This window comes from Anolis sagrei, chromosome 2, assembly GCF_037176765.1.
Source record: "Anolis sagrei isolate rAnoSag1 chromosome 2, rAnoSag1.mat, whole genome shotgun sequence".
In the NCBI taxonomy this organism is placed as follows: Eukaryota; Metazoa; Chordata; class Lepidosauria; order Squamata; family Dactyloidae; genus Anolis; species Anolis sagrei.
In genome coordinates this window covers 31296240-32341266 of record NC_090022.1, presented here as the reverse complement: position 1 = coordinate 32341266, position 1045027 = coordinate 31296240, and the positions used below count along the sequence as shown (strand labels likewise).

The window sequence follows — 1045027 nt, the reverse complement described above, 5'->3', positions numbered from 1 at the left end:
TTGAATATCCCTTATGCAAAATGCTTGGTTGTGGATTATGTATTTTTATGGTTATTGGACTATTTGCATGTACCTAATGAGATATCTAAGATATTGGATGCACGTTTAAACACAACATTCAGATACAACATGGAGCACTTTGGATTTCCAAATAAGGAATGTTCAACTTGTAGCCAGACCTTGAATCGGTGTCTGGCTGCTGTGTCGGACTGGATGAGAGCTAACAAATTGAAATTGAATCCAGACAAGACAGAGGTCCTACTGGTCAGTCGGAAGGCCGAACAGGGTATAGGGTTACAGCCTGTGCTGGATGGGGTTACACTCCCCCTGAAGACGCAGGTTCGCAGCTTGGGAGTGATCCTGGACTCGCCGCTGAGCCTGGAACCCCAGGTCTCGGCGGTGGCCGGGAGAGCTTTTGCGCAATTAAAACTTGTGCACCAGTTGCGCCCGTACCTTGGGAAGTCTGATCTGGCCACGGTGGTCCACGCTCTTGTTACATCCCGGATAGACTACTGCAACGCGCTCTACGTGGGGTTGCCCTTGAAGACTGTTCGGAAACTCCAACTAGTCCAGCGTGCGGCAGCCAGATTGCTCACCGGAGCGACATACAGGGAGCATACCACCCCCCTGTTGTGCCAGCTCCACTGGCTGCCGGTTCAATTCCGAGCACAATTCAAGGTGCTGGTCTTAACCTACAAAACCCTATACGGTTCTGGTCCAGTGTATCTGTCCGAACGTATCTCCCTCTACGTCCCACCTCGGAGTTTGAGATCATCTGGGGAGGCCCTGCTCTCGACCCCACCACTCTCACAAGTGAGGCTGGTGGGGACGAGAAGCAGAGCCTTCTCAGTGGTGGCCCCCCACCTGTGGAATTCACTCCCGGGGGAAATCAGAACAGCACCAACCCTCCTCTCCTTCAGGAGGAGGGTGAAGACATGGCTGTGGAACCAGGCCTTTGGGCAACCAGGCAATTAGACAATGACAACCAAATAAGACAATCAGATGTGTGAGATCGGCAGGATTGTCGAAATGGAACCAAAACAGATCTTTGAGTTAATTGTACACTGATGGGTAGGAGGAAGTTCCAGGTTTGTATTGTTTTTACTGATTTTATCATTTTACTGATTTTATTGGATAATGTTGAATTGTGGGAATTTGTACTGTTATATTTTTTGTGATGATTGTTTGTGTAGCAGGCGTCTAAGTGCGCCTTGCAGCTGTAAGCCGCCCTGGGTCCCCTTCGGGGTGAGAAGGGCGGGGTACAAGAACCCCAAATAAATAAATAAATATAATAGCCACTTTGAGTCTGTTTTTAGAGAGATAAAACAGAATAGAAAATAATGATGATGGTGATTATGATGACGACAACAACAACAACAATAACATCAACAAGAGCAGCAGCAGCAATAATGACTACAGCACTGGCCAAAACACATGTTGGTGCCTCAAATGTTAGACCCATTTCTGGGTATATTTGACCTGCTAGTTCCAAAAAATGGCACCAGTTCTCCCCCATTAGCTCATGTTTTTGAAATAGAGAACATCTGCTTGCCCATAGAAAACAAATAATAACCATATCTAAAAAATTAAATATAAATGCACTCTATCAAATGCAATTTTCTCGATCAGTGCCCCAGATAGCTCTAGAAACAGACCTAAAAATCAAGACACTAAGAAAACCTTTTGGGGGTGGGTGTAATAATAATAAATACTAACTACCATAGAACTATTAAATCACTTGCAGATCCCGACATGTTATCCCATTATTCAGCAGTTGTTTTAATGGTTCTACTCTATTTGGGATAAACCAGTAGGATTCCAACTTTAGTGTGATCTGACTATAGTAGCCATGTTGGTTGGGGCATCTGAAAGTTAGAGTCCAAAAAAGTAATGTTCCCAAGCTGTGCCACTGCTATAATTTTATTTGTGCCTACCTAGGAGAAAAATCACATATACTTCCCTAGACATTTGAACTGGCTGACCCTGCTTAGCTTCCAGTTCTGTTTATTTGCACCAAGATGGAGCTCCTGGAATACCTCCAGTGCAGAAATCTGTCTTGTTTTGAGCCTTATTGGAGAGAAGAAAAGGGTGGGGGAAATGGGTGGGAGAACCTGGCCTTTTTCCTCAGTTACTGACATTAGTTACTGCTCAAAAGCCCTGCTGGGCATCCCCTTCATTTGGGAGTGAATCCAGCCTCACACCAGCTCTAATAGCACTGTGCTTGGCTCCGTCAAATTCTCTCTCATCTCTGGAAGTCCAGCTAAGCTCTCCTTCTTTGGCAGTGTTAATTCATGGAGCATGGAGACTGGAAATGCAAGCAAATTGACACATGTCACCACCTATTAATCCAATTTGTTTCAAATTTCAGCAGTTGACTTCCTCCTCCCTCCCACAAAGCATGTTTCTTGGCCTAAAGGAGTTGTAGGAATCTGCTTTCCCCTGCCATCTTACCCGCCTACCCCCTCTCACCCAGTTTCCCATGTTTAACAGGCAGTTGTTGTTTCCTTCATGGTTCAGAGTCATGAGCAATGTGTATTTGGCCTCTGTGTACTGTTTTTTATCTGCTTTTAAAGAAAGAAGCATTGAGGAAGGGGACATGTTCACTGTAAACAGTGACTTGCAACAGGATTGTGTTTCAGATGAGATGAAGACATGCAAAGACCCTAAATTATGCTAAATTTAAGATGCTCCATAGCAATCTTGAAATCTTGTATGGTGTAACTTGTTTATGCTTTGAAGCCCCTTAAGTTGTAATTTACTTTAGTATAAACTTCGCACTTAAAGTGCTGATACCACAGGTTTGTTTGCTGGTGTGAAATAGCCACAGTTCTTCATCCTTTACATTATGGATCTTTTGTATTGCTTCCCATTACCTGAAAATGAATGGGGATAATTTATGAACAAGTTTGTGACCAACGTTCAAGGAACAATGTGCATACCAATTTAATGTTGTCAAAGGAACAACATGGAGTAATCCAAGAATGGGCAGGCTGCATCTCACAGAAGCCTTCAGTGCAGCTCCCGTGGTACTCAAGAACCTTCTCAATTTCCTACCAAAGAAAGCAATCAACTAGCCAACCAAGCAGTCTCATGGCTCAGCTGTTAGATGAAAGGGAAGCCAAACTCTGATGGGAGGGAGGAAAAAAGTCTTCCCCTTATAAAATCATGTCCCCCATGCCTTTCTCCTCATATTGAATCACACTGTCTACAACTGGTCAGATGATGACGGGATTGTTACCATCTTCTGCTGCATCTCAGAACTGATCTTGCAGCAAAAGATTAGCCCCTTGATCTTCAGGAAATACAGATACCAGTGTAAGATACACTGGATTAGAAGTGGTAGCAGGACTGTCATATCTCTAATTCAAGTAGACATACTTAGAATCTGTTTTTACCTAGCCTCTAAGCATAGCAGCCAGTGTCTATTTGGGCCTTCGCATGACCTGGATTCAATGCATTCAGGAAACTGTTGACTGACATTTCCACCACCACCACCAGTGCAAACAATTTTCTATGTAAAAAGGAATTGCAACAGGAACCCTGCTTCTGACTGTAACAATAGAGATTTCTCATGTGAAAGCTGAAATCCTCAGTCAACTGCTTTCTCGTACAGGGTCTAGACCTCTGTTGCTCACAGTGGCTGCTACCTGGTAAGTGAGAATGAAGGGAAGAGAGAGGGAAGATTGGACAGGAAGATACTACTAAGGTAGTTGTGCATTCATAACTGCCTCAGAAAATCCCAACCCAGGTTTTTCTATTCCCAATACAACACTTTATACTTGTAATAAGCACTTCTGACTGTCACATCTATCTGGGCTAATGTGGAGAAATGGATCCAGAAGAACTACTGCATGTTGCAAGGACACTCTTTCAGGGAGAGTGTAATCCCATCCAGAACTGGTTGACACATTTCCACCACTAGGCTAGGGCCCTTAATGGCAAACCTCTCTGTCTTGTCTGGGTTCAATTTCAATTTGTGCTTCTTCATCCAGCCTATTTCCTCCACCAGGCCATGAGAATAGCATGTTTAGTACCAGGCTAAATTTTCCAGGTAATACATCTGTGTATGGTGGAAGGTTAGAAAAACATGTGTAAAGATGTTGCAGGACAAAATTCCACTCTGCCTAGGCAAAAGGCATCTTGTTTTGCCAAGTACACCATGTACTGAACTCAGTGATGCTGAGGGAATTGAGCCAAGATAACAATTATTCTGTATCAGGTGCCTAATTAAGTATGTATATTCGTATGGGGAGTATACATACATACACAAATACACAGGTACATCGTATATGCTTCTGTATATCACTATATACGTTGTGAAAATTGATGTTCTATTCTTCTTCCTTTTCTGCATTTTCCTCAGGCATCTGGCATGTATTTCTCCATGTATGGCAAAAGTCTTTGTGCCTCCTTCTGCACACTATTAACAATAATTAGACAATGTGCTGTCTTTAAGTGTTCCCCTGGTCGTGTCACCTCCCACTACTGCTGCTATCCAATGGTTTTGTTTCTGAAGCATCTCTCATTCCTGGAACTACAGATTCAGTTCTGGTGATACAAAGAAAAGAATGCATCTTAGTCTAATATCTCCACTTTGCATCTTCAGGTTTGGATGATCCAACTAGGAGTCAACTCCCCTGATATAATGATTTCCAACCTCTCTGACACAATCAAACCCCCTCACTGAATTAATGTGTGCATTTCAGTGAACAAACATTAATTTAAATTATAGGCTGGGATCCTGCATCAGAGACTACAATAGTGTAGTTATGCTCCATTTCCTGACCTGACTCCTTAAGCCCACCTTTAAGGCCAATCAACCATCTCAAATCATGCTGGAGGACCAACAAATGTGGAGAGAAGTGTTCTTTCTAGGAATCACTAGGTCCTTATGCTCTAGAGCAGTGATTCTCAACCAGGTGTTTTGGCCTACAACTCCCAGAAATCCCAGCCAGTTTACGAGCTGTTAGGGTTTTTGGGAATTGAAGGCCAAAACATCTGGGGACCCACAGGTTGAGAATCACTGCTCTAGAGATTCCTAAACAGGACATATAAATCAAATCTGTGAATCACCAGATCTGGAAAAGTTAAACCCATAAATACAGGGCGGGGGGGGGGGGGGGATGCAATCTTCCTTTTTATACTTGTATCAATGCACTCTCCACAGAACAATAATTGTCAATAATTGATCCTGGCGAATTTAGATTTTTTAATCCAGATAAGTCATAATCACTTCTGCCCTCTGCCTTACTCTTCTCCTCCCTGCTTTTTTGGAATATTGTTTTTAAGATGAAACTCTAGATCAGATGCCGTGTGATCTCCATTCAGATCTGCATTTACTGTAACAATGCAAATTATAAGCTGGAGAGGCAAGGAATGAAATGCAGAGATTACAAGCAATCGGCTGGCAAAGCCCTGTGCCATGATGAAAGTGGCTTGCAAGTCAAAACAAAGGGAAACACCGAGCAACAAATTAGTCCCAGGCTGCAGCTAATATGGAGATCAAGCCGATTAAAATTAATACATGCAACAATAATGGTGGGGTGAGGGATGACCCTGGAATAATGTGAACCCTTAAGGAGATTAAGTCAATAACAGGTGCCAGAAGTACAAAAATTAGATTGTGGGTATAGGGGGGAGACCTCGGAAACTGAGAGATGGGCAAGGCAATTGCAAAGAACAACATGATTTTGCTGTGCCCATCACAGACATGTTGGCTCATTTGCTATTCAACAAAGACAGTCACTGGAATAAACAAACATGTTGTGACTTATTTGTCTGACTGGGAAGACAGACCAGGTGGTCAGATTGGATCAGACTGACATGAAGGTTGTTATTTGGAAGCAGACAAAGTTTATTAGTGATCTCACTGACGGTTCATAATAGGATCGTGCATCCAGAGCAATCCCTGCCCCTCCAACCGGTATATGGGCCACCATATACTACCCATAAAGGTTTGCCACCATTGCTCTCTGTACTACGTGGATCCTTACAACATGGCCCAAGGGCAGATTGGAGATCTGCATATAAGATCTGAAAGAACTGAAGCATCAAAGGAGAGCAATCATGAAAACATTGAATAGCAAGGATATTTGAAGGAAAGCAGACAGACATCAAGAGATAGTCATGGAAGGCCATATGTGACTCACAGAAATAGAGATTGCATCCTATTAGTGACATACAGCAGCATAATGTTGCCATGTATTTTCTTGGTCAATACAGATGGAGGAATTTGTTAGCCCCTTTACATCATGACTCAGCCAACTCTTAACCCATAAGTTTAATGAACAGAACATCCTTTAGAATCTTCTAAGGATCTTCTTGGGCACACAACTGGATTTTTTCTGCCACCACCCCATGCTCCAGTTGCCACTACATAGCCATGGGAGCATAGGTGCAAGATGAGTCCAGCAAGAATGGAGAAAAGAAATGTAGTTTCATCTATGTGGAAATTAGACTACTTCTCCACATCCAAGATCACTGTCCAGGAGCCAGTCCTTTGCCAACTGTCCTAGAGCTTTACCCAAAACCCTGTTCCACTGATGGAAGTCTTCTTCTCTGCTTCATTGCTGCCTGAGGTAGAGTAAATGGACACGAGAAGGAGGGTCTTCTCAGGACGGGTGCCCAATTTACAACAGCTTGACTAAAGAGGTGTGACACCCCCCTCCAAACATTGGCCCATCAACAGGAAGTGAAGATGTATTCATGTCACCAAAAACAAGCATTCTTCTCATTTGGCCTCTATCTTTTGACAGATTAGCAGTTGGTTTGTGCTTGCAGTTTTCTATGGTGCAATCAGTTCTTTTAGACATCGTTAAGTACATTTTGGCATCCAAAGGCAGGAGATGAGCCTTTAAATAAATAGCAATAAAACACCCTAGATAGTGTTTACAACACTTTGCATTTAAAAATAAGAGAATGCACTGCATCTCCACTGAGGGAAAATGTTTTCAAAGAAAGGAAATAGGAGGGTAAATTTACAGCTAAGAGGAAGGCTGCAGGGAATACTCATGGGTTGCCTAAAAGCACCTTCCGTGTTTGAGAAAAAAAGAATCTTCAAACACTTTTCAAAGGTGATGATGGAGGGAAAAGGCTGTCTGCGGGGAACTGCTCTCTTTGTGGCACGTCCTGTGAAGCTCATTTTGGCTTCCTGGCTCCCATTGTTTCAAACACCACCCACAGCATGACTGGTGAGTGTCAGTTCTGGAACAGCAGCCGCAGCCGCCACCTGTCTCTCGGTGTCTCCACAAACTGTTGGTAGAAATAGCATCTGCTGGACTTCACAGCATCATATTCACACAACATTGTCCTGGACATGGTATCAAGAGTAGGAGTCCTTCAGTTCCAAAGCATTACAGACAAAGAAATGTCTGAAAGTATAATAGCCAGCTTAGATGGTCCAGAGAGCAAAAGTCTTTTCATATTCAAGCTCAACTGTACTGTCGCACGCTGGGCCTGTGCATAAGACTGTAGACAGGACATAAATTCCGTGTGCCCAACGGGACGCCGGGGCTGCCTCAGATCAAAGGCCTTTGGATTTCCTCAAAACAGAGTCTCCAGATTGCTCAAAGGCTCAACAATGTTCTTTATTGATGAAAACAAACAGGTAAAGGCTTTCTTAACAGTCTATTGGCTCTCTCTCAATCTTGCCCACAGGGAACAGGCACTATCTTCACAACTGTAACTAATGGGGAAATCCTTAACTTCTAATCTGGGCAGTCTGACTTTGCCTCTGATGGCGTGGAGCCCCTACACCCGGTACCAACTGCTTCTGGCTTCCATGAGTGACCCTTACCAAGCAGAGCTTTGTAGACTTCCAGGGGGAAAAGAATTCAGGTTTCCGTGATGGCTGACTGAAGTCCTTCAGCAAAGGAGCTGCAGGGCTGTATAACCCCGGTCAAGCTGTAGGCTGTATATCTCCCCGGCCAAGCTGTAACCCCAGTCAAGTTGTAGAAGATGAAGCTTTCTACAGGAGCTCTTGGTATTATGTCCTGTGTGAAAGGCTTCTCTGTGTGAACTGAACCCAAATTGGCTCCTGTTCCCTCCAAAAACCCAAAAGGGTGTGGGACCAGGGGAATCTAACTATAATTGACAGGTGGCCTGCCCTATGATTGCAGCCAAAAGAAGCCACCTATTTGCAGAGTCCCTGAAACTTAGGACTACAACAAACATTCAATGCAAAGCAAACAAAATTGGAGCACCTGGTACAGCTGTACCTGCACATCAACTTTCAAGTAAGTTTCAAAAGGTGATAATGGTGGTGGTGGTGATGGTGGTGGTGGAGGAGGAGGAGGAGGAGGAGGAGGAAGAGGAAAGCAGCTTTGATGCTTAATCCAGAATAGCTATCACAACTAGAGAAGAAACAAATCACGAGAAGAGATGTCTGCTGCTCGTAGCTATCCCCACTATGGCTTTGAAAAGTTATATTTTAGGGCTACAGTTCCCAAGATTTGTCAGTTAACATAATCCATGTCCAGTGAGGAATTCTGGGAGTTGTAGACTATAGAATCATAGAACCATAGAAAGAGTTGAAAGAGACCAATTGGTCTCTTCCTGTCCAAATGTATTTCCCTTTATGAGCCAGTTAGAGCCTTAAGGTCTGCTGAGGAGGCCCTGCTCTTGATCCCACCCCCTTGGGAAGTGCGACTGGTGGGAACGAGAGACAGGGCCTTCTCAGTGATGGCCCCTTGACTATGGAACTCCCTCCCCCGTGACATCAGATTGACCCCCTCCCTCCTGATCTTCAGGAAGAAGCTAAAGACCTGGCTTTGCACACAGGCATTTGGAGAGAAGTGTAATATGGAATCTGACTTGAATGTAGCAGTTTGAATAATGACTATGGAACTCAGCACTATGCTTTAACATGTCTTATTGTATTTAACTGTTTTGTAATTTTAGATGTTTATATTTGTTATTTGTACATATAATGCACCATTGAATTTTGCCATAATGTGTAAGCCACTCTGAGTCCCCTTCAGGGTGAGAAGAGTGAGGTATAAATATAGTAAGTAAATAAATGAATAGGTCATCTAGTCCAACCCCCTGCCATGCAGGAAACGCACAATCAAAGTACCCCTGACAGGTGGCCATCCAGCCTCTGTTTAAATTCTCCAAGGAAAGAGCCACCACCACACTCCTAGGTAGAGAGTTCCACTGCTGAATAGCTCTTACAGTCTGATAGTTCTTTCTAATGTTCAGGTGGTGTTTCCTTTCCTGTCATTTGAACCCATTGCTCTTGAGTCCTAGTCAGACCAAAAAGTAAGACATTTCTGTGCTCCTTACCCAACTCACCAAAGCTTTTTCTTAAAGAATGAAAAGTGAAACGAGGAGAATATATTTATAGGTAAAAGAAGAGAACATAAATCCAGGCATGTAACAAAGTAAAAATAGCACCGTAACTTAGCTGAAACTCTGATAGAGACAGAACATGCAATATCAGGGCATGTTTCCAAGAGAAAATTGTAAGGAAGCTACCACACCATTTGGCAGGTAAGTTTATCTCCATCAAGAGAGAAGAGCAGCCCACTCTCCAAGCATTTGACAAGACAGCTTCAAACATCTTCCTAATTAAAAGCTGATGTCACAGCCTCATTGCTCCTTAAAAAGGGAAAGGATGCAGAAGAAATTGCAATGCTTTTTCTTCTTGACATTTAAAGTGATACCTCAACTAGATGCACCGACAATTGGTCTCATGCTGGAATCATTATTCCAGATCTCCAAAATGCCCTTTTGAAAGGATAAATTCAGCAATTTTTAAAGGGCTTTGCCTGCAACAATTTAGCAAACCTTGGGAATGTTAATTTTTGGACTATAGTTCTTACAGTAGTAGCCCAAAAATATAGCTTTTCCAAGTTCTGCTATTAAAGAAAAAAAAGAGGTTGAAAGATGAGAACAAGAGCTAGACATGTGCAGGCTGAGCATCTTTTATCCAGAATTCCAAAATCCAAAATTGTCTACATGGGTGGCTGAGATAATGACAGCTTTGTTTTCTGATGGCTCAGTGTACACCAGTGGGGGGAATTGATTTTGTCATTTTGGAGTGTAGTTGCTGGGATTATAGTTCACCTACAATCAAAGAGCATTCTGAATTTCACCAATTATGGAATTGAACCAAACTTGGCACACAGAACTTCCGTGACCAACAGAAAATACTGGAAGGGTTTGGTGGGCATTGACCTTGAGTTTTGGAGTTGTAGTTCACCTACATCAGTGTTTCCTGATGGTCTTTGGTGACCCCTTTGACACCCCCTTGCAACCCCCAGGTTGAGAAACACTTATATACACAAACATATATCATGAACAAATTGTTAAAATATTTCATAAAACTTTATTTGTCCAGAAGTTATACATTTATTTATTTATTTATTTAGAACTTTTATAACCTGGTCTTCTCGACCTCCAAGGAGGGACTCAGGCCGGCTAACAACAGAGAATCAATATACAAATAAACTAAAGCATAATGACACCATAGTACATTAATACATTAAAACGCATTAAAATACAGATCAAGAATTACATAAAGCCAATTTGTCAAGGTAAATCACAAATTCAACACCATTCACCTTGTGGTCAACAGTTATTGATTTGATCATCAATCTGAGAATGCTAAGTTCCAGAGCCAAGATTTTACCATCTTTCTGAAAGTCAGGAGGGAGGGGGCAGATCTGATCTCTATCAGGAGAGAGTTCCACAGCCAAGGGGTCACCACCGAGAAGGCCCTGTCTCTCGTCCCCACCAGCCGCGATTGCGAAGGTGGTGGGACCGAGAGCAGGGCCCCTCCAGAATACATGAAACATGAATGAACTTTGCATTTAGACTTGGGCCCCATCTCCAAAATAGCTCATCATGTATGTATATATAAATTCAGGCATTCCAAATTTTAAAACCAAAACCAAAATACTTCTGATCCCAAGCATTTTGGATATGGGATATTCAATCTGCACAGTAATGTGAGCTGACCATCTATATAAAATATATATTTGAAGTTGGTATACATAAAATATCCATACTGTTGTCATGCACCTTCAAGTCTTTTCGGATTTATGAGAACCCTATGATGAACCTATCATAAAGGGTTTTTGGCATGATTTGCTTGGAGGGGATTTGCCATTGCCTGCTTCCAATGTTGAACAGGATTACCCACTAAGTTTCCATGGCTAAAACAGGATTCAAACCCTGGTCTCCATCATCATAGCCCAATGTTCAAACCACACACTACATCGGACCCCATTCATGCACAGTGAAAGCCATGAGATCTTTCTGGCCATTGAACAATGGGTGGTGAATGTTCTTCCAAGAAGTAAGCATCTCCTGGCTGCAGTCTGTTTCCTGGCTGCAGTCTGCGTCTGCAGTAATCTTTGTACCTAGAAATACAAAGTCTGTCACTGCCGCCATGTTTTCTCCCTCTATTTCGCAGTTGTCAATCATTCTTGTTGCCACAATCCTGGTTTTTTTATGTTTAGCTGCAATCCAGCTTTTGCACTTTCTTCTTTCACCTTGATTAGAAGGCTCCCCAGCTCCTCCTCACTTTCGGCCATCAAAGTGGTGTCATCTGCACATCTAAGGTTGTTAATGTTTCTTCCAGCAATGTTTACCCCAGCCTTGCAATCGTCAAGCCCCGCACATCACATGATGTGTTCTGCATACAAGTTGAATAGGTTGGGTGGGAGTATACAACCCTGCTGTATGCCTTTCCCAATCTGTTGTTCCATGGTCAGTTCTTACTGTTGGTCCTTATACAGATTCCTCAGGAGAGAGACAAGGTGATTTGGTATGCCCATACCACCAAGAACTTGCCACAATTTATTATGATCCACACAGTCAAAGGCTTTAGAATAGTCAATGCAGCAGAAATAGATGTTTTGTTTTGTTTTTTAACTCCCTGCCTTTCTCCTTTATCCAGCGGATATTGGCAATTTGGTCTCTCGTTCCTCTGCCTTTTCTAAACCAAGTTTGTACATCTGGCAACTCTCGCTCCATGTATTGCTGGAGTCTTCCTTGCAGGATCTTGAGCATTACCTTACTGATATGAGAAATAAGGGCCACTGTATGGAAGTTTGAGCATTCTTTAGCATTTCACTTTTTTGGTATGGGGATATAAGTTGATTTTTTTCCAGTCTGAAGACCATTCTTGTGTTTTCCATATTTGCTGGTATATGGCATGCATCACCTTGACAGCATCATCTTTCAAGGTTTTAAACAATTCAGCTGGGATCCCATCGTCTCCTGCTGCCTTATTGTTAACAATGCTTCTTAAGGTCCATTCAACCTCACTCCTCAGGATGTCTGGTTCTAATTCACTCACCACACCATCAAAACTATGGAAACATTAACTACATGCCATCACAAACATTAGTTGAACCAGCGGGGTTCAGGCCAAATGTACCTGAACCATCCGTTTCTGATGGATGAAATACAGTTTTAGATCTAAAGATGTCTTAGGCCCCTTCTACACTGCCATATAATCCAGATTATCTAAACAGATAATTTGAACTGGATTATATGAGTCTACATTGCCACATAATCTAGTTCAAAGCAGATAATCTGTATTTTATTTGGCAGTGTAGAGGGGGCTTTAAATATTAAAGTGAGGATAATTTTCCATGAAAAGAAAAATGTAGCTGTTCATGCCCATGTCAATGGTACTGACATCATGAAAGTGAAGCAATCCATCATTTAATTAACTTAGGTCTGTGCATTAGCTGTCAGGTTCCAGGGCAGGAAACATATGCAGTTTTCTGCTTTAGGTAACAAAAATAACTTGCCACACTTTAGTTTCATGACTGGAGTCCGGTTGATTAGTCCCAGCTAGAATGAACACTTTGAAACAATTTTTCAACCAACTCAGAGCCAGCATGGTGCAGTGGTCTGAGTTTTGAACTAAGATTTTGGAAAATCAGGGTATGAATTTCCACTCAGCTACTGAAACCGACTGGGTGGCCTTGGGCAACCCATATTCTTACACAGCATGGCAAAGGCAACCCCTACCCCTAAACAAAACTTGCCAAGGTAACCCCAATGTTCAATGTATTGTCAAAGGCTTTCATGGCCAGAATCAGTGGGTTGTTGTAGATTTTTCAGGCTGTATGGTCATGTTCTAGAAGCATTCTCTCCTGACATTTTGCCTGAATCTATGGCAAGCATCCTCAGAGGTAGTTCTTTCTCCCACCCTGGACTTTCCACAGAGATATAAACCCAATTTTCCTAGTTTCCAACAGCCTCTGAGGATGCCCGCCATTGATTATTCCATCATCTTTGAATCTTACTCCCCAAATCTTGACAGTCATTTGAGAAATCAGCCATTCTTTGGATATGTGCACAAATGAGGATTATGGTGAGAAATGCTTTTACCATTACAGCATTTTCATGCCAAACAGTATTTATTCCCCCAATATTTCCAGTCTAACTGGAAGTGTGCACACAGGTTCCCAGTTATTTGTGTAGCCCCAAAATTGTGACACCTATGATAGCTCTATGATGCAGTGAGAAAAACACATATCAACATATCAACAAAAACAGAGCACTTCTTTACTTACCACTAGGATCTGACGGTATTATATGAACTGATGTTCAGATAGGAACTGCCAATATTCACACTGGGAGCCAGATATTCCTTGGAAAACTGTAGCTCAAGACTTGGAAATGAGAACTGCAAAAAAAACATTCTTCCATCAGATTTCACACATACCAACACAGAAGTAAGCCATTTCCTTTTAAAGATATGAAAAACTGCTTTTGTCTGTGGAAGATCAAGGCAAGCCAGGTCACTGAGGTTTTCCTGACTGTAATGCTTTACAATAGCTACTGGTGATTGTTCTTTTTCCACATTCCTACTATCATTGCTCTGACCTCAAAGGGAGAGAAGAGCAGCCAGAATCTACTGAAATGAAGGCTCTCCTCCACTATCATCTCTTTTTCCTTGTGTGTCTTGTCATTGTGTAAATGTGAGGGTAGGGAGCTCTGTAATAATAAGGATATTGACAAGTTGGAACGTGTCCAGAGAAGGACAACCAAAATGATCAAAGGTTTGGAAGCCAAACCCTATGAGGAACAGCTTAGATATTGTATGTTCAACTTGGAAAAATGAAGGGACATGATAGCCATGTTCAAATATTTGAACAGATGTCCCATTAATGATGGGGCAAGATTATTTTCTACTGCTCTAGAGACTATGACATGGAGCAATGGATTCAAATTGCAGGAAAAGCGATTCCCACTAAACATTAGGAAGAATGTCCTGACATAAGACTTGTTTAGCAGTGGGGTGTGCTGCTTCAGAGTGGGATAGAATCTCCTTCTCTGGAGGTTTTGTAGTAGAGGCTGAATGGTCGTCTGTCAGGAGTGCTTTGATTGTGTGTTCCTGCATGGCAGAATGGGGTTGGACTGGATGGCCCTTGTAGTCTCTTCCAACTGTATGGCTCTCACTGCTTTAAATATGTTGTATTGTAATAGTTTGTTATTCCCCATTTTGATCCATGGGGAGAGGAAGATAAGAAAGGATGGCGATGATGCTAAGATGAGGCTGTGTGCTTTAGGAACTTTCAGCAAAGGCAAATATTCTCCCAAACTGAAATCTCTAGAGGTTTGCATCCCTTGTGGCAATGCTAGCTTTTCTCCTTGGGGACACAACTCTTGAGATTAGGCTACAGCACATATGGTGAGTGAGAAGCAATGTATTGGAAACCCACTGTGCAAAGCAAGCCAGGTTATTTGAAGAACTGCATTCTTCCATGAGTTCACCTATGTTTTTTGATCTTCATCAAGACATCTGGCACAAACACAAGGAGAGTATCTTCTGGGTGACTGCTCCCATGTTCCAGGACTCCCTTCGGAGAGAGATGACAATAGCACCCTCCTTGTTATATTTCATAAGCAAGTTAAAAGATGTCTGCTTAAAGGAACTGGGCCTCGTAGTACTTTCTTCCTGTATTTTGATTATTTAAGTATAGCTATGTTTTAACTCATTTTGATTTGAATAGTTTAATTATATGTTTTGTTTTTGATAATTTTTGAGTTATTCTCCTCCAAAAACATATCCATGTTAAGCCTGGAATATTGATATAGAAAAAAAAACCTTGTATTGTTGTTGTTGTTGTTATTATTGTTGTTGTTGTTGTTGTTGTTGTTGTTGTTGTTAGAAATACAATGAGATGAGTCCACAGCAGATACTCTGCTGGCTGTTGTATTGGATCACACGTCGGACACTTCCCAAGTTTCTACGACTGTGCGATATTTCAGCGAATAATGCGTGCAGATCCTTTTGCAGCTGGCAGATGGTAATTTTGTCAGTTCTGATTGTGTTTAAGTGCAGGCCAACATATTCCTATTATTATTATTTGAAACACCACAAGATGAGTCCACAGCAGACACTCTAATGGCTGTTGTATTGGAACACACGCTGGACACTTCCCAAGTGTCTAGGACTGTGTGATGTATTGACGAATAATGCGTGCAGATCCCAGTAATCTTGTCAGTGCCAATTGTATTTAAGTGCAGGCCAAGGTTTTTAGGAACTGTACCCAGTGTGCCGATCACCACTGGGACTACCTTTACTGGCTTGTGCCACAGTCTTTGTAGTTCAATCTTAAATCCTCATATCTTGTCATCTTTCCCTGTTGTTGTTGTTGTTGTTGTTGTTGTTGCTGTTGTTGTTATTATTATTATTATTATTATTATTAGAAACACAACAAGATGAGTCCACAGCAAACAAGATCACTCTGCTGGCTGACAAAATTACTATCTGCCAGCTGCAAAAGGCCACCTTACAGGGATCTGCACACATTATTCGCTGATACATCATACAGTTCTAGACACTTGGGAAGTGTCTGACGTATGATCCAATACAACAGCCAGAATAGTGATCTTGTTTCCTGTGTACTAATTTTGTTGTGTATCTAATTATTATTATTGTTTGTTTGTTTTTTGTTTGTTTATAACCCTTCCTATCTCCCTGGGGGGACTCAGGCAGTTTCCAGAAAAATAACACAGTGGCAAACATTCAATGCCAAAAACAACAAATAACAAATCAAACCAGTGGGTAGGATAATCTCAATACAAACTGTAAAAATGAGAACTTAAATCAACAAACATAAAACACCGCAAACATTTACAACATGAACTGTGATACTTTGGACATATAGCGAGAAGGCATGTCTGCTGGAGCAATTGAGGTCAGTAAGGCTTACTCATGAATGCCCCACTTGTCCATTCACCAATAAGCCCCATTGACTTCAGAGGTACTCACTCCTAGCTTGTGTGTATATATTGTCGCTGCACGAGACCAATTTCTCAGCCTCAAACTTTCCTGAAACCAGGCCATTGAATGGCTAAGAGCCATTCAAGGTGAAGAAGGATTAGAGCAGGTATCCTAAAACTGCAGCCCTCCAGTTATTTGGGCCTCCAGCTTCCAAAAGCTTGTTCAGTGGTCAGTGTGAGGATTCCTGGGTAGAGGGAGAAAGGGAGGGAAGGAGGAGACTGATCTAGCCAGGAAGGAGAGCAGTCATAAAGGTATCAAGGGATCAAGGATACATCTACACTGTAGAGCTGATGCAGTTTGGCCAACTTTAACTGCCATGGATCAATGCTAAGCAGTCTGGTGAGGCATCAACACTCTTTGGTAGAGAAGGCTAAAGCCCTTGAAAAACCACGACTCTCAGGATTCCCTAACATTAAACTATGTAATTTAAAGGGTGTCAAACTGCATTAACTTTCCAGTGCAGATGCACCCTAAAATATAGGATGAGGAGAACAATCCTGTCCAGGCTTGTTAGTTAAAAGTGCTGCCACAAGCATACATTTACCTGGGATCAAGTCCCGCTGAGGAACCCCCTAAACTGCTTCTACCAGAAGGGAGTAAATAAACATTGGAAGAGATGAACTATTATTCATTTTGCATGTTGCCAGGTCCTTGCAGGAGGAGAGCAAATTACTTTCCTCACCAATACTCACTGAAGGATCCTGAGATTGAGGACTCTTAATAGTACAATGTGTGCTTTCTGTGTCTTCAGTGTAGTTTACGTGTGCGTAGGATACACTCCAGGCATCTCAAGAACAATGCCTCTATTCATACTTCTTAGTGCTAAAGCATTTAGTATACATGCTACTAAAAATGTCTGGGAAGATCAACTTATACAAGAGTCCAATTTTGCCAGATCATTGCAAGGGTCCTGGGCTGCTACTCCAAAGTACATGGTCTCATTGGATTCAATAGGTCTCATTTCCAGGTAGACCTAGGCAGGATTCAGCTGCTAAAGGAGGGGAGGATGTTATCTTTGGTTATAAAAGACTAGCCATCCTTTGAAATGCATTGCTGTGGCCCAGTCTGTGTATATGTGTTTTGTGTATGTATATATGTGTTTGCATATATATGTGAGGTTTTGTGCATGCATTGTAATGTATTTTGTTTGTTGGCTTTTAAAGTCTCTTCTGCTGTGTTTTTGTTGTTTTTATGAGTGATGGTCACTTGTTGGCCTGATAGCTGTATTGTGTCCAAATTTGGTGTCAATTCGTCCAGTGGTTTTTGAGTTATGTTAATCCCAGAAACGAAGATTACATTTTTATTAAAATAAATGGGAATGCTTTTGGATGTCCTGCTAAAAATGATTCAGGGTGACCATTGATAGAGGAAGTCATAGAATCACAGAGTTGGAAGACACCCCAAGAGATATCCAATTCAACCCCATTATACCATGCAGGAACACACAATCAAAGCACTCCCAGTAGATGGCCATCCAGCCTCTGTTCAAAAACCACCAGGGAAGAAGACTCCCTCACACTCTGAGGCAAATACTATATTTCACCATATAACTGTCACCCAATATTCACCACCACACAATAATCACACCCTCTTTATTGCCCCCCCCCCCCCCCCCATATCAGCTCTCAGAATTTAAGACACAACTAAGGCAATTTCAGCTTGTGAATTTTAATTTTATCTGAAATTATCAGTGAATGTTAACCTGAATTTTAACTCTGTGTGCCCTATATTTTGTTAGTATTTTATCCCTTTGTTTTAATGATGTTGTACCCACCTCAAGTCGCAAAGAGAGGTAGGTAACAAAGTTATCATTATTGTTACTATTACTATTATTCCTTTCATCATGTAATAGTCACACATTTCATTTACTTGCCTTCCCTTTCCAGCTACAAGGGACTGTATTTTTTTTCACCACATAATAGTCACACCTCCCTTTTCTTTCAAAGTCATCAGATTAAGGAATCCATTCCTGGGAAAGGGGAAATGGCATTCAGGACAAACAGTAGCAGGGCCTTCCAAACTCCAGAAAGGGTGCCAGGTGATTATGAGTCCTTTATCCATATGGCCACACAAAAGAAGGTTAGCTTAATTCAGCGCCCGGTTGGTCCAACCTGGAATCAATAGAGATGGATTGATTCTGAAGATGACGGGTGATTGAGTCCTTTGCTAAGGTGAAGACCAGGAAGACACAAGGGGAATTCCAGGTCAAGGAGTGCCGGTAAAAAGTCACCAAGGTTGTGGCAATGACTTCATGGCTCCAAAGATATTTTATAGAATTCTAAAACATAAAACATTAAAACACACACCCATATAGGATCCCGACATTGCCTAAGATACCAGAGGCATCTGATTCCAGGGTTGGGACATGCAAAGGGGGCAATGGAAATGGGTGAAAGAGGGAAAAGCAGCCCTGCTTGTGACAGAAGAGCCCCATGGTAATCAGGGCAGGCTGTGAAAGTAAAAAAGGAAAGCAAAAAGGAGACAGTGAAGGCTACAGTGAAGCAAGTATGAGGGCAAAAGCACACCAGGGTGTCCATTTCTTAAAGGGGTTATTTTGTAATTCATAAAGGGGGTCTGGAGACAATGGATCTTGTGCAGCTGGCAACTAAAGTTGTTGGGAATAGGGGCCCTAGTCAGCAATGTTTGAATCTCCAACCATGGTCCAAATGAAGACTTTGCTAAGCATACTCAGCTCTTTAAGACGCTCCTCATAGGGCATGGCCATCTGGATCATTTCAGTTGCCCTCCTCTGGACACCTTGTCAATATCTCTTTTAAACTATGGTGCCCAGAACCGGACACAGTATTCCAGGTGAGCTCTAACCAAAGCAGAATGGAGAGGCACCATGACCTCCCTCTATCTAGACACTACTCCTTTTGATGCAGCCCACAATCCCATTTGGCTTTTGAGCTGCTGCATCACATTGTTGGCTCATGTTCAACTTCTTGTCCACTAAGACTCTGAGATCTTTTTCACAAGGACTGTTGTCAAGCCAGGCATCCCGCATCCTGTACCTGTGTGTTTCATGTTTTCTGCCTAAGTGAAGTATCCTTTGCTTCTTGTCGAAACTCAGTTTGTGAGTTTTCACCCAACCCTCTAATCTGTTAAGGTTTTAAATTCTGGTCCTGTCTTCTGGAGTATTAGAACCCTTTGGGTTCGGTCACTTAACCAATTACAAATCCACCTATCAGTAGTATTGTCCAGCCCACATTTTACAAGTTTGTTTGCTAGAACATCATGGAGGACCTTGTCAAAGGCTTTACTGAAATCAAGATATGCTACATCCGCAGCATTCCCTGAATCTACCAAGATTAGTCTGGCATGTTTTTGAGAAATCCATGTTGACTCTTAGTGATCACACCATTCTTTTCTGAGTGAGTGCCTCCTTAATAATCTGCTCCAGAACCTTTCCTGGTATTGATGTCAGGCTGACTGTATGGTAATTGTTTGGGTCCTCTTTTTTCCCTTTTTGAAAATAGGGACATTTGCCCTCCCCCAATCTGCTGGGACTTCTCCCATTCTTCATGAATTCTCAAAAATTATTGCCAGTCAATAAATTCCATCTTATTTTAGAACAGTAGGATAGGCAATGGAGAGGAGGACTCTATTGAACTGAGTGGGCTTGCTTCGGAGTAAACAGGTTTTGGCTCTATCTGCAAATACGCAAGCGAGGATAAAAAAAGAGAGAGATCCCTGAGAGAAAGCCTACTCGCTGGTACAGTCTCAAGCATGTGCTTGCCAAAGGCGGAAATGAAAGAAAACGAGGTTTATGGGAAGCTGTTAAAAGCCCATTTTAGCCAGCATAGTGCCTGACCTGTCAAAAATAGTGGAACCAGATTAAATCTGGATTGACTGCTGTCACAACAGTTTCAGCTTTTGGGGGATAGGCTGATGGAGGCAGCCCTCTTTTAGGGACACAAGGGCTTCCCCTTTCCTGAATGTTTGTGTGTGTGTGTGTGAGAGAGAGAGAGAGAAGAGAAGAGAAGAGAAGAGAAGAGAAGAGAAGAGAAGAGAAGAGAAGAGAAGAGAAGAGAAGAGAAGCTTCTCAAATTGATTTGTCACCTCCTGACTTTTCAAGAATGCTGTCTCTTCCTAACACAAAATCTTACTTTTCCTTTCTCTTGGATCACTCTATCATTGGAAAGATTTGGTGAGATCCACTTAGAATCTGATGCCATTCCCTTGAATAAGCACCTCACTGCAAATCTCAAGGATATCCTAAGACTTTGGTGGGTACAGTCCCTGCAAGAGATTCTCCCTGTGTCACTGAAGATGGGTTGAAGGTATTCAAATGATACACATGGAGTGAACTATTCAGGAACTATTGGGATTCAATTCAATTAGTTGGAAAAAGCATGGTTTGCAGCCTCAGTTCCTATTCTGTAGTACATACACCCTTTTTTCCTGAAGCTAGATCTACCCTGACCATATAATGCAATTTGAGCTGCATTGAACTGCATTATATGGTGAGTGTAGAACCATGCAGTGCAATTCAATGCAATTTAACCTGAATGATATAGTTCTACACTGACCATATAATACAGTTCAATGTGGTTCAAACTGTATTATATGGTCAGTGTAGAACTAGTCAAACTCAGGAGACTTTGAGATAGATAGAGACAGATAAATAGATAGATAGATAGATAGATAGATAGAGAAAGAGAGAGAGAGAGAGAGAGAGAGAGAGAGAGAGAGAGAGAGAGATGCTTTGTTCATTTTTAGTGACATCATAACTCAAAATCTACTGGATGAATTGCTGCCAAATTTGGCCACAAGACACCTATTAACCCAAGGAGTGACCGTCACTACAAAAATTGATTTAGTCATTTGGGAGTTGTAGTTACTGGGATTTATAGTTAACCTGCAATCAAAGAGCATTCTGAACTCCACCAACGATGGAACTGAACCAAACTTGGTACACAGGACTCCCATGACCAACTGAAAACACAAGAAGGATTTGGTGGGCATTGATCTTGAGTTTGGGAATTGTAGTTCACCCATATCCAGAGAGCACTGTGGACTCAAACAATGAAGGATCTAGACCAAACTTGGCACAAATACTCCATGTGCCCAAATAGGAACACAGATAGAGTTTGGAGAAAATAGACCTTGACATTTGAGAGTTGTAGTTACTGGGATTTATAGTTCACCAAAGAGCATTCTGAACCCCACCAACGATAGAATTGGGCCAAATTTTCCACACAGAACCCCCATGACCAACAGAAAATATCATGTTTTTCTGGTGGTCTTTGATGACCCTTCTGACACCTCCTGCTGCCTGAAGGCCATCCAGTTCAACTCCCTTCACCAGGGGAAGAAAATATAATCAAAGCCCTCCTGGCAAAAGCCATTCAGCCATAGATATAGATAGATAGATAGAGAGAGAGAGAGAGAGAGAGAGAGAGAGAGAGATAGATAGGATTCTCTCTCTCTCTCTCACACACACACACACACACATGTATATGACAGATATAGTATCATAGATTTGAAAGGGACCCCGAGAGAAGGACAATTATATGTTCAATGTTCCAGAATGAGCAAACCAGAAATCTCTACATCAACACTGACAAAGAAACAACAAGAAATACTGTTTACCCACAAGCATAAAGAAATTACATATATTAGAAACAACACTTTCTCATTACTTTATTTTCTAGATCACCAGACTCTGCCACAGCAACACAGGGCAGGGGATGGCTAATATATATATATATATATATAGAGAGAGAGAGAGAGAGAGAGAGAGAGAGAGAGAGAGAGAGAAAGAAAGAAAGAGATGGTGCTACTTTCTTCTGGGTGCTATTGTTGTTGTTTTCTATAATCCCCAACCATGAGGTGTTCAGAGAGAGGCAGCTCCTCTTCATCAGGAGGCTGCTCCTATTTTGGGGGATTATCATGCGGAGCTTTACTCTTTTTTCACTTTTCCCTAAGGAGATGACCTGTGTATCATTATGCACAAGCTGTATGTACTTAAGTTTGGTGGACGATGAATATTGCTGGATTTTGAAGCTTCTTGATTTTTTTTGCCTTTAGTGCACTTTGAGGTTATTGCTGAGATTACACAATCTCCTATTTTAAATGACCCTAATAGGGGCTGTGGTGGCTTAATTAGTTAAACCCTTGTGCTGCTGAACTTGGCAGTTTGAAACCATGGGGTGGAGTGAGCTCCTGCTGTTAGCCCTAGCTCCTGCCAACCTAGCAGTTCAAAAACATGCAAATGTGAGTAGAGCAATAGGTACTGCTTCAGCAGGAAAGGGCAAAAAGATGCTCCAAGCAGTCATGCTAGCCACATAACCAGGAGGTGTCAATGGATGCAGGCTCCTTGGCTTGGAAATGGAGAAAGAGCAGAGTCTAGCAGACCAAAGAACCCAACTTAAGTGAAAGGTATAAAAAGGTGTTTACCCACAGCTTGTACATAATCACACAGAGATTCAGCTTCTTAAGATAAGGCAAAAGAAAAATCATAGTATCAGGAAGGCTGAAGTGTCTCATTCAGGGAGGTTTGCTCCTCATGTGCTTAATGAGGGTCAGAGAGAGAAACCTTGAGTGAGCAAACCCATGCAGCCCCAGGGAAAACAAAGGAGTGTGTACCTCATTCTGGAGAAGAGAGGCTGTGAACTAACAAACAAGCAAGCAAACAATCAAGTTGCTTTTGTAAACTCCCATAGGCTCTAACTGCCAGTGAGTTGAGCAGGCAAAGGTTGCTCCCTCCAATAAAATCAGGAAAAACAAAATTAGAGGACGCTCCTAATAAGGCTTAGGCCACTTGGGCCACATCTATATAGAGAACTCAGTGCAGTTGAACTGCATTATATGAGTCTACTTCAGAGCTTTGGTGACATACTTTTGAAACAGGCATCATTTCACAACACAGTCATTTGGTTTTACTAGCAAACAAGAAGTTAAACCAACTGGGTCACTGTGAGTTTTCAGGGCTGTATGGTCATGTTCCAGAAGCATTCTCTCCTGATGTTTCACCCACATCTATGGCAGGCAACCTCAGAGGATGGGGGGGAGTCTGTTGGAAACTAGGCAAGTGAGGTTTACATACCTGTGCAATGTCCAGGGTGGGAGAAAGAACTTTTGTCTGCTTGAAGCAAGTGTGAATGTTGTAATTGGCCACCTTGATTCCCCCTGGCTGTTTGCTGCCTGGGGGAATCCTTTGTTGGGAAGTGATTAGCTGGCCCTGATTGTTTCTTGTCTGGAATCCTCCCACTTTTATGGGTGCTGTTCTTTATTTGCTGTCCTGATTTTAGAGGTTTTTAACACTGACAGACAGATTTTGTTCATTTTCACGGTTTTCTCCTTTCTGTTGAAATTATTCTGATACTTATGGATTTCAATGGCTTCTCTGTGTAGTCTGTGTTAGTGTTCCAGCATTTCTGTGTTCTCAAATAATATTCTGTGCCCGTACTTGTTCATCAAGTTAGACCTTGTAAATGATAACAAACTAAATGATAACAAGTTATCTCATGAAAACTTCCATATAGAGAGAGAGAGAGATTGCTGATTTCACACAGATGCCTTACATTTGTGTGATAACATGCCACAACACACATGCTGGAAAGCTCTGGTCTAGGATGGTACAGGGTGACAAAGACAAGGACAAACAGACTGAAGGATAGCTTTTATTCTAGAGCTGTGGCTATGTTGAACTCAACCTAGCAGTTTGAAAACATGGAAATGTGAGTAGATCAATAGGTACTGCTCTGACGGGAAGTTAATGGTGCTCCATGCAGTCATGCCAGCCACATGACCTTGGAGGTGTCTACGGACAATGCCGGCAAGATGAGCACCAACCCCCAGAGTCCGACACGACTGGACTTAATGTCAAGGGAAAACCTTTTTTTAGGCTTAGGTGATCCCTCGTTATTTGAGTAGGATTGTCCTCCAAGATTGGCGTTGGGTACATAGGTAACTGTGTAGCCCTATTCTTGATCTGCATCTTCTCCCACAGTGAGGGTATTGTTTTCCAGGTGGAAAGGGGTCCTGGTCGGGGTTGGCTTGTCGCGCTTCCTCTTGGCACATTTCTGTCTTTCACCCTCCATTTGTACCTCTTCAAATTCTACAGCACTGCTGGTCACAGCTGACCTCCAGCTGGAACGCTCAAGGGCCAGGGCTTCCCAGTTCTCAGTATCTATGCCAGAGTTGTTAAGGTTGGCTTTGAGCCCATCTTTAAATCTCTTTCCTGTCCACCAACATTCCATTTGCCCTTCTTGAGTTTGGAGTAGAGTAACTGCTTTGAGAGCCCGTGGTCAGGCATCCGGACAATGTGTCAGTCTAACGGAGTTGATGGCGGAGGACCATTGCTTCAATGCTGGTGGTCTTTGCTTCTTCCAGCACGCTGACATTTGTCTGCTTGTCTTCCCAAGAGATTTGCAGGATTTTTCGGAGGCAATGCTGATGGAATCGTTCCAGGAGTTGCATGTGACGTCTGTCAACTGTCCACGTCTCACAGGCGTATAGCAGGATTGGGAGGTCAATAGCTTTATAAATAAGCACATTGGTATCCTTACGGATGTCCCCGGTCCTCAAACACTCTCTGCCTCATTAGGAAAAATGCTGCACTTGCAGAGCTCAGGCGGTGTTGTATTTGAGTGTCAATGTTGACTTCTGTGGAGAGGTAGCTGCCAAGGTAGGGGAAATGGTCAACATTTTCTAATGTTACACCATTAAGCTGTATTTTCTAATAATATTGCAGTATAATGTTATAGTACAATATAGTAATATATAATATTAATATTGTGCTATGGTAATAATATAATATATTGTATTTATATTATATTACAATATAATATTTTGTATTTACATATTACTTGTAAGCTGCTCCAAGTCCCCTTTGGGATGAGAAGAGCAGCATATAAATGTCATAAATAAATAAATAAATAAATAAATAAATATTTCTGGCACTGGAGAGGGATTGGCTGATGACTACTGGAAGAGCACTTTGGTTTCCTTGATGGAGCTTCTCATAGGCTTCTGCGAAGGTGTTTAGAGTGGCTTGTAGGTCTTCTTCTGAATGTGCACATATGACATTGTCATCAGCATATTTGAGTTCTATAACAGATGTTGTAACCTTGGTCTTGGCTTTCAGTCTGCTGAGGTTAAATAGCTTGCCATCTGTCCAGTAGATGATTTCCACTCTAGCGGGAAAACCTTTACCTTTACCTTTAATAAACTTTGTCCATGTTTTTATAGGAGAACCAATTAGGAAATGACATTGATAACCTAGAAACAAAAAGAGTGTTATATGGCAGTGTAGATGGACTGAGTCTAAAAGCGGGACCCATCTCAGTGGGTGCATCTGCACTAGAGACTGAATGCTGTTGGAGCCCCCTTGGGCTGCCCTGGCTTAGTGCCAGTTTGGCTAGCTTTTGAGCCCTCTCTGCTCCCGAGCTCTGGTGCCTCCCTGCACTACAAATCCGGATCGAGGGATGGAAGAAAACACGGGTCCGCCTTCTGCGTGGGTCCCGGGTCTCCTTCGGCGGCGTCTCTGCTGGCAGGCAGCGCGGCGTGTTTCTCGCGTGGGAGAGACTCCTTTCTTTCTTCCACCCTCCGCCGTCTTCGGGGAAACCAAGAGGCGTTTCAAACCCAAATAGTCTCCCCAGCGTTGCCACAGATGGGGCGGAGGCGGGGTGTGGGGTGTGTGTGTTTTTTTAGTGGGGGGGGGGGATTGAGATTGAGAGACCTGGGGGACGGGAAGGAGAAGCTGGCGGTGGAGGAGAAATACTCCAGACAGGGCTTCCCTCGCGCACTTCGGGTGCGGCTACACGGGGGAATTAATGCAGTTCGACCCCACTCGAACTGCCAGTGCCCCGGCATGCTTTCCATCTTGCAAATCGACAACTCTCGTGATTTCATACCTTGAGTCCTGGCAGCTCAGAGTGGTGTCGAACTGTATTGGTTCTATATGTTGTCGAAGGCTTTCGTGGCCGGAATCACTGGGTTGCTGTGAGTTTTCCGGGCTGTATGGTCACGTTCCAGAATTATTTATTTATTATTTATTTACAGTATTTCTATTCTACCCTTCTCACCCCGCAGGGGACTCGGGGAAGATTACAATGCACATATACATAGCAAACATTCAATGTCAGTTAGACATACAACATATATAGACAGATACAGAGGCAATTTAACATTCCAGCTTTTTCTGGCTTCATGAGGGTATGCTCGATTCCGGCCACAGGGGGAGTTGCCTCTTTACCATCCATTTGTGACACCGAGTCCTTTGATGGAGTACTTCCTCATTCTTCTGCACGCTGCTGGAAGGTTTTATGGCGTAATAAATTAATTAAGGACCATAGGGAAGGCTGAGCGAAGGAAGATAGATGCTTTTGAACTGTGGTTTTGGAGGAAAGTTCTGAGAGTGCCTTGGACTGCCAGAAGATCCAACCAGTCCATACTTCAGGAAATAAAGCCGGACTGCTAATTGGAGGGAAGGATAGTAGAGGCAAAGATGAAGTACTTTGACCACATCATGAGAAGATAGGAAAGCTTAGAGAAGACGATTATGCTGGGGGAAATGGAAGGAAAAAGGAAGAGGGGCCGACCAAGGGCAAGAAGATGGATGGATGGCATCCTTGAAGTGACTGGATTAACCTTGAAGGAGCTGGGGGTGGTGATGGCCGACAAGGAGCTCTGGCATGGACTGGTCCATGCAATCATGAAGAGTCGGAAATGACTGAATGAATGAACAACAACAAAATTAATTAAATTAGCCTCCCTGTATAAAGTGGTACCTAAATTTCCTACTTGACAGATGCAACTGTCTTTTCAGCTGCATAGGTCAACAGCAAGCTAGACTAATGGCTGGAAGCTCACTCCAACCCGGGCTGGCTTCAATATTCGAACTGGCTTCAAACTCAGAAGCATTCTCTCCTGACGTTTCACCCACATCTATGGCAGGCATCTTCAGAGGTTGTGAGGTCTGTTGGAAAAGAGGCAAGTGAGGCTTATATATCTGTGGATGTCCAGAGTGGGAGAAAGAACTCTTGTCTGCTTGAGGCAAGGGTGAATGTTGCAATTGGCCACTTTGATTAGCATTCAGTTGCCTTGTAGCTTCAAACAAGCCTGGACACAGCATATTATTTGAGAATAGAGAAATGCTGGACCACGCTAACAACCACCACGTCAGACTACACAGAGAAGCCATTGACATCCACAAGCATCTGACCAATTTCAACAGAAAGGAAGAAACCATGAAAATGAACAAAATCTGGCTACCAGTATTTTTTTTAAAAAAAAACTCTAAAAACGGGAGAGTAAATAAAGAGGAACACTCAAAAACAGGGGAATTCCTGACGTGAAACACCCAGGGCCAGCTAATCACCTCCCAACAAATGATTCCCCAGGCAGCAACCAGCCAGACTTTCTAGAAACTATCTAGAAAAGGGGTCAGCAGTGGTCGGCCTTGTAGTAAGTCTGCTTTTTGGGGATCCTCGAAGGGGAGGGTTCTAGAGGTGCAATTTGCATCACTAAAAACTCACCTGCGGTGACCCCCTCCTTCCCTTCATTGAACCCCAAGAAGAGCTCAGAGAAGGACCTGATACATACAGCCAATTCATTATCTTTGTTTACAATGGAGGATCCGAAGAAGGAAGGGAAAGGAGGGCGGAGAGAGAGAAAGAAGGGAAGGGAGGGAAAAGGAAGGAGGGAAGGAAAGGAGGAAGGAGAGAGGGAGGGGATGGCTGAAGAAAGGGAGGGAGGAAAAGGAATAGAAGGAAAGGAACGGAAAGGGGAAATGAAAGGAATCATAGAATTATAGAATCCTAAAGTTGGAAGAGATTTCGTGGGCCATCCAGTCCAACTTCATTCTGCCAAGAAGCAGGAAAATCCAGTTCCAAGAACCCCGACAGATGGCCATCCAGAAAAGGAAAGGAATAATAGAATCATAGAGTTGAAAGAGACCTCGTGGGCCATCCAGTCCAACCCCTTCTTCCAAGAAGTAGGAAAACCTCATTCCAAGCACCCCTGACAGATGGCCACCCAGAAAAGAAAAGGAAAGAGAGGGGAATGGAGGAAGAAAGGGGGAAAGGAAAAAGAAGGAAAGTGAGAAAACGGAGGGAGGGAGGGGAGGGAGGGAGGGGAGGGGAAGAAGCTAAGGAAGGAAAGAAGGAGGGAGGGGAGTAAGAAGGAAGGGAAGGAGGAAAGAGAGATAAGGGGGAGAAGAAGAAAGGGAGAGATGGAAAGGAAGGAAGGGAAGGAGGAAAGGCGGAAAGGGAAGGAAAGAAGGAGGGAGGGAAAGAAGGAGGGATGGAAGAAAAGGAGGAAGGGAAAGCGGGAAAGAAAAAGGAGGGGAAGAAGGTGCGTAGGAAAAGGAAGAGAGGAAAGCCCTCTCCCTCTGGGAAAAGCTACAGCAACAGACTAAAGGTCTCTCCGTAAATCCCCACCTCTTTGCCTACCTAGTCCTTCCCCCCCCCCCTCCAATTCCTAGAAGCCCAAAGTGTGACTGGCTTAGGTTTCCCAAAAGGGCAGCTCGACGCCCAATCCGTGGTTCTGTTCTGCCATTCTGCGTAACGATCTCAGCGGGAAGGATTTCGGGCCTTTCGTGGGGGTGGGGGGATTTGATCCCCTCTCGACCTTTCTTCTGGTCTATGGAAATAAGCCATTCGCTGCCCAACGGTATGACCGACAGTGCCTACAGTCTGGAGGCCCATCGAACACTTCCACGGGGGTTTTTTTTTTGTTGTTGTCCCCAGAGGTGCGTGGACATTGTAGAATTGATGCCGTTTGAACTGCCCTGGTTCAGTGCTATGGAATCCCGGAAAGTGTAGTTTTACAAGGTCTTGAACCTTCCCGGTGCCTCGCCAAACGACAAATGCTGTGATGCCATAGCTTTGGGCCGTGGCAGTTAAATGGGTGCCAAACGGCATTAATTCTACAGGGCAGATGCACCCCACGGCAGATCGAATGGCAGCCCTTCAAGGCACCGCGATGGATTTCCCTGGGAGAAAGTGTCCAGCAGTGGAAGGGATCTCCTTCCAGATAAGCCCGCCTTGGAAAGTGGATAGCGACTCTGCTTTGGTGGCCCAAGGCGGAGGAGACACCTCGAAAAACTGTGGAGTGAGGGGAAGGGGGGGAGGGGGGGAGGGAGGGAAGGAAGGAAGGAAGGAAGAATGGAAAGGAAGGAAGATAATGAAGGAAAATGAAGACGGAAGGAAAGGGGAGGGAGGAAGGGAGTAGAACAGGGAGAGTGGAGAGAAAGGAAAGAACAGGAAGGAAGGAAGGTATAAGGAAGAAGGAAAAGAAGAAGAGAAAGGAAGGAAAGGGGAATGAGAAAGGAAAGGGAAGGAAAACGAAAAGGAAGAAAGTTAAGGAAGGAAAACAGAAAGCAAGGAGGGAGGGAAGGAAGGAAGGAAGGTAGTAGGAGGAAGGAAAGGGAGGGGAGAAAGGAAATCGATGGCGGAAAGAAAAGAGGGAGGAAAAAGGAAGGAAAAGGAAGAAAGAAAGGAAAGAGAAGAAAGGAAGGTAGAAGGAGGAAGGGAAAGGAGGGGAGAAATGAAGGAAACGGAATGAAAAAAGGGAGAGAGGAAGGAAGGGAAGGAAAAGGAAAGTAGAAAGGAAGGAAGGAAGGAGGGGAGGGAGGGTAAGAAGGAAGGTAGAAGAAGGAAGGTAGAAGTAGGGGAGGAAGGAAAGAAGGAAAGAAACAGAAGGAGAAAAGAGAGGGGAAGATAGGAAGGAAAAGTAAGGTAGAAAAGAAATAGAAGGAAGGGAAAGAAGGAAGGAAGGAAGAGGGAGGGAGGAAAAGGAGAGGTGAAAGGAAGGAAGGAAACGAAAGGAGAAAAGAAAAGGGAGAGGAGGAGGGAAGCAAGGAAAAGGAAGGTGATAAAGGAAAGAGAAGGAAGGAAGGAAAAGTAAAGAAGGAAGGAAAGCATTCCTCCTTTAGCGAGAACTACTGCGACGGGATCTCACTCCGGCCCAAGTTGCCCATAAACCGCCCTTTGACAACACAAAATCGAGATCCAGTGCGGCAGGTTGAAAAATGGACCAGCTCTGCGGGGTCTGGCTGTGACACTCTTTCCAGCCGTTTGTTCAAGCGGGCCAGTCAGAGGGTTTTCCTTCCCAGATTTCGTTGCCTTCGCCTCCCTGTGAGGCTGAGAGAGTGTGGCTCGGCCGAGGTCAACCACCCTCTGGCCTTCAGGGTTATCATTCAGAGCCCAGGATGGATAATTGTGTTTTTGGGAAGGTCCTCTGGATTCTGTGCTCTCTCGCCCTTCTACCTACCCAAACCATCTCCCGTGGTTTGGTGGTCATATTCAAACGCCCTTCTAGAAGAGAAAAACCGCACAACAAAGGGTGTGAGGAAGCGGGAAAAGAAAGACAGGAGCAGAGAAAAGAGGAGGAAGAGGAGGAGGAGGAAGAAAACCCGGCCTCAGATCCTTCCAAATCTGAAAGGAAGTTTGGGTCCAGGTTTGTGTGGAAGCAAGATTTGGGGTGTTCTGGTTTTGTTTTTTTCAAAACTCCCCCTCCCCCACTCAGAGATGTCTGTCTGCTTGTTTGTTTGTTTGTTTGTTTGTTTACTCCGTGTGTTTGCCTGAAACGGATCCGTTGGTCTTTTGGCCGATGTCGAGAGAGAGAAGGAGAGAAAGCGCGTTGGGCGCTTCCAGCCAAAGACGCCCCCCGAGTTGAATCCGGAGACCTCATTAAAGGGACCAGGCAGTCGTTTGAAACGGCCCTCGGGGTGTCAGGACGAGAGAGAGAGAGAGCAAACCCCAACCCACTGTCACTTGATCTTCCCGGCTGGCTTGTGCAAGGGATCTGATGGAGGACGCGTTGCCCAAAGCCAAGGAAGGAAAAGGCGGCTTTCATTCCTTCCAACTCCCTCTCTCTCCCCTTCCTAGGGACAAAAAACAATCAGGGCCAGCTAATCACCTCCCAACAAAGGCAATAAGAAGCCAGACCTTGAAACTGCTGGGCCATTCAATGCTAATCAAGGTGGCCAATTGAAACATCTACACGTAACTCCAACAGACTAGAGTTCTTTCTCCCACCCTGGGCATTATTCCACAGATATATAAACCCTAACAGACCTCACAACTTCTGAGGATGCTTGCCATAGATGCAGGCGAAACGTCAAGAGAGAATGCTTCTGGAACATGGCCATACAGCCCTGAAAACTCACAACAGCCCAGTCATTCCGGCCATGGAAGCCTGCATTGATTTATTCCTTCCCTCGTACATACAAATAAACTCGGCTTCTTGGTGCTTTTTTTTTCTTCACCCCACGCGAAACCCATTCCCCGCCCAAAAAAGACACACGCACACACACCACTAAAGGCTCAAACTGGGAAACACAGAGGGAGGGGGCTCTCCTTTCTTTCTTTTTCTCTCTCTCTCTTTCTTTCTTTCTTTCTTCCTCCTCCTCCTCTCAATCCCTCCAGAGTTGAACATTCGGCTGGGGAAGGAAACCCTCTCTTCTCTCTTTCCTTTCTCTCTCTCTCTCTCTCTCTCTCTCGTCCATCCCTCCCTCTTTCCCTCCCCCCTCCCTCCCTCCCACTCCTCGGTGGCCAAAATCCCCTGTCATTCTGCTCCCAGGGACTCCATGTGACGCCCGCTTTCCATGTAAACGACCGGGATCCGGCGCAGCGCTGGGGAAGCCCCGTCTGACAGCGCGCCCCAAAGGTAAGCCCTTTCTTCTCTTTTCGGTACTTATTCTCACACCCCTCAAGGGACGAGGAGGGGGGAGGGTTAACCCCACCCTAAAGGCTACCCCAGTCCCCACTGGACGCCGGTTACTTTGCTTCCTTCGCGCCCTTCTTTTCTTTTCTTTCCTTCCTTCCTTCCTTCCTTCCTTTCTTTCTTTCCTGAGCTGCAATCTGGTCTCTCTCTCGCTCGCGCGCGGGGCTCATTTGAATGTCAATGGGGAGGAGGAGAGGCTGGCTTTGGAGGGAGAGAGAGAGAGAGAGAGAGGGAAAAGGGGGGAAAGAGAGAGAGAGAGAGAGAGAGAGAGAGAGATGCGCCTTAAATGGATTGCTCTCCTCTCGTCGGGAAGGCTGACTGGACTGAGACTCGCCTCCTAAGCCTTGGCGCTTCCCGAGAGGTAGGTGAGGTGCCGTGGGTGGCTCGCCCCCTTTCCCTCCTTTTGCCCCGACTTCACCTTCCTTTCTCCCCAAAATGTATGGATATTTCGTTTGAGAAAGGCGGGAGAGCGGGTCCCCTTTCCCTCCCTTCCCCAACTGCACCTCTTCCCCACATTTGCCCTTCGGAGAAAGAAGCAAGTGGGTCTCCCTTGCCTTCCTTCCTTCCTTCCCCAACTTCCCTCCAAACTGATTCGGATTTTCGTTTTGGAGAGGCGACTCCCCCTTCTTCCCCCATCCCTTCCCCAACTTGTTTGGGTTTTTTGGTCCCCTTTCCCTCCCTTTCCCAACTGCACCTCCTCCCCACATTTGCCTTTCGGAGAAAGGAGCAAGTGGGTCTCTTGCCTTTTCCTCCTTTCCTTCCCCAGCTTCCCTCCAAATTGATTCGGATTTTCGTTTTGGAGAGTCCCTTCCCCAACTTGTTTGGGTTTTTGGGTCCCTTTTCCCTCCCTTCTCCTGTGTCCAGCCATGGATCTCCTTTCTCTCTCTCTCTCTCTCTCTCTCTCTCTCTCTCTCCTTCCTTCCTTCCTTTCTTCTTTCACCAACTTCCTCTCATTGTATTAATATTTTTGCTTTGGAGAGGCTTTGGGAGGTCCCCTTTCCCAACTTCGTTCTCGTCAACCCAAACTCATTGGTACCTTGGTTTTGCATGCTCTTCCCCTCTTCTCCCAAATTTATTATTATTATTATTATTATTATTATTATTATTATTATTATTATTATTCTGACACAAAAGCACAGTATGTCACAGCAAGAGAGATCTACATGCTGGATTTCGTATCACAAAATCACTTCCCAAGCGTCTAGGACTGTGTGATATAATAATAATAATAATAATAATAATAATAATAATAATAATAATAGAAACACAACAAGATGAGTCTACAGCATCACTCTGCCGGCTGTTGTATTGGATCACACGCTGGACACTCCCTAAGTGTCTAGGAATTATTATTATTATTATTATTATTATTATTATTATTATTATTATTATTATTATCTGTTAGAGTGGCCGTTGAGTCCTCTTCCCGAGCTCCCCTCCCTCACCAAATGTATTAATATTTTTGTTTGGACGAGGCGGATGAGTCCCCTTCCTTCCCCCCCCCCCTTCTCTCAAATTTATTATTTTCTTTCGGAGAGGCAGGTGGGTTTATATGGCTTTCTTGGCTCCCCCTTTCTTGCAACTTCATCCCCCTTGCAACAGTCCCCCTGGCGCAATGGGTGAAATCCTTGTGCCCGCAGGACTGCTGACCGAAAGGTTGGAATCCGGGGAGCAGGGTGAGCTCCCGTCTGTCAACTCCAGCTTCTCATTGCGGGAACACGAGAGAAGCCTCCCACAGAATCGGGACGTCCCTTGGGCAACGACCCTGCAGACGGCCAATTCTCTCACACCAGAAGCGACTTGCAGTTTCTGCAGATTTTCAAGTCATTCCCCAAATTGATCGATATTGTTTGGTTTAGGAAAGGCGAGTGGGTCTGCTTCCCACTCTCCCTCCCCCCAAATTTTTCAATACTTTGACTGAATAGGCATTTAGGTCCTCATTCCTCCTTTCCCTTCCTTATCCATTAACACTCTCTCCGCACATTTATTATTTTTTCGTTTTGTTTGGGAGAGAGGGGTGGGTCCCCTTCCCCCTTCCCCTAAATCCCCCCATTCCCCCGCCCCAATGTAATTAATTTTTTTCCGGAAAGGCGCGGGAGTCATTTCTTTCCTAACCCCCCCCCCCTTTCATTCTCCCCTTTCCCCTTTCCCAAACTCCCCCCACTTTAAAATGTATTAATATTTCCGTTTAGGAAAGTCCTTCTCTCCCTAAGCCTCCTTCTTTCCCCAACTGCACCCACTCCCCAAATGAAGAGCTTCCCTCCTTCCCTCTTGAACTTCCCCACAAATATATTCAGGGGCTTGTTTGGGAGTGGGGCCCCTTCCCTCCCTTCTCCCCCTTCCCTAACTCTCCCCAAATTTAAATTTTGGAGAGTCGGTGGAGGGGGAAGGGGAGGGTTTCCCCTTTCCTTCCTACTCCCCTTTCCCCAATATCACTAAGTAACAACAGTTGGGGGGGGGGGATCGGTTCCTTGTTTAAAAGTGTTCTTTCCTCTTTAATTGTGCGGTACTTACTTTGAAAGTAGTTACTATACTCCAGAAATCCGTTGTATTTTGTGGCTGCCGCAAACTATATCGAATTCGTTGAGGAGATATGCAATTATTCCTCGAAAAGCTACAGCAAAAATGTGCTGCGGGTTGCAATTCAGTAAACTTTGTCCATGTTTGTAATGATAGAACCAGTTAGGAAACGACTGATAACCCAGGAACGAAAACTGTGTCGCATAGTGTATTTGGGGCCTCTTCCTTATCCCTTTCCTAAACTTCCTCCCAATGTGATTACTATTGGAGGGCTGGAGTGACCCTTCCTTCTTCCTCTTCCCCTCCACTTCCTTTCCTTGAGAGTCCTGGGTGGGCTTGTCTTCCTCTTCTCCTTCTCCTTCTCCTTTTTCTTCCTCTTCTCCTTCCCGTTCCTCTTCTTCCTTGAGTGGGCTGAGGCTCTTTCTCTTCCTCTTTTTACCCTTCCCCTATTTTTTCCTCTTCTCCTTCTCTTTCTCCATTCCCCTTCATCCCCTCCCCTTCCTTGATGGCCGGTGAAAGGGGTCCTGGGTGGGTTTATCTTCCTCTTCTCCTTCTTCTCCTTTTTCTTTCTCTTCTCCTTCTCTTTCTCCTTCCCCTCCATCCCCTCCATTTCCCTTCCTTGAGAGGGCTGGTGAGGGGAGTCCTAGGTGGGTTGAGGCGCCTTCGCTTCCTCTTTTCCTCCTTCTCGTTTTCCTTTTCCTTCCCTTTCTCCTTCTCTACTTCCCTTCCGTGAGGGGCCGGTGAGGGGGGTCCTGGGTGGACTGAGGCGCATTGTCTTCCTCTTTTCTTCCTTCTCCTTTTTCTTCCTCTTTTCCTTCCCTTTCTTTTTCTCCTTCATCCTCTCCATTTCCCTTCCTCTTTTCCTCTTTCTCCTTCTCCGTTTTCTTCCTCTTCTCCTTCCCTTTCTCCTTTCCCTTCATCCTTTCCACTTCCCTCCCTTGAGGGTCCGGGGAAGGGAATTTTGGGTGGGCTCGTCTTCCTCTTCTCCTTCTCCTTCTTTTTCTCCTTACTTTTCTTAATTCACTTCATCCCGTCCACTTCCCTTCCTTGAGGGCCCGATGAGGGGGATTTTGGGTGGGCTCTTCTCCTTCTCCTTTCTCTCCTTCCCTTTCTTCTTCCCCTTCATCCCTTCCACTTCCCTTCCTTGAGGGTCCGATGAGGGGGATTTTGGGTGGGCTCGTCTTCCTCATCCCCTTCTTTTTCTCCGTCCCTTTCTTCTTCCCCTTCCCTTCCTTGTGGGGGTTTTGAGTGGGCTTCTCTTCCCCTTCTCCTTCTCCTTCTCCTCCTTCTTCCTCTTCCAGGCGAGATGGCCTCCTCGGCCTCTCTGGAGACGGTCCTGCACTCGGCCTGCTCGGTCCGCAGCGCGGCCTCTTCCTCCTCTTCCTCCTCCTCCTCCTCGTCTTCTTCCTCGTCGTCCAACCCGTCCAAGACGCTGGCCTTCTCCATCGAGAGGATCATGGCCAAGAGCTCGGCGGCGGCGGCGGTGGCGGCGGCGGCAGGAGGAGGAGGAGGAGTGGGATCCGGATCCGGGCCCGTGGCTGTCTCTTCGCAGCCGCCTTCTCCTCCTCCCCCCGCGCCCGCCTTCGAGGCCCGTCCAGGCCCCGGCCCTTCTCCTCCGCTCCTGCCGCCCAAGAAGCTGCTGGGCCTGGGCCCTCCTCTGCCCTGCGTGGTGCCCCTCCCGGGCTACGACCCGCCGCCCTCCAAGGCCTTGCTGAACTACTCCGAGTTGTGGAAGAGCAGCCTCCGAAGCTGCGGCTCCTCCGCGCTGGGCGGCGGCGGCGGGGGCTTCTGCAAAGGCCTGTGCTGTAAAGACCCTCACCCCCATGCCCACCACCACCCCCACCGGCACCACCACCACCACCACCACCTCCCTCCTCCGCTGCCCCCTCCGCGCGTCATCAAGCCTCAGGTCATCCACCAGAGCCTCTCCGCGCCGGCCAACGGCTCCAGCCTCTACTACTTCAACTACTTGGAGGCCTCCTCCTACCCGCCCTCGGAGCTGCTCTTCACCTCGGGGCTGCTCCATCCCCAAAGTGCCGCCGCCGCCGCCGCAGCCGCCGCCGCCGCCGCGCTTTCCGCGCACCAGAAACTCTTCCTGCTGGAAAATGCCAAACTGGCGGCCTTGGCCCCGCCGCCGCCGCCGCCCCCGCCCCCGCCTCCTCCGCCGCCTTCCTTGCCCGAGAAGTACCCCAACGCCCATTATCCCCACAAAGAGCGCCTCCCGGGGCAGCTGGACCAAGTCATGAAGGAGAACCTGGGCGGAGAGAGGCTCAAGGGCCACCCCGGCAAGCTCGGAGGCCTCGGGAGCGCCGTCGGAGGAGCAGGAGCAGCAGCAGGAGGAGGAGGGGGCGCGCCCGACGGGAAGCCCAAAAACTTCACCTGCGAAGTCTGCGGGAAGGTAAGCAAGAGCAGGAGGAGGAGGAGGAGGAGGACCAAGAGGGAGGGGGAAGGAAAGGGAGTGGGGGAGAGCATCCCAAAGGACCCCTGCTTTGCTTTCCTCGGGGCATTCATATTATTATTATTATTATTATTATTATTTATTATTAGAGGAGGAGGAGGAGGATCAAGAGGAAGGAAGAAGGAAAGGAGGAAAGAAACATCCCAAAGGACCCCCCCCCCCGCTTTGTTTTTCTCGGGGCATTCATATAATAACTATTATTATTATTATTATTATTATTATTATTAGAGGAGGAGGAAGAGGATCAAAAGGGAGGGGCATGGAAAGGAGGAAAGAAGCATCCCAAATGACCCCTGCTTTGCTTTCCTCGGGGCATTTATATAATAGCAGCAACAATAATAATTAAAATTAATTTATTATTATTATTATTATCATTATTATTATTATTATTAGAGGAAGAGGAGGAGGAGGATCAAGAGGAAGGAAAGAAGGAAAGCAGCATCCCTTGCTTTGCTTTCCTCGGGGGTATTCATATAATAACAACAACAATAATAAAATATTATTATTATTGGAGGAGGAGGAGGAGGATCAAGAGGAAGGAACCAGACAAGGAGGAAAGAAGCATCCCACAGGACCCCTGCTTTGCTTACCTTGGGGCATTCGTATAATAATAATAATAATAATAATAATAATAATAATAATAATAAATTAAATTAAATTAAATAATTAATTACTATTGTTACTAGAGGAGGAGGATCAAGAGGAAGGAGGAAGGAAAGGAGGAAAGAAATATCCCAAATGACGCCTGCTTTGCTTTCTTCGGGCATTCATAAAATAATAATAATAATAATAATAATAATAATAATAATAATGAAAGCAGAATTGACGAAAAACAACTGGAAAAGCTGACACGATTTGAGGATCTAAAGATCGAACTGCAAAGACTCTGGCACAAGCCAATCAAGGTGGCCCCAGTGGTGATCGGCATACTGGGTGCAGTGCCACAAGACCTTGGCCTGCACTTAAAAACAATCCGTGCTGACAAAACCACCATCTGTCAGCTGCAAAAGGCGATCTTACTCGGGCACTTGGGAAGTGTTCCAGGTGTGATCAAACACAAAAGCCAGCATAGTGATCTTATGTATTAATCTTGTTGTGCTTCAAATCATAATAGTAGTAGTACAATAGTAGAAATATAATGCATTTCTTTGTTGCTCACCACTCTTTGGTGACTCCAGACAGACTTCAGCATGGTTAAAACAGATAAAGCATATACCAAAGGTCGACCTCAACACTCCTAAAATCATCATAGAATCGCAGCGTTGGCCACCCCCGTTTTGGCAGGCAGGAAGACACAGTCAAAGCACTCCTGACAGATGGCCTTCCGGCCTTTGAAAAATTCCAGAGAAGGAGACTCTACCAGTGACCAGGCTTCTTATTTCACTACCGATACCAAACAGCAGTTTCTGTCAGGAAGTTCTTCAATACTAATGTTTAGTTGGGTTTTCTTTTCTCCTTCCATTTAAGTCCATTGCTCCATCGCGTCCTAGGCTCCAGAGCAAAAAAAGAAAAACGGCCTTCTTGTCTAAGCCGCTCCTTCTTCCCAGTCTCCCAACTCTTCCCATTTCCGTGGAGATGGAGCCGAGATACCTGGGGAATTGGTACCCCGGCTCCATCTCCACAGAAATGGGAAAAGTTTGGAAACTGAGAAGTCCGTCTCCCTGAAATTGTCCCTCCGGATTCCTCCACGACCGCATCTACACTGTGGAATTAATCCAGTTTGGTGCGGCGCCTTTGGCAGAGAAGGCGGAGGAGTTTGTAAAATTACAACTCCCATTATTAGAATTTCGTGTCAAAAAGTATCGCATAAATGTTGCAAAGCAACGCTTTTGGGTTGGAAAGATTAGCCGTTTACAAGAGAGGTGGCCCAGGGGACCCCCGGCTGTATTTACTCAGTCTTCCCCCATGACTCCAGAGCATTGAGCCAGGTCAATTAAAGTGGTTCCCAAATGCATTGATTTTACAATGTAGATGCACTCTGGGTCCGTAAATGACACAAGCCTCGTGGACAGGAGGAGGTCATTAGTACCCACGGCCCATTATTATTATTATTATTATTATTATTATTATTATTATTATTATTATTATTATTATTATCAGAAACACAACAAGATGAGTCCACAGCAAACAAGATCACTCTGCTGGCTGTTGTATTGGATCACACGTCGGACACTTCCCAACGTGTGATCCAATGTATCCGCGAATAATGTGTGCAGATCCCAGTAAGGCGGTCTTCTGCAACTGGCAAATGGTAATTTTGTCAGCGCTGGATTGTGTTTAAGTGCAGGCCAAGGTCATGAGGCACTGCACCCAGAGTGCCCATCACCCCTAGGACAACCTTGACTGGTTTGTGCCAGAGTCTTTGCAGTTCGGTCTTTAAATCCTCATATCGTGTCAGCTTTTCCAGTTGTTTCTCTTCAATTATTCAATAATAATAATAATAATAATAATAATAATAATAATAATAATAATATTATAGGAGCCCCCATGGTGCAATGGGTTAAACCCTTGTGCCAGCAGGACTGAAGACCGACAGACCAGAGTTTCGAATGTGTGTGTGTGTGTAAGGGGGGGGGGGGAGAACACGGATGAGCTCCCTCTGTCAGCTCCAGCACCCCATCAAAGATGCTAAAACATCAAAACATCCCGGCGTCCCCTGGGCAACGTCCTTACAGACGGCCAATTCTCTCACACCAGAAGGAATTTGCAGTCACTCCTGACACGAAAAATTATCATCATCATCATCATCATCATTATTATAGGAGCCCCCATGGTGCAATGTGTTAAACCCTTGTGCCAGCAGGACTGAAGACCGACAGGTCAGAGTTTCGAATATGTGTGTGTGTAGGGGGAGGGGAGAGAACACGGATTAGCTCCCTCTGTCAGCTCCAGCTCCCCATGCGGGACATGAGAGAAGACTCTGTCAAGGATGCTAAAACATCAAAACATCCCGGCGTCCCCTGGGCAACTTGCAGACAGCCGATTCTCTCACACCAGAAGGAACTTGCAGTCACTCCTGACGCGAATTATTAGAATCATCATAATAATATATTATTATTAATAATAATAATAATAACAACAGAAATTATGTTGGTTCTCGCCCTGTAGAGAAGACCCTTCGACTTAACAGGCGTAGTCTTCAAGGAGAGGGGGAGGAAATCGCCAGGAACTACCGATTATATAATAATAATAATAACAACAACAACAACAACAACAACAACAGCCGGTTTTCTGTTGGTTAACCTCCAATTGGCTCAGTCTACAAGGACAAGGAGAGGACATCGCCAGTGATTTTTCTGTAGTTCCTGCTGTTGTGGTTGTAGTTGTGGTAGTTGTTGTTTAGCAGCTGGAATCCTGTTGCTTCGCTCCGAGTAGAGTGGACCCCGTAAGCTCGTTGCTGAGAAGCATGTCCTCTGGGTTTGAGTAGGTTTACTCTGTTTGGGGCAAACACTAGGATTTGGGTCGTTGCAGTTCTTTGACAAACGGGGAGGGGTGGAGCAAGGGGTCGTTGGGAGCTGAAGTTTTTAATCTTCGTGTCAAAAAAAAAAAAACCCTGGAGAAACGGAGTCCGGTTTTTCAAATACCCCTCGCCTCCGTTTCTGGCTCTTGGCAAGAGTTATTATTATTATTATTATTATTATTAGAGGGTTAATATGAATATTAACATGTATCCTGCTTTGACCTCTTGATTGGGTTTGGCGGGGCCTCACAAGTGTCCTGCTCTTGCACGTCTCTCCTCCCGGCAGGTCTTCAACGCGCATTACAACCTCACCCGGCACATGCCTGTCCACACGGGAGCGCGGCCCTTCGTCTGCAAAGTCTGCGGGAAGGGCTTCCGCCAAGCCAGCACGCTCTGCCGGCACAAAATCATCCACACGCAGGTACGAAAGCGGGGCAAGGGCGCGAGGACCGTTTCCATGCGTTGATCTACTGGGATAGTCACGCGCAGTCTCCAAGGCCAACTTTAAACAATATCTCCTTCTCCTCCTCATTCTTCTCCTTTTCCTTCTCCTCCGTCTTCCTCTTCTTCTCCACCTTGATCTCCTTCTCCTTATTCTTCTCCTTATTCTTCTCCTTTACCTCCTTCTTCTCCGTCTCCCTCTTCTCCTCCTCCTTTATCTCCCCCTCCTACTTTATCTCTTTTTCTCCTCGTTCTTCTCCTTTTCCTTCTCCTCCGTCTCCCTCTTCCCTTTCTCCTCCTCCTTTATCTCCTTCTCTTCATTCTTCTCCTTTTCTTTCTCCTCCATCTCCTCCGTCTCCCTCTTCTCCTTCTCCTCCTTCTCCTTTTCCTTCTCCTCCGTCTCCCTCTTCTCCTTCTCCTCCTCCTTCTTCTCCTCGTTCTTCTCCTTCTCCTTCATCTCCCTCTTCCCTTTCTCCTCCTCCTTTATCTCCTTCTCCTCATTCTTCTCCTTTTCCTTCTCCTCCGTCTCCCTCTTCTCCTTCTCTTACTTTATTACTCTTCCTTCTACTTTGCCTCCTTCCCCTCTGTGGCCTCTCCTCCTCCTCCTCCTGTTTCTCTCTTTCCTTCTTCGTCTCCTTCTCATTCTTCTCCTTTTTCTTTTCCTTCTCCTCCGTCTCCCTCTTCTCCTTCTCATCCCCTCCGATGTCCTTCTCCTCGTTCTTCTCCTTTACCTCCTTCTCCTCCGTCTCCCTCTTCTTCTTCTTCTCATCCTCCTGCTTCTCCTTTACCTTCTCCTCTTCCTTCGCCTTCTCCGCCTTCTCTTTCTCTTCCTTCTCCTTCTTTCTTCCCACGCTCCTTCCTTTCCTGGCTGCAGGAAAAGCCCCACAAGTGCAACCAGTGCGGGAAAGCGTTCAACCGGAGCTCCACGCTGAACACGCACATCCGGATCCACGCGGGCTACAAACCTTTCGTGTGTGAGTTTTGCGGCAAAGGATTCCACCAGAAAGGTATTCCGGGTGTGAAGCGCCGCCTGGGTTTCCATCCTCGGCAGGGGTTGAAATAGGGAGAGAAGGGAGAGAGGGAGCGCCGGAGAGATTGGAAGCAGGAGGGAGAAGCCAAACGAAAACAAACGAATTCAGCGTCCAGACTTGCTTTGCAAGTTCTTTATGTCGAAATAGGATGCGAACTAAGCAGTTGCGTCGGTTAAGTGGACGGAATTAAAGTTCTTCCCGGATCCTTCCCTTTCGAGATCAAATTAGAGAATAAATTAGAAAAGATTCCTCTTTTTGGTTGGGAAGAAGTCAAACTCCACTTTCCACTTTTTGGCATGAATTCCTTATTTCTTTCCTTGCTTGCCCAAAGAGAAACGGTTCTCCTGGAGAAGTGTCCCAACTCCCTCCCCCCCCCCTTTTTTTTTTTTTTTGGTCCTAATCCAGGGTTTCCCATTTGCTCCGGGTCAGGACGCTGACCCGGGCTCTAATTTTTTAATTCGTCGGTTGCCGGCTGCCTCGGCCTTGACGCAGACTGAGTTTGACAACTTCTTGACTGTCCCTTGCAGGACACTTCCTAATGAAGGCTTGCCGCAGAAGGCCAGCGCGCCAGCGGTTGTGGTTGTGTGTGTGTGAGTGTGCATAAGAGAGAGAAGGAATGTGCCTGCGGACGTGTGGAGATCCGAGAAAGACCCCACTTTAGTTGGATCCCCCCCCCCCCTTCCTCACTCTCTTCCTTTTCCATGGCCTCTCCCAGATTCTAAACCTACCTCCTAAAGAGCCTTTTTTAGTGTCAGGAGCGACTTGAGAAACTGCAAGTCACTTCAGGTGTGAGAGAATTGGCCATCTGCAAGGAGGTTGCCCTGTGTCAGGAGTGACTTGAAAAACTGCAAGTCTCTTCTGGTATGAGAGAATTGGTCATCTGCAAGGATGTTGCTTTGTGTCAGGAGCAACTTGAGAAACTGCTTCTGCTGTGAGAGAATTGGCAGTCTGCAAGGAGGTTGCCCTGTGTCAAGAGTGACTTGAGAAACTGCAAGTCTCTTCTAGTGTGAGAGAATTGGCCATCTGCAAGAAGGTTGCTCTGTGTCAGGAGTGACTTGAGAAACTGCAAGTCTTTTCTGGTGTGAGAGAATTAGCCATCTACAAGGATGTTGCTTTGTGTCAGGAGCAACTTGGGAAGCTGCTTCTGGTGTGAAAGAACTGGCAGTCCGCAAGGATGTTGCCCTGTGTCAAGAGTGACTTGAGAAACCGCAAGTCACTTTTTGTGTGAGAGAACTGACTTCTGCAAGGACATTTCTCAGGGGAGGCCAGGATGTTTTAACATCCTGTGGGAGGCTTCCCTTATGTCCCCACATGAGAAGCTGGAGCTGAACAGATGGGAGTTCACCCCACTTCCCAGGATTCCAACCACTGTCCTGATGGCACAAAGGTTTAACCCAGTGGTTCTCAACCTGGGGTCCCCAGATGTTTTTGGCCTACAACTCCCAGAAATCCCAGCCAGTTTACCAGCTGTTAGGATTTCTGGGAGTTGAAGGCCAAAAACATCTGGGGACCCACAGGTTGAGAAACACTGGTTTAACCCATTGCACCACCAGGGGCTCATGGTCATCTGTACTGACCATTTCATCCAGATCAAAACTAGCATCAAACTGGAGCCGCCAAATATCAAATTCCCACAAAACTGCATGAAAGAAAAATCTTAATGCACACCAATGTGCTGTGGCCTCAGATTGGTTCTAGGATTTTTCTATGCAGTCACCTTCACTTTTTAAAATTCTGGTTCAAAACCGAATTCCTGATCAGTGTTGATGGAACCTAAGAGCACATCACTGAACATTTAATGTAATGTAATGCAGGCAGTCTGAAAGTGGACTGTTTAAATGGCGCACACTAAGAGTCTGCTGCAATGCATTTTAATAAATATACCTTGAGGAGTTCTGCAAAATAGAGATCTAAGGGCCCTTCCTGATAGGCCCTATATCCCAGGATCTGATTCCAGGTCTTTTGCTCTAACTGGATTATATGAATCCATACTGCCAGATAATCTGGGATAAACAGAAAACCTGGGATCAGATCCTGGGATATAGGGTCTATCAAGAAGGGCCATTAATGCACATCAGCAACCATGGTGAAGCTGATTAAGTGCATTCAGGCAACCTGTATATGCGTATTAGGGTGGTGGGGAGCTGGGATAAAGATTCTGTGAATTCTGGAACTGGGTCAAAACCAGATTCTATAGCAGCTTTTCTCAGCCTGTGGGTCTGGACCCCTGGGGGGTGGGGTCACCAAAGACCATCATAAAACACAGAATTTTCTGTTGGTCATGAGGGTTCTGTGTGGGAAGTGTGGCCCAATTCTATCATTGGTGGGGTTCAGAATGTTCTTTGATTGTAGGTGAACTATAAATCCCAACAACTACAACTCCCAAATGTCAAGGTCTATTTTCCCCAAACTTCACCAGTGTTCACATTGGACATATTGAGTATTAGTGCCAAGTTTGGTCCTGATTCATCTTTGTTTGAGTCCATAGTGCTCTCTGGATGTAGGTGAACTACAACTCCAAAACTCAAGCTCAACGCCCACCAAACCCTTCCAGTATTTTTTGTTGGTCATGGGAGTTCTTTGTGTCAAGTTTGGTTCCATTCCATCATTGGTGTTCAGAATGCTCTTTTTATTGTAGGTTAACTATAAATTCCAGCAACTACAACTCCAAATGACAAAATCAAATTTGGGCTTCTCGGGTATTTGTTCCAAATTTGATCCAGTGAATACATCCTGCATATCAAATATTTACATTATGATTCATAACAACAGCAAAATTACAGTTATGAAGTAGCAAGGGAAATAATTTAATGGTTGTGGGTCACCACAACATGAGGAATTGTATTGAGGGGTCGGGGCATTAGGAAGCTTGAGAACTACTGCTCTATAGTGTGTAGAAGCATCATCCAGGCCTTGAATGTTTTCCAAGGCTTCCTTCCTTCTAATAATCCCCGCAGCAAAATGACTTTCTTTCTACTAGTTTCACACTGCCTTAACTGGTCAGGTTCCCCAACATAGGCACATCCCTGCTTGTTCCTCTGGCATTTTTGGACTGATAAGAGCTGGGCTGTTGGAGATGGTGCAATAGCCATTTTGGGATGGATGTAGTGTTTTAATGAATTTTAATATTTGAATGTTTAACCGTTTTAGTGACCCAAAGGGTTAAATTGGTTTTTATAATGTTGTTATCACTATTTTTAATTTGTATGGAGTCATAGTGATTGTTAGCCATCTGGAGTCCCTATAAAAAAGTCAAAACAATAAATACAATAAATATTCCTTGCCCAACAGGGAACTACAAAAACCACAAGCTGACCCACAGCGGAGAGAAGCAGTACAAGTGCACCATCTGCAACAAGGCCTTCCACCAGATCTACAACCTGACCTTCCACATGCACACGCACAACGACAAGAAGCCCTTCACCTGCCTCACCTGTGGAAAGGGCTTCTGCAGGAACTTTGACTTGAAGAAACATGTGCGGAAGCTCCATGACCCCTCATCTGCCCCCCTGTCCTCCACCAAGGAGCTCACCAGGACTGGGCCGCCCAGCTAAAAGAAGATGAAGGGGGCAGCACTACATCCCAGTGGACAAGGGCCTTCTCTTGCTCTTGAACCATGTGATGCTGTTCCCTCCTTCTCTGTATCTCTGGCTACATCTACACAAGATGCACATGCCCATATGCCAAGCCTGGGTGGTACTTACATGCACTGGAGAGGTCAACTGAAAGCTGGTTCCAGGATCCGCAGTATCTGGTTTCACGGTTCCTCCTTGGGCTCATCTTTACTGACATTATGATGCAGCTTGGAACTGGTTTTGCTGTGTGGGTGATTGCACTGACAGGTCTGGAACTTGTATGAGGTCAGGTGGGTGATGATGAGTGCTTCTACACTGACACTATAATTCAGCTTGGGATTGGTTCAAAAGGACCTGCTTTTGCTGCACAAGGTGATTAGATTGACATGTCTGGAACTGGTTTGAGGTCAGATGGGGGATTACATTAACCATGGACCTGGCACCAAACCACTTTGCAAGGTTTTCTCTCCCATTTCTGGGAGAGATGCACATCAGTGCTCCAACTAGCAGAGCCAGGTGTCTACAACATAATTTGACCTGGATCTGGAATCCACTGTTGCAGTGAATTATTTGGCTGGTCAGAATTTCCTGTGACTATTTTTAATGTGCTGTATACCCTTAAATGTGTGCTGCAATGCACACTGGCAGCATGTATTGGGCTGACCTGAGGGTTTGAGTTGTCTCAAAACCACATTATAGTGTATATGGGACTCTTTCACTTCATCTGTTTTGCCAAATGATGTGGTTTGCACCTATTTGCACTGAAGTGCTCTAGCAGCCTGATTTGGAGTAGCCCGTTTTGAGTTTTCTCAAAACCACATTATAGTGTCAGTGTAGATGAGGCCCTTTTCCCTTCATGGGGGGGGGGGGGGTTGCCAGGCGATATGGTTTGCACCTATTTGCGCTGAAGTGCATCTAGCATCCTAATTTGGAGTATCCACACTATGGTTTTGAGTTGTCTCAAAACTACATTATAGTGTCAGTGTAGATGAGGCCCTTTCCCTTCATTGGTTTTGCCAAGTGATGTGGTTTGCACCTATCTGCGCTGAAGCACATTTAGCAGCCTAATTCAGAGTATCCAGGTGTGTTTATTCTGATTTAAGGCCTTGAAGTGCATTCCTCCATTTTCAAGCCACCTTCACTCCACATTAAGAGGTCAGTGCAGATCTGCCCTCTTGTCAATTAGTTCCACTGAAGCTGCTGAAGCGAGGCCACTTTGGATGTAGGGGGTCCATAGAGCCATGCACATATATTACACAGAGATATTTAAATATAAATATATATAAATATCTGTATATATGGCGAGTAAACATATTTAAAACTTTGGATCTGAACTCCGTGGGAATCCTTGGGGATCTTGATCCAGGCCTCACTAGAGACAGTTGGGCCCTGCTCCTTCTACATATGTATATATGATTGTAAATTTAAATTTTAATGTACACTGGAATAACTGAGGGATATATCATCTATGAGGCAATAAAAGGTCACTTAATAGGAGTCTTATTTCTTCCCCATCTTTCAAGAGCTGTTTTTAAAATTTTATTTATTTAATTAATTTCTGAATCCCTTGGGGAGAGAGAGTGGGTTAGAAATAAATTGTTATTATTATTATCATCACTGGTTACCATTCTTAAAATCATTGTTATTATTTTGTTGTTGAAGGCTTTCATGACCAGAATCACTGGTTTGTTGTTTGTTTTCAGGACTGTATGGAATACAGCCCAGAAAACTTACTGCAGCCCAATAATTATCTGGAGTGGACAGAAAACTGAAGGCAAGGATTCCACTGAGCCAAGTGGGATCAAACTGCATTCATTCTACAGTGTAGATCAGGCATGGGCAAACTTTCTAACTTGGGGGCTGCATAAGTGGGCTTGAGCAGGGTGGTCGATGGGCAGGGGGTTCTCCCCAATCCCCCTCCCTGCCCTTCCCTTCCCTTTCCCCTTCTCTTTGGAGGCACAAAGTAAAGGAAATATGGGATTCCAAAAAGGTTAACCTTGGTCAGGATGAGATGGTGGCTGGGAGAGAAAAAGTGTTTCCACTGGATCCCTGTATTGACTGCTCCTGATATAGAATCCTAGAACTGGAAGAGACCCCCCAAGGGCCATCCAGTCCAACCCCTGCCATGCAAAAAGGCACAATCAAAGTGCTCCTGATAGACAGCCTTTTCGTAAAAGCCTCCAGAGAAGGAGACTGGACCATGCTCCCAGGCAGCCTATGCCACTCTCCACAGCTCTTGCTCTCAGGACAATCCCTTTCCCTGCCATTTGAAACCATTGTTCCCTTGTGGCCTGGCCTCTAGAGCAGCAGAAAGTCAGTTCCCTCCCCCCCCCCCTCCTCAATGGGACACCCTTTTAAATCTTGAAACATGGTTCTCATGTTCCCTCTCTACCTCCTCCCAGCTAAACATCCCCCAGGAGGAAAGGAGGAAGGAAAAAGAGAAGGAAGAAAGGAAGGGTGGAAGTGAATGGAGGGAGAGAGGGAGGAAAGAGAGAAGGAAGAAAGGAAGGGTGGAAGTGAATGGAGGGAGAGAGGGAGGAAAGAGAGAAGGAAGGAAAGACAAAAGGGGAGGGAGAAGAGAAAGAGAGAGAGGGAAGGAGGGAGGGAGGAAAGAGGGAGGGGGGAAGGAAGGATGGAAGGGAAGGAGGGAGGTTGGGAGAGGGAGGTAAGGAATGGAGGGAGGAAGGCAAGAGAGAACGAAGGAAGGATAGGATAGTGAGAAAGAGGAGGGCACGAGAAAAGAGCCCAAGGGTTTGCCCGTACCTGGTGTAGATGCATCCCTAGGTAATTCTTGAAGCCAATTTCCTTAACGACTTTTCACACAGGGAGGGTTTTAAAATGTGTGTGTGTGTGTGTGTGTGTGAGAGAGAGAGAGAGAGAGAGAGAAAGAGATTTTAAAAATGGACAGAAATTCAGGCAATCTGGGCTTCAATGCTTGAACCAGAGTTTCCCTTCCCTAGGCGTCTGCCACCAACACCCACCACCATCCCTCCTTTTTTTGGATTTTCAGTTTTAGATTTGGGAGGGGGAAACAAAACCTAAAAGCTCTCTCCCTAGATGGCTTCTTTCTGTGTTTAGTATGTGTGTCAGGAGCGACTTGAGAAACTGCAAGTCCCTTATGTTGTTGTTTATGCTAACCCTTAGCTTAGTGACCTCATGGACCAGCCCACGCCAGAGCTCCCTGTGGGCAGTCCCCACTCCCCAGCTCTTTCAAAGCCAGCCACTTCAAGGATAACATCCATCCATCTTGCCCTTGGTCGGCCCCTCTTCCTTTTTCCTTCTATTTTCCCCAGCATCATTATCTTTTCCAAGCTTTCCTGTCTTCTCATTATGTGGCCAAAGTACTTCATCTTTGCCTCTAATATCCTTCCCTCAGTGAGCAGCCGAGTATTACATCCTGGAGTATGGACTGGTTGGATCTTCTGGCGGTCCAAGGCACTCACAGAATTTTCCTCCATCATCACAGTTCAAAAGCATCTACCTTCCTTCACTCAGCCTTCCTTATGGTTCAGCTTTCATATCCATAGGTGACTATGGGGAATACCATTGCTTTTAACCGTGTGATGTCTCTACTCTTCACTGTCTTATCGAGATTGGTCATTGCTCTCCTCTCAAGAAGTAAGCGCCTCCTGATTTCGTGGCTGCAGTCTGCGTCTGCAGCAATCTTTGCACCTAGAAATGCTCCCTCTATTTGCCAGTTATAATAATCTAGTTTTTTAAAAAAATGTTTAACTGCAACCCAGCTTTTGCACTTTCTTCTTTCACCTTGGTTAGAAGGCTCCTCAGCTCCTCCAGTCCCTTTTGGTGTGAGAGAATTGGCCTTCTGCAGGGATGTTGCCCCGGGCCCTCGGATGATTTACCATTCTATGGGAGACTTCTCTCATGTCCCCCCATGGGAGTAAATATTGGAAGTTGAGCCATCCCTTCGAAGTGGCTTTGATGATGTGTAGGAGTAATTTCTTCTTTGCGAAGGTGGATAATGATGATGATTATGTAGTAATATACAGGGTGCCGCAGTTGTCCCATACATAGGGGAAAATGGTAGCGGAATTTATCTTTATTTACAAAATATACATGACAACATATTTACAAAATATTCTCTACGTGTTGTCTATTTGCATTATAACAATATTTAAAAGTATAAATATTGAACATCTCTCTCTCTCTCTCTCTCTCTCTATATATATTTATTTATTTATTTATTTATTTTTTGCATTTATTGACCGCCCCTCTCAGCCCGAGGGCGAATAATATATAATAACATATACAAGATAGTAAAATATAGTATAATATAACATGAGTTTGCTATTTTTTCCTAAGTGTTGAAAGTTTTGGGACACCCTGGATACACAATATAATGCTATATATTACAGTATATTACTTTATTATGTTATGTTATATGATATTGTATTTAACTTTTATATAGAATATATGAATAATATATTTAAAACTTTGTTATAATTTACTATGTATTATATTACTTTATAATATTATATTATGCTATATTATATTGTACATAACTTTTATATAGGATATATATATATATATATATATGAGAATAATATGCATTTAAAACTTTTGGTTATAATTTATTAGATATTATATTATATCATATAGAACATTTATAAAGGATATATATGAATAATATTATACATTTAAAACTTTTTATTATAATTTATTAGATATTATAATTATTATAATTTATTATAATTTATTACATATTATATTATTTATTACATATTATATTATGCTATATTCTAATATATATAACTTTCATATATGATATATATGAATAACATTCATTTAAAACTTTTGGTTATAATTTATTATATATTTATATATATATAATTTATTATATATTATATATTCTATTCTATTATATATAACTTATATAGGATGAATAATATATATATATATATATATAACATTTTTGGTATAATTTTATATTATATTATATATAACTTTTATATAGGATATAAATGAATAATATGCAGTTAAAACTTTTGGTTATAATGTTTATATATTATATTATATATAACTTTTATATAGCATATTGCTGTGTCTTCTACGGCTGGGTAAAGAAGACGCCCCCACCCTTTGGTAAAGGTTGTATATATTTGTTTTATTTATTTATTTATTAGTATTATTATTATTCTATCTTAACTCCTGAACTCTCAGGAAGGGCTCTCAGGCTTGCTTTCGGTGGAAATGACCCAAATGAAGAGAGCCAAGGGAGACCCTTCAAACGGCATTGATATTAATCATGTAATCATCCTCCTGCTCCTCCTCCTCCTCCACCCCGGGACCCTTTTCTTGAACCCACCAGCAAAGAGATGGATCATCCAGGGTCCCCCCCCCTCCCCTCCCCTCCGCTCCGCGCCTCCTAATCTGCCCGTGTCGATTCTGCCCACCAGATTATTATCATCAGAGTCATTATCGTCATTATCCGCCACTCTTTCGCCCGACCGCGCGCGTGCTGCTCAATCCACGCTGGCCAATGAAACGGAGAAATGAAGCGCCGCAATTGTCTGGGGGCCGCTCGGCCGGGCGCTCACCTTTAATTGAGTGGTTAAATGCTGGGAGGCGAGCGCGTCTCATCGAGAGAGAGAGAGAGAGAGCGGCGCAGAGCCGGAGGAACAAACCACTTTCCACAAGCGGGGGGGGGGGGGGGGGGGGCACAAAACCCATCTGCACCCTCGGTCGAGATTTCCAAATGCTTTTTAATTGTGATTAGGCTTTTTTACAAAGTCCTAACGAAGGTCTTCTTTTCTCAACGAGGAGATTGTGATTACATTTACCACCAAACCCACCTGTTAAAATCCAAATAGCAGTTATCCGACAGGACTCTACTTCTCGTGCGATCTACGCTGCAGAGTTAACACAGTTCTACAGCACTTTAAGTGCCATGGCTCAAGGCTATGGTTTGCAGTCATTTCACAAGGTCTTTACTTAGCCACCTCTGGCAAAGAGTGATGGACACATCCCTAGATTCCACAGCATTGAGCTATGGCAGTTTGTCGTTCATTCGTTCAGTCGTCTCCGACTCTTCGTGACCTCATGGACCAGCCCACGCCAGAGCTCCCTGTCGGCCGTCACCACCCCCAGCTCCTTCAAGGTCAGTCCAGTCGCTTCAAGGATGCCATCCATCCATCTTGCCCTTGGTCGGCCCCTCTTCCTTTTGCCTTCCACTTTCCCCAGCATAACTGTCTTCTCTAGGCTTTGCTGTCTCCTCACGATGTGGCCAAAGTACTTCAACTTTGTCTCTAGTATCTTTCCCTCCAGTGAGCAGCCGGGCTTTATTTCCTGGAGGATGGACTGGTTGGATCTTCTCGCAGTCCAAGGCACTCTCAGAACTTTCCTCCAACACCACAGCTCAAAAGCATCTCTCTTCCTTCGCTCAGCCTTCCCTAAGGTCCAGCTCTCACATCCGTAGGTTGTTATGGCAGTTTAAGTAGTGTCAAATTGCATTCATTCTATAGTGTAGATCAGGAATGAGAAAACTTTCTAACTTGGGAGTCACATGCTAAGTGCACTCCCTGCTTAGAGGACTGGCTACCTGGAGATGGAAGGAAGGAAGGGAAGGAGGAAGGGAAGAGAGAAAGAAGGAAACACAAAAAGGATGGAAGGGAAGGAGGAGGAAAAAGAGAAGGAAGGGAAGGAGGAAGGAAAGAGAGAAGGAAGGACGGATGAAAGGATGGAAGGGAAGAAGGAAGGGAAGAGAAAAGGAAGAGAGGAAGGAAAGGAAGGAAGGGAAGAGAAAAGGAAGTAAGGACGAAAAGGTGGGAGGGAAGTGAGGGAGGGAGGAAGAGGGATGGAAGGAAGGGAAGGAGGAAGGAAAGAGAGAAGGAAGGACGGATGAAAGGATGGAAGGGAAGAAGGAAGGGAAGAGAAAAGGAAGAGAGGAAGGAAGGAGGAAGGGAAGGGAAAAGGAAGTAAGGACAAAAAGGTGGGAGGGAAGTGAGGGAGAAAGAAGAGGGATGGAAGGAAGGAAGGAGAGAAGGAAGGACGGATGAAAGGGTGGAAGGGAAGGAGGAAGGAAAGAGAGAAGGAAGGAAGAGAGGGAGGGAAGGAAGGAAGGAGAAAGGGAAGAGAGAAGGAAGTAAGGACGAAAAGGTGGGAGGGAAGGGAGGGAGAAAGAGGGAGGGATAGAGGGATAGAGGGAAGGATGGAAGGAAGGAAAGAGAGAAAAAAGAAGCATGAAAGGGAAGATGAGAAATATGTTAGGAGAAGGAGGGCAGAAAGAGGGAAGAAACAATGGATAAAGGGTGGAAGAGAAGGATGGAAGGAGAAAGAGGGGGGTAAGGAAGGAGGAATGAAATGCTAAAGGGGAGGAAAGATGAAAGTGTGGAAGGGAAAGAGGAGGAAAAAGAGAAGGAAGGGAAGGAGGAAGGAAAGAAAGAAAGAAGGAAGGACAGATGAAAGGATGGAAGGGAATTAGAAAAGAAAAAGAGAAGGAAGGAAGAGAGGGAAGAAGAGAAGGAAGGAAGGGAAGAAGGAAAGAGAGAAGGAAGGAAGAATGAAAAGGTGGGAGGGAATGGAGGGAGAGAAGGAAGGAAAGGAGAGAAGAAAGAGAGAAGGCAGAAAAGACAAAAGGGAAGGATGAAGGAAAGAGAGAAGGAAGGAAAGACAAAAGGGAAGGAAGAAGAGAGGGTAGGAGGGGGAAAGAGGGAGGGAGGGAAGGAGAAAGGAAAGAGAGACAGAAGGAAGGTTAGGATGATGAGAGAGAGGAGGGCCTGAGAAAAGAGCCCAAGGGGCCCGAATGTAGCCCCGGACCTGGGTTAGCCCATACCTGGTGTAGATGCACCCTTTTCTCTACCTTTTTAGCTGTCTGTCTGTCTGTCTCTATCTCCTGCTGTCTATCTCTTTGTCAACTATCTATCTCTCAATCAATCAGCATCTGTCTATCTCTTATAGTTCAATTTTCCCAATATTATCTCATATATAATTGACTAGACATTAACTGACCTAACCCCTGTTTCTTTGCAGGCAGCCAAACCTAAACCTCTTCTTGAAACCTAAATTTCAAATAACCTGGAAGGGGTGAGGGATGGTTGGAGAAAGTGACTGCTCCCATCTTTTTTCTTTTTAGATTCAGAAAGGCCCCCATTTTTCTTCCAAACCTCCTAAGATTCTTTCTTGCTTTTTTGGGCAAATGTATTACGTTCTGATTCAGATATTCAAAATTTCATAAAACCACGAGGTTTTGGTCTAGTTGTTTAATGCAGGAGAAGAGTTCTTTCTGTTGTCCAGATGTTCCTGGATTGCAATTCCCAGCATTCAGTGCTCAGAATTCAATGGGAGGAACAATGGGAGCTCAATCCAGCAGCATCTTATTCTGGGTTGCTGTGAGTTTTCTGGGCTGTTTCAGAAGCACTCTCTCCTGACGTTTCACCCACATCTTTGGCGAGCATCCTCAGGTTGTGAAGATGCCCATCATTAGCTCCTGGATACAATCGTGCACAAGTTGGAGGGTCAGAACATCACATCACCTTGTATTTAAGGTTAAAAATACTACTTGTCCATTTAGATTTTCTCAATTCTTCTAAATGTAGCTACAACCATGAGAACCTCTGAGGATGCCCGCCATAGATGTGGGTGAAACGTCAAGACAGGATGTTTCTGGAACATGGCCATACAGCCCAGAAAACTCACAGCAACCCAGTGATTCGGGCCATGAAAGCCTTCGACAACAACACCTTATCCATTTGGGTATTTAAAACAGGAAGTTTCACATTTGCCCAGGGAAAGCATTCAAAAGACAAAGTGTGCACATACCTCTTGTCAGGCAGTCCTGTCGAATGAAACACCATAAATATAAAGTTGCCGTATACAGACAGCCTGTCTAGTCCAAGTAATGCCTTTTCTAGCTAGCAGAAGTTTCCCTCCTCCTGAGATGCATAGCTGGCCCACTCCCACTGAACTGTGGCCCCTCTGATATGTATTGCACCACAGTCTCTAACCATGAGATCTAAGAGCAGACAAATTAAATGCAGCAATTGTTCTAGACTGGATCACATGCACAAAACAGAGAAGTAAAGATTTGTACCTCCTGGATACAATACTGCACTAGATCCTGGGTTTGGAGGGTCCAAGCATTACAACTCCTTGTATTTAAGGTTAAATATGCTACTTGTCAACTTAGGTTTTCCCAAGCCTTCTAAATGTAGCTGCAACAATAACTATCTGGAAAGAGATTTTAATAGATTGTAATAAATTGTGAGCTGCCCCTGTTTCAGTGCAAAATATTTCGGAGCCTTAAAAGGAAATCAAGACCTGCTCACTTGATAAGAGATGCAACAGGGAGGGCATCTACACTATTGAACCAGTTACACCACTTTAACCGCTGTGGCTCAATGCTGTGCAGTCCTGGGGGTTGTAGTTTGGTGAGGCACCAGCACCCTTTGGCAGAGAAGGTGAAAGAATTTGTGAAACTACAATTCCTGTGATCCCACAGTAGTGGGTCATGGCAGTTCAAAGTGTCAAACTGCATTCATTCTGCAGTCTAGATGCACCCCTAATCCTGGAGGAATTAAATACTGCAGTAACTGGTGGATTACCACATCTGCCTATATTCTGGGGTTCTTGAAACGGTGATCATGAAGTCTTACCATGATTCAGGCATTTCAAAATTGTCATTGCACTGCTGATAGCAGCATATTTTAAGGCTATGCTTATTGGGCCCCTCATCTATGGTAAATCAAGTGAATGTCTGTATTTGCATGTATAAGCTCTGCTAGACTGAGATTCAGCAGTGAACGGGTGCTGGCCTTTTTGAATGCTGTTTTGCTTCTGGCCCTAGGTATGGTATGTGTGTGTCTATGTCAGGATCCTAGCAAAACCCAAAACTGAGCAGTCAAAGCTACAGTGGGACACAGACACCTACTCACTTGAATCACAGAATCATAGAGTTTGAAGGAGTCTCATAACTATTGACTCCAACCTTCTGATCAATACAGGAGAGCTGTTCATCTTCTTTTTGAATATGACCAAAGCAGTGTTTCTCAACCTGGGGGTTGGGACCCCTGGAGGGGTCGTGAGGGGGGTATCACAGGGGGTCACCAAAGGCCATCAGAAAACACAGTATTTTCTGTTGGTCATGAAGGTTCTGTGTGGGAAGCCCAATTCTATTGTTGGTGGGGTTCAGAATACTCTTTGATTGTAGGTGAACTATAAATCCCAGTAACTACAGCTCCCAAATGTCAAGGTCTGTTTTCCCCAAACTCCACCAGTGTTTGGCATGCTGAGTATGTATGCCAAGTTTGATCCTGATCCATCATTGTTTGAGTCCACAGTGCTCTCTGAATGTGGGTGAACTACAACTCCAAAACTCAAGGTCAATGCCCACCAAACCCTTCCAGTATTTTCTGTTGGTCATGGGAGTTCTGTGTGGCAAGTTCGGTTCAATTCTATCATTGTTGGGGTTCAGAATGCTCTCTGATTGTAAGTGAACTATAAATCCCAGCAACTACTCTCCCAAATGACAAAATCACCCCCAACCCCACCAGTATCCACATCTGGGCATATGTGGTATTTGTGCCAAATGTGGTACAGTGAATGAAAATACATCCTGCATACCAGATATTTACATTATGATTCATAACAATAGCAAAATTACAGTTCTGAAGTAGCAATGAAAATAATTTTATGGTTGGGGGTCATCACAACATGAGGAATTATATTAAGGGGTCACATCATTAGGAAGGTTGAGAACCACTAGTCTAAAGGAAACCCAAGCACCTTTCTAGGCAATTCGTTTCAATGTTAAACAGCTCTAACTATCAGAAAATTCCTTCTAATGTTCAACTGAAATATACTCTTCTGTGCATTCAAACCATTAGACCTGATGTTAATCTGTGTGTCAGATTACACTCCTCTCTGCAACAGCCGACAACCAGATGCTGATATGTTTAAAGAGGGCAGCCATGCTCCCATCTCCCATTTGCTAAGTTGAACACACCCAGCTCCTACAACTTTTCCTCATGTATTTTGTTCTCTATAGCTCTCATCATGCTTGTTGTCCTCCTATGAACCTGCTCCAGCTTGTCTATATCCTTCCTAAAATGAGGTCCCCAGAACTAAATGCAATACTCCGGCTGAGGCTTGACAAGCACGGAATATAGTGGGAGTATTACTTCTCTTGTCTTGGAAACTCTGCTTCGATTATTGCAAGCCAAAATAGCTTTTGCCTTCTTTAATTCAGTATCACACTACTGGCATATACTGCTGTGTTTGATTTTTGTGATCTAAGTGTAAAATTTTGCATTTGTCTCGATTGAATTTCATTATTTTCTGCTTTTCTAGTTTATCTCGGCCTGTTCCTATCTTGTAATGTATTAGCCACCCCAGCCAGTTTTGTATAATCTGCAAACTTAATATGAACCCATCTCTCCATCAGAAAAGTCATTACTAAAAATCTGTTGTTCAAAGGCTTTCATGATCGGAATCACTGGGTTGCTGTGAGTTTTTCGGGCTGTATGACTATGTTCCAGCAGCATTCTCACCTAACGTTTTGCCTGCATCTGTGGCTGGCATCTTCAGAGGTTCTGTTGGCAGTGAGGCAAATGGAGTGTATATATATGCATGGAATGTCTACGGAGGTAGAAAGAACCCTTGTCTGCTGTTTAAAGCAAGTGCGAACTTGCAAGTAGCAAACCTGAATTATCATTTGAGTAGCCATGAAGTATATATACTTTGATTTAGCAGCTTCATGGCTACTCAAATGCTAATTCAAGTCCTTTTGGGGAGAGGAGGTGGGTTATAAATAAAGTATTATTATTATTATTATTATTATTATTATTATTTGAGTAGATCAATAGGTACCGCTTGGACAGGAAGGTAATAGCGTTCCATGCAGTCATGCTGGTCACATGACCTTGGAGATGTCTACAGACAATGCTGGCTCTGCAGCTTAAAAATGGAGATGAGCACCAACCCCCAGAGTTGGACATGGCTGGCCTTAATGTCAGGGAAAAACATTTACCTACCTTTACCTATTATTATTATTATTATTATTATTATTATTATTATTATTATTATTCCTCCCACCCTGGACATTCCACAGGTAGGTGGACACACACCCACACACACACAAACAATATATATACATACACTCCACCTGCCTCACTGCCAACAGAACCTCTGAAAATGCCAGCCACAGATGCAGGCAAAATATTAGGAGAGAATGTTACTTGAACATGGCCATACAGCCTGAAAAACTCATAACAACCAATTACTAAAATGTTAAAGAGTAATGGATCTGGGACAGAACCTAGCAGCACTCAAATTGAGACCTCCTTCCAGTTTGAAGCACAGCCATTGATGACAATTCTTTGAGGACACAACTCTAGATTTTACCTTGCTACTTTCTTTGAGGATGGAAGATCAGAGGTGAGCAAAGTGCAAAGCTTGGGCTAAGAGTAGTCCCATTTTGTGACCCTTGGGGTCCCCTAGGTGTCCTCCAAAGCCCTCAATGGTTTAAAAAATTGATTTGATTTTTATTCAATTTATTTAATTTATTTCAAATATTTGTACCCCACCCTTCTCAAACCTTGGAGGGGGTTGCGAAGGGCAGGATACAAATATTTGAAACAATGTGTTCACAGAAAAAAAAACAACAACACTCCAAACCTCAGAGCCCCAAATAAGCAAAATATTGGCCAAAAGTGACACGATGTCACTTATGCAGAGCTATATTTGCCTATCTACTTGCTTATCTACTCAACTGTCCACTTTCCTTTCTATCTATCAACAAATATGGTTGGGTTTTGAAATGCAATTTGCCATTCCATGGAGTACAGAAGAAGTACTGTACGTGCTACAGTTGACACTGCAGAAAAAGAGAATGAACACAGTGTAATTTTGGTCAATGACACATTCCTGCAACAGGGTGTGTTTGTTTTGTTTGAAAGCCAGCATATGCCCTTGGATAACTCAATTTAAATGAACACTGATATTGAAAAGTGGAAAGCAAGATGCCCCCATCCCTCAAAAGAGAATTTGAAACCTGAATTTTTGAAATGTGATTCCTTATACTGTACCTTACTAGTATATCAGGTGTAAGCATGCAGACCACCTACACATCATTTGTTAGTCTACCATTTCCACAAAAGTACCATAGTTCTTTGATTATAAGCCACACTTTTCACCCCATATAAACATCTCTATAAATGAGGTGCATCTTAGAACTGGGGGTGCTTTTTGGTATATATAAATTAAAAAAATTCTGTTGGTGAAATTGAACTTACTGTGCATTGTACAATTGATGGCATCTTAGAATTGATGTGACCTGCAAGCCACTCTATACACCTTTGCAGAAGCATATGAGAAGCTCGGCCTCTCATTCAACATTGAGAAAACCAAAGTGTTCTTCCAGCAGTCACCAGCCAATCTCTCTGCAATGCCCGAAATACAGCTTAATTGTGCAACATTAGAAAATGGTTACCATTTCTGCTACTTTGGTAACCACCTCTCCACAAAAGTCAACATTAACACTGAAATACAACACCTCCAGAGCTCTGTGAGTGCAGCATTTGTCTGAACGAAGCAGAGAGTGTTTGAGGATTGGGACATTCATAGGGAGACCAAGTTTGTTTATAAAGCCATTGTCCTCCCAACCCTGCTATGCACTTGCGAAACATGGACTGTATATAGATGCCACACTCAACTTCTGGAATGATTCCATCAGCATTGCCTCCCTTGGGAAGACAGGCAGACAAATGTCAGCATGCTGGAAGAAGCAAAGACCACTGTCATTGAAATGTTGCTCCTACGCCACCAACTCCGCTGGACTGGCCACGTTGTCCAAATGCCCGATCACCATCTCCCAAAGCAGTTACTCTACACCCAACTCAAGAATGGGAACCGGAATGTTGGTGGACAGGAAAAGAGATTTAAAGATGGGCTTAAAGCCAACTTTAAAAACTGTGGCATAGAAACCGAGAACTGGGAAGCCCTGGCCCTTGAGTGCTCGAACTGGAGGTCAGCTGTGACCAACAATGCTGAGGAATTCAAAGAGGCACAAATGTAGGGTGAAAGGAAGAAATGTTAATGTCAAGCCAGTGACCGGGACCACCTTCCACCTGTAAACTGATATCCTCACTGTGGGAAAACATGTGGATCAAAATTAGGGCTCCACAGCTACTTACGGACCCACTGCCAAGACACTACACTTGAAGGACCATCATCCTTGGGCTACGAGGGATTGCATAAGTAAGTAAGTAAGTAAGTAAGTAAGTAAGTAAGAATTGATGAAATATGAATTGATGAAATATGAGTAGGTTAATCTTAAATACATTTAGTTGGAAATAAATGATTTTGTGTTCAATGGGGATGCACTCCCTAGTATTTAGGAGTGAGACCTCTGACCTGAATCAATTGTTAAAGGAAACTCTATCAATGGGAGCATTTCTCAGTGGCTGTCATGGAATTGCATGGAATTAACTCTGGATTTAGGTCTTCTTCAGCAATAACAAGCTTCAGACTCATCAATTGCTGCAGTTGGATTTATTGGAGTCTCCAGACAGCATATCATACTGGCAGATGGGTGGCATTCCAAAAGATAACCTATCCAAACTGTGCTCATTTCCTCATCTCGAAATTGATGCACGCTTTCTTATTGGTGAAAATCAGAATTCATTTTATTTCATTTTTCCAAAGGTATTTTATTTTCCACAAATACTACTTTACCTGGGAGAGGCCACAGGTAGCCTGAATGTCTTCAGCTGTAATGCAGTGTGTTTTCTAGTTCAATTAAACTGACAGATAGCTCTCAGTGTGTTAATTTTGCGCTGAGTGCATCGTCTGTAAACATCTCTTTAGCCCCATCAAAACAATCCTTGGTCTTTTGCAGGATTGGAATGTTCCTTTTGACTTCAGTATCAACCTTCCATGACCCTCAACAGATTGCCTAAAGTTCTAGGAAATATTTACTATTATTACTTAGACACATTTATTTAGCTCCAGCAGTGCTGAGACAACAACTCTACGAATGGAGACACATGCATTCAAGGGATTTTGACTTTGCTTTGATAATCTTCTGCAGAATATCAATGCACAAAATCTGTTGACTCCTCCATTACATTTTCCTCCACTTTAGTCGGTAGCGAGGGAAGGAGATGGAAGTGGGATTTGGAGAATAGCTAGAGCATAATTTAAAGTATACTGATATTGAATTACATGCTCCCTTCTGCGTGTGTGCATATCCAAATGCACAATGACATTTGAACAGAAGTCCAACTGCTTGAAGTGTTTGCAAAAGACTAAATGTGCTATGAACAAAACCAACCTGCAATGAGAACAAGTGTTTTTGTAGAAATCTAGCAAGCTCCAGGCTTCGGAAAAGATGAAGAGGTAGGATGGTGTTACATTTTCAAAAGTTCCTTGCCATTTGTGATTGGAGTCTGCAAAAGGAGACCTCATTTCTCCCAGAGTTTGGGAAAGTTGCTATTTTAGACCATAACTCATAAAATCCCACAATGGCCACAAAGTGGCAAAATTCTGTTTATAGTCCAAAAATTTAATTTTTTCATCTTTCACATACTCATTTTCCTTCACATCCTCAAAACAACAAAAAAAATGACAATATACATTTGGGAGGAAAAATATCGCAATCCTAGCTTTTTGTCTCTGTCCCTTGCAAAATTCCCACCAGCTAGCTGCCTGGCCACCAGGATTTTGCACCTAGAAAATCGGCTGGCAGTTTGCAAGCTTACAGCTGGGAGCCTTTTAAAGTTTCAAGAGGTGCTACTCCAAGCATTTTCTCTCTCATGGAAGTCTGAAAAAGGATAACTCATTCTGTATTTTTCACACCAAGACCTCGTCTCTGTTACACCTGGGAAGGTGATATTTCACATAAAGTTATAATTGCAGGAACTCAGACTAAATGTAGACACTTCAGTCACAATAGGAGAGATCAGGCAATGGTGCCTCTTTCACCCAAACAGCACATTTGGAGAGAGATTCGAGAATTTTAACTGTGTGTATCCCAGGAGCTTGCACATTATGATTAATTGACACAGGAGACATCCTAGAATCATAGAATCATAGAGTTGAAAGAGGCTTTGTGGGCCATCCAGTCCAACCCCCTGCCAAGAAGAAGAAAAATCATATTCAAAGCACCCCTGACAGATGGCCATCCAGCCTTTGTTTAAAAAGCTCTAAAGAAGAAGCCTTCACCACACTCCTGGTCAGAGAGTTCCACTGTTGAACTGCTTCCTCATGTTCCACCTAATGCCAAGGAAATTGTCCTGACCCCAAACCAATGTCTGCTATCAGTAATGGACTAGATGAGGGCAACCAAATTGAAACTTAATCCAGATAAGACAGAGGTAATTCCTGTCAGTCAGAAGGCAAATCAAGAAATAGGATTCAGTATATACTGGATGTGGTCATACTCCACCTGAAGACACAAGTCCACAGTTTGGGGCCCTTTTGGACTCGGCACTGAACCTGGAGGCCCAGGAGTAGGCGGTGGTCAAGAGGGCCTTTGCACAATTAAAACTTGAGTGCCAACTATGCCTGTTCCTTGAGAAGTTAGATCTGGCCATGGTGGTACATGTCTTCATTATATCCCATCTGGATTAATGTAACACACTAATGCTTTTATGTTAAACTGCTTTGAGGAGAGATAAAGCAGGGTATAAATAAATATAAATATTATAACAATATATTTTATTTTTTAGAGGCACAAGACTACAGTGAAAGAACACCACGAACAATGCAATATTAAAATGCATTCCAAAAAGCTGATTTATAAAACTATGTCAATAATCCAATTGAGAGAGCAAACCACATATTATGTGAAACAAAGTATTGTAAACTAGGAGTTACTAACTGAGAAGGCTCTGGACCCAGTGTCCACCACTAAATATAATTTTAAAGGCAGGACAGCAAGAGATGGACTGAGAAGTATAGGATGCTCTCTTGTAACGTGATCATCTGTGAACTCACACAAATGAGTTCACAGATGTGCACCTGCATAGTGCATAGTGCATCATTCAGAACCTTCTAAAGTTCTTACAAAAGTGTCTTGGTGAGAACTTCCCATCTATAAAGCTGCAAACCATCCATACACACCATACCAGTACACCTCTTGACTAAAATGATGATTCTATAGAGTCAAAAATCATACAGTTCTGCTGTAGCATCATTTTGTTGGATGCTACAGCAGAACACAATGAGGGGAGAATGGTGGTGGTGTGTGAATTTACAGATGACCTCTCAAAAAACTATAGCAGATGATCCTTCTTCTTTGTGGTCTCTGTGATTTATATAAAAAACAAAATACTAGCAAGCTACCAACCATAGAAGGTGTCATGGCACAGAGGAGAAAAGCATAGCCCTCTGCCTGAGACGTGTCTAGTTTATGATGAGAGATGAAAGTCAGAGGCTGTGACCAGGTAGCAGCCTTGTAGATATCTTGCATGAGGATCTCTCTCAAGAATGCATCCAATGCTACCATCACCCTAATCGAGTGACTTCTCTCTTGAAGGCAGGAAACTGTTTGCCTTCAAGTTCACAGGCCAGATGAATGGTCACTGAAACCCACTTGGAAAGATATTTTGATGAGACAGGAAGTCTTTTCTTTGCAGATGAGTAACAAGCTATAAGTCTCTGCATCTTTCTGAAAGAAGCCAAATGACCAACATAAAGGGCCAGAACCCTGCAGATATACAGTACATGGAATAACATGGGCCAAGACTCTTTTAAAGGGGCCTTGAATCACACTAACGAAAGTTGCAGGTTCTCTGAATTCTCCCCCAAATGGACCAGTTCCAAGATGGAATTGGCCACATCTGTTCACACAGAAAACTGGAGTGGGCAGATTGAATGGGAATGTCCCGGTGCAGGGCATGGACTGACTGGGTTCCTGAAGAGGAGTCCTTCCCAGTACACTTTTTCGTTATCTATGCAATGCTATGATTTTTGACTGTATAGAATCATATATTTTATTGTAAGCCTCCAAAGTGAGAAAGAAATAGTGCTCAACATAATAAATAAACATGGCACAGAGCCTATGTGTTGGTGGATAAGACGTCCTTCCATGTGGAAATGCACATGCAGCCTGTAGCAGTGAAGAAAATAAGAAGAAATCCAGCAGGTGTTCTTTTATTTTATATATATATATATATTGCACGCACGCACACACACACACACACACACACACACACACACACACACACACACACATATATACAGAGGGGTTAGGGAAGGGGAGAAAATCGCCTTCTTTCTGGGTGGGTAGTATTTGCTTTTGGTGACAGCAAACCCCAATCCCACACGGGCTGCTTTTCTCCCCACAACAAGGTGGGCTTGAACACTGATTCCATTCTTCTGTCCAAGGCGACTCTCAATATTAAAATGCTAAAATTGAGGGGGAGAGTATTTCTGTCAGACGCATACACACACAAGGCTCCAATTATCTTTTCCCCCCACAAGATGTTTCTTCTGTCCATGACTGCTCACACTTCGGCAATCTTGCCAGCAAGCTTCAAATAATGTTGTGGGTTTTTTTTTTTTTAAAAAAATAAAGGGTGGGGGGAATGGGGGGAGAGAAGAAAGAGAAACAAACCCTCTTCCAAAGCCACAGTCATGAACACAACAGCTTGCGCAGGCCTAGTGCTTGGAGGGGTGGGGGGTTAGAGGTGCTTCTCTCTCTGTAAGGAGTGACACTTCCAACTTGCCAGCATTTGCAGGCGTGTTGAGGTTCTCCATCACCACTACTCCCAACCCGCCACGCCGCCTCCTCCTCCTTTTATTGGGAAATAAATAAAAATCCAAATAAAGATCCCTCTCGGGAAGAGCAATGATGCTCGGAGAGATCCAAGTCTGGCCCCACTCTTGGAGTCTACCAAGGCGGGCAAATGTCCCCTTTGAGGACCAGGAAAGTTGGCTCCTGGAGAGGTAGGCCTGGCCTGGGCTGGGAAGCAAGGCCCCCACGTTGCCCTTTTCCTGCACTCCCTTCTCCCAACGTCTGAGCAACCAGTTTTGCTGCGAGAAACATGTTAATTGCCAACGGAGCTCATTAAGGCCTCCCCATGCAAAACACAGCGAGGGAGATGGAACTGGACAAAAGCGCAATAATGAACTGTCAACAAGCGAGCCCATCGACAAGACCAGGAGCACTCAAGGAAGAGGCATTTAGAGGCAACAAAGGATTGTCTGGGACAGGAAGAAAGGACGACCTAGACTTTTGTTGAGTCAACACAATTGATTACAAATGAGAGATTAACAGGATAGCTGCGGAGGGGTTTTTCCCCCTTCTTTTTTTTTTTGGAAAGGAGGCAGAAGAGAAAAGTCCAATTAAGTCCACCGAATGTTAACTACATTGCTTTTTCCACCGCCAGCTCTGGAGAAATTCTCATTAAACCATCCCTGGCGATTGCCTCCTTCTTCTCTCCCCCCTCCCAGCACCTTTTTTTTTTCCTTTTTGGAAAAGTAATTTGTCTCCCTGATGGAGCAGAGAAAGGGAGAGAAAGAAGCGCCAGTTCTTGGCACAATGAGCTTAGGAGACGCACTGCAAAGAGCCAAAGGGGGAGTTAATGAGCATCTGACAAGCCGCTTGGATCTAGGCCTGGCAGAACCGTGATGAAAAGATGGAATTGGCCAACAACTATTCTTTAGATCAAACATAAAAAGGCCAATCTGAAACAGGCCTGCTCAAAGCTGGTGGGGGGAGAAAAAGAAAAAGAAAAAGGGGAAAAACAGAAAAGAGAGGCCCACTGCGGGTATGGAGTGGAGCCCTCAGCTGCCCTGATCGGGATGGGAAATGCATTGGCATGAAGGGGGCAGGCCTCCTTCAACGGGCCTGGCCCAGCTGGGACAAGGCACGGCAAAGCTTCCCAATTAGAGCATGAATAGGGATTTGCAGTCCCACTCCCTCAAGACACACAGAGAGGCAGAGATAATAACATTCATGTAGTCTCCTTTAAAACCCTTCCTAAATGTCCAGCGATTAGGCCAAAGCCTTCTGGAAAGGGGCACCCTTCATCTATTACTATCCTTTTCCTCTCAGATTGTAAGATGGTGTTCATCTTGATGAATCTCTGGCTTAGTAAAACTAGATTAAGAGATGGGCATGTGATTTTAAGAGTCAAGACACACAGAGAAAAGGGGAACATCTTGATAATGTTTCGTTGGAAGCACTTTGGTTGGTGTCACCCAGTACGATAACTCATGGTGTCACCCCCATGGACCTCCTCTCAAAGCAAATCGTACCACACTGTATCTAAAGTACTAGAAATATTGACAAAATCAGCTATATATTTTATATCTAAAAACCAGCAGCAAAGGAAACAACAGCCAGTGCTTGTAGCGCATGCAAATGAAACATCATTGCAACTGGATAATAATTACAACTTTGACCAGAGAGCATGAGAATTAGAAGGTTCAAAAAGTCACTTAGCCTATAGTTTTGTCTTGTAGGTATATTGATTCAGCACATGTAAACTTTGTGGTCATATCTAGCTATAGTAGTGTTCCCCAACCTTTTTTTTTTTTACCTGGGACCACTTGACCAGGGACCACTTTGACCAGGGACCACTCTCCAACATTAGTACCAAAAGGGTTACAAATCAGTTTTTGGTCAACTTTAGATTTGGTTTGGTTATTTGGGGTGCTGTTTCAGAAAATTGGATAGACCACATCAGCTCTAGTTTCTGATACCAAACATCATCCTGTAGTTGCCATCTGCTCACCCACAGAAAACCATTTTTAATAATCTAGAGCTGATGTGGTAGTAGTAATCTTTTGTGAGTAGTCAGCCTCTCCTCTCCCGACATCCCTGTTACCTTGGCACTATAAGATTTCGCAAGACCAGCCTCTCTCGTTACCACATTGTTTCAAGGCAACGGTGTAGTAGTGGTGAGGCCGCAGATCATATTTTCATTCTTGCGGACCACTGTTGGTCTATGGACCACATGTTGGAAATCCACTGAGTTATAGGGATATTTTGCTGAAGAACTGCACAAAAATTTAATAGTTATTTTGATGTCATCCCTCTGATGGTGTCAGCCAGTTCTCCTTCACCACTGATGCCACTGGAGATCTGTGATTTCAAGAAATTCAGGACACAGAGAAGAAGGGCCTAAGTAGTCTTGGGCAGAAAGTAATTGTGTCACTATGGTTGGTATTACCCAATGCGGTGTCTCATAGGGTACTCTCATGGGCCTCCTCCCATACCAGACCACACCATAATATAGTAGCTAAAATACTGGATAACTTGACAAAATCAGTGACTATAAAATACTAACAGTTGTGAAAACAACAGTGTGTGCACATACAAAGGAAACCACAAGATGTCAGTTCTGACCGGAGCATTAGAAGGTTCAAAAAGGAAATCAAGCATAGGCTTTTAGCCTAGAAATACTGTTTCAGTGCATGTAAGCTGGGCTAATAAAAATATTCTTGTGGTCATATCTAACTACAAGGATATTTTTTACTAAAGAAATACTACATTTCTGCTGAAACACTGCACAGACATTTTATAGACAGTCATTTTGGTGTCACTCCCTCTGATGGTGTCACCCGGTGTGGCATGCTCCCCCTCATATCCCACTAGTGATGTTACTGGCAGGAAGGCAGAAGGGACACTTTGAAATCCCACTAATGCCAAGGTGGGAGGCAAATCCCTAGAGCATTTCTGGAGTGTTTAATGATGATGTTATGTCTTAGCATTTACACAAAACTTTCTGAGTTGTTGAATAAGGACTTTCCTTTTTGCACTTCGAGAGAAATTGGTGTTAGTGTGGGAGATGATTGCGTTGATATTTAATGGTTTCTTTAGCAGTTAAATACGTCTTTAGCAGCTGCATGTGCATGTGATGGTTGGTGTGAATTTAATAGGACTAGGAGCCACTGACTAAAAACATTAGTGTCTGTGTACGTTTCTATGGATGGACCAATGTTGCATTTATTTTATTTTTTAAAAAAATCCTTTTATCACACTATTCTAAAAAAGAAAGAATCTCCCAGGGTGGCATATAGAAATACCCTATATACTCTAACATAAGCTGACCCGAATATAAGCCTAATTGTATTGTCGAAGGCTTTCATGGCCGGAATCACTTAGTTCTTGTGGGTTTTTTCGGGCTATATGGCCATGTTCTAGAGGCATTTCTCCTGACATTTCGCCTGCATCTATGGCAAGCTTCCTCAGAGTGTGAGGTCTGCTGGAGCTGGGAAAAAAGGGGGTTTATATATCTGTGGAATGACCAGGGTGAGACAAAAGGCTTTTGTAAGTTGGGCTAGGTGTGAATCTTTTCAATTGACCACCTTGACCAATTGAATCTTTTCAATTGACCACCAATTGACCATAAGCCTAATTTTACCACAAAAAACTGGGAAAACTTATTGACTCGAGTATGAGACAAAGGTGGGAAATGCAGCAGCTACCGGTAAATTTCAAAAATAAAAATAGATACCAATAAAATTACATTAATTTGAAAACTGTAATTTAAGATAAGACTGTCCAACTCTGATTAGCTATATACTTGAGTATAAACTGGCCCTAATATAAACTGATCAGGACCCTCACTCAAGTATAAGTCAAGGAGGGCTTTTTCAGCACTAAAAAGGGCTGAAAAATTTGGATCATACTCGAGCATATACAGAACCTTACAAATGAAAGCAGTGCTTTGACAAGCCAGCAATTATTTTTTGATGAGCTAGGGACCAACACTGTGTTTGTGTCCATTGGATGCAGCTGTTTCTTTCTTTCTTTCCTGGATTTTTGAACAGGCAGCCAATGATTCAGAGATCGGCACTAGTCTACTCTGAGTAGCACTGATGTAATGAGTGCTGGCATTTCAAAACTTATTGCTAACTACATCATTGGAAGGCATGAAAAATGTGCAGCAGTGCAGCATCTTATATGACGGATGGTCAATAGGTACAAGCAATAATGGAGAATCTGTACAGGTGTCAATGCCAATTGGATAGCACATGTAGTAGTCAAAAGAACATATTTTCTGCTTGTGGATATGCATGAAATCTGTCCCTGGTATGCTGGCCCCGCTTCGGGGAAAGATGAAGACTGGCTCAATTAAGACTCTGTCTCTTTTAGCAGAGTTCGCAAGTGAAAGTGTGGAGTCTCTTGTGTCTCTTTGAGACTAGATCTGGCAAACTAAAGCAGACAGGCATTATGCAAATTACCTAACTAAAGAAAACTTTTCTGGCTGCATTTAAAAGTACATGTCAAACATAAATACATACATTGCCTAGGCTACCTAGAGGAGAATTTCAAGTAAAGAGAAAGCTCACCAGAGCTGGTAATCATAATCTTGAAGGAGGAAGAAGAGAGGGAAAGTGGGGAGGGTCTTTCAGGTGGTTGCAGACACACCTGGGAGGTTTTTGGTCATGTGGGGTGCATGCTTAGATACATGGATGCATTGATCACCATATCCTTCTGCAATGTGCTTTACATTGGGCTATCTCTGTACCAAGTTTGGAAACTCTTATTCATTCAAAATGCAGCAGTCAGATTGGAGTAAGTGCATTACACCTATACTAGAGTCACTCCACTGGTTGCCAGAAAGTTTCTGGGCAAAGTTCCAAGTAATGATTTTGACCATTAAAGCCCTACATGGTTTGGGTCCAGGTTACCTACAGGATTGCCTTCTCCCATATAATCCGCTCCTCTCACTTTGGTCTTCTGGAGGGTGGCTACTTCATCCAGCCAGAACCTAACGGGCCACCATCACTCAGAGGACCTTTTCATAGGTCACCCCAAGACTGTGGAATAACCTGCCGGAAGAGCTCCAAAGCTAGATTAGCTGTCAGAATTGAAGACATAGTTGAAGATCCATCTCTTCCAGCAACCCCACCCAGTCAATTTAGTATAAAAACAACAACAACTACAACAACAACAACAACAACAACAACCACCACCACCACCACCTTTATTTATATTCAGCTTTATCACCCTGGAGGGACTCAGAGTAGATTATAATACACATATGAGGCAAACATTCAATGCCTTTTTACATGCACAGTGAGCAATGACATACGACACAGACAAAGGTAAAGGGCTTCCCCTTTTTTCCATCTCCGGTGTCTGGAGGCAATTCTCAACTCTGGCCATGGGGAGATGCTCTTGTTCCATGATAAGGAGCCTGTTGCCCATGGACATCTCCAATTGTGTTGCCAGCATGCCTGCATGTCTGCATGTCCTTTTACCTTCCCGCTGAGACAGTACCATGGCCCCCTAACATCAAGAGCTGGATGCACTTTATAGAGTTCAAGTTTACTTGCACCTTTATTTATTTCTGTAGAAGTAATTTAGAAACAAGCTACTTTAGATCCATGCCATTGACTGTAAAGGAATATGAAACATCTCAAGTTATTTCTTGATATTAGTAACCTGGTAGGAGAAAATGTCATTCTCCCCGTCATATACTTATGAATTCATCTCTGACTAAACAAGTAAGATTTGTTAGTTCAGCCTCTCAGCAGAAGACTTTCTGTATCATAACTATATCCCATCAGAGGACCCATTGTTCCACCTCCTGGTGTGATCATAGCAGAATGTGTACTATGAAGAAGTCAGGAGTGTGTTGTACAACTGAAGACTGTGATTGAAGAGTGTGTTCCACTTCCCTGGACAATCCACTAATATGTACTTATTTATCATCACCACTCCTGGCTTACGGCTGCCATCTCAGGCAGCTGATTCTGAAAAGGAAGCAGATTGTTATTTCATTTAAGATTGCACTTACATTTTATAGACAGGTGACTTTGTGGGTTTTTCTGCCTCAGATACCCAAATAACATGTGTGTGCACGTGCGTGTGTGTTTTACCTCAGGCTGCAAGATGTTTTGGTCTGGCACTGTTATTTACACTTATAAATAGAATACTTCACCAATCATTCATTATTTTTGTTCTTTTTGTTTTGTTGTTTCCGCTCACATTTTCCTTAGTATGACTTTCACAGACATAGAAGCAAAAAAAAATAAAAATAAAAATAAAAAAAATCATAGAACTTGAAGGGAACACAAGGGCCATCTTACCCCCTGCCATACACAAGTAAAGTACGTCTGAGAAATGGCCATAAACCTCCTAAAGTATTATTGGACAATAATTCCCCAATCCAATATCAATTCTATAGTGCAAGTAGTCCTGTGAAATGAAATAATTATGTAGTGAAGTAGGAGAAATGCTGCTGCCAGTCCCTATTCCTCCACTTTATTTACTATCCTTTGTCCTAATGATAAGACAACACATCTTTTTTATTTCAGTACTATGTGTGCATTTCCACAGCCAACAGGAGGAAAATGTGGCAGTTTAAAGAGCATGCATAAGTGAACTCATCTCTCAAAAATAGGTAAAATATAATAAAATCATACCTTTTCTATTCCATGTTATATGGGTAAGTCAGAATGGAATGAAGCCCAGAAAAGATGAAGAACATTTTATAATAGAAAGTCCTAACCCTGGGTTCCATTTTCTGCCTTTTTGACTCTTCTGGAGTTGGAGTAGATGCTGCAAATATTTTTGATGCTATTATTTTTTCTTAAACAGTATAGAGAAGCTGTGTGTGAAAGGATAATCATTTCACAATTCCTTATACTCATAATTCACTAGCTTGTTAGCCAAAAGCTTGATCCCATAACCAGGTTTTAACTTTCTTCCTGCAGGTCAGAAGGGAGGGGGCTGCTCTAACTTCATTGGGGAGGGAGTTCCATAGTGGAGGGACCACCACCACCACTGAGAAGGCCCTGTCTCTTGTCCCTGCAAAATGGGCCTGCGAAGAAGGCGGGATAGAGAGCAGGGCTTTCCCAGAAGACCGTAACCTCCATGGTAGATCATAGAGGGAGATACGTTCAGACAGGCAAGCTGAGGATATATCCAGATTTGATTCTCAATGGCTCTTGACAGTGTTCTTGACTTGAGATTCCTCACCCTTCCCTGTACAATGGAGAAAGAGGTCAAGGTCCCTGAGACCTATCTGAGTGTACTCCTTCCATCTTTCTTTATAAGCACTGGGTTTGGAATAAAGCAGTGATAAGACTTGGGTATTAAGATTTGGACAGGGAGACCACACTCCAATATGAACAGAACCTGCCTCTTAATCACTTAGGCTGGCTTTTGGCATTTCCTGAGAAAGGTTCCAGTGTGTCCTCACTTCCACCAGAAAGAGACATATAGCAGCAGCCAGGAGGTCTTGACAATATGCTAGTTATTCCTCCTAAACCAGCCTGACTGTGATGATAAAGGCATTTTGCGAGACAATGGCAAGCAAAGGAAGGAGATGTGTGCTTTTGGGTCAACTGATGCAGGAAGAGGAGCATCCAAGAACTCTTGGGTAGTCTCTTCTCCCAAAATCCCATGTGTTGCCAAGATGTCTCTTTCCACTTCCTCCCCTGCTTGCTTTTTTGGCAGTTGCCAAGCAGTTCTGCAGAAATAGAAGCATTCCGTGCACAGCCACCAGCCTCTTCCTTCTGATTCATTCTGTTAACAAAGGGGGGGGGGGGCGTGGATGACACTCGCTTACATCGTACCATCACCAAAATCCATCCAGCACAAGGAGAAACTGGAGGCTGATGACTGCAGGCACAAAAGCACAATTGGATCCAACACATGGCTTGGCAATCAAGGATTTGGGGGTGGGAATGGGGGAAGAGGAAACGTCTGCAAATCTGAACATTGTAGGTCAATGCTGGCTCTAAAGACACATTTTAAACGTGGTTCATAGACAACACAGAGGCAGAGTGGCAGACTTCATTCAGGCACCAGATCAACTCTTCCCCCCTCTACTTTCCCCCAAATGGGGAGGGGTGTGTCGCCTATCTGACCTCCTGATCTCCCGTTTCCGTTGGGTTATCATAGTTATTAAGTGTTTAGGAACATACAATGTCCTCCAGGCCCTCTTTTTCTCATATTGAAAGACAAACTGTTTCAGGCTGATGTGTGGCAAAAGTACAAATGAATGGAATTGACCTATGGAGCCAAATAGGTACAGTTTAAGGGAATCGGCTTCCTTTTACAGCAAAAGTGGTATCAGTAACATCTAAGTACAGAGTCTGGGAGCTGAAAATTATGGCTCATTATGGTTGACAAATGGTTATTAACTGAATGGGTCTTTATAAAGACTGCAGAATGGAAATGGGGACATATTAAAGGGGGGAATGGCTTCTTGTAACATTGCAATTTCTAAGGACTTTGGGCCTGTTAAAGAGTCTGCCTCTCACATACACGGCTTCTAATGGTTAGCACAAGGATTTTACTTCTGGACTACAGCAATGGCCATCAGTATAATGGGTGGGATGTTTATGGACAGCAATGCGGGCCAAAAAGTCTCATCTCAGATTCCATGCTCCCATTATCTCTAAATTGCAGGAATAACCTGAAAGTCAAAAGGTTTGGCTGATTGTGCAATGCATTGTTCCATCAATCACTGCAACCATTCAGTTGATGGAGGCTGGGCCACTTAGTATCAGGGGTGATTGTGATGTTAGCACCTCATCACACCATTCTCCAGTAATTAATATTTTCCCATGGAAATGAAAAAAATAATCAATTTATATCCAAGAATGCAAAAGGCTAGGGAATCTAATGATTGACTATAGATCCTACTGCATTCGATTTTTTCTCTTCAACTAGTATTTTGCAGTACATTGTGATTAAGCAAGTAGTAAAAATATGAAGATGCTCATCAACAGATGTCAGACCAGCAAGTGATGAACTGACTATAGGGACTACGAATACAATGTAATGTGAAACAGTTGTGATCTGCAGTGATGGAGGGGGTATCCATACAACTTAAATCATAGGCATTCAAGTTGTGCATTTTAAAAATTAGATAGCCTATTTACTTGCCCACCATATATATTTGAATATGAGTGACTACCATTGTTCCTCCTAAACCAGCCTGACAGCCAGTCCAGGATAGAAACAGATTTGGTATTTCCTGTGTTGTTTTCAATTGTTAGTGTCAATGGGATAAACCCTTGTGCTGGCTGAACTGGTGACCTGAAGGTTGGTGGTTCGAATCCATGAGACGGGATGAGCTCCCAACTGTCAGCCCCAGCTTCTCATGCAGGGACATGAAAGAAGCCCCCCACATGATGGGTGTCCTCTGGGCAATATCTCTGCAGACAGACAATTCTCTCCCACCAGAAGCAACTTGCAGTTTCTCAAGTCACTTCTGACACGATAAAAAAATCAGGTAAAGTTGTGATTGTGTCCCAAACAGTTCTACACACAATCATATTTTCTAGACAAGCACCCACATTTTCAATATCATTCAAGTATATCTTGCTGGCATTGAGATGTGAGGATTCTACACAATAAAAGGCAGGACTGAAAAATTATTTTTCTGTCAAGCAATCCTTAAGAAGAAAGAACGATACAAATAACTGTGAAAAAGAAAGTGGAAGTTACACATAATCTTTGGGTGTGAGATGATGCTCACTATTGATATTGCTGAGTGGCACGTACAATCACATTCAGGTAATTCCAGGTAATCAGCATATTACATAGACTGTGTGCTGTCAAAGAAGTGACTCTGGTTGACAACACAAAATTATGGCAAAAGTCAACAGGAAGCAAGAAATTATGACTAGGAAAACTCTTGAGGACTGAGAAACTGGGGAAAAAAACCATCCTCCCAACTTCACCTTGGCATGTGGTGTTTTGAAACTATTTTTTTTTTCTCCTTAAAAAGCCACCATTACAAATGATTTTCAGAAAAGGGAAGAAAAATTCCTTTGAGTCTCATGGGAGAAACATGCACAATCTGAGAAGACGGTATTCTCATTCCTGTCATGATAAATCATGGTGTGTTGTGTTATTTGCATTTTGCAATCTTTTTTTTACCAGGCCTTTTAAAATCTTTTCCACTTGCAGCCCCTCTCTGCCTGAGAATTTTTACGTTACACCAGGTATATAAAATAGGCATAAAATCAAACATATACTGAAAGCTGTTTCAAGGCTTGCTAAGCTGGCTGATTTTCCTTTTCGTGGAGTACGGGAGAAGCATTTTCTACAGAATCTCCTGAAAACACTGCAAACAGATTCATGTAAATGTCAAGGTGGCATTCAGAAACCTTTTACTGTTGCCAAATTTTTCGTGACCCCAAGATCGCACCAAGGGGACCCCATTTTGGGTTGGGACCCACAGTTTAAGAAACAGTGCTTTATAGTAGCGGTAATTGCTAGGTTACGTATTAAATGCAATGAGTTTTTTTAAAAAAAAATAGATCCTGAAATAAGCAAAAATATATATCAAATGCAAACCTGCCTCTTTAACATCACTTGATAAGGGAACTGAATGCTCCATATATAGAACATACAGTATGGAAGGATTTATAGCAGCATTTCTTTGGGCCAAAAGTTCTCTCTTCAACAAATGAGGAGTCTTCTTGAATCTTTTTCTCCCCCTCCCTTATCATCTTGCCTTCCTGTTTTCTCTCTTTTCCAACTACTCAAGGAAAGATCATCTAATACAGTAGAGTCTCACTTATCCAACATAAATGGGCCGGCAGAACGTTGGATAAGCAAAAACGTTGGATAATAAGGAGGGATTAAGGAAATGCCTATTAAACGTGAAATTACATTATGATTTTACAAAATAAGCCGCAAATCGTCATGTTTTACAACACTCCTCTTAGTGTTCCCCTCAGCAAAAGCAATGGTATCCCTCTGGGCAGCTAAACCAGGAAATCTTAACTGGATGGCCCCCCACAAGGGTCTTTCTTCAGGGGCAAACCAAGAATGGGCAACATGGAAGTCCCTGAACAGACTCGGAAATGGAGTGGGCAAATCAAAAGACAACCTGGCAAAATGGCACTACCTAAAAGAATCCCACACCTTATGTAATTGTGGAGCAGAACAGACAACTCCGCATCTGTATGCTTGTCCACTATGCCCTGCCTCATGCACAGAGGAAGAATTGTTGGAGGCTACAGACAATGCCATGGTTGTTGCCCGTTTTTGGTCATAATATATTTTGCCACATTGGTTTTATACTAATTTATGCAATGCTTTTGATACGAAATAAATAAATAAATAAATAAATACAACAATTCAGCAGAAAAAGCAGTTCAATACACAGTAAAGTTATGTAGTAATTACTGTATTTACAAATTTAGCACCAAAACATCCCAATGTATTGAAACAGCTATGGATCTGGGAGGGAGGCAGGCTGCATTGGATAATACAGAACGCTGGATGACCGAAAGTTGGATAAGCAAGACTCTCCTGTACTTTGGAAAATGGCGGATCTAAAGAAACCAAGTGCTAGAGTAGCAGCTATGTTCTCAAAGCTTTTATTTTCTGCTCCCCCGCACAGAGTCATGTAAATTATAAGTCTAACATATTTTAGAAAAAGCTTAAGGAGATTGTCTGCAGAGATACATGAAGACGAGATGTCTATGTCCTTTTGAGAAATCACCCCCAATGAGACAAAACTTGTGTTGTCTTCAGCCTCCTACATTCTGTGGCGTTTGTAAAACCCAGCCATGGATCAGCTTTTCATACTTTTTCCTTATTCAGTTGCATGGCAAAGGACCAAATCTTGCAGAAGAAAACATTACCAACTTGTCTTCATGACAGAACACTGAGTAGGTATAAAATTGCGATGGTCTCTATGCCAGGTTTTGTTTTTGTTTTTTTTGTGTTTCAAAAAAGCTTCCCTGCTTCGAGGATGAAAGCCTAATTTGATATTTTTGTAGTTATATAACAGTAATATTTTGTGACATTTTGTATTGTGACACTATAGATGAAATTGTCATCGGACTGACACCCTTTACTGTTTATTCCTTAATTACAACTGTTAACAACACTGCAGAGAAGCGTGCTAATCTGCCATCACATATTATGAAAACAACGTTATTGTTACAAACACCAACACCCACTCAACAGGATAGATCTAAGATGGCAGTTTCTGTTAAAAAAAATTAGAAAACCTGATTAGTTTAATGGACACTTCAGCAGGAAAGGGGGGAGAAAGTTGACAGCAAACTTCTAGCAGTCTTTTAAAAATGGAACAATTTGCGAAATGGCAATGTTAGAGGAATTCTGAGTATTTTTGAGTAATTGACACATATTCAGGATAACAGAAGCAAGCAGTGCAAATAACCTGACATTTTGGGAGGTACATTTACACCTTTCACTCCTTTCAACCTTAGGGAAAATTTGGTGGTAGTATGCTTGCTCCCTCTGCTGGATGTGCCTCAAGCTACTGGCCTTTTGGGAACATCAACTCCTACCTTCAGCCCAACCTGTCCTCCAGGTACAAGGTATTGCTATCTTCCAGTTAATAACTTAAAGAGCAAAAGCTTGGCCCATGAAATTAGCCAATTTTATCACTGGAAAACAAAAGACACGCTTGATTAACAGGGTAGCAAAAATGACTGCTAGGTTCCCCATGTTTACTTCAACTCTCTCCCTTATTGAATTATGTGTGTCTCCCTTGCCAATCTAGAGGGACAAGCCATCCTTCTCCACAAAGAACCTTTATACATAACCCATAGCAGTGTGAGGATATGTGGTTTTTTGAAAGAGCGGTTTTTAATAAATGAATATGATATAATGCCAATATGATTCAAAACATTGCTTTGCATCTTGAAGTTGAGGTTGATGGGAGCTGCAGAATGGAGCCACAAAGGTTTCCCACTCTGGTTCAGCAAGTAATCTTGGGTGAACTTCTTAGGTGCTGCTACACTAGAAACAATGCAGTTTGACACCACTTTTGCTTCCATGGCTCAGTGACATGGATTACTGAGATTTGTAGTTTCGGAAGGCACCTGCACTCTTTGGAAGAGACCTTCTAAAATTGCAATGTCCAGAATTTCATAGCACTCAGCCATGGCAGTAAAAGTGGTGTCAAATTGCATTAATTCCACAGTGCAGATAGTCTAAGTTTTTTTCCCTTTAGTTTAATTCTTAGATTAAATCGTTGAGCTGCTGAATTTGCTGACTGGAAGGTTGGCGGTTCGAATTCGTGGGATGGGTTAGTGTTAGCTTCTGCTGTGAGCTCCAGTCTAAAAGTTCGAAAACATGCAAATGTGAGTAGATCAATATTTACCACCTTGGTGGAAACGTAAACAGTGCTCCATGCAGTCATGCCAGCATCACGACCTAGAACATAGGCTCTTTAGCTTCGAAATGGAGATGAACACCACCCTCCAGAGTTTGAGATGAAGGGGAAGACTTTAGCTTTATCTGTGTATCTGTGTTTCATTGTTTTAAGGCATTGGATGTTTGCCTTGTGTCTGTATATTGCATGCTGCAAGTCACAAGATGCAGAGCCAACCTTAAGAAATGGAGCCACAAAGTGGAGTCCATAGCATGCAAGTGTGGTGAAGAGCAAACCACAGACCACCTATTGCAATGCAACCTGAGCCCTGCCATATGCACAATGGAGGACCTTCTTATAGCAATACAAGATGCACTCCCAAATGGCTAGTTATTGGTGAAAGGACATTTAGTATAATGCCAAGTGTTTCACTTTGTGCTTTTAAACATACATTACAACTGTACCCTCAATTTGCTTCTAACATGATAAGAAACAAATAGTCTGTATATGTCTGTATATATGCTGGAATCCATCTGAGTCCCCTCGGGGAGATAGGGCAGAATATAAATAAAGTGTTGTTGTTGTGGTTATTATTATTATTCCTCAAAGGGTTATTGTGTGGATTAAAAAAGAGTACTGGAGAACAAACAGAAGTATCCAACCTACTATTCTTGGAGTCACAAGTTACCCCTTTCAGTTCAAGTGTTAAATATATATATTTGCATCATTTTAAAGTTTTTCTTGTGGAAAGTTGCACAGGTTTCTAATTATTTAGAACGACTAGGGATTCCAATAAATTAAGAGTCTCAAAGAAATACATGAAAAATTAGAAATGTATATGGACACAGATTCATAATTTACACACACGGTATTTGTCTGGATTACAAGCATCATTTGGACGATTATGAATATACCTTATGGGTCTAAGAGAAGCAATATACATTGGGCTGTTTTTATAGTCTGCTCAGTACTGACGTTTTTCAGCCTAGGTTAAGGTAAATTAAAGATATGCAACGAATCCCTTTTTAAAAAAAAATATGGCAGCCTCTGATATATCATTAAAGCAGTGCGGTCTTTGGAATGAAAAATTATTCTAACCCTGCTCTAGATGTATATACATATGTACATACACAGACACCTAGGAAGTAAGAGCACCACGGGTGCTATTCTCTACCACTTATAGTATATATCTGTCCATGCATAAAATCTCCTGGTCTAACAGCATAACTGTCTGTTACGCCTCACATTTCATACAAAATGGAAACTTCTTATCTTTGCCTTGCGTCTGGGTTCTGAGGACCTCCACACCTCCCACCCGCTACCACTTGTGAATTCCAAGATGCTCACTTGACAATACAGAAATCCACGTCCTTGGTAGTAAAGTACAAAAATTGCATATATAGATCATAACCTGTTGTTTATACTCCACATCTCCGAACTGCCGAACGAAGCTTACAGAAAAAAGGCTGGCATTACTATTCATTTCAAGATGTGAAAAATCGTAGACGTGCTTGTTTTTTTTAAAAAAAATGTTATTTTGAGAAAATACGTTTGCATAAAAATGCCTCCTCTGATATGGTCTTCTGTTGCTGCATACATTGTTAAACAATGGATCCCTTGCACTGAAGAAAGCCTTGCACATTCAATGCTGCAGAATTCTAAAAAATCCTATGGTGAAACCCTGCAACAGCAGATGGATTGCATCAGAAATACTCTAAGAAAGCAGAATATTGTGTCCACAGACCAAATGTGACTGAGAAGGAAGGCGCGTGATTAGGATGAAAGCAAATGAACAAATTCAGGGGGTCCCTACTTGAGCCTCCATTGTTTGGGATTCTATTGAGCCAACAGCCACCCATTTTATGTTTGACTTGCCAACATGCTGTGAAGTACATGCCCTCCCATGAAGAACATTTTCTTAAGGGACAGACAATCTGATTGAGGTCTGCTTCCACTTTTATTAGGAAAAGATGAAGTATGAGTAACAGAGTTCACATTATTTCTCCATCTCGGCAAAGCAGATGAACAGCTGAATTCCCCTCCTGTAGTGTTTCATCCATGTTTGATCTGAAAGTCACTTCCACGTAGATCAACAGCTCTTTGGGGAAGAACTACTAAACACACTTTTAAAATTATTGGTGCTTATCCAACAAATATTTAACGAAGCCACTTTATGACCCAGTATTTGCAGGCCTGTGCAAATCCTCCTCAAGAGCCCAGTCAGATTTTTGCTTTCTTGGTGCTGATCCTTTTTGGGGACTTGCGTCCTGCTTTGCCAACTTAACAGTTTTAACACCAACAGGGGCTTGTGTCCGTCCTAAAAAAAATGGCTCCCATTTTGGAATTGCTTCTTCTACTTTTGCCCAGTAAAGAGTCTGAAAAGATATAAAATGTTACACAATTTCACTTTGCTACTTGCCATAATGTTTACTAGCCGTTCAACAAAACAATCTGAACACACAATGTGTTATTAAAGCTTGTTTTATGTGTGAAGTAATTGAGAAAAGGCCAAATGACTTTGGTGCTCAATCTCAAATCCCTCAATTATACAATATAATGGGGGCTGGAAGGATTTCAATGCCCAGAGTAAATTTGCAATGATTGATTGTGCCCTCTTGTGGTGAATAGAGTATTAGAATGGTAATCCTTGAACTGTGTAATTGTTTCCTTAAGCTAGGCAGCAGTTGTTTCTCTGAACCACAATACTAGCCCCAAATTCTTATTATAATCCCTTTTAAAAGAACAGCAATCATTTGGGGCCTAAAATGTCTTGGCATTTACATAAACACAATACACTGTACTTTTAACCCAATAACTGGAAATTTCTGGGTTAAAATAGTTTTGAGGATAAGTATGCAATTGCATACAATAAGCTCATAGTGTCAAAGGAATGGAATTAAACTTGGAGAACTGTTCAGACGGTCCACAAACTATATCTGGTTTCAAAAGTTGTGATGTTCGAAGGATCTGGTGGATAAGTTACTCACAGTGCCTCCTAAGTCTAGACCAGTGGTTCCCAATCTTTCTTTGACCAGGGACCACTTTGACCAGGGACCACTTTGACCAGGGACCACTCTCCAACATTAGTTCCAAAAGGGTTACTCATCAGTTTTTGGTCAACTTTAGATTCGGTTTGATTATTTGGGGTGCTGCTTCAGAAAATTGCATTGAATAGACCATATCAACTCTAGGTTCTGATAAAGAACATATGTCATCCAGTAGTCACCATCTGCTTGCCCACAGAAAACCATATTTAATACGCCTGCGCACTATAACAGAGTTTCGCAAGACCAGTCGCTTTCATTGCAACAGCGTAGTAACGGTGAAGCCACGGCCCATATTGTAGTTCTTGGGGACCACTGATGGTCCACGGACCAAAGGTTGGGGACCACTGGTGTAGACCTATCCTAATGTTCCCCTCCCCATTGTGATATACAGAAAATAGTAGGACAGACCTATAAAAGACCCTTTCATGTTAATTGAAAGGCACGTGTGGGGAGTCGGATATGCTGAACTTAAGTCTCTGGAACTTTATTTAAGAATCAATATTTGTAAACGTATTCTTGGTGGAAAATAGTGGCCAGAATAAATAGCTTTTTTAGATTAGGGTATTAGACTGAATAATAGGACATTAGAATCCTAACCTGATGTAAGTGTCTCCCCTTGAGTCTAGCTACCAGCCCTTTTCTTCATTTCACCCAGGTCTCTCCTAATTCATCTAATTCAGATCTCCATCCTATCTTTTCATCCACTCCTACTTCTCTCTCATCTGACTTTCTAAAACAATAACTTCGCTCCAGAGCTACCCATCCTTCTATCAGACCATTCTGCTGTCAACTAGCCTTGTGTATAAATATGTGAGAGGAAGCCACAGGGAGGAGGGAGCAAGCTTGTTTTCTGCTTCCCTGGAGACTAGGACGCGGAACAATGGCTTCAAACTACAAGAAAGGAGATTCCATCTGAACATGAGGAAGAACTTCCTGACTGTGAGAGCCGTTCAGCAGTGGAACTCTCTGCCCTGGAGTGTGGTGGAGGCTCCTTCCTTGGAAGCTTTTAAACAGAGGCTGGATGGCCATCTGTCAGGGGTGATTTGAATGCAATATTCCTGCTTCTTGGCAGGGGGTTGGACTGGATGGCCCATGAGGTCTCTTCCAACTCTTTGATTCTATGATTCTGTGATCATTCTTTTGTGAGAAAAGACATGCAAAATCACTGGGATCCTGGATGTCATTCGGATAATCACCTTAAGCTTCTGAAGTGCCTCCAAAATGTAGTGTAGGCCATGGACAATCCCATTCTTCCCTTCCAGATTCCAAGCATAAGAGGCATCCTGGCCATTGCCTGTGCAGTGCTCTGCTATTGTAGGACTTAGAATATATCAAAGAAAAGCATGAAATGGATGAATCCCAGACTTTCTCTCAATTATGGAGGAAGGGTTTGTCCTACACAGTCACACTGTGCTTTGGATGTACTCTGACATACAATGGGATCTGACTAAGGAGACAAGGTTCTATGCAATATTTTATTGTAGACTGATTTTTTTAAATTGAATTTTCTTTATCTCTGTCCGCCAGCACTGTGGAGAAAATCTCAAAGGAAAAAAAAATCAAGTGAGAAGTAAAAACAACCTGAAGTTGCTTAAATTTTGTTGCTAGTACAGACTAGAACAGAGCAATTAAATCAAGTGTACATACCCATGTACTGACTCACAATTCAACACTTGATTCAATGAACCTATTCCAGTTGGTTATAGTGTCAACCAGTATGTATTAGATTCTAACAGTAGTGTTCAGCTTACTAAAAACTGAAACTATAGTCAAAAATCAATAGAGTCCAATAGCAGTATTGGATGTTTTGTACTTACTGCAAGTTTTAAAAAAGAACTTTAAGAGAATTTGAAGCTGTAGGAGATCACTAGAAGCCTGGTAGCAACTGCATTTGTAAAAAGATTGTCTTTAAAAAAGAGACATCTTAATTTTTGTGCTAAAGACATTAACACTAATCAATGAAAAGTTCTCCCTTAAACTTACCTCAAGATTAACAATATCGGGGTGGAGAAGTAAGTGTTCTCGTGAGTGTAGCTTCTTCTCTGCTGCTTCAATATCCTATAACACATGAAAGACCGATGTTAAATACCACTTTCAGAATTAACATATATGTAAATGAACCATGTAAGTCAAAATGTATTTCATATTTAGTAACCATACAAGTCAAAATGTATTTCTATAAGTCATTTCTGACATGGTGATCCTGAGGCAAACCTATCACAGGGTTTTCTTGGAAATATCTGTTTGGAGGGGGTTGGTCATTGCTTTCCTCTGAGGCTGAGAGAGTATGACTTTCAGCATTTTCCCTGGCTGAGCAGTGACATAGGAATTGTAATTACACTTTACTCTTCATGGGTCAGACATGAACTGGAGTGTTGTTCCAGTTCTACTTGCCACACCTTCAAAAGGACATATCCAGACCTAGAATTAGTTCAGAGGAATAAAGATAAACAATAGTTTAGAAAACAAGTTCTATGGCTGAGGAAAGCTTGAAGAAAATGAGTATGTTAAATGGGAGAAGAAAATATGGAGAGGTCTCATGATACTATTCTTCAGACAACTGAAATTCACAGAATCATAAGAGTTGGAAGAGACTACAAGAGCCATGCAGTCCAACCCCTGACCATGCAGGATGGTCATCTAGTCTCTGCTTAAAAGCCTCCAAAGAAGGCACTTACACCACACTCCAAGGCAGTGAATTCCACTGTTGAACAGCTCTTACAGTCAGGAAGTTCTTCCTAATGTTCAGATGGAATCTCCTTTCTGTCATTTAAGATGTTACATATATGACAAAGACTGTTGCCTCAAAGAGCAGGGCTAGATCCAAGAGGCTTGCATGTAAAGAAGGGTAGTTTAAGAGAAACTGGAAAAAGTCAAATAATAAATCCATAACAATTTAAACATTAGGGTGACTATTAGGTTCTTAATCATAAGAACATTCACCAACAGAAACAATTCCTTAGTAGAGATTTTTGCTCATAGTGTGTCAGCCATATCTGGGGGACGCTCTTGGCCTGGATTTCCTGCTTCTGTTAGCAGATAGGCCTACATGGCCTATAAAACTTACATCATTGCTTTCTGAGAAATGTCTGAATCTCTCTAATGTGGTTATCATTTTATAAGACAAACCCTTGTAAAAAGAACGTTCAAGAATGAGGTCAATATGAAGGTGATTTCAAATGAATCAGCTCTGTGCTGACAAACACCCTTAATGGTGCAAAAATTGTTCTTATTGCTGAGGTACTTTTTGTTGAGACCCCGACTGAATGATTCGAACTGTATACACTGGGGGCAATTTACAGTTAAGATGATTCACGGTTTGGAGTGAAAGCATTTGCTGCACACATGTGATGAAGCCAATATTCTTCCTCAAAGAAAGCCACGAAAGTAACAAAGCCAGAAAGGAAGACAGCAATTTTGTTCGAGCTCTTCCCTGCTCAAGACAAAGATGACTTGCTAATATGCATTCATAACATGTGCACAAAGATGTAGAAAGGCAGCAAGCTGTTCACCAGACATTCAAACTCCAATGAAAACTCACCTCTATTAGCTTTTCTTAGGAAATTTGCACATGGGCTTCCACTTCCATGTGCTGGGTTCACAGAGAACTAGACTCAATTTAAGAGGGGGAGGAAGCACCTCCTCGAAACTGCAACACTCCCCCTTTTTTTCCCATGGGCTTTCATACACAAACATTAAAGAGATCAAGCGCAGGCCTTTTGGGCAATTTGAGAGAGATGGGAAGGGGCGTGGGAGTGGGGTGTGAAGGAGCCGGTGCTGAACAGAAATGGAAGAAGGGAGTATAGCAGATGGCATCGTCGGGAGCAGAGAGTGAGTGTGAAGAGTAAGGCATCTTTCAAAAATTAAGTTTAAAAAAATAAGAAGGAAATTCCCCAAAGGGACTTCCCATAATTCCCAAAGCATAGCAGCGGAGAAGAATAGGGATCCTATGACAACAGGATCAACAAGACAGGATGCACCCAGTGAGCTAAGGAGCCACTTGGAATACCACTGTACCTGATAAAGAAAAAGGATTGTGGGATCAGGACCAAATTTCCCGCAGAGAGCAACAAAAAGAAGTGACCATCTGAGTGACTGCTAACATGCCAAGACAGGAGAGAAGATGCCAGCTAACTTTCCTTCCTTCCCACACTAATGCATTTATAGCAGTGTAAGACCCCCCTGGTCTCCCAAAGAGGGGGGAGTTCACCATGTCAGACTAACAGCTCCAGAAACTAAATGACACCGCAGATGCAGCATGAAACGTAGACACCGAGAACTCCTATCAAAATGTTTCTTCTCTGATCTGAAGGGGAGCCACTGCCATGATCTGAGACCACAGTATCATGGTGATATAGAGGACTGCTTCTTAAATTGTGGATCCCGACACCAAATGGGGTCCCCTTAGCTCGGTGTTGAGGGTCAGCAATAAAACTTTGCTGAACTTTTGTCTGTTTTAGACATGTACTGTTGTCCAGTGTTCACAGTGGACACTGCAGAAGATGCTTCAGCCATACTTCATAAAAAGGAAAATCAGTTTGTTTAACAAGCATTGCAAATGCTGATTTGATATCCGTAAATATTTTGAGTTTTATACCATGTTACATACCTTTATAACCAGGGATATGTAAAACATTCTCAGGCCAAAAGGGTTTGTGAGTGAAAAGGTGTAAGAAACTCTGGTCTAGGGTATTACATAGCAGATTATCATATTTGTTAATGGCAGAATAATAATAACAACAACTTCATTCTTATATCCCGCCATCACCTCCTCGAAGGGACTCGGAGTGGCTTACAGGGGATCAAGCCCAGAATAAACAAGGGTTACAAAGTAACATACTTAAAACATATACAAGTAAAATATAATTAAAACAATAAAACCAAAACAATAAAAACATCCTTAAAACCTCAACCGACAGTAGCCGGGAAAAGTGAGCATGTTCAGGATTGATAGGGCAGGGTGTCACACTGCCGGGGCTCTGCCTTATTCAGGTAGAGATGAACCAAACAAATACCCGGTTTGTATCAAGCAGTTTAATTAAAACAGCATTCACTTTCTGGCTGTTTTAATAGTCTAAAATATAAAATATAAAGATTGCACTCAGCCACGAAATATAAAACAAAAACAGCAAACACTGTTGCAGGTTCAAGATAACTCCATAGTCAAAAGGTCCAATCCAGTGGTCAAATGCCGAGAGTTCAATAAACAAAGTCCAGGGATCAAGAGTCTATACTGTAGTCAAAAGCCAGTCCAAAGATTCAGGGTTCCTGAATTCCAAAGGTTTAGGAAACAGGTCAGGACACCGAAAATCCACAAACCTGGGGGAAAACCAGCAGCATCTACCACCAAGATAAAACAAATACTTTTCTCCTAAAGATCAGTCCCAAAGCTAGCTTCTAATATTCAGAAACACCCAGCTGGAACCTATCTCTTCAATACCTCCACCCTTAATTGCTTTCACCCATGAACTCTTACTTACAGATTACTCAACCCTTTAGATCTAAGACTTACATTAACTCTTCCATCACCAATTGCTAGGCCTACCACCACCAAACACAATTAACTGCAGAAAATGATACATGGCACAGGGCAAGGGCTTGTGCAAACGCAAAGCTGTAGGGCTGGCCAGAAGTAAAGCGCTGGGAAATCAAAACCATAAACTAGAGTTGGGCAGTCCTAATCAGGCGCTAAACCATTTTTCAAGGCACATAAACCAATAGCCAGGAAAAGTGGGTATGTTCAGATTTGATAGAGCAGGGCAAGGGCTTGTGCAAATGCAAAAACTGGAGGGCCGGGTTCTGATCTGCAGTAAGGTTTCAAGAACTCTTCCCCTATTCAATCTAAATCTTTAATTTAGGGAAAGAAGTGTGATTTTGTGGCAAAGCACATGCTTTTTATATAGAAACATCCCCTGTTTGATCCCTAAAATCTCCATGAAGGGCTGGAGTAACTGCTGCCTGAAACAGGGTCAACAATACTGAGCCTGATCAAATAATCTGACTCACTGAAAGGCAGCTTCCTGGGTTTCTAAAAGGACATTTATGGTGGTAGGAAAGGGAAAGTACTTTGGGGCAAGAAAAAAATGGTACTGGCTTGTGTTGATTTTAGCTGAGAAGGGCATTTGGAAGGGTCTACTCACCAGATGTGTCTTTTTGTTGCTCCTATGCAGTTATAGCACATTTTGAAGTCCTTTGTCATCCAGAATACTGATTTAATGACAGGCACTGTCAGAAATTGTTGCTAGAAGCTGAAATATGCCTTTAGCAGGAAAATTATGCCATCGAAAGATTAGATGGCACCTTTGCATGTTGCTGAGAGCGTGCGGCAGCCATCTCTCCACTCCAACCCAACCCACCCCACCCCCCGCTGCCCCTTTGAGGCTTGGTGACAGGGTTTGCTTTTAGCAATTCTTTTCAATATTTTAAAAGTCAGCAGTACAGACGGTGTCTCGCATTTTAAGTCCAGTTTTATGTACAATGTGTTTTGAAATGTTGCAATTTTACCAAAATTTCACAGACAGCTGGGAGTACAGGGACAAAAAAAATGCATCAATCTGCATTCAGCTCGCCTCTTATTTATTTATGTACGACATTTCTACCTGCCTTTCTCCACCCCAGAAGGAACTCAAGGCGGCTTACACATAGGCAACTATTCAATGCCATAAAACAATGTACATTTAAAATAAACATTTAAACAGAATTATAAAATACATTAAAACAATTTAAAACATTTAAACCAGTATCTTCATAATTAATCACGTAATCCTCAAGTGTAATCTGAGCCATTCCAATAGTCATTGCACATCATTCCATATCTATCTATTCAACAAGTTCTCCAAAGGCTTGGTCAGAAAGCCATGCTTTCACTCTCTTACGGACGGTCAGGAGGAAGGGGGATGATCTAATATCCCTGTGGAGGGAATTCCACAGCCGAAGGGCTACCACTGGGAAGGCCCTGTCTCTCAGTCCCACCAATCACGCCTGCAAAGGAGGTGGGACTGAGAGCAGGACCTCCCTTGAAGATCTTAAACTCCAAGATAGTTCATAAGGGGAGATCCATTCGGACGCGTAAGCTGGGCCGGAACCATTTAGGGCTTTCTAGGCTAAAGCCAGCACTTTAAATTGTGCTTGGTAGCAGACTGGCAGCCAGTGGAGCTAACGTAACAGGGGGGTGTATGCTCCCTGTAAACTGCTCTGGTGAGCAATCTGACTGCTGCCCGTTGGACCATTTAGCACTCTTAAACACTACTAACCTTACGCTGAGAATTGAAAAGCCTACAAATCTATAATGCTGCCAGAATAATTCTTTTATTGATTCTAAATGCTCACAGAAAAACTTCAGCATTAGTTTTAAAGCCCTTTAAAGCTTGTTTTATGCCTCATATAATTTTTCCAACTAAAGAGAACACACGCAGTTTCTTTGGCACATTTTGATCCTTGCGCTTTCATTTTATCATTACTACAATCTCTAGCTGAAAGACAGTGGCTGAGGCTCAATAAGGATGTGAATCCACATAACCACTGATTCAAATGCAACACGCTGCCTTTCATATCAGCTCTGAATAACAGCAATCTAATTCTGAGCAATGGTAGGATCGGATGATACTGTCAAACCCAGAGCATCTAACTGCAACTGCCCAGTTACAGATGGCTTTAGATTGTTGTTTCATTAATTCTTCTTAAAAATAAGTTTTGTAGAAGTTTTTTGCCACTCTACACAATGTAGGATTACCCATCAGACTTTTTTTTAAAAAAGAAAAATACACAGAAGGTAGAGGTTAGGAATATAAACCTAAAGCTGACACTTGTGGTGTTTGACAGAAATGGCAAGCTCTGCCAACCATACTGCCCCCTCTGTTTTATTTTAAAGAAAGAGTATGACATGCCAAGAGCCCAAAGGACAGAATGCCTCCATTTCTCTAACAATATAGAATCAACACACAAAGTTTTTGCTCTTGGTGGTGAAAATGGTATATTAACTGTCCGTGAATGGAGAATGTCATTTATGATGATTTCATCATAAACTGATTTTCAATCTAGCTGCTTCCCTGTCCAGAAAACTATATAGGGACAATACACATGCCAATGATTTTAGATTGACAGTCTGATACTTTCTAAAAATAAATTTTAAAAACCCACAAAACTCAGATCCCACTTAATTTCAAGCACAGTACTGAAGCTCTTCTTGAATGCCAAATAATCAACTTATTCTCATTTCCTTATTCTCCTTTGTTTAATAAAATCAATAGATGAAGCCAAATAAGAATATTTCTGTTTCAGCCATTTGCTAGTTTTGGAACGATAAATGTTCAGTTGTTACCAAGAGAGCAAGAATAACTCTTCTTGCAGTTAAAAACAAAATTGAGATCTTTTCACTCCATTTCATTTGAAGGCAGGGAAATACAATGACACCTCATCATGGCATCGGTGTATTTTTGAGAAAGCCAAATCAACAACTCCCCACATGGTAACTGTGAAATGTACAATGTCTGCTCCTGGGAACAATTTTCTGAAGTTGGCACAAAAATCTGAACCTTATTTTCAAGGTTCTAATATAATATTCTGCGTGGATCTCGTTCCTGTTTTATTTTGTTATCAGAAAGCATCTGCAGTGCTGCATGCCTGTTAAAGCCAGAATAAAATTAATACATCTAAACTCACTAATGCTACCGTTTCCTGCCAGACAATTTATTTTGATGGTCATACATATGCTTTTAATTTGTTCCACAAAATGTTCTAACATTTCTGACACTTGAGGAAATTAGTTAGAGGAACATGACGGTAGACAGAGAAAAATCTCGTTAATTATAAATATTTATCCTATAGGTGTACTAGCAGTCTATAGTGGTAGCAACCATTTTAACAGGCACAACTGTTATCTTCTGTGGAGATGAGCAAACCACAGACCATCTTTTACAATGCAACCTGAGCCCTGCCACATGTACAATGGAGGACCTTCTTATAGCAACACCAGAGGCCCTCCAAGTGGCCAGCTACTGGTCAAAGGACATTTAATAGAATGCCAGGTTTTCAAACTTTGTGGGGTTTTTGTCTGTTTTTTAAAACTATACCCTTGGTTCATTCCTGATACGATAAATAAATAAATAAATAAATAAATAAATAATCTTCTTTACAATTAGTTGCTAAAAATACACATGAAATGAAATATCTTAGAGTAGTTTCAATAAAATGACCTATGTTTTCATCCTCTGATTTCACAGTGACCTTCTCTATATAACATTATCATCATCATCATCATCATCATCATCATTACCCCACCACTATCTCCCCAAAGGGACTTGGGGCAGCTCACAAAAGCACTCCAAGGTGCAACAAATAAATAGACTTACCCAGCATAAAAACAATACACAAAATTGACTGAATACAAAACAATGGAGAACACCAAATGATAAAATTAGAATTTAAAATTTATAAAACACAGTAGCACCTACTGGTAACTGGGCTTCTTCAAGTAATGATCTAAAGTGCTGAAGTAACAAATGGTCATCGTCACATATAACCATAGTAGACTACTCAAGGTCAAAGGCTATGGAAACAGGTACACATAATGCATCTGTAAATATTAATATTGAACCACTAGATCCTATACAGTATGTCGATGTAAATGGGTTTATCTGATATAAAATGTGGATAATTACTGAAGGTCAGTCCTATTAAAACACGGTAATAAATAATTCCCCCATCTGTGGCTCCAGCTCCATTTTTTCCTTTTTAAAGATCACATCAGGACTTCTCCAAGTGATAAGCTCTCTTTCTATCAAAACACAGTCAAATGCCAGTTCCTGTGAAGAACTACGAGTCCCATCATGTGCAAATTTCCCTTTCGGCTCCAGACAGAAATAATCTCATATGCACTGAACTGAAATATGCACAAGAAGGTTACAGAACCCTCCGCTCCAAAAAGAGCAGAGTGGATGAGTGGGTGATCTGTCATAACATGTTTAGAACAAAGCAATTAGAGGGAAGTAATTTCCCATTTTTCAAAGAACGAGGTGACACATCCCGAGTCTTTGAGGCTGCGCTACCCCAGGGAAGTCTCTAGAAAAATAAAACAAAGGCACACTGTCACAAAACATGACACCACACAACATGTAAGAGAAGAGCAACAAGGTGAATGTTAAAAGGCAGGGTTGAAAATGCATCTGTATTTGCATCTCCGGAAGAAACGAAGCACACATGGTTCAAAAAGGAAAAAAAAAAAAAAGATGGGAGAATCATGATGTGTTGTCATTAAGCAGCCTAGTGGTTAACAAATATATGGTGGACAATAAAAGATGCTGACCAGCTAGCTTCTTATTGGAAAAGGATTAAAAAAGCTGACATACCAGAACAACAAAAGACACATCTTTCATGCCCAAAAGGATTATTGTGTTTATATTCGTCTAAAGGGAAGAGTCAGTAATCAGTCAGTTGGAAATGGTTTCCTTAGAGACAGTAGAACCTGCTGAATTCTAGCCAGAAGAAAAAAAGAAAGATGCTGAGATTTCTCATGCCTTGGCTCCCTCCTAGAGAAATGTTTTGTCATAAAATGTGTGGGGCTAGCCTTTGCAGGAAAGGGTGAGCGAGTGTGAAAAAAATAACATGAGCTCATAAGCACCTTCTTTGCAAGTGCCCAGAGGAGTGTACTATCTTAAGATAAAGAGTTCAATCTCATGGCCTAGAGCATGCTCACACCCTTTTTGCATCTCGCTGCTAAGTACTTTAGACATGGCAAGTTGAAATCATGTCCAACTGGCAAAAAACATTCTATAAGATCTAAGAAGCTGGCAGTCATTTCTCATTTTACTCTGGACTTCATCTTTGCTCTTGAAAGAGTCCTGGGCCAAAAGGCAGTCTTGGAAGCTTCTGCTCAAACAAACAAACAAAAAAGGCTCACTTGCACTCATTGATGTGATGATTGCAACATTACTTCATTTTTCAGAAAAAACAAGCAAACAAATAGTAACTACTGCCGTGACAAGAGAAGGACAAAGAGAAACTTTCTTCTCTCTATATACAATGTATCTCAATGATAACAATGCACAACTAAAAGGAAAATGTGTACTACTGCAATGTCATACAACACTGTGGTATTAGCACAATCTTTCCACTGCTTTGGACACTGAGAAGAGCAATATTCATCAATAAGGTTCATACTGGAGACATGTACATCATGTGTTGCCATTGACTCTCATATGGAATTTCCCAATGGACAGTCTCACCCTAGGCATCATGAAGACAGACCACTAGTGGTATGTAAAGACTGGGTTTTGACTACTTACGAGGCTAAGGTTTGTGGAAATGGAGACTGCGTTGCCCATACTTAAACTAAATGAATCTGAAAGCAGACTGCTACACTCTGATACAAATAGTTTTGGTTTTCAGTCTCTTTTGGAGACTGAAAAAAAGTCAAGAAACCAGAAAGCATAGTAAAGGTAAAGATTCCCCTTGACATTAAGTCTAGTAATGCCTGACTCCGGGGTGGTGATGCTCATCTCCATTTCTAAGCCGAAGAGCCGGTGTTGTCTGAAGACACCTCCAAGCCCATGTGGCTAGCATGACTTCAAGGAGCACCGTTATCTTCCTGCAGAAGCGGTACCTATTGATCTACTCACATTTGCATGTTTTCGAACTGCTAGGTTGGCAGAAATTGGGGCTAACAGCGGGAGCTCACCTCGCTCCCTGGATTCAAACCACCAACCTTTCGGTCAGCAAGTTCAGCAGCTCAGAGGTTTAACCTGCTGCGCCACCGGGGGTGGCATACTTCCACAGTATGGACTAGTTTTAATGATGATGCTTGTAGAGTATACTCAATTGTGGGCTTCAATGACTATGTATTTCAATTATTTAATTTTAATTGTTACTATTACTAAAACAATTTGACTAGTTTTGTTTCCATGCATCATGCAGCTATTCCAACTATGCTAGATATGGTGAAATTCTGACAAAAATTTTATAAACTTTTTTCACAGTGCCATCTCATTGAGATATACAAGTAACAAGAAGATAGGACCTTAAACCATGAGGATTTTTAATTTAGCTGTCTTCGTTTATGGGCCAACTGCATGTATGCATATATTATAGGGACAGAAATGTAAGCTAAGTTACAGCATAATATGGAGATCAGGGGGCTATGCACAAGCCTTCACAGAAAGAGTGTGTTTTCATGAAGAGTTTGGGGCAGCAAGAGAATTGGATTCCCTCTATGAAGGGCAGCAGGAGAGAAGTACTAGCAGGAGATGTTTAGATAGTTATTTACTTATATTTTGAAGTTTTATACTGTTTTAATTGTTAGGATTGATTTGAGCAGTATGCTGTCCTGAAATCTTTTGGGATTGGGCAGGATATAAATGTTTCAATAAAGAAGTACAGATTATAAGTACAGTAAAGCAAAACAGATTGTAAATACAGATTATAAATACAGGATATAAATATTTTAATAAAGAAATACCCAGAACTGTCTCTCAAAGCAGTTACTATCCTCGCAACTCAAGAACAGAAAACGGAATGTTGGTGGACAAAGCTAACCTTAAAAGCTGTGGCAAAGACACCAAGAACTGGGAAACCCTGGCCCTTGAGCACTCTAAATGGAAGTCAAGTGTGATCAGCAGTGCTGTGGAATTTGAAGATGTTTGAATGGAGGACAAAAGGGAGAAACGTGCCAAGAGGAAGGCATGTCAAACTAACCCTGACTGGGACTGCCTTTCACTGTCGAAAAAACATAAGGGTCAAGAATAGGGCTCTACAGTCACCTACGTATCCACCACCAAGACACCACACTTGGAAGGCCATCCTACTTGGACAATGAAGGATCATCTAAGTAAGCAAAGTGCAGATTATAAGAAACAGGAGCAGTGGCCTAGTCTAGCAAAACAGTTCTTATGTTCCTAACTGTCTGTTCCATCTTTCCTGTGATAGGGGGAATATAAGGAAGAGTTAGTGACAGAGCAAGGTTAAACTTCTTTTCTATTTCCTTTGGCATTTGATCATAAATCAGTTAGTCATCACTTGAGGAGTCAGCAGAAATGCATGCCTCAAAATGTCACAGGGAGATCTGAATATACAGCTACTGATTAAAAGTCAAGGAAACTTACAGCTAAAAGTACTACATTTCTTTTATGAGCTGCATCAGCTTCTTGCGTTTGCCATGTCTTTTCAGCTTCTTTGTCTCCTCGATGACTCTCCATCTGCTGAAGCAACACCAATCTCTGAGACAGGCTAGAAAAGGGAAACATTCTGATAAGTTGGCAGACCAATCTTTCCGCACAACATTCAGAAAGACAACCACATTTTACCCTCACCCAGCCTTCCTCTAGTAATGTTGAACACAGTGTGGGTGCACTGAAGGAGGGGAAGCACAGGAAGTCCCATCCTTGCTGTGCTCCCATGGAGAAAGTAACCATCATGTTGTACAACAAGCAGTCTCTGTGCACAGTTGAAACATCAAGAACTGAACACTGCAGAAGAAACGGGCTTGCGACACAGTGCTGGGAATCTGAAGCGTTACTAGATTCATCAGTTTCTGCAGTTATATGTAACATTAGAAAATGTTGATCATTTCCGCTACCTTGGCAGCCACCTCTCCACAAAAGTCAACATCGACACTGAAATACAACACTACCTGAGCTCTGCGAGTGCAACTTTTTTCCGAATGAACCAAAGAGTGTTTGAGGATTGGGACATCCATAGGGATACCAAGGTACTTGTTAATAAAGCTATTGTCCCCCCCTCCCCAACCCTGCTATAAGCCTGCAAGATGTGGACTATCTACAGTCACATGCAACTCCTAGAACGATTCCATCACTGCTGCCTCCGGAAAATCCTGCAAATCTCTTGGGGAGACAAGCAGACAAATGTCAGCATGCTGGAAGAAGCAAAGACCACCAGCACTGAAGCGATGCTCCTCCGCCATCACCTCCGCTGGACCGGCCACGTTGTCCGGATGCCTAACTACTGTCTCCCAAAGCAGTTGCTCTATCCCAAACTCAAGAATGGAAAACAGAATGTTGGTGGACAGGAAAAGAGATTTAAAGATGGGCTCAAAGCCAACCTTAAAAACTCTGGCATAGACACTGAGAACTGGGAAGCCCTGGCCCTTGAGCGTTCCAGCTGGAGGTCAGCTGTGACCAGCAGTGCTGTAGAATTTGAAGAAGCACAAATGGAGGGCTGGACATACATTGGACTTGGTTTTCTGCCAGGGATGGGAGCAGGGTGGCGGTGTGGAGGAGCTGTCCATCTCTCCGTTGCCATGGACTGACCACTTCCTGATCAGATTTAGGCTCACTGCGCCCCCTAACCTCCGCAAAGGTGGAGGACCCATTAAGATGGTCCGCCCCAGGAGGCTTATGGATCCGAATGGATTCCTGACGGCTCTTGGGGATTTTCCCGCCACCTCGGCAGGTGACCATGTCGAGGCCTTGGTCGCTCTCTGGAATGGGGAGATGACCAGGGCAATTGACATGATCGCTCTGGAACGTCCCCTCTCAAGTAACCGAGCTAAACCAGCTCCTTGGTTCACTGAGGAGCTGGCAGCGATGAAGCGAAGGAAGAGGGAACTAGAGAGCGTGTGGCGCTTGGACCCAAGCGAGCCAAATCGAGCACGGTTTGTGTCCTTTTTAAGGGCATATGCCGCGGCAATAAAAGCCGCAAAGAAAACTTTCTTTGCGGCCACTATTGCGTCTGCAAAAAACCGTCCGGCGGAGTTGTTTCGGATTGTCAGAGGTCTTTTGACTCCCGCCACCTCAGGCGGGAGCCCTGACAATTCGGCCACGCGCTGTGAAGCATTTGCTCGGTTCTTCGCAGACAAAGTCGCTTTGATCCGTTCTGGGCTGGACACCATATTAAATGCAGTCTCTGTGGATGTGACACGAGCACCTGCTTGTCCTATTTTGATGGATTCTTTTCAGTTTGTGAAGCCCGAGGATGTGGACAAGATACTTGGAGGAATGAGGCCCACCACGTCCATCCTAGACCCCTGTCCATCCTGGCTTCTGAAGGAGGCCAGAGGGGGATTGGCTGAGTGGGTAACGGTGGTGGTTAATGCCTCCCTTCGGGAAGGCAAAATTCCAGCGAGCCTAAAACAGGCTATTATAAAACCGCTGTTGAAGAAACCATCATTGGACCCCACTAAATTTGACAACTTTCGGCCTGTTTCCAATCTTCCCTTCTTGGGCAAAGTCATGGAAAGCGTGGTGGCCTCACAACTCCAGGTATTCTTGAGAGACACGGATTATCTGGATTCGGCACAGTCTGGTTTCAGACCGGGACATGGTACCGAGACGGTCTTGGTCGCCTTAGTGGATGATCTGCGCCGGGAGCTAGACAGGGGGAGTGTGTCCCTGTTGGTGCTCCTGGACCTCTCAGCGGCCTTCGATACCGTCGACCACGGTATCCTTCTGGGGCGTCTTGCGGAAATGGGTCTTGGGGGAACTGCTTTGCAGTGGCTCCAGTCATTTCTGGAGGGTCGTACCCAGAAGGTGTTATTGGGGGACTCCTGTTCAACACCACAGCCTTTGACCTGTGGGGTTCCACAGGGCTCTATATTGTCCCCCATGTTGTTTAATATCTACATGAAGCCGCTGGGTGAGATCATCCGGAGTTTCGGGGTGCGGTGTCATCTGTACGCAGATGATGTCCAACTCTGTCACTCCTTTCCACCTGCTACTAAGGAGGCTGTCGAAGTCCTGAACCGGTGCCTGGCCGCTGTAATGGTCTGGATGAGGGCGAACAAACTGAAATTAAATCCAGACAAGACAGAGGTACTCCTGGTCAGTCGCAAGGCCGAGCAGGGTATAGGGTTACAGCCTGTGCTGGATGGGGTCGCACTCCCCTTGAAGGCGCAGGTTCGCAGCTTGGGTGTGATCCTGGATTCATCGTTGAGCCTGGATCCCCAGGTTTCAGCAGTGACCAGGGGAGCATTTGCACAGCTTAGGCTCGTGCGCCAGCTGCGCCCGTACCTTGGGAAGTCTGACTTGGCCACGGTGGTACACGCTCTGGTCACATCCCGCCTTGACTACTGCAACGCTCTCTACGTGGGGCTGCCCTTAAAGACGGCCCGGAAGCTTCAGCTAGTCCAGCGTGCGGCAGCCATGTTGTTAACAGGAGCAGGACGCAGGGAGCATACAACGCCCCTGTTGTTCCAGCTCCACTGGCTGCCGATTTGCTACCGGGCCCAATTTAAGGTGCTGGTGTTATCCTACAAAGCCCTAAACGGTTCCGGCCCAAAGTACCTTGCGGACCGCATCTCGGCCTATGAGCCCACGAGGACCTTGAGATCATCTGGGGAGGCCCTTCTCTCGATCCCGCCTGCCTCACAGGCGCGTCTGGCGGGGACGAGAGAGAGGGCCTTCTTGGTGGTGGCCCCTCGGCTGTGGAACTCCCTCCCTGCTGACATCAGACAGGCGCCCTCCCTCATGGCCTTTCGCAAGGGCCTGAAGACATGGCTTTTCGAGATGGCATTCAACTGAGTGCTATGTTACTGGAAATGACAACCGGAATGGATTACGACGACGAGATTGGTTATGATTCCACGATAAGACGGAGCGGATTATTTTAGTGTAATTAGATGTTGTGTATTAGTGACATGTTAGTTTTGTTGTCTTGGTTCTGTTGTAAATTGTCTTTTATGTGCTGTACACCGCCACGAGTCGCCCTAGGGCTGAGAGCGGCGGTTAATAAATGCAAGAAATAAATAAATAAATAAATAAATAAAAGAGAGAAATGTGCCAAGAGGAAGGTGCATCAAGCCAACCCCAACCGAGATCACCTTCCACCTGGAAACCAATGCCCTCACTGCGGGAGAAGATGCAAATCAAGAATAGGGCTCCACAGTTGCCTATGGACCCATGAGTAGACTGATCTTGGAGGACTATCCTACTTGGACAACTAGGGATCACCTAAGTGAAGTGAAGTGCAGTTATATGTAGCTTTGCAGACTGAAGCAATATCATGTTTAGAAGGAAGGTTGTTCTGTTCTTAATCTGAGCTTCACCATTGCTTTAACCGATTTGTTTTTCAATTATGTACTCCTTCTGCTTGCTCACACATATATTTGTTCTTCCAGAAATTGGCTTTTTTCTTTCAGAGAAGATAACTCATTTCTTGTATGTTTCTCCCATATTCCAAAGTTTCATTGCTATTTCCAACTTGCTTGCCAGGTTCCAACATGATCAACCTTTCTATCATAATATCCCTAGATTAGTTGTTTTCTCCTTACTTAATGAGGAGGATAATGTTGCATTCTCAGAGATAATCTCCCACAGAGAAATCACTAGTAGGAGATTTAATTAAGAACACCGAGAAGTGGAACTGAGACGGGTCTGATGATTGCATGGTGACTTGCCTGGTGTGAAAGTTGTAGGCATCTTGATTTGTTTAAGTAGGCTGCTAGTGTGAATCAACAGATGTGCTATATGTTGGTAGCAACAACATTATGAAACATTGCCATGAGACTCTGGAGCTACAATACTGGAATTTGGGACTATTAAAGGTTGAAGTTCATGAATGTTACTGGTTCTAAAACAGAGACACTTGATTATGTGGTCATAATGAATGAGATATTGGAAGGAATGCTTGTTTATGTGTGCCAGGATAAACTTCATCTGTACAGAACTGGAAATCTGGCACTTGGTTCAAAAGGGTAGACATCGTGAACTTGGAATTAAAAGAATTACAGAAACATTTTAAATTGTCTTTTGAGATGACTTGTGATATGCTTACCTTATGTACTCATGTATAAGTCTCCAAATTATAATAAAAACCCACCAAAACATGTGCACAGTTCAGTGTGTGTTCTGTACCTCAATTTTTTTTTTAAAAAAAAGGAATCGTTCACTTCTCTAAGTAGAGTTGTGAAACATAAGAGCTTACTCTATAACAGGAGAACCTAAAAGAAGCACCAACCCTCCTCTATTCTCTTTCTTGTGGTGCTGCTTATGGCCTTTGTTGAAGACCCAGGCAAGAAAATATAACAACAACAACAACAACAACAACAACAACAACAACTTTATTCTTATATCCTGACACCATATTCTTATATCCTGACACCCGAAGGAACTCGGGGCGGCTTACAGATGGCACAAAGTGCCTAAAAACAAACATAAAAGTGAACACAATATAAAATAAAATTAAACACGTGCATATATAAAAACATCAATTCAGACTTAATCAAGCTGCAATCCTCTAACTATGGTGGTGAATTTCTGGCATCATGGCCGGGTATAAACATTGGAATAAAATAAGTGCCAACTGCAATAATGGAGAGAGGGCATGGGATAAAGTGCAAGATGTGCAACTACTACGTAGGACAACTAGGGGCTAAATATTCTCAAAGGCTTGATTGAAGAGCCAAGTCTTCAAGTCCCTACCAAAGGAGGACAGTGTGGGGGCCTGTCTAATCTCCCCAGGGAGGGAGTTCCAAAGCTGGGGGGGCCACCACTAAGAAAGCCCTCCCTTTTATCCCTACCAACTACGCTTGTCATGGTGGGTGGACTGAGAGGACGGCCTCCCTGGCAGATATTAGAACCCACATCAGTTCATTGGGGGGGGGGGGGGTGTGGAGGTGGCATGTGGTCACGAAGATAGGCAGGACCCGAGCTGTTTAGGGCTTTATAGGTGATAACTAGCACTTTGAATTGCGACCGGAAACTTATCAGCAGTCAATAGAGCTGGTTTAATAGGGGCACCATGTGCTTCCTATAGCTAGCTTTGGTCAGTAGCCTGGCCCCCAAAATAATGGCAGCTGGCCTCTAAAACGTCATTGATACTTTCCCCTCTCCGCAAACTGACCCTTGACTTATCCATAGGTCATATCAAAATCCATAATTTTGACTCCCACAGCTATACATAAAGTTAACCTATATATCAATCTATTTGGTAGTTTGGGATGACTCGTATCTTAGAAGCAAATGCTTTAGATCCTCAAAATAGTGATAAAAAGACCTTGGTGACATGCATTAATTTAAGAGGGCAAATAGTTGTAAGAAGTTTTGCACAAATTTGAAAAGTACAAATTATAGGTGTTTTTAGTAATTCCAGAAACTTCCAAAGTAAACTGCCATAGCTACAGGGTTTCATAGTGGGAGAGACTATATATCTAATTGTCTCAGAAGAAGCAGTGTCAACACGATGGAGTATGATTATCTATGGAGTGATGTAGGAGGGATAGCACTGCTTATCCATCAACCAGAGCACCATAAACTAAATACTTCAGAGGAATAATGTCCACTACAAAATCAATGCAGGTGGAAATACTAGGCTCCAAAAATGTGTAACCATGAGCCTTATAAAAACAGTGATGATGATATTCAGGTAGAGAACTGAATAAGGGAGTCAGGAAAAGAATAAAACACTGTAGTAATGGTTAACTTCAGTTATCTTCATGTAAGATGGATAAATGGATGTCATCCACCTAACTATTTGGTCCTTGATGACTATCATTTGCCACATATATTTATAGGCATTTCCCACTATTGGACTTTGAAAAAGTTACTTTTTGGATTACAACTCCAGCAAAGAACTATAGCAAGCATTGAAATTGTAATCCCCAAAAATAATGTTTCCAAGATTTCCTGTGCTGCTCATTTTTTACTGGAGACTGAAAGGATTGAAAATGGAATTTTCTACTAAACACATGTGCCCTGACGCTTTTCCCCCCGTCAGGAGTGACTTGAGAAACTGCAAGTTGCTTCTGGTGTGAGAGAATTGGCCATCTGCAAGGACATTGTCCAGGGGATGCCCAAATGTTTTGATGTTTTACCATCCTTGTGGGAGGCTTCTCTCGTGTCCCCACATGAGGAGCTGGAGTTGACAGAGGGAGCTCATCTGCGCTCTCCCCGGATTCGAAACTCCAACTTGTCGGTCTTCAGTCTAGCCCCATCTAACCCATTGCCCCATCGGGGGTTCCTTGCCCTGACGCTAAGCTAAAGCTCTTCCTTTTTAGTGAAATGAATAGCTTTCGTTGCTGATGATGAATTAATATCAATTGCAGCCAGTTTTCCTCTAAACCAAGGACTTCATGTTTTGAACAATATTGCCGTGATTATCTTTTCCCCCTAAATTAATTCAGTCTATTAAGTCACTACTTTTTACACCCACAACAATTTGTATTGCTTTGTTGTACTTTGCAAGGTCTGCTGTTTCCTCTTAGAGAATCAACTATCAGAAGTGCACATAGAGTTTTCACAGATTTTCTGTACTAACTTATGACAAATTTGGTACTATTTTTACTCTCTCCTAAATATTAATAGTTTCCCTGGCTTTTCAACCGCTGAAACACAAGAAGGCAGAATGTTTGCATTGTCAAATCTGTCAGAGTTCTTCATATCACAGAAACAGAGCTGGAAATAATTCAGAACTCTAGACGTTATTGGACTACAAGTCCCATAACCAATGATAAGGAAAGCTAATACATCAAGCCCAAGGCATCTGGAAGGTCATATTATTCCTATTCTTGGGATATTTATGTTAATAGGGACTGGCAGTGGCTGAAGTATTTTATTCATCGTATTAGGAGCGAACCAAGGGTACAATTGTAATGTATTTTAAAAAACACAAAGTTTAGAAACTTTGGCAATTTATATTAAATGTCCTTTGACTAGTAGCTGGCCACTTGGAGTGCCTCTGTGTTACTATAAGGAGGTCCTCTATTGTGCATGTGGCAGGGCTCTGACTGCATTGTAATAGGTGGTCTGTGGTTTGCTCTTCTCCACACTTGCATGTCGTGGACTCCACTTTGTAGCCCCATTTCTTAAGGTTGACTCTGCATCTCGTGGTACCGTTCAGCACCTTCCAAGTTGCCCAGTCTTCTGTGTGCCCAGGGCGGAATCTCTCATTCAATATCAGCCATGGGTGGAGGTTCTGGGTTTTAGCCTGCCACTTTTGGACTCTTGCCTGCAAGTATCTCTGTAGATCTTAGGAAGCTCTTTCTTGATTTTAAGGCATTGGTGTGCTGGCTAATATCCAAACAGCAGGTAGGCCGGAGATGTCACTACCAGCTAAACAGTGTAATTTCTCCAGTGGTGTAGTGTCACATCCACTGTTTTATCACGGTGAGATGTGTTCCAAACTGAGCATGCGTACTCAGCAGCAAAGCAGCAAAGCACATGGGCAGATGTCTTCACTGTATCTGGTTGTGACCCCCAGGTTATAGTATAAAGTGGTAAAATAATTAAACATATACAAAATGATAAAGCCTAAGTTGTTATCGTACGAAAAAGCAGGATGGCTTCTATAAAGCAAACTCCAGCCACATCAACTTTTTCAAGTTCTTTTAGAGTGTCAGTCAATATGCAGCAAAATAGAACTTTGACCTCATTGAGCTTTCTAAGTTCTTTGAGAGTTCCTAAGCAACCTTAGCAGTCGGTGCTGAGAAAACAAGTGCTCTTATTAATTAATGATAGGTTAATGCAAAGGGAGGACAGTGTAGGAGTAAACTGACAGTTCTTTCAGTAGAGAAAAAAAGAGTACGTTACTCTAGGAACCCATACAGGAACATGTCTACCCTAATAAATGATCTGGAGAGAGTGGTGTTCAGAAGAATCTCTTTAAACTGGGTTAATGGGCACAAAAAAGGCAAATGAGCTTCAACTTAAGAAGGTTCAAACAATCCTTACTGCATATATGCTGATATGTGTGTGTGTTTATGCACATGTGTGTGTGGTTTAAGCTGGCAGTGACTAATCACCCAATCCCAGCAGGCTTAAGGAAAACAAAAGGAGATACTTCTTTACACAACACACAATGAAGCAATGTAATTCATTGCCACAACATCTAATAACAGTTCGTAGCACAAAGAGCTTTAAAAACAGATCAAACAAATGTGCATAGGTCAAGTTTACCTATAGCTATGGGGACTATGACTCTGAACATACTTGCCTCAGAGGAAACATGTCACTAAATTGGTTGCAGAGGAAAAACAGTCGTGAAAAAGTATATCCTGAAACCTGCGGGCTTTTGCTGGCAATCTTCTGCTTACTTGGGCTGGTGGCACAGTATCCTTGCAAACATTTTCATGCATGTGTGAATGTGCTTTATGGCACATTTGGAATTTGTCTTAAAAACAGAGTAGACTAGCTCTAAGGAATATAGGCTTCAAATTTCCTTTGAATGTTTTCAATCTGTGGGTGGTGGAATTTGTGTATGCGGAATCTGTATATGCGGAATCTGTGGCTACAAATAGTAGTTTCTTAGAGGACTATCTTTCTCCCATCAGTGAAACTGGAGGAAGATCTAGTACTGAAGAAGTCCCCTTGGTCAAATCACTGGATAAGTGCCAGGAAAGAACTCAGTCATATAAATAGCTGCAGAAGCCACTAATGAGGTCTCCCAGTGTATCACTTTGTTAGTCTAATACTGCAAGGATGCTTTTCTTGTAGGAGCAGAAATGATCTCTTAGCTGCTCTTTTGTTCTTTTTCCTGCCTTTTGGCCATGCCTTGGCACTATGCATCTAGTCTAAAAATCTCTAGATCCAGAAAAGCTGACAATGTCATGAAATAAGGAAATGCTTTCCCACTCCAAATTCATCAACAGTAGCTAGAGTTCATCACTCAAACTACTGTTTCCATTTTTTATTTAAAAGTGGTTCTGTTTCTGGGTTGCTGTGAGTTTTCCAGGCTGTATGGTCATGTTCCAGAAGCATTCCCTCCTGACATTTTGTCCATATCTATTGCAGGCATTATCAGAGTTGTGAGGTCTGTTGGAAACTAGGACAAGTGAGGTTTATATATCTGTGGAATGTCCAGGGTGGGAGAAAGAACTCTTGTCTGCTAGATGCAAGTGTGAATGTTGCAATTGGCCACCTTGATTAACCTTTAATGGCCTTGCAGCTTCAACACTTGGCTGGTTGCTGCCTGAAGCAGATAAGAGTTCTTTCTCCCAACCCAGACATTCCACAGATATATAAACTTCACTTGTCTAGTTTCCAACAGACCTTGGATCCTCTGAGGATGCCTGCCATAGTTGTGGGTGAAATGTCAGGAAAAAATGCTTCTGGAACAGCGCCATACAGCCCGGAAAACTCACAGCAACCCAGTGATTCCAGCCATGAAAGCTTTCGACAACAATTCTGTTTCTGTCTGCATTTTAACAAAGCCCTGCTTTGAAATACTTCTGGATGATGATTTGCTGAAACCATTGAGCTAAGGCTGATCCTCACTAAGCTCATTTTAAGTTGAAATCAGTATCTTGAGCACAGAACCTAGAATTTCAGCCAAAGAATCTCATTGGCCTATTCTCTTTTCTGTTCTGGTTCAGAGAATCCATGCTAGCTTGCTCTTCCCTTAGATGTTTGCCAAAAGTCTCCTGCTATTTCTACTGCTTCAATTAGAGTTACCCTGTAAGACAATCTAACTATGCTGAGGAGAAGGAAACCTTATAACTTTGGTCTGTCTTTGGGAACTGCTTGCCTTATGCAGAGGGAGAAAGAGAGGGAGGGAGAAGAGGGTTAATGAAGAAATTAGCTCTTTCCCACAACAAACTATTTGAAATGTTGACCTATGAAATGTCTCCACTAAGCATGTTTCCTTCATATTTTATTTCTCAGCACACTTCAAATTCCAAATGGTACATCTTCAGCTCCTGCCAGCTTTTGGAACCGCAATCCATCCCTTTATAGCTCACCCAAACCTGATTCTTTCAGTAAACATCTTGAAACATTATGGAGCATACTAGCTTGGGTACTTGACAATGCCTGGGTTATTTGAAAAAGTCATTTTTTTTTGTTGTTTTACAAAATGCATATGGTTGAGGATGAACTACAACTCACATCATGCCAGGTTAATCCCCCGAAACTCCATCAGTAGTTAAAGTTTATCAAGTTGAGCAAGTTTGCTCTAGGTGAATCATTGGTGAGATTCCGTGTGATCTCTGGCTGCAGGATAAACTCCACCTCCCACTATGGTGGGTCAGTCCCCTCAAATCTCCAGTAGGTTCAGTTAAGCATAGGGGTTGTGTGTGCCAAGTTTGGTCCACATCTGTCATCAGTGGTGGTCACAGTGTCTCTGGATTTAAGCGAACTACAACTTCCAGAAATGAAGATCAGTTCCTCTCAAACCCCTCTAGTATTTTCAGTTGGTCATTGTGGTTCTGTGTGCCAAGTTAGGTCCAGGGCCATCATTGGTAGAGTCCAGAGTACTCTTTGATTGCAGATGAACTATAAATCCCAGAACCTACAACGGCTATAAATCAAGGTGAATTCCACCCAAACCTCTCCAGTATTTTTCTTAGGTCATGGGGTTTCTGTGTTCCAGATGTGTTCCAAGTCCATTGTCAGAGGGGATCACAGTGCTCTGACTTGATGAAGGGTGAACTACAATTTCTATCATGTGTAGTCAATCCCCCAAACACTTCCAGTATGTTTAATAGCTGATTAGTTCTGCTCTTTGTGTTGTGCAGACAAAGTTGAAAACAGTAGGAAAAAGTTAAGGGAGAGGCAGTGGGCGAATCATGTAAATTTCATACCAATGGAAAGAGTAAGAAACACTGGGATGTCTGTGGTGAAGGAAACACGTATAATCTGTGGTGAAGGAAACACGTATAATTGTCCCTGAATGAAAGCATTCCTTTGGTGGTAGGCAGCATGGTGTTTTGGGAAGACACTGGTAGGAGTTGGGCTATCATGTTTAAGTATTGTATTTGCTATTGTGAAGCGCTCTGAGTCACCCTGAGGGCTGAGAAGACCGATATACAAATACAGTAAATAAATAAATAAATAAATGTTCATGGTGCTGAAATGTCATTGGAGGGAGGGCTTTTGGTGGCTCTTCAGCACTGTGGATTAAAGCTGTTTGTGGAAGTGGGAGTATGTCTGTGGAATTGGGTATACCAGCCACATACACACAAATATTTTCATTTTTATAATGTATAATATAGATAGATATCATTTTTAAAGCTCTACCAAAGTATTTGCTACTCCCTCTTATAATGATCAGAAATGTCGTGATGCTCATGCATTCAATAAAACTTGCCAAGTGAAGCAGCCCTGGGAGAACGTGGTTTACTAGGAACAAGGTGTCTAGGTATGCTATTGCCAAGGTTCAAATATCCCATGTCTCTTCAGAGCATGCCTGACAGAGGCAGCTGGCTGGCTATTTGAAGGTGACTCTTTTCATGGTACCCTTATTTTTAAAAACCCCATTATAGATCACTTTCTGCACAAGGAAACACAATTATTTAAAGTCTGGGTGAAACACTCCTAATAATGCCAACTTGTAACCTTTTAATAAGATGCTTTATTGACCAGATTAGATTTTGAATCCCAAGATGAAGAGCTGTATTGAAATGAGACTTGCTACAGATTTCAGAAGGCAAAATCCAATTGCTTAGCTGAAATTTAATCAGGAAGTTCAATCTTCATATTGAAACTGAAAGGCAGAACTGGCAGCAGAGCTCCCCCTACAGGCAGTATTTTTCTTTGTCTTTAAAAGAAACCGATTTCATTGGCGAGATACTCCTCTAAGAAACTAAAGTTGGCCCTCCATATACACAGATTCTGCATACATAGATTCCACCATCCACAGATTGAAAATATTCAAAAGAAATTAATATAATCCTTTGATGCAGCCATTTTAACAAAGAAACACTGTTTTCCTACCACGTTTTATATAATGGGACTTGAGTATCCACAGATTTTGATATTCATGGGACTCTTAGCCCTAATATACAAGGGATATCTGGAAAGTAAGGTTACAAGATTTTTTTTAAATACAAAGAATGAATATATTTTAGTAAAACTTACATGGATTATAGCATAGCTATTACATTATTATTTTTTTTTGCATCGTCACCATTCAGTTCAATACATTTTGTCATCCGTGCAATGATTTTTTTGATTTATGTCATAAAAGTCTCCCGCGGTCTTTTTCAGACAGGTCGTGACTTTGATTTTCACCTCATCATTGTCGAAAAAGTGTTTTTCATCCAGGTGTTCCTTCAATTTAGTGGACAGATGATAATCACTGGGGGCTGTGAGAGGGATGGCTTAAAACATCCCAACTAAATGAAGTCAACAACTCTTGTGTGCATGAGTGGTGTGTAGACACGCATTGTCATGAATTAGACAGACTCTTGCCGTCAGCATCCCACAATTTTTGTTTTGGATGGCTCTGCAAAGTTTCTGCGTGGTCTCACAATATCTTTCAGCATTGATTGTTTCACTTCTTTCCAAAAAATCAATGAGCAGAACCCCTTTTCTGTTCCAAACACTGATGCCACGATTTTTCTCATGATAACTCATAGCAGCGTTCATGCCCTTAGCATTTAGGTAGCATATTACAGCATGAACTTCACACTTGGCAGGAAACAGAATAAGGACGCTCATCTCTAACCTTCACCACAACACTAGTCAATGAGCTACTGATGACTGGCATTGCTCGCTTACTTCCGCTGGCTTCCCACTACACGGCAATGATACCAACTTCCCCCATGAAAATTCCGAGCAAGAGCTAAATGTCTTGTAACCTTACTTTCCGGATAACTCTCATACACAGTCATATTACACTTTGAACTGCATTATATGGTCAGTGTTGACTTATATAATGCACTTTAACTGAGTCTATACTAACCATATAACACAATTTCAAACAGTTAATATGGTAGTGTAAATGGCGCCTTGGAACCAAAACCAAACCATACCAAGGACCGGCTGCACTGCTTTTCTGGATTACCTGACAAGAGTTACAGAAATCTTCCATGGAGACCTGGCCAGTTATTTTAAGTTTGTAAACTATACGGGATGACAAAAGTGTCTGTTTAAATGTAAAGTGGTTGAGTAAAACGTTTTTTTTTCATAACTCTCATTTTCTAAATAATACTTTGGAATCTAATTAAATGATCTCATAATGTTTTCTAGAATATCTAGGATAATACTTACATTTCATCATGTTTTTTAGCAAGCTGAACTTCTCGTGCTAAATAGGATGCCATCTTTGATCATGGAAAGAAGACTCTAGTTTTACAACTCTGGTAAAGAAAAGAAGGAAAAGTAAATTGAGTTACCTTCTGCACAGGTAAACAAAAGCTAAGCTAGGTTTATTTTAGGGAGGGGGCGGGAATCTGCTTCCTGCCTTTAGATATATAAAAAGGGCAAACGGAAAAAAGAAAGATAAAAAATATGAGATGCAGATTGGAATTATGCTTAGAAAAAACACACAAAATGTTTCAGCAAAGGACATGTCAAATCTAATATCAATAGAGTCATATTAATTAAGTGTGCTTACCAACATGGTGTGATTGTTTGAGCGATGAACAAGGCCTATAGGGGACCACAATTCAAATCCTGTGGAACAACCTGGTGGAAGAGATTCGATTGCTAAATGAGCTGTCAGAATTTTTAAGACACAGTAAAAGAGCTATCTCTTCTACCAGACCTACCAAGTTAAATATAATCTATGAATTGTAACTGTACATTATAAATATTTGTTCTGTGTATTCTAATACATGTTTTACTGTTATTATGTTTTGTCTTTGTATTTCATTTATGACGTACCCCACCTCGAGCTATGAGGAGAGCTAAGTAACAAAGGCAATTCATTGCTATTGTTATTATCAACCTATGATATGGTCACCATACATTGGGAGTTAGCTTGAAGACACATAACAACTCAACCCTCAGGCAAAGGGGACCATGCTCGCTCCATCAATGTTTAACATTTACACAAATGATCAGCTACTTGCCAGAAGGGGCAGAGAGTTTTATCTATGCTGACGATCGTGCCATCACCACCAAAGCAGGAAGCTTTGAAATGGGTGTATATTTATAGTTATTTATGTCCTGGCATGGAATGCTTTCTATATAAATGTTGTGCTCTGCCTTTGGGGTGAGAAGGGCAGAATATAAATGTTTCAAATAAATAAATAAACAACACAATTTCACCTTGCTATTTGTTCTGATACAGAAAAGCATGTCAACATCATTCTACTGCAAGCATGAATATGTCGAGTTTATTTAGGTTCACCTGATTGTGACCGTCAACAGAAAATACATGGCAGACAGTACTTAACACTATTTGGGTACAGATCATTCCACTCTAGAATAGCAGAGGTTACTTTAGATTCAAAAATCAAAAATATTGTATTCCCATGGAGGAGGGGGAAGACTAGGAAATCAAGTATGTCTGATTTTGGAGGACAATTAGATGGAAGTTGTCATTCAATAAGACCTGAGGACCCAAACTGGATAAAAAACTAAAGAGCACCAACACTATGTAAAACAAATTCTCCATCCATGGATTCAGTGGTCCTTTGAAGGCAGCCATAAGCCTGATGTGGCACTCAATGAAAATGAATTTGACACCCCTGGACTAGACTTTTATGCACTTAATTCCAGATTCATCTCTTCTAATGGAAAAGACCACAAAGTCACCTGCCCACATTCGCAGTTTTGACTTTTGTGGATTTGATTACAAATGGTATTGTTGGGTATGCAACTCGATGGTCAGCTCCCAGCAGAAGTTGACAACAAAGTTGTACTGGAAGACGTAGACATTCCTAGAAAAAAAATAGAATTTCTTTATTCGCTTTTCATTTTTCATGGGGGTCCTGTATCCTTAAACCTAGCAAGCGTGGATGACTTGGGAAAATAGAAGGCAGGAAGAAATACGCAGATGACACCCAACTCTACTACTCATTTCCACCGAATTCCAAGGAAACCTCCCAGACCAGTGTCTGACAGCTGTGATGGACTGGATGAGGTCTAACAGGTTGAAGCTTAATTCAGACAAGACGGAGGTCCTTCTGGTCAGTCGTGGGGCCGACTGGGGTACTGGGTAGCAACCTGTGCTCGACAGGGTTACACTCCCCCTGAGGTCGCAGGTCCATAGCTTGAGGGTCCTCCTGGATTCAATGCTGTCACTTGATGCTCAGGTGTCAGCGGTGGCCAGGAGGGCTTCTGCACAACTCAAACTTGTGCGCCAGCTGCGACCATACCTCGTGAAGTCTGACTTGGCCAGGGTGGTCCACGCCTTGGTTACATCCAGACTGGACTATTGCAATGTGCTCTACGTGGAGATGCCCTTGAAGATGGCCTGGAAGTTTCAACTGGTACAACAGGCAACAGCCAGGCTCTTTACTGGAGCAAACTATAGGGAGCATACAACGCCCCTATTAAAACAGCTTCATTGGCTGCTGATAAGTTGCCGAGCCAAATTCAAGGTGCAGGTCTATAAAGCCCTAAATGGTTCGGGTCCCGCCTATCTCCGTGATCACATCTCCTTCTATGAACCAGCGTGAATTCTAAGATCTTTCGGAGGGGGGGGGGGGCTCCTTTTGCTCCCACCACCGTCACAAGTACGGTTGGTGGGGATGAGAGAGAGGGCCTTATCGGTGGTGGACCCCCGTCTCTGGAACGCCCTTCCAAGGGAAATAAGACAGGCCCCATCCCTCCCCTCCTTTCGTAAGAGCTTGAAGTGGTTTCAACAAGCCTTTGAGAATGACCAGTTCTAATCCAGCTCCAAACATTATTGAATATGGCCTTGCACTTCTTACCTATTACCCCGGTCATCCCTCTAATAGGCCTTGGAAATGAGCAGCCATTAGCCTGTTATAGCACTGTACTTAATTCCTGCCCCCCTCATATTTTGAGTTTGCACTAGCCTTGGCCCTGCTTTTAAATTGCTCTGAATAGTCAGGATTATTTTTAATATACATGTGTTATTGTGATAATTTTATGCTTATGTTGTTTTGTTAATTTTATGTTGTGCTGTTTACTTTGTATGTTTCAGTGATGTTTCTTGGAAACCGCTTTGAGTCCCCCTCGGGGAGATAGAGCAGTGTATAAATAAAGTTTTATTAATGTATTGTCGAAGGCTTCCATGGCTGGAATCACTAGGTTCTTGTGGGTTTTTTCGGGCTATAGGGCCATGTTCTAGAGGCATTTCTCCTGACGTTTCGCCTGCATCTGTGGCAAGCATCCTCAGAGGTAGTGAGGATGCTTGCCATAGATGCAGGCGAAACGTCAGGAGAAATGCCTCTAGAACATGGCCCTATAGCCCGAAAAAACCCACAAGAACCTAAAGTTTTATTATTTTATTATTATAAATAAGAAGACCACATCACAGATGGAAATATTCAGGGTGCATCTACACTGTAGAATGAATGCAGTTTAACATTGTTTTAAATGCCATGGTTCAGTGCTATGGAATTCTGGGACTTGTAGTTTTGCAAGGCCTCTAGCTTTCTCTGTCAAAGAGTGCTGGTGCCTCACCAAACTACAAACCCCAGAATTCTAGAGCATTGAGTCAGGGCAGTCATTCTAAAGCAGGCATGGGAAAAGTTGGGCCCTCCAGGTGTTTTGGACTTCAACTCCCAGAATTCCTAACAGCCCCGGGCCCTTTCCTTAAGCGGCTGAGGGGGAAAAGGAGGCTATGCCCATGCCTGTTCCAAAGTGTTAAAATGCAGTCTTTATCTCAGCGCACCCCCGCAACTAGGAATGCGCTCTTCCGTTTCCCCTTTAAACTGTCCCTGTGGAACGTACCATTAGGGAGAACAAGAGACGTGCAAGCTTAATCTCAGCGCACCCCCGCAATTGGGAATGCGCGCTTCCGTTTTCCCTTCCAGCTGTCCCTGTGGAACGTACCAATTCATAGAGAAGGGGGGGGGCGAAGAGTTCCAAAAGCATTCGAAGTACAGACAACAACAGCAGGGGGGAGTGAACCCAGCTCAAGCTCAAAAGGCCTGTGGAAGATACCACAAAGAGAAGAAGCGGGGGGGAGGGGGTCCAGTAACTAAGGTGGGCCATACCACTATGATGGGGAAAAGCAACAAATATTCCCTCGCAGCTTCTTCTTCACTTTCTTCACTCCCGTCTCGTGATGTCACTACGATGGGACGCGAGGGAGGGGGCGGGGACAAGATGACCACTGAGGCTGATCCCATTGGTCCATCCGCCTAAAAGGGGCGCGGCTATAGCCAAACACGTAAACACCCTTCTTCTTCTACGACGTCACTCTGCGCGCGCTCGCTCGCGCTGGTTGCTTAGCAACTGAAAGGGGGCGGGGCATTTAGAGTCAGCCAATGAGAAAAGTTCCAGAGCAGCAATAATACTACTTTTTGTCTTTTCTTTTCTCAAGGGGCGTCTACACTGCATAATTAATGCAGTTTGATACCACTTCAGCTGCCATGGTTCAATGCTATGGAACCCCAGGGAGTTTTAGTTTTGCAAGGTCTGGTAAAATACAGAGGATGTTGGGAAACAAGATTATATGGCACTGTAGGTGAGGCCTGAAAGGGCCTGGAACTCTTCTTTCCCCTTCCTTTACTTCTCCTTCCTTTGTTCTTTCTTTCCCTCTCATCTTTCCTCTTTCTCTTTCTGGGCACCACAATTGAAGGGAAATGTTGATAAGCTGGAATGTGTCCAGAGGAGGGCGACTAAAATGATCAAAGGTCTGGAAAACAAGCCCTATGAGGAGCGGCTTAAAGAACTGGGCATGTTTAGACTGAAGAAGAGACGGCTGAGAGGAGATATGATAGCCATGTATAAGTATGTGAGAGGAAGTCATATGGAGGAGGGAGCCAGCTTGTTTTCTGCTTCCCTGGAGACTAGGACGCAGAACAATGGCTTCTAACTACAAGAAAGGAGATTCCATCTGAACATGAGGAAGAACTTCCTGACTGTGAGAGCCGTTCAGCAGTGGAACTCTCTGCCGCTGAGTGTGGTGGAGGCTCCTTCTTTGGAAGCTTTTAAACAGAGGCTGGATGGCCATCTGTCAGGGGTGATTTGAATGCAATTGTCCTGCTTCTTGGCAGAAGGTTGGACTGGATGGCGCATGAGGTCTCTTCCAACTCTAGGATTCTATTATTCTTTCTCTTCTTTTCATCCCTCCTTTTTTCTTCCGTTCCTTCATTTCCATCTTTTTCTTCCTTTCTTTCCTTTTATTTTTCTCATACTCTGTCTACTTTGTTTTCTTTCTATCCCTCTGAAACCTATGCCTTCATGCCTCCTTTTTTCTCCTCTTTCTCTTCACTTCTTCTCTTCCCTCCCCCCATACCTTTCCCCATTTCCTTTTCTCCTTTTCCTCCCTTTCTTCTCTCTCTGTCTCTTCTTTTCATACCCCCCCCCCCTTTCTTACTCTGTGGAACCACATTCGTCCCTCTTTTTCTTTCCCTCATATACAAGTACCCTTTCTTTCCCAGGCAGGTGATAGTGGGCCATTTTACCTAGCAATGTATGAGACTAGGGAAAGAAAGAAAAAGGGGAGAGAAAGGGGGGAGAAATAAAGAATGAAGAAAGGGAGGGAGGGAACAATGCCTCCTTTTCTATCCCTCTGAGGCACTGTTTTCTCCTTCCCTCCACCTTTCTTTCTCCCCTTTCTCTTCCTTTCTTTCCTTATACCTTTCCCCTTTTCCTTTCTCTTCCTCCCTTTCCTTCCTCCCCCCCCCCCCTTTTTCTTCCTTTCATCTCCCTTTCTTTCTTACCTAGTGTCATAATGGTATAATATGAGAGGGGTTCGGGATATTCTATTCCATCCCATATCTGCTCTGGTACACACTGGAGAATTGATGTAGTTTGACACCACTTTAACTGCATCAATGCTATGGAGTCATGGTAATTGTTTTTCAAAGTCTTTAGCCTTTTTTGCCAAAGAGATCTGGTGCCTCACCCAAACTACAAATCCCATGATTTTATAGCATTGAGCCATGGCAGATAGTGGTATCAAACTGTATTAATTCTACAGTGTAGATTTTTTTGTTTGGGATTTTGTGAAATAGAGTTTCAGTGAGTTGATTAATACAGTGCTTCCTTCTTGTGCATGGATGGTGCTATTTTGCCTACATAATGACTGGCACTCAAAAAACTGAGATAGCTGTTAATATATGATGCCACATAAAACCATGCCAGGAATGGTCACACATTGCCTTTCATATCTAGGCTTGGGTGTCTGCCTAACTGAGGTTGCAATTAGTAAGTGTGACTTTTGATTAAATATGCCTAGCCTTATGTTGAAAGGCAGTTCTAAGCTCAGTAACAAGAGAGCAGTCACGGAATCCTATGCAGATCTTCTTAGAATGAAGTATAATGGAATGAAATAAGGTTGACTTTCTGCTTCATGAGATGTTATTAGTTTTCCTTATTATACCTTCCTTCACCCTGCCATGCTTATTGATATTTTTGCCCTTGAAGAGAACCAGCATTTTACATATCATATATGTTTACAACAATGACAACACATTATCAAAGTGTAACTAGAATTGTATGAAAGTCAGTTTAAAGTGGACCTTCCTTTTGTGAAGTTTTCTTTGCTGGATTTGTGTTTTCTCATAAACTGATGGACACTGCTTCTTGCTGTTGTCATATCTTTCCCCATTTGTGTTAATACAGATTGTAAACAGTAGGGAAGATGGGATAGCCCTATGAATTTGTACATTGTACCCACCCTCTCCTTCAAATTGGATTGACTGCAAAAACCTCTGTGCTTATTTGCGAAGTCTGTCACCTAGTGCATAGTGAGGACAGTGCAAACTTGACATATACTCATTCAAACGAACTACTGTATATACGCATGTATAAGTCTCTAGATTTCACTGAAAAAATCAGTCCCCCAAAACTTGGTTGAGTTATCTATGGGTCAAGTTAAGTACTGTACCTTGACTCTTATCAACAAATGAACCACTCCCTTTTGAGTAGAGTGGCAAATAGTGCCTGAGGGAATCCAACAAAGGATTCCCCCAGGAAGGAAGCAGCCAGGCTTTCTAGCTGCAAGTCTATTGAGTGCTAATCAAGGTGGCCAGTTTGCAACATTCACACTTGCCTCAAACGGACATGAATTCTTTCTCCCACCCTGGACATTCATAGATATATAAACCTCACTTTCCTCGTTCCCACATACCCCACAACCTCTGAAAATGCCTGCCATTGATGTGGGCGAAACATTGGGAGAGAATGCTTCTGGAACATGTCCATACAGCCTGGAAAACACACAGCAAAACAGTGAGAGCTTATTTTTTTAAGCAAAACTGGCACACTCCATGGAACAGTATGGTTGAAGGAAGGCATATTCAGGCCTCTGTTTCTGAGAAGTGGAGTTCCCTGCCTTTCAAAATGGCAAAGTCGAAACCAATTTATTGTTCATCAGCCAGAAAAGGAGCAACTGCTCCACTGGTTTCTTTCTCCTTCACTCCCCATTCCTTTTTCTTTTACAACATATCTACTATTCTGCAAGTCTGCAGGTAGGAGCTGTCTTATCGTTTAATTTCCATACATAAGCACTCCTTTGAAAGTTATAATAACACTCATAGTTAACAGTTAACTATTCCCTTGGTAATGGCTCATAGTGTTGAATATGGTAAATCATATTATAAAAAAATTGTACTGGCCCGACCACAGCTATATAACTAAACATATACATGGGCAATTGTTTAATTAAGGCCAAAGCTCTAAAATGATTAACAGGAAGAGAAGGGAACAACATAATACTTTTAAAAGGGAAATAATTTTATTTTGAATCGAGGCATCTCATGGAAAATTTTTTTATCTATTCTCAGATGGCATAGAATGTTTATAATCCACCACACAGTAGATGAATATTAAGGATGGCGTAATATAATGTATGAACTTTTAAAATGAGAACAGTTTTTGAGATGGCAAATTGTGATAATCCTACTACTTCTCTGCCCTCCATAAACTTTAAGATTAGAAGAAAAAGTCCCCATAGCAAAACATACTTTTTGCCATTTTCTGAGTTCCATATCACAGGTAACATCCAGATGCGTGCAGATGGACTTCTGTTAGTTCATTTAAGACAGTCCTCTCCCTCCTCTGCCTAAAAGTGGTGAGTAAATCTTTAAATAACTCGTTAAAACACAGTTTTAGCTGCTGGTATATCACAGCCTCCTTGATCAAACAGAAATTAAAGGTTTGCCACTCAACACTATGGCCTATGGTCTGCTGATCTTTGGCTGGCTGCACCATCATAAAAAAAATATTATCAGGATCAATGAGGAAGAACAAGATTTGTGGAGTATTTCATCCATACAGATTAGACTAAATAGTAAAGGTTTATGGTGTCAAATAGGCTCAAATTCTGTAGCCGAAACTTTCCTCATAGACAGAAGTCTCATTTGGAAGGTCATGATATTTGTTGTTTGCAGCTTCAGAAGTCTGTGAAATGCTCTATGATGAAAGCTTATTCTTATCATCTCTTGTTAACCATAAAAGGATTATGCTCTTTCCTGTGGTAGAAGTAAGCTTCCATCGGTATTGTTTGTGAGCCTTTGTTGCTTTCTACCTCAAAGTACAGGGTGACTGACATGTAATCTCTAAGCACATTGATTAGTTTTACAGCATCAAGAAGTATAAAGTAATATAAATAAATAAATATTATGAAATACTCAGTTCTTGTGGGTTTTTTTCGGGCTATATGGCCATGTTCTAGAGGCATTTCTCCTGACGTTTCGCCTGCATCTATGGCAAGCATCCTCAGAGGTCTGTTGGAATTAGAACAACTGGGTTTATATATCTGTGGAATGGCTGGGGTGGGGCAAGGAGCTCTTCCCTGCTGCAATTAGGTGTGAGTGTTTGGCTAATCACCTTCATTAGCATTTGAAGGCCTGCTAGAACCTGGGAAAGCCTGTTGCTGGGAGGTGTTAATCTGTGCCTGGTTTCTTCCTCTCTGTTGTTTAGCTGTTATAATTTTAGAGTTTTTTAATACTGGGAGCCAGATTTTGTTCATTTTCATGGTCTCTTCCTTTCTGTTGAAATTGTCCACATGCTTGTGGATTTCAATGGCTTCTCTGTGTAGTCTGACATGGTGGTTGTTGGTGTGGTCCAGCATTTCTGTGTTTTCAAATAATATGCTGTGTCCAGGCTGGTTCATCAGGTGCTCTGCTATGGCTGACTTCTCTGGTTGAAGTAGTCTGCAGTGCCTTTCATGTTCCTTGATGCGTGTCTGGGCGCTGCGTTTGGTGGTCCCTATGTAGACTTGTCCACAGCTGCATGGTATACGGTAGACTCCTGCAGAGGTGAGAGGATCCCTCTTGTCCTTTGCTGAACGTAGCATTTGTTGGATTTTCTTGGTGGGTTTGTAGATAGTTTGTATGTTGTGTTTCCTCATCAGCTTCCCTATGCGGTCAGTGGTTCCCTTGATGTATGGCAGGAACACTTTTCCTCTGGGTGGATCATCATCTTTACTCTCGTGGTTTGTTCTTGGTCTTGCAGCTCTTCTGATGTCTGAGATGGAATATCCATTGGCCTGGAGAGCCCAGTTGAGGTGGTTCAGTTCATCTTGGAGGAGGTGGGGTTCGCAGATTCGCAGTTCACCATGGAAAAAGAAAATGAAGGAAGACTGCCTTTTCTAGATGTCCTAGTCATCCGCAAACCAGATCAACAATTGGGTCACACCGTCTACAGAAAACCCACACACACAGATAGATATCTACATAAAAACTCCAACCATCACCCAAGTCAAAAAAGAAGCACCATCAAAGCCTTGGCAGACCGTGCAAAAAGAATCTGATCAGACATCAGAAGAGCTGCAAGACCAAGAACAAACCACGAGAGTAAAGATGATGATCCACCCAGAGGAAAAGTGTTCCTGCCATACATCAAGGGAACCACTGACCGCATAGGGAAGCTGATGAGGAAACACAACATACAAACTATCTACAAACCCACCAAGAAAATCCAACAAATGCTACGTTCAGCAAAGGACAAGAGGGATCCTCTCACCTCTGCAGGAGTCTACCGTATACCATGCAGCTGTGGACAAGTCTACATAGGGACCACCAAACGCAGCGCCCAGACACGCATCAAGGAACATGAAAGGCACTGCAGACTACTTCAACCAGAGAAGTCAGCCATAGCAGAGCACCTGATGAACCAGCCTGGACACAGCATATTATTTGAAAACACAGAAATGCTGGACCACACCAACAACCACCATGTCAGACTACACAGAGAAGCCATTGAAATCCACAAGCATGTGGACAATTTCAACAGAAAGGAAGAGACCATGAAAATGAACAAAATCTGGCTCCCAGTATTAAAAAACTCTAAAATTATAACAGCTAAACAACAGAGAGGAAGAAACCAGGCACAGATTAACACCTCCCAGCAACAGGCTTTCCCAGGTTCTAGCAGGCCTTCAAATGCTAATGAAGGTGATTAGCCAAACACTCACACCTAATTGCAGCAGGGAAGAGCTCCTTGCCCCACCCCAGCCATTCCACAGATATATAAACCCAGTTGTTCTAATTCCAACAGACCTCTGAGGATGCTTGCCATAGATGCAGGCGAAACGTCAGGAGAAATGCCTCTAGAACATGGCCATATAGCCCGAAAAAACCCACAAGAACTGAGTGATTCCGGCCATGAAAGCCTTCGACAATACATATTATGAAATATTATAAATGAGTATTATCAATGAAATGAGTGAGACAATTGATTTCAGTGAGATGTGCTGTAATGTAGTAAGACACAGACTGAACCTCAGAAATAGCAATATTCCAAATTCTTCTGAGGGGGCACCCTTAAATCTCCCAGGATCTAGAGCAGCAGTTCCCTACCTTTTTTTCCCACCAGGGGCCACTTTGACCAGGGACCACTCTCCAACATTAGTATCAAAAGGATTACGAATCAGTTTTTGGTCAACTTTAGATTCCGTTTGGTTATTTGGGGTTGTGATTCAGAAAATTACATTACATAGACCACATAAGCTCTAGTTTCTGATACAGCACATGCGCCATCCAATAGTCACCATCTACTCACAACAGAAAACCATATTTAATAAGCCTTGGCACTATAAGGGGTTTTTGCAAGACCAGTCACTCTTGTTGCAGCTGTGTAGTAACGGTGAGCCATGGACCATATTTTAGTTCTTCACTGGTGGTCCACAGACCACAGGTTGGGAACCACTGATCTATAGGTTGGAATCCTGTTGGGGTGCTTTGCCATTGTGAATAAACTGGTGAAGGGGTTGGCAGCATGACAAAGGTCACAAGCACTGTACCTAAGGGATAGCATTGAGAAATAGGCTGCTTGGAAACATAGATTTAGTGTGCCACTGCTGCACAACTGTGGAAAAAGTGCAACCATTAGTGTAGTGTGCCAGTAGGATTTCATACCCTCCCAACATTTTCTGATTTGAAAACAGGAACATGTAAAGAGCCAAGCAACATCACATTGTAGTCAAGATGGCAAAAGTTATTGATGAAAAAGTAAGGGCAAGCTAGGAGATGTTGCAGCATTTACAAGGAAGAGCAAGATCTACCCACTTCCCTGTTGCTTAGTTAATTTAGCGTCATGTACTTTTGCACTTTGAACTCAATTTGGAGCAATTTATGTAAGCTGAGGACAAAGAGGATAAGAAGGAAAGTGGGCCTTTTAAAATGCAGTCAAAAAAGTGTGATGACAGGATTAATCAGGATTGTCCCTGATAGATGAGAGTATGGAATGGAATCCTTGTCTTCATTATAGACATTCTTGATGAAAAAAATATTGAAAGACAAATACCAACAGCAATTCACCAAATAAGAATTAAATAACAGGTTTAATTTTTTGCTTCTGTAGGTAGCATAGTACAAGTAATAAACTTTCTTTCTAGACTGCCCTCTCTCCCCAAAGGGACTCAGGTCGGTTTATACACACACAAAAGGCAAACATTCAATGCACTAAGTAAGTAAAAACACATCAAAAATACAGAGTAATGCACAATAATAACAATAAACTTATAATAAAAGAACAATTTTATGGATTATCCAGTTGGCCTTATCAAAAATTATAATAAAAGAATTAAACTTTGAAATGAAAACACAATAAAAATAATCCAATAGGACATAATAACGCTAATAGCATGAATTAACATTAAGACATATACCCTATAAGACAATTAAAATACATTAGAAATGTTTATCACAGGTGTTCACTTAAATGTATCATAGCAGCAATGAGGTAGAAATAAGTTAGCCAGTGTTCTGATGGAATTAATTAATTAACTAGTTCTCCTCCTCTCCATATGCTAAAGTGCATAGGTGCGTTTTCAAAAGTTTTTTTTAAAAGGAGAGGAGGGTGGGAGCCATTTTTATTGCTTTAGGGATGGAGTTCCAGAGATGGGGAGTGATCAGGAAGAAGGCCCTCTCTCTTGTTCCCACCATCCACACTTGAGATGGGGTGGGACTGAGAGCAGGGCCTCCTCCATTGACCAAAGTGCATGAGATGGCCTATATGGGGAGATGCGATCAGACAAATAGCCAGGACTCAAACTGTTTAGACTTTTTGTCATGCTGGATGCATCGGTTAGGTCTCTTGTGGATGTATGTCTGTATTACCATTCATATGGTAATCCTTAAATAACTGTTGCTGTTTGTAGTTCTTTTGCATTTTTGTCATTTGACTGATTACAAATTTCCTATCTGCTATGACATCTTCTGCAAAAAGAAATACAGTTAGCACTCCGTATACATGGATTCTGCATCTGGGGATTAAAACATCCATGGCTTCAAAATATTTTTCAAAATCCACAAAGCAAACCTTGATTTATTCGATTCTAGTGCACCATCTAATGTAATGTGCACCTCAATTTTCAAAACCCTGGAACCAAAAGAAGTAGTTGCTGGCAAATGTAACCCTTCCCTCAAGGAGCCTCCCCAGTTTGTCCCACCTCAGCTTCCTTAGGTGAATTATTTCTGTTAGAGCCCATATAAGATTCTTTCCTCCTCAGTGTTGTTTCCAAAATTGTAAATACATATACGTTGAAGTCACTATGTAACAGGAAATTCATTTTGCTTAGCTGTTTCTGATAGATTTCCCACAGACTAAGATGTATGGTAGCCACATTTGATTTTTTTTTCAAACATCTTAAAATTTTAAATCCATTAAGGAATATTTTCCTCAGAAACTTTGAATTGTCTGCCTCCCAATTGTCCACATTTTTATCTTAAACGTCCTTTAAAGGGACATGGGTTAATTTTAACACTAGGTGGCAGTTAAACACAACAAACAGTCAAAAATAGCTTTAAAATATCACAGCAGGAAACATTGATATTCAGCTCGCTGTTAATTGTATTCTCCAAAAGATGTCATGGACCAGCATTTTCAGATGTATACAAATAATTACAGACAAGTGAAATAAAATGTTTAAGTATATAATGCATGATATATCATTTTGGCTTGTAATATGGTACCTACCACTGCTCTTTTTATGGTTATAGTATTTCAGTTTGTCATTTTTACTAGCATTTAGCACAGCACATTTTATTGTTATGTGCTTTCATTTATCATTGCCAATTGCTGCCATATGCCACTTCTTTTTTTTAAAGAGGGGTTCTGATGTGTATGTATGTTGTATAGAAACTTCTGAGATGTTTTCGAAGAAACATAGATAAAGAGCATTGTATTTTCAAGGTGTGTCTATTAGTTTATATATATATATATATATATATATATATATATATAGGTATGTATGTATGTATGTATGTATGTAAATATCTGAGAGAAATGTGGGTTTCTTCTGTATTTTTACTTGATGTTGTCGTGTGTCTTGTATGAATTTTATTTTGCTTTATTGTAATTGATTGGGCTTGGGCCCATGTTAGCCGCCCTGAGTCCCCTTGGGGAGATTGGGTACAAATAACGTTGTTGTTGTTGTTGTTGTTGTTGTAGTTGTTGTTGTTGTTATTTGAAACACAACAAGATGAGTCCACAGCAGACAAGATCACTCTGCTGGCTGTTGTATTGGATCACATGTCGGACATTTTCCAAGTGTCTAGGACTGTGTGATATATCGGCAAATAATGCGTATAGATCCCAGTAAGGCGGCCTTCTGCAGCTGGCAGATAGTAATTTTGTCAGTGCCAATTGTGTTTAAGTGCAGGCCAAGATCTTTAGGCACTGCACTCAGTGTGCCGATCACCACTGGGACCACCTTTACTGGCTTGTGCCAGAGTCTTTGCAGTTGGATCAGTTATTATTATTATTATTATTATTATTATTTATATCAATAATATGCATATGCAAAATGTATAATTTCATCTTGTATCACATAGCTTTGTGAATGGCTAGTGCGAGAACTTGATTTTGCAACAGTGTTGAAGCTAAGTAAAGGTAGGCATGTTGGATGAGAATCAGTGCAAGTTGTTTTGTGTTTTTAGAAGTGATATGGTATGTCTACTTGCCTTCCTACGTTATGCTTCCTTTTTCCTCAGCTAGGATTTCCCTGTTTCTCATTTTAAAGATAAGCACAGGATATTAATGTAATAAGCAAGCTGTATTATAGATATAGATCAGTATGGTTCAGGTTCCAGGAGAGAGAGAAAAACAAGGCACTGAAAACAAAATCAAATAAAATCAGCACCTCTATTAAGAAGAGAAAGGATGCATTTGCATTATAGAATTAGGGCAGTTTGGCACTACTTTACTATTGCCATGGCTCAATGCTATAGAATCACGGGAGTGGTAGTTTTACAAGGTATTTAGCCTTCTCTACCAAATAGTGCTAGTGACTCACCAAACTACAGACCCCAGGATTCCAATAACAACAACAACAACAACAACAACAACAACAACAACTGTGGCACAAGCCATTCAACGTGGTCCCAGTGGTGATCGGCACACTGGATGCAGTGCCTAAAGACCTTGGCCTGCACTTAAACACAATTGGCACTGACAAAATTACCATCGGCCAGCTGCAGAAGGCCACCTTACTGGGATCTGCACACATTATTCGCCAATACATGACACAATCATAGACACTTGGGAAGTGTCTGACGTGTGATCCAAAACAACAGCCAGCAGAGTGATCTTGTCTGCTATGGAATCAACTTGTTTCAAATAATAATAATAATAATAATAATAATAATAATAATAATAAGTGGTATTATTAATACCCAGTTTTATCTCTCCTGGGGACTCAAAGTGTTTTAACATAAAAGCATACAATTTAAAATAAATATGCAAACATTAAAACAGAATTAAATATAAACAATGTTTTTAAAAATCACAGTTAAAATCCATTGAAACATATTCAAAGATTAAATATCCCTCTGATTTGATCTTAAAAACCTTCATCTTTAAAAACCTTTCTAAATAAAAAGGTTTTAGTCTGCTGTTGGAAGGAAAGCAGGGAGGGGGCCTTTCTGGCTTCCTTAGGCAGGGAGTTCTAGAGTCAAGAGGTAGCCACCAAGAAGGCCCTCTCTCTTGTTCCCACCAACCAAACTTGACATGGAGGTAGAGAAGGGCCTCTCCTGAAGATCTCAGGGCCTGGGCAGATTCGTACAAGGGAATGTGATCAGCCAAATAGCCTGGACCTGAACCATGTAGCACTTTATAGTTCATAACCAGCACTTTGAATTGTGCTAGGAAACAGACTGGCAGCCAGTTGAGCTGCTGTAACAGGTGGGTTGTCCGCTCCCTGTAGCCAGCCCCAGTTAGCAACCTGGCTGCAGCTCTTTGGACCAGCTGAAGTTTCCGAACACTCTTCATTGGCAGCCCCACATAGAATGCGATAATAGTAATCCAGATGGCATGTAACTACGACATGTACCTCCGTGAGCAGGACTGGCTTCTTAAACTGCATTAATTCTACAATGTTGATGCACTCTTAGTTGATCTATTTGATTGACTCAGGCATGAAATAATAGGACTAGTATTCTGTTAACCTTTGTATCTTTCAGTAGCTTTCGGTGGCGTTGTCATAGTATTTTACTGAAACAGCTCTGTAGGGTGGGAGCAGGAGGCACTGTGTTATGATAGTTCTCTCCTGTCTACAGAGCTGGTTTCATGAAGTGGCACTGGAGAATCCCTACCCATCTCAATGTGGGATGACACAGACTTCCATATTATCCGTCATGCAGTTTCATATCTATATGAGGCCGCTGATGGGGTAGGTTATTCATGGTTTCAGGGTTGGATATCATTAATATCTAACAATAACACTCAGCTCTGCTGTCTTGTTAGAATCAATTGGAGCAGTGCCCACAGTCTGTAATTGATGTAATGAGCACAAATAAACTAAAGGTGAATTCCAATAAGAGGGTACTCTGTAGTTAGTGGTTCCTAGTTCTGGGGATTGTTTAGGTAGCCTCCCCTCAGTGGGATTGCACTCTTCCTGAGAGAGGAGATGCATAACTTGGGGGAGAATTTCAAGAATCAACTCAGAAACTGGAGGCCATGTGAAATTGGTGACTATAAGTTGCATTGTGACTAATGACAGAACTAGACTCAAACCAAAAGAATGTTCAGCTGTTGATGTGTTCCGAGGTGAAAAAATAGCCCAAAGGTGCACAACCCATATTATGGTAATATGGAAAGGGAGCAAAATGAAATGGGAAATCTAGACATAGTAATCTGAGAAATGATATGTAGAAACATTACAATATTTGGGGCGAGTGAGTTAAAGTGGGCAAGAATGGGGCATTTTGAGAAATAATTATACAGCCTTTTACTCAGGAAATGAAAATAAAAAAGAAATCGTTTGGTGTTTAATATTGAGGAGGGATGTAGCAAAGGTATTAAAAGAATATAATTCAAAATTGGATTCAATAATATCAGAAAAAAATCCATCAGTATAAAGACAGTTCAAATAGATACTCCAACTACAGAGGCAGAAAAAGAATAAATTGAATGATTCGGTGCTCAAGTCCAGGAGGAAATTGATAACACATCAAAACAGGACTTCTTCTTAATTGTGGGTGATTATAATGGAACATTTCAAACCAGAGCAATGTACAAGGTTCATTAGAGAATAAGGCACATAGAAACACATTTTAAAAGCCACTACTACAAATTTTAAAGAATTTTTACTTTTAATTCATACCTGAAATCATTTTACAGATGAAAACTGGGACACATGTTACCATGCAACATGAGAGTGTTTTCAAGATGTTGGAAGTTATTAATGAGGAAAGATACACAAACTAGGAGAAACTGCAGTAATTTGCTTTTGCCTGACTTTATTGGGAGGGACAAGATTTTGCCCCTTAATAATTAACCTTTATTTGCAGATCTCCCCGAAGGGACTCAGGTGGTTTCCAACACATATGGCAAACATTCAATGCCTACAAAGAACATATAAACAAATTACATCAAAACAAAATACATCAAACAATATACAAAGAACCTAACTATAAACTTAATACCAAGTAAATTAATCAAAAAATACAACCTCAGTAACCCATAACCAACATAATCATATAGTATAAATTAACAGTATAAAACATTTCAAACATTTGAAAAGGTAAAACCTTGTTAAAAGGTGGGATCATTCCATCAGCTAACAGGCTGAAATCCACTCCAGTATCTGGGTAGGTTTTAACATGTCTAGATGATGGTATATATTGAGACATATTAATCTTCCTCCTCTCCATATGCCAAAGTGTATAAGTGTGTTTTTAGCAACTTTTTAAAGGTGAGGAGAGAGGGGGCAGTTTTAAAGTCTTTTGGGAGGGAGTTCCAGAGGCGAGGAGTGATCTATCCTCTTCCCCTTCTGAGTGTATAGTATGCAAGCTACTAACTTATGAACTCAGTTTGCATCAACTGAAAAAAGCTGGGGACAAAGTGGGAGTGCGGTAGAAGGAGAAACAATCTGGAACATTTTAAAAGCAGTTGAAAAAAAATAAAAAGTGGCAGAGGATTAATCAAGACTGAACCAGTCTAGATTGGCTGCAGAATGTCATGTCTGGAAATACTGCCTCAGTGATTTAGGAGTGATGCCATTTTAAATTTCAGAGTGGTGTTCATTTATTTTCTTGCATAAAACCTTATTCTGTCTATGTATAATTTGAGCAGGGTATATGAGAATGTATTTGGCAATGATTCTTTATTGACTTGGAGTGTAAATCTTCATCAATTACACCCCAGGTTGCATCCACCCTATATGTACAGCCCAACTATCAGCTTCCAGAGTCTCCCCAATAATGATTTAGTGACCATAGAGGAAAGGGGGACACTAAGGCAGTGTTTAGCTGTATTTCTGTAGCTGGGTGAACAGAGGCAGTCCATTGAGATGACACCTGTTTTGTTTGTCTGGCTGTAGAAATACAGTTGAACAGCCTGATCACCTTCTCTACTCTGTTGGCCACCCACACTGTAGCAGCTGAAACATATGATGTGCATGTAAGGCTTATTAAACAAAGGACCATGAAAAAATCACAGGCATAACAGGATCTCATGTTCCATATCAGGATAGGAGGTGTGCAAATGGCCAAGCACCCAGTTATACTTCATGGTGTAGCAGACATTCTTTGGACTTGCAATACTGTTCCTCAAGTAAACAAGGGGACAGAATAGATAGTGTAGTAATTGGTTGTATCCAGCTGGGTTTTATAGAAGGTTTTTGGCTCCCACAGAGTTTTGTAAAAAATGAGAGGGGGAAATGATTTTGATGCAGGCACTTCAAAAAGGAGGGGGGAATCAGTGAAAATCGCTGTCTTTGAAACAGTGTTCTGGAAAATCATTGGTTACCTCAAATAAGTAACAGCAAAAAGCATTTCTTGAAACACTGATTTCCTACCGCTGTCAAACATCCTATAAAACAGGATTAGGGTACTTCAATCCATAAGGCAAAATCTGCCTTCTGATCCTTACTGTTTACCTAGTCTTCTTCAGATGTACCTTCTTCACAAAACTACCATTTGCTGGTTCCTACTTCAAAAAACAAAACAAAACAAAACTTTTTTGCCATTATGAAAGGGAGAAATGAGTTTCCCAAGAATAAGATAATGAGAGTAAGACCTGTAAGCTCAAATACTTGAACATGTTTGATCTCATCCATTTGCCTCTGGCCCTTTCATCACTCTAATGTAGTGCCTGAGAACTTCTTTGAAATCAAATCCAGGCCTCAAGCTGGAAGAAATTGTCCATCCTAAAATGTGTAGCAACAGGGAAAAGAAGGGTATCCAGTCAGTTCATGTGGAGTAATGGTAAAGTTCAAGGGGCTTAACAAATATTCTCCATGAGCCCAGATCAGTGCTTCTTTTGATTTGATGTGGGGAACCTTCATTTTTTTTCACCAGTCTGCATTGTACCAGCACTGTACTTCTGTTCATTCCTAGTAATTTTTTTATTGTTTCCTGAAACCTCTCCAGGAACTGGTGGTGGTCCATTATACACCACTTTGAGTATTATGCCTTCGCTCATTCAGCAGATTAGTCTACAACATTTTAAAGTTGTGTAGTATGCATAGTAGAGTTTTTCTGCTTCATAAGCTGTAGGGGGAAAATCTACAGTACTCAAACATTTGAGAATTTTGGAGGCAGTTTTAGAATTATCCTGCAGGCACAGGGGACATATCAGGACACTTTGTTAGAGGACAGATCAAAATAGATCCTTTTTGGTGAGTGTGAGCCTAGCAGGCCACATTTTCTCTATGCTTTTATCAGATAGTGAGGATGCTTTTATTTCAGCAGAATTTTAATACAGAACACTCAGTTTTATTGCTGCCCATTTTAAAGTGTAACCTCTTTCACTATTGTTAGTGTTATGCTTTAAAAAAAAGAAAGATCCACAGAATCATAGAGTTGAAATAAACAATAAAGGCTATTTAATCCAGCTCCCTACTATGCAGAAATGCATAATCAAAGCACTCTCAAAGCCCTTTTTGCTTCAAAAAGGGCTCCACGGCTGAAAAAGTTCTAGAACCCCTGATCTAACATTATACTTCTGTTGATATATCCTGCAACTGTATTGGCTTTTTCAGTAGCCAAATCACAGTGTTGACTCATGTTCAGCTTGTTGTCTTTTAAGACTTCTAGATGTCTTTCACATGTTAAGTCAAATGTCACTCTTTCAATATTTGTGCATTTCATTTTTTTCTGCTAGGTTATATAGTATAGTCTTTGTTACTGTTTTTCAAAATTAGCCTTAGTTGTACATTTACATTGTATAGTTTGTGCTTGTGCTTTGGATACATTTAGTACTGCAGTAAGACATAAAGCTACTGTTTCTGAAGGCAGAATCTGTTAATTCTCTAGCTATGACCAAAGTTTTCTGTACATTATGTTTAAAAGATAACACTGTTATATTCTACACTGTTTTTTGTAATATACCACATATGGACATGTAAAGTCATAGGGAAATCTAAATGACTTCCTCAGGCAGGGTTCTAAATGTTTTTTTACTCAGAGTAGCAAATTGGATGAAATAGCGGGAGTAATTCTCTTTCAATTGTAGTTTCCTGAATTTAAGTATTTGAAAAAAACAGTTTCATTTCAAAGCTGCTGTAATGTAAGTCACACTTCCTGTATTAAATTGTAGTAGCAGACTGTTAATGTTATTGGCAAAAGGTTAAAGAAATAAACATCAAAAAGCCTTCATTGCAATTGTGAAGAACAATAATTACAATTAACCACTATGGTGAGGATCTCAACTACTAAAATAATCTTACTGGCTATAAAATTAGTCTAGAAGTAAAAAACCTAGATAGAGAATGATTTCAAACGCTCAAATTGAAGGAGTCCATCTGAAGAGCATTCTATAATGGACATTATATCTTTTAAACAATGGCTCTTAAGGAAAGGTCTTCACCTCTGAATGTCTATTCTGGGAACAACCAGCCAATAAAGGGGAAAAGGGCCATTGGAAATTCTTTGAAAGCTGGTAGTACAACCTAGCAAGTAGTTATTAGATTAAGACTCAATTTGTGCCTCAGCATTGCTTTTGCCTTAACACACAGGATGGCTAACAGTGATATTATATGGAACGTTAATGCTTCACACTGACAAGGAAGGATGTCAGAGTGCAGCTACTAGAAAATCAGTAGACTTCTACCCCTGGGTCTGGAATAATAGTGCTAAAATTCATTTCAAAAGGATTTTTTGTATGTTGCTTGCAGAAGTGGCAGATCAGAAATTAGCCTAACAGTACTTGGCACTCAGGAGAGGAACGTAAGGGGCCAGTATAGTGAAATAAGATATTTTGTATAATTTCAAATCAAATCAAATAATTTATTTCGGTCATAGACCAGCACAGGAAATAAAAGTCACAGTTTCATACAAACTTCGTATGTTTAGTGCATTTAAAATGTAAATATAAATAATTTTGGATGTGGGGCAAAGAATTCATACATTCTTAGAAAATATAAGTCAAGGAAGAAAGTGTATAGATGAGAACCTGATGCTTTACGACTGGAGTCATATGCATGGGCATCTAAACCACTGGTTCTATGTAATTTAAATTGAACAGATGATAAAACTATTGAGACAGCAGGGCTAAGAATTCAACCAGAGAAGTTTTAATACCAGTATTTCCATAGGCTCTGCAAGAGAAAGAGGGAGAGACATCATTTGCCACTTCTCTCCATTCCCAAGCAGTGGGAGATAAATAATTTATATATTTTCTAGCCTGGGAGGACTGGCTTTTCTCCAGAGCCTTTTCAACTCTGCCTATCTCACTCCCCTAATCTGTATATTTTCCCTATGCTTCAACTTTGGGGAAGTGGTGCAGAGGAGTATTGAAAGATCTGTGGGGTTGGATGGAGAATTGGGGCTACAAGATCAAATATTCCCTTTTAAAGTTGAAGCTTCTTCTGATGCATCCTATGGCTCCTGGATTCTGGGACAGGAAACTATAGTAGAGTGCAATCAATATAGACAGTAATCAATGTTTAGGCAAATGACAGAGAAATCAAGGCAAAGGTCTATAGGACAGTATTAAAGTTATCACATTGTGATCCCAGCTAGCGTGTCTTCTTTATTTATTCCATACCCTTCTATGTTTTACAAACTGTCAGGACATTGGATGGTTTTTATAATTTTCAAAATAGAAAAATACACCTGCTATGAGAATCAGCCAGATAGCCATAGTTGGGAGTCAAGCTATTTACTATTTAACTTTATGGTTAGGGATGGAAACAGGGACTTGTACCTTTTTTTGGTTTCAGGTACAAATTAATCTGGTCTCCCATGGGTGCCACACACCTTGATTTTGGGGATGTGAAAGGTGCCATTAGGTGTTCTACTTCAGATACCAAAATACCTTGGATCACCCAAGTGGGAATAGCTGACCATAGGAAGTATGATAAGAATTCTATATCTAAATTAGGAAGGCATCAGGGAGCATTGATTATTCTCAGTGAAAAGAAACAAACCACAGGTAGTTACTAAAGACCAATTTACTTTACTTTAATTTTACAGCAGGGAACTGACTGGCATCTAATGGAGCTAATACAACAATATGAATCAGCTTTCTTTTAGAAAGCCAATGTCTTCTGAAAAGGCACCATATGGCTTTTAAACCCTTGGCATTCTGATTGGCATGTGTCTTTAAGTTGTTTTGACTCATGGCAGCACCAAAACGAACCTATTAGAGTGTTTCTTGACAAGATTTATTCACAGAGGGATAGTCTTTGCCTTCCTCTGAGGTTTAGAGCAGGGGTCCTCAAACTTTTTAAACAGAGGGCCAGGTCACATTCCCTCAAACTGTTTGAGGGCCGGATTATAATTTGAAAAAAGCATGAATGAATTCCTATGCACATTGCACATATCTTATTTGTAGTGCAAAAAAGATTTTAAAAACCATACAATAATTAAAATGAAGAACAATTTTAACAAATATAAACTTACTAGCTGTGCCCTGCCACGCGTTGCTGTGGCCTATAGTAAAACTTATCAAAGTAGAGGTAGATATCTGGACTATTATGAAAGAGAGGTCCCTACCTATTCCTTCCCCCTTTTCCTCCCCCTTTCTCTCCTTTCTTCCTTCTCTACCTCTTTCTTTCTTTCCTTCTTTCACTACTTGGTTTCATCCTTCTCTCTTTCCTTCATTCCCTCCCCCTTTCTTCCTTTGCCTTTCTTCCCTCCCTGTTTGCTTCCTTCTTTCACTTTTTATTTCCTTTTATTTCACCACCATCATAACAATAACAATAATGCAATGCATTGCCTCTGGGACCTGACACCTCTCCCATTCCCCCTAAAAGGGTCTCAGAGGAACAATAGCATCATAATAATCATAGAAATAACAACCTTTACCCGCCACGTGTTGCTGTGGCCAATCTTCCCTCTTTCTCTCCTTCTTTCCCTCCTTCCTTCCTTCCTTCCCATCTTTCCTTCTCCTCTTCTTTCTCTATCTCTTTCCTTCCTTCCCCCTTTTTCTTTCTCTTCTGCTGTCTCTCTTTTCTTTCCTTCCATCTGGGGGAGTGATGGAGCGTGGGGTTGCGTGTGTGTGTGTGCGGCGGCGGTGAGGGGAGTGGGGTTGCGTGTGTGTGTGTGGCGGCGGGGGGAGTGGGGTTGCGTGTGTGTGCGGCGGTGGGGGGACTGATGGAGCGTGGGGTTGCGTGTGTGTGTGTGGCGGCGGGGGGAGTGGGGTTGCGTATGTGTATGCGGCGGCGGGGGGAGTGATGGAGCGTGGGGTTGCGTGTGTGTGTGCGGCAGGGGGTGTGTGTGTGCGGGGCTTGGAGTGGGCATGGTTTCCGCAGAGGGAACGTTGGCCAGAAGGCCATGTGTGCGCGCCAGGGAACTTGCGGCTGGGCGCCAATGTGCATGCTCAGTTGTTTTGCCGTTTTTTGAGTGTGTTGTTGTGTTGTTTTTCATTTTGTGTAGATATGTTTGTACCTTGTGGGTTGTGTTATGGGCACGGGGAGTTTGGTTAAGTTTCGTTGGGGTTTTTTTGAGTTTTGTTGTTTTGCCGTTTTGTGAGTGTGTTGTTGTGTTGTTTTTCATTTTGAGTAGATATGTTTGTACCTTGTGGGTTGTGTTATGGGCATGGGAATTTTGGTTATGTTTCATTGGGGGATTTTTGAGTTTTGTTGTTTTGCCGTTTTGTGAGTGTGTTGTTGTGTTGTTTTTCATTTTGAGTAGATATGTTTGTACCTTGTGGGTTGTGTTATGGGCATGGGAATTTTGGTTAAGTTTCGTTGGGGGATTTTTGAGTTTTGTTGTTTTGCCGTTTTGTGAGTGTGTTGTTGTGTTGTTTTTCATTTTGAGTAGATATGTTTGTACCTTGTGGGTTGTGTTATGGGCATGGGAATTTTGGTTAAGTATCGTTGGGGGGTTTTTGAGTTTTGTTTCCTTGTTGGATGCCCCTAACAAATTTATATATATAGAAGAGTATTATTTCAATGGGAGTGTGGGCCTGCTTTTGGCTGATGAGATAGGATTGATGTTGTATGCTTTCAAGTAGTTTCAGACTTAGGTTGACCTTGAGCGAGGGCCAGGTAAATGACCTTGGAGGGCCGTATCTGGCCCTCGGGCCTTAGTTTGAGGACCCCTGGTTTAGAGCATGTGACCTGAACAAGGCTACTCAGTGGGTTTTCTTGCCTGAGCAGGGAGTTAAACTCCTGCAAATGTCATTATTTAAGCATGATTAAATATGGTTATCAATAGGGTCTGAAAACTTTAAAAGCTAAACTTCTGTTACGGTATCTACATAGTGTTTTTTGTTATATGCCTTACAGAAACCAATTTGCTGGTATCAAAGGGCTCTGAAAGCAAATAGAACTTACAGAGCTATAGAAATTACTCTAACACTTCTTGTAAAAGCTTCAGGAAGCAGGACAGACTGACTTAAATAGGGCTATCCAAGTGTTTTTATATGTGCCAACTGAGAAATGAATATGAATTTCCATCCTCAAGACCTAATATTTTTTCTCAACTACATACTTGCTCTTCACCAGTTGCATTTGCTCAATATACTTGCAGCTGTGTTAGACATATAATTAATTCATAGGAAGGCTCAATTGCACAATGTAGTTCATTTTGTGCAGAAAATTAAGGCCACAGAATGTGATCCTCCCTTGCTTATTACATGCTACCAAAATTTAATTGGAACAGGGACACCAGAGCAGAAACTTTTCTGTTTGATATACTACTACTATGTTTCCTCCTCCTCCTTGCATAAATGCTGAGATCTAGTTTCATTCCGTGAGGTGTTCTGTATGAGTAATGGTCTAAAACAGCAGATGCAAGCTTTATCTATCTCCATCTGCTTTGTAATTGGAAGGTACACACTTATTTTCCCAAGTCATAAATTGCAAATGCATTTCTCTTATTTTAAAAATGTCTATCCTGTTGCGCCAGCCAAAAAGACTCTTGTGTCTTTGTTTAGAACAGGATGTATGATACATGCATAGAGGCACTCATGGATTTTCCATGTTGGATTGGGGACAAAACTGTTTCAGTGTAGAACAGGGGAAAACACCAAACAACGATAGTAAATACATCAAAAACCATACTTTATTTTATGTATAGCAATACAATTTACATATTAAATAACACTATAATAGAATGTTTTGATATACCTTTAAACATAACAAAAAGGAAATTCTTCAAGTTACAAAAAGGAAAAACAAATCAAAGAATTAATAACTTTCCCCAAACCAAACACCACATTTCCCCAATGGGTCAATGAGACAAAACTTATTCAGTGACTGGTTAAGTCTAATTCCTATTGCACACACTGACAATGGAATTGAAAGAAAATCCAGCATCAACAATCACTGTCCCAAAGAAATAATATGTGTTGATTTTTTTATTTTTTTGGAATGTGATGGTATTTCACTACTTCAATACACATAAAGTATGTATTCACATATCCACCACAAAAGGGAAAAAAACTATGAAGAAGTTGAAACTAGAAAAAAATTAGCTTTATATGAAAATATAAAATTCTATGATTATATACCATAGATACAAAGTTCCCAGAAGATGCTTATTCAAGCAACAAAATATTTACAGTTTTAATGAGTTCTGCTATTTAAAAATGAAGGAAATGAAGAGAATGGATAGAGGTGGATACTGAGTTCTTTAGAAACGATGGCTGCTTGCTAGTTTCAAAGGTCCTAACAAAAGAAAGGTCACTACCCCAAATGTTGGAGAGTTGTGACATTTTATAAAATTGACTGTCTCCTCTTTTGGAGACATGTTTATTCTTAAAACTCAAGACATTTTTCTTGAAATTAATTATCCTCTGTAGAAAAGGCTTCCCTTTGCAAATATCTAACAAAAATACTAAAAACAGTCGAACACCTAAGACAGTGTCTGAGGCCAAGTCTTTTCATTGTGGTTTCTTTGTGTACTCTCTCTCCCTGTTTTGTTTTGCATGCCTTCCCTATACAAATAAGCAAAGCCAATGCAGTATACATTGTTTATAATGGCAACCAAGAAAGCTCAAAGGAGCGACAGGTCAGAGTAGAGAATTACTTCTCGAACAGAAAAGAAAATGAAATGCAATGGATAAGCAATGAGGCATTTCCCCTTCATAAAATTCACTGGCACCATTTAAACATAACCATCTATCAGAGACGTGGGTAGCAGAAGAGAATGAATTTTGGAGCCATGACTGCTAAGTCATTATCAACACAATTTTTGTATGTGTCTGGTCAAAAAAAAAAAAAAATCTCCCAATGAGCTTCAGAAGGTTTTACTGTAAGGATATGATTATGGCATTGTAACCTAAGACCATTCTTCCTTTAATCTTTTTTCTTTATTTTCTGTTAAGAATTGGAATTATGTGTCTTTGGTAAAACTGATAGCACTACTTTACATTACAACAGCAATGTATAAGAAAAAATGGTATCCATAAGATGTCATTGTGCTATCATTCAAAAGGGACAGTGTTTTGGTTGTATTCCAAGTAGTCTCCTTCCTTTTCAAGAAATCATCCAGAAAAATAAAAGAAGCAAACATACTTTACAGTTATAGTTTGCTTACTCTTAGATTTTAAATGTCTTGTCTATTTAACTAATGTCTCTCCTTTGTGTGTGCATTGTGCATGCATACGCTCATATACACACTCTTTTCACTTGCTGTTTCTATTGAAAGTTTAAATAAGCACAGGAAAAGCATTTTTGTATCTCCTGCTATGCTATGCATGCCTGATGAATTTAATCTATTAATGCCCATGCTCAAAAAATCGAAAAGTAGAACATATATTTGCACTACCAAGGCTGTATTGCTAGAATGCCAACAATGGGAGATATTTTAAAATTACGTTGGCCAGCATCCTGTTCAGTATTTATGATGCTGTAAGACTTACAACTTCATAAATACTGGGATTCACATTTATGGTGGTTGTACCAATACAGTAACAAAAAATGCCACCCCCACTCCACTTTAGAGGCCAGGCAGCTTCTCCGCCAATACTGAAGTGAAGAGAAGCATTTAATCCTCTTCCTATAGCTACCTGCTGCAAAGTGCCTCATGGTCAAGAGAGACCTAGAAGCAATTCATAGAATCATAGAATTCACAGAATCACAAGAGATCACAAGGGCCATCCAGTCCAACCCCCTTCCATACCAGTGCTTCAAGAACCTCTATGATGCCACATCTATCTAGCTCATGCATGGGCAAACTTGGGTTTGCACGTGTTTTGGACTGTAACTCCCATAGTTCCTAACAGCTGGTAGGCTGTTAGGAATAGCTTCTAAGGTGGATTTGGGAGAACATCACTATTGCCTGATGCTGAGTATCAACCTTGGTTCTTTTCTTTTGCTGATAGATCTGGATATAAAGACATACTGTTTTTATGGCCTAGTGGTGATAACCTAAATTCAGAAGGAAGGGAATATGATTGAGTGCCCAGGCAGCAATTCTATATTCAGTTTATTTCTGGACTAATTGGAGAACAGGGTAATTCAAATGCTTCTGCTTCTTTTCAAATTGCTCCTGACATGATACAAAAAATTCAAAAACTATTTTTTCAAATATTGATTTCTTTGAGAATAACTAGTCTTGGAAAAACATAATGTTTACAAATTAATGCAATCCAGATGTCATAAGGAAGTTTATTTTCCCTTATAATGTATATAGAACTTCAATCCTGTAAGAAGGACAAGTGGTAGTATATAATTAAAATCTGAAACTGCTAATCTTTTCAATATCCATTTAGAGCTCCAACTCATAAACAATATTTAAAACATTTTTTCTTCCTCGACTTTTCCCAAAACTGTTATGTTTATTCAGAATATAGCTGAGAGAAAGCGTTGAATTCCTCCTTCTTTGCTCATACTAATGATCCTATTCTGCTGCTGTTTGCATAACCAAAAATATGTATGTTGAGTGAATCCAGACAATGGATAGGCCGTCATTTGGCTGTCATTTCTTTTAGATGTGGGCTAATAGTTCTGCACAGCTGCTTCAGAACAAGCTAGGAATTCTAACCTGAAGCTGAGAACTGTAGCTTTTTCATTTCACAGTAAATCTATACTATGACATTTCTTGACTTTCACTTGGAACAGCAAACTGTTCTCCCTAAATGCATCTCTGGTAATCACCTCTTTTCCTGCAGCCATTAATACAGCCTGTTTTCTGTAAGCAGGTAAAAAGAAGGGTTACTGAACATTAAATGAATCTATATATTTATGAATTAGTTTATGCATAAATGTTAAAAGAAACAACCTGAAATACTAATTCAAATTGTGTTGGCTTTGCAGAACAGTTTAATTTTAGCTTTACTGGCCAATATTTTGACTTAAAATCCACATTCTCTCTTTCTCTCTCCTATTCCTTCTTGCATACTCAAACTTGCAGGACTTGGAATAGATGTAAAGGAATTTCCTTAAGTGTAGCCAGGCAGTCTTGTCATAAACACATTCATTTTCCTCTGCGGTATCCCATCCACAAAACAAGTTTAGAATGAAAAATTAGCAACAAATTCAAATTAATTTCAGGGAAAACATTCCTCTTTTAAATATTCAGCCACTCATTTCTTCCCACAGAATTTTGGATGTGAAATGATCAATATTCATCTCATGCTCAAAAGTTGTAATTTCCTGAAGCAGCGCCCATTGCCAGCAATGGGAGCACTGCAGTCCCTGATGCCAATGCAAGCAAGTGTGCCTCTCAGTCTTGGCAGAAGCATTATAGATGGCAGAATTTGAAAAGGGTTAGAGTGCAGCTTCTGGAAAGTCAATCTGAGTTATGACACAATGCAATGCTTCTAGAACATGGCCACATAGCCTGAAAAACCAGCAACAACCCACACAATGTAATGGTTTAATTAAGCCTCTCTCTGGTGAGTGTCCCTTAATGTAGTCTATTAATGGGGGGCACTAAATCTTGTGTGTGTGTGCATTTATTATTCTAATATACACAAAGAAACCCAAAAACCTCAATCCCGACATTCTTTCTCAATGGATTTGTCAAAATAATGATTTAGGATCTTCTTGCGGCTTTGCATTGTAGTTTCTTGAATGCCACATTAATAATTTCATCCAAAATTCTAAAATGGGCAGTAATGTGAGAGAGGAGCATGGCTATGTGATTACAAATAATTACAAACTGCTGTTTGGTGGATCAATTTAAGAATAGCGGTTACTTTGTGACACAATTTCCCGACTGATTTGATTCTTTTCACACCTCATTACAATTTAGCAGGAAGTATTTCAAGAAGTAGGCATTTGGTTAAGAAAATACAGGATTTGATTAGGCTTGAGGAGAGATAGACACTTCAGCTCCTCTGGCAATAGCCACAACTCTATATCACTTGACTTTTCATGGCAAAGGATTTAGACGTGTAGTTGTTTGGTGCAATCCTGATTTCTTCTAAAAAAGAAATCCATGAAAACAGTAAGTCATATCTATAGATGTAATATGATAGAGCTCTGTTTTTGTTTTGTTCAGTTAAGTGATGGCTATTTATATTAGCATTACCTGAATGTGTGTACATTTGAATGTATGTCCTTTTTAACGATCTCATACATTTGCAGAGAAAACAGCTGAAATCATTCCAAAAGATCATTTGCCCTGTTTTGTCCTGTAGATGTAGATTTAGAATGCATTCCAGCCTATACATTGTAATGACACAGATGCCTACTATTTGCACAGCAATTCCGGTAATATTCAGAATTTTTTGTACAAGTGTTTGTTAAATGTGCATACCATATATACTCATGCATAAATCAACTTCATGTATAACTTGAGTGTAGGTTTTGGGGGCAAAGCTAAGGATTTTGATATAACCTGTAGCTATGGCAGGGGTCATAATTTTTATTGTATCTTAACTGTGTTTTAACTTAGATCCACGATACAATATTTAGTTGTTTTATAATTGTGCTTAATTTTTTGAATTTGCTGTTTTTCAATTTACTGGGTTGTGTCATGTCATTGCCTTGAGTCCCCATGAGAAGAAGAAAAGAGGGGAAGAAATAAAGTAAATAACAATTATTGTTATTATTCCTCAGAGCGGGGAAAGTGCCAGTGCCAAACACACTTGGGTACCACTGCTACTACTTTACTTCCCAGGTATTCAGTGGTGCATTAGTGGAGACAGCAGAGGGGATCAATGTTTTTTAAAGGTGTTCTCAGAATGAACCAAATACTTGATTTTCACCACTCTATTCCAAGAAGTGATGGTTTCTTTTTAAAAAAAATAAGTGTTAAGGTACAGTAGTTACATTGACCTAGGATGAGTTGACTCAGGTTTTCAGATCAATTAAACTAAAATTTCTAAATTTATACATGAGTATAAACAGTAGTTTTTGTTAATGCTGCTGTTTTATTAGAAAATGTTACATTTCTTGGATGGCATGGAGGAGCAATACATGTACTCTTGGGTTATTCTTCTGTGTCATCTGTTGATGTGGAGAATAACCCCAGAGTACATAGATTGCCCCTGTCATCCAAGAATGACCATTCACAGTAATTCAATTTTATGTTAAAAATGAGCAGTCCAAGGTGGGCTTGGATCTAGAGACAATTATAAGGTGTTAATAGAACATACAGTGACTTTGTTCTCACTGGGTGAGTAAATGTGTGTTTGTACAATTTCAGAGCTGTGGGGTGGAGTATCACATGATAGGACAAAATGGCCATTAGAAGGAGAAAGGTAGGCTAGACCTACCTACATAGCTAAACCTTTAGGCCAGTTTTTTTTTGGCTGTTACATTATGGGAGTCCCCAAGTGCAATCTGAAATGATATAGCCAAGGTCACACTCCTTATCATTCCAGTGACATCTAGATCAATACTTGTATTGTCTGATCATGAATAAGCACAACCCCTTCTATGAGTAATAACTAATGGAGAAATAAGGAACAAAATGTGTAGGTAGGAGGAGCCTGTATTCTTGGTTTCTGTGGCCACCAGTCCTTACCTAAATAATTGTATATTTGGAGGTCTTTCTCAAAGAAAGCAATTTAGGTCAAAACTCATAGCACTAGCTGGTGCTACTTGATTGATTTGGGCAGCCATGATTCATTTTAGCCACTACTGATTATATTGAGAGCTACTTACTGGGAGCAAAGTCCACTCTCCAGTGAGCATTATTTTTTATATATACAGCATATTGACTGCAAATGGTTTTGGCAATGAAACCAAGTCCCCCACTGGACATTAATTTGTTAATATGTAAGCACATAACTGAACCATATAGATAGTTTTGAAAAGCAGTAGCTGAAAACAGCATCTTAAAATCATCTGAAACAAGGATTTACATTTTTGGCTAATCAGTGGTAACAAATTTCCTTGGATTTGAAAGAGATTAAGGCTGCAATCCTGTATTCGCACTTGAAATAAGGCCCATGACTCAGTCTGACTTAGTCCCGAGTACATGTGAATTAGATAATGCTGTATAGTATATGTGTAATATGTGATAATGATTCTAAGCAATCTGGAGATGTACACTAAATAATTTGGTTTCCAAAAAAAATAGGAAGAGTGTAATGTTATAGGTAGTTTTTTTTATTAGATCGCTTCACCAGTAATATGGATCAGTATGTTTTAGCACTGAAGTATGAAAATTATACACCCATAAAAATGGCATCTAACATTTATCAAATTAAGAATTCCATTCTCCATCATGTAACATACTGTTCAGATAGAGTTCCTGTTCCAGAATAATTAAGGAAATATCTGTGTGAAATTGTGAATATGTGATAATTGGGAATATTGCCACTTAAATGCTTTCAGAAGAAACTGACCTGATTGTACATTTTGCACCTTTTAGTATTAAAGTGTCTATTATGGAAACATGGTCAGAATATTTCCCATATTGAAATAAAAATCTTATTAAGAATAACTGGGGGCTTGGTGAAGTTATGTAAGACTGGTTCTTAGATCTGAGTTGTTCTCTGTTTGGGGAATGTAATTATTTGTGTTACATAGAAAACAATCTATAGGTCTCCATGTAAACAAAAGAAAAATCCAAAAGAATGTAAAACAGTTACTCAACCTACGCTTGCACTTCAATCTAGCTAGTGATAATCCCAGCACTCTTCCCCCTCCCCAAAATTAAAGAATACTCATCCATGTTACCGCAATACAGAAGACCTATAACAATTACCAAAGTTACGGTATATGAAAATTAAACAAATAAGTATTCAAAGGTGTTGAAGAGTACAGCATTTTCTTGTAGGAAAAAAAAAAAAAAAGAATCCCGGTCTAGTACTCAAGACTTCAGAGTCAAGGCTCATAGTAATTAACAAAACTTCATGGCATTTCAACTAATTAGCATCATGTTTGTTGTCATGGAATGTCATCAGGGTTTGCTTGCTTGCTTGCTTGCTTTTGTATTACAACTTTATAGGCAGTTAACACTGATCATATAGTGCAAACTAGATAAAATTGCGTTTCACTGTGTGAAATAAACAGAGGTGCAAATGCTCAGTAGGATACCATTAAGACATAAAATGGCAAAAATAAATATCAAAACTTTTTATCAGTGTAAAAAAGTAATTGGGTTATTGTATAACCTAGAGTCTGGCAAAAAAGGCCTCAAAAAGTACACTCAGTCTTCAGAAATCCCACAAATTAAGTGCCTTTTTAATATTCCAATTAGACAAGAGACTCCATGCTTTCTGCAGGATCAGATTCGTCGTTGGCCATAACGGCACCATTTTTGTCCAGTGCCATGGGGCCATTTCCATTTTCCTTAGTGCTGACCAGACTTAGCATTGCTTTGTAAAGAAATTGGTACTGCTCCTGGAATGGAAAAACCAGAAAGTTTTTTTTAAAAAAAAAATCATGCAGACTTCATTCTGTTATTACTTGTCATGTCCAGGATGCAGCTCTCCCAGAGCTCTCCCAGAGTCTGATAGTTTCTCAAACAACTTTGTCAGATTGCATTATGAATATTATCGCCTTCTTAAGTCCTTTTTCAAATATTTTATTTCCCACAAAAGTAGTCTTTACTCTCATCACATTTTCCTGATATTATCCTATTCAGTTCTACTCTAAAAGAAAAACATTGTCCACTAGCAATTCTTTACAGCTAAACATGTAAGCAAGTAACCAGTAATGGCAGCACTACCTACATGGCTACTATTTATTCTTGATTTTTCTTTAGTCTTTATTTTTCTATTAGATTATTTTAAGACCCTCTTTTTCAACACATTGAGACTCCATCTCTTCTACTGGGTGGTACCAGTAGAACTTGTTGCACTTTACCTTCTAGTCTAGACTAGGTTTATATATTTATTTGAAACCTTTAAATTACACCTTTCTCACCCTGAAAGGGACTCAGGGTAGAGCACAACATATATACAACAATCATTTCATGCCAGGACATAAAATAACTATAAATAAACTCTAAAATCTGTTATATCTACTTTAAAATCAGTTGCTTAAAACTATCTCAAAACATCATTGTGGTTACGGTCAGCAGAGTAGGCTTCCTGTCTCATTGCACTGCCCCAAAGGTCTTTACTATCTTTCTGAAGGACAGGAGGGGGGGGGGGTGCTGATCTAATCTTGCTAGGAAGGGAATTCCATAGACCGGGGAGGGGGGGGGGATCACTGAGAAGGCCCTCTTTCTCGTCCCAGCCAAACACGCCAGTGACTGTTGCAGTACTGAGAGCAGAGCCTCCCCAGAATATCTTATTCTTCACAGTGGATTGTAAAGGGAGATGCATTTGGACGTGTAAACTGGGCCAGGGACATTTAGGGCTTTATAGGCCAAAGCCAGCACTTTGAATTGTGCCCGGTAGTAAACAGGCATCTAAAAAGGAGAGAAAAATTCCATCAAAGATGTACAACCGCCCCCCCCCCCCCAAAAAAAAAAACAGGCCTGAAATTATGTTTACTGCTGCACTGAGTCCCTTAATTGTGTAGGTAAATGTGACAACATTTGTGCTGTTTTCAGGTAAAAGCAGAAAAACAACTGGGCAACAATATACACATTTTCTTAGGATTAGGTCCCATTATAGGTCCCTCATTGAAGCCATGTGCATAGGGAATTGGAACTAGATAATGCATAGGTCTAGATTTATTCACATGGAACATATTCACATGGAGTGACTACTTTGTTAAGAAGATCATTGTGTTATAGATTTACGGACTTACAATGTCTGTGAATACTCCAGGCCTCATCAGATTGATCATCTTTGCCACCTGGAAAACATCAACTGCATTTTCATTCTCCAGCTGTTGGGACAGGGTGGTAAGGGCACATAAAGTTCCAGCTGCCACTGCTCCATATCTGCAAATGTACAGAAACATTGTATTCAGACACTCATAGGTGAACCATGGGAACCTCCTGTCAAAAAGTAATGAAAATTTTATGTCCCTGTGTCAGTTTTAGTTTGCTTGGATTTGCACTTTATATTCCCTGTCAGATAAATATACCTGTGCTTGGGAATATTATGCTGTTGTATTAATAAATAAAATACATGATGATGTAGCTGAGTGCACCAAAGGAAAATGTTCATTTTCAGCTACATTTCCTCAGATTGCATTAAAAATGGAACATATATTATGTATTAAAGCATAAAAATAAAAATCAGTGAAGATAACAAATAATACAAAAAGCAATTTACAGAAGAAATGAGTCAGCACTTCTAGAAACAGGGTGGGTGTTTTGCTCTCATGAAATGCCCAAATCAATAACCGTCCTAATTTTGTAAAGCAGTTTTGAATACTGCAAGAGCAGCAAAAGCACTCAAAAAATAGGCGAGAGTTAAAAGTGGCCACAGCTAAATATAGCTGAAAGCACCTGTGTTTTACATTGTACTTTAGCAAATCAAAATATGGAAAAGTAAATATGCATAGAGCCCTAGATGACTCTTTTTGCAATCACCCATGGCCATTCAGATTACATGGAAGTCCCATCTGTGCAGGGTAACAGCACATTTTTGTATGGTACTGTCATCACCTCTGAAGAAGAGAAGCAAAAATAAATACAGGAAGTCCCCGAGTTACACACATCCAACTTACAAACGACTCACAATTGAGAATGGTGGTGAGACAACAGGAAGTGAGAGAAATCTACCCTTTGGAAGGGATACTCACTCCTGAAAGAGTTATCATGGGGAAAAGGTGTTTCCACTGAAGCTTTACCACCACTTCTTGTTTCCATAACAAGCCAAATTCCTCAAATTCAATTATCACAGGGACAGAAAGTGAGGTGAAAACTTCTGAACAGGGGCACAGACATCAAAACGAACACCACAAGAATGTCAAGAGTTACACTTAAAATGTACCTGTTCTGACTTACATACAAATTCACTTTAAGAACAAATCTACAGAACTTGTCTTATTCATAACTTGGGGGCTCCCTGTAAAAGCTATTTGGAAACAACCCTTCCACTAATTGATTGCAATTTGGGCCAGTTGACCAACTAACAGACTTCTTGAATGTTTCTTCAAGATACAGTTCTTGCACATCAGGACAGAATGTGTGGGAGAAGTGATTGTTAAAGAAACGGTTATAACAGCTGTGGTACTACAGGACCTGTTTCAGAAAAAGTGACATTTTATACACTGAAGCCTTTTGGAGCAGGGCTGAGGAGACAATGCTTGTGGAAGATCCACAGCTCAGTGATAGATTACATGTTTTTCACACAGAGCACCTCTAGTTGATTTCATGGCATATCAAATGAAAAGATCTCTAATAGAAAAACTTGGAGAGACTTCTACCAGAGATCTCAAAAAGTTGCTGTCACTTAGTACATAGGGGCCAGTGATTTGAATCAGTATGAATAGCAAACCTAAGTTCTTTGATACAAAGGTAAGCAAGGAAATGTGATAGAATTAAAGCTTTTTTAGTGGGTGGAATGAGAGGGTAAAAATCTGGTATATTGCATTGTACATTAGAGACATGCACCGAAAGATCTTTCTAAACTATGGAAATATTTACTTTCACATTGGACAGAGTCCCCCGGGAGAATTTGGATGCTTAATTTCCCTCAGTTAGTGCTGAAATCATATTATGCAATGTGGGGTTGTTCAGATTGTGTTTGTGATGGACTTGTTTCTGTGTTATTCCAATATGAACATCTTTTATATCTTTACAACACTGTCATTGTTGTTACCATCCCATGGGACATATGTTCCTCAATTGTAATTGAATGGCAACAGTAATCATCCCTTCCCATTGACTATTTTGGCTAGGGTTGCCAGTGATAATAAGACATATCAGGAGTGGGCAACCTCAGCCAGCCAAACATTGATGATTATGTTTAGCACACCCACACTGCTGAGAAGTATTTCAGCTACTTATACTGACTGACTTATTGTGTAAAATACAGAAAATAAATGATTGCGTTATTTAAAAGAAAGAGCATCTTTATATAAGTAAGCAACATCTAGAACATTCACACACATAGTAGTAGTAGTAGTAGTAGTAGTAATGCACACACATAAGAGATAATATTCTATCTAAGGTCCACTGTGTTCTTTCTATGCTTATGATGTGATAGATATACATACTCGTCATGAACAATGGTGGGGCCATCTCTTGTTAAGGCCTCTTCCTTAATTACATTGATAAGCTCAAAGGTACTGCTTATTGGAGCATCTGGGTTTGGCCATTTTGGACACTGAAAATGACGTACTTCCAAAACATAGTCATCCTGAAATGAAAGCCAATCCAGGTATTAATAATTTAAGTCTACTATTTTGCTTAGACTGCACATCTACTTTCAAACATCACATCTGTTTTGGTATTTGAAATTAAAAACCAGTTGACCAATCTTCTGATTATTATTGATGATAAACATCTTGTTCCTCTCCCAAACAAGGAAGAATCCATTTTCCATATGGAAGTGAGGTCAACTTATTTTTGTCTTAAAGCAAAGGTTCCTCAACTTATTTGGCATACTACCCCCTTTTGAGAAAAAAAAAAATACTCGACACCTCCCTGAAAATCTACCTTCTTTAAAGCGGGCAGACAGATGCAATGACAAATTTGTGTACTTTTATGCATCTGTATTTCTACCTATGTCCTACAACATAGTAAATAAAGATTTTGTAACTAAGATACCTTGAAGCTTGGAATTTAAAAATATTTATTATAATTAACTATAGTAACATTCACATTGCACACAGAGAACTAAGGTAACAATGATAATATTAAAATAAACAGAGCAAATAGCATTTTTAAAAAACACAATGATAGGAATGAACCTGGAATCCTGTTGGCATAACCTCTTGTTATCTGTGCATATGTATTTTGGTGTGATTGTGCAAAGAGTTATTTATACACACCCTGCCCCCCCCCCCAAAAAAAAACAACAACAACCCATGCAACTGATTTTCCCATGTCAGAGAACATTTCCATGGCCATTCAGAGTGGAAGAGATAGCATCAGGCAGAAGTTCTGTGGTCATGAGAAGGGAGAAGACATTATCATCCTGGATTTGTAATGAGGATACATGGCTATGCTGGAGTCTGGGTGATTGTCATACTCCCTTCGCTCAGTTATGGAACTGTAGGTGGATGTTGCCTAGGTGGTTTTTGCTCTCTCCTAGCCACTAATTGGCTGAGGCAGTGTGCTTTTCCATGAACAGATTGGTTGCCTCTGTGGCAGAAAGGGAAGAGGGATGAAGTATGCTGGCAAAGTGTTATGTTCCACTAGGGTGATGAAATGATCTCTGTTAGATTTCTCTTCAGGCAAATGAATGGCTCCAGTTCATAAAGAGGGAGGCAACGCATGAAGAAAATGCATTGTTGGCAGTGGCTGTTCCCTCATATAATTAAAAAAGAGAAGGAGATTCTTGGTACTCCTGCAGTGCTTTTCCTGCAGCCACCTAAGATTTTCTCCAGATGTTGTTCAGAACTGGCAAACAGATTCAAGTCAGCATACAGCTTACAAAAACAGGTGCCCCTCTGCAAGGTCTGTGGGGAAATCACCCCATGGATAATTAACAATTCCATTAATTCAGTTTCAGTAAATGCACCTTATGTTAAGACATAATAGCTGCATATGACAATGATTACTTAAATATGCAGACCTAGTGACTATACTCTTAACCTATAAAAGGAACTCTGCATTACCTTGAATCGGGTTGTTGAACGATGGAACTTCGAACAAAACTTTAAACAAGAGAAGCAAAATTGTCAGTAATCCAGCCCTGTGTCCTGGATTTTTTTTTTGCCAGCCATTCAGAGATCCACCTATGCAACATACACAGGAATTTTCAAGTTTTTCTGCTACACTGTATGGTCTAGGCCAACCTGTGGTCCATGGATGCTTATGAATGTGGCCCAACACAAAATTGTAGATGCATTTGAAACATTACGATTTTTTGGTAACTCAACTGCATGTTTTCGAGCGTGAATGTTGTAGATGACAACAGATTGGAAAGGAATATTCAGAGTATGTTATGTCCACAAATATCAGTATTATATCGAATTCGCATTGTAATTGCAAACTGTTTTGCCAGAAGATATGCTCAATGATTTTAAAAGACTCTCTGAATAATTAAGATTATTATAAGATAATCTTTTTTTTTGTTTTTTGCTTCTTTGTGGTGGCAAATAGAAAAAAAATGATGCATGGACCTATTTTTTTGTATGCCCATTACCATTATTATTAGTGTATTTTACATGTGGCCCAAGGCAATTCTTCTTCCAGTATGGCTCAGGGAAGCCAAAAGGTTGGACATCCCTGGTATAGTGGTTGGACTACTTGTTGCTTCAAATTTGAGGCAGTCTGCAGCACCGCCCTTGTTAACTCCATGTTTTGTCTTGGTCTTCTCAGTCACAATCTTTGCACTCTTTCCAGGCTGTTCTCTACACTTGTAATGTGCTCTCCAGTATTGGAATGATGGAAGGAACAAAATGCAGAATACAGCACGAACAGATTGCTACCATAGCTACTTGTAAGTAGATCTTCTTTCAGCTTTTTGCATATGGTGCTATTGAGATAGTAACAGAAGAAGAAAAAAACTTCCAGGAATTAAATACTCTATTCTGCCATTTGTCCAGAAAGTGGATGGAATATTAAAGTGAAGTTAGTATTTCTCCAATAAGGACTTCATAACAATATCATTGCTACACATAAGCCTTATTAGGCTCATCTGAGACAAACAGCAGCAGTTTTCACCAGTTCCTGAGACACGTCTATGAGCAGTCCTTTCAAAAAAGAGAGATTGGGCCTTTAGTGTGATTTCTGCTTGAGAAGCAGTTTAACTTTTGGATCACATCAAAACTGAAAACTTGCTGTTTTCTATGGAAATGCTAAACCGAAATTAACACAAATCTCTAGGGGAAGAGGGAGTGTAGTTGATAACAAGTCCGTCCTGGCCAAATAGAGACATTAAATCAATCTTCCTAAAAACACTCTTCTCAGTAGCACTTTGAATATCACAGATGCCAGGTTCACCTTTGGAAAATGCTTTATATACCTGAGTAGCCTCAAGGATAAAGTCATGGATGATGATCTGCTCCTCATTAGAGAGGCACAGCCTGTCTTTGCTGATAAGGGTCACAGTAAATGCTTCACAATTCATGGATTCCTCCCGACTTGGCCAGTACACAAACTCATCCTCTGCCTGAAGATAAGTGAACCAAACAGAAGACATATGGTTTTCATAATAATTCTTTTAACTTTTAACTTGGGACAATTCAAAGAATCAAAACGTGGCTTAATAACCGGGATCATAAACTGAGTTTCCACTAAATAATTCTGTCAGCAAAATAACTGCCATAGAAACACTGAGATTTCTAACAGGACAAATTTAAATGTTTACTAGGGAAATGTACATTTTAGAACATTTATACAAATATATTTCACTTGGGTATAAGACAAAAATATAGTAATGTCCGATGTTTGATGTCATATGATTTCAGGCAGGCAGGCACCCTAATGATTATTAGATAATAACTAATTTATCTTACATGTATATTCTGCTTCTACACAATAGGAGAAAGCCTTCAATAATACAATAGCAGTTTTATTTCAAAACTTCAAATCTATAACAATGATTTCCAGGCCTGGAGTGATGGAAACTATATACCTTTTCACAATGAGCTGATGAAAGAAAATTATTCAAGCAATGAAAAGTTCTAATGAACTTTAAATTTGCTAAAGACACTGCTTATATTCAGTTTTTAAAATCAAAATAGTTTTTTAAAAATGTAAAAATTTTATGAGCTGTGATCCAAAAGGATACGAATCTGGTATGTAAGAGAATTTGTTGTCTTGTGCCTTCAAGTCATTTCCAATGTACAGTGACTCTAATGAGAACCTATCATGGCAAGATTTGTTTAGAGCCTTCCCAGAAGCTGAGAGTGTGTGATTTGCCCAAGGTCACCCAGTGGGTTTCTGTGGCTGAGCAGGAATCTGAACCCTGTTGTCCAGAATTGTAGTGTGACGCCTTAAGCTATTACATCACGCCCCCTCATGTAACATTATACCTGAAAGGAGCAGTGTAACTTTGCTGAGTTACTCAACTCCCGATATCCTACTTCTTCACACAGGGCACACATAAACTGAAATCACTACCTTAGAAACAGTAATGGCCAGCAACTAATCTGGGAATTGGACAAATTCATAGGAGATCAGTCGCTGCCGGTCAAAGGTTTATATGCTTTCTCCTTATTACCAGGGGCAATTTGTTCCGTTATGCTAGTTTTCAAGGGACTGTTCTCAGCAGAAGAAATAAACAAATACACATTTGTTTGTTTAATACAATAAGGGCAGGGAGATTTTTGGCTCTTATGATTTTTGACTAGTATTCTAGTCAAAAATCTAGTTAGTGAAGGTGTATTGTTTCCCCTTTGCCTCGAAAAAACCCCCCTCAGTGGTTTGATCAAAGCAGTGTACACAAAACAGTGTATATTTCAGTATTGATGCTGGTGGAAGATTTAGCAGTTTTGTATCCTCCCCCCCTCCACCTTAGATACAACTTAGAATTTCCTTGGTCATTTGTAACTTATGGAGTTGTTAACTGAGACATCAAGTATATTTTCCCTTTGAAGCACAGCCAGTAAATGTTGCTAAGCGGGCCCGGTTCTTGCTCCCTGCTGTGTTACATCATTAATATACAGCGTGCAGAATTAAACAACTTACTAAGCTCTGGTTATCTGGAAGCATGACAATGATCTGTGCATTGTGATCCCAGATCATTCGCCAGAAATCTTTAGTTGTGTGTGGCAGGGGATGCTGTGTGATGATGAACTCGTTGCTCCGGTAGTAGCCCTTTGAAAGCAGAGATCATTTTGTATTCAGTGGATAGAGTATTTGGGGAACATTAAACTTCATGGATGAGAACAGACAAAACTAGTTGTTAGATTGCTGGATGCTTAAAGCTCCCTGCTGGGTTAATTTACCCTAACAAAAATAATGGATAACATGTCAAAGAAAAATATGCTCAACAAACATATACCGTTTAACTCCATACTTTGCACCAGGAATGGCAACCTACTGAGCAGAGAGGACCATAGTGGAAACAGATATGATGAGTGGCAGCTAACATTTGTTTACGCTAATTAAAAATAACGAGCTCCGGGGCATTCCTATTGGATGCACTGCATTCTTTCTGTGATGCCACATAGTCCATTGCTAGTACAATAAGTATCACTTAGAATGTTTATGAAAATTTCTCCAGTCAGATGAGATGGTGAATAATGTACCATGTGCAACAATGAAAAACTGTATCACCAGTTAACAGGGTATCATGGATCACAGAGAAAATATAGTTGGAAGGGACTTCAAGGGCCATTTATTCCAACACCTGCCATTGTAGGAATGCAAATGTGAAGCATCCTTGACAGATGGCCATCAAGCTTACATTTAAATAATTCCAATAGAGGAGAGTTCACTCACCTCTGAGGGAGTCTATGTTGAACAATTCTTACTATTAGGAAGGTCTTCCTAATATTGAATTAGCACTTCATTTCTTGTAATTTAAATCTATTGGTTAGACATGTAGGACATGGCTCATTCCCAGAGCTTTAAATAATCAAGTTGGAAAAAGACCCAACATGCAGCCTCCTGGCAGTGCAGGAATTTATCATTAAGCACACTTGAGAAGTGACCATCTAACCCAGGGGTGGGCAAGATGTTACCTAAAATGTCCAGTGATGGTGTGGGGTGCATTTTCACTATGCATCCCCTAGAGCAGGCATGGGCAAACTTCGACCGTCTAGTTGTTTTGGACTTTAACTCCCAGAAATCCCAGTCAGCTTTAGCACAGCTGGTTAATCACCAGCAGCAATAGGTGAGCACCCGACCTTTAGCCCAGCTCACTGTCCACCTAAGCAGTTCAAAAACAGTTGTGAGTTGTGAATAGAAAAATTTGGCACCACTTAAGTGGGGAGGTATTTTACCGCACCATAAAAAAAGGAAGTACCAGAAAATGCTGTTGATCAAAGAAAGGAGAAAGTCTGTGGTCAAGAGCTCTTTGTCATAGAGGATGGAGCGACAGTACCCTCCTGTGGCCGGAATCAAGCACAACCACCAGTTGGGAAAAATGCCGGCATATGCCTCTATCTGTCCTGTCTGTTTAACGGCATTGAATGTTTGCTGTGTATGTGCTCTGTGATCTGCCCTGAGTCCCTTTCAGGGTGCGAAGGGCAGAATATAAATGCTGTAAATAAGCTTACTGGCTGTTAGGAATTGTGAAAGTTAAAGTCCAAAACACCTGGAGGGCCAAAGTTTGCCCATGTCTGCCCTAGAGACATCTAAGGGCTGTTTTTTTTAAAAAGCAATTTTATTCTATTTTTGCAGGAGCAGAAGCAGTCCTCGCAAGGTCTGTTAGGAGGCTAGTACTGCCCCCTAACTTTCCAGAGTTACTCATTAATGAGCTAACCTTCTTACAGCTCTATTTCCTATTTAGCAAGGCCATTGCTAATTGGGAGATACTGGGAGTTGCAGTCAAAAAAGACATTACCAAGTTCAGAATATTACTCCTGTGCATACAGCTCATAGAGCTATGATTAAATGAGGCTGCATCCTTTGGTACAAATTCTATAGCATACTGGGCATTGCCTCATTAGGGATATATATGGAGGACCTTTCATTCCAAACAGCCACTGGCTCACTGCAGCAAACATCTCCCTGACCAAGTGCTGACAAGAGAGAGGTTTCACTGAGCTCAAGGGAAAATAGCTCCTCTGAGCTCTTATGAAAATTGAAATTATCTTCTAAACCAAATTTATGATAGTTAATATTGCCCTACATGGTGCTCTTTTTTGAAGTGGCATCACTGTATTTGAACACAAGGCAAAATTCCTGTAATCATCTCTAGATACTGAAACCATTATTTTCCACTGATTTACTCACAATGAACTGTTGATTTTCTTACCATGATATAAGAGGCATTAATGTAATCAGTCCCCTTCATTCCAGGTAATGGTGCTAGTCCCACTCTTGCTCGCTCGGCTACAGCACAGGGGAAAAAAGGCATCGGAAATCATAACCACAACACTAACACCATAACAGAATACTCAAGTTTACCCTGGGTCAGCTCAAAGAGAATAACATGTTTGTTTTTTTTAAAAAAATGTGTACATGTAACATCAGTTTGAAGCCCCTCAATCTTTTGAGCTCAAAGAAGATAACATGATTTTTTTAGTGTGTAAGCATAACATCAGTTTGAAGCCCATTTACAGTTCAAGAGCCTCAATTTATATTTGTTCCAGGTTTGATCCAGATCCATCAAGACATGGAGGATCTGGACCAAACTAGGCACAGATAGTACACACACACACTCACACCTTTATTTATATATGTATATAGATTGCTAGGATAAGACAATTTCTAGAAAGTATTTCCTGAAAGGAGAAGCTATATTGGTTTGATGAAGGTTATTGAAACATTAATTTAAAAATTACTTCATCGGTATGTAAAGTTCTTACTGGAATGTCCACACACTCTAAAATTCTGATATGCCTTTACGTATAGGAATATTTTAACTGGTATCTAAAGTTGATCCTACAACCCAGAGTTATATTTAAAGAGAGCATCAACCCAACAACACAGAACAGTCCAATTCACCACATAGATAGCGCCATGCAAATCTGAGCAGAAAGAATGTAGGCAGGGTAACAATCAAACTTGGAAGATGTTATCTTACATGGCACTACTGATGAGTTCCTATTCTTTTCTTTGTTGCAGTCCTTCTGGGCGCTGAAGCACTCCACATATTTTGCATTGCACTGCATAACCAGCTAAGATATTTAAACAAAGCAGAAGCAAGTTTCATTAATTATTTTGTTATTCTTTAAAACACACACACAAACCATATATATGCAGAAACAGGCATTTTACTGGGTTGGCAGGGGGGATCTTGCCTTCCTGAAAAAACAAACTGTATTGCTAGATTTGACAGAATCATTCGAAATGGCAAGGGGGTCTGAATCCTCTATGTAGAGAAAAGTGTATATACAAATCTTTTCAGCCCTTAAGGAAGTATCATTCTTATCTATAGGACACAAAGGAATTTAAATGCCTTTCCAATTGAGGAGGCAGCATGGTGTGGTAGCTTGAATGTTGGATTATGATTCTTGAGACCAGGGTTCAAATGTTCACTTTGTCATGAAACTGCTGGGCAAATCATGCTCTCCCAGCTTCAGAGGGAGGCAATATGGAGTTCCTGGTGGCGCAGTGGGTTAAGCCCTTGTGCTGACAGGACTGCTGACCAAAAGGTCAGTGGTTCGAGTCCGGGGAGCAGGGTGAGCTCCCATCTGTCAACTCTAGCTTCTCTCTGTGGGGACATGAGAGAAGCCTCCTCACAGGATGGTAAAACATCCGGGTGTCTCCTGGGCAACATCTTTGCAATCGGCCAATTCTCTCACACTAGAAGTGACTTGCAATTTCTCAAATAGCTCCTGACACGAAAAAAAAGAGAGTTAAACATCTTCTGAACAAATTCTACCCCTCTCATAAAACTCAAACTCTTGTTCCATAGGAAGAAAGTAGTCTTAATATCCAAACCAACTAAAAACACTCTAGGTTCATCATCAGGATAAAGTGAAAACACGGTTACACTTCTCACTGATTTAATTTGTTTGTGTTTTCCAAAAATCTGGATCGCTTTGTTCCACATGGAAAAAGCAGCAAAGTTGTAGGATAAGAAAGGATCTTGCCTTGAACTGTTTCTCTAGTCGAGTCTTGCCCCCAATTCCAGGTATGAGGATGCTATTAACATAGCTGTGTAGCTGGTTGGCAGAAACTTCCGTCTCTTTCCCAAGAATGGCTTCCAACAAGGCATCGTGAATAAAAACATACTGTTCCTGGAATGACCGGAATAAACAAGATGTGAGCAAAACCCAAGGTCACTGAATGAGGCACAGCTTTAGGAAAACATCATTAGATAAAGTACCTTTTAAGACAACTTTTCAGTCCCTTCCTGCTGCTTTGTTTAACATACAGCTTTCTACCTGTTTTTCTTTTACTTCTTTCACTTTTATTAATGGCCAGAATTCTGTTTTCATTCCTTACTACGTTTCAATCCTTCCCACTGTCATCATTTCTCCTTTTCTTTTACTAAATGTATTTTCAGTTTTTTAAAAGGTTACAATTTCCAGCAAATTAAAAAAAAATTCTCGATCTTCATGAAAACATAATGTTACGAAGTAGGCATTACTCTTCATTTAATAATTCCTCCTTGTATTTTTTCATGACATAACAGTGATATTTTAGGGGGTTCAACTTGTTTTTAAAAATTCTTTGACACATTTCAGTTCTGTGTAAATAAATGCGCTTTCTCACTGAATCTACAAAAACATAAAAGAAATGTAGTATACGGCTGATAGGTTGAGGACATCCACAACCTGATCAGAGTTATGGACTCCTCTCTCCAGAAAATGGACTTATAATACAATTTTCAAATGAGAAAATGAAAGGCAGGCCATTTTGGCATCTATTGCACAGACACTCTGCAACCTATCCACACATTTCTTTTGAGTCCAGTCTCCACTGATTAATAACCCCAGTCTGAGTGGAAAATGCACTAGGCAAATTATTCTACATGTAGCAAATTGTAACAAGTGAACAACTATTTACAGCAATGACAATAAATATGTTGGGTTGTTGTGAGTTTTCTGTGCTGTATGGCCATGTTCCAGAAGCATTCTCTCCAGATGTATTGCTTGCATCTATGTCAGGCATTCTCAGAAGTTGTGAGGTAGATGCAGGCAAAACGTCAGAAAAGAATGCTTCTGGAACATGGCTATACAGCCCGGAAAACTCTCAACAACCTAGTGATTCTGGCTGTGAAAGCCTTCGACAATAAATATGTTTCTGTATTTTTACCTCTGTCTGGACGAGGTAGTTGCGCTGTGTCCTGATGTGTTTCAAAAAACCCAGGACATTCACTGTGCTTTTGTCTTTTATCTGTTGCAGCATACTGTCTATAACAATGTAGGTACCAGTTCTGCCAACGCCAGCACTGACACACAGAAAAGATAAAAAAGAAAGGCCAGATAAATACTTACACAACATTGCAATGCCATGATTGAATGTAAATTCAGACCCAAGTCTTGTCCTTTCTTTTCTTTCCTTTTCTTTAAGAAACAGCAACACTGATGGAATGGGATTCCACCATCAAGAAGCCTCTCTGGAAATGCTACACTGAGAGTTGGATATCCTACATAATAATATAAGCTATAATATATAAGCAGCTTCAACCGGGTATATGTGGTATACACACACACACACACACACACACACACACACACACACACACACACACAGAGTATATATGTGTATCTGTTGATCCACTCTTCACCCTCAGTGTGCCACACTATTCTGGATGAGTCTTTGACCCTCTGCATAGCATTTCCAGAGGAAAATTTGTTGATGGAGGAAGAAAATTTGCTTCCTGCAAGACCTTTTTCGATTTTCTGTACCCTGTGATGGGAAGCTTTCAGTTTTATCTTGACTCCTGGAATGTTAAGCAGGCTGACTGAAAGATTTGCATTTGAGGAATGGCTTTTAGTTAAATGGGAAACAAAATTCTAGACTTATGGCTACATGCCAAAGTTTTGAAGTATTTGCATTGTACTCAAAATATATGGTGCGGTTCTTGTGTATTGTATGGAGTTTTTCTTTTTGATATATCAAATGTATCAATGATCTGTTCTAATGAAGCATTCATATTCAAGGAGAGAAACAGCCTCTCCAAGGTTAATGCTAAAAGGTAGATTAGCATGGGCTCCATTGGTGGTGTTCATTTTTTGGTTTGCAATAAACATGACTATACAAGAATGCTAACGTCTAGGAATTCAGGAATTATGTGTAGGACAAGCTACCTCAAAAAATCCTTTTAACCAGGATAGAAGTACTCCAATGTATGAAGATATTCATTTATAGTAATTGATTTTGCCTGAACACAGAAGTATTTATTTGTGTTGAAAGATCTCCCCAGCAAGAGTATATGCAGACCAGATTACAAAAATAGAAACAATACAGCATGTCAAAAGTACAAAAGCTGAGAAATTAAAATATGTCCACTTGGTGAATTCTTTTACTGATTCTGCTGCTGGAAAACAGATTTATGCAAACTACTGGGGCTCTTGTGTTACTGAGAAAAGGGGTGCCAACTGCTTCAGTCACACATGTTTATGACAGTGAAACATTAGAACGTGAAATTCTGTAGTTACAATTCTTTGGACTTGGAGGGAGAAGAGTTATGAAGATATGACACCAACTGCAGTCAAGGTTTAAGTGAGTGAAAAGGGGGAGGCAACAGTTGCTATGATGGGGAATTATTCAGAGGGGGAGGAAAACTGAACATACAATGACAGTGACAACATGGAAGTATTCAGGGTGCATTGCTCACCATAACTCTACTGTTCTATGAAAATTCAGTCATTTTGCAGTGCATTACAGAATCTCCAGTTATTGATACATAGTGACTGGCCTTTCTTTCAGATGTTTTGTAGGAAAATTTCATCCAACAATAAGATGGACTTTACTTTGTGATATAGTGGCTTGAGAGACTTGAGATGAAACCTGGGTTTAGCCATGGATTTTACTGAACACTCTTGGAAAGTTGCAATCTATCAGACTCAGTTTTCTGTCATATGTCTCCCTCCCCCAGTTACCAGAAGGTATGAAATAAATTGTGAAACACTTAGTTCACTTCTAAAATAATAACTACACTACTCTAAGATATGGCATGTGTGCGTTATTAATCCTATGTTGCCCACAAAATGGGACTGCCCTCATGCAAGTATACCTGCAGTGAACGACCACAGGGCCCATATCAGCAGTTCTGGCTGCGGAAGATCTTCTCACAAATGTCAGCACTGGCAGTGCATACTCAGGCACACCCATATCAGGCCACTGTGTGTAGTGGTACTGAATGACTGTCCTTTCATTCTGACGTCCTTTAGGGTTCCCCTTTCAGAATACATGGCAAAGATTTAAGAAGAGAGAAGAAAAACATTAGTTGGGCACTGGATCATGTCATACTTGTGTGCAAGTGACAAGCTTTACCCAATACCTAGCATCCTTCTCACTTCAAAGACATAAATGTGTTAGTCTGGAATATCAATAAGCAAAGGAATCTTTTAGCACCTTCAAGACTAAATGAGAGAAGAAAGTTGGTAGCAAAAGCTTATTGAAAAGTTTTTTTTATGCAACATTTATTTAGCTCCCAACAAAACTCACTTAAAAACACACAGTTCTAATCCTTGACACTTTGTTTGACCTGTTTGTCTGAATTGTATTCTGATTGATGGCAATTCACTATGATCAAGTTTCAGAGCTCATGTTATAGAGGAAATGTGCAAAAGTTAGAGACTGTTAAATAGAGCTGGACAGTCAATACATCACTTTATTTATACCCCCCCCCCTTTTCCTCAATATTAGTATTCTAGTTTCTTCATTTGCTTGAATAGGAGGATTCCTCACTCTGAGCATTTCGCCCTATTTGTTAAAGTTCCTTGTTTTCAGAACTTTGTAAAGTTTTACGAAGGTTCATATTTCAAGTACTTAATATGCCCGTGTTATTTACTAAGTAAGTCCAAACTTGATATTTCATTAACTAATTACTTAATTTACACATCCTAGATATGCTTTTTAAACACAACTCACACTGTAATGATATTCCTTACCTTTTTCATTTTTGTATTCCTGACTGTGAAACGTCGGACTGTATAGCAAGCATGTACTTTTGTGCTCTTCAGTGTGACAATGATGTTGCCATATTCTTCACTGTTTTCTGTTGGCCAGTATTGGTCACATTTTCTCTAAAGAAAGAAGAGGTAGTATGGAATTAGAATTGGATTCTGATGAAGGCAACAGATAGATTAATAAGCATTAGACATCTGGGTGGTTCTTTCAGATAAGTAAATGAACTTTAGCCCTTCTTCTTCTCTACATTCTTGTAACTCAATTTCTCTCCTTTATTGAGGAAGCTACCATGTATATATGGGCTTTCCTTTAATGACAGTCTTCTCCAAAATGCTATGGAAGGGATATGTAGCTAGTGAATCCACTTCCCTTCTTGCATGAAGAACCCAAGAAAATGCCTAAATAGGACTTGTGACTACTACTGAAGTGAGAAGGAATGAATGGTTCTGACAGTAACAAGAGTGCAATTTCCTATTATTTTGCGGTGTATGTAATCGTTTACATTATAGTTAAAAGAAATAAAGTCTATGCCTTCACAGATCTGAAAAAATGTATTCATGGTGAAATGTGAAAAAATGACTGAAAAACTTTATTGCTCTTACTCTTCCTTTTTCCACAAGGTTTGTAATCATGACGATAATTCCAGTGTTTTGCTCCCAAATCATTCTCCAGAAATCTTCAAATGTTGACTTCAAAGGTCCCTGGGTGGCAATGTAGGCTTTTGCTTTGTTGTAACCCTTCAAAGAAAACCACAATGCAAAGCAAGATGAAAGTATCTGTATGGCAGTTATATTAATAATGTATACACATTGCTGAGATAGATGCCCTTCGTGCTGAATGTTTGAGGAGTTTGAAGAGTTAGTAAACAAACAAAAAATTCTCTCTACAAGCACTAATATAATAGCTTCTGTTCCTTCCACAGGACAGCTATTTCTCAAAGGAGACAAGAAAGCAGAAATACAAAACCAGAACCTACGTCGACATAATTGGCATTAATGTAGTCACTGTGCTTCGAGTCTTTTCCTGGTAAAGGTCTTAGCTTCACTCTACTGTGATCATCTGCAGGAAATATAAAATAAGAAAAATACAAGGTACATATTAGAAAGTCACATTTCTGGAATTTTCTTTCTATGAAATTAATAAACCTTTCCTTTGATCTACTCCAGAACAAGAAAGAGTCCAGAGAATCTGCACCAATCACATCACTTCCTGGCCAGGAAATAGTGACTGTGAGACTCAGCAAGTGATCAAGAAATATTGATTTTTTTTTGAAAGACATTAAAATGTGACAGACCCATTAGCAAATGTGGGAGGCCACAGAATCCCAAGGATCACAAAATTAGCACTTGCAGTGAAATCCAGTGAATGATGGCAGAAGGCATTTGTTAATGTCATGGGGAAAATACAATTTCTTCTCATACACTGGCTCTTCAAATATCAAATCTCTGGGGGATCCAGTTTGGGGAGCTGGGGAGGGTTCCAGTATACAAGACCTTTGAGGCAAAATTGCATCACTCCCATTGATTTATGACAGTCGTCTCTTAAAATCATTTCTTCAGAGATAGCATGCTAGGGTAAAACAGGAATTTAATCTTAAATATTTGAATACAAAATCTTTAGGCAGGTGTGCTTTCTAATAAATCCACAAGCATCAAATTCCAGACTATCAACATCATCTGCCCCAGAAAGCAAGCCTGAGAGGGTCATTCTGTCCCTTTGATGAAAACTAATTTATGTTGTTTGAGGTACCCCCACACTGGGAACACCAGCCTTAATGCAAGAGGCATACTTTTTTTGCTGATGTTGTTAACAGGTTTATTCAAGGCCTTTATTACTACTCACATGCTAAAATGTTGATATATCTGTTTTTGTGCTTGTTGTCGGGGTGATTGGAATGTTCAGCGGTGATGTTCATGTCGGATGTACAACGCTGCACTTCCTTTTAAGAAAACAATTAAATTGGAAAAGGCAGATGAGCGCAAAACATTTTGTTTGTCTCATTTTGCAAACAGCTCATTCAGAACACATAGAAATGCTGGGGTGTAATTGATTTTTCTTCTCCCATGAGTATTCTTCCAGCAGAGTGCAGTTTAAACATCTTGTTGCTCTATTAAGGATGCTGCCTGGTTCCTCAGTATCTGATCAAATTCTTGGTGATTAAAATTCAATCTGGTGCAAAATCCCTCACGAAGCATTTAGAATTGTCCATCTTTCTCTGAACAGCAACGTGGAAGGACTATAGTGTGGTCAGAGGCATTTTGCTAATCTTTGCCTATGGCCCTTTTGCAATTTTGACACATTCACAAGCTATTAAAAAACTATTCAAACCAGCAATTTGTCAGTTTTTTAAAAAAACTGGGCCAGTTTTGTGCTTCAGGGCAAAAGGCACTTGAGAAAAAAATATATAGTGGTCCTGAGGAAATGTCAAGTGGACAGGTAGAGGATATAATACAGTTAATATAGTTTTTCTTTAAAAAAAAAAGCTCAAAGTACAAAGAATTTAAAACAAACTGAATTCCTAGCTTACGAAAAGAGTCCCAGTGTCAACAAGGGACAAAATATATAGTTCAGAGTAAAGTCATATATAAAAAGTATCTCATTGAGATTCCTTGAACTACCCTTCTGAAATGAGAAAAAGTAATCAAACGAAAGACTGTTATGGTATATATTTTCTACTATAGTAAATACAATACCACAAAGTTTGTAGTATGTTCCAATTCAGCACATCAACCTCATGAAATAAGATGTTCAAGAGTCTTTTTAAAGAAATACTTTTATCCTCTTTTTCAAGAAAACAGTGATTCCCTCAATATTGGATGTCATCTCAGTGCAAATTGGTCATTTGCAAGTGTTCCCTGTTTAATGTCACTTTCTCATCAATATTCTAAAATCAAATATTGTTAAGTGAACTAACACAAAAAGTGTACCTTCCTGCATTCCAGTTACTGTTGGTCCTCCATATCCATGGATTCAACCATCAAGAATCCAATTACCCACAGCTTTAAATAAAATCTCAAAAGCAAACTTTGTTTGGCCATTTTATGCAAAGGACACCATTTTACTATGCCACTGTATATAATGGCACTTGATCCCCCACAGATTTTGGTATCAATGTAAAGGGATGGGGTCCTGAATACAAACCCCAGTGGATACCAAGGGCTCACTGTATTTAGAAACTTTAAACTCTGCCATTTATTTAAAATATTTTCAATAAAGTATTAAAATAATTGAACAATAGCTCTATCTTATACTTAGTTCTTGCTTGTATGTCTTGCTGTCCAGTTACACTTCATCAGCTAGGCTCCCATTTCTGCAGGGTACCCACTGTTCCTAGTCCACCTCAGAGTTACACTGATATCAAATTGCTTGACACTTTGGGCATCACAAGCTAAGACAGAATCTTCTTAATAAGGCAAGTCATTAGTACAGCACAGCTGCTGCAAATAAAAGATCAGGAGTTAAGAGGTAGAGGGAGTTATCAAAGGAAACATTAGGGGGGAAAACAGCAGCTGTAACCAGGAGTTCAGGATTATGCAGAAATGTCATTAAGGACCTGCACAGCTATTTGCAGGGTCCCCTGCTAGATTCCCTTTTCAAAACATTTATATATGTATTGAAAATGCAAAGTATCACAAATCCTAGTAAATAAGGGCATTTATTTCCCCAAAGCAGTGACAGTTCTTTTCCAGGGGAAGCAAGCTATTTGGAAAAACAAACAGCGAAGACAAGGGAGTAGGAGTGCTAACCCTTTTGCTCAATTGGTTGAAATAACTTCAAGTCTATTGTGAGTTTTTCACAGTTGTTATTTAGATTAAAGTTAGCTGCCATTCAGTTCCATGGATATACAGAAATACCTTGACATATGAGTTTAATTCATTCTGTGACCAAGCTCGTAACTCAGTTTGCTCATGTCAAATCAAACCAGCCCATTCAAATGAATTGAAATGGTATGAATCCATTCCAGCCCCCCAAAAATCACACTAATTTTTAATGGAGTAGATCCAAAAGTGTGCAGTGTAGGTTGCACAGTGGCGCTGAGCTGCTACTCTTGCTGCGTGTGTGTCTTCCTTCCTCTTTCCTCCCCCCTTGTCTTCCTTCTCTTGTGCATGTGGGGGACTTCTGTGTGTGAGGGGAGGGGGCACACACGTGCTTGGGTTTGGGGGGGGGGCTGCATTTGCACACGCTAGCTGCTTCCCTCTTGTGTCCAAAATGGCGGTGGAGGCACAGCGATCACTGTTTGACATCCAGTGGATAAAAAGAAGCAAAAATCCTCCAGCACAAAAACAAAAGTTCCAATTTTTGTGGACATTGAGCACACTGAGAAAGTAAGTTTGTGCAAAAGATTTCTTTTCAGTTTAACAAAGAAACCTCAGAGATAAATAGTGAAAGAAACTCAAAGCCCTTGCTTTCTCCTCCTGAAGCTTCTCTTTTACACATAAACATTCAGCTCACTATCTGGTGGAACATTCCAGACTAACTAATCTATTTCAGAATAAGGCATCATAAGCTACAGCCCACTTCTTTGCATACATGAAACAGATATATCTCATTTCTAGTATAAGCCAAACAAGTGATATAGGTTTCCAGTTCCTTGATGCCTACTCTTCCACTTCTAAAACCTCAGCTGCTTCCCCATTGATTAAATTTTTTAGAAATTACAGTCTCTTGGGGGTCAATTATGTTGGCCAGTGTGTTAGCCTGTCATGCTCTGCAGAGGACCTGCCAGAGTGACTTCACTAGGGATGAGTTGAAATGGCTGCCATCAATTTACCACTCAAACCAAATGTGATAATTTTGAATAAGTCATTTCTATTTTATTTCACACTTGGGATTTGACCTCCGAAATCGTGTTAAAGGGTTTGTGGTTGTTACTGTGTGTCTTCCAGTTATTTCTGACTTACAATGATTCTGAAGTAAAGCTATCACAGAGTTTTCTTGGCCAAATTTATTCAATAGGGGGCTTTGGTTTTGCCTTCCTCTGAAGCTGTGACTTGCCCAAGATCACCATAGAATCATAGAATCAAAGAGTTGGAAGAGACCTCATGGGCCATCCAGTCCAACCTCCTGCCAAGAAGCAGGAATATTGCATTCAAATCACCCCTGACAGATGGCCATCCAGCCTCTGTTTAAAAGCTTCCAAAGAAGGAGCCTCCACCACACTCCGGGGCAGAGAGTTCCACTGCTGAACGGCTCTCACAGTCAGGAAGTTCTTCCTCATGTTCAGATGGAATCTCCTCTCTTGTAGTTTGAAGCCATTGTTCCGCATCCTAGTCTCCAGGGAAGCAGAAAACAAGCTTGCTCCCTCCTCCCTGTGGCTTCCTCTCACATATTTATACATGGCTATCATATCTCCTCTCAGCCTTCTCTTCTTCAGGCTAAACATGCCCAGCTCCTTAAGCCCTCCTCAGGGGCTTGTTCTCCAGACCTTTTATCATTTTAGTCGCTCTCTTCTGGACACATTCCAGCTTGTCAATATCTCTCTTGAATTGTGGTGCCCAGAACTGGACACAATATTCCCGATGTGGTCTAACCAAAACAGAATAGAAGGGTAGCATTACTTTCCTAGATCTAGACACTATGCTCCTATTGATGCAGGCCAAATTCCCGTTGGCTTTTTTTGCCGCCACATCACATTGTTGGCTCATGTTTAACTTGTTGTCCACGAGGACTCCAAGATCTTTTTCACACGTACTGCTCTCGAGCCAGGCGTCCCCCATTCTGTATCTTTGCATTTCGTTTTTCCTGCCAAAGTGGAGTATCTTGCATTTGTCCCTGTTGAACTTCATTTTGTTAGTTTTGGCCCATCTCTCTAATCTGTCAAGATCGTTTTGAATCCTGCTCCTGTCTTCTGGAGTATTGGCTATCCCTCCCAATTTGGTGTCGTCTGCAAACTTGATGATCCTCAGTTGTTGGGATCTTCAGTTGTTGTCCAATACTTAAACCACTATATCACACTCCCATTGCACCTACCTTTCCTTTAATTTCTTCTTCTTTTTGAACTGATTGGGTGTGCTGAAGGACTCAGTGGTATGGTAGCAGAAGCAGAGAAGTTCTGGCCACCACCATTCTTTATTCTCTGCTGCATTCTAGAGTTTCTTTTCATGTTTTTTCTCACTTTGCTTTTCTCCACATTTATATTTGTAATCCATCTGTACTCCAAAATGTTGAACTAATGTCAAAATGCATGTAGACTTGTTCCAATTTAGAGACCAAATAAAAACAGATGATACATATTCCAGTATATTACTGTATGTCTTCAAGGCATTTCCAGCTTATGGTGACCCAAAAATGAATCTATTGCAAGGTTTTCTTGGCCATATTTCTTCATAGGAGTTTTGCCTGGTCTTCCCCTGAGGCTGAGAGTATGTGACTTATTCAAGATCAAGGTCAGTGGGTTTCCATAGCCAAGGCAGGATTCAAGCCCTATTCTCCAGAGTTGTTGTTCAATGGTCAAGCCACTATCCCAAACTAGATCTCCAATGTAATAGCTTTCCCTTTGTCTTCCATTGTGATATATCTGAATAACCAATATGTAGCCACATCTTGATTTTTTTCTCTCAAGGCTCTATTCGCTGTCCTTTATCTCATCAGACTCTTTGGATGATTCATTGCTGGCAAAAAATAAATTGGGTCTTTTAGAAGAATCAAGAAGTGGTAAGTCATCTTTTGACACTGAAAAAAATACATTTAAAAAAAAACAAAAAAAAAAACAAAAGGCTACTTCTAGGTTTTTTTTTTTAGCTACTTGTTAGTGATTCTTGTGGCCCACAGTTGCCCACCTCTCATTCAGTAGATCTATTGTAAATGCTTGTTGAGGAAATAAGGTATAAACTAGGGTCTTACTAGTTCTCTGAACTAGGCTTTGCCATCTGGGCTAAGTATTTCTGTTTTCGGGGTATACGCTTAACATTGTGATAAAAGCTGTTTTTTGTAGACCTGGGCATGTGGAGATTTACTAACAGACATTATAATTGGGTCTGTTATGATACCAACATTTATCTTATGATCTATTACTTAGCCCTGAGATTTGGTGCCTCCTCCTCTTCTCACCCCAGAGGCTCCTTTTTCAATCCTTTTTGCAACCTTCTTATATTTCACTTTGGGTTTTTCTCAAAATATCAAAAAAATTAATTAGTCCAATTAAACTTTTGAATGAAACTGAAAAGGTCCTAATTCATAGATATAGGAGACTGAGCAACTGCTTGACATGTGCGCACAGAGTCTGGTAGAGGGACAGATTTATGGGGGCTACACATGAAGGCTGGAGCAATGTTTCTACAAAAACTAAAGAGGGCTTTAAATAATCCTATTGGCAGTTTGCCAATGATAGTTTAAACATCAGACCAAACATAATCTATAAACACAAGTTTGTGAATTTTAGAGAAGTAGAGAGGAAGAGGAGGGAAAACCGATATATGAGAAAGCACTAAGCTTCAAATATCTATAAACCAATGCAGAGTTGTTGTTTTTTTTTGGGGGGGGGGGAACCAAGATGAGCTTGTTTTCAAGTGTAGGAAAGTAGAATTCACATTATTCTGTGCTGGTCAGGCCTTGTCTATATGCAGTTTGGGCACCTCGTACTGAAGACGATATAGTCAAGCTGGAGCAGGTATAGAGAAGGGCAGTGAGGATGATAAGAGTTGCAGAAAACAAAATGGAAGGTTGAAAGAGCTGGCAAACTTCAGCTTGGTAATAGGAAGACTGTGTTGACATGACTGCATTCTTCAAATATCTCAAAGGCTGTCACAGAGTGGTGTGGCAAGGTCTGTTCTCTGCTGCCTCAGAGGGTAACACCAGGTCTGATGGTTTTAAGTTACAGGAGAGCAGAGTTTGAACATCAGAAGGACCTTCATGACTATAAGAGAAGTTTGGCAAGGAACCAATTGTCTAAAGAGGTGGTGGATTCTCCTTCTCTGGATATCTTCAAAAAAGGCTGGACTGGGAATGCTTTAGCTGGAGATCCTTCATGAAATAGGGAGTTGGACTTGATGGTCCATGAAGCGCAATTCAACTGTATGATTCTATAACTCTGGAAATGGTTACAATGCTGGGAGCCTTTTCAATTCATAAAAAAAGTGAGCAAGCAAGTAGTTGAAGCCAAAGAGTGGCAAATTCAGTACAATAAATGGAAGTACTTTTTCATACCGATGTAGTGTTAACTATGGAATTCATTACCACAAGGCAGTTTTTACTTGGTGATCATTAATTCTCGTGTCACAATTTATTTTTAAAATGGCTGTAAATTGTCTTTCTGTAATTTATTATGATTATTATTTTTTTACCTTGCATCATCAATGTTTTTGGCATTTTATGCAGTAAAATAAAACAAAAGTAAAGTAAATGTCTTGAGTACAATTTAATTTTCGTTGATCCAGTGCGTTTCTACTATAAAATTTACAGATCCAATTTTATTGTACACTGTACAATAGAAATAATTTCAACAAAGCTAGTGCAATTTTATACTTGCTCCAAAAAAAGCTAACATAATTCAGTATTTGCCATGGGATTATCCTGCTATAATTCTAAATAATGCACAGAAAATTGATCAGTTGCCAGTGCTCCTTGAAGGACTTTTCCTAATAGAGCTGGTTTCTAAGGTCAGTAAATTTAATTAACCTTACTAATGCTTAGAGTTTATGGTTTTCTCCACTGTATTGGAAGTTTCAGTTGGCCTGAACATAACTAATACAGAGGGAAGATGAAATGATGTGTTTTGCAAAAAAGAGAAACTGATCACAATTGACCGTTTCTGTAAAGATTATGAACATAATTTAAAATCCAGAACATAGTAGCTTTTGTTAGTTAAATATGCCAGAAGAAATGTTAAGTGTTGTAATGTAAAAGGGCTTAATCCAAAATGTATATCACAGATGTGTTCATCTGCCTTCTTGCTGTACATAAAGAGCTAAAGTAGTGGAATGAAGCCAAATTCAAAGCTATACTCAAACCAGAAATGTACTGTATAATTTTGAGACAGTCACTCAATTTTAGATCCAGAACATAGCTTTTCTTAGTTAAATGCGCTGGAAAAAATGTTGTACTGTAAAAGGGCTTACCCTTATAAAATGATTATAAAAACACATGTATGTGTATCTTTTTAAAAGGGTCGAATAAAGTACATAGCAAATACTATTACAATATATTTCCTGTTTGTAGAGTCTGGTCTCCTGGTATCCACGTCATCTAAAATCAGATGGACAGTTGTGCTTTCTACCAAGGAAATAAGATCTATTGTTTATTATAATCCTTTTCAACTGATATTGAAGACTGCATCAATCAGACAAGGTTTTATTATTTGCTGAAGAGAATATTATTCTAGCTGTTCTTGAAAAAGCTTATTTTTCATTTAGAAAAAAAATATTTTAGGGTTGCTAAAGTTTTTGTTAAGAATGGCTGGAAAAAAACCCACAACAAATGTGATGATAGGATAAACTAGGGTTTCAAGGAAAGATTATTCCTCCAAGTTTTGAACTGCAGTTTAATTTGCAGATGGTATGGCCAGCTTGGAACCCATACAATTCGTAGAAAATAAGAATCTTTCTAGTCATTGTTTCTTGACTTAATGGTTCTTTCCTGAAAACTTATATATGTGATTATATGTGTTATCTAACACCTTACCCATGTCTTTTTCATTGGATTATTGACCACAGAGAACTATCAATAGCAGGTCTTCACAACATGTGGATCTCCAGGTGTTTGGGACTCCAATTCCCAGAAGCCCTAGCCAGCTGGTCCAGTACTCAGGATTTCTGGGAGCTGAAGCCCAAAACACCTGAAGGGTCACAGGTTGTGTGGGGTTGTTCTATAGGCATTCACCTGAAAACTGTAGAAGTCCCCTGTTGACTATCCTCAAAGTAGGAAGATATGGGGTGGAGAGAGCAGAGCTAACAACCCCCCACCCATGCTTATGTTGAACAGAGCTAATATTTATTCTGCATCCTCCTCACAATAAAAACATCACAAATCCTATCCAGCATTGATGGATGATCTGTTGCATCAAAAAATACAAATAATTTTGGGGGGCACTTTAAAGACTAGTACTTTTATTATGGTATATTGAGTGGACTTCATGTCTGAATTTTGAACGTGATGCAAATACTACCTATATTATAATTTTAAAATTAATACAAAAGTTGTCTTCTGCCACAATTTTATTTGAGTTCCTTCTTAGTTTAAATCTACTGTTTGCATTTATTTTGCCTGTGTGCCACTAACAACAGGAAGAAACATGCAGAAGGACTATAATAATCCTTCGTATTCTTAGAAAATAAAGAACTCTTACTATCAAGCTGTGAGTCTAATAGTCTTAATGCAGGATCAATGGGGTATAAGCCATTAGTGCCAGTGTTTCGGATTTTGAAGGAAACGCTTTATGGTTAGAAAGACGTGTTGTGATATCAAATCTAGAATAATTTTTTCCTTATTTGCTTTTATTCTCATTTTTTAGAGTGACTATGATAATGATTAATTTTTCTTGGTGTTCAACTTCTGTGAACATAAATATTGTTTCAAGAGAAGTTGCCGCAATTGATTTTGTCCATTGAAACATATTGTAACTCTGGAATCCAGTGCCTTTGGTTTTAATTGGCCTTTAGTCATAGTTAAAACAATGCTGTGTCATTATAGCTAATTTGGCTTTTAATTATATTGCCTGTGCTAACCCTGATTGGGGTTTAATACACACAGGTTTAATGACTCATTCATTTTCAATGTCCCTCTGAAACAAGTTGCTGATTAAGTTTTATAAACTTCAAATATTCTTTTGCTAATTTTTTGTGTAAAATCCAATTGTTACATGTCTAATAACATGACATAATGAGCTTGAAATTTTCCAGGAACAGCTGATTGCATAGACAAGTTGAAAGTTATACCCTGAGAGCAATTAAATAATTTGTGTCTCTGTCAGTCTACAGAAACTGACTAATTCACACAAACATAGACTAAGGAAGCAGTAATAATGTACAAATGCAAAAGCTGAGGCCCAAAGAAGGACTAGAGAACTTAAGAACATCTGGAGGATAATAAAGGCACAAGAAATCCAATACTTTGCATATGTCTATGATGCACAGGATTCTTTAATGCCACAAAGGTCATCTATGGCCCAACAAATCAATAGATGGATCCAAACTTCTGAAGGATAAAAAAATCAATTGCACTATGTTGGAAAGAACACTACCATGACCTCCTTAACTGCAGCTCCAATGTGGCCAGAGGTTCTTTTGCAAATCTTGCAAAAACAAACCAGGGATGAGCTTGCAGCACTGCCTAGTTTGGAGGAAGTCAGCAAAGCCATTGGTCAACTAAAAAATAACAAAGCCACTGGACCTGATGGGATCCCTGCTGAAATCTTTAAAGAGGGTGGACTTGAGCTGACACAACAACTCCACCCGCTTATTGAAAAAGTGTGGGTGACTGAGAAAATCCCAGCAGGCTTCAAGGATGCATGATGTTTCTGTTCTTCCAGACTTTGTGGTCACAATCCTTTGCACCAGCAGGAGCATTTTGTTCTGATGTATCCCCCCAGTTCTGGGATACATCAGAACAAAAACATGCAGTGGAACTTGTGTTGTTAAGTACTTTCAGTTCATACAGGTTCCTTGGTCATTGACATCTCTTTGGTGCTACTGGGGTGGCAGGGAGATGACAACTGGAAGTAGGGATGTTCCTTTGCAATTTATATAAAAGAAGTTTGGAATGCCATTACTTTAGAAAAGAAAGCAGGCCCATAGCAGGTGTCATAACTTCCAGAGCCAATAGACACTGAAGAGACTGAATGATGACTGGTCAAGTTGATATCATTTAGCTTTCTTCATCCACCTATTTTTGCAGAAATTAAAAAGTTGTAAAGGTAAAACTGCAAGTAAATGTAGAAGTAGCGCCAAGAAGGACAAACTGGCAGTAAGTGAGGCGCCTTTGTTAGGAGAAATCTTGCTTCTTTACATAAAACTATTGTATTTATAACTTCATCTGCAAAAATTGGTCATTATTTGAGATTTTCTGTCTCATATTGCAAAATAGCTCAGTTGGCTGGGATGGGAAGGGGGATCATTTGTTATTCCCATTGCCTCTGACAGAAAAAGGCCAGGCAGAGTTAAGGGCCATATGTTTCTCACCCTTGCTACAGGGGAATATGTGCCTGAAAGATTCCATTCAAAATAAACCTTGATACAGGAGCACAGGAAAAATAAGTGATTTGGGGTAGAATGGATGAACAGAAGAGTACAGGGTTCAAGAAGAAAAGAACACATCAAATACTGTATTTGATGCATTTACATATAGAGTCAACCACATATTCCAGAGCAGTGATTGCTCTGTCTATAGTGAGATAGGAAGTGAGTGGAGTTGGATCGATGATGCACCTAAGTTGGACTAGGAGACAACCTGGTTGAAATCCCTATGTAGTCAGGAAGTTTAGGAGGTGACTGTGGACCAGGTGGCAACTCCTTTTTAACCCACCTCTCTTCCCCAAACTTCCTATAAGGATGAAAGGTCTGGAAGATTATATTAAGATTTGTTAGTGCTCCACTTAAACATTCTCCACAACATTTGCTGCTACTAAAAATAATTGTGCCAGAGATCATTTTGTATATTCAACAGCACATACTTACAATTATTTTCCAGTTTTGTGTTCGACATACAAGGATGTAAGTAAGAGCCAGGTGTTCAAGGATTTTGGGGGGCAGAGTTTATGCATATTTTCCTTTAATGGTTGTAATGAATTTTTTCCTCCTACACAGTTGAAATTCCTTCTTCTACACAACCATTAAAAGGACAGGAGCCTTATCACTTATTTGCTCTGGCAACCTGAGAATGCAGTCTAAATGATTACATAGGACTAATAATGCCACTTATAAGTGAAGTAAGCAAGTTTAGACATTAATTCACTAGATGTCATGGATGGATGATATTTTTCTCAGATTTTGGAGGATTTAACAGCAGTGGCTGGGGGCGGGGAGGAAAGGATATTGGAAAACAAAGGAGTTTTCAGTTTATAAAAGAAAGAATAAGCACAGTTGGCTTTCACTTCAGACTTCAAGTTGGGACTCAATCTCAGCGCCTGTGTCTCCACAGGCAGAGCACAACGTTAGGAAGATTATATTCACTACTGTTAATCATCATAGCAGCAGAGTTGACCAATCCACTAATGTATTCAAGGCAAAGCAATTGACAGTGTTCCAAAATCCAACACATATTATAGTGTAAACATTCAGAATCAGCTCTTTGGGGATTCCTTGCTTTATCCTCTTTCATGAAATATGAAGGACAGAAGTAAGACAATCTCCTCCTCCTAACATTCTAGTATGAGCCAGATTAAGATTTCCCAGAGGAGAAGGAAGGAAAGACTTTTGCATTAGGAGGGGCAAAGTTTCTTCTCACACATAAATTCCCCAATGGCAAGTACATTCAGACCTTCTAGAAGGTTGCCAAAATGCAGGAAGAAAATACTGGCACTGAGAAGCATATGAAACAAATGAATGCAGACTTTTTTGATAGAGAGCAAGAGAACCACAATTCAAATAAAGATAATGCTCTATCACTATCAAGCTGGCAAATTTTCAAGGGAACTTTAGTTGGTAGATTAGGATAGTCATCCAGATGATTTAGGCTACAATTCTAATAATCCATTACTACTAGACATGCTGGAAGGGGATTGTGGGAAATGTTTAGAGGGAAGGCAGATCTCCTGTAGATCATGGGTTGAGGTAAGAAGAAGGAATCTTTAGGCAACTGGTTCCACAAGAAGCAGGGCCAATTCAGACCATGTGATTCCCTCTGCTTTCCTTCTTTATCTCTTTTAAGACTGTGTTTTAACACTCAACCTTTGTACTTGCACCAACGGAGACTTTTCATGTCTATATCTGGAAGCTGTTACATAGAAGGTTATTTCTGAAAGGCAACATATACACTTCAGCCCCAAGTCCTGATGCAATAGCACTCCAAGCATAAATGAATGTCTTGGAGATCTCATCATACTCATATGAAGGCAGTGCCCCTGCTGATAGGGGCAGATTTTATATAACAGAAGAATTCATACAAATTTAGACACTAAGTTGGGAAAACACTTTGAGCTTATTATGACTTTTGCTAAGTGGGCAAAGCTTCTGAGAGAGTTCACACATAGAGAACAGTAATTCAGAATGGCATCATTATCAAAATATTTATCCAGTTCTTGTAAATCAAAGACAAAACTTCTGAAAGAGCCGTTTTAGGTTTCCCTATCCACTGCTGGGTCCCATTTTTTGCAACAACTAGTAGGACTGGTCAAAACATAAAAGACACATTGTATAAAACTAAAGAAGCCTACCACATATGAATGCAATAGCCTTCTTCCACTATTATTCTCCTCTGGCTGGTACATAAATGCAAGCATTTTGATGCTGAAGGCGTACATAGCTGTCATGTCTAACAGACACTGGCTACATCCAATTATTTGCCCTACTTTAAAAGACCCATTTACTCAATGGGAACTTATTAATTTTATTAACTCAATGGATTTACTAGAGCTAAGAATAACAATCATAGTCGATCCCTCCATAAAATTATCCAATTTCCTTTCAAAGCTTTTGAACTGGTGGTTAACTGGAAACCTTGTAACATATGGAGGACTCAATTGTTGCTCTTGGGTTACTAGTACCCATTGATTCCTCTTGACCATGGTACTGACAGGGTCAAGAGGAGTCAATGGGTACCAGTAAACCAACAGACTGAGGGGCTGTCATAATGAATGGTTCCCTGGTTCAAGAAAGTTGCAGGTTTGGAAAACAATGTCCTTAACCTTGCTTGGATCATACTCTGCTCCTGAACTACTTACTCAGGTTAACTCTATGAATAGAAAAGATGGCATGGAAGCCCAAAAAACAAAGAGACCAGGACTTATCCAGAAGCCCAAGACCAGCTAACCTTGAGCTCTATCTCTGAGGAAAAATCCACATTCTTTATATCCTCCAAATTACTGGAAGGCAGCCCTTGAGAACTTCTCTAAAACTGAATTAGACTCAACGGGAGAAGAGGTTCACCCATTTTCAACCTACAGGATTATTTCACATTCTCCAAGGGGAAAAAAAGATTAAGTTTTGAGATCACGGTTGGAAAATGATTATATTCCTTTTTAATTGAGATGCACTACTTCAGAAATCAAATGAATAGGCAAAACAGTATTTACTGAGTAACTAGCAGGCAGCATGGGAGATAGACATTTTGAAGAGCTATTTTAGTAATACATTTCCCTGCTGCATGATACAGACAGAAGCTGCCTGGCTTTTGGTTAATGCAGTGATTTGGCAGACTGATGAAGCAAAGCCTTCTTTAAGTCAGTGCAAGTTTACAGATGTGTAGCTGATTATTTTGAATAATTAAATGGTGTCAGAACCAGCTGTGATGAATAGGACTGGGGTCTCAATTCATAAATAATTGAGGAGACGGCATTGCATTTGATCATCCCCATCAAATTCAACTCTCCCGAGGATAAATGTTTGTCCTGAATACCATCAACATTGTTAAATGCCTCAATATCCCTGTTCAGTCATCCAGCCAACAGTCAATTTAACTAAATCACTTTTAACACCTCGCACAGCCGCTGTCCTCATGAATACAAAATGCTTATGACTGGCACACCAGGGATGTTTATTCCCTGTTTTTTTTAATTTGGCATGGATTTTTAAAAATATAAAAACGGTGCAGTTATATCATAAAGCCTCTAACCAAAAGGAAGGAAGAATTTGCACAAAAGAGCCATGTTAAGGACAATGTTTGCAGCCTTATCTTTGTCATATACTGAGCCAAGGGGCCATGCAGGACCCAACCAGCAATTTTCTGTCGATATCGTGTTTGTAAATACAGCTGTCTTTTATGACTCAGTTGTGGCATTTTTAATACTTGGGTTATTACAGCATGTCAGGCCCCCAAACCACATTTCTCTCCTCTCTCGCCCTGGTGGAGATGGCACTACAGCTGCATGCTATTTTCAGCCCAGAAGGCTTGAAGATCCCGCCTTCCTGACAGTATTTTCAAAGCCCAATTGTGAACTGGCTGAAATAAAGGCATGGGGGGGGGGGGGGGGGGGGGAGGGGGGAGAGCAGTTAATATTGGCTTTTGCAATCATGCTTTCTGTGGATTAGAGCCCAAGTCTGACACAATTATTAAGCATGAAATAGTGTTTATAGAAGCCACAGGAGGCTGTAAACGCACACATGAGTCAGTTGTACAACCAGCTGCAAAACTGCAAGTGCTTCTGCGCTGAAGTTGTAAAAGCCCTTCGATCTCATGGTTCCTCCTCTTTTGGTCTCTAATTCCAAACAGTTTCCCCTGTTTTGTACTTATCTGGCACTACAGGAATCTGATTATGTCAATTCATTTGCTTTGGCTTTATCTGCACTGTTCAAGTTTTCTTTCCTCATGTCAGAAGCGATTTGAGAAACTGCAAGTCACTTCTGGCGTGAAAGAATTGGCTGTCTACAAGAACGTTGCCCAGGGGACGACGCTCGGATGTTTAATGTTTTACCATCCTTGTGGGAGGCTTCTCTCATGGGGAGCTGGAGCTGACAGAGGGAGCTCAACCTACTTTTGCCGGATTCAAACCACTGACCTGTTTGAAGGTCAGTGCCACTGGGGGCTCTACATTAATGTATTTCTCAGAGATCTATATATTTCAACTTTTTGCACTTCCAAAAGCATGGCTGAGGGTGGGACTGGGTGACCCCTGTGGTCTCTTCCAACTATGATTCTAGAGTAGTAAGCCTTCCCAATAACCATTTTCAACACAGTTTAAATCAACACAACTTTTTGGATTGACATGTATTTTATTTGTTCTAACCCCAGGCTACAATGCACCAAGATTTGAAAAAAAATCTTTAAAAACAGGTAACGAGGAAATAGTTTGCCTATATTGCTACTTTCTTTCCTCCTTAGTTTCCCATTACAAGGTTGATAATTCCAAGGAACCCCAATCTCTAAACACAGCCCTCAAAACATTATCACACACCAACTGTTCACAGCAGCCTTAAGGCAGCCTTCCTCTGTCCTTTCCACTTTTTTCTCAGCAGATCTAGAGGTGAATAAAGTTGCTTTTATGCAATGTTTTATGCCCACTTACCTGAAAAGCAGCCTCACTTATCTCTATAAGTCCCCCCCCCCCACCCCCGAACAGGCAAGTGGAGGTGTGGTAAGTGTCTTTCCTCTTTCTTGTATCAGGCCCAAGTAATGACAGAATCATGCACATGCAGTTTCTCCTTCCTCATCTAAGACTGCTTTCAAAACAGAATCTAAACCCTATGGAGAACATGTTTATGCTAAGGGCTCCTGAGAAAATCCTGAAAAATCAAAAGCTCCACATACCTCAAAGTCTTCTGAGAATCCATGCTGGTTGTTGGCATACAGTTCACCAATATGCTTAACAAACTGTTTGACAGGAACGGCTTCCATGTCATCTGCAAAATAAAAAAAGACATTCAGCTCTGTGGTTTCTATTTTCCATCAACAAATAATAATAATAAATAAACTTTATTTATACCCTGCCACCATCTCCCCCCTGGGGACTCGGGGTGGCTTACATGAGGCTAAGCCCAGACAACAAATTACAGCAGAATAAAACTGAAAACGCAAACAAACAACATCATAATTACATAAGCCAGGCATATTCCTTGTGAGGTTTGTAATACCATCTCTGTCTAATTTCAGTTTTCTAATCCTGACATAAAATTGATCCTCGGACTATATGACAGACAAATATTATTTTTCTAATGTGCCAGGAAGTGGTACCATCTTTGTCCCCACTGGCTACAACTACTCTTTTCCTGGAAAACGTTGGTAGACCAGCAGTCAATGGCTTGCAGTCAGACACCAGTCCACAATTTGAGTTGAATTAGTTTTGTTTACATTAACCAAAGATAACATGCATTCAGATAACACATAACTAAGTGGGTACTTAAAGTGGTCTAGCAATTACTTTAGACAATGGACTTCCATTCATAGGTGGACTGCAATTCTAAGTTGATATCACCACTAGTGAATGCTGATGAGAATGCCATCCAACAAAACCTGGGGAGTCACTCCTGTTTGAGGCTAACAGCTTTCATCATATGCCATGCCTTTTGCAGCTTTGCCAAGTTCTCATTTTGTTGATGCTACTGATATTGAAAAGTATTATTTTATGGCATTTATTTTGGGATAGAAGAAAGAGAATTGGTTCAGACAGAGGAACCACAGTATCCTTGTTTTGGTTGGTGAGGAACAGACTTTGGAACAGCTGATTTGGGTTACATGAATATATTGTATTGGTTGGGTTTACTTATCGGATGACAGAGGAATTACCAAGTATCTTCATGAGAATACTTTTTGGTATTGGTACTATATAATAGTAGGATAAATTATGCTTATATGGCATATGTATTTTACATATTTGGCTATATTTTATTACCAGAGAACAACCAAAAAGAAGCTACACATTAAAAACCCCAGTGAGGACTCTCCCATTGTGCTCAGTTGTACTGTATCTAATTTCTACTACTAAAACGAAAACAGAGCTGGATTAACCCATTTTGATAGGAAAACTGGATAGATGACCTAATCCATTGAAATATTCCTGTGGACTGCCAATTGTACAGTTATTGAGAATATGTTGTGGTTAATAGGAAATTGGTATTCCTTGAATTCTACAGTCTGAATAAAAATGACAGATGCCCTTGAATCTTCATGACAATACTGAATGATCTCTATCAAAGAAACTATTTCCTTGTCTTTCTGCTAAATATCACATACTATTTGCCTTTGAAATCTAGGGAAATCTTGAGCTTACACTTGCTAACAGACCTCTTCCTTAACATACATTTATTATCTCTTAATAATATGAGGAAGCATTCTTTCAAAAATTCAGACTGGAAAGAATACTTTCGTGTGATATGTCATATGATGTAATTTTGTCAAAATGGATGAAGGGTAAAATGTCTCCTGTAGAATTCTACCCAGACAACAATCAGAATTATTGCTCTATATATATCCATGCACACCAGTTTTATCGTATTTTTTGTTTTCCAAATTCATTATGTCACAAAACTATGATTTAGATACAAACAACAGAGAACAACATTACATGTAGACAACTCACTTCTGGTTGCTTTTTTCTTTAACTTTTCTCTGACCCATTCAACTAGCATAACATAAATGCACGAACAGAGGAAGGAGGCCACCTTGCCTCTCTCATCAGTGTCCTTTTCACCTGGAGAGTCAGATTATGGAGAAAAGAGCCTTCTCTACAAGTAGAGGCTCTCTGCAAGACACAACATATTGTTTCTTTTTGTGGATTGTAAGATAGACAACCTCACATTGCAAAGATTCTCATTTTCAGATGATCACACTCTTTTTCCAGATGAAAAGAAATTGTATCTCTGAAATACATGGGAATCAATTTAGACATTATTTCTATGTATTTCAGTGGGTTTACAAGCCTGGTTCCAACTCAATGACTATATTTTGGTACGCTTAGGAATCAGAGTCTCCTAGATACTCCCCAATTGTTTGTAATAGAAGTTGATAGTTGAAGACAGGTTACAAGTAGCCTTATAATTAAAGAATGGAGTCAAACTACCATGCTTAAACCAAATATATATATCTTCCAGACCCCAATTGTGTTCCAGAAATGATGTCCTTGTTCTCCAATTCAGATTTTCCTCTCTCTTTTCCTGTCTCTCTTCTTGGTTTGATCCATCTTGTCCTATGTGTCCTGGCCCATCCTGACCTACATATTCTGGCCCATCTTGTCCTACATGTTCTGGCCCATCTTGTTCTACGTGCTCTGGCCCATCATTTTCTTCTTCTCTTTCATCTTCATTTCTTACTAAACAACAAAAAATGGACCCAGACTTCGCTCCTGGTAAGTTGCCCATCCTGTCTTATCAATTTAACCAACAGGGAAAAGGTCAATGCTGACATTGAACACCACATAACATCACAATGAGATGATCTCAATATCACCCCTATCTTGACTGAACTGTAAGCAGAATAAGGACTTCATCAAATGGTTTTCCTCCTCCATTTTATCTACTTCAAAGACAGTTCAAAGACAGACTTTCACAAGTGACACAGGTGGTTGCTAATGAGACTCCATCTCTGCAGCATGGGAAACTATCTCCACACCATGTAAAATGGGAGCATTTCAAAACCGGGCACAAACTGACCCCATTCCATTGCATGCACACAAAAACACCTAAAATGGGTATCTGTCCATGGGATAGGAAGTGGTGGATTTCTCCACACTCAATTTTTTGAAGTGCCCCCCCTCCCCCCCCCCCCCCATGATCCTTCTGTGCATTAGTGGTTTAAAGATAGTATGGGTCCTATTGAAATATATGCTGATCTGCTCTAGAGGAGGGATTTAAAGTGATCCTATTGAAAAGACTGTTTTAAAACTGTGACAACTGCCAGCCTTTGTGATGGGAAATAAAGAGGATGGTTGAGCTAGAAAGGGGAGGAGGTGATCCTGTGTGATGGGGATGAGTAAATTCTCTGTCCCATCCAATGGAATGAAGTTCTAAGAAACACAGAACATGAACCAAATCATTTGCTGCTTGAAAAACTTTCTCCTTGAAAACATGGCATCTTCTCAAAAGTCCATGTTTTCAAATAGCTGTCACAGTGTAAAAGGGAAAAAAAGATAATGGGGAAATCTGGTAACACTTTTGAGATTAGCTCATTTATTTCACCAGGAGCTTTCATGAATATCAACCCACTTCTTCAGATACATTGAGAGTCTCAGCATGGGTAAGTGCTCAGTTATGTGACCTTGAGATTTAACATCACAATATTATGATTAAACATTCTGATCTATCAAATGTGACTGACTTTGACTTACAGAGTCTACACCTGAAACAAAAATACTGCCAATTCACATTCATTTTGTATTTTTCCCCTTTGCCTCCAAAAATAATCTAGGCAATTATTTCATATAGTCTGGCCATATCAGGAGCACTCTATCGTGGAAAAATATATCGTAAAACATAAGCAGATCATGAGAGTTCCACATCCCAACATGCAGTCATTGTCTGAAAGACATCATCTTATTCTTTGAAGGCATTTGATCTTCTTTGCTCACATATTCTAGAGAGCTCCTCAAATACGTAAGGCTAAGAGAGCATATAAGCAAAGTGCTTCTTCTTATCTAATGGCCACTGTGAATTTTATTTCTCATTTCATGATGAATGTGCTTCAGAGACCATAACTCTTTTACTCTACTGAAGAGATTAATGAAATCCTATACAAGCTAATTAGGAAACTTAACAGTTGCTCAGTGCATATTCCCATTTGAGCAATTAGCTTTTTCTTTGCTTAAAATCAGCCCAGCATTCATTTAGTGTCACAATGGGGGCAAAACCTATCAATTAGTAACAAGATTTAAGAAATGGAAGATCTTAAACAACATTTTATTTATTGTTATCTCCCTGCTGAATTATGGAGATATTTAAAGATGGGCTTAAAGCCAACCTTAAAAACTGTGGCATAAACACTGTGAACTGGAAAGCCTTAGCCCTTGAGCAATTTAACTGGAGGTCAGCTGTGACCAGCAGTGCTGCAGAATTAGAAGACGCACAGATGGAGGGCAAAAGGGAGAAACATGCCAAGAGGAAGGTGTGTCAAGCCAACCCTGACCGAGACTGCCTTCCACCTGGAAACCAATGTCCTCACTGTGGGAGAACATACAGATCAAATATAGGGTTCCACAGCCACCTATGGACCCACCGCCAAGACACTACACTTGGAGGACCATCATCCATGGGCTTGGCGGGATTGCCTTAGAAAGTACTGAATTATGAAATTTGTAGTTTTGTGAGATATTTAACTTTCTCCGTCAGGAATCTGGCACCACAACAAACTAGAAATCCCAAAATTCTATAGCATTGAGTTAAGGTGAATAAAAGTAGTGACAAACTACTATAATTCTACAGTGTGGCTGCACAAGATAGGATTAAAGTTGTGTTTAGCTGTAAATCAGCATATTTAATAGGAAAGGATATATCTGGATTACAAATAGGCAGTGTATTATGATGTATGGTTTAGAATAGCCTCTTCTCAGTAGCTGACAAAAACAACCCTTTTGGTGGGGTACAACATAGTTAAAACAGCAAGGTAAAACAAAGAACAATTAAAATCCATATAACAAGCACACACAGGTAAATTGCAGTTTAAAATTTACCAGTAAAATGCAGGTTAAAATACAGGTTGAATTTCACAAGATTTGGTGGGCCTGCCAGTCTTGTGTCTTAAATTCCGACCGCCTACAACTCACAAGTGATAACAACAGACACACTAATGTTCCATGTCATGTTCATTCACTGCTGCTAAATCTAGGTAATCTTCAAAGTGTTCCTTAATGAACACAAGCCCAGATTGGAAAGTGAATTACATCCCTTTCCTAATCTAAATTTATGCTGCACCAGTATGGCTTTGAAACTTTCACCAGTAAAATGATTTGTACTTATTTTATTTCTAGCAAGCTCATATGATGCCTATTAGAAAAGATCTCATTTCAAACATAAAAATTAAAATCTTTAAAACTAACTTTAACTGTGAAGACTTATTGTGGGCGCTTCTATGAATTTTTCTAAATGTTCTCTGAGAAAGCCTGCAATCCTTTCCCTTCTTTCTTTAGAGAAGGTCTGAGTTTCAAGTAAGGGCTTAAGAAACCTCACTTTCTGGGATCCTTTTCGTTCTAGTGGCTGCCTACCTCCCCACACTCAATGTGTAACCAGACAAAAACCCAAAGTAGCTGGTTTTTGACAGCCACTGTTCTGTTGCGGCTGGTAAAAAAATGGCGACAGAGCCCATGCCGTTACAATCTTGGGAACTCGCCGAAGACAAATGTCCAAAACGAATCCGTGCACAAGCCTAGTCATTAGACTTACAGTATCATTTTGGAAATGCAAAAAGCACAACAATAAAAAGCTGTGGCATCTGAATGTCTAATACTTTATTTCTGTGGACCGTAGATGACTGAAGACATCCTGAAGACTAACAAATAGCATATATTTTCATGAACAAGAGTCAATGAAATGCAAAATTTAAACATTAAATGTATACATGGTATATAAGACAAGTTAGTGCATATATTCCCAGGCATATGAAAACATGTATGACTCTTAGCTACCAACAGCGAGGGACAGACTGCTGTCACTCAGAATGTTCATCTGTTAAAACTATAATATATTGTATAGTGAATTTATATACCAACATTTGGACAGTGCTGGTTCTACTACATTCCAACTATCGTCTGAAAGACCAACTATGTTGTTGTTGATTATATGCCAGGAAAATGTGAATTAAGATCAAACTTCAACAAAATATGCTCATGTTAGTGTGTACTGCGTTGGAGCTGCTGCCTAGAGTGAAGTCTAGGAAAAGTTACCACGAGAAAGGCAAATGCATTTAAATCCTACCAAAAACAGTAAGACTTCAAACCACTGTGAAATATTTAACAGCGCTATTTTGCACATGTCTTTAGGACTGTGGTTATAATGCTATATGTGATTCTTATTGGTCCTTATCTGCATGACCCACAGGCTTCTTTTGCAAGAACAGGTAGATCAAAAAGAAAAAAAGACGAGTGGTGATTGGTCACTTTACTTTCATCAAGATGTAATCTAATATAGTTCTATGCCAACAGACCTAAAAGAAGGAGATGTTAAATACAAATACAATGTAGATGGAATTAAGTCTGAGTACATAAAATGGGCCATTCCATCTTTATATTATAAAGTAGTAGACATTATATAGGTCAAACCTCTTGAATGTGCAAAACAGAAATGGGATAACTTCATGAACAATGCAAAATAACCTCACGGGGGAAATATTTCATTAAAACATAATCTTCAACTGAAAGAAACTCCCAGAACAGTTTGCAAAATGAAAAGGTTTGGCCAGAAAATCTTTGGCATGAAAAGGCACTAGATCCATTTTTTACTTTTCTCAGCATGGGATATGAAGTAATAATGATGCATGCAGATGAGACATCTATGCATTAGTTTCAAAGTTAAAAGCTGGAAATCAATGGAAATTGTCAAATCACACTCAGATTGAGGGACAGTTCCGGATGAGTGTTTTCCTTAGGGGCTAAAACTATTTGAGGGAAGTTGGAGGAAAAGGAGGCAAACCAACATCAAATAGAAGAAAGTGGATTGATCAATGTTCTCATCTGCTGTTGTCAGCTTGGACAGCACTCAGATAGTGAAATATTGGAACTATTAAAGTGGAATATTGGGAATACTGGAACATGCATGGATTCAGACCTCAGCACACTACTCAAAGTGGAAGCTGGAAATAATCAGTTGTCAGTTATATGTTAAGCACCTGTAAATGATTTATATGCCCCAATAATAGAGGATTGCAACTTAATGAGTGATAATTGCTCTTTATGCAGTGTAAAATATTCATTTAGTTGGTTTTATACAGTATGTTTCAAAAAGATGAACCTGATTTGAAATCATTATATCTCTGCAACCACAAACCAGCCATGAATGACACCCATGCCACTTATAAGGGTGGAGCATAGAGTTTCAACAGATCACCGCTAGATGCCTTTCCCAGTGCCCAAACAGCCACTAGCCTCAGTCATTCATAAGATGGAAACCCCTCAACATAAGGACTAATGAGATCTTCTCAATTTGTGGAGTTATTTTTAGATGTGTTTCTGACTCAAAATGGTTAGTAAAACTTGATACCTCGTTGAACTATTTGTAACTTATTGTGTAACTGTAGCATGTTGCCATCATGAAATATTTTGCTTAGAAATTGGGTCCATTATTTTGAAACACCCTGAAGTTATGGATACAGAACCTCACTATATGATATAGGAGGAGGATCACATGTTTCTTATGCTGGCTCAAGATGTGGCTCACACCCTGTTGCAGGGATTACATGTTTCTGCCCCCATCCTACCCCTAAGATGGGGAGGAGGACTGTGTACTTTGTACCACAGGCAGCTGTGTCGTTGCATTCAGATCTTTCTTGAACCCCCCCCCCCCCCCCCGCCCCCGGCCTAAAATGAAATATTCTGGTTTTCCCTAAGTTAGCGAAAAGCACTACCATTTTAAAAATGGCAACTATGTTGTTCATTTGTTCAGTCATTTCCGACTCTTCATGACCTCATGGACCAGCCCACGCCAGAGCTCCCTGTCAGTTGTCACCACCCCAGCTCCTTCAAGGTCAAGAAAGTCACTTCAAGGATACCATCCATCCATCTTGCCCTTGGTCGGCCCCTCTTCCTTTTTCCTTCCATTTTCCCCAGCATCATTGTCTTCTCTAAGCTTTCCTTTCTTCTCATGATGTGGCCAAAGTACTTCATCTTGGCCTCTACTATTCTTCCCTCCAATGAGCAGTCAGGCTTTATTTCTTGAAGTATGGACTGGTTGGATCTTTTCACTGTCCAAGACACTCTCAGCACTTTCCTCCAGCACCACAGTTCAAAAGCATCTATCTTCCTTCGCTCAGCCTTCCCTATGATCCAGCTCTCACATCCATAGGTGACTATGGGGAATACTATTGCTTTAACTATGCGGATCTTCATTGCCAGTGTGATGTCTCTACTCTTCACTACTTTTTCAAGATTGGTCATTGCTCTCAGCCCAAGAAGTAAGCGTCTCCGGATTTCCTGGCTGCAGTCTGCATCTGCAGTAATCTTTGCACCTAGAAATACAAAGTCTGTCATGTCCTCCACGTTTTCTCCCTCTATTTCCCAGTTGTTAATCATTCTTGTTGCCATAATCTTGGTTTTTTGATGTTTGGCTACAACCCAGCTTTTGCGCTTTCTTTTTTCACCTTGATTAGAAGGCTCCTCAGCTCCTCTTCGCTTTCGGCCATCAAAGTGGTGTCATCTGCATATCTAAGGTTGTTAATGTTTCTTCCAGCAATTTTCACCCCAGCTTTACTTTTGTCAAGCCCCGCACATTGTATGATGTGTTCTGCATACAAGTTGAATAAGTTGGGGGAAGAGTATACAACCCTGCAGTACACCTTTCCCAATCTTGAACCAGTCTGTTAGAATCATAGAATCATAGAGTTGGAAAAAAACCTCATGGGCCATCCAGTCCAACCCCCTGCCAAGAAGCAGGAATATTGCATTCAAAGCACCCCTGACAGATGGCCATCCAGCCTCTGTTTAAAAACCTCCAAAGGAGGCTCCACCACACTCCAGGGCAGAGAGTTCCACTGCTGAATGGCTCTCACAGTCAGGAAGTTCTTCCTAATGTTCAGATGGAATCTCCTTTCTTGTAGTTTGAAGCCATTGTTCCGCATCCTAGTCTCCAAGGAAGCAGAAACAAGCTTGCTCCCTCCTCCCTGTGACTTCCTCTCACATATTTATACATGTTGTTCCATGGTCAGTTCTTACTGTTGCTACTTGGTCCTTATGCAGATTTCTCAGGAGAGAGATAAGGTGATTTGGTATGCCCATACCACAACTATGGCAACTATAATGATCACTATAATGGCAACTATTATGATCACTAATAAGAGATGTTCAAAGACACACGATCATCAGCAGCCCAGCTCTGATCTTGCAGGTTTCAGGCAGTGGTTTTCCTGATTGAATCTATCAATCCAGAATATAGTTCTTCCTCTTCTCCTGTCATCTTCTACTTTTCCAAGAATCATTGCCTTTTCTAGTATGTCATCTCTTCTGACAGCATATCCAAAGTTCAACAGTCTCCATTTAGTCATTGTGGCTTCTAGGGAGAGTTCCTTGGTATCCTCAGAATTCTTCTCTAGCACTACATTTTACATGAGTTGATTTTCTTCCTATTAGTAGGGGTCCTCAAACTAAGGCCCGGGGGCCGGATTCGGCCCTCCAAGGTCATTTACCCGGCCCTCGCTCAGGATCAACCTAAGTCTGAAACAACTTGAAAGCACACAACAATTACAACAATCCTATCTCATCAGCCAAAAGTAGGCCCACACTTCTCATTGAAATACTAATAATTTTATATTTGTTAAAATTGTTCTTCATTTTAATTATTGTATTGTTTTTAAGAGGTTTTTTTTGCACTACAAATAAGAGATGTGCAGTGTGCATAGGAATTCATTCATGTTTTCAAATTATAATTATAATCCGGCCCTCCAACAGTTTGAGGGACTGTGACCTGGCCCTCTGTTTAAAAAGTTTGAGGACCCCTGCTATTAGCTATGTTCACAACCACACACGAGATGCAGAGCCAGCCTTAAGAAATGGGGCTAAAAAGTAGAGTCCACAACATGCGAGTGTGGAGAAGAGCAAACCACAGACCACCTATTACAATGCAGTCTGAGCCCTGCCACATGCACAGTGGAGGACCTTCTTATAGCAACACCAGAGGCACTCCAAGTGGCTAGCCACTGGTCAAAGGACATTGAATATAATGCAAAGTTTTTAAACTTTGTAGTTTTTAAAAATACATTACAACTGTACTCTTGGTTCGCTTCTGATACAATAAATAAACAAATAAACAACCATACAATGGCATGGACAAGCCTAACTTTGCATTCAATTAAATATCTTGATACTTCAGAATTTTCTTTAGCTTTCACAGCTGCACTCCCAAATCCTAGTGTTCTTCTGAATTTTTGACTGCAGTCTCCATTCTGATTAATGACTGAGCCAAGGTATGGAAAATCTTGAACTGTTTCAATGCCATCACTGTTTACTTTAAAGTTACGTATATAATCTGTTATTATTATTTTAGCTTCTCCATTTTCAGTTGTAAACTTGGCTTTGCACTTTCTTCCTTCACTTCCTTTAGTAATCGTTCCATGTCTTTGCTATTTTCTGCTAGTTGCATACTGTCATCTGTATCTCTTAAATTGTTGATGTTCCTTCCCCCAATTTTCACACCTCCTTCCTCTGAATGTAATTATGCTCTATGTGTGATATACACGTTAAACAGATCACAGTCTTGTCTTTATTCCCATGCCAAGTGGAAAGCATTCAGTTTCTCCATATTCTGTTCTAACCTTTTATCTTGACTACATGAAAATGAAATGTGGCACGTCCATTCCTTTAAGGGTGATCCATAGTTTTTCCATGAGCTATACAATCAAAGGCTTTGCTATAATATATAAAGCACAGGCAGATCGTCTTTTAAAATTCTTTAGTGTGCTCAACTAGAATAATAAAATCATAGAATCATGAAGTTAGAAGAGACTTCATGGGCCATCTAGTCCAACCCCCTGCCATGCAGGAAAAGCACAACACATCTTTGCAGTATGAACCTTAGTGCCTCTTCCTTTTCTGAACGCAGCTTGGACATTGGGCATCTCTCATTTCATGTATGGTAAGTCTTTGCTGTAGAAATTTGAGTATCACTCTGCTTGCATGGGAAAGTAATGCAATGGCCCTAACTAATTACTATAAAAATAATTTCCAGACTGTTTCAAAAGTATCCCTGAGCTTTTATCACAGCACATGCACATCTTACTTTCTGTGCATAAAGCACACTGATCGGAGCACCAGCAAACTATTTTGCTTTGTTTTTTATAATGTAGATGGAAATTTTTATTATTATCTGATCTATTTCCATTTGTTTTGAAATTACAAATCTACAATGAAAAGGTGACAGGAACAAACAAAGAGGGATATGAAACAAAGAAAGCAAGAGGGAGCATGTGTATGTGTGTGTATGGGTGTGCATGCATAAAATGGTTGGCCCACTTAATATTGTTTAATAGGTCTGTCATGCAGGCACAGTTTTTCTCTTCCCCCAGGGGCATGATCCCAGATGAGACTTATGCTTTTTTGATTTATATTGTGTGTAATAGCTGGAGGGCCAACTGAGCTAATGATCCTGTCTGTGCCCCCTTGTTTCTTTAGATTGCAAAGTAGAGATAGTTATGAATTGTAATTAGGAGTCTGAGCTCCAGAACAGAATGTGCATAGATTAGTGCATGCCTATAGGTTATTTAGTTTCATGCCCAACAATGAAATAGTACATTGAAAGTAAAGCAGCTAGGTTATTAGATAATTTTTGCATTTGTGGCCTACTGAAATTCTATTACATTGCCAAGCATCCTGGGGCTTCCAAGGATTTTGGAAAGCTCCCACTGAGCTGGTTTTTATTTATTTTTAAAGATAAATTCAAAAGTATTTCACACTTTTAGGTAAACGGGCTCAAATTGTCCCCACTGTGGCTGTACAACTGAACAAAATTAGGTTCACTCTGTTCAATGAAATAGATGTACAGCTCCACAGGGACACATTTAACTATCCATTTAAAATTACTGCCTAGGGTATCACCAGCTAATAAGGTTACTTTAAGGAACTAGCATATTTTAAAATGTCATTTATACTTTTCTTCCGGATTCAATAAAGAGTAGATGATTTCCTCACGCTTTCTGGCTATCTCCAAAGTTCAAAAGAGGCATCGTTTTATCAACATGGTATGAGAATCAAAGAAAAGATTTTTTCCCATTTAACCTTTAAAAGGGCTTTGCAGCAAAACAGCCATATAGGAGTTAAAACTGACGGGCAGGCAGGTGCGAAGAGCACTCAGCAAATTGCTCAGGGGAATGGGATTTGAAGTTATTTCAGGTCTGGTGGGGAAGCCTGCAAAAGGCTCCAGGCAGAAGTCAGGGCTATTCTATTAGGTCAAGAAGAGGTTGTGTGCAGGCACATGCTCATTACTCTATTGATATCTATATATTTATATGCACATTTCTGAACTTCCAGTTTTAAGGAGCTATCTTGTCATTCATTCATTCATTCATTATTTGATTCATTTACAAGCATCAGTTCTGTATTTTAACATTTCCATACCACTCAGTACATCTGAAGAAGTGGACTCAAATCTATCAAAACCCAAACTAAAATAAATAATTTAGGCCAAAAGGTAATGCTAGAGTCCTTCTCCAAGAGAAAACGACCAAGAAGAACAAAGGTCTGGAAACCAAGCATTAAGAGAAACAATTTAGGGAGCTGGTTATGTTTAGTTTGGAGAAAAGACTGAGAGGTGACATGGCAACTATCCTTAAATATCTGAAGGGGTATCATGAAGAAGATGGAGCAAACTAGTTTTCTGCTGCTCTAGAAACTAAAATGGAAAGCAATGGATTCAAATTACAAGAAAAGAGATTCCATCAAAACATCAGAAAAAAGTATACTATAAAAGTCGCTCAGAAGTAGAACATATTGCCTCAGAGGATGGTAGACTCTATTTCCGGAGGTCTTTAAACAGAGGTTGGTTGGGCATCCTTCAGGATTGCTTTAGTTGTGCATTTCTGTACAACTAGAGACTCAAGACTAGATGGCCCTTGTGGTCCCTTCCCATTCTAAGAAATCAATATAAATGACAACAACACCAGGGAAGGAGAGGCAAGATTAGGGAGAAAAGAATGGGAAAGAGGAAACATACACTTTACCTGCTGAACTACAACTCTCATCACAACCCACAATTTTCTATGGTGGCTAGGGACTATGGAAGTTGAAGTTGGAAAGCTATAGTTTTCCCTTTCTGATGTAGACAAACACTGTTACACACATAGAATCATAGAATCAAAGAGTTGGAAGAGACCTCATGGGCCATCCAGTCCAACCCCCTGCCAAGAAGCAGGAATATTGCATTCAAATCACCCCTGACAGATGGCCATCCAGCCTCTGTTTAAAAGCTTCTAAAGAAGGAGCTTCCATCACACTCCGGGGCAGTGAGTTCCACTGCTGAACGACTCTCACAGTCAGGAAGTTCTTGACTGTGCTGCATCTACATCCCAAGCTGCATCTACACTGCCAAATAATGCAGTTTAACTGCAGTGAACTGGAGGATATGAGTCTACACTGCCATATAATCCAGTTCAATGCAGTTAAAACTGCATTCTGAAACTGCATTACATGGCAGTGTAGATCCAGCCCAGGTGTCACAAATGGTATGGCAGCCTTCCTCAATCTGAGTCATCCCAAATGCACTAGGCTAGGACTCCCCAGTTATAGGGAACTCTGACACGATGGTGCTAATTGGATAGTGCTTGTTAAGGAAAGCTGTGTCAGAACAGTTTATTGGTAGACTTTTTCTGCAGACAATCCTATAAGGCAGACTGAACTTCAATTAGGGATAGAGCTAATAGAACCATTCCTGGAAAAGAGATATTTAACACATTTCAAGGGACTTTCCCTGTCTATATGTAGAAAAAAATCACTTCATAAATGTCATCACATGATTATCAGGGAGAACAACAACTGAGAGAGTCATGGTTCTTTAGACCATACAAAAGAAGCCTAAAGTTGTCTCCTTTTATTTTACACAGTCTTGTAATACCATATTTTACTTGGACTCATGTCTTACACATAAACTCAGAGTGGTTATACTTGTTAAGCTTAAAACAGAGTCAGAAAGAAAACAAAAGTAAACAACAGCATTGTTTTAGCAGGAGAGCAAGAGTTTTGCATGACAGACATCCAAGGTTTAATCTTAACATCATCACAGACAGGCATGTAGCCTGGTCCCAGACCTCCGGAACATGGTGGTTCACGAAAAGGCCTTATTGGTGCATTATTTAAACTGTTATGTTTATTCATATCATGATCTGATCACCATACTCAATATATCCCATATCCCCCCCCCCCCCGAAATGAAATCCTGGCTACGGGCCTGATCACAGATTTACAAAGTCTTCTCAAAGATTTCAGAGGAGACTATCTGTAAAAGCCTCCTGCCTGACACTTGGAGAGCAGTTGCTGGCCATTGAAGACAATATTGAGCAACACTGATTGATCAGTAGCCCCAAACAGCGGAAGACAACTTCCCATGTTTCCATGTATCTATGAAAGATCCCACTCAGTCCTCAAATCAGGTTTCTACCTGGTTTGCACAAAGAAATTAAATGTCATTGCCACTGAATTTTGCCATTGATTATGCTGTGAACCACTTTGAGTCCCCCAGGGGTGGGAAAAGTGGCATATAAATGCAATAAATAAATAAAATGAAAGAAATATAATTACATTGTGATAGCCTTTATAGGCTTCCTTCCTAAGAGGTCTTGAGATATTGCCAGAAGGAGTAAAAAGCAATCCTCTCAGCCTTTGGGGTTCTACTTATTTTGAAAATCAGCTCCCCCAAATCCTAGCCTATCAGTCATATTAGCTGAGATTTCTGGGAACTGAAATACAAAACTCTGGAGGGTCAAAGGTTGAGAACTTTTGCAGGGCAGAATGCTCAATTTTTCACATTTACTGTTGAAAGCAGTTCGATATAGGCTAGAGTTCTCCTGGGGAGAACAATATTGACAATTGTATGGCAGATTATGAGAGAGCCAGCATGGAGTAGTGGTTTGAACATTTCATTATAGCTCTTGACACTAGGGTTCAGATTCCCGCTCAGCCATTGAAACCCACTGGATGACCTTAGGGAAGTCACACTCACTCAGCTTCAGAAGAAGACAATGGCAAACCTGCTTATGAACAAATATTTCGAAGAAAACCCTGTGACAGGCTTAAGGTCATCATACATTAGAAATGGTTTGAAGGCACAAACAAAGGACAGATGATGCATAGCTCTGATAATTATAGTTTCTAAAACCAAACCAAATCTACTCCAATTGAGACTCTTAGCATTTTTGAATGTGTGTACGTGCCTTCAGGTTGCCTGTCAACTAATAACCCTATGAATTTCATAGGTTTTTCTCAGGCAATGAATATTCGGTGTGGTTTTACAATTTCCTTCCTCTGAAATATAACGTATAGCACCTAGTGTTGCATCCGAGTACTAGCCAGGAATGACCCTGTTTAGTTTCCATGATCATAGATGGAAGATATGGTGCCTTTAAGATGGTTAAACTTACTTCTGTTTATTCAGAAATAAATCACACAAAGTTCAATGGGTTTTACTCTTCCACAGTACGTCTACTTAACAATTACATCAAAAAGTGATGGCGCTATTTACCACACTTGCTTATACCAAATCAGCACACCTACTTACACCATGATCCCACTGGTAATGGTTTGTTACGATTCAGCTATAGAAGAAGTAATATATATATAGGGGGGAGAGGAGGGAGGGGGAGAGAGAAGAGAACAAACCTTTTCTAGACAGGCCACAGGATGGTAAGCAGAAACCCACACTTTAATTCCATTATTTTTGCAACCAGAGTGCCCCAGTTCTATGCACAACTGTCCGGAACTGAATGAACAGTACCACAAAATTTAATAGGACTTCAGAGTACATTCATAGGATTGTGCCTAACATTTACATTTACAGGCTGGTGAAGATCTGGTTTTTGAGTTGTTGTGAATAAGGAGTGGCATGGACCATTAAGTGGCGAAGCAATGACACTTTGGAAAGATGAAACATATAAACCAAGTGAAAACTTGAATGGGATAGTTATGTTAGTAAACTGCAACAGAGCCTTTGTGGCACCTTAAAGATTAAATAGTTTTTCTCCATGAAGGCCATCAGCCATCTCATCCAGACACAAATAACATGGTCTCTCTTTCTTGCCAAACCAACACTAACATACCATTTTAGAAGGAAAGACAAGTATTACTGTAAAACACCACATATTTAAAAGCATAAAAAGACCAGTAATTGAGCAGGACATATAATACAAATTATGATTTGCTACATGAATTCAGACAGTTGCCCCCAAATCAATTAAGTCAAGTGGTTGAGCCTTCCTTACCTGGAATGGGAATAATGGGAATGGTTTCGTTTGGCACCACTCGAGGTGAACTGCTGTCTTCCACATAGAAATGAGCTGTCTGGAAACATTTTCTGTGAATGGAACAGAAATGTCATCAGTTCTTTCAGACTTCTGTGATAAAGTTGTCCATGCTGAGCATATCTGGCAAGGAAGATTGTGTACTTTCTCCCCTTTCCACCCACAACCACATATAAAATTATATTTGTACCTTTGTGATGCCTGTGACCCTCAACTGGATACTGAAATGTACTGAGATCTTGCACCACAAAGCAAACAACTCATTTGGAGTTGTTTCTTATCTGTTATAAAACATACTGTTACAGGCAGTTTTTATCTGTCCTTAAACACACAGTTCTTAAACATACAATTGTTCAGGAAGTTTGGCAGCTGAAACTTGAGACTACTCTAGTGCACGCTTGCAAAGTAAAATGTCAGTGTCAATTATTTCTACCAGAGCAAAACAGCCTTTACTCAAGAGACAATTAAAACAACACGATGTTCCATCTTAAGTAGAAGTGCATTTCATAACACTGGGCTGAAGAATGGCCTGCATCCAGAGAATACAAACAGCTGGCCCACTGAAGTTACAGCCTCAACAAGGAACAACTTTGCCTCACTATGTTCCTTGCTGCTTTGCCATGCCTTCCCCAGACTCCTCCTCCCGCTGCAAAACCAGCAGAATCACAGATGCTGCTAAGCAAACGCCTGTGGAGATGTCAACTCAGCCCACTCCCATCCCAAAAAGGGATTCCAGGCAGGTCAGAACACAAATCGAAACCAGTGTTTCCTGAACATCCACATCCAGGACTTTTATCTCCCTCTTAGCACTTTTGAATTTGATCTGGGTCTGTTTCCTTTTACCTGTACTTAATGCAAAGCAGGGAGCACAAGCTGGTCATCACAGAGAAGGCACTGAGGAGAAGAGCATCCAGGGATCCAATGAGCCTCTGCATGGTGATGCTAAGCAAAGGCAGGGTTTTCCAAGAGCAGCGGTGGCGGAGGCAAGGCAGCGTCACTGGCTCATTGCTGCCTTAATGAGCTGCTTGAGGCTGGGACTGAATATTTAATGAGCCTTGCTCAGCATGAGCCGCTATTGTGGCAAGCGAAGGGGTTGCTCTCAGCTGTCAGGAGTGCTGAACAATAGCCTGGACGAAGCAGCCGCCTCGGAGTTCCCTGCTTCTTGCCTGGCTTAATGAACTGCTTCTGCACACCTGTGCAGGGCCTTTCACGGGGTTCACTTGCCACAACACATGCACGTGCAAGGGGCTGACTCTGCTTGTAAAGGGTAGCAGCGTGTTCTCCCCCCCCCCTCTTTTGTGCCACCCATCCTGGCTTCTGGAATTAGGGCCAAGCAGAAAAGCCCACACTGTCCTGTCAACTTTGCTGACTCTGTCAAAGCAATTTGTACTGCCATTGTTTGCAGCACAGAGTTACATAGCAGAGGGCTTTCCGGAAAGCAGGGGGAGGAGAGAGAGGGCAGTGCAACTCACACAACTTTTCAAAGGCCATGCAAATCCTTTTCAAGGAGTTCAGAGAGCGCACAGAGGTGCTCTATTTGGAGGGTGAGTTTTGGGAATTGTACTAACAGCAAAGTGAGTGCCACCAGGTCAGCTCATAAAAACAATAGAGTTCTGTTAATGGTTGTCAAGGTTTTGAAACTTGACAACTCCTGGGGCACATCTACACTGACCACTTAAGACAGCGTCAAACCAGTACTGAAGAAAATTGTTTCACTGTGCAGGTGATAAGGAAATCCTGGAACCAGTTTAAGGCCCAGGTGGTGATTACGCAAACCACAGAACACTGATGTGCATTCAGGAATTTCTTTTACACACTTTTGTGGGAGTCTGTTGTCTAGCCACCACAATTTGAAGGTCCAGCAGCTTCAAATGTCAAACTGCATTAAATTGTCAGTGAAGATGGGCCCAGGTAAACTTACTTTTATTTACTTATCTTTCTCCCAGGAACCAATGGCAGCTGAGTGTCCTGTATGCAGAGCCTGGAAATTTTACTTTTTGGACTATAAGGGCTAGTCACCATGCTGGCTAGGGCAATTTAGGAACTATAGTCGTGATAAGGTAAAGGAAAAGGTTGTCCCCTGACATTAATTCCAGTCATGTCTGACTCTGGCTGTTGGTGCTCATCTCCATTTCTAAGCCGAAAAGCCGGCGTTGTCTATCAACACCTCCAAGATCATGTGGCCGGCATGACTGCATGGAGCGCCATTACCTTCCCGCCAGAGCGGTACCTATTGATCTACTCACATTTGCATGTTTTCGAACTGCTAGGTTGGCAGAAGCTAGGGGTGACAGCAGAAGCTCATGCCGCTCCACAGATTTGAACCTGAGACCTTTAGGTCAACAAACTTAGCAGCTCAGCGGTTTAACCCACTGCGCCACTGGGGGCTCCCTGATAGTCTTTTCCATATTCTGGTCATCCAGATGTGCAGTCTTGTCAAAAAGAGGTATCTTTATATGTATTATAGGCAGGCAGCATAATACTTATTTGTGAGCTAAATAGAAAACTGCCTCATTCCTGGGTTGCTGTGAGCTTTCCGGGCTGTATGGCCATGTTCCAGAAGCATTCTCTCCTGGCGTTTTGCCCACATCTATGGCAGGCATCCTCAGAGGTGGTGAGCTCTGAAAGACTTCATAACCTCTAAGGATGCCTGCCATAGATGTGGGTGAAACATCAGGAGAGAATGCTTCTGGAGTATGGCCATATAGCCCAGAAAACTCACAGCAAACCAGTGATTCCAGCCATGAAAGCCTTTGACAATACTGTCTGTTCCATTTCTATTCTGTTCTATTCATTTCTGTCTGTTCTATTTTATACTAATACACTTTGTCTCACTCCCTCATCCATTCATTTACTCCTCCTGCCAATAACATTATCTGCAAGAAAAAAAGCAGCAGCTGTTTCGGAGCTCCTTCCATTTCCAAACCCATTTGGGATGATGAACCAAAAAGAAGGCAGCCAACCCCCAAATCCCCTGAGGGACAGCAATGGCTTCCTGAAAGTAAGTATTTATCTCACACAGAAGTGATGGATGGAGAAAGTGGGCTTATCCCTCCCTAGACCAAGAGTGGGAGAAGTGCATCCCATTGACCAAGAAACTCCCCAATTTTTAAAATACATTTTTGACAAGATTGCGGACTGAGAATTGACCCAGAATTACATCCACAGTTCACAAATGTGTGGAAACATGCAATCTCATCGCATTTGCCCTCAGAACTCCGTCTCACCTATCAAATTTCCTCCCTGTATTCCACCTCAAAAATGGTACTATCCCAATTGCCATTTTGGAGGAAAAGCAGAAGGAAAAGAACAGGGGAAACATGAAGGGACTGGGTGAAAATTGCCCCAGTTCCTATATTTTTGTCCATTCTGCCCTACACATCTGGATCACTTGATTCATCCCTAGGAATTTCATGGTTACTTTACACTACATTTAGGGATAACCATTGCAGCATCCATCCTTTTCTTGAGCTCACAACTTTCAGAGGCACTTCAAGGCAGGATATGTGTGAGGTTCTTCACAGTGGTTGTTCCTACACAGTGGAACTGCCTTTCAAAGGAGAGTCCCTTTCCTACTTTTCATAATGTCCCTTTGCTGGCAGACAAAGACTTCATATAGTTTTACAAGCTCTTTAGGCTTCTCTGCCAAAGAGTGGTGGTTTCTCACTAAACTACAATTCCCACGATTCCATAGTGTTGAGCTATGGCATTTAAAATAGTGTCGGGCTGCATTAATTCCACAGTGTAAATGCATTACTAGTATTATTTTACTTGAGTATGTGCTAGAATTGATTTTATATTCTTGTTCATCCATGTTTTGTGTATTCTATTTTATTGTGCTTTAACATATAAGCTTATCACATTTAACTATGTTTTATGGATCCACTTGGATCCCATTTTAAGGAACAATCAAATGGATAAACAGATTGAGTGAAACTGTTATACATACGACTGAAGACATGGCTTTGTACATAAGCCTTTGACCATGTTTAGAAATTCAAGGACCTAGAGGTTATTCACCATGAACTTTATGAGACTGATATTAATTGCAGTTGTTCTATATTCTGCAGCTATTGATACATTTCACTGATCTTAATTGGTGATGGGGGTGGGTGGGTTATGATGTTGTTGTTGTTTTTTTGGCTCTTTTTGCTTTGTGTTGTTGTCTTTGCACTGTTTGTATTTGCCGTGTTTGCACCGTTGAGTGCCTTGTAAGCCGCCCCAAGTCCTCTGGGAGATGGTGGTGGCGGGGTATCAATAAAATAGTAGTAGTAGTAGTAGTAGTAGTAGTAGTAGTAGTTATTATTGTTATTTGAAACACATAAAGATTAGTACACTGCAAACAAGGTCACTCTGCTGGCTGTTATTGTTGTTGTTATTATTATTATTATTTGAAACATAACAAGATTAGTACATAGCAAACAAGGCCACTCTGCTGGCTGTTGTATTGGATCACACGTTGGACACTTCCCAAGTGTCTAGGACTGTGTGATGTATTGGCGTATAATGCACGCAGATCCCAGTAGAGTGGCCTTTTGCAGCTGACAGATGATAATTTTGTCAGTGCTAATTGTGTTTAAATGCAGGTCAAGGTCTTTAGGCACTGCACCCAGTGTGCCAATCACCATTGGGACCATCTTTACTGGCTTGTGCCAGAGTCTTTGCAGTTCGATCTTTAAATCCTTGTATTGTGTCAGCTTTTCCAATTGTTTTTCTTCAATCCTGCTGTTACTATTATTATTACTATTATTACTATTATTATATACATTTTGCCTCGAGGTGTCCAACCACATATTTCATCCTGCCCTGACTTAAAAGAGTTTAGAGGAAACAAATGTGTGGGTTTCTCTGGTTTTTTGTTGTTGTTTTGTTTTGTTTTTTTTTGCCTTTCACTACAGATGTAGGTGAGCCTAGGAGATTGTGGGTGAGCTTTTGATCATGTCTGCATCAAGATTTGAACTCATAGTTATCCAGGTTCAAGTCCCACACTCAATTCAATGACACCACAAAGACCTTCAGGACTATCATAATAGGGCCATCTGGCAAGCCCCATTGCTGTGCACTTATAGCACTTTATAAATAATGAAAACCACGGCAGCAAAATTCATAGAATGGCTGAAACAATATGCAGCCACCAAAGATCACATTTCACAGCTTGGTCTTATTCAAAGCAGACGGCAATTGCTTCCAGGCAGACTGTCTTTTAATGAATGTACTTTTTAAAATCTGATACTCAGGACTGAACTAATGTTTGGGAGTCCAAGATACGTGATGCAGAACGAAATATTCCTGCACAATTACTTTGTTTCATCCCTGAATAGCTTGGCTGATCCTCCCTTCAACTCTTTACTTAAGAGGGACATGGTTTCCACTTGGGCTGCCTTTATTTTGAACTATGAGCTCTCTGGGGGCAGAAAGGGGGAATAAATCAGTCACACTGAGGGGAAGGGCTATGAATATGGATCAGGTAAGAATGTGCATGCATTTGATGCAGTCTGGATTTTCTCCTTTGAGTGAAATAGGCAGAAAATCCATGGAGGACAGCTTCTGATAGTATGCTCTTCATTTAGCACTTTAGATTTTCTTTACAGAAAAAGGGTATGAAAACAGGGAGAAAAGTGATCATGCCGCACTTAGTTACTACCCCTAGAACATTCTATATAAAAGTCATCAAAGTCAACTATAAAAATTAGTCTGATACAATATATGTCTATATCAGGCAAAACATTGTTCATATAGGGGTCTATTATGATTAGAAAAGGTTGAAAATGGTCTATTAGGATATTTGAATCTAGCTAATCCTTATCTGGATATCTATGTTCACCATGACTGGAGTGTACAAAAATATGAATTCAGGAGATCGTAATATACTTGAAATGCCTTTCTTCCAGTCAATTGGGTGTTTATTTAAAAATAATCTTTAGGCGTTATTTATTAGAATATCAAAATAGTGACTTTTGAAAAACAAATTCTATATTTTAAAAAAGTTTTTATATGCTTATGAAAATAGGGGAAGATAGCAAGTGCTGACATAAGGATCTCAAGAATGAGTCTTCAACCTAGTTTCATAATGTAACCTGGTTATACTATGGGATTCTTTTGTTCAAATATGTAACCGCTTTATCGAAAACGGTTACTGGATCATGCCAATGGCTCATAATGCTACCTGGTTAACTAACTAGGAGTTGGGCAATCACAGGGGGTTCCTTGTAAGTTCTCACCAAACGGGAGCCCGATGCTTATGTGGCTGGGCGAATATCAAACTAAAATCAGCTTGATCCATTTTAACACACAGGCCTAGTCTGTTGATGCATGTACATTTCTGTTCCTTCAACAAAGGCGATTCCCTCTGTGTGGGTAGATCAGCATGCATGCACATATTTATGTATTCGCACACAGCATGCCACAACAGCAAATGAGTTCCCAAGAACACAGAAAAACGAAAATTAATGTATGATTAAAAATGGTCCAGAAGAGAGGCCTCATTGGATCAATTAGAGCAACATGGATTGCACATATCCAATCATCTCTATCACTGAATTTCAATGATGAGAACATCACAAAATGGAAAGGAGATTTCAGAGGGTGGCTGTAAAAATTGTTACAGTATATTCTGAAGAGGACCTTCTGTGTTTCCAACCCATCAAGAATCACACATGCAGGTGTGATATGCTCCATGCTGGTGGGCAAAAGTGATGGTTTCCTTCATGCAAGTAGTGCAATAAACATTATTATTATTATTATTATTATTATTATTATTATTATTATTAAACTTTATTTATACCCCACCACCTTCTCCCCTCAGAGACTCGGGGCAGCTAACATTAGGCCAAAGCCCAATCAATACAGTAAATAAATGAAATACATACAGCAAATAATAACTAAAATAAAGCACAGGCAGTAAAGACAATAAAATACAAACAATAAACTCAAAAACTAACACAGGGGGATAAAACACCGGCTATGAAGGAAAAATAAAAATTAAAGACAAAGAGTTTAAAACAAGGTGGGCTGGGCCAAATGGAAGGATAAAGACAGCGAACATCGGGTGAGATGGGAAAACTGGAGTGATGTATCTGGTGGGAGACATCAGTTAATTAAATACTAGTTAATGAAGATGAGAGATATTTTAATGTATGATGGATAGAAATCACCCCAAATATTCTGTTGCGATAACTCTCAACCAAACTTTAACAACAAATAGTAAATGGCATAAGAACATAAGAGAAGTCAAGACTGCATCAGACCAAAATGCTATCTAGTCCAGTGTGGGTTATCACAGTGGCCAACCAGAAGCATCTGGGTAACTGCAGAGCCCACAGTCCTGACCTCTTTGTACAGACTTCTGATCCTAACATTATATGTGCATATACATTATGGTTAGCGGCTCTTATGCCCTTATCCTCCATAGTTTGGGTTTTGGGCTAGAATTCCAGGTGACCAGGGTTTTAATTCCTGCTCAGTCATGAAAACCCAGTCCAAGTAGCCAGGATATGCATTCCTGCTCAACCACGAAAGCACATAGGGATCACAGAGTTGCCCTGGATGACTTAAACATTACTAGAGAAGTGTTTCAGCAGGCGTTGTTTAAAATGGTTTCCCCACTTTCAGAAGGGTCCTGAACATCTAACCCTCTGCCAACACACTGTAATGTAAATTCACATAAATTTGCTTCATTTTCTGGGCAAACCAAGTGCATGTGAACTTTATGGGACAAGACGTTTATACTGCTGGGCATCAAGATTCAAAGTCTAAATTTCACAGCAATATCTAAGGTGATATCTAAGGTGTTTTCAATTAATCTGAGTCCTCCCTCCCCCCTCCCCGGGGGTTGAGAAGGATGGGATAAAAATGCTCTGAATAAAAAAAAATCTGAAAAAGTTGGGAAGCAAGTTCAGTCAATGAAAGTTCGTAATTTAGCAGCCACATGGCATTTGGTTGGGAATCAATTTTGCCCATTTCTGATCAGATAGCATTTATTGCCATGATATTTCATACTTCTAGGATGTCAAACACCAATGTTATGGTATTAAAGGTATAACTTTTGCAGTTATTATCAGAGCCATAAAGACATGCTTTGCAGAACTCAAGACAACCAGAAGACAGTTGTATCTAGTCACTAGGACATGCAGTCCATGCCTGAATCAACTCCTGAGATATATATCTCAAGATGATCATACTATGTAAGATGTCCATTGAGATGGAAAAGGGAACTCATTTTGAATGACTACATTTGAATAAAGAGTTAAATCCTTGTGTAACTGGTCTACAGCCTTCCCTAAGTTGATGCTCTCATTGGGTTTTTAATGATTATAAAACCCCCTGACTGGGCTTGTTAAAGAGTTGTAGCCCAGCATATCTACAGGGCACCACATTGAGGTAAATTGTTTTCAATGAATCTAAATGAAATGAAATACTTGTAGTAATGAAGAAATTAATCTACAATCACACATGTGGCATGGCATTCTTCATTCTAATTCCAGAACAATCCAGACAACCTACACGTTTTCAGCAAATCACTGAGAACTCTGTTGTCTTTGAAAGAAACCAGTGTGTTTGCTGGAGCAGACCCACCATTCTCTTACTGCCACCTCCTCAAACTCCATATGCCTTATTTTTGTGGCTTGCTTTCCCCAGAGAACAATTACTGTGTGAGATCTCAGACATCAGGCATGCCATTGTGTATACAGGGTTGGGGGGGGGGGGAGAGGGTGTGTGACAGATTACACTTTGAAATTAAAGCCAAGCACAATAGAATGGAATGAACGTACAAAATTTTGTAAATAACTGCAGAGGAAATCTTCTCTTGTTTCAATATATCTTTGTGACAAGCCAAATAGAAATAATGTGTGTGCCTTCAAGTTAGTTGCTGGTTTATAGTGACCCCATGGATTTCATAGGGTCTTCTTAAGAAAGGAATACTTAGAGATAGTTTGTGAGGTCCTTCTTCTGATAGGATTTTTTTTTTTTTTGCAAATTACTAAGATCCCATTCGAATGTTCTTGTGTATGTATTTAAGTTCCCTGTTGACATGGTGATTCCATGGCTTTTATAGAGCAAGGAAATCAGAGGTGGTTTGCCAATTCCTTTCTCTGAAATATAGTTTACCTGGTATTAGGCAAACTATCAATTTTACCTGAAACCTGGTATCAATTGGTGTTCTCCCAATAATGTTCTTAAAGCAACGTCAGTGCATGTCAAATTACAATAAAGGAGCTCTTTCACACATGCATAAAAATGGAAGTGTGAATTTACTGCACACCTATTCTGCTGCACATTTGGATCTACACAACCATCCTATGTATGACCTAATACAATGGGCTGACACAGAGCTTATTCCAGGCATGAAGAGATACTTGACACAATGTCTGATACAGAGCTTTCCAAACATTTCACTTTTTAGACATGCATCATTTCGCAAAACAGTAATTCAGTTTTACTAGCACACCAGAAGTTAAACCAATACCTTATAAGAGATATGGACACATATATCAATTGCAATAATTTAATGTATGAGGACAGAACATCTAACAAAAACCTTTCATTTATGTATTTTAAAAATAATCAATATGATTTATTGATTATTTCACACAGATTCAGAAGTTTCTTGTTACATTCATGTGACACACCTACATATTGGAGCCGACACACTAAAGTGTCATCACACAGTTTAGAAAGCCCTGGTTTGACATCTGCCTCATTGTACCTACTTGTAGGACATCCCTTTACCTACTATGTTTGATGGAAAGCCAGAAAAGGATAGCCAAGGACAAGCATGCGTAGAGGACTCCACATACTATTGATTACTTCAACTAATTCACATTTTTGTAAACAATCATGTACTGTGGTGGCCATGTGTAGTGGACACCCTGCCTTTGTAAAAACAAATCACAGACATATAATGACGTATACATTGGCAGTCATTCCTTAGGAGGTGTTCTCAGAGCTAAAGCTTGAGTGATACAGATCAAGTCCAACCTGGAATTAAACCAAATTAAACATCATGTACACGCTTCATTGAAGCCAGTGGGAATTATAGACTGACAATCTGTTTGTCTGATTGGTGAACTGCGCTTCCGGATGACACCTGCCGTATTAGGGTCATCACTCACAAACATTTATGAGCAAATTGGGTGGGCTCTAGCAATTAAGGAAAAAGAAAGCCCACATGAGCAACCAAACTACTGAATATTAATGAGCACCTAGTCTGTCTGTGTGATATTCTGCTCATGTGGGAGACCATCTGTGTTTTCATTCCAAGAGGGTATAATGAGGTCCCAAAATACCATTTACTAACAGGGTTTTGGTTTAAATATCTGCTTGAAAGCTTCCAAAAGTGGCACAAGATCCACTATGATTAGGAAAACTTAAAAGCCAAGAATTACATTAAGCAACCACATTTGAACTTCTATCATTAAATCCTTATAGTAGACAGTTCAGTATACCTGCACTTGATATAGCTAGAGAGGAGAAATGCCAAAATATCGGGGAGTGGGAAAGAGGACAGACCTACAGGGGTAACACCCTTGATCTGGAATTCTACTCCAAAAATCCAAAATGTTCCACAACTTTGTTTCATGCAAACATTATTAACAAATATTTTATAAAATGACCTTCATGCTATGCATTTATATATGAAACATACATGAATTCTGTGCTTAAACTTGATCCCCATCTCCAAAATATCTCATTATGTGTACATGTAAACACTAGTCTTCCAAACTCTGTGGAAAAAATCGAAAATCCAAAATGCTTGTGGTTCCAAGCATTTCGCATAAGCGATGTTCAGCCCTTATCACACCTGTTTTTGCTGTTTGGGATGCTTACCTAGACTATTTCTGACAATCCAAACTGCTCACCTGGTGGGAAAGAGTTTTGGGTCAGCAAATAAAAGATCTGAGGTCTGTTTAGTTTCTAAAATATTGGCAGGCATGTATGTATTGTAACTTTGATTATAGTAAACAAATTAAAGACCCATTCAATTTAAGAAATATGTTAAAAGCTCACGGTGTAATTGTTTCATCTGGGTCATGTTCTTTCAATAGAATTTCAATAAAATTTATCCACGTGCTGAAAACAAACCATCTCATCAATAGAAACGCTATGTGAGGAAAAATGTATTCCATGCCACTATTCAGATCAGCTGCTCTCCTTTTCCCTAGGAATCCACCAATTACTGTTTCAGATTTACAGACAATTGACACTTGTCATGGATAACAAGAACGAAATCAGCTGAGGAAAGCAAAATGCAACATTTTCTCAGCACTTGGAAAGGTTCATTTATTGGACTACAACTTCCAGAGTCTTTCAACCAGCACATATCCATGCTTGGTGAGTGACTCTGGTGCTGTGGTTTAATATAAATAACTTTTCCTTGCTGTATGCTTGCCTGATAATGCTGTTATTAGTATGGTGGGAGTCCCTCCATGTCTCAAAATATCTTTCCATCCCAGTTTTGTACTACCTGAAACAAGAGGCTATATGAAAATCTAAAATTTTGGCACACAAAACTGTCCTCTGCTTATGCAAAGGTCAACATGTACATGAGTATACATGGTATTTCTCATTTCCAAGCTCTGCTTGCTAGTGAAGGTTAGAATCCATTTAATGCAAGGGAATTACTCATAACTGCACTGTCTTATCTCACATTTAAAGAGTAGAAGAAAAGGGATAAAGAAATGTAAATACAGTTAGCCATCCATATCTATGAATTCTGCACCCATAAATTCAACCATTCTGGATTTTTTTAAAAAAAAATCCAGAAAGCAAACCTTATTTTTGCAATTTTATATGATAGATGCAATTTCACTATGTCACACTTTGTATAATGGGACTTGAGTATCTTTGGATTTTGGTATCCTTGAGTGTATTGTGTGTCCTGGAACCAAACCCCAGTGTATACCAAGGGCCCACTCTATGGAATTAGACCAGAGGGTCAAATTATTCCAGATTAACTGAATGCAAGCATGTGATGCACTCCATACTTTTAATCCCAGCCTTTTCTGAAATGGTTTTCTAATCAAAATGCCATTCTGCCTTGGTAATTAAGACAGTTGTAATCTTCTTCTGACTACAAACACATCTAGAAGGTACTAGGTTGGGCAACCCTGACTTACTAAATGCTTACCATAAAGGCTGTCACTTGTGATAGCTTGGAAAAGGTATTTTTCAGAGACCAACTCCCAGAATCCCATAGCTGCATGGGTCTTCTAGGAGTTAAAAGTTCAAACTTTTCCAGTGTCTATGTACAGCTTGTTCAATACTGGGACTCATATGGAGTAAAAATCTCCTGTTGTAAGGACAAAAGTTAGAATTCATGCTCAGTATGTTATAATGCAGTTCTCTATAGTAGAGTCAAAAAGACTGCCTATGAATCCAGTGCTGTAATGCATTTAAGACGGCTCTCTGAATGCCTGCAAACAGTGAGATAGATCTAGTACAAAGATCCTTCTTCTGTTCTGCTAACAGTGTCGTTTTAGAATGGCAAAGACAATTGCGACCTCTTATTTAGGATGACACAATGTCCTTAGCAGTTGGCCGTTATTCTCTCTGTGACCTCTGGCACGACTGAAACGAGTCAGACTCCCCCTCCATATTTTAAGCAGCATTTTGAACATCTGTGCAGCTTACAACTCAATGGCAAGTGAAAAGGTTTTGTCATAGAGGTTTTCTGGAGAAAACGAAGGGCATGCTCCCTGGACAATGAATTACCAATGAGTTGAGATTTCTTTTAACACCCCCCCCCCCCCTGCCGCCGCCATATATATTCATGCTCTTTAATTAAACTACTTTAAAATGTGGGCAGGTTGGTATATTGGCAGTAATTTGACCTAAATTCATATATACAGTCAATTGACCTAAAACCCAAATTGAGATGAATGGCTATCTGAGAGAAGGTGTTCTAAATTTTGAATATCATCTCTACTAAATCTGCCCTATTACTCTTCCACACATTAATACCCTTCATCACAACTACAGCATTGAAGAAGCCTTCATGCTTCTGTATCTGCATTCTGGGGACTTTCCAGGAAGGTTGCTTAGGAATAGAGGGAAAAGCATAGACAAGTATTTTAGCCTTTCTTCCAATGTGGGTGAATTGAATTATTAGATGGCTACAAACACTACAGCATCTGACACATGATATTAGGTTGTTTTTGGTTATGTTTTTGCTGTGTTGGGCTAACACATTATGTATATGTTTAGCTGCACTTTACACCTTTCCATTTAGAGAGCTGCTCTCCATCTTTATCTATAACTCATATGAACCACCTTGGAGATTAAGATCGACTAGGGAGGCCCTGCTCTTGGTCCCACCTTCATTGCAAGTGTGACTGGTGGGGATGAGGGACAGGGCCTTCTCAGTGGTGGCCCCTCGGCTATGGAACTCCCTCCGCAGCATCATTACATCAGTCCCCTCCCTTCTAGCCTTCAGAGGGAAAATAAAAACTTGGCTTTGGGATCAGGTTTTCAGAGAATAGTGAAGGGAACACTATTCCACTAGTGAACAGATTTGGAATATGTGTGATGGCTATGGAATGTCTTTGGACTACGATTATGGATGGTGTGATTTAATATTGAATGTAATGTTTTTAAATGTTTTAAATGGTTAATATGTATTAATTTTAATTTAACTTCAATGTTACTGGAATTATATGTGTTTTAAGGCATTAAGGCCTTGATTCCCCTTCAGAGTAGAGAAAGGCGGGGTAAAAATAGGGTAAATAAATAAATACAAAAATAAAACTGGAAACATTCAATCCCATTACAAGAGCTCTATTCTTTTAAAACCAGGAGGTTATCAATCTAGGATATGCCTGCATAACTCAGCGATAGTAAGGGGCCAATATAACAAAAGACTAAATGTTTTTGTGGACACTTGTCTTCCCCTTCCCTCTGCATTCAATCTTCATTGGCTGCAGCTCCTCTAGTGACTACCAGTGACTCTACTAGTGACTCTGTCCCCCTCTTACCCTTCACAGAATAAAGAGGCATAGCCTGAAACCATCCCATGCTCCACTCTACTGCAAGGACTATATGACACATCTTGCAGGAGGTAGAATACACTCAAGAGCAGCAGTCTCTTTGGGCTGCCCCAAATCCTTGTGTGTGTGTGTGTGTGTGTGTGAATGTGGTCCATGGACTGTATGTTGTGCAGGTCTGGTCTAGGCCATTACTTTTGTTCCATGTAGGGACCATGATTATGAACCTGCAGCTCTTTCACACTATACATTTATAGCACTATGGTTTCATTTCAACTGCCATGGCTCCAAATTAAAGGATAGTAGTCTGGTGATGCGCTCCTCTCAAACTGCAAATCCCAGGATTCCACATGATATCTAGTAATACAAGTGAAATCATTGTACTGCAGTTGAACAGAGTGAAAGAGCACTTGGAAGTCATAGTTTAGAGACAAAAGTGAGCTGATATTTTAATTTCAAACTGAATATGTGAGAGCTACTAAGTTCAGCTTCTCAGGAAACACTAATGATTGTATAAACGTAACAAAGGGTCAAAAGATATATTGGATCAAAAGGGAGCCTGTGTCAAATCTCCTTTCTACAAAGTATTTGCACACACACAAGAAAAGAGGATGGGGTGAAGAATCAAGGGCACCTTTGAAGTTTCAAATGTAGTCCCCAAACACACCCTCTCAGACTATTAATGGGGAAGCATTTATTATTCAAAGAGCTGGCAAAATCAAGGCATAACGGAACTTTGATGGTTAGAATGATGAGTTTGTGATCGCTCCTAATTACACAGAAAACACACGTTCCAAGATATTCACACAAAGGATATTTCAAATTAGAAGAGTTACACTGAAATTGTAAGGACAAAGGAAACCAAGTTTTTTCTCCTGAGCAATTATCATGGTGGTAGATGCCATAGCTCAGTAACAGAACGTGTGCTTGCCACACAAATGGTTCCAGGTTCAATTGCTGTCATCCCCAAGTGGGTTGGGAAAGATGCCTCCATGATCTCTGGAACGGCTGATGCCAACCAGTGTGGAAAATATGGAGATAGACACACCTGATTAAACATTTTGTTATTATATTTTAGTAGATGTTTTCTACTTAAGAAAATGTTTTATCCCTCTGCCCCAGTGTCTATGCTGAACATATGTACAACAACAACAAAAACTTTATTTATATACCGCTCTATCTCCTCAGAGCGGTTTCCAAGTAACATCATCAATACATACAGAGTAAACAACATAAACATAAAATTAACAAAGCAATCTAAGCATAAAAAATAACAATAGTGCATATATACACACACACACACATATACTGCCTGTTTAAGGCAATTTAAAAAAGGCCGGGCTGAGGCTAGGTGCAGGCAAAAACAAATAATAAGTATAGTCTATGGCTGTTCATTTCCTGGGCCTAGATAAGTGGTAGAAAAAGATATGGCCATATTCAACAATATCTTGGGCTGAGCTAGAATTGTAGAATTATAATAAAATCAAACAATTCACAGTGTTTGAAGTCTGGGGTCATTTCAAACATTATTTATGTTTAGCAAGCTCTGCACATTTGCTGGGGTTAGGGGCACAGGACCCCTGCAAAAGTAAAAAAAAAAAGTGAATATAATAACACTGAAGACCAAGAGATTCCTAGAGAGAACATATTCTTCCACTTCTAGATTTCCAGAGAGACTGTATTAATCAAATCTGCAAAAGTTAAACCCGAATATATATAGGATCAAGTGTAGTAGTGACTATCATGTAGACAAAAGTTCACCTTCCTTCCCCCAATGGCACAAGGTGATTAATAGGGCTGCCCAATTAGGACTATTCCAGGCCCTGTGATTTTGGGACCAAAACCAAGATCCACCAGCCTTGTGATGCAGCAGTGGTGTATTCTGGTGATATCATAAGGATGATGTTATAAAGGACAGCCTCTGACGATGTCATTGAGCATGATTGTTCACATCAATCACAACTGTACAGAGTAGGTCATTCGATGTCCATTATTTGAGAAGTCAGATCTGGCCACGATGACATGTGCCTTGACTACATTGATTTGGACAACTGTAAGGAGCTCTATGTGAGACTGGCTTTGGAAAGGGTTTGGAAAATTTAGCGAGCTCCAAAATGCTGTTCACCAGGACTGGACACAGGAATCTCATGACATTTAGATTGAAACGGCTTCGTTAACTACAATTCCATTTCCTGGCAGAATTCAAAGTGCTAGTTTTGACCTTTAAAGCCTTCCATGGCTTGGGTTCATATTAATAGAAAGATTATATCTCCTTCTATAAACCACATAGTGCTTTAAGATTTGCAGGGGAAGGCTTTCATTCAGTCCCCCTACCTTCACTGACATGGTCGGTGAGGATTTGGAGACAGCCTTCTCCGTGACTGCTCTCAGGTTGTCAAACTCCCTTCAAAGGGAGGTCCAGTTGGCCCTTTCCCTGCTTTCTTTCTATTGGCAGATGAAAATGTTTTCATTCAGGCAGTGCTTCTGAATTTTAATTATGGAGGAGTAGGGTGTGTGTGAAGTAGTGTGCTGTATTTTTAATCTTTATAGAAAATTATGTTTTCAATATGTTTGAAACTATATTTAATTATGGTTTGAAATAAAATATTGTTTAATTTTTTTAAAAAATACATTTAAAAGTTAATGTTTTAAGCTTGAACTTTCATAGTAAGCCACATCAAATACCATGCTGGGAAAAAGGCAGGAAATAAATTACATATACGTAAGTAAATGAAAGACACCAAGACTTTTAAAAAAAACTAAGAATGTTTGTAAGTAAGATACATTGAATCAATTGTTGAAAGTAGTCAACACACATGTAACTCCAACGGATTCAGTAGCTCCTTCACAGCTGGACCTATAGTATGATTAAGGCTCAAGTCTAAAAATGGCAAAATACTGATATACACACTTGTCAAGGCAACACCCCCATCCTATGATTTTTCCCCTTCACACTGAGGTCTGGAGAAGAGGCTTTGAGATCTGAGAATCTTAGTGATAAACGAAATAGTCCCAGAAAGTTCAGTTCTGTATAACACAGGAAACCTGACCTCAAACCTTCAAACCTGGCTTTCAGAATGTGGTTTGCTACCTCAGGGTATGGCTCCATGGAAGTGTTCCTGGACAATTGCGTGCATGTGAATGAATCCTTACAACAGTGGTTCTCAACCTGTGGGTTCCCAGGTGTTTTGGCCTACAACTCCCAGAAACCCCAGCTAGTTTACCATCTGTTAGGATTTCTGGGAGTTGAAGGCCAAAACATCTGGGGACCCACAGATTGAGAACAACTGCCTTATGCCATGAAAAGTTAAACACTTGAAACTCAGAACTATTTATATCTTAAGGACAATTGACTGTTAAGATCTTTGACATGACTAGCTACTGTTCTTATAATAGGGTTGAGTTTACCCTTTCATTTTGTTTCAGCATCTAATGATTTTTAAAAGAAATGATTGATTGTGGCACTTTGTCAAAACTGTGAAAGAGTGAGAAATGACAAGAATTTGAAAGAGGATGGTGAATTACTGCAATAGACATGTTCTTGGTTACACAGAGATAATGTGTGTTTGTGTGTGTGCGTACTTTACCACAGGCTTCCAGGTAGTTAGCATATAATATTTTACTCTCTCCCCCCCCCCCCCCACCCCATACATGGAATTTTGCAGTTATTGGACACTGCCAATGCAACTACTCACAGACTGTTTCCTGGCTATTTCTTTGTTTTATTAAAATTTTTATATCTCATTCTATATCACAAGATCTTATAGTGGTGTATGGATAAAATAACTTTTAAATAATGTAAATTTCTAAACTTTGCACCAAGTGGGAAAAATCTGGTTAAACCCCCAAACCCCAGATACTCACTGTGACGCCAGCCAGCCTTCTATTCAATACAAGTATAAACAGTCCCCAAATTGTGTTCTAGAGGCATTTCTCCTGACGTTTCACCTGCATCTATGGCAAGCATCCTCAGAGGTAGTGAGGTCTGTTGGAATTAATTCCAACAAACCTCACTACCTCTGAGGATGCTTGCCATAGATGCAGGCGAAACGTCAGGAGAAATGCCTGTAGAACATGGCTCTATAGCCCGAAAAAACCCACAAGAACCTAGTGATTCCAGCCATGAAAGCCTTCGACAATACATAGTCCCCGAATTACAAACATCTGACTTATACAACTCATAATTAAAAATGGGGGTGAGACATCAGGAAATGAGAGAAATCTACCCCTCAGAAGGGAAATTCACTCTTGAAAGAGTTATGGGGAAAAGGGGTCTCTGCTGAAGCTTTATCACAAATTCTTGTTTCCACAACAAGCCAAATTTTCCAAAATTCAATTATCACAGGTGAGGTGGTAACTGAGGTGAGGTGAAAGTGAGGTGAAATCTTCTGAATGGACAGCAAAACAAACATTACAGAGATGTGAACTCTTCCCAATGCTAGCCATAGAAAAAATAGTTTTGGCTGGAATTACACTTAGAAAATGTACTTGTTCCGACTTCAACTTAAGAACAAACCTACAGAGCTGATCTGGTTCATAACTCGGGGACTGCCTGTACAGGGTTATTAACTAGTGCAAACAAGCCATTGGTCTACATTTTGTTCTCTTGTTCACTCAAGTGGTATAAGGTCTCTTTGTATGCTGATATTACAGACTAACATGGACTTATTAAGGCCCTATCTACACCGATTAACTGGTGTGGGGCCAGATAGCCTGTGTGTGGCTTCTAAATGCACAAGGGATGGTGTGTATTAATCCAGTGAAAGCCGCTGTACCTTGGGTTAACATAACTCAGGAGGAAATCTGAAACCTGCACCAGGATCCAGGTTCTCTCCTGAGTTAGAGTAGTCCTTATTGGAACTGACTGTAGCTTTCCTGACAACCATTCTGCCTCAGGTGGCCCGGGGATATGAGATACCTGTTCTCTCCTGCTTCCTCTCCTTGTGTTGTTGCTGGCAACAGCAGTGACACAGCGACCTTCCTGATCCTACAAGCTTATTATTCCTTCTTTTTTTATTGCATGAATTACAAAGGTGGCTGGGAAAATGGAAAGGGAGGCTCTTCTCTACTCCATCCTCCCATAATTCTACTGTCAATGTCTTTCACATTGACCAGTGAATGGTCCTAGTGGACCAAGATATTCCTAGAGAAGTGTACATAATAATAGTAATAATAATAATAATAATAATAATAATAATAATAATAATAATATCTTGTTGTTGTTGTTGTTGTTGTTGTTGTTGTTGTTGTTGTTGTTGCTGTTGCTGTTGTTACTCTGGGACTTCTGGATTCAGACAGACAGAGTTTTGGAGTACAATACTCCCAATCTCACGATCATGTTAAAAAACAAAGTATGGATTGTCGATGTTGCAATCCCAGGTGACCCCAGGATTGAAGAGAAACAACTGGAAAAGCACAATATGAGGATTTAAAGATCGAACTGCAAAGGCTTTGGCACAAGCCAGTAAAGGTGGTCCTAGTGGTGATGGGCACACTGGGTGCAGTACCTAAAGACCTTGGCTTGCACTTAAACACAATCGGCATTGACAAGATTACCATCTGCCAGCTGCAAAAGGCCACCTTACTGGGATTTGCACGCATTATTCACCGATACATCACATAGTCCTAGACACATCACATAATCCTAGACAACAGCTAGCAGAGTGTCTGCTGTGAACTCATCTCCTTTGGTTTCTGATAATAATAATAATAATAATAATAATAATAATAATAATAATAATAATTTATTTCTATCCCTCCTCCCCTTGGGGACTCAGGGTGGTTCACAACAAAACAATGGCAAACATTCAATGCTGTAAAGTGCAATCAGAAAAAAATAGTGTTTTCTTCTATTCACATTTTCTCTAGGAATCTGTAAGGTAGGAATGGAACTGTAAGGTAGGCAGGAGCATACTTCAGCCCTCCAGGTGTTTTGGACTTCAACTTCCACAATTCCAGGAATTGTGGAAGATGAAATCCAAAACATGGGCTGAAATTTGCCCATGCCTGCTGTAAGGTCAACTTCTAATGGAATGTAGCCATAGATGTCCACTGAAAGACCTAGAGATTCTTAGAGAAAACATGTTAATCAAATTCATGAATAATCATACCTACAAAAGTCAAACCTGCAAACACGGAGGGCTGACTGTAATGCAAAATAAAGTTGACTGCTCAATAAACCAAACTGACTGGCCCAACAAACACCAATGACAATTGTGCTCGTTTATTCAAATATGACCAAAATCCTTTAATCTGACTAACAAAAAAGTAGGTTTAGAGAACTCTTTGCTTTAAGAGGAATGACAATAAACTATCCATAACACTGGCCAACACACATTTTGGTGCCTCAAATATTAGCCCTCTTTCTGGGCATATTTGACTTACCAAATTTAAAAATTGCACCAGTATTTCCTTATCACTCTTGGTTCTGAAATGCAGAACACATGGCATCTACCACTTGCCATCTACTTGACCACAGAAAATAATGATAATCATATCTAAGAAACTAGAACTGATGGGATTTATCCAATTCACTTTTCTGAATCAGTGCTCCAAATAAGCCCAGGAACAGGGCTAAAACCCAAGACACCATATTTGTTTTAATTGGGCTGTGTAATCTAAACAGTATCTGCATACACATTTATATAGGAAGGGATATCTAATTTCCTTCCTTTTCCTTCTCCTGTTGTTAGAGAGTAGAATTTATTTTAAAGCCATGTAGAAGCAATCTAGAGAAGGAAACCCCCGAACATGGGCAGTGCAAGTGATCCACGGCCAAACAGGTCCCGTTGCGGCAGCACAAGATGTTCAAGGCTAGATCATCGCAGCTGACTAACAAATGAGTCATTTTGATTTCAGAGAGGCATGTGGAGGAATATACCATGTTTAATTAGCTTGCCTTTTTCTTATTCCCCTCTGCCACGCTTCCCTTACCCTCGGTTGCATTGCACCAATGAGATGCAAAATCTACCGGGGAGAACAAAGAGCATCCCCTTCGAGAGATACAGAAGCTCACTGCTGGCGTATGAAAATCAGAAAGTGTCCAAGGGAGGAGGAGTCCCCAGCTCCAAATTAGCCCTTACCAGCCGATAATCACACAAGGCTGATAACCAGTTTGCTGACAATCTGCCGCTCAAAGACCTAATTGGAATGGCAGAACGGGCAGCTCGACATTGCGGAGCTTGTCGCTTTGTGTGCTCCTCTTCAGCGAAGCCACTTAAAGAGATATTAAACTGTAATTTTTAAAGGGGGCAGCAACAAAACGCCCACCTACACACTCTGTGCTTTCTCATGCACATGATATGATCAGCAGCCATCTCATTATTGCTTATTTTCACCACCAAATCGGTTATATCGTTCAGCCCTGGTGTTGGATAGGAATGGGTAGAGAAAGCTAAGGAGGAAGTATGCCAAAACCATTTGGAAAGCGCAAACACATGCTGATAAACACAATAAACAGACGAGCTCTCAAGGAAATATCAGGGTTTGATCATTCGCTGATGTGTGCATGAAGCAACTCTGCCCGTAAGGGATCTGCTTATCTCAAATGTGAGCAAAAGGGCAGTCTAAAAAAGGATTTTAATTGATATAAAAACACAGTGAAAAGCAGCTGAAAACCATCTTTCAGACACTCACTTGGGTCCAAAGCCCACTTAAAACAGAGAAACATCTTGCCAAGACTAAAGAACCTAGGATCTTTATTCTTGTCAAAATGTAAAAGTGAAATGGACCTCAACAGTGTGGAAAATTCATAATACCATGTGTCAGGCATTTATCAGCTGTCATAATAGGTGAATTATCATGTAGTGTTTCAGTCCCCTGGCCAATCTATTTTTTAAGTGTTTTTATTCAGATTTTTTTTTAAAAAAATGACTGAGGCAACTGAAAAATGATGCAAATTTTGGGCAGGGTACTTTTATCCTTCAGTATGTACAAGGATCTTGTAGCACCTCTGAGTCTTAAGTTGAGAGAATAAAGTTGTATCGTAATCATAAGAGCTCATAAACTAACCTCAAGGAGCCTCAGTGCCGCAATGGGTCAAACCCTTGTGCTGGCTGAACTGCTGATTTGAAGGTTGGTGGTTCAAATATGTAAGACAGGGTGAGCTCCTGTCTGTCAGCCCCAGCTTCCCATGTGGGGACATGAGAGAAAACTCCTACAGGATGATAACACATCTGGTTCTGTAGACGGCTGATTCTTTCATACCAGAAGTGACTCACAGTATGTTCTCAATTTGCTTCTGACACGATAAAAAATAGACTAACCACTCACCCATACTGCAAAATTATACCAGTTTGATACGACTTTTAACTCCTATAACTCTATCCTATGGAATCCTAAGATTTGTAGTTTTCACCAGAATACTCTGACAAGCATGCGCAAATGTTTTACAAAACTAGGAATCCATAACATTGAGCCATGACAGTAAATTTGGCATCACACAGGTCTAATTCTGCAGTGGGACAACGTCCTCAGTCTATTTTCTCAGGTGCTAAGTCAAAGGGTGGCTATAGATAGGGTTTCACACTTCTGTTTCTTAACTTTATCAGTAATTGTTCTAATTTTTGGTATTTTCTGGTAACATTTTAAACTATTGTTTCCTCTCCCAGTTTTCAAATCTTCTTCTGAGGCCCCTTCCACACAGGTGAATTATCCACACATTATCTGCTTTGACCTGGAATATATAACACTGTGGACTCAGATAACCTAATTCAAAGCAGAAATTTCTGCCTTGATATTCTGGGTTATATGGCTATGTGAAAGGGCCTCGAGTCTTATCATGCTTTCTATATGATCTGTTCTACAAATGACAGTGATATACTACTGGAAACCATGGTTATCTAGTTGGTTGCCTGAAGACACACAATTTTATTTTCCAACAAGCTTAATTACTCATTGGTCTGATTATATTTGAGAAATTGTAGTCCACTCTACTTACCCAGCAAACAAGGACACAAATAAATATCCATCTTTTCCATTAGGATTTGATCTAGCACTCCCCTTCCAGACAACAATTGCTTTTTTAACACACTGAATTAAATGGCCTCTGAAGCATCCAATTGTTCTGAGAAGATACCAGGAGACCAGTGCCAGGTCCTTAATCACAAGAGCTCACAATCATTACCATTTCAGAAAATGCAGATGGGATTTACAAATTCAAGGCTAGCTTTATGTATGAGACAGTTTGGTGACACTAAATGTCACAATTAAAATAAGTCCTTCATTCCCAAAGTTTATTATCAGATGTTCCAAACACATTTACAAGGGTCTAATGAATAGAATTAATATATCTTTAAAAAGGCACTAATATGTATGCAAATGAAGAAAAAAGATGTCATTATCTTTCAAAAGATGCCCACTCATTCTTTTAGAAAATATGCTTTGTGTCTGTAGGAAAGAATTAATTCCTATCATCAGCATATTTAATTTAGGTATTTTCCATGTAAACAATAGTGTGACTCGAGCCATCTTCTACTTTATATTTAAATTTGGAACCTGAATACTATAAATGTTAATTAAATACTCTATTTAATGATAAAAATGAAGAGCTAGGCTAATTTCAATTTGCAAATTCCCCTGATTATAATGTTTTCCTTTTGAAAGCAGAAATTGTATCTCCCACCTTTTAAGAAAATGAATCATTTTATCATTACTATTTATTCACCTTTAAAAATATTTTAATTCTCCTTTTGAATAGGGACTGATTCTAATGGAGGTATAATTGGTTTTCTTGAGAAAAAGGTTTTCAATATTCATTTAAATGTCACCACAGTTAAATGTGATCTGATGATACACATCACAATAAATAAATAAATAAATAAATTCACGAGAAAATCCAAATTATTTATTTTAAAACAAATGGGTACATGTTATTTTCATGCAGTTAGATTTAGATGAGTCATCCATTACAGAAATTGTAATGCAATGTAAACATTTATTCCTTCTCATGTGGGTACCTAAAGTGGTTTGAAGAGCAGATAGGTGCTGACACTCAGGGCATGATATAAATCTCATCTATTTGTTCAGTCTTTAAAAGCTGTTGCCTGTATACCTAGCTTTCCCTTTTTCTCTGAGGTACAAGCTTCCACTCAGCATTGATCAATAAAGTTATGTGCATCTGCATTTGATTTCTGTTCTACTCCTGCATCCTCTTACATGTTCTGTTTGATTGGGATGCCTCGCAAATGCATTTGAATGAATTTATGTTGGCAGAAATGTTTAGAGGTCAAACCCAGTGATTGGTGGATGACCTTGTGTTTGTCTGTTTTCAATTATGTTTTAAAGCCATTTGGATTTTCCGTTTTGTATGAGAGGTGCAAAAGGTGAAAATGTTATTACTGTTTACTGCTTTCAAGTTGACCAACTTATGATGACCTCATGAATGGGAGCCCTCCAAGTCATCACCAAGAGTCTTGTTCATGACTTGCAGACTTAAGGCTGTAGCTTGCTTTATTGAGTCTCTCCATCTGGAATGTGCTCTTTCCTGGGAATCCAGGGAGCCCTGGATCCCTGTATGTTGCAGTGGGTTAAACACTTGTGCTGGAAGGACTACTGACCAACAGGTCAGAGGTTCGAACCCGGGGAGAAGGGTTTGAGCTCCCTCTGTCAGCTCCAGCTCCACAGGCGGGGATATAAGAGAAGCCTCCCACCAGGATGGTGAAACATCAAACATCCAAGTGTCCTCTGGCAAAGTCCTTGCAGATGGCCAATTCTCTCACACCAGAAGCTACATGAGGTTTCTCAAGGTGCTTCTGACATGAAAAAATATGTATACCAATGAGCTTAGCCTAGTGTAAATCTACATTGGGGCAGCCCTGCATCTGGCACAGTCATGCAGAATCTGAGGCTTTTGTTTATATGGCTGGAGAGCACAGCTGCTCCACTGGGGTGGTGTTCTTCTTATCTCCTCTGTGACATCAGGAAATTGCTAACACTGATACTGGCCTGGTCATGTATATGCCTCTGCTGATGTTAGAACAAGGCATTCACATGATAAGGATGAAGGAAAACTATAGATCAGCTCCTTCATGAAGATTATTCAGATCCTAGTCCGACACTCAAACCACTATACCACACTGACTGTTGCTGAGCACTGCATTTAGGGAAATTGAGTATAGGGCATTATCTGCCACAGGGGGGCTTGATTTCCCAAACTACATTTCCCAGAATGCTGTGTTCTCACCCTCCTGCGCAGCTCAACTAGTTCCACCCCAGCTGCCCTTCCTTATGGTAACTGGCAAGCAGCCTGGGTCTTAATACCCACTAGCAATGACCTCTGTCTTTGCCAAAGTTGCGTAATGCTTATATTGAAGATTAAACTGACTTCGGGAGGCTTCCAAATGTTATAGAATCTTAACAAAAAAAATTGGTCAGTGTTTCGATTCTTATTTTTTTTTCTCCCCCTTTCCTGCATGTTTCTTAATAGAGATTTGTTTGCACGAATCTAACAAATTACTAAGGATTTATGAAGACTAACAATAGCTTTGCATAGCCCCACTATTCAATAGCTTTCCTTAATTTATAAATGTTGTAGATAAAATGTTCTCTTATAGTAGCAAGAATCATTGAACAAAATATCATCTTATTAAAATATTCTGAAACATAATGCCACATTGAAAGCAATGGAGCTAAACTGGAGCAACCTATTAATAGCTTGATACTTCTACATCTAATATGCCAGCTAGACACACTAAACTAATTTTCTTTTAAAAAATCTACATCCTATAAGCAGCATTTTAGAACAAAGCACTTGCTACAAATCTATTTCATAGATATAAACAAATCAAAGGTTAGTAACATGTCCACCCATTTGATCTGAACAACCCTCACCTGTTCCCCTTCTTTCCTCTGTCCTGAGAAGAAGAGACTCCATGGAAATAGCGGGTCAAGCCCTTGGACTTTATTTTGTTACTCCCTCTAAACAAAGAGAGACAAAAAGTATATAAATCTTATAAACAGAGGTTCTTTGGCATATCCCAAATTAAGTAATGGAGACAGTTCTATCCATGTGGATTGATGTCCTGAGTTTTCCCAACTCTGTTTCATTATTAGTCATATTTTGAAAACCAGAACTACAGTTCTTTGTCACTACAAGGCTTATGGTCTTGCGTTTTTACCCCATTCTAGGTTCTATCCATAATGAGATCAGAAACATGCCATACTTCCCCCCACCCCACCCCAATTGAGGAGATCTGGATCTAGAATGAATATGGGAGATCTCACAATGGGTCATGCACATTATCCGATATATGTGTCATTGAGTGGAGATACTTGAATGGATGTCTTGGATCCAGTAGAAGGCAATTCACTCAAGAACAGGATACATTTCCTCAAGCTTAGTGAAATGAACCTTTAATAATGGTGCTGAAAGCGAATGACAGATTGCAAAACGTACACTGGCGTGAAATATAATGGCCAGTATTCTGCATTAGCTACCTTGCAAAGTATATTTAACTAAGTGGTGGAGTCTCCTTCTATGGAGGATTTTAAACAGAGGCTGGATGGCCATCTGTTGGGGGTGCTTTGAATGTGATGTTCCCACTTCTTGGCAGAAAATTGGACTGGATGGCCCATGAGGTCTCTTCCATGATTCTATCATAAGTAACCACTTCTGGCCTGACCACCAAATCTCATGGAAATGTCATTCATCTGTGCTCAGATTGCTTCAATAATTTACCTCTTTCTCCCCATGTAGCTGATGGTTAGCAAACTAGGCTGTGAGGGGGAAAGTTACAATCGTGGTAATGGTGTCACAATTGTGACTAAGTAGTGATTGTGAATATGGAAGACCATCTGAAACTGTTCTGCTACTTAGGCCGTTGAGTAACTGAGTAATTAAATAGCTTATTGAGAATATTGGCCAATTGCTCTAAAAAACATCAGAGCCGGGTATAATGTTTTAAGAGTAGAGGTGCCATCAGCACACAATTTTAGAGCAGAAGTTTAAGACCCTACTCCAAAGAATAAGAAAGTCTCCTTATTATTGTGTGCACAGAACACATACCCTATTGTACAACTAAATCCAGATTACTTAAGTGTACCATGGATGAGAAGCTTTGTCCTAGAGTGGGTGGGATTGCTCATGATTACTGGTGCCCCCTGCTACCTTCCCTTTTCATAAGTCATGAGTGATCTTAGATTTCGTAGCAGTTTATTATCTCAGGATAATGGTTGAGGTGACTTTTCTTTTGGTTTTCATTATAATCAGCTTCATCTTATTTTAAGATAGCCTTCTACAAGGATCCAGCAATGGTCAAACAAATACTGGTAGTGCAGATAATAATTTACGGTAATACATTCTACAAAAAATACTTCTATGATTCAGAAGACCTTTGAACTGCCATATATTCAAGCTAATGCTTTTTAAAATTCTATAAATCCCAATTGAAATGATACCCTATCTTTTTTAGCTACTAAACTTAGACTGTATTATTCTGTAGAACATGATATTCTACAGACTTTGAACAATAGCAGCAAAGGTTATACTCTGCTCAATATTTCATCAGTCATATTGAATAATCTATGAGAAGATTCTCTCTTCTCAAAGGATACTGAAGATCGCACAAGAAGCATAGGTCATGACCTATTCTGGCAAAACAAGGCAAAACCACTTTCTATACTGGTTTTCCTTCTCTTTTGTCAAATTAGTTAACAATAGTAGACTTTATTCATATGGTTTAAGGTAAAGGTAAAGGTTTTCCCTTGACATTAAGTCGAATCATGTCCAACTTTGGGGGTTGATGGTCATCTCCATTTCTAGGTCAAGGAGCCAACATTGTCTGTAGACACCTCCAAGGTCATGCGGCCAGCATGACTGCATGGAGCACCATTACCTTTCCGCTGGAGCAGTACCTATTGATCTACTCACATTTGCATGTTTTCGAACGGCTAGGCTGACAGAAGCTGGGGCTAACAGTGGGAGCTCACTCTGCTCCCCGGATTCGAACCTGCAACCTTTCGGTTAGCAAGTTCAGCAGCTCAGTAGTTTAACCCACTGTGCCACCGGGGGCTCCTTCATATAATGTAATTTTAATTATTGCATGTCCAATTTGTCTGTTTTTGCCTGTATTGAAGGAAAATTAACCACATTATTATTCAAAAAAGCAACTAGAGTAAAAAATAACATAGAAAATGTATTCAAGAAGGTATCATACTACCTGAAACTTCATAAGAAGATTCAGAAAATTTTGACATATGTGCATGCAAGTATTCAAATTCCCTTTTCTGTAAGGTATTACAGCAATCTTAAGTGATATTTTTTTTGGGGGGGGGGGGGGGGGCTGGAGGATTTATGTGAGGATGAACTGCTTTGCTTAAAAGCACTAAATAGATAACTCAAGACCAATCCAGCAGCAGGAGACTTGTTACTATAACAACTGAAAATGCCTGTGATTTCTGGAAAAAAGAGCAGACCGCTGTTGAGTAGAAGGTTACAAGGGGTTTCTCCCATTAGGATAGATGTGATGAGGCAGCCACTGCAGACAGCTGCATTTTGCTAGGCAGACCATTCATTCTCAGAAGGAAAGGAGAAAGCATGTCACGAACCTCAGAGGACAGCTGTGAAACCAGAAAAGGACTCTTTGAATTGATTGTAATGAGGGAACGTATCAACATCATCAGAGGAGAATAGCAGTGAACAAAAAGGACTGAGGCACTTCATTTTCGAACCACCTACGTCTGAGAAAGGTGGATGGGGGAAACTGTGCTTATGTCCTTCCCATTGTCGACTGGTTTATTGTACCATTCACCTTATGGAGAAACCAAAGGTTTGCCTCTATAGCCTCTTCCAGAGAGGACTATAGACTTCTATTGGTATAACTTTACCTCTCTCTGTAGCAATGTGGATATTACCGAGTACAGATTTATGCATGTTCCCAAGAACCATGGGACACAAAAAAGGGAAATCGGTGTTCTGCGTTGGAATAGATTCCTCCTGTGAAATACTATTTTTTTCAAGTTGTAAAAACAACACAAGACCTACATTATAAATCCTTCACCAGGCAAAAGAAAAGTTAAGACAGTTGACTCTGCTGCTGTAAGCAGGCCAAGACCACTGACAACAGATTGAATCACATCAGGACCAGACTCAAAGGTATTGTGCATATCTTCTTTTCGGGCAACTGCTCAGCAACAGTTACTCACTTGGACATGGACATGGAAAGGCAGTTCCATTCAGTCTGACAACAAACCCATGAAGCAGGCTACTTGTGAAAAATCTTAGGTTTTTGGAACAGAAGTCAGCCAGGATGAACAGAGGGAAGAGTGGGAAAAAACAAGCTATAATCTATGTATTACACCACATAAATATACCCCTTTTAATTTTCTTGGTGGCAGCCAATGGTAATCTGTGGTTTGCAGCTTTGTGAGGGGCATTTAGACTTCTCAAAGAGTTCCAGTGCCACACCAAGCTGGAAACTCTCGGATTCCATAGGATTCAGCCACGATCATTACAAGAATCATAGTGCCAGATTTTTGTGGCGTGAAATGACCCAAGGTTTGCCAGGGACCAGTACCATATTTATGCCATGCTGTTATCATATGTGAGCGGTTTCCCAGAAACCTGCCACAGAACAGTGGTCAATGGCTTTTTTTCGTGTCAGAAGCGACTTGGGAAACGGCAAGTAATTTCTGATATGAGAGAATTGGATGTCTGCAAGGACATTGCCCAGGGGATGCCCAGATGATTGATGTTTTACCATTGTTGTGGGAGGTTTCTCTAATGTCCCTGCATGAGAAGCTGGAGCTGACAGAGGAAGCTCAACCCCCTCTCCCCAGATTCAAACTGCCAACCTGTCAATTGACCAGTCCTGCCAGCACAAAGGGTTTAACCCATTGTACCACTGGGGTCTCCAGCCAATGGCTAGTGGACCAACAATCCAAGAACAACCACTTTTTAGTGTGCATTCTTGATGTTGTTGGGTGACTTCCAAGTTATTTCAGAAGAATTTTGATTCTAAAGAAACCCTACAATGGGGCTTTCTTGGCAGAATTTCTTCAGAATGGATTTGCCCTTGCCTTCGTCTGAGAGGACTCACCCAAGGTCCTCCACTAGGTTTCCATGGCTGAGCAGGGATTCAAAATCTTGCCTCCTGGTTTTCTAATCCAACATCAAACCACTACACCATGCTGGCTCATGTACTCTCTACACTGGTGTAATCTAGGCTGAGTACTCTGAGCCCCCTTGGGAACCTCCTGCACCAAAAATGTTGAGAGAAAGCACACTTAATATCTCTCAAAAATCCTGCAATATTTTATGAATGCAACTAACTCACTTTGTTCTGTTTAAGGTAGCAGCTGTACTACTCGGTTTTTCAAGTTCTTGATGAAAATGTATTAGCTCTACATAGGCCGTTGAATTGCACAAATGATGTAATGCAATAGGGCTATGTTGGATCTCAGGGTTGGATGGGTGCAGTAATTCAGATGTGATTTGCGGTGACCAATGGGGGCAGGGGAATTAGAAAACTCAGAAGCTGTATTTGTGAATTAATTCCCTTCTAGCTGGAAGTCAGAGCCTGCTATAATTCAGAAACCATTAAGAGCTGCTGTGGTCTGAAATGTTAATTGCTTCTTCACATTCCCCACTTATTTCATGCTTCTGAGACACTGTTCTGTTATACATACATACATATGCACGCAGGCACACAAATATACACATACAAATAAATGAAAGATTGTTAGTCACATCAAATGGTTATTTAACTAAAATAATTTGTAAGAAAAATTCCATTTGTATCTAATTTTAAAATATTTTATATATATTTCTTAAAATAAAATAAATAGGCATGTTGATCCAAGAACTGAATTCCCTGCGTTTTGAAGACACTGCAATGAAAGGACTTCTCTTGCTATCTGTTGTTGTTTATTCATTCAGTTGCTTCCCACTCTTCATGACCTCATGGAACAGCCCATGCCAGAACTCCCTGTCTGCTGTCACCATCCCCAGCTCCTTCAAGGTCAAGTCAGTCACTTCAAGGACACCATCCATCCATCTTGTTCTTGGTTGTCCCTCTTCCTTTTTCCTTCCATTTTCCCCAGCATCATTCTCTTCTCCAACCTTTCCTGCCTTCACATTGTGTGGCCAAAGTAGTTCATTTTGCTATCTATAACTACTGAAAACATTATGACCAAAATGTGGTGACTATATGTAACTACGGGTGTGTAACTAGTAAAAATATGTAGTCTGCTAAAGAGACTGTGAAATGGCTACAACTAATTGTAAACCTGCATTTGCCAGAAAAGGAATATTACCATTCTGACAGGTTGGTTCTCAACCTGTGGGTCCCCAGATGTTTTGGCCTTCAACTCCCATAAATCCCAACAGCTAGTAAACTGGCTGGGATTTCTGGGAGTTTTAGACCAAAACATCTGGAGACCAACAGGTTGAGAACCAATGGCTTAAAGGAAATGAATGAGAGAATATACAGCACAGATTAAAATTCAGATTTCTCCATGGATAGCAATGGGCTATCTAGAACAGGAAGAAAGGTTCATGAGGGATTTTGCACATAGCCTATTGGCTTTCTGGTGTAATTCTGAATAGACAGTATATTTTAAAAGGTTATGTGGTTGTAAAGTTGTTTTTGTTACTGCTGGACTGACACAACTCTCACCACACCTTGAGTTCTCTACAGAACCACAAGCTTTTAAGTTCTTCTTTACCTTACAAGCATCTACAATTGCTTCAGCCAATTAATATCTTACTCAGTCAAAGTCTCAGTAGCTGCAAGGAGTAACTGATCTAAGTGAAGGATTTTAATAACCAAGTAAATAGTGGATTAGGGAGGCAACGATGCAGACACGACTTGAAAGCCAGATTGCATGGCAGAATGACTCTGAGATTATAACAAACACTTCAGATGTAACCTTCCCATAAGCATATTTTAATGCAAGGAGAAAAGAAAGAATTACATGAAGTAGGACTGAGTTGTATAATGATAAAAGTATAATTAAGAAAACGGGAAGGAAGGAAGGGGGTTAGATTGGATGGCCCTTGTATCATATAATCTCTTCCATTGTTATGATTTTATGACATTCCTAGGAATAGTTTACTTAACAGATTTTGGAAATTTTAATTTTGATGATAATTTTCATGGTTCTCTAAACAGATCTGCCAGTTGCTAACTGGGAGTGTGACTGAGACTATAGCCCAAAAAAGGAACTTTTCCAAGCTTTGAAACCAAGGGTGACTGAGTTCAAATGGAACATTCTGCCTGGTAAATCTGCAAAGGCTGGCAGGCTAAATTAATCAAACGTATAAAGGAAATTTGTTTACCACTAATAGTAGAATCCACAGATTGAAATATCTGTGTTATTTGTGAGGAACAAAGGATGACTAGCAACACTGGATCATATGTGCAGATATTTCTTAGAAATCAGAAGCACAGTGCTTGGAGTACAAAGGCCCATTGTTAAATATTGCAGGCTCTGAGCCACATGTCATGTTGACCCACTGTGCAGCTCAAAGAGGTGTGAGAAGGCCAGGTCAACATCACCCTAGAAACAGCCAGAAGCAGCAAATGAAAATAGAAAGCAATTTTTGCCTCTATCTCGTACCTTCATTTCTAGGCATTCTTAGTAACACACTGATCTTGAAAGTATTGCTGCTACATCTCACTGCCAAAAATGACAAGCACTGCTTTGTGCAGAGAACTTCACTCGATCTGTACAACAATTACAGCACGTATTGTTTCCTTTTACATTTGTTATTCCCAAAGGGCCTGAAAGCTTCAGGAATTCACTCTAAAAAGTATAAGGAAGTTTTTGGAGTAATGCTCCTTTCTGGCACACTTTCCAAAGGTGGTCTTTTCTTGGAATAGGATCCCTGTACCATTGGTTTAGAGTGGAGGTAAAGACTCTGTTACCTTCTAGTTTTAACAGGATTTTATTTCTCATCAAGCTGAGTTGGCATCCATAGTGGCAAGGGATAAGGGAGTTGTAATCCAACAATTTCTGTAAGGTCACAGGTTTGCTGCTCTCATACCCTCCAATGTTTCACAGATGAAGACTGGGACATATGTGGTCAAACAACATCAGTATGTGGTCAAGATAGCTAAAGTTATTAGAATCATAGAATCATTGCCTTGCAAGAGACCTCATGGGCCATCCAGCCCAACTCCCTTCCAAGAAGCAGGTGGATCACATTCAAAGTACCCCTGACAAATGGTCATCCAGCCTCTGTTTAAAAGCATCCAAAGAAGGAGCCTCCACCACACCCCAGGGAAGAGAGTTCCATTGTTAAACAGCTCTCACAGTTAGGAAGATTACATTTCCTGTAGTTTGAAGCTATTGTTTCATGCCCTAGTCTTCAAGACAGCAGAAAGCATGCTTGCTCCCTCCTCCCTATGATTTCTACTCACATATTTAAACATGGCTATCATGTCTCCCCTCAACCTTCGCTTTTGTGGTCTAAACATGTCCAGCTCTTTAAGCTGCTCCTCATAGGGCTTGTTTTCCAGACCCTTGATCATTTTAGTTGCCCTCCTCTGGACACATTCCAGCTTGTCAACATCTCCCTTCAATTAGGATGCCCAGAATTGGACACAGTGTGATTCCAGGTGTGCTCTGACCAAGGCAGAATAGAGGGGTAGCATGGCTTCCCGGGATCTAGACACTATGCTCCAATTTATGCAGGTGAAAATCCCATTGGCTTTTTTTTAGCTGCCACATCAAATTATTAATCAGGAAGAACACAAAAGCCAAGAAAGGCTGCAGTAGTTTGCTGTTGCCTGAGTCTACCTAGAAGGGAAAGACTCTGTTCCCTCTTCTCTTCTCTCTCCCATTGAGTAAACTGTGAGCAAAACATGTTTGTAGTAATTTGTCCAGTTTTCCAGAAACTGAAGTAAGCAGAGCTCAGAGGGGAAAGTGGGAAGAGAAAGAAACTCTCTTCCCACTTTCCTGCTTAAAAAGTCAGATAACAAACGATTAATCAGGTGACTGTATTAAATTTCTTTAAACCCTTTATTTGCATTGCTGGACTAGCTAGAGAAAACAACAGTTTTTGTTGCAATACAACCAATTTGTGGAATAATTTCTAAACAGGATAAAACTTCCTGTTGACCATAACTGTTGACTATATCACATTCCTTCTCCTGTAAAACACTGGATAGCCTAAAATAAAATATTGCAATCAATATCTATCTATCTATCTATCTATCTATCTTTATCATCATCATCTATCTTATCTCCAGCACATATTTAACTGGAGGGATGAGGAAAAGACAAAGAAAACTTGCAGAATATGTCTTTTCCCGTAATAAATGTTGTGAAGATTAAGTATAATCTTGATATTAATAGCTATTGTTCACATAACTCAGGCTCCCTCTAACCTGCTGTTGCCATTCTATTTTAGTATGGGTCATGTTAGATAGGTTCACAGGGCCTGAGGCTGATGAAGGTTGTTGTAACAGAATGTACCATACCTGGAACTATTTATTCTCATATAATGCTTTAACGTTTTCTCTCCTACTCACTTTGATGTCATCAGCATTTTAATAACTTATTCTCAACATATGGTATGATGCTTTCCATGTCTCTCTCTTCTGTGCCAAACATGTATGTTACTGATATCATCTGTATAAATGTCACTGACTTTTTGGTCATCTTTCATATGAAAACTCTTCATTTCTTCTTTTTTTTTACAACAGCATGGGGATAACCAAAGGGCTTACCTGCAACTTACCAAAGTCTTTCTCCATGAGACCCCAATGAATTACACCTAATACACCATGCCTATCATCCCCTTTCATATTGGGACACCCCATTGCTATATAGAATGATGCTATATGGAATCATGACTATTCTATTCAATTTTGTTCGTAAAATGGAAAGAGAAATATATAGGTTCTGTAATTAGGAAATACCCACTTTTCCACTATTACCATTCCCCCACACCAAACCCAACAGGGCATTCCTTGCAAAAAAAAAAGCATGCTTGGTGACATGTTGGAAAGAGGCCAAGATTTGTGGCAGCATCTCCATTCCAAGTACATTACCAACAAAGGATAATTCAGAGGACAAGCTGCATAATGGTAATACGATCAATTAAGGCACCCAAACAACCTCAACTCTACACTACATCACAAGTTAAAAGTTTTCATTATCTAAATGGCCACAGTGATAAATACAGCAAAACGAATTAGATTTTTTTCCCCTATCACTTTTGTATTTTGTTCAAGTTTTACAAAGTGGTAGGTAACCTTTCATCAGATTTTGGAAATTTCACATTTTGGGGGAACACTGAACAGGCTGCCTAGGGGATTCTGGGAACTGTAATATAAAAAGTGAATTTCCAAGTATTACTCAGTCAGGGTCTTTCTCCAGCCTGAGATGCTCCTCTAGGAACACTGAACATATTTGAAAACTTTGGAAGCTGGATGAAGAACATGGACACTGCCTTGTCTCTTATGACGAAAGCCCCATCTACACCACCATATAATCCAGTTTCTGATCCCAGATCATCTGCTTTGAATGTGGCAGGGTAGATCCATCTGAAAACAATGGGAAACGTGAGCCAATAACCCAATATAAAATGAAGGAAGGATTCAAATGAGGCTCTGTATGTATTCAAGCACTGAACGGGACATGCAAGGTTTGCAAAAAAGACCTGTCCCTACTGTTCACATGTGAAACTTTGTGCTTTCTCATGTGTCCCAAATAAAAAACATTGCAGGGAGTGCAGTGGGTAGAGGACAGATCTAGGCCCTGGGTCTCCATGTCACTTCATACATTCCCTGAATTATATTTATATTATATTTGCATTTCTTTGCTCTCCAAAAGAACATAAGAAATGTAGTGCTCTGAAATTGCTGCAGTGCTCAAAATAAATACTGTTACTGAGTGAGATGTTGGTCGTTGTTCCTACTTGATTTAAGATCGCCTGGGAAGGCCCTGCTCTCAGTCCCGCCTACTTCGCAGGTGCGTCTGGTGGGAACGAAAGACAGAGCCTTCTCAGTGGTGGCCGCTTGGCTATCCAACTCCCTCCCCAGTGATATTAGAGCAACTCCCTCTCTCCTGGCCTTTGGAAAGAAAGTGAAAATCTGACTCTGGGGTCAAGCCTTTGGAAATTAACTACAGTGCAATAATAGCTATGGAACTATGTGCAATGACTTTTGGAATGGCCCAGGATGACAATTGTGGATAGTGTGATTTTTAATAGTGATTGCAATGTTTTATATGTTTTTAATGTTCTTTTAATTTTAATTTTTTAAACTTAATGTAGTTTAACTGTTTATTGTTCAAAAGCATTGCATAATACCCATATGTAAAGCCACCTTGAGTCCCCTTCGGGGTAGAAAAAGGCATGATATAAATAAATAAATAAATAAATAAATAAATAAACAGACTTAACCTTTTGTTTGGCTGGTAACTGCAGCTCTCTAAAATAATTTTGGTAACCCAGCATAGCTGAGTGAGTGTTTCAGTCCCTAAAAGTGAAACTGATGACTGGATGTGTTCAAGCACAAATACAGTTGGCCCACCCTATCCATGGATTCTGCATCCATGTATTCAATCAACCACAGCTTGAAAATATTTTTTAATCCCAAAAGTACACTTTGATTTTGCCTTTATATACATGGATGCCATGTTAATCTGACGTATATAATGGGATTTGAGGATCCCTGGATTTTAATATCCATGAGGTGTGGGTCCAGGAACCAAAGCCCAGCAGCCCACTATACGTAAAATTTTATTTCTATCTTTAGGATGCTAATACAGACAAGCAGAATGCTTTTCTATTCTTTCATCTGCATTCCCAGATGCTGAAAACCTTAAATTTAAAGGATTAAAGATTTTATTTCTTTCACAATGCCTTGCCAAAGGTGAGCTCATTTTGTGTTTTATTATTCTTACCAAAAGAAAGAAAAAGTGGGTTGAAGAAGAGACTGGCCAGTAAAAGCCACTTGTTCTAAGAAGTCTGTCCTATTTAAGATTTTCTTTACCAGTGGGGAAAAAACATTTAAAATATATATTAAAAATATATACTGCTGCTATTCATTGTATTGCTATATTCATTGTATTACTACATTTTCTTTCTTGAGAAGCAACAAGCCCACCTCAAACTCATTTTCATTTTATTTGCTTGATGGCCTCATTTACAAAATGATTCCATATGTTGTCTATTTCACTATCTGTATATGTTGTTTTCCTGGTATTTTGGTTCACTATCTATTTCCTAACTTTTAAATTAGATTTGTACTTGAAAATAAAACAAAACATTGTGACAGACTATTAATTTTTTCCCTAAGGACAAAGAGTAAACTGAAGAGGAGCCATGGTGCACAAATGATGCAATCAGAACTATGTGATGGATACTGTTTATTTACATTAGAATATTTGCCTAGATGGGTTCTTTCATTTGGTAGAATATTTTCCGCTCTGGTTCTCTTTAAATGATTCCCTTTCATCCTTTGTACTAATGTATAGTAAAGGTTTTCCCCTTACATTAAGCCCAGTTGTGTCCGACTCTGGGGTTGGTGCTCATCTCCATTTCTAAGCCAAAGAGCCAGCATTGTCGATAGACATCTCCAAGGTCATGTGGCCAGCATGACTGCATGGAGTGCCATTGCTTTTCCACTGTAGCAATACCTCTTGATCTACTTCAAACTGTGAGGTTGGCAGAAGCTGGGGCTGACGGCGGGCGCTCATGCCACTCTCCGGATTCGAACATGCAACATTTTGGTCAACAAGTTTAGCAGCTCAGCGGTTTAACCCACTGTGCCACCGGGGGCTTCCTCTTTTGCTGAATACATTGTGGAGGCGGTTGGGCAAGTACTGCCATTAATGTTGGGATTTCAATTGAACACATGTACTTGTGTGCATGCATCTTCTAGTTGTCTGTCAACTTATGGCAACCCTAGGAATTTAACAGGGGTTTAAGGCATGGAATACTCAGGGATAGTTTGACAGTTTCTTCCTCTGAGCTATAGCTTACAGCAACTGGTATTTGTTGATGGTTACCCATTCTAGTACTAATCCTGGGCAATCCTGCTTAGCGTCCAAGATCAGAAAGGATCTGATACCTTCAGAGTAGTGACTTACTATCACATTATAATTCTTCTTCTTCTTTGCTGGCCAATTTAATATCTACTCTGTCAAAAGGGTAATCTACATGGAGGTCTTCTTTTCTTTTAGCAATATGTATTGGTAGAAATTATACATACTGAATATTATCTATTGTATGATTTTCGTTTTGGTAAACATGCATAGAATATGTAGCATATTTTGTTGTTCTGTGAAACTTCTACAAGTTATATTTGCCTACAGTTCACAAAAAAAACCCCCACCCTGCTTTATAAAACATTACAGTGAATTAACGTAGAAACCTGGAATGGTAGCAATTTTCTAAAGCAGACATTGTAGAATGGTATAACCTGGCCATGTTGGCTGAGGATTTGGGCAGTTATATAGCATCCCAAGTTCCAAGGCTAAGAATTACTGCTTGAAGTTGATGGGCAGAGATTTTCCTCAATTTACCCGAAATTCTGAGGCTGACCTTGGAACTTTCTCCTGATAAAGCACATGCACCACTCATGGCTCTTTTATTCATGAAACAAAACTCACAATGTGGGAACAGAGAAGTATTGTTAAAGGTAACAATCGAAATAGAAAAAAAGAGTTGTAAAGCATTTGCAATCACTTTATGTGGGTACTTTGAAAACACTCACCTCCAGTAAACTAGCACAGCAATAAGAAGAATGAGGCACACAAATGTCAAGGCTGAGACTACGATGAGCGGAATGATCCATTCCATTTTTCCAGGAGCTGGTCTTGTTGCCATACTGGAAATATTCTTGTCTGCTGCACATTAAGCAAATAACAATAATCAGAAACTACTCAAAAGAAAATTAACAGAGAATAATTTCATTAGATCTCTGAAGAATTATTTTTGGGGAGACCACAGACCTATCTATATGGGGACCTAAATTTGGGGCTGGTCTGAAACATTCAGACCCCCAGATTCTGCTAACATGTTTACATCTCTCTGATCCTGAACTAGACAGTCAGGCTGAACACAATTTTGCGCCACTGTATAGTCACTGTATGGTTTTATGGTCATTGTAGGGTTGTATGATGTGGCTGCCACAGTGGTCAAAGAGCTCCAGAAAGCTCCGATTGTCACTGGGCACATTTGTCAAGGTCAGCAAAGGCACCCAAGTAACTTCGTGAGAAGAGGGGTGAAAAGAGGGGGGCTCTGTGACCACTGTTGTGGTGATAAAGAATGCAGAAGGCAAGTGCCAGCTCCTTTCACAAGTGCCATCTCCTTTTCTCTGCACCATGGAGCACTGGGAAAACAGGATGGAAGCACTAACCCAAGTGAACAGTGAGACTAGTTTCTGGAGCATTCCTCGACTTCTGTCCAGGAGTAACTTCTGGCCTGATTTGGGTTTTGTGGCCTATGTAGACAGGCCCTACAACTCTCTGAATCTGGGAGTTGTATTCCAAAAAAATCTTCCAAGTTTGACATTCTACACTTCATAATAATTAGGTGTTTTATTTATTTATTTTTATTTACTTTGTTTTGTATCCCGCCTTCTTTCTCTCGCAGCAATTTGATGCCATTCAAACATAATACAAATCAATGCTGAGTGTTTTCCACTCAGCATGCATTGAAGAAAGTGTTCCAACTAGCCATGCCCTTTGACAAAAGATAGTTATAAGGACATCTTTGCAACATCTACATATTACATTTTTCATAAGTACAAATAAAAATGTTATGTGCTTGCTTAAAAACCATTTAAAAGTAATTAATAGATTTTTAAGGATTAGGGTGATTTAAAAAAGAAATTGGAGAACTATACTGAAAACAAAGACCTCAGATGAAAAGACTGGCATTACTTAACTTACGAAAGGTTTTTTTGTTTTAGCTCCACATTTTCCCAGGTAAAATATCCATAAATGTTATACTCACTGTTTTTGTCATAGATCAGCTCTCAGTAAGTTGCTTTTAATAAAAAGTAATACAATATCATGCTGAAGATATCTACAATTGAGCACTGATACAATTATATTCTGGGACCCTTTCTTAAACCTAACTTTCCAAGCTCTGTCAAGGACTGTTTTCAGTTTGCTTTCCTGTCCTCATCTACCACTCCATTAACAGTAACACTGCCCTGCATAAACCTTCCTTCAGTGTAGGATCTTCTCAGTGCAGATTGATCTTTGCAGACGTTGGTGGCTGATGACTGTTAAAATCTTATGTTGGAAAAAGCATGAACTCACAGTTTCTAACCCAAGATATGTGCAAAATGTCCTTTAAAACGAAACAAAACAACTCAGCAAGAGAGAGTGGATAGGAATGCACAGACTGACACCACCAGTTTATACCAGTTTGAAACTTCCACAAATTTCAATAAATTTGTAACAGGTAGTCTCCACTCTATATTGGTAGTTTGATTGTCAGCTGGGAGACACACTGCCCTGAGAACATGTGTCTATATACATATTACACATACATGAACAATAACATATGCATCGTACCTTCTCAAGTCCTACTGTAGATTGTTGGGATGGGAAGGCTTTACCTTACCCTCCATAATTACATGGAGTCATATTACTGACATTATAAAGGATTTATTTGACAGAAAACTCATGTAGGTTTAAAAAGCACTGGGCAAATGTCTAGGAACTGAGACTGAAGATAAACATTACGATAATATAGATTTGATTCCCAATGAAAACAATCTCATACTCTTTAAGGGAGCATAGTGTTGAAGTCCTTCACAGATAGTTTCATGCACCAGTTAGACCTAAATATGTATAATAATTGCAGTGTGGTTTTGATGTCTGGACACTTATGGGCATTTGGGGTGGTCCTACTAACTGGTTGAAGAATCATAGTCAGAAGTCTTTGAAAAGAAAATGAGATCATTGACAGGGCTAACACTGCAATTCCTATCTATTATTAGATGATTCTGATTAATGATAGTAGCCAAGTAATATTGAAAGAGTTAAATGTATGTGTTCAGCAGTTCATTTAGAAATAGTTGCAAGGTGGAAAGGATTTCTTACTCTCTTTTTACTCAGAGTCTGCACATTTACACTGATTACATATATTTGCATTGATGGAGATGATGAAGCATTGATGAACTGATTGCCCAGTCCAAAATGTCAAATAAAATACAAATGACATTTTTAAAACAGTGTTTGATTACCATGTATTGAATATAGCAATACAAATTAAGGCAACATTCACTCTTCTAGGTTGCATGCCAACCACTGGAAGGATGCCTTCTTTTCTTAAATATCCTCACTGAAATAGACTCTGTAATTTTGTTAATTTTTCTTTTTCTCTGTGGTCACAGATGTTTTGTCTGAGGCTGTGTTGCTATTGCTGGTTTAATCTTGCTATTTTCTGTAGTTTTTGTCTGACTGTATTATTGGAATGAAAATTTTCAGTTCCTAAAAAAGAGCTCTATCCTCAGGCTTTTAGTGAAAACTGAAACCACTTCTGGGAAACAACATTTTATTCAAGCTGAACCAAGCAAAAGTTTGTATCCTTTTAGTTTGACTTCCATCTTTTCTGGATGGCCCCCTGCCAGGCTGCTTAGATTGTGTATTCCTACATAGCAGAATGGGGTTGGACTGGATGGATCTTGTGGTTTCTTCCAATTCTATGATTTTATGGTCTTTTAGCTACATTTCATAGCCACAAGGGGTTAATACCTTACTTTTGGCAGGCAAATGCCTGCTCCCATATTTTAACACTTAATTTAAATTTCTCGCAACACTTCCCCATACCTGAGATAGCACTGAAGCTGGATCTACACTGCCATATAATCCAGTTTTTGAATCCAGATTATCTGCTTTGAATTGTATTATATGAGTCTACACTGCCATATATTCCAGTTCAAAGCAGATAATCTGGATTCTGAAACTGGGTTATATGGCAGTGTAGATGGGCCCTGAGATTACACTGATTCACATAAGTGTTCATAGAATGATAGAGTTGGATGAGACCCCATGGGCCATCCAGTCCAACCCCCTGCCAAGAAGCAGGAAAATCACATTCAAAGCACTCAAAGCACATGTCCCTGCCCCAGAAATGTTGGTATAATATAAATCACATGAGAGGGGCAACAATGTCCTCATGTACCATAAAGTTTTTGGAAAGCAGACCAAAGTATATCCAACAGGCTTTCATAGAAGAGGTAATACTGTGAATACTTTGTGGGAAAGGAGCACCAATTTTGCTGGGGAAAGAAGAGTAGGGAGAAGTCAAGTGGGACAAAAATGTAAAGATGTGAGGATTTTTACAGAGAGTGTTTAAGTGGAAATTAGGAGCCACCTTGGACAATGACATGTCTCCTCTAACGAAGGAAACATGTGATTCATGGGCTGCTTATTGCCTGTTCCTGTGATAAAAATACTAATAAAACAGTCGTTGCTCCTAAGCAATCTTCCCTGTCTTGCACTTTAATTCCCGCTTAGTTCCAGTTCCCCAACAATGTAAAGCAAAAGATTATATATTGGATATATAGTTTAATTTTCTCTATTTTACTGATCTCACAGTATTTTCAGTGACATATTCCATTTTGTAATGTGTCCCTGCTGCATTCTGAAGTTAACTAGTAAATAACAGGCTTGGTAAAAAATATCGTCCGACTTTCCATTTCAATTAACCACAGTGATTGATATTTAAATACATTTACATAGGTTTTTAATGTTTTGATTTATTCCACTTAAGGAACAGTAACTTCAAGGTTTTATTCTATGATCCAAGAGTTAATTCAAAATGTTATTTTTGAAGACTAAGGCTTTCTGTACACGCATCTGTGAAAAATGAATCTATCTCACCCAGATTCTGCAATAATCCAAGAGTTAATATCACCTCATTTAACTCATCCCAATTCTGAAGTAATCCAAGAGTTAATATATCTTGGATTATTGCAGACTTTGGGTGAGTTAGATGGATTTTTCGTGAATGATTACAGAAAGCCCTAATCTTCCAAAGTAACATTTTTCTGTATAATTTAATTTTCAAAGGAACCGTTTTTTTTTTCAATTGAGCAAATTGGCTATTTGGGAAAAACCATCTTGAAACTTTCAGTATCACTCTTTGCAATTTCTTTCTGTAAGACTGAGGATGCCATATAAGTCCTCCAGCTATGTGCAAGGAAGAAGATGTGTGTTGGCACCAGAGGATGATGTTGCCTCCATTTTTTGGCAGTGCAGCAAAGACTCGTAAAGCCATACACTATGCCATACATAGGATATCAAACAGGGTCTAAAGCGAATGTGATTTGAGTAAACCAAAACCTTGAAAAGGCAGGAGAAAATAGATTTTTGGGGAGTACAAATATAAGAAATGACAATATAAGCCAACTGCAATTTAATATTATATCTAATTCTCAAATCTTGGGCACTGTGAGAGAAAACTATTACTACTGCTACTACTACCACTACTACTACTACTACTACTACTACTACTACTACTAATAATAATAATTATCTTTATTTATATTCTGCTCCTCTTCTCTTGGGGATTCAGGGCAGATTACAGCATTTACACACTTATGCAAACATTCAATGCCTTTACAATAATAAATAATGAGACACACAAACACGAACAAAGGCAGAGGCTTCTTCTGAACCACAAGAGCTATCTTTATCATGTGCATAGTACAGCTTAGTTAGTTGGATTCTGGGCCGAAAAGATGGCAATTTCGATACAGGGTATGTTTATTTATGATTTAAATGTTGAGATCATGATATATTAGAAATTTCAAAACAATACTCAATAGAAAATAAAAATAAAAGAGAATCGCCTAAATGTAATTGCAATTCTCAATTAGAACAGACCCATTTATTCAGGGGAATTCACAACCATTGATTCCACAGGTTTACTCTAATTGGGGATTCAAATTGAATTCAGATCAATGGTGCTGGTAAAAACATCAGTGTCAAACATTAAGATAGCACCTTTGTGAAGCGCTTGATTTTGTAAAAAAATTCTAATTTCTCTTAAGAGAATAAGCATAATTATTGCAGATTGAGAGAGGGCATTACTGTTTCCATAGAGGCAACTCACATTGGAATACAATGTCTTGGCCAGGTTTACCTGCCATATTTGCAACTAAAACTAATATTTGAATGAACAAAACTCCATACAAGTCCAACACTCTTTTTACTGGATTTACATGGGCCAACGGTGCAGGAGAACAAAGAAAAAAGATTCAAAGGAAAGTGAGAGAAATTGTTAGAATATTCTGTATAAACAGCATTGGTGAAAAAACCACTACCATCATCTTGCAGTCTTTTAGCTTTCTGAAGTGGGGCAGTGACGAAGTTCTTGTAAGATAATTATGCATGCTCAAATGCAATACCTAAAAATTAAGCCATTTAGTTTCTAATCATCTACAGATTCAATAAAGTATACAGCAACATTTCATCTCAGAGGCTGTATGTGAGATAGATATAAGGAATATATGTCTCTGGTCTTTGCTTGAACCCGTGGAACGTAGAATCATAATTATAGGATGTTATTGCTTGCACTTTATCCTTAGCAGAGAACAGAGCCCAGAAATAATTAAAATTAATCTGTTATCCCAAATTCATTACCATTTTGACATTAATTTTTGAAAAATTGTTGTTCACTTGTTAAGAACTATTATGTTATTTTGAGCAAAGATTAATGTTTCTCGTTACTCTAATTTGTTACTGGTGATTTTGGAGTTTAAATGATTCCTAAAAACATTAACAATTTAGCAATCTGACAAATTAACTAATGATACAATTAAATCAACCTCATAAACTCTTTTTACCATTTGAATGTTAAAAAATGTGTTGTCGTTAATGCTTTTAACATGGATATCTTAATGCTTGGACTAACATTTCCAAGATCTAGTAGAGGAAAAGATGTCCAACAAATTCTCTTCACTTAATTATTATTCACAAGTTCTCCTTTGTCTTCACAGAGCAAGCCTATACTTTTGCCCATTACGATTACAGTAGGCCCTCGATATCCACTGGGATTTGCTTCTAGGATCCCCTATGGATAGCAAAATCCATGGATGATTAATTCCTATTGCATAATATGGCTGTAGTAAAATGGCATACTTTACATAAAATGGCAAAATCAGACTATGTCTGTTTTGAGCCATTTGAAGCTGTAGATGCAGAATGCATGGATATGTAGGGCCAACTTCGCATCCAATAATCAGCAAAGCTTACCAAAGAAATATAAACTTTTCATAAGAAGAAAAACACACTGGTTAAAATTTAAAAATATCATTTTTGGTAAGTGATTTGATTTAAAATTGTTTATATTTTATGCAGATTTCTTCATATGTTTGATACATTGTTTCTCTGCTATACACTGCTATGGTCTTGAAAACATGGCAAAGAAAGAAAATAACAACAATTAAGTAAGCCCTCTGAGCAAAATAACTTCTGAATAAATATATAAAAATGTGCTGTGAGATATTCATTGGCTCACAAAGATAAGCATGCCTAAGTAAGGGATTATTGTACTCAAATGACAAGCTAATCAGCTAGTCATAGACAGAGATGAGACTGATGAGATAACTACATTTTTGGGTACCTATGAATGACAACAAATAAGCTGGGACAACACACCTTGTCCTAGAACAGTGGTCCTCAACCTGTGAGTCCCCAGATGTTTTGGCCTCCAACTCCCAGAAATCCTAACATCTGGTAAAATGGGAGTTGTAAGCCAAAACACCTGGGGATCCACAGACTGAGAACCACTGTCCTAGAATTAATTAACAGAATACGTCTTAGAAGTAGTGTTAGTGTGACAATTCAGCTTATGTTCTACGTATTAAAGCAAAATTAATAAGTAGAGCAATACAGCGATATATACTATCTATCTTGATAGAGGTTTCAGAGAAGTGGCTCTAAGTAAGAGAATTCTACTGTGTTGAAGAGTTGTTTGTACATTACAACATCAAAACTACAACGGTGGTTGCTTAACATTTATTATAACACTTGTAATGTGTGTTTGTATACAGCCAACATGGGCCCTGGTGTAAATGTATCCTAAGCAACATTATCAAATATAAAGATAATCGATAGGCTTAAAAGTGATGGGGAACAAGGAATTAAAGACTAATTATGCAATAGAAGTCAAAACCCATTAAGGCAGGGATTCTCAACCTGTGGGTCCCCAGATGTTTTGGCCTTCAACTCCCAGAAATCCTAACAGCTGGTAAATTGGCTGGGATTTCTGGAAGTTGTAGGCCAAAACACCTGGGGACCCACAGGTTGAGAACCACTGCATTAAGGACTAAGTATACAATAGAAGACAAAACACAATATTTAAGGAATGTGAAGCTTGATGCAAGTGTTCCTCAGTAGTAATAGAAGCATCACAACAGTCTTAATTTTAGAAAGCTGAGGAGCATGAATTGAAAAAAAAAACCACTGCTGGATATGACCGATACAGCCTCATATGCCTCAGGTTCAGGTTATTTGGCAGAACGTATCTCGTTATATGAGCCTGCCCAGGTTCTGAGATCCTCAGAAGTCCTCTTCATGTCCCACCACCACTGCAAGCACAGTTGATGGGGACATGAGAGAGGAGCTGGAGCTACATTGCCATATAATCCAATTCAAAGCAGATAATCTGGATTCAGAAACTGGTTTATATGGCAGCATAGATGGGGCCAGGGCCTCCTTGGTGACTATCCTTTCTTCTTGACCTTCGGACAGCAGGTCAAATCTTTTAAATATAATTGATTTAGTTAAATTTTCTTTTATTTTTAATTTTATACATTTTAATAGTGTCACATTTTAAGTTGTTAGCTGCTTTGTGTCTCAACCTGGAAAAAAACTCCACAGCACTACTACTACTACTACTACTACTACTACTACTACTAATATCATCATCACCATCATAATTATCATCTCACAATCGGATTCCGCTTCCCTTAATAACCTCTCCATTCTCAAACCCTGCCATAGATTCCACCTGTGAATTTAGAATTTGGAAGTCAGCTATACAATCAGCCCTCCACATTTGCTGGGATTAGGGGTACAGGACCCCTGTGAAAGTAAAAAACCACAAATAAAGACGTTGCTATTTTGTAAACTTGAGAGATCACATCTCTATGAATTTCTAGGTCTTCCAACATGACTCTGTGGTCAACAATTTTCTGGAATCTGATTAGAGAATTGCACTGGAGGACTTATAAAATTTTGGAGAGGTATTCACTCTAGAAATCTCTAGTTCCTCCAGCATTACTGAAGGAAGCTAGCCATAGAGTTGCACTGGAGAACCGAAAGATTTCTAGAAATAACATTTTAAATCGAATCAATGAATACTCAAATCTGCAAATTAACCATAGCTGTTATTACATTCAAAACAGATTAACGGGTAAATTTCAAATGGTGGTGGCAGCTAGGGACGATTGGCCCCAAATTGTCATTGTTGCTTCCTACTCTCTGTGGAATGACCCTTGATGTATTCATACATCATATCAACACCCATAGTTTTCACCCACAAACCTGTCCTTGACTTATACATGTCCCAACTTACACATAAGTATATACAGTAGTACTAATTCAAGTAAAATTCAAAGCATAATTAATGCAGTTTAAAATAACTCACAAGATTTGTAATCCATTAACATTCCATAATGCAGTTTTAATACGTTATTCTATGTTCTTACAGCTCATATTTCTTATAGTATTGTATATCCCAGATATGAAAATTGTTAATCACAAACTGGGTTGTGAAGAATTATCTACACAATTTGCTTTTGCTCTCTTAATTAAATTTAACAATTTAATTAATCTAGAAGAGAGAGAAAGAAAGTCATTAGTCTTTGGTCACTCATCACTAAGGCTTTTGGACTCTACTGTGATGATAGAAGTTCAGAACATTCTTTGAAACTGATTGACAGTAATTATGCATTGTTTGAAGAAGTACTTTCCATTGTGTTCCATGAAAGAAAGTACTTTTCTCATTGCATAATTAATTTCTGAAATTCATTGGTACAAGACATAGTGATGATGGCCATTATTTTACTTGGAAAATTGGTAGAGAATGGATCAATCAATAACTACTTTATTCATTTATTTTACATTTAATCCTGTCTTTCCTCTAATGATCTTAAGGCAGAATATCTTGTGCTCTTCCTTTTCAGTTTAACCTTACAATAACCCTATGAGCAAAAGTAGGATGAGTATGGATGACAGGCCCATGGTAATGGGTGACTTTTATGGCTCAGAACCTGAATCTGGACCCTCTGCCTCCCAGCCCAACACTTCAACCACTACTTCATCTTCACAATGTTTTTGATTGCAACATTCACCCAGTTGCTGGAGGTCTTACTTGTCGGTTCTGCTATGGGTTTCACAGATATATGGTTGATCACTGCAGGAAACTTCCAGCATATTGAAAATTTTTGCTTTGATCACAGATGGGGCAAGGTTACTTTCTTCTACTACAGTTCCTAGAACCTCTAAGGTGAACTGCTGAATAACACTGAAGAAAATGTACATTCAACAAAAAGACATAAAGGCAGTCCCCAAGTTAAAAAACATCCAACTTACATCCAACCTCATCCAACCTCACTACCTCTGAGGATGCTTGCCATAGATGCAGGTGAAACATCAGGAGAGAATGCCTCTAGACCGTGGCCATATAGCCCGAAAAACCTACAACAACCCAGTGAACCCCATGAAAGCCCTTGACAATCCAACTTACAAATGACTCATAGTTAAGAACAGGGGTGAGACAACAGGAAGTGAGAAAAATCTACTCCTCAGGAGGAAAATTCACTCCTAAAAGAATTTTCATAGGGAAAAGGATTCCCCACTGAAGGTTTATCACCAATCCCACAAGTCAAAAGTTTCAAAATCCAATTATCACAGGGACAGAAAGTGAGGTGAAATATTCTGAACAGGGGCACAGACAGCAAAACAAACACCACACGGGTGTTAATCCTTCTCTTTGCTATCCAAAGCTGTATGTATGTATGTATGTTATGTATGTATGTATCTATCTATCTATCTATCTATCTATATCTATATATATATCTATCTATATATATATAGAGAGAGAGAGAGAGAGAGAGAGAATGAGAATGTTTGCCATATATATGTTGTGCTCCGCCCTGAGTCCCCTTTGGGGTGAGAAGGGCAAAATATAAATTATATATATATATATATATATTCATATTCATTCATATTTGACTGGAGTTACACTTAAAATGTACCTGTTCCAACTTACAAACAAACACAACTTAAGATCACACCTACAAAACCTATCTTGTTCATGACTTGGGGACTGCCTGTAGAGCCTTATAGTTCTTGACATTCTAATAACAAAAACCTAGCGTTTTCTGCTTTTAGTTTTAAACAAAGGCTGCTTAGCAGCCACTGACATACTTTTTGCAGCTTTGCCCATTTTTAAAAGGGTGAAGAAACTCCAGTTTTGCTAAGAAATGCAAACACTTTTCGGTGGCATATGCCACTGCTGAATTAATTCAGTTTGCCTTTTACTGGCTTGGAATTCGTCCCAGTAGGAAGGAATGAAGAAAAAAAGCCACACACAAATATTACAGTGTATCTGCTTCAGGTACATTCCAATCCAATCACTGGTGCTTCAAAAACCGTTTCTCCACAAACAAAATGCATGGCTTATCCACAGCAATTCCCACCCAGAGAAAATCTCATTCAGCGGTTTTCATCCATTTTTGAATATATATCAGACTGTTAAGAGTGTGTGTTCACTTATCTATCACTCATTCACCATCTTGAAACCAGGCAAAGACCGTAATGATCCAAATAGCTATAGACCAATCTCTCTGTTGTGCCACCTCTACAAAGTTCTGGAGAGACTTATTTTGCATAGAATTATGGAAAAAATAGACCCATCCAGTTCTTGTGGGTTTTTTCGGGCTATAGACCCATGTCTGATTCCACAGCAAGCTGGCTTCAGGAAAGGCAAAAGCTGCACATCGCAAGTGCTGAACCTGACTCAGCACATAGAAGATGACTTTGAAAGGCAGCAGATCACAGGAGCTGTCTTCATAGACCTGTCAGCGGCTTATGATACTGCAAACCACCTCCTCCTGAGAAAAATGTATAATATCACAAAGGACTACCATCTCACCCGCCTCATAGGAAACCGGCTACAAAACAGGAGTTTTTTTGTTGAGCTCCAGGGCCAGAGAAGCAGATGGCGGAAACAGAAGAATGGCCTGCCTCAGGGGAGCGTGCTTGCTCCATCCATGTTCAACATTTACACCAATGACCAGCCACTGCCAGAAGGGACAAAGAGTTTCATCTATGCTGATGATCGTGCCATTACCGCCCAAGCAGGGAGATTTGCGATGGTAGAACAGAAGGTCTCCAAAGATTTAGGTGCTCTTACTGCCCATTACAGGGAAAACCAGCTGATCCCTAATCCATCTAAAACACAGACATGTGCCTTTCACCTTAAGAACAGACAAGCATCCCGAGCTCTGAGGATTACCTGGGAAGGAATCCCACTGGAGCATTGCAGCGCACCCAAATACCTGGGAATCACTCTGGACTGTTCTCTGACCTACAAGAAGCACTGCCTGAATATCAAGCAAAAAGTGGGTGCTAGAAACAATATCATACGAAAGCTGACTGGCACAACCTGGGGATCACAGCCAGACACAGTGAAGACATCTGCCCTTGCGGTATGCTACTCTGCTGATGAGTATGCATGCCCAGTGTGGAACACATCTCACCACGCTAAAACAGTGGATGTGGCTCCTAATGAGACATACCGCATTATCACGGGGTGTCTGTGATCTACACCACTGGAGAAATTACGCTGTCTAGCCGGTATTGCACCACCTGACATCCGCCGGGAAGTAGCAGCCAATAGTGAAAGGACCAAGGCAGTGACATCTCCAACTCATCCCTTGTTTGGGTATCAGCCAGCATGTCAATGACTTAAATCAAGAAATAGTTTTCTAAGATCTACAGAGACACTTGCTGGAACACCCCAGCAAGTGAGAGTCCAAAAGTGGCAGACTCAAACCCAGAACCTCAACCAATGGCTGATACCAAATGAGAGACTCCCTCCTGGGCACACAGAAAACTGGGCGACTTGGAAGGCACTGAACAGACTGCGCTCTGGCACCACAAGATGCAGAGCCAATCTTTAGAAATGGGGCTACAAAGTGGAATCCACGACATGTGAGTGTGGAGAAGAACAAACCACTGATCACCTGCTGCAATGCAACTTGAGCCCTGCTACATGCACAGTGGAGGACCTTCTTGCGGCAACACCAGAGGCACTCCAAGTGGCCAGATACTGGTCAAAGGACATTTAATCAACTACCAAGCTTGCAAACTTTGTGTTTTGTCTGTTTGTTTGTTTTGTTAAAAATGTAATACAAATGTCTGGTTGCTCCTGACACGATAAATAAAATAAATAAATAAAATAAGAGTGTGCATTGACATGGCATTATGGACAAAGGCTAAGATGAGAAAATATTATTAGATGAGGATATAATCTATGGTTTCCCTGGCTGCTTATTATAATAGTCCTGAAAATAAACATGCACTTCTTCTTTGTAAGTAACACCACTTGGGATAACAGGTGATAAATATGGGAAACAACCATCTTGGGAAATATATACCTGCATGAAAATCCCCCTCCAGTCCCCTTCTTGATGCTTCCCAAAAAAACGATGCCACGGATAATGTGTATTTTTCATTTTTCTAAGAACAATTTCAGATACCAAATAAAATCTTATTGTAGTCTAGAATAGCAGTACTGCAAGAACATTTGTTTATTCCTTTAGCCAGAGGACACTCATAAAAATACAAGAGCATGAACTCCTATGAGCGGAATTATAAGGAGGAGATACAAATAGATCAGCGCATCTTCTGAGACAGTAGAAGCCTTCACTGTAACAGGGGACATTTGAGGGCTTTAGGAAAAAGATAAACATTGACTAGCTAAAATGCTTTACTCACAGTAATATAACAGGCGGCAGAAGATGCTGTTTTCCATTTAGATTGCAGGTATTAACTCTCCTCTCCCTGAACACCTTAGGATGTCTTTTTTCCCTCCCTGTTTAGACTAGCAACACTTTCCTACAGTGTCATATTGAATGTACACAGTCTGCTGGCAAAATCTGGTCTGATTCTTCCGTTTACCTGCTTACAAACCATCTAGAGAGGCAGAAAGCTTTTGCGAGCTGCAGTGCAAATACTAAAGTTTCACAAGAAAGTGCAATGTAATAATTCTTGCGACATATGGAGAAAGGGGGGGGGGACCACACAGATGCTTAATTATCCTAATGAGGCTATCTCCAAAGGCACGTCAGGTTTACTTTATAAATTTCCATACAACTGAAAGCCATGCAATCCCCCATAACCATAAATGAGCCTTAACAACTACCCATCTTGGAGACCCCAAGAGCTTTGTCTTTTGGGGCTCCTGGGTGGTAGGATGGATATTACACCAACAGTATCTCAGTTCTTTCCTCCTCCTCCTCCTCCTTTTATTCTCTTTCTCCCTCGTCCTCTTCTCTTTTGTACTCCACTTTTCTCCCACAACTGAGACCCAAAGCAGCTTTGACTCAGATCACCTACAAATACCCAACTGTGGCCAAGATGGATAGATGGTAAGGTTCACCTAGGTTTTGTGTAGGATTGTGTGGATCCCGACTAAATTTCACAACGGGTAGCCAAGCTTTCTCTTTCCAAAATTTCCCAGTCCAATCCCAACAGACCACTCAGAACAACTTTCCCAGTCCAATCCCAACAGACCTCTCAGAACAACTCTATTGCAACATTACCAGCAATATCTATCTATCTATCCATCTATCCATCTATCTATCTATCTATCTATCTATCTATCTATCTATCTATCTATCTAATCTAATCTATTTCACTTATGTAGAATAGGCACTTCAGAATTATTATTATTAGACCCTACTTTTTCTCTGCTGGCAATAAAAACTATAACAATGTGTGAATTAAAATCTAGCACATGCTAACATTTAAAAAGTTTAAACACTGGAAGTACTAAAAATCAACACTAAAACCACTAAATCTATTAAAACAATTTAAAGTCCTTACTGGTTTTGATAACACTGGGCTGGACACTCAGGAGTGCTTGCGTTGATGACCCTTTTCATTCCACTATTTTATAATCTAATGCCAGTTCTATCAACTGGAAATCTCCTGACTAGACTACTGTAATTCATTCTATGTAGTGCTACCCTTGAAGATTATTCAGAAGCAATTGGACTGATTGGTATTATGTCTCCAGATTGAATCCAAATTGCTTGTAATGACATTCAAAGTCCTAAATGATTTGACATCCTGATACCTGAAGAAAAGGCCTCTCTTTATATGTCTGAAGTCTGATGACCAGTGAGGTGAATTTGCTTTTAATCTATTTAAATTATTTGCAAGTTTTATTATGTTTATGTCAATCTTACAAGTTTATTAAAATATAGTGCAGGACATTAAAATATAGTGCAGGACATACCTTATTTACTTGAACCTAATGGCACCTTGTTTGGCTAAATTACCTTGCCAAAATTAAGGTGTACATTAGATTAGCATGATATGGGAATGTCAGTGCTGAGCCCAAGCAAGAGGGGAAGCTTCTTCAGGAGCTTCATTTTTACAAGGACATACATAGGTATGTTTAAAACTTTTTGTTGTATTGCTCAGACTGTTGCTTATTATGCATTTTTCCTCATTCTCCTCAAAGAATCATAGAGTCATAGAATTGGAAGAGACTACATGGGCCATCTAATCTAACCCACTGCCATGCAGGAAAAACACAAAGTATCTCTGGCAAATTGTCATCCAGCCTCTGTTTAAAAGTTTCCAAGGAAGAAGCTTCCACCACACTTTGAGGCAGAGAGTTCCACTGCTGAACAGCTCTTATGGTAAGGAACTTCTTCCTAATGTTGAGGTGGAATCTCCTTTCCTGTAATTTTAACTCATTGCTCCAAATCCCAGTTTCCAGGGCAGCAGAAAACATGTCTGCTCCCTCTTCCTTATGACACCTTTCACATATTTATACAGGGCTATCATGTCTCCTCTCAACCTTCTCTTCTGCAGGCTAAACACACAGTTCTTTAAGATGCTCCTCATAGGAATTCATAGTCTCCATAACTTTGATAATTTTAGTTGCCCTCCTCTTGACACCTTCCAGCTTGTCAATATCTCTTTTGAACGGTGGCGCCCAAAGTTGGACACAGTATTCTAAGTGGGGTCTAATCAAAGCAGAATACAAATGCACCATGATGTTCCTTGATCTAGACACGATACTCCTTTTGATGCAGCTCAAAATCCCATTGGCTTTTTTTAAGCTGCTGCATTACACTGTTCCACATGTACTATTGCCGAACCAGCGTCACCCATCCTGCATCTTTGTATTTCATTTTTTCTGCCTAAGTGTCGTATCTTACATTTGTCCTTGTTGAAACACATTTTGCTAGTTTTGGCCCAGCTCTCTAATCTGTTAAGGTCATGTTGAATTCTGATCCTGTCCTTTGGAGTATTAGCTATCCCTCCTAATTTAGTGTCATCTGCAAAAGCACATCTGCAAAAGCACTTGATAAGCACATCAACTAAACCTTCATCCAAGTCATTAATAAAGATGTTGAACAGCACTGGGCCCAGGACTGAACTCTGTGGCACTCCACTCTTCATGGGGGTCTATGTCAAAGGCCTTAATGAAATCAAGATATGCTACACCCACAGCATTCCCTGCCTCTACCAATCTTGTGACTATAAAAAAAAAGAGATAAGATTAGTCTGGAATGAGTTGTTTTTGAGAAATCCATGTTGACTTTTAGTAATCACAGCATTCCTTTCTAAGTGATCACAGACTGCCTGCTTATTGATCTGTTCCAGAATCTTTTGTGGTATTGATGTCAGGCTAACTGGATGGTAATTGTTTGGGAATCAATAAAGGAATATCATAACATTTGAAAGCTTCTTGTAAAAACACCCAAAAATGTCATTTTAAGGTAACTTCAAAAAGAAATCACGGAAGTTACACTATTAATGTTACTTCTCACCATTTGCAACATTATTTTTGGAATCCAACAAATGCACCACCCATTAAGACAATGTTACTTGTAATTCATTGCTTTCGAGCTCTAAGAAGAACATCAGCGTTTGATTTGCAAAACTTTTCAGTGACAGGTACTTTTACAAGGCATTATGTTTCAATAAGAAAATTAATCTCTCCTAAAAAAAAGTTTAAAAGCTCAATCATATATTTTTGGCCTCTGCCTATACCAATTGAGAGATTACTTCAATGCAGGCAACACAGAATAGGCAGCACATTAATGGAGCCTCAAGTTGGCAGTGATGCATGATAATCATTTAGTGCAGACAATGCTCCAGGCCTAGCAAGATAGAAATAATGCACTCAATCAGAGGGAAACTTAAAAGCAAAAAGGAAAATACAGCTTCTGTGGAATGCAGAAAAAGACATTTCATGCATTCTAACACAGAGTACTAATGTCTGTTTGAATTTTTAAAAAGCTTCTTTTATTGTTACAAATCATACATTGGTAATAGGACTATTTCACGCAACATTGATGGCAATGGTACCTGATACTATCATTTTGATATAGGTGGAAGTTGCTCAATTCAGCCAGCTATTTCCTAATGGCCACTAGACCATTATTCTTCCTTTTCAGTATCCACATATTTTTCCATACCATCACCAACTCTTTCTTCTTGATGTCTTCCAGCACTGCCGTCATCATCAATCAATGAAATGGAATACAATAGTTGGAAAATAGGTTTATAAAATGTATCACACTGACCAGGAGCTTGTCTACACCAGGGCTTCTTAAGCCTATTCCACTTGCAACCCCTTTCTGACTGACCTTTTTTTTTCATGAGCCCTTTCTGGCCAATAACTTATTACACAATCCCAGGTATATAGGTATAGAAAATAGGTATACAAAGTAAACATTTTCTGATAGTAAATCAGCATTTAGAAAGCTTGTTAAACAGGCTGACTTCCCTTCTTATGAAGTACAGCTAAAGCATTTTCTGCAGAGTCAACTGTAAACACTGCACATTGTTGCTAACAGATTCATCTAAATGTCTAAGTGGCGTTAGACACGTCCCAAACGATACGTCCCAAATGGGGGGCCCATAGCTCAGTGTTGGAGTTGTGAAAAATTTGACAACAGGTAAAAATTTCCGGAAGTGGCGTTCCGGAAATTTTTACCTGTTGTCAAATTTTTCACAACTCCAACACTGAGCTATGGGCCCCCCATTTGGGATGTATCATTTAAGAAGCAAAGGTTTACATCACTAAATAATCCAGCTGCATTCAGTTTATTTAGCCCTGGAGCTGCCCGTAATTCATGCCATTAATGCCACACCTATATCACATTGAAACTGTATTGCACTCCACATTTCAAATTGATATTTGCAATGTCTGCTCCATCTACAGTGTTGTCCTCATGATGCACTTTCCCCGCAACCTTAATGAAGCTCTAACCCCACTGTTCGTCCCTTTGAGCTCCTCCCTCACAAATACACTTTTCTACTCCTATCTCATCCAGGGTTTTATTATTTTATCTTGTGCATTTGGCCCGTCTATTGTGTTTTTTCTCTCTCCACTATGTTATTGTGCACTGCTTATTTTATTCTGTTACTTTATGTATTTTATGGTGATGTAATTTTTGTTGCTTTGTATTTTATTTTGCTGTATTGTATTTTCAGGCTTGGCCTCATGTTAGCCGCCCCGAGTCCCCTCTGGGGAGATGGTGGTGGGGTATTATTATTATTATTATTATTATTATTATTATTATTATTCTCTTCCAAAGTGATTCATCTGCTGCTGCCTTCCTGGCCAAGCAGCTTCCAAGGAAGAGTCCTGCTAGAGAAGTTGTTTGTTTAGAAGTTTGAACAAGGTGTGTGGCCATTAAATTTATGGTGAGGAGGTGGCCCCTCATTGTTGACCTCATGGCTGGACACCTAGTTCTATGTAGGTGACTTCTCCAGCAAAAAGGCAGCAGAAAAGGAAAGTCAGGGATCTCCCTCTCCCTGACTGCTTCCCAGTGCAAAAATAAGGAGAACATATTAACCAAATGCAATCAAATATTCAAAAGCTGAAAATGTGGAAGACTAACTGAATAAGGAAATTTTCATGCTGAACAACCCTTCTTGTGGTATGGCAGTTGAAAGAGAAATCAGGACAACATGGTTGGAAAAAAATGAAAGACTATGGATGCATCTACATTGTCGATGGAATGCAATTTGACCTGACTTTACCTGCCATTGGTCAATGCTATGAAATCATGGGACTTGTAGTTTGGCAGAGCAGGTTAAATGCCTTGTAAAACTACATTTCTTGGGATTTCATAGCATTGAGCCATGGCAGATTAACATGGTGTCAAACTGCATTAATTCTACAGTGTAGATGAACCCTACAGAGATGAACCCTGAGTTAACGAAGTTATTTATTGCTAATAGAAAGCTGTTTTTATAAGCTGTTGACCTGATGACATTATTGTGGCATTTTTAAAACTCCGAATATAAAATAAGTGGTATACAGGCAATCCTCAAGTTACGAACAAGATAGGTTCTGTAGGTTTCTTCTAAAGTTGAATTTGTTTGTAAATTGGAACTGTAAACTTTTAAGTGTAACTCCAGCCAAATATATATGTATATATATTAGCTAAGGATAGCAAATGGAAAGGTTAGCATCCTTGTGGTGTTTGTTTTGCTGTTTGTACCACTGTTCAGAAGATTTCACCTCACTTTCTGATCCTGTGAGAATTGGATTTTGAAAAATTTGGCTTGTTGTGGAAACAAGGATTGGTGATAAACCTTCAAAAGAGACATCTTTTCCTCATGATAACTCTTCCAGGTGTGAATTTTCCTTCTGAGGGGCAGATTTCTCTCACTTCCTGCTGTCTTCCACCCATTCTTAACTGTGAATTGTTTGTAACTTGGAAACTATCTGTGTAAGGATTTCATATCAGTCAATATGCTTTGCATAAAAGATCAAACTTTTCCATTGAAGAAAAGAAATTCTAAAAAAGGAAGGGAAAAAGTCCTTATGGACACTAGATCACTGTGGAGTACAATCTCCAGGAAAAACCAGTCTGCCCTCTGCAGGTCTATAGGCAATTATGCAACTATTATCTTCCATTTCCCCATTATATAAAATGACTCTTGTGGCTACTACTATTCTAATTGCTACTTTTATTGGTTCTACCTCTACAGAAAATTATATAGGACTGAGTTGTTAGGTCCAAGATGTCTAGTAAGATTTGGTCATAAATCTGCTTTCCCATCTTCTGGGTACATGACCTTTTCCTATAGATTCTTATGTGGTAGGTAAAAAGGAGGGAGGGGGAAAAGGGAGTATAGCAGCACCTTAAAGACATTTTAAAAAAATTAACATAGGTTTTTGCAGATATAAATCTGCAAGACTAGCATGGCTTTAAAAAAAAACCTATTATGTAGTATTATAGGTAAAGGTTCTGAGACTCCCTTGGATGAAGATCACCAGGAATTCAATCAGTATACTAAGAAAGTTAAATTTACTTACGATATTTTATACTTTGTTTTATTAGAAAAAATCCTGACAATTGTGTCTATTACCATAAAGCACTCAAATCAAGCTTACCTGTCTTAAATTTCCAGGATCCTTTCTAGAGTTAGGATTGTGCACATATGTCTCTGTGAAAGATGGTGTTTTATCAGCCTTTTGTAAATTGCCTGGTATGACAGAAGATGTCAAAAGAAAAAGACCGGACACTAGGCAGTGTTCCACTTTTCATGTGAAAGTGCTCTTTGAAATCTTGGGTGAATACCATCTGGTCTTGGTTAATCATCATTCTTTAAATCAGTGAATTTACTCTAAAATCTGTCCTATGAATACTTCAACATTTCTTCCAATTCACCACCCAAGAAGAATAGTTCAAGTGTTGGCCATTCTTCTTTACCTCCTTTTGTGGCACTAGATGCAAAGAACTCATTTATCCTGTCATCCATGAGTGCTCCTCTTACACACTGGAGGTCTAGCAGCTGTACTCTTTCTTTTGCAGGATTCTTGCTTCTAATATATTTCAAAAACACCGTGGTAGGTATAAACATAACTGCACCCACCTTCAAATTCAATTTTATTATAATCTTGCAACTACAACAGTTTCTGAAAATTGTGTTCTTGCTTTTCCTAACATGGAGTACACTTCTACTTTTTAAAGGAAGGTGTTTTATCTCTTTTAAGCTTCTAGTTTTTGTTTTCACACAACAAGTTTTTTTGCACACACAAACACAGAGAACACTTATACCACAGTCACAGATGATTTTGAACAGAACAGGCTTGAATTTGAGTTGCAACTTTATACATATCATAAACATTTGCTGGGTAAGACATACAAACACCTGTGAAAAAAATTGAGTTGGAAGAGGAACAGGTCAAGGAGTGTATCATAAGGTGGTTTCAAAATTTTGGGTCTTAATATACATAGAACACATTAGGGAAAATAAAGGAGTAGAATTAACATTGTTTTATGATCCTGAGGAGAATATTTATAAACTATTGCACCATTGGTATTTGACCCCAGAAAAATTGTCCTAACGCATAAAGGGGTTTAGATATTTTATGATTTGTGCAGAAAGGCTAACAAATTTTGAGGTCAATTTCGTAATTAGATGGAAAGGATTTTGAATGGTAATGCTCAACTGAAACAAGAATTGTTTTTATTGAGCTTGATAAATGCTTATATGGAGAAGAAACATGGAAAATTACTAAATATAGTATTAGCAGATAGGATGAATGGAGGGAATGGGGTGGGTAGAGAGGAAGGGAAAAGAGCAGGGATTAGGTGAATGTGAGGTGGGGTTTATAATGCTTTATCCAGAGACAGAGACTCGTGGACCACCCATTTGATTATACAATGGATGCCTACATACAATGTGAAAGGAGAACTTCACTCACTAACTTACTTCAGCTCATACTCGCAGCCCTGCCTTAGTATCAGCTGGCACAGTTTCTTCCTTCTGCCCTTGTGCTCCTCCTGCCAGCACCACAATCCTGCCCAACCCAGCTCTTTCTTCCTCCATTTCACCCATTTCCATGGGTGGGTGTTCCCTCTGCCCACCCAGGGATCCACACACACCCCACTCCTCCCTCCTTCCATCTCCTTGTCTGATCCCAACTAGAGATAATCACAGTTTTTCCTCTTTTGCAGGGACCTGCACTCCTAACCCCACAAAAACTGAGGGCTGACTCTACTGACCTTAAAACTAGCCAGCAGAGACTTGATGTGTTTCTAGTTGCTCAGAAACAAATTTCTAGATGTACTGGGTGGACTATGAATTTAGAAATAAGCTACTACATTACTAGAAAGTTATGGGTAGGGCAACTGACACAGTCCCTATTCCTCCCCCAACATACATTCAGATTTTATGACATCCCTTAAAAAAACTTGATACCAATCTTTATATTAGAAAATTAATAATAATTAGAGAGTAAAGTTAATGGCTGAAAATTACGTTACATTATAAGAATTTTTCTTTACTAGCATGACGAAACATGAAGCTTCACATTGTCTGCTCATAAGGGTGGCTTATCCACAGAAGGTGCAATAGGACTAATGAAATGTGAACTCCATGGATAATTGTGCAACACTTCAAAGCACCTGCAATATTTTGTTACGATGAAAAAACCTGTTTCTCTTTCCAAACACCATGTTTTGCCCAGCCATCAACAACCCATCAAAAACAACTTACCTGGATTAATAGTAATAAATCTGTTATCTTTTGGTAACGTTGTCACTGATGCTGTGTCAGGTCTTCTTGGAATTTCACGAGTGTATTGTTCATCTGTGAATGCTGGTGGCACTTGGGTGGATGAGATTATTTCAAACTGAGTGTCTAGTTCTGTAATTCCTTCTCCTTTGGGCGTCCTACCCGTTGGGAGAATGTTTTGGCTATGCTCTCGATCAGGTATGGTTTTATTCCCTCCCTCCTCTGTAGTTCTGTTGGGAGCAAGAGTGGTGTTTGTAACCTCACTGTTATCCTGTACATCAGCAGCCTCTGTTGTCGCACTCTTTTCTTTCTTTTCTGAATCCTTTTCCCGCTCTTCTTCATGCTCTCTTTCACCATCCTCACTTTCACTTTTCTCATCTTTCTCTCCATCCTCTGCTCCTTCATTGTCTTTTGGGAGAGCAGAATCACTGTCTGGCCCTGGAGAAGACAATGCTTCAGTAGTGGCCACAACCGGCCTTGCAGACTGCTTGTTGGAAGAAGCAGATGTTGGTAGTCGAGTTGGCCAAACAGTACTAGGGAAAGAGGAAATACCACTCCCGCTAAACCCAAGGCCAGCAAGCAAGGTGCTGGTGACCACTGAAGCCATTGTTGCTTGGCTCCCACTAGAAGAAGGCCCCATCCCAGTGGCCATGGACACAAAAGAAAAGGGGAGGCCAGAGGAGGTCCAAGTAGAAGATCCAGAACTGATGGGAGCCATGTCGGCTGAAGGTGCCGGCGAAGCTGTAGGCTTGAAGAAATCACCAGGGGGAACAAGAGAAGAAAACACAGCAGAGAGAGCATCAGTAGAGGTACCTGACATGCTACCTCGGCTCTTTTTTCCTTTTGTTTTCCTTTTCTTTCCAAACACTCCATTGTGCCCATTATTCTGTTTAAATAAGACAAGTATATTTAAGCCATTGTAGTTAAATCTAGTTGGCAAAAACATGAAGTTTCACAAGACATAACAGCACAGAAGTCATAAAACAACTATATTTCCTTTTAAATAGGGCATTGTAAGTTTTTTTGTATTTAATATTAAATATCAAGTAGGGCATGGAAATGGATTTCAAAGACTCCAGCATTGTTGTCCTCCACCCCCAAGCCTGCAGGTGCAATTCATCAAAACCTAAGCTCTTCTAAATCTGATTGGTTTCACTGAGAGTTAAGATGCAGATACTTAAATCCTCTCCGCTGAAATAAATGAGATCAAGGAAAACAATGGCTTGCGTGTATACTATTCATAAAACATGAAACACTTTTTAATTATGGTGTCTTCTTTTATCTTTCCTTTAGGGGGACTCCTGCATGAATTCCTCTCTGCTAAAATATTTTACTTGCTTCAGCAAAATATTATGACGCAATAGTTTTATTCTACTTTGCATTTTTTCCCAATGTTCCATTAACATTTTTCTTTGCCTGTAATTTAACTATATTTAGCAACTGTATCCAATAGTTATTAAAGGCATGACATTTGTGACATTAGACACTTAACTGTTTTCCTTCAACATCAGTGTTATACTTAGGTAATTATCTCTGTCCTGATTTGGTGTATCCAGGGCCTAGTCTCTATTTAAGGAAAGGTCAACATATTTATACAAAGCTTGACATGCCTTTGTTAGAAAGAATGGCATGTCCAAAATGTTGCAGTGCAGAACTAAGATTGTGATGGCAAGTCTCTAATTAACTTTAGAAATGGAATTATAGTTGATTCAGCTATTTCATGATCTAATGGACAGAATAGAAGAGGTAAAAGACACACAGAGAGAGGAAATATCCTCATGCATTATTGTTAAAGTAAAGGTAAAGGTTTCCCTTTGATATTAAGTCTAGTCATGTCTGACTCTAAGGGGGTGGGTCTCATCTCAATTTCTAAGCCAAAGAGCTGGCATTGTCACCTCCTAGGTCATGTGGCCGGCATGACTGCATGGAGGACCTGCAGAAGTGGTACCTATTGATCTACTCACATGTACATGTTTTTGAACTGCAAGGTTGACAGAAGTTGGGGCTAACAGCGGGAGCTCACCCAACTCCCTGGATTCAAACTGCCAACCTTTCAGTCAGCAAGTTCAGCAGCTCAGTGGTTTAACCAGGGGACTCTTCATTATTGTTATCAGACCTCTGAACTGATTTTCTCTGTACTATCATTATATTCCTCACAGTTATCCACTCTATGAATCTGTAAAAGATTATTGCATAGTTGAGTTAAATAACAAAAGTTGAACTTTCCTTCTCTGGAAATCCAAAATAATATAAAATATATATAATTCTCCACATGAGTGGAGAAGACCCTTGTTTTCTGAAGGTTCAGTGTTTATCTCTGAACTTTATTTCATGCACAAACGTATTAAAAAAATTGTATGAAATTAGCTTCAGTATGAGAGGGATGTAAAGAGATACACTGCATCTTTATTTATTCTTGCCACAGCAAAGCTCCATGCCTGCTTGCTATGACTACCTCACTAAAAAGGAAAAGGAATTTTGAACATCTGGCACATTGCAGGGATGTTTGGGTTGTTGGATTTTTTTTTTTTTTACAGAAACTGCTGACTGCGCAATTGCTCTTAAAATCCATGAAGGCTTTTGCAGTTCCCAATGACCAAACCAAAAATGCTGAGTATGTCCTCATATATTGATTCAGCTCCTAGGTTCCTGGGTGTTTTTATATACTCTTCAGTGCATTATTTGCTGTGCCCAAAACTTTTACAGAAATTCTAATGACTTAATACACATAAATGCAGCAGCATTGCCTCAGGATAATGTGTTGCTTCTCTGAAGTAATATTGAGTCAACTGAGGTTGAAAGACAACTCAGAGCTCTTAATCAAAACTCCTGCAAATCCCTCGAATCTGAAATTTGTTTAGAGATTTACTACATTATGCTGCCATCTGCTGGATGAAATTATCATAAATATTTTTATATTCATTCCAATAATTCATTTCACTTACCACTCCTGTTTTTACTATTCTGGTCCCTTCGAAAATCCGAGTTGTGTTATCTGATGGTGTGGAAAGAGGGGAACAGAAAAAGAATGAGAATAATTAACTAGATTGTACAACTAGAAAAAAAATGGCTAAACATTATTCACACACACACACACACATATATATATATATCATGCCCTCTATCCAGAAATTTCTGGGCAGATTCAAGCATGAAGGGATTTAAGAGGGGGAAAACCAGGTCATTATTAATGTGTGCTGCATGCTACACTGCCCATCCTGAAAAATAATGTGCAGATTCCCAAGACTCAGGATTTCCTTTTCTTGATTGTCACATTGTAGATGCTCAGGTTTTTGACTATTATTCTAGTATCCTTCTAAGAGCAAGCAAATACACGGTACAAGATTTTGAATCACCACTACTCCCCCAAAACTGCTGGAATTATGATCTCCTTGCCTCTCGTGTCCAAGTGCTTCTTATATCTTACCATGATGATGCTCTACCTCTAGAGCAAGAGTGAGAAACCTCTGTTTCTGTAATTAAAATAAAAGTGTAGTCACTCCTGACACAACTACCTCGCTTTGAATTTGAACCAGGAACATTCAGAATCTCAACCAATACATATACAAAGGGCATTCAAGTCAAACCGGGAATTTTGAGTTTATAAAATAAAAGAGGCAATTTCAAGGAGTGGAAAGCTTCGTCATAGAAATATTTGTCAGTGTGTCTGACAGCCTACATCACTTCATAATCAGTACTGAAATGCTGACCTCCAAGGAACTCTTTTAGGGGTCCAAATTGCAGGTAGAAATCACTCAGAATGAGGTCCAGACTATAAGTCGAATTGTGGGACTACCTCCCATCAAAGCTCCTGTAATGCGCATGTAGCGTGGCGAGCAGTAGGAGCTTGTACATTGTCCTGGAGAAACAGGACACTCTCAGTGACCAAACCAGGCTGTTTTTTTCTGCAGGCACATATGCATATCACTCAGAACACGATAGTACTCAAGAGTCTGTAAACGGTTTGGAAATTCAAATGGCCAGGCTAGCACAGCAGTTAAAATCACCTGCTATTGAAAATCCTACCGACCAGTAGGCTGGCAGTTCAAGCCCAAGACAGGGTGAGCTCCCACCGTCAGCCCAGTTTCTGCTCACCTAGCTGTTTGAAAACAACAATGTAAGTAGATAAATAGGTACCGCTTTGGCGGGGAGGTGAAAGGCGCCATGAAAAACATGGCAAAAATCCGACCAAGAAAGGATTCCATGGACGACAGGCTCCTCAGTGTGGAAAATAAAACAATAGCACATCCCCATGGCCAAGTTGAGCACAGCCGGATGCCAGAGATAAAAAGAGAGAAGCCTTGCCTCTGCTTATGTATTGTCCGTTTCTGTCAATTGTATAACGGCATTTAATGTTTGCCATATATGTACCTGTAATCCACTCTGAGTCCCCTTGGGGAGATAGAGTGGAATATAAATAAAATATATTATTATATTATAGTGAATGACTGTGTTCACAGTTTCCACAGAAAGATCAATCTCTTGTGCAATTTCACAACAGGTTATATGTCGACTCGCCAAGATCAGGCGTTCTATGCACAGGAATTACTGCTGTGGGCTGGGAACCACCAGGGCCAGGATCGTAACTGATGGACATAAGACCATGTTAGAAACGTTTACACCATTCAAATGTCTTATTGCAGACTAGCGTCTCATCACTGTACTGAGTCTGAAGCCTTCTGAGGATATCCACAGGTTTGAAGTCTTCATTGGCAAGAAGCTTCATCAGCACATGTTGTTCCATGCACACACTAACACTGTTGTCTGCCATTTTGATGAATGGTCTCTGGACTGGCCCACAACATGTGTGCCGCCTATTAGTAATAAGACATACTAACCACTTACTACTGCACATAGTATTGGCACCCTAGAATTTATTTGTATACCTGTAAAATTAGAAGTCCCTGTTTGACATGAATGCCTTTTGTATATGTTGCTCTATCTGACAATATTGATCCCTTCTGTCATTAGTGAAGTTATGGCTTAACATGTGGATATACTAGATGCAAATATAGGCCCTTGAAGATGACCTATGCATTCAAACGAGTCTATGTATATAATAGATAAACTTAAATATGCAAGAAAGAAATTGAAAAAATATGTCCCTTACTTTGTAGCCCAGTCCTAAGAACTGATGTCCCTGAATTTCAGCAGCAAAGAATACGGCAGAGGACAGAACTCACAGGATCATTCTCTTCCCACAGTTTGGAAGGTGAAGAAACTCAATATTTTGAGAACTTGTCATTCTATGAATCATGCTAGCAAAGCTTCATCCTTTGAATGATGTATTTACTAATTGCATGTGACTGTGAGTTAAGGTAAGCATTCTTCACAAACACCATGTCACAAAAGCTTGCAACAGTAAATCGTAACTACCAATGTATACTGTAAGAGAATGGTACAAAAGAACAGAGAAATCACATGGCTTTACCTTGAAAAAGCATTGTCTGGCTAAAATCACTGCGCATGTCATTTCGGCAAACTGCTTGAACTCTGAACAGATAAAGGATGTCAGGTGAGACATGGCTAATGATGGCTTTCTGTTTAAAAAAAATAGATATTATTCAGTGATATCCCTCCCGACAGAAATGATCAATCTGCAAAACACAAATAATACTTAAAATACATTTTACAGGAAGGGAAAGCTCACTTGAACAAGAGAGAAACTGATCTCATTGGTCTGAGTCTGCATGAAGGGTTAAGTAACTCTTGGGCAAGAACAAAACGTCAACCTTTATGGAAAAATAAGCAATGCCCTCCACCATGAAAATGGAAATTCTATTATCTGATATAAACCAACCCAGCCTAACTTCCTCCTGCCACAAGACTTGTCTCTGGATCAGTGTACTATTTCTCAGAATAATGCTCAAAGGAACCCATTTCCATCTTTCTATCACACTATCCTAATGAGACCAAACTGTATTTACATATGTTACAATAATGGAGTTGATAAAGTAGCTGAAAATTAATTTTCAAAGAAGGAAGTAGGGATTTGGAATTATATCCCTTTGCCACATGTGATTCATCCAGTTGTTTTAAACATGTCCGGACTCTTGGAATTGAGGAGGGTTAGTGAGGGACAAAGGGTGCATCTGCACTGTAGAATTAATGCAGTTTGACACTGCTGTAACTGCCATGGGTCAATGCTGTGGAATTATGAGAGTTTACATAATCTTTAATCTTATTTGCCAAATCGTGATGGTACCTCCCCAAGATATAAATCCTAGAATGCCATAGCATTGAGCCATGGCAGTTAAAGTTGTGTCCAACAGCATTAATTATACAGTGTAGTGGCAACCAAAGATATAAGCACCAGCTTCCACCATCATTCTTACTGCTCCCCAAGTGGAAAGGATGACACATTACTCTCTATAGCAGATGGTATCCTCTATCTTTAAAAGCTTTCCATGAAGTTTCAAGCTGTTATCTTTCAGAGTTTTACATTGCTCAAAAGGCCTCTACAGATGTCTTCTATGGATGGAGTGTGAAAGCAATGGAGGGGAGTTGAGCTAGCATGGTTTCCTCCACTGCAATTCCTCCTGTATAGAACCCAAATGCTTTTAAATTGACTGAACAGGGTATAGTTACATTATATTTGATACAAAAGGTCTCTGCGACCTTCTGACATGACTTGCCTTGGTGTGATTCAGAAGCTATTACAAGCCTGTCAAGAAAAGGCTTACAGGATGTGGTCCGTCAAGCCCATGAGATCTTTGTCTGTGTAATCAAAGTTTACTTTAAGTAGGGATTTCACAGTAACCACTCTGGCTGTTCTTGAATAAGTTTTTTTGTTGCAAGCATGAAAATACTTTCCTGGGGTCACATATTGGTTGAAGGCAGGTTTCAAGAAAGACAGTGTGAAACTAGATTCTTCTTGTCAAAATGAGCTCTTCAGCTAGTAAAATAATTTCAGAATCCAGTAAAAATGTTGGTTAGCAGGAACAACTGTTCATGCTTCTGGCTCAAAGGAATATGTTTCCACTTTGTAGGGATGTTGAATTCTTTGCTACTTTTGTTCTTGAAGGAAGCAGCAAATAATTTAGCAATTTTCTTCTCACTGCGAGAAAGCTTTTGAAATTGTGTAAATTGAGATTTTTCTTTCTGTTGCTATTTTTATAAAGCTGTGAATATCCTTAAACAGTTGTTCACAGAAGTATTAACAATCAACAGGATGTCAAGAGACAATGGAATAGGTATAGCATAATGGGAATGGGTGAATGTTTTTGTTGGAGTAGAAGAAATCTGGGAGTCAATACTAAAGATCAGGTAACCTGATGAAATTATCTCGGAGGCAACAACATGTCTTGCAACAAATACTTGTCCAATTAGAAAAGTGACAAAAATAAGTCTTATAAGTGTTAGAAAAACTGGCATGCACACATCTATTTGTGTCTGAACCATGAAGTCAGTTCTGCCCTTTATGGTTTGGGCATTAATTAGGCACAGTTGTTTGCTGACCCTGGTGACTTCTGATATATAGTGACTAGGCATGGGCAATCCATGATTCTAATTGGTTCTAAAGTACTTACAAAATGAGAGGACACTGGTGCTTTGTTTCTACAGTGTTTCTGGTGGTGAAAATTTCAGAACTCTAACAAAACTTTCAAAATTTCATTATAAATGGCAGTTCCTAATTGGTTCTGTCATAAAAATTGCCAATAATGAAATAATCATGAAATTTTGAAAGTTTTGTTAGAGTTCTGAAATTTTCACCACCAGAACTTTAGTAACACTGTAAAAGCAAAGCACCAGTGCCCTCTAGTTTTATAAGTTCTTTAGAACCATTTAGAACCATGGATCCCCCAAGCCTAATAGTTACCTCTTCCACACCTTGTGTGGATTGGTATTATCCTTTGGGCAATACACTCCTTTCAATATTAAAATGCTACTTTTAAAAATGCAGATTAATGCAGAAATTGAATGGGATAGATGTACGAATTACATGACATAGACCAAAAACTAGAAAGATTCCTCCAATCTTCTATGACCCTTAGCTGATCAATGGTGAAGATGTCCCCATCCCACTACCAGCTTTCCTTCTACAGAGGCAAGGAAGTAGAAAGTAGGGAGTGCAGAAAAAAAATATATGTGGAATGACATCAGAAAAGCCTAGAAGTGGATATTGGGGATGATCACAACACAACGCTGACTTGGATTGGCATTCTTTTGGTCACAGACTGGTGCTTAGAGGTTCCTAAGTGCCAGTCATTACCACATCTTTAACAGCTACCCAACAAATTATGAAATAACAAAAATGAAGGAAAATGGTGCAACATCTATTCCTTGGGAGGTATGTCTCACGTTTGTAATTGGATATTTTTCCTAATTAATACACTCTCCTTTTATTAATAATCAAAAGTGAAAAAACAATATCCTTTCAGTCTGTAAAATGATAACAAGTTTGAAATTACCATGCAGCTCTAACCTTGGGCACCTTTCAAAAGATTACTTTCTGATTTCATGAAGCACATCACTCCCTAATGCGACCTAGATAACAACGTCTAGTGGGGGAAAATTGAAAATATAAATGGAAATTAAGTAAAAGAACCTCAGTCTCGGGAAGAATAAGAGACATATTATCCCATAACTGATTGAATGGTACCCAGGAAGTGTGTATTTGCAAAGAAGTACAAAAGATAACCGTCATTAGAAATTTCACTCATTGCGGCTACATTTTTATGTGCATATACAATTACCAATTTCATTATTCCAGAAGCTTGCTTTGATTAACAATAAACTGAGCTCTTTCAAAAATGGAATATGTCACTTTCATTCTATACACATGGAATTTTAAAGACTTTACAGTTGTCACTTGCCTCTAGAGAGATATTCCAAAAAGCACACAGACTGCTGCTCCTTGTGCTTACATTTCTTGCAGAGTCTGAGACACTCCATTACATAGGCACATCTGCTACAGGACAGATAGTTCTGAAGGCCAAATCCAACAAAGAAGCAATGGCTCTGCTAATGAGAACACTCACATAAATATTGCCAATGCCATTTTCACATTAGGATCTATTGGCCTTTGCAAAGAGAGTTTTCATTTGGTGCAAAAAAACAAGTAGGGTGGCTGGACACCTGTCCCCTTTGGCAGTCAACAGCTTCCAAAGTGGATGAATCCTCACTGTGTTAAATAAGGACAAATCCACTTGACTTCATGCAAAGAAAGAATCAGATTTAGATGCTTTCATGTTGTGGAATGGTGAGCAGAACCCAACTGTTCATGTTTTAAATGGAATTAAGTGGAATCATAAATTTAGCTTAAGCCCCATTTGCTTCACATCCCTACCTTCTACTGAGGAAAGACAGAGTAAGGCTATCTTAACACTAATGGCAATTTCTGATGCTGTGGTTTTACCAGGTCCTTGTCACTGTCCTTCGTGAAAGTCTTCTCCTTTTCATCTTCATTTTTAGTCCAGCTGTAGGAAATCATATAGTTCATAATGGGAGGATGATAGATCATCTCTGGTTGATTCCAGGTCACCAGCAAGGCTGTTCTGTTCACTGATTTCACTTTCATGTTGACAGGAGGAGTACTGCAAACTTTCAAAAAAAAAAGGGGACAAAATATTAATATGATATGAATCTACATTGAGGAAAAAACAAAAGGTTGAGGGAGAATGATCTGCCCAGAGGGTTTTGAGAACTGAGCAGACATTCCGGAAGTCCTTCCACCCAGGCTTTATGGACTCCCAAAAATCCATAAGGACTCCACCCCACTCAGACCCATCGTGAGTGCTATTGGATCCCCCAAATATGACTTAGCCAAATTTCTTGCTGCACAGTTACAAAGCCACATTGGGCTCACAACACACTACATCAAGGACTCAGCCCTCTTCATTGAAAAAAAATCAGCAATCTCAAGCTAAATACAAATGACAAACTGATCAGCTTTGATGTGGTGTCTCTATTTACCATGGTCCCAGTTGCAGACACCATGGCACTCATCAATCAGAGGTTCCCAGAAGACATCACGGCGCTGTTTCACCATTGCCTCACCACCAGCTATTTTCAGTGGTACAATGAATTCTACGAACAGAAAGATGGAGTAGCTATGGGGAGCCCTCTCAGCCCAGTCATAGCTAACTTCTACATGGAACAATTTGAAAAACAAGCTCTTGAAACAGCAACCAAAATGCCCACTATATGGTTCAGATATGTGGATGACACTTTCACCATTTGGAGCCATGGAGAAGAAGAACTCAACAGGTTCCTGGACCATCTTAACAGCATCCACTCAAACATCCAGTTCACTATGGAAAACGAAAAGGAAGGAAGACTGCCTTTTCTAGATGTCCTAGTCATCCGTAAACCAGATCAACAATTGGGTCACACCGTTTACAGAAAACCCCCACACACAGATAGATATCTACATAAAAACTCCAACCATCACCCAAGTCAAAAAAGAAGCACCATTAAAGCCTTGGCAGACCGTGGAAAAAGAATCTGCGAAGCCCACCTCCTCCAAGATGAACTGAACCACCTCAACTGGGCACTCCAGGCCAATGGATACTCCACCTCAGACATCAGAAGAGCTACAAGACCAAGAACAAGCCACGAGAGTCAAGATGAACATCCACCCAGAGGAAAAGTGTTCCTGCCATACATCAAGGGAACCACTGACCGCATAGGGAAGCTGATGAGGAAACACAACATACAAACAATCTACAAACCCACCAAGAAAATCCAGCAAATGCTACGTTCAGCAAAGGACAAGAGGGATCCCCTCACCTCTGCAGGAGTCTACCGTATACCATGCAGCTGTGGACAAGTCTACATAGGGACCACCAAACACAGCGCCCAAACACGAATCAAGGAACATGAAAGGCACTGCAGACTACTCCAACCAGAGAAATCAGCCATAGCAGAGCACCTGATGAACCAGCCTGGACACAGCATTTTATTTGAGAACACAAAAATGCTGGACCACTCTCACAACCACCATGTCAGACTACACAGAGAAGCCATTGAAATCCACAAACATGTGGACAATTTCAACAGAAAGGAAGAAACCATGAAAATGAACAAAATCTGGCTACCAGTATTAAAAAAATCTAAAATTGCAACAGCAAAAACAGCAGAGAGAAAAACAGGCAGGGACATCTAATCACCTTTCAAGAAGAGTTTGCTCCAGGCACAGTCAGCCCATTGTATGCTAATCAAGGTGGTCAGTTGATAGATTCACACCTAGCCCAACTTACAAAAGCCCTTTGTCTCACCCTGGTCATTCCACAGATATATAAACCCCTTTTTTCCCAGCTCCAGCAGACCTCACCTCTGAGGATGCTTGCCATAGATGCAGGCGAAACGTCAGGAGAAATGCCTCTAGAACATGGCCATATAGCCCGAAAAACCCCACAAGAACTGAGTGAGCAGACATTTGTTTTTTCAATTCCCAAAATCTTAGTCCAACAAATCCAAATAAATGTGGAAAAGAAAACCCTGTTCACCTTAAGAGTTGACATCATTAAAAGATTACTTGAAAATAGACCACAACAGCCTAGTGAATTTCATGGCTAAATAATGATCTGAACCGAATTCTTCCTGTTCCTCACCCTAAGCTACCAATGGTGCCTGTCAGTGTCAAAGGGGAAGAATGCTTCAATTCATGCACCATGTTGTTCTTGTGTGTCTTCAAGTTATTTCTGAATTATGGTGACGCTATGGCAAATCTATCCGCAGTGAGATTTTTTTTCAGAGGGGATTGCCACTGCCTTACCTTTCTCTAGAGAGCTGCAGTGGCACAGTAGGTTAAACCCTTTTGCCGGCTGGACTGCTGACCTGAAGGTCAGTGGTTCAAATTCGCGAGACAGGGTGAGTTCCCATCTGTTAGCCCTAGCATCCCATGCAGGAATATGAGAGAAGCCTCCCACAAGATAGTAAAACATCCGGGTGTCCCCTGGGCAATAGCCAATTCTCTCTCATCAGCTGGCCAATTCTCTCATACCAGAAGTGACTTGTAGTTTCTCAAGCCACTTCTGGCATGAAAAAAAACCTTTCCCTAAATCAGAAGGGTGTGATATGCCCAAAGGAATCTTCATTGGTCAAGAAGGGATTTGAACCTAGTTTCCCAGAGTCTTAGTCCAGCACTCAAACTACTACATCACACGGATTCCCCTATTCGGTACAATGGATATGTATGTTAACATATGAAAGCACTGCGAACAATACTACTGGAATTCCTCCCAGGGATGCCACTTAACAAGAACTAAGTGAACAATTTATATAATTAGGAAAGAGCTAGAGACACAAATCATGATTAAATAGCTGTAGATCAACAAAGGAAGCTGAGGGTAAATAAATCCATGTTTTAGTTCAGTGGTTCTCAACCTGTGGGTCCCCAGGTGTTTTGGCTTACAACTCCCAGAAATTCCAGCCAGTTTACCAGCTGTTAGGATTTCTGGGAATTGAAGGCCAAAACATCTGGGGACCCACAGGTTGAGAACCACTGTTCTAGCTGGACAGCAAACAAAGTGTATGATTTGTGTGTGAAAAAGAATGCTCATTTACAACAACTCAATGAGTTTTCCCAACTGAAGTGTAAATATATGGATGGAGAACACTAGGTGGCACTAATAGGCAAGTGATGGAGTGGCGTGATATTCATACCATTAAAGACTGTGATTTTTAAGATTAGGAAACCGTGATTCACTAAAATAACATAAGGATAGGTTCTCAAACATTTTTGCCCAATTCTAACCTCAGAACTTTGGAAGAAGGCAGGCAGCTGTGTATTTGCTGACAATGGAAATTCAAGACTCACTCACTACTTCACATACACTATAATGCTTTTCAAGAGTTTAGTGCACTTTTCACACACTCTCTCAGAAATTCCTATGAGAGCTTTTCAAGGGAGGCCAGTATTCACAGTGCTGCTGTTGCAACTTGAGGTCAGGATGCTAAGCCACAGCAGTGCTTGATCAAAGTTAGAAGGTGCTAGATGGTGTGGCATATGACTTGTATGAAATCCTTGCAGGAAATTCAGTATAGCTCATCAAACTCTCCAAAGTCCCCTTAAGTCCTCAAACATGCCCTTCAAAATTGTGGCTACAAAACTCATGCTTTTCAGTAAAAGACTAGGTCATCAAAGTTGAAAGCATCATACAGCTAGCTGTTTTCTTTCTGTTTTGGGAAGACACCTTGAAATGACAAAATCCACGCAAGAAGACCTAAAGCTTACCAAGAGCTGAACCGTGTTGCCTGTGATACCCCAATCTGCCCACTGGAACTCCAGAGAGCAGCAAAATAGAGTGCTGTCACCTTCCAATGCCCATTCCTGTACTAGATCCTAAGACAGCACCAACATGATATGCAAACATGATATGCAATCATGTAAACCCTTGGAGCATATTTTTGCCTGTGAAGGGCTGTCTCAACATGCAAACAGAGACAGAAAGAACAGACCTGCAATTTTGAGAGAGACCCATGTCATAAAAAGTCCCAGGTTTTCTTCTCTAGGTCTAGACAATGAGATCAGAGCATGGGAAACACCTACAAGGGTCCTGACATGGATTTCAGAAGCAACTGGCTAAATACTGTGCTGACCTGGAGTAGCCCCAATACTGATCTCCAAACCATGGACTTTATGTGCATATTGGATTAGCAGAATATTGAATGCACACATTAAAATGTTACTATGGAGTTTCGTTCTGTCTTTTCACATTCCCCTTTTGCAAGAATTTTCACCCTATCCATAACCCCCTGTTCCACGTCACCAATGTGAACAGAAGCCCCTACACTGTCCTCCTTCTGTAGGGACCTGAAAACCTGGTTCTTCCAGCAGGTTTTTGAGAATGATTAGTCCCTAGTAGGCATGGGCAAGCCATGGTTCTAAATAGTTCTAAAGTACTTTCAAAACTAAGGGGCGCTAGTGCTTTGCTTCTATAGTGTTGCTAAAGTTCTGGTGGAGAACATTTCAGAACTCTAACAAAACTTTCAAAATTTCATTATTTTATTATTTGCGATTTTTATGACAGAAACAATTAGGAATTGCCATTTATAACAAAATTTTGAAAGTTTTGTTAGAGTTATGAAATTTTCACCACCAGAACTTTCACAACACTGTAGAACCAAAGCACCAGCGCCCACTAGTTTTCTAAGTACTTTAGAACCATTTAGAACCATGGATTGCCCATGCCTAGTCCCTAGGCCCATCAGTTAGGACCCTGCTCTACACATTATACACTTCCTTGGCCCTATGATACACTGTTGTACTAGCCCTTGCCCAGCCCTTTCATAATTGGCCATGCCCACTCTGTAATTTTGGCCACTGGTACTTTGAACCTGTCTGATGGACTAAAATTGAAACTGGATTTTAAATTTTGGTTCATTGTTTAGTAGAATTTTATGTTTATGCTTTATAATGTTTTTGTTGTATGATTTTCTTTTCTGGCAATTGAATGTTTTGTCTTATTTTGGGATCCACTTTGAGTCCTCTTGGGGAGTATATAAATAAAGTTTTATTATTCTTATTATTATAGAAGGACAACCAGACTAATAGGTCCCCAGGCAAACTGCTAGGCATCTCTTGCTAGGACAGAATAGAACATATTCCTACGGTGCTCTGCAGTTCCCTATAGTAGACTTGGGTAGTAGTCAAGCTTGATGGGATCCACTCTTTTTTAATTGAACCCTTAGATCTACCAACAAGAACCAAGTGCGAAAGGCATATAGCTAAAATTGCTGCTCTGAGTCTCCTTGTGGAGAGAAAAAGTGAGATATTATTAATAACAATAAATATTTCAGAAGTTGAGTCCCCAAATTTCTTCTGAACACCAGACCTTTAAAGCACTCATACAAAATCATTCCAGATTGCACTAGATTACCCCATACAAAATTACCCCATACAAGATTAACCAGAGACATTTTCATTGCATTAGTCTATCTTGGGTGGTAGAGAAGGAGTCCTTCTTTTGGTGTTGTTCATCTCTACAGAAGGAGGAAGGGTATCCCACACTCCCTAATGTATTAAACCTGTGTTTTAGTAGAAAGCTTTACAGAGAAACCTTTATTTATCTACATATGTGCTTTGCTTAGCCATCACATAACACATCCTCAATTATCCTAGGGCAAAAAGGAAAGGTTGACTATGATAAGCATTAACTAGAGTGTTTGCTGTCAAAAAATATGCATATGGTTTATAAATTTAGCTAAACCCTTTCATGACACAATAGAACTAAAAATGCTTGACCTATAATTCTACCTGATGATTCAATTAAGGTGATACATAATAAGGTAGCTAAAAAGGTAACTAATTATTGAAGGACAGAATGTCTTAAGAACCATGCAGTGACATGGTGAGCTACATAAACAGTAGTCTACAGACTTTCCATGTTACTGTTATTATTCTTCATGTCATTATCATAACAGATGTTTCTCTTCCTGCCTTCAATTTTTGTAGAGTGCAGTAGGTTCAACAATTGAATAGAGTAATGATCTTTTCTGCTTTGTAAGTTTTAGGGATGCTTTCACTGTAAATACCTCCATTAGTAAGTGGTTGGATTAGATATTCTTGTGTTTTCTTTTGCCTCTGTAGTTTTCCAATGCCAAGTCAACCACATTTCTCCCAGAACAAGTGATGAAGGTTGGGGAGAGCTGGGGACAATTGTGTTGTGTTCTTATATTCACTAAATTTAATAATTAAACATATAAGGCTCAAGCATGCATCCAAGCCTTTCAAACAATGAAAGCGAAAACATTGTTGTTACTTCTGGATTGAAGGGACTGGAGAGAATGGGAACCTCTTTGTGCCTATGTCATTTACACTTTGTGAGCTCAGAAATCAATCTAGTTACAGTGATGTTGGGGAGGTGAAGAATGTATACCATGTAAAATTCTACCCAAAGTATGGCATTGGGTATCAAAGGCATTTTGATTGCATGCTCATTAACCACTGTCCCAAGTAATTTGGTGGAAGTTTGGTGGAAGCTCTTTCTTTCAAGGCTTTTAAACAGAGGCTGGATGGTCATCTGTTGCGGGTACTTTCTGCTTTTCCTGCATGGCAGGGGGTTGGACTTGATGGCCCATTTGGTCTCTTCTAACTCTATGATGCTAATTACATTGCTTTAATTCAGGGTAGGTTGCTGCAGAGGGGGAGAGGGCGTGTTTTCATCTCTGTCCCACGAGAAAACATACAATATGCCTTTTTTGGGATGGGGGGGGGGGGGTTAAACATTCTTGATGGTATGGAGGTTTGAGGGGTAAATATGCTATGTTTTGTATTGTTGAAACATTTTGGATAGCTCAGAGTGGAAAATCAAATCCCCAAATAATAATAATAATAATAATTATTATTATTATTATTATTATTATTATTTTACTGACACAAAACCATGATATGTCACAGCAAACAAGATCTATATGCTGGATTTCATATCACAAAATCACAAGTCGAACACTTCCCAAGTGTCTAGGACTGTGTGATTTTCGAATGATGCATGCAGATCCAAGTAAGGTGGCCTTTTGCAGTTGACAGATCGTGATTTTAATGTTTATTGTGTCCAAATGGCAGCTGAGATCTTTTGGCACAGCACCCAGTGTGCCAATGACCACTGGGACCACCTGTACTGTTTTATGCCAGAGCCTTTGCAATTCAACTTTGAGGTCCTGATAATGGCTGAGTTTTTCCTGTTGTTTTTCCTTAATGCGACTGTCACCCGGTATGGCGACATCAATAAGCCAAACTTTTTTCTTTTCTACAATTGTGATGACTGGTGTATTGTGTTCCAAAACTTTGTCAGTCTGGATTCGAAAGTCCCACAGTATTTTGCATGTTCATTTTCCACTACCTTTGCAGGTTTATTATTATTATTATTATTATTATTATTATTATTATTATTATTAGATACACAACAAGAGTAGTACACAGCAAACAAGATCACTATCCTGGCTTTTGTATTGGATCACACGACGGATACTTATTTATTATTATTTATTCACTGTATTTATAAACCACCTTTCTCACCCCTGGGGGGACTCAAGGTGGTTTATAACACTTCCCAAGTGTCTAGGAGGATGTGATGTATTGGCGAATAATGTGTGCAGATCCGAATAGGGTGTCCTTTTGCAGCTGACAGATGGTGATTTTGTCAGTTCCAATTGTTTTTAAGTGCTGGCCAAGGTCTTTAGGAATTGCACCCAGTGTGCTGATCGCCACTGGGACCACCTTTACTGACTTGTGCCAGAGTCTTTGCAGCTCGATCTTTAAAACCTGGTATTGTATAAGATTGTTGTTGTTGTTGTTGTTATTTCTGGGAGAGTGGAAGGGTTTCAAGGACATCAGTTTGGGATCTGGGGCATATAGCCACAAGCAGCATGTTGCCTACCCTGATCTTGATGTGTGCGTTTTTTAACCTTTGGCACAGAGTGGCATCAAGGGATACTGTGGGCAGTACATATTACAAAAAAAATGCTATTTCTCTCTTGTCTTCATTTAAGTTAAGAAAGCAGTTAAAATATGCCACTTCAACTAGTCTTGATTTCACAGATTCTGGGATTATACACTGGTCTTAAGAGAACCAGAAAACATTTTTCTGCCTCTGGGAACTAGAGAGATTTCTAAAATCAAAGTCGGAACCATAAATTTGAGCAAATACTGTGTGGAGAGAGCTCATTTTAAAAATAACTATTCCCCGAGGCTTCTAATTGAGGAAGTTCACATACATACATACATCCTTTAATACCCGAAAAAGGCTGATCGGGGGGGGGGGGGGGGGAGTAGAAAAAAAATTCCCCAGTCCCACAACTATTTCTTAAGGGAAAAGCTGTTTATTTAATTAATTTATACTCTGTCTTTCTGCCACTATAAAACCTAAAGGGGTTAACAATGAAGATTAAAAAACAATCTGCAATACAAAAGTTAACAAGTGTTAACCAACCAATCAAATTAAAGCACTAGCTGAAAAACACTAAAATGATTCATGACAAAGTAACATTTATTAAAGAAAACGATGTGTGCATTGAACATCCTTCTGCCTCAACCAATTAATGACTAAAAATCAGTTTCAATGAAAAGGTCTTTGCCTACTGGTGAAGAGATCAGAGAGAAGGCAAAGCAAGATGGGAGAGAATTCCCAAAATCTCTAGGTCTTCCAGTGCTGGAGGCTCTAGAGTTTTCTACAGAGGCATTCTCTCAGGGAAAAAAAACCCCTCTATGCCCCTAGCCCCAGCAAATGCATAAGGTTGTCGATATTGCTCTTTTTTTCATGCCAGGAGCAACTTGAAAAACTGCAAGTCGCTTCTGATGTGAGAGAATTGGCCGTCTGCAAGGATGTTGCCCAGGGGATGTTTTGATGTTTTACCATCCTTGTGGGAAGCTTCTCTCATGTCCCCGCATGGGGAGCTGGAGCTGACAGAGGAAGCTCATCCACGCTCTCCCCAGATTAAAACCTGTGACCTGTCAGTCTTCAGTCCTGCCAGCACAAGGGTTTAACCCATTGTGCCATAATTGTAATTGCCATCATAATTCCAATGTCAAGTTGGGAGTACTAGTGCTACACTGCATTGCACTTCCTTCTTCTCACCTTCCACTGCAGTTCTCAGTGCTACACAAAAACTAGCTTGGAGAGGGGGGTTCTCAAATATCCAGAAAGGGTTTTGACATGCCTAGGGGTGGCAATGGGAAAATGAATTTACCCCCTTCCCGATTTTATGAAAACCACTGTTCTATCAGTAGGTGACTCTCACTGGATTTAGGCTATGATTCCTACTTAGCACATTACTTGTGGCTTAATAAGGGACAAAGCTCAGGTTATACAATATTGTTGTGACAGCAATGAGTTCAAATTACAAGAAAGAAGATTCCACCTGAACATTAAAGAACTTCCTGACTATAAGAGCTGTTCAACAGTGGAACTCATTGCCTTGGAATGTGGTGAGGTTTTAAACAGAGGCTGGATGGCCATCTGCTTATGAAAGACAGGATCAAAGAAACTCTGAAAAGAAGTCAAATTATTTACATGCAAATAAGTTTCAATCACATGTGTCAAACGTAAGGCCTGTGGGCCAAATCCAGCCCTTCATGTCATCTTGTGTGGTCCTTCAGATGCTGGACTACAGTTCCTATATTCCTCTTCATTAGACATAATGACTTGAACTAATGGAATTTTTGGTACAGTAACATCTGGAAGGAAGCAGTTTGCTCAGTTTAGTTGGGATAGTGGGGTTTGGACTCAGATACAGATGCTTGGCTTGTGGATGTGATGCATTTCCTTTAAACTTCCCCTAATCTTAGAGCCAAAAGGACTGCTGGGTTTCAATTCCCATTATTCGTAGTCCACATGGTCATTCAGTAACATCTGGGGACCCAAACTGGGTAAAAACTAAAGAGCGCTGACTACTGTGTGTGTGTGTATGTGTGTGTGTGTGTAGATAGATAGATAGATAGATAGATAGATAGATAGATATATTTGGGCTTCTGAATTCATAGATTCCATGGCCTTTTGAAAACAACAATAAGGCTGATGTGATCCTCAATGAAAATGAGTTTGACATCCCTGTTTTAAATATTTCTTTCCTTCTCATTGTTTTCACTAGATTCACTTGACGCACAGCCTTTTTCTTCTCCAAGTTTAGTTGAGGCTTGGCATTCTGTAAGAAACCTGTTGTTCACCATGGCAGATTCTGTCTATCATTGAAACAAATTTTCCTCAGGAAAGAACATAGATGATATTCTTCTTCAATAGTTCCCATAACTACAAGAAAGATCTTGCTCGTATTTCACACAAGGGACAGATCCAGACATCCTCAACTTGCTGTCACACATAGTATATGATAAGCTATATTTAGCTCATAGTGCTAGACATAAAAGAAAGAACTATGATAACAGATGGGATACTTTAAAAAAAGTCTTTCCGGTTTCCTGATTGTTTATATGTGTTTGTCAACATATTTGTTGTATTAAAGAGTGCACTTAAAGCTCCAGGCACCTTAAAGCTAATCTTGATGTTCCAAGCAACATTCTTATCATATTTAGAGAAAGAAATACATGTAGAGAGCATAGTCTTTCCATACAAACTGTTTCAAATTTCTTTCTGCTCAGGTTTGTGCCTACAGAAAATTTCAAGGAGTGAAAATGCTCCAATGTATTATACATTAAAGCAAGACTAAAGAAGACCTCCAGATACTTTAAAGTAAATTTATTTATTTCAAAATATTTTAAATTGGTACAGAAATGTATTTTTCAAGTATATTGGGGGCCATCAGTATCCACTGGGGTTGGGATCCAAGACCCCCGAGGATACCAAAATTGATGGATGATGAAGTGCCAGGATAGACAACGGTGTAGTAAAATGGCACACAACTACAATGAGTGCCAGAGAGTGTCTGAGGATCTGTGAAATGGCAGGAAACTACATCAAAATATGTCTGCACATCAGTATAATGTTTGGCATGTGCCAAAATCATGGTTTTATTTTTGGAATCCGCTCTCCCTAACAATTTTGAGCTGTTTTCGGTGAAAAACCCCCAGATACAGAAAGCCAAAGCTATATTGAGAAGCTGTGATGAGAGAAATCTTAGACTGACAAGAATCTGCAGTGCAAGACTCTTTCTGTGCAAAGTTTACACATGGCTGTATGTGCAAAAAACAGAATTTTCTGCATAGATAATAGTATTGCAATGTGGAACTATGATTTTCTGCACAAAAAAACACCCCGTTATGCAATAAACCACCTTGAGTGAGTTTCGTGTAGAATAACTCCACAACTGTGAATAAGTTGTGAAAATATGCAGCTTCGAAAGACTTTATTCCAGCAGGAATAAAATTGCTAAAATTATATATTACATCCTTTAAGTTTTCTTGAAGCAGTGGTTCCCAACCTTTTTGACCAGGGACCACTTGACCAAGGATCACTTGGCCAGGGACCACTCTCCAACATTAGTACCAAAAGGGTTACAAATCGGTTTTAGGTCAACTTTAGATCTCGTTTGGTTATTTGTGGTGCTGATTCAGAAAACCGCATTAGATAGACCACATCAGCTCTAGTTTCTGATACAGAACATATGTCACCCAGCAGAAAACCATATTTAATAATCTAGAGCTATGGTAGCAGTAATCTTTCGTAGGTAGTCAGCCTCTCCCCTCCTAACATCCCCATTGCCTCGGCACTATAAGAGGGTTACGCAAGACCAGTTGCTCTCGTTGCCACATGGTTTCGAGGCAATAGTGTACTAATGGTAAGGCTGCAGACCATATTTTTGTTCTTGCAGACCACTGATGGCCCACAGACCACAGGTTGGGAACCACTGCTTCAAGGAAACAAATAGTGAAGAATTACATCTCTGTCCAACTCCCATGACTGGTTCTGCTGGCTGGGATGATGGGTGCTAAAATTCACCAATATACTGAAAGCTATGTATTCCCCATATGTAGCTTATGCCCCAACTTCTTAAGTTTCAAAGACATATTCTGTTCATACCAGCAAAATGATTTAAAAGAAAACAAAAAGCAGATTAACTGATATATGGACATCATTTTATATCATTTATTGTTTTCTAAAGCAGGGGAAGGAACTGAGCAAAGGGTAGACTGGAATCTATTGGGAAACCATGGATTGAAATGCAGTAAAACAGCAAAAGCTTTTGACTCCCAATTGTATTAAAAAAATAGCAGCACATAAAATAGGCTTCTCTACTCTGAAATGAAGAGAGCTTGGGGAGAAGCAGAGAGCGGGTTATGGCTGAAAGAAACATGAACTCAGTTCCACTGCTCTGTACAATTATTGGATTCCTGGAGCATGTGACCCAAGGTTCCCTGTTCATTATTTCAAAAAGTGTATCTGGCTCCTAAATTCCTTTTTAAAAGCTTGAGCCTGCAGATCTTGGGGTTTTGTTTTTAAGAAGTCAATTCTGCATGTATGCCTATATATGTTCTAATGCATGTCTTAATGTCCAATTACTGAGTTACTGGAAGGTAGTATAAAGAGCAGGAAGAACAGAAAGGAGGGATATTTGGTCTTCCATGAAGTTACTGGACCATAATTTCCACTATCTCTTCCAAACCAGTAGCCTTGATCTGATAAGGTTCACCAACATCTGAAGGGCTTCAAGTTCCCTAGCCGTGATGTAGAGAATAAAGACATGGCATCCTGTTCTTAGGCTGATCTAAAATTAAAGAAACAGCACAAATGTGGAAAGAGGAGACTATGAAAAGTATATGAGAAGACAGCAGGAATAATATGAAATCCATGCATGAAGAAGAAGCATAAAACAAACAGCAAAACGAAACCATCTTGAAAGATGTTACGTCCAAGTAAGATGCAAGGCACACTCTGAATAGCAAACAGGAAATGGAAGATAGAAAATCTGGAGGAGAATTCACATGGAATACTTGAGGAAAATATCCTTTGCTGATTTGGAATCAATGCTACTTGGTTGGTGCAAATGTTGTAAATTATAACTGTTCATTAACTAAGCCTAGGATCACAATTAACGGTGGCACTTGAAGGCAAATCCCTACTGATGACAAGCAGAGACTCGAGCAAAGGGCAATCAGGCGTCTTTGGTAAGCAATCAGGCATCTGTGCCAGAAAACTCTGATGTCAAGAGCACCCCTCATGGGATTTTCAGGTAAGTGTTGTGAAGCTTGGGAAAGCAGAGTTAATGAGGCCAAAGGCTTTCACAATAATAAAGCAAATATGCTTCTATAAGCAACAGTTTGCCACCCTAAATCAGAGATGCTATGCCACAGAAGTTATTGTAACAGTGGGAACATGGCACCTCCAACTTATAACTGGTTTACATCCAAGAACCCAGTCCCTATTTTTTTTTGAGGTATTATTATTGACAACAATAACAATGTCCTTTCCACACAGTAAATAGAATTCACACACTGAATATCAAATGATGCCTTGGGGTTACAGCCAATCCTTGGTAGCTTGTGTACATTAGGTGCCAAAATATGATGTTGTAATAATAAACATTTTGTTGATATTGCCTGTTAAAGATTAATCACAGTTAAATCTACACATATAAGCATTTACCCATGGAACGTGCTAAACAGAGTGCACTCTGGCACCATGAGATGCAGAGCCAACCTTAAGAAATGGGGTCACAAAGTGGAGTCCAGGACATGCAAATGTGGAGAAGAGTAAACCACAGACCACCTATTACAATGCAGTCTGAGCCCTGTTACATGCACAATAGAGGACATTCTTATAGCAACACCAGAGGCACTACAAATGGCCAGCTACTGGTCAAAGGACATTTACTATAATGCAAAGTTCTTTAAATTTTGTGTTTTTTAAATACATGACAACTGTATCCTTGGTTGGCTTCTGATATGATAAATTCCATTATAGATCCAGTTCAGGTAGGCAGACTGGGGAAGATGAACACTATCCGGGACCTCACTATGTGTATGTCTCTTTGGGATGCTACTATCTACCCTGAGGATAGGGGTTGTACTTTACTCTAAATGCAAGAACTCAATAGAAAGCTGTAGATCATTATTCAATATCATTTCCTATTTGTAATTTGAAATATCAGTATTATGAAATGTTTGATGCTGTTACTGTCACAAAGATCAAGTGGAAAGAGAGTACCCAGTGACACAATGGGGAGAGAGATTTGTCTTTTGCAATGAGAATCTGTATTAGCAGTAGATCTGGAGTTACTCTCTGATGTCACCTGACTTTCCAATCTATATGGTTTCTCCTCTGACCAATAGACTTAGTAAGGCAAGGAGAAGCCCAAGAATCACAATGTCCGCTAGCTGTATCATAGTATCTTCTGATCAACTAATGTGCATTACCAACAAAAGTATTTACTTTTATCTCATAGTTCTGTGCCATTTCTTAACAACAAAATAATTCTCAAAGTGGGCAACAGAACACAAGGCAGTTTTATGTTAGTAAAGATGCTCATAATCTCATTAGAAAAACTCTTCTTCATGCAGATCTTCTGTCCTAGAGCAAAGTCTCTTTCATCTGATCAAACACTAACTGGGAGGACTCCAGGGTGAAATCTATGGCCAGAAGAGATTTTTGTTTTTGTTTAGAAGGATTGGGTTTATTTCTATGGACAGTTCATTTCATAGGCATTTTGCAGATATTAAATTCCATGTTAACGAAAGGCATGGATTACTATGGTTTGAGGGTTGAGGATAGTTCTAGATTTTGGACCTGAAGGTGGCACACAACTCTGACAATATTAAACTTCCAAAAATGATGCTTTCCTAGAAAAATTATGAACAATAAAGGCTGGAAAACAGTTTGCTATTTTGACATCCACAGCTCACTTATTCTGGAGTAGAGTAATAAAATAAAAGTATATGGCACTAAAGTGGGTTGTGGCCATTCTCCATTACTTAATCTGGGATGTGTGAGTTTATTTACTGCATTTCGGACTAGAATCAATAAATCATATGAGAGTTGAGGTTATCGTGGCTGACAGATCAGATTTGTACATCACTTTCAGATCTAAAATGCTGCAAAGAAGTCACGTTTTCACCTTCTTGACAATTTTAAGAGCCACTCTTGATTTACAGTGACAGGAGACAGAAAATAAAACAACATACTCCAGAAAATAAAAATGGCTTACCACAGCATCTAAGAGGCACCAAAGCCTAGGAAACCAAATGATCAAGGTGCTAAGAATCCCTTCACAGCACTCCTGATTTTTTTCTATTTATGTGTTTCTCCTGTCAACTGGTTTGAAGGCCTCCTATGTAGCTTAAATCTAAACTTTATTAGGTGTTGTTGTGTGCCTTCAAGTCATTTCCGACTTACAGTGACCCTGAGATTAATTTATCATGGGGTTTTCTTGGCAAGATTTGTTTAGAGGGAGTTTGCCATTGCCCTCCTCTAGGACTGACTGCAACTTTTTGTAGATACCCAGTGGATTGCCATAGCTAAATGGTATTAGAAATCTGGTTTGTAAATTCATAGAGCAACAATCAAATAATTCTGGTTCCAACGATTAAGTGTAGTGCACCATACTTCATCACTGAAATTGATGTAAATAGCATCAAACATTTACCATATTTACCATATTTACTCAAGTCTAATGTGCATCTTTTCTTGGCTAAGGAGATTGCATTAGAATTGAGTATTACGGTAATCTAAGTGCCAAGTCAAAGAAAAGGGGAAGTTGCTTCAGAAGCTCCATGAGGCTTGCAGACATGGAGCAGCCAAGAAAGAAAAGACACAGAGAAGGAAGCTACTTGCTTTTAAAACATTGCCTGCCTCCTTGCCCCAAGGTTAGACTACTACTGAAGTCGGGGAGGCGGGGAAGAAGCCCGGTGGTGGGGGGAGTGGGAGGGGGAGAGGAAGAGAGAGGAAAAGCAACAGTTGTTGCTGAACGAATAAACAGAAGACATGAAAGAAACAGTAAGAACAAATTTCATGCACATGTCTACTAAAGAGCTTGTAAAACTACAATTCCCAGGATTCCATAGCTTTGAGTCAAAGCATTTAAAGTGGTATCAAACTGCCTTCATTCTACAGCACAGTTCCACCCAAGGAAGCTGAGGCAGGATAAACAGTACAGGCTCCTTGAGGGAGGATTTTTTCCTCTGGTTTTCCTTTGAATTGCTGGAAGATTTGGAATCCTAAAACTTTGGTTTTTAAAGAAGCAATTCAAAGCATGAAGCAACAGTAATGCACACATTTTTGGTCGAATTACAAAAAGTGCACATTTGGTTTCAAGGTTTTGAAAATTGAGGTGCTCATTAGATTCGATAGAGCACAAGATTCGGGTAAATATGTAGGTCAATGTTTCATCTATTGTGGAAGATATTTCAGGGGCTAGATTTTAACGGAAGTCCCATCTTGTTGAAACAGAATCCTGATCTGTCGATATATACGAGCAAAAAATCATTTATACCAGGACTTCTTAAACTTTTCCATGTGGGACCCTTTTTCGGCCAAGAAGTTTTTACATGAGCCCAGATATATGGGTATTTAAACTATGTCTAAAAATCAAACATTTTCTGATGACAAATCAACATTTGCAGGGTGATTTTCCTTTTTATGAAGTACATCGGAAGTATCTTCTGTAGAGTCCACTGTAAACACTGCATAGCAGATTCGCGTAAATGTCTAAAACAGCCACTAGGTGATGTTCACAAAGGTTTTACTGTTGCCCAATTGTTTGGGATCCCAACACTGAGCTAAGACAGTGGTTCTCAACCTGTAGGTCCCCAGATGTTTTGGCCTTCAACTCCCAGAAATCCTAACAGCTGGTAAACTAGCTGGGATTTCTGGGAGTTGTAGGCTAAAACACTTGGTGATCCACAGGTTGAGAACCACTGGGCTAAGGAGACCCCATTTGGGGTCAAGACCCACAGATTAAGAAGAAAGTGATTTATATAACTCTCCCAGTCCCTGAAGTTGTTGAACAGGAACTTCTGCATGTAACAGAGTTGCTCTATCATTGAGCTACGGTCCTCTCTACAGTTTGAAATAAACACAGCAAAGCATTAGTGCTTCATATTCATGAGCTATGAAGGACTTCTTCTCATTCCACTGATCTTGGCTGTTGTGATCCAGAGGTATATAATGGTACTATTGGAGACTAAGGGGCCATTCACACAACCATATCAAGGCAGAAAATCCCACAATATATGCTTTGAACTGGGCTATCTGATTCCAAACTGCCATATATCCCAATTCAAAGTAGAAAATGTGGGATTTTATTCAGCTGTGTGGAAGGGGCCTAAGAGACAAAGGTTGCCTAAAGTCACAAAATCAGAGCTCAAATGAGACTTGAATAAAAACACAATTTGTGAAAAATCAAAAGGGAAACTAGCTTTTACTGTTGCCAGGGAGAAATCTTTTCAAGGAGTTACAGGTATCTAAAGTGATGGCTAAGTAGAAGTGTGAAGTCTGTGTGTGTGCATGATGTTCCTTTATGAGGAACCATGGCGATTGTAGGATCCATGGCGATCTCTTGAATCTTGACTCTGATAGAATTGGGCAGATCTTTATTATTTTATATTGGCAGACATACTGTGGGCACACTAGCTATGTATCCATTTTTTATTTTTATTCTCACATGAAAGATGAAACAATTTTATCAGTTTTTCTCCCACCTGCAAGATGGTCCTCAAACACAGTTTTCAAGGACTATGGCTATTTGAAGTTCAGTACATAATCTGTTTGAAAAAAAGTCACTTGTGTCTGTGTGCAGAAAGTGTCAATTTTGTGCAGTAATGCTATTTTCTTTGTAGGAAACTACATTTCTGTGCAGAAAATATCATTTTCAGCCCTCTCTCACTGAACATAAAATAAACCCTCAACTGTGCAGAATTTCTTCTCAGTGGGGTTTCCCAAAACCCAGGAAACCACTTTACTGTTTGAATTTTTGCAAATAATCTTTCAGTTCCCAGTATATTCCATGTTTTATTGAACTGGTCATAATTCAACTCCGGAAATAAAGGGCAAAACAATGCATTTGCATAAGAGTTCCCTCCTGTTAATAATAAATCAATGCCCCTTGCTTCCACTAAGACCTTGTGCAGACCCTGTTGTTACTCACTTTTGAGAACAAACTGGAATGCAAAATGGATTTGAAATCTCTTGTAAATTAACCCCCATTCAGAGAAAGGTAGCATACCTTCCAGCAACGTTTGTGCAGCTAAATAACTTTCACTGCAATTTATAATTAATTTCAGCCAGGATTTATGAGACCCAGTTTCACAAGTCAACTTTACTCATGCAAAGTGAGTTCCTCTCTTTCTCTGTCCCTCTCATAAAGACTTCACACCTACTACAATTAAAAGGCTACGTGACAAGCATATCAGCACACACCAGACATGCTGATCTTCCTGGAAGGACAGAGAAGGCAAAAAAGGAATTTATGAAAGGGAAGGCGAGGAATCTGCTAATTAGAAGAGAAATCTTCATTGGATGTCCCTCAAAGAATTACAATCCACAACACTATGGGGGACTGAAACATTTTATGTAGCAGCCTTGCAAACTATGCCTGACCACCATCTCCCAAAGCAGTTGCTCTACTCCGAGGTCAAGAATGGAAAATGGAATATCGGTGGGCAGGAAAAGAGATTTAAAAATGGGCTCAAAACCAACCTTAACAACACTGGCATAAACACTGAGAACTGGGAAGCCCTGGCCCTTGAGCACTTCAGCTGGAGGTCAGCTGTGACCAGCAATGCTGTAGAATTTGAAGAGGCACGGATGGAGGGTGAAAGAGAGAAATGTGCCAAGAGGAAGGCGCATCAAGCCAACCCTGACCAGGACCGCCTTCCACCTGGAAACCAATGCCCTCACTGCGGGAGAAGATGCAGATCAAGAATAGTTACCACAGTTACCTACAGACCCACCGCCAGGTCACTACACTTAGAGGATCATCATCCTCGGACAACGAGGGATTGCCTAAGTAAGTAAGTACAATAGGTTGCGCTAGTCTATGTATATAATAAAAGTCAGTGTTTGTATGCGGAGGACAGGAGGTGTATGTGGCAGCGTTCTGATTGGCTGCCACTGTGGTACAAATTGCATATGGTCTGTGATTGGCCACCCAAACATTCCAAGAGAGACAGAGACAGATAGAGGAGCGGTAAAGGCCTGAGGCTGTGGCCACTGTGGAACAATTTACATATCCTCATGCAATGACAGATCAAGGCTGAACTTGGCACAGAGAGCCCCTATGGCCAACTCAACATTCTGGTGTGGTTAGGGGGAGGACGGACTATGGATGATGGAACTTGCAGTACCTTCACTCACTTTCTGAGACCACTGAGACTCTCATCCAATGACTGATCAAGACCAAACTTGGTGCACAGAGCCCCCATGAACACCTTTATATCCTGGTGAGGTTCCCACAGACCACTGTGGCCCCCAACAAAGACCGATAAAGACCAAACTTGGCACACAGAACCCCCCTTAACCCACTCTACAGCCTACTGCAGATTGGAGGGGGGTGGACTATGGATGATGGGACTATGAGCCACATAAATAACTGATAAAGACCAACCTTGACACACAATGCCTTTCTCAAATAACCCGGGCAGTGCCGGGTCCCCAAGCTAGTAAACAATAAAAAAGGGTAAGGGACTAATGAGAAATACTAGAAAGCTGTCAAATGGAACAGTTTAATGTCAGTAGCAGCAGACTGTACAAAGAAGAGCTGGTGAATATCTACCTTTTTCCACTGATACAATCAACAATGGGCTGAGGTGTGATCACATAATGCTATACTTGTTTGCCACTGAAATCATTTGTTGCAAGAGACCTTCTGAAAGTTTGTCATTGCAGCATAATATACTGAACTTAGTGGCCGAATAAGCAAGATGAACCTCTACTTGTGAATTGTGCTATCAAGTTATTTTATTTATATGTCAATGGTTGAGGAAGCCATTTCATTCCTTGCTCACTTTTGCTGAGGCAAGGCTGTAAAGAGTCACTTTGCTATCTCTTGGTAACAAATGGGTCATTGCTGTTCCCTCTTGAGGGATGTGAGACAATTCATTTTAGATTGGTAACACTGGAAGTGTGCACGTCTTTTTAACTTTATAAAAATGTACCTAGTGTTGTTGTTCATTTAGCACATGGACAGTTCTGAGAGAAATGGATCACACTTGTCACTAGAGATGCAGATAACCACAAAAAAAAGTCACTCCACAATGAACTAACTTTAAATCACCAATCATTATTCCATATGTTCCTCTAAAGCAGTGGTTCTCAACCTGTGAGTCCCCAGATATTTTGGCCTTCAACTGCCAGAAATCCTAACAGCTGGTAAACTGGCTGAGTTTCTGGGAGTTGTAGGTCAAAACAACCTGGGGACCCACAGGTTGAGAACCACTGCTCTAAAGGCCTGAATGGATGGCCCTTGTTGTTGTTCATTCATTCAGTCACTTCCGACTCTTCGTGACCTCATGGACCAGCCCACGCTAGAGCTCCCTGTCAGCCGTCACCACCCCAGATCCTTCAAGGTCAATCCAGTCACTTCAAGGATGCCATCCATCCATCTTGCCCTTGGCCGGCCCCTCTTCCCTTTTCCTTCCATTTTCCCCAGCATCACTGCCTTCTATAAGCTTTCCTGTCTTCTCATTATGTGACCAAAGTACTTCATCTTTGCCTCTACTATCCTTCCCTCCAATGAGCAGCCGGGCTTTATTTCCTGAAGTATGGACTGGTTGGATCTTCTGGCGGTCCAAGGCACTCTCAGAACTTTCCTCCAACACCACAGTTCAAAAGCATTTATCTTCCTTCGCTCAGCCTTCCTTATGGTCGAGCTCTCACATCCGTAGGTTACTATGGGGAATATTATTGCTTTAACTATGCGGATCTTCACTGCCAGTGTGATGTCTCTATGCTTCACTATTTTATCGAGATTGGACATTGCTCTCCTCCTAAGAAGTAAGCATCTTCTGATTTTCTGGCTGCAGTCTGTGTCTACAGTAATCTTTGAACCTAGACATACAAAGTCTGTCACTGCCTCCACATTTTCTCCTTCTATTTCCCAGTTGTCAATCATTCTTGTTGCCATAATCTTGGCCCTTGGACACACTGAAAATAAACAGACTGTGGATATGAACAGCTAGCCCATCCACAGGCCATTACATTTTTGCAAAATCCTGTTAGTGCCTAAATAACCTAAATGCAAAAGGTTCTGATTGGTCTTCCACAATAATCAGGTTTAGCCCTGGCTAGTACTTAGAGCCCCCGGTGGCGCAGTGGGTTAAAGCACTGAGCTGCTGAGCTTGTTGATCGAAAGGTCACAGGTTCAATTCCGGGGAGCGGCGTGAGCTTCCGCTGTCAGCCCTAGCTTCTGCCAACCTAGCAGTTCGAAAACATGCAAATGTGAGTAGATCAATAGGTACTGCTCTGGCGGGAAGGTAACGGCACTCCATGCAGTCATGCCGGCCACATGACCTTGGAGGTGTCTATGGACAACGCTGGCTCTTCGGCTTAGAAATGGAGATGAGCACCACACCCCAGAGTCAGACATGACTGGACTTAATGTCAGGGGACAACCTTTACCTTTTAGTACTTGGATGACAGCCTGCTAATTAATATCAAGTGTTGCAGGCTATTCTTCAGAGGACGGAACAGGCAAAACCACCACTGAGTATTCCTTGCCTAAGACTCCTTGTACACTGCCATATAATCCAAATTATCAAAGAGATAGTCTACATTATATACTTTGAACTGGATTATATGAGTCTACACCACCATAATCCAATTCAAAGAAGATAATCTAGATTTTACATTGCAATGTAGATGGGGCCTAAGAAAACCTTAAGAAATTAATGAGACTTAGATAAATTGACAAGTGACTTGAAGGCACACTTAGGCTGGATCTACACTGCCATATAATCCAAGTCAAAACAGATAATCTGGATTTGATATGGCAGTGTAGATGGGGCTCCAAACACAAATCTGTTGGTTAGTCTCAACTACAGCTGTTACCATTGTTGCTTTGAAGTTTCTGATTTATGGTGATTCTGAGGTGATTTATGTATTTTGTATTTTATGTATTTTGTCTCGGTATGATTTATTTGAAAGGAGGTTACTTTTGTTTTTCCCTATGGCTGAAAGAATTTGACTTGCTCAAGATCACTCAGCAGGTTTCCATGGCTGAGAGAAAATTTGAACCCTGATATCCAGAGTTGTAATCTAATACTCAAACCATTATGCCACACTGGTTCTTCTTCAATCAGTTGTGAGTCAATACACAGGTAAACTTTATAATGTAATGGCCCTCAATTTACAAATCTCTGCTAATCTCTAACAATGACAATATGATTTGATCCCCTGCCCAGAGCTGAAGCCAAGTGGGGGGTTTAGGGGTTCAACTCCCCCCCCCCCAAAATTTCTGCTTAGAAAAACCTGGTTTACTATTAATTTTAACTGGTTAACCAAATTATTTATTTATTTATTTATTTATTTAAAAGTCTATGAGAAGCAAAAATTAAACAAGTCCCTCCAGAACTGCAAGCATTGTCTCAAGTAAATTTTGACAATTTATTCAGTCATTACGTGCAGCAATAGCTGATATAGTGGAAGCAACCAAGTTGGCCCACCCACAACTAGTAGGCAAAGCCTACAGCATGGGTGAGATTTGAAGCCCCTCATGAAGGAGACGAGAAAATTGATTTAATTAAATCTATATAACATATAGAATGAACCATTCTATTTCAATTATTTTGTGTTGTGGAACTACTTTTCATGATTTGCTAAAAAAAATTCACTTCACACCCCCCCCCCCCCCCAAATTCTTATTTTCTGGCTAAAGTCATGCCCCTGCCACACATTATAGTGTGTGATGAAAGTCAGAGACTTTATTAAATAGGAAGACTTCTTCCAATTACACCTTTGGCATGCTGAGGACAGTGTGTCATAGTGGTTTGAGAGTTGGACTTCAGTCTTCAATATTTCTGATACTCCTGCTCAGTTATGAAAACCCACTGAGTTACCCTGGGCAAGTCACATGCTCTCAGCCCCAGAAAACCCTGTGATAGCTTTGCTGTAGGACTACCATACCTGTAAATCAGAAGCAGTAAAGCACTTGAAATACCATGCAACAGATTACCAAAGTGGTCTCAAAAATAAAAACACGTCCATTTATAATATAATGTAAGCTATTACTTTTTGTTACTGCCCTGTAGCGAGCAGCTTCTCACCAATAAATATTAATGCTTCTGAATGGAGATACAACATCAATTCCACTGTCTCATAACCACAGAGTTGTTACTGTGGCTCTGAAATGCTACATTTTGGATTAATAATATTCTTAAATTCACTTGTGATTTTATTTGTTCCTCCCAAAGCTATTGTTTCATGAACATATGTATGTATTTAAGGCACTCATAAGGAAATGCCCGAAAAATGCCGGTGATCTTGAAGGCACTCAATAATAAAGTTAGTAATTTATATTGGTAATCTACATTGACTAGTAATCTATACTTTCTACGTGGCAAGTCACATTATTGTTTCCTGTGTTTAAAAATAAGTGAGCTCCATCTCTTCCAAGTTTCTTGGAAGCAGATTGACATATAGGTATGGGAAACACTCCAGACATATTTTAACAGTTAACACACACACACACACACACACACACACACACACACACACACGTATTTATATATTTGGAATCTTGCTTGGGCCAAGTGGAATCCTTTGCTTCTTCCCATGTTCTTAAGAAGGAAAGTGATTGTGATTGGTTATTGTAGCAATTGTTTATTGATTGGGTAATGTGTTGAGTTGTTAATTGTTGTTATATGCTGCATTGAATTATTGCTGTTTTTATTGGTTGTGAACCGCTGTGAGTCGCCTTCGGGCTGAGAACAGCGGTATATAAGTAAGTAAATAAATAAAGAAAGAAAGAATTAAGACATTATTACAGTTGCTTTTTTTTTGCCTTAACGAGTCAGAAGAGACTCGTTGGGTAGTAACATGGGTAGTAACATGACATTTTGTCAAGATGTTCAGCAAATTTAGCAGAACGGAAAGCAGGCGCTCTGACACTACAGACTACAGGAAGATTCAGGTAAATCATAATGAAGGAAGCCTTTATAGATACAGGAGCCAAATGTTACTGTCAAGGTTAACTATGACCCAGGCAAACCCCAAGCTTGATGGGAAGCATCGGAGGCACCAAATATCTAGGGAAGTCAGTGCCTTTATTGTGTGATTAGAGTGAAATCTTAACCTCATGTGCATTATCTGATGTGCAGATAATGCACATCAGATATCTATCTATATCTATATCTATGAAGGTTTCCCAGTCTCAGAACCCATGAGGATCAGTACTATCGTAGATGGATGTACTGCCTCTCTAGAAAAGGGGTAAACAACTTCAGTGGATTTAGGGGGCAATTTTGCCCATTTGAAATCTATCACAGCTTAAATCCCCACCCAAAAAGATTTCTTCCTCCATTTATTAGAAAACTGCAAGTGCCTCAAAGTTCACTTCTGGTTATGAAGCCACCCTGAAAGACCTACTTAAAACTATAGCAAGGGCTTGTAACTCTGACCTTCCAGAGTTGCAACTCTCGCTTCCCAATTTTTTAGTGACAAGGGATGTCCTCGCATAGGTAGCTAGAAGTGACAGGGGGGGCTCATCCACACTCTCCCTGGATTCGAACCTCTAACTTGTTGGTTTTCAATCCAGCCATCACAAGGGTTTAACCCATTGCACCACTGGGGCCTCTTTCTAGATTGGATAAAGAGTCTCTAAAAAAGCATTGTGGCCAGAAGCTAGAGATCTAAATGGAGTGAATAAAATATATATACATGGCTTTTGGCATCAGCCATTGTGACAAGACATTTACAAAAGCAGTAAAGCATTTGAAATACCATGCAACAGATTACCAAAGTGGTCTCGAAAATAAAAACACGTCCATTTAGTCACTTTAATATAATGTAAGCTATTACTTTTTGTTACTGCCCTGTAGCGAGCAGCTTCTCACAAATAAATATTAATGCTTCTGAATGGAGATACAACATCAATTCAAATGTCTCATAACCACGGAGTCATTACTGTGGCTCTGAAATGCTACATTTTGGATTAACAATATTCTTAAATTCACTTGTAATTTTACTTGTTTTTCCCCAAAGCTATTGTTTCATGAACATATGCATTTAAGGCACTCATAAGGAAATGCCAGAAAAATTCCAGTGATTCAATCTAGGAGGAGTTTTGGAAGGGGAGATGGAGAGACAGCACCCCCTCTTCCTGCCCGGGCCGGAATCGTGCACAAGTCTCCAAGATGCCAAAGATGGGAAAGCCTATATATACCTCTATCTATGTACAGTTGTCTGTCTTGACAGTATATAACAGTATTAAATGTTTGCCATATATGTACTCTGTGTCTCCAGGATGAGAAGGGTGGAATATAAATACTGTAAATAAATAACTGCAAAGTGAATACCAAAGTATTGCTCTAATGGGTCTTTCAAAGTAAAAAAAAAAAAAAAAGATGACCATAGGCTGATTATTTTGTTCAAATCTGATCTCCACAAAGCAGATGTCTTCCCAGGACAAAGCACATGAATTCAATTTGTGTGTTTTGGATAAGCCATGAATCTAGCAAGAACATGTAGTATCTCTTCCTATTAATGTTTCTTAATGTTCTGCTACTACTGGAACCAATCTTGGCTGAAAAGCAGGATATACATACAATTACTTAATCACTTACAGTGGGGTTTGCTCAGGAAAACCTCAATCATTTTTGACACAAACTAAATTGGTTCCAAATGAAAACAAGCGATAGGATTGGTCCGACGGCCTCACAAGGAGTCATAGCATTTTTTAAAGAAGCTATTTAAGCAGAAAGAGTCTTTTATTTAAGATTTCTGTTTTCTAGCATTTTTTTGGCATTAAATGCTTAGAGATAAAAGAGACCTCTTTGATAACTCTGCAAGGACAGCAAAATCACTAGAAGTGGAAAGCAGGAACTGCCCTAAGAATCAGATATGTGTTCTGATTTTGGTTTGGTTTGAATCACGGGGGACTTTACCCAGAGCAATCATGTGGTTAGAATATTAAGTCATAAGTATTAAAGGGGAACAAGGTGAAGCATAAAATTCTTGTGATTCATTTAATCTGTTGCTTTGTGTATGGGCTTAAACACCCTAAAGGTAACCGATCCCACCTGATTTTGGGAGTTAAGCAGGGCCATCTCTGGTTATGAATACTGGGTGCACCTAAGAAAACACTATGAAATGCTTGGGGCCATCAAAAAGTAACTTGAAGACATATACACACACTTTGTTTACCACTCTAGTTCAAGAATCCTGAATGGTGTAGTACAAAGAAAACAACAACCAGTTTTTCCAACCTTTGATACCATTTTAGCTTGAAAATGGTATGAGAGATCTGGCCAATGTTATCAGTTAAAAGATAAAGATGGATAGGTTCAATTTCCTGAGATTACCTAATATCCTGATCTCACCTTCTCTGTTATCTCTTGCTTTTGGATTATGGAAGTATAAGTCTGATCCTCAGACTTTTTATAACTAGTTTAATGTTTGACTACCCTGCTAAGAAGTGTTTAAAGAAAGCATGTTAACTGAAAGTGTAACAATATATTTAAAGATACCTGGTTATTAATCCCTAAATATTCAGACCTTGGAAAAAATTAGTTTTTGGTTCTAATATCCCAGAGCCACCATTAGCCAGTGAGGGTTCTGAAAGCTGTAGTCCAAAACACCATTTATCCAAGATCTGCAAATGCTTGCAAATAAACATAAAGCCACAACACACTTTTGCTTGTTCATCATGGACAATGGGACTCTACCTTTGGAGGCTTCAGTACCGAGTGGATTTTCAAAGATGCTGGTTGAGACTTGGTTCCAAGCATCCTTCACGGCAGACTTGGAAATTACCCTGTTGTTCAGACTCTGTTGAGGCCGGAAATTATTCCTCAGATATTCCACGGATTTGACGTGGTCTTGCTGTTCCGTGGTAAATATGGAATAAAAGGCTTCCAGCTGAACGCAGCAGCCATCAGGATGAGTAGAAGGGGGGTGGGGAAGAAAAGAAAAGAAAGGGGGTGGGAGGGAAGGACATTAATTAGAAAAACAATGTGGTGAAATCTGGGCAGCTGATAAGAATGCAAAATGGCAGGAAGTACTGATGCCAAGACTGATAAATCAAACAGGAAACCAGGCTGCCCGCTGAAATCACTGCCAACAGCCTTATCTAGCCCCATTTCTATTCTGCCAAGCTGCAGAAAAAAACACTTCAGAAACCCTCTACAAAGTTAATCTCTGTGAGAGGAAAGAAAAAGATTCTTCTCCAGTCCCCATTTACTGGTTACATTTACAAATATATACAGCTCTTTCTTTTGTTTGAGCTGTAATGTGTGCATGTGTGTGACTGGGGTACTATTATGATGCCAAACAGGGCCACACATTGATTTTCTGCATAATATAAATCACAGCTCAGCATACAGCCATTGCATTTTCCCATTATTTGTATTTATAGCTGTATCTTGAACAACCAGCAGTTCCTAGAGTGCAGGTGCCCACTCTGCTGCACATTATAGATACAATAAAAGCTGGACCCTGGCAGACAAAGATAACAAACCCAGACAGTGGGGGGAGCTCCCACTCTAATGAAAGGGTGGAATGCTGTATTTTGAATTTACTGTTGATCTAAGCTAGCCTTCTCCAATTCTGATCCTCCTAATGTGGTGGACTACATTTCCTATCAGCCTCCACATCCATAATCCAACACATTTGGATAATGTAAAGCGGATTAAAGCTGCTCTAACCACTGAGACACATTATTGTCATATCTTAAGTGCCTCTGCAGAGGTCCCCCCCCCCCCAGAATAGTCTAACAATTTGATCCTAACCCAGAAGTTAGTATCAATTAATGTTATCTTGCAATAGGTATGTTTAGTATTGCAGCTTATTAGGGGAAGTAAGAACATATTACTTACTTGTAACTGTAGTTCCTCAAGTGGTCATCCATGCCTTCATACAAGTGGATTCTTGCACCTGTGCAATGAGTCCAACTGGACAATTCTATAGCTTGGCGAAAATCCCACCTATTCCTATCAGTCAACGCTACTGTTCTCCCAGTCCCATTGCAAAATATAGAGGGACCTGACAGAGTGGGAGTAGGACAGGCTGTGTAAGGGCAGAGATGACCACTCAAAGAGTCACTGTTACAGGTAAGCAACTTGTTCTTCTTCATGGTCTCTGTGTTTTAATCACAGAAGATCTATCAATGTGAACTATCCTCCTTGTAAAGGAATAGTAGGATGGAGTGTAGTCCTGAACATCCTTTGGTATTATGTATCGGTTGTCTCCATGAAGATCCAAGATTGGACAAAGGCCACCATCCTTTTGGGAACCATAACATGCAAAGAAAGGTATCAGTCACTTCTGTAATGATTTGGAAACTTTGCCATAGCATTCTTTGGTAGTAAGGTAGCAATTTTGTCTATCTGGGTTCTGGATTGAGAGGACGAGGAAATGGGAGGAATCACGGGAAGAACCAGAAGATTTCTTTGAAGTGGGCGGGCTGAAAATATTGATTTTTTATATGGATGCCATTGACATCGCCTTGGCAATGCTGTAGGGATGTGTATAAACTCTGTGATGGCAACTTGGACCTGGACTTAAACCTGGAGAATGAAGAATGTGGACATTTCCAAGGGAACTTGAAGGTACATTGCTGTTGATGATGCACATCGAAGGCCATTTTATGATCTAAGCTATTCTATGATCTAATCTGCTCCAGCATTAATCAGATCTTCTCCATCAAAAAGCAGATCTTCAATTTGACATCTGGTGTCCTCCCAAGAGTCCAACAGAGCAGAGCTTTGCATAGCAACGATTGGCAACAGCCCTTGACATCACCTTGGCAGTACAGATGATTGAATGGTGAGGTGATTGTATTGGTTGCATCACCAGAGATTGAGGCTCTTCCTGGAAAACCAGGGGTTCATTCTGCTGTTCATGTGGATGATGTGGAATGAAGGAAAGCATCTTGTCAGAGAGGCACAGTTTGTATGTGGACATGCAGGCCTGCATGTTGACCATGCGTATTTCCGGAGCTGCAGAAAATACAAGGCAGCTCTCAAAAATGTTCAGATGACTGCCTTCTCTGACATCTGATAACAAACGATTGATTGAGATGCCTCCATAAGACAGAATTCATAATCTGGAGGCTGAAAAGCTAGAAAGCCCCCTCCCCCCGCTGTGTTTTACACAAGTCTTCCAGATATTGGGAAGTTGATGGCAATGACACTCATTTAAGCCAGGATCTTCTGATGGAATCCTGGAAAGTAGGCAGCAGAAGAATCATAGCTGGAGTAGAAGTCCATCATTTGGAGAGTGGAGCTGGTGGAGGTATATTATCCAATCCTAGAGACTTGCTCATGTAAGCAAACAAACTAGGGTCTGTGCAGTTGCGAAAATCGATTTGTGTGAGAATAAGAACATGCACTTCTTGGAAGGAATTACGTAAAAAAATGTGACATGAAATGCAAAGCAAATGCACGTACAAATGCTTTTGACAAATATTTAAAAATGTTATATTTTTGCCACTTCTTGAACTATCTGCATGAATAAATTGAATGACACAGTAGTGATTTTTCCTGTAATCTTTAGGTCCTTGAAAACACCTACTTGGTACAGATCAAAACATTGCTTTTTAAAACATTTCCATGACTAACCTATAAAATCTCTATATTTTCCAAGATGTATAAATGTAATTTCATTTTCTATTTTTTTCTTTAAAAAGAAATGTGTAGTAAAATAGCAATCATAAAACTGTAAACAACTGTGGCCAGAGAAGTATAAACACTTTGGGGTAATTTTTTCCCCTTTAGAAGTGGGAAGGGCTGTAGCTGAAGAGCTGTCAGATTCCTCAGTCCAATAGTTTGCCTTTCTTTCTCCCAGGGAAAGAAAACATCTATTTCTCTCTTTTTGGGGGGTTTGCCTGAAGGAGTCCGCTTTTGTGCCATGAGCCAGGAATTCAACTGGGGGTAATGCAGTGAGATTCTCACCTGTCTCTTGAAGACATCTGATGAACATTTCCTGAACTGTGTTCTTTTATACTCTTTCTCAGTTAGCAGGAATTTTGTGAAGAGAAAAAGGACATTCCTGCTTTCCACTGGGAAGACTGAGCCTTGTGAGTTCCGATTTCATATGTGTAAGTCAGTGTAAGATTAAAGAAAGAGGCATATATAGCCAAGAAGTGAAGTCTAAAAGTGGAACAGCTATATATTCAACATGCTTGCTATTGAAATACAGGCTGAGCATCTGAAATCCTTTGGACCAGAAGTGTTTTTTATTTTGTGATTTTCTTAAAAATCTTGCATATACATAATGAAATATTGGAATTGGAAAATGTTTGAAGGGAAAAGTCAAATTTTTAAATGATATATCTGTCATTTTTCATTTGGTAATAAGGAACACTTCAACACATATTCTAAAACCATCAGCCAGGTTACAACCAGTGGAGAGGAAATATGGGTATAAATAAATATAATAATAATAATACTAATAATAATACTAATAATAATACAAAACATGCCTCCTTGTCATCCTCCTCCCTAAATCATTTAATCTCACTTATTTTGTCATAATCCAAGAGGACTTTGTTTATAAGTCTCCAAAATATCCAATGTGTGCAGGTATCATCTTTTGTAAACCATGACCTATATCTATATATAGTTAACATTAATACAAGATGGTTCACAGAATTGGCTTGCTAGACTACATTAGATTTTCAGAATCCCCCCCCCCGCCCGAATATTTTCAAGTTGTGGTTGGTTAAATCCATAGAAGCAAAAACCATGGTTACGGAAGGTCGACTGTACTGTATTTTAAATTAACTACACTCAGGAAACCTGGAAGGATTGTTTTATTTGTTTGTTTGTTCGCTGATTTGGAATAGCTCTAACAAACCAACTACAGAGAAGCCAACATTTGTTGGCATTTAATTTGAGCATAACTAGATGGATGTTGGATTTTATCTATATGGGCAGCACACAATTATTCAATTTTAAAAGCTAGACTCCAAAACCTAAACTCCAGTGCCAAAGAGAAGCAAAACAAAATGAAAAAGGTCTGTTAATGTGATTCAATCCAATCCTTGACAACAGCAGACACTGAAGACAGGATAGTTTAAGTGGTTAAAAAAAAGCAAATGATCTTGGTGTGTCCTTTGAGAGAAATGATTGAGAAGCAGCAGGGAAACGGATGGCTTGATGCTTTCATTTGCCTCAATCATGTGAGGGTTACTGAATATTTACACTCCTTCATTCAGATAAATCAGTGACTTTTAGACTCTTAGACAGTTCCAGCCAAGATGCCTCTGTTGCAATGGGGTGTATTATTATCATGAGCAAATAAAAGGCAGAACAGATTTCAGCAAGGAGACATTTTGAAAACAAAAGTTTTAAATGTCAAAGCCTTTTTAATTGTTAAAACACTTAGCTGCATTTCCACATTATTACTCTGGGATGCCTCTCAAATGAAAATGCCACTCATTGCCTTGATCTACAAGAAGGCCTCATGTGCATTCGTTTTTGGAATCTGTACATCACTTCAGAGGTCTGTAACAGGAACCTTGCATCATTGTTAGCTAATAATAATGAAGAGAGCAGATCAATGGCATGATTACATTCCTCAGTACATCATCAGTACAGGTTGAGTGCCCTTTATATGAAACGTTTGGGACTAGAAGTGTTTTGGATTTTGGAATACTTGCATTTCCCATATGTACATAATGGGATGTCTTTGAGATGGGACCCAAATCCACACACAAAATTCACTGATGTTTCATATACACCTTATTCTACACATAGGCAGAAGACTAAAATTAGTTTCCCTCTTTCCATACCATTGAACCAAAAGAGTTCAGGTGGTGTCAAACTGTATTGATTTGACTGTGTAGAAGCACCCTAAGCTCACAATAGGACAATAAAATTTAAGAAATTCTTTGATGATATAAACCTACCTGGCGATAAGAGATGGGGACAGGCATTCGAAAAACTATCCACTCCACAATCTCGCTGCAAGGTGGGGTAGTCAGGGACCCTGCATACCGATAGTAACTTCCCAGAGATGCAGGAAGGATATCCCTTAACACAAAAGGATCCAAGAAGGTCTCTTTCTCTGGAAAACAAGCAAAGAAATACAAAATGGAATCAAATGGTGTAACTTTAGAGCAGAGGTTCTCAATCTTGTTTGCTCTAACTTTTCACAAAAATCTTACTCAGCACCCCGTTCTTTAAACAAGCAAAGAGTAAAATGTGATGTAAAATTTGCATTCTTTTATGTATCCATATTTCTATCTACATCCTATAACATGGTAAATTAAGATGAAAGAAGGACACATTGAATCTTGAAATTACAAAGGTTATAAAGGAAATTATTAAAAATAAACCACATTACACAGAAAATGAATACAATGAAGGATAACATTAAAACAAAACTTATGAATAACCTTAAAAATAATCCTAGGATTGAGAAATATGAACCTGGTGCACTGCTGACAATTTGTAAATGTTGTATTTGTTTTGTCAGCAGCATAAATTAAATTTTTAGATATTTATAGCACATACGCTATTGTTAACTGCTTGTCACACAATTAAGAAATAATCTAAATTAGACTTCACACATGTTGCCTATTTACAGTACAGCACTGTAAGCAAGTCATTAGATATACATATTCCTGCCGAAGCATGCTGGACTTCCTGATAATGCACAACACACTCGCCTGCCAACACTGATTGGTTATGATCTGCATTTTGTGTGTTCATTTGGAAAATAAAGTAATCGCTACCATTTTAACTTTGTTAAACACAGTGAACATGCATGAAGGGTTTTTCAGAATTGTCTTCTTTAATTTTATTTCTTTGTTTGTTTCAACCACCCCTTTATTTTTATTCAATTCTGCCAAATTGCACCAGAGGGTACTACTAAACCCATGGATTTTTCCAGCACTCCTCAATGGGGCAGTATCACCCATTTTGGGAAGCACTGCTTTAGAGCACATAAAGACCGAACAATGTGCATAAGTCATCCATAAGTCTAACTGAATAGTAGATGACTCTCTCAGACTGCGCAGTTGGCTCAGCCACTGTACTCATTTTTCTTAAAACCTACTCTCTAAAATTTGCTTCTAACAGTGACAGACATGGCCAGTAGTCAAAATCTATTCCATGTTATATGATGACTCTGTTTATTTCTGCTTAAAGACAGCTTATTACATTGATACTGCAATGAATACACTCCTACATTTTTGTATTCCTCTTGTCATTATGCTGTGCACATAGGAAAATGTTGTGACAGACATGGCCAGTAGTCAACATTTATTCCATACTATACGATGACTCTGTTATACGATGACTCTGCTTAAAGAAAGCTTATTACAGTGATACTGCAGTTAACACACTCCTGCATTTTTGTATTCCTCTGGTCTTTATGTTGTGCGCATATGAAAATGTTCACTCAAGAACTGTATGCTCTCTAACCCTTTAGAGTGCTTCACAATATCTCAACCCTCCTCCTGCAATGAGACAGGTCTCGATCAATTCCTCCCAAGTAAAAGAAAAAGATGGCAAGGCCACAATTTGTTCAAGAAAACCCAATGGAATTGTAAATTTGCAGTTCCGTTCTTTTTCAATTGCCATCCTCTTAACCCAGCTGGCATTCATACTTGCAGAAATTCAAGAGTTAAAATGAAGATCTTCATAATGCTTTTCAGTATGCAAAGCATCATTCCACAATGGTCAATTCATTCACCGCCAGAAGTAAAGCTCAGAGATTTTGAGTATAAAACCAAGTATGTATTGCTATTCAAATCAGGCCTGCCAAATCCAGGTCAAATCTTTTATTAGACAGGCTACACTGATAGTTTAAATTTGTGGCAAATATGATTTCCTCAGGCAGAACATGGATGAGCAAGTTGTTCAGCACTGGAACAGTATTTTTTACATCAGACATATATTCTAAGCTAGGCGTTCTACTAAAGTTCACATTTTAAGCTCATTTAATTAGCATGATATAAATATATCGTTTTAACAAACTTGATGCATGAATTTAGATGATGTGTTACACTTGTGCTTTAATATTATGACTATGGAACAACCTTGAAGAGAAGAGCAAAGAAGAATCAGCTCTTATAAAATGTTATAAATATAAAAAAGTCACCAAAAGAGCAGGAAATAACAAAAAAAATACTTGCATTAGCAAATTATATCCTCAGCATTTCCTTTATAAAGGTCAGAATAAGGAGATTGGTTTGAAATATTTGAGTAGTATGCAACAAAAAATTTCCTAAATGTTGTATATAGCAGCTGAACTATTAGGATGTTTATCTTCCATTGTGAAAACATGGATGTCATATCAACTTTTCCCCCCGAGCATTTTTAAAAAAAATCTTAGCAAAATATCGAGTAGCTTTAGGGGACGTTTAAGGCTTCATAGACCTTATAGTGTGGCAAATTATAATTCATACATTTCTGAGTGTCACAGCCATTCTTCCCAAAGCAGAATTATTCAACCAGCATTTCTCAACCTGGGAGTTGGGGCCCCTGGGAGGGATCGTGAGGGGGTGTCAGAGGGGTCACCAAAGACCATCAGAAAACACAGTATTTTCTGTTGGTCATGGGGGTTCTATGTGGGAAGTTTGGCCCAAATCTATCATGGGCGGAGGGGGGGGGGGTTAGAATGCTGATTGTAGGTGAACTATAAATCCCAGAAACTACAACTCCCAAATATCAATATTTCCCCCAAATTCTACCAGTGTTCATATTTGGGCATATTGAATATTCATGCCAAGTTTGGTGCAGATCCATGATTGCATGAGTTCACAGTGCTCTCTGGATGTAGGTGAACTACAACCAAAAAAACTCAAGCTCAATGCCCACCAAATCCTTCCAGTATTTTTTGTTGGTCATGTGAATTCTGTGTGCCAGGTATGGTTCAATTCTATTGTTGGTGAAGTTCAGAATGCTCTGATTGTAGGTTAACTATAAATCCCTGCAACTACAACACCCAAATGACAAAATCAACCCCCCACCTCACCAGTATTCAAATGGGGGTGTATTTGTGCCAAATTTAGTCCAGTGAATGAAAATAATCCTGTATATCAGATATTTACATTATGATCCACAACAGTAGCAAAATTACAGTTATGAAGTAGGAATAAAAATAATTTTATGGTTGGGGGTCACCACAACATGAAGAATTATATTAAGGGGGTAGTGACATTAGGAAGGCTGAGAACCACTGATTTATGAAGTCTTTAGCCTTCTCTGCCGAAGAGTGCTGATGTCTCACCAAACTACAGATCCCTTAATCCCATAGTATTGAGTCATGGCAGTCAAAGTAGTGTCAAATTGCATTATTTCTACAGTACAGATGCACCAAGGTCTTCCCTTGTGCCTATTTGTTTGTGTTGGACTTTGTGCTTGGCTCTAAATTCCCAAATGAAACCTTATCCAGCCTACATCATAGTAAACTCACCATCTGGAACAAGATGCTGTAAACAAGAGTCATTTCACAATGAGTCAAAAGCCACCTGCAGCCAGATTTGAGTCTATCTTGACTGTTTAAGTTGTGTGGTCAAGAATAAAACGAAATGAAACAGAGAGGAAGGGAGTTTTGAATTCATCAAACTGGCAAACCTGGTCCACATGACCCATATAAAAGGTTCTAGGATTTATTGGTTTTATCTTCTATTACAGATTAGAAGATGCATCATTCAAATACTTTTCCTCAGCAGTCTGAATTTCTCTGGCATTTATCCCCTTTGCTAGAAATTTACATCTTGGAGAAACAAAACAAACATTTAAAGGGGGACGAAACAGTATTGGCAAGGACAGATCTCTGCTTCTCTTTCACAGCTGTTCCCCGTGGTTCTCATGATTAACTGGCCAAATCCCCCACAATTGCCACGAGAAAGGTAACAGCAAGGTTCTTATTAAGCGCTTTATACCTACAGTTGGTCCCTCCAATGGCACCTCTCCCATGCTGTGTAAGCTTATTTTCCTTCCTATCTGGATTCTGCTTGATAAATTTAGTCAGGTACGAAACAACAAGATAATCTGGCTTGACTTCCATCATTCTGTAATCTTTGGATGATTCCGCTCCTCTCTCTTACTTGGTGGAGTATTAAACATGTTCAGCTAGGGCTGTAGTTTCGGCATCATCCCAGGCTCCAAACCAAGTAAAAACCTGAGAACAAGGGTACATCTACACAGTAGAATTAGTGCAGTTTGACACCACTTCAATTGCCATGGCTCAATGCTATGGAATCCTGTGAGCTGATGTTTGGTGAGGCATCAGCACTCTTTGGCAGAGCAGACTAAAGACCATGTAAAACTACAGCCCCCAGAGATTTCATAACACTGAGCTGTGGTAGTTATAGTGGTATCAAACTGCATTAATTCTATAGTGTAGATCAGGCATGGGCAAACTTTTCAGAAAGGGAGCCACATGTTGGGCAGGGCCTGGGTGGCTGGGCCAGGAGAGGGGTGAGGGTTGACATGGGTTGGGGGTGGGGCAGTTGGTGCAAGGGGGAGGCTGGAAGTGGTTGGTGTGTGGGGGGGGGGAGAGAGGGGAACATACACAGCTGTGCAGGGTTTCTGGGAGGTCCCCACACAGCAGCATATGCCTGCAGGGCACGTTCTTTGCGAGAGGACATATTGGCCCACCATGTGGAGAGCTCTGCGCAGCCACATGTGACTGGGAGTGCTTGGGCCAGAGCCAAGACCCCAAAGGGCTGCATCCGGCCCATGGGCCTGAATTTATCCATGCCTAGTGTAGATGCACTCCTAGAGACAGCATCTGATGATGTCATTAAGCACTATGCATTAAGTTCCAGAGGGTTATTCAAACATACAAACAGACAAAACGTATTTTCATTTGGAATTTCAGGCTGCCATATAAAGCAATTGAAACTGCGTTACATGGACAACATAGACATATATAATACAGTTCAGAGAAAATAGCAGTGTATGCCAGGCTAAGATAACAATTGTTCCCCGGTCCAAGGTGAAATAGGGGTTTCATTCCATATCACCTTCTTAGGGAAATGAGATAAAAAATCTTTAATCTAACTGACTTTACCTAACGTAGCCAGAAGATGGATGCAAGGCAGGGAGGAAAGGAAGTCTTAGCACTACAGTGACTGCAGGTAAAAATGAAACTAAGTGCATTTCTAGAAAAAGGGTTCTTTTTTTTCTTTTCTTCTATGGACACCTTATCATAATATAGCAGCAGATAGTATTATAGCACTCAACATTGGCATGTCTTCAAATTAAATTTCAGGATTATTCAGAATTACCTTTTACAACTTACCCACAATTTCCATATCTTATAGCCTAATATGGTGCAACAACTACCTAACAACTAACATAATTTCAATTTATTTTTCAAAATATGCAACAATTGTAATGTGATATGAAATGAATACTGCAGTAATTTATTGCATATATTCATGAGTGAAGGAAATGCTAGATTTTAGTTAGTTAGTTGTTTGTTGTTCATTCATTCAGTCATTGCTCTCCTCCCAAGAAGTAAGCATCTCCTGATATCCTGGCTGCAGTCTGCATCTGCAGTAATCTTTGCACCCAGAAATACAAAGTCTGTCACGGCCTCCACATCTCTTCCCTCTATTTCCCAGTTATCAATCATTCTTGTTGCCATAATCTTGGGGATTTTTATGTTTAGCTGCAACCCAGCTTTTGCACTTTCTTCTTTCACCTTGATTAGAAGGCTACTCAGCTCATCCTCGCTTTCAGCCATCAAAGTGGTATCATCTGCATATCTAAGGTTGTTAATGTTTCTTCCAGCAATTTTCACCCCAGCCTTGCATTCATCAAGCCCTGCACATCGCATGATGTGTTCTGCATACAAGTTGAATAGGTTGGGAGAGAGTATACAACCCTGCCATACGCCTTTCCCAATCTTTAACCAGTTAGATTTCAGTTAGAGGTCAAGAAAAAGACAGTGATTTTTTTTTCATTCACGCTCATGGACTCCCTGAAATCATACCATTTAGAACAAATGAAACACAGTATTTCTTCACGCAAAGCATTCAGGTGTTTATTGCCAAAAACAAATTCATGGAGAATAGTTTTGTCAATTGCATTACAAATGATGATAGGTAAATACACAAGAAGAAGTCACATATTGCTGCATATCTGGCCTATTGAATTAGATAACGCTTGCTGTGTTAATATGTTATCTTTTCATCAAAGTTCCCATCCTGTGGCTCAGGCAAAAAACCCTAAATATTCAAGGCACCCAAAATGTACTGAACATCCAAGTCGTTGATAGGAAAACACAATCTCTCCTCCTCTGGCCTCAGGGTACATCTCAATTCAATTTTCCTACAGAGAGATAATCTCATGTAGAAGATGCACTTACCCAATGTGCAAAATGCACCATGAGTGCCTTTCATCCTTCATTTCATTTTCAAAATAGGCTGCTAATTGGCATACTCAGAAATCTTGCCAAACTGTAACCATAAATGAGGGGGATCAAATCAGAAGTGTGCAATTGGCATTTGCTTTGGGGATAGGAGGGCAGAGGAAATTTCTCCTCCTAGCCTCAAAACAAAATGAGATACAGAACAATCATCAATTCATACACAATGAAGATTCAACTCAATGTCATTCACTGATTTTTGCTTTGCCATGGCATGAGCATACCTAATTCCTCTACCCTTTTTCATAAGACAAAGTGAAAAATCACTTGTGTTATTTTGTCTTCCTTTCCAAGAACTGAAGCTTTCATTTTTGTCTTGAGGTCATTGCAAGGGCATCCTATGCAAGTTCTTGGTACCCAAGAGTCTGGTAAGTTATCTATTCCCTTCTGTCACAAAGAAGCCCAATCATGGTGGTTTTATTTAGACTTATTTCATGCTTTTGTTGTTATCACCTCGCACTTGGGTTAACTTATGAATTTTATTCTGAGAAATACAGCAAGGGCACAATGCTTCAAGTCTATTAAGAATGAGAGAGACTTGGGAAATCATACAACACAACTGAAGGACACTCTTAGCCAATGATGTATGTATGTCCACAAAATTGAAAGGAATTGCTCCCATGGGACTACCAGAATACCACAAGACAATATTTTTATATTAATTCTCAGGCATGAAAGAGTATGAAACAGTATCCATGTGCAGCACTGCTTGGGCAGACTTTGATTTGTTATGAGTACTTCTATGTACTTTTTGCAATGTTCAGTTTGCCAGCTTTAACTTCATGGAGTAGACACCAACATCCCTGAGGTTCTTTCACTCCACAGAGTCAAGCTGTATTGCCTCTGTTGGGAAATACGTTCTCTTTGGAAGCTTGATTGGTGCTGATACTAATTCTGTTTTAATGCCAAGTTGAAACTTGACGATTCAGCCATGCACTGTAAATTCATGGGTTTGTCTCTGATCTATCCATCCATGATTTGTCAAATGGCTGCAAATGTTTTTAAAGTGTTCTAAAATGTTTGAATTAATTTAGATCATGGGTGTCAACGTATTTTTCATCAAGGGCCACATCAACTTTATGGTTGTTTTCAAAGGGCTGATTGTAATTGTAAAGTTGTATAAATGTAACTATGTTGCCCTGGCATTGAAAGCCTGATGGGTCACATAAAATGGGCCGGATTCACCACACGGACCTCATGTTTGACATATGACATTTAGTTTATTAATACTTTTAACTTTTGTTGTTTTATTTAATGTCAACTGTTCTTACACTTTTTCGTGTGCCAGCAACTAATGGTTGCCAATTGTGAGCTGTCATGAGTTCCCCTTCAGGGATTGAGGACAGGGTACAAATGTCCAACATAAATAAATAAATAAGTAAATAAATAAATTTAAGGTGTTGTACTATATCCTAAAATCTGCTGATAGAATGAATGAATATATATGAGTTGCTGATTCTCAATCTAGTGGGATTTTTTTGGGAGGGAGGGAGGTAAAATAGTTGAGCAATGGGTGGGGGGTTATAAAGGGAAATCTGGATGCTGCACATTTTGTCCATCACTAGCAGACTATCCAGAAAGCTTGCCTTATGGCACATGAGCCCCTTAAACATTAGACAATCTGCTGCTAATTTCAAATTAAAATAATAACTGAAATTTCAATTCTAACTATCTGTATTTACATTTATTTCTGTATTTACAATGATTAACAATTAATTAACAATGTAACAATTAATTATTTGTTATAAGAATTACATGATAGCTTTATAGTTGTCGGTGAGTCCCCTTTGTCCACCATTGAAACCCATGGTTTATCTCCCCTATTGCTGCTTCTCTGATTAGAACCAGAAACAGCTAAGAAACAGGCCAATTTGAGTGCTTCACAACTGTTTTCTATACTAATCTGCTGGGAAGATGGGAGGGACCTTCAGGCCATATGGATGTCGACCACAGGTGCATCACACATTGGTTACACCTGCCATCTTCAGCACCCAGTAGATGCCAAGAATGCTCATCACCACAATATTCTAGAGTAGTCTTAATAGACATGAATGTCCTACCAACACTGTGTAAAATAAATCAATATTTATGTTTGACTATGTGGAGATAATGCAATGGAAATATTAATATTAAGGGAAGCTCTGCATACTTCAGTGCAAAGAGAGAAACAGCAACATAATGTAAATATGTGGAAATTCCCTGAGGATTTTAGCAGTTCTTTTGTACACCCAAATACTGTATCCTCATCAACACCTAGAAGCTCTGTTTTCACGCTTGTTGAGTTGCATTTGTTCCCATCTCAAAACTTAGGATGACTTCTAATTTGTGTTCAGTACTCAAAATCATACACTGTATTTCAAAAGCTGGACCAATGTATTACATAAAACACTATGCAAATGTGCATTAGTCTTTTATCTAAGAGCGAAGCTCATATTCTGCTTCCGAAGATTTTTTTTTGGTACCATATGCTGACAATATTCTATTTTAATAATTAATCGTTCATCAAAGGAAAGATGAGCAGGAATGCTAAATTCAAAGTTATTCAGATTGCAAAAATGAATAATGCATGACTTTTATATTAAATACACACTGTAATGTGTAGTCTACATTTCATCCAAGCTTGCCTGTCTTCCATTTTTAAACATTTTGAACTAAAATATGAATTATCAACTAAGGGAAAGTTATTTAGACAAAGGACAGCCTTATTTGAATGCAAACGTGAAGTATCCTGCTATGATTAAATTTCGGTTATCAATTAGATGGAAGTTATATGAAGTGTCTGGCAAGCCATAATCTGTTCTCAGAAGACAGCACCTCTTGCAGCAGGAAAGAAGGCATTGTTGCTATCACACAATGCAAGAAGAGCGTTTGAACAGGTTCACAAAATCTTGCTAAGATGTTCTGGACATGTTGTCTCACTCAAATAAAGGTTAAGTATCTCTTATCCAAAATGCTTTGGAACTGAAGAAGTGTATTGGATTTCTTTGAAATTTGGAAACTCTTCATTTACATATATGATATACATAAGAGATATCTTGGATGTTGCGACCTAAGTTTTAAATCATGTATATTTCATATATTCCTTATGACAAACAATTCTATAGCCTGATGTAATACAATATAATACTACTAATAATACAATATAACAATTATATATTTTACATTACATATAATATTACTAATAATATTAAAGTGTAGTGGTATAGTATAATATATTAGTATACAATACTAATATTGTGCTATACTAATAATATAATATATTGTATGCATATAACTTGTAAGCCACTCTGAGAAGGGTGGGATATAAATGTCATAAATAAATAAATACATCTTATTCACAGTTTGACACAATATTTTAAATATTTTTAGCATGAAAGTTTGTTTCTTCGAGGCGATATTAATTTTTAAAATATCATTGGAATCTAAAAGGAAGAAAAGAGCTAGGCATCAACTACAAAATAGAGTCATAAAAGATGCTAAAGTAGGGCTTGAGGAAAAGAAATCTAAGATTGAATGCATTTTCAGTATGGGAGATAAGGGCCTAATCTCCAGATTATATAAGCACGTTCTAGAGTAGAATTTAGAAGACAATAGAATAAAGCCTGTCATGATCTCTTGGGCCAGAGGTTTGGGGAAAAACATAGAATTAGAAAAATTGGAGCATCTTTGGAAAAAATATTTAAATTCTCAATAGCAGGGTCCATTAGTGAGAACTTAGACAAAATGTTTTCCAGAAGTGATATAACCCCAGAGTTATTAGCTAAAATGGACAAAACTCATGGAGGAGATTGCTGGAAATGTAAAAAAAAAAAAACCATAAGTTTACTTTTTCCATGTCTGGTGGACATGCCCAATAGTATCAAAATTTTAGAAACAAATAATATGTTCACCAATAAGGTTATGAAAAGCCTGACAATGTGCCTTCTAGGTCTTTTTAGAGAGGGTATAAATCAGAAAGATAAAAGAAATATGCCAATACAGCTTTGTTGCAGAAAGAACTATTATGGCTAAATCATGGAAGGCAGAAAGAGAAATTACTCAAGAGTGATTTGAGAGAAAAAATAATAGATTATATACAAATGGCCAAATTGTCTAATGGTCTTTGAGGAAAAAATAACGATGAGTTTGTAAACAAATGGCAGCTGGCCTTCACATATATTGGAAAGAAGGCAAAAACTGACTTTAAGGATGCTGCAAGGAACTGATATGGGTAGGTATTAAGGGGACAGGTATCATAGTGAGCAGGGGATGGAAGTCCAAGGTGGCTCACGTGTGCGGGGATGGAGGGACTGTATTGTCTACTGTGTTTGCTACTGTCTCTGTATGTTGTGTGCTCTGTTTGTAAATGTATATCATTGTTTTTTCTTCTTTTTAAAACTATTTATAAAGGAAAGCATGATAGCTACTTTTGAAGAATGCAAAAGAAAAAGTTATGTAGTTTAAAAAAACAGAATTAATGGCGATCAACTATTTATGGGGGACTGATGTTCCCTCGCTACTTCGCAGTTCGCTTTTCGCGTACTCACTGTTACACGGTTTCTCAATAAATATTAACGTAAAATATTTATTGTGGTATTTTAGCTGTTTTGCAGGTTTTTGCCCCAAAATGGAGAATAGCCAACAGGAATGTAGGACACAGGCCCATCTTTTCCAGTGTCATCTGTACAGCCAATGACAATCAAGAAGCTGGGAAGGCCAAGTGGTGCCCCCTTTTGTGCCTCAGCCAATAGGAAAACCCCGAGCAGTCTCAAGATGCTACTTGCCAATGTGAGATTGTAAATATATACAGTGTCTCTACTTCGCGGATTTTCACTTTTCGCAGGTGGTCCTGGAACGTAACACCCTATGCTATAAACAGGAAGCTGTCATAAACCAAACCAGTCCATTGGTCCACTGAACTCAGTGCTGTCTACATCCAAGTGTTACTGGACTTCCAAGATTTCAAGAGAGAAGTTTCCCAGCTTTATATGAGATGTTGGAATTGTTCTTGGAATCTTGGGCACAAAAAAGTAGGTGTTCTATTGTTCCGTTAAGTCTAGTAAAAAAGGCTGAGATGGACTTTCGAGGTCTGGGATCTAAGAAAGCTGAAAGCTGTTCTAGTTTGTTCATGTTCCTGAACCATAGATGCACTCAAAGACAATTGACTAGTATGTTGCTAATAGCTTATGCACAATCTTTTGTGATGTGCATGTGCACTAAACATAAGTTCATCCTTCCAGAAAAGTGAATTGCTCTTTGTGATAGAAAGCCATCCTGATTGATAAATGATCCTTGGTGATGAATGACTGTTATCCAAGGTCATGGACATAAAGCAACATCAGGGGAAGGAAAGACTTTTTGTGAGCTTTCAATCTATACCATGCTTCTCTTTCCATTAAAATAATGTTTCAGGATAAGATTGGCCAAGGGGATACTAATGGGATGTTGAGCCTTTTCCTTCCAAGCCAACGGCATTCTGAAAGCTTCAAGTGAATACTATTTGCTAGTTGGTTACAAATGAAGATGGACTCTGGCCAGTTTCCTTTGCACAAAAGGCCCAGATTGACCGGGGGATTAGTGGGGGTGGTGGTGGTGGGGGGGCAAGAACCCAAGGATAGCATCTATTAGTAACCTCAGCAGAAATTGCTAAGTGGCACATAACAAAGAAGCCCTGAGCCTTAATGATCAAATACTTATAATCCAGAAGCCTGTTACTTTCGGAATTGCAGCTTCATTTAGATAACTGCACTTCACCCATCTTTTTTTTAAACGTTTTTAATTCAGTGAGCTTTTGCTAATGCTACTTTGACTAAAGAAAAGGGGGGCAGCAAGATAAATTTGTGTTTTTCCCTGTGGGATGGATGGTTCAGTAAAGTTATTAACATTTTCACATGTATTTGTGATTCAGTTATATATCGCCTGCTGAAGAGCACTGCAATTCTGGCTCAGTTAGTGTTCAGTAGTATTCTTCAAATCAACCTCAGGGGAGGCACTCATTTGTTTAGATATAAATGTTTCAAAGGTGAAAAACCAGTCCTATGTAGACTTTCAATGTCTCCACATAAGGAGGAGGAAAGGGGATTTCTGTATATGGGGAGGACCTATCCACTCAACTCAGCTTCTATCAATGGTCTGCATGTGTAGAATCCTAAGTGACCCTATGCAATTCCCACACCAGAAAAGCCAGTGATTATAGCATTGGACTCTAACTGTGGAGACCAGGGTTCACATCCCTGCTTAGCCATGGAAAGCTACAGAAAAACCTTGACCAAGCCACAAGCTCTAAGCCTTGGAGGACGATAAAAGCAACCCCACTCTGAATAAATCTTGCAGAGAAAACCCATTACACAAGGTGATAAGGTAGAAATTACTTGAATGCCCAACAAACACCATAATCATGTATTTTAAACTGATGTTTGTTAGGCTACTGTACTAGCATATATTGGCATATCCTGCTATGCTTGAAGGCTGGGCATACAATAGATTAGCCAAAAGCATAATGATTCTCAACCCCAGATACTTTGAACATATAGTTAGTCACAGGGTCTGAATCAAAAGATGTTAGGAAGTATGTTAATCATTCTGATACCCGAGGAGTAATTGAAAGCCCCACAATCTTCCTCTTTTGGATTTTATTATATAAGCAAGGTTTTTAGAAGTAGGGCCAAGACAAGGGTAAGCATGGTTTAGTAGTTTGAGTATTGCACTATAACTCCTGGACTTCAATCCCTGCTTAGCCATGGAAATCCACTCAAGCCATAAGCTTCCAACCTCAGAAGATGGCAATGGAAAATCACCTCTGAATAAATTTTGTTGAGAAAACCTTGTCATAAAACAGAAGCAAACTAAAGGCACACAACAGCAGCAAGTGTTAGGAGTGTGTTGCTAATTTTTTTTAATCCAAAAGCAGGCTGAAAAAAACACAAGAGACAAACCAACAATTCAACAATTTAGATGTCATTATAATAAAGCTATTAGACTCATGTGCAGAACTGGAGAAATGTGAGCGTTTTCCTCTTCCCTAAGCAAGCTCAGATGGCAATTGTCTGCACTCCATGACTGACAAGAGAAAAAAGGAAAAAGAAACCGATCAGTATTTGTAAAAACCAACTTTGGAGATTACAAATTTCAGTATTTATTAAGACCGATTAAAATTCCAAAACAATGTGCAGGCATTCTTCAGAATTGTTCATTGGTTTGGGTCATAAAAAAATGGAAAGCAGGGAGAGCATGATTGGAAATTTTAAAAAAGTCAGATGCATCTTCCATTATTATGAGACTTCCTGGACAGAACCTGTGGGCCCTGTAGGGCACAAGAAGACACTTATGCACACCATCACTCCAAATGTTCTTTTCAAAATCCACTGGTAATTTATATGTGGAGACCTAGATGACATCATAAGGGGTAATGTAAAATCTCAGGCAGTATAATGATGCAGCTTTATACAACATGCCATTCTATATCAAATTTTCCTATTTTCCACACCAACGTTTCCTGCATAGGCTCTTCTTTCTTGTCACCCTTAATTTTTTTCTAGTAGAGTATGGTCCTAAGCATGTTTACTGGATTCTGGACTTAATCCCTATAAGATGTGTTTTGGATTGTAGACTTATAGCGCAATGTTACAAATGTTCACTAAAGAATAAATACCATGGTATTTAATAGGGTTTCTTCGCTGTCCCAGTCCTGCAGCACATGAGTACATGTTTCTTTTACCTACCCTTTCAACACTTGGGACATTATCACATTGGGATATAATCAATTTATATCAGTATGTGCCCCATATTTGTTAAGGATTAGATGAATCCTTATTGGGGCAGGATGAATATGACTCTATCATATCTGATTGTTACGATTCTTACATTTTGAAAATACTGTGCTTCAGCTCATCACACCACGGAAGACTGGCTCCTCCCAGTACATTCAAATGCCTCCTTATGTTACTTTAAAAAAAATCTAATATTGCACAGTGACATAGCCTGGAAGTTTTGAAATACTGTTCTTGTGAGATTTTAGCTGACAGAATGCACATTGATTTTCCGATCACATGGCAATGTATAAAATCATAGTAAAAAAAAACACGATTAGAATCTCATGTACAATTAGTTTCTGCAACATTTTGCAGACAGATTCCAATGGATTATTGACGGAATGGGACAAATATCATATGTTAGTACCTCTCAGAAATGGAGTATATCTCAATGTGATAAAATAGTTGGAAATGACAGACAAGTTCAATTAATTCAACAAGTAGTTCCTTATTTTAGCAGCTGTTCTTGCCTATAAAGGCTGCATTGGGCTACTTGCACACATGTGCATGGTCTCAAGGCTTACCTACGGAAGAGTGGACCCCTACTTGAATGACTTCTGAATGGATGCAAAACTCTTTTTTAAAAGTGACATACAATAGTGTGTTTTTCTGTGGCCAAAATGCATTTGTAAGCTAAAATAACCAGGGTTCCACTTTTCAACTAATTCCACTTTCTGATAGCAGTTTGGTCCCTAACCATCAGATAAGTGAGGGCTCCCTATAGAGTAATGGCAAATTAAGATTCTGTGGATTCAAACTGATTTATGATTACTTATAATTTCAGAGCAACACTTGGCTTTCAGAAGTCAGGTTTCTATAGGGTATACTTAACAGGATAAGATCATTTAAAAACAGCCATTGAATTTGCTGCACTTCATTTATTCTTACTAATTAACACAACAGTGGTTATTTGCAAAAGGCAGTGAAGCTTGCATTATTTTTAAGTGCCTCCTTTAATGCTTCTAACAGAAAATTAATAATTATCACAGAGGCATCATCAACACATAAGAAAATGTGACACTAAAACTATAGAGATTCCTGCATTTTGATAAACAGAGCTGTTATTTTAGGATTTTTCACAAGGGCAGACAACTAGTACAACCTGAAGGAAAATATACTTGAGGTCAATGGGCATTAGTAAGGCGAGAGTGAATATTAATATCCATCTCCTGGTTTTTCTTCAAGCACAACACTCAAGTAGTTTAATTAACAGGTAAATAGAAAAGTGTGAAGACTCTAGGGCCATAAACACAATTTTTGTGGACTGAAACTGAGAATTAGCATTCAAGGAGAATAAGTAGCATGCATCCTACACACAAATTAATTCTTTATTTCAATCTGTCTTATGGTTCTTGATGCCCACCATAAAAACACAATGTTCTGTCTTCACTTTGTGATTGGGCTTACCATAAGGTTCTTGATCAATTATCAATGATCAAGGGTCTGAAGAACAAGCCCTATGAGGAGCGACTTAAAGAGCTGGGCATGTTTAGCATGCAGAGGAGAAGGCTTGAGAGGAGACATGATGGCCATGTGTAAATATGTGAGGGGAAGTCAGAGGGAGCAAGCTTGTTTTCTGCTGCCCTGGAGACTAGGACATGGAACAATGGCTTCAAACTACAACACAGGAGATCCCACCTGAACATTAGGAAGAACTTTTTGATGGTGAGAGCTGTTCAGCTGTGGAGCTCTCTGCCTCGAAGTATGGTGGAGGCACCTTCTTTGGGGGCTTTTAAGTAGAGGCTGGATGGCTATCTGTCAGGGGTACCAAGAAGCATTTTTCCTGCTTCTTGGTATGGGGTTGGACTGGATGGTCCACGAGGTCTCTTCCAACTCTATGATTCTATGATTCATGTTATTTAGTATTTTCTTGTCTATGTAGGCTATATGATGCTTTTCGAACTCCATTGAAGGTGGTGTTGATGACTACAGAAACTCTTTTTGGGAGCTACAAGTCCAGTATCTCCCAGCCAGCACGGCTGGGGGATTTTGGCAATTGTGGAGAGAAAAAGCATAGCATAAATAAACATAATAGTACAAGACAATTTTACTATCTGGCAACCTTCCGCTTTCTTAATTATTCACACACTGCAGCTGGATTATAAAATGAATTTATTAAATAAACTTATACTATTAGTAGGTTTGTAGGCAACTTATCACTGACCATGACTGGTTTCATCCAACCAAAGTAATCTTTGGTATTCCTGACTCTTTTCTTTGCTTATTGGGAAATATTACATTTTTACACTTTTAACATAAATCATCACTGTTTCTTTCAGAGATAATAAAGAATCTTTCCTGAACTAAGTGGATATTGTTTTCTACAGCTTGGAAACAATTAGTTGAAACTTTAATAGACTACATTTTTCATCAGTAAATTTGGAGTTTATTATTTTGAGTAACAACAAATATTTCATACTATGCAAATTCCTATGTACACGTGGATTGGGGTTTTTTTGTTCATTTTAATAATTTGAAATTATCTTTTTGATGTACGTGAATATCTGTCCTTTTTTAAAGAAAAACCATTAACACAGAGAATTATTTTACAATTTTCTGGTAATATTTGAAGGTTAGCAGATTTGCTAAAATCTCTGCACTAATACTATGGGTTTCAGCTTCTGTTATTTTTTGTGTTAATTGACCAGCTCTACAGCTTGAATTTGGGAGATTTAGAGCCAGACTCTAGAACAGGGATGGGAAAGTAGAGCCTTGCAGGATACAAGGGGCTCCACTGGCTTTGCTGTAGCTCTCATTACCAACAGTGTATAGATTAGGGGTCCTCAAACTAAGGCCCGGGGGCCGGATGCGGCCCTCCAAGGTCTTTTACCCGGCCCTCACTCAGGGTCAACCTAAGTCTGAAACAACTTGAAAGCACACAACAACAACAACAACAACAATCTTATCAGCCAAAAGCAGACCCACACTTCCTATTGAAATACGAATACATTTATATTTGTTAAAATTGTTCTTTGCACTACAAATAAGATTTGTGCAGTGTGCATAGGAATTCATTCATGCTTTTTTTTTTTCAAATTATAATCCGGCCCTCCAACAGTTTGAGGGACTGTGGCCTGGCCCTCTGTTTAAAAAGTTTGAGGACCCCTGGTATAGATGATAGAGAAACAGTTGCAAATTGACCCTGTTTCAGTTTTCTCTGAAACAGGAATTTGATTCCGAGAGAGGTATGAGTGAAAAGATAACTGCCCCAAGTTCTGATAGGAATGAAAGTTATTTTGTGGAAATGTCTATAGAAATCTTCGGACTCAGAAGAATTTACTTCCAAGTTAACCACGACCGAGCTGCACTCTATGGTCCACCTATTCTAACTTGTTATTCATTTACAAGTTAATGTGGGGCAGGGAACCCCACCATAGGCTTTACTACTCTAATTTTCTAAAGTCTTCTTTCCTTTGGTATTACTCACTGTTTGCCACTCTTGAGGATGTTAAAAATGATCTACCCCAGATGTAAAATATTCTAGGGAGGCCACCAGGTAGATGGTGATGTACAGCTCTCTGATGGCTCAGAATGGGCTACTCCTGCACTACAATATTGTTTCCAAATCATAGCACAAGACAGTTCTACAGAATGGTGGCATCCTGACACAAAGGCTAGGTCTAGAAAATAAATTGCATTGATTAAAACAAGGAGTATTTCATGGCACAAGAAAAATAAATGTTGCTTCCTTTTAGCTGTATTCTTATTTCTTGGGAACCAAAATCTCTCAACATCAGGCATTAAAATATGGCATATCTACACAGAGATAGCAAATAACAGAGAACAGTGAAGTAAAAAAGAAAAAAAAGATGCAGTTAGTGTTATGCTGTTTCTATTTCACTAGCAACTATTCCAAAGATAATATTGAAATATAAAAATGTTTCTAATATTTTCTAGCATCAGGATGGGTCATTTGTGGCCTTCTAGATACTGTTAGACTGCAACTTCTATCATCCCTAGACTGTGTTGGAGTTGTAGTCAAAAGACTTCTGGAGAGCTACAGCTTACCCACCAATGCTTGTAATGAAATTGAACTTGTACAGTTACATCCACATAGTAATAACACATATGTATTTTAATAAATCTAATAGTTTTCCTGAATCAGGCAAAGGATTGAACACTGAGATGGAATTATGAAGGGTTTCGGCTTTGGAAAAATGAAATCAACATTGTTGACATCTGGCAAATGAAGCAAAATATCAAGATACCAGAAGCACAGGCACTCTCAAAATCCTTCTTAGTATAAATTTTGTTGGGACCATGATACATCAAGAAACTCCTTTATCGCATGCCATGGTCTTCTTGGCTACAAGTTAAATATAAAAAATCAGCCACATTAAATCAATCTGTATGTTAAAAGTTTGGCCCAGTTTGGCCATTTATGTGTGCAACTGAGACTGTTAAAGAAGCAAGAAAAGCAAAATAATTACTCCAGATTAAGTTTGCTTATTCCATCTCTGTTGCCAAACTACAATGGATTATTGATACATGCAAAATTAGTACAGACTTAAAAGGCACTGAAAGTAATATCACTGCCAGCAAAATCCCTATGCATATTCACTTGAAGCACATCCCACTGAATTCAGTACACGTTATTTTCAAGCAAGTTTGCATAGGATAGCTATATCTTATATGAAATTTTGCTGCTATTTTACTGTACAGTACTAATGATAAACTTTATTTGTATCCCATTCTATCTCCTCATGGGGACTCGGGCGGTGACCTAGCTAAATAAGCATTTTTAATCTTTATAGTTAAAATCCAATTTTGTCCCAATTAGTATAACCTGACTATGTCAATGAAATTTACATAAAGTGTTGAATTACCAAGTTTCCATTAACCTTCTTTAGTTGGGACTATCAACTGTAATTCGTGTTATAATTCTATCATATATTTTTTAAATGTGCCATAGGTACATTTTCTTTTTCAATACTATTGCCATGAAATAAGTATCAGTAAAGAGGGAAAACATTTCAGTGTTTAATTTAAGATCATAGGATTATAGAGTTTGAAGAGACCTCGTGGGCCATCCAGTCCAACCCCCTGTCAAGAAGCAGGAAAATGGCATCCAAAGCACCCCTGACAGATGGCCATGCAGCCTCTGCTTAAAAGCCTCCAGAGAAGGAGCTTCCTCCATCAATTATTGGGGAAATAGTTGTAAAGAGGCTCTTGAGATAGATAGGTGAATGAGACTTAAATTTAAATTTATGAACAGCTCTGACTTCTTTCATATCTACTACTTGGATCAGTGAAAATGAGAAAATTATTATTTGAACTGCTAAGTGTTTCTGTGACTCCCCTGAAGTGCTTTGGTGGTCTCACAAAAGAAAAGCAATCAATACAGTTGACTTGAAAATGAATTAAAATGTTGATGTTCTAGTTCTATATTAAAATATATAATTTCTGAACTCAGAAGAACAAAACAAGCAGGCTATATTAAATTCACTTTTTACAATATTAAATAGTATTCTTTTCAGTATCACTGAAATTCTTAAAAGTACCATGAAATATTTAACTCTCCATGAAATAGGAATAACACAACCCTTGATTTCATTTTTACCATAGTACTATTTATTCTTAATATTTCTAAATCCAAACAGCTTAAGACCAATAATTGGACATAACACTATGAGTTGTAGCAGATGGATTAGGTTAATATCTCTTCTCAAATAGACTCAGGATACCATAGTAATCGAATGGTACAGTTTAAAAAGCATACAGACAAAGAATGCTGATATTATTAAGTTAATAGAGCAAAAATATTACACTGACTTCAGGTACTCCCTTAGCTTTCTACACTTTCTAAGCTTTCTACTCCTCAGATACTCAGGTAATTTGCTTTAAATTATAAAGTGCCTATACTAGTTTTTTCTTAGGTATAAAGACTTAACATATATACTAATTTCTAAGGTGACCTGATGTATAAGTGAGGAACAGGTTTCAGGGCCAAAATTATGGATTTCAATATGATCCATGAATAAGTCAAGGTCCATTCCAAAGAGAAGGAAAGGCACTGATACAGTCAAGGGGCCAGCCACCCCAGCTGCCATCAACATTTCCCCATCTAGGCATTCAAAAAGGCCAAAAGTGGTACCATGCTGGAGAGAGTAGAGGGAGGCAGACTTCTTTTAGGGTTTCCTAGGATGGACTAAGCTTTCACCTTTTGCCACAGAGAAGGAAATGGTCCCCCCCCCCCCTCTCTCTATATATATACATACATACATACATACAGAAGTACACAAGGTAGATCAAATTCTAACCTTTTTTGAAGCACCAGTGCATGGAGGGATTATAGAAAATAGAACAAAGCCCTGTTGCCAAGTATCGAGGAGAATCAACTGCACCCAGCTCTGTACCTCTGTGCATGCATCCTTTTTTCCTCCTTGCCCTCTGCATATAGCTATTTTAAAAGTTTTTAAAGAAAAAATAAAAACGGCCATGAGGTAGAGGTAATGGTACGTTGAGGTGGGACCGTAGGAGTTATCCATACCAGGTGGAGACAATAAGGGTTAGTTTCATGAAAAGCCTCTGGGTGCCATCAAAAAATTACTGATTCTAGTGGAAATTCCCACTAGCGTGCACCATCTAAAACATCAAGGAGACTACCTATTTTGGAATCAGGATGCTCATTGCCATGTAACCATTTTAGGGGTGGATTCTCCTTAAAATTGGTTCAACTCATTTTCCTGTTGGATGAAAGGAGCAAATAAATTGTGATTCTCACATGCTTAAATCAATGTGTGCAGCACCCAAAATCATTTTGATACTTGAGACCGAAGAACGTGCTAGCACCTACCCCATACATTCAGCAGAAATGCAATATAGTAATGACAATATATGGCGGTGCCGTGGGTTTAACCACTGAGTTGCTGAGCTTGTTGACCGAAAGGTCATAGGTTCAAATCTGGGGAGCGGCGTGAACTTCCACTGACAGCCCCCGCTTCTGCCAACCTAGCAGTTCGAAAACATGCAAATGTGATTAGATCAATAGGTACAGCTCCAGCGGGAAGGTAACAGCACTCCATGCAGTCATGCCGGCCACATGACCTTGGAGGTGTCTACGGAGAATGCTGGCTCTTTGGCTTAGAAATGGAGATGAGAACCACACTCCAGAGTCAGATACGACTAGACTTAATGTCAGGGAAAAATCTTTACCTTTACTTAATGATAAAATAACTAGTTGTTCTCCTTTCATAACACTTGAAACCTACCACTTCAGTCTGCCTTATGGCATGGCTGGCCTTGTGCCTATCTATTATATTTTATATGTCTACATTACAAAAAATTAGAATTGGAAGACCTATTTTGCCCCCCTCCATGGAAGAAAACTTGCAATTTTTCTTTTTATGCTTAACCTAAATGCTAGGTCATGTGGGACATTATAAGGGCTTTCCCCCCATGAATCTTACAGCATTTTGAAGCATTTCTCATAAAAACTAAAGCTACTGCAACATAAGAGTTCTAGGAATTGAATCCCAAGAAATGAAGAAAAAAGACAATTCTCAACAGCAGTCAAATTCTGCATTGATTTTTATGTTGACATTTTTCTATCATCATTATCAAGCCGGTGACAGTGTGAAGGGCACAGTTATTTATGTTCCGTCAAATTAGTCAGTAATTCAGATCCCTTATGAAAACTATAGCCAAGATATCTCTCACTCCTGCTGAATATGTTTCTGACATTACAAATCTGTACTAATCACTGGAAGGACATGGGAAAGTGAGAAAACTTTGATGAAAGGAGATGGACATGAGACTGCTATTAATAACTGGTACAGAAAAAATGTTTCATATACATCTTGGTTAAAGGCAGTTTATGTGAATAATCAAACAGATTGCCTGCACCGAGAAAGAGCTAATCATTTAGACAAAGCACAAACTAGAAAACTTAAGGTCACCACTGACACCATTCACAATTGAGTGTTTTTAGGGATTTATTTTTGACTAAAATTTCTAGACTTTTACAAGAGTAAAGAAGACAGCTAGACCATGAGACCTTTCCATCTACATTTCTTAAATCATGCCATTTTGTAGTATGCTGGGAGCTGACCATCTTTTGAATCCACCACATCATTTGCACTCTACCCAACATGTACAAATGAACTGAAATGCATGCAGATACAAGCCAAGATACGTCTGCACTAAATTCGTAAAACACCTGATTTCTAGATTTGAGATCTATTGGTTAAGAATTTATTTATTTACTATATTTGTATACCGCCTTCTCAGCCCTCAGGTGACTCATAAGAACTTGTCTGAAAGCCCTAAGGATGCTTTGTAGAGAAGCTAGAACATGTGTGAGTTCCTCATCAGATTAAGTGTAGAACTCTAGAGTGAAGAAATACACACACACCTTTTTGCACTGAAGAAGAAGCATGCCACTATTCCGCCTACCTCTGAAAAGCAAATTAAATGTTCTGAAACACAAGGAGTTATGGTTGAAACTAGAAAGCAACAGCTTGTATGTCTGCATTTTCTGTTCTTTATTTTTCTTATTGACCCACAGGCCATCTGACAGTTTTAAAAGCAGAACTTTATAGTATCTTGAATGATCTGGATAGCACAGTGGGAACAACATGACACAATCAACAGTATAAAATCTAATCCATGGCTAAATCTTTGGAATGCTTGCCATTCACATTGCAGAATGATAGCAGTTTGACACCACTTTAACTGCCTTGGCTACATCCTATCAAATGCTGGGATCTGTCATTTGTTGCGGCACCCGAGCTCTCTGACAGAGAAGCGTAAATATTTCACAAAACTACAGCCCAGCAAATTCCATAGTACTGAGCCATGGTGGTTAACAAGGTGTCAAACTGCTATCATTCTGCACTGTGGATAAATAGCCTTTGTTATTATAAATTGGGACAGAGTCATACAGTCATCTAGGCTCCAATTTACAGCATTCTCTACTGCTATGTTCACTTGGGCTAATGCTCTCTCTCACTCCTAAAATACATGAGGTTCCTTTGTATGTGTGTATGCACCTTAAAGTCTTCTGGCGACTTATGGAGAGCTCATGAATTTTATACAACGTTTAAGGTAAGGAATACTCCTACTACATATACAAAAAATAGATAATTGTGGCATAACACGAAAAACCAATACAGTGTTCCCTTACTTATCACGGGGGTTCTGTTCCAGTGAAAATCTGCGAAGTAGGGACACCATATTAATTTTAATATTTATATATTATTCTATAAATTTTATATATTATTTTCTTACCTGTGTTTCCTTACCTGCCTTCCGGCCCATCCCGAGGGCACCTGCCTGCCTCCCTGGCCTCCGCACACCCTGGCAGAGCCTCCAGAGCCACGCAGGCAGCAGCAGGCCAAGGAGGCAGGTCTTCCCCATTGTGCCTCTGGCCGTCGCACTTCCGGGGTCCCTGGCCTCCACTGGATTTAAGTATTATATATTTTTATTAATATTTTCAAAAACCCGCGAAACATTGAGTTTGCTAAAAGCAAACCGCGAAGTAGCTAGGGAACACTGTACCTCTTTTACAGTATTAATTTACCTCTTGTAGTAGTCAAGGCCTTCTCTAATGTGCTATGTTAATGTATGAAAATGCATCTCATGACATAAGGACAGAAACAGCTATCCAAAAGTTTTTGTTGCGGCTTATTACCAAGATAAACAAACCAGCTTAAAATTACCTCCTCTTTTTTTGATGTTTAGTGTCAATTATGATGATTATTTAAGCCCACACTGTACTAGCTTTACACAAAAGGTAGTATGCAGACAAAAGATCAGAGGTTTGCAGATGAACCAATATCTACCTACCCACCAACCTATATTTAAAAAAAACCCAGTGTAGATCAAGCATATTGAGTAGTTACTGGTACAGCCATTGTGTTCATAAAATATAAAATAGATATTATTACTGTTGAAATGTAATTATACTATCTATAGAACCATTTCAAATATATTTATTTAAAATAGTTTAAAATGCTGGAATCCATTTAGGACACTATAGAATGTAGGCTGAGATGGAATATTGTTTGATATTGCAATACTTTTTAACATTTATACCTAAGGTCATCAATATCAAACACCTTCGAGACCGATTAATGAAGCCGTATCAGAATTCTTCGAAGAACTGAAAATAAGATAATAATTGATTACAGGCTGAGAATCCTTCATTTGGAGTTATTTGAACCAGAAGTGCTTTGGATTTTGGAGTGGGTTTTTAACAATACACAATGAGATATCTTGGAGATGAGCCCCAAGAATGAACACAGAAGTCATTTATATTTCCTATATGACTCATGCACATAGCTTGAAGCTAATTTTATATAAAATATTTTAATAATTGTGTACATGAAACAAAGTTTGTGCGCACTGATTCACAAGAAAGCAATGGTGTCAGTATCTCAGCCATCCATGTGGAAAAATGGATTTTGAACTATTGCGGGTAAGGGATATGCAATCTGTATACCATCTTGTACTCCTGACAGAGTGGCCTTTTGACAACCAGAGAAGGTATGAACACAACAATTCCAATTTCTTTGGAATAAACCTGTTGAAATATTTACAGAGGATAGGAGAGATGTAGAGAAGGAGCTCTGAAACCTGCACTATGCATCTATTAGAAAAAGGATTGTGGCAACATCTACACTGACCATTAAATGCAGCTTCAAAGTGGTATTGAAGCAAGTAGTTTCACCGAGCAGGTGAAATTCTAGGAAATTCTGGAACCAGTTCGAGGCCCAAATAGTTATTATACAAACAACAACACCCTGGTGCACATTTAGGCCTTTCTTTTGTGTGATTTTGTGCGAGTTGGTTGTCCAATCACTGCCATTAGAAGCTAGCTTTGGGCTGCTAAAGCAGTCCAATGGTCAGAGCAGATGGGGCCCTCAATCCTTCTGAGGTTGAACTCAAGAAGAATCTTATAAAGAACTGGGATGGATTTTTAAAAGCTGAGAATTATCTGTTGAGAAAGTCTATTTCTCAGGAGGGAAATGGATAGACAAAAAAGGTGGGTGGGCTTATGACTGTGGACCAAGGTGTCAAAAAGACACAGAGTTGCTATGTCAACAGACTATATAGGCAGTCCCCAAGTTCTGAACAAGATAGGTTCTTTAGATTTGTTCTTAAATTGAATTTGTTTGTAAGTCAGAACAGGTACATTTTTAAAGTGTAAGTCCAGCCAAAAATATTATTTAGCTTTTGATAGCATAGGGAAGCGTTAACACCCCGGTGGTGTCTGTTTTGCTGTTTGTGCCCTTTTCAGAAGATTTCACTCACTCTCTGCCCTTGTGATAACTGGATTATGAAAAATTGGCTTGCTGTAGAAAAAAAGAATGGATGATAAACATTAAGTGGATACCCACTTTCCTCATGATAACTCTTTCAAGAGTGAATTCCCCTTCTGAGGAGTGGAGTTCTCTCACTTTCTGTTGTCTCATTCCCATTCATAACTAGGAGTTGTTTGTAAAGTCAGATGTTTGTAACTTGGGGACTGCATGTAATAGGAGTGAGAACTGGGTGGCCATTACGATGTTATTGGAAGGCAACTGTCAGAATTTCTCACTATTATAGAATCATAGAGTTAGAAGAGACCTCGTGAGCCATCCAGTCCAACCCCCTGCCAAGAAGCAGGACAATTATGCTCAAAGCACCCCCAATAGATGGCCATCCAGCCTCTATTTAAAAGCCTCCGTAGAAGGAGCCTCCATATAGTAGCTACCAGGGCTTCTACATCTGGAAAGCCACATTATTCCCACCTCTAGGCCAGATCCTCAGAAGGTTGATGTTTCTTTTATTACATAAACAGAAGAGGCCATTTGTGATTTCTGTTGTTCATTCCAGAATGATGATGGGAATGACTCAGGCTAAAATGCGAGGGATTATTTGGTGAATCTGAATTTAACACACAGCTTTGAGCTAACCAATTCCCTGGATGCAAGCCTGGAACATTATTGTAGATTTTCTTTGGTCAACAGCAAATCACTGCTTTGTAGAGGTTGACACTCAAATCGAATGAAGAAAGAAATATTATTTTGTTAAGCTAGCCAAGATACATTTATTACACTATACCTAAACCCCAGGAAAAGAAAGTGTTCCACACTCTCATATAATGAAGAAAACAATGTTTCCTTCTGTCTTATTTTTAGATTTTTATTGGGAAGCAGGTTTCTCAAACACATCCATTCATTTCTCCACTTGAGATTGGGCACCTATTGTGAGGGAAGTAAAATATACATCTATTGCCCACTCGGATTCTGCTCTGTGCAGATAACTCCAGGACTGACAAATTATTATTATGTGAGTAAGGAAAGAGTTTACTAGACCATTTTTTAAAAAGGGGATGAAGTATACCTGCAAGATACAAGTATGATTAGGCACCAGCAGGCATTCCTACAGCAGATGGAAAAGAAATGGGATCGCTTCAATCATCTCTGAGTGGGTTGGGACCTTGAAATACTGAGTAGGTAGGTTGAAAGACTAAGAAATATTCTGGGTCACTGAAATTACAGGGTTGCCTATAGTGTCAAATTATGTAATCACCACAATAGCTCAATTTACTTTTCCTGTTTTTTTTTTAAAATGCCAGAGTCTTCCGTTGCCCAGTGGAAACTAGATAATAACACCTATTTCTGTAGAAAACAACATGGGTTTCAACTCAGTGTGTAGATTTTATTTCACAGCAAAAGGCTGCAATTTATAAATGGCAACAAGCCTATGGAAAAATCTGTAAATGAAGTCCTTGTCTTATGTTATCATTGAACCCCTATTTTTCTCTTCCACTAGTTTTGTTGGCATCCACAGCTGCAACATTAAATGGATCTGAAAGCAGAGCAATTAATCCAGAATCCTATTTGCTTTAATCTACAACTGTCAACTGGTTTTAGGTTTCCAGTCAAGAAGAAAAAAAGTTTGTTAAGCTCCACAGCACAAGCTAATGTGTAAAGACAATCCCCTAGAAAAAGGTGTGAAGATGTTTTATAGATGGAAGAGAGATTTATTAGGGTACCTAACTCTGTTCCTGCAGATGCCTCGTGAATTATAATGAGATTATTAAAACTTTACATATCATTACATTAAAAATGTGACAAGAGTGCTTTTGAAATTAGGCCCTGCCTCGCTGTAATTGCTAATGGTGCATTACCAATGATCAGGCTCTGCGAAAAATTCTCAATAAAAACTTCTTCAAAAATTAAAGATATATTTATTTCATGACCCACTCTGAGTTCAAGGATAATAGGTTTATGTGCATTGGGATAGTTGAATAATTACATTTATGTCAGTAATAGCAAGATGTTCTCTTGCTGCAAACATTAATTAATTTTCACAGATAGTTAATTTTCTGTTTCATTATCAGCTCCCTAAATCTGAAAGACAAACAATTTATAAACAAATAGAAAACTTTGAAGAGAGCAAGTATACCTAAAGCAAATGGGAAAATGGCTCCAAGAGTGACAGAAATAGTAAAACGCTCATTTGCTAATTTTAAAAATATCATTTGCTACAAACATATACCAAAACTCTATCTGAAAGGAACACGTTTGCTAGCATTAGCCTAAACTTATTTCCAGGTGACAAATGAGTTTCGACTTTATACTAACAGAGTAATAGCTTCAGTGCCCTTAAACATCAGTGCATGAAAAATATGTGCCTCAATATGTCCTCTGAAAGAGTGACCCATTCCATTAAGGACAATATTCTAAGCCTTCTACTTTTCTCAGCAAAAGGTAACTTTAAGTATCCACTTACCATGATGGACGACACCCTTCAACCCGTGGATAATAGGTTCCAGTGCTGGATTATCCCTCTGGTTGACCTATATGTAAAGGATAGAGAATTGGTTATATCTGGCTCTAAACTAAAGCAGTGTCTCAATTGAATCTTCTAAAGGAGAGGAGAAAGAAAGATGTTATCTAGCAAGCGGCTTGGTTCTTACCTATCTTACATTTAAAGCCGGTCCTCACCAAAAATGAACACATAAGATTTATAATGTAATAAAACAACTGAAGGAGACTAAATCAAAAAGAAATCCTCAGAAGGCATTAAAACATTAGGCATATCATCATAACCCGGGGTGGGAAGAATGAATAGTTGATAGATCTACACTTACTATTTTCACTGCTACAGATAAAAATGTCCTGGATAAATATAGAAATATCAAGTTATCAAAGACAAGTCCCTTTTTTCCAGATAGGAGTCTTAGAAGGAATATAACAGAGAGTTCAGCTGAAGTCAATTGAGCTGCTGGATTACAAGGAAAGGTCTAACAGCATTGTATGAATTGTATTTATTTCATCTTCTGCATTAATAGGGCACATTTCTGTCCTTTCACAATACCTTAGTGCTCTAGTTTCAGCGAACCAGAGCACAGCATTATACAGTACAGAATACATATAAATCAGTGATGATCCAAGATAAATCAACAATGCAGAAATTTCAGAGGAATTTAATTAAGATTTTTGTCGCTGGCTGTTCACCTGCAGCACTTTGCTATAAAAGTCCTTGATCAGCCCACAAGTTGTAGCAATAGTTCAGCGCCAAAATAGACAGACTTCTGGTTTAAGATATCTGTTCTGTTTTGTACTAGAAAATCCAGAGATCTGTGAGGACCAAAATAAATGACCTACTTCATTTGAAGATCTATACACTATACAGATAAATACAAATGTGCACCAGAATTACTATAAATCTACACTATAGATTGATATAGATTCTATACAAAGTGGCCAGCAGAACTCCATCAAGTCCTGATTTAAAAGTAACCAATTAAAGGTTATTCTCAAGCCTTTGCCTCAAACTACAAGTCAATCTTAGCTTTTCTTTCAGCATCCCAGCAACTCTAAATTCAGCACAAACTTTCCTCAATATGTACAAAATTTTGGAAAAGGGTTTTTCAAGATGAATGCCTGTGAAATGTGGTCCATTAACTCATATGCATCTATCAAAATCCAGAAACATTCCTGTCTGTGATTATTTCAAAAACTCATCTAAGATCAAAAGTACAAGGTACAAAGTGACATACATAATTACAGAAATTTGCTCATATAGCCTCTGATCTGAAGCACAGTTACACTCTCATGCAAGCAGGTACTCCCACTCATGTCAATAGATGGGGAAGCTCCATGAACAGAAAGGGGCCTACAGGAACACTGAACTGTTCACACACCTAAATGTGAAGAATTCCTTCCATTCTTCTGCCTTCTTTTCAAGGCTTATTTGTACTCCCTGAGAGATATTATAAAGGAAATTTAACATCTTTTACACTTCATCTTCAAGCATGCAAACTGCATCTGAGCTAATAAAAATATAATTACAGCCTTTTGCAAGAGTATAAAGCAGGCATGGGCAAACTTCAGCCCTTCAGGTGTTTTGGAATTCAATTTCCACAATTCCCAACAGCCAATGGGATGTTAGGATTTGGGGAAATTTAAGTCCAAACCACCTGGAGGGCTGAAGTTTGCCCCTGCCTGGTATAAAGGAATGCATGAGCATAAAGCATGATGATGGTATGTACGCCAGGCACTACTCAATGCATCATCTCCTCCACCCTGACCTTCCAGTGTCTACTGAAATTTCCTTGTGAATTGGAACCCTGATATTGTAGAGAAGTATACATATTGGAGGTATATGCAGTATCATCTAGACTAGTACCCATTACTGCAGGAATCCACAGCTAAATAATTCTGATCAGTCCACTCGCCACTTTAAGCAAAATCCTCCAACCAAAATCCACCATCTCCCAAACCACTATACTGCACTGTTGAAGAACTCCTACTATCAGGATGTTCTTCCTAATAGTGAGGCAGAAATGTATTTTTTGAAATGTGAAGCCACTGGTTTGGCTCCTACTGCCCAGAGCAGCAGCAAACAAACTTGCTCAATCAGCCCTGTGATAACCCTTCAGATATTTGAAATCACAGAATCACAGGGCTGGAAGAGAATTTTCCCTTCCAAAGCAGATTTTCTTTAGAAAAGCAACAAAATTTGTTAATTTATAGTAAGTGTAATATGTAGTTCAGCCAGGTTGACTACAGAATGTTGGCAAAAGCCATTAATGCCATTGTTTCCTCCTCATTATGACCTTGAATTTATCTTACAGAGGTATAAGGCAGAAAACAGAATTAGAACTAGTTTTAGACACAGCGTACAACTAGCTTAGTGTGTTCTGTAGTTTTCGCACTTATTTTTGTTTTTGAAAAGTTTTTCTCACTTATGTTGATATGTGACAAACCTATACAAACAAAAGGCAGGAAGCTGAAGCCTAAGAGAAATGAATACTCACCTGAGTGTCAAATAAACACACTGAAAATATGGGTAGGTTTGTCTTCCACAGATGCAGGACATGTTTACATTGTGCAGACTGTTACAGAAGAAGATTTTAAACTGACCAATATTTAAAACCCTTCATGCCATGCTGTCATCTTTATATACTTTAGGAAGCTATTTGCAGCCCATAGGACCTGTACTGGGAGAGTTTCCATCACAAGCCAGTTCATCCTGTACTTTTTTCCCCTTGTGATGCCTATATTCAGGAAAGAAGCCATTTGTCTGCATCATTTATACCTTTTGTGCATTTGCCTTTGAATGAAATGTCCATAATTGCCAGGAAATCGCTATATTTCTGGGACAACTGTGTGTGAGAGACTCAGATTTTTCTGTTCAATAAAGCATACATAAAAACATTATTATAATACAAAGCTCTGCCCCGTATCCATTACTTGTTTCAGAGTCACTCATTACTATGAGCAGCCAGCTGCACACCTGACAGAGTAGTGGTTATGCACAAAAACGATTATTATTCATCATCCTTTGCTCAGCAAATGCGTTCAAGGGTGGAATTGCAAGAATCTAGTTCACCACCAAAGCCCAACTTCAGTAGAAAAAGAAAGAAAAAAAGATTCAGGGGAAAATTATAATTTGCTTCTATGCTTTTAATTCTACGGTGCCTTTAATCCTCTTAAAGGAGGCAGATAAGTAACCACCACTTTCCTCATAGTAAAAAGTATAAGCAAACATAGCCTTATGGTTTGAGTACTATTATGCTGTTTCCAGTGCTAACAAGAGTTTTTCACCTTAGGGTAAATGTACAAAGGTAAACCAAACAAGTGAAATCTCTTTGTTTATCCCTTTTTCATGCTGTAGTTGCTCCCCAGTGAACACACAATTGACTTAGGAAGAGTGAACAGCTAGCGTTTAATGTGCTGCATGCAAACAGGCACCCAATTTACAACTCACAACTTAAGAACCTTATTATAAGCTTAGCTGGCCACATTACTATACCGCAAAAGAGGAAATAATGTATTATTTTAGAGAGATTATCTGGCAAATCTTAACAGGAGGGACAAAATTAGAGGTATCTTTAACTGATATGGATCACTGGATGCAGAACCACAAACACACAGAGGGATATAGCTAATATAGATATGGTTGTTAAATATGGCCAATTATACTACAACCACTAAAACAAAAAAAACAGAAGTTTGCTGGAAAGGCTAGATTTTTCTTTGGTGAAAAGCCACTGTTCAACATATTTCATGTACACAGTTTTTGGGGGGTTGGGGGTACTGAACAGCATGGGTGCCAATATGGAGAGAGCTTTGTTCTGTGCTTGCCACTGTGAAGGATGGTATCTAGAGGAAACGTCTATCGATTTAAATGCACCAGCAGTCCTAGCTCTGGCATGAAGCACCACTGACTCAGTTCTACTGAAACGTGGTGTTCTACCAAGTAATACAACACATGACATGGATCTGAGGAAGCAGGCAGTACTCCATGAAAGCACATGCCAAATAAAAATGATTAGTCCTGAAGACAAGGCTGTTATGTTGTTGTTTGGTGGAGAGTGAGCTGTCTTTTAAGCTAGGGTGGGGAGGAAGAAGGGTTACATAAGAATTAATTTAGTTATAGGAAACAATCTCAAACTACGCAGATATCCTGCGATATCTCTAGTGCAATCAGGAAGAGAAGGTGGAAGCTGCGAGTCACTGATAAGGCATAGGTGTAAAACATACACATCCATGTACATACAAATTCCCATGCATGTTCCTTTGAGTCGGCCACAGTCCAGAAAATGGGAGCTCAAGAACATGGGAATGGAAAAGAAAGTACAGTTACATGTGGGGTCAAGCTCAAGTCATTTTGTTGGCAAAGGACAAGGTAGCATCCCATCTTCCCTGTTCCACATAAAGAAGCTGACTGGTCTAGCCCGGAATCTTAGCCTAATATAAGCAATGGAATAGGTTTTCAACAGCAAATGGCAGCAGGCCATTTATGGGGTGGAGGACAGGCTGTGTGGCTAACATATCTTCTTACTATAACAGAAGACTTAGAATGAATTATTTGGGGATTGCTTAAGTTTTCCCCTTCCACAGTACTTGAGACAATCATCTTACTCTGGATTATCTACACTGCAGAATTAATGTAGTTTGACAACACTGCAACTGCTGGAGGATATCCTAGAAACTGTTGCTTGATGAAGACCCAACCCCCTTTGGTAGAGAAGGCTAAAGACATTGTAAAACTACAACTCCTGTGATTCCATAGAATTGGACCATGGCAGTTAAGGTGGTGTGAAACTGGAGTGGTTGGTTAGTTGACTGTTATCTCTGAGATCCATAATTAACCTCCTATCCACCAACCCTTCTCTCTTTCTAATGTTCCCCAGCTGTGGGAGTAGAGCTTTGCTCAGTTTAAAGCAAAGCCAGAACCTGTGACAGAGCTAGTTCTTCACCAATTGGGCATGAAATGCCCACTTTTCCTCCCATTCCCATCCCCAAAATTCTAGCTGCTTTCAGGAAGTAATGAACTTGAAGCAATTGCTTGCAAGCTCATTAAATGACCTCCAGTACAGTATTAAAAAGCCTTTCCAAAGAGACAAGTTGCACACATCACCTAGTCTACTAAAATCTAAAATGGCATGCATTTTGTACCAGAAAATGAATGGCTATGTTTTTGCAATGCTTAATTCAAGCCTCTCCTCCTCCAAAGCAAATTATAATTTACTCTTTTTCCCCCACCGTGCAACATTTGGCCCTTGACTTGGAAACCAATAATCTTCAATCTTTCAAATCTTACCCATCTGCTAAGTATAACAGCCAAGACAACTGGCATGCCAAGAATTGGATAAAGCCAGCTGCTTCTGTAGCATCTCAGCACTAATACTCAGAGATTATCCTTTGAGAACTCTACACTTACTTGATATTTTAACAAAGTAACAATTTAAACTGTACCGAAGATATCTGTTTGTGTGTTTATTTGTTCACTTCTCCAAGGAATTCAAAGCTGTGATTTAGTCTCAAAAATAAATTAGACTAAGAGATAAAACTTCATTTAGTAATTTTTCTGGCTTAATAAGATTTTGTAACTACATATTTCAGCTGCACACAAAATAAGCATTATATATCCTGTGCCACAAAGGACACATGCTCTACAATTCACAGTATGTACTCTGAACTGAACTAGTAATCCATGTAACATGGCTAGAAGAATCACAGTTGATAAAGGATGCAAAGCTTTAGTCAAGGTTACAATCCCTTTGGCAATGACTTCAATATAATTAGATAATGTAAACCAGGGACTCCTAAGCTAAGGAAGCAATCCATGAGTAGAACTTCTCTTGGTTAGAAAATGCCTGCTTTCTACAGTTTTTTAAAAAAATGAGATAGCTTATTATCTTCCTCAAAGACACTATGGAAAAACAGAAAGTCACTGATTCTGCTCATGTTTTCCACTGATGTGACACAAATCCAAGTTTCTTCCAGGCTTAATTTCTTTGTCCAGTTCCTCCTCATTCTCAGTCTCACAATGTGTCCACTTTGCCCATTCTTTCTCTTTCTTAGTCTCACAATGTCTCCAGTTTCTTTTCTTTCTCAGTTTCATAATGTGCCCAGTTTGTGCAGTTCCTTCTTGTTCTCAGTATCACAATGTGTCAAGTTTCTCCAGGTCCTTCTCTTTCTCCATCTCACAAAGTGTCCAGTTTGTCTAGATCAGAGGTTCTCAACTTGTTGGGTCCCCAGGTGTTTTGGCTTACAACTCCCAGCCAGTTTACATGTTAGGATTTCTTGGAGTTGAAGGCCAAAACATCTGGGGACCCAAAGGTTGAGAACCACTTGTCTAGATCCTTCTTTGTCTCAATCTCACCATGTGTCTAGTTTCTCCAGTTCCTTCTCTCAGTCTCCCAATTTGTCCAGTTCCTGCTCTTACAATCACAGAATGAGCATCTGTGAACAGGAGTCATATCCTCTTATTGTTCACAGGTGCTTATCCTGTGATCATATATGCATCTCACCCATTTGTGTCTCCAAATTCATGCTCAAATTGTGCCCCTTGTTCCTCTGTGAATTGAGTCTCCAAACGTCTTAAATATTTTGTTCAGAAAGGCTCAGCCAAAAGGAGAGCTGGAAGCACATTTAAGTTGGAATTTGAAGATTACAAGCATTAACTGTCCACCAGAAGTTGCATATAGATCATACTAGAAGATTAGATGTCCAATGGCACACATGGTAGTCCCTTTGGCTAGACTACAATAACAATCAGGTTATATATTCATAACTCTCAGAGCCCGTACAGGTCCATATATGGGCAGAACAAGTGCTTTTCAATGCTTTACAAATAAATGGTATTAAAAGGTACATATGAGAAAAGTGTGATAAATGAAATCTACCCATAAAATGTCTCAAAAGCAGCAGCACCAGAAAGCAGGATGAAAAGTGTATCTAAGCATAACAATGTTTGCCTGACTGGAGCCAAAAATACAAAAGTAGATCTTTGAGGCAGATGTTTCTCCACACTACTACAGTTCTTGACCTCAAACATGGCAGAACTATGTGAATAGCTGCCATTTCAAAGTTCCTCCACATGAGAAGTGCAATGAACTGCAAAATATCCCTTTTCAGTTATCCTCTCATGTCCACAGATTCAGGAGTGAATTAACTTTCTACAGTTTATATCAATAAGAGTTGCTAAGTGGTGTAATAAAGATTTAATTTATCCACAGTAAATGGGATGGTTGTAAAAGGGACGCATTCACATTTTCATTGTCAATCTGAAATCATTGACTCCAGTATTAAACTGCCGTAACAAGGATCAGAGCTCTCTGCTGCTGATTAAGCAAGGGTTCAAACCTTTGCTGTTCTACACACTGTAGTGTTGCAGTACATATTTTAATTTTCACTAAATAGTTTAATTTTCACTAAATCCATGAACTGGAGCTTGAGGCAAACAATTTCCTACAGAATCATAATCTACCAAGTGTCCACCTTCATCCTAGAAAGGTTAGTATCCTTGTAACATGTTGTCAACATGCCACCAATTCTCTAGCTCTTTCTCAGTCATCCTCATATTGTAAAACAAACAAACAAATCAGGACAATCTACTTTTCTCACCAGAGAAAAAGCTTTATGGAAGAGATCATGATATTTATTTATTTATTTATTTATTTATTTATTTATTTATTTATTTATTGAGAGAGCATTTGTAACCCATCCCTCAGGATGGCTTTCAAATGGCAGTCATTAGATGCCAACAAAGAAACAGTTAGAACACAAGAATTAACTAATGTTCTACAGCAATAAAAATACATTTAAAAAGCAATAAAATGCATTAAAAGCAATAAAAATACATCAGTCATTACAGATGTTGCTCAGCCAGCTGCCTGAATGCTTGGTCGCAAAGCCAAGACTTGAGCTTCTTCCTGAAGGAGAGGAGAGAAGGAGTCCCCTGATTTCACTGGGGAGTGCATTCCACAGATGGGGCGCCACCACCGAGAAGGCCCTGTCTCTCATCTCTGCCAATTGCACTTGGGAGGGTAGTAGGATCAAGAGTGGGGCCTTCCCTGATTATCATAAACTCCAAGGTGGGTCATAGAGAGAGATACGTTTGGACAAGGGCTGGAACAGAGCCACAGACCATATTTTTGATCAAACTCTTACTGATTGAATGATGGGAGTTATAGTATAGTGAAGCATCAGCCCTCTGACAGAGAAGACTAAAGACTTTGTGAAACTATAATTCCCACTATTCCATAGCATTGACACATGGAAGTTAATTCTACAGTGAACATGTACCCTTTGTTGAAACGACAGGTGCATCTACATTGTAAAATTAATGCCATGACCCAATTCTATGGAATAATGGGAGTTGAAGTTTTACAAGGTCTTTAGCCTTCTTTGTCAAAGAGTGTGCTGGTGTCTCATCAAACTACAATCCCTAGGGTTCTATAACATTGAAACATGGCAGTTAAAGTGGTGCCAAACTGCATTAATTCTACAGTGAACATGAACTATAGATGCATCCCATGACACTGAATAGAGAAATAGATCCACTCAAAGGAAAAGTGTTCTTACCATACATTAAGGGAACTACTGACCACATAGGGAAGCAGATGAAAAAAACACAACCTACAAACTATTTACAAACCCACTAAGAAAATCCAACAAATGCTACGTTCAGCAAAGGACAAGAGGGACCCTCTCACTTCTGCAGGAGTCTACCGTATACTATGCAGCTGTGGACAAGTCTACATAGGCACCACCAAACGCAGCATTGCCCAGACACGAATCAAGGAACATGAAAGGCACTGCAGACTAACTCAAGTCAGCCATAGCACAGCACCTGATGAACCAATCTGGACACAGCATATTGTTTGAGAACACAGAAATGCTGGACCACTCCAACAACCACCATGTTAGAATACACAGAGAAGTAATTGAAATCCAAAAGCATGTGGACAATTTCAACAGAAAGGAGGAAACCATGAAAATGAATAAAATCTGGTTACCAGTATTTTAAAAAACCTCTAAATCAGGTGATCAATTGAAGCATTTCCACTTGCCTCAAGCAGACAAGAGTTCTTTCTCCCACCCTGGACATTCCACAGATACACAAACCCCACTTGCCTTGTTTCTAACAAACCTCACAACCTCTGAGGATGCCTGCCATAGATGTGGGTTATTTATTTATTTAATTTGTATCAAAAGCATTGCATAAATTAGTATAAAACTGATAAACATAGAAGGTGTGCAGGTGGCTAAATATCTTTTGGTCAAAAACGGGCAACGGCATTGTCTGTAGCCTCCAACAATTCCTCCTCTGTACATGAGGCAGGGCACAATGGATAAGCATACAGATGCAGAGTTGTCTGTTCTGCTCCGCAGTCACACAAGGTATGGGATTCTTTTAGGTAATGCCATTTTGCCAGATTGTCTTTTGATCTGCCCACTCTGCTTCTGAGTCTATTCAGGGATTCCAGGTTGCCCATTCTTGATTTGCCCCTGGAGGAAGACCCTCGTGGGGGGCCATCCAGTTGGGATTTCCTGATTGAGCTGCCCAGAGGGATATCCTTGCTGTTGCTGGAGGGACGCCAAGAGGAGTGGTAGTTCTCATAAAGCTTTCCCTTGATTTGAGTCTGCTGGGAGGAGGATGGTAGCCATGCAGTGGATGGCTTTCACAGTGTTTAACCTTATTTCTCTCATATTTAGCAGCAACTTCCCATTGCACATCGGAGGGAGGGGGGGGGGGAATGCCAGCTAGTTTGTACAGTATATCAACAGGTGTAGGTTAGGACATCCTGTGATTATTCTGCATGTTTCATTCAATGCTATGTTCACCTGTTTTGCGTGGGCAGACCTATACCAAACAGGGCAGGCATACTCAGCAGTTGAGTAAGACAAGGCCAAGGTTGATGTTCTTATTAATTTTGGGTCTGCACCTCATGTGTTGCCAGTAAGTTTTTGCAGGATATTATTCCATGCAGCAGTGTTTCCTATATGCTTGTGTTCGATCTAAGGTGACACCGAGATATTTAGGATGAAAACAATGTTCAAGTTCTTGACCTTCCCAGGTGACTTTCAATTTCCTGTTGGATGTGGGTAAAACATCAGGAGAGAATGCTTCTGGAACATGGCCATACAACCCGAAAAACTCACAGCAACTCAGAGAAATAGTTATGTTTGCTCTCAAAGGAAAGCAATTGATGCAGTAATTAAACATTTCTACTTTTCTAGAAGAAAGAAGAGAAACAAGAAGAGTGGTCCAAACAGATGTTGGAGCATGAAGTGAACCTGTAGCTATTTTACAACTTTAGTCAAAAGCTATGGCAAAAATAAAACAAACAAAAATAATGTATTGGGTATATATTAGGCCACTGTCACAACAATAATTTCACTTTCAGTGACTCAAAGCCAAATGCCACTGCATCACAGATGGAATGTTTGATTCCTTCAGCTTTCAGCTGCTAACAATCTTGAGTCAAGCAAGAGGAACACATTTGGGTTAAGAGTAAGAAAGGCTGAAAAGGCCCCGAGCTTTTGTCGTTATGCAAGCATGTTCATTCAACTGTGTTCATACTGTTTTATGGACTGCACTGTTTCCAAAGGTAGGAGAAAATCCTAATGGCTTCTCAAATGATTACGTTAAATAGAATAATGGGCATGCATCGATCCTTCTAGCTAATTCCCCTTCAAATAATACATCACCCTGAGTGAGAGCTTTTGCAGTGATGTATTAACTTAATTCACCGTCACAGCATTAGGAAAAGTATTTAACATGAGATATTAACTAGCAGTGCCAAAGAAAAGGTTACAATTATTTTGCAGGTTATGCCAAAATGGTTTTAAGAGCCACTGAGCACATTTAATATAATTTAGAAGGACTTATGTACATCAGGTTCTCTGACATCCTCCAATGAGAAATGGAAGAAATCACAGCGTGTCCGAGCTTCACGTGGAAAACCATCATTCTCATGTGCAGGAAACCATTTGACTTTTTTCCAAAGTTAAGGCCAAAAAGCACAACAAGCTTTTATCTACCAGAATCATTTCAGAGTTCAAATAAGAGCTCCTCTGTTTGGCAATGAACTTCCATTTTTCCTTAAGCAAACCAACACTAGTTTGTTCAGGTCAACTGTTGTGATCTAATGGTCTCCCTGAGCAGCTAAGAGTATATGTAATGAGAAGTATTGTGGAGAATTATTCTACACTTGTAAGTGCCCACTAAAGTGGATGAAGCAAGAAAAAGTTGTAGTGCTTATTGCTTTGTGTTGGCACTTAGGAGATACTTTGAAATGTATCCAGTGATGAATATATTAATTCTGGGATTAAATGATATAATAATTAATAATCTTTATTTGCATCCCCTCACCATCTCCCCAGAGGGACACGGGGTAGCTCACAGAAGCACTACAGTGGCACATCTGAATCACAATACACAGTATACAAGTACATAAATATAAAATATTTAGCATAAGTATAAAACAACAATGTATGTAAAATCCCATTAAAATATAAGAATTATAAAATTTCCTAAAAACCTGCAAATAAGCCAAACTACCAGCAATAAAGTGCAGAGTGGCACTGTATTATGATTTTTGTTAATATATATTTTTATGGATGACGAATTGGATCACAACTCTAGTTACGAGACGTTAATGTGTTGTTATTGATGTGTCATTACTTTGTATGCTATGCTGTTAATGGTTTTTAAATTGTATGTTGTTATGATTGACTTTTTGCTCGGGTTGTGAACCGCGCTGAGTCGCCTACGGGCTGAGAAACTGCAGTATACAAGCAAAGTAAATAAATAAATAAATAATAAATAGCAGCTTACGGTGTAAACACAACACAAAACAATGAACATTTTACAAACATATAACCGCACCCGCAAGGCTTGAACAAGTAACATTTCCTTTGCCATAAATTTATGAATCAAGCATGTCATATCCAAACTTCCTGACCAACAAGGTTGTATTGCTTTCCTTTTTCACTCTCTACAACGTATTTAATAAAAACTGACCAATATAAATCAAAATCTGAGTGGCACTTAAGAAGGTATGTACCTAACTTGGATTATTAGGATCAGGAGGGAAATATACACTGGGGGAAATATAGTAAAATGTTTATTTGAGAAGAAGAGAATGAAGTTAAGAGAAAGTTATTTTCTTGCACATTTACTTGATTGTTGTGAATTGTTTAGCACTGAAATATGAAGTCTGAGGAACAGATAACAATGTAATCAACATCTTTCCCCTCATTTTTGTTAAATCATGAAGCTACTCTGAACCTACAGAAGAACAGAGTATACAACTGTAATTAATTATATATAAATGGTTGATTGCCAATATAATGATTTTAAAAATAATTCTGAGCCATCCAAAAATATACATAGAATCACAGCATTGGAAGAGACCACAAGAATCATCCAATCGAACTGCATTTTGCCATTCAGGTAGACCCAAAAGATGGCCATTCAACTTTTGCTTAAAAACCCCCAGAGAAGGAGACTCCACCATGCTCTGAAGAGGCAGCACATCCCACTGTTGAACAGCTTTTACCAGTCAGGAAATCCTTTCTAATATTTGGGTGGAATTTATTTTGCTACAGTTTGAATCCACTGCTCTTTGTCCTAGGATGTCATTGGACAGGCAGGAGAAAATGGTGGGAAAGCTGAGGGAAATATCTTATATCTCCCATCTTCAGGAATGATCAGCCATTCCATGTGCTTACCGCTCCTTTTCCCATCTTCGGCCCACTTTTCCCTACATTCTGCTGCTTGAAGTCGGGTAACCCCCAACTCCTGAAGATGGACTTTGGGCTTTGTTTCCATGTGCTTAGAAAACAGGGCACAATGGAGTCCCACTGGAAGTACCCCTATATCATGTGCCCGGAGCCCGAAGACTGTCAGACGAGGTCTCTAGTTTCCAGAGAAGAAGAAAACAAGCTTACCCAATGTGGCATCCTTTCAAATATATAAACATGGCTATAATGTCCCCTCTTAACCTTCTTTTGTCCAAGCTAAACAGACACAGCTCCCTAAGTCACTCCTCATAGGGCTTGGTTTCCAAAACTTTGAACATTTTGGTTGCAGTACTCTAGACATATCCCAGCTTATCCTTCTTGAATTGTGGTGCCCAGAACTGGACTCCAGGTATTTCCAGGTGAGCTATGACCAAAGCAGAATAGAGTGGGACTATTACTTCCTCAGTCTAGACCAGATCTGCACAACATGTGGCTCTCCAAAGGATTTTAGGTGTCCTGCGAAAAATGCAGAGGATGTGAAAGAAAGTACAGATACAACGAGAGCTTTGTCCACGCATAATTTGTATCTCACAAGTTATAATATGGTTTATTTGCAAATCCGTTACTTAGAAAGTAAAGCATTAAAAATCTATCTATGGCACAAAGGAATTTATCCTATTTTAAATTTGCCCTCCCCCCCCCCCCAACTGCCACATTGTGCAGGTATAATCTAGACACTATACATTTTTGATGCAGATTCACATTGGCTTTTTTAGTGGACACATAACACTGCTGTACACATTACTGTGGTACATCTGATAGGCTAATACCATTTCCGAATGTACTCCAGACAATTCCTTTGGGTACTTTAGTCCAGAGGAACTAGACATTGTAAGATTGAAATTACCCTTTCTAGGAATTTTTTACTCAGATTTTATCTCAGAAGTTGCCTCTAACACATTTTTGTTGAGATATATTTTTGGATTAAGCATGACTCCTGTTATGCTTTAAAGTAAACTCTTGTGTTCCTCCCACCTCACCAGATTGGTGCCAAACACTCACCCCTGCATTCAGCACTTGTATCAAAGTCTCAGGAAGCCTCATGTAACCTTTATGAATAAAATCATCTAGGGATTTCCAGATAAAATAATATAATAAAAAACACCCATTTCCCATGCATTTTTCTCCCTGGATTTAATTCTGTGTTCTATTTTATCGTCTCTGTATAATCTTTTCACAGAGGATTATTATTATTATTCGAAACGAGTAGTTGCGTGATCAAAATACCAGTTATCGGTAACATTCATCCAACAACCACCTTTCATCATGTTCCGGAGGCCACAATCTGCTGTTCTCATCCACCTTGTGTGCTTGGTACATTGCAGGAATTGGCCTGCTGTGTTCTGTAAACTATTATGGAGATTACATGGCTTCTGGAGTTGCCAAAGTAATTCTTTTTCGAGACACAGATATACTATAAGAGTCTCTTTTCCACCCTGCAGTTTCTTAGCTTCAAGCCATGTTTTCCTATCTGTAGGGCTACTGTTTGATGACAATGAAAATGTAACTTATTACATACCCCTTTTGTTTTTCATGCCCATTTTCAGCAAAATAGCTGTTTGGCCCCATTTTAAGGGCAGATTGTACTGGCACCAAAATACAACCCTATTTGAGTTCTCCCCTCTCCTGTTCTGTCCCTCCCCCAACTAGTATTGAGAACAAACTGTACTGCTGAGGTTGGTTTTATAATTTAGGCTTCATCCTGATAAAATGTTACCCCCTGGTGTTCAATTTTTCCAGCTGCACTGTTGGTGGTATTGAGAGATGTAGCACACTGCTGCTTAAATAAGTAGGCTTCTGCATGTTGTATGATTTTCTTGAAGGAAAGCAAAAAAACTGCAGAACCACCGGGATTCAGTGGATAGACTTTCAGGGTTTCTTCCTCACTCTTTGTTTAGCTTCAAAGTGTGCTTTCTCTCCAACAATCATTCTAGTACTAATGCTTCAGTGTCCCTTTTCCTGCAGTCATTCAAAGCTTCATAACTATGGCTTACGGAATCTCATCTTTAGTCCCAATTCTAGATGAAGATGTGAATAAGCACTGAGACTAAATCTCCCCATTCCCGTCTTATCTGCCAGATTCAGCATAAATATCTTGACTCATATTAATCCTGGTATTCTTTTCGCATGTGAATTGGGGAACTGCCCAAATGCTGCTTGACAGATCTAGTGATATGATGACAGGATGACATTGAGCCAGAGTTTGGAAGCCTGTCTTGTTCATACAAGATCTTATAGGACCATTCTTATTATTCTTAAGATCTTATAGGATGCTAGATTGTTAACAGAAGTTAAAATATGTATCCTGAAGGTGGAACACGTCAGAAGGAGAGGACGAAAGAGAAGGAAAACACATTCAACATCAGTGTTCATTTCCGGTTTCAAAAGCTAAAGTCTATGGAGATATAAACAGCCATGCCAACCAGTAGGCCTTTATTTTTCTCTATTGAGGATCACTGTTATATCTTTCCATCATTGCTATACATGGCAAAATATTAAACCCAGTGGCAGTTCCCATATCAGTGGAGCAGTGAATTCACTATAGGTTTAAGTCTTAAATTTCAATTTAAGCTATGTAACTTGTCTGGCAGATAAAGTCTGTGTAATGAACATATCCTTTAAAATTCAGACTAAAACCTAGACACCATCCACACTGCAACATCATAGCAGTTTGACATTATTTCCATTGTCATAGGCCCATTCTTTGAACTCTCTGATAAGAGAAGATAAATATTTTACAAAACTACAAATCTTAGAATTCCATAGTATTGGGCCATGGCAATAAATGTGGTGTCAAAGTACTGCAGTTCTGCAGTGTATATAAAGCATTAGAGGGGTTAACTGTCCTTATTTTCAGGATAGGATTCAGCACATTGGATAGCTCATTTAGTGTGTAGATCAAAGCCTTCCAAACGGTGTCATGTACGGCTATGGAATGCCCTACCAGCAGACATCAGACAGGCACCTTCGCTGCTGACGTTTCGGAGAATGGTTAAGACCTGGCTTTATGAACAAGCGTTTGGTTAAGCAGTGCAACCAATCATAGGAAGACGGTAAATGGAACATAAGAATGGCACAAGGATTATGAGAACGGATCTGATTTCAACTGAGGCGTTATGTTATGTCTGTTTTGTTGATCTGTCTTGTTGATTGTTAACTGTTGTGGATTGATGCTGTTGATCCTGTTTGTTGCATTGTTATGTTTTAATTGCACTGACACTGTTTGATAATTGTACCATGTAAACCGCATTGAGTCGCCTGTTAAGGGCTGAAAAATGCGGTATAGAAATAAAGCAAATAAATAAATAAATAAATACATGTGTCACACAAATGTAACAGGAAACTTCTGAGTCTATATGAATTAAGCAATGAATCAAATATTTAAATATATATAAATTAAATATTTGCATGAGACATGGTGTGTCCCATACATTGTTCCTACAATTTATGAATGTGTCTCTTATAAGGGTTGATTTAACCTCTGATTTGCTAGAAAAACTTAATTACTGTACTGTGAAATGATGAATGTCTAAAAAGTGTCTCACCAATATGAAATAATTGAAAAGGTCTGGTTTAGATAATAACTTTATTTTTGTACCCCGCCTCCATCTCCCTGAAGGAACTTGGGGCAGCTTAAATATGGCACAACATGCTGAGACAAAGCATAAAATAAACACACAGTACCATACAATAAAGTAAAAACTATAACATATGAAAACAACAGTTTAAAACTCAGAACAACGCCCAATGATCCATGGTGACAACTACAGTAAGACATGGTCAAACTGTAAACAAGACAAGGGAACGGGATAGTGCAAATTGTAGCTAAGGAGAAGGAAATGAGATGAAATGGCAAATCATAATGCTCAAGCAGGTACATAAGGAAGGATGCAGTCACAAAGACAAGCAGGGCACGAACCAGAATCAACTCATCCCACTGCATTGAAACGATAAGCTATCACTGATTAAACAATGAAAACAATTCTCAATGAGTTGTTGTAGGTTTTTTTCGGGCTATATGGCCATGTTCTAGAGGCATTCTCTTCTGACATTTCGCCTGCATCTATGGCAAGCATCCTCAGAGGTAGTGAGGTCAATAGATGCAGGTGAAACGTCAGGAGAGAATACCTCTAGAACATGGCCATATAGCCCGAAAAAACCTACAACTACCCAGTGATTCTGGCCATGAAAGCCTTCGACAATACAATTCTTTATGAAGTTAATTTACATTTTTCTCTTATAGTAGAAATTCTGACAGGGATTAATGCTCTTCCAGGAAGCCGTGTTTAATATTTTGTGACTATTACTGCATTTTTGCATATTGAAAATTGTATTTTAGCCATTACTGTTTCTTTCCTGATTTGGAATAGGTTGCTAAAGGAGCTGTAACTATTATGAAAATGGATTGGACTGAATTTGAGAATAGTAGGAGATAAAAAAAAAGAAATCACCACTGACCTAACTTACTCAGCGTAATTTTACAGAATGCTGGATACTTCAACGTAACAGTATTGCATGTTATTGTTGTTACCTATGTACCTTCAAGTAATTTCTAACTTGTGTAACAGTCAGGAAGAAAATCTATCATGGGGTTTCCTTTGCAAGATTTGTTCAGGGGTGGGGGGCCATTGCCTTTCTCTGAGGCTGAGAGGGGAGATTTCTTCGCTAAGCGGGGATTTGAACCATGGTCTCAAGAGTTTTAGTCCAAACCTATACCACACCGAATTTGAGTCAGAGCATTTGTATCTATTGCACAGATATTGTTGGATGGCAACTTCCATAATTTCGTGCACTTTCCTGGACTAAGGAAAAATGAAGTGCAATAACTTTGTCCACCTTAGTTTTAGAACAGTCCATACAGTTCTGCAGGAGCTATCTGGAATGCCAAATAAGCTTCTTTCCTAAACTTTCATCTGAGTCCCAGAGATTAAAATGTGACCTTCTGCCCACAAGCATTTGTTTTGACTGTAGTCTTGAAGATCTGAAACATCAGCAAAATCCAACATGAGTGCACCTAACTATCCTATGTTGAACGCCATTCCGACTTCCACTTTGTAACACTGACCTAGTTCCGATGTAACAGGAAACCAAAATCCAGCTTGTGTTTCACTCGCTTTTTAAGGTGCTTGTGTTGCAGAAGGAACAGAAAAACTGCTGGCTCCTCTTCTCAACATGTCCCCAGAGAGCCTTGGCATTGATCTTTGAGTGCTAAATGTGAAGATCTGAAATGAACAGTTTCCTTTGTAAAGTTTTGCCTAACCAACATAGCAATGGTTAGGGATTGGGGGAGTTGTAGTTCAGGAGGATTTGGAGGAATACCACTGAATTACAGCAAACACATTTCCTTTTTAGTCCACCACATTTAGCCCAAGGCATCTGGCATCAGGTCCAGAAAGAAAATTGGAGTCAGCAAAGGAGTGTTCATCTGGTGCCTTACTCACAATTCAAGCCTTGTGTGTTCACTTAATATCTCCATCCAACTTCCATTGCAACCAAGAGTTCAAAATCCTTCCCTCTATATTTCCTTTCTCCCAAATTTCCTGCATTCCCCATGCTCAAGTATTTAGTTTTGAACTAGTTCATGAACGAAGCAACAGCATTAGCAATGAAGGAAAATTACCATGTGGCTGACAGAGCTGTTTAGCTTGGAGAAAAGAAGGATGGGAGGAGACATAAGAGCCATGTTTAAATATTTGAAAGAATAGGTTGTTGTGAGCTTTCTGGGCTGTATGGCCATGTTCCAGAAAGGAATATCTGAAAGGATGTCACATTGAGGAAGGGCCAAGTTCCTTTTCTGCTGCTCCAGAGATTAGGACATGGACCAATGGATTCAAATAACAGGAAAAAAAATTCCACCTAAACATTAGGAAGAACTTTCTGATAGTGGAGCATGATGTCTGGGGAGTGTGGTGGAGTCTCCTTCCATTGAGGTTTTTAAGTAAAGGCTGGATGGCCATCTGCTGGGAGTGTTTTGATTGTGTGTTCCTGCATGGCAGAATGGGGTTGGATTGGATGTCCATTGTGGTCCCTTCCAGCTCTATGATTCTATTATTTTAGCTACATAAATATTTTCTCAGAGCTCTTCACAGCTTCTTCAGACGTTGCTGCACAAAAGGATAATTGTTGGTATATGTCGTACATTTAAATATTCTATCACATGGTGTAATGCTGCATTCAACAGAAAAGGGTTAAGTGCAAAGATATTAAGGCATTCTTGCCTGGATTGACCTAACAATTTGTTCCCGCTTTCTCATAGACACTTCCAAGAGAGTAGGTGCTTCATTCTACTTGACAAAGGGCATTTCGAGATGATTGTATGAAAAGCTCGGGGAACAGGTTTATTTGTTCTTCACAAAATACAACAAAGAACTACAAAGGTAGCTGTGACGTGATTACTTCAAGTTCATCTCTGTTACAGAAGAATGGTGACTGGTTCGAAAACTATTCCGTTCAAGTGAATGTCAGGTGGCCGTAGTGTTTGGTAAAGTAGTTTTAAAGGTATAATGCTTACTCATTGGCATTCCTCTTTCCTTCTACTCATAATTTACTGTGGCATCCCTAACCCATTGAATGAGAAAGAGGAGTAATCTATCTGTGGGTCTTCCTCCTTTTATAGTAAACCAAATTAAAATGAAAGCAATTTTTCTTGCTACTATTAATTGGGAGTAAAGAGTGGTGTTGCTGGGATATGCAGTGGGCTCTCAATATCCCAGGTTTGGGGCATGGGTACTATTCTTAGACAGTTTGATAGAAAATCAGTTACTCTTCATAGGTAAAATAATAAGAAAATGCTGGAGAAATTCTGTGCCTAGAATTTGGAATCCCTATGCTTGTGGACCTTACTTAAAATTATTTGAGATCTGAATAGCTGGACGGAATGTAACATGAACAGCTATCCCAAGCACATTTACTGTCTTCCTTGGTTTATTCATTTTAAATCTCACAATGCAGTGTGATTTTGGGAGTTCCGTAGGATCAACTTTAGGAAGAGTAGCATGTTGTTAAAGAACCACCACCTCCTCCCAATCAGCATTTGCCATCAACTACCTAGTATATTGCTGATAAGAACACCAGTGAAGAAAAGCAAAAGAAAAGGTATGGTGACATGTCTTTATTTGGAAATGTGTCAGATTTATTTCATACAGTTAAGAAAACTATACTTATGGTGCCTACCCCCATCTTTTGCCATAATGATGTTACCCTCTATCTTAAACTGAAGTGGTGGTTCATCATTTCTCTGGTAAGTTGTTACTGAGTGCCTTCAGTTCGTTTCTATACCTAAGGCAAACCTATTGCAGGTTTCTTTTTGGTTTTGTTTTGGGAAAGAGTTGTTCAGAAGAGGGTTGCCATCGATTCCTCTGAAGATGAGAGAGTGTTACTTGTCCAAGGTCACCCAGTGGGCAGGGATCTGATCTCTGGATTCCAGAGCTGTGGCCCAATGTTCACACACTTCACCACACTGGCTCACTTCTTTGGTGGTGTCTACCTTAGTATATTCTGCTGAATTTCTATAATAGAATAGCTTTTTGGTGCTATTGCAAAATGAAATTAAATGCCTTCCCCTGCACACACCACAAAACTACACACCCATCCCTCTACACCCTAACCAGCACCACACAGCCCCCAATGCCACATCAATGTATAATAGAATAGAATAGCTTTTTGGTGCTATTGCAAAATGAAATTAAATGCCTTCCCCTGCACACACCACAAAACTACACACCCATCCCTCTACACCCCAACCACCACCACACAGCCCCCAATGCCACATCAATGTAAAACCATGGAGTTAAACACAGCCACAGCGCTAGGACAAAAGCTGTCTCTCAGTCTGTTTGTCCTTGTCTTTGTCACCCCGTACCAAGTGCCAGATGGTAATGATTCAAAAAAAGAATATGCCGGGTGAAATGGATCACCAAGAATGCTCTGGGATTTCTTAAGGCTGTGGGACCTATAAAGTTCTTCCAAAGAGGGGAGAGGGCAACCAATGATTCTCTGTGCAGAAGTAGTGACCCTTTGGAGTGCCTTCCTGTCTGCCACTGTTAGCAAATCCTTGCAGAATTATTTTTTCATTGCCTAACAGTCAATACAATCTATGCTGCTCCTAGAAAATAAGAAAGGGGTAAAGATTAATGTGTCTAGAAGCGTGAGCTTTGGATAGCTCAAATGCTAAAATGTGCCTTCTTCAATGTTTGCAGGAAATGATCACCATAATTGTTTTTCCAACCGCTGCTTGGACATGAAATGAATTCCAATTAAAGGATAAACAGCTCTACGGCAATAGATGATAAACTTATTTACCCGTAAAACCAAGAATGGGCAACAGACTCTTACAAGAACTTTATAAAACTAGTCATAATCATTTTGATCTCATCCCATTCAGCTCCTTCTTGTTTTTGTTTTGAATAAAATGTTTATACAGGGCAGAAGGGCTGAATGATTTCAAAAGCAAATATTATTTGAGGTATGATAAATTTCTGGAGAAGTGTACAGCGGTAGGCGATGACTGTTTGCTTAGTATGATCACTGGCAACAAATTGGCAGAGACAGAATGCTAAATACATAAATGCAGGAATACCTGTTAAGCTAGACTTGAATTTGCTTTAGACAGATGTACAGGGAGTTCAAAACTCCCTTACAAATTGAATTACCATAGAAATCCATGTATAGGTTGATCTCATATATAATTCAATGGTAGGTTTCGGGGCTGTAACATTGGATTTTTTGCCATGACCCATGGATAAGTTGAGGGTAAAAGCTAGGAGTATGTTACAAACAAAACTTTTCTTTCCCCTTGTAAAAATACAAAGAGCAAACATACTTAGAAAGAGTTAAAGGGAAGAGAAGAGCTACAACTGGTTATGTGTGTACAGTGCATTGCTGATCTTAAAATGAGCAGAAATAATTTAAAGGTAAAGGTTTTCCCCTGCCAAAGTGGTGCCTACTCACATTTGCATGTTTTCTACTCACATTTGCATGTTTTCAAACTGCTAGGTTGGCAAAAGCTGGGGCTAAGAACAGGAGCTCACTCCATCCCATGGATTCAAACCACAAACCATTTAACCTGCTATGCCACTGTGGCCCATAGAAATAATTTACCTAACTCTAAAATAGCTTATGAAGGTATAAAAATAGTTAAAGATTTTTCTATATGTTGGCTCACTGATAAATCAAAATGAAGATTGTTTTCAAGAAAGCAAGAGACTGGCAGCTGTGAAGAAATGAGGTAAGATTTTTGAGTCTTAAGTTATATAACTGAAGATAAAAGACAGATCATCCATGCCATAGTATTCTTGGCTTCTCTCCATGGTTATGAAAGCTAGATAGTGAAGAAAAAAGACATGTTGAGAATAAATCCATTTGAAATGTGGATGCTGAAGAGAAGACTTCCACCAATACTATGGATGAATTACTAAAAAGGCAAACATATGGGTTCTAGAGCAAATTAAGCCTCAACTCTCTCTTTTTGCTGAAAGGATAAAATGAAACTGTTGTCATTTGGACATATCATGAAGTTATATGACTCTTTTTTAAAAAGGCAATAATCTTTGATAAACTGGGAGGCAATAAAAAGAGGAGAACAGTGTTAAAGGTAGAGAGATTCAAGAAAACGATCTCCCTGAGTGTGCAAGACCTTACTAGGGCAGTTAACAATGGAGTATCTTGGAGGTCCCTCATTCACAGATGTGATATCTATCTATATTCCATTTTCAAAGAGATGTGGTCTCACTAAATCCAAAGGGAGAGTCAAGAAAAGGAGGAGGAGGAAGAAATTGAGGATGATCATGATGATAAGGATGATGAGGCAGAAGAGCGTGGAGGAGAAGTAAAGGAATCAAAATGGTTCAATGGCCCTGAACCATTGCCTGTCATTGGTGATGGACTGGATGACAGCCAATAAGTTGAAGGTAAATCCAGTCAAAACAGAGGTATTCCTGGTCAGTCAGAAGGTGGAACAGGTGTGGGATTACAACCTGTGTTGGATGGGGTCACACTACCTCTGAAGACACAGGTTTGCAGTCTGGGAGTGATCCTGGACTCATTCCTGACCCTGGAACCCCAGGTGTGGGTGGTGGCTAGGAGTGCCTTTGCACAGTTAAAATTAGTATGACAGCTGCACCCAGAGGCAGCCCTAGGTAATTTTCAACAGTGAGCAAACAGTATTTCCCCCCAACCAATCACTGATATATATTTTCTGTTCGTCGTGGGAGTTCTGTGTGCCATATTTGGTTCAATTCCATCATTTGTAGAGTTCAGAATGCTCTTTGATTGTAGGTGAACTATACATCCCAGTAACTACAACTCGCATATGTCAAGGTTTTATCCTATTTGTGTATGAATTTTCTGCTGTTAGTCGGCCTGAGTCCCTCTTCAGAGGAAGAGAAGACGGGGTTATAAAAGCTCTAAATAAATAAATAAATAAATAAGGTCTATTTTCCCCCAAGAGTGCCTCAAGAGCGCCCTTGGGCAAAATCAACTATACTGCAAATGCTTACTTTCCGTAATGGGTTGAGCCGCCCCTGGCTGCATCCATACCTTGAGACGCTGGACTTGGCCATGGTAGTCCACGCCTTGGTCACATCCCGTTTAGACTACTTCAAAAAGCTATTAAAATATATCTGTGCAATTTAGCTTATGGAGAGGAGGAGGATTAAGTACATTTATTTGCACCTTACCTAGCTGCTAGCAGCCACACTGGTAACTTGCTGTTTTCCATCTTTCCCTCAACAATTTTAGCCTAACTTTAGAAATTTTAAATGGTATTTTAGGGATTTAATATGTTAGCAATTATGTGGATTATATTATGTCTTGTTTGTTTATGTTGGTTTATAATGTATTGAGTTGTTCTTGATTTGTTTATGGATTTGCTTAGATATTACTGCTGGCATGGACTGTTTGCCATTGTATATTTTGTTGTGAGATGTCCTGAGTCCCTTCAGGGAGATAGGGTGGGCTATAAACAAAGTTTCATTTTATTTCATGCACGTGTTTTGTTGTGAGTATTGAAGCATTTATATCCTAGCACAGGTGCCTGCAGCATCCAGGGATTTAAAGAAATGCTGTAACTCTGCAAGTTGCTTCTGAAAATCATTAAATAGTTTATTTTAAAAAGAATAACTACTAATTACTTTTAAAGTAACTTTCTAAGTTTTGTTCTGTCTTTGAACTTGTTAATCTTTCTTCTGAATATCTCTGCTAAATAGGGAAAGCAAACCTTAATGGCAGGTGAAGAAACTCTGCAGTTACCCTGATTCACTTCCAAGAGTGGTGTCACATATCTCTGCTTGGTTGTATAGTAACCTCATATCAACTGGAGCAGCTGCTCTCCTGCTCCACAAAATTCATGCAGAAACCTCTCATCCTAGCCCATTTCATTTCACAATATGTGATAGCAGCCACAGAACCACAGCTGTAAATAAAAGAGACTGTAACTAAACATGAACACTTTGCACTTACGTTATTGACAGATGTTTTTCTGAATTTAATCATGCAATTACAGATTTAAATGTTTAATTATGGTAAAAAGAGGATCAAAAAGCCAAGTTCACATTTACATGAAGAAAAAAGCCAATAAATTACAATTTGAAGCCATTTATCTATCATCTGAAGTCGGTTTAATAAATAGCAAAAACACCTTTTACCTCAAGGACAACTTTAGTTAAACTGAAGAAATTTAATAAATGATATATGTTTTGGTACATCGTTTCTTCTATAAGAATTACCCTGGAAAAAAGACTCCAGCACCATTTCAGAATGGTATTTTTTGGCATTGAAAATATCTACCACCTTGTTGCCTAATAGGATTTGGTATGCTATCTGAGCAAGTTTGCTCAGGGAAAATGTGATACTTTTAATCTTAGAGCTGCAGAAGAACTTTTAAGGCTGCAAACCTGCAAATTAGGTAATATTTTCATCTTAAACAATGGTTGCTGAAGTGCAACAAGCCACAACAGCATCCAGTGGGGCAAGTGTGGGCCATTCATGGGTTTTAAGGGACTGTGTTATACTTATAATTCCCACACCCATAACCACAGTGTGTGGGTTTTGCAGTCTAAGAAGGCCATCGTTGCCTGCTTCTGATATATAACATGTGTAGACTCAGTCATTTTGCCCCGACACTAGTCATTGTTTCCTATCCCTAGGTTCCTGCTATGCTAACATTTACTACAGATCCTACCAGGGAGCATTCTTTTAGATTGCTGTGAGTTTTCCAGGCTGTATGACCATGTTCCAGAAGCATTCTACCCTGATGTTTTGCCCACATCTATGGCAGGCATCCTCAGAGGTAGTGAGGTTTGTGGGAAATAAGGCAAGGGGGGTTTATATATCTGTGGAATGTCCAGGGTGGGAGAAAGAACTCTTGGCCATTTGAGGCGAGTATGCAATTGTTTTTATTGTTTTTATATGGTTTATATTATATGTTAATGTGTTTAATTATATTTTATGTTGTTGGGGTATTGAATTATGCCAATTGTAAACTGCCTTGAGTCACGTCCGGGCTGAGAAAGGCAGTATATAAATATGGTAAATAACTAACTAAATAAATAAATATATCACCTTGATTAGTATTGAATAGCCTTGCAGCTTCAAGGTTTGGTTGCTTCCTGCCTGGGGGAATCCTTTGTTGGGAGGTCATTAGCAGGCTCTGATTTTTCTTGTCTGGAATTCCCCTGATTTGAGTGTTGTTCTTTCTTTCCTACTCTGATTTTAGCAGTTTTTTTTAAAATACTGGTAGCCAAATTTTGTTTATTTTCTTGGTTTCCCCTTTTTGTTGAAACTGCCCACATGTTTGTGGATGTGACACAAGCACCTGCTTGTCCTATTTTGATGGATTCTTTTCAGTTTGTGAAGCCCGAGGATGTGGACAAGATACTTGGAGGAATGAGGCCTACCACGTCCATCTTAGACCCCTGCCCATCCTGGCTTCTGAAAGAGGCCAGAGGGGGATTGGCTGAGTGGGTAACGGTGGTGGTTAATGCCTCCCTTCGGGAAGGCAAGATTCCAGCGAGCCTAAAACAGGCTATTATAAAGCCGCTGTTGAAGAAACCATCATTGGACCCCACCAAATTTGACAACTTTCGGCCTGTTTCCAATCTTCCCTTCTTGGGCAAAGTCATGGAAAGCGTGGTGGCCTCACAACTCCAGGTATTCTTGAGAGACACGGATTATCTGGATCCGGCACAGTCTGGTTTCAGACCGGGACATGGTACCGAGACGGTCTTGGTCGCCTTAGTGGATGATCTCTGCCGGGAGCTAGACAGGGGGAGTGTGTCCCTGTTGGTGCTCCTGGACCTCTCAGCGGCCTTCGATACCGTCGACCACGGTATTCTTCTGGGACGCCTTGCAGAGATGGGCCTTGGGGGCACCGCTTTGCGGTGGCTCCAGTCATTTCTGGAGGGCCGTACCCAGAAGGTGTTATTGGGGGACTCCTGTTCAACGCCACAGCCTTTGACCTGTGGTGTTCCTCAGGGTTCCATACTGTCCCCCATGCTGTTTAACATCTACATGAAGCCGCTGGGTGAGATCATCCGGAGTTTCGGGGTGCGGTGTCACCTGTACGCAGATGACGTCCAACTCTGTCACTCCTTCCCACCTGCTACTAAGGAGGCTGTCGAAGTCCTGAACCGGTGCCTGGCCGCTGTAACGGTCTGGATGAGGGCGAACAAACTGAAATTAAATCCAGACAAGACAGAGGTACTCCTGGTCAGTCGCAAGGCCGAGCAGGGTATAGGGTTACAGCCTGTGCTGGACGGGGTCGCACTCCCCTTGAAGGCACAGGTTCGCAGCTTGGGTGTGACCCTGGATTCATCGCTGAGCCTGGATCCCCAGGTTTCAGCGGTGACCAGGGGAGCATTTGCACAGCTTCGGCTCGTGCGCCAGCTGCGCCCGTATTTTGGGAAGTCTGACTTGGCCACGGTGGTACACGCTTTGGTCACATCCCGCCTCGACTACTGCAACGCTCTCTACGTGGGGCTGCCCTTGAAGACGACCCGGAAGCTCCAGCTAGTCCAGCGCGCGGCAGCCATGTTGTTAACCGGAGCGGGACGCAGGGAGCACACAACGCCCTTGCTGTCCCAGCTCCACTGGCTGCCGATTTGCTACCGGGCCCAATTTAAGGTGCTGGTGTTATCCTACAAAGCCCTAAACGGTTCCGGCCCAAAATACCTTGCGAACCGCATCTCGGCCTACGAGCCCACGAGGACCTTGAGATCATCTGGGGAGGCCCTTCTCTCGGTCCCGCCTGCCTCACAGGCACGCCTGGCGGGGACAAGAGAGCGGGCCTTCTCGGTGGTGGCCCCCCGGCTATGGAACTCCCTCCCTGCTGAAATCAGACAGGCGCCTTCCCTCATGGCCTTCCGTAAGGGCCTGAAAACCTGGCTCTTCGAGAAAGCCTTCAACTAAGTGCTATGTTTTTGGAATGACCACCGGAATGGACTACGACCATGAGATTGATTATGACCCCAAAACAAGACGAAGCGGATTTTTAGTTTAATGAGTTGTTGTGTTAGTAAGATGTTGTGTAATGGTCTTGATCTATTGTAAATTGTTGTTTTTTCTATGTTTTGTACACCGCCACGAGTCGCCCTTGGGCTGAGAGTGGCGGTTAATAAGTGCAAATAATAAATAAATAAATAAATAAATAAATAAATGTTTGTGGATTTCAGTGGCTTCTCTGTGTAGTCTGACATGGTAGTTGTTAGAGTGGTCCAGCATTTCTGTGTTCTCAAATAATATGCTGTGTCCAGGTTGCTTCATCAAGTGCTCTGCTATGGCTGACTTTTCTGGTTGAATACTCTGGTGCCTTTCAAGTTCCTTGGTTTGTGTATGACCACTGTTTGGTGGTACCTAGATTTACTTGTCTACAGCTGCATGGTATACGGCAGGCTCCTGCAGAGGTGAGAGGATCCCTCTTGTCCTTTGCTGAATGTAGTATTTGTTGGATTTTCAAAGTGAGTCTGTAGATAGTTTGTAGGTTGTGTTTTTTTTCATCAGCTTCCCTATGTGGTCTGTAATTCCCTTAATGTATGGCAATAATACTATTCCTCTGGGTGGATCTTTGCCTTTCCTCTCGTGGATTGTTCTTGGTCATTCAGCTCTTCTGATGCCTGTGGTAGAGTATCCTTTGACCTGTGGAGCCCAGTTTAGGTGATTCAGTTCACATTGGAGGAGATGAGGTTCTCAGATTCTTTTTGCACATTCTGCCAGGGCTTTGATTGTGCTTCTTTTTTGACTTGGGCGATGATTCGACTTTTTATGTAAGTATCTATCCGTGTGTGTAGGTCTTCTCTAAACTGTGTGGCCCACAGTTTACAAAAAACCTACATAAAAACTCCAACCATCACCAAAGTAGAAAAAAAGAAAAAAAGAAGCACAATCAAAGCCCTGGCAGACCGTGCAAAAAGAAGCTATAGCAATTGAAGTAATGTGTATCTGTTTGTGTATGTTGCACGTCCCATATTTCCATTAAACTAAGGTACCTGAAAGGCATATGCATTATAAGAAATGTGGTGAGACTGACTTAGCAGTTTTTTTAAAAAAAAATACCACAGTAATTGATACTGATGAATGTAAATGTCCTCATGTTTGAAGTACAAGCTTCAAGCACTAGGGGGCAGACTTTTAAAATCAGTGCATAGGTTTTCCATCAGCAGAGATTGGAAATAAAGGGAACTTAGTCATAGGGCTCTCCCTATCTTCTGATGTTGGAACCCCCTTTTCATAGTATGCGGGTGTCAAGCCCCTTACTCAGGAGGCTATAGGAATATGCTATAGCTCATCTTGCTCATGCATATTCAGGACAGGATGGGCACAATATATTCCAGTGTAACAGCTCTATAAGTCTTCTTTAAGGCTTTTGTATATTAAACTAAGTACTCTTCCAACTTATACTATTCTAACTATGATTTTTAAAATTCAATGCAAACATTCAATTTTGTCCATTCACATTTCTATTTGTAATGCAAGCCAATCTTCACTTTATGGATAGCCAATCACACTAAGTAATTCTTAATTAACACTATCTGAATGCATTTTACACTGGTCTAATAATGAACTGAATGGATCTGAAGTACATAAGTAGTTCTAGTTTTCATGGTCGTGCAAAGAAAAATAATGACCTTTACTGACTCTGAATAAATAAGGCAATGTGTGTCCTCCATTGTTATAAATATTGCACTGAACATATTCTCTGAACATGGATCCTTATATAATCAAAATGAACGATCCATATCCTAAAGGGAGTTTTTAGCTGGGTAGGTGAAAGCCATAGGTAGTAGCCATGGGAAGTAAGAAAGCTCAGTGGACATTGAACTCTCTCCCCAAGGACATCAGACAAGCCCCAATGTTGGCAGTTTTTAGGAAGAGCATGAAGACCTGGCTGTTCCAGTGTGCCTTTCCAGAATAGGAAACTCCTAGCATCATGTCCCAAATGCACTTTATTAGAGATTTCAGATTGTCTGCACATCACACCTATCTCTAAAATCCTTTACATTTCACCTGTCATGTCCAGCACTTTTAAATTTTATTTATTACATTTGGCCCGGCCTTTAGTTTTAAATGCGTCATGGTGTTATTGCTTTAATGTTTTATTGTTATTGCTTTAATGTTTATTGTTTTGCTTTATGAGTTTTATTGTTGTATTTGTTATGCCATTGTTTTATTGAGGGCCTTGGCCTTTGTAAGCCGCATCGAGTCCTTCGGGAGATGTTAGCAGGGTATAAATAAAGATAATAATAATAATAATAATAATAATTATTATTATTATTATTATTATTATTATTGAATGCTGACTAGCTGGGGGCAGGATTAATGATACTGGTGGACATAGAACAGCTTATCCTCAGAGGATATGGCTCTCTGCCTTCAAAATCGAGAGAAACAACTTGTTTTCACCTTTGTTTCACAAGTCTCATGTCTTTTTTATATATCTCAGTTCTCCTTTGTTCTTGCTGTGTGCCTTCATTTGCGACGCATGGCGACCCTAAGATGAATGTATCACAAGATTTTCTTGGCAAGATTTCCGGGGGGGGGGGGGGGGGTTAGCTACTGTCTTCCTCTGCGGCTGAGTGAGTGTGACTTGCTCAAAGTCACCCAGTGAGTTTCCAGTGAGTGGGAATCTGAAACCTGTTTTCTGGGAATGCCAGTCCAACTTTACCACACTAGTTTTCTATTCACCCCATTACACCATGTATAATTTCCACCCTCCTACTTTTGTTCTGTTCTGACTCACTTTGTTCCTGTTCTGCTCCCTGTCATTTCTCTTCTAACATTTCACCAAATCGTTAATTTTATAAATATGCAAAATAAATAAGGTTGCAATCAGAACAATGCATGAAAATTTAAAAGATGTTTAATTAACAGTATTTATTCGGATGCCAATTTTATGACTCTAAAAATATTCTTTAGGGAGAGGAGGAGACATTCAGAACAACATATAAGTTAGTCTGGAATGCCTTGTATTTTTTATCATGATGGCTATATACAAGCAGTCTCAGACCCCCAGATGGCAAAACAAGACGGTGTTCATGAATATACCGAATATATCAAATGATTTTGTATTTTCAACAAAAGGCACCACTGCTGGTTCTGGTGTGAAACATAGCAGCTTTTTCTTCTTAGGAAGTCAGAAGGAATGCTCAGGTGAACAAAATACCATAGTTTTCTATAGGGCAACTGGCCATGAAATGACAGGGAGAAAAATTGTAAGCCACTCTGAGTCCTTGTGGGGAGATGGGGTGGGGTATAACTAAAGATGATGATGATGATGATGATGATGGTGATTATTATTATTATTATTATTATTATTATTAGAAAAAGGCAGAGTTGCTGTTGTCTAATATTTGCATTTATACAGGAAACCTCTACCTATCTAATGGTTTAGGGCAAAGTTTTCCAAACTGTGTGTTGCAACACATTAGTGTGTTGGCTGCATTGTGTATCTGTGCTGGGTGAATGTGATGAGAAACCTATGAGTCTAAGTGAAATAAGTAATAAATCATATGTTTATCAAAATATAAATGAAAGATTTTCTCACATTTTGTTATTGCAGATAATGTTTGTGTCTGATTACTTATAAGGGTTTGGCTTAACTTACGGTTTGCTAAGAAAACCAAATTACCATGCCACAAAATGATGCATGCATAAAACTGGTAAGTATGTCACCAACATGAAATGTTGGAAAGTTCCATTTGAGGCACTGTGTAAGGCTGTTAGAAAGTGGAATTGATTGAAAAGTAGAACCTGGATCCTTTTAGCTTGCAAATGTGTTTTAGCCATTGAAAAATGTAAACAAAACCCTATAAATCACTTTTAAATGTGTGATAAGGCTAAAACGGCTTTTGCCTGTATTTAAACATTATTCAAGGAGATGTCTAGTCTTTCCAATTGCAATCCCCGAGACTGCGCAATCGCAAGCGACAATAACTGACCAAATAGTGTATCCTTCTTGACTGTAATTTACCAGTATTGAAAGAGTGATTGGCCCAAAAGCAAGAAATCCAAAGAATTGGGAAGCTGATATACAGTTTCTAGCTGACAGCTTTGCATAATACTTATTTCTTTGTCTAACTACACTGCAATAACTTCTAAAAAGACTAGCTTTGGGATCTGGGTGTTGATATTAGTGGGATTTGTGCTACCCAGGGATCCTTTAATGTTTTGCTGCTGTTCTTCGTTCTTTACTCACACTGGACTTAGCATATCCAGGCAGCTGTCAGAGCCAAAGCAAAGTCATCGAATCACAATAGTAGACAGCTGTGCACCACCAATCATTTTAAATTTCCCACAATTCCCTGCAGCAAATCATACATTGGGGCATTGTGGGTAATTAAATTGGCACACAGTTTGCAGTTGCCAGTAAGCCCACAAGCTCTCACTGATGTTGATTGGGCCAAAAAGGCTTAAAGTGTCAGGAGACGTAATTTGTGGCAAAGCATAAAATGGGGAAAGTATAACTACAGTTAGGGAATGTCTATCTAATTTCTTTTATTCTAATCATTCTAATCAGCAGGCATCCTGGTTATCAATCTCCCAAATCATAATATGACTGCTGTGACTGACTACTGTAATTTGTACATATTAGATGCCAGAGTATTGTTTGCGAAAGTCTGCTAATCAAACATGGCCATAAAGTACAGGCTATCAAACTGGATATCTTTTGCTGAAAGGCCACAAAAGTAATTTCTATTAAAAGCACGGTGGATTTAATTCGCGGAGTAACAAATTACTGTATTGCAAGTGCAGACTTTAATAGGGTCTATAAATATTCCTATGTTGGCTTCACTTCTCAGCATTAGAAAATATAAAAGGGGCCATTCAATAAGAAAAAGTGTAAATAGAGACTGAACATTGAAAATATATATTTTTTTAAAAAACAAATAGCAGAAATAGGACTAAGGGCTTAAAACAGTAGTTACCAACCTGTGGTCCATGGACCACCAGTGGTCTAGAAGAACTAAAATATGGTATGTGGCATCACAGTTACTACACCATTGCAATGACTGGTCTCACAAAACCCTCTTATAGTGTCGAGGTTTATTAAATATGGTTTAATGTGGGCGAGCAGATGGCGACTACTGGATGACGTGTGTTCTGTATCAGAAACTAAAGCTGATTTGGTCTATCGAAAGCAATTTTCTGAATCAGCACCCTAAATAACAAACTGAATCTAAAGTTGACAAAAACTATATCGTAACCCTTTTGGTACTAGTGTTGGAGAGTGGTCCCTGGTCAAAGTGGTCCCTGGTCCAAAAAGGTTGGTAACCACTAGTTCTAAAGGAAAACAATCCATTCATTAATGCTCACAACATTACTGTTCATTTAAGCATCAAATGCCATCACATTTTTTTTGGGAAAGGAGATTAGGTAGAAATACTACATTTATGGAGAACACAGATATATCGAGAGATAGCTAGTTTTCATACAAATGTTTCTCAAAAGAACTTTTGTGGAATATTCGCCATGTAGAATAATTGTATTTGGTTTAATAACTCTGGCTTAATAAACAAAAACCATACAGTGAATTTTGAAAACATGACACAAACCACAGTTAAGGAATGATATGCATGCTGCAACCCCCCCCCCCAAAAAAAACAAACAAACAAAACAAAACGACACACACATAGGGCTTTTCAATAAAGGAAAGCTGTTCTAACAAGAGCAAGGGGAAAGTGATAATTGCCTCAAAGTGACCAGAAGGTCAAATAGACATAGCTGCCATGGTACTCACTGAAATAATCCCCTTCTGTCCACAATGGTACATGTAAAATGGGTTGGAACACAGATAAATAAATATGCAAAGTGCTCAGCCAAATCCAACTATGCATGGGTGGTTTTAATCCATGGCAAAGGTACAGCAAACAAACATCATGTCAAGTTCATGGCAGCGCATATTATTTTTATATATTACTTTCTGTCTTTCCCTTAATGATCTCAAGAAAGTGTAAGTGGTTCTCCATGAACTTTGTGAGATCACGAGACAGAAACAAGACGGATGGAGGGAGGGCAAGACCTTCCAAAAAGTCACCATGTGATTATCATGGTTCCATAAGCAGTGATGTCCCAAGTCCCAGTCTAATGCTCTAAGCCAGGCATGGGCAAACTTTGCGGGCTTGACTGAGAGGACTGGGCCAGGAAGGAGTGGGGCTGGGAGGGAGTGGGGCCATTCGCATGCTGGATGGGCGCAGGCCCACAAAGGTTAGGGCCCAGGAGAGGTCGGGCCCAGGGTAAGGTCTGTGTCATCCTCAGTTTGTTCTTACAGCATAAAGACGGGGCCTCTTGCCCCATCCATATACTGGGAGGAAGGCAGGACATGCGGTGACTGCCCTGATCCTCCTCCTTTGATCCTTGAGCTGTCCTCTTGGCATTATTCCAGGAGGAAGGTGAGACAGATGATGGCTGAGAGTGTTCCAGAGAGCTCACAGCCACCACATGCCTTCCTTGAGCTGTCCTCCCCGCATAAGGATAGAACTACTCGCACCGTCCTTATACCTGATGGCTGAGAGTGCTCCAGATGACTTTCAACTGCTGCGAGCTGCCATGTCCTTATGCCAAGAGGACAGGGTAAATGAGGAGGGCTGGAGGTAAGTGCCCCAGGGGACACATCCAGCCCCTGGGCCTTAATTTGCCCAGGCCTGCTCTATCCACAATATCACACTGGATGGAAACAAAGGTAAATATTGAATGGGGCTAAATGAAGGACACCCAAAGCTTGCCATTCAAGACTGTTCTCTAACTTACTGCACCAAATATTTAATATCCTGCCATTAAATCTGTGACAGTGTGTTAAGCTCTATGAAAAAAAATGTAATTCCCACCTTATGGATGTATCTTAGATTGTTAATTATTGATGCCAAACACCTGACAGGGGGGAAATGGTTTTCAATCAATGACACTTATTTTTCTAACGATAGCAGCAGACAACCCAATCCCATTGTTAGCAAGGACCATAGCCATCTCATTTTAATACAGAATGCAAGTTACAAAAAATTCAGAAAACTTCACAGCACATCACCACTTTCCTATTAAGAAAGTATTTTTCTCCCCTGACTTTTCTAGTGGTTTCGGCTCCATATCCCTCCAATTGCATGCCCAATTATTCAGTCACTAAATACAGCCGAGATGCAAACTTTAATGTTACAAAAAAATGTTGAAAACCAGAAGAGCTGCCATAAATATTACTCTCCCCAAAGAGATCAATTTTGCATACAGGCTTGCAAATGAACACAGGGGAATTTCTTTTGAATTTCAACATCTTCATAAGAAGTGGCAGAAAATAAGCCTATCTGAATTGATTTGATTGGCAATTTAAAACACTAGAAACACATATGCAAGGACCAGTTCCAGCATGGCATTGTACACGATGTTTTACCTTGAAAGGAATAATCTGTTTCTTACTTCTTTCATGACCTCACTTTCCAAGCACCACTCTGAACCACTTACCCAGCTTTGGTGCACCTTGTACCTGTGTTTGAAAGGCAGATTTGTACAAATATGATACTCCAGCTAGCAAAATCAATAGAGTGCATGCCTGTGTGTGAGTCTCTCTCTCACACACACACAAAGACAGATGCTCCAAAGCAACATTGGAATGTGAACTAATAGTTTTAGCTAAGACTTATTTTTCTGAGTGGAAAGTGAGTACATTGGGACCCTGAGCACATCTACACTTAATCCAGTTTGAAAGCAGCTTTACAGAGCAGTGGTTATACAATGTATGTTGTGAACACGCATTGTAGCGCTCTTTAAAACCTTTAAACAAGGATAAGCAGTCAGGGAATACCACACAATGCACTTTAGCATGCTTTAGTATAAACCACATTGCACAGCAAAAGTGATTATAAGGGACAGGGCACGCCTGCAATCTGCACATGTGCATTACAGCAGGGATATTTTTTCTTTTAAAAACCCTCAAATTCTCCATGGCTGTCTAGACACAGATCCTGAAACTGGTTTGAAGCCAATCCCTGTAGTGTGTGGAAACTGGGTCAAGAATTGGGAATGCAATGATCCTCAGAGTGATGCTATCTAGTATGCTGGTTTCACCTTGGATTAAGTGGTCAGTGTCAATGTCCTCTCCCCACCATGGTAATTATGGGAATGGTTCCCCATGGTTTCATTTACCTGCATCTGACAAAATGCCTAGGTCCTTCAGCATGACTCAAATGCAGAGCTTTCCAAACTGTACGTAAACACTAGGTATGTTGCCTGTGGCCCACAGATTTATCGCCCTGAGTGAGACCTGTGCCTTGGGTTGGCTGTGCTGTGCCTTGCTGGGCAAGGCAGGGTGCCACTCAACTTCTTGCTGGCTATCCCGCTGTTGCTGCCAATGATGAAAGATTCACTCGCTTACCACCACTGCTATGGCTCTGACTCCGGTTGAGCTGTCCCTGGCCCTGCAACTATTCCTCGCTGTCATACATCAAAATGTCTCTGGATGGGAACTGCATTAGCAGGTATTTCAATGCAATGTTGAAGAACAACTCCATATGTCGGACTTTACAATAATCCAATCAAGAAATCATTAAAACATGACTGAAAGCGGCTAGATCAGAGCTTCCTTGTGTGACTGTGGAGCAGAACAAAGAACTTTGCATATGTATCCTTGTCCACAATGCCCTGCCTCATGCACAGGGGTAGAATTGTTTAAAGTTACAGACAATGCGGCTGCTGTGGCACGTTTTTGGTCCAAAATTATTTAACTGCATGTGTTCCCTCTTATTTTTATCAGTTTTATGCAATGCTTTTGACACGAAATAAATAGAGCTTCCCAAACTCTCTGTTGCTACATGTTCATGTGTTGACTGCGGTGGGTAATGTGTCACTTGAACATAACAAGACATCTTTAAGTCTATGTAAAATAAGCAATAAAACATATTTTTAAAAAATATAAAAGAAAGGTGTACATGAAGTATGTTGTGTCCCATACATTTCATTACTGCAATTCCTGTATGTATCCATATCTCTTATAAGGGGTTGGTTTAATCTCTCGTTTGCTAGTAAAACTGAATTGTTGTGTTGTGTAAGGTGTCTCACCAACATGAAAAGTTTGGAAAGCTCTGCTCTAAGGTATGCTGCCTTCTGTCTAGTAGTGAGGACAAAGGCAATGATGCACTGTCACAGAAACAATGATATCCTGAGTTGCTGTAAGTTTTTTGGGCTGTATGGGAATGTTCTAGAAGCAATCTTTCCTGATGTTTTGCCTATATCTGTGGCCACCTCTGAGGATGCTTGCCACCAATGCAGGCAAAACATCAGGAGATAATGCTTCTAGAATATGGCCATACAGCCCGAAAAACCAATAACAACCCAGTGATTCCAGCCATGAAAGCCTTTGACAATATGATATCCTGAGTTGCTTTAGAAATTTTGATACTGACATGGACAATAAAATCACCCAAGATCCAGTGTCTTGGGTGTCCACAGCACTTAGTCTCAGCTCAAAGGTAGAAACTAATGAGCAGAAGGGTATATCAACAGAATCCTTAAAATGACAAAACAATCTTTTTTTTTGTTTACTGATAGAGATGGATAGAAAGATTTCCTGTTCCATGAGTTAAAGAAATGCCTGGTTTTAGTCACAGCACTGCACTGAGAGAAAGGGACCATTTACTGCCATATCTCAGGCTGGATGTACACTGCTCTATATCCCAGGATATGATCCTAGATTACCTGCTTTGAACTGGGTTAGATGAGTCTACACTGGCAGATAATCTGGGAAAAGGAGATAATTGGGGATCAGATCCTGGGATATAGCGCAATGTAGCTCCAGCCTCAGTCCTAATCTTGCTCTATACCTTTTTTTCCTGAAAGACAGAAGATAGAATTGGGAATAAATCTCCCCTGAATTCCCTTCCCAGAGAGAAAACCATGTAGCATTCCATTATCGGGGAGGAAATCTCTTATCAGATTTTGAGGGGAAAACACTGCATATCTCTTTTAAACTAATTTAAAAGTGTCTACAGATTTCCTGAACCAGAGATTCAGGACCACTCCAAAGATTGATTAGTATAATAAGACAAACATCCCAATTGATCTTGCATCTCTGTGTTCTCTGCAAAGACATTATTATCAGGTCTTTTAGAGCTGCATTCCACAAGAGGATTTTAAATTAAAGTACAATCTTTTCTAAATTCTGCAGTCAAATCTCAGTTTCAATACTCCTGTATCTTTCTGTATATAAAGGGGGTGGGGGTGGTTTGGGGGCACAAAGGAAGAAAGTAGATTATCTTTGTTCTCTGCACAGTCAGCCCATGGATAGAAAAGTTCTAAACACAGCAGACTGCAACCATTATAATCCAAAGGCGGCAAATGCCTGTTGGCAGAATACAGGCAGGGAAAAAGGTGATTGCTTCCAAGGGCAATATTTATACCTGACGCCTCCCAACACTCTCGTTGGCACACTTGCACAAACACAGCTCTCCTAAAATATGTGTACTTGTGCCAGTACAATTCAGTCATCAGTCACTCCTCAGGAAGCTGGCTACTAGTTCTCAATGAACCAAAGCATTTTCTGAAGTCAGGGATGTTCTTTCGATTCGTAAAAGACTTAGGCAATTGTGACAAGCAAATAGTCAACTAAGGATATGGGAATAAAATCTGTAGAGCAGATTATACGACGAGGGTTAGGCAAGATCATGATTCAGAATCAGAGTACAGAAGGAAAAAGGGGGAATCAACCAGACTGCAGTTAAAATATATAGCTCAAATTCAGACATAGGTGAATCTTGGCTGAGGTCTTATAATAATGGTGGCCCTTCAGATGATTGTGGACCACAACTCGCAGCCAGGAATGCTGGAAGTTGTGCCATATCCCATTGTGAGGTATTATGAGAGCTGCAATCCAAAAACATCTTGGGGCACCGTTGTCCCTACCACATAAGAGTCCAGATCCTTACTTCGTTCCATTAGGTGCCCCCTTTCAGCCTCAGAGCAAAGTAAAGGCAACTCTCCCTTGCCAAGAAAATGCTGTAATAGATTTGGCTTTCAGTTGCCATGAATTGGAAATAACATGAAGGCACACAATTATTTATTTATTTATTGAGAGTATTTATATTCCACCCTTCTCATCCCAAGGAGCGCAACATATATATGGCAAACATTCAATGCCAGAACATAAAATAAACTATAAATATACACAAACACTAAAATCAATTATCTCCACTTAAAATCAATTGCTTAAAACCATCTCAGATCAGTCATACTGGATCCGGTCAGCAGGGTAGAGTTTCCTACCATTGCCTTATTGTACTGTCCTGAAGGTTTGGTTCCACAGCCAAGTTTTTACCATCTTTCCGAAAGACGGGGGGGGGGGGGGGGATGATCTAATCTTGCCAGGGAGGGAGTTCCATAGCTGAGGGACAATCACTGAGAAGGCCCTCTCTCTTGTCTCCACCAATAATATCTGTGACTGTGGAGGGACTGAGAGCAGGGCCTCCCTGGAAAATCTTAATCTCTATAGTGGTTCATAGAGGGAAATTGCTTTTGGACAGGTAAACTGGGCTGGGGCCTTTTAGGGCTTTATTCGCCAAAGCCAACACTTTGAATTGTGCTCGGTAGCAAACCGGTAGCCAGTGAAGTTCCATCCAAAACTGCAGCCTCAATATCATAAAAAACAAAATTATTTTCTTCTAATTCTTTGTTAAAGAGAGAGTCTTGGTTGCAAACCCATTGGTCATAAAACATAAAAATACTTTGCAAGTCTGAGTAAGTTTTTTAGCAGCTTGATCCAAAGGGGATAATGAGGCAAGTGACATAGTCTAGAGTCCTATGAACATCAATAGGAGCTGTGATTGCACACAAGTCATTAAATATGCAATTACAGTGATTTTAGTAAAGTTATTGCACAGAAAAATAGCACCTTTTGGTGAATATCTCTTTTTCTTTAAAGGGGGTAAGCATTTGGAGATACAAGCTCAAAGGTAAAAAAAAATCAGCCTTCAAAGAGACTGAGCAATAGTAACAAAGCAGCACATTTTGCAAGAAAATGAGAATAAAATGAGAGTCATACATAGTCATTAGATGTATAGTCACTCAATGATCTTCTTGAGCATTATAAAGAGATCAAATATCTCCAGAACGTGGAGTGAGACAGCAAAAAAGCTGCACAGCAGGGTTCCTGTAAGCATATGATATGAACAGGAATGAGCATCCAATAAAGTGATTGTTCTGTGTCACATCATAAAGCATAAGACATTTCTGTATACATTTTTTCATGAGAGCTGGCTTCCGTATTCTTTGATGCCACTAGAAACAGACAGGGATTCTGTAATGGACTTTGGCCAAGATCCAACTATGAATTTCCACTGGATCGTGCTGCTGCTGCCACAATTAGCAATTATACTTTTCTCATACAGTCCTTTGTTTGCATTTTTTAAATAAAAAAAATGAAATCTCAGGTAGCTTTCTGTAACAGGCTTTTGGCAAGATAGAAGGCTTCAGTTATTACTTTTGATGGGAGTGCATATGGAAATAAACCATATGGTCCAGATGTCATGAAATCTTCACAAAAACAAGAATTGCCATTGTTGAAATTCCAAGGACCTAATTATACATGTATTTAATTTCTTGGTCAATTTTCCCAATAAGATGGTGTTTGCTCACAAGATATACCATATATTCCATCTGAACATTAGGAAGAACTTCCTGACTGTGAGAGCCGTTCAGCAGTGGAACTCTCTGCCCCGGAGTGTGGTGGAGGCTCCTTCTTTGGAAGCTTTTAAGCAGAGGCTGGATGGCCATCTGTCAGGGGTGATTTGAATGCAATATTCCTGCTTCTTGGCAGGGGGTTGGACTGGATGGCCCATGAGGTCTCTTCCAACTCTTTGATTCTATGATTCTATATACTCAAATATAAGCCTAGTTTTTCAGCCTTTTTTTCAGCTGAAAAAGCCTCCCTCAGCTTATACTCGAGTGAGGGTCCCTCACTTCTTTGCACAGCACCCCAACTGCATTGCTGTGCCAAGAGGGGAGGGGAGGTTGGTGTGACTTCCTCTCCTCCTCATGTGCCTTCCTCTCATCCCCTCTCAACATGGTGATCCAGCTGGATTGCTGTGCCGAGAGGGGAGGAGAGGCCATGCGCCTTCCTCTCATCAGTCCTTCCCACTTCTTCCCTTCCCACCTCAGTTTCCCCCCACATTTTCAGCATCCCTTTCCCACCCCAGTCTTCCTTTTCTAGTTTCCCCCTTCCTACCCCAGTCTTTATTACTCCCCAGCCTCTCTCTCCCACTTTTCCAGCTCCCTTTCCATCCCAGCCTTTCTTTCCCATTTCAGTCATGCCCCGTTTCCCATTGAAGTCCCCCAATTTCCCAGCCCATCTTTCTCAACCCAGTCTTTCCCACTTTCTCACATCAGTCTTTCCCACTTCTTTACTTTCCCCCTTCCAACTCCAGTCTTTCCACCTTTCCAGCCACCCTTTTGCACCCCAGTCTTATTCATTTTGCAATCTTCTTTTCCCCATCCCAACCTTTTCCAGCTAACCCTCTTTCCCGCCCCAATTTCCCCAGCTTAGACTGAAGTCTTTCCCACTTTCTTAGCCCCCCTTTCCACCCCAACCTTTCCCAGTTTCCAGCCCCCCTTTCAAACCTCAGTCATTCCCACTTCCCCAGTTGCCCCCTTCCCACCCCAATCTGTCCTACTTTTCCAGGCACCCCTTTTCCATCTCATTTTCCCACTTTTTCAACCACTCCTTTCCATTTCAACCTTTTCATGTTTCCAGTCCCTGTTTCCCACACTCCTCCCATGCCAGTCCTTCCCACTTTTCCTTATTCATATATTCAGCATTTCCCTCAAAATATATAGTTAAAAAACAATGGTGATTATTGGAAGGATATCTAAGCACATTGACATTGAAGGAGATTAGATTAATGGTTTGATCAGAGTTGGACAGTCTTATCTTAAATTGCAGTTTTATGTAAATAATCAAAAATATTTAACCTATTGATGTCTTGATTAATGTAAAATAGATACCAATAAAATTACATTAATCAGTCAGAGTATGATTAATGCAATTGTATTGGTATCTATTTTTATTTTGAAATTTACCCATAGCTGCTGTATTTCCCACCTTTGGCTTATACTCAATTCAATACATTTTCCCAGTGTTTTGTGGTAAAATTAGGTGCCTCAGCTTATATTCATACCAGCCACATGACCTAGGAGGTGTCTACGGACAACGCAGGCTCTTCGGCTTAGAAATGGACATAGGCAACACCCCTCAGAGCCAGAAGGGGAAGCCTTCACCTTTATCTGTGTTTTGTTGTTTCTAGGCATTGAATATTTATCAGTGTGTTTGCATATGCTGGAATCTGCTCCCTGGTGTCCCTTCAGGGAGATAGGGCAGAATACAATTATTATTATTATTATTATTATTATTATTATTATTATTATAGATCAGTGTTTTCCAAACTGTGTTGCAATACATTCGTGTATTGGCTTCAGTGTGTAGGTGTATTGCACAAACAGATCAAGAAATCTGAGTCTGTGTGAAATAAGCAATAAATTGCATTTAAAAAAAAACAAATGAAAGGTTTTCATGAAATATGCTGTGTCCCTTGTTCTTTCATTTCATATGTCTGTATCTCTCAGTTCAACTCTGGTTGGCTAGTAAAACCGAATTACTCTGTTGCAAAATGATGCATGTCTGAAAAAAATGTCACTGCCATGAAATGTTTGGAAAGCTTTGCTCTGATGTTCACAAAGCTATTGCTTGTGGAAGAAAAAAAAAAATCCGAAATATTTTGTATTGGCAAACATATTCAGTAGTATTAATATTGATTGACATTTTTTTAATTGTCAGCATTATCTTTTAGCAAAATCCTAAATATGTCATAGAAATGACTTTTACATAATCAAATATAGTAGTCTCTCTTATCCAACATAAATGTTCGGCAGAACGTTGGATAAGCGAAAATGTTGAAAAATAACTTAATGTGGATTTTAACTTAATGTTTTATTTACAGTGTAATGTTTTTACTGTAATGTCTTGTTTGTTGCCAGCATCAAATTGTTGCAGTTGTAAGCCACTCTGAGTCCCCCCTCAGGGGTAGAGAAGGATGGGGTATCAATGTTTGAAATAAATAAATAAGAAATAATAATGAGGAGGGATTAAGGAAAAGCCTATTAAACGTCAGATTACATTATGATTTTACAAATTAAGCACCAAAACATCGTGTTTTACAACAAATCGACAGGAAAAGCAGTTCCATACACGGTAACGTTATGGAGTAATTACCATATTTATGAATTTAACACCAAAACATCACATTGTATTGAATCAACTGTGGATTGGGCCGGGAGGCAGACTGCGTTGGATGAGCAAAGCTTGGATAAGCAAGACTCTACTGTATGATATAAATATTACTTGCATCTCGTTGCAGGTTTGCATGACTGGGAATGAAATAAATTTTCTTTTCAGTTCCATAGAAGGAATATAAGCCAGAATTCTTGTCAAACTGCAAAGCCTTTTGCAAAGAAGAAGGCGACGGCGGTGGCGGAGGAGGAGGAGGAGGAGGAGGAGGAGGAGGAGGAGGAAGGAGCAGCAGCAGCAGCAGCAGCAGCTTATTTATATCCCGCAACGATTTCCCAGAAGGGACTTGGGGCGGCTTACAAAACAGCACATAGTAGTGCCATAAGAACACATAAAATACAAGTAAAATGCATCAACATTCAAACCGTAACAAAAATATCAACTAACATAAACAACTCTTACAAAAATAAAAATATGAATAAAAAGGTCAACTCAATTTAGATAAAATACTCAATAAAACACAGCAATAGCTACTAATTAAAAAGAGATGCTTTATAGAGCTGTCTCATTCTCAGTGTGTAACTTAACTCATACTATCTACAGGCAGATTGAATTTTTGCAGCTTTCTTTTTCTATTTAACCTTGCAATTTTATTTATTCACCAGGTCAGCTGTGATGACAGCTGATCTGAAGAAAGCAACCTTTCTAAGAAAAGCTAACAGTGGAAGAAAATGTCAAAATTACAGCCCACAAAGAGTCACAATCAAGAGCCTGGGCAGTGCAATTTCATCCTCAGTAGATATGGGTTTGAATCAATTTAATTCACAGTACACTGAATTCAAATGGACTGTGTGCATAGTGTTATGTTTTGTTTTTGACTGTATATATTCCATTATTTGGTGGAAAGTGTTATAAATTGACATTTTTGTAGTTTTTACTAATACAACTACTATTATCATAATATGACCCCTGTACTGAGGGATGGCATCCACACTATGATCTACCTGCATCTGATAAAATGTGTCCTCTCTAGATATTCTGTAGGGCCTCCAGACAATTCCATGATAGGCTTCTGCTGGAAGTCATGATGGAGGACCTAGAAGATTCCTAGGGAAGACCTCCCTATGCATTTTCTGCATCCTCCCACACAATTCTATGGCAACCTCCCATGGAAGCCATTCATTTCTTTAGGGTTCACTCTTATCCATGGTCTCCTGAATCCACAGTAAATCCAGGAAAACATTCTCCAGTGGATATAGGGGTTGCACTGTGTTAAAACACTTATCTATACTGATATATAAAAGTCAAAGTATACATGTATATTTGTTTGTCTATTTATACCACAAAGGTTGTGGCTAAGTGAAATGGTCCTCTGTGATGTCACCAGGGAATGAAAGGTGTCATGAGTATGAGGGGGAGGGAGAGAGGGAGGGAAGAGAAAAAGAAGATAAAGAAAGCAGAAGGAAGGAGGGGAGGGAAGATAGAAAAAGGAAGGAGGGATGGAAAGAATGGAAACAAAGAGAACAAAAGAAGGGAAGAAAAAAGGAAAGAGGGAATAATAACTTTATTTTTGTACCTTGGCTCCTTCCAAGATTACTTAGGTGATCCCTCATTGGCCGAGTGGGATAGTCTTCCAGGATCAGTGTTCTGGTGGGTCCATAGGTGAGTGTGGACCCCTATTCTTGATCTGCATCTTCGCCCACAGTGAAGGCATTGGCTTTCAGGTGGAAGGCGCTCTCGGCCGGGGTTGGCTTGACGCGCCTTCCTCTTGGCACGTTTCTCTTTTTCACCCTTCACTTGTGCCTCCTCAAATTCTGTAGCACTGCTGGTCACAGCTGACCTCCAGCTGGAGCGCTCAAGAACCAGGGCTTCCCAGTTCTCAGTGTCTATGCCAGAGTTTTTAAGGTTGGCTTTGAGCCCTTGGCTCCATCTTCCCAAAGGGACTAGTGATGTCTTACATGGGGCCAAGCCCAAACAACATAGTTAAAATGTAACACATTAAAATGCATAACAACAGTATAAAACAAAACAAAACAACAATATTATAGCAACATATAAAATCAGGCATCAAAAACAACAACCAATAATAACATTCAGTTTATTGTCATGAGTAGGCGGACTGGTGCAACAACAATTTAGATAATAGAGGTAATGAAGAAAGAATAAAGTCATATGGCAGCAGTAGGATAAGAGCAATATAAAATAGGTCATTATAGCTTTGGATACAAAACAATAGTAAAGTGCGAGGACATGATTTTAGGTCCTAGGTGGGGCCAGCTGTCTAGGGAATTGTCTATTCAAAAGCACAGCGGAACATCCACATTTAATAATAATAATAATAATAATAATAATAATAATAATAATACATCACACAGTCCTAGACGCTTGGGAAGTGTTCGACTTGTGATTTTTGTGATACAAAATCCAGCATATAGATCTCGTTTGTTGTAACATACTGTGCTTTTGTGTCAGTAAAAAATAATAATAATAAATTCTGGCCATCAAAGTCAGAATTGAAAAGTCAAAGACAGACCCCAAATGTAGACTCTCCATGGAAGCAGATGAAACAATAGATCACATCCTCAGCTGCTACAAGAATATTGTGCAGACAGAATACAAGCAGAGGGATAACACCAATGCTCAGATGATTCATTGGTATCACAAGCCGGAAAAAGTTAAAGAAAATGAAAACGTCCAACTCCTCTGGGACTTCCGAATTCAGACTGACTGAGTTCTGGAGCACAATACTCCTGATCTCACGATCATGTTAAAAAACCAAGTATGGATTGTCAATGTTGCAATCCCAGGCAGCAGCAGGATTGAAGAGAAATAACTGGAAAAGCTGACACGATATGAGGATTTAAAGATTGTACTGCAAAGACTCTAGCACAAGCCAGTCAAGATGGTCCCAGTGGTGATCGGCACACTGGGTGCAGTGCCTAAAGACCTTGGCCTGCACTGAAACACAGTCGGCGCTGACAAAATTACCAGCTGCCTGCTGCAAAAGACCACCTTACTGGGATCTGCACGCATTACCTGCCGATACATCACACAGTCCTAGACACTTGAGAAGTGTCTGACGTGTGATCCAATTCAACAGCCAGCAGAGTGTCTGCTGTGGACTCATCTTGTGTTTCAAATAACAACAACAACAACTTTATTTTTGTGCCCCATCTCCATCTCTTCAAAGGGACTCAGGGTGGCTTACATATGGCACAATGTATCTAAAACAATACATAATAAACACACAATATAATACAACATAAAACCAATAACATATAAATAAAGTTTAAGTTCAAAACAGCATCCAATAACCTATCAGGAGAACTGTTGTAAAACCAACTGCAAACAGGAGCAGGGAATAGGATACTGCACATTTTAGCTAATGAACTAGGGTATGGGGTGAAAGTGCTGTGCTGTGGCATAAACTGCAGAGTCTGACTCTGCCAATATGTGTCTACCCAAGCTCTGAAATCTTCATAAAAGGCCTTTAAATTCCTTCTACCACCTACACAACTATAACTGGTAGGAACACAGAAGAGAACCTTCTCCCAGGCTTTGAGACTCCCTCCCTAGAGATTATGCGCATGATTCCCCTTTGGTGTCCTTTCACTGACAGGTTAAATTTTTTTCTACTGCAAAAGCTTTTAATAGCATGCTGCTCTAGGGATTTTTATCTTTTAAGGTTTTAATGGATTTAACTGTATAAATCACATTAAAACAAAAGCGTTTTATGTTTTCATTACACATGCTTTCATCCATATCTGTTTTAATTTTTCTAAGACACCTTAGGAAAAGGTGGCATATAAGTAACTAAATGGATAATGATAACCTAAGAATTTGCCATTTGGAATTCTAAATGTGTTTCTAAAACTTCTCTCCTCCTCGAAATACAGATTCATGGGAATCAACTGAAGAAATGAGACAACACAGGAACCCAATACATGTCTGTTGCAGAGCTTGGAAAAGTCATTCTTGGACTATGGAATCCCCTATTCACATCATGGTGGCTAGCTGATTCTGGGAGCTGTAGTACAATAAGCCCCCTGGCTTATTGTACTGAACAAAAGGTTGGCGGTTTGAATCCGGGGAGTGGAGGGAGCTCCTGTTGTTAGGCCCCTGGCTTCTGCCAAACCAGTTGTTCAAAAACATGCAAATATTAGTAGATCAATAGGTACGACTTCTGCGGAAAGGTACTGCCACTACATGCTGTCATGCTGGCCACATGACCTTGAAGGTGTATATGGACAACACCGGCTCTTTGGCTTAGAAATGGAGATGGGCACCAACCCCCAGAGTCGGACACGACTAGACTTAATGTCAAGGGAAAATTTTACCTTTACTTAGTACAATAAGCAATTTTTTCAGGCTTTGATCCATTGCACTAGTTTTGCCTATTTTGATAAGGAGCGGGCTTTCCAAAATGCCACGCACAGGACTTTCCCATCACCTGTTACCTTATTCGTTTACACTGTGATGCCAGGGAACAACCCTTGCACAGCCTATATATAACAGCAAGCCACTTCGGAGCCTCTCTTAAAAGCTGGAAATTGGGATATAAATCTTTCTAGCAGTGAACCAAATGCATCATAATCCTTGTTATTACCAAATATAAGTGAAAAGAAAGTAAAAAAATAACTTTCACTTGCTCCATTTCAAGCCGAGCATAGTGGCTCTGGCAACTATGTCCTTGAAACCTTGTGATCTTGTTAAGAAAACTTTATATATATATATGAAGATAAATGATTATGTGAGGCAAAAATAAGGGTTCTTCATTATTTAAAGAGTCACCAATAATTATGCAGTACAATGTAATACTCATTTAATATAGCAAACATTAAAAAGAAAATTTGTGTATATGATTAGCATGTTTCAAATAGTGTTGAAAAATATGACGCAGGAAGCTGCTCATTTGAGTTGTGCCTCAAACACAGATTTAGTGGGGGGGGGGGGTAGAAAGCACTTTTTGGGGGGCAGGGGGATATGAAGGGAAAATTTCTCAAGGTTTCACTGGGGAACAATGGGGCTCAAATTAGCAGTTGTCTACCTATTTTGAATTCTTTTAAATAATTTTTAGTCAGTATTTGGTTTTAACACAACGTACCACTTCACCACACGGAGGTTGGGAAACATCCTAGCATGCGGCTAGGACGCTTCCTTGGTGAAGCCGGATGCCATCACACAATGTAAGGTTACTTCTAGTGGGGCTCCATAGAGGACGTATCCTGGTAGCATGCTAAGATGCTTCCCTGGAAACACAGGAAGCTTCCTGTGTTCCATAGAGAAGAACACAGGGAAACCGGGTGATGATGTTTTCTCCCATGTGATAGGGAAAGCGGTGCAGTGGGCCATGCGGGGCAACAGATTTGCCATAGAACTGGTTTGAGATCTTGATTGTGCTTATATGCACATCAGAGGCTGGCTTATAACTGGTTCCAGCATCTACAGTATCCACAGCTTCATGGCCATGGATGAATCCTTTTTCACCTCTCCCCAGCACAATGTACATGTATGGATTGTCAAAATGCTCAGCCCTGAATCAGTTTTGCCATGCAATGTTGTTTACACTTAGGTGACATTATGCACTCTATTTCAGAGCATCCTCCAACTCTGTCCATTCTGATTCAAAGCTCTTATTGTGCATTAAAGTATGTATTTACTGCATGCTTCATCTAAATGCGGCACTGCCAAGCTATCTTCCAAATGCATTAAATGGTGAGAGTAGAAGCATCCTATGTTTCATCTGCATCTAATACACATATCAAATTTTACATTTTTTGGGCACAAAACAGAAAGCATTACAAAGTCAAGGTGTTACTCACTCAGCCACCCATGTGGAAAATTTTGGCTATTTCAGATTTTTGGATAAGGGATACCCAACCATGAAATGTTGGTGCTTCATGAAATGCTTAACCAACTCCCTCCTTTTTTGCACACAATGAAAATGAGAAGTCACTATCAAGAAGATTAAAAGGGAGTTAAACAGCTTGATATCATTCCAGAGGAATTCAGTGCTAACTCCTCACAGGTCAAGATGACTTTAGTACTATTTCTGTTCAGCAGTTATATCTCTTTTTAAATTAGAGGTTGTGCTGTGTGCCAAGAAATTTTTAAATAAGAGATTGTCATCACATTCAATGATTGCTGCACGTGTGTGCATGAGCTTTGAAGTCACCTGCTGACTTAAGGCAACCTTCAATTTCACAGGGTTTTCTTAGGCAAGGACTATTTGGAGGTGGTCATCCATACTTAACAGAGACGACAGAAAAGTATTAACTTTTTCTTGTTTAGATCTTTCTAGTAAGAACTTAGAAAGTAATCTCAGTAACAGTAAGACTATTTCTCTAATGCTGCATAAAACAAGGTTAAGGGAGAAGCATTCAACCTATAATAGTATAGAGAGAAACCTTTTATTTCATGAGGTCTTCCCAAGATATGGTTCAGTAGCTCTCGCTCAGTGAGATGCTGCTGTATGCAATATGCAACAGAGATTACAACCACAATGGAAACCAAATGAAGCATAGAAATAGCCTACAGGAACTCAGGCAAATACATTTTGATATTCAGCCTGACTTTCAAAACCTTGTGTTAGTTGAAACTCTCAGTACCAGTCACTTTAATTATACAGCAAGTTTATTCTGCACTGTATTCCTTTTAAAAATATGTTAAAATGGTTAATGAAACAGAACTCTGATGTGAAATTGTATAGTTCTTTAAAAAGTAAATGTTTCAAAAGAATAACAACTTTACCACATCTGCTCAGATTACATTGTATGAGTATTTCACAAGAGGAAGAGTTTAAACCCATCATATTTCTTCCCCAACATCCAGATAAGTGTTGGCTAGGGAAGACCTCTGCTAGGCAGGTCACAATCTGAGTGACTGATAGTAAGACTGAAAGACAGCTTAAATGCAAGGAATTATATGATTAAATAAAAGATTATCCTTTGTATAATCTAGAAATAATTCCTTTTTGGTCCATATGATAGATCACAGAACAACAAGATCACGATTCCCAGTAATGGAGGTGACTGCAACTCATTCATCATATCAGCTATATGTTTTGTGGTCAACTTCATCTCTTAAAGTGAAAGTCCCAAATAGGCATCTTATCCATCTACAATATATAAGCCATGAAATTCTCAGATAACTATGCCCAGCTTCTTTCTGCCCCACATTCCTCTTACAGTAGGCTACTCATTTTTACCAATAAATTATCATGTAGAGAAATAATTCAGCCCATTTTCCCCTCAGCTATATTCATCCTTATATAAACTGTTTAATCCTACCTTATCATAGACCCAAGGGGTGCATCTTTGCTTTTACTCTGCCCTTCATCCACTCAAAGACTGACTTTAGGGATAAATGTATAATACCATGGTTTATCACAATTATTCAAAGGTTCATTGAGATTAGAAATAGGTTAATAAACAAAAGAAGCAGCCTACCTCTCTACTTACAGCAGTGGAAATTCATTTAGTCCCAACTACAGTAAACATATTCAATCAATGGGACTTAAATACAGACTCATTATGAAGTTCCCAGTGATTCAGTGGGATTACTCTAGTTGGGATGAACAATTGGATTAAAACCTATAGATGGAGAGAGAGAGAGAGAGAGAGAGAGAGAGAGAGAGAGAGAGAAGGGGAGAAAGAGAACTTGGGAAATTACTTTTGAGATAAGCACTCCCCGAAGAAAAGTAGCACTGACTAACTTTAATTATTACTCTTGTATGTTTCTGTATATATGTCTTCAAGTCATCTGTTGACTTCCGGTTGACCCCATGAATTTCATAGGGTTTTCTTCGGCAAGGGATGCTCAGAGATGGTTTCACCATTTGCTTCCTTTGTAATACAGTCTATAGTGCCTGGTATTCATTGGAGGCCCTCCATCCAAGGACTAACCCTGAGAAGCCAGACTTGGCCATGGTGGTCCACACTCTTGTTGAGAAACCAGACTTGCCCATGGTCCACACTCTTGTTACACCTTGAATAGACTACTGCCACATGCTGTATGTGGGGCTGCCTTTGAAGACTGTCCGGAAGCTCCAAGTAGTCCAATGGGCAGCAGTCAGATTTCTCAATGGGGCGTACAGGGAGCGTACACCCCTCCCCTCCCCATTATGTCAGCTTCACTTGCTGCCAGTTTGCTACAGGGCTCAATTCGTAGTGCTAGCTTTGGCCTGTAAAGCCCATAACAATTCTGGACCAACTTACCTATCCAAACATATCTCCCTTTATGAACCAGTTAGAACCTTACCACTTAAATTATGTTGGTACATAATTGCTCTTAGTTCCACCCCCTTTGCAAGTGTGACTGATGGGAACGAGAGATAGGACCTTCTCAGTGGTGGCCCTTTAGCTATGGAACTCTGTCCCTGGTGAGAGCAGATTGGTCCCTTCCTTCTTGGTCCTCAGGAAAAAGGCTTTTCCCACAGGCATTCAGGGAGTAGTATAATATGGAATCCAACTTGAATGTCACAGCTTGAACAACAACGTTGGGACTCAGCACTATATTTTAATTTGTTTTAACTGTTTTATAATTTGAGATGTTTATTTATTATTTGTATGTATAATGTGGCATTGAATTTTGCCATAATCTGTAAGCTGTTCTGAGTCCCCAAAAACTCACTTCATTAAAATATTTGCTGCTACATGTTCTTTGGCTACATTATAAATACACATATTGCATGAGTGCAGACTTCACACAAAACAATGTTTTCATCTTTTCTTGTTTCTGTGACCAAATTAATTCAGTGCATTATCTTCCTAGTTGTTAAAACACTCTGTTTAATGTCAAGTGGTTTATTTTTTACTGGAATCTGGTTGAAATTAACAGAAAGTCACAGTAAACAGAATTTTTAATATTGATTAGGTTTTGCTTCCAGTTAATGAAAGCATGTATGAGTACAAAAATAGCAGCATGTCTTATAGGAAGAGATCCTGCTGTGTGTTAATGATGGCAGTGTTAAGCCTGGTATAAGTGGAGGAAAGCACGGTAGTGGCGGGGTGAGCAAAAGCCATGGTTGGAGTGCCACAAAGAAAAGTAGTCAGATTCAGCATCCTTGTCATCTGGAAAGCAGACTACAGTCAACCTTCTATGAATGTGGTTTTAGCTTTTGGGGATCTGATTAGTTGCCAATTTGATTAATATGGTCTGTTTAGGTCCTCCAGTGAGACTCTATGGTCTATTTCTACTGGAAGTAGATCAGAGTCGTACTGGAGGATCTAGACATTTGTAGAGAGATGTATTCCTTGGATTATTTTTTAAAATTTTATTCATGGTTTTTTCCACTTTATCTATTTACTAGCTGTCCCCTGCCATGCGTTGCAGTCTATGTATATGTGTTTTTTGTGTGTATGTATGTGTATATATGTGGTTTTCCCAATGCATTGTAATATATTTTTTATTTTTTGGCTTTTGAAGTCTATTCTGCTGTGTTTTCCAGTGTTTTTGTGAGTGATGGTCACTCATTGATCTGATATGTATATTGTGTCCAAATTTGGTGTTAATTTGTCCAGTGTTTTTGAGTTATGTTAATCCCACAAACGAATATTACATTTTTATTTATATAGATTTACCTTATTTACCTTATTTATATCCCACCTTTCTCTACCCCGAGGGGGACTCAAGCTGGCTCACAATCGTACCTCCATGGTGCCTTAAAACACACCACATCAGTTAAAACATAAGTCAAACATTAAAAAATAATAAGCAAAATAAAATGCATTTCAATGAATCATGTCATCCGGAGTCATAGCCTAAAGGCCAATCCATAGTCACATTGCACATGTTCCATACTAACATTCCTACACTGCTCTAGAGCCAGGTTTGACATTCTTTCTAAACACTAAGAGGGAGGGGGCTGTCCTGATATTGCTAGGTAGGGAGTTCCACAACCGAGGGGCCACCACTGAGAAGGCCCTGTCTCTCATCCCCCACCAACCGCGCTTGCGAAGAAGATGGGACTGAGAGTAGGGCATCCCCAGGTGATCTTAATCCCCGTGATGGTTCATAGGCACAATATGTTCAGACAAGTAGGCTGGGCCAGAACCATTTAGGGCTTTATAGGCAAAAACCAGCACTTTGAATTGTGTTTGGTAGCAGATTGGCAGCCAGTGGGGCTGACACAACGGAGGTGGGGTATTCACCCTCTATGCTGCTCTGGTGAGCAGCCTGGCTGCCACCTGTTGGACCAATTGTACCTTCCAAACAATCTTGAAAGGTAACCCCACGTAGAGCATGAGTCCTTCATCCCAGAGAATGATCAGACAGGATTTGCTTTCTTTTTTCCCCCCAGCTATGTAGTCGATGTAAAAGAGAACTCTGCAGGGATAACAAAAATAGTGTACTAACATAATTTAAGTGGTAAGGAGCTATTTTTTTTTTACTGAACATCAGTTCCAAAAAAAAATTCCTTCTAAAGAATGCTGTTGCAGCTTCTAACAATTGAAGATTTAGGTACTACCACTTCACATTGCCTTTGCTGTTTAGTTCATGCCTTAAACAAAGGAATTCATAAAATCATATAGAGTTCATAGAAGAAACTACCACAGCCATCCAGTCCAAACTCTTGCCAAACTCTTGCCATGAAGGAATCAAAATATTCCTGACATACGGCTATCAAGCCTCTGCTTCAAAAAAAGGACATGAGAGAAGCCTCCCACAAGGATGATAAAAACATCAAATCATGTGGGCGTCCCCTGGGCAACATCCTTGCAGATGGCCAATTCTCTCACACCAGAAGAGACTTGCAGTTTTTCAAGTTGCTCCCGACACCAAAAAACAAACAAACAAACAAACTAAAAACATGGAATTTAGAGAGCTCTCTAGCTGGGATTTCTAAATATTTCTCCCTAAATTCCAAATCCCTGGATTTCATAGAACGCCATCGAAATCGAATCAAAGTGCTACAACTATGTAGCATGAAAGGACCCAAATATTGTTGGGTGTTCATTTCCCAACACATTGCCAGAATGAGGGAGTCATTTCTGGCAGGGACTTTAGTGGGGACAAATAGTTCATGTCCTTCAATCCCCTACACTGGCAATTTGAAGGAAAACTGAAAAACAGAAAGATGAACACAAAACCCTGCACTTGAGGGCTGAACTATGCCGCTGACTCAATGTGCACTTTGGCCCTGAAAAGAGAGTGTTTGCATTTCTTGTTGAAGACCTGCATCTAAGAGACTATTGTGCCTTAGACTCTAATCACATGATTTTTTTTTTGCAATGTTATCATTTTTTTTAAGTCTACTGCATATTAGTGTTTGTATATATGTTTTAACAAATTAAGTAGCCAAGGTAGTGTAGAATATAAAGAGGTTTTTTCCAAAACAAAAATACAGACAAGGCAGGTATATCCCACTCCCAATGTCGGAGTCTCCTTTGAGACTTGTTACCCTGAAAGGCATAGCTTATGTGCAGATGAACTTGTGACAGCCTGCTCGAATACAGCTGGACCATCACTTTCACCTCAATTTATCCTCTACTCAGAAAAGGAAAACCATTTCTCCAATATAATGAGACAAAGGAGTTGAACACCACTCCAATTTGACTTGACCTGTCAGCCATCATGAGCGGTGGCCCTTGCAAAGTACCACCAGCTCTCAGGTGAGCTGAACCTGCAAATGAGCTAACTGAACATTCACATCCTGGGAAAAAGCATTTCGGTAGAAGGGGCTCCATAAATCCACTGACTTGGAAAAACCGGTTTCCTTGAGAAATTTAGTTACCATGACAATTTATAATAAGATGCCACTATATGGGGGAGGGGAGGAGAGGGGAGGAAGAAGGACAAGGAAACTGACTGACGACATTGATTAATATGTTGGCAAGTTGCATCTGAATTTAAAGTTTTCCTCCAGCCAAACCAACCCGTTAATATTCTGAGAACCTGAGCAACCTGCTTCAACAGCAAGGTAAGTTCTATGATAAATGTGTTCTCCAATCTGTGCAGCAGTCAGGCAGCTATAAAAATCAGAATAATTCATGCAAAGATTTCCATTATGTTTCTAAACACACTTATTTACATTTTAAATCACACAGCAGACAATATAAAATATCCTTCATTTAGACAGGTGTGAATGAGAAAACAGATGCGTCCATTAAGCTAGAAACAATTCAATGAGCAACAACAACAAGAGGAAGGAAAAGCAGAGTGGGTTGGAGGCTTTGTCACGTTTTGGCTTTAGGACTTGGGGTCACTCTGAAGCTTACCTGAAAAAATACAGCCATCGCTCCTATTATTCTTTTCTCTTGGACAGCTGATCCAAAGCTGTCAAAGTCATCAGGATTGTAGAAATAAATCTGCATCTGTTATAAAAAAGGAGCAGAAAGGGCCATTGTTGAATAACTGAGGTCAGGATGAAGCAATGTATATATGTGTTGCCCTGACACTCACGACACATGAAAGTAAATCTCTGACTAACCTATGAAGTCTGCTGGATGAATTCTGGAGAAACACCTATCAGTTCTGATTTTCTTTTCCTCTCTTATTTTATTGCAGTTGTAAAGATTAGACGAATTTGCCCCCATGAGTTAAAAGCACTTCGAAGTGTATGCCACAAGAATTATTCATCATAATAAATACACAGACTTTTTCACAGTGTTGTAGTATGTATTCTAACCAAGATGTAAACATGCAGGCTACAGTGAAGCCAAACTCTCATTTCCACATCTCTGCATTCAGTTGTATTTTTGATCATAATTGCTAAAACAGTAGCATATTTGGCAAACTAAATATTCTCTGATTTTACAGAGATGATTATTCATAATTAATTAATATATGCAAGTTCCTCCTACTTTTGATCATACCTCAAGAAGCACAGCGTTTTTCAACCTGATACCCACCAGACACGTTGGACATATATCCTAGTCTAACCATTCACACACATGGTTAATGAACAGAAAGGGTGCTGTGCAGACATCTCAACAATAACAACTTTGGAGTTATTGTTAACTGCTATCAAGTCTACTTTGACTTATGTGACCTCATAAATCACAGATTTTCAAGTAACTCTATTATCTACAGCCTTGCTCAGGCTATGCACCCTTAGAGCTGTTGCTTCTTTGTTTGAGTCCATCCATCTGGAATGCGGTCTTCTTAATTTCCTACTGCTTTCTACTTTACCAAGCATTAATATATTTTATTTTGAGTCATGTCTTCTCTTGATATGGCCTAGGAATGATAGTTTAAGTCATCTTCACTTCTAGAGGGAGTTCGTGCTTGATTTATCCTAGGAGCCATCTATTTGTCTTTTTAGCAGTCTACAATATCCATGGAACTCTCCTCCAGCAACACAATTCAAATGAGTAGATTTTCTCCCTATCAGCTTCTTCACTGTCCAGCTTTCATAACTACACATAGAAATGGGAAATACAATGGTATGTACCATCCTAACTTTAATATTCAACGCAATATCGTGATACTTCTGGATCTTATCTAGTATCTTCATACCTTCTGAGGTGGATCATAACACTTCTGAATCCTCACATTTGGAAAACCTAAGGTTGCATAAAGCTGATACAAGATGGTTATGCTTAGGTTCTTCTTTACTTTGATTGTGCAAATAAAATAAAAGTTATGGAAATACCATTTTAAGGCTTTTAAAATAAAGTTTGTAACTTCAAAAGTTCTTACATGCAATACATGACCCACAGGTTGAGAAGCTAATCTTTTTCTTCCACAGGAAATCTCTGATGTTCAAAAAAAGACCCAAGTAGTAAATAAGAGAGTACATTTGAGGAAAAACGATGCAGAACAGTTGTCATGGAGCCACATTAATGAGCTATGGTGATGTATTGCTTACGCAAATATGAAAGCAATCAAGAAACAGCTTTCCTCCATCTGCTCTCCTACAGAAGCCATTCTAATTTATTAACAGGAATGCACTGCAAATTAGGGCATGCAAAGAGGCAGCAACATGTGGATGGCCTTCTGTGCTATATAATCAACACCTGTGCATTGACTGCTCTTACATTTACAAACCCTTGGAGTAATAGCAACACCTGCAGTTCAGTATCATTCCTCTACCACCTTGGAAGGGCTTCATTCCTATGCCTGCTCCTCTGGTGTTCCAAATGGAAGCATCACATTATTGGCAATTTCCATAAGGACAGCCATGTTAATCTAGTGCAGTGAAATCACAATAAGTGGGAATTCGATTGAAATAATCTGTTCTGAAGTTATCTTAAACATATGCAGTTTAGCTTCTGTGCAGCATAGGAAGTTGTTATGTACTACGGGTACATTCACATCACAGCATTAATACTCTTTGACACCATGTTTACTACCATAGCATACTGCTATGGAATCATGGGAGTTGTAGGTCTTCGACCTTCTCAGCCAAAGAGTACCGAAACCACCAAAGTACAACTTCAATAGCATTGGGCCAATGCAGTGAGAGTGGTATCAAACTGCATTGATTCTGCAGTGCAGATGCCCCTCAGTCAGGTAAACAACCAAAGAGCAGCAACAATATGCAGACCACATTTGCTCTGTGCCAGATACAGCACATTTAAGACAACAAGAACAACAACAAAGTATATATCAATAATTTTAAAACAAAAATGAAGTCAAATATCTACATTATACATAAACTTTAAGTATAGTCATAACCTTGTAAAGAGTCATCTAAAGATCGTTCCCCTTAGGTTCCTCTTTACTTTGTGCAAATAAAATAGAAATTACCAAAATACAATTTTAAGGCTCTTATAATAAGGTTTATACTCTTTACTTTAAAAGTTCCCCAACATATTTCATGACCCTCAGGTTAAGGAGCCAATTATGTTATGTACTGAAAGAGTATTCAGACATAATATTCTAGGCTACATGCAATATGAACAGAAATTCCGCAGATGAGGCTTAACATTTAATGCATTGGACAGCAATGGCTGATGCACACTTGGCTTCCAGTTCATGCCCCATTTTGTATATGAGCTTCTCCAGGTGCCAGTCTGTCTAAATAAAATTAGATATACTACTGAGTGTAACAAGGAGAAGTTTTCAGTTCAAAAACATGAAAACATGCCTCCACTAGAAGCTTATACTCTTACATCATGGAAATGCAACAGCCACATCATATCAAATTGATACTACCTGCATGCAACTCTTATCACTTCTTGTAGCTATATGGTCTTTATTTATACAGTTTGAAAAATGAGTGTTCTGTCTTTTGAAATAATAACACATACAATCATGTTCCTTCTCCAGAATATTTACTCCCAAATAGTTGAGAATTCTAATTTATTTCAAAGTAACATATCTGATGTCTCACTTGCTCCTCAGGAAACAGCACTTTTTGTTGCCGAATAAATCCCAAGCAGGTGGTTTTTGCCTTCTGCACTGATAACTTTATATATTTATGCAGCTTCCCTTCTGAAGCATGAAGCCATTACACAAGTTACTTATTTAAAGGTGTTTATCTGAAACAGCTGTCATGTGCAAGGTCTTCTTTAAAGGTAACAAACATAATCTAACTGTACAGTTAGCCCCAAGATAGAGAATGTGTCTCATATAAAGATCCATCCTCTCTCCCTTTGAAGGAACGAAAAAGAATGGTCATCAGAATCGTATTGGTGTGGAATTACTTAATCTACATACAATAATTTTAAATGACTGTGAATGTATTTGTGCTTGTAAAAAGGCTTACGAGAGAGGTGTCACTAATTTGTTTTTGTTTTCCACAGATGTTTAGATACACAAATCATTACTCTTCTCAAAGTTTTTCTATCATAAAACACACCAGATGGGCATGTGATGACATATACTGTCCTCTTTAATGATATAATTAGAAAACAATGATTTAATTGCAATGCCCCATCCCCTGAAGTGGTTAAAGGGGTCGGAACACAAATGTTCTCCTTATTTTAAGGGTCCTCGAATGATTTCAAGACTTCTACAGGAGACAATGTCAGAACGGACCAAATTATCCCTAGGGCTGCTGTGTGGTTTCTGGGCTGTGTGACCATGTTCCAGATGCATTCTCTTCTCATGTTTCACCCACATCTATGGCAGGCATCCTCAGAGGTTGTGAGGTCTGTTGGAAACAAGGCAAGTGGGGTTTATATATCTGTGGAATATTCAGGGTGGGAGAAATAACTCTTGTTTCTTTGAGGCAAGTGTGAATATTGCAAATGGCCACCTTGATTAGCATTTAATGGCCTTGCAACTTCAAAGCTGTTTGCTTTGAACAAAATTTGGCTACTCTAAAATCTGGACTGTAAGTAAAGAGCAACACTCAAAAAAGCAGGAGAATTCCAGTCAAGAATCAATCAGAGACAGCTAATCACCTCCCAACAAAGGATTCCTTCAGACAGCAACAAGCCATCCTTTGAAGTGGCAAGGTCATTAAATGCTAATCAAGGTGGCCATTTGCAACTTTCACACTGGCCTCAAGCAAACAAAAGTTCTTTATCCCACCCTGGAATTCCATAGATATTTAAACCTCACTTGCCTAGTTTCCAAAATACCCCTCAACCTCTGAGGGTGCCTGCCATAGATGTGGGTGAAACATCAGGATAGAATGGTTCTGGAAAAATGCTATACAGCCTGGAAAACTCACAGTAACCCAGTGATTCCAGCCATGAAAGCCTTCGACAACACATTAAAATATCCATTGTATTTCTGATTCTTCTAAAATCACTTTGGGAGCATGCTTTTCAACCTCTAACACAACTCACTATACAGTATTGAAATATATTTAAATGACTTTCAAAATAGCACATGAAAGTGATGAATAATGCAACAAACATCTTATAGGATCCAGACTCAGTCAGGTTGTTGTTGGGGAACCATATTAGCATTTTCTTCTTCTCTTCTGTTAATGCCGAATAGGTAATCCCTCCAGGAAAATTGTTTCAGAACTTTTTCATCCTGTCTTGTCTTCTATCACTTCTGGTGTATTCTCAGATTATAAAAAGGCCTCTTATGGGAGTAAAAGAACACAAAGAGAAACCAAAATATGGCAAAATTGCCCCCACCAGAGGATGCAGGAACATTTTGAGTAAAAAGATACACAATTTAGGAGACTCAAAAACTGGATGTGGCATACCACCTGCACCTTCCCCATCCAGATCAACAAGGATTGGCACAATTTTGGTGAGGTTTTAGAAAGCAGCCTCTTTTAGCTTGACCAGGGAGTGCAACCAGGATTGTCTGAATTCAAATTGTGTGGTTTCCCACTGCGTCATAGCCTTTTCCATATATTTTCTGTAGCATCTAAGATACATTAGTGCAGGTGGATAAAGATAGTCCTCCAGACATCATTAGACTGTTGTTTCCAACATATTCACCACTGCCCAAAATGGCTGTGATAGAAGGCACAGTTATATTGCGATTGTATGAAACAGGAGAGCTGGATCTATTTTACAGCTAGATCCCTTTTGAGAAGAGTATGTTCAATTAACTTTAACAATTCTAACATCAAGTTCTAATCATTTCTAGTACTTTCAAAACATTCTTCTTCACTTCCTTGTATCATAAGTGTAACCAAAGAACACCGGAGTGTGGTCAAGATGGGAAAATGTATCCATGAGGAAGACCAGACAAACAAGGAAAAACAGCAGGATCACAGGAGCACTCTGCATCTTTGAACGCAAAATTACCCAAAACTCTGAAAATAATACCAGCTGGGATTTGTTAGATAGTCAGAACTTTGGGCGGCATGCTTGGGCCCACTGGTGCCATAAGGACAGGAATTTGGGACCCAAGTCTGTGACCCAACTGAAAAGAACTAAAAGCAAGGGGAACAAATATGGAATGATCACCACATTGTGACCTAGGTAAAATAATACACAGTCCCATCAACATTTTAGTCAGCATTGTTATTTATTTCTAAACTGTAATGGAAGTTTAGGTGTGAATGATATATATATATCAGTGCTTCTCAACCTGTGGGTCCCCAGATGTTTTGGCCTTCAACTCCCAGAAATCCTAACAGCTGGTGAACTGTAGGCCAAAACACCCGGGGATCCACAGGTTGAGGACCACTTTTCTATACTAAGGGGCAAGGAACTAGCTGAGGTTCAGGGATCTCCTCCACCCATCTTTGCTAGACCTTGTAGGGCTTCAGATAGCCATCGCAAGGCTCGGAGGCTACCCATCCCTTCACTGTACCACCCATTTCTTTAAAAAAAATCTTAATAACTTTATACCTTTTAGGGTATGCCATTCCCCATTCACACTTTTATTCTCCAGAGAGACCGTTTTATGAGCAGGAAGTAATTTCCTGTATTTTTTTTTAAATCTCTTATAGTGCTAAAACAATGGGGGTTGAATATGGTTAATAATATAGTAAAATTGTTCCCTATGCTCTCAAATTACCTAGGCGTGTCGTGCGTGATTTGAATGTTTTTTTAATCTTTTGTTAACGGATTCTCAAAATGCCTTTGGGGAGCCTACGGGATGCACTTTCTCCACACTTGCTCTAAACTGTACCTAACCATGCCACTGTTTTGCCCATCTTTTATCTTTTTATCTCCTGATAAAGACCATGGAAATTCAGCAGAGAATACATTTGCCTGGCAGAGCTGGAGGATACATTTTAATTGTTTTGCCTTCATATTCCCAGCCTCATAGATCCCTGGCAATCTCTTACAAATTAACAGCCTCCAGGTTTGGACTATTCTCAATTTATACAAGAAATTCAACATGAGACATTCATGCGCTGGTGTTAAAATTAAAAACAACTTGGTTTTAGGTTACATTGCTTGAGCTCCATTCATCTGAAACAAATAAAGAAAATCCTACGTAAAGGCATTCAGTGACATGTCTTATTCGCAGTGAACTAACATCCAAATAACAATATTCTCAGATAATATTCCTCTAACATATCATGGCAGAAAAAAATCAATAAGCTCAGAATATTCAGGTGTTGAATGCATTTCAAGCTATGTTTGGACATTATGTTTTAAAGAAATAGATATTTGTATAAGAATAGAGTGTTGTGTTATTGTTTATTCATTCAGTCACTTCCGACTCTTTGTGACTTCATGGACCAGCCCATGCCAGAGCTCCCTGTTGGCCGTCATCGCCTCCAGCTCCTTCAGAGTCAAGCCCGTCACTTCAAGGATACTATCCATCTATCTTGGCTGACCCCTCTTCCTTTTTCCTTCCATTTTCACCAGCATAACTGTCTTCGCTAAGCTTTCCTTTCTTCTTATGATGTGGCCAAAGTACTTCATCTTTGCCTCTTAATCCTCATCTCCACTGGCTACATCCCAGACCATTCTGGAGCGTAATGAGCACCTGGCCATTGCGACTGCATCTGCTGAGATCATAATGGGGTGCCTAGGTAAACAGTAAGGAGGAGATAGAGTGACTTCCTTCTGATTGATGTCAGCAGATACAACCACAATGGCCAGGTGCTTGCAGGAAGCTCCATGGCCTGTGAGGAGTGGTGGCAGCAACACACGGACCCTTCCCTGCAGTGGTTTTATTTATGTTGACAATAAATCGGGCCAAAATTGATTGACCCAGTTGTTGAGATGGCCACAAAGCTCATGGATGTTGATTCCATAAAATCTCCCAAGTATCCCCTGACTTTGCTTAGTGAGGAGCAGGTGTTGAATGCATTTCAAGCTATGTTTGGACATTATGTTTTAAAGAAATAGATATTTGTATAAGAATAGAGTGTTGTGTTACAAACAAGGGTTACAAACTCCAGATACTTACTAGAAATTGCCAAGCATCATGAAGATTGATAATACTGAATTTAGGTTCAATATGTCTGGGGATTTTTTTTTGTATAGAGATGGCCTTAGTGGTTTACTACAAGGAATGTAATATCTTTGAGGACTTGATATCCATCTCCCATAAGCAGAGGCCTCCAGCTTGCTCCTGTTTCCAACAGTGGCATCACATATGTTTGGAGAGCTTATAACGTGGTTATGAAAGAACACTCCTCCCTAGTTCAGACATAATGGAAATCAATGGTTTTCTGAGCTTTGATGAGCCTGAGACTCAAGCAATTTCCTTATCTTTACCTGTTTCACACCCACAGGATATGTTAGAAAAATTCTGCTTCAGTTTTTAACCAGCACAATTCATGAAGCTTAGAGAACTGTGGCTGATTATGGAATACAAATATGACTTCGAATTCTGACTTGGGAATGACATTAGTGTACAGTAAGGTTAAGCGTAGTGCTAGTAAGAAATAGAGAACAGGATATGCTCAATTGTTTGATGTCATTAATTACTGTTTTAATTACGTTTTTGTATATTATGTGTAATTTGTATAGGCATCGAATTCTGCCTTTTCTGTAAGCCGCCCTGAGTCCCCTTTCGGGGGTTGAGAAGGGCGGGGTAAAAGTACCATAAATAAATAAATAAATAAATAAATAAATAAATAAATAAATAAATGTGGGTAGATACTCTGGACAACCAATTCTACATCTGTTGCTGCACATAATGAATGGCTTTGGGATAACTGAGGCTGTGGTATATTTAGAAGTGCCTGACTGGTTTGCTATCTTTTCTCAGTTAATTACCAAATTTGTAAATTCATTGTTTGCACCAAGCAAATCCATGAGTGTCTCCTCTTTACTTACAAGGAAATGTACAAAGTACATAACTTGGTGAATTTGATGTTGTTATTAACTGTGACCCTATGAATGAAACACCTGCAAGTACAGTACCAAGAGCTCTGCTCAAGTCTTTGAGTCGTGGCTTTCTTGACAGAATCAATCCATCTGTAATGTAATCTTCCTCTTTTCTTATGCCTGCCTCCTTACCAAGCATTACTGCCTTGTCTTTTGAGTAATGTCTTCTCATGATGTGTCTAAGGGACGATAGTCATCAAGTTATAGGGAGGGGCGAATGACAAATGAAATTTATTATTATTATTATTATCATCCTCATCATCATCTTGGCTCAGGGTGAGCTCTGGATTTATTTGCTTTGGGGCTCATTTATTTGTTTTTTGGCAGTCCAGGGTATCCATAGAACTCCCTTCCAGCACACATAAGGTGTTTATTGAGTCTCCAGTGACATGATTTGCTTAATGTGAGTGAGAACAAAAATATCTCAATGGAATCAGAAATCCAGTGTTTATGAGCAATTTTATTACCCCTACCTATTGAAAAGTATCATACAATCTAGTTGCATTATTTAAAAAGTCTATAAGCTTTTGAAAACAATTCAGTGCTATGATGAACAAGTCAGCTTAATGCAGAGGGAATAGTTAAGTAGGCTGCTGGGGAGCCAAAATATTTGGAAAAGAAGATAGGACTAAAAAAGGACTCCAAGTACAGAATACTGAAGGAAGTAGTCTGAACAATTTGCTTTGATTCAGTGGAGCTAAGTATTGAACAGACTAATCTTTAATTATTATTACTTCTCTCAGCTGCAGTGTGGGAAGGAATTATTCTCAACCACCGTTTGCTGTGGGATGTGAAATCCCTTGCTCGGAACCAAATAGTATGCAAAGTCTCTATATCCATGTAACTAATTTCTTTGTGAGGGTTTAAGCATAGCAAAATATTTAGGGAATTCAAAGTTTTCTCACAGTGCATTCGATTACTTGTAGTTGTGAGATAAACAAACAAATGCAAGCATGGCTTTGCAACATGAATCCTATTTTAAAAATAAATGCAGGTACCTAATGGAGTAATCACTTTTTGGCCACTATCCTGCACAGAATTAAGTATATTTAAGCCCTTTGGTTTCAGTGTGCTTAAGCATACTTAGCAATGTGCTGGACTTGTGGGTTTAGTAATACATTTATAAAATCAGGAGAACTAGGAATTCCAAGGGTCCCACAAGGGGTGTGTGCATGTGTGTGTGGGGGGGGTGGGGGGTGGGGGGGTGGTGGTAGTAATTTTTATACCCTGTGCTCTATGTCCACAGCACATTTCTACTCTATCACTTCAATGTGGTTTGGAAGTGACCTTAGGTTCTTGAAAGCTATATTTATTATTACTTATTTATTTGCGGTATTTTCATACCGCCCTTCTCAACCCCAAATGGGACTCAAAGCAGTTCAAAGTGTTGGACACAATTCAATGCCATCAATAAAAAATAGTATAAAACATAAAAATTGATAGAGCATAAATGTCTAAGACTTTTAAGAGCAAAAGCTTTAAGTTTACTATATATATTATATTCAAGAAAACAGCCTAGCTGTGATGGCCAAAGTACCTATACATGGAACAGCCATGATCTACACTGATGTGGGAAAAACACATTCATAGGTATTCAAGGTACTAACTATGTATAAGGGTAAAGAAGATTAATAGTTAGCATCATCACCATCACCATCACCACCATCACACTGTCTCCCATCCATGGAACTCATGTCCAACCATGGAACTCACGATACCTTACAAAGAACCAGATGCATATAAAGTTCATATCACACAAATGTCAAAAATCATCAAACTATTATAAAAGATATTTTTAAAGGTAAAATTATAACCATTTTAAAAAATAAAAGTAAATTCAGTAGGTTTTACTGTATTAATTTGACTTGACCCTTTCAGCCTTAATTTATCATTTACCTCTTGCACTTTACCATCAGCCCTTGTTTGGGGAGTTGCATTGCACAAGTCTTCTCTCGCCTCTTAGTTCGGGAACATCCATTATGCTCAGCTACTGGTTGTTTTATGCGGGATTATGTTTTTAATTATGCGTTATGATGTTGTATATGTATTTTAGTTTGTATTTTGAAACTCTGTTTGACTGGGCTTGGTCCCATGTAAGCCATCCCAAGTTGCTTCGGGGAGATGGTGGTGGGGTACAAAAATAAAGTTATGATGATGATGATGATTATTATTATTATTATTAAATTCAGAGAACACAGCACAAAGCTCTTTCCCAAGAACAGCAAGTTCTCAAATGACTGTAAAAAGAAAAAGCCATCCACTGTGGATAGGACAATAGCAAGGACACAAGTCTAGCTTCTCTGCGAAGGAGTTTCCAATACCAGGAGCAGCCCCAGATCACACCCCATCCAACATTTCTGCCAGATGTAAGCACAAGAGTGGAAGGATAGAGAGAACTCAAAATACATAATTGAAATATATGATTGTTTCATATGATGCATTACCAATACATAAATAAATATTTAACAAAAGGGTAATAAATGCATGTATAAGGAAAGGCAGCTTAGCATGAGCCGCAGTAATAGGAGAAAGCATATCGCAAATTCTATAAACAAGCCAGATGTGGCCAGTAAAAAAATAATAATCCCACAGTTTTTCCATTGTTCTTAAAACAATGTTTAAGGGTACTGAAAGGAACTATTAAAAGTATAGAAGGTTTGAGTTTGTATAAAAAAATTTTTAAAAGAGGAGACAGACAAGGATTACATTTTTGGAGTTAGGTTTAAGGGCATACAGAAGTAAGTTTGGTAAATTAGGTAGAGAGATAATTATAATGCTGTTACTGTCCTCTGAGGAATATGAGCAACTTTTTAAATCTTTTAAATTTGCTACCATCTAGGGTATGGAAAGTTAGGTTTTGGAATACAACTCTATGAATCCTCCAACCAGCATGGCCACTGGCTATGTCTGATATACGGAAAGCTGTAGGCCAAGTTTGCAACTTTTGCCACTTTCAACAATTTTTGCTTGCTTCCATGCTTATCTGGCTGAGGAGAGATTTTTGCAGAGTGAGTATGTCTCCGAAATATCCAGAGGATTCTGAGGTATGTAATGAGCCAACCAGGCTGGAAGCAGTGCAAAAGTGCAAACTAAACAGCCTTCCAGACAGCTTCCCACATTAACTATGTGTGTGCCTCAAAACCTCCAGCCACAACACAAAGTATAACGGGGCACAGATTCATGGAAGCCAGCCATGCTGGGACTGTTGAGGAATCAGTTTGTTCCATTGCTGCTTGTAAACTAGTTGTATGGCTCCAAGACTGTCTCTAGATACTTTGCTGCCTGAGGTGGAACATTACGTTCCAAGTCAAGGCACATGCATAACATTGAAAGACAGCTAATTTATGATGACAGATTAGACACAAACTCCCACAAGTACATTTTGCCATCCTTAGCAGTAAAAACACAGCAACCAGTGTAGTATTATGATATATATTCATTTAAATGTCGAGCTCATTTATACATTGAGGGCATGTTTTTAGGCCAACATTATGGATTTTGATATGACCATGAATAAGTCAAGGGTCATTTTGAGGAGCGGGGAATGCACCAGAGCTGGTTCAAGGGGATGATCTTCCCAGACATATAAAAAGGCCAGAGGTGGTGCCACAGCAGAGAGGGTAAACAGGGACAGTGCTTTTAGAGTTTTCCTGGAATGGCTAAGCTCTCACCTTTTGCCACTCGGCTTGTAGCCATACATGGGACATATTCAGATGAGATCTCAAAGGAACTGCCTTTATTTCTAAGAATGGAGAAACACATTTTCTACTTTTCCGTGTCTTTGGTTCATGTCTTAATCCCCCCCCCCCCAAAAAAAACCCCCTTCTTCTACCACCATCTTAAACTCAGTATTAACACCTACATTTCTGTGATGTTCCGTCATCACATTTCTTCCCATACAACAACTTTTTAATATCCATGCACAATGAAGCAGCCCATGAGCTTTGAAAGCTCCTATATTATGTATTTTGTAACTTTTGGGTGGCCTAATAAAGATTATCAACACAATGTGTTTTTAAAATGCTGCTATTCGCCAATATGACTAATGCCTGGATATATTCCACATAGGAGTTTACAAAGAAACCAAAATTATGATTTTTAGAACAAATAGAGAGCTGCTGTATAGGGCAGCCGAATTAAATACTGTGTGTTAAATTCATTTGTATTTACATATGAAATTAACAGCTGTAGTGTTTATGCTTTCCACAACATCAAACTTTTAATCCCCCCTCCTCAAATTGCTTTGTACTCAGAGTAACAACCATATGATTCACCATGAAATGAAGTCTGGAAAATCGTTTTGGATAAATAGAACTATAAATTCAATAGAATTTCCATGACAACATAGACTACAACACTATGCCACAAATAAATCCTTATAAATCATTCAAAACCAAGAAGAAATCTGCAATAAGTCTTCTGTTTCAAAACACACAAGAGCTGTGAATTATAGTGTTGTGGTTATTACTTCACTAGAGATTTACATTTTCACCCCTTTCGCCTTTATAGGTTTTACTGTGTATGACAAGAGTTCCTCCAAGTTCAGTCAACACTGATAGTAGAAACAGATGATTTTTGCAATGCATAACAAGGCATACATGGGCACATTCATTTACACAGTTAACACACATTCATGGATCAGAACCTAAGCAGGTATATCAGTGGTTCCCAATCTGTGGTCCGTGAACCACCAGTGGTCCACAGGAATGAAAATACAGTCCGGGGCCTCACCATTACTACACTGTTGCCTTGAAACCATACGGCAATGAGAGCAACTGATTTTGCAAAACCCTTTCATAGTGCTGAGGCAATGAGAATGTTTGGAGGGGAGGGGCTGGCTACCCATGAAAGATTACTACTATCACATAGGTTCTAGATTATTAAATATGGCTTTCTGTGGGCAAGCAGATAGTGATTACTGAATGGCATATGTTCTGTATCAGAAACTAGAGCTGATGTGGTCTAGACCAGGGGTCCTCAAACTTTTTTAACAGAGGGCCAGGTCACAGTCCCTCAAACTGTTGGAGGGCCGGTTTATAATTTGAAAAAAAGCATGAATGAATTCCTATGCACACTGCACATATCTTATTTGTAGTGCAAAAAACACTTAAAAACAATACAACAATTAAAATGAAGAACAATTTTAGCAAATATAAACTTATTAGCATTTCAATGGGAAGTGTGGGCTTGCTTTTGGCTGATGAGATAGCGTTGTTGTTGTTGTTGTTGTTGTTGTTGTTGTGTGCTTTCAAGTTGTTTCAGACTTAGGTCGACCGTGAGCAAAGGCCGGATCAATGACCTTGGAGGGCCTTAGTTGGAGGACCCCTGGTCTAGATAATGCAATTTTCTGAATCAGCACCCCAAATAACCAAACTGATTCTAAAGTTGACCAAAAACTGATTCGTAACCCTTTCGGTACTAATGTTGGAGAATGGTCCCAGGTCAAACAATTCTAAGGCCCACCAGTGGGCAACCTTAGGGGAATTTCAAGATTAGTAGCCACTTAAAAGTACAAATTTCTGCAAATCCACAAAAAAAGCCTCAAGTGACCATGTGAAAGAACCTGAACAAATCAAAATTCCTCTTGAAATCCTACTCATCATCTTCTTATGTATGAAAGATTGCAGGGAAAGTTTCTCAGAAGTTGCTCCACAAAGCTGTGGAACTTTCCTGGGATGCCAAGATTAAGAACTAGGAATGTGCCTGTTTTTTTTAAACAGACTTCCAATGTGTATATTGTCAGACTTCAACGGGCCCAGACCCAGGGTGTGGTGGTGAAGTCAAAATAAGCAAATAATTAAGATTAACATGCTACAACCTCATCTTTTAAAGAAAGCAATTGTTAAAGATATCTTCCATAAACTTCCCACAGTACAATTCTTGGGCTTTGGAACCACATGAAGGTCTTCCTGCCAGGAAACAAAATATCACTCAGGGCAGCCAAACCCTCCAAGACTATTGCCTTTTTGAGGAAAAGCCAGTTAATGCAACATACCAAGACACTGCAAGTGTTTTGATAAAAGCCAACACATTGGCAGTGAGGAAGGAAACTGTCTGAAATGTGAATTTCAAAGATCACCCAAGAGGCACTGCAGTTGATAGAATTTGTCTTCAAAGTCAACAGAAAGTGACTTGAGATGTCCAAGCTCTTTTGACTGACACACCTCTTCCTAGGGGTTCACTAAAGGACAAGGAACATTACTGGAACAAAGGCACTGAAAGAGTGCATTGCTTTGCCACATAGCTCCCAGCCAAAACCTTAAATGCTCCAGAGAAATTTAATGTTTCACATGATTCAAAGATGTGTCAAAATCACACAGTTGGAGGTAGCAGACACAAAGAATTTTATGGGATAACATTATCCTCCTCCTCAGGTCTTCAGCAAGGTTCAATGATCCCTTGGAACAAGTGCCGGAGGGCTGAATGTCAGGGCATCACATGCGGCCCATTCAGCAACTGGTCCATTTTGCACTTTGCTCAGGTTTCATCTACACTGCCATATAATGCAGTTTGAAACTGCATTATATAATCAGTGTAGACACATATAATGCAATTCAATGCAGTTAAACTGCATTATATGAGTTTACACTGATCATATAATGGTGTTTCAAATTGCATTAGGCAGTGTAGATGGGGCCTCAGACTCAGATGTGAGACAGGTATGCTACTCTAGGCTGTCATAAAGCCTTGGTTGCCTTATAAAGTAAATGTGAACCCAACTGATGTGTTTATAAGAATAAAGCTATGCCCAGTACTACTTGGGAAGGAACCAAAACACATGCTTTCCAAATAGCCAGGTGCTATCATCTGGTTTCTCCAGTCAAAGATTTAAGAAGACATTGATGGGAAAGTATGAGACCCAGGAGAGTCATTGCACATCACACTGGACTTCTTAGACCGATAGTTTTAATCTACATAAGACAAGTTCATGTTACACTTTGCTAACTTTCTGTAATAGACATGAGCTATAGGCTGCCTTTTAAAAATATACAGAAACATTTAATGTAGGTGCTAGATGGCATGTCAATCATGTGACATTTGCAGAAAGCTAAACTTATATTAAGCCAGACCACTGGTTCATTTCTGAATATTATTTGTATTAACGGGCAGTGGCCTTGAAGAGTTGCACAGAGGAATCCTTCCAATCCTCTTCAGAAATGTCAGGGATTGTACCTTCACCTTCTACATGCAAAATGGATGGTTGGCCACTAAGCTTGGAATAAACTTCTGCTTACGAAGTCACAGTGTAAGACATTTTTGAAAGTCTTTTGAACCAAGACATTTTTGTATGTATTTCTGACACAATAGCATACTCAAGTTTTGTGGGGTTCTTTACATTTTTAAAATAATCACAGCCCTTTAATGTGCAAGAATTCCTGCTCAAACTTGGAGAGAAAGAATAGTGCTAAAACAAAAGCTACTGGTTTCAGAATGGCTTCAACTTCACAGAAAGTGGCTTAAGTCTACATCCATTCATCTGTTATCTCATATATATATATATATATATATATATATATATATATATATATAATATATGCATATGCATGTGTCTGCCTGTCTGTCTTGCAGTTTTAGAACCAAATTTGAGAACCAAAATTTTTCCCCAAAATTTTCCATGGGTCAATGTAAGTAAGAAATGGCAGGAGCCCCCGGTGGCGCAATGGCTACCTGGCAGGACTGAAAACGACTGGTCGCAGGCTCGAGTGCGGATGAGCTCCCTCTGTCAACTCCAGCTCCCCAGGCGGGGACATGAGAGAAGCCTCCCACAAGGATGGTAAAACATCAAAACATCCGGGTATCCTCTGGGCAACATTCTTGCAGATGGTCAATCCTCTTACACCAAAAGCAACTTTGCTCCTGACACACACACAAACTTAAGAAACCATCCCCACTGAATAAAGTGGCAAATGAGATGAGCTTAGTCTGTCCTGGGGAAATCTAAAAGAAGACATGACCTCTATTCGCCACAATGTCATTCTTGATTTTTTAAATGTCTGCTCAGGAAAATGTCTGCAATTGTGGTTCTACCCCTCAAAGAAGCACCGAAAGAGTAGAGGAGGTCTGTGCTTCTTTAAGGTACTCCCAGGATGGACTAAGCTGTGATTTCCCCCACTCTACTCAAAGAAAGGGAAGATTTCTTTTTTTTTCTCTCCATACGCATTAAAGTATAGTATTTACACTGACTTCTGGTTAAGTCAAACGGGATTGTCCTTGGGTGTTAGACAAATCCATAATTTTGGTCCCTGAACCTGTTCTCAAAGTGGACTTACATACAAGTCTATATAATAACTTTCAGAAACCAAGTTTTATTGTAGGCCATGCAGACCAGACATTGCTGAAATGGGAAAAAGTTGACGCAAGTGTTTTCCTGCACCGTTCTAGTTCATCAGCTCATGAAATGACATGACTCTGCATGGGGAGTTCATTATATACATATGCAGTATAAATTACGGCTGTCTGTGCCTCAACATCTGTAGGCTGTTGAGTCCCTGCCATAATCCATACTGCACACGCTTGTGATGAAATCTCCATGCAAAACCATGCCATTTCATGAACTGATGAACTAGAATGGTACACAGTTTTCTTCTTTCTTCCTTCCCTACTAAAAATTTACTCCATAAAAGTCACTAAGATGTACTGCATCTACACTTAGCAAAACACTTAAGAGATTTTAATGATTTAATATGTTGTAATTATGTGGATTGTATAATGCCTTGTTTATTTAAGTTGCTTTTATAATTTTTATTGAGCTTGTTTATAATTTGTTATATGTTATCTTGGGCAGTGAATGTTTGCCACTGTGTTTTATTATGTTGTAAGCCACCCTGAGTCCCTACGGCAGGCTATAAATAAAGCATTATTATTATTATTATTATTATTATTATTATTATTATTATTATTATTATGTTAAATATCATCTGTTCTTTCTCAGAAGTGAAATCTTGCAATGTATTAATATTACCGCAATTTGACCACAAATAATTAGCTAAAGTTTATTTATCCTTAGATATTTGAAGAATGCATGTTGTCCAGGTTTTTGAGAAGAGTAAAATTAAATAAGATAGGACTGTACAATTAAGAATCCCCCCAAATATAATAGAGCACATATGACCCATAAAAATCCCTCTGGATATGATCCTAAAAGGTAAGGTGATAGAGTGGTGCAACTGAAAATGTCCTCCATTTGGCACCTGTCCCAATTCAGATGGCAGGTACAAAGAGGGAGGGAATCTACATAGGACAGTATTTGACAGATTTTCATTTCATTTCTTTTACCCTGCAACCTCAGTATCACAATTCTTCAAATTGATTAATTAAAACAAAAAGGTAGATTGATGCAAAGTCCTCATTCCTAAGCCAGTCACTCTTATGAGTTTTTCATCACCACTTGGATTTTTCACTGATGAAAAATATGCATATGCACAATTTAGATTTAAACGAATGCCTTTTCCATTCTCTCCCTGCCCTTAAAACCCCTTCAGTTTTCCCTTTCCCAATATAGGTTTTCAAAATGACATATAATTTATGATTCTCTGTGAAATAAGCCCATACAGGATGTTTTATTGTTGTAACCACAGAGAGAACACTTCTGCAAAGGAGCCAAACTCTCCACCGCAGAAGGGAGGTTTCCTTTATTTCTCAAGCCAATCTCCGGTCTCCCTGTGCATAACCAACATTATGGCCTCTAATAATGGATAGCTCAGCCTAGCTGAAATGTTTGCTTTGGCTAGCACTAATGACTACAAAGCAGCACACCTAGCTTGAACTGTCTTCCAACAGGAGTTACACAACCAGAACCTTATCAGAGTAATCAGGAAAGCAGCTTGCATACCTAATTGCCATTCTTCCGGCATGTGAAGCTGCTTACACTTCAGCCTATAATGTCTACCAAGAGGAAGCTGCTGTGTTTCGTGTTTACTTTAGACAAGTACAAAAAGAAAGGATCAAGGGCCTGAGGAGCCAAACTCCATGAGGTGTCAACAGAGTGCCCTGAATAATACATAAAGCAGCTACACTCTTATCCCTAAAACCACAGGTGTGAACCAGATGTCATGCTTATCTCCTCTTGAGATTACAGCAAACAAAATTCATGCCTGCTGCATACAAATTGAAGTGTGGCTCAGGAAGCCTGAAATATATTAAAAGCCTGGCACTGAAGTTCAAAACACAGGTAATGACTAGCAGATTGCCAAGTTCTTTGGAGAGTGTCTTAAAAGTATTTTTCATATCAAAGTTTGTGGTTTGGCTTTCCTTTTTCAAAACTCTTGCTTGAGTGGTTCTGTAGATCATTGTTATTGCTGTTATTGTTATTCCTAATTTATCAGTCTCTCTACAACTCTCCACATGTAACTATATCCTGAAATTGTATACAGCCTCCAAAAATACTATTAAACAGCCATTTAAATGCAAAACATTAAATAATCATTCAAAGCAACCTTTGGCTTAAACGTTTTAAACCAGAGCTGGAAAATGCAGTTGTCAGACTGGGCAGTGTTGTTAGTTTGGAATCACATTGGTGAAATGATGGGTCTTGAACAAGAACTGAAAATTTGCCACAATTGGGTTCTCCTGAATGCTAGGGCCGTTTCAGGCAGCACCAAATCACGGGTTTTAATTAGGGGCAAAAAAATCCCAGGATTTCAGAATAGGTCCACATACAGACCTGTTGGTCCCAGGATTTCTGCCTCTGTCATCCACACTTGCTGCTTTGCTGCAGGATTGAAGGCTCTCAAGGTGGCTGCTGTGAGACTTGTGCCAGAAATTTCAGTGGGAGATGTGAACATGCGAACACTCAAATCATTGTTTAAGCTCAGTTCCTGTGTTATATAAGTTGTGGGGCCATCTGTGCAGACAGGGTGTTGTTCTTGGGTTATACAGTACATGTCTGATCCTGTTTGCTCTTATTGTGAAAAGATGTACAACACTGACTAGGAGGCCACAACTTTATTTATTTGTGATATTTCTATACTGCACTTCTCAACCCCGAAGGCGACTCAGGGCATTTGGTTTTTTTAAACATTCTTGTTCTAGCCAAAGAAAATGTGCCCTTCACACGTTTCATGATGTTTCTGGCACAAAAACAAAGTTTTTTTGCATTCTACTCAACTATGACTTTCTTTTTAGGAACTGACCAATCAGGAACAAACATCTAAAACCAGGGAACAAACCTAGATAAAAAATCCCATGATTTCCAAATGCAGGAACGTACAAACATTCATAGATGCAGATTTCTGATATTCCCACACCTGAAAATCTTGCGTTTTTTGCCGTTTGTAGTGAATGCTTCTACGTTTACAGGGAATGACGTCTGCCCACCTTCTTGTTCTGGGAGTTTCTATTATTTTTTTAAAAACCTTCCACTGCTGAACAGGAAATTTTCATAAAACTAAAAATAAAAACTACCATATATACCTATGCATAAAGCAACCTCATGTATTAGTTGAGGGAAGGTTTTGGAACTAAAATCACAGGCTTTGATGTGACCTATGGATAAGCCAAATGTTACTTATTGGAGAGGGGAAAGGGCCAGTGCCATTTCAAGGGGTCTGTCACTCCTACCCACCACAACCACCATCATTTTCCCACCCAGGCATTCAAAAAGGCCAGAAACAGAAGCAGCATTTCAGTGGAGAAAGGTGAGCAGGTCAGTGCTTCATTTGGGTCCTCCCAGGATGGACTAAGCTCTTGCCTCCTGCTACTCAATTCAGAGAAGGGAATGACTCCTATTTTTGGTAAGATTTAATGGCCACCTTCTTGCTTGTTGTGGAAGCTCCTGGGATAAAGGTACTGTCTGGATGGGCTCCTAGATAAGTATTTGCATTTGGCTGCTTGTGGTGGTGGAAGACATACCAAAAAGTGGAGGTAGCTGTATAGAAGGTACACTTCGAGGTTATCATTAGAATGATGGTGTTGACATATATAAATGACATGTGTTTGTGTCATAAAGATATGGCTGATATACTAAGACATATTGTATGAGACATATTAAACACATTTATCTCCTACATTCTTGTGTTTTTCCCATTTTTAAAAAAGAAAGCCAATCATGTCGATGAGCCAGCCTGACATTTGGTTTTATAAACATTCTTGCACTCTAAAAGGGGCATCTGTAACGCAGTACAACAGACATCAGAACGAATACCAGCTGTCATAAATGGCACCAGATTTTATTCTGAAGTTGACACTTGGCTCTGGCTCTCCACTTGTCTATTACTCCTTATTTTCTTCTGTCATTCACTCCATCAAAAAGTAGTTACTATCAGTCGATGAGCACCCAAAAGGTGTGGATTAAATACACAGTCTACTGATTGTGAATCTGTGACATGCATGAAAAGGGGAAATATACCTGTGACTGTGGTAAAAAGACCAAGCCTGCCAAGCTGCCTTCAAATTAGAGAGTTAGCACTTATTCTTGCCAAAAGCAACTGAACCAGAAAGAAAGAGCATGGCCAAGAATTCTACACAGCTGTCGGTTGTCAGGGAGGGCAGTGCCATTGCTCTTTGCATCTATTTTATTGTCCTGCTGCAACATCTCTTTCATATTTTCATTTCCAAGCCTCAAGGTAAAGGCCAACAAGGCGAGTAAAGTTTTTTTGCCCATCAAAGCCAATGTTTAATTCTCATTAGAATTAATGAAGGGAGTCTCAAATGACCACACAATCACATGATCACTATAATCAAATGCAAAATACAGTCCTCATTCTGCGTCTATCCCTGGACTCTCTCCCGGTCTCTAATCCATTGAGCACAACACTCTGAAAGCATTCCCAGCTAAGGCTGTGTTTTCCCAGCTGAGGGGCTTCTTTGTCAAAGAGAGAGGCTGTTTTCTATTCTTTCCAGATGTTGCACCCAACACTGCTCTGCTGGCAAAAAAATTGCCTTCTCAGATTACTAAAAGCTCACCATAATTGCTTCTTATCGGGAAATTCACCACAAAGAGCAGATGGTTTATTTACACTCAAAAAAGAAGCCACACTTTGTAGTTGTAGTACTTGGTCAAAATGACCCTGAACCACAGCTCAAAGCAACACCAGATGATGTTCTCATAGACTTCTATGAAGTGTATTTATCATTCCATGAAAATTCATCTGTGCTACAACTTCCTGGACTCTGGGTTCAATGTTCAAACCTGAAACCCAGTATAAGAGAAGCAAGCCAAGAAGGTATCTTCAGATAAAACTACAGTAGAGTATTGCTTATCGAACACAGTAATGTTATGTAGTAATTACTATATTTACAAATTTAGCACTAAAACATCGTAATGTATTGAAACAGCTGTGGATCTGGCCAGGAGGAAGGATGCGTTGGATAATACAGAATGTTGGACGAGTGAAGGTTGGATAAGCGAGACTCTACCGTACTTCCCTTTGCCCATTCTGTATAACCTGGAATTACTCCAGGGCACATGGTAGCTGTTACTCATAGTGTTAGCAAGTAAGGACAGTTATTTCTTGGAAGTTAAGATTCCCACAATTCCTCAGGCATAATCACTGGATTCAGGGAGTTTGCGTTATTTTTAAAAAACCTTCAACTGCTGAAAAGGAAATTTGCATAAAACTAAAAAGAAAAGCTACCATATATACCTATGCATAAAGTGTATTAGTTGAGGGAAGGTTTTGGAGCTAAAATCACAGGCTTTGATGTGACCTATGAATAAGTCAAATGTCACTGTGGTCAACTTTTGGCTACAATTTCTAGACTTATACATGGGCTTATCCAGTATTTCTTGGAAGTTATGACTCAGAAATCCTCAAGCCACCTGGTCCCTAGGTAAGGCTACAGTTCAGAAAAGTCTCTTTCCCAACCTCTCAATAGGAAATGTACATGAAATTGAGCAAACAGAAAAACTGAGTTATGAACAATTAGCACATGCACCTAATTATTCCAAAATGATATCCTGGATACTCAGTCAGTGTGTGTGCACACCTACTACATTCAAGCATGAACATTTTTTCAGTAGAAAGTTCTCAGTTTTTGTGATGCCACTTTATTTATTTATATCATATTTAGTGAGCTCAAAGCAATCCTTGAGGTTCTCTTTCTCATAATTCATTTATATAAAATCCCAAAGAAGTAAGTTAGCTTTAGATGCGCTGAATAGCCTAAGATTAATAGTGATCTTTTTGCCTGAATGTGGGAGCTCCCCATTCTTAATCAAATGCCCCAACGATCTCATCCAATTGTGGCTTATCATTTCTTATTTCTGTCAGAAGCAAATTGAGTATATACTGCAAGTTGCTTATTGTGTGAGAGAATTTGCCATCTACAAGGACATTGCCCAGGGCACGCCTGGATGTGTTACCATCCTGTGGGAGGCTTCTCTCATGTCCCTGCATGGGAAGCTGGAACTGACAGACAGGAGCTCACCCCACTCCTTGGATTCAAACCACCAATATTCCTGTCAGCAGTCCTGCTGGCACAAGGATTTAACCTATTGCACTTCCATGGCTCATGGCGCATTTCTGCTAAAAGGTATAGATATTTTTATAGGTTGTAAACCACTTTGAGTCCCCTTGCAGGGAAAAAAGCGAGATAGAAATAAATAAGTAAATAATAATAATAATAATAATAATAATAATAATAAGTAGTAGTAGTAGTAGTCAAGGAGAAGTTAACTAGGCTGCTGAATACAATGTGCTTCTCTCATGTATATCTGTGTGACATTAACATTATTGGCTGAAGTCAGTGAGGCAGTGTGCTTGGTACAATTGGATCTCTTTGTGACTGTGTGTCAGAATTAGGTCATGTCGACCTGCAGCTCTAAATAAGAAGAATTTTTAAAACAGAATTAATTTTAATACTGGAAGACTGAAACTACTACTTCCTCAAAGCAATGGAGGTTAAAAACCTAAGATCTCCCAACAATTGTACATTGGCATTACACAAATCATGCCCATTCTCAATATAAGAAAAAAGAGATTCATAGAATTATTGCTATTATCTCTACTCATTTGCTTGCTGCCATATCTGCTGTTTTAAAGCTGAAATGTTCTTATTTTTTAATATTAACACACCTAGAGGAGGGTTTTGCCAATGCCACATTTCAACATCTACGTTTAAGCCTGGTCCTTTTTCAGAACAGGAACTTGTTCATGTTTGCTTCTGCAGTTGGTGTTTTCTCTCTCTCTCTCTCTCTCTCTCTCTCTCTCTATATATATATATATATATACACACACACATACACACACACATATATATATAGTTGGCGCCTTACATGTGATGCATTGATTTTCTCACAGTTAATACAGCTGACACTAGTAGGTGTTGAATGGCACAGTCCCTTGAGCCATTTAAGATAATGTGGAGGCAGGAGCTTACTAATAAGAATGAACAATAATACTAAATATCATAATATGGAATCATTCATGATGAGGTCTCTTAATGCTTAAATGCTGCACGCACTGAAGACATTTACACAACAAGGAGGAGATGAATGTTCAAAAACATGCTTTTGAGTAATAACCCTCTCGAGACGGCACCAATTGCTAAATATTGCCTCTGCTTAATAGCACACAGCTCTTAAGGAACGAAAAATGCTGAGGCCTATTAAATTGCTCGCAAATGTAACAAAGATTATGATAAATATTGTAGCCCGGGCTTCAGTACTGCAGTGGATAAGAAATGAAGTAATTTTGTCTCACTTGTTATCAGACATCTCATAAACCAGAGCGACAGAAAGAGAAAGAGGAGAATAACTAGGAGGTTTCTCCCACTTGCTTGACAGGATGGGAGCAACATCAATTTCTCTCTTAAAGGAATGGTGAAATCCTATGTTCTTAGTGTATCATTAGCCGCTCGCACAAACAAATATAGATCTGCTTTCGTAACCTGTTGATTCTGGAAACGCTTGTCAAGGATGTGCTGGGGAAATGATTCCTTGTTCTCACAAACCGTTTCTTGACTTACACAAAATTCTTGCTGCAGTCAAATGCCCATTTTCATTGACAGCCAATTTATACAAACTCTTTGTACACAGCCTTTAGAATAAGGCAGCAGAGCAGAATGATAATGAAGGAGAGCTGCACAGCTGCATCGTCTCTGGAAAAAACAGCCCAGCTTCAAGCTGGCCATTGGCTTCTTGGTGGAAAGAAAGAAAAGACTCTCACTGGAGTTTTTTTTCCCTTGAGCAACAATGTCTACTGGGTCCCTGGAAACATTAGAAATTACTGTTTCTAATCTCTCTTCAGTCCTGTTTTTTGGTATTGACTGGTGTTGCTCTCTGATCCTCCAAAAAATCGGGTGCCCTAACAAATTTGTGAACAATGTATTGTCGAAGGCTTTCATGGCTGGAATCACTAGATTCTTGTGGGTTTTTTCGGGCTATAGGGCCAAATTTGTGAACATCCTGCGGCTCCTCCATAATGACATGATGGCAACAGTCTTGGACAACAATGGCTCCCAAAGTGACCCATTTAAGGTAGAATCAGGTGTCAAACAGGGCCGTGTTATTGCTCCAACCTTATTTTCCATCTTCATCTCTATGATACTTCATCTTGTTGATGGGAAGCTTCCCACCGGAGTGGAAATCATCAATCGAGAAGAAGACCTACAAGCCACTCTAAGCACCTTCACAGAAACATAGAGAAGCTCGGCCTGTCATTGAACAGCGAGAAAACCCAACTGCTCTTCCAGCATTCACCAGCCAATCCCTCTCCAATGCCAGGAATACAGCTTAATGGTGTAACATTAGAAAATGTTGACCATTTCCACTACCTTGGCAGCCACCTCTCCACCAAAGTCAACTTTGACATCGAAATACAACACCGCCTGAGCTCTGCGAGTGCAGCATTTTTCTGAATGAAGCAGAGAGTGTTTAAGGACCTGGACATCTATAGGGATACCAAGGTGCTTGTTTATAAAGCTATTGTCCTCCCAACTCTGCTATAGGCCTGCGAAACGTGGACTGTCTACAGACGTCACATGCAACGATTCCGTCAGTGCTGCCTCCGGAAAATCCTGCAAATCTCTTGGGAAGACAAGCGGACAAATGTCAGCATGCTGGAAGAAGCAAAGACCACCAACATTGAAGTGATGGTCCTCCGCCATCAACTCTGCTGGACTGGCCACGTTGTCTGGATGCCCGACCACCGTCTCCCAAAGCAGTTGCTCTACTTCGAAATCAAGAATGGAAAACAGAATGTTGGTGGGCAGGAAGAGAGATTTAAAGATGGGCTCAAAGTGAACCTTAAAAACTCTGGCATAAACACTGAGAACTGCGAAACCCTGGCACTTGAGCGCTCCAGATGGAGGTCAGCTGTGACTAGCAGTGCTGTAGAATTTGAAGAGGCATGAATGGAGGGAGAAAAGGGAGAAACGTGCCAAGAGGAAGGTGCGTCAAGCCAATCCCGACTGGGATCCCCTTCCTCCTGGAAACCAATGTCCTCACTGCGGGAGAAGATGCAGATCAAGAATAGGGCTCCACAGTCACCTACGTACTCAGCACCAGTACAGTGATCTTGGAAGACTATCCTACTCTGACAATGAGGGATTGCCCAAGTAAGTAAGTAAGCTCTCTGATACTGGGAGCTTTTTGGTCTGAGATTTCTGTCTTGAATCTTTTAAAAGAGAGGAGAGAGGGGGGCATTTTTAATTCTTTAGAGAGGAAGTTCCAGAGGTGGGGAGAAATCACAGAGAAGGCCCCCTATCTCGTTCCCACCGACTGCACTTGAGACGGGGATGGGACTGAGAGCAGGGCCTCCTCTGCTAACCGCAGTGCTCATGGTGATCTGTATATGGAGATGCAATTTTTCAAATAGTTAGAGCCTGAACCATTTAATACATCCACTTGCATCTAGTACCCACTCCAAAATGCAGTTCTAAAAAGTTTCTCAACACTCCAAAACCCAAATAGAAATCCTTTCCTTTTTCTATTGGATTTTGTAGTTCTGTAAACAGATGTCCAACAATGGATCCTGTCCTTGTTGCTCAATCCTATTTTTGGTTTGTCATCTATCCACAATTCTTCTTTGGTTCTAGATACTGGCTTATTTTACCTAGCCCTGTGTGCCAATTCATCCTCTGATCATAACAATTTGGCAACCTAGACTTCAGCTGCCTAGCTTACAGTAGAATGTTGCCCACAGTATCTCAATCTGAAACTAGTTCAACTGGAAATAAAAGAGAAAAATACATCACATTTGTGGTTTAGCATGGAGTATCTACTTTAACATAATATCACCATAGAGCAATACGTGGTGAGCTTACCAAAAGGGCTACCAAGGCATTTCCTTTATCAGGACGGGGTCCCTTATGGTTTTTGATCGGGCTTTATGAATACTGATTTCAAACACCTTTATCCCCTTTGAGATTTATGCATTCAGTCCACCAGAGGACTTGGTGTTTGGCAGAGTCCATAAAGGTAGGCCCATGCCCAAAAAGGTATGAAATAGTAAATACAAAAATCACTTGCAGTAGCTGAGGAGAAGCAATAGTTTCCATTCAAATATGGTTCTTTTTTTTGGTAGAATGATATCACTTCATTTGCTTTGCAGAACTCTATAGTGGATTGCAATACCTAAAATAGACTTAGCATTAATACATACCAAAAGACGTGAAGCTAGGCTTCTCTATACATAAGGAATGTGGAACCTCTGGACATCTAGATGTTGTTGGACTCGAGTTACTATTAGCATGATTGTTTTAACTTGTAAAATTGCAGTAATATGCTTTTAGTCTATTTATGTTATTTTCATGATTTTAAATTGATAAAAATATTAAATTAATTTTATTCTACAACAATGACAGTATCCAAAATATTAGAAGCAACAAGACCACAAAGCTTGAGTGGCCAGAACCTGGAGTAATAGTGCCCTTTTCTATGCTAATAAGACAATGTTTCAAGCTGTTGGGATTGTTGGAGATAGCACCATGTAGATGGGTAAGACCTAGTTAAAAAAATAGTATAGTACAGTAGTTTTGAGTGTTGGATTACAAGAGATCAAGGTTTGAAAATTTGCTTGGCCATGGAAAGGCACTGGGTGACCTTAGGCTAGTCATACTCTATCTCAGCCTCAGAGGAAGGCAAATGCAACTCCCCCCTCCCTGCTTCCAAAAAAATTCTGCTAAGAAAACCCTGTGATAGATTCACGTCAGGGCTACCATAAATTGGAAAAGACCTGAAGGCACACAATAACAGCGGTTTGCTTATCCTACGGATTGCAATGGATCACAGGGAAGGAATAAGAAAATGAGATAGTTGGTCTTTCATTTATTTTGACTGGTGTATTTTGACTGTGCAGCATTTCTGGATTTATACAACAAAAGCAATAATTTCCCATGTATCTACTCTCTGATCCCTTGGGATAAACATGGATGTGTGATCAGTTAAGAGGAAAAGTGCATTTTGCCTCCTACTTAAATGAACTGACATACAATAAGTCTGTCATATCCAAATATAAATAAGGTAATAAAATCCTAGGATATCTTTTACAGTAGTAGTTAATGAAAAATGTAATCTTAGATATATGTAATATAGCCTCTTCTAGTTAATCCATATTATGCCATGTTTTGGTTGTAATGACAGACAGAACAAGGAGCACCTGCACAGGTAAATTTCACAGAATATATTCAACTGTGTTGCCTCTTTTTCTTGATATAAATTAACAATATCCAAATAAATAGAAATTAGCCTGCACTACATATCAGTGTCATATAGCAGATAAGTTAATTTCAAATCTAACCCAGGTCTTAAGAGTTATAGAATTGTAGAATTACAAAAAAAATCATAATGCTGTCCAGTCTAACTCAATTCTGCTGTGTAGGAACATCCAATCAAAGTACAAGCAATAGATTACTATCCAGTCTCAGCCTTGACCCAATAAGCCAATGGTTCCCAAACTTATTTGGCCTACCCCCTGGAAATCAATTTTTCCTAAATGTTCTCTTCTTTCTTTTATGCTTTCACCGCCCCCTTACAGTTGTTCATCGCCCCCAAATGCACCTGTGGCCATTACCGCCCCCCAGATCGCTGCAGCGCCCAATGGGGGGCAGTAACGCCCACTTTGGGAATCAGTACAATAAGCATTCCTAGGGATGGGAATCAGATGGCCCTCCAGATGCTGTTGGATTACACCACCCATGATTCTTCAACATTGCCTGTGCTCAACTAGAGTGTTTGGACTTGTGTCCAGAGGGCAGGGTGCTTCTCACCACTTCACTAGGCCATCAATACTATTTTTAGCTTCATCGTCTAAATCTGTAAAATAGACATCTTACCAATAAGTTACTTAATTGAGATTATTATTTGTTACATTTAGGTGCAAGTCTGTTACAGCATATGACAGAGAATTCACTAACAACTTTAAAAACAATTAAATGCCCTGGTAGATTTTTTGAGAAAGAAAGATGATATGATAGACATTAGTTTTTATTGTTAATTTGGTTTGAATATAAGAAGGGTAACATACAGTTTATTACGAGTTACATGGAAATGTTGTACATATGTGTATAACAGAAAATATACTTTTAAATAAATGTGTAGTTCTCCTTGTAGTATATGTATTTTTCTTTCTTTTTGTCTATATTTTGTGTGAGGTTTTAGTTATTATTTAGTTAAGTTAGTTATTATTATTTCAGTTAAGTGGTTGCAGCTTGTTAGTAATTGGTTATTAATTAGTTGTTTGGTATATTTGTAAATCGGTAAACCCCAATACAAAAGTATTCAAACTCATAACAACTGTTGTAATCCATGCCAGGGTACTTACTAACAGATATTAGCAATTTGATTTGATCAGTTCCCACTTGCAAACACTCTGTATTTCCTCTCTCTTTTTTGCCTCTTTACTCTGACATCCTCACAATCTGTCCCTCAGCGATGTAGAGTCAAATAATTCACCACAAATAATTTAGAAACTGACCTCCTTTCCTATACATGGAGACAACAGTGAGAATTTTCCAGAGGAAAAAAAAATCTAGGACAAATGAAATTCATTATTTGACAACAGCATTTCTATCTTCACAAACAAAAGGTGAGAAACAAAGATAAGCATATTGATCTTTGGCTTTCAATGAGAATTGAGAGCTTCATCTCCAGATAATGGGGTGATGAATTCGAATAGTTCTTCACCTTTCTAGGCTTCTGCTACAAAAGTTGCTCTATACATCCTGCAAACTTGGGAGTCATTGTGTATTATTTTTAAATCTTCCATATTTTGTATGGTTGTATTTTTTAAGGTTTTAGATTACATATTGTATTGTTTTTATTGCTATTAGCTTTGGGTCTCTTTTTAAGAAAGACAAAGTGGGATAGATGATGATGATGATGATTATTATTTAATTCACTCACATCCATAGCTGTGATCTTATTGTCTGTTCTGACAATAGTAGACTCATTGTATCTATTGGGTTTACGTATTTGTTGACTCATCACTCAACAGTTGATTTAATGGGTCTATTATAGTTTGGGCTCACTATGATGATTTCAATTAGGTACTACTAATTGTCCAATCTCGATAAAATAGTGAAGAATAGAGACATCACACTGGCAACAAAGATCCGCATAGTTAAAGGAATGGTATTCCCCATAGTCACCTACGGATGTGAGAGCTGGAACATAGGGAAGGCTGAGTGAAGGAAGATAGATGCTTTTGAACTGTGGTGCTGGAGGTCTGAGAGTGCCTTGGTCTGAGAGTGGTCTGAGAGTGCCTTGGACCGCGAGAAGATCCAACCAGTCCATACTTCAGGAAATAAAGCCCGACTGCTCATTGGAGGGAAGGATAGTAGAGGCAAAGACGAAGTACTTTGGCCATATCATGAGAAGACAGGAAAGCTTAGAGAAGACAATTATGTTGGGAAAATAAAAGGAAAAAGGAAGAGGGGCCGACCAAGGGCAAGATGGATGGATGGGATCCTTGAAGTGACTGGACTGACCTTGAAGGAGCTGAGGGTGGTGATGGCCGACAGGGAGCTCTCGTTTGGGCTGGTCCATGAGGTCACGAAGAGTTGGAAATGACTGAACAAATGAACAACAACAATTGGCAGCCCCCACTCCACCCCCATTTTGGGATAGTGGCTTTGGTTCTGTTCAAGACCATAGCAAGTCCACTTTCCACAGGGGATAAATAAATCCAATGAGAGCAAGAAAGGCACAGTTTAAGGCACTGAGCACCCTTTTAAATGTATCTACAACCATTACGAATAAACTTAGAACTTAACAATTCAACTGCAATTAGCAATTCCAACGTAGATAATAGCTGTCCCCAACCAGGGAGGTAACTCTTTCCTCTTCTTGTTTTCAAGGATTAAAGCGATCAGACTTGTTGGTAATGCCTGAGCCCCCAAGTTGTTGGTTCATTTAAATTTTTCTTATGTGAGTGATTTCCCATTTGAGAAAATGCTATTTTTAATGACATGGAATAACATTAATTGGTTGTGATGGGAAGTAAACTCTGAATTAAACACTGCATAAGTAATTCACATCTTTCCATCTGGGAAACTTCTTCCAGAGTTGAAAATATGCACTCTAGATCAGAACTTAACACATATTATTCAACTATTTACTTGAGAAACTGGATGGTTTGAAAAAGCATACACACCATTAACAACACACTGGCAGCTGTGACTCCTGATTACATATATTAGTAATTTAACTTAAGTCACAATTCATATTCTAAAACCTACAAATCTTTTGCCTTTCATCTGGAATTAGAACACTTGTGCTTATAAAGGACTGGAAGCACAGATATGAATGGGCTGGAAGCAGTCTATAGAGAGTATACAATTTATTTTGTTTTCTTCCTCAAAATGGAAAATCAGAAAGTCTCATGAAACATGAAAGTCTCATGAAACATTTCTTTCCCATTTATCAGGGTAGCCAAATGAGAAGACAATGAGGACCATCCCCTTTGCTAAATGCCACACAATGCAAATGAAACTGAGAATGTGTTACTTTCAGGCCCAAATCAGATTTTGACTGAATTTAGCTTTTTCCAGGATTTGGGGGATTCCATGATGGGTGGAGGATAGTGATAACAATGGGACCCAAACTACAAAGTTCTTGTATTTCATTTTCTGATGTTTACTTAATTATTTTGATTCTTGACTTTCTATGCACTCTGGACTTTAGCAACCTATGAAATTTGAAAACCTGGCTCTTCCATTGTGCCTTTGGAGAGTGACCATTTATCCCACTTCTATTTGCCCCATCTATAGTGTTGCCCCCCCCACACACACACACATACACACACTATAGTGTTGCTCTTATGACGCACTAAACTGAATGCCTTACCCCACTGTTTTATACTTTTTGAGCTCCCCTCACTTACACATTTTCTATCCCTATCTCTCCCAGGGCTTTACCATTTTATTTCACCTATTTGGTTTGCCCATCCTGTTCTATTTGATTGTGTTAATTTGCTTTATTGTTTTCTTTTTGCTACTGCAATTATTTTCTGTTTATTTTTACATTCTGTATTCTACTGTGTTGTATTGCACCTTTTGGGTTTGGCCTCATGTTAGCTGCCCCGAGTCCCCATTGGGGCGATGGTGGTGGGGTATAAATAAAGATTATTATTATTATTATTATTATTATTATTATTATTATTATTGTATAGCTAAAAAACAGTTGACATCAAATTTAACAAAACAATTATTAAACAACTTTTCCATTAAAAACACAAAGTTAAATACATTTAAAACACATTTAAATAATAATTCAAATAAATAAAAGCTCAACAATTGGAAGCCAAAGCTCTGCCTAAAAAGTCTCTGCTTGCCAATGGAGAGAGAACAGAGAGGGCACACATAAACCTCTGGCAGTGGGAAATTCGACAACCTGGAAGCAGTCTCTTCTGTTTCCTTGCAAATATGCCTATGATGGTGATGGGTCTAATAGACCTCCTTAAGTCTCTTGGCCAAATGTTTAGCAGATTTTTTTGGGGGGTGGGGTGGGGGATGTGCAACTCATGGAACAGATTAAGCCTGTGAGCTGTACTTTGTGTATAAATCGATATAGGTGAAAGCACTGAGACTTCATTCACATAATAAATGTTATGGTTATGAACAGACAATCAGAAGACTCTAACCTGGGATGGTGCCATTTCAAGGTGACATAAAGAACTATGGTTTAAATCAAAGATATGTCAAAGTGGTCCTTGAGGTCCTTTTGGCCTTTGGCGTCCATCAATCTTAAGCAGTGGGGAAGGAGAGGGATTCCTATCCAAATATCTTTGGGGGCCCACAACTGCATATGGCCCAGTCTAAATCCATCATTTAATCCCAAGTGGAGTGGGCTCATTAAAGGAATGGAATGTATGCTTTTGTTGACCTACTCACCCAAGGAGTCTTTGGACCTTCCTCTCATTAAGGTTAAATATGAGATTCACACGAAAAGATTTACATTTCTCCCTTGAACAACAAGCACCACATCTGTGCACTGATGAACTGGAATGTCAAGGCTAACTCCAAGCAAGGAAGTTTATGTTTATAGGAAGATATATTGTGCTCTCTGAAGGGGCAGAGGGCAGATAAATTAGAAAGCTAGCCAAATTTAGATTCAGCATTCCCAGCATAGAGCTCTTATCCAACCACACAATCCTCCTGCAGATACTTTACCAAATTAATCAGAAATTTGTTGTTCAGTAAAGGATTATTTATTCTCCCGCTTCACAGAAATTCCTTTCTATTTTCAGCAAATTAAATATGTATATACTTTTATACATTTCAAGACCCCTGTGTTCACAACATATTAAAAATCTAGTTATGAAATATATTAAATAAGTAATAAAAATCCATTAAAAGTCAGAATGTTTCCTCATTGAAATGAACCAGAACGTTCATTAAAGTGAGAGCATGTTCAAGAGCTGGGCTACTCAAAAAATGAAATGCAAAGATACAGAATGGGTGACGCCTGGCTCGAGAGCAGTACGTGTGAAAAAGATCTTGGAGTCCTCGGGGACAACAAGTTAAACATGAGCCAACAATGTGATGTGGCGCCAAAAAAAGCCAATGGGATTTTGGCCTGCATCAATAGGAGCATAATGCTACCCCTCTATTCTGCTTTGGTTAGACCACATCTGGAATATTGTGTCCAATTCTGGGCACCACAATTCAAGAGAGATATTGACAAGCTGGAATGTGTCCAGAGGAGGGCAACTAAAATGATCAAGGGTCTGGAGAACAAGCCCTATGAGGAGCGGCTTAGGGAACTGGGCATGTTTAGCCTGAAGAAGAGAAGGCTGAGAGGAGATATGATAGCCATGTATAAATATGTGAGAGGAAGCCACAGGGAGGAGGGAGCAAGCTTGTTTTCTGCTTCCTTGGAGACTAGGACGTGGAACAATGGCTTCAAACTACAAGAGAGGAGATTCCATCTGAACATTAGGAAGAACTTCCTGACTGTGAGAGCCGTTCAGCAGTGGAACTCTCTGCCCCGGAGTGTGGTGGAGGCTCCTTCTTTGGAAGCTTTTAAGCAGAGGCTGGATGGCCATTTGTCAGGGGTGATTTGAATGCAATATTCCTGCTTCTTGGCAGGGGGTTGGACTGGATGGCCCATGAGGTCTCTTCCAACTCTTTGATTCTATGATTCTATGGTTTGCAGAGCAGTGTCCAGCCATAAGTAATCATCCGTGGGTCCTTAGAGAGTTTTCAAGAATGATAGCAAGAATTATAACCTATGAGCACAAATATCACACCTGTCCTTGATACAGTGGGGGATTATTTACACTTGACTCAGACCTCCTTATTCATTATGAATGGACTGCAGGCTGTACCCATGACACACAATAACTGCCAGTGAATAGGTAAAGCTAAAGGTTTTCCCCTGATATTAAGTCCAGTCATGCCCGATTCTGGAGGCTGGTGCTAATTTCTATTTCTAAGCTGAAAAGTTGGCATTGTTCATAGATACCTCCAAGGTCACGTAGCCGCCATGACTGCATGGTACAATGTTACCTTCCCACTGGAGCGGTACCTATTGATCTACTCACATTTGCATGTTTTCAAGCTGCTAGGTTGGCAGAAGCTGGGGCTAACAGTGGGAGCACACCCTGCTCCCTGGATTCAAATTGGCAAACTTTCGGTCAGCAAGTTCAGCAGCTCAGTGTTTTAACCCATTGCACCTTTCCCCCACAGTGAATCTGGCAGGGTTTTTTTAAAGCTTTAAACTGACTTTGCCCTATGTTTGGCAAGGTCAGGGCATATTCCACAGTATGTTGGAATCTCCAGAGTAATGTATCTGGAACTTTAGGGAACGCTGAAAAGTGGGATCAAGATCGTTCCCCTCCTTGCTGTTTGCATGGGTAGGTACCCCATATTGACATCAACCTGTGATGCCTCTGTTGATGCAAGAATGGGGTGCCTGTGGCCATCAGTGATGGCCAGTAGGCCTGTTTGATCAAGAAAAAATTTGTTTCTAAATTCGATTCGTAATTGGGGTGTTTTTTTGTTTCGATATTTAAAATATTTACAAAACTTTCCAAAAAAATGTTTTGTTATTTACGAAATTTCGTAAATATTTACAAAACATTTTAGAAACAAATTTTTTCTTGATCAAACAGGCCTAGTAAGTGTGAATGTTGCAGTAATGGTCACCTTGATTAGCATTGAATGGCTTTCTCCCACCCTGGACATTCCATAGATAATATTAGATGATATAACTCTCCATTTGCCTAGTTTCCAACAGACCTCTGAGGATGCCTGCCATAGATGTGGGCAAAATGTCAGGAGAGAATGCTTCTGGAACATGGTCATACATACAGCCCTGAAAACTCACACAAGCGGCCTCCGCGCGCCATCCGGCTCCGGCTCCTGCGCCCTCCTCCTCCTCGGGTGAGCGCGCGCGCGCCATCCAATCGGCTCCGGCTTCTGCGCCCTCCTCCTCCTCCTCCTCCTCCTCCCAGCTGTGTTGCAGGAAGTGCTAGGAGGAGGAGGAGGAGGAGGGCGCAGAAGCCGGAGCCGGATGGCGCGCGGAGGCCGCTTGTGAGCGCGCGCGCGCCATCCAATCGGCTCCGGCTTCTGCACCCCCCTCCTCCTCCTCCTCCTCCTCCTCCTAGCACTTCCTGCAACACAGCTGGGAGGAGGAAGAGGAGGAGGGGGCGCAGAAGCCGGAGCCGGATGGCGCGCGGAGGCCGCTTGTGAGCGCGCGCGCGCCATCCAATCGGCTCCGGCTTCTGCGCCCCCCTCCTCCTCCTCCTCCTCCCAGCTGTGTTGCAGGAAGTGCTAGGAGGAGGAGGAGGAGGAGGTCGCAGAAGCCGGAGCCGGATGGCGCGCGGAGGCCGCTTGTGAGCGCGCGCGCGCCATCCAATCGGCTCCGGCTTCTGCGCCCCCCCCCCCTCCTCCTCCTCCTCCTCCTCCTCCTCCTAGCACTTCCTGCAACACAGCTGGGAGGAGGAGGAGGAGGAGGAGGAGGAGGAGGGGGCGCAGGAGCCGGAGCCGATTGGATGGCGCGCGCGCCATCCAATCGGCTCCGGCTTCTGCCACGGTGCACTGCTGGGGTGCTTGGGAGCGCCGGATTGGCTCCCAGGCACCAGCAGCAGCACTCAGTCAGCACAGCAGCCTCCATCCCATTAACGACACGAGCTGAAGCTCGTAAAATATATGGGGCTGCTGTTTCGATATTTTTAAACCCTTCCGGGTTTGAAAATGTGTTTTGAAATCGCTTCGAAAATGGTAAAAATAACGATTTAATTACGAAATAACGAATTAACGAACTAAAACCGACAGGCCTAATGGCCAGGATTCAACTAGAGCTCCACGGCCAGCTAGGATGAATGGCAAGATGGTGGAGAACAGCAAGATGGATGCTCTAGGGTAGATTTAAACTGGGCTAAATGACCCAGTCTAGATGAGCCCTAGAAAAGAAAAATAAAATGTTGATCCTCACACTGTCTAGCTCAAGAAAGACTATTCTATTATATATAGAGGTGAATGCAGAGGAGACAGAGCACTGCTGCTTTTGGTATCAGCTGCTGCTCAACCTTCATACGGTCTAGTTCCAGGGTAACCTTTTCTAAAGGCGAAAATACAAAGAATCATGCAGAGGCAGGTATTTTCCCCTGACTGAACTACATAATAAATAGAAAAGCATAATGGAAGAATATATTATGCTTGCCGGTGTTTTCTATCTTTTCCTTTCTTTTTTTTTAAACTGGATCAAATCTAGCAGACAATGGAAATAAGTTTTGCTATTTCACCATGCCTTCTGGATATCAAGTGATAAGTTCAGAGCTGAGAACTATGTGCTGCATTTTTTTTAAAAAATAGACTCCAAAATAAACAAACTTTTCCTTAAGAGAAAAAAAGCGGGGGGGGGGGGGGCTTCCCACCCTATTTATCTCCCTGTAAAATGAGCTTCAGGCTTCAAAAATGAGTGTGCAGCAATGGAAAGCAGTGCAGGAATAACAGACCTAAGGATAAAAATCATTCTACTGCAGCAATTCTATCTGAACTGCAAGATATATTCTTTTGATTCAATTACATCTAATTTCATAAATCATGAAAAGTGGCTGCTTGGACATTACTGATATACATTGAAGTCCCAACTCTTCCAGATAACTCTCATAGAGGATCACAAACTTTGAAAACACAACAAAGCAAAGTAAAAGCTACAAAAACTTCTAGGATCAGTAAATTAGTCATACAGTTAGTCATACTCTCAGTTAACTGGAACTTGAGCAACCCAAACTCTCAAGCACAGGCAACAAAAAAATCAAATAACATTATTTGCTTTTTAATTACTGTATTGCAATATCAATAGTTCATGGTATGGTATAGTATGGGATTTAGTGTCAGCTACACCTATTTGTAGCGAGAACTCTCAGGCAACCAGAAACTACATTTATCTGACCCCTGGGTGCTGGATAATTCAGAGGCTACTGTATATTTCTTTAGGTTGCTAGATTGTCAAGGCATAGTGATAATAATTAAATAAAGGATAGGACTAAGGATATACACAAGTTTAGGTCACACAGAAGGTTCTGAGACCCTATCAGAGGTCATCCTTTCCCATAGAACCAGTCAAATATGTCCTTAAGTTGCAATCCTATCCAAACATCCCTGGCATTCAGCTCTCTGGAGTAAGTGGGACTGGTGCCTGAGTGAGCAAAGATAGGTAGAGCACAGGCAGTCCCTGAGTTAGAAATATTCATCTTACAAGCAATTCCTAGTTAAAAATGAGGGCGAGACAACAACAGCAGCAACAACAACAACAGCAACAATCAAAACAATAACAACACTTTATATTCTGCCCTATCTCCCCAAGGGGACTCAGGGCGTATCAAAGTACACATACAGAATAGACAGGACAGAGACAGACAACAGAAAAGAGGTGTGCTGTGCCAATGTCCAGCTTTTTTTTTAGCACCTTGGAGGTTGTGCTTGAATCCAGCCACAGGGAGGTGCTGTCTATTCTTTATGACAAAGAGCTATCAGGACTTCCTCCTTCCTTTCGGTTGCTGGGCATTTTCTGATCTTTTTCTTTATGTAAAATACCTCCACCACTTGTTTTGCGGTACCTAATTTCCCTAGTTACCACTCAAGCTGTTTTCAAACTGCTTAGGTCAACAGTAAGCTGGGCTGACATTTGGGAGCTCACGCCAACCCAGGGCTTCAAACTGGTAACCTTTCATTTGGTATCTCTTATTGTTGGTGATTTACCAGCTGTGCTAAAGCCCAGCCCAACAGGAAGTGAGAGAAATCTACCCCTCAGGCTGGATCTACACTGTCGTATGTCTCGTAGGATCTGATCCCAGAGTATCTGCTTATCCCAGATTTTCTGGCAATGTAGACTCAAATAATCTGAGATCACATCCTGGGATATAGGGCAGTGTTGATCCAGCCTCATAAGGTTTATTCATCCCTGAAAAAGTTATCATGGGGGAAAAGAGTCTCAACTAAAGCTTCATCGCCAATCTTTGTTTCCACAACAGCGCAATTTTTTCAAAATCCAGTTCTAACAGGGGCAGAAAATGAGGTGAAATATTCTGAACAGGAGAACAGACAGCAAAAGAAACACCATAAACATCACACACACACATTTGTCTGGAGTTACACTTTTAGAATGCACCTGTTCTGACTTTCTCAGTTCCACCACCATTCACAGGGGCATTTGTTGGGGTTCTGAGGCAGGACCTTCTAGGTGGCTTCATTTTTATTGAAGCATTTAAATTGTTTTCAAATATGAATGATAGCTTAATTCCATATTAATGCTGACCTTCCGAATGTTATGATTCCATTGTATTATGATTTGTAAAGCTACTTGAACCCCAGTTTTGTGGGAAATGTAGGTTATAAATGGAGAGGAGGATGGAGATGGCGAGAAGCCACAACAGCAGCAATATCACTTCAGACTACAACTGAGGATTTCCATTTTGTAACATAAAAAAACAAATCTCTTGCACATTGTAAAGTACTATAGACGCATGGAGTTGGAAGGGGCCCTGTGGATCATGAATATGTGCTAGAATATTTGTCTCATATACATGGGTGCATCTACATGTAGACTTAATGCAGTTTCATACCACTCAAATTGCTGTGGCTCAGTGCTATGGAATCCCAGGATTTGGTGCCAGTGCTCTTTGGCAAAGAAGGCTGAAGACCTTGTAAAATGACAACTTGGATGATTCCATAACAGTGAGTTGTGACAAACTGAATTTATTTTCCACGAGCCATCCCCTGCCACACGTTGCTGTGGCCCAGTCTTTGTATATGCATTTTGTGTGTGATATGCATTGTGTGTGTGTAAATGTGCATATATGTGTGTTTGTGTATATATGTGGTTTTGCACATGCGTTGTAATGCATTTTTTGTTTTTTGGCTTTTTAAGTCCCTTCTGCTGTGTTTTTCAGTGTTTTTATGAGTGATGGTAAATCATTGGCTTGATAGGTGTATTGTGTCCAAATTCGGTGTCAATTCGTCCAGTGGTTTTTGAGTTATGTTAATCCCACAGACGAACATTACGTTTTTATTTATATAGATTTTAGAATGGCAAGGCTTTTTAATGCAATGTATTTACCAGGAGATAATATTTCTGGAACAGGGCCATACAGCCCGGAAAATTCACAGCAAACCAGTGATTCTGGCAATGAAAGCCTTCGACAATGTGTTTACTCTTTCTATGTCGCCTGTATCTTCAGGCATAAATAATTTAGGCCAATGAAATGGGACTCCATTTTAGTGAGCACAAGGTAACTTTCGCCATACTATCGCATATGCAACAGAAGAGTGGAGTTGGCATTACAGCCCTTCTGCTATTTCTGGTGGATGTATATGGAATATCTTCAACCGGAGAATTTCCCAGTCAAGAGACAGCCCTCCCCACTAAATGACTCCAGCACTGGGCACATGCATTAATCAGTACCTAAGGAGACCCATATGCCTAGAGGACATTTGTGCCTACAAAGTTGTATCTGCATGCAGTTCCTTTCCAATTGTGTCCCTTCTCTATTTGTCTTTGTCTATTAAATTGGAAGCCTGAGGATAGGACCTGTCTCTAATCTTATTTATTGTGCAGCTATTTGTTTTGAAATCAAACAACTACAAAATATATTCAGATTCTTAAACACATGCAGAGTTGGGGGAAGTTTATAATATATATATTTAAAATAACTGAACATCAGTTAGAAGATGTATATGCAACTGGGGATTTTGAAATGCTACTGGCACAAAAGAGGAGGTTACGCTTAATTCAGGCCGCAAGGGTTTAGTCAAGCAATTTTTGCATAGCCAAGCAGAAAGGCAGAAGGAGATGGAAACTAAAACAGATGAATCATAACAAAGCAAGATGTTTTCAGCTGACTATGGGGTGTTTATAGAGGACATTAAAGAGCTGACCATATAAAATCCTCATTGGTTATCAAGACAAAAGTCAATTGTACAATGAATTTCTAAGGATCGGCCAACTTTGGGTTTTCTGCCGTTGGTTGATGCATTAAACCAATATAATTGTGATAATTAACTAAGACAGAAGGGGCCCCCCTGTGACGCAGTGGGTTAAAGCGCTGAAATGCTGAACTTGCTGATCAAAAGATCACAGGTTTGAATCCGAGAAGTGGCGTGCCAACCAAGCAGTTCAAAAACATGCAAATGTGAGTAGATCAATAAGTACCACTCTGACAGGAAGGTAATGATACTCCATGCAGTCATGCTGGACACATGACCTTGGAGGTGTCTATGGACAACACTGGTTCTTCAGTTTAGAAATGGAGATGAGCACCAACCCCCAGAGCTGGACATGACTGGACTTAATGTCAGTGGAAAACCCTAATCTTTACTTAACTAAGACAGAAGGATACAGGCTTGTTACTTCTGTTGGGAGGAGTTCCTTCCTTCGCTTCTTGAAATTTAAAGTTTTGAATTCTACACTACTGCTCATTTTGAAAAATAATAATAATAAAAATAGTATTTGGTAAGGAACCTTTTATCCATATTTTTTAATGTTAGGTACCTGTCTGAACGTATCTCCTTCTACGACCCACCTCGGAATTTAAGATCGTCTGGGGAGGCCCTGCTCTCAGCCTCGCCTCTGTCTCAAACACGCTTGGTGGGGATGAGAGACAGGGCCTTCTCAGTGGTGGCCCCCCACCTGTGGAACTCACAGGGAAATTAGGTCATCTACATCCCTCCTCACCTTTAAGAAAAAGTTAAAAACCTGGATGTGGGACCAGGCCTTCGGGTAATTAAGTGGACAATGACAATAACAATATTGACAGTGACTTGGAAATGGATTATGGATAAGTTTGATGGAGCATTCAACAAGTTTTCAGCTAATAATGACCACTAAAGTGGTAATTCTTAGTAGTTTTTAAATTGTATTGTTTAATGTTTTAACTATTTATAATTGATTGCTTGTTTTATCATGTATTTTATTGTGTATTTATTATGGCATGGAATCACTGCTGATTGGAAGCTGCCCTGAGTCTCCCCCCCCCCCCCCCGGGCGGGTTGAGAAGGGCAAGGTACAAGTGTTCGAAATAAATAAATAAGCTTCTTAACCAAACCAAGTTGCTGCTGCTTCTTTCTTAGGAACTGGCCAAAAATAAAATTTAGTTTTGTTGACTGATCGATTGCCAGCTTCTTTTCTTACAAGACTAGCTGGCATAAAATGAGAACAAGCAGCAGGAACCATTCATGCTGTAGCTTCTTCAGCTGCACATGGGACATTAGAAGCAAACAAAACTCTGCAAGTGCTCAGTTCAACAAACTCTGATTTTAAAAAACCAGAGCTGAATTCAAGCCAATCTATTTCTGAATCTTCTCTCTCTGTTAGTGACCCAGCTCTCCCATGAAGTTCACAGATATGCCTTTCACGTCATCTTGTTTTCAATGATTACTTGCCTATAACTGACTGATGGGGTTTTTTCTATGTCTCTTGCCCTTAACTGATCAAATGTTGATAGTGATTGTTAGAAGACTTGAGGATTGGTTCATTGAGCCTTTAGTTCTATAGTTTTGAGATGCTCCCAGATCTGGTGGTGCAACCAGAGTTCCAAATTGTATGTGGGTATCAACCATGTTCTGGACCAATTCATTTGATGTGAACGTCATGACACTTTTTGCAAAAACTGGGCCAATGTCAAGACTGGGTAAAAACCTACACTGACTACAAACCAGTATTGAAGAAAGTATGATGAGTACACCGAAACTCCTGAAACCAGTTTAAGGTCCGGATGATGATTACACAAACCATAGAGCACTGGTGCGCATTAAGGGCTTTCTTTCTCCTGTCTTTTTGAGCGATTGTTGTTTAACTGCTGCAGTTTGAAGAAGTTTGTAACTGCATCAAATAGTCAGTGCAGATAGGGCCCAGACCTGACTTTTACAAGTAGGAGGTTTTTGAAACTTTTTGAAATAGATTGTCAAATGTTAACATATAAAGTGAACAGCACACAGCACAAAAGAAGTAAAAAGTGCAGGAAATCCCAAAAATATAAACACTGCTGAAACTCAGTAGTCACATTTGCAAAATGGCTGAACTTTTTTTCCAGAAATTCAGTGTATTTTTTTACAAGAAAGCATGTGTGTGTGTGTGCGTGCGCGTGCGTGCTGTCCAATTGTTAACTTTTGTGCCAGCTGGACTGAAGACCCACAGGTTGTAGGTTCGAATCTGGGGAGAGCGCAGATGAGCCCTCTCTGTCAGCTCCAGCTCTCCATGTGGGGTTATGACAGAAGACTCCTGCAAGGATGGTAAAACATCAAAAACATCCAGGCGTCCCCTGGGCAATGTCCTTGTAGACAGCCAATTCTCTCACACCAGAAGCAACTTATAGTTTCTCAAGTGACTCCTGACACACACACAAAAAGAAAAACTTGATTAGCCACATTTATTATTATCACATGAGTTGCTTACAAAGGGGGATTTTTCAGACTCTGAGGCTAAAGTTTGAAATCCATTTCTGAAACAAAAAGTAGAGTCTGGATGTAAAGCTAAGTTCTTCCTTGTTAATTTAATGGCCCCTCAACTGAAGAAACTGCTGGCCAGGAGCAGTTGGCAACATGCACAACAACACTTGCTTGTAAAAAATAAAGCAGAATTTTGAAGAGTTCCAGGTCCAAGAAAGGCATTGATTTCATAGATAGGCTTGCACAGGTTAGATGTACAATAGACGCACTATAAATGTGCTAATAAAGAAAGATGTACTATAATGCACTTGCTTCTGTTTATCATTTTTAGCACAATGGAGTAATGTCCACAGATCCCAATTATATCTATGAAGTTTGTTTTGTAATATTACAGTTGTCCTTCTACATTTGCCATTGTCATTTTTGAGGATTTGATAATTCATGGATTTGATTAAAATCTTCTTTCTAAAAATCTCTAGTGTCTGACCCCATGGCCAACTTTCGCTAGTCATGCTGGAGGACCTAGAGAGGTCAGAGACATCTCTCTGGCAATCCTTAGGTACTCCAATACGAATCAATTGTCCAGCATTCAGTAGAAGTTGACCTGGAGCTGTTCTGGAAGACCTAAAAAATTTCAGAGAAATGTTATCTCTGGCATAATAATAATAATACCACCTTTATTCAGGTCAGCCTGCCAATGACTGTGGCAGGCTGACTGTGTGAGTTATTTGCATGCCACACCATACGTTGTATACTGCAGTGCATAAGAACAGGCTCACAACAGCTGCATATTTGATTTCTTCAGTGTTTGGGTTTATTAACTAACACCTTAGCTATCTGTCCATGAAATGAAGAGGTAATGTTCTGCCACTAGACAGGCAGAGCAAGATTTGTTCAGGCTTGCAGGTGCGGTATGCAAGTTCAAGGTCATCATTTAATTCATGCAACCTGATCCAGAATTCCCCTGAGCTATTTTACCACACTTCTGTACTATAGTAAACCATGTTTTAGAATTTGGCAGGCAAGCTGTTCTGTCTATCAGAATAATTTACAGATGGTGTCTATGTGACACAACATATTTATTGTGCAATATTCTTAGGCTATGTAATTTTCCCTGAGGCTAATGCTGCCTGTGCATTTGGCAAAAGGTAGATGAAATTACTTGCTCTTCCAAAACCGTTCATTCACAAAACTGTTTCCTAAACAAAAGTGAACAGATTAAAGAATAACAATAAATAAAAGCAGAAACTCTATCTCCTTTGTAAAACTGCAAGACAAAGCACACCGAATTGGATCTTTGATCACAGGTGCTATTTTTGAACTTTCATTTTGTTCGCGATGTTCATTCCCTACCCTTCAGCTCTGTACACTATGTTTTATTTTTTATTTTTCTTGAATGAAACCATTGTGCTTAGGCTTTTGCTTATTTATGATCCTTTTTTCTGGACCAAAAGCTCAATAAAGTGCTTTAGGGGGATTTTTATCTTTATTTTTTCCAGGTAGTTGCATACATAAGTGAACCATTAAAATGGAATCAGTTCACTGAATCAAACTGAATGACAAAGTAAAATGAGTAAAAATACCTTCCAAAGCAACAGGCAGATTACTTATTTCTTTTATGCATTCTGAAGGCATTTTTATCATCCCTATGTCTCCTGAAAGGGCGGGTACATATTTCAGTTCAAAAACTCTAAAGAGAAGTTTCATGTATTTGTTTATTAAAAATTCTTTAGACCCCCCCCCCCACTTTAAAGCACACCTCAAAGTAGCTTACAAAAAATAGAACAGATAATAATATTACACATACACACACACACACACACACACACATTTAATTTCTACACTTTAAATGTCTCCATGGAGCGACGCAGGGCAGCTTCCAATACAAAAGCAAATATTCAATGCCACACACAATCAGAAAAACACTAACAAATGAATAATAGTTAAAAACACATATAAAATAAACTCTATGGGGAGGGTAAATGATCACAATAAATCCAAATCCTCAACATGCAAGAACACCCAACCAACAAACTTCTTCTTCTACTTGTTACTGATGTATGTGGATGATATCATAAGAATTGCCTGGCAAGAATTTTTCACGTAAGATTTGCTATTGCTTTACACTGATGGTTAGAAATGGTAAAGTGCCCAATATCACCTTAAGGGACTTCATCGTCATGTGGGGTTCTAACCCTGTTGTCTCAGTCTTAGTCCAGCACTCAAACCACTATATTATTTTGACTTTCTTAAAATATAATGCTGCCACCATAAAAACTTTTCCCTGTACCAATTCCCAAATCAACTCAAATTCTTCCAGACCCAAAGTGAACAATAACAACGACATAATAGTTTCTTACCCACCTTTCCCCATAGACTGAGGCAGGAAACAACAATACATAAGGCCAATACATATTAAGGCCATTGGGCCATAGTTTGAAGTTCATAATTTAAAAATCATATGGATTGGTCTGCCAAAAGAGACTGGTGTTTTACATTTAGATAACGCATTCAGCTGTTGGAAGCTCTTTCTGGCAGATCATCCCACAGCTTAAGGGTGGCTGAAAAGAAACTTCTCTGGGTGACCATCTCCAACCTATTCTTGGAAGACTGGCACAAATGTCTCCCTGAAGGACCTTAGTACATGAGGCAGAAAATGCTGGAGAAGGTTCCATTAGCAACATTTTGTACTTTGCATGGGAAATAACTGACAGAGAATTAATTTTAGTTTGAGATTTTTGCTGACCAATCTAACTGCCATGTTTTAAACTAGCTGATGTTTCTGAACTCGGTACAAAGGTAGCCAACGTCACAAAGAAAACATGTTCATAGTGAGGTAAAAATGGATATTTACTTTACTTAAACAGGTTTGGGACAAATATCAAAAACCATAAAGTGCTGGGCTTTGGTGAACGTCAGCCAAGAAGTCATTTCACAACATGGGCAACATGACCCAAAAGATCCTTCCCATATCCATGCTACCTTTTCTAGATCTCAGATGGCTGAAGAATATGGCTCATAGCCTTCAATAAGGGACAGAATATATAAGGAAGAATGGAAGAAAGAAGGCAGTTCTTCTGGTACTTCAAACTGTTTATGTCAACATACATTCACAGGCTGAATTTTAAATCATTTTTGGCTTTCTAGCCTGTTTTAGGCTCAATATGCTCTCCCCCCCCCCCCCAAATCTCTTTCAAAAGAAGAGTTTTCTTGATCCAAGAGAGGTAAAGAAGGCAAAACTATTATGAACCATTTCCTGGAGGGTGCGAGAAGTTTAAACAAACAGGGTGACGGGGATATGTATTGCAAGTCCAGAGAGGCAGGTATGTGTTGCTCCAGATCTCTACAATATAAGTGATGTTGCTCCACTTCTATTCTTATGCAATGCATGCCTTGGATAGTAACTGAAAGTTGCTACAACTCATTGCAAAAACCAATATCTATTATTTTAAAAAAATATTTCAGTGTTAGTAAATTCATACCATAAACAAACCCATCCCATCACGGATGTACCAGTTCCTTCAACCTTACTAGGGCAATAAACATTATCATAGTGGATAGATAATTAAAGGATGACTGTTAAGTGTTTTTCCATACATTGTCTTCAACTCTCAAAGATAGCTAGAGAATAATGTGGTTTCTATAATCTCTTAAAGCCATGCAGAAAGTCTATTAACGGTTCACATAGTTTTCAACAGATTGCCAGTTCTGACATGTAACTATCTCTTCTCATTGTTATCAAGGGACACATATATATCCTGCTTCTTTGTGAGCATCCTAAGAACACACAAAAGGAAAAGAGGTGAGGGGGCAGTCCACATTTGCTGCCTTGTGAAACAATGAAAAATTGTAATCTTAGCAAACAAAGATGTTATGCAATCAAGTCACGTGAATGTGCTGGAGCTAGCCATTTCTCTGCAATTTTACACAATGCAGGAGTTAGGCATGGCTCTCATGAAAACAGGCCTACATTTAACATCAAGCTAACAAATGAAAGTTGGGGTTTCTCCTGAGGAAGTGCAAGCCAACATTCAGTCAAGAAGCAACTAATGTTACTATTATAAAATGATAAATGTCACCGCTACAATCAGAATTCTTCAAGGGCTCTAGTGCTTTTGCTTTTATGCTGAAAGCCAAAACATTAATAAAGCAATTGAAGTAGTAGCATTTGAGTCTATGAATGTCAGTTGCAAGGTTCCACATATGTCACTTTGTAATAATAAAAAGACTGCAAATATAGTGCTAGGGCCAAACACTGCTATTTTTATTTTTTATGATGAAGCAGCCAGGACAGCAACGCAAGTGAGTAGAAGAGAAAAATGAAGACAATGTCAATTAATCAGCTTCCCTGGTGACATTTTAATACCTTATTGGTACAATTATTCCAAAATGCCCTCAAAGAATCATCATACCTGCCTTTTTCAGAGTTCGTTTTTCACTAAATTTAACAAGCAACCTTTCTGATTGGCTTTCATCTTGGAAAGTACTTTTATCCTTTTCTTCTAATGAAGAATTCAAGAATGTAAAGGTGCACCTAAATACATGATGTTTGCAGCAGTTTCTTCCATAGACAGCACCTGAGAAGATGTAACTCCCTCTATTCCTTTATTATCTGTATTCATTCTGTTATTAAGGGAAGATTTGCATATGTGCCACTGTGATAACCTTTCCAAAGCAGTGGGAACATAACAGAAAAAGGAGCTGGCTAACAGCCAACTCTTATGGAGGCCTGCTTATGAGTAATAGCTTTCTTGAGAATATAAGTCTTAGCATAGCAAAGCAATGGAAGTGACTAGACCTTATAATAAGAAGCGGGTAACCCTCTTTATTCTTTCTGCCATATTCCTTCCTCACAGCAGGTTATTGTTCCTACAAAAAACACGGGGCTGTGTGTCAGGATTGTGTCAGTAACACTTGCTGTAAGATTAATAATTCTGTTGGGAATTACTGTTCTGTATAGTTGGGGTGGTGACTCACCCATAATATATCCAAGTCATAAATCTATTTCATTATTGTTGTTAACTGTTTTAAACCAATAGTTTGGAGTGAAAAGGCAGATATAATAATAATAATAATAATAATAATAATAATAATAATAATAATAACTTTATTTATACTCCGCCACCATCTCCCCAAGGTGACTCAAGGTGGCTAACATGAGGCCAAGCCTGGGAATTACAATAAACCAAAATAAAATACATACAAATGAATAATAACATCCAATAACATCAAATAAAGTGCAACAATATCAAAATAATGCAATAAAATAAACAAAAAATAATAAGAACAGAATTGAACACAGCGGGCTGGTTTTTTTTGGGGGGGTTTTTTTGTCGTGTCAGGAGCAACCGCTCCTGTTGTGAGAGAATTGGCCGTCTGCAAGGACGTTGCCCAGGGGACGCCTGGATGATTTTTAATGTTTTATCATCCTTGTGGGAGGCTTCTCTCATGTCCCCGCATGAGGAGCTGGAGCCGATAGAGGGAGCTCATCCACATCTCCCTGGATTCGAACCTGCGACCTGTTGGTCTTCAGTCCTGCCGGCACAGTGCTTTAACCCACTGCGCCAGCGGGGCTAAATGCAAAGAATAAAATTGTAAAACCCCTGGGTGAGATAGGTAAAAAGAGTAGTGTATCCAGTGGGAGACTCAGGTGGGAAACACAATGGGATTAATCTTCACTGGGGGATGGGATAAAGTGCATCAGAAGGACAAATTAGTACTGGGGCAGCGCAGGCATGGTATGGGGATTTGTTGTTCGTTTCTCAGAAGCACACTGGAAAAGCCAAGTTTTTTGGCTCTTCCTAAAGGTTGCCAAGGTGGGTGCTTGCCTAATCTTCCTGGGAAGCGAGTTCCAAAGTCGGGGGGGGGGGGGGGGGGGAACTAGTCCACCACTGAATGCATTATTTTAGCTTGAAAGACCTGCTGAGTATGAGCCTAGCCCTTAAGGGATGCCACTTCACTCAAATTCCCAAGGAAATGATCACACCTCTAAGTTCTGAAAATCTATGTCTGGTCAAGTCATGACTGAATTACCAAAATCAAAGATGAATCACTAAAGATTCAAATCCAAAAGAAAAGGTCAAGCACAGCAGGGGTTGAATTCTTCAAAAGAGTCCTCAGCCAAGGTCAGATAATGTTAACAACACAAAGACTAGACAGCATCATTGAGATTATACAATGAGACTGACTGGGAAATGAGTCCAACTTGTAAGTTGTTCCAATAACCAAGAGACCCAAACAGCCTTGAGAAAGGCTTGGGCTTCTTAGAAGCAACTCTCTCTTTCCATAATACATAAAATTTTCTCCCTTAGATTGGTCTACTTTTCAAATCTGTAGCTGCCATGGCAAGTAGGTGACTGTGGTGACTTTTGTCCTACAGTCCTTGATAGCTGAGCATGACAATATGACTTCTTCTAGAATCAGGGAATCTGGACCTAGGGACTGAGAAAAGAGAGATGCCCCCTTGACTGGATATGGCATGTGTCTATCAGAAACTTTTAGAGGAGGGGAAATCAAAATTCTGAGCCATGATCTGTAGGATCTTTCCAGACATCACTTGAAATAGAACAATTGCACATGGTGTACTAAGAGAGATGATTGCAATGTGCAGCTCCTTTGTCTTTACTTTCTATATATATGCAACAGTTTGTTTTTTCATTTTTGCGACTGAATTTTCCATAGGTTTCTTAGTGCTGATGAGAGTCATTACCTTTCATTTCTCTGGCAAAGACTGCAAAAATGATCTTTAATACTGCCTCAGATTGTGAAAATGTGTAGGTGGTTAAAGGGTCTTAAGGGAGGGCTAATCTCTTGTGATCTTGTCAGCACTACCTGAAAAAAGGCAATTTTAGAGCACTTCCATTTCAGTCCCACTGGCTCTTAAGGTGCCTGAGAGCTGGTTCATAGACTGAGCTAAAACTGGGAAGGAAGAACAAGGTGCTTACACTCCTGCTTTCCTTCCTTCTGTTACTGCCAGAAAATCATAGCTTGAATGTGTCACATGTTATGAGAATGCCACTATACACATTACAACGAACTCCTTTGAAACATGGGTAGCTTTCCTTTCAACCTGCTTATAGCACAATACATTCCGCTTGAGCATTCCTTTTTATATGTGCAATATTCTACATATGTGGTTTTGAAACAAGGGAGCTCAATTCCTCTTTGGGGGCTGCAAAATATATTAAATGGAGGCACAAGGAGCATCTGAGCTCTGTTGTATTGATGCTGTGATCCTCTAAGCAGCAGGTTAGAAGGATACAACTAAACCACAAGAGTTAAAGATCCCCTGCAATAGAGGACTACCATAATTTATTTGTGACACGCTCATAGGTTCAATTCATTTAAAAGGATTTGCAGAGGGACAGCCCTGTTAATCTGTTGCGGCCAAAATCGCATTCATTATGGTGTTTTATTATAAGCTTTGGAAGCTAGAAGCAAATGCAAGTTCCAAGATGCTAGTTTTGACCTATAAGGTCTCCATGACCTGAAACCTTAGGAATGAGAAATCTGCATATAAGATTGCTTTGGGAATTATATGACTGCCCCTCTCTGAGCAATATGGAAAGATGTCCTACAGTGAGTCAAACCACTGGGGCCTGTTCTGTCTACATACATACATACATACATACATACATACATACATACATATGTTTTAGTTTTGGATAGCATAGTGAAAGGTTAACACCACATGGTGTGTGTTTTGCTGTCTGTGCCCCTGTTCAGATGACTTCACCTCCTTTTCGGTCTCTGTGAGATTTGGATTTTGAAAATAAATGGCTTGTTGTGGAAACAAAGATTTATGATAAAGCTTTGGTGGAGACACCTTTTCCCCATTATGACTCTTTCAGGAGTGAATTTCCCTTCCTCGGGATAGTTTTTTCTCACTTCTTATAGTTTCACCCCTGTTCTTAACTATGAGTCATTTGTAAGTCAGATGCTTGTAACTCTGGGACTACCTGTACTGCCAACTCTGGCTGTTAGTGGCTCCCTAGGATTTGAGACTGGATTTTCCTCTTTGCCTTCCTTGATATTCTTAGTATCCCATAGTGTTTCCTATCTAAATACTAACCTTCCCCAGGTTTTCTTTGTGTCTTAAATCAGATGAGATCAGGTATGTTCAAGGGTAATAAGGTAGCAATCAGAAACTTGGAGAGTGTCTATCTGAGAAAGGGCCTTTATCTATTACAGCCGCTCCCTTGAAAGAAGCATTACAATTCAATCCTTTTTCAGTGGCAGTCAAATACTCATTTTCAAAAAAACATACATACGCACTGTTGTGTTTACATGTTCTGTTTTCCTAGGGCTTGTAATCAATGAATTCAATCAACAATACTGAACTATTATTGGGGCCATGGTAGCACAGCAGGTTAAACCGCTAGCTGCAGAAAACTTGCTGACCAGAAGGTTGGCAGTTCAAAGCCACTTGTCAGGATGAGCTCCCACTGTTAGCCCTCGTTCCTGCCAACCTAACAGTTTGAAAACATGTAATGTGAGTAGACCAATAGGTACCTCCTTGGCAGGAAGGTAAAAGGTACCCAGGTCTCCATGCCAGCAAAACACGACCAAGAGGAGTCTACGGACAACAAGGCTCCTTGGCATGGAAATGGAACAAGAGCATTGCCCATGGCTAGAGTTGAGCACTGCTCCAGATGTCGGAGATGGAAGGGAAACCTTTGCCTTTGTGTATTGTATGTCATTATTGTTCACTGTATAAAAAACAATGAATGTTTGCCTATATATGTGTATGCTGTAATTCGCTCTGAGTCCCCTTGAGAAGATAGAGCGGAATATAAATAAGTGTATCATCATCATCATCATCATCATCATCATCATTAAAAAAGACTCTGCTTATATGTGTGTTTTAACACCAACATTTGATGAATTGCTCCCTGTATAAGTTGATTTGCTACTTTTATTAGCTGCATTATGTGTGCTTCTTTATTTCTGGGTTATTTCAGCATGTGATTTGACCCAATAAATTTATACCTCAATATTTTATTTACCATTTGCCACTCCTGAGAATATTTTTATTGCAAAGCAATTCAAACATAATGTAACACAAGAAATAAGTGGACCCTGGTTCTTATGGTATGTGTCACAATAAAATATCGAAGCCTTAAAAGTTTCCAGAATAAAATTAAATGGATGTCTCAAAAAAGAAAAACAAGTTTGAGAAGCATGGAGTTAATCTATTAAGAAGATTGAGGAGAGAAAGTTGCAATTTGGTTCTTGTTGCAATGCAATGCCATGGCATGAGATAGCAAGGAGTTCGAGCTGGCAGCTCTTATATAAAAATGGATGATGTCCGCAAGGATTCTATTACACCTTTGACTAGCGCTAGTGGAATGAGGCCGTTCTGTGGCAGGAGATGCAGAGAAATAGCAGCAAAGTTTTGAAAGACAGAGCTATGTGTCACCTGGCTTATCCAGCACCCCAAATCTAGCCTATTAATTCAAGTGCAGTGGAACAAGCTCTCCCACTTTCTGTGTTGCAGAAAGATTTCAATGGTTACTCCCTGCTGTTGATGGACTGGCCACCTCCATCCTCCCTGCGTGCATCTAAACTGTGGAATTAATGCAGTTTTGAATCACTTTAACTGCCATGGCTCACTGCAATGGAATCATGGGAGTAGTAATTTTACAAGGTCTTTAGCTTTCTCTGACAAAGGCTGCTGGTGCCTTACCAAACTACAGCTCATAGGATTCCATATCATTGAGCCATGGCAGTTAAAATGCTATCAAACAGCACTATTCCTATAGTAGAGCCAGCCCCTTTCTGATTTAGGACTGCCAATTCTTAGGATCTCGTCTCTCTTCATCAGTGCTCAGGGCAAGGAGGAGAAATCTCACAGCAAGAGAATTGCTTTGGAAAATATATTGATTTATTATTTAGAACATTTATATCCCGTCCTATTCTCGACCTATGAAGAGGGACTCAGCATGGCGAAGAGGGACTCAAGGCCATATATTTTCTTTACACGTTAAACGGGATGGTTTTGCTTGTTTATAAGACATATTATGTGCAACTGTGACTGATGCTTAGGGTATCAGTAGGGCTGTTCCTTGTAACATCACATCTCTAGTTTCATGAAAGCTAGGTTTCAGATTCTGGCCCCGAGACCTCCGTCCTTGGGGTAGTCCTAACCTGACAACTGTACCAGGCTATATTAGGACACTACTTGCAATGTATACTTAGAATGATAGAGTTGGAAGAGACCTCATGGGCCATCCAGTCCAACTCCGTGCCAAGAAGCAGGAAAATTGCATTCAAAGCACCCCCAACAGATGGCTATCCAGCCTCTGTTTAAAAGCCTCCAAAGAAAGATCCTCTACCACACTCCGGGGCAGAGAGTTCCACTGCTGAACAGCTCTCACAGTCAGGAAGTTCTTCCTCATGTTCAGATGGAATCTCCTCTCTTGTAGTTTGAAGCCATTGTTCTGCGTCCTAGTTTCCAGGGAAGCAGAAAACAAGCTTGCTCCCTCCTCCCTGTGACTTCCCCTCACATATTTATATGCATGGCTATCATGTCTCCTCTCAGCCTTCTCTTCTTCAGGCTAAACATGCCCAGCTCCTTAAGCCGCTCCTCATAGGGATTGTTCTCCAGACCCTTGATCATTTTAATCACCCTCTTCTGGACACATTCCAGCTTGTCAACATCCCTCATCAATTGTGGTGCCCAGAATTGGACACAGTATTCCAGGTGTGGCCTGACCAAGGCAGAATAGATGGGTAGCATGACTTCTCTGGATCTAGACACTAGACTTTTATTTTATGCAAGCCAAAATCCCATTGGCCACCACATGATATTGTTGGCTCATGTTTAGCTTCTCGAGGCACGCGTCGCCCATTCTGTAACTCTGCATTTCATTTTTTTTCTGCCTAAGTGGATTATCTTGCACTGACCAGCTTTATACAAGATCTTGGCTGATATCATATGTGAGGGTTAATGAATTACTGTAAAACCAATGAATTTGGACCCTTCTAAACTCCTCTATAATCATGTTCAAAGCCGATAATCTGGATTTTACATGGCAGTGTAGAAGGGGCCTGTGTCTTCCTGCATGGCACAATGGGGTTGGACTGGATGGCCTTTGTGATCTCTTTGAACTTGGTGATTCTATCATTTGTACAGCCAATGCCTGTGGATGATGTGGGGCCATAATTAAGCATGTTTGTAGGATGATTTGGATTGAATGGCAGTGTAGAAGGGACCAGAGTCAATGGACCACTGATAGATAGCCATCCAGTCTGGGTTTAAAGAGAAGGCTTAGGGCTGATGGTATTTTAGTCTAAAATTAAGGTGGAGGGTTCCATATTACAGAAGGTTAGAAAAAAGAGACAAGTGCGTAATTAAAAAAAAATATTGTCCAGTCACCGAACTTTTCTTTGATTACTATGTGATGCAAAATGGGTAGCCAGTGAAGCATAATTACAGCAATCATTCAGCATGCTAATGTTGCCTTCTGCACCCTTCCCCCCTTTTTCCCTAAAACATCCCTTAAGCCCGTTATTAACAATGGGATTTAATGAAAACCATACATTTCACAATGAGTGCCTGGCTGTGAGTGGCAGATTTGTTTGGAAAGAGGATTACTCCCTTCCAGGAAAATGATGGGAGATTAAATCATTAAAAATGTATGACGTTTAATTAGTTTGTCATTGACTGAACAGTGAACGTTTGTGCAGATGTGTGTTTGTGAGTGCGGAATCTCTCAACAAAACATAATGTGAGATTAATAAAGGATCACTCGGAAAGACAAATGCTTGTACTATCATTTCAGGTACTTGTAACTAGTGGCCTTAAGCTGTATGCTTTTAAATGAATTTGTTACCTGCCCTGATCTCTTAAGAGGAAAGATGAGGGATATATTATCACCATGACATACAAGAGAGAGACTGCAACAGGTTGATTCCCTGTATTGGTTTGGATTGCGATGAACTGTTAAGACTGTAAACAGAGATTCCTTTTTTTAAAGGGAGCTGATTTGGTAGGATGGTGAAGTTTGTCAAATCCAGTTAACTCAATGCAGGAGTGAGACAGGCTCCATTGTCCAAATAAATTGTGTCGTTGAAGTAACACCATTAAGATTATATAGGCATACCTCAATATACAATGTCTTTGAAAAAGAATATCCCTTTTTACGGACACCTGCCCCCCCCCCCCCCCGCCCTTCCTCCTTGTCCTCTGTCTAGCTAGGTGTTTTTAGCAGCATCAGAACTGGAAGTACTGCGAAGGAGAGTTTGAGGAAGGAATACTTCTAGTGTTGTTTTGCAATAGTGTTTCTGCAGTGTTTCTACAATGCAGTAAACCTTCAGCCGGGCAAGAGTTAGATTCTGCTTGAGCTGATCCTACCAAAGCCATGCGTATCTGCCTACAACAGGCAAAGTAAGCAGTATTTGCCTCTAGAATCCTAAACTCAGAACATGTGAAAGTTGCAAGTTGCAACAAAACAGAGGAAAAAAATAGAACAGATAAGCCTGCCTCACCAACTACCCCCAACATGTTTTTAAAAGCATAGATGTGTACAACTAAAATGAAAATAATAATGAAAGCAGAGGTTGGATGAAACTTTCAGTTGGTCTATGAAAGGTTCAATAATTACACTATGTAACAAAATGTGAAACATTTTCTGTTCTTGGTTTGGAAGTGCTCTTTCCTGTTTAATTGTGCGCTACTTACTTTGAAAATAATTGCTATACTCCAGAAACTTTGTTTTTGTGACTGCCATTTTTAACCTATCAATGTGTCATTTTTAACCTTTCATATGCCATTTTCAACCTTTTGAGCAGACCACAAACAAAGTTTTTGCAGTTTAACAAAGTTCTTCCCATGTTTTTTGATGATAGAACCAATTAGGAAATAACATTTATAACCTAGGAACAAAATTGTGTAACATAGTGTTGTTTATGCAAAGCTTTTCTGACCTGTCATTTTATTTCAAATGTGAGGCTGTAGAAACATGTGGAACTGCTCTTCATCTTTGTGCTGTATAAACTCATCTTTATATGTTATTTCTGCTTCCGGTACTAAAAATTCTGTGAAAGAAGTAACACCCAAGACAACATCTATTGTTGTCCTGGGTGTTACTGAGGCACACAAATATTTACTGAGGCACACAAATATTCAACTTATATGCAGAACACATCATGCGATGTGCAGGGCTTAATGAATTCAAGGCTGGAGTTAAAATTGCTGGAAGAAACATTTACCTTATATATGCAGATGATACCACTTTGATGACTGAAAGCGAGGAGGAGCTGAGGAGCTTTCTAACCAAGGTGAAAGAAGAAAGTACAAAAGCTGGGTTGCAGTTAAACATTAAAAAAACCAAGATTATGGCAACCGGACTGACTGATAAATGGAAAATAGAGGGAGAAAACGTGGAGGCAGTGACAGACTTTGTATTTCTAGGCGCGAAGATTACTACAGACACAGACTGCAGCCAGGAAATCAGAAGACATTTACTTCTTGGGAGGACAGCAATGACCAAGCTCAATAAAAAAGTGAAGAGTTGAGACATCACACTGGCAACAAAGATCCACATAGTTAAAGCAATGGTATTCCCCGTAGTAACGTATGGATGTGAGAGCTGGACCATAAGGAAGGCTGAGCAAAGGAAGATAGATGCTTTTGAACTGTGGTGTTGGAGGAAAATTCTGAGAGTGCTTTGGACCGCAAGAAGATCCAACCAGTTCGTACTCCAGGAAATAATGCCTGACTGCTCACTGGAGGGAGGAATATTAGAGACAAAGATGAAATACTTTGGCCACATAATGAGAAGACAGGAAAGCTTGGAGAAGATAATGATACTGGGGGAAAAGGAAGGAAAAAGGAAGATGGGCTAACCAAGTACAAGATGGATAGATGGTATCCTTGAAGTGATTGGCTTGACCTTGAAGGAGCTGGGGGTGGCGACAGTCGACAGGGAGCTCTGGCATGGGCTGGTCCATGAGGTCACAAAAAGTCGGAAGGGACTGAACAAATAAACAACACATATATTCAGATAATAAACAAATATTGGGTTTAAGGTGTTGTATTATTAGGGCTTTCCATTTCAACTCAAGCACCAAAATGCCAGGAAATTGCAGATGTTGAAAACCACATCTATAGACAACATGTTATTTAAACAGTCTTGGTATCTTGTGGTTTGGTATTCTATGCTGTTCAGATCAAGCTTCTGGAATAAATTGAATCACTTAGCAAGATGGAAAAAAGGAAGATCTAGTTTGGGTAAATGGCTTTGGGTCACTTGTCACATGGCCTATAACATGATCAATAGCCAAAGTTTCATAGCAGTATAGATTTTTATAAAGGAAAGATAAAGAGCATTGTTCAGCTTCACCAGTGCCTTGGAGCTGAATGGTTGTCAGTAGCAGAATGATGGACTTATAATTTCACTTTTCTGTTCAATGTAGCAGACACATATTCCATTCAGTTTTCTGTACTCACTACTCTGTTCGCTTCTGGTGGTGGTTCGCTCCTAATACAATAAATAAATAAAAACTCACTGCTCTTACATTGCCAGGTTCAGAATCATCTCCTTGCCTCATTTATTCTTTTCATAGGGCTTGTTCTCCAGACCCTTGATCATTTTAGTCACCCTCCTCTGGACACATTCCAGCTTGTCAACATCTCCCTTCAATTGTGGTGCCCAGAATTGGACACAGTATTCCAGGTGTGGTCTGATCAAGGCAGAATAGAGGGGTAACATAGCTTCTCTGGATCTAGACACTAGACTTCTATTTTATGCAAGCCAAAATCCCTTTGGCCACCACACGGTATTGTTGCCTCATGTTTAGCTTGTTGTCCACGAGGACTCCAAGATTTTTTTCACATGTACTGCTCTCGAGCCACACGTCCCCCATTCTGTAACTTTGCATTTCATTTTTTTCTGCCTAAGTGGATTACCTTATTTTTTTATTTTTTGTGTGTCTAAATCTGTTTTAAACCCTTCTAGCCAAGCCACCTGTTTACCCCACCCCTTCCACCATCCTTCCCTCTGTAGTTCCACATTCTTCCAACAGTGCCAGCCCCTAACCCCATTTTCTGCCTTTCTATTATAAAAATCCTTCTAGAAATCCCTCTCCTCTTGACCCATCTCTTCACCCCATACTTTCTGATGCCTCTCCTCCTGTCCTTCTATATTCTGGTTGCCAACAGCATCTGCTGTTCACTCAATTTGCTTATGATTCTAATATCACAGCACCCCCCAAAATCTTGATGTCTTGATTTTAATGATTTTCTATGGGCAAGCTGATGAAGACTGGAATATGGCATGTGTTCTGTATCTCAAAAAAATAGAACTGATAGGGGAAAACTGGTGCCATTTTTGGAATTAGCAAGTCAAATATACTCAGAAAGAAGTCTAACATTTGAGACCCTAAAATGTGTGTTGGCCAATGATATGTGTGTACACTATGTTGGCTAATGAAATAATATTACACATGCTGTAGTGCAGGCATGGGCAAACCCTGGCCCTCCAGGTCAAATTTCTAACAGCCTACCGGCTGGTATGTTTTCATAAATGGCAAAATAATCAGCCAACTATTTTAAATGTGCAAACAATAAAAGTGGTAATATGCAGAAGGTTGCCAGTTCTGGCAATGACTGTCTCTATTTTCTGTTTTTTTTTTAAAATAAAGCTTTTCTACTTCAAAGTGAGTTTATTTTTGAAACAGAAGGGGCCTACCCCTGACATTTTCACACTATTAGTTGAGCTGTTGTCATACCACATACCATAAAGGTTCTTGCCCAGTTTACCTGTCTGAACGTATCTCCCGCTATGAACCACTTAGGACCTTAAGATCATCTGGAGAGGCCCTGCTCACTATCCCCCCACCATTGCAATTGAGATTGGTGGGGACAAGAGAGGTAGCCAAGGGGCCACCCTCTCTGTGGTGGCCCTTCGGCTATAGAATTCCCTCCTAAGTGAAATCAGATCCGCTCCATCCCTCCTGACCTTCCAGAAAAAAATGAAATCCTGGCTGTAGGATCAGGCCTTTGAGGACTAGACCATCCTGATGGTAAAGCTATGGTTTAATGGACTCTGATGGTCTCTGATGGACCATTTGTAGGATGATGGTTTAAACTGGCGATTGTTCTAATGTTTTAATGATGTTTTAATAACGTTTTATACTGTTTTTTATTTAAGATGTATATTTATGCTTTTGTTGTTAGCTGCCCTGAGTCCCTCTGCAGAGATGAAGATAGGATGGGATATAAATGTCCGAAATAAATAAATAAATATTCTGACCCTTAAAAAGAAATTGTTAATGTAAAATAAAGATAAAGAGGACAATATAGTGGTAGAAGGAGAGACAGACTACTGAACTGGGTGCTCAGCTACTTATTTGTTTCAACATGCATTAAAATGTGGTCAGCATCTTAACTGGTCATATAGTGTGGTTATAGTTAATGGTAAAGAAGCCTGAAGCTTGAATTACAACTAACAAATTATTCTGAGGTTTTATGTTTGATGAGGATGAGCAGGAAAGAGCGGCTGCCCTTGTGTCTCACACAGCCATTAGTTTAGCAATGTTGGACTAGATCACATGTGTCAAACTCAAGGCTCATGGGATGAATCCGGCCCTCCGTGTCATTTTATGTGGCCCTCCAGATGCTGGACTACAATTCCTGTATTTCTCATCGTTAGACATCATGTCTAGAGCTAGTGGGAGCCGTGAAGCAGTAGCATCTAGAAGGCTTCAGTTTTGTTCTGTTTACTCAGGAGAGTGGACTTTGAATGTAGATACAATGCTTGTGGATATGTCTGACTTTAAAAAATCCCTTAACCTTTCCCCAACCTCAGAGTTGCAAGTGATGTTGGGTTGCAATTTCCATCATTCTCAGCCCACATGGTAGAAAATCAAAAGTGATGGGAGTCAAAACTAAAAAGCACCAATCAATATGTAAAAATATATAGTAAAGTAAAGTTTCCCCTGACATTAAATCTAGTTGTGTCCAACTCTAAGGGTGGTGCTCATCTCCATTTCTAAACTGAAGAGCCAGCATTGTCCATAGACACTTCCGTGCATGAGTGCACGGAGCGCCATTACCATTCTGCAGAAGCAGTACCTATTGATCTACTAAAATTTGCATGTTTTTGAACTGTTAGGTTGGCAAAAGCTGAGCTTAACAGCAGGAGCTCACCTTGCTCCCTGGATTTGAACCACCAACCTTTCAGTTAGCAAGTTCAGCACTTTAGCAGTTTAACCCACTGCGCCCCCATGAGGGCCTTAAAATACACACACACACACAAATATGACCCTCTGTATCCACGGTTTCTTTGTCCACAAATTCAACAGCCTTTTGAAGGCAACCATAAGGCTGATGTAGCTCTCAATGAAAATGAGTTTTATGCCCCTGGACTAGATGAATGTCCAGCATGATCATATGTAACATAAAAGATATGGAAAAAGTAATTGTCAATTTTAAAATGTACCTAAAACTTCAAGTTTGTTTTCCATGCTAAGCCTCAAAGAAACATACATTTGTGCTCTGGCCATCACTTGCACAACTGGCATTATTAGGGATGAATGTGAAGGCAAGATGACTGAAAATAGATTGGCAAAGAAGGAATGGAGCTTATTAATGCTATTGTAACATGCACATCAAGGTGTTCAGATCGTTGCTAGAAAAACAAAATATTCTATTAGAGCTAGGCAAAGCTGGCATGACATAACACCTTTAGTATGGTGCTAGTCAGTAATTAACTTGTTCGAGATAAAACAGTAGGCAACTGTGAAATATTTAAACACCCTTTTCCCCCTGACCTAAGTGCTACTTGCACAAAATTATTCCACCTGGAACATCAATAATTGTTGCCAACTGAGTAACATTTCAGTCTAACACTTGTTGCTTACTTACATATACTACGCACCTCATTACACTATGTAACAAAATATGGATGTGGGACCAGGCTTTTGGAAACTCTGAAAACTTGGATGTGGGACCAGGCTTTTGGAAACTCTGGCAGCTAAAGAGAAAGACCACAATGATGGGCAAATAATGACGAAACGTAATGGACTTATGGAACTCGAAACACTGACCATGAGACTGTTATTACTGTGCTATTGTGTTATATATTGAAGTTTTTAATCTGTTAATTGTTTAATTATTTTAATTGTTTATATATGTATGTATTTGGATATGGGCATCGAATTCTGCCTTCTTTTTGTAAGCCGCCCTGAATCCCCCCTCAGGGGTGAGAAGGGCGGGGTATAAGTAACAGAAATAAATAAATAATAAATAAATGTTGTTGTTTTTTTTCTGTTTCTGGTTCAAAAGTGTTATTCCTGCTTAATTGTGCAGTACTTATTTTGAAAGTAGTTCAGGAACTTCATTTTTGTGGCTACCACAAACTATGTTGAATTGGTCAGTTCTTGTGGGTTTTTTCGGGCTATATGGCCATGTTCTAGAGGCATTTCTCCTGACGTTTCGCCTGCATCTATGGCAAGCATCCTCAGAGGTGAGGTCTGCTGGAAATGGGAAAAAAGGGGTTTATATATCTGTGTAATGACCAGGGTGAGACAAAGGGCTTTTGTAAGTTGGGCTGGGTGTGAATCTTATCACTGACCACCTTGATTAGCATACAATGGGCTGACAGTGCCTGGAGCAAACTCTTCTGATTAGATGTCCCTGCCTGTTTTTCTCCCTGCTGTTTTGCTGTTGCAATTTTAGAATTTTTTAATACTGGTAGCCAGATTTTGTTCACTTTCATGGTTTCTTCCTTTCTGTTGAAATTGTCCACATGTTTGTGGATTTCAGTGGCTTCTCTGTGTAGTCTGACATGGTGGTTGTGAGAGTGGTCAAGCATTTTTGTGTTCTCAAATAAAATGCTGTGTCCAGGTTGGTTCATCAGGTGCTCTGCTATGGCTGATTTCTCTGGTTGGAGTAGCCTGCAGTGCATTTCATGTTCCTGGATTCTTGTTTGGGCGCTGCGTTTGGTGGTCCCTATGTAGACTTGTCCACAGCTGCATGGTATACGGTAGACTCCTGCAGAGGTGAGGGGATCCCTCTTGTCCTTTGCTGAACGTATCATTTGTTGGATTTTCTTGGTGGGTTTGTAGATTGTTTGTATGTTGTGTTTCCTCATCAGCTTCCCTATGCGGTCAGTGGTTCCCTTGATGTATGGCAGGAACACTTTTCCTCTGGGTGGATCTTCATCTTTACTCTCGTGTCTTGTTCTTGGTCTTGCAGCTCTTCTGATGTCTGAGGTGGAGTATCCATTGGCCTGGAGAGCCCAGTTGAGGTGGTTCAGTTCATCTTGGAGGAGGTGGGGTTCACAGATTCTTTTTGCACGGTCTGCCAAGGCTTTAATGGTGCTTCTTTTTTGACTTGGGTGATGGTTGGAGTTTTTATGTAGATATCTATCTGTGTGTGTGGGTTTTCTGTAAATGGTGTGACCCAATTGTTGATCTGGTTTACGGATGACTAGGACATCTAGAAAAGGCTGTCTTCCTTCCTTTTCTTTTTCCATGGTGAACTGGATGTTTGGGTGGATGCTGTTAAGATGTTCCAGGAACCTGTTGAGTTCTTCTTCTCCATGGCTCCAAATTGTGAAAGTGTCATCCACATATCTGAACCATATAGTGGGCTTTTTGGTTACTGTTTCAAGAGCTTGTTTTTCAAAGTGTTCCATGTAGAAGTTAGCTATGACTGGGCTGAGAGGGCTTCCCATAGCTACTCCATCTTTCTGTTTGTAGAATTCATTGTCCCACTGAAAATAGCTGGTGGTGAGGCAATGGTGAAACAGCGCCGTGATGTCTTCTGGGAACCTCTGGTTGATGAGTGCCATGGTGTCTGCACCTGGGACCATGGTAAATAGAGACACCACATCAAAGCTGATCAGTTTGTCATTTGTATTTAGCTTGAGATTGCTGATTTTTTCAATGAAGTGGGCTGAGTCCTTGATGTAGTGTGTTGTGAGCCCAATGTGGCTTTGTAACTGTGCAGCAAGAAATTTGGCTAAGTCATATGTGGGGGGTCCAATGGCACTCACGATGGGTCTGAGTGGGGTGGAGTCCTTATGGATTTTTGGGAGTTCATAAAGCCTGGGTGGAAGGGCTTCCGATTTACATAGCTGCTGTCGTATGTCAAAGTTGATTGAGGAGTTCTTAATTAGAGTGTTGGTTTTTCTGGTTATTTTGGAAGTTGGGTCTTGCTTAAGTTTTCTGTATATAGTAGGGTCCAGGAGTTTTCTGATCTTCTCCTGTTGAATATTGAATTGGTTGAAACTCTATGAGATATTAATTGGGGGGAAAATAGTAAAATGTGCTGCAGGATGTCCCACAGAAATAAAGTTTTTGCAGTTTAATAAACCTTTTAGATGTTTTTATGATAGAACCAATTAGGAAATGACATTTATAACACAGGAACAGAAATCGTGTTACATAGTGTTATTCGTGGATTTAATATCCATAGTTTAGTTTTACTCATACTCCAAAACAATATTCCCTCCCAGAAGTGTTTGTGATTCTGTTTAGGCCCTTCACTGTGATTCTATGGCAAGTTTCCAGTGCAAGTATAGACAAAATGTAGTGCTTGATTATTCAGGATTTCAGGTATCCATGGAGGTATGTTTGTGTTTTGGAACATATCACCTGTGGATACTGGGGTTGTATCATACCAACATTTTCACAGCTAAGATCATTTCCAAAGGATCTTTATAAATCAGGTATTACCAAATATCTTCCCCATATATTATAATTGGTAGCTTAGAAAGTTAAGGGGATCTTTGTCTGCCCAACAATCAATGGATTACAGCTCCCACCAGCCCTAGAAAACACAACAAATAGAGATAATAAGAATTGCATCCCAGTTGTGTTTACTTAACTGCTGTTAACTGATTTTTATCTTTTCAGGAGCATATTTTAAACTGCTCTACTGTGAATAGTTTAATTCTGTTTCAATGTTTACATTTATATGTTTCTGGCTACATGGTACTTGCTTTAAAATGTGATCCTTGTAACACAATTTTTTTGCAAATGTGAGCTATATCAAAATAATAATTACAGTATAACAAAAAAATGTAATTCTAATAACAACATCTGGATGAAACAGTCTACCAGAGGAGCTCTTGCTGAAATATGTGCCTGAGAGATGCCAAACATTTCCATATAATGCCCTACAATCTTACCAAGCTACCTTTGAATCACGTTTCCATGAAGAAAAAGCAGAGTATCTTTTTCTCAGGTTTCTTAATCATAACTGCTTAGTGAATTGCTTAATGAATGCATAATCTTGATTTATTAATACTAGACATTGTTAACTAAGTTACTGGTCTGTTTTATGCTAATTTAAAACTGTGATATGTTTTAAATGAACTATAGAAGAGTCCGTAATGCTACGATGTAATGTATTAAAATTATGGTTACTGCATTTTAATGTTTGTGTTCTGTGAACCACCTTGAGCATACTTTACTGTGGAAAATATAGTATAAGAATAATTTCAGCACACCAAACTTTCTTCCTAGTATACATGCTCATTTTAGGTTTCTTTCTCCCTGTAATTTAACCTGAAAGTATTTACAACCACAAAGGTTTGGGTTCAGTAGCTATACATTCTTGGGTTCCACAGTCCATTATTTTTAATAAGTTTTGTGGATATAAACAGAAGGCAAAAATATGATACAGCAACATATATGTAAGCCAATAAATGGCTCCCACCACAGCTTCTACAACTCTCTTGTAAGCCGGCAATCCACTTGTAATACACACAGGAGAGCCATGGGGTCGTAAATAAGTATGACACTGCGGTCAAGCAAAGTGATTCTTTTTGATGGAAAGTTATTGCATTTGTACCCTGAAAGATGCAGTGGTGATACTCTCACACATTGCAATGAACTATGGATCAAGAAGATTGCTCTCCATAGCATAAGGAGGATAGAAAATAAAGTAAATGCAAAACAAATTTGAATTATGTGTCATTCTTTCTAAGTAACCAAAACTTATACAGCTTTCTCATGTGGACTACCGAAATCCCATTTTTACTTTTTTGACATATATGCATCAATGAATTAATAGAAGCATAGTGACTAGATCAAGGAAAGTCATAGTCCCACTCTATTCTACTTTGGTTCTGGCTTCATCTGAAATAATATTGTGTCCAGTTTTGGGCAACACAAAGGACAACCAAAATGATCAAAGGTTTGGTAAACAAGGCTTATGAGGAACAGCTTAGGAAGAAATGTATGTTTAGCTTCGAAAAAATAGAACATGTGAGAGAACATGTGAGAGCCATAAATATCTGAGAGGATGCCACACTGAGGAGGGGCCAAGCTTGATTCTCGATGATCTGGAGACTAAGGACCTCTTCACATGGCCCTTTTGACCTATTGCAATTTTGCTAACAGTTGTCCTCCTCCTCCCATTGTACGCTGGGGATGGAACAGTGTATGTTGGCACACTGTCCCTATCAGATAGAAGAAAAGGTGGCAATGCACATTGCTCCACTGCCCTTGCCCCTATCATACAAGGAAAAGGGCAGGGAAGTGCAGGTTGCTCTGTTGGAGTTACCCAAAACACACTTTCCTTCCCATTGTGGTGGAAGAAGTGCCTTCTGGTGCTTCCCCTCCACTTTGGAAGGAATGTGGATGGGGTCTGCCATGCATCATCTGATGGCGCATGGCAGGCCCCATCCAAGCCATGCATAAAAGTAGCAAAATGGGGTTATTTTGCCCCTTGTGAAGAGGTCCTAGGAGATGAAGCAATGCATTCAAATTGCAGTCAACATCCATGGGTCATATCAAAATCTATAATTTTTGTCCCAAAATTTGCCTTCGGCTCATACATGAGGTCAGCTTATATATGAGTATATACCATGCTTTTTCTGGATTTTTAAAATAATTACTATCTTTCTGTAGCTGTTCCTCGTGCTAAAATTTAGTTAGGAGCCTTTTTTTAAAAAAAATGCAAGTTTGTAAAGTGTATGCATGCTGATAGCACTGTATAAATTACAAAATAACAGTGAATGTGCTTTAGTATGTTGAATCAAAGCCAGTCTTCCTCAGATGCCAACATATTTTATCTGCCTTTTAAATGTTGCACTGTAAACACTAAGGCAAAATAAATACTTAAAAAGTAACAGTGCAATCTTAAATCAGGTTGGAAAAGGAGACAAAGTTATGGGAGAGGAGACATAGTTATGCTTAAATGATGTTGACCGAGATGGAGGTCAGCTACTTCTCTAAGTTTGCAGGTCACTTTAGAATATAAAGCATTTCCCATAACTATGGCTGGTTAGTCCTGAAAAGTAATACAGTATCTGCTATGGCTCCTACGGATATTTACACACACAGGCTGCCTATAAAGGACTGTTTTTAGCGCTTCATTCCATGCATTTGAAGAAGTGGACTAAGGACCTATTCACATGAGCTGAAAGAGGGGGCAGTGATGAGTTTTTTCACTTTTGCCACTGAGTCCGCCCATCACACACTGGAAAAGAACTTCTGGGGTGGCTCCGTAGCAAAAGTGGAAAAAATACCCTGCCACTGCCAAAAAATACCCTGCCACTGCCAATTCTGCAGTGTGGATACAGACTTGGTCTAAGAACATGTTGGTCAACTTCATTCTCTTGGTTCCAACAATATGCCTTTGCATACTGAGAATTCGTTCTGTTACTCCTTTGTACATACACAAACTGTCTATACTGTCTATACACAGCTACCTATCCCTCCGAAGAGCCAGAATCTTGATTTTGTTAATAGTTAGTACTGTACACATCACAGAAAAGAAGAACTGAAAACAGGCAAGTCGGATAAAACTTTTGACAGGTGTCTTTGAAAAAGCAAAAACAAAACCAACAGAATGGACAGCAGGGTGCCAGTCTGAATGGGAAGAGAGATCAAGGATAGATGCTAGACTCCCCCCCCCCCCAAGTTATTTTTAGCAATAAGGGTAAAGGAAGGGGTTATCTGATGTATTTTGCTCTCTTGCACTGAAAAGGCAGATTTGAGGAGTTTTTAAGTTCCAGAAAGAGTGAGGGATGGGTTAGGCAATTACCCTTCCACCTTTGAAAGAACATATTGTTAATAGTCAGTCCATTCTTAAGAGATTTGATCTTTTTTTCTAGCTACTGAAGCACCTTAAGATGAATGAGGGGGAAAAATTCTGCATAATTTAACAGACCTGCGAACTAATCAACACGTGATCTTTTTATATGTAACAATGAAAGGCAAACATCTATTACATCAATTGTCGAATCCCATTCCACTCCAAATGTTACTAAAGTCAATGTCAGCCCGGATATTTACATGGTGGTTGATTCATAATGCATAGACGTATTATTTACTGTTTTGAGCAGGCATCATTAAATAATAAATGTGTGGATTACCCAAAATCATTTCCAGCCTCAATAATGAATGTGAAACTGAACAGAACATTATCTAAGTGTCACAGAAGAAGTGCATAATGCATAACTACCAACAAAGATGAATGGACAAGGAAAATAAAGAGTCATATCTGATTATTTACAATATTGACTTCCAATATGGTTCCATAGTGCTATCAAAGCACAGAAGGAAAGGAATAAGTAAGCACTTACAAAGCGAGAAGCACAGTTCCTTTAGTTTTATTAGACTATTAAAAGGAATAATCAGCATCTGGATACTGTGGTTAAAGTTTCATAACTTATTTATTTCCTTTTACAATGCAGCAGAGAAAAATTGTCATTTTCCTACACTGCAGTGCTTGAACAACAGTTCAATTCTGTTAAATGTTTTCTAAGGTACCAGATCATGCCTGATCTTGCAAGCTAAGCAAAGTCATCCCTTGTTTAGTATTTGGATGGGAGACAGCCAATGAATACCAAATGATGTAGGCTGCATTTCAAAGAAAGGAACTGGCAAAACCACCTCCGATTACAGGCAGGAAATGATAGAAACTACCCCTTGGAAGTGAAATTCACTCCTGGAAGAATTATCATGGTGAAAAGGGGTCTCTACTGAAGCTTTATTGCCTGTCTTTCCACAACAAGCCTTTTTTTTTCCAAAATCCGATTTCGAAGAGACATAAAGGTGAAATTTTCTGAACAGGGCGACAGGCAGCAAAACAAACACCACAGGGATGTTTACCCTTCCTTATACTATCCAAAGAATGAATGAATGAGTGTGTGCGTGCGTGTATATGTATGTGGCTTGAGTTACACTTAAACCTGTTCTTGTTCTGACTTAAATTCAAATTCAGCTTAAGGAAGGCTGAGAGGAGACATGATAGCTATGTATAAATATGTGAGAGGAAGTCACAGGGATGAGGGAGCAAGCTTGTTTTCTGATTCCCTGGAGACTAGGACACGGAACAATGACTTCAAACTACAAGAAAGGAGAGTCCATCTGAACATTAGGAAGAACTTCCTGACTATGAGAGCTGTTCAGCAGTGGAACTCTCTGCCCCAGAGTGTGGTGGAGGCTCCTTCTTTGGAGTCTTTTAAACAGAGGCTGGATGGCCATCTGTCAGGGGTGCTTTGAATGCAATATTCCTGCTTCTTGGCAGGGGGTTGGACTGGATGGCCCATGAGGTCTCTTCCAACTCAATGATTCTATGATTCTATGATTAAGAACAGGAGCCCCCGGTGGCACAATGGGTTAAATCTTTGTGCCAGCAGGACTGCTGACTGAAAAGTTGGCGGTTCGAATCCGGGAAGCGGAGTGAGCTCCTGTTTGTTAGATCCAGCTTCTCATGCAGGGACATGAGAGAAGCCTCCCACAGGATGGTAAGGCATCCGGCCATTCCCTGGGCAATGTCCTTGCAGATGGCCAGTTCTCTCCCACCAGAAGCAACTTGCAGTTTCTCAAGTTGCTTCTGACATAAAAAAAAGTTTAAGAACAAACCTACAGAAACTATCTTGGTTGTAACTTGGGGACTACAATACAATGGAAAGGATCACAAGCTATGTCCCATTTTACTGGGACCAACAGAGGAAAACCTGGATTAGTATTTTATTAAGGCCAATTTCTTATTCGCTTTTCCATGTCAAGCACAGAAAAAGTAGCCCCATCAGCTAACATGCTAGATCAAAATTCTCCCATTGTCTGGGGCCATAAGAGGTCCATTAGAATTAACTGGCTTATTAACAATACATTTCTGCTCCATTTCAGGATTCATGTGCACTGGAGATGTGAGCAATATTTGAAAATTTTTATTATTCTTGATGAGAAGTGCTGTTCCAACAAGCCAAGGTGGACTGCTAAGAAACTGTCACCATCAAGAAGAATTCTTGCATTCACTCCTAAAGGAATTCATTGAGGTTTTCGTTTTTTGTGTAAACACACTTGTCCAAAATGATGGTTGATTTATAAAATACGATAATATTTTATAATGGATAATTACAAAATAGCTTGAAAAAGTTCTACTATGCAAGAGCAAAAAGTCTTAAGACCAATAAAAAGTGTCACTTAAGTCTTGCATGCAATTCCCCATTTCAACACAGCTATATAGGAGAAGTGAAAGTTTACCCTGATGATGTATAAATTAAACTTCTGATCTCCTCCACAGAAGCATGAGCAAATGGTATCTTGTTAGAATATGGATCAATTACTATAAAAGATTTCAGCCTTAATGAGAGATATGAAGCTGTGACAGTTAAGCAGGTCTGAACTTGCGATAGAGGTATATCCTCTGGGTTTATTCCAATTGCTAGTCACAAATAGAGTAAACCTGTTGAGTCAATTGGTTATTTCTCAGACCATTCCCTTCGGAATCTTGTTCTTATAAAAGGAAGCAGAGCTTGCAAAAAAGTCCTTCTTGTGTGTGTGGTCTTGGCTTTGGACTATGATTCCCAGAATCTGACCTAATTGCATTTCTTTAAGTATCAAGTATTTCTGAAAATTATCTTGGCAATCCAATAGAGCACACAATTAATAAATATGAAGCTCCATTTAAAAACAAACAACTCCCCATCCAACAATGTTATTTTATACAGAAGCAAAAGTTATCCTTTCATTTTATATTCTCTGGAAGTTAATTATTTTAATTGTTCTGTGAGCCTCATTAACTAAAAGTTTCTTGGCTAAGTCCATTTAATTTCAAAATTGCTCACAAAAACCTAATGAATGTCATCTTGGCAGCAATGCAGTCCTTCTCAGGGCCATAAAGTATTTCTGAGAATAAGAGCAGAGGGAGAAGAAATGAATACCTACAATTTGGATTTCAGAGTTAGCTTCAATATCTAAGGTATTAAGAAACTCCAAATGTTTCAAGACATTTGCCATTTTTAAGCTCAAGAGCTTTCCAATAGCTTAGAAATAACTGGCCTTACATAAATTACATGGCAACAATTCATGTTACAGGATCAGGGTCACACAAACCTGTCCAATCTTCTGCCCTATTAATTACACTAGAAGTCCCAAACATCAGTATTGTTGTCATTATGTGCCTTCATTTTTGAGTTATGGTGATCCAAAGGCAAATCTATCGTGAGTTTCAAGGACACTGTGTTCAAATAGGGAGTCTACAGAGGAATGGCTATTGTTGTAGTGATTGGAGTGGGAGGTTTAAAATGGGGTCTAATCTATACTGAAACAGGATCATAAATAAAGTAGTTGACTTTTAGAGTTGGGAGACAACATCCAGCCCAACCCTGCTCTGCCATTCAAGAACAATGGCTCGAAGCACATCCGCCAGATGGTCATCCAGCCTCTGCTTAAAAACCTCCAGAGAAGGAGGTTCCATGATGCTCCAAAGCAGCATACTCCATTGCCGAACAATTCTGACCATTAGATAATTCTTCCTAATGTTTAAGTGGAGTCTCCTTTCCTACAATTTGAATGCATTGCTCCATGTCATAGTGTCCTGAGCAGAAGGTCTGACCAAAGCAGAATAGAGCAGGACTATGACTTCCCTCGATCTCAACATTATACTCCTATTGATGCAGCCTGGATTCACATTACCTTTATAAACTGCAGCATTACACTGTTGACTCATATTCAACTTGCGGCCTACTAGGACTCCTAGATCGCTCTCACATGGACTGCTTCTGAGCCAGGTGTCACATATTTCTGTGCTTTTCATTTTTATTGCCAGAGTACATTACCATACTTGTCTCCCTGCTGAAATAATTTTTGTTAGTTTTGGCCCAGCTCTCTAATCTGTTAAAGTCATTTTGAATTCTGATCCTGTCCTCTAGGACATGAAAATCATTGTGTAACCTTGGGTCAGTCACTTTGTCTTAACCTGATTTACCTAACCGGGTTGTAACAAAAAAAAATTGGGAAGGTTGACAAAATCTATTTTGCTTTGTGTTCATTAAATGGAAGGAAACATTCTAAAAATAACTAAGAATGATTACTAAGACAGGAGGGCCAAGTTGCTTGTATGTCTATCTTATTTGTAATTTTAACATATTTTAGTTAATGATTTAATTGTATTAAAACTGAATCATTTTAATAATTTCAGCAACTTTAATTCTATGTTAATATTTACCTTTCTGAATGTTATTACCTGAATAGCTTTTTAAGTTGTGAGCAATTCTGGGTCTCAGTTCTGGGAGAATATGGGCTTGAAATCAAAATCAACATCAATATCATCATCCCAGAATATATGACTGGCAGATTTGAGGAAAATTATGCTCTCCACAGGTTTGCTATTTCTATAAATCTTAAAATAAAACCTTCCTAAGAATCCTATGAAATATGGACATAAAGATACTAATACTTATATGTGGTCAAACATAAGCAATTAACATTTTGCAGGCCCTCCAAAACACAGAGTGTAATTTCAATCTATACATTTTTGTAATAATTAAAGGTTTTGCCCTTTGGTCAGAATTAAATCGGTAACAGACAGAACATAAGGCGCTTCTGCATGTAGGATACATGATCTGAGACATTTAGTGGAAAAACAAGAGCCTGTAATTTTATTTCTTTACTCACTTTGCTCCCTTCTCCCTTGTTTCAACAGGAATAAACAACAAGAAAAATGTATAGCCTTAGTAGCATGTTAAATACAAGTTGCGGCGAGGTGACTCTAATTCCCAAGAAGGTGTGTCACACCTGCTTTTAGCAAATCGATTTACTCATTGTCCAAAACGCCTATCATCCCTAAAGGCAATTCTCCCACCTATCATCACAGACCAGGGGTCCATCTCCATTCAGAAGAACATTACTCTTGTCAAATAAATTGAAGGTCCTATTCAAATCACAGCTTCCTGCCAACTCTGATCTTTCATTCCATCTTTCACACCATAATCTGCTTAAATGGAAGAAAAACTGCTAGGGAAGAAATGCTGAACCTTCCAAGTAAGCCTGGAGGAGAATCATAGCTGTCAGTCTGCATGTCTCAGCAAAGTGCCCATCAATAATGGAACAGAGAGACAGGTATGTGAGTAGGGAGGGGAGAAGGCTGCCCTTATAATAATGCATGAGGCGGACAGACACCACGGCAGATTTCCATTCCTCTACCTGCAAGGAATAGGCACATGAACCTCTCAGGTGCCTTAGGGACTGCAAAGATGGCTGCTTCCATGGATAATTCTTTCAAGGAGAGGGGCAATTTGTATGCTGGGATGAATAACATGATATTGCAAATAATTCAACAGAATTAAAGAATTACAGGACTTGGAATCCATCTGAATTCCTTAGCAAGGTCTTCATGGACTCTACTGGTTAGATAAATAATTGCAAGCAAAGTTTAAGATGCCTATTTTTGAATCAAGGATCAGGACTTCTATCCACCTCTTGTGTTTCTTTGGCTCAACAATTAATAGAGCCCTTTCCACTGAAAGATCAATATGTCCCCTGTTAAAATTATTTCCCCCCTCCCCCACTGCTCCCACAGCAGCAGTGGCTATAGTATAGTAGCTCATGAATGACCATGGCCAGCTCCTTCGGTCTGCAAAATTCATTTTTACAATAGCTACTTCATGGGGAGGGGGTGGAGGTAGTTTGGAGGCCATTTTACAAACAATTAGGAAAGGTATCGGGGAAATGAGAGCATTTAGTAACAGAAATCATGCATTAGTGTTGGGCTGTCAAGCTAGATGGGGATTAACATAATTGTCTGGATGTTAAAGAGCTCCTTTAGATTACCCCAATGGGATGCTTTACTCCCCCCACTTAAATCACTTGATCTTTATTCCATATTGCTGTTTTTAAATGCCTCTTCCATCGAAGAAGCTGTTCTCCCTATTGAAGCAGATCCACTGGCTGCCGATAAGTTGCCGGTCTCAATTCAAAGTGCAAGTTATGACTTACAAAGGCCTAAAAGGTTTGAGCTCTGCCTATCTTTTGTGATTGCATCTCCACCTATGAACTGGCATGAGCTCTAAGATATGCTGGGGAGGCCCTCCTCTTGCTCCCACCACTGTCACAAGCATGGTTGGTGGGAATGAGGGAGAGGGTCTTCTCGGTGGTGGCCCCCTGACTTTGGAACTCCCTTCTCAGAGAGATTAGGTATGCCCCCACACTGTCCTCATTCCGTAGGGACCTGAAAATCTGGATGCTTCAGCAGGATTTCGAGAATGATTAGTCCCTGGCCCTTCCCTTGGCTATTTTAAGGCTATGGAGAATAACAATAATCATAATCATAATCATAACAAAATATCAATGGGCAAAATTACAAAATGGACATGGCCAATTATGAAAGCACTGTCAGCTAGGACAGAGCTCTGAACTTTATCTACTTCCCTGGTCCTATGGTACTCTGTTGCGCTAGCCTGCCCAGTGCTTTCATAATTGGCCATGTCCATTTTGTAATTTTGCCCATTGATATTTTGAACTCATTTGATAGAGTTATAATGAAATTGGTTTTTAAATTTTTTGTGTTTCTTTTAGCAGGATTTTATGTTTATCTTTTATGATGTTTATTTCAATTTATTTGTATGGTCTTCCTTTCTGGAAATGGAATGTTTTGTCTTATGTTGGAAACCGCCCTGATACCTCTTGGGAAGAAAGGGCAGTATATAAAGTTGTTGTTGTTGTTGTTGTTATTATTATTATTATTATTATTATTATTCTCCATAGCCTTAAAATAAGAGCCTTCTTTTGGGCTCATGTCACAAGTTTCATGGTTGTTTAGATGCGAGTCAATGCCATTTTTGAAATGATAGTAAAGAAGGAAGATAAATCTCTGCCCATAGGGCCCTACACTCAAGGTTAGAGATATATGAGGAGAATCAGCTTGGAAAGAGAGATCTGATAAGTAAGATGTGAATGCAAGCCAAGCTTAAGCATAAATACCTCACAGACTTTGAGATGGGGATATGGACAAATTCAACCTTAGTGAATGTGCTCCAAATTGCAGCCTAATTCTTAAAGAGGTTAGCCAAGGTGCTGAAACATATCCCCAAATTAGATTCAGAACTTTGTGGATAGCTCATGTAAAGTTCAGACTAATACTTCAACCAGGTTCACAACTTCAGTGATACAAAAGCCGCAAGCTGTCATGGCCACTATTTACTGGATTGGTTAAATTAAGTGGATTTCATTCTTCAGGCTATGGAAGAATCAGAGGATTATCATCAGACTAAAATGTGGAATGAATTATAGTTGTTTTTGTTGTCATCTGCTTCTGACAGTGGAGCCTTGGATAGACATATTATGAATTAGGATTCTACACCTAAGGATACTATAAAAAATAAGATACCAGGGGCAACCTGAAATGAGTAAAACTGACCAATCAATGATCAAGGACCAGTTTATTTTAGGATATGGGAACAAACAAATAGCAGGGTTGGGGTGAAAATGCTTTAAAAGAAAAACACAAAGAAAGATGGAGAGCCACTAAAGAGCCACAGAGTACTGAACAGAGGCTAAAGATCGCAAAAGGTAAACCAGGAGTTCAATTGAGAGGAAGTGCTGTAGTGCACTTCTTTTCAATTTGCAAAACAATGAGCAATTACTTTTTTGGACTATAACTCCCAGAACCTTCACCCATCACGCTCCAAGGCCCAAATGAATAGCAAGCATATATGCAGGTGCCCTGCTTTTCTTCATTCTACATTTTGTCAAGTAAACAAATTAGTTATCTTGTGAGGTTGAGATCATCTCTCCATTATAACTTCATGCTGCTGTAAGCCTCAGTGATCCTACTATATTTTATACTCCACCTGGCATTCATTCACTCTTTTAATCATCATCTCCTTATACATGGAGAACACAGGGATAAATCTCACTCGCTGAAATATCAAAATGGAAGTTGGATACATTAAACAAGGTGCTGGAATACACAAAAGATCTTTCACTTAGAGATTGTTACAGAAAAGGCAATCTTTTGGATCTTGAACCATTATATTACTCTGCTAAAACAAGTAGAAATTAGCCGGAGGACAAAATACTATTTCAGGGATAAGGCTTCAGTGAATTGATTTTTAAGTACTATTATCTGATGGCTATCTTTGATTGTCAGGTAAAACTTGCGTTGGTGCGATAAAAGAGATGATGGGTCAATGAGTTTTGAAAATTATCCGTACTAATTATACACAAACCAGGCACTTTATCTGATTTGGGACGATTGCCAAATCTTCAGCTTCACACAACCATAATCCTCTTCTACCAGCTGTCTCTGTCACATGAAAATAAACAGTTTGGGGATACAAGGGGAAGAATGTGAGGTGACAGCCCCTTCTGTTTTGATTCCCCATTCTCAAAATCAATTGCAAGGTGCTTTATTGCTCCAATCTCCAAACCAGTATATCAGTACAGTGAGCCTTTAATTGATAATCACTGCAAGTGCATCCAATTTCCACTACTGACATAGTATGAAAGATCTTTTGAAACATACTGTACTTCGTAGTATCATTCCAATCACCAAATGACTAATGCACACAATGATATGGAAAGTTTCTCTGCATGTGCATATGCGTGAAAAATTTCGTATGTTTTTTTAAAGTTATAATAGCCCTCTCACCACCAACATTTGGTAGATGAATGGCATGTAAAACATACAGCTCATTTTCCCAGGTTGCATGGAAACAAATCCTGCAAGAGATGTCTTTGGAGATGTCATGTATTACTTTGGAGATGTCATGTATTACACAAGAATTGTAAGGCTTTTAAATGATAGACTCTATAGATCCAAAATTAAATGATAGACTTTATAGATCCAGTATTGGGGCCATGGTAGTACAGCAGTTAAAACCACTAGATGCAGGAAATTCTGCTGACTAGAGGATTAGCAGTTCGAAACTGCTAGTCAGGGTGAGCCCCTGACTGTCAGTCCTAGCTTCTGCCAACCTAGTAGTTCAAAAGCATGCAATGCTAGTAGATGAATATGTACTGCCTTGGTGGGAAGGTGGGCATGCCATGTAGACATGTTGGAAAAAATATCTGAGATGTCTATGGATAGCAGGCTCCTCAGCATGGAAAATGGAACAAGAGCACCTTGTCATGGCCGAAGTTGAGCATTGCCTTCAGACACCGAAGATGAAAAAGATGAAGGCCTTTACCTTACATGTGTATTGTATGTTGTTGTTCATTGTGTAAAAGGCATTGAATGCTTGCCTTATATGTGTACTGTAATTTGCTCGGAGTCCCTTTGGAGAGATAAAGCGGAATATAAATGAAGTTGGGGTTTTTTTTAGGGGGGGGGTGTGTTGTCATGTCAGGAGTGACTTGAGAAACTGCAAGTTACTTCTGGTGTGAGAGAACTGGCTTCCTGCAACAACGTTGCCCAGGGGACGCCCGGATGTTTTGATGTTTTACCACCCTTGTGGAAGGCTCTCTCATGTCCCTGCATGGAGAGCTGGAGCTGATAGATGAAGCTCATCCATGCTCTCCCTGAATTCGAACCTCTGACCTGTCAGTCTTCAGTCCTGCCAGCACAAGGGTTTAACCCACTGCGCCACTGGGGTCTCCTTATAAATATAAATATATATTAAGTGTATTATTATAATATTAGCTGACAAACTTAGAACACAGAATGCGGTTTTTCCCTTCATAGAATGACAATCAGTAACCATTTACAATTTCATAGGCAACATCATCCACATTGTATGAGCACAAATCCCAATACTGACTCTGTAGTAATTGCTCATTAATACCCTATTTTTTTTAATTCAATGGATAGAAAAACACATCCAAAGTGTCCCTGCTTTGTGACTCTGATTTTTTAAACGTGACATTTTATCTCATGTTGGCTCTCTAGTACTGAACAATCCTCAGTCTTTCAAGCAATAGCACCACTGTATCTGTTGTCTTCTATTAAATAGGCCTTCTAACTCTGTCAAATTCTCCAGCCTCAGTATTGATTTTTCTCCCATTCAAAATAACTCCTTCCTAATAGGAACCTGCTGTCAGTTTTATCTAATATCCTCACCTCCAAGAGATCACTCCTGTTCTCAACAGTTCCTTCTCCCCCTCTCACAATAGACTGATTAAACTTGTACAAAATAGGAATTACAATGAGATAAGATACCTAACTTTTAGTCTATCATTATATCATAATTGCAGGGTAGCAGTGCTGACACATGGCTAGAGGTGAACCCCTGGGGAAAGAAAAAACTTCACATCAACTGCTAATGGTGCTGTGCCCAATGGAAGGATCCTTCAAAATGAAATTCTACATGCACTTTGACACCTGAGTGATTGAAAGACATTTGCCTCTGGCAGACAGGAAGATGACTGCTGTAAAACATACTATGCTATTCAACTCTAGTTTTCTTTCTTAGACTATGTAAAACCGATCCTGCAGACCATTAACACAGCTCTGCAACACATTTAAATTTCAAACCATATTCTCTCACTTCCTTTTAATTATCAAAGGGGATTCACAGAAAAGATCAGCCAGATGGAGATTAAATATTTCACAACTGGCAGATGAAGCATTCCACTCTAAAATGGAACCTTTATTGCAGGGGGAAAGAAACATTAATTAAAGACCCAACCCATTCCCTGGCTTCACGGTGGAAAACACAAGAGACAACCATAAGAGGAAAGGTCCACCAACTATGACTTCAAGGAGAGTGCAAAGGACTAGACTGTTACAAGAATATCAATTTAAATAGACAGCCGTCTTGAGCAGAAGGGAAACCAAGACTAACTTCCTTTCATGAGAAATGCTGTCATTCTTCTGCCTTAAAATTAGACCATACTGAATTATTTATGAGAAAAATCTCAAGATGTTCATCCAAGCAAGGGGAACACACAGAGGGAGAGTCAGAAGGAAGTCAAGAACACAAGACAGTTTCAGATTATGTTGCTTTACCAGAAGACTTTTCCATGAATCAATGTATTCAAACTGCATCATACAATATATGGCTAGCATTATACATTATACTATATGAATGAAAATAACTACTACTTATCAAATGCTATGAAAGATAACTTACCTTTTCTCCCCAATAGACTCTAATGTACAAAAATATCCATAAAATAGATCAACCTAGGTCTTCACTAGTCAACCAACCATCAACTTGGACTAGGAAATAATTAGTGCTGGGTTGGCATTCTTTAGCCACGCAAAGAAGATTCAAAAGCTGCATCCCTGCTATACCTTATTTTTTTAAAAAAAAACTGGTGTGTGTGGCTAACAATGCCATCCATGCCACCTAGAACCATAGATATGATTTAGCTCCTCTCTCTGCAGGCCATTTTGCAACTAGGAAAGATCTTTTTTTAAAACGGGGTAAACTAGTTCAGTCTTGGATCTATTTATAACAAAAAGAGTATTCAGACAAGAGATAACCAAAATGTGGCAACAATTGTCATTTATTTCCTTAAGAAAAATCATAAAATTGAAATATGGGCAGGGGGCAAGGAGCACAGGGAGGCTCAAAAGAGGAATGGGGTGTTGCTTCCCCACAACTTTTAAATCAATATAGTTTTCATTGAATATACAGATTGACTGTCCTTTATGTTAAATGTTTTGGATTTTTCCAGGTTTTGGAATGACCATATTTGCATATAAATGCATAATGAGATATTTTGGAGATGGGACCCAAATCTAAAGACAAAATTCATGCATGTTTCATATACACTTTATACAAAAAGGCCTGCAACTAATTTTGCACAATATTTTAAATAATTTTGTGCACGGTACAAGGTTGTGTACATTGGCTCATCAGAAAGCAAAGGTGTCACTATCCATGCAGACAATTTTGAATTTCGAAGTATATTGGTTTTTGGAATTCCAGATAAGGGATGCTAAACATGTATATCCAATTTTTATACCTTCAGTCTTTATTTTCTCTTCACTATGTGAAGATTGTGTAGAATGTAAATAAAATTCACCAAACAATATTTCTGCACTTTAATTAATTTCAAGTGTACATTTGCCATAACAGCTTGCATCCAATAGTCTTGATTACTTACAACCATAATGTGGGCAGAAAATGCCTATTTTATTTTTCTCTTGTCTGAATACTCTTTTTGTTATAAATAGATCTTCTTTTTTTTACGCTGAGAGCATTACTGAATCAAGTCCAGTTTGGTCAATCCTGGTTGCTACTGGCTCTCCAGACTTTCAAAGCCTATTTTTCAAGTTAGTGAGAGGGAATTTTAGAAAGCACGTCTGCCCTTTTGTTTCACATCTCTATACCTTTCTTTGATTTGTGTACTCAAGTCTTTTTGTTTCCTTCCTGCCTGCAGGGGTAACTTTCCCGTTCTTCCAAAAGTTAGTTAATTCTTTGTCTTCCTTGGTCTGAGAAGTGTGTGTTCATAAGGGTCTTGCCTCAGGATGTGGACGTCAGCCAAAATCCGCACATGAGAGCCAGGCTTAGGGGCTCTTCTACTGAAATTTAGTTCATCTTCTTTTGTTCATCTTCTTTCCTATCCCTAAATGGATTTCCCAAAACATTTTTTTCTTTTCCTTTTTGAATCTTACAACAGTATACTGAGTATTTTCTCCTGTTTTCTTCCAAGAAAACACAATTTCTTGCACAGATTAAACTACACTACACTTGATACAGATACAAAATATTTCTGAAAAGAACAGGGATAGGTTTCTATACTATCTAAAAGAAGAGTAGTTCAATTTATTTCACCATACATTTTATTCAGAACTAACAACACTTAAATGTGAAATGAGTTCCCTCTTGGGTGAGAAGGGCAGAGTACAAACGTGGTAAAAAAATGAAATAATGAATTTGAGTAAATCTAGTATAAATATTAGGCATGGGCAATTCATGGCTCTAAATGGTTCTAAAGTACTTACAAAACTAGGGGGTGCTGATGCATTGCTTCTACAGTGTTGCTAAAGTTCTGGTGGTGAAAATTTCAGAACTCTTAACAAAACTTTCAAAATTTTGTTATAAATAGCAGTTCCTAATAGTTTTTGTCATAAAAATAACCAATAACGAAATAATGTTGTTAGAGTTCTGAAATCTTCACCACCAGAACTTTAGCAACACTATAGAAACAAAGCAACAGCGCCCCCTACTTTTGAAAGTACTTTAGAACCATTTAGAACCATGGATTGCCCATGCCTAATAAATATGTCTGTGTGTGTATATATATATATATATATATATATATATATATATATATATATATCTGGGCAATGGAGACCAGTGGTTCCCAAACTTTGGTTCTCAAGACATTTAGACTTTGGTCCTTCAGCTCCCGGAATTCCCAACAGCTGGCCAAGTTTAGGAATGGCTGCCCTAGACATTGTGCAGCTTAGTTTTTCTTCAATATTACAAGAAGAGAAGTCCAACTGACAAATCTGGATTGTATCATGATCTTGCGTGTTCCATTGCAGTACTAAATTAGCTTGAAGTAAGTGAACACAGAATTCTTTTTGATACCTTTTAAAGGTCTTTGCGATATTATGTCCTTTTTAGCATAATTTATGGGATGCATTTTTCACTTGTAAAATTTCTAATATTTTTTGTCTTTTAATGGCATTCTCCCCCCCCCCCCCCCCAATTCCCAATGCCAAGTCATACACCAGCTTCTTGGCTACTAGTGGAGGCTTCCATTAAGTACACTGAGAATAATGAACATAGTTTCACAGGCAGAGGTGGGTTTCATATGCATTTGATATATCCATGTCTTCTAGTGCTTGCTCTCCAAAATAAGACACCAAACCATGTTTTTAAGACATTTTGGTTTAGAAGGAAAATTGCAAACCAACAACCCAATTTGATGCACCCATCTTGCTGAAAATATAGAGGTTTAATGAGTTATCCCATGTAAACTGGGACACTTTAGAGATATAAAATGAGATATAAATGTATCAATTAAGTCACAAGTCACTGTTTACACACTGGAGTATAAGAGCTAACTATGGTGTGGACTAAAAGCAAATTATCTACTTCAATTCAAGTGTATAAAGAAGTTCATGAAACCAAAGTAGGTTTGCATAATACAAAATCATGCCCTGATTTTGCATGTGCACCAGATTAAAATGTCTTTTCCTTGCACATGATTTCTTCAAGCACAACAAACCAGGTTGAATTGGGTTTTTTAAAATGCCATTAACAACAGGAAGGAAGACATCTGGGCAAGGGCAGATGGGTAAAATTGAAAAGCCTTTTAAAAGGAGATGCTTGTTAGAGAGCCTAGCCCTAACACGGTAAGCATGCTAATTTAAAGGATGGAAGGGATTAGGTCTCCGTGGCATGCTTGCAGCATGGTCCTTGGAACAAGATTCTCATTTACTAAGTAAATTACTGTACATTATTGTATAATGGTGTTCACATTATAACTGACAATTAGAACCATTAAGACGAAAGCTCATAAACAGCTGAAAGCTCACATCAAATTAACACAGCCATGATTGAAATCACTCTTCTGATTTCTGCTCTTCACAGACATAATCAGCATCTTGCATAGAAATGAACAGGCAATGAGCAAAATCGCAGCTATGCTGCGGTAGAGGTGGCAAGCTCTGCTAATAGAGAGGTTCATGGTCTTGCCTACATAATTATGATTATTGAACACATTGTGTCCTTTCTGTGCAAACGCACTTCTGCCGTAGCAGCAGGAAACGTATCAGTTATCAGGCAACGTGCTATTCTCCCGAGTCTCACAAGACTCAACAGGTTCCTAATGAGGAAACTCTTGAATCTGCATTGGTTTACTAAGTGCTGCAAAACCCAGAACTTAATTCAACACTGGCACTGTTGTAACAGCCTTGACTAATCCGTTACCTTCTCAAGGGAATAGGGGTACAACTGTTGAATTTCACACATTGATTGCAAATTATTAACTAATCTCTGTTGCAGATCCCTGTTTTATAATTCTAAATTAGTACTTTCTAAACTTTTAATAATTGAGGGGAAATGATTTTCTGTTGTTCCCAAATTAAAGTTGGAGTCAGTGTTTGCCATAAGTAATCGACTGGATGAGGGCAAGCAAATGGAAACTTAATCCACATAAGACAAAAGCACTCCTGGTCAGTTGGAAGGCAGATCAGAGAATAGGGATCCAGCCTGTACTGGATGTGGGTTACACTCCCCCTGAAAACACAGCTCTGCAGTCTGGGGGCACTCCTGTAGTCATCATTGAAGCTGAAGGCCCAGGTATCAGCAGTGGCCAGAAAGGCCTTTGCACAATTAAAACTGCCAACTGTGCCCATTCCCCGAGAGGCCAGATCTGGACATGATGCCTTAAGACCACATCACATAGAGGTCGTTAAACTGGGGGACAATGGAGAAATCCATCTAGCAGTGGGGAAAATCTGTTCGGCAGTGAGGGACAATGGCATTAAGTGCCCCACATCACCTGCACCCCCCTTCCCCATCACACAGAGGAAACAGTCACCGCTCAGCTTCCTCCCACACTGTCTCCGGCTTAGGCAATAAGAACATGTTATCAGGATCCACCCTACAATGCTTCCAGAATACCCCCTCCATGCTGTCCTTTGCTCGGCATGTTAAAAACTTTTTACTCAGACAGGCTTTAAAAAAAGAAGGATTTTAAGACCCAGTTAGGGGGTGCTGCTGTTTTCAGCTTTAATATGTTTTTAATTTAATAAGGATTTTAACTGTTAATTTTTAATTAATACCATCTTGTTTAATTCAATTTTGTTTGTATATTTTTGGATTTCAAATTGTATTCAAATGCTTTTAATATAAGCCGCTTTGAGTCTCCTTTGCAGAGAGAGAAAAAGTGGGGTATAAATAAACAGAAGAAGAGGAGGAGGAGGAAGGAGGAAAGCACAACCATAGTCAGTTGCAGAGGAAAGGGCTGTCAGACATTATTCTGATCTCACGGTATGCCACTGTACAAAAATGCTCATTCACAGCTCCCTTACATGTCTAAATTTCTTGCATCTATTTATTTATTTATTTATTTATTTGGTATGCTTGTATACCGCTAATATCTCAGCCTGTGCGGCGACTCATTGCGGTTTACAACATGTTAAAATATACAATGTTAAAAAATACAAATTCACTTAAGCATATAAAAATTAAAATTAAGAATACATACAAAAAACATACGCAGTATTGGGCCACCAATACGGATCGGGACATCTCATAGTTAAAATCGTCATCCAATTCTAAAGTGTATTTTGTTGAAATTAGTTCCCATAGAAATCAATGAGACAAAGTAGACAGGATATAAATTTAAACTATTGATTTCAAAGGGGGATAAGGAAAAATGATGGCCTTGTCTGTAAAGAAAAAATCATACTCACTGAGAATGGACCACTGGCAGTGTTTATGATGCACAGTAGCTTCTGGTAAGTATCCTGGGTTTTGTTTTGTTTTGGTTATAATTTGATTTTGCCAGACAACTCGTCATTGCAGGGAAAGGGAATGGATCATGTTCATGTCGTTGCCACTAGCTGGCCACAGAACTTGGCCACTGGTTGTCAGCAACGAAGAGGAGAGAACCCCTTGCTTCTTGCTGGACACATGGGCACCCCGGTCTGGACCTCATTAGAGGTAATCCAGGACCCTGGAAAGTGCTAAGGCAGAAACAGCCCACCAGGGAAGAGGTAGTCCAGGCTGTGTCATCTACACTAACCTGGTCAGTGTAGATGACACCTTTGTCTGGATCCCTGGTATCATGCCTAAATGGCTTTAAAATTATGCGGTAACAGTTATACATACTCTCTGAAAGTACTGCCTCTAATCTGGGAAGAAAGGAGAATCATCTTGAACAAAAATATCAAATTTTGGGGAGAAAGTCAAGATATAAAACCAATACCTCTATATGCATAATAAAAGTGAAAGTATGTATGTGTGCATGTGGCTGGGGTGCCCACTTCCACAAACAGCTTTAATCCACAGTGCTGAAGAGCCACCAAAGACTCTCCCCCAATGACATTTCAGGTTATAGTGAGCGCCCTGAACACGTAGCCCAACCCCTGCCCATGTCCTCCTCAAACACCATACTTCCCACCACCCAAGGAATGCTTTCATTTGGGGACAATTTCATCCTAGATTTCACATGTTTCTTCCACCACTGACATCCCAGTGTTTCTCACTCTCTCCAAATTTGCATGATCCCACCCACTGCCTCTCCTTTAACCCTTTCCTACTCTTTTCAACTCTGTCTGCACGACAAATAGAACAGAACTAATTAGCAACTAAACATACTGGAGGAGTTTGGAGAATTGACTCCACATGATGGAAGTTGTAGTTCACCCTGCATCAAGTCAGAGCACTATGACCCCGCACTGACAATGGACCTGGTCCACATTTGGCACACAGAACACCCATGACCAAAGAAAAATACTGGAGAGGGCTTTTTTTTGGGGGGGACGGGACAAAATTAACCTTGATTTATTGCCATTGTAGGTACTGGGATTCATAGACCTAATGTGGCACACAGAACCCCCCATGACCAACAAAAAATATAGGAGGGCTTTTGGGAAAATTCACCTTGATTTATAGGAATTATAGTTAACCCATATTCAGACAGCACTGTGAATGCAAAAAACAATGGATCTGAACCAAATTCAGCGTGTATACTTGATATGCCGAAATTGATTACTAATGGATTTGGAGTGGAATTAGCATTGGCATTTGTTAGTTGTAGGTACTAGGATTTATAGTTCATCTGCAATCAAAGAGCACTCCGAACCCCAGCTGTATTTTATGCTGGTCTCACTTAAATTGTAGTTCCAGGCCCCCCACAGACACCAAAATCAATGTATTCTCAAGTCACACTACATGTAGTAACAAAATAAAATGATGTCCTATATGCAAAATGGCAAAATCAATATTTTAGATTGGGTTGGGATGTGGGGGGTTGATTATATCTATGTACAGATATAGTGAAACTGTGAGAGAATAGGACTGTCATTTTGCCTGAACTTCAAGCAAGCTAAGTCACATCAAATGATGAGAAAGTTACATTTCTTTTCTGAGCTGAAGACAGAGGCCTGCCTGCTGGTTGCAATTCCCAAATGTTCTGACAGAATGGTGGTATAACCTGTAGAGTTTAGGTTCTCTAATAGCAGCTAGGCAAAATGAACCACAATGCTGAATTAAGTTTGAAAAATGTGTGAAATGAATGCTGTAAGATACTAGCAGCCTATTCTGTATTATACATTGTTTAACCTTATTTTTAAAAACTGAGATGTATTGGAAATGCTGAAATGCAGCTGAATATATGTAAAAATCTGCATGACACAAGACAAGGCCCTCAACAGATGAAACCTGAGCCCTTTTGCAGTACAAAACACTATACATTTTTGCCATGGTAAAACAGTGCAAACACAACGTGCCTTGTAAATAAAATTGTTCCTTACAAGAATATAATGTCCCTAGAACTATGTAATGTATATGAAAGCAATATGCTTAACCTATGCAAAATCTATAAGATTTATAAGCCTAGACTGTGAAAGGTCTATAAAAGCTAATGAGCCTAGACTGAACTATCTATGCAATAGCATGATGCTCCCCAGGAGTGCATAAACGTATGAGCTAATTGTTTTACTTAATAAATTTAAAAGAGATTATAAAGCTGCATGTTTATTCTTCTGTCGTGAAAATTCCATAAAATTCCAAATTCTAAAGGGGAAGATTGGAACTGATTAGCTTACTGGACAATATTGCTGTTTGTAAAATCTTGGGAAGTTAGAAAGACCATGTTACTCTAGCTCAGTGTTTCTCAATCTGAGGGTCAGGACCCCTGGGGGGTGTTGTGAGAGGGTTTCAGAGGGTCACCAAAGACCATCAGAAAACACAGTATTTTCTGTTGGTCATGGGGGTTCTGTGTGGGAAGTTTGGCCCAATTCTATCGTTGGTGGGGTTCAGAATTCTCTTTGATTGTGGGTGAACTATAAATCCCAGCAATTACAACTCCCAAATGTCAAGGTCTATTTTCCACAAACTCCACCAGTGTTCACACATTTGGGCATATTGGAGAACTACAACTCTAGAACTCAAAGTCAATGCTCGGCAAACCCTTCCAGTATTTTCTGTTGGTTATGGAGGTTCTGTGTGCCAAGTTTGGTTCAATTCCATTGTTGGTGCAGGTGAACTATAAATCCCAGCAACTACAACTCCCAAATGACAAAATCAATCCCCCTCAACTCCACCAGTATTCAAATTTGGGCATATCGGGTATTTGTGCCAAATTTGGTCCAGTGAATGAAAATACATCTTGCATCTCATATATTTACATTACGATTCATAAAAGTAGCAAGCTATGAAGTAAAAACAAAAACTTTATGGTTGGGGGTCACCACAACAAGAGGAACTGTATTATGGGGCCACGACATTAGGAAGGTTGATAACCACTGCTCTAGCTAGACATAGACATGAGGAGAAGAAGCTTCAACCTCACAACTAATAAAAAGTGCTGAGGAAATTATGTTAGTTTTCAACATCAAAATGGGTAATATTAGTGTGGAGATGCCACAAGTCATTTGGACATTGCATAGGGTGAGGAGCTATCAAACTGAAGTTTAAGGAGAAAGTTATACAAAATATAACAGCATGAGATAGGCAATGATGACAAATACGACTGTTTTCATTAGCCTATATTGTGAGGATTCACTGTGCTAGAACTGCTAACGTTAAGAAGAAGACCCATAGAGAGAAAATTAAAATAGATTAACACTTTAGAACAGTGATTCTCAATCTGTGGGTCCCCAGGTATTTTGGCCTACAACTCCCAGAAATCCCAGTCAGTTTACCAGCTGTTAGGATTTCTGGGAGTTGAAGGCCAAACATCTGGGGACCCATAGATTGAGAACCACTACTTTGTAGCATTGTACAATCACTAATTTTTATTTTAGTTGCAAGGTAATGTTGGACGATGTGGGGTTTCATAGCCAGAGGCTCTGGAAGTTTTCATCACAAGTTTTGTTAGGAAAGAAGATTTTATCTATGGCATCCCACACAGACATCAACCCAAATTTGGCTATTCATCTAGCACAAAAGGATGTTCCTCCTGATTCTCCAAAGCACTGAGACGGATGGAAGGAAGGAAGGAAGGAAGGAAGGAAGGAAGGAAGGAAGGAAGGGTGTTAGCATTTTTACTTAAGACCCATTTCTTTCCAGGAAATATGGTATAATCAAGCATATTCATAAGATGGATGCTTCCAAAGAAAATTTTAAAAGAGCACAACAAGTGGATAAATGCATTGCCTTTGATCTAATTAGTCTTCAGAGAACATGATGAAAAGGATGTTCACATATCTCCTATCTCCTAATTTAACATATAAATCACTCACAAAAATATGATCCAGATGGGCTCCAGTGAAGGAAACCAATTAAATCACAATACTGTACCACCTGACGCATTAGTTGTGATGATCAAAACACAAACAGAATAGCCAAACAATAAAGTTCAGTCTCATGTCTGACATTTCAAATTAGATTTGGTTTTCTGTGCGCTTCCAAGCCCTGCCCATAGCCTTGGCACTCCCTACAGCAAGTACGAATAACATGAATTTTGTTTTCCAGCAAACGCATGTACAAACTCTGTGATCGCAGAGCAAACTCTACAGATGAAGCAGATTTGTCAACTTTCCCCAGTGGAGCAGTATTTGGAACTAATGTGCGCTTCGTTCCTTCCGCATCTGGTTTCTCAATTATGTTCCGATAACATTTTGCTTTCAAGTGCTCTAAGAGGAGAGTAGTGCCAAACCTGGAGGACAACTCCAGAAATATCTGACCTTTGCCTATGGGCCACCAGACATCAGTAGACCATCACTGCTGCTATTGTTTTCCCTTTATAGGTTTCCTAGAAATAGAGCTTCCAGCATGTGGTATGGCCTTATTTGGCAGGAAGGTTTCATTGTCAGGCAATTAGCGTGTCAACAAGTCCCTGCACGTTGAACTACAATTAGCTTTACAGACTAACTGCTGGAACTGCATACAGACATTCCTTATACATAATGAATTTGGGGATCAATTGTGGAAGGCTCTAAGTACACAACAGTCAAGGGAGCAGACTATAGACTTTCTTAAAGGGCTATTCTCAAAGGTATCATTACTGAGATAGTTTTACCTTGCATTGATTCCTTTCACCATAAACATTATTAGCTGCTTTTTCTATAGTTCATATGCTTAATTCTCTAACCAATCATACATTTGTACAAATGGTCTGCCCTTAATTTTAGCTATAGAAAATATTTCGGTGTGGACCTACATAAGTGTCCAATTTTTAATCATTATTGTATAGAAATTCCTCATTTCCAAAAGAAATGCATAACGCCATTTCCAAAGGAAGTGAAAATAACATTCATGAAATGCAGATATTCAGAGGGACGACATAATTATGAGGAAGTCAGTCCAATTCAGTGTTTCTTCTCATTATCTAGGTTAAGGCAAACTTCAGTATTTCCATACAAACAAAACGATGTTCTTCTCTTGCACAATTATCTCTACACAGAATGAACCATTGGCAAAGGAAAATAATACTTAATACTTGACTCTGTTTGCTCAGTATTATGCAAGGGTGACGACCTTAAAACTCAGTTCTGATTATTGTATCAGGTCTGGACTGCAATTCTGATCTTGTTAGTAATTTCAGCCAAATATTGTGTTTTAAAGTATGTTTGTATAGAAACAAAGAAGTATAGTTAAGCCTGCACACATGTGTATACACTTGCTCATACAAACCATACTTGTGTATACATCTTTTAAAAATTAGACAAAAAAATAAAAAAAAAACCCTTCCCACAATCAATGTGACTACTGTACCTTCACTGCGCCACTGGAACTCCCGGTGGCACAGTAGATTAAACCATTGTGACAGCAGGACTGAAGACAGACAGGTTTCAGGTTCAAATCCGGGGAGAGTGCGGATGAGCTCCCTCTGTCAGCTCTGGCTCCCCATGCGGAGACATGAGAGAAGCCTCCCACAAGGATAGTAAAATATAAAAACATCCTGGCATCCCCTGGGCAATGTCCTTGCAGACAGCTAATTCTCTCACACCAGAAGCAACTTGCAGTTTCTCAAGTTGCTACTGACATGAAAAAACCTTAACTCTTGTCAATAAAAAAACTTCAAAAAAAATGACCCCCTCCACTCTCTATTTTTTGAATGTCTTGGCAAGGAAATGGTGAGAGTGGCCATGAAGAGCTGGACAGAGGTTGTATTGTTTCTTTTCCCTTTCTGCAGAATGATTATCGCCTTGCCCAGGCCCGTAGCCAGGATTTCATTTCGGGGGGGGGGGGGGGGCTGAATTTTTTTAAGGGGGGTTTTCGGGGGGGCTGAGTTTCGGGGGGGGGCTGAGTCTGAGTGAAAGAGGGTCTAGACTAGCAAACCTTTTGTATCATTACCCCAATACCCCCATGCATATGGGATATATTGAGTATGGTGATCAGATTATGATATGAATAAACATAACAGTTTAAATAATGCACCATTAAGGCCTTTTCGCGAACCACCATGAAAATTTCGGGGGGGGGGGGGCTGAAGCCCCCCGAGCCCCCCCCCCCCCCCCCGGCTACATGCCTGGCCTTGCCCATGGGTTACATCAAAATCTATAATTTTAGCTCCCCAAACCTGGCCTTGAATTATACATGAGGTCGATTTATATTAGTTTCTTTCTTCATCTTAAGGAGCTGGTATGGTAAGAGCACAATCAGGATCCTACTTTCATGATCTCATTTCAATTTACCACGATGAGTTCTATCTAGCAGTTTTCCCCCGCATAAGAACAAAATGACGTGGGACTGCAGTACAAAGCTTCACAGTCTTGGTATCTTCTAGATTACAGTACAGGACCAGTGGTCTCTGTGCACTTTTGGTAGCTCATCATTCTAACCCAAAATTATCACAAACTACAGTGCTATGGAGAAATAGTCACTACTCACACCCCACTTTGACTTACCCACTTTTTATTGTGTCACAATATGAAATTGAAATGGATTTAATTGATTTTGTTATCATTTAATATACACAAAATACTCAGAGCTGTATAAAACCTTTTAAGGTGTGAATGCTTGTACATTGTTTGACACTGTGATTCTTTGACATGTCATTACAAACCACATGTGCTTCTGTTTATTCATTAGGCAATTCAAATGCTGAAGTACATAATTTAATAAAAGCTAGTTCTTTGGGTCATGGTAACCCAATCTGTGATGCAAGTATCTCAAAGAGAGAGAAGGAGTCAATACAGATTGTGGGCGTTCGTAACTCCTTGGTTGGCAACCTGTTCAATATTTATAAGACTGTAAGCCAGACTTTTAGATTCCATGCTTATAATTTTTAACAGTTGAACATGACCCCAAAAATCTGCTCATAAGTCAGAGAACAGCCCAACCAAAGGGTGCAAAGTTTGGCAAAATGATAATAGGCGGTGTTAGGACAAAGTTACAGCAGGACACCAAGGGGTCTTTTCATCTGTCCATCTAGAAATTTCATTTGACTGGAAGAATGCTGCAGTAATTATTTCTGCAATGGCTTAGAAACCTTTTGAATGGAGCACTGTCTGGATAAAGTGATAGGACTTGGGGGACAGGGGGGTGGGGAACATTAGTTTATGTAGCTAGGAGGAGAGAGCTTCATTGTTACATCTATTTCTGTCAATGTGGAATCTTATCCTATGTTTTTTGTCCACCAGCATTTTTGCAACAACTCTCATAGTCTGCCTGACACAGAGCTATACTAACTAGGAATCTCTTTCCGATACAAGCATTGACCTTGATCCTGTAACTAGTATGCTAAGCATAGTAGCTTAGCATATCTCCCCATTTTAACCCTGGTAGCACAATGGGTTAAACCCTTGTTCCAGCAGGACTGAAGACCGACAGGTTGGAGGTTCAAATCCGGGGAGAGTGAGATGAGCTCCCTCTGTCAGCTCCAGCACCCCTTGCGGGGACATGAGAGAAGCCTCCCACAAGGATGGTAAAACATCAAAAACATCTGGGTATCCCCTGGGCAATGTCCTTGCAGACGACCAATTCTCTCACACAAGAAGCGACTTGCAGTTTCTCAAGTCGCTCCTGACATGAAAAAAGAGAGCATTTGATGGCCTTTCGTAGGGGCCTGAAAACATGGCTCTTCGAGCAGGCCTTCAACTGAGTGTATCTTGAACGACTCTGGAATGGACTAGGACTATGAATTTGGCTATGACCCCAGGACTTGACGAAGCGGATTTTTAGCATAAGTACATGTTTGTTTGTATTGTCCGGTCTGTATTGTCTTGACTTATTGTACACTGTTCTTTTTGTTGTTGTTCACCGCCCCGAGTCGCCCTCGGGCTGAGAGGGGCGGTCAATAAATGCAAATAATAAATAAATAAATAAATAAATAATAAATAAGTCAATCTATTTTGTTCTGTTTTAAAGTATAACTTCAGATCAAGAAATTAAGAAATGTCACGGTTAGTTGCAGGCATCTATCTATATGCTTTAAATCCCTCTCTTGTCTCTATATAGAAATCAAGGCAGCTAGAGCAAACCCATTCAATCAATGGTAACAAGGTAAATTCCATTGTTTTGATGGGTTTACTCTGGATGAGAATAAGAATTGTATGGTGACCTAAACTTTCCGTAAATACAAAGAATTGCAAAGTATACCACAATTAATCTCATACTGGTCCCTACAAAAGCAATATGTTAAACCAATATGTTTTTCATTACAAAAGTGTGAATATGATTGCTTTCAACTAACCTCAACAGGGAATCTCCTCCCATTGATGCTGTGTTCTGAGCCAGCTGAGCCGTTACTCTGACCCCAGTGAAACTCAATTTTCTCAGCTTTGAATCTGCCTGGGAGTCCAGCACCGCTGATGAAGTAATCATCTTTTAGAAGGATAGCAACTAAAAGAAGAGGGAGAAAAAAAGTGGACAAGATTGAAAACATTTCTGCCACAATTGTCAGCAATGAATCTGCTATAACTTTTTTACAGGGACAATATAGACATTCTTTTGGGCACACATAAATGCACAATATGAGAAGGATTTCCAGTCCTTGTCACTATTCATTCAAAGGCCCTGTTTCATGACATAGTTGTAAAGTCTGTACACTCCCATACGTTCAGTAGCATTTCCAGAGAATGAAGTGTCTCTACTTCAACATTCTCTGAAGTTAAGGGGATGGATGCCACCATGTCATGGTAAGGATCTTCAGTTAGGTCTTGGAAAGAATTTGGCTTGAAACCCTAGGCAGTTTCAGCCAGTCAGAATTGATAATGCTAGTTTAAACAAACCAATGGTTTGATTCAACATATCATGGTCTCTTATAGTCTCTTATGTTCCTACCCATGGCATCTTGAATGCATGGAGCTTGCGTCTAGAGTTAGTGAAGATAACTCTTCACTTCCTTCCATGCAGTCTTTACCACCCAAATGAATATGTGACTGCTACAATCAGGGCCACAGATGCTGAGATAATACAGTTTGTTTCCTGCTGCCTGTCCCATAAGCCATTTTTAATCAGATCAAGGAAAACTCCCATGCATCTGTTCCTACACAATAAATCAACACAACCACACTATCTTTTATTTTGCTTTTCTAAACAGCCAATAGCTGCAACATTTTGAAGTATTCTCTGCACAATGTGGTCATCTCTAGTAAGAACAAGCTTATTAGGCTGCAGGATTTAAGTTCGAATCCAGGGACGGGGTGACCTCCCATCTCTCAGCTCTAACTTCTTATGTGGGAACATGAGAGAAGCCTCCCATAGGATGGTAAAACATCTGAGCGTCCCCTGGGAAGCGTCCTTGCAGATGGCCAATTCTCTCACACCAGAAATGACTTGCAGTTTCTTACACACACAAAGTATTTAAATTTTATTCATATAATAATTTTTATCATTTTATTCTCACAGTTGAATTGTTTCCATTAAGAACTAGCATGGAAAAAGATTTGCAATGCAGACATAGAAATTATCTTTTGAATGCCCGCATTGAAAGTAATTAATTCCTTTTCTAACAGGTAAGTTGTGATTACATTATGCTTAACTTCCGAAGGCATAACTTGATTCTTTTTATGATAGAACTGTTAATGCTGGAGTTATTTAAAAAGTTACAGGTTGTGTGAAGATGGAATAGCACATAGTTCAAAAGCATGCTGTGCCTTTTGCTGATAAATAAAAAAATCATTCAGCTATTTAAAAAATAATTAAGAGCAAGGCTTTCCTTTGCAGAAAAAGGAAAATGTACTGTGTTCCTTATTTCCCCAACATACATACAGGGTTGTTGCCAATATGTTACCGGACCACACAAACCTAACATTCTCTGTATGCCTTACGGTCATATGACTTGTTACTTGTGTCACCTGTACCCAGTCCAAACTCAAATCCTTCAAATAACCTCCTTGTCATTTTTATTAAACAAAAACCTAACTGATGTGGGTGTCACAAATCCTGACTGTGCCTTGACAAGTCTGGGAATGAAACTAGTTCTTTTCAAACAATTTATTCACTTTCATTTATTTATTTCATTTATATACTGTTTTTGTCAACCCCTGGGGGGATTCAAAGCTGTTCATAACAAAATAAATGGCAAAATTCAATGTGCCACAAAATATAAATACATCACATGACTAAAATAGCATATAACAATAGATTAAAACCAGTAAACTATAAAACATTGGACACAGACTAACATAAAACATAGAACATTCAACTAAAATGTTTAAAATATAGAATAATGACTAAAAGTATTTTGGATCCCTTGGGTCAAACAAATTATTACTTTTTAAACACTGGAATTACTTTTGGGAGGAAGAATTGCAAGGCTAAGATAACTTCTTAAATATCACTTTCTAAATGCTGTCCAAGTGAGAACATAATGTCAGAAAGGAAAGCAGAAATGTCCTTCTTTCTTTCACAAGTCTTTTAACATCATTCAAAGCCTTCCAAAACTTTAACTATTCTTTTGATGTCTGTATCATTGTGGCAGCTCTTTGGTACCTTGAAGTCGATGTGCCATATTCCTTCTTTTCTCATTCAATACAAGGAATATGAGTATGTGTGTGCGCCTTCAAGTTACCTGCTGACTTATGGGGACCCCATGAATTTCTTAGTTTACTCAGAGTAGGGTTTAATATTTCTTCCTCTTAAATATAGTCTACAGCACCTGGTATTTGTTGCTGGACACCCATCCAAGTACTAATCAGGGCTGAGTATGTTAAGCTTTATCAGATAGGATGTGGTACCATTTGAATATTGAGTCCTTAGCAGGTACGGTGAGGCATTAGTGCGTATTTTTATACTGTTTGTTGTTCAGCTATCCTCATAATTATTTGAGTGTAAATTGAGTGTCTTGGGTAAAAATATGGATTTCAATTTGATCCATGGATACGTCCAGGGTCATCCCATGGAGAGAGGGAAGCGCCGGTACTGTTTCAGGGGACCTGCCCCAGGCTGTTCCCCATTGGGACATTCAAAATAGCCAGAAGTGGCACCATGGCCAAAAATAGAACGGGTTAGTGTTTCTTTCAGGTTCTCCTGGAATGAACTAAGCTCTTGCCTTTCATCATGCTACTCTAAGAAGGGGGTGGTTCCTTTTCTTTTATAAGAATTAAGGCACAGTATTCACACTGACTCATGGATAAGTCAATCCAGCTTTTATTGATTTTTTACTAAAATTTCTAGAACTATACATTAGTAAATACTAGGGTAAGTACATTTTATGCTCCCCTTATAATCATTACATCCCACCCATATAATTGTCAAATTCTCATTTCTATTGATAAAGTGTCCTAGCTTGATGCTATTTGCAGATCTATGACACATGAATGCTCATTGATGAAGTTTTGAATGGAGGTATCACTTAAAATAGATTTCAAGACTGATCCTGAAAAATCTTGACACATTATCTTTATAGAAATCATATTATCCCCCCCTTGAAGCAGGTTTACTGGTTGCCTATTTGCTTCCGGGACCAATTCAAAGTGAAAGTTATTACCTATAAAGCTCTACACTGCTAAGGTCCTGTCTACTTATGCCGCCACATCCCCCCATATAAACCTTATGATCAGCTGGGGAGACCCTCCTCTCAGTCTCACCTCCTTCGCAGCCAAGTCTGCTGGGGATGAGGGAGAGGGCCTTCTCAGTGTTGCCCCCCCCCCCCCCGCCCAACAACCTGGAACACCCTCCCCAGGGGGATTAGACAGGCATCAACCCTCCAGGCATTTATGAGGGATTTGAAGACCTGGTTATTTAAACAGGCCTTTGACAGTGATTTGTCAACCTCTAGGATATGGATTTATGATAACAAGCCCCCTTTTAGCTCATAGGAACAACAGTGTTTTAACCTAATGCTTATAATTTAATTGTTAATCTTGTTACTTGACTATTCTGTATTTTATGGTTTATATTGTTTGAATGTGTTATTAATTGTTTATTCCATTATATGTATTTTATTGTATTGTGCTTATTGTATTATTTATGCTGTAAGCCACCCTGAGTCCCCTGGGGAGAGGGCGAGGTATAAATAAACTTTATGATTAGGTTGTTGTGAGTTTTCTGGGCTATATGGCCATGTTCCAAAAGCATTCTCTGCTGACATTTCACCTGCATCTATGGCAGACATCCTCAGAGCTTGTGAGGTCCAACAGACCCCTGAACCTCTGAGGAAGCCTGCCATAGATGCAGGCAAAATATCAGGAAAGAATGCTTCTGGAACATGGTCATACAGTCCGGAAAACTCACAACAACCCAGTGATTTCAGCCATGAAAGCCTTCAATAAAACATTGTTGTTGTTGTTGTTGTTGTTGTTGTTGTTGTTATTTAGCTTTTTAAAACTCAGGGTTTTTAAACATTTCTGTCACTTGTTTTACATCATAGAATATTCTTATTTTCATATTACATAACAAGCAGGTCAAGACTTTTTTCTGCAAGCAGGCATTTGGAAAAAGATAAGGGCCATGTTGCTGGGCAGGTTGTGGGTAGGATTTTTTGGGCAGGTGTGTTTTGAAATGCATTTTAATTGTATTTTACTGTATTTTTAACCAAAAACACACAGTACAGATTGGTTTTTTTTTTTAAAAAAAAACCAAATAGTTTTTGCTGTGTTTTAAATTGAGCAAAGTGTGTCACTGTTTGCGCCTTGAGTCTCCCCGGAAAGAAAGGCAGGGAATATAAATAAATAAATTAATAAATAGGCAACATTTGATGAGTTAGCATAACATTCAATATGATACAGAAAGGATGTTGATGTCTTATTCTGGAATACCAATGTGGAAAGGGATCTTGTAGAGAAGGTAGATGATAGCATAAGCTTTCTTGGACTAAGTCTACTCCCTTGGTTATTTGGTGTTATCTACCTGTGGTGAATCTACGCTACATTATTTTTACTGAATTTTCCCCTATAACATTCCTTATGATTTAAGAAGCACTTAAAAACTACTATTTTTATTGTGCAAAGGCTGCTTTTATATATTTTTATTTGGCATACCCCACACTCACATTAAAAATTACCTTGTATTTGTAACTGATCAAAATACAATAAAAAAGGAACTAACCATAAACCCAAAGGAAATAATAGCAAGGTCAAGGGATCTCCAATTTAAAAACATCTTACCAAATAAAATCTTTGGCAGAGAAAAATATTCCCCAATGGGCAAAGGGAGCCATTTCATAACATTCCCCTCATTTTAAGACTATGGAGCTCAAAGCTAAAGGTAACAATATGCAATTCTCTGTGTTGAAGCAAACTCAATTGGAGTAGTGCCTCAAGTGTCAGGGCTATGGTGAATCTGTCCTGAGTTTTGTTCCATACTATGAATAAGCGATCCAGGGTGCTGAACCATATCTCCAAAGCATGTGCAGTACCTTGGATAGCTCCCTTAAAGCCTGGAAGGGGGGTTCACTTCATCTCTGACAATGCACTTGGTCACCATTGCCACATTGTGTTCAGTCACACTGCCTGGAAAATGGGAATGCATTTACAGTCTTTTGCTTCATCTAATCTACTGTCTGGTTTTTTTTTTAATGAGTAATGGATAATATAGATATAAGTATTGCCAGATTATATATGAGGGCAAGGGCACTGTTCAGATTCGCTTCCAAATTGCAAACAGATGCATAAAATTACACAAGATAAGGGGACTAAACTTGGTGTTAGTTGCATACTTAGTACCCCAAATGCTGTAAAGAGTAGTAGATCTGTTACTAAGAACAAACAAAAGCAAATTAAGTAAGCAGTTGTGGAGGTAAGAACAGGGTTGCAGGGAAAGTCAAACTGCGCTGCTGCATCAGAGTCATAATGTGAAATGAATCCATTTTATCCATTTGCAGACATGATTTTCACATGATTTTATCTCTCCAGTGAGAAAGTCAATTTTCATTAACAGCAGCTAGCTGCAGAGATAAAACGCCAGAGCCCGTGTGACAATATCAAAGGGGACTGTGCATGAAACTCCGCCACTCTTAATTCAAAGAGATCTTCTCATGCATTTGAATTTTCCAGCTGTGTAATCAAAAAAATCTACATGGCTGAGAGTGTGCTTTGGCAAAGTGCTTTAGAAAGAAAATAACCTCACAAAATTGCCATATATAGCAATTACGGACTAACACACTCGCTCAACCAGTTGATTTTGAAGATTTTCTATGAAGCTCTAAGATGCAGAAAGACAAAGACTGCAATCCACAATTTATCCATTTCTCCACGCACAACTGGAATCAATACTCTAAACCCAGTTGCTCATTCCAAATAATGTAGATCCATTTAACCAGTTAAATCTATATCCGGTACACTCAAGTATAAGTCTAGAAATGTTCATCAAGAAATCAATTAAGAAAAACTGGGTTGATTATCCATGGGTCAATGTGTGTGCTGTATCTCAACTACTTATATTAAAAGGAATCATGCTCTTCTCTGAATAGAGTGGCAAAAGGCAAGAGCTTAGGAGAACCTTAAAAAAGGACTGACCTCCTCTACTCTCTCTGCTCTGGTGCCATTTTATTTCTTTATTTATTTGTCACACTTATATCCCGCCCTTCTTGATCCCGAAGGGGACTCAAGGCAGCCTTACAAAGGCAGCAATTAGATGCCTTGTGTACACATATTATTGATAAATAAACAAAAACATTAAAACCAACCAGTTAAAATATCACATTAAAACAACAATTTAAAATCACATAATCCAGGGCCAGACCTCACTATCTCTGAGGATTCTTGCCATAGATGCAGGCGAAATGTCAGGAGGGAATGCCTCTAGAACATGGCCATATAGCCCGAAAAAAACTACAACAACCCAGCAAAGAAGCGGTTTTAGCAATATGAGTGAAAGTGCCATTTCTAGATGGACTAGTCAACCAATCAACAATTAAGCCACACACTTTACAGAAAACCTACACACACAGATAGATACCTACATTAAAAATCCAACCATCACCCAAGCCAAAAAAGAAAGAAAGAAAGAAAGAAAGAAAGACAATTAAAGCCCAGGCAACCCCACCTCCTCCAAGATGAACCAAACCACTTAAACTGGACTCTACAGACCAATAGATACTCCACCACAGACATCAGAAGAGCTGTGAGACCGAGAACAAGCCATGAGAATAAAGACAAAGATACACCCAGAGGAAAAGAGTTCTTGCCATACATCAAGGGAACCACTGACAATATAGGAAAGCTGATGAAGAAACACAACCTACAAACTATCTACAGACCCACTAAGAAAACCCAACAAATGCTATGTTCAGCAAAGGACAAGAGGGAACCTCTCACCTCTGCAGGCATCTACCGTATACCATGTAGCCATGGACAAGTATACATAGGGACCATCAAACGCAGCAAGGCCCAAACATGCATCAAGGAACATGAAATGCATTGCAGGCTACTTCAACCTGAGAAGTCAGCCATAGCAGAGCACCTGATGAGCCAACCTGGACACAGCATATTATTTGAGAACACAGAAATGCTGGACCACTCCAACAACCACCATGTCAGGCTACACAGAGAAGCCACTGAACTCCACAAGCATGCAGACAATTTCAACAGAAAGGAGAAAAAGCATGAAAATGAACAAAATCTGGCTACTTGTTTTTAAAAACTCTAAAATCAGGACAGGAAATAAAAAGCAACACTCAAAAACAGTGGAATTTGATAAGAATAAATCAGGGCCAACTAACACCTCTAAATAAAGGATTCCCCAGGCAGCAATCAGCCAGGCTTTGAAGTTTCAAGGACATTCAATGCTAATAAAGGTGGCCAATTGCAACATTCACACTTGCCTCAAGTAGAGAAGAGTTATTTCTCCCACCCTGGACATTCCAAAGCTATATAAACCTCACTTGCGTAGTTTCCAACAGACCTCACAACCACTGAGGATGCCTGCCATAGATGTGGGTGTAACCACATGAATGCCACACTCACACGTCAGGCGAGAATGGTTCAGGAATATGGTCATACAGCCCAGAAAACTCACAGCAACCCAATATGAACGACTATTAGCAAGTCAGATTCTCTCAGCTCAGAGAAAAGCAAAGGACCCCCCCCCCCCCCAACTCTAAACATATTTTGCAGAGAAAGCCCTGGGATAGATGTGTATGTGTGCGTGCATGTATGTGTGTGTGTGTGTGTGTGTCTGTCTGTCTGTCTGTCTGTCTGTCTGTCTGTCTATCTATCTATCTATCTATCTATCTATCTATCTATCATCTATCTATCTATCTATCTATCTATCTATCTATCTATCTATCTATCTATCACTGAAAAAGTGAAGACCAACCAAATGACCTCTCATGGCATCCAACAAATAGAATTCTAAATGAAATCCCTCACAACCAGCGCATTGGGTGGAAGTCTCTTGGGTTACCTATATTAGATTTTTTTATAAATCTCTTGAGAGAAAAAAGACAGTTTGTGCAAACATAATTGACTCTGAGACAAGAAGAGTGTTTGAGGCTTTTTTAAAAGTGTGCTTTATGGACAGTGTGACACGAAAGAAAGTTCCTGTGATTCTCTTACAATGCACAGTGGGATTCAGCTGCATTGTATAAATATTTGATGACATCTAAATCATTTATGACTCTGTCAGGGGTCATTTTCCTTGTTTTAGATTAATAATTAAAAGGATAATTAGGAGGATGTACAATCTGAAATGTTCATCTAATTGTTCATTTTATAGTGTCTCTTATAAGGCTGTATAAGATCTCAAGGCCTGTCTGTCTCTCTTCCTCTCTCCTCATCTCTCACAAACAAACATAGACACAGACAAAGACGCAGACTGCCCCTGTCATTTAGCAAAATCACCTGCAGTCACTTTATGGCCGTGAAGTATTTACTGTTGGAATACTCATGGCTTGTGGCAATATACACAAAATCTGGATATTTGAAGGAAGCATCATAGATTAATTTAATTATTACTAAAAGTGAAAATCAACAACACAGAAAAAAATAAATCGTAAACAGTCAGACACAAAGTTACACATATACCCTACTTAACACATCCGTTTATTTCAATATTTCTGCCGTGATATCCACTATACAGATTTTTAAACTGCAGATTGGCATACTCAGCATTCATTTTTTCTCTTTAGTAAGGCTTGAATTTGAAATACTAAAACACTTTGGAGGGAAAGGCTTTCTTTCCCTCCAAATTTTTGACTTCTAAAATATTCTGTGTGTTGGCAATGGGGCTAAGAGCTGCTATTACTTTAGTTTGTAAAACACATGGATCCCTGCCAAAGCACTAAGCTTTCATGTTTGTCACATGTGTTGGAGCCTACAAAAGCGCTCCAAGTGCCTAACAGGTTTTTTATCTACCTGTAATTTGTTCTTCAGATAATGAAGCAAAACATAAATCATTTTGCTGTTCCGAATCTTGAAATATGGGAGTGTATTTCTTTTTAACTAAACCAAAATGAGGTTGAATCCACATAAGTACTATATCCCAGCTCCAGGGTGGTGTATCCTGTCCCAGTGTAACCACATGAATGCCACACTCACTTGTTTTAATCCAAACTCAAATTGATCTTGGAAGCCATATATTTTCCCTATCTGAAGTTACATCAGTATAAAAAGGTATTGCTATCACGTATCATGTGTTTACCATATCGGATTATTTTAGATCACACAACTAGTCCAACTTACCTGTCAGAACGAATCTCCCTTTATGAGCCTAGTAGAGCTTTAAGAGCTGCAGGTTCTAGTGTTTGGGCCTATCTGGATGGACCCCCAGACTCATTGAGGCCAACACTGGATGGGAAGAGAAAACAGCAGAAGCTCTATCTTCTCCCATCCCATCTTCCAGTTTGTAAACCTACAAATGATCCCTTAATGAAGACATCACACTACCAAGTGAAAGCTCTCTTTCACATGGTAGTGAAAGAAACACCAGACCACATGCTAGCAACATCAAGTGAACAAAATGGAGATAAAAGAAACCATGGCCCTAATTTAATATAATTTATGAGGTATGAAAAATATAGTGTCCTACCTGTTAACACAAGACTGCACTTCTAAAGCACTCAATAAATGTGATACTTCTTTAATAGCAGCATTTCCATTTCTCCTGATATTTGGGGATTTCAGAAAGTCTCATGTGGCATAACTAAATCTGTTCTTTGCTTCCTCACCTTCATATAACTGAATAGTAAACTACCTAATAAAATACTACTGCAGAAGATTTTACTTCAATGAAGTTTATAGCATATGCAGAGAAGAGGTCATCTGATTTCAGCAGGAATGAATTAAGTTGGGTTTTCATTATTTTAAATAGTATTTATAATCTTTAGAAGCATAATTATACTCCAATTAATTGTTTTTGTGATTCCAAAACATGTGTGCACAGGGCATGCGTGTTCACTATATGAATTCTACATGGACGGGGCTGGTGTTTATGGCAAGAGAAAATTCAGAGAATTTGCCTCCATATTCCCACAGGAGTACAAAGTGTAAAATAACAGAACTATAACATTAAAGAGCACAGGAATGTGTGTTTACCTAATATAGGTTGGTGACTCCAATTTCAATGAACAGGAGATCTGCTCTGAGTTTTGCCAGCTCCTTCCTCTGAAATATAGCCTACCGCACCTGCCGTTCTTTTCTGGTCTCCCATCTAAGTACTGCCCAGACTGAGACTGTTTACCTCCAAAAATCAGAGAGGATCTAGAGTAACTTATATGAAGAGGTTTTCCATAAATTCCTGTTAGTTCATCATTTTTCCATTATATTAGAACGCTAATAGTGAATTACCTTGTTTACTACCAGACAATATATCAAGATTAGAGATCTTGTCAGAATTTATTAACTGAAGACATTTATGCTGAGTTTATAAAAACCATTAAAGGTAATTACATATGTCCTAGTCTAACCATTCGCACACATGATTAATAACTAGAAGGGAAGCTCTACAGATAGTTCAACCCAATGCATGGGCAAGCTTTGTCGTTGTTAACTACCATCAAGTCAATTTCAAAACATGGTACCCTATGAATGAGAGATCTCCAACTGCTCTGTTCAGGTCTTGCTGACTATGCTCGTAGTTTTCTTTATTGAGAAAACTCTGTGGCGTTCCTCTTTTCCTATTGCCTTCTACCTTTATTATTATCTTTTCCAGTGAGAGTAATATTTCTGCATGCTGTAGCCAAAGTATGGGCCTCAGTTTAGTCTTCCTGGAATCTAGGGTGAGTTGAGACTTGAGTTGCTCACAATATCCATAGATGTCTTCTTAAGCACCTCATTTCAAATGTGTTGATTTCCTTCCTATCAGTTTTCTTCACTATCCAGCTTTCACAACCAGAAGACAGAATGAAAACCCTATGATGACTAGACCTCTGGAACCATACTCCTGGGCAAAGCCAAGATGTTCAGATTTGCAAACTATTATTCTCAATAAATGCTCAATCAGGGCTAAAGTTCATCATGGATGAAAATTCAACTATATAAATGACCATTAAAAAAGAAAAAAAGAAAAAAAATGCACTCCTTACCTGTTTTCCCAGTATTTTTCATCCAAGTTTTATTTGAAGATTCATTATCAAAACCAACTAGGTGTATTTCTTGATATTCTTCTCCAACGTGTGTCTGATGATCGATGATGTCTATTGGAGACTGGTGAGTTCTCCCACAGTCCGAATTTGAACTAACCCAGTGCTCAGGACCGTATGCACCTGTTTCAAAGAAAATAGATATTCTATGTAATGATGGCTCAACCAACAAGAAGACAAGGCTAAGTTATGAAAGATCCTCCTAGATGAGCTCAACTGCATCCTAAATTTTGCAAACTTTATAGTGTTTATAAAACTGTAATTCTGAAGCTAATTTGCTTTTTTATAGAGTGTTCATTTCTACAAACAGTTTGCTACCACATTTTATAGTACAATTCGCATATGCATGATATCAAAAGAAGAGAAGTCCAGGCATATGTCGACAGACAGATTCTAGCACCAAAGCCAATTAATTTACAAATTTAAAGTAATAAATGTTATGCGATGAACATTTTGAAAATGGCATTCTGTTTTTATTTTAAATGTTTACGAGGGAGCACATATTTAACAAACATGATTTATATAAATGTTTTATGAAATATAAAATCAAGATGGAAGACTGTAATGGAATCTATCTATTTGCTGCTAATGATTTCAAGGTTCACAATTAACTGTTAGTTTTTCTGTCCAGCAACACTCGAGTGCAGTTTTAATTGAAACTGATCTCCCACTACAGATTTCAAATTCATTCTTATTCTGAGTGGCTCATGCTCCAGACACCACTGTCTTGCCAAAAGGGAGAGAGAGGAGAAGAAAAGAAATCTGTGTCATTACTGAAGGAAATAGAACACTCTTTCCAGCTTGCAGGTATTGATTACCTATTCCCTTCATCAAAGTACAATTTCCATTTTACACTATAACGTCTTTTTTTTCCCTTCAGTATTGTACATTTTTGTACAGCACAAAAAAGGATCACAACAGTCATTTGCATTTATTTGAGCAAGTAGACATTAAATATGAAGGACATTGAAAACTTTTTACTTTAAACAAACAGTTCAAAATAAAATGAATGTTGCTTTTAGAAAGGACTCCATTAGTCACAGGTTGAATATCGCTCATTCAAAATGACTGGCAGCATCAGTGCTTTAGATTTCAGATTTTTCCCCATATTTTGGAATATTTTGGAATAATAATAATAATAACTTTATTCTTATACCCCACCGCCATCTCCCCAAAGGGACTCAGGATGGCTTACATATGGAACAAAATGTCCACAAAATGTAAAGCAAAAACAATCCACAAAATAAAACACATCAAAATAGGAGCATCATAAAATACAACAAGCCAGAAAAAACGCATGAAACATAAAAGAATAAAACAAATTGCATTGGAGCTCCATCAGACCAAGTTCCACAAAAACAATGACCAAGATATCTAAAATAGGAAAGACCAACCTATAAAAGGACTGGATAGTGGATAGTGCAAATAGTGTAACCTAGGGCCGGGGAAGTGGATGAAGTTCAAAACAGAGTACTATCTGGAGACCTAGGAACTAGGCAGATATAACTAGGGACTAATCAATTTCGAATGCTTTCTGGAACATCCAGGTTTTCAAATCCCTACAGAAGGAGGACAGTGTGAGGGCTTGTCTAATCTCCCTGGGGAGAGGTTCCAAAGTTGGGGGGCCACCATCAACAAGGCCCTCTCCCTTGTCCCCACCAACCGTGCTTGTGATGGTGGTAAAAGCATCTCCTTATATGTATGTAAGGAGATATCTTGGAGATGGAATCCATATTTAAGCACGAAATTAATCTATGCTGCATCTACACCCTGTACACATAAATATCATATACAGGCAATCCCCAAGTTATATTCAAGACAAGTTCTGTAGATTTGTTCTTAAGTTGAATTTGTTTGTAAGTAGGAACAGGTACATTTTAAGTGTAACTCCAGTCATGTGTGTGTGTATGGGAGCCCCCGGTGGCATAGTGCATTAAATTGCTGAGCTGCTGAACTTGCTAATTGAAAGGTTGCAGATTCATGCTGGTCAAATAACCTTGGAGGTGTCTACAGATAACACTGACTCTTCGTCTTAGAAATGGAGATAAGCACCACCCCCCAGAGTCGGACACGACTGGACTTAATGTCAGGGAAAACCTTTACCCCCCCCCTCTCTGTGTGTGTGTGTGTATAATGCACACACAAACACACACAAACAAGCATAGACTTTGGATGACATAGAGAAGTGTTAACATGCCCGTGGTGTTTATTGTGCTGTCTGTGCCCTGTTCAGAAGATTTCACCTCACTTTTTGTCCCTGTGATAACTGGATTTTGAAAAAAAAATGGTTTGTTGTGGAAACTAGGATTGGTGATAAACCTTTTCCCCATCGCAACTCTTTCAGGAATAGATCTCCCTTCCTGGGGCAGATTTCTCTCACTTCAGCCCTGTTCTTAACTATGAGTTATTTGTAAGACAGATGTTTGTAAGGCAGTGACTGCTTGTATATGAAAGATGTTTTGGGAAGATTTACATAATACGCATAATGATCCATGAAAACAGAAATGCACCCTAGCCTCTTGTCCTGATCAGTTTATATAGAAATTAAGTCTTTATTATTTTGGCTGCTAGAAATAGACAATAGAAGTAGCTATCTGAATCTTGGTAAGAGCTACATTATACTCTTACTTCATTAGCCCCCAAATGTTTCTCAGTATTATGGGGGGAAATGCCAATAGCAATCCTATTTCTATCTCTATGGTCACAGCTGGAACCAGAATACTAAACCATGGTAGAATGCTACCTTCTCTAAGCGATCTGTTAGATTTTCAGACCAATAGATCTTGGCACCAGATTAGGGAAAACTAGTCCAATCCACCCAAAAGGGAGTTCTTCTATTGCATGTTAACTGTGTACTCTTTCCCAAATTGACTTTTTGATGAGGGCAATATTTTTCTCCATGGAGAAGAGAGGAAGAATCCTTGGCTGGCCTATTAAGAATTCACCTTTTTTCTTCCAACCAAAAACTTCTAAGGGTAGTTTTAATAACAGCTTTGTTAACACAATGCTGTTTTTAAACAGAATCCAAAAAAGAAGAAGAAGCTTGTTTTCTTACTTGCTACTGTACATTCCAAATAATGATTCCACCCAACTAATGAAAACCCATTAAAAATAATGAATTCCATCTAGGTCTAATTAAAGCTAATATAAACTTTTGAGGGTTTTTTACGCCCCAGTCAAATATTTTTGCTAAACTTAGAGATTAAATATATAAATTTAAAAAGTAATATTAACACCCAGTCACTTAAATTTTCTTCATTTCCATTAACTTTCCAATTACCCGTTTTCTATAAAGTGGCTGTCTGCATATATTTCTTCACACAATAGGAGCTCTTCATTCCCAAAGTAACCAGATACCTTTTGCTTTTCAAGTGCTTTGTAATGCATACCATATATTTGGCAGTGAACAAAGTCCCAGAAATGGCATTTCTTTCTTTCAGCTTACTTGCATACTTGCACAAATACCCTTGCGATGAACACTGTAGTAGTACTCTGATGGCTATTCTTTAATCTTACTTTTTATGCTGATCTAAGTAAAACCAGGACAACACAATTGCTTGTATTCTCAGCTGCATATAACAACAGCATTGGAAAAATGACCCTATCATTTGATGCCAACCATTGCCGTTAAAGAACAATTACTACAAAACACATTGTGCACAGCCAAACCAGGAAGAGTCTGGCCCCGGGGCAAGCAGTACAGATCACTGTAATATAGAACAACATCACAAAGTTACCATTTGGACCAAACCCATTGTTTAACTCAGCACATTCTCTATTTACTAGGCCTTCACACAATGGCCTTCTGAACATCATGCTGGCGGGGAGCAAACATTTTCTGGTTAGGATTTCTTTTATACTATGAGACAGCTTTATTGTACTGGTACATAGAACCCAGATGGAAACACTCACAGCAGGCTGCCAAGAGATGGCATGGTTGCAGATGTAGGTCATTGCTAATTCCATATAACCCTGCAGGCTCAACGGCACAGGATACCTCAGTCCCTGAAAATTTCACTTGCTTTTTTGAAGTTTTGATCTGGCATTGCGACTGCACAAATGTGTCCCTGCACACTACCAGGCCTTAAGGCTCTTTTTTAGGAGCCAAATGTTGGTACATCCATTTGTTAGTCTGGCAGAAAAGGGAATAAAATGGCAGCTTTCCTTCACATAACTTTGCTAATATGGTATTTCCAACCATTTTGTTTGATAAAACGACAGACACTCCATCTGGACCACTGAGATAATTTGCTTCCTACCTGCCAGATCTGTCACATTAAAAAAAATCCCTCAGTACAATCAAGCTCAATTTGGGGGGAACTTATTGAAACGACAATGCCATTGTGGTCTGTTTAAAAATTCAGATGTTCAAACACATTTACAGAATTTCTGGATTGACAATGACTGTTGTTCATTCGTCAATAAGGAAGGAAACAGGAAATGCCCACGGCAAACATCTTCCCAGTTGATACCTATATTTGATTGCATTTGGGGTAAGTTCCACAATGACAGAATTAAAACAACACTAACATATCACCACATTAGAAAACATGATGCCTGTTGTCACTGTAAGTTTCAAAGAAATTTAAATTCATAAATTTTACAATGACATTATGCATATGGACTTAAGAGTGAGGAACAGATGTACCATTGTGGGTATACTTGTGATAAGCAGATGTTATGTATAGAATGCTAGAAGCTGGGAAGAATACTGTAGTCTGCTCCTGTGTAGGGCTAGGTGAATGATGGGGAACGAGTCGTCACAGGCGTCATATCTCCAAGTGTCTACACTTCTGTCCTTTTATAATGTCCAAGACGTTTGCACACTGATGTGAAAGTAAGAAGAGGTCTCTATAAACACATTCAACTGAATGTGGTTGCAGTACTTGCATTATTAGGAAATGTGACCAGGCTTCTGATAGTGGGAGGTCTATAACTGTAGGGAAAAGCCCTAAAGAAACATTTGTCTTCAGAACATGAACTTCTAGGATGCTGCTAATTGGATGGAAGCATTTTTAGGTTGAGGCAATGGATGTTTCCACACCCTCAATACATCATTTAGAGTGCTGCTTCCTAAACTGTGGACCCTGACCTCAAATGGGGTCCCCTTTAATCAATGTCATGAAAAATTGGGTAACAGTAAAAGCTTTTTGAATGCCACCCATTCACACAAATTGTTTAGGAACAACTTGCAGTTGACTCTGCAGAAAATGCTTCTAAATGCTTAATTTTTATACCTGTTATATATATCCATATAAATGAGGTTGTGAACAAAAGGTCTCAGGTGGAAAAGGGTTACGAGTGTGAAAAGTTTAAGAAGCTCTGCTTTAGAGTTCTGAGTAAACAAACACTTGAATAGAGTTTATGTGTTGTCACTGAACATATCAGACCTCTCCCTACCCCAGTGTTCAGTGTCCCAGACTTGATCACTGATAATTTGTGCAATATACTGTTTTAAAATGAAGAAAGCAGCAAGAGAGGAAAATGTGGTAGATTCTGATTTCACTCAAGGAATATTTCTAACAATAAACTGCTGAAATATGCAACATGTGCCTGTACTTTACAGAACTCTGTGCACCTATTTGAACAATGCTTGCACAGCAGGGACAATAAAATTAATAAGCAGAACTTACTGGAAAGGAAATTAAGTTATTGCCTCAGATATGAACATCAGCAGCAACTTTGTGTGACTAAAACAATTCCCATTTTCTAGTTTTCATAATTCTGAACAGACCTGGTACTTCACAAAATGTTTAATCTTGGCTGTCTGCTACAATGACCTTTTGTAATTTACTACCTACTTGCGTCTTTTAATAAAGGGGATAGGGTCTTAAAAGAAAACACAAAAGATTCAGCATGAATTAAGTCCAATGGAACGTCCTGACAAGTATATGTTTTATTTTATATTATTACTCCTTTTCTTTTTTGGACTTGAAGTATACATTGAATAAGACATCAGATTTGTATGACTGGATTTGATCAAGGTCCATCTAGTTCAGCAACATAAGCCAAATGCAATTATTAGTCCAAACAGAACACAACCACTAAATTAATGGCACTTACATAAATACTAATATAACACAAATTCAGTGGGTATATTCTGGGTCGGGCTAACAATTAGATTTAACCCCATGTTTCCAAATGATTTTTCCAGAAATGAAAGTTGGAATTCTGTATCAACTACTTAGATAAGTTGAGCCAAAAGTATATACGTAACAAAGTAATCTGAAGTGGTCTGACCCTGACCCCTACACGAGATGGAAACATCTTTTACCCACACTTCTATCACTGACAGAATAGATCTACCCATGAGATCTCTTCCAACTCTATGATTCTCCGTACTGCCTATGTATGGAGGTAACTTATGATTGTGACAACAGTGTCAGAATCATGACTCAGAGATCATCCACAAAGAATAAATATAGCAATTTGACAACACTTCAACTGCCATAACCGCATCCTATGAAATCCTAGAATGTGTAGTTTGCTGTGGCAGAAAAAAGCAAATATTTCACAAAACTACAAATTCTTCAATGCCAGAACATGGAACCATGATAGCTAATGTGGTGTCAAAACCACTATAATTCTTCAGTGTATATACAGCAAGTAGAAAATATGAAAGAGTTATCTAGATTTAGTCTTTCAGAACTGTTCTATATTTAAAATATTTCCACATTATATGAGAAGGAAGTCCATTCTGCTGGCAATTGGAGAGCAGGTGAATTACATTTATGTCAAACTGGGGAAGTACAGTATTGGGTCAGGAGACACTAGTTAAGTATACTTTACTAAGTACCTATAGTTACAGCATTCCAGCTAATGTTGATAAACTAAAAACATGGCTCTGGGACCAGGCTTTTGGACAATATTGGGAAAAAGGAAATTAGAGATTATAAATTAATTTAATGACGACCCGGACTGGCCCTGGAATATGACCTGGTTTATGTGATTTTAACTGTTGTCTTAATGTTATGTTTTAATTGGTCGGTTTTAATGTTTTTGTATATTCATTGACGGATGTATACATGGGGCATTGAATTGTTGCCTTTGTAAGGCCGTCTTGAGTGCCCTTTAAAGTTGAGAAACATGGGATACAAGTTTGGTAAATAAATAAATCTATGCATTTGTTCTTTCACTGCTGCCTTTATAACTTGAGGTTCTATTGAGTTCTATGGTTAGTTTTTACTCATTGATTTATTTCATATCCTGCCTTTCTCCCACTATGACAAGTAAGGCATTTCACAAAACACATTAACATGAAAAAAGTGTTTGTTTATTTGTTGCTTTTTGTATGCCTCCTTTCTCCCAGAATGGAACCCAAGGCATTGTTTAAAAGAATAAAAAAATCAGAACAGGAATGTAAAAACTAAGGTGCACAAAACAATATTAAAACATTTAAAAACATACAAAAGTTTAGGGGGTAAAAACAACCCCATAAAAAGCTCTCCTGCTATACATGTTAAAAGCCTGATCAAATAGCAATGTCTTCTCCTGCTGGTGAAAGGAAAGCAAGCACAGGGCCGTTCTGTTCTCTTTTGGGAGAGAGTTCCAGAATCTGGAAGTAACCCCTGAAAAGGCCTGCTCCCTTTGTTTCCAACAAATAAACCTGAGAAGATGGTGACACAAAGTGAAAGGCCTTCTACAAATGATCATAGAGCACTAGCTATGGTCCTCATAGAGCACTAGCTATGTTCCTTCAAATAACCTGCACCCAAGCCGTATAGGTCAAAACTAGTCCTTTCAATTGTGCCCAAAAGCAAGCTGGCAGCCAACGGAGCTGTTGCAACAGGGGAATTGTGTGCTCCTTGTGGCCAACTAAACCACAATAACCGTTTTAAACATTTTACACAACAGCACTAATTTAAGACTATTTAAAAATTATGAAAAAAGTACAAAATTAAAATACAACACTCCCATTAAAACTTGTTTCTGCAGCAACGAAAAGCCTGTCTAAATAAATAAGTCATTGCTGCTGATGGAAGGAGAAGAAAGAAAAAGTCAGCCTAGTTTTCTGGGAAAGGGAGTTCCACAGCCCGATTTTACACAATATATAAACTGGGGGTGGAGGGGGGGAGGTAAAAACAGAATGAATATAGGGTGGCATCAATAGTAAGAGGAAAAAGCTTCTACCAATAACTTTCATGCAGAAATGTATATTTAAATTCAAAGTAAAAATTCCAATTATCATTAGATATTACCAACTCCTGTTATGTGACAGCATCTTATATTTGAGAAAGCATGAAAGAGGGAAATTCACGGGTGTCCATTTTAAAACAAGGCTGTTAATTATCAGTTGGCTGTGAAGTGCTCACTTTGCCAAAGCTGCATCTCCAAGTCGTCTTTATTCAGATCACAAAGGTAGAGCAAAACAGACAATGCTGTTGTTGCAGAGACAGTTTATAAGCAACACCTGAGTAATTAGCATTTGCTGAATATTGACCTGATAGCAGGCAGATCGTTTTAAGAGTTAGGAGGAAAGCTTTTCTTCCATCTCGGGGCCCTTAAATAGTGTTGATTTGACAACAGATTATTCAATCCAACTGTCCCTTAGTTTGATATTAAGAAACATAATAGCTCCCAAGATGTTTTACAAGCTATTGCCAGCTCTTATTTAATGACACTTAATACTCCCAGAGCCTGGCTTTCATTAGCATGCTTTCCATATCCCAATCATTAATGTGAAAGCAGAATGAACCGGAGCAAATAATAAGATGCTAAATAGCACCGTTGTTTCTTCTGGATTCCTTTAAGGTCTGCAGCAGATGTGACTAGAGTAATACCTGAGACAGCCATTATTAGCTTAATTTTAAACAATGAATATTTCCCTTTTGCTTTCATGGTGAAGGAGAGCAAATGATCCTGTTGACCTTTATCCTACAATTGGATGAAGATGGAGAAATTTGGTACTCTGAAAAGTCTTGACCTTTTCTCTTTGGGGCCCAAGAGTCAGAAATTTGTTAGCTTCTTAATTCTCAGTTATCTGATTTCTTTAGTTATCTGGTAACAACAACAACAAAGCTTTATTTGTATCCCGCCCCTTCTCCCAAAAGGGATTTGAGGCAGCTTACAACAAAAACACCATCTACATAGTAATAATCAGCAACCAAAGCAACACAAAGCAACAGGTAAGTATCCAGAATTACATTTTCTCAGTTATCGGTAGTAGTACCCTTTCTGCTAGAGAATGAAGGGTGCTTCCTATGCATCACTCCTATCTATCAATCAGAGTAATGTCAATTTGGCAATGACCCTGTGTCTGATCACCTTACATAACACCAACCATGTAGCAGTGCTAATAACTCATGTCTTAATAGCCCCTTCATATATATTCTACTGGGTGTTTGAGGGAAGTTAACGGTGTCTATCAGCAAAGCAAACCCTTCTATGCATTCAGTAAACCCATACATTAACAAATTAAAACAAGGTAAGCTGATTTCAACAGCTAAGAAGTTAAGACTCCTTAGAGTTTGGAAAAGTTCCAATGAACATTTAAAGCAGGCTTTCTACAACCTATTGTTCTTCATATACATTGGACTACAACTCTGCTCATGTCTCTCCACTGTGCCCATCCACCAAGTTGGGAAGATTAATTTGATAAAGGCTCAATTCTTACTTGAGATTCTTGCATGTGTGCCACACTTGTTTTTTGTTTATGTCTGTGTGATGGGTGAATAGAAGAGACACACAATGTTCTCTTTTGAATGTTACTTCTAAAGAGGAAGAATGAGACCCTTTCTGTGTTTAAAATTTCAGTGTAATATAGCTCTCTTTAGATACAAATCCAGTGCTCCAGGGTCCCAAATGGGCCTTGCTGAAATTCTCTGGATGGTCACGTCCCTTCCCTAATACACTGAAACCTGGCGGTTTTCCATTTGCTTGAGTGAGATTCTTTTCGATTCAAAAAACTGAATCACGGGCAGTAAACTCTTAAACTAAAGAATGCTTGTAGTTTGCTCCACTCCTTTGTCTTCAGCCCCTTCCACTACTGTAATGTGTCCTGCCTCCAACTCTAAGAACTACTCTGAAAAGGGAATTTGACTTTTTGGTTAAAAGATCCCTCACCCTTCTTTTAAACTATAGGAGAGCTTATTGACATTGGCCAGTCAGACTAAACACTCCTGCATTGACTGCAGAACTGAGTCTTAAATTATCACTGATCTATGGACCATCCATTTAGACCAAATAGTTTGTGGACTGTGAATACATCCAACTTGTTTTTCTTTCCCATCTACTTCAATTTATTACAAACTGATGAATTGCCCGTTTCTCCCACCCTCTAACCTACATATAATTTCATTTGCAGAAGAGTCGATGTTTTCCAGACTAGAGCGCAAGTAGGAGTCCTCTCTTTATTTATTTAAAGATCTTTGGAAAAACAAACTCAGACAACATCTGCAAGGAACTCTCTGGCTTCTGAAAGGCTCAAATCTAAGCATTCAGGCATCCCTTCAGCAGAGGACAAATCAAAGTCAAACACAGAGGGAATCTTTAAGGTCACAGTAGTAAATCGAAGTGCTGCACCCACCATGTAGGCACTTTACTGTTTTGCAATCCAGGGCCCTGCTGCTGACATTAAAAGTGTTCTGGAGCTCCTGCTTCCCTCTTTTAATTAGCTTGTTTGAGATTCTCCTCTTCTGTGGTGGATAAAGTGGATACTAAATATAGCCGCAGTGAGTAGGGAGCCAACCAACGGAGGGATGAAATAATGACTGCCCTACAAATGTAGGCCAGTGTCTTTGGCTCTTTCCATAGGATTGCCCGGCTATGACCCTTTGAGGAGACATTAGAGACAAGAGGCCATTACAGATGCTTGAACTGGGATATTCCCACTACTGTGCTGTTCTAGTTTTCCTCAAGACTTCATGCTCCTTTGCCAGTTTTGAAACTACTCAAACTCCTTTATATGCTTTTATAAGCACTATAATCAGGACAGCATTCAAAATTGCTTCATTGCAAGGTATATAGGCTTGAGTCTGTGTGTATTCCAGCATAAAAAGTAAACTTGGAAGTGACAAATTACAAATGAGTGTATTAACTTATATAAGATAGGCTTGTGCCAGGTCAATCTCGAAGGAACACTTTCAAATCTAACATAATGAATGCAGATGAATTACAACCATTTTACAGGATTTTTATAAAAGCTTTGCCAGGATTTTAGAAAAGAATTGTATGCTGTCCTCCTACCAATCCTAAGCCTGAACAACTCGGGGGGAAAGAATGAACATCACACTGAGTAGTAATCACAACAAAGCACCTTTTAGCCATTATGGCAAGCAACGGGAACAGATTCGAAGGTTCTAAACTCCATCCAAACTCCCCAAGTACCATATCTGAGAAATATGGCTCAAAAATATGCAAGCATCAAAACTAATAGCCCACACAGATTGGGTGCTAAAGAAATTGACTCCTTCAGTCATAGCTGCAATTATTTAATTGTGTAGATGCGATCATTTAATGCAGTTTTAAACTGGTTTTAAACCAGTAATGAAGAAAGTGATTCTACTATGCAGATGATTCCAGAGGAAATCCTGAAACCAGTCTGAGGCCCAATTTATTTTATTTATCATATCAAGAGTGAACCAATGTATTTGAGAAAACACAAAGTTTAAAAAATTGGCATTCTATTAAATGTCCTTTGACCAGTAGCTGGCCACATGTAGTGCCTCTGGTGTTGTTATAAGGAGGTCCTCTGTTGTGCATGTGGCAGGGCTCAGGTTGCATTGTAGTAGGTGGTCTGTGATTATCTCTTCTCCACACCTGCATGTCGTGGACTCCACTTTGTAGCCCCATTTCTTAAGGTTGGCTCTGCATCTCGTGATGCCAGAGTGCAGTCTGTTCAGCGCCTTCGAAGTTGCCCAATGAGGCTCAATGATAGTTACACAATCTACAAAACACTGATGGGCATTAAGAGCTTTCCTTCGTATGCTTTTGTGGGAGTTTGTTGACTGATGGGCACAGTTTGAAACTAGCTTCAAACTGCTTTAAATAGTCAGTGTAAATGAGGCCAGAGTCAAGCCTACACTCTCGCCAACTTGGAAAACCTATTCATCCTTAATAAACACAGAAACTGAAAGACATCCAAAGTAAAAACATTATGAGTTTTTGAAGAAACCCAAGTTGGGCTTGAACAGAATATACTCTTTCCAAAGATATGGAAGTTTGATAGGCAGCAAGTGTGCTTTCCACTGATACCTCGAACACCATAAGGGCTCCTCTACCTCCTGGTTCAACTGTGCAGCTGCGATGAAGCACAGGTTGACACCGCAGACTCCTGGCAGCATCTTGTTGGCAAGGATGCATTTGATGGAAAAATATTAATGACTCTGGCAGGCTAAGCACTTACAACCCTGTCTGCTAGCTTTTTGCACGCATACCCTGAAGCATACTCACTGTGCTACCTGCTATTAGATTTATATTGGTGGCTGTGGAGCACTTGTGGAATTGTTCAACTTGCGGAGGGCTGTCATTGCCACCATATTCTCTTAAGATAGAATGATCCGTCCATTAAAAATAACTACATTCTACCTGAGCTTGCTGGGAGAAGGAAAAATAAGCTATTATCGGGGAACTTTAAAAGTTTTTAAAAAGAAAACTACAGCAATGTTTTGATAGCGATGCTAATCTTCATATCAGTACACAGCCATACCTGGCCTTATCTGCACTGCCAATTCCCAGCTGACAGAGTAGATTCATTAACAACACAATCTCTAGTGACTGAAATGAAGTCTCATTCTTCCTATCACCGGTGCCGTGCTGTTTGTTGTTGCCTCTCACTGTGCACACAAGTAATTAACTTACCATGCTCCACTAGCTTCTGACACACTACTTGGCATAGAAAAATTTGCCGGCAGGTAGTTAAGAATGCAGCCCGGTTTCCAGTCAAACAAACTTTGCCAGAAAGAGATTGGTTTTTAGGGGAGGAAAAGGGAGGGGAGCAACTTCACACTGATGCAACCTGGAAAGTCATATAATAGGCCCCAATTAAGGCTTGTGGGAGTTGCAGGTAATAATTACAGGAATATTTATGTGGCATATCAGAGCACTTCAACTACCTTTATCTTTGTCATCCTTTTGCTGACCTTTAAGAGACATGCCATTCTTATTATCCAGATTTTGAAAGTAGAGGGGCCAAGGCTAAGAGAACAATGTTTTTCCTAGGATGCATCTCCATTATAGAATTAATGCAGTTTGACACCACTTTAACTGTCATGGCTCAATGCTATAGAATCCTTGGATTTGTAGTATAGTGAGGCACTCTTTGTTAGAGAAGGCATCGAACCTCCATGATTCCATAGCATTGAGCCATGACAGTTGGCATCAAAATGCATTAATTCCACAGTCTAGACCAGGCATGGGCAAACTTCGGCCATCCAGATGTTTTGGACTTCAACTCCTAGAAATTCCAGCTGTTAGCAACTGTTGGAATTGAACTCCAAAACATTGGAGGGCCAAAATTTGCCCATTCCTGGTATAGATGCACCCTCAATGAAACCTACTGGTTCAGTTCAGCTTCACTATCCCATCACAAATGTAAAAGCAGTAGCCTGCCCACTAAGTCCTCTTCTGAGGTAAAGGAGTGAAAGGCAGATTATTCTATTTTAGTATAAACTTAGATTCTAGCCATACATTCAAATGTTTGTCTTGGCTTGCCTTCCCCAAGGCCAAACCAAACTATGCTTTGATTTCCAAAGCATAGTTTGTCCAATGCGTGTAGTTTATTTATTATAAACTGCATGCGGACCTTATCTCATCTTCAATGAGCTCAAGGCATCATACACTGGTCTCTTCCTCTTTATGAAAGCATCCTCGTACATGTGAAACAATTATTTAAGAAACACAAGATCCTACAAACTACTTGTTCATTATAGTTTATTCTGCTTACTGTGAAAATTTCTGTTTGTTTGAAGTACACTGGATAAAGTCACAGCTACATAATGTTGTGCATTTCCATGTGAGCACAGCACACAACTTTGACAAACAAATGTGTCTGAGCTTAATTCTTCTTCAGGGATGTCTGTGGGAAGCAGTTGATATGGGCCCATGTATCCCTTCTGAATTTTAAAACAAACCTTTGCTTTCTTTTTCTTTTTAACATGGCAATATAGCTTTGCGGCAAGCTGTCATTTAAGCTGTGGAACAAGTTGCCATGAATGACAACTTCTGGGCAAACAGCCCAGGAAATAATAATGTAATTTAAGGAAGCCCATCTAGAGGCTTAACAAATACTCATCTCCCCTGGAGGAGGACATTTAGTACAAGACATTTTCCTACATTAAAAAGGAGGCTTCTACATTTGCAAAGACATGGACCCCAACCCAAAGATCTGTATAAGCACCAGTGTTCAGCACTGTCAACCTTTATCAGCATGGATCACCTAGTATGTGTGTGTTCATTGCTTATCCCATTGCTTCCCTGTTTGCCTAGTTCTGCACCCAGAGTCCTGATCCAATTGCCACAGAAATGTCAAGTAGGCGTATGCAATATGGCTGGAGGGCAATCCGGTTTTTGGTATCCAAATTTCGTTGGGTACCCAGATCTGTTTATGGGAGCCTCCTGAAAATCAGCTAATGTAAAAATCTGGTTTTGGCTAGGCAGGAATGGGGAACTTATGAGGCTCCCCTTTCTGTTCCTGGGATCTTTTCCTATCTTCCTTTCAAGGGAGTCTGGGTTTGAAGAACAGGGTGAGGGAAGAACCCCTACTGGGATCATCTCTTGTCTTCCTTTCAAGGGAGTCTGGCTTTGAAGAACGGGATTAAGGAAGCACCCCTCCTGGGACTCTTTTCTTTCTTCCTTTCAAGCGAGCCTGCGTTTGAGGAATGGGGTTAAGAAAGCATGTGCCATGTGCTCTCGAATAGAAGAGAAGAAGCTGTGTCCAGCTGTCACATGGGTCATTTTGAGTGAAAAAAAACTTGGTGGCTGAACCCTTACCGTTATGGCCAACCAAACAAGCCAGATTGGCCAAAGGGAGTCAACCAATCCAAATCCGTGCACAAGCCTAATATCAAGTATGATTCTGAAAACTGGAGATGGAAAGCAAGTTGTTACACCAAACCACTACATTTTCATGCACATATTTCTTGACCAAGAAAGGGTCAGAGCAGCAGAGGGTCCTAGAAGTGGTCCTGATCCATAACATGTAGTTTTGTAACCCGGAGGGTTAAGGAACAATGAAAATGAAAATGGCACTCTTGATAGAATAATTTCAGCAGCTGCAACTTTAAGAAAACACTTATAATTGCAGGCAAAGCGTTACACTCACACAAGTTAACTCTGCACAGCTCCAGGGAGAATATCAAGTATTTTATTTTAATCAACACCTCACAAATTTACTCAAAACACAAGGAACCTGTTTTTGTTTTTTTCAGGGAAATGTGAGAAAATAGGGAGAGCTGTCAGTGAAAGGATAAATATAAACTACATTGTGCAAACATTTTCTCTATCCAGAGATAGATAGACAAACAGACAGACACATCACCAAAATAGATAGATGCAGAACAGAATATATCAATTTTTATTTGAAGGAAAGTGCTATTTGAAATCTCATACTGGTAACGGAGGGCATTATCATCTTTAATTGTCATGAAAACACAAAACAAAAGCAGACAAATACGGGTATACCATACTTATGTGTGCTCACGTACACTTTCGGCATGTTAGTATCTTAAAGTAAAATCAAAATGATAGGCTTTTGCTAAGTGAGTATACATACTTTTGAAATGTATTCCTTATGAATGCTTCTGTGCTTATACAGATAATTCACTAATGAGTATAAACAAATATGAACCAGAAACTTTAAAATAATATATTGGGATCTAATTGCCCAGTATCATTAGACTGACTAATATTTGTCTTTCTTTCCTTGTAACCCAAACAACTGGCACACCATGCCTCCTTTGCTTTTTTTTTCTTCCCCTGGTTGGCATTGATTAGATCCTGCACATTTTAATTTCCTGCCACTCCTTCTCATTATTGTATAACTTGGGTTAGGAATCTCACATAAACAGCATAATAAGACTAACAAATTACCAAGGATGAGAAGGTGCTACTGTGATTCAGCATATTTTCACCTTGTTAACAGGAAGAATTCTTCCTGGGAGACAAGATTCCAGAAGTTATGTAACCAGTTACCCTAAATAATTAAATCTATTTATTCCTTCCAATCAAGTCTTCTCTTAAATTTTTGTTTATCACTTTTCTCTCAGAATAAAACTAGGACATTTTGGAATATAGGTTAGCTAATTATGTTGAGAAACCCTAGTTCTGTGATATGCAGTTCAGAAAAGCCTGTGGCTGCCCTTGCTTGTGTTAAAAAACGTTTTCTTCAGTGTTTGAGAGCCTGCATGGTGTAGGGGTTTGAGTGCTTTGGAGACAAGAATTTGAATCTTCATTCAGCCATGGAAACCTTTTGGGTGACCTTGGCCAAGTCAGATTTCCACAGGCTCTGTAAAAGGCAATGGAAAACCCTTTCTGAACAAATTTTGAAAAGAAAATCCCAAGATAGGTTCACTATAGGGTCACCATAAGTTGAGAATAACTGGAAGGCACACAACATGTAAGTTTGGTGAGGATGGTGCCACGAAGGAATTGATTTGCTAAGATGCTTGCAAAATTATATTCACATGAATGCAAAACATATTCAACTTTATTCTTTCAATCAAACTTTTGTACTATTAAGCTATTCTTTTTTAATATAATTACTGTATATTCACATCTAGCTGCTTCAAGCAAAGAGACAGGATTTACTCTAGTTCTATGTCCTGTGGGTTCATTTTCTTCTATCAAATGGTGTTAGGCATGATCGCCGAAAACTGCCCAGTGCCTTACCAGCAGAACATCAATCCACTTTCATATCCCATAAACAGACTAAAACATCCACATCTCACTGGGTTTTACCTTCAAACACCTGTGTCAATATTCATTCCTTCAAATACATGTCAACCAAACATAACATGCAAGAGGGTGCAGGAAGGGATCAGAAATCAAATGCAGATGCACATAACTTTATTGACAAAAGTAGTGTGGCAGCCTATACCTCGAAAAAAAGGAGAGCTAGGTACACAGACAACAGGTTTTAAAGACAGAACAAACAGATGATTTTTTTAATCAACAGCTATTTGCTGTTCAAACTACTTCAGCTATTTTCTGCTAGATCATACTTTCTCTTCCAGTAGGCTTGGTAAGTGAGGCACTTCCGTTCATTAAACATCAACCTGCCCTCTGCTATTATCAAATGCTGCACCTCAAATAAATTATACTGAACAAAATAGCAAAGAGGTATTTTGAAAAGCACATTTTATGGAGCTTGAACAAATATTCTTCTTAGCAAAAAAAAATGAAAGAGAAAATTTGAGGAGCACAATGGTGTAATACACAGAAACCCACTTCAGAAATTGGGCTCCCATCACCTCACCAGATAGGTGGCAAACTGAAATTTTATTCATACTGATAACTGTAGCATGAACAACCCAGAATCTGTGAGCCATGCTGATTCAAACAGAGCCATGTGTATATTTAATATGTATAAGGGAAGTGGATGAAAAACAAATGTTTAATTGATTCTTAATGTGCTCAGGATGTCTCCAAGCAAGAGCTTGGATATGAAAGAGCAGGATGGTCAGACTACTAGACGAGTCTGTAGATTAACCTTATTCCCTAGTGGATATGTTTTCACATTCCGAATGCATGCAAATGAACAGAAATGTTGATGGGATGAATTTATCTAAACTATCAACACGAAAGAACGGTGGACACCCCAAGCACAATTCCAACAAGCATGCAACCAGCTCATGTGGATTCCACAAAAATCTGCCTACACAGTATCAATTAAGTATTCATTCTGTAGCAAATCAGAACTTGGAAAATCTACCTTTTGGACAATAGCTCCTGGAAAATCCCCAGGCAACATGGAGATATAGTTTTAAAAATTGTAGAGCAGACTAGTCTTCTAGCAAAATATCCAGAAATACTTGAGACAATTCACAATCTATTTTAAAAATAAACCGACAAAGCAGGGGAAGAACAACCTGTGAAATCAAGGATTTGCTTGTCAATACAGAGAAACTGCCAAAAGGTTTGTTGTTCAAGCCTGTCTAATTCTACATTTTTCCTTCTGCACCTACCCACCAAAAATATAATTAAAATTAAATCAAATCAAACAATGCAAATTGCAATCTGTCACCCCTTGTTCTAGCACTGCATCATTAGAATTAAAAATTATACTGTGTTGTATGATTATTAATCAAGAAAGTCTGGATCTCAAATGCAGAAACACTGACAACAGGAAAAGTGATCTCAATTGTTGTTACTTAGCTAGGAATAAGGGTGTAATGTAAGAAATGAAAGGATGTTCTAGAAAGTCAACCAGAAAAAGAGAGAGAGTGAATATTCACAAAAAATACCAACCTTCAGGTATTTTATATGAGAATCCACATGACATGCTATATGATATACCAAGGCAGCCTCTTTTTTCCCTCACAGCAAGCAGACTTATGTATACAGCTGATTTTTTTAACCTTGGAAGGAATTATTGGCACAAATCTCATTGTTACAACTCATAGAAGTAAAATGGTTCATGTGCATAATAACTCATTGTTCAACTTTTTGTTTCCAGTGGAGCTCATCTACTTGGGAATAACCCATAGAATTCTGTATTTGTTTTTGCAGCACTGTGTTTTAAGAGGTAGAGATAAATGATTTTTTTCATTCTCTCTCTCTCTAATCTATAAACTGCAGTTCAACCGTAATGAATCCCAGGACTGTGAACATGTTATTAAGGGGAAGGCACCACATAATAAAAACAAGAACATTACTGAAAGGAGGCATAAAAACTACTCAACACAAGCATTGGCAAGAACAAATCGGTCAATTTACTAAATTAATAAATCAATCTAAGACTTAGAAGGCTTGTTGCAAAAAGGAATGTTTTGATTTTGGCCCAAAGAGAAAGCAAGATTGACATCAAGCTTATCTTCCTCAAAAGGGGAGCCTAGCACTTTGTTTTGGCTGTTCTTCTCATATGCCAACATAAGAGTTGATGTTTTGAAAGATCATGTTAACTTACTCTACACCCTTGAATCTGAGAAGGTAATCTACATAGGTTTATGTGGAGTCTCCAAAGTTCCAAGTTGGGCAAATATTAACAAAAAGAGACAAAGGAGTCTGTATGTATCTTGATAAAAATGCAGTGATCAGTAGGAGAACATAGGTTTATGAAAAATAAATCCTGATAATCTAATCTTATTTCTTTTCATACAAGTCACTAGTTTAGTAGATCATGGGAATGCTATGGATGCTATTTATCTGGATTTCAGCAAATCATTTGATAAGATCTACCATAATATTTTTATTACCAAACTTATTAAATGTGGAATAGATGGGAACACTGTTAGAAGGATCCATAACTTGTTGGAAAATCATGTTCAAAGAGTCATCCATTAATAGCTGTACTTCAAACTGGAAGAAAGTCTCCAGTGCAGTATCTCAAGGCAGGCTTACTTACTGCTGCCCCCAAAGATAGAACCAGGTATAATTGTTTGAATTTACAGGAGAGTGGATTTTGAGGAGTAGCTGGAACTTCTTGACAGTGGGAGTAATTTGGCAATGGAACAAATTGTTTAGAGGGGTGTTGGGGGTCTCAATTTTTAGATGTTTTCTAGAAAAGGCTGGATAGCAGCCTGCTGGAAATGCTTTAGCTGAAGATATTACATTGGACTCAATGGCCATAAAGCCCCTTCCAATTCAGTCCACCATCACATGATTCGTCTCCCAATCACCTGAATGCCAAATGGAATTAGAAGATTGGTCAATCAATACAAAAAAAGTAGTTTTTTTTACTTTATCATTTCTGACACTTCTTGTTTTGAGGAAGAGCCATTTATTACTACAGGAGTGGCTCTTTTTAGACCTCCTCCATGGACAGATGGAGCAGCAATCATAATCACTGCAGGCTCACAATAATATTGTCTTGGACTTTAATGCCATGCATTGTATACTATTGCTAAGATTTAACATAATCATGTCATGTTGAAAAGATAATTCTTTTAAGATTAGACTTTTTGGAAGCAAAGAAGCATGACAGATAATCTAAGATAATATTAGCTTTCATCACTTCTTTGATTTTCACAGCAATTAAAAATCCAAAGGAAAACAAAGAACCATGCTTCTAAAAGGAGTGTATCTATTCTGACTTAGTTTTTGTTTTTGTATATAATGGTAAATGAGAAATTTCTGTAAAGACAACTTATTAAAATGATCTGTTACTGTGACACACTATAGCAATTCCCTTGAATTTCCATTTTCACAGTCACACTGAATATCTTTTAGAATTAAAAGTTAATATTAGATTGGGGGGGGGGATATAATCTACACCAGAAAAGTAGTGATATAGTAGCCAAGCAATATTAAAGAAGAATGAATGCAGCATGAATGCTATTTTTGTTCATTACAGAGATGAAGGCACATATAGGTAGGGGAAAGCCTATGATCGGAAGCCTCTGCAATGTAATTGACTGCTGAGTACAACAGGTCACAAAGCCGGCCTGCCATGTAATAAATGCAACTTTCGTGCTTATAGATGTTGTTGTGACTGCAGATCAAGCACTGCTATGTTTTAAAAGCTGTTACCTCTGATAATCTTGAATATGCAGGTGCAGTATGATCCCCATATCCACAGGACCATGTTTAATTTATCCATATCTGACAAAATATGACTTTGCTAGTGATTTTCTAGGTCCTCCAGCATTTCAATAAAACTTGCAAATCCGTAGTTTCAGTATCCATGGGAAGTTTGGGAACATACCCCCATGAATACAAGTGCCATAGTAAACAAGTGCATACAGGACAGGGAGGGAGGGTAGGGAGAAACAATTTTGGCCTTCTCTTCTTTTGGAGTGTTCAGAGGCATCATGCACAGAACCCAGAGAATTGCAGATATCTTTACTGTCTATATTTATAACTAGCAGTTCTTGTTTGTGGAGAACCACAAGAGGGTGAAGTATCTGAGCACCTGCAGGATGTACCTAAGGTTTCCAATGGTCTTTTGTTGTTCTAGCTCTTCAAAGCAACTAACTTTCAGTCTTGGCACAGTAATGCTGCTGGGAAGAAATGCCAGCTTAGTACCTGCTCTGATAACTATCACAGGCTTTCCAGGCCAGGAAGCAGCAGTGCCTGCAAGGCAGCCCTGTCGCCAGCAGCACTTCCTTCAGGCTAATGTGAGGAATCGCATAGGCTCCAAGACAGAGCACAGAAAAAAAATGAACAAGTGCTCAGGGCAGATATAAATCATGTTCCTTTAAAATAAGTCTCAAAAAATGCCCCCCCCCCCCAAAAAAAGTCATAAAATTTCTAATTTCTATGTATGGTTAGGAAAGCTGGACAGTGGAGGAAATTGATAAGAAAATCAACATGTTTTAAATATGATGCTGTAAAAGCCTTCTATGAACTATGAAAAAGACAAAGAAATGGGTTCTAGAGTAAATGAAGGCTGAATTCTCCCTACAAGCCTGGATGATTAAACTAAAAATGCAGTACATCATACATATCATGAGAAAATACCAAACATTAGAAATAATAACAATATTTGGTAAGCTGGGAGGCAGTAGGAAAAGAGGAACAGCACACTACAGGTGCCTTGACTCCATCAAAGAAGCAACAACCCTACATTTGCAAGACCTGGGCAGGGCTAATTGATTATTGGAAATGTCGATGGTATTTCATTTAGTATACATTGAAGTTGACTTGATGACAAATAATAACAAACAACAAACCAAATGCATGACAATATAAGTGGCTTGAGTGTTGGGCAACAGCTCTAGAGAACAGGATTTGAATTTTGACTTCTCCACTTGGTGACCTTGAATGAATCACATTCTCTCTTCAGAAGGCAACCCCCTTCTGAAGAAATTATGCCAAGAAAACTGATAGATCTGTTTTAGGATTGCCATAAACAGGAATGAATTTAAAGGCACACAAACAAGCAAAAAACGACCTTCAGAAGAAGTGGGTAATACTCAAGGGACAGCATTTGCTTTGCATGTTCCACAGTCTATTCCAGGAATCTCCAATTAAAAAGATCTGTGGGAACAGAGCTAGAAAATATTTTTGCTACAGGAAGGAGGGATATATTACAAAGAGCATATGAAGATAGAACTGAAAACTACTTTATGGCATCTTCACATACTGCCACTGGATCCCAGAAGACCAACAACTTTTGAGAGAGGAAAATATCTCCACTGCTGTTCCTGGAGCTGGCAGGCTTGGAACTTAATTTTTTAAGAGACCCGCCAGCTGTCCCACAGCCCTTGTATTTCATTTTCCTTAACATGCACATATTTCAGGCAAAAAATAGACAGAACCGGTTATTAATTTTTGTGAATGACCACACCACTCATAGAGATGAGGGACAGCCAGATATGTCTGCTCAGGTTTCAACAAGACTGGAGTCCTGACCAGGAGAGTAGCAAAAGATTCAAGACCAGAAGTTCTGGCTTTTCAAGAGCTGAGAAACAACTTTTATATATCTTTCATACACAAAAGTATATTGCCATAGTTTTTACAACTACACAGCCTGAACAAATCCTAAAGTTACATTCTGGATCAAAGATCATCCTGCGACAACTGACTGATTCTGATAATTGTGGAGGCTGTACACAAGTTTCAGAAAGCTTTGATGCTCTAGAGATAGATGATCCTGCTTAAGCTAACAGAGGGAACACTGTAATGCTAACAGCAACAAAGCAAAGGGAGCAAGAGGTTCTTGGATAAGCACAAATCAGGCTCAGATAAATCTAGCATTAAAGATTTGGCTGATGGCCATCGGGGCACAGGGTTCTCTTGGAACATATGCCTAAAATCTGTATATCATATGCAAACATAATAAACCCACCAACAGATTAGTGTTAAGTTATCCTATCTGATGAGCTCTCTTTGTGATCTTTTTTCTCTTTCTCTTGCCTTGAGCAGCATTTGATTATAATTTTTCAGACTTGGTGGATGGCAGTGGATGAGAGAACTACTTAGCTAAGTCAGTGCATGGGGGGGGGGAGGAGGGGAGGAAGGAAGGAAGGAAGGAAGAAAATGGAACAAGGCGCATGTTTGGGAATTGGGATTTTCAGGTACATAGAGCAGCAAACAATAGCTATTAGAGTGCAAAACGTGAACAATTAAGAGTGATAGAAAAGTCAGGTAAGAGTTGTTTTTATTTTGTTGTGTAAGGAGCGACTTGAGAAACTGCAAGTCGCTTCTGGTGTGAGAGAATTGGCCGTCTGCAAGGACGTTGCCCAGGGGACGCCCAGACGATTTGATGTTTTAATCATCCTTGTGGAAAGCTTCTCTCATGTCCCCGCATGAGGAGTTGGAGCTGATAGAGGGAGCTCATCTGCCTCTCCCCAGATTTGAACATGCAACCTGTCAGCCTTCAGTCCTGCCGGCACAGGGGTTTTACCCACTACGCCACCCACCGGGGGCTCCTAGGTAAGAGGATGTAAGGCTTGAAAGACAAATTGTAAACAGTGGTGGGAGAAGGGGGGGCTACACAGTGGGCTCTTCGTTTGTTTCCAAGATCCCAAAATCCATGGATGCTCAATTCTCATCTCTGAAGGGGATGAGCTTGCCTATTGGGATGAGGTGGATCAGCTGCTTTCATGGTGTAGGGACAATAATCTTAACATCAGTAAGACCAAGGAGCTCATAGTGAACTATAGAAAGAATAGACCAGAAATTCAGCCCTTGGTCATAAATTGTGACCAAGTGGAGCAGGTGGCCAGTTTTAAGTTCCTGGGTGTCACTGCGAAGGAGGATCTGACCTGGGGCACCCATATGGCAGTGTTGGTTAACAGGGCCCAGCAGAGATTGTACTATCTGAGACTTTTAAATGAAAAACTGCTGGTGACATTCTGCCACTGTGCCTTAGAGTGTCCTAACTTACTGCATTTGTGTGTAGTTTGGTAACTGCCCAGTGGCAGATAGGAAGGCACTCCAAAGGGTCATTACTTTTACACAGGGAATCATTGCTTCTTCTTTTTGGAAGAACTTTATAGGTCCCACAGCCCTAAGAAAGTTCAGAGCATTTTTGGGAATCCATCTCACCCAGCATATTCTATTTTTGAATTATTGCCATCTGGCAGGTAGTACAGGGTGACAAAAACAAGGATAAACAGACTGAGAGATATCTTTTATCCTGGAGCTGTGGCTATGTTGAACTCCATTGTTTCAGATTGATTGTGGCATTGGGGGCCATGTGGAAGTGGTTGGGGTGTGGAGGGATGGGTGTGTTGTAGTGAGTACTGGGGAAGGATTTAATTTCATTGTGCAATCGCTATGTGGAAATAATATTTGGACAACTTAGCTCCCTTTTTAATCTCATTGAGAAGAATGCAGAGAATCTACCAGAAGGAGGGAATTAACAGTCCACAGTTATGGAACATCCTTTCCAAAGAATCTCACTTGAGATGCATATTATTTATTTATTTTCTTTATAAACCACTTTTCTCTACCCCGAAGGGGGACTACTCCTTTCCCCCATGTGTCAAAATGATCTATTACACAGCCCCTCACCAAAAGTCCTAGTGTATTGTTTTCTAGGTCTGCTCCTAGGATTATCTGGGGTACTGATTCAAAAAATTGCATTAGACAGACTGCATCAGCTCTAGTTTCTTAGTTATGGTTTTAATGATTTTCTATGGGTGAGCAGATGAAGACTAGCATACAACATACGTTCTGTACCTCAAAAACTAGAGCTGATAGGAGAAAACTGGTGCCATTGTTGAAATCAGCAGGTCAAATATACCCATAAACAGAACTAACATTTGAGGCATCAAAATGAGTGTTAGACAGTGTTATCTTAATGTCTGTGTTGTTTGAATGGCTTTACTGGTATATATTAGCTGTGTTTAGCTCTTTAGTTGATACTGCATTTATCACAATAGCTTTTGTAGTGTTTTAAAGATTTTTGATAGATTTTATGGTATACATTTAAGGTAACTGTACAATTCCTTTAAAAAGACACATATAGATTTGCTGTATAGGTATTGTATAATACAATCAACCCTCCAGGTTTGCTGGGCATAGCTCCATGAAAGAAAAACAGTGTAGAACCACCATCCCCAAGTATTTATTTTACCTCAGAGAATACCTTCCTAGGAGGATGATCATAGAATTGAACTGGATAACCAACGGATTCCTAGAGTGAACATTTTAATCATATCCATGAACATACAAATCTGCAAAAGTCAAACCCATATGTATTTATTTATTTATTTATTATTAAACTTGTATACCGCTAATATCTCAGCCTAAGTCGGCGACTCATTGCAGTTTACAACATCTAAAAACAACAGTATTCAATTTAAAAGACATAAAAACACATATAAAATACAGAATTATTGGGCCACCAATAACAATCCAAATGCATCTCGTAACTGGAATCACAATCCAAAATTCATCGTCCGTAATTACCAATCCTTAATCGTCAAGATTCGTTTCGTCGGATTATCCGAATGCTTGTTCAAACATCCATGTCTTTAGTTTTTTCCGAAACGCCATCAGCGAGGGGGCTGACCTTATCTCAATAGGGAGGGTGTTCCAAAGCCGAGGGGCCACCACAGAAAAGGCCCTGTCTCTCGTTCCCGCCAACCGCACCTGTGAAGCCGGCGGGATAGAGAGTAGGGCATCCCCAGATGATCTTAGGGACCTGGCAGGCTGATAGGCTGAGATACGTTCGGATAGATAAGTTGGGCCAGAACCGTTTAGGGCTTTAAAGGCCAACGCCAGCACTTTGAATTGAGCCCGGTAGCAGATCGGCAGCCAGTGGAGCTGGTACAGCAGAGGAGTTGTGTGCTCCCTGTGCCCTGCTCCTGTTAGTATCATGGCTGCCGCCCGTTGGACTAATTGGAGCTTCCGGACTGTCTTCAAAGGCAGCCCCACGTAGAGAGCGTTGCAGTAATCAAGGCGGGATGTGACCAGAGCGTGGACTACCGTGGCCAAGTCAGACCTCCCAAGGTACGGTCGCAGTTGGCGCACAAGTTTTAACTGTGCGAATGCTCCCCTGGTCACCGCCGAAACCTAGGGTTCCAGGCTCAGCGATGAGTCCAGGATCACACCCAAACTGCGAACCTGCATCTTCAGGGGGAGTGCGACCCCGTCCAACACAGGTTGTAACCCTATACCCTGTATGGAAGACTGACTGTAAATTTTAAAAAGAAATGTTTGATATTAGAGCTTAAGTAAAATTACTAGAAATGTTCATTTTCATTTCTACAAGCAGATGTACCTGAAACATAAATTCATTTCCAGATAAAAGAACTCAAAATTTCCTGCCATTAGCTTTGAAATGTGAAATGAATTTAGACATTTATGACTGAAGAAAGCTCTTTAATGAGATAAGCACCATCAAAGCAGGGCTGAATCAAATCTAATGTCGAAAACTATTCATTAGACGATGCCTAATTGTCCTTGTTTCAGCTGGTAGCAAGGCAGAAATTATTCTGACAAGTTTAAAAAATCTGTCTTGAAGATTGTACACTTTGCTTTGTTCGCATGATGAAAATGTGACTTTGTGTACCCTGCAAGTTTCAGACTTTCTACCGAATGTTTCCCACCTGAAATGGAACAGCTACCTTATATTTCAGGATTTAAAAAGTAAGAGAAATGCAGTTTACAGTAATGCAAACTATTCAGTCCAGAGATTCTGCAAAATCTCGGAATAAACAGCCAAAATCAATCAAAGCATGTGTACGAGTTTTAATTTTTCTTCTTTCTAAGCACTTGCCATGCACTATCCTCACAAAATAATTATTATTCAGCATCTATAGGAAAGATATTATAACCTGGCATTAGTGCACTTTCCGGTTCTAATCTGTATGGCAATATTTTAATTTAGAATTAAATTTAAACTCCTTACAGTTGAACAGCCAGACCTACACATGCCAGATTTTTCAAGCAGGCATTTACAGAGCAGCAATTTCTCTGCACACGTTCCATTTCTGCAGCTTAAGAGATGATGTGATCTACCTTAAACGGCAGTTCATCAATTCCTGGATGACAGCTAATGTTTCTGCATATTTTAGTGATATTGAAGCACATGTTAATGGTTGCAGACACATTTGAACACAAACCCCTACAATGTAGAAATCAATAATTCACAGATTTTTAAACCAGAAGGGACCGGTATGATTCATCTTATGAATAAATCCTGCACAAAAGTGCTAAGATGTGGAGAGCTGATCTTTATAGCTGAGGCACCATAATAATTCTTTAAATGCGCAAGGAAATCGACTACTGTCACCTTTCTTTGGCACTTGCCACTTTGGGAATGCTACAACATAATTGGGATGGGAAGGAGATTATCCTGCAGTTCCTGGCCTCATTTTCTTTCAACTATCTTTTGTTCTTTCAAACAAAGTAATTGTTGCAGAAATGTCAAAACCGTATTGTCAGATACTGCCTAACGAAGATGCTGGTTTTCAGCTCTGCAACAAAATTGAGGTAGTAGTAAGCATTTTATAAAGGTGGTAGATACACATAAGGGTTGGATAGGTTCGTCGTAAAAAACTTCTGACTTTTGCCTTCCAAAGCAGTTTTGAACCATACAAGAAAGGTGGGAGGAGCAAATCCGAATTTGAACCACTTAGGTTTTACAATGCCATTGTATAGGGAGAACATTGCAGATATGTTCAGGATGTGAATACCCGAAAGCATGGATAATTGCAAATTCTATATTTTGCCTACACTTGAGGCAGAAGCATACCCTAGAAGGGCAGTGGAGGACCTAAAGGGACCCATAAACCTGTTTTGGAGTGTGGGTAAGTGAAACTATGGATGTCAAGTCTGTGGATAAGGGTTATAGTGTAAAGGAACTTGAGCATCCTCAGATTTTGGTATTCATTGAGGATCTTAGAACCAAACCACAGCACATTGGTTCCCAGACTGGTCTTCCAGATGTTATAGACTTCAGTGCCCAGAATTCTTGACTGTTGGCCAAGTCAGATAGAGCTTTTGGGAGTTCAAGTCCAAGACACCACAAGGGACAACGTTTAGAAATAACTATGCTAGTGGATACCAAGGGTGCACTGCATAGTTTAAGTTCTCTTTGTTAATTGCTTACTTACAAACACACACACACACACACACACACCCTATTAAAACAAGCAGGATAGGGTTGTTAGTCATCAGTTCATCGGTTCTATATTCTGAGAGATGCAGTTCAAGATCTCTGCCAAAACAGCATGATAGACTTGGCTGCAAGTCAATTTGTCAAGAAAATCCTCCATCTCCACAAACGCTGGGTTGCTGAATCTGCTGAGGCCAGGGCAAAAGGCACGATAGCAGCCGTTTATGATTTCCTGATGCTTATAGATCTATATCCTTTGTTCACCTAATCAGAGGAACATACATAATGTGTAGATGAATTCCACAGAGTTCTTCTGACTCTGTGTAACCCTTCCTGATTAGCTAGACATTACGGCTTGAATCCTGTCAGGACATTATACTAGTGTAAAAATAGTTGCACCAGAGGTTGCACTTTATCAGAGACTACTTAGTTGTTGTTCCTTGTGAATCCATTTCTTCTAAAAGTATACATACAATCCTCTTACGCTCAGGATTTATTGAATAGGGAGCTAATGGAGTGTTGAGCAATATTCAAAGGCACAGCACATTTTGAACAATGAGTTAAACTGTGGGTCCCAGTGTAATTGTGCTAATGTATATTTACATTATACTAAATTATGTAAGATCTTGGCCTTTATGCACCCTCATTATTCTCCCTGAAGGTCAGTAAATTTTGCTATCTGCAATGCATTTTCCCTCCCCTCAATGAAGGTTGGTTGTAGTGAAGTGGCTGTTCATCCTTCTTGTGAATTATAAGATCCCCTCATATTATAGTATAGATATATTTGCCCATTGAAATACATTTCAGTTCAAAAGTCATAGATATCTAATTGTATGTGTACATGTGATTCTGCAGAAGACTACACTCCGTATCTCGGACATGACAGACCCATCAGGAGTTAACAGATAACATCCTGGTGTCTTTGCAAGTATGTGTTTTCCATTTTCCTTTCCATGTAACACTTCTTGTAGTATAGACATTCACCTACAGAAGAGAAAAAAAAATGCCAAAATACACAGCCCAAACAATTTTGGATGCAGACTAAGAGAGCTCCAATCCTTGTTTTATCAGAATATCTTTATAGTTGCTTCCATATGGGGCTTATTGCTCTGCTGGTGACTATGATCTATATAAGCATGTTCTGGCATTGTCTTTTCTCCTCATGCTGGGCGAAGTCTACTGGAGGGCACTGGACTGGTCTAGGCCTTATGTCCCCATTTTGTCGCCTATTAAGGATTTAAATGTGATTTCAACAGATCTGAAGACAACCTGTGGTGAGAGCTCTGCGTGAGGTCAGGTTTCACATCATGAGAGCAGATGAGTTTAGTAGCTAAGTACTAGCTGCTTCTCATTTCACACTCCAAGGTTCAAGTGGCAGGATTTCATCTCTGCAAGAGCTCCACGCAAACCCCTCTTGTCCTTTACCTGCATTCCAGAACCCAAATGTCTAGACTATAGAAGACTAGGAGGGGGAAAAACCCACTTTTTAAGCTTGCAGATCTAAATGCAAAATAGCAAATGCTGACTACAGATTTCAGAAGTTTGGCAAGGGTACGCGGGTTGAACATGTTTCTCTAGCGGTTGTCTTAATAGCAGATGGTGCAACGTTACTGGAGCATTTTGTGTTTCCTTTAAACTGAATCCATAGTGGTAGCATACATTAAAAAGAAGCATATGTAGAATTAATTTTTCAAAACAGAAACAGGAAGTGTCATTGTTGTAACAACATATTAAAAATGCATAAATATTGTTAGCTGTAAACAGGAATACAAGCTGAGATTTTGCTTCCTTTTAAGAAAAAGATCAAATGCACAAGTATACGGAAGTTGGTTTCCAGGGTAGAGCTCTGAATTATGTCCTATTCTTTGTTAAGAATAAATCATAAGGCAACGATTAAGTAAAAGGCAGTGCTAGAATATCTGATTTTATAAAATGTGGCAGGGCTTTGTTTTATACACAGGTCAGAAAAGTATTCAACATCCATCAAACTCATTTCTTGGACTTTAGGAAAAAGAAGAAATGTGAATTTTAATATAAAGAACCACAAATAAAATCTCCAAGCCATTAATCTCGTTTTATATTTGTAACTGTAACATTAAAAAGGGGAATGTGTTAAATACACTATGTCCATTTCAATAATTATAATTCAATATTATGTCCTTTTTTCTTTCTTTTAAAGCAATATTTTGCTTTCTATCTTTGTATTTGTAAAATCAATGCTTATGTTTTTAAATGGTTGATAATACTGGGGAAAGAAAGAAACATTCTCTTAGTTTCAAAGTATACCTGAGTTATGCTCATAATCTTTACTAATGTAAATTCTCATTTAAGCAAGAACAACTATCCTATGATTCCCTATAGTCTCATCATGCATTCATAAAGCAGGGCTCTATTTTCCTATGTATTTTAAAAGGTGCTTACTATTCCAAATATGTTCATCATGATAGTCATTAGCTAATGGCCTCATCTTCCTAAGAGGCAATGATCAACATTAAAAATCAATTTATTTAACATTTGCTTCACATAAACGTGAGAAAAGCCAATAATAATGTAAACCCAAGGTCACAAATTAAATGAAAATTCAATTTAGAATATATATTTTTTTCAAAAACTAATGGTATTTTTTAAAAGAAGACATACATTCAAAGAAATATATTGTTTTACAGAAGAATGAATTGCGCCTGATATTCTATAATACTCTTCACTCTGCATATACTTAAGTGTGTATGAAGCTAGTTTATACAGGGTCAAACTCCCCCCCCCCCCCCCATATTTAGCTCAACATTGTCCATCCTGACAGATAAAACCTACATCAGGAATAAAAATAATTCTGCAAGAAGTCTTGTTTGTTTAATTCTGAATCAAATAATAATAATAATAATAATAATAATAATTATTATTATTATTATTATTATTATTAAAATAATAATAATAATAATAATAATAATAATTATTATTATTATTATTATTTATCTGCCTCTCCTGATTGTTTGAGGCAGGATACAACAAAGTCAAACAAATATATTTTATGAATATAAAATATATACAATAAATTACATAGATAAAAACACAAAAATATAAAAAACTTGCATCAAAGACAGATACAGAATTGACATACAGTAGCAATAGAATGTAAATCAAAACTCCTGATTGAAAGTTGACTGGGTAGGCCTGCTGGAAGAGATGAGTCTTCAATTGTTTTTAAAATTCTGACATCTCATTTAGCCCTGGAATATGATTTGGATCATGTGATTTTAATTGATGTTTTAATGCTATGTTTTTCATGGGTTTGGTTTTAACGTTTTTGTTTATTTACCGATATATTAATATTGTTGTTGTTGTTCATTCGTTCAGTCGTCTCCGACTCTTCGTGACCTCATGGACCAGCCCACGCCAGAGCTCCCTGTCGGCCGTCACCACCCCCAGCTCCTTCAAGGTCAGTCCAGTCACTTCAAGGATGCCATCCATCTATCTTGCCCTTAGTCGGCCCCTCTTCCTTTTGCCTTCCACTTTCCCCAGCATAATTGTCTTCTCTAGGCTTTGCTGTCTCCTCATGATGTGGCCAAAGGACTTCAGTACTTCAACTTTGTCTCTCGTTATATTAATATATGGCATTGAATTGTTGCCTTTGTAAGGCTGCCTTGAGTCCCCTTCGGGGTTGGGAAGGGTGGGATATAAATGTGGTAAATCAATCAATCAATCAATCAATCAATCAATCAATATCTGTCTGAACTCTTCTTGTAGGTAATTCCACAGTTTTGGGGTGGCCAATGTAAAGGTCATATGGGTGACGGTTGTCAGTTGGATTCTGGCTGGTTGGAGTCAGCATCCTCCATCAGACCTAAATATCCTAAAGGGCAAATTGTGCAGGAGAAGGTGATCATTTTAGAATCTAGAACCAAACCATTAGGTTTCTTAGGCCAGAAACTTATTGGCAACTGTGAAGCAACTTTAATATGGGTGTAATATGCTGACTCCTAGTTGTTCTTGTAACCAACTTGGCTGCGATGTTTTGAACTAATTGGAGTTTCCAAACTTGGTACAGAGATAACCCAATGTATAGCACAACCCCAACCTTGAAGATATCCCACCCCCTACCCCCCCCCACACACACACACACAGAGAGAGAGAGAGAGAGAGAAACATAAATTACATGTTATATTTATTTTCATATATTTTTGAATATATTGTTTGTGCCTTGCAGCTATGCTCCTTGTCTTCAAGATAGTTATTTTAGGTAACTTCCTGCATTGTCTCATTATCAGTTCTGTTATTATCATTGAGCCATGGATGCTCCTGGGATAAAACATGTGCAGCTGTTCTGATTCTGGTCTGGCCATTTCATCTTAATTTTTAATTTATGCACTTTATTCCAAACACTGACATCTATAGGGCATGCATATTCAAATATAGTATATGTCTAAGTCTCAATTCTCTGCCATTTTGCATTGGAATGTTTAGATTGGGACAATGCTATCTTAATCCATTTAGTACAAAGCAAGTTAGGATGACCCCAGTTTATGCCAGGCTGATTCACTGAGCCATTAGAAAAGTTTCCAATTCTCCTCATGACATGTTTGTATTGTTTAATCAAACTACTGATAAATGCCTTCTTTTCTCTCGAATTGATTTCTTTTCAAACCTCGGCTTTTCCACCTGATTTGTTAAGTACCTGCAGAGTTCACATCTTGCTGACTAGAGATCTCCCCTGCTTTCATTCTCTCTCCACTTCCCCCTCCGGGCTATCAGATTTCACTGCAGGTTATTCATTGGCCAATTGTTAGAGCTTATTTTAGTACTTAAAAGGAGTATTGAATGAATGGCTTTTAATTATTCCACTGGAGTCTGCTTTTACAGTGGCTATTGAGTTTTGAGCATGCAGAGATATAATGCTCTGGAAAGCACAGAAAAATCCATCCCCCAGTTGCTCCCTGACAGCTGCCACTGTCAGAAATTTTAAATTACATTTGAATAAAATAAATAGAGCCTACAAGGGCTCTTTAAGCTGCATATATGCAAAACACTTCCTGCTTATCCTGCATGCCAGGAGAAGGATTTTCTCTCATTCTGCCCATTTAAATTTGCTGTCTTTATCCGATATACCAACAGTGAAAGCATGTCCAACATGCCTATCTCTTTGCAGCCCAAATATGTACTTCAGTGTGCAAGCATACCTTCAAGTCACCTGTTGATGTATGGCAATCCCACTCTTTTCATATGCTTTTTAGGCAAGGAATATTTAGAGGTTGGGTTGTTGTAGGTTTTTCCGGTTGTATGGCCATGTTCTAGAAGCGTTCTCTCCTGACATTATGCCTCTAAGGATGCTTGCCACAGATGCAGGCAAAACATCAGGAGAGAATGCTTCTAGAACATGGCCATACAACCTGAAAAACCTACAACAACCCAGTGATTCTAGCCATGAAAGCCTTCAATAATACTGAGAGGTTATTTTACCAGTTCACTCCTCTGTAACATAGCCTACAGCCCCTAGTATTCATTGGTGGTCTCCAATCCAGGCTGACCTCGCTTTGCTTCCAACAGCAGATGAGATCTGGTGCCTTTGTGGTATTTACACCAAAAAATACCATCTTTCATACACAAGAGGGTGTTAGCTGCATCAGTGAGAGCTTGGAAAAAAAGCTTACTGTGCTGTCGCACGCTGGGCCTGTGCATAAGACTGTAGACAGGACATAAATGGGACACCGGGGCTGCCTCAATCTAAAGGCCTTTGGATTTCCTTAAAACAGAATCTTTAGATTGCTTAAAGGTTCAACAAAGTTCTTTATTAATGAAAACAAACAGGTACTTTAAGGCTTTCTTAACAGTCTATTGGCTCTCTCTCAAACTTGTCCACGGGGAACAGGCACTATCTTCTTAACTGTAACTAATGGGGAAATCCTTAACTTCTAATCTGGGCAGTCTGTCTTTGCCTCTGTTGGCGTGGAGCCCCTGCACCCGGCACCAACTGCTTCTGGCTTCCGCGAGTGACCCTTACTAAGCAGAGCTTTGTAGACTTCCAGGGGGAAAAGAATTCAGGTTTCCGTGATGGCTGACTGAAGTCCTTGAGCAAAGGAGCTGTAGGGCTGTGTAACCCCGGCCAAGCTGTGGGCTGTATATCTCCCTGGCCAAGCCGTAGAAGACAAAGCTTTCTACAGGAGCTCTTGGAATTATGTCCTGCATGAAAGGCTTCTCTGTGTGGACTGACCAAAAAATGGCTCCTATTATCTCCAAAACCCCAAAAAGGGGGCGGGACCAGAGAACCTAACGATAATTGACAACCACCACCTAATCAGTGAACCAACCATGGCTTGAAAATAGTGCCTAAAATCCAAAAAGCCACCCTTGATTTTGTCAATTTATATAACAGACACCACTTTACTACATCATTGTATATATAATGGGACCAGCACTCATGGGTTTTGGTATCTGTGAGGATTCCTGGAATGATTATCCAAAGGCTCCCCCAAAGGCTCCTCAAACATTTTATCACTCCTAAAGTAATGAGTACAAATTATAACGACATTGGGGGAAGGGGAAAAGTGTCAATATTGGTTGTAATTGGGTTATTGTGTGTTTTCCGGGCTGTATGGCCATGTTCCAGAAGCATCCTTTCCTGACGTTTCACTTGCATCTATGGCAGACATCCTCAGAAGTTGTGAAGTCGCCTCACAACCTCTGAGGATGCCTGCCATAGATGCAAGTGAAACGTCAGGAGAGAATGCTTCTGAAACATGGACATATAGCTCAGAAAACACACAACAATACATTGGTTGTAATTTCTATGTGTAAGTGTTTGTATGTGTGATTAATATTATTGCACTCTTGTTAAATAACATGCTGTAGCTAAGTTTCTTACTTTCAACAAATTACTATTAATTTCTGGACAGCAGTAAATATTAAAATTCAAACCTGAAGGTTTGTAAGTTCTTTTGCAAAAGCCTGAAGATATCCCTAATAGCCATTTCATTTTCAGTGTGTGACTTGAAAAATAATTTGAACATTAAAGTGCAATGATAATCTATTTCAACAATCAAAAGGATGAAACACAGCCAATAGGATGTGAAAATCTGTCTCAAGTTTCATATTAGATGGATTTTTTTGAACACTATAATGAAGTTTTAATACCTTTGGAAACTATGCTCTATTCTCCCAAGGAGTTTTTTTTTTAAAAAAAGAAAAAGAAAATCTAGTTTGCATTTTTTCCATTGTTCAGCATTACTGATCAAGTAAAAGAGACTACAAACTGTAAAAAGTAAAACTCTCTTTATCAAATAAATAAATAATAAATACCTAACACAGAGAAATAAAATCTCAGTAAGAAATAATGTAATGGCAGCTCTTAGCAATGTGCGACACACTATAACTGTTATCAATATTGCTATTCAAATTTGACTTCAAAAGTATTTTAATTATGCTTGTCATTTTAAATGTTAGGCTGACACTCGGTAGGGTGAGCTGCATTTAGTTGAATGCACTTATCTCTCACAGCATTAGACTAAACAGCCATTTCTGGCTTTGCGAAGAAAATACTGTGTTCATGTGCATGTGAGTAAATTAGGTATTTCTGATGGTGAGGACTGCACCAGAACCCAAGAATGAGTTCTTGGGGTGCATGTGCCTTGAGAACACATTTTTGCTCCTCCAAATTCCTGACTTGTACATTAAGATGGAGTCATAATATGGTTTCTTATAACACAAGCCAAACTTGCTGAACTTTTAGAAGAAGCCTTGGAATACCAGATATGAAGCCAACATAACAATGGGCGTCCTATGACACACCAGCAAAACTAAGTTAGACAAACTGTCAAGATGTAAAACATATGTAGGCAGAACACATGGCAAGGAGAAAAACCATACTTATGTTTGCTCAATCCATGATTAATTCGAAGAGTGATCACTTCTCAACCAGAGTGGGAGAGGGCAACCTGTACACACACAAAAAGAAGGCAGCCCTCCATTTGGGCACATATAGTACTCTAGCATATTAATTATGCTAGAGTACTATATCTGATACATCTGATGAAAAGCTTATACAGGTAACCCCCAAGTTACAGGAAGTGAGAGAAATCTACCCCTTGGGAAGGGAAATTCAGTTTATAGTAGAAAGCCCTATAACAAAATCAGCTTCTGTGATCAGGGTGTCTGCAATTTGGGCTTTGTGGATCTGCCAACAAGCACAAGAGTCCTGTTGATGTGAGTGGCCAGAAGACAAATACATCTCTATTTCTCTTTTCAGGATCAATTTCATATCCAGTGCTGTTCCATTTGTCATGTATTGTTTCTCAGCTTAGTTATGGCGCAGATAGTTATTGGTGTCCCTACTACCTAGTGCAAATGGCTTCAGCTACTGGTGGGGTTCTTACAGAACGGTCTCTTCAACTTTCATCTAATTCCACCCCAAGGGGATAAGATTCCCAGGTTGCCAAAAAGGAATGGATGCTGCTGCCAAGGGTATGAGAAATCAGGCCAGAACTGTTGGTTTCTACCCCTGGAACTCTCATAATGAGAATACTGTAGCACAACTTTTATTAAGAGGATCAGGTGTCCTTGTAGTCAAACCCACTACACCACTGAAATTTGTGGGCAGTGAAAGTAGTACTAAGGTGGGGCATGGCTGCCATTTTAGTGGTGTTTTTTTTTTCTGCCATTCTACCAGTGTGAGATTGGTACATCTCCAATCCGCTCACAACTGCAATATAAGATTGCTTTGCCCCCATTTCAACTTGTGTTCCCTAAAGGTATGAAGAAATCTGCTTGTCGGTCAGGTTTATGAACCCCATAAAATGTTATAGTGTCTGTTACAGAACAAAAAAACCTTACATAGATTTAATTATATCTGGCTTTTTATTCCTGGAGATCTGTCTCTAGGGCATAGTCTGTGTTAACTGATTTTGATGTGGTCTCTTGTTAGAATCTTAATAACAGTTAAAGCATTCTTCCCTTTCCCACACCCCAATTCATACTATCTTACCAAAAATTTCAAATAATTGCTGTGTCCTTAAAAAAATATTTAAATTAAGTTATGGTGAAAAAAATCATTTGTGTTCCAATAAGCCATGGCAATTTACCCTACATTCTTATGAATAAATCTAGAAATTTTAGGCAAAAAACAATTCCCAAAACCCCAGATCAACGTGTCCAAGGGTCAATGTGAGTACTGTACCTTAACTCTTAATAAAAAAAGGAACCATCTGTATTGTCAAAGGCTTTAATAACCAGAATCACTGGGTTTTCAAAGGCTGTCATGGATGGAATCACTGGGTCCCTATGTAGATTTGTCAACAAGTCTACATAAGGACCACCACCAAGAGCACCTAAACACGAATCAAGGAACATGAAAGGCACTGCAGACTACTTCAACCAGAGAAGTCAGCCATAGCAGAGCACCTGATGAACCAACCTGGACACAGCATATTATTTGAGAACACAGAAATGCTGGACCACTCTCACAACCACCATGTCAGACTACACAGAGAAGCCACTGAAATCCAGAAGCATGTGGGCAATTTCAACAGAAAGGAGGAAACCATGAAAATCAACAAAATCTGACTACCAGTACTAAAAAAAAACCCTCTAAAATTATAACAGTAAATTAAAAAACAAAAACAAATCTCAAACACATGGGAACTCCAGACAAGAAACAATCAGAAACACCTAATTCCAAGCAGTAACAAGCCACACCTAAAAACTGTCAGGCCAACTAATGCTAATCAAGGTGACTAATTGAAACATTCACACCTAGCTCCAATAGACACGAGTTCTTTCTCCCACCCTGGACCTTCCACAGATATATAAACCCAATTTTCCTAATTTCCAACAAACCTCACAACCTCTGAGGATGCTTGCCAAAGATGCAGGTGAAACATCAGGAGAGAATGCTTCTAGAACATGGCCATACACCCCGAAAAACCTACAACAACCCGAGGAACCATCTCCTTCTCGGAGTAGAGTGCAGAAAGGCAAGAGTCCAGTCCATCTCAAGAGCATTTAAACAAAGACAGACAAACAGACACACACACCACTATGGTGCCACTTCTGGTCTTTTTTAATTTATTTATTTATTTATTTGGTACACTTGTATACCGCTAATATCTCAGCCTGTACGGCGACTCATTGCGGTTTACAACATGTTAAAATACAGTAATCACTTTAAAAATATAAAATAAAAAAAATAAAAAATAAAATAAAATAAAAAAATAAAAATGCCAGAGTGAAGAAATGGCAGCAGTGAGCCAGGACAGCAGGCCCCTTAAGGCATCATTGATGCTTTCCTCTCTCCATGAAATGACTCTGAACATATCCCTGGGTCATATCAAAATCCACATTTTGGCTTAAAACCTGCCTTTAAATTATACATGAGTATATATAGTATAGTTACAGGGTGAATATACTTAACCGGAATCTTCAAATCCAACATGCTTCAAAATCTAAAATAGTCTACATGGATTGCTAAGATAGTGCACCGTCTGCTTTCTAATAATTCAATAAAAACAAACTTTGTCTCAGGCACAACGTTGTTAAAATATTGTGTATAAATTTATTTTCAAGAAATGTGTGTAGGGCTCTATTGGCTAAGATCACTGAGAGCAATGGGACTTGCAATCCAACAACATTGGAAGGACCACACATTCTCCATGACTACCACAAATAACTAGCAAAGACATCCCAAAGTTCGTGTCCTTTCTTGCCTGTGGACTTGCAACAACTGAGTTCTTATTCTACACCACTGCTCTAAAGTATAATCACAAATGCAACAATAATCATCATGTTCTTGTAAAGGTAAACCTTTTACTTGGAAATTTATGAGAGAATCTTAAAAAAATGTGATCCCTGGCTCTCTGTGTTACAACAATATATGGCTTATTGACAAATGACAAACCAAACAGACTTCTAAATCACATTATAGTTAATCACACTCTCTTCAGTCAGCCAGGAGAGTACAAGCCATAGTAATATATAATCCTCACACTCTGTCCTGAATGTCAAAAGTTTCTGCCACTGACAAACCAAGGAGGGAAAGTAATTGTGAGCCAAAGACCCTCCAGTGAACAGCTTCTCCTTCTAATATATAGGTAAAGCATCATCAACTATGACAACGAAAAGCACAGACCCATCACCATTCATCAAAGCGGCTATGACAGTGAGTTGACCCTCACTTACTCATGACTCAAGCCACAAAGGACAATGTAGATCGATAACAGAACCTTGAATAGTTGCCTGCAACTGAACACGTATTTATCAAAATGTCATCACTCCTAGTTCACATACCTAAGCAAGTTGTCAACTTGCCCCTAAAACAGTCATAGTATTTATCTTTGAGAAATTTGTAAAAGGCATAGTGATTGACATAAGGAGTTATGGTATTCAGGAAAGTTAGGAGGGTGGGGCTATCAACACTCATCAGTAATGATTGCTACACATTACCTATAGTATCAGGGGCCATGTGCTTGTATACTTCATTTGTTGGGAGCACAAGACAGAAGGTGCATTTTCCCACGGGCAATGACTTGTCTTTGATTTGATCCATGTTGGCTATCATTGCGTTATTATTTAAAGACAAAGCTGTGTTAGCCTGGATCAGTATTACAAAGGGATGTTGTAGCACTTTTGAGACTAACTGAAAGAAACAAGTTGGTAGCAAAAGCTTTTGCAGACGTAAATCTATGACATCAGATATAAAATCAGATGCTACCAACTTCTTTTTCTCGGTTAGTCTCCAAGGTGCAACAAGGTCCCTTTGCATACTTTTTGCTTTATGTACTCTGGGCAGCAATGTGGTGCTTATGGGAGCAGATATGCCCTTGAGACACTTCCAGTGGCACTCAACAAGTTGTCAATCTCCCTCTACAGCTGAGTTCAGATCACATCAAAGCAATCAGCTTATTTTCTCATTAATGCCTCAGAGATCCACTGGGGCCCAAGACACATCCTTTAAAAAGGGAGAGAATAGGGAGCTGAAAACAGCTCTTTGCCTTTGGAAACATTCCCAAATATCTAAAAAAAGAGAGACTTTCCAATATTACTCCCTGACTAGCTGACACAGGTGGGATATTAGGAAAAACAATATGGATAATGAAAGAAACATGTAGGCTATAGCTGGCCACCAGGGCACAATGAAGGTCTGGGCAGTAGGCCTCTCAGTTGCATTGCTTCAGTTTAGATATAAAGCTGTTGGTGGAATTATTGTTATGTACAATCTTTTCTGAAAGGGAAAGACAGCTCACAAAATAGAAAAAGGATCTCAGTCCAGTGCTGGGACTGGGGAACTAAGGAGCTAAAAAGAACACAGCAGGTTGTCAGTGAAGCCTGGAGAACTCCTAAGAGGACAAGAAAGCCTGGAAACACAAGTAGAAAGTATAGGCCAGAGTGACAGGTTTTCTGGAAACCAGTAAAGTATTTGTGAGGCAAGTTTATACAAGGACAACTCAACACTCTCAAGAGGTGGATCTCACATGGGATCTCAGTGTTCCTGCGACATTTCAAATCTTAAAGGAACCAAAACCTAAGGCAAATCTTATGATGAGGGATGACTCACTGTGAGGTGAAAACTTTACTCTGCTACGCAGTGTTAGCCTAGGGAAGACAATGAGGATGAAGAATAGTGTAATGTAGCTGTGATGCCACCACATCTCATTCATTTGGTATGTAAGGGTTAGGGTGGGTTTGGGATATTCTACATCAGTCTTATATGTGGTAAGATCCTAGAAGACCTGGTAAACCTAATGTTGAGGATGAAGACAGAAGTTTGAGCATTTTATAATTAACATCTATACAATGCCTTTTCTCGGAAACTGAGAATTAAGTTGGCTTCCTGGAGTATAGATTCTAGCAAGGTAAAGTGGAGGAATAGGAGAAGCTGGTTAAGAGTTTGGGGAAAGTGGACACTATGGATGAGCATGGCTGTTTCTCATGTGGAATGTGAGAATTTTCTGTCTTGCCCCAATAACCTCTTACCATTTAGTATGGTGGTGGTTTTCTGGAACACAAAACAGGAGATTTAAAGCTGACTGTTTATCTTGCAGTCTCATTAGTTTCCTTCTACCAGGTTTCAAACTGGCTGAGCCTATCACTATAGCCATGTTTAAGAGCTACAACCACAAAGTAGTCATGATGGCCCACACATTGCTTTTGCAATATTCCAAATCAGAACCCTAGTCCTATAAGTTGGGAGTTCTACATTAGATAATGCTTGAAAACAGAGGTGGAAAAATTGAAACATGGGGCTACAGGGAATGAATGCAATTTGTTCTATGCTTGATCCCTACTTTTCTGTATTTCACAAGAGTTCCACATGAATGAACAGGGAGAAGTCAATGGGTTCTGCCCACAAAGGCTTTAAACTTGTGTGGTGCCAACAGTCATATGAAATTTGTCTGAAGACCAGAGATTTCCAATGACAACTTTAGTAGAATGGATTAATCTGACCTCCAGATTTTTGAACTAGATGTCTCACAATGCCCAATTGTTTTTTTTAAGACATAGGGAAACTCTGATAGCCTCCTGTCCACCTTTCTAATATGTAGTGGTGAAAGGTATGAAAGGTGTTTCAGTTATATAAAACCAATGATGATGAAATATTTAATAGTGCCAAAGAATTAAATAAAATGTCTGAGCTCATCACTCCTAAGAAAAGCTTAATTAAGTGGTCACCAATGATATCAGAACTACTGTGGCAGGAATAACTTTCAAAACAGTTCAAAATTATTCAGGTGCTATAAAAAATTGCTCTAACACAAGCAACGCCAACTGGCAGCCTGCAGGCTGGATGTGATCACCAAGGAAATTTTATCTGTTTCCTGGCAGCACTATGAATTTTTAATCAAGGTGTCCTAAAATGTTTGCCCACAGTTTCACTCACAGGAAAAAGTGGTAGGAAAAAGACACTTTAATGTTGTCTCACTTTCCTCTGGAATTTATCTTTACTACATTTGCTATAAGTAAATACATGCAACTTTTAGAACATTTGCCTAAGTAAAACGATGTAATTTTTTTTACTGCTTTTCTAAACATTTCAATATGGAATCAGATCCCTTGGTGATTAGGATGGTATGTGTTGATAGTAATATTTGTAACCAGTGACCTCTCAAGAGAGGAGAGCGAGCCCAAAAATGCTATAACTGCAATAGTGTTTTTGCACCTCACAATGAGCCATGCTTTGGACCAATTACAGTTTTTTGCTTAAACCATTAAATACATTGTAAACAACCAAGCAGCAAACGAATTCTGGTTTGTTTCATCATGACTCTTCTGTTAACTCGTATTTCTGGAGGTTCAGTTGGACAAACAAACCATAGAAAAGCATTTGCACAACACTCCATACAACAAAATCATGGTTTAAACAAGACAAAATTCATAAGCCAACATCAAGCCATGAATTTAAGATCGTGACAGTTGACAGGCTTTGTTAACGGAGAGGTTCTTTCATCACAACAGGCTAGATTTCAACAAACTATGCCACTGAACATTGTGATACATGAATATGATTAGTGACAGTATGGTTTGATCGGCATTTGAAATTAAAGGGGAGAGGCTTAGCTAATAAACAATGCAACCTTCTCAGGAGGTTTTTTTTTTTTTTTAATCACCAAATGCATTGGCAGGTGACCATTTCTTTCAATTAGAAGACTTCACAAATATTACATATTTGAAAATACAGCACTCCAAACATGGCATGTACAGCTCAGGTTCTTTATAGAAGATCACTACATATTTAGATCCTAACTAACAAGTTTACTTATGAAACTGCGCCAACACTATTCACAGCAGGTACAATCAGCTGAGTATCAAGTACACGGTGAAACAAAAAAATACCTTATATAGAACAACGTATCCTGATTTAAGCAGGAAGGCAACATGAAAAGGCAAGTCACTAGGGCCAGATGAACTGCATCCAAGAGTATTGGAGGAACTAACAGAAGTCATTTCAGAACCACTGGTAATAATCTTTGAGGATTCCTGAAGAACAGGAGAAGTCCCAACAGACTGGAGGAAGGAAAATGCTGCCCTATCTTCAAGGGGGGGGGGGGGGAGAGAAGACCCAAACAATTTCCATCCAGTCAACTTGACATCAATAATAGGAAAGATTCTGAAACAAATCATCAAGGAGGCAATCTGCAATCACTTAAGAAAGGAACACTGTGATTACTACAAGTCAACATGGATTTCTCAAAAACAAGTCATACCAGACTAATCTTATCTTCTTTTTTTTTCATACGATTATATTCAGTAAGACCTTTGATAAGGTCCCTCATGGCCTTCTTACAAACAAACAAACAAACAAAATTTGGGCTAGATAATACTATTGATAAGTGGATTTGTAATTGCTGAATCGATCAAAACCAATGGGTGTTGACCAATGGTTCATCTTCATCCTGGAAAGAAGTGACTAGTGGGATGCCACAGGGTTCATTCCTGGGCCCAGTACTGTTCAACATCTTTAATGATTTGTTTAGAAGGCATGCTTATCAAGTTTTCAGATCACACAAAATTGGGAGGGATAGGTAATACTACAGAAGACAGGATCAGAATTCAAAATGATCTCAACAGATTAGAATGCTGGGCCAAAATTAACAAAATAAATTTCAAAAAGGACAAACGTAAGATACTATACTTAGGTGGAAAAAATGAAATGCAACAATACAGAATGGGTGACTTGACAACAGTCCATGAGAAAAATATCTTGGGCTCTTAGTGGGCAACAAGTCAAACATGAGACAACAATGTGATGCTGTATCAAATGGGATTTTGGGCTGCATGAAAAGGAGTACAGTGTCTAGACTGAGGGACGTAATGATGGCTCTCTATGGGGCCTTGGTTAGACCTCACCTGGAATCACACTATTTCCAGTTCTGGACACCGCCATTCCAGAAGGATATTGACAAGCTGGTGTGTGCAGAGGAGGGCAACCAAAATGATCTAAGGTCAGGAGACCATATCCTATGACAAGCAGCTTAACTGCAGTAGAGAAGGTTGATAGGAGACATAATAAGCATGTATAAATATTTGAAAAGATGTCATCAGGAAGAAGGAGCAGGCTTGTTTTCTGCTGCCCTGGAAACTAGGTCTCGGAGCAATGGGCTCAAATTATAGGAAAGGAGATTTCACCTGAACATTGAAAATGACTTCCTGACTGTAAAAGCTGTTCAGCAATGGGACACTCTGCCTCAGAGTGTGGTGGAGGGCTCCTTCCTTGGAAGCTTTTAAACAGACAATGAATGGCCATTTGTCAGGAGCGGCATGGCAAGGGGTTGGATAGATGGCCAGTATGGTCTCTTCCAACTATTATTCTATGTTTCTAAGTAGAAATTTTACATATTGATTAAATGCTATACCACTGCCTTCACTCTTTGGCCAAAATTAAGATCAAAAGTGGGTATTCGTGTTCATGTGTATGATTTTAATGTACCACGCATAAACATCTTGACATTTGAAAAGAAAAAAATATATTCTTACTGGTGTATTGCAATGATATTAAACTTGCAATATGTATACTGGAAGGCTAGGAAGAGAAAAATTCCTTTTAACATAGTATTGCCACAAACAAGTAGGAGTATATATCTGTGTCCAATAGACTTTCCTGGAGTAATTATTATACAGCAAATTCTTTGTGGATTCCCACTCCCTCACCTCTGCAAGCCTCTGACTTTAAAATCGAGCCTTATAAAGGTATAATAGTATAGTGATTGGATGAGATTTAGATTTTCAATCAGATGTAAATGGCAATTCAATCTTTTCCGTGATGGAGAGCTGAATGCATAACTTAAGAAATTACATTATGGGAACAAAGCTGATAAATAAAGTTAGCAATAAATCCACGTAACTCCTAGGAGGTAGAAAAAACCTTCCAGACATAGTATTTCGAAGTTATATCGGTGATCGTAAAACCAGAAAGTTAAAATATATGCAAATAGTAGAATGGAAGTGTGTGAGTCATGTGTGGCATAAAACAGGACTATGCATATTATAACTGTGAAAAGAACAAGTATTTAAAAACCATGATGCAATCAACAGACAATCTGGGGGCTCTTTTGAAATAGTTAAGCTGGATCCACCTACTGAACTGGCTCCCAAAATTAGAATATTAATCTCAGAATTAAATGACTGATCCTTACTTATTCTAAATGACTGATTCTAATTCCATAGCACTTTAAAACTGATCCCAATTCACAACAAGCCATAAGCTGTTTCACTAGTAGGTAGGGCTGCCAGCTTTGCAAAAAAAAAAAAGTAGTTTGGGATATAAAGAAAGACAAATAAAGATTATCCCTGTGCAATATTAAAAGGAGCAGATCTCAGCAGATGGTTTTGAGTCGCTTATTTGGCTGGTGCATGATCTAATTGCTCTCCTAGCAGGAACAGTAGAAGATGAACCAGTGGGAGACATTAAACTAAGATAAAGTCCATTACACATAAGAGTCCTAGCACTGAGGCGAAGTTTCACAACACACAACTCCTAAAAGCAATCTTCAATAGTGGGATTGTCAAAAAAGTAGGACGGAATGTGGTGCTTGGAAGAACTGTGTGGAGCAAAGGGATAAGGGACCACTATCACCCTTTTAGCATCACATAAAGTTTACTTCTTTGTATTTCACCCTTCTGCATCTATGGTCCAGTAATTTAATCTTCACTTACAACAAATGTAGCTGGTACCCAACCTACTCCCAAACGCTTCCAGGAGTTTAAATTGGTTTAAGATTATCTTTATAGCCAAGGAGCAAACTTGAACCTAGATCTCTTGAGTCAAAATATAGTGTTCTATCTATTCCAGAGCAATAGCTAATAATCTGATACAATTCCCAGCAGCAATGACAAAATTAGTGTGGCACAAAACAAACAATCAGAAACCCCTGAAACTATTTTGAAGATGGCATGAGGCGTCTTGCATCACAAGGCAGGGATTAAGAGAAAGCAGAATAGGAATAATAATAATAATAATAATTATTATTATTATTATTATTATTATTATTATTAAACTTTATTTGTACCCCGCTAGCATCTCCCGAAGGACTCGATGCAGCTTACAAAGGCCAAGGCCTCAATACACAACATAACAATACACCTAAAGCAAATTAAAACAATTAAAGCAATATTAAAACAACAAAACAACAAGCAATAAACCATACACCAAAACAATTGCTATTGATTTCCAATAGCAGATTATGATTCATTGATTTCTGAAAGATCTGCTATAGGTCATAAAACGTTCTGGTTCTCAATGTGTCACAACAAAAAGTTTTTAAAAAGCACTGTCTACCACTTAAATTAGGTTGTAGGAAAAGAACACTTCTGAGAAAAGTAGGAATGGATTTTTGTGTTTAAAATTTGTGAGCTTTCTTTGGATACTAATCATCAATTCCCTCGAGTATGTGCTCAGGGGATATATGACCTTAATTCTTAGCATTTTCTAATCCACCAGAGCTTTGATTTTGAACCTTTTTCTCACTTGCAGGCCCTGGGGTACTAGTTGAAAAGAGAAGGCAAGGGAAGAGAAGAGAAGGGATGAGAAGGAACATTGATTCCCATGGGCTGAAGACTAGCCATTAGTGGTATAAAGTGTGGTAAATATATTATTAAACTCACCTCTGCTTTGATTCTCAGAGAAATATGACTGTAAGTATTAAGACGCATTAATGTAGAAGAACTACAGCTTTAGAAGTTTCTTGAGCAATCTGCCCTGATATCGAGCCATATCAAACTATACAAATCACCATAAAACTAGAGTATTGTGCCAAATAATTTAACTTGGCATCTATCACCTTAACTTAGAAATTCTTTAACTGACATGCGGATTATTTCTCTTCTTTTTCTTTCTGAAACATGCCACATATGTGTGCACATATATTTTCAAAAGAAACTGGTGCCAGAAAAGGGGGAAAAAACCATAATTGCATCCTAAAACAACTGTCTTGTTGAACCTCTTCTTTGGTTGAATAATTGACAAAGGGATGGACTGATATAAAATTACATTTATATTTAAATTATTATATTTATCAGCATGAAGGATGGAGTGGATCATTTATTCCCAGTGCAAACCAAACAGCTTCAAATGAACAATTATGGTAGTATCACTGAAGGGGAAGAAAGCGTTCATTATCCACTATTCAATGAGACCTCTTTGCACCAGCCAATACTTGTGAGGATTTTCTTTTTTAAAAGTGCATACAATGGGCGCTCCACATACACTAGAGGCATAATACCTGCAAAAATAGAAAAAACCTAGGGATTTCTCCCAGAATCTCTAAATTATCCAGCAGAACTCTGTGTCCAGGTCTGCCAGAAATTGGCCACAGAGTCATTCTGGAAGGGTAGGGATTCCTAGAAAAAAAAAGGGATAATCAAATGAATGAATGTGCAAATCTGCAAAAGTCAAACCCCCCAAATGTGAAGAGCTGACTATACATTATATGCAAAGATCAATTTAACTTTAATATTGTGTCTAGACTGGCCTGAAGATAAGGCTGGCACCATAAAAAGAATGGGTCAGGAAGAAATGCAGGGATCTACACACTAAAAATGAAAAGAGAAATAAGAGCGTAATATGACATGCTAGCACACTTTTCGTTTACTTTTTTTCCTGCCACCATTCCCACCCCCTCATCCAAGGGTCCTCAAACTAAGGACCGGGGACTGGATACGGCCCTCCAAGGTCATTTACCTGGCCCTCACTCAGGGTCAACCTAAGTCTGAAATGACTTGAAAGCACACAACAACAACAATCCTATCACATCAGCCAAAAGCAGACCTATACTTCCACTGAAATACTAATAAGTTTATACAGGGTGAGGCAGCATAACTTCCTTTTATTAAATGCGCGCCATTCAGTCAGTTGAAGGTGGATCGGAGAGCTAGTGGTCTCGTTCGAGAGGCGGGAGTATAAAGTTTTGTCCTGACACAGTTCAGTCGCCATCATGCACTGGAACAGTGAGGAGCGTGCTTTTGCCATTGAGGCCTACTTTTTGAGCAGATTTGGAGTGGCTGGCCCGCTCTCCAGATTTGGCCCCTTGTGATTTTTTTCTGTGGGGTTTTTTGAAATCCCGTGTTTATATGAACCGTCCAAGGACCCTACAGGATTTGAAGACCAACATCCAGGAACAAATTGCCAACATAACGCCTGCTATGCTGGCAAGAGTCATGACAAATGCCAAAAATCGGTTTACTCAGTGTATGGAGAATGGGGGACATCACCTACCTAATTTGATCTTCAAAATTACGTAAAATAAAACTTTGGGTATGTGCCTACATTATAAAAACAATCTGATTCATACAATGGGTTTTTATTAAGTTTTGAAAAAAGGAAGTTATTCTGCCTAACCCTGTATTTGTTAAAATTGTTCTTCATTTTAATTATTGTATTGATTTTAAGTGGGGGGGGGGTGCACTACAAATAAATTATGTGCAGTGTGCACAGGAATTCAAATTATTATTATTATTATTTTCAAATTATAATCTGGCCTTCCAACAGTTTGAGGGACTGTGACATGGCCCTCTTTTTAAAAAGTTTGAGGACCCTTACTCTATTCCCTCCTCCCTATTCCATCCAAGAGATTACCATTGAGCAGCTTGAAGCCTCCTCCCCCTCGCTTTCAGATTTATTTCAGTACTCATAACCTAGGAAAGACCTTCTAATCTATTTACCCAAGCTAAATATCAAATGACACAAACATTATCACTAGACTGAATGCTGCCCTACATAAAAGCCAACTCTCCATCCTCCAGCAATGCAGAGCATTGTCAGGGTCACTTAATCCTGGTGGGTTATCACCAATAACCATCTGTTCATCTTCCTTCTCACCCTTAAAGCTTTCACATAGTCTCTGATGATTTCTTGCCTTGACTACTGGAGTTATCATTCTTCTGTTTCCAAGACTCTTGCTTCCTCACAATTCCCTCGCCCTATTCCACCCTCCATTTCACACTGGAGTGTCTATTTAAAGATGGAACATTAGCTTTTCACTGGGCACAGGATTATTTTCCCACAGGTTGCTACACTACGATCAGATTAAAAAGTGGAAACCTTCGCCCAGAGCGGCAAAGCCCTTGGGTTTGGCTTAGAAATCTTGCAATAGGTGAGAGGAGCAGAACTTGCATGCATACATCTTTTCCCTCAAAATAGCACCATAAGCCACTTCACATCAGAAAAGCAGCAATAAATGACATGGCTCCTCTATATTTTTTTCCCATTTTGGACATGAACAGCATTAACAAAAATGTTCATAACTACACACCTAACAAAACTTTAAGGAATACAACTTTGCTTCTTTCTCTTATAACCCCAATGTCAGTTCCTGAAAGAGATAATAATAATAATAATAATAATAATAATAATAATAATAATAAATCACACAGTCCTAGACACTTGTGATTTTGTGATACGAAATCCAGCATATAGATCCCGTTTGCTGTGACATACAGCGTTTTTGTGTCAGTAAAATAATAATAATAATAATAATAATAATAATAATAATAACAACAACAATAATAATGCTTTCTTAATAGTCCACCCTATCTCTCCGAGGGGACTCAGGGTGGCTTCCAAAAAAATAAAACACAGTGGCAAACATCCAATGCCAAGGATGATACACAACAAATCAAAATAACAGTCTCAATAAAAATTATAAAAATAACAACTTAAATAAACCAGGATTGTGGCGCAGCTGGCTGAGTGTCAGCTGCAAGATCACTCTGACCAAAAGGTCATGAGTTCGAAGCCAGCCCGGGCTGGAGTGGGCATCCAGCCATTTGTGTAGCCCATTGTCGACCTTTGCAACCCGAAAGACAGTTGCATCTGTCAAGTAGGAAAATAAGGTACCACTTTGTGTGGGAGGCTAAATTTAACTAATTTATGAGGCCATAAAGAAAAAAAAAGACTCCGGGGAATGTGGAATGCGGAAGAACTTCATCGGTGTCGCTGATGAAAAGCAGCAGCTCCCCTGGCGGCCAGAAAAAAGTTAAATAGCTTCGGTGTATTTGTGTGTTAAACGTTGTTTGTCAAACTGGCATTGAATGTTTGCCATATATGTGTTGACTGTAATCCGCCCTGAGTCCCCTGTGGGGTGAGAAGGGCGGAATATAAGAACTGTAAATAAATAATAATAATAATAATAATAATAATAATAATAATAATAATAAACATAAAACATTTCAAACAGTTGCAACATGAGATGCTGATAAAGTGACCATACACAAAACTAGAGAAGGATGCTACAAGGATGAAATGGAAATTTCAACAGGGACATCCTGCCTTACAAGCCACACATATTGACATTCTCTCTTCAATGCAAATTTTGATATTAATGTGTCTACTGAAGGCATTCTATCCAGCTCAAATGAAAAGAAACCTTCCTTCCTCTCACAAACCCTGGAAGTGAGGGGAGGGGCAGGAAAGGAGATGGGATTAATGCACAATGCCAACCTTTGATGCACAGGTTTGTTTCCCCAGCCAGCCCAATAGCCACAGATGCCTGGCACTATCATGAGTGTCATTCCTACCACTGGCAAGGGCACATACGACTGCACTTTCCCCAGGATCTTTTTCAGTCTGGTTCTCGCACAGCCACTGGGAGTTTAAGGAAGATGAGGAATATAAGGATGAAAATCCAAAGCCATAAGCCAAGGTGGGCTGAATGTAATAAAAGTGGCCAGTTACATGAAAAATGGGTGAGGCATGATACAGTCAGCCATCCACCTTCGCTGGGGTTAGGGGCATGGGATCCCTGTGAAAGTGAAAAATCATTAATAGATGGAAGTGGATCCCCCTTATTTGGACATCTGAAATCCAAAATACTCCTGAAACTGAAATCTTTTGCAGCCAGCCATCCATTTCTGCTTTTGGTAAGGAAAGGGCTAGCCATGTGTCCAGTGCCTGCTAATGATAGTATGAAGAAGGATAAGCTGGAAATGGACAGCAAGGATTATTGAAGAGTGATCCATTGGCTGCCCCTTTATCCTGCCCCCTCCCATCCAAGCTACTTTGTTAAAAGGGCAGAAAATGTGCTGACAACGTCTGGGACATTTGTTTGTTTTGTAGTAGGGGGCTGTGCAAGCAGAGTCCTTCCCTCTCTTTTCCTTCCACCATCAGATATCTGACAATCTGTAAAAAATGTTTTAAAAAATCCGGTCCCTGAACTTTCAGATAAGGGAAACCCAACTTAAATTTTGATTTTCATACACTACAGTCTCTCTTTAAACCTTTCATTAAAAACTTCTACACAAAGCTTTGCCACTTTTGAAGTTTCTGAAGTTAATACAAAGCTGTAAAGTGAACTGCAACAGCATTGATGCTTGCAGTGAAATGCTGAGCCACAGAAGAGCTAGGAAGCCCTGACACACCAGGTGATTGAGACATTGAAATCAACAACCAGCGCCCAAGTGCCAAAAAACAGGGATCTAAAAATAAAAGTGGAACTTCTTTATCTGATCGTCAACATAATAATCCTTGCAGTGACATCTCTAACAGCTCAGGTTTGGTCTGAGTAGCTTGCACATTTTTAAGCATAACCCATCAAACACGCCCACACAGCATGCTCCAATTCTCTCCATTTCATCCTTTGGCAGCCTTAAAAATAACCAAACACAAATGATGTGCTTGGTCTTTTCAATAAGGTTCTGTTGATGCATAAAATGAGAACAAAGAAGCAAGGCTCACTAAGGACTTTAAATTTAATTACTCCCTTGTATTTCATTATTGCTTTATTGCAACTCAAAGCAAGAGTGTTGCTGACAGCCAAAGTGCCTGGTACACATCCCTGTTTGTTGCTGGAACTCTACCTGTGCTGTTAATATATATTTTTTTAAAAATCTGAACAAAACACAACAGGTGCCTCAAATTATTTTTGATGCAATAATGATGGTAACATTGATGCTGCCTCCATTGAAAGCAAACAAATAATAGTATGCAAAAGGAACAATGTTCCATGGAGTTGCTTGCCATTAATAATTTCAAATGAGAGAGGCGTTGTGTTAATATATTTTGCCCAATACACTAATGGACACATATGTAATATTGTGCCTAAAACACTGACTGTTTCCAAGATACTTTTTGTGTGGATCATCCAAATTAGAAGCTTAACACTGAAATCATCACCTTTCAGGAAACTAATTCAAACACACAAGAAAAAAATATTCAATCAAGGGGCAATTTCTCTCAATTAAAGATCTTTCCACAAAGGAATACAAACAATTAAAAAACATAAGGAAACCAAATAAGCTGCTCACTTTGCAAATAAATGGTTTGTTCCTTTATCATGGGAAATAATGTTTGAACCAAATTGGTGTTGAATATTTTTTTTAAATATATATGATTAAATGGGGATTGAATTGGTATTATAAATCAAGCCTTTTTCCTCTTCAGAGACCATATATTTCCCATAATAAGGTTTTTCAAATAAGGGATTATGCCCGACAACAGTGGATAACCTGGTAGACATTCCTTTTATGCAAGATTCGTATTTGATTTGTGTTATTTCCACAGAACAGCACTCTTTACACACCATAAACATTTGACATATTTAGGTGTCTAGATATGGTAATAGGAAATGTCAGGTTAAACAAGCGAAAGCGTGAAGGCAAAAATAGTTTAAGAACGAAGGTGTACAGGAGTGTACATTGACTTCGATTATGCTGGCAATCAATCATTGAGTTTGGGCACAACTGTGACATTTTATTATATCTGGAAAATGTCATGGTACAGTTGATATCTTTACAGAAACTTACAAAGCTTGAAAACATATATGGCATTTCAACATTTGCTTTTTTATGATATGAAAAGTGACAATGCTCCTGCAAGAAAAGCCAGTGACTCAGAATCACCTAGTTTGATGCTACCAGAAGTATACTTTGTGGTCCAGGATTTCTAATCCTACCTACTTATTTTCATTAATGAAACAAGAAACAGCATTCAGTGAAAAGCAGGCAACAACATAAGTCTGCCTACTGTATCAATAATGGATGTTTCTGCTGCTGGAAAATTAGACCAATCTTCAAAACCTATGGCAACCTGATGCAGATGAGAAGTTTTAACTTCAGACAGGATGTTGAAGGACTTCAATATTCCAGTGCCTACAATAAGCCTTTTAAGACTCTGTATGAAGTACAGTAAGGTGCCCCTGGTGGCACAGTGGGTTAAAGCGCTGAGTTGCTGAGCTTAAGAATCAAAAGGTCACAGGTTCGATTCCGGGGAGAGGTGTGAGCTTCCACTGACAGCCCCAGCTTCTGCAACCTAGCAGTCAGAAAACATGCAAATGTGAGTAGACCAATAGGTACCGCTGGGGTGGGAAGGTAATGGTGCTTCATGCAGTCATGCCAGTCACATGACCTTGGAGGTGTCTTTGAACAATGCTGGCTCTTCAGCTTAGAAATGGAGATGAGTACTACACCCCAGAGTCCGACACGCTGGACTTCATATCAGGGGAAAAGCTTTACCTTAACTATGAAGGAAAGTATGTAAACTAGAGGTATCCAACACCTATGCAACTCATCTCCAAGCTATAGGTGATTTGAACATTGCACTACAACTCTGGAGATCAACCACTGAGTGATCTTGTGCAAACTGCACAGTCTCTGCCTCAGAAAAAGACAATATCAACTTCTTCTGAACATATCTTGGCAACTTGCCTAAGGTTTGTTCAAGGTCACATGGTAGATTTCATAACTGAGTGCTTTCCAAAATTGTAGTCCAATGCTCAAACTGCTATGCCACGCTGACACTCAAAAGTGAATTATAATCATAGATGAATTCAGAGGTATGACAGGTGCTGGGGAGGGGGGGGGAGGATTAGAACAGAAATGAAGATAATTAAACAGTGATAATCATTAATTTTCTGTAGTCACCACAAAGCATAAGACAATTATGTTCCATAGTTCCCAGTCATCAGAATGGGGCCTGCCAAAAATATTTTGCTCCTTGAGATGGAGTAGCAAATCACAAATGACCACGTATGCACCCACATCAAGATGTGCAGAACTTAACAGCAATCGAGTAATTTGGGCATGGAAGCAGAAAATACTCAAATACCTTTCCAGGACTTGCAATAGGTATAAACAAAAAGCAAAATTAAAGAACTATCAAACCTCTCCTTTGATAACTTCCAAAATCTGCTGCCTGGGGTGACTATCTCTACCTAAACATGAAAGCCCTAAATATGAAGACAATTGCATACAGCCATGTATGATGGTTCACAAAAGAAAGACAAGGCAAAGGCTTTTATTATGTGTAAAGGCTTTCAGGAACAACCAAACTGTGAAGCTTATGTGACCTCACCCGTATGTCTTGTCAAGTGAACAAACATGACTGCATTAGATTCAAGTTCACAGAAAGATGACAAAGCCAGGAGGAAGAGAAGGTGTCTGAGTACATGAGGTCCACAGTAGTGTTGTCTCTTCTAAATCAATCTTTGCTTATTACATATCACCTTTCATCTTGGCAGACACACCAAAAACATAAAGAATGAAAAAGATGTCTCTCTCTTCAGACTGAGAACCACACTGTAAGGTCCATGTGGCCTTTGCTATAGAACCTGGTAATTGTTGTACTTATTTGAAAACCTGTCATGTTGGTAACACAGCTTTTTAAAATGCTACTATTGAATTTCTGTATTCTAAAAAGTTTTTATTAGACTATGTTTTATATCACAAAGACATTTTACAAGTGAAAAACTATAGTCTGGTAGAGCTTGTCTCTGATTCTTCCAAATGGTGTGTTTATCTTGTTAGATCATAACATTTGTCCAGGAGTGGCATTTGGGCTGAACTAGACGTGTCTGGTTCACCTCCCAGCCTGAGGCTGGCAAAGAACAGACAGCATATTATCAGCAAAACTGAGGCATCATTTTCCACATACTATGCCAGCAAAAATGAGCTTTCACCAACGTGACAGGTAACTTTCCAAGAGGACAACACCAGAATGGAGGCATTAGAATGGTTTGATCAGGTATTTGTACTGCCTACACAATAATGAAAATAATTTAAATTCCAATTAAAATGAAACAGTTTCTACCTTCTCTGCAGATGTGTCTATTCCAATAAACAAGTATGTTCATCAATGTTCTACTGATCACTCTTTGTTTTGTAAATTGTTTTACAGAAACTCAATCTTCTGCAAACCCAAACCTAACATGGCCAACACATGTCTGGGGATGGAAAAGGCTAGGGGATGGATGAGGAAGTTTCTATCCCAGACAAACATGTTCTGCAATGCGGGAAAGTGTACCTTTGGTGTTGCAGCTGCCATCCCTAGCTAATGGATAGATAATTCTACTTCTTTGAACAACAGGTAAATTAATATATATTTATTTTTTTATTTACTTTATTTGTATACCGCACTTTCTCAGCCCGTAGGCGACTCAGTGCGGTTTACAACCAGGTCAATATACAAAGTGCACAACAATAGTATTAGCATTTAAAAACAGTAACCAAGCAACTAGCAATACATCAAAATAACAATATAACAACAATACATCCATATAACTAATCCATCATGTCTCATCAATAAAGTCATAATCCGATCTCCTTGTCTATTATTCCAAGTTCCAAGTTCCAATCTCAATCAATTGATTGCACTGCTTAATTAAATATACTGTTATGGTGTTCTTCAGTAATGTCAGTTACTCTGATCTCCCCATTATCCATTGTTTTAAAGATAGCCTCATAAATCTATATATCTAATCTGGCATCCAAGACGTGACTTTGCTTAACATGAAATGGGCTTTAGATACACAGCTGTGGCATGGCCTTGCCCCCCAACCAATCCCAGAAAAAGACATTTTTGAGGAGCACAAAGATTTTCACAGAGGCCAAGGAGGTGCTGCTTTCCCATGGGTCTACATTTGTCCTCTCTGACCCTACTTGGAAAACTAGAATTTGATGATTTCTTCACTTCCATACACATGCATTTGTAAGCTGTAAAAAAGTTCTAGCTCTAGAGTCCAAATAGGGCCCCCTGGTTGTGCAGCAGATTAAACCACTGAGCTGCTGAACTTGCTGAATGGAAGGTTGATGGTTCGGATCTGAGGAGCGGGGTGAGCTCCTGCTGTTAAGCCCAACTTCTGCCAACCTAGTAGTTTGAAAACATGTAAATGTGAGTAGATCAATAGGTACCACTTCAGCGGGAAAGTTAACACTGCTCCATGAAAGTCATGCTGACCACATGAACTTGGAGGTATCTACGGATAACGCCAGTTCTTCGGCTTAGAAATGGAGGTGTGCACCACCTCCCAGAGTTGGACACGACTAGATTTAATATCAAGAGAAACCTTTATTTTTTACCTTAGAGTAAAAATACATCTGTGTGAGAAGAGTATATTCCTTTGGAGATGGATATGTATACTTTTTGACTATCTATATAATACAGGATTATTTTGACTACCTTATGCAATACACCATGCAGATCCAAGTGAGTATTGAAGAAGAACCCAAGAAGATGATTTAAATTCAAGGTTGCCTTTGCAAACTATTTGCTCCCATCCTAAATGATTTTTGTAGAAGGCATGTCCCACTACAATTCTTCTTCATGCTTTGGATGCATGGAAAAAGAACATTTTATTTTGCTTCCGCCTTTTGCAGTGTGCACCTAAACTGATAAAATTCCCTCCCAGTTTTCTGTTGCTAAGCACTTCCATCAAAGGCTGTAGTGAAGAAATGCCGTGCTTCAAAACACTTTTCTGTTTACATTTTGCAGTATGAATTGAAGTAAGCTTCTGGGTGATTTACTAGATGTGAGTAAAATTTGGGACCATCTTATTTTAGCATGCTACAGGTTGAGCATCGAGAAATCCAAAATGCTTATAAATTACAAATTGTCCAGATAGATAGTTGAAATAGTGAATCCTTTGCTTTTCTGGTGATTCAGCATACACAAACTTTGTTTCATGCATAAAATTATGACTTTTTTTATAAAGCCCCAGCTGCATGTATAAGGTGCATATGATATATTAATGCATTTTGGTTTATACTTGTTCCCATCTCCAATATATCTCATTATGCATGTAGATGCAAATAAAAGCATTCCAAATCTGAAAAAAAAAAATCCAAATCCAAAACACTTCTGGTCTGAAGCATTTCAGAGAAGAGAACAGCCTAGTGTTATGGTGCATCTACATTGTAGAATTAATTCAGTTTGACATCACTTTAACTGCCATAGCTTAATACTATGGAGTCCTTGGACTTGTCTGGTGAGGCACCAGCACTCTTGGGCAGAAAAGGCACCCAAACTATAATTGACAGGACTTCATATCATTATGCCATGGCTGTTAAAGTTGTGTCAAATTGCATTAATTCTGCAATTTATGTAGATCCACCCTTATTTACACCTAAATATTTGTTTCAGACTGCAAGAAAGGTACGAGAACCACCTCTCTGATTCTCTCTCCTCCATGGAAAGATGAGGCAAAAGATCAATTTACAAAATACAAAAGAAATAGAACTCAGAACTCCATTCTTTAGTGAAGTCATCTGCTTACTCCATGTGTGCCCAAAAGCAGAAGTTTGATGCTAATTTCCTGTGATGTGTTTCCCAATAATCTATGGCTATGAGCGTGAGCACTGACAGGAAGAAGTGTTGTATTTCACAGCCCCACTGGAGAAGACAGTTTTAAGATCATTTATTTAATTATGCAAATGCTGCTCTCGTGACAACTAGAAGCAAGCTCAAAGTGAAAACCCTGTGCTCAATAATGTAGCTCAGACCCCCAACTGAAGATGCATTGCCAACTGCATCCTTTCCGGCTTTGTAGGCATCATTATAGCTTTGCAGCAGCACTGCAAAGTTAAGAGTACGAATGCCAACCCTTGCAAGTTTTGCCACTATTTTTTTTCACATATCAGTCTGAGACCAAGTGCTCTTTATGTATATGTTGTAATTGGTTATTCTCCATGAGGGGACAGGAGAATGAGAGACGAAAATATTGTCAATTTTGATTTTGCTCAAATGCCATTCATTTCTGAACGTGGGTGGATGATAATACACAGCATTTTCCTCATATGAGATGACCAAGTTATCAACAGTAGAATGAAATGGGGAGGAAAAAAACAAAATCTTACAATTGCTAAGCCAAGTGTTTAAATTGATACAAAGAAGGTAGTTGTTGTAAGGGATGTGGGCGGGAGTCATTTTATTATATTTCTCCAAATATCCTGTACTGTTGTCCCAGCTTTTGTTCACAATAGGTCATGAGACCATATTTTCTTCTTTCCATAGAAAGCTGTACCAATTTCCCTTATTTATGCACATTTCCCCCATTGTGTTTTTCTGTGTATTTTTCAATTGGGTTCACTTTGTATGTAGGTTGCTTCTCCGAATCATGCTTCAAGTTTTCCAAATGTCAGTATTTCAAAGGCAAGGTGCCGTTTTTCATCGACAAGTTCCAGGATGTGTTAAATGGATAATTTCAGGAAGAACTTCTGCTACAATGAAATCATTTTTCATGCCTAACTGTATTTCAACAGAACCAGGGACAACTTCTCAGAATCCAAAGCTGCTGGCAGCAACAGCAGTATTTTAAAAGGGCTTATTTACACAGCATATTTTCCCTCTGCGTATCCAGGATTATGCTAACCATTATTTGCTTCATTTTCTATTCAATATCTACCCATAAAAATATTATAATTAAAGTGGAGCTATATAAATAAATGCCCTAGGCACTGCAGAAAGGCATTACAAAAATACCTCAATTCAAGTTAAAAATCCACTCAGAGTAGATCATCATTCTGTTTCTCTGTCCAGAATGGATTTTCCAGGTCTTTCATTAAGGTTTTCACAAGAATGCAACTCTGCCTGATCATAATAATACTCTCTAACTTCAGAAAGCCTTACCTTAATATAAAATATAATTGCCAGGAGTATGTACCACCATCTGTCTAACTTCTGCTTTCAAACCTGCAAATGGTAGCAATTTCCAGGTGTGTCTGGACTGCTCAATGAATTACTGAATTGGCAGAGGTTGATGGAAATGTAACTTGATATATCTAAAATAGTCAATGCAAGACTAGTGATAGCTGAGGTCAAAGAGAAAAGCTATAATGAAATAGGTTGAGTTTACATATGTTCTAACATGTCTAGAATTCACCTGGCTGTTTGAAGGAAGAACTCCAAACATCAAAATGAAACCAGGAATGAATCTGGCTCTAAACTGTTTGGGAACTACCTATCTTCGTGATCGTATTTTCCCCTACAAACCTGCACGATCTCTAAGATTCTCTAGGGAGGCTCTTCTCTTGCTCCCACTTCCGTCATAAGCACGGTTGGTGGGGATGAGGGAGAGGGCCTTCTCGGTGGTAGCCCCCGGCTCTAGAATTATCTCCCAGGGAGATTAGGCTGGCACCCACCCTGTCCATCTTTTGTAAAGATCTAAAGACGTGGATGTTCCACTGTGTATTTAACAATAAAAAAACTTTATTTATACCCCACTCCATCTCCCCCAGGGGGACTCGGTGTGGCCTACATGATTATAGATGGTTTTCCCAGAAATCTTTGGCTCCCAATTATGACCCAACTTTCAATTTATGCACTTTACTACTGCCTCTTTCAACCCTTCCCCACAACTGATTGTATTGGCCTCTTGCCCATTCTCGGTACTGCATTGTTACCTCCGGTTACTGGTTGTCTGTTTGATGGTTGTTTTATATTGTGGCATGCTGTTGTTGTTTTATTTTGCTTGTTGCTGTTTTTATGAATGTTCATGTGTTATTTTAACTATGTTGGTCGGGCTTGTCCCCATGTAAGCTGCCCTGAGTCCCTTCAGGGAGATGGAGACGGGGTACAAAAATAAAGTTATTATTATTATTATTATTATTATTATTATTATTATTATTATGCTCAGAGATATATTTCTGATGGCATAATTGAAATGTGTACAAAACTGTAAACAAAATAAAATGGCCGCTTTTTAATTACTTCTTTATCTTTCCATCAAAACTTTAGATGTGCTGGACACAATATACAATATACAACCAAACAAAAGTTGAAGTAACTTATCAACTAGAACATCTGAAGCTAATGTTCTCCCACTCATCGACTAACTCAGGACATGCTTAATAACTGCTCCCTTAAGTTCCTGTATAGCAAGGGTTCTTAACAGGGATCCATGGAAAGATTTTCAGGGGTCTATATATTTGAATTGAAATCAGGAGCCCCTGGTGGTGCAATGGATTAAATCCTTGTGCCGGCTGGACAGCTGACCAAAAGGTCAGTGCTTTGAATATGGGGAGAGGGGTAAGCTTCTGTCTGTCACTCCAGCTTCTCATGTGTAGCCTCCCACAGAATTGGAAAACATCCAGGCGTCCCTGGGCAACATCCTTGCAGACAACCAATGCTCTCACACCAGAAGCCACTTGCAGTTTCTCAAGTTGCTCCTGACATGAAAAAAAATTGAGAACAAACAACTTATTGTCTTTATTTTCTCTAATCTGACTGAAATCTAGCATTTCCTTCACTTATGATTTCATGTAATACACTAAAGTAGGTATCAGGTACTGAAATTGTGGCAAAGTTATAAAACTTAATTATGAATAATCCTAAAATTTAATTTAAAGACATTCCAGTATCGAGTGTCATAAAATTATCTGCCAGTAGGTTCTGAGAAGGGGCTTGCGGTATTCACCTGCCGACAAAGGGGTCCCTGGAACAAAAAAGGTTAGGAACACCTGTTATATTGGGAGAAAATTGAAGTAAATAAATACATAAAATTAATAGATCCGAGAAGTTTCTTTTAAATAGTAATACAAATATCAAACTAATTTCCATTCTAATATAGTTTATACATATACATCTTTATCAAAAAGAAAGGACTCAACAACAGAGGACTTCCTCCCTTTTAATGTCAAGAGTCCAAATGTCAATAATAATAATAATAATAATAATAATAATAATAATAATAATAATAATTATTATTATTTTATTCCTGTATTGTCAAAGGCTTTCATGGCTGGAATCACTGGGTTGTTGTAGGTTTTTTTGGGCTAGATGGCCATGTTCTAGAGGCATTTCCTCCTGACGTTTTGCCTGCATCTATGGCAGGCATCCTCAGAGGTAGTGAGGTCTGTTCGAACTAGGAAAATGGGTTTATATATCTGTGGAATGACCAGGGTGGGACAAAGGACTTTTGTCTGCTGGAGTTAGGTGTGAATGTTTCAACTGACCACCTTGATTAGCATTTAATGGTTTGGAAGTGCCTGGGGGGAATCTTTTGTTGAGAGGTGATTTGATGTGCCTGATTGTTTACTCTCTGTTGTTTTGCTGTTGTAATTTTTGAGTTTTTTAACACTGGTAGCCAGATTTTGTTCATTTTCATGGTTTCTTCCTTTCTGTTGAAATTGTCCACATGCTTGTGGATTTCAATGGCTTCTCTGTGTAGTCTGACATGGTGGTTGTGAGAGTGGTCCAGCATTTCTGTGTTCTCAAATAATATGTTGTGTCCAGGTTGGTTCATCAGGTGCTCTACTATGGCTGACTTCTTTGTCCCACCCTGGTCATTCCACAGATATATAAGCCCATTTTCCTACTTCCAACAGACCTCACTACCTCTGAGGATGCTTGCCATAGATGCAGGTGAAACATCAGGAGAAAATGCCTCTAGACCATGGCCATATGGCCCGAAAAAACCTACAACAACCCAATTTTATTCCTTACTTGTTGCTTCTCGCGGCTTGAGCAGATGCCATGTTTAAAGTTGGCCGACCCTCTGCTTAGGTCATATAAATCACCTTGATTCATGCTCCAAATTACTAGCATGCTCTTGATTGATTACAGCATCAGAAAAACTATATATGTCAATACAGCTGGTAAGAGAAGGCGCTGATAAAAGCAAATCAAGTTCTTATCTCTGGTAGACTCTTGCCTTATCTGCTGGACTCCTATTGAAAGCCAATCATTTTTTTATATGCTACTGCCCCTTTTCCCCGTTTGCATATCTGCCAAGACTTTTTCACATAAATTGCCCTTTGTGCCCATTATTTGAAGCCCACCAAACCCTGGCCACCCACCTCCCCTCTAAACAAGTGCCCACACGGCATGCTGCTCACTGAAACACTCGGATTTTATTCCAAGTTACCAAGACGATAATAGACTTTATTCTAATTGGATTGTCTGCAATGAGCCAATTTAAGTGTTAAACGTTAAGAATTATTCAGCATGACATAGCAATGCAATGATCTGAACCACTTCAGGGCAGAAGGCTATTGAAGGCCTGAAACGTAATAAGGCAATGCACATCTTTCTTTGGCATGAGTCCACAAGCCTAAATTCATTCTGAAGTAACAGCTGCAACATACCCACAAAGCATTAGGTTATATTCTGGAATGCTATAGATAGAAGCCAATACACCTGATTAAAAAGATTAAATTAAAAACACGCCACCTTTCAGGTATAATCTTGTTGTATTAAAAGGGTTGAGTATAATTAAATTATGGGCTTTATAGGTTTGGGGCATCATTTGATAACATGTTTTGTGAGTGTAAAGAAACCTCAATGAGAAGAATCCTGGACTTCAGAGTTTTGAATTTATTCTGTGCAAAATTCTCACATGGTTATTTTCCAGGGAAAAAATGATCTGCACTGGAAACATAATTTTCTGAACAGAAGAGAATACTTCTATGCACAGACATTATTTTCTGTACAGAAAAGTGCTCAACCAAAATTATTTTCTAAACAAATAAACCTGTAACATTTTGTAGACTAAACCAGTCAATATTATTATGTCTAGAAAATAATACTTCTGTGTAAAACTGGTTTTTTTCTGAGCAGAAAATGCTGTTTGCTACAGTTTTATATTCAAAACAAACACCTGCTAATTTTACACAGAATAAATTCTGGATAATGAATGCACTTTGAAAAATATGTAGTTTTACAAAGACTATTCTTCAGCAGGAGGAAAATTGCTAGGATTACTCATTGCTTCATTTGAGAAGAAAAGTAGTGAAGAAGTACATCCCATAGGATACCTTACTGCTGTCTGTTAATTTAAGATACAGTATAATAAACCATAGCCTACAGATCTACCGCATTCCTCTGTTCTAAAATGCTGTTTATTTAATGAATTTTATCTAATCACCACTGATAGGTGTATTTAGGCCATTTTCTAAACTAATTTATTTATTTATTTATTTTTAAAAAATACAAAATAAAATCACAAAACTGCTCAACTAAGTCACTGCTTCTTAAACCGAGGGTCCTGGCCACAAATGGGTTTGTCTGAGCTCAATGCTGGAGTCACAAAAAATTGGACACAGTAAAAGGTTTCTAAATGCCATCCATTTACACACATCTGTTAGCAAAAGCATACAGTATTTACAGTGGACTCTGTAGAAAATGCTTCAGCTGTACTCCACAAAAAGAAAAGAAAAACATCCTGTTTCGCAAGTCTTGAAAATGATAATTTATTCCCAGTAAATATTTGATTTGTATATCTACTGTATTTTGTAAACCTGTATCACATAAATCTTGCTTGGGTGGAAAGTGGTAACAAGTGGAAAAAAATTAACAAGTCCTGTTGCAAATTAACACATTTTTGTGATCAAACTTGCACTATTGTTTTTAATAAATACATGAAACAGTATCAGAGGGATTTTAAAAAATTAAATTGAAGTTCTCTTTTGTTGATTCAGATCATTACATGGATCTATCCTGTTGATAATCCTAGAGCTTTCATATTTGAAAATGCCAAAAGACCATGCCAAAATTGGGGTGTGCCTTACGGTAAAGTGCTAATGTGTGGGTGAGTGGGCAAACACAGAGGAGAGGTAACATGAGTGCACACCAGCCTCCCTGCCTGCTCTGAGTCCGGCTGCCTTTGCCTCCTCCTCTGCTCTCAGAGCCCACAGCCTCACCAAAGCCAGGGAGGCCTCCACCAGTTCCACGCCGCCTTTGTCCTCCTGAACAAACCAAGCAGGTAAGGGATGGCACCCATCAGGGCCCAGTTGAGGCTGGTAGAAGGAAGGGAGCCTCACCAGCAGCAAAAGAAGGTGTCCCTGGCTCTGGCGAGCAGAGGTGAAGGGGTTGGGTCTCAGGATCGGAAGAGGCAGTGGAAGCATCTTGGGGTGGGCAGGCAGGCTGGCACATGCTCCTGTTGTCTTTCCAGCGATAGTTTTCTATCTACTACTAATGCAGATGCACTTCTTCCTTTAAATGGATTATTTAAAAGATCAATAGAAAAGCCGTATGCCAGACAAAGGCCTGTCTTTCCAAGAGAAAAATGATCCAGAGCCAAAGTTAGAGCACAATAGCTCTTACCTATGAGTTCTATCCAGGACAAATGTACACACAAAGTAAATCATCAATTTTTGTCTCAAACAATCATAATCTACAAGGCACTCACCAGAAGAGCTACAGTGCTACAACACTCATATAATTTGGTAGCCACCTTATTCTCTTTCTCAGTGCTAAGAAGAATGGAGACAAGGGGATTAGAACAATTAATTATTTGGCAGCTTGCCTGTACAGGCATCCAACATCCTTCATCTGGTGGTTACATGAAATGGTATGTAAATTTTTCTTTGATAACTAGGGTGACATTAGAGAATAAAGGCTGTAGAAAAAGCCATTTCCCACAACTGCCAAGCCAACACTATATTGTTATAAAATGGGGCATCAGAAAAGCTAAGAGCAATAGGTAAACATGAGATTATAAATGATCAAGGTGAACAAATTAGGGCACTTTTTCAGTGTTACTGCTTTGTGTCTCAGCACGCTGAGAAATGGATTGCCATTTCTACATTATGCTATAAATACATACTTAATAAAACTAGGGATGGAATCAAATATATATAAATGCTGGGATTGGACTGAATGGTCCTTGTGGCTTCTTCCAACTCCATGATTCTATATGGGGCGAGATGGTGGGCAAAACAAACAAACAAACAAACAAACAAACAAACAAACATTTTCACTGCATTTTAGTACACTTTCAATGTATTACACAGTATTCTAGGTGAGGACTAACCAAAACAGAATAGAGAGGCCCCACTACTTCCTTTGATCTAGACACTATACTCCCTTTGATGCAGCCCAAAATTCTATTGGCTTTTCCAGCTGTTGCATCACACTGTTGGCTCATGTTCAATTTGTTGTCCACAAACACTCTATGATCTTTCTCACATGAACTGTTGTCTAGTCAGGCATCAACCATTTTGTGTCTTGGCATTTCATTTTTTTCTGCCTAAGTGTAGTAACTTACATTTTTCCTTGTTGAAATTCATTGTGTTAGTTTTGGCCCAGCTCTCTAATTAAGATTGTTTTGAATTCTGATTCTGTCTTCTGGAGAATTAGCTATATCTCCTAATTTGGTATCATCTGCAAATTTGATAAGCACACTCTTCATCCAAGTTATTGATAAAGATGTTGAACAGTACTCGGCCCAGAAGCAAACCCTGTGGCACTACACTGGTCACTTCTTTCCAGGATGAAGAGGAACAATTGGTGAGCACCCTTTGAGTTAGGTTGCTTAACCACCTAGCAATCCACCTAACAATAGTATTATCTAGCCCACATTTGACTAGTTTGCTTGCAAGAGGGTCATGGGGACATTGCTGAAGGTCTTATTGAAATCAAGATATACTACATCCACAGCATTCCCTTCATCTCCCAAGTTTGTAAATCGATTGAGTCAATTATTTCTATAATTCGATTTTAATATGTTGAATGTTGTCTTATTAGAAAAATCAAGTAAGAAAGAATTGGTCAATGTTACTCCATTGTCTATACATTGACAATAGTTTTGAATATTTAGGTAGTTCTTTGGAGAGTTATAGTGGTAAGGAAACCCAGTGGTCACCAAGCATTTTGTACTTCAATTCTCCAAATTCTTAGGCAGGGGCTTCAATGTTCAGGAAAATATAAGAGTTGAGCTTGTGAAAAAGAGAGGACAATAAATCGAGTGGAGAAGGCATTCTAAAGAGTGACAAAATTTCATATTTGAAATATAAACAATGTCTTCTAGAGGATGGCACATATTTTCTGTGCATAAGCTTTAGCTTCTTTGTCTCGACTCAGTCTTATATCCAACTCAAGTAGACAGTCTGATGAGAAGTGAAGGGCAAGTATTTGGAGGGAAAGATGCACCCTGATGGAATTTTAGTAGCTGAGCCAGGCTGGAGCTCTACAGCAGGCACAATAAATCCCCCCTCTGTAACCCTCATTTTCCTGTAGCATTCATTATCCAACTCAACAGCAGGAAGAACACTCTGGCACCAAAACAAGAGAGCAGGCTGGAAATAAATAGCCTCTCTTTGGAACTGCACACACCCCTGCTCTGAGTTCTCTAGATGCTGAATATGCTGCAAAGAGAGGTTTGTGCATTGCTACTCCTGCAAGAGCAACCCACAAAACAGTCCATGCCGTGGTTCCCCAGCATTGTACAACAACAGCCAAGCAGAAATGAACTTACTTGGACCATTTCCCCAAATCAGCTGGACTCCAGAGCTATGTCCATAGATTTCAAGCCAGTATGATTACTTTCTAGTAGAAGGATCAAAGACTTAATTGATTTAGACCCATGGCTATGGGAATGCAATACAGCAGAGAGATGTTCGATTATTCTCATGACCCATTGTACTGACAGGCTCTTAACTAGTTCAACTTTAAGCAAATAAGCTATTTGTAAGCTTTCTGTGAGTTCATGTAGGCTGAGAAAATTTCAGATGAGTAAGCAAAACCTAATTCTGAAATACACCAGTCACTGTGGTACATGAATTCTTAATTACATTTTAACTTAAAACCCAAAAGCTAGCAGAAACTGTATACAACATGTCAACTTCACTCTTCAAAAATATTGTTTTTAAACAAAGATTAAATATTTATACTTGGTTTTACTGTTACCACAATAATGCTCAAATAAAATCATTAGGTTGCTACATACAACTGATGGAAATTCTGTATTCTTATTTTACCACTCATTATATGACAGAAATAACCATCCTTGAGAATGACATTGTCTAACAGAGAGGAGATATCCACAGCTCATTGGCAGAGTCCATGCTTTGCATACAAAAGGAATTTACAGCACAGAGGATCAGGAATCTTAATCATTATTATCATCAACAATTAATAGTGACAACTCATCTCTATCTGAGACCCTGCAAAGCTGCTACCAACCAGAAGAAAGTAGACAATACTGGGGTAGGAAAACAAATTTTCTGACATGTTCCTATATATTACTCTGATGCCATAAAAATCAGATATTAGTGATCTGGGAGATGAGCAAGGGGGTCTATATCATGGTTGTCAGTGAACCAACAAACCCAATTCAATTCATATGAACTAGTGTATGAAGCCCTAAAAGATTCAGGATAGTGGTACTACCGAATCCAGTGCTAACCAGATGGACAAGTTCTGCTTGAGGTGCTTTAGAGTATTATGGCTACCAAACCAACATACAGTTAAGTTGTGGAACTCCTTTCTGGTGGTCTCCCATATTTTTGTCTTTCAGACATAGCCATTTGTATAAGCTTTCATGGAATAAGCAAGCATTTGTTTTTGTTGTTTGTTTTGCTGTTGTATTTTAGAAGATATCTGTAATGTAAAATATTTGAAATGATAGAGATGAGTAACTTGCTATTTCAGATCCTTTTTTTGGTATTGGTAATTTGTGATTTGAGTTCTTATGTTAAAGAAATGAGTATTGCTTTAACAAAATGACCAAATAAACTACTGGCACCAGATCCTGTCTGATCTCGAAAGCTAAGCATGATCATCGCTGGTTAAAACTTAAGATGGGAGATTGCCAACAAATACCAGGTGCTGCAGGCTATATTTCAGAGGAAGGAACTGGCATAACCACCTTTGAATATTCTTTGCCAAAGATAATCCAATAAAATTAATGCAGATCTCTATATGTTGACTGGTGTGTCATATGCACTGGTGTGTTATATGCACACACATAAACAGGCAAATTGAATGAAGGCATGACACATTGTTACCTTTCTTTGAATACTCTGAAACTTCATTAAGCTTATGACTGAAATGCAGATAGTAGATCACACTACTAGTTTCCCTCTTTCCAGAAAAATGCGGTAGAAGGTAGGAAGTGAGGAGTAGCTACTTTATCATGCTACGGAGGTGATCTTAGGGCTCTCAGAGTCTATGCCACTTGAGCACACGCTTGAGCAGGCTCTGCTTCATATAGTATAACTTCATTATCAAGCAAAAATGATCTAATATGTGCTAGTCATTTTGACTTGAATGTATGCTTCATTTAGATTTTACACTTTGGAAAGTAAAACACAGGTGACAGAGTGCCACCCAGCCTGAACACATTGCTTGGAATGAAGACCCATCAGTATTTACGAGTCTAAATCTTAAAAGCTTAGCCTCATCATTTAAAAAACAGGCCAAGAGATATTTCACTTACAAGAAATAGAGCAAGAAAGACGACACCTTCTTGAGTTGAAGATGGAGTTCAGTAACTAATTACTACTTGCTATATAGTTGAACAAAAACTGTACTTGCTTCTCTGTACTTCCAAGACAGTTCTATACAACTTGAAGTCTCCTGATGGAGACTGGTCTGGCACAACATCTCAGCCTAACATTTTGCAGCTTAATATTTATGATATTTTTATATTTAGGGAGGGACTGTGACTTAGTGATGGAGCATCTTCTTTGCATAAATGAAGTCCTAAATTCATTCACTGGCATTTCCAAGGAAGGATGGCAAAGACCCTTGTCTGAAACCATGGTATAAACCAGTTTTGATACATAGACGATTTCATCAGTGTAAGGAAGTTAGTATTTGTTGGCAGTCTCCCATCTTAAGTTTTAACCAGGGCCATTCTCAAGGACAGTCAAGGTAGCTTACAGCTCTGCTTTGGACTTGTGATACAAGCATGCTATCTACTTTGAATCTGGAAAATTCTGGGTGGCTGCACTCGTTTATCTCATGGTTGCTTCTTTTCTATCAGCTTTATAAATATCACACATGAACTAATGTAGACTGATTAAAATAAATTTATGCTGAAATGTAGAAGCCTGGAACATTTATTACATTTACTTGCTTGCATCAGTTAAGTTCTCCATCCTTAGTCAGAACAAGCAATCACATGCTTTGGTCCACCACTGGGATTTGAAGATTCTAGTCACATCGATATAGCTAGCATTATTTTTGCATCAGTATCATTCATTTTTATGTAGATTAATGATAATAAATATGTGCCATTATCAACAGACTTTCCATTATGGTCCATTTAACCTCATAAAATATAATTGATTCCTATTTGCTCTATATCTAATTTGTGCTCAGGGCTAATTTTTGATCTGTGTCACAAAGAGGACAAGTAACCAAAGGAGCAATGTAAGCCTCTGCAGGGTAAAGCGCCCTGATTTTAAAGACTACTGCTTTTCCCAGTAAATGCATGTATCCACATACATTTTATCTTGTTTTTTGTTTTACCTTGTCATACTTTAAGCAAGCTACAGTTCTCCGGTTTGAGGTGTAATGGAGAACTCTGGGCAGTTAAATGAAAGCAGAAGTATTCAAGGAAAAAGGGTTGAAATGTTTTGAGATGGAAAATGTTTGCAATTTGAGATCTTCCCAAGATTTTGGTTGATATTTAAGAGTGATAAGTATCATGATTATAAGATAAACTTTACTGACTGTAAGCAACACAAGAAGTGGTCTACAGCAAAGGAAAGCATCACAAATCTTTAACTAAACATCCAACATCCCTTTTCAGTAAGTGATAGAAATAGTCTCCTAGAGGATGCACATATTATTCTCAAGGCCAAAGCATCCTAGTCCCATGGCTAGGTAAAAGAAAACCTTTGAGGAACTCCTTCTGGGCAACCAAATGGAAGATGGGTCTTGAGAATTATATACATTTATACAAAGGAAGGAACATAGCGGCCAAAACTTCTACAGACTCTCTAAATAGAAAACCATGGTTTTCCACTACATTTGAACTGAGCCATTCACTCTAGTTTCTTAACCATTCAAATACTTAATTACTGAGGAAGCTGGATGTGCTGGATGGGGTTACACTCCCCCTGAAGACATAAGTTCGCAGCTTGGGAGTTCTCCTCGAATTATTGCTGAGCCTGGAACCTCAGGTTTTGGTGGTGGCCAGGGGAGCATTTGCACAATTAAAACTTATGCGTCAGACTTGGCCACTGTGGTCCATGCTCTTGTTACATCTCGAATAGAGTACTGCAACATGATCTACATGGGTTTACCTTTGAAGACCGTTGAAAAGCTTCAAGTTGTCCAGCGGCCAGCAACTAGCATGGTGTACAGAGAGAGGACATCCCTCCTGTTATGTTAGCTCCACTGGCTGCTGGTCTGCTACTGAGCACAATTCAAAGTGCTGGCTTTAGCCTATAAAGCCTCAAAAGGTTCTGGTGCAGTCTACCTGTCCAAATGTATCTCCCTCTATGAGCCAGCTAGGAGGTTAGAATCTTCTAAGGAGGCCTTACTCTTGGTCTCGCCGCCTTCACAGACACAGTTTGTGGGGAAGCAACAGGGCCTTTTCAGTGGTGGCCCTCAACTTTGGAAATCACTCTCTAGTGAAATTAGATCACCCCACCTCCCTCCTGACCTTCAGGAAAAAGCTAAAGACATGGATGTGGGACCAAGCATTCACTGAGCAATAAGAGAATATGGATTAGTGCAATGATAACCAGGAACAGCTTTGGACAATGATATTGGATCACGTGATTTTTAATAAGTGGTCTTAAGGTTTGATATGTTTTTTTAATGATTGTTTTAATGTATATGTTCATTTTATTGTCTATGTCCACTGGCATCGAATTGTTGCCTATATATGTAAGCTGCTTTGAATCCCCTACAGTATGGAAAGGGTGAGGCATAAATATGGTAAATAAATAAGTAAAGCCTATGATGTCATCATCCTGCTTCCCCTCACCAGAAAGGTATACATCTTGTAAAAGCTCAACTACTGAGGGGGATTCTTGAAGATATAGTCAAAAAAGGAATATTTCATAGCTTCACTACCCTGGGATAGCCACTGAGATACTGAAAAGTGCCTGCCTTTGAGTTAATTTTGTAGTACTAGTTGAAGGAATTATTTCTGTGCATATATAATAGAGATGGTTTGAAATTTGAGAACTGCAAATCATCTGGAAGTTTCCTTCCTTTGTTTGCTCATCTAGTTCATTTAATCTAAATGTAAAACAATGTTAACCTCTTAACTCAAATCTTAACTGCTAAATGTAGTGGAGTTAAAGAAATACTTTATTTATACTGGCCTGGTATCGGCTACTTCAGCAACTGAAAATTAGTATTATTATGTAGGAAACAAAAAGAATGGGCAAAAAAATCTTTGAAATGAAAGCTGCCTTGCCCTACACTTTGCTCTTTTGTATTCACCTGGGGATACTAACTTGGAGTGAACTTTAGCCCTACAACGCAGCACTTTGCTTCACCTTATCTTCATCCTTCCTCTTAGGTCTAAGTCAAAGGACCAAACCGTGACACCAGGCAGCTGTTTGCAATTTCTAAAGAAAACATTTCAGCCAATTTGTGTTTTCAAGAAACAGGAAAGAAAACAAAAACCATGAAATAAATCTGTTTTTGCCCACAGGACCATAAGGAATAGATGGTAAAAACAAATGACAAAGCAAAACAAGTTGAGTTGGCCTACAGGTTAATATTGGCTCCAAGGAAGAACAAAGACACCATCTGTTTTTTTTTCAGTGCTTACTCTTAGCAAAAACAAAACAAACACAAATGCATAGATTGACCACTATGATCATTAAATAGCTTGGTTACACAACTGAGAGTTATACCATTACCAGTTTAATGAAAAAAATGGACAATTCTGTCAGCCAGTCCAACAGTTAGGAAGGCACTGCTTGCCCAGAAGTTCCCATTATTACTTAGTATTTATTTATTATTTAATTTATTTAATTTATATCTCACATTTCTTCTCGCAAGGCAGTTTCAAATGAGCTTACAACCATTTAAAGCAAGCATGTTGTTTCAAAGGATACAGCCGGTCAGAAAGTAGTGGCAAAACAGATGGAATTTCTCCACTTATGACAGCTCCTATGTTTTTGAGATACTCCTGAATTACAGGCAAAAGGAATCTAAGCCAGCTGTCAGACCAACTATTTACAGAAGCTAGCTTCGATGCCAAAAGAAAAGTGAGATTAATCACTCCAACCTGACAAGTTTGCAGTGTTTATGCCAAGAATCCGTGTATTTTAGAATGATGGAGATGGAAAACTATGAAGGAAAAATGGAATTAACATTTGTGGTTAGTGAGCTTTTAGCATTCTTCCTGATCATGAGATGATCACGTTGTTGGATATTGTGTTTGTGTTCTAGATATGCTTTCAATAAACATGCATTAGGACAACCAGAATATGATATACTATGTTATTGTTGGTTCCAATTTCACTAATACTTTGGATAGTAAAATAATGGATCAGAATACTTCCACATTCCACCAAAAATGTAGGATATTAATCTAGCAATATCAAAGAGGCATATCAGTTAAACCACTAGAAAGTGGTATTTGCCTTTTATTATCAGGTCATTTCTCTTTGGTTTTTCAGACATTAACTTTGCTGGACTGGTCACGTTGTCTGAATGACTGATCACCATCTCCCAATACAGTTACTTTACTCTCAGCTCAAGAATATAAATGGAATGTTGGTGGATAGCAAGTGAGAGCTAAAGAAGAACTTAAAGCTAAACTTTAAAAATGTGACATAAACATTGATAACTGGGAAGCTCTGACCCTCAACTGTCCTAACTCATGTGATGGATTTTGACGAGGCATGATTACAGGGTGAGAGGGGAAAATGTGCCAAGAGGAAAGTGTGTCAAGCCAATCCTTGTCAGGACTACCTTCTATCTGTAAATGTATGTCCTCATTGTTAAAGACCATGCAGAGCCATTACTGGTCTCTACAGACATTTAAGAAACCACCATCAAGACTCTACCCTTGGAAGACAAGCATATTCATCCACGAGTGATCACCTTTAGTATAATCTCTGGGGTTTGGATCCAAGACAATGCATGGCTACTAAAATCCATGAATGCTTAGCCCATTCTAAAAAATGGATACCAAAATTGATAAATCCTCAAGTCCCATTATATACAATGGGGTAGCAAAAGGGTATCAAGGCTTGCTTTCCAGAATTTGTTTTGTGGGTGACTGAATCAGTGTATACAGAATCTATGGATACTGAGGGTCTACTGTACCACCTCAAACCATTATTTCCTACTTCACCATATTTCATATCAATTAAGAGCCATATTCTGAGAAATATTGCTGTACATTCTCTGTTACCTTTCCCCAAAACTTTATTTCTTGCTCAACCACAACAGGCAGCCACAGCATTGGCCCTATATATTCAGTTTATTTCTGATACAATCGCTTCGGGATTCGATTCTGAGTATGTTTTAATAGCACTGCTGTCTTTCTCTACACTATGAAATAAATTGTTTAGACAGCTCAAGGCAGTGTCCGATCTTATACATAATGGTAAATTATGAGAAATGAAATTCTGAAATCTGAGACCAATTCAGCAATGGAATAGAAAGACTAGAACCGGGGTTGCAGTAAGTTTTAAAATCTTGGCAAAAGAAATGCTACATTGAGGTAATGGACCTGGGCCTATCATGAAATCATGCCAACATTTGGAAAGATAAGTAAAATATATAGTATGACGAGCAGACTCTCCTATAAAACCTATTATCCCTACCGTACTATGTCTAAACTAAAATAATTATAAAAAAACAACCATTCTGCAGATTAAATTCACAAAAGAAATCAAGGAATTTGATCTCTGAGAATTAGATCCCTGAGGAAGATTATTCTGCAACCATGAGGATTCAGATTTATATCCCTTCCACCTTAATTGCAGTTTTAAACTCTAGGAATTTCTGGCATTTTGTCACCTTTAAACAGAAAATTACTTTGAAGGCATTTCAGCAATGTTCTTAAGTGTGTAACACAATTCTGCTTCTCAAAATGTCATTTTCTTTCTGTCTCTAAATTGCTAGAATAAAAGTTTATTTGAATTTATAGCGGCCTGTCATGCTGTGTATTACTTTCCTAAATGTCCTAAGCAAGCAAAAATCTACTATCATCATAAGAAAAATTCAGCACGATGATAATGCCTTGTACTCTCTACAAGATGTGTCTCCTGGAAGGTATACTTTGTGTTTCTTTGTGATGATGAAAGCAGGGTGAAATTGACTTGTTCCATTAATCATATATATATATATATATATATATATATATATATATATATATATATATTCTTCTAAGGACTTCCGTGGATGCTCTTTCGACATGTGTGCTACTCCACTGTGAACTTGCCACTAGGCACAAATTGAACCTGACAAGAAACGTAACTTTTGAAATGAAAAGAAAAATTACTAGCCATTATTTTTTTCTGACAATAGCTGAACATGTTCCATTTCCATCAAAGTAACTGCAGCTGTTTAAATAAAATATATTCAACACACAATGCAGACTGAAATAGTTTTGCCTGGAATTAAATTACACTATGGGTGAATTATGTTGCTACCCCAATAGGTTAGGCCACAATGAAATCATTATAGCATGATCCACTGAAGCATAAGTCATGATCTAAAGAAACACACGGGCCAATTATGTATTCAAAAGTGGCATTCTGCTTTCAAAACAAGGGTCTGGCAGCATTATTGTGCATGTTTTCTTGGCTGGACATAAACTAGATTGCTGTCTCACAGCCTGTGTCTTCAGAAAGGAATAAAATGCTGTGGCTGTTATCCAACAAATATCTCTCCCAAATATGTCCCATTGGAAATGAAGGACTGAAAGTCTTGGAATGGGCATTGTTTGACTAACTCAGGTTCTTGTTATTTCCAAAGGTGTTACGTTCAACAAGTATTGCTAGATTCTGCATTAAAGACATACATACACACTCTACATATGTAGAACTATCTTTTTGACCTGAAACCCTCCAACAAATACCTTCTGAAGTTAGGTGGATTGTGTTGATGCTCTTTGCACACCGAATATCTGACCTGTTCTCTCAAAAAGCATTTACTTAACTTCAAATGTATTGTTTTTCAAAAGCAAAGCTTTGAAAACAATTTGAGCATTTAACATCTGAAGGTTTAACTGTTGACATTTAATTCTTGAATTGAAAACTGCCGACAAAACAAGAATAAAATAGGAATAAATGCTTGGTTCCCAGAAGTGGTAATGCAAGCAATGATGACTAGGGGCTTTAAACTTACTTATGAATGATCTGCCCTTAAGACTTAGAAGTGAAGTGGGAAACTTGCCTGTGCCACTAAGTTACAGTATTTAGGATGGTAAAAACAATAATGGATTGTGGAAAGCTCCAAAGGATCTCAATAAATGGGGAGGCTGAGCAGGAAAATAGTCCAGCTAGCTTTATTCCTTGATTTTCCTGTTTTACTTTGCATTTATTGTTGCATTTCATTGTTTTGGCTTTTAAACTAGTAGAGGCACCCAATTCCACAAGGTTCAGAAACTCCATTCTACTACCTCAAGTGCCTCTCTCGTTCTCCCTCTCTCCCAGTCTCTCTGTCCTCTTTCTCTTTTACCTACTTTCCCACCCTTACCAGTCTTTCTCTCCCTGCATCCCATTGCTTGTTAAGTGGTTACTGCCCTCCCAGAACTTCTCTACCATGCTTTCTTTCACTAAACAATATGGGTGTCTTACAGAGGGAAGCACTAGATCCATGGTTCTCAACCTGTGGGTCCCCAGATGTTTTGGCCTTCAACTCCCAGAAATCCTAACGCCTGGTAAACTGGATGGGATTTCTGGGAGTTGTAGGCCAAAACACTTGGGGACCCATAGATTACGAACCACTGCATTAGATGGGATTGCCTAAGGATACTCTGGAGGAATCAGTCTTCCAGGTCTGATCACAGCTTCATTGCAAGGGAGGATTAGGACCACACAGATACAAGAGAAAATATGTTTACAAGCTATAGAATCATATAAACTACAATTAATTGATATTTTTTTAAAAAAACTCCAAGCATTCATGAGCTTGCAGTTGTGGTTGAGATAAAAACCGATTCTCTTTAAGTAATATAGATGGTATTTTTCTTGATACTGAATCACAGAATTAAAGAACTAGAGGACACCACAAAGGCCGTGCAGTCCATTTCTTTGTCCATGCAGGAATACACAAGGAAAGTGGCAAATACATTTTTTTTAAAAATGATTATTTTACTATAAAATATTTGTGCAACAATGTAATTTCACATTTGCTACCAACAGAGATGGAAACCATGAAGTTGCACCACAACCAAGCAAGAATGGTATTTTGATTCTACAGACAAACAGTACGGTGTTGTTGTCTATCATCATCCAGTCATACAGTAGCAACAATGTACATGGCATTTTAGAAATAAAAGAATAATCACCCCCATAACAACAAAAGCAGCCAGCTTTGCTAAAGATGTATGATATAAAACAAGCACACTTTCATACATGGAAAGGAAGATGCAATACAAATAAGAAAATGGACGAATAGAATTATAAAACACAATATTCAGATAGAAACATAAAACCAAAGCAGTGTGATATAAAGAAAACAGACAAATTACATGCAAACACAAAAGTATAAAATAATAAACAAAAATCCCCAAATCTCTGGGAAATTGTGGGGCAAATTTAGTGATCCACATACAATACGAAACAAGCTATGTGGACATTTCTCCTGTCCAGATCATTAAGCAAACATTACATACTGTATGGGTAAGGGAATTTGACTGGTTGTGTTAGGAGGGGTTTAGTGCTTAGCCAAATACATCTCGACTTCTACAACTGGAGAAGTGTTGACTTTCCCAAAATATACAGGGTTACAATAACCCAAATAACAGCTTTATACATTTTAACACACACACACACACACACACACAGAGATGTAAATATATTCCAATTAGATTTTCTTCACCTCTACATCATCATATCTCCAGGGCTTAAGTAAGCAACTTCATCAGCAGTCGTTGATAATGACATGTCACCTATCAGGATAACAGTCTGGATGCTGTAATAACATCTGTTACATTCCCGTGTTAGAAAACTGGGAACATAGTTTTTGAACACATCAAAATCTACTTTTAATTACCCTGTTGCACCTTCTGTGCTGCTATTAGCCAGCATTAACCCATAAGGTCATTTTCAAGCACAAAAACAGATATAAAATTGTTCCTATGAAATTAGACATTTCTATGCGAACAAAGCCAAGAAAAGGAATTGTTCATGTGAAGTCAACACTCACAGAGAATTAATAAAATTGTCTCATGTGTAATTCTAGAGTTCCAGCTCTAATGAATTATCTCAAGAGAGGTTTTATGAAACCAAATGCCCAATTTCGGGGCAAAGAAGTGCAAAATCGGACAAATTGCTTATTCCAGGTTTACTACCAGAATGTAAATATAGCAGCATGATGTAGTATTTTACACGTAGGATTACAGCTTGAGAAACTGTTTCCTGTTATGTAACATTGGTATTTTTTTTTACCATGATCCTTCTTAATGCAGAACTAAATTCTAGGTATTACCACCAGGAACTGTGATTATGTAATTTCATTTACTGCATTAGGACCCAATGACCTTAACAAAATGGCTCTTTCTCTTTGTGACTTTTAAGAGTCTGTTCTAATTTACCACAATCTATTGGCCAGCCAGTAAAACATTTTTCTCACTTTCCCACCACTTTGCTATCATCCCTGGGAAACATAATGCCTTATTTAAATGGAGATGAGGCTAGAAGTGGAAGCTAGAGATGGATGGCCTCAGCCAAACTACAGATTTTTGCATTAGCCAGAGGCAGAATAGCTCTGACAGGTCACTTCCTTCTGTGCGTTCCTGTCAGGGGATGGTTCCTTCTGGTATAGCTGAAGTTCAACCTTGTTTTAAACTGTCCCAAGTGATGCAACTTCAACAGGCACTGATTTATTGATGCTGTGTCCAGTCCTTTGCCATTATTAAGGTTCAGAATGTGCAAGAGAGATGGGAAAGATTTTGGATTTCTGAACCACAGCTTCTCTCATATATATGAACAAAAGTGGGCTGAAAAACATTAAGATATGTTGTTTGATTGCTAACATAAGAATGAGCAAAGCTAACATCATGCAGAAAGAAGACAGCCCAGACATTAGTAGTGATAGTAGTAGCAATAATAATAACAATATATTGTTTTTGTTATCCACCTCTCCTAATGACACATCAACATAAAAATACTACTAGTAGTATTGATAGGCTGCTTCTTCTCTCTCAAAGGAGATTCAATTGTGGAATTTATTTTTAACAGAAATCAGCAATCTATGGACATCTTTTCTCTTCTTCCATCTGGGGACATGGCTTTAATTTTTGAATAAGTCTAGCCTTTAAAGATAAAATCACCAGTAAAATGTCAGAAGCCAGATGGTCAGGAGAGACTGTGCAAGATCCCAATGACTTTGTTGCCTTGTTCTTGTCCCACAAGAGAAGAAAAGTGGAAAAGGCTGATTCAGCTGCCTTAGCATAATTTGAAACAGTGTAAAAAGCATTAAAGAATGAGCCAACATTAATAACCCTCTATATAAGATCATCTAATTCCTATTTGCATTGGGAAGCAATGGAGAGATGTAAGAAAGTAAACATAACATTGTTTCTGGGTATTCTCTTTTTCTCACTTGCTCCACTTTCTCTGCTATAGCAATAGACATAATTCTCAACTGTATGTATACTTGTCAGGAGAATCTTGACAGAGACATTCATATATGTGTACTGGTTGCTGTGTGCCTTCATACAACTTATGGTGATCCTAACGTGAGCCTATCATGGAAGTTTCTTAGCAAGATTTGTTCAGAGTGTTTCTCTTTACTTTCCTCTGAAGACAAGAGAGTGTGACTTGATCAAGATCACTCAGTGGGTTTCCAAGCTGAATTTTGAACCCTGGTCCCCCACCACTACACCACACTGACTCTCCATATATGAACAAATGTGAAATATACACTTTGGATCAGAAGTAGCTGCTGTCGCTGCTGTTGGTGAATCTACTTTGAGCTTTAGTCAGAACTTTTAAAAAAGTTGTCCACTGTGTTGAATCTATTTTGAAGATGAGTTCAACACTACAGGTTTTTGAGATATCCTTCAGTAGATTCCCCACTGACAATCGTCAATGCATTAAATCTCTGTTAGATTGAAGTACATATGAAGTGCATATGGTATCTATTATCTTCCACAGTGCTGAAAGACACCTAAAGGTATTTAAATCCAAGGCTAAGATGAGAATTTGTCTATGTGCACTGGGTGGCAGACAGAATTCATCTATGTTCGCTGGAGGGGACTGTGGCCTTTGGTGAGGAGCGTTATAAATACCACACTTCTCTTGTTCCTTCTGTTGAAATCTGAATAATTTAAGACTGAATCATAGACATGTTCCATAATTTCTTCTTTGTCATCCTCACTCCCTTCAACCACAACCTTTATATTAGTTCTGTTGTACTTCTTGAATGAATAGCAAACAAATGTAACCCCTTTCTGAATGTTATGGCTAAATGCCATGTTACCCAGAGACACACATCTCAGAGTGCATTCATATGCTACAGAATCCCCTATTAATTAGGCTACAGTAAATCGGCTTTTCTCAGTTTCTCAGGCAACCTTTTATCAACTGGACATGAATACTTGACAAAAGTACACACATTACATATATTAATGCAACCACTATTGCTCTAGCTGCTTAATTCATAAACAGCAAAACAACACAGATTATAATTGTTAATTGTCTCTTATGATTATGACAACTAAGAATATAAGCAGAATACGTATTGCACTTCCAAGTTTTAGTCCTAAACAGAATCTATCCAGTGAACTAATAGGAACTTGGTAAGTCAATACTTAACAAAAGTTTCATTAATTCAATGGGTTCAATCTAATTGAAAATATAAACTGGATTTATAGACCATAGAATTTTGTGGAAATAAGGGCCAGGCAAACCGCAGCTCCCTCTTGGTGACGCTTTCCCAATACACGTAGGAAACATTGCCTAAGCACTGAGGATCCCTGCTGGCTCCCATGTTGGGAGGGAAGCATCATATAAGCATAAACTTCCACTCTAATCCACTTGTGGGTAAGGCCTCTGCTGGAAGTCCAGAGATGTCATGGGATGGGCAGCATTCCCATCTGTTGCTGGATTGCTGGTAAAGGATCCTATAATGCTTAAAAAGCCTTGTTTGATGAGGTCATGTGTGACCTGACAAATTATGAATGGAATTTGTGGTTTCAGTAGAAGTGGAGCAAGTGTGGCCCTTCTAATTATTCCTTTCAATGATTTGATATCTTTTCTTTCTCTTGACATACACAATTCACAGCAATTATTTAGGGCAGTGGTTTTCAACCTGGGGTCCCCAGATGTTTTTGGCCTTCAACTCCTAGAAATCCTAACAGCTGGTAAACTGGCTGGGATTTCTGGGAGTTGTAGGCCAAAAACTTCTGGGGACCCAAGGTTGAGAACCACTGATTTAGGGGGATAAGGAAATTGATGACATGCCTGATATGGATCCCTAGCTACATCTTCTACACAAGGGCACACAGAGAGAAATTCCAAATCTTGGGTCCACAGATAACTAGAACTTGCACTGTCCCGAATCAATATGAACAGAAATTGAGGAAGCTGCAACCCAACATTTGGTTAGCTAAGATGCAAAGGAACAATTCATCTGCCAACGCTTAGATCTGAATTCTTACACATCAGGATCTTACTCAGTGAGTGAGTTTGGTAGAATTATTACAGTAATCCAGTGATTTTTATTTTTATATTTTGTATCAAGACTCACATCAGCATAGTAATCACATTGCAGAGATCCTTGCTATCACCTCAGAGAAGCCAAGTTGGCAGCAAAATTGCCCAATGAGAAACATGCAATTCCTGCTGGAACAGGAGCAGGGACAGGAAATAAAATTGTGATCTATACTTAAACTGAATTTTCTGCTACAGTTTCTTCTTCACACTAGAGGAACCACCTGGTTCCAGATCATGGAAAAGAACTCATGTTTCAGTGTGTTCCTATGCTAATTACTCCACAGAGGATGAACATAATGTTGAAATGGGCCTTTAACCCAACCTGTCATTAAATATTCGGCTGTGCTCCACTTTAGTTGTGCCACATGGTTTAACTGAAGATGATTTTCAGAGGAAATCAGTGACTGCTTCTCAGTTAGTACAAACCCAGCGAAATCTTAATTTGTGTTTTATTTTATCAGGTAGAAGGCAAGTATGCTATGTTATCTTCCATCTTTACACCAGAGAGAGTGGTTGTATGAATGTACAGAGTCTTCAGTAGGGAACAACAGCTGTAAAAAGACTGAATAATGACAATGGAGAAATATTAAGCAATAATATTCAACAATGGAGAGGGGGAGGGAGAATAAGCTTGAACTATTTTATATCAGCCACTTTAAAAAGATAGTAAATACTAATTAGCATTAAGTAAAATCTTTATAATACCTAGGAGGGTATTTCAAAACCTTTGATCACCCATCTAATGTGACTTTTGCACTAAACAATTATGTATAGTTACAGTCAAGGGCACTGTTGTGATACTGATTTATCTACACACATATATTAAGTAATAAAACTCATTTGAGAGCTTATAGTTACTTGTGCTGTTTGGTTGACAGCAGCATAAAGGCTCCAAGGACAGAGCACCAGTGAATTGATTTCCATATTGTCAATTCTTTACTTATATTTAGTCTTCTAACTATACTCCCCACACTTTCTTTTCCAAATTATATGCTGATCTTGTCTAGTCTTGATTGAAACCCCATACTGTTGAATACATACTTCTAACTTTCACTAAATATGTGTACAATAACTTGCAAAAAGAAATCAATGCAAAATATGTATGCATTACCATGGTTGATTTCAATTCTGACTGTGTATGGGATTATTCCACTTCAACCCACTTCTCCCCCCCCCCTCCAAAAAAAACAAAAAACAAAACAAAACAAACAGCCATGGAAGGTGGACTGGGCCAAGCAAAAATGACTTGCCAAGAACCTAACATGAAAAGTCTGCAAGCTGATGCTGCTCAAGACCCAACATTCATAGTAAGAGCAAAATTAATATTAAGACTAATAACTGTTTTCTCTCATAACAACAACAATTTTACTTGGTTAATTTCAAATACTATTTTAGGCTGCATTTAAAGAGGAAAACAATGTTTTGCTATATAAATTCTCATAAATATTAACCTTCTCCATACGTTTCAACGGATTGCAGAATGGGGAAATAATTTTGCTAACATTGGGGCGGAGGCGACAGTGTATGGTCAGATGTCACATGAATGAGTACAACGGGAGTATTGTTTGCTAGTTGTTGAAAGCATGAGGGTTGTGGAAACTCACACTGCTTTGGAGGTCATCAGAGATAAGAATATTATTTGTAAAGTGATAGTCATTCACAATAGACAATGCGGATTTAGATGTACCAATAATCTGACAATGTCTGCATAAAGCATGTTTAATAATAGTCAAATAATGTTTACAACAATGGTTATCACACTTGTTATTCAAAAAAGAACATTCACTACCCAAATATTTCTGACCTGTGTTAACCTAAAATGCTAGCTTTTGCATACAAGGACATCTGTTCTTCCACTAAACTATATCTTCTACCTTTGGTCGAAATCTGTAAGTAAAGGTAAAGGTTTCCCATTACATTAAGTCTAGTCGTGTCTGACTCTGGGTGGTGGTGCTCATATCCATTTCTAAGCTGAAGAGCCAGCGTTGTCCGCAGACACTTCCAAGGTCATGAGGCCAGCATGACTCCATGGAGTGCTGTTACCATCCTGCAGAAGTGGTACCTATTGATCTACTCACATTTGCATGTTTTTGAACTGCTAGGTTGGCAGAAGCTGGACCTAACAGTAGGAGCTCACCCCACTCCCTGGATTCAAACTGCCAACCTTTCAGTCAGAAAGTTCAGCAGCTCAGCAGTTTAACCCACTGCACCACCAGTATAGTCCATTGTTATTGTTGTTGCTGTTGTTGTTATTACTATTATTATCCCACTTATTTCTCTTCCAAAGGAGACTCAAAGCTGCCAACCACCTAAATGCCCTTAATGTAGTTTACCAAATGCAAGATGGGTTACCTAAACACAATATTAATTGAAAACTGAAAAGAAGAAAGGAAGGCTTGCATTCTTTGTTCTTTTGACCTTGGCTTAAAGAAAGAGTTGTATTTTCTGAGCCTGCACAAAGGACACTTGTTTAAAAAATCTAAAGATATCTAGCTATGAAAATCAAATGAAGGGGCTGTAGTGCTGCAGTAGAGTACATGGTTTCTACCATGAAGGACTTACATTTAGCTCCCAAAATTCCCAGATAGAAGAAACAATCTCTACTTGAAACTGGAGAGCAAATTATTGGTACCAACAAGTTTTTTGGTTCATAAAAATTACACTTGTCCATGTAATCCAACTTTTATAAAAAGAGAACATATTGTTACACAAAGAAAATGTGACAAGAGTCCATGGTTACAAACTGAGAAACATAGCAAAAGTAGTGAACATTGGCAAGGCTTCTCCGCTGTATACAAAATAAAACACATTAATTCAGTCCAGCAGTTAATACCAGTTGCTGCACAAGTAATGTGTGAAATGATGTGAAAAGACATTACAGTATGTCAGCCTCAATTACTCTAACATCTTATAATGGTGTGGCTAGATTAGGGGAAGATATGTAATTAGTTCCACATTTAGGGTAAGCGAGACGTCAACTCAATTCAGACGACATCCAGATTATGGTTTGTGAGGTTTAACAATTGTTTAGTGTAACATCCAAATTGGCAAATGATATTTATGGTCATCTTTTTATTCAGAGCCTGCTTCGCTATACAAATGTGAGAGCTAAATGGAAGGAAGGCAAAAAGATCCAGGCACCTTGCAGTCATCATTCCTAAACATTCCACTCTCTGTGGTGTAAACATGGGACCCGCTTTCTTTTCTTTTTGAGATTCACCAACCAGAGCCACTTCTGAGCCCAGGTATCTGTTCTGAACACTGGAATATAAAAGCCCCAAAATAAAATTATACATATTATAATACAGTAGTGTCACACCCATCCAACATAAATGGGCCGGCAAACGTTGGCTAAGCAAAAATGTTGGATAATGTTGTCCAGAATTCTGAAACCCAAAATGCTCTAAAAACAAACATTGTCTGCATAGGTGGCTGAAATAGTGACTCTTCTGCTCTCTGATGGTTCGGTGTACACAAACTTGATATGATGCACATTATTTAAAATATTATATAAAATTATCTCTATACTATACGTATATTATTAAGTATGTGTGTGAAATATGAATGAATTTTGCATTAGAACTCAGGTCCCATCTCCAAGATATCTCATTATGTATGTATATGCCAATAGAGTTATTCCAAGATCTTAAAAACAGAAAATAAAAACATGCCTAGTCCCAGGCATTTTAGATAAGTGATACACAAACATTAAGTACAGTAGAGTCTCACTTATCCAACATAAATGGCCGATAAAATGTTGGATAAGTGAAAATGTTAGATAATAAGGAAGGATTAAGGAAAAGCCTTTTAAACATCAAATTGCATTATGATTTTACAAATAAAGCACCAAAAATCATGTTTTACAACAAATCAACAGAAAAAGCAATTCAATATATGGTAACATTATGTAGTAATTACTGCATTTATGAATTTAGCACCAAAATATCACAATGTATTGAAACAGCTATGGATCTGAGCGGGAGACAGACTGCATTGGATAATATAGAACGTTGGATGAGCAAAGGTTGGATATACGAGACTCTACTGTATTTGTTTGAGGATTTACACCCTGCTTTTCAGCCATAAAAAGTTCTCACAGGACTGCTGGAACATGACCATACTGCTCGAAAAACACAGCAATCCAGTTCTCACACTGACTTACAAATTGTTAATATGACAGTTTCCTACCAACAGGCTTACCAACTAAATGAAACAAAACACATTTTACAGTATGTTTCCAGCCCAAGTGAAATGAAAACATAGGACTCGCTATTCTCTACAGACTCAGTTTTAGGTATCGATGGGGTGGTTTGGGGATGTATCTCCTGTATTTTCTGTATTTTCTTACAGTCAGCCAAAAAGACAAGAAGGCGCTTTCATATAATCAAAATAATCTCTCTCTCCCCCATATATTCAATAAACAATTCTAATCAGAATACAATAACTGAAAGGCTCTCAAGGGTCGTTCCAACAGAAAAGCTTTCCTCAATTTTTTTTTCTTTTCGTTTTAGTAGTACAGTTGGAAACTATTTTGTTGTTGCCTTTATTCAAGAATGGGGAGACAAAATCCTTCCAGAACTGCTGCTCAAAACTGTTCATATCATAGTCTGCAAGATATTTTTAAACGTGAAATATGATACTATGGAAAACAAATTCATCTATGCAGCATATTGAAAATGGCCTCTGGACCTGCTCATTTTTAGGCTTTTGTTCTACAAACCTCATTTTGCAAATGCAGCCTACTCTAAATATGAAGTATGATGTACCAAGTGAGTGGACAGGGAGAAGGCAGGTTGAAAATGGGATGTGTCAATTTTAATGCTTTCCTCCACAAATTAGCTCCTGGCAGCTGCTGCTATTGTTTTTTTGTACTGGTTCTAGTTCATTCTGTTTCTTTATTATGCTAATCTTATACTTGCAGAGGTGTTTTAAAACCTAGCAGGGCATTTAATAATGAAATCATAACCTATACTTGAAAGGGGTCTATTCTATATTGGGGATTCAGGATGGTGTAATGGATTGAGCATTAGACTATGACTGGAGACCAGGGTCCAAATCCCAGCACATCAATGGAAACCCTTTGGGTGACATTTGGCAAAAGTCTCCGAGCCTCAGAGGAAGATGAAGGCAAACCCAGTTTAAACAAATCATGCCAAGAAAACCCCATGATAGGGTCACCGTAAATTGGAAATGACTTCAAGGCACATAAAAATGACAACAATATTCTATCTCAGGAGTCTTCTGCTTCCATCTGCTTTCCCTCCTTCACACAGCTGTCTATGCAACTGCTGCTCATTTTTTAAATATATGTTGATACTGATGCTCTTTTTTATTCTTCTTATGAGAAATATTTATTGAATTGTTTAACATGAGTTATTATGGATAGCAATTGTTTATGCACTCTGAGGCTAGTTTTGCTTTGCTGTGCACCTCTGTGAGCTAAATGGATATGGAATAATAAAGGAATTGCTGTAAACTACAGAAATACTGAGCTATTTGTTGAATAAATGCAATCAATTCTATTTATTTATTTCCCTTCCTACATTTATAATTTTATTTTTTCCACACAATGGTGTACAAGAGATGGCTAACATAAAAAATTGTGCAGTAGTATAAACTAATCCTATAAAACATACTGTACGCCAAATATGAATATATTGTTAGTGGCCAGGCCAGATATGCAAGTAAATTCCATTCTTCAAGATACATTTATGCATTTATTTCCTTAGTTACATATCAAGTGGCACAGGGCCAATTTATCTGCATATCGTATTTCCACAGAGCAAATATTTGCAACCAATAATAAATACAATTACACCTGGTATTTTGAAAAGTAATACACAACAAAAACACATTAATAAAATATGAAATAAAACTAATTTTACTAATTCTACTTTAAAAACTCAATTTCAAAATATCCATTAGGATTCACTACGGTTAATTATAATAAAAAAAAACTTTGGGAAGAAATGAATTTTAAAAATCCACATCAAAGCAGTCACAGATGGACCCTGTTGTACATCTTCTGGGAGGAGTTCCAAAAGACAAGGAACATCACTGAGAAGGTCCTCTCTGTAGCTCCTGCCAATCTTACTAATGGGGCCAGAGGAAGAGACAAATGCAAAAACTCTCAGCCATTTTTGATCCAAAATGTGCATTCAGTCCAATCATCCATTTAAGGATTTGCCTTTTCATCAGCAATTATGTATTTCTGTAGGTCTTGTGCCAACCCACCTGAGATCAGGTTTCAACCTTCCAAACCACTAACTGAAAACCAGTCTTCTAGAATGGGTTGGTGGGTTTTTTTTGTTTTTGTTTGTAAGGAATTTGCATCACTCTTTGCAGATAAAGTCACCTGGATCCGTTCCGAGCTGGATGCCAGTTTTAATACAGTGTCTATGGATGTAACTCTGTACCTGCTTGTCCAGTTTTAATAGATTCCTTTCTGTTGGTTAAATCCAAGGATGTGGACAGGATCCATGGAGAGGTGAGGTTTACCAAATGCATTCTAGACCTTTGCCCTTTGTGGTTGATCAAGCAAGCCAAAGGGGGACTGGTAGAGTGGGTAAAGATGCTGGCTAACGCCTCTTTGACCCAAGGCGTGTTACCAACGAGCCTGAAAGAGGCTATAGTTAGACCAATTCTGAAAAAGCAATCCCTAGACCACTTTTTGATGAACAACTATCGGCCAGTATTAAACTTCCCCTTTCTGGGCAAGGTTCTGGAGCATGTGGTGGCCTCACAATTCCAGGGGTTCTTGGATGAAATGGATCATCTAGATCCATCCCAGTCTGGGTTCAGACCTGGCTATGGGACTGAGACAGCTTTGGTCACCTTAGTAGATGATCTACATAGAGAACTAGACAGGGGGAGTGTGCCCCTACTGGTTCTCTTGGATCTTTCAGTGACTTTCGCTACCTTCAACATGGTATCCTCCTGGAACACCTCGCAGGAATGGGGCTAGGAGGCACTGTCTTGAAGGGTCCAGAAGGTGATACTGAGGAACTCCTGCTCAACCCCATGGCCTTTGTCCTGTGGGGTCCCACAGGGTTCATGACTGTCCCCCATGTTATTTAACATCTATTTGAAACCGCTGGGAGAGATAATTTGGAGTTTTGGGGTTCAGTGCCATCTGTACACAGATGACATCAACTTTACTACTCTTTTCACCAAATGCCAAGGATGCCATCCTGATCCTAAACCAGTTTCAGGATGGGTCACACTCCCCCTGAAGTCATAGCTCCACAGCTTGGGGGGTCCTCCTGGATTCAGCGCTAACCCTGGAGGCCCAGGTGTCAGCAGAGGCTGTAAGGGAATTCGAACAGTTAAAGCTTGTGCACTAGCTGTGCCCGTACCTTGAAAAGCTGGATCTGGCCCTGGTGGTGCACACCTTGGTTACATCCAGATTAAACTACTGTAACATACTCTTCATAGGGCTGCCCAGAAGAGTGTTCGAAAACTCCAACAGATTCAAAGATCTGCAACAAGATTGCTTACAGGAGCTGGGTATAGGGATGGAACTACCCTCCTCCTGTTATAACATCTGTACTGGGTACCAGTTTGTTTCCAGGCACAATTAAAGGTGCTGATATCACTCTATAAAGCCCCAAACTGGTTGGGCCCAGACTACTTAACAGATTGCATTTCCTTCTATGAATGGAATGAGGTCATCAGGAGAGGCCCTACTCTTGATCCTACCATTGTCTCGAGTGTGCTTAATGAGAATGAGAGACTTTTTTGTGGTCGCCCAATTGCTCTAAAACTCTCTTCCTCAAGAATGGCTTAGAATGGCTCCGTCCCTGCTATCATTCAGGAACCAAGTAAAAGCTTTAATGTGGAAACAGGCCCTCCCTGAAGTAGAAAAATGCCAGATCTATCATGTGCAATGTCTGGATTGAAATAGACCTCCGGCAATGGACATGACTATGGCGCAATAAGACAGCAATAGGAAACCTTACCATAGAACCGGATTTGATGCGGATGATTGAGATGATTTTAAACAGTCGATTTTTAACATCAAGAAAAATGATTTTAATGTTTGTGTATGTGTATAGTCTATTTATGTCCCGGCATTGAATGTTTACCGTTTATAAGTGGCACTCTGATCTGAGTCCCCTTCAGGTTGAGAAAGACGGAATATTTATTTATTTAAATGAATGAATGAATAAATAATCATATCATGTTTGTGTCCATTGCCTAGATTTCTTTCCTGAAATCATGCAGCAGCTAATGGTTTGAACAATGCTCTACTTCCCAAATGATATATATTTATGGTTTTTGAAAAAGTGTGGTGGAACTTTGAAGGGTAAATACTTCAGTTTAAAAATGAGATGCAATGAACGTCTCTTTTCTTCTCTCCATCTAAAGAAGTCTGTTACTATTTAAACTATCTAAAACATCTATCTACCTGTCTGCCTATATATAATGTCAAATTGAAATAAACAGTCAAGTTGCTTCAAGATGTGTCAGGCTATTTAAATGGAAACTGTTACCATTCGTCTCGGACTGCCAGTGTGAAATCTCAGAAGATGGGAAATTCAGTACGAATAAATGACAAGGTATATGTGTGCAGTCATTTTGTATGGTACTTTGAAATGTCAGCCTAGCAATGAACAAATGGGCACACCATTTTTCTAAAGCTTTCATGCACAAACAACACAGACAAAAGTCTACAGCTACTCTATTTCAAAGCAAAAAACAAATGCATCATCTTTAAATTTAATAGTAGGGGTAGAGAAATGCACTAGAACAGGGCTTCTTAAACTTCCTCCCCTTGCAACCCCTTTCCACCTGAGAAATTTTTTAATGACTCCAGATATAGAGGTACATAAAGTAGGTATAGAAATCAAACATTCGATGATAAGAAATCACCATTTGCAAGGCTTGATAAACATGATGATTTTCCTTTTTATGAAGTCCAACTGAAACATTTTCTACAGAGTCCATTGTAAACACTGCATGTTGTTGCCAATGGATTCATGTAAATGCCTAGGTGGCATTCAGAAACCTTTTACTGTTGCCAAATGTTTTGTAACTCCAACAACGAGCTAAGGGGACCCCATATGGGGTTGGGACCCATGGTTTAAGAAGCAGTACACTACTGGAATTTAGGAAGGAGTACTATGTCAAAAAACTATTTTTTTCGGTGCCCGGTGAATATGAACAAAATCTGGCTACCAGTACTAAAAAGAAAACTCTAAAATTATAACAGTAAATAAAAACAAAACTCAAACACAGAGGAACTCCAGCCAGGAAACAATCAGGAACACCTGGTCACCTCTCAACAAGGAAATTTTCCAGGCAGTAACAAGCCACACCTTAAAACTGTCAGGCCATCAAATGCTAATCAAGGTAGCCAATTGAAACATTCACATCTAGCTCCAACAGACAAAAGTTCTTTCTCCCAACCTGGACCTTCCACAAATATATAAACCCAATTTTCTAGTTTCCAACAAACCTCACAACCACTGAGGACGTTTGCCACAGATGCAGGTGAAACGTCAGGAGAGAATGCTTCTAGAACATGGCCATACAGCCCGAAAAACCTACATAACCCAGTGATTCCAGCCATGAAAGCCTTTGACAATAAGTAATTTTCTTTCTGCTGTCAAGCACTTTCAAAACTAGATGCTTAAAGCACAGTTATTCCAAATAAACAAGAGTAACATGCAGCATCAAGCTGAGTATAATTTTAAGTACAAATTCTACAAACATACTTGAGAAGCAAAGTATGTTGTTATGGTTTGTCTATTGGATTAGGACTCTGGGAAATCAGAATTCAAATCCCTGCTCAGTTATGGAAATCCACTGAGTGACCTTAAGGCAAGTCACAATCTCTCAGGATAGATGAAGGCAATAGTACATTTTCTCTGACTAAATCCTGCCAAGAAAACTGTAGGATAGGGTCCCAGTAAGTCTTAAAGATGTGCAACAGAGTGATGGGGACAACAGATTTCATAACTCTGGAACATAACTAGAATATCCCAAAACATCAAAAACAAAACAAAAGGAAATCAGTAGCACTTGGAGAAACTACAGGAAAATATCCTCCTTCCAAATCAAACTGTTCTATGGAATTAATCATGTGGATGCAAGCAATTTGCACCCATCTTCATATATACTGCAAAAAAGAGATAAAGGATACACAAATATGTTCATCCACCATCCCTAAGAGAAAGACTTTTATTTTGCTACAAAAGCATATAATCAGGCATTGTTTGAATTCCTCATGGCTTTGTAGGCAGACTGCACACATTTCTGATTGAGTTGTGGAGCTCATCATTTACCACTGAGGAGAGCACTGTATATTATTTAAATATATAACTTAATGTTGGAAACTAATACTAAAACATGGGAAAGAAACCTGTGGCACCTCTTGAAGAAAAAAATCACTCACACTGAAATCCCAATTTTAACAACAGAAATCTCAGGAATTACTTCAGCAAGTTAATGAGCCCTGTCAGCCATTCAAATTAAGTACTCTATTGTGCAAGGAGCTAATTATGCTGAGATTAAACCCAGAGAGTGATGGGGACATTTACAGTATTTCCAGCAATTAGAACAGCTCTCAGTTCTGAAGAACACAACTTGCATTTCATAATATTGAGAAACACCACAGTTAACCCAATAAAAATGGCTATGCAAAGATCACAAATGTGCTCAAGACTAGCTACCCCCCCTTTTTTTTGTTTGTTTCTTTTGTTTTTGGCTTGTCTGCATAATCTTTGTTCTCAGTTTCATTCAGAATATCTCATTATTAGGGTTCCTTGTGGCCATTTTTGGCATGGCTTCCTCTGTATCAAAACATTCAAAGCTGGAAAGTAGCACATATAATAAACCAGCATCTTGCTAGCATTGTTTTCTTTCCTGAGAGGCAAATAAACAGGAGGTTCCAAGCACTATGGAAGAAAAATGAAATAGCGTCATTCAATAATTATAATGCATTAATTAACAACTCTGGAGTTTGCTTTTTATGTGTTTGTTTTAAATGTATTTCTTGAACTTCTTTGTTGCTATTTATTTGTTCAGTCACTCTTTGTGATCTCATGGACCAGCCCACGCCAGAGCTCCCTGTTGACCATGGCCACTCCCAGCTCCTTCAAGGTCAAGCCAGTCATTTCAAGGATACAATTCATCCATCTCGCTCTTGGTTGGCACCTCTTCCTTTTTCTTTCCATTTTCCCCAGCATCATTATCTTCTCCAAGTTTTCCTGTTTTCTCATTATGTGGCCAAATGACTTCATCTTTGCCTCCAGTGAGCAGCTGGGCATTATTTCCTGGACTGTGGACTGGTTTGATTTTCTTGAGGCCCAAGGCACTCTCAGAATTTTCCTCCAACACCACAATTCAATATCTTTCCTCAGCCTTCCTTACGGTCCAGCTCTCGCATCTGTAGGTTACTACGGGGAATACCATTGCTTTAACAATGCAGATCTTCATTGCCAGTGTAATGTCTCTACTCTTCTTGAACTTATAAACTTTTCTTTTTAGTTTGGGCTCTTCTGGGTTTCAAGGGACATCAAAGTAATCAAACATTGGATCAGCCATTATAGTGATTTAGCTAAGACTGAAGACAGAGAGTCCATGCCCAATGAGCATAGACTAAACCAGATTAAGCCAGGCCAGAGAGATCAACTCACCAGGTTGAAGACATGCCACAGAGGTACAAGAAATTTGCTTCAAAATGTAAGCATAAACATACAGAGAAATGCAAGACATCTTATATATTTCTGACAGCCATTCAAACCTCCCGCTCCCTCCCCTGATTGGCTGGAAAGGAGAGTGGTGAGGATCGGCACTGGATTTGGCTGAGAGCTCCACTGACGTCAAATCCCCCCAGGTGGAGATTACCTTGGCGAGGAGAACTGGTCAATGTGAAGAACCAATCAGCTGTGGAGACACCCCATGGGGGGGGGGGGGCATAGTCCATGAGGAAACAAAGAGACAGAGATGTTGATGAGCTTTTGATTCGCACCAACGTCCAGTTCCGTGAAACCAAAAGAAATACGTCAGTAATCTACAGGCACTAATGATGAAGAAAGATTCATTTATTGACTTAAAGCAGTGGTTCTCAACCTGGGCCCCCCAGATGTTTTTGGCCTTCAACTCCCACAAATCCTAACAGCTGGTAAACTGGCTGGGATTTCTGGGGGTTGTAGGCCAAAAACATCTGGGGAACCCAGGTTGAGAACCACTGCCTTAAAGGAATCCCTCCAATAGTTTCCCTCTCTGTCTCTGTCTTTGGCTATCCTCTTTTCATGAGTCCCTCCTGTTACATCTATGCCCCAATTACTTCACTGCCTACAGCTCTAAAACAGGAATTGATAGGTATCTAAGAATACTCAGGAAATGTTTAAGTACAATTATGTAACTGACTTCATTGACCTAATGACCACATTGCACTAATATTGATTTCAGACTACCATCTCAGAAATGTTGGAAATACTGAGAATAGTGTTAAGTATATTGTCGAAGGCTTTCAGGGCCGGAATCACTGGGTTGTTGTAGGTTTTTTTGGCCTATATGGCCTCTAGAACATGGCCATAGAACATGGCCATATAGCCCGAAAAAACCAACAACAACCCAATGTGAAGTGTGTTTAGAGGGCACCAAATCAAAATGTATATCATATAAAGCAAAACAGGTTTTCTGTTTTTTCTGCAACAGGCTAATACAGCTATAGCCTCTGGAAACACTGTTATATATGTATTGAGGCATTTACTACATTTGAAAATGTATTTTCGTATTCGTAGACAAAACAGGTTCCTATAAATATATTTAGTCAGAATATCCTAAAACTGTAATGAAGTACAGCCCAACAATGAATACTCTTGTAGCATATTTGGTTCCTTTATTTCCTCCAATTCCCAGACAGTTTTTTTTCTCCTTTCAGGAAGATAGTCAGCACTAAACAAATTGAAATAACCAAGGATGCATTTTGTTTTGTTTTTCACTCTTACAACTGAATGCCATAGACATCACAATGATTTTCTGTCAAGGAAAGACATTAAAACAATCAATTGTAATATAAGATTTTTGTCTATAACAACATGAAACATCCCCCAGGAAACATTTGTAGGGAATTAGCTAATTTTTACCACTTTTTCCATCACTACAGGCAGATTATTAGTAAACATTTTCATTTACTTTCAGTTTCGATAGTAGAGCTTAAGATATATGTGGTAAAGCATATATTTAAAAAAATGCTGATGAATATTATCTGTCCCAATCCCTTCAAAGGCTAGCTAAATGCATGATGAGACTTAAATCTCTCTCACATGTATACACACAAACACTTTTTCATGGTTTATCTGCACCTCTATTCATTATCCTCACAGGTTAGGAAAATCCAGTCTTTTATTCCTTGACATTTCACAGAATAGATTTCAACCTTCTTGCTGAATATTATTTAAAGCAAAGCAAGATTTCCTAAAACTAGTATTGCTTTTTGTTCACTGGTGGTCTAATATATACTGTAATTGTTTGCTCATTTTTGTATTTTCCATATGATTGTTTCATCATGACTCCTGACAGCTAATTTAGTAGCTTCCCAGCTTGTTATATTAGCATATGTCTCATTTAATGTTTTCTTCTGAACCTTTTGTCATTACACAAAAGAGTTAATCTCTTGTCTGTACTCAGGCATTCATCAATTCTTCTTAAATGAGAACTTTTGAAAATCTTAAAGATATGTCTGTCTAGTAACATTCTGCCGACAATCAATTAGCATCTAAAAGTAATCAACTCGCATTGTAAGTCTAAATTAATTATGGGAGGAAATTAATGGAAATAAATATGAGTTCAGTAGTTCTGAAAAGTTCCACAAATCTTTGCTTATGTCAAATCAGGCGCATGGGGATTAATATATTTCTATTGGTTGGAAATTAGAAAGGAAAGCATTCTTTAGCAGTATACCAGAGTTCATAAAGTAAATATATTACTGAGTTTTACTTTTTAAATATAAACTTTAGTAACAGATATAGAAATACTACAAATAAGTTGAAGAGGAGGGAGGGTGAGAGGGAGGGAGGGAGAGGGAGAAGAGGGGAGAGAGGCTGGAGTTATACTTAAAAATGTACCTATTTCAACTTACAAACCTTCAAAAAACTAATTTTGGGGCTGCCTGTATACATAAGAGTGTGTGCTTTTTGCTCTCGTCACAGATTGCATATAGGCATTCTGCTTTCTTAAAACATGACATGGTTTTGACATATTATATGTATTATCTCTTACCAATAATAAAAATATATAGGGTTATAGTAGTGCATTGCTATAGTAAGGGATATCAATTTATACCATATTTGTATTGCATAACCATAATATATCTTTGACATGTTTCAGTATTTGGCAATCTTGCAGTTCTATATATTCCATGAGTATGTTGCTAATGTCACATAGAGTTAAAAATCTCCTTTTTAAACACCAGCACTTTATGATCTTGTAAAGAATTTATCCTGACCATTTGGATTCATCAATACATATTTTATTCTGTCTTGGTCTGTGTAGGTCAGCCTCAAACAGATGCATTTTCTTTGCATTTTAAGGGGCCTTTTAAAGCTATGGTGTAATTAATACTACACACACAGAAACCGCAAATACTACTATTACTATATACACACATATACACCAAACACTAAAAATGCAGTCCACAATATTTTGTGTACACTTAAATTGTTCTAGTGTAGGTGTATTTTTGACAGGATGAACAAATGCAACTTTGTACATCTCTGAAAAGGAGAGCAAAGAGTTTAAAAAACAGTGTCTCAATGCCATATATCTCCATGAAGGTTCTTTTGGAAACATGCCACACTGCAAGAGACTGGAACACTACACTCAAGAATAATATCTACCTTTGTATTACTTTAAAAATAAATCATTGCCAGTAAACCGAAGATATTCAACAGAAGGAAGCAAAAAAAAAAGCAAACTTTTTCGAGTTCACTTGATGCTTGCAAAATCTTTTGTTTCAAAAGCAAATAAGCAGCCAATTAATTCCTAACAGTAGCTACATCTGAGGACCTCATCAGATGGGCAGGGAGAAAGCAGGGAAAGGTGGAAGGAACTGTTCTCCTTCTGTCTTTCCCTGTCTTCTGGGATGGCCTCCCATCCCAAGTGGTATCCTGTCCTTTCTCCGCTTCCTCCCTGTGTTCTTCACTCCCTGTCTTCTTCACCCGACTGCTCCTGTCTTCTACCACCCGACTCCTCCAAAGGCACTCTGGGCTCTGTTTCTTTGCGCTGCCAAAACAGAGTCCCACCAGAAGTTGCCCTGCGTCATGTGATGAGGTTCATGGGAGAAACAGGGAGAAGACACAGAGAAGACTGTACCTCATAAGGTCCTTCTTCCTAGCCAGAAGGAGCTACCATCTACTATGTCACACGGACAATAAATCTACTCTAGGTTTTAATCCAAAACCCGAGTATAATTAATTATTTAATACCAAATGTCAAATACTAAGAATTACCTAGCTTGTTCAAATATAGGTAGATTTGAAATGTTTGGACAACTCTAAGGAAGAGCAAATGCAACTTTGGAAAACTCTGGAAGACTCTGGATGTTAAAAGCTATCCCCAAACAGGATCAGCCCCTTGAATAATTCCTTTAAACTTCAGACTAAAACTCAGAATAGATTAATCACTGCACCACCAACTGCCAAAAAATTTACAATGAAAAAAGCAGTCACTTCTAGCCAAGATCTGACAGCTAAGGATTCTGAAAGGTTGCCCATATATTCGAAGAGAAAGGTAAAGGTAATGAAAAAGCAGACAGTTCAAGAAGCCAGAGACAATGGCAGCCTTTCTCCCTACTGTTCCTCTCTACCTTTGCTTTGTTTAAGGTGATGACAGGCAGAAAATCCCAGTTATCTCATATGTCTATGTCAGTTGGTACTTTGAACCTCATTTTTCAGGGCAAGGTATAGTATCTCCTCAGTCAGGTTTGAATTTATTGCAATATTAAGTTATAAAGGAGAGATAAATGTCAGAAGCAGTCACGTTGTCAGTTTGGAAAGCAACAGTCATCTCAGCTTGATCTTAGTAGGAGATTCCCATTCTTGTTCTTCTACATACAGAAGATCTGCATATATTTCTTGTAACCAGAACACTAATTTGAGTTGTAGACAGGAATTGATAAAAAAATTGGCCAAAACACCATAATATGAGTTAAACGGTACAAAATATACATGATAATATTGAATGTGATTCTTTGATGAAATGGTGTAGAATCACTCTCAGATCCCTATCACAAGTGATATGAACTAACTAAAACAAGAAAGCAATCAAAGAACTTAGATGTTCTAATTTAACCAAACAAAATTGGATAATTTAATTAAATTTATATTTAAATGCAGTTATTGAACTTGAATATTTATTTAATTGTTAGGTAAAAGTTATTAAATAATTTTAAAATTAATTAAATAACAGCAATGGCACAAAACCAATCAAATTGACCTTTCACTCATGGTTCTTCCCCAAAATTCTCATCTTCTTACATTTCTGCAAAACTACTTATTTATTTTCTCATTCCACCAGTTCCAAGGTTTACATAGTAAGTTACAAACTATTCATTCAAGAGTAGTACCATGAAGTAAATTGTATTAAGCGATTTTGAGGTTAGAAGTATCACTAACGAAATTCCTTATATCCCATTTCTAAAAAAATAATGAAGGAGCCCTTACTATTGAAACCAGACATTTCTATATGTCACATTTGGAAGTAAAGAGAGTAAGCTGGGGTTTTAAAGATGGATGGATGAGAAATGGTGTTTTCAAAAGTTTGTAAAGCTGTTGTCTTTTCTTCAAAGCTCAAAAAGTACGGATGGCGCTGGGAGAAGTAAAATCATGAATGGCAATTTTCAGCTTCAGTCTGGTAAGACTTTTAGTGCAGGCATCTAATTCAAATCTAAATGCCTTTTTATCATAAACTTAATGGTTATAATTCTCTCCTTCTAATATAAATGGAAATTAATTAGAATTTTAGCTTATGGACGCTTAACGCATTAAGCCTTTTCTACTAATTTTCCTATATTTGAATTCACTAGCTCAGCTACAGCAATACCAGTATAATATCATGAGTTCCAAAAGATTATGAATTAAATATAACTATTCAATAACTCCAATTGAGGTCACTCTACTTCATGGAGATTAAGAGACTCACGTGGAACAAATTGTTTTTAATCAGAAGGCAGTGACAACAAGGTCAACAAATCCTGCTCCCCTGCCCAAATCATTGCACTAGTTTTGGGACAGGTAATTAAAATAGTTAAATGCAATTTTCAATCATCTACCTTTAACATTATGATTTGTCTTCTGTTCAGTGAGCTAACAATTCAGATTACCCTAGTTAAGAAGGGGGTTAAAGAGAGTGAAGAAAAATTCAAAACAAAGGTTGATTGAAGGTTAAATGAGCAGGCAGGATGTGACTTAATTGCTAACCCCAATGATTTTAGGGGAAAATGATGCCATTCTTTGAAATTGCACTGCTTTAACTGTTATAGACTGCAGTTCTCAAACAGAAAAGTGATAAAAAAAAATAAACAGAAGAATCTGAGAGAAAGGGGGAGGGGGAAACAGAGGAAAGAATGCTGTTTTACAAAAGGAAATGCATCATATATCATTATGAACATTTTGGCCACAATCCAGTTCATATTTAAACATGCTTCAATTCTACAGATTCCAGTAATATTTACATGAAGGATATTTAATCCAACTCTCTGGTCTTGGCCTGAAAGGAGTTGATGAAATAACCATACTGATGTCAAGCACATCTAGGCCTGGTTAATGTCTAAGAACATTGAGCACAACAGAATAAACTGTCTTAGGGCTTGTCTACATTGACCCGAAACCCCGTATTCACTGTGACTCAACCATCGCCTGTCTTTACAATGCACAGCACTTTCACATATCACGGGATTTTTTTAGCTATACACCGAATTTTCTCAATTTTAAGAAAAGTCTGGAGTTTTCTCGAAACTCCGAAGTATCCCAGGGATTCAAAGCAGCCTGGACAATGGGATTGGGCCCAATTTGGATTGTTCCACTGTCCAAACTGGACAAAGGCATTATCACCTTTTCCATGCATTGATTAGTACAAGCAAAAGGAATACATCATGCCTGTGACACCGATGCCACCACTCCGAGTCAGCCACAGAACTCTATTTCTGTCACCATGGGTACCTCTGCTGATGTCAGAATAGGTTGCCTTAAAGACCAGCAATAAGAATTGGAGATCATCCCCATTCTTCTGGCTTACTGAACAGATGTCCCATTAGACATCAGTTGAGGCAACTGTGTTCACCAGGTGATCTGATGGAGGTCCATAGCTGGTGAGGGTCAATAGTGACACAGAGAAGATGACAGCTCATTGAAGCAGATGCAGTCCTAGGCTGTCTGGAAAATGTCCTGGATTCAGAACAACGGTGCTGGATCTGGGGCTGCAGATTTCGATGGCTAAATTACATTTTGTAGATGAATCCTTAGTCATCCATTGAGATCAAAGCTTCTATCCTGGATAGCTAATTTAAAGTTCCAACGAAAACCCAAAAGAGTATTCCTCCACTGACATGGGTGCCACCACTCTCCACCATTAAATAGAGCTCTAAGGCAGGAGATGTAGTCTGCATGGAGATGATCCTATCTAGGCAACAATATTCTTCTTTCCTGAACCATTTTCCAAAGAAATGTCAAAGCACAGATGTCTCAAATTGCCAGCAGCATTACCTTATGAAAGGTCTGAAAACAGTTGCTCTACGTGGAGGTGCTGAGACGGGTGTGGAGACTTTCTTTACATGTTTCTCCCTTAATAAGAGGAAAGCCAGCTCAATAAGCAGCTATAAATAGAGAGCGAAATTAGCTTCTAATAGCTAGTGTCAGCACACTGTAAATAGCCAAATCTGTCATGATATACCAAGGTGTAGCGCTACTGGGATATGTTTAGTTTGCCCCATTCTAGGTTGTTTGATGGGAGCTTAGGGAGAAGGCCAATGGATTTATTTATCCTGTAAATGATGAGAAAAAAATTGTACAGACTGGGAGATAATTATATGGATTTAGCATACTTCACAAGCTTGCGAGAAAATTATGCCTTTGTTGTTAATACAGAGATTGGACCTATTGTTTCGTTTCATTTTGCTTTCAAAATAAGCCATTACATTCTGACAATTGAATGAAGTGTGCTTTTTTTGGAAACTATTTAACCATATCCCTCTGTATTTTCTCTTACAGCTTCATCAACCCATTTCTAATTCATTTTGCAGGTTTACTCAAACAGCTGTGCCAAAGCTGCAATTATGAATTAAATGAAAGCAACTAAAATCAGTTGATTTTCAAAGACTTCAAAGCACAGAGCAACTTTTGTTTTTCAACACTGATGGCTTTAAGGTAATAATTTTATCTGAAGGAAATGATGGGGCCACATGAAAATATGGAAATAAAAATGCGGGAATGTGACCACATAAACCTCACAATTAAAGTTTTGTTCCTTCTGTAAGGAGATATAGCTATATTTCAGACCATCTGAGAGTCGGTATGCTCACAGGTCAGTCTGAAAAAGTTTCAAGCCAAGAACATAACAAGGAAAATGTGTCAATGAAAAAACCTTTAAATTATAACTATTCTCAGAATGTTATTACAAAGAAAGAGTGAAGAACAAAGAACAAAGTGGAACAATAGATTCAAATGACAGGAAAGGAGATTCCATCTGAACATTTGGAAGAACTTCCTAACTGTGAGAGCTCTTCAGCAGTGGAACTCTCTGCCCCGGAGTGTGGTGGAGGCTCCTTCTTTGGAGGCTTTTAAACAGAGGCTGGATAGCCATCTGCCAGGGGTGCCTTGAATGTGATTTTCCTGCTTCTTGGAAGGGGGTTGGACTGGATGGCCCACAAGGTCTCTTCCAACTCTATGATTCTATGATTGTGGACAATAGGTCCATGCTGGTGTTATGTGGCTTCAATTCATTTCTGATTTACTAACTAGGGGGAGTTTTGTTGTTGTTGTAAGAATTTATTCAGGGGGGGTTTGCCTTTGCCTTTCTCTGAGATTGAGTGAATGTGACTTGTCTAAGGCTATCCAGTGGGTTTCTATGACTGAGTGGGAATTTGAACACTGCCAGTGTCCTTGTCCAACATTCAAACAACTACATTACACTTGCTCTATATTAATACAAAATATGCAAAGATAGAGTTGACCAAGGGAACCACAAGTATAGTGGACAAAATGTAAGACTTAGCAATTCCTATAACACAATCTTTTACTTGGGTACTCTATAGTAAATCTCTTTCAGTAGAGTAGGATTTACTCTGAGAAAAGCTTGTACAAAATGTCAAGTTTAGCCCAACTTGCCCAGCAGGTCTAAAGTTGGAAACCACTTTGAGTCCCCCTCTGGGGAGAGAAAAGCAGTATACAATTGAAGTAGATAAATAAATATAGTAGAGTCTCGCTTATCCAACCTTAGCTCATCCAACATTCTGTATTATCCAACTGCCTGGATCCACAGCTGTTTCAATACATTGTGATGTTTTGGTGCTCAATTCATAAATACAGTAATTACTACATAACATTACCGTGTATTGAATGGCTTTTTCTGCCAATTTGTTGTAAAATATGATGTTTTGGTACTTAATTTGTAAAATCATAACATAATTTGACATTTAATAGGCTTCTCCTTAATCTCTCCTTATTTTCCAATATTTTCACTTATCCAACGTTCTGCAGGCCTGTTTATGTTGGATAAGCAAGACTCTACTGTACATACATACATTTTCTATTAGGATGGGGTGAACGTTGTATGTGCATAGCTTTATATACATTGCTCCGGATTCCATAGAATAAAATGGTGGATAGAAAAGTACTGAATAAATAGGCATGATAGTACAACAGCTGCGGTTTCTGTACATTCAACCCAAAATGAATGGCACTAATAAATGTTTCTATGCCAATGAGGAAGCTCCCTGGCTGAGCTAATTAGACCTTGAGTATTTAGATTCCACATTCCGATTGAGCCTGGTTGCATTCTGGTGTGTTTAGAGTACAAATAATGGATTGAAGGGGCTCAATAAATCAGTTCCTTTAGTTTAAATTAAAAGCTCCCTTTCTACCCTCTTACTGAGAGTAAGATTGGGTGGTAGCACTGTTCTCCACTGTTCTCCAATATGAGATCTGTTACGTTAAATGAATACGCAATCACACCCCCTGCCTTGACTCCTGATTAAATCTTCTGTAAATCTTCACTTCAGTCCTGTGAAATCCAGCATGACTCACTTGAGAGATGAAAATGACTTGGCCCATGTCATGACATTTTCAGAAACAACAAATACAGTATATGAATATTTATACAGGTTGATCATACTTTATCTGGAATTTTGAAATCTGAAATACTCCAAAATCTAAAATTGTCCACAAAGGTGACTGAGATATTGATGCCTTTGATTTCTGATAGTTTAATTTAATGTGCAAAGTTATTAAAATGATTGTATTAAATTATCTTCATCTATGGGTATATAATGCAAATGAAACATAAACAAATTTCATATTTAGTCTTATGTCCATCTCCAAGATATCTCATGATACAAATGCAAATATTCCTCCACCACTCCATCTCCCACAAAGACTAATTCTTCAATCCCAAACACTTCTGGTAAGTCCTGATCAGGCCACAGTGGTACATGCCTTGGTTACACCCCAGTTGGACTATTGCAATGCACTCTACATGGGGCAGCCTTTGAAAAGTGCTCAGAAACTTCAGTTAGTCCAAAGAGCAGCAGCCAGACTGCTAACTTGGGCTGGCTACAGGGAGCATACAAGTCCTCTGTTGTGAAAGCTCCACTGGCTGCCAACACATTTCCGAGTACAATTCAAAGTGCTGGTTGTGACCTACAAAGCCCTATATGGCTCCAGTCCAGGTTATCTGAAGGACTGCATCTCTTTCTATGAATCTGGGAGACATCTACCATCTGCTGGGGAGGGCCTTCTCTCAGTCCCACCACCCATTCACACACACTTGGTGGGAACACGGGAGAGTGGCTTTTTCATGGCTGCTCCCAGGCTGTGGAACTCCCTCCCAAGAGAAGCCCCATCTCTGCTGGCCTTCTGCAAACAGATCAAACCTTCCTCTGCCAACAGTTTTTTGGGGAAAGGGGAAGAGTAGTCTATGGAGAGGGTGGGTGGGATGGGGGGGGATATGAGTTTTAAACATCATTTTAATGTATTTTCTGTATTTTAATTCTGTTTTTACCACACAGTTGCCTGCATGTTACCCAAAAGGGTTACTTTTTTATAACCACATATGTAGTGGATCTCATACCTATCCCTCTTATAACAAGCAATGATGACGGACAATGTGTATATAGGGTTGCTGTGAGCTTTTCAGGTCACCTCTGAAGATGCCAGCCACAGATACAAGTGAAATGTCAGGATTGAATGCTACTGGAACATGGCCATATAGCCCTAAAAACTCACAACAACTCAGTGATTTTTGTCATGAAAGTCTTCGACAACTCGATTTCTATACAGATAGTGAGAACAAAGTTCTGTAAGAGTTTCATTGCAATCCAAAAGGGGACTTTTCTAAACACAGCAATGAGCGAGATTGGTCTTGCTAAACCCTCTTATAGTGCCGAGGCAACGGGGATGTCGGGAGGGGAGAGGCTGACTACCCATGAACATTTACTACTACTACATCAGCTCTAGATTGTTAAATGTGGTTTTCTGTGGGTGAGCAGATGGCGACTACTGGATGGTATATGTTCTGTATCAGAAACTAGAGCTGATATCTATCCAATGAAATTTTCTGAATGAGCACCCCAAATAACCAAACCAAATCTAAAGTTGACCTAATTTGTAACCTTTTTGGTACTAATGTTAAAGAGTGGTCCCTGGTCAAAATGATCCCTGTTCAAGTGGTCCATGGTCAAATGGTCCCTGGTCAAAGTGGTCCCTGATAAAAAAAAAAGTTGGGAACCACTGATATAGATTTTCTATTGTATTCCAAGACTTGAAGTACCTAGACTCTAACAAGTCACTTTAGTGCAAAGGTATGAAGAGATAATGCCTAATATTCAGTTCTAATCACCTGTCATCACAATAGAATAGTGTGGAAGGAGATGTTGGGAATTCCTGAGGATCGGGGATCATCTAATCATGAGTGGCATTGGGAAAACCTGCACAGGTATTAAAGGTTTCAGACTACTTCATAGCACAATCTACACTACTATCACATGGGTCCTGCTGCCTCAACAGCTATTTTGAGAGACTGTAAAACAGCATTTGTAAGATAACTCACACTGGCTTTTATGTAGTCAGTTCCAATAAATGTCAAGAAAATTAAGATGAAGGATACTGATTTCAGTGCATACCTAAATAGAGTTGTTATTTTTTAAAAGTACACGTTCCTTACTTGCCAAATCTGCTTTTAGCATGTATATTTTGACTCCCGGCACATTGTGAGACAGAATTATACTACTGTACCTTGCAAACATCATGCTTTCATCCTCATTATTTTATACATTTCAGTTCCAACCATGTAATCATGCCAGACTTCACCGGCTGTATCGCTTTTCTTAGAATTCATTTACAAGTTTTACATAAAAGTTTCACTAAGCTTCTTTAATTGAATGTTTCCAAACAAACAAAGAAAAGAATGAGGCTTGTGTGTCTCTAAGAAACTGTCTATATGTAATCTCTTTTGTATAATGCTTTTCTATACCAATATCCCAAGCGTCGTTTCAAAATAAGAATTGTTAGCTTTGCGAGGGTCATTTTTCTCATTTCATCTAGTACATTTCTTAAAGTGAGAAACAAGAAAACATGCTTTATAAGTATACATCAAAAGAAAATATTATAAATACATATGGAGTGGAAAGAAACTTACATGCATGTCAAACCAGAGTTAAAACAACTCCTTATAAGAGATACAGACACATACATACGTTTTAATAACAAAATCTATGCAGATATGACATCTCTCTTGAAAATCTCTCATTTAAAAATATCTGACTTATTGCTTATTTCACACTGACTCACAGGTTTTTTGTTACGGTTGCGTGACATACCTACACATTGCAGCTGACACACCAGCGTGTCACGATATGAGGTTGGGAAAGCTCTGCTCAAAAGTCTTCATTTTTTAGGGTTTGAACTCACATGGAGATCACCTATGGATAACAGATGCTCTCACTGACCAACACACATTTTGGTGCCTCAGGTCTTAGACCTGTTTCTGGGTATATAAGACCTGCTGATTCCAAAAATGGCTGTAGTTTTTGATATAAAGAATCATGGTAGTTACAGCTAAGAAACTAGAGCTGATGCTGTCTATCCAATACAATTTTCTGATTCAGTATCCCAAATAACCCCAGATACAGGCCTAAAAACCAAGATACCAAAAATATTTTTGTTGGGCTGTGTTTGCCTCCATCCAGATATAGAGGGCAAGAGATGTCATGAAGAAAAGAAGAAAACTAAGACACTTTTTGGACATGCGGATACAACATACAGACACACACAAATAAGTTCACAGAACTTGTAATTTCCATGGCCACAGAATCAGACATTTTGCAGTCTGGGTTAAAACCAGTGACTCAGTTATATTCTATTCGCTTTAAGTTACATGTCCTATCCAGATCTATTCACTTAAAGTTACATGTAATCAAACAAATAGGGCTATGTACAGAGAGCAACAGAGAATAAATATTACAGAGAGCTGTACTGTATAAATCTAGAAATCAAGCAAACATTTGCACTGATACCAATAGATTACAAAACCCAAAGAATTGTTATTAGAACAGGAAATTTATTGAAATCTCAACTGCACTTACATTAAATTATCTCTGCAACATGGGACAGCAATTGAATTAGCATATTTCTAATTATCTCAGTGGCTACTGCAAACAAAACCCTCCTGGAGGTGGCAAATACACTGGAACCAGATAAGAGAAAAATTACAAAACTACCCCAAGGACTTTTGCCAGGGGAGAAGTTGAATATATTTTTAAAAATTAGTGGATAAAATCATCTTGACCTACATAGAGCCTAAGGGCACGCCCATTCACTAATGTCCCAAGAGTCAGTCCATATAATACAGAAGACAAGGCGGCAGATGTCTTTTGCAAACAGTAATGGAACCGTAAATTAATAAATTAAATATGAAATATAACTGAATTAAATTATCAAATCTCTAAACATACTGTAAATACCACTGTAAAATGGGAGAAAGGTTCCAAGTCAAAACCCACTAAACCTAATGACAGGATCACAATAAGATAACAACAACAACAACACTTTATTTGTATTCCACCCTATCTCCCAGAGGGGACTCAGGCTGAATTCCAGCATATACAGACACAAGGCAAACATTCAATGCCTTGAAACAATGAAACATAGATACACAGATAAAGGTGAATACTTCCCCTTCATCTCCGGCTTGGGGGGTTGTTGCTCACCTCCATTTCTAAGTCAAAGAGCCAGTGTTGTCCATAGACACCTCCTAGGTCAGTGGTTCTCAACCTGGGGTCCCCAGATGTTTTTGGCCTTCAACTCCCAGAAATCCTGACAGCTGGTAAACTGGCTGGGATTTCTGGGAGTTGTAGGCAAAAACATCTGGGGACCCCAGTTGAGAACCACTGTCCTAGATCATGTGGCCAGCATGACTGCATGGAGTGCTATTTACCTTCCCATCAAGGTGGTACCTATTGATCTACTAACATTTGCATGTTTTTGAACTGCTAGGTTGGCAGGAACTGGGACTAACAGCAGGAGCTCACCCCGTCCTGAGGATTAAAACCCCCAATCTTTTGGTCAGCAAGTTCAGCAGCTCCATGATATAACCCATTGCGCCACCACAGCCCCTAAGACAGAATTTACTTGAAAATGCAGAACAAAAAGAATCCTCCTCCTGTGTTTTAGAAGTCAAACCTGCTATTTGGACAATGGACAACATTATTATTAGAAATCAATACAAGAATAATGCCACTTGTATGAATGTGATAATTAGGGAGGATCTAACAAAAGGACAGAGCTGAATGATTACTTAAAGTGCGACATTTTCTAGTTAATTATGGGCTTTGATACAACAGAAAACACAGTTTTAAGGAGTGTTCGCTTTTTTTAAAAGGGTGTATATTTAGCATGTCTGGCTTTGTTTTTAATTTGTATCTGCTAGAATCACATTAAGTCACGAAAGAAAATATGTGTTGCACCCACAAAGAAGTGCTGAAATGTAATAAAACTATAACAGAGGCATTAAGGAATAAATTTCTTTACAGCTACAAGCATCCCTTTCTTCTCCCATCATTTGACCTAATAAATCCAGCAATGTATACAGCCGTGGCCATATATCTATACAGCCAAGGCTGGTACAAGAGGCACATTTTGTTTGCTATTCAAAAAAACGGCTTGGTACAATTGGTTTCATTGGGACCAGATGCAGTAATACAACTGAACCACTTCGCCAATAAGAAGGTGCCAAGGCAGCATTTTGCCACAATTCCCTAGACCTCTATTCAGTAGAACTGTGACATTCTAAGTAAGAAGATTCAATTAAACTGATTCTCTGGGCTTTCTCGCCTGGCACGACATGAACTCTCTCACTTCTTATCAGCATAAACCAGATATTTATTATAACAATAAGGACATTTTAGCCTAACTGTTTCACATTCACTGAAGCCCTCCGATATAAAACAAGATCATTTACTTTACTACAATGCCATCTGAAGAGGCATATTGAGGCGGTAAAAGGTTAAGTTCCATTAAAGTTAATGGATTGTACTTCCCCCATCAACGATATTTCTGGCCCCCAAAAACTTTGATTTATACTATCATTTTGGCCCAATTAATTCCACAGGAATGTGCAGGTGAAAAAGAAAAGGGCCCTATTTATTTCTCCAAATCAAGACTGCCTAATTTGTAAGAAATTAACATATTATGCAAATCAGGTCATGGATCGAGAAAAGGTTAAGCCAGCCCCACCGTTTTGTCACCCAAATCCCCTTCTCCCAATTCTCAGCAAAGAAAGAGGCCACTGGGTTTTCCTGCCCACTATTTACTTGTCATAACACAACCTTCAAGGTGACCTGCAGTAATAATATGGAGCCGAAATCTCAAAGGCTAAATAAAATCTAAGACAATTTATATTGCAAGAGGTTGGAGTCTAGTAAAATTAATCCTAAACTCACCTCACGTCGACTTGTGTATTCTTCATATCCTCTCTTCTCTAAGGCTTGCCCATTTCTTTTTACCATACCCCTTTGCTTTATGCAGTTCTGTACTTTCTCTTCCTGTAAGTCTTGACATCCCCCCCCCCCCCCCCCGATCCTGCATTACTTACATTATGCGAAAAGAGACAGGTTAACACCCTGGTTTTAAGATACAGAATTACTTTGCAAGGCACATCTCCTTTTCCATTAAATGCTGCTGATAATTCTTCACTGCCTCCTTGGAGGTATATTGTCCTGCAGTCTATACTTTACTGATTTCAAATCAAATAATTCGCCCTGTTCATACGTAGAATAATAACAGAGGGGTTGTCTACACCTGGAGAAAAATCCTTATCCACACCATATTTTCCCAACCCATATAGATCCTGCGTTTGCCCCATTTGCAGTATAAACATTGTGGTGAATTCGCGCTAAGCAGCCATATTTGTCTCTGGGGCAAACTCACCTTGATGTGAGCTTGCTTACAGAAATCTCTTATTTGCATTATTGATGGCCACATGGCAGTAACTGCTTCCCTTTTTTCTTTCTATCATACACACAAATATACATCTTTTTACCTAAGGCGGTGGTTCTCAACCTGTGGGCCCCCAGATGTTTTGGCCTTCAACTTCCAGAGACCTTAACAGCTGGTAAACTGGCTGGGATTTCTGGGAGCTGTAGGCCTAAACATCTGGGGACCCACAGGTTGAGAACCACTGACCTAAGGCATGGGTGTTAAACTTATTTTCAACAAAGGTCACATCAGCCTTATGGGTGCCTTCAAAGGTCCATTTAATCCACTGATGGAGAATCCATGAGTACAGAGGGGCAATTATAGTTTTTACCCAATTTGAGTCTTCTTGGACAAAGTAATCTTTTTGTTAGCAGCTATTCAAAACATATTCCTAAAGCTGGGACAAATAGCTATGGCAGAAATATTAGTGCATCAATTGAAACAGGCTAAATATAAAGATAAAAGATATTACTACTAAGTAACATAGCATTACTTCACTTTATATCTGAATCAGGGACATACTTATGTAATGTTTATTAAAGCCACTCTTCCAGCCTTGCATGCTCTCCCTCTCCCACACATGCGTACCATGCTGCCATGCGCCAAGCATGCCTGCTCTCCCTTTCCCACTTGGAGTCTAAAAAACAACATTCCCCTTGGCTGAGAAGCCGGCCAATCACAGCGGAGGAGAGCTTTTGGTGGGAGGATTCACCGTCTGTTTCCAAAAAGGGAGAGAAGGACAGGTGAAGGGATCTTCAGCCTTTTCTGCCAAAGGGGTTCCTAAGACCGTCAGAAATATATATTTTCTGATGGTCTTTGGTGGCCCTTCTGAAACCCCCTTGCAACCCCACCAGGGGTCCTGACCCCAGGTTGAGAAATGCTATTTTAGATACATTGCCCAGGTATAAAAGATAAATGAATATGCCTAGTGGTGCCTGTTAAATTCTGGTTTGCTATTACATTTAAATCTCTTCTAAGAAATAAAACATGATGTTGTTGGCCAGCACAGAAGAAGTTGTTTGTTAAAAAATCTTATAAATTCTGGATTATTTTTAAAATGGGGAATTGTTTAAGAACCCAAGTACATACTTGGACTCAAGTATGCTTCTTCACATATTCATATTTAAAGAGAGCTTACAAAGTGTATCTTGGTAAGTTCTCTACAGGACAAATTCATACCTTAAATTCCACATGCCGGCTGATCTAAATCATGGATTAGCATGATATAAGAAACCAATCATGTAATGCTATTCCATTATTTTAAGTTTTAATGTGGAAATATGAAAGCATTCTGAAATAAAATCGTGGAATTACTGGGGAACAGTTGGTCAAATACAAATCTGCGAGACTTGTGTAATATCTGGCACCACCTCTTGTTTTCTTGCATTAATAACATTACGAGAATAAATATGAGAAGAAAAGACCATTGAATACTTCACAGCCCCCAAAATTTCTGTAATACCCATCATTCGCTGATGCCATGAGACTGAAAATTCAAATATGTGCCATGAAGGTTAAAGTTTATTTTTCACATTGTGATTTTAGTTCCTACGTTGTCTGTGGTACACTGCATTATAACAATTAACAAAATCTTTGTTAGCAGAGTACTTTGTACAATGTCACTTTTAAACTACTGAGAGAACTTTTGACTAAGTCTGAACTTTCTGTAACAGAGAAAGCATTTCAAATGTTCCATTATAAAGTCTAAAAGTATTAGTTGTGGGTTGGTGTTTTCAAATAGGAATGCTATCTATTTCTATCATGGATAACTTTGGGTGAAAATAGAGGTTTCCTGTTCTAGCGAGTTATCCAAAACCTCCTAAGAGGAAGTCTGGAAAATTAATCTTCTGAGTGTTGTTTGAAGAAATATGTTTGGAGTATTTCCCATTAGAGAAGGAAATGGGCTTGTCTGATCTGGAGTCCTTTTTCTTTCTCCAAGAATATAAACAACCCAAACAACTTAAAAACTGGGAGGCGCCATAAAACTAAAGGACAGCGGGTTTTTTATTTAAAAAATCCAGACACTATAAATTAGCTCTAAGTGTACAGTTTGAATTGAATAAAACATGCTTAAATCAGAGTTCAAATGAAGTAATTAGCTAAATGTATAGTCAGAAAGAAAGGGAAAGACCCATTTTAAATAATATAGTGAATAGGGACTTTCTAGAATAACAACTAATCTTTTGTGATAAAATCACACTTTAGTTTTATATGAGCAGAATACAAATGTGTTCACCATGATTTGAAGGGAAGCAGCAGCACACTAAAGAGATCTCCTAGACAGGAGGAATTGTTTAATGTTTGCAATAGCTTAGTCTCCTTCACAATGATATATTACCGGAGTGTTTTCTAATGTTTCCACTGCCAAACTTGACAAGCATATGCTGCCGAAATGAACTGGTACAAGCAAATGAACTTCAGCTGCCACTGAAAGTGCCGTACCAGCACGGTATGCTCCGTCATATATGCTTGAAAGTGTATTGTGTGTATTTGTGTATATATATATATGTGTGTGTGTGTGTGAGAGAGAGAGAGAGAGAGTGAGAGAGAGAGAGAGAGAGAGAGAGAGAGAGAGAGTGCTAACAAGCTGCCAGTACTAACACTGGAATAGTCACTCATGCTAACTAGTGCAACTGGATGATCAAGAGTAGGTGTTGTTGTTCATTCGTTCAGTCGTCTCCGACTCTTCATTACCTCATGGACCAGCCCACGTCAGAGCTCCCTGTCGGCCGTCACCACCCCCGGCTCCTTCAGCTCCTTCAAGGTCAGTCCAGTCAGCAAAGGATCACTGCCTTGTTGTGGCGCTGGAGCTTGAGCACCTCAATGATGTCATGAGCGAAAGCGTGAAGGGCCACCCAAGACGGGACAGTCGTGGCAGAGAGGTCAGACCAAGCGTGATTCCTGGGGAAGGCAATGGCAAACCACCCCAGTATCCTTGCCAAGAAAACTAAATGGACCAGTACAACCAAGTGTAGGTACACCCCATTTTTTTGAGGGGATGCAAAATATAAAGCGGATACAATAAATAAAAAGACAGGTCAAATTCAGAACATACTGAGGCTAAGCAAATAAACCGGCCAGATGGGATAAAGGAAAACAGACATGTCAAAAAATTTCAGCTTTAAGGTGTTTACAAATATGGTTGAACCACATTTTTCTAGAATTCCAAAATATTCCAAATTTTTCTAGAATTCCAAAATATTCCAAATTCGTCCACATAAATGCTTGAGGAGGTGACACATTTCTTATGGTTCAAAGTATACAAACATTTATACATGCACACAATTATTAAAACATGTTCTATGAAATTAGCATTGGGATATGTGTGTGTATGAAACATAAATGAATTTCATGTTCAGATTTGGGTCCCACTGCTGAGATATTTCATTATGTGTGTATATGAAAATACAGATATTCCAAAATCAAACAATATCTGAAATCCAAAACATTCAGGTCCCAAGCATTTTGGATAAGGAATATTCAAGTTGGACTAATAGGACAAATGGTTTTACATCCAACTGCAGAACCTGGCATGGGCTGCAGAACCTGATATGGGGCTTGCAGGGCCAAGTGAGGGAAGGGACAAGCAAGGGCAGGGAAAGTAAGAAACATCTCTGTTCTGTTCTTCTAGAGAAGGCCATGATAGAATTTGATATACAAGCAGAAAGCAATCATTAAATGGAAGCTTAGAAGAAGAAGTAATGTCACTTAAGATACATGTGTCCAGGAGACTCATTGAGTCCAACAGAGCAAAATGAGTAGTTTCAATCACTGAGGTTCTGTACTAATTCTTCCAAGATTTTAGGATTCCTCTGGAATCCAGTGGTTCCCAAACACCGACCTTCGAAGTGTTTTGGACAGTAATTCCCAGAAGATCCAGACAACATGGGAACTAAAATCCGAAACACATGAAGGATGAACCACTGGGCAGTCTATTGCTGGCAATAAGATGCAAGGGCCCAAACTTGCAGTTTGTTTGGCAAACCTGATAGTCTGGAAGAAATTTGCAATAAACAGTCCCTTACTTTTAACATTTCCCAATAGCAGTAGTCTGGCCATTTAACATATGTCCATTTGCTGAATTTCTGGTGGCTTCTTGTTACTTTTTGTTACTTGATAGGTTCCCATCCAGTTCTTCCTCTCTTCCTGTATCTGGAATTCCCATGTTGTTGGACACCCTTCTCCTTCCTACTAAAAGATAGTTAACATTTGTTCCCACTTGGTTTTTCTAACAATTTCTCCCACAAACCAAACATATCAAAAAGAGATTTCTATTGAATTCTTTTTTCCGTTTAATGAAGTGCAGTACTTTATAAATAATGCATTCCCATTGCGTCTTCTAATTGCCTTCTCCTTCCCTGCACTGTCTTGTCAATAGTTAAGGTCTTTAAGTTTCCAAATGGGGTCTTGTAAGCTGCCTTTCTCAGAGAAGCATTTATTTTACAAGGTTAAATATTACAAATAGTAGTCACATCACAGCTTTGAGAAATGCCAGAAGGAGATGAAGTAAGTCAGGAGTGCCCAAACTAAGGTCTGCAAGCCGGATGTGGCCCTCTAAAGTCATTTACCCACCCACCACCCTAAACTTTAGACAGGGTCACCCTAAGTAATTCTGAAATGACATGAAGGCACCCAACAACAATCCTTTCTTGACTTAACTATCTCATCAGTCAAAAGTAGCCCACACTTCCAATTGAAATAATGGTAAGTGGAATTCTCTGCCACAGAGTGTGGTGGAGGCTCCTTCTTTGAAGGCTTTTAAGCAGAGTTTGGATGGCCATCTGATGAGGATGCCTTGAGTGCAATTTTCCTGCTTCTTGGCAGGGGTTTTTATTTATTATTTATTTCATACATTTCTATCCTGCCATTCTCTCCACAAGGGGACTCAGTGCGGCCTCACATAGGCATCAACGATGCTTACAACATATACACCAAAGAATACAATAAAACAGTAAAACAGTAAAATCATCTTAAAACATCAAACACATCAGCCAATACATTCATTTACCAGATAACATTAAAATGCAAGTAAAACAAAAATCAAACCGGGAAATCCAGTGTCGCAATCCAAAATCATTTCCTATTGTCATTATCACCTAATCAAACACCTGACTGCAGAGCCAGGTCTTCAGTTGTCTTCTAAAGGACAGGAGGGAGGTGGCCAACCTGATGTCCTTAGGGAGGGAGTTCCACTGATGGGGGGGGCACTGCCGAGAAGGCCCTGTGTCTCGTCCCCACCAACCGCATTTGCGAGAGTGGTAGGATCGAGAGCAGGGCCTCTCCTGATGATCTTAAGCTTCATGGTGGTTCATAGCAGAAGATACGTTCAGACAAGTAATCTGGGCCAGAACCGTTCAGGGCTTTAAAGGTTAAAACCAGCACTTTGAATTGTGCCCGGAAGCCAATCGGCAGCCAGTGGAGCTGACACAACAGAGGAGTAGTACGTTCTCTGTATGCTGTTCCAGTTAACAACATGGCTGCCGACCGCAGGACTAATTGAAGCTTCCAAGAAGTTTTCAAAGGCAATCCACATAGAGAGAGAGTTGCAGTAGTCTATTCTGGATGTAACCAGAGCATGGACCACCATGGCTAGACTTCCCAAGGAACGGGCGCAGCTGGTGCACAGGTTTTAATTAAATGCTCTCCCAGCCACCGCTGAGACCTGGGGTTCCAGGCTCAGCGGTGAGTCCAGGATCACTCCCAAACTGCAAATCTGCATCTTCAGGGGGAGTGTAACCCCATATCTAACACAGGCTGCAACCCTATCCCCTTTTTGGCCTTTCGACTGACCAGGAGTACCTCTGTCTTGTCTGGATTAAGTTTCAATCTGTTCTCCCTCATCCAGGCTGAAACAGCAGCCAAGTACCGGTTCAAGGACCTGCACAGCCTCCTTAATAACAAGTTGGAAGGAATGATAGAGCTGAACATCATCCGCGTACAGATGACATCTGACCCCCAAACTCCAGATGATCTCTCCCAGCAGCTTCATGTAAATGTTAAACAACATGGGGGACAGAATAGAGCCCTGCAGGACCCCACAAGTCAATGGTTGTGAGGACGAGCTGGTGTCCTCCAACAACACCTTCTGAGAACAACCCTCAAGGGTTGGACTGGATGGCCTATAACTCCTCTTCCAACTCTATGATTCTATGATTCTAAGTTTATGTTGGTTAATAATTGTTTTTCATTTTAAACATTGTATTTTTATTTCATATTTTTGCACTACAAATAAGATATGTGCAGTGTACATAGGATTTTGTTCATTTTTTCCAAACTATAGTCTAGCCCCTCAACAATATGAAGGACTGTGAACTGGCCTTCTGTTTAAAGAGTTTGAGGATCCCTGATGTAAGTGAACCTCACTTCTATGTAGAAGAGAACACTCTTTGGATCAGTACTGTTAGAGAGAGTGGTAGCTTCCCCTAAAAGAGACTTATAGAGGAAATGCAACTATAAGAAAAAGATGTTTTGTCATCCAAAAAAACTCCCAAGAAGTCTGCAAGAAAAGGTGATAACTTACCAGGACCACAGCTGTTCATTGCTATAAAGTTCAATCTGAAGGTGATATTAACCTGGCAAATAGACACACTGACATGAACATCCTAATCTCTGAATAGATTTGTTCGTAAAACAAGCAAGTACATCTTCTCAAACAAGAAGGTGATAGAGTGTCATCTTTCCTATCTTTTCTCTTCCCCTTCATTCCTTATAATATAATTTTCAGTATGTACACTGTGCAACACCATTCAAGTACTTTCAAGTAGTTTTACCCATCTCAGAAATCATTATTTTATATCAGCTGCCAGCATATGCAGTAAAGCACGAATGTGGATATTTGCTCTTTATGGGAAACAGGAAAGGTTAGTATGTTTTAATTTGACACTGTAAGGGGAAAATATTTGTACCCCAACACCAAGAAACATCTCAAACTCTGTGAGGTTTGAGAAGCAGAAAGGCCATAAAAATGGTTCGTGAACACTAAGAGGCAGCAGAAAAGCAATCATTCATCTCCAGCACTCTCTGCTATGATAAGATTATCCCCAAGAGTATCATTTTAAAGATGTCAGGAAAATTAGTGAACTTTACAATTCAATGCTAAATGTACTGAAAAGTAGAGATAACTTTTTCAAACACCTCAGAGCACAATGAACACCTATGAAGGAGGAGTTTTAGAGGTGCCATCACTTCACAATGCACAATACATCTCAGTGAGCCTGAGAGAGGAGGAGAGATGATACAGCTGACATTTTTAGATTCAATTTATTTTTACCCTATATGCATGCCTGACGTACACATACATCCCGGGGCAGACTTAGTCATGATCCTCTAATTGCAGCATCATGACTTAAGGTGCGCCTACACTGTAGAATTGACAGGATCCTGTAGTTTTTTGAGTGATCACTACTCTTTAGCAGTGAAGGCTAAAAGAACACGTAAAACTACAATATGCAAATTCTGGTATTCCAAAATCCCGCAAAATGCAAAACATTTCTGATCCAGGGCATTTTGGATAAGGGATATTCAACCTGTATGTAGAAATTAGAGGGATTCTGGGATAGTGTCACCATATATCACCAGAATCTTGCAATACTATCTTCTATCAGTTCTTTCTGTCATTGTACTATATTTCTATTTCTACCATTAAAGTGTCTAGTTTTGATATTCATATTCGCTCTTCTAACTTGGATGTTATTCATGTTCTTGAAAGGCACTACAGACTACTTCAACTTGAGAAGTCAGACATACCAGAGCACCTGATGAACCAACCTGGACATAGCATATTATTTGAGAACACAAAAATGCTGAACCACTCTAACATGTCAGGCTCCATAGAGAAGCCATTGAAATCCACAAGCATGTAGACAATTTCAATAGAAAGGAAGAAACCATGAAAAGTAACAAAATCTGGCTACCAGTATTAAAAGAAACCTCAAAAATCATAACAGTAAAAAAGAACAAAATTCAAAAACAAGTAACTCCCGACAAGAAACCATCAGAGCTAGCTAATCACTTCTCAACAAAGGATTCCCTCAGGCAGTAAGAAGCCAGACTGAAAACTGCTAGGTCATTAAATGCTAATCAAGGTGGCCGATTGAAACATTCACACCTACCTCCAACAAGAGTTCTTTCTCCCACCCTGGATATTCAACAGATATATAAACCCCATTTTCCTAGTTTCTAACAGACCTCACAACCTCTGAGGATGCCTGCCGTAGATGAAGGCAAAACATCAGGAGAGAATGCTTCTGGAACATGGCCATCCCAAAAAAACTTACAACAACCCAAGCTAGAATATTTACAGCCATTTTGTGCATGACACCGAAACAGATATTCAATTGCTGCAGACCTATAAAAAGCTGCAACTCTTTGGCACATTTGAAAACTGAGTGTTGCATTCCACTTTATGTGTTTAACTGTACACTTTAAAGAAATCTTAGTTGTACTTGTAATTGTTGTACAATCAGCTGTTTTACTCTCTCTTACTGAAGTTAATGGCACCTGAAACATTTTGACTTTGGAAAGACAATCCAACAGTCTTTTTGCCTGAAAGACCTTGAATACTGGTTGATCTGAAAACAAAATCAGTAGGCCCAAACAAAAGAATTGTCCCACTCCATTGCAAAATACAGTTGTAGTAGCTGTAAGAACAATTTTTGAACCAATATGTGGGGCTTGTTCCCAAAAGGAACCAAAGCCACCTGAACAAATTTTACAGGAATCGGGGGGAAATGTGCTGTGGGTGTATATTTTTTCGTTATAATGTAATTTTCCAAAGCCTGTGCTGAAATTATTTGACACGTTTTGATAGTTTTGAACTGTGCATAATATTCTACTCCTTTTCAATTTTGTTTGGATTTGGTACCTTTTAGAAACAAACTCCACAAATGGAAGTAGTAGTAGAACAAAACACCACAATGTTTCTGGGTTTTTTTTTTTGCAGGAAACAAAAAAAAAATGTTGTGAAATTAGAACACTGGAATTATGCCATAAATGAACCATAGCATAGCCAGACATATTCTCCAGGGATCACAAAATAATACAGCCTGTCCCCAGTATTGGTGGGAGATTTTTCCAAGACCTTTCTCCCCTCATATGTATTTGAAACTGTGGATAAAAATGAACCTTATATTTTGACCATACTTGACCCTAAAGCACGCCATAGAATTGTAGTAGAGTACTGCTTTGTAAATTTTGGGTCCAGACTCCAAATGGGGTCTCCTTAGCTCAATGTTGGGATGCCAAAAATTTGACAACATGAAGTTTTCTGAATGTCACCTAGTGATTGTTGTAGCTAGAACAACAGTTAGAACAACATGCCATGCTCACAGTAGACTCTGCAGAAAGTGTCTCAGTTGTACTTCCAAAAAAAGAAAAAGGAAAGGAAAGCCCGCCTGTTTAGCAAGCCTTGCAAATGCTAATTTGTTGTATCAGGATATGCTTGACTTTTATACCTATTTTATATACCTACACATTTCAAGAAATAAAGCCTGACTGCTCATTGGAGGGAAGGATAGTAGAGGCAAAGATGAAGTACTTTGGCCACATCATGAGAAGAAAGGAAAGTTTAGAGAAGACAATTATGCTGGGGAAAATGGAAGGAAAAAGGAAGAGGGTCGACCAAGGGCAAGATGGATGGATGGCACCCTTGAAGTGACTGGATTGACCTTGAAGGAACTGGAGGTGGTGACGGCCGACAAGGAGCTATGAAGTGGGCTGGTCCATGAGGTCACAAAGAGTTGGAAACAACTGAACAAATGAACAACAACAACATACACTCAAGGTAAAGTTAAAATTTCTCAGTCTTTTCTGGGGGAAACTTAGGAGTTCTACAAATCCACCAGCAAACATGCAACAGGGAAGTGTGGTCCAAACTTCTCTCTATCACATCAATGATGAAAATTGCTTTCTCCCTCAGCTCCAGCTAAAATCTTTTCTATCAACTTTTTTCTATAAATCCCAAATACTACCCATACAGCAATTCTGTATTTTGAAGGCAGAAACATCAAGTTTATATTCATGAGAGATTGCCTGAGTTCATTAAATGTCAAAACACTTCCATCAATCAATTTATTTATATACCTCCTTTTCCCCAAGAATGAATTCAAGGCAACTTGCACAATAAAAAAGTTTTTTGAACCCTTGGACTCTCCTTTCATAAAGCATCAGAACAAGCACAATAAATCCATTTTTCCATTTTGTTTCAGATTCTTGTCTCTGTTGTAATACTGCACATGGTTTCAAGTTTTTCTTTTGTTCCTTCTGTTCAGTGTAAAAGCCAAACACAGTACATTTCATAAAGCATTTTCTGTTTGGTTTCCTCCATCTTGGTGTTATACTTGAGGGAGTTCTAATAAGAAGTTAAGGAGGAAGCAGTTTTCTACACAAAATGCCTTAGGTTAGTTCAATGCCCCATTAGGTCATTTAATAGCTTCTTGTCTGCAAGGTTTTCTGTGTGAGCAGAAATCGGGGAAAATAATGGATGGAAACTGAAATGTTATTAGTACCCCTTTGGATTTAACCCAATAATCTGTATTTCTTTCAAATTGCTGCTCAGACAGAAAACATTCTTCCTGATTCTGCTAATTATGATTACTATTGCAAAAACCTAATATTTTAATTATTGTACAAAACAGCTCCGGGGGGGACGGACCTGAAACAATACCTCTCAGGGGGGAAATGCATATATATGCATTGGAAAGACATTATTATTGGAAGGATATGAATGACTTGATTTAAGCTTTAAGATTTCACACTATTTCAACCAAACTCTGTCGGGCTTTCCAAGATATTGTACGCAATCAACAATTTTTTTTCTTTTCCTTGATATTCCCAGTTAAAGAAGAAGAGCTTCATTCCCATTGGTTTTAATGTATTCTAAACACTCGTGCTCATTTAAATGTCTCACTAAATAGAAAATGATGGGGAAAGGTTAGCATAGGGCTTTTCCTATGCTGCCCTTGGGTGTTCTGTATCTTGTCTGAGGTCAACAAAGGCCTTCAGAATGAACTCCATTCAAGCAGATTAATTAGTAATCTCCACTTTGCTCCCATTGCCTCCCTGTATGTCAGTTATCTGTTCCAGCCTTTCTCTCCAGGGGTTATCTCATTAGATAGGTTCCTAATAGAAGGTGAAATGGGAGATATCATAAAGGCAGAGAAGGAACTTTTGCTGTGAGTGTAACAGCAAAACACTTGTGGGAAAAAGTAGGCCTTCATATGCCGATGGACTACAATTCCCAAAACCATCATTTAGCTGATGCTAAGGGATTATGAGAGTATGAGAGTTGTAGTCCATCAATGGAGAGCCCCATGTTTTACCTGCCTTATAAAAGCCCCTGTTTTACAGTACATAAAGACTGTAGTGGCAGACAAAATAAAACTCTCTGAATATTATGTCAACATATTCTAGCTCTTTGCCTTTTCAACTGGTTTGAAATAGTAAGTTGTACCTAAACTGGAATCTATAAAATGCAAAGAGTGGGGTATTGTTAACCGGATCAGTGAACTGAAATATAGTATTCTAAGATATGACCTTGGGGGTCCTAGGGTGTCATATCTATAAACTGATACTTTCTCCCTTTTCTCTAATGTTCTTGCATTCACACACTTTTATCAGAGTAAGTATTTCAGGTAAGGTTTGCCATAAGATGACCCCTATTATGTACATAACCTAGTTATGGATTACACCACAGGTTTCACTCTCTAAAATCCATTCCTTCCAAGGGAGGTCATTTTGTCAGGAACAAACATTCCAAATCAAAATACCATTCAGCAGTTCAAAAGCAGGTCCCCATTAAGCACCAGTTTGATTGCTGTGATGTTTGCTGATTTTCTACCCTGCGCTGTTTCCTTCTGCCTGTGCACCAACAGAAATAATGAGAAAATACTCATACATACTATTTTGGGTAGCAAGACGCCCAAAGCTTCATGTTCCTCATCAACAGAGTAGCAATCTGAGAATGGATTTAACAGTTTTCATTCGTGTATCTAATTTTGGGGTATGAAATTATTGTGCTCAATAATCGTGTTTTGAGATATTACATTACTACAGTAGTATCCTGTTGTTTGTTTTCAGATTTAAAATAATAAACTGATACACAGAGAGAGAACTTGCTGAAAACATTTCTTTAGACCTTAAGATGAGTCTTTTTAAAAATAGAAATGACAAACAGGAACTCTAGGAATTTGGCAGGAGCACAATGTTTATGCATGACCATGGGGCAAATGCAGAAGAACAGTGTGACATGCAACATACCCTGGATGTTCAAAAAGCATTTGAGTATTATAACTGATGACAGTAGAGTCTCGCTTATCCAACATAAGCGGTCCGGCAGAATGTTGGATAAGTGAAGGTTGGGTAAGTGGGACTCTACTGTATTTCCCATTTTTGCTCAGATAGTTTCACTGTTTTTTCACTATATTACCTTGCAAGAAGTACACTTTATAAGTCTTGCATAGTAGACAAACTCAAAGGTAAAACAATAGAATTCTAAAATCACACCAACCTCTTCAAACCATAAACAAGTTTTAAAGAGATTTTTTTATTATTTTGTAAAAACAAAAATTTAAAAGAGAGAAAAAGATGAAGATACTCAACACACAAAACCGAGGGAAAAAGCATGGCTGTCTAAGATGTTTTGCTAGCTCAGGCAGAAACAGCAAACCATGTCAGTCCAGGTTATTCTGACACAAGAAAAAATCATCTCATTTCAAGCAGTAAAAATACAAAAATCAATTAACGGTATGATACTTCAGTTAATGGCATTTAAAGCCATATTAATTAATTAATTAATTAATTAATTAATTAATTAAGAGCATTTCTATCTCGTCCCTCTCTCCTCCGAAGAGGGACTCAGGACTGCTACCAGCAGGCACCATTCGGTGCCAAACAATACACAGCATAAAATACATTTAACCTACATTAAAAACAGTTATAAATACATTAAAACAATTTACCATTTCATATCATCCCCCAAATCAATCTGTCCGTTAAAAACCATCTTCAATCCATTGCCGTCAACTAAAACAGTCCATTAAAACCATCTATTCTGCGAACACTTGATCCCATAACCAGGGTTTGAGCTTTTTCCAGAAGGTCAGGAGGGAGGGGGTAGATCTAATCTCGTTAGGGAGGGTGCTTCACAGCCGAGGGGCTACCATCAAGAAGGCCCTGTCTCTCATTCCCATAAAACGTGATTGTGATGGCGTCAGGACTGAGAGCACAGTTTCTCCAGACGATCTTAAAGTCTTCGGGGGTTCATAGAGGGAGATACATTCGGACAGGTAAGCTAGGCCAGAGCCCATTAGGGTTTTATAGGTCAAGGCCAGCACTTTGAATTGTGCTGAGAAGCTAATAGACAGTCAGTGGAGCTGGTGTAACAGGGGAGTTGTACGCTCCCTGTACCCTGCTCCTGTGAGGAACCTGGCTGCCAAGCGTTGTACTAGCTGGAGCTTCCAAACTGTCTTCAGAGGCAACCCACATAGGCCGAATCAGCTCTGTGTGGGGGGCAACCAGCACAGAAATGGTTCAGCCCCTCCTTTTGGCATAAATGCCATTGAAGATGAAGCATAATACTTAAATCCAACTGTTTGTTCAAAATAGAGTAGACGCCCTGCATCAGCTGAACTTCTGACTTACAAAGTTCCAATTGATTCAATGAGTCTATTCTATTTGGGAATAACAACTGGGTTTAGACCTAGGAGCAATAAAGCTCAAAACATTTTTTAACTTTATTTATATACTGCTTTTCTCAGCCCTCAGGCGACTCAAAGCGGTGAACAACATCAATACAAAACATCACGAGACAAGTATAGGGCAATTAAAAACAATTGTAACATAAATCATTAAACATCCGTATAACAATCATTAGCGCCTCAACGGAACTGAGAATCATATAGAACTTCAGGTGCTGAGTTGACACTTTCCGCATTTTTCACTATTGGCTGGAATGCCTGGGCATGTTGGGGGCTTTAGCTGACAGTCTCTGGAAGACAACACAATTCCCACCGTTACCAAGGAAGTATAAAACCAACATATTCCTGGTCATAACAGATTTAGGGGAAAGTTAATAAATCCTCCAATGTTTTTTTTGGATTGAGAGAATACTCTCTCCAAACTCCAATTTTCTCCAAACATCAATACCATTCAGATATATATTTAGTCATCTTTAAAATTATAATGACATAAAAGTAATTTTCAAGAAATTGATAGCAAAATGGCTAGTTGGAATTTAGTATATTCTGGGAAACATACAGATAAGGCAACAAATATACTTCTGAATTCAAATCAATCCAAACTGATTCAAATGATCAGTTGAGACCATCTAATTCATTGTTATACAACTTATCCTATATAGGGCAACTTCCTTTCCTAACCAAGATGCCAAATTTCTGAAACACGTTCACTCACATTTCCTTCATGCCCTTTCTCCCAATTCCTCTTTTGCCTCTTGGTAATCTGGCATTTAAAAATCTGCATTCCACTGAACCTGCCTCCTGCTCACTGCTAAATACTAAATCTATAGAGATATGCTTCTAGACATTAATAAATATGCTGCTGTCATAGCCAGCAAACCTATTAATCAGAGAAACGAAAGGATGGCAACAATGTGGTAGGGGTTTTTTTTTGTTTTTTTAAAAAACACAACCTAAATTAATACTGCATTACTCTAGACAATGTGTGGGACATAGCCTCAGATTATTGCAAGTACTGAAAATGAAATAAATTGGAAAAGAGAGGACTTTGTTATCTGCATTGATACACAGCAGAAAAAAATCTCACTCTTCTATTATGATCAGCTGTCTAACTTCTCTACATCACAATTTCTAAAATTATGAAAATGCTCTATGTCTCCCACTGATTCCTCGGTGGGAAGATTATTTAAGACAGAAACTATTGCAGCTGATATGATATTGATGTTTTACATTACAGCTTACATACATATATGGAGCACAGTGTTGTACTAGCATAGAATATTTTTAACATTCTGGCATCAAAAAAGTGAAGACTGGAAAGTTAAAATTATGGGGTCCAAGAAATGGGTGAAAATAAAGGATTGGTTCTGTCCCTTTAATTCTTAAAGACAAATCTGGGCCACTTGGAGTTTCCAAAACTGACCTTGATTTTTCAAATGTCACATAGCATTAAATTAGTTAAGATAATAGGAATTTGTGGACAATCAAGGTAATTTCCAGCGCAATTAAGGAGTGTCAAGAAACATGACCCTGTTTCAGATAACAGGGTGCGTGAATAATTGAGACTAGCGAAATCAGATGGTTGTTCCTTATTACTTTTCTGTCTACAATGGGGCAAGGGTGCCCTGTGAAAAGTAAAGTTTCCAAGATCAAAAGAACACAAAGGTGATCTATTTCAAAACATAAAAAGGACTACTAAAAGGACCTTTAAACAAAGCTACAAAAACAATTCCCTGTACCGAGATTTATGCAGAGCTCACCACTTTTGCTTTTGAAGAAAGATAATAAAAGACTTTGTAAGATTTTCAAGACAGATAGACTGAGCTAAATTATCTCATTTGGGAACTCAGATTTAGATTAAATGGCACTTGCACCTGAAGCCAGTTGAATGTGACAGGTTCCCAGTATTTGATCTTAGTATTGACTGACCACAGCCCAATTAGACCTGCCTAATTGGTCTTTCCTAATCAAAGAGCACTGACATGAAGAAGCAGCTTTGCCAATCTGGGTAGCTTTTCTCAGGATGCTGACTGTTTGCTTGAACTCTGCATGACTACGGGCACTGATATGAATATCACTGAATGTGGTTTGAGGGAAACAGAGGAAAATAAAAGAACATGTTATGAAATGTTTCATGCTGTTCTATAATGCACACATGCTCAGTTGTCTATCTAGATATCTCAGAAGCAGGCAAAGTATGTACCATGAGTTATATATGGTTCCTGGAACAAAGTGCAATCACCTGATGCCTTTTAAAAAGTTTTAAATCTTGGTATTTTTCTCTCCCCTTGCCCCCAAAAAACAGCTCTTAAAAAGCCCTGAACCTGCCACCCTTAGCTGTCAAAAATTGCCTGATCTTGGGACCAAGCTCCTATTTAAACTCTGGCCAATTTTCAGTTACAGTAATCTGGGGGATTCTCACAAACTATTAAGTTATGTAGTAGTTGGGAAGTAAGAAAAATCACCCCAAAAATATTTATGGGCTTTGGCATGGTAATGCAGCTCATTAAACATTGGCCCCTCTCACCTCTTCAGTTGTCCAACTCTATTCACTCATACATCCACACAAATTGATGTTCCTATTTACAAGTTTATAAAAAACCAAACAAGCAAAGCTGAACATTTGTGCATACAGTAGCCTCCCTTTTCCCCAGTTTCTCTTTCCATGTTTTCAGTTACCCACAGTAGCTGAAAACATTAAATCCCAGACATAAACAATATATACATGTATGTTTTATATTGCATGCTTTTATTTATTTATTTATTTACTTACTTACTGTTCTTGTATACCGCTGTATCTCAAGCCCGAGGGCGACTCACAGCGGTTTCCAAACAGCAAAGACAATAAAAACAGCAATAATCAATATACAAAACAGTTAAATTACACAGTTCCATTAATAGCTAATAAACAATCAACAATACACAGTTATCACAAATCCCATCCCCCGATAGCCTCATCATCCAAACGTGATCCAAATCCGTCGTCCATTGTTCCGTTCCTATGTTCAAATTACCATTTTACAAATTATGTTCAAATTACCATTTTCTGAGTAGCATGATGAAATCTCATGCCATCCCACCTGGAATATGACTCATTCTTTTCTTCACAGTACAGTGTACCAACACTGTATAGGCTACCTGTCCATTAGATCATAGGTAAGTATGCATATGAACAAATGTCGTACAAAAAAGATTTGGTACTATACACACTTTCAGGCAATCACCGGGAGTCTGAGACCTTACTCCCCATCGGTGTGGGGATGGCCACTGTATTCTCTTTATGTCTTGCTCTGTTGTTTGTATTCTTTACCACCCCTGTAGCAATCCTAATTCAAATCAACACAGCTGTCATTAGCATTCTTAATGGATCCCCTTCTACCAAACCTATAGAGTACAATAAATATTAGAATTCCATAGGCTGGAACCATGGCATTTAAAGAGGAAATGTACTTGTACAATGAACTATCAGTTTCTGATAGGATTTGATTCCAGGGTCCCCCATGAAACTAAAATCTGTAGATGCTCAAGTATCACTATATACAATATCATAGTAAAATTGGTGTTTCTTATAAAAGGTTTGCTTTTGCAATTTTTTCGGGGGAGGGGGGAGTATTTTCAAGGCATGGTTGGCTGAATCCATGGACATAGAGGGCTGACTATATAATTGTGCAACCCTCCCCCTCCCATTTCTTTCTATTTTTACATTCTCGAACCTTAATTATTCTTTGATTTGACTGTCTAGCAAGGCTGAAAACGACCTTGCTGTCCTTGAGGTTGAGAACACTGCTAAATTGCTCAGATGGTGCCGGGGTAGCGGGACCAATGATCTGTCTCAGTGCAAGCCAACTTCATAAGACAAAGATGAGTGGTTCTGAGCATACACAGGTGCACAGGGTAGCTTTCCTGCACTACTCCATCATCTAAAAACCAGCCCGCAGCTTCCGAGACTCTGAGTATGGAATACTGGGACAGATGGCATGCTCTGTCCCACAGGCACTCCTCTGAGAAGAAGGAAATAGATCTGATGGTAATACCTGCTATGCTACTGGCACTGCACAGATAATGCCATTGTGTTGTTTTACAAGGCTATAATCCACTTCCCTTGTGGAGATAAACTACTAGGATGAGCAAGGACTAAGTTATTGGCTTGTAAAACAGCAGGATGGTAGCATTATTATATAAATTAATGACATTTAGCTTTTTCTTTTTTTCTTTTTTGCAATAGTAGCATGTCCCTGATGAGTCTTAAGATTGCTGTACACATTCCCACTTCGCTGTAGGGATGAAGGAGAAATGGTAGCAAAGAACATAGGGGAACACCTTGTACACACACAACAATACACAGACCAAACAATTGCAAATAACAAGGGGTGCATATGATAGTGTTTTCTGCTTCTCCTTAAGTATCAAGAGAATGGGAAACATTTCTCACTTGTAAGGTAATTTAGGAGATCAAATCTTGGAACTGCAGCTGAATAATAATAATTCAATTACTCTGTGAGGCTGGGAAATAGCTCCCTTCCCCTTTGTTACTCTAGCTCACTTATTAATGTAGGGAACTGAAGCTTTACTGAAGAACAGCTCAAACAGTCAACAAAATCAGACCAGACATTGTTAAGACATGGTAAACAAGATCTCGGTTGATAAACTTGCTATGGTTGTATTAGCAGTAATTTGATCCAAATACTTGAAAAAGTCAACTTCAAATTATTTCAACTTGGTACAAAAACACAGCTTTTTTTTTTCAAATTGTACCCCACGAAAGAATGACTTTGGCTCTATGTTTGCACACAAGCTTGTAAGCATAACACAAGGTCAATATGTTTTCCCTTGTGGGGTTGTTTGAATCAGTGATTAATATAAGTGAAGCATGACAAATAGCCATCACTCTACAGCTTCAGCAACCAAGGCCCAGGCAGGTTTGCTTGGAGGATGGAAAGGTCATTCATTAGTCAGGCTGAACAAACATGTGGCAGATTTGTGATAAATAACAGTCATTACAGAATTACAATGCACACTGGGCATTCCTGTTCCATGCTTGTATATAATACAGCATATTTCTCTTTTAACACAGCTTAGAACAGGGCTTCTTAATTTTTTCCCACTTGTAACCCCTTTTCATCTGAGAGATTTTTATGTGACCCCAGGTATATAAAGTAGGTATAAAAATCAAATATTAACTGATAATAAAGCAGCACTAGTAAGGCTTGCTAAACAGGCTGATTTTGCTTTTGTAGAGTACAGCTGAGGCATTTTCTACAGAGTACACTGTAAACACTGAACAATGTCACTAACAGATTTGTGTAAATTAGTGGCGTTCAGAAAACTTTTACCATTGCTAAATTTGCCATGACCCCGAATACTGAGCTAAGGAAAACCCATTAAGGATCGGGAACCACAGTATAAGTGGCTTAGAAGAATACATCATACAATCAAGTTGTAGCCTTCTGTGCCCTCTTGCCTTCCAGATGTTTTGAACTATAAGATGCATCAAGTATGGACAATGATCAGAGATTATGGGAGTTATAGTCCAAATAATCTAGCAGGCACTAGCTGAAAGAGGGTGATTGACTACATATATGATCAATACTACTTTTTGATCAGGTTTAGAACATATGAGATCAAGCCCATCTACATTTCTTTGTAGGAAAGCAAAGTAGTGACCCTTTTCAAGATTGCTCCTTTTTCTCTCCAGTCCTGATTTGTATGTATGTGGTTTACACACACAGAGGAACATCAAACACTATACATTTTGAAAACCTATCTCATTATATATCACTGTAATGGGGACTGGGTGAGTCATCAGAAAATCTCACCAGAACAGTTGCTATGTTGAAATCAATGGGAATGGGAGCAGTGGGGGAACAGACTAGACATTTGCCTCTAGTTTTCTCCAGCATTTTATTGACTACCATCAAATGTTCTAATATGTAAAATTGTTTATTGTAATGTATTAGAATAAAAATAAAAATAAAATACCGTGATATTATACTATACTTTTCTCACTCCTAGGGGTGAGAAAAGCGGTATATAAATGCTGTAAATAATAATAAATAATCTTGTTTTGAGAGATAAACAACTGTCAGCAAAACTTCCTGAAAATTACAGCTGCTCAGCATTCCTGACAAAATGAAATAATGAGTATGGTGATGACCTAGGGCCCTTTCAGACAGCCCTATGTCCCAGAATATCAAGGCAGAAAATCCCACAATATCTGCTTTGAACTGGGTTACCTCATTCCACACTCAGATCACATGGTATTTTCTGTTTTGATATTCTGGGATATAGGGCTGTGTGGAAGAACCCCTAGGAGAATGATACGTACAATAAACCAGACGTCATAGCAACTACATAATCCTGGTGAGATGGCTGAACTAGGAGCTGAGCTTGTTTAGCTTGGAGAAGATGAGACTGAAAAGTGACATGAAAGCTATCTTTAAATATTGGAAATAATGTCACATCAAAGATGGGGAAAGCTTATTTTCTGCCGCTCCAAAGACTAGACCCGATGGATTCATATTACACGAAAAGATATTCTAATTTGGATAGAACTTCTTTACTGTAGAATTGTATGAAGGAATAGTGGATTCTCTTTTTGGAGGTTTTTATAAAGAGATAGGATTGGCATTTTCAAGAATCGTTTAGTTGTGCATTCCTATAGGCAGATGGCTGGACTAGATGGCATTATGACTATGATTCTACAAAGAATGCAATTAAGCCCCAAAAGGAAAACTGATCATTCAGTCACATTCTGACTAATGAGCCAGACCCTTTTGCTGTCCTCAGTGTTTGTTATTTAGCAGATGGGCATTTACTTTGATAAGCTAATGATGACTAGAAATTCAGCTATCATCCAACACGTCAGGTTTCCCAACCTGCTTCTGACAATACACCACCTTTCACCATATTGTTGCGATGTTTAATTTTTCAAATTGTGCTTTAATATATTTCTGCCTGACAAGTAAATACTAAATTGTATTGAAACTTCCACATTCAAAGACAATTTTATAAATTACAATTCAATAAACTAGTGGTCAGAAACATACCACAGATGGAGCTCACTATGAATAGCAATGTATTTAAAAACCAGTATGGCAAAATTCATATAAAAGTCAGCCTCCTGAAAAAGTATATAAGGGAATTTCATAAGTTTCATACAAAGAGTAGGCCAAGTTTTTAAAGGCTGCTATGTGTGTGTGTTCCAGCAAGATATAATTACTTTTCTGATCTAGAATTCACTGCAAGACAAGAGGGGAGAAAATTCCCTGGTCAATGAAAGCCATGTCAATTCAACATTTGTACATCGGGGGCTGTGCTACTTGCATGAAATTCAATAGCTGAGAAGAGGAAACATTTTTCTGCCATGTAAAACAGATTCCAATAGATGTCATAAGCAGTCCATGCATAGGATTACCTGTTTAAAAATGAATCAATTCTAGATAGATTTTCTTGCCTTTAAAGATCAGTGTGTTATTTTAAGAACCTGAACATATGGTACATCGTATCCAAGAATTGTCAGATTAAAAATAGATACACTTATTTTTGATTTTGCGGAATAGAGGAGAAGGGCAACTGATTTCCATGGAATCAGTTGCCCTTCTAGCAGTCTGTTTGATAGCCACTAAAACATTTTATTGAATGCAATAGTTTACTCTGAGGCAAGTGGGTATAAGTTTGTGACCTTACCTAATAAATACATCTAAACTTCAAAATTGCTTTCCCTAAATACTAGAAATGCATATGAATACATCATATTCAATAGCACAGTTTACATTCAATTTCTTATAGTTATATAATTTTATTGTTTAAATCAGGGGTCCTCAAACTAAGGCTTGGGGGCCGGATACGGCCCTCCAAGGTCATTTACCCAGCCCTTGCTCAGGGTCAACCTAAGTCTGAAATGACTTGAAAGCACACAACAACAACAATCCTATCTCATCAGCCAAAAGCAGACCCATACTTCCACTGAAATACTAATAAGTTTATATTTGTTAAAATTGTTCCTCATTTTAATTATTATATTGATTTTAATTGGGGGGGGGGTTTGCACTACAAATAAAATATGTGCAGTGTGCATAAGAATTCTTTTTTTTTTTTTCAAATTATAATCCGGTCCTCCAACAGTTTGAGGGACTGTGACCTGGCCCTCTTTTTAAAAAGTTCAAGGACCCTTGTTTTAAATTAAATACAAAGCATTTCTTTTAGTTTCTTCTGACATGTAGGCTTAATAATGGATAAGCACCTATGGACATTTAGGTAGTCCAGATCCCTGAAGATGTCTAACCTAAGTGATGAGCATTTGCATTTGGATTTTGAATGCATACAGATTCAGAAGCAGCTTTGGGGACTTGGGAGTACATCTATACTGTAGAATTAATGACATTTGACACCACTTTAAATGCAGTGCTTCAGTGCTATGGAATCATAGAGAAGTTTGGTGAGGCACTAGCACTCTTTAGCACAGAAGGCTCTTTAGCACAGAAGGCTCTTTACCTTAAGGGGTTGCGGTGGCGCAACAAGTAAAACCGTTGAGCTGCTGAGCTTGCTAACCTGAAGGTTGGCAGTTCGAATCAGTGAGATGGAGTGAGCTCCCACTGTCAGCCCTAGCTCTTGCCAACCTACCAGTTCAAAAACATGCAAATGTGAAATCAATAGTGTTGTTGTTCATCCAGATAATGATGATGAGGGGTTTGGGGGTGTGGGGCCTGATGGTTCTGTGGGTGTCCAGACAGAGGGGATGTTGAAGCAGGATGGTTCTCTGGTTGGGAGAACAGAGGGGGTTTTGGAGCAAGATAGTGTTCCTCTGTGTGAAAATGAAACCACTCTGGAAGCTGACAGGCAGAAAAGGGAGGATAGCATGAGCTCATCTGAATAAGCAGGCTGAGGCAGAGAAGCAAGGCTACTCCGGTGTGGGAAGAAATCCAGGTGCAAGCAAAGCCATGGGAAAGAGAGGCAGAAACAGGCTCCTCAAGGTCAATGGAATGTCTTTATGTATTGCAGCTCTGAATTTAGGGAGAGAGCTGCTATGATTTTTAGATCAAGCAACATCGCCAATGGAGTGAGATACTCCTGCCTTGTTCCTGATCATGTTCTAGCTTAAGGCCCAAGTTGTCCTAGTCAAGTTTTGGTATCTGTGTTCAAGATTTACCTATGGATTCAGACTCTTGTTTTGTTTCTTGTTTTCTGGATCAATATTCAAGTTTTAACCCTTGTTTTTGGAGACTTATATTTTGCCTTTTGGGACTTACTTCTGATATATACGTTTGTATTGTTATTCTACTATTTGGCCCTTTCTTTTGTGTATTTTATCAATAAACCGTTTCTTAGCACATCTGGTTTCCTGGTGAGTGCTTTGTGAAAGGTGAACTTCTGCTGAGGTGCAGCAAATAGGTACCGCCTCAGGGGGATGGTAAAAGGGTGCCCCGTGAAGTAATGCCAGCCACGTGACTTAGGAGGTATCTACAAATAACGCAGGTTCCTCGGCTTGGAGGTGGAGATGAGCACCTCCTCCAGAGCCAGAGATAAGAACTGTCTCCAGAGCTGGTGATGAAAGTCTTTTGTCTGTATATTTGTGTTTCATTGGGTGTTTCAAAGTCATTGAATGTTTACCTGTGTCGGTATATGTACTGGAATCCGTGTTGAGTCCCCCCAGGGAGATAGGGCAAAATAAAAATAAAATGTTCTTCTTGTTGTTGTCATCCTCATCATCCAACTACAACTCCACAGCATTGAGTCATAGCAATTTAAGCAGTGTCTAACTACATTATTTCTACAGCACGATGCATCCTTGAAGGTGTTGATATTGTGTTAGTCCTCTAACTTTGAATGCTTTCTAAGAGAAATGCACATTTGAAGGCAAATTTCAAAAGTGGGGAGAGAGAACACAAAATAATGTGATTGTAAATACTAGCTAACATGAATGCCAAGATCTGATCCAGTCATAGCTATAGATAGAGGAAAAGCTGTTTCTGTCTGAATATTTACTTTGGAAAACTATTTCCCTTTAAAAAATTTAAATAGTGCCCAAAAAAATATACTAATACCATAGTGAGCATGGGAACGTTATCACATAAATGAATGGTGTTATGTTTCCGAAAAAGGAAATTTTGCCATCTTATAAAAATCTCAAGGAAGGACAATCACAAGAGGATTGCTTGTTTTGTGTTTTCAGCTGAGAAGGGTTGTCCAAGATGTGTTTGCTTCACCAGAACATAAAGGTTAATACACAGAAGACCATCAAACATTTTCTCACAGGTAGAGTTGAAAAGGTAAGGGAGAACATTTGCAGTATCTGGAAACAGAGTCCTTGGCTAAAATTAAGATCAAAGTCTGCTCCATTAGGTCTAACAGCATAAGTGGAATACACAATACCCCGAAGGACGCTGCTCCTGAACTATCTCCATTTCTTTAACTATCTGGATTAGATTTCTTGTCTTGCTGGTCTTTCCAAAGATAGGGATATTTCCTTGGAGGATACGAAGAATCTTCTTTTTTCCTCAAAGTCAACAGATTTCCTACATTAAAATTTACAATACAGAGAAGAGATGAAAATTTAATTCTTGCTTCCTTTATAGCTATTCTGATAATACCCATCTAGATGAAAAATGATGCAAATTGTATTCTAAATAAACTTGTTTTTCATACCATGCTAAACTTGAATCGTATCTTTAAACCTGGAATATGTACAAATAGCATGCAGGCTCTTCCCTGCCACCTCGCTCTTCCTTTTGCATGAACAGTAAAACTTACCTGGACTAAGAACTTAAACATAGCTTTCTTCTAAACAAGCCAAGGCATTCTACAGCTATTGCCCATAGTCCTGTTTTGTACTATGTACACAGGTGTAACATTTTGATCACATTTTAATTGGTTTGGCTCCAGCATAAGAAATCCTGAGAACAAGCCAGAGGTATAGATATAAAACTGGAGTTATTCAGAATTGTCTGCCACAGAATTGTCAGGGCATTGACTAGAGAAGTGCTATAAATATGGGGCACCAGGATCTTTTGCCGAATGTGTGAGGGATTGGTGCCATAATTGCCCCCATTATCTACAACTGTTTCTTTCTTGGAAACATTCTGTAAACCAACAGATGATGGCTCATGGATCACCACCAGTCTCACTATCCTCTGGGCTATACAATTTTCTTACCACATAACAAATACCAGGACTTTATAGGACAAAACTAAAATAATGAAGTAACATCAAACTACTATGATAGAGCAGTATGAAAACCACCACTCCTGATGCTAGCATAGTGGACAGCAAGGTAAATGGAAGGAGAATGTGGTTTGTGCCATTATTGTGTGGAAAGCAGCATTCAGGATTTTTAAACTAAATTTTAATATATTTTTAATATGTATTGATTGTATATGTTCTTTTAAAGTTATGCTTTATCTGGTATATGTGTTATCATATACTGTTATGTATAACTCATCCTCATGTAGAAGCTGAAAGCATTTTTTTTCAACCAAAATTATGAATCTTGATATAACCTGTGCATAATGTCGAACATAATTCCGCAGAGAGCGTTAGTCAACCTTTGGCCACCGCCACGTTCTTATCCAGGTATTCAAAAAGGTCAGAAGCCACAGTGGAAAAAGCAGAGGGTAGTCAATGTTTCTTTTAGGTTCTTCTGTGATGGATTGTGCTCTTACATTTTTCCACTCTACTCAAAGGGAATGGTTCATTTTTTGGTAAGAGTTAAGGTACAGTTCTCACAATGACCTCTGGATAAATCAATCCAGGTTTCTGGGGATGATGTTTTGACTAAAAAAATTAGACTTCTACATGAGTATATACAGTTATATATTTTGAACTTCTGGTATACGCTGAATTTTAAAATGTTGTAGTTCCCTGCCTCGATCCATGGGAAAGAGCGGAATGATGATGGTGGTGGTGGTGATGTAATATTTTAATAAAGAGTTTAGCACTTTTACACACACACTCACACACAAACACCTTTAACTATAAATACAGCTAAGGAATGGAGATTCCCTGAATGCATTTTTCAAGCTCTTCCTTGCTCTGTGTGTTACCAGCCCCCAAACATTGGTCATGTAACTGATTAAAAGGGCTCCAGTTAACAAATTGTTTCCTATGTAGCTAAATGAAGTTCAAAAATCTACCCAGAAAACTGGCAATTAGTATGAAAAACATACTGGGGAGAGGGTGGAGAAAAGAGCAGAAATGGCCTGCAGTGATTTTACGTCTGTTTTAAAAATACTCTGTGATTTCAGCTGCAATGCTGCAGATGCCAAATTAAGGTATGCTTTTTTTCAGAATAAAATTGGAAGTTTATTTATTGTTTACTTATTTACTGTATTTGTATACCACCTTTCTCAGCCCTCGGGCGACTCAGGGTGACTCAGTTATCACTTTCCTCCCAAAATCATAGATATGCCTCTGTTAAAAAAAGTGGATTATTCCTGGGTATTACTTCTTTAACAGAAAATCTAATACCAGAGGCAGAAAAATGGAAGGGATGGGTTATTATACCACAAATAAGAAGAGGGGTTCTGGAAGAACAGTGAGTTTCAATAAACATACATACATACATACTATGTGGGACAATTTTTCATTCAAGACTAATATTATGGACATGTGAAAAGAAACATCCCTATCCTATATGCCTTACATAAATAAACAAAAATGTTCTGAATCATCTAGCAACCACCTGAAGTTTCCATACATACTCAGCAAGAGATTTTGGAGATAGCAACAATTTGCTTTGTCTATTATAGGGAGGTTTGCACAGTGTCAGTAAGATTAAATAGAGAAGAATTGCATTCTTGCCTAAGTCAAGGTTTCATACACTATTTACTACGGACACACTCCTACATTATCCTCCCAATGCCAATGGTGCTAAATAATAACAATACTTATTATTAATAATTCAATCATCAATAATTCAATTATTAATAATTTAATTATGACATTACACAGTCCTAGCTACTTGGGATGTCTCAGACGTGTGATCAAAAAGCCGAAAGCCAGCCTATAGATCTTGTTTCCTGTGTACTTATCTTGTTAAGTATATAATAATAATGATAATGATGATGATGATGATGATGATGATGATGATGATACCCTTCCCACAAAACTGTGGACAGAAAAAAGAAAAGACAGGGCTAGTCAGAAATAAAAATAATGTTCAAAATATCTTCTTTGACAGTTTTTTATTTGTTTTATTTTTTCCCAATATAGGGCTAGTTAAGGCACGCCTGAATTAGAAAGGAAGTCAAATAATATATCTAACTTATTTAGTTACAACAGATCTTTAAAGAGGAACTGCATTTTGTTATGTCAGAACTAATAAACATTTTGGATAGAGTTCGCCCCCTGTACCAAAAGATCAGAGCTTCATTTCTAGCCACCTAAAAAGGACTGTAAATTGAATTCTGGGCACTAGAGATGAGAGCATTAGTGCAAATTGTCCTATTCCAAGTGGCATACTTTTAAGTTGTTAAGGAGATATAAGTCAAAATGTGGGGGAAAAAGTACTTCCCAAACTTTTCTTCAGACAAACTTTGCTGCTCTTTCTCAAAGGATTAGCCAAAGAGCCACAAGGGAAAATTAACTGTAGCACTATGATGAAAACTGCACAGCAGGATTTGGCTCCAGCAAGGCACCGATAGTGTAAGTTACTGTAGCACAGATTTCTGATAGCGGAGGGAGGGTAGCTTTGCCCAAAGTGCAATTATAAAAGCACTGTCAAAAGCAAATAACCTTTTAGGGAGAAGTCAATGTTCAAAATGGCATAACAGAAAAACAGGTATATCGCTTTACAGAAGTAGGCTCCCTGAGGGTGTTATGATTATTTTTTTTTTGCAGCAGCAGCAGCAGCAGCATCGTTTTCCATGGTGCGGGTGTGCTCTAATCAAAGCACTATTTTACAAAGGCTTCTGTAAAGCACATCAAATAGAAACTCTTGTGATAGAAGAGTTTCTTTAAAACATTAACTGGATATCTCCATATCCCCAACATGAGGCACTTTCCTTATTAGGATCTATGTAGATAACTGATATCTATCATGATCTATTAAATAGATGAGCACTCATTGCCATGCAGTCCTCTGTTAAAAAGCTGTAATAGCATTTAGAGATGGTGAAGCTCACCTCAGAGTAACTCAAGCTAGGAGAGGGGTTAAGAAGCTAATATAGTATGACCCATAGGACCAGTATTAGCAGTTTCACTTTCCCGTGTTTGATAAAATATCTTCTCTTTGGGAATTCCTGAAGTTCTCCAGATGATTCTATGGTATGCTTCCACCGGATGTTACTATTTGCTTTATTATTTATTTTAAGTTAAGAACTTGGTACAATTAATTCTGACTTCTGATACCTCACAATTAAATTATCGGAAAATATCAAAAAAGCTATTCTGGATAAGACCAAAAGTCTAGTCCTCACCTGATGCCAGCACCAGATAAAACAGCCAGCACTGGACCCAGAGCAATCTAACTATGTTAAGCCAATCAATAAGATCTTGCACTATAGGACTTTTACCAACATAGGTAGAGACACCTTACCATTACGAGAAAAAACACCCCCTATCTTCCTCTCAAAGGACCTCATACCACAGTTTATACCCCCCCCCCCCCATGAAGAGCTGGGTTGCATTTCTGTCCTTAGACAATATTCAGAGGACTCCTTAATTGTGAAGATCTGGGAATCTCTGGGAGGGCATAAAGAATGGGGGTGGATATTATGGGGGAGCGGGTGTGGGAGTGGGATGGTAACTAGACCCTATAGGTCCTATAATAATTTTCTTCGGCCAGCACCTTAATCTCTCTGACTTAGACACCACCTCAGCCCTGTTGACTTGCAAATGCCTTTTTTACTTTTAATGTTTTGAGTGTTTGCTATCATTAGATCTAGTAGTAAACATGTTCTAAATGTTTGATTTATATATTTAAATGTCTAAGTTTGTTATTTTTTAGTTGTTCTATAAGTACACCTGATGTTCATTTTATTGTTTATGATTTGATTTGTTTGTTGTGTTATGCTGGTATTGAATGTTTGCCAATTTTCTGTTGTAAACTGCCCTGAGTCCCCTCAGGGAGATAGAACAGTATAGAAATAAAGATTATTATTATTATTATTATTATTATTAATCCAGCATTTTGCCAACATATAGTGATCTCATTAATTACATTGGGTTTCAATTGATAAGGAATACTCAAGAGGTCGTTTTAACAGTTCCTTCAGTTAAAATTCAGCTTACACCAGAGTTTCTCAAATTGTCAAATTTTTCATGACCCCAACATTGAGCTAAGGGAATGCCATTTGGGTCAGGTTCCACACTTTAGGATGCAGTGGCCTAGGACGCTTGTTTTTTGTTGGTCGTCTTCCAACAAGAGAAGAGGTGACCTGCTTAACTTCTGGAATCAGACTGGATCTGGTGCTTTTTGGGTATTTAAACCTACAGTAGATGACAACATAGCTATGAGGCACTCACATGCACATCAGGAGAGTAACAACACTATCCTACTATTGCGTGTTCCCAAGCAAATTATGCCTTCGATCCCACAGGCAAAATACAACTATTATACCTCACAGCTAATTATCTCCTTTTATTAATGTTCCCTACCCTTCATTCAGGTTTTCACATTTCAGAATCCAGCTTTCAGACATCTGATTTGTTTGATTCCTCAAAGACCTGCGTGTGGATAGAATCGATATAGATATGAACACTAACTAGTAAGATTTCCTATGCTATTACTCCACACATCAAAAGCTGGGAAATTGTTTCAAGAATCTCTCTTAAGCACACAAGTAGGAACGATAAAAGCATAGGTCACTCTAAACTGGATTAGAAAATGCATCTGGGAAATCAGGTCTCAGATACTGAACCTAGAAAGTAGGATTTTATTAAAAGTGTATGCCATTTTAATATGACAGTAATTCAGTGAGACAGACTTATTTTAAAGAAGTGCCCTGGATTTATGATCTTGATTACCTTTGCAGAGTCTTCAACTATGTTCTTAAAGGCGGAATTTTTTTATTATTATTCTCCAACAAACTGTCAACATTGTTATATTTTTCTGTTGGCTAACTTTGAGGTATTTTCTAAGCTTAAAAAACAAGCTTTTGTATTACTGGCAATTATATCGTATTTTGATGCTGGCTGTGGAGAACAAAGTGCAATTTCCCATGCATTTCATATGTACGGTAAACAAGTTGTAAATGTATTTAATGAATCATATTTAATGAAGCATTGGTTTCACTCTGAAATAGTTAAGGAAGGGTACTTTAAGTCACATTGGGCAGTAGTTACATGCACAATATAGAGATATTTATACTTCTAAATGAGATGCCTTTCCCTGTGTTTTTTTTTCTTTGTGCAACACACAAAACAGAAACAAGACCACTGCTCTCTCAAAAGTGAAGCTACTCCTTCCCTCTTAATCCCAATAATGACTCCAAAGTGGGATGACGCCACCAAAATACTACTTGAAGATATGAAACATAATTTCCCCTCCTTGCATATTTAAAAGAATTGTAGATTTTGTTTTGAGATTTATGCTAAATATTTTATAGGCAATCGAAATGATCATGTTTTCTTATTCTACATCTCAAAGACTCTCCTAAAAACACAAAAACAGCCCAGAAAATTGTGTAAGGGTATTGCAAAGTGGTAAGGAGGAGGAGACACTAAGATGAGGACCATCTGGTTGTCTCTTGCTTCTGCTGACAAGGGCTAAGAAGGAGCCTAGTGGCTAGGTTCAAACACAGCTGCCAACTTTGCCCCAAACCGTTAGTGATACACAGTGCAATTCATGAATCCCAGACTTCAAGGAGATCTCGGAAACCACGTATAAGAGTCAACCCTATTGAAATGAGGGACATCTGGTCCAAGAATACAATGGAGATGCAGATGCACTGGAGAACCTAGAAAATGCCTAGGAAAGTCATGTTTTCTTGGAAATTGATAAATGAAACTACAGATACTAGTCCCACAGATACAGGGGTCATATGGTAAAAGACAACTGGATATTCCCAAGTTGTTGAACTTACGTTATTTTAACATTCAAAGAGAATCTTGGAGTGGATTCACCATACTATGGAAATGGAACCCAACCATCACTGTGGGAACAATGGGAGTAGCTAAACAAAGCATGGAGTCTTCCTCTATAGTCCCATAGTTGTGCTACCAGGCAAAGAGCAGCTTACCTTATCTAGTTAGTTCTGACAAACTAGAAAAGAGACCATTACTGCAGTCAATTTATAACAGAAAATTTCCTTGAACTCCTTCTGCAAGAATGAGCAAGTAGTGCATAACAGTCACTACTTGTACATAATAATTACTGGCTAGGTGTGCTGCACGAACAAAACATATATGTTGCTGCCACATAAAATTGCCAAGATTTCTTTTTGTGTTGGCCACAATGGCAAGAGTTTGTTGTTCTTACCCAAACTCTTTATTTAGATAGATATAATATTTGCTTACATTCATCATTTATGAAATGATAGACCAGGATATTTTTGCGACAACAGTGATTTATAAGTAAGATAGAAGTCAAGCGATGAAATAGTGGGTATATTTGACCACTGTCTTTCCCCACAGATACACCCTAAACAGTACACCACTTGCTTTGGTTATTTAGATCATTGACAAAACCAATTGTCAATTATCTAAATAACCATATATGAAAAATATGCTTAGTGACATGTATTTAGAGGCTTTTTATTTGGCACCCATACATCAATATACAGATCTGCATATTATCTTCTACTGAATCTCTTTCTCTGCGTTCTGTCTCAAAAAACTCAAACACACCCCTGCTGTTATTCAGTGTAGGTTATTTTCATTTTCACAAGGTCGCATCATGCAATTTTGTAATTGTAGCTTGGAAGGAAAACAATTACATGCACAGTGATTAAAAGCTGCCTATCACTCATATGTTTATTTATGCAGAATTAAAAGATCTCACGAGTTCACAGAGGTAACAAGAAAAGGCCTCCTTTTTAAGTATTTGGTATCAATTTGACTCAGTAGGTGGTTGCACTGACAGGACTCTGATTGTTGCCCTGTGTATAACAGAGCATTCAGCTTGTGCAATCTGCCATTTCTGAAAGTCGTTACCCCACCTTCCTTTCTAATATCATTCAATCATGTATACATAATATAATTGGATTCTCTCATTACTGTCTACAGATTCCAAGCTGAAAGCCATAAATGATTTCTCAGTCTTGGTAGACTGAGTTTGCATTACTGCCTACAAATTCATGAAATCAGAATTATCCTATAATTCTCACTAGGAAGGTTCTAGATCCTCCAGGCAATTCTATGGTATGTCTCCTCTGAAAATGATCACAGGGCTGCCCTAGATGACCTAGCAAATTACAAGAGGACATATTTTGTAGGATGCATGTAGGTAAAATCACAGATTTTTAAAGGGATTCTCTAGGTCCTCCAACATTACAGTAACTTCCAATGGAAGTCATTCATTTCAGTAAGGTTCACTATTATTCATGGTTTCCTGTCTCCACGGTAAGCTAAGGAATATATCATCCATTGTTATGGAGGTTATACTGAACCAAAACTTGGAGTTGCCCTCCTCTAAGATTAAGGGAATATCACTTGCCCAATGTTACTCCAAGAAACAATGCTTTTCCCCACCCACATCCACATAAAACACCAAAACTTGTACACTATATCCAGACTAATGTGCAAATACTAGATGAAAACTTGCACAAACATTTTCATTGCTGTATTATTATTTTTTCTAACTGTGTTCACTGTATGTTGGAAAATACATTGTCAGCCAAAAAATGAATAATGGCAAATATTCTTTTCATCCTTAGTTTATAGAGGTCCTGGAGGAGGGCACCATCATTGTGTACCTTGCCATCATAACATAGTTGGATGAACCTTGGATGCAACCTTGACCAATCCTGGCCACTCCATAGGCATGTGTAGAGCTTTTAAACAGAGGCTGGATGGCCATCTGTCAGGGGTGCTTTGAATGCAATATTCCTGCTTCTTGGCAGGGGGTTGGACTGGATGGCCCATGAACTCTATGATTCTATAAAAATGGTGAAGCTCAGGATGAGGACAGGAAGGCTAACTCCTTATTGCAAGAGTATTAAAGTTGTGGCATTTGTACCATGTTATGTGGTCCAATAACTACAGTTAACAAGGACGAAAATATCAGATACTATAATTTTTGTAATGCAAAGCTTCTTTTGTCCTCTGTGACATTCACGTCTGTCCTTCCATTTAGCCACTGCAAACCAATCAATAAAAATGTACTAAAAAGAAGCAAAACCATATCAGTAAGTAATATGCTTCTTAATAACCAAGCAAAAAGGTTGAAATGGTTAACACAGCTTTCTCTGTCCTTGGGGCATGCTTATAAAAGGAGAATTACTCATTTGCATTGACTTCTTTCTTGATGGTAAATTTCAGGCTGAAAGAAAATACTTGAACAAAAAGGAAATGAGATTGAAGTCCAGAATAAAGCTACTGGACATATCATGAGGCAATAAGACTTCGTGAAAAAGATTATCACACCTGGTAAAGTGGAAGGCAGAAAAAAAGGAGGAGGACAGGTAGGTTGAATCACCAAAGGAAGCCTAAGGGTCCTTCTACACTGCCAGATATCCTGAGATACATAATGGGTTTAGCTGAGGAATCCAAACAATGTCTCAGATACAACTCAGATTGATACCTACAAAAATCTGGACTTCTGCAAATTCCACTATTCTGCGGGGTAAATACCCACAGCCACCCTAGTTCTTTGGGCTCCTGGACCCTGAAGGAGTGGGATAGCGCAAACCTCCTCAATACCTTATCTGAGGGGTCTGCCACAGTGAAGGCTCCTCCAGAGAGTACTCTTGATGAGTGAAAATGTCGTTACTTTTGTGTGACAAGTGTACCCTCTGGAGAGCCTTGTACTGCCAGCAGGTTCCTCAGCTACATTTTTGAGGGGAAAATGGAAGGCTGAAGGGTGGTTGGATGCCCTCCTGGGTCAACTTTTGGTCAACTACGTTAATTGTTCAGTGTAGATGCTTCCTAACATGGCTACTTATTTGAAAACTACCATAAGGTTAAAGATTAGTCAGTGTTGCACTTCAGAAGCACAAATAGACAGGGCAAGACTGTAGTTTTGAGGTTTATAGTAGTCTTTTTGAAATTATCATAATTATTATAATTCTAATTAAAAAGTCAAATAACTCTATAGGTCAGAGGTTGCTCAGGATAGTCCTTATCAAAATATTTTCCTTCTGTGAAAGTTGTCATGATAACAGATTTAAAACTATCAGAAGGTGTGAGTGCAGCTTCTTGAAAAATGACAATAAAATAAATTAACATTAAAACATATGGAGTAAAGTTAAGAATGCGGCATCCTATGAGTATTATAAACAATAGAACATGTTCTCAAAAATATCCAACAAGAAAAAAACGTTAGAAGAAATCAATCATCCATTTTTGTGCTTAATGTGATCCATTTTCACAAGAGTACACATTTTTCAAGTATGAAAGCTAATTCAATGAAATTCTATTTGAAAGGATACTAAGCACATGGTACTCATGAGAAATCAATAGCACATGGGATGTTTTTGTTAGCATTTTTCATCATGCAGGAAAGTGTAATTTAAACACAGAATTCTAAAGTATTGCAATAAACTATGAATTCTATACCGCAGGTATCTCTAATTTAACTCATAAAATTATAGACACCAACAAGTCCAAGATTTAAAATACCATCTTGAGTGCCTTTCATACCCAATTACAACCTGAAGGGACAATGTAAAACGAATGTGTGGACAAAATCTAAAACTAATGTGTGGATAAAAAGTATTAACATTCTTATTAAAGCTGCCTATCATTGCACTGGGCCAACCCAGGAATTTAAAGTTAAATTATTTTAATGCAGGAGAGGGATATAAAGAAGAGGCGTTTCAGCAAACCACAGATCTTTCTGGCTGAGTCAATAAATAATAGCTTATCCAGACTTATCTGCTGACCAGATAATTCGATCAATGAAAAAATAAAGGTGTCAGAAAAGAACAAGATAATCCTAAGAAATGTTCTAAGCTACTCTTTATTCAAACTGTCAAAAACATTCTAAGGAAGGCACTAGTGTCTATCTATGTGACTTTAAAGTCGATAAAAGCATGGTAAAATATGATTGATGCTATTGTTCTATTGTTTGTTTAACACTGGCAATTTAGTCAGTAAACAATTACTGTGAGCATTACGAAAGCACACACTAAATACAGTGGATAGTTTCTAAGAAATGAAAGCTTTCATTTAATATCTACTGGATATTTCTATAATATCTAAGGAAACACACTATTATTTAGGTATGGGACAAGATATATACTCTTTAAACCTCCCCATTTACTTATTGGAGAGCTGCAATCTAATGCAAAGAAGGAAGAAACAAAGGAAAGAAATGCAAGGTTGTTTATTTATTTCACATCAAAAGCATTGCATAAATTAGTATAAAATTGATAAAAATAGGAGGAGCACAAGTAGCTAAATATCTTTTGGCCAAAAACAGGCAACAGCAACAGCATTGTCTGTAGCCTCCAACAATTCTTCATCTGTACATGAAGCAGGGCATAGTGGATAAGAATACAGATGTTGTTATTTAAATTGCATATTTATATTTTTGGTTGGGGTGCCATTTTGTTAGCCGCCCTGAGTACCTCTGCGAAGGTTGAGATAGGACGGGATACAAATGCCCCAAATAAATAAATAAATAAATAAATAAATAAATGTGGAGTTGTCTGTTCTACTCCACAGTCACACAAGGTGTGGGATTCTTTTAGGTAGTATCATTTTGCCAGGTTGTCTTCTGATCTGCCCACTCCACTTCTGATTCTGTTCAGGGACTTCCAACTTGCCCATTCATGGTTTGCCCCTTGAGGAATACCCTCGTGGGGGGCCATCCAATTGGTATTTCCTGGTTTAGCTGCTATGTTCACCTGTTTTGCGTGGGCAGACTTGTTCAACTGCTTTGCATGGGCAGACTTGTGCCAAACAGGGCAGGCGTACTCGGCAGTTGAGTGAGACAAGGCTAGAGCTGATGTTCTTATTAATTTTGTGTCTGCACCCCATGTGTTGCCAGTAAGTTTCCGCAGGATGTTATTGAATGCAGCTACCTTGTGTTTGGTGTTCATGCAGTGTTTCTTATATGTTAGTGTTTGATCTAAGGTTTTTTGTTTGTTTGTTTTTTGTCGTGTCAGGAGCGACCTGAGAAACTGCAAGTCACTTCTGGTGACACTGAGATATTTAGGATGGAAACAATGTTCAAGCTCTTAACCTTCCCAGGTGTTGAGGTGACAGGATGCAAAGTGAGTCATTGGAAGTGAAAAACTCTTTATGTTGACCACATGGAAAAATGTAAAGCATGCTGTGCACAATGTAACACAATGCAAACATTAATATATAATTCACATCTTTTAGTTATAGGCACGCTTGAGTTTATATTTAGTTTTGAGTCATCTTTAAAAAGTAGAACTGAAGTTCAGTAGTTAGCCTTAGCTAGAATAAACACATCGAACCAATCAGAAAATGGTATAGCAAAACTTCTGTGACTTCCATTGCTCAATGAGTCTATTCTTGCCAGGATTAACAACTGAATTTAAATCTCTAATTTTAAATTACTGAAAATGTCTTCATATATCGCTCAAAGCAGTGAAAAAACAAGATGTAAAAAAAAGAGAGATTATGTTCCCATCAATGATACCTGAAATGCTTTGACAAAAGCAAATGCAAGACTCATACTTAGTCAATCATGTTCATCTATACAGCTATGACCTCTTCTAAGGTTTATTTCTTAAACAGAATGGCATATAATGTTCTCATGCCGATATGTACTATAGACATTAATTGGTAACAGGGATGACATTGATTGGTGTGCAGGGATGACGGAAAACAAGAAAGAAATCAGCTTTAAAATATACACACTATTATTGCTGGTTATGAGTTAAGAAACTCTTTTGCACTCTTTCTTCCCTTCTGTGCGCCCATCAATTCTGTTTGTAACATGGTTCATTTTTAGCCTATTCTGTCAAAATGCCATTCTTCTGATAAAGGCAGCAACACAAAGAGGAATCACCTTTAGCATAATTGTTCTTTTCTATTAAAAGTTGCAAGGGAGAGCAAATAAGTTGTCCACCAACTCATTTTTTAAACTCAATAATTTATTAAATTATTTTGTGGTTATTTTTTTCTTTAAAATTCATCACCACCAAATGACAAGCATGTAAAAATTTCACAATATCTAAACTTCTTCACAGTAATTAACAGCTTCACAATCACCTTAGCATGGATACGTACTTCAGCACAGATCAATGAGGTGTTAGTTACTCTGGGGGAAGAAGTTACATGAAAAAAATGTTATGTTAGGGCTGTTGGCATTCTCAAATCTTCTTAAAATATATGTTTTAAGCATATATTACAGAAATCGGTTTTAAAAGAACTTCTGGCTACCAAGTTCCAGTGTGTAAGATATAGAGAAGTAGTTTACACCTTTACTCTGAACTCAGTGCAATTTGTAAGATAAATAGGTACAGAATCACAACTTAAATCAGAAGTCAGAATTCATTGGAGTCCACACATTTTTGGCTTCTCCAGATTTCACTGAAACAGCAATTGTGGGGAACCAGAAGTGATGGGGTCATTTGGCATATTTTTAAAATGTTACTATTCAGGGTGGGGTCTCCCAAAATGCAAAGTGTTTCGAGGGTATTACTAGTGGGTCCCATGAGCCATATGGACCCCCCCCCCCAAGGACCACATACTTACGGAAGGCCACACAATCCCTACTTCTAGTCTAAAGGTTTGTTGTTGAAGCACCTTTTAGACAAAGGACTCCAAAGTAACATAGAAAATATAAAATGTGAAATAATCAAAAGGAGTAAAATAAAACCCACAGGATATTATTTCAAAACTCCAAGAAGTGGCTTCCTGTGCTACACAAGAAACAATGGGGGGGGGGAGCCACATTGTCAAGGTTTTCCCCCATGGGATCAACTTTATGGTAAGCTGGGTGATGCAGGGCATAGTGCAATGGGTTCTTCTTGCCCACCGACGGTAGTCGCCGGATTTGCCATTATGTGTGGTGATTCCGCCAGCCCATGTGAAGAGGTCATGAATCAGCTGGGGGTCAAACAATCATATGAAAATGTCAAGAGACAAAGTGAAACTGTTCCACTAACTGTTGGTGCCTGATGCCTGATGTGTGCATCTATCTCGAGTGCTTGGAGGGTTGGTTTTCTGAAGTATTAATAATTAATTAAGTATAGGATTATTAACCTATTCCATGGTAGCCACATTTGGCCATTTTAATATTTTTACTAGCATGAAATCCATGAATGGACTTCAGGGGAGCCCTGTCTTGCAAACTGACCAAGTGAATGTTTTCCTGAAAACAGTGTTCCAAGAGAGCTTCTGTCTGGAATCATGTTGCATGTGATTAAGATACAACTGGGAAGAGTATCTGCACAGCCAGTGAGCGAGTTCTGGAAGCTGCTCATATTTACAATTTATGTTGCATATTAAACTTAGCACTAGTAAGCAGCAGTATTTGCAAATATGAACTCCAAATAATTGGAAGTGTTTCACTGTAAGATCCTTTGAAGATCTCATCTGAATACAAAATGTATGCAATATTTCTACATCACAGATTAACATAAGAACAGTAAACTTCATACCAGAGTTAGCTTTGACACATAGGCATAAAAACAATTTCCCCTCTGCTACTGTTGAACAATTAACAATGACAGGCATTTGATGACTCTTCCAAGTACCTGTCACAGAGTTAGATAGTGAAAAGAGTCAAGAGTGCTAACTTAAGAGGTTTGCAAGCAAAACAAAACCAGAGAACTAAATATACATATAGAACCATAGAGTTGGAAGAGACTGCAAGGGCCAACTTGCCCATCCCCCATCAATCGCTGTACAGAAACTATGGCTGTCATATAGGGAAATTAAACGTAAATACATGCAATAGTCCAAGACCATTATATACCAAGACAGCTGAGAATTCCATACTGGAAGTAATGGAAGTACATTTCGCCAGATGACACAAAGGGGTACCTTCTTTATTCACTTGTTCCATCCCTGCTCACTGGCATTAACAAATGGTAATGTTGGATGAGATAGTAAATTGAATTCACTTAAGCAGTAAAGGATGTAATTTAGACTTCTAAAATACGTAAAGAAAGGAAGCAAGCTGGATGTATGAATGAAATCATGTAAACCTGGCCACTTACAGTTTAATGTAACAGTATGGCATCACAGCTGTGTCTCCATTCCATGCATTTTGTGCTCTTGCAGAGATGAGTAGAAAAATATCTTCTTAAAGAAAGAACATGCAATTGAAGCTCACTCCACTCCACACAGTGATGTGCGCTCGGTGAAAAAAATTGAAAACTTTTCTTGAAACTGAATAGTGTTATCTGATTTATCGTGCTTGGTTTAAGCATGTTATGCAAACAATTTCAAAGCTTAATGCAACATTATTTTATTGGAATATTTATAATAATGTAAAGGAAAGGGCATACATTTTTGTTATATTACACAAATCAGCAGTTTAACTTTCTTTTGCACTATTTATTAGGTTCATTTTGTGGTGAGAAAAAATGTCACATAATAAAACTATGACTGGAATACAACAACTGAGGCAACTATGGACAAACATAGGTTGGTTGGTTTGTGTGTGTGTGCAATTGTGCACAGACACATTTTTTTCCCATAAAAATATAGGATGCAGAATTTTCCATGAAAAAATCATAATAAATCTCTAACTCCACTCCTGCACATGTGGCAATCTGAACCTAGTTTGCAACCACCATGAATTTTATCCATCCTTGGAAAGAGCAAGCAGCTAGTTTAAAGATCTATACAGATAGAATTTCCTTCATCCAATGTTTTGAACCAGAAGTGCTTTGGTTTTGGCTTTTTCAAAAATATTGGAATACCTCTATTTGCATATATGTGCATAATGAGATAACATGGAGGTGGGACCCAAGACAAAATGCATAATTCATTTATGTTTCATATATGCATAGCTTATACACATAACCTGAAGGTAATGTTATAGATATTTTAAATAATTTTGTACAAGAAGCAAAGTTTGTGTAACCATCAAAGGTGGATTCAGCCACCTACTTGGAGAAAGTTAGATTCTGGAGTATTATGAAATTTCCAATAAAAGAAATTCAACCTGTATCCACTGTCAAGGCATTTTCCTGATTTTCTCTGATAACAGATACATTTCTCGGAATAGCAGGGTACTGAATCAGTTTTAACAGTCACTCTTCCTTGAACTCATTTGGATTGTACAGAAACTCTCCAAATATTGAAGCCCTATCAGGAATGGGGTTCAACAACTGGATGACTCCCATACAATTCAGAAAGCCTATGAGAAAAGCCATAAAAGAGAAGTTTCATCACCACAGCCATTGAACATGCTAAAAAGGAACTAGTCCTCCTCTTTCCTAGGGCTCAGGAAAAAAAGAAGCCATGCTGTGTTGAAATAGACACAATCTTAGTGTGATGTGATTTTTGCATGTAAATGTTGACCTGCCAAGATAATTACTATTACAAATATGCATACTGAGCAGAGAAATTGTTCACGCAAATCACCTTTAAATTGAGACATTCTTGTTGTTGTGTGCCATCAAGTACTTTGCACATCACCACATTTTCTTAGCAAAATTTGTGCTGATAGCTTTTGCCTTTGCCTTCTTCTGTGGACTGAGTACATGACTTGCCCAAGGTCACCCATGACCAAGCAGGGATTCAAACTGGTCTACAGAGATTTAATCCTGTGCTCAAATCACTACATCATGCGGTCACTCATCAGACAACCTTGTCCCACTGGAAAATACACGGGATGCTGTGTCAATGAGCTGGAACTTTTTCTTGTTTATACTAAAAAGGGTGTGATTTCCCATCCTACCTGAACTAATTCAGTTCAATATTTTCCCACCATTTTGGCATGCAGAAACAATGTACAATGCAGATCTATGAGTTCTAAAATAAACACCTCTCCTATCTCATATACATGTATGGATGCTCACTCGCAGAGAAACACACACTAAAGGGGAAGTAATTAAACCATGGTATTCTGAACCCAAAGGAAACCTGTTTTATTTGGAGTAGCGGTTGAATTTCCTTCCTTCCTGAGATTCCTGCCTGAGAGTGACCTGATTTCCAGATGCTTAAAGGAAAACCATTCCTTTCTATTACTAGACTGCTCTCTGTAGGGCAAGGTTAGGTTCTTGATCCATGCCTATTTTAAAACTTTAAATAGGTAGAAGCAAAAGGGCAATTTTTATAGCAGAAAGAACAACTTTGTAATGCTTTCATACTCTTAAAGGAATGTGTATCCTAAGTATTAATATTTAGTAATATATTTCTAACTATTCCAACTCCACCCCCCCCCCCCCCCCCGGATATGCAGTTCTATTAGATATATTTTAGGCTTTTTATTTTGTTTTATTCAAGTTAATACAACATAAAAACACACACACAATACCAAGCAATATCATTCAGAAATACCAAATAATCAGTATACATTCAATTTTTCCTCCCCTTTCCTCTTTCTCAATGACACAAAATAAATAGGAATTTTTTTAAAAAAAATTAAAGCATTTTTTTTAAAAAAAATTATAATTTAATATACTAAGTATTTGTTAGCAATACTACTCAGAGCCCCCACTTTTTCAACCTTTTTAAGGAAATTCACTCTCTCATAATTCCAAAACAGTATTATTTTCCTCAAACTATATACAGTTAGCTCTTCACATCCCAGCTTCTTGGATTTTAAGGGACAGTCCATCATTTCAGGAAAATGTCCTGCATCCTGGGGGATTACTGGCCAGGAGGTGAGGAGGAGACAGAGGGATGTCAATTCCCTAAGAGGAAGAGGAGGAGGAGCTCAGGTGAAGGGAGGGAAAGGGATGGGGTCCTCACTGCAGAAATTTCACTCCCGAAAGTTGTCATCATCCCCCCCCCCCCCACAGGTGTCCCTTATTTTGTAGGCTACCTGGCAAACCTGTACACCAACTAATGTTTCATTTTTAATCTAGAGTACTCTTCGGAATGGTCAAAATATCTGCAATGGGTCAAAGTTATACCTTGCTTTTACCTATGCATGCAAAACAAAATCAGCAAAAAGGATAAGCCCTTTTTAAATAGACTTGGCTCTGTGGCTTCTGAAAGTGATTAAAAAATAAAACACAGTGAGAGCTGCATACTAACGGCAGTGGAATTATTTATTTATAAAAATATGCAGCTAGAATAATAGGTAGTATGCATTACTATATTTCAGTTGGGTCTATAGAAAATAATATCATGCGCTTGCTAAAAAAATCAAAGAAGAGAGAAACAAAAGACTGTTACTAAACCTTATTAAATACAGAGATGACTGTGTCTAATTTCTGTGGAAGTATTTGTTCTTTGAGAAAGGTTACTTGTTTGATCTTGTTCAGTGTGGCCATGATTTGAATGAGTGAAGCCTCTGGACAATTTTCAAGGGCAATACCAAAAACAGTGAGCCTCAAAAACAGCAAAATGGATGACAAAAGTCAGAATGCCTCTTTTCATAAAAGGAAGGATAGACAAAATTATTGAGAATGGTTTTATGATCCAGGTAGCACTTGGGAATCAATAAGTAAAGGCAGATGCAGTAGTTTCTTTGACCTGTGAAATCCAACAACAGTACAATGAATCATCCACCAACAGTCTCTATATGTTCTTTAGACTGAGCTTCAGTTTATTAGTTCTTATTCAGTCAATTAATCAACTGGGCCAGGTACTTCATTTGTGGATGGATAGATACATACAGAGATGAAAAAAAAATCTGAATACAATTTTACAGTAAAATTTAGTAAGATAGGTTTGTGTGTGTATATTATTGAGAGCAGAAAAATGTACCGATAATGAAGACAGAACTTCTTAACCAGGTCTGTACATAATTACCCATTAGTTCGCTTTCCTCATTTTGTTGTTCTTACAAAAACTTCCCTTGGCCCTTCCATAATGATGAAAGTTAGTGACAAAGCACTGATCTATAGTGCCATTTTGTAGCCAGATATATGAATATTACATTAGTTGAGTTATCACTGCAGAGTTCTGACCTTCAGCTATCCCATTTTAAAGTCATTCATTTTCATGGTATTAAACTACTCCCCATCATATCAAAGAAACTGTCAAGACAAGGTTAAGTGCTTCTGACTGTGTTTAGGTCAAAACAGACATAGCAATATGAAGGCATCATGGGCTGTAACAATACTGTCAAACACATTACCCAATTAAATTCTGTTTAGCAATCAGACAAACACAACATCATTGCGAGATCTCGATGAGCTTTCTTTAAGAGTCATTAAAGAACATTTTGCACCACCTATCCTTAATGTCCTTTGTACTGATGAATTAATAATCTGAATATTCTATGAGTACAGGGTTTCCATAATATCTTCATTGCAATTATAAATGTACTGAATGTTAATTGGCAACATTTCTTCTAAAGTGCTGTTTTTTCCCAAAGGCTTCATTATTTTATTTATTTCATTTAATTTACATCCTGTCTTTCCCACAGCACAGGACCCCAGGCATTTCCACCTGAGACAATTGTCCCATTTTTGCTTTAATAAGGATAACTCTTAATGACTTAACTGTTCAAATCATATAATCATAGAGTTGGAGGAGACCTTGTGGGCCATCCAGTCCAACTCCCTACCAAGAAGTAGGAAAACTGCATTCAAAGCACCACTATCAGATGGCCATCCAGCCTTCGCTTAAAAGCCTCCAAAGAAGGAGCCTCCACCACACTCTTGGGCAGAGAGTTCTACTGCTGAACAGCTCTCACAGTCAGGAAGTTTTTTCCTAATGTCCAGGTGGAATCTCCTTTCCTGTAGTTGGAAGACATTTTTCTGCATCCTAGTCTCCAGGGCAGCAGAAAACAAGCTTGCTCCCTCCTTTCTATGACTTTCCCTCACATATTTATACATGGCTATCATGTCTCAGCCTTCTCTTCTGCAGGCTGAACATACCCAGCTCTTTAAGCCGTTCCTAATAGGGTAATTCTCCAGACCCTTGATCCTGGACACATTCCAGCTTGTTAACATTTCCCTTAAACTGCAGTGTCCAGAACTGGAAACAATATTCCACGTGTGGTCTGACCAAGGCAGTATAGAGGGTTAGCATGACTTCCCTGCATCTAGACACTATAGTCCTACTAATACAGGCCAAAATCCCATTGGGTTTTTTAGCTGCTGCATTACATTGTTGTCTCATGTTTAGCTTGTTGTCCACGAGGACTCAAAAATCTTTTTCACACATACTGCTATTGAGCCAGACATCCCTCATTCTGTATCTTACAGTGTTAGGGGTTAGTGTGTTATAAACTAGGTTAAAATATGGTAAATCTGTGAACCGGAAGTACAATATTATACTTGATTCCATGCGATTCTTATGTAGATATCTATCACTCAGATGATTGAGTTTAGGACAAAGTCTGTGAATAACTACAGCAGAGCTTGTTTTAATTTTAAAAGAGCAGAACTGGTCCATTTAAAATTAAACAAATTAAGATTAAAAACACAATTTTGGATTTAATTTCTGTAGACTGACTTTTCCTCCAAGAAAAGTGCTTTTTCAATCTCTTTTTCCAGCTGCAACAGGGTGCTTTTTGACTTGGCACCATCTTCAAACTATCACCTCAGAAAGACTGCACAGAGAAATCCAGGAGACAGCAGAATGAAAGCCTTCTCTGGAAGCAACTGTAATCATGAATCAGTTATGACGGAAGGGATTCTTCAAACAGCGAAGAAGAACACCACTCAGAGCTGAAGAATAAGCAGGACTTATTTCTGTCATGTCACGGGGGAGCAAAAACAGTAACCAGGACAGAGCATTTTAATGCATAAAATTAGGCAGAGAAATTATAAAATATTCCGTGTCTGTAATGAATGTGCCAGTTTCGTTTTAGTACCATTCCTCCATCTATAACTAATGATCCAGATTCCTTCCTGATAGCAAACTGCAGAATTTGCAGTTTTTCTCCAATTATCTTCATAGATACGTCCTTCCCTGCTTTAAACATGAAATATCATATTTGGTTGCTATATATACTTAATGGACGGTCTTCTAACTATTAAATTAACTCAAGCAGCTTTTTTTAGGTGATCATAGATTCCTTCCATATGTATTCTAAGTAAATATTTTTATTATTTCAGGCAAGTGTGCTGTTTTTGGAAGTCGTAAGACTGCAAATCTAGCTTGATGTTGTTGTTTGTGTGTTGGATTAGGATTACAGGAGGCCCAGGTCCTCTAACATTATGCTAGATGTACAACACGTTATCTCTTTCAGAACCTAGTGAAGAAAATCAACCCTTTCCAAAATGGAAAGCTCCCTCAATCTCATTTTCATTGCCAATGTATAAGTGCTTCTTCTAGATTCTCAAAGTGGCCGATTAGAAACCATGGTCTGAACACATTTGTTGCAATTTCATCCTTCAATTGAAGGAACAAAGCTTTTTTATTTAGTTATGAATTTTTCACTTGGATCCCTTCCATTTTTAAAAGTTCTGGAACAGGAGCTGTGAGAACCAAGGTTTGGTAAATTCAGTGTCATCCCAAGCCACCATGTAACAGTGGTTTGCTTGATTTGTATTTTTTTATCCCCATTTAGGGAATACAAATAAAAAATTATTCATTATTATTATTTATTTGCTTCTCTCTTTGAGCTACAAAAATGAACAGAAAATAAAATCATAGAATCAAAGAGTTGGAAGAGACCTTATGGGTCATCCAGTCCAACCTCCTTCCAAGAAGCAGGAATATTGCATTCAAATCACCCATGACAGATGGCTATCCAGCCTCCGTTTAAAAGCTTCCAAAGAAGAGCCTCCACCACTCTTGGGGCAGAGAGTTCCACTGCTGAAAAGCTCTCAGTCAGGAAGTTCTTCCTCATGTTCAGATGGAATCTCCTCTCTTGTAGTTTTAAGCCATTGTTCCGATTGAATTTAACCTAGAGACAGACCAATTTCTTAAAAGGCTAAGAGGGAACATGATGATTATGTATAAATATGTGAGGGGAAGTCATGGGGAGGAGGGATCAAGCTTGTTTTCTGCTGCCCTGGAGGCTAGAACATGGAACAATGAATCATAGAATCATAGAGTTGGAAGTGAACTCATGGGCCATCCAGTCCAACCCCCTGCCAAGAAGCAGGAAAATTGCATTCAAATCACCCTTGACAGATGGTGTAAAGAGATTATTCAATTAACAGGGCACAGGGTAAAACACAAATCTTTAGGCAGGACTGCCACCAAATTATAACAGATTATTTTAGATTACACACTGCTGCCACCAAATATGTAAAGGGTTTTTGTACAACATACAAAAGTTCAAGGTAGGGCTGCCACCAATATTATAACACTCTTCCCCAGTCTTCTTTATGGGGATAGGTTGGAAGAGAGGCACACAGAGGTGTCGGTTTTATTAATAACAAAGAAAAATGTTTATTTGTTTACTGAGAACAGGCATTGAAATCTTAATGGTTGCAGATTGGTACACAGGAAACTATTAGCCTCCAACGAAATAGTTCCTTATTCCCAAACAGTCCAATTCCAGGGTCTGTTTTAAAACTACTGTCAAACCCTTTCTCCACAACTGCTAACTGACTGCTAGCCCCAACTCTCTTTTTCTGACTCCTAGTTCTAACTGTCTCCTAGCTCCAAATGACTCCAACTGTCAGATTTTAAAAAAAAAAAACCCTCCAAGGTTCCTTTTTTTCCCTCCACTTGACCAAGCTCCACCCACTTTTCCTCCAGGACTTCCATCCAATCAGATGGCACTACACATTCCCTCCAGGCTGCCCTCTGGCTCTGCCCCCCTCTGGCAATGTGTCTTAGAAAATGGATGCCTGCTGGCTCCTCCACCAAAATGGATGCCTGGCTGTTGGGCCTTTACAGAGCTAACACTGGTCCTGCAAGGTAGGACAGTTCGTTACAGATGACCATCCAGCTTCTGTTTAAAAGTCTCCAAAGAAGGAGCCGCCACCACACTCCAGGGCAAAGAGTTCCACTGCCGAACAGCCCTCACAGTCAGGAAGTTCTTCCTAATGTTCAGATGGAATCTCCTTTCTTGTAGTTTGAAGCCATTGTTCCGCATCCTAGTCTCCAGGGCAGCAGAAAACAAGCTTCAAATGACAGGAAAGGAGATTCCACTTGAATATTAGGAAGAACTTCCTAACTGTGAGAGCTGTTCAGCAGTTGAACTCTCTGTCCTTGAGTGTGGTGGAGGCTCCTTTTTTGGAGGCTTTTAAACAGAGGCTGGATGGCAATCTGTTGGGGGTGATTTGAATGTAATTTTCCTGCTTCTTGGCAGGAGGTGGATAGCCCACAAGGTCTCTTCCAACTCTATGATTCTATGAAAAGCCTGTTGATAGAGAACTATTTTAAACTGAGATAAAGCCATGGAAAGAAATGTTAATAATGGGATACCTCACAACCTCTGAGGATGCCTGCTGTAAATGCAGACAAAACGTCAGGAGAGACTGCTTCTAGAACATGGCTATATAGCCTGACAAAACAACAACCCAGTGATTCCGGCCATGAAAGCCTTCGACAATACAGTAATGGGAGAATTTTTAAGTTAGAGGTCTAGTCCTGAAATCATGATTTAATATAAACATTTGGAAGATAATGGCAAAAAATACAAATGTCACATACACATTTTACCATTAAAACATTCTGTAAATGTTGTCATCTCCCCTATACATACTTCCCAAAGGATATCTCTGAACAAGTTCCAGTTTTCTTTTAAACTCTTAACCGAGAAAATATTTAAATACAACATACACAAATCAGTACACTTTCTATATTTGAAACAGAGTAACCCACTGAATAATATGCTCCAGAATCTTTCAGAAGTCTCAAATGTTGTCTGCACTCACAACCATCTGGTTTTCTATATGCTGCATTTTATATTCAGCATTTTGAACAACTCATGCAACTTTCAACAGCTAGCAAGTGACATTGTGTCTTCTCAAATGCACCCAAAGCATTTATCTAATTGAAGATTTCTATTTAGATTTCCCCCCCAAATTCTTCTTTCACTTGCATTTATTCATTCAGATTCATGTGCCTGCTAGTGAAATCCCATACATCCTTTCCACGTTATCATTTTCCACAAGAGATACTGGCATCGCTTTGGATTAAGCAAACGATAAAAAAGAATCTTCAAGTCTGGCCAATTCGTTTAAACTGTAAGATCTTGAAAGACCCTTCTTAAGTTATCCAAGGCATGAAGCCCACTTAATCTTTTCTTTAAAGTGAAAAGGGTTCATGCAATTGGATTTGCTATAATATTCATATTCAGTACTGAGTCAAAGAAAAAAAATCAGGCAGGAAGGAAATTGAGAATCCTATTAGAATTCTCAATCACCTTTTCTTATTGGTATTGTGGAATAAGCACCTTAAAACAAATATTGAATTTTTACTTGAAACATTAACATGTAGCCCACAAGCAAGTTTTATATTCAAGAGCGTTTGCTCACAAGCTTCATGAGCCGCTAACAATGAATTAAAATTAAGCTCCAAACGCAATACTCCTTTGTCAGTTCCTTGTTCAGAGGGAGCTCTGTTCACTCACTAAATCTGTCCCTGGCCTCTGGGAGGATCCTATGCCAGTTCTGCAGTGTAAAATCATTTTTTCTCCTTATTAGGAAAGTAAACAACAGAACCAATTATTTCTTTATTGAAATTGCTATGCATTTTGATGTAGGAATAGATCTTCAAGCATGCTTTGATCTTCCCTCACTCTTTTTTCCACCCCTTTCTCTGCTAGTGCATAATCCATGGGTACAGCTGAATATCACTGTCTGATACGCCCCACTTCCTTCACAAAACTGTATCTGTTGGGCTTGATCACAGACATTGTGCTTGGCAAACCACTCTTTTCAGGTGATTAGTGAAAGCAACATGTTCCGCACAGTGTTGAGTGCGGAGTTTGTTCCTTTTTTAAAAAATAAACTTTTAAAATTTCAAACTAATGACAAGGTATATTGACAGATTCCTAAACATGTAAACTGTTGTCTTACTGCTGAATCAATACCACAAGGACTCTCCGCTTATCTGGTAAGGATTTCCATTATCTCTCAAAATGGGAGAGGGAAGGAAGAGGAACATTAAGGGTTCTGAAAGAATCAGTTCAAGTAGATGCCGTCTTTAACTTGAACTTTATATTCGAGTTATGTAGAAGCACATGGAAAGGCACTAATTACATAATTTCTCAACGTCTTACATAGCTATGGATAATGGGATCCCAAAATGTTTACAGACTCACTTAATGGTATCCCTTGCACTTAGAGAAAAAAAATTAAATGTGCCAAATCAGAACAGTCGGGATGTAACTATGGTCCAGAGCAAAACGTTGGATGTACCAGTGCAAACTTTAAAATAGGCCATCATTTTTTTACAGTAAAAAGTATTTCTTCTTAAATTTTTTCTACTTGCGACCCCTTTTGGCCCAATAAATTTTTACATGACCCTGGGTATGTAGGTAAATAAAATAGTTATGAAAATGAAACATTTACTGTTGACAAATCAGCATTTGAAAGGTTTGCTAAACAGGTTGATTTTCCTTTTTATGAAGTACAGCTGAAGCACTTCCTTCAGAGTCTACTATGAACACTGCATGTTGTTGCCAATGGATTTATGTAAATGTTCAAAACAGCTACTAGGTGACATTCAGAAAACTTTCACTGTTTCCAAATTTTTCAGGACCCAAGCATTGAGCTATGGGCATCCCATACAAGTTTGACAAGGTAAAGCAATAGAGACATTTCAAATTGCTGAAAGAGATATATATCCCAATTCCAGGAAATATGATGAACCACATGCCACCCCACATTTACTGACAGTTTTGACAAACAGGCATTTTGAGTTTCAATTTAGTGGCAGAATATTAGCATTTTTGTACTACTGCTCTCAGAGTTTTCCAGTAACATAGCCAGTGACCAGTTTGACGGCCTAGGTTATCTTTTCGAAACCAGAGTAGGGACATAAAAGTATATTTTATAATGGTGGTACATTTTAATTTATATCCTAACCTAATGTAAACACTGTACTGATGTGGGTGGATGATTGTAAGGTGAGATTCTACACTGTTCACTGACCATAAATAAATATTTGATTTAGACAATGACAATGCAAGTCAGAGTCCAAGTGCTGGAAATATTCATCAATATGAATGACTTTGGTCCTCCATCTTTTATAAAGGATTACCAGTATATTTCACACGTGCCTGTAGTCCCTTGAGTTTCCTGACACATTATGAACGAAAGCTCTCGCTTGAAATATGATAATGCACACTGGCAAAATGTATACCCAACATGTCCATATGAAATACTTTATCTGAATAAGGGCTTTACTATGTTTGACAAACTAGGCAAAGCATAAATAATGCCATGCATTTAAGTGCTCTCTATGCTGTTATCATCTCAATGGATTTCATATAGGTGCTAGGGAGCATTTCCCTCCACTTTTTCATTCACAGATTAAGGTGACTAAGAATTGCAATTCAGTCATGTCTTAGGTTTCCAATACAGTTAGCTTTATTTGCTCGTTTTTTCTGTTACCAAAACATACACTTGAGACCAAAATAGACAAAATATTGATTTAAAAAATAGATGGCCCTCCATCCACATGGAATCTGTATCCACAAAGCTAACTATCAACATCTTGAAAATAGCGACCCCCCCCCCCCCAAAAAAAAACCTTCCAAAAAGCAAGTATCTATTTTGGCATTTTATACACGGAGATTATTTTAGCATACCACTGTATATAATGTGACTTGTGCATCCACATATTTTGGTGGGTAGGTGTCTTTGAACCCAATTCCAGAAGGTACAAAACAACCCATTGCAAAGCATTACAAAGCATTACAAATAGTTAATATTTTTCTTTCTGATACAGAACTAAATTGAGCTCCACTTAGTAACAAACCCTTCATTAGCTAAACACATATTGTTAAAATTCTATTAATAACAGTTTATGCACAATCTAAGGCAATATATTTATCACTGCTATTGTGTAAACTAATATATCCAATGAGAAGCTATTTAGTGTCTTGTTAATTTTGCCTAGGAGTTATAAATAGTTCACACAATAGCAACATCTGTTACCTACCTACCTAATTATAATTTGTGCAAAAAATAGAAATAAATATAACCTTGTATGCATAGACTGAGAATCTCTCATTACAATATATACAGCTTCTTTGAAAGAGCAACTGGTGGGGATGAGAGACAGGGCCTTCTCAGTGATGGCCCCTCGGCTATGAAACTCCCTCCCTAGTCAAATTAGATCACCCCCTCCCTTCCTAGCCTTCAGAAGGAGAGTAAAAACCTGGCTCTGAGACCAGGCCTTTGGAAAAGCAGTGCAATCTATATAAATAAAAATATAATGTTAGTTTATGGGATTAACATAACTCAAAATTCACTGGAGAATTGACACCAGATTTGGAAACGATACACCTATCAGGCCAATGAGTGACCATTACTCATAAAAACATGGAGAGAAAAAACAGCAGAAGAGACTTAAAAAGCCAAAAAAACAAAAAATGCATTACAACACATGCACAAAACTACATATACACAAACACACATATATACACATATACACAAATGTATATATATACACACACATATTCACACATATATATACACACAAAACACGTATACACTGACTGGGCCACAGCAACGTGTGGCAGGGGACGGCTAGTAATATAATATAATTGGAATATGTGCAATGACTACAGAACAGCCTCAGACTATGATTTTTCTATTGCATGATTTTAATATTGAATGTAATTTTAATTTTTTTAATATGTATTAATTTTAATTCAGTGGATTTTAAGCTTAATGTTGTATGTGTTTAAGGCACTGAATAACTGCCATATGTAAGCCACCTTGAGTCCCCCCTGGAGTAGAGAAAGGTGGGGTATAAATAGGGCAAATAAATAAATAAATATTGATAAATTTATTTTCCTGTATCTGGATTATTTTATTCCACAGTGTTTGGCATATGCTTTTTAAGCACCAGACAGGAAAAACAACAAAAATATACTGTCTCTAAAATCTAAATCAAGGATGGAGAAATTTTAGTGCTCCTAATATCAAGAATGACAATCCCAGATTTCCTTAGCCCTTGCTATGTGATACGATGTAGGCAGATAAGAATTGTAGGCTAAAATCTCTGGATGGGTAAACATCCCTCACTGCTGATTTAAACAAATTCTAGATAAATATCTGACAAACGGTGCTTTCATTTTTATCTAGGCACATGGGAAGAAAAAACATTATAAGGATCTGGATGTTAAAAAAATCCCAAAGGCTATGTTGATTTTGGAAATGGGGATGCCAATAAACGGTTTCAGGGACAGGAATGAGGTGGCCTGAAAGTGTTTTTTGGCAATGACAGAAAGGCAATTTTGTTCTGGCTTTCCATCTAAGGCCTATTGTGCAATTTGCAGCAGACAAGCATAGCCTTCCACCTCTGAGAAACTTTTGTTGTAATTAACCCCTCTGGGAACAAAGTACAAAATATAGTTAATTCTCTGTCTCCCATTTCGATCACTGATCCTTTTTATATTGTAAGCAAGCGTACAAACTGTCCTTGGACATAGAAATAGAGCAGGTTATTAACTGGAATAATTATAATTTGTAGGAAGCAAAATATATTATTGATCTGAGCGAACGAAAACATCATCTTCTGTAGGCGGAGCTGTATAGCAAATACACTTGGAAACTGTGACTCAGCATCAAAAATATGAGGATTTCTTTAAAAATATGTTCTCATGATATACACACATGTGTGAGTTATGATTTTGCAAAATTAAATTTTTGAGCGTTAGATTTTCTACCCAGATTGACAATGCCTTAAGTAACAGTCCACCCCTTGATTATCTTTCAGGATGATAGGCATGAAGTATTTACACACCCATATTTCGCACAATGACAGACATGGGCTATCATCCATCACTTGCTACATTTCTAATCATAACATTTCATGCCCTAATTCACAGATCCATACCCCATTAAAAACCCTTTCCCTGAGTAAGTTTCAAAATACTGTCTTTGACTTAAAACTTTAATATATACTTAAATTTAAAAACTGCTGCTGAATAATCCAGTGAAGTGCATTTTAATGTTAAAAATGTCCCCTACAATTACATGAAAAGTTTTGAAGGATGTACTAAATTTTAAATATCATAATACTAACATTCTTTAAAAGCAAGAAATGTTTAAATATGTACATCTCATATAGGGAGTTACAATGAAAGTCACATAGTCCCCACCTACCCGTGAAAACATTGGAGACAAGTATTTTAAAACACTGACATTTAAAAATATAAATATGGGAAGAAGACACAGTGGATTCAGTTCTAGGAGAAAACAAAAGTCACAATTCCGACATCTTGGCCCTGATCCTTCAAACTATGGTTCAAAAGAGGCATTTCTTATACATATTATTTCCTCTTTTTGTTGCAAAATCACAGTTTACACTTACATCTGAAACTGGAGAAACAATGTTTTACATTAGTGCTTCCTGTGAACAATGATTTGAAGGCACACATTGAAGAAATTCTGCAAAACATGATTTGGGAGCAGTCTTTATTAGTATCAGCCAGTGCTTTGTCTGAATTTTATCAGTGTTTCTGTACAAAACAACAATATACATTTTTTGTGCTGAACAAGTCCCAAATTGCAAATAAGCTTTGAAAACTGGCTGTGCAACATGGTTTGATGTGGCAATGTTCCAGAAACTAAAAGAAGTTATATCATAGTAGGTATAGATAAAGGTTTTCCCCTGACATTAAATCCAGTCATGTTCGACTCTGGGGGTTGGTGCTCATCTCCATTTCTACGCCAAAGAGCCGATTTTGACCATAGACACCTCCAAGGTCATGTGGCTGGCATGACTGCATGGAGCATTGTTACTTTCCCACCAGAGCGGTACCTATCCATCTACTCACTTTTCCATGTTTCTAACTGCTAGGTTGGCAGAAGCGGGGGCTAACAACGGGAGCTCATGCCGCTCGCCGGATTCAACCTGCAACCTTTCAGTCAGCAAGTTCAGCAGCTTAGTGCTTTAACCCCCTGCGCCACCTGGGGGCTCCTAACTTATATCATATATATACAAAAATCTACTGACTTGGCATAAGGAGAGGAAGTAGTAAAATACTCGATGGTTAGATGGGCTTAAAACATAGTCCAAGAAATAAAAATTGTATGAATGGGAAAAGACATGGAAAAGACGAATGAAATACACTGCATGTCGAAACCTAAAAGAAAATGTTTACAAAATGCACCTGCAATGGTTTCTCCCTCCAGAGCGACTAGCCAAGATGTACAATTGCACCTCAAATGTTGGAAATGTGGGAAAGAAAAAGGCACATTTTACCACACATGGTGGACTTGCAACAAAGTAAACAACTACTGGAAACAGATTCATGTATACCTCGAAAAGATGTTAAACACAAATTTCAAAATGTATCTTTTGAAGATGCCTGATGAAAAATTAGAAAGGAAATTTGGGAAAAAATGTTGTACATGACAGTGGCAGCTCAAATAGTAAATGGCAGATATTGGAAAACCCCAGAGATACCTCCTTTAGAAGAACGGGGAAAATATATTACAGATTTGCTGATAATTGATAAAATAACTGTATTATTAAGAGGGAAACTATTAGACAACTTTGCTAATGAATTGCAACTAATGATTCAACATCTCAATGTAAATTAAACTAAAAATGTATATAAAGGATCCTTTAAGACTGTAGACAAGGAGGAAGCAGATGTTAAGTAAGAGTTTATGATACCTTTATATGTACTATTCGCATAGAAGACTGTGACCCCTAAAGAAAATATATTATCTGTGAAATGATTATGGAACACTAATAGCTGGGAAGTATTGCACTGTATGCAACAAACACTTGCAAATGTATGTTTATTTGAATAAATAAAATAAAATAAAAACTGGCTTTGCAATGGGAAGGAAGTATTCAAAATTAGTAATTGCTTCCTTCAAGAAGAGACTTGGTGAAGTATTGCATCCCTAGTTTAAAAGTTCACATTGCAAGAAAGAGTTTTGATCTTACATGAGAGTAAACACACTGTCACTTGAAAACCAGCAGTATTACAGAAAAAAATGTAATGGCACGCTCTTTCTGATAAGTACCTCACTTTCATGTCCTCATAAGGAAAAAAATCAATAAAAAGTTATGTAAGTTGTGAAAACCTTCAGGTAGGTATCGTTGGGGAAATAACACCAACCCTTCTAACAATGTATTAGGTTCTGGGCAGTAGAGTCACTTTTCACATCCCAAGGGTGTGAAAGGACCCAGCAGTGACATGAGTGAAGCCACATAAGGCACTACAAAATCAAGGGTGGTCACATTAAATATTATGTGATTTTAGCTTCCAGTGACTGCTGAAAATATGTAACCTACTTTTTATATTTGATACTAATATGAACACAGTCAGTACAGATCACGCTCTGCCTTCTCAGAAGGGTAGGGTTTCACCAGCCTTTGTCTTTTATTCTTCTGGGAATTTACAGATTTGCAGCATGGGTTTCAATAGTTATACTTATTTCTTTATTTAGTGAAACTTTATCCCTGAACTCAAAAAAACTCAAGTCCAAAAGCTCAAGCTGCTGAGAATAAAATCACTATAGACAAGACTCATGAGCCAAGTTAAACAAGTTTACATTTTAAAATATTCAAAAAGCCTAGGGATTTTTAAAAGGTCTTCACTTGGCACTGAAAATGTCATATATAGAGAAAGCACTAGGTGAGCTTCTCTGTGGGAAGTATCTAAAAAATTTAGATATTTAAATTAGAGTTCTATATCCATGACTGTTATGGACTCAAAAATCAGTGGGACTTCTGAGTGTGCATGCAAAGCTATGATTAGGTCAAGATATTATTGAGAGCCAGCATAAGTCCATTTGTTCTTTATTCGTTCAGTCACTTCCAACCCTTCATGACCTCATGGGCCACCCCCACCACAGCTTCCTGTCAGCTGTCACCACCCCCAGCTCCTTCAAGGTCAAACTCCATAGGACAGTGGAATTATAAACACAAAGCTGGTAGACTGGCGAAGAGTGGAAAGGAGTATGTCTAGGCATCATTTTCAGAGAGTCATGGACTACATTACACTTGGGGAACACTTACATATAGGAGGTTTCAGAGTCTTCCTAATTACAGCCCACAAGCTGTACATAGTGTTTAATGGTCTATACCAGAATCCCAACTCTGCTATATGCCTGCAAAATATGGACTGTCTACAGACGTCACACTCAACTCCTGCAACGATTCCATCAGAGTTGCCTCTGAAAAATCCTGCAAATCTCTTGGGAAGACAGGCGGACTAATGTCAGTGTGATGGAAGAAGCAAAGACCATTAGCATTGAAGTGATGCTCTTATGCCATCAACTCCGCTGGACTGGCCACGTTGTACAAATGCCCAATCACCATCTCCCAAAGCAGTTACTATACTCCCAACTCAAGAATGGGAAATGTAACATCGGTGGACAGGAAAAGTGACTTAAAGATGGGCTTAAAGCCAACATTATGAACTGTGGCATAGACACGGAGAACTGGGAAGCCCTGGGCCTTGAGTGCTCTAACTGGAGGTCAGCTGTGTCCAACAGTGCTGCGGAATTCAAAGAGGCATGAAGGGAGGGCGAAAGGGAAAAATGTGCCAAGAGAAAGGTGCATCAAGCCTGGAAACTGATGTCCCCACTGTGGGAGAACATGAATATGAAGAATAGGTCTCCACAGCTATCTACGAACCCACCACCCAAACACCAGACTTAGAGGACCATCATCCTCAGGCTACGAGGGATCGCCTAGGTAAGTAAAGCAGGTATAAGAAACATTAGAGAGCTGCACCCAACACTGCTTCCTAACACCAATCCCAACCTTAAGTCCCCAAAATGCATAAATATGCCATCTAAGTGGCCTGGGAGGGGGCATTTCAAGTGTCACAAGTCATTTCATTTCAAGGAGAACCCTTTTTCATAACAGAGTGACAGGGAAATCACTTCTTTTTAAAAACGTTATCCTGTGTCTAAAACTGACTGAGATGGACAGAAAATGCCCAGGTCTCCTAAAAGGGTGTTTAGGGGCATTGTTTACCCCCCCCCCCCCAAGGAGCACAAAAAGAGTATTTAGGAGCATTATTTACCCCTGAGAAGCAGATTGTAAGACATGAGTACGGTACATCTAAGCCTATACCGAATTCCAGTCAATAACTTTCCAGGGGATCAAATAAGCATTTTCTTTGTTAGTGTTGTTTGGAGAGGCGAAGGACTGAATCTGCAATGAATCTAAGCTAATGTCCCTTTCCAGGTCAGAGACCAGATGTTGTAAAAGACATAATTTGAGTTATTTGACTTTTAGAATTTAGAATATTGACTTCCCCTGCCTTGGTAAAAGCAAGCATAATTTTCTGGTATCAGCCAGGAGGGAAAAAAGCTGAATAAGAAGAGATGCGTGCAGCCATATTGATTCAGGAATACAAGTTACTATTGGACACATATTTCAAGCACCATTAATTCAGTGAGTGTTAACACCACATGCAAACTCTTTTAAAACATGAACTATTTTTAAAATAATCAGGCTTTTTAATAAAGTGCCTCATGCTGCACTAGGTACTCCACAAGAAAAGGAAATTACATCCCTGTCTATGGCTGGCAACACATAGTAATTAAGAATACAAAAGGGCATTTGGAGATGGGAGCAAAAACAATTTTTTGTTTTATTTTTCCAGTTCTTCCTAGAAATGGCTTGAGCTCTAAAGGGCACACATGCAGGGTAGCAGATATATCAAAGAGAAAGTTTTACTGCATAACAGGAACTGTATTGGTAGAACTCAGATTTGTAATGGGAACTTCTGGGATAGAAACGTTAAGCTTGCCCACTAAATTCCTGCCACTTGAGCTTTTTTCCAATGAATATCATATGCTTAAATGTGTAAAGAACTCATCCAAAGTCTTCAAAAACTCTAGTCAGCTGCAATTTGAAAAACAGTATATAAATATAGTAAATAAATAAATAGTAGTAGAAAAATAGCTTAACACAATGGAGACAATCATGTTTAAGGCATACCTTAGAATGAGAACACTTTCTATTAAAAAATGAGAATGCAGTCATATGTGTGAGTGTGTATACAGAGTTTAGCTAGTCAATGTATGAAGGCATCTGAGTAGTAGTTAAGAGCAGCAAAGGTCATTATCTGAAAGTTATGAGTCCTTGTCAGAAGAAGGGAATGAGCAAGTAACAGGCTAAGTGTTGGGATGTTAATCAAGATCCAAGGGTTTATAGGTAATCTGAGTCATAAAACAATCCAACAGATATAAACCAATTCAAAATTCTGAACGTGTAACTGAAACCTGATAGAAGGGATTTAGTTAGATCAGGGTTTGTTTCTAGTGTTTGGTTTGAGTTACTGCATGGCCTATAATGCTGCAGGATACCATCTCCACCCAGTTTCCCAACCGTATTAGTTAATGGATTCTGAGATGGTCTACCTTGACTGAAGCCACATGCTGTGTCTGAGGTGGACATAATTTCCCTCCTGCCGCTCAAACCTAAGTTGGTTTGACTAAGGGAAAGGGGTCATGGTTGCTCTTTGCCTGTCTGAGTGGGTGTCAGTTGGGTATCTACTGGCCTTTCAGCTAAACTTCACTTCCCTGGTGTGATCTCTTGCATCTTGGAGAAACAGGAATGAACAGTTCAATGCTACCAAGACAATGGGTCTTTATTCTTATTATTTATTTATTTATGACATTTATAGCCCGCCTTTCTCAACCATATGGTGACTCAAGGAGGGTTACAGATTGGCACAATTCGATGCCATGCATTCATAAAAGTGCAATTAAAAGCAGTCAACATAACAATATAAAAACATATATAAAAACCATTAAACGTGTAGTCACTGATGTCATCTTGTTAAAATCATTTTCCAATAACATTGTCTGGCCATTCCATGTTCATCATTCATAGTTTCATGTTATCTATTCAGCTGCATTTGCAAAAGCTTGCTCAAAGAGCTAAGTTTTTACCTTTTTTTGGAAAGTCAGGAGGGAGGGGGACAATCTAATATCCCTGGAGAGGGAGTTCCATAGCTGGGGGGGCCACCACTGAGAAGGCCCTGTCCCTCATCCTCACCAATCGCGCTTGCGATGCAGGTGGAATCAAGAGCAGGGCGTCCCTAGACGATCTTAAGCTCCTAAATGGTTCATAAAGAGAGATATGTTCGGACAGGTAAGCTGGGCTGGAACCATTTAGGACTTTATAGGCTTAAGCCAGCACTTTAAATTGTGCCCAGTAGCAAATTGGCAGCCAGTGGAGCTAACACAAGAGAGGAGTAGTGTGCTCCTTGAGAGCCGCCCCCGTTAGTAACCTGCCTGCCTCCCGTTGGACCATTTGAAGCTTCTGAACAGTCTTCAAAGGCAACCCTACGTAAAGTGAGTTGCAGTAGTCTATATGGGATGTAACCAGGGCATGGACCACCATGGCCAAGTCAGACTTCCCAAGGTATGGGCGCAGCTGGCACACAAGTTTCTTCTCCATGTTAACTGAAGTGCTGCTGTGCCATGGCGCAAATCCAAAACTACAAAGAGAACCCTCATGGTTGTCGCCAAAGGGCATTTGAGTTTAGCATCCTGCTTCCTGCTTCTTGGCAAGGGGTTGGACTGGATGGCCCACAAAGTCTCTTCCAACTCTATGATTCTATAATTTGTACAACAGCCAATGTCTTCCATCTCTTTGCAGTACAGTCATTAGAGTACATGATGCAGCTATGACAGAACAGATGAAATGTGGGGGAACAGCTATAAAACACTATAACTGTTTTGAAGAATGTAATGTGATACAGGCAGCCCTGGAGTCTACCCTCTCCTTGGTTAACTAATCACAGCCCACTGAATGCTCTGAATGTGGACAGGCTGGACTAGAGAAACAGTCTGGGCAGTAAGCAACAGTAAACTGAGGATCCAGACAGCGTTGAGGAATGTGTTGATAGACCTCTGAGTACACAATGGTATTAGTTGACTAGGGTTTTTATGAGTTGAGAAAAACGTCAGGTGATAAATCACACCCTAACTACCACAAAGTCAGTCAAAATGTACAGGTGGGATGGGATGCTGGGGGAACAATGAAATGATGTGATATAATTCTCAGCCAGGATTCTTCACTAGCTCTATTTAGGGGTTGCTTGTATTTATTGGTAGTGAGATTTGGTGCAGTCAATGTCATATAATGCTTTAACCTGACATAAACTGTCAACTAATGATCACCTCACCAGGTTATGTTAAAGGGAGGAACTAAAACTGAAAAATCAGGATAGCTTCATATGTGTCTACGTGCATGTATACATCTGTATATCTGTGCAGGACAGAGTTTGTATGTATGTACTATATTTTTTACAAGTGTCTGGAGATGAGGGTTTTTTGAGAAGCTGTCTGAATCTTACATTTTTCACAGATTAAAAATTAATATGAATTATATGAATTATAAACACATATCCTGTCACATCTGGTATTCCAGAAATTGCTTGATGTTTCAAAATGTATACCATATCATATCTCGTGTCATATTTATCAGTGTTTGCCAATGGGAGAATAAATCATTTATCTTTATCATGCCCTGATAAAGGAGTCTCTATTTAAAGTGCATATTTGCCCAAGTTCTAGTATCTTCAGGGAAGACTGTCTCTTAGTCCCACCACCATCACAGATATGTTTGGGAGGACTTTTCTCAGTGGATTTTCCCAAGTTATCCTTTCCTTGGGAGGTCCAGTTGGCCTCCTTCTGTTTGCTTTTCACCAGTAGATAAAGACTCGCTATTTATTTATTTGGGGTTTTCAGTATGTTGCAGCAGATAGGGCTTTTAAATGGACAAAATGTCGTGCTTCTATCTGATTAAGTTTAAATGGATTTTAAAAATAAGTTAACATGCTTTAAAAATTACTTTGAACTTGTATTTTTATCTTGTTTCCAAAATAAAAAAATCCAGTTTGTGTTTTAATTTTTGTATTAATGGCTTTTTTTTTCTGATATGGTTGTAATCTGTCTTGACTCCCAAGCTATGAGGTGGGGTGTAAGTTAACTGAATAAATAAGTTACTGAATTTTATCTCAATAGGAGAAATATTAACTAGTGGGATTTAATGGGATGGGTCTTAACTATTTTTCCCTCCCAACAAAAATAACACTCTTTCATTTGAACTACAATTAGCAAATTTTACCTTTAAAATACCTAACAGATTTTTGAGTTGTAACGATACAGACTTCTTGACAAATTATATGTTCTCTGCATAGGAAAAGGGCACTTCGTTTTGCATAGAAGAACAGCCTGGTCTCAATAGAAGTTACTTTGCTACTGCTACTACTGAATTTGAAATTGGGTATGCTTTACTGCCCTTTGTACTGGTCCTGGTGTGGATGAGCTCTCTCTGTCAGCTCCAGCTCCCCATGCAGGGACATGGGAGAAGCCTCCCACAAGGATGGTAAAACATCTAGGTGTCCCCTGGGCAACCATCCTTGCAGATGGCCAATTCCCTCACACCAGACAGGAAAAAGAGAGGAGTGGGCATTTCCTGCATGAATATCTCACCAAAGCATTTTAACTTAACAACAGAAGTAGTATCTGGGACAAACTTTGGCTTATTCCCACTGTTCTTTGTTATGATCTGCAACATCTTTGCCTGATGAAAAAGGCAGCAAAGTTTTGAAAGCCTGCACAATGGATTTCATGCCTTTTAGTTGGCTCGATAAGGGTATCATAGTTGGTGGATGTTGTTCTACAGTAAATATCAGCAGAAAGGATCTCTGTGGCATTGCTTTCCATTTCTACTTTGTCCTGAAATGACGTAGCCTTGACATAAACCTAGAATCAGAGCATCATAGAGTTGGAAGAAACCACAAGGGCCATCCAGTCCAACGCCATTCGGTCATGCTGGAACATTCAATCAAAGCACAAAAAAATGCATTTCTAATTCAAACACCCATGTAACTCATGAGAGGGCATTTTATCCAACAAAATGCAGCAAGAAATAAAAGGCAAAATCAAAAACTTTGTTTATAAGGAAATAAGTAATTTAGAAAATGCTTTAAAGAAAAAACCCATTAAATTTGGAAATTAAACAAGAAATGGAAATACTGAATAAACAAAAAAAAAACCTACTAGGAAATGGAATCACTAGCTAAACAATTAAAATTTGCCACAGCAACATTTCAAAAATGTGAACAAACCATGAAAGTGGCTTGCAAGAAAATTGAAACAAGAATATTTTTTACTAGGAATATTAGATACAAATATAGATGAAAATAAGGATAGACTGTTTAACTATTTATCAACTGCAGCAAGAATAATTTATGCAAGATGTTGGAGAGTAAAGGAAATACCCTCAATACATCCTGGAAATCATGAATATGGCCAAATAACACAATTATTGTCAAGATCTGAAGAGAAATAGAAACAAAAAATGGATTGGCAACCGTTTAAGGAATATATGACTCAAGAGGGAAAAAAGCTTAAAAATATAGACCAGTGTTTCTCAACCTTCCTAATGCCACCACCTCTTAATACAGCCCCGCATGTCGTTGTGACTCCCAACCATAAAATTATTTTTACTGTAATTTCTTTACTGTTATGAATTGCAATGTAAATATCTGATATGCAGGATGTATTTTCATTCACTGGACCAAATCTGGCACAAATACCAGATACATCCAAATTTGAATACTGGTGGGGTTGGGAGGTGGGGATTGATTTTGTCATTTGGGAGTTGTAGTTGCTGGGATTTATAGTTCACCTACAATCAAAGAGCATTCTGAACTCCACCAATGATGGAACTCAACCAGTCTTGGCACACAGTACTCCCATAGCCAACAGAAAATACTGGAAAAGTTTGGTGGGCACTGACCTTAAATTTTGGAGCTGTAGTTCACCTACATCCAGAGAGCACTGTGGACTCAAACAATGAGGGATCTGGACCAAACCTGGCATGAATACTCAATACACTCTAATGTGAACACTGGTGGAGTTTGGGGAAAATAGACCTTGATATTTGGGAGTTGTAGTTGATGGAATTTATAGTTCACCTACAATCAAAGAGCATTCTGAAGCACACCAACGATAGAATTTGGCCAAACTTCCCACACAGATCCCTGTGACCAATAGAAAATACTGTGTTTTCGGATAGTCTTTGGTGACCCCCCCCCCTGACACCCCCCTCGCAACCCCCAGGGGTCCCAACCCTCAGATTGAGAAACACTGATCTAGATCAATCCAACATATTTAAGAGAAATTATCCATGAAATGTTGAAACAAAAGGAGAAGCAATTTGAAAAGACAAGGAAAAAAAGAGTTTGAGAATAAATATAACCATTATGAAGATCAGAAATCAATAAACGGTTCCCTCCTCCTATTCTCTCCCTGTCCCTAAATTTATCCTCCTCCCCCCCTTTTCCCTTCTTCCCTCCTTGCACTCCCTTTCCCTTCTACCCCCAGAACCTAAGGACATTTGTACCTGCCTTTACCCCATAATGTTTTTTTTTATTATAGTGTTTAAAGTATTTTCTAATAAAAATATTTTTAAAAAACAAATACATTTCTAATTCAAACACCCATGTTTTATCAGGAACCTTGTTGATTTCTGTCCCAGTCCTAAAGATGACACAAGGGAGTTGTTAATGCGAGCCTCTATCCCCATCTAAACTGCAATCACCAAGGTAACTAGACCTAATTCACACAACATTATCATGAAACAATTGTTAACTCTGTTTCTCGATACTGGAAAGGCATGTACCATTCACTTTAAAAGCAACCTGCCAATTTTACCCACCTTTTGGGAACTACATCAAACATCTAAAAATACAGTCACTTGACAAGAAAATTGTTTGTAAAAGTCTTTCAAAGTACTAAAACGCAAATAGGTCCTCTTTGCCCCCTCCATCTTCTTAAGCAAGGGCACTGCCTTAAATAATTCCCTATTTGAAGTGGCTGCTAAGTCAAGTGTAAAAATTGACAGCAATAGTGAAACTATCTAATTTTGCAGGATATGAATGATCCACTGGGCCATTTATTCATTTATTCATTCCACAAAATCTCGCCCATGCAAAAATATACCGAGGAGATTATCTACCCACTCTCATTTATGGTTTTTCCCATTAAATACCCATCTGGTCGCATCTTACTATATAAGGTTCAGTCAAAAGTAATATTCCTAAGGAAACCAACTGTTGAAAGGGTGGTGCACCATTTTAAATGAACATCATTCTAGGAAAACAGTGTATAAATACATTTTTAGATTCCTTCCCTTAGTTTAATAATAATCATTGGTTACTGGGTGACCAAAACAACTAGGTTCTAAGATTATTGTTTTTTTCAGTCCAGCAAATCTGTTTAATTAGAGGTTCCTCTATACAGGAAAAATAGTGCAGTGAAAGTCCAATTCAAGGCACAACTTTTCTGCGAGAAATTAATCTTACTTCAAAAAGAGAAATGATATTATCACACAAATCTATTATTCTGCTGAAGTTGTGCTATCATTAATACATACCGAGTTGAGAACCTTCAATATCACACCTTTCTTCAATTGCACAATTGAACCAATTCACCAGTTCATGATATCGTAATAGTACTCCCTCATGCCCTGGTAACCCAACTTCTTAAACTACAGCTGTTCCTTAATTTTATTTTTATTTTTAGAACAATTTGGCAATTTTGGGGGGAAAGGCAAATATAATTATAAATGTTAAAATCTCGCATGTTGGTTAGAAGTTTCTCCAAACTGTAGCCCAAAACAACTTTTCAAAGCCTGTGACTGTATTTTGTAGTACAGTATAGCATTATATTGCCTTCTTATACCTATCAATTCAAGAAAACGTAAGCATAATGCAAGTAATTTTATCCAGAATGTTAATGTTTTTATAATCCATACTCTAGATTATGCAACAGACTCAAATCCAGTTTATAAATAACAAGACGAAATACTGTTACCATTATCTTACTGATCATATTCTTAAGGTTTTGAAATGCATATACATTCAGTACTTTTTGAAAAGCCTGAAAGCACAGCGAGGGAAAAGGAAAAAGACAGCAACCCAAGTAAAGGAGTGAGCAAAATTGGTGGGTCCAGTGGACCAATATTTGGACCCCAAATCACCAGCTTCTATCACTGAAGCACGAGGGAATCCTGGACAACTGACTTCCATCACACTAGTAAGATTTAGCAGGACACATCAAGGGGTTGCATGTTTCCAACACTTATATGTTATCTCCTCCAGTTTTAGAGATTTGTAAAGTTTGTAAAGACTACTTTTAAAAAAATCATGCATGCAACCAGGTAGCCTCATTTGAGTATATAACCAAATATCCTTATCACCCCTTGCATCTAATATGCAATGCAATGCACATTACTCAACAAGATGACACATGTGACCAAGCTGTTGTTGGGAGAGCATAGTCTAGATTCTTGGAGGAATGGAATTTTGTTTTGTAGGAATGTTGGTCAAGCCTACGTATATGACCTTCAACAACTGGGGGGAAACCGTGTGTTTTCTTACTTAGAATATGGAAGTCCTGGCTATGATTAGGCAGCCATTAAAAAGTGAAGGCATTTACACACTTTAGTTAATAAGAGCTATATACATGTCATTGAAAAATTAGGCAGATCAATTAGCCTAACAGAATAAAGTCATTACCTTGACAAATAAAGGAAGAGAGGTTATCCTAATGAAGACTGAAGGCCCTGATTAATTATTGCAATTAATTCATATATTAATTGCTAATATAAAAATACAGATGGACTATCTGCATGGTAAGAGCTCTGTGGATTTAGGCACTGGGCACAGTACTGCATTCACATGCAAAGATAAACCAGATTTATGGAAAATTTTATCTCAAGTATGCAAGCAGACATTGCATGATTGTCTCTGCATGTCTCCTTCTACTATGACTGTGAGCTCTTTGTCAAGAAAAGTATAGTGCTTTCTCCAAAATTCCTGACTTGTCCTATGAATTGAAATGGCAAACCAGAGCTATGTGACTTGTTTAACCATATGCTCCAAAACTGTTCCTTATGGCAACATCTATTTATAGCCCTGTGTTTGCAGCAGAGTTTTAGTGTAAGTAGCTACAGTGATAGAAAGTATTGCAACTAGTCACTGGGCTTCTGGTCCTAGCTTCTTTCTATCCAGAGAAGGTGCATAGCTCCCTATTGTTGTTACATACTTTCTAGTCATTTCTGACTTATGGCAACTCTGAGACAAACCTATCACAGGGTTTTTTGAGAACTTTCCCTTGACTTCTTCTGAGGTGGGGAAGTGGGATCTACCCAAGGCCACACCATGGGTTTCCATGAACTAGGAGTTTTGAACCCCGGTCTAACACTCAACATTACACCATTCTAAACCCTAACTTACTCCATGCTTTTGACACTGAAATGCATGGCGGAGGAGAAAAATAGGACATTTTCCTGATTGCTACCTTTGCTGCAATCATTTATCAATCTGTGTATTAAAAACTCTTTATCAATCTGTGTATTAAAAACTCTAGTGTTAACTCTCATATTTTAAACTTTAAACAATGATTGTGACACTCTCCAAATGATTACAATATCATCTATGTATCACCATCATGATTTTGGCTATTCCATAAAAAGGAATTGTTGCACTAATGAATACAAGACCTCGAATATGCTCCCATTCTAATTACACAAATATTGTCTGTCTGCTGTTTTAAACTGTTTTGATATTTATTGACTCCTGTGATGCCATTCATGGCTTTATAGTTTAAATTATACCAGTGAAATTTGTAGCTTCTTTGACTGCTTCTTTAATGGTCAAGCTGGATAAAAATGAAATAAATCAAACAGACTGAAAACAATAAGAGACATAAACACCTTCATTGATTGGGTAATTATGCTGTCTCAGCACTGAAGAGTCTTCCTTTCTTGGTGCATGGTGATTTTGTTCCTGTGTTAACAGTCACAATATATTCCAACTACATCCCTAAGCATAGAACATTGTTGTGGCCTTAGAATCATAAGAAATAATTTGTTCATTTAAGGCGGTGGAAAGATTATCTGGTGTAAATCTGGCCAAGAGCAGCCCCAGATCCAGTGAGCATATACTGAATCCAAGGTCATGGCCCAAATGACCCAGGACCACATTGACCCCATTGTGCTGTGATCTCGTCTCGTGTGTTGTTACTGTTGCTCCTAGTGTCAGTGTCTGGCCATCAGCTGTCACATCTGTGCTATCTAAACGATGCAGTTATATAACCAGAAAGGAGGAGGGAGTTGATCTCCCCTCCTTGCTCATTGTGTAAGCACCCTATTCTGACATTATAGATATGTGTAGCAAGCTCCATGGTGGGGTAGAGAGTCAGCGGTGATGATGAATCATCCCCTTCCCTTGCACTGATCAGTAGATTGTTGTCTATCTGGACAGAGGATCAGTCCGAAACAGTCCATATGGCTGAAAAGTCCCAGAATATTCCGAAGTTTCCAGTTAACTTCCCAAAGCAGGGCATACTCAGGATTAAACCTCCAAAACTCAAGATACACACCATTCATTTCTCTGTGTTGTGAAGATTGCCAGCAGTACGCTTGTAGTGAGTCCATGCTTTTTAAACAGTGGGAAAGAGTTTCAGGCTAGTTTTGATAATAAATGTGGATTAAAAAAAACAAAAACAAAAAACCAGAGATAACTTTCCAAGCAAAAAAAGTTTTGGGTGTTCCAATTAATGCCAGATTTAGGAAAAATAAGGCCCTGTGCTAAGTTATGGGGGTCCTCACTTGGGCCCTGAAGGAGATATGCCTACACTGCCTGTTTTGTAAAACACTCCCATAGACTATCAACTCTATCATTATATCTGGAACCACTCCAAAGCAGTGTGCCTTCAAATTTACAGCTGCACCACATAAGCAAAAATCATCTTTCAAAAAATGTTTTTGGCAGGAAGACGCCCCACCCTCCACCCGCACCCCCAGCCAATGAAGCCCAGTGCTTAAGCACACCTAAGCACAATGGTAAATCCGGCACTGATTCCAATGTTCCTTACAGGCTTTGGATGTCCTGCTTTTGCCACTGGCAAATGTATGGTCTCTATTTTAAGTTAATTCAGTTAGAACAACAACAAGTAGGAGAACCACACATTCAGGATTCCTCACTGCCTGGGTTTGGTTACTTCATAATTGATCCCATCAATGGACATCTAGTGATTTCTGTACAAGTGATTAGAAACATTTGATAGCTCCCTGTAGCCCACAGCATCTAAACTCTACTAAGAGCATGTTTTAAAACAGACACATAGAGCTAGATCAGCATTAAGCATTATTTCACGATAACAGCGATTACAGTTGTTGCCTTAGGCACACTGTGGCCATAAACTGAAGGGAAAGCACACACTTTTTTACACTCATTCTCATGGAAAATGTGCATGTGCACGGACACACAGATATAGTCTGGAAAAAACACACACAATGTAATATCCTAATGACCGTTGTGCAAGGTACAACTAGGTAGTACTAGCCTGTTCGTAACAAGAATCACTTCATCATAGGTGAGAAAGGTCCTGTCTCGGGGTGACAGAAGAGAAACAGCTGCAAACCTGATCTCATTGAGCAGTATTCCAAATCAAGATATCCACAATCTGCCCCCTGGTATCTCTGGTATCCATCACAATGAAAGAAATCTAGCTCTGTTTGCTCCAATGGAACTAGATAACCAAAAATGAAAAGGTATTCAAAAAAATTCCTCCAGGCAACAGAGGGGAAACAGACATATGAGCAGGTGATAAAATACATTTGTTTTCATGCCAAATATAGTTGGTCTATTTCCTTTAACTTCTGCCTGCAAAAGCGATATTCTTCCTTAATCACCAACCTACATTTCAGAGGCATAAGAAAAAAATTGACATTGATTCATGAATTCTTAATACACTTTTATTTCTGTTCACAGGTCAGAATTGTGTACTCCAGCTGAGTACAATTCGGAATTTGTTTGCACTCAGTGGTGGCTTTTGGACAAGAAGGGCAATGTCTCAAACCAAAATGCTAAAGTGGGGTACCCCATTACTTGAACTTTAAGCCATCCATATGTTCATTTGATGCGAAATTGGATCAGGAATGCTTTGCATTAAATTTATCAAAATGATAAATATGTGTGTCCAGAATGTGAGAAAGATAAATGTGATAACAGAGTGTTATATGGTTTCTGGGCTGTACGGCTGCATTCTGCTAGATTCCAGCCATGAAAGCCTTTGACAATACAAATGTGAAATCCCTTTACAGCAATGACTTTTACTCCAGCATTTGCTGCAGTTAACATAACAGTGAATAGCAGGTACAGGAGATTTATGAGTGCATGCTTACTATGTATTTTGAAATGTTGTGGATTTGATTACTTGTGGATTCGACTAATATGGTTTCTCTAGAAATCTCTTATTATTTACGACATTTCTGCCCCACCTTTCTGAACCCCAGAAGGGACTTAAGGTGGCTTTATACTTAGGCAGCTATTCGCAAAGTTCTGTGCTCTGCAGGACTTAAGATTTCAAGAAAACACCTATGGTCAACGTCTGGTGGATCTAAAGATTCCCAGAAAGGAACAGAAATATTTAGGGTACAATACCTTCTACTCTGTATAAATGGGCTGTCAGCTCTGGCTACGTCAGTCGCTTTTTACTGTGTTTGAAATTATAATTTCATTTTCAGAAAAAGTGAAATCAAGTTCAGGTTCATTCATGTACATTGGAAAGCATGAAATTTGGTGCCAATTATATCAGAACTGAATCCAATAAAGAATGAGACTGTCCTGTGAAATTCAACAAATGGAAAATTCCTCTACTGTCAATATCTAACATCTTTTTAGGTTTAAAATTATGTTGTTGTTGTTTTTTCCCCCCAGAAAATATCTTTAAAAATACTGAACATTATTATGTCTGCTTAGAAAGAACTGATCTTCAATTAAACATTGGAATACAAGCACACGTATTCCATGCACATATGGCATATGGGTGCATGTGTTCACTGGTCATTTGGGCTTAATGTACTAACTTTTTTATTTCAAAAGGAAATTGTATTTGTAGATATATATACACACACACACGCATATATATATATATACACACACACATACATATCGCAGAGGAGCCCCCAGTGGCACAGTGGGTTAAACTGCTGAACTGCTGAACTTGCTGACCGAAAGGTGAGCAGTTCAAATCTGGGAAACGGAGTAAGCTCCCCATTAGTGCCAGCATCTGCCAACCTAGCAGTTTGAAAACATGCAAATGTGAGAAGATCAATAGGTACCGCTCTGGCAGGAAGGTAACAGTGCTCCATGCAGTGATGCCGGCCACATTACCTTGGAGGTGTCTAGGGATAATGCCAGCTCTTCGGCTTAGAAATTGAGATGATCACTACTCCCCAGAGTTGGGCACGACTAGACTTAATGTCAAGGGGAAACCTTTACCTTTATATAATTGCAACTTGGAATTTAATTCAATTGACAATGAAGGCAGCATTTACTGTATCTAAAAGGCTCAAACCTGATGGAAACAAAGACAAGTATTCAGGATCCATGATCCCCCTGCCTTAACAACTTGTGTAGTTTATAGATGTCTGCCCCAATAAATGTATTTTTGAACATATGATGGGTTCATGCATATACTCAGCCCACTTTCATATCTTCTTGATTTCTTTTCTCCTTCTCTTCTCCCTCCTTTCCTTCCATCTATGTATTCATATTGTAAATATTTCGTTTTTTAAAACTCATCTGCTCTTATGTTAGAGGACACCCTAGAATCATCAGGGATTGTTATTTTTTAAGACTAGCCAATATTTGGTGGCCTAAAAACCATTCTAAATGTCAAGGGAGAATGGGACTAATGGTTAGGAAACAAATATCAAACTAAATAAATAAATTTACCGCCTCATTTACAGCTGCAGATATCAGCAGCTGCTCAACAGCTCAGCTGGAAACAAGTTTTCCTGCTGGGAATCACAGTTCACTTTGCCCTGATACACTAGTGCTTCATCCATATGGCACCACAAAGTGGCTTTCATATGGCTGTCCACCATGCTCTCTGGATAGCCTCCAAAATGACTCCTGACAACTGTTTAGAATATTTCCGTTTCAATGAGGTTACATATTATTCTATGCCATTTCTTAAATGAGATCAAACTAAGCAAATCAACCTCCACTAAACTGATCACAATAAATCCTCTGGCAAGAACTGACGGATTTTTCCATTCTGCTTTTAGCCCCACATTTACCCTTATCAACAATGACAACCAATTAGGTAACAGTAACTAGAACTATAGAAAAAAAGTCATTACTGATATTATGTGAGACAAAACAACTTGCCTCTTTCTTCCACTGCCCTGTACAACCCATAAAATATTCAATATATAAAAAAGAAACACTGAGGTGGAAAACCAGAAAACCCACCAAAAGTCAAGATTAATTAGAGATCATTTGTTATATATTTCTGAAAGTGCAATGAATAAAAGAGTCCTTTTTGCCAGTCAGGTATATGTATGTTAAAGACTCCAATTAAAATCTGTGCAAAAATAAACTTTAGAAGAGGAGAACAACTGTCACACACAAAGAAAAGCTTAATAATATGCCTCACCAGTTAATAATAAAACATTCAGAAAGGCAAACTACTTAACGGAGTTTTGAAATATGTATCTAAATGTTCTCTTAAAGAAGTTTTTGTGCTATATAAAATGATGAAATGAATCTTCCAAACACATTTTCAGTAATAAAAACTAAATAAATATACCATTCATCACTTAAGGTTCCATTTTCCTTCTGGTGAGACAAAAAGGTAGACGCAGAACTATCCATTTCAACTGTTTATTAATGTACATCTCCACTCTTGCTGCACCATATTATTTTAGGAAAGAGAAATATATTCAAGGTGTAATGCAGATTTATCATGAGAATGGGCACAATTCCAGAGAACAGTGAAGTTAATTTAAAACTTTATGGTTGCAAAATAATGTAAAGATAGCATATTCAACTGTGGGCTGGATTGTCCCCAATATTTTAAATTCTGCTAACAATAGTTACAGATTTGAGTGGGAGCTCTTCAAGCTGACAAATGATACAGAACTCTGCTTTGATATATGATCAGACAAAGATACAGATCCCTTGTGTTGCGGAGCTAGAAATAAATTGGAGAAGGAGGTAGAGTAGGAAAGATTTATCCTTCTTCCACGGAGGGGAGAGGGAAACTGGTGAGAGAAGGGAATATTCCAAAAAGACAGGAAAAAGGTTCGTTGACAGAAAAATAAGAGAAAGAGGCTGCGCAGAAAGAAGAAAGGGGGGGATCCTATCTGATTTTTAACCTGTTCCACCCACCACTAAGTCCATGAATTATCAAAATGTTAATTCTGAGAGATTATCCACAAAATAATTTGTTGTTGTTTATTCAGTCGCTTCTGACTCTTCATGACCTCATGGACCAGCCCATGCCAGAGAGCCGTGTCAGCCGTTGCCACCTCAGCTCCTTCAAGGTCAAACCATTCACTTCAAGGATACCATCCACCCATCTTGCCCTTGGTCAGCCCCTCTTCCTTTTTCCTTCCATTTTCCCCAGCATCATTATTTCCTCCAAGCTTTCCTGTCTTCTCATTATGTAGATAAAGTACTTAATCTTTGCCTCTAAAATCCTTCCCTCCAGTGAGCAGCTGGGCATTATTTCCTGGGGTACGGACTGGTTTAATCTTCTTGCGATCCAAAGCACTTTCAGAATTTTCCTCCAAAACCACAGTTCAAATGCATTTATATTCCTTCGCTCAGCCTTCCTTATAGTCCAGATCTCGCATCCATAGGTTACTACAGGGAATACCATTGCTTTAACTATGCGGACCTTCACTACCAGTGTGATGTCTCTACTCTTCACTATTTTATCACGATAGATAAAAGGGAATACATCTCTGCAAAGCAAACCTGTTCCTTATCAATGGCATAAATGGCCACTTCTTGTGATCAACACTGGAGATAATTCCCAATCTCATCCCATTCAACAATTTAGACTTTTAAAAACATTTATGTAAGAGTTGAAGAGGAAGCAAATCTTAAACTTGGAATGTAAAAACCTTCATATAGTTTTGTCAATCTTGATGAGAAACCATATTTGAATGCACTGAGACATACTATCAAGAAAAAAAAGTCAACTATTGGGAGATTTCTATTTCCTACAAGAGAGTAAAAAGACTATTTCCTGCTTTTACTGTCATCTACATCAACAATAACAAATAATATAAAATGGAATAATAAAATTTGTGTTGCACAAATTTTGGAAGGATTTCTGCAAGAAATTTTATTTTGCATAAAAAAACACCCTTGTTCAAACAAAAGTTTTAGCACAAAAATCCTTCTGAAAATGTTCGCAAAAAGTTTCCTACATTGCAAATAACCATTGGAAAAAATGTGCAGCTCTCATAATCTTGCCCAGCAAAGAGAAAACATTTCATTTTTCTTTCTTTCACACATGCAAGAATGAAATAAATTAAGATTTACATTCCTAATCTGAGCTACTGTGACAGTATAATGGAGAAATGTCTCATCAGTTATGCAAAGCTTTATACTGAGAATGCTACATATAATTTTGTGCAGCAAAGCTGGCACCAAAAAAACCTTTTTTTTTTCTTAGCAAGTTGTTTCCCCTCCTTTAGGACATCAATCTGATTTGGTTTCATCAAATTGAAGAGTTAATTATAAGCTGTTTTCTAAAGCAGATATTTAAAAATTATGTTCATAAGATAGGCACTTGAGTAAGTCTGAAGGGGTCCAGAAATTAAATCTTTGTCTTTGCAGCGTAGCTTCATAGAAATCCTAGCTTCTTAGGCAGTATTGTAAACAGCGAGATCTCATTTATGTTTATTAATGTGGAATAATTATTTCCTCCCAGTTCCATTGCGCAAAATGCCTATTTTATTCACCAGCATAAACTAAAAGTTTTCTCCCAGTATGAGACCCAAAGCAGCTTACACTGTAGGTTAAAACAACAACAAAAAAGCTAAAACAATCCAATGAAAACATTTAAACAGGTTTAAACAATTAATACATAAATGTAAAATACTTAAAACACATAATGTATTATATATTAAAAACGGTACCTCTTTAACATATCCTTCTGCCACCAACTACTTAAAGGGTGAATGCTTATTCAGATATGGAGGTCTTCACCAGATGGTGCAAAAAAAGCAGAGAGGGCGCAAACCAAGCTTTCCTTAGAAGAGATTCCATGGCCTAGCAGAAGTCACTAAGAAGGTCCTCCTGTGCCTTCACTAGACACACCTATGAGAATGGTGGGATGGAGAGAAGTTCTTCCCTCAAAGATGTTAAGGTTTGGACAGGCTCATATGGGAATGGGCTTTCAGACAGAGTGGGCCTAAATCATAACGGGTTTTATAGTCATAACCAGCACTCTGTATTGTGTCCTGAAATGAACATGAAGCTCTTTCAGCAAGATATGTTAGACCACTTTGCTACCATGGTTTAATTTTTTTTTTAGATAATACTGAATTTGAAAAGCTGTCTAGATTTATTTATTTATTTACAGTATTTATATACAGCCTTTCTCACCCCTGGGGGGACTAGATCGCTACTGTCTTATTATTATTTATTATTATTATTAACTTTATTTGTACCCCGCTAGCATCTCCCGAAGGACTCGATGCGGCTTACAAAGGCCAAGGCCTCAATACACAACATAACAATACAAAACCTAAGCAAATTAAAAACAATTAAAGCAATATAAACAACAAGCAATAAACGATACTCTAAGACACAATAAAACTGGGCCGGGCCAGAGTAATGGGTACAGAATTAAAAGTGCTGATGTGACAGGTGGTATGTAAAGGATTATAGGGTAAGTGCAGTGTGCAGTGTGCGGCAATCTTAATTCTAATAAAGTGCTTCTGGGACTTGGTATTGGAGATTTCCTATTCTGGAAAGGCACATTGGAACAGCCAGGTCTTCCTAGTTAGGCAGGAAATATAGCAATACTGCAGGCAATAAAACAGAATGGACTTCATTTCATCTTTAGCAAGTCTCATATGCCTTCTATAGAATCCTTTTCTTACTTCTTAAGATAATTCTTCAGTTCAGTTGTGCCACAGTGTCCAATACAAACAGCAAGCATGCAGTACTCCTAATATTGTTAGACTGCAACTTCCATCTCTCTCCAATGACTATACTAGCAAGAACTGATGAGAATTGCCGCACTATAACATCTGAAGGTCCACATGCTCTCCACTTTCCTGTATATGATCAATTGCATTATGTCATTTGTATGAATGAGGAGAAAATGAGGACAGAAAGATGAATTTGAGTGTAAGTCCAATTTTCACGACTGCTCTAAAATGCAAGAATACAAGAATGATGGCATCAACCCTAAGAAGATTGCTACCCCTTCCCATGTGCATGTGTGTACTCTACCTTTGTACAACTAGGTCTACTTTTGATCACATGTATCAAAAAGCCCTTTCTTTGCTTATGGTTGCAGCAAGACCTTCTTGAGTCAATTGAGGCAGCCAGAAACATTTGAGCTGAGCAACTCTGCTCTGAAGGCTTAAGAGATAGGTAAGGAAAGACCTTAATAGACAATAACATAGGTAGATAGTCCAGCTGGATGGGTCAGGGTTAGCACAATACTGTAAATTGTACCAAAAAGTGTTTTATTTAAGAACAGATCCTTGTATCATTGTAGAAATACTTTAAACAACATCTTTATGTGGTTTCTAACTACTGCAATGGGCACAATGATAGCTGTACAAATTTGATATACAAATTCTTCAGTTTGGCTTGCAGTTTATTACCATGCTCAATTAAAAACTGTTTTGTATTACCTATAGTTTTAGCTATATTGGTTGGACAAATAAACAGTAGTAGCATTCACTCCACTAGACAACCAAAACCAGTTATCTTCAAGATTGCTTTCACCAATATTAAGTCATCCAAGGGTTAAGACTAATATCAGAGACTCTATTCTACACTCTGTAGTTGACAAACATTTGGCTGACATCAGAGACAGTTTTTTCGTTGGTTAGAATCATAAGAGTTGAAAGAGTTGGGCCATCGAGTCCAGCCCTCTACCATGCAGGAAAAGCACGTTCAAAGTACACCTGATAGATGACCATACAGCATCTGTTTGAAAGACTCGAGAGAACGAGCTTCCACCACACTCCAAGACAGAGAGTTCCACTACTGAACAGAGCTTACAGTCATGAAGTTCTTCCTAATATTAAGATGGAATCTCTTTTCCTGTAATTTAAACCCATTGCTCCAAGTTCTAGTCTCCAGGACAACAGAAAACAAGCCTACTCCTTCTTCCTTATGACAGCATTTCACATATTGAAACATGGCCATTATGTATCCTCTCAACCTTCTCTTCTGCTGTTTAAACATACTCAGCTCTTTAAGCCACTCCTCATAGGACTTAGCCTCCTGACCTTTCATTATTTTATTCACCCTCCTCTGGACATGTTCCAGTTTGTAAATATCCTTCTTTAATCATGGTGCCCATAACTGAACACAGTATTCCAGGTGAAGTCTGATCAAAGCAGAATAGAGGGGCAAAAATCCTTCTATTGATCTGGACACTATGCTCCATTTGAGGAAGTCCAAAATCCCATGGGATTTTTAGCTGCTGCATCACATTGTTGGCTCATGTTTAGCTCGTTGTCTACTAAAGCTCCAAGATCTTTTTCACATGTACTCTTGTTGAGCCAGGCATCACCCATCCTGCATCTGTGCATTTCACCTTTTCTGCCTAAATTGTATCAAAGTAGTTCTCTTTTCAAGAATTCCAAGAGTGTTTCTTTGTTCCAGTATAATTTAAATTTCCCAGGTTTGGAACTAAATGAAAACTATGGCAACCAAGATCAGAAGCAATCAGGTCAGAAAACACAAGCGTCCTAGACAAATTAAGAACTTAAAACATATGGGAAGAAGTTGTAGAAGGCCTGTTAGTTACAAACAGAACTAATGCATTATAGTGAGATGAAACTGAAAGCACATTTGTTCTAAACTGAGAGAGATAAGCAATATGAGACCTTTGTCTGAATAATGGAAGAAAATGAGTTGCAAAATAGGCGTTTCAATGATAAGAATCTTACAATTGAATACCGAATGTTGAAAATCCATTAGGAGCCAAGAATAGTTCTTCTGACAAGAATAAGGCACAATCGCTTATTGTGTATAATGCTGCTCAGTGTAAACCAGTGGACAATAAGTGGGGATGGGCACAAATTCATGAGGAGCATAGACAATCATGGCATACAAGACTGATGAAAAATGAAAGGCAAGTGTCAAAACACTTCAATAAAATTATGGTGCTACTATGAAAATCAGCAGAGAAAAGGAAAGCATGTTTGGGAAATAACTGAAAAGACTGCCTCTGGTAAATACTTCAGTGTTACTACTAAATTAAACACAATAATCAAAATTAAAAGGAGAGTACACAAGGAAGATCTTCACTTGTGGTTTGTTCCTTCTGGACTTGCTGTTTGTTTCTTCTTGGCAATACCCATCTCTATGGCAGTGAAATCTGCTGCTTTGGCCGTATGTCTCACTCTGATTAATGGTGGAATTGGCCATACAAATGAAATGGTCTGCATACACGGTCCTCTTCTGGGTGAGCACATTTCTTCTTTTGATTCTGACACATTATTGTTGTACACATTACCTCCAGAGCCTGCATCATTGTTGTGCTGTCCAGCCCAACTCACCTGAGTATGCCCAGTAAAGATCCCCAGATGCCTTCCGCCGCCGAATCTGCACTGAACTGCCATGTCTGCTTTCATGAAGGGAGCCATCATAACCTTCAGTCAAAGCTGGTGGGAGAAGAAGCAACATAAGCAATCAACCAACTGTCAATCAGTGACAGAAAATTAAATTGTTTAGACATTACTAGAATTATTAGATCAGCAGATCAACAGCCTCCAAACAGCTGAAAATACAGAACAGTTATTACACTGATGAATTAATCATTTGTGTGACAGTACCGCTTTCCCTGCCCTCCCTGACAGAGCAAACTCATTGCTAGAAATGACACCTCAACAAGATCTACCTGAGACATAAGGATGAATAACTTACTAGCAATAAACCAGCAGAATGCTCTCCTGACAAATGCCACCTGGGGAAGACAGCTACTTGCAAACAAAAGGTTTTGTTTAGGGCCGCAGCAAAGGCATGTATTCAGTTCAGTGTTAACTGGGAAGCCCACACATATTTCGAAAGGCAGTGATCACATGGCACTGGCATCTTCAGATGGCAATTATATGTACAGGTTGAGTATATCTTATCCAAAATACTTGGAAATAGAAGTATTTGGGATTTCGTATTATTGTTGTTGTTTTTATTGTTGTCACAACAAGATGAGTCCACAGCAGACAAGATCATTCTGCTGGCTATTATATTGGCTCACATGCTGGACACTTCCCAAGTCGTCGTCGTCATCATCATCATCATCATCATCATCATCATCATCATCAAATGATTTTGGAATAGTGTATTTGGATATATGTTCATAACGTGGTATCTTGGACATGGGACCCAAGTATAAATATGTCTTTCATTTCTGGGTTGTTGTGTGTGTTCTGGGTTGTATCCCCATGTTCCAGAAGCATTCTCTCCTGACATTTCACCTGCATCTAGGGCAGGCATCCTCAGAGGTTGTGAGATCTGTTGGAAACTACGAAAATGGAATGTCCAGGGTGAGAGAAAGAATACTTGATTGTTTGAGGCAAGTGTGAATGTAGCAATTAGCCACCTTGATTAGCAGTAAATGGCCTAGTTGTTTTCATGGTCTGGCTTCTTACTGCCTAGGGGAATCCTTTGTTGGGAGGTAATTAGTTGGTCCTGATTGTTTTGGAATACCCCTGTTTTTGAGTGTTGTACTTTATTTACTGATATGAGTTTAGAGTTTTTAATATTGGTAGCCATTATTAATATTGTAGCCTGACATGGTAGTTGTTAGAGTGGTCCAGCATTTCTGTGTTCTCAAATAATATGCTGTACCCAGGTTGATTCATCAAGTGCCTACCATGTCGTACTACACAGAGAAGCCAATGAAATCCACAAGCATGTGGGCAATTTCAACAGAAAGGAAGAAACCGTGAAAATGAACAAAATCTGGCTACCAGTATTTTAAAAAAACTCTAAAATCAGGACAATAACCCTTCAACATTTACAGTTTTCAAAATTTGCAATTAAGTTTTCCAATAGAAGTGTTCAAAATGTGTATTCTCAAAGTAATTATATTAGCAACATTCCTGAGAAATGTGTATATAAAATACAATAGCTTACAAAAGCCTCAGAGTAGGAGAAATCTACACAAGAATTTACACATATTTTCATGCAATCACTATATTTAGGACAAAAATAATAAAAGCAAACCAAGTGAATTGTCTGGGATAGTTAGAAAACAACACCACCATCAACAGCACCAAGTTTATCCTTATTTCCTGAAGAGAGTACTTCATACACCCCTCCAGCCAAATGCCTATTTGAGCAGCTCATCTGAGACCAAGTTATAAGATTGGACAGTGGCCCACCACCAAGACAATCACAGTTATGCCTCTTGACAGTTATACTAGTACTAATGATAAAAAACCCAACTTTTTTCTTATCAACTTTTCATCTACTGAAGGTGTCAAGGTCTAATTTGGATATGAACGCAACAGTTCAGATGGAGCATTCAAGAACAGCTTATTATACCATAACCCTAAAGTGTTCCTGTTAGATTTGGCAAAAGAAACCAATAACAAGCAAGGATGGTGTTGTTTTCTATGTCTTCTGATCAGAAGATTATTACAGACCAGACCATTGAACAGGTGCACTATCAATTAACACCCTCCTCATTCTACCAAGTGGAATCTATTTGCATACTTAAATTATTTCACAGGCTTATAAGTTTTAAAACATGGTTATTCAAGTTTTCTAATAGATAAAATAATGTTTCACAGCAGTAATATAACAAACAAGATTTTTTTTTTTCATTGAAACAAAAAAGCCCTCCTGATTTTGGTTTCCTTTTTTTAAAGCTTGGATTTTTTCCCCACTACTAGATTAGCAAGAAAACTGAGTTTTCACTTTCTCCCCATCTAAACGCATGGATCTCTCCAATGAGCTGCTTATATTTATTAACCAGATCCCCAACACCTTCTACTATCAAAAAGCAAACACAAAACAAAAGAAATGAACTTTGATTTCCAGAAAAATGTGGAGAATTTGACTTATTTATTTATTATTTATTTACTTACGGTATTTATATATCTCTTTTCTCAACCCTTGTTGGGGGGGGGGGAGACTTTTAAAGCATAATTATGACATGGGGCTTTCTATATTGTACTTCTAATGAGCAATAATGCAGATTGCTGTTCCTTTTTTTTTTTTTTTTTTGCATTCCTGCTTTCTTTTAAATGTTCTGGTTCTGTGAGAGGCATGAAAATCATTGTTTATTGCTTCTATACACTTGGCTGAGCAGAATTAGAGACGTGGGACTTCAAAAATGCCAGAAAGCTTGCTTGAAAAAGGAACGAAGCTCCCTTTCACAATATGCAGTGGAAGTTCCTGCCCACATTAAGCATAAACCAAAATATAATATTTTTCATTTTTAAAAAACAAATTGCTAATCATAATGCTGAAGGACCAGACTGGGCACACCCTGACTCAGAAGAAATTGCCAGCTCTATTAGTTAAATCAGGATACTGAATGTAATATTTGAAGATTCCAGTACTGCCTTTTAAAAAAGGCCTGATTACCCTAAAGGCACCAGATCCTGGCCAATTTTGCAAGCCATGCAGGGTCAGCCCTAGTTAGTACTTGGACGGAAGACTGCCAATGAATGCAAGGTGCTGTAGGTTACATATCTGAAGAGGAAACAGGCCAAACCATTTCTGAATTTTCCTCACCTATCGAAACTCCATGAAATTTATGAAGTTACCACAAGTCAACAGGCAACTTGAAGGATCAGATATTGACTACCTCTTCCCCCTATCCCCCCCCCCACAAAAACCCCCAGAAGCAAGACAAGAGTAAAATAATTCAAAGCTTGACCAGTGTGGCATCCCTCTTACTTCTGCTAGAGAGAAGAACTGAGCAACCAACAAAGCTCCACAGAGTGGAGACTAGAAAGACTAGAGTATGCTGTTATCATGAAGTTTGCAGTAATCTTACACTTAGATCCAACTGCAGTTCCCAACAAAAGTAGATTCAGATTCAATGGAATATATGCAGTTGATCACTTGGCATTCAGCAGTGGACTCAATCGGGCTGGTCTTGTTGAACTTGTTACTGGGTGCAGGCCAAACTGTTCCATCTAGAATACTTATTTCAAACCAATGGTAATGCAACCCGCTCAAGTAGTATCTCCAATATCTGCATTCTGATTCTTCCTTACACTAATTGTGAGAACCCCTTCCAAATAATAGAGAGTATCACCGGGATATCCAAGGACCTCAATGACTTTCAAGCAAGTAAGACCTTGCAGATGTTCACTTTCAATGGTTTCCATGTGTGGAGGACATTTGAACAGTATATACGGTATGGCCCAATTATCTGCTAGGGCTATACTCCAAGACACACACATTCCTGCATACTTGAAACCATGGATAACAATGATTTCTCTATTTTGACTGTATTTGGGCCAGAAGCATATTATAGAATAACACTGGAGAACCTAAAGAATCACTTCTAGGAGAGTGAATCTTTGGGTCTAGAGCACTGTTTCTCAACCTGTGGGGCTCAAGATGTTTTGGCCTACAACTCTCAGAAATCCCAGCCAATTTACCAGCTGTTAGGTACCACTGGTCTAGAGTAATAGAAATCATGGATATCATGTCAATGGACAAAGGGGTCATTTGTACAGTACTTTACTGCAATCACTTTCAATCAACCAGCCAATATGAACCACAGTATCTGCGATAGTTCATATTGTCACACTATAACAATCTGCTGGAAAATGTATTCCTTATATTTATCACTCAGCCCTGGGTACACAGAGAAATATAAGAACATAAGTAGTCTTAATTACAGCAAAGACAAGCTAATACTTGAAATTTCAGAACTGTGGCTGGATATACACTGTTATATAATCCAGTTTTGGAATTGAACTGCACTAAACTGGATTATATGGCAGTGTAGACTCATACAATCCAATTCAATGCACCAAATTTGTGTTCTGAAACTGGATTATACAGCAGTGTAGAACCAGCCTGTAACCTCTACTACTGATCCAGTAGCACTTTGCTAACATGTTAAGATAAAAATGGTAGGAGTTTCTTAAATTGGAGATAATTTTAAGCAAGGGGAAGCATGGATGCACATTTGGCACTATATAGATTTTATCCCTCTGCCATTCCATCTCCTATCACAAAGGAACACAAACAGACCTGATACACACACAAATCCAACAACAAATATGCATAGTGGCATATTGCTGTCCTGTTTCTGACAAAAAGGAAATGCAGTGGCTAATCATTCCTTAGTCACAGCCGCTCCACAAGACTCTTCAACGGCACAAGGGTAAAGCGAACAGGTTTAAACCATTTATAGATTCTGAGGAGAAAACACTCCGTCAGCACTCAAAATTTAATCAATTGTAAAATCCTTTGTACTTGGAGCCTGAGTAGTCAAAGAATGGCAGCATGGCAATTCTATGGTACGGCTATGAATCATGCTATTGATTTCCAGTATCTTCTGTGCAAAATTAAATTATGCAAATCCAGCCCTTTATGAATCCTTTACTTTAGTGGTGTGAAATTGAGCACTTGCCTAAGTCAGCATCTTATTTATGCAATTAAAAAATTGATGCTCCTTTGAAAATGTGTAGTTTTCACTCCCCTCCTCAGGGACTCTCCTAATAGCTATAAATCTAAGTTTGTAAGAGGTAAGCAGTTGTAACACAGAAGGGTGCTATTTTGCCAGAGTAACAGGAGTGGAAATAGAGGCTGGGATTTTGCTCTAATGAACTTAGTATTAAGTATCCTACAAAACATGCACATAAAGGACCAAAACAAACCACTGTGTTTATATATTTTTCATCTTGTCAGTTAACTAAATAAAATGACAGCTGATGGATGTGAATGGTTTGTGTTGCTCTTCTTTACCTTGGTAAATGAAAGACTGCACAATATCATGCCTATACCTCCTCTCAAAAATATTTCACCCTATGGACAAAATGAAGCTTGGGGTACCGTTCAGCATGCTGCCCCTTTCCTCCACTCACCTTTCTTAGATTTCGAGAAAGCTTCCTTCAGTGTATGGGAGACTTCCTTTTAAAAAAAGAAAATAAGCAACTAAAATAGGAAGGTCACCTTAATTTGCAGAAAGGCCAGGAGTTTGCTTCTAGATGCCAATAATTTTATAGGGAATCAAAATATCACCAATTATGGCAAAACGATGAGTCACATCCTCTTGGTGCTTGGCGGTAATAGTGCTATTATTCCTTTTGTGGCTCTCTCTCTATCTATCTATCTATCTATCTATCTATCTATCTATCTATATATATATATCCCATTCCTCCCAGACATAAGGAGTTGATGGTATGAGCCTTATTTTTGCAACAAAAAAGCAATGGAGCAATGGATGACATTTGTGGGCCAAATTGTTGTTGTTTATTCGTTCAGTCATTTCCTACTCTTTGTGACTTCATGGACCAGCCCACGCCAGAGCTCCCTGTCAGCCGTGGTCACCCCCAGCTCCTTCAAGGTCAAGCCAATCACTTCAAGGATACCATCCATCCATCTTGCCCTTGGTCTGCCCTCTTCCCTTTTCCCCAGCATCACTGTCTTCTCTAAGCTTTCCTTTCTTCTCATGATGTGGCCAAAGTACTTCATCTTTACCTCTAATATCCTTCCCTCCAGTGAGCAGTCAGGCTTTATTTACTGAAGTATGAACTGGTTGGATCTTCTCGTAGTCCTTTCAGTTAGCAAGATTCACTGTAGCTGGTGGTTAACCGGCTGTCTTTCAACCTAATCTACTTCACAAGGATGTTGTAAGTATAAAATATATGCTTCCCAGAGGTACAGCAGGACATAAAAGTAATGAAAAAATCTGCATGTCCAAATGTAACCTATTGCAGTTCATTATCATGGTTATCGCAGAAGTTCACCTGACCATAGGATTCCAGGCAACACAGAATGGGATCAGGTTTTGAGAGTAAACAAAAAGCCTTGAAAACAATGTATCAGCATAATACATAGCTTCAATGTTATTTCCAGCTTACAGATTTTAAAAATCTCTGGGATCAAATACTCTATATCAGGTGTCCTCTAACGTTTTAAACAGAGGGCCAGGTCACAGTCCCTCAAACTGTTGGAGGGCCAGATTATAATTTGAAAAAAGTATGAATGAATTCCTATGCACACTGCTCATATCTTATTTGTAGTGCAAAAACACTTAAAAATACAATAATTAAAATGGAGAACAATCTTAACAAATATAAACTTATTAGTATTTCAATGGGAAGTGTGGGCCTGCTTTTGGCTGATGATATAGGATTGTTGTTGTTGTTGTTGTTGTTGTTGTTGTTGTGTGCTTTCAAGTCATTTCAGACTTAGGTTGACCCTGAGCGAAGGCCGAGTAAATGACCTTGTAGGCCTTAGTTTGAGGACCCCTGCTCTATACCATTAAAAAAAAACCCCAGCAACATATTTTACATTTCTACCTTTTTCAGATTTTTTCATTTTCACCGTTTGCTAAACCACCGAATAACACCATCAGATGATCCCATTTTGCTTTCCATCAACTGACTTCTTTTTTTCAAAAAATGTGTATCGCTATATAGGAATTGAAAAGACAACACAATTCAAAAGGCCACATATGCTTCTTTTATTCAAAATTTTGATAATGAAAATATGCCAGACATGTCCAATTTATTTTTGAGCACATGCTGGCAAACAACTCCAACATAAAATAAGTGTGAGGCCCAAGGAAACGTTTATTGTCAATTTTGTAGCTTTGAGCCATCTTGCAGTCTTAAAATTACCAGTTTCCAGGTCTGCTATTATAAACCAAGACTAACTTTCCCCAATTAATTAGCAGTCCTGAGTGTGAAGATTGTAACACATATGGAGTATCGCCTGAAGGCCTAGGAGAACAAAAGAGGAAGAAAAGTGAGCTGGGGGGGATAAAACTGTATGGGGTTTTCGTGGTTCGGGGACCCTGAAGCGAGATTGTGAGATGGGGACAGCTGCCAGAAATTGTTAAAAAAAAAGAAAAAAGAAAGAAAGAACATGGAGATTAGATTAGCCTCCTAACCACAAACAATTATTACATGTTAGAGTTTTTCTTCCTTAGCAAATGGAACCAGAACTTCTTTATCAATGTATTGCGTTTAACCATTTGTAGAAGACTTGAAGTAAGATTCTGGTTTGCCTTCAGATGAGATGGGGATTATCTGAGGATTAGCAGTCTAGAAAAACAGAGGTCCAAAAGTGCTGTCGTTAGAAATAAAAGTTGAAAGTAATAAACAAGGAGCAAAAGCCACTATGCCCTAAGCACATCCTTGGAACTAAAATATACTCTGGTGTTTGTATTTATTACAGTGGGATAAAATCTGAACTGGTGAGGAGGACCCACCAATCCAGATTTTATCCCACTGGGGTGAAAAATGTATTCAGTACCAAGTAAAACTAAATGTTACAATTACGGATTCAGCAAAGTGACACAATCAAAATGGTTCTCTAACAACTGTTGGACTTGCTATGTTCATAGTCCCATTTTCACATTCCCCGTGCCTTTCCTTTGGATGCTTAAATAGTATTTCTAAATGTTCCACTACTGTTTTATGTCACTGCAGTGCTAGAAATTTTGGGACTGAACAAACATTTCATGACAAGAGCAACATTTCTATGGAAAAAAGGATGCCCTCATTTTGTCCCTTTGTTATCAAAGACCTCCCACCTCAACCCTTATAAAAGATATACACAGATTGAACTTGGTGATTTATAGTTCTATCAAGGAAGGAGGACCCAATGAACTGGAAACGACCTCCATCCTCACGGTCCCCTTGGGGCTTCCCAGAAGACCAACAGCAGCCCATCCAACACAACCCCAAGACCCCTATGCAACCCCAACCCAGCTGTTTGGCTCGGGCCAGTTCGCGGCAGCAGATCTCTGCAGCTCTGGAGAAAGGGCCAGCCAGCTGATCCTCTCCCCACTCCCAACCAGGAAGCTTCACAGAGGGCCACACTGTAGCCAAAGCATCTCAATTTCCCAGGCCCCATCTGCTTTGTATCTCCTTTCTCCTTGCCACTGTGCGCAGAATCAGATGTTAAAAATATAACAAAATACTACAAATGACCTCTTCCGCTGTCGATTAGCCTTGGTGAGCCCCCAGTGGCGCAGTGGGTTAAAGCCCTGTGCTGGCAGGACTGAGGACCGACAGGTCGCAGGTTCGAATCCTGGGAGAGGCGGATGAGCTCCCTCTATCGGCTCCAGCTCCTCATGCGGGGACAAGAGAGAAGCCTCCCACAAGGATGACAAAACATCAGAAATCATCCGGGCGTCCCCTGGGCAACGTCCTTGCAGACGGCCAATTCTCTCACAACAGGAGCGGTTGCTCCTGACACGACAAAAAAAAAAGCCTTGGTGAGACCCCCATCCTCTCTCTATCTCTCTCTCTCTCTCTCCAGACCCCACAGGGTCTGCCTTCTCTCTCTCTTTTTTATTTATTATTATTATTATTATTATTATTATTATTATTATTATTAACATAACAAGATTAGTACACAGCAAACAAGGTCACTATGCTGGCTGTTGTATTGGATCACACATTGGACATTTCCCAAGTGTCTAGGACTGTGTGATGTATCGGAGAAAAAAGTGTGCAGATCCCAGTAGGGTATTATTATTATTATTATTATTATTATTATTATTATTAAACTCTATACAACAGTGGTTCTCAACCTATGGGTCCCCAGGTGTTTTGGACTACAGCTCCCAGAAATCCCAGCCAGTTTACCAGCTGTTAGGATTTCTGGGAGTTGAAGGCCAAAACATCAAGGGGCCCATAGGTTGAGAACCACTGTTATAAAAAGAAAGCACATGTACATGAACCCAGAAACTATGAGCTCCAATAACTTCTTCTTTGAGCAATTTCCAGATAACACACCCACATCCCAGAAGCCAACTGGAGTTGAGTCATAATCCTTGGACAAAGGATCTTCCCGGATCCCAGTAGAAGGCCATCTGTTCATGGTCCTGGGATATCCTCTTGGATATCTTGAACAGTCACAGGACAAAGGTCCAGACCGAAACTGTGATTGAAATCCCATCTATAAATCTACATCTCTGGACACTCCCTTTGTCTTTGGGACATGGTAACCCATCTGTGACAACAACATTCATTGTGTCATCTGGCAGGATCAAACATTTGCATAATCCTGTCAGATTGGTTTTTGACTTTTCTTCTGTTCACCACATTCCTGGACTACACACTCAGAGGCTGGCATGCCCCCCAGATCTCTCTTCCTTCTTCAGACCATCTCCACCAGCTGATTGGAGGCTTCTGGGCTTCCCTGCCCAGCTAGGAGGAGATCCCCAGATATGTCACCGGCGCCTCCGCCTTTCAGGGCAAACACCGGCACAGACCTGCCTCCCAGCCAAACAGATGCCAGGAAAAGCATCTGCCTGCTTCATCGAGCTGGCCAACCAGGGAAGAGGGAGGGTGATTTCAAAATGAGACAATGTCAGTGAATGGAAACTTCTGTATATAAAGATTTCTGTTTGTGAATACATTTTTACCTTTCTAGCACCTGTGCTGTATGAGTGTACCTTTTGCACAAATTGAATAAAGTCTCTGTTGTTTGCCTTCATCCTGGTGAAGTCTTCAGTTCCCGAGTCCTGATTCGGTATCCACATTAGCTAGCTTGCCATGGATCCGTCAGGGCTTAGGAGAACTGCAAATTCCTGTATCACCCTCCTTAGTTAAACCTTGGTTACCATTTAATCAAGCCTAAATGTAGAACTGTACAGCTTTACACATGATTGCCATTTCACCATATAGGCTCCAAAAGTATGTCAAGGCGTTGATAGTGAAGCATTTGGGGTTATAGGGCAGGTAGATAGCCGGAGAAGCAGCCATCTGATAGCAGGCTTGAAGCAAAGTAGGGAAACCTGGAGATAAGCAAGGCTTACTAAATGAAAACCTTCTATAAATAGCACTGCATTCACACTTCACAAACTCCAATTCCCTAACTGAAATCCTTATCACTTCTTTTGTCAGATGCTTGCACTTATGTCGAATAGGAAGCTTTGAGCAATTACCACCCTTTTTAATAGCGCTAATATGGACTTAGTTATTGTCATACTAAAGGTTCTATAACAGTCATTTGTGTGGAACAAGAAATCTCACTGTTTGCAGATTCAAGTATTCTTCTCATGCTCAAAATCCTCTTATTTTAATGAATGTTAAATGTCAGATATGACACACTACCTAAAATATCTTGTGTCATATATTTAAAGTCAGTGGAAGCCTATCCTGTTTATTTAAGATTCTAATCAGGGGCACATTTTCTCTATCTCATATTAAAAAATTCAGTCAAATAGATCTGATAAGTGTTCTCATAGGTAAAATAAGACAAATCCATCCTGAATATCTTTGCTGACATTCACATTTCGGTTTTTTTAAACAAAAAATATAATTTGAACATAAGGTATTACACTATTTGCACACCCGATTCTTTGCAGATTATAATTCAGGCTTCATCTCTCAGTCATTAGTACAAAGCAGAAAAAATCTCAAAGCTAATCACTCTGACTTTACTATTAAATGAGTTCATAATTTATTTTGGATGTTTGAATTACTCCCAAACTATCTTAACAGAAACCCTGCGATGTTAAAGTGATTGCACCATTAAAAAAAAATCTTAGACCAGCCCAGAGCCGTGACATCTGTATTTATAAGGTAAAGGTTTTCCCGTGACAATAAGTCCAGTCATGTCCAACTCCTGGTGCTTATCTCCATTTCTAAGCTGAAGAACCAGCATTGTCCGTAGAGACCTCTAAGGTCATGTGGCCGGAATGACTGCATGGAGCGCCACTTCATACACTTCAATAAGTGCAGGTCTCTGCACACAATTCTTGATCAGCACTACTATGTGTCATTATGAATTAACCTTGTGTAAGGTAACAAAAGCAGGGTTGCGGTTGAACATTAAGAAAACAAAAAAAAAATGGTCACAGGTGATTTACATAATTTTAAAACAGACAATGAGGACACGGAGGTCATTAATGATTTCCTTTACCTTGGCTCAGTCATCAGTCTAAATCAAGATATCTGACGCCTAGGACTTGGAAGGCAGCTACGAAGAAACAAAGCAAGATCCTCAAGTATAAACATGCATAATCAAATAGCAAAGTCAGGATTGCCCGTGCCATTGTATTCACATTTGCTATCTATGGTTGTAAAAGCTGGACAGTGGAAAAAAACTGACAAGAAGAGAATCATTTAATTTGAAATGTGGTGCTACAGGGAAGTTCTGCAGATACATTACTTCCCCAAAAAACAAGTAAACAGGTTTGGGGGAAATCAAGCCTGAAACCATCCAAGATGTTTAAGTTCAGACTGTAATATTTTGAGCATATCTTAAGAAGGCATGATTTACAAGAAAATATAATAATGCTTGGTAAGGTAGAAAGTGGTTAAAAAAATCGAAAAACCACATTCCAGATGGGTAACATTCACATCCGGCAGTAACCAGGGGAGCATTTGCACAACTAAATCTTGTGTGCCAGCTGTACCCGTACTTTGGAAAGTCTGACTTGGCCACAGTAGTCCATGCTCTGGTTACATCCTGTATAGACTACTGCAATACACTCTACGTGAGGTTGCCTTTGAAGACTGTTTGGAAGTTTCAAATGGGCCAACGGGCAGCAGCCAAGTTGCTAACAGGAGCAGCTCTCAGGAAGCATACAACTCCTCTGTTGCGTCAGCTCCACTGGTTCCCAATTTCCTACAGGGTACAATTCAAAGTGCTGGCTTTAGCCTATAAAACCCTAAATGGTTCTGGCCCAACTTACCTGTCCAAACCTGTCTCCCCTTATGAACCTTCCAGGAATTTAAGATCATCTGGGTAAGCCCTGCTCTCGGTCCCGCCTCCCTCACAGGTGTGCTTGGCAGAGACAAGAAACAGGGCCTTCTCAGTGGTCGCCCCTCAGCTGTGGAACTCCCTTCCTGGGGATATTAGATTGGCCCCCTCCCTCCTGACCTTTAGGAAAATAGTAAAAACCTGGCTCTTCAAGCAAGCTTTTGGAACCTCATTGTAACCAGACAAACTCAGTATTGTGAACGAATATGGAATGGCTTAAAAATGCAAATGGACATGGATTTTAACCTGGAAGTCATTGATTTTTATAGTTTTAAATTGTTTTTATATGAATTTTATTTTGTGATTTAACCTGTTTTTAACTATATATTTATGTGTGTTTGGCATCTAATTGTTGCCATTCTGTTGCCTGAGTCGCCTTCGGGCTGAAAAGAGTGGGATAAAAGTGTGATAAATAGGAAGCCACATCCTTGAATTTGCAAGCCCTCAGCAGAGTGACTTAAGAGGTCTCTCATTCATAGAGTAACTGTAAAGCAAAGTAGACTTGACAGCAATTAACAAGAGGAAACTAAATTTATTAGCATGAGCACTAATTGTGGTCAGCATTTAGATCAGAATGACATCAACACACATCTTCTATATTGTGTTTCATTTGATATCTATACTCATACTTATATCATAAGGTATAATTTTAGGCTCACCGCCCTTGCTTTCTCAAATTAAACACACTTGCGTCTGTCTTTGCAGTCAACCTATTTTGGACTATGTGTACCTGAGTGCTTCTCTGACGTATTTTTGGAAAGTTTTCAGAAATGTCTAAGTTCATGATCTTAAAAGCTGCTATATCTTTATGTTTAAAGGCTAACAAAAAACTCAAAAGGCCAATTAACTGGAAAAAATATTTAAAGGTAAAATGGACTAATAAAGACCATTTAACAGACTTTAATATCTAGCATGCTTGACTGAAATGTGTGGGAGCCTTGTTCCCTATTTTGAACTACTTTAAAGTATCTACAGTAAGAATAACATAAAAATAATTCCTTCAGCAAGCTGTCATTAGTTGTGGCCCCTTCTCAAGACACAGCAACGTTTATATTACAAATAGCTGCAATAGTGAAATACAAAGAGGAATTCCAATTGTTGGTTCTACCAACAACTGAATGAAAAACTGCTGCTGACTTTCTATTGCTGTGCTATATAGAAAGTGTACTAAGTTATTACATCTGCACATGGTTTGGTAACTGCACAGTGGCAGATAGGAAGGCACTCCAAAGACTCACCACTACTGCACAGAGAATCATTGGCTGTCCTCTCCCCTCTTTGGAAGAACTAAATAGGTCCCGCAGCCTTAAGAAAGCTCAGAGCATTCTTGGCGATCCATCTCGCCCACCATATTCTTGTGTGTGTGTGATTCTTGCCCTATGGCAGACGGTGACAAGGACAAACAGACTGAGAATAGCCACAACTTCATGGTTTCACAATGATGTGGCATTGAGGGCTGTGCAGTGGTGGTTGGGGTGTGAATTTTACTTTCAGGATACTCGGGATTAGGTCAGTTTAGAACAATGCTTTTCAGGGTCAGGGAAACATTCAAATAAAAGGAAATAATTCTAGATAGTTTGTTATATACCTGAATACTCTAAAGATAGCAGATTCTGTCTAATCTTGGAAGCTATTGGACCCAAGCTAATGGAAGTATTTGGATGTTATATCACCAACGAATACCATTTGTGGAATGAACTGGCAAAACCACCTCTGAGGTTTCCTCACCAAAGAAAACCCTATGAAATCCATGTCATCACCATAAGTCAACAGGTGATTTGAAGACACATGCATACCATTGAGATGATAGGAAATCTATATAAATAAAAATGTAATGTTCGTTTGTGGGATTAACATAACTCAAAAACCACTGGATGAATTGACACCAAATTTGGACACAATACACCTATTAGGCCAACAAGTGACCATCACTCATAAAAACACTGAAAAACACAGCAGAAGACTCTTAAAAAGCCAAAAAACAAAACAAAAATACATTACAAGACATGTGCAAAACCACATATACACAAATACACACACACACACATATACACAGACTGGGCCACAGCAACACGTGTCAGGGGACAGCTAGTCTATATAAATAAAAATGTAATGATCATTTGTGAGATTAACATAACTCAAAAACCACTGGGCAAATTGAAACCAAATTGGGACACAAGACACCTAATGACCCAAGGAGTGACCATCTCTCAAAAAATTGATTTTGTCATTTGGAAGTTGTGATTGCTGGGATGTATAGTCTGCCTACAATCAAAGAGCATTCTGAACTCCACCAGTGATGGAATTGAACCAAATGTAGCACAGGACTCCCATGACCAACAGAAAACACTAGAAGGGATTGGTGGGCATTGATCTTGAGTTTGGGAGTTGTAGTTCACTTACATCCAGAGAGCACTGTGGATTCAAACAATGATAGATCTGGACCAAACTTGGCAAAAATACTCCATATGCCCAAAGGTGAACACAGATGGAGTTTGGGGAAAATTGACCTTTACATATGGGAGATGTAGTTACTGGTATTTATAGTTCTCCTACAATCAAAGAGCATTCTGACCCCCACCAACGACAAAATTGGGACCCATAAAGAAGGACAATTATATGTTGCATGTTCCAGAGTAGGCAAACCAGACAACCTCCACATCAACGCTGACAAAGAAACAGCAAGAAATACTGTTTACCCACAAGCATCAAAACATTACATATATTAGAAACCAACTTGGGAGGGCCCAAGCCAGGTCACCAGACTGGGCCACAGCAATATGTGGCAGGAGGCGGCATTTATAAGAGGAAATGCACAAGCCAGAGAACTGGCAACTTATTCTCATGCCAGCATGGTATTGAATCCACTCTATAGACTGAATGCCAACTTTGAAGAAATTTAAGTATGTCATGCAGCACCTTTCACAGCTCTATTCTATTTTGGATCACCACTGGCTCAGCCGACTGACTAAGAAGTTACAGCCATTACTGCCCTGCTGACAATCTCACCCCACAGAGAATCCTGAAAGCATTACATTGGTTTGATGCATTTGACTGTATCAATCATTCCCAATCTTCTAAGCATTTTGGACTGCAGCTCCCAGAGTCCCTGATCATTGCTTAAGGCAGCTGAGACTTCTGGGAGTTGAAGTTCAAAGCATCTATAGAAATTAAGTTTAGGAATTACCTGACTATATCAAACTGTGTGTATGAATGATGACCAATGGGCAAACTATGTAATGAAACCCCAAAATGTCACTCAAGGCAAGACCCATTTTACTACTGTTTTAATTGTTTGTAAAATAATAGGATAGGGTTCCTATCCTGTTATAATATGATAGCCTTTTTATACCTGGTCTTTCACATCAGACCCATCTCTTCCTCAACCAATGGATTCATATCACTGAATACCCTATTTCATTGCATAAGAGTCTCCACCACATAATAGTCTCACCCACACCCCTTGTTGGGGTAGCAATTTGGAAATTTAATGATTTCTCACATAATAGTCATACCTCCACCCCTGCACTTGCCTCTTGGAGGAGCTTCTGTAGCTCAGAGGGGCAAGTGAACAAGTGGATGAAGCCGCAAAACCTAAGAAGCTTCCCTGGGATGCCGCCAGCTGATTGAGGTTGTTTAGCTCTCCTCACAGGCATACGCACTTGCCTAAGGTGGCATAAATTCATAAAACTGGGCATGATTGTTAAATAGTGTCAACAAAACATGGCCCAGTTCTTCCAAAATCTGCTCTTCTTCTAGACACCTCATGCTATGCACACAAGCCCTATCAATCTTGCAATGCTGCAATATCCCCAGGCTGTAGGTTATCTTATTCTTTAATGTCTCCAACAGTAAGCATCTATTGATTGCAGAAATTAAATCTTTAGAACCAATGTTATTCATCCCTGCCAGGTATTCAAATCTCCTAAGATCTCTATGTGAAAATATATGGCAATGTCACGGAATGATATTGAAACAGTGGGACCTCATCCAGATCAGCCTTAAGTGTTTTTTTCCTATGAGATCAACTATATGAGATCAAAACGTAACAGTAGTTTTTCATGTGGGATCAAATATATGACTTTTAAAAATGTTCACATCTTTTCTTTAACCTATCAAGTAAATGTTCTTTGTTCCCTACCAAGTTCCAAAAGTGGATGAAAGAAACGGAAATCTTGAATTGTGTCTTGTTTCTGCCTTTCCCACATTTTAGAAGCATTTGCTATCCAGTGGCAATGTAGCGAGTCATTTCTATTTATTTATTATTTATTTGTTTACCCCACCTTTCTCTACTCCGAGGGGGACTCAAGGCAGCTTACAAGTGGCACCTACACAATGCATCGAAACATATAATATCCACTTAAATTATTTAGATTAAAATTACAACATAATAAACATGATTAAAATACATTCAAGGTAAAAAATACGCCTTCCATAGATCAAAGTCTAAGGCCGTTCTGTGATCAGTTACACATAATTCCACATTAAGATTACTCAACTGCCCTATTTTTCAAAAGCCTGCTCCAAAAGCCAGGTTTTTACTCTCCTTCTGAAGTCTAGGAGGGAGGGCGCTGATCTGATGTCACTAGGGAGGCAGTTCCACAATCAAGGGGCCACCACTGAAAAAGCCCTGTCTCTCATCCCCACCAGCCACGCTTGCGAGGAAGGTAGGACCAAGAGCAGGGCCTCCCCAGATGACCTTGGTCTCTAGTGATTAACCATATTATAATGGGCTATCAAAGATATCTAACCATACACCTAATTCTTTCAGAATAAACCTTGAGTAGATTCACCACCTCACTGACAGGAAAGTCATCGCAGTCCATTGTTACTACTACTAGTTTAAGTAGGGTGTCATCGTCATCATCGGTGATCCCTAGTGTCTGAGTATGATTACCTTCCAAGTGTAGGGTCTTGGTGATAGATCCATAGGTGGCTGCAGAGATCTATTCCTGACCTGCATATTCTTTTTAGAGTGAGGACATCCATAAGGATACTAAGGTGCTTGTTTATAAAGCTATTGTCCTCCCAACCCTGGTATAAGCTTGCGAGACGTGGACTATCTACAGACGACACATGCAACGATTCCATCAGCGCTGCCTCTGAAAAATCCTGCAAATCTCTTGGGATGACAAGCAGACAAATGTCAGCGTTCTGGAGGAAGCAAAGACCACCAGCATTGAAGCGATGGTCCTCCACCATCAATTCCGCTGGACTGGCCATGTTGTCCGGATGCCCGAGCACCATCTCCCAAAGCAGTTGCTCTACACTGAACTCAAGAATGGAAAACGGAATGTTGGTGGACAGGAAAAGAGATTTAAAGATGGGCTCAAAGCCAACCTTAAAAACTCTGGCATAGACACTGAGACCTAGGAAGCCCTGGCAGTGCTGTAGAATTTGAAGAGGCATGAATGGAGGGCAGAAGAGAGAAAAGTGCCAAGAGGAAGTCGCATCAAGCCAACCCTGACTAGGACTGCCTTCCACCTGGAAACCAATGCCTTCACTGTGGGAGAACATGTAGATCAAGAATAGGACTCCAGAGTCACCTAAGTACCCACCGCCAGTACACCCATCTTGGAAGACAATCCTACAAGGACAACGAGGGATCGCCTAAGGAAGGAATTGGTTTCCAGATGGAAGGCGGTCCCGATCAGGGTTGGCTTGACACATCTTCCTCTTTACATATTTCTCCTTTTTGCCCTCCATTTCTGTCTCAGCACAGAACCGTTGGTAACAGCTGACCTCCGTTGAAGGGCCTGGGCTTCCGGGTTCTCTGTGTCGACAATCTGTGCATGGTTTTCTTGTTTTCCTTTCCTCTTCCAATTCTATCTTCCCCCTTTTTTTTTGTTGTGCCTAGTTTTAAAAACATTGAACATTTAAGGGAAGAGACAATTCACTTCCTCCTTTCTATTTACTTTTGTCATCTCTTATAAAACCCTGGTGCTTCTTCTGAATACAGTTAGATAGCTAAGCCTAGATAGCCAAGAAGTAATCCTGAAATACAGATTGGAAGTTCTTTGCAGGAAACTTGAATTTGTTTACATATACTGAGGAAAAAAAACCAGACTGCAGATATTGCATTTATTCAAACATCTTCTGATGAAACGTGAGAAGAGGCTGCAGATATTCAAGTTAAGCACTGTACTATACATAGGAGGGCAAATTGTGTCCTGGAGGGCAAATTGTGTCCTGAAAGCAACAGGTCCACCAGTGTCTTAAAACTATTTTTGAAAAAAATAAATAAACCTGAACAACCATTAAAAGACACATGAAAGGTTTTTTTTATCATGTCTCTGGACTTTTCTAGCTCATTTTGGGTCCAGGAGAGGGTTTTTGCAACAGAAAGTGATTTCCAGACCACTTCCTATTGTCAAAAAGTGTCTGAAATTGCATGATGAGAGCAAAAACATGACAAAAAAACCCACATTTGGTGGCTTCTGGGGAGAAAATTTTGATTTTCTTTTCTGGGCCCATCAAGGCTCCAACAGTTCTTCAGCTCACTTTCATGTTGATTTTGCCTATAGGCTGCCCTGAGATCTTTTTGATACTGTCCAAAATAGAAATGCTTTAATAAATAAATAGTAAGTGCTTTGATGTTTCCCTAGTTACACCTAGAAATGTCCCTTGGGGTGTTAGGAGGAGGAAGCCGATAATGATCTCCACTTTTAACACAATTTGGTAAGGTGAAGGGATGAGAGTAATCAAACACTGTTTTTTCTACAACTCAGCAGTACAGGGTACAGTTCGGGGTACAACTAGAATTCATTACACATTGATCAAGAGTCTAATTAGAATGTCTAAAACCTCCTCCCATATTAGATCTTAATAAGGTGACTAAATGCAGACCTTGTAACTCCATCAACTCCCTCCCTCTGTTCTTTATTTACCCATTAGCCTAATGAAGACTTTTGAGGATGTGAAAATTAACACATTGCTTTGTGATCTCTGGTTTGAGTCTAATACAGATGTCTTAATATGGATTCTGGAAATTTCATTATGTACTAACAGTCCTATACCTTGCTTTCAATATGAATATTAAATCACCAAGGAGAAATGCCTAACTACGTATATATGTTCATGCATAAATCAAGAAAGTTTTAGTGGAAAGATTGAGTCAAAAACTTGGGCCAATGTAAGTACTGTAATTTATTTGTATATTTAAATACAGCTTTTTTCTGTTTATGGTACTGAAATTAGTGGCGTCTTAGAATCGTGTAAATACAGTTGTTCAATTGTTCAATGTCTGAGGCAACAAACTGTTTTCAATATGTTGTCAAAGGCTTTCATGGCCAGAATCACTGGGATCTTGTGAGTTTTCCAGGCTATAATGCCATGTTCCAGAAGCATTCTCTTCTGATGTTTCACCCACATCTATGGCAGGCATGTGGGTGACTAGGCAAGTGAGGTGTTAGCTGGCCCTGATTGTTACATCAGGGTTATCTAACACCTCCCAACAAAGGATTCTTCAATACATTTGGAAAGGGAATTTCAATTGGTCACTGGAAAGTCCAAAATATTTTTGCTTACTTCTACAAGGCCTTCCTGACTTGGTTGTTTTGTTTAACATGTGTATATTTTTATATTTTGAATACCAACTTTGCTGAAACATGTTGAACTGCTCTTTTTTTGTTGTTGTTGTGCAATACAGGAATCCTAAAACTCACTACTAAAATGATTTTTTTTGGAATTTCCCTTGTGCACCCCCACCCCCCAAAAAAGAAGAAGAAAAGAAGGCATTTTTACAAAGTCTAAGTTTTTATTTTATTGTACTTGTATTTTGTGGTTCATTATATGTTCTGTTTTAGGCACTTTGTGCCATCTGTAAGCTGCCCTGAGTCCCCTTGGGGAGATGGCAGTGGGTTAAAAGAATAAAGTAGTAGTAGTAGTAATAGTAGTAGTAGTAGTTGTTGTTATCATTAAAGAATGCTTCCATCTTCTCCCTACTTTCAGTCCTAGATGTTTTTCTCACAGTCTCCATACATTCCTCAGTCTCCATCTCTTCACATCTCTTCAAAGTACTCTTCTTTGTACTCTCTAAAAAAGATTTGGTACTGGCAGAAGAAATAACGTGGAAAAAATAGGGATAGGTAGGTTCCTATACCATAAGAAAGGAGAGCAGTTCAATATGTTCTCATGAACACATATGCCACCTCTAGCCCCCGATTCAAGCACAGCCTACTTTCTTCCAACGCTGTACAGACAAATGTAGAATGTTCACAAAAAGCATTGGCAGAAAGATTTGAGCGTATCTGAAAAAGCAATCATGCCCCTATTGATAAATTCCCTTGCTGCTTCCCCTTCAACCATTATTACTTTTCAAATATAATTTCATGAGTTCCATAAACTGCTCTTAAATGCAGAGCATGGGAAGTTTGAGAAAAGCTAAATGGCAATTGTGAATTTTAAGATGAAAAATAGTAAAAGGTAGGCATAGTGCCATGGGAACAAAGGAGACACTCTGAAATTCTCATTACCTACTGCCTAATTCCCATAACTAGAAATGCCAGGGACTGAGTCTAGGACCTTTTATGTGCAGGTATGTCGTTCTAATACTTAAATGCAGCTCCTGCCCTGTCACATAATGTGAGGAAGAACCAACAGCACATTCTTTCTTCTACCTCGGGAGTGAAAACATGGAAATTCTCTTGCGTCATGGGCCGCAAGAGATTGCCAAAAACTCCTGTATTTATCCCTGGGGATGGAATTCAAAGACATAGCCATGATGGTCTGGAATATCAAAATGCACAGGGATCTTGTAGTACCTTAGAGACTAACTGAAAGAACAAAATTGGTAGCATAAGCTTTCAGAGACTGAGCCTAAATCTCCAGAGCCATGGTCCAATGCTCAAACTACTACACCACTGGTTCTCAAGCTGTGGGTACCCAGGTGTTTTGGTCTACAACTCCCAGAAATCCCAGCTGGTTTACCAGCTGTTAGGATTTCTGGGAGTTGAAGGCCATTATTATTATTATTATTATTATTATTATTATTATTATTATTTAAAAACTGTACTTATACCCCGCTACCATTTCCCCAAAGCGACTTGGGGTGGCTAACATGAGGTCAAGCCCAAGGATTACAATACAGCAAAGTAAAATACAATAGCAAACAATAATAACAAAGTCAAATACAAACAATAGCAAAAACACAATAAACAACACAAAATAAAATGGAAGAATAAAAACACAGTGGGCAGGTCAAATGCACAAGATAAAATTGATAAAACCCTGGGTGAGATTAGGTTAATGGAGTAATGCGTATCTGGGGGAGAACTCAGAAGGGCAAACAATGTGGTTGACCTTTACTAAGGAATGAGAGAAAGTGCATCAAGAGGACAGATCTGTACTGGGACAGACACAGTGTGGGGATATAGGGACCCACAGGTTGAGAAACACTGGACTACACCATGCTGACTTTCTTTTCCTCAGTTTAGACATGGTATAAATATTCATTGAGAAAGCCTTAAGTCTTACTTCTAACTTGTCTACATCTGTTTTCCAAAATCTGTATGGTGAAAAAGGGAAAACATATATTTTGTATGTAATCATTGCTTTTAAGTTTCTACTACTTTGAGAATGCCTATGGGAGCATTAAGCCTTCTATTATGGCTTCTCAATATGTATACACATATGCACAGGCTTCACATCCAACTGTATGCACTTCTCTGAAAACTTTTCTGTTTGTTAAGCGGCTTTAGGAACTATTTTCCAAAAGATAACTTCTCCAAATTCAAAAGTTTCTTTCCTGTGACTATATACACCTACATAAGACCATTTGTGCCAGTCAGGCAATGCCTCTGGAACAAACAAAAGCTGTTGAGTGGGTCGTACCCATTCACTCCACGTCCTGATGCAAGGTTAAAGAGGGGCAGAAAAAAACAGGCTGAGAAGGGACCTTGGGAAGTTACACAATAGCTCTTTCCTATAGAAGATTGCTCTCAAATGCCCTTCATTGTGGTGAAAATAATGCCTTTGGCAGATTTTTGACAGCAGAGAAATTGAGGAGGTTGTGAGGTATGAGTAAGTACAATTTTTCCAAGGTCAAAGATGGAAAGCAGGCCAGTTTGAAAAAAATGGCATGTATTCGACAGGCAAAGAGTTTGTATAATATCTTTGTAATTCACGGCATAGCATTGTTCTTATATTATTATAGGAAGATAGAATATAGATCTGTTTATTGTTAGCCACTTAGCAATTGGGAGAAAGGAGACCACACACACATACATGCATACACACACAGAGAGAGAAACAATCATGAATTCATAATTTTTCCACCTTATGATCTACTAAGTAGGTGACAATGTTCTTGAGACACAGCTTACTACAAGTTTCTTCCCATTTATTTACATGTGTCACTCTCATACTTCCCATCAAATCCTTTTCAGATTGGACTTCAGCTTTTAATTAAATTTAAATATATCTAGCTTATAAGTGGGAAGCTACTTATAATGTCATCTTATCATATTGCCCTTTTCTCAAATACCTTTAGAATTATCTGTTTTTATTGACTGACAAGTTTCATTCAGCCATCTATTTCCTCTGTTACAATGCACTGAATGAACTCTCAAAAGGAAGTTTAAAATCTGCAAACAAAATTAAACCAAAATAGCAAGAAGGGAAAACTAGATGTGCGTGGATGTTAACATGTGGGTTAAATGAAATGCAGTGTTTTAGCTGACATGAGAGATATTATTAATACCTAAATGCCTGCTACATTTCTTTCTTTATAACAGGATCAGTAGATCTAACAAAGGGGGGTCCAGGAACAAAATCGTACTTGAGTTGTAAGAAAGTAGACAATACATCAACTAGAACGTACAGGAAGCCCCCAAGTTACAAACATCAGACTTAAAAGTGATTCATAGTTAAGAACGGGGGGTGAGACAACAGGAAGTGAGATAACCCTTGTAAGGGAAATTCACTCCTAAAAGAGTTATCATGGGGGAAAGGGGTCTCCACTGAAGCTTTATCACCAATCCTTGTTTCCACGACAAGCCAATTTTTCCAAAATCCAATTACCACAGGGCCAGCAAGTTAGGTGAAATCTTCTGAACAGGGGCACAGACAGCAAAACAAACACCACAAGGGTGTTAACCCTTCGCTATGATACCCAGGGATTGTGTGTGTGTGTGTGTGTGTGTGTGTGTGTTTGTGTGTGTGTGTGTGTGTGTGTGTGTGTGTGTGTGTGTGTGTGTGTGTATATATATATATATATATATATATATGAGAGAGAGATAATTACACTTTAAGATGTATCTGTTCTGACTTCAAACGAATTCAATTTAAGAAGAAACCTACAGAACATATCTTGTTTGTAGCTTGGGAACTGCCTGTATTTGCATATAATACAAATGTTTCTACTTAGCTCCCTTTTACGAAAACCTTGTGCCCCATGGAAATCTTTGGGTGGCATGGGCTGCAGTGTAGAGAAAGTGGTAGTTTCAGGAGTGAACTATAACTCTACAACAGAGATGATAAAAGTTGCATATACATTGTTGAATAAATGACTTTGACATTACTTTAGCTGTCATAGCTCAATGCTATGGAATCATAAGAGTTATGATTTAATACACCAGGACTCTTAGGCAGAGAAGGCTCGTCAAACAACAAATTCCAGGACTCAGCACTGAGACACTGTAGTTAAAGTGGTATCAAACTGCATTAATTCTACAGTATAGGTGCATCCTCTGACCCTCATCAAAGTTACAAATCCCAGGATTCCACAAGATAAAGCCATGACAATTAAATTGAGATCCAGGTTCTATAAAAATGGAGTGTAGATAACACTCCTAATTCAGCAAAGGGAGAATACTGCACGCATGATTTACAGGAATAGAAATGAATTAGACAGATGAATATCCTACTAGATTCAGCACATTTCAGGAAATGTTTGTTTTACAAAATTAGACAGCTGAAATCTCAATGATATTTCTCACGTATTCATCAAAAGAACAGATTTTAAAAGAGGAATCATTTCAGAATAGATGGCATTTAGCAAATATATTTTATTTATTAACAATATTTCCCAGATTTATCAAGCGGACCATTAATAACTTTCAGCTGTGAAATGATGCTACTATTAATGCAAGAATTATGAAGTTCTTATGTTGTGCTGGAAATAGATTCTCAACCCAAGCTAGAATAAAGCTGTGAATAAAGAAAAAAAGGTGTAGTTTGGGAGGTCATATGTCATAATTTACAGAGGATAACCCTCTTTCTCTAGGGCTATTTAAAGATTAGTGTAAGAAGGGAGAGGACAGGATTTGAAGACGCCTATCTACACTTAAATAGCACATTGTCTGGAGGCTGATGTTGCAATACAGTATTATTCCCGCAGTGCAAAATAATGATCTGCAGATGGAGATATGCAACACCAACACTATGCAAATACCATTTGGAATGGCAACACACACCAGTGATGGCAACACACACCAGTGATTGGGTTCCATTGTACAACATGCAACTTAAAACACAATGTACAACTACAATAAAACAGTACTGTACCAACAGTAACTCCTTTTTTGCCAATGTAGCAGAATACCTCTATCGCAAAGTAACAAATAATTCATTCTGCACGACTTCCGTAAATGTATGTCATTAACAAGATGCCAGTTTTTGAGTGTATAACACAATTACCTGATCTCTATCCCTTCTACCACTCCAGTGAAATATACAATACTTCTACTTCAAGTCAAGTCACAGGTCTGTGATTATTTTATTTCCCACTACAGTACTTGTTTTTAATGTATGTTGGGGTGCAGATTCCTATAAATCCCGCATTTTTTTAAAAAAACTGATCCTCCGTTTTGCAGGGCTTATGATAAAACACACAAACATGCACAGTCTCTTTCTCACACCTCACAATTTTTCTGCATATCACTGCCATCTAAAAAGATTTATAAGATTTAATAGGTGCTTGCAAAAAACTTTCTCACATTAAGGTGTCTTTTTTTTCCAAACCTGGGATAATTGTGTACTAGAAACTAAATTTGTGTACTAGAAAATAAACTCAGCCCAAATTTCTTGGGCATAACTCTCTTTTTTGATGATTTTACCATTGCCAAAGCCTAACTTGGCCGTTGTGACTTGTCAAACAAAAGCTACTCATCTGTGTATATGAGTTAGTTATTCATCAATGAGAACTAGGACCAGGGGTGGACAAATAGATAGATAAAAGCCAAATGAGGAAGGGACCAGCTCCAGAGATGAGCCAAGGCACAACGGCCTTATTAGTAAATCATCCAGACTTATTACAGACATCATAAAAGATCCCATTTAGAAAAACTTCAATATTTTTTTAACAATGCTGATTAAAACGGCAGCTTGGAGCTCCTGAAACAGAGAGGTTGCCAGGATCACTTGGGGATGCCTCTAGGTAATTAGTGCCAGTGCCATTTCTAATTTACTCGACTGCTCAAACTGTTTCATGGGCAATGATATCAGGACCCGTGGAGTTCACTGGCACCACCAGATGAACTGGCACAAAAAACAGGCTGAGAAGGCCAAATGGCCCACTGTGCCAGAGAGGAATTCCATTGTTGCCATTCATTACATGGAGCAAAACATTTTGTCTCTGGCTCAAGAAGTCCTAATGGACAGACCTCCCTCCAAGGGCTCTGGATTGCCAAGTGGACTTAGCAGGCGCAACGTTCATTCTGTAGGGGAAGTGTACTGTAACAGTGGGAGTAATAGGCTGCTTTTGGCACAGTTGGCATCAGGCAAGTGCACAAAAGCATGCTGGCTACCACATTGCCTCTTCCTTTGCTTCTTCCTCCCCTGGCTAGAAGGCAGAACAAAGTCAGGCTGAGGAAGGGGAACTGAGATAACAGAAGAAAATATCCTTTCCCCGATGATCCCTGCTTATGCGGACAAAGACTTGTGTGCAACCAACTCCTTCTTCAGAATGCCAACATGAAAGTGCAGGGATGGAATACAAGAATAATTGTCATAGGTAAGAAACTACTTAAAAAGTTACATTTTCCTACACTTTGCTTCTATAAGAACTTCCAAGGTAGCTTCCGGTATTGTACAATGTAGAATAATCCTGCAAGCAGAACTATCCTAAAAGAACCAAACTAAAAACAACAACATTGAAATGCTGACAGCACAATTCCACAGAGATCAATCTTCATCAAAACATAAAAGGAAATACCAATAAGTTCAACTTTTATGTACATCCCATTGACTTCACTGTGGTTTGTTGTCTGAAAACAAAATCCTCAGAAGCAATTTTTTTAAAAAATGTTTTGACTAGGTTCTACTAAAGGTAAAGGTTTCCTCTTGACATTAAGTCTAGCTGTGTCCAATTCTGGGCAGTGGTGCACATCTCCATTTCTAAGCTGAAGAGCCAGCATTGTCCATAGTCACCTCCAAGGTCATATGGTCAGCATGACTGCATGGAGCGCCGTCACCTTCCTGACGAAGCTATACCTATTGATCTACTCACATTTGCATGTTTTCAAACTGCTAGGTTGGCAGAGGCTGGGCCCAACAGTGGGAGCTCATCCCCCTCCCTGGATTTGAACTGCTGACCTTTTGGTCAGCAAGTTCAGCAGCTCAGCAGTTTAACCCTCTGCGCCATTGGGGTTCCTACCTAGCTCCCTAAAAGAGTTTAATAGTTGACATTAGCCAAGCTTATCTGGGGAGTATTATGTATGAATGAAGGATCTAATACAGTATGGCACTTTCCATTTCATCCACATTTGTTAGTGAGCTCAAAGAGCAAATAATGTCTGTTCACCCCAAATGTAAGATTTTCTATCATCACCAGGAATATGCAATAGCTTTGGGAAGGTTATACTAGAAGGAAATCATGTTCTCTCATGATTTACTTTGTAGAAGGCCAGATACACAATCCACCTATAACACAACCTGAACACTGAAAAGATAGTAGTTGATACACATACATACACACTACAAGGAATATGCTTTAACAATAAAACTAGGCTGTGCCGTATTAAAAAGGTAAAGGTATACAAAACAATGGCTTATTATTATTCTGTTTTGCTTGTGTTTTATATTATATTATACTTGTGTAAGTGGAAAAGCAGAAAGGTTTTCCTATATAGCAAATGATACACATTCCTGTAAAGTAGGGATAAATGAGCAAATGTTTGTTTGATTGCAAATCTATGATACTTCACTTTGCTGATGATAATATTTATTTATATGCCATTTTCTTTCTTAAAAGAAACTCAAATCAGCTATTACGCACACCAACAGTATCTACAGGGCCACATATTCCTCACTGCTTTTCAAGAATCTTAGATCAAAAGCCTAACTAGAATATTTATTTGGTCCCATTATTTATTACACACAGTTTTCAAACACATTATAATCCTTTGCATTTTATTCCACTTTGAATGTGCTTTTCCTGCATGTCAGGGGATTGGACTAGATGGCCCATGCGGTCTCTTCCAATTCTATGATTCTATGGTTCAATGAAAACTAACCCATACTTCTCACATTCTACATTTTATTCTCTTTTGTCTCATAGCAACAATGAAGTCCTAAATTGTTCATTAGATATGTGAAATCAAAACATGTTTTAGCCCCTATTAAAAGATCTAAATAACAGAACATTTAAAGTCACAAAAAGAAACAGTTATTTCTCAGTTTCTTAATGAAAATTTTCAAGGAAAAAAAGATTAGCTTCCTTTACAAATTGAAAACGATGTTGTTACTTTAGTTCCTGAAATGTCTAATATACTTTTTCACTATTTTTTTTTTTTTTGCAGGAAGGGGTTGCAGATCTTCACATTTCTAGCTTACTCACACAACTCACTTGAGAGGAGCTTGATCAGTGTTTCTCAGCCTAGAGGTCGGGACCCCTGGGGGGTCATGTGGTGGGGTCAGAGAGGTCGCCAAAGACCATGAAAATACACAGTATTTTCTGTTGGTCATGGGGGTTCTGTGTGGGAAGTTTGGCCCAATTCTATCATTGGTGGGGTTCAGAATGCTCTTGTAGGTAAACTATAAATCCCAGCAACTACAACTCCCAAATGTCAAGTCTATTTTCCCCCAAACTCCACCAGTATTCACATTTGGGCATATTGAGTATTTGTGCCATTGTTTAGTCCAGATGAATCAAGTACTCTCTGGATGTAGGTGAACTACAACTCCAAAACTCACCACACCCTTCCAGTATTTTCTGATCGTCATGGGGGTTCTGTGTTCCAAATTCAGTTCAACTCCATCATTCGTGGAGTTCAGAATGCTCTTTGATTGTAGGTTAAGTATAAATCTCCACAACTACAACTCCCAAATGAAAAAAAATCAACCCCCCCCCCCCCAACCCTACTAGGATTCAAATTTGGGCACATTGGGTATTTGAGCCGAATTTGGTCCAGTGGATATCGGATATTTACATTACGATTCACAACAGTAGAAAAATTACAGTTATGAAGTAGCCATGAAAATAATTTTATGATTGGCAGGCACCACAACATGAGCGATACATTACAGCAACATAAAATATAAACAACACAATAACATCACAATAAAATAAATAAACCAATCAAGTGTAATAAACAGTACAAAATAACATAATGAAAAATAAAACACAGTGGGTGGGCCAAATGCATGACATAAAATGATAAAACTTTGGATGAGATAGCAATGAAAAGTTACATTTGTGGGGGAGGAGCTCGTAGGAGACTGAACAGTGGAATTAGACTTTCAATAAGGTGGGGAAAAGTGTATTACGGGGGAAACAGTATAGGTGAGAAATCTCTAATATTTACTATTATTTTTTCCTCACAACTGGCTAATATCACTACTTCTCAGTATAATCCAAGGACCCTTTTGGCTTCTTTCAGTGCAAGCAGAATCTATCAGGGGGGAACCAAATACACAAGGCAAATTGATGCTTTTCATGAAAGGGTCAGCTCTGGAGCCCTCCAACTTCTCACACCCATAACCTTAAAAATTTAAGAAAGGCATCCAAGGCAAAGAAAGTCTCTAGCGTCAACTGCTCCCATGGCCTCTGTCCTTAGTTCATCCTGCTGTAATTAGGCACAGTAGCATACGGCAGCACTAGTCAGCCTTCCTGGGAGAAGATAACGGAGCTTTTAATGGGGTGATATGGGGCTCTATTTTTCACTGTGTGCTGCAAAATCACATTGGCTCTCACTTCACTTAATACATGATGTTGAAAATGAACACAAGCATACATAACACAAAACCCTGAAAATGCAACAGCCTTATGTCACCCATGAATATGGAGGAGGTTCCCTTTCTTGGACCCATTTTGTGCCATGCAATCACATTAGTGATTTGGGGTGGGGGTGGCATTGCTAGCATACTTCCTTCCTTGTGTGTCAATCAACATCTTTTCAAAAAGTCTTTATAAAACTCTATTTAGATATGTTAGCTTTATCCAGCATTAATGTTAATGAAGAAGTCACGAAGGTGGGAGAAATTACGAAGGAGAGAAAATGTGGCTGCAAAGAATTTCAGCAAATCTAATCGGCTTCAGCTGAGACAGGGACTAGCAGTACAATTTCTCACATATCTAAATTAAGCTTTATTCAATCATTTAGAAAAGGTGTTGATTGACACACAAGGGAGGAAGTACCTTCATATTTAGTTTGAGGATATGTTTGGGGGCCCAAAATTATGCATTTTGATATGACCTGTGGATATGTTGAGGATCAGTTTTTTTTTTTCATGTCAGGAGTGACTTGAGAAACTGCTTCTGGTATGAGAGAATTGGCCGTTTGCAAGGACGTTGCCCAGGGGATGCCCAGATGTTTTACCATCCTGTGGGAGGCTTCTCTCATGTCCCTGCATGAGAAGCTGCAGCTGACAAACGTGACCCAATGACAATACATGGTTCTGAAGAGGGGAGCCCCTTCTTTGTGTCTGACATAAATCCAAATCTCAGAGAATCCAAGTTCTGACAGCAGTATGTGTGAAAAAGATCTTGGAGTCCAAGTTAAACATGAGTCATCAATGTCATGCCATAGCTAAATAAGCCAATGGGATTTTCGCCTACATAAATAGGAGTATACTAGTGTCTAGACCCAGGGAAGTCATGCTATTCCTCTATTCTGCCTTGATAGGACCACATCTGGAATACTGTGTCCAATTCTGGGCACCGCTGTTGAAGGGAGGCGTTGACAAGCTGGAATGTGTCCAGAGAAGGGCAACTAAAATAATCAAGAGTCTGAATAACAAGCCCTTTGGAGAGTGGCTTAAAGAGCTGTGCATGTTTAGCCTAAGGCGACTGAGAAGAGATATGATGGCCATGTATAAATATGTGAGGGGAAGTCATAAGGAGGAGGGAGCAAGTTTGCTTTCAGCTGCCCTTGAGACTAGGACGTGGAACAATGGCTTCAAATGACAGGAAAGGAGATTCTGCCTGAACATAAGGAAGAACTTCCTGACTGTGTGAGCTGTTCAGCAATGGAACTCTCTGTCCCCGAGTGTGGTAGAGGCTTTTTCTTCAGAGTCTTTTAAGCAGAGGATGGATGGCCACCTGTCAGGGGTGCTTTGCATGAGATTTTCATGCTTCTTGGCATGGGGTTGGACTGGATGACCTGTGAGGTCTCTTCCAACTCTATGATTCTATGAATGACATGGAACTGGTGAAAGTGACATGATCAAATCAACATTACAGGTAACTGGGGTTAGCATGATCCTCTGCTCCCATGTCAACTTAACTCCTTTCTGAATGCCTGAACAGGGGCTTGAAGTATCACTGAATTCAAGAGCTCCTCTTCTCAGATAAAGTGTGTAAAAGACAACAGCTTTAACAAGATTATAAATAAGCATTTCAGAGATGCAAGGCGTTTCCAGAGGTACTGATGTTCAAGGCAATTTTCTGCAATAAAGTGGTATCCATTATGTTGTATGCACAATTAAGGTTTCACCTCACAGAAAGAAGAAATGTGAATACTAATACAATGAGGTGTCAACAGAGTCCAACACATTATGTGCATCTTTGAAAGGAAGATGTATTCATATTGTTATCAAAGAGATGTAAGGATACACCTTCAAGGAGAGGTAAATTGCATCTATAGTGCCACAAACGTTAAAAAAGGTTGAGCACTTTCACGCTGATGTATGGGATAGGATAATATGTGATCTATTTAATAAGTGAAGGACTTCAGATCAAAACACAGTTCAAGAACGAATCAGTAACATCTGGTTATTTGTACACATTCTCTTCACACTCAACATCTTAGCAATACATGGCTGCTAGCCTTTTGATGACAACTGGCTGGAACCTGACCAAAAAATGTGTAGGAAGAGCATCCATAGTTCTTTCCTGTTGCACTTTGGTTTTTCAGTGCTCTTTGCATAAAGTTGGCCCCTCTTCCTATCAGAGGATTTAAGACATCACTAAAAATTACATTAATACTTAAAAGTTATGACCTGAGCCATTATAAAAAGGACATTATAAAAAGAAATAGCTCCACAGACTCGGTAAGTACATCTTCTTGGAAGGACACATCATTAGTTTCATCCAGTACAGGAGATATGAGAAATTAACCTGACATCACACTATCATGCTTAGCCAAAAGCTGCTTCTTATCTGTGACGCTAAAAATACAGCCAAACTATTCAACAAGCAAGCAAAACAGCAAATATATAGATCTTTTAGTCATAAATGTCAAGATTGACGTTGTTTATTCTGTGTACATTGGGAATAACTCCAATAATACCACCTAGGAATTTAAGATCTTCATGGTTGGCAGGGACAAGGGACAAGGCCTTCCTGGTGGTGGCCCCCTGCTTCACTCCCCGGGAAGCTTAGGTCATTTTCATTCCTTTAGAAGGAAATTAAAAATGTGGATGTGGGACCAGGCCTTTGGGTAATCTTGCAGACTTGATGAGGACAATGACGACAATAGCCATGGGAACGGATTATGGACAAGGTGAATGGAGTCCCTAATTACATAACTCGGCGAGACAATGACCACCAGACTGGCTTTCTTTTCTAGTAGATTTTATTGTATTAATTCAATGTTTTTAACTATGTATAATTACTGTTTTTGTTGTGTAATTTATTGTGTTAAATTGTAGGCATCAAATATGTGCCGGCTGGAAACCGCCCTGAGTCCCCCCCCCCCCCCGGGGGGTTGAGAAGGACAAGGTAAAAATATCTTAAATAAATAAATAAATAAATTCTCTGGAATGGGCTTTTCAGTCAGTATCAGGAGACTCACAAATATTTCATATTACCTTCATATCACATTCTCAGCAACTGCTAAGTTGTGCCATTCTGAAAATCACACTATGTAAATTAACCCTTTTTATATACCATCCATTTTTTTAAAAAAAATATTTTTTAAAAGCCTGAAGGATCTACACCAGTTTTCAATATTTCCTATCTACAGCAGTTGCCATGGCTAGTGGGGAAGTGAATATACCAATTATTATTTCCAAAAAGGTTGTCAAGTGTGTACAAATGCAGTACTACTCCGAATTGCACTATGATCTGTTGTGCTGGCTGTAATGTGGGCATGTACTTTTAATACAATTAAATATTAAAACACGGTTAACTAAATGATCATATCAAAACACTGCTGAGTTCTGTTAACCCCAGAGTCGGCTACACAAGACTACTTCCTTTCCTGGGAAGTGCTCACAACCTATGCCTTTTTCTGTTAAAAAGACAGGCAGGTGTCATGTCAGCTTGGTCACTGCTGGAGGGGACTATTCTGAGATCCTTCATCTAGAAACAATTAACCTAGCCCTGCCTCACAACTGGCCTTTCCAGCTTGAAAGACACACACTGCCTAGGTAGAAATACAGTTCAACATTGGCCAAGAAAACCATTTGCCAGCTTCACTGCTCAAAAGGGAGTTTAACGGGCACTCAATTTCCCAGGAGCCAAAGGAACCAGGCAGACTATATGGAAAGGCAAGCAGCTTGACAATTAGCTTAGTACACATGATGCTCTACTCAAAAGAAGCCAAAGCATTTCCCTACTAATGAATATCTATACACTTCCTTGTCTTCGATGAAAAGGGGTATTTCAACATGTCCAGGCATGCCTTAAAACATGACAATTGTCTGAGATGGCTTGCATTTCAGGCATTTCCGTAAAAAAAATCATGAAGGACTTTTAGCACATGCACAAATAACACAATTCTGGCAGACAATATGGGAGGAAGCACGCAATAGCAGAAGGATGTTTCTATATTTTTAGCTCCTACATGTAAAAATAGAATAAATGAAATTTTGCATCTCTGCTCCCTGCTGGCTTTTATAGGGGGATAAAAACAGTGTTGATTTTAGTTTGGTCTTCCTATTTTTGTTTCTCTGGAGAAAGACACATGTAGCTTGAAAGGTCAGTTTTTGGACTTATGTCTGCCTTTCCCTAGTGGTACATTGCGGTGAGGTCGTGAGTCAAATACAAGACCATCTAGGGCAGTGGTTCTCAACCTGTGGGTATCCAGATGTTTTGGCCTTCAACTTCCAGAAATCCTAACAGCTGGTAAACTGGCTGGGACTTCTGGGAGTTGTAGGCCAAAACACCTGGAGACCCACAGGTTGAGAACCACTGATCTAGGGCTATGAAAATCTTAATGCAATCCTGATGGAAGGCTGCTTATAAAAAAAAAATACTTTCAATTAAAATGTCATTTTTCCAAGCACTCTCTCACTTTCCTCATGAGATTAGGGATGGAAATTGCTGATTTTCCTGCTTCCCAACAGATGTTGAAGAAAAGACATCAGTATTTCTTCCTGCAGTGTCAAAACATTTGGATTTTTCTTTTGAGCAAAGTTAAGAAAACTCACTCCAATGTTTGAAAACTGCTCATTTTCAAGGAATGCACACAGTTTTACTCAGATCTGTGTAATTTCTTGACAAACAACTGCACAAGTTGGTGGTCTACCTTGGGCATGACTGTTTCACACTGCCCAAAAAAACAAAACAAAAATAGACTCAAGGTTTTTAAAAAAAGCAAGGGCACAGAATGCCCTATGCCTTTCTGAATCCAGTACTATAAAAAGCAGCTTACTTTCCTAGAAAAAAAACTGCAGTTCATTTTAGTGTCTGTTGAGCTTTGGGCCAGTTCAAAGTACATAATACTTTTTGGCCTTCAGTGACTTTTCCTCCCCTTCCACTACAGTCGCTGCAGTACACAACAGCTAACTGATAAATCACTTACCTCATTTTAGAGTCTAAAGGACAAAGGAGATAGGCAAGGATTGTAAAGCCAAAAGTACATAACAATCAACTATCTCAAGGCACAATTTTAGCATCAGCAGACTTATCTAGCCAATCATAGCCCTGATTAATCATAAATTGTCAAATCTACAACACACCCATAGATCTATAAACACATGTGCGCAAGCGTGCACACACTGTAAACACTGAGATCAGAGAGAGCTGAAATACAGAAAGTGCAGACAGTAGTAATTACCGTATTAAGAACAGTCATTCACAAGAGGGCTCTTAGGGGATAAAAACAAACATTCTTACATTGGGCCAGCTGATTAACATACATAAAATCGAATTTTAGGAACAAAAGATTGTTCAAATGATTCAAGACTAAGCCAGAACTTTGAAAGACAAGACGGTTAAATCTTGGGATGGGGCAGCTCCCACTGGCTCACTATCAACAATCCCGTGTATGCTGGGTCCCGCCCCCCCCCCATTCCCCCCCTCCCCAATATACCTAGTAATGTAATCTGAAGCAGATTTCTATACACATTACGTTGGTCATACTGTACAATACAAAACTTGATTTTAGAAGCAGCCCCAACTGCACAGAGTGTTTTTCTTGTATTCAGTAGAACATATACAAAATCTTGTCTCAGGTCAGCATATCACAGAATCATAGAGTTGGAAGAGACCTCATGGGCCATCCAGTCCAACCCCCTGCCAAGAAGCAGGAAAATAACATTCAAATCACCCTCGACAGGTGGCCATCCAGCCTCTGTTTAAAAGCCTCCAAAGGAGCGGACCGTGGGCCAAATCTTGCCTGTCACTTCATTTTATATGGCATGCAAGGCTTTCAATGCCAGGGCAACATTGTTACAATTACACCATATTATAATTACCAATGGCCCCTTAAAGGCAGACATAAGGATGATGTGGCTCTTGGTGAAAATGAGTTTGACATCCCTGGTTATAAGCTGACCCTTTAGAACAGTGGTTCTCAACCTGTGGGTCCCCAGCTGTTTTGGCCTACAACTCCCAGAAATCCCAGCCAGTTTATCAGCTGTTAGGATTTCTGGGAGTTGAAGGCCAAAACAAATGGGAACCCACAGGTTGAGAACCACTGCTTTAGAAACTAGGCACTGTCTTTTCCCAGCCCAACACTGACCCTGCAGTGACTCTGTCAACACTACAAAATTCATCCATATCATGGTAAGATCATCATAATCAGCCATAATCATTTCTCATTACTTTCAGACACAAAGCAATGGCTGATCGGCTTTTTCTTTCCTGGCCTGCACGCAAATGCATGTATATTTGGTTAAGGAGGGGTGTGCAAATATATCTTATTTATCGTGTCAGCAGCAAATTGAGAATACAGTTACAATGTATAAAAAACCACAAACAAAGTTAAAAACTTGACATTATACTAAATTTCCTTTGACCAGAAGCTGGTCACCTGGAGTGCCTCTGGTGCTGCTGTAAGAAGGTCCTCCAATGTGCATGTTGTAGGGCTCAGACTGCATTCTAGTAAGTGATCTGTGGTGTGCTCTTCTCCACACTCATATGTCGTGGACTCCGTGTTATAACCCCATTTCTTAAGATTGGCTCTGCATCTCGTGGTAACCAGAGCACAGTCTGTTCAGCGTCTTCCAAGTTGGCCAATCTTCTGTGTACCCTAGAGGAAGTTTCTCATCCAGGTCACTGATTGAGGTTCCAGTTTTTTACCTGCCACCTTTGGACTCTTGCTTGCTGAGGTATTCCTGTGAGTATCTCTGTAGATCTTAGGAAGTTGGCTTGCTGGCTGATATCTGAACAGAGGATGGGCTGGATATGTCAGTGCCTTGGTCCTTTCATTGTCGACTGCTACTTCATGGTGGTGCAATACTTGCTAAACAGTATAATTTATCCAGTGTTATTGGGTATAGACATCATGTGATGCTATGGCATGTCTCATTAAGAGCCATATCCACTGTTTTAACATGGTGAGATGTAATCCATACTGGAAATGTGTACTCAGCAGCAGAGTAGCAAAGTGCAAAGGCAGATGTCTTCACTGTATCTGGCTGTGATCCCCAGGTTGTGTTAGCCAGCTTTTGTTTGATATTATTTCTAGCACCCACTTTTTGCTTGATAAGTCAGAGCATGGTCCAGTGTGACTCCCAGGTATCTGAGTGTGCTGCAATACTCCAGTAAGATTCTTTCCCAGGTAATCCTCAGAGCTTGAGATGCTTGTTAGCTCTTAAGATGAAAAGCACAGATCTACATTTTAGATGGATTCAGATGCCAATATACTGATATGCAAATATCCGCACACACCCATATTGTTTCTTTTAAATACATATTTAAAATTTAACCCATGAAAGAATGTCTTTTGGAGGGGAATGCTCACCTCCTACCAACCAGTTTCACGCACCACTAATTCTTCCACAGCAGAGCAATGTTGCCTGGAGGGTCAGCCACATAACTAAAAGTCCAGATTTTCCATAAAACCAGATTTTCCATAAAATCAGACTTTCCATAAAACCAAAGAACAGTATTTCAAATGAATTGTCAAGAACATCTTATGTCAGGATCTCAGTGACTATGCAGTAAGTAAATCCAGCTATCCAGTAAAACTTTATCATATGAATTTGTCAGGATTATAAGGAAAAGTCTGTCAGAGCGGGAAAACCTGCTTGTATCACACATCTTACAGCCTCAGTTCAGTTAGCCTTTACCCTCCCTCCCTCTCTCTCTTTCTCCCTGCCTACTTCAAAAACTATAGCAAATTATGAACAACTATATCAGAGGAAGGGAAGAAAATCCATGATAGTTTGCCTTAGGGTTACCGTAACAGAAACAACTTGAAGGCAAACTACAATAACTCAATATGGTAATTCTCAGACTTCTCCTGCGAGCCATTCGTTTCCAGAATGTGGCTACTTTCCAGGGAACAAAGACACAGTGGTAGAAGTATAGTACTGATCCCTGATGTGTTAGTGAGCCTCCAGCTCAAAACACCAAATAGTTTGAGAAACACTAGTGTACAACCCCTGTAGTTACCTGGAGAAAAGGTAACATAATGCAATTCAATAAAATAAACTGTCTTGCAGATGTTACATATGGAGAGCACTTAGAGATCATCCAAGTAACTCCAGGGAAAACTCCACATTAATTGAGAATCCACCCAGAACCGAACTGTCCTTCCTTTGCAACCGGCTAACAGAGCACAGGAAATGGCTTGGAGCTAATTCCATTTGATATGTTGCCTCTGGCAGCAGGAACATAAAGGGCAGAAAACGGCCTCAAAAGAACTCCAGAGAGCAAAGACAGAATTAGTTACAGCAACTGCCTTGACATTAGATATATACACTGTGTGACTTATCAACAATATGATCCGTGGAGAGGAAAGGCGGACATTAAGCGGATGCTCGCTGCCATCTGTCGGAAGGCATGAATTGTTCCCCCTCTCGCTTCCATACATTCGAACAATAGTAAGGAATCCGCACCATTTGTTTCATGCTCATTAAACACTGCGGAAGATGCCAAATCAGGAGGGATAGTACACTCCAGGGAGACATGGGATAAGTCAGAAAGGTATAACAATTTAGCATACTCAGAGAAATGGGTAAATGTGATTGGGGTGGTGTAAGTTGGAGATATGCAAGGTTATGTATCTAGGGAGAAATAATCATCCATGTAGATATAAAATGGAAAACTGCCAGAATGCCAGAAAAGAGAAATTAAAGAGGGAGATGGATGTTAGAATGCATAAAGAATTGGAAGGGAATGCCAACTTCCGAACCAAGGGTGTGCTGTTGCAGTGGGAGAAGCAAACATCATCTTGACCTCTATGTGCCACTTCTAAGAAATCAACAAAACTAGGACAAGTCTGTGCTAGGATTAATAGGTATTATCATATGCAAGGCCAGGCAGTTTTTTTCCCAAGTCCCATAAATATGACAGCTTTCAGAGAATCCAAAAAAAAAAAAATCACCAAGTATTAAAATATCAGGATATGTTATTTATGGAGAAAGAGAAGTGATCAAGATTCCTCCCTAATCTTCCAAGCAACCACAAATCCTCATGATTGTCATGACCTGTCATCGAGTCTTGATGTTATCCAGATTTACTAAATCTGAGAAGCAGCAAGAGTTTTATTTTTATAGTAAAAACATTCCTAAGAGTCTAAAGTAAAATTATCCCATCTTCTTACCTTAAATTATTACACTTGCTTTATTGCATATGCTAATATACCTACATGCACAAAAATATACTATACAGTGGACTTTCAGTTAACTGGCACTAATGGGGATTGATAGATGCCGAATAAATGTAGCTTCTGGTTTCTTGAAAGTTACTAGGAAACATAGGCCTATGTAATGCTATACTCCATACAATACTATACTATACTATACTATACTATACTATAAACTTTGTATTGACTTTATATTAATATTGAAAGGCAGTAATTAAAAACAAATTAAGACAAATAAATACAAACGTATAGGAGAGTCTCGCTTATCCAACACAAACGGGCTGGAATAAACGAAAATGTCGAATAATATGGAGTCTTCTACCTTTACCTGTCTGATGTGGCACTAGACACCTAGAATACTAACAACAGGGACTCAAAGGGTTAAGGGAAGGCAACACCTTGGGACTACAGCGGCCCAGCAGGAAGTGCCCGAAGGCGGAAGAGGAGCATGGAAATCACAGAGGAAAGGAGGAAGGATGCTTCCCCCTTCCGGTCCTGCCGCTTTTTCCCCTTTCCTCCCTCTTCCTCTTCCTTGCCTTGCCTTCTTCACTTATTGGGAATTGAGAAGGAGTTGGGTAGTGCTCCTTTAATTGAAGGAGAAATGCTGGAGGAAAAGGGGCGTGTCAGATAAGAGCATCAGATATGACGGAATGTCGGATAAGCGAAGGTTGGATAAGCAAGATTCTACTGTAATTTAATCGGACACAGTTTTACTGTGTTACAAAAACTGATTCAATTTAATATTTTTTGAAATATTTTTAAATTGTTTTATTGGTTTATTTTCCCCACTCCCACCCTCCCCTCCTTGTACATGCAATTTATACATCAAATTACAGAAGTTACATTTGAAAATATCAGTCTCAGTCTTAATTTTTCTACTCCACATCTTAGCACATTTTCACATTCCATAGTCTCCTGAACTGTCTCATAAAACATACCATGCTCCGTTCATATATATCTTCAGATAGTTTGATAGTTTCTGAAGACTGCTCTATCCTTTTCCCACACACAACACACCAACACACCAACACACAGCACCCCCCCCCCCCCCAATTCTTTCCCACAAAGGGCAGAATGAAAGAAGGAAAGCCAACTTGAGGTAGTTGGCAGAAGGTTGAATAAGGCATTTCTGCTGCCTTTTGTAGGCTTTAGTCAGCTGGGAAAGAAAAGGAGGGGATTTCCATTCCCAATGCTATTAATCTGCTTGTTACTACAAACATTTAATTCACTTTACAAAATAGTGCTAATGAACTGTGCGCTTTGCTCCCCTTCTCCGAAATGCCTAACAACCGCAGTGCTTGGTGTGCAGGTCACATCCTCCTTTAAAGAAATAGCATCACTCTCCTTAGGCTCCATTCACCCTCAAGCAACACAAGGGCTGCTGTTAAGTTAAATAGAAGCACACAACTAAGTTCTGCACAAACCAAAGCCCTCGACCAGGAACACTGCCAAGCAAGCCTGTCGACAATAGTGGGTTTCTCCGTTTGAAAGGAGTTTTGGGTAGGAGTTTTAATTATAACCGGACTTTGATTCTACCCCTTTCTCCACCCCCGCCACCCCCCATGATCAGAATGAGATTGCTGTCCAAAATGTACTCTGTTGCCCTTGGAAAGCTTCCCATTATATAACTTGTTCCAAAGACTGGCACAACCCATGCTGAGCTGGCAAAATATACCTGGCTGTTCAGAATGGCTGACTTTCTGGGTCTTCAGATGCTCAAGCTTGAGATTATAAAATCTACAGAGCTTGGAAAAGTTTCTTTTAGAACTACAGTTTCTTGCAATCCCTGCCAGCATGATAGCTGCCAAGATGGTTGGCAGAGCAAAGAAGCTCTAGTTTTAAAAAGCAATTTTACCATGCTCAGTGTATATATTTGTCAGGATGTTTAAAAGCTAAGAAAAGGGCAAAGCTTTGCAAAAGAATTCCCTAGCTGTTGTTTTTTATGGGCACCACAATTGCCATTTCTGCATTTCATGTGCCTTTCACATTGTATAACATAATGCTGCTCTTTTCCCATTCTACATCTAGCGAGAGCACTAAAAATAAGTTCATCCTTGCCTACTGCACTGTAAAAATAATCCTTTAGGAAACATTTTCCTTTCGTTACAGGCCGGACGCTCCATTTTGTGTATATTTTGCAAAATTCAAGTCCCTGAAGCCTGTGTAGTGGAAGATAAAAAAGAAAATAAGTGTGACTGATGTCTTCATAGAGTAAAAAGTAAAACGTCTGTGTGTCAGACAGAAAAGTATTAAAAATATAGGCTTACTATCTAGTTCAGACACTTAACCCAAAATATAAGATAAAATACAACATAGGGCGGCAAAATTCCCATTTCTGCTTTATAACATGTATTGCAGTCCTACATCTGTCTACAGCAAAGTAAACACCAGTCAGATTGACAGGAGTTACTCCAGGCTTGGTAGGTTTAGGCTTATCACAAATCCCTGCAGTAGCTAATGCTGAAAAACACTGGGTGACCAACAGCATCTGAAGGGTTTCATGATTTTCATCCATACTTTACACCTTGACATTTTCACAATTCATTTTTAATTTTCAGAGGAAAATGACACTGATATTTTTAACAGTGGCACATCATGTCATGCACCCCTTCCTGCTCTCCCCAATTTATTTTTAGCTTTGGAACTATTAAACACACATTTGGCTAGTTGTTCCCTTTTCTGATGGCCATGTATATATATGTGAGGGGAAGTCATAGGGAGAAGGGAGCAAGTTTGCTTTTTGCTGCCCTGGAGATTAGGACCTGGAACAATGGCTTCAAATGACAGGAAAGGAGATTCCACCTGAACATGAGGGAGAACTTCCTAACGGTGAGAGCTGTTCAGCAGTGGAACTCTCTGTCCCAGAGTGTGGTGGAGGCTCCTTCTTTGGAGGCTTTTAAACAGAGGCTGGATGGCCATTTGTCAGGGGTGCTTTGAATGTGATTTTCCTGATTTTTGGCAGGGAGTTTATTTATTTATTTAAAACATTTATATTTATTTATTTATTTATTTATTTATTTATTTACTTTGCTTATATACTGCTGTATCTCAAGCCCGAAATTATATTCCACCCTTCTCACCCCTCAGGGGACTCAGGGTGGAGCACAACATATATGTAGCAAATATTCAGTGCCAGGACATAAAACCATAAATATATACAAACATTAAAATCATTTATATCCACATTAAAAGTTGCTTTAAAACCATCTCAGGACACAATTTTGCCTCATTGGACTGGATGGCCCACAAGGTTTTTTCCAACTCTATGATTCTATGAATCTATATGGATGGTTAGAAGCTGACAAGACCTTCTTTTCCCCTCTTCCCAGATTCTGAATTTTTGGCTTCAATTAAACCTTCTAGATTTCTTATTACTAATTGTGAGAGCTGTTCAGCAGTGGAACTCTCTGCCCCAGAGTGTGGTGGAGGTTCACTCTTTGGAGGCTTTTAACCAAAGACTGGATGGCCATCTGTTGGGGGTGATTTGAATGCCATTTTCCTGATTCTTGGCAGGAGGTTGGACTGGATGGCCCACGCGGTCTCTTCCTTATGATTCTATGATTCTATGATTCTGAGCTTCCTATATGCTGGCTCACGTATGAGCTTCAAGCTGGAATGAGAAGTTGCTTCTCAATTTTTCTGTCTGGTGTTGTCGTTTTGAAGTTTGACATCAATTTTGAGACTTATAATGAAGTCAATTCAGTTTGGACACTTCAAGATTGCCTTCAAGGCTCTCAAGCAGATCTACAGCTCTTGACGATACAGTATTCTCCAAACAGCAAAATGAATTGAAACCAAGTTAACTTCTATACATCTCTGAATGTTCACTTAGGTCATCCGTGTTGGGACTCGAGACAAATTACAGTTGTAGTGTAATTTAAAACTTTTTAAAAATAAAATTGCATCATGCATCACAATCAAAACTACACTTGTTCCAAGTTGTTCAGCTCTCAGTGCTGTACCTATCTCCTTGTTCTCCAGATTCCTTTCACCACTGTGCCCAATGTTTCCAGCTGAACAATACTATGGGGAAGGTTGGCCTACACTCCATAGTTTCTATGAACAGCCTGTGCCAAATGGAGTGTTATGCAACCAGTGCTCAAGAGGTTTGCAAAAGAACGGGTTGTTCCCTTGAGGGGATATCTATCATTCACAGCACAACCAGAGGAGATAAGCCTTCAGTGACCAGGTGTGAAATTACTCTATGTTTGCTGGAACCAGAGGGCTCATCACTCTCCAGAGACAGATAACAGTTTGGAGTTGGCTGAAACAGGAGATGGGAGGAGGGTAGCGGTGGAAAGCACATCACATGGAGAAAACATTAGAATACTGGCAAGTCCTCACAGCGTGTTTTCCTGTGTCCTTGGCTATGCCAACACCCCAAAGCAGCTGTATTCTAACAACATTTGTGGATTTCCTAGCTTTTTTATTTATGTTGTTGTTGTGTTCCATTCTGACAAGAGAGAAATAAAATAATCTATTTCATACTATGAGCTGCCCTTTGTTTTTGTTTTTTTGGGGGGGTTGGGGGGTTGGGGGGGGGTTCTTCTGGGCAGTGCATGATTCAAAGCCCATGAAGGCCAGCAGCATAAAACTTAAGAGTGCATTTACACTGTAGAATTAATGCAGCTGGATGCTACTTTAGCTGCTATGACTGATTACTATAGAAACATGAGATTTGCACATTTTGGCATTGTAAAAACCTTGTAAAACTACAACTCCCATGATCCCATAGTATTAAAGTGCTGTCAAGCTGCATTAATACAGTGCAGATTCATTCTTAGAGGAACTCTTTGAGAAGATGAAACAGGAAAATATCAACCAAATTGGGTTCTTGGTCCATCTAGTTCAATACTGCCTATTGTACAATGAGCTGCAAGACAGATGTTTGGAGATTCCATCAGAAGTCTTTCCAAATTCTACTTGAAATGCTGTGAACTAGATCTGGAAACATTTGCATGCAAGGCAATGCTCTGCCACTGACTCGGCATCTTTCTGGAAATGCTCTTGCCTCCTTGAATTTCCCCAGATGACTACAGATGGAGAAAACAACATCCACTATCAGGTTAAGGAGTAGAGCTGAGGTAATATTTTCATCTTGAGTCTGCAGCCTAATTCAGATCTTTTATTTTGCCATTTACAGGTACAATTATTGCAGATGCTAGAACTATGCCAACCCAAAAATGAATTTATAGCTCAACAGACACACACACACACACTTTCCATCAAGTGTTAAGATCATGGGGCCACAGTAGAACAGCGGGTTAAACCACCAGCTGCAGAAAAGCTTGTCGACCAGAAAGTTGGCAGTTCAAGGCACAGGTTGGGGTGAGCTCCTGCCTTCAGCCCTAGCTTCTGCCCACCTAAAAGTTCTAAAACAGTAATGTGAGTAGATCAATTAGTATCGCTTTGGCGGGGAGGTAAAAGGCGCCCATGCACACATGCTGGCAATTCGATCAGCAAGGCGTCCACAGATAACAGGCTCCTCAGCATGTAAAATGGTAAAAAGACACCTTCCCATGGCCAGAGTTGAGCACAGCCTCCAGATGTCGGAGATGAAAAGATGGAAGCATTTGCTTTTGTCTATGTACTGTTTTTCTTTGTTGTTAACTGTATAACAGTCTTGAATGTTTGTCATATATGTACTCTGTGATCCTCTTTGAATCCCCTTGGGGAGACAGAGTGGAATATAAATAAAGTATATTATTATTATTGCTGACACCATTAGAAATGTAGTGTATCCAGAATCGTGTTTCCATCTCAGAAAGAACTCCCAAGTCAGACATACTACCAGTCTTGCTAGAAGGAAAGGCAAACAACAACTGAAAGGACTTTATCCTGACATATTCCAGTTTTACAATAAATCAAGTGTGCCCATGCCTACCATTTCTCTAAACATTAATTTTTATGTGATTGCAGGATTTTAAGATTTTAATGCCTGAATTTTCGCCAAAGCAACTGATTGACTAAATGAAAAAAAAAAAGATGCACCAACCTCCATGAGCATTAATCTCAGCAGCCTGGAAAGAGTTATGCTTCCAGGAAAACATGAAATTCAAATGAACTTCTGCAAATGCGGTTCACACTATTATGGCTGAGCCAAAGTAGCTGTGGGTGCTTTTCAGAAATGCATCCATTTTAGAGGAGGCTGTAATCCATCTAGTACTTTTGCAGTGACTTGAAACAGAGGTGGCAAAGGTCAAACAAAAAGTCTTCAAACTTGCTGGAAACTTATGATCCAAGCTGGAGGGAGTGCCCATCTCACCATTGCAAGAGGATGCTAAACTTTTTTGAAATATTGGATGCCATCAATGTCACCCACAGAGCATGAGGACAAAGGATTGGCCTCATTCTCATTTGGTTTTGGGACCTCACATACCATAAAAAAATCATAGTGGCTACGTGACGTGATGGTGATCAGAATTTTGAATCATGGCAGCGCACAAGGGAGTTTGAGGTCATCCCAGGTTCTGTTTATTGCTTTGGCTTTAAAGGGATTTCTAATGATTGCACACAGAGAGGGAGGGAAACTAAAGCAAAAGAATTCAATGCCAAACTAGTTTGCTAATGACTTTCAGCTACCATAGCCTATAGAGTGTTTTCAAATCATCTGAAGAAAAGGAAATGAATATGGCCTTTCAGAACCTTCCATGAAACAAGCCAACGAGAAAGAGAGGAAGCTGGAGGGCACCGGTAGAAACTTCACTGCAAAATGTTCCCTCCTAATTAAGCCAAAGCAAGCTTGTGGTGATCCTCTCAGAACTCTCTAGAGAAGACAAGGGAAGTATGGAAAAGTTACTAAATAAAAATTCTGCTCCTAAAGGCTATTCCCAGTAAATCACAATGCAAAAATCTTAAAGAAGGAAATTACCTCCCATGTCCACCCAATTAAGTCTTAAAATGTCAATAATTTAACAGTAGAGTGTTGGTTCATTGCTGCTCAAAAGCTACAGCAGCAAATGGAGTACACTGCAACTTCATATTAAGAAGGCAATAAAACGCCTATAGTAAAATAATAACATTTCTAATAATATGCCATTATTTCGATAATAATTTTAATTTAATTAGCATACTGCAATTGCAGCATATTCACTTTAGTACCAGGCAAAACAATTAGCCCATTATTTAGTAACAACAAGATCCTATTATCTGAAAGAGAAAATAGGATTAATACAATGATAAACCATCTGTCTACTTTTAAAAAATGCCAGTGGCAGATTAAACCTGGTCAGCGGCATCACCATATTAGTGTAACAGAAGTTCCTTTTCACTGATAAGCATTCACTCCAAAATTATTATTATTATTATTATTAATATATATATATATATATATATATATATATATATATATATATCTCCACACTTTGATGTACTCGTAATAAGGGATGAAATATTTCAACCTACAAACTATCTACAGAAAATCCAAAAAATGCTATGTCCAGCAAAGGACAAGAGGGATCCTCTCAGGTCTGCAAGAATCTACTGTATACCATGCAGCCATGGACAAGTCTACACGGGGACCACCAAACACAGAATTACCCAAACATGAATCAAGGAACATGAAAGGCACTGCAGACTACTTCAACCAGAGAAGTCAGCCATAGCAAAGCACCTGATGAACCAACCAGGACACAGCACATTATTTGAGAACTCAGAACTGCTGGACCGCTCTAACAACCACCATGTCAGACTACACAGAGAAGCCATTGAAATACACAAGCATGTGGACAATTTCAACAGAAAGGAGGAAACCATGAAAATGAACAAAATCTGGCAACCAGTATTTTAAAAACTCTGAAATCAGGACAGTAAATAAAGAGCAACACTCAAAAACCAGTGAAATTTCAGACAAGAATCAATCAGGGCCACCTAACACCTCCCAACAAAGGGTTCCCTCAGGCAGCAACCAGTCAAGCTTTGAAGCTGCAAAGCCATTAAATGCTAATCAAGGTGGTCAATTGCAACATCCACACTTGCCTCAAACAGACAAAAGTACTTTCTCCAACCCTGGACATTCTACAGATATATAAACCCTGTCTGCCTAGTTTCCAACAGACCTCAAAACCTCTGAGGATGCCTGCCAGAGATGGGGTGAAAAGTCAGGAGAAAATGTTTCTGGAACATGACCATTCAGCCCAGAAAACTCACAGCAACCTGATTAAATATTTATTTATTGATTTCATTTATACCCCACTTTTCACCTAGTGTAAGACCAAAAGATATTCCATAGAAGTAGAAATGTTACCTAACTGCAGCAAAAACAGATTGTTGTGATGATGTTGATGATGATGATGATGATGATGCAATAATAATAACTTTATTTTTGTACCCCGCCTCCATCTCTCCAAGGGGACCCGGGGTGGTATATATGGGGGATGAGCTCAATCAACATAGTTAAAATGAAACACATTAAAATACATCAACAACAACATAAACAAAATAAAACAACATTATAACAATAATATAAAAGCAGACATCTACCAGCAACCAATAGATCTGCAATAATGATCAGTTTCTTGACATGGGTGGCTGGCTGGTGCAAATCAGTTGTAAGGATAGGGTTAATGGCTAAAGTGTATAATTTAATTGGCAATTGATATCTGAACTCTTGGCTCTTCTGGACTCTTGGAGCAGTTCTTAAACATGCTTCTGGAATGAGCTTCATGTATTCCAAGTAGACTGGAACGTACTTAGTCCTAATCTTTTTATATATATATACTGGTTTTAAATCACTTCATTGGATGTGTTCCAATAGCAGATTCCCAGATTAGTTTAGTGTTTACACCTTATTTTATTTTTTCTGGTTATTTAATATTTATTGTTTATTTTACTTAAGTGATATTTGTCTTTACTGTTCTAATGTAGCACAAATCCTATGTAAAATCATACTACATATTTTTGACATTAATATCGAAATCTGAAATATATACAGAAAGTTTCTTAAAATGTAAACTTTTGCCCAGTCAAGTGAACCACAGTACATGAAACTTGTTCCTGCAATACACAGACACACATACTGGACTCTCAGTAAACCAGAACTCAAACCAGTGTGAAAAAAATCAAAGGCATATTACTGCATTCACAACGCTACTTTTATAATGCCCACCATGTAAATGCAATCTTTATAGACTTCTTTATTATGATATAACTCTTTTTTAAGAGTTAATGTGGTATAGCGGTTCAAGCACTGGACTAGGAAGCAGCCACAGAAATCTACTGAGTGATCCTGGGTAGGTTACACTTTCTCAGCCTCAGAAAATCACAATTCCACTCTGAAAAAAATTGCCAAGGAAACCCTGTGATAGTGTCACCTTAGCATCCCCATCTGCTGGAAATGACTTCAAGGCACACAACAACCATAACAATAATTTCCTGCTATTTTTCTAACTTTTGGCCTGTTGCAGCTAAAACAATGAAGATAATTTTGTGGCACTCTAAAGATTAGTGAGTTTTATTTTGCACAATCTTTCACGAACTACAGTGCACTTTACCAGATGAATGCAGGGTTGCCTCAACTGGCAGATTACTGCACATGTTATTGGATGGAAATATGTAATTCGTGGGGTGAATGAGATAATTATCAATGTGGGAAGTTTCTGCATTTGTATTCACTTTCATCCTTATCTTCACAAATAGCAATTGGGTAGTAGCACAGGCAGCCTAGTACAGACGATTTGCATATGGAATATAATGAAAAGTTGAATAGGACAAACAGCATTAAACCAGACCATTTTCTTGTTTAAATAAAACATTTAATCTGCACCTCTGGAAAGAAATCACGCTTTGCTTTTTTCCTTGGCAATTACCAGTGTTTGCCCTTACTTTCCTCTGCATTTCTCCCCGTGACTCATAAGGCAATATCTGTCTCCGTTTCTCATGATATTCCCATAGGCTCAATGAAAATACACCACCCCAAGCATCTGTGCATGACAAAATGTTGTTGTCATTGTCACCCTTGTCATTACTGTCATAGTTCTTGTTGTTTTCCTTCTTGTAGCTGAGGCTGCCACCACCAGGAATATAAATGGCCACTTTGCAAGATTTTCCTCTTCCCAATTATTCCCACAACAACACTGTATGCTGTGTTTGCTGATGGATAGTGACTGGCCCACAGTCACATCAGACGCTCCCTGATAAAGTAAGGATTTGAACTGGATTCTCCCTGTTCCAAGAGCACTATTCTCTATCAGTATACTGTGATAGACTTGAGAGATCCATCACACTATACTGGATCTCACAGGAAAATGCTTACTAGAGAAATGTTAACAAGGCTGAAATGGAGTGATAGAAAAAAAACTACTACACTTAATATATTTTCTTTGCATGATATACAAATCAGATGCCCATATCTGAGAAGCTGAATATGGATAAGGTCTGTAAACCAAGCCCTATGAGGAATGACTGAGGAAGCCTGGCTCTGTATAGTGGTTTGAGGATAGAAATTTTCCCATAAATCACTCCAAAAAAAGTTCAAGTTAGGGAATGAGAGGCTTGGGGGTCTGCAAAAAAATGTTAATTGTGAGCCATGTTTAGCCTGCATGATGTCCTTTCTCACCCATCTGTTAAATAAAGCAATAAATAAATAAATAAATTGAAGAGGCATATGAAGGATTAAGAACACACTGCTATACAAGTCTACTCAAAAATATATTGTACTGAGTTCAGTTTGGGTTAGTTTGAGGAAACTGAATATGGGACTGCAATCTAAAAGTTAAGTCTTTGACTGGCAGTGACATCATGACCGCTGTAGAGTCCAGCCAAAAATGTTCACACAGGTCAGTGATCAGCCATTGACTATTGACTGACTGTTAGGCAAATTTAGCTTTGCAAAATCTAGAACAGTGACTGACCTACATGAGCAAAGTCCTTCATGGGTGGATGGGACGTGCCAGGATTGATAATGGGATTCAGGCTGTGTCCTAGAAATGTATCCGGCCTTTAGCCTGTAGCATCAGTGCACATTTTAGTAGAATATAATAATGCTCAATGATTTATGCACTGGTGTTTCCAAAATGTTTCTACAACTTTTTCAAAATTAAGTCCCAGCATAAGTTTATTTCAAAATTTACAATGACTTTGTTTTAGAAAACAAAGGTTTATAGTTTATACATTAGTATTATTTAAAATATTTTGTTATCAATAATTTATAAAAAGTGGTTCGTATTAAATATGTTTTATTCCTAAACATAAAAGAAACATAACAGCATCACTTTAAATACACCTAAGAATCCAAGAAATTGTCTTGGTCATTTTTTCTGGAACTGAATTATTTACCATGCACTTTTCCCCACCCCTGATTTACATCTATTTAAGTGCACCTTTCTGTAAAAACAACAAAACAAAGTCATAAAACTGCAAAGCAAACACCAAGATCATCAAAAATATATTTAAAACAGAAAAACACAGTAGTACCATTAAAACAATGAGAAAATTGAGATCACAAGCCTGTATTTTAACACTCTTTGTTAAACCAGTGAGAATAAACATGAGCTATAATTTCTATGAGAATGTATGCTCCAGTTTAGGGAACTAAAAGGAAAAACTCTCTTTGGCATGACTGCCAAACTAGCTTCTGCATGTAAGAGTATCCACAAAAAAGTTTCACCTTTAGAGCTCAATGACATAAAGGTTTTTCCTACCACCAGTGCCCCAGTTCCTAATTACTTGCTTGCTAGGGCTTAAATACTCTAAGGCACCAGACTCTGTCTGATCTTGGAATCTAAGTAGATTTCTCTCCAATTAGTACTTGGGTGGAAGACCTCCAATGGAAACCAGGTGATGTAGGATTTATTTCAGAGGAAGGAAATGGAAAAGCCCCCACTGAATATTTCTTGACTAAGAAAATCCTATGTAATTCATAAAGTGGCCAAGAATCTGCAAGTGATTTGACTGAGCATGTACCCAAACACATACACAATAACTTGTACAGTTTCTTATGTTGATTTGGGCTACTTTTTCCAATTTGTTTGGCCAAAACATTTGTTCCCAGTCTTTACACTGTATATCAGCATTGCTAGTTTCCTCTTGCAAGCTAATGGAATGCAATTTTAATTTACAGTAGAGCCTCGCTTATCCAACATAAATGGGCCGGCAGAACGTTGGATAAGTGAACATGTTGAATAATAAGGAGGGATTAAGGAAAAACCTATTAAACATCAAATTATGTTAAAATTTTACAAATTAAGCACCAAAACATCATGTTTTACAACAAATCGACAGAAAAAGCAGTTTAATACACAGTAACATTATGTAGTAATTACTGTATTGATGAATTTCGCACCAATGTATTGAAACAGCTGTGGATCTGGGCAGGAGGCAGACTGAGTTGGATAATACAGAACGTTGGATGAGTGAAGGTTGGCTAAGCGAGACTCTATTGTATATACAAAAAAGCTTTGAATAGCATATAATTAATCTAAAGGTCCTAAAATGCTTAGAAACATGTTATATCGAGGCATCTAGCATGATTTTATGGTCAAGTCTGCTGGATGTTCTACCACAGAATTGCACTGAATGCCCAGACAGAAAACTTATTTGGGCATTTTCTAGGTTCTCCAGAATTATTCTATGGTATACTTCAGCCAGAACCTCAAGACATTATTCAATTCAGTTAAGAAAGATGGAGTTAGGAAATAAGTGAATATCATATTATGCAAAGCCCACTGAGTTACAGTGGTTTCAGAGAGACTTCAACTTCTTGACTTTTTCCTCTCAATTTCCTTTCTAGTAGCTCTCCCGTTGAAAAGGTTCCCTTTTTTGAAATCAAATATGAATATGGTGGAGTTCTTTTTTTCCTTTTCTTGTGTACGGCTTGCTGAAGTTTTAAAATGAAGGCAGTTGGCTTTTGTGGTGCTCTAGGAGCCTCGTTCACCCCTACCCGGGCTTTTCCTTACCATTGGCCTAACCGGGCAGGTCCATGGGCCCCCTTGCAAGAGCCCCATCACCCCCCCCCCCCCACCATCAGCAGGACCTTGGCAAGGTAAACAAAAAAGTTGGCCTCTTTCTGCCAAATTGGGGAGTCCTGAGCTAATCTCATTCCCTATTGGGGGGGGGGGGTTTAACAGGCTGTCCGAGGACTCGTAGCCTCAGCAGCCTGTGGTTGCCACCATCTTGCCTTCACCCGGAAGTCCCTTTAAAATTTATGCAATAAAGATTATTTAAAAAATGAATCTGATGGAGTTCTACTCTTACATATAAATCAAAATTGATAGCATGGTCTAGCCAATGTTTCCAGTTGGTTCAATAACACTCACATTTCACACCAGGTCCTGGCAATACCACTTAACTATTAAGTCCAAAGTCCCCTCTCCATGAGTATCTAAAATAACATCCTTTTATCTACTCAATATGACAGTCATGCCACACAATCCCTTTTTTGATGGCTCCCTGATTTCATCTGCCATTGTAAAATCACTGTGTGCATTTTGATCAAGCAGTCAATAGACTTCACTACTAAATTACTTGGGTGTCTGATATTGTCAGCTCATAGCAATTCTTCAGGAGTTTGACACTTTTAAGGTTTCTAGTTTGCTTAAAACTAAAGTCTCTTTCGACATACAGAGCACTATCACTTCCACCACACACCTCTCTGTTGTTCTACGACATCTATGTCCAGAAATAACCATCTCTCACTGGTTCTTTCCACAGCTCACATCCTGCTCCTTGTGTGTCTTAGAACCAACCTCTCCAACTCTCCCATTCTCCTTGAAGTATTATTTGCAGTTTGAGGGGAGTTTCACAATAAACCACTGGAACTAATTCAATTTCAGTGTGCTCCCTTTCAGTACTAATCTCAGAGTCCAACACATATTCCCCATACCTTGAATGCTGAATTTGATCACACCATGCAAAATATGCAAAATATGTGGCCTGTCAGTGAATTACAGCTTTTTCCTCTTTCTCTATTTTCAAATGCATATTGGATAAATATAAGTGTGATGTAAGTACATGAAAATTCACTCCCATTTTCTGCTTTTCATTTCACTCCCAATAATCACTTCGAACAGTCAAAATGCCATTGCCTCTGAGCATACTCAGTCCTCGTGGAAGAGTTTGTATCTTTTCCTCTCAAGATTTTATGTACCTCAAACCTGATGACATGGGTTTTGTGCATGGGCAATACCCATATAAATATAAAGACTAGCGGTCTAAGAAATGATAATTATAAAAATATATACAGGATGGTAACTCTGTATCCATATATATATTGTTGAACTACAACTCCCTTGTCAACAAAGCCCCCGATAAGGAATGCTTGAAGCTGCTCTTCAGAGAACACTGAACTGCCTTTTATGATGACATTTTATCAGAAAGTCTTGGACTTTAAAATGAAATCCTTTTGGCTAGTCGCTGTTTGCCTGCCCATAACTTTTAGTTACTTTATTTCCTACAGGCTTGGCTCTAAAACCAGTGAAGATAAACAATTCCATCAGCAAACCATTCCGCTCCAGACAAAGGTTGGTAAATCAATATACATTTAATTATATCTATTGTTCTATGACCAATGCTTGCAAACAGACTCTCATATTCCTTCCCTTACGTGCTGCCTTCTCCCCCTTCCCAGTTTCTCACAAGTGAAAGCATAAACGTCTAGCTCTGAAATCTCTTTAAATTTTTATACATTGAACAAGATTTATATAGGCCATAATTTACCTCACTCCCGTGTGAAGCACTGAGCGGTCTTATAAAAATAATTACACCAGAAATGTTTATGAATTATAGCATGCAGGACCAACTTTAGCATCAAGTGACTCAGTGCATCCTTCTGAGGCAGCAGTTTGCAAGGTGCCAACATATCTATACAGAAGCAAATGGGGAAAAATTGTGTGTGCTTCAGTGCGAACTTGGGCGGAAAATCATGCTGTCATACTTGCACACTGAGGTATCTGCTCTATGTAAAAGTCTATTAAGTATTTCAAACAACTAGCTTCACATTTCCAGGTGCTCAGATGCTTAGAGCTTTTCCAACCTTGATCCTGCAGATGTGCAAGAGAAAACAAACAAACAAGCAAGCAAGCAATCATAAACTGTCAAATTCTCTAGAGAAGGGATGAGAAACACACATACCACATTGATGAATCATCATTCCCAACATGACTCACCATTGGCCTGGCTAATTAGGACTGATAGGACCTGGACACTTCAACAACGTATGAACGTCTACAGGGCCCTGAATTCAGCTTAGAGACAATTCAAGGAGGATACTGAGAAGCTGAGGCACATCCAGAGGAGGTTGGCCAAAATTATAAAAGGTCTGGAAACCAAGCCTTATGAGGAGTGGCCTTGAGAGAGCTGTGTATGTTTAGGCTGGAGAAGAGAAAGTTAAGAGGTGATGTGATAGCCATATTTAAATATTTGAAAAGATGTTATATGGAAGCTTCTTTTTTTTTTTTCAGCTTCAGCTTCTTTTCTGCTGCTCCATAGACTAGGATACGTAGTTCAAACTACTGGAAATGTGATTCCACCTAAACATTAGGAAGAATGTCCTGACAGTAAGAGCTGTTCAACTGTAGAATAGACTGCCTCAGAGAGTAGTGGAGGCTTCTTCCCTGGAGGTTTTTAATCAGAGGCACACTTTGGTTGTGTATCCCTACATGGCAGAATGGGGTTGGACTGGATAGCCCTTGAGGTCTCATTTAACTCTATGATTCTAAGGAGCAGGCAAGAAACAATAAGGAAGAACAGACTCTGCTAAATGCACCCAGATGTGAGTCACTGATGAGAAAGCAGCTGCCCACTGAGTGGTATGACATAGCAATCAGAAAGAGGGATAAATTGTGGCCTTGGCTTTGGTAAACATAGGTTCAACAAAATCCTCTAAGGCTGTGACAAATATCAGCCTCAGAAGGGTGGGAGAAAACAGCTGATTTTACCTGTACGACACTATCAAATTTCCTCTGAAAGCATAACTGTAAGCCTAGCACAACCAAAGTATCAAAATTTCATTTTCTTCACAATCCACTGGAAAATTACACTTATTCCTAAAGCGGCAATATCTCCTCAAGTTTCTCAGTGAATGTAAATTCAGTTCAGCTATATATAAAATGTGGATTGGAAGAAAAAAACAATATGCATTAAGAAAACTGTCATCTTGAGATTCCAGCAGTAATTTTTTTGCAAGTCAGCATACCAGTTGTTACTCTCAATTATTGTTATCTGCAACTGAAGAAGAGGCTTATGCTTAACCATGAAAGCCTGTGCCACAGCAGACATGAACCAAGAATAGCTTCTAGCTTTCCATCAAACCATTTCTGAATGGAACATGTTTTCGTTGCTTGTTCAGCTTTTACATTTGAAGACTGATCTGAAATGGGTGCAGCAGTGACACTGCAAATGAAGCAACACAAAAGATTATACCTGTGCCTGAGCTGGATATACGAGGCCAAAGAGTCATTTTATTCTCAATGCTATGCATTTCAACTTGCTTAAAAAGAAGGGAGATTGGTTATACGCAGAGTTATTATGGGCAACCGCTCCAGCACAAATCTAGGCTATAACATATTAACAATGTGATGTGAAAAGCAACACAAAGAACATCATGTATCACACTCCCTGCCATGTTGCACACTGTCTTGCATAATAATCTAAGAAGATCCCTGCAAGATCAGAGCAGAGGATGATCTAATCCAGTTAAGTTTGGAAAAGTTCTGGACTGCAGTTTCCTTCAACAGTTTCTGTATTCCAAAAACGTAAGCTTTCCAATCTCTGACTTACCCTGTTTCCCTAGAGTGAAACCAGAAGCAGGGCAACAGCTCACTCCCACTATTACTTCCTTCAGTACTTGTATTCAGAATCATGCTGCTTCTGACTCTGGAAGTAGCCACTTTTAATTAATTTGGACATGGTTCACAAGAGCTCCTCTCAAATTCTGAGTGCCAAGAATCTGCCCTACATGCTAACTGTATATAAACTCACTCTCAGGCTGCAATCCTGCATGGCTCAGCATAGCATTATAGTTCTACATGTGGAACTACATTCTGCCAAATAATTTATCACCTACCTGCCCTGGATGCACTGTAGACCCACTGAAACCCCTGATGACCAATCTTCCTGGTGGGAAGCCAAGTGCAAAGTGATTACACTACCCATGATGTCTGCCAGGGTCTCTCCAGAGGTCTCGGTTGCTGATGTATTCATTTTGCAAATACTTCTGTGATCCCTCTTCTCACCATTCAGGGAACTTCAATAGCTCCATGTAGTTTAATGGTCTTTAAATGCCTAGTTTTGCTATTCATTTGTAGTCTGCGGTGTTTATGGTGACAGCAAGATGATGGGAAGAACAGGTGAACAATCCCTTATCCAAAATCCAGAAATATTTGGAGTTTTGGATTTCTTTGAGTTTTGAAATACTTGTATTTGGATATACATACATGAGTTATATTAGATACGGTCTATACATGAAAATATTACAGATTTTAGAATTACAGATAAAGAATACATAACCTTTACTGACAATTGTTAATTTGTATAATGCTCTAGCCATATCAAGCATTTCTTCTTTACCTTTTGACGAGCCTTACTAAGTGGGAGGCTCTTTCATGTGATACTAAACTATGGTTTGCCTCTGCAACCAAGTCAGGTTCACACTGCAGTAGAGGGCCATATTCAGCTGAAATACTAACCTGTGGTTTTAGAAATGCCAATGTTAGAGTTATGTTTTTCATAACTGAGTTTTGAACTAATGGAAGTCAGAGAAAAAGGACACTGACTGCAAATCATCCAATGATCTACAAGCTTATCACAACACATTTCCCATCCACCCACTACCAAATGTCAAGGCTGTTTTTGCAGGGTAGCAAGGATTTTAGCTGCTCTAAACATTTTCCATTAAACATCACGTAATAACTGAACCATTCAGAATGTTATATGATTTAAAAAACAGTGCAGTAATATTAATTATCCCAACAGCATGAAACTGCACATTTTAGTAATCTGCATATTCTGAAATGGCATCTTCTGCCTGGGGCTATCACATGGCTTCCAGATAGTTTGGACATTTATTGAACTCTGAAGAACAAGCTAGAGCCACAGCAGAGATGGTAAACACAGTCACTAACAGAGACATCTCTGGCCAGTTCACAACAATCCATGTATGAGGTCCTTCTGTTGGGACAGCAGGGAATAAATACTAATAACCCATCTGTGAGAATGCAAATGGCTCTCCTGACAGACATTCCACACCCCAATGTTAAAATATGATAGCATTTGCTGCATTGCTAGTAAATGTTACCTAAACAGATGGGATCTTTTTAAATATCTCCAGCAAGATTTGCTCCATTCATTGTTGATAGGAATTGGTGCCTTTTTTAAATTTTTTTTTTACTGCGCTTAATAATTCTTAATCAAGTGAAACAATCTATGTTTTGCAGACAATTGTTTCTTAACAATGAGGGATATATGAACACAAGAGAAGGCTGTGTGGATGTGAAAGATACAGAAAAAAACAGAGAGGGACTGAGCTCTGAAGATATGTATCTCCCAAGATGAATTGCACTATCCTTGAGTTTTTAAGGTCAGAAGAGGCCATCTCCTTGGCACTGAAGAGAATCTTAGAAAGGGGAACTTGACCTCTGAAATGTACACAATGCCTACTAAAACTTTCCTTTCAAGGTCCGTAAGGTACTATATTGAAGTGAAGCAAAACACAAACCTTTTGCTTCACTTTCAATCTGTTGAGACCTCAGTCTTAACTGGCTGAGAGCTCACATCAACAGGCATACATTATTCATTCCCTAGTTTGTAGATTTAACGTTTCTGTCCTCCTCCTGCCAGCAAAGTCTTCCATCAGTTCTGTGCCAATTCTTGGAAAAGTGGATTTCAAACAAGAAAAACAAAGACTAAGGCTCAGCTTAGATGTAATGTCAGAACATGACGGCATCACAACAATGTGCTTCACATTTCCTTTTTCACCTCCATTATAAGCTTCAGCTTGTCGTTTGCAAGAAAATACAGTTTTGTATTTCATCTGTATAAAGAACCCACAGTTTGTGCAAATCTCATATCATTAAACCACTATTTCCATCACTGGCATCCAAACCATGGTTTCTATAAACTGAGATTTGTTACAATGGAACAAAAGCTTTAAAACACATCCCCTTTAAAACCAGCAAGAGACTTCAGGATAGTATAACTTCATAACTTGTGACCTCAAACACACAGCCTGCTTAGAGGCAACATTAAATACAAGAGTTAATAAACATGATTATAGGTTTCAGATAGTAAACGAATATGTGGTTAATATAAAACAGGAATGCAATGGTTGTATGGAGTGGAAGAGTTTGAAATTCATGGCTGTTCTTTTCTTAAATGCTAACCATGGTTTAGCATTAGATCTGGGGCTCTACTCTGCATTTCCAGCATCTTAGTCACTCAACATCACAACATGTCTTAAATAGTAAAGTTTCCCCTGATTCCCTAAGTGACATTGTATGAGAATGGGGAGGTCAATGCAAACAATTCACTGGGGCACAATGCTAGTTACCTGCCTCCGTACTAAGATGGTTCAAAATACTGTTTCATTTTAAATATAAGTCCATTTGCTATCACAAAGCTAACAAAAAATATTCAAATGCCAAATACAACATTGCTTTTCATCCAAAGACACTCTTAAACAAGCTTTTGCAGGGCATATTGCAAGAGTATGAATGAGCTCACCCAGTAATTCTGCAAACCACCATATTTATATTCATTGTTCTTGGCACACACCAGTAGACTTTTATTTGTATTATGGCTGCATAAGGGATTTTTATCTAGTTGTGCACAAATGATGCTTTATAGTTAAACATGGCATAAGGTTCCGACTTGGCAGAAGGATCAGAGTCATAGAATCATAGAATTGGAAGAGGACTCATAGGCTGTTTAGTCCAACCCGGGACCCAATAAAGGGTCTCCAGGTAAATTATCCTTAACAGGTTGCTGGTCAGCCTCTTTCTGAAGATGTCTAGAGAAGGAGACTCCACTATCACTCTAGGCAATTCATTCCATTGCCAAACTGCTGTTACAGACAAGAAGTCTTTTCTAATGTTTAATGAAAACACTCTCCTGTAAATCCAAACCATAAGACCTGCTCCTATCCTCTGGGGCAGCAAAACATTATTAGTCCCCTCCTTCCAGGGATAGCTTGAAGTATATAAAAAGGGCAGTCATATCACCCCGTCTTCTCTTCACCAAGATGAACAAGCCCGGCTCCTTCAACCTTTTCTGATGTTTTCTCCTCCATACTTCTTATCATCATCGTCACACTTCTCTGTATCTGCTCCAATTTGTCTATAACCATCTAAAAATGAGGTCTCTAGAAATGAACACAATACTCCAGATGAGTCCTGATCAGCACAGAATATAGGGAGGGTATTACCTCCCTGTGACTTATAAACAATGCTCAGATTCATAGAATTATAGAGTTGGAAGAGGTCACTTGGGCCATCTAGTCCTTGCGCAAGAAAAGCACAATCATAATATCACTGACATATGGCCATTAAAAATGTAAGATTAGCTTGTCAGGATGTCTTCTTGACCAACTCTTGTTGGTTCCTACTAATAACTTCACTGTCATTAAGATATGCCCAGACTTCCCTGTAAAATCCTTTCTAATATTTTGTCAATTAAGGTCAGGTTGGATGGCCTCTAGTTTCATGGATTTCTTTTTCACATTTTTTTTCAAAAGGAGAGGCAATATTTGCCCTTCTCCAGTCCTTAGTCATCTCACCAGTTCTCCAAGATTCCTCAAATATGATGCCGGGGGTTCAGAGAGTACATCAGCAAGTTTCTTCAGGACTTTTTTGATGGACAAGAAAAATAGAAATTGGATATGGGGGGAATATGATCACAACACATTATTTCTCCTCCAACTGCTTTTTAACTTGATGGGGGGGGGGGGGAGTTCACATTAAACAACTCACGGGAATTCCAAAATGTGTGGCCTTGTGTTTTGAGAGACAATATTTTGCATGTAATATCTCTAAGAAAAGTAGGCTTTAATACTTAGATTTAATACCTATCTTTGACCACATTTCCCCCCTATGTTCCTGTTTACAGTTGGCTATGTTTTATGACAGTTGTCATTATAAGTTATTGGGCGCTGTTTTGAGCTTAAACTTTGATGTATATGCTATTGGTTTTATCTTGTATTGTATTGTGTTTATTTTATGCTTTCTTTTAGGCACATTGTGCCATATGTAAGCCGTCCCGAGTCCCTTCGGGGAGATGGAGGTGGAATACAAAAATAAAGTTTTTGTTATCGTTGTTGTTACCTGGAGACGTGACATGTGAAGGATCTTGTACTACCCTTCATCTGTATACCAACGCCTATTTTCCATTAAACTAATAGCTGTTCACAGCTGCAAATTTATTCAAACCAGGTGCAAGACAGATGTTAATGTTTTGACACTGGTGTTAACAATACAGAATTTGAAAGTAGCCTAATGTTGCTGCATATCACAAACTCAGAGGTGACCAGATGGCAGTGGTCAAAGCCTTATGAGGCTTAAAGACACTTACAGACAAATCTACTTTTCTGATACACAAGACTTAAAGACATTATCTTTCAAGAAAAGAGAAAAATGCCTAAAAGATGAACAAAGCCATTTTATTGCAACTCTCTGTGCTGGGATTTTCAAAACTCTCCATGTTGAATTGAATGATATGGAGGATGGCAGGAGAGAAATTTTATATAAAAGCTACTGAATATCACTGCTATTCAAATATTGTGTCAAATGACAACAAGATCAAGGAAAGTAGGAACGCTTTTATTTGACATAGGTACAAGAGAGTTTACATATTAAAGTAGTGGGGAATATAAGCTGCCCTGACACTGGAACAAATGGACTACATAAACAATGAGTGTTAGAAAACATGACACACACACAAGCAAACACAAAATGCTCTCAGTGGTACGGATATACACTTATATCTATAATTATTTCAAATAATACTTTTATAAGACCATCCTTTGAATCCTTTTCTATCTTCAAATGAGTTAGCCATCTCTCTACATTTTTGTGTGCTCCGAATATTTGATAAGAGTTTCCTCTGTGCCATCATCTAAATCACAGCTCCTCAGACTGTGCATCCCTTAGCTCAGTGTTGAGGTCAAGAGACACCACCCATTTACACAAATCTGTTAGCAACAACATGCAGTGCTTACAATTAGACTCTACAGAAAATGACTGTATTCCACAAAAAAAGAACATCAGGCCTTGCAAATGTTCACATAATATCAGGAAATGTTTAATTTTTATACCTATTTTTTATATCTATTTATCCAGGGTCATATAAACATTTCTCAGGCAGAAAAGGTTCATGAGTCGAAAAAGTTTTTAAAGCCCCTGATCTCAATAATTGAAACACATATGGATTAATTAATTTATTTCAAACATTTATATCCCGTCTTTCTCAACCTCACGAGGGGGGACTCAGAGCGGCTTACAACTGGCAGTCACTAGATACCAACAACAACAAACAGTCACAATACAAAGCAATTAAACATTAAATAGACAATTAATTATAAATATACATTAAAATATCAAAACTTTAAAATATTAAAACATAGCCAAGCCCAATCTCAAGTCCAAAGTTCCAGTCCAAGGTCTATTTATTATCCATTTCCATTAGTCACTGAAGTTATACAATGACTGAATGTACATACATTCAAATCTGGACAAATCTGCAAAAGCTTGAAATCATCTTGTTAAGAATGTTAATATCCATTTGAGGGATATAAACCTCTACATTTGTGGAAGACAGGAATCAAAATGTGGAGCAATGGAATGAACATCAAAAGCCATTAAAACAGCCAAGAAATATTTAAAGTGGGGCGAGAATGTGGGAATGTATGAGGTGCTTTGCAAAGTGAATGACCACATTGTGCTTGTATTTGTTCATTTTAATAAAACACTCAGTTCTGCTTTTTAATTTAGAATGAATTGATACATTAAAGTGCCTCTGATAATTTGAAATGAGATCATACAGCTACTTAGTAGAAGAACAACTGATAGCTTTTCATCATCATTGCTTTCATCAGCCCTTTCATCTACACATCTTTGTGTATACAACATACCTTTCCTCAACAACAATAAAATACGCTGTTGGGATATAGTTTCCCAAAATATTCTGTACTCAGTGGAGCCAAGTGTAGCATAGCCATCTATACTGAGCTGTACGTTTCTACCTGACATCTAATAGCTCCCATTGAGCTCATAACCAGGGATGAGGAGAGGGCACTCTGAGTGATTTGGAAAGAGGAACTCAAAATCAATGCTACACAGCCAAAATTGAAATATAAGTATTCCAATTACATCTTTTATAATGCAATAAAAATATAAAATGTGTCAACTGCTGGTCCATCATCCCAAAGTTTTTTGAGGTCATGGTCAGAGCACTGGAAGCCTGGATAGACTTCTCAAGTGAATAATTGAAAAGAACGCTGCCTGTATGCTTTTCCTTCTTTTTGCCTGGCTGGCACTGGCCTTTCTCATTTGCTTTGTTTATTGAAAGCTGAACTTTTGAGAACAAGCTTAGGGATATCCTGACACGCAAACGGTACGGTAAACCTCAACAGGCCATTAACAGTACAAGATCTCTGCTGATCTAGGAAGCTAAACAAGGTGAACTCTGGTCAGTATTGGGATGCGGGATAGCCCACCAATATCAGGCACTATAGACTATCTAGTAATTCTTCCACGTTTGTGGAGGTTATGGGCACAGAATCCCTGTGAAAGTGAGGAAAATGTGAATATAAATAAAAATCCAAACACTACCTCTAGGCATTCCTAGGTCCTCCAACCTCCACTAGAAGTTGACCATAACATTGAACTGGAAGATCCAGAAATGCCAAAACAGAACCTTTTTTCAGTTGTGTCCAGGGCAGCAGCAGATGCAGATGCAAACACAGAAATCTATGAATAATTTAAACCTCATATGTTTAATTCACAAATGTGGAAGGGAGGGACAACAATGAATCCCATGTATAGAGTATATTTCAGAAGAAGACTTTATCAAAACAAGTATTCCTTGCCTAGGCTGACTCTGTACGCCGCCCTTCGGAAGTTAACAGGTGAATCCTAGACACCAGCATATTCCCTTTCAAAGAAAATTAACATGGTTCTGGAGCAACCTATAAAATCAAGAAAACTCCTTCAGAGCTCTCAGGAAAGCTTTGTTATGACTTAAGTTCCCAGGTGGCTGAGTCTACATGTAGGACTGCAATTCACTGGTCCATCTAGACATGTAAAACTGTACTATTAGGAATTCACATTTCTGCCATCCTTTTGCTTAGTAAATCAAGCCAAGGTGGATAGGGAACAAAGGAGAAAGTATCCAAAACAATAAAAGTATTCTCCTTCCTTCTTTTTTGGTTGCTATTTATTTACCACACTTGTACCCCGCCCTTCTCACCCTGAAGGGGACTCAAGGTCGCCTCACAAAGGCAAAATTCAATGCCATGTATGTATGTGCATGTGTGTGTGTGTGTGTGTCAATAAACAACTGCATTAAAATCAACTGCATCAGTCAATAAACAACTGCATTAAAATCAACACAATTAAAAACATAAACATTAAAATCATCAGTTAAAATCACAAAATCCAAATCATATTCCAGGGCCAGTCATAATTTCATTATTTGTAGTCTCTTACTATGCAGCTTACTGACCAAAAGCTTGTTCCCACTGTCATGGTTTTAGTTTTTTTTTCCCTGAAGGTCAGGGGGAAGGGAAAATCTAATTTCACTAGAGAAGAAGTTCCCCAGACGAGGGGCCACCACTGAGAAGGCCCTGCCACTTGTCCCTACCAGTCGTGCTTGCAAGGTTGGTGAGACCGAGAGCAGGGCCTCCCCCGACAATCTTAGCCTCCATGGTGGAGCATAGAGGGAGCTACGTTTGAACAGGTAAGCTGGACTGAATCTGCTTAGGATTTTATAGATTAAAACCAGCACTTTGAATTGTGCTCAGTAGCAGACTGGCAGCCAGTGGAGCTGGTGCAGCGGGGGGTTGTATGCTACCTGTATGCTGCTCCAATGAACAGTCTGGCTGCTTCCCATTGGACCAACTGAATTTTCTAAACAGTCTTCAAAGACAACCCCACGTAGAGTACATTGCAGTAGTTTATTCAGGATGTAACAAAAGCATGGTTGTATATTTATTTATTTATTTACAGTTCTTATATTCCGCCCTTCTCACCCCGCAGGGGACTCAGGGCGGATTACAGTAAACACATATATGGCAAACATTTAATGCCAGTTTAACAAACAACATTTAACAGACAAAGGCTATTTAACTTTTTTTTTTTCTGGCCGCCAGGGGAGTTGCTGCTTTTCATTGTCCATCAACGACACCGATGAAGTTCTTCCGCATTCCACATTCCCCGGAGTCTTCTTTCTTTATGGCCTCATAAATTAGTTAAATTTAGCCTCCCACACAAGGTGGTACCTTATTTTCCTACTTGACAGATGCAACTGTCTTTCGGGTTGCAAAGGTCGACAATGGGCTACACAATGGCTGGACACCCACTCCAGCCCGGGCTGGCTTCGAACTCATGACCTTTTGGTCAGAGTGATCTTAATGCAGCTGACACACTGAGTTAAGTGCATTTTTATCTATTTTACAAAATACATTTGTCCAAGGACTGTGAATACAACAAAAGAGAGAAAAAGAGAGTGCATACCCTTGAACCAAGATCTTAGCAATTCATGGACATTTCTGGAAAGAAGCAGCCACTGTTTGCACATTTCCATCTGTAGTACCCAGTACCTCATCAGAAAGGACATGAAGGCACAGAGATTCCTCTTGAGAGTTCTGCTTATTCCCGACAAGTGACCATGGATGCCACTGAGGACATGGTTGCCCCTGGCACATTTCCACAAAAGAGCCTTCAACTGACATTGACATTTCCTCTATTCTATCAGTGATGTATTTTCAGAATTAAAAGGAAGGCTGGCAGGCTTTTTCTAAGTGATATTTGGGCAGAGTTTACCTGAAGATTGATTTGTGATGTTTCTTTCCTTTCTGGCTGACTCATGGCATCAACAATGAAGGAATGATTGACGTTAGAAGAGATAGAAAGGAGACTGTGGACCAGGAATGTACTATCTTCTCAAAGGACTCTAAGGGAACTGCCAAGTACATATTATTGTGCAGAAGCTTTTTTTGACTTTGGCCTCTAAACTCATTACTCTGAACAAAAGAACAGGTCACGTGCAGTCATGCATAGTTACTTTCAAAATGTCACCAAGCTCAGCTTTCATATGAAGGGATTTTTCCTATGTTTATTCTCAGAAACTGCATCCCTATTTCTTCTTCATCCGTTTTTATGCGAGTGTTATATGCCTGGAAGGCAAGTACACACATCAGCACCTGGAATCCTTATATAAATATATGGCCAAATCTGGCCAAGTTTCAAATGTGATAGGTTTCCGGTGCAGCTTTACACTGGTTGTGTAGGAAATATAAGTGCATGAAACGAAACAGAGTTGTTTGCTACAGGAGACATGCAGGTTTCTATCAAAGCATAGAGCTGCTATCCTGTAGGAATATACAGCAATTACAGCAGCTGAGCTATGAAACTTCATTAAATTGCATGTGAGTTGCGATGTCGGCAAAACATCACACGCACACACATTTTTTCACATTCATCCGTATCACAACTCTATTAATAATTAATATTCATTCCTTTTTATCTTTGTTACTTGAAGTTTTTTTCCAGCAAACAGCCGTACACCAAAATCCCTTGTACCGTATAAGCCTTACTGAAAAGATAAAATGTCCTATAAACAATTGGCTCGCCTATATGTTTGCCAAGAAGCTGATTATATGCATCCATGAAACTTTCACCCAGCCATGAAATCAGTGTGCATTAAAAGCAAAATAAAACAAAACAGCTTTGGGAAGCAGTATGTTGTTGCTGTTGTTCAAGTTAGGAACCTATTTTTTATATATAAAAAAGAGAGATCCCAGCACAAACGTACTGTTATTTGCAACTGGTTGAATAATATGCTGAGAGATCACATGGTGGAATTTTGCATGGCCTCGTGGGGCCTCCAAATAAATAAATATCATAACCAAAGAGATCTGAGGGCTTTGCCTGAAATCTTATTAATCGCTAGAGGAAGGCTGCCATATGGTGTAAAGATGGAGTTCTCTAGAAGCACACAGTGGGAAAATATGTAGCTGGCTGCTAACAGAACAAAGGGTGTAGGGGAGGAAAACAGCAGCTCCTAAATTGTACAACACATATGTCTATAGATTATTCATTAGATGCCTGAGTATACTCTGGCACATTTCTAATTACTGAAGTTCATTAGAGAACAGGACTTTCTCGAGCTGAACTGGAAAACTTTCATCCTTTCATTACAAGAATAATTGAAATCTCGTTTCCATTAAAGTTTAAGTTGGCTTTAAATATCCTTCCCCTGGAATATAAACAACATATAATTTCATGCCTGCATGGGCCAGAGAATAAGAATTCCATACACTATATTTGATGGGTCATCCAATCTATAAAGCAAATAGAAGAAAGTATTGTCTTGAAATAAATGGGCTCAAAAGATGCTAGAAATATGGTGCACAGAGAAAAGGTGGAAAGCAGCTCAAAACGATGCCGATTATCTTTGTGCAGAATGGAAACGGACTTAGTGTGACAAATCAGTGAATTATTCAAACCATGGTTGGCAGAAAGGAAAATCAAGTGACAGAGCAAGGTAAGATTTTTGCTTCGTGGCCTTATGACAGACAAGCAAAAAATTGCTATGCCCCCCCCCCCCCAAGAAATACCAATTAACCAATGAGAGATCAATATTTTGTTAATGAAAGAGCTGGAAGTATGCACAATAAAAATTATAAAGTTAATTACTGAAAAATCTTAACATCCTTTTTTAAAAAACCAGAATTTGGAAGCTCATGGATATAAAGAAAAGGTATACAAGGTATTTACAGTGGACCCTCAGCGTCCATAAGGATCCCAGGACCCCCTGCTGATACCAAATCCTTTTTATATTTTGCATTTGTCAGTTTGCAAAACAATACAATGGCAATTAAGGTGTTTCATGTATTTACGTAACTTTTTCTTTCAAATTATTTGGATTTTAAAATCATATTTTGAGGAATTTCGCCACAAATTCTAGATCTTTTCAGTACTTCTTTTTATGACCACCCCCCCCCCCCCCGGGCCACCATTTGCAAACCCACCGAATGACCTTGGACAAGTCATGCACTCTCAATCTTAGAAGCCCCCATAATGGGCCTACCTCGGGGGTTGCCACAAGTTGGAAATCATTTGAAGGCACACAACTACAAGAAAGCAAAACAAAACAAAACATGTTGTGGCTAGATATGGAGTAACTTTAATAGTGATGACTTGGGGGTGGGCAGTGGGGAATGGGAGAGACTATGCAATGAGTCACACAATGGCTATGTTCAGTCTGAGTATCTGCAGTTGAAATCCCCATAACCAGCTGAACATTTCCTAAATTGGGCTTTTCATGTTATTTCCTATAAAGGTAATTTAAATTTTTAATCTTGCACTCAACCTGAGTGGATAATGACCACCAGCAGCTGGACAATCTAACAACCTAATCTTGCATACGTCCTCTTTGTCCTCTACAAATTCTGTTCCAAAAAGTCAAAATATTATCCCATTTTAAAACGTCATCTGCATAACCAGGACTATATCAGTTCATAATATATTCCATGCAGAACATCAAATCAGCTGATCTGCCCCCACAGGCAATAAAGAATGAAGGGAATCTCATTGCCTTTAGTGCGGATTACATGCACAAAAAGAGCTCTTGCATTAGCAGACTTCTGTTTGTGGATTTTAGCAGCTTTGACTGATTTGATTATCTCCCCTTCTTTATGTCACATAAAAGCCTATAAAACAGCATGTGCGTGTGCACACGTGTGTGTGTGTGTGTGTATAGAACAGTGTGTGTGTGTGTGTGTGCGTGCATGACAAGATTGGGAGGAGGGACTCTGACATTATTCATTTTTTATTCATAGGAAACCATTATGATAGAACCCATTTTCTGCTTATTGGACATACATGTGAAAGTATTCTGAGAATCATAGAATCATAGAAACAAAGAGTTGGGAGAGACCTCATGGGCCATCCAGTCCACCCCCTGCCAAGAAGCAGGAATATTGCATTCAAATCACCCCTGACAGATGGCCATCCAGCCTCTGTTTAAAAGCTTCCAAAGAAGGAGCCTCCACCACATTCCGGGGCAGAGAGTTCCACTGCTGAACGGCTCTCACAGTCAGGAAGTTCTTCCTCATGTTCAGATGGAATCTCCTTTCTTGTAGTTTGAAGCCATTGTTTCGCGTCCTAGTCTCCAGGGAAGCAGAAAACAAGCTTGCTCCCTCCTCCCTGTGGCTTCCTCTCACATATTTATACATGGCTATCATATCTCCTCTCAGCCTTCTCTTCTTCAGGCTAAACATGCCAAGCTCCTTAAGCCGCTCCTCATAGGGCTTGTTCTCCAAAGCTCCTCCCATTAAAAAAAAGACTATCATGATTTTAAGGCAATTCTTGGTCCCAAATTGTTCAGACCCTTGGTCATTTTAGTCACCCTCCTCTGGACACATTCCAGCTTGTCAATATCTCTCTTGAATTTTGGTGCCCAGAATTGGACACAATATTCCAGGTGTGGTCAGAAGGAATTATCTGCTTTGATTTTGGTGACCTGACATTACCTTCCCTTAGAATAGGGGTCTATGGGGTCAACTTTCTCCCCCAAATCATCCCCATAGGTTGTAAATAGGTAAAAGTAAAGGTTTTCCTCTGACATTAAGTCCAGTCATGTCTGACTCTGGGGGTTGGTGCTCATCTCTATTTCTAAGCCAAAGAGGCAGTGTTGTCCATAGAGGTCATGTGGCTGGCAAGACTCCATGACTCACATTTGCACGTTTTTGAACTGCTAGGTTGGCAGAAGCTGGGGCTAGCAGCAGGAGCTTTGCATATTCGAACCAGTGACCTTTTGGTCAGCAAATTCAGAAGCTCAGCAGTTTAACCCACTGCACCACAAGTTTAAATATCTCAACTTCCCTCTGCAGAACTTCTCAAAATGGGAAACGGAAGCGAAGGACTGCCTCTTCATCTTGCCATTTTGGAAGGGACTGCAGACGAAAGTGGAGATATTTAGAAGTAGTGTGGGATTCTGGGCACGTTACTATTTTCACATGTTTTTATGCACTGAACAATTTGGGACCAAGAATTGCCTAAAAATCATGATAGTCTTTTTTTTAATGGGAGGAGCTTTGGAGAAAAGGTGAAGGAGTAGAAGTTAGAAGTCATCAACTATTGCTTTATGATGCAGACGCCAAGAGATATACCTGCTTTGACAAAAGCAAAACCTAACATTGTGCTATTCAAAAAGCATTATTTTATAATCTTTCTAGCTTCAAGTCAGCTATTTAGCTAAAAGATCTCAACTGAATCCCATTTATATAAATATGTCTCTCATCCATTCAAACCAAGTTCTTATATATTGATGTTACGCACCAAGAACAGTTGGGTCTTGGTTGCTTTCCATTGTAAACCAGTAACCCTATACAGTAGGATTTGTTGTAACCTAGTCATTTACTTTTGTTTTCCATCAAGGATTCAAGGTAATCTCTATTTATAATTAGGTTGGCCATAGGCCTGGAACTAGCATGAGTCAATTCTCATCACATAATACCAAGTATTCCAGAGATTTAAGGCCAGCAAATATAATACCAAAAGCATTGCAACCTGTAGCATATCATTACCCATCCAATAGCACAGAACATCAACATGGAGACATATATCTTCATATATCTTCCTATATGTGAATGCCCGAATCGCCAAAATCTTTGTAGCCAACCATCATTGAGAGTCTCCTAAGCTGTGAAACTCACTCCCATTGTAAACTAAGTTGGCCCCATCCTTTTGTTTAAACAGGCTTTTGGAATTTAACTGGGTGTGGCAGAAAAGTATTTTAATGCAATATGCTATATTTTCTTTTGTATTGTATGTACATTTTAAACTGACTACTTTTTTAAAAAAGATACTATCTATATTGTGTTAACAATATTTTGTTTTAATCTTATCCTGGAAGCCACCTTGGGGTCGATATTGGGAGACAGGCTACATATAAATTCAATGGCTGGGCCTAATTCAGTTCCAGGCCCTCAGAGTATGAAGGGAGTTGCAGTACAAAATATCTGAAAGTCACATATTTGGGAAAGGTTGTTATATATATAGCAAGAGAGTAATGTGACAACAAAATCTTAGATGTCTCTGCATATGACAGATTAATATGTCATATGGCATCTCAGGGACAAGAAATATGTGCACTCCACATATTCATAGTCATAGGTGGGTTTGTATGTAAGAAGTATGTATGAATTTTACTGAATTTGTAATTGATTGTAAGTACCCAACATTAGTGACCTAAATATATCTTAAGTGCCAGATTCTATCTGACCTTGAAAACCAAGCGGGGTTGCCTCTGATTAATACTTGGAAGCGAGACCACCAGCAAACACCAGGTGATACAATCTATATTTGATAGGAAGGAATTGGCAAAACCACCTCTTAAGTATTCCTAGTCTTTAAAAAAAAACCCATGAAATTCATGAGGTTTCCATAAATTGACAGGCAATGTGAAGACACACAAAACACACACACAATGTTAATTATAACCCTTATTAGCTGGGTTCCCATCACTGAATAAACACATCCATGACAATTCATAACACAATGCTAGATGCAAACAGCATCACTTATTTAACAGCATATAAATGAGACATTTAGAGACTGTACTGAGCAACTTATTTCCAAATGGGATTCAAATTCAGATCGGCAGGAGTAAGATATGATGCCCTCTTGTTGTTGTTATTACAAAAAATAAAATCTGCCATCGGAATGAGAAATGCATGATAGAAAAAAGGTGTGTTATTCCCCTTCAAGCTTACATAATTATTCTTGGCTTTATTCTGATTTTACGAACCTTTTTTTCAAGCAGCTAACATCTATGGCACTCACGCCCTCTGCTAGCTTGTCTTCTGCTGGCTCTTGGCTGTTCCGATTAGTTTTCCTTTGTACTCTCTTCCTCTCTTTTTGTTGTTGTTTAAATTCCAATGAGTTGGGCTTATCTGTGTGCTTTTATTTCCCTACAGTAGTAAAACTCTATTATGATGCTTGGCAGACAATTTAAACGGCTGCAACAATCATCTCGGAAAAGGGAAATCTGCTTCCACAAAAACCTACTTAACTAAATATTCTGCTCTGAACAAAGGACAAGAACCCACAATCCCCAAGATCTAAATTAACCCAGAAAAGAAGAAGAAAAAAAATCTTCCTTCCTGCAACAACTTCAGCTTCAGAATAAGCATTTGCCAGGACACATTGTATGAAGGAGAAATCTGTTAATCAACAACACAGGGAGGTCCATTATTTTCACATCACCCTATAGTGATGTCGGTACCACTTTATTAGTAAGCCAATTAAAAAAAATAATGTTTTTATATCTCACCTTTCTTTCAATGTGGAATTAAAGGAAATGTTATAATCCCATGGGTTCCCAAAGGTATTTCTAATCCTCACCCCATAATTCAAGAAACATATTGAAACATGTCCAGAGATGAGCGACCAAAACAATCAAACATCTTAGACTAGCACCATCTCTAATGGTATTCCGCAAAAAAGTGAAGACCTGGCTGTTTGAGCAGGCGTTCGAATAATTAGTGCAATGATTGGTTAATGAACACTGGAATGGAACAATGGATGACAAATTTGGAACATGTTTTTGATGACGAGACGACAGTGAATGGTTATTGTAGTAACTGTTTATTAATTGTGTAATGTGTTAGGTTGTTAACTGTTTTTATACTGTAGCACTGAATTTTTTGCTGTTCGTATTTGTTGTGAACCGCTGTGAGTCGCCTTCGGGCTGAGAACAGCGGTATATAAGTAAGGTAAATAAATAAATTAAGAACCTGGGATGATTAGCTTAGAGAAAAGAAGGCTGAGAAGGGACGTGATAGCTATGTTTAAATATCTGAAAAGTGTCATGCTGAAAAGGCGGGGTGGGGGGGGGTAAGCATGTTTTCTGTTGCTCTAGAACAGTGGTTCACAACCATTGATCCCCCAGATGTTTTGGACTTCACCTCCCACAATTCCTAACAACTGGTAAACTGGCTGGAATTTCGCAGTGGAATATGCTGCCTTCAATTGTGGTGGACTCCTTCTCTGGAGGTTCTCATGCAGAAGCAATCCATGGAGAGTACTTTAATAGTATTTTCCTCTATAACAGATGGTTGGACTGGATAGACCTTGGGTCTCTTCTGATTCTATGATCCAGGTACACAGCAAACCCAACCTTGCATGTCCTTTTCCTATGTGATGCACCAGGTCTACTGGTGCTCTCTGTAGCTTTACACTGCATAATGGAGGCAGAGGGAGAGATTGTTTAAATTATCTCCTAAAGAACACTAATGCAAGAGACAAAGGTCCATGGTAGATTGATTTAAAAGCTATGGAAGTAGTCTTTGCTTATTTCATTTTTAGACAAGAGAATGAAACATTACCAAGGCTTTCCTCCCACTGGTCAAGATAATGAGAGTTCTTGGGCATTTGCCAAAGGGCTTGGAATGGTTTTGCACACAGTTAAGTTTCTGAACAAAATAATATTGTTCTTGCTGATGAAAAGCTCTGGCCTTTTCACTTGCACACACAAGTGGTTGACTAATACTTTTTGTCAAGGTCTCTTGACTTTCCAAGATGCACAATGACAGGAAAATTTGGAAATACAGAAAGTCCTTTCCCATTTTTTTATTATTCACGGATTATATTACTATATCTCTAGAAATTTCTAGGTTCTCCAGGATGATTCTATGGTCAACTTCCAGTAGTGGTTTTCTCAGATGAAAAAAAGGTGTTTTTATTTGGTATTTTTCCAGTTTCATGGAATTCTACACCTCAAAAACTACAATAAAAGTGGAGGGCTCACAGTACTCCTTACAGACCTATTTAAATTATGGATTTAAATCAAAGTTCCGTGTAATATATTTTCATGTCTTTCCTGCACAATGGTGCAAATCTATTCACTAACTCATGGTATTTTACACCCTAAAATTTATAGCCTACATTGTTGCACTTGGACAACCAGATTTTACATCTCTGGTCTATTAAGCATCCTTTTTGTGTCTAAAGGTAAACTGTTTTGAACAAAATTTTTCTTCAGATCAAGATCCATAAAAATCCTGAGCTGAATAGCTCAATCCTATACATATTTACATAGAAATAAGGTCTACTGAGTTCAAAGGGATGAACTCTAAATCAATGAGGTATTAGCACTGGTACCCAAAAAGATGTACATTAGTGTGTTTTGGTTTGTCTTCTCTGTTTTGCTCATTTCTGCGCCACTCTGTCTTCATCCAGCCTCGCCCTCACGAAAATGAGATGGCAAGCAAAAATGAAATGGCCATGAAAACTGATAGATCAAAGTATGATTTGATAGCTAGCTACTGTGCAAACTAGATTAGCTTCATTTCATCAGATTAAAATGCAATGCCTGTTTGTAGTAGATAAGCATACAAATATTCATTTCTGAGAAGTGGTAAAATGGTTTGTGAAGATCTTAGAAATATCGAGGTAAAGGACTTCAGAGGATTCTGCCCACCGATATATCCCATTTTGGACTCATCCCAACATGGCTCTTCCATATGTATACATTTTCATGTAACCTATCAACTGATGGCAACCTTATGAATTTCACAGAATGTTCCTAAGCAAGAAATTCTCCAATGTGGTTTTACCAGTTTCTTCCTCTGAGATACAGCCTAAAATACCTAGAATTCTCTTGTGGTCTCCCATTCAAGTACTAAGGAGGCCTAACCCTACTTAGCTTCCAAGACCAGATGGGAACTGGTGCCTTTAAGGTATTTAGACTCCTACCAAGCTTAATGCTAACTTTAGAAAACAGAGATGGGGTTCTTTCACTTGCTGAGATATTTCACTAATTGATTTGCCAGATAGCAGGACATATGGCTGCATATTAATATAAAATACCTTGACAATGTTTTCCTAATGCTCTCATTTGTCATGTAATAGAGAGCTAAGTGTATACAGCTTCAGTCTAATGGAAAGATTGATATAAACATATTAAAAAGAAAAGCTGTTCTACTGAATTCTAGTAGGCCAACACCTTCTGTCATAAATCCTTAAACAGAATTATAGTAAAATTTTACCAGAGATTAATTATAAATCAAGACAGAATTGATTTTGCTCTAACTTTTTTTCAACAAACCAGTATGGTTTAGTGATGAAAGCTGTTCCATAACTTCTTGGGCTGAAAGCAAGCCCACAAGGTTGAGAAACAATAAAACAGGGGTCAGAAAGACCCATGCAGATGGTGTTGAATTTCTTGAAGGAAGGACGGGATAAAAATGAAATACAATAAACAAAAGTTCTCCAAAAAAAAGCAAATAAGCTTTTTTTTATAAATTGCAAAACTGAAATTGAGAAAAGAAGAGGAGGAGGATGTTGAAGAAGAAGAAGAAGAAGAAGAAGAAGAAGAAGAAGAAGAAGAAGAAGCTGAAGTTGTTATCCAAATCTTGGAATATTAATAACTAAAGGCAATTTTCTTTTCATCCATCATGGCATCATGTTTAAGGATTTGGTCAAATGTTTAAGACTCAATGCTCTGAGGTTGACCTGCTAATTCCCATTGACCCCAAGGGTTTGAGCCAGTTGGAACAAATGTCTGAATTCAAAACATTACTCCTTGCAAGGAAGTTGCTTTGTTTGAGCTAAGGGTATTTGTTTAATACTGTCCACTCAGACTGGCAGCAGCTCTCCGATGTCTTAGGCAAAATCTTTCCCACTGAATGAACCTTTTAATAGGAAGTTGGTAATTTCTACACACTGATGCTCCACTACTGAGCTACGGCTCTTGCCCGTACATGAAAATGTTCCCTCTCCATTTACACTGTGAATCAACAGCTTTCAAGTGAAGGGGAATCAATATGCTGTCTCTGGACCAGAATCTACTAATAAAACAACTGGACTTTCAGCCAGAAAGAAATATTGAAATCAGCTGTACTTACTTTTCTGTCCATCCATCTCATATTTTCCTCAATAAACTGTCCCATACCAGCATACATCCAATACAGCACAGTAAATGAACTTTCCTATTTGTCACTGTTTGCACCATTGCTATTACGCACTCAAGTGTTCAGCATTATTTACCCTAATTCATTAATCTAAATGTATTGCTTGTACCAATGGCAGCTGGTGACTCCCATGTCAGTGCGATAGTGAATTTATTCCAGGTTATGAGGGAGAAGACTTAGCACCTTAGCACCTTTTCAAATTTGGATTAAAATCTAGGATGGATTCATCGCATCACTATAGCCCCATCTACATTGCCATGTAATGCAGTTTGAAACAGCACCATATAAGTCAGTGTAGACTTGCACAATGCAGTGCAATGCAGTTAAATTGCATTATATGAGTCTACATTGACCATTTAATGCAGTTTCAAACTGCACTATATGGCAGTGTTGATGGGGAACCGCCAGCCACCACTGGTTTAGACATGAATGTAATTTAGCCAAGAATGTCTTTCATAAATTAGAAAGCAAGTTCAATAGCTTGGCCAGAGAGTTTGCGGGAATTTCTTTTAATCTTAGCCATGCAACTTGAAGGCCAAATGTCTGGGACTCCTTTCATTTGCTTGCTTTAATAGAATACAGATGAGAAGTAGGAAAGATTTTTTTTCTTCCTCTGCAGTGCTAAGCTCGGAAAAGCCAACATTCAACCCTTAAACATTTACAAAGAGAATATCCACTGTATTTAACTGCAAGGGTTTCACTCTCCCCAAAGGATTTAAGAAAGGTGAAGGTTAAAATGAAGGAAAACCCACGAAGGTAAAACTGTCCCCAAGTGGGATAAGTGAGAAGGAAGCCCATATACAATAGGCTCGCCTTTTTCTCTGATGCTAAATTCTACATTCTTTCATTCCTATTTTACCACAATACATGCAGATGATTGAAGCAGCTTGAACACCATCTCACCCATCCGCTCCCAACCTCTAAACACAAAACCCAAAGCTCCTCTCTGCAGATGGTCATTAGCATTGCAGCTGCTTTACTAGCATTCGTCAGGCTAAAAATAGCAGGTTGCAAAACTCTGAAGGCTGAACCTGGCCCGGAGTACATACTTGGGGGGAAAAACACCCTTGACCAGCACACCACAAAGGAGCTATTCACAGACACCTGGGCAACCGCAACTCTGCAATGGCAGCCTTCCCTGTCTGGGCCGACGGAAACGTCCCACTTCCACACTGGCAGGCAGAGACGATTCAGCAAAACACCACAGGAAGGTGGTAGTTTATTTCTGAACCATAAATAGGGATTATTATATCTGCCATGCCCTTCCCACAAGGAGTTCAGAGCAGAACTTCAAAAAGGGTGATAGGGTTTTGTTTGCACCATAAAATCCTCAAAACAGCTCACCCATTGACCACATAGATGGAGTTTCTTGGTTGCATATATATAATTTGTTGAAGCCTTTGCTCAAAAACACATCTGTTTCTCACAGCAACAGTGCACTGTGTAGAGGATAGCCTGGTTGATCCACCCTGTTATCTAGTTATTTTGATTTGGGAATGAAAGGGTATTTAAGATATTACTCTAAATTTTGCATTTGGTTCTTAACATATTATATGTTACAAAAAAATTGAAAAGACTTTTTGCCCTAGAACATGGCATAAAAATGTGGATACAGATATATTTACAAAAAAAAAGTTATTTTAATTCTGTATTTCCTTGCTGGATGTATAGCTCACCTTTTTCTAGGATGGGATCCAAGGCATCGTATGGATTTGTGCCTTGTTTCCTTGAATCACTCATAGTATCCTATACAAATGCTGTATAACATTCCTTAACCTGGTCACCATCATATGTATTGGCTGAAAATGATGACAAATGATACAGTCCAATACCCTGCAACAGTGGGCTCTGTCCTTTATGTCATTCACTGTCTTACAGATCTTAATGTTTTGTATATTTTCAGGTGTCCATTTCTTTATCTGTATTTATCTGATAGATAGGCTTCTGTCGTCTGTCTCCATGTTTGAAAACATTGACAGATGGTCTGCCCCCCCCCCCCCAACTTCTTTATCCAATAAACTCAGGATATGCATCTCATCTTCACATATACAAAACATCCCTATGAGACAGGCTAAGTGGCAGTGAGTGACTGACTCCAACACACCTAGTAAGCTTCATGACTAGGATGAAAACTTCAACCCAACTGTATTGACAAAGACTTTCACGGCCAGAATCATTGGGGTGTTATGTGGTATCTGGGCTGTATGTCCATGTTCTAGTAGCATTTTCTGCTGATTTTTTGCCTGCATCTGTAGCTGGAATCTTCATAGGATCAATCCAACTTTCCATAACCTCAGCTTAGTTTTCTGTTAGTTCACTACTAGCTCTTTGTCATCTAAACATGCAGAACAGGTCCAAATTTGGTGTATAGTGATCCCCTTTTCTGTGCTGAAATTTGGTTACAGGCCCTCATATGGACTTCAAAATCAATGGATAGTTAAGTCCCATTGTATACATTGGTACAGTGACCCTAATATAAAATGGCAAAATCAAGGTTTACTTTTTGGAATTTTAAAAAGTATTTTCAAGCCATGAATGACTATATCCATGAATATATCTTGTGGATAATGAGGGACAGTTGCACTTGATAGTAAGTTGTTACCATGAAGCAGCAGAAACCAACCTAGAAGAGACTGAGGGTGTATCTACTCTCAGAATTAATGCAGTCAGATACCACATTAGTACCACGGAATCCTGGGATTTATAATTTGGTGAAGCACCAATCATCTTTGGCAGAGAAGTCTAAAGTCCTTGTACAACTCCAAATCCCAGAAATCTATAGTGTATAGCCATGACAATTAAAGTGGTGTTAAGCTCCAACACACAGGAATCTATAGCGTACAGCCATAGCAATTAAATTGGTGTTAAACTGCATTAATTCTACAGTATAGATGCATCCTGATGACTTCATCATGCTAGAGAATGAATCCACTTTAAATCCAGCTGCTGCCTCCTACAGAATTCTGGGGTTTGTAGTTTGGGGGGGGGGGGGAGAGCCTTTAACAGCCTCACTAAATTACAAACTCCAGAATTCTGCAGGAGGCAGAAACCGGATTTAAAGTGGATTCATTCTCTAGTGTGATGAAGTAGTGAGTCACCCAAACCAGGCTGTAAGTAAAGAGCAACATTAAGTGATCCAAGCACAAAAGATAATCTTCAATTTGTGAAAGGGGTTGGGGAGAAAATTTGGAAGCTGAAAACCCATCATGATCTTGACACACACACACACACACACACACACACATATTGCTTCAACAAAGCCAAAAATAATTTTTTGTTTCATAAATGTCAGTTTCTGGAAGTCTCACGCCAAAAACGGTACAAAAAGCCACTCCAGTCTCGATTACAGACTATGTTAGATTCATGCAAACACTGCAATGCATGTTAACTATATCTGCTGAAATGGTAACTATGGGGATAGGCCAATTAGTTTCTATGCGCTTATGATGTATTTCTGGCACTGAGCTCAGTTTTTAACATGTTTCCCAGTACTGGGCATCAGAAGAAAAAAGAGGAGTCCACCCAGAAAAAAGCAATCTTTAAAAAAAAATCCTGAAACAGTGGAATTATATAATGCTAAAATAGCAATGTGATCTAAGGACTAATAAAAATATTTCCAGTAAAAGTTTCAATGGCCTGCATTTAATTTCACTAGTGGGCTGTAGCGTACTAAGAAATTAAGATGTAACGGGTCTAGATTAAAAAAAAATCATAATATGAATCACAAACAATCCAGAACTGCAGTCAGTAAAACCCGCCTAAAACTGGGGCTCAGTTAAGTAGAAAGTACAACAGCATATATTTATCTATGGAGTTTTACATGCCACTTTACAGCCTATATACCACCCTAAAGAGAGCTCACACATCAAATAAGACTAAAAGCAAAAGTACAATCATTTAAATGAAAATTTAAAATTAAGCTTGATGGAAAGATAGATGGACCATCTTATAAAAATATTGTTTAATCAGTGCTGATATTCTCATTGCTTCTTCCCTTATGGAAATCCTACTCCTATGAAGACCTAGACCTGCAGTTCTGGCATCCGTGAGATTGTGATAAAAAAAAACAGAACAAGAGATAGAGGAAAAAAGAAACACAGAGTAGAAGCTCTATACAAATTCAGGCGGCAGCGTCTGTCTGGCTTGCATTTGCAACATCCTGTTTACAGTCGCGCTTGGATGGCAAGCAAAGCAGATGCTATAAAAGCTCATAAAGTAAATAAATATAAATAAATAAGATTATGTCACTGCAAATGAAATGATTGCAAGTGTGCGAGGAATATGTAATCAGGGAAGATCAGATGAATTACTAAGCAGCAAAGATTCTTAATGCAGAGCATAACAGTCCATAGTAAAGAAAAGATGGTGATCAAAATGCATGCCCAATAACACAGCACAATCTATGGGGGAAGAAAAAAGCACTGTCAGGAAAATGAAGACCAGCAACAGACACACAACATAAAATCAGTCCACCAAGAAACAGCAATTCACACATAGAATCATGGAGTTGGAAGAGACCTCATGGGCTATCCCGTCCAACCCCAGATTAATGAGATTCCTGTGCCCCTAATACCAGTGAATGTGGAAGTCTAACTGCACTTACAAATATCTGCTGCACTCATTGGGGATGTTTGGAGCTGCTTGCTCACTTAATTCTTTCCCCTCATCAGAACCTTGGGAACTTGGGAGCTGGTGGACCAAAAAGTGGGTGTGTCTGATCTAATTATGCATTAGCTGACAATGGCAGTATACCTGAATATACTTCATCCTGAGCTCAAAACCACTAAGAAGCTGGCCCTAAGATTCTGGGAAGACGAATAAGCAAACCAAACCCTTAAATTAACAATATCTTCAACACTATCCGGGTAACTAAGAAAAATAAATGTAATTTTGTAATCCATCGCTCTTTTGTTTTGACTATAGGAATTTCACAGCTTGAGATCATCATAAATTCGTGTGCCAGTAATCTCTCTTCATCTCTGCCACCCATCCACCAGTCCTGCCTGTTCCCCAAACGTCCTTGCACATTGCGTATCCACCGAGGTTTGGTTTTAGGATTGCTCCGTTGTGGATACCAGAATTAGTGGATGTTCAAGTCCCATTTTATGCTACAGTATAATAAAACAGTGACTCTTAGATAAAATGGCAAAAATCAAGGTTTATTACTGAAACGGTTGTGGGGGAGGGGAAGAGTTCAAGATGTGGGTGATTGAAAACATGGGTGCACAATCAGTGGACACAAAAAAGCCCAACTTTACTCCCCTGATACTGACAAGTATCACAATGTGATTGTCTGGCATTTCCAAATGAGTGGATGTGGCAGCAAATGAGGGAAAGGATCTTTCTCTGAAAACTTGGAGATGAGAGCCTCCTGCATTTTTGTGTCTATCTTTCCCTGTTTTGCATTTTAAAATTGTATGTTGCCATTTAGTTCTTCTGAAACTTCCTGTGTTCTGCATTTCAGGGTAGTTTATGGAACTCGTGAAGTTATGTTTGAAAAGTAAAAGCATTTGAAGGAGAAGGAGCAAAAGAATTTAGAAACTAAGGCTTACGGGGGCCATGATTGCTCTTTCACATACATTCAAATCTTTCTCAGACTTTTATGGGAAAATATAAAGAGCTGCTGGCAGTGAGGACAGACAAATGTTATTTATTTCCAGATGTTCTTTACTTCAGTGCTTTCCAAAACTATCCTTGGAGGATTGAGAGCTTGAAAAAGTTATGATGCCTCTCAGAATACAATTCCTAGAAGCAGATCTTAAGGGTATCAGGAGAAATGAAGAGGGGAGAAGTAATTGTCCTTCCTGCTTTCACTGACAGATACAGTTCCATCAGAGGAAATTTCCTATTGGGTTTCTCCAATAATCTTTTATCACTCCGAGACACTAAGAACTGAACCTGGTTGATGTTAAACAGATAAATAATAAATATATTGTATTTAGCTATGCTAGCATGTAGGGACAAGGCCAACACAATCAAAAGCTCATGTCAAAAATTCTGTGGACTTTCTATACCCAAAATAGGACCTCATACTGTCAGCCCCCTGCCCCCATATTTGTTGGGGTTAGAGAAATGGGGCTTCCACAAAAGAATAAGAAACACTTTTTTAACCTGAGAAAACAACTTGCTAGGAATCTCTAAGCCATAACTCTATAGTCAACATACTCAACCATAGATTTACACTGGAAGACCTGAAATTTCCAAGAGAGAACATTTTTAGTAAATCTATGAATAACCAAACCTGCAAAAGCAAAACCCACAAATATGATGGGCAGGTTGTACTTTTTATACCAAGACATGAGTTTTGATACCTATGTGCATGTACATAGAGACAACCATATTTCCTTGCACTAAAAATAAAACAACCCTTAACAATAGGCAGACATTTTAGGCTACCCGGACATATTAATAACCCAAGTTCCACAATCTTGGTCATACAGCCAGGATTTTGAGAGTGCTTGAGACCCGTCATTTCCAAGTATCCGGCTTCGGTGACCAGATGTTATTTCAACGCTTTTTAAAGTGGCTCTACTGTTCCACTGTTTCCTTCCTGTCTAGTGTCCGCCCAAAGTCAACTAAAAATAGTCAGGAACTGGCCTCCTGTTTTGGCAGCCTGGATCCAAAATCAGATTTTAAAGAGAGTACAGAAGCATCAAGGAAGAGAACATGATTCTTGCTTCATTTATTTGTCAGAACAAGATGGCATTTCACTTGCACTGACAACATCTCAGATCTCCTTATGACAGATAGTAATAATGTTCCTATTCACTCCAAATGCATACTAAAAGAATATTCACTGTGGAGAAGCCTTTTCAGAGGAAACAAAACTTTTTCTTTCAACTTAATTAGCATTAGACATTTTCATTATAAACAAACATTTACATACATGAACTCTTCTGAAGATAATCTTCAAAGTGTAAAATGTCATTCAGTTCCGCTATCGTTTTTGCTATGTGCCTTCAAATCATTTCTGACTTATGGATACTCAAAAGTGAACCCATCAAGGGGTTTTCTTGACAGAAATTATTCTTGTTTGCCTTTACCATCCTCTGAGTCTGAGAGAGTATGACTTGCCCAGAGTCACCTACTGGGTTTCCATGGCTAAGCGGGGATTAGTCATGGAAACCCACTAATTGACCTTGGTCTCCCAGTGCCTTAGAACTTTGTCATATGCTTGGTTTGTTGTAAATTGCATTGGATGAGTTCCATGTTTGTCTCCTTCCTTGTCACATAACACTGCGGCTCTCTTGTTATTGCACTGAATATCCATCATTACTGGATCACATCTTTCCCTTGCTTCTGGCGTAACAGTTTTGTTCTGCTGGAGTTCTAATTGTCCAGCAGTCATGTGGTATGAGTGGACATGGTTTTCTCCATCGCCTTGTCTCCAAGAAAAGTGAAGTCAGTCTGCTTTACTCGATTTCACAGGTTTTATATTATTTTAAAAACCTTGCTGTAATTGCACAATTTTGCAGTGCCGTGGAGAGTCACCAGTATGTTGCAATTGAGCAACATACTGGTGAAGGATGGACATGGTTAACAAAGCATGGGCAAGAGAGACACAGAAGCAAACTGATTTGTGGTAATGTTTATCATAAAATTTGCCATAATGCTTTTGGAAATAAGGTATAAAATTGATTATTTCCATATCTGTATGTTTCTATTTGCTTAAACAACTCAATTACAGCAAGACAGTAGTCTGGTGTGTTAAAGCCCCTAGGCCAACATTCAAACCAGTATATCAAACTGGCTCTCTATCCACTTCAGTCACTTTATTTATCCTCCTAAGCATCCTTGGAGATTTTATTGGCTGCAGAACTTGAAAAGTTATGATGGCTCTCGGAATACAATTCCGAGAAGCAGGTTTTGAAGGAATGGAGGAATGAAGAGGGGTAAAGTAATTGCTTCTACTGATTCCACTGACAGAAGCTGTTCCATCACCAGGAATAGCCTATTAGGTTTCTCCCTGTATCTTTTTTTTCCACTCTAAGACACTGAAAACGGACTCTGAATCAACTGATTAATATGAAATGTACAGGCAAGAGGAATAAATATATGATATTTATCTACCACTGGTTCTAGTCAGCAGGGACAAAACCAACACAACCAAAACCTCATGGCAAAAATTCTAGGGATTTTCTATTCCCAAAGTAGGCCCTTATACAGTTTGTATGAAGAAATGTTGAATTTTGAACCAAGATGAATTATGTACATAAAGCAAATGAGCATGTGTTTTCCTGTTTTGCATGCTAGTTTGTTCCCAGGATTATTCAGTCCGTATATTCAGTTGCATAACAAATATCCTACTCAATCCCCACTAGTTTTCATGAGAGAGACCACATACGTTTCAAGCCTATCTTCACAACTGTAGGAGCTATAAAGCTTCATCAGAAAAAAATAATGAAAGTTGAGATGCCATGAATTCTAAAAATTAATATACAGATGTATGCATGGTACTTCATGGTGCACATCATCTTACATAAGCAGGCGCATGCTTAGGTATTGAAAATGATCTCTAGTTTGATCACCTATATCTTACATTGCTCAAATTATTACCTAGTCTTGAACTTCACTGTATTGCTTGAATTTATTTATTTACTGTATTTATATCCCAACTTTCTCTACCCCGAAGGAGACTCAAGGCAGCTTTACAAATGGCAACTATTTGATGCCTTTACAGAACAACAATCACATACACTTAAGTTAAAATATAAAATTTAAAAAATAGAAATAAGAGTTAAAATATAAATTAAAAGATATAAACATTATAATTGCTATGGATGCCATCATTTTACATAAAACAAAGTGGTGGAAAAGATACTGAAGCATCTAACTGGTCCAGCTTATCCCAAGCCTTTCTGTGACATCACAGCAGTAAATATGTATTTCAAAGTATGTATGTATGTTTGTTTGTCTGTCTGTTTGTACCACAAAGGCCGTTGCTGGGTGAAGTGGCCCCATATATCATCACTGAATTAGCTGTCTTTAGGTGACAAATGGGCTGTCGCTAGGTGAAGTAGCCCTCTGGGATGTCACTGAGAAAGAAAAGTCTTCTGTATGATTGAAATGAAGGGGGGAAGGAAAGAGTCACAAACAGAAACTTCCTATTGCTTTCAGAGACATTATGAAGTAGGCACTTTCAGAGCTGGAGAAAAGAGGCAGGCAGCAGTTCCAATGACACTCAGACAACACCAGGTGTCTATGCTAATAATAAACTAAATACTAACTTATCCAACATAAATGGGCTGGTAGAACATTGGATAAGTGAAAATGTTGGATAATAAGGAGGGATTAAGGAAAAGCCTATTAAATATCAAATTATATTATGATTTTACAAATTAAGCACCAAAACATATTTTACACCTAAACAACAGAAAAAGCAGTTCAATACACAGTAACTTTATGTAGTAATTACTGTATTTACGAATTTAGCACCAAAACAGACAAGGGTTCTTTCTTTCTCCCTCCCTAGACATTATTCCGGGTGGGAGGCAGACTGCGCTGGATAATACAGAACGTTGGATGAGCAAAGGTTGGAGAACTGGAGAACCCTAGTGTATATGTGTTAGTACTGATGGATGACCAAGAGCACAGTTATATATTTAACAGTGAAAGGAACTAAGCAAGGCAAGGAGAGAAAGTGTGAACAATGAATAAAAACTCCAAAAACACTTAAGCAAGATGGTTTCTCCTGTTACTGTAGCAAGGAGAAGTCCATGAATTAAACATAGTTATACAAAATCACTGAACAAAGCAAGCATATAAATGTATCTATGGCACAAAAATGCTATTTCTTGGCTTTTCGTTATTAGCATAACTTCAAGCCATTTCCAACTCACTACTCACATAAATGAAACCAAACAGTTTGGTAATTATATGTTTTTTTCTTTTCAAAAATACTACAATTTAAAGAATACTGTAGTGATGAAAGTATTTTGGTCTCTATAGCTGTGAAAAATGTGTTTTGGCTTTAGGTTTTACCCACAAACACCCTATATGAGTTTTGTTTTTAAATTCAGAACTAAATCCAATTCCAGTCAATGGGTTTTACTCCTGCTTAAGAGTTCATAGAATGGAAGTCTTAGTGATTTCATTTGGAATAACTATCCACACTCTTGCCATTTTAATGTCTAGATTATTCTTTGTAAGTCTTCATTAAGTAGTATTACATTTTTGTTATTTTTGTTTAAAACTCTAATTGACATATAAGTCAGATTGTCAGGTGTCTCTCTTTGAAGACCAGAAAGTATGTTCCTTACAGGACTGGCAGGCATCTTTGATTGTGAGAAATGTCCTTCATTTGATGGTTGGGAAGGTTTTCTTTTTATACAGATTGAACCAGATGGCAATAAAAACTCTATTTTGTGGGTGAGCTTTCATAAGGATAGAAACATGTGCATCATGTAATTTATGAATATGGAAAATATGTTAATTTCGCAGAGAAATATATGACTGCATTAACTGAAATCAATACTTTCATTTAGTGTTTATGGTAGAACAGAAACTTGTTCTTAGCTACTTCCTGGTATCCAATCCTGTACGTTATTAATTTTGACAGTCCCTTACTGCTGTTTTGAAAAGCTGGCAATACTACATGACAGTACGAATTTGAAGTGCACGTGCAAAACCAAACAAAACACACCTAACCATCTGCTCAGCCGTCATATTCTAGGAAGAACACTCAATTGGTCTATGCATCTACTCTTGGCATGGAACTTTGTGCCATATGGGCTTAAGACCATTGAGAAGGGCTCCAGCTTGTTGGTGGAGCTCAAGCTTTTATGTACAGACGTTCATTGGTTTAATTTTTTGCATTGCCCACTACAGCTGGGAAGGAGTCTGAAATTACAGAGTTGTGCAGTTTGGAGCATGTGCTGGAAGTTGAATTTGTTCCTTTAAAAAAACATGGTTTAATTTCAGTTATTACTAGTGATTGTCCAAATGTAGTTTGAATCAGAGCCGTTAGGCTCAAAAATAACCCTCAGTTGGGGTGATTCCACCATAAATATAGCAGAGTACCAAAAGTAAACTTCATAAGCAGCAGAGACTAACATGTGATGAGCTAGAATAAGTCTCTATTCCTTAGGATGGCACAGGACTGCAGAGTCATAACTTTAGATTCAAAAGTATTTATTGATGTAAAAGAAATACATTATTGATAGAAAAAGTCTTGGAGATCACTAGCTTACTAAATCTCATCTTCTAAAGAGTTAAAAGGGTAAAAAATCCATGCAGCTACATTTTGCCTAAATAGAGGCAAAATGTGCATTCCAGAGACTGGAAAAAGGGCAAATGGCCACATGGCCAGCCCAGGGCAATAAAAATACCTTTAAAAGGAAGTTTATTCACAGAATTCCATTCCTACATCATCAAAGGGGAGAAGACAGGTGCAAGGAGAAAGACAAAGCCCTTTTGGGAAACATTCATAGGAATGTAGAGGGGGAAGAGGAGGAATCCCTCAGCCTAATCCTATTTCTGGTCTAGCTACTTATTGAGGTCTGGAAACATGATAACACAAGACTTGTGCAGGGATAAAACTCAACACAAGCCTAACTCTATTGAGCTCATTGTCAATGTAATCTTATGATGAGTGGGAAAGACAATGTGAATTCTCAAATTTAGGAATTGGAAGTGCAAAAACTGATATCTCCAACAGTCAGGGGACTTTGTTTTGTTTACAAATGCATGACCACGGGCCATCCTGTCCAATCCCATTCTTCCATGCAGGAACACGTAATCAAAGTACTCCTGACGGGTGACCATGCAACCTCTGGCTAAAAATCTCCAGAAGAAGAGATTCCAAAACACTCCAAAGCAACATATTCTACTCTCAAACAGCTCTTACCATTGGGAAGTTCTACTTAAAAGTTAGGTGGAATCTCTAATCCTTCAATTTAAATCCATTATTCTGTGTTCTAGTCTCCAGAGCAGCAGAAAACAAGCTTGTCCCCTCCTCAATATGACATCTTCTCAATCTTCTCTTGAAAAGGACTGGAATTCATTCAGTCCACTATATCATACAACCCAAAGTAATTCACACATCCATAACTAACATGAGTGCTGGAAAGCAGTTATCACAACAACATTCTGTGAATTTCATAATGACATCTAGGGAAATAATGTACACAATATTGTGTACGGTGGGAAAGAGCATGCAAAAAGGGCTTACAAAAACTGTTTGGAAATATCTTTTCACATGCAGATATATAAACTACAAGATAAAGATACAAACAGTTTGGTCCATCTCTGTCCAAGATTAATTCTTGATAAACCACTCCAGAATACAGATAGAATCATAGAATCAAATAATCAAAGAGTTGGAAGAGACCTCATGGGCCATCCAGTCCAACCCCCTGCCAAGAAGCAAGAATATTGCATTCAAATTACCCCTGATAGATGGCCATCCAGCCTCTGTTTAAAAGCTTCCAAAGAAAGAGGCTCCACCACACTCCGGGGCAGAGAGTTCCACTGCTGAACGGCTCTCACAGTCAGGAAGTTCTTCCTCATGTTCAGATGGAGATAGTCCACAACATGTAATAAGCTGATGACTAACAGACGCTTAATACATGAAAGTCTTATCTAAACCACTGAAAAAGGTTAAGGTAAAGGTTGCCCCCTGACATTAAGTCCAGTCTTGTCCGACTCTAAGAGTTGGTGCTCATCTCCATTTCTAAGCCGAAGAGCTAGCATTGTCCATAGACACCTCCAAGGTCATGTGGCTGGCATGACTGCATGGAGCGCCGTTACCTTCTCGCCCAAGCGGTATCTACTGATCTACTCACATCCCACTGAACTACCTACTAAATAGCAAATCTACAATTATCTGAATCCCATTGTTTCAAAAGGCCTACTACAAATGGAATTCAGGCCCAGGTTTTTAATGATATTCAGGTTTAGACTTTGTTGAACTAAAAAAATAAAAATCCAAAGGAGAGCTGAAAAACAGCTATCACAAACATCTCTATGAGATTTGAACTTGACTCAAGAACACAGTAAATATTTGCAGTGGGTCTCCAGCTCTAAATGAAAAGCTAGCGAGCTTTCACAGCTCTGCACACAGTAAAATGGTGACATCTAAATCCTTCCACTTTTTAAAATGTAGGTTCAGTTAGGTTGATGATTCTCAGGATAGAAACACTCCACTTATATCACTAATTTCAGAAAACTAGAAGCAGTAAATGTTAAAATCGTCTAATGAAACTTCCATTTTCATTTTCTATACTGAACTATAATTTACATGGAAGGATTGACTTCATTAACATTCCTGATTTATAATACCTCGCTGCCAAATATACTTTGATTAGCAACACTTGGGGAAAATATATAAATAAAACAAGCAAAAGGTGAATTTTTGATTAGCCTGAGCATGGGAATAAGAGTTGTTCCGGAGATGGGAGGGAAACACGTCTTCTGAAAGAACCAAGATTCAAAGCAATAAATATGCCTTCAAAACTAGGCCAGACTTGAGCTTAATATGTACCGAATAAATATTCTGTCAATTAGAGATGTGCAAGTAAAAAAAAGCTTTACATTACGGCTTATAGCAATTTCAGATAAAGAGCCTGTGTGGTGGAGTGAATCCAGCTAATAAATGATTGGAGTAGTGAAACATATTTTTAGTGCAAGATAGCAAACATCTTGAAAAACACTTCAGAGGCATATATATTTTTGGTGACTTTCTTCCAAGATCTCATTAAGTCTCAAGCAAGAGACTATGACATGCAGTACTGAACAAGATTCATAGTGTAACCTTTGGGGAACAGGGATAAAACGAGCTATACTTCCCTTTAATTTTTTTCTTCATAATTTGTTTGATCAAAAAAGGTTTCTCCCCACTCAGCACACATCATTATTTTTCCAAAATTAAAGCATGGAAAATAGCATTCAGCAATATCATTGGGTGCCACACCCTAGAAATGATAAAAAATAAAGCCAATCTGTTGCATAATGATAAAATGTTGACTTAGAAAGACAATTTGGCCACTTTGACAAAATTCTCTATGTAATATTCAAAAGCTAACAAGAATTCTGATAATGCAAATAATCTAATCACAATAGTGTTGCAGAAAATATGTGCCCTGATTCCACTCAAGTTATTACCGCACTTATATATAAACCAGGAAGCCTGGAACTATTCCCCTTATCTAGGTATTTTTAAAAGCAGTGAAGAGATTGGTTGGCTTCTGTTAAAAGCCTATCTTCTTCGTGTGTAATGAAAGCAAATGTGTAGGGAATAACAACCAGTCCTTCCTTATTACAGGTCTAAAAGAAAACCAGAGCCTAAAATCAGCAGACTTTTTCTCTTTAAAGTACAGCAAATGTTTGTCATATTCAGGTTGTGTATCCCTTATCTGAAATGCCTGGGACCAAAACTGTTTTGGATTTTTAAAAAGGTATATAATGAAATATATTGGAGAAGGACCCAATTCTAAACAAAAAATGAATCATGTATGTTTCATATACACCTTATACACATAGCCTGAATGTAATTTTATACAATATTGTTAAGAATTTTGTGTATGTTCAACCATCAGAAAGCAAAGGTGTCACTATCTCAGCCAGTCATATGGAGAATTTCAGATTTGGCAGGGTTTAAAATTCCTAAAAATGGATGCTTAATCTGTATCAAACATTTCGAGCTGTGGTGGCACAATGGGTTAAACCCTTGTGCTGGCTGAACTGCTGATCTGAAGGTCGGCAGTTTAAATCTACAAGACTGGGTGAGCTCCTGTCTGTCAGCCCCAGCTCTCACAAGGTGTCCCCTGGGCAACGTCTGCAGACAGCCAATATTCTCACACCAAAAAATGACATACAGCTTCTCAAGTCGTTTCTGACATGATAAAAAAAATTAAACTTGTCTATGCCACCTTTTCAACAAGGCGTCCATAGTCATAAAGAAATACAATGTAAACACATGCACAGCTCCATCCTCCGAATATGTACTTCAATGGGTTGGAAGAGCCTCTTGAGCAGACTGAGGTGGTGTTGGCTTAGAAGTTAGAAAGAAAAGAGAGAGAGAGAGAGAGAGAATTGCAAAGACATGTTTGGAAGTGTCTCTTATGGCTGAGGGCCTTACAGTTCCATTTGCAGTAGAAAAATGTCAAAAGGTTCAATTTGTAATTATTTTGAAAACACTACATTTTTAATATAGCAAAAATATTACTTTCATGCCAAATCAAGTTATGTATAAAATAAAATGTATGCTCTTAAAGTAACAAGATGACTTGCAATCTATAATATTTAATGTTTTTTTCAAAACTTGCCTGAGTTGGGGTGGCTGGGGTGAGAGGTCTTTAAAAATAGGAGAACATTTTTACAATGTTGGTCCTCTATGATAACTATGATGCGCTGGACCCATTAAGGTTTAGCTCTCTACTGTCATTACTTGAGTTTCCTTGCTGTGTCCTCCTTTTGATTATAAAACGATACCTTCTTTCTAGTAAAGCAGCTAAAATGGACCCTAAAATGTATTTTAAAAGACAAAATAACTCCTGGATTGTAGAAATATTAAAGCGTATTTCTCAAAAATGTATCACTACACTGCCACAACTAATTATCACATATATGCAATTCAGAGAAGATAGATTTCTCAACTGAGTGCATCAATTTGAAGCAGAATTGAAGGAGAGGACCTTCTTATCTAGACAACCAGCACTGGACAACATCTTACTGAGCTCACTTCCTGTACTACTCCTATTTTCTTTCAGACACTGACAACCTGGTTTTTTCTCTTTGACGCACATTCCATCCACACGTTCTATTCCTACCTTCTCTTCCATCATTTGCCTCAGCTTCCATAATTGGCCCAGAGGAGATGTTCTCTGAAGGGTGGACAGAGATCATCATGTTTTTACTTTAATGAAAACCGCACCCAGCTTCACTAAGTACAGTTTGTATGACTTCAGAAACAAGTTCAAATCAATGATGGCCGTGTAGCAGAAGACATAGCTTGTATGCCAGTTGTATCCCAGCTTGATTCTGTGATAATGAGACCATGAACTCCAACTTCAAAGCATGAAATCATTATTGTCACACAGAGCTCTTAAGATAAAGGTTAACTAGTTTGCAATGACTTAACAAACTCTTTTTGTTTTAATGAACAAGGAGGTTAAAGCATGGGGAAATATTCAATTCTACTCCCACATGTGTTTGTAGGCATTTTCTCAGAATCTCGTGTTAATCCAAAGCTTTATACCTCCAGATCAATTAACAGACTAATTAGCAATCAACACTCTGGTAGATTAAGTTCAATGGTTAGTGCTTTAAATACATATGCAAAGGGTGGAAACTCATTTTAAGTTATAATATAAACCTTAATTGTGTTGACAACAATGTGGTTAATGTGTGTCGCAAATGAAGCAGTGAAGAGTTAACAACTCAAGAACATTTTCTATTTAAGAGGATGTCCAGTATCTCAAGATGGAAGCATTAAAGGATATTAATAATATAGAAATGGTATCAAAATTAGAAAAGCAGATGTAAAGGCCTAGTCTCAGTTTTTGCACAGCAAGTCTGACTACACGATGGGGTAGAATCACAAATACATACACACACACACAAGTCCTGGTGCAGTGACTTGAACATTAGGCTAAGACTCTGAAGACCAAGGGTTGAATCTCTCTTTGACCATGGAAACCTACTGGGGTAATCATGAACAACTCTTCCAACCTCAAAGGAAGCCAAACACAAACCCATTTTGAACAAATATTACCAAGAAAACCCAGTAGTATGGTTGCCTGATCACTGTAGGTTGGAAGGATTTGAAGGCAGACAACAACCAAATACCTGCCTTGAACTGGAGTCTTTACCCAAATGTCAGTACCACTAACATATAAGCAGGTCCCATGGTTAAAATAGGACAAGGAAGGAATGGCAGGCTAAGGACCATTATCAGTAACCAAGCCATGGAACACGCCCATCTCTCAATTGACAGCAAACCAGTTCAGTAACAGATGATTAAATAAAATGAATCTATGGGATTTTAAGACCATAGAAAGCTTCACTAAAAGGGCAGCTAGAGTGGGTGGAAGTAAGCTGCAATGCCTTAGTCAGAAAAGACTACCATATGTTGAGTTCATTCAATTTGAACTCCAAGTACTTGAGTCAATCTGAATGAACAATAAACATTACGGTAAGGAACTGGAGTGCCCTTCTTCATGCAGGCAAGATCTCAAAATATAATTAGAATTACAGATGGCCACTTCTGCTTTTCCAAAAGATAAATCCATCCGCTCTGCAGAACAGTGACAGCTCCATTCAATAAAGCCTCTTCAGTCTTTACAGGTATCTTTAGGTGATCTTAAGAAATTCAAAAAGTCCTGGAATTAATAAAGGCAGTAGATCCCATCTTATCTTGGAAGCTAAGCAGGGTCATCTATATTCAGTAGGAAACCACAAACAAATAGGTGCTATAGGAAGGAATTGGCAAAACCACCTCTGAATAGCCCTTGCCAAAAATGCCTATGAAATTCATGTGATTGCCGTAAATCAAGAGGTGACTTGGGGATACAAACACACACATAACGAGTGATACATATTGTTCTCACTCTTAGTCCCATACTCAGCAAGTTATAAATATCCCTTAGGCAAAACAGCAATGGATTTGAAAGGGCTTTTAGCTTATTAGCGCTTCATCTCTCTATGTATTTACAACATGCAGTTATATTTACTAGTGATTGTAGGTTTGATTTCCATGTTTATGTACAAGTGAAAATTTATAACCCAACATTTCCAAGGAAACATCTTGCAGAATGCTTGATTTGATAATTAGTAGACAAAAGAACACAAGCAAGGAGATAATGTTTCTGAACAAGTAGTGCTTTATCCATTTCATGCATTATGGATGTCAGAGAACTGTCACCAGCACCAGAGACTCGGCAGCTCCCTACGGGCATGAGATCCGTGTGATAGGAAAAGCTGCGATCAAGTACTCCTAGACAAACAAGAAGGCTGCACAAATCTAGCATGTGCACATAGAAACTAATGCAGGGTTTGAAAGCCAAACTGCTGTCACATTTAGTCAAGAAATGGCAACACTTGCCAAAAGGTAAAATAAAATTATCTGTGAAACTGGCAACCCACACATCCAAGCTGTAGCTACAATGAATAACACAAAACAGCATTTATTTTCAATTCTAGCAGGAGGAAGATGATGAACACCACCTCTAGGAACGAAAGTATGCGAAAGCTGACGTGGTGTGTGTTCCATTAAAAGTCAGTAAGGACAGCTACAACATATCCATTTTCAATGTTAGAATGGGAATGCAAGGCAAATTACAAGTACCTGACATGTTCTCCTTGAATCAGCAGGGGATTCAGGAACTCTACAGTATATTGGAATGAAACTGAGAGGAGAGTCGGTGTTTGTTAAGGACTAAGGAAGGATCCAATCATTTTAAGACACACTCAACAAATGGGTATCACCTCAAGGCTAACCTAAATCCAGATAACTATTTTTTTCTTTAGCAATAAAAATGAACATTTTTTCCACTATACTAGCAATTTGCATGCACTTCTGTTTGCTTTTGAAGATAAGCTTTCAATTCTGAAAATCTGAAATTGTTGTGTCATTAACTGCCAAATCTGGAAAACATTATACCTGTAAGAGTAATTATTCTACACAAAACATCCCAAAATTGCATCTGTTATTTATAAACTCTCCCAGAAAGGATATTATAGCCCAGTTCAGTCATCCACTCGAAGTATATGTGGGTAGCATCTACCATATATACCAGGTATAGTCAAACTTTGGTCCTCCAGGTGTTTTGAACTACAAAAATGGTATACTGTTAGGAATTGTGGGAGCTGAAGTCCAAAACACCTGGGGGGCCAAAGTTTGCCCATGCCTGATATATACTCATGTATAAATCAACCTGAGACAGGTTTTGGAGCCAAAATTATGGATTTTGGATTTTGGTACAACTCATGGACAAGTCGGGGGGTTATTCTGCAGAACTGGGAAAGCACCAATGCCGCCTAAAGGAGAATGGCCACCCCTAGCTGCTGCTGCTAGCATTTCCAGGGATACAAAAAGTCCAGAAGTGGCATCGCAATAGAGAGAATAGAATGGACTGGTGCTTCTTTTAGGTTCTCCCAAGATGGACTGAGCCCTTGGCTTTCAATGCTCTACTCAGAGAAAAAGATAATTCCTTTTTTGATCAGTTACCATACATATTCACACTGACTCCAGGATTAAGTCACCCTGTGCTTTTTGTGTTGATTCTTTTTTTAAAAAAAAAAAAACCAAAAAGGTATGTTCTGCCCCCAACATCCATGAGTTAGATTTGTGTGCTTTGAAAAGGGCTGCGTAATCTGGAGATTGATGACCACAGATGAATGGGTCCCCTTCAGAACTCATATGCAATGTATATTTCATGTGCTTGGGCATGTTGGAGGAAGTCGAGCTTCCGCTCCCATTTATGTTTTTATTCCCAATTTTTTAGTCAGGCAAGACCTTGGCTAAATTTGTTTGAAATGCAGTTTGGCATTTTATTATTCATCATTAGAGGCAGGGTTTTTACTGTATTCCTTAAAAGCAAATTATATTGGCAAAATCGCCATTCTTGGTTAGAGGTGATTTTTGTACTGGGAATTTTTTACATGGACTAGTAAAATAGAGAAAATAAAAAGTACAGAATCAAGCCCAAGCCCCATTGATTTCAACTCCCAAGTGTGTATATCATCGCAAATATACCGTATTAGCAGAGAAACCCTTCCTTCTTTGCCGGACCATGTTTCTAACCCCAGCTCTGCATTTCTAGCCAGAAGACTGCATCTCTAGGACCTGTTCCATGGTGCATGACTGGCTTCCATAAAAGTTAAGTATCTAAATTTTTGAACTACCTATTTGTCTAATTATTTTAAGTTGCAATTCTATGGAGGCATGGAAATTGAATACATAAAATGGGACCCTAAGACTCCATTTGCCCCAACAGTTTAAGTTGGTTTTTAGACACTTCTATATATCTATAAAGGCTTCTGCTACAGAAGCATCTGTGGTGGATAGAGGTTAATGCTACATAAATGAAACATTACAAATCCCTGTAACGCTATAAGCAAGATGGTATTTTTTAACTCATGGTTATAAATAGATATAAAATCTCTGTCCAAGTTATTTGCATGTAATACCTCTCTGCTGGAAACAAATTCTATTAAATACCATCAAACATCTTACCAAGACGGATGAAACCTCTTTCTGCTAAACAAAACACACAGATTTTCTCATTAAAAGATACGTGTTTGAAGATATTTTAATGTATTCAAGACTTCAGACAGATATCATAGAATGATTAGCACCTCTTGAAAGATATACACCTTCCTTTGTAAGTTACTGCAGTAAATCTTCTTTTTAGGCTCTATGGGTTAGAACTCATTATATGACTGGTCGTGATCTTCACATCTCCAAAATAGAGGCAATCAGGCCTCTCTCAATGAAAACTTTGCATATAATTCAATTATATATCCATCTGCATTAATACACATTTCAAAGTACATGACTCTGAATAAAATGGAACAACTTTGTCACACTAATACAGATACTTTGTAATATTGCTGTCAATATCTGAAGATATATAAGCATAACTCTTTCCTATCACAGATGGGAAGATGAACATTCATTTCATTGTGGCAGTTTGGCACTGTAAAGCTAAAAATACACCAAACACCTACTTAAAACAACAGTTTGGGTTACAAAGCTTAAGAGGTCTCTGTTTCAAAGCCAACAAAGTCTGTAAAGGGAGAATTTGTACTGAAGTGGCAAAATCTAATAGTAATTCAGGACAAGTAACCAAGTTAAATTCATGAATCCCAGTCCTTGAGAAAATGTACTCTATTTCTTCCTTACCCTATGACAAGGCACTGGAGCAGAGATGGGCAGTTGCCAAGCATTGCTATGGCTGCAGTCCTGTGTACTTGATGTCACAATAAATTTGTGGTCCAATGCAAAAAAAAAAAAAAATGCAAAAGGCTTCATCAGTAATCCACCTGATTTTCATACTTCCTGTGATGCAACTGCATCTTAAACGGTCAAATTAGTAAGCCTACACCCATGTGTGTATCTTTTTCCAACAATTCATGAAGGGAAGGGTGAAAAGTCAGCAGAACGTTGGATTTGTTTAAAGCAGTAGTGTCCAACCATTTGTCCTCCAGGTGTTTGGGACTCCAACTCCCAGAAGCCCTGGCCAGCTTGACCAATGGTCAGTAATTCCAGGATCCAAAGTCCAAAACACCTAGAATCCCAGAGGTTGGACACCATTGGATTAAAGCACGTCAATTGATTAATTTTCAACATCTTCTCTTTGAGGAGATCATGGAGCAGGAACTTTTCTTAAGGCTATATTGAGTGATTGTCAGTCAAAATAGACAATGCAGTGCCAGGTGGACCAGATGCCTACCTTTGTAAAGGGATGGACATATGAAGCAATATTAATACTATTTGAACAGGCCTACATCTGGGACACTATGTCCTTTAAAGGTCTTAACACCCACCTTCCCAACACTGCCTCACTGCAGTAACAAAATCATTTGCAGAATGCAACATTATCTATGTTAACATTATTGGATAAGCTCAACAAAGGACAGGTCAATTTTACCGAAGGTATTACTTGAGGCTTTTAACTTGGTGTGCAGCCAGCAGAAAGGCTGGAACATCAAAGTTAATGATACCAAATTCTCTGTGATTGGTACAAATTATGTACACTGGGAAAACGGGCATTAACTTGCTTAATATGCATTATTTTCACATTTTGGAGACAAATACATGCAGAGCTGCCAAATTTGAAATGAGATCCTGTTTCGTCTTGGCCACAGAATGCAAAAAAATCTTAGAGAACAGTGGGAAAGTTGAGATGCAGAATTTAATTTCAGCAGACATGCTCAGAGGAAAGAGAGCCTACCCCTAAGACAAATTCATTGAGGATTTGTTGACTGAATGAACAAACAGCTTCATCGTTACTGAAGATTACATTCATATATCCTGTCTTTAAAATACCTCCCAAGGCAGCTAACAAAGCCATTAAAGCATTACGACATTCTACTTCATAAGAACAAGAGCAAAACCAATTAAGTCAGAATAAACTTTATCAGAAAACACATTCCACCATCCGGGTAAGCACATGCTAAACATTTGACATTATGTCAGAAGGATATGAGCAACAAAGAAGGGTTCCTTTTGGGAGACCACTTTACAAGAACAGTGTTAAAACTCTGAAGTCTCTCTTCCTTCTATCCCCCATCAGCATTTGGAACAGTTACAATCCTAGGTTGACAATTCTGGAAGTTGCAGTCCTCTAAACAAGTTACCATATATACTGGAGTATAAGCCGATCCAAATATAAGCTGAGGCACCTAATATTACCACAAAAAACTGGGAAAACAGATTGACTCGAGTATAAGCCGAGGGTGGAAAATGCAGCAGCTACAGGTACATTTCAAAATAAAAATAGATACCAATAAAATTACATTAATTGAAGCATCGTAGGTTAAAAGTTTTTGAATATTTACTAAAACTGTAATTTAAGATAAGATCGCCCTACTCTGATCAAACCATTATTCCAACCTTCTTCATTGCAAATGTGCTTACGTATCCTTCCAATAATAATAGAGTAAAATAATAAAAGTAATAACAACAATAATAAAATAAAATAATGTAATAATAATAGAGTAAAATGATAAAAATAATAGTAATAGATTAAAATAATGGAAATGTAATAATAAAATAAAATAATGTAATAATAATAATAGAGAAAAACGATAAATGTAATAATATCCTTAATGCTGTGACATACTGTGCTTTTGTGTCAGTAAAATAATAATAATAACAATAACAACAATAACAATAACAACAACAGAGTAAAATAATAAATAACCTTGACTCGAATATAAGCCGAGGAGGACTTTTTCAGCCTAAAAAAGGGCTAAAAAACTAGGCTTATACTTGTGTATATACAGTAACTTTAGCTATTATCTCAAAAAGTGGAGGAATGGTGTGTGTGTGTGACAGAGAGAGAGAGAATTCTAAATAATTGCTAGGAGACAAATGCTAAGCAGCCCACATCTGGAATTCATAAATTCCAGATGTGGGCTTCACAGAAGCACCTGATTGGCCACTACAGGAAACAGGAAGATGGGGGAAACAGCTAGAATGGAAGGATCACTAACTTGCAAAGTCTTTCCTACAGTGCAATTCAATGACCTCCAAATTTGATACTTCTAATTTATGGCTGTATGCGTACGCAAACACTGAGGGGATTTGACTGTTTGGGTTATTTTAGGTCTATTTGCAAAGAAATCAAAGGAAGTGGGAAAGTTATCCTTGCAGCTGAGGGATCTAAATACAAAGCAATTTTAATTGGAAAGCCTGATCAAATTTGGGCCAAACATCACAAAGGCAATGTTTTAATAAAGTTAATCTTTACAAGGAATCCATTACTTCACCTCCCAAATGCATATTCTTTTAATATCCAGTTGGCAATAATGTGCTTGAAAAGTGCCAGAAGGTCAAAACGTCCCCAGATCAAATGAGTAAACACACAAACATCTACTGTGCAATACTGAAAAAGTTCCACGAGCACAAACCACACTGCAACAAAACAGGGTTTCAGCCTACTAAATGCAGTCAACAACAGCAACCACAAAGTTTTCCACAACTGAGATTCTGGTAATAAAACAAGTAACTGGGCACGGATTCGATTTTCATTACTCCAAACTGACAGCAAAGTGATTTCTCAAGTTAACAAGTAAAGAAGAGAAGAGAAAGTGGGGGGGAGTCTTCTTTAATCTCTCTGCAGAGCCTGGGCAGGTTTATGTATGGAGGAGATAATTAAATTTATTAACTGTTAGCGGACTTCTTTTCAGCACTGGTGCACTCTCCAGATTGAGGCCCTCATAGAGAATACACTACTCTTCAACTGGCAACCAGTGTTACATTCAGACTTGCTATAAAATGACTCTATTATTCAGATATAACCCCAATCCCATCTAACAAGTATCCCTCAATACCTAGAACTATGAAAATACACTCTCTTAAATGAGAAGGGCATACAATTGTAGATAAACTCTTAGCAAGTACAGAGTTTTCTCCTATCTGCAACAAATCCTCCTCAAGTATTTGGTACATGCATAATTAAATGGGAGATTGCTGTGAAACTTTACAAAGCAAGCTCTCAGCATCTCCCTACCTGCTTGGAAGGGGGTGTTAAAGCTTAAATGCTATCTATTTCCAAGTTAACTTTACAATGGAAGAATACATAGCAGAACTTAAGCCATCTTTGTGGTATGGCTTGTTTCTGATATTCAAATGTCCAAAATGATTTCCTTTCCTCTAAGAAGTTTGACTAGAAAGCCAGACACCAATTGCTATAAATCATGTAAAGACCCAGCAAACTGTTTCCAATTTCAATAGGTTGACTAGGGTCATGGGAAGGATCCTCAAAAGTTCGTTGGTAGATGTGTTTTTTAAAGTAAAATTCTGATCTTCAAACAGGGTGAAGAGCCAGCAGCACATAGGCTAAATGTGGGTTGTAAGGTTTGGGGTTAGACTTCTCCCCCTCTCGGAAATAATCACTTTTTCAGAAGGGAGATGGAAGCCAAAGAGCTCCTTGAGGACAAAACTCAGGGAAGCCAAAGAGCTCCTTGAGGACAAAACTCAGTGAACTTCAACCTTCCCATTCCCAACAGAGGAGCAATGAGACTCAGTTTCATTCCTGTAAGAGTGCTTCTCCAGTGAGCTGGAGAAGTCAGTTTGGTCCTTCCTTACTTTCTTCAAATGGGAAAGGCATCAGGGGAGCAAAGCATTTCCAAAATCTCAATGGCAGATGGTGCCACCATGTATATGGGGCTGTGAATCCATTGCACATTTAATGTGAACTGAACAAGAGCTATCTATCTGAACCTTACCATCAAAATAATGTTGCTTTTACAGTTCCAGATTACTGTTTTGACTCATACCCACCTATTTAGGGGAGGGTTCAATATGTCAGAAAACTCAATATCTCACAAATATATGAGGGGTATTTTTAAAGTAAGGTCCGTTTTGTTGTAGACACTAGTAGTTTGCGAGCATACCGCAACGAGCACGTGCATCGTGTACTGGCATGCCTTGGGAACAACTGTGCTCAGTTTCCGCTCTGTAGCTAACCTGTACAGTTCTGTTCTGTGCTTTAAAAATGTTTAAGACTATCAACTCACCCTCTGCATGTGAGGTTCGCTCAGTGATACGGTTTTTGTCAGCAAGGAACCTGCCTGCTGCAGAAATTCATCGACAGATTTGTGAAGTGAACGGTGATACTATTATGAGTGACAGCAAAGTGCATAAGTGGGTACGACAATTCAAAGATGGCCGTGACAATGTCCATGATGAGGACCGCTCCAGTCGCCCTTCTTTGATTACAGACGATTTGGTGGCTTCAGTTGAAGCGAGGATTTGTGAGAACAGGCGCTTCACAATAACAGGTCTCTCAAACGAATTTCCTGACGTGTCAAGATCAGTGCTTTACAACATTGTTTCTGAACACCTAAAGTTTAGGAAACTGTGCTTCCATTGGGTCCCGAAACTCCTAACAGAGGACCACAAAAACCAAAGATTTGAGTGTGCGATCAAATCAAATCGTCTGCAATCAAAGAAGGGCGACCGGAGTGGTCCTCATCATGGACGTTGTCACAGCCATCTTTGAATTGTCGTACCCACTTACGTACTTTGCTTTCACTCATAACAGTATCACCGTACACTTCACAAATCTGTCGATGAATTTCTGCAGCAGGCAGGTTCCTTGCTGACAAAAACCGTATCACTGAGCGAACCTCACATGCGGAGGGTGAGTTGATAGTCTTAAACATTTTTAAAGCACAGAACAGAACTGTACAGGTTAGCTACAGAGCGGAAACTGAGTACAGTTGTTCCCAAGGCATGCCGGTACACGATGCACGCGCTCGTTGCGGTATGCGCACGAACTACTAGTGTCTACAAGAAATAGGACCTTACTTAAAAAATACCCCTCGTAGAAGTCACTAACTACCACAGTCTGACAGTAGGCCCTATTGAATAATATGGATCTTACTTTAAAATATAATCAGAAATGCACCATGACTCTTAGGAAGCTGCAAATCTAACAACTGGTACTGTGTGAAAGAAATAAGCTTCCAACTGGCCATGACACCAGGTATATATACAATAGTGTGAAGCTTTAATAGCTACTTTTCCAAGAACATGTAACTCCAGGGCGGAGAAGCAAAATCTACATAATACATATATACATGAACTTCATAAACTTGCAAAAAGAGTTACTGGAATATAGAATACCACAAGTGAAGAATGTACCAGTGGTGTTTGTTTTGCTAGTGTAATACTGTCAAAGCTTTGTTGAATGAGCCAATTTCAAGCTGTTGATATAGTTCAGACCTTGGCAACTCTCTAATCTCCTTGAAGCTTTAGCTTTTGATTGCATTTGTTTGCCCTGCAAATAGTCAACTGTTCAAGTTACCTCAAAGTGAAGATATATCTAAAAACCACTATTTATTATAGATGAGGTTCACAGCTGTGCAAAAATACTTTATAAAATGAGACACAGAACACAATTTTTCTCTTTTTTGAGATGCACACTTAAATGGAAGTACTTTCCAATTTAAATGTACTATTTTTTTTAAAAAAATACTCCCTAGACACTGAGCTGACTCTTCCTCATTGTATAAAACTAGTATTTGTTATCGTTCAGGCCCTGCAGCAGTTTTGCACCTAAATAAGGGATTTTAGCAACTAAAGTTCAGCACCTTTAATTGCTATTGGGTACAAACAAGGTGGGAAATGAGGCTCTTAACAACAGCTGTGTCAATCCTGGCATCCAACATCTGTTGTTAGGACTCTATCCATTCTCTATGACTGACTGGAGATAATAACATCTGTACTCAAAACGCACATTGGGAAAGACTTGTCATTCCCAAATTTGTTCCTCAGCTCTGAGAAGCCCAGCCAGTTTGGTCAATGATCAAGGATTCAAGCTGATATCCAAAACATCTGGAGGATCAAAGAGTGAGAACAACTGTTTTAGAGGAATCCACAGTTGTTACTACTTCTTCCTTCTACATTCTTGCATTAATTACAAATGCAGACACACACATTTCCCAAATTATAAACATGCCAAAATTCATCAAGAACACAGATCAGAATACCTTATTCCTATTCATGTCACCAATGACATGGCCAAGGACACTTTTGAGCAGATCACTTCTGATTATAAAGTGCTGGGCAGGAATGTTGTAGATGTCATTTATCTAGATTTCAGTGAAGTGCCTTAGAGTGCTGCCCTAGGGCCATTACTGTTCGACATTTTTATCAGTGATTTAGATGATAGAGTGAAAAGAATCCTTATCGTGTTTGCAGATAACACAAAACTGGGAACAGTGACTGTCACATGGAATATAGGAACAGAATTCAGAAGAATCTAGAAAAACTAGAAAACTAAACATTCACATATTACAATTTAATGGAGACATACAAAAATCTACATTTATGTGACAAAAACAAGTGTACAGGGGCTCAGCATTATCACATGCAAAAAAATCCTTTGAATTATTGTTGGTCATAAACTGGACTTGAGTGTAATGCCTCAGTATAAAAAACATATCATATTTTACATTTTAATATTCATTAACAGAAGCACAGTTTCCAATTTGAGGAAAGCAATAGTTCTCCTGTATTCTATGTTAGTGAGGCATCATCTGGAGTATTTTATTTTAGTGTTTCCATTTGGGTGTGCTTCATTTTAAGACAAATTTAGGTATGCTAGACCAGGTTTAGGAAAGGCAACAAGGATGGTAAGAGTTGCAGAGACCAAAGGATGGGGTGAAGGAGCAGCACATGTTCAGTTTGCTGAAGAAAAGACTGAGGTGTGACATGATTGCACTCTTTAAATATCTCAAGGGCTGTTACAGAGAGAAGGGAGCAACTTCTGTTCTCTGCTACCCCACAAGGTAGGGCCAGATTTAATGAAGTTAGAGGAAAGTAGATTTCAATTGAAGAAAGAATTTCTGGTCAGTAAGACTGGTTCAGCAATATAATTATCTAGAGAGGTAGTGGGATCTCCTTCTCTGGACATTTTCAAAAACAGATTAAGCAGATACCTGCTGAAAATGCTTTAGATGGAGATGTTTCACCTGGTAATCCTTCATCAAGCAATGGATTGGACAAGACTTATGTAGGCAATGCAATGTCCCTCAATAAGCTAATTGGGTTTCAAATGGTCATAGGGATTATGGAGCCCTCCAGATGCAGTTCAACTGCAAATGCTAGTATTCTTCATCATTACTTGGCTAGCTAAAGCCAACACAAACTGAATTCCAGCAACATCTAGAAGGCCTTCCTTTGACCACCCTGGCCTTACAGCAATGCAGCTTTAATTCAAAGAAATACTTACACTGTTAGAAGCTTTCCCTAGAGTTCTAATTTGGTTCATTTGCTCTCCTCACAGAGGTCATGAATAAAAAAAGATCACTTTCCCATACGGCATGATGAAGGGAGGAAACAAATGCACCTTTGAGCAATTACACGCTACCCTTGCCACATTCCCCCTACTCTTCTAAGTGAATGGGCAGATCAAAGGCTAGGCCAGCAGGTGTTTGAAAACCCAACACTTAGTAGTTACAAAGCAATATTTCAACACAATGAACAATGCCAGCTAAGCTATAGAAAAGTCTATCAGCAAAAAACCGGAAAAAGAATTATTACAACCATTATGTGGAGTGAAGAATGGCACAAATTGTTATAACCAACCATAATGCCACTTTCACAGAGACACTATTACTTCTGTAAAAGAAGGAGAAGGTGAGGCAATGGCTATGGTGTAGAAGGAGCACCAGACATGGGTTTTTTCCCATGAAGAAGAGGACCCAACAGAGCCTCCATGGCCAGTTAGAAGGTAGGAAAGGTACATCTCTTTCACTCAGCACCACAATCAAGTCAAGAAAAATCAAGGGGAAGGGACTGGTCAGGCGGAGGAAAACCCCTGTGTAGAGGTGGACACACATAGATCAGAGAGTGAGCAAGTGTGATAAATACAGTACAGAGAAGCTTAAGATAGTTGCAGTTTTTCTACATTCATGGGGATGATGTACCACAACCCTCATGAAAGTTGAGGACCAACTGTATGAACAATCCCCTACCTTTGTGCAAGAAAATTTGGAAATACTTGGAAATCCCATCTTCTCCATTCTGGTATCGTGCCCATACTTTAATTCCTTTATAAGAAACTTAATATCAAGCAACACAAAGCCCACTTTCCACAGCAAAGTCTACAATAGCCTTGAGTGTCTTGATCAAGGACTCAGTCTTATTTTAATAAAGGGTTGAACTCCCATCCTTAAAAATGACTTAACAAAAGCTAAAAACTCAAGCGTCAAAGATACTTGAAATGAAATTAAAATGAATGGATGGCAGGTAATTAAAAGCTCTAAAGGTGTAATTAATTTGCATTGTGATCTTACATAAAACCCATAGGAAAGGATTTTTACACTCAGGAAACCTGCTTTATTAAGGAGCACCCTCTGGCTATCGGGTTGGAAGGTTTTTATCTCTCCTCTCCTTTTTCTTTAGTGATTAATTACGAAGTTGATACATCAAAATTACATTTTGTCATTACAAATTATACATGAAAGCTGCCAGCAAGTGCTTGGAATGGGCTAACAAGTTTTATGCCATTTGAAGAAATTTGATGGCTAAGTTAAGAGTGGGAGGAACCCCTTCTTCTCCATCTCAGTAAAGTGCCATGTTCATTAAGGTGAGCTTTGAACAAGAACGCAATTCCTTCAAAAGATATGCTAACAAACCAGTGTCTTTCATTCACTATGGCAGCCTTCCCAAACTTGAAACACCCCAGACTACAACTTTCAGCTCCAACCAGCGTGGCTGATGATATTGAAGAAGAATGAGCTATAACTTCCTCTTTTGTCTAGCCCAGAAAGCCAGGGGTAATGATATCAGAACAAGCCAGGATATTTAGACAATATTAAACCAAAGTTTACTATGCCAGTTTGTCCTGAAGCTGTTATCTGTAGCTTCCTGGTATAATTCATTTAAGACTTTGTTGTCACTGTCAAGCATAAAAAGTTTTTTTAAAAGCCGAAATATGACTATATTAGCTGTATCAATTTAGTGTTTTTAAATAGCAGAATGGGAACCCAGAATTTCATTAACTAATCGAATGACTTACTCTTATATAATAATCTATCTGGTACAAATCTTTGTACCAGAATGAAGTGTTTTAATATTATAGCTGTCTGTGCATTAATGTGTGCTTTGTTTTTTTCTATTTTTAACATTATTACCATATCTTTCCGGTGTATAAGACAACTGGGCGTATAAGACGACCCCCAACTTTTCCAGTTAAAATATAAGAGTTTTGGGATATACTCGCTATATAAGACTACCCCTCTTCCAGCGCACACCAAATAAAAAATTAAAAAATATCGGATTTGATTTCAATATGGTAATTTTCCTGTTACCATATCTCCTTCTCTGCCTCTCTGATCTTGCACATGCGCGCCTGCACTGCTTCACTTCTTCAGGAGCAAGATCTGAGAGGCTGAGAAGGAGGTACGGTAATAGAATACAAGGGTGGCCCAGACAGGCGAAAGAGGTGTGTTTTTCTGGATGCAGTGCCACTCTATCTCTTTTTTCCATAGCCTGGGCATCCCAGACACTTGCAGCTTGTTTCGCCCTTCACTTACACCTTCCTGGTGAGGCAGACCCTCACCTCATCATTGGGACCACATGAAGTCCCAATGATGTGGTAAGTGAATTTTCTTCTACCGTACTTGTACAGTGTCATGCTGGTTGCTTTCATGCGATCGCAACATATGGTGGGAATGCAGCCACAGCTGTTTTTGAGCTCCACACACCATATATGGTGACCGCAGATTCTCCAGTCCGGCTCGGAAGTTTCAGCACCCGCCCTATAAGACGACACCCGGCGTATAAGATGAACCCCAACTTTTGAGAAGATTTTCCTGGCTTAAAAAGTATTCTTATATGCCAGCAAATACAGTATTATTGTTGTTGTTGTTGTTGTTATTATTATGAAAAATAAAATAAAAATTCTCAGGGAAAGGTAAATTAGTAAAAGGTGCAAACTTTGGTCTGCGCGAGCCACTTTAAAGCACTGTTTCAGATTCTTGATAAATGGATGATTACAAAGCATAGTTCGTCAATTCTGCTCATCATATGAAATTACCGCTGAACTTCCTTAAGCACTTTTTGGTATCATTTTTGAAATAAGCCAATAAAGGAAATGGCTCTATTGTGCCTGCAAGGCCACAAAAGCAACGTGAAAGATAGTCCACAGCTGAACACAGTAGCATCTTTTTCCTTCCACTGTGAAGGAAATTGTCTTCAAAATGTAATAAGAGGTATCAAACTAAAACTGAAGAGTACAGAAATAAAGGACAATTTTTCATGCTGCTTCAAATCCCGTGCTTTGAATGTATCCATTCCTTTGCTCAACAGTGAATGCTTCCTATTAGGATTTTTAATTCCATTTCCTCCTAATCATCTCTTTTGCTTGTGCACACTAGATAGCATTTGTATGTATATAGTCTTGGTGGATTTACGGAGTTGACAAAAGCGACAAAATAAACAGTAATCTAGCTGCCAGCAGAATTAGCTGTTTGGCTTTGCTCTTTATATTTATTTGTTCTAAATGGATGCTGCCTCACAAGTTAGCTAGCTTGAGGAGTGAAAAGTTCAGTCGCTCACTTGGAAACAGCTTTGTGCCCAATTTTCAATGTGGTCTGGATGGGTTGAGACCAAAACCCCCATCATCCTTGGAAGGCACCCAGCTGCATGATGGTTGCTGGAGTTAGAGGCTTGGAGTCTCCCTCTCCCAAGTGAAAGGATGAGTGAGTACAGACAGTCCTCCATATTCACTGGAGTTAGGGGGCACAGGACCCCATGAAAGTGAAAAACCCCAACAAGAGAAATCACTTTTTTTTAACCTGAGGCAACATCTCTCTAATAATTTGTAGGACTTGCAGCACAACTCTTATAATATAACTTCAACTGATAAGACAGGTCAATGCTGAAAGAGGAATTCAAGGCAAAGGCGTGAGGAGAGGCAGATGCAAGAAGCTCCCACCCCATTCCTCCTGCCTTGCTCAAACTAGGAAAACAAAGGCAACCCTTCCTCTTTCCCTCCTGAGAAATGTTCAGTAGCAAAGTCAGGGAGCCGTTTTGAATGCCTGAAGTAAAGCGGAGCAGCAACTATCATTTTAGAGGAGAACATTTCTTCACAGGCTTCTCTGCTGAGGGACTGCAATGGCCATTTTTAATAGGGGCTTCCTTGAGCAGTCTCTCAACAGCAGGACTTATCAAACTGTGAGTCATGACAAATTAATGTGTTGGCTGCAGTGTGTAGGTGTCTCGTGTGAATGGAACAAGAAATGCCAAAAGTATTGGAATTTTAGATTAATACCCTACAAATCATATATTTTAAAATATATAACTGAAAGGATTTTATGAGTTATGTTGTGTCCCCATACATTTCATTGTTACAATTTATGTATCTGTTCATATCTCCAATTTCCTAGTAAAACTGATACTGTGCTGCTAAATGATGCTGGTCTAAAAGTGTGTCACCAATATGCTCAATGGAAAAGCTTATGCAAAGGAAGATCTTCGTAAAAATTGCCACTACTGCTCTGCTTCACCTTAAGTGCCTAAAATGGCGCTCCTCACATTCCTGCTGAAATTTTCTCAGGCAGGAAAGGAAGGGTAGGAAGGAAGTGGATGAGGGAAGGAAGGAGGTCTATATAAGCACTTCTCATCTCTGTCTTTTCTCACTACCTTCATGGATCTGCTTTCTGCGCTCTTTTCTTCCCTATCTCTATTTCTAAGCTACATTTCCATTTTTTCCTCATTGTCCTATCTGTATTTTTAAAGATCAGAGCTTTCCAAATATTTCATGTTGGCGACACAATTTTTAAACGTGCATCATTTTGGGACACAGTAGTTCAGTTTTGTTAGAAAACCAAAGATTAAACCAATCCTATGAATCCTTTGTAAGACACACACACACACACACAAATAAATTGTAATAATTAAATGTATGAGGGCACAACATATCTTATTGAAGCGTTTCATTTATATATATTTTAAAATATGTGATTTCTTGCCTATTTCATATAGACTCAGAGGTGTCTCGTTACGTTCATGCAACACATGTAAATACTGCAATGGACACAGTTTGGAAAGCTCTGGTATAGATGTGGACACTTCAAGAGAAGCAATGCATTACTGCCTTACCCCCAGGACTCCTCAAAGAAACAGATCCTTTCTGGTTTAGGTCTCCTCTAAAAATGTTTCCTATATATATATTTAAAAAGATAGAAGATTTTGTTACAAGCTGCAAAGTTTTATCCTTGAAGCAAAATCCATACTTTTGGCCCCCCAAATCCCCAAATACTGCCCTTGATTTAGACACAAGCATATACTCTAATCAAATTTGTGTGTGTGTGTGTGTGTTATTGTTGGTTGGATCCCCTCCAGTCACAATAATAAGTCAAATTGTAAAGCAGAGTTTGAAGTTGATTCAAGAAAATGGGCACTTTCCCCAGCTAGTGACCACAGTTCCCTAATTTAGATTCTAAAGGACACTTTGATTCAAGGGAGACTTCTTTCTTCATTCAGAAATCTTCATTTCTTCAGTGGATTTTAAAGTGTATTTCAACTGTGTGTATCTTTTAATAGTGTCGTATCTTTTGTTTTAATGATGTTGTATCCCACCTTCAACTGCATCTGCATCATCATCATCATCATCATCATCATCATCATCATTATAGTAGGAGGTTGTGTGTATCCTCATAATTACTATTCAGCTAAATAACGCCAATCACTATCTTATGGGACGTGCATAGATCTTGTAAAAGGGTTTCCATAGTGGTAGTAGAAGTAGGCAACAGTTTTCTTACTCTGTTGAGTTTGCTAACAATGCATCCGATTTGCCAATACTTCATTTTAGCAGGTCTACATAAATGTAAACCATACAATTTTAAAACATTATCACAGAAATTACATAAACTATTGGAGGGACCTACTCTCTGTCCTGGAAACTGAAGGCAAAATAAACACATTTTCAGAAATTCACACTTAATGGCAGAACAAAAAATAAATGGATTCCTGAAGCTGAAAGTGTTTCACAACCTAACAGTGGATTTGTAAATGGGAAAATAAATAACGAGGAGCAATATCATACTTTAACATAAAAGACTGGACCCTTGCCACAGATACACATTAAAATATGATAAAATATGAAATCTCAAAAGGGCAAGGGACAAGCAATATAGTTTGTTTAAAACAAAATACAGATAGATGATAGATAGGGCAAAATAATGAACTTCTGAAGCCTGTAAATATATGATGGAGCCTTCAGGCTGAAATAGTTGGAAGCTATTGAAGTAAATGAAGGTATGAGAGAAAGAGAGAGGTGATTTTCTGCTAACCCCTTTCGCTTATGCAGTAATGTCTGCTGTAGCTTCTAACAGTGGCAAATACGATTTGTACAAACCATAACCTATGCACTTCTAGAATATAAAATGCTCTGGCTTAGATGCATAATTTTTGTTTTCAACTACTGTATCTCTGAAATACCCATTTAAAATAATGAATTCCAGGCTTTTCAATATGCACAAATATTATCTTTTTGTATGAGATACCTTCAGAATGTTAACTGCTGAGGAATCTGAAAAATACAAAAACGTTTCCATCTGTATGCCAACAGACAGACTTATAGCTCACTGAAAACATTTCAAAAGCCTTGTTCTAAATTTATTCTAAAAAGTTACTTTTTCTAGAAACAATTCACAAATCTACAATTAACAATATTAAGCATTTCCCTTTCATTTTTTTCATGTCAGGAGTGACTTGAGAAACTGCAAGTAGCTTCTGGTATGGGAGAATTGACCGTCTGCAAAGACGTTGCCCAGGGGATGCCCGGATGTTTTGATGTTTTACCATCCTTGTGGGAGGCTTCTCTCATGTCCCCACATGGGAAGCTGGAACGGACAGAGGGAGCTCATCCACACTCTCCCCAGATTTGAACCTCTGACCTGTTGGTCTTCAGTCCTGTCAGCACAAGGGTTTAACCCATCGCACCACCAGGGACTCCTATACTATTTCCAATGCGACATTACAAACCTATTTTGTAAAATATTTTATTTTTTAAAAAATATAATCTTTATTAAAACATTTCCCAGATATTTTTTTTTTGGGGGGGGGGGAGAAAGAGAGAGAGAGACAGCTTGTTTTTTAAAAAATAGGGTCCATAGCATTCGGTAGGGAACTGGAGCGGTGAGTGAGGTATACAGGGAGTTAAAAAGAGCAAGTTCTCTGAGATTATTCAAGAAAAGGTATATGGGTAAAAAGAGGGAAGGGGGTGGGTATTTTTGTCTTCCAGTCTTCTCTTTCACATGTTCTTAAAATTTTCCAATATTTCTTTCCTCCTTTTTTTCCAATTTCGGCATGATCATGGTTATCTGTCATCTCTTAGTGGTGCCACTTAATGTTCTTTTATTCTTTCTCTTTTTTCATATAGTCTTTGAATGGCTGCCAGTCGGTTGCATTAATAGATCTTCCAATGTATTTTTTCAGAAAGAAGGTTAAGTATTTTGTTTTTTAAAAGAACATGCAGTTTATGCGACATGTGCAAAATCATGCAATATATACTTGTTTATAAACCATGTACAGTATACGCCAAGGACAGGTTTGGGGGCCAAAATTGTGGATTTGAATATGCATATGATACATGGGCCTTTCCATTGAGAAGCAGAAGCACAAATTCCACCTCGGGGAGTCAGCCAGCCCTGGTCACTGCCATTTTCCTACCCAGGTATTCCTACCCAGGCATTCAAAAAGCCAGACATGGCACCAAGGTAGAGAGAGTAGAGGGATTGGTGCTTCTTTTAGACTCTCACTTTTCACCACTTTATTCAGTGAAGGGGATGGTTCCTTTTGTGATAAGAGTTAAGGTACAATATTTACACTTACCTATGGATAAGTTGACCTAGGTTCATTGGGTCAAATTTTTCTATACTTATACATGAGTAGAGCACTAGCTATTTACTAAACAAAAGTCACTTTAGCTGCCCATTAGCCTGGTTCAGACAGAACACTAAAACATAGCTTACTGTCATGCACACAATCTTTATCACACCACAAGTACTGCCATCTTCTCAGGAAGATCTCATGATACTTCTGGTATATTACTTTATCAGAATTGTAAAGCACAGTTTGAAACTAGCTTGTTCAAACCAATCATTTTCAAAACTAACCAACATTTGTTCCTGTATGGACATGATAATATCCACAGTTAGCTCAAAACACATGTAAGTGCTTCAGATCTCCTTGTAGACAGACCATGCTAAAGGGAGTAGAGATGCCTGAGGCTAGTTTATACAGTGGTAAATTGCACTTGACTGCAGCCCTTATACCTGTAAAATCAATTTCAAAGGCTCAAGAGAGTAAGACCATGTACCCTCTCTCTCTTTTCCTCCTCTTTCCACAGTAAAATTCCCTGCAACCTCTGAACTTAAAGGCATCCTAAAATTAACCAGGCTCTCATATTTGTTGGGTTTGATCTCGGAGTTCAACAAAGGATAATAAAACCTACTTCAGGGATCAGGAGCATCCTCCCCATTGACAAGATATGCAGGGGCTCGCAGTCCAAATGCATTGATGACTGATATGAAAACACAATTTCTCACCAGTAATATTTGTCATTGCTAGCCTGAACATAAGGGGAAAGTGATATTGGAAACTAATGTGTCCAAAGCCAATAATGACGTGAAAACAACTGAAATAATTATGTTTCCAACTCCATAATCTGAAAGGGGATCTTTGAGCTAAAATTTGAAATGGACAAAAAATAGTACTCATGGTTTGGACAAAATGAGGGAAGAATAGCCCTTACAACTGTTTGAACCTGCTGTCCTGTGAATCCCAAAGCTTCCATGTTGCTAGAATTTACCTTTTCTCGGTTCCAAAATGAAATGTGCTTTCTCAAAGGCTTTCATGGTCGGAATCATTGCGTTGTTGTAGGTTTTTCTGGCTGTATGGCCATGTTCTAATCTAGAAGCATTCTCTCATGACATTTTGCCTGCATCTATAGCAGGCATCCTCAGAGGTTGTGAGGTGTGAGGCTGCCTGCCATAGATGCAGGCGAACATCAGGATAGAATGCTTCTAGAATATGGCAATACAGCCCGAAAAACCTACAACAACCCAGAAACCTGATCTGTTCATTGAAGCAGACAAAAACTGAAATCATGCACTCTCCCATCATCTAAGTCTCACCAAGACTAGTTTTAATCTGCTCATTATTACAAGTTCAAGAACTCTACATGCTTTCAACAGAATCTACACTAAACCCCTTGCCCTTTTTATCTCCCGCAAACCTGAGATCACAAAAGTAATATAAGTCAGAAGCTCTAAGAAGATATTGCTTCCCTGTTGACTCAAGATTGCTTCCAAGCTGCTCTGCACACAAAAGGTATCAGCCATATCATTGTGGGGACCTTTTCAACTTTCCAGCCACAAAGGACAGAAGAGCAAGAGGAACAGCTGGAGAATGGGGTTAATGTGAACAAAACCATTCGGTGCTTCTCTTTTGTCTCAGTGCTGTTGTATTCCTTTTAATGGATTGCTCCTATAAATATTTAATTAACGCCATGCTTGTGTTCTCTAGAAAGAAAAATACACGCGCACAACACACAAACACACACTGCAAACTTTCAAAAATGAAAAAAATCATAAACAGCAGTACCAGGGGAAACCAAGTTCGTCTGATACATAATGCCTTGTTAATTCTTTCCTCGAAGTTACCAAACAGCTGAGGGTGGGGAGAATTGCAAGCAAAATTTGTTTAGATGAGAGTTAACATTTTCCCCTCACAGTATGTTCATGAGCATATGGAGCGTTTGGGGCTGGAAATTAGTGAAGTAACAGATGCGCATTTCGGTAAAATGGCTTCTGCCCAGTAGCACAATTCTTTTGGTATTACTGCAGTGCTTTGCAGGTGTCTTAGCAAAAGCAATGACCTGTTATCATCTTGTCAGGCAAGTGTGGGGGAAAGAGAGGAAGAGAGAGAAAAGGAAGAGACAAAGATGGGAGCAGGGAATCTAGGTTGCCTTTACTCTCTATTTGGGTTCTGGTTTGTTGTATTGTATAGAGAAAAAATGTCTGTGACTTTTTTTGTCTAAGTCTAGAGATCCTTGAGCACAGCAGGGGAGCAAATGTTTGCTGCTGGCATATGGATCTCTGTTGCTGAACAGATGGTTGATGCTATCGGCTTTGACAGCACTGCTCACCTGTAGTGCGGTGAGCAGACAATGAAATGGGAGGCAGTATCAACCACCTCAATCTGAAGTGCATTTACCTCCAACAGGTGTTCTAAGCATTTCTATTTGATTTTATTTGGGCCTAGCAAATCTTGATCCATGGTCTCCACAGAGAAGCAGGACATCCCACGTCAAAACTGGCTTCAGCAAATGGATTCCAGATCTTCTCAACCTGTGGGTCCCAAAGTGTTTTGGCCTACAACTCCCAGAAATCCTAGCCAGTTTACCAGCTGTTGGGATTTCTGGGAGTTGAAGGCCAAAACATCTGGGGACCCACAGGTTGAAAACTACTGGTCTAGACAGAGTAGTTTTCTTTACTTATTGCTTGCAGAATCATAACTAAAAGAGCAAATGTTGGAAAATAATGTGTTTCTTTTCTTCATTCGTTCAGTTGTTTCCGACTCTTCGTGACCTCATGGACCATCCCATGCCAGAGCTGCCTGTCAGCCGTGACTACCCCCAGCTCCTTCAAGGTCAATCCAGTCACTTCAAGGATGCCATCCATCTATCTTGTCATTGGTTGGCCCCTCTTCCTTTTTCCTTCCATTTTCCCCAGCATAATTGTCTTCTCTAAGCTTTCCTTTCTTCTCATTATGTGGCCAAAGTATTTCATCTTTGTCTCTACTATCCTTCCCTCCAATGTGCAGTCGGGCTTTATTTCCTTAATATGGACTGGTTGGATCTTCTGGTGGTCAAAGGCACTCTCAGAACTTTCCTCCAACACCACAGTTCAAAAGCATCTATCTTCCTTTGCTCAGCCTTCCCTATGGTCCAGCTCTCACATCCGTATATTTCTACACAGCGCCATTTTGGATAACCACATGAAGCCCAGAAAAAAATACTGTCTTTTCCTCATGTTGAAAACCCTTTCATTTATGCTGCAATCAAGAAATAAAAAGAAATAATTAAGAAATGAGTAATAAGGTTGAACACTATGAAAGCCACCTGCTGTATGGCCATCAGCCTCCTCCACTTCTCCTAATGTTCCTTCTGCAACAGCAAAAATATCCCTGTGGGCAGAAAAATCAGGCAATTCCATGAGGGTCTTCCTCCAGGGGCAAACCAAAATTGGGAACTTGGAATTCCCTGAACAGACTCAGAAGCGGAGTTGGCAGATCAAAAGACAACCTGGCAAAATGACAATACCTAGAAGATGGAGGCACCTTGTGCAACTGTGCAGCAGAAAAAAAACAACTCATCATCTATATGCTTGCCCACAATGGCCTGCATCATGCACAGAGGAAGAACTGTATTGTCGAAGCTTTAATGGCTGGAATCACTATGCTGTTGTGAGTTTTTTGGGCTGTATGGCCATGTTCCAGAAGCATTCTCTCCTGACGGCAATCACACCTGCTTCCAACAGACAAGAGTTCTTTCTCCCACCCTGGACATTCCACAGATATATAAACCCCATTTACCTAGTTTCCAAAGGACCTCACAACCTCTGAGGATGCCTGCCATAGATGCAGGCAAAACATCAGGAGAGAATGCTTCTAGAACATGGCCATACATCCTGGAAAAACTCACAACAACCCAGAGGAAGAACTGTTTAAACCTACAGACAATGTGATTGCTGTTGCCCATTTTTTATCTAAAATTATTTAACTGTTTGTGCTCCCTTTATGCAATGCTTTATGCAATGCTTTTGACATGAAATAAACAAATGCTGCGATTAAACTAGGAATTTTGTTTCTGTTATTTCTTGTCAAAGTTGACTTTGATTTAAGGTGACTGTATAAATGAGAAACCTTCAAAGTCATCAACGGCCCTGCTGAAGTCTTGCAAAGTCAGGGCTATGGCTTCCTTGACAGAAGCAATCCACTGTAATGCAAACTCTCTTTTTTCCTACTGGATTCCATTCTCTCAAGCACAATCTCCTTCTACAGTGTTTCATGTTGCTTCAAATGTCCATAATAAAACTGCCTCAATTTAATTATGCAAATTAATATATTACATTACTGACTTCCAATAATTCCAAGTTATTCAGTCAACTTCAAACCGTGGCTATCTTATTTTGAGGATGGTAGCCTCATTTTCACAGTTCAGAAAATATAGGAAACTGGTTAAAACAGGAAGCATTAGCCAACTAAAGGCTCTAGATGATTTGCAAAGTCCCTATCTAGACTGCTTCGAGTCTCTTGGGGGAGATGGAGGCGGGGTACAAAAATAAAGTTGTTGTTGTTGTTGTTATGATGTGTGGTTAAAATGGAGAAAGGGGGAAGAGGATGAGCGGGGAGGCAGTCAGTGAACAGAACCACTTTTAACCTCCCATGAACTAGTATTCCCATATCACAAGTCCCTTCATAAGTGTGAAATCAATTTTATAAAATAACTGTAGCTCTTTTCTGATTTCAGACATTCAGCAAAGGTCTTACATATACAACTGCAACTAATGAGAAGTGACCTGCAGCCACATCACACCTTTTCCTTAGTATACTAGGAAAAATAAAATGCCCTTTAAGTCACAAAATAAGGCACAATGGAAAGGACAACTTTTGCAGCATGAAAATCCAGACTGCACCATTTTGCTTTTTTAACCAGTAGGCATATAATATATGCACTGGATAAATCTGGAGCCATTCAAATAATAATCTGCCAAAGTGTTTGGGGTAATATAATTTTAGAACCTTTGAAAGCTCACCAGGAAAATTATCTTAGCAGTCAAGATAGAAGCAAATGTCTATCATATCTTAAGTACCACTGCTTTGCAAAAGTTAAAGTACGCATTTATTCTAATAATGAGTTGAAATGGGGAAGCTTGTTTTGTGAACATTTTTGCCTCCCTACAGATTACTCCCTTCCCTACTCTTTTCAATGATTTCTCACATCCCTTTCAAATATGTACAGCAAATTGCCCCCAGCGAGGCCATCACACAGTCAAAAGTGGTCGACTACATAGTCATGCAAATACACTATGTTGGCTAAGTGATCCCTGATTGGCTAGGATGGTACAGCAGGGAGAAAAGGCTGTTCAAATATAATGGCATAATGCTAAGCATCAGCATTATTAATTGGTAAAACCAGTAATTCCAAAGCAGCACAAAGAAATGCGTAACAGGTAGCAAATTGGTAGGGCTTCAAGAACATTTTTCTGCCTTCAAAAACAGGAGATTCACAGAAAAACTTCACATCACAAATTTCCATGCAAAACTAATTTGTTCTTCCTTTGTTCTTCACATTTTCTAATGAAATCTCATAATAAGGATTCTATATCTCCTGTAAAAGGGAACAGCTTTAAAGAAGTAACTGGATTTAAATGTAAATTTCTAAACTCTGGGGCCTCTAGGCATTTGATTGACAGAGAGAGTTGCATCAAACCTAAATCTGAGCTTTTCTCTCAAAGGCTCCTTTTCAACACTTTAGTACTTTGAGTATATGCTGAAAGGCTTGTGCTACTTGGTGACAAACTATCAGAAAATAGACTGTGTAATTCTTTCTAATAAATTAAGCATGAACTTCTCAAGAAACTAGCCGAGTGGATGCACAACTGTATTCTATGAAAAATTTCAAGTTGCACCAATGAATTTTATGAAAAAGTTTATCTTTCAAAGCAGACACATTGCTGTAAAAATAGTCTGCCATGTTTAAGCAATGAAAGAGATATACAAGAGGCCTGAACATATGCACTGCCAAATCTTGCTTTATCTACAGAACATGAAACCAACCCAATAGGAAATCTAGAAGGTTTAATCTGGGAAGAGGGGAGAAGAAGGTCTTGTCAGCTTGTAACCATCCATATAGAATCAGAGAGTTGGAAGAGACCTCGTGGGCCATCCAGTCCAAGCTGCTGCCAAGAAGCAGGAAAATCACATTCAAAGCACCCCCGACAGATAGCCATCTAGCCTCTGTTTAAAAGCCTCAAAAGAAGGAGCCCTCCACCACACCCTGGGGCAGAGAGTTCCACTGCTGAATAGCTCTCACCATGAGAAAGTTATTCCTCATGTTCAGGTTCAATCTTCTTTCCTGTAGTTTGAAGCCACTGTTCCACATCATAGTCTTCAGGAGAGCAGAAATCAAGCTTGCTCCCTCCTCCTCATGACTTCCTCTCACATACTTATACATGGCTATCATGTCTCCTCTCAGACGTCTCTTCTGCAGGCTAAACATGCCCAGCTCTTTAAACTGATCCTCATAGGGCTTGTTCTCCAGACCCTTGATCTCTTTAGTCACCCTCTTCTGGACACATTCCAGCTTGTCAACTTCTCCCTTCAATTGTGGTGCCCAGAATTGGACACAGTATTCCAGGTGTGGTCTGACCAAGGCAGAATAGAGGGGCAGCATGACTTCCCTGGATCTAGACACTATATTTCTATTTATGCAGGCCAAAATCCCATTGCCTTTTAAAGCTGCCGCATGACATTGTTGGGTCATATTTAACTTGTTGTCCACGAGCAGTCCAAGATCATTTTCACATGTACTGCTGTCGAGCCAGGCGTACCTCATTCTGTATCTTTGCATTTCATTTTTTCTGTCTAAGTGGACTATCTTGCATTTGTCACTGTTGAACTTCATTTTGTTAGTCTTGGCCCATTTCTCTAATCTGTTAAACTCATTTTGAATTCTGGTCTTGTCTTCTGGGGTATTAGCTATCCCTCCCAATTTGGTGTCGTCTGCTATTTTGATGATCATGCCTTCTAACCCTTCATCAAAGTCATTAAGAAAGGACTGGGCCCAGGACAGAACCATATGCCACTCCACATATGCCAAGAAGGTGACGAGTTCTGCAGGAAGATCAGTTTTGTTGCACAAACCAATCTCAACATCACCACCCACAATATTTCTGGTTGTAGAAACATACTGCTGTGCAGCAGAGGTGCCCTATTTGGAATGCTTCCATGATTCAAAACCCATTGGATAAGTATTCCCTTGGATTCTCTAATGCAGTTAGGCTGCAGCAAGAAATATAGGAAAATTATAATAGCATCAAAGTAATGAACCTGCCCTAACACTAGCCATAAGACGGTTGGCTAAATCTGCTTGATGTTGCGTTCCATCTAAAATGCAGCAATCTTTATTAAGCAAAGCTAGACTTTTACACTAGGGATGCATATTTGATGTGTTTAGAAATTAATCCCCCACTCTTTTAATTAAAAATAAATCCTTCAAAACAGTTTTCAAAAAGAGTTTACAAAATAAATCACACAATAAAAACAGACAAAATTACTAAAATCTGTTTCATACAAGGACAAGAAACAGGGAAACAAAATGTCGGCTAACATTAAAAGCTAAAATAAATAGAAATGGCTTGATAGTCCACTGAAACTGAAAAACAAGGGAACTAAGAAGCAATCTGTACAGTCTGGGTCTCACAACATAAAAAGCCCTATTAAATTCCACAATCTGAATTGTGAAAGTTGACAGGTGAATAACAGGATCACAAGTTCTGAACACAATGGTTTCACAGGATTATATAACATGACATGGTTCTCGAAATATCATGCTCTTAAATTACATTAGAACAGAGCCCCCGGTGGTGCAGTGGGTTAAACCCCTGTGCCGGCAGAACTGAAGACCGACAGGTCGCATGTTCGAATCCAGGGAGAGGCGGATGAGCTCCCTCTATCAGCTCCAGCTCCTCACACAGGGACATGAGAGAAGCCTCCCACAAGGATGATAAAAACATCAAAAATAATCCGGGCGTCCCCATGGCAACATCCTTGCAGATGGCCAGTTCTTTCACACCAGAAGCAACTTGCAGTTTCTCAAGTCGCTCCTGACACAACAACAGTGGTTCCGTTCCCAACCTTTGGTTCTCCGAGTGGTTAGGACTTAAGTATCAGAAACCTCAGTTAGCTTGACCAAAGATCATGCATTCTGGGAAATGAAATCTAAGAGGACCAAAGTTTGGGAACTATTGCATGAAAACACTGCAGAGTAAAAATCAAACAATCCAGCCCAACCCATGTTGTCCTCCTCATAGTAATATCCCAAAAATTTCAGCAGGACTTTCTCTCCAAAAAGCACACTTCAGAGTTTGGCTTTAGACAGCTTATATCCAAGTGGTTCCAAGGGGATGGCCTGTGTTATCAGTACAAAAAGCAGATTCACAATCTTACAAAAAAAAAACCCTGATAGATATACACAGCCACTTATCTCTTCTCCCTAGTGCATTGTATTAAGCTGTCAGCTGTTCCGGCCACTGGCTGACTTTCCTTGGCCATCTGCAAAGTGTCCTGTCGTCATTAAATTATTTTATAAATAATGAAAAAAAATCCTCAAACATGATACAGCTGATTTGCAGATTCCTAAAATGTCTGGCAAGATATGTTTGCGTTCTGCCTGAAAGTCTGTGTGAAGTTTAGTAAACTGCAGTCTGAAATAACCCCCAGCCATCCTTCTCCTCCTCCACTGAAATACCTCCACTGTGAGCAAGTCATTTAATCCTACCTTGAGCCTAATACAAGCCAGTGGGAATAGGCCGGTGCCTGTTGTTTGCATACCTATTACTTGCCATTAGCCGTTAACGCGCACTCATCCAGCTCGCCTATTCTACTTTCACAGTCACCTGCCTATAGATAATTTTCTCTTTTGCTAAGCCACACAGTTGGGAAAAAGCAATGGCTGAATGAATGACCATCACAAATCCATTTGGGCCCCATCATTATCAGTTCAAACTGCAACCAAATCCCATTTCCCCTTTGCAAATTCAATTCGCATCTATAGCCCCATACATCACTGGCTGCTCGTGTTTGCTGCCTCATTTTTTATGAGAGGGAAAAATTGAAAGATTACTGCCAACATATAATAGTCAAACTGCATTTTCAATTCCCTAACACATGTGCTTCAGGCAGTGGCGGGAGGAAAAGGAGAGTACGATGCAAATGAAGGGACTGTTATCAACTATATATTACCCCAGTGACACTGCACTGCTGTCTATCACAACTGACAAACCTGGGAAAAGGTGCGGATGAGGGGGAAAAAACTGATTGTGCTGTCATTCAAGCAACTTCGTTCATTCCCCTTTTGAACATCCGCTTTACTCTTCCCAAAGGTTTCTGGGCTGTTTAAAGGTCACGTATTAAAATTAAACTGTGATCTTTCCATTCATGTTTCACTAGTCTTCATTAGCAAAGACTCACCGCAGTAGACTACATCTAAGCAATGGCAACTGTTTGTTGTTAATGAGCTGCTTCTTTAACAGATAAGTGAAGCAACAATGTTGGCGGTGTGGGCAAACTGGTGCAAACTAACATCCTCAAAAGAGGAGATAGCTGTGCACAGAAGGTTTTTGTGTATGTATCAGAAGCGACCTGAGAAACTGCAAGTCGCTTCTGGCATGAGAGGATAACATCTGCAAGGATGTTATCCAGGGGATGCCCAGATGATTGATGTTTTACTATCCTGTGGGAGGCTTCTCCCATGTCCCCAAATGAGAAGTTAGATATCAACAAACGGGAGCTTAGCCCGCTCCATGGATTCGAACCACCGACCTGTCAGTCGACCAGTCCTGCCAGCACAAGGGTTTAACCCCTTGCGCCACCAGGGGCTCATGGCACAGAAGGTGTGCATTAATGGGACTGGCAATCACATCTCAGTGTAAAGTCGGTTCTTGGAAGGAAAGAGAGAAAGGGACAGACACAACCGTATCTTACAGTGTTTACAAAATCAAATCAAATGAAAATGGGATAAAGAAGAGCATTCTAAATACTTCAGCTCTGGAAAAACATTTCATTTTTATTTTAAACTGCCCTTGCTGTTAGGGGGAGAAACTAAAACAATGTAATCTGTGAGCCCCGAAGTTCAGAAATTGGAAATTCTGGGGTTTGCTGGGTTTTGCCCATGAATCAACTTCACTTCTACTGCATGGACTTTGCTCAGATGTTTGGCAATCCTACTCAGAAGAAAATGTCATCTGGAAAAGGGGGAAACCTTAGATGCTGTTTCCTAAAAGAAAAATATAAGACAAATTTTAGCAAAGTACTATGTGAATATAAGAAGAGTCTGCCTTTTCTGGACCAGGCTAAAATCTGATTGGTTTCATTTGGACAAAAATGTAACTCCAAAGAATCCTGATCACTACCCATACAGCTGAGATTATGGGAGATACAGAACAAACATGTATGGGTGGAGGATGTGGACAGTGGATTTCTAAACCAAAATGTACTAATAGGAATTTTGGCGTTTCTAGTTTGACCACAGAAGCAAGCATCCTTTCTCCAATATGTGTGCTAGTCTACTAGTCAAACATACAATTTCTGGGCATGGAGATTTTATCTATACAGATTTACTCTGGCTTTCTGATTGTATTCCCCAACTCAACTGAGCAAATGACAATACCACCACCACATTTTATTTATACTTACTAGCTGAAAACCTGTGGGCACTCTGCAAGTTGCCTGATTATAATTCCATCCATTGGAATGGGTCTGCTGGGGCTGCCCAAAATGCCCTCCAACTGAAAATGGTTAGAGGTCCCCTCTGTTTTAGAAGAACTGGGAGACTGTTAAAAGAATGTTAAATAGTGGGAGGAGCGGCCATAAACTGTTGCTCTGTGACAAGAATGGAAAGATTTCTAGGACAGACAATTCACCTTTTTTGTTTGTTTGTTAGAACAGGAAAGGGGTTGTCCATGTATTCTGAAGGGCTAAGCACTTCAAGAACTGACATGACACCCTAAAATACCCATCTTTTAGGGAAGAAGGGAGGAAATGATACTTCTGCAAGCAAATAGACACATACATAGCTGCTGGCATCTGATTAGTAACACATGCAGGCAAGTCTCCTTTTGATGGGGACTGAGGGGCTTGTGCCCTTATGTTCTGTGCAAAATCTTCTACCGGTCAAACGCTATTGTTCCTTCTTAACAGAGGGAAAGGGTAAGAGGTGATTCATGCCATGAAGATCTGGCTGCTCTGAGCTGCTAAGGCAGGCATGGGCAAACTAAGACCTGGGGGCCAGATGCAGCCCCCCCCCCCCCGGGTGCTTACCTCAGGCCCTCCTCATTTTCCCTGTCTTCTCGGCATAAGGACATCTCATCCTTATGCATAAAGGATGGGAGAGGCACGCAGAAGCTGAGAGCCCTCTGAAGTGCTCTCAGTCACCACATGTCTTGTCCTTCTCCTGGAATGAGGACAGTGCAGGTGGCCCCATCCTTATGTTGAAAGGTACGCTTTGGCTGAAAACCCTCCAGAGCAATCTTGGCCATCGGCTGTCTCGCCCTTCTTCTGGCATAATGTTGAAAGGACAGCCCAAAGATCGGGGTAAGGGGATCGAGGAGGAGGATCAGGGCAGTTGCTGCATGCCTCTTTTTCCTCCCAGCATAAGGAGGGGGCAAGCAGCCAGGTAGACAACCTGAGAATGACCTGCCCTGCCCCCTCCTGGACCCACTCTCTCACAGGTCCTCTCCATCTGAGGCCCGTTCCCCACAGTGCATGCCTGGCCACCCTCTTTCCTAGCCTGGCCCTCTCCATAGTGCCCACAATGCAGCCCCAAGGCAAAAATGTTTGCCCAAATCAGGTACATTTGAAAGAACATCCTCATTTCTGCCCCCAACTGAACTGAGACCAGATGCTTCTCTGTGGTCTGAATTGTCTCCCTGCTCTCACCCCTTCCCCTTCCCACTGGTAAGATACAGGACTCCCTCTAAGGTTTGAGAGCTGTTGGGTGGCTGGAGGATGCAAAATTGCATATGTAGAGCTACACTGACATGTAGGATCTCAGTTCAAGAGATTTCTTAATCAAACCGAAGAACACATAAAGAAATTGGAGAATAATCCTTCAATACTAGACTTCCTGGTGTAAATACCAAATGGATCATCAAAGTGAGAACAAAATCAAAACTAAGAATTAACATCATCTACAGTGCCATTCTAACATCATAACACAAACTTTTTCCATTAATTTGTCCACTCTCCACTTCATCAAAAAGCATATGATGGCACATCTCTAACCTGGTTGTCACTTCTGAATATTCCATGGAATTACTTGCAGCACATTTTTGCACGTGAAGTGTCAGAAGAGCACCCAACCCACTCTCTTCCTCTTTCTTTTTTAATGATGTAGAAGGATAAAAAGAATGCCAAACTCTCTTCTAGAATAAGTGACTATTTCATGTCATTTCACAGTGAGGCAGGCTTTGATTAGTCCTTTGAGGATTCATCAGAAGAACATAAGAAGAGCCCTGCTGGAACAGAGCAAAAGTCTCCCTAGACCAGCTTCCTGTTTCCCACAGTGGCCCACCAGACACCTATGGAAAGTCCACAAGCCAGGGCACGAGGGTAATAGCTCTTCCCCACTGATGCTCCCCAGCAACTGGCACTCAAAAGACACATTGCTTTGAACCCACAGGTAGGAGAGAAGCGTCTTGATTAGATGCCCCAAACAGCTTCATTCTTCATTAATCTTTCAGATCATCTTTTAAAGCCATCCAAGTTAGCAGTTAGCACTGTATTAATTGACAATTAATTCCATAGTTTAACTGTTCTCTTTCATCTGACATATATTGCTCATCACCCTCAGCTTCCTTAGAGGATCTCAGTCTTGTGAAAACTTTCCTCCACCCTTTCCCTCCATTTTCTCAACCTTCTGATTCTTTGGTGCAATTTCACATTTACGAATGTGTAGATGGAAGAGAGATTTCACAAAAGCACAGTGCAAAACAAATGTCCATGTTATAATCACTTGTTTTTATTTTATTTAGATTACATGCCCTCAATTCTGGCAAGTCACTAGTAGGGAGTGTGTACCTATTTATATCATTGCAATGCATGCTTTTCAAACAGAAGAAGTAATTATGTACATCATTGTTCAGTGTGCAGGAGAAATGTGAAAAATGCTCCACAGAAAAGAGACAACCTAAAGCCTCTCTCTAAAGGCATCTGCAAAAACCCATGCATTTCCCACTTTTAAACCAAAGGACCAACTCCATAGCAAACCCAGATTAAGCATCATGCGGCCTATAAAACGGTGCTGATTTTAATCAGCCACAGGGGACAGAGAGCTCTGAAACATTCCCTCTACAAGATTAGAGAAACAGAAGGCATTCAAGCAAAATTCTGGGTTTCTGAAGCAAAGGCTGTTTTGGTGTAGTTTTGAAACTTCAGTTCCACCAGTGATTTTTTTTAAAGTTTTAGAAGCACTGTGCAAGGCCAGACCATTTACTTAATTCAGGAACCTATTAGTTCCCCCCCCCCCAAAAAAAAAAAAAAAACAAGACAAGGAAAGAGTGGAAAGAAAGAGACCACATACCTAGAAACAGACAGGAAGGCAATATCCTTTCATCACTTTTTATTTATTTATTTATTTATTTCGGACATTTATATCCCACCCTTCTAACCCCCGAAGGGGGACTCAGAGCAGCTTAAACCTGCCCCCAAGCAACCTATATTGAAACATGCACTGCCTCTGAAACTCATTTTGAGTTGCATATCCCCAGCATTACTAGTAGCCATTGAGAAGACATATCCTCTACAAATTTTATGGAGAACTTATAAGTTGGCTCAAGGCAGAGATTGTCATAAGAGTAGAGGCAGTCACCAAGTTACAAACATACAACTCACAAACAACGTATAATTAAGAACAGGATTGAGACAACAGGAAGTGAGAGAAATCTACCATTGGAAGCAACACTCCTGAAAGAGTTATCATGGGGGAAAGGTGTCTCAACTGAAGCATTATCATCAATCCTTATTTCCACAACAAGCCAAAAATTTCAAACTCCAGTTGACATGGGGACAGACACTGAGGTCAAACCTTCTGAACAGAATGAACACAGATAGTAAAACAAACGCCACAGTGGTATCAACCCTTCCCTATGCCATCCAAAGCATGCATGTGCATGCACATGTGTGTGTGTGTGTGTGTGTGGTTGGAGTTACACTTAATAGACCTGTTCCAACTTACATACAAATTCAACTTAAGAACAAACTTACAAACCTATTTTTGTAACTTGGGGACTCCCTGTATATATGAATGTCAGCAACTATCCTTCAGCTTATACTTTCTGTCCTTAATTCCTGACTGCTCCCCCAAAACCCTGTGTTCTTTATCATCCTTTTGACATCCCTCCCAAGAAGATTGATTTTCCTCCCCATTTTCTTATGTAGTTGATTTATAATGTCCAGATATGTGCTAAGATAAGATGTGTGCCTTAAGCTGATAAAATCAACCACTGTCAAACCAAGTCCGGCATCCCTTATGCACTAACAGGATGTCAGACATAGGTTCACCCCATGCTTAAATATGTGGAGGAAGTGTTTGGTTCTTGTGATAATACCCCATGATAACAAGTTAAACATGAGCCAACAATGTCATGCAATGGTAAAAAAAAGCCAATGGGATTTTACACAAATAGGAATATAGTGTCTAGGTCCAGGGAAGTCATGCTACCCCTCTATTCTGCCTTGGTCAGACTATGCCTGGAATCACACTGTGTCCAATTCTGGGCACCACAATTGAAGGGAGATGTTGACAAGCTGGAATGTGTCCAGAGGAGGGTGACTAAAATGACCAAGGGTCTGGAGAACAAGCCCTATGAGGAGCTGCTTAAAGAACTGGGCATGTTTAGCATGCAGAGGAGAAGGCTGAGAGGAGACATGATAGTCATGTATAAATATGTGAGGGGAAGTCATAGGGAGGAAGGAGCAGGTTTGTTTTCTGCTGCCCTGGAGACTAGAACATGGAACGATGACTACAGAAAAGGAGATTCCACCTGAATATGAGGAAGAACTTCCTAGCTGTGAGAGATGTTCACCAGTGGAACTCTCTGCCCCAAAGTGTGGTGGAGGCTCCTTCCTTGGAGGCTTTTAGACAGAGGCTGGATGGCCATCTTTAGGGGTGCTTTGAATGTGATTTTCCTGCTTCTTGGCAGGGGCTTGGACTGAATGGCACACGAGGTCTCTTCCAACTCAATTATTCTATTATTTTATATCATCTGCTTGGACTTCAGTTGATCTTGGTGAAAGAAATCCTCAATCAGCATTTGTCTACTGAGAGCATAGCTATTTCTTTGACCCCCACACACTTCTTCAGCACCATTGGAAAAGCCATAACCAGGGACTATAACAATGATAGTGTTAGGAGAGTCACAGCTATACTTAGCAATGTAAGATCTTGGCCAGGATTCTGCAACAAAACATAACTAAGCAGTGCACAACAAAGCAAGTAAATAAAAGGATCCAAAGGAGTGTTTTTTAGAATATAATGAGCCAAGAACACCAGAGAGGGGAGTGGGGGAAGGCTGCCACTCATTCTGAAGGTCCATTCTCTTCTCCACAGCCCAGAGATTTGCAGAGATAGTTTTTAAGCAGGGCTAATTAGAATCCTTTCATTAAGGCCACTGAGTGTCTAAGGGGAAAAATATTACCTTCTTCTTCGCATAACCTCATTTGGCACTCTTTTCAGAAAACATTATGTAGAAGAACTAAATGCTGCCTCTATAAATGGCAGAACAAGAATTGTTTCCATCAAAGATTTTTAAATGATGTGAGTTTTTTGCTACCTTATATTCCCGTGAATAATAATTACAACAGCTTCTCTCAGGTGAAAAGCCAATTTACATAGGGGATGTGTTTTTAAGAGTGTAGCATGCATCTCGTTCACAGGCGAGAAACCTGAAAGACCAAAATCCATACAGGGCACTTTTCTCAGAGAATAGCAGCAAATATTTTGAAACTCAATTGTTAATCATAGTTGTGCTGAAAGCAAATGTAACAAAGCAATTGTTATATAACTGAATGCTTATAGATATTTGCAATTTCCATGAGTTAGTCTATAGACAGAATGGTGGCAAACAAATTAAGGTCTCAAAGAGGGCAAAGCCATCTGTGATATTGGAGATCAACTGCCTGCAGTTAAGATGGGGTGAGAGTTTTTAAAGTGTCTGTTGGGCATTTTAGGAATGTAAGCATTTTTAAAAAATATTTTTTATTTGCTGCTCCACCAATTGAGATATTTTATTGGTTTAATGATTATGCTATTACTTTCTTCCTTTCCAGGTACCACCATGTCAATGTTTATTCAAAGGAATTATATATCCATAAAATAATTTCTAAGACAGCAAAAAAAGAAGAAAAAACACAATCTTTCTGGCTCACCATCTAAGAGAGCAAAAAAAGAAAGACACTAGTCACATCTACAATCGATTCATTGGGTGAATGGAATTTATATGAAATGTGATTTACTAAATCATCGCTGTTTCAATGGGTCCGTTCTAGTTGGGACGAACAACAGAATTTAAGAGAAAAAATAAAATTCAATTCTATTATTTTACCACTCTGAAGAAGGCTATGTGATATAAAATCTATATTTTCCCGACACAGGGATGATATGAGTGAAGACTGCTTGAACTGACATACCCACAAAGGCTCATATGGCAGAATATACACTAAAGAAGAACCAGATTTAGATCCTTACCAGTTGTCATATGTTCTCTGGATGCTGCAAACAGGCTTGCAATCCAGCAGAGATCACAGAGTGTTGTCAAATCAATACATCACCACTTGCAGCTCCAGTTTACAAACACAGACTCAGAGCAGTTTTGCCAAATCTGTTAAACTATAACCAGAGGTATCTTGCATAAGAAATATCAGTTTGTCCAACTAAAAAAATGGGCCCTTTCACACCACAAATTACACCACGATGATTCCACTTTGACTATCATGGCCACATTCTACAGACTCCCAAAATTTATAGTTTCTTTCGGCACTGCAGAGCTCTCTCCTGAGAATTCTAAACCATCTTCCTAAACTGGAAATCCAAAGATTTCATAGGATTGAACCATGGCAGTTAAAGTGAAATCACAGCTCTATCGCTGTGTAGCATGATAGGGTTCCATGTTGACCATGTCAGGTCACAATCAAAACAATAGACACTGCACACATCTGTAAACAATTACACAAATATCCAGATCGTCTTGTAAGTCCAAACCAGAAACAGACCCAGTGCCTCCATGAGATCGTTGAATGAAAGACAAGATAGAAAAATTAAAATAAATAAATAAATAGTGTCCGTAGAATTTATGCAAGTGCAAGATCACCATCCAACCACTGATTCATATTTTATTCAAGATTACCAACCGGATTCATACTAAATGATGGTGACCAGAAGTACCATATACCTGTACTCATGTATAAGTTGTCCTCCTGTATAAGTCAAGGGCAGATTTTGGAGCCAGAATTAAGGATTTTGATATGACCCATGGATAAGTCAAAGATCATTAGATGGAGATGGGAAGATGCCAATACCATCTCAGGGCCCTTTTGGGAAAGGACAGTGGTGGCCAGAAATGGTGGCCACTTCTGCCATTTCCCCAATGTGATGCTATGATGAAGACCTCAAATTCGGCCTAATTCGGAACGCTTATCCATATTAACAACCCCCAATCGGTCTCCTAAGGTAAATTGGTGTAACCAGGTGAGCGGACCCTCCGGCTTGAAGGTGGTGTTGTTGAACGCCAGATCTGTCAACGGAAAAACGACCTGGATCCAGGATTTAATCCTGGAGGAGCGGGCAGATCTGGCGTGCATCACGGAGACCTGGTTGGATGAAGCTGGGGGCGTAAATCTCTCCCAGCTTTGCCCTCCAGGTTTCTCCGTGCAACACCAACCAAGAGCCGGAGGACGGGGAGGCGGGGTCGCAGTGGTCTATAGAGATTCCATCCATCTGACCAGGAGCCCCATCCCGCAGACCACAAATTTTGAATGCGTCCACCTGAGGGTGGGTGACCGGGACAGAATAGGGATTCTGCTAGTGTACCGTCCACCTCGCTGCACTACAGTCTCCCTACCTGAGCTAGCGGGGGTGGTCTCGAGCCTGGCGGTGGAGTCCCAACAGCTCCTTGTGCTGGGGGACTTCAACATCCATGCCGAGGCAACCCTCACAGGAGCGGCTCAGGACTTCATGTCCGCCATGGCAACCATGGGGCTGTCCCAACGGATAACTGGCCCCACCCACTGTGCTGGACACACATTGGACTTGGTCTTCTGCCAGGGATGGGAGCAGGGTGGCGGTGTGGAGGAGCTGTCTATCTCTCCGTTGCCATGGACCGACCACTTCTTGATCAGATTTAGGCTCACTGCGCCCCCTAACCTCTGCAGAGGTGGAGGACCCATTAAGAAGGTCCGCCCCAGGAGGCTTATGGATCCGAATGGATTCCTGACGGCTCTTGGGGATTTTCCCGCCACCTCGGTAGGTGACCATGTCGAGGCCTTGGTCGCTCTCTGGAATGGGGAGATGACCAGGGCAATTGACAGGATCGCTCCGGAACGTCCCCTCTCGAGTAACCGAGCTAAACCAGCCCCTTGGTTCACTGAGGAGCTGGCAGTGATGAAGCGAAGGAAGAGGGTACTAGAGAGCGTGTGGCGCTCGGACCCAAGCGAGCCAAATCGAACACGGTTTGTGTCCTTTCTAAGGGCATATGCCGCGGCAATAAAAGCCGCAAAGAAAACTTTCTTTGCGGCTACTATTGCGTCTGCAAAGAACCGTCCGGCGGAGCAGTTTCGGATTGTCAGAGGTCTTTTAACTCCCCCTACCTCAGGTGGGAGCCCTGACAATTCGGTCACGCGCTGTGAAGCATTTGCTCGGTTCTTTGCAGACAAAGTCGCTTTGATCCGCTCTGAGCTGGACGCCACATTAAGTGCAGTCTCTGTGGATGTGACACAAGCACCTGCTTGTCCTATTTTGTTGGATTCTTTTCAGTTTGTGAAGCCCGAGGATGTGGACAAGATACTTGGAGGAATGAGGCCCACCACGTCCATCCTAGACCCCTGCCCATCCTGGCTTCTGAAGGAGGCCAGAGGGGGATTGGCCGAGTGGGTAACGGTGGTGGTGAATGCCTCCCTTCGGGAAGGCAAGATTCCAGCGAGCCTAAAACAGGCTATTATAAAGCCGCTGTTGAAGAAGCCATCACTGGACCCCACCAAATTCGAAAACTTTTGGCCTGTTTCCAATCTTCCCTACTTGGGCAAAGTCATGGAAAGCGTGGTGGCCTCACAACTCCAGGTATTCTTGAGAGACACGGATTATCTGGATCCGGCACAGACTGGTTTCAGACCGGGACATGGTACCGAGACGGTCTTGGTCGCCTTAGTCGATGATCTGCGCCGGGAGCTAGACAGGGGGAGTGTGTCCCTGTTGGTGCTCCTGGACCTCTCAGCGGCCTTCGATACCGTCGACCACGGTATTCTTCTGGGGCGCCTTGCAGAGATGGGTCTCGGGGGCACTGCTTTGCAGTGGCTCCGGTCATTTCTGGAGGGCCGTACCCAGAAGGTGTTATTGGGGGACTCCTGTTCAACACCACAGCCTTTGACCTGTGGGGTTCCTCAGGGCTCCATCCTGTCCCCCATGCTGTTTAACATCTACATGAAGCCGCTGGGTGAGATCATCCGGAGTTTCGGGGTGCGGTGTCATCTGTACGCAGATGATGTCCAACTCTGTCACTCCTTCCCACCTGCTACTAAGGAGGCCGTCGAAGTCCTGAACCGGTGCCTGGCCGCTGTAATGGTCTGGATGAGGGCGAACAAACTGAAATTAAATCCAGACAAGACAGAGGTACTCCTGGTCAGTCGCAAGGCCGAACAGGGTATAGGGTTACAGCCTGTGCTGGACGGGGTCGCACTCCCCTTGAAGGCTCAGGTTCGCAGCTTGGGTGTGACCCTGGACTCGTCGCTGAGCCTGGATCCCCAGGTTTCAGCGGTGACCAGGGGAGCATTTGCACAGCTCAGGCTCGTGCGCCAGCTGCGCCCGTATCTTGGGAAGTCTGACTTGGCCACGGTGGTACACGCTTTGGTCACATCCCGCCTCGACTACTGCAACGCTCTCTACGTGGGGCTGCCCTTGAAAACGGCCCGGAAGCTCCAGCTAGTCCAGCGCGCGGCAGCCATGTTGTTAACAGGAGCAGGGCGTAGGGAGCACACAACGCCCCTGCTGTCCCAGCTCCACTGGCTGCCGATTTGCTACCGGGCCCAATTTAAGGTGCTGGTACTATCCTACAAAGCCCTAAACGGTTCCGGCCCAAAATACCTTGCAGACCGCATCTTGGCCTACGAGCCCACGAGGACCTTGAGATCATCCGGGGAGGCCCTTCTCTCGATCCCGTCTGCCTCACAGGCACGCCTGGCGGGGACGAGAGAGCGGGCCTTCTCGGTGGTGGCCCCCCGGCTGTGGAACGCCCTCCCTGCTGAAGTTAGACAGGCGCCCTCCCTTATGGCCTTTCGTAAGAGCCTGAAAACATGGCTCTTCGAGTTGGCCTTTAACTGAGTGCTATATCTTGGCAATGATGACCGGAATGGACCACGACTATGAGACTGACTATGACCCATGATATGACGAAGCGGATTTTTAGTATAAGTATATGTCAAGTAGTAGTAGCATGTTATGTATTGTTCTGATTACTGTAAATTGTCTTTTCTATGTTGTTGTTCACCGCCACGAGTCGCCCCCTGGGCTGAGAGTGGCGGTAAATAAGTGCAAGTAATAATAAATAAGACAGTAGGGTCACTTCTTCTTCCAGGTTCTCCCAGTAAGAACTATGCTCTTGCCTTTCACCACTACTCAGAGAAGAAAGTAAGCAGTTTCTTTTAACATACAGTACTCATAATGACCCATGGATGAATCAATTCAGGTTTTTGTGCTGGTTTTCTACTAAACTTATTAGACTTATACATGAATTTAAGGTAGATCTTTAAGTTAGAACAAATGTTCAACACAAGTGTAGCGCATAGAAGCTATGACAAAAAGCATGTTGTTTAGTTTTTATGTAACACATCACATAAACTTGGTTTTTTTTTCTAGGTGCAATTTTTGTGCTACTTCTACATACACATTTCTTAGAAGATTAAGCGGGAGAAAAACAACCCACCAGATTGTCTTCCCAGGATCAGCTGTGCTTTAGAGGCCCTTCCACACAGCCATATAACCCAGAATATCAAGGCAGAGAATCCACAATATCTGCTTTGAATTGGATTATCTGAGTCTACACTACCATATAATCCAGTTCAATGTGGATTTTATACAGCTGTGTGGAAGAAACACCCGGTGGTGCAATGAGCTAAATCCTTGTGCCGGCAAGACTGCAGACTGAAAGGTCAGTAGTTTGAATTTGGGGAGTGGGGTGAGCTCCCATCTGTCAGCTCCAGCTTCTCATGGAGGGTCACTAGAGAAGCCTCCCAGGGGATAGTAAAACATCCAGGCGTCCTCTGGGCAACATCCTTGCAAAAGGTCAATTTTCTCACACCAGAAATGACTTGGAGTTTCTCAAGTTGCTTCTGACACACACACACACACACACACAAACTGTGTGGAAGAGACCTATGCCACCCCTTCCAGAGCAACCTGGCTATGAGATGCCCCATCCCACTTCTAAAGACCTGCACTGGAGAAAATAGCCCACAGCTTTCTTTTATCTTTTTTCCCCTTCCCTCCCTGCAGCTGGACTTGTGGTTTTTTTTGTCATGTTATCACCTAACTGCACCAGTGTAGCCTTGAGCAACAGCTGTGTACTGTTTTGCTTCTTTGATTTGCAGAACTGCCTACTTGCTACTCATGCTCCCCACTCACTAGTCAAGCTCGTGTCCAAGGAATATTGAGCACAGAAGCAAATCTGAACAAAATATATTTAGCATTATTTTCCATTTACAGCATTCTAGGGAATCTATGCCTTTAGTAGCATTAAAACACCTTAGCATTAAAAACACAATTTATCTTGAAACACATTTTCACAAATCTGAGAAGATGCCGCACTGACAACTCTTAAACCTGCCACAGTCTCGATTCTCCATTAACACAAAGCCTCTGGCAGTGTAAAAGGAATTGACAGCAGAAAAGAACACTTTTACCCAAAGTAAGCTGCAAAAAAGGAACCTTCTGATGAGCAATTAACTGTGTACACCTTGACAAGAAGCAAGCAAAAGGAGGCCGTCCCGTCTCACTGACAAGATCTATAGAGCGATCATTATTACAGACCTGAAAGTGAACGCCTTAAGAGCGCGAGGCTGGCAAGGGGCTGCAGTCATAATGCTCATAAAGGCACATTAAATTGTGTCAATATCAGGCAGGCAATGTGGGAAAGCAGACAATAGATCAGGATGAGATCTCCACCTTGAACAAGTGCATACCTTGAAGTCAAATCACACGCAGCCTATTTATCTTTAAAGGCAAAGAAAGGCCTCTTTCATAATGATAATAACGTAGAAGAAGTGGCTTACTGTACTTAGATTAAATATCCTAGCAGCACTCAATTTTTCGAGATCTGTATTGACTTTACAGGGTGGCTTAATAACCTTTTACTTGGCGAATCTTTTCACACTGTCATATTCGGCTTATCTAATTTAAGCAGAGTGTCTTCCCTTGATAGGCACATACACCTTTAATTAAAAAGGTACCAATATCTTCTCATGTGGGAAAATAGTCCTTCAGTCCTTTAGATTCTGGAGCACATGTCATGAATTTTCTAGTCTGCCAAGAACAGATAAAATTTCCGAAATAATTCTGCTTTTTAGCAGGCAATGCTGCATCTACATTCGAGCTTGGAAAATCTCCTTTTTCAGATTGTACCTTTCAGAGCTTCCCTGCCAGCATGCCTAGAAGTCATGCTGGCAGTGGGATTCAGGGAAATCCAAAGAAAAGAAAACAGTTCCCAGCTCTGATTTTTACTCAATTCTGTCAGGTACTATCTTCACAAATATTTATTTGATTTCTATCCTGCCAAAGTTGAGACTTAGAGCAGCTTACCACGTAATTCAAACAGCTTGTAAAAAAATAAGTATACACATAAACACATATGAAAGGTTAACATTTGAAAAAGCTATTAAACATCGCACAATATAATTATACTGTTGATTTTTTAAACATGTAATACACACTGATTTTTTAATCACAGCACCAACATTTAAAGCCTTTTCTTTTCTCCGTAACAAGCGAATTGTTGAAAACAATTTGGATGAAAAAGACTCTTTCCTGCTGTCAAAAGGATGACAGGGTGGAAACCTGTCAAGCCTTCTTAGAAAAAGGTTTTCAGGCCCTGGAAGCAGCTACTTAGGTCTTTTCTTACATCCCTGCCACATGTGTAAAAAATAAGCCTTATTTCGCTTTACATAGGAGAGGAAATGTAAGAAGCTGCATTATGCCAGAGGATGGTCAGATACAGATACCACACATTTAGACCAAGGTCTGTTTACTCTTACTAGCAAAAGCTCTGTAAGATTTGAATCTCAATGATTTTTTTCATTACATCACCTAACAGTTCCTCTCAAAGTATATATACTAGGGATTGGACCTGGGACTTTATATAAATAAAGTATGTGATGGTGGTAATGATAAAGTTGCAGTCATAGCTGGAGTTAGTTAGTCCTCCATATCGACAAGAGGGCAGACCCCTACTTGCATCCAGAGATTAAACTGACCATCGTTTGAAACAATGTCCAAAAAGCAAACTTTGATTTTGCCACACATTGAGCATTAAACTGGTGTGTAGGCAAATCCCAATGTAGCTTCCTGCAATTTCAAAGATCCTTGGGGTCTCTCAGGCATTTGTTTGAATGGTGCATCATTTTATATAGGGGATTCCATTTAATATGCCATTGTATATTATGGGAGTTGAACATCCATACTCTTTTGATATGTAGGGGGATCCTGGAACCAAATCCCAGTGGATACCAAGGGTCTATTACATATAATGAGTGTTTTACATTAATTTAGATCAGTGGTTCCTAACCTTTGGATCTTGGACTTCAATGCCTAGAAACTTTGAAATTTCAACCATGTTGGCTGGGATTTCTGGGTGTTGAAATCTAAAACATCTGGAAAACTGAAAATGGATAATCATTAATTCAGATGAAATCCTTATAACAATCCTGCAAGTTAACTCATTAGTGTTCCCTATGTGGCAGAACAAAGATGAGGGAAGTTAGTTTTCCTAAGGTTTCAGAATTAGTTTACAGAAGAAGCGAAGTTAAAACAGGAGACTTTGGATCATTCATTTTTTTTCTCAGAGTTACCGGTTTGCACTAGCAACATTACATAAAATAGGGCTTTAACACAGAACCAGCATTTTTCTGTGCAAACAAAACCAAGGAAATCTATGGATTATGAGGTCACTGGGGCACCACATGCAAGAGGGAATCCTCATGTAACATGAACCATGTTAATTCCTTGCTTAAATCACTAATTAATAGGATGGACGAGCCATTACCAAAAGATACACAATAAAGAGGCATAGATGTGATGTGGTTTTAATATTGAATGTAGTGTTTTTAAATGTTTTAATATGCATGAATTTAAATTTTTAATTTAAATTTTATTTGATTCTATGTTGTTTATGGCATTGAATAGTTCCCCAAATGTAAAGCCGCCTTGAGTCCCCTTCAGGGTTGAGAAAGGCTGGGTATAAGTAGGGTAAATAATAGAAGGATTCCTCTAGCAATATAGCAAAAATCAGGTAGTTGTTGTAGGTTTTTTCGGACTATATGGCCATGTTCTAGAGTCATTCTCTCCTGACATTTCACCTGCATCTAGGGCAAGCATCCTCAGAGGTTGCTTGCCATAGATGGAGGCAAAATGTCAGGAGAGAATGCCTTTAGAACATGGCCATATAGTCCGAAAAAACCTACAACAACCCATTGATTCTGGCCATGAAATCCTTCAACAAAACAAAAATCAGGTACTTTGCCAAGCACTTCAGGACTAATACAAGTGGAGCACCTTTGCCAATCCCAAAAGCTCTATATTTTCCATGTGGATTTCTGCCAAAAGGATCAAGGAAAAAAGTGTAGTTACATGGAGAACAGGCTATATGAAACACCATTGGACACAGATACTAAAAGACAAAGGAGTTACGGATGGATGGGAATTTCTCAAGAGTGAAATACTCAAGGCGCAATTGCAAACCGTGCCAACAAAGAGAAAAAATAGGACAAGTGCAAAGAAGCCAGAATGGATGTCCAAAGAACTTCTAACTGTGCTAAGACATAAAAGAGACATGAACAAGAAGTGGAAAAAGGGAGAAATCACCAAAGAAGAATTCAAACAAATAGCCAACACCTGTAGGGAAAAGGTCCGCAAGGCTAAAGCAAAAAACTAGCTCAGACTTGTCAGGGACATTAAAAACAATAAAAAGGGCTTCTATTCTTATGTCAGTAGAAAAAGGAAAAACAAGGAGGCGATAGGACCTCTTCGAGGAGAAGATGGGGCAATGCTGACAGGGGATAGGGAAAAGGCAGAACTACTTAATGCCTTCTTTGCCTCGGTCTTCTCACAAAAAGAGAGTCTTCAACCTCAGCAAGATGGAGTGGATGAGGGATTGGAGGACATCCAACCCCAAATTGGGAAAGAAGTCGTCCAGGAATACCTGGCCGCTCTTAATGAGTTCAAGTCCCCAGGGCCAGATCAACTACACCCCAGAGTATTGAAGGAACTAGCGGAAGTCATTTCGGAACCATTGGCAACCATCTTTGAGAGTTCTTGGAGAACGGGAGAAGTTCCAGCAGATTGGAGGAGGGCCAATGTGGTCCCAATCTTCAAGAAGGGAAAAAAGGATGACCCAAACAACTACCGTCCGGTCAGCCTCACGTCAATACCGGGCAAGATTCTGGAAAAGATTGTTAAGGAAGCGGTCTGCAAACACTTAGAAACAAATGCAGTCATCGCTAATAGTCAACATGGATTTATCAAAAACAAGTCATGCCAGACTAATCTGATCTCTTTCTTCGATAGAGCTACAAGCTGGGTAGATGCGGGGAATGCCGTGGATGTAGCGTACCTGGATTTCAGTAGGGCCTTCGACAAGGTCCCCCATGACCTTCTGGCAAGGAAACTAGTCCAATGTGGGCTAGGCAAAACTACGGTGAGGTGGATCTGTAATTGGTTAAGTGGACGAACACAGAGAGTGCTCACTAATGCTTCCTCTTCATCTTGGAAAGAAGTGACAAGTGGAATGCCGCAGGGTTCCGTCCTGGGCCCGGTCCTGTTCAACATCTTTATTAATGACTTAGATGAAGGGTTAGAAGGCATGATCATCAAGTTTGCAGACAACACCAAATTGGGAGGGATAGCCAATAGTCCAGGGGACAGGAGCAGGATTCAAAACGATCTTGACAGATTAGAGAGATGGGCCAAAACTAACAAAATGAAGTTCAACAGTGACAAATGCAAGATACTCCACTTTGGCAGAAAAAATGAAATGCAAAGATACAGAATGGGTGACGCCTAAACATGAGCCAACAATGTGATGTGGCGGCAAAAAAGCCAATGGGATTTTGGCCTGCATCAATAGGAGCATAGTGTCTAGATCTAAGGAAGTAATGCTACCCCTCTATTCTGCTTTGGTTAGACCACATCTGGAATATTGTGTCCAATTCTGGGCACCACAATTCAAGAGAGATATTGACAAGCTGGAATGTGTCCAGAGGAGGGCGACTAAAATGATCAAGGGTCTGGAGAACAAGCCCTATGAGGAGTGGCTTAGGGAACTGGGCATGTTTAGCCTGAAGAAGAGAAGGCTGAGAGGAGATATGATAGCCATGTATAAATATGTGAGAGGAAGCCACAGGGAGGAGGGAGCAAGCTTGTTTTCTGCTTCCTTGGAGACTAGGACGCGGAACAATGGCTTCAAACTACAAGAGAGGAGATTCCATCTGAACATTAGGAAGAACTTCCTGACTGTGAGAGCCGTTCAGCAGTGGAACTCTCTGCCCCGGAGTGTGGTGGAGGCTCCTTCTTTGGAAGCTTTTAAGCAGAGGCTGGATGGCCATTTGTCAGGGGTGATTTGAATGCAATATTCCTGCTTCTTGGCAGGGGGTTGGACTGGATGGCCCATGAGGTCTCTTTCAACTCTTTGATTCTATGATTCTATATGACACACCTGGTATAAGACCCATCTACTCTTGTTTTCCAATGTCCTTGCTCTGGGGAACATGAGCCTTAACTCTGGATTCAAAGCAGCAGAGCTTTTTGATCAGAAGTACTTGGATAAACTCTAAACCATAATGTCATAATGTAGCCCTCCACATACCATCGTCTGACTGCAAATTCCAGTTGCCCTAGTTAACAGAACAATTGTGGAAACCACACTGCAATTCCCAACTTCTAGACCTGGAATCTATTCATCCTACAGAATAATATACAGAATCATATTCCATTTTAATCATGACAGATCCATCTTATGGAATTCTTGAATTTCAGGATTCCATAGGATGGAACCATAACAGTTAAAGTATAATGATAGCAATCTATATATATAAGAACCTTAAGGTCATAATTAGGTGGTCAAAAACGGCTAAACCACTGGACGAAATCTCACCACATTTGCCCTGCTCATACCTCTTCCCCCAAGGTATTACCAACAACCATCAAAACACCAATACGCAACAACACAAATGCACAATACCCGAAAAACAGAGCATGCGCAGAGGCCTCAGGAGGAAAACGATGAGGAAGGACTCCATTTCCCAGCTTCCCCCGCACCCAAATCTCCCTCCACATGCGCACTGCCACGGGAGGAATACGATGATGAAGGACTCCATTTCCCAGCTTCCCCTGCGCTCAAATCTCCCTCCGCATGCGCACTGCCATCTGCCTGCCTCCCTCTACACGAGCCCAGCCTGAGAAAGCCCACCAGACCGATGTAAGCACTCACGCTCAGGGAGGGCATGGGAGCTGCGGGGGGCCGCCGAGGGCAACTAAAACAACACAAAATGGGAGGGAGAGAAAGAGGGAAAGAAGAAGGGAAGGAGAGAAAGAAGGAAGGAAAGAAAGATAGACAAGAAAGGAGGGAGAGAAAGAGGGAAAGAAGGAGGGAAGGAAAGAAAGGAAGGGGTAGAGAAGGAAGGAAAGAGAGAAGGAAATAAAAAAGTGAAAGAAGGAAGGAAGGAGAGAAGGAACGAAAGAGGGAGGGAGGGAGGGAAGGAAGGAAGGAAGGAAGGAAGGAAGGAAGGAAGGAAGGAAGGAAGGAAGGAAGCAAAGAGACAAGGAAGGATGAAACCAAACAGCAAAGGAAGGGAGAAAAGAAACAGGTAGAGAAGGAAGGAAGAAGAAGAGAAAGAAAAAGAGGGAAATAAGGAAAGAGGGAGGGAAGGAAGGAGAGAGAAAAAGAAGGAGGAGAAAGAGGGAGGGAAGGTTTGCAACAGCAACGCGTGGCGGGTACAGATAGTGTAATTATATAATGCAAGTGAGTCTGCAAAACATACTTAAGCCACCTAGAAATCATTTGGGCTTCCCCACTTCCAAATCTGATGGTGTCTATGCAAGAGCTTGATAGTTCCTGGCAAAAAGTGAGATGTAGCAATGAGGAGAGACAGGGGCATGTATAGGGATATGTCAGTAAAGGAAATAACCTGAGGCCATAAAGGTGAAATAGACACTTATGCAAGAAACAGAAGCTGTACTACCTGAACCTTGAAGAAACATAAAGGCTGGCTTTTAACTCCTGCCTCCTTTTCTTAAAGAGCTCCAGGCATTTGACACCTCGCTGTCTCTCCTCCCTCCTTTTTTCTCTGAAATCTCATTACAAAGAAGGGAATAAAAATCTACCTGGTGCAGTAATTGGAATGGATTTCAATAGGTAATTCGTTGGGAGGGTGACTCCATTTGTGCACCAAACACCTCCACTTCCAGTTCATAAAAACAGAGGCTCCCTTTCACCTCAGCATGTCGTGTTCTAATTGTGACAACGGCAGAGCCGGATAATTCATTTCAAATTGCTGATCCAGCCATGGGGGAATATTAATGCCTAAATATTTAACACATCATGATGCCTACTTAAAAATGAAAACTTAGTATACAGAGAGCTGGTTCTTCCTGCTTGGCAAGATATTAATACTTCCCAGTGCCTGGGAATATTTTGCTTTTCACAAAGCAAAGCACCCCTGGAGGGACCATAGGGTTCCTTTTATACCACTAGACAATGAATTAGGGGGATTTGTTATTGCGTGAGCAGACCAATATTTGTATTTCTGTCCTCACCATCGTATCTGAAAATATTCTCTGATTATCCTCTATTTTTCCCCTATGCAATCTACAATTAGTGTGAAAGGAACACTGGGAAAGAAAAAATATAACATGCTCTTGGTTATACGTTGCCACAAATCTAGCAGTTTAGACCAACCCCTTTCAAAATAGGTTACAGCAAAATTAGAAAATAAACCACTGGCTTTCTCTCAGCAGTCTTTCTTCTTATTCAAGCCTGCTCATGAAATATTTCAAATCCCTCTGTGCTAATCTCCACTTATCTTTGGAAGTCAACACTAGATTTCTTTTTTAGGCAAGTGCTGGGCATGGGACCCCATAATGTTTACACATACTTGAGCACAGAGCTCCTAAGAACCTGAGCAACCAGGTGACTGAGTTATTTTCAAAGCCGATCAAGGGAATCACTGATGGGCTAGAGAAGAGTTTCTCAAACTGTGCTCTTCCAGATGTTTTGGACTTCCACTCCCACAATTCCTAACAGCTGGCTGGGATTTCTGGGAGCTGATGTCCAAAACACCTGAAAGAGCACAGTTTGAGGAATACTGGTCTAGAGCACTGCTCCTTGAATTGTGGGTTCCAACCCCCAATGGAGTTCCTTTATCTCAATATTGAAGTCACTTTTTTTCTCTCCTGAGCATCACCTAGTAGCTAGTTAGGCATTTTACAAATCTGCGGTGCAGTGTTTATGGTGGACTCTGGAGAACATGCCTCAGCTTTACTTCATAAAAAGGAAAATCAGTGTGTTTAACAAGCCTTGCAAATGTTGATTTGTTATCAGTAACTGTTTGGTTTTTATACCTATTTAATATACCTGGAATCATCTAAAAAAATTCTGAGTGTGGTTGGGAAAAGGAGAGTCCATTCCACTGACATATTTTTCAGCTGGCATTCTCCACTAATGCTCATTTGGAGAGTATTTGGAAACTTAAAACTGCTTCAAAAGGCTGCAGCCAGATTGCTAACTGACTACTTCATCACACTAGAGAATGAATCCACTTTAAATGTGGTTTCTACCTTTTGCAGAATTTTGGGGTTTGTAGTTTAGTGAGGCTGTTAAAGGTTCCTCCCTAAACTACAAATCCCAGAATTCTGAAGGCAGCAGCAACCGGATTTAGAGTGGATTCATTACCTAGTATGATGAGGCTAGCTATAAGGCTAGCTATAAGAAGCACAGAACTCCTTTGTTGCAACAACTCCTCAGGTTGCTGGTCCATTTCCAGGCACAAGTGCTGAGTTTGACTTATAAAGCCCTTAGGTCCAAGTTATTTGAAGGATCGTTTTCTCCCATACAAATAATCTTAATCATAATAATTATAATATTAATAATTTTGTTTATTACCCACCTCTCCTTAAGGAGAATAAACTTGCCTGTGCTTGGAGACTGGCTAGATTATCTTGGCAAGATTTATTCAGAGACAGTTGCCTTTTCCTTCCTTTTTGGCTGGGAGCTTCCAGGGTCCTCATCCAACATTGAAACTCTACCAAAAACCATTGATACTCATTTCTCCTTCTGACTTTCCAAGTGCCACTTATTCTTACCCAGGGCTGTTCAACTTCACAATACTATTTCAACTGATCATTTATTGTCTTTGTAATCTCTGGCTGCTTGATACACGAGACTATTTTTTATAATCTTTTTGAGTCAGCATTTGTTACAAATACATTACAACTGTTGTGGCACAGTTAGACAATGGGGAGTTCAGTGGCCTAAGAATAAGCTTTTGTCTTGTTTCATAGAAGGTAATGTTCTAGCTTACTCCAGGCAATTCTATCCATTAACACTGTTTTAACATAGATTACAATGCTCACTTAGGAATCCACTGTTTGCTTTTCAGTGTTATGCCATGCACAACAAACATGTAGCTATATTTGAGACAAAAAATATGTTTGTTTCTTTTTACAGTGACAAGGCGACAAGGCTTGGGAAAATGAAAAGTAGTAAGAAAAGAGGGAAGCTGCACTAACACATGGATAGATTCAATCAAGGAAACTATGGCCTAATTTGCAAGACCTGACATGGATACTTCATGACTACAACTTCATCACACTAGAGAATGAATCCACCTTAAATCCAGTTTCTGCTTCCTGAAGAATTCTGGGGTTTGTAGTTTAGTGAGACTGTTAAAGGCTCCTCCCTAAACTACCAACTCCGGAATTCTGCAGGAGGCAGAAACCAGATTTAAAGTGGATTCATTCTCTAGTGTTATGAGATAGTAAGAATCTTGAAAATTGGGTTGCCTGCCATAAATGCAGGTGAAACATCAGGAGAGAAGACTTATGGAACATGGTCATACAGCTCAAAAAACTTAAAACAACCCAGTGATTCCAGTCATGAAAGCCTTCAACAATCTTGGAAATCTCCCATTCATAGGGATATACAGTGGAGTCTTGCTTATCCAACCTTCATTCATCCGACGTTCTGTATTATCCAATACAGTCTGCCTCCCGCCCGGATGCACAGCTGTTTCAATACATTGTGATGTTTTGGTGCTAAATTTGTAAATACAGTAATGACTACATAACATTACTGTGTACTGAACTGCTTTTTCTTTCAGTTTGTTGTAAAACAAGATGTTTTGGTGCTTGATTTGTAAAATCGTAACTTTTTTCATGTCAATGTTGAGCTTCTGTGTTAGAAAAGACGTTTTAAGAACACAGAGGATTTTCATTCGCCATAGGGAGAGTGGCTCTCAAGTCTGCAAATCAGACCTAAGGTTGGGGAAGAAAGAATCCCCATGTTTCAAGCCCCAGGGAAGCTCCAACAAGGAATCAACCTTGTCATTCAATGTTAAATGTGGAAAAGACAGTTCTTGCAAAATTGTATTCACTGTTACAAGTACTGCAAAACTGGCCCAAAAAACACAAAGAAAAATACCCACACATCTGTACTTGCCAAGGATGGGAAAGAACAAGGGTGAAAAAAACACAGACATGCTGCTGTGATCTGTTTTACAGTCACAGGCGGAGGGCTGTTCAAACAGGGTCAGACTTTTGTTTATACTACTTATTTCTCTTCTGACACATGTCACTAAATAGACCCAGGGGAAATATGGACTGATTCATCAATGCTTCTAGCTAGACAGAGAGTTGGCTAATGGCTTTATTGATTCCTTGCTTTGCTATACATTATATAGTGTGCTGGATCAAGCGGTCCATATTGTAAAAAGAATCGAGGCTGTTGGCCAAACAACATAAGTCATTTGTAACTTATGAGAAAGACAAGAGAATTCTCTACAGCGTGAGCCAAGAACATATTTTCTGGGTGTGGAACAACATGTGTCAAGTTTCAAACACAGGCCAAGGCTTTGCATTCTCCTCTCCTGCTAATACTGAACACACCGCTTTACTTATTTTCTTTCAGATGGAAAGCATGTTATTCCTTTTTGATACAACTGAGCACTTCCTTTTGGTTGTCACACCTGAACGAGGCCCAACTGACAGGCAATTTCTTTTTTTTAAAAAGATGTACAGATTAGCCCTATTTTTTTAGTATGTCAATTTGATACTAACACAAACGAGAGAAAAAACTGGAGCAGTCACTTTCAAAACTCACATGCCATACATAGAACACCAGTTTTTTCGGTCTGTTGAAACCCCCCATAGATTTCACAGACTTAATCTCAGCAGTATGATCATAATAAAGGAAAAGGTTTCCTCTTGACATTAAGTCTAGTCATGCCCAACTCTGGAGGGTGGTGCTCCTCTCCATTTCTAAGCCAAAGAGCCAGCATTTTCCATAGACATCTCCAAGGTCGTGTAGCCGGCATGACTATATGAAGTACCATTACCTTCCCACCGAAGCGGTACCTATTGATCAACTCACATCTGCATGTTTTCGAACTAATAGGTTGTCAAAAGCTGGGGCTAACAGTGGGAGCTCACACTGCTCCACGAGTTTGAACTGCCATCCTTTCAGTCAACAAGTTCAGCAGCTCTGCGATTTAACCCACCGCACCATTGGGGTCTCCTAGTCTGATCATAGGAGTTGGAAATGTCAAAATCAGGGAATTCCAAATGCTAACAATAAGTGGCACATCATGGCCCAACATATACCTGACAATCAATAATAGCCCTTAAGAATCAAAACACAAGACCCTAAAGCTCAGCTGTAGATAAACCATTACTTATCTGACAGAGATATGAGATCTATCAGAAAGTGGAATTGGTTGAAAAGTGGAATCAGGTTATTTTCACTTGCAAATGCATTTTGACTGCAAAAAAGCTTAAGTAATACATTATTTACCAGCTTTGAATGTGTGATAAAACTAAAAAAAACTTTTGCACACATTAAAAAATGATCCATCTGTCCATGCATAGGCGGTCCCAGGCAAGGCTCACAGCAAGTTTTGACAAAAGAGTGAACTCCTCTTCAAATGAATGGAACTTGTCTCTAATTTGCAACCATTGAAAGAGAGTTGTCAAAAGGCAAGAAGCCCTGTATATAGCTCAAGAAAAAAGATTTCACTTAAAACTTTAGGAAAAAAATTCTAACATTGTCATAGACTGCTTTGGAGACTCCTTCGGACTCTGCATTTGGAACTCTTTAAACAGATGGTGAATGTTCATTTTTCAAGATTGTTTCAACTGAGCATTTCTACACGGCAGGGATTTTATCAGATAGACCTTGTGGTCCCATCCAGCTTAATGATTCTATGTGAGCACACTATTCCCATGTTATTCAACTAATTCTTACATTTTTATTCACCTACACAGTGCTGTAGTCAAAATGTGTATATTTTATAAAAGAGCTCTCCTGATCAAGAATCAAGTGGAATGCTCAAATTTTGTGATATGTGGCCTTTTGGAAATCCACATAATTAGAAACAGAACAGTGCTCCTAGGCAGGTGGGACTGAGATTGTACCTCCTCTGACAAACTGCTGCAGCTCCTCAAGAAGCTTGGCATTTTATTTTAAGAGCCAGGTGACAGTGACTTTTTACGTCAGACATAAAACTGCTCATCTCAAGCTGACTTCAAGAGAATCATTTCTTTCTCTCTCTTTGATCAGTACATTGCCAGTAATAATTAGGTTCTGAAGCAACAAAAATGAAAAGAGAGCAATCACTTCCTCTTCCATATAATGATGCTAGAAATAGTGCAAGAACTGAAAACCAACCAAAAACAGTAGGAAAACTAAACCCAACCAAAGTGGTTCTACTCTTCTATATTTTGTTGAGACGATTTGAAATATCAAAATTGCATATTCTAAAAACACAATTATGAGCATCACCCCTGAATCCGGCTAATTTTTTTAAAATAAAAAGAACACACAGGTAAACTGTATCAGCCTTAGATGCACAACAAAAACAACTCATGATTTCAGTGCAAGGAAGGAGACTCATTAAAAGTGTTGGCTTCATAACCCAAGGGATGATGCTCCACAGAGGTGAAACTGCATTTGTTGAAGTGTACGCTTTCATAAATAACACTCATAGTTTTACTATTAAGCTTAGGAACCTCTTCTCAAGGACACTGGGAAAACAACAAGAAGTTTTTCCCATATTGTTATAATTTTCATTCCATTCTGGGTGTCTTTTTCTAAAGCAGAGAATTTACAGGTAAAATAAATACAAAATTTTAACAACTGCAGCAATATAAAGTAAGACCTCCATCTTCCCCCCACCCCAAGCAAATTGTAGGAGTAGTCAAATTGGCAATATTTACATTTTGGCCAATTATATTCTATGAGATGTTGGGGAGTTCGAATTATGACACCGGGTTCTTGACATCCACTAGGGTTTAGTTCCAAAACTCCCAGTAGATATCAAAATCTATGGATGCTCATGTCTCAGTATATATAATGGCATAATAAAATGGTGTCTCTTATATAAATTGGCACAGTTTGTTTATTGGACTTTTAAAGAAATTTCTAGCCATGCGTGGTTGCATCAAAAGACCACCTGGCTCCACAGTCCTTCCCAGGGAGAAATTTTCATGGATATATGGACCACAACTGAAAAGACCTTCTGTCACTGTCTTCTAAGCCTTTCTCTAAGAATGCTTCATCACAAATGGAGATCTTTCTTGACCAGTGCAACTTGGGGAATGCTTAATCACAAATGGAGATCCTTCTTGACCAAATGTACAAATAAATGTAAAGAATTACTGAAAAATAGAACCTTTGGTGAATGATAAGTGGAACTTTCTTGTAGAGAGCACTAATATGATACCACTAAATGGATGTAATTTTTAGTAGGTCAGAAAGGATAAATAAGGTTAGAGAACCCCCATAATGCACTCAACTTGACAAAAAAAACTTAGGTACACAAACTGAAACCCTAACTTAGCCCTGTACATCAGTTGAGGGCTCCAGGAAAGCTATCACCAGCTCCCAGTCCTAACGATCTAGAAAACAGAAAGTAATAATAGGAAATAATGGGAAGAATCCTCAGCACTACAATACTCTTCTCAAAATTAATGAGCTAAAGAATATAACAACACTTGCGCACACCAATAATCTGCCAAGATGGCTTTTGGAGAATGAAGTGAATCTCCAGAGAAAACTGACAAGACTTGCTAAGGGGGAACTCAACATAAGCTTCTTTCTGACAAGAAACACACCATCATTCTCTTTCAATTCAGTGTTACATACCTTAATTCTGAGAGACTGTTGAGGGAATTTATTTTTCTGCAGGCTTATTGATCCCTCAGGAACCTTGCCCATTGGGAACAAAACAAGTAGCCTTGTTTAAGCTCTCTTTAGTCTGTTCCTTCGCTGATCAGCTTCTTCTAAAATCACTTTCCTTCAATGTGCTACCTTCCAGATGTTTTATAACGCAGCTCAATAGTCAGGGATATAGGAGTTGCACTCCAAAATGTTTGTCTGGAGGCTACCTTATACCATATTGCGAGTCTCTTCTTTCACCAACCTTAGTACAGTTAATGGAGTCAACGGACAGAAAAGTTTGTTTTTACACCTACTGAGCTCCCACCTTCCCATTTCTCCTCATTTTCTTTTGGCAGCAGTAGTAATGGGAAGACTGTGAAGATAGGCTGGAGAAACCAGATTTTTAATGCCAAACAATGCAATAAAGCATCATCTGTAGCAAACAATGCAATAAAGCTTGACCGGTGAAAGAAAGAGCCTCTAGCCCAGTGGTTCTCATCCTGTGGGACTTTGGGTGTTTTGGCCTACAACTCCCTGAAATCCCAGCCAGTTTACCAGCTGTTATTATTTCTGGGAATTGAAGGCCAAACATCTGGGGAATCCACAGGTTGAGAACCACTGTTCTAACCTAACTGAGCCTACCTGGAACCATATATAATAGACAAGGTACACCATAGCTGATTCTAGAATCCATTGCCTAGTATAAGACCAAAACAGAGAGAAAAGGGGAAAGCAGATTAGCCTGCTTCCTCCAGCATAATTTAAAAAACAAAACTCTTTATGTTTAGCCATCAAAATGAAAATCCCAAGTAAAGTGGAGCCATCACCTGAATATAACCACCTTTGTTATTTCTCCAAAATATACCCTTTGTGGATGTAATCGAAGTGGGCTTCATAAATTGCAGCATGCTCTAACTTCAGGCTGGACATTTTATGATCAAAGACCACAGCTTGCACTAACTGGTATTACCAAAAGATGCTACAGATAAACGAACAACCCCTTCATACACAGATGTATGCCATATGGATTTAGAAAGAAAGAAAGAAAGAAAGAAAGAGAGAGAGACTACTTATTCTCAACTGTTGGTGGTATATCATTCCCTTGTCATCAAACCCAGCCCTGCTCTCTCCTGAGAGACATACAATGCCTTCAATATATACATGAAAACACATTTTGATCTCTGACATTGTTGTTTTAAATTGTTTTTAAATTGTATTAAATTGTTTTTAAATTGTGTTAGATTTTAGCCTGTTCTTGTAAGCCGCTCCGAGCCCCAGGGGAGTGGCGGCATATAAGTTTGAATTATAAATAAATAAATAAATAAATTTATGTGAATAAATGCAAGGGAATATGTGTGGACAGCACAAGATAAACAAAAGGAAAATAGGTTCATGGGGCAATTGAGTTTTGTAGAGGGTTTATACAAGACAGGGTCATCAAGAAACAAGCTGCAGAGGATCCTCAGGATCCACTTTAGTTTTGTTTCAGGACCCACATGGATGTTGATGTTAAAGTCCCATTATTCACAAAAGTATAATTACATGATGTCCTTTATATAAAATTGCAAACTCAAGGTTTGGTCTTAGGAATTTAAAAATATATATATTCTCAAGCAATGAGTGATGGAAATCTTGATGATTCCATGGACACCTCTGAATGTATTTCCCCTTCCACATTACTTCCAAGAACTGAGATAATTTTCGCTTTCTTCACTTTTTATTTAAAGCTTTAAGAATATTACAAGAATGCCCTGTTTCAGGAATACACTCTTTCTTTTTGTTTTAGAAGAAAGTATAATTTGATATTTCATTGTGGGTTTTGAAAAAAAATTACTTTGCGCAAACATGTTAAGACTAACATCAAACTCCTTGCTAATTAACCCAGAGGGATTTTGCAGCAAATTATAGAGAAAACATTTTTTTAAAAAAATAACTGAAACAAATTAAAGATTCTCGAAAAAAAATACAACACAAATAAAATTCTTCTTGTGTTCAGCAGTCTTAAAGCCTTCTGGAATTAAAGGTTTTACACATATTCCAAGGAGGAACAGCGAGTCAGTCTAACAAACACTACTTAGATAAGGAATTCTGGTCAGCAAAGGCACAAAGAAGTAGAAGTTGATGAGCTCTTGACATACGAGGGTTGAATGAAAAATAATGCCTACACCTTCATAACTCCTCAACAGATGGCAGTACTGGCATGCGGCAGGTACTGGCTTGTTCAGTAGACTCTCCTCTACAGTTCCATTTTGGCAGGAAGCCTTCGCATTGAATGGTTGTGTTGTTAATGTGTGAAGTATGGAACCCTGCACAAATGTATGGTCAATGCAATTTAAGCAATGTGCAGTCATTGAATTCTTAACAGCAGAAGGTGTCACCCCAAAGGAGATTCATCAGAGAATGCAAGCTGTTTATGGTGATTGTGTTGATGTGAGTACTGTGTATTGGGCGAGAAAGTTTAAAGATGCAGAGGTGGGAACCTCTGATCATTGTGACAAACAAAGAGTTGGACATCCTGTGACAGCAACCACCGAGTTTCACAAGCAGAAGGTTGACAGATTGATTCAGGATGATTGTCGTATCACGCAGAGAGAAATTTCAAGCATAATCGGCAATTCACAAGAACGTGTGGGTCACATTATTGCTTTGCTTGGCTATCGGAAGACCTGTGCACAATGGGTACCCAGGATGCTGACGCCTGAAATGAAAGCGCACAGACTTGAAACTTCAGAGACTGGATCTCACCACCGTATGACATCCTCCATACTGTCCAGATTTAGCACCATCTGTTCCCGATAATGAAAGAAGATCTGTGGGGACATCATTATGCTTCTGATGAAGAAATTGAGAGAACAGTGAGACACTGGTTGCAGAAAGAGAGTGTCGACTTCTTCCGTGACAGCTTCAGAAAACTTGTTCATCATTCGCAGAAACGTATCCATTTCCAGTTAGTGTGGAAAGGTGAATAGTGGTTGTTAAAGAGCATATTCCAAGGATTATTTCTGTGTTTGATTTATTAAAATATTCCCATCCAAACCCAAGTAACGAAGGTGGAGCCATTACTTTTCATTCATCCCTCGTACTTCAGATGCTACAACTCTAAATTCATCACTTAAGGGGTCCTAAGGAACAAGATGGCTGGAAAACAATACTAGTACTTTGAATTGGTAGAGAGCTTAAAGGATTTGGTGTTAAAAATAAACTCTTTTATCAGGTAACAATAGAAACACATTGCTTTCTTCTGAACTTGCTGACCAATCATAGCTCAAGCTTTCCCACCAACTATGTTAAAAGAAAAACCACCATCTTCCTCTACATTATCACTCCACTATTCACTCAATCACCCACTTTGTACTTGAACAAGAAGCTAACACTACTACCTATAGAGCCATCCAATCAAATCCCAGACCCCAAAACTCTCCCGTGAGTGAGATAATACCTGGACTACCTATGCTGCCTTGCTTGTAGCATCCTGGCACTACCATAACTTCCATTGATTCACTGATTATAGGTCATATCCAACAGCGTACAAGCAGGAGTCTGTTCAGGCAATGAAGGCATCCCTTTTCTTGTTCATTGCCCCTATATCTCCTCAATATGAGCTCTCTACTCTCTAGAACAGATTGAGGTTCTACAAAGCTGGGGAAAGCGAAATCCCTCCTGCCGATGCTTCCTGTTCCATTGATGGATGACACAGCTGGATGCAAGATATGGATGTGAGCTCTGGATGGAAAAACTGGCATCTCTGAATTACTCTGAAATTGAGTAAGCTATCAAAAATAGGTGAATTCATAAGCAAGTTGATAGGACAATTTACATAGCTGAAGTAGAATGAAGCTTTACATTCATTTGCCAAAGCGACTTTATATATTTTAATACAAAAATGAAGACCAGGTAGTTCTTACAGGTTCTTTTAGGCTCTAATTTACAAGAGAGAAGCAAGAAAAGCAATTACATGTTAAGGACTATTAGCATGGGTAACTCCCTGGGTCACTCAACATTGTATAGACACACATGAATATGTATTGAAGAAATCCAGTGTTGAGACACATGAAATTGAAATTCCAATTTTTCATCTATTTTAATTGTTTATGTCATGATAGATGTTTTAACATTGACTATTTTATTAGTGTATTTTGTTTTATGTAATCATTTGTATCTTGTTTTTCATTTTGATGTTAATTCCTTTATGTGATAAGCTCACTGTTGTTATTATTTTGTATTATATGGTATTACTTTAATGTATTTGCACTTGTTTGAGGAGCATTAAATGTTTGCCTTTTTGTATGTAAACCACCCTGAATAATAATAAAGATGATGATGATGATGATGATGATTATTATTATTATTATTGCTATTTTTTTTTACTATTTAGGCAAGAAAGAAGTTGAATGAACTCTTGCATCTGGCATCACTGCAGAAGATAAAGGCCAAGCAAGGACTGATACTTTGTGAAAGGAAGCCTGAGGAACTAAGACAAAGATTAGGAAAGAATCCTATAATTTTCTGATAAATAAAATAAGTAGAAACTGGGAGACACCCAATAAAGCATGTAGAAGAAAGACACGTCTTGAAATGCTTAACGGGTGGCTGTTTTATTAGTAAGAAAAAAACATGCAGATTCCCTTACCCAGAATTCTGAAATATGGTTTATCTGCTGATCTTCACATACATTAATATCCATAAACAGTTTGAGCATCTCTCGTCTGGAATTCCAAAGTACAAATGATTCTGAAATCCAAAACTGGCTACATCAGTGATTGAGATAGTAACACCATTGCTTTCTGGTGCTTCAATATACACAAATAATGCACAAGATTTGGAGGAAAAAACACTGTGTATAAAATTACTTTCAAATGCTATGTGTATAAGGTGTATGCGAACTGTCAATGAATCTCATATTTAGATGTGGGCCTCATCTCCAATGTATTTCATGCAAATACAGATATTTGAAAATCTGAAAAATCCAACACACTTGTGGTCTCAGGCATTTTGGACGAGGAATACTCAACCTATAGATAGTTTGCATAACTTTAAAGTGGTTTAATAAGACACCAATAAGTTCTATACCTGATTTCAATTCAACAATTTTATCTCACTATCCACCATGCAAACAGAATACTGCCCTAGGCAGGTCTTTGGTTAGAACAAGTACAGCTCTTCTTTTTGCTCTTTTATGATTTTGGATTGTGTGGTTTTTAATCATTGGTTTTAATGATTATATGCTTTTAAATTTTATGTTTAATATATTTGTTTGTTTTATTATATGTCTATTTTATGATGCATCAAAAGTTGCCTATTGTAAGTCCACTTTGAGTCCCCTTCGGGATGAGAAGGGCGGGGTATAAATACAGTAAATAAATAAAAATAAGTAAATGTTAATCTTCCATGAGACCAGTAGAGAAATAGGTTAATTTAACAACAAAAGTATTATTGGGTTGTTGTAGGTTTTTTCAGGCTGTATGGCCATGTTCTAGAGGCATTATCTCCTGACGTTTTGCCTGCATCTATGGCAAGCATCCTCAGAACGTGGCCATACAGCCCGAAAAAACCTACAACAACCCAGTGATTCCGGCCATAAAAGCCTTCGACAAAACAGTATTATTTATGATCTCATTAACAGATAAATTTACAAGGGTGGTCATTGCACACACCTCTTGAGGTTAATGAACTTCAGTTTCCAGCATTCTTCCCCACTGCTTGGATTGCTGGGACTTGCAATCCGAACGTATGTGGAGGTTTGCATGATTCTTACACCTGTTTTACAGCATTAGACTGTCAAAACAAAAAAGCTGCACCTACCTTGAGGATTTTATAGTCTAAATATCAGAAGAAGAAAAATTACACCATGATTCAATGCTTCCTCTGACTACCCATTCCTGAGATGGAGCTCCATATTATTTTGAGACTCCAATTCTCATTATCCTCAGCCAGTAGGCATTGCAATTAGGTGGCTCTGTGCCTTTTGCTTATGTATTTCCTCCCTTCAGTAGAGATTTCTCACCTGAAGACCACAGTCATCATGCAGACAGCCACCTTCATAGTCACACCAAAGAAAAATAGCATATTTGATTTTCCCCATGTACATCAAGCCGTTTTATACAGTAGACAGGCTTTTTTAAAAAAGAGAGAGACAAAACAGCTAAAGCTTTGCTTTCCTCTGGGTAAAACAGAGATGCTTTCAAAAAATGTTACAAAAAAGGGAAGAGAAAGAAAAAACCCAACTGTATAAACAACTGTCAACAAGGAAACATGAGGTGTCAAACAGCCTCACTATGCCTTTACATCAGAGACAACCTTGCAAAATGACAAGGAATCACCCCCATAGAGTGCGCTATCTTGCACAATTCATAGCCAAAGTAGCATACATTAAACATACAGGCATGTATACAAATGAGTGTGTAAACCAAGCTCAAGATGCCCACATCCTTTAACCTCTTCTCATATTTTATTGGTATGAATGGCTTCAACAGGCTTTAATCTTAGATCTATATGTTCAACAGTCTTATGTTTTCATGTATGTAATTTTACTAAGTTGTATCCCACCAAAATCCTTCAAGAGAGATAGGCAACAAGTTGTTTTTGCTACTGTAGATATTGTTGTTGTTGTTGTTGTTATCATTATTATTATTATTTGAAACACAACAAGATGAGTCCACAGCAAACAAGATCACTCTGCTGGCTGTTGTATTGGATTACACGTCTGACACTTCTCAAGTATCTAGGACTGTGTGATGTATCGGTGAATAATACATGCAGATCCCAGTAAGGTGGCCTTTTGCAGCTGGCAGATGGTAATCTTGTCAGCACCGATTGTGTTTAAATGCAGTCCAAGGTCTTTAGGCACTGCACCCACTGTGCCGATCACCACTGGGACCACTTTTCTGGCTTGTGCCAGAGTCTTTGCAGTTCGATCTTTAAATTCTCATATCATGTCAGTTTTTCCACTTGTTTTTCTTCAATCCTGCTGTCACCTGGGATTGCAACATGAACGATCCATACTTTGTTTTTTAATACAATCATTAGGTCAATTGTTGTTATTGTTGTTGTTGTTGTTGTTATTCGTTTTGTCCTCCATACCTCTTGTCATCCTCATTGCCCTTCTCTGAATCTTCTCCAAGGTACTAAAGAAACAGCAAAGAGCAGCAGCCTTCCTGATATTTGCTGGACTATCTCCTGGACTATGTGCTTAGCTGTCCTCCTCAAACAATAATCAACATGATTGTACCTATATTCTTTTCAGTCTATCAACCACTTTCCCCTTGGAACTTACGTAGCCTGCTCCCTTGTCCCTTAACATCCCCCACTTTGCTCCTTTGTTTGCATTGCTTGAAAATAAAACAGAACCCTCAATAAAGTATATGAAATGATAAGGGCTTCAGCCAAGAATAAATTTCTGTTGCAGATAAAGCTCATTAGTAGTACAACCTTGACCATTGTGATTCAGGAGTGAGCCCAATAAAGTAGCACTCTCAAAATAGGGAGAACAGAATTACACTATTAAATAGAGAACATTTCAAGGTCAAAAATATAGACAATAACTTCCACACAAACATCTGTATCAGGGGTAGGTTTTATCCAGTGTTTTGAAGTCACTTTTAAATTGTGAATTTCAAACCTGCATTTTACTGGTGTTGGTCTTGAGCATATTTTGCAATGTGCGTTTTAATATTGTGTCTGTTTTAACCATGTTGTACCCTGCCTTGATCCACAAGGAGAGGTAACAAATAAATGTGTTGGTGTTGGTGGTGGTGGTGGTGGTGGTGTTGATGTAGTAATAAGAACAACAACAACAACAATAGACTGCAAATCCCAACAGAACAACCAAAGGCAAGAAATACTACTAGTCAGAGTTCAACAACTGTAGGACTACAAGATTTGTGGTTCATGTCACTTCTCTACACTGTCCAGACCAGGAGTAGCAAATTGTGTGGAAGTTGCAATTTTCCTTCGTAGACCATATCCCTTGAAGCAAACTCTGTTTCCCTCTAATGCTCCTCTCAAAATAGCAATAGTGATATTGTGTCTCTCCTTGTTATCATGTGAGAGCAGCTGCAGAGGAAAACTGAGGTATTTAGTGGTAGTATGAGATGGTACTAAGGGTGAATGTGGGTATTTGGTTTATTGGCAAGCTTTATGTATCGTTTGAGGTCACACTCTACCAAAAAGTGCACCTAATTTTTAAAATATATTGAGGGTCGGGGCTTTCTGGAAGGAATAAAGGGCCACAAAAATTAGGTCTAGGGGCCAAACGTGAGTCATGAGTCAAACTATGTCCATCCTTGGTCTGTTCTGTAGACCATTGCTTCTTAAACTGTGGCCCTGACCTCAAATGGGATACCAAAATATCTGACCACAGTAAAAGTTTTCTGAACATCACCTTGTGGTTGTTTTTGACATTTATATTAATCTTTTATGCTGTGTTGTGGACTCTGCGGAAGATGCTTCAGCTGTACTAAATAAAAAGGAAAACTAGCATGTTCAGCAAGCCTTAAAATGCTGATTTGTCATCAGTAAATGTGTGATTTTGATTTTTTTTTTAAATAATCACAGGGTCACATAAAATTATATTGCCAAAAATGGTCAAGAGTCCTGCTATAGATAACTGAAACTTGTAAAAGTTAAGCCATTCTGAAACACATATGGTCTTATTTTTAAATCTTAAAAGGTCAATAAGAGCAAGTACTGTCCTGTATTTTCCACAAAACAAAGTCTTTCCATCTCTCTCACACATACTCACTGACAACATATACACCACTGAGTAAAACATTCAGGATCACACATTTTTCATCCAAAATCCTACAATGATAACAGTGAATTTATTCACAGTAAACGAGCCGAGGAACACTTCTTTTGTGAGCAGAAACCATTTAAAGACAAATCACAGTTTCCAACCATATTGTCACCAGCCTACACCCTTAGCACTTACTTAAATAGTTGAAAGAATTTTAAAAAGGTGTTACACTGGAACACAAACAGACATACAAAAACCACAGTATCTGATGCAACTGCAAGAAGACCCACGGGCATAGAAGAAAGGAAAAATAAACAACTAATTTTAGAATCTTGAACACTCCATTAACGATACTCACCAATTAGAATATGATGCAACATGTATCAACAGGTGGGTTAACATTTTGAAAGTCCTGCCCTATTTGAAGAATTGAAGGACCAAATATTCCTACTACGGGGTTTTTCTTTCATTTTTAATCAACTTGCACACTTTTTACCATGCAAATTAATTCAGTCTGCATTAGCAATGTGTAAACTTTAACAAGATCTCTACTTTACATGTCTTGTTTGCTCTATTCTGTAAGGTTTTCCAAGCTTCTGAAAAATGTGGTCCAGGGGCATATTTATACATTTTTTCACTTACCATATATATGAAAGTGTGTGTGTATATATATATGTGCACGTACACATATACACACATGTACTTTTCATTCCTCCCACATGAAATTTCTCTCAAATGGGCTAACAAATGTAAAATCGACATTAATGACTACAATTCAATAAAATCCAAAAGAAGTCACAACAATGGATTATCCATGAACACCTGAACTACTACTACTACTTATTACTATTGTTGTTGTTGACACAAAAAAACAGTATATTACAGCAAACGAGATCTATATGCAGAATTTCATACCACAAACACTTCCCAAGCGTCTGGACTGTGTGATGTATTTTCAAATGATGTGTGCAGATCCAAGTAAGGTGGCCTTTTGCAGTTGACAGATCGTAATTTTGTCAATGGTTATTGTTTCCAAGTGCTGGCTGAGGTCTTTTGGCATGACACCCAGTACTGGTTTATGCCAGAGCCTTTGCAGTTCGATTTTGAGGTCTTGATAACGGCTGAGTTTTTCCTGTTGTTTTTCGTCAATTTGGCTGTCACCTGGTATGGCAACATCAATAATCCAAACTTTTTTCTTTTCCACAATTGTGATGTCTGGTGTATTGTGTTCCAAAACTTTGTCAGTCTGGATTGGAAAATCCCACAGTATTTTTGCATGTTCATTTTCACCTACCTTTGAAGGTTTATGATCCCACCAATTCTTTACTGCTGGCAGGTGGTACTTGTGACATAAGTTCCAGTGAATCATCTGGGCCACAGAGTTGTGCCTTTGTTTGTGGTTTGTTTGTGTGACTTTCTTGCAACAGCTGAGGATATGGTACATGGTTTCATCAGCTTCCTTGCACAGTCTGCATTTTGGGTCATAAGCTGATTTTTCGATCCTGGCCTTAATTGCATTTGTTCTGATGGTTTGCTCCTGAGCTACAAGAATAAGGCCTTCTGCCTCCTTCTTCAGTGTTTCATTCATGAGCCATAACCAGGTTTTCTCCCTGTCAACCTTTCCTTCAATTTTGTCAAGGAACTGCCCATGCAATGCTTTGTTGTACCAGCTGTCAGCTCTGGTTTGGAGCACAGTTTTCTTGTATTATTATTATTATTATTATTATTATTATTATTATTATTATTATTATTATTCGAAACACAACAAGATGAGTCCACAGCAGACACTCTACTGGCTTTTGTATTGGATCACACATCGGACACTTCCCAAGTGTCTAGGACTGTGTGATGTAGCGACAAATAATGTGTGCAGATCCCAGTAAAGATTTGCACGCATGACCAACTGGCAGATGGCAATTTTTTCAAGCCCGATTGTGTTTAAGTGCAGTCCAAGGTCTTTAGGCGCTGCACCCAGTGTGCCGATCACTACTGGTACCACCTTGACTGACTTGTGCCAGAGTCTTTGCAGTATTTATTTATTTATTTATTATTTGGCCGCACTTTTGTCCAAATACCGGGAACCAAAGCAGCTCACAATATTATAGACTATGCTATTTAAAAACCTGCAAAATGTTAATATTGTAACAAAATATAACAATGTGTATGCACTACTTGTGGTAGGAGGGCATAGTTTGGGCACTACCAACTTATTTATATCCATAATTCATATTTATGGCTGCTTTATAGCCTTTGGGGGAGCATTTACCATCACAAACATTGCAGATGACAATTATAAAAAGTCTCTACTGGTATGGTGTTCACCTAACCTCTTCTTTGTCAGTTTGGCACCAGGAAAAATTAGAATAAACAGCAGCATGATTTCATGTAGCAGAGTCTGCCATGGAGACCAAAATACATGGACAGAGTCATATGGTAATTATTTCTCGGGGTTGGACAAAAGTCACATTTCTTTCCACACTGCTCTTGAAATATTTGGAATCAACTTCTGAATCCACATATGAAATTCTTGTGCGTAGATTGAGAAGACAACTGCCATGTCAATTCTGGTTTCCAAACATTACTTGTAAGAAAGGGGAAAGGCAGCCACAGTCTGCCATCCATTTAGGATCAAGAGATACACTGGTTGCTTATTCTGCAGTCACAGAGAGGTAAAAAAAGGGAAGAGTAGCTCCAGCTATAACAATGAATACTTGGAAGTAGGATGCTGCACGCCAAGGCCAGACAGATGAGGCAATAAAATAATTATTTTATGACCCTCTCACACTCAAAGCCAGGGGTTCTTAGCCAGAGTCCATAGACTCTTATATCCGCAGGCACTGCTGCATTTTATTGAATCTTTTAAGTCTGTAGGGAGTTTTATATGATGTTATATGTAATTTGTTTATGTGGAATTTACTGTTGTTACGTGATTTTGCTTATGTACTTGCTGTTTTTTAAACATTTGGACTATTGGGTGCTTTTGAGAGCTGTCCCGAGTCCCTTCAGAGAGATGGTGGCAGGGTATAAATAATAATAATAATAATAATAATAATAATAATAATACTTATTTTCTCTGACCTCTAAAAGATATGTATAATTTCCTTCACTTATATATGCAATAAATTACAGATTTATTCATTTCATATCACACTACAGTTGTTGCATATTTCAAAAAACTGATTACACTCATCAGAAGTTTGAAATTATGATGTGACTATACACTTGGCCCTCCATATCCACAGTTTCAACCAACCATGGCTTGAAAGTATTTTTTTTTAAATCCCAAAGGGTAACCTTGCTTTTATACAAGGAGCACCATTTTGCACCCACAAATGTTGGTATCCTCATGTGGTCCAGAATCAAAGCCCGAGGGAAACCAAGCATGTACTATACTTCCCTTCCAAGGCAATCCCATTTTGAACCTCTTCCTCAGCAGCTTCTCTTAATAAAAAAGAGAAGAGGGAACATTTTTTCTGAGATATTGATCTATCCATAACTCTGCAACATTAACGGTAATTTGGCACTTATTTGTTTGGTGACACAAAATATGCGGGTTTATATACCCAAGCTGTACATACAGCCAACAAGCAGATTTACAACTGTTCACACAGTTGTGGCCCACTTCATAAAATGTAGAGCAAGCAAGGCTGTGGAGCTGGTGTGCCAAGCCTTCAAATCCAACTCCTCTAGGTTTCTGTTCTTCGATTATAACTCCTTCCTGTATGGTATATTATATTAATTTGCAATAATAAATTTACTGCAGTGAAATGGTAGCTGCAAAGCATTTCTTCACCACTACGTGAATCATCAAGCTACTTAGATTGATAGAACATGAAATACAATTATGTGATTAAGTATAAAATGTAAGTATTAAAGGAAATACCATACATTGTTGGGCTACTGTATGTTTTTATTTGGAAACCAGTACCAGATTTTGTATCTTCCTATCTATTCCACTCAAATTGTTTTTCATCCCAATTCACTCTAATGCTTACTCCACAGCCTTAAGAGTAAATACTTTTAAAAGAGACAGAGTTGTGTAATAGTTCAAGTATTGTACTAGGATTCTGAGAGACCAGGGCTGAAATTCCTGCTCAGCCATGGAACTTTACTGGTTAACTTGGACAAATCACTCTCTCTCTCAACCTGGCAAAATGGCACTGCCGCCCTAGAAGAACCCTCCACCTTGTGTGTCTGTGGAGCAGAACAAACAACTCAGCATCTGTATTTATTTATTTATTTGTCGTGTCAGAGCAACCAGTCCATTATATTACATTTCTAACAGAACAAAGCAAACAAGCAGACAAATACAAATTTGTGAGTTTGGTAGTTGGTTAAATGTCCTTTGACCAGTATCTGGCCACTTGGAGTGCTTCCGGTGTTGCTGCAAGGAGGTCCTCCATTGTGCATGTAGCAGGGCTCAGGTTGCATTGCAGCAGGTGGACAGTGGTTTGCTCCTCTCCACACTCGCATGTCGAGGATTCCACTTGGTAGCCCCATTTCTGAAGGTTGGCTCTGTATGCTTCCCCACAATGCACTGCCTCATGCACAGAGGAAGAACTGTTTAAAGCTACAGACAATGTGATCGCTGTTGCCTGTTTATGATCTAAAACGATTTCACTGCTTGTGATCCCTTTTAATCAGTTTTAAACTTATTTATGTATGCAATGCTTTTGACATGAAATGAAAACTGGAGTGCTGCTTCTGGCCTTTTGGAGGAAATGGCAGTAGTGTCCAGGGCAAGCCAGCAGCACTAGGATTTCCCCCTCTCCATGACTTATCCATGGATCATATCAACATCCTTAATGTTGCCCCAAAAACTGTGATCAAATTCTACATGAAGTTGAGTTACAGATTAATATACAGTATATCTTCAGGTCGTATGCATATAACACAAACAACAAAGTGCTTAAAAACCAAGTCTACATAAGACAATATTTTCCCACACATATCCATTCCCACAAAAAAAAAAGGAACACACATAAAAAAACCTTCCCCATCCTCCGCCAAAAATCCAGCCTCTTCCTCTATGGAATGCTTCCAAGAACTCAATTGCAGAAAAGGAGCAACTTCTACTCGATTATGTGTCCACAGAAGGAAAGGGAAGGAGACAGTCAGTTTTCTGCTTTTGTTTCAGGGCTCATGTGTTTCCTGGGCAATGGATTCCCCCAGAAATAAGAATATACTCTTTTCTCAGGGCCCAAGTGAGCAGAGAACAAACAAGCAGATCTTCCAAGATTTCACCCATAAGCTTTCCAAACAAACATGCTTCACACAGTCTCTCCTCACTGAATCCACAAATCAATAGTTAAAGAAAAAAGTTTGTTTATTAGATAAAGGATAAAGCCAGTCCTTGCTCTCTCCCTCAATTTTTTTGGCAAGATTAAGACTTCAGAACAGCCAAGGGCAATAATCCCTGTTATGGAAGCATTTTGTTTTTAATTAGTGGCAAGAGGAATTCTATCAGCATTTCTTCCTCTTTAAAAGTGCAAAGAGAGAAAGAAGCCATACAAACGTCTCTTTTGCCTGCAAGAATAAAAAAACCCGAGACAGTCAGTTGATTCTGGTCTCCAAGAAGAAAGCTGTCAGAAGAAGGGCTTTTAAGAAAATTTTCTGGAGAAGACAGGCATGTTCTTCATGAGAAAGAAGGAAATCAAAACAAGACTAAGGGGGGAAAGCACCCACAGCTGCTAGAGGACTACAGGCTATTCACTATTCTGCTGTTAAATACAACTGTAGTTCATCTTTGCTCAAGGTCTCCGTCAAAGCATAGAGAGGAATTTTCTTATAGCCGCTTCTCCAGTTTAAACATGAAAGTCTCCAAATACCAAATACTCCTGCACCATGAATTAAAAACAACTGTGAAAGTACAATGGGTTTTCATTAAAGATTTTCCCTGACCCACTTCTATTTATCACAGGATGTTGAAACTGCTCATATAGGTTACACGCCAATTTACAACTCAGACCTGATAACGGTCTTGATTTTACAGGTGCTGAAATAATGTGAGGTTTGATAATAGACCCAGTGGAATACAGAGCAGTCATTAAGTTCCTTTACTTGGAGGTCTCACACCAAAGGTGATGTTTGAGGAGATAAAAGAGGTTTAGGGTGATGATTCCCCATCATATGATGGAATCAAGAACTGGCATCGTCAATTCAAATGTGGTAAGATCTCGGTGCAAAAAGCTCCAATTTCAGGGTAACCCCACTTTGCTACTGATGAACGCACTATCCAGCAAGTGGAGGTCGCAATTTTGGAAAATAGCTACATAACCATTTGCCACCTAGCCCAAAATGTCAAAATTGGTGTGGGTTTTGTGGAAAAAAATCATCCAAGACCATCTTCACATGCATAAGGTATCTGCTCTCTGGATCCCCAGGTTGCTCACACTTTTTCAGAAGCAGGAATAAGTCGAATGCTTTCAGGCTCTATTGAAGATGTGCCATGGAAACCAGGATGACTTTTTTCAACAGACTGATCACACAGGATGAAAGCTGGGTCCATCACTATGATCCTGAGACTAAAGACCAGTTGATGCAATGGAAGCATCATGAACTACCACCTCCAAAGAAGGAACGTGCCCAACTCTAGGCAGACAAGGACATGCTCACAGTATTTTGTGACCAGCACGGAGTAGTATTGATGGATTTCCTAGCAAAGGGTACCATGATCATTGGGGCATACTGGACTTCACTGCTGCAGAAATTGCAGGAGGCCATCAAAACCAAGGGACGTGGCATGCTCACCAAAGATGTCCACCTTTTGCAAGACAATGTCCTAGTTCACAACTCACATGTTGAGCAAATGGAAGCATGCTCCTGTGGCTTTGAAATTCTATGGCATCCCCCTGATTCAACTGACCTCACACCATAGGACTTCCACCTCTTTCCAACAATCAAGTTATTTTTGAAGGGCAAGAATTTTTCAGATGACAAAACTCAGATTTTCGAAGTAACAACGTGGCTTTTGGAGAAACCTGTTACTTTGACAAGCAAGGTGTTTACAGTTTCTTTAAAAGATGGGAGAAGTGTGTGTCCCTAGGTGTTACCTATGTACAGAAGAGCTAATAACTATGCCAAGTTTCATTGCTCTCAGTCCACAGGAAGTGAGTCAGGGGAAAACTTTAATGAACACCCCTCATTTATGCAAGCACACACACTCTTCTCTTTCTCCTCTGCTCCCCAATATGTAGACTATAAAAAAAAAAACACAAACCGGATGCTCTATCACAATTGGAATTGCAGGACTAACAGCATGTGTTATGTTTGGTCCAGCTTTCTAATTCTACAAAATGGCCCATCATCTTAATTACTTGACACTTAAGATTCCAAACACTGCAGTTACTAAGCAGATTGGTATGTATTCTCTAGTTGACACACACGTGTGCAAAAATACTGAATTATACCCAGAACTTTTCCCCCAAGACTACTTCTTCAACTAACCGGCAACATGTTCCAGTAGCTGCAAGTCCTTTCCATTCATTGTAAGTGTAGAATGATTATATAGAATTTACAGTTAGGTGAAAGTGTGCAGACTAGCTCTCTTTTCCCTTCCAACATTTAAGTAGGCATATTCTTCTGTGGCCAAGCATATTATACGGTAAGCTCATTATAGTAAACCTGCCAAATCTTCCAGGGTTTAAAATGCAGTGAACTGCTTACCTCAGATGGATTTGTTATCCGCAACTCTGCCATTTTACCCTTTAACCAGTTTAGTTTTAAGCAAGTCTTCCACTTGATTAAACGGATCTTATTTGAGCCATTGTATAACTGTAAATAGACTCAGAACGGCACACAGACTCAAGCAAGTAGCTCAAGGGTGGAACCAAACACCACATACACACACACTTATATGCACAGAGAGTGTGTCTTTATATACAAGCCTTTTATTTTCAGAGTAATCAAGGCAGGACTGAAAACAGAAAGGCCAACCAGTCATGAGATGATACTGCAAAAGAGAGAACCAGACAGGAATGGGCCGCTGACAGAAATGGAGTCGACACTATTAGTGAGAAAATGATTTATTTAATTTTATGGAGTACTCCGCATCAGAAATGCCAAATCCAAAATACTTCAAAACCCCAAACTGTCTACATGGGTGAGTGAGGAAGTGAGACCTTTCGTTTCTGAAGATTCGATGTGCACAAACTTTGTTTCATGCATACCATTATTAAATGTAATGTATAAAAATATCTTCAGAACTGTATGTATACAGTGTATATGAAACATTTTTGTTGTTTAGACCTATATCCCATCTCCAAGATATTTTGTAATGTACATATGTGCAAATACATATATTCCAAAATCTGTTGAAAAAATCCAAACTCAAAAACACTTCCAGATAAGGGATGCTCAACCTATATTGACAGCTACTCTTTTTTAAAAAAAATTACAGTACTTCATTCTTTTCCACAATGATTTCCAAGTACCAGTGAGCTCCATAATTCAATTTTTCAGCTAATGACATTGCTTCTGAAAATAGTGGTGTAGCCGTCACATTTAAGGCATTTTTTCAGTTCTAAAGTTGCAACATGGCACAGTCATTTGAATGTTGGGTGATGACTCTGAAAAACCCTTCTTGTCCATGAAAACACACTCTTAGCCTCAAATAGCCCTCGTGACAGTTTCGCCTTAACGTCACTGCAAGTAGGGAAGAGCTTGAAGGCACACAACAATGAAGTACAGAAGACTTATATTTCTCCTTCTCCACTTCATGTACTGCTCAAAAGGATCAATAGTCATCTCCTATCATTTCTTCTATCTTTCCTTTTTTTCACACCTGTCATGAAACTATCCTCCCACACTGCCAGTTTCTTCCATTCCTCTGTAGTTTGTGGTGAATGTACTATGAATACCACTTAAAAGTGGAATGGTAGCACTAAATCCCCAATCCATGGTTTGAAGAACATTGATTTGTTACCTTTTTGAGGAAAAATGTCAGTCAAGAGAAAGATTTGAACTTCTGTGTGTACGGCACTGGTGAAAATGCATGGTTTTCACATAAAACATAGAATATAATAAAAGGATTTCTACACACACACAAAAAACACCTGCTGACTAATTCATTGGGAGCATCTTTCTAAAAGCAAAAAGGTTTTCTCATCAGTTAATCTCATCAGGCAATGCAGTCATATTAGCCCTCGCATTAAATTCAGTGAGATATGCTGCTTCAGAAATAAGAGGAAAAGAAAATAACATGAAAGTATCACACCATATTTACTTTCAGTTTTACATTAAATAGGAAATTGCCATGGTGTTTTTTTAAAAAAATCTTATTTGCCAACCTGTTTGCCAAATGAAATTTTCATTCAGCAACTTAGATGTTGTTGAGGGTTTTTTTTTTTGCATCATATTTTATTTATAATTGCTAACTTGTGGGTACTCAGACTGTGAAGCTTTCAATATGCATAAATCAAGCAAACAAGGAAGGAAGATTATTCTCCTGCAAACAGGAGACATAAATATATTTTTCTCACAACCTCAGTTTTATTGGACAAATTAGACAATGGCAAATTACCACCAATCTTAATCAAGCAATCAGTCATAAAAGTAGAGAACCAAGAGCAAATTTCAAAAATGGTTGATCCTGTCACACACCTGGATTCAGCAGGTCTCATGACAAACGAGAAGTGCAATTTGCTAGAGTATGAAACTATTGCTAACATCAGTACCATTTTATATGCACACACAGAATATTTTATTCATTTACCTCCCCCCCCCCCCCCAATTTCTCCCAATAATGGGACTCGAGGCTGCTTCCAACATACCAAAAACAATGAGATAGCCAAGTTAATTAAGACTCTTGTTGCTGCGTGCTTCCAAGTCATTTCAGACTTAGGGCTATCCAGGGCAAGGGCTGGATAAATGATCTTAGAGGGCTGCATCCGACCCACAGCCTTTTAAGTTTGGGGATCCCTGGTCTATACTTTTAAAACCAATGAAATTCGTTTTCCACTTAATCCCAGGGAAGCTCCTCCGATCCTAAACCAGTGCCTGGGAGCTGTGACAGATTGGATGAGGGCCAATAAGCTGAGGCTTAATCCAGACAAGACAAAGGTCCTCCTGGTCAGTTGCAAGGCCAATCGGGGTATAGGGTGGCTGCCTGTGCTCCATGGGGTCACACTCCCCCTGAGGACGCAGGTCCACATTGTGGGAGTACTCCTGGATTCTTCACTGATGCTTGAGGCTCAGGAGTCAGTGGTGGCCGGGAGGGCATTCATACAGTTAAAACTTGCGTGCCAGTTGCGACCATATCTTGAGAAGCCTGACTTGGCCACGGTGGTCCATGCCTTAGTTATGTCGAGATTGGACTATTGTAATCCACTCTACCTGGGACTGCCTTTGAAGACAACTCAGAAACTGCAGCTAGTGCAAAGAGCAGCAGCCAGATAATTAACTGAGGCGAGCTTTAGGGAGCATACCACCCCTTTTAAAGCATTTCCACTGGCTCCCGATAAATTACCAAGCCCAATTCAAAGTGTAGGTGATTACCTATAAAGCCCTATAAGCTTCGGGTCCAATCTATCTTTAAGACTGCATCTCCTTCTACAAACCAATGTGGGCGTTAAGATCTTCTTTTGGTCCCACCACCATCTCAAGCATGGTTGGTGGAGATGGGAGAGAGGGCTTTCTCAGTGGTGGCTCCCCGGCTCTCAAATACCCTCCCTAAAGAAATTAGATTAGCCCCCTCTCTTTAGGCCTTCCAGGCGAGTCTAAAAGCTGCTGTAGTCAACCCCAATTAAGAATTTGGCTGCCAAAGGCTTCCATGGCTGATATCACTGGGTTGTTGTAAGTTTTTTCGGGATGTATGGCCATGTTCTAGAAGCATTCTCTCCTGACGTTTCGCCTGCATCTGTGGCAGGCATCTTCAGAGGTTGTGAACGTCAGGTGAAACATCAGGAGAGTATGCTTCTAGAACACGGCCATACAGCCTGAAAAAACCTACAACACCCCAATCTGGCTGCTCCTCTTTCAACTAAATGAAGTTTCTAGGCACTTTTCAAAGGCAGCCCCACATAGAGTACATTATAGGAATTCGAAAAGATGTCATCAGGGCATACATTATGGTATATTTATTTACTATTGTAATAAATTACTATTGTAAATAAGCTTTCCACATCTGTGTTTCACTTTTGAAGATTTGATTACTGACAGATATGATTATTTAAATGTTATCTCTAGGAGTCTCTAGGTCTTCCAGAGTGATTTCTAGGAAAAACGCTTATTTAGAGATCTGTAGATCCTCCAGTGCCATTCTAGGGTCAGTTTCCACCAGAATAGACCATCAAGTCATGCTGGAGGATCTAAAAGTTCTTAGAGAGGTATTATCTCTTTAATTTGCAATTTTTCACTTTCATGGGAATTTTGTGTCCCAGCAAATGTGAAGTGCTGATGGCTGTATTAGCATGCATTATATATCTCGTATAATACATGATTACTAGAATATTTCCATACTCACCAGGACAAACTCCAAGTCACCCTACCTATGCACACAAGAGACACTGAAGCCAAAATAGAAAGTGTGTGTGGTGCACTTGAATATTTTTTTCACAATTCATTTAACATGACATAGCAACAGAGTCCTTTTTTTCTCTCTTAGTTAATTTTAACACTTTTCAGTTTCTTTTGGCCAAACTATTTGAGGATGTAACATACTATGATAATTCATTCTGTTCCATTGTCGCCTACAATGTTCATGCTCAAGAATGGTCCAATCAAGTTACCAAAAAAAAAAAAAGCCAAAAAATTTACAATGTTTTAAGTAAGCTTAAAATTTTATGTTGGGCTGCATTCATCGCTGTCCTAGGCCACATGCACCCTTATGGGCTGTGGGTTAAACAAGCCTAATATTAAGTTTTGAAACTATCTATGGTTTCAGGTATCAAAAGGATGTCTTGGAATGTATCCCCTGCAGATAAAGGTCTGACTGCACACACTATCCCAATCCTTTTGGGATCAAATGGATTGTTCCCAAAAACCATGTATTCCTATAAGCTATATGGTGTCTTGGTGTCAGGTAGTTTAAAGGCACTGATTTTACAGACTTTCTTGTTGCTGATGAGCATGTAAACTGCTAGAACTGAACGGTTAAGGATCAATAATGTTATCTATATTTTTTGACATTTCTTGACATTATGACTGCAGAGACTGTCACAATGCACATCTGCATTCCAGACTTTAGCACTACAGCATGAAGGACAAAAGCACATAGTTATAGATTCAAAGGGCAGAAATAAACCATGTCATTTTAGATACCTCACTTCCTTGTTCACACTGAGAAGCTATTTTTACTGTCCCCAAGGACAGAAGGAAGATTTGCTCACTGACATTCAGGGGAAGGATTGTTACTCCCAGAAAGTAAGTTATTGCACTGCTCGTGATTTAACTTGAAAGCCAGGTTCATGACATTATTGTTACTCGGTTTGGGAATATAGCTGGTTGTGTTAGTAATGAATTAATTAATGGGCCACATTTTGTTCTGAGGTTGAAAGAAAAAAATATATAGCTGAAAAACAGATGACAAAGATGCATCTTAATTCCAAAAATGTATCACTGGTGTAGTGTGCAATTTTACACACCAAAGTTATGCTGCATCTCTCTAAATGGATAGTAACACTGAGAATCCTTGCAAGACTGTTAACAATATAATTCCCACAGTGATCTATACAGCTACAGCACCAGACTATCCTCAAATAATAATTATAATAATGATTTTATTTATTACCCACCTCTCTCCATGCCTCAAAGTGGGGTACAACATGGTTAAAACAGACAGACAAATACAACACAGTTATAATGCAAAAATACACACAACAAAGACCAACGCCAATACCATAAGGTAAAGGTTTCCCCTTGACATTAAGTCTAGTCTAGTCCATGTATAAACTGAAGAGTGGGGGTTGTCTGTAGACATCTCCAAGGTCATGTGGCCAGCATGAGTGCATGGAACACCATTACCTTCCCGCAGAAGTGGTACCTACTCACATTTTCATATTTTCAAACTGTTAGGTTAGCAGAAGCTAAGGCTAACAGTGAGATCTCGCCCCATCCCCCAGATTCGAACCACCAACTTTCCAATCAGCAAGTTCGGAAGCGTAACAGTTTAATCCGCTGTGACACCCTACCAATACCATATTAATCCCTAATTCCTGCTGTCATGGAACTTTGGAGGTTTAAAGCTAAGCAGAGTGGACTGAAATTCTCTACTACAAATACTATAAATCCCAGAATTTTTTAAAGGATGGAGGGCCCTTCCAGACAGACCCTATATTCTAGGATCTGGTCCCAAGTTTTCTGCTTTAAACTGGATTACATGAGTCCACGTTGCCAGATAAACTGCAATAAAGAGAAAAACTGGGATCAGATCCTGGGATATGGGGCCTGTCTGGAAGGGCCTGAAATCATCATAGTTTATTAAAAGCAGTTATAAACAATCCCATATACTCATGTCGAAGTCTAGACATGTTAGTCCACCAAAATAACCTGGATTGATTTATCCAAGGGTCTATGTTTATTTATTTATTTACGACATTTATAAGCCGCCCTTCTCACCCTGAAGGGGACTCAGAGAGGCTTACAAGGTATATATTACATACAATATATTATATTATTAGCATAGTACAATATCAGCGTTAAACATTGCTATATTGCACCATACCACTATATCATAATATTATTAGTAATATTACATGTAATATAAATATATAATTATAATATCATATTATTATATTGTGTTACATTATAATATTATAAATTATAATATTGTAAATTATATAGTATTATAAATGTTAAGTACTGTACCATAACTCTTAATCAAACAAAAGGCACCACAAAAGAAGAGCTTGGTCTATTGTGTTCCAAAACTTTGTCAGTCTGGACTCGAAAGTCCCACCGTATTTTTCCATGTTCATTTTCCACTACCTTTGAAGTTGTTGTTGTTATAAAAATAACACTCTTCCCATGCAAGTAGCTGTTTGCCTTTAAATTAAAAACACACACACTAACACAAACCCCAAACCCCTTGTTTATGTTGCAATTTGCTTTCTGGAGTAAGAAATCACAGGTAGGTTGGATATACAGGAAATGTCAACCTGTTTTGATGGTTAAAATGTGCTTTTAAATAAAAAATGCTCCCTTTGGGCAACAGCAGATGGCATAAAGCCCCACAAACAGATGGTCCATGCATCCTGGAGTAGGGAGAGAAATAAAGTCCTGAAATAGGATTTCAGGAAGATCAGTCTTAAAATGATACAAAATGCCAAGCTGAATGGACAAATGTTAGCACTCAATGGTAGTTTGGCTGTAAGAAGTTGGAGAACAAATAAAGCTTTTATTACATCAGTGCTCAAACTAGCTGAATGATAAAGGTTTTGAATAAAGTTTCAGCATTATATCATGAAAAGAAGAACACTATTAAAAAGTCCTTGTCCGTCTTTCAAGAAAGACGGGTCAATAACTATTCTGTACTAGAAGGCAAAGTAATATCTTCAAGGTAACATTGTGAAAGCTGGCTTTCAAACATCAGGAGAAGTGTATGTTATTGATATCTAGTGCACTGGATCAAGATATTGGTATTTGCTGCTCAGAAAAATCTCTGGAGGGAAAACACGAGAAGTGAGATCTTTTATAATATATTACACATTATATTCCATGTTATATATCCAAAGATTTATCACAGCAGCAGCAGCTAGTGGGGGAGGAAAGCGAAAGCTTATGTATTTTAAAAGCCCCATATAATTAAGCCTGGCAAAAAAAATTAAAAAGATTGCAAGCAGGAATACATAATCATAAAGTATCGCAGCTTGGTGTGAACATAGCAGCAATTAATAATATATTTCCCAGTAATAAAGTGAAATCTGTAGTAACTTAAAAGCAAACAGAAATTAGACTCCCTCGTAATTCCAACCATTACAGGCTTCAGCATATTAAGAGACAAATTTTTATTACAATACCCTTAGGCTCAGGAAACTCTGCATGGCCAAATGTAATAACAACAACAAGATAGTATCTCATACAAAATACAAAAGCTGGGGTAGAGGCTTCATCCTTTTAGTAGGGATTGGGTTTCTTGCACTTATAACTGTCAGAATACATATGCGTACACACAATGTACACGTACAGGGATAGGTTCAAAACTGCAACATAAGGTTTTGAAGACAGGGTTAGTGGTAACAGCTGCTCACATAAATACCTCAAGTCCTGTAGAGGAAATCAGAGCTTGAAAAAGTAACTTTCTGAATTACTGCTCCCAGAACCCCATAGCCAGCTGGTTAGGAAATTTTAAAAGCTATAATCCAGCTCTTGAGTTCTGTGGATCATTTCGTACATTACTATGAAGCAAAGCTAAACCTAAAAATGGATATGCAATCAACAGGGAGTAGCTACTAATCACTCCACGATGACACATGTACATGTCTTTGCAGGTGCTTGTTTCTCATATTTACTCAGTTGACATTTTTCTATATGCATCTAAAAAACCATATTGTGATAAGTAGCCCCAAGACAGAAAGCCACACAGAGTAGAGTGAATTTATGTCACTCCCCCACCACCATTTGCTTATCTGCCTTTTTCAAAATTGCACAAACTATTTATGAACTCAGCAATGCCTTCGAGATTGGAAAGCTGATGTGCAGGGCACTGTTTAATCAAGAAGTGGAAGAATTTGCAGGAAATGTTTCCCTCTCTTTAAAGGCTAAGCTCTTTCCTGCTTGCAAACACCAAACAAATTTAAGCTCTTTATAAAAAAATAAAACAAAAATGAAAGCAACAAAAATAAACACAGACGCATAGTGAAGATCTGCAAAATTTAGCAACAATTGTCTAGATTAGCAGGACTCCTAGGTGTATCAGATGTTTAGCGTAGTGACTACTAATTCAGCCAAAAGTAAATAAAGTCCAAAAAGTCAATGTGCGAAGTTCACATGATACAGATTGGTAGGTTGCACAAATCAAAGTAAAAAAGATAAAGCATAAAAGACGCATTTAAGTACAACACACGTTGCTTTCTCTTCCATTATTGTGTTATCCAAGGAAGTTTCAGATGGTGGGCTTAGGAACATCAAAAGCCACACTGGATCAGAATAAAAGTCTTTCTAGTCCATGTCATGATATGTTAGGGCAGTGGTTCTCAACCTGTGGGTCCCCAGGTGTTTTGGCCTACTACAACTCCCAGAAATCCCAGCCAGTTTACCAGCTGTTAGGATTTCTGGGAGTTGAAGGCCAAAACATCTGGGGACCCATAGTTTAGAACCACTGATGTAGTCCAATGTTATTTTTTGCGCAAGTGGCCACAAAAGCCTACATAAAGGACATAACAGCAATAGATTTCTTCCAGATCTTTGTGCTTGTAGCATTTCTTCAAGTTATCTCTGACATGAGGCAATCCTAATGGGAGTTTATCAGAGTTTTCTTGGCCAGGTTTACTCAGGGGAGGTTTGCCATTGCCTTCTTCTGATGAGTGACTTGCCTAAGGTCTCCTAGTGGGTTTCCATGCCTGTGCAGGGGCTTCAACCCTGGTCTTGTAGTGTCCGGTCCAACACTCACCTCTAACTCTCATCACTGACTACATACTGAGGATCAAAATAGAGGCAAGCTGCTTTTCTTGCTCTTCGCCTCTCCCTTTTTTTCAAGCCCCATACAGAAGCCCCCGATGGTGCAGTGGGTTAAACCCCTGTACCGGCAGGACTGAAGACCGACAGGTTGCAGGTTCAAATCCGGGGAGAGGCGGATGAGCTCCCTCTATCAGCTCCAGCTCCTCATGCGGGGACATGAGAGAAGCCTCCCACAAGGATGATAAAAACATCAAATCGTCCGGGCGTCCCCTGGGCAACGTCCTTGCAGACGGCCAATTCTCTCACACCAGAAGCGACTTGCAGTTTCTCAAGTCACTCCTGACACGACAAAAAAAAGCCCCATACACACTGAACAAAGCTCATTGAGTTGCTGTGAATTTTCCAGGCTGTATGGCCATGTTCCAGAAGCATTCTCTCCTGACGTTTCACCCACATCTATGGCAGGCATTCTCAGAGGTTGTGAGGTCAGACCTCACAACCTCTGAGGATGCCTGCCAGAGATGTGGGTGAAACGTCAGGAGAGAATGCTTCTGGAACATGACCATACAGCAACCCAGAGATTCTGGCCATGAAAGCCTTCGACAATACAAAGCTCACTGAGCTGTCATCATTGTCATCTGCTTCCCACCTTCACCATGGATACGTCAGTACAGTTTTTTGGGGTTGATTTGTCAGTTTTTTCAACTAATACACAAGTATATACTATACTCTTTCTAGATCTGGAGAAAGCAACCAAACTAGAGTGAGGATTGGATTGGAGCATAATGATGTTAGGAACATAGGTTAAGTACTACTTCCAGTGTTACAGACAGCTTGTTTCTGATTGCCATATGCTATATGTGGTAGAAGGAGAACAACAGCATCGTATACTGGGGACTGCCAAGCCTTGTGAGGTTTTTATAGTAATCCCCAATTAAAAATGGCTGTTCCACCACAAGTACCCAAAATTATAAGTGCACCACATGCTTTGAACTCCCACACGTTTTTACTGAATAGCACTTGGGCCAAAAAAGAAAATAATGAAGAAGGGCTGCTTTGTTTTTCTGATTTGGGAAAGGGAGGGATAATAGGATGGGAACACTACTTCTGCCTCTTGTCAGTGCATTTGCTCTGGGTCCCTAGTAGACAAAGGTTACTTTCTTTGCACATCTCCATCCTTTTTTTTCAAACCAATTTTTCATTCCTCGCCTATATCCTTTCTCTACCTATATGTAGAAACTTTAAGATCAGCACTACAACACCTCACATAAGCAGATCCTCTCCTTCTCTTTAGTCTTTCCTAAATTTGTTCTGTCTATGGATTTTCAAAAGGAAAGGAGAAGTTTTATTTGATGCATTTCTAAGTCTTACACTCGACTCATCCACAGTCATTGCAAAATCCCTAATTATGGTTGCAAAACCCTGCCCTTGACTTATACATGAGGTGGACTTATACATAAGTATAGACAGTAGCATCATTAGGCACATGTGTGGCCAGCTGCCTGGAACACTGCTCTCCATGTTTCTGCAAACCTTAACAAGACAGTTCCAACTAGCACTGTGAACCTCTTTTAAGTGCAGCCATAGAACACTTAAAATTAGAGCTAAAGTGATTTCTAGAAGCTATCAGCCTGCTAAGTGTGGCTCTGATCATAACATGCAGCATCTTAAAAGTGGTTTTCATAAATGAATACAAAGAACAAGAATACTAGTTGTGTGATTCAGAAAAAAGCTTAAGCTCTCATTAAAATGCATAAGGATTTTTTTTAAATCCCAAATCTCACTGATAGAACCTCAGCTCTCCAAACATCTGACAATTTGCAAGCATTTCTGAAGTGGAGCAGACAATATACAACAAGCTTACTGATGTTAATTTCTTTCTTCCCAAGGGACTTCACAATGTTCTCAGTATTTTATGTCTTCCAGCCAAAACAGCTCATCAAGAACATCAAGAGCCCACAGAAGAGGGTGACAGCCATTCAACATGAAGGCTCTGTACTAGATTACTTATGCAAATGCCTTGCATAAAAACTTATTTTCCCAATAAACAAGGCTTATTGCAGTTGCTTTTTAAGCACCAAAAGCAGAAAAGGAAAAGAGATAGCAAAATCAAAAACAAGAAAACTCTCAAAGAATTGACTCTCCCAAAAAGTATACAGAACCTTCTTCCAGAGATTAGAAATATTATTTTTGGAGGGTAATTACCATTATTTCAGGTGACCATAAAGGAGCTGCTATCCAAAACTTAACCTGCTTCTTTCATATAAATAGCTTGACAAATGCAAAGCACAATGCATGAAAACTCTACTACCAGTATCCCATTTTTTGCCATACACTAGTATTGTTTTCTTTCTAGTTTGAGAGGTACTAACATTTTTCTCTCCCTTTCTTAGAACGATGCAGTATTTTTTTAAATATACATAGGCTTCCAAGACTGGTCAAAGGTTTCCAAAGCTAGATCCTGGCATCATTAACTGCTAAAAAACAGCTTTTCAAAACGTGCTAGAGAGGATATCAAAATCCTTCATTCAGCTTTACCTCTGAAGCCTCTAGCCTCCTGATGCCTCATCTACCACTGACTGGGAAAAAAAGAGAAGACATTTGACACTGTTAATCTGCAAGGACTTCATTAGACACTTCCGGAAATATAAAGTATGTGTGTAGGGGGGGTTGAGACATTCAAAACTGCAGGCATCATTAAAATGGAAGATGTGTCATCTTCATAAAGTTACAGGAATAACACAAGTCTTGGAGGGCCCTCTCCTGTGCATTCCACACTTTCAAAAAGACACATTCACAAGAGCAATCTTTTCGTGTGCAGAAAAAACTAAATATGCCCACTTTCCATTGCAGAAAAAGGTACTTATATGGCTTACAAGAACACTAATTAGGAAATAACATACAATAATTAAATACAAGTTATCCAAAGTGCTTGGGACCCGAAGTGTTTTGTTCCCCCCCCCCCCCCCCCCCGTTTTTGGAATACTTGTAACTGCATATACATATACTAGCTGTGCCCTGCCACGCGTTGCTGTGGCCTATAGTAAAACTTATCAAAGTTGAGGTAGATATCTGGACTATTATGAAAGAGAGGTCCCTACCTATTCCTTCCCCCTTTTCCTCCCCCTTTCTCTCCTTTCTTCCTTCTCTACCTCTTTCTTTCTTTCCTTCTTTCAGTACTTGGTTTCATCCTTCTCTCTTTCCTTCATTCCCTCCCCCTTTCTTCCTTTGCCTTTCTTCCCTCCCTGTTTACTTCCTTCTTTCACTTTTTATTTCCTTTCATTTTACCACCATCATAACAATAACAATAATGCAATGCATTGCCTCTGGGACCTGACACCTCTCCCATTCCTCCAGGGTCTCATAGGAACAATAGCATAATAATAATAATAATAATAATAATAATAATAATAATAATAATAGAAATAACAACCTTTACCCGCCACGCGTTGCTGTGGCCAATCTTCCCTCTTTCTCTCCTTCTTTCCCTCCTTCCTTCCTTCCTTCCTTCCTTCCCTCCCATCTTTCCTTCTCCTCTTCTTTCTCTATCTCTTTCCTTCCTTCCCCCTTTTTCTTTCTTTTCTGCTGTCTCTCTTTTCTTTCCTTCCATCTTTCCTTTTCTTTCCTTTTCTTCTTCCTTCTTTCTCTAACTTTCCTTCCTTCCCCCTTTTTCTTTACCTCCCTTTCTCTTTCTTCCTTCTTTCCTTCCTTCCTGTCTTTCCTAGATTTTGACAGGGCGGGAAGGGGCGGGGTGGGGTTTGGAGGTGGCGTGAAGTAAAAGGAGGTAAGATTGGGGTGGGGGAGTGATGGAGCGTGGGGTTGTGTGTGTGTGTGCAGCGGCGGGGGGAGTGATGGAGCGTGGGGTTGTGTGTGTGTGTGCGGTGGCGGGGGGGGAGTGATGGAGCGTGGGGTTGTGTGTGTGTGTGCGGCGGCGGGGGGAGTGGGGTTGCGTATGTGCGTGCGGCGGCGGGGGGAGTGATGGAGCGTGGGGTTGCGTGTGTGTGTGCGGCAGCAGGGGAAGTGATGGAGTGTGGGGTCGTGTGTGTGTGTGCGGCGGCGGGGGGAGTGGGGTTGCGTGTGTGTGTGCGGCGGCGGGGGGAGTGATGGAGTGTGGGGTTGTGTGTGTATGTGCGGCAGGGGTGTGTGTGTGTGCGGGAAGCGGCGCGGCGGGGCTTGGAGTGGGCATGGTTTCCGCAGAGGGAACGTTGGCCGGAAGGGCATGTGCGCGCGCCAGGGAACTTGCGGCTGGGCGCCAATGCGCATGCTCAGTTGTTTTGCCGTTTTGTGAGTGTGTTGTTGTGTTGTTTTTCATTTTGAGTAATATGTTTGTACCTTGTGGGTTGTGTTATGAGCATGGGAATTTTGGTTAAGTTTCGTTGGTTTTTTTTAGAGTTTTATCCTTTTGCCGTTTTGTGAGTGTGTTGTTGTGTTGTTTTTCATTTTAAGTAGATATGTTTGTACCTTGTGGGTTGTGTTATGGGCATGGGAATTTTGGTTAAGTTTCGTTGGGGGATTTTTGAGTTTTGTTGTTTTGCCGTTTTGTGAGTGTGTTGTTGTGTTGTTTTTCATTTTGAGTAGATATGTTTGTACCTTGTGGGTTGTGTTATGGGCATGGGAATTTTGGTTAAGTTTCGTTGGGGGGTTTTTGAGTTTTGTTTCCTCGTTGGATGCCCCTAACAAATTTATATATATAGATAATGAGATATCTTAGAGATGGGGACCCACGTCTAAACACAACGTTCATTAATATTTCACATGCACCCGAAGGTAATCTTGTGCAATATATATTTTAATAATCTTCTTTATGTACACTGAGCCACCAGAAAGTAAAGTGTCGCTATCTCAGCCACTCACATGGACCATTTTGGATTTGGGGACTCAAGAGAAGGTATGCTCAACCTGTAAAACATTTGCAATTCCTATTGAGAACATTAACATGAATAACACCAAAAAACCCATATATCACAATTAATATATGAAAACATAGAACAGAAAATATATGTTGTATTCCAAAATAATTTCCAAAATAACCCCCCGCGGAAAAAAAAAGCTTATTTATTTAGAGTATTTAAACGCCACTCTCTTGTCAAAACGACACCTCAAAATAGCAGGGTGTAAGATGGTATATAGTACTACATGTAGAGCAGGGATATTATTTTGTACAATAGCGCAGGTAACAATCTAGTAAGACATTAGGTCAGTGGTTCCCAACCTGTGTCAATAGACCACCAGTGGTCCACAAGAACAAAAATATGGTCCACAGCCTCACCATTACTACACCATTGCCTCAAAACCATGCAGCGATTGATCTCGCAGAACCCTCTTATAGTGCCAAGGCAATAGGGATGCCAGGAGAGGCTGACTCCCTACAAAAGATTACTACTACCACATCAGCTCTAGATGATTAAATATGGTTTTCTGTGGGTGAACAGATGGCAACTACTGGATGGCATATGTTCTGTATCAGAAACTAGAGCTGATGTGGTCTATCCAATGCAGTTTTCTGAATCAGCACCTCAAATAACCAAACTGAATCTAAAGTTGACCAAAAACTGATTAATAACCCTTTTGGTACTAATGTTGGAGAGTGGTCCCTGGTCAAAGTGGTCCCTGGTCAAAAAAAGGTTGGGAACCACTGCATTAGGTGGACTGAAGCCTACTGATTTCAATGGCCTTAAGCACATGGATAATACCCACTGTACACCAATGATTATCAGAGGAAGGAACTTGCCAAAGAAACACCTATGAAATTAACGGGGTCTCTATAAACCGACTGATGACTTGAAGACACAGGCAGACACACATACCTAAGATAGTCTTAAGCAAAAAATAATGGTTTCTGTGAAGAAAATAGACCACTTTCCACTGACAAGTGTAAGGGCCAAATTAAGCATATTTTAGATATCAACTCTAAATGTGTGCTATCCTATCCAGATCTCAGCTCTAAAGTCCTCCTGATGTCAGGATGATTCAAGCCCGCTTAACCATGTGCTGCACTGTGTTGAATCTAGTAATTTTGAGACTGCAGGTAATCAGTATGTGTGAAACTTTGTGACCTACTAAGTGTTCTGAAAAAAGAACGCTACGTGAGTGAGAAAAAGGAAACTTTGCAATTTTAAAACTGTTTATTGGTAAATGCTCTCATTTTTCTTTCTGGGAGAGAAAGGATATCTCATGCATACACACATTTGTTAAAAGTCAAAGTACACCAACGCCTACAGCACAGACAGCCCTACTTCCAAGTAAGCATCCACATGAATGTACTATGTAATACACAACGGCAAAAAGGAACAATATGTAATACGGAAACAGTCTATGATATCTAATACAAACTTGTCATTTAACTAATTAAACAATACTAGTTTTACACATGTACCTCTTGTTAAAGGGATAAACTTTAGTGATGTTATTTGTACAAACCACCAAAGCATCCAAGCATAATGAAAAAAAATTGTGCTAGACTCCTCAAAAAGCTCAGTGGGACTAACTTTAGAGTAGACGGGCATAGAAGTTTTATAATTAGGATAGTAAGAAGTGCTTTATCTGTTGGCCCATACATGCTCCCTTAATCCTTTTCTGGCCACAAAGTAAGGAAAGAGTACTTTAAAGCTTCCCCTATGGGTATATTACAGGTGGGAAACCATGCAATCTCCAGTTTCTGTTGAACTACAATTCCCAGCATTCTTTACCACTGTATTACACTGGCTGGGGCTACTGCAGCTTGGGAGTCGAACAACAACTGGAGGACTGTCCCTGAGGTCTTCCCACCATAAACAGTCACAAAACCGGGTACTGGAAATCTGCAACTTATGAACAAGATAGGTTCTACAGGTTTGTTCTTAAGCTGAATTTGTTTGTAAGCCGAAACAGGCAATTTTTAAAGTGAAACACCAAAGAAAGATAGATAGATAGATAGATAGATAGATAGATAGATAGATAGATACAGATATATTGGCTCTGAATAGCGTAGGGCAGGGTTAACACCCCTGTGGTGTTTGTTTTGCGATCTGTGCCTCTGTTCAGGAGATTTCACCTCACTTCCCCTCCCTGTGAAAATTGGATTTTGAAAAAAATGTGGAAACAGGGATTGCAGAGAAAAGTTCATTGGAGACACCCTTTTTCCATAACTCTTTGAGAAGTGAATTACCCTTCATAGGGGTAGATTTCTCTCACTTCCTGTTGTCTTACCCCTGTCTGTAACTATGAGTCATTTGTAAGTCAAATATTTATAACTCAGGGACTGCCTGTACCTGCAAACCCTCTACACATCCTGTTCCTGAAATAGATTTGGGATTTCTGTGACAGTTCTCACCCACAACTGCCTCATAGGCATCAGCATTCAGCTAAGTTTCCAGCCGATGTTATTAATCTTATGGTAATGTATTGTCGGAAGGCTTTCATGGCTGGAATCAATAGGTTCTTGTGGGTTTTTTCGGGCTATAGAGCCATGTTCTAGAGGCATTTCTCCTGACGTTTCGCCTGCATCTATGGCAAACACTACCTCTGAGGATGCTTGCCATAGATGCAGGCGAAACGTCAGGAGAAATGCCTCTAGAACATGGCTCTATAGCCCGAAAAAACCCACAAGAACCTATAATCTTATGGTAGTCTTCTCAAGCCTTACAGTTTCGGTAATATTTGGAACCATTTATCCAGGCGAGCCTATAAACAGCATTTGTGTAACAATGTAGTTTAGCTCCCTTTACATCAATAACAAAAGCTGTATGGATAATACAGGAGCCTTTGAATGACCATTTCTGAAGCAGCTTTTGCCACTTTATTTTAGATCTCACATGGATTCTACTACAAGCAAAGAAAAAAAGTCATCCTGACATTATAATTTGGGCGGATCTGCTAAGTCCATTACATGTGTATGCGCCAGACAGCTGTCACAAAGGATTTCACAAAGATTACTTAGGCAAAGAATACTCAGCAGTGGTTTACCAATTTCTTCCTCTGAAATACCTAGTAAACGATCCGCTTTGCAATGTATAGTCACTGATGGTTGTGGTCAGCCAGGGTAGTAATGCACACTTGGTTTACAAATCACCACTCTGGGTCTGACATGCTCAAGATCCATCATTCTGCTTTAATTCTTCTACAAGACCTCTTGTGTGGACCTGACTCTAGCACCCCTCAATCTAAGTCTCCACACAATGCAATCTCGGAGGTCCTATAAGTTTTTATCAGCCTGGGATGCCACCCAAGCACATGGCTCCCATTACGCTGTTCTTCCACTGCTGTGGGTCAATAATGCATGAAGGGTTACCTAATTCAGATTCCGGGGATATAAATTCTAAATTTTTACAATGGTGCCCTATTAAAGCAACATCAGTGCTTGTTTTCCTGAAGCTCCCTGACAGCTTGCCTTCTACATGTAATTACTGTACAATATATACCAGAATCAGAAAGAGAGGCTTTCACTTCGAAGAATGAAATCAAGAAGAAATCAATACAAAGAAGATAAATGATTCTTCTCCAGAGCTTTGGAATTTCAAACAGGGCAAAATTTTAAACCCTCTTTTCTTCTCCTTTCCCCTCTATCGCTCTCACTCATATATTTTGAATTGACATGTGTTCTTTGTGCAGAAGAGTTGCTACAAATAAGAGATATCAGGATTATGACTGAACCATATATAGAGATCAATGGTTCCCAACCTGTGGTCCGTGGACCACGAGTGGTTCATAAGAACGAAAATATGGTCCACGGCCTCAACATTACTACACTGTTGTTTCAAAACCATGCGGCAATGAGAACGACCAGTCTCACAAAACCCTCTTATAGTGTCGAGGCAACAGGGATGTCAGGAGAGGAGAGGCTGACTACTTTCAAAATATTACTGATACCATGTCAGCTCTAGATTATTAAATATGGTTTTCTGTGGGCAAGCAAATGGTGACTACTGGATGGCGTATGTTTTATATCAGAAACTAGAGCTGATGTGGTCTATCCAATGCAGTTTTCTGAATCAGCACCCCAAATAACCAAACTGAATCTAAAGTTGACCAAAAACTGATTCGTAACCCTTTTGGTACTAATGTTGGACAGTGGTTTCTGGTCAAAAAAGGGTTGGGAACCAACTGGTATAGATGTCTTGTTTGATTTTTCACACAACAGTCCTTTGCAAACAAGTTACTTGGAAAAAATTTCCCACTGTGTTCAATAAGGTTTACTCTGTCAGCAAATGTCTACACTGGATTACAGTATCTATGTTGCAAGCCTTCACTCCCCCTGCCAAACTTTTATTTCAACCTATATAAAAATTCAGGACAAAAATGGCATCAAAAAGGTCAATGTCACAAAACTTTCTGCTTTTAATAATAGCTATAAAAAAGAACTAATAAAAACTATTAAGAGCCTAATAAAACAAACGGCAGTAGGGGGAGGAAGTTAAAAATGGATGAAAGGAGGTGCCAAAGGGTGCATATGGGTAGAGGCACCCTATGCTGCACCTATAGAGTTCTGTCAAGTTCGCTAAATTTGCCCATTTAAAAAAAAACTTGAAAGAAGAGTGCACACTGAAAAACCCCATGGCACAGACAGCCCTACTTAATTCATGGGCTTAACCCAAAGTAAATATGCATTGAACGTACTTCCCCTTTTAAAGTACAATCCTACTCTGAGTTCAATGGGTGTTAATCCCAGGTAATTTGCAGTAATACAGCACACACAGTTATGTGGCAGTAATAATAATTATTTTATTTGTATACCCCGCAACCACCTCCCCAAAGGGACTTGGGCCGGCTTATATGGGGACCAAGCCCAGCATACACAAAATTTACCAGTTTAAAGCATCATAGCATATAACATAAACAATCTAATTGAAACAATTTAGAATGGGAAAGTATAGAAACATTATAAAAGTGTATCAAACCAACCTAAACAATCAGTAACCAGGAATATGGTGGGGATAGAGAGGGCAGGGCACTGGGCTTGTGCAAAAAGAAAACTATAGGGCTGGGGGATAAAGTGCTGAATCCAAACTTATCAGTAAATTAGGGCTGGGCATTCATGAACAGGGACCAATCATTATTCAAATGCACACTGGAACATACAGGTTTTCAAATCCCTGCAGAAGGTGGACAGACTGGGGGTGAAATCTCATTCTACATTAGGAATGATTTCCTGATAGCAAGAAGTATTTAACAGCAGGATATTCTGCCTCAAAATGTGGTGGCGTCTCCTTCTCTGGAGGTTTTTAAGCACAGGCTGGATGGCCATCTGTCAGGAGTGCTCAGGTTGGGTGTTCCTACATGGCAAAATGGGGTTAGACTGGATAGCCTTTATGGTCTTTTTAACTCTATGGTCCCTTCCACACAGCTGAATAAAATCTCACATTTTCTGTTTTGAATTGGAATATATGGCAGTGTGGTCTCAAATAACCCAGTTCAAAGCAGATACTATGGACTTTTCTGCCTTGATATTCTAGGTTATACGCCTGTGTGGAAAGGCACTATGATTCAATATTCTGACTACACACATATAGGTACTGGACTGTTCAATAAGTTGATCCGCTAAGACTTTGAGCAGCACAGAGGATGGAGAAACAATATAGTAAGAAAAGCAAGTGTATTTCTTCAAGCTGTTTTGCCAAGTATTCATTCCCTCACATACACTTCCCAAATGGGGATAAGAATGGAAATAAATTATATTCTACAGAACTGCATCCATAGGTAATATGGAGACATGAAAATATAAAGGTATGCATCAGACAGTTCTCTTTCCAGCTGTGCCACGCTGTGCTGAAATTAATATACAGCAACAGATAGTAATTCCACACCTTTTCTAATACAGGGATGGGTTAATGCTACCTTTAAGAACAGCTCTTATCCAGAGATCTGTGTGCATATGTTGGGGGACTTTGGGGATATGTGTTGAACACAACCCAGAAAAGAAGAGAGCTCAGCACTGCCTCTATTGGTCCATCTGGGTTACTGTACATAGAAGGGAGTGTTAAAACAGCCATACACTCACACACAACACACACACACTTCCACTTCCTTCAAGCTTCCCTGGCATCTTTAACTTTTGCTAGCCCCAGGCTCCCTTTATAAAAAAGGGAGGAGGGAGTAAGTTCACTGGCTGCGCTCTGCAACTCCTGGAAAGGCTTCCCTTGAACTGATGCTTCCAAGATGCCCAAGGAGAGAGGAAGGAAAGAAAACACTCACTGCCCGATCGCATCCACTCTCAGATGAGATTAACACAACACATCATGAAGCAGGAGACTCAAGCAAACATGCAGCTGCCTGGCTCAAATCTGGGGTATGCCGGGTTCCCTAGAACCACTAGGAAAAGAGAGGCTAGGTGAAGCCCTGCTCCATCACAGCCAAAGATTGCAGAATCCTTCCCTTCCATGCCAAAAGCAGAATCGTACCTTCCCCCAACCCTAAACCTGCAATATTTTTCCCCAAACCAGCCGATCAAGGTCAAGGATGTGAGGCTACCATGCAGGCTTGGCTGAATCAAGGTGTGGGGAACTGCTGCAGGTGGAAGGGGGAAAAGTCAGGAAGGTGGAAACAGGAGAGAGGGACTGGGTTCTGACCAACACCCAATTGAGTGCCGTGAGTGGATGACATGACGGTGGGAGCATTTTAAGCCCTTGAAGCACCAAAGCTGGGATGCACTGCTTGTACAGACACTGAGCCTTTTGAATCGGGGAAATTTGCACACACACAGCTGGCATTTCTACCCAGCGATGCCCAGCTAGGGAAGCAATGCGCCAAACCCAAGCTCCCAGCTGTGCAGAGGCAAGGAGAGAGAAAAAGGGCAAGAAGGGTTGGGTAGTGTGTGGGTTTTGGATGGTTCCCAACATTCCCAATAACATATTTTGAAAAAGAAGTCCAGGGAAGTGCCGCCCCAGAGATGCTCCTGCATTTGTCCTCCCAATCCTGAAAGCCACCAAGCAGGGAGCAGAGTGTTTCCAAAGGCTTTCATAGCCAGAATCACTGGGTTGCTGTGAGTTTTCCGGGCTGTATGGACATGTTTCAGAAGCATTCTCCCAGACCACTCAACCTCTGAGGACGCTGCCATAGATGTGAGTGAAACATCGGGAGAGAATGCATATGGAACATGGCCATACAGCCCGAAAAACTCACAGCAACCCAGGGAACACAGTGTTTGGGGGAGGGGGGCAGGAGGAGAGGCAGTCCGAGTACACACAGGGGCCCCTTCCACACAGCTGAATAAAACCCCACATTATCTGGTTTGAACTAGGATATATGGCAGTGTGGACTCAAGATAACCCAGGGTCCTTCCACACAGCCCTATATCCCAGAATATCAGGGCAGAAAATCCCAAAATATCTGCTTTGAACTGGGTTAGCTGAGTCTACACACAGATAATGTGGGATTTCTTGCCTTGATATTCTGGGATATAGGGCTGTGTGGAAGGGCCCTGGTTTATCTTGAGACCACACTGCCATATATCCCAGGGTCCTTCCACACAGCCCTATATCCCAGAATATCAAGGCAAAAAATCACAATATCTGCTTTGAATTGGGATATCTGAGTCCACACTGCCACGTATTCCAGTTCAATGCAGAAAATCTGGGATTTTATTCAGTTGTCTGGGGGCCTTTCAGGCCCTGTATCCCTATATTCCAGTCCTACAGCGCTACATCCCAGAATATCAAGGCAGGAAATCCCGCATTATCTGTGTTTGGACCCAAGATAACCCAGTTCAAAGCAGATTTTGTGGGATTTTCTGCCTTTATATCCTAACTGTGTGGAAGGGCCCTGGGAAATATGGCAGTGTGGACTCAAGATAACCCAGGGCCCTTCCACACACTCCTATATCAAGGCAGAAAATCCCACAATATCTGCTTTGAACTTGTCCACACTCAGATAAAGTGGGATTTCCTGCCTTGATACTCTGGGATATAGGGCTGTTTGGAAGGGCTCCCAGTTCAAAGCAGGTATTGTGGGATTTTCTGCTTTGATATACTGGGATATAGGGTTTTGTGGAAGGGCCCAAGCACACATACGTATGGGAGAAGGAGTAGGAGCCCTTCCACACAGCCCTAAATCCCAGAATTTCAAGGCAGAAAATTCCACAATATCTGTTTTGAACTGGGATATCCGAGTCCACACTTAGATACTGTGGGATTTTCTGCCTTGATAGTCTGGGATATAGGACTGTGTGGAAAGGTCTTAAGAGGCAACCTAACACACATACACATATAGGCGAAGCAGACACAGACATCTGCCAAGAAGAGATAGGATTACACTATTACTACACACACAAGAAGAGGAGGGAGGCATGGCTGCCTCTATTCCCCATTGATGGAGCTGGAGAGCAAGCCAAGGAACTGGAAGTGGGCAAACTAGAAAGGAAAGAAGGAGCGAATGAGAGAGAGAGGAAGTTATCCAGAGTGGAAGGGAAGTCACCCCTTGTCACAGCCTTGGGGCCCTTCCACACAGCCATATATCCCAGAATATCAAGGCAGGAAACCCCACAAGATCTGATTTGAAGTGAGTTATCGGAGTCCACACTACCATATAAGCATTGAATTTTGCCCTGTTAACCGCCTTGACTCTCCTATGAGCTGAGAAAGGCGTTATACAAATACAGTGTCTGTCTCTGTGTGTGTGTGTGTGTGTGTGTGTGTGTATACATACACACACACACACACCAATTCAAAGCAGAAAATGTGGGATATCCTGCCTTGATATTCTGAGTTATATGGCTGTGTGGAAGGGCCCTCAGTTGCATCCCAAATTATATCGGTAGTTACTTGTCAATTGTCACTGAAGGAAAGGGCTTGAGGGGGGATCCCTTCTCCCAAACCCCTCCCAAGTCTTCCCCAAGAAAAGAGCTTGAGGAGGGACCCCTTCTTCCCAAATCCCTCCCCAAGGAAAGGGCCTGAGGAGGGATCCCTTCTCCCCAAATCCCTCCCAAGTCCAACCCAAGGAAAGACCTTGAGGAGGAATCCCTTCTCCACAAACCCCTTTCAAGTCCTCCCCAAGGAAAGAGCCTGAGGGGGGATCCCTTCTCCCCAAACCCCTCCCAAGTCTTCCCCAAGGAAAGGGCCTGACGAGGGATACCTTCTCCTAAAATCCCTTCCAAGTTCACCCCAAGGAAAGAGCTTGAGGAGGGATCCCTTCTCCCCAAATCCCCCCCCCCCCCCAAGTCCTCACCAAGGAAAGGGCCTGAGGAGGGATCCCTTCTCCCCAAATCCCTCCCAAGTCCTCCCCAAGAAAATGCCATCAAAGCAGCTCCTTCCAGCTTGGCGCCCCTCAAAGATGGAGTAGAAGAGTAGTAGCAGCTGTAACCGTGCTCATAATGGATCCCCCTCTTTGGAAAAATCCCGCACACATCCGTTTCCCCGCACCATCTTTGGCGAGAGAGAGAGGCACCCACACAACTGAGAGCGACGAGTGGGAGAAACACACACCAGACCCCCCTCCCCAAGAAACCCGGAGGTGTCCCCTCACTCACCGGGGAAACACACCACGTAATGGAGCACGGAGACGGTGATTTTGAAGAAAAAGATCCAGCAACACGGTTGCAGTAGCCTCCGCATGTCCAAAGCCGAACATCGAAAAGGGCAAAAAGGGGCGGATGGGTCTTCTCTTTGTACTGATCGACAGGTCTGGAGCTACAGAGGGGAAGGCTTCCCCGGCCGGAGAGATCCCGGCACGCCAACCAAAAAGCCCAAACTTGCTGGAAAGGCGCAAAACTTGCCCACTAGGCTGCCCTCTGGCCGGAAACAAAGGAGAGGAGGGTCTTTGGGGGGAAAGAGGGTCCCTTCCAGTCCCAGGCACCCAAAACAAACCGACTTTGCTCCCCTTCCTTCCCTCCCAAAGCGGAAAGATGCCTCTCGGAGGATATTTTGTTTCAGAGTTCAGCCCGAAAGGAGCTCGGGCAACTTCCTTGCGATCCGGAGCAGGATCCGAAGCGAGAGCGGCTCAGTGGCGGGGCTCCTCATGCGGGGAAGGCATTCTCGGAGAGGAGGCGAAAGGAAGAAGAAGAAGAAGAAGGCGCAAAGCCAAGCGAGGGTGCCTTCTTCCCTCTCTCTCTCCCAATCTCTCCCAATCTGCTGCTGCTTCTCCTTCAGCAGGAGCGGAGGGTCCTTCTTCCCGGCGCAGAGCTCACTCCATCCCGCGGCTGGAAGGCGAGGAAGCTGCCGAGGAAGCGAGCCAAGGGCGAGAGCCGGAGCCGCGGCTGGAAGCTTTCCATTCTTCCCGGCAGGAAGTCTCTCTCTCCAAGAGGCGAGCCGGGAGCCTGGCGGAGACTTTAAAGCGCGCAGAGAGAGAGAGGAAGGGAAAGGCGCGGGAGGGAGGGAGGGAGGACGGGCGCGCGCAAAAGGGGAAGGCCGGGAGGCGGGGGCGCGCTCACGCACACTCACTCCAAGGGGAGGGGGGATCCAAGGGAGGGGGGCTGCCCGGCTTTGCGCGCTCCCGACGCTCTTAAAGGGGCCTCCTCGCCTTTTTTTTTTCCTCCACTCTCCGAAGTTGGGGACGCTGTGTATTTTTTATGCATCGCTTGGTTTGGTTTTCTTCTGATCCCCCTGCACCCTGGGTAGTTTTGCAATGCTGTCATTTTTTATGACACGATTTAATTGTTTTTTTGTATTCATATGTTAATGTATTTCCATGTTTTTCATTTGCATAGTGTGAGGACATTGAGGACGGGGTTTGTTGTCTGCTGTGTCCAGTGTAACTTGGCCAAGGTTTCCGTAGTGTGTATATTTATTTATTTACTTTATTTCTATACCGCTTTTTCTCAGCCCTCAGGCGACTCAAAGCGGTGAACAACATCAATACAAAATATCACAAAACAAGTATAGGGCAATTAAAAACAATTATCACATAGGTTGTTGTAGGTTTTTCCGTGCTATATGGCCATGTTCTGGAGGCAATTTTTCTCCTGACGTTTCGCCTGCATCTATGACAAGCATCCTCAGAGGTAATGAGGTCTGTTGGAACTAGGAAAAATTGGTTTATATATCTGTGGAATGACCAGGGTGAGACAAAGGACTTTTGTTTGCTGGGGCTAGCTGGGGCCCATATCACATAAATAATTAACATCAGTATAACAATCATGAGCGCCTCAACAGTAAAATCAGAATCCAGTCTCGTCATCCATTATTCCGTATTCCTATATTCAATTACACTGTTTAATCAAATGCTTGTTCGAACAGCCAGGTCTTCACTTTCCTCCGAAACGCCAACAGGGAGGGGGCCAATCTGATATCTGCAGGCAGGGCGTTCCACAGCCAAGGGGCCACCACTGAGAAGGCCCTGTCTCTCATCCCCACCAATCGCGCCTGTGATGCAGGCGGGACTGAGAGCAGGGCCTCCCCAGATGATCTTAGTGTCCTAGCTGGTTCATAGGATATGAGTTCGGAGAGGTAAGTAGGGCCAGAACCGTTTAGTCGAAGGCTTTCATGGCCGGAATCACTGGGTTGTTGTAAGTTTTTCGGGCTGTATGACCATGTTCCAGAAGCATTCTCTCCTGATGTTTGGCCTGCATGTGTGTCAGGCATTCTCAAAGGTTGTGTGGTCTGTGGGAAACTAGGAAAATTCAACAAAAAAACTCTAAAATTAGAACAGCACAACAACAGAGAGGAAACAAACAAGGACATCTAATCACCTCTCAACAAAAGATTGCTCCAGGCACTGCCAGGCAATCAAAGGCTAATCAAGGTGGTCCGTTGAAACATTCACACCTAGCTCCAGCAGACAAGAGTCCTTTGTCTCACCCTGGTCATTCCACAGATATATAAACCCTTTTTCCCAGTTCCAACAGACCTCACTACCACTGAGGATGCTTGCCATAGATGCAGGCAAAACGCCAGGAGAAATGACTCTAGAACATGGCCATATAGCCCGAAAAAAAACCTACAACAACCTAGAAAAATTGAGTTTATATATCTGTGGAGCATCCAGGGTGGATGAAAGAACTGTTGGAGCTTCTTCAACCAGAGAAATATTTTTAAAACTCTAAAATTATAACACTAAGTAAAGAACAAAACCCAAACACAGGAGAACTCCGGACAAGAAATAATCAGGAACACCTAATCACCTCTCAAAAAAGGATCCCCCCAGGCACTAACAAGGCACACCTAAAAACTGCCAGTCCATTAAATGCTAATCAAGGTGGCCAATTGAAACATTTACACCTACCTCCAACAGACAATCTGGAAGGTCCCACCCTGGACCTTCCACAGATATATAAACCCAATTTTCCTAGTACCAACAGACCTCACAAACCTCTGAGGATGCCTGCCATAGATGCAGGTGAAAGGTCTGGAGAGAATGCTTCGGGAACATGGCCATATAGTCCGAAAAACTTACAATAACCTTTCCATACTGTGTTTCCATAGCCGAGCAGGGCTTTGAACCCTTGGTCTCTGAAGGTGCATGTACCCTAGACATGGGGAAATTGGGCCCGCCAGGTGTTTTGAACTTCAACTCCCACAATTCCTAACAGCCTCGGGCTGAGTGGGGAAAGGAAGGGGCCTGAGGCTGTTAGGGTGAGGCCTTAAATCAAGAAATAGTTTTCTTAGAGCTACAGGGAAACTCGCTGGAACACCTCAGCAAGCAAGAGTCCAAACGTGGCAGGCTCAAACCCAGAACCTCAATCCATGGCTGATACCAAATGAGAGACTCCCTCCTGGGCACACAGACAACTGGGCGACTTGGAAGGTGCTGAACAGACTGCGCTCTGGCACCACGAGATGCAGAGCCAACCTTTAGAAATGGGGCTACAAAGTGAAATCCACAACATGCAAATGTGGAGAAGAGCAAACCACAGACCATCTGCTGCAATGCAACCTGAGCCCTGCCACATGCACAATGGAGGACCTCCTTAAAAGCATCACCAGAGGCACTACATGCGGCCAGCTACTGGTCAAAGGACATTTAATAGAATGCCAAGTTTGCAAACTGTGTGTGTGTGTGTTTAAATACAATACAGCTGTTTGGTTTGCTCCTGACACGATAAATAAAATCCCAGAATATCAAAGCAGAAAATCCCACAATATCTGCTTTGGACTATGTTATCTGAGCCCACATTCAGATAATGTGGGATTATTTGCCTTGATATTCTGGGATAAAGGGTTGTGTGGAAAGGTCCCCAAAATATCAAAGGAGAAAATTCCACAATATCTGATTTGAACTGGGTTATCTGAGTCCACACTGCCATATATTCCAATTAAAAGCAGAAAATTGGGGGGGGGGGGGGGTATTCAGCTGGGAAGGACCCCACAGCTTTTCCACACAGCCCTATATCCCAGAATATCAGGCAGAAAATCTCGCAGTATCTGCTTTGAACTGGGTTATCTGAGTCCAATTTAGATTACGTGGGATTTTCTGTCTTGATATCCTGTGATATAGGGCTGTGTGGAAGAGCCCTGAGACACAAAACTATGGATTCAAAATGCAGGAAAAGAGGTTCCATCTAAACATCAGGAGGTATTTGGAGGGCTCTTCCACACAGCCCTATATCCCAGAATATCAATGCAGAAAATCTCACGGTTCAAAGCAGATATTGTAGATTATCTACCTTGATATTCTGGGTTATGTGGGTGTGTGGAAGGGCCCTGTGTCTTTTTGTATGGCAGGGGTTGAACTTGATGGACTTAGTGGACTTTTACAAGTTCTACAATAGCTGCCTTGAGTCCCTATATCAGGAGAAAGACAGGATAAAAAAATAATGAAATAAAATAAAAACATATCTCCCTTCCCTGCCTCCCAATTTATCTTACATTCAAAGCCCTCCCCGTCCCCCAGGGCAACTGCCTATCTGCATAGGATTTCCTAAATTCATGTCTCTGCCACTACTGTTGTATATGCACCCATGTCCAGCAAGGTGCCTCTCACACACCTGGGATTTGTAGTTTTGTTGAGGCACCAGCCTTTCTTGGTAGAGAAGCTAAAAACGTTGTAAAACTCCAACTCCAAGGAATCCATAGCATACAGCCACGGCATTCATTATACAGTGTCGATCAGACATGGGCAAACTTCGCCCTCCAGGTGTTTTGGAGAGAGAGGCAAAGGCAAACCTCCTCTGAATAAATCTTGCCAAGAATCCACCCCCAAGGCCCTTCCACACAGCTGTATAAAATCCACATTGAACTGGATTATATGGCAGTGTGGTCTCAGATAATCCAGAGTGTTCTGCCCTCCCTCCCAGCCCAGCCCAGCCCTCTCAGCCGGACCCACAATGTGGCCACAAGACAAAAAGGTTTGCCCATGCCTGGTCTAGATCCAAGGAACTTATGCTACCCCTCTGTTCTGCCTTGATCAGACCACTCCTGGAATACTGTCTCCAATTCTGGGCACCACAATTTAAAGGAGATGTTGACAAGCTGGAATGTGTCCAGTTGAGGGCGACTAAAATGATCAAGGGAGAACAAGCCCTATGAGGAGCAGCTTGTTTAGCTTGAAGAAGAGAAGGCTGAGAAGAGACATGATAGCCATGTATAAATATGTGAAGGGAAGTCATAGGGAGGAGGGAGCAACCTTGTTTTCTGCTGCCCTGGAGACTAGGAAGTGGAAAGATGGCTTCAAACTACAGGAAAGGAGATTCTACCTGAACATTAGGAAGAACTTCCTAACTGGGTTGTTGTGAGTTTTCCGGGCTATATGGCCATGTTATGGAAGCTTTCTCTCCGAACGTTTCACCAGTATCTATGGCAGGCATCCTCAGAGGTTGTGAGGTCTGTTGGAAACTAGGAAAATGGGGTTTAGATATCTGTGAAATGTCCATGATGGGAGAAAGAACTTTTGTCTGTTTGAGATAGGTATGAATGTTTCATTTGGCCACCTTGATTAGCATTTAATGGCTTAGCAGTTTCAAGGTCTGGCTTGTTACTACCTGGGGGAATCCTTTGTTGGGAGATGATTAACTGGCCCTGATTGTTTCTTGTCTGGAATTCCCCTGTTTTTGAATGCTGTTCTTTATTTACATTTATGATTTTAGAATTTTTAATACTGGTTGCCAGATTTTGTTCATTTTCATTGTTTCCTCCTTTCTGTTGTATCGTCCATATGCCTGTGGATTTCAATGGTTTGTGTAGTCTGACATAGTAGTGGTTAGAGTTGCCCAGCATTTCTGTATTCTCAAATAATATGCTGTGTTCAGGTTGGTTTATCAGGTGCTCTGCTATGGCTGACTTCTCTGGTTGAAGTAGTCTGCAGTGCCTCTCATGTTCCTTGATGTGTGTTTGGGCCTTGTTGCATTTGGTGGTCCCTATGTAGACTTGTCCACAGCTGCATGGCATAGCGTAGACTCCTGAAGAGGTGAGAGGATCCCTCTTGTCAGGCATGTAGCCGGGGGGGGGGGGCTTGAGGGGCTTCAGCCCCCTCCTGAAATTCTCATGGTGGTTCGCGAAAAGGCCTTACTGGTGCATTATTTAAACTGTTATGTTTATTCATATCATGATCTGATCACCATACTCTATCCCATATGCATGGGGGTATTGGGGTAATGATACAAAAGGTTTGCTAGGCTAGACCCTCTTTCACTCAGACTCAGCCCCCCCCCCCCCCCCGAAATGAAATCCTGGCTACGGGCCTGCCTCTTGTCCTTTGCTGAACGTAGCATTGGTTGGATTTTCTTAGTGGGTCTGTAGATAGTTTGTAGGTTATGTTTCTTCATCAGCTTCCCTATGCTGTCAATGGTTCCCGTGAAGTATGGCAAGAATACTTTTCCTCTGGATGGATCTTTGCTCTTGTGGTTTGTTCTTGGTCTTGCAGCTCTTCTGATGTCTGTAGTATCCATTGGCCTCTAGAACCCGGTTTAGGTTCTTCCTAACTGTGAGAGCTGTTCAGCAGTGGAACTCTCTGCCCTAGAGTGTGGTGAAGGTGCCTTCTTTGGAGGCTTTTAAACAGAGGTGGATGGCCATCTGTCGAGGGTGCTTTGAATGTGATTTTCCTGCTTCGTGCCAAGGGGTTGGACTGAATGTGCGCACAAGGTCTCCTCAAACTCTATGATTCTATTATTCTTTTTAGACAGGCATCATTTTGCAACACAGTCATTCAGTTTTACTAGCAAAGCAGGAGTTAAACCAACCCCTTATATGAGATACAGACATAGATAAATAGTAATAATGAAATGTAGGGGGACACACAGGATATCGCATGAAAACCTTTCATTTATCTTTATTTGAAAATAGAAGATTTCTTGCTTATTTCACAGAGTAGATGCAGAGATGTCTCCTTACGTTGGTGTGACACACCTACAGTGCAGCCCACACTCAGCTTGGAAAGATCTCTTTCCCTCCTTCTCATCCACTCATTCCCTCCCTTCTCTTGCAAACACACACATCCTTTCTGCCTGGGAAAATCTGCGGATTCATTCCACATCTTTTTCCCAGCCTTTTTGCAAAAGCAAGCCAGAGCGCATGTTTCCAATTTCCCGACAGCAGGGGGGCTTAAACCAATATCGATCCCCTTTAAAACACTGGGAGAGGGCTTTCTTAACTGGAGCCCTGTGTGTTTGTTTTCCCCCTTGATTTGACAGAACGCTTCTAAATCCATCATCATCACCATCATCATCAGATCCCAGAGGTTAAAAGGAACCGACTCTAGCAAAAGAGAGCCCAGAGGCTGAGTTGATCTCTGGCAAGATAAAGAGGGAGCGATTTCCTTTTCAGCCCTTTTAAATAATAATATTTTTTTTCCAAAAAGCGTTCTGGAGGAAATGCCTTATCTGTAATGAGTTTTGTCCCTTCCTTTCCAGGGGGAGATTTTTATCGAGGTTTAGTTACAAGCAGTGCAGTATTTTGCCTTTATGCTGCTGCTAACTAGTGCCTGGGAGCTGCTAGGTTGCCTCCCCCTGATGAAATGTGTAATTGAGTCAAGGTAATCTGCCATTTTTTAAATTATTTTTTTGAAAAAGGAAAATTATAAAACAGCCCTTATCTAAATGGTATCTCTTTGAAGGGTCTTTTATGATACTACCTCTGGTGCACACCAGGATGAGTTTTCTTTCTTTGTCTTTCTTTAAAAGTGCAAATGATTATTATTTGTGAAAATGCAACTGCTTTTGATTGCAATCCACACAAAAAGTATATTTTAAGAAGCTACATGTATAGGGCTATAGTTCTTAATCAAATGATAGTTTGGACATGTATTTCTTGCATGGCAAAACTACAGGGTGCTTCAAAAGGAACTGTCTCTGGATGACTGGACTATTATGTATTATTATTATTATTATTATTATTATTATTATTATTTGAAACACAGCAAGATGAGTGCACAGCAGACAAGATCACTCTGCTGGCTGTTGTATTAGATCACACATAGGACACTTCCCAAGAGTCTAAGACTGTGTGATATATTGGCAAATAATGCGCGGAGATCCCAGTAAAGTGGCCTTTTGCAGCTGGCAGATGGTAATTTTGTCAGTGCCGATTGTGTTTAAGTGCAGGCCAAGGTCTTTAGGCACTGCACCCAGTGTGTCTATCACCACTGGGGCCACCTTTTACTGGCTTGTGCCAGAGTCTTTGCAGTTCGATCTTTAATTTTTTTTTCAAAATCATGAGGTCAGGAGTATTGTGCTCCAAAACTCTGTCAGTCTGAATTAGGAAGTCCCAGCGTAGTTTGATGTGTTCATTTTCTGTAACATTTTCAGGATTGTGATCTCACCAGTTCTTTGTTGCAGGCAGATAGCATTTGTGGCACAAGTTCCAATGAATCATCCGAGCAACTGTGTTATGCCTCTGCTTGTAGTCTGTCTGCGCGATCTTCTTGCAGCACCTGAGGATGTGATCTATTATTTCATCTGCTTCCTTGCAGAGTCTAAATTTGGGATCTGTCACCGACTTTTCAATTCTGGCTTTGATGGCATTTGTTCTAATGGCTTGTTCTCGGGCTGCCAGAATCAGGCCCTCCGTCTCGTTTTTCAGAGTTCCATTTGTGAGCCACAGCCATGTATTATTATTATTATTATTATTATTATTATTATTATTATTATTAGGGGCCATGTGGTGCAGCACATTAAACTGCTAAGCTGCAGAACTTGCTGACCAGAAGGTGGGCAGTTCAAATCCGCAGGACGGGGTGAGTTCCCGCTGTTAGCCCCAGCTTCTGCCAACCTAGCAGATCAATAAATGCAAATGTAGTAGATTGAAAGGGGGAAGGTAATGGTGCTCCATGCAATCATGCCAGCCACATGACCTATGAGGTGTCTAGGGACAATGCTGGTTCTTCAGCTTTGTCCAAGATGAGCACCACCCCCCAAATTCAGACTCGATTAGACTTAATGTGAAGGGGAAAACTTTACCTTTTACAACTACTACTTTGGAGCCCCCGTGGGTGCAGTGGGTTAAACTGATGAGCTGTTGAACTTGCTGACTGAAAGGTTGGTGGTTCAGATCTGGGGAGCAGGCTGAGCTCCCATGTTAGCCCCTGCTTCTGCTAACGTAGCAGTTCAAAAGCATGCAAATGTCAGTAGATCAATAGGTACTGCTCCAGCAGGAAGGTAACAGTGCTCCATGCAGTCATGCCAGCTACAGGACCTAGGAGGCATCTACGGACAACGATGGCTCTTCGGCTTTGTCCAAGATGAACACCACCCCCCAGATTTGGACTCGGCTAGACTTAATGTCAAGGGGAAAGCTTTGCCATTTACTACTAGTACTTTGCTTTCCTTTAAGACTAAGACAGTGCGACTCATCCAGTGTGAATCCCATATAGTGTTTGGGACTTTCTAGACCAGAAGTTCTTAAATTTTTTCAGCTGCAGAGCACTTTTTGAGGCAAAATTTTGGAGTCCCAAGAAATGTTTAAATATTATATCATATATTGTATTATTTATAATGTATATATGGGTCTCCTGGTGGTATAGTGGGTTAAACCGCTGAGCTGCTGAACTTGCTGACTGAAAGGTTGATGGTTCAAATTCAGGGAGCAAGGTGAGCTCCCACTGTTAGGCCCAGCTTTTGTCAACCTAGGAGTTTGAAAACAAACAACTGTGAGTAGATTAATAGGTATCGCTTCCGCAGGAAGGTAATGGTGCTCTAAGGAGTCTTGCAGGCCACATGATCCTGGAGGTGTCTACGGACAATGCTGGCACTTCGTCTTTGTCCAAGTTGAGTACTACCCCCCAGATTCGGACATGACTAAACTTAATACCAGGGGAAACCTTTACCTTTACCTCATATCAATGGTTCTCAACCTGGGGTGCCCAGATGACTTTGGCATTCAACTCCCAGAAATCCTAACAGCTTGTAAACTGGTTGGGATTTCTGGGAGTTGTAGGCCAAAAACATCTGGAGACCCCAGGTTGAGAACCACTGCCATCTCTCTCTCTCTCTCTCTCTCTCTCAGACATGGTCTGGGCCTGTAGCAATTGGATGGAGAGTGTTTATGTGAACTAATTCACAGAGTGCAAAAAGAAAAGAAAAGAAAGAACAAAACAATATTTAAAAGGAATAACTTTTTCTATTTAGCATTTTATTCCAGTTTCAGCAAATTGGTGTGGTATAGTGGTTTGGGTTCTGGAAATTAAAGTTTGAATCCCGACTCAGTCATAGAAGTCCTTTGGGTGAACTTGGGTGACTCACACTGTTTCAGTCTTAAAGGAAGGTGAAGGCAAACCCTTCTCTGAACTAATTTTGATAAGTCCCATAATGGGTTAGTCTTAGGGTTGCCATAAGTTGGAAATGACTTGAACAGTAGAGATGTATTTATTATAAAGTGTTATTTATAATGTGTTTAAACTGTATTTATAATGTTTATTATAAAGTGTTATCTATAATGTGTTTGAATCTGTATTTAGGGATTACATTTAGGGATTACATTTGTTGCCAGGGCCTAGCTGAGAGAGATAGGTTGCCATGGTGACAAGACAAGGCAGCAGAGGAGGTGGGCGGAGCTAAAGGAGTAAAAGATTTGAAAGTGGCAGTTAAGCTCCAGTCAGTGGCCGGAGAGCTGCTGAGAAAACACTGAATCTTTTGGGTGGAGATTCAGGGAATGTGTCTGTAGCCAGTGTGCTATAGGGAAAAACTGAATCTCTTGGAGATTCAGGGAATCAATTGGTGACCAAAGTAGTTGCAGAGAAGGACCCGGTACAGGGGGTTGTTGATTCTGAATTAAGAATCAAGGTTTGGCTGGGTTTAAGCCTGTTGTGCCAGCTGTGAAACCTTATGAAGTGTTTGCCTGAGTTTACTCATGAAACCTTACTAATGTAACCAGTCAAGATTCGTGCCTCTTGTGAAGAAACAATCAAATCTGATATACCTTGCTTGTTCTAATAAAATTGTTACTGTTCTCCTCAAGCCTTGCCTGATACAGTTTCTTCTAAGTTGAACATCCTGCAATAATAAAGTCAGCCAGAAACAGTCCCTTTATAAAAATAGTTCCTAGGCTGATATTGATCGTTGTCCGGCTTCCCTCATAGATAAGGTGGCAGTGGGTGCTTTACCACGTGCACCTTCACAATTGGTGGTATTCGGTGGGATTAGTGCTTCTTTACATAATTTGGTGGCAGACGACGGGATACGTGTAACAACTAATCGAGTGCCTTAAGTTTAATTTAGGAATAAGTTGTGAGGTAAAAGTTGTTGAAAACATGGCTACCAGGCGGCAGAGAAAGCTGGCTGAGGAAAGAGAGGGAGACCAAGGGGAAAGCTCGAGCTCTGAGTCAGAGACAGAGCCAGTGCCTATGACAGAAATGGCTTATAAATACAAACTGGAAATGGAGGAAAAACGATTAGAGATGAGACGGTTAGAACTTGAGATGGAGGCAAAACAAAGAGAAAGAGAATTTGAGGAAAGACAAAGAGAAAGAGAGAGAGAACAGGAGTTAGAATTGAAGAGAATGGAGTTTGAGCTAGAAAAACAAAGGTTGGCTTTGGCACAAACATCCAGTGTTGTCCAGGAAGGGAGATCTGGAGTGGATACCCCAGATTTGACAAAGAAATTCCCAAAATTTACAAAAGGAGATGACCCAGAGAAATTCCTTATATCTTTTGAGAGATGTTGTCGAGATTTTGGGTTAGCTAGAGACAAATGGATGATATACCTAAGGCCTCAGATAAATGAGAAGCTTTTACAGATTTATGGACAGATGCCGGAGGAGTCTTGTAGAGACTATGATCTGTTTAAGAAACAGGTTCAACAGGAATATAGATTGACTCCTGAATATTATAGATTTAAGTTCAGGACGTTGAAGAAAGATAAAACACAAAGTTTTGCTCAGGTGGCCTCTAGATTGTCTCAACTGTTCGATAGTTGGATAAAGACGTCTGAGGTAGAAGATTATCAACAGCTGAGGGAACTTTTGAAATTGGAACAATTTTTCCAATTAGTTCCTTATGAAATTCGTTGGGTGATTCAAGATCGCAAGCCATCCACGATTGTAGAGGCAGCGGGTATGGCGGATCAAATAACAACCTTGAAAGAAGGATTCAAAGGGGAAGATCTGCCAAATGACAAAAGAATAAACAGGCAGCCATTTTATTCACAACAAAAGCGCCCACAGCAAGAAAGGGACTCTGGCATAGAAAACACCCCCTATAGGAGGCAGAGTGTAATAAGATCAACTGCTCCTGAGGTAAAACGACGATGCTTTCAATGTGGAGAATGGAATCATTTAAAATATCAATGTCCCCTGTTAAAGAAGGAGAAAACAACCCTCTTTGTGAATAAAATGAAAGAAACACCAAGGGCAGAAGCAGATACTGTTTCAAAGGAGAGTTCAAGCTCAGAGCCTGGAGAGAAACAATGTTTGTTCATCCTGTCAGGCAGCCCATCTAAGGACTATTTAGAAACCATTTCTATTGATAACAAAGACAGGAAAGGACTCCGAGATACAGGTTCCGAAGTGTGCATAGCGCATCCCGAAATAATACCTCAGAAGTTTCAGCAGCCAACCTCTGAAATAAAACTAAAAGGTTTAGGACCGGCGATTCCATCCACAGTCGTGACTTTGCCGATAGAATATGAAGGATGGAAGGGTGTGTGGGATTTTGCAGTCAGTCCTGACATACCATACCAATGTTTAATTGGAAATGATTTGGCTGAGGAGATTAAATACTGTAAGATGGCGTGTGGGGAGAAAAAATGTATCAACAAAAGCCCTGAACAGAAAGCCCTGTGTTTTGCCATCCGACAAGATGGGGATGAGAGCCCAGAAGCCAGTGCTACAGTTGCTAAGGTTGTTAAGAAGACAGGAGGAGTTGAGGAAATTCAACAGGAACAAAGAGCAGAAGAACAACCCTATAGATTTATTGCTGGAGATGGTGTTCCAAATATAAAGTCAGAAGTGTACAGCCAGGAGAGACCATGCAAACGAGGAACAAGCCCTGCAGCAGAGCCGATTCCAGTGGCTGATTATTTGAGAGCCAGTGAGGAGAGTATAGAAACAATAGGTCTGGAAAGACAAGTGATAAACTCTGAGGAGAAAGAGGAATCCTTGACCTTAAAAGATGTATTTCCTTCAGCTCCACGTAAAGAAATTACCTCAGCTGAACTTTTTGACAAAGACAATAAAATAAAATCTAAAGGGAAAGCTAAAGGAAAACAAACTCTGGACGTGACAGTAGAAGCTGATGCGAGTCCAGAATATCCAGGGGTCTTCTGTGAAACAAAGATCCATACACCTGAAGGGCTAATTGAAATTAAGATGACTTCTGGACATGATTCATCCACTGTAAAAGTTCCAGATGATCAAACAAAAGAAGTTCTAAAGAATGGAACTATAGCTGAGGATAAGAGTTTATGTGAAACTTATCAAAGAGCTGGCATCAACAAAATGATAAATACAAGATTGTACCCTATGACAGATGATGGTGAAAAAGAGAGACATTTTGTTGAGAGTAAAACTTTAGATCAACTCTTCCTTGCTAACTCTGAACATGTCGGTGTGTCTACATCTGAAGAGAGGGTGAACAGAAAAAGAAGATTTGGCCAGGTGTCGGAAGAGAAATCTCCTTTATCCTTGAACAAAGAAGAAAGAGAGAATAAAAGCCAAGTTGATAGACTGACAAGAAAACTAATATACACAGACTATATTGGTGATAAAAGGAAGAATTTACAATTTCCAGCTTCGGGGGTTCATCCAGACTACAGTGGTGAGATCACAAAGGAGAGAAAAGGTGTTCTTGTTCGTTCCTCCAACGGTGGCGAGTTCTCTTCAAGACCAGGAGAGAATATTCAAGGAAGTGCTGATTCTTCGCAACAACAGAGTGCTACGCTGAAGCAAGTCTCATTCCAAGCCTTAGAACTCGATAAAAACAGAACTGTTCCTGATAATTGGAAGACCAGATGGAAAGAGGATAACTCCAGTAGCGGAGAGGAGAAAGAAGAAGAATGTGGTACTGGGGGAAGTGTATTGGCCTGTTATAATTTGAGAATGGGTATCAGGGAAAGGAGAATTGGAATTGAGTAAAAGAAAAAACAAAAACCTTATTCTCTACAAGGGCCAGATCAAATAACACATTGCGTAATAAAAGTGTTAATGTAGAAAGGTAATAGATGTGTAATGTAGTGTAATATTTTAAAAATGGTTAACCTGTTTTAATTGCAGATTTGTGAAATGTATGATGTTATTACAGTGGTGAACTGTATATGTTTCATACCATAGATATAAGATATAAACCCATTATATTAAAGTGTGATAGGTATATACGTTTTGCAATAGGCAATAAATATTTACAAATATATGTATAAATATAAAAATGTGAGACTTGGATACCACATCCATAGATGATACTAGAATTTCGTAGGTTAAAGGTTTGTATATATGTGTAATTGAAATGTATTTAACCCTAATATGTTTCCCTTTCAGAATTGATATATATGTATTTATTGTTGGATAATATGTGGAATTATTTTTTTGCCATTCTGGGACTGGGAATGGTCCAAAAAATTAATATTTCTGGGGGGGAAGGTGTAGAGATGTATTTATTATAAAGTGTTATTTATAATGTGTTTAAACTGTATTTATAATGTTTATTATAAAGTGTTATCTATAATGTGTTTGAATCTGTATTTAGGGATTACATTTGTTGCCAGGGCCTAGCTGAGAGAGATAGGTTGCCATGGTGACAAGACAAGGCAGCAGAGGAGGTGGGCGGAGCTAAAGGAGTAAAAGATTTGAAAGTGGCAGTTAAGCTCCAGTCAGTGGCCGGAGAGCTGCTGAGAAAACACTGAATCTTTTGGGTGGAGATTCAGGGAATGTGTCTGTAGCCAGTGTGCTATAGGGAAAAACTGAATCTCTTGGAGATTCAGGGAATCAATTGGTGACCAAAGTAGTTGCAGAGAAGGACCCGGTACAGGGGGTTGTTGATTCTGAATTAAGAATCAAGGTTTGGCTGGGTTTAAGCCTGTTGTGCCAGCTGTGAAACCTTATGAAGTGTTTGCCTGAGTTTACTCATGAAACCTTACTAATGTAACCAGTCAAGATTCGTGCCTCTTGTGAAGAAACAATCAAATCTGATATACCTTGCTTGTTCTAATAAAATTGTTACTGTTCTCCTCAAGCCTTGCCTGATACAGTTTCTTCTAAGTTGAACATCCTGCAATAATAAAGTCAGCCAGAAACAGTCCCTTTATAAAAATAGTTCCTAGGCTGATATTGATCGTTGCCCGGCTTCCCTCATAGATAAGGTGGCAGTGGGTGCTTTACCACGTGCACCTTCACAATTGGTGGTATTCGGTGGGATTAGTGCTTCTTTACACACATAATAACAAAGGAGCTTACCTCATCTTGGAAGTTAAGCAGGTTGGCTCTGGTTAAAACTCTGATGAAAGACTGTCAACAAATACCAGTTGTGTAGGCCATATTTCAGAAGAAGAAAGTGTGTGTGTGGGGGGGGGGGGAGGGGGGAATCACCTCTGAGTATTCCTTGCCCAAAAAACTGCTATGAAATTCAGATGGTTGACAGGTGATTCGAAGACACAAACAGTGTTTCATCCCCACGTACACTCAAAATGAGCAGAAAATCAGCTCCATTTCCACAACAGACATTTTTATTTATTTGATGCACATCCTGGCTTTTTCCCAATAGGACCCAAAGCGGTTTACAATAAAATAATTAAAATCTCTTCCAAGAACGATCAATTCTGTTTCGAAACAATTGCAGTTGTGTGGTCTGCCAAAGGCTGGATGGAGCCAACAATTACTGTCTAGCCTCCAGACTGTTCTCACCAATAATCTCAATAATGTATAGAGAGGTTGGGTTTTCTTATATCTGCAGTATGGTACCCTTACTTGGAAGTATACTCCTTTTTTACCAATAAATTAGGCTAAACTTTTGAGTATTTGGGTTAAGTTATTATCTTGTGCTGGGGGACTTCAACATCCATGCCGAGACGGCCCTCTCAGGAGCGGCTCAGGACTTCATGTCTGCCATGGCAACCATGGGGCTGTCCCAACAAATAACTGGCCCCACCCACTGTGCTGGACACACATTGGACTTGGTCTTCTGCCAGGGATGGGAGCAAGGTGGCGGTGTGGAGGAGGACCGACCACTTCCTGATCAGATTTAGGCTCACTGCGCCCCCTAACCTCCGCAAAGGTGGAGGACCCATTAAGATGGTCCGCCCCAGGAGGCTTATGGATCCGAACGGATTCCTGACGGCTCTTGGGGATTTTCCCGCCACCTCGGTAGGTGACCATGTCGAGGCCTTGGTCGCTCTCTGGAATGGGGAGATGACCAGGGCAATTGACAGGATCGCTCCGGAACGTCCCCTCTCAAGTAACCGAGCTAAACCAGCTCCTTGGTTCACTGAGGAGCTGGCAGCGATGAAGCGAAGGAAGAGGGAACTAGAGAGCGTGTGGCGCTCGGATCCAAGCGAGCCAAATCGAACACGGTTTGTGTCCTTCTTAAGGGCATATGCCGCGGCAATAAAAGCCGCAAAGAAAACTTTCTTTGCGGCTACTATTGCGTCTGCAAAAAACCGTCCGGCGGAGTTGTTTCGGATTGTCAGAGGCCTTTTAACTCCCCCTACCTCAGGTGGGAGCCCTGACAACTCGGGCACGCGCTGTGAAGCATTTGCTCGGTTCTTCGCAGACAAAGTCGCTTTGATCCGTTCTGGGCTGGACGCCACATTAAATGCAGTCTCTGTGGATGTGACACAAGCACCTGCTTGTCCTATTTTGATGGATTCTTTTCAGCTTGTGAAACCCGAGGATGTGGACAAGATACTTGGAGGAATGAGGCCCACCACGTCCATCCTAGACCCCTGCCCATCCTGGCTTCTGAAAGAGGCCAGAGGGGGATTGGCCGAGTGGGTAACGGTGGTGGTTAATGCCTCCCTTCGGGAAGGCACGATTCCAGCGAGCCTAAAACAGGCTATTATAAAGCCGCTGTTGAAGAAACCATCACTGGACCCCACTAAATTTGACAACTTTCGGCCTGTTTCCAATCTTCCCTTCTTGGGCAAAGTCATGGAAAGCGTGGTGGCCTCACAACTCCAGGTATTCTTGAGAGACACGGATTATCTGGATCCGGCACAGTCTGGCTTCAGACCGGGACATGGTACCGAGACGGTCTTGGTCGCCTTAGTGGATGATCTCCGCCGGGAGCTAGACAGGGGGAGTGTGTCCCTGTTGGTGCTTCTGGACCTCTCAGCGGCCTTCGATACCGTCGACCACGGTATTCTTCTGGGACGCCTTGCAGAGATGGGTCTTGGGGGCACCGCTTTGCGGTGGCTCCAGTCATTTCTGGAGGGTCGTACCCAGAAGGTGTTATTGGGGGACTCCTGTTCAACACCACAGCCTTTGACCTGTGGTGTTCCTCAGGGCTCCATACTGTCCCCCATGCTGTTTAACATCTACATGAAGCCACTGGGTGAGATCATCCGGAGTTTCGGGGTGTGGTGTCACCTGTACGCAGATGACGTCCAACTCTGTCACTCCTTTCCACCTGCTACTAAGGAGGCTGTCGAAGTCCTGAACCGGTGCCTGGCCGCTGTGACGGTCTGGATGAGGGCGAACAAGCTGAAATTAAATCCAGACAAGACAGAGGTACTCCTGGTCAGTCGTAAGGCCGAACAGGGTATAGGGTTACAGCCTGTGCTGGACGGGGTCGCACTCCCCTTGAAGGCGCAGGTTCGCAGCTTGGGTGTGACCCTGGACTCATCGCTGAGCCTGGATCCCCAGGTTTCGGCGGTGACCAGGGGAGCATTCGCACAGCTTCGGCTCGTGCGCCAGCTGCGCTCGTATCTTGGGAAGTCTGACTTGGCCACGGTGGTACACGCTTTGGTCACATCCCGCCTCGACTACTGCAACGCTCTCTACGTGGGGCTGCCCTTGAAGACGGCCCGGAAGCTTCAGCTAGTCCAGCGCGCGGCAGCCATGTTGTTAACCGGAGCGGGACGCAGGGAGCGCACAACGCCCTTGCTGTCCCAGCTCCACTGGCTGCCGATCAGCTACCGGGCCCAATTCAAGGTGCTGGTGCTAACCTACAAAGCCCTAAACGGTTCCGGCCCAAAATACCTTGAGTACCGCATCTCGGCCTATCAGCCCACGAGGACCTTGAGATCATCCGGGGAGGCCTTTCTCTCGGTCCCGCCTGCCTCACAGGCACGCTTAGCGGGGACTAGAGAACGGGCCTTCTCGGTGGTGGCCCCCCGGCTGTGGAACTCCCTCCCTGCGGAAATTAGACAGGCGCCCTCCCTCATGGCCTTCCGTAAGGGCCTGAAAACCTGGCTCTTTGAAAAGGCCTTCAATTAAGTGCTATGTTTTCGAATGACCACCGGAATGGACTAAGACGACGAGACGGATTATGACCCAAGCAAGACGAAGCGGATTTTTAGCTTAATTATTTGTTGTTAGTAAGTGTGTGTTATGACTCTGATTTACTGTAACTGTTGTCTTTATGTTCTGTGTTCTGTACACCGCCACGAGTCGCCTTCGGGCTGAGAGTGGTGGTCAACAAATGCAAATAATAATAAATAATAAATAAATAAAGTAGGATATTCTGAAACAACCTGATGAAATATGTTATTATAAAACTGGTATGTTGGTACATGCCTTTAAGTCAATTCTGTGTCAACCCTGTCATATGGTTTTCTTGGCAAGATTTATTCAGAGGATGTCTATGAGTGAATGAGTGGGACTTCTGTAAGGCCACCTGCTATGTTTCTGTGGCTAAGCAGAGATATGAAATCTGGTTTCCCAGAGTTTAGGGATGGATTTACACCAGTGGTTCCCAAACTTTGGTCCTCCAGGTGTTTTGGACTTCAGCTCCCACAATTCCAAATGGTAAGATGACTGAGATTTCTGGGAGTAGAAGTCCAAAACAACAGGAGGACCAAAGGTTGGGAACCACTGATCTGCACTGGTCCATAACCCCAACCACTGTAGAGGCAGGAGGGAGTCCCCACCACCCAGTGAAATCAAACATGGTGACACCAACTGGGGCAACGAGGCAAGAGAGAGAAAGTGGGGAGAGGAGTTTTGCTGCCTTGTTCTGGTGAGAGTTTAGTGTCCAAGAATATCTGAAGGGATACATCATATTCATTCCTGTCTTAATTACTATTCCATCTTAGTATGCAAGAGTCTCCAGATATTGGTGACTCTACGGAGAAGCAAAGCTTCCAGACTTAGACCATTCCTTGGCATGAGTTTGAACTCAGAGTCGATGTCTTGTGTGTTTCTATCTCCCACCTTGTTCCTCAGCAGGCACCTGTTCCTGGTTTCTTTAAAGTGTCTAGTATTGTATATTTTTAGAACTGGAGGAGAGCTTGAAATCATGTTATTTCTACCTCTCTTTTATTCTGTTTGCACTGACTAAACTGCTCAACTAGTTTCTTGAGCCTGCATGGACTTCTGGTACCTGTATTTTAGCTCCTTCCCATCAGGTCACCTGAACCTTCTGGCAATGCATTAACAGGGATTCAGCAGGTTTCCCACCCACTTCAAGAAGCATACATAATTCTATGGAGCAATTCCTCTCTCACACTTCATACTCATTTTCTGTGGTCTAGTTATTTTTAGGAATGTGCCATTTTCTCAGTATTTTCTAGTACAGAGTTGCAGCCAAGCACAGTTTGAAAAAGTCAACTTACTGCATTACAAAATGCAAAATTTCTCTCCAATTTCCCCAGCCAACATGCTCATTGGTTATGCTAGCTAGATCCTGGTAATTATTGTCCCCCAAAAAGGCGGAGGAAGAGAAAAAAGGTAAGGAAAAACCAAGGAAAAGATCTATCATATTTGATCTTTCATCTTTCTCCTCTATCAGCACATAGATATGATCCTCTTCCCTAATTCTTCATAATATTTCTGAGTCTGCATATGATAACTTTATAGAAGACATAATATATAGTATTTGTTATGTAGGCATCACTCTTAGTTTTGTGGTTAAATTTTTAAACCAGGCACTATGAAACTATGGGTGGGTCTCCACGGCCATATAACAGAAGACACTTCCATCTTGTCTTCTGCCTATATCATCACTTAGAGGCCTGGCCCCCCTTCTGGCTCCAAGGGCTGCTCTAGCCAGAGCATAGACAGAAGGGCACAGAAGAGACTCCATCTTGTCTTCTGCCTATATCATCACTTAGAGGCTTGGCCCCCCTTCTGGCTCCAAGGGCTGCTCTAGCCAGAGCATAGACAGAAGGGCACAGAAGAGACTCCATCTTGTCTTCTGCCTATATCATCACTTGAGAGGCCCATCCCCCCTTCTGGCTCCAAGGGCTGCTCTAGCCAGAGCAAAGACAGAAGGGCACAGAAGAGACTCCATCTTGTCTTCTGCCTATATCATCAGAGGCCTGGTCCCCCTTCTGGCTCCAAGGGCTGCTCTAGCCAGAGCATAGACAGAAGGGCACAGAAGAGACTCCATCTTGTCTTCTGCCTATATCATCACTTAGAGGCCTGGCCCCCCTTCTGGCTCCAAGGGCTGCTCTAGCCAGAGCATAGACAGAAGGGCACAGAAGAGACTCCATCTTGTCTTCTGCCTATATCATCACTTAGAGGCCTGGCCCCCCTTCTGGCTCCAAGGGCTGCTCTAGCCAGAGCATAGACAGAAGGGCACAGAAGAGACTCCATCTTGTCTTCTGCCTATATCATCACTTGAGAGCCCCATCCCCCCTTCTGGCTCCAAGGGCTGCTCTAGCCAGAGCAAAGACAGAAGGGCACAGAAGAGACTCCATCTTGTCTTCTGCCTATATCATCACTTAGAGGCCTGGCCCCCCTTCTGGCTCCAAGGGCTGCTCTAGCCAGAGCATAGACAGAAGGGCACAGAAGAGACTCCATCTTGTCTTCTGCCTATATCATCACTTGAGAGGCCCATCCCCCCTTCTGGCTCCAAGGGCTGCTCTAGCCAGAGCAAAGACATAAGGGAACAGAAGACACTTCCATCTTGTCTTAGAATTTACTATTCTTATTGTTAGTTAATTGTGAAAGGGGCAAGGGACAACGCGAGCTGGAGATCTTGGGAAATGATAGAACAGGGGTGGGGGGAGATAAAGGGAACAGAAGACCATGGCAAGTTGAGATCCCAACAAAGCAAATTGCCATCAATGAAATACATATTGAGATTCTGGATATGGAATGCGGCATGGAGGAGGGGGGGTGTTGCGCCAGCCGAGGGGCCCCCATAGAAGTGGTGGTGGGGAAGGGGAGATGTGGGAAAAGGAGACCATTAATTCGGCCTAGGGATCGTGTAACAACATTAGTAATTCCAAACCTGTCTCCTGATATGGTAAACTGGTGTAACCAGGATGGCGGTCCCTCTGGATTGAAGGTGGTGCTGTTGAATGCCAGATCTGTCAATGGAAAAACAACTTTCATCCAAGACTTAATCCTGGATGAGCGGGCAGATCTGGCATGCATTACGGAGACCTGGTTGGATGAAGCGGGAGGCGTGAATTTGACCCAGCTTTCCCCACCAGGTTTTTCCGTGCAGCACCAGCCGAGATCCGGAGGGCGGGGAGGCGGGGTCGCAGTGGTCTATAGAGATTCCATCCCTCTGACCAGGGGCCCCATCCCCCAGTCAACAAATTTTGAATGTGTCCACTTGAGGTTGGGTGACCGGGACAGAATAGGGATTCTGTTAGTGTACCGCCCACCTCGCTGCACTACAGTCTCCTTACCTGAGCTAGCGGGGGTGGTCTCAGGCCTGGCATTGGAATCCCAGCGGCTCCTTGTGCTGGGGGACTTCAATGTCCATGCCGAGGCGGCCCTTTCAGGAGCGGCTCAGGACTTCATGTCTGCCATGGCAACCATGGGGCTGTCCCAGCAAGTATCTGGCCCTACTCATAGTGCAGGACATACATTGGACTTGGTTTTCTGCCAGGGATGGGAGGAAGGTGGTGGGGTCGAGGAGCTGACCATCTCTCCGTTGCCATGGACCGACCACTTCCTGGTCAGATTTAGGCTCACGGCGCCCCCTAACCTCTGCAGAGGTGGAGGACCCATTAAGTTGGTCCGCCCCAGGAGGCTTATGGATCCGGATGGATTCCTGATGGCTCTTGGGGAGTTTCCCGCCACCTCGGTAGGTGATCCTGTCGAGGCCCTGGTCACTCTCTGGAATGGGGAGATGACTAGGGCAATTGACACGATCGCTCCGGAACGTCCCCTCTCAAGTAGCCGAGCTAAACCAGCTCCCTGGTTCACCGAGGAGCTGGCAGCAATGAAGCGAAGGAAGAGGGAACTAGAGAGTGTGTGGCGTTCGGATCCGAGTGAGCCAAATCGAACACGGTTTGTGTCCTTTTTAAGGGCATATGCCGCGGCAATAAAAGCCGCAAAGAAGGCCTTCTTTGCGGCCACTATTGCGTCTGCAAAGAACCGTCCGGCTGAGCTGTTCCGAATTGTCAGAGGCCTTTTAAATCCCACCACTCAAAGTGGGAACCCTGACGATTCGACTTCTCGCTGTGAAGCTTTTGCTCAGTTCTTTGCAGACAAAGTCGCTTTGATCCGTTCTGGTCTGGATACCATGTTAATGGCAGTCTCTGAGGATGTAACACGAACATCTGCTTGTCCAGTTTTGATGGATTCATTTCAATTGGTGAAACCCGAGGATGTGGACAAGATACTTGGAGGAATGAGGCCAACCACATGCATCCTGGACCCCTGCCCATCCTGGCTTCTAAAGGAGGCCAGAGGGGGATTGGCTGAGTGGGTTAAGGTGGTGGTTAATGCTTCCCTTCGGGAAGGCAAGATTCCAGTGAGCTTAAAACAAGCTATAATAAAACCGCTGTTGAAGAAACCATCACTGGACCCCACTAAATTCGACAACTATCGGCCAGTTTCCAATCTCCCCTTCTTGGGCAAAGTCTTGGAACGTGTGGTGGCTTCACAACTCCAGGTATTCTTGGTAGACACGGATTATCTAGACCCGGCACAGTCTGGCTTTAGGCCGGGACATGGTACTGAGACAGCCTTGGTCGCCTTAGTGGATGATCTGCGCCGGGAGCTCGACAGGGGGAGTGTGTCCCTGTTGGTGCTGCTGGACCTCTCAGCGGCCTTCGATACCGTCAACCACGGTATCCTTCTGGGACACCTTGCGGGGATGGGTCTTGGAGGTACTGTTTTGCAGTGGCTCCGGTCATTCCTGGAGGGTCGATCTCAGAAGGTGTTGTTGGGGGACACCTGTTCAACCCCACAACCATTGTCTTGTGGGGTTCCTCAGGGCTCAATATTGTCTCCCATGTTGTTTAACATCTACATGAAGCCGCTGGGGGAGATCATCCGGAGTTTCGGGGTACGGTGTCATCTGTACGCGGATGATGTCCAACTCTGTCACTCCTTTCCACCTGCTACTAAGGAGGCTGTCCAGGTCCTGAACCGGTGCTTGGCCGCTGTGACGGTCTGGATGAGGGCGAACAAATTGAAATTGAATCCAGACAAGACAGAGGTACTCCTGGTTAGTCGTAAGGCCGAACAGGGTATAGGGTTGCAGCCTGTGTTGGATGGGGCCGCACTCCCCCTGAAGACGCAGGTTCGCAGCTTGGGTGTGACCCTGGATTCATCGCTGAGCCTGGAACCCCAGGTTTCGGCGGTGACCAGGGGAGCATTTGCACAGCTAAAGCTTGTGCGCCAGCTGCGCCCATACCTTGGGAAGTCTGACTTGGCTACGGTAGTCCACGCTCTGGTTACATCCCGTTTAGACTACTGCAACGCTCTCTACGTGGGGTTGCCTTTGAAGACAGCTTGGAAGCTCCAACTAGTCCAATGCTCGGCAGCCATGATTTTAACAGGAGCGGAACGCAGGGAGCATACAACCCCCCTGTTGCGCCAACTCCACTGGCTACCGATCTGCTACCGGGCTGAATTCAAAGTGCTGGCGTTGGCCTTTAAAGCCCTAAACGGTTCGGGTCCAAGCTACCTATCTGACCGCATCTCCGCCTATGAACCCACCAGGACTTTGAGATCTTCCGGGGAGACCCTGCTCTCGATCCCGCCTGCTTCTCAAGCTCGGCTGACGGGGACGAGAGATAGGGCCTTCTCGGTGGTGGCTCCTCGGCTGTGGAACGCCCTTCCTACGGACATTAGACTAGCACCATCTCTAATGGTATTCCGCAAAAAGGTGAAGACCTGGATGTTTGTGCAGGCGTTTGAGTAATTTAGTGCAATCTGGTAATGGAACATAGGAATTGAACAATGGACGACGAACCTGGACTACGCTTGGATGATGAGAAGATTGGGTACGGCTGTTTTTTGTAATAATTGTGCATTGCAATTGCTTATTGGTAATTTATGGATAATGTGTTAAGTCAATTGTTATATGTTGTATGGAACCACTGCTGTTTCTACTGTTTTTACTGTTTGTGAACCGCTGTGAGTCGCCTTCGGGCTTGAGATACAGCGGTATATAAGCAAAGTAAATAAATAAATAATAAATAATATAACCCAGTTTTAGATAGTTGGCCCCTTGCCATTTCAAGCACTGGTACGAAATGGATAAGCTGAATGGCAGAAGGTATCAGCTAAAAACAGATCCATGCACAAGTCTAATAGATACTATTAGCATGAAGCAAATGTTTCACTGAAGCTTTAATATCTATGAAATGTTTTGAGCAGATTGTTGTTGTTGTTGTTTGTTGTTGTTGTTGTTGTTGTTGTTGTTGTTGGATCACAGTCCCCCCAATCCTCCAGTCAGCATGACCAATAGAGTATTCTGGGATTTGGTGTCCAAAAGATAACCTCCAGGATCTCATATGAAAGAGTTTTGAAAGTGTATATCTGGTACAGAAGGTTCAAAGCAGAAGAGACATAATTCAGTTTTCCTTGCGGCTACAGGTCAATCATTATCATTTAATTGACAAATATCAAATTGAAAATCTAACATGATGTTGTAATTTTTCTTTCTGGATTAACAATTTGGTTGGGTTGAGGAGCCATAAAAATGTACAAAAAGGCCTGGTGAATGGAAGCAAACAAGATTAAGCAGTAAGCTATTTCCTTTCGAGTATCTCTTGCCTATGGCACATTATCTATCAACAAGAGGTAGGTACAAATAGTCCCTTTAACTGTTCAAATAGAGAAAGCTGTATAAAGGCCATGTTCTGTTTACCACTTTGATGCTTTGCAGCTGGAAAGAAAGTCTCTTGCTGAGCCGAGCCAATTCTCTCCCCTGTGCTTAAAATAATAGCTTCTAACTGTATATAAGGTGGAACTGAAAATTAAGATATGACATAATAACATATAGGTTGATCACACTGTTGCAATTGCTGAAATACATTATTGACCATGAAATGCAGTAGGCAACATCAAGGTGAAGAAAGTAAACTCACCTCCTTTTTCTGTTTGGTTTGCAAACCATGGTAAAGAAAAATAGATAACTTATCTTTTATTTCCACTGTTTAAACAGGTATTTTTCCTTTTACTGCTGTCTTCATCAGCATATGGATATCACTCCTGGGAATGAAATGAAAGTCTGTTAATTTATTTGATCAGACAAGGGAAATAATAGAAAACTGAAACAGACATTCACATTTGTCATCTATGAATTAGCCAAGAAAGTAGAAAGGGGCAGCAAAATGTTGCAAGGAATTTTGAGATGAGAGAGTTTATTGAAGTAGACAGATATTAACAGTATTAATATTGTCTAAAGTTGACCTATTAATGGATATGAAGAACTGGCTGGGAATGAAGAGGAAAAGGATGAATTATTATCATTACAATTTAGCAATGCTGAAAGTAAAACTCAACTTCTGCCAGATTTATATTAACACAACTCCCTTTAAAAATGATCCATGATTTTGAATGCTTAACCAAAAAAAGAGTATCATTAAATATTTTGGGGGGAAGGTACATTGTCCTAAAATTGAGAAAACAGCTATTCACATTATGGAGTTTGTTTCCAAAAAATACAAAATCCAAAGTGTGTGCATGTATGTGTGTGTGTGGGGGGGGGGGGGGGGGATGAGCACATTGTTGGCTCAGAGTACAATACTATGTCCAGACTGTCAAAATATATCAAATAATTTCGGAGCAGGGCTTGGAAAATTGCCTCTTATAGAAAAAATGCAAATTATCAGCACATTTTTTTTCCAATTCCTATGAAATTTGTTCAGTTGGATTTGGTCCTTTTTAGAAACAATCTCTGCAGTTAGATGCCATAAACTGGGTGCAGTGGTTGAGGAATTCGGCACACTTGATTGTAATAATCTTGGCATGGTATTATGTTTGGAAAATAAGCTTACTTGACAGATAAACTGTAATGTTGATACCCATTGCATATTCCAGTTTCTGCTATATAGTCAATGTCAATAATTACCTAGTTTTAATACAAAATCAACTGATTTTAAAGTGGATATAAGTGATTTAAATGTTCGTGTATATTTCTGGTTTTATGTCCCAGCATTGAATGTTTGCGATATATATATGTTGTGCTCCACCCTGAGTCCCCCATGGAGTGAGAAGGGCGGATACTTTACTATTAGTATGGAAGCAGTTCTCACTTTTCCGCTCTGAACATCATTGCACTGATGGAGAAGGACGGCCATTAAGATCTTCTGGGAAAGCCTTGGTCTCAGTCCCACCTCCTTCGCAGGTATGGCTGGTGGGGACGGGAGACAGGATCTTCTCAGTGGTGGCCCCTTGTCTGTGGAACTCCCTTCCTCGTGATGTGAGATCAACCTCGCATCTCCTAGCATTTAGAAAACAATTAAAATCCTGGCTTTGGAACCAGACTTTCGGAGAATAGCTACAATGCAACAGACAGTTGGGAATCAGTGTGACTGTAACTGGAATGGTTCATGGGCTTTGATTATGGACTATGTAGATTTTTTTAAATTTCTGTTTTAAATCCTGTTTTATTTGTATTTATGTGTGATTGTTTTATGTTTAATGATTTAATTTTCAATGTATTAATAATTTGTTATGTTTATGCTCAATGTGGCATCGAATTGTGCCAAACTGTAAGCCGCTCTGAGTCCCCCCTTGGGGTGAGATAGGATGGGATAGAAATACGGTAAATAAATAAATTCAAAGAGAATATAATCATGATCGGAACATACACAACCTCCACACAACTGGGAATTCTGGCTTTTCCTGGTCTCTTGGACAAAAACAAGAGAACTGAGAGAGAGAGCTCTTGTATTCATGCTCTATGGTGAGCAACTTGGGGAGCTAGGATATGTTTGGCCTGGAGAAAAGAAGTTTAAGAGGTGACATTATAGCTATGTTTAAATATTTGACAAGACATCATGTTGAAGATGGAACAAGCTTGTTTCCTGCTGCTTAAGAGATTAGTACACAGAGCAATGGATTCAAAGTACAGGAAAAGAGTCCACTTAAACATTAGGAAGAACTTCCCAAGGGTAAGAAATGTTTGACAGTAGAATATATTGCATGTGGTATATTCTTCTTCAGAGGTTTTAAATAGAGGCTGGATCTGTTGGAAGTACTTTGTGCATTTCTGCATTGCAACTGGAAGACTCTTTGGGTGTCTTCAGCTCTATGATTTTAGGATTCTATGATTCTACTTCTGCCTTTGTAGATGTGAAATGTGTTAGTATAATTCTCCATTTCAGAAACACCACCATACTTTAAAGCAGGGATAGGGTATTATGTTACCCTCCAGATGTTGGACTTCAAGTCCCACCATCAGCAGTGGTGAGGAATGCTGATGGCTGCAGATCAACAACATTTGGAAAGCTACACAATTCCCAATTTCCTTTTCGAGTTTAACTAGAAAGATTCTGAAGAATGTTCATTCTAAAACTTGGACAAAAAGAACTACCAAGAGGAAGTGAGAGCAAGTAGGGAAATCAGATGCACACAAGGATTTTGTGCAAATTAACCAGTTTAGCAGCATGACAGCCAAATGGAAGAGTTCTAGGAAAGCTTTATGGATATCAGGATGATGAAATACTTGAACAAACTGAAAGTGCTCATCAGACGACAGTTCAATGATAAAAAGAAAACACTAGTAAGTGTAGAATTAAGGCATTAAGTTAGGACAATTTGAACTCCAAAATGTGAGTCTGGGTGACTTTCTTGTCAGTGGGCAGTATGGCACCCATATTTCTGTTTCGCAAAAAAATGACACTGTGAAAGGAGCCAAGAAGCTTACTATTTTCAAGGTTTGGAACTACAGCCAGGAAAGCAGCGACACCTTCGAAATTCTGTTTTCCATTCAACTATTTAGAGATACTCTCCAGTTTTCATTCTGGCAACACTAACTTTTAATCAGGCCTGCTTTTTTGTTTGTTTAAAGTCTTAACACACACCACCCTTCAACAAAACATGCTTGCACAGCGCCTCTCAAACCATCTGTTTGCCAGATGGAGAAAGAACCACACCCACTTGGAAAAGCTGCTATTAAAGACTCTGTGCTGATAGTACAAAGCATGCTATAAATCAAATCAATTAATACATCAACCTGAAAGATAGTGGTAGCTGGATCTTTTCAAAACATGTTGTGACTTTTCCAACAGGTGAGATATATCACAAGACAGATTTCTTTAGAAAGTGTAACTTCAATGAACATAGAACCAATGAATTAATCAAATGTCTTTTAAGGATTGACTTACCATTAATTCAATGGCTCTACTCTAGCTGGAGCTAACAATTGGATTTAGACTTATTTATCTATGTAAGATTTTCTCTGTTTGAGGCAAGTACCATCAATATTTAGAGAGCCAGCATGGTGTAGTAGTTTCGAGTGTTGGACTAGGACAGTGGGGGAGCAGGATTGTACCTATTAATGTAGTTTGACACCACTTTGTCATGGCTCAATGCTATAGTCTTCTGGGATTTATAGTTTGGGGAAGCACGAAGACTCTTTGGCAGAGAAAGCTGGAGACTTTGCAAAATGACAACTCCCATGATTCCATAGCATGGAGGTTTGGTAGTTAAAGTGATGTCAAATGGCATTAATTCTACCATGTAGATGCACTACTTGGTTCAAAACCCCACTTGGTCATGGAGATCTATGGGGCAAGTTACACTTTCTCAGCATCAGTGGAAGGCATGTACAATCCCTCTTTGAACCAATTCTTCTTAGAAAACCTCATAATAGCTTCACTTTCAGATTATCATAGGTCGGAAATTACTTGAAGGCACACAACACCAGCAACAACAACAATAATGGAAGCAGCAGAAAGCGGTATTTAAATTTCAGTTCATGCTAACCAAGATTGAGGAAAGTGACAACACTATTGTCCAGTATGAGAATATACATTCCTCTTCTCAGAGCTTCATGTGTCAGAAGGAAAAAACCTCAGGGCAGCATGAGATGCAATACAAGAAGAGCAAAATAAAAGCAAATATTGCCTTTTCTTGGAGCTCTTAATACTAAAATATGTTAATAGATAAAATGCATGAGCTCCACATCTGCAATGTATTCTACTTTGCAATGCATTAAATTCCAGAAACATCCTGATAGCTAGAAAGGAGTCCAAGAAGAACGACAAGCCCGATAAAAGTTCTGCATGGCCAGTCATATGAAGAAATGCCTAAGAATTTGGATATTAAAGGTGATGGCGGTATTAGTGGGGAATATGCTGGCAGTTTTCAAATAGTCAAAAGCATAGCAAAAGAAAGCATGCCTATTCATCCTATTTCTTTTCAGTGAGCAGTGGGCCAGGAAACAGTAAAAATACAGGGAGGAAAATCTAGATTTAGATTTAGAGAAATTGCCATGACATTAAGGAAAAAAATGATGAAAGTATGAGGTATAATCCTATTAAGAATACTTTTCACTAGGTGATTGGAGGCAAACCCCTGGTTAGTCCCCTGGTTTTTTCATCTGTTATCCTTTTATTGTTTTTTTTTTTTGCATGTAGTTTAAAAAATCACTTTGTAATTTAATTGTATTAATCCTTAAATATATGTTATGGTGTAAAAATATTTTGTGCTGGTATGTGTGTTTGTATTCAATAAAGAGATTATATAATATTCTCAAATTTTCCCAAACTTGCTTGTTTGTAAGCAGAGGATGAGAGGAAGACAATGACAAACCAGCTCTAAAGAAATGCTGTTATGTGATAAGTTCACTTTAGGGTGACCATAAGTAGTAAACAACTTGAAGGCTCACTAGAAGAACAAACAGAGGATAAGAGATCACTAGCTGTGTCCATCTTTACACCTTTTAAAGAAGAAAAACCTACCAGGAGAAGCTACATGTCTAGACTTTTTTCTATCACCCTCAGCCCTCCAGGTCCTTATGGTGACATACAACAGGTAAAAACATTGAAAGTATTGAACATCAGCAAAACAAACATCACAACTCTATAATATAGTTTTGAAGTGGTGGATGTATAGCCCCTGAGACCATCTGTCACTGTCCAGGGCTCCCAGCTCATCCTGGCACACCCAAAAACAGTTTCAGACAGCTCAAAGAAAAAATGAAATAAAAAATGAAATAAAATTCAACTCAGGAAAGAGCCACTTCCTGGTGGGGATATTCATTTTCACCAACCAGTTCTATTTACCTCTAATTCCTTCTCCCAATGTCACAGCAAAACAATGCCACCTGGAAGGATGACGACATGCCTAAAAGTCTGGATTTTCTGTAAAACCTCAGGATAAATGGCTAGTTTTTAAAAGAAATTAATTCCAAATAAATTCATTGAAAACTAATCATCATGACATTGTGTGTCAGAATCAGAGCACCTTTAAGGTGAAAAATCAGTATAGACCAATCCAAGGAAGGAAGAAAGGTGTCCTTTGATGGATACTTCAGCGAGTACTAGATTATCCCACAGAGGGCATTACAATCATTGCAGGGTCTAGGAGAAAGAAGCAGGAATGGTGGTGGATGAATGCTCTTGCTTGTTTGGAAGCAGAAGATGAACTAGGTCTAAAGAAGACAACTTTCAACACAAAAACCTGGATGGCTGAGATAAAAGAATGGAAACTGTGGTAACACAAGGTTTCACTACAGAACCAATTTAAACAAAGTTTCAAATATTACTTTTTGGACTATATCTCCTGTGGCTATGTTACCTTGGGATTTTTAAAGAAGTTTTTAGAAGTTTTTAAAAAGCTTTTTTAAAAAGTAAAAACCCCAAAAGTAAAGCAAAGGAAGGCAAACCCCTTTTTAAAAAGTTCAGAACATAAGGTACAAGTCATGGTAAATATGTGCAGTTTTTGAGATCATAAGCAGCATATATCTGAACACCAGCCACTGGGGAGCATGTTAATGTGCTCATGCCCTACTTAGATATGTGAGGGTCTAGAAGAAGAAAACTAGGGAAAATGCATAGTTGTGATCTGTGATTGGGAGATTCCCTTGACTTCCTTGTCATTGTCACATCTCTTTGTACTGATGTTTAAATAAATAATGACTTCTTTCAGAATTGGAGACATATTGGTTACATCTCCTCTTAAGGCAAAGGTATTCATCAAGTAGATATCCATGTGTTGCTGAACTACAACTCTCAACATTCTTCCTCAATGCCTATCCTAATCTAGTCTGCTGGGATTCAGAGCTCAATGATACCTGGAAGCCCACATAATTTCTACTCCTGGTTCAAAAGTATACCATACATTTAAGTACTCATGCAATTCCATGGCATGGGGTTAAATTCAACTTCAACTCCCAGTACTCCTTATGCATGTCGCCCACTATTGCCTTAAGGAAACTATATATCTCATAGCCTCTGACACCTCATGACACTATTCCTAGTGTTAACAATGTGATGTAGAAAATGGGGAGGCAAAATTCTTTTCCTTGCACACTTGCCTGTCTTGCTTTTGGAGACAATCTCATTTTTAATGTATTGAAAGCAATGTGTGTTCAGGATTTTATACATTCCCCTCTGCTGCAAGATGAATGCAAATTTCTTCCAGTTAGCACATGATGCCTTTTTTGTTGACGTGCACTGTATTAGTTTCCTAAATCCTCTTAAAATGACAAGGATTTTATGAAATGAAATAATTCCATCCCAAGAGCATACGTTACATCAAACCTTCAAAACACACACACGCACACACCACAGGACTTATTTAACAAAAGTTGTGTTACCAAAATGATAGAAATAAAATGAAAAGGGAGGGGGGATGTGAAAGTGAATGTTTTACACTAAATGTGCTTGTGCCCTAGTGTCACTTGGAAGGTCTCTTGACAGCCTGAAGGTTATGTCTAATTCAGGGGAATCAAGTATACTTAAAAGTGATAAGATGCCTCACAAATATATATATTTCCAGTATTCAGGGCTAAAACTGTAAAGGACTTGGTACTGGAAGGAATGCTTTTGACCATATGCATCTACTTAAGGAACGAGGTCTTCTGTGTCCCATGAGGGGGAACCCACCAAAAGTGCATCTATACCAAGCATGGGCAAACTTCCTCCTTCCAGGTGTTTTGGACTTCAACTTCCACAATTCCTAACAACCTGCCAGCCATTAGGAATGGTAGGAGTTCAACTCCAGAACACCCAGAAGACTGAAGTATTCCCATGTCTGATCTACACTGTAAAATTAATACCATTTGGCACTAATCATGAGAGTTACAGGTCTTTAGCCTGCTCTGCCAAAGAGTGATGGTGGCTCAACAAACTATAAGTCGTAGGATTTTATAGCATTGAGCTATGGCAGTTCAAATAATGTCAAACTGCATACATTCTGCTGCATATATGCACCTCTAATTGTGGAATGACCTCTCCTTAGGACTTCACTGGACCAATGTTAGTTCATTCTGGTGACAAGTTAGAAATTGATGTTTCACTAAGTGTCTATCAATTTCATCCAAATCTACACACATAAAGAGTTTCAGATTGTTTCTGACTTTTAAAATTATTCAGTTGTCTACCCTGCTTTTCAAAATGTTTAATTTGTTTTTCATTTTTAAACTGATTTTAGTATAAACTGTATAGAGATATGAAGATGCATTGTGGTCTATCTATATTTTAAGACTTTGTCTTCCTTCCTAGCTATTGTAGAGTGCTTCTGAAACCCCAAAGTCTCTTATCAAATCAGAAGCTAGGGAATGAGATAAACAAGATCCATAGTACTTTGTAGCTTATATATCAGTGGATTGATAAATCTCCACGGGGTTTTAGCCTAGACCAGTGACCACTGCTTCTTAAATTGTGGGTCCCAGTCCCAAATGGAGTCTCTTTAGCTCAGTGTTGGGGTAATAAAACATTTGGCAACAGAAAGGGGTTTCTGAACACTTATTTACACAAATCTGTTAGCAACAATGTACAGTGTTTACAATGGACTTTACAGAAAATGCTTCAGTTGTATTCCTCAAAAAGGAAAATCAGTCTGTTTAGCAACTCTTGCAAATGCTGATTTGTTATTATCAGTATATGTTTGATTTTTATACTTATTTTATATATCTAGTGAAAAAATATATTGGGTAGAAAGGGGTCACAAGTGGAAAAAGTTTAAGAAGGCCTGGTTTAGAGTGTACTTCAGCACTTTGGACAGCTCCTTGAAAGTTCAGACAAACTCAGAATGAATGTATTGTCCTGCAGTAGTTCCCAACCTTTGGTCTTCAGCTCCCACAATTCTTAACAGCTGGTTAGATGGCTGGGATTTCTGGGAGTCAAAGTTCAAAGCAACTAGAGGACCAAAAATTGGGAACCACTGCTCCACTAGTATAGAAGTTGCCATCTGTCACTGAACCAAGCATGTGTCATTTATGGTATTTTCAGTTGATTATAGTTTATAGGAAAATGTAAACCTTAACTATGGTTCTGGTTCTGGGTTACTTTGGTTCTGGTTCTGGGATACTTTGTTAGTAAAACGTCATATTCATATTCTACCGTCATTAAGCTGGTTCTAGGAGAGTGTTCTAAAATTTAGAAGTCCCACATCAAAAATAAGAAATTATGATAGAATCATAGAATCACAGAATCATAGAATCATAGAGTTGGAAGAGACCTCATGGGCCATCCAGTCCAACCCCCTGCCTAGAAGCAGGAATAGTGTATTCAAAGCACCCTTGACAGATGGCCACCCAGCCTCTGTTTAAAAGCTTCCAAAGAAGGAGCCTCCACCACACTCTGGGGCAGAGAGTTACACTGCTGAATGGCTCTCATAGTCAGGAAGTTCTTCCTAATGTTCAGATGGAATCTCCTTTCTTGTAGTTTGAAGCCATTGTTCCGTGTCCTAGTCTCCAGGGCAGCAGAAAACAAGCTTGCTCCCTCATCCCTGTGACTTCCTCTCACATATTTATACATGGCTATCATATCTCCTCTCAGCCTTCTCTTCTTCAGGCTAAACATACCCAGCTCTTTAAGCCGGTCTTCATAGGGCTTGTTCTCCAGACCCTTGATCATTTTAGTCACCTTCCTCTGGACATATCCCAGTTTGTCAATATCTCTCTTCAATTGTGGTGCCCAGAATTGGACACAATATTCCAGGTGTGGTCTAACCAAGGCAGAATAGAGGGGTAGCATTACTTCCCTAGATCTAGACACTATGCTCCTATTGATGTAGGCCAAAATCCCATTGGCTTTTTTTGCCGCCACATCACATTGTTGGCTCATGTTTAACTTGCTGTCCACAAGGACTCCAAGATCTTTTTCACATGTACTGTTCTCGAGCCAGGCATCCCCCATTCTGTATCTTTACATTTCATTTTTTTCTTCCTAAGTGGAGTGTCTTGTATTTGTCACTGTTGAACTTCATTTTGTTAGTTTTGGTCCAGCTCTCTAATGTGTCAAGATCGTTTTGAATCCTGTTCCTGTCCTCTAAAGTATTGGCCATCCCTTCCAATCTGGTGTCATCTGCAAACTTGATGATCATGCCTTCTAACCCTTCATTAATAAAGATGCTGAACAGGACCGGGCTCAGGACGGAACCCTGCGGCACTCCGCTCATCACTTCTTTCCAGGATGAAGAGGAAGCATTGGTGAGCACCCTCTGGGTTTGTCCATTTAACCTATTACAGATCCACCTAACCATAGTTTTGCCTAGCCTGCATTGGACTTTTGTTTGCCAGAAGGTCAAGGGGGACCTTGTCGAAGGCCTTACTGAAATCCAGATACGCTACATCCATGGCATTCCCCGCATCTACCCAGCTTGTTACTCTATCAAAAAAAGAGATCAGATTAGTCTGGCATGACTTATTTTTGATAAATCCATATTGACTATTAGTGATGATGGCATTTGTTTCTAGCTGTTTGTAGACCACTTCCTTAACAATCTTTTCCAGAATCTTGCCTGGTATCAACGTGAGCCTGACTGGACAGTAATTGTTTGGGTCATCCTTTTTTCCGTTCTTGAAGATTGGGACCACATTGGCCCTCCTCCAGTCTGCTGGAACTTCTCCTGTTCTCCAGGAATGCTCAAAGATGATTGGCAATGGTTCCGAGATGACTTCCACTAGTTCCTTCAATACTCTTGGGTGTAGTTGATCTGACCCTGGGGACTCATTAAGAGCGGCCAGGTATTCCTGAACGACTTGTTTCCCAATTTGGGGTTGGATGTCCTCTAATCCCTCATCCACTCCGTCTTGCTGAGGTTGAAGATGACTTTCTTTTTGTGAGAAGACCGAGGCAAAGAAGGCATTAAGCAGTTCTGCCTTTTCCCTATCTCCTGTCAGCATTGCCCCATCTTCTCCTCGAAGCGGCCCTATCGCCTCCTTCTTCTTCTTTCAGGAAAGTCTTCCTGAATGAGGTTGCCCCAGATTATGAAATATTCACAGAGGCTAAGTTTTGGGTCCCACTGCCCAGGAAAGATTGTTTCTCAGTACATGAGACAGGCTCCCTCTGCAATAGCATTCAGTTGTGGAACTCCCATAAATCAGTTCAGGTGTCTGCCATGCTCTTTGAGTTTCCAAACTATATTATTCCATTTGGCCTTTGATTTTAAAACTGTTTTTCAAAATTAACGTTCTAATGGATTTTTTAAAAATTGTGGTCAGTGCTCTATAATTTTTATCCAATTTGGGTTCCCTGGTGTTATTGAACAACAACTCCCATCATTTTGCATTAACTGCCATATGGACAGGAGATAAAGAGAATCACAATCCAATGAACTGGTGGCTCTGAGGTTGAAGAAAGGTCTAAAAGGCATCATATCCACAAGCCTTGTCTCTTAATTCAAACCCCACTATCCTGACTAAACAGAACAAACTGCAGCCTTCCAGATGATACTGTATCACAATTCCCATCAGCTCTAATCATGATGTCTAATGATGAGAAATAGAGGAGTTGTAATCCAGCAACTAGAGTGCCACATAAAATGACATGGCAGGACAGATTTGGCCTATGGGTTTTATATTTGACACATGTGCTTTAGAACACAAGAAATTGGCTTCTCTACATTCCATCATTCGCTTTGAGGCAAAGATACTATTTGTTGCATTGTGGAGAAGACAGTGGTGGTAGGGCAATAAATGCATCAAGCAATAAATGTATCCTGATACAGGTTATTATCAGAGACACACAAAAGATCATATTACAAGGACCTGCGAGATGTCAGCATCACTCAGAGCCCTTCACGATGGCTCTGTTTAGTGCTTGGTCAGTGTATGAAGAGGTTTTCTTAATGCCGATATAATAACTGCTCCAGGAGGCAAATGGGCACGGCTCCCACGGCCTCCTGGCATACCTTCAAAGCAGCATTTGAAGAGATTTTCACTTATCTCTATGCTGTGTGTTTGTAACAGTTACTCCCTCCCTCCTCCCCATCTCCACAAGTGCAGGGTGTCTGTATCTGAACGCCATTCTGCTCACCGTAATGACAAGAGAGATAATCTTTGGCAAATGTTAGAGCCTGTCATGCTGAAACAGGCCTTTGACTGTCAACCAGCTCCAGTGGGGATGAGATAAAATAGCATGAAAACAGGGCTCTTAACCTTGGGATATAACCAGTTCCCAATAATTAACTCAATCTGTTTAGTTCTGATTAGGTGGTCTTAAGGAAGGGTAGGAAGCACTGTGGATAATAAACAGCTTCTCTCTTTGGGTGCTAAGCCCAGAAACATGTTGGTAACATTTGTGATGTTCCAAGGACTTTCTCAAAAGGTTGCTAATTTATTTCCATGTATCTGAAATTAAGATTGATCTCCAACATCAACAGCCTCAAAAAAAAAATTGATCTGCTCACTCTCACACCCACTTCACTTGCTTCTTACTCTTATTTGTCTCTTTCCAAGTCCCACCCACTCAACATTTTTACCTCCCCACATTATTTCCTACAAATACGTAATAATCCCTTAAAAACACAACACACATGTGAAGAAATTAATCAGTACTTTCCAAAAAGAGCTTTAAAATTATTTACACCATTTATTTGCATGCTAAGGTGTGCAAATGTTTATTAGCCAGTAGAGGTGGTAGTGCTGCTAGATAGTTTTATAAATGAGGATATGACTGACTGATGAACAGGAGAAAGGGGTGCATGGTTTCATACACCAGACAAGAAGGTGACAAGTGTCCTGCTGGGAGGTAATAGCTAACAAACCTTGAACAGGAGGTTTTGCTCTGGAACATTTCATTGAAAGTCCCTGATACTTCGATCCCCGATAGGCTATTGTTTATAGACAGTGGTGTCACTAGGGGTGCAGATCTTACTGGCTGACACCAAGAGAGTGGGTGACACTCAAATGGTTATCTATAACATTTTTGTTCAGCAGTTCAACTGAACTTTCTTACATTTTATAAAAATATCCCCAAAGTTAGATATCCACAAAAACATTTTTCACAAGACCACCATAAAGGTATGTCACTATATCTACAGGAGCAGTGGGTTAAACCCCTGAGCTGGCAGGACTGAAGACCAACAGGTCACAGGTTCAAATTCAGGGAGAGGCAGATGAGCTCCCTCTGTCAGCTCCAGCTCCTCATGCAGAAAAGCCTCCAACAAGGATGATAAAAACATCAAATCATCCAGGCGTCCTCTGGTCAACGTCCTTGAAGACGGCCAATTCTCTCACACCAGAAGTGACTTGCAGTTTCTCAAGTCGCTCCTGACATGACAAAAAACCAAAACAAAACTATCTACAGGATAAAACTCACTACTAATTTATTTTCTGAAGCTTCTAATGTGCATGCACTCTGAACTGAACTGTCATCATTACCCAGTTACAATGACATTTTGAATGACATTATTTCCTCTGCACACTCACAATTAAAACTTGTGCGCTGCCAGCTGTGCCCATACCTTGAGACGCCAGATCTGGCCATGGTAGTCCACACCTTAGTTACATCCCGCTCAGACTACTGCAATGCTCTTTACATGGTACTGCCTTTGAAGATCGTTCAGAGGTTTCAACTGGTCAGAGATCAGCAGCCAGATTATTAATTGGAGCCTCATACAGAGCCCCGTACAAAAAGAGTTCCACTCCCATGTTATGGCAGCTCCACTGGCTGCCGGTCTGCTTCCGGGCTAAACCCAAAGTTCTGGTTATTGCCTGCAAAGCCCTAAATGGTTTGGGCCCACGCTATTTGAAAGACCGCATCTCTGTATATACAAACCAACATGAGTGCTTCTGTCGGCGGAAGGGGCCCTCCTCTCGGTCCCACTCCTGTCTCAAGCAAGGCTGGTGGGAACGAGAGAGAGGGCCTTCTTCATGATCACTCCCCACCTCTGGAACTCCCTCCCTAAAGAAATAAAGCTGTCCCTCTCCCTCCTGCCTTGAAAAGAACAACTGAAGACTTACTTCTGCTCACTAGTATACAAAGAGGAGAAGGATTAGACAATGAGAGAGACAATTACCATACCTCTACAATTGTACAATCTATACAGTTTTGTGAACGATAGTTGGCTTTTGTGAACCAGTTTGGATGTTTTATGCTCAGATTTTATGTCATTATATAATTTTTGTTTCATTACGTTTGTTTAATTTAGTGATGTTAGTTTCTAATGTTGCTTTCATATGTGGGTTTTTTTTTCCTGGGATTATTATGTTGTACTTCTTTGTTCGATGGTGGCATTGAATATTTGTCTTTGTATGTTGGAATCCACCCTCTGGGGAGAAAGGGCAAAATATAAATAAAGTTATTATTATTATTATTATTATTATTATTATTATTATTATTACAAGCAAATGCAATTGTTTTCATTGTTGCTGTGTGTTTTTGTCAAACTTTCTGGTATTTTAACTACAGTACTATGGTATGATCTGGAAGGAGGATGTCCAGTGGGATGACACCACTGTAGAACATTCCAGTTTTATTGTCTTCTTCTATCTAGACCCATTACTTTTGAAAATAGATGGAAATGGTCCGTTCAGGTTAACCACAAGGCTAGAAGAAGTTTTTAACTATGTAACGAAACAAAACAACGAGAGACCCTGTTAATTTCTTCGCATCAAAGATCTGCAAAGTACGATTATTTTTAAATGCAATGTGAACTCATGAGTAGAAATGGTACTTAAAAACGACATAGTGACAAATGTGAAAAGATAACTGCGGCATCATCCATCAAAAGTGTCAGCTCCTAAATTAAAAGAATTTGGGAAGAGGGAACTTGAAGAAGATGTGGTAAAAGATTAATTCACACCAATGAAATATTGAGATGCCATAACTGTGCCTGGAGGCACATTACAGTGAAAGGTTACTTCTTGTACAAACAAAACGTGGAATGTATTCTTAAGCTTGTCAGAACTTTAAGAAGGGAGGACTCAAAAGATCTCCTTGTGTGAGGATTCATTACCGTACTAGATATTGAGGATATCTCTCTCCTTGGTTCCAGTTTTTATCAGCCCTGGTTGTCGGAAGCCCATAAGGCGACTGATTCTACCACAAGGGGGAGTTCCTGCTTGGCCAAAGTTTCTCTCTCTTTTAAAGACGAAGAGCCTTCCTTTGAAACTTGGTTTCTCTGCTATTGTAGCTTCCCTGCCAGCAGCTGTCAAATGAAACAAAGAAACATCTTAAACAGCACTCTGCATTTGTAATATTACAGTATTTCAATTCCAAAGACACAAGGAAACACTGGGGATTTTTTTTTTCAATATGAAGGTTACATACTGTCGCTAAAGGTTAGCTGTGTTGAAATGTTTGTTAACTTTGCTTACTTTGTCGATGAGTTTCGAGATGGAAAATTAAACCCAAGGGCTAATATTCAAAGGTGTATATTTTATTCTTGCCAGCACTGGGATGTCACGACTCTCTAGTTCCTTGTTTTCTGCTAATCCGTAAAGCAAGAGCAAGTAAAGTGTGGCATAAGAATTGGATTCAAAGACATCGCTATTTTAAACTGAAATATCAGTATGCAAAGGGATCGTGTAGCACAGTGGTTCTCAACCTGGGCTCCCCAGATGTTTTTAGCCTACAACTCCCAGAAATCCCAGCCAATTTACCAGCTGTTAGGATTTCTGGGAGTTGCAGGCCAAAAACATCTGAGGACCCCAGGTTGAGAACCACTGGTGTAGCACCTTAGAGACTGACTGGAGGTGAATCCACACTGTGGAATTAATGCTGTTAATACTCATGGCTGAATTCTGTGGACTCCTGGGATTTGTGGTTCGGTGAGCCACCAGATCTTGTAAAACCATGGCTACCAAGGTTCATAGCATTGAGTTATGTCAATTAAAATGGTGTAAACTGCATTAAGTGTACAGCATAGTAGACACACCCTAAAAGAAAGAAGTTGGTAGCATAAGCTTTCATAGTGTATTTCCTCAATGAGTTTTCTTCCTTAGATGCACGGATCAAATGAGCCTATTTCCTCAGATGAGTCCTCGGTGGGTTTCCAATTCTGAACAAGATTCCCACACCATTGAGATGGAAGCACTTTTTCGAGAGTTGAAATTCCTTTTGACCTCCTTCCACTACTCAGGGATGTCTGGGGCATGAATGGAGACCAGCGGCATCACCAGGGTTGAGGTCACCCAGTGTGATAATTCATGATGGACCTTCTTCCATGCCAGAGTGTACCACAATATTGCAGCTAAAATACCAGTAAATGTCATGAAATTAGTGAAAAAATTGAGCAGCAACAAAAACAACTACATGTGCTTGTGGCATGTACTTCAAGTAATCCAAAGCTTCACTGCAATTGGATAAAAATGATAGCATACTAAACTATTCAAAATGTAAAACCCACATTGTTCATATAAACTTTCAAAAAATAAATCAGTTAGCTTTTTTTTTTTTTCATTTTTTCCATCCCTGAAGTAGAATCAAGTTTGAACAGGGTGGAGAAAGTCCTCAGCAAGATCATTGCCATTTTACACCCTCCTCGTCATATGTCTACACATATTGGACTATTTTCATATATTTTAGGAGGCTGCACAGGCATGCTTCTTCATTCTGTTTAAAAATTGGGAAATAATTGCTTATGTCACTTTTACGATAGGGATGAGAATAGCCTGGAAGAAGAATAAAATCAAAAACCTCCTGCCTATTTGGGAGTGAGCAGAAAGTCCAACATCAGCTGCAACTAAGCCACTAAAATTAAATTGATGTGAGGAGGTTGCTCAGAAAATTATTATAGAGGAGCACAAATGGACTGTGGAGAAATGTTGCAGTAAAGCAACCTCTGAGAAAGTATACCACTCTCTTCATGTGGCTGGAGTCTAGGTTTACATTGATACAGTGGAGCAGAAAGAGTTCAAAAGTATGATGGGGACATCTTGGAATGGACTCCTGTGTGGACTGGGCCCCTATTGGAATATGACTCATATCTGGATCTGGCCACGGTGGTCCACACCCTTGTTACACCCCGTTTGGATTACTGCAATGCACTCTACGTGGGGTTGCCTTTGAAGACTGCTTGGAAACTCCAGCTAGTCCAGCGGGAGGCAGCCAGATTGCTCACCGGAGCGGCATACAGGGAGCATACCACCCCCCTGTTGTGTCAGCTCCACTGGCTGCCGATCCAATTCCAAGCACAATTCAAAGTGCTGGTTTTGACCTACAAAACCCTATACAGTTCCGGCCCAGTCTATCTGTCCGAACAGATCTCCCTCTATGTCCCACCTCGGAGTTTAAGATCTTCTGGGGAGGCCCTGCTCTCGACTCCGCCTCTATCACAAGTGAGGCTGGCGGGGACGAGGAGCAGGGCCTTCTCGGTGGTGGCCCCTCACCTGTGGAACTCACTCCCCGGGGAGATTAGATCAGCGACTTCCCTTTGTTCATTCAGAAAAAACTGAAGACCTGGATGTGGGACCATTATGGATGTGGGCTTTTGGACATTCTGGCAGCTAAAGGAAAGACCTTGATGATGGGCAGGAATTGACGGAACGGAATGGATTTATGGAACTCTGAACACTGAACATGAGATTGTTTACTACTGTGTTATGTATTGATGTTTTTAACCTGTTAACTGATTAATTGCTTTTATGTTTGTATGTATATTTGATATAGGCATCGAATTGTGCCCTTTTTGTAAGCCGCCCTGAGTCCCCCCTCGGGGGTGAGAAGGGCGGGGTAGAAGTAACTGAAATAAATAATAAATAAATAAATCTTCCCTGCCATGGCTTAATGTTATGGAATCCCGGGAATTGTAGTTCAGCCTTCTTTGCTAATGAAGGCTGATGCCAAACTACAATTTTCAGAATTCCATAGCACTGATGCAGTTAAAGCAGTGTCAGACTGTATTATTTCTTTCAGTGTAGATCAGGCATGGGAAAACTTTGGTCTTCCAGGTGTTTTAAACTTCACAATTCCTACCGGCTGTTAGGAATTGTGGGAGTTGAAATCCAAAACACCTGAAGGGCCGAAGTTTGCCTATGCCTGGTGTAGATCCACCCACTGCAACATTCTAGCTCTCTAAAAGACAAAATACTGTCTTGTTTTGCACTAAGTGTTAGATGTGCAGATGAGTAAGTGGTCACACTGTTTATCTCCATGCTGCGAAATGCTTTCACCTGCTGACTTTTCTGTGTCAAAGGCAAAAGAGCAGTTGAACAGCTGGAAAGCCACTTTATAAATGCTGCACATGTCACTAATTTAAAGTCACAGATTTATCAAATGGATGCAGACGAAACAGAGTGATGTGGCAGATACTGAGAAGACCGGAATCTAAATCCCCATACTGTCATAAGCTGACTGGGAGGTCTTTGCATCACTGCCAGCCCAATAAACAGTTGCTTAAGGCCAGTGGTGACCCTTTTCTTCAGACTGCTTCCCTGGGAGGAAATCATATTGAAATTAGTGGGGTTTATTTCTGGGTAATCCTGATTAGGATGCCTATGCATTGCTCCCTCCCTCCCTGTCTCTCACACACATCCTTAGGAAAGAAGAAGCAGAAAGATCCAAAAGAAAAAAAAAGGGAATGTCAAAAGGAAGCAGAAACAAAGATAAACATTAAAAAAAATCTGGAGGAAAATAGATGGGAAAGGGGGCAGACAACAAGAGAAAGGGAAGCAAGGAGATTCATGCTGAGACACAGCAAAAATGCAAAAGGAAGCCAAGGTTTCTCTTTTCACTGATGAATCGCTGGAAACCTGTTGCCAAAGGACTTGCCTGCTTCTGCCACTGCCTCTTAGTTGCGTCCTATCGACAGACATGCCGTAGCAATTAGCATAAAAAAGTCAAGACTTGGCTCTTTGAGCAAGTGTTTGAAAATGCAGTGTAACAGACATAGGAATATGGAACGACTGGATGATGTGATTGGACAATGTTTTAACTAGGAGACGCAAATGATTTATGTCTTATTAATATTGTTATGGTTTTATATTATATGTTAATGTTTTTAAATGTTTTTATGGTGTTGTTGGGCATTGAATTGTTGCCTCTATAAATGGCCTTGAGTCGCCTGAGGGCTGAGAAGGGTGGTATACAAATATAGTAAATAAATAAATAAATAAACAAATAAAATATGCTGGGTACTACAACTGATACTAGCTCAAATAGAATGGGATGGTAGGGAATACTTACTTACTTATTAGGTGATCCCTCATAGCCTGAGGATGATGGCCCTTCAAGTGTAGCGTCTTGGTGGTGGGTTCGTAGGTGACTACGGACCCGTATTCTTGCTCCACATGTTCTCCCACAGACATCGTTTTCCAGGTGGAAGGCTATCCCAGTCAAGGTTGGCTTGATATGCACGTTTCTCCCATTCACCCTCCATTCATGCCTCTTTGAATTCTGCAGCATTACTGGTCACAGCTGACCTCCAGTTAGAGTCCTCAAGGGCCAGGGCTTACCAGTTCTCGGTGTCTATGCCATAGTTTTTAAGGTTGGCTTTAAGCCCATCTTTAAATCTCTTTTCCTGTCCACCAACATTCCATTTCCCATTCTTGAATTGGAAGTATAGTAACTGCTTTGGGAGATGGTGATCAGGTGTTCGGACAATGTGGCCAGTCCAGCGGAGTTGATGGCATAGGAACATTGCTTCAATGCTGGTGGTCTTTGCTTCTTCCAGCACACTGATATTTGTCTGCCTGTCTTATATATATATATATATATATATATATATATATATATATATATACACATATAATACTTGTATATTGCCCCTCTCAGCCCGGAGGCAACTCGAGGTGGTTTAAATTTGGCAATCAATTCCCCACAATTTTTGACAATTCTCCAGTCAAAAACAATTACATATAGTATAAACCATATAAAAGCAATAACAATAAACAATTAAAATCATAAAATACAGTTCTCAGCATCTCATCATTAAAATCATTTTCCATCGCATCGTCCTGTTGCTCCATGAGTCTCAATTAATCAGTTATACTGCGTCTGCAAATGCCTGCTTAAACAGCCAGGTCTTAACTCTCTTTTGAAATGTCAGGAGGGAGGGGGCTGACCTAATGACCCTAGGGAGGGCGTTCTATAGCCGGAGGGCCACCGCTGAGAAGACCCTGTCTCTCGTTCCCACCAATTGGATCTGTGAAGAAGGCAGGACCGAGAGCAGGGCTTCTCCAGATGATCTTAAAAACCTAGATGATTCATAGGAAGAGATGCGTTCAGACAGGTAAACCAGACCAGAACTGTTTAGGGCTTTAAAGGCTAAAGCCAGCACTTTGAATTGTGCCCAGTAGCAAACTGGCAGCCAGCGGAGCTGGCGCAACAGAGGAGTTGTGCGCTCCCTGAGTGCCGCTCCTGTTAACAACCTGGCTGCTGTCCGTTGGACCAATTGAAGCTTCCGAACAGTCTTCAAGGGCAGCCCCACATAAAGAGCATTGCAGTAGTCTATATGGGATCTAACCAGAGCGTGGACTACTATGGCCAATTCAGACTTCCCAAGGTACGGGCACAGCTGGCGCACAAGTTTTAACTGTGCAAATGCTCCCCTGGTCACTGCCGAAACCTGAGGTTTCAAGCTCAGCGATGAGTTCAGGATCACACCCAAGCTGCGAACCTGAGTCTTCAGGGGGACTGTAACCCCATCCAACACAGGCTTTAACCCTATGCCCTATTTGGCCTTTCGACTGACCAGGAGTACCTCTGTCTTGTCTGGATTTAATTTCAATTTGTTCGCCCCCATCCAGTCTGACACAGCTGCCAAACACCGGTTCAGGACCTGAACAGCCTCCTTAGTAGTAGGTGGGAAGGAGTGACAGAGTTGGACATAATCTGCATACAGGCGACACCGCACCCCGAAACTCCGGATGACCTCCCTCAGCAGCTTCATGTAGATGTTAAACAACATGGGAGACAGTATTGAACCCCGAGGAACCCCACAAGACAATGGTTGTGGGGTTGAACAGGCATCCCCCAATAACACCATCTAGGAATGACCCTCTAGGAAGGACCGGAGCCACTGCAGAACAGTACCTCCAAGACCCATTCCCATGAAGAGTCCCAAAAGGATACCATGGACAAAGATATCAAAGGCCGCTGGGAGGTCCAGCAGAACTAACAAGGACACAAACCCCCTGTCTAGCTCCCGGCGTAGATCATCCACTAAGGCGACCAAGGTTGTCTCAGTACCATGTCCCGGCCTAAAGCCAGACTGTGCCAGATCCATATAATCCGTGTCTTCCAAGAATTCCTGGAGTTGTGAGGCCCCCACACATTCCAGAACTTTGGCCAAAAAGGGGAGATTGGAAACAGGCTGATAGTTGACAAATTGAGTGGGGTCCAGTGATGGTTTCTTCAACAGTGGTTTTATCACAGCTTGTTTTAAGCTTGCTGGAATATTGCCTTCCTGGAGGAAGGCATTAACCACCACCTTTACCCACTCAGCTAATCCCCCTTTGGCTTCCTTTAAAAGCCAGGATGGGCAGGGTCTAGGATGCATGTGGTTGCTCTCATCCCTCCAAGTATCTTGTTTACATCCACGGGTTTCACCAATTGAAATGAATCCATCAAAATCAGGCAAGCAGGTGCTTGTGTTACATCCTCAGAGACTGCCGTTAACATGGTGTCCAGACTAGAATGGATCAAAGTGACTTTGTCTGCAAATAACCGAGCAAACGCTTCACATTGGGCTGTCAAATTGTCAGGGCTCCCATCATGAATGGTGGGATTTAATAGGCCTCTGACAACTTGAAACAGCTCCACCGGACGGTTCCTTGCAGACGCAATATTGGCTGCCAGAAAAATTTCTTTGCAGCCTTTATTGCCACAGCATATGCCCTTAGAAAGGCAACAAGCTGTGTTCAATTTGGCTCCCTTGGATCCGAACGCCACATGTCCTCTAGACTCCTCTTCCTTCGCTTCATCGCTGCCAACCCCTCATTGAACCAAGGAGCTGGTTTAGCTCGGCTACTTGAGTGGGGTCATTCTGGAGCAATCGTGTCTATTGCTCTAGTCATCTCCCCATTCCAGAGAGTGACCAGAGCATCAACAGGATCACCAACTGAGGTGGCGGGAAATTCCCCAAGAGCTGCCAGGAAGCCATCATGATCCATAAGCCTCCTGGGGCAGACCATCTTAATGGGTCCTCCACCCCTGCAGAGGTTAGAGGATGCAATTAGTCTAAACCTGAGCAGGTGATGGTCAGTCCATGGCAATGGAGTGATAGTCAGCTCCTCCACACCGCCACCATTCTCCCATCCCTGACAGAAAAACATGTCTAAGGTGTGACCAGCACAGTGGGTAGGGCCAGATATCTATTGGACTGCCCCATGGCCATCATGGCAGACATGAAGTCCTGATAGGGTGGCCTCAGCATGGACATTGAAGACCAGGCTCGAGACCACCCCGGCTAGCTCAGGTAGGGAGACTGTAGTGCAGCCGGGGGGGGGGGGGGGGTGGTGGTGGTGGTACACTAACAGAATTTCGATTCTGTCCCGGTCACCTACCCTCAGGTGGACACATTCGAAATTGGTTGACTGAAGAATGGGACACCTGGTCAGGGGGATGGAGTCCTTATAGACCACTGCAACCCCGCCTTCCCGCCCTCCAGATCTTGGCTAGTGCTGCACGGAGAAGCCTGGTGGACAGAGCTGGGTCAGGTTTACACCTCCAGCCTCATCCAACCAGGTCTCCGTTATGCATGCTAGATCTGCCCTTTCATCCAGAATTAAGCCCTGGATGAAAGCTGTTTTACCGTTGACAGTTTTGGTGTCCAACAACACTCTCCTTAATCCAGAGGAACCGCCATCCTGGGTACCCAAACTTACCATGTCAGGAGACTGATTTGGAACTACTAATGTTCTACCACAATCCCTAGGCCAAATTAATTGTCTCCTTTTCCTGCATCTCCTCCTCCCGATTATTACTTCTATAGGGGCCCCTATAGACAATGGAACTCCCCCCTCCCTCATCGTATTCAGTTCCTGTATTTCCAGTCCAAGGCTTAACACTAACTGCTTGATTTCATAGAATCATAGAATCATAGAATCATAGAATCAAAGAGTTGGAAGAGATCTCATGGGCCATCCAGTCCAACCCCCTGCCAAGAAGCAGGAATATTGCATTCAAATCACCCCTGACAAATGGCCATCCAGCCTCTGCTTAAAAGCTTCCAAAGAAGGAGCCTCCACCACACTCCGGGGCAGAGAGTTCCACTGCTGAACGGCTCTCATTTGATGATGTTTCCTCTGACAACAGTATGCCCCTCCCTTCAGTTCCCACCCCCCTCCCTGCAGATTCTGGACTGCTCCAGCCCTCCCTGAACCTCCCTTTCTCCACAAAATATAATTAAAATTGATATAAATAGGGGTTCGAGTAGCAGCATGGGGGACAGAGTTCTCCACAAAGTCCATAAAGTGCAGGGAGATGATTGTATGAAATCTATAGAGGACAGTCAATATAGAGTATATAAGTGCTAGTGCATTGAGATCTTAAAGTGCACTGTAGTTGTTAAAGTGCAAAATAGGTTAAAATATAATGTGCAGTCAATAGTAGTTCATGAAGTAAAGTGCAGATATATTGAGCAGGTTTAGCAGCACTGGAATAATAAGTCCCCCTCCCCCCAGAAACAGCCTCACAACTTTGGAGCAAAATGTAAACTTCTAAGTAGCTGGTTTCATTGAGTGGTGAGGACTATGAGGACTATGCGATAAAACGCTGAGTGTTCCCAAGAGATTTGCAGGATTTTTCAGAGTCTATGCTGATGGAATCATTCCAGGAGTTGAGTATGATGTCTGTAAACATTCCATGTTTCACAGGCCTATAGGAGGGTTGGGAGGACAAAAGCAACTTGGCATCCCTATGGATGTCCCAGTCCTCAAACACTCTCTGCTTCATTCGGAAAAAAATGCTGCACTCGCAGAGCTCAGGTAGTGTTATGTTTCAGTGTCAATGCTGACTTTTCTGGAGAGGTGGCTGCCATGGTAGCTGAAATGATCATCATTTTCTAACGTTACACAATTCAGCTGTATTTCTGGCATTGCAGAAGGATTGGCAGGTGACTGCAGTCACCAGATAGGGAATGCAGAGTAGGCAGAGGCATTGGTGGGTCTTCAATAAAGTTTTGCCAAAGCAAATCAGTCCCCTTTGCCCAATGGTGGGCTAACCCTGTGTTTGGTAATGTCTTGGACTGTCCCCAGGTTTACTGTGAAGATAAAATGGGCTGTTCACTCATTCCTGAACATCCTGGCATGAAGGTTGGAATGCAAATCAAGGTTGGACTTCTGTAATGTGTTGTACCTTGGGCTATTACTATACCAAGTTGAGAAATTCCAGCTAGTTCAATACCTTGCAGCCAAATTGATTATGGAGAAATCTAGGAGGGAGCATATTATCTCTTTACTAACATCAATCCACTGGCTGCCACTTAGTTTCTGGGCAAAGTACAAAGTGTTCATTCTGGCCTTAAAAGCCCAATATGGCTTGGGTCAAGGTTACCTGCAGGATCATCTTCTCCTGTACCAGTAGTTCACAACCCAGGTGTTTTGTCCTACAACTCCCAGAAAACCAAGTCAGTTTACCAGCTGTTAGGATTTCTGGAAGTTGAAGGCCAAAACACCTGGGGACACACAAGTGGAGACCCACAGGTTGAGAGTCTATGTAATCCACCCAGGACACTGATGTCTTTTGGTAGGCACTTATGTCAACCAGCCAGAACATGACTGGCAACAGTCATCCAGATGATCTTTTCATTGGTCACCCATGGACTGTGGAATGACCAGCCAGAAAAGACCTGATAACTAAATAAGCCTTCAAAATTTAAGAGACAATTCAAGACCCATCTCTTCTGGCAGAACTACCCAGTCAATTTTAAAGTGTGAATTTTAAATTGATATTATATTAGTATCATTTTTAACCTTTGAATTTATCTTCATATATGTGCTTTATGGTATTGTGTTTTATCTGTGTGTTTTAAATTATTATTATTATTATTATTATTATTATTATTATTATTTACACAACAAGATTAGTACACAGCTTTTCTATTTGATCACATGTCAGACAGTTCCCAAGCGTCTAGGACTGTGTGATGTATCTGCAAATAATATGTGCAGATCCAAGTATGGTGGCCTTGGTAATTTTGACAGATGGTAATTTTGTCAGCGCCAATTGTTTTTAAGTGCAGGCCAAGGTCTTTAGGCACTGCATGCAGTGTGCCAATCACTACTGGGATCACTTTACTGGCTTGTGCCAGAGTCTTTGCAATTCTATATTATTATTATTATTATTATTATTATTATTATTATTATTATTTGCAGCAATATAAGATTCTGTGTTGAAAAATTGTTAGGGAGGAGAGAATCCCACAACTTTTCAATAAAGAAATGAAATCCTGACATAGCTTTTATTTAAAGGTTGAGGAAAAGAATATCTGCAAAGATTCTATGTCTAGCCTTTGCACTTTCCCAATTGTTTTATGCCTTTGCTATGTCTTCTGCATCACTCAATTTCACTCAAACTCTTCGTTGCATGATATTACCATGGCCATAATCTATTTCACTGGGATAGTATCCAATGAAACAGCACAAACTGTTGGCGAAGGTTGGCCTGGCTTTTTGCTGAAAAGTCAACAGGGTTTGCCACCTCCCCTCCCTTTCCATTGAATGAATGAAGACTAGACAAGCTGAAACACAACGAACGCATTTACAAGTGCGATGTCTGAAGGTCCTGAGAATTATGCTGTCGGAGCCAGCTGAATTGCAGCCAAAGCAATCAAGCACTCTGTTTTACAGAAAAAGCAAGAGGAGGGGGAGTGAGAGTGGGTCATTTGGCATAAAAACAGGAACAGCGATGACCAGGTTAACAACGTTAGAGACAATTTTGTATGATAGAATGAAATCTTTAAACAAATCACAAGGTAGGCAATGCCCCATTTGGGAGCTATAGTTAGTTCTGTGCCTGAGCATTGCTTACGCTTGGCAGGCCAGCTGCAGCAATAGTTCTGTGAATGAATCCTACCTGCTCAGATCACAGACGTAGGCTGTAATCATATATATACTTAATCTGGAAATGGGTTCCATTGATCCAAAGCTGGGAAAATTACTTTGAAGACAACTAAATATCATGATGCACAAAGGCTGTACATAACCAAGTGTCCTTTGGAATCGATCTACCATTGCACAGTTATGCTGCTTTTTAAAAATGTATTATAATTTTTGTAATAAAATAGCGGCATTTATGAATAATCAGAAACAAATTGCAGTCAGCCCTTCATATCAACAGATTCTGTGTCCACAGATCAAACCATCCACAGCTTTAAAATATCTTTTAAAATTCAAAAAGTACATTTGTTATTTTATATAAAGGATATCATTGTATATAATGATACTTGAGCATCTAATTGTTTTAGGTCTTTGCTATCTCTCCTGCATGATTCATTTCTGCCCAAACCTTTTGTTAAATGATATCAGCATGGTGCTAAGCTTTTTTGCTGGGATGGTATCCAATGAAACAGCATGAACCATTGGTAAACCATTGCCACCTTTGTATATCCATGGAGGGTTCTTGGAACTAAACACTAGTGGATCACAGCATCCACTGTAAAAACAAATTTGACAACAAAAGCTTAAAAATCATCACAAGAATTAAAACAGTTTAAGCTACCAAAAGAATTTGTGCATGTCAAAATGGCTTAAAATGCCATTTTGATGGAATGGGTCTTTGCATCTTTCTAAAAGCAATGAGAGAGGGAAGGGATTACATTTCTGAAGGGAGTACATACTGCAAACTGGGAACAGCGGAGAAGAAAGTCCTTTCCCACATGCCTGTCAATTGAGCCTCTACAGGCGATGGTACTCTCAAGAGAGCCCTTCTGGAAGAACTTGAAATCCAAACAGATTCATAATAAGACAGGTAGTCCCTCAGTGGATGGCTTCAGCCCATCAATACATTCATCCTTCTTAATAGGAACGTTTCAAGCTCTACACTGAAATCCACAAGACTTACTGCCAAATAGAAATACATGGGCTGGCATCCTGTCAGTGATATTCACATGTGAAAACAGTGACTTATTCTGTAGCCCATTCTGCACCATCCAAAACCTACTCCTTTGGTATCTGTCAAGCCCCAGGAAGGATCGTTGCTAAAGACAGGACTGAATGAAGAAACAGTTCAGATGTTGTAGCTGAGAGGGAAGAGATAGGAAGGGGAACACCTGTTACCAGGCTCCCATTTCCTTCTACCTTTGGACCTAGACCAGTCAGTTCATCATCTGCATCCCACTTTTCCACCAGACACACTGATAAGGAGCTGATAGGGAGCTTCTTTCAAGAGTTAGCAACTCAGGGAAAAGGTTTAGATGGGCTGGAAAAGACTAGAGGATAAACGCTCTCTATATCTCGTTCAAAAACACACAGGTAATTGCATGAGTTAAGCATTATCTTCCATCTCCTTAATATAAGATCTCAGCCATGGATGAATGGCACTCTGAAAGTGCAGTCCTCTAAGGCATTGCTTCTTAAACCTCAGATGAAGTGCTGACCTCAAATGGCATCCTGAAGAATTCGACAATAGTAAAAGTTTTCTGAACATCATCTAGTGGCTCAGACCCAGGCTAGTTGTCAGATCATATCACCTGGTACAAACCTGCCCTGAGCTACTCAGGAGAGACCCTTCTTGATCCCACCTCCAATGCAAGCTTGGTTAGTGGAAACGAGAGAGCAGGCCTTTTCTCTCAGTGGCTCCTCCTCATCTCTGAAACTTCCTTCTGCCCAGGGAAGCCCTCCCTGCTGTCCTTCTGGAGGCAGGCTAAGACCTTTTTATTCAGGCAAGCTTTTAAAGAAGAAAGCCTCCAATACCAAGTCAGGGGTGTTGTGTAGTGTTTTGTGTATTTTAAATTATTTTAATGGGGTGTAAAAACTACTACTACTATTACGATTACTTTTCCATGGTCGCCCCCTCCTCTGAAACTCCCTCCCTAAAGAAATAAAGCTGGTCCCTCCCTCCTCTCCTTCAAAAAACAATTGAAGACTCATCTTTGCTCATTAGCATATGGAGAGGGGGAGGATTAAACAGCGAGAGATTACTACCAGACCACTGGTTAAGAAATATTTGGTACTCGGGCTTCTCTAGTCTATGTCAGCCCAGTTACCATCACTGGCTATACAACCACTCTGGTCACAAAACCAACCTATAATTTTGTGAATGATAGTTGGCTTTTGTAAATTAATGTGTATGTTTTATGTTTGGGTTTTACAACATTGCATAATTATTGTTTGATTATGATTGGTTTAATTTATTTATGTTAGGTTTTACTGTTGTTTTAATATGTTGGGCTTTTCTGAGGTTATAATGTTGGCCCTCGTTTGCTTTATGGAGACATTGAATGTTTGCATTGGTACGTTGAAATCCACCCTGAGTCTCCCTGGGGTGAGAGGGTGGAATACAAATACAGTTTTATTATTACGACGATGACTATATACTACTAATATTTTAGACATTTACATGAATTTGCTGTGTAGTGTTTACAATGGATTCTGCAGAAGATGCTTCAGCTGTATTTCATAAAAAGGAAATCAGCCTTTTTATCAAGCTTTGCAAATGCTGATTTGTTATCAGTAAATGTGGTTATTTTGCTCACTTATGAAAAACAGTTCCATTCAGAAATTAGAATTTTGGCCAGAAATATTGTTGGTGTGCTATGATGTTATGCTAGTGGAGGAATCAGCAGCAGGGGGAAAAAAGGCCATGGCTGCAGGAGCCATGAAGGGAGGAAGTATTGGGGAGATGTTGTGGTTTGTGAAGAATCTGATGCTTCAGAGGATGATGAAGTGGATTTTAGTTCTCAGGATGTTAGAGAAAGTGAAACTAATTGCTACCTATACTCGGCCACTTTGGAGTTTCTGGATTTGTTTTTTGGATTTTTAACTGTTGTTTTTTAATTGTACTTCTTCTTATCTTTTATATTTCTCTTAATAAACTTTACTTAGTGGATACTTTCATCCCTGCATGGTATCTGGGTAAAATGGTGTCCCATGGCTGGGGTGCAACAGGAGATTAGCTGTATGGAGTTGGCTATTTATTTTATGCTTTCACTTGTGATTCTTGGAAACAGGTTACCTATTGTGGACCTATGATCCTTTATGGACCTTGCAATTATAATTGTAACTAATAACTTTTCAGAAGTTACTTTCCAAGATGGGAGGTATACAAACCATGCTTTAAATGTCTAAATTCTTTTAGGAGCCTTCCGCACAATGATAGCACTATAATTACACTTTAACTGCCATCATGGCAGCCAATGATTTCTATGGTTTACCCTTTGTCCCTAGAACTCTCTAGCTAAGTACCTCATCACATTGAGGCCAAGAAGCCTGGGGACAGCGGGAAAGAGCAGGGGAAATTGTGGGGCAGCGTAATGCTGTGTTCTCTTACTTCTATAAGGAGTTGGATGTACACTGTCTGACAGCAACTCCTCTGGGCTCCATTTCTCTGCACTGCTGGCATGCTTCTGGCATGGAGCCCAACAGAAATAGCCCTGTATCATCTGATGTTCTTCAGGGGACTCTGTGCTGGCAGAGTGCTGGCAGTGCAGAGATCCACAGAGAAGACAATTCTCAATCTTAATGTGATGAGGTTGTAAGAAATATAAATTGCAAATCCCAGATTTCCATATAGTGTTACCATGGCACCTAAAGTGGGGTCATAGTGCTGTAATTCTGCAGGATGAAACACCTTTGGTTCTGTGTACTTTCAAGTTGTCAAACAGTTAATTCCACTGTTTAACATTACAGCTGGTTTTTAGCTGAAAATAAAACCAAGGATAGATCCCTCTTCTAAAATGGAGATTATTCCCCTTTGTTCTTACAAAAGTGGCAAGAGCAAGGGAAGGAAAGATAATTGTTCAAGACCTGAGCTATTAAGATTGTCCTTGTACCAGTAGATTTTGGTTTTGGTTGATAGCTTTTTCATATTGGTTGGGTTTTATTTCTGATTGTAATGTTCATCATTGATTTTACTGCAGTGCATTTAGAGGCTGTCCAATGGGCGTCGTATTATGGAAAAGAAAATAAGATAAATACTGTTGGGTGGCATTTTTTTTTGGCTTGCTACTGTGCTTTTAGTGTGTCTGGCAGTTGCTGTCACTGGTGCCACTTCCACACTTAAAATGAAGAGCTGCTGGCATTGTTGCCATTTGCTAGCAAGGTAGCTGCTCCAATCTGCATGTTGTGTCGATCTGGGCTGCCGGCATCTATGGAGATGAGGCAGGCATTATGTGCATTGAGACCTAATACAAGGAGAGAGAGAAAGACAGAGGTGACAAGCAATTCCCAGAACATGATGGAACTTATTCCTTTCTTTCTGTAGTGCCTTTTCCCTCTTCGATGTTAAAAAATCCATCTAGCATTCTGCAGCACTTTGGAACAGGTGAAGGGTTCAATATAGCAGATTCTAAATCATAGATGGGAGAACTTCATATAGAATTCAGGACTGCAAGATGTCATTGGAATCCCCCCTCCCCAGCCCAGGCTCAAAGTAAATGCCCTTGTTATGGTCTTGTGGGTGGTGAGAAAGACTACTCCTTTTGGCCAATTTTTGCTTTGGGAATAAAACCCAATTCTACTTTGTAGAATTAATACAATTTGACACCATTTAAACTGCCATAGCTATGCTATGGGTTCCGGCAAGTTGTAGTTTTACATGTCTTCAGACTCTCTGATGCCTCAACAACCAACAACTCCCAGGAAGCCATAGCATTGAGTCATGGCAGTTAAAGTGATGTTAAACTGCATAAATTCTCCCCTGTAGATATGCTCCCCTCTATACCTTGTATATTTATTTATTTATTTGAAACATGTATATCCCATCCTTCTCACCCCCCCCCCCCCGGGCAGCTCAAAACCGGCAATAATTACATGCCAAACACAACAATCATATTAACAATTAGAATTAAAACAATTAGTTAAAACATCAATTATAAAACATCCATTTAAAACCACACAAATCCAAAGTCACAATCCCAGGTCTCTCCATTGTCAGTCACATAAGTCATTTACATAATATAGGTTTGTATATCTGCTCTAGCTGTGTCCTACTGGTTTAAACACCCATCTTCAGTCCCCAATTCTTATAAGATGAAAGGCCCCACATGTGGGAATCAAAGATAACATTTAAAAGCACATGTACCACATAAAGATGTTTGACGGGAAAATGAAAATGATGAGATGAAGTCATGGAGGACCAGCTATCATGAGGGTCATCCAGAGATATTTTGCTTCTTGGGGGAAAAGGGCAAAATGAATCTCCTCCATTTCACACAGAGAACTTAAATGCTTTGGCTGACTTCAACTGTGATGATGGGATAAGATCTACTGCCACTTCAGAAGGCATCTGGTTATTTTAGGGCATGATAACAGGTGATCTAGTGCATATGTTTCTAGCCTCAAAAGAGGGGAACATCCAGGGAGTTAGGAGGAATGGTTGGGGGTTGCCACTAATGCCTATCTCATCTCTACAATCATAGGGTGGTTCTACACGAGTCACTCATCCTGGGGCTGATCTGGTGAGCAGAACACTGGATTGGACCTGGGATGGTTTAGACCACTGCTTCTTAAACTGAGGGCTCTGACCCCAAATGAGGTCTCCTTAGCTCAAAACAATCCATGCAACTTTCAAGCTGCATTCAGAAGTTTTGACCCACATTTGGATCAGTTCTGTGTGTCATTTAGCTGCCACAGAACTGTTTTGTTGGTCCTTTGTGCTAAATGGTCAGTGTAGATGTACCCAGAAGTGCCTGCTATTTCCATTATACAGAGACGGTGTCTTTCTGAGGAAAAGATGCCAAGCACAGAGGACAGATGAAAGCCAATTGAACTGTCTCAGACTGAAAACCAGCCCTCAGCTGTGGTTTATTTATTGATTAGATTTACAACCCACCTTTTTTCCAAACATGGAACTCAGTGTGGCTCATGGTTATCATTTATTTGCATCCACCCTGACTCCTACCTATCTCATTTCAACACTCCCCTGCTTTAAAGAAAAAGATATATTATGCTAGGTTTTCTTCCAGCATGAATGAAATTACACTCAGAGGTGTCTGTTTAAATCAATGGGACAGACATCTTGCCTGCTATATTTGGGTCTTTCCCTTCCTTAAAGGACAATCACAGGATATAAATACTGCAACAAACATGAGGAGGTGGTTGTTTTGCTGGAATGAACAAGATTTTAATTAAGTGGACCAAATCATTTGGAATTCAGCTGTGAAAAGGATTGTAAATAGATGACAAATAAGCATTATTAGAAATGGTCAACAAGATGCCTAAAATTATATGGCTAACACAATAAGATTTGGAGAGAGGTAGAGAGTGAATAAATTTTTTAAAAATATCAAGCAAGGCACAAACATGGGTGAGATTAATATTAGTCAAAAGCTTATACATGGCACGTTGTGTTTCCTGGCCAGCACAGAAAAATGCCTGCTGAGTGCAAGTCTTCAGAACTTCATTAAATTGTAATCTGTGTACACAACAGCAGTACTGTGCAAATAAATGTTGTGAAACAAAATAAATAACTTTTGAGGAATGAATGAAGCTGGCAGTCACTTACTAATTAATTAAAGCAAAGAAAGAGCTCACAAACACAATCTGAAGAAACAAATATAGAAATACACAGAAGTGCCCTAAAGACCTGCCATTTTTTCCATTTCCATTTGATAACTTTCACTTCACGCTGACTTGCTCAGCCAAGGAACCATCATAGATGACTAAGGGCCCTTCCACAATGTTCTATATCCCAGGATCTGATCCCAGATTATCTGCTTTAAAGTGGATTATATCAGTGCCCCACTGCCAGATAACAGGGATTAAACAGATAATCTGGGATCAGATCCTGGGATGTAAGGACAGTGTGGAAGGGGCCCAAGACTCTCAAAAAGGCATCAAAATACAACTGGAAGTGGATGTGATGAAAGGGATGGGAACAATGATGGTGGAATTTGAAGAGGAAGGTCATTGTGGAAAGTATTGTTTATTTTATTTTATATATCCCTGTTCTACTGTTTAGTGCAAAATGTCCAAGGCAGTTACTTAACTAAGAAGTGTAGAACTTCTGAAAACTGTATGTTCTTCCTGTAGAGGTGTGACTTCCCTTTTGAAGCAATCCGACTCAATGTGTGAGGAACCTTGTGTTAAAAGGTTCATGTAGTAGGTAATGGGAAAAACACAATGCTTTATATCACTTAGGAACCCATTACATGAGTTGCAGAAAGTGTGTGCATGTGGTGGTGGGGCTCTTCTTAGCACAGCATATCATCCTGTTTAGTTGTAAAAGACCTTGTACCACTCTGCAAATACCATCAGAAGCTATATGTTTTGCAGCCTTTCTCTTGTGTTCTGAACCATCATGCAAGTGAGCACAGTCCTTGTCCATTCAGCATTCAAATATAAGGCATAATTTCAGTGTCATTAGTGCTTATACCTGACCTTTCATAAACATTACATGAGCGCTACAAAACTGAGTACAGTTGGTAAAAAAGCTAACATACTGTTATTTCAAAACCAAGAATATTATATCAATTGCTCCATTTCTTTATTGCATTAAATAAAATAAATAAATAAATAAGTAAATAAATGGGCCTGGAAAATATTGGGAGCATCAATGCTTAGGAAGAGACCACGTATATGAATACCCATGTCACTGAAATAAAATCATAGAATCATAGAGTTGGAAGAGACCTCATGGGCCATCCAGTTCAACACCAAGCCAAATGACATGAACAAATCTGACAGATTGCATCCCATGTACTTTAAAGAGTTTTCTCTATTTCCATGTGTATCAAAAGCTCAGAAGACAATTTCTTCTTGGGTCCTGTTCCCCTCCGCTTCTCTACAGTTTTAATATAGTTCATAGACAAAATACCACAGGTGACAGCTTAAAGTAGATTTGTGTTGTTTGAAGGGCTCTGTGGCACTTCATCTATGAAATGTTTTAGAAGTTTGTAGGAGTGGGGGATGGGACTTGCATCTCATAAGGTCCTTAGAAGTACTGCCTAGGAGTGTTCAAATAATATGAAGCAATTGCACATTTTTACAATTATTATATACAGCACAATTACACAATTGATCCCTTTTTATTGAATACATGATGTAACAAAATTTGAAAAAAAAAATCTGCTCAATGCCATGGGATAGAGACACTAGCACTCTATCAGAAAAGGCTAAAAAACTTATAAAACTACAAATCCCATGATTTCAGAGCATTGAGCCGTGGCAGTTACAGTCGTGTCAAGCTGGATTAAGTCTATTGTGTAGATGCACTCCCGGTATGCTATCCAAGTCTACCAACCTGTGTTTGCCCAGAAAAATTGGGATGCTGATAGTAAATTTTCCCACAAAGCTGAGGCATCAGAACCCAGACATGGAGCACATACCTTGCATGCAGGGGCCCCTATGTTCAGCTTTTGGAAGAGATAAAGGGAGAAGACCGCTATCACACAGGCTTGAGGGCAGCCGTTAATCAGCATTACATCCAGCTTCTAATGTTCCATAGGAAAATTGCTCTTGCACATTATGTACTATGTTGCATGTTTCTTGCCAGGGTTTTTTTTTTTTTGTCTATATTGAAGTCTGGGAAACTCAACAGAGAAATGCTTATTCCTGTATGGAATACAAAACCTCTACTGGCTGTTTATATGCTAATGGGAGACAATGTTGTAATGGTGCTGGGAGAATACCTTGTGTTGGATATGTTGATGGGGAGAATGGCATGGAATTGTTCAGTGAGAAGGTGGAGGACATTAATGGGAAAGGGTGGATGAAGTTTACAGGAGTTGAGAATATTACTGAAGAGGTCTTGATAGAATGTCATGGAATATAGAGAATGTGTTCTACAGAGAAGACGTTAAATATAAATGCTGGTACTGGATGTTGGCAAATGATATTTTGATGGTAGAAAACAAATGGAAGGTGGTATAGGAAAAACAAACATAGAAAACCTGGACACAGCATATTATTTGAGAACACAGAAATGCTGGACCACTCTCACAACCACCATGTCAGGCTACACAGAGGAGCCATTGAAATCCACAAGCATGTGGACAATTTCAACAGAAAGGAGGAAACCATGAAAATGAACAAAATCTGGCTACCAGTATTCAAAAAACTCTAAAATTACAACAGCAAAACAACAGAGAGGAAACAATCAGGGACATCTAATCACCTCTCAACAAAAGATTGCTCCAGACACTAACAAGCCACACCAAACAACTGCCAGACCATCAAATGCAAATCAAGGTGGTCAGTTGAAACATTCACACCTAGCTCCAGCAGACAAGAGTTCTTTGTCCCACCCTGGTCATTCCACATATATATAAACCCATTTTCCTAGTTTCCAACAAACCTCACGACCTCTGAGGATGCTTGCCACAGAAGCAAATTGGGTTTATATATCTGTGGAATGTCCATGGTAGGAGAAAGAACTCTTGTCTGTTGGAGCTAGGTGTGAATGTTTCAATTGGCCACCTTGATTAGCATTTGATGGCCTGACAGTTTTTAGGTGTGGCATTTTAGTGCCTAGGGGAATCCTTTGTTGAGAGATAATTAGCTGTCCTTAATAAGACACACTTAAAAGCTGTCAGGTCATCAAATGCTAATCAAGATGGTCAATTGAAATATTCCCACCTAGCTCCAACAGACAAGAGTTCATCATCATCATCATCATCATCATCATCATCACATACATTTCTACCCTGCCCTTCTCCCCACAAGTGGGACTCAAGGCGGCCTTACATAAGCATCAAATGATGCTATCAACATATACTTTCTCCCACCCTGGACATTCCATAGATATATAAACCCAATTTTCCTAGTTTCCAACAGACCTCACAGCCACTGAGGATGCCTGCCATAGATGCAGGTGAAACGTCAGGAGAGAATGCTTCTAGAACATGGCCATATTGCCCGAAAAGCCTACAACAACCCACTGTAGAAGATATATCTCAATACCTGGCTACAGTGGCTGACCTTCAATACTTCGATTATCTCCTATCCTCATTTTCCATTTTGAAAAAGGGAGTTGTACTTATAACCCTGTTGTTTTGAGAATGAATGGAAATGCTAAAAATTGTGAATCATATTTTTCTGAATGGTGTTCAAACCAACCTTCCTTTGAAGTAAGCAGAGACCAAATAAGGTCTAACACTGTTTAAAAGGGGGAGAAACTGTTCGTGAAGTTGTTTGATCTATATTTTAATTTGGCTTTATGATATAAACTTGGGATATAAATATCCAAATAAATAAAAGAACAAGTTGCATATCAGAAGATGCTGTTGTTGAACTGCTAAATTTATGCATGTGTATCCTGCTTAGAAGTTTGCTGTTTCCAGGAAATAAATTACCCTTAGATTATTTGCATGATGCTGGCTTCCCAACACTTAGTTTATAATAATCCATAGACCTCTGCTCTTTTAGAAATTACTCTTCATGTGCCTTCGGAGCCTGTCAACTGAGTCCACCATAAAAATTAAACTTCTGTTTCTAGGTTTTTATTTATTCAGGCTGCAGATATAACTTAAAAGCAAGTTTCTAACCGATTACCATAAACTTTCAGTGATAACATTAGTCATGATCCAACCCAACCTCAGTTTACTGAATCCTTTAATGTTTAAAGGTACACCTTAGTGAAGTTTCAAATGTACTTAAGGCATAATATTGAGAGTAATTATCCTGCCACCATCACAGGACCACCAGTGAAGGCCATGGGAGAGAACCTCCTTAGTGGTTGGACTCCTCTCTACTTTCATTAACAGGAAATACTTTTTTTGGTTGAAACAGACTAAAGATCAACTTCTTGATGGTTGCCTTTCTTTGGGGTATGCTCACTCTATTTTTAAAGTGCCATTATCGTGTTGAATGATTTTAGATTTTAAAAAATATTAATGATTTTAATATGATGCTTTTAAAATGGTGTCATAATTTTTATTGTCACTTTTGAAGTTGATTACGTTTTAGCTCCAAATAGTTTCAAGCACTACTTCAGAAGGCATAGATAATATATTTTGTGAGTAGTTTTGGTCCTCATATGGGAAGAAACATGGAATATAAATGGGATACAAATATAGTTGTCCTTCTGTCTTCCCAGATTCTTCATCCATGGATTCAACCAGCCATAATTGGAAAATATTCCAAGAAAAGGCAATCTAAAAAACACATATTGATTTTACTGTCTCGTATAAGGGACACCATTGTACTACATCATAGTATATGATGAGACTTGAGCCTTCACAGATTTTGGCAACTGTGGTTGGATCTGGAAGCAAGCCTCAGTGAATACCAAGGGCCCATTGTAAACAGATAAACAATCAAACATACAAATAAATGAATGAATTCCTCCCCAAAAAGGAACCTTCTGCAATGATGAACTGATAGCCAAAATCCTATAAAAATAAAATATTTTTTGGCTGTTGGTGGAGACAGAGCAGAGAGGATGCCTGCTTAGCTATCTGTGGGAAAATCATAGAGTTGGGAGAGACCACAAACACCATTTAGTCCAATACCCTGCCATGCAGGAACACAAAATCAAAACACTCCCTGAAGATGGCCATCCACCATATTCTGAGGCAGAGAGTTCCACTGTTGAACAGCTCTTGCAATCAGGAAATCCTTCCTAATTTTCAGGTGGAATCTTTTTTTCCTGTAGAGAGAGTTTCAAGAAGAATTTCCCAAATGTCTTCACCAACGATTGACTACAATTGACTGGGAAATGTTTTAATCTGTTAACATTTCAATCTGTACTATATGCCCTGGAGCTGGTATATGTTCATCCTCAAGTTAGAGACAGGTGCTGATGACAGCTCATCTTTAAGTTAGTTCATCTTCAAGTTAGAGACAGGGTTGAAGACAATTCATCAAGTTAGTTCATCTTCAAATCAGAGACAGGAAACTTTGATCACTGTCTCAGCCACAGCATTGACAGAAAGACCCTTCATATGTAAATGATCTAGTCTGAGGAAGACATATAGACTGTGGAGAGCTTACTATGTAATGTATCGGAAGATTGGAAAAGTTAAGGGTAAAGTGTAGAACTGCCAGACATTCAATTTTTTAGAGAGACAAAATAGGAGGGATATACTGGGCAACTGCCATGCTACATAAATACTTGTGACTCCTCACTTATGGAGAGTCAGCCATAAACACAAGGCAGCTGGCTGAATTTTACAAACCAAATAAATAAATAAAATGCTAGAATAATAGAATCAATAGTAATTCACACATGGACCATTCCTGTTAGTATACTTCTACAAATATGTAAGATACAGGGCAAGGAAGATTATTTAACTACATCTTTGGATTTTGTTTTTGTTTATGGGTTTGTCAAGTAGAATTCTTTAGCTTCCTTTGTTTGATTTGTATCCCACATTTTCCCCAATATGAAAGCTAGGTGCTTTTCTTTCCAAGCCTGGGTAAAAGATAATTGTAAGATGGAAGTGCAGAGCCCATGACATTAGTACATACACAATTGGTAGCACTTGGAAAGCAAGTGAGCAGGTCCCATGATCAGTCTTCCCCAGTAGAGGTGAGATGTGATGGATTTTTCTTTAAAGTGTATACTAAATAATTACTAATTTTTACATTTGCAGTTTGCTCATAAATTAGCACTAGAGCATTTGACCTTTTTAGTTATGTATGATTTATTTATTTGCTTTATTGAATTTATATCCTACCTTTCGCCCAAACTGGTATTCAAGCCAGCTTTCAATAATTCAAATTTCTATCTCTCCCTCTCTTTGGGGGCCCTCTGTTATTTTGTTCCTTCAGCAGTGGGAATAGCAAGCTTTAATTTTATTGATACGGGACAGGACTGTAATTAAAAAGGAAATCCTATTCTGCTCTGCATTGTTGTTTTAGCTTGTACTACCCAAAGTGCTGAATCCTTAGAGAAGACAGGGAGCAGCACCTTGGACAGTGAGATCTGAAACTCAGAATATATTCTGCTTCACTCCAACTGAACATCAGCCTCAACTATTATCTATAACCTCTCACCACATAAAACAGAACATGTACTCTCCAGTTTGTTATGAGAGAATTTGTGAAATATGAACAGGAGGGCACAGAGCTCTAGGCGGGAAACTACATTATGATCAGAGATCACTATGGAATTAACTGGTTGCTTCTGGTCATGGGTGGAAGTTGTGCATGTGTGTTTTTTTCATTTTTATTATAGTTTCCACCTATCTTCTCTTAAATCTCTACCCTGTTTTATCTGTTGCCAAAGATACTGCCCTTTTTATCATCTCAACTTGTACAAATCTTGAGGAGAACTTGGAAATATTACTGTTTTTGGTGACCTCAAAATCTATAAACCAAATGACCACTAATTCCTTCCCTATCCTAATAATTTTTAAGGAACTATCTTAAGGTGATGTAGCACCTGCAACAAATAGTGTCTTTTCAGACGTTGTTTTTTGGATGTGTAGGTGAGACATATGAAATTTTCCTTTTCAATTTCTTTTTTGGCTTCTCTCACCCCTTCTTATATTTGCACAAGGCATCTTTTAATTTCACCCAATAATCTTAAAACTTGAATCTGTACTTTGCTTGTTTTGAATGAGGCACTCCTGTTTTCCATATTTACTGAGCAATGATCCATGAGAAATAGAGTGGTTACATTGCACGGTTCTGCTCAGTTAAAACCCATAGACACAACCTATTCAGAGTTTTAGACTGTTCAGCTCCTGCGGAGATATCACTTCTATCTCCTACTCCCTCTGGTTTTATTGATTCTTACTATTAAAGTCACCATGATCATCTCTATTTATACCTTGTCCTTCCCCTCCAAATCAGGAATCAAGATGTGATTGCTGGGTTCTTTGATGATGATGACAGTTATTTCTAGTATTACTACTTCTGGCTTCTTGTGGGTGATTTCGGAATCAATGAAATCTTGCCATTGCACAGTCACTCACTTTTGAAGAAGTCTCCACTTATAGACAGCATGTATATGACTTGCTCTGACTCATCTCACCTGTGACTGCTTTATCATAGTAAAACCTGTCGCCCCCGGTACTTTTGCATTTAAGGCGTATGGTTGGTGTTCTAGAAACTACAGTGATGCCTACAGGGTGAAAGGAGAAGGCTTTGCCCCTCCCAACCTGAGCTAAAATGGAAAAAGAATCCTATTCTCAGGAAGAAAGTGTTCTTATCATTGAAGAGACTGACACAACGTAATACCAACTGCTCAGATTTTGGGTCATGCGCTTTTGTCTCTACTTTGCACAGCTTCTTTCTAAAAGCTTGTAAGAACTTAAGCAGAGCAAAAGATGCCTGCTATGGACTAGCCTACATAGGCCTCTAAGCAATTTAAGATACATACGGTTCTGTATCTCAGTAATAGTATGTGGCAGATTAGAAGCCCAATATCCGTTCTCTGCAGAATTGTTCCAGAAATGCAACCCACTACAGGTATAATCACATCTGATCTGAAAGACAGGGATGACCTTTTCAAATAACATGGGTAAGTGGCCTACTTGACAGAGGATGTTCCTTTATTTGAAGGACTGTCCGGTCTGACTATGATTGAAAGGGAAAGGCTCATGAGGAGGAAGTGCAGGGCTTTGAAGCCCCGTATCAGAGATTAGCTCCTAATCATACTAAAATGTATTTTATTTCTGTTTAAATCATGATACATATATTCAGGCTTTAATTTATACAAATTCATAAGCATGTAGATTTGTTTGGCAAATCTGCAAATTTTTTTATCTTGCTTTTTCTATGCTGCATTTATGCCTTTTGGGCGTGGAAGCCTAAATGAACAAAGGCATGATACCCAGTCTGAGCTCAGAAACTAAGCAAGATCCAGCCTGGTTTGTACTTGGATAGGGAAGCATCAAAGAATACCTTATCTAGCTGTAGGCTAGATCTCAGAGGAAAGAATTGGCAAATCATCTCTGAGTATCCTTTGCCAAAGAAAAACTGATGAAATTCATGGCATTGGCATAAGCTAACTGATGGAACCCACTACAAGATAGATAAATAATGTTGGGTATCTCCAGACTTGGGTATCTCGAGACAGGGGTAACTTTCTGGATCTCTTCTGACTCCATAGGTTAATTTTGTATTGTGTCTGTATCCGAAAGAGAGAGAGATTGGATGAAAGGCATGGCTCTCAGCTAAGAATTTTGCTCTTCCAAAAATCCCCTGTGCCAACACCGATGGAATTGGAAACTAAGGATTTTGGCAGTGATAGAGCTATGAGAATTGTAAGAGTTTTCCCCAGCTAAGCATTTCCTCTCTCGAAATGAAATTTACCTTTAATCATTTTTTTTGCATTATAGAGAGGGAAACATTACAAATAATTAACATCTAGAACTCTCACACTTGCTAACCTTTCCTACGCATTTGATGTGGATGCCTAAATGGTAATTCTAAATATTCAGCTGAAATTTTAGGTAGTTGGAATGCTAGACTTTTGAGGAATGAAGGACAATTTCTTCTTTGTATGGGGAAGATAATTGTTTTTAGGAGGGACGAAGTCCACTTTTACCCCTCCAGTATGCCCCTGATGTATGTATTTATACATATATGTGCATATATGCACAATAGGTAAATCGGTCAAATGATCTCAGATCAGCAACTCTATTGAATTTAATGTATTGAGCCTTTTGGTAAATACGCATTATGTGCAATGATTCACAGACAAATTGATTTTATGTTAAGAAGGCAGACTCTGTCTGAGATACTGAACAGTGTAAACCTATTTAGGCCCCTTATCCTGCTATAGACAACCAGTGAGCTTAGCCATCTGCCAACACAGAGTTTATTTCAGGGAAAAGAATTTAAAATTTTACCCAACTAAATATCCTTATATCTGAGGCACAGAGATGCAAAAACACCACTCTTGTGCTAGTTTATTTATTAATTTATACATATAGTGTATTTGCCCCACTCTTCAGACACAAGGGTCTTGAGAGGTATACAAATTGTTAATTTGACAATTTCCTGCCTTTAGACTTGTAATCGAAATAGCACAAGATACACAAGGAAAGGGGAATGACATCAGGGGAGGGAATTAAGTCCAGCAAATACTGCCAGTTCTTTGGTTGTTCTCTCCCTCCAAGGCCAGGGCAAATATCAGAAAGGAGAGGAAGAACAATCATTCACTACATCAATTGAGGATTTTTTAAAAGGCATATTGAAACATCAGGTTTAAAATGCAGGGACAAAAATGGTGAAGAATACTTCACAGTGGACTAGAGTTAATGCAATGTTGGAAAAGACATCTCGTTTTCATTCCAAAAATAGGCAAAATTAATTATTAATACCACAAAATTATAAGAAACAAGGTTGATTTTGACTAAGGTAGCTTCCTTTTTAAACATTAGTGATTATTTGCATCGTACATAAAAAGTAATCTCTTTTATTCTTGAATTATTATGTCATCATCATAACCTATCCCCCATGGTCTATGATTGTCTTCCAAGAGTAAAGTCTTGGTGGTGAGTTTGTAAGTGACTGTGAAGACTTACTCTGGTGATCACAACAAGGGTTTGCTTGATGTGTCTTCTTCTTGACATGTTTCTTCCTTTAACCCCATATTCATGACTCCTCAAAATCCATAGCACCTTTGGCAATAGCTGACCTCCAAGTACAAAACTCTAGTGTCAGGGCTTTCCAGTTTTCAGTGTTTATACCAAATTTATAAAGGTTAGCTTTAAGTCCATCTTTAAATCTCTTTTGTTGTCTACCAACATTCAGTCTTCCAATCATGAGCTGAGACTAAAGAAACTGCTTTGGGAGATGGGGATCAGGCATTTGGACAAGAATGCCTATCCAACAAAGTTGATGGCGGAGATTCATAACTTCAGTGCTGGTGGTCTTTGCTTCTTTCAGAATGCTGATGTTTGTCCGCCTGTCTTCCCAGGAGATGTGCAGGACTTTTTTGAGGGCAATGATGATGGAATCTTTCCAGAAGTCAAAAGTGACAATTGTAGGTGATCCATTTTTCACAGGTATACAAAAGAGTAGGAAGAGCAATAGTTTTATAAACAGCATTTTGGTATTGTATATATGCACAGCCATCAGTATATTCTCCATATACAATATTTGTCCTATGTAGTCACCACTATTGTGCCTGTAGCACAAACTGCATTTATTAGAGAAGATGTTTTAAATATAATGCAAGTGGATTTTGACAGGTTTCATGTTTAGACATTATATGATGGTGATGATGGTGACAAGACTATTATTAATTTGATATTGTTGTTCTTATAGTGCCATCTACTTTCTATTCCTCTTAAGAAATTATTTCCTATTCGATTATGGCAAATCCTCCTCTTTTTTGTTTCATGAATCCTTCCCATTCCCACCCCCAGTGCTTTGGAATTTCAGCTTAAAATTGACCATTGCAACTTGGAGAATACCCAAAAACATTGTGATAGTTTCTTAATTGTCCATCATGATGTTCTGGTGAAATATGAGAGTCTCCCCCCCCCTTTTTTTTTGCTTCTACTATGAAGTCTCTTCTTTGGAATTGTAACTTTTCATACTGAGACTTGGCACTTGGACAATAACTAAAAACACTTTGTCAGACCTTGAGGCGCCCACCACCATTCCTTGAAGAATTATGGCTGACCTCTCTATTTTCCTTCTAGAAAGCTTCTCAATGGCAGTTTTGACTTAAAACTCAGTACTACAATTGGATGACAACCAAAGATACTCTGTCAAATGTTGAACTGTCTATTATGATGTCCTAATGAGGTTTGGCTGCCATAGAAAAGACATATATTCTCTTATATTAATATAAATGTCAGAGACTGAGGCTGAAATTTTTTGTAAGTAAAGTATATGATCCATCATAGAGATGACACGGAAAATGTTTCTAAAGTATTAAAAACCATGGATGGCAGAATAAGGAATTTCTGGTGCTAAGAGATGACCCATTCATGATGGGCACTTGTAGAGAAGTGCACACTTAGCCTAATTTTTTTATGATCTGAAATCCTCCAGTCCAGTCAAGGTATAAAAGTTGCATACAGACTCGTTCCTTCACATTTGCAGTTTTGACTTTTGCAGATTTGATTATTAATGGATGTGATTAAAATGTTGTCTCTAGGAATCTCTTGATCCTTCAGTGTGACTCTAGGGTCAATCTCCTTTAATCATGAAAGAGAACATAGAGATTTCTAGAGAACCTGTAAGTCTTCCAATGCAATTCCATGTTCAGCTTCCAGCAGAAGTTCATGATAGCGTCAAGGTGCAGGTTATCACCTATAAAGCCCTACACAGATGGGACCTGCCTATCTTTGGGACCTACCGCATCTTCTCCTATGAACCTGCACGATCTCAAAGATCTTCTGGGAGGCTCTCCTCTTTCTCTCACCCCCTTCACAAGTGTGGTTGGTGGGAACGAGTGAGAGTGCCTTTATGGTGGTGTCCCCCACAACCTCTGTAACTCTCTACCTATGGAGATTAGTTTGGCACCCATCCTGTCCACCTTCCATAAAGATTTAAAAATGTGGATGTTCCACTATGCTTTTGGTTAGACAGTTTCCAGATAATTTTGGCCCCTAGCAATGATCCAAAACCAGTTCTTCTATAGTATCACTGTCCCATAATTAGAGATATAGTGTTCTTTTTATATTGCCCCCCCCCCCCATTCCCTAACTTTGTCATCTGGCTTCAGTACTTTACCCATCATTTGCTCGATTACTGTTTTATATTGTGTTAAATGTTGATGTTTTATATTGTTTGATTTTTTTTATTTTTATGAATTTTGTTTTGTTATATTTTTAACCATGTTGAATTTGGACTTGTCCCCACGTGAGCTGGCCCAAGTCCCTTTGGGAGATGGAGGCAGGGTACAAAAATAAAGTTATAAAGTTATTATACTGGAAGACCTAGAAATTACTATATAGGGGTGTTTTCTCTGGTAAAAAATGGCAATTTAATTCTTTGTGAATTTTACTTAATCTAAGTGAATATGGAGGGTTCTGTATATTGTTGTGTTGCACAATGTTGCTATTTTGCATGGGAGTTGCACAGTGTTACTATGGTGTATATCTGAATGTGGGTACATTAAGGAAATGTTGGACTGAGGCCAGAGAAATCATTCCATGTCTTGTAGTACATCAGGGTGTTTGGTCCAGAACATGCAAGCATAAGTTGTTGAGTTGTCCAGGATGACAGAAGACCTGGGTAGGTTAGAAAAATGTCAATTACCACCTTAATTATCTCTGAAAATTATTCCAAAGTATTGTTCTTCAGAAAAACACGTATATCAAAATGGTTGCCTTTTTATTAACTTCTCCTATGTGACTAAAATACTTGACCAACCCAATCTTTATTTTCATTTGTCAGCGTCTTGCAACATTAAAGTGATTCCTGGAAGAGCACTTTTTAAATTCTCTCCTTTTGCGGTGTCTCTAGAAAATTTCCTAGCTTGTTTCAGCCACTTAACATTAACTGTAAAAGTGTTACTATTTTTTAAAAATGCATGCAAAACTAGGAGGAAATTCACCCCCACTTAAAGAGAAATAAAACACTTTATCCACATTAAGAGGAATAGTAATAATGACTCAAGTAAACTAGGAAATGAGATCTGTATGAAGTAATGGTTGCTTGACAATAATGCATTAAAATATATCTTTATTTTCTCTTTATTCATCTAACTCTGAATTAAGCTGGAAATAATCTTGGTTTGTACAAAGTATTCTTATGATAATAACAATACGATTACTTGGAACCCCAAATCGATATGCCAATATGCATTAGTATATCAGAGCGTAAAACTTTGAGGTTGTGGTATAAAGTAGCCCAAATCTTTGATAGAGATTTTTAAAATGTGTAATAACAATGTTGGCTCCATCTACAGTATAGAATCAATGCAATGTGACTCCACTTGAACTGCCATGGCTCAATCCTACGGGGTCATGGGAGTTGTAGTTTTGCAAGACCTTTTAACGTACTCTGGCAAAGAGTGCTGATCCCTCAACAAATTACAAATCCCTGGATCCCTGGATTCCATAGCAGTGAGCCATGGAAGTTAAAGTGGCATCAATCTGCATTTGCTCTACACTGTAGATGCAACCTTAGCTGTAGGTTTTAGTCAACTGAGGTTCAGAAACCAAGCAAATGAGATAGAGGAAAGAACAAAATAGGTATAGCCATGGGTTGTTGTGAGTTTTCCGGGCTGTATGGCCATGTTCCCAAATCATTCTCTCCTGACATTTCTCCTGCATCTATGGCAGGCATCGTCAGAGATTGAGAGGTGTGGGAGGTGCTGGCCCTGATAGTTTCTTGTCTGGAATTTCAATGGCTTCTCTGTGTAATCCACAAGCATGTGGACAATTTCAACAGAATGAAAGAAACCATGAAAATGAACAAAATCTGGCTACTAGTACTAAAAACCTCTAAAATCATAATAGTAAATAAAAAACAACACTCAAAAACAGGGGAGTTCCAGACAAGAAACAATCAGACCCAGCTAATCACCTCCCAATGTAGGATTCCCCCAGGCAGAAAGAAGCCAGACCTTGAAACTGCTAGGCCATTAAATACTAATAAAAGTGACCAATTGAAACAGTCACAACTACCTCAAACAGACAAGAGTTCTTTCCCCCCTCCCCCACACACGCCCTGGACATTACACAGATACACACACACACACACAATTTTCCCAGTTTTCAACAGACCTCACAACCTCTGAGGATGCCTGCCATAGATACAAGGGAAACGTCAGGAGAGAATTCTGCGAGAACATGGCCATACAGCCCAGAAAACTCACAGGAACCGTGATTCTGGTCATGAAAGCCTTCGACAATACATAGGTATATCAGTTTAAATTGTGTTGAAAGCAATGTGACCCAAACCCACAGTGAAATAAATATTGTGATTACATCTGCTGGCATCAGTGCAGTTCTGGTTTCCAGAATGTTCACTCATAGATATCAGAAATTCATGATAAAATATCCCAATATGTTTTATGTTTTGCCTATTGCAGCTGTGGGGAGCAAGTCAGATATATGTCTGATGTATAGGTTCCAGACAGAACTGACATCTAACACATGAATATCAAGCAAACTAACTGGATGGGTGTGTGGCATCAAGCATAAATTCAATCCTTCTTTCTCCGTTCATTCACAGAAAGGCTGCCACAGAGCTGCAACTATTGAGCCTGAGTTATTTCCATCAATCCAATGTCACAGCTCTGCATATATGTAATATATATATAGATCAAATGATTCAGTGCTTCCTGAAATCTCTGCAGCATCTCTTCTTTCCAGTTTTCCATCCTCTCTTCTTAATGCTGGTCTGGCAATGCCACTAACAACCTTGTTGTATCTCCACTTAACACATTTCACTTGGGTGCTTTGGCTGTTCTCTCGGAAGAATTAAGAGGCTTTTCCCACAAGTGCCACCCTATTTGACATGGCATGTTTACAGCACACACTGGCTGAGCCTTAATTTACAGGAAGTCTTTACAAATGGAAAACTTTACTAAACACTCCTTATTGAGTGGGTATCTTACCGTGTCAGGATCAATGAAGCTTATTCTGTGGTTTAAGACTAATCTTTGGCTAGCTTGACAAAAGAGACATCTTACTGGTTAGTCATGTTATATGACATGGAATAATCCCATGACTTTATTCCTTTTGCTGTTGGTTTGTAGAAGAAACCACTGATGTAAATCAACAGAAATGGTTAAAAAATGATTAAAAAAATAATTCAAATGAACGGCCAAAAAAGTGTGTGTGTATGTATGTGTGTGTGTGTGTGTGTGTGTATATATATAGTATCTAGCAAATGTTAAGTCTTATTCTACTGCCTTCCACTTTACTGAGCATAACCAATTTCCAAAGAGTCATGTCATCTCATTATATGTCTGCCGTGGCATTGACATATCTGGCCCAACGCCTTAAATCAAGAAATAGCTTCCTAAGATCTACAGAGATACTAGCAAGGAACACCTCAGCAACCGAGATTCCAAAAGTGGCAGGTTAAAACCCAGAACCTCAATTACCAGATGAGAAACTATCTCCTGGGCACACAGAAGACTGGGAGACTTGGAAGAGGCTGAACAGACTGCACTCTGGCACCACGAGATGCAGAGCTAACCTTAAGAAATGGGGCTACAAAGTGGACTCCATGACATGTGAGTGTTGAGAAGAGCAAACCACAGACCACTTAGTACAATGCAACCTGAGCCCTGCTACATGCACAATGGAGGACCTTCTCAGAACAACACCAGAGGTCAGCTTCTGGTCAAAGGAAATTTAGTACAATGCTAAGTTTTTAAAACTGTATTCTCAATTTGTTTCTGACACGATAAATAAAAATGTCTACAGTAAAATAAACTCAATTTAGTCATTTTGGGCAGTAGTGAGATTCCAGCTGTGATTTGATCAAGAGCCTATTTACATCCAAACATGTTTAAGTACGTTTCAGCATGGATTGGTGAGCTTCAGTGAATTTTAGCATGTGATTGTAGGAATCAAGGATGGTAGGAAGTACTAAATGTAACCACTCATAAATCATACCAATTATCAAGGAAATATAAAAACAGAGGTCTGAGGACTTCTGTGCTCCATGATTTGTGTTGGTGAAATGAACTGGCCAATAAACAGAAATATGGAAGAAGCAAGAGCCTGCAGACAAAAGCATTGCAAGTTAAGTTTTTGAATACCAGACTCAGCCTCCAAAGGAAAATGGGATCCTTCCCTCATTCCTCCTCTCTCAAGGTTTATTAAGCAAGGATCTAAACATTTCTTGGCAGCATTGTGAGACCTTTAAAGGCAGGGTGATTGTTGTAGGCTAAGACTGAGTTAATAATGAGACGATGTTTTAACCCTTGTGACATTTAACTCTAAAATATAGATTTTTAAATGGCTGCAAAATGTGTTTTTCATATGATTTAATAAAAACAACCTGCTACCCATGTGAGAAAAGCTAAAATGGAGAATGAGCTCAGGCTTGCTGGAGAGGTTACATAGCATAAATAAGACTTTTTTGTTATGACTGTAGCAAAATGAAGAACAAAATTAAGAAAATGAAGAACAAGTAGTACCACTGCACGGAGAAGATGGCAACATGCTGAGAAGGCATGGAGAAAACGCTGAATTACTCAATATCTTTTTTGCCTTGGTCTTCTCCCAAAAGGTTAACTACTCAAATTGGAGAAGATAATACAGTAGCACAAAACAAGTAAAGAAGTAGTATAGCAATACCTGGCTACTGCATTCAAGTCTCCAGAAGCAGATGAACTAGATCCAAGAATAATAAAACATCCGATACATGGAGTTTCAGAACCACTGGCAATCATCTGAGAATTCCTGGAGAACAGGAGAAGTTGCAGCATTCTGGAAGAAAGCAATTATTGTCCTAGTCTTCAAAAAGGGAAAAAAAGAGGACCCAAAGAATTAGCCTGACATCAATACAAGGAGAAATTCTAGAGCAGATATTAAACTGAGAATCTGTAAACACTTTGAAAGGAATGTGTTCTGCCCCGTACTATCTTAACTACTTGGAAGGTGAACTGGCTGTGCAGGGAACAGATTGGAGACTGTGTAACTGACAAGAATTTTAGACTTTCTCTCCTCCTGAGTCTCACAACAAAGTCTTTATGAGGAGAGGTAAAGTCTTTGAGAGATAGACACAGTTCTGGCCAAATTGGGGGTCTTGAATATTTATTTCTTCCTATTGTCTCTTTCTTGTATGCTGTTCAGCTGTGTCTAAGATGGCCTCAATATTTAACTGTGATTGGACTTGAATACAGCTCATATTCAAGAACAAGAAGTGCCTTGCCTGAGGCTCTGCCCCTGAGGGGATGCTTAAAGGAACAGGGCAATGGAGGCATCAAATGCAAAGAGGCTATCTAGACTGACCCCCAGAAACTGTTTATAAAATATTAATCCCTCCAACTAAAAGGAGCTTAACTAGGGGCAAACAGTGAGGATCTTCATGGGGCATGACAGAATACCAAAGTTACTAAGAGTCAACATGGGTTCACTAAAAAACAAGACAAGACAAAATAATCTCTCTTAAAAATAGTTTTGTAAGCTTGATATATGACATCCACAACCTTTCATTCATCACTCTTAATTTTAGTAAGATCTTTGATCAGATCTTCCATGATATTCTTACAAACAAGTTCATAAAATGTGGGCTGGACAATGCTAGTTCTAGAAGGATTTGTAACTAGAGAAATCCAAATGACATCTTTTTCACCCTGGAGAGAAATGACTAGTGGAGTGCCACATTATTCTGCCCTGCATCAAGACCTCACCTGGAATATTGTATCCAGTTCTGAGCACCACAATTCAAGATGAATATTAATAAGCCGTGACATGTCCAAAATAATGAAAGATCTTGAAGATACACCCAAAGAGGAGCAGTTTAAGGAGTTTTTAGTCAGGAGAAGTGAAATGATAAAGCATGTTTAAAAGCTGGTTTTGATTTGTTTACAAAGGAATGTTTTTAACCTGTTTTTAATTGTTCATTATTTTGGGGGTCCTGGGAACTAAAGAAGCTCAAAGTAATTATATTTCATAAATAATAAAGAAATAAGCTAGGTGGCAATCTCAGGTGCTGTGAAAAATGCTTTTCAGTCATCCATGTTGAGGTAGGATCAGCAATGAATAGTGACGTCTACTTCGTTGGAATGGTGAATCCATTTCAAATTTGTCCCTAAGGTTTAAAAGAGCTCTCTAAGTTACTGAATTGTCATATTCCAGGGTAGGAAAGATTCAGCAACCAGGCCCATGGATGAAGACCAAGACACGGTCAGAAGAATTATAGATGCTCTTATTTCCTTAAATTCTTGGTCTGTTTCATTGAGGACACATGGGTAATATCTTACCTCAGGTTCTCTGCATGTCTTATTTCTGAATGCAAATGAAAAAATAATAATAGAAAAGTCTTGCTACATGACTGAATCTTTCCATATCTCCCCTGAAAGTAGCAAGTACTTGAAATGGTCAAATTTCACCAAGAAGCAGAGTCCTGTTTGCAGTTCAGTTGAGGTTCACTTCTGATTCTGAATCTAATGAACTCATTCATTCAAACATTGCAAGCCTGAGTGATCTGGACAGGTGAGGGATGACAACCGGCCTTGGCAGAGCTCCCATGACATGGATACAACTTAGCAGCTGCAGCATTCTTATTTTTAGAATTTGAGCATTGCAGCAGAAAGAGAAAAAAAAATCTATGCATTTCCACAGAATTGCTGAATGTCTCATGTGGGGCAGATTTCCCCAGTCTGGCATCCTCCAGGTGTGGTAGAATACAAATACATAACTGTGTTAGCCTAGTTCAGAATGCAAAGAGAGCTTGTAGCATCTTTGAGACAAAGAAAAACTTAACTAAATTTTGTTGCATTTTATTTGAGTATTACATAGCTTTGTTCTTTACTTGTAACAAATGGTGGCTGGAAACTTAAGGCAATTTAGTTGTAATCTGATTTTCAAAGGAGCTATCCAAAGTTCTGAACCAGAGTTGCAAAAAAGGTCCTGAAATTTGGATAACTCCTTTAAAATCCAGAGTGAACCAGTGCCCCATTGACGTGGGGGTGACTGGCCATGTCTGCTTGCAGAGCTCCTTTGTTTTTCCATTTTTCACTGATGTTTCCTATTACAGAGTGAACTATTTTAAGGAGAATCAGATGGAATAGCACCACAGTGGCTTTAGATTACTAACATGAAGAGCCCTCCATCTGGAAAAGCCCATAGTCGTCATTTGACTGTGAATCAAAGGCAAGCTTTTCATTGCTTTTTTAGTGTGTCCAATGTCGTTTTGTTCCCTTCTCCAAAGAGGAGAATATTGGTTCTGTTCCTGAGGTGACAATGTGCATGCATGTGCTCACAGATACAGCATTTTTGACTAATCAAAGCTGTTCCCAGTGGTTAGTATTTAAGAGATGGAATGAATCTGCAGGGATTTTGTAAAATATGAGAGCACTTTGCACACAACAGTGTTTATAACCTGGATATGAGTCATAAATAACACAGCCATTATAAAGGTTAGCACATAGCTTCACTGTCTAAAGTTCATGCTAGCCCCATGGTCTTGAAAGAGGTGTTCTTTTCTTCTCCGGGTCACTGGATCACAGGCACAAAGAATATCCACATTATGTTTGAATAATGTCAAAGGATCTAGTATCTGACAGATGGCAGCACCAGGTGATACAAAGAAAATACACAAGGAGCCCTGAGAGACTGAAGTTCAAATCCTCTCTCACCCATAACAAAAGTTGCCAGGTGACCTTGGATCAGTTACCCTCTCTTCCTTCTTCCCTCCTGCTTCTCTCTCAGACCAACTTCATCTCCAATTGAGCTGCTAGGTAATTTTAGAATCTGGACTTGATGCTGTTGCCATTCCCTACAACAACAACAACAACAACAACAACAATAATATGTTCATTTAATTTATTCTGTTCATTCTGCTTCCTGGGCTCAGGTTTGCAGCTTCGGAAGTCTGACTTAGCCACAGTAGTCCACGCTCTTGTTATATCCTGTTTAGACTACTGCAACATATTCTATGTGGGGTTGCCTCTGAAGACTGCCTGGAAATTTCAACTGGTCCAATGAATGGCAGCCAGATTCTTCACTGGAGTGGGGTACAGGGAGCATACTACCCCCCTGCTATGTCAGCTCCACTGGCTGCCAATTTGCTTCTGAGCACAATTCAAAGTACTGGCTTTAGCCTATAAAGCTCTAAAAGGTTCTGGCCCAGTTTACCTGTCCAAATGTATCTCCCTCTATGAACCATCTAGGACTTTAAGATCATTGGGAGAGGCCCTACTCTCAGTCCCACCAACCTCACAAGAGCCTTCTCATTGATGGCTCATCGGCTGTGGAACACCCTCCCAAATAATATTGGCTCTGCCCCCTTCCTCCTGGTATTCCGAAGAAAACTTAAGACCTGGCTTTGGAGTCAAGCCTTCGAACAATAAATACAACAATGGTATATAACAGACCTATGCAACCAGCAATGGACTGATCCTGGATCATGATTTCAAACTGGCAATTTTAAAATTTTGTAAATTTTGGTGTATTTATAATTGTTTTAATTGTTTAATTATTGGTTAGTGTTAATTGTTAGTACAATGTTTGACATCTAATGATTGCCTTCTATAAGCCATCCCGAGTCCTCCCCCCCTCCCCCCGTTCGATGAGAGGGACGGGGTATAAATGCTTTAAATAAATAAATACATAACCCCAAAGTTCTCTTGTGGCTTCATAAATACCTGCCAAAATGGTTCTAACCTTTTGACCACCCAAAGTCTACATATAATGGAAAAAAGCAAGGAAAGATCAATATAGGCCATAGGGACAAGACATCAGCATAACCTGTTCTAGAATTGGCATCCTTTTGGTTATTTTCTCCTAGTGTAGACCCATTCAATCCATTAATGGATGGTGAGTTAACATGTTTTATTTTGCTGTACAGCCAACATTCTTGCATTCTGTTGCAAGAAAAATCACAACCTTAAAGACTAGAGGCATGTAGACCTTTACATTGCAAAGATTCTGAATGAGAGAGACTGGGGCCAGGTGGGGGAGTTATGTTGTCTCTTGTTATTTATTTCTACAGGGGAGATAAATACTTTAAGACATTTTCTTCTTGCTGTAGTATCATCTCAAAAATGTGCAATCTTAATAATTGAGCAGAAAACTGTGCAGGTTCCTGTGGGGTTGGGAAGGAGAAAGGCCCTATCAAATTGGTAGGAGGAGGGAGTGGGAGATGCTGAGTGTGGACTGAAGAGTCTATATCTTCCATGTTTCTGTTTCTCCTACTGTGATGCCACAAAGGATGGGAGGACCCAATGAAGAGATACATATATCCTCACCATCTGGTTCATGATAAAGAACATGCTATCGTCATGTGCTAGATATCAAAAGATAGTCTGAGATAATTCTCCTTGCTTGACATGCCCAAGCCTTCCTATCACCTTGTGGCCAAGATATGGAGACAGAAGTAAATGAGCCTGAGGGTGCTACACTATAGAATTAATACAGTTTCACACCACATTAACATCTATGGCTCAATGCTATAGAATCATGGGAGATGCAGTTTTACAAGAGCCAAATAGTGGTGCCTTGACAAAGAATTCTGTTGCCTCACTAAACTACAACTTTATGGATTTTACAGTATTGAGCGATGGTAGTTAAAGTGGAGTCAAACTGCATTAATTCTATTGTGTAGATGTACTCTGAGCTGGGTAGGAGAAAAGAGGAGTCTTATATGATGACTGGGATCAAGAAGAGAGAATGGAAAAACTAAAGAGACTCAACTGAGGATGAGTTTCTTCATTGGGTTCTCAGACTCAAGAAGCCCATAACTCTCTTTATTCTTGAATCATCAGATATTATCGCTGGTCAGAGGACATTGACATGGCCAAACAAATTCAACCTGGTGACCAGAGATTGAAGCAAGGAGGTTGCTTGGGATACTGAGGTGTATTTGGCTGATCAGTCTTTTAGAAGGGGGTGCGGACTTAGAGAGAGAGATTGCTGCCAGGAATGCTTGCCAGACACACAGATGAACTCAGGCATGTTCTGAAAATACATGGATATAAGATACGGTGAACCTTTGTTCTTACACTATGTGATGTGAAGTTCAGCATTTTACCCCAGTACATCAGGGACTAGTACCACATTTGTGCCCTTTGGCTACAATTGTTTCTTTCTTCCTGGGAAATCTACCAAAGTATGGCAGTTGATGGCTCATGGATCCATCACAAGCACCCGGATTACCATTTTGAATAGAATTGTTATGAGAGATCTTTGACACTTTGTATCAAGTCCAGAGATAGAATGAGGAAGAATATAATGTTTGCATTTCGTAGAGGTTTTGATCTCTTTTTTGTACTCTGTATTTGAGCTGAAAAATGTCCACAGAGGTGTCCTGAAGGACAGAAAATGTGATTTGGGGTCCTCACTTGGCTCATCGGCCATACCTTTCTTTCCCTGGTCTAGATTTTTTTTGCAGTCATCCCATACAGAGTCTATTCCAAAAGGTATTTTCTCTCTTTTATTGAATACATCAAGAATAGAAAAACTGCATAAAGATTGCACTAGGGAATAGCAAATATTATGGCAGCATTTCATAAATGGCAAGTGAATATACAAATAAATAGGTGAGTGGAATACAGCTGTTTCACACTAGGGAAATAGTATTGTAACTCAAAGAAACAAATTCTCTGAAAGAATAAAAGATGAGCAGGAACGAATATCCAGACCTAATAATAATAATAACAACAACAATAACAACAACCATAACAACTACTTTATTCTTATATCATGCCCCCATCTACCCAAAGTGACTCGGGGCAGCTTACAGATGGCACAAAGTGCCTAAAAACAAACATAAAAGTGAACACAATATAAAATAAGACACATGCACATATAAAAACATCAATTCAGATTCAATCAATCTGTGATCCTCTAACCGTGAAGCATCTACACTGTAGAATTGATTCAGTTTGAAACCATATTAACTACGGTGGTTCAATGCTGTGGAATCATGGAAGTTATAGTTTTACAAGGTTTTTAGCTTTCTTTACCCAAGCGTGCCGATGCCTCGGCAAATTATAAATAATTCTGGTGTTGCAGTCATATTCTTCTGTAGCATATTAATATATTAAAATGAACAACAATATGATAAGGCAGAAATCTCCTGGGCCCTAGTGCTAGTTTTCCCAATGGTATATTCTAATGTTGTCCTTGCAACTGACCTACCATCACATCTGCCCTAAGTTCATCTTTAATGAAATACTAGTCTTTCCTGAGTTCTCATCATTGTTGAATTTAACAGCTGAATAGTCTTCCTTCCCCTCTAGGGTATTATTAGGTTTAGTTCATTAATGCTGATAAGCAGTTCTGGGTCCTTGGACAAAAGATGCTGCAAATGCATTGTTCATTAATAATTAGGGCCAGTTGTGATGAGGTGCAGAGGAGGAATAGGTGGAGATCCCAGAAGGGGGGAGGATGAGTTGGATTGTCCAAAAATACCAACAATTGTAGATTGAAGAGATATCGATGTCACAAAAACATGTGAGCTTTCAAGGGCTCCAAAACATTTCACCAGGAAGTGGAAACAAACAAACTAACAAAGAGGGAATGGAAGAAGATACAAAATTAGCTCAGATGTTATGGCCATGAGTTAAACAGAACCTCAAGATGAAGTCCCAAGGACTCACGAACAACAATACAGTTATAACAAGAGTACATCACTCTTGCAAAGACAGAGGAGGAGCCAAAGACCATCTGGGAGTGAAAGAGAGGGAGGTTTCCAGCTACTTCATATTCATCTACCATTACAGCCTTTACTTTAGGACTTTTTTTAATGATAGCAATCTCTTCAGGAATGATGCCTAGTTAGCAGTTGTCCAGCAGGTTCCCAAGATGGACTCACATTAGTCCCTGGTTTGGAGAATATAAAGGGGACTACTGCAGGGAGAGGTCTTCCACGATTGGAGTTCTGGTAGGTCAATAAAGGCAACAAAAGAGACATTTCCAAACAATAGTATTGCATCAAACAATACCACTGCATTGGCATTCGTGCATATCAGTTCAGCAGAGCTGTTTTGAGTGGTAAAACATATTTACAATCTGGCTCAAAGGATAATGTAAGACACACAATTGCTTCCTTGGGAGGATTTGCTCCCCATTTCGCAGATAAACAGATATAGGTTTGCCCTGATTTGGGTGATGTTGTTAATACAGGTCCAATGGATGTAATATTGGCCCTTACTTGTTGAGTGTTGATGAATACTTTTTAATTTGTGCAGCTTACACCAGACTAGACAGAACTGCTCAACTTTCTCTCACTTGATTCCTATTAAATCCGTGTCCTGGACACAATACATATTTTTATTTGGTAACCATCTTTACTGGTTTTCAGAAAGCCGAAACATGTAATTTAAACTGACCTGGGGAGTGGTAATAAAGGGTCTAAGGTAATGCACCCAGGAAATACTTAAGGTGAGGAAAACACCCTATGGATCTCCCAATTAAAAGTGATTTGTACCACAATGAAACCTTCAGACCACCTCCCCATTTGGAGGTGGTCTGAAATAAAGGGGAAAAATAATGCCACACAACCAGGAGGCTGTGACAACAGGAATGTTGAATTGTAATGGAATGTGACAAAATGGCCAGATGTGGAGAGGTTAAAAATGTCTCCAGTGTGACATACTTTATGGTCAGTCACATTACTGTAGAACAAGAAGTGGCAGAACCTTCATTTACAATAATTTATTTGCCTTTTGCCTTTCAGCCCAAAGTGCTCAAGATGCCTAGTAAAAGTAAAATACAAGTTGATTATCTCTTATCTGAAATGCTTGTAACTGAAAGCATTTTGGATTTTAGATTTTTTGGTATTTTGGAATGTTTGCATATATATACACAATGAGATATTTTGGAGATGGCACAAATGTCTAATCATGTCTAATAATTTTTGTTTCTTATCCTGGAATTTATAGTAAGATGAGGCACTACCACGTTTTCACAGATAAAGACCTTGTCAAATTACAACCCCCATAATTCCATAGCATTGAAACATGGACATTAGTGCATCGATTCTACAATGCAGATGCACCCTTTAAGTGCTGATGATGTTAAACCAGTCCTTGAGTAGAGCAACGGACTTTATAAAGACTAATGAACTGAAACAAGTCAGAAAAGACATAGGCTGTGCCAGTGAGTAGTTCAGTTGCTCGGCTTAATGGTGCACATCGTATACTTTCTGAAGCTGCTTTCATCCTAGGGAAAAATTCACACTTTGTGGGTGCTTATTGATCCATCTTTGGGTCAATAAGATTGTTTCTATAGTGATTGTCCTTTATTAGCTAAAGCCGATGTGTCAGCTGTAGATGTTCTGGAACAGGGGTAGCTTTCTCTTAGTTATCCACATTTTGGTATCTTCTGGATTCCATTACTGTGACTTGTTAGATGTGCAGAAATCTTTGAAGATATGGAATTTAAGAAAGCTAGAATCATAGAACCAAATAAGTTAGTCAAAAAATAGCTGCAAGACCACGTAACTAGTTGTTGTAATTAGTTTGTCTGTACTCCACCAATTCAACTGTTTCCTATGCAATCTGTTTCTGCATTTAATATAAATGGATGGCTTTGTCCTGTAAAACCCTTCACTACTTGAGACTGGGATGCCTTAAGTAGCTGTAGGGATGAGCCATGTCATTTGGAGCTATTTATTTGAATTTCACAGTGAAGAAAAGAAAGGGTCTGTAATCAATTATTAAATGAAAGCCAACACATCTGTAGCACTGAAACCTTTCTAGAATTTGCTGTGTTAATTCAGTCACTGTCATATAGTGCAGTTCAGGAGAACCAAATCTCTAGGGATCCAGGGAGGCTTTGTGGGAAGGGTAATGTGAAGGATTTCAGATGATTGCCTTCAGGCAATGGATGAAAGCCAAGGAAAGATCAATCTAGGCAGATATCCATCTTTAGCTTGCATCTGCTATAAAATGCACAAAATTACCCAAAATAAAATAAAGGGATGCTTCCCACACCTGGAAGGGGCTAGTTGTTCTCCCACAGGGAGTGGGGAAAAAGGGATTCCTCTCATTTATAAATTCCCTAGTGATAAAGATGTTAGGTTTTATTCCCCTCCACATGCCAGAACCTGAAACAGAATTAAATGCATTCATAAACCCTGCTGAAAGCAATACAGAATAGTTTTGCTTGTACAACAAAACAAATTAGTTTTCATGGTTTCATGGTAAGAGAACATAGCCTTTGTCCGTTGTGCTGTATACGAGTTCAACCAACATGAATAACCAAATATTGAAGTTGTGATATATACCTGCAATTTTAAAAGAAATGTATTGAAATTATATTACTGATGGCAAGTCTGTGATACAGCCCCATCTATCGATGATAAAAGTAGATAGGAATTCATCTAAATATGAGGGTGGGGATGAGGGGATTCAGCAGTGGTAGAGATCTGGTTTGGAAGCCAGAAGAAATCAGAACCAGATGAGATTTCAACAGAAAATACAGAGGAGGGAGGAACAGAAAGATCTATGGTACATGTGTCAAACTCAAGGCCTGCAGGGTGAATCTGCTCCACCATGTCATTTGATGTGGTCCTTCAGATGCTGGACTACAACCCCGTATTCTTCATCATATTTTTCTTCGTGTCAGGAGTGACTTGAGAAACTGCAAGTTGCTTCTAGTGTGAGAGAATTGGCTGTCTGCAAGGACATTGCCCAGGGGACGCCCAGTTGTTTTGATGTTTTACTAACCTTGTGGGAGGTTTCTCTCATGTCCCCGCATGGGGAGCTGGAGCTGACAGAGGGAGCTCATCTACGCTCTCCCTGGATTTGAACCTCCAACCTGTTGGTCTTCAATCCTACCGGCACAAGGGTTTAACCCATTGCACCACCGGGAGCTCCTATTCTTCATCATTAGACATCATGACTAGAGCTGATGGGGGTTGTGATGTAATAAAATCTGAAAGGCTGTTGTTTGTTCTGTTTAGTTAGGGTAGTTGGCTTTGAATATAGATACAAGGCTTGTGGATATGATGCCTAATTTTAAAATATCCTTTAACCTTTCCCCACCCCCAGAGGCACAAGGGCTGTTAAAATGCAATGCCTATTTCCCCCCGTCCATATGGCAGATAATCAAAAGTGATGTAGTTGTCATTAAATAACATTTAGAGACTCAAATTGGGTAAAAGCTAAAGAGCACCAACTTGTATGTAAAAATTATATATTTAGACTTCTGTATCTACAGATTATCAATCCATGGATTCAACGACCCTTTGAAGACAACAATGCCAATGCGGCCTTCAATCAAAATGAGCCTGACATCCCTGACCTATGGGATGAAAAATAGCAGGTTGGTGGGTGGGAAAGTAAGGAGGAATGTATTTATTCATTTATTGAATTCATTCCCTGTCTTTCTGTCATGATGCAAGAAAGAAGCTTTCAGTATTTGTTTTTTTAAAAAAAATTAAATATCTTCTTTTACAAAAGCTAAAAAGAGAACAGCATTGCTAAACACACACACATTTAAAACAAAATTACCAATAAAAGGTAAGAAACATGATATACCAGTATACATGATGCTACTACTGCATAATGTAAACTTCAATGGCTTACCTGAATACAAAGGTCTTCATATGTTAGTTGGAAAGAGTATAGAGAGAGGGCCAATGAAACCTCCTGTGGAAGGGAATTCCACTGCAGCTACTGAGAAGGCTTTCTCCGGAGTCCTCATCAAATGTGCCTGTAAAGGTGGTGGAACTGAGGAAAAGTCCTCCCCTGCAGATATTAAACTTGTATAGTCTTTCAGATACCCTGGGCCCAAGCTGTGTAGGACTTTAAAGCACCAAGCCACCTCTTTGAATTGTATCTGGAAATGCACTGGCAGCCACCTGCAATGTTTCAACAGCAGCCTCACCGTGTAACAGCATGGCCATGGCAGGTTCAGAACAGTTCCCAAAGGCATCTCCACATAAAGCATGTTTCAGCAATCCAAATGGGATGTAATCAAGGCAAGTGTCTCCATAGAGAAACCTGATATCTTCAGGAATGGACACAGCTGGCAAAGGTACTGTGCAAAGGAACATCTGATCACAGCTGAAACCTAGAGATCATCCACACTGCAGAATCGGTTTAACACCATTTTGACTGCTATAGCTCTAGCCCAGTGGATCTCCACCTGGGGGTCCCTAGATATTTTGGCCTACAATTCCCAGAAATCTCAGCCAGTTTACCAGCTGTTAGGATTTTTAGGAGTTGAAGGCCAAAACATCTAGGGAGCCACAGGTTGAGAACCACTGCTCTAGCCTATGAAATCCTGGCATTTGTAGGATGTTGTGGCTCCAGAACTCTCTAACAAAGAAGGGTATGTCTCCCACAAAATGCCAAATAACATTGAGCCATGGCAGTTCATGTGTATTCTAAGTGGGTTGTTGTGAGTATTCTGGGTTGTATGGCCATGTTTCAGAAGCATTCTCTCCTGGCCTTTCACCCACATCAATGGCAGGCATCCTTAGAGTTTGAGGACTGACTGGAAGAAAGGCTATTAGAGGCAAAGATGAAGTACTTTGGCCACATAATGAGATAACAGGAAAGCTTGGAGAAGATAGTGATGTTGGGGAAAATGAAGGAAAAAGGAAGAGGGGCTGACCAAGGAGAAGATGGATGGATGGTATCCTTAAAGTGACTTGCTTGACCTTGAAGGAGTTGGGGGTGGTAATGGCTGACAGGGAGCTATGATCCATGAGGTCATGAAGAGTTGGAAGTGACCGAAGGAATAAACAACAAACAAGAATAAATAAGAAAAACGCACTTGGGGATGAGGGGAATGGTGCAACATGGCAGAGAGACTTCTATGCAAGAGAAAAGCAAAGAAGAAAGTGAAAGAGGTGTTCACTATGGGACACCTTGTTTTGTTTTCCATATCAGGAGTGACTTAATAAACTGCAAGTCACTTGGTGTGAGAGAATCGACTGTCTGCAAGGACGTTGCCCAGGGGATGCCCAGATGTTTTATGTTTTACTATCCTTATGGGAGTTTTCTTTCATGTCTCCACACGGAGAGCTGGAGCTGACAGAGGGAGCTCATCCATGCTCTCCCTGGATTCGAACCTCTGACCTATTGGTCAGCAGTCCTGCTGGCACAAGGGTTTAACCCATTGTGCCATCGGAGGCTCCAATGGTGAAAGGGTGGTTTATATGGAATGGGTCCCCACATTGTGTTTTATAAAATTGCCCTCCCACTGTTAACACAGCAGTGTAGCCCTATTCCAGAGACTTTGGAGGTTGGGGCTATATTTTTGTAACACAGTTACAAAGTGGAAAGTTCTCAGAATTCCTATGGTATCCTCAGAGCAGCAATTTGTGTTTGCACTTCATTCTTACTGTATAAATTTGGAAGATACTAATTTGGGATTTATACATAGAGGATAATGCTTCATTATTTCAGAGTTCCTCTTCTTTGTACCTGGTCATATGAAACTGAAGGGAAGGGAGACAGCCAGAGGAGAAAATAATATGAACTTCAAGCAGCTTAGTCCCATCTTTTCAGTTATCCATCCCCCAATTGTGAGCGTCTTCTTCATTTTGTGTTTTCCAGTAATGGTGGTGAAGTAAATAGCATAAAACATTTTATTTCTCCATTGCTACTTACTTTTCAGTGTAAATCAAGAAATGATTTACCCAGATATTGAGTTGGCTTTACCTTTTAAAAGAACACTGCTAAGAAGATGTTTGTAAGATAATGAAAGAGACATAGATATGGTAATCAAAAGTAAATGTCCATAAGTGGCGGAGAGTTAGCATTTTACAAGACATTCTTGGGCAATTACATTCCACTTAATTTCATAGAGGAAGCTTGCATTAGTGTGTCATTACTGGTAGCATATGTCTGCTAAGTGGTTGTCTGTTATGTAGTTCACTCAAAATAGAAACATTTAGCTTAAACCAGCAGGAGAATTCATGGTTTTGATTAAGTACATAAAACATTAAAAATTCAGCTTATCTAAAAGAAGGTGGTTGCTGGTTCTCTATTTTTTTGTTTTGTTTAAATGTCTGATTTGAGAATAAAAGTGACTGTGTAGTCCTCAGTCAAACATTCAGATAACATTTCGATGTTCAATCTTTAATCTTAATTATGCTCGCAAAAAGAAACATAGTCAACACAGAAACACAACACAGAAACAGTTCATAATAATATACAACCTATTTTTGTGTATGTATGTGTGTGTATATATATATACACCCACACAGAGAGTTTCTATTATGTGTTTTTGGGTTGTTACTTTTATTATTTAAAGGATATTGTTCAACACACAAAGAACTGTGATTATTAGGTACTCCGGATTCTTAATCAACCAGACACATTTGCTAAAAGTGTTCATTGCCTAATAGATTGTGTCCATCTCTCAAGGTTTTATGACCTTATTCTAATTATATAAAAGACTATATTGCATGAGGTTACTATGCTCCAGCAGTTGTGAGATCACTGATAGTGGCCAACATACTACAATGAGTACCTGTTGTGGCTCAGCGAGAGGCTGAAGATGAGGGGAATGTTCAATCAGAGGTTGTGAGAACTGATGGGCTTTCCAGTATGGGACATGAAGGGATTTTTAGATCATGATTCTGTCTGGGAGAATGTGTGTGTTTGTGTCTGGTGAGAGAGAAACGGCTTCAGAGCAGAGCAGAGATGGCGATGCTGTGGCATTAGAAGATAGGGAGAACTTTTTCCCTAGTTGTTCCTTGGCAATGGAAGATAAGGAGTTGGAAGGGAGAGATCTTAACCCTGAGGTCAGTAGGAGTTTGAGGCTCAATCACCGGGAGAAGGGAGCCAGATTATGGAAGTCACAGAGACTCTGTGAGAAATCCTTGAAACAACAGAGCAGATGTCAAAGACATGACTTCATGGCTTTGTGGTCCTTAAATTAACATGTTGCTTACTAAAAGGGTTAGAGTAGGGAATGCTGTGTTACCGAGTACATCTTTATCTTGTTCCATGTTCAAGTCTGTGACCAGCAGTGCTGTAGAATTTGAAGAGGCATGAATGGAGGACGAAAGAGAGAAACCCCAACCGGGACCACCTTCCACCTGGAAACCAATGCCCTCACTGCAGGCTAACATGCAGATCAAGAATAGGGTTCCACAGTCACCTACAGAGCCACCGCCAGTACACCGATCTTGGAAGACAATCCTACTCGGACAACGAGGGATTGCCTAAGTAAGTACTATGTTTAAATTCCTTGGGAAAGTTTTGTGCTCATGTTCATGGATTCATGTTTTGGAAGAAGTTCCTGTGTTCCTGGTTATGTTTTGATTCCTGATTTTCCATGTACCTTGTTACTTTTGAACAGAAGTCTGATGAACTCTGATTTTTTTCTATTGCTTTTTGGGACATTGCTTTTTGTATTACTTTTTGCCTTCTTATATTTGTTTTCTTAATAAACTGTTTCGTTAGTAATACTGGGCTCGTGTGTGGTGCAAAGGTGAATCTAGGCCAGAGTGCAACAGTACCTTTGCTATTGTACATCTCTGTTTTTACAAACTTGCGCCAATTTCCCAACCCATTGTCCTGTCCTACTACTTCTACATAATTTTGTAACGTGATATTTCTGCTGCTCTGTAATTGTTAAATAGTTTTTTAAAACCAATTTAACAATTCTGGTGATGTTTAATAAAGAAATAAAAAACTTAAAACCAAACCATTACCACTTTGCAAATAGCAAGGGAAGGTGGATGGAGAATGGAAGAGCAGGAGAATCCCACTCCCGGAAGTCATTTTAGTGCTAGCATGTTGGCTCAGTAGCAGAATGGCCTGACCACATCAGATAAGTGACAGGAAGGTGGTGTGACCTGCAGCTATGAACAGGGTACAGATTTATCATGAGAAGGTAGAATGGAATGGGAGGCACATGGCACTGTGTGATAAGGACTGTCATCTGCATCAATGCTTCCTTTGTGCAATAAAGTCTTCTCATTCAAGGATCAGAAAGCCTGGAACATCTGGGTCTGCAGAATCATCAGAGGGTAGAAGTAAGAAGCAAACTGTGCTATCATGAAAGTCCAAGAGAGAGAGAGAGCATGCACAAAAAGTCAAAACAAGTCAGGAGAAAAAGCTCTATGGATTGTTCTGGTCCCTATCAGAGTTGGCCTTCTTCAGGGGCTACATTTTACGTAGAAATTTCTGAAGTTGTGTAATCATTCTCCAAAGAAATGCACAGATTAGTGTAAATGTCTAAACAGCTATTGGGTGGCCATGTGAGGTCAGGGTCCATAGTTTAAGAAGCACTGCTCTAAACCAAGACTGGACAGAAATTAGACATTGGCATTGCTTGGTTTCAACTGGCAGTGGGGATGATAAATCTACTTTGGATTTTACTCTGCATTTTAAAGGAGCTATCCAAAGCGTTGGACCCCATCTCTCAAATAGCTCTTCAGAAGTTCAGTTTGAAATTACTGGCAGGCCAGTGGATAATTTGAAACATATCAACAACATTTTCTTTTTTTACTTTTTCTAAATGATTTTAATTTATTTATACTAAATAAATTATTCAAATCACAAACAGCTAACACTGATGCAAAACATACAACAAATCAGTTAAACAATTAACCATATATTTTTTATACATGTAATCTCTAAGTGTGCCCACCACCTATGGAATATATATTCATTCTTAATATTAATAATTCTTATGTTGACCTCTTCTCCAAAATGCTAGTATATGTTGATTTATTTTTCTTTGACAAATATATGTTCTAAGAATTTGCCCCATATGACCTCAGAATCATTTCTTTTTGTTAATCCCCTTTTACATTTTATTTTGCAAGTCAGTTTATAGTTTATTGCGATGTTCCACACCTCTTTATACCAATCATCAATTTTGTTATCATAATTTTCACACCATTTTTGACTATGATTAATCTTAAAGCAGTAACACAAATTATTATTCTTTCTTTTGCCATTTTAATCAAGAATTTCTGATGGCTTATTATTCATGTAACAGCAGACAGATATTTATCTCCTAAATGGAACTTATTGAATCTATCTACCAGTAATGTGACCTCCCTCTTTTCCTACTGCCTTCCACTTCACTAAGTATTGTTGGTTTTTCCAATGAGTTATGCCATCTCATGATCCATCAAGAATTCAATATCAGTTTAGAGTCATTTTGCCTTTTAGTGTGAGTCCTTGAGGGAGCTGGGGGTGGTAACAGCCGACAGGGAGCTCTGGCGTGGGCTGGTCCATGAGGTCACGAAGAGTCGGAGACGACTGAACGAATGAACAACAACAACAGTGTGAGTCCAGGCTTGATTTGCTCTTGGGCTCATTTTTGTGTCTTTTTGGCAGTCCATGGTATTCATGGACTTCCTCTCCAGCACCATCAATAAGGATTTCAAGGGGAAAATCCAATTCCTTATCCTCTTCACGGCACTACAGGGCCACATTTCTCTGCAAAAAAAGTACTGCACACCCCAGGTTTTGTCTTTCTAAGGGCCTACCCATGATGGAAGAGGATATTCTCTTTTCAGGGTGAGATCTGTGAGTAATGAATCTAAGAGCAAAGGCACTTCACCAGAGCTTTGAAAAAGTATTGGTTTTAGACAACAGGTTCAAGAATCTCCCAGTTAGCATGGTTACTGACTATGCTGTTTTAGGGTAACACTTCCTTCCAAAGTTTTCATAAGCTTTGTTGCTGTTCCTCCATTCCCCACACATTACTCCTCCATTCTCCAAAAGCTACAGTCGTAAAGACAGCTTCTGTTCAGGCATCACTTGTTAAAAAATAAGCATTAACCTCAGCACATTTTTATTTCTCCAGAAGCATATTACCCCCACCCCCATAATAAAGCCTTTCTAGCTGCCTCCTAGCAATGTGTTTTTAATCCTTTTATCCTCTCATGGAAGGAAGGGCAGAAAACTCAACCCATATGGAATCTCAATTTTCTCCCTGTTCTTGTTTGTCATGTTGATAATCCTTGATTCACAATAGTGCCTTTTGGGAAAAAATGCTCATAATATATGGGTCACAGCTGCCATTAGGGACCGAAATAAAACACTTACTTAGCAATGATTTTCACACATAATCCTACAAAAGGCATCTGCATGATGGCTGTTGTAGCTGTCAGCAGTCATACCATTGGTAAATCCTGGCTTTCAGAATCTCAGTTTGGGTGTCATTTGGCCTAAAGAAGGGCTAGGCATCCTTTAGACTCCAGCTGCTCCCTTTTTTAGTTTCAATGAACGGCCATAGTGCACTACCATGGCTTCCATTTGGAGTGCTCAAAAGTCATTTTGTACCTCTTCGGATCAGCTTTCAGGGCTCTGGTTGTCTTCTGAGGTTTCTCCTAAAACAACACTGTAAATCTCGGGGGGGGGGGGGTCTGCTGAAAAATTAATAATTTTCACCCTTGAAACAAGTGCTTTAGATCAAGAGAAAACAGTTGGTCGGTCTAACCTATCACTGATTACTAGCAGAAGAATTTTAAGACAGAGGTTAGTTACTGTGGTTCTAGAGATGTTTTAGGACTACTTCAGTTTCCATAATAATCAACTTTTGCTATACTGTCTAGAACTGATGGGAACTGTAGTCCTAATAAAGCTGTAGCATCTTTGGAAGAACACATTTTTAATTTTAGGTTTTCAATCCAAGATCCTTATAGGTGGGGATGCTTTTACAGATCTGTTCGGATCCTTCTACACTGATCCAAATTTGAGTAAAATCAATTTAAAATGCTGATTTCACACAAATTTGGTGGTCAGACAGGGAGATGAAATGCTGCCTTTTTTGGAGAGTGGGTAGCTAGATACTTATTCATGCCAAATGCATGGACACAGTAACCTGGCCTCCCACTTCCCATTTCCTGACTTTAACATATTTTAAAAAAGGCTCCTTACCAAGCTTGGAGGTATCTAAAGTCTCTGTGGCACCTGTAAATGAGGAATGGTGCTTTTGAGGGGGAGTCCCCCCTCTACTCTCGAAAACACTGTTGGATATTTTCAGGCACAATGGAGCCCTTAGAAGCCCCCAGACTTGTTAAAATGTTTGAAAGGCAGGAAAGGGAGCAAGGGAGGAGAGGCTGGCTCTGCCATCCATTCTCCATTGGCTGCTTGAGCCCATGGAGGCAGGATCACTGTGGAAACTGCTCCTGCGATCATGGATGGCCCCACTTCTACAAAGATGCACACTTTCCTGGAAGTTCTAGATTTTAGGAGGTGATTTTATAACCTAGAATAGACATTTATTTCTAGGTTTATTCTGCATTAGCACAAGACATAATTTAGTTGCCTCATGATAATGTACTCCCTGCACTGCATTTTGTGAAGTGTAGATGGGGCCTAAGTGAATTAAGGAAATGACAATAAAACCTGGATTCACTGAAGCAAAAGACAGCTTTGGATATACAAAGCAATTGAAGAGGGATTCCATGAAGAAAGTAATTTGAGTTCAAAGGTTATGAAGATGGAGGTATCTTCAGATGGCAGTAACGACGCAGGAGAATGAAGTTTCAGCAATTGTTGAAACCTCACTGCTGCTGGTAAAGTAAATGTGGGTAAAGTAAATGCTGCTGGTAAAGTAAATGTGTACATTTATGGTAATAAAACTATTATTGTTACTACATTGCGTTAGTGAATACAGAGCAGTTATGGCTCTGTTACAAATCTGTAACTGCAGTACTGAAAGCCAGTGATATTTACAAGATGTTTCCATGCTTTCTTGATGTAGATATCTATGAAAACCATATTCCTACATAGCTCAAGCTGTACTATTTTTGTCCATGGAAAGATAGATAATGAATGTTTATCCTTCCAAACTTGGAGTAATTTTGCATGGCTAAAAGCAGGCAGAATTCAACCATGTTACCTCTTTGTTAGATTCCACAGCACAGGGATTTTAAACATGTGCTTATACAAATACCAAAGTGTTTTCTATTACAAAATGTAATATGTTTTTTTTGTTTTTTTTAAATTTTATTATTATTATTGTATAATACATAGAAACATACCATCTTTGAAAATAACATTCAAAATACCAGTTTTTTTCCCCAATCCCGCCACCAGCACCCCCCCCCCCCCCGGGAACAAATAAGTACTTTAGCTGTGTTTATTACAATTGTTCAATCATGAGAATAGTTTTGTTCAACACCGTATATTTATCTTTCCCCTTTATTCTATATATGAGACCCTTCCATTTTGCTTTCCATGTCTTTTTGCTTTGACCCGTCATATAGTAACTTTTCCTTTCGCTAATACAGGGTTAGTCAAAATGAATAGGCCAATTCGGGTACAATTAATTTTCTTATTGGCCTATTCATTTTGACTAACCCTGTATAATCTTGAAGAAGGTAATCTGCTAAATATTTGTACCAGGTTTTTTTATCCCATTTCTTGTGGTCTTTCCAGCCCAGGGCCACTGAGGCTTTAATTCCCTCTATCATATGTTTTATTATTTCCTCACTTTCCTTATATTCCTCTTTATTTTCGAATTTCTGAGTGAAAAATTGGGCCTTATTCCATTCTATCTTGATCCCTAATAGCTCCTCCATTTCTTTCCTGATTATTTCTTGGAACTTTTGGATTTTTTCACATTCCCACCACATGTGGGCATATGTTCCTATTTTACCACAGTTGTGCCAACATAATTTTGGGCACGTTTTTGTGATATGCGCCAGTTGCACAGGAGTTCTGTACCATTTTGTCAATATTTTTCGTTGCATTTCTTTAATCTTTAGGTGTTTTATTTTATTGATTGAATTAATCCAATTGTCTATTTCTCTCTCACTGCAACTTAATTCCTCCTTCCAGACTTCTATTAGGGTAGATTTTGTGTTGTATTGTATTTCGGTGATTGTGTTATATATAAATCCCATGATTCCTTTCTCCCTTTCTACTTTCCATTTTATTATTTTGTCGAGATTTGTTTCTGAGGTTTCCTTATTCTTCAATTCTATTAGCTTTTTAGACAGCCCTCCCCATTGTAACCAATTTCCATGCCCGCATTTATCTTTTATTTCCTCCCATTGAATTACAGTCCCGTCTGGTTTTAGTAAGTCCTCAATCTTTGTTATTTCGTTTTGTTCCAGTTTCTTTAGCATGTTGCGATATAGCTGGGGTTTTCTGTTGTCTAAGGAACCTATTGGGAGCTTGTCTATTTTATTTACTGGGAGTTTATTTTGCCATTTTCCCCAACAAGTCATTGTTAATGACAAGGGGCCTCCTTTTATGTTTTTTAGTTCTTTTCCCCCAATTTTCCCCATAATGCAAGATCCATATTCCCACCCGTTTGTTAATTTCTCTAACCTAACCCATCTTTTGGGCTCACCGATATCTAATTCAAGTAACCTAGCCAATTGACAGGCTTTGTAATAGTTCTGGAGGCAAGGTGCTCCCCAACCTCCATTTTCTTGTGGAGTATAAAAAATTGAATTTGCAATTCTGGTTTTACTAGAACCTACTACCCATGTTTTAATTGAGTTATCCCATTTCTTTATTATTTTGGGAGGAATGCTACATGGAAGGCATTGAAATAAGTACAAAAGTTTGGGCAGTATCATCATTTTATATGTCTTCACCCTTGTTGTTATATCCCAATTCCATTTTTTCCAATTGTTAATCTGTTTGCTTATTTTCTTCCATAGTTGGTTATAATTTATCTGAATTATGTTATTTAGATGTTTAGGTATATACACTCCTAAGTATTTTAACTTCTTTTCCCCCAGTTTGACCCCTAGAATAGATTGGACTTTTTTCACCTCCTTCCAGTTCATGTTTTTAGGTAGGATTTCTGATTTTTCAATATTAATTGTTAAGCCTGAGATCTTTTCGAATTTTTTAATTTCTTTCGTTACTTCAATTACCGAATTCTCCATTGAACCTATGAGGACTACTGCGTCGTCTGCATACAAATTTATTTTTATTTCTTTTCTATCTATCTTATATCCTTTTATGTTTTTGTTTGATCTGATTAGATTAGCAAAAGGTTCTATTGCTAGGGCAAAGAGAAGGGGGGAAAGAGGGCAACCTTGTTTGGTTCCGCTTTTGATTTCAATAGTTCTAGAATTGGATCCGTTTACTATCACTTCAGCTAGATTATCTTTATACAGTTCCTTAATTACTCCACATATCTTTTTTCCTAAGTTACTCTCCTCGCATAAGTTAGCCAAATAATTATGATTTATTGTATCGAATGCTTTGTAAACATCTAATTTTATTAGAAGTAATTTTGTTTTCTCTCTAGTTGCATGGTCAATTATATTTATGATATTTCTAATTGGGTCCGCTATCTTTCTTTTTATAATAAAGCCGTATTGATCTTCCTCAATTAGAGTGGGTATTACCTCTTTCAGCCTATTAGCTATTATTTTTGTGAAAATTTTATAGTCCACGTTGCATAAAGTAATAGGCCTATATGAGTTGGGGTCAGTCCCCTCTTTGTTTGGTTTTAAAATTGTTATAATTTCGTATTTTTTCCATGTTTCTGGAATTAGTTTATTTTCCATGATTTCATTATATAGTATTAGTAAATTAGGGGTGACTTCCTTTTGAAATTTTTTTATAGAAATTTGTAGTGAGCCCATCAGGGCCTGGTGAAGAGTTTATTTTTAATTTCTTTATTACCTCCTCTATTTCATTGCTAGTGATGTTCCTGTCCAGTGTTGCTTGGGATAGAGGGTCTAATTTTTTTTGGAGTAGTCCTTCCGATTTCACTGTATCCTTACTCATGTAAAGCTTTTCGTAGTAATTGGCCATTATTTCCTTTAGGTCCTTCTCGCTTGTTTTTATTTGGCCCATCTCATCTTTCAAATTAAAGATTTTTGTTTTCCCTTGTTTCTTTTTTAGGAAATTTGCTAATTTCTTTGTGTTATTTATGGAGTTTGTCTGAAAGTCGTTCTTGACCCAGATATATTTCTTTGTACTTTCAATTTCCTCCAGGTTTTCTAGTTGTTTATTTAACTCTATCCATCTCTCTCTCCCCCCCCCCCCCCCACTGTTTGGTCTTTTTGAAATGATTGGAACGCTTCTTCTACTTCAGACCTCAATTTCCTTAATCTTTCATTTTCTCTTTTATTTATTCCCTTCTCGATTGTTATACACTTTCCTCTAATTACTGCCTTGAAAGCATCCCAAACTATGTTTTCTTTCATTCCAGGGGTTCTGTTTAAGTTAAAATACTGAATAATTTGTTCATTTATCTCTTTCCTGTCTGACTCTTTATAAGCAACTTTTGGGTTAAATCTCCATTTTTTCACTTTGTTTATGGTATAATTTCCTAATTTTACAAAATGTAATATGTTGTAATACTTCTAACCCCCCCCCCCCAACCCCTCCCGGCAATTAATGCACATTGTGTGCCACACAGAAGCACTATCTGTGTTACATCATCAACATTTAGTGGAAGCAGACAATTACTTTCTAGCATTTTGATATTGTACTGTATTTTTATTCTCTTCATGAGGAAGGAACTCAAGGATGTGTTGTAGTTCATAGAGAGAGAAAATGTTTAGCATATAGAAGATCCCTAGTTCATGAGTAATGTTCCAGGTTCTGGCACTGACTACTGACCCTTTGCACCTCCCCGTAAATTGTCAGAGGAACAATTCTGGAGGGACTCTCTCCAACCAAAGAGGAATGAAATGATGGATATCACCCAACCAACACAGCACCTTATATTTTGACAATATGCTTCATTCTCTTACCCAGTCTGAGACTGCTAAAACATAATCACACAATTGAAAACTTTTGTAGAAAGCCCTTAGCAGAAGTCAAGGATAATAGCTTCCTGATAGCAACTTTGATTTTTGATTGTGTTCAACAAGCTCTTCAGGGATTAGTGTAATAGCCACAGCTAGTGCGTATTTCTGTTTGTCGGCTTAGAATGTGTTGACACATTTCACTTTAGCCAGTTATACTTGAGAATGCTGATTGATCAAGGACTACAGAGTATTGATGGCTGAACACCATACACAGCTCAACAACAGGCACAAAACTACTAATAGAAAGGCAGAGGGTGGTGGGGAAGGTATGAAAATGGGAAGGAAAAGATGTTATCCCACCTGCTTCTTTTCCATGAATTTTTTATCCAAACAAGTTAGGTCTGCCATGAGAAATCATTGCATAAATCAAAAGGAAGGAGAGAAATAAATTTTGTCAGGATTTTGTTCTCCCAAACTGGGGATGCAGCATCATGTCAAATTTTGCCGCACACCAGTGCTTTCCTGTTCTGTGGTGGATGTCCTTATGGAGAGAGGTCTATTAAAATTTTACAAACTTTTGATTTGCTCATTTCAACATATAATACAGACAAAATGAGAGAAGCCCCATGTAATTGTGGTTTTTTTAAAAAATAAAACAGAAATCAGTTGAAATGTCTTCTTAGAAAATATCCATCCAATACCTTGGTTACTTATTAATTGGTGGTCTGGGCTTTGGGATTTATTTTCTTCACAGCTTCCCAGCTTCCTGGGAGACCAGTACCAATTAGTGTTCCTACTAAGTATAAATTAGTTAAGAGGCTAGGCTGACAGTCCAAGACTCTTGGAATATAGAGTTTGAATGAATAAGAGATGAAGCTCTTAATTGGGGTGGGGGTTTATGTTCAATAACAGCATACTGTTCTACTACATTAGGGCCTGAGATGAAGGTGAAGTCAAATAAATGTTATTTTGTCAGAGTAACATAGAATATTTCCCCTCAAACAGGAGACTATCAATTCCTTGCTATAGTTGGTTTGCTGCCATTTTCACTTTCTAATATTTTCATCTCAAAAAATGATGAAATATTTTATTTATAGTAAAGTTTAAAAGAAATAAATCCTGGCAATGTCCTGCCAATAAAGCAGGGCATGGAGGAAGCTGATTACAAAAGTTGTAGCTAAGGGCCCTTCCAGACAGGCCCTATATCCTCGGATCTGATCCCAGGTTTTCTGCTTTGAACTGAGTAATATGAGTCCGCATTGCCAGATAATCTAGGATAAACAGAAAACCTGGGATCAGATCCTGGAAGATGTATACTTTGGTCCAATGCAGAATATCTACTTTCAGTTTAAAGTAGCAGAAATGCTGTTTGGTACCATTACACATCCAAATACATATGCATATTGCCTTATGCATTTAACTGGGCAACGGTTACACAACATAATATAAGTACAATTCTGCATACACAGACGTATGCCATGCAATACCTGGATTCTATGCATACATAAAGGTGAGATATAAATTAAATAAGCAAATAAAGTAATAAATAAATGGGATATTGGCAATCATCTTTCAGAATCTGATTTATACATTATCTAAATGTTCCCTACTCATGTCTTCTCCATCAGAGAACATGCTAATTCAAGGATGAACAAAAGGTAGAACATGTTTTACTGCAAAGTCTTTGCTAATTTCTGGCAAGCCACCTATTTTTTATTTATTTCATTTATATACTGCTTTTCTCACCCCTGGGGGGACTCAATGTAGTTCACAACAGAGTAAATGGCAAAATTCAATGCCTCACAAAATATAAAATACATCACGTGACTAAAATAGCATATAACAATAGATTAAAACAAATAAAGAATAAAACATTGGACACAGACAAATGTAAAACATAGAACATTCAATGTTGCACCAACCTTGAAGTTATATTGACTACTTTGTCTCACTTCCCAAATGCTTGCTTGAAAAGCCACATTTTAAATAATTCCCTAATTGTCAGAAGGGAGAAGGTTAATCTGACAGCCAAGGGGCCATCACTGAGAAGGCCCTGTCTCTTGTCCCCCCTCCCCCCAGTTGCGCCTGCAAAGGAGGCAGGACTGAGAGCAGGACCTCCTCAGCTGATCTTAATTCTCTAACTGGTTCATAAAGTTCCTGCTTTTTTCTGGGATTCTTGAAAAGATTGGCATACTAAAGGATAAGTTGCATCAGGGAAAAAAGATACTCTTTGTACCAAGGATCTCATTTGTTTTACCAGTGCATGCCAGATTTAAATTAACAACAAGGTTATTTACAGCTGATCTTGCTACCTTCTTATGCCAATGTTCCATTTCTGTTGTTATTGTTTGACTCTCTTAGGTTGCATAGGGTTCCTTCACTGTAAGGTGTCTACCTTCAAGATCAATCTGTTAATTTGTCATCTTCTTCAGCCTGACAGTAACTGATCAGGGATGCTTCCTTATTCATGTAAAAATATTTGGCATTTTTGTTTATATGTAGTCCACCATTGCTAGAAAACACAGAATAGCTATTCCAGACATACATTGTAAAAGAAAAAGGAAAAGGAAAAATGCTTTATTGTGTTGGGACATCCAACCAATGATACTGCAGAGTACGTGTGTTAAATGCAAGGCCAATTGCCTGAATCAGGCCCACAATGTCATAATAATAACAATAAAAACAACAATAATAACAACACTTTATTTATATTCTACTCTATCTCCCTGAGGGGACTCAGAGTGGATTACAGTGTATATACAAACACAAACACAGGCAAACATTTAATGCCTTGATACAATGAGACATAAATTCACAGACAGAGACAATGGCAAAGGCTTCCCCTTTCATCTCCGAGTTCTGGAGGCGGTGCTCAACTCCAGCTCTGGGGAAAATGTTAATCTCCATTTCCAAGCCAAGAAACCTGTGTTGTCTGTAGACACCTCCTGGTCGTGTGGTCAGCATGACTGCTTGGAGCACCTGTTTGGAGAATCTGTCCAGATTCAAAACGATCTGGACAGATTAGAGAGATGGGCCAAAACTAACAAAATGAAGTTCAACAGTGACAAATGCAAGATACTCCACTTTGGCAGAAAAAATGAAATGCAAAGATACAGAATGGGTGACGCCTGGCTCGAGAGCAGTACGTGTGAAAAAGATCTTGGAGTCCTCGTGGACAACAAGTTAAACATGAGCCAACAATGTGATGTGGCGGCAAAAAAAGCCAATGGGATTTTGGCCTGCATCAATAGGAGCATAGTGTCTAGATCTAAGGAAGTAATGCTACCCCTCTATTCTGCTTTGGTTAGACCACATCTGGAATATTGTGTCCAATTCTGGGCACCACAATTCAAGAGAGATATTGACAAGCTGGAATGTGTCCAGAGGAGGGCGACTAAAATGATCAAGGGTCTGGAGAACAAGCCCTATGAGGAGCGGCTTAGGGAACTGGGCATGTTTAGCCTGAAGAAGAGAAGGCTGAGAGGAGATATGATAGCCATGTATAAATATGTGAGAGGAAGCCACAGGGAGGAGGGAGCAAGCTTGTTTTCTGCTTCCTTGGAGACTAGGACGCGGAACAATGGCTTCAAACTACAAGAGAGGAGATTCCATCTGAACATTAGGAAGAACTTCCTGACTGTGAGAGCCGTTCAGCAGTGGAACTCTCTGCCCCGGAGTGTGGTGGAGGCTCCTTCTTTGGAAGCTTTTAAGCAGAGGCTGGATGGCCATTTGTCAGGGGTGATTTGAATGCAATATTCCTGCTTCTTGGCAGGGGGTTGGACTGGATGGCCCATGAGGTCTCTTCCAACTCTTTGATTCTATGATTCTATGATTCCTGCAGAAGTGGTACCTATTGATCTACTCACATTATATGTTTTTGAACTGCTTGGTTGGAAGGAGCTAGGGCTAGCTGGGAGAGCTTGCCCCATTTTTCGGATTCAAACTGCCAACCTTCAGGTCAGCAATTCAGCATCATAAAGGTTTAACCCATTGTGCCACCATAATAAAGTCGAGATTAATTATTTTAATGCTTATGTATGTGTATGATTTATTTATTTATTTACTTACTGTATTTGTATTCCGCCTTTCTCAGGCCAATTGGCGACTCAAGGCGGTTTCCAACAAATCAGTATACATAAAACATAATATAGATAAAAAACATTAAATAATATAAAACATCACAAAAGCAATAAAAACAACATTATCAGCATCTCATTATTCTCAAGCATTGTCCAATTCCATTGTCAGATCATTCGATTTCCTATATTAGCTACTCTGTATTTGTAAACGCTTGCTTGAATAGCCATGTTTTAACTTGCCTCCGAAACATCAAGAGGGAGGGATCAGATCTGATTTCCCTAGGGAGGGCGTTCCATAGCCAAGGGGCCACCACTGAGAAGGCCCTGTCTCTCGTCCCCGTCAAACGTGCTTATGTCCCAGCATTGAATGTTTACCATTTTTATGTTGTGCTCCACCCTGAGTCCCCTTTGTGGTGAGAAGGGCGGGATCTAAATGCTATAAATAAATAAATGTTGTGTGGTTTATGACACTTTCAATTCTAGGGCACCAACTGTTACATTTACACAGTCTTACAATTACAAACTGGCCTTTGAAGGCAACCGCAAGGCTGACTATCCTGCAGTGAATATGAATTTGACATCCCTGTTATACATAGAATGTCCAGACTTGGTTACAGATGGCCCTAAAGGTGACTTCCATGTGTGTAAATATGCTCAGACAAACCTTATGAAGACTATCTGTTGTCTGCCTTTAACTCTAGGTAGCAAAAACAGCAACAAAAGATTGTGCGGAAAGAAGTAAAGTCTGAATATAGCAATCCTGCATAGATCTAGGAAGGAAAAAAAGAGGAGGGGAACACGTATATTCCTGCATGGCATTGGGTTGGACTGGATGGTCTTTGTGGTCTCTTCCAACACTATGATTTTATTATTCTCTGGTTCAGACTATTTGCTTTAATTTCCAACAGTACATGACATGTGAAGGGCTTCTCTCCATTGCAGTTCTTTATGGAAGTGCACCACAATTTCAGGTGCTTTGGCCGTCAAGTGCTCTAGCCAGTGCATGCTTGAGGAAATGGCATTATTGGAACAACCCATTGGGAAGGCTATGATAGGGAAGTTGTTTTAGCTGGCGATTAGCCTCAATTATTATACCTCCCATGTTATTTTTTACTGCAGGCTGCCTGAGCTCTGTTCCATGAGAAGTCCTTAAATTACACATCACAGATCAGGGTGGATAACTTCTTTGGTTCTGATGCCTACATAAGAAATATGCCAAGGGCTAGAAGGCCAGATCTAATATACAAGCTGAATGGGATATAATTGATGAGATATGAATATTTTTATGGCCTTGTCAAAGGTTCAGCCTTTGGACACACTAAATGTGCTTATAACACTCTGAAATGGCTCTCTTCAAATTGATATAACTGGGTTTAGATTAAGAGGCAGAGCTTCTAGGCTGAAGGGGAGGACTTCTGCCTTGAACTATCACAGTGTTACATTAAAGAAATTAACTGCTGACCTTCATAGAGTGCTTGAGAGAGGGAATCTCACATCTGCTGAGTCAGATTTTGGAGGCTATGATCATCTATGCTGGCAACCTCCAAATGTTGGTGAGCTCTAATTCCTATCATCCTTAGGGAGCACATCCAGTGAGGAGGGATGATGGGAGTTCCAGTGGACCACATGGTCTTGAGCCTTAGTTTGTATTGAATTATACAACAGGGCCAGCTTCCCCATTAGGTAGGCATTGAGAGAGAGAGAGAACATAAAACAAGTGATCAGGCATTCATGACTGTTTTTTTAATGGATACTACTTGAGGTTTAACCAGGATCAAAAGGGTCTGATAGAAGTAATTAATTCTTTTTGGGGGCTTCTAGAAGGGCAATTCAGGGAGAATGGAGGAGCCAAGGGGTACAAATAGCATGCAGTGGGCAATTGCAAAGTGTCCCAGGGTGGATCCAGAAAGCAGAAATGTCCGCTCCAATCTGGGTTTAAAAAACCCGTGTCGGGGCAGACTGTATTCTGCACACCACCCCAAAAGCCGCGCTTTCCGTGAATGTCGTCTACATGTCCTTCTGGTACCTACCAGGAAAATGGGAGACAGCCTCCCTCCCGAATCCCCCCCCCCAAACCCTTTTAAAAATAAAAGAACTTATGTGGCCTCCATTAGCATGATACCAGAGCTCTCCTGGCACATAGGAATGATGTGCTAGGAGAAGAGGAGGCTAGGAGCAATGTTCCTCCCCCGCTTTCTCCTGCCACATCATTCCTATGCGCCAGAAGAGCTGTAGTATTATACTAATGGCAGCCGGGTAAATTCTTTTTTTAAGGGTTTTTTTGGAGTTTAAGGAGTGGGGTAGAACCCTCTTGTATTTTCTGGGTTTGATTCAGCCTGGAAAATACGAGTCGGCTGGACTTCTGATTGCCAGTCCAGACAGCGTCCATAGTGGGTTTGCCCTGTGTCGTTCAAGAAGACATGGAACAAACCCACTAAGCATGGTTTTCCTGCCTTGTAGCAAATGAATTTGTTTTTATGTGGGGGATTGTTTGGACACCTCACTTGAAAATGCGTGAGCTCCTGCTTTTAAAGGGCTGTCTGGCTGTGCCCTTAGACTTCCTATTAACCCTTCCCAACACTGCTTCAGAGTATTCTTTCATTCTTCAAAGCTGTCCAGGATCCTTAAAGCCTGGGATTATATTCCTTCCAACTAGACAGGTAGAAAAATCTGTGGAAGGGAGTAACCCATTTGTACAACCTTATGTGCTGCTTTCTGAATGACTTGGCAGCAATGGAAGCAGAGGTAGAGTAGGATAAAAGATCAGAGAGGGAATGTGGGTGAGTGATGTTGACATGAGGGAAGTGAAGAAGCTACACAGGATGGGAAGCAAGCAAAGTAAGCACAAAACAATTATATTGGGGGAGAGGAACCTGCTTCAGTGGTCAATGGGCTTTCTCTGTATGAGATATTTTTCAAGATCTGGACTGTAAGTCTTTACATTTGCATTTTTGTTTTAGAGAGGAAGTGAACCTGGGCTCTTCTGCATGCATAGAATGTATTTTGTCATTAAGCTATGGCTAGAGTTGCATATCGTGCAAATTATTCAATTTTACATATCACTTTCATTTGCATTCTAATTATGCAAAATAGGCACATTAATTGTTGCATTTTTTCTTCCACTGTATTTCAACTTTCATATCATTTTTACAGTTATAACTTATCTGTAGGAATCAGTAATGTTTAAAGCAATGAGCTTGGAACAGGGAGAACCACGTTCAAATTGCTTCGTCGTGGAATTTACATGTGCCTTTGGGCCACTGTTACCTCTCTGCAAACTTGTCTTATAGGATTGTTATGGCAGAGAGAACAGGTACATTTTAAACAAGTAGAAATAATAACACAACCTTAATATCAATGTTTTGTCATGCACATACGCTTCTAGCGATATTCTCATTCTCACTTCTCAAAAGCTACCAAATCCTTGAAAATACCCCACAAGGCCCTTGAAAATGACTGCTATGTAATTAACAAGGTCAGATGCACAGGAAAATAAGGACAAACAGTAGCAATGGAAACGGGAGAAGCAGGTATGGTTTTCTTCAGTGACAGAGACATTTTAAAATTTTAGGTGGAAAAAGAGTGGCCGCCGGTGGCGCAGTGCTGAGCTGCTGAATTTGCTGACCGAAAGGTCACCAGTTCGAATTTGGGGAGCGGGGTGAGCTCCTGCTGTTAGCCCCAGCTTCTGCAAACCTAGCAGTTCAAAAACATGCAAACATGAGTAGATCAATAGGTACTGCTCTGGTGGGAAGATAACGGTGCTCCATGCAGATGTGCCAGCCACATGACCTTGGAGGTGTCTACGGACAACACTGGCTCTTTGGCTTAGAAATGGAGATGAGCACCAACCCCCAGGGTCAGACATGACTGGACTTAATGTCAGGGGAAAACCTTAATGTCAGGTGGAAAAAGTATACATTTGGCCTTCTGTATTAATACATTCTGTATCCATGGCTTTAAAACATAAAAAGCAAACTTCCATTGTACTATTTTATGTAAAGGACACATTTTACTATGCAATTGCATATAATCAGCACCCACTGATTTTGACATCCATTGGGAATCCTGGAACCCAACCCCAGTGGAGACCAAGTGTCCACTGTACTTGAATTGTCTTTCACCTGTTTGACTTTTCAGCAAGTATGCATGTTAAGCAGCTTAGCTGTGCTAGGATGTCTGTCTTGCCATTGTTGTTTATGCCAATTAAGGTAATGATAAATGTCTGTATTTTTTATATTTCCACTCCCTCTCACTTCAATAATCACAATCATTCCCACTCCAATAACATGCGTAAATACCTGCCAACTGAGAACACTCCTTTGTAGCTGATGAAGTGAGCTGCAGTCTGCAAAAAGTATGTCAAATAAAATGTATTAGTCTTTGACTGTAAGGTACCTCTCACTAGATAAAGGTAGGCACAAGAATCTGTTGCTTTTGCTGTAAAAGACCAATCCTACTATCCCTTGCAAGGGATAAGAAAAAAAAATGGGGTAAGAAAAACAATCAAAACAAATACCAATACAAATTGACACATCCATCCCTCATCCCAACACCATCCTTGTATTTATCAACATAAATCCTTCCTACATTCTTACCCTTGTAGATGTTGTTTTTTCTATTGTCAAATGTACATTGTAGTGATAAATGTTATTTCTCTCTTATGTACATTAAACTGAATCACATGAATCAAATGCCCAAAATACTTGCAAGATGTGGGGTGAATCCATCATAAAGAACATTACCTTTTCTTTCTCATTATTTGGTTCAATTTCCCCAAAATCTGATGATTCATTTCAGGGATCTACCTTCATTAATCTATTTACCCTCTGTTCCTGACTTTTTCCAGCTCTTTCTTTCCTCAGAGTAGATCTTAGGGAGAAGATCACAAGAGGAAAGGCACGCACTGTAGGTCTTCTGCTGCAGTTGCCTTGCCTCCTCCAATGAGTATGAAATATTCCATGGCCCTTTTCCCCTGCTCCACACTGACCTCATGTCTCTACCATGTCTCTCTTGTTCTTTGCATTCTGCTTCTGTTCTCTGTCCCTCAACTTGTGACATCAGATCTCCATGCCTTGCATCTTGCCCTTCCTTACACCTTTGCATCCTCCCTCTGTGCTTTTCACCCTTCCTTCCCTGCTTTATTTTTCCTCCCTCTCCATCTTCCTTTTTTCCTACCCACTCACTTGCCTCACTTGTGACCTAGCAAAACACTTTTTCCCTGCTTCTTGTGCCTGCTACTTACTCTATTTCAAATCATAGAATTGGAGAATTGGCGGAACTGCTGAACAGCTCTTACCATCAGGAAGGTTTTTTCCTAATCTTTCATTGGAATCCATTGCTCCTTGTCCTGCTGAATAAATAAAACAATTTATTTATTTATTTACTGTATTTGTATACCGCCTTTCTCAGCCAATTGGCGACTCAAGGTGGTTTCCAACAAATCAGTATACATAAAACATAATATAGATAAAAAACATTAAACAGTATAAGACATCACAAAAGCAATAAAAACAACATTATCAGCGTCTCATTATTCTCAAGCATTGTCCAATTCCATTGCCAGGTCATTTGATTTCCTATATTAGCTACTCTGTATTTGTAAACGCTTGCTCGAATAGCCACGTTTTAACTCCGAAACGTCAAGAGGGAGGGAGCAAATCTGATCTCCCTAGGGAGGGCATTCCATAGCCGAGGGACCACCACTGAGAAGGACCTGTCTCTCGTCCCTGCCAAAAGTGCGTGTGAGGGAGGTGGGACTGAGAGCAGGGCCTCCCCAATGATCTTAAAGTCCTCAGTGGTTCATAAGGGGAGATACGTTCAGACAGGTAAGTTGGGCCAGAACCTTTTAGGGCTTTATAGGCCAAAGTCAGCACTTTGAATTGGGCCCGGTAGCAATCTGGCAGCCAGTGGAGCTGGCACAACAACCGGGTTGTATGCTCCCTGAGCACCACTCCTGTTAACAACCTGGCTGCCGTTTGTTGGACTAGTTGGAGCTTCCGGACCATCTTCAAAGGCAACTCCACATAGAGAGCATTGCAGTAGTCTATACGGGATGTAACCAGAGCGTGGGCTACTGAGGAACAAGCTTGCTTCCTCTCTAATATGACATCTGCTGATATTTAAACATGGTTATTATAACTTTTTTTAACTTTCCCACTTCCATTCTAAAAATATCCAGCTTTCTAAGCCATTATTTATAGGATTAGCTTTAAGACTTTTGACTGTTTTGGTTGTTCTCCCTACAGATGTTCCAGTTTGTAAATATCCTTCTTGAATTGTGGTGCCTAGAACTTTACAAAGTATTCCAAGTGAGGTGTGACCAAAGCAGAATAGTATTATTACTTCTCTCAGTCTCTAGACCAGGGTTCCTAAGGCCCGGGGGCCAGATACGGTCCTCCAAGGTCATTTAGCCGGCCCTCCCTCAGGATCAACCTAAGTCTGAAATGACTTGAAAGCACACAACAACAATCCTATCTCATCAGCCAAAAGCAGGTCCACTCTTCCAACTGAAATACGAATAAGTTTATATTTCTTCTTCATTTTAATTATTGTATTGTTTTAAAGTGTTTTTTGCACTACAAATAAGATATGTGCAGTGTGCATAGGAATTCATTCATGCTTTTTTCAAATTATAATCCAGCCCTCCAACAGTTTGAGGGACTGTGACCTGGCCCTCTGTTTAAAAACTTTGACGACCCCTGTTCTAGACACTACATTTATTCCTATTAATGCAGCCTAGAATCACATTGGGTTCTTTAGCTACTGTATCACATTGTTGTCTCGTGTTCAGCTTGTGGTCTCCTAAAACTCTTAGATCCTTTTCATATGTACTGTCGTTAAGCCATCCTATATCTTTGCATTTCACTTTTTCTACCTAAATGAGCGACTTCTCCTAATTTTGTGTCATTTACAAATTTATAAGCCTGCATTCTATTCCATACTTGCTATGTCTTCTCTTCCACTCTTCCCTCACATCATGTGCTCCACCACTCCCTTTCTTATTTAATCTACTATCTCCATTGCCTAACCTTGTATTTCTGTAGTGTATCACTCCTTTATTTCTTGAATTCCACCATCCATACCATTGGCACTCCCCTCTCACTCCATCATGACCTCAAAATGCCCTTGTTTTCCTTCTTGTATTCTGCTGTTTCTCTCCTACTCTGTGCCCTCATTTCTGCTCTTGCCTTCACGATTCATCTTTCCATTGCTTCTTGCACTGCTTGCTCTTTCAGCAATCCTATTCCCTTTTCTTCTCTTACCTCCAACCTTCACAATGCACCCTGCTCATTTTTTGCATTCTACTGGTCATACTACTTCATCCCCATCTCTGCTACTCCTCCCCCTTTCCCTTTTCCTCACAGCTTTTTTTTTGGTGCCCCTCTCTTGCTTGACCTCCACCACTTGCACTATTCACTCTGCTGTGGTTTCCCCCTCTATTCCTGAATTAATGCCATAGATAAAAATAGCACTGGATGGTTATTGTGGCCCTCACAAGCTTTTTTTTGTGCATCCAGCACTCCTGACAATATGCTTTATGAGGACCAATATTTTTCTAAACACATTTTGTAGTTTCTTTCCTAAATGATATTTTCCTGGAAATTGCAGCATTGCAAAGAGAGTGGTGGTGGCAGCAGTGGAGGGGGCCGCAGGGGAGGGGGAGTAATGTGGTGTTGTGTAGGTGGCAAATTACTATCCCCCTTAAGCTACTAAAGCGAGCGCTCCTTTCATCTCTCTTTCTCTCTCCCTTTCGGAGTGCAGAGCTGACGGATGGAGAGCCCTTTATCTCCAGCGAGATGTGTAGGAGAGAAGAAGAAACCAACAAGCCTGTCATTAATTCTTTATAAATATGCTCTTGACTCTTTTGGGGATGGTCGGGATTACCTCACTGCTTCTCAAGTCCTATTCAGGTGCGTCATTGGACTCTGAAGATTAATGGAGGTTCATGGTAATGCTTCAAGGTGGATTGTGGAAGGAACAGGGGAGTGGAGTGCATGGGGTTTTTTTTAGGGGTGGAAGGGAGGGAGAGAGAATAAATGTCAGCCAGGTGGGAGACAAAGAGTATTAAAACTTTTCTCCTAACTTCTTTTAACCAGCATCCCTTTCCTCATCCAATGTTAATTTTGTCAGAATGATGGAAGGGAGTGCTTGGAAGAGCAATAGGTAGAAGAAAGGATAACAACAACAACAACAATCATACTTTTATTACCCGCCTCTCCTTGCAGCTCAAGGCAGGGAGTCTCCTTCATCTATGCCTCCTTCATCTAAATTGCTCTTTCTTCCCTATGCCCTCTCTCCTGCTTTTCAGTTTTCTGGTAATGGTACTGCTGTTCAGACTCAGTTTTGCAGCCAGGCATCTCCTTAGACAGTTCAGTCTTTCCCAAGATGTTTTCCCCACACTATTCCATTGTATATTCCATACACCACATTGTAACCTACAAAATAACCAGCCCAACAATAGCATATATCTGAGACTGACAGATGAGGAGAAGGAAAAAAAGAGTTGATATGAATTTCACTTGCGATTTATTGTTGTTGTGTGTCTTCAAGTCCAACTAATGGTGACCGTAGAACAGGGTTCTCCTGACAAGATTTGTTCAGAAGAGGTTTACCATTGCCTTCCTCTGAGATTGAGACAGTGTGACTTGCTGCTTTGAGTTTCCTTTGGCAGAGAAAGTGGGTTATAAAAATATAACAACAACAACAATATTCATAATAATCCAGTGGGAATTTGAATTATGTTCTCCAGGATTGTTGGACAGTGCCCAAACCACTGTGTTAATATGTGAGAAAGGGGGATAATCATGAAAATGCTAGTTATAGCTCTCACTTTCTCACTTTCACACACACACATATTTTCCTACTCTTATCATCTTTCTTATGTTCTGGATGAACCTCTCAGTTTGTAGCCATGGAAGATCATTCATCTTCATCGTGGCTGAGTATGATTCACTTTCAAGGGTAGAGTCTTGGCGGCAGGTCTATAGGAGACCGGTTCTGGATCCATGTAGTCTTTTGCAGTGAGGATATTGATTTCCAAATAAAAGGCAGTCCCAATAGGAGTTGGCTTGACATGTGTTCCTCTTGACACATTTCTCCCTTTTGGCCTGTATTCGTGCCTCCTCAAAATCCACAGCATTGTTGGTAACCTCTGATCTCGAGTTAGAACACTCAAGGGCCATAGCTTTCCAGTTACTGTTGTCTATGCCACGTTTTTAGGTTAGCTTTAAGCCCATCTTTAAATCTCCTTTGCTGTCCACCAACATTCTGTTTTTCATTCTTGAGCTGAGAATATAGTCACTGCTTGGAGACAGTGATCGGGCATTCAGAAAATTTGGCCAGTCCAGCAAAGTTGATGGTGGAGGATCATTGCTTCAATTCTGTTGGTTTTTGCTTCTTTCACAGCACTGATACTTGTCCACCCATGTTCCCACGAGATAAGTTGAGAGTGACATTTTTAGATGCTCCACATTTCGTAGGTATTTAACAGAGTTAGGAGGACAATAAACAAGCACCTTGGTATCCCTACGGATCTCCCAAACCTCAAACACTTTGTTTCATTCAAAAAAAAATGCTGCACTCACAGAGCTCAGATAGTGTTGTATTTAGGTGAACGATGTTGACTTTTGTGGAAAGATGGCTGCCTAGGTAGCAGAAATGGTCAACATTTTGTGGTGTTGCACCATTAAGCTATATTGCTGACATTGAAGAGGGATTGATTGGTTCTCGCTGGTAGAGCACTTTGATTTTCTTGATGTTCAGCAAGAGGGAAATTCATTACTTGATGTAGAATCCTAATTTTTATCAGGGCACAATCATATAATCATAAAAAATAGAATAATGGAATTCAAAGGGATCTCATGAGCAATCAATTTCTACTCCCTGCTCGATAAAGGACTGGTACAGTTACAGCATTCTAAGCCTCTTCTTGAAGATGTCCAGAGAAGGAGACTCACTCCACCATCTCCTTAGGCAATTAATTGCACTGTCAAGATGCTCCTTCTAATTTTCAATCAAAATCTACCATCCTGTAACTTAAATCCATTTAATTTGGGACAGCAGAAATCAACCTGCAACTTCTGCTTTGATGCAATCCTTGAGATAGTTAAAGCGTGCAATGTGGTGATGTCTGCAAACTTAGTTTTAAAAGGAGATTAGAGAAATTCATGGAGATCAAGGCCATCAATAGCCAGTAGTCTTGTCTCATATCAAGTGTCGGAAGCCATATGTCTCTGCATATCAGTTGCCGGGGAGCATGAGATGGAGGGCATAGTTGCAGCGATGTCCAGCTGGTGACTCCCCATAGGCTACGGGTTATTCATTGTGTGAACAGACTGTTGGAATAGGTTGGCCTTCAATCTGATCTAATAAAATAAGTACATCCTATGTTTTTAACTAAAGGCAGAACGCCTGAAAAGGGCAGAGGTGAAAATTAGCCACAGGATAACGTTAGTTGTAGCCTATATGGAACTTTACATTATTTGAGCTCTACATAGTGTAGAGACCACTTCTACATTTGATTTTATCACAGTCCTTGACTATAGCAAACCAAATCCAGATTGAAACAGAAATTTCATATGCAGAGAGTGCACTTGCTTCAAAGGGTGTTTATTCATTTAGCATATTTATATGTACCAGTCAGCTCTTAGGATTGTTCATAATATCTAATGGTAAAATTCATGGATACATTTTTGAGCACAACAACTTGGAAAGTCTAAGAGAAAAGACACAAATGAAAAAGGTCTAGCCTTTTGCCAAAAACATCATAAAATAGATGCCAGGTTAACCCAGGGGCCTCATCACACTTGAGCATTTATCCACTTTAATCCGCTTTCAGAATTCTGGGGTTTGTCATTTAGGGACACAAAGGGCTTCTCTGTTTAAAGGCTCCTCCCTAATCTACCAACCCCAGAGTTGTGCAGTGACTGCCTCTTGCAGAATTCTGGAGTCTGTAATTTAGGGAGGGACCTTTAATTAAACTGCTCACCCAGAGAAGCCCTGGGCCTCCCTAAACTACAAACCCCAGACTTCTGCAGGAGGCAGTCACAGCATTTAAAGTAGATTAAAGGGGATAAATGCTCAAGTGTGATGACAACTCTACATGTAACATCACCAACAAAAAGACCCAGATTCTGTGTATTCATGCACCTCACCTTATCTCACTTCAGGTGTAGGGACACTTAATGCTTTCTGATAGTCCAGGTGATATGGGAAGATGTCTTCTTTCAAGGGTGTTTACAGATCTGTGCTATTGTGAGGTATTTCATGTTTAGTGTTTTAAAGAAATGATTTTCCAATTAAATGAAGAGAGCCTGTAATACAGAAATTGAGGTGTGGAAAATGACCATAAAAGAAGCTGAGGAAGGAGGGCACAAGAGGGGTAATAATTTGTGATTTCCCACCAATGCATCACTCAGTGCCTGATTTATTCATTTTAGGGCCTTAGATATTTTCTTCCTTAGATATTTTCTTCCTTCCTTCAACCCCGACAAACATTTGTTATATTTTAAATGTTGCATATTACACATTCGTACTTTGTAATATGTACTAATGCTGCCCTCTCAAGGGCTTTTGGTGGCAGGTCTTAAGATGCCTGTAGTCAGCCTTCCAATGTCAAACAATTACTTATCTACAGAAAGACATGCAACATGGATGAGGAGATGGGTACAACACTTTGCCACAAGCTCAGATGCCAACCTTGTCCACACATCTTGGGAAATATCACCACAGGACCTAATCATATCAACTGCAATATTAGAGGTACTCTCTTTTGCTCATCTTCTACTATAATGTATGGTATCTTCTGTCAACTATTTTCTTCTGGACTCTACACTGGGCAAAAAGGCCAGCATCTATGTCAGAGGATAAATGGACATAAATCAGACATTAGGAATGGGAATACACATAAACCAGTTGCAGAACACTTAGTTCTACCTGGGCATTCCATTTTGTATCTCAGAACAGCTGCCCTGGCATAAAACAATCAAATGAACAAACAAAAACAAAAGCTACAAAGGGAGATTAGAAAGAAAAACACTGGAATTGGAACATATCCACAAAGTCCAGTGCATCAAGAGTCAGCTGAAGAGAGGCAATAGCATCCTGGCACATTACACATGTGATAGTACTAGTTAACACTCTAAACTCTTGAGACTTCTCTCAGGTCTGCACAAGCTGTGGCTCTTTAGGCATTTTGGACGTCAGATCCCAGAATTCCTGGACATTGGGCAAGTTGGCTAGGGTTTCTGGGAGTTGGAGGCCCAAACATCTGGAGGGTTACAGGTTGTGCTGGCCTGCTTCTCTTGGCCTGGTAAAAAAAATCTCATTTATGTATTGTCGAAGGCTTTCATGGCTGTAATCACTGGGTTGTTGTAGGTTTTTTGGGCTATATGGCCATGTTCTAGAAGCATTCTCTCCTAATGTTTTGCCTGCATCTATGGCCATAGATGCAGGCAAAATGTCAGGAGAGAATGCTTCTAGTACATGGCCATATAGCCCAAAAAACCTACAACAACCCAATCTCATTTATGGTTTCTAGCCAACATTATGTTACATTCCAAGGCTCCCTCCATCATTCATTAGGTTATCTACTTTCCTGATTATAGGAAATATCTTCCTCCCTGATTTTGTCCACCAATGACCATCATTAAAATTGAACTAGTCACTTCAACAAAATAAGTTTTGCATTTCTGTTTCTAATCATATGTGTAGCCTGCTCATAAAGGTGTGTTCCAATCCTAGGTACTTCACTCCATGCAACTGATGAGGTAGATTTTAGTCTGATAAAGCTTATGCTGTCAATTTTCAGTTAGGCTCAAAGGCCATCCAAGAACTCTGATGGGAGAAATTCTAGGTTGTAAAGAAAAACATACAAAGAGGCTAGAAGTTGTGATAACTGACAGAAATGGCAGCACAAACTGCAAGACAAATCAGGAAAGCTTCTAGCTGACCTTGTAGCAAAGGTTGTTAGGTTGGAAACTTCTAGAAACTTAACTGATTCTTGTGCAGTTTTTTTTCAATCCCAGAAGATTGGAAAAACACACACAGGGAAGCAGTTAGGCTATCATATCTTCATTTGGAAGCAATGCAGCCCTCACTCATTGAAAGAAAAGGCTTATCATTTTAATAAGATTACAGCAAAAATAAATAAATAAATGGTACAAGCGTTATCAAGGTATGACAAGTACTAATTGCCATGGGGCACAAGCTGCTAGATGCAGATTCAGGTTCGGCAGCACACGTGACTAAGTGGCATAACTTTAATCTTATCATCCCTTTGAACTGCAATCATGTCTGGAAGCCCCGAATAAGATTAAAACACTCCATTGTAGCAAGATACAGTCAGGAAAACTCTTTCTCTTGTTTGCAATATAAATAGGGTGGATGGAGTGCATGTAGAACAAAAGGCAAATCAAGCAGTAGAAAGAGGATTATTATGTTCCATTTTATAGATAGGATTCTACATGAAACATAACTGAAGTATCCCGCTGAAGGACATATTTTAAAAATGGGGAGACTGTGGCTCTGAAATTAGTCTTCCCCAAATTTGCCAATATAGTCAACCCTTCACGGTCACCGGTTTGACATCTTAGGCTTTAATTATTTGCATGTTTGCCATCTCCTGACCATGGTGACTTTCTCCTGCAGTCAAGGAGAAAGTCACCTTATGTCATCTTATGACCTCCTCAGATGGGGAGATTTAGCATCCTAGGGCACTTCTACCTTGTCTTGGGAATGGTGCCCCAATGTCATGGCTCTGCCCCCAACCAGGGTGGAAGCATCATTTGACACTTCTCCTAGAAGACAGTAGGCTTCTCATGTTGTGCTGGCTCCAATGGAGACAGCACAAGGTGTTGCTGGGGGGAATTGCTTTCCCCATGTGATGGGAAAGGCATTGGTGAGAGGGAGCTGTACAAGGGGTGATGGATTCACCACGCTGCTTCCCTCTTTTCTCGGTGAAGCCAGGCAAAGTGGGATGCTTCATCTGGCCTTTCTGATGGGGCCCTTAGTTCATACAGATAGGAGGATAGACTGAATTAACCCCCCCCCCCAAATCACCTTGGCTTAGTCTTTGGGGGGGGGGGATATCAGTGGGAGCAGTTGTGATTCTTCATAAGTTCCCCTCTTGAAGCCACTACGTGCACATGGTGGGTTTTGAGAGGGTGTTGGTAGCAATTGTATAAATGTGCACATACTGACCTCAGGCTGTGGTGGTGAGATGACAGTAGCAGAGGCAATTTTTTATTCTTCTCTCCACAAAGCCTGAGGCTCTTGCATATACATTGACCTTGGTGTTTGGGAGGAAGTTGGTGTGGCAGTGATGCTTCCTGTGTCCCCCCTCTGAAGCCCAGGGCTGTTGTGTACACACTGATGTGGTGATCTTGGTCTTCATAAGAGTGTTTGTGAACAGTTGCAGGACAGGTTACTAGGTGTGCATTCTTTCTTCTGTCCACCTCTGGGGAAGCCTCCAGCTGTCCACTTCACATGCCTGAAGGGCCCTCCAAGGAGCTTTGCCCACACCTCTACTGATGCCAACTGAATTTGCTGTTTTACACCTTTCCAGGGATCATGTACCCCTAACCAACTGTATTATACATTAGCTACTTAATTACATGTGTTAACAGATGTCTCCTGGCTAGACTATTCCAAGCCCACCTAATGGGCACTAGGAAGATTGTGTAGAGAGGAGTGTTCAGCTGCTGATTGGGGTATATTTTCAGCCCCATCTGAATCAGAAAGAAGATGCCTGTTGCAATTCCTTGCCACGTCCTCACTTGTTGAGTTGAGAGGTCTAGGAACATCCTCTACTTCATGCTTCAGTTGGTAGCTGAACAGACCTAATTCATCCAATGGGCTTGAAACAGGGATTTTATATAGTCTTAGGGCAGCTGAGATTGCCATCAAACAACATTTGGAGAACCTTGTGATTCCCACCCCTGCATCTTTTCACTCTCCTGTGTCTTTTGCAGGGATACAGTCTTGTCCAATCTCAGTCTATGCTTCTCATGCACTTCTTATGAACCTGCACTTTCTTTGCTTGCCCTGCCCTTTTCCTAATCAGTATCATGGCATATGTGTATTACTTTTCCCTCCCCCACTAGCCCTGTACAGGGCTGATTTGGATCCAGCATCATTTGGTGAGCAAGAGCAGAAAATAAAACCAATGGTTCTCCTGGTGCAATCAATTGTGAGGAAGAATAACTCTAAAATATTTGCATTGTCAAACCTATGTCAAGTCCCCTTTTAATAGTCACTCTAAAGTGGAACATTAAACTGTAATCCTTTGGCAAAAAAAGAGCTTGAGATGCATTATGGATGAATACTGGACTGCTGGCAACATTTACGTTTAAGCTACTCAGTGGAATATTGAGTTTGAATAGCTGCATGGAAGGTTCAAAGGGCATTCACCCTGTTTTCATTTATATTTATTTATTGCTAGTAAATTAGTGCTAGTTAAGAACATCTATTTTTCATAGCATCCCCCCTCCCTTCAAATGTCAGCTGTATATATTTCACAGAGAACATCTTGGAGTCATGTCAACTTCATCTCAGTCATGATAATCATTACATTGTTAGAAGGAGCCTGGAGCAGTTATGTACAGCTGCATATTACAGTGTGTAGACATTACATAACTAGAAGAAGTAACTTGATGACAAAGAAGATCAGCTTCTTTGTAAACTTTACCAGCTCTTGTGATGCTACTGGAGATATGTTATTTACCTATATAAGATTACCTGTTAGCTTCATTATGTCTCTTGGACTGAGAAAGCCAAATACATGATTAGACAGGCCAAATAAAACATGGTCACCCTGAACTTGCTGTTAGTACTCCAGCTGGCAGGTTAGTTCCACAGCAGAAGTGCTACTTCCAGCCATTAATCCAGTACAAGAAGAATCACTTCTGGTGAGGGAACTGCTTCTGGCCAATGAAATAGCAGTTAATCTTTTTGATATGTGGAAACACAAGGTGTCATTCTGGAGTTTCCTGGAAGTTCTGGAGTAACCTTTGGTTACCAGTAAGGTGCTGCCTGGTGAACTTGTGGAAGTAATGGCAGCCCCCAGGAAGATGTTACACTGGTGTCAGTTAATGGTCTGGTAAAATATGTGCTGCATCAAAGGAACCTTTAGAGCAGGCTAAAATACTCTGGAGTATTTTATGTAGATATAGCAATTTTTACGCCTGATCTTGGGCTTCAACATTTTTAATGAGAGCCTCAGACCTCTATGAGCAGAAAGTCTTTAGTTTCCACTAGGTTTGTGCAGTCCGGGTAAACCTTGACCCATTTTGTGTCCCGGCTTTCGGTGGGAGCCCCAATCCATTTTTGGGAGCCTCCTGAAATCAGGCAGGAAGATATCTATTTTCTTTCTGAGGTGCTGAAAGATACGCTTTCTATTGGCCCATTATGGGGGCAGGGCTACCCAGGCTCACTTTCCCATGATTTTAGGCATGATTTTTAAGCTGTTTCTACTCTAGAGGGGAGGTGCTCAGCTGTGGGCAGGCTTGTGCTTTAAGGAGGTTTCTTATCTGTTTCTACTCTATAGGAGAGGCGCTCAGCTGGAGGCAGGCACCCACATTTTCTCTCCCAGGCCTGCACACCACACACGCCTTTTCTAAGGCATGGAGGCAAGTTCTCTGTTTCTTCTTTTAGAGAAGAGGTGTTTGGCTGTAGGCAGGCACATGCTTTCTCTCCCAGGCTGTACCACACCAGCAACCATGCACACACTCTTTCCACATTTTAAGGAGGCTGCCCACTTTCAGGTAAGGAACAGCAACGGCCTTCTGAAAGAGGAGAGTAGTTTTCAGGGAATTGGGATTTTCTTTTTGTTTGCTGAGGGATTAATAAAAAGGATTAAACTGTGATGTCGAGAAGCAAAGAAGGAGCCAAAATCAGCTCCCACTTGCTTTTGTGTCAGGCAGATTTTCGTACAGGGAGGGCCCTTACTGTTGCAGGCTCCTGGAGTACCAAAGGTACTGAAAGAAACGGAGGAAACAGAAGAAATGACTTCTGCACACAAGCCTAGTTTCCACCCCTCAGATGTTGCAGAGTCTTCCTAGCCCTAAAGGCCCTTTGGACTCAGCAGGCAATTGAAAGCTGTCAGTGAAATCTCTGCCTATTAAATCTTCCAGTTTATTTCAATCTTGTACATCATAGTTAGGTTAATAATTATGGCATAGTCCTTCTGTGGTCACCTTGAAAAATTCTATTATGCCTTTTTAGAAGCTCCCAATGAAAGCAAGCTTAACATTTTATAATTGCCTTGTCTCAAAGATTCTTATAACATGAAGTCGTCCTACTTTGCTTCTCTTCCTGGGTCGATGATAGCAACATCCTTTTCTATGAAAAAATGTAATCAGAGCTGACTGTAGTACTACAGATGGGTCCAGATTTTATACATTAACAATAGGACATCTTTTGATTAGTATTCTCTGCTTCTGCATTTTCATCCTTTCATTGATGCATTTCAGCTGTCTTTTCTCTCCTGATATGCTAGGCTGACAATTTCAAGGTCCTTTTGACAATAGCTCTTAATTTTTTTCTGGTCAGTATTCTGCATGACTGATCTTCCATTTAATAACCACTTCCTAGCATGAAGGCCTAGTGCAAACACAAAGAATTTTATTTTAATACCACAAGTTTCTCTCATGGTCAGCAGATAAGGGCTGTTCCCAAAAAAAGCTGCTTGATACCAAATCATACTGTTTGCCTGTTTCTCCCCATATTTTCAACTCCATCTTGGAACCTCTCCAGGGTTACAGGAAGAGGTTTTTCTGCCTTATTTCCTACCTGAACCTTTCAACTAAAAATGTTGGGAGTTTAACCTGGGACTTTTTGCATATGAACTATGTCCAGTACAAAGACCTTATCTCTCAGCTTAACTTGGAGTGTATTTACACCACACAGCTTACAGCACATTGATTCCACTTCACCTGTCATTCCTCTGCCATGTGAGATGCTGGGTTTATTGTTACATACCTCTAAATATTTCACAGATGAAAACTGGGAAATATTTGAACAACCAACATCAGAGCCTGGTCAAGATGACAGAAGACAGTGTATTAATGGAGAAGAATGCTTAAGCTGGGACAGGCTACAGCAACTTATCTTTGCCTGAACTACAGGGAAGGGCAGAATTTTGTCCCCTTTGGGATGTTTTAAAAACATCTGAAAAATTGGGACAACAGAGGACTAGTCAGGACTGTCTATGCCAAATTGGGATAATTGGAAAATATGTAATTTGGCGAGTCATTTAGAATTTTTAAAAAATGTCAAAAAGTTCAGGAGAGTGAAGTAGATAATTTCAAATAACAAATGATTTATTTTATGGAATTATGGCAAAGTAGTATTAAACTATTATGATTGTGGACTGTGGAGTACTTTTAGTCTGTTCTCAATAGAAAGGACTAAAAGAAAGGAAAAGGACAGGTCTAAACAACAACTAAATAGGGTAGCAGGCAGGCATGTAGCCGGGGGGGGGGGGCTTGAGGGACTTCACCCCCCCCCCCCCGAAATTCTCATGTGGTCCGCAAGAAGGCCTTACTGGTACATTATTTAAACTGTTATGTTAATTCATATCATGATCTGATCATCATGCTTAATATATCCCATATGCATGGGGGTATTGAGGTAACAATACAAAAGGTTTGCTAGGGTAGACTCTCTTTCACTCAGACTCCGCCCCCCCCCCCCGAATCAAACTCAGCCCCTCCCAAATCAAAATCCTGGCTACGGGCCTGGTAGCAGGGAATCTTTACTGGCTCTTTTTTCGCTACAACCCTAGAGGCATTCCCCACTGCTACCAGAACCGTCACAACAACAATTCAAACTTCATGAAATATTCCATTTTTAAGACAGTAATGAAATGCAGCATACAGACCTTTAGCATTAGCCATCCTTCCCTCTTCTGCCTTTCTGCTTGCCACCTGCTATCTTTCTCAAGAGTTCCAGAGAACCGGCCAATATACCAGGGGTAAGCAACTTGTGACCTTTGAGTTATATGTGGCCCCAAGATGGCTTTTGCAATGTTAACGACTTTTACACATTTGTGGTTCTCAAGCTGTTGGTGGCGTCAAGAGAATTGTTGTGGTACTTGACCTCTCCAAGCTCCCACTTTTTGGCAGAACAGGTGAACTACTTCACTTGGGTCTTTCAAGAGTGGCAATTAACCACTTAAATAGGTGGCAACAGTACACCAGAAAGGATGTCTTTATAAAGATACCTAGAAGCAGACTTTTGATTAGAATGGGAGCATTTTTGTCAGTTTGGCCTCTGAAAAGAGGCAAAAAATCATGCTCCTGTATCTGAAATAGTCGTCTGTTCTGGTTTTAATCTGATAACTTTGGTAGAAAAGGCACAAGAAAAATGAGGCACTGAGAACCGATAGCAAACAGGAACAGTAACTTTGGGCCTCATCATAAAGGCCAGGGAAAGCGTCCTGCCAGGCATCCAGAAGAAAAGAAATGGGCAATGGGGCGAATCTGTCGATCTGTGTGCAGCCCCCTTTCGGGAACACTTTCTCCATTACATGGGGAAAGCGTCACCCTCCCAGCGAGGCCCAACATAGGAAGCCTTCCAGGTTGGGGGGGGGGGGAAGCATCTGGCGATGCTTTCACCTCGGTTGGGTGTGGGGTCTAAGCTGGAAGTCACTCGAAATCATGGGGCTCCATCCATTGGATAGGGTGAAAGCGTCCTAGGACTATACATTCACCGTGCCTGATAAGGTCATTAATGAGCCAGAAGGAAGGCACAAAACACATTCTCCTACAGTTTACAGGTGAAAATGGCCAAGCAACATCAATGTGATGAAGATGGCAGAATATGTAAATGAGGAAGAGCACACAAATTAGGAGAGTCTGAAGTAGTTTGCTTTTGTTTGTGTCCATAGGGAAGGGCAACATTTTGCCTCCTTTTGTAGGACAAAAGGGAAAGTGGGTGGAAGAAGGAGAAACTGAGACAAAGCAGCTGACAAAGTGAAAAGCTAATTGGCCTGTCCCAGTTAAGCTGGAAGAGTAGGAGGTTATGCACAGATCCAGAGGGAAACTACTGGAAAGTCACTCAGTACAAAGGTAGAAGAGAAAGAATGCAGATAGTGGTTCTCTTTATTCATAGAATACCAGAAACTCTTACATTGTTTTCGGAGGATAATTGGGAGTGGAGTGATATTCACTGATAGTAATTCCCAGTGTTCACTGTAATTTTATTTCTTCTAGCTAGCATTCTCTAGTGTCATCATTATGTTCTCCTTGTGAATGGAAGAGCAGGTTTCTTCTTCTCTAATCTGGGAATCTTCAGGGCAAAGTGCTCTACATAAATTGTTCAGGAACAGGACAAAAAGAAAAACAAAAAGCACACACAGTGTAGTGGTTTGCTTTATTTCATATCCTCTCCAGAGCTTCAAATAAATGACATGAACAAAGTAGTATGTAGTTGTAAAGAAGTAACTTTTCTTTTAGTGCCTCCTGCAGGTGATCTGAAAACCAAAAGACTTCCACAGTTTTATATCTATTTGGAGCATGTCTTCTTTCAGTTCTGTACCTAGCATCTCGAATGATCTTGAACTTTCTGTCCTCACATCCTACTATCTTCACAGAAGACACATTTAGAAATGCTCTTCCTGTAAACTTTGGGGCAACCTTTGATTCAGGCCACATTTTTTTAGACTGTCCTGAACTCAGTACCTGATAACTCAACTAGGATAGCATGCACCGTCTACTGGCAAAGGATTATTGTCTGTTTCACTAACAGGCACAGCTCTGTCAAGGCTATGAACCTTTCCAAGATCTGGCTCTGTATCTGTGCAACAGTCTTTTTTGGATTTCCAGCTTGAGGGAATCTTAGCTATTTCCATAAAGGGGTGGAAGACCTTCCTCTTTGATTCACCAGATTAAGCTGCTGAGTTATGCCTAAGGTTGCTGAGATGGGTTGTAGTTGGGAATTTTGTGTATTTATACTGTTATCTGTTGTTGTCTATGTCTCTGATTGTATGTGTTTGATGTCCTTACCTTTGATAGAAAGGGCATCATAAACAGACATTATTATTAAGTAGAGATAGTTGAGCCAGAGTGGTGTAATAGTTTGAGCATTTCACTATAACTATCAAGACCAGAATTCAATTCCTTGCTCAGCCATGGAAAGCCACTGGGTGATCTTGGGTGAGTTGCATATTCTCAGCCTCAGAAAACTGCAAGACAGGTCCACCTTAGGAAGGTTGGAAACAAATTGAAGGCACACAGAATGGATAATCCATCTTTCTACTTTTGCCTGCATTGAAATTACAAAAGACCCTCCGCATCCATGGGGGATTGGTTCCAGAATGCCCTGCAAAAAAAAAAACAAAAAAAAAACAAACAAACAAACAAACATACATGTGCAATTCCCTACTAAAAATGGGAGCAGCTGAGATGGCAGGAAGTCCAGATGCCAGACATACCACATTCTTGAGGCTCCCCAGAGCCTGGAAGCTCAAAGAAGTCAACACCTTCAGTGGTTGCTGCCAGGTCTGCTGTTGTCCAGAGGAGAAGACCTCACCACCTCTCTAGACAAATGTTCCATTGCCAAACTGCTCTCACCATCGAAAAAATGCCTTCCAATGTTCAATCGAAATCTAGGCGCCTGCAACTTCAAACTACTAGTACTCATCCTACCCTCTAGGACAGTGGACAATAGGTCTGCCCTCCACTCTGTGACAGCCCTTGTGGTAGTTAAAGTTTTTTTTTTCACTAAGCTGAACATGCTCAGGTCCTTTAACATTTCATCATAAATTTTCTTCCTTATACCTCTTATCCTCATTGTCCATCTCTGAACCTGCTCCAACTTTTGAGTCACCTGAGGGCTGAGAAAAGCGGTATATAAATAAATAAATAAATAAATAAATGAACTTGTATGTATCCTTCTTTGAATGAGGTTCTCAAATTTGAATGCAGTAGTCTTATAAGGCCTAACCAGCACAGCGTGTAGTGGGACTATTACTTTCCCTTGCCTTAGGAACCATGCTTTTCTTAATATAAGCTAGACGAACATTTGCTTTCTTTGCTACAGCATCACACTGCTGGCTCATGTTTACTTTATGATCAACAATAATCTTAAGGTCCTTTTCACATGTAGTTTTCCTGAGCAATGTATCCCACATCTTAAACCTGTACATTTGTTTGGTTGTTTGTTTGCTTGGGGTCAGGTGGGGGGGTTGTGTAACATACAATTACATTATTTAAAATTCCTGAAGTAAGAGGCATATTTGTCAGAAGGCCCAAACTGAGGCAGAATCCATGACTCTTAGCTCTTCTTCTATTATTCCTACTGGAACCCATCCTTTTCTGAAGCCCATTCTTGTCCTCACTTCAAAGAAAGGCATAACAGCTTCATAGGAAACACTAAATGTGATTAATGACAATAAAGACATCTGCATCTGGCTGCCTAGAAATATGGTGGGAATTCAAGAGTCAGGGGCTCTCGAAAGGAAGAATTTAGATTCATCACAAGTTTACAGATGTAAAGTGCTGTAGTTCTGTAATTTCAGCAAACCAAGTTTTCCTTGCCTTCACCGATACCCAGCAGAAATTTAGTGATGCTTCAACTAAAGATAGTGATCACTTGTCTAGTGTGTGGCTTGGAAACATATGTTGGACTGCAATTCCCATCATCCTTAACTAAACATAGGCAATGGTGAAATTAATTAGTTAATGGGGATAGGACTGAAAGTTCAGAAACATCTGGAAGTTATCCACTCTCCATTGCTGATTTAGGAGAATATCTTTCAACTACAATGCCTCAAACTTAGCAATTCTCCTTTAGAAGAATGCCTCATTCATTTGATCATAATTTTACAGTTGAATTCTATCCATACAGTATGGGATGGTTTGGCCAAGGATCTCAATAGAGCAGAGTTTAAATATTGTTTGTTTTCAATGGTTAAGTTTCATTGCACAATCCTGTGTTTTTCCTCAGAAGTAAGTCCCACTATATTGCATGATGCTTATTCCCTGGTGAGCAATGCATGTATAGAATTAAAGCTACATACCTTATTTTAAAAAATCTCAAATTCAACATAGCCTGAATACATCAAATAAGGCAAAGATTTTTTCTAAACTCTCCTGGCAATGCTAAATCAAAGAAAATAAAAATAATCTTCTGTCAGACTGCTTTCTCCTGGAAGGTTTTAGTAGAAAATTGGCTGTTTATGGCAGGAACGCTAAATTCACTTGTCTAGGAGTAAACCCCATTTAACTGGATGGGAGTTCCTTCAGAATCAGTGTGGAAAAGATTGCATAGCAGCTTTGCATAGGAGAATTTTTAAGTGTTAATAAGCTATTCTATTGCTCTGAACGAAATTATTTAGTTTAAGATACAGCACTAACAGTTTAAAAAAGAAAGACATTTTCTTTCCAATATCCATTGTGTTTTCCCTTCCATTCATATTGTGTTAATTGATAAACATTTGCTGCATATTATTCTTAACTTTGTAGCATCAGCAATACATGCCAAGAAGTCCATGAATGAAGGATAAAAGCTTTCCCTTGCTTGTAAATGCCTCAGACCTTATACAAGTACATAATCCATGGATCGTTGGCATGATCAACTATAATGGCTCCAAAAGAGCCATTGTGTTAATGTAGCTGATGGGAGGTATGCTGCTTCTGCATACTAAAAGCCCTCATGAAACTTTTAAGATGATACGTTGTGATTGAAGCTAGTGGTTATTTTTCCGTCTTGATATGCCCTTACGACTAGAACTGCCAGACTGCTAAGATTTGACTCAAAAGGCAAAAAGTTCCTTTAATCCAGCGTTTCTCAACCTGGAGTTTGGGACTCCTGGGGAGGGAGTTGCAAGGGGGTGTCAAAGGGGTCACCAAAGACCACCAGAAAACACAGTATTTTCTGTTGGTCATGGAATTTCTGTGTGCTAAGTTTTGTTCAATTCCATTATTGGTGGAGTTTAGAATGCTCTTTGATAGTATCTCAACTATAAATCCCAGCAACTTACAACTCCCAAATGGCAAAATCAATCCCCCCCAACCCCACCAGTATTCAAATTTGGGCATATTGGGTATTTGTGCCAAATTTGGTCCAGTGAATGAAAATACATCCTGCATATTAGATATTTACATTACAATTCATAACAATGGCAAAGTATGAAGTAGCAATGAAAATTATTTTATGGTTGGGGGTCCCCACAACATGAGGAACTGTATCAAGCAGTTGCAGCATTAGGAAGGTTGAGAACCACCGCTTTAATTCATTGCATGGTGTAACTGCAAACAAATACAGCTAGATGCAAAGGATCCAACCATTTTAGGGCCAAAGCTGAAAGAAACTATGCCATTCATCTTTTCTTGTTTACATGAATATTTGCCTTCATCTGACTCTGGTATCCTACCTTCTGTGACTTGCAAATGACAAGCTGGTGTCCCTGCTATTATCTGAGGGCAGCACCCACGCAGCAGCATGGCAGTTTTTGTGTACACCACAAATTAATTTCCTGTGAGAAATGAACTGAATTATATGTACAGATGGCTCACTTCCGGTACATCTATAATGTGTCCGGATCAATACTGCAGTCAAATTAATTTCATCTTCTGGAAATATGTCCAGTCCTGGCTTTATTTTTTTATTTTGTAGCAGCAGGAGGAAGTCCATTATTGTTGCATGCTGAAACAGCTTGGGAAAATCAGACATCAGAACCCATGCAGCAGCATTAATTATATTAAATTACATTTTTTTTGGTGGGGAGAGCAGGAAATGAAGCTGGAACCTACATTCCCATAATGTAGGGTAACGATACATGCTGTTTCTAAAACTTTCCCATTTGTTTAGTCATTGTGGGGCTGTATCTAAGCAGCCACATCATCTGAATAATTATAATACACTTTATCTATGTATATTCTACTTTATCTCCATGGGGGGGGGGGGGGGGAACAGGACTCAGAACAGATAAGAGAATACAGATATAAGAAAATCATTCAATGCCTTTTACATAGGGAACAACAATGACATACAACGCACAGACAAAAGTAAAGGCCTTCCCTTTTCATCTTGGGTGTCTGGAGGCCATGGGGAGGTGCTGTTGTTCCATTTTTCCATGCCAATGAGCCTGTTCTGCATAAACATCTCTGATCGTGTTTTGCCAGCATGTGTGCATGGGTGCCATTTTACCTTCCCACTTAGACGATACCTATTGATCTGCTCACATTGCATGCTTTCAAACTTCCATTGGTAAATTCTGCTAAAGGTGACAGATGGTACATCTACATTGTATAATTAATGCAGTTCAACACCAGTTTAACTGTCATTACACAATGCTATGGAATCATTGGAGTTGTAGTTTTATAAGGTCTTTAGTTTTCTGCCAAAGAGTGCTGGTAACTTTCCAAACTACAAATCCCAGGATTCCATAGCATTAAATCATGGCAACTGAAATAATTGAAATGGAGTCAAACGACATATACTCATACATCTACAGTATAATGTGGAGATTATACAGTCTCAATACGTGAGCACTCCAAATGGCTGAGTTGACTTACTGTTTTGTAATAGCTTGCCTTTGTCATGTCTCTGAAGTTTGTTTACCTTTTAAATGAACTTTCTGCTCTTCTACAGTGCAGTCCCCATTGTTTTCAAGCATGTCATATCAAAGTCATATCAAAACATTTTTTTGTCATTACTTCTTCCTAAAAAGCTCTCTTGGGTTAATTATAAAACTGATGAGTCTGAAGGTTTGCCAATAGGGTTTGCAAAGTTAAGACAAGTGTAAGCAGGGCTGACATCTTATGAGAAGTGGCACTGCCAGAACAGTTTAGTATAGCGGAATGGTAAGCACTCTGAAGTTCATTGGGTGTTGAGCAGAGGCCCACAGGCTGAATGAGGATTGCTTCTGTTGTGCACAGAAAATGCTTCATGTACATGTGTAAAGGGACACAAAACTGATTCTTACATCAAAGGACCCTCCAATCCTCTAAAAGAGCTTTGCAGCAGTGATGGCTGATGGCTTCTGTGCGACTGGGATGGTGAATCAACTCCACATTTTAGTCTGTAATGTAAATGAGCTGGGCAGGGGGTTAAACAACAGAGCTGCTGAACTTGCTGACCGAAAAGTTGGTGGTTCATATCCAGGGAGCGGGGTGAGCTCCTGCTGTTAGCCCCAACCTAGCAGTTTGAAAACATACAAAGGTGAGTAGATTATTAAGTAACGCTTCTGCAAGAAGGTAAGGGCACTCCATGCATTCATTTTGGTCAAATGACCTTGAAGGTGTCTATGGCTCTTTGTATTAGAAATGGAGATGAGTCGAACACGACTAGACTTAATGTCAGGGGAAACCTTTATCTTTACCTTATAAAGGAACAATTCAAGATGCTAGACCCCCGTACATTAGATTGGATCAGAATCTTGCATGGTTCCTTTGGTATTCAGAATATTCCCACCCCAGCAGATTCACCATCACATTGACCTGAGGGCTAATCACTCACTGGTCCCTGACCACCCATTACATGGACCAATATTCCTCTCCAGCTTTTGTTAACTGTAGTAAAGTTGACTTTGACTTATGACAACCCTATGAATGAGAGACCTCCAAGTCACCCTATAGCCATTTGGATAGTTATGTTCTCAGATATAAACAATGATTAGAGAACCTATGCTAATTTTTAGCACAGAAGGCTTTCTAATTCAGGAACACATTTCACTTTCTCACTTCAGTGGCAATAATATTTATGGGGGACATGACTGCTTTGAAATAACTCACCCATTGTAAGTGTCATGTACATTTTGAAGTAATTAGCGGCTTTTTTTTCTTATAAGCTTCAGGATAACTCAATCAGTACTAAGACCTGCTAGAAAGAGATCAGAATGCTGATGAGTCCCTTTAGGAGGATACCTTTGGAAAGTTTCACTCCAATTCAAAAGTAATGGTTGCTAACTGCAATCAAGTTGACTTCAATTTATGGTGATCCAATGAATGAGAGACTCCAAGGCCCCTTCTACACTGCTATTTAAAATCTAGATTATCTGATTTGTACTGGATTATATGGCAGCGTAGACTGATATTAACCAGTTCAAAGCAGATAATGTGGATTATCTGTTTTGATAATCTGGATTACATGTCAGTATAGATAGGGCCCAAGTCACCCTATCCTCAAGATTCCTGCTCAGGTGTTGCAGACTCAGGGCCTTGATTTAGTTACAGTGGTTCTTAACCTGTGGGCTGTGGACCAACAGTGGTCTGTGAGGATGAAAATCTGGTCCACGAGCCTCCTTCCTCTTTATTTATATATTTATTTATTTAATTTCCACTCCTTCTTGTGTTGCCTACCACTTCTTCCCTGTCACTGACCATAGCATATGTTCTGTATCAGAAACTAGAGCTGATGTGGTCTATCTAATACAATTTTCTCAATCAGCACCCGAAACCGAATCTAAAGTTGACCAAAAACCGATTTGTAACCCTTTTGGTACTAAAGTTGGAGAGTGGCCCCTGGTTAAAATGGTCTATTACAAAAAAAAAGTTGGGAATCTTGTGTAATTCCTTCATAGATGCCTTTCTAAGTCCTTGGTGTTTTTTTTTTTATTTCTTGACTTCAATCTCCATTCTGATGAATGACTGAGCTAAGGTATGGAAAATCTTGAACTGTTTCAGTGTTTTCATAGTCCCTTGAAAGTTCTGAAAATAATCTGTGGTTATTATTTTTTGCTTTCTTAATGTTCAAATGTAAACTGCCTTTGCACTTTCTTTCTTGATTTTGTTCAGTAATTGTTCCAAGTCTTTGCTATTTTGTGATAGTAGTATTGAGCATCTACAAATCTTAAATGGTCGATATTCTTTTCCACAATTTTCATACTTCCTTCCTCCTGATCTAATCCTGCTTTAGATTTTATATTTTAACCATCAAGGCTGATTAAATGTAGAACTGTTCCTTGTCAATTGGAAACCATTCCAGTAGACTCCTTGCCTATATAAAGGTTACACACCAGGGCATTCAATGTTACTCTGATATTTAATCAGAGCTATGCAATCCATAGTTTTTCATGAGCTACACAGTCAAATGCTTTGCTATAATAAATTAAGCGAGGTTTACTTCCTTCTGATATTCTTTGTTGTCCTTCATTATTCAACACATGTTTTGAATGTGATCTCTAGAGTCTCTTTCTTTCCTAAACCTAGAATGTGTATTGAGCATTTCCCATCTGTGGTTTTGTTTTGTTTTCCATATTTATTGGCAGGCTTTAGTTAGAAATAGATTCTTTCTCTGTAGCTTGCAGCAGCTTTATTATTATGCCATCTGTTCTGGAAATATGGAATCCCGCCTGCTGACACTGCACTGTCTCCCACTATGAAGGCTCCAGCACCAAAGGATTCATCCTATGGGATCAAAGTTCTCCCCCAACCCTGTCTGAAGGAAGGTGAAACATTTGATAGTGAGGAACCAGGCTTTTGTTGTGGTGGCCCTGCCCTTTGGAAAGATCCTCTTTTAGACATAAGGAGAAGACAATCCCTGGCCATTTTCCATAAGTGCTCTGGGCTTCTGTGTTTCCAGAACTGTTTCTTTGCTTTACTGATGCTGAGTGCTGTTTATTTTAGAATTATTATTTGTGTAATGTTTTTACTTCACACTATTTTTAAAAAACATTGAACATTGGACAAGCAGCTGAGAAATATAGGAAAACAAATTCTCATAATTTAAATCAGAGACATTATTTTGCCTAAGGCAAGTGGTATCTATATAAGATGGCTCCCTTTCTTTTCCAGCTTTACTGGAGTGCTGCTGATAATATTTCACAAGCTGCTACTAAGGCTGTTAGAAAATAAGGAAGGAGAAATAGGAAACTGATTGGTTAGGAAGAAACCCAAAGCAGCAAACAAACTCAGCTCCTGAATTAACCGCAGGAAACCAAATATGGATACCACAACAAAATTACCCTGACATTTTTATTTCCTCAGAAAGCCTAAGGCTGCTTCCATGTTTCATGACACTCCTGTATACTGAATTTTTTGAAAATCCTCATCACAAGGACATCCCATGTGAGCAGGCTTCTAGCCATCACAGTTACGAATGCATTTGCTTTGGTTTTTTAACATTTACCTTCCAGCTTGGTGTTATTCTCTATTTTAAGCCTGGTTGATTTCTGTTCTAAACTTTCCTGATCTGTTCTGAACTACCTTATGTGTGGAAGAAATATGTGTGAAAATAAATAAAGGAGAAAATTACATTTATCTGGACTGTTTGTAAAACAATCAACTACTTGTCATGATTAACTTAATACATTAAATACAATGAACCATTCTTTAAAGAAGAAGTGCAGAGCATGTGGCCCTCTAGATCAAAGGGGGGAAACAGTGGAGGACTAAGGAGTCACATCAGTTCTCCAGAAGGCCTTGGAGAGATGCAGTCCTTAAATCTGTCTCTGAAAAGAAATCATTTTAAAACCCCAAATGCCTTCTAGGAGACATAGAGACATGTTTTGGGCCATTCTTGTGCTCCTAAAGGGTCATTATGTTGAAGTAAAATGTTTTGAGTTCTCTTTGCAAAAATTTGTTTTTATTGCTGGTAGTCCAGGGGAATCTCAAGCTCAATGGCCCTTTGAAGCCCCTAGTGATATTTTGGTAACATTTCATATTCCGATGGCCAAAAAATGGCCCTGGAGGCCTATGGACTATATTTTACTCACCCTGCTTTAATGGTGCTGGATTGCTTCTTCTTTCAATTCAAGCCAGCATATAACAACTGGAGAGTCACACATCCCGAATCTCCAGAATAATAGTTTTGGTTGCGATCTAATAGGACAAGTGGTGAAATATATATGTCTTCTTATAGCCATATTTGTGTATATGTGCCTTCAAGTTACCTGTCAATTTATGGTCACTCCATGAATTACATAGAGTTTTCTTGGCCATGGAAAACTCTGAGATGGTTTGCCATTATCTTCCTCTGAAATATAGCCTAGAGTACCTGATATTCCTTGGTGGTCTCCTATACATCAGTGCTAACAGGGCCGAGGGGAGCATTTGTGCTTCTCTTCCCTGAGATGTGCAAGTGCAGATGGAAAAGCTCCTTTCAAATCTAGATTGAGACTAAGCATGGAAAACCCATATTGGCATTATTACTGGTGACTTTCCATTACTGACTGTCATGTTTATTCCTGCTCACCCAAGTTCTTGTGATATTAACAGCTTGCTTTGCAGGTGAAAAGAACTCTTGCTGGTGTCATTGCCATTCAGAGTTTGGGAATAAGAGGAACCTCTATTTCAAATCACCCAGAGATCTAGCAGTAGATCATGACTTATCTCCTGTCTTCTCAATGATTCTGATACCCAACTAAATGGTCTATTTGCAAAGAGACCTCAATTTGGAAGAGTCCCAAAGATCAGAAGTAAATTTAAGAAAAAACACTCTATCAAATGTCTGGCTTTCCTTCCTCATTCTCACCACCCTTCGCCACTCCATGCATGATGATTTAGTGCCTTTAGAAGACTTTTCTAACACTATCCTGAGCTGAGTGATAGGATGTTAATTAGATACCAATTCATTATCACCATGAAATGAATTTTTGAACAGATCATATATAAATATGATGTGCAAAGGTATGATTCAATAATATACGTTTTAATAGACATTTTTCACCCCTATCAACTAGTACCTCATTATTCATGATTTCCTGTTTCTTATTTTATTTGTATAAAAATTGAGCAGATTATTATTCATGATGTGAAAATTGCTTTTTAATTTCACACTGCTGTTGTTTGACTATGTTGTCTGGTTGCTTACAGTAGAGCATTTTTTTTTAAAGGCAGTTGCTAAATGAGCTTTGCAGACATTGGCATCATGGAAGACCTTAATTATTACTGTAGAAGGATTATGCCATAAAAGTGTAAAATAAGTGATGGAAAGTTTGTCTGGGGGAAAAAAAACCCCTTCATTTTCTTATGCAGTGTCACCAGAAAGATCATTGCTGTGATAGGATTCAGACATTTAAAGTACAGGCTTTTGAAATCTGGCTGTTTTGAAAGAAAGGGTTTTTAACAGTGGTCCTTTAGTACACTGTACTGCTTTTTAATTGTATATCTTTTAATATTTGTAATGAGTACTTAAAGTTGTTTATAAACTTGAACACTTAATCACATATTAATGCTAATATTTGAATCTTTCTCTATGCTAGATTTGTTTGAATGTTATAAACCACTTTGAGTTCTTAAGCAAAGGGCAGGATATTACTATAGTTCTGATAGCAATAATAACAATTTCATTAAGCAGTTCTTTAGTGCATGTAACCACTGGAAACTACTGTAGTGACAACATGTGAAAAAGAAATACTGTATGCCTCCTCCCTCCAATATCCACAGGGGATATGTTCCTGAACTTACTGTGGAAACCGTGGGTATTAGTGAACCCTTTTGAAATGAATTACTTCTGCTGGAAGTTGTCATGGAGGACGTAGAAAATTTTTAGGAGAACATATTTTGTTAGATGCAGGTAGGTGAAACTGTGAGAGGCCAAAAGAAGAGGAGGAGGAAGAAGAGGCCAGAGGAGAGGGACGAAGGCAGGCTTCCCTGCTGCTGCCGCCCCGCACTCCTTTTGCTGCTCTTCCAGGCTTCCACCAGAAGTGGAGGCCTGGAAGGGCAGCGCGAGGAGCACGGGGTAGGGAGGCAGCACCGAGGTCTGCCCGCCTTCTTCCCTTCCAGGGTCTTCCTCCGCCTCTTCTCTGTTTGGAGAGACCAAACGGAGAGGAGGAGAAAGAAGAGGCCAGAGGTGGAGGCCTTGAAGGGCAGTGAGAGGAGTGCAAGGTAGGGAGGCAGCAGAAAGGCCTTTTCTCCCCTCCATTCTCTTCTGGCGGTGCATCCAAATGGAGGTACAGGCCTTGCTGCGGGGATGTGGCCTCCTCTTCTTCCTTCTCCTTCTTCCTTCTCCTCGCTGCCAGATTTGCCTCCCTGCTGGGCCTGTGCTCTCCTGCGTTGCCCCTGGGGGCCTGGCAGCCATTGCAAAGAGGCGAAGGGGGCAGGGACAAAGGAGGTGGCATCGCGACCCATCGGAAACAACCAATCGACCCCTCTGGGGGTCGCGATCCCCAGGTTGAGAACCGCTGCTCTATAGGTTACTTGCCAGAACTGATAATGGTCTTGATTGTACAGGTGCTGATGTGGTGTGAGGTTTGATAATGTACCCAGTGGGATACAGAGTAGTCATGAAGTTCCTTTACTTGAAAGGCTGCACATCAAAGGAGATGTTTATGATGATGATTCCCCATCATATGATGTAGTCAAGTACTGGCATCATCAATTTAAACGTGGTCAGACTTCAGTATAATTTGGCTCCAATTCAAGGGTGACCCCACTCTGCTATTGATGAACACACCATCCAGCAAGTGGAGGTCACCATTTTACAAAAATCACCATGTAACCATTTGCCACTAGCTTAAAAGGTCAATATTAGTGTGGGGTCTATGGAAGAAATCATCCAAGACCATATTCGCAGGCATAAGGTATCTGCTTGCTGAGTCCCTCAGCTGCTCACACCTTTCCAGAAGCAGGAAGAAGACATAGAATTATAGTGTTGGAAGAGACCTCATGGGCCTTCCAGTCCAACCCCCTGCCAAGAAGCAGGAATATTGCATTCAAACCACCCCTGACAGATGGCCATTTAGCCTCTGTTTGAATACCTCCAAAGAAGGAGCCTCCACCACACTCCAGGGCAGAGAGTTCCACTGCTGAACAGCTCTCACAGTCAGAAAGTTCTTCCTCATGTTCAGATGGAATCTCCTTTCTTGTAGTTTGAAGCCATTCTTCTGCGTCCTAGTCTCCAGGGAAGCAGAAAACAAGCTTGCTCCCTCCTCCCTGCCCAGCTCCTTAAGCTGCTCCTTATAGGGCTTGTTCTCCAGACCCTTGATTGTTTTAGTTGCCCTCCTCTGGACACATTCCAGCTTGTCAACATCTCTCTTCAATTGTGGTGCCCAGAATTGGACACAATATTCCAGGTGTGGTCAAACCAAGCCGGAATAGAGGGGTAGCATTACTTCCCTAGATCTAGACACTATGCTTCTATCGATGCAGGACAAAATCCCATTGGCTTTTTTTTTTTTTTTTTGCCACCACATCACATTGTTGGCTCATGTTTAAATTGTTGTCCACAAGGACTCCAAGATCTTTTTCACACGTACTGCTCTCAAGCCAGGCATCCCTCATTCTGTATCTTTGCATTGCGTTTTTCCTGCCAAAGTGGAGTATCTTGCATTTGTCACTGTTGAACTTCATTTTGTTAGTTTTGGCCCATCTCTCTAATCTGTCAAGATCGTTTTGAATCCTGCTCCTGTCTTCTGGAGTATTAGCTATCCCTCCCAATTTGGTGTCATCTGCAAACTTGATGATCATGCCTTGTAACCCTTCATCTAAGTGATTAATAAAGATGTTAAACAGGAGCAGTTCCAGGACAGAACCCTGCGGCACTCCGCTCGTCACTTCTTTCCAGGATGAAGAGGAAGCATTGGTGAGCACCCTCTGAGTTCGTCCATTTAACCAATTACAGATCCACCTCACCATAGTTTTGCCTAGCCCACATTGGACTTGTTTGTTTGCCAGAAGGTCATGAGGCCTTACTGAAATCCAGGTACGCTGGAGAGTTACTACCCAGCTTGTAACTCTATCGAAAAAAGAGATCAGATTAGTCTGGTATGACTTGTTTTTGATAAATCCATGTTGACTATTAGCGATGACCTCATTTGTTTCTAAGTGTTTGCAGACCACCTCCTTAACATTTTTTTCCAGAATCTTGCCTGGTATCGACGTGAGGCTGACTGGACGGTAATTGTTTGGGTCATCCTTTTTTCCCTTCTTGAAGATTGGGACCACATTGGCCCTCCTCCAATCTGCTGGAACTTCTCCAGTTCTCCAGGAACTCTCAAAGATGATTGCCAATGGTTCTGAAATGACTTCTGCTAGTTTCTTCAGTACTCTTGGGTGTAGTTGATCTGGCCCTGGGGTCTTGAACTCATTTAGAGAGGCCAGGTATTCCTTGACGAATTGTTTCCCTATTTAGGAAAGTCGAATGCTTTCAGGCTCTATTGACAATGTGCCATGGAAACCCAACCCAAGGTGTAGGTTATCAACTACAAAGCCCTAAACGGTTTGGGACCCGCCTACCTTCATGACCGTATCTCCCTCCATCAACCAACCCGGGCCCTTCGATCTTCGGGGGAGGCCCTCCCTCCTTTCACCCCTGCCAGTCTCATAAGCTCATCTTGTGAGCACAAGGGTGAGAGCCTTCTCCTCTGTGGCTCCCCGATTTTGGAACTCACTACCTGGAGAGATCCGGAAAGCCCCTACATTTAAAAAGAACCTTAAAACTTGGCTCTTCCACTTCACCTCTGGCAAGTAAGTGCATAACATGACACTACTGCTCCCCTCAACGTTTCTGTCATAGGAGTACATTCCCCCCAATTGGGAAGTTTCGTTCACAACCCTGTGTTTCTTTATGAGCTCCCTGCAAATAACTTGCTCCTATTCTTATCTCATTAGACTTTTAAAACCTTTTATCCTGTACATGTGGCCCGCCCACTGTCACTGCATTTGTGTTTATTGTAATGTTATTTTGTTACTGTATTCATTTTTTCTTTTATTTCCCTCATGTAATTTTGATGATGTTGCTTGTTTTTGTTTTTGTTTTATTTTTGCTGTAATATGTTGTCTGGGTTTGACCCCATGTAAGCCACTCCGAGTCCCCATTGGGGAGATGGTGGTGGGGTAGAAATCAAGTTTTAACATGCTACTTTTGGAGACTTATTTTGTACAAAATATGCACATGGTGGAGTTGCATAGTAAACATCCTTTTCTCTACAGGAAATAATATTTCTATGTAGCAATATTATTTTTCTGTGCAAAAAATGCTGTGAATTTTGCAAATAATAAGTCTGAAATTGCGAAGTCTTGGAAAATGTGTGTTCTCAAAGGCTCATTTTGTGCAATCATGTTTAATTGGTTTAATTGTTATTCTTTAAATTTATTTTTATATTTTAATGTGAAAGTTTCACTCCCCTTCCCCATGCATATAGCCTTCTCCTTCCCCTCCCCCCTCCCTATTATCCCCCAACCCACATGAACCTATTCTTTTCCCCCTCCTTACTATCCCCCTCCACTGGTATAGGTGGAAGTGTTTCCCCCCTTTTCTCCTTTTATCATTGTAATAAAAAAATCTATCTATCTATCTATCTATCTATCTATCTATCTATCTAAAACCTTTACCATCTTGCTATTGCTTGGCCTCACATGTTATGGTTTTAATCTGTGAAATGCTTCTAGGACATGGCCATATAGCCCAAAAAAACCTACAACAACCCAATTTGTGAGATGTTAGAGGGTGTATTATTCCATTTTTATTATCATATGGAATACTAGGATTTCTAGTTTAGAAAGGGACGTGTGGAATTTTCATTTGGATGTTGCCATAAAAGCTAAAATAGAATCACAATGCTATAATTGTGTACTGTGAAGGGCCCCTGGTGCCTGGCTCCACCCAGCTTTTTCTAAACTGGGAAAGACTCAGCTAGAATGAAGACTGGTGCAACCACTTCCTCCCATAATGCTGAAGGGGAAAAGAAAACAGTCTTGTGTTTATTAACCCTCAAAACTCCTTTATCTCTGCTACGTGTTTATTCTGGTGGTAGAAAAAAAAAACTCCAAAAACAAGCTGGCACTGTCAAAGTTATATGGCATATTTTATTTACTTTATAGAATGCTGTGTATTACCAACTAGGTAGACCTAGAAGTTTTGACTTCTATCTTGTTTGTTAGCTTGATGAATTTCCAAGCACATGCATTTTGCAGCATTGACTCAGTAATCTTGGCAAACTATATTAGGATGTTAGGTGCTCATGGTTCAGGGCTCCTGCTCTGTTCAGATTCTAGTTCATCAGGCTGGGAAAAAAGAAATGTATTACTTTCTCTAAATAAAACTGTATCCTTGATTCATCAGGACTGGTCTCCTAATTTCTAAATCCCTTTCAGTGCTGTGGAGAGTAGCACATCCTCTTTCTAACGTCTGATCTAAGAGGAGGAGAATAAATGCAAAAAATAAATTATTTGTTTGTTTTTAAATTGTTTTTTGACCAGTCCTTTATGCCTTAGTACACTCAAGGCCACTGTCCATGTGAAGCTTTTGTAGGCCACTTGGCTAGATGACTTCAGGTTCCTTAAGGCCATTTACTCATTTGATTACATCTATGCATTTTCCTGCCCCCTGTTTGAAATTGCCAAACTGCAACCTACTTAGGACCTGAATTGGATAAAATCAAAATCTGTATAAATACACAGGTAGACAATCATGAGAACCGGAGCGACAGATAATTCAGTCATTAAACACACAGCTCAGTAATAGGCAAGGCCTGGATGGGAGCCTTACTGCTTTTTCCTGCCAGAAAAGCATAGATGTGCCTGTTCTTATGATGAAGGAGATGAAGCATGCTTAGATCAATCTGCCAGCATCACTAAGTCTGGAGTTTGTTTAGATGTATAACCCTTGAATTGAAACAGCCTGAGATTTTGGCAGGGAGATTTGGAATCTGAATCCTCTCCAGTCAAACGGTATGGTTGGTTCCAGCAGTGAAGCTGTCCAAACTAAAAGTCTCCATCCAAGGCACACATCCATTTCTTCAATGCCTCAAGGACCAAAAGCTTGCCAAGTTCCATGGATTGGGAACATATAGCCATTAATAGCAGCAGCCATGTTGTTGCTACTGCCAACAATATTTTATCAGCAAATGAGGTGAGTAACTTGAGCTATAGCTTTCTATGGCTTTGTTCCTGAGTTGTCTTTCTGCCTGATCTTTTGGGTCAGTTGTTCTTTCCAAAGATTGCTTTGATGAATGTCCTTCTGTGGCAGTGGAGCAGGAGGAAACACAAGAAGGACATTCAGTTTGGCTTTATATGTTGACAAAAAGCCCTCATCTGTATTGGAGCTTCATCACACTAGAGAATGAATCCAATTTAAATCTAGTTGCTGCCTCTTGCAGAATTCTGGGGTTTGTAGTTTAGGGAGGAGCCTTTAACATCCTCACTAAACTACAAACCCCAGAATTCTGCAGGAGGCAGAAAACAGATTTAAAATGGATTCATTCTCTAGTGCAGGGGTCCTCAAACTTTTTAAACAGAGTGCCAGGTCACAGTCCCTCAAACTGTTGGAGGGCCGGATTATAATTTCAAAAAAACATGAATAAATTCCTATGCACACTGCACATATCTTATTTGTAGTGCAAAAAACCCCCTTAAAATCAATACAATAATGAAAATGAAGAACAATTTAACAAATACAACCTTATTAGTATTTCAATGGGAAGTGTGGGCCTGCTTTTGCCTGACGAGATAGGATTGTTGTTGTTGTTGTTGTAGTTGTTGTTGTTGTTGTTGTTGTGTGCTTTCAAGTTGTTTCAGACTTAGGTTGGCCCTGAGCGAGGGCCAGGTAAATGACCTTGGAGGGCCATATCTGGCCCTCGGGCCTTGGTTTGAGGACCCCTGCTCTAGTGTGATGAAGTAGAAGGTCATGGAATGATTGTGAGAGGTACAAAAATAAGAGGGCCAAGATATACTTTAAACATTGGTTAAGTAGTATTTCTTAATGGGACTTTTGTTGTGCATTCCTGCATTGAAGCAACATTGATGCTTCGGGATGCCTTCCTGCTCTATGATTCTATGATAGCTAAGGTTCAGAGCAAAAAGACACATTTATTGGTAATTGGGCTGATTCAGAAGATGTGTTGGGGGCATCGAATTGTGCCAACTGTAAAGCGTCTTGAGTTGCCTTCGGGCTGAGAAAGGCGGTATATAAATATGGTAAATAAATAATAAATAAATAAATGTATGTGGAAGAGGAAACTATGGATCAGAGCAGCACGAAAAGAGTGAAGAAGATACATGAGTGTTAGGCAAGACAAAGGGCTATACAACTAAGACAGGAAGTTAGTTGAGATAAGACAGAGGACTGCTTGGCAAAAATTATATTTTCCAAGTTATGTCATCCTTAGAGGAGGTGCTTTAGCATTTGGCTACTGCACTTGTTTCTAAAACACTGGGGAGCCTGTAATTTGAATTAAGCAATAACTTGAAGCGAAATCAGAGAATGTGTGACATTCAGTGTTTTATACAGGAGTTTCACATACTTCTATACCCATGTGTCTAATAGGCTGTAATTTTATGTATTCTTTCCCTGGAAACAAGCCAAGTGAATGAGTGAGGTTTACTCTGAGTGAATATCAGGCCTGGCCCAAGAGATTTTAGTTTCTGGGGTACATAATAAGAGGATGTCTTTCTTATTCAAGGCAGAAAAGGTAACTGGACTTGCCATTGGGTCTTACTTCAACTCTAATGATTGGAAAGCATCCTTCACTACCAGAACACAATAGACAAGCCTGGGGAACAAGCGAGGGCAGAAACTACAGCTCGCGCTTCCTCCATCTTGCTGCTACCCCCGCCCCCCCCCAGCATCTGCCACTTGACATGACTACCCCATTCTAGCTTGAGTAACTGTATATTGGTGTGATGCTGATCCCAGAGCCCCTCTTTTTTTGATGGAGAATATAAGTTCTAAAATTATTGGAGAGATAATTGTTTGGTGTCAGTCCTTCAAAACACACCAGCAACACCATTGAGAGTTTTATTAAACAGTGAGATGTTCTTAACATTTCAGAAACTTTGCCTGAACCCACATGGGTTTTCAAAGATGAGTGTCCTAGTTGCAGGGACTCCTCAACTACCTACTTAAAAAAATTCAGACAATGTGAGATGGCTCTTGTGAATCATAAATATTTAAATCAACTAAATATTCTTTTACCTGTCCCTTATTAATGCTGCTGCTTGATATTCCCAGAGATTCATTAATATTTATCTCAACTTTATGCTCCTTTCACATTCTATATGATGAATAAGAAGAGGAGGTATTCAGAGCTTCAGCTTCCTCTGAAGCCAACATTTTATCCTCCTCTTGACTTAGCAGGAGCAATGGGTATCTTTTGATTCTTTCTACGTCAATTTTTTAAAAAGTTTTATACAACTCTTCTTTTATTTTTTCTGTTCTTTTGGTATATTTTGTTTGCTTCCATGTCTCTATTGCTTCTTATAGTTATACTGCTGTTCACTGTCTTTCATTTTACATTCTATACAATATTTTTCTTCACCTTTGCTCTAAAATAGGCTTTTGAATTGCCATGTTTACTGTTAATGCATGAATTGATGTAAAACCCGAGTACTGAAAAGTATTTAATGGTTTCCCAAAAACCCATGGTGTGGTGTTGTGTGCTTGATCTATTTTTTCATAAATGCAACCCTGTATGAATGACATTAATCCATTTCTGAAGGTGGGTTGTTTGCAGGTATCTAGAGAAAAGGCCTTATATAGAGCACCTGCATCCATTTTAATTTTCAGCTGATGTCTGGGGTAGGCATAGTTACCATTGTGCTTCACATGTTATAATTATAATATCAACTTCACAGTCTACCAGGTGCTTCTGATCAAAGATTTGGACTAGATTATTGGATAGAACGGTTTAGTTTCTATCCAATAACCTAGAAATCATTTAATAGTGTTGGACATTATGGCACATTCCAAGCAGTGTTATCATTTGTAATTGGGATATTGTGATACTATCTGCAGCAATTTTCTTTGGATGTTTAGTCTATTCATATGGAATTTCTCCCAATACAACTGTAAGTACTTGGATCATGGTTGTTGTTGTTGTTGTTGAAATTAACAAAGTTGAAATTGAGATATACAACATTCTTTATTTTTGTTTCATGAACAAAACTGGGGGGATTAGAACAACAAAAACCTATAATGGGGGACAGCTGGTAGGCTGGGTTGTGAGCTATAATTTGCAGTATCATTCCTTATCCTTTTACACATGCTGTTTACAAAGACTGCCAATTTAAACACTAAACAAATCCCCAGTGATTTTCTAAAAGGCCACTTCTGACATAACATTATGAAACAGTTACCTCTGAATGTGTAATTCATGCTAAGTAATTCAAGGTTGAACACATTATGTCGGGGCCATTAGGAATCCGGGCTCTAGTTCATCTTGTTAAGGTGCAAAATATCACTCTCAGAACTGGTGCTTAAAGATAATTAATAATTTCATTCATTGAGTCCATGGGACCTTTTCAGAAGGAATGCCAAACATGCATGTAGGAACTTTTGAGGTCAAGTAAATATTGTTGGGCAACAAAGATGCTGTTGGGTCCCTTTGTTGCCCAACCATATTAGCAAGGATGGCATGTGTCACTTGATAATTAATAGAAAATGAGTACAGGGGAAACACTTAGAAAATTCATTTTGTTGCCGTCACATGACTCTTTGTATTGTTATAGCATGGCTCAACCTCCTGATGTCAGTGTAGAGAGTTTTCTGGTTGTTTTAGAGCCAAGTTGGAAGTTTCTCCCCTTTATCTGGGTTTTCTTTGCCAATCTTCATATTTTATTTGAGGAGCAAGGATGGTTGTTGATAAATAGGCTGTCAATTGGCAGGTAGTGGGGAAGGATTTGAAGGTTCATTGTATTCTTTGGCATCCTTTTAGTGAAGGGTACATCTTTAAAATGCATCCATATGACCTGGAAATTGGGGAAGAGGATAAGGAAGGGGTCTACCCTTAAAGCAAACCTGGGGGTTTTGCTCTCACTTACAAGGTCCTGAGCATCCTGGGTTTACCGTCTAGTAGATAACTGATCAGAGAGAAACTCAAATATTGCATTATCTTCAGGGTTCAGGTATTTCCCCCAAGTGAAGCTTTATTTGACATCTGGCTTTAGATGGACATACATCAGGATACTCCTCCTCTTGTTCCTTTCAAGTCCAATTATTTTAAATAGGATACAGGTCAAATAAAGCGTTCCTTATTTAACCCAGCAGTTTTTGTCTGGCCTTGTTATTCCATGGTTGGTCATCAGATGTTAATATTTTCAAGAGTCTTTTGCAAGGAAATAAAAAGGACCTGGCAGAAATACTCGGGGGGGGGGGGATAAGGGGGGAGTGACCTGTTAAATTGATCTCAATTACATTTGGGGTTTTAGAAATTTGGGATAATGTATAAAGATAATAACATAAGATTTTCTCTAATGAGTCCAGTACAGATTCTGTACATCAGAGAAGGTGCGGCGAAGATAAGAGAAGGACTGCAACTCTTGCTCAGGTAGAGAGATGTCTAAATGAAGATCTCAAATTCTTTATCACTTCTGTAGAAAGTCATACTAATATTTACAAGTGTGTTAGAAAGCTGAGGTGCTAGAATATCATTTCATTTACCTATAGGCTTTTCATTTAAGAAAATGGGACCAAGATTACATTTGCTTTCATGTTCTCATTTATAATTGGTAGCTTTTTACAGGTTAGCTATAATTAGCTGAACCTATCCCATTGTTATCAAGTTAATTATATGTAAGGGAAAGTAGCTCTGTTGTTTTGCAGCTAGATATAATTTATTCATTTGTTTATTTTTATTTTTTCAAGGAAAAAATGAACAAAAATTATTTTTGAAATTTAATTTTTATGAGATGAAACATTAATCTAGGTGAGCAATCAACCAATCATATTTTAAATCAGGATGCTGACTGAGATTCTGATAATATTTGATGTGAAATGTGAAATGTTAATATATGTTAAGTGAATAGATTCTCTAGTCAAGAAAGTTTTGATTTCACTCATAAGAGCAGAAACAGGAGCACTTCATTACTATGCAAATCAGGTGAGCCTTTGATATAAGTTAATTGTTATAAGCAATAATGAAAAGATTTGTGTCTTATTTGAAAACTAAATGCTGAAAATACAGTTCATGTTGAGCAGAAAGAATAATTCCAGGTGTAAATATAATTGTTCTATATCATATTGTTTCTCCCTCTGATAGGAAAAGAGAGCATTCCACTATAGTAACAATTTTCTATTGTCTCAATTTCTTTTGTTTTCTAATCTTGATTTTGAAGTGGGAAATTGCTTTCAGATGTGACTTCTGTGGTCTGTACTTTTTAAAATCATGGTCTGTGATAGAATTTGTGTACCACATGATGCTTTATTATTCCCTTAAGGTGGCATTAGAGAAAAAATCCTATGTAAAACGTAGTTGGCATGATACCTGTGACTACATTACCTTTGATACTACATTTTGCACAATCAAAGTGTAATTGGAATAATCTGGAGAGACACCGTTTGTGCAGGAGGACTTGGGGCTGGCAGTGAGAGAATCATCGGCACTTCCCACATACATTCACATGTACAAACACACAATATACATAGTTTCATTTGCCCATGCACTAAAAGTATTCCATCCTGGAAGTCCTGTGAACCTCTCCTAGCCCTCCAGTTCAATTCTATGATATGTTTCTGGTTCCAGTGTAGTCAAAATATAGGGTTCATTATTATCCACAGTTTCAGGTATCCATGGGAGAGGTCTTGGCTTCACTGGAGGCGGGGGTGAGGGGGTACTGTATGTGAATGGTTAACCCCTGGATTAGTGCAAATCTAAATGGACTACTGCAAATCTAAATGGACAAAGAAGAGTCTATTTAAATTTGCAATAATTCACATATAGTATGACTAATTCACTAATTCACATATAGTATGACTGCTCCCTCCAGTGAAGCCAATGCCTCTTCCATGGATACCTGAAACTGTGGATAATAATGAACTCTATATTTTGAGTACACTGGAACCAGAAACATATAGAATTGCTGGGAGAGATTCACAAGACTTCCAGGAAGAAAGATTTTTGGTGCATGGGCATGTGAAATCATGTATATAGAATCAATGGATTAGATGGTCATACTATACTACATTATATAGTATATCAGGCATCTGCAAATTGAAGCCCTTCAGCTGTTTGGACCTTCAGCTCCCAGAATTCCTGACAATTGAACAAGCTCATTAGGGCTCCTGGGAGTTGAAGGCCCAAACAGCTGGAGGGCTTCAGTTTGGGGATGCCTGTAGTATATGGCATACTATACTATATACAAATACAGATGTACATCTTCTTCCCCAAATATATGGATCATAGTGTGTATCTATGGGTGGTAAAATTAAAGTCAGGGATCCAGATTGTGATTGCTGTTTCTAATAATAGTGTTGGAACAATGATTTGTTCCCTACATCCCTCCTGAAGATTGGTTGGCTGAATGGTGAGGGAAAAGTGTGTGATATTCTGTGGGCCACACAGAAAGTGGCCATCAGCTGGTGGCAGACCATGAATTATCCACTTATCTTTCAAAGGAGAAATAATATTTTTTTAAAAGTACCAACATATGAAGAAACAGCATGGACTGAAAGTTTCTGGTTAGATTTATTGTTGTGTCAGAATGGATGCCTTGTGCATTGTTCTATTTTTCTAAAAGCAGGGTAGGATTCCCTTATTAGAACTTTCTCCTAGTGGGCTGATAAACCTTAGAAGTGCTTATCAGATGTTGTCAAAGTCCATAAAGTTTGTTACTGACAGGCTTTCCAGCAGTGTTAGAACATCTGATCATCTGAAATGAAAACTGCAGGCTAGCAAAGGACTCTTAAAAATATTCTTAGCTGGAACAAATTCTGTAATACAGCTAGAGGAACAAGACTGAACATTTATCTTACACAGGAGAGGCATGTAGACTTTGGGCTTACAGGATCTATTTTGTTTTGAAGTAGGAACCCGAGAGCTGCCTGGTGGAAACGGCATAGGCTTAAGAGTTTAAGACATGCAGAGCAAATCCAGGAATTTCATCTGAATGCAATAATTGAATGGAGCTCAAGGTTTTTCCAGATGATGGCTTTCCTACTTCTTGTTAACCCCATACTTTCTTCATTGCTGTGGCACAATTTGGGATGTATGTGTTGGAAGAGTAGGGACCAGAGACTTTCAATATCACATCGCTGCTGGCATCATATAATTGTTACTTTAGCAATGTGAGGTCTTGTGATTACCCTGGCTCAGTGGTGTAACTCCACCCTCCTGTTGTGCTGCTTCTCCTATTTTTTTTTAAAGGAAACTTCACAATTCTGTAAAACAAAGGTTGATTTTTTTTAAAAAAGACATCTTTCTTTTTATAACAGGTGGAGTATATGAGAGGAGGACAATCTTGCTCCCTGACATCATCATCATGCTACCACAGAAGTGTGTGAGATCATCACACCAGGTAGGTTGCAGCACTGTGGCGTGATTAAGGGCTATTGATAGGTTTTTCCTATCAATAGATGAGGGCAGTTTCATCAGGGGGAGATGGCAAACTGGGAACAGATATTGCATTGTGATGAATCCAGGCATTTCCATGTGATAAACTTCTTAAAATCTCAGTTTTGTAGGGTTAGCAGATTGAAATCTGGAGATGGCCCCTGTAGCTTTATTAGTTCTGCAAAAGAGAGAACTTTATCAGATATTTCTTGTGTTCTAGTGATTGGACAAGCAATGCCTACTGAAATCCACTTTTCTATATAACCCTTAAAAAGTGATTCTCACCATTTTTTGACCAGTGACCACTCTGACAGGGACCTCTCTCCAACATTAGTTACAAATCAGTTTTTGGACAACTTTAGATTCAGTTTGGGGTGCTGATTCAGAAAAATGCATTGGGTATCTTCCATTCTCTTTTTAAATTAATAGTTTTCTTTTATTTTCCTTCAGCCCTTTACCTTTTTCTACTGTATTCCAAGTCTTTTAGTTTTGCCCTCCCCTTCCTATCACTCCCTAACCACCCCCTTCCCCCTTTTCTCTATCTTTTACCAATAATTCTCCTTAATGGTTCTATCCCTATTTTTTGCATATTTGCTCATTTGAAAATTACAATAAAAATTATCTTTAAAAATTGCATTAGATAGTCCACATCAGCTCTAGTTTATGATACAGAACACATATTATGGTCAGTGACAGAGAAGGAGCGGTAATAAAATAAATAAATGAAGAGGAAGGAGGCTCGCAGACCAGACTTTCATCCTCGTGGCCCACAGGTTAAGAACCACTGCCTTAAAGGCATGCAAGCCTTCCCCTGTTTTCACTCTAGCATCCCTACACATGTTATATACTTATGAAAATACCTGCTCCCACCTTTCGAACCCTAAGAGAGGTTCCAGAATAAAAGCACAAAAATATAGTAAAAGTGTGAGTTACAATTATGTACCATGTACCCATCAAAAATTGAAGTAGCAGCAGAAGAGGGGAAGAAAACAGCTGGATCGGTTTAAAACTACATCACCACAGCAGAAGGTTAAAATGTATTCAAGTCTTTTCTGCCCTTCTGATACTCAAGAGAGAGTGAGAGCACACAGCATTTTTCCAGGCATTTAAATTTAATATAGCTGATCCCTTCATAGTGCTTGGAGTCTAGTGTTAAGCCTAAGGTGGTCCTGTTGACATTTTAAAGATACATGCATTTGGGACCCTGGTGAAGCAAGCAGTTATTTGGACTGCATTTTTAGCAAGTCAAACCAATGGGAAAACCATTTTCTTTCAGACTGCATACTTCTCTGAATTATGCACTGCAGCCATAATCTTAAAACCATGGACAAAAATATGTATGCTATAGACAGTTACGTGTATCTTGGGGAAAGTTACATTATGAAATAAATGTGGACGTTAAAATATTATTCGCATTGATGTTAAAATATTATTCGCATTGATGTAGAAATTGGACAGAATAGGTTTGTCAAATGCATGGGAAACTGATACAGACTACAAATTGACAGATTTATCCTTTTATATCAGCTGATAAAATCAGTCTGCCCCCCCCCCCCATTATGAATGGTAAGCTAGTCAGGATGGCTACGAAAAAGGTGAACAAGAAAGTATATTTTTAAATAACAGTTTTATATCTATACTGCATTTCAACATAAATATAACTTATGTGGATGCTTCAAACAATTCTTGGATGATCTTCACATCTTGGAAAGGCTACCATTTTGGATTTCAGAATTCCCCCCAAATATTCCTTAGGGGGTTCTTTGCTGATCTTTTAGTTATATATTAGAAAAGATCTTTTGCTGCCACTGAAAAATGAGATAAAAGTTGATTTACCAAATCCTTATCTATGGTATATACAGTAGAGTCTTGCTTATCCAACATAAAAAGGCCAGCAGAACATTGGATAAACAAAAATGTTGGATAATAAGGAGGGATTAAGGAAAAGCTTATTAAACGTCAAATTACATTATGTTTTTGCAAATTAAGAAAAAAACATGTTTTACAACAAATCGACAGAAAGGTTGAATAAGCGAGACTGTACTGTATTTATATGTAAGTCTACCTCATGTATAAGTTGTATAAGAGCAGCTTTGGGACCAAAATTATAGATTTTGATATAACTCATGGATAATTTGAGGGTCATTCTCCAGAGAGGGGGGAAGTACCAATGCTGCCTCAAGGGGCTGGCCACCTCAGACGCTCATACCAGGCAGCACAAATCTGTTGCACAAGGGAGTTACCTTGCTCTGTCCAATGGTAAACACAACCCTGCTGAGTGACCACCTCAGTTGAAAACTACACAGTAGGATTACTTTTTCTCTTGTTTTGCTTTGGACCTAGGTGATTTTTCCACAACTGGTTCCAAATCATGCCTTTAAAGAGTAGCTGAAATCCAGACCATTTCTAATGAAATACAAGTTACTTGAGGAGAGACTACTTCCTACAGTGAGTTAGACTGGACATAGGACACATAGCTCTTGTGCCAAAAACCTTCAGACAGAATTTGAAGGAATAGGTAAGAGGTGAAGAGGGCAATGTGTTTGAATCAATTAGCAACTGCTTTAGAATAAAAGTCTAGACATATACTGGAGGGGGAAAAAGAAGAAACTATAGGTCCCATGCAGCAGAGAGCTTTTCACTCTTCACTTAGTTGAAAAAATACATTAAGAGACTTGTTTACCTTGCCAAATGAGAAATACTAAAGATTTATATTTTATATCCTAAAGAAGGTTCCAAACCGTTTTTTTTTTTGACCAGGGACCTATTGATCAGGGACCACTTTGACCAGGGACCACTCTCCAACATTACTACCAATCAGTTTTTGGTCAACTGTAGATTCAGTTCAGTTATTTGGGGTGCTGATTCAGAAAAATTGCATTGGATAGATCACATCAACTCTAGTTTCTGATACAGAACATATGTCATCCAGTAGCTGCCATCTGCTCACCAGCAGAAAAACATATTTAACAAGTCTTGGCACTATAAGAGTGTTTTGCGAGACCAGTTGCTCTTGTTGCAAAGATGTAATAACGGTGAGACTGCGGGCCGTATTTTAGTTTTTGGGGACCACGGGTAATCCCCAAAACCACTAACCTAAAGCAACCACTAACCTAAAGCAAGAAGCACATGAAAAGGAATATTACCATCACTGGAAATGGTAGCAGTTCACCAGAGCTACAAAATGATGTTCCTTCCAAGATTCCTTCACAACTTTCATTCACTTTCATGCTCTACTGAATTTTAAGAACAGGTTCTCTGCAAGCATGCATCATATTTGGTATGCATGCTAGCATTTGTTTTCCTTGTTAATAACAAATTACTAAATCTGTCTACAGTAAACATAAGCTCCCATTTTAGCTGTATCCCATTCCTTAAACCTTCCTTTTGTAAATATAGCTGTTATAAATTATACAGCACATGGGACTGGGATGCGAAAAAGTTTTATAAACTGAATATTCTGAAGAAAGTTAATGTGGAGAGGGAGAAACATTGTTTGACAGGTTTCCCTTAGGAACAGAAACATTATTGATCTGTCCAGTGAATCAAACCGGTCTAAACCCAACTATCTTCTATTTATTGTTTCACCGGTTTCCAAGAACCATACAACATCTAGAAAGTTTGTGTATTTTCTATTACTAATCAATTTCCCAAACTTGTAAAAAGCAGACACATTGGACTTTTAAGCAGTGCATGTAATCAGACAACAACACATTTAAGTTGCTGTTTTTATTGCAAAAACGTTGACTAAATTATTGGTTACCATGCAGTTCCTTATCTCTTTAACATCTATCTTTCCAGATAGGACTGAGCTCTGAAAGAATTAATGTTGTTGTTTTGTGGAAAGGATGCTAAACCCTTGCTCTGCTTCTGTTTCCAAACATTTTGAGATTTTTTTTTCTTGTGGGTTATTGGTGATGGGATGATGTACATTCCTATATCATGGCAGCCATTACATAAACATGTGAGTAACTAATATCACTCTGTAACTGAGATACTAGAATACTTTGAGACATAACTGTCTGTGAAATTCCACCAATGAAACTCAATCAGGGGTTGGTACCTTTTAGCATGAAAAACTGACTGGATTTGGTACCATTTGTTATAAAATGTCATTTCCAAGTCCTGTATTGAAGTTATTTGGTACATTTTGGAAGTTTTGACCAATATTTAATATTCTGTTCCTAGACAACAGTATGATGTCATCTATAGCTCAGTTTTAATTGTGGGAAGATTTGGTATCTTTTGGAAACAATCCCCAAATTTATGTTTCAATCTGGAAATGTTTTCAATTGTTCATATTGGTGTGGTTTTTTTGGTTTCTGCCCGCTTCCTATACATTTGGGATGTGCATGACTAAAAAAAAAGAAAGACCTGCTTTGTTTGTCTTAACTAAATTTGTGTGATCCCTGTTCTGATTCTAAAATGTTTTTGAAAAAGTTAAAAGGGGTCCAGGTCATATCAATAACAAAGTTACAAAAAAGGTCATTAGTGTTTCGTTATGTTATTCACCCATTCATGCCAATGGGGCATTAATGGGGCTCTCTCCACCCTTGGTTTTAGTGCTAATGGGATGAAACTTGCTACAATTGTAGCACACATTTACCACTCTAAGTCCCACAGGTTTTTATGAACAATAAAAAAACTACATGGGCTACCCCCTTGAATTTCTCTACAATGACACAACATAACCAGAGCATCCAAGTTTCAGAAAGATTTTTGCATCCACTAGTTTTTAGGGAATTTAAAAAATATTTTGCCAATAAAAAAAAAACACACCAAAAGAGGTATCCCCTTGAATGTCTCCTCAGAGACAGAAGAGGAGCAGGGCATTGTTCCTGCTAACTTTCAGAAAGATCCACTCATCCACCAATTTTTTAGGATTTTAAAAACAAGTCTTGCAAATAAAAACAATTATTATTATTTACAACAACAACAACAAATTATAAAACAAGAAAAGGAACCCCCCCCCCCAATGAATCCTAGATAGATCCCACTCCCACACGCGCACACAAAGAAAAGGTACCTAAAAGAATCTTAAGCCTGGCTGTATCAATCCTAAAAGGAATCCCTTGCAACAAAACTGTTGCATGCTATGTTATCGCTAAACTTAAGCTATTCATTTGTTGCTGACTGCTTGCTACCCTCCTCCCTTCCACCATGTGCTCACAAAGGCGACCAAGCCCTCATGGCTGCTGTATTTATTGGGATTTGCTTGTGCTGAAAGAATAAGCTGACTCACTGGGACTTATGAGAGTTACGTACTTTTTATGAAAACTACGTAACTGGATGTTTCCATTCATTTGTATGGGGGGTGGCAGTGCTGCACTGCCTTCATAATGCAGGTTGTAAGTACGGATCTAACAAAACTCTTATGACTTATGATCTGCATCTGGATTTTTGCACAGCCCTACTATATAATCGTATTGCTTTCTAACCATATCATACCATTCCTTCCAGAGAGTAGGTTGTGCATGTAATGGGATTTTCTAATATTCCTGCAGTTATTTCCTTCTCGCCCAATTTTAAAACAGGAAGAAGGAGAGATGGGGAGAAGAAGTGAAATAATGGAGTTTTTCATCTGCTGCCTGGTAAAGGTTTTCAATTCAGTAAACCAAAGTAAGTGTTAATGGCAGGTTAGAATTCATTCAATGATTCCAAATGCCACCTTTTCAATGTACTTGTATGCAATTGTGTTACTGCAATATAGTACCTCTTACAAAATTAACCTTTCTATCTGTGGCCTGATATAGCACAGGAATCTTCATTTTGTTGTGTTCCAGCTCCACAACAGAGTACTATGAAATCTAAGAAGGCAGGGATGAAAGCTATCATAAATGTGCAAATATATATAATCAGTAACTATCTAAAATGCTCTCAAAGCATACTTTTCAGTTCCTCAGTAATATAAATGAAACACTAGCTCTGTGACAACATAATTAGCTGTGTCAATAAAGTCAGTAAAACTGGCAAGATTACTTTCCGAATTCTGGAAAATAAGAGCCCTTGAGATTTATGCATGTTAATTCTTACACACTGCCACCAAAAGACAACCCATTTGTCTCTGAATGTCTACATTCAATTAGACGCACTTGACAGATGTTTCCTCCTTAACCAGTGATTCATTTAGAAATTTGTTACAATTTCTAGGGTCTGCAGTTCTCCAGAAATGCTGTCTATTCATTTAGACCTTACAGAAGATTTAAACCAATTAAAATTACCATTACCATTTTTAAGAGAGTTGATTAAGTAATTTAATTAAACCCCATTACTTTGGAAATTCAGTACACTTCATATCAGGACTTAATGTGGGGTGAAAAATCATAATATTCCACTGGGTATTCCCCTGTCTAAGCATCAATGATTTGCACTGGAAAGAAACCACAGCCATAGACTGGACCAATCATTAAAAAAAGAAGACTACATATGATGACCCATCTAAGATTTATGTGCCTCCTATAAATATAAAATAAAACAATGCTTAAATAGGTTCAGATGTATCACAGTCACTCTTATGTATCTTTTGCTGTTTCATACACATACTGTAGGGGATGAATTGACAAGTTAATTACAATGAGCTTTCATGGAGAGTCAATTCTCTTATCTTTATATATGTGTGTATGTAATATCTGTATGGCAAATTGGCTGATCAGTCCCTTTAAAGAGCTCAAAATATAATTTAAAAATTAGGCCTTTCTTCCATCTGTCTTTCAAAGAAGATTTAAAGATATTTGAAATTGCACTGGGAAGGAATATGGAAAGCAGGTTATCAAATCAAGAAAACTAGCACCTCCGGCGCCTCCCAGACATCTTGCTTAAGGGGTAAAAGGTTGAAATACCTACTGCGGTTTTTTCTGCTAGGCACTTCAATGGCTCACGTGGCTGATCTAAGTGGCCAACATCCTGGCTCATATTCTAGAATGTCTTATTTAAATCACTAGCATCAGATATTTGAAAATGACTTACTAGGAATTCTGCCTGAGGGTAGGATACATTACTGACAATTATTCTTCCACCTGAACTTTATAGATTCATGCTTCGTAATGATACATTTCAGAGTAATTGTATTGCTCCCTATATAACTAATTGCAACACATCTTAAATGCATTTCCAGAATGAGTGTTGCACAGCATACAGCTAGTAGTTAAATGTGTTATTTAAAACATGCCACACCAAGGTCACTTAAATCTCCTCATTTATGTTCTGATTAGTTTCCGATAACTTTTCCTAATGGGACTGTTAATAATTTACAAAGGAAAGGAATTAATTTCATAGTCCAAGAAAAAAGAGACACTCCTTCAAAAACTCAGTCTTGCATTGTCAACACTTTAGCCGCCCTGAGTCCCTCTGCGGTGGTCAGGATAGGACGGGATACAAATGTCCAAAATAAATAATAAATAAATAAATCTCCTTCACTATGGGCCAGTATATTCCTTTTGATGGATGTGGTGAATCCCCTATGGTTTTTATTTCAGAGTTTAAAGCAGGGGTGGGTAAAGAATGGCCAATTGGGCCATTTTTGTGACCTTCTGAGTTCCCCCTCTCCCCAGTAAAATGTTGTTTTTTTCCATTAAAAATGCCCCCAAATACTCTGTCCCATAAAGCAGGGCTTCTTAAACTTTCCACTCTGGAGTCCTTTTGGACCAAGACTTTTTTGTGGTCCTGGGTATATAAAATACATATGAAAACCAAACATTTACTGATAACAAAACAGTATTAGGAAAGCTTGTTAAAATTGGCTTGTTTCCCTTTTTATGAAGTACAACTGCAAATTCCATTGTAAACACTGTACAACAAATTCACATCAATGTCTAAAACAGCCACGAGATAATGTTCAGCAACCTTTAACTGTTGCCAAATTTTTCGAGACTCCAACATTGAGCTAAGGAGACCCCATTTGGGGTTGGGACCTACAATTTAAGAAGCAGTACCTTAAAGGACATTTTTGCTCACTTGGACCATTTTAGAACAAACAATCCTCCCCCAAATAGAAAGTAATTAGGAAGTGATCTCTGGTTACTTATTGTTTTTCAAAACGTCCTCTAAAATAGGTAAAAGTAAAGATTTGACATTTAGTCAAATCTGCCTCTGGGTGGTGGTGCTCATTTCCATTTCTAAGCCAAAGAACTGGTGTTGTTCATAGACATCTCCTATGTCATATGGCCGACATGACTGCATGGAGTGCCTTTACCTTCCCACAGAAGTGGCAGTCACATTTGTACGTTTTCGAACTGTTAGTTTGGCAGAAGTTGGAGATAACAACGGATTCCGACCACTGACCTTCTGGTTAGCAAGTTCTGCAGCTCTGCGGTTTAACCCATTGCGCCACCACAGCCCCTCCTCTGAAATATCCTGGTACAATAATTATAATTATAACAACTGGTAATCACTTATTGCCTTTTTAGATTTGGGTGTTAGTCTGCCCATTTTTCCTGCCATTAAACCCTATGAAATTCTTATTTTTTTTCACAGCATTTATACTTGGATCCCAGAAGGTGTTCTTTTTCATTTGGAACTCCTGGGTTTTTTTTCTTCTGAGAAAAAGAAAAATCATCAAAGAGAGAAAGGCAGAAAGCTTACACATTCCCTTTTGAATGATGGTGTTAGAAACCCTCTCTCTAAAAGCCTCTAGATTTGGTATTATTGAATCCACGCTGGACAAAAACTTAAAATTATAACTTAGCTATTCCCTGAAATTATCACCAATATTAAACTATTTACATTGGCATGGGCAGTGCATTGGTGACATGTATCTTCTCCTGTTTCCATGGCTCTCTCATCTGTTACTCAAAACAACAAGAACCTCAGCAGAGAGAGTGCTTTTTTTAAGTTTTCTTGGGATGGAGTAAACTCTCAACTTTCACCACTCAGAGAAGGGGCTAGGTTCTTTTATAAAGTTGGAATTAACATTGTACCTTATATAAAAAAGGAACCATTCTGTTCTCTGAGGAGAGTGACAAAAGGCCTTTTTGAATGCCTGTGAGTGAAAATGGTGGCAGTGCTGGCCAGGGATGGCTAACCCAATGAGGCAGTGCTGGAGCTTTTCTTTCTCTGCAGAATAACCCTTGACTTATCCATGACTGATATTAAAATCCATAACTTTGACCCCCAAACCCGCCCTCAACTTATATGTGAAGTCAACTTATACACAAATATATACGGTAGTTAATGACGCTCCCCTAGCTAGTTGCTGATGAAAAATGATTTTTCCACCTTTTCCTTTTGACTGTTTTCAGCAGACATTATGCTACTACCCATCATGAAATCTTTAAAGCAATTATCTCCATATGTTACTTAGGTATTCTGAGAAGTCACACTTTCATCTTAAAACTCTTTGCTCAGAATCTCAAGGGATGAACATGGGAATTTGCTATTTTGAGAAAAGACAAATAATTCCCTTTCCCATTTATATACCCTCCCCAATGTCATTTTTGTTTTTGTTAATTAATCTGTTTTAATATTTGAACATCCCCAATACATTTTTCAGGAAAAATTGACTGTTTTCCTAAATAAAAGACCCTGCTGGTCCTTGATTTCTTTTAAAAGAAGAATTTTCATTGTTCTATTTTCTGTGCTACTCTTTGAAAATATGCATGTGTGTGTGTATGGAGAGAGATGTGAAATGTACTGATTGTAAATGTGGGTGCACCACAGACTTATGTAAGGACATCTGCTGATTTATTTTTTCTCTGTTTCTTAATTGTTCTCAACCCTGCCACCCCCGTCACTTCTACTGCACACTTAAGGCTGTCAAAATGAACAATGGAAGTAGATATTTTAGCAAAGGAGGAATATATATTTTGGAGTTCCACATTATTTCGGTATTTTTAAATTAGTGGATTTGGCCTTTCTTTTAATTTGGGCCTAATGCATCTTAAATAACTAGTATTCAGTAACATACCTGTGTTAGTCTTGCAGCGTAAAATAGACAAAAAGGATCCTGTACCATCTTTGAGATTCACTGAGAAAAATGTCATGGACTTCAACCTACCTCATCGGAAACATGGCATGATGCCTCTGTGGACAGACATATACTAATAGATGGGTAGGGGGAGTGTGAATAAGAAAAGAACGAACGGGACCCGGGTTCATGGAACCATCACAAGAGTGGATGTTAGTATTACACATCTGAAAACTATGAAAATGATTCTGAAAAACAGAGAACCCACCCAACTGGAAACTTTGAGTATTAGAGGCAATAATATTAGGTTTTTCATTTTGCCAGAAAGTTTGCTGCTGGACACCCCCTTGGTGCATGTTGAGCCAAAAGTTAAATCCAAGAAAAGGGAAGCAGTTGCTGGAAGAAGGCGTGGGAGAGGGCATGGGAGAGGCAAAGGACGTGGCGAAGGAAGAGGCGGTCCAAGCCGATAATGTCTTTATAGCAACTAAAATAACAAAGCCAGGCAAAAAAGAAATGAAATGTAAAACATTTGGGTATAGTGATGGGGGGGGGGGGGGGGATTTTTTTTTATCATATCAGAAGCAACTTGAGAACATACTGCAGGTCAATTCTGGTGTGAGAGAATTGGCCGTCTACAAAGACATTGCCCAGGAGATGCCCAGATGTGTTACCATCTTGTGGAGATGTCTCTCATGTCCCCACATGGGAAGCTGGGGCTGACAGATGGGAGCCCGACCCATCCCATGGATGGCAGGGATAAGGTCACTCTTAATCATTCAAAAGTTCTTTGTGGCAGAGAGAGTAATTAAGAATAGTTAAGAAAACAAAAAAAATTACATATAAACCAAAATGAGCAGCTAAACTACAGGGCTTCTTATAACTCCTTGAATAATTGTTATTGAATTGATATAGAATAACACGAATGCATGAATATTTGGTCAAGGTCTTTCTCCAGTGGAACACTAATGTGGTCCTCTAATGCTTAGGAAGAACAAAGAAAGAAAATATATTTTTGAAAAGAAGAAACACAATGACATGTAAAAATCATCCAGACATTTAATAATAATAATAAAAATAAAACTTTATTTATACCCTGCTCCATCTCCCCCAAGGGGACTCGGTGCGGCATACATGAGGCCATGCACATCAGTACAAAACATCACAATATAACACAAAAACTTAATAAAACAAAAAAAAAATACACGAAATGCAGAACAATGTAATAAGCAACACAACAGTATAAAATCAGACATTAACACAAAACATTTTTTTTTTTTGCTGGGCAGGGCCAAATTCAGGGTTCAAACACTGGGAGATATAGGACAAAGTCAAACAGGAAGAACGGGATGAGGAGAGATTTAATTGCATGAACCATAAGATAAAGTGCTATTGAGGTCATTTTGTGGAAAAAAAATTGGGTCAGGGTTACATTAAATCACTGAAGGCACCTTGGAATAACCAGGTTTTCATAGAATCATAGAATCAAAGAGTTGGAAGAGACCTCATGGGCCATCCAGTCCAACCCCCTACCAAGAAGCAGGAATATTGCATTCAAATCATCCCTGACAGATGGCCATCCAGCCTCTGTTTAAAAGCTTCTAAAGAAGGAGTCTCCACCACACTCCGGGGCAGTGAGTTCCACTGCTGAACGGCTCTCACAGTCAGGAAGTTCTTCCTCGTGTTCAGATGGAATCTCCTCTCTTGTAGTTTGAAGCCATTGTTCCGCGTCCTAGTCTCCAAGGAAGCAGAAAACAAGCTTGCTCCCTCCTCCCTGTGGCTTCCTCTCACATATTTATACATGGCTATCATATCTCCTCTCAGCCTTCTCTTCTTCAGGCTAAACATGCCCCGCTCCTTAAGCCGCTCCTCATAGGGCTTGTTCTCCAGACCCTTGATCATTTTAGTCGCCCTCCTCTGGACACATTCCAGCTTGTCAATATCTCTCTTGAATTGTGGTGCCCAGAATTGGAAACAATATTCCAGGTGTGGTCTAACCAAAGCGAAATAGAGGGGTAGCATTACTTCCCAGAAGGGCCAGAAAAGGAAAGTGGGGGTTGAGGCATATAGTCTGACCATTCTCAGTTGAGTCCGTGCCTATGTAACAGTCGGTATGTTAGCAAAGTGCGTATAGTTTTTGTGTCTTCAGATTCCTCCTGAAGATGGCCAGTTTAGGGGCTTGCCTAAAATCTCTGGGGAGCGAGTTCCAGAGCCGAGGTGCCACCACAGAGAAGGCCCTCTTTCTTGTCCCCGCAAGTCGCACTTGTGATGTGGGCGGGAGCGAGACAAAAGCCTCTCCAGAAGATTGAAGAGATTGTGTGGGTTCGTAAATGGAAATGTGGTCGCGAAGGTAGGTGGGTCCCAAACTGTTTAGTGCTATGATTGGGTATTTTTTAACATGTCAGAAGTGAATTGAGAACATACTGTAAATTGCTTCTGGTGTGAGCGAATTGGTCATCTACAAAGATGTTGCCCAGGGGATGTCCAGATGTGTTACCATCCTGTGGGGGGCTTCTCTCATGTCCCCGCATGGGAAACTGGGGCTGACAGATGGGAGCTCATCCTGTCTCAAGGATTCGAACCACAGACCTTTAAGTCAGCAGTTCAGCCAGCACAAGTGTTTAACCCATTGTGCCACCATGGCTCATTTTTAAGTGATCATTTGGGATCCAGGACAACATCCTGCTACTCCTCAGTTCTGAAAGTTTCCCACATGCCATTATGTTCATTCTTCTTCAAAGGGACCATTCCTCAGTTTTCAGTATATAAGGCTTCATTTGTTCTTCGCTTAATCCTTCTGAGCATAATTTTCCACATTGTAAGGCAAGTCCATAGAGGAAAGATGAAACCTTTTGCTTCTCCAACATTTCCCACGTTCTATTCTATGCAGCATTTTAAACTTGCAGAGTTACATACCAGGATGATATTTTTATATGGATTTTACTAGAAATGTATGTCAGGAAATAAAGATTTACCAATCAGCTGGTATGGAATTTTTGAATGAACTAGATTCAAATGCCATATACATGGTATGTTCTCAGAATAATGAGAATGATTTTTTTTTTTGCACAGAGCAGAAGGGCCAGAAAAGGAAAGTGGGGGTTGAGGCATATAGTCTGACCATTCTCAGTTGAGTCTGTGCTTTTGTAACAGTCGGTATGTTAGCAAAGTGCGTATAGTTTTTGTGTCTTGTCACGTGTGAGAGGTTGAAGGAAAGAGCAGCATCCATCAATTTCAAGAACTGAGAAAATGGCTGTTTGTGTGAATACTGTTCTGAACTTCCCCGCCCAACTTACTGAAATCACTGTATTTGATGAGAAGAGCAAACTACAGATCACCTATTACAATGCAGTTTGAGCCCTGCCACATGCACAATGGAGGACCTTCTTATAGCAACACGAGAGGCACTCCAAATGGCCAGCTACTGGTCAAAGGACATTTAATATAATGCCAAGTTTTTAAACTTTGTGTTTTCTCAAATACATTGGTTCGCTATTAATACGTTAAATAATGCTGTATTTAACCACAAGGAGCCTATTTTGAAGAAGATAAATTCTAGTTGTGTGTAAGTTCTTTTAAAAACATTCTTATTATGTATGTTGTGGTTTGGTATATAAGATGGATGGATGGAGAGATTTGAAAGAGGTCAGCAAATGGATTTGTGTAGGGGCATCATTTTGGGAGCAAAGCAAGGTGAATGATTTTTGTTGTTGAGTGTTGAATAGAGTTAAGAAACTGAAGGATATTAGGCCTGTTTGATCAAGAAAAAATTTGTTTCTAAAATCGATTTGTAATTGGGGTGTTTTTTTGTTTCGATATTTAAAATATTTACAAAACTTTCCAAAAAAATGTTTTGTTATTTACGAAATTTCGTAAATATTTACAAAACATTTTAGAAACAAATTTTTTCTTGATCAAACAGGGAGCCAAGAGGCATGTCGAGAATGCCAAGCAACCGCATACCTTCCTCGCCTCAGCAAGGCTTTCCAACGCGCGCGCACTCGGATAAAGAGGAACTTTTCCCAACTTTGTACGCGACACACACGAGATCAAACACGAGTGTCAGAGCTGATAAGCGTTGGGGGCAATGCTCACTCCACACCCGATCCATTTCCCGTTCACAGGCTCCTTCCACGGTGCCAGGAAAGCCGTGCCAAAAACAAGTTCCCAAACTCCGTGCGTAAAAGCGCACGGCGAGGGCGCAACGGCAAAGGCGCACGGTACCCAACATCCAAGCCCGAAAAGCACCGCTCTTTGCCGGTGGATTGGCTCACCCATCGCCTGAAGTGTAGATCCAACCCAGGACGACCCTCTCCACGGCTCCCATCCGACTCCAAGCCCTTCCCTGCCCCGACTGAGCAAGAAACGGAGCGGCTCCCCGCAGTGCCTGGGTTGGGCTGAGCCCTCCTGATTCTCAAGCCTCCAAAGCCCGGCGCGCTCTTCCCATTCGTGGAGAAGCACGTCGCTCAAAAGGAAGAGGCATGCATTGGTCTCTTAGAGGAACTACACCTCCCAGCATGCCTCAGTCTTCCAGGGCGGGGCAAATCCTCTTCCTTTTGAGCGACGTGCTTCTCCACGAATGGGAAGAGCGTTGGAAAGCCTTGCTGAGGCGAGGAAGGTATGCGGGTCGTCCTGGGTTGGATCTACACTTCAGGCGATGGGTGAGCCAATCCACCGGCAAAGAGCGGTGCTTTTCGGGCTTGGATGTTGGGTACCGTGCGCCTTTGCCGTTGCGCCCTCGCCGTGCGCTTTTACGCACGGAGTTTGGGAACTTGTTTTTGGCACGGCTTTCCTGGCACCGTGGAAGGAGCCTGTGAACGGGAAATGGATCGGGTGTGGAGTGAGCATTGCCCCCAACGCTTATCAGCTCTGACACTCGTGTTTGATCTCGTGTGTGTCGCGTACAAAGTTGGGAAATGTTCCTCTTTATCCGAGCGCGCGCGCGTTGGAAAGCCTTGCTGAGGCGAGGAAGGTATGCGGTTGCTTGGCATTCTCGACATGCCTCTTGGCTCCCTTCTTTAGGTATCTACAGCGCGCGCCATCCAATCGACTCCGGCTGCTGCGCCCTCCTCCCAGCTGTGTTGCTCGCGCCGCCCCTTCTCCCCGCCAGCCCCATTTACTGCTGGGGTGCTTGGGAGCGCCGGATTGGCTCCCAGGCACCAGCAGCAAAGCAGCCTCCATCCCATTAACGAGCGGAGCTGAAGCTCGTTAAAAAAATGGGGCTGCTGTTTCGATATTTTTAAACCCTTCCGGGTTTGAAAATATGTTTTGATATCGCGTCGGATATGGTAAAAATAACGATTTAATAACGAAATAACGAATTAACGAACCAAAACCGACAGGCCTAAAGGATATACCAGGTGGGAAGGATAACCGCAAATATCTTACTGAAGATTTACAGGATGTGTTAAAATTATGTAACCTCATGAATGCTGTAAAAATATATGTAGCCTACAGAACATGATATTCATTGGTGGTATTTCATTCAAGTATGGGTCCTGCTTAGTTTCCAAGATAAGATGGGATAGGTTACCTTTAGGAACCACCACTCTGGTTGAAAACAGTACCACTGTGCAGGTTGAAAATGAAATGTCAAATCTGAGCTATTGTTACTTGCACAATGAACTGTCTCTCCCCTTCTGATAAGAATGTTCTGTTTGTTTGGTGACATAACAACTCTGCTATGCTCTGATCTCCACTTGTTCCCATGCTTTCAAGAACAAAAGGGAGCTCTTGAAGGACTTCAACCCATCAGGAGTTTCTGGTATAATTCTGGGAATGTTGTTTTAAATGTCATCTGTTACCAAACAAATTCAGGAGCCAGCTGATGATAAACGTGGGAAATATTAGTGCTATTTGCTTTAGAACACATTATAGTGCACTTTTCATACTAAAGCAACACTATAAAAATTCTCCCATTTGTATCAATTTATATAAGAGGCAACACCAAGATTCAAGTGTGTCATCACAAAAGGAAATGAAAATCTTGTTATCGCAGCAAAACTTAATGTGCAGTTTATATAATTAATTACTTTGGTTTTGCTATTGTAAGGAATATGCACTACATATCAAATGATATTTATTAAGAAGTAAGTCTTCTGAACAAATCTTGCCAAGAAAACCATGTGATAGGTTCACATGAGGGCCGTCATAGGTCACCAACAACTTGAAGTTAAACAACAACAACAACAACAACAACAAAAATCTTGATGAGTTAATACTGGCTTGCCTCAATGTGTAGCAGTTGAGCTAATTATAATTTTTTGTGGACTGTAACTTTTGTGGGGAGAGGTTAGACAAATGTTTTCTTTGTAAAAATATCCCAAGTTCATGAAACTTGCATGGCTGCATTTTTAAAGGATTAGAGTGAAAGGTCATGTGAAAGAGGGACACTGCCAGTCAAAGTTAACAGGATAGGCTAAATGTGCAAGTAATCTTGACCTAATGCAAAGTATACATGCTAGGCCCCTTTGACAAGTTGGTATTAAAGCTGTCAACTGCTTGTCATGTTAGAACATATCATTCATCCTTAACTGGTTTACATTACAAGTTGCTAAAAGTAAAGATAAGTAACTACACTCTTATACAAAAGATGCTTACTTTGTTGTAACATTTACCTTATGTTTCTGGTGCAGTCTCATCTCATACATGTTTTTACTCTAAAATGAGTCTTCACTAAATGTTTAGTGGTATTTGCTGTGAAATAAGTGTCCTTATAAAGACAGAAACCAGTTGCTTAGACCTCAAACTTCTACAAACATCTGAAAATAAATAAATAAAACATAAATAAAAATGCACCAAACACAGATCTAACATACATATAAACAGTCCTCATGTATAAGTTGAAGGCACATTTTGGGACCAAAATTACGATTTTTCATAGACCCGTGGACCAGTCAAGAATGAAACTTAAGGGCAGAGAGTGAACTTACTTAGGAAGAGCTAAAGAGAATGAGAATGTCTATAAATTTGAGAGGTTACAATAGGAGTGTATATGTAAATTGCATTAATTGATCTTAAAATGTCAACATCTACAAACATACAGATAAGGAAAATAATTTTAAATGAACAAAAATGGGATTTAACTTGAAAAAAAATGTGGGATTGAGAGAGAGACTCAAGGAAGGAAGGAAGTGACAAGATGCAAAGAAAAGAAGCTCCCACCCATTACTTCTCATTTTCCCTTCCTCCTTCTTTACCTTCTTTCCCTACCAGAGCAACCTTCAGGAACATGGGGTGGATGGGGCTGAAGAATGTGGTGTGACTGCCATTTTGGGCACTTGAAGTGGAGCAGAGTAGTAGTGTCCATTTTTAATAAGTACTTCCTGCATGAAACCTCTTTGCAAAGAGACTGGGGGCATTTTAAATAGTGCTAGACATATTTTTAATAGTAAGTCCCTATTAAAAATGGCCATAGCACTCTTTCTGAAGAAGCTTATGTAGCAACCCCCAATTAAAAATGGCTACTGCCATCCCACTCCACCTCATGTGCCCAAAATGGTGGGTGCACCAAATTCTTTAGGTTCCCATATGTTGCTGGTGATTGCTGCTCAGACTGTAACAAAAGGTGAAGAAAGAGAGAGGGCTGGTTATATTGACCCAGGTTATCTGGGTTTTCCCCCCATCGTTGTTCCTCAACTTGTATATAAATACCATATTAACTCAAGTTTAATGCACCATCAAATCTAATGAACACCTCCGTTTTCAAAACTGTGAAACCCAATAAAGTATTGGCTGATAAATGTCATGCACAGTTGCAAAAAGTGCACTCTTTGTCATTTGGCCATTATAGCTGCCACCTGCTTAGAATTCCTTTTTCAGAAACAAAAATGTTAGGACGCCAAAGCTTCCAGCGGTGGGAAAAAAACCCTTGGGGTGAATCTATATTGTAGAATGAATCCACTTTAACTGTCTTGGTTAAATGCTATGGAATCCCAAGGCTGTAGTCTTTCAAGATCTTGCGCCTTCTCTGCCAAAGGATGCTGATGTTTCACCAAACTACAGATCTTAGGATTCCAATAGCATTGAGCCGTGGCTATTAGAGATGGGGCCCCTCAAAGAGGAGCACCAGGTGCAGCTCCTGAAACAGCTTCCCCTTTTGCTTTGTCTCAGCACTAAATTGACTGTATGACATGAATCTAATGCTCACCTTAATTTTGGTGAGGTACGTTAGCCAAAAACCAAAAAGGTGAGAATTAAATTTGAGTAAATGGGGTAAATATGGTAACTTCTGAGTAAACCTGCATCACAATGTACTCTTATTTGAAAGGCATTTACTCATGCTTTTAAAAGCTCTTAGTTTGGAATTACTGGCATATATTACTGGAAAGTCCACAGCTAAAACATCCTGGGTCAGCTATTCTAATATTTTTCGTCAAGCAGGATTATCCTGGAACGTTAACAAGCACTAACCTTGTATATACATGAAAGAATTTGCCTTTCCTGTTGCTGTAAACTCGTGTTCAGTTTGTCATCTGATTTTTCTAAATCCTCTTCTGCATACTCATCATTGTACAGAGCTCTTCCCCTCCTTCTTATTCTGTAAGGGTATGAGTAGCAATGTTTTATTCGGAATACTTCAGTTGTACAGAGAAATAAATACACAGGGTCCATTTAGAAAGGAAAGCTTCAAGTTTTGACTTGGTTTTTGCTGTGGCCTTACATTTGTTCTTGGCAGCCAAAACAGAACTACAGTTTATCTAGCAACTAAATTATGGAAGAGATGAATATGATCCTCCTTTCACCACAGAAATAAAGTCAGATCAGGATCATAAAGTAGAAGGGTACTTTGAAGATTAGATCTGGCAGAAGAAATCAGAGCTGGGAAGAGGCATTTTGAAGTACCCCCCCCACCCAACAATTTTCCAGACCTAGAATTCAAGAAGTAACATTTCCAAGCTTGAGTTGTAATATTTTACAGAGACATGAATTTTTATGTTTGACACCTAGTCATCAGAATCACCAAGGGCTTATTCTGCTGTGTTAGGAAATGGTACTTCATCCCATAAAAGAGAGTGACCCATCAAGAAATTAAAAGTCTCTGAAAGTACCTAGACTTTCCAGTTCTTTTCATTTTGATTTTACCTGTATATTACCAGGTTTGCTCTCAAACCCCCCCTCCTTCTTCTCCCTCTCATCATGTGTCACATCTAGAGGGATGCAACATTTTAGAAATAATAATAATAATAATAATAATACAGTAAAAGTTCTAAGTGTTTTACACGATCACAATAGTTAAACATTCATCCATTTTGTTTGTGTGTATGCAAACATTGCTCTTTTTATTGCTAGCTCTTGTTGAATCTGTACCCTGGGGCCCATCCAGGCAGCCAGTTTAATGCGGGGGTTCCCACAATTAAAAGGGGGGCATCCACATGACATCCCAGAGAAACACAAATTAATTCATTAGTGGGTTTATTCTGTGCTTTCTTGTGAGGTATGTGATAAACCCACTGTCTGGAGTGCTCTCTCAAAAGTTCTGGACTTTTGAGGGGGCAGTCCAGACAATAGACCCTAAATTAGCCTGGAAAAACCATTAGGACAACCCCCCCCCAAAAAAAAACCCCTTGAAAAGTAAAAGAACATACGTGGCCTCCATTGGCGTGTTTTTTTTTTCTCGTGTCAGGAGCGACTTGAGAAACGTCAAGCCGTTTCTGGTGTGAGAGAATTGGCTGTCTGCAAGGACATTGCCCAGGGGTTATCTGGGTGTTTTGATGTTTTACCATCTTGTGGGAGGCTTCTCTCATGTGCCTGAATGGGGAGCTGGAGCTGATAGAGAGTTGTGCACATTAGATTCAATGGTGCTCAAAACTGGCTGCCTCCCTCCCTTGATTTCTTGGACTCTAAAAGCTTCTGAGATGCCCCTTCCTCCTCCTTTTCCTTTCCTGTTCCTGCTGGGAAGCAGTGGTGGTGGAGACACACATTTCTTCCTCTTTTTTCCTTCATTGCCTCTTAGTTGGCACCAGCCAGCTTGCCTTTCCTAATAGCAGTGAAGGGGCATCTACACGTGGAAGTTACCCTGAAGGCAGCTGGTTAACCAAGCCTTTTCCAGTCTTTCTCCATTTTCCACTCTCCCCCCACACCACCCATGACCAGTTGAGGAAGGAAAGAGAAAGAAAACTGACTTGAGAAATAGCTGGAACCCCTTTGTGTTTCATTGGGGTTTCCAGCAAGTGAGATTTGGGAGACAGGGGAGGAAATTGTTGTGCTCTTGGGAAGACACTTTAACCATGATGTCTTAGTGGTGTGGAATCCTGAGATTTGTAGTTTGTGGAGGCACCAGCATTCTTTGACAGAGAAAGTTAAACTCCTAGTGAAACCAATCTTCCCATAAAAAATAATACATTATATTTATATTCCACCTTTCTCCCTTAGGTGACTCAGAGTGGATTACAGCATTTATATACATAGGCAAATGTTCAATGTCTTTAAAGTCATATACAATGACACACAAATACAAACAAAGGCAGAAGCTTCTCCTTTCATTTCTGGCTTCTGGAAGTGGCGATTATCTCTGGCTCTGCAAATGTGAGTAGATAAATAGGTACTGCTTCAGCAGGAAAAGGCAAATAGACACTCCAAGCAATCATGGATGGAGCAAGCATGCTCCCCTGAGGCAGGCCATTCTTCTGTTTCCGCCATCTGTTTCTCTGGCCCTGGAACTCAACAAAAAAGCTCCTGTTTTGTAGCAGGTTTCCTATGGGGTGGGTGAGGTGGTAGTCCTTTGTGATGTTATATATTTTTCTCAGGAGGAAGTGGTGGTTTACAGTATCATAAGCTGCTGACAGGTCTATGAAGACAGCTCCTGTGATCTGCTGCCTTTCAAAGCCATCTTCTATGTGCTGAGTCAGGTTCAGCATTTGCGATGTGCATCTTTTGCCTTTCCTAAAGCCAGCTTGCTGTGGAATCAGACATGGGTCTATTTTTTCCATAATTCTATGCAAAATAAGTCTCTCCAGAACTTTGTAAAGGTGGCACAGCAGGGAGATTGGTCTATAGCTTTTTGGGTCATTACGGTCTTTGCCTGGTTTGACTCTTGCTTTCCTCCAGATTTTAGGGATCTGACAGGATGCAGTGCAGTTGTTCATCAGTTCCAGCAGCCAGCACCTTGCTTTTGGACCAAAATAATTTGTTCCATCCAGTAGATCATCCAGGCCAGCTGCTTTGCCATTTTTACATTTATTGAGAGCCATGTCCAATTCAGTAGGTGTAAAAGGTTCATGAAGGTTCATGAACTGGAGCTAATAGATGGGAGCTTACCTCATCTTGAGAATTTGAAATACCACCTTTCAGGTTAGCAGTTCAGTCAACTTCAGATCAGCAGTTCAGCAGCACAAGGGTTTAACCCATTGCATCACCATGGCTCCTACATGTCAGGGGATGCTGTGGGTTTTAGCTTTGAATATGCTTTTATAAAGAGTATTCAGAATGGGCTCAGCACTCTTTGGCAGAGAAGACTCCCCTGATTCCACATCATGGAGTCAAGTAGTTAAAGTGGTTTCATGGTATATTTCTTATATAGCATAGGTGCATCCCAAGGAAGCTAAGGCAGGATAAACAGTAGAGGCACCTTGAAGGAAGTGCTATATGTTTATCTGGTTTTCCTCTCCATCAGTGGAAACTTTGATATTCTAATACATTTATTTTAAAATGTACAGAATATGTAACATATACCTTTTGATCAAATTACAAAAAAATGAACTTTTTGCTGCTGTGTATTACATTTGCCAGCAAATACCATTTTTTGTTTCAAAACTAAAAAAAAATGAAATGTGCATTAGATTTGATGTCACAATAGATTCAAGTAAATACGATGTTTCATACAGGAAAATACTGGGTTAATTTAAACTCAAATGAGAAGTAAGAATTAAAAGTCCTTCATTATAGCAAAAAATCCTAGAAAATACTTTAACATGAATGAAACAGTGTGGACCACCAAAATAAATCAGGTACCTGCACTCAAAGTATTTTTTTCTAATCGGAAGAACTCTTAAGTCAATTTTCTTGCTCTAGCAGACTTTGTGGCCAACCAGGAATTTGGAATTAATTAATTAAAATTAATTAAGTTGGAAATTTTCTAACGAAAGGAGGAACATATTGTTTTAAACTTAATTGATTGATTCAAGTTGGACTTTCATCATTAAATTGATTTGAGAATTAAGGTATTAATTTAGTTAATAATTAATGGAATGAAAGCACACTAAATAGATCTGACATTTCTCAAGTGATTTTAAGCAAAGGCAAAAAAGCTCTTTGCTTATTTTTGTTCTTGTTTAATATAGAAATTTAGTTAATTCCAAGGTTAAACCATTATAGATAAACAAACATTGAAAGCTTGGTTGGAGAGGGGTTGGTCTTCTTCCTATTCAAGAAGTTTTCTTTATTTTCTACACTTTCACATCATAGGAAACTGAATTGTGATGCTCTTATCCCTGGAATTTATGCTGTGATCCATGAGGGAATTAATAAATCAAAGAAAGGGGAAATTAAGTAGATGGAACATGGGGGATAGAGAAGGGTTTTTCATGGGATGGATGGAAGATTTAATTGGATTAGAATCTCAAGCTTATTAATGATTAAATAAATGCATCAATCCTTTTTCTATTAACTCTCTCATATTGGTCAACACTACCATTACTTGATCAGGATTATCCCAGGCTCTGAAATGTAAGGATGGCCCTTTGGTGATATTATGGGTATGGGCCCAAGTGATGGACTCCCTGAGTTCTCATTTTCACTCTCTTCCTTCTTGTGCAAAGTCCAGTCCTTAAACCACCCCCTTTTTTATTTGTCTCTGAGCCATAGTGAGGGATTATACATATTGTTCTAGCAAGTCTTGCTTTTTTTCAAATAAGAATTACAATTTGCATCTATAGGGCTAATTGTAATGCAGATTTTTGTTTAGTAGGCATGCTTTGTAATCATTTGTTGAAAAGGGGATAGGTGGAAAATGGAAAGTTGAAAGGGAAATGGAAAGTTAATTATTTTAGTTGTTGACTCCATCTTTGTGTGTGTGTGTGTGTGTGTGTGTGGAGAGAGGTAGGGTGAAAATTGTGGGCATAGAATGAGAAGTTGAATCTTTTGTTCCTATATCATGTAACTTAGAAACTTTGAGTATGTAAACATCCTCCAGAAAAGCCTCGGATTTGGCACATTTGTGCTGAACCCAGGGCTGTTGTGTAGATGGCCAGGGAGTGCATCTACTCCACTGAGGTGGCACGCATCTCAGCTCCTTCATGTTGCTACTGCTGCCACTTCTAGTGAGTTCTCTGTGGGCTTTTGGTCACTGCAGGTGAATCTGCTGATAAAAGAATGGGGTACCCACAAGACCAGCACACTGGAGGGGTTGACTTCATCTCTGCCTTCCTGGTTGTATGGGCATCTTGTTTTGACATTGGCAAAGGCACTCGCATGACCAAGAAGAAGGAGTGGAGTGGAGGGATAGTGTGATTGTGCCAATATCCAGTCTGGACAACAGATTGAGACTAATCAGATTCAGCCTAATTGTCCAGACTTCCACAAAGCTATGGGATACTCCAGTGTTGTCAGCAAACTCCAGAATACCCCCCAACCTTGCCCAAAACAGGGCAAAGTTGGCATAAAGGGAAAATAAAAAGCCTTGGGATACTTTCCAGAAGTAGCTGTGTGTTATGGAGATAGACAACCATTCATTTGGGTTACATCTGGGGATATTGCCAATGTAGACAAATCCTTAGCTGTCATGTATTGTGGATGAACTGTTGCATCAAGAACACAGCATAATGCCTCCAGTTCATGGCCTAGTGGAAGCATTAATGTTTGTAATCTGTCCTGTGTGCTAGTTTCAATGAATTGCCAAGAAAGGGGATTTGGTAGTTGTGGTGGTTGGAATGAACATCACATTATGCTGCTACTAAATTATTGCCAGAATACAAGATGACATCTAGGCAGCATCTCAGTTCAAGACCAGGAGATCCCTGGTTATTTTCTGTCTAACTCCACTGTGCTAGTAAATACACGTGACAGAGAGCACCACCAAGCCAGGAGTTAATAAATTGGCTGAGTAAGTGGACATTTCAGCATCCATGGATCCAGCAGCTACCTCACATTGTGGATAGATGATGATGAGCACATGTAGGTATCAAATAGTTTTAAAAATCTGATTAAAATACATTAAAAATAGATGCAACCACAAACATACATAAGCTTTGTAAATTGAACTGTACAAAAGGGATTGCAAAGGATCTAAATTATCTAAAGGCACTACTTCCTCTTTAATCTTGGATTCTAAACAGACACCCCTGGTTAGTACTTGGGTGAGAGACCACTAATGAACACCAGGTACTGTAGCATATATTTCAGAGGAAAGAATTGGCAAAACCATCTCCAAATATTCCTTGTCTATGAAAACACTAGGAAATTCATGGGATCACCCTAAGCTGACAGGTGATTTGAAGGCACGCACATACACATACATTGGGGAGCAACCACAGTTACTCATGGCATGCCTTTTCAACACACACACACAGGACATGATTTCATGTGTGAAAATTAAGACTGAAATCCAAGTTAAAGAGTTTCTTCTCAGATGAAGTATGGAAATTATCCCTCTTGATATCTACAGGGTGTGAGATAAGAAACATTTATTTTAATAGTTAAAAAAGCATACAAATTGCACCAAATCAGACTGGCACTTGGAAGCTGAAATCAGTTAAAATTTCCAAAGAGCAGAAAGCTGTATGGCCAGCTAGAAAAACATTGAGCTCTTTTTTTAAACACAGCATAGGAAGGGGGAAGGTAGAGTATGAGAGAGATCTGACCATAAGAAACACCCCCCCCCCCTTCCATCCAGAGATTTTCACATAGCCCTTGACTATTGCTCATAAGGGACCTCACCAATACTGGAAATTAAACCACTATTCCTCACTTAGAATCCACTTAGAATGGTGACACACGTTGGGGCCTTAAAACCTGTGATAGCAGCTTCATCCCACTTTTACTATCTTGGCCTGGTTCTATTGAAACCTAAGTTTTGTAAATTAATGATACTTAGAATTCTTTTCTAGGCACTTTTGGTTCAATTTTCTGAATTGCAACCCCACAGGTCTTTATAGAGAAGTATTTCACTAAAGTGGCATCAGACTGTAGTGTAGATGCATTCCAGGTCTGACTCCTCAGGTACTTTCTAGTCTGACAACTCAGATACTATGATACAGTGGTGTCTTTCAGGGAAAGAACTCAAAACAACAGGATGCAGTCTTGATTGAAGCTATATTGTCCACGTTATTGGAAGAGTTTATATTGGAAATAGGAAGAGACATTGTCAGTCACTATCTAACATGTCAGTCACTATCTAAACCACCCATGTAGACAATTTGGGGTTTCTGGATACTTTGGAATTTAGGTTGCTCAATTTGTCAAGGTCTTTTGTGGGGCCACAACTCCTAGAGCCAGGAACTTCACAGCCACTACAACTTCTGGAAATTGTAGCCAAACTTTGTCAAGCTCTCTCCAGTCTCAAAAGGCAGAAAAGTTTCTTCTGGCATGAATTGTCTGACAAGTTGACTAAACGATACTAGGATATATGATCCAAAATGATGATGTCTCCAAGCTCTGGCTCAAAATTGCCACATCAGACCACTTACATTTCTTTTAATGCCCATTTTCCTATGCTGATGTTTATTTTCTCAAAAAGTTTATCAAAAGAAGAAAATAGGGAACAGAATAGTTGTGTCATAATAGTTTTGGCCATCTCATCAATGTCAGTGTTGATGCTTCTGCACTACCAATAGCAAGGACATCAGCCTCTTGGCTTGGAAAGCAATACTGGTTGTCCAAGATGTCTAATGACCATATAAACAAACAGTAGGCCAGTTGCAGCTTTGCTGAATCCAACCCCTCTTAGCCTACGGCCATGGGAAGCTTCACAAAACTGTCCTTGTCTCTAACCTTAACTTTGTGTTGGCATTGAGGCTGTGTCCCTGATTTAGGGATTTGTGGCATAACTTGATTTTTTCCTCATCGCATCTTCTTTCTATTATTTTTCTTTTTTTTGGGGGGGGGGGATAAAACTCTTCTGATAGGTCTTAGTTTGCAAGTTTTGATAGCAGATGGTTCTGTTGGCAGATTTCTGGGATCAGCTGGCAGTGGAAGAGATTCTACTGGCAAAAGGGAATTTCTGTCAGGAGAAGCAGTTTGTGCCCAATTGGTTTGTGCCCAGTTGGAACCTCTTGCAGTTGGCATAGCTTTGTTTTAGGATTGCACAATTAGTATTCTACAATATATGTGGACTGCAGAAAGACTGCTTTGGGGACTCCAAAAGGATAAAGGATGTGTTGCTTGACCCTTCTGATGCAGCATAACATCAGGACTAGAATAAAGTCTTAACTTCTAAAACATAGACAGCACTGGCCTGACATCGAAGCCACTGGCTGCCACTGACTGTTGTTGAAAAGACCTGAATAATTGCTATTTGAGGCAAAAAAAAAAAAACTCCCAAAGGAAGCACCAATTCTTGCACAAAGTGATCAGTGTGAAAGGAGATAATGCCTAAATAATGCCTTTTCTGTTTTTGTGTTTTTTTGTTCTATGTAGTCAGACTTTTTGCTTCGTTCTTATGTGATGAGTCTCTTCTGAATTCTTCAAGATGTTAGTCTCTTTGTGTTTTTATATGTGAAGGGAGTGGACGTCAGAATCCAACCCCAAGGATTATTGCCAGTGTGCCTCCACAGAAGACAGCCAGCTCTTGGGGGTGTTCGTAGCAAAGTATAGATCACCACGTTTTGCATGTCTTATCCCTTGTCAGATTTCTTGAGACAAAAACCATAGGTTTCCCTTTTCTATTATAAGAGTAATTACTCCTTTTTTCTACCAGAAGCTCATATTACATGAGCCCCACTGCACTCTGCTTAATATGGATACCAAATATTCCTAAACACACTACATGTATGGTGGCATGGTGAATTTGTATCTTTTGGTTGACTAATAAAAGAGAAGGATTGAATACTAAAATTGTGATTGTCTATGCCCTCATATTTCTGATTTTTATACGTAGTTTAGAAAGCTGGACAGTGAGGAAAACTGACAGAAGAATCAACATGTCTGAGATATTGTGCTAGGGGAAAGCTAGAGACCTGAGTTTGCATGACTGGAGCAGGGCTATTAATCAGTAAGGGTGTAAAATTGGGATAAACCCTGTTCTGTTTTTGGTATCTGGAATCTGATGGACCCCCAGATACATTTTTCAGTAGCCTCCAGAATTTAGTTGGTAAAAAATCCAATTTTTGTAACCAAAAGATCCAGCCCATTGGTGTCAATGAAGAACTTATGAGGCTCCCCTTGCCATCAGTTTTAGAGCATCCATTTTAAGAAACCCTCTTTTCCGGGATCCTTTCTCCTTGGACCTCTTCACATATGTTGCCAGTGATGCCCACCCCACACCATCAAGGCTTCCCTCTTATCCTCCTCATCACACGGAGGGAAGCCTAAGCCTCAGTACACCATCTTGGTTCAGGCTTTAAATAGGGAGACCTGTCCATTTCTCCTTCACTCACCCTTCTTTTCTAAGCTGCTTCAAGCCTCAAGCCGACTGGGTTCAGGTTTTAAGGGAGATTGGCTATTTCTCCCTCCACTCTCCCTTTTTTTAAAGCCTGGGTTTCATATTGCCAGAGGTGGCCCACATCACCCCAGCTTCCCCCTCATCACATGTGGGGGGGGGGGGAGCCTCTTTAAGTTGGTTCAACACATCTTTCCTTATGGAAAAATGGGAAGCCTCCCATTCTTTCTGGGTTGCTTTCTCCTTATATCCTCCAATAAGACCTGGTTTAAAAGCATCAGACTTAAGAAAACACCCTTTCTGGGATTGTTTGCCCTCAGCACCCTTTCAATGAAGCTAAGTTAAGTGAGGCACCCTTTTAAAATACTTATTTCAGTGGGAGCCACACAATCTGAAGGAGCATTAGCCATTCTACCTCCTCAGTTTATGGTGATTTAGAAATGGTAAGATAATCCTCTACCTCACATTTGAAGCTTGTCTCATGTGAAAGGCACCATCTGTGGCAGTTTCTTAAGTGTGTAAAAAGTAAACTGCTAATTTATTGCCATTTTAGGTCAAAAAGCAAGCCAAGCCATACAGAGCTCTGAGAGTAGCACTGAGAATTTAGATCATCGATCTGTCACTCTCAGAAGACTGCTCACAATAGAAAAATATAAGCCCAGCTCAGCTAAAAGACATGTCATGACTTTCTTCTGTTCTGATTGGCTCAACAGGCAGGGCTCATAGGGAAACCCTGTGCAGATGTGCAGCTGCCTTTCTGCACTCCATGCGTAGCCACAAGAAACATAAAGCAGTCATTTTTTTGCTATCAGAAAAAATAGCGGTTGAGCCTGTGCCATTATGGCTGGTGGAAAGGGCCAAAAGATCTGAAACAACCAGAGTCCATTTGTAAAAACAAAAACATGCACAACCCTATTGGTTATAGGATCACTAGGAGATTTCTCATTCATAAGGTCACATAAATCAAAGTTGACTTGATGGTAATTAATCATAACAATAAAGGTATCATCACAATATATCCTTTGCACATAAAGCTCTGCTTTCTTTTAGTCCTATCCTCCCTCAGTGTATTAACTTGAAGAAATTCAGTTCCCTTTGGATACTTTATGAAAAATGAAAACAGCCAAAAATGTTGATCATACCAAGCTAAGAAAAGAACAATTTCTGAAGTCACTAATGAAAGGACAATCTTTTACTTTTAGTTCTTCCTGGTTTACAGTCCTGGAGGTAATTCTCTTTGAGATCTTTGACTCCTGCCTTTTCTGAAATTTATAAAGTAAATACTTTCTCTACATATCCTCTTATCAGGGATATGTGTAAACTTTGCTCCCAGTGCTATGACTAAGTGGATCATGATCACTGTAATATTTATATCTGGCTCTTCCAGTATGTATTTGCAAAGTTATGCTGGCATTGCACCACTGTTAGCAGCCCTGTAGTAAAAATTAATGATGCGTCGTCATGCATGACTAGACCAGTATTGATTCTTGTTTGCAGGTTGTCAGGTGTTTTTATGAAGGGGTTTTAATCGCTGCACATTGCTTTAAAGCAGTTAGCAATTAACAAGCAGGATGGCCAATACCATCAGAAAGTGGTTAGCTTTCATGAATAATAGTTGCTGCAACAGAAATATTGGGAAATCAAATTACATCACAGGCCATTGAATTGGTTTATTGAGTACAGGCAGACCCCAAGTTACGAACAAGATAGGTTCTGTAGGTTTGTTCTCAAGATGAATTTGTATGTAAGTTGGAACAGGTACATTTTTAAAATGTAACTACACACACACACACACACACTTTGACTGGCATAGGGAAGGGTTAACAACCCTGTGATGTTTGTTTGCTGTCTATGCCCTGTTCAGAAGATTCCCATCACTTTCTATCCCTGTGATAATTGGATTTTGGAAAATTTGGCTACTTGTGAAAACAAGGATTGGTGATAAAGCTTCAGTGGAGACACCTTTTACCTATGATAACTCTTCCAGGAGTGAATTTACCTTCATAGGGATAGATTTTTCTCACTTCTTTTCTCACTCCCATTCTTAACCATGAGTCATTTGTAAGTCAGATGTTTGTAACTCAGGGACTGTTTTAAGGAAACAATAATTTTGTTGTATTATCTGCAGGCAACTATAATGGCAACCAGTAGTTCAAATGTCAGTGAAGTTGCAAATCTGCTCTGGGATTTTGCCTAAAGAGCTATCCATGGTGCCAAATCTCCTATGGTAATAACTTTATATTCTATACCTCTTTAACATTTGGAATAAGATACAGTTGAGGTACAAGGTTATTGGAAGGACTTTTCCCCACCATATGAGTTTCCCTGGGTTTTGAGATCTTCTGGAGAAACTCATCTCTACACCAAACTACCCTGACATGTATATTTGGTGGGAATACAGGAGCGGGTCTCAAAGACAACTCCCAGGCTTTTTAGCTCCCTTTCTAGAAATGTTAGACATGCTATTGTTTTGTAGACAGCTAAAGAGTTGTCAGGCTTTGAGAGCTGATCAGTTTGAGAGAAAGAATATTTCATTCAGTATTATCCTCATACCTGTGGTACTGATAGCTGCGGTTTCTCCCACCTGTATCTGACAAAATGCATCTTGTCTAGGTCATCCAGGTGGTTCTATAGCAGGCTTCTACTGGAAGTTACCTTAGAGATGCCTTGGAAGATCAAGAAAATTGCTAGCAAGGATGCTTCTCTATGAATTTCCTACATTCTCTAGGGCAATTCTATGGTAACTTTCAGCAGATATCACTTATTTTAGTAGGGTTTCCTGTTTCCATGGTAGGTTCAGGAATGTATCCCTTGCAAATATGGGGGTCATACTATATTTGTTTTTTTTCTTTTAATTGTCATGATTCTAATTGCTTTTTATTGTTTAATTAAATTGTTAACATTTGCATGATGTTAGTTTTAAATGATAATAGCAACAACAACAACAACAACAACAAACCTGGAGCAGAGTTATCATCCACTGGCATGGTAGCCATTGGCACCATTGGCACCATGATGATCAACTTGACTGGTGATATTTAGCCACAATGTTAAATAGAGCTCTAAGGGGCCTATGATGTGTTTATGGATTTTTGAAAGGCCAGAATCAAGCCACAGAATAGGGGAGGGGGCAGGAAAAAGATGTATATGGAAGTTCTGAAGCAGACAGGAAGCTTTTATTTTTTTTCTATACCCTTCAACATCTAAGGGAAAGGTTGGGGATCATTCTGAGCAACATCCTCAGCCATAGGGCATGTACCCTATGCTTTGGGCAGAGCTTCAGAAAGTTATTTCTCCTAGAATTACCCAATTAGTATGGCGACAGTAAGCATGGAGCAATCAGAATCTCAGAGTCAGCATGGCCAGAGGCCAATAGTAATAGCAATGCCATCATCAACCTTGTTATTATTGTCATTGTTGTCATCACTATCCTTATAATCTTTATCATCACGTGTACAGCTTGGCACAAATTGTGATAAAGATGGGGATGAGACATCCTTTTCATCATTGGTAAAGACAAATGTCCTTGTGTGGAGACTGATTTTAATACTCCCTGTATTCTTTGTGATATATGGCTGTGTAGAAATATAAAAATCAGACTGGTAAAAAAAACCCTAAAAATATAGAGTAATGATCCTTAATGTTCTGGCTTGGCCACTCAAAAGATCATTTTGAGTCAAATGAAGTAAAAGAGTTCAATGAGATCATGTCTAGAAGAATGGAAATAACACTCTGTGAAATAGCTGCCTTTCCTCCTCTCCTCCTCCCCACTGTGCAGCCCATCAACCTTTCTGTACTTGTCCAAATGTGTATTTCTAGTAATTGGGAAAGAATTATTAGATTCTTATCTGAACTTGGTTACCTAATTCATCAATGTTACTATTGTTCAGTCTGCTGTGTAGTTAAGTATACGCTTGTAAGGCAACCAATAAACATGTGTTCCAATCTTAGGATCTTGTAGACAGGACATGTTTTTCTCATTTCGCCTTTGCGTCTAAAATGTTGCTTTCTGCTGATTCATACAAAAAGAGCAATGTACTTTTAACTCTCATGGATTAGAGCAGGATGCTTTAGTCATATAGAATCTTTTTTTGTGTGTGTGCATTATCCACATATAACTAGATCTACAGTGTTACTGTTCTGCGTAACCTGAAAAGTTGTAAGCAATGGGTCTAAGTTTCAGCAATTTGAGATTTCTACATTCTTTTCATAGATAAAAAATGACTAACACTAAGCATATAACATTTATATGAGACAAAATGAATGTAGTGTTTATATATACTTGAGTCCCATCTCCAAGCTATATCGTTATGTATATATATACAAATACAGGTATTCTAAAATTGAAAGTCTTTTAGATAAGGAATAGTGTTCACCCATTCCCTTAATAACTTTTCCTGCCTCTTTTCCTTAGATGACTAAATATATGTTTCTATATTCTTAGTTAAGTTAGTTATGTTAAGCATTTGGGGATTGAAGGAAAATTTCATTAAGGGAGTATAATTCTTTTTGGCAGCAATGCCTCATTTTCACTCCTTGTAGCTGCACCCCTGAGTATATAATAAATCCTAATTCTAATCGCAGTATTAACCTCACTCCTAAATCACAGAATATTGGAATTCTAACAAAATTAGAAAATACTCCACAATTCAATTCAAATCAGAAAAAGTTAAATATATGTTATGTGCATATTTGGCTACCCATTTTCAACTTCTTGACCAGTTCAAATCACTGCTTTTTACTATTGCTACCAAAACATCTCTCCATTTCTCCATATGATTGCAATAGGGCAAAGCATGTTGCTGTCCTTTCTCCTGTATGATGGGGTCAAGGTGCCAATGTGCCTTGTCTCGTCCCCACCATATGATAGGGAAGGAGGGAAGTTGCATGGTAGGCTTGGTTGATCAAAACAAATCGTTCAAAACTTGTTTCGGATGCAGGGGGCGCTAGCTGGTGGATCGATTCGGAAGTCAATTCCGATTTTCACAGAAAAAAAAACGTTCAAAAGCTGAAACTGTGAATATTGGTTCTGCAGGCAAAGGAGTGGTAGTGTATCTATTATGGTGCTGATAATCTTTCAATGCTATTTGTGCACTGCAGTGCTGATTTGTTGCACAAGGGCTTTATTGAGATCTGAAGTGTGCAGAGAAAAGGGGGGAAAGGGATATTGCTGAATGGTAGCTTATGATATGTTGACATGAAAAAGAATATTATTTTTTTGTCAGTGAATACAAACAGACAAATTAGTCAAATCAAACCATACTTTTTTTTTGAAAAACAGATACAGAACATAGCTAAATGTTAATATTTCATGGTTTAACTTTTGGCTTTGTCAGGCAAACCACTTCTCTTGTAAAGTAGACACAACCTCTTTTTTGACAGTTGGTAACCTTATGGCCCCTTAATGTGCTTTAACACAGAATGGGTTAATTGATATTTGATATTTTTGTTAGCGGTACAGTGTCAAGAGAACTTGCTGTCTTTTGTGAATTTGGGAGAATGGCACTTTGGGGATGGTAAAAGACACGAGGAATGAGCCAGACATACTCAGATAGAAGAGATGCTTCAGACAAACTGTTGCTTTTTTGCTTCCCACCTCTTGTGTGGTAATTATGTGGGATTTTAAAAAAGAAAATATATAGCTGAATAAAATCTCTGTGTTCAATGACACAGACAATATGTTTTCACACACCCTTCAACATTTCACAGACAAAAACCAGAACACACAGTTAAGTAACTCTGGAATGTGGTCAAGAAGAGCAGACCATATAAGAGAGGCTGCAGGAGTTTCTCTTTTACTTGAATATACTCAGAAGCCAAGATTCAGTCCCCTTCCTCTCCCCCCCCCCCTTCTGCTGAGTTAACAGACTATAAAGCACTTTTGTGCTTTGAACTCAATTTGCAGCAAATGAAATATAGGAAGCCCACAGTGATCTGACCAGTCAGGGATTGGGGCACAGTCCGAAAGTGGAATTGGTTGAGAAGTGGAACTCAGGTTTTTTAAAACTTACAAATACGTTATGGCACCAAAACATGTAAACAATATTTTTGGAGGTGTGCAAAAGCTCCCTTAGCTTTTTCACTGTATGTAGTTGCCATTACAAACACTATACAGTATTTTAAATACCAGTAATTATAAAATTATATTATCTTATGCGCCATATATATGCATCATCTATTTTCATATTATCGCATTTTACTGCATTTATACTTTATTATTCCATACTTTGTACTGTGTTATAAATACAATACAATGTAGTAATATTGTAAGAGATTGGTCAAAATCTTAGAGGCACCACAGACTGAATGCAGACTGGGATAATCAAAGAGCTGATTATAACCTTTGACTTGCATCTCCAGTATGTGCCTACTGGCACCTTGAGAGCTTTAGAGTAAGGTGTCATCTCAATCTCATCACTCCCATATGTGTTGCTGGTAGGAATGCAAGGAAAGGCTTTCCCATGATCTGGAATTCCTTTCCTAGAGAGGCCAGACTGCCTCCTGTGAAGACCATTTTTGCCTGTTAACAAATATTAAAGAACTGATGTTGTGCTATTCTTATTTATTATTTTAATGAATATGTTTTTGAAGGGTTTGTAAAATTCTTTAGAAACTTTAATTAGATTATGAATTTTTATTGATGACAATTTTTAACTGCTTCTGTTTTTTTTTTTTTTTTTGTAGAATCATAGAATCATATAGTTAGAAAAGACCACAAGGGCCATCCAGTCCAACCAAATGCCATTCAGGAATGCACAATCAAAGCACCCCCGACAGATGACCTCTGCTTAAAAATCTCCAGAGAAAGAGGCCTCTTCTAGTTCACACTGCCATATAAAATCAAGGTTATCTGCTTTGAACTGGATTATATGATAGTGTAAAAAGGGGCGGAGACTCCACAATGCTCCAAAGCAGCATATTCCACTACTGAATAGCTCTCCCTAATATTTAAATGCAATTTTTTCTCCTGCAATTTCAATTTCATTTACTCTGTGTCCTAGTCTACAGAGCAGCAGAAAACAAGCTTGCCCCCTCTTCGGTGTGGCATCCCTTCAAATATTTAAACATGACTACATTTCCCCCAAAGATTTCCAAATCTTTGATTATTTTGGTTGCCTTTCTGTAGACACGTTCTAGCTTGTTAATATCCTTCTTGAATTGTGGTGCCCAGAACTGGACACAGTATTCTGAGTGAGGTAAGACCAAAGTTGAATAGAGTAGGGTTATTATTTGCCTTAATTTCAGCTCTTATAGATGTAGCCTAAAATTGCATTGGTTTTTAAAGCTTCCATAACATACTGTTTACTCATGTTCAGCTTGTGGTCTGCTAGGATCGCTAGATCCCTTTTACATTTTATTATGCTACCTTTTCTTCAGATCTGGAATGGAGGATAGCTTTCTCCCAGTGCTTATCAATGACTTGGACCACAGAATAAAAAGCATGTTTATCAATTTTATTACTTTTAATCCAATTTATTTTATGTTGATATTGTATGTTTTTAAGGCACAATGTTAGTGCCACTTGTAAGCTGCCTTGAGTCCCCCTCAGGGTAGAGAAAGATGGAATATAAATAAGGTAAATAAATAAGTAAATAAATGTACTCCAGAACATGGTAGAATAAGTAAATAAATGCCTCTAGAACATGGCCCTATAGCCCAAAAAAACCTACAAGAACCTAGTGATTCCAGCCACGAAAGCCTTCGACAATACATTAAAATAAATGTACTGTTTTCAAGCCAAATATCACCCATGCTATATCAGTACATTTGATTTTATAGCCTAAGTGTAGTATTTCTGATGAAATTCCTTTAGTTAGTTTTGGTCCAGATCTCTAATTTGTTAAGGTCATTTTGGATAATAATGCTGTCCTTGTGGGTATTAGCTATCCCTCCCAATTTGGTGTCACCTGCAAATTTGTTAAGCCTCCTTTTTATTCTGTGGTCCAAGTCATTGAGAAAGCACTCACTGAAGCCCAAGCCATCTTCAGTTCCAGATCTGAAGTAAAGGCAGCATATTAAAATGAGAACCATCATAATGGTGACAGGCTGGAAGAGACAGCAATGAGATGTGACACAACAGAGCTTGGGTGCTACATAGCTTATGTTGTACTCCTGAGGCTAGTTTGTTGTCCTCATGTATGATGGTGAACACTGATTTATCAGTAGCAGTGAAGTGAAATTCATCTGTTGCTCGAATAAGTTTCTGAATATGGAGTGGGAAACATCATTATTCTATCCCTTGCCTCTGGCAGCAAAACAAACACATTCATGAAGCTTTCAGTAAAGCAGTACAGTTTAGGCCAGCCTTTTTAGAGAAAAGGGATAGTATCTGTTGATTTAATACTTTTCTTTGTGATTTTTCCAGTGCTACGTTGTTGGCTACTATTGGGAAGAAGAAACTCTTCTACTGATATCAAGCATGGAAAAAAGACCATTCTCCATCTTTATCTACTTTCCCCCTTTGAATTCTTAGGTAGACACAACAAAACTTCCCTTGTTCTGTTTTGGAGACTATGGAGAACTGCAGCTGATCGAGTTTGGTTCTGTAGGCTAATTATGGATGGCTCAACAGTGCTAATTTAATCCAAGAAACCAGTTATTGCCTGACATCAATACCAGGAAAAGTTTTAGAGCAGATCATTAAACAAACAGTCTATGAGCACTTAGAAAGGACATCCTTGATCATCACTGTAAATCAATAGGTTATAATATAACTTTGGAAATTAAGGGAATGCTGTGTATCTTGATTTTAGTAAGGACTTTGATAAGGTCCTCCATGATAATCTTGTGAGCAAACCTGTAAAATGTGGGCTAGGCAATGCTACTGTTAGGTGGATTTGCATTTAATTAGACCTCACCTGGAATACTGTGTCCAGTTCTGGGTACCACAATTCAAGAAGGATATTGACAAGTTAGAACATGCACAGATGATAAAACACCTGGAAACCATGCTCTATAAGGAGAAGTGTAAGGAGCTGTATATATATGTGTGTGTGTGAAAGTTAGAGGAGACATGATAGACAAGTTTAAAGGATGGCATATTGAAGATGGTGCAGACATGTTACTTGCTACTCTAGTGACTAGGGCACTAGAATAGTCTAGAGCAGTGGTTCTCAACTTGTGGGTCCCCAGGTGCTTTGGCCTTCAACTCCCAGAAATCCTAACAGCTGGTAAACTGGCTGGGATTTTTGGGAGTTGTAGGCCAAAACACCTAGGGACCCAGAAGTTGAGAACCACTGGTCTAGAGAGAGACTATTCTACACTGACAACTTAGATTGGTGCTGAACTGGCAGAGACGGAAGTGACTTCACTGTGTGGATAATTTACATGTGAAGTCCTGGAACTACTGGTAGTTTGAATCTTGGATTATGTTTATATGCACCACACAGACTGGCTTCAAATTGGCTCCAGGATTTGCAATATCCGCAGCTTTATGACTTTGGAGGAATCAGGTTTCTTTTCCACATCCACTACTGCAATGCATATGTATGGATCACAGACGAGTTTCACCATGCAACATGGTTTATACTTAGGTGCGCTGATGTGCATTACAGGCTCTATTTTCGAGTATCCTCCAACTCTGTTTGTCCTTGCTGTGTCCAACCTACATAGCATTTTCGAGTTGCTTTTCAAAACTGCATTAATTGGTCAGTGCAGATATGGAAGATGAAACAAGCTTGTTTTCTGCTGCTCTGGAAACTAGGACTTGGAGCAATGGTTTCAAACTACAGGAAAGGAGATTCCACCTGAATATTAGGAAGAATTTCCTGACTTTAAGAGCTGTTCAGCCATGGAACTCTCTCCCTTAGAGCATGGCAGTAGCTTCTTCCTCGGAGGCTTTAAAACAGGGACTGGGTGGCCATCTGTCAGGGCTGCTTTGATTTTGCTTTTCTTGCATGGAAGTGTGCTGGACTAGATGGCCCATGTGGTCTCTTCCAACTCTATGACTCTGTGATTCTATGCTCTATGACACTGAGCAATTGATAAAACCTGCAGGAAAATAAATTTTACCTGAATATAATTCTATTATTCTATGGTTGTCTGAAAAAATAGATACACAAATGAAAAATAATATATATCTGGAAGATTCATGCTCAAAGTATGGAGGAGAAGGTACCTGTTTGAGAGAAAAAAATAACAGAGGCTCTACCTGCCATTCAACTGGCGCAACTTGTGCACCAGTTGCACCTGTACCTTGGGAAGTCTGATCTGGCCACGGTGGTCCACGGTCTTGTTACATCCCGAATAGACTACTGCAATGCGCTCTACATGGGGTTGCCCTTGAAGACTGTTCGGAAACTTCAACTAGTCCAGTGAGCGGCAGCCAGATTGCTCACCAGAGCGACATACAGGGAGCATACCACCTCCCTGCTGTGCCAGCTCCACTGGCTGCCGATTCAGTTCCGAGCACAATTCAAGGTGCTGGTTTTGACCTACAAAACCCTGTATGGTTCCGGTCCAGTGTATCTGTCCGAACGTATCTCCCTCTACGTCCCACCTCGGAGTCTGAGATCATCTGGGGAGGCCCTGCTATCGACCCCACCACTGTCACAAGTGAGGCTGGTGGGGACGAGGAGCAGGGCTTTCTCAGTGGTGGCCCCTCACCTGTGGAACTCACTCCCGGGGGAAATCAGGGCATCATCATCCCTCCTCGCCTTTAAGAGAAGGGTGAAGACTTGGTTATGGGACCAGGCCTTTGGGCACTCCGGCAATTAAATCAGACAACCAGGCGAGTAAGACCAGCAGGATTGATGAAGTGGAACGTAAAATTAGATCTATGAGTAGCGAACGCTGACCATGTAAGAGGAGAAATTGGGTTTGTATTTGGTTTTATTGATTTTATGGTTATAATGCATATTTGTTGTTAACTGTGTGTTGATGTAATTTTGTATATGATTGTTTTTATGATGCAGGCATCAAATTGTGCCTTTGCTTTTGTAAGCCGCCCTGAGCCCCCTTCGGGGTGAGAAGGGCGGGGTAAAAGAACCCCAAATAAATAAATAAATTCAGGGTACTACGGGAGTCATAGAGCAACAAAGCAATTTTCCAACCCCTGGGTGTGCTCTAATCCCCTTCAACCTTACTAATGAAAATAAGCAGTCAAAGAGTTAGTTTCATGAAACAGTTGTATTATGAAAGGTGATTAAAACTTTTATGGTTGTAGCTTTATTTTGCATATTGTCTCATCCTCAAACTGGATTTTTGAAATAAAATTTGATTGTATTACTTTTTAAAAAATGTACAATCTTGGCCTGAGTACAACTTTTCATAAAAGTCTGGCAAACTTTGAACTAGAAAATGTATGAATCTAGCACTGGTTAGTATCAGTTGGAGTTGAATACAAGACCAACTTTGTTGATTTCTTTTTGTTCAAGACTCTATACAGATAATTTATTTCTGTTTTCTTTCTATCTGTGCTGGAGGCAAGTCAAAATGAAGGAAGAAGGGTCAGTATTTTAAGTTCAAATATAGGACAGAGACTGGTATATTTCTGAAAATGAGGGCTTTCATCCAACTCCGTGTTGCTTGGTAATAGGTTGAGCATTTCATAAAAATGGCTTATTTCGCTTGCTCCACAATTTAAATCGGGCCAAAACCACTGTCATTCTAAAAATAAAAATTACAAGCTGGTGAAAATTGCTGGAATGAAGAAACTTGCAATATATAAAAATTGAATTTGAGGAGAAGGAGATAGCTGAAACTTTTTATGTGGTTTAAATGATTACTTTTATGTTTTTCCCAGGGCTCTTCTGGAGGTGTTCCTAGTTCTGCAGTATTAATATCCTTTGTATTGTAGAGGCAAATAAGTAGCAGGCTTATAATCATGTAATCTGGAGAGATAGTTAGAGCCAGTGTTGTCTGATGAAAAAGAGAGCAATTGGGAATAATCATTGCTTCTTCCTAAAACAGCCTCACCCTTGTCCAAATGCTTAATTTACATTTAATTTCCTATGTGTTCTGGTTGCTTCCCTTGTAAGGCAGGTGTTTTTAACAATGAATCACCAATGATCACAAAAACTGGTGCGAGCAAGAGGTAAGACACTTTCCTGATTCTCATATTGTTTGCACTTATTTTTCAGTTTCAGAGTAACCATCTATATTTATAATATTGATAAGGACGGCTCTCTTGTTGCTCCTTCTGTTCATGCAGTACTGTGAAATGCTAAATAATAGAAACCTTCCCTGGTTGGTTTTAGGATTTTATTCCTAAAGCTTACATTTTATTTTTTGTTTTGTGGGTATTCTTTTACTTCTTTTAAACAAAATACCTATGTGAATTTTATCTCCAGGAAAGAAGAAAAGTTTTTAATTCTGGATTTTCTGTATAAAAATAAAGTGAATGTTTGTGGAAAAGTGAGATTTTTGGGTCCACAATTCCCAGAATCCTGCAGCCAGCATTCTGAATATATTATGATGTCCTGCATCTTGTGCTGCATCAGTGCTGGCTTTGGCCTATAAAGCCCTAAGCGGCCTGGGCCCAATCTACCTGTCCGAACTCATCTTCCGATATGAACCACCACAGAGATTAAGATCTTCCAGGGAGGCCCTGCTCTTGGTCCCGTCACTGTCACAGACATGATTGGCAGGGGCGAGAGAGAGGGCTTTCTCAGTGATTGCCCCTTGGCTATGGAACTTCCTCCCTGTTAAGATTAGAGCAATCCCCTCCCTCCTGACCTTCAGAAAGATGGTAAAAACATGACTGTGGGTCCAAGGCTTTGGGACAGTGCAATAAGGTAACAATAGGAAACGTTACCTTGCCAACTGGATTCAGCATTTTATATGGGGTTTTTTTATCTGTTTGATAGATTTTTATGAGTTTTAATTACTTTTATGCTTAGATTGTGTATATTTTATGAGATACGTTTTTCTGTTTACCTGTGTGGCACCGAATTTTTGCCGGATTTGTAAGCCGCCTTGAGTCTCCTCTTGGGTTCGAGAAAGGCAGGTAGAAAAAAAGTAAGTAAATAAATAAATAATATTGATGATTTGAGACAGTTTAAAACAGTTGATTTTAATGTGCCGATAATTGATTTTAGTGTTTTATGTATGTTTATAGTTTATTTTATGTTCCGGCATTGAATGTTTGCCGTAAATATGTTGTTCTTCATCCTGAGTCCCTTTTTGGGGTGTGAAGGGTAGAATGTAAATGTTTTAAATAATAAATAAACAAATAAATAATCTTCTGGAACACAGTCTTTCACAGTCATCTATGTTTGTGAAGAGTCTTTTACTCTTTAAGTTACATTTATTATCCATATCCTATGCTACATCTATTTTTCCATGTTGATCTACTTTCTGCCTTACATTATTGCTATAGAATGCAAGAATTATTTTACTTCTGGTCTGTGTTACTTTCACATGTTGACCTGTGCATTCATGCCTCAACCTCTGCACCAGCCTGATGCTTAAAATATAAAGGCACTTATATTTAAATATATTTTAGAACATTTTGATACACTTCTTTGAGTCACAAAACCCATTGTAAGATTGGGGAAGAGCAATTCCGGTAGATAACTAAGTTCTGATCTACATATTAGTCCAGGAAGTAGAGATCCGGTAAATTATTTGCAAAGACTAAATTCTGGAAGAATCCTACTTACAATTTCAATGTAGGTCTCTATTCATCTTGCTTGAAATTATATGCAGAAGGTGTGTGTGTGTGTGGCAAGAATACAAAATTTTCCATTATCTTTTAGCTAACACTTAAACCTAAGGTCAAACTTAATCCTATTCAACTTTTGTGCTATCTTTTGCTATGCAATAGGCAGAGTGGGCAGCAATTCATTCTTCAACTCAGAAGCAACCAACTCTGCAGGATTATAGCAGTTTCTCACCACTTTAACTGGCATAGCACCACCCTATGAAACCCTGGGATTTGTACTTTGTTGTGGCACCAGAGTTTTCTGATAGAGAAGGGTAATATCTCACAAAACTATAGAGCCTAGAATTTCTTAGCATAGTCATGGCAGTTAATGTAGTGTCAAACTGTTACAATTTTGAAGTGCGGATATAGCCTCAATTGTAATGTGGCAGCCATCCCATCACAACAGGCTGCAAAGTTTTCACTCCTACTTTGATTTCCATTACAAAATATAAAAGGGTAAGTAGTCTCCTTCCAACAAACTTAAGCATAGAGTTAACTGAGATTTGGACAGGGGATTTTTTTTTAAATATAAAAGAGAACTAGCAGTCGTGTTGCCACTAATATCTAAAGGGGTTATGAGAAAATTCAGACCACATGCTATCAATACTCCAAGCCATGTGAGGGATACTACAGACTACCTTGGAAAAATACAGTCAACTCACAGCCTTTGAGAAAACTGTGTCTTAGTTGCTATGGATGTGGAGGAACATTATACTCACATTGTATACAAGAATGAATACTTAGCCATCAAGAATGCTGCCACACACCCAGTTACCAAACTCCGTCACTTTATATTTGGGGCCCATTTACACTGCCATATAATGCAGCTTCAACATGCAATTTGTCTGCATTGAACTGCATTATATGTGCCTACACTGCTATATAATGCAGTTCAATGCAGTTAGGTCCCATCTACACTGAATGCAGTGTAGGGGGCATATTATTATAAGGTGTCCACATGATCAGTAAGGTCTGTTTGTTTGAATTTGTGGGATGTTTGGAGACTGCTCCTGGGATCACCATCTGTAATCTCAGGATCAGTCCACACAGCAATCCCACCTCTGCAGGCTCAAGCAGCCCATGGAGGAGGAATGGCAGTTCCAGCCTCTCCTCCTTGGATTTTTGTACCTTGTTTAAAAGGTAAAGAAAGCCTTCTTAATAAGGCTGGATGCTTCTGAGGGCTCTATGTCACATCAAAATGACACACAAAGCTTGGAGGGGGAATTCACCTCTAGATATTGCAGAATGCTACTACGTCATTTAGGTGCAACACAAGATGATTATGAATCTATAAGACTGAAGCCATCTCTGGAATTTCTCATACACATATAAGTCAAAGCCAGCATGATGTCAAATAACAAAAAACTGTCCAATGTATCTAATCAAAAAGGCAAAACTGAAACCCAAGGGCAATCTATCACAGAACAGAAAATGCTTACAACCTCTGAGGGTGCTTGCCACAGATGCAGGTGAAACTTCAGGAGAGAATGCTTCTAGAACATGGCCATACAGTCCGAAAAACCTACAACAACCCAGTGATTCCGGCCATTAAAGCCTACGACAATAAAATACTTAATAGTCATCCACAACTCACAGAAGAGACCGTTCAACATGTCATCAACAACAAGATATAACCAGGTTTGAGCAATAATACTGTCATGGCATGGGCTTTAAGTGGCAAGCTTATGATCACTTACAGAGAGTCCTGCTGCCATAAACAATTCCAGTCGACTCTCCATATCTATGGTTTCAACTATCCATGGCTTGAAAATATTCAGAAAAAAATCCAAAAAGGAAATCTTTTAAAAATTAAAACTTTATTAAAAAGTTTTAAAAATTACATTAAAGTCAAAAAAGTGAATCAATAAAAGAAATATAGAGTAGAAACATGAAAAATGCCAAGAAAAAAAGAAAACAGAAAGAAAGGAAAAAAGTAGATGACCTCTGGTTTATTCTCATCTGGACCAAAGAAAACAACATGAGCTTCACCCTCTAGGCCTCCCAATGTTGACTCCTTTCTCAAATAACCCCCCCCCCCAAATTGTTCTTAAAAACTCAAAATTGGAAAATCCTTTTCTTCCACTCTCAAAAAGTGAAAAAAAGTTTTCCAGTCTTTAAATTTTTTTCCAATGTCCCTTCTTTTAGTAAACAGGTTAATTTGTCTATTTCAGCCAAGTCTATCATTCAAAAAAGAAATCTTAATATTGCAACTTTATATAAAGAACATTGTTTTATCACACTGTTGTATATAATTGGACTTCAGCATCCAAGGATTTTGGTATCCACAAACAGTCTTTGAACCAAACCCACTGTATGTGGCTTCAATAGGTTACACTGCCAGTGTGGACAAGGACAAGATCTTGCAACAAATGTAGTTGCCATCTCTGTTTTCACCTTTATTCTAGCATCATAACTATGGGACTTTTTTTTCATGTCAGGAGAGAATTGAGAAACTGCAAGTTGCTTCTGATGTGAGTTAATAGGACATTTGCAAGGACGTTGTCCAGGGGATGCCCGGATGTTTGTTGTTTTACCATCCTGTGGGAGGCTTCTCTCATGTCCCCACAGACAGGAGCTTACCTTGCTTCCTGGTTTCAAACTGCCAACCTTATTAAAACAACAAAACAAGCATGAGACTTAATATCATTCACATCAGGGTGTTCAACTTTCAGGGGGCCGTTTAGCACCAGCAACGACTTTCTCCATTTTACATTGGTTAACTGGATCTTCTGCATGCAAGATAATAAATGGTTACAAACCTGTCCTTTGAAAGGGCAATTCACAAAGACTGGTGTCAGGACACTTCAGTCTTCCAGGACTGTCACTGAGCTCAATCTAGCTGTTTCAGAACAAAAGGATTTCAAGGGAAGAGAGGAAAGGGAGACATCTGAATTGGGATGCCTTCAAAGATTCTGATCTATCAGCAGCGATTTCAGGGGCTGCAATGTTTTTCAGTACACTATCTATAGTAATACATTGGCCTTCATTAAAGTTGTGTACAGGGCCACATATTTCTTCAATAAAAGTTTCCACCTATTATTTATTTCTTTTTGTATGCACTACCAACTAAGCACATCTACAAGACAAAAACTCCCCTTTCTCCCTGAACAGACTAACACATTCCCTTTTTTCTTACTGAAAAACACCAACATTATATAAATGCAGATTAGATGGCTATGCATGTGAAATCGAGTTTATTGTGAGCTGTAAAAAAGTGATTAAAATGTTTACCTTAGTATTATTGGTTTTCTTGTAGGTAAATAAACAGTTGCTGGTGACCTGGCAGCAATATAAAAGCTGTGCCATGCCAGCTACAGGGGAATGCATACTCCTCTGTAATTGGTTTAAAAATATTTTTCATTGTAAGGATTATAATTCCTCCCCTCTCCCACACACACACACACATACACCTTGCTTTTCCCTATGTTTATGAATGTATACAAAGCTAGACAAAGGCCAGCACAGAGGTTAACATTATACAAATCTGATTAAAATTAGCTGCGCTGTTTTCAAAGGTCAGGTGCGCTCTGTGAATTTTCCTGGAGATTATTTTGTTTATTCTGCATACATGTACGTCTCCAAACTCTGTAAAGGTCACAGGGAGAGCTGATTTGTAGAATTATAAGAAAAGAAGTTTAATACCTTAAGCGCCTTTATTGAGCAGAAACAATAGTCAAAACTAGCAATCCGATTTAATGTGGACCTGTAATGGTGCTTAGATTTAAATTGAGCTGATTTTCTTTCTTTTGTGTATGCTGGGGAAATATTGCCGAATATAAGCTCCAGTATCATAGTAATATTATAGTAGCATGCCATTCGGAACAATTCATCCTGCTTCTTTGTAAAGTACCGTAGTAAATACGGAAATAGCTTTTGTTGCTCATCATATTTTAATTGCATTATTGCACCTCATTACATATACATTACATACATACACTTATACACGATTGATAGGTACCACTTTGGTAGGTAATGGCGTTCCATGCAGTCATGATCTTGGAGGTGTCTACAGACAATGCTGGCTCTTTGGCTTAGAAATTGAGATGAGCACCACACCCCAGAGTCGGAGACGACTGGACTTAATATCAGGGGACAACCTTTACCTTTACCTACATATATTTTAATGTAGGGGTGAGAATGATGAAGTTCTCCAGATGTTGTTGGACTGTAACTCCCAGTATTTCTCTCCATTGAATATGCTGGTTAGGGATGATGGGAGTTGTGGAGCAATAGTATCTACATGATTCCTACCATTTAACCTCCTAATAAGATGTAATTAGGGCCATGGCTAGCACTGCAGGTAGCCATGCTACAGAAACCTTGTCAACTGGAAGGTTGGCAGTTCAAGCCACGGGATGAGGTGAGTTCCTGCCATCAGCCTTAGCTTCTGTTTACATAGCAGTTTGAAAACAGCAATGCAAGTAGATAAATAGGTACCGCTTTGGCGGAGAGGTAAAAGATGCCCATGTAGACATGTTGGCAATTCGATCAGGAAGGAGTCCATGGACAACAGGCTCCTCCACCAGTGGTTTTTGAGTTTTGTTAATCCCACAAAAGAACATTACATTTTTATTTATATAGATTAAGAAACTCATTCGTCTTCAAAATCAATAGGTTTCCCCACCTACTTCACATTGCAAGACATACCATTTCTTGACATCATCTATAAATCTATACAATGGCTCAATTTCTCTTTTACAGTTAACTTTTACTTAGTTTGAGAAATAACAGCAGCAACAGCAATGGAATCAAAGTTTTCACTCAGCCAATAATAGGCTGGCAATTTATGAAATGGGAAACATGAAGACGTTGCATATGCTGTGTTGTTTAGTAAGCTTATATCCTTTTAAAAACTTTTTTTATTGAATTGGTATATCTAAAAGAGAATACATACTTGTGTGAGCATCATAAATGAATAAAATAATAACAGAAATATCTGGACCATCTGAACTTCATTCCCATTGCTGTCATGGCTCTGGGAGAAGAATGTAAACAGCTCTGCATAATTTGAAGCTAATCTGAAGGAGCAATGCTCCAGATTGTCGCAGGATTTCTATGTCCATGTAGATCAACTCTAAGATTCATATGTGAAATCATTTTTTTAAAAAGATATACTTTATAATGTTATCAGAAATGTTTTTGTTGGGCAGAATTGACAAATGATTGTTTACCAAATGTGGACTACTTTCATCAACATATAATAAGGATAGCTCAAACATGGACATGGACGGAACCACCGATGATGGAAGAATGGATTGTCAAAGTAACTGAATTAACCTGATAATGGATTTACAGGAAAAACCAATTAATATTTTAATAATTGGAAACAATGTATGGATTCTTGGTGCAATAAGAAATCTAACCATTTAAATTTTTGTAGTTCTGGTTATTGGTATTAAGGTAAATGGCAATATTTTTCAGTTGGATCTCTAATAAAGGGATACAATAGTATCTCTTTCAAATTTTCCCCATTAAATTTTGTGATTGTGGAGATTGGGTTCTTTAGGGTGTTAGAGTTTTAGTTACTGTTTGGGTGTTAAAATTAGAGATGTGGTGGGATATTTTAGTTCTTGTTTAATTGCACTCTAATTTAGCTTTAGTTTTAGTTGGATGTATAATCCCTAGCCCCTTACCCAACCAGTTTCAGTATAACTTAAGTAACCCTCTGAGGCTTCCCTTCTGTTTGGATCCATTGATATAATTTATTGTAAATAGATATACAAGGGGGGACTCATAAATGTATTGGGGTGCATTGGTCTGGACATCAGTATATTAGACTCAGTGTACACCAGGGAACTTTAAGAGCTTATGGTGACATGTATATGCTAGTGAAATTGTTGGGGCCTGTACATCTGGTAAACTGGTCCAGGGTCCTCCTGGGAGGCAAAGCAAACAGGAGAAGATTCTTCTTTAAAGTGCAATTTGGAACAGGCTCTGGAAACATCCAGATGTTTTGCACTGCAATAAGATTTGTATTGTTCTGTAGATTTTTCATTCAGTTGTCAATATTTACATAAGCCTATGTATCAAAGATTGGCTCCTTTTGTAGATTTATATAATCTCTAATCACAGACCTTTTGCATAGCCTCAAACCATATGATTAAGTGCAAGCTCAGGTGATGCTCTGAACAGCTCCAACTTCAAAGGGACCAATGTAGTTTTCCATTCTTCCTGCAATGGAGGAAATTCTGATTCAGCAAGAGTCCCCAGCCAACAAAAGTTTGGATCCTGGCTCAGCCATTCCTGAGCCAATCCTAAACGGTTCTGGCCCAGTTTACCTGTCCGAACGGATTCTCCCCTATGAACCATCAAGATTGCTAAGATCTTCTGGAGGGGTCCTGCTCTCTGGAGGGGTCCTGCTCTCGGTCCCACCACATTCGCAATCACGTCTGGTGGGGATGAGAGACAGGGCCTTCTCGGTGGTGGCACCTCAGCTGTGGAACTCTCTCCCGATGGAGATTAGATCTGCCCCTTCCTTCCTGACCTTCAGAAAGCTAGTGAAATCCTGGCTCTGGGACATAGCATTCTCAGAATGATTGGTGAGCTCAGCAATAACTTAATAACTACTGACCACACTGGCGGATTGAAATGAACGTGATTTTATCTTGGCGATTTGGCTTTATGTATTTATTTTGTTTGTATTTTAACTTATTATGATGTGGTTATGTTTTTAGTTGTATTTGTGTATTGATTTTCTGCTGTTAGCCGGCCTGAGTCCCTTTGCGGAGGTTGAGAAGACTGGGGTATAAAATTTTTAAATAAATAAATAAATAAATCAAGGGAGGGAGCGGGTCTTTTGAATGGCTGTCAAAGGGGATAAAAGGTCTTGAACTGTTTTGCTTGCTTATGCCCAATTCCTTTTGTGTGGAGACTCTGTATTAGACATTCTTTCAGGCCTGGAAGTAAATTAAATCTCTGTTACTGCCTTCAAACCCAGCCTACATTTCTTCTGGCTGTCAAGTTGGCACAGCTTGTCAGGCAACAGATCCACAACATTCCTTAAGCAGCTAGCTGATTTCAACATCAAATTCAGTTACTCTGAAAGTTTCTATCACTGACTTCCAGCTGCCATTGTTGTGTCCACAGAAGGAGAAGTAAACAAATTGTCCCTCCACATTTTGTGGATTTTCATGGGGATTGATTATAGATGTTCTCTATAGGAATCTCTAGGTCCTGTAATGTGATTTGATTATCAACTTTTTCTGGTCGTGTTGCAAATTTCTAGAGAAAATGCCTCCAGCAGAGGTTGATCATGAAGTTCATAGAACCATACAATCAGAGTTGGAGGAGACCTCATGGGCCATTCAGTCCAACTCACCGCCAAGAAGCAGGAAAAATGCATTCAAAGCACCCAGCAATTCCTAAAGAGGTGTTCTCTCAGATAAATAGCAATTCTTTATTCATTGTTTTTCATTTTCATGGGGGCCTGTGCCATCAAATGTAAATGTCTGACTGTATTTTTCTTTTGCACACAGACTTTGCCACTGCTATGGATAGCTGCCCTACTTCTGACTTTCAACTGTAATTGCACAAAGGCCTTTCTCCTGTAATTCATCTGAGCAAGAGGGAGTGCCTGGATGTAGACAGTTACAGGCCCAGGAATCTATACATCACAGCAGCACCAACAAAAGGATCAGCTGTTTTCTTCCACAGCAGTTTGGGAAGTTTTTTCGGGCTATATGGCCATGTTATAGAGGCATTCTCTCCTGATGTCTCGCCTGCAATTATGGCAAGCATCCTCAGAGGTTGTGAGGTCTGTTGGAAATGAGGAAAATAGGGTTTATATCTCTGTGGAATGTCCAGGGTGGGAGAATTAACTCTTGTCTGTTGGAGCTAGGTGTGGACATTTCAATTGACCACCTTGATTAACATTTGATGGCCTGAAAGTTTTTAGGTGTGGCTTGTTAGTGCCTGGGGGAATCTTTTGTTGAGAGGTGATTAGCTGTCCCTGATTGTTTCCTCTCTGGAGCTGCCCTGTGTTTGGGTGTTGTTTTACTGTTATAATTTTAGACTTTTTTAAATACTGCTATCAGGATTTTATTCATTTTCATGGTTTCCTTCTTTCTGTTGAAATTGTCCACATGCTTATGGATTTCAATGGCTTCTCTGTGTAGTCTGACATGGTGGTGGTTAGAGTGATCCAGCATTTCTGTGTTGTCAAATAATATGCTGTGTCCAGGTTGGTTCATCAGGTGCTCTGCTATGGCTGACTTCTCTGGTTGAAGTAGTCTGCAGTGCCTTTCATGTTGCTTGATTCATGTTTGGACGCTGTGTTTGGTGGTCCCTATGTAGACTTGTGCACAGCTGCATTGTATCTGGTCAACTCCTGCAAAGCTGAGATGATCCTTCTTGTCCTTTGCTGAATGTAACATTTGTTGGATTTTCTTAGTGGGTCTGTAGATGGTTTGTATGGTTATTTTACCACTTGTCTCCTCAAACACAGCAAAACTGTGAGAAGAGAGCAGGTAGCCATAGAGAAAGGTATTGCTGCCATTTCTCCCTATCTATTAAATAACAGTGGTTATTTCAGCAGGTTGCCTGAGTTACTTCCATCATTATAAGCAATTAATTTAATTTCTCCCCTTTTCACTCCTCATCCTCTTTTCCTTGTGTATTTCAGATGTGAACCTAAAGGTCACTGTTGTCATGCTATCTTGTTGTGTGCCTTCAGTTTGACTTTATGATAGGGTTTTCTTGGCATAATTGGTTCAGACAGGGTTT

The 1045027-nt window shown here is 39.7% G+C and overlaps 3 protein-coding genes across 12 annotated transcripts; 1 reads left to right on the top strand and 2 right to left on the bottom strand.

Moving 5' to 3' along the window:
* Positions 1 to 31597: 31597 nt before the first annotated feature.
* On the top strand, positions 31598 to 46282 carry FEZF2 (FEZ family zinc finger 2). 2 transcript variants are annotated; one of them, XM_060766451.2, is made up of 5 exons: positions 31598 to 31876; positions 35755 to 36851; positions 40658 to 40792; positions 41687 to 41819; positions 45135 to 46282. In XM_060766451.2, exons 2-5 carry the CDS (start codon positions 35760 to 35762, stop codon positions 45395 to 45397), a joined length of 1623 nt encoding a protein of 540 aa, XP_060622434.2. In that variant the 5' UTR covers positions 31598 to 31876; positions 35755 to 35759; the 3' UTR covers positions 45398 to 46282. The 2 variants fall into 2 exon arrangements, with proteins under 2 accessions (XP_060622434.2, XP_060622433.2); XM_060766450.2 differs by lacking the exon at positions 31598 to 31876 and adding an exon at positions 32190 to 32294.
* Positions 46283 to 79368: 33086 nt separating this feature from the next.
* CEP15 (centrosomal protein 15) lies at positions 79369 to 111282 on the bottom strand. 6 transcript variants are annotated; one of them, XM_067463436.1, is made up of 6 exons: positions 111211 to 111282; positions 107691 to 107761; positions 107345 to 107433; positions 93572 to 93695; positions 82461 to 82535; positions 79369 to 79805 (listed from the first exon to the last, which is right to left on the bottom strand). In XM_067463436.1, exons 3-6 carry the CDS (start codon positions 107395 to 107397, stop codon positions 79602 to 79604), a joined length of 456 nt encoding a protein of 151 aa, XP_067319537.1. In that variant the 5' UTR covers positions 107398 to 107433; positions 107691 to 107761; positions 111211 to 111282; the 3' UTR covers positions 79369 to 79601. The 6 variants fall into 6 exon arrangements, with proteins under 6 accessions (XP_067319537.1, XP_067319538.1, XP_067319540.1 ...); XM_067463437.1 differs by lacking the exon at positions 111211 to 111282 and adding an exon at positions 110945 to 111165; XM_067463439.1 differs by lacking the exon at positions 111211 to 111282 and adding an exon at positions 111047 to 111165.
* A 26414-nt stretch (positions 111283 to 137696) lies between these two features.
* On the bottom strand, positions 137697 to 851192 carry PTPRG (protein tyrosine phosphatase receptor type G). Of its 4 annotated transcripts, none has more exons than XM_060766453.2 (30): positions 850361 to 851192; positions 663917 to 664021; positions 477855 to 478034; positions 466641 to 466789; positions 375081 to 375176; positions 320299 to 320365; positions 292305 to 292462; positions 287122 to 287314; positions 260275 to 260459; positions 256348 to 256456; positions 253862 to 253911; positions 250899 to 251802; positions 228866 to 228998; positions 216030 to 216116; positions 190183 to 190274; positions 173902 to 173993; positions 158410 to 158506; positions 157544 to 157626; positions 157170 to 157304; positions 156549 to 156683; positions 155669 to 155832; positions 153742 to 153877; positions 152574 to 152720; positions 151562 to 151655; positions 150791 to 150867; positions 148555 to 148683; positions 146888 to 147034; positions 143970 to 144112; positions 141606 to 141741; positions 137697 to 140246 (listed from the first exon to the last, which is right to left on the bottom strand). In XM_060766453.2, the coding sequence occupies exons 1-30, from the start codon at positions 850443 to 850445 to the stop codon at positions 140100 to 140102; spliced, it is 4455 nt and encodes a 1484-aa protein (XP_060622436.2). In that variant the 5' UTR covers positions 850446 to 851192; the 3' UTR covers positions 137697 to 140099. The 4 variants fall into 4 exon arrangements, with proteins under 4 accessions (XP_060622436.2, XP_060622437.2, XP_060622438.2 ...); XM_060766454.2 differs by having other exon boundaries at positions 250899 to 251664; XM_060766455.2 differs by having other exon boundaries at positions 228866 to 228995; positions 250899 to 251664.
* Positions 851193 to 1045027: the final 193835 nt, after the last annotated feature.

Coding starts and splice junctions, on each gene's coding strand:
- FEZF2 (XM_060766451.2), top strand. CDS start 35,760: ATGGCCTCCTCGGCCTCTCTGGAGACGGTCCTGCACTCGGCCTGCTCG. Junction 36,852..40,657: donor CCTGCGAAGTCTGCGGGAAG/GTAAGCAAGAGC, acceptor TCCTCCCGGCAG/GTCTTCAACGCGCATTACAA. Junction 40,793..41,686: donor ACAAAATCATCCACACGCAG/GTACGAAAGCGG, acceptor TCCTGGCTGCAG/GAAAAGCCCCACAAGTGCAA.
- CEP15 (XM_067463436.1), bottom strand. CDS start 107,397: ATGGCATCCTATTTAGCACGAGAAGTTCAGCTTGCTAAAAAACATGAT. Junction 93,696..107,344: donor GCTAAAAAACATGATGAAAT/GTAAGTATTATC, acceptor TCCCTTTTCTAG/CCTGTCTCAGAGATTGGTGT. Junction 82,536..93,571: donor GAAATGTAGTACTTTTAGCT/GTAAGTTTCCTT, acceptor CATGTGTTATAG/GATATTGAAGCAGCAGAGAA.
- PTPRG (XM_060766453.2), bottom strand. CDS start 850,445: ATGCGGAGGCTACTGCAACCGTGTTGCTGGATCTTTTTCTTCAAAATC. Junction 478,035..663,916: donor TCTTTACTGGGCATACTCAG/GTGAGTTGGGCT, acceptor TCTTTGAAACAG/GTGCATACGGTCCTGAGCAC. Junction 157,305..157,543: donor TTAATGCCAATTATGTCGAC/GTAGGTTCTGGT, acceptor TTTTCTTTGAAG/GGTTACAACAAAGCAAAAGC.